The 1,137,553-nt window shown below is 42.0% G+C and overlaps 6 protein-coding genes, 1 long non-coding RNA gene and 1 pseudogene across 16 annotated transcripts; 5 read left to right on the top strand and 3 right to left on the bottom strand.

Moving 5' to 3' along the window:
- The first annotated feature begins 78,427 nt into the window (after positions 1-78,427).
- Positions 78,428-223,182, top strand: ston2 (stonin 2). Of its 7 annotated transcripts, none has more exons than XM_073039354.1 (8): positions 78,428-78,567; positions 102,165-102,311; positions 107,164-107,414; positions 109,665-109,874; positions 123,386-123,535; positions 191,418-193,730; positions 209,041-209,243; positions 216,722-223,182. In XM_073039354.1, exons 3-8 carry the CDS (start codon positions 107,327-107,329, stop codon positions 216,803-216,805), a joined length of 3,048 nt encoding a protein of 1,015 aa, XP_072895455.1. In that variant the 5' UTR covers positions 78,428-78,567; positions 102,165-102,311; positions 107,164-107,326; the 3' UTR covers positions 216,806-223,182. The 7 variants fall into 7 exon arrangements, with proteins under 7 accessions (XP_072895455.1, XP_072895457.1, XP_072895458.1 ...); XM_073039355.1 differs by lacking the exon at positions 78,428-78,567 and adding an exon at positions 79,229-79,247; XM_073039356.1 differs by lacking the exon at positions 102,165-102,311.
- A 36,420-nt stretch (positions 223,183-259,602) lies between these two features.
- On the top strand, positions 259,603-312,999 carry gtf2a1 (general transcription factor IIA, 1). Of its 2 annotated transcripts, none has more exons than XM_073039362.1 (10): positions 259,603-259,796; positions 284,077-284,178; positions 289,370-289,574; positions 292,204-292,262; positions 296,446-296,536; positions 297,471-297,619; positions 298,153-298,257; positions 300,257-300,502; positions 304,227-304,316; positions 311,037-312,999. In XM_073039362.1, the coding sequence occupies exons 1-10, from the start codon at positions 259,767-259,769 to the stop codon at positions 311,142-311,144; spliced, it is 1,185 nt and encodes a 394-aa protein (XP_072895463.1). In that variant the 5' UTR covers positions 259,603-259,766; the 3' UTR covers positions 311,145-312,999. The 2 variants fall into 2 exon arrangements, with proteins under 2 accessions (XP_072895463.1, XP_072895462.1); XM_073039361.1 differs by having other exon boundaries at positions 292,180-292,262.
- Positions 313,000-342,512: 29,513 nt separating this feature from the next.
- On the bottom strand, positions 342,513-406,596 carry tshr (thyroid stimulating hormone receptor). The gene is made up of 10 exons (XM_073037605.1): positions 406,463-406,596; positions 390,460-390,531; positions 387,067-387,141; positions 386,286-386,360; positions 381,585-381,659; positions 378,363-378,440; positions 371,282-371,350; positions 354,567-354,644; positions 352,007-352,195; positions 342,513-343,863 (listed from the first exon to the last, which is right to left on the bottom strand). The coding sequence occupies exons 2-10, from the start codon at positions 390,522-390,524 to the stop codon at positions 342,513-342,515; spliced, it is 2,055 nt and encodes a 684-aa protein (XP_072893706.1). The 5' UTR covers positions 390,525-390,531; positions 406,463-406,596.
- A 15,254-nt stretch (positions 406,597-421,850) lies between these two features.
- Positions 421,851-1,034,361, top strand: LOC140724772 (centrosomal protein of 128 kDa). The gene is made up of 23 exons (XM_073039351.1): positions 421,851-421,981; positions 428,596-428,782; positions 430,485-430,571; positions 435,416-435,527; positions 440,521-440,642; positions 444,633-444,724; positions 451,596-451,668; positions 460,852-460,968; positions 511,555-511,635; positions 530,782-530,856; positions 548,904-549,030; positions 574,538-574,698; positions 655,670-656,671; positions 662,892-663,056; positions 706,219-706,395; positions 738,326-738,385; positions 755,289-755,481; positions 913,341-913,390; positions 932,774-932,797; positions 943,896-943,973; positions 991,983-992,096; positions 1,021,280-1,021,388; positions 1,031,110-1,034,361. Exons 2-23 carry the CDS (start codon positions 428,633-428,635, stop codon positions 1,031,232-1,031,234), a joined length of 3,294 nt encoding a protein of 1,097 aa, XP_072895452.1. The 5' UTR covers positions 421,851-421,981; positions 428,596-428,632; the 3' UTR covers positions 1,031,235-1,034,361.
- Positions 739,862-894,603, bottom strand: LOC140724774 (uncharacterized). Of its 3 annotated transcripts, none has more exons than XR_012098182.1 (5): positions 894,497-894,603; positions 894,046-894,199; positions 879,012-879,119; positions 741,323-741,494; positions 739,862-740,694 (listed from the first exon to the last, which is right to left on the bottom strand). It is a non-coding gene; the product is annotated as an uncharacterized lncRNA (long non-coding RNA). The 3 variants fall into 3 exon arrangements; XR_012098184.1 differs by lacking the exon at positions 879,012-879,119 and adding an exon at positions 796,395-796,510; XR_012098183.1 differs by having other exon boundaries at positions 894,424-894,589.
- Positions 854,272-854,848, top strand: LOC140724773 (ferritin heavy chain B-like). Its single transcript, XM_073039352.1, has one exon. It carries the CDS (start codon positions 854,302-854,304, stop codon positions 854,830-854,832), a length of 531 nt encoding a protein of 176 aa, XP_072895453.1. The 5' UTR covers positions 854,272-854,301; the 3' UTR covers positions 854,833-854,848.
- LOC140722968 (ubiquitin-ribosomal protein eS31 fusion protein-like) lies at positions 1,034,113-1,034,582 on the bottom strand (annotated as a pseudogene).
- A 74,021-nt stretch (positions 1,034,583-1,108,603) lies between these two features.
- Positions 1,108,604-1,110,667, top strand: dio2 (iodothyronine deiodinase 2). The gene has a single exon (XM_073037796.1). The coding sequence runs from the start codon at positions 1,109,080-1,109,082 to the stop codon at positions 1,109,830-1,109,832; it is 753 nt and encodes a 250-aa protein (XP_072893897.1). The 5' UTR covers positions 1,108,604-1,109,079; the 3' UTR covers positions 1,109,833-1,110,667.
- Positions 1,110,668-1,137,553: the final 26,886 nt, after the last annotated feature.

The raw sequence follows: 1,137,553 nt of genomic DNA, 5'->3' as shown, positions 1-1,137,553 counted from the left end.
TGTTGAAAAATATAAAAGCAGTAGTGCTATGTTCCAGTATAGTAATTTATAAACATGATATAATGCAGGAGCATTACTGGACTGCTGCGTGCCTTAGACCTAGATTAATAATCAGACAGTTACAGAGTTTGGCAACTACTTTTGTTTGTTCCATCTGTTTTCTATTATGATTGGATTAAATGTACATTTTTGAGTGCTCTGCTGACTTAAAGCAGCATTCATTCCTAGTTTCCTTTGTCAGGCATTCTTCAAGTCACACAGAATCTGCATTTTGATAGAGTTTTGAACTTGAAAAATGGAAACAAATGTTCTTTGGTAAATTAAATGAAAATGCTGATTCGACCTTGCATTCTTCCATTAGATAAAAATTCGTTCCAGTCAGATGTGGGACCTAACCAAGTTTTCTATTTTGTGGATGTGCCACATTGAATTTAACAACACTTCTTTTACCAATAGCTGTTTATTAAAACTACTCTGACACATGCATCAATTTTGGTAAATTCAAAGTTTATTCCACTAGGACAAGTTATAGTGATTAGCATCAAGCTGATTCTTGTCAGTAAAAACCCAGCTGGTCCATAGGTATCCTTCAAAAAGAAGTTGGAAACTGCCTAACATGATTATGTGACAGTCTTTAGTAGTCAGATCTTTATAATTGTGTAAACAATTGGCCTAATGTAGAACCATGCCAAGTTACCAACTCATTGTCTTTCATTGACCATCCGAGACTAAACATAACACACCCAGGTTGTCATCTGAGTATTGTTCTCAGATAAACATCATTTAAACTCTACTCCAAAAGACAATTAAGTAGAACGTTGATTGTCTCCTTGGAGAACTATACATTGTGTAGTCTGTATGTGAATGACACAACAGGAAATCCAAAACATGCACTATGGGAAATCAATAAACATGACCCTCAGTGGGTAAGGCGTTGTTTGTGAGGGGAGAAGAACAGTCAGTGTTTCAGGTTGATATTGGGCAAAATAGGAATGGGGGAGGCAATTTAGCCCTTAGCATATTCTGAGATTATATTAAGGAATCAAAATCCTTGAAGTGTGCCTATGTTGATCGTCACCAAGGAGGAGATGCTATTTCCAATCTACATTGACATTGAGGTCTCTCAATGAGGAAGTTGAAGATCCAGTTACAGAGGGAGGTACAGAGGCCCTAGGTTTTGAAGCTTGTTGATTATGCTGAGGGGATGGTAGTGTTGAATGCTAAACTGCATATGATAAACAGCAGCCTAACGCATGCCTTGCTGTTGTTTAGGTGCTGCAAGGATGAGTGGCAAAGCAGTGAAATTGTGTCCACTGTAGACTCGTTGAGGTGGTAGGCAAATTGCAGCAGGTCCAGGTCCTTGCTCAGAGAGGAGTTAATTCTGTCTACGACCAACCTCTCAAAGCACTTCTTTGCAGTAGATGGAAGCACTGTGAGTGATAGTTTTTCACGCAGCTAATCCTGCTCTTTGTAGCAACTGGTTAAATTGAACCTCCAACTGATTGAGTAGGTGTCTTCCAAATTCCTTTCTGGGACCCCTTTGTAGCCAATGAAGTAATATTGAACAGTTAGAAGGAATTGAAAACATTTCAGCAAAGCACACTCTGCGATCAGCAACATAATAATGACCAGATGATCTGTTTTTGTGGTGATGATTGTAGGATTAATACAGGGTCTCTCTGGGTTACAAATGACCTGATTTACAAAAAATCTGATTTTATGCAAATTCTCCCAAATACTTTAAAAGCTTTTTCAAGCTAGTTAATAATAAAATATTTCACAGTATTCATTAATGGCTGGAAGCTGTATACCTTTATTTAAATTATCAATACTGTTAGAGTGGTTAGTTAATTAAATGAGAGAATTGGAGGGAGGTATAAAGGAATGTCAGAGGTAAACCTTTTACACAGTGGTGGATGTAGGGAATGCCCTTCCATGGTTGGTGGTAGGGTCAGATACATTTGGGACATTTAAGAAACTCTTAGGCACGAAGATGATCAGAGCAGGTTATAAAACTAGCACAACATAATGGACTGAATGGCCTGTACTGTGCTGTACTGTTCTATGTTATAACTATACCAAGTGTGTATGGAGTGATATGGTATAGGTTTCTTTGGAAAACAGACATTCCTGAAATATGGAAAAATCAGCTTATGGACAGTTTTCAGGAATGGAAGCCTTGTGTACCCAGAGACCTCCTGCCCTGGCCCACACATGATTATATCCTCTTTAGAAGTGCTGATGGATTTTTCACAAACTCAGCCTGAAGAAAGCAACACTCCTTCAGTTCTTCCTTGGAGTGTCATTGTCTTCCGTCCTCCGGTTTCTGGAGAGGTATTAGATTATGTTGAACCTGCACTTTAACTCGTATGTAAGTAACCTTGCTCCCAAGCCCTTCAGTGTACTTGTCAAACAAAAATGAACTAATGCTTTTAAGTATTAATTGATACCGAGGTTTTGACTTGTGCACTCAGTGGTATTTTCATTAATGGTTTCATATTCAAAGCATGACTTGCAGATAGAAAGCAATCTGAAGAATATTGTCAAATTTTTTCAGTCTTGTCTGTTGTTCAATGAAGGATAAGGATTTGGAAAGAGCAGGGGTGTAAGTAATCCACGTCGATTTTACAGGTCAAATTTGGAACTCTATAGGTTGTACTAAAGGATGGAGATTAGGAGACCGCTTTGTCAAGTATTTTCACTCCATCCAACACAAAAGGCAGAATTTCCCAGTGGCCACTTATTTCAATTCAACTTCCCAGTCCCATTGCAACATTTTGCTCCATTGACTCTTTTACTGTCATGTTGAGATTGTACTCAGGTTGGAGGAGCAACACCTCATATTCCGTCTGGGTAGCCGCCAACCTGACAGCATGAACGTCAATTTCTCTAACTTCCAGTAATTTTTTGCTCTCCCCCTTCTCTCTTTTTCCATTCCTCATTCTGGATCCCCTCTCACTCCTCTTATCTTCACCTGTCCATCGCCTCCGTCTGGTTCCATCCTTCCCTTTCTTTGATGGTCCACTGTTCTCTTCTATCAGATTCCTCTTCCTTCAGTCCTCTTCCATTTCTCACTTCACCCATCCCTCCCCCCACCCACCTACCTCCCCCCTCACCTGGCTTCACCTATCACCTTCTGGCTTGTACTCCTCCTCCCCCAACCTTCTTATACCAGCTACTTTCCCCTTCTGTTTCAGTCCAGATGAAGGGTCTCGGCCCAAAACATCGACTCTTTAATCCCTTCCACAGATGCTGCCTGACTGCTGAGTCCACTAGCATTTTGTGTGTATTTTCCTGGACGTTGGACCTTGTATATATCATCTACAGAAATGTAGAGACCTAAATATGAAGGTCAGTTGTGTTTTTTAAACTCTGTCATGGATATGCCATTCCTCATCCCACCAGCAGAGACGCTAGTCATAGGAGGCCTCGGTACTTAATTCACATCCAGGTATTTTTGGTGAGCAGCCTCCAGTGACAATAAGTGTCCTGTCACTTATTGGAATGTATGGCTAAGGGGTTCCTTATGCCCTGTTCCTTCAGTCTGGATTGATGGAATACTGATCCCAGCCAATTCACTGATTTGCATTTGACATGATTTCTCAGAATTACAGTGGCTACAAATATTCTGATACTTATGGGAAAGTTTTACTTAATATAAGACAATTAATTTTGGAAAAAATATTTCCATATTGCAGTCTGGTTCCTTCTGTATACACTGTATTGAACACATTTATATATATTTTTACTCCCTCCATGGTTTTGCCCTTCCCTCTATTTGGTGAGACCCCACCTGGAGTATTGTGTGCAGTTTTGGTCTCCAAATTTGAGGAAGGACATTTGTGCTATTGAGGGATTGCAGCATAGGTTCACAAGGTTAATTCCCGGAATGGCGGGACTGTCATATGTTGAAAGATTGGAGCGACTGGGCTTGTATACACTGGAATTTAGAAGGATGAGCGGGGATCTGATTGAAACATATAAGATTATTAAGGGATTGGACACACTGGAGGCAGGAAGCATGTTCCCGCTGATGGGTGAGTCCAGAACTAGAGGCCACAGTTTAAGAATAAGGGGTAGGCCATTTAGAACAGAGATGCGGAAAAACTTTTTCACCCAGAGAGTGGTGGATATGTGGAATGCTCTGCCCCAGAAGGCAGTGGAGGCCAAGTCTCTGGATGTATTCAAGAGAGAGTTAGATAGAGCTCTTATAGATAGCGGGGTCAAGGGATATGGGGAGAGGGCAGGAACGGGGTACTGATTGTGTATGATCAGCCATGATCACAGTGAATGGCGGTGCTGGCTAGCAGAGCCGAATGGCCTACTCCTGCACTTACTGTCTATTGTCTCTCTCTCTACTTCAATTGAACTGGGCTCCAGCTCCACTCTTGCCTCAGGAATTTCCTCCCACATTTCCATATCACTGTCAACTCTTATAAGGTGTTTCTGATAAACAGCCTTTTTGAACAAGCTGTCCAAATCTCCCCATCATGGTTCAGTGTCAGATTTTGTTCGATTACAATCTTAAGAAGCACTTGAAGCATTTTGCTCTGTGCTGCATCAATGCAATATCTGGTTCTTCAGAATCTTCTGCCTTTGGAAACCAAGAGCATTTCCTGGGGCAGAGAGTCAATGGTTGAAAATGAAACAAACTGCTGACGGATCCCTGTAGATCATGGAGTATCAGTGGAGGCAGAGAGATAGTTTGCCTTTTGCTTCAGGTTCCAGCGTCTGCAGCTTATTGCTTCTCAGTCATAGGTTGAAGTTACTTTCTAAAATATTGCAGAATTCTTCAGTGCAAAGGGAGTGCTGTGTTATTGGAGGTGTCTTTCTGAAGACCAGGTGGTCATAAACACAAGAGATTCTGAAGATGCTGAAAATCCTGAGCAACACACAAAATGCTGGAGAAACTCATTAGGTCAAGCAGCATCTATGGAGGGGAATAAACAGTTGACGTTTCAGGCTGAAACGCTTTATCGGGACTGGAAAGGAAGGAGGAAGAAGCTAGATATTAAAAAAGGTGGTGCGGGGAGGGAAGGTGTACGAGCTAGCAGGTGATAGGTGAGACCAGGTGAGGGAGAAGGTAGGTGGGTGGGAGAAGGGGGATTGAAGTAAGAAGCTAGGAGGTGATTAGTGGATAAAAGGGAAAGAGGAGTTGGACCAGAGTGTGTGATGAGGTCATTGTTGAAGAGTCTGAGAGCAGCAGAGATCACAGAAGGGGCTGTGAGAAAGGATCTCACTAAACTATTGAAGAGAAGATTTAAGCTTTTTCAGGGTAAGCATGCCTCGAAGAGACTTCATGGTCTTTCATGGTCTCGATCCTAAATTATACATTCTTATATCAGTCTAAATGCTTCTTGTACATTGGCATCAGCTTCGACCGCCCCCCATGGCAGTGCATCCAAGGCATCGATCACTCTTCATGTAATGGAATTTTGCACTTTTCCCCCTCTCACTGTAAATCTTTGCCCTGCAGTATTTGCCATTTCTACCCTTGGGAAAAAGCTCTGACTATCTACCCTATCTATACTCTCATAATTATATATACTTCTATCTGGTCACTCCTCAGTCTCTGATGTTCTAAAGAAAATAATCCAAGTTTATCCTTCAATAGCTAATACTCTCTCATCTCTGGCAACCCCTTCTTTGCCATCTCCAAAGCCTTCAAATCCTTCCTATAGTATGGTGACTAAAACTGCACACAGTACTCCAGAGTGTGGTGTAACTGAAGTTTATACAGCTGAAACATAGCTTAACAACTTTTATACTCAATGCCCTGGTCACTGAAGGTAAGCATATATCTGTGGAATGATGTACCTGAAACTTCTAGTATCATTTAAGGAGCACCAGGTAGACACAGAATTTACATCTCAGAAGAGGCTTTCCAGTACAATTGTAAGTGTTGATACTTCACAAACACCCCCTTCCAGCCTACACCAGCACCTCTCTCTATCTGCTTCCTTCAGTTTCCGCTTAAATGGATCACAAGAGGCTTCAAATCTAACCTTTCACTGGGTAAAGCAATTTCTCTTGAATATCTTAAGAGGGAAGGAGAGGGAGCACCGGATACAGTATATCACACCAGCCAGTTCACAGGTGAAGTGTTGCCTCACCTGGAAGGACTGTCTGGGGCCCTGAATGGTGGTGAGGGAGGAAGTGTAAGGGCAGGTGTAGCACTTGTGAGTTAGCTGGTGTGATATACTGTGTCCGGTGCTCCCAGTGCAGCCTTCTATATAATGGTGAGACTTGACGCAGACTAGGAGACCGTTTCGCTGAACACCTACGCTCTGTCCGCCAGAGAAAGCAGGATCTCCCAGTGGCCACACATTGTAATTCCACGTCCCATTCCCATTCCAATATGTCAATCCATGGCCACCTCTACTGTCAAGATGAAGCCACACTCAGGTTGGAGGAACAACACCTTATATTCAGTCTGCGTAGCCTCCAACCAGATGGCATAAACACTGATTTCTCTAACTTCTGTTAATACCCCTCCTCCCCATCTTACCCCATACCTCATTTATTTATTTGTTATTTTTTCCCTTTTTCCCCTCTTTTCTCTCTCTCTGTCCCTCTCACAATCACTCCTTGCATGTTCTCCATCTCCCCCTGGTGCTCCCCTCCCCCTTTCTTTCTCCCCAGACCTCCTGTCCCATGATCCTCTCCCTTCTCCAGCTCTGTATCCCTTTTGCCAATCACCTTTCCAGCCCTTGGCTTCATCCCTCCCCCTCCTCTCCTCCTATCATTTCAGATCTCCCCTCCCCTCCCACTTTCAAATCTCTTACTATCTCTTTTTTCAGTTAGTCCTGATGAAGGGTCTCAGCCTGAAACATTGACTGTACTTCTTCCTATAGATGCTGCCTGGCCTGCTGCGTTCCACCAGCAGTTTGTGTGTGTTGCTGGAATTTCCAGCATCTGCAGATTTCTTCGTGTTTGCATGGATTTAAAGACTAATTTCGTAAAGATACTCATTACAGTGGAATCTTGAGTTGAGCACAGCATTCTTGTGATATCTGGAAGCATGCTGTCTTAGTTCTAAGCAGCAACAACAGCATATATCCCTCTACTTGAGTCAATCTGGAATCAATTTGATAGTAAATGGGCTGGAAAAGTTGCATCAACTTATGTTAACACTAGGTAAGTTGGAAATTAATGGGTAGAAAATCTGTTGACATTAACGGGTGCACTTGAAGGTCAGAGCAGTGACACACTAGGAACTGTTTTTTTTGTTTGCATCCTGATCTAAGTCCCAGTAGGGCCATGAACTGAGGGTCTTACAAAGATACTGCAGATTTTCATTGTCAAAATTGTTTAGTCTCAGTCAGAACTGGGTCCAGAGCCTCAGGGGATTCAAGCCAATGACTGAGGATTAAGGTCTGCTTGATGAGCAAGATACATGCAAAAGGGTGGGCATTGACAAATGAGACTGGCCTGCAGAGAGAGGGATTGGGTAAAGTGGCCCCAAGTGGGACATGGATTGCAAGTAATTGGGTTCAAGAAGCAGGTGAGGTAAGGATGGAGCTAGTGGGAAAGGCTGGAGCTCCCCGTGTTTCTTGTCCAATCAGGAAACTATCAATCAAAGCAAAATCTAGTTGGAAGATCTTGTGCTTTGTTCTGGATGGAGTATCAAGTGATGACTGGCTAGCTGGAGGTCCTTCAAAGATCAAAGGTAAGTAAGGGACTTGATCTAAGTATCAGCATCACTTCCTAAAATAAAGCAAGGAAGGTGATAAGTTAAACTAACTAAAGAACATAGACCATAAACACAAGAGATTCTGCAGATACCCGAATCCAGAGCAACACAGAAAGTGCTGGAGAGACTCAGCAGGTTGGAAATGAATAAACAGTTGACGTTTCAGGCTAAGACTATCCATGAGGAATGGAAAGGAGGGGGAAGAAGCCAGAATAAGAAAGTGGGGGAGTGGAAGGAGGACAAACTCAAAAGGTGATCAGTGAAGTCAGGTTAGGGGGAAGGTGGGTGGGAGAAGGCAAAATGAAGTAAGAAGCTGGGATGTGAGGTGGAAAAGGCAAAATGCTGGAGAAGAAGGAATCTTATGGGTGTGGACAGTGGATCTTAGGAGAATGGGAAGGAGGAGGGGCACCAGAGGGGGTGGTGATAGGCAAGTAAGGAGAAGAAGTAAGATGCCAGAATGGGAAATGGTTAGCCAATGGGAAATTCCATTTTTTGCACATGGGTCTGAGGTGCTCAAAAAAGTGGTGTCCTGGTCTATGTCAGCTGTCACCAATGTAAGGAGGCCACACCAGTTATACTAGATGAACCCGACAGGTTCACATGTGAAATGCTACCTCACCTGGAAGAACTGTTTGATGCCCTGAATGGAGATGAGAGAGAAGGTGAATGGGTGTTTCTGCCACTTGCAAGAATAGGTGTCAGGAGGGAGAATAGTGGGGAGGTACGAATTGACAACAGGATATGGAACATAGAACAGTACAGCACATTATAGGCCCTTCAGCCCACAGTGTTGTGCCGACCTTTTAACCTACTCCTAGATCAATCTCACTTTTCCCTCTCACATAGCCCTCCATTTCTCTATCCATGTGCATATCTAAGAGTCTCATTAATGTCTCTCCTGTATCCACCTCTACCATCACCTCTGGCAGCCTGTTCCACACATCTACCACTTTCTGTATAAAAATACCCATTTCTGACAATTCCCTGTACTTTCCTCCCATTACCTTAAAATGATGCCTCCTTGTACCAGCCTATGGAAAAGGTCTATGGTTGGCCACTCTATCTATGCCTCTTATCATCTTGTACACCTCTATCAGGTCACCTCCCATCCTCCTCTCCAAAGAGAGAAGCCCTAGCTCACTCAGCCTATCCTCATAAGACATGCTCTCCAGTCCAGGCAGTATAGTGTAAATCTGGTGAATCAAAGTTGCAGGACAATGGGAACCAGAGCACCAGAACAGATAGTGGAGTGATTGTGGAGAAAGATGTTGGTAAGTCAGGAATCAAATGGTTGACCATGATGGGACCAATATTCTGAGCTGTGTATATTTCAATGCAAAGAGTATTGTAGGAAAGGCAGGTAATCTTAGGGCAAAGATCAGTGCATGAAATTATGTGAGACTTGGCTGCAGAAGAGGCTGGATTAGCAGCTCAATGTTCCCAGATTCCTTTGTCTTAGACATGATAGAACAGGAGGGATTAAAGGGGAAGGGTTGGCATTACTAGTCAGGGAAAATGTCACTGCAGTGTTCAGTCAAGACAAGACCAGAGAACTCATCTAGTGAGGCTTTATGGGTAGAATTAAGGAATAAGAAAGGTATGCCCATGTTAGTAAGACTATTTTCTAGACTATATAACAGTCCTGTGGATTTAGAGGAGCAACTTTGTAGGGAGATCACAGACTGTTGCAAGATGCATTAGGTTGTGATGGTAGGGGATTTTAAGAAGTTTATGAAAGGGAGCACTTTGCAACTAATGATCATAATGCCATTAGTTTCTAGGTAATTATGGAGAAGGATAGGTCTGACTCTCACGTTGAGATTCTAAATTTAGAGAACGGCCCATTTTGATGGTATCAGAAAGGATCTAGCAAGTGTGACTTGAGACAGGTTGTTTTCTGGCAAGGGCATACTTGGTAAATGTGAGGCCTTCAAAAGTGAAATTTTGGGAGTACAGAGTTTGTACGTTCCTGTCAGAATAAAAGGCAAGGATAATAGTTTTATGGAACTTTGGGGCCCTGGTTAAGAAAAAGAAGGAAGTGCATAGCAGGTATATGGCAAGCAAAAACAAATGAAGTACTTGAGGAGTATTAGAAATGGAAGAGAATATTTAGAAGGAAATCAGGATGTCTACAAGAAGGCATGAGGTTGCTGTAGCAGACAAGGCGAAGGAGAATCCTAAGTGCTTCTACGGATGTATTAAGATTAGAAAGAGACAAAATTGGTCCTCTGGAAGAACAGAGTGGTAATGCACGTGCAGAGCCAAAAGAGATGGGGAATTCTTGCATCTGCATTTACTTGGGAGATGGACATAGAGTCTATAGGTGTGAAGAAATGCAGTAGCAAATTTATGGACCCTCCAGAGGATTACAGAGAAGGTGGTGTTTGCTATTTTGAGGCAAATTAGGGTGGATAAATCACCAGGGCCTGACAAAGTGTTCCTTCAGACTCTGTAGGAGGCTAGTGCAGGAAATGTATGAGCCCTAGCAGAGATATTTAAAACATCCTTAGCCACAGGAAAGGTGCCAGAGAATTGGAGAATAGGTAATGTTGTTCTGTTATTTAAGAAAGGCTCTAAGAATAAGCCAGGAAATTATAGGCTGGTGAGCCTGACATCAGTTGTGAAAAGTTATTGGAAGGTATTCTAAGGGGCTAGGTATATAAATATTTGGATAAACAGGAACTGATTAGGGATAGTCAACATGGCTGTGTGTATGGTAAGTCATGCCTAACCTTATAGAGTTTTTCGAGGAAGTTACCAGGGAAGTTGATGAAGAAGGCAAGGCAGTGAATGTTGTCTACATGAACTTAGGCAAAGCCTTTACAAGGTCCCACATGGGAGGTTGGTCAAGAAGGTTCAGTCACTTGGTGTTGTAAATTGGATTAGACATTGGCTTCACAGATGAAGCCAAAGATGGTTGCCTCTCTGACTTGACTCCTGTGACTAGTGGTGTGCCATAGGGACTGGTGATTGGTATGTTGTTTGTCATCTACATCAATGATCTTGATGATAACGTGGTAAACTAAATTAGCAAATTTGCGGATGACACCAAGATTGGGGGTGTAGTGCACAGACTATCAAAGCCTGTAGTAGGATCTGGACCAGTTGGGAAATTCAATGTATTGAGTAGAGGAGTTGAGATGTGTTGAATTTGTATAAGGCTTTGGTGAGGCCTAATTTGGAGCATTGTGTGCCGTTCTGGTCACCCTCCTATAGGAAAGATACCAATAAGATTGAAAGAGTGCAGAGAAAAGTTACAAGGATATTGCTAGAGCTTGAGGAATTGAGTTATAGGAAAAGGTTGGTTAGGTTTGGACTTTATTTCCTGGAGCATGGGAGAATGAGGAGAGATCTGATAGAAGTATGCAAAATTATGAGGGGTATAGATAGTGTAAATATAAGCAGGCTTTTTCCACTGTGGTGGGGTGACACTACAATTGGAGGTCATGGGTCAGGGTAAAAAGTGAAATGTTTAAAGGGACATGAGTTGACCTTCTTCACTCAGAGCTTGGTGGCTGGGATATTATGTTGAAGTTGTATAAGATGTTGGTAAAGCCGTATTTGGAGTATTAAGTACAGGTTTGGTTACCTACCTACAGGAAAGATGTCAGTAACATCTTCACTCAGAGGGTGGTGAAAGTGTTTGAATGAGCTCCCAGTGGAATTAGTAGATATGAATTCAATTTGCACATTTAAGATAAATTTGGATAGGTATATGGATAGAAGGGGTATGGAAAGCTATGGTCTGGGTGCACGGCAATGGGACTAGGAGAATTAATGGTTTAGCACTGATTAGATGGGGCAAAGGGCTTTTTACTGTGCTGTAGTGTTCTATGACTCTATGATCCTATCTCCTCTGTGCCCTCTCTAATGCTTCTACAACTGAAGCAACACGAACTGAATGCAATATTCCAGGTGTGATCTAACCAGGGTTTGGTAGAGCTGCAAGTTTACCTTACACCTCAAACTCATTCCTCTGACTAGTGAAGCCCAACACACCATACACTTTCTTAACAATCCTATCAACTTGCAAAGCAACTTTGAGGGATTTGTGGATTTGGATCCCCTGTCCCTCTGCTATGAATCCTATCATTAATATAGAACATAAAACAGTACAGAGAAGGAACAGGCCATTCAGCCCACAATGTTGTGCTGAACCAGCAAAAAAGTAAATCAAAACCACCAAAACACTAATCTCTCGTACATAGACCATGTCCATATCCCTCCATCACCCCTGCATCCATGTGCCTATCCAAATGTCTCTTAAAAGCCTCTAATACATTTGCCTCCACCACCATACCAGGCAGTGCATTCCAGGCATCCACTACTCTCTGAGTAAAAAACTTACCCCTTGAACCTGCCTCCTCTCATCTTCATTGCACGCCCTCTGGCATTAGACATTTCTACCCTGGCAAACAGATTGTCTCTGTTCACTCTATCTATGTGTCTCATCATCTTGTAAACCTTTATCAGATCCCCTCTCAGCCTCTGAGGCTCCAGAGTAAACAACCCAAGTTTATCCGGGCTCTCATGATAGCACATGCCCTCTAACCAGGCAGCATCCTGGTGAACCTCTCGTCACCCTCTCAAAGCTCAAAATCGTTTCTATTGGGGTGGGGGGGGGGGGGGACCAGAACTGTACACAATACTCCAGATGTGGCCTAATTGGTGAGTTATAAAGTTGCAACATAGCCTCCTGACTTTTGAACTCAGTGCCTTGACTTATAAAAGCAAGCTTTCCATAAGCCTTCTTAACCTCCTTATCAACCTGTGTAGCCACTTTCAAGGAGAGATGAACTTGGATCACAAGATCTCTTTGCTCAGCAACACTGTTAAGGATCTTGCACTTCACAATGTACTGTCTCCTTCATTTACCCTAACGAGGGGCAGTACCTCACATTTATCTGGGTTAAACTCCATCTGCCACTTCTCAGCCCATATCTGCAACTGATCTATATCGTGCTTCTACACAATCTACAACTCCACCAATCTTGGATCATCTGTAAATTTACTCACCCACCCATCTACATTTTCATCCAGCTCATTTATATCAGCAGAGATCTCAGCACAGATCCTTGTGGAACACCATTAATTACAGACTTCTATCTTGAATAAGTCTCTGCAACCAGTACCCTGTGTCTTCTATGCACAAGTCAATTCTGAATCCAAACAGTGAATACGCTGCGGACCCCATGCATCTTAATCTTCTGGATTAGCCTCCTATGACTGACTTTGTCAGAAGCCTTACAAAAATCCATGTAGACAACATCCACTGTTCTACCCTCACCAATCTCTCTCATAACTCAATCAAGTTGGTAAGGTGCAACCTGCCCCACACAAAGCCATGCTGGCTCTCCCTAATTAGGCCATGGGTTTCCAAATCTTCACATCCCTATCCCTAAGAATTTTCTCCAGCAATTTCCCTGTAACTGCTGTAACACTCACCAGTCTATAGTTCCCAAGAATTTCCCTTGGCTCCATCTTAAATAAACATTAGCTACTTGCCAGTCATCTGGAACCTTGCCTGTGGCTAAAGAGGACACAAAGATACTGGCCAAGGGCCCAGCAATCTCATCTCTTGCCTCCCTCAATAACCTGAGGTATATCCCATCAGGACCTGGGGACTTAACTACCTTAATACTCATTAGGAGGCCCAACACTTCCTCCTCCTTGACCTCTAAATGCCCTAACGTATTTATACACACAGCACTGATCTCCTGGTCCTCCATATACTTTTCCTTGGTAAATACTGAAGCAAAGTACTCATTATGTACTCACATTCTCTACCTCTAAGCAAATGTTTCCACCCTCTCCCTACTTATCCTCTTGCTCTTGATGCATTTGTAGAATGCCTTGCGATTCATCTCAATCCCACTTGCCAAGGACTTTTCATGGCCCCTCCTGGCTTTCCTAACTCCCTTCTTTAGTTCTTGGGCTTCTTTATACTCCTCATGTGCTTCTTTTTTATCCTGACTTCCAAAGTTTTACATCCTTTTTCTTTTCCTTGACTAAATTCATCACCTCTCTTATCTTTCTATCCCCATCCTTCCTTCTAACAGGAACATATCTTTCTTGTACAATTGATCTTAAAATACCCTCCTCATGTCTGGACTTGCCAGAGAAAAGGTATTCCCAATGAACACTTCTTAGTTCCTGCCTAATGCCCTCATAATTTGCCCTACTCCGATTTAAAACTCTTCTTCGAGGACCATACCTATCCCTACCTATAGATATCCTGACTTTACCCTTCCCTGTTGAGCCTCAGAGCCAACCACAGTTGGCTATGGCCAACCAGCCTGGCTGTAGCTGCCGTGATCCCCCAGCAGTATCCAAAGAGGTATACTCGCTGCTGAGGAGAATGGCCATAGGGGAGACTTTTTACTCCCCTTACCTCTCCTGGTGGTCAGCCATCTACTGTCCGAAGCCTGTACACTAAGTGTGACCACATCTTCAAAAGGCTTGTCCATAATATCTTAAGCCTTCCGAATGATCTTGAGTACGTCCAGCTCCAGCTCCAACTCCTTGACCCGGTCAGTCAGGCACTGAAGTTGGGTGCACTTCCCGCCGATGTAGTCATCAGGGAAACAGTCAGGTATCCTGAGTTCCCACTTCTGACAGGAGGAGCATTCCATCCTGACTACTCTATACTAAAAAAGAAAAAGGCTTACCCCTTCTTAACTATGCCTTTACCTGTTCTTGTGCTCTACCTTCACGGTCAACCTTCCAAACTGAATAACTTCACACTTTTCCAGGTTGAACTCCATTTGCCACTTCTCTACCCTGCTCTGCATCCTGTTAGAAAGCTGATAAGTCAAAAGAATTTGCAGAGAGGCATATACTCTCTGCTCTGTTGTGTGCCTGCTCTACTGAGATAAACAGACAGCGACTCCAGAGGCTTTCTGGTAGCTCCTCCAAAACACTGTATACGGAGGACAACGGTCACATGTTATGCTATTGATCCAGACCCACAATTATCACAACCTCCTTGGGGTCCCAACACAGCAGTGCATTGTGAAGTTCTGTTGTTCCAGAAGCACCCAACATCAGTTATTCCCAGGACAACCTGATCTGATATCTGCTTAATGTCCTGAACCTAGTGAGACTGTTTTTCTTTGTTTTCATTCTCTATTTCTCATTCCAGATTTTGAAAATAATTTATCACCCCTCCATTAATTATTTTTCAAAAGTTGTTCAATATCTTTAAAGTACCTTGCACAATCCATTTGTTTCTGGGACCTAACTAAGCACCACACTTACAACATCAATACAAATGAAAAATCTGTCCTGCGAAGAAGTGGTACAAAGGTAGAAAAAGTGCCAAACTGAATGAACTTCTTCCTTGTTCTATCACTTTTTACCAAATGTACTTTGGAATTGGAATTAGTTTATCATTGTCACATGTAACAAGGTACAATGAAAACTTGTCTTGCATACTGTTCATACAGATCAATTCATTACACAAAGAACAGAATGCAGAGTAAAGTGTAACAGCTACAGAGAAAGTGCAGTGTAGGTGGACATTAAGGTGCAAGATCATAGCAAGGTAGAATGAAAGGTCAAGAGTCCATCTCATCTTACTAAGGAACCATTCAATAGTCTTAATTATTTATTTTATTTTGAGATACAGCATGATAACAAGCCCTTCCGACCCAGCAAGCCTGCTGTATTAGTGTTATGTTAACTGCTACACTACCACAACACCCCACAATTCAATGTCATATTACAGTGGGGTAGAAGCTGTCCTTGAGCCTGGTGGAGTGTGCTTTCAGGCTTTTGTATCTTCTGTCCGATAGGAGAGGAGAGAATATAGGATGTCCAGGGTGGGTGGGGTCTGGTTTATGCTAGCAGCTTTACTGAGGCAGCAACAAGTATACATAGAGTTCATTGAGAGCAGGGTGGTTTCCATGACGTTTGAATTTTTTCATATGCTTCTATATCAAACTGGATTATTGCTTAGACCTTAAGACATAGGAGCAAAATTAAGCCATTTGGTCCACCAAGTATACTCCACCATTCATTCCATCATGGCTGATTTATCATCCCTTTCAACCCTATTCTCCTGCCTTTTCCCTGTGACTATCAACCTCCACTTTAAATATAAACAATGACTTGTCCTCTCGAAATGAGTGGTAACATTGCATTTACCTTCATTATCTCTAACTGAACCTGCAAGTTAACTTTTAGGGAACTTTCAGGTTCCTTCACAAGGGCTCTCAAGTCCCTTTGCACCTCTGATTTTTTTTTAACTTTCTCCATGTTTAGAAAATAGTCTGCAACTTTATTCCTTCTACCAAAATGCATGACCATATAGTTCCCTATACTACATTCCATCTGTCCAAGTCCTTCTGCAGACTTCTTGCTTCCTCAACACTACCTGTCCCTCCACATCTCTTTGTATATTCTGCAAACTTGACTACAAAGTCATCAATCCCGTCATCAAAATCATTGACAAAGAATGTGAAAAGAAGCAGTCCCAAGATCAACCCCTGCGGCACACCACTTGTCACAGGCAACCAACCAGAAAAGGCCCCCTTTATTCCCATTCCTTGCCTCCTGCCAGTCAGCCAATCTTATATCCGAGCTAGTATCTTTCCTGTAATACCATGGACTCTTACCTTGTTAAGCAGCGTCAAATGTGGCATCTTGTCAAAGCTCTTCTGGAAATCCAAGTAAACACCATCCACACTTTTGTCTATCTTTTGTTATTTCCTCAGAGAATTCCAACAGATTTGTCAGGCAAGGTTCTCCCTTAAAGAAAATATGCTGACTTTGAACTACGTACTTTATCACGAGCCTCTGAGTACCCCGTAACCTCATCCTTTTAAATGGACTCCAACAGCTTCCTAACCACTGAAGTCAGGCTAACAGGTCTATGATTTCATTTCTTCTGCCTCCCTCCCTTCTTAAAGAGTGGAATGACATTTGCAATTTCCCTGTCCTCAAGATCCATTGCAGAATCTAGTGATTCTTGAAAGTTCTTTACTAATATCTCCATAATCTCTTTAGCTACCTCTTTCCGAACCCTGGGGTGTATCCATCTGGTCTAGGTGACTTACCCACCTTCACCTTTCAGCTTCCCAAGCACCTTTCTCCTTGGTACAGGTGTCCCCCACCCTTTACAAAGGTAGAATGTTCCTATGAAACCTTTCTTAAGCCGAAATGGCGTAAAGCGAAGAACCATTCGTTTATATGGGAAAAATTTTCGTAAAAATGAAAATCCTCCTTGTAATGCAAAAACAGATTACTAATGTAAGTCTTTTGAAAAAGCGAAGTGGCGTAAAGCGAACATTTGTAAAGGAGGGGGACACCTGTAATAGAAACTGCACAGAGTGCCCCCTGACACTCTTAAATTTCTAGCATACTGCTAGTGTCTTCCATAGTGAAGACCGACACAAAATACTTATTAAATTCATCCACGATTTTTGATATCCTCTTTTACATCTTTTACCAGCTTACTTTCATATTTCAACTTTTCTCTCCCTATGGTTTTATTAGCTGCCTTCTGATGTTTTTAAGAAGCTTCCCAAATGCACTAACTTCCTACTAATTTTTGCTAAAAATCTTGCTTCTGTTTACTCTTGGAACAATTTATTATGGGGAAACACCAGTGATACACCTGTAGTTAACTTGTGGTGCCTTGTTTGATAAGACTGTATTATTGTTTTGAACAAAACAGATTTCTGTCAGCACTACAGCACTATCACGAAAGATCGCACCCACCCTGCTCATGGATTGTTCATTACACTCCCATCAGAGAGGAGCCTTCGCAGCATCCATGTCAGGGCTACCAGACTCAAAAGTAGTTACTTCCTCCAAGCAGTAATCAACACCTCCACCCACTAACACAAACCCCAACCACCATCATCACTCCATATACCTTACCTAGCGTCACTTTATGTACAAGTGATCAGTCTTGGTACATGTATATGCAATTACTTTTGCACTATGTTCTACAGGATTTCTTTTATATTTGTATTTATTGTATTACACTTTTTGTGTTTTTTATGCCTCATTGGACCCAGAGTGACAATCATTTCATTTTCCTTTACACTTGCGAACTGAAGAATGACGATCTTGAATCTTGAAAGCCAATGTTCCAAGGAACACCCAGTGTTACAGAATCACATCAGAAAGATGGATCATAAAGCCCCACAGAAGAAAGATGCAACTACAAAGAAAACATGCAGTGGTGAAAAGATTACAAGCAAATCTCCAGAGATGGAACATGCACTTGGCAAGGAATGAGATCAAAGGACAGATTAATACCCCTGGATGCCAATCAGGGGATCAGCTGAAGTCTTGCAGCAGGGATGCAGCAACACAGAGGAAAGGCATGGGAAGCTGTTTTTAACATTTTCATGTTAACATGGGCTGATGATGGTTGAAACGGAAAACTGATACAAGCTGACATTGTACTGATAGAACATAGAACAGTACAGCACAGTACAGGCCCTTCGGCCCACAATGTTGTGCCGACCCTCAAACCCTGCCTCCCATATAACCCCCTACCTTAAATTCCTCCATATACCTGTCTAGTAGTCTCTTAAACTTCACTAGTGTATCTGACTCAGGCAGTGCATTCCACACACCAACCACACTCTGAGTGAAAAACCTTCTTCTAATATCCCCCTTGAACTTCCCTCCCCTCACCTTAAAGCCATGTCCTCTTGTACTGAGCAGTGGTGCCCTGGGGAAGAGGCGCTGGCTGTGCACTCTGTCTATTCCTCTTAATATCTTGTACACCTCTATCATGTCTCCCCTCATCCTCCTCCTCTCCAAAGAGTAAAGCCCTAGCTCCCTTAATCTCTGATCATGATCCATACTCTCTAAACCAGGCAGCATCCTGCTAAATCTCCTCTGTACCCTTTCCAATACTTCCACATCCTTCTTATACTGAGGCGACCAGAACTGGACACAGTACTCCAAATGCGGCCTAACTAGAGTTTTATAGAGCTGCATCATTACATCACGTCTCTTAAACTCTATCCCTCGACTTATGAAAGCTAACACTCCATAAGCTTTCTTAACTACCCTACCTACTTGTGAGGCAACTTTCAGGGATCTGTGGACATGTACCCCCAGATCCCTCTGCTTCTCCACACTACCAAGTATCCTGCCATTTACTTTATACTCTGCCTTGGAGCTTGTCCTTCCAAAGTGTACCACTTCACACTTCTCCGGGTTGAACTCCATCTGCCACTTCTCAGCCCACTTCTGCATCCTATCAATGTCTCTCTGCAATTTTTGACAATCCTCTACACTATCTACAACACCACCAACCTTTGTGTCATCTGCAAACTTGCCAACCCACCCTTCTAACCCCACATCCAGGTCGTTAATAAAAATCACAAAAAGTAGAGGTCCCAGAACAGATCCTTGTGGGACACCACTAGTTACAACCCTCCAATCTGAATGTACTCCCTCCACCATGACCCTCTGCCTTCTGCAGGCAAGCCAATTCTGAATCCACCTGGCCAAACTTCCCTGGATCCCATGCCTTCTGACTTTCTGAATAAGCCTACCGTGTGGAACCTTGTCAAATGCCTTACTAAAATCCATGTAGATCACATCCACTGCACTACCCTCATCTGTATGCCTGGTCACCTCCTCAAATAACTCTATCAGGCTTGTTAGGCATGATCTGCCCTTCACAAAACCATGCTGATTGTCCCTGATCAGACTATGATTCTCTAAATGCCCATAGATCCTGTCTCTAAGAATCTTTTCCAACAGCTTTCCCACCACAGACATAAGGCTCACTGGTCTATAATTACCTGGACTATCCCTACTACCTTTTTTGAACAAGGGGACCACATTCACCTCCCTCCAATCCTCCGGTACCATTCCCGTGGACAACGAGGACATAAAGATCCTCGCCAGAGGTTCAGCAATCTCTTCCCTTGCCTTGTGGAGCAGCCTGGGGAATATTCCATCAGGCCCCAGGGACTTATCCATCCTAATGTATTTTAACAACTCCAACACTTCCTCTCCCTTAATATCAACATGCTCCAGAACATCAACCTCACTCATATTGTCCTCACCATCATCAAGTTCCCTCTCAGTGGCGAATACCGAAGAGAAGTATTCATTGAGGACCTCGCTCACTTCCACAGCCTCCAGGCACATCTTCCCACTTTTATCTCTAATCGGTCCTACCTTCACTCCTGTCATCCTTTTGTTCTTCACATAATTGAAGAATGCCTTGGGGTTTTCCTTTACCCTATTCACATGCCCCCTTCTTGCTCTTCTCAGCCCCTTCTTAAGCTCCTTTCTTGCTACCCTATATTCCTCAATAGACCCATCTGATCCTTGCTTCCTAAACCTCATGTATGCTGTCTTCTTCCACCTGACTAGATTTTCCACTTCACTTGTCACCCATGGTTCCTTCACCCTACCATTCTTTATCTTCCTCACTGGGACAAATTTATCCCTAACATCCTGCAAGAGACCCTTAAACATCGACCACATGTCCATAGTACATTTCCCTGCAAAAACATCATCCCAATTCACACCCGCAAGTTCTAGCCTTATAGCCTCATAATTTGCCCATCCCCAATTAAAAATTTTCCTACCCTCTCTGATTCTATCCTTTTCCATGATAATGCTGAAGGTCAGGGAGCGGTGATCACCGTCCGCCAGATGCTCACCCACTGACAGATCTGTGACCTGACCCGGTTTATTACCTAATACTAGATCTAGTATGGCATTCCCCCTAGTCAGCCTGTCAACATACTGTGACAGGAATCCATCCTGGACACACTTAACAAACTCTGTCCCATCTAAACCTTGGAACTAATCAGGTGCCAATCAATATTAGGGAAGTTAAATGATGTTAAATTGATGTTGAGGTGTTTTCAGTAGTGGGAAAGTCACAAAGCGATGTAGCCTGATAGGTTTTCTGATTGGTAAGAGGGTACAGGATTACAAGGAGAAGATAGAGGAATGGGGTTAAAAGACAACAGTATGCCAGAATAGACTTGATGAGCCAAATGGTCCAATTCTGCTCCAGTATCTATTGGTAATAATAAAGGGGTCTGTCATTTAAAATCTCTGTAATAGCATTATGCTTACTACTATGCTGACCTGCCATACAAAATGATATGCAGAATGTGCTAATATATAGCCTTTATTAATACTGCCTGTAAAAAAAAACCTGTTCCCATGTACTGGGACCCCTCAGCACTCACTTCAAGACCCCCCCCTCCCCACACACAATCACCGCCCACCTCGGGACCATTGTCCCCTCCACTAACATTATGGTTCTTTCATGCAGAGTCTCTGGAATCGTATTTGAGTTTTCAGTAGTGAATGGTAATAAATGTAGTTGTGTTGAAATGAAATTTGAATGGTCAATTGAAGCCCTTTTGAAAACTAAATTTAGGGAATAGACAAAAGGATAAAAAGATTGAAGTTTAGCTTTATTAGTCGCATATACATTGAGACATACAGTGTTTCCTGCAAGTGTCCCCAAGCTTCAGACACTAACGTAACATGCCCACTATTTACTGCCCATAACCTATACATCTTTTAGAATGGTGGTCACAACGTGAATGAAAAAGCTCCTTACAGACAGTAGAAGGAGCCCTAATCAGTTATCAGTGGCACTATAAAGCAATTGTACTAACTGCTATGCCACTGTGCCACTCCCTATGGTATTGTTCCGTGGCCCTCTTTGATAGTAAACAAGAGATACTGCAGATGCTGGAAATCCAAGGCAACACACACAAAATGCTGGAGTAACTCAGCAGGTCAAGCAGCATCTATGGAGAGCAACAAGCATTCAACATTTCAGGCCAAGATGCTTCATTGGGATGTGTCCCGATAAAGGGTCTCACTCCTAAATGTCAATTATTTATTCCTTTGTGTAGATACTGCCGGGCTTGCTGACTTCTTCTTTGACAGTTTTACTTTCAAACAAGTTTAAAAGTTGAAAAATTAATTGACTCGCTAAATTGAATGATTGAATCCAAAAAGAGTCCTGCTGACAATCGATTCTACTTTTAATAAACTTTGTCAAACCTTGAGGCTACATCATTAACCCAGCTTGTTGTTAATGACCTTCAGAATAATAGAATAGCCAGCCCAGTCCTCTCCTGCTACTCCTGTACAACACTCCAACCCTCGCAGTCCTTTGCCCCTTAATGGTGCAGAAATCACCTTTTTGTAGTTAGAGTCAGAGAATGATGCAGAATGGAGTGGACAGCAAGAAAGACTACCAAAGCTTGCAAAATAATCTGGACCAGCTGGAAACATGGGCTGAAAAATGGGAGATGGAATTTAATGCAGAGAAGTGTGAGGTGTTGTTCTTTGGGAGGACAAACTAGGGTAGGACTTGTATAGTGAATGGTGGGATGCAGAGGTGTGTGTAGGACAAATACACCTGGGAATACAGATAAATAATTCTGTGAAAGAGGTACAAAGAGAGCTTTTGGCACATTGGCCTTCATAAATCAGGGCAATGAATATCGGGGTTGGGATGTTATGCTGAAATTGTATAAGATGCTGGTGAGGCCAAATTTAGAGTATTGTGTGCAGTTCTGGCGAGTGTACGTAGACGACTCCTCCTTGACTGAGTGAGACTAGAAGTTCTAGGTTTAGAGTGAAAGGTGAAATATTTGAGGGGAACCTGAGGGCAAACTTCTTCACTCAGAGGGTGTTGGGAGTGTGGAACAATACAGGCTACATATCATCTTCTAAAATTGTTTATCCTGTTTTCTAAACATAATTAATAACAACATTCATATAAAGGCAAGAGTTTTAGCAGGGACCTCCAGCATTCTTAATTTTTGTTTCCCATTTTCTATCACAAGAGACAAGCAGCTGCCTTGTCCCAGATGCCCTGAACCAGTTGCCCTGTCTGCAGGACTTGCCCTTTATTTGGATACAGCCCAAAATTCCTTTCCATAGATGCTGCTGGACCTGCTGAGTTCCTCCAGCATTGTGTGTGTTCCTCTGGATTTCCAGCCTCTGCAGAAACTCTTGTGTTTATGATTTGCCACCTGAGCTAGTCTCATTTGCCTGCATATGGCCCATAACCCGCTAAACCTTTCCTCTCCATGAACCTGTCTAAATGTCTTCCGATCGTACCCACCTCTATCACGGCCTCTGGCAGCTCATTCCACTCACCCACTACCTTCCGTGTGGAAAACGTTGCCGCCCTGGCCCCTTTAAAATCTTTGCCTTAAATCTATGTCTCCTAGTTTTGGTCTCCCATACTCTGGTGGAGTGGGGTGGGGGGAGTCCTGAACGATGTAACAAGATTTAAGAGCATGTCAGATAGTGGTTAGGGCAATACTTAGCAGCGGTAAGTTCAGGGTTTGGTTCCCCCATTGTCTGCCAGCAGTTTGTACGTTCTCCCTGTGACCACATGGGTTTCCTCTGGGTGCTCTGGTTTCCACCCACATTCCAAAGACGTACTGGTTAGGGTTAGTGAGTTATGGATGTGCTGGAAACGTGGCAACACTTGCAGGCTGCCCAGCACGATCTTCACTGATTAGATTTGACACAAATGACACATTTCACTGTGTGTTCGATGTATGTGTGACAAATAAAGCTAATACTTATTATTTATATAAAAACATAAAAAAGATCATATTTTGTATTTTCTGAGTAGTCCTATTCCCCCATTTGTTTCCCTGTTAGCTATGCAAGCAGGAGGGATTAGAAGGCCGTTAAACCTCAGTTTAGTTAGTTCAGCACAACACTGTGGGCAGAGGGGCGTGTTCCTGTAGTACTGTTCTATGTATATAATCTATCTTGAACCCAGATTTAGCTCTCCTTCTCTTCTGTTGAGCATTTCCCTTGATTCTCTCGAACTCCAGCAAGCTAACAGTATGCTCCGTGCCCTAAATGTTCTGGGATGGTAAATCCCAAAGGCTTACAGTTCTCTGGGGAATGGAAATACTTCCAAACTCAAGGGATGCTGTTGTCTTTATGATTATGATTTCTCTGTTGACACACACAAAATACTGGAGGAACTCAGCAGGCCAGGCAGTATCTATGGAAAAGAGATTATTCTGTTATTACCTGATGCACCATCAATAACTCACTCTGAGACGTAAAAGCGAGGTATCGGCTTTTATTGACTGGAAGAAGGAACAAGCAGTGAGTGACCACCATGCTACATCCTGCAGACTGAGAGGCCGGGCTCAGACCTCCATCACCTTTATACAGGGGTCTGTGGGAGGAGCCACAGGAGCAGTCAGCAGGGGGCGTGTCCAGACAGGTATATGTAGTTCACCACATTAACTTAATGCACGCTTGTAGTAAAATGATCTGTACATTTCTACAGATGTAGGTGATGCATTCTCACAGGTTGCATCACTGTTTAGTATGGAAGGGTACTGCACAAGGTTGGGAAAAGCAGCAGAAACTCAGTCAGCTCCATCTAGGGCACTAGCCTCCCCAGCATCGAGGACGTCATCAAAAGACAATGGGTCAAAAAGGCAGCATCCATCACTAAGGACCCCCAACCCCAGAACATATGTGTTTCTCATTGCTACTTTTGAGGAGGTACAGGAGCATGACGAGACACACTCAGCATTTTAGGAACAGCTTCTTCCCCTCCACCAGCAGATTTCCGAATAGACAATGATCCCACGAACGTTACCTTACTATTTTTCCTCTCCTTTTGCATTACTTATTTAATTTTTTATATTTCTTCTTGTAATTTATTGTGTTTTTATTATGTATTGCACTGTTCTGCTGCTGCAAAACAACAAATTTCATGACTTATGTAAGTGATAATAAACCTGATTCTGATCCTGCACGTGACAATAACAACCCGATTTACCATTGTTCTCCCTCTTTGCACTGTTATAATGAAGTGATCTGTATGAACGGTATGCAAAACAGAGTTTCTCACTCTATCTTGGTAAATGCGACAATAATAGGCTAATTTACCAGTTTAGAATCGATGCTGTTCGAGCCATCAATGATAGCTGAGGTTATTCTGCTACCTGCTGTTGAGTTATATTAATTACAGCAGGCTGCAAAGTGTTATATTAATGATTGGCTGTACCCACTCATCCATCAGGCTCCTCCTGTTCTGTCTGTGGAGGAGTCAGCAAGTCCCATCTGGCCTCATAGTCACCTCAAAACCAACGAAATGCAAACCATCCCTGACCCCATGGAACTGCCTGAAGAAAACGATGTTTAATGACGGCAACCACTTTGGTTTCACACATTCTTCATCAGCAGAGGCAGAAAGTTCTGTAGATGTTGGAAATGTCGAGCCACACACACAAAATGCTGGATGAACTCAGCAGGTCAGGCAGCATCTATGACTGGAAATAAGCAGTCAAGTTTCAGACCAAGACCCTTAATCAGGACTGCAAAGGGTGGGAAGGGATCCCTTCTTGGCCTGAAATGTTGACTACTTGTTTCGCTCTATGGATTCTGCCTAACCTGCTGTGTTCCTCCAGCATTTCGTGTGCGTTTTTCATCAGCAGAATACCCTTAAACAATAGAGCTGTTACAAGAGCTGGAACCATTCTCTCAAAAGATTATAGAGTCAGCGAGCACTACAGCACAGAAACAGGCCCATAGGCCTAACCAGTTGGTGTCAAACTGCTATTCTACTTAGTCCCAACAACCCGCCCTCCGTAACCCACCCATCCATGTACCTATGCAAACTTATATGTTAAAATCAAACCCACACTCATCACTTCCGCTGGCAGCTTGTTCCATACTCATACCGCCCTCTGAGTGAAGAGGATCTCCCTTATGTTCTCCTTAAATATTTCACCTTTCATCCTTAGCCCATGATCTCTAGTTCTAATCTCACCCAACCTCAGTGGAAAAAGTCTGCTTGCATTTACCCTATCTGTATACCTCTATAAATTCTCCCCTCATTCTCCTACACTCCAGGTTAAAAAAAAATGTCTTAACTTATTCAACCATTCCTGTAGCTCAGGTCCTCGAGTCCTGTAAAGTTTCTCATCTTATACAGCTCTATCAAGTCACCTCTCATCCTGCTTCACTCCAGAGAGAGAAAAGCCCGAGCTCACCCCGGCTATCCTCATAAGACATGCTCTCTAATTCAGGCAGCATCCTGGTAAATCTCTGTACATATTGACTGTTACAGTAGATAGTGGACAGTCACAGTTTGGGGCTGATTCACATTCTGCATTCTCCTACGTTATTCGGAGCATCAGTATTTAATGACGGATTTCTCAGCACAAGAAGTCATTTTATCCCTGCGTACTGCTTCCTCCCCTCGAATGTGTTTGCTCCTGCAATTGCCCTGGGGGGCAGGGTGGGTGCACGGACCTGTGTTCCCATGATCTCTGCTTTTATGAATTTAATGTGAATAGCAGCTGTTTTGTATGGGGTTCAGCAGGGTTGCTGGTTACCATTAGGTAACGGTCTTGGGAAGAGAACTGAGCACCTTAATGGCAAACAGCTCTAGGACTAGTCTCACCCACCCTCGGTGGAAAAAGCCTGCTTGCATTTACCCTTATCTATACCTCTCATAATTTTGTATACCTCTTTCAAATCTCCCCTCATTTTCCTGCACTCCAGGGAATGAAGTCCTAGTCCATTCAATCTTTCCCTAAAAGTCAGTCCTCACGTTCTGACAACTTCTATGTAATTTTTTTCTGTACTCTTTTAATCTTATTGATAATTTTTCCTGTAGGTAGGTGACCAGACCAGCACACAATACTTCAAATTGTCTACTATAACTGCAACTTAACATCCCAACTCCTGCTTTCTATGGGATGTAACCAAGGTGACTTTTTCTGGCAGTTTGAGACAGCAGCTCTTTCAGTAATTGAGAGAAGAGCTTGAGAAATGTACGCACAAAAAAAAACTGAGGAAATTTCAGAACTATCAAAGCTTGAGCTATCATTCAGTGCTTGCTCTTTATTTCTCAGTGTCCTGTGCCCTCCCTCACTGAGTATGTGGTGAAGCGTTCCGTCCTTGGGAGGTTCATTTTATGGAGAGGTAGTTCCTAAACACAGAGGCAGCTGTCCCCTCACCGAGTTGGAGTAGTGTGTTCACGAAGTCCAGGCTGATGCACCCAGTGCAAATAGAAGGAGAACAACATGGTCAGAACTTCTGGTTCCACAATGAAATTGCAACCCATTGCTAATAGGATCCCACAATACTATTAGCAAAGAAGACATTAGCGTTCTGGGCAGTTTAGCCATCACTAAAACATAGACTACCTGCTTTTTGGGGCAGGGGGCATGGTAGCATAGCAGTTAGTGCAAAGCTGTACATTGCTAATTATAACATCAAGGTTCAATTCCCACCGCCGTCTGTAATGAGTTTGTACGTTCTCCCCGTGACCACGTGGGTTTCCTCCGGGTTCTCCGGTTTCCTTCCACGTTCCAAAGGTTGGGTTAGGGTTAGTGAGTTGTGGGGATGCTACGTTGAAGCATAGAGACATTTGCGGGCTGCCTCCAGCACACTCCTGGCTGATTTTATACAGATGATGCATTTCTCTGTATGTCTTGATGTACATGTGACAAATAAAGCTAACTTTTATCTTTTGCTTTGCTGTTAGGCCTGCTCTATGCAAATTGTTTATCAGGAGCCATTATTTGACGCACAGACACTGCTTCCAAAAGCACTTTGTGGGGTAAAGCTGTTTGGTAAGTGTAAAGCCTAAGATCAATCCCCCTCAATCAGAATCAAGTTTATTATCACTGACATACAGCATGTTGTGAAAACTGTTGTTCTGTGACGGCAGTACACTGCAAGGCATAAAAATTTACTCTAAGTTTCATTAAGACATAAATAATGCAGATTTTAAATAATGACAGTGTTCATGGACCGTTCAGAAATCTGATAGCATAGGGGAAGAAGTTGTTCTGAACACAAGAGATTCTGAAAATGCTGGAAATCCAGAGCAACACACATAATAATTGCTGGAGGAACTCAGGAAGAATAAACAGTCAACATTTCAGGATGGGCTGGTCTTGGCCCAAAACATTGACTCTTTGTTCCTCTCCATAGACACTGCCTGCCTGACCTGTGCAATCCTCCAGCATTTTATCCAAGTTGTCCTGAGTCATTCCATGGTTCTGTGGCAAGATGACGTTGATGAACCGTGATGACATTATGTGGGCTACACATAATACTTCTAAATATACCTCTTGAATTGCTCTCACTGCAATCTGCAGCATGTAAATCTCCTTTAAGCAATGTAGTTTTAAATCAACTGAATGATCTACAGATTTCACAATCTTCTGAAGGACTTGACGGACCAAGCGGGAGTGGCCATTTTAAGTGGATGAAGGTTCATTGCCATGGCCAGAAGCAAAGCAGGGAGAGGGGCGCGGGGGTCTCCAACCCAGGCTGAAGCACAAAGGGATGAGGCACCCTCTACCAAGCATTTTGTTAGCAAATGTGCAGTTGCTGGCGAACAAAATTGAACTCCTGAGGGCAAGAAGAGAATGAGAGATTGTCGTGTTCTATGTTTGAGTGAGATGTGGCTTTCTTCCAACACACCAGATACAGCGATTAAGCCATGAGCAGCTTCTTGATTTACCAAATGGACCAAACTGCTGATCTGCAAAAGGTTCATGTGTGTGTTTCGTGATAAACTCTCAACGGGGCACCAATTTGGCACTTTTGTTGAACCCGTGTTCCCCTGACTTTGAACACCTAATGATCAAATGTTATTTACCAAGGGAGTTCTCCTCCATAATCCTGGTCACTGTTTACATGCTACCAGCAACCGACTATACTCGAGCGCAGGAAATGCTGCATGATGTCACCTCCAAACAAGTAACAGTCCATCCCAATGCATTTCAAATCCCAGTCCGGGACTTCAACCAGATGTGTTTGAAGAAAACCCTGCCCAATTACCATCAGCATATAACCTGTAATACCGGAGGTCCCAACACATGAGACCACTGTCATATTAAGATAAGGAATGCCTACTATGCTCAGCCCACTTTTCAGTAAACTGGATCACTTGACTGTCCTCCTACCTTCATACAGACAGAGGTTAAAGAGCAATGCTCCAGAGATAAGGACAACAAAGGAGGCAGAGGAGTGGCCACGGGATTGTTTCAAGTCAGCAGACTGGGCCATGTTCAAGGACTCATCAGTGAATCTGAATGAATACACCATGGTTGTCATAGACTTTATCAAAACAGTTGTAGACGAGTGTGTCCCCACAAAATCATTCAGAGTCCTCCCCAACCAGAAGCCCTGGATGAACCATGATATCCACAGTCTGCTGAGGGTCAGATCAGAGGCATTTAAGTCTGGAGACCAAGAAGTCCATGTACAACCTCTGGAAAGTCACCTCACGGGTGAAGTGGCAATTCTGGACTAAATTTTAATCAACGAAGGATGCTTGACAATTGTAGCCAGGCTGGAATACTTCCCTCAGGCACCACCAGGTGCCAGCCTTGGCTCACAGATGGCTGTTTGACACAAGAGATTCTGCAGTTCAAAATTCAAAGCAAGTTTATTATCAAAATACATATACGTCACTATGCGCAACCCTGAGATTCATTTTCTTGTGGGTATACACAATAAGTCAATAATAGAATAATAATCATAACAGAATCAGCTTGGGCTGCACCAACTTGGGTATTCAACCAATGTGCAAAAGACAACAAACTGAGCAGATATAGAAAAATTAATAATAAATAAATCAATAAATAAGAAATAAATATCGAGAACATAAATATGAAGAGTCCTTGAAAGTGATTTCATAGGTTGTGGGAACATTTCAATGATTACAATGATGGGGCAAGTGAAGTTGAATGAAGTTATCCCCTTTGGTTCAAGAGGGTTAATAACTGTTCCTGAACTTGGTGGAGTGAGTCCTGAGGCTCCTCTATCTGCTTCCTGACAGCAGCAGCAAGAGGAGAGCATGGCCTGTGTGGTGGGGGTCCCTGATGATGGATGCTGCTTTCCTGCAACAGCGTTTCATGTAGATGTGCTCAATGGTAGGGAGGGCTTTATCCATGATGGACTGGGCCGTATCCACTACTTTTTGTAGGAGTTTTTTCAAGGGCTTTGGTATATCCATACTAGCTTGTGATGCAACGTTAATATACTCTCCACTACACACCTATAGAAGTTTTTCCAGAGTTTTTGATGTCATGCTGAATCTTCTCAAATTCCTAAGGAAGTTGAGGAGGTGCTGCATTTTCTTTGTAATTACCCTTACATGCTAACCACAGGACAGGTACTCGGAAATGATTTAAAGTTGCTGACTGAACCCCATTCCTCTCTCCAGCATTGGACCAGGCCCTTTGGCCCTTTATGTCTGGACTGACTGTGATGTCAATCTAACAAAACACATCTGCCTTCACGTGGTCCCTCCATTCCCTGCCTGTTCATCTGTCTAAAATCTAATTTCTTCTTAGGCAATGCTATTGCATCTAGTAGCTTGTTCGATGAACCCACCATACTTTGTGTAAAACAAAATTTCTCCTTTAAACTTACCTTTTCACCTTAAAGCTGCATCATCTAGTGTAGACCATGTCTACTCTGAAGAAAGAACACTCTGTCTACCCTATCTTTGCCCCTGGTAATTTTATAAACTTCTATCTCATCAGCAGCAGCAGCAGCAGCAGTATCCGTCATCACATCAGGGACCCCCACCACTCAGAACATGCTATCTTCTTTCTGCTGCCATTAGGAAGAAGGCTCAGGAGCCTCAGGACTCATGTCACCAGGTTCAGGAACAGCTATTACCCCTCAATCATCAGGCTTTTGCACCATTGGGGATAACTTCACTCAACTTCGCTAGCCCTATCATTGAAATGTTCCCACAAACAATGGACTCACTTTCAGGACTCTTCATCTCATGTTCTTGATATTTATTTATTTATTAATTATTATTATTATTTCTTTCTTTTCCTATTTGCACAGTTTGTGTCCTTTGCACACGGTTGAACACCCAAGCTGGCGAGGACTTCCTTTGATTCTGTTATGGTTATTATTCTATTATGGAGTTATTGAGTATGTTCACAAGAAAATTAATCTTAGGGTTGCATATGGTGACATAAACTTGATAACAAGTTTACTTTGAACTTTGAACCTCAGAAAAATGGCTGAAGGGAGAGCTGCCGATGTTGGGGAGGGACGCACAAAAGACCAATGTTAGATAATCTGAATCACTGTTCCTTTTAAGCTGTGTGGCCAAACAGTAACTGAAATGCTCCCACCCACATATCCTTTTTTTTTTCTTTTTTTTTGATCGGGGCACAACTGCGCAAGTGCGTGGACGTCAGCCAGTGAGAACAGTGAGAAGAGTTTAAAAGGAGACAGCTTTATAGAGCGGGTGACAGAGTAGGAAGGCTTTGGCTCAATGGGTCTAGGCAAGGCAGGTTATCCCTGTAGGTTACAGACAGGAACTATGTGCTTCAGGCTGGTGTTCTGTGCTCAGTGTCTGATGTGGGAAGTCCGGGAGGCTCCCAGCCTCCCCGACAGCCATATCTGCGCCAGGTGTGCCGAGCTGCAGCTCCTCAGGGACCGCGTTAGAGAACTGGAGATGCAGCTCGCTGACCTTCGTCTGGTCAGGGAGAGTGAGTGAGGAGCTATAGGCTGGTGGTCACACTGGGGCCTGGGGAAACAGATAAGTGGGTAACAGTCAGGAGAGGGAAGGACAGAAGTCAGGGCTAGAGAGTACCCCTGTGGCTGTACCCCTTAACAAAAGTACTCCTGCTTGAGTACTGTTGTGGGGGATAGCCTACCTGGGGGAAGCCTCTGGCACAGAGTCTGGCCCTCTGGCTCAGAAGGGTACGGAAAGGAAGAGGATGGCAGCAGTGATAGGGGACTCTATAGTTAGCGGGTCAGACAGGCGAACGCAGGAAAGAAACTCAGTAGGTAGTTTACCTCCCAGGTGCCAGGGTCTGGGCTGTTTCTGATCGCGTCCACAATATCCTGAAGTGGGAAGGAGAACAGCCAGAGGTCGTGGTACATATTGGTACCAACGATATAGGCAGGCAAAGAGAGGAGGTCCTGAAAGCAGACTACAGGGAGTTAAGAAGGAAGTTGAGAAGCAGGACCACAAAGGTAGTCATCTTGGGATTACTGCCTGTGCCATGTGACAGTGAGTATAGGAATAGAATGAGGTAGAGGATAAATGCGTGGCTGAGAGATTAGAGCAGGGGGCAGGGATTCAGATTTCTGGATCATTGGGACCTCTTTTGGGGCAGGTGTGACCTGTACAAAAAGTACGGGGGTTGCACTTGAATCCCAGGGGGACCAATAATCTTGTGGGGAGGTTTGCAAAGGCTATTAGGGAGAGTTTACACTAGGATTGCTGGGGGTGGGAACTGAACTGTGGAGATGGAGGAAGAGGTGGTTGGCTCACAAATAGAGAAAGCTTGTAGGCAGTGTGAGAGGGAGGATAGGCAGGTGATAGAGAAGGGACACATTCAGATCAATGGTTTGAGATGTGTCTATTTTAATACATGGAGTATTATGAACAAAGCAGATGAGCTTAGAGCGTGGATCAGTACTTGGAGCTATGATGTTGTGGCCATTACGGAGACTTGGATGGCTCAGGGGCAGGAATGGTTACTTCAAGTGCCAGGCTTTAGATGTTTCAGGAAGGACAGAGAGGGAGACAAAAGAGGTGGGGGCGTGGCACTGTTGATCAGAGGTAGTGTCATGGCTGCAGAAAAGGAGGGATTGTCTACAGGGTCTCTGTGGGTGGAAGTTAGGGACAGAAAAGGGTCACTAACTCTACTAGCTGTTTTTTATTGACCACCCAATAGTAACAGGAACATCGAGGAGCAGATAGGGAGACAGATTCTGGAAAGGTGTAATAATACCAGAGCTGTCATGGTGGGAGATTTTAATTTCTCAAATATCAATTGGCATGTCCCGAGAGCGAGGGGTTTAGATGGGGTTGAGTTTGTTAGGTGCGTTCAAGAAGATTTCTTGACACAATATGTAGATAGGCCTACAAGAGGAGAGACTGTACTTGATTTGGTATTGGGAAATGAACCTGGTCAGGTGTCAGATCTCTCAGTGGGAGAGCATTTTGGAGATAGTGGTAGTGATAGCATAGCATTGCAGAGGGAGAGGAACAGGCAAGTTAGGAAAGCGTTTAATTGGAGTAAGGGAAAATATGAGGCTATCAGGCAGGAACTTGGAAGCATAAATTGGGAACAGATGTTGTCTGGGAAATGTACGGAAGAAATGTGGCAAATGTTCAGGGAATATTTACGTGGAGTTCTGCATCGGTATGTTCCAATGAGACGGGGTAGGATGGTACGATATAAGATCCATGGTGAACAAAGGCTGTTGTAAATCTAGTCAAGAAGAAAAGAAGTTACAAAAGATTCAAAAAATGAGGTAATGATAGAGATCTAGAAGATTATAAGCCCAGCAGGAAGGAACCTAAGAAAGAAATTAGGAGAGCCAGAAGGAGCCATGAGAAGGCCTTGGCGAGCAGGATTAAGGAAACCCCAAGGCATTCTACAAGTATGTGAAGAGCAGGGGGATAAGATGTGAGAGAATAGGACCAATCAAGTGTGACAGTGGATAAGTGTATATGGAACCGGAGGAGATAGCAGAGGTACTTAATGAGTACTTTGCTTCAGTATTCAGGATCTTGGCGATTGTAGAGATGACTTACAGTGGACTGAAAAGCTTGAGCATGTAGATATTAAGGAAGAGGATGTGCTGGAGATTTCGGAAAGCATCAAGTTGGGTAAGTCACCGAGACCGGACAAGATGCACCCCAGGTTACTGTGGGAAGCGAGGGAGGAGATTGCTGAGCCTCTGGTGATAATCTTTGCATCATCAAAGGGGATGGGAGAGGTTCCAGAGGATTGGAGGTTTGCAGATGTTGTTCCATTATTCAAGAAAGGGAGTAGAGATAGCCCAGGAAATTATAGACCAGTGAGTCTTACTTAAGTAGTTGGTAAGCTGATGGAGAAGATCCTGAGAGGTAGGATTTATGAACATTTGGAGAAGCATAATATGATTAGGATAGTCAGCATGGCTTTGTGAAAGGCAGGTCATACCTTATGAGCCTGATTGAACTTTTTGAGGATGTGACTGAACACATTGATGAAGGTAGAGTAGTAGATGTGGTGTATATGGATTTCAGCAAGACATTTGACAAGGTACCCCATGCAAGGCTTACTGAGAAAGTAAGGAGGCATGGGATCCAAGGGGATATTGCTTTGTGGATCCAGAACTGGCTTGCCCACAGAAGGCAAAGAGTGGTTGTAGACGGGTCATATTCTGCATGGAGGTCAGTGACCAGTGGTGTGCCTCAGGGATCTGTTCTGGGACCCTTTCTCTTCGTGATTTTTATAAATAACCTGGATGAGGAAGTGGAGGGATGGGTTAGTAAATTTGCTGATGACACAAAGGTTGGAGGTGTTGTGGATAGTGTGGAGTGCTGTCAAAGGTTACAGTGGGACATTGATAGGATGCAAAACTGGGCTGAAAAGTGGCAAATGGGGTTCAACCCAGATAAGTGTGAAGTGGTTCATTTTGGTAGGTCAAATATGATGGCAGAAAAGAAGTATTAATGGTAAGACTCTTGGCAGTGTGAAGGATCAGAGGGATCTTGGGGTCTGAGTCCATAGGACACTCAAACCAGCCGTGCAGGTTGACTCTGTGATTAAGAAGGTATACAGTGCATTGGCCTTCATCAATTGTGGGAGTGACTTTAGGAGCCGAGAGGTACTGTTGCAACTATATAGGATGCTGGTCAGACCCCACTTGGAGTTCTGTGCTCAGTTCTGGTCACCTCACTATAGGAAGGATGTGGAAACTATAGAAAGGGTGCAGTTTACAAGGAGATTTACAAGGATGTTGCCTAGATTGGGGAGCATGCCTTATGAGAATAGGTTTAGTGAACTCAGCCTTTTTTCCCTGATGCGACGGAAGATGAGAGGTGACCTGATAGAGGTGTATAAGATGATGAGAGGCATTGATCGTGTGGATAGTCAGAGGCTTTTTCCCAGGGTTGGAATGGCTAGAGGGCTCAGTTTTAAGGTGTTTGGAAGTAGGTACGGAGGAGATGTCAGGGGTAGGTTTTTTACGCAAAGAATGGTGAGTGCGTGGAATAGGCTGGCTGCGATGGTGGTGGAGACGGATACGACAAGGTCTTTTAAGAGACTCCTGGACAGGTACATGGAGCTCAGAAAAATAGAGGGCTATGTGTAACCCTAGGTAATTTCTAAGGTAAGGACATGTTTGGCACAGCTTTGAAGGCCGAAGAGCCTGTATTGTGCTGTAGGTTTTTTATGTTTCTGGGTAAATATAATTTTATAATTTGTTAATATGAATTTGAAATTATGCTAATGTAATTCTGAAATCTATGTACCGGTAAGTATAATTGTGAAATTCTCTGTTATTTATTATGTGTTAATGAATATAACCCATACATGATCCCAACATATCAATGCAGCTATAAAGAAGGCAAGACTGCAGCTATATTTCATTAGGAGTTTGAGGAGATTTGGTTTGTCACCTAAAATACTTGAAAACACTTGAAAGTTTATACAGATGAACTATGGAGAGTATTCTCACAGGCTGCATCGCTGCCTGGTATGGGGGGGCACTACTGCACAGCATCAAAAGAAGCGGCAGCTCTGTCATGGGTAATAGCCTAGTATCCATGGCACCTTAAAGGAGCAGTGCCTCAGAAAGGCGGCATCCATTATCAACGAACCTCCATCACCCTGGACAAGTCCTCTTCTCACTGTTACTGTCAGAAGCCTGAAGGCACACACTCAGTGATTCAGTAACAGCCACTTCCCCTCTGCCATCAGGGAGGAGGTACAGGAGCCTGAAGGCACACACTCAACGATTCAGGAACAGCCACTTCCCCTCTGCCATCAGGGAGGAGGTACAGGAGCCTGAAGGCACACACTCGGCGATTCAATAACAGCCACTTCCCTTCTGCCATCTGACTTCTAAATGGAATTGAACTCATGAACGCCACCTCACTTCTTAAAAAAATATTTCTGCTTTTGGACTACTATTTTTAAATTAACTATTATCTACAAATATATATATATATTACGTACAGTAGAACCATAGAACGTTACAGCACAGATACAGGCCTTTTGTCCCTTCTTGGCTGTGCCAAACCATTTTTCTGCCTAATTCATTTTTTTTCCTATATTTACCATGAATTGCATTGTACTACTACCATTAAGTTAACAAATTTCATGACGTATACTAGTGATATTAAACCTGACTCTGATTCTGAATACCAATGTTCAGCCCTGGGTACCATAGCTCAGGTAAAGGTGCAGTACAGGATTACCAATGATACCATAGCTAAAAGGATTAACTTATGTGACACCCTTCTATTTTCCTCAGCTTAGAAGTCTGACCCAAAATGTCATCACTTTCTTTCCTCCCACACATTCAGCTCAGCCTGTTGAGTTCCTCCAGCAGATTGTGTGTTCCTCCATATTTCAGCTTTTGCACTCTTTGGAGTTGGTGCTACTTTTGCACCAACTTTCTGCAGTCCCCTGTGTCTCCACAGAAGTTTAGGACTTGATCTGACGGAGGTGTTTAGAGTTAAAGAAGATTTAGTATGAAGGAAAGAGGAAAACTATTTCCACTGATGGGGAATCAGTACTGAGAATATGGACACAAGATGGGGGGGGGGGGGGATCTCATTGAAACCTATCAAATATTGAAGGGCCTGGATAGAATGGACGTGGAGAGGATGTTTCCTACAGTGGGGGAGTCTAGGACCGGAAGGCACAGCCTTAGAATAGAAGGACCATCTGAAACAGAGGTGATGAGGAATTTCTTTAGGCAAAGGTGGTGAATCTGTGAAATTAATTGCCACAGACAGCTATGGAAGCCAAGCGATTGGGTATATTTAAGGTGCGAGCTTGATAGGTTCTTGATTAATCAGGGTGTCAAAGGTTATGGGGAGAAGCATGGGAATGGGTTTGAGAGGAATGATGGATCAGTCAAAATAGAGTGGCAGAGCAGACTTGATGGGCCAAATGGCTTGATTCTGCTCCTATGTCTTATAGACTTGTAATCTAGAATCATAAACACAAGAGATTCTGCAGATGCTGGAAATCTAGAGTAACACATATGAAATGCTGGAGGAACTCAGCATGTCAGGCAGCATCGATGGAAGGGAATAAACAGTTTAAGTATTGGGCCAGGATCCTTCATCAATTGTCAACAGTTTATTCACTTTCATAGATGCTGCCTGAACTGCCGAATTCCTCCAGCATTGAACAGTTTGATTAATAGGACTGGATGTTACAATCCCTAAAGTTTCTGCACTGCACTTGACTTGAGTGGAAGTAGTTCTTAAAGATGACCACTAGATGATGTTACTACCATTGCGACACATCTTCAGTTGTGTACCTCGATGTCACTGGGTGTTTCGGCCTTTTATCATGAGACACCCTCAGCGGAGGCAGGCCCACCACAGGCTGATCAGGCCTGGGTGTGTGTCACATGGTTAGTCTCTAGATGGTCACTTGGCAACCCAGACAGCATCCCTTCTTTTCAGCCACAGCCAGTGACTGCTCATTTCGGTGGCATTAGCAAGTGCTTTGATTGCCTTCCTACGGGCCTGCCCTCTGACTCCTCCTTCCCTCAGCAGCCTTACGGTGGAATTGGCTACAAAGCCCCTGCACCCCACCTCAACTGGGCACATTCTTACGTGCCAGCCTTGCTCCTCTGCTTCAACTGCGAGGTTGGCATGTCATAGCCTTTTCCGTTCGTGAGCCCCATCCACAGCGTCCTCCCAGGGGACCGGCAGCTCAGTGACAAAGACAGGGGTTGGACCAAAGGACCAGGTCAGGCCGCAGGTTGGTCGTTGCAATTTCAGATGGGAAGGTAAGTCTCTGGCCTAAATCGACACACATTTCCCAGTTCCTGGCTGCACTCAGTGGGCATGAGTCGTGAGGCGAGGGTTAGCCCCCGGTTTCTCTCCTTCCCAGATGAAGGATGGTAGTTGTGGGACCGTTGTCTGGGCATTGAGAGGCCTGGCGTTGGTGGTTACTCTCCTACACTCACGTTCAGTTGCCAAACACCTCAGCACTTGGTTGTGTCACCAGGTGTATCTGCCTTGTATTAGGCTGGTCTTACAACTAACCAAAATGTGCTTGAGGGATGCCGGAACTGCACACAGAGGACAGGCTGGATCCTCTCCCAGCCAAAGGTTTAGGTTTGTAGGAGAGGGCAGAACATCATATGTTGCTCTGATGATAAAGCTTAATCTGCTTGACTCCATGCTCCACAGCTCACTCCATGTGATTTTCCTCCTCTCAACACCCTCCCACCTCATCCAGCAGCCTTGCTTGGCTTGGGATGTTGCTTTGGCACATCTGGCTGCTTCGTGCTGGCGTACCTCCTCCACCACCAGGTGCCGGTGTTCAGTTGTAATAGCCTTTTGCCAGGTAGGTTTCATCACTCCAAGGCCAAAGCTTCCTCTGCCCTGTTGGACATAGCCCACTATGTCCCGGTGTGGGAGGGCGGCTTCTGCGTCCAGTACTGCTGCGGCTGGGGTTAATTTCTTCCCTGTTGCTATAGCAGGAGCAACGCCTCTTACGATTGGGTCCCGAGACTTTTTGAGTGTCATTTCCAGCCTTGCTTTGGCACATTTGTATTCCTCCACCAGGCTAGAAATTGGCAGAGAAAGGGCTCCGTTCCCGTATAGTCCTGTGCTGCTAAGGCTTCTTGGTAGCCCAAGCCACTTCCTTACTTGTGAGTTCACCAGCCTCTCCAGCCGATTTGCATGAGACATCGTGACCTCATAGATGGTAAATGGCCAGATAAGTTGGGGCAGCACCAAAGCCGCAACCTCCCTGGGAGAGCTGTGTTGTTGATTAGCTTGAGGCCACTAATCGTACCCTGCCTTAGTTGTTCCACCTGCTCGGCGTCTCTGAGGTCTGCATTGTACCAACGTCTGAGGTTTTTGATGGGCTTCTCCGGGACAGTTGGTATTGGCTCAGCGTTGATACGAAACCTTATGTTGGTGAGCCGACCTTTGACAATTGAGATACTGCGAGACTTACTGGGTTTGATCTCCATTCGTGCCCCTTTGATGTTTCCCTGGAGTTTATCCAGCAGGCGTTTGGTGCATGCTTTTGTTGTTGTTATTGTGGTAATATCATCCATGTACGCCCTGATTGGAGGAAGACGCAGCTCATTCTTCAAGCATTTCCCTCTGACCACCCATTGTGATGCTCAGATAATGAGCTCCATTGCCATGATAAATGCCAGAGGAGAGATGGTACAGCCTGCCATCATGCCTATCTCAAGAAGCTGCAATGTGATGCTGGTATCTTGTGACACAGAACTGCAGATCCTGGAAGTACGCTTTGACCAGCTTTGTGATGCCCTGTGGAACCTGGAAAAAGTTGAAAGCTGCCCACAGAGTCTCGTGAGGCACCGACCCAAAAGCATTGGCAAGATCTAGGAAGACCACATGCAGGTCTTTCTTTTCTTTCTCGGCAGTTTGTATCTGGTGCCAGATGACATTTGCGTGTTCCAGACATCCTGGGAAGCCACGTATTCCAGCTTTCTGCACCGATGTGTCGACGAAGTGGTTGCTCTGCAAAAAGGCTGAGAGTCTTTGAGCCACGACACCAAAGAAGATCTTTCCTTCCACATTCAGGAGACTGATCTGGCGGAACTGACTGATTGTTGAGGAATTCTTCTCTTTGGGAATTAATATCCCTCCTGCCCTTTGCCATGCCTTAGGTATAATTCCTTTCCCCTTCTTGTAGAGCCTGTATGGGATGCCATTGGGCCCTGGAGCTGATGCTGATCTTGATCGTTTAACTTTACTTTCCACCTCCCTCCATGTAGGGGGCCTTATGTCCATCTGGTGCTCAGGTGGATGGATTGGCGGCATGTCATTCGGAATGGTGACTAGCTCATGCCTCTGGTTGTCAGAGTGGGTCTTCCTCAGCTGCTCCTCCAGTTCCCTCACAGGTACTCTAAGGACCCTGCTCTTCTCCTTACCAAAGGGGCTTTTGACGAACTTGTAAGGGTCTCTGTAAAAGCTTGCCCTCACCCGTTCTTTCCTCTTTTGTTGTTTTCTCAAGCATTCTGCTCTTTGCAGCTTTGTCAAGCGCTGCTTTATTTCTGCTTGTAATACCCCGAGTCCCTTCCTTTCTCCTTCTGTGGACTTCCTCCACTGTTTCCTCAGCTGTCTCCTTTCCTTCACCAGGCTGATACCCTGTGGGCTGTGGTGTTTGTCCTGCCCCTGGGCTTCACTCGACTGATTTGATCTACCTCTCAGAAGGTAATGGTCAATGCAAGGCCCCTTGCCGAGCTCCCTCAGGCACTTTTTTCTGCCCTGGTGGATTGCCCCTTCTCTGATGTTATCTCTGTCCAGCCACAGATGCAGCATTGTAGTTTGTGTAATGCCAGCGCTGCTGCTCTGTCAAATGCCGTGCTAGTTGTCTGTTTTGTCGTCATTTCCATTCCAAGGTCTGTTACCGTGTAGTCTGTCAGTGAGTCATCTTGCACTCCCGTTCTCGCAGTCTCAAGGGGTATTCTTCGTCTTGAAGTTTTCGTAGCATTGAAATGAAATTACATTGAAATATCGAAACACAAAGTGAAGTGCATTGTCTGTGTCAACATCCATCACAGGCTGAACATTATGCTGGGGGCAGCCGCGAGTTTCTGGTGCCACCACGGCAGGCCCACAACTAACTAACCCTAAGCAGTACATCTTTGGAATGTAACAGGAAACCCACATGGTCACAGGGAGAAGGTACAGCATCTTACAGCGAGCAGCTGGAACTGAACCCCAACTGCATTACGCCAACCCTATGCTATCGTGCCAGCCATAACTGGTTGGCTTGAGTTATAATGAGATTGGACATGCTGGAACTGTTCTCCCAGGAGCAAAGGAAGTTAAAGTGTTACCTTGTAGAGCTTCATAAAATAATTAGGTGCACAGATAAAGTGGGTTGACAAAGTAATTTTCCCAGGGTAATTAAATCTAAAACTAGAGGGCATAAGTTTAAGGAGAGATGGGAAAGATTTACAGAGTCCTGAGAGGCAACTTCTTCACACAGATAGTGATGGGTATATGGAACAAGCTCTAGAGATGGGAACAATTACAATGTTTAAAAGGCATTTAAAAAAACAATGTAAGAAAAATGGAGGGTTATGGAGAGGGAAGGAAAGATTAGATTAATTTTAGAGTGCATTAAAGGGTCAGCATAACATTGTGGGCTGAAGGGCCTGTACTGTGCTGTGCTGTTCTATTTAGAGGGAATTGGGCCAAATGTAGACAAATGGGACTGGCTCAAGAAGATCAGCACAAATGAGTTGGGCCGAAGGGCCTCTTTCGGTCTGAGGAACTGAATGTGATTGGAACAATCACACGTTACTCTGTCAGACATTGAAATGACTTTGGTTTTGTGTGGATCAAATGCTTCCACTCAGACTGAAGAGCAAATACTGTATTCAGAAGTTGATTGACAGATAGTAGAACAAAGCAAAGTTTGATCCTTGGGGAAAACTTCAGAAAAGACAAGTTATCCACACAATGACAGTTTTTATTGTTGTGGAAAGAGTTCTGCTCAAATTCAGAGCAACACAATGAGAGTTAAAAGTCCGAGAGGAAGTGCCGGAAACCTGGAGCAGGGAAGAGTGCCATACTCCCTGGACTTATGCATACCTTTGCTGGACAATTTGCTTTCAAAACCTTCTGTTATTTAAAGACCAATTGTTTTTACCTTGAAAGAACTCAACTCACACTTGAAATCTGATTAGTGATCAAACCAAAACACCTTTCCTGATTGTCAGTTGTCCTTGAAAAGGGGCATAAAGTCTGCAATCTATTTTAAAACCTACTTAAGGGAAATGTTATGGCTGACCACAAAGGTTTCTTCCAAATGGCTTTAGGTATATAAGAGAGATAGTGTATGTGTTTGAGAGAGACATATACAAGCACATGCATTAAGTAAATCATAAAGACAAGAAATTCTGCAGATACTGAAAATCCAGAGCAACACACACACAAAATGCTCAAATAACTATGCGTTGTAACAGTGATACGCAGAAGTCCCTCTCCGAATGCACCACACATTGAATCTTGAAGTGGATGGGCTACGGCAGCACAAATGTACACTCACTGGCTCTTTATGAGGTACAGGAGGTAAAATAAATAAAGATCTCAATGAGATGTGCCACCTTGAGACACCCTTCTTCACTGTAACTTCGCACAATCTGGTCTAAAATGGGCTTCATCCTTTGTCTCCAACTCCTGGTGGGGCAATGCAATGGCATCTTCAGTTGTCTCTGTGTGTTCTTGTTTCTGATTCTTCTAGCCTCTCTGATGATGCAAGTTGACTTCCTTGCCAGCTGGCTGCTCATAAGTCTGTGCACAGTATTATTTGTCAGCCCTTGGGTTGTAAACACTGGAGGCTCCAATGCTCAGGAAAGGGACCAGCTGCTGAGTTAACGCCCTTTAGCAGTTGCTACCCACTCTCACAACATTCTCTGCCTTTTCACTTCTCCATAGAGACCAATGTGATCAGACTACTAACCCTTTAGAGAACCTCACAAAGTTATCTGCCATGGACAACACATAATGAAACACGAGTGGCATGGTAGCGTTGTGGTTGTTGTGATACTTTGCTGCACCAGCAATCAGACTTCAATTCCCACTGCTATGTGTAAGAGGCTTCTTTAAATTAAATTGACCTTTATGACACTGGAATAGATTGTGTTCAGCTGGTAGTCTGATCCTGTCTTTTGTTCCTACACATATTATCTCATCACTCCTTGGCCTTTGGACATCATCTTCGTTATGTGCTGTTACAGTAAAAGTTCTTCCAGAACACATGCCACATGTTCTTTTCCTGGTGCAGGACATTCTCAAGCTCTCATGTTGCAACGTCTAACCTATGTCAGCTGAAATTTTTTTTGTGTTTTTTGTTTTGCATTTCACTGTATGTACACTCTGATTTTGGCCATCCAGCATTGCAAGTCCAGCTGGAGATAACCTCACGGTTTGCAAAGCTGACTACACTTTTCAAGAGTGGCTTCTTGGAGAAATAGAGCACTACAGCACAGAAACGGGCCTTTCAGCCCATCTAGTCCATGCCAACCCATTGTTCTGTTAAGACCCATCAACCTGTACCCAGATCAAAGCCCTCCATACACTTCCCATCCATGTACTTATCCAAATTTATCTTAAATGCTGAAATTGGATCAACATCTACAACTTTTGCTGGCAGCTTTTTCCACAGTCTTATCATCCTTTGAGTGAAGAAGTTCCCTCTCATGTTCCCCTTAAACATTTCACCTTTCACCCTTAACCCATGACCTCTAGTTGTAGTATCACCCTAACCCAGTGGAAAAAGCCTGCTTGCATTTACTCTATCTATACCACTCAAAATTTTATATACCTTTATCAAATATCCACTTATTCTCCTACCCTCCAGGGAATAAAGTCCTAACCTAGTCAACCTATACTGCAGGTCCTCAAGTCCTGGCAACATTCATGTATGTTTTCTCAATCTTATTGATATCGTTCCAATAGCTGGGTAAGCCAGAGCTACAAACAATTCTCCAAATAGGCCTTACCAATACATTATACACTCATAATTTTGTATAACATGATCAAATCTACCCTCATTCTTCAGCGCTTCTGGGAATAAAGTCTTAACCTATTCACCCTTTCCTTATTACTCAGGTCCTCAAGTCCTTGTAAATTTTCTCTCTACTTTTTCAATCTTATTTATATCTTTTCTCTAGGTAGGTGACCAGAATTGTACACAATACTCCAAATTAGGGCTCAGCAACATCTTCTACAACTTCAACATAACATTGCAATTCCTGTAACACACACAAAATGCTGGTGGAACACAGCAGGCCAGGCAGCGTCTATAGGAAGAAGCGCTGTCGGCGAAGGGTCTCGGCCCGAAACGTTGACAGCGCTTCTCCCTATAGATGCTGCCTGGCCTGCTGTGTTCCACCAGCATTTTGTGTGTGTTGTTTGAATTTCCAGCAGCTGCAGATTTCCTCGTGATTGCAATTCCTGTACTCAGTATTCAGATTTATGAAAACCAAAGTGCCAAAAGCTGTCTTTACAACACTATCTACATGTCTTGCAATAATTCTATCTTTATTCTACGGCCAATCACCCAAAAAAATCTGATCTCTGATAAACAAGTCCTTCAATCTCTAAAATCTCTAAAACTGCAATTATCTGCTGACAATCTTAGATCTGTAAGGAAAGTATCATGGGTTCTGCTACCTTCCTTTCCATTCCAAATGCAGGGTCTCAGCATGAGATGTTGACTAATTTATTCCTCTCCATTGATGTTGCTTGCACCTCAGTGAGTTCTGTGCCCGCTACAACACTGAGTTCTTCTTCTGTCGCATCTGTCTCCAAGCCCACTTCTTGGGCCAGGATTCTACACCCTGCATCGATGACCTATTCTCTCATCTCCAACCCTGCTCCTCTTGTTGGGAACCCCACTTAATTTCAGCACTCCTCTCTCTTCCTCAAAACTTGCCCCCTCTGAACGCACTACCTTCCACTCTCTCCACACCAATCCCAACCTCACCATCAAACCTGCAGACGAAGCGGGTGCTGTTGTAGTTGGGCAGACTGACATCTACCTTGCTGAGGCCAGGCAGCAACTCTCAGGCACCTCCCTTAGGACAATCAGGCCATTGTTTCCTGCACCATTACAAAACTCATCACCTCTGGAGTTCTCTCATCCACTGCTACCAACCTCATAGTTCCCTTACTCCGCACTACACATTTCTACCTCCTACAAACCTGACTGTCTAGGTAAGCCCATGACACTTCACGTGCTCGCAATCCCCTCAATAACTTCCAATTCCTTTGCCCTAATCACCTCATTTTCACCATGGATGTCCTATGCACTTCTATCCCCCATCAAGAAGGCCTTAAAGCTCTCTCTTCTTTCTCGACAGCAGACTCTGACCAGTTCCCTTCTGCCATCCTCCTCCAACTGGCAGAACTGGTCCTCACACCTCAACAGTTTCTCTTTCAGCTCCTCCCACTTTCCCCAAACTCAAGGTGTAGCCTTGGGCATCCACATGGGCCCCAGCTATGCCTGCCTTTTCACTGGCTATGTCATATTTTCCAAACCTTCTCTGGTAGTGCTCACCACCTCTTTCTGCACTGCATTGGTGCTGCTTCATCAACTTTGCCCCCAACTTCCACCAGCCCTTAAATTCACTAGGTCTATTTCTGACATCTCCCTCCTCTTTCTTGATCGCTCTATCTCCATGTCTGAACATCCATGTTCCTGAACATTCATGTTCACTCCATCTTCCTGCCGCCTTAATAGGGAGAGAGTTTCTCTTGTCCTTATGTACCACCCCATGAGCCTCATCCAACACATCATTCTCTGCAACTTACATCATCTTCAATGGGACCTTACCACCAAACACATCTTTACTCTCCATTTTCTACTGGGATTGCTCCTTCTGTGATTCTGTTGACTATTCATCCCTCCCACTAGTCTCTCTCCTGGCTCTTACCCCTGCAAGCGGAAGAAGTGCTACACATGCCCATTCACCTCCTCACTTATCTCCATTCAGGGCCCCAAACAATCCTTCCAGGTGAAGCAATACTTAACCTGTAAATCTGCTGGGGTCCAATGCTCCCAACGTGGCCTTCTCTACATTGCTAAGACCTGACACAGATTGGCGGACTGACTTGTTGAGCACTTTTGGTCCATTTTAAGTCCAATCTCTATTTCCATTCCAACATGTCAGTCCATGCCTCCTCTTCTGCCGCAACGAGGCCACTCTCAGGTTGGAAGTGCAACACTTCATAATCCATCCAGGTAGTCTCCAACCTGAAGTCACGAACATCGATTTCTCCAACTTCCAGTAAATTTTCCCTCCCTCTTCTTCAATTCCCCAGTCTGTCCTCCCTCTTACCTCCTCTCCTCACCTTTCCCTGGTGCCCCTCCTCCTTCCCTTTCTCCCACAGTCCATTTTCCTCTCTTATCAGACTCCTTCTTCTCCAGCCCTTTACTTTCTCCACCTACCAACTCCCAGTTCCTTACTTCAACCCCCTTCCTTCACCCACCTGGCTTCATCTATTGTTTGTCAATGATTTAGATAATGGAATTGATGGCTTTGTGGCAAAGCTTGTGGATAATATGAAGATAGGTGGAGGGGTAGGTAATACAGAGAAGGCAATGTGGTTGCTGCAGGACTTAGACAAATTGGAAGAATGGTCAAAAAAGTGGCAGATGGAATACAGTGTTGGGAAATGTATGATAATGCATTTTGGTAAAAGGAACAATAGTACAGACTATTATCTAAATGGGGAGAAAATTCAAACATCAGAGGTGCAGAGGGACTTAAGAGTCCTTGTGCAAGACTCCCAGAAGGTTAATTTACAGGTTGAGTCTGTGGTAAAGAAAGCAAATGCAATGTTGGCATTTATTTCAAGGGGAATAGAATATAAAAGCAAGGAGATAATGCTGAGATAATGATAAGACACTGGTCAGGCCACACTTGGAGTATTGTTAACAGTTTTGGGCCCCATATCTCAGAAAGGATGTGTTGTCATTGGAGAGAGTCCAGAGGAAGTTCACAAGAATGATTCCAGGAATGAAGGAGTTACCATTTCAAATCAAGTCAAGTCAAGTCGAGTCACTTTTTATTGTCATTTTGGCCATAACTGCTGGTATGGTACACAGTAAAAATGAGACAACATTTTTCAGGACCATGGTGCTACTTGAAACAGTACAAAAACTACACTGAACTACGTAAAAACAACACAGAAAAAAAAAGCTACACTAGACTACAGACCGACCCAGGACTGCATAAAGTGCACGAAACAGTGTAGGCATTACAATAAATAATAAACAAGACAATAGGCACAGTAGAGGGCAGTAAGTTGGGTCAGTCCAGGCTCTGGGTATTGAGGAGTCTGATGGCTTGGGGGAAGAAACTGTTACATAGTCTGGTCGTGAGAGCCCGAATGCTTCGGTGCCTTTTCCCAGATGGCAGGAGGGAGAAGAGTTTGTATGAGGGGTGTGTGGGGTCCTTCATAATGCTGTTTGCTTTGTGGCTGCAACATGTAGTGTAAATGTCTGTAATGGCGGGAAAAGAGATGCCAACAATCTTCTCAGCTGACCTCACTATCCGCTGCAGGGTTTTGCGATCTGAGACGGTGCAATTTCCGAACCAGGCAGTGATGCAGCTGCTCAGGATGCTCTCAATACAACCCCTGTAGAATGTGATGAGGATGGGGGGAGGGAGATGGACTTTCCTCAGCCTTCACAGAAAGTAGAGATGCTGCTGGGCTTTCTTGGCTATGGAGCTGGTGTTGAGGGACCAGGTGAGATTCTCTGCCAGGTGAACCCCAAGAAATTTGGTGCTCTTTACGATCTCTACTGAGGAGCCATCGATGTTCAGCAGGGAGTGGTCGCTCCGTTCCCTCCTGAAGTTAACAACCATCTCTTTTGTTTTATTCACATTCAGAGACAGGTTGTTGGCTCTGCACCAGTCTGTTAGCCACTGCACCTCCTCTCTGTATGCTGACTCAACGTTCTTGCTGATGAGACCCACCACGGTCGTGTCATTGGTGAATTTTATGATGTGGTTCGAGCTGTGTGTTGCAGCACAGTCATGGGTCAGCAGAGTGAACAGCAGTGGACTGAGCACGCAGCCCTGGGGAGCCCCCGTGCTCAGTGTGATGGTGTTGGAGATGCTGCTCCCGATCCGGACTGACTGAGGTCTCCCAGTCAGGAAGTCTAGGATCCAGTTGCAGAGGGAGGTGTTCAGGCCCAGTAGGCTCAGCTTTCCAATCAATTTCTGATGGATGATTGTGTTGAATGCTGAACTGAAGTCTGTGAACAGCATTCAAACATACGTGTCTTTTTTGTCCAGGTGGGTTAGGGCCAGGTGGAGGGTAATGGCAATGGTGTTGTCTGTTGAACGGTTGGGATGGTACGCAAACTGCAGGGGGTCCAGTGAGGGGGGGCAGCAGGGTCTTGATATGCCTCATGACGAGCCTCTTGAAACACTTCATGATGATGGATGTAAGTGCAACGGGACGGTAGTCATTTAGGCAGGACACTGAAGATTTCTTCGGCACAGGGAGGATGGTGGTGGCCTTCAAGCATGTTGGAATGATGGCGCTGCTCAGGGAAATGTTGAAGATGTCAGTGAGAACATCTGCTAGTTGGTCTGCACATTCTCTAAGCACTCTCTCAGGAATATTGTCTGGTCCAGCAGCCTTCCGTGGGTTGACCCTGCACAGGGTTCTTCTCACGTCGGCCACGGTGAGACACAGCACCTGGTCATATGGAGGAGGGGTGGCCTTCCTCGCCGCCATGTCATTTTCTGCCTCAAAACAAGCATATAAGTTACTCAGCGCATCTGGGAGGGAGGCATCACCCACACAGTCTGGTGATGTTGTCCTGTAATTGGTGATGTCCTGGATGCCCTTCCACATGCGCTGCGTGTTGCCGCTATCCGGGAAGTGGCTGTGGATTCGCTGGGCGTGTGCACGCTTTGCCCCTCTGATGGCTCGGGACAGTTTGGCCCTCGCTGTTGTTAGGGCTGCCTTGTCGTCTGCTCTGAAGGTGGAGTCACGGGACCTCAGCAGCGCAAACACCTCTGCGGTCATCCATGGCTTCTGGTTGGCACGTATAGTGATGGTCTTGGACACAGTGATGTCGTCGATGCACTTGCTGATGTAGCTGGTCACTGATGCCATGTACTCCTCTAAGTTGGTAGAGTTGCCATCGGTTGCAGCCTCCCTGAACATGTGCCAGTCAGTGTGCTCAAAGCAGTCTTGAAGAGCAGAGATGGCTCCTGCTGGCCAGGTTTTCACCTGCTTCTGAACTGGTCTGGAGCGCCTGACGAGCGGTCTGTATGCTGGGATTAGCGTAACAGAGATGTGGTCTGAGTAACCGAGGTGGGGGCGGGGCTCTGCCCGGTACACGTTGGGGATGTTTGTGTAAACAAGGTCCAACACGTTCTCCCCCCTTGTTGCAAATTCCACATACTGATGGAATTTGGGGAGCACTGACTTGAGATTCGTGTGGTTAAAATCACCGGCGACAATAAACAGTCCATCAGGGTGTGTGTTCTGCAGTTCGCTAATAGCCCCGTACAGTTCACAGAGCGCCTCCTTAGCATTAGCGCTGGGGGAATGTAGACAGTGGTGAATTCCCATGATAAACAAAATGGTCTGCATCTAACAGTCAGAAACTCCACTAGCGATGAGCAGTGTCTGGAAACCAGCACAGAGTTCTTGCGCCATTCTGTATTGATGTAAACAGACAAGCCACCACCGCGAGTCTTACCGGAAAGAGCTGCGTCCCTGTCCGCTCGAAACAAGGCGAGCCCGTCCAGCTGAACGGCAGCGCCCGGGATTCCATCAGTGAGCGTTTGAGGAGCGTTTGGCAGCTTTGGGCCTGTACTCACTGGAATTTAGAAGAATTCAGGGGGATCTCATTGAAACCTACTGAATGTTGAAAGGACTAGACAGGGTGGATGTGGAGAGGATGTTTCCTATGGCGGGGGTATCCAGAACTAAAGGGCACAGCCTCAAAATTGAGGGACAACCCTTTAGAACAGGCATAAGGAGGAATTTTTTTAGCCAGAGCGTACTCAATCTGTGGAATGCTCTGTCACAGAGCAGTGGAGACTGTGCATATATTTAAGGCGGAAGTTGATCTTTTCCTGATTGGTCAGGGCATCAAAGGATATGGTAAGAAGGCAGGTGTATGGGGTTGAGTAGGATCCAGGATCAACCATGATGGAATAGCAGAGCAGAGTCAATGGGCTGAATGGCCTGATTCTGTTCCCATGTCCTAGAATCTTCTCGGCTTCTAGCTTGTACTCCTTCCTCTCCTCTCACCTTCTTATCCTGGCATCTTTCCCCTTTGTTTCCAGTCCTGATAAAGGGCCCCAGCCTGAAACATCGACTGTCTATTCCTCTCCAGAGATGCTGCCTGACCTGCTGAGTTCCTCCATCACTTTGTGTGTTTTGCTCCCTGATTTGTTGAGTTTTTTTCCAGCATTTTGTGTGTGTTACTGAAGATTTCCAGCATTTGGAGAATCTCTTGTGTCATAGGATTCTTGCTGATACACGTTGAGTGTGCTTGCTTATGTGACGTATTCTCCAGAGTCTCATTTGAAGTGTTTACAGTAGAGTGAAATTTCTTCCGCATGTAACCCAAGACATGCCCTCTTCTCATTGTTACCATCAGGAAGGAGGTACGGAAGTCTGAAGGCACACACTCAGTGATTCAAGAAAGCTTCTTCACCTCTGCCATCAGATTTCTAAATGGACATTGAACCCACGAACACTACCTCAGACTTTCTTTTAATTTCTGTTTTTGCACCGCTTGTTTTAACTTAACTGTTTAATATACATATATATATATTTACTGTAATTCATTTCTTCCAAGTTTATCATGTATTATACTGCTGCTGCAAGTTAGATAGATAGATAGATAGATAGATACTTTATTCATCCCCATGGGGAAATTCAACATTTTTTCCAATGTCCCATACACTTGTTGTACATACAATACTTAACTCAGTAATAATATGATATGCATCTAAATCACTAACTCAAAAAGCATTAATAATAGCTTTAAAAAAAAAGTTCTTAAGTCCTGGCAGTTGAATTGTAAAGCCTAATGGCATTGGGGAGTATTGACCTCTTCATCCTGTCTGAGGAGCATTGCATCGACAGTAACCTGTCGCTGAAACTGCTTCTCTGTCTCTGGATGGTGCTATGTAGAGGATGTTCAGGGTTTTCCATAATTGACCGTAGCCTACTCAGCGCCCTTCGCTCAGCTACCGATGTTAAACTCTCCAGTACTTTGCCCACGACAGAGCCCGCCACGACAGAGTTAACAAATTTCATGACTTGTGCTGGTGATATTAAATCTGAGATAGACCATAAACTCTCTGTTACTGACCACTGTCTGCTCACTGTGTCCTGTGAACATTTTTTTTCCAGTTTCTCCATTCTTGAACCAGATCACTTGTTTAAAATGTAGCATTTGTTATGAACAAATATATTTGTTCTAACGCAGACTCTCGGTTGAGAATCTCTCATTGTTTGCTGTCACTAGGCTAACAGCTACTTATTATCCCAATGCGGAGAAGTTCCACATTTGTTATTTTGATTTAGGAAAGGTGTTTAAATTTTGTAATTTCATTAACCAGCACTTCTGGTGCCAGGTCTCTGTCCCTCCCTTCTTGACTTTCTCAGATAAAGGAACTGGTTCATGAGAAATGCTACTGCTCTACAGAGCCAGAGATGTGGATTCAATCCTGACTTGGGGTTCTGTCTGCGTGGAGTCTGCATGTTCTCCCTGTGACCATGTGGCTTTCCTCTTAAGTGTTCCGGGTTCTTCGGGTTATTTGATCTCTATAAATTGCCCTTCATGCAGTATGTAGGAAAGTGATAGAATCTGGGAGGAATTGATAAGGATATGTGGAGAATAAAGTTCAAAATAAATTTTATTATCGAAGTACATATATGTCACCATATGCAGTCTGAGATTCACTTTCTTGTGGGCAGACTCTGCAAATCTACAGAATAGTGACTACCACAGGATTTTAAAGGTTTGCTGAGTCTTTGCTGGGATTGTTGGACAATTGGTGTAAACGGGTGGCTGATGGTTGCTGCTGACTCAATGGGCTGAAACAGACTATTCAGCCCAACTTACTCCTGCCAACCAAGATGCCTTCCTGATTTAATCCCATTTATTTATTTATTTGTTTATTCATTCATTCAGTCGTGTATTTGTTTGTCGGTTTATTTATTGAACTTGTGTCACTCTCAACCATTCCTAGTGATGTACCTTTCCAAATGCCTTTTAAGCACTGTATTTGTGTGCACCTCTACCACTTCCTCAGACAGCAAAGTTAATATTCTCAACGCCCACTGTGTGAAAAAAGTATTTCTGAGGTCCTTTCCAATCCTTCCCCTGTCATCTTAAACCTATGCTCTCTATTTATAAACTCCTCCAACCTGGGAAATAGATTATCTTATCAATGCTCTTCATGATTTTATTTATCTCTACAAGGTCACCTGCCAGACCCCTTCAGTCCAGGGAATACAAGTTCTAGTTTAATTCTCATTCAACCATACACACGAATACAGCCAAACAAAATAACGTTCCTCTGAGGCCAAGGTGCTAAACACAGCACCAGCAGTCACACACAGCACACAGTACATAAAGTACGTATGATTATTGTGACCATGCGTTGGTTGGGGTTGACCATGAATGTTGCATCCCAGCTCTCTACGTGATACACAAGCCAATACGCAAGCCAGGGCAGTATGATATGGAAAGCAAGCTATTGCCCATGTGGCAGTCTAGCTTTCTCCACACAGCTGATGAATCCAAAGGAACGGCAGAGACCGATATAGTTCGGCACCAGCGGTGTTGCAGGAGTTGCCAGTCAGTGTTGAACTCAATGTAGGACTGCCTTAGGGAACCCATCTCTGGATTTTCCCTCAGGGTTATTCCCAGAGTCTTCCCCATGAGTGGGTAGAGCCACAAGGCAGTGGAGGCTTGAGATCAGAGTTTTCCTTCTCCTAGATGAGCTGCCAACCATGGCTGACGAGCCCCATCTGCCCGAAGTGACTGGTTTTAAAGCACCAGTATCATCACTCTTGCCCCTTCTCCTGTCAGTAGAAATGGTTGCATGAGGCTAAGTAGCTAAGCTACATGTGAAGGCCAGGAGCTGAGCTGAACTTGGATGTCAGAGGCTATTTGAGATGCACGCCATTGGGAGCATTTAATAGGTACTGGGAGCTTATCCCCACTACCTCCCCTGGCTACAAGACCCTTAAGAAACTTTATATCATTATGATAGCAAAAGAAACATACAGTTACAAATAATATATATAATATTTTAAAAATGAGAATATAGCCCTAGTCCCTGAGTGTCATGACCTATAGATTGCTGATGTACGGATTATGTCCTGGAGCCACGTTTTTGCAAGAACAGGCTGTAGCAGCTCCTCATACCATGCAGTGCAGCCGCAGTCCAATGCAATCCAGCTTGTCTTCCACTGAGTGAACGCCGGAGGGCAGAACCGATGGGAGGGGCCAACCCCAAATAAATCGTGGAATCCAGTGGCACACGGCCACCTCAGGGGTGTTCTTTCATTGCAGCCACAACAGGCAACCCTGAGGCCCTAGTCCATGCCACAAATGAGGCCACGCAGCTCCCTTGCCGTCAGTCTCACCGATCAACAGTGATTCGGACCTGCAGTGTTCTACATTACTAATGTCCAACAAGGTCTGGTCCTCACAACAGGAATGTCCAAGACAGTCACCCACACTGTTAGGCTGTGCTCCGCGCATTGCCTCTGACGCCTCCTTCCCTGGGTGGCTGAAGCAGGTTGCAACACACTGGACAGCAGGTACAGCTCCATTATAGTTTAGCAACACGCTAGTGGCGTGGACCTGTGGAACCTGTTGTTCTTGATATCCAGCAGTGTCTTGCGATTGTGAAAAAGATGTAAAGGATGAACAATTGAAGCTTTGAATTGGACTCAGAGAGGCTGCTGTGTCTGGGCACACTGCCATCTTGCCAGAAACCTATCCTTTCCATCCTATCCCGTCTCTCCTCATAACTCAAAGCTGTGACAAATGAAGCTAATCTCGCTCTATGTGTTTGCACAGGCACAATGAAAAATTTTATATGCAGCAGCATTACAGGCACATAACATCATATAAAAACATTCAGAAGAAATTTATAAACATAAATTAAACACTTTTTTTTACAAGAAAGAACACAATTAGAACAAAACTACAAAGTTTTACCAACGTCCTGTATAACTGTAGCTTGCCATCCTAATTCCTATACTCAGTGCCTTGTTCAATGAAGGCAAGGAAGGCAAACAACTTCTACACCATTTTGTCTGCCTGTGTCACCACTTCCAAGGAACTATGTCCTCATACTCCAAGGTGTCTCTGTTCTACAACATAGTCCACAGTCCTTTTCTTTACCGTGTAAGTTCTGACTTGGTTTACATTTCCAAAAGGCATCACTTCACACTTGCCTGAGTTAAAATCCTGTTGCCAATCTTTCTTCTCTTTTCAAATTGACTTAAACCCTACTGTAACCTTAGACAACCTCCTTCACCCCATCAACTTTTGTATCATCCACAAATTTGCTAATCAGTCACTTACATTCCAAGTTATTAACGTATTTGACAAACAACAGTGGACCCAACATCAATCCCCACAGTGCACCAGTGGTCACAGACTTCCAATCTGAACAACATTCCTTTACTACCATCCTCCGACTCTTTCCACCCAACTAATTTTGTATCCAAACTTTGCATCGTGCTGTACATGGCTTTAAAGAGCAAACCAAAGGTAGACTATTAATGAAACTGCTTATAGAGCTGCCTGGTATCTTTATTTTTTTTTCTTTTCCAGTGGCCTTCTCCTGGAATTCTATCTCCCAACTCAGTTAGAACACAGAACACTGCAGCACGGTACAGGCCCCGTTGACCCTTTAACTACCGTAAGATCAATCTAACCCTTCCTTCCTACATAGCCCTCCATGTCACTTTCACCCATGTGCCTATCTAAGAGTATTTTAAATATCCCTAACGTATCAGCCTCTACCATCATTCCATACACCCACCATCCTCCGTGTAAAGAAATCTAATGCTGACAACCCCTCTATACTTTCCACATCCCTCCTATTATAAGGTGACCAGAACTGAACAAAATACTACAAGTGTGGCCTAACCAGAATTTTTATAGAGCTGCAACCTTCCCTTGCAGCTCTTGAACTCAATTCCCTGACGAATGAAGGCTAACACACCATACGCCTTCTTAACCACCCTATCAACTTGCGAGGCAACTTTGAGGTATCGATGGATGTGGACCCCAAGATCCCCGTGTTCCTCCAACATGAGGTATTAATAAAGCCATCCTGAAATGGGTAACAGCATTAAGGAATCACTGTCCATTGATTAATACACATGATATGCAAGTTTCATCTACCCCTGGCTAATTTTTTTCTTACTGCACCTCACTTTGAAGGGCTGTCAAGCCCTTGCTGACAGTCCAGAGATTTCAGGTGGTGTAAAGGTTGGGAAATTCCTGCAGCTGGAACGTCTGTATTTACAATTTTAATCTTTGCCTCTGCACATCGCACACAGTCACTTCTGGATAATACTGAGGAAGTTCCTGTTGTGCTGCTTCCGTGAGTTAGGAACTTAAAACATTATTATTCTGCTGATAAACAATAATCTGTTTCCATAGCTTTTCCTTTAGTGGTGGGTCTAAGGTTTCCAAATGAAAGCTTTGTTAGATACTTTATCACAAGGCATTTGCGTCAGATATTGCGGTAAGTTTATTATGTGAGATGGAAGGAAGTGCTTGCATGCATGTAGCTTTCGTAACATAGATGATGAGCACGAGTGCTTCATCATCAATTATGCTGATTATCACTCTCATTTCCTTGTCATTTTATTTAGTCATGTAATTTAATTATTACTGTCAAACCGATACTTTGTGTAAATAGCTGTTATAGATGTAGGCGCCTTGATGATAAGTAGCTATTCAACCATACGCATTTTGCAATAACCACGGCCATTATACAATTTATCACAACTTATGGCAAACTATTTGTCAATGGTTGCATTACACCCTGGTATGCTAACACCATGTCCAGGAATGTACAAAACTACGGAGGACATAGTCAAGTCTATCACAGGCAAAGCCCTTCTCACCACTGAGCATATTTATGAATGCTGCCACAAAAAGCAGCATCCATCATCAAGGACCCTCACCATCCAGACCTGGTTTTTGTCTTGCTTTTATCATTGGACTGGAGCCTTGCATCCCACACCACCACATTCAGGAACAGTTACTACATTACAACCATCAGGCTCCTGAACCGATGTGGTTAACTTCACTCACCACAACTCTGAACTGATTCCACAACCTATGAACTCACTTTCAAGAACTCTAAAACTCGTGTTTTCAGTATTAATTATTTTTTATTTGCTCAAGTTGTTTTCTTTTGCGCATTGGTTGTCAGTTGATGTACTGTTTTTTAAAATATAAATACTATTGTATTTCTTTATTTTCCTGTAAATGTCTGCAAGAAAACGAATCTCAAAGTAGAATATGGTAACATATACTGTGCATAATTTGATAATAAATTTATTTTGACTTTGAAACAACAGGACTGATTGCCTGACATTAACTAGCAACAGTTCAGAATCAGAATCAGGTTTTATATCACTGGCATATGTTATGAAGACATGGCACATAACAAATAATAAGTTGTGAAATCTGTTGTTTTGTAGAAGCAGTATATCGCAATACATAAAACTATAAATTTCAATAAGAAATGTATAAATTAAAAATTAAAATAAATAGTGCAAAAAGGAGCAAACCAAAAATAGAAAAAAATAGTGAACCATAAAACATTGAGTGTGTGTCTTCAGGTCCTTTACCTCCTCCTTGATGGTAGCAATGAGAAAAGGGCACATCCTGGGTGACGAGGGTCCTCAGTGATGCATGTTGCCTTTTTGAGGCATTGCCTTTTGAAGATGTTCTTGATGCTATGGAGAGAGTAGTTTTCTCTGCATGCTCCATTTCCTCCCACTGTCCAAAGGCTTACTGGTTAGTAAGTTAATTGGCACAACTTTGATGTGAGCTAAATCTGGAAGACACAATTGGATGAGCCAATTTTTTAAAAGATTGGCTTTATTTGTCACATGTACATTGAAACATGAAAACATACAGTGAAATGTGTTATTTTTCATCAATTACCAACACAACCTGTGCTACAAATATTGTCACGCTTCTGCCGCTAACACAGCATCCCCACAACTCACTAATCATAACCTGAATATCTTTGGGATGTGGGAGGAAACCCTTGCAATCACAGGGAGTATGTACAAACTCCTTACTGATTGCAAACACTGGTTAAATATTGCTGTTATATTATTAGTACACAGTTTTCAAAGATACACAAAGGCATTGCATTCATAAAATCTATTTAATGGTCTTGGAAAGCCCCAAAGTGGTTTAAATAGTTTTAAAGTACTATCACAGTTGTAAAGCAGGAAAGACAGCAATCAATTTGTGTAACAAGAGTACTGTGAAAAGGACCAAATGGCCTGTCTGTGACATTGGATGAGGCATACATATTGACCCAGGTACTAGCTCACCTGCTTTTGTTTGAGTAGTAACCTGAGATGTCATTTGAGTAGTACACCAGCAGGCCTTTGTCTAACTCTCTCTTCAATTTACAGCAACAGAAAAGCACTCCCTCAGTACATGGTTAGGGTATCTACTAAGATATTGTTTAAGAGATACAGCTCAGTAACAGGCCTTTCTGACCCAACGAGCTCACGCCACCCAATTACACCCATCTGTGCGGATTGGTGATAATATCTCCTCCTCATTGACAATCAACACTTGTGCACCTCAGGGGTGTGTGCTTAGCTCACTGCTCTACTCTCTATATGTACATAACTGTGTGGCTAGGCGTAGCTCAAATACCATCTGACAATACAACCATGGTTGTGTTATGCCTGCAGCCCCCTCCTTTGTGAGAATCGCAAGATCACTATTGGGTTGGGTCAGGGGACCCAGGAAATGAGAGAGAGACGTGCAGAATGCCTCGTTCCCCGGCGATGTAAAGCCACGGGACATGGCCATTGTCTCTTGGAGACACATTTGTGGATTGAGATGCTATGCTACGTGAATGCCCTCAGGCAAAAGTGGGCTGGGTGAGAAAGAGATTGCATCACCCCAACCTGATTGACATCTACAACCCTGCGAGTCAGGATAAAAGAGGGGCTGTAGGAACAACCCCTCAGACGCACCAGAAGAAACGCTAGCGATCCCGTAATAGCGGGAAGCCATTTGAAGGAGGCCACGTGCGTTCAGTTCCGTTGCTTGGGACTGGTGGCTGGAACCACAGAAAACGGCTTTTAGCTAGCAACGGGGAAATCAACTCCCCCGACTCAAAGGACTGGCATCATAAAAGACCTGGGCAAGTTTAAAACCGTCTCTCTTAAACCCAAAGAGCTGCAGCTTGAATGACAGTGACTTTTATATTTCCATCGGACAATACATGATCCCCTAGACAACGATAGAGCTATTTCTTATTGATTATTATTATACCCGCGCTTTTAGAGTTAGTATTGACGAAGTATATTATCTGTATGTTTGCATTGATATTAGTTTGTGTCTTTTTATCAATAAATACTGTTAAAAAAATAGTACCATCAGACTTCAACGGACCTCTCTATCTTTGCTGGTAAGTGACCCAGTTACGGGTTTCGTAACAATTGGGGTTCTCGTCCCAGGATTTGATACCAAATTGGAGGGCCAGTGAATCGGGCTTGTAAGTCCAAACTTGGATCTGGTTACGCAGGTAGCCAGACGGGAAACCAGCAAAGATGGACATGGGGGAATTTATAGAAAACCCGACTGTGGAGGCGCTGGAGGCGGCCACCAAATCAGACTTGATAAATTTGGTGAAGGGGTTAAACCTCGCAGAGGTGAGGTTGTCAATTAAAAAGCGAGAGGTGCGAAGGGCAATAACTCAGTATTATATTGGGAAGAATGTGTTTACAGCTGAGGTATTGGAAAATATCCCTGAAAAGGTACCAGCTAGTGGGACGGCTCAGTTAGAGTTGGAGAAATTAAGGTTGGAACATGAAATTAGGGTAAAACAGCTGGAAGCAGCTGAGAAGGAGTTAGAGCGGGCCGAGAAGGAGAAAGAAAGAGCCGAGAGAGAGGCCGAGAAAGAGAAAGAAAGAGCCGAGAGAGAGAGAGAGAAGGAGTTAGAGCGGGCCGAGAAGGAGAAAGAAAGGGATCATGCGCTCCAGCTAAAAGAGTTAGAGGTGAAACGGGAGCAGGACAGAGCTGAGAAGCAAAGAGAGCATGAACTTCAGTTAAAACAGCTGGAAGCAGCTGAGAAGGAGAGGGAGGCAGAGAAACAGAGGAAACATGACTTGGAGATGGAGAAGTTAAGGCAAGAGCAATGAGTTCAGGGGTCAGACCGAGAGGAGCGGTTTAATGTTAGTCGGGAGTTGAGGTTAGTACCTCCATTCGAGGAGACAGATGTTGATAGTTATTTCTTGCTTTTTGAAAAGGTGGCAGTGAATCAGAAGTGGCCCAGAGAACAGTGGGTGGCGTTGTTACAAAGTGTGTTAAAAGGGAAGGCACAGCGGACATATACGGCGTTGTCCATGGAGGAGGAAGAGGAGGAGAGTTATGACCAAGTAAAGGCGGTCATTCTCCGGAGATATGAGCTAGTACCTGAGGCGTATAGACAGAAGTTTAGAAATTTAAAGAAATGGTGGAATCAGATGTATACCGAGTTTGCCTATGAGAAGGGTGTGCTCGTTGGTGCACCACAGAAATAGTGGACGAGGATTATTGGTGTCTCAGGGAGTTAATTCTGATTGAGGAATTTAAAGGTTGTGTTTCGGAGGATATCAGGATGTATTTGAATGAGAAGCCGAATAAGTCCATCTCAGAATTTGCTAGATTCGCAGATGAATATGCCCTAACCCACAAGACAAAGTTTTCCTCGAATAAAAGTTCCCCGAGAGACCGTGGGAACGATCGAGAAAGTCCGCCGGCTGAGGCAGAGGTCCCACCGGGAGCTAGTGGTAAGGTTGAGACGGGAAAGGCCAGACGGCCAGAGATTTCCGGGCTTGACCTGTTTTAATTGTGGGAAGAGCAGGCATATTGCATCTCGGTGCTTTGCTCCGAGGAAAGAGACAGGAAAAGGGAAAGCAGCAGTCCCTATCGGATGTGCCGTGGTAATCAGTAAATCGACAAGAGAGCTCCGGGTAGACAGAGTACGAGAAGGGTCTGAGACTTGTCTGTCACACAGAACCGTGTCTGTGAGGGAGGGAGACACACCAGTTCCCGTACGGATCTGGAGAGACACGGGGGCTGAGCTGTCTTTGATCAGCAGTAAGGTACTAGAGTTTGGTCGCAAGATGAGAATGGTAGCTGTGAAGGGAATAAGTAAAGGGACAGAAATGGTGCCTTTACATAAGGTCATTATGGTTTGTGAGCTGGTGTCTGGACCAGTTGAAATAGGGGTGCGATCAGAATTCCTGAGAACTGACGCGGACGTCCTTCTTGGTAACGATTTAGCTGGTGGTAAGGTTTGGTCGGCAATGACGCTGACAAAACAGCCTGTGAGTGTTGAGGACCCGCCCCTAGATTCCAAGATCTATCCCGCATGCGTGGTCACTCGCAGCATGTCGAGAGAGGCAGCTGAGAACGAGAGCAGTTTAAATCTGGCCAGTTTCGATTTGGCCGAGACGTTTTTACCGACCCTGTACCACGAGGGTTTAGAGGGTGGTAAAACGAAGAGTAGTAAAGTGAAAGAGGGTAAGGGAGAGGAGGTAGATCTTCCCTTAGCGAGGAGAAAGGTTCTAGAGGCAGAAAATAAAGATGAGGAACCGTTAGAGCGGTTAAGAGGTCCAGAGTTGGACATAGATGATCTGTCTGGTTTGGCAGAACTGTTTGACGAAGTTGAAAATTCTAAAGGTGTTCCCGATAATGAAATGAGGGCAGTCCTAGATGAAAAGAGTGCCCTTGCCTTGAAGAAGTCTGCTGGGTTGGCAGATGAGGTTGTTTCAGCCCGCGGGGTTGAGTTTACTCCGGAAGTGAGTTGCCCAGAGAGTAACTGGGAGGATCAGGGGAATTTAGAATTTGAAAAGGGTACGGGTATTGAAAGCCTGGAAGAGGCCAATGTCCCGTTTGAGTGTGTCCAAGATAGGGATGCACGTGGTACTGAACCTAGTAACGGAGCTCAGAAAAAGTCTGAGGTATTTGATTCAGTCGAACGAGACGGCCGTCCTTGTGGGTCAGATAGGCTTGGTTCAGTGAAGAAGGGGTTAACCTTGGTAATAGTGGGAAGTGAGAGTCCCCAGGTGTTTATGCTCGAAGGTGTGTTAAAAGTTAATGGGGAGATGAATGTTATCATTGAAGAAAACGGGAAATAGATAGATACTTTATTCATCCCCATGGGGAAATTCAACTTTTTTCCCAATGTCCCATACACTTGTTGTAGCAAAACTAATTACATACAATACTTAACTCAGTAAAAAATATGATATGCATCTAAATCACTATCTCAAAAAGCATTAATAATAGCTTTTAAAAGGTTCTTAAGTCCTGGCGGTTGAATTGTAAAGCCTAATGGCATTGGGGAGTATTGACCTCTTCATCCTGTCTGAGGAGCATTGCATCGATAGTAACCTGTCGCTGAAACTGCTTCTCTGTCTCTGGATGGTGCTATGTAGAGGATGTTCAGAGTTTTCCATAATTGACCGTAGCCTACTCAGCGCCCTTCGCTCAGCTACCGATGTTAAACTCTCCAGTACTTTGCCCACGACAGAGCCCGCCTTCCTTACCAGCTTATTAAGACGTGAGGCATCCCTCTTCTTAATGCTTCCTCCCCAACACGCCACCACAAAGAAGAGGGCGCTCTCCACAACTGACCTATAGAACATCTTCAGCATCTCACTACAGACATTGAATGACGCCAACCTTCTAAGGAAGTACAGTCGACTCTGTGCCTTCCTGCGCAAGGCATCAACAAATACACTCAAAAACTTCCATAGATGTACCATGGAGAACAATCTAACAGGCTGCACCACTGTCTGGTATGGGGGGTGGGGGAGCTACTACACAGTACGAAAAGAAGCTGCAGAGGTTTGTAAATCTAGTCAGCTCCATCTTGGGTACCTAGCCTGCAAAGTACCCAGGACATCTTCAGGGAGTGGTGTCTCAGAAAGGCAGCGTCCATTATTAAGGATCTCCAGCACCCAGGCATGCCCTTTTCTCACTGTTACCATCAGGTAGGAGGTGCAGAAGCCTGAAGGCACACACTCAGTGATTCGGGAACAGCTTCTTCCCGCCTGCCATCCGATTCCCAAATGGACATTGAACTTGTGAACACTACCTCACTTTTTTAATATATATAATTTCTGTTTTTTGCACTATTTTTAATCTATTCAATATATACATACTCAAATTGATTTACTTATTATTATTATTATTTTATCTTTTTCTTCTTCTATATTATGTTTTGCATTGAACTACTGCTGCTAAGTTAACAAATTTCATGACACATGCCGGTGATAATAAACCCGATTCTGATTCAAGGAAAAGGGAGACATTTAATAGGAAGCTAAGGGGTAGCTTTTTCACCCAGGTTAGTATATGGACTTAGCGCCAGAAGAAATTGTTGAGGCGGGTAAGGTAATAACACTTAAAAGGTACTTAGACAAGTACATACAGCGGATGGGAAGGTTTAGAGCAGGGGTTCCCAACATGAGGTCCATAGACCCCTTGCTTAATGATATTGGTCCATTGCATAACAAAAAGTTGGAAACCCTTGGTTTAGAAGCACATGGGCCAAACATGAGCAAAGGGGACTAGCTTAGATGGGGATAATAGTCAGCATGGACTTATTGGGTTGAAGAGCTACTTCCATGTTGTATGACTCTGTGACACATTCTAATCAGCTCCCTTCAGATACTGCCATTCACCCACATGCTGGTGGCAATAAATATAGTGGTTTTGGTACATGGAAGGAAATCAGAGCACTTGGAAAGGAATGTGCATTCTCACAATGGACAGCACCCAAGATCAGGATTAAACCTGGGTCTTCAGCACTCTGAGGCAGTGATAAACACTTAGGTAATAGTCAAAGCAATTCACTTAAATTGATAAATTGATCACATATACTCAGTGGCCACTTTACTAGGTACTGGAGTAGAATTCAAAGAGGTCTTCTGCTGCTGTAACCCATTCACTTCAACTTCCGACAAGATGTACATTCACAGATGCTCTTCAGCGCACCACTGTTGTAGCATGTGGTTATTTGCGTTACTGTCGCTTTCCTATCAGTTTGAACCTGTCTGGCCATTCTTATCTAACATAGAACATTGAACAGGCTCTTTGGCCCACAATGTTGTGCTGACCAATAATAACCTACTTTAGAATCTGCCTACAATTTCCCTACTGCATAGCCCTCTATTTTTCTAAGTTCCATGTACCTAAGAGTCTCTTAAAAGATCCTATTGTATCTGCCTCTGCATTCCAAGCATCCACCACTCTCTGTGTGAAAAATTTACCTCTGACATCACCTCTGTACCTACTTCCAAGCACCTTAAAACTATGCCTCCTCATGTTAGCCATTTCAGCCATGAGAAAAAGCCTCTGGCTATCTACACGATCAATGCCTCTCATCATTTTATACACCTCTCTCAGGTCACCTCTTATTCTCTGTCACTCGAAGGAGAAAAGGCCAAGTTCACTTAGACCTATTCTCAAAAGGCACGCTCTCCAATCCAAGTGACATCCTTGTAAATCTCCTCTTCACTCTCTCTATACTATCCACATCCTTCCTATAATGAGGTGACCAGAAGTGAACACAGTTCTCTGTGGGGTCTAACTAAGGACTTATACAGCTGTAACCTCTCAATGTCGCAAAAACAAAGGAGCTGGTTGTGGATTACAGGAGGAATAGAGACCCCTATTGACATCAATGGATCTGGGGTTGAGAGGGTAAACAGCTTTAAGTTCCTTGGCATGTAATACACATCACTGAAAATCTCACGTGGTCTGTACATACCGGCTGTGTGGTGAAAAAGGCACAACAGCACCTCTTTCACCTCAGATGGTTGAGGAAGTTTGGTATGGGCCCCCGAATCCTAAGAACTTTCTACAGGGGCACAATTGAGAGCATCCTGACTGGCTACATTACTGCCTGGTATGGGAACTGTACCTCCCTTAACTGCAGGACTCTGCAGAGAGTGTTGCAGACAGCCCAGCACATCTGTAGCTGTGAACTTCCATGATTCAGGACATTTACAAGGACAGGTGTGTAAAAAGGGCCCGTAGGATCACTGAGGACCCAAACCATCCCAACCACAATCTATTCCAGCTGCTACCATCCAGGAAGCAGTACCGCAGTATAAAAGCCAGCACTAATAGGCTCCGGGACATCTTCTTCCAGCAGGCCATCAGACTGATGAACTCATGCTGACTTGAGTGTACTCTATATTACATTGACTGTTCTATTTATTATAAATTACTATGATTGCACATGGCACATTTAGGTGGAGATGTAACATAAAGATTTTTACTCCTCATGTATGTGAAGGAGGTAAGAAATAAAGTCAATTCAGTTCAATTCAATTCATTATCTCTCAGCTCTTGAACTCAATCCGATGTTTGATGAAGGCCAACACACCATATGCCTTCTCATTAACCTAACCTGTCTCATTAACAAGACATTTTCACTCACAGGATTTTTTTATTTTTCCATTCTCTGTAAACTCTAAAGACTGTTGTAAATCACAATCAGAATCAAGTTTAATATCACTGTCATACAGTTGGCTGTGAAAATTGTTGGTTTGCTGCGGCAGTACATTGCAATACATAACAATAAAAAAACTAAAAATTACAATAAGGAATACTGTGGATTCCATTTAATTGAGCCATTGGTTAATTGGGGCAGCTGCGTACTGAGGACAACACTTAAAGAACAAAAACTAATTAAGAAAATATCTGGGATTCTGTTCATTGATTTGGGACATCATGGCGCTTAATTGGAAAAAGAGACTGTTGCCAGTTTCTAACTAGTGTCAGCCACATACACTGTGCTTAGAGTGAACAGTTTTTACATAGCATCAGTTGTGTGTGTTTGTATTCAAAAAGCAGTAATTTTTATCACCGATAGTTGGCGAGAAGTAAGCAGTAAGACAACTTAGAACTGTTTTGCTTATTGCAGTTTCAAGCTTTCGGGCTTGGAGATGCTTGAAACAGCTGTGAGTGAAAATCAAATGATTTTACTACTTCAACAAGTTAGGGACTACAATGATTGACGGTATCGACAATCATCTTGAATGTTACAATAAAATTGAAGATTTGGAAGATGCAGTTATTGAAAGCATTGTACGAAGGCAGTTTGTTATCAGCACTAGTGCCTGCACTGATTTTATTTGTTTACAGGCAACTGAAAGCACACAGCCACATACACCGGATGAATTCCTCCATCAATAACTATTGGGAACCAATACGCAGTTTTATAGTACTGTAGTTGTATTGCTGGTGTTTAATTTGTTCTGTATTTCATTTAAATACATAATTTGTTACACACCTTAAATGGAAGTTTGTCTTTTTTATACCTTTTTAAATATTTCCATGAAACTTCGGCTAATTGGAGCAGCTGCTTAATTGAGCCAAAATGTACTGGTCCCAATGTGTCCCAAATAAAAGGAATCCACTGTATGTACAAAATTTTAAATTAAATCAGTAGTGCAAAAAGGAGCAAAAAAAGGAGAAAAAATATTCGTGAAGTTGGGTTTATTGTCCATTCAGAAATCAGATGGTGTAAGCTATTCCTGAGATGTTGAGTATGTGTCTTCATGCTCCTGCGCCTTCTCCTTGATGGTAGCAATGAGAAGAGGGAATGTCCTGGGTGATGGGGGCCCTTAATGATGGCGATGCCAGCTTTTTGGAGGCATCACCTTTTGAAACTGTCCTCCGTGCTGGGAGGCTAGTACCCATGATGGAGCTGGCTGAGTTTACATTTTTCTGCAGCTTCCACCAGCTGTTCCTGAGATACTCAAACCACAGCACCAGTAAACACTCCAGGGTCAAAGTCACTGAGATAACATTTCATTCCCATTCTAATATTTGGTCCAAACAACAAGTAAACTTCTTGACCATGTCTGGATGCTTTAATGCATTGAGTTGCTGCCACATGATTAGATAGTTACATTAATGAGGTGTACAGGTGAATCTAATATAGTGGCCACTGAGTGTATATTGAGGTGTAGAGAAAAACCTGTCTTGCTTGCTATTCATGCAACTATGCGCTGAGGTAGTACAAAGTGTTACGAACCCCGTAACTGGGTCACTTACCAGCAAAGATAGAGAGGTCCATTGAAGTCTGATGGTACTATTTTTTTCAGTATTTATTAGTAAAAATACACAAAAATAGTATCAATGCAAATATACAGATAATATACGTTGTCAATACTAAATCTAAAAGTGCGGGTATAATAATAATCAATAAGAAATAAGCTCTATCGTTGTCTAGGGGATAATGTATTGTCCGATGGGAATATAAAAGTCACTCAGTTCATACAGGCTGCAGCCTTTGGGGACCGCTGGGTTTTTCAATGGTTAGAGAGAGAGAGAGATTTTGAGAAACTTGCCGGCTTTCCTTTTATGATTTCGATCCGTCAGAGTCGCGTTGGTGTGGCCGTTCACTTATGGCCTCTCTTTTAGCTAAGCTGTTTTTCCGTGGCGAGCCTGCCAATCCCAGGCAAGGGAAGGACGAACACGAGCCCCCCACCGGCTGTCGCTATTAAACGCTGTCACGGGATTTCTAGCGTTTCTTCTGGTGCGTCTAAAGGGGTTGTTCCCCAGACCCTCTTTTATCCTTACTCACGGGGTCTCAGATGTCAATCAGGTTGGGATGATGCAATCCCTCAACCAGACCACTCTGGTCGTCCCCTGAGGGGCTTCAATGAATAGTACAGTACTCAATACACAATTCCGTCTCCAAGAGACAATAGCCGTTATCAATGGTTTTGTTTCGCTGAGGCCAGGACACATTCCAAACCTTGTGGATTCTCTCTCATTTCCTGGGTCCCAGACCTGAATTAATAGCGATCTTGCGATTCTCAAAAAGGAGGGGGCGACTTTGTACCCTTCGGCCCCTCAGAGTTGCGGCACATTCGTAACAAAAGTAAAACAATAACAGTGCAGAGTGAAGTACAGAGAAAGTAGAATGCAGACAGACAGTAAGGCACAAGGTCATAACGATATAGATTGTAAGGTTAAGATCCCATCTTATCATACCAGAGGACCATTCAGTGGTGTTATAACAACAGGATAGAAGTTGTCCTTGAGCCTGGTGGTATGTGCTTTCATTTCTTCTGCTTGATGGGAGGGGAGAAAGGAGAGAGTGTCCGGATTGGGTAGGGTTTTTAATACTGCTGACTACTTTACTGAGGCAGTGAGAAGTAGACACAGTGTTTATGGAGAAGAGACTGGTTTCTGTGATGTGTTCAGCAGTGTCAGCAACTTTCTGCAGTTTCTTGCAGTCTATAAGACTGTCTCAAAATATTTAAGACATCAACATTGCTTAGTTGAGGAGTTCCTCAGAAAAATATTAAATGAACTTCTCAACTGCACTTCTTGATATCAGGAGAGGAAGAAGATTTTCTCTTGGTTAACTGTAGTGGCTAAGTAGTGGATATGGCCCAGTCCATCATGGGTAAAGCACACCTATAAGGAGTGCTGTCACAGGAAAGCAGCATCCATCATCTAGGACCCCCACCACCCAAGTCATGCTCTCATCTCGCTTCTTCCATCAGGAAGAAGGTACAGGAGCCTCAGGACTCTTGCAACCAGGTTCAAGAACAGTTATTACCCCTCAACCATCAGGCTCTTGAACCAGTGGGGATAACTTCACTCAAATTCACTTGCCCCATCACTGAACCGTTCTCACAACCTATGGATTCACTTTCAAGGACTCTTCATCTCATGTTTTTGATATTTATTGCTTATTTGTTTATTATTATTATTATTTATTTTTGATAGGTCAGCTGTTTGAATGGTGTCACCACTCAAACAGTGCACTCAATGTCAGCAACACCATAGAATTGATTTTGGACTTTAAAAAGGGTAAGACAAGGGAACACATACCACTTGTCATCAATGTATCAGAAGTGGAAAGGCTGAGCAATTTCAGGTTCCTGGGTTTCAACATCTCTGAGGATATATCCTGAGATAGCAATGCGGTTACAAAGAAGACACGACAGCAGCTATACTTCATTAGGAGTTTGAGGGGATTTGGTACATCACTATAGACACTTGCAAACTTTTACAGATGTACCATGAAGGGCATTCTAACTGGATGCATCATCATCTGGTATTGGAGGGGGTACCACAGCACAAGATCGAAATAAGCTGCAGAAAGTTACAAACTCAGCCAGCTCCATCATCCATGACACGTTCAAAGAGCAATGCCTCAGAAAAGTGGCATCCATCATTAAGGACACCCTCAAAATGCCCTCTTCTCATTGCTACCATCAGGAAGGAATAGCTTCTTCCCTTCTGCCATCTGATTTCTGAATGTACATTGAACCCATGAACACTACCTCAATGCTTCATTTTTTTCTTTTTTGCTACTTATTTAACTTTTTAGGTATATGTATACTTCTTCCTATAATTTACAGTTTTATTACTATGTATTGCAATGTGCTGCTGCAGCATAATACAAAAATCTCACGACATATGCCAGTGATATTAAAACTGATTCTGCTTTTGTATTTGCACAGTTTATTGTTCGTTTGTCCGCCCTGTTGGGTGTAGTCTTTCACTGATTCTATTACGGTTCTTGGAACTACTGAGTATGCCCACAAGAAAACAAATCTCAGGGTAGTATATGGTGACATATACGTACTTTGATAATAAATGTACTTTGAACTTTACTTTCATGGTTGCTAGTTGCTCCTAATGGTCCAACTGAATTAAAGTTCTGTTTCCAAAATTTGTTACGTTGAATAAAGTTTGGCTCCTAATTACTTTGCAAATAGTGTTGTCTGTTGGAAGCAATCCAGAGCTAAGCATTGTAAGAATGTTTTGATCATATGTCAGATCAGTTGGGGAAGGGAAAGTAAGACATTAATCCCTATTTTCAAGCCATTTCTCAAATGTCGCCCTGTTAATCAGCAAGTAAGAGTCTTACAACTACTTGTTATAAGACTTAATAAGAGCAGAAATAGTACGTAATTCATAGTAACAGTGCCATTAAACCTATGTACTTCCCCTCTGAGGTTTGTGATTACGACCATGCAGTTATCCTGTAGCATGCTAATGTTAAGACAATAACAATAGTAATGAGGCCCGCAATCCTATCATGGTTGCTAATTGCTCCTAATGGTCCAACTGAATAGTGCAGAAACAAAGTGGAGTGGCTTGCAGCCAGCAGTATTGGTGGGAAATTTAGCCAATATACTCAGCAGTCTGTCTCACCCAATATTATGCTATTGTTTTTATCCCTTGATGGGAATTCTCTTCTATTGCCATGGAGACTTGAACTTCAGGCAAACAGTAAATATAAGTGGTCAGTACGGCGTGTGTAGCAAAGTCTAACTGCAGAGGGGCAGGTAAGATGCTGCTTTATGGCTTTAAAGAAGGTGTAAAGAAGTACAATTGAAATGTTCTTGTTTAATCATAGGCTTGGCTTCTTCAGATTTCAGAGGTTACAAACTGGGAACACAATTTCAGCCTTTTACAGAAGTGTAATAGTTATTTGTTATGTAACAGAAAATGCAACAACCTGTCAGATTGTAAAGCAACATTCAACTAGCTGAAGCCACAACACATGATTAAATATAAAGAGGGCATTAATACATAGTTTCAACAGTAAGAATGTTCATATTTTATGTCTTGAACAATATATATAGACGAGAGTGAGAACCAAACGAGTGTTCTGAATGAACACTTCAATGATGTTGCATTTTCAAGAACATCAAGTCTTTAGGTTAGTGAATAATTTCCAAGTCATAGAGCGCTACAGCATTCGAACAGGGCCTTCAGTCCATCTAGTCCATGCCGAACTATTATTCTGTCCAGACCATGGCCCTCCATACCCTTCCAATCCACGTTCTTATCCAAACCTCTTAAATGTTGCAATCCTGCTGGCAGCTCATTCTACACTCGCACCATCCTCTGAATGAAGCAGTTCCCCCACATTCCTCCTCAGGTGATACAAGCCGTGTGGGAACTGGAAGGATTTTGCTCTCTTGGAACTGTGCTTTGTTAGTGGCTTATGACCATTGTTCTTTCTGGAAACCTCCTCAGTTTTAATTTAGCAGAAGGTTTTGCTTTACCTCAGAAACAAGCCCTTTTGCAAGTGTTACTGTAAGCTGAACTCTGTTTATGTCCTGATGAAGGGACTTGGCCTGAAATGTTGAGTATACTCTTTTCAATAGATGCTGCCTGGCCTGCTGAATTCCTCCAACGTTTTGTGTGTGTTACTCAGTTTACGTGCTTTGCCAGCTTGTATGAACACATTTTATGATGGGAATAGTGAGCACTCCAAATGTGGAGAACGAATTGGGCTTTTAGCAACGTGAGGTGACAGTACGCTGATTCACTGTATCACTGTGCTCCCATCTTCTCATTTCAGTCTTGTGGAGTTTTGACTGGAGCATAGCGACGACAACCTTCCCTGCTTCCTTGGTCTATGTTCCAGGAAAGAATACTGAAATTCAGATTGACACTGCAAAGGAGCAATATTAGTTATGTGTCATGTGTCAGACCCTTCAGTACACTATATACAGTATATGCCGACCATCAAGTACCTATCTGTACAGTTAACATAATGCTTTACAGCATCGGTGATCAGGGTTTCGATACCCGCTGCTGTCTGCATGGAGCTTGTACGTTCTCCTCCTGACTAGCTGGGTTTCCTCCGAGCGCTCCAGTATCCGCCCACATTCCAAAGATGCACGGATTATGATTAGAGGGTTGTGGGGATGCTACATTGGTGCCTGCCGCATGGAGAGACTTGCGGGCTGCCCTCAGCCATCCTCGTACTGTGTTGGTCATTGATGCAAATGATGCATTTCGCTGTATGTTTGATGTAAATGTGATAAATAAAGATAATCTTTAATCTTTAAAATGTCATTAACTTATAAAGCCCAGAGCCAGGCCCTTCAGTCCACCATGTATATGTCAGATTGCTGGCAGGTGGTAAGAGTGGGCTCCCTCACCTCTGCTCCTCTGACTTTCAACACAGGTGCCCCTCAGGGCTGTGTACTAACCCCCCTCCTTTACTCTCTGTATACCCATGACTGTGTCGCCACCCACAGCTCCAATCTGCTGATTAAATTTGCTGAAGACACTACACTGATTGGCCTAATCTCAAATAATAATGAGGCAGCCAACAGAGAAGAAGTCATCACCCTGACACAGAGGCGTCAGGAAAACAACCTCTCCCTCAATGTCGCAAAAACAAAGGAGCTGGTTGTGGACTGCGGGAAGAATGGAGACAGGCTAACCCCTATAGACATCAGTGGATCTGGGGTTGTGAGGATGAACAGCTTTAAGTTCCTCAGCATAAACATTACCCAGGATCTCACATGGTCTGTCCATATTGGCTGTGTGGTGGAAAAGACACAACAGCGCCTCTTTCACCTCAGACGGTTGAAGAAGTTTGGTATGGGCCCCCAGATTCTAAGAACTTTCTACAGAGGCACAATTGAGAGCATCCTGACTGGCTGCATCACTGCCTGGTATGGGAACTGTACTTCCCTCAATCGCAGGACTCTGCATAGAGTGGTGCGGACAGCCCAGTGCATCTGTAGATGTGAACTTCCCACTATTCAGGACATTTACAAAGACAGGTGTGTAAAAAGGATCATTGGAGACCCGAGTCACCCCAACGTCAAACTGTTCCAGCTGCTGCCATCTGGGAAATGGTACCACAGCATAAAACAGGCTCCGGGAGAGCTTCTTCCACCAGGCCATCAGACTGCTTAGTTCATGCTGATGCTACTATATTTCTATGTTATATTGACTATCCTGTTGTACATAATATTTATTATAAATGACTATAAATTGTACATTGCACATTTAGACAGAGACATAACACAAAGATTTTTACTCCTCATGTATTTGAAGGATGTAAGTAATAAAGTCAATTCAATTCAACAGGTCTACAATGGACACCATCTCCGTAACCCTGTCACAACCACGGAGTCTGGGTGTCCTCGCAGGTGGGCAGCTCAACACTGTCCGCAATCACGTTCATGAGTATGCATGTTCCCACCAATTAGTGTTTCATTGTGATTGTATTTAATTCCCTCTCATTTCAGTGGAGTCTTGACTGAAGCATAGTGATAGCAACATTCCCTGCTTCCTTACTCCACGTTCCAGGAAAGAAGATTGAAATTTAGATTGATGCTACAAAGGAGCAGTATTAGTTTAGTCTTAAGTTACTGCTTCCACGCCGCAGTGATGGTGTTAGATTTTAGTTTGAAAGTTTGAGCTACCAGCCCTGTTGGCTTGGCACTTATTATTTTTCTTATTAAACCTCAGTAAACTGCTCATTCTGTTGCTCTGTCTCTCCCTCTGCATTTGGGCCTTCAATGAACACCATGTAAGCAAGACTTGACCACTAAAGTGGACCCAGCAGAGACAGAACAGCTGATCTCACCCTGAATTTCACTGGGCAGGTAAGAGAGAAACTGAAGTCAGTAGAGGCTGGATTGGCAAAAGTGACTCATGCAGTGCACCAACTATTTGCAGAGCAGCAAGCCCAGTGCAGACGGGTCAGATGGAGGAGAGGCTGAAGTCAGTGGATTCTGGCTTGGCAGAAATGGCTCTAGCAGTACAACAACTGCTTTCAGAGCAGCAAGCCCAGTCCTAACAGGAAGAACAGTTCTCAGCACTGACAGCGACCGTTCAGCAACTCACCACAGACAGCCAGAATCAGCTGGCAGCCATTAATGCTCTCACTACCACAATTCGGTGGCAGCAAATTTCAGCTAGGACAGTCCCACTCCCAGCATCTCCCACATCTTCCTCTGTAACAGTCTCATCAGCTCTGCATCAAGCCACTAATGCCCTGATTCCCTTTGAAGTTTCTGGGACAAAACCAATATACTTCCACCAGGCAGATACTTTGGTAACCCCAATAGATGCAGAAACATTATTATCCAGCATGTGCTGACTATCCAAGCCAGGTCAGGTTGGCTCAGTGATGATGCGTGTAAACTGGCTTACATGGTGACTCTCTTAGATAGACCCCCCCACTCAACCTGTTCAAGACTCTGTGAGAACAAGGTTCCTCTGCAGCCCAGTCCTTCTAGAATTTATGATTGAGTTTAAGAGAGTGTTTGATCTTCAGCATGGAGTCAGGAGGCAGCCCACTGACTCCTGGACCTGCACCAACGGAAAGGGACAGTGAAGGATTACACAGCAAAGTTCCACATGCTTGAATTTGAGACGGCTGGAATAAGAGAACCCTCATCACTGCTTTTTAGCATTTAAGTGAGCTCTGTGGATGGCTGAGGTTGAAGTGCATGATGAGCAGGACAACCTGGATGAGCTGATAAACCTGGCCATTTGAAGTGGCAACCGGGCAACTGAGTGGCGCAGAGGAAGAATGCCAAGAGCTTCCTACTCTCTAGGTCACTGTCTGACTTCATCCTCTCCCTCGTTACCGAGTATACAATCTGCAGTGGTGCCTATGCAGGTGGGGCACATGCACCTACCTTAGGAGGAATGACAGCAGCACAGGAAGCAGCTTCCTGCCTCTACTGTGACAATCTGGGACACTTCCAGGGATCATGTCCAAGTGCCCAGCAAAAGACGATACTTGACCCTGGAATTTATAAAGAGATGATATTGGTGGCATTCTGTGTCCCAGGATACCTATGACTTTGTCTCTGCCTGCCCCACTTGTGCCCAGAACAAGATATCACATCAATGCCCTGTGGATCTGCTCTGCCTGCTGCCTGTGTTTTCATCACTGGTCTTCCCCCATCCAATGGAAACACAACCATTCTGGTGCTTTTGGACCTGTTCTCCAAAGCTGCCCACTTCATTGCTATTCCCCAGCTCCTGAGACTGCCACCCTTAAGATAGTGTCTGATCGAGGACGATATTTCATATCCTGCTCTTGAAAGGCTTTCTGTTCTCTTTTGGGAGCTACAGTCATCTTCTCATCCAGTTCCTACCCCCAATCTAATGGTCAGACTGTAAGAGTGAATCAGGAGCTGGAGGCAGCCCTGCACTGCCCTGTCTCTTCCAACCCCAAGACTTGGAGCTTCCAAATGGTTTGGGCAGAGATTGCCCACACTAGCCTTCAATCGTTCTGCACTGGCATGTCCACCTTGAATGCCAGAAGGGATTCCAGTCACCACTCTTTCCTGTCCAAGAGATTGACGTGGAAGTTCCTGCTGCTGAACAGTTACAAGTGCATGAAGAGACAGGCCAAGCCTCAGAAACAATGTGTCCGGCAGACTGATTGGCGTGACTAGGTGAGGAAGTCTGGTTGGCGTCTAGAGATCTTCCTTTGAAAATTGAGAGCTTCACGTTGGCTCTATGCTATATAGAACCATTCCTAGTGGAAAAAGCTATCAAGCCGGTGACTTTCTCCCCCCACCCCATGCTCCAGTTTTCCCCCTCCCCTCACTTCCTCCCTGCTTGGTGGATGGGTCCCTGGCTGTGCTCCACTTCCTAGCATCTTGCTGGGTGTAGGGCAGGGTCCAGTATCTTGTGGATTGGGAGGTGTATGTCCCTGAGGATTGGGTTACAGACCATGACATCCTGGACATCATCTGGGAATTCCAGCGGGCAAGGATTCTGGCACCTCGGGAACTGCATCTAGAGAAGGGGGTCCTGTCAAAACCACGGACTGTGTCGCAGAATCTGGGTGTTCTCACAGGCAGGCCGCTGAACGGTGTTAGCAATCACACTCATGAGTATGTGCATCCCAGCCAATTAGTGTTTCATTTAATTCCATTCCTCTCATTTCATTCTTGTTGAGTCATAGCATAGCAATGGCAATGCTCCCTGCTTCCTCAGTCCACATTCCGGGAAAGGACATTACAATTTAGATTGATGCTGCAAAAAAGTGGTATTAGTTTAGTTTTAAGTTATTGCATCCAAGCCACAGAGACAGGAGACAGCATTAGATTTTAGTGTTTGAGTTTGAGCTAAAGGCCCTGTTGGCCTAGCATTGATTACTTTTCCTTTGGTTCTCTACAGTTCTTGTTAATCAGTGAACTGCTCGTTCTGTCTCTGTGTCTCTCCCTTTGGACCAGAGCCAACACCGAACACCGTGTCAGGCCCAATACTTATCTCTGGAGAATCTGGACGATAATGACATTGATGCAGACTACAATTTATTGATTATAGCTCCACCTTCAATTAGCTGGCTGGTGGCATAGTGGCATCTGCGCTGGACTTTGGAGCGAAGGCTCCTGTGTTGGAATCCAGCCAGCTCCCTTGCATGCTTTCCATCCGTGCTGGGTTGAACATCAAGCTAGCAACTCAGCCTCAGCCTGCTAAAAAAAAACAATGTTATGACTCCACTTGGAGTTAGGGGCTTCCTTCTTCTTCTTTCCACCTTCAATTCCATAGTTCTAAATAAACTCATGTCCTTATTGAAGGATCATCAGTAGAAAAAGTGAGCAGTTTCAAGTTCCTGGGTGTCAACATCGCACAAGATCTATCATGGGTCCAACATATTGATGCCATTACAAAGAAGGCACACCAGCAGCTATATTCATTTGGATTTTGAGGAGATTTGGTATGCCACCAAAAACTCGAGCAAGTTCCTACAGAAGAGCAATCTAACTAGTTGCATCACTGTCTGATCGGGAGGGGTCACTGTACAGAATCTGAAAAAGCTGAGAGGGTTGTAAACTCAGCCAGCTGCATTATGGCACAAGCTTCCAAACAAACCAAGGACATCTTCAAAAGGTGCTGCCTCAAAAAGGTGGCATCCATCATTAAGAAGCCCCATCATGCACACCATACTTCTCCTCGTTGCTACCATCAGAGAGAAGGTACAGGAGCCTCAAGACACTCACTCAATATTTTAGGAGCAGCTAACCCTTTGCCAACAGATTTCTGAACAAACAATGAACTCATGAATGCTACTTTACTATATACAGTATATACATGAACAGAACTGAGATGAGGAGGTACTTGGAAGACAGACAGACACAACCCCCCCTCCCCCCCGAAGGACCTCAGCAGGCCAGGCAGCATCTATGTAAAATAGTAGCAGTCAATGTTTCAGGCCAAGGCCCTTCATCAGGACAAATGGTATACTAAATGATTCAGAATTGATCATATTATCTCTCCTGAAACTCTATTCTGGATAAGTACATGACCATAGATACTGCCGGACCTGCTAAGTTCCTCCAGCATTTTGTGTGTGTTGTTGGATTTCCATCATCTGCAGATTTTCTCTTGTTTGTGAGGAAGCACTTCATTAGCCAGATGTAGTGAATCTGTGGAATTCATCAACACCAAAAAAAGCTGTGGAGGCCAGGTCATTGGGTATACCTGAAGAGGAAATTGATTTGTTCTTGATTAGGAAGGGTGTCAAAGATTACAGGAGAAGGTAGGAGAATGGGGTTCAGAGCAATAATAAATCAGCCATGATAGAAAGGTGGAGCAGACTCAATGGGCTGAATGGTCTAATTCTGCTCCTATATCTTATGGTCTTTTGGTCTAGTCTGAGCCAACTGTTATTCTGTCTTGTCCCATCAATCCACACCTGGACCATACCCCTCCCCCATCCATGTACTTATCCAGAATATTTAGTATATTATCAGTCTGCCTTTTTAAGTAAATTCTCTTATGGCTCTCGGAAAGAAATTTCTGTTCTGCTAACTCGACTGCAAGACAGGCAGTTGATGGAGTGGCAGTGTTAATGGTGGTTTAAGTGCATTGGTCACATGTGGCTAAATGGTTAGGACTTTATAAAATCTTAGGAAGTATTAAGACAGGATATTAATGTGTTATTGATTTCAGGATCTTAGTTTGCATTTACTGAATATTAAGGGAAAAATAAAAAGAATTCTTCTTACATTCATGACATCTAAAAGAAATCTGTATATGGTCAGATGAGAAAATCTATCTCAGTACAAAATGATAAACTTATTCAGAGACACAAGGGAGATAGCAGCTAGTAGATGTTACAACCATGGGCCTTTGTCATCTCTCTCATTATTTGGGAATGACTTGATATTTCCCACACCTAAGGAAAAGAAAAAAACATATCCATTAATTACTGAAATTATTTTAAATTTCCATTGGAATCAGACTTAGTTTCATGGCAGCATATTATTATTTTATGTAATTAAATGTATTTACATGGAATGCTGCCACATGAAAACAACATCCATTATCAAAGATCCCCACCATCCAGGCCAAGCTTTCTTCTTGCTCAGAGGTGTAGAAGTCTTAGTTCTGACACCACCAGATTCAGGAACAGTTATTACCCTATGCAGGGGTGTCAAACTCATTTTAGGTCACGGGCCGGATTGAGCAAAATGCAGCTTCATGCGGGCCGGATCAGTCGGACGCGTGCGAACGCAGCTTTCGTTGCCTCCGTTTTTTCAGCCTGCTCTCATGTGTCTCAGTCTCTGCTATAACTACAAAGTGTTTCACTTTACAAATTCCGTTTCTTATGAAGAAGACTGCCGAGCAAGACTGCCGAATAAACACTAAAAACCCTGAAAACCTGGTACCTGAATAAACTTAGCATTAGCCATATCATACGCCATAGGCACTTCGATTACTGGGGCCAGCTTTAATAGTAATTAGATATTATCTCGTGGGCTAAAGATAATTCCACCGCGGGCCGGATTTGGCCCGCGAGTCTTGAGTTTGACATATATGCCCTATAGCAATCAGGCACGTGAAATGGTGTGAATAGCTTCACTTCCCACAACTCTGAACAGATTCTACAGATTACTGACTCACTTTCAACAACTCTTTGGGACTTGCGTTTTCAGTATTTCAATGGTTCAATTTAACATCAGAGAATGTATACAATACACAATGTGAAATTCTTAATCTTCTATTTTTTTATATTTACATAGTTTGTTAGTCTTTGTTTATATGTTTTTCATAGACTTTATTGTATTTCTTTATTTTTCATGTAAATGCCTGCAAGAAAATGAAACTCAAGGTAGTATACAGTGACATAGAACATAAAAAACCCTACAGGACCTTCAGCCCTGTTTTGCTGGCCATATAACCTACTCTAGAAACTGCCTAGAATTTCCCTACTGCATAGCCCTCTATCTTTCTAAGCTCCATGTACTTACCTAAGAGTCTCTCAAAAGACCCTATCGTATCCTCCTCTGCCAACGTCACTGGCAGTGCATTCCAAGCACCCACCACCCTCTGTGAAAAATTTACCTCTGACATCCCCTCTGTACCTACTTCCAAACATCTTAAAACTATGCCCGATAGTGTTAGCCATTTCAGCCCTGGGAAAAAAACCTCTAGCTATCCCCATGATCAATGCCCCTCTTCATCTTATACGCCTCTCATCTCCATCCCTCCAAGGAGAAAAGGCCAAGTTCACTCAACCTATTCTCTCCAATCCAGGCAACATTCTTGTAAATCTCCTCTGCACCCTCTCTATAGTATCCACATCCTTCCTGTAGTGAAGTGACCAAAACTGAACACAGTACTCCAAGTGGGGTCTAAGGTTTCATATATCTGTAACATTACCTCACAGGATGAAGACCATCGCACCATAAGCCTTCTTAACAAACCTGTGCAGCAGCTTTGAGTGTTCTATGGACACGAACCCTCAGACCTCGCTGATTGTCCACCGACCAAAATGAACCACTTCACACTTATTTGGGTTAAAGTCCATCTGCCACTTCTCAGCTGTAACCTCTGACAACCTTCCAGACTATCCACCACACCCAGCTTTTGTGTCACAATGTAGTTGGCTAATACATCTACTTTGAATTTGACCCTTCATGTTGACATTTCTTTTAAAGTCACTCACATGACGCACCTGAACCAGGTAAGGTAGGTGTGGTCGGAGAACGGTCGGCTGAACGCTTTGACAAATCACGCCAACGAGCTGCACAGTTGGCCAATCACGAAACAGAGAGGCCAGTCATTAGACCAGTGAGGTCCGGAGGGCGGGGGGGAAATGGGTTGACGCATCGACCAATTGGGAATCGGAACGAGCGCCACCAATGAGAGCGCTCGGCTGCTGGGAGTCAAGGCAACAGGCGGCGCGTGCGGTGTGGGAGCGGGTTGGGGGATCTAGTGTACGCTCTGCTTTTGAAATGTTTTTGAGGAGCGCTTCTCCCGTGAGCTGGTATTGGGCACCTCACAATTAACCGAGAGAGGCGATGATAAAGTGCTGAAACCAAGGTAAATGTTACAGGGAAAAACATTTCCTTTCTCCACCCTCTCTTATCTGTTTGTTTGTGGGAGCAGGTTACGCTTGTGTGTGCCGAGGGGCTGTGGTCCTAATGCACCTCCCTCTTCAGTTTGCTCAACTCTTGGGTAACTCCAGAACTTCCCTCGAGTTAAATCGTATTTGGGCAGTCAGACTGCGAACACATTATTACGTACAAAAGGCTTAAATCACGTTCAAGGAGCAGTTAGAAAAGCGATTATTGATTTTTGTTCGTCGGTCTTCAAGTGGAAAGAATTGGCTTAATTTAAAAGAGGTAGTTAACAAAATGAAATGAAAACAAGTAACGCAACAGATCTGTTGGGAAATTGCACGCCTGGATAATCACATTTCCGAACAAAAAATGTGGTATGATGATTCTCCGCACAAAAAAAAAGGTGACCATGTTAGAGTTTAATTATTGTTTTGACGGGTGATGTGCGCCATATAACAGTGCTACGTAAATAAAACAGTGAAGGAAATGTGCTAATTTCCTGATATAATTGTAGCTTCCGTTTTGTCATGGTTGTACTCTGGGGAACTGAATTTAACGTGGAATTAAAGTCAAATAAAGTAAAATGATCTGAATATCTAGAATTGTCTTTTCCGTGTTGGTTTGGCTTCTGTGAGGGCGGTGTAATTCACTGACAGAAAGGTAGGTTTGAAATCATTGTATTTTTAAAATGTGTATCTGTTTGGGATATTAGCTGTGATTTTAATGGGGATTGAGAGAGACAGTGGTAGTGGAAGCAAATCAGTGAATGAAAAACTATTTAGCCTCCTTTCCCCTCTCAGTCATTCAGATTTACAATTTTTTAAAATTGTTGCCTGTTCCAATTCAAACGTGTTTTACAAAGTTGAAATAGACATATTGGAGCAATTTCATGTAGCGGCTCAAGTTGATTGCTGAAAGTTGTTGATGTATAGAAATGCAGATCTTTTCTTTCAAGTGGAGCACTTGAGATATTTTTGAAAAAACACAGGAAAGAGCAAACAGAAGCAGGTCTGTGGCAGATGGTGGAGATGGTATATTATCTTTTAAAGAAATATTCTGTTGAGATGATAGCATCATAGCATTATTTCTTTTAGATAGAGAGATTTTACACAGTGGACAGAAATAAGCTTTCCTGTACAGCTGCTGTACACTGATATGCAAGTTCTGCACAAACCCTTTCATATCTTTATGTCCAACCTCCACCCATGTTTACTACCCCATCTCCCATCATTTACTTCTATTCCTTTCTAAAGTTGTTTCTGTTTAGGTGCTGTAATACTTTTTTGGCCAACTACTTTCTTTGGTTACAAGACTTAATAACACCTATTCAACAATTTGTCAGAAATATGACTTAATAAATAGAAGGGCATTGTATGTTTTCATCTTTGATCATTGTACTGAAAATGCAGGGTAAACTGCTGAAATATTACAAATTGATGGAGACTAATGTTTAAAAAGGAAATAAACTTAGTCATCAAATTAGTAACATTTCTGCACAAGAAGTTTTAGCTCAAATAATATTATAGTGTCAAAAGCATTTGCCAGAAAACATAGGCATCATTTTTATTAAGAAAATTATGTAATAGTAAATTGCAATTCTCTTGAATTTTGCATGGTAAATACAATAAATTTTCAATGCTGCACTAGTTTCATAAAATAACACTTGAAGGATAACAAAAAAGCACAATTGTCTATGTACTTAGAAAAAGTAAATAGGAATGACTTCATTATCATGTTGAAATGCATTATTATACAGGAAATGAGTACCATTCATCCACTGTAGCATTTACCTTTATCAAATTTTCTTGTGATTTTCCTGTGATTTGTCTAATAGCAGAATTTATTTCATAGGTTTCTAAATATCCTAAACCAGTCAGTGTGTTTCACAGATGTTTATTTATAATGTAATAAATTCTATAGAGTCTCATCATATTTTTGTAGCTTCAATTTGATATTGCATGTATTCCTCTTACTTAAGTAGTTCTGCATTTAACCACCCCAGTCCCTTAACATGTATGGTTGTTCATTCTGCACAGATGGATTAAATAACTTTATCATATTTCCTTTATCTCTAATGTATCTCTTTTGTGACAGTTGAAATTCTATTAAGTGCAAGGGGATTGACCTTGTTCTCAGTATAGCAATATAGGTTTTCAAATGGAGTTCACATCCACAAGGCAGCTTCCAGAGACAGGCCCGTACATAATATGATCCAACACTTGTACAGATTGAATGAGCACACTGGCTGATATTTATCTTTTTTTTAAGACCCTCACTGGGATAATTTTCAGGATGTTCATTCTGCATCAATCACAAGTAAAGATGGAAGTTAGTACTTAAATTAATCTACTTGTGATTGTAAATGTCTCAAATGCAGAATATAATAGCAATGTAATACAGTATATAGCAACTCTCTGAATTCTCAATCTATTAAGTCCTTTTGAATCTTTTTACTTAAGTGCATATTTCTACATGTGTAGTTATGAGCAACAAAATCTGCTGGAGGAGCTCAGTGGGTCAAGCAGCATCTGTGCGTGTGGGGTGTGGCATGAGGAAAGGAATCAACATTTCTGCTCAAAATCGTTATCAAGCATGACCTGCTGAGTTCCTCCGAACGATGCCACTTTATACTCTGTCCGCAGTCTCTTGTTTCTCCATATCCAAAGCTCTGTTCCCCAATTCTAACTGACACCAAATCATATTCAGGTATCAACACTTGGCACCCCACATAGGATGCAACAATAGGACCACAGTTTTAAAATTGGCCTCCTCCTTTGAAGGGTTTCAAACTGAAATGTTGACAGTTCCTCCTCTCTCTTTCTCCCCCCCCCCCCCCCCCCCAATTCTCCCCAGCTTCATGCTGCTTGACCCACTGAGTTACAGTTTTGAATATGTTCGAGCTTTGGATCTGGCCTTGTTTATGCCAATGAGCAAGTTATCAAAAACTGATGGTGCAATTACCAAACTTTATTCTTTTTGTTTCTTCAAATTTCCAGAATATAAATATTCTGGCATTGTTGGACTATTCGATCAATGAATTTGGATTAACGTGCAGAAACAAGGTCAAAGTGGGGGGGGGGGGGGAGAGAAGAATTCTGCTTAGCTTTTAGTAATGATGCGCTAAATTTTTATTTTAATCTGATGCTTTTGCTGAGATCATACTTGTTTCCAGAAGCAACAAAGTTTCAAAATCTGGCAACTGACGTGGTAGATTGGAGCTGCTTCCCTATTTTTCAGTACTGTTTTGCGAGTGCATTTTGGTACACCACCACTTCAACATGTGTAGTGTCAAGTGTCTTGCCAGCAGAGAGAATGAATTTGATCCTTAACCTGTGCTATATGATACTGACATTAAATCTACGCCCACAGTCTCTCAGAAAAGAATATGAATGTTTCTTCTGTCATGAAACAATTCCTCTTAGACATAGTTTGAAGATTTTTACCTTTCTCATAAAGATATTATAACTGGTGAATGAGACTGTGGGGTGGGGTGAGGACATTAATTATTCTCAATGGAACTAATAGAGCTTCTGTGACATCTTGTTCACAACTTTCAGAACACTATTGTTATCTAGCTCAGATGCTTAATGATATTAACACTACAAAGTTATTAGAGATAGTAATTGGAAGTTTTTCATTGGTGTCTTTCATTGATTCTATTGTGTTTCTTGTATTTACTGTGATTGTAAGAAAATGAAATACAGGGTTGTACATGGTGACATATTGCTAATAAATTTTAAATACAAAGTACACTGCAGATGCTGTGGTCAAATCAAGACGTACAAAAAAGCTGGATGAACTCAACAGGACGGGCAGCATCCGTTGAAAGAAGCAGTCAATGTTTCGGGTTGAGACCCTTTGTCGGGAGTAAAGAAGGAGGGGGCAGGGGGCCCATAAAGAAGGTGGGAGGAGGGTGGAAAACCAATGAGGAAAGATCAAGGGGTGGGGAGGGGAAGCAGGGAGGGGATCGGCAGGAGAGGTGAAGAAGGAATCTAAGGGGAAAGCACTATGGGTAGTAGAAGAAGGCAGAATCATGAGAGGTGATTGGCAGCTAGAAGAGGAGACAGAGTGAAGGTGGGATGGTGGAAGGGAGAGGGAGGGAATTACTGGAAGTTGGAGAATTTGATGTTCATACCAAGGGGCTGGAGACTACCCAGACGGTATATGAGATGTTGTTCCTCCAACCGAAGTTTGGCCTCATCATGGCAGTAGAGGAGGCCATGTATGGACATATCTGAATGGGAATGTGAAGGAGAGTTGAAGTGAGTGGCAACCGGGAGATCCTGTCTGTTGTAGCGGATGGAGCCTTCTTTCCCTCTCTACACCTCTCTGCTTTTCGCAGGGATCGTTCCCTCTGCAACTGCCTGGTCCACACGTCCCTCCCCACAGATCTCCCACCTGGCACTTATCCCTGCCAGTGTCAGTGCTACACCTGTCCCTACACCTCAACTCTTACCACCATTCAGGGCCCCAAACAGTCCTTCCAGGTGAGGCAACACTTCACTTGTGAGTCTGCTGGGGTCACCTATTGCATCCGGTGCTCCCGGTGCGGCCTCCTGTACATTGGCGAAACCCGACGCAGATTGGTGGACCGCTTCGTTGAGCACCTACGCTCCATCCGCCACAAACAGATAGGATCTCCCGGTTGCCACTCACTTCAACTCTCCTTCACATTCCCATTCAGATATGTCCATACATAGCCTCCTCTACTGCCATGATGAGGCCAAACTTCGGTTGGAGGAACAACATCTCATATACCGTCTGGGTAGTCTCCAGCCCCTTGGTATAAACATTGAATTCTCCAACTTCCAGTAATTCCCTCCCTCTCCCTTCCACTATCCCACCTTCACTTTGTCTCCTCTTCTAGCTGCCTATCACCTCTTATAACTCTGCCTCCTACTACCCATAGTGCTTTCTCCTTAGATTCCTTCTTCACCTCTCCTGCCTATCCCCTCCCTGCTTCCCCTCCCCACCCCTTGATCTTTCCTCTGATTGGTTTTCCACCCTCCCCCCACCTTCTTTATAGGGCCCCTGCCCCCTCCTTCTTTAGTCCCGACGAAGGGTCTCGACCCGAAACGTTGACTGCTTCTTTCAACGGATGCTGCTCGACCTGCTGAGTTCATCCAGCTTTTTTGTACATCTTGCTAATAAATTTACTTTGCACTTTGAACTCTTTTTCATGTGAAATATTCATCCATCCCTTCACTGGCACACCTCCTTCATGTGGATGCAATTATCAATATATTAACTTTTTTGCTCAAATTACAGCTGTTCTTTAGAATGGTTTACTCTCTTAAAATCATCTTTAAAAGTGATGCCTCAAAAAGGCAGCATTGTCATTAAGGAACTCCCATCACCCAGGGCATACCCTCTTTGCATTACTACCATCAGGGAGGAGGTACAGGAGCCTGCAGGCATGTACTCAACTTTTTGGGACCTTGTTTTTCTCCTCTGCCATCAGATTTCTGAGCAGTCAATGAATCAACCCTTGAACACTACCTTCCTATTTTTTGCTCTCTTTAATCTACTTATTTAATTTAATTTTACATATATTGTAATTTAGAGTATTTTTATGTATTACACTGTACTGCCAAAAAAACCAACACATTTCATAACATATGCCAGGGATATTAAATCTGATTCTGATTTTTGTTTTGCATTGTGGGGAAATTATACATTGAAATACTGAAAGGCAATAGAAATAAAAATTGAGGGATGCATGATGAATGTTTGATGTAAATCTTTTTTACTTTTTCAAAATTATTCCTATTATACTAACAACATGATTGTAGGATATCATTGAACTTTTTTCAAATCTTAATTATTTTCTTCATTAATACGAGTGAGTTTGACACAAAACAATGTTAAGTTTGTCTTGCTAGTGACATTTAATAACCATTCTTAATTTTCCATGAGAATCGCTGTAGTTTGTGGTACTACACCTCCCACAAAGCAGTTAAGCAGTAAATTCCAGGGTTATGAAGAGATGGTTTTGGATTTCTAGGCAGAAGGGGAGTTTGCATGTGTTGTTCATATATCATAGCATTTTCCGGCCCTATTGAGGAAGCCTTTCTGCAATCACCTTTGTAGATGGTGCTCAAAGGTATGCAAAGGTATGAGATACCAGTTAAGGGTTGCTTTATACTGGTTAATGTTTGGTATTTTTAGAAGTGGGAGTGCGAAGTTGCCAGTTTAATTAATTTCTGTCTGATTGGCAACATGGGTAGTAAAATAGATACTAAGCTTGAGGGTTTAATAAGTGGTAAGGTGATTTGCATCATGCACATTCTAGAGCTCTTCAAATGATGTGTTGAAGTTCAGTGATGTATAATACTGGAATGAGGCTGACAAAAGAATGACGGGTAACTTGTGCTTGGCTAATAGAGCGAAGTATTGTTGAATCACACTAAGTAGACTATGACTAATGGAAATGTTAAGTGAGTTGTTGTTCAGGAACTGGGTTTACTTGTGGAGCTTTCACATTTTCTATTCAATGGCTTAGATACCTTCTAATAAGTAAACACATCTTTAGGCCATTCTACATAATTGTTCCTTTGGGAAATTCCACCCTCTGTTACAAATGGTCTGAAGTTAAGGGCAAGAAACTTCTGTTTCCTGTTTTCAAAGATGGTAAAACCTTGTGCCAGATCATCTGTGCATATTCGCTAATGGAATATGAGGAGCAATTGTTTTGTACAAATGTAGTATTCAAAGGCTCTTTGACCAAAAACGTTAACTTTATTTTTCTTTCTGCAGAAGTCAGGTGTGCTGAGCATTTTCTGTTTCTAGATTTTTCTCCCTAATTTTTAGTTTTGCAGTAACTTAAAATTTTAATGTATTTATTTTTAAAAAACTTTGTACCTTATCCATGTTTAGAGATGCCACTGATCAAAACTTGAACCAAACTATGGATTGTAATGGGTAAATTACAGTAGGAAGTTCAAGCACAAATGAGAAAATCTGCAGATGCTGGAAATCCAAGTAATGCACACAAAATGCTGGCGGAACTCTGCAGGCCAGGCAGCATCTATTTAAAAGAGTACAGTCAATGTTTCAGGCCAAGACCCTTCATCAGGACTGGAAATAAAGATGAGGAGTCAGAGTAAGAACGTGGTGGGAGGGAAGGAAGAACTGCAAGGTGATTGGTGAAACTGAGTGGTGGGGAGAGGGGGTGAAGTAAAGAGCTGGGAAATGATTGGTGAAAGGGATACAGGGCTGGAGAAGGGGGAATCTGATAGGAGAGGACAGAAAGCCATGGAAGAAAGATGAGGGGAAGGAGTACCTGAGGGGAGGTGATGGGCAGGTAAGGAGATAAGGTGAGAGGGGAATGGTGAATTGGTGGGGGGGGGAGCATTACCAGAAGTTTATGTTCATGCCATCAGGTTGGAAGAAATAAGGTGTTGTTCCTCCAACCTGAGTGTGGCCTCATCGTGATAGAGGAGGCCATGGACTGACGTATCACTATGGAAATAGGAAGAGGAATTAAAATGGGTGGCCACCTGGAGATCCTCGCTTTTTTCTGGCAGGTACACGGAAAGCCCATTTTTTTTCTGGCGGAAGTTCAAATGGTTCAGGGCCCAGCATGCTGAAAGTGGAGTGTTGTTTTCTGACAATGTCACAGAAGAAGTAAATTTATTATCAAAGTACATGTATGTTACGTGGGATTCGTTTTCTTGCAGGCAAAGAAATTGGTGGATGCCCTAGAATCTTCAGTTCTAGTGTTAAGTGAATCCTAAAACTGGTCTCATCGTCAAAATGTATCATTGTTTCACTTGAATTTTCAACATGAGTAATTAGTCAGATTTATTTTTAATTTTTTTTCAATGAATCGACTCAAAATTCAGATTACTATAGTGCATTCACATACTTCTCTGTATAAGCTGATAATTTGATGGTTAATTCTGCACAAAAATATGGTGTTCCTTCAGGGAAGTGGGGGCCAACATTTTATTAATTGAAAATTGTTCTTGAAGATGGTGAAACATACTTGTTATTGTGGAGAAAGTACTCCCAGTGGTGTTGAGTTTAGGATTTTTGCTTCAATACTGATAGAGCAGTAAGATGGTGTCTGACTTGGCGTAAAATTTGGGAGTACTCCTTTGCTCATGCTTGTCTTAATTTTTCCAGGTGATATAGGTTGCAGGCTTTTCAGATAGTTGCAAAGTTCTGTACACTAACCCATTTGGAGTCGACAGTTTAGTTGATCTCACTGAGGTGTAGTTAAATGTTGTGCAGAACTGGTAATTCAATATCCCAGGATACGGAATTTTCAGCCATGACGGAGAATTAAAAGGGAAAGAAATATAGTCAAAGGTTGCATTACTTCAGTACTGTGGGGGGATATCCTGCAGAGCTACTCGAATATGGCCATATGGGTAGAGATTAGAAAGAAAAAAGAGTGTAGTACAGGCCTCCCTACAGTCAAGAGGAGATAGAGAAACAAATATTTAGGCATATGTCAGAGAGATGCAATAAAAATGTTACTGTACCAGGGGCTTCAGATTCTCAAATATTAAACATTGTATTCAGTTCTGGTGCCTCATTATGGGAATAATGTAGAAGCTTCAGAGAGGGTGAAGAGGACACTTACCAGGACTGGAGGACATGCCTTTGTAAGGATAGGTTGAGGAAGCTAGGACTTTTCTGTTCAGGGCAAAAGAGGGTGAGAAGTGACTTGATAGAGGTGTATAAAGATAATAAGAGGCAGAGATTGAGTGGATAGCCAGAAAAGGATAATGCGAGGGGGCATCATTTTAATGTAATTAGAGGAACGTATGGAGGGTTATCAGGGGTAGGTTTCTCGTACACAGTGGTGTGTGTGTGTGTGTGTGTGTGAAAAGCACTATCAGTGGTCAAGACAGATACTTTAGGAGTATTTAAGAAACCCTTAGGCACATGGATGATAGAAAAATGGAGGGTTATGTAGGAGAGAAGGGTTAGATTGATATTAGAGTTGGATAAAAGATTGACACTACTGTATATCATGGGCCAAAGAGTCCGTACTGTGCTGCAATGTTCTATATTCTAAATTGAATTGTCTTGTTATGGCTGAGAGTGCACAGAGTTTTTGAGGTGTCCAGAATAGTTCTTTGCTGTAGTATGTAATGAGAAAATGAGGAAATTTTCCAATGTAATTTTCCAATGAGGAAAAGAACATTACTGAACCTTGGAGAATGTAGCTTGTCAAGTGGATGGAGGGTTGGTGGGGGACCAATTTGGATCAAATGACCATAACTTATATTTTAAGGTATGGTGGTTATGGGCTGCGCCAGTAATCGAGGTATTACATTGGTTTAAGCCAAGCTCATAAAGTGAGGATGTTACAAAAGGAGATTAGGAACATGTACTTGCAGATACGATTACATCTGCATAGTGGGAAGAATTCAAAGGAGAAATAACAAGAGAAAGGCCAGCGTGTTCCTGTAAGAATGAGAGCTAGGAGTAACTATGAGGAGCTCTGGAGGTATGTTGAAGGTTGGATTAAGAGAAAGCATGTGACAGGCAGAGAGAACTAATGAAGGGGAGTCCTGTCATGAATGTGAAAAAGAAAATTGGGAAGGGTTACAAAAAGTCACTGGCACTTGGATGAAAGTAAATCTGAAGGTGTGCTCTGCCAATATATTAAGGACAAAAAAAAATAACCAGAGGAAAAGTAGAGCCAACCAGGGCAATTTCTGCATGGATCTAGGTTCTGGAAAGTTTAGATGAGGTCTTGAATGAATAATTTTCATTGATTTTCACAAAGAAAATAGACTTTTGTAGTTGGAGAATTCAGTGAAGGGGTAAGAAAATCTAGTGCAGGTTTATAAATAGAAGACTTGAAGAGGTCTGGATGGAATTTATCTCAGGCTGCTACAGAAGGCAAGGAAGAGGTTTCTGGGGCTTTAGCTTCTTAACCAATGCCAGAACATACTTCAAGAGGGTGACCCCTTGTAAGGTGTCAGACCCTGAAGGTGTTATCTGGCCGGGACCTGAAAACCTGTGCTGATCAACTGACTTCTCCCACATGTAGTCTAAGGTTCCTTCCTGCTTTGAATGGGTAGCAATCATACCAGTGCCCAAGAAGAGCAAGGTGAACTGTCTCAATGACTATAAACAGTAGCACTCACGTATACTGTAACAAAGTGCTTCAAGTGATTGGCTATGGCTAAAATTAACTCCTGTCTGAGCAAAGATATAGACCCTCTGTAGTTAACTTAACCTCTGCAACATGTCTACAGTAAATGCAATCTCACAGGCTCTTCATTGTGCTTTGGAGCACCTGGACTACAGCAAAACATTTGTCTGGCTGCTGTTTATCAATTTTCACTCATTTAGTATTATCATCCCATCAGCATTAACCAAGCTTCTAAACCTGGACCTCTGTATCACCCTGTGTAACTGGATCCTCAACTCCTTCATCAGGAGATGACAATCAATAGGGATCGGTGATAACCTTACCTCCTTGCCTACAATTAACACAGCTGCACTTCAGGAATGTGTGCTTAGCCAACTGCTGTAATCTCTTTGCACTTGTGATTGTGTGGTTAAGTACGTCTGAAATGCTATCTGTGTATTCACTAGTGACACCACTGTTTTTGGTAAAGTTTTGAATGGTGTGGAGGAGACATGCAGGAGTGAAATAGATTGCTAGTTGAGTGGTGTCAAAACAACAACCTTGTACTCAACATCAGTAAGACCAAGGAGTTGATCGTGGACTTCTGAAAGGTGCAGTTGGGAGAACATGCACAATTGTCATTGAGGGGTTAACAATGAAAAGAATGAGCTGCTTCAGGTTCTTGAGTGTCAATATTTCTGAGGATTTGTCCTGGGCCCAAAATATTGATGCAATCATGAAGAAGGCATACCAGTGACTCTATTTCATTAGGAGTTTGGCGAGATTTGGTTTGTCACCAAAAATTCCTGCAAATTTCTACAGATGTATGGCAGAGAGCGTTTTGACTGGTATGGAGGCTCCGATGCACAGCATCACATGGCTGCAGTGGGTTGCATACTCATCCAGCTACATCACGGGCACAACCCTTCTCACCATCGAGGATGTCTTCAAGAAGGTGGCATCCATTTTTAAGGATCCTCACAATGCAGGACATGCCCTCCTATCATTGCTAGCAATGGAGAGGAGGTACAGGAGATTGAAGTTCCACACTCAACAATTCAGAAAGAGCTTCTTCTCCACCATAAGGTTTCTGAATGGCCCAAGAATACCATCTCACTATTCCTTTTTGCATTATTTATTTAGATTGCAATTTATAGTAATTTTATGTTGCTGTACTGCTGCAAAGCAACAAATTTCACATCATAAACCTAATTCTTTTCTTGAATGTGGGCGTATGTGACCTCAGGATTCTGTACCTGCTACCTGATGGTAGCCATGAAGTGATATTGTGGCCTTAATAGAGGGGGATCTTTGGAATTGTCTTGAGGCACTGTCTCCTGTAAATATTACTGATGGTGGGATGTGCCTGTGATGTATTGGATAGTAGTTTCTCTACTCGCTGCAGCTTTTTGTGTTCCTATACAGTATTTCAATTGCCATACCGGAGCATGATGTAACCAATCAGTTGATCTGTTTGAATAAATTATTTGAAGAGGTAACAAAGTGTATGAATGATGGTGAGACAGTAGATAAGATTTACATGGATTGTTTGAAATTGTTCCACATGGTTGCTTATTCAGAAGGTTAGGGCCCATGGAAACCAGGGCAAGTGGCAAACTGGACTGAAAATTAGCTCGCAGTAGGAGACAAAAGGTGATAGAAAAGGGTTGTTTATACAATTGGATGCCTGTAAATGGTGGTATTCCACAAGAAATTGTGATGGAATCCTTGCCCTTTGTGAATGTCATGAACATAGGAGGCAGGATCAGTAAGATGACATGAGGATTGGTGGAGATGTTGATAGTGTGGAAGGAAATCATAAGATGCAGAGAGATACCAATGTGTTGGTGAAATGGACTGAAAACCTGGCCGATGGAGTTTAATCCAGACAAACATGAGACGATGCATTTTGAGAATGCGAATGTTGCTAGGAAATGCATCACAAATGGTAGAGTCTTGGGGAGTATTGAGGAGCAGGGGGACTTTGGAGTATAGGTCCATAAATCTTTGCAGCTGGCAGTACAGGTAGATAACACTATTGGAAGACATATTGGAATAAAGGCCTTCATTAGTTGGGGCAATGAAAACGGGTGAATGGAAAATATGCTTCAACTTTATAGAACATTAGTCAGACCTCAGCTGATCAAGAAAGGATCAACAGGACTTTGGGATGGAGCTGCACAGCTTCAAGGAGAGACTGGAGATGCTAGTTTTTTCCACCATGGAATGGAGGATATTAACAAGGGATATGATTGTGGTACACAAAATTCAGATTAACTTATTTATCACATGAACATCAAAACATACATTGAAATGTATTGTTTGTATTAACAACCAACATTTAAGTGTTCTCACACATTCCAGTGCCAATATTATATGCCCGCCTTGTTCTGTAGAGCAACAGCAATAAAAGAACAATAAGCCCCTTTACTCCCTCTGCACAGGTGTGAGTGCATGTGCACGCACACACACATGCACAACCTACAGTGGATTCCTTTGGTATGTCAATGAGGATGAGCGCTGATGGCTCCCTAATGAGAAGACTTCCGGACTTCTGATTGACCTTTGGGCTTCAACCTTCAGAATTGATCCTAGGGCTTACCAATGACAAACCAAAGCACCAGGCTTGAACTCTGAACTCGCTGACTTGCATACTTGGGGGTCACCGCCACTCATGCCTTTAGGCCACATGGACCTCCAATCCTGAAAACCACTGACCAGAGGGACTCACTGATCTGGGGTGCCACCAGCCCTCATCCTCACTGGTCTTTGTCCATAGTGCTTGCTGGCTTGACATCCATCCATGGATGTTTCTTGTACTTGCTGCCAACCTTTGAATATGAAATGGAGGCCTAGACTCTGGACTGACCTCTAAGTCTCTGACATCCCTGTCCCTAAACCTTGAACTGACCTCTAACACCCCACTTTGTCCCCAGTAGCATCTCTATGAATCTTAAAGAAAACTAAGTCTGAGCCACGATCTTAACGGAGACTGCAGCTTGGCACCATCTTGACTGGAATTTGTGAAGGATATAGATACATGAAACTGCAGCGGTAGAAAAAAATTAGTGGTCTTGAATTCTGGGGGAAGGAGTAGAGATTTGGAGAGGATTTTAAAACGACATTTTACCCAGATGGGTATCTGAAAAAGTGGTTGAAGCTGGGTTACTGACAACGTTTAGCAAGTGTTCAAATGAACACTTGTATTGTTTATGAATAGAAGCTTGTGGATTGAGTGCTGGGTTATGGGATTGGCAAGGATAACTTGGGCCATATGATTCTAGGGACAGAGATAGCGTGAAATGTGTCAGATGGATTGACTAAGAGCTTCCCCTGGACGAATGATATCGAGCATGTGGGTTGTTGGAATTGCACTTGTGTGCTGCATTTCTGACAGATGCTTCTCAGGTAGGCTTTGAAGGATCAGGACAGGTTATTAGCACCAAAGTACACATCCTCTGACCCTACTCTTTTACCCACAGTATATGTGTGCTTAATTCAGCTGAATTTCTTTTCAAGGCTGTTTAATATTTTTCAGATATTTCTTGGATTTTGTAAAATTAATTGTGAGTGAACTTGGGAATAATTTAAGAACTGGAAATAAAATAATATTTATCCACTATTTCAGTGTCATTAATATGCATGCAGAAATTGCACCTGGTATAGGGATGAAAAATGTAGGAAATGAGGATATATTAGCTTTTAATAACAAAATGAATGTTCGATAGGTTTGACATCAACCCAGAAGAATCTATACTTCAAGATTGTTCTCTTTCAATAATTTTATTTGTTTCTGCATAAAGGAATACAGAGTGCAAGAAGATATATTATAAGTCAAAAGAAAAAAGTAAAATAGTACCAAATGCATTGTATTAAAAGTACAGTTACAATCACAAAACCTGTATTCATAAAAATTAAATTAAACATAATATTGAAATATAATAATTTTGTTATACAGAAAAAAATCTAAACCCACTATCGAAGGCTGAGCTGTCAGGAAAAGCAAGAAAAAAGGGGAAAAAACCCCTTGTCATATAAAATTTATTATTAGCAACCAACTGTACTTTTACAACAAATCAAAGGTTTTGAAAATAACTCAGAAATGGTCCCCACGATGTATAAAAGTCTTGGCTAGATTCAAAAACTGAACATCGGACCTTCTCTAAATTTAAGCATGGAATAACATCCCGTAACCGTTGAGCATGAGTAGGTGGAACAGCATCCTTCCATTTAAGCAGGAGCACCCTCCTTAGCTATAAGAGAAGTAAAAGTCAAAATATGCAAATCAGATGTCTCCAAAATAAAGTCTTTTCCTCCAACAATACCAAATAATGTGGTCAAAGGGTTAGGCTTAAAAGATTCAAGATTGTCTATGTCATTCTTCAGTACATAAATGTAAAGAAGAATTAAATGATTGTTACTCTGGATCATGTAAGAAAACATTAAGCATAAAGAACACACTTAAAACACAATAAATATAAATACATAAGATTAGTTCTTTGCATGTACTGAATGTATGTACATAAAGTGAAACTAGTTGCAAGAGTGTCTGTATGTAAGGTGACTCTGACAGGAAATAATAAAGTAGTGGTTGTGGGGAGTGGACAGTGTGATGGGGTGGTTGGAGGTGTTGATCAACATGATGGCTTGGGTTAAGTAACTGTGTATGAGCCTGGTGGTCCTGGTGTGGATACAGCGTAGTCTCTTCCATGATGGGAGTGGGAGAAACAGTCTATGAGCATGGTGGAGGAAATCTCTCAATTATTCCAACATTTTTCTGTATATGTGGCCTTGATAGGCCAGTTGTGCGTTGAACAGTTTTAACTACTGATTGTACAGTCCTTTGCAAAACAGAATAACAGCTTCCACCTAGGAGTAGCTAACTCACAAACTGCCTGCTTGTCCCATCGGGTACTGCTCTTTCACCACATATAGAATACTATGCAGTTCCCAAATTGACCTCATCCATTACTAAATAATCTGCAGAATCAGAATTGCAATGGATAGCATTCTGAGGGACTGTCTAAGAAGATAGTGAATTTTGAATAAAGGCAGAAAATACTGGAGATTCTGAGCAGTGCAAGCAGTAAGAATTGAGGAGGCAACTAGTTTAAATACTATTTAAAGAACCCTTCATCAGAACTGGAGGGTGGAGGAAGTGAAAACAAGTGAAATTGCAGAGTGAAGGAAATGTGAAGAGATGAGATGATATAGGTCAAAAACATCAACAGTTATTTTTTCAGTTTTTTTCCCTTTTTTGTTCAGATTGAGCCTCCATGACCTAAAATGCTGATCCTTTTTCTCTCCCCACTTCTAGTATTTTTGCATTTCATTTCAGATTTCCAGCATCTGCATTTTTCTCCTCCAGTTACTGGTTTTGATTGTCTTTTACTTGTTCTGTCCAGGACAAAAAAGTCAATTTAGCACTTCTGAAAAGTTGTAAAGTTATCAATGGTTCTTCAAAGACCTGTTTTTTGGGGGGAAAAAATGTAAAGCAAATTTATTTATTTTCTGTTTTTTTTTGGGGGGGACGCAGGGGAATCTAACCATTTTATATAGAACAAATAACATTTTTGATTTGCACCATGAATCACATGAATTATTTCTCTTGGTACAGAAATGATCATATAACATTTGTTTACTAGTTCAAGGATTTGAAAATGTAATTTCCTAGGCTTTTTTTTAAAAAAAAGCTTAACTGACCTAGTTGATTTTGTTTAATTTAGTTATAGATTGTAAAAGGAGTTGTAATCTTGTTTCATAATTCCAAAATTGAATTAATGTTCAGTGCAACTTGTTACTACAGTGGCATTTGCTCTTCCAAGTTCTAATTCTGCTAAATTGTGACAGACTTGGTAAAACCAGTGCTTATTCTTTATCAGAAAAATCACTAACGTCTATAAGAACCAGTGGTGCATCACTGATCATAGATTTTCAATCACATAGATCATTATCAACAAAACTGCCCTCATCAATTGTTTTGATACAAGGTGTAACAATCAAATTGTTCAGCAAGATCACACCCAATGACCATGCTGACTATTTGATTAATTCCACTATTTCCAAAAGTTGACTAATCCTCTCCCTCAGATTTCTACCCAATAAACCACCTCCCCACCACTGAAAGACTCGCAGGCTTATCTGTTGCTCTTCTTGAATACTGCATTTTCTGTCTTAAGTTTATCTGTCTAAAGATATCCCAACTTCATCTAGCAGAGTTATTTTTAACTCTCGTGGAGGGGGTCAGAGTGCTGTGTTGCCATCCCTTGCCTTCCCCCAAAACCTCCTGAGATGATACTTCTCCCCAGACCTGGTATCTAGTAACTCCTTTTTAATGTTCTGGAATTTCACCCTGCACCTCCATGAATTCTCCAACTACAATAGCTCCTTTGTAAATGTAATGAGAAATACTTATTTATGATCTGACTGACCTATGTCCTCTGGCTGTAAGCACAGGTTGCCTCTTTAATCCCTATTTGGCCTCATTCTTTTACTGGCCGCCACCTTCCCCTTAATATAGTTAAGAAGATAGCAATAGGAGCAGGAGTAGGCCATCTCGAGAAGGTTGCGCCTTCTCCACCATTCAATAAGATCATGGCTGATCTGGCCATGGACTCGTCTCCACCTATCTGCCTTTTCCCCATAATCCTTAATTCCCCTACAATGCAATAATCTATTCAACTTTGTCTTAAATATATTTACTGAGGTAGCCTCCACTGCTTCATTGGGCAGAGAATTCCATAGATTCACCACTCCCTGGGAAAAGCAGTTCCTCCTCATCTCTGTCCTAAATCTACTCCCCCAGATCTTGAGACTGAGTCCTAGTTCTAGTCTCACCTATTGGTGGAAACAACTTTCCTGCCTCTATCTTATCTATCCCTTTCATAATATTGTATGTTTCTATAATATCTGCTCTATCTTCTGAATTCCAGCAAGTATAGTCTCAGGCAACTCAATCTGTCCTCATATTCTAACCACCTCATCTGTGGAATCAACCTGGTGAACCTCCTCTCCTCTGCACCACTTCCAAAGCCAGTATATCCTTCCTGAAGTAAGGAGACCAGAACTGCACACAGTACTCCTGGTGCAGTCCCACCAGTAACCCTGTGCAGTTGCAGCATAACTTCCTTGTTCTGAAATTCAATCCCTCTAGCAATGAAGGCCAACATTCCATTTGCCTTCTTGATACCCTGCTGCACCTACAAACCAACCTTTTGTGATTCATGCACAAGTATTCCCAAGTCCCTCTGCACAGCAGCATACTGCAAGTATTTACCATTTAAATAATAATCTGCTCTTTCATTTCCCCTTCCAAAGTGAATGACCTCGCATTTACCAACATTGTACTCCGTTTGCCAGACCCTTGCCCACTCACTTAACCTATCTATATCTCTCTGCAGACTCTTTGTATCTTCTGCACCATTTGCTTTTTCCCTCAATTTAGTATCATAAGCTGTTACGTACACGGAACCCTGTAAAATAATCAGCAGTAGTTTTGCTGTTAAACACTATTTTATTAGTAACTACGTAATATAGTAACTTAAACCAGGTGGGGCAGATGGAGTTTAATGCTGATAAGTGTGAGATGGTACATTTTGGTAGGATTAATCAAAATAGGACATACATGGTAAATGGTAGGGCACTGAAGAATGCAGTAGCACATAATGATTTAGGAATAATGGTGCATAGTTCCCTGAAGGTAGAATCTCATGTGGATAGGGTGGTGAAGAAAGCTTTTGGTATGCTAGCCTTTATAAATCAGAGCATTGAGTATAGGAGTTGGGATGTAATGTTAAAATTGTACAAGACATTGGTAAGGCCAAATTTGGAGTATTGTGTACAGTTCTGGTCACTGAATTATAGGAAAGTTATCAACAAAATAGAGAGAGTACAGAGGACATTTACTAGAATGTTACCTGGGTTTCAGCACCTAAGTTACAGAGAAAGGTTGAACAAGTTAGGTCTTTATTCTTTGGAGCGTAGAAGGTTAAGGGGGTACTTGATAGAGGTATTTAAAATTATGAGGGGGATAGATAGAGTTGACATGGATAGGCCTTTTCATTTGAGAGTAGGGGAGATTCAAACAAGAGGACATGAGTTGAGAGTTAGGGGGCAAAAGTTTAGGGGTAACACGAGGGGGAACTTCTTTACTCAGAGAGTGGTAGCTGTGTGGAACGAACTTCCAGTAGAAGTGGTAGAGGCAGGTTTGATATTGTTATTTTTATAAAAAAAATAAAAAAAATTGGATAGGTATATGGACAGGAAAGGAATGGAGGTTTATTGGCTGTATGCAGGTTGGTGGGACTAGATGAGAGTAAGTGTTTGGCACGGACTAGAAGGGCCGAGATGGCCTGTTTCTGTGCTGTAATTGTTATATGGTTATATGGTTAAATCAAGAGTTAACGGTGTTATGCATATATAGGGGTAAATATATAAATCCCCAAACTTCTTCAAGCTTAGGTGGTAAGTGATTGTCTTATGATGGTATGTAAGAAAGTTCAGTTCAGTTCAATCCGCTGAATTTGAAGTGAGAGATATTTGTAATCCAAACAAACAGGTGTTATCGATCTTACCATTGTCCTCCGAATCCTCACGTGAAATATCACCAACAGTAGCTTATCACAAAGGGGACCATCTTCAAGCGAACCACCATCCAGGCAAGGGTCGACACACCAGTAGATTCCACAAGGTTACTCCAATCACACACAACATGATAGCCACTTAATCCAGTTCCACGACATACGAAATAACTGATTTGCCACAGGGGTGCCTTTCTTCAGTGAACTACCCCACCCAGACAAAGGGTGAACACACGTGGTATTCACAAAGGTTTTCCCCTCACCAGAGAACCACTCCTGTGGATTAACTGTGTGACAATCATACTTTCGTATCCGAATGGAAACAAACTCACCCCTTACGGGCTACTTGGAGAGACAGTCCAAACAGTGATCTCTTTGTCACTAGGTTTCTTCTGTTTCAAACCTTCCTCTCCTCTCTGCAAGCTTCTTCTAGTTGCAGCAACTTGTGAGAGTCATTTATCAATACTCTGGATCAATCTCAACTCACCCCTTTGGGCTACTGAAAGTTTAAACTGACTTACTGGTGTCTTCCATTGACCGAATCCATCTTGACTCTGACTCTTGTCTTTCTGTGTGTGTCTCTGTGTCCTTGTATATTCAAAATGAGCAGCGTGAAACCATAAACATTCATTGTCCATCAAATAAATCCACCTCTCTCACCGTAGTAACCAAGCAACTCTGCAGTCAGCAGAAATTCAGCAGTGTCCAAAACTTAGACTCATTCTTTCAGCGTTTTAAAGTCATAGTCCACAGAAAAAATGAACCCTAGGGTATATAATATCAGCAAACTTAGATTTACTACACTTGGTCCCCTCTTCCAGATCGTTAATGTATATGGTGAACAGTTGCAGGCCCGGCCCCAACCCCTTTGGCACACTTCTCACCACTGATTGCCAACCAGAGTAACACCCATGTATCCCAACTCTCTGCTTTCTATTCGTTATCCAATCCTCCATCCATGCTAATACATCACCCCTAGCTATATGCATCCTTAAAATGCTTTAGAATTTTCCTTAATTTTGTCTGCCAGTGATGTTGTCTATGTTCTAGATACTTCCCTGTAACTTCTATACTTCTGTTAAGCTACCTTACTTCTTTAAGTCTGCCATATATTTTGTTTGAAACTTGCTCTCTATCCCTTGGTATCTATGGTTTTTTGGATCTTAGCTCTGTAATTAAAATAGGTAAAATATTTTTGTTAATTAACAAACTAATTCTGACTGAAGTGTAAAGAGATAGAATGTTTACTTGGTGCTGTGTTTGAATCAACAAGTGGTAGTTACTTTTTCTGCCTTTTTTTCCCCCCGATGAAGGGTCTCAGCCCAAAACATTAACTGTTTATTCCTCTCCGTAGAAGTTGCCTGATATGCTGAGTTCCTCTAGCTTTTGTATTTGTTGCTTTGAATGTCCAGCATCTGCAGAATCTCTTGTCTTGATAGTTACTTATTTTCATTTCTGTTCCTCTCAACTGCTCAGACGTTTCTCTTTGTCTCCACTATAACTTGACTGGATTGAGTTTACCATTCAGAACTCATCTTTTCCTTAGTTGTATTCTCGAGGACTTGAAGGAATACAAGTTTTCTTGGCTTTGCTGTCATTTGTGGCTGTTGTGAAGTTGTGAAGAGACCGGTTAATTAATACACATCAGAACCAGTACATTTAGCAAATTTTCATGGAAATAGTTAAACTGATATTTAAAGAAAGGTATAAACTGAATAACAAATTATGTATTAAAATAAAATACAGTACAAATTGGAGTGCTACCAATATTACAACATTAGGAACTGTATAGTTCCTAATAGTTATCAACAGAGGAATTTATCCTGTGTATGCAATGAACAAAACCAGCGCAGACACCTAGTGCAGATAATGGTCTGACTTCATACTATGCTTTCAATGATTGCATCCCCCAAATCTTTATTTTCATTGTAACAAAGTTCAAAGTAAAATTTATTATCAGAGTATGCACATCACCACATACAACCCTGAGGTTCTTTTTCTGCGGGCATACTTAGCAATAGAAGAGGAACCTTTAACTAAACAAACTGTGCAAATGCAGATATAAATTAATAGCAATAAATAATGAGCATGAAAAGCTCATTTTGTTCAAGAGTCTAATGGTTGAGGAGAAGTAACTGTTCTTGAACCCAGTAGTACAAGTCCTGAGGTACCTATACCTTCAACCTGAATGCAGCAACAAGAACAGAGCATGGTCTGGGTGATGAGGATCTTTGATAGATGCTGCTTTTCTACGGCAACGCTTCATGTTGATGTACTTAATGGTTGGGAGGGTTTTACCCGTGATATACTTGGTTGAATCCATTACCTTTCGTAGGATTTTCTGCTCAAAGACATTGGTGTCCCATACCAGGCCATAATGCAGCACATTCAAGAAGATTGTTGATACCTTCAAATTCTTCATTCCTCACTTGTTGATGTAGTGAAGTTGTTTCATTTTCACTCCCAGCTGTTTCTGGCAACTTGAACCCTGATGACTTGAAACCACAGTGAGTAAAACAGTTCTGAATGACCTTACTGGTTATTTCCCACCAAATATCAGTGACAAGAATCACTCTAAGCACAGTATGGTGTCTAATAGCCACAGAGGTGCACATGATTGATGCTAGTTAGAACCTGTTTGGCAACAGCCTTCTCTTCCAATTAAATGGTATAGTATCTCATATGGAATCCTGGCAATTTTCTTGATTTTTTTTTGTTCTCTGAAATGCCCCAAATAAGCAGATGCCCTGATTAACTGGAATCCACTGTACATGTATACTGCCAAATGAAACAACATTCCTCTGAATCAAGGTGCACAATCTAGTACATATAACTCTTACACACTACACAAAGTACAAAGTAATATCATCACAACAAAATTAGCAAGTAATAAAATATTCCCGACAATTGACATTTAGCATAGGGTGCATCTACAACACAAGTGAAGACTATAACACTACTGGCGCTTCATAAGTGATGAGACCTTGGAGTTCTGTACTCTCATGGCCTGGGGGAAGAAACTGTTTCCCATCCTAAAACTTGTATTGAAGCTACATTACCTCTGGTAGGAGGTAAAGAGATTGTGGAATGGATTGAAGGAAGGAAGGAATTAGGAAATTTAATTCCTTTGGCAAAAATAATAAATTAAATATAATATATCCAGCTATTTCTTTACTAATGAAATACAGCAGTAGCAAACATGATGTGAATGTTCTGTTATTTCCAAAAAGTAAAACAACTTGTAATTTCCCAAGAATGCAAAATTACAGTGAAGAGTTTTAAAGTTTCAAAGAGCATGTATCTCCATTTACAATCCTGAGAATTTTTTTTTCTGTGGACATTGATAGAAAATACAGGAAACACAATAGAATCAATGAAAGACCGTGCCCAACTTGATGGACAAACAACAATTGTGCAAAAGGCAACACCAGTGCAAGTACAAAAAGTGTGTGTGTGTGTATGTGTATATCTATCTATCTATCATTTTATTTATATTATATATATATATATATAAAATAAAAAATTAAATAAGCATTAGACCTCTCGCTGCTACGGGCGGAAGTTCCCACTTGCTTCAAAAAGGCAACAATTATACCAGTGCCTGAGAAGAATAATTTGGGCTGCCTTAATGACTATCACCCAGTAGCACTCACATCGACAGTGATGAAATGCTTTGAGAGGTTGGTCTGACTAGACTGAACTCCTGCCTCAACAAGGACCTGGATCCATTGCAATTTGTCTATCGCCACAATAGGTCAATGACAGACGCAATCTCAATGGCTATCCACACGGCTTTAGACCACCTGGACAACACAAACACCTACATCAGGATGCTGTTCCATCGACTACAGTTCAACATTTAATACCATCATTCCCACAATCCTGACTGAGAAGTTGCAGAAACTGGGCCTCTGTACCTCCCTCTGCAATTGGATCCTCAACTTCCTAACCAGAAGACCACAATCTGTGTGGATTGGTGATAACATATCATCCTCGCTGACGATCAACTTTGGTGCACCTCAGCGGTGTGTGCTTAGCCCACTGCTCTACTCTCTCTATACCCATGACTGTGTGGCCAGGCATAGCTCAAATACCATTTACAAATTTGCTGATGATACGATACAACCATTGTTGGTAGAATCTCAGGTGGTGGCAAGAGGGCATATAGGAGTGAGATATGCCAACGAGTGGAATGGTGCCACAGCAACAACCTGACACTCAACGTCAGTAAGACGAAAGAGCCGATTGTAAACTTCAGGAAGGGTAAGATGCACCAATCCTCATAGAGAGATCAGAAGTGGAGAGAGTGAGCAGCTTCAAGTTCCTGGGTGTCAAGATCTCTGAGGATCTAACCTGGTCCCAACATATCGATGTAGTTATAGAGAAGGCAAGACAGTGGCTATACTTCATTAAGAGTTTGAAGAGATTTGGCATGTCAACAAATACACTCAAAAACCTCTATATTTGTACTATGTCCGACAGGTTGCATCACTGTCTGGTATGGAGGGGCTACAGCACAGGACTGAGAGAAGCTGCAGTAGGTTGTAAATCTAGTCAGCTCCATCTTGGGCACCAGCCTACAAAGTACCCAGGACATCTTTAGGGAGCGGTGTCTCAGAAAGGCAGTGTCCATTATTCAGGACCTCCAGCACCCAGGACATGCCCTTTTCTCACTGTTACCATCAGGTAGAAGGTACAGCAGCCTGAAGGCACACACTCAGCAATTCAGGAACAGCTTCTTTCCCTCTGCCATCTGATTCCTAAATGGACATTGAAGCTTTGGACTCTACCTCACTTTTGTTAATATACAGTATTTCTGTTTTTGCATGTTTTTAAAAATCTATTCAGTATACACAATTGATTTACTGGTTACTTATTTTTATTTTTTCTTTTCTCTGCTAGATTATGTATTGCATTGAACTGCTGCTGCTAAATTTACAAATTCCACATCACATGCCGATGAAAATAAACCTGATTCTGATATCAAGAACATGAGATGAAGAGTCCTTCAAAGTGAGACAAAGGTTGTGGGAACAGTTCAGTGATGAGGCAAGTGAAGTTATCCCTTTTGGTTCAAGACCCTGATGGTTGAGGGGTAATAACTGTTCCTGAACCTGGTCATGTGGGTCCTGAGTCTCCTGTACCACCTTATTGATGGCAACAGTGAGAAGGGAACATGGCCTGAATGGTGGGAGGTTCTTTGGTGATGGATGCTGTTTCCTTTTAACAGTGCTCCATGTAAATGTGCTCAATGTGGGGAGGGCTTTACCTGTGATGGACTGGGCTGTGGATACTTCTTTGCAAGCTTTTTCCATTCAAGAGCATTGGTGTTTACATTCTGGGTTGCGATGCAGCCAGTCAATATACTCTCATCGTACATCCATAGAAGTTTATCAAAGTTTTAGATGACCTGCTGAATCTTTGCAAACTTCTAAGAAAGTAGAGGTGCTGCCGCGTTTTCTTCGTAATGGCATTTACGTGCTGGACCCAGGACAGATCCTCTGAAATGATGACAGTGAGGAATGTGATGTTGCTGACCCTCTCCAGCTCTGATCCCTCAATGACCTTCGGTTTCCTCCTCCTGAAACAGTAATCAGTAATTTGTCTTGCTGACATTGAATGAGAAATTGTAATAGCACCACTCAGCCAGATTTTCATAACATGCTTCTTCTAGTAGCAAAACTATATGTTCCCAGCTTGTTGCAAGTTGTTACTTAAATGAGCATGGAATTCCTAGTAACTTAAATTATAAAGTGTATTTATCATTTAATTTTCCACGGTAGCTATTTAAAACATTCTACACATTGAAGGTTTTTTTTGTCAAAATCATTGAAGGAAAGTCTTTGTGCACAGAAGTTATATGACTGCGAAGTCACATTAATCATCAGTCCTGACGAAGGATCTCGGCCCAAAACATCGACAGCGCTTCTCCCTATAGATGCTACCTGGCCTGGTGCGTTCCACCAGCATTTTGTGTGTGTTGCTTGAATTTCCAGCATCTGCAGATTTCCTCGTGATTGTGAAGTCTTTCAAGTTGTTTCTGTGGGTTTACTGTTCAAAATTTCTCTTTTTTTTTGTAATCTCTAAAGGGGTAGTAAGAAATCTGGCTACATAAAATACATGATCTGCCAATTTCTGCTAGTCTGCTGTGGAAGTCGGTACCCAGTGTCTGCGAAGCTTAAAAGTCCACTGAGGTCAAAGAAGGCAGTCTGTGATGGGGTTAGAGGATTGTTTGTGTGTAATGTGGCTGTGAGGGAGGGAGGAGCAGAGCTTGTTTTGCTTTTGTTGCTTGGTGTGTTCTGTGTTACTCTGCTGAGCGTTGTGGGTATGCTGTGAGCTGCCCCAACACATCCTTGGGTGTGTTGGTTGTTAACTGTATGATACAATGTACATGTGATAAATAAATTTGAATCTGAAATCTGAATTTGAATACTGTTTAGTAATGTCCATACATTTTGTATACTGGAAAAAATGCATTGAAACAGGTCAGGCAGCATTTTTCAAAAGCTATATATTATTGAGCAAGGATTGTGTATTCATATATAGTGCAAAATTATATGACATGCTGGCCGCATCAGTTTTGGCAAAGTGTTTAATTTGCAGTTTTTAAAAAAATGGATACAATATTTGGGTTAGTTCTCAGAGAAGCAATCTTTTGATAGCTTTTTTCCTTGACAGAAGCAGTTTCAGTTCTAATACAGCATAAGCATCTACCCGACAGTGTAAACCAAAATACCTAGATAGGTTTAGTCACACAAAGCAGAACAAATCCAGTCCAGTTAATAACATGCCAACACTCTTCTATTAATCATCAGCAAGGTGATAATGGATGTTACTCATAATGCCACCAAGCAGAACTTACAATAGACAATAGGTGCAGAAGTAGACCATTCGGCCCTTCGAGCCTGCACGGCCATTTTGAGATCATGGCTGATCATCTACTATCAATACCCAGTTCCTGCCTTGTCCCCATATCCCTTGATTCCCCTATCCATAAGATACCTATTTAGCTCCTTCTTGAAAGCATCCAGAGAATTGGCCTCCACTGCCTTCTGAGGCAGTGCATTCCAGACCCCCACAACTCTCTGGGAGAAGTTGTTTTTCCTTAACTCTGTCCTAAATGACCTACCCCTTATTCTCAAACCATGCCCTCTGGTACTGGACTCTCCCAGCATCTGGAACATATTTCCTGCCTCTATCTTGTCCAATCCCTTAATAATCTTATATATTGCAATCAGATCCCCTCTCAATCTCCTTAATTCCAGCATGTACAAGCCCAGTCTCTCTAACCTCTCTGCGTAAGACAGTCCTGACATCCCAGGAATTAACCTTGTGAATCTACGCTGCACTTCCTCTACATCCAGGATGTCCTTCCTTAACGCTGGAGACCAAAACTGTACACAATACTCCAGGTGTGGTCTCACCAGGGCCCTGTACAAATGCAAGAGGATTTCCTTGCTCTTGTACTCAATTCCCTTTGTAATAAAGGCCAACATTCCATTAGCCTTCTTCACTGCCTGCTGCACTTGCTCATTCACCTTCAGTGACTGATGAACAAGGACTCCTAGATCTCTTTGTATTTCTCCCTTACCTAACTTTACACTGTTCAGATAATAATCTGCCTTCCTGTTCTTACTCCCAAAGTGGATAACCTCACACTTATTCACATTAAACGTCATCTGCCAAGTATCTGCCCACTCACCCAGCCTATCCAAGTCACCCTGAATTCTCCTAACATCCTCATCACATGTCACACTGCCACCCAGCTTAGTATCATCAGCAAACTTGCTGATGTTATTCTCAATGCCTTCATCTAAATCGTTGACGTAAATCGTAAACAGCTGTGGTCCCAATACCGAGCCCTGTGGCACCCCACTAGTCACCACCTGCCATTCCGAGAAACACCCGTTCACCACTACCCTTTGCTTTCTATCTGCCAACCAGTTTTCTATCCATGTCAATATCTTCCCCCCCAATGCCATGAGCTCTGATTTTACCCACCAATCTCCTATGTGGGACCTTATCAAATGCCTTCTGAAAATCGAGGTACACTACATCTTACATTAAATGTGTGCCCAGTGCTCAGTTTGAAATTTCTCCACACCCTTAATTCCAAAACTTCCTGTCTTGGTAGAGATTAGCAGAAAGAACAGAGGTGGCAAGGTGAGAATGACTGTACACAAGTCATATTTTAGTAATTATGTTCCTCAAGGCAGTATCCTTGGCCAAGCATCTGTTTTTATTTTTATTTATTTTTTTAATTTAGAGATACAGCGTGGAGCAGGCCCTTACAGCCCAACGAACTGCACTACCCAGTAACTCATCTGTTTGATGCTAGCCTAATCATGGGAAAATTTACAATGACCAGTTAACCTGCTAACTGCTACATCTTTGAAATGAAACCCGGAGGAAATATTGGTTCATTACTGACCATTTTCATGGACAGATTTTAAGTGGAGTGTTTTGCAGCTAACTGTGTGATAATGAACAAGATATTCTCCAGATGCCAGAAATCTTGAGCAAGACAGACAAAATGCTGGAGGAACTCAGCAGGTCAGGCAGCATCTGTGGAGTGGAATAAACAGTCTGTTTCAGGTCAAGACCCTTCATCAAAGGAAAGGAAGAGGGTAGAAACTAGAACAAGGTGGTGGAGTGAGAGGAAGGAATACAATCTGGCAGGTGATAGGTGAGACGAGGTGAGGAGGAAGGCAGGTGGATTGAGGAGGGGAATGAAGTGAGCTGGGAAGTGATAGCTGTAAGAGGTAAAGGACTGAAGGAGTTCGATAGGAAAGGACAGTGGACCACAGAAGAACTGGAAGGAGGGGAACCAAAGGAAGGTGATGAGCAGATTAGGAGAAAGGAAAGGGTGAGGGGAGAACCAGAATAGGGAATGGAGGGAATAGAGAAAGGGGGATGGGTGAGAAATTACTGAAAGTTAAGAAAATTGATGTTGATACTGCCAGGTTGGAGGCTACTCAGATGGAATATGAGGTGTTGCTCCTTCAACCTGAGTTTGGCTTCATTATGGCAGTAGAGGAGGTACATGTGACAATTCCAAAATGTTGACAGGTTTCTATTTCCACAGATTCTCCTTAATCAGCTGAGTTGTTCAAATATTAGAACTTTTGTTTTAAATCAGTGACCCTTGCCCCTTGAGCCACCGGTTGATGGAAACAGCTTCCCTCTGTAGTTGCCAACCTGTAGTACATCACCACTTAAAGTGACACCCTTCTAATGCAGTGGCATTGCTATTTGAGTTCTTTGCATTTAACATTCTGGGGGTCCAGAAACTTAACTGAGCTAGCCGTATGAGTACTATGGTGCAAAGATAGGTCAGAGCTGGAGTGATTCCATATCTCCTTTTATTTCTACTCATGATGGGTAACACAGATAGACAACCATTGATTGAAATGTCTCCTGAAATACTCAGGGTTTGGTTTCACTGACTTCACTATACAATTAAAAATATTTTCTCTTTCCACTGTTACTGCTGGTACCAGTGAGTGTTATCAAGTTTTATTTTTTCCTATTTCAGATTTTCAGCATATGGAGATTTTTGCTTTTGCTCTTGTGGTGGATGGGCATTCTGTTTAATCTCTGTGCTTCTATCAAAGTAACAATGTGTATACATCGTATGCCCATGATTTTTGACTGATTAAATATTTGAAAAGTATGAGCTTGAACTACATTGCTAAGCAAGTAACTTATCAATATGTGCACAGTTGAAATTGTATTTAGCAGTTGCTTCCCACTGAACTATTATGCTGAAGCCCACATAAGAGGAAATTGAATATGTAATTTTAAAGTGTGTAACTTGACTTTTTCACTTTCAAGTTTAACTTGTGTGAATGGGTACCCCCCCCCCCCCAAGACCCTAATTACTTGTTTTCTCTTAAAACAGTGACATTTTGAATTTGTGCCATGATTTTGAAAATCAAGGAGTTGCCAAGGAAACTTAAGTTGTTCTGGATGTTTCCTTGTGTTTGCTGGATGACAAAAGTTGGCCTTCAACTTCACCACCACATCGCATTATTCAGTGTAATATTGCAGTGACAATTGCAACAATGTTGTCTGGTAATGTGATAGCTACCCAGAGATCAGCGTGGGTCTCCTTTGATGATACACAATGCACAGTGGATGGAGGAGATTCAGGTAAAATCAGTTTATTTCAAGGAAAAGTGATATACATGTATAGTTTTTCCAGATCATATTACTGAAACTAAATTATAATAAAGTTTTATCAATCAGCACTACTGTTTAAGCTTTATTTCAACTGTGCCATTTTATTCTTGTTTTATTTCAAGTTAAACCACACCATTGAAGAATGCAGCAATTGTTCCCAGGATTCTCAGTTCAATTTTTTTTAAAAATGGCTTGCTATTTCTTTTTTAAAAAGAAGAAAATGCACCTTTTATTTGAGCACACACCTGAATTCCACCCTTCCAATATACTGCAGTTCAGCAAAATACAGTGGATTCCGGTTAATTTGGCCAATGGTTAGTCAGGGCAGCTGCTTACTTGGGACAACTCTTAAAGAATGAAAACTAATTGAGAAAATAACCGGGATTTCCTTTGCTTATTTGGGACTCTATGCTGCTTAATTGGGGCAGGAGACTGTTGCCGAACAGTTTCTAACTAGCATCAGACGTGCACTTGTGTGGCTGTTTAACAGCACTGTGCTTAGAGTGAAGAATTTTTAAATAGTGTTAGTTGTGTGCGCCTGTGTGTAAAGGGCAGTAATTTTTGGTGAGAAATAAACAGTAAGTCAATTCAGAACTGTTACTGCAGTTTCAAGCATTCAGGCTTGGAGATGACAAACAGGAATGAAAATGAAACTATTTCACTACTTCAAGAAGTTAGGAACTTCAAAAAAAAAATCTGATAGTATTGACAATCATCTTGAATGTTACAATAAAATAAAGATTTGGAGCATTTTATGAAGGTGTGCTGGTTTTGTTCATTTACAGTCAAATGAACGTAGCAATGTAAACTGGATGAATTCCTCTGTCAATAACTGTTAGGAACTAATACAGGTTTATATAACTGTAGTAATATTGCTAGTGTTCTAATTTGTATTGTATTTCATTTAAATACATAATTTGTCACTCAGTTAAATGGTAGTTCGTCATTTTGTTTTTAATGCCGTAACTATTTCCATGAAAATTTGGCTAATTGGGACAGGTGCTTAATTAGGCCAAAATGTTGTGGTCCCAATTAACCAGAATCCACTGTACCATATTTAATTTGTAGAGAATGTTTTTATTTTCTATATCCAAATAACATTTTGTGCATGTTGATGATTTTAAATGGGACAAAATTGCATAGAGCAAATATTTATTTTTATCACTTGCACTATCAGATTCATAAAGTGATAAGGAAAATATAGACTATTATTAGTTCTTTGAACAGACTACATTCTTTTTAACATTATTTTTAACATGATTAACATAATCTCTCATTTAATTTTATACCCTAAGACATGAGAGCAAAATTAGGCCATTTAGCCTATTGAGACAAGTATATGGAGGAATTTAAGGTGGGAGGTTATATGGGAGGCAGGGTTTGAGGGTTGGCACAACATTGTGGGCCGAAGGGCCTGTAATGTGCTGTACTATTCTATGTTCTATGAGCCTGCTCTGCCATTCCATCCTGGCTGATTTATTTTCCGTGAACACCATTCTTCTGCCTTTTCCCTTGTAATATTTCACACTCCTACTAATCAATAACTTACTGAGCTCCGCTTTAAGTATACGCAATGACTTGCCCCCCACAGATGTGTGTGGCAATAAATTTCACAAATTCTCCTCCCTCTGGCTAAAGAAATTCCTCATCAGCACTATTCTAAAGGGACATCACTCTGTTCTGAGGATGTTCCCTCTAGTTCTAGACTTGCACATTATAGGATATATCCTCTTCACCTCCATTTTATCTGGTATTTCAATATTCGATAGGTTTCAATGTGATCCCTCCTCATTCTTCTAAACTCCAATGAATTCAGGCTCAGAGCCATCAAACACTCCGAAAACATTAACCCTTTCATTCCTGTGATCATCCTTTTGAACCTTCACTGGACCCACTCCAATGCCAGCACATCCTTTCTTAGATTAGAGGCCCAAAATTGCTCACAATACCTTATTGTGGTATGACCAATATCTTTTAAAGCATCAGTATTACCTCCTTGTTTTTCATGTTCTAGGCCTCTCAAAATGAATTTAATATTTCACTTGTCCTGGACTTTGAGTTTAAACACAAATAGTTGATTTCGGTGCCAACTTCATGGGCTGTTTAAGTTGTTTCAATTGCTTTTAACATTAAACTCTGTATACTGATGTATGTAGTTATTTGTGCATAAGAGTAGTAGAACTTGTCAGATAATATGAAAATATACTGTTTGACTTACAGTTGGAGACCACAGAAAATATTCCCCTGTCTCGGGTACATTGTTTGAAGATTATAATTATCAGGATAACACATTTCATGATTCCTCTTCGGCAATTCAACATCAGCATAGCACAGTGTGCATGACGGAAACAGCATCTGTCCCCAGTGAATGGATCAAGTTTGATGATCAGCCCTGGCCTATTCATTCGCCACTTCGCCCACAATCAACAGGTTGGTGATTAGCCTAAGAGTGTGATTTAATTTGGATTTTCTTACTTCATTCAGTGTATCCCATGTAAATGACAGAAGTGGTCTCCATAACTGGTTTGACCTCATTTGTGTACTTGGTTTTTCTTGTGTTCCTAGAATTGAAGATCTTTAATCATTTGATTTGACCCAATATTATTCTGACACTCTTCCCTTTCTTTGTCAACAAATATATTGTTGTGATCATTTGGCCCATCAGGACATTTTGGTCATGATTTTAGTTTAGATTTCATTGTTGAGTTTTAATACCCGCTCACTGGTCTGTTTGGTTCACTCAGTCATTGTTACAGTTTTGCTATAAGGCATTGCTTTCTACTTCCGTTCCTACAAAAACCTCAAGCATATATAAAGACAATGAATTGACAACTCTGCATGTGTAAAACCTACAAGAATATTGAGTTGTTCAAATAAGAAGTTTGCCAATCAGTTGTTCATTGTGAAGTTAAGAGAAGCATTAGAACACTTGCATGAAAGCTTCTTTTAACATGCTTTTAGATCTCTCCCTCTGGAAGTGTAATGCTGTTAAATTGCCTCAAACCTTTGATGTGCACTGGGAACTATGACTTTGACTCTAGACTGACTTATACAGCACAGGAACAGACTCTTCAGCCCTTTACATAACTACAATCTTTTTGTAGGTCTATATTAATCATAGTTGCCCACATTGTGTGTATATATCCTTCCCTATTTAAGTTCCTCCTAAATATAGTGGTGGTATCAGGCTGCAGTCAATGATAATGTCTGTGATTCTTTAATGGACACAAAGCTTAAATTGTCCTGCTCTAGTATCACATCTTGCCTGAGCGACCACAGTGATTATTGCAGGGAAACTTCCACTTTCAAGTTGCAATGTGAAAATCAGATATTCATCATCAAATCAGATTGTGTACTTATCCCCAGAATGCCTTTGAAACCCAATGGTTCTTGAATTGCCATTTAGTTTTTTTCCTCAGTACTCTACTGCTGGTCACAGTCAAAAGCTGGAGTTTTTATTTTGATCTGAACCTGAGAGGGGGGAATAAATTATTTGCTGATCCAGCGCAAGGGAGAACCATTAAAGTGCTTTTTTTTCTTGCCTTTTTTTTGGCTTGAAGCCATAGAGCTTTCAGTCCATGAGATCAAAAGCATTGCTCTAAAAGGCACTATATTGATTCCCCCCCCCCCCCCCCCCCCCGGTAAATAAATGCTAGCTATGATAACTTAAAGGAATGGGAACTTCAAAACAGTGTGTTTATTTTGATGCCCCATGTATGGCAATCCATAAAAATGCTTTAAAATATTTTATGTATACTTTATTCTACAAACAAAATGGATTTAATTTATATTTTCTAAGTTAACCATGAATATTTTCTGCTAGTGGTTGAGTCAGAATCTGGATTATTGTCACTGGCATATGTTTTGAAATTTTTTGGTGGTTGAATATTTGGGAACCTGTGGCAGTGCATTATAACACTTCTAGCATCTGAGTTGACACCACAAGTAGAGCTGCAGCCTTACAGCTCCAAACACCCAGGTTCTGTCCTGACCTCCTGAGCTGTGTGTTTTTCTTGAGATTGCTTAGAATTGTACAGCATAGAAGTGTCCCTTAACCCGTCACATCCATACTGACCACTTCTGTATGTCCATACCAATTTTATTTGCCTGCACTAAATTTGTTTCACTCTTTTCCTTGCCAATTCAGAAGCTTGCCTTAATATTTCTTAAACGTACTGATTGCATCTGATTCCACCAACACTGTTGATAATGAGTTCGTTATCAGCCATTATATTTTTTAAATCCTGAAATTCCTGCCTCTCATGGACAGAAATAGTCAATTTCTGTGATGTACAACTTTGTCTCTCAACTTAAACCTACATCCTCTTGTTTTTAATACCATTTCCATGGGGGAGAAAGATTCTAACAATTTACTCTAGCTGTGCCTCATAGATTTATATAATTCTGTCATGTCACACCTCAGCCTGCTTCACTCCAGGGAATGTAACCCCAACAACTCAATTGCTCGCTGTAAAGTCCTCTGGCAACAGCATAGTGAATCTCCTCTCACTCTTTCTTGTGCAGCCACAAACTTGTTGTGTGGAGACAAGAAATGCACACTGTACTCATGGTGTTGCCCAACTTCCAGAACACTGATGTTACCCTCACTGTTCTCAAATTCCCTGGCTTGTCCTCGTAGCCCTCGTTAAATAAAAGCACATTAGCCAGCCTCCTCCCTTCTTTATCTCAACTCTAGCTAAGGAGGATACCGAGATTCTCTGCTAGGGCACTGCAATTTCTTTCCTTGCTTCCCATAGCATCCTAGGATATATCAGAGAAAGCTCCCACTCAATTGTCACTTGCCTTTATTGGTGAGTAGCAAGTTTGAAATTGTTCCTTTCAATAACATTTCTACTAACTTTGATCACAAATACAGAGTGAAATTTACAAAAGAAATAGTTTCGTATAACAGCACGAAAATTGAATTTTCCAGTTCCAGGTAACCTACTCCACACCCTTCCTCTGGATCTACCCAGTTCCTCCTCCTAGCCGCACCATTTTCCCAGCCCCTCACCTACCCTTTCCCTCCCACGGTTGTTCCTTTCTGTCTTGACCTCTATTATTTGTCTCCTTACCTCTCTGAACAGATTCCTTTCCCTTTATTGCCTCCATTTATCACCTCCCAGCCTCAACTGCTATCTCCACTCTTCCTTCCTCAATCTGTATATCACCCATCCTCATCTGGACATCTTTGCCAATCCTTACCCTGCTCTTCCCCTCACCTCTTTATACAGGCTATCTCCACTAGCTTTCAATCTACTTGAAAGATCCTGACTCAAATCTTACAGCTTCCAACATTTGTAGTATCTTGTGTTTGCATGCTAGGATACATTTGGTTGATGTAACTACAGGATCTCCATTGCCACTAAATCTATAATGTTGATATATTCCAGGGTACCATTGTATCACTGTTTGAACTCATTTCAATCCATGCCCCCTCCAGGGTAGAAAAAAAATTCACTTAAAACCTCACTTTTTTCTGTGACTCAACACATAGATCTTTAAGGGGATCTACTCTCTCCCTATGGAACTGGACTCTCTGATGGTGGTGTCTAAAAAGAGGATGCTGTCCAAGTTGCATGCCATCTTGGACAATGACTCCCATCCACTCCATAATGTACTGGTTAGGCACAGGAGTACGTTCAGTCAGAGACTCATTCCACCGAGATGTAACACTGAGCATCATAGGAAGTCATTCCTGCCTGTGGCCATCAAACTTTACAACTTCTCCCTCGGCATGTCAGACACCCTGAGCCAATAGGCTGGTCCTGGACTTATTTCCACTTGGCATGATAAACTTATTTTTATTTAATTATTTATGGTTTTATATTGCTATATTTCTACACTATTCTTGGTTGGCGCGGCTGTAACAAAACCCAATTTCCCTCAGGATCAATAAAGTATGTCTGTCTGTCTATCTACCCCTTTTCCCCTTAATATACTCATAGAATCTTGTATTCTCTTTTATTTGCCAGGGATAGTTATACCTCTCTCTTGCCCTCTTAACTTCCTCCTTAAGAGTCCTCGGATATCCCTTATACTTAAAGAACTCTCTCTTGATCTCGGTTGCCTATAGCTGACATAGAACACTATTTTCTGACTAGGTATCTCATTAGCAAAGATGCCTTAATCTTGCCCGTCCTGTTATTCAGTCTGGTCTTGAATTCTTCCTATTGCAATTATTTTTAAAAACCTCCTAATTCCCAGATACTTTTCAAGTAAGCATCTTCTCCCATTCAACTTTTGTGAGCTACTATCTGATACCATCAAAGTTGGCTACCTTTCCATTCTTCACCATTTTGCTCCCCCTCCCCCACCATAACTGACCCCAACTCATTAATTAATAATAGTCCCTGCTCAATTGCCATGGCACATGAGAAAATTATTGCCAATTATATGCACTCAAAATCGTTTGCTGTCACTGTCCTTGGAGTCATCTATTATAGCCCCACCCCTGTGGTTCTTATTGTAGTTTTGACATATGCCCTTTTTTAACATTTTAAATTATTTCATATCTTGTTTGAATTACTAGCCAGGCAGGTGAACTATCTGAATGGCATTTTTAAAATTGTGTTGATGGATCAAAGAGTTGAACTCTAGAAGTGAGGTATGAGCAACTGCTTTTAACATCATGGCACTTTTGACCAAGTATGGCACTAAAGAACCTTAGTAAAAATGAAAATGTACACTGCACTCAATGCTGTTTGTGCTCATTTTGACCATAAAAACATCAACTCTCACAGGCTCAATGATCCTGTAATTTCAGTCTCTGAGGTTGCCATGAAAGCATCCCTCAGGGGAGTAAACCCACAGAAAGCATCCAGCACAGATGGGGTATCTGGCCAAGTATTAAAGACCTATGCTGATCAACTGGCTGGAATGTTCACTGAGATCTTTAACCGCTCACTTTGGCAGTCTGAGGTACCCACCTGCTTCAAGCTGGCTTCAATTATATCAATACCCAAGAAGAACATGGTAACCTGCTTCAATGACAATCACCTAATAGCACTTACATCCACTGTGATGAAGTGCTTTGAGAGCTTGGTGATGGAACATATCAACTTTTGTCTGTTGGATCTGCTCCAATTTTCCTACTGTCACAACAGGTTATCAGCAGATGCCATTTCATTGGCTCTTCACTCAACCCTGGAACCTCTGGACAACAAAGATGCATAAATCAGGATGCTCTTCATTGACTACAGCTCTGTACTTGATACTACCATCTTCTCAAAATTAATCAATAAGCGTCAAGACCTTGGCCTCGATACCTCCTTGTGCAATTGAATCCTGGATTTCCTCATTTGCAGACCCCTGTCAGTACAGGCTGACAACAACATCTCCTCCATGATCTCCATCGGTACAGGTACACCACTAGGCTGTATTCTTAGCTCTCTGCTTTACTTGCTTTACAATTATAACTGTGTGGTTAAGCACAGCTCCATTGGCATATTTAAGATTGCGACGACACCACTGTTGGTCGAATCAAGGGTGGTGATGGATCAGCACATAGGAGGGAAATTGAAAATCTTGCTGAGTAGTGCTACAACAACTACCTCTCACTCAATGTCAGCAAGACCAAGGAATTGATTATTGACTTCAGGTGGAGGAGACCAGAGGTCCATGAGCCAGTCGTCATCAGAGGATCAGAGGTGGAGAGGGTCAGCAATTTTAAATTCCTCAGTGTTATCATTTCAGAGGATTTGTCTTAGGTCCAGCACATGGGTGCCATTATGAAGAAAGCATAATACATAGAAGTTCTACATAGAAGTTTGCGAAGGTTTGTCATGTCTTCTAAAACTTTGACAAACTTCTATGGATGTGTGGTGGAGAATAAATTGTCTGGCTGCATCACAGCTTGGTGTGGAGATACCAGTGCCATTGAATGGAAAAACCTACAACAGGAAGTCGATACAGCCCAGTCCATCACAGGTTAAAGCCCTCCCCATCATTGAGCACATCCATATGGGCTGATGTCGCAGGAAAGCAGCATCCATCATTGAGGATCCACAATATCCAGGCTGTGCTTTCTTCTCTCTGCTGCCCATTTAGAAGAAAGTACAGGAGTCTGAGAATCACACCACCATGTTTGGGAATAGTTATTACCCCCTCAACAACCAGGCTCTTGAAGTCTAAGGGGCCATATTAGGGGAAGGTTTTTTACTCAGTGTTTGGTGCGTGGAATGCACTGCCTGGGTCAGTGGTGGAGGCAGATACACTAGTGAAATTTAAGAGACTACTAGACAGGTATATAGAGGAACTTAAGGTTGGAGGGTTATATGGGAGGCAGGGTTTAAGGGTTGGCACAACATTGTGGGCCAAAGGGCCTGTACTGTGCTGTACTATTATAGTTCTATAAATAAGGGATGGGGTAAGAAGGGGAGGAGGAACATTAACAGAAGTTAGAGAAAAAAATGTTCATGCCATCAGGTTGGATGCTACCCAGATAGAATATAAGGTGTTGTTCCTCCAACCTGAGTGTGGCTTCATCTTGACAGTAGAGGAGGCCATAGGTAGACATATCAGAATGGGAACGGGACATGGAATTAAAATGTGTGACCACTGGGAGATCCCGCTTTCTCTGGCGGACAGAGCATAGGTGTTCAGCAAAACGGTCTCCCAGTCTGTGTTTGGTCTCACCAATATTTAGAAGGCAGCACCAGGAGCACCAGATGCAGTATATCACACCAGCTGACTCACAGGTGTGTGTTGCCTCACATGGAAGGACTGTCTGGGGCCCTGAATGGTGAGGGAGGAAGTGTAAGGGCAGGTGTAGCTCTTGTTCCACTTACAAGGATAAGTGCCGGGAGGGAAATCAGTGGGAAGGGATGGGGGGGGGAAACAAATGGACAAGGGAGTCACGTAGGGAGCGATCCCTGAGGAAAGCAGAAAAAGGGGGGGTGGGAAAGATGTGCTTAGTGGTGTGATTATGTTGGAGGTGGCGGAAGTTATGGAGAATTGTATGTTGGACCCGGAGGCTAGTGGGGTGGTAGGTGAGGACAAGGGGAACCCTATCCCAAGTAGGGTGGCGGGTGGATGGGGTGAGAGCAGATGTGTGTGAAATGGGAGAGATGCATTTGAGAGCAAAGTTGATGGTAGAGGAAGGGAAGCCCTTTCTTTAAAAAAGGAAGACATCTCCTTCATCCTGGAATGAAAAGCCTCATCCTGAGAGCAGATGCCGCGGAGACGGAGGCATTGTGAGAAGGGGATGGCATTTTTGCAAGAGACGGTGGGAAGAGGAATAGTCCAGGTAGCTGTGAGCGTCTGTAAGCTTATAGTAGACATCAGTAGATAAGCTGTCTCCAGAGATAGACAGAAAGATCAAGAAAGGGGCACAACTGCATTCCACCAGCAGTTTGTGTGTGTTGCTTGAATTTCCAGCATCTGCAGATTTTCTCGTGTTCACATTACCTCACTTTTTTTTCTTTTTGCAGTATTATTTAATTTTATATTTATCGTAATGTAATGTACTTTTTTTCATTTGTACTGCTGCTGCAAAACAACACATTTCACAACATTAACAGTGATATTAAGTTCAAGGATGTTATTTTGACTGAAGTCAGATAATTGGTGTTCTGATTTGCAGACATCATAACTCTGCTGGTTTTTATGAATAGGAAGGAAGTTTGTCAAATTTTTTATAAGTTGATAATGGCAGATGGAGCTTAGTCCAGACGAGTTGAAGTGGTGCAAATATAACAGAGAAGTATACAGTAAATGGTGGGACATTTGGGAGTATGTATTGGGTGATAAATAAGGTGTGTGGCATGCTTGCTTGGTGTGTAGTGGTATACAACTCGGGAAGTAGTTTTAGCAGCTGTATAAAACTTTGTTTAGGCAATATTTGGAGTATCGTATGCATTTCCGGTCTCCACATTACCAGATGGTTGAGGAGGCTTTGGAGAGGGCACACAAAAAATTCACCAGATTATTAACAGTATTAGCTAGAAGAAGTGGGGCAAACTTGGATTATTTTCTGTGAAGCACCAGAGGCTGAGGGGTGACCTGATAGTGTATAAAATTGAGAGGTGCAAATAGTCTTTTCTTCCCCCCCCCCTACCAAATTAGAGATGCCAAATATTGGAGGGCACAGCTTTAAGGTGAGAAGGGGAAACATTAAAGGAGATTTATGGTAAGATATTTTACACAGTGGTAGGTACTTGGAATGTGGAGCCACGGGGAATGGGGGCAGTAAATACAGTCACAATGCTTTAAGAGACATTTATACAAATATGCAAACAGCCTGTGAATTGAGGAATATGTGCATTTGAAATTTGCATCATGGTTGGCACAAACATTGTGAACCAAAGGGCTTGTTCCCGTGCTGGAATGTTCTATGTTCAAACTCTACACGACAACACTGGAGGTTTTGATTGATTTCTGGTTGCTGGAGTTGTATTAGCTGTACACTCTGCCATTCTAATCCAGTGAAAACAGTGATAAAGTAGATTATAGCAATAGTTTAAATAGAGCTGTTAATAACTTTTTGGTCAGAAGGAGATGGTAGGAGTACTCTGCAAAAGATATATTGCACAGTTAAAATGAGTGGATGCAAATTAATGGTTGGTGCAACATTTATTTTGTGAATATGTTTAAGAGTTAAATGTTTCTATTTTGTTAGCAATATAGCAGTAAGGACTTCGGCCTTTTTTTTTCAAGCTAATGTCAATGTTTGTAGTTAGAACATTTTTAAGCAGCAAACAGTGAATATATTAGAGTGATGCAAAGGATATGCCAGAATTTTGAGTGTTATTTTAAAAGAAGTCCCCAATGGAGATCAATAAAATTTGGAAATTAGTTTATTAGTTGACTATACGAAAACATAACCCACAAACCTAATTTAAATTTTACTGAATTTGTTTATCTCATTATATATATGATTACAATTATTGTTCATAAAATACTCCCTTTCATATAATGCATGAATTGTCACAAAATTGTAATTCCACTATAGTCTTTAAAAAAAATTTGAAAATGGAAAACTAATTTTATGGATTCTAGTGGGTATTGAACGGTAGCAATCTCACCTTTTTACAATGTGAAAATGGCCTTCCAGTTGCTGACACTAAACAGTCCACATTTCTGACCATGGCACCCTCTCTGGTTAGCCATTATCAATGTTCCTGTGCTTTAGAATTGTTCAATGACAGCTTTGTGCCTTTTGATTTACTAGTGTAGCAGTTATAATTAAAATTTAAAATGTTGATACGTAAAGGCAAGATATCGGCTTTTATTGACTGGAAGAAGGAACAAGCAGTGGTTGACCACCATACTACATCCTGGAGACAGAAAGGCCGGGCTCAGACCTCAATCGCCTTTATACCGGGGTCTGTGGGAGGAGCCACAGGAGCAGTCAGCAGGGGGCGTGTCCAGACAGGTTTATGTAGTTCACCACAATTAGTTACAAACCTAAGATCATTTACCTTATTTCTTCTTTTGAAGTATAACAAGAAATAAGAATTTGGAGAAATATAGTATATTAAGATAAAAATTATGTCATTGTGAAGATGAGAATGTTAATTTCAATTGAATACTGAATTACAATGCTGATTGGTTAGAATTGGAGAATTTCATGACTCAGCAGGTTAAATTAAAAGCACGTGAAAAGAATGTTCTTTGGCTGAATTCACATGAATAGCATAAAGTGGCAGTGGGTAATCCTCTCTTGATCATTCTTTAGCAATTTCATTATTTTCTAATCCTTTGGAAAACCCTATGTAGGTTTGTTTTGGAGGTAACATAAACATTAAAGTCAGTGACCCAGTGCTTCATTACTAGTTTACTGGAACTACTATAATTGCATAACTTGCATTCTTCACAGATCTCTGGCAACAACTGGGCTATTTCTGTGGGAGTTATCAAATAACATACAAAATAATAGCTAGTTGTTTTAGTGGAGAAGGTCATCCAATGTGTTTTGAGGAATTATTGTCCAGCCCTGCTGAAAGATTTCTTGAGCATTGTAGTGAACTCCAGGCAATGACTTTAATAGTAGACAAACAATAAACTCTCAAATATCTTTTTCTAGCTAGCCTACTCTGAGTTTCCTGGGTTTTTATTTGGAGCTACAGCATCCACTACTAAACATTTCTTTCAATGGGAGAGAGAATATTTTGGCAGACTGATGAAGCAGCTGTTAAAAGATCATAAATGTCATGTTCAGAACCTGAAAGCCATACCAGAACTTGCACCAAGTAGAAATGCCTTCCCTACCAGGGCTAGTTGCCTCGTGCAGGAATTAAACATTTTTCTCTGGTTTTGCATATGAATTAAGAACAGGACACTCCAGCCGGCTTTGCAAGTCAGTAAGATAATGGCTTAGCTGATTGAATCTCAACTCTGCCTTCCTGCCTAATCCCTTTTTTTGTAAAGGATTTGTCTACTTTTTGTCTTTTTTTTAAAAAAAAGGATTTTAAAGAAAGGTTTCTTCTCTTATTTTAAAAAAAAACGTTCTTGCTGCTGCCCTTTTAAGCAAGAAAAACCCAAAGACTTGCTTTCTGAGAGAAAAAAAATTGCACAGTCTGTCTCAAAACGAAAGAAAATCTGCACATGCTGGAAATCCAAGCTTCACACACAAAACACTGGAAGAGCCCAGCAGGGCAGGGAGCATCTAGAGAAAAGAGTAGACAGTTGATGTTTTGGGCCAAGACACTTTGTTGACTGTTCACTCTTTTCTATCAATGCTGCCTAGTCTGCTGAGTTCCTCCAGCATTTTGTATGTGCTGCGTCATCTGTCTTAATCCACATTTCTGACTACAGCATAAATTTATTTGTCGATAATAAATATAATCATTGATAAATTTATTATCAAAGTATATATGTCACCTTAAACTACCTTGAGGTTAATTTTCTTACAGACATTCACAATAGAACCAAGAAATACAATAGAATCAATAGTTCCAACAATTTGCTCATTTCAATTTCCCTAATTTGTAATTTTCATGATTTGCTCCCTCTCTTCCAATTCCTGATTTACAGCTATTTGTGATAACAAATGTACCCTTTGCCAGGGCAGTAACCCACTATGGAGCCAAGAGCTGAATGTCACATTCATTAGGTGACCAGTAGAGGATTATTTACCATTGTGCACATGACCTGGGGTTTCTGATGATAAACTAACTCATAACTACCTTTTTTAAACCTTCAAAGTAAATTGTATAATCACCCTATAGTTCTTCTCTTATAGTAGCAGCTCCATTGCCCATCTTCATCTTAAGATTAATTCCCTTCTTTGTCCATATTCCATCAAGGACTTAAACATGTATATATTGAAGCTTGCATTTCAGTTTCATTTTAAGACAGATAAAGGATAGATTTTTAAAGAGTATAGAAGTGAAGTATTACTAGGGGAAGGTGGGAATGTGAAAGGAGGCCAAAAGTAGATGAGCCTTGATCTTACTGAAAGGTGGGGTTGAGGGGCCCAGTGGACTTTTCCTGCTCCTACCACATAGGGGGAGAATGTTCAGATTGTCTGTTGATACGATGGCAGAATTGAACCCAAGTCACAAAAGCAGAAAGACATGCACAACCTAAAATGCATGTTGTGTTAACCTACAAAGTAGTATATACTTTAAAACCATTCTTTGTAGTTTTGTACCACAAGTTATCATGATTTTGAGAAGCAACAATGCTTTCTCTTTGTATTGCTGAATTTCTTTCTTAAGCTGTCTTTAAAAAGCATTAAATAAATTATTATGATTCTCGATATCTTCAATTGATCTTCATCCTGATGATAGATTACCTGATTGTGGGAAGGAAAGTATCATAACGTGATTCAATCCTACAGGTCAAGCACCAACTTGGAATTTGTTTTAAAATAAAACTTTCGGGCACTGCATTAACTAAAAGTAAGACTTTGATATTCAAAAGCCTTGCAATTCGTTCTTTTCAATTACTTCTTTTCTCTCACCTTGTTTTTCAGTCTCCATCATACTCTGCCTAGTGTTGTGCAGTATGCTCTTACCCTGCACTGTGCATAGAAACAATGAAGGGCCTAATGCTGGTTTCTGATTTGGGAGGAAAGATGAGAAATCGTTGAACTTCATTTGAAAAGAAAGCATTTGAGATGTCATCTTGTTGGTTTATTAGATGGTTAAAAGAATAGAAATGATAGATCTAGAATAATAGAGCTTTTTGATCTGAAGGATATCAATTCAAACTACTGCAAAAATAAATGTTTTATTCAGTGATGCACAATTAAAGTAGACTATTTGCACTTATGGTATTTGGTTAAAAATCCCTGATTTAAGAATAATTGGATGATAGGGGCTGCATTGATGGGATATAGTGAATGACTTTCCTTGTCAGTGTCTCTCAGATACATTGAATTGGATTGACTATTTCTTACATCCTTCACATACATGAGTAAAAATCTCTGTTATGTCTCCTAAATGTGCAATGTGTAATTTATAGTAATTTGTAATAAATGATATGTACAACAGGACAGTCAATATAGCATAGAAATACAATTGTATCAGGATGAATTAATCAATCTGATGGCCTGGTGGAAGAAGCTGTCCCAGAGCCTGTTGGTGCTGGCTTTTATGCTGCGATACTGTTTCCCGGATGGTAGCAGCTTGTGATTAGGGTGACTGGGCTGTCCGCACCATTCTCTGCCGAATCCTGTGATTGAGAGAAGTACAATTCGCATACTAGGCAGTGATGCAGCCAGTCAGGATGCTCTTAATTGTATCTCTATAGAAATTCCTTAAGATTTGGAGACCCATACCAAACTTCTTCAATCATCTAGTGTGAATGAAGTGTTTTTGTGCTTTTTTCCCACCACCCAGCCGGTATGGACAGATTACGTGAAATCCTCAGTGAAGTGTATGCCAAGGAACACAAAGCTGTTCACTTTCTCAGCCCCAGATTCATTGTTGTCAATAGGGGTTAGCCAGTCTCAATTCCTCCTGTGGTCCACAGCCAGCTTCTTTGTTTTTGTGACATTGAGGGAGAGGTTGTTTTCTTGACACCACTGTGTAAGTGTGATGACTTCTTCTCTGTAGGCTGCCTCATTATTATCTGAAATTAGGCCAATCAATGTAGTGTCATCAGCAAATTTAATTAGCAGATTGGATCTGTGGGTGGTGACACAGTCGTGGATATACAGAGAGTAAAGGAAGGGCTTAGGACACCTGTGTTGAGGGTCATAGGGGCAGAGCTGAGGGAATCCACTCTTGCTATCTGCCAGCGATCTGACAGGAAGTCCAGGATCCAGTTACACAAGGCAGGGTGACGTCTGAGGTCTCTGAGCTTCTTGTCAAGCCTGGAGGGAATTAATGGTGTTAGATACTGAACTGTAGTCCAAGAACAGCAATCTCACATAAGCATCCTTGTTCTCCAGATGTGTAAGGACAGTGTATAGAGCTGTGGCTATTGTGTCATCTGTTGATCAGTTGTGTTGGTAGGCGAATTGTAGGGGGTGCAATGTGGGTGGTAGCATACTGAAGGTGTAATCCTTGACCAGCCTCTCAAAGCATTTGCTTATTAAGTTGACTGTCCACTCATTGGAAACGCTTGCGTACTTCAGCCTCAGAGATGACTAAGATGCAAGGGCGGCTCTCCTCAGGGGTTCAGTGTTGGTGACATTGAACCGAGTGTAAAATATATTTTTCTCATCTGGGAGAAAGGCAGCAATGCTGGCAGCACCACTGCGCTTAGCTTTTAAGTCTGCGATGGTGTGCAGACCTTGCCATAAGCTGTGTGTGTTGTTGGTGGAGAGTTGTCTGGATTTTGTCCCTGTATTGTAGTTTCGCTGCTGATGACTTTGCGTAGATCATAGCTGCAGTTTTTGCATTCCATCACATCAGTGTGCCACTTAAATCGATGTCTAAAGACACACCACATGCCTTCTGTTCTCACTATTAAGGTAAAGTACTGCAGTTTTAGTTGTGGAAGAAATGCACCTTTTTGACAACTTTAAAATTATTTAATATTGATTTTAGATTCAAGGGAACCTCCTACTTCAGAAGAAAGCTGGACTACTCAATCTGAGGAGCCCAGCAATCTGAGTTTGGCTCCATCCTACACGGATCTGCAGTCGATTGAAACAGAAGATTTGCCCAGTAACAGTGTTTCCAGGCCTGGCTCTCCAGGTAAGTTCAAATTTTATCTGTATCAAAAGGCATGAATGTTCTGTTTTATTTTACCCTTTGTGATGAGTTGCATTGTGTAATATGGATTCAGAAAATAGGTGGTTTTAACCAGTATTACTGAACATCCAGATCAAATTGCTGTCATAAAAAAATCTAGCTATGTGGAACGTCTTGCCTAAAGTTGGAAAATACCTACAAAATAGCTCACTATGTGTTTGGATGCAAGAAAGTGAAAAATTTTGTAAATTAGTCTGGACTATGTTTATACTGTTGCACTACGCACACTTTGGTTATGATTTTAATTAAAAATATTTTTTCTTAAGTGTTTTTTGTGGTATCAATTTTGTAACTTTCTATTATTGATGTTATACTTGAAGATGTCCTCAGAAACTCCTTTGCAACTTTGTACAGAGTAGTAGAGTGTGAAGAATAGTTACACTCCAAAAATCACTGAATTGGGTCGAAACGGTGGTGGACAGGTAATCCGCTGTTTAGATGTGTGCAATCCTGGCATGAAGCTACTAAGAGTGAAATTCCTATTTCTGCACTGTCTGTGGGGTTGTACCTTAGGGAAGCCGACTATCCTGACAAGTCTTTGTTACCAATTTGCTGCATCTTCCAGAGTGAAGGAAAAGCTGATTTAGTTTTTTTTTTGCAATATCCATTATGCAGTGATGAGTAGTGTTGTAGTATAGCCTCAAATCTGACTAGATATAACAGCAATTATCCTACAAAATAGTAGATTCAAATGACATGACACCTATACAGATAGCTCAGAAGCTTCTTTTAAAAAAAGAAGCAACTGTATTGTAATTACAAACAAGCATAGGAAAGTTAGAACAACAAAAAAAATTCTACATCCCAATCCAACAGTAGCAACCTCCTGAGAAATGGCATTGATCAGCAATAATCCAGAATCCAAGAAGCTGAAAATGACCTCACTCAACTTCAACTGTGAGGACTATCCAATTATGTGTATGTCTGTTTATAAATGGGAATAGGCTATTTGCTTCTTCCAGCTGTGTGTGCCTTACAATAAGATTATGTTTTAATTTTTACCCCCATGCTGCTATTCTGCACTTAATGCAAATCCTTAGATTCCTTAATTTCTATTGATCTGTTGTGAAAATACTTAAGAGATTTTAGAGAATTCCAAAGGAACAGTGCTGCGGTGAATAGACTTCTCATCCTTGCCCTGAAACTGTAATCCTTAGCTTGGATATACAGAACTAAGTACGGTACTTTGCTTTACTTACTCTGTCAAGCCTTGGAAGAGCTTTTTGTATTTTAATGAGATCACTCCAGAGAACAGACTAAATCTGCTTTATTTCTCCTGATGTGACATACTCACCAACCTAGAAAAAATCTTGTAGGGCATGGGAAAGGCCATATCTAGAGTACTGCACAAGTTTTATCCCCTTTAGCTTAGGAAAGATATAGTAGCACTGGAGTTGATCTAGAAGAGATTCACTAGGATAAAATACCTTATCAAAAGAGGTTAAACAGGTTAACAAGTTTGATCTGTATTAATTGGAGTCTAGAAAGGGGATTAATCTTAATGAATCTCAGGTTAGTACATGATGACATATAGGTACTTCGATAAGAAATTTACTTTTAACTTTGAACATTGAAATACAAGATCCTAAGTGAGCATAGCAAGATCTTTTCCATTGGTTGGAGAATCTCAAGTAATCTCAAGCGAGAGGGGCTGGTCATTTAAAACAGAAGAATACAGAAATTCATTATCACAGAGGTTGGTGAATCTTTGGAATATTTTTTGCTAGAAGGTTGTGGGGACCAGGTAATCAGAAGAATTTAAAGCAGAGGAAGATAAATGTACACAAGATTGGGGAATTGAGGGCCATGGGGATCTGGCACACAGGAACGATTGAGACAAGGAAGATTAAAGGTCAGGACCAGAGCAAGCTTGAGGGGCTGGATGGCCTACTCATGTTAATTTTCTGTGTGTCCTATTTTGCATACTCTATATCAGAAGCACATCCTTCAGGAGGGAGACAAGACTTGTCGGAGTAATATATTATTCTGATGTGGTGATACCAAGGCAAAGATGCCTCTATTCTTGTACTCCAGTCACATTTTTTTTTTAAAATTGGCCTTCCTAATCCTTGTTACAGTATATACAGGCATGTGTAGATGGGAACTATTGTGCACCAATACATTGGCACCAAAAGCAATGGAGTTTTCAGTTTTGTTTTTTTTTGTAATTTATTTTTTAGTGAAGCTCATCATCAAACAAACATTTCCATAAGATGTAGTTCAGACATTGCACATATATATCATATAATCATAAATATCACAAATCTCCACAAAGTATTTATCTGAGGTATACACTTAAAGAAAAGAGTGGAAAGAAAAAACAAGCAAAAGGAAAGAACTATGTACAAGTAGGGAGTGATCTCTTTTACAACAGATTCATTGATTTGTGAGAATAAAATCAGGCCTATGAGGCATTATGTAGTTAAACCATTTTTCCCAGTATGAATCAAATTGTTCCAGCTTATGATTAACAGATGCTGTTATCTTCTCCATTTTGTAAATGTCCATTGTAATTTCCATCCATGTATTTAAAGTTGGGCTCTCCTGTGATAACCATTTCCTAGTAAGAGTTTTTACCAGCCACCCAACAGTATAATCATTAAATATTTATCTCTTTTCAACCATTCTTGAGGTATATATCCAAAATATATGGTCTTACTCTCTAAGGGTATTTCATATTTAAAGTTGTCTTGTAGGGCAATGTGTATCCCCTTCCAATAGTTTTTGATAATAGGGCAGTCCCAAAAAATATGATAATGATTTTCATTTTGATTTCCACAATTTCTCCAGCAAACAGGGAGGTTACTATCATAATGGGATTTCTGAGAGGGTGTAATAAAATATCTTATCAAGTTTTTCCATCCAAACTCCCTCCATTTCTATGAACTGGTACACTTCCATTGATATCTCCATATTGTTGTCCATTCTTCCTCAGATATAATTATCCCTCCTTCCTTCTCCCATTTTGTTTTAATGTATGAAGTCGAATGTGTTTTAAGATTTGACAACCCCTTATAAATGCTTGAAATGATTCTACTACTAATTACTGAATTATATGCTTTTCTAAAGAGCTCTATCAAGCATGTACTTGCCTTGGTTACATTTTTAAGTGTCTTATTAACATATTGTCACATCTGTAAATACCGATTTAAAAAATCTTGTTTTTCCTAATAAGTGTTTCTCTTTAAGCATTTCAAAACTGAACAGTGTTCCTTCTTTCATTATGTTGCAAAGAACTGTTATTCCTTTAGCTGTCCAGCCCTTAAATCTAGCATCCAACTTATTTGGTGTAAAATCCGAGTCATATGCACACCATTTAAGAATTGCAATATCTCCCTCTAGAAGTCAGGGGTGTCAAACTCATTTTAGGTCACGGGCCGGATTGAGCAAAATGCAGCTTCATGCGGGCCAGATCAGTCGGACGCGTGCGAACGCAGCTTTCGTTGCCTCCATTTTTTCAGCCTGCTCTCATGTGTCTCAGTCTCTGCTATAACTACAAAGTGTTTCACTTTACAAATTCCGTTTCTTATGAAGAAGACTGCCGAGCAAGACTGCCGAATAAACACTAAAAACCCTGAAAACCTGGTACCTGAATAAACTCAGCATTAGCCATATCATACGCCATAGGCGCTTCGATTACTGGGGCCAGCTTTAATAGTAATTAGATATTATCTCGCGGGCCAAAGATAATTCCACCGCGGGCCGGATTTGGCCAGCGGGCCTTGAGTTTGACATATATGCTCTAGATTATATTCTTTTACAGTAGGTCAGTAAAACTATTGAAAATCTTTTCTTTGTACTTTTGTCAGTTAAATAACGGTTCACGTGAATTAACATATTACAGATTTTTGTTTTTATTGCATTTTGGAAAATATCCCAACTTTTCTGGAACTGGGGTTTGTAATAATCTGTGAGAGAAGCTAGGCCCCATCCCCCCTTTTCCTTTGCTAATTGCAAAGTTTTGAGACGAACTCTAGGCCTTTTACCCTGCCAAATATACCTTGATAGCATCTTGTTCCATTCATTGAATTGATTTTGATGAATCTCTATTGGTAGGGTCTGAAAGAGATATAACAGTCTGGGCAGTATATTCATTTTAATAGACTCAATCCTTGAACTGAGACTGAAAAAAGGAATCAAGCTCCATCTTGCCACATCTTCCTTAATTTTTTAATATAAAGGCTGATAATTACATTCTGATAATTTTGCTAAATCTTTTGGCATAATGATGCCCAAATATTTGAAAAATTCTGTGTGCCGTGCCCAGGGTTATCGACTTTCAATTTCTCTTGGCGGGCTATAGTAATATGAAAGTAATTGGGTTTTATCTATGTTGATCTTGTATCCTGATAATTGACCATATTGTTCAAAGGATTGCATCAATTTAGGTAAAGAGTATGTTGGTTGCCCTAGATAGATCAAAATGTCATCTGCATAACAAGCCAATTTATGCTCTGTCCCTTTAATAGTAATTTCCCTGATATCTTCATTTTGTCTGATGTATTGAGCTAATGGTTCCAGATATAACGTGAAGAGTAGCGGTGACCATGCACAACCCTGTCTCGTGCCCCTGTCTAGGGTAAGACTATTTGATAAATATCCATTGATTTTAATCCTAGCAGTAGGATTGTCATTTAGTGTCTGTATAGTTTTAATAATTGTGTCTTGGAAACCAAATCTATGTAAAACTCCTCTGTAAAGAAAATTCCATTTAACTGAATCAAATGCTTTTTCAGCGTCCACGCTTGGCTTATCACTATTGCTTTGATTTTTTTTTTGTATATGATCCATAATGTGAAGTGTCCTTCGTATGTTGTCTTGTGTCTGGCGTTGTCATATAAAACCTGTCTGATTCTTACGTATCAGTATGGGTAGAAACTCTTCTAATCGTTTGGCCATGATGGAGGTAAATAACCTATAATCTACATTAAGAACGGATATTGGTCTAAATGACCCACATTCCATTTTATCCTTGCCTTCTTTTGGTATAGCTGAGATTATTGCTTCCTTCCAACTGGGTGGCATTTGTGCCTTTTTTTTAGAGCCCAGTTCAGTGTGGGGAGTAAAACAGGAATTAACTCATTTTTAAATTCTTTGTACCACTCTGTTGTATACCCATCTGATCCTGGTGACTTGCTTAATTTAAGCCTACTAATTGCAGCTTTTAATTCAACTTCAGTTATGTCAGCAGTAGAGTCTTGTAAAACACTTCAAAAGCTTCTTGAATTTCACTTAGCTTATTTTTTTTATCATTTTCGTTCTTGGATACCTAATTCTATGAATTGTATTTTCTGCTACCTTTTTTTTCAGTTTCCACGCCAGTATTTTCATAGATTTCGATCCACTTTCATAATGTCTCTGTTTCAGAAACATTAAGTTCTTCCTGATTTCTTGCGTAGCCAAACTATTTGTTTCATTCCTAATTCTTTTAATTTCCCCTAATGTATCCTGTGCCAAATTCAATTTGTGTTTTTTCTCTAGTTCCTTCAGCCTATTTTGTAATTCGTCTAATGTTTTATTTCTTATTTTTTTCTTGTATGAAGATGTTGCTATAATTTTCCCTCTTAAGACTGCCTTCAGGGTATCCCATAAAATGGGAGGTGAAACCTCTCCATTATCATTAAATTCTAAGTAGAGACCAATTTCTTTTTTAATTTGTTCCTTAAAGTACGGATCATTGAGTAGACTTGAATTTAGTTTCCAAATAGTATTCTTTAGTTGTAGGTCAAAATCAACAGATAAATATATAGGTGCATGGTTACTTACATCTATTGTCCCAATTCCACAGGTATTTGGCTTTGTCTTTTACAAATGTTATGAAATAGTCTATGCTTGTATATACAGAATGGGGAGCAGAATAATGAGTGTAATCCCTTCTGTCGGGGAAAAGGTCCCTCCATATATCAATTAAACCAATATCCTCAAAAAGTGTATTAACTTCCTTATGTAAAGATTTTGTTTCATAGGTTTTTCTATTGGAAGAGTAAGTTTGATTGTAATTGTAAATTTAAGTCTCCCCCACATATCAGGAGACCTTCTGTTTTCGTTACCATAATATTAATAATTTTCTGAAAGAAACCAATATCACTTCCTGGGGGTGCGTATATATTCAATAGAGTAACTGAATTTCTGTCTATATTCCCCCTTACCAGAATATATCTGCCCTCTTTATCTCCCATTTCGAATACTTTTTCAAAATTTAGCTTACTTGAGATAAGAATAGCAACTCCTCTACTATGTCCTGATTTTTATGAGGAGAAAAACATTAGTGAAGCCCATTCTCTTTAGTTTTTTATGCTCATTATCACTTAAATGAGTTTCCTGTAAATATGCTACATGGGCTTGTTCTTTTTTTCAATTTGGATAAAATTTTCTTACGTTTGGATTTAATAGCTCATTGACATTAAAAGAAATGAATTTTACTTTGTCCTTAGCCATCTGTATTTATCTGTCAATGTATCATTGAAATTAGGATAAAACTTAATCGATCTACTCCCTGAACAAATAAGAACCAAGAAATGCAAATAATAACAAAAATTGCAACGAGTGTGTGATTCCAAGGCTGAGGTCTCTAGTAGATGACCCTGCGTTGAGCTAGAGGAAATGTCTAGCTGTGGGGGATAATCCCTCCTACTTGTGAGTTGAGGGGCTCTATTGCAGTATTCATAAAAGTCAGTGCACTAATCTATTACACAGAAAAGATTTCCCTGTGTACTATATATATATATACATACACACACACACACACACACACACACATAGATATATTCATTCTCGTATTGGTGGGGAAAAAGGAGTAAGTGAGTGAATAAAGAATAACAACTAAGTAATATAAAATCCACATTATAATAAATATTTCTCGAGATAGGTATATCACCGTCTATTTTTGCTTCCGTTTAGCTTCTCAACATTTTTAAAGTTAGCCAAACCTTATGGTTCTTCTGAAGGGGGTGAGGACTGTCTTTGGGAAACTTCTGGTCTCTTCCTGATATATTTCTCTCGGCCTCCTCCTGTCTCCTGCCTTCTCGATTCTCGCACTATTTCCCAAGCGGAGCGGGATAATTCCTCAGCCAGGCTTTCCCTCATTTTGGTCACGCTGACGGGCAACCCTCTGGCCTTCATGTCTGTAGTCGCCTATTCTGCTGTCTGGTACAACCACATCCCGTTGTCATAAAACACTAAAGTTTAGCAGGGTACGGAGTTTGAAATCTAATCTTTTTTTGCTTTAGTACCCGCTTTACTTCAGAATATTCTTTACGTTTCTGCAGGACCGCGAGGGGGGGGGGGTTATCTTGGTCGAAATATATTAATTTATCATCTAAAGACACTCTATTCTTACCCCAGGCCTTTCGTAGAATCTCCGCCTTGGTGCTGTACCGAAGGAATTTCATTATTATTGAGCGTGTCTTATCTTGAGTAGACTTCAGGACTAACGCATGGTGGGCTCTTTCGACTTCCAGCTCCATAGTCGAGGGAAGATCCAGCGTATCCCGCAGTAACTTTCTGACAAACTCCGTCATAGACGAGCCCTCCGCTCCTTCGAGAACGTTGTAGATTCTGATATTTTTCTGCCGTGATCTTCCCTCCAGGTCAAGCAGTTTACCTTCCTGGTAATTTAATATTTTTATTGTCTTACTCAGTTCCACGTTTTGAACGCGATCTTCCACCTTCTCAATTCGAGTCTCTGCCACCGCTATTTTTTGATTGATGCTGGCAAGCTCAGACTTAATGTCACGGAGCTGCTGCTTTATTGCTTTCTGAAACTCCCTTATCTCTTTCAGAATTTCGATCATATTCGCCGCTTCACCTGAACGAGGCCCAGCATCCTCCTTGCTAGCATGCGGTCGGGTAGGAGAGCCGCTTGCTGCACTCCTCTTGGCTGCAGGCTCTGCAGTGTTGCTTTTTTTATTTCCATTCCTTTTCCCCATTCTTGCCCCTCTTTGCAGTTCAAATATTTTTCAAAAAATACTATATTTGATGGGTTAACGGGGCTTAATATGCGTTTTTCTGGAGGAGCTAGTGACTTAAGCTGCCATTCTCGACGATGACGTCACCGGAAACCCCGGAGTTTTCAGTTTTGTATGAGCAGCATCAATAAAATGATCAGCAGTCAAGGAAGAGGGCCCCGAATGAGACTAAAACAAAACTGCTCTACGTATATCACAGGCAGAGATAAAACCAGAAGACATATGAGCAGAATTAGGCCATTCAGTCCATCGTGTCTACTCCTCCATTCTGTCATGGCTGATCCTGGATCCCACTCAACCCCATACACCTGCCCTCCCGTTTGATGCCCTGACCAATCAGGAAACAATCAACTTCTGCCTTAAATGTACCCATAGACTTGGCCTCCATCGCAGTCTGTGGCAGAGCATTCCACAGATTTACTACTCTCTGGCTAAAAAAATTCTCCTTACCTCAGTTCTAAAGGGTCGCCCCTTAATTTTGAGGCTGTACCCTCTATTTCTTGATACCTGCACCATAGGAAACATCCCCTCCACATCCACCCTATCTAGTCCTTTCACCATTTGGTAGGTTTCAATGAGATTTGCCCCCTCCCCCCACATTCTTCTAAATATCAATGATAAATGCTTCTCATATGTTAACCCCTTCATTTTTGGAATCATCCTCATGGACCTCATCTGGACTCTCTCCAATGACAACACATCCTGAGATATGGGGCCCAAAACTGTTGACAATATTCCAAGTGTGGCCTAACTAGTGTCTTATACAGGATCGGCATTATCTCCTTGCTTTTATATTCTATTGTGTGGTGCATGGCCAAGTGGTTAAGGCATTAGACTAGCGATCTGAAGGTTGTGAGTTTGAGCCCCAGCCAAGGCAATGTGTTGTGTCCTTGAGCAAGGCACTTAACCACACACTGCTCCAGTCCACCCAACTGAAAATGGGCACTGGCAAAATGCTGGGGGTTAACCTTGCGATAGACTGGCGTCCTATCCTGGGTGGGGGAATGGGGAGTCTTGTACTCTCAGTCACTTCACGCCACAGAAACCGGCATAAGCACTGGCCTGATGAGCCTATAAGGCTTTAACTAACTTTAACTAACTTTTATATTCTATTCCCCTTGAAATAAATGCCAACATTGCATTTTCTTTCTTTACCACAGACTCAACCTGTAACAAGTTTAACCCTGTAATAATGAAGGTACTGCTATTTTAAAGTTAGCATGGTGTTTGGCTTGAGGGGTGGTATTTGTAAACTTGAGCAAAACATATAAAGTGCTTTAAGAACTCAGCAAATCAGTCAGCATCTATGGAGAGGAATTAACAGTCAACATTTTGGGCTGAGACCCTTCATCGGGACATTAGATCTTGTAGAAGGGTAGCCAACATTTCAGAAAACAATAGAAGGGGCTGTGGTTGAGAGAATTTTATGGGCTTGTTTGCTTTGACCCCGTATCCATGATGGTTTTTTAAAATTTAGAGATACTACATGGTAATAGGCCCTTCCAGTTCAACAAACCCACACCACCCATTTTTACCCATGTGAATGATTTTAACTCATACATCTTTGGAATGTGGGAAGAAACAGGAGCACCCAGAGGTAATCCACGAGGTCCTGGAAAGAACATACCAACTCCTTACAGACAGCAGCAGAATTGAACCCAAGTTGCTGATGCAGTGAAGTGTTATGCTAACCACTACGCTACCATGCCAGATTAGTATACAGCATCCTTTTATGTAGCACCTTACTGAATGCCTTCTGGAATTTTTTTCCCTTTTAGTTAGTTAAAGAAGTTCTTATTAATAATTTGTGAGTTTATTCTAATGCTTCACCTTCTCAGATTGTTAACAGATCTATTAAATGATTCACACAAAACTCAGTGTACACAAGTAAACTCCTGCAGAAGAACAGCAGGATCTTGGGGTCCATATTCATAGATCCCTCAAAGATGCTGCACAAATTGATAGGGTTGTTAAAAAGGCTTTCATTAGTCGGGGGATTGAGTTCAAGAGCTGTTAGGTAATGTACTTCTATAAAACCCTGGTTAGACCTCATTTGGAATATTGTTTTCAGTTTTGGTCACCTCCTTATGGGAAGAATGTGGAAGCTTTATAGAGGGTGCAGAGGAGATTTACCAGGATGTTGCTTGGATTAGTGAGCATTAAGATCATATAACCATCTAACAATTACAGCACAGAAACAGGCCATCTCGGCCCTTCTAGTCTGTGCTGAGCGCTTACTCTCACCTAGTCCCACCTATCTGCATTCAGCCCATAACCCTCCATTCCTTTCCTGTCCATATATCTATCCAATTTTTTTAAAATGACAAAATCAAACCTGCCTTTACCACTTCTACTGGAAGCTCGTTCCACACAGCTACCACTCACTGAGTAAAGAAGTTCCCCCTCGTGTTACCCCTAAACTTTTGCCCCTTAACTCTCAACTCGTCCTCTTGTTTGAATCTCCCCTACTGAATGGAAAAAGCCTATCCACGTCAACTCTATCTATCCCCCTCATAATTTTAAATAACTCAATCAAGTCCCCCCTCAACCTTCTACGCTCCAAAGAATAAAGACCTAACTTGTTCAACCTTTCCCTGTAACTTAGGTGCTGAAACCCAGGTAACATTCTAGTAAATCTTCTCTGTACTCTCTCTGTTTTATTGACATCTTTCCTATAATTCGGTGACCAGAACTGTACACAATACTCCAAATTTGGCCTCACCAATGCCTTGTACAATTTTAACATTATATCCCAACTCCTATACTCAATGCTCTGATTTATAAAGGCCAGCATACCAAAAGCTTTCTTCACCACCCTATCCACATGAGATTCTACCTTCAGGGAACTATGCACCATTATTCCGAGATCACTCTGTTCTACTGCATTCCTCAATGCCCTACCATTTACCATGTATGTCCTATTTTGATTATTCCTATCAAAATGTAGCACCTCACACTTATCAGCATTAAACTCCATCTGCCATCTTTCAGCCCACTCTTCTAACTGGCCTAAATCTCTCGGCAAGCTTTGAAAACCTACTTCATTATCCACAACGCCACCTATCTTAGTATCATCTGCATACTTACTAATCCAACTTACCATCTCATCATCCAGATCATTAATGTATATGACAAACAACATTGGACCCAGTACAGATCCCTGAGGCACACCACTAGTCACCGGCCTCCAATCCGACAAACAGTTATCCACCACTACTCTCTGGCATCTCCCATCCAGCCACTGTTGAATCCATTTCACTACTACAATATTAATACCTAATGATTGAACCTTCCTAACTAATCTTTCATATGGAAACTTGTCAAAGGCCTTACTGAAGTCCATATAGACAATATCCACTGCTTTACTCTCGTCAACTTTCTTAGTAACCTCTTCAAAAAATTCAGTAAGATTTGTCAAACATGACCTTCCATGCACAAATTCATGTTGACTGTTCCTAATCAGACCTTGTCTATCCAGATAATTATATATACCATCTCTAAGAATACTTTCCATTAATTTACCCACCACTGACGTCAAACTTACTAGATAATTGCTAGATTTACTCTTAGAACCCTTTTTAAACAATGGAACAACATGAGCAATACGCCAGTCCTCATTTCTAATGACATTTGAAATACTTCTGTCAGAGCCCCTGCTATTTCTACACTAACTTCCCTCAAGGTCCTAGTGAATATCCTGTCAGGACTTGGAGACTTTTATATACTTTAAAAGCTCTAGTACTTCCTCCTCTTTAATCATCATAGTTTCCATAACTACCCTACTTGTTTCCCTTACCTTACACAATTCAATATCCTTCTCCTTAGTGAGATGAAAAGAAATTGTTCAAAATCTCCCCCATCTCTTTTGGCTCCAAACATAGCTGTCCACTCCGATTCTCTAAGGGACCAATTTTATCCCTCACTATCCTTTTGCTATTAATATAACTGTAGAAACCCTTTGGATTTATTTTCACCTTACTTGCCAAAGCAACCTCATATCTTCCTTTAGTTTTTCTAATTTCTTTCTTAAGATTCTTTTTACATTCTTTATATTCCTCGAACACCTCATTTCCTCAAATGATCGTTGAATGAACTACGGTTTTTCTCTTTGGAGTGAAGATTCAAGATTACTTAATGTTATTTCCGGTACACAAGTGTAAAGGAGATCAAAATAATTACTCCAGATCTAATGCAGCACAAAAATATACAATAAGATAAAGAGCACAATAATAAAAAAAAATAAACATTGTCACACAGTTAGAGATTGCAGATATGAATGATTTTGTGGGCATCACTCAGTTATGGCTGAAAGAAGAGCATTGTTTAGAGCTTAACATCCAAGGATATACCTTGTATCAAAAGGACAAGCAGGTAGGCAGTGAGCATCAGGTGGCTCTGTTGTTAAAATATGAAATCAAATCCTTAGAAAGAGGTGACATAGTTCAAAGTTCAAAATTAATATACAACTCTGTGATTCAATAGACAGGAAGGTGTAGAAACCTAGTGGGTAGAATTAAGATATTTATAGTAGTTAGTAATGAATAGAGAATAGATCCAGAAGATAAGAAGCCAAATAAAAATGCTCAGATGGAACTAGCATTCTATGATAGAAAGTGCTCCCAGTCTTGGGTGAAGGCACCTGGCTAAAGAAATGGACATGGATGTGGTTGTAAAAGCTTAAAAGGAAATTTCTCTCATGTTAAAGCTCCTTATAAAGTCTTAATTATTAATTTAATTAAGTTGACAATGGATGCGCCCGGTATCCATCGTGCAGACCTGCACGATGTATATAGAGATCCAGGGCTGCCCAGACATCAAGATCCCCCTCTCGGCCTCGTGGATGTGGTCCAAAGGAATGCGAAGCAGTACATTTGGCATCAGCTTGGCTGCAGGAGGAGACGTAATACGTCATTCAACCACCTTATAAAATCTACATTGATCATTATGATTAATTTCTTTCTAATGACTTTATTTATAGACTGCTGCTGTGTGGCACCTTGACTAATAAGGAAGTGTTGTGGGTCCATGTTATGTTGTCTGTTAGGTGCACACTAAGAAACTTTGTGCTTTATGCTCTCTCCATGGTAGAGCCATTGATGTGCAATGAAGAACTGTTGACCTGTACCTTCCTGAAGTCCACAATCATCTCTTCTGTGTTGTCCACATTTATACTCAGGTTGTTGCTGTTCTCATACCATTTGACAAGACTGTCTACCTCCTCTCTGTACATTGACTCATTATTGCCTATCAAACTTGATGTGGTTTGACCTAGATCAGGCATTGCATTGTGAGTTGAGGTTTCAGCATGAACAACTGAGGACTGAGCACTCAACTCTGGAAGGCACCAACGCTCAGCGTGACGAAACTTGAGATGTTGCCTACTCAAATTGACTGGGGTCTTTCCATCAAGAAGTCCAAGATCCAGTTACAGAGCAGGGTGTTGAGTGCCATTGAAGACAGTTTACCCACCTGCCTCTGAGGGATGATAGTGTTAAATGCTGAGCTGAAATCAATGAACAGCATTCTAGCATATCATTTTCTAGGTGGGACAGGACGGAATGGAGGAATAAGACTATGGCATCATCGGTGGACTGGTTTGAGTGGTAGGCAAACTGGAAAGGTTTAACACAACCAGAGGGTGTGATCTTATATGATCCATTACAACCATTCAAAGCACTTTCATCATTGTTGACTTTAGAGCCACTGTGTGGTAATCGCTTAGGCCAGATACTGTTGCTCTCTTAGGCACCAAAATGATGCCGCAACACATACAAAATGCTCCCTGAATATGCCTCAGTCTGTGCTTTCAAGACAATCCTGCAGTGCTTCAGATAGACATCCTGTCAGCTGACAGAAATGTTTCAGTGCTGTATAACTCTGCACATTTCTGGCCTTTATCTGAGTCTGCAGATGCAGCAGATATCCGAGTCTGCTGTATGCAGCAGAGACTCCTTGCATACTTGCAACCCTATGTTGGGCTGCTGTTTAGTGATTACAGCTCAGCATTTAACACTATCATCCTCTCAGGACCAATCAATAAACTTCAAAACCTAGGCCTTTGCACTTGCCTCTGCAACCAAATCCTTGACTCTCTTACTGTACCATTTAAATGGCTGTGTTGTGTTCTTTCTGCTGGATTTTAGAACTGGAAGACCCAGAGTGTCCTGGGGAACTACATCTGCATGAAGTGTATCCGGCTGTAGCTCCTTGAGGACCATGTTAGGGATCTGGAGCAGCAACTAGGTGACCTTCGGCTTGTACGGGAGAGTGAGGAGATTATTGAAGTAGGGAAGTAGTCACCCGAAGTTGCAGGAGGCGAATGGCTGGGTGACTGTCAGGAGAAATGGAAATAAGCAGTTAGAGCAGAGCACCCCTGTGGCCATTCCCCTCAAAAACAAGTATACCGCTTTGGATACTTTTGTGGGGGATGACCTCCCGGGAGAATGCCAATGCGACTGGGTTACAGGCACTGAGCATGGGTCCGTGTGCAGAAGGAAAAGGGAGAGAAGAAGGGAGTGGTAGTGATAGGAGACTCAATAGTGAGGGGAACAGACAGGAGATCCTGTGGACGTGAAGGGGACACCTGGATGGTATGTTGCCTTCCAGGTGCCAGGGTCAGGGATGTCTCAGATCACGTCCACAACATTTTGGAGGGGGAAGGTGAGCAGCTATATGTCTTGATAAATATTGGTACCAATGACATAGGAAGGAAAAGCAAAGAGGTCCTGAAAAGAAATTTAGAAAGTTAGGTAGAAAGCTGAGAAGCAGAACCTCCCAGTTAGTAATTTCTGGATTCCTGCTTGTGCCACACCCCAGTAGAAACAGTATGATTTGTTAGATAAATGAGTGGCTGAGAAGCTGGTGCAGGGGGCAGGGCTTCAGGTTCTTGGATCATTGGGATCTCTTCTGGGGGAGGTATGACCTTTTCAAAAGTGACAGGTTGCACCTGAACCTTAGGGGGACTAATATTCTCACGGGTAGGTTTGTTAGAGCTGTTGGGGAGGGTTTAAACTAATTTGGCAGGGTGGTGGGAACTGGAGTGAAGGGACTCAGGATAGGACAGATGCTAAAAAAGTAAAGACAACGTGCAGTCAGACTGTCAGGAAGGAAAGGCAGGTGATGGGACTTGGTTGCAGCCAACAGGCTGAGTATCAAATCATTAGGGATGCAGAATCAGAAAGGACAGCAAATTCGGTACTCAAGGTGTTGTCTCTAAATGCCTGTAGTATAAGAAATAAGGTGAAAGATCTTGTTGCAATATTACAGATTGCTAGGTATGATGTTGTGGCCATCACAGAATCATGGCTGAAGGATGGTTGTAGTTGGGAGCTGAATGTCCAAGGTTCCATGTTATATCAGAGGGACAGGAAGGTAGGCAGAGGAGGTGGCATGGCTCAGCTGGTAAAGAATGGCATCAAATCAGTAGAAAGATTTGACATAGGATCAGAAGATGTTGAATCCTTGTGGGTGGAGTTATGAAACTGCAAGGGTGAAAGAAGGTTAATGGCAGTTATATATAGGCCTCGAACAGTGGCTGGAAGGTGGACCACAGATTACAACAGGAAAAATAAAAGGCATGTCAAAAGGGCAATGTCCCGGGAGTCTTGGGAGATGGTTGGCATGTGGCCAAGTGGCTATGGCTTTGGGCTGGCGATCTGAAGGTCGTTAGTTTGAGCCTCAGCTGAGGCAGCGTGTGTTTCCTTGAGCAAGGCACTTAACCACACACTGCACCTACATGTTTACAGCCCAGTGGCAGCGGCTGGTCCAGACAGGTTGATTGGGAAAATCAGGTTGGTAATGGATCTCAAGAGAGTGAATTTGTTGAATGCCTAAGAGATGGCTTTTTAAGAGCAGTTTGTCATTGAGCCTACCAGGGGATCAGCTATACTGGATTGGGTGTTATGTAATGAACTGGAGGCAATTAGGGATCTTAAGGTAAAAGAACCCTTAGGAACCTGTGATCACAATATGATTGTGTTCAACTTAAAATTTGATGAGGGAGAAAGTAAAGTCTGATGTAGCTGTATTTCAGTGGAGTAAGGGAAATTACAATGGTATGAGAGAGGAGCTGGCCAAAGTAAATTGGAAGGAGCTGCTGGCAGGGATGTCAGCAGAGCAGCAATAGTGTGTGTTTCTGGGCAAAATGAGGAAGGTGAAGGACATATGATTTCCAAAAAGGAAGAAATACTCAAATGGTAAAATAGTACAACCATGGCTGATAAGGGAAGTCAAAGCTATTGTAAAAGCAAAAGAGAGGGCATACAACAAAGCAACAATTAGTGGGAAGATAGAGGATTGGGAAGTTTTAAAACCTACAGAGAGCAACAAAAAAATTCATTAAAAGTGAAAAGATTACATATGAAAGCAAGCTAGCAAATAATATCAAAGTGCACAGTAAATTTTTCAAGTATGTTAAAAATAAAAGAGAAATGAGAGTGGATATAGGACTGCTAGAAAATGAGGCAGGAGAAATAATAATGGGAGACAAGGAGATGGCTGATGAACTAAATGAGTACTTTGCATCAGTCTTCACTGTCGAAGACACTAGCAGTGTGCCTGATATTGTAGTGCGTGAAGGAAGAGAAGTGAGTGCAGTTACTATTACAAGAGAGAAGGTGCTCAAAAACCTGAAAGACCTAAAGGTACATAAGTCACCCTGACCAGACGAACTGCACACTAGAGTTCTGAAGGAGGTAGCATTTAAAGATTATGGCAGCATTAGAAATGATCTTTCAAAAATCACTGGACTCTGCCATGGTGCCAGAGGATTGCAGAATTTTAAATGTCACTCCACTCTTTAAGAAAGGAGGAAGGCAGCAGAACAGAAATTGTAGACCAGTTAGTCTGACCTCAGTGGTTGGGAAGATGGTAGAGTCAATTGTTAAAGGTGAGGTGATGGAGTACTCGGTACACTTGCAGTACTAGGATAAAGTCAGCATGGTTTCCTTTGGGGAAAATCCTGCCTGACGAACCTATTAGAATTCTTTGAGCAGATTACAAGTAGGATAGATAAAGGGGACGCAGAGGATATTGTATATTTGGATTTTCAGAAGGCCTTTGACAAGGTGCCACACATGACGCTGCTTACCAAGTTATGAGACCCTGGTATTACAGGAACGTTACTAACGTGGTGAGAGCATTGGCTGATTGGTAGATAGCAGCAAGTGGGAATAAAAGGATCCTTTTCTGGTCGGTTGCCAGTGACTGGTGGTGTTCTGCAGGGGTCAGTGTTGGGACCACTTCTTTTTATGCTGTATATCAATTATTTAGATGATGGACTAGATGTCTTTGTTGCCCAGTTTGCAGATGATACAAAGATTGGTGGAGAGGCAGGTAGTGTTGAGGAAACAGGTAGGATGCAGAAGGATTTGGACAGATTAGGAGAATGGGCAAGAAAGTGGCAAATGAAATACAATGTCGGAAAATGTATGGTCATGCACTTTGGTAGTAGAAATAAATGTGCGGACTATTTTCTAAATAGGGAGAAAATCCAAAAATCTGAGATGCAAAGGGACTTGTGTGTTCTTCTGCAGAACACCCTAAAGGTTAACTTGCAGGTTGAGTTGGTGGTGAGGAAGGCAAATGCCATATTAGCATTCATTTCAAGAGGTCTAGAACACAAGAGCAAGGATGTGATGCTGAGGCTTTATAAGGCACTGGTGAGGCCTCACCTTGAGCATTGTGAACAGTTTTGGGCCCCTCAACTAAGAAAAGATGTGCTGGCATTGGAGAGGGTTCAGAGGAGGTTCACAAGGATGGTTCCAGGAATGAAAGGGTTATCATAGGAGGAACATTTGTTGGCTCTGGGTCTGTACTCATTGGAATTCAGAAGGATGAGGGGGGATCTCATTGAAACCTTTTGAATGTTGAAAGGCCTAGATAGAGTAGATGTGGAAAGGATGTTTCCCATGGTGGGAGAGTCTAGGACAGCCTCAAGATAGAAGGATGCCCTTTTAAAACAGATGTGGAGAAATTTATTTAGCTAAAGGATGGTGAATTTGTGGAATTTGTTGCCATATGCAGCTGTGGAGGCCAGGTTGTTGGGTGTATTTAAGGCAGTGATTGATAGGTTCTTGATTGGACATGGCATCAAAGGTTACAGGGAGAAGGCTGGGAACGAGGGTTGAGGAGGAGGAAAAAAAGGATTAGCCATGATTGAATGGTGGAGCGGACTTGATGAGCTAGATGGCCTAATTCTGCTGCTTTGCCTTATAGTCTTGACTTCCTCAGTGGGAGATCACAGTCAGCCCGCTTTTGAAATAACATCTCCTCACTGACAGTCAGCACAAACACACTTCAAAAATGTGTGAATAAAAACACAAAATGCTGGCAGAACTCAGCAGGCCAGACAGCATCTATGGGAGGAGGTAGTGACGATGTTTCGGGCCACTGCTCTAATCTCTGTACACCTATGACTGTGTGGCTCGGCACAGCTCAAACGCCATCTATCAATTTGCCAATGACAAAACTGTTGTTGGCAGAATCTCAGGTGGTGCCAAGAATGCATGCGGGATGAGATACATTGGCTGGTTTAGTGGTGTCTCAATAATAATCATTAAGTCCAAGGAATTAGTTGCGGACTTCAGAAAAGGGAAATTGGGAGAACATACAGCAGTGAGTAGTTTCCTGTTTCTATGTGTCAACATTTTTTAAGGTCTATCCTGGGCCCAACACATCAATGAAATTGCAAAAAAGACTCAATAATTGCTATATTTCAATATGAGTTTCAGGAGGTTTGGTATGTCACCAAAGGTCGTACAAATTTCTGCAGATGTATCATGGAGAGCATTCTATCTGGTTACATCATCATCTGGTATGGAGGCCCCAATGCACAGGATTGGAAAAAGTTGTAGGAGGTTGTAAGCTCTACCACTTCCAGCATGGGCAATGGCCTCCTCATCACTGAGGACATCTTCAAAAGGTGATGCCTCAAGAAAGTGGTATTATTCAAGGACCTTCCCACCCCCCCCCCCCCCACCACACCCAGCCCATGCCCCCTTCTTATTACATCAAGGAGGAGGTACAGAACCCTGAAGACACACATGCAATGTTTTAGGAACAACTTTCTCCCCTCTGCTATTTAGATTTCTGAACGGTCCATGAATCCAAGAATACTAATCACTATTTTAGTTCTCTCTTTGCATTACTTACTTTGTTGAAATATTTCTTATTGTAACTTATAGTAATATTTTATGTATGCACAGTACTCCTGCTGTAAAACAACAAATTTTATGTTGGCTGTCAGTGATAATAAATTTATTTCTGACTTGATTAGTTGCTTATAAGATGCTGTATATTAATAAAGATTGGCAGAGCTCATTGAAGTTGTGAGAAGAATTGTCATTGTCTTTTTTCTGAGGAAGGGTTAGAATGGAGTGTAGCAGTATTCGGTGATTATGACACAGGCATTATATGGTGGAGGCAGGATTGTCATGCTGGGGAAATCAAAAGATTGTCTTTACTAGCTTTATTTGTCACATATACATTGAAACGTACAGTGAACTGTGCAGTTTGCATGAAGGATATACTGGGCAGCCTGCAAGTGTCACCACGATACCAGCACCAACCTTGCATGCCCACAACTTACTAACCCTTATTCCTATGTCTTTTTGGAATGAATTTAGAATTTATTTAAATCTTACATCCATCCCATAACGTGAGAGTGTACAAATCTTTGCATTATGACTCCGTTGCAATGTACAGACACGTGAATTTAAAAGTCTAATGGCTTGTTGAAAGAAGCTGTTCCGTAGCCTCTTGGTCCTGGCTTTAATGCTGCAGTAGTGTTTGCCAGACAGAAGCAGCTGAAACAGTTTATGGTTGGGGAGACTGGAGTCCCCAAGGAATGGAGGAAAGTTCACAACCACAGATGCACTGATGTCCATATCACTCACTGCACTCTCTGCAATGCCCAGCACTCAAGGTTGGTGCAGTTTCTGTACCAGGTGGTGATACAGTATGCTCTCAATGGTGCCCCTGTAGAAGGTCTAGAGGATTTCAGGGCCCATGCTGAACTTCTTCAGTCACCTGAGGTGGGAAAGGCACTGTTGTGCTTATTTTTTTGTCACAAAGCTGCTGCGTAAAGTCCAGTGAGATCATCGGTGATGTGTATACTGAGGAACTTGAAACTACTCACCCTCTCATCTGCAGACCCACTGATGTTGATCGGGCCGAGCCTGGCTCCGTTCCTCCTGTAATCCACAATCAGCTCTTTTGTTTTTTGGACATTGAGGGAGAGGTTGTTATCCTAGCACCACTGTGTCAGGGTGTCAACCTCTCTGTAGGCAGTCTCATCACTGCTAGAAATAAAGCCAATCAAAGTCATGTCATCTGTGAATTTGATCAGATTGGATCTGCGTCTGACAGTAGTCATGGATTTAAAGGGAGTAGAGAAGGGGACTCAGAACACAACCCAGGGAGGGGGCATCTGTGTTGCGGGTCAGAGGGGCAGAAATGAGGGAGCCCATCCTTACCACCTGTTGGCGATCCAATAGGAAGTCTCGGATAAAGCAGCACAAGATGGGGTGCAGGCTGAAGTTTCTGTGCTTCCTGTCAAGGCTGAAGGGAATTGTGGTGTTGAATGCTGAACTGTAGTCCAGGAGCAGCATTCTAATGTATGCCCCCCTCTTCTCCAGGTGAGTGAGGATGGTGTGTAGTGCTGTAGCTATGGCTTCATCAATAGACCGGTTCTGTCGGTAAGCAAATTGTAGGGGGTCCCATATGGATGATGGGCGCCCTGCCGCACTCACTTCAATTGTAAGCAAATGCTTTGAGAGGCTGGTTAAAGACTATATCTGCAATAAGAAACTGGAGCACCTGGAGGAAATCCATGTGGTCATAGGGAGAATGTACAAACTCTTTACAGACTGTGATGGGAATTGAAGCCTGATCTTATTGCTGGCACTGTAAAGTATAGTGCTAACTGCTATGCTACCGTGCTGCCCAGCAGTATAGGATTAAGGATGATTACAGCATTGATGGTTGCAGATTCCTATGTCAGAATGATGGACTAGTAATAGGGAACAATTGATGGTATCATTGCAGTACATCAGGATGTGGATTCTTGTTTGAGAATCTTGACCAGAGCATTCTACCTTTCTATTTTTCTGACATAAAGGCATCTTTTAATGAAGTGGGAAGGGTGGATTGCTCTGGCCAAGAAAGAAATCCACAATTGCTGCTTGTTCTTGGAAAACTGTAAGCAATGCCAATATTTCCAAGGCAAAAGAAGAATGGGTTATTTTGAACTAATTAATGAACTTGGTCAGGTCCATTCTGTGAAACTGCGGCTGTGATAACTTAACACTCAAAATGCTGGAGGAACTCAGCAGGCCAGGCAGCATCTTTGGGGGGGGAAAAAAGTAGAGTTGATGGTTCACACTGATACCCTTTGGCAGGACTGGAGGAGAAAAAGATGACTAGATTTAAAAGGTGGGGAGGGGGAAGAGAGAAACACGATAGATGAAACTGGGGAGGGGGACGGATGAAGTAAAGAGCCATCAAGTTGGCGACTACCCAGATGGAATATAAGGTGTTGCTCTTCCAATCTCCGGGCCACACTCTGGTTGGAGGACATCACCTTATATTCCGTCTGGGTAGCCTCCAACCTGATGGCATGAACATAGATTTCTCGAACTCTCACTAATGCCCTCTCCTTCCTTCATTCCCCACCCCCTTTTCCTTCTCTCACCTTATCTCCTTGCCTGCCTATCACCTTCCTCTGGTGCTCCTCTCCCCCCCCCCCCCCCCCCCACTCCACCTCTGTATCTCTTTCACTTATCAACTTCCCAGCTCTTTACTTCATCCTTCCCTCTCCCCAGTTTCACCTATCACCTTGTGTTTCTCTCCCCTCCCCCACCTTTTAAATCTACTCCTCGTCTTTTTTTTCTCCAGTCCTGCCGAAGGGTCTCGGCATGAAATATCAACTATACTTTTTTTCCATGGATGCTGCCTGGCCTGCAGAGTTCCTCTAGCATTTTGAGTGTGTCGCTTGGATTTCCAGCATCTGCAGATTTTCTCTTTTTGTTTGTGCTCTGATAACATAGTCAGCACTATGTTAAAAATCACTACATTGAAGGAAGTGATATTAATGATCTGATCATAATAGCATTGCTGTATGTGGAAGGTGGATGTGTACAATTGACTGGTACATTTCTTACATTTTCACAAGTGTATTTCATGTGAAGTTTTATGGGAAAGGTTTGAGTCGTGAAAACCACCATATAAATGCAAGTCATTCTGTTAGTGAATTTTTATGAGAGATATTGCAGCCACCTAGTGATGGGAGTTAGACATTTCATGATCTGGTTTATGATGTCAAGGCAGTTTTATGAAGTAAGTGGAGAAAAATATAAAAGCCCATTAAGTTTGTAAGTATACCACTGTTTGTAAATTGTTTAGATGCTATCACCTCATTGTACACATTCATCATTTTTGAATGTGTCTAGAACTATTTCATCAACATTGTTCGCTAAATAAAAATGTCACTTGTGTCTTATAAATTTCTAGAATTGTTCCTGCAAATTTTAGAACTAAAATAACATCCTCCGAATGTTTTTAGTGATGCTACAGATTAACTCCATCAATCTCATTGAAATGTTGAATGCTTCCTGTTTGGAAAGTGATGTCCAGTAAGGGCAAACTCCATTTCAGGTCCCTTGGTATTTGCTTTATTGCTGAATGTTTATTCATTAGGGCATGTACTACATCTTGAATTTATATAGCTGCATTTATGTAGTTGAAACTTTTCAGATATTTCACATAATTTTTCTCAATAAATAAATGGACAAGTACAATTTTTTGTGTTATTTATTTTATTGGGTTCCCTTTATCTATTTTTAGGACTTGTGTGAAGATCTGATCACATTTTGGGTCATATTCATGCAGAAATAGAGAAAATTCTAAAAGGTTCACAAACTTTCTAGCACTACTATAGTTTCCATTTAAGGAATGTACTTTGAACCAGCTAAATCAACTAGCAATTTCACAATCTGAAGGATATGGTGAACTTGACTCGCAAATGCAAGTATGGCTATCACTGGGAACAGAGGCTGCTGCATCAAGGCCTGAGATTGGAAAACGTACCCATGCTTAGTCCATTGCTCCACACTGATTAAAACGTGAAGCCAGATCAAAGCACAGCAGAAAATGAACCATTGTTTTTCTCCCTGCCAGCCAAGATTCCCCACCTGAGCCTGTCCTGTCTGCCTGCATTTGACCCGATTCCATCTTTTCTCGCTACTACCTTTTAGGCAGGAAGATTGGCTCCCCCGTGGCCATGTTCAGGCAGAGTTGTTGCGCTGCAGTCATTGGACTCCTGGACCAGTTGCACTCACCTCAGCGCTGAACTGACTAAGCCTGTAGGTTCACTTTGAGACTCTGCAGCTTACGTTCTATGTATTATTTGTTTACTTTTTACTATTTGCAGGATATGTCCTCTTTTGCACATCGGAATTTATTGCTCTTTGTGTGTAGTTTTTCTTGGGTTCTATGGTGTTCCTTGGGAGCCTGCAGGAAGATGAATCTCACAGTTGTATATATATACTTTGATAAGAAATTTGAACTTTGAACCTATTCTCTATAACTCAGGTTCTCAAGTCCTGGCAACATCCCTGTAAATTTTTTTCTGTACTCTTTCAATCTTATTGATGTCTTTCCTGTAAGTAGGTGTTCAGGAGAATGTCTGGCCCATATGATCAAAAGGGAAAAGGAACATATCACTCAGAAATTTGAGTCTCTTTGGGAGCAAGCACAGCAAAATAGCAGAGGGAGTATTGCAGTTGTCGTTCTAAACCTCTCCCCTGCCATTTGAGGCAGATTCTGTATATCCCGCACTGGCCTCCTCAACTCCTCAGAAAAAGCAGAATTGAAATGGAAGCAATTTATCATTGCCTCAAATGACTAAGAAAAAGACTCCTTTTTCAGTACAGTATGATCCCAGACTTTGTGGCCAGATGCTGCACTTTATAAGCCAAGAATTTTAGCAAGCAGGTAAGAGTTAACATCACAAAGAAGAATGTGATGATGCATTTCACCAGTAAGCCTTTTGTGCTGATAATTTGATTCCAAAAAACAATGGTCGGAGAGTATAATGTACACCTTTTTGAAGTTCTAATAATTATACATTCAAAAATAAGTCAATTATGGATTGGGCACCTGAACTTCAAGCTGAGATTTTTTATGTTCAAACAATGGCTGGAGTTGCCAGGAAAGGTTTTTAAACAAGTGTCCAGCTAAAGCTGGTGCTTAAAATGGGGTTTCAGCGATGTTAATTTTCTTGAGTTATTCAAACAATTTGAGATATTTTTTTTGCTTTTGTTCATTGCTGAATGTATGTCTTTCTGACACTCCAGTGAAGAATGCATTTTGGAGGGAAAAGTGGAGCTGCTATTGAACGAATTTACAGCAGCTTGAAATAAATTGTCTTTCCTGACATTCTTCTATAAAGCAATTTCTGTATTATGGCCACAGAAGATGAAGAAACAAATGACAATGTACACAAGAACTAACAAAGTTGCTGGATACCTTCTAGCAAAAAACATAAAATATGCCATACCCTCAAGGATGCACCAAAGGAGACGAACTGAAGGACCTTTTGCTATTGGGAATGCATTAGGTTGTTAGCTAACCATTCTTGCTACTGTAGTTCTGAAATTGCCAGGATCTGAACATGTGTTTGGGAGATATGAATATGTTTGGGAAAATAGTTGAACTAAGGAATTGCTTATTTTTGTCTGAAACTTGGTCAAAGTTAAATAAGTTCCTTTCGTATAGATATCTCACCAAGAATAGGTGGGAATGTGTTGACGTTTGAATGTGTTAGATTGAATTACCTAATCTTAGACCATAAAACAGTACCATATAAACCATATATGTTATATAGTACAGCACAGGAACAGGCCCTTCAGCCTACCAGGTTGCACTGAACTGTTTAAACTAGTAATTACATAAAGGCACAACTAAACTAATCCCTTCTGCCTACACTGTGTTCAAGTTCCTCCATTCTCTGCACATCTGAAAGCCTATCTAACATCCACTTAAATGCCTCTATTGTATCTGCCTCCTCTACCAACCCTGACACGTGCATTCAGATATTCCCGACTCTCTATATATTTTAAAAAAAACTTTCCCCTTTGAACTTGTTCCCTCTCAACTTTAATGCATACCCTCTGGTTTTCAACTCTGGGGAAAAAAGATTGTCTACCCTATCTTTGCCTCTCATTATTTTATAAACTTCAATCAGATCTCCTCAGCCTTTGCTGTTCTATAGTGATTAGCAAAATACTTAACAGCAGTCAGCTTTAAGACTGGGGTCCGATTCTCGCCACTATCTGTAAGGAGTCTTACATTCTCCCCATGACTCTGTGACTTTCTGCCGGGTGCTCTGGTTTCCTCCCACACTCCAAAGACAAACAGTTAGGGTTAATGAGTTGTGGGCATGCTATGTTAGCATTATAAGTGTGATGACACTATCCTCAGCACAATCCTCACTGATATGATTTGATGGAAATAGTGCATTTCATTGTCTGTTTCTATGTACATGAGACAAATAAACAGCCAATTCACCGTGGATCCTATGCACTTTAACCTTCTGGATAGGCCTCCCATGAAGGACTTCACCAAGTGGCTTGCCAAAATTCATGTAGACAGCTCCAAAACTCTATATTCATTAATTAACCTTCACTACCTCCATGAAAAACTCCAAGACATGACTTGCCTCACACAAAGCAATGCTGACTGTCCCTAGATAGGCCATGGTTTTCAGATGCTCATAAATCCTATCCCTAAGAATTTTCTCCAGTAACTTCCCTACCACGGATATGAGACTCACAAAGATTATGCTCGTATATAATGGAACAACCACAGCTACTCACCAGTCTTTTATCCCCTTTGGCTGGAGAGGGCATGAAAATATTGGCCAAGGCCTCAGTATACTTATCTCTTTCCTCTCTCAATACTTCTGGTATATTCCATCAGGCCCTGGGACCTTAATGTCCTCTTGTGCTTGATGTATGTATAGAATAACTGGATTCTCTTTAATTTTACATGCCAAGGAAATTCCATGGCCCCTCCAGGCTTTCCCTTGTCCCCTTGAGTTTTTTTCTAGCTTCTTAATCTTCCTCAGGACTTCCTTTGATTTTAGCTTTTCACCACTCCTTTGATTTTAGCTTAATTCAAAGATTCACACCATCACTTTAAGCTAGTCCTACTACTGTACTCAAACATGAGGAAATCTGCAGATGCTGGAAATTCAAACAACACACACAAAATGCTGGTGGAACACAACAGGCCAGGTAGCATCTATAGGGAGAAGCACTGTTGATGTTTCAGGCCAAGACCCTTTGTCAGGACTAACTGAAAGGAAAGATACTAAGAGATTTGAAAGTAGGAGGGGGAGGGGGAAATGCGAAATGATAGGAGAAGACCGAAGAGGGTGGGATGAAGCTAAGAGCTGGAAAGGTGATTGGCAAAAGTAATACAGAGCTGGAGAAGGGAAAGGATCATGGGACGGGAGGCCTAGGGAGAAAGAAAGGAGGGGAGCACCAGAGGGAGATGGAGAACAGGCAGAGTGATGGGCAGAGAGAGAGAAAAAAAACAAACAACTAAATATGTCAGGGGTGGGGTAAGACGGGGAGGAGGGGCATTAACGGAAGTTAGAGAAGTCAATGTTCATGCCATCAGGTTGGAGGCTACCCAGCTGGTATATAAGCTGTTGTTCCTCCAACCTGAGTTTGGATTCATCTTGACAGTAGAGGAGGCCATGGTTAGACATATCAGAATGGGAATGGGACGTGGAATTGAAATGTGTGGCCACTGGGAGATCCTGCTTTCTCTGGCGGACAGGGCGTAGGTGTTCAGCGAAACAGTCTCCCAGTCTGCATCGGGTCTTACCAATATATAAAAGGCCACACTGGGAGCACTGGACACAGTATACCACACCAGCCGACTCACAAGTGAAGTGTCGCCTCACCTGGAAGGACTGTCTGGGGCCCTGAATGGTGGTGAGGGAGGAAGTGTTAAGGGCAGGTGTAGCACTTGTTCTGTTTACAAGGATAAGGGCCAGGAGGGAGATCGGTGGGAAGGGAAGGGGGGGGGGGGGGTCGAGTGGACAAGGGAGTTGCGTAGGGAGCGATCCCTGCGGAAAGCAGAAAGAGTGGGGGGGGGGGAGGGAAAGATGTGCTTGGTAGTGGGATCCCGTTGGAGGTGGCGGAAGTTACGGAGAATTATACGTTGGACCTGGAGGCTGGTGGGGTGGTAGGTGAGGACAAGGGGAACGCTATCCCGAGTGGGGTGGCGGGCGGATGGGGTAAGGGCAGATGTGCGGGAAATGGGAGAGATGTGTTGAAAGCAGAGTTGATGGTGGAAGAAGGGAAGCCCCTTTGTTTAAGAAAGGAAGACATCTCCTTCGTCCTGGAATGAAAAGCCTCATCCTGAGAGCAGATGCGGCAGAGATGGAGGAATTGTGAGAAGGGGATAGCATTTTTGCAAGAGACAGGGTGGGAAGAGGAATAGTCCAGGTAGCTGTGAGAGTCTGTAGGCTTATAGTAGATATCAGTAGATAAGCTGTCTCCAGAGATGGAGACAGAAAGATCAAGAAAGGGGAGGGAGGTGTTGGAAATGGACCAGGTAAATTTGAGGGCAGGGTGAAAGTTGGAGGCAAAGTTAATGAAGTCAATGAGCTCAGCATGCGTGCAGGAGGCAGCGCCGATGCAGTCGTTGATGTAGCGAAGGAAAAGAGGGGGATGGATACCTGTATAGACTTGGAACATGGACTGTTCCACAAAGCCAACAAAAAGACAGACATAACTGGGACCCATGCGGGTGCCCATGGCTACACCTTTGGTTTGGAGGAAGTGGGAGGAGCTAAAGGAGAAATTATTGAGAGTAAGAACTAATTCTGCTAGACGGAGGAGAGTGGTGGTAGAGGGGAATTGGTTAGGTCTGGAATCCAAAAAGAAGCAAAGAGCTTTGAGACCTTCCTGGTGGGGGGTGGAGGTATATAGGGACTGGACATCCATGGTGAAAATAAGGCGGTGGGGGCCAGGGAACTTAAAATCATTGAAAAAATTCAAAGCGTGAGAAGTGTCATGAACATAGGTGGGAAGAGATTGAACAAGGGGGATAAAACAGTGTCAAGGTATGCAGAAATGAGTTCGGTGGGGCAGGAGCAAGCTGAGACAATGGGTCTACCTGGACAGGCAGGTTTGTGGATCTTGGGTAGGAGGTAGAAACCTTATATACTGGCTGGGTAGCCTCCAACCTGATGGCATGAACATTGACTTTTCTAACTTACGTTAATGCCCCTTCTCCCCTTCTTACCCCATTCCTAACATATTTAGTTGTTTGTTGTTTTTTTCTCTCTCTCTGCCCATCACTCTGCCTGTTCTCCATCTCCCTCTGATGCTCCCCTCCCCCTTTCTTTCTCCCTAGGCCTCCCATCCCATGATCCTTTCCCTTCTCCAGCGCTGTATCACTTTTGCCAATCACCTTTCCAGCTCTTAGCTTCAACCCACCCCCTCCAGTCTTCTCCTATCATTTCACATTTCCCCCTCCCCCTCCTACTTTCAAATCTCTTACTATCTTTCCTTTCAGTTAGTCCTGACGAAGGTCTCGGCTCAAAACATCGACAGTGCTTCTCCCTATAGATGCTGCCTGACCTGCTGAGTTCCTCCAGCATTTTGTGTTTGTTACTCTGGATTTCCAGAACCTGCGGAATCTCTGGTGTTCCTGAGTGATTTCAGCTTTTTCGTTCTCTATAATTTTTAACCTTTATTTATCAGCAATCTGGAAAGTATAAAAGTAATGTGTATTTATTGCTCCATCAGCACTTTTTCTACTTAAAGTTTAAAATAATTTTGTCATTGAACTTCGGATATTTATTATTGCTAGTATATGGTGCAAACTGGTTTTATTTTCATTTCATGTACTGACTAGTTATCTTTGAAAATTTCTCATTTTTAATATGGTACATGTAGACAGTGCTGGGGAAATTGCAACAGTTAAAGCTGGTGCCTGTACTAATTTTACAGTCAAAACAATGTTAGAACTATTTGGTTCCAAGATTATCTTTATGCTCCTCTGTTTAAACTTCTATATATTTTGATTGTTCATGTGCTTCTGCAAAACTAAAATTAATTTCATAATAAATCACATACTTCCTATGCTGTGATTGCTGCTTTTTCTTGAATCACATTATTCATTTTAGTTTGTTTTGTTAAAAACCCCTATCAGTTTTAATTTCTCATTCAAGTGCCAAGAGTCATACATACATTTGATAGAAGAGCATGTAAGCAAGGGCATCAAGGTTAATGGAGAGAAGGTTAGGAGAATAGGGTTGAGAGGGAAAGTAAATCAGCCATGAATGAATTGTGTACAGGACTCAGTAGGCTGAATGGCCAAATTTTGTTCCTATGTATTTTGGTCTTATGTCCAGCTATACTCTAAAACATTGGATGGGCTTTTTAAGATTCATTTTCCTGTTCTTGGTGGGAGTAGCCCATTCTCTCCCTTCCCTCTCACAGATGATTGAAGATTATTTGTTTCCCCTCCACTGTTGGTTCTAATATGGCTGATGTAGCCAATGTGGGACCTGCAGACTCTGCCACAGGCAAGGCAGGAAATTCTAGACAGTGGGTGGGCAGGTAGCATAGGAACTGTTGAAATCCTTTTTTTCTTATTAATATTGGATGTCTCTGTGCACAGTGAAAGACTTCTTAATGACATCCAGAGAACTTCAAAGGGCTTCTACTGAAATATTAAGAGTAAAGAGAATCCCAAGGGCTTCTACAGATATTTTTAGAGCAAAAGGACAGCAAGGGACAAAATTGATCTGGAAAATCAGAGTGGTCATTTATGCATGGAACCAAAAGAATTGGGGGAGATCTTAAATGAATTTTTTGCATCTGTATTTACTTGGAGATGGACGCAGTCTATAGAAGTGAGGCAAAGCAGCAGTGAGGTCACGGACCGTATACAGATTACAGAGGAGAAGCTATTTGCTGTCCTGAGGTGAATTAGGGTGAATAAATCCCCAAGGTTTACCAAGGTGTTCCTTTAGACTCTGTGAGAGGGCAGTGCAGACACTGCAGGGCCGTAACAGAGATGTTTATTTAAAATGTCCTTAGCCACAGGTGAGATGCTGGAGGTTTGGAGGATAGCTAATAGTGTGCTGTTGTTTAAGAAATGCTCTAAGGGAATGAAAGCCAACAAATTATAGGTCAGTGAATCTGACATCAATAGTGGGAAATATATATCCAGTTCCTTAGAAAACTTTCCAATTTAAGTATTTGGATAGGTGGGGACTGATTAGGGATCATCAAGATGTCTTTGTGTGTGGTAGGTCATGTCTTCCCAATGTTACAGTTTTTTTGAGGAAGTTACCAGGAAAGTTGATGAAGGCAAGTTAGTGGATGTTGTCTACATGGACCTTAGCAAGACCCTTGACAAGGTCCCACATGAGATGTTGGTCAAGAAAGTTCATTCACTTAGCATTCAATATGAGGTAGTAAAATGGATTAGACATCAGATTTGCTGGTGAAGCCAGAAAGTGGTACTAGATGGTTGCCTCTCTAACTGGAGGCCTGTCACTAGTGTTATGCCGCAAGGATCAGTGCTGGATTTGTTGTTGTTTGTCATCTATATCAACGACTTGGATAAAAATATGGCCAACTGGATTAGAAAATTTGCAGCTGACACAGCGAGGAAAAAGCTTGCAGTGGGATCTGGACTAACTGGAAAAATGGCAGGTTGAATTTAATGCAGACAAGTGTGAGGTGTTACAGTTTGGGAGGATAAACCATGGTGAGCAGAAGGGCACCGACAAGTGCAAAGGAACAGAGGGATTTATGTGTTTTTTGTCTATTTATGTCTTTAGAGATACAGTGCAGAATAGGCATTTCTGGCCCAAAGAGGCACACCACTCAGCAGCCCAACTATTTAACCTTAGCCTAATCACAGGACAATTTTACAATGACCAATTAACCTACTCATCTGTACATCTTTGGAATGTGGGAGGAAACCAGAACATCTGGAGGTGGGATGTACAGTTTCCTTAGAGGACACCTGGATTGAACTCTGAAATCCAACACTCCAAGTGGTAGTAGAGTTGTGCTAACTGCTATGCTACTGTGGTGCCTGATACAAATCCATAATTCCTTGAAAGTGGCATCACAGGTAACTGGGGTCATAAAGAAAGCTCTTGGCACATTGGCCCTCATAAATCAAAGTATTGAGTATAGGAGCTGGGTTGTGATGTTGAAACTGTTTAAAACATTGATGAAGCCTAATTTGGAGTATTGTGTGCGGATTTGGTCACTTACTTACAGGAAAGATGTCAATAACTTCTTCACTCAGGGTGGTGAGACTGTGGAGCGAGCTGCCAGTGGATGTCAGTTCGATTTCAGCACTTAGAGAAATTTTGAGAGGTACATGGAAAGGAGGGGTATGGATGGTTATTGTCAGGTGCAGGTTGATGAGACTAGATTAATAGTTCGGCACAGACTAGATGGGCCGAGGGCCTGTTTCTGCGCTGTAGTAGTCTGACTATCTCTTTAGCTTCTCCATCATAAATGGTCATGGACTAGGATTTTCATGAATCAAGAGGAATATTAATTTTTCAGTGGAAGCTAGAAATCTGAAATAAAACAAAGGGCTGTAAGTTGGCAGCTGCTGTCAAATAACTAATTTTGTGGAATCTTTGCATATGAGAGCCGTCTCTCAGCAAAGACAGCCACCTATGATGAAATTTGCATCACGTTCACTGTACCAGCATAAATCTTTCTTGAAATCAAGTCAAGTCACTTTTTATTGTCATTTTGACCGTAACTGCTGGTACAGTAAAAACGAGACTTTTTCAGGACCATGGTGCTACATGAAACAATACAAAAACTACACTGAACTACATAAAACAACACAAAAACTACACTAGACTACAGACCTACCCAGGACTGCATAAAGTGCACAAAACAGTGCAGGCATTACAATAAATAATAAACAAGGCAATAGGCACAGTAGAGGGCAGTAAGTTGGTGTCAGTCCAGGCTCTGGGTATTGAGGAGATTGATGATTTGGGGGAAGAAACTGTTACATAATCTGGTCGTGAGAGCCCAAATGCTTTGGTGCCTTTTCCCAGATGGCAGGAGGGAGAAGAGTTTGTATGAGGGGTGCATGGGGTCCTTCATAATGCTCTTTGCTTTGCGGATGCAGCGTGTGGTGTAAGTGTCTGTAATGGCAGGAAGAGAGACCCTGATGATCTTCTCAGCTGACCTCACTATCCGCTGCAGGGTCTTGCGATCTGAGATGGTGCAATTTCCGAATCAGGCAGTGATCCAGCTGCTCAGGATGCTCTCGATACAACCTCTGCAGAATGTGGTGAGGATGGGGGGTGGGAGATAGATCAGGATCTCAAACCTGGTACAAAGCCTATATCAGAAACATTAATGCACATTGAGAATATAGAATCTATTCATCAGATGGACACTAAAGCCCTGTATAAATGGCAGAGAGAGGTGTACCACCTTGCAAGCTACCCACACGCACAGTCAGAGACAAGAATGGCTCTTCCATTCCAGTTTTGTGGGCTCTGAGGTGACTGCTGAGGCCAATGTAGGAACCCCAGACTCTTCCAAATCTGTGATCTTGATGCATATTATTATTTATTTAGAGATACAGCATGGTAACAGACCTTACTGGCCCAACAAGTTGCGCTACCTAATTATCCCGTGTGACCAATTAACCAACTGACTATGTTATGAAATGTGGGAAGAAACTGGAGCACTCAGAGGAATACCATTCATCACACACAGAATGTACAAACTTCTTATGGACAGTGGTGGAATTGAACCTGGGTTGCTGGCGCTGTAAATAGAATTATGCACAATTTTTGAAATGTATTAATTGTATTGAAGGAAGCTACAGTAGCATCTTTCTTAAAGTTGTGTTTATCCAAATTGATACTATCAAATTACTTACTGATTTCCCTAACAAAATCAATATTCTGCAGATGCTGGAAATCCAGAGCAATGCTGGAGGAGCTCAGCATACATATTACATTGTTGTTGGTGTGTGGACCCTTTATTTCTTCTCATCAATGTAACTTTCAACTTGAGATGTCTGTTAGTTTCCGCCCGTTGGGCACCCCTGATTTTTCGCTGCTCACAAGATCACAAGACAAAGGAGCAGAAGTAGGCCATTCGGTCAATCGAGTCTGCTCCGTCACTCCACCATGAGCTAAAATTTTCTCCCATCTAGTTCCACTTTTTGGCTTTTTCCCCATATCCCTTGATACTCTGACTAATTAGATACCTATCAATCTCCTCCTTAAACACCCTCAATGATCAGGCCTCCACAGCTGTATGTGGCAACGAATTCCATAAATCCATGACCCTCTGGCTAAAAAAAAATTCTCCTCATGTCTGTTTTAAATGGGTACCCTCTAATTCTAAGATTGTGGCCTCTTGTCCTGGACTTGCCCACCAAGGGAACCAGCACGTACAAACAAGCTGGATGAACTCAGCAGGTCGGGCAGCATCCGTTGAAATGAGCAGTTAACATTTTGGGCCGAGACCCTTCGTCAGGACTGAAGAAGGAGGGGGCAGGGGCCCTATAAAGAAGGTGGGGGGAGGGTGGAAAACCAATCAAAGGAAAGATCAAGGGGTGGGGGAGAGGAAACAGGGAAGGGATAGGCACGAGAGGTGAAGAAGGAATCTAAGGGGAAAGCACTATGGGTAGTAAAAGAAGGCAGAATCATGAGAGAGTTAGCTAGAAGAGGAGACAGAGTGAAAGTGGGATGGGGGAAGGGAGAGGGAGGAAATTACTGGAAGTTGGAGAATTCGATGTTCATACCAAGGTGCTGGAGGCTACCCAGACAGTATATGAGGTGTTGCTCCTCCAACCTAAGTTTGGCCTCATCATGGTAGTAGAGGAGGCCATGTATGGACATATCCGAATGGGAAAGGGAAACAGCCTTTCCACATCTACTCTGTCCAACCCTTTCAACATTTGAAATGTTTCTATGAGATCCCCTCTCATTCTTCTATACTCTAATGAATACAGTCCAAGAGTCAACAAACGCTCCTCATATGTTAGCCCCTGCATTCCAGGAATCATCCTTGTAAATCTTCTCTGAACTCTCTCCAACATCAGTACATCCCTTCCAAGATAGGGGGCCCAAAACTGCACACAGTATTCCAAATGAGGTCTCACCAGTGCCCCATAGAGCCTCATCAACACCTCCTTACTCTTATACTCTATTCCTCTTGAAATGAATGCCAACATAGCATTCGCTTTCTGGTGGGTAACCTATAGGGTATCCTGCACGATGACCCCCAAGTCCCTTTGCACTTCCAATTTTTGAATTTTCTTCCCATCTAAATAATAACCTGCCCGATTACTTCTTCTTCCAAAATGTACAACCATACATTTCTCAACATTGTATCTCATCTGCCATTTCTTTGCCCACTCTCCTAAACTGACCAAGTCTCTCTGCAACCTTTCTGTTTCTTCAACACTTCCTGCTCCTCCACCTATCTTGGTGACATCCGCAAACTTAGCCACAAAACCATTTTATCCATAATCTAGATCATTGATATACAGTGTAAAAAGAAGTGGCCCCAACACCGACCTTTGCGGAACACCACTAGTAACCAGCAACCAACCAGAATAGGAGCCCTTAAGTCCCTCCTTTTGCTTTCAGCCTATCAGCCAATGCTCCACCCATTCCAATATCTTTCCTGTAATTCCATGGGCTCTCATCTTATTAAGCAGCCTCTTACGCGGCACCTTATCGAAGGCCTTTTGAAAGTAGGCCTGCTGCTCTATAGATTGACATATCTTTAACTAGCTGGGTTTAATACCCTGGAATTCTCTTCCAACTCTGCATATTTTTTGTGAAATGTTTATTTTTGAGAAAACTAGAATATAAAAGCAAGGATGAAATGCAGAGGCTTTTTAAGGCAATGGTCAGACAGCACTTGGAATACTGTGAGCAGTTTTGTGCTGGCATTGGAGAGGGTCCAGAGGAGATTCATGAGAATGATTCTGGAAATGAAAAGGTTACTACATGAGGTGCATTTGATGACTCTGGGCCTATACTCACTGGAGTTTAGAAAAATTAGGAGGGGTTCTCCTTCAATATCAAATATTGAAAGGCCTAGATAGAGTGGATGTGGAGAGGATATTTCCTATAGTGGGTGAAACTAGGGCCAGAGGGCATAGACTCTGAAGTGAAGAACATCTCTTTAGAACAGAAATGAGGAGGAATTACTTTAGTCAGAGGGTGGTGAATGTGTGGAATTCATTGCCACAGGTGGGTATGTTTAAAGCAAAGATTGATAGGTTCTTGATTAGTAAGGGCATCAAAAGTTACAGGGAGAAAGCAGAAGAATGGGGTTGAGAGGGAAAATAAATCAGCCATGATCGAATAGCAGAGTAGACTCGACATTATCAGAAAGTAGTTCTGTAAAATACATTGGTAATTTTTATTGCATTGAAAAATGAATTGTGCAAAGTAATTATTTTTATGAAGAATGTATTGGCCATAGGATTTGAGAACAATGTTTAATCAGCAAGAAGACAAAAAGGTGACAGGATACCATGGATTTGCGCCTTGGAAGGTTTCCAGGGCGCAGGCCTGGGCAGGGTTGTATGGGAGACCGGCAGTTGCCTAAGCTGCAAGCCTTCCCCTCTCCCTGCCACCGATGTTGTCCAAGGGAAGGGCACTAGGATCCAAGCAGCTTGGTACCGGTGTCATCGCAGAGCAATGTGTGGTTAAGTGCCTTGCTCAAGGGCACAACATGCTGCCTCAGCTGAGGCTCGAACCAGTGACCTTCAGATCACTAGACCGATGCCTTATCCACTAGACCACGCGCCAACACGTAGTAGAAGTAAAGCAGTTGATTTGCATCTGCAGTAAGAAAATAGATTTTATGGCCCCTTGAGGCTGGTTCACATGTTAACAGTGACCACAGGTGTATGATAGGAATGGATAGCTCAGATTAGGGTATAGGTCTCCCTCAATAAACATGCAGCCAAAATTGTTTAATGCCTCATAGCTTTAAGGATATGAAAGCAAAATCCAAAAGCCAGTACAGGCATATCTAAAGTTTAATGTTCACACCAGACATTGGAATAAAGTGAGATTTCATTCAGCAGAGTTATCCAAACTAATTGCTTAAAGTAACTTGAATGCTGGAAATGTTTATTACTTTTATACTCCACTCGCTTTAAAAATCTTTGCAGTGTAATCATTTTGTGTGTAACATCATAGCCTTGATTCATTTCAATGAAACACTCACATTTAAGGTACGAATAGGTAAAAAAGATGGAATCCAGCTTCATCCATGCTCTTGGCTAATTTAAAGTTGTTCTGCTTCAGTGGAATCATTTTGTGTACATGGTTGCTTCACCTTACAAAGGCCTTTAGTCATATAGCTAAAGTGCAGCTAGAAGCTAAAAATCTGTAGCTGGCAATGACATACTGCATGCAAGCTCAACAAAGAATCATAGCACTTATAATTGGGTCAAAGTCTGAGCTACATTGCAAGCGACGTTTAGTAATTGGACATTCCATCAGTGACCATCCTAATGAAATACAATATCAGCGATGCTCTTAAGTATGACTGAAGGCGAAATTTTCTCTTTTTTTGTTCATGTATATTTAAAAGCTTTGAATAATCACTTGCCATGCATAATATAACCACTCTGGTTCAGGAGCCTGATGTTTTAAGAGTAATAACTGTTCTTGGACCTGGTGCTATGGCACCTAAGACTCCTGTACCTTCTTCCTGATGATAGTAGTGAGAAGTGAGCATGGCCTGAATGGTGGGGTCTTTGATGATGGATGCTGTTTTCCTGTGGCAGCACAAATGTGCACAGATGTGCTCAAAGTTAGGGAGGTTTTTCCTGCGATGGAGTAGGCTGTATCCAATCTTAACAAAGGCAGCTGATGGAGATCAATCAATCTATTGTTCAGAGTGAAAAATGTAACTCAGTGTAGTTCTGTCCCAAAGCAAATGGAACAATTCTTTTGGAATTGTCACAATGTGTGGAATACTTGGACAGATTCTATTTAGTTGCATTCTGACCACAAAAGCATCCCCACAAGCCTCAAATATTCCCTTTCAGCCCATACTAATATAGATCCTCTCAAGAGCACTGGTTAGAAAAAGTAAATTGGGGGATAATTGTGATGTTCATCATCAACGTGGTGTTCAGACAAAAAATCTTTTTTTTGACTTGACATAGTAAAACAGTTTTTTTGAAAAAAATTATCACAAGGGAGTGAATGTAGCAGTTTCACTGTCCAGGAATGTGACTGGTGATTGTTGAGTCTTTTGTTGTAGAGGGGCAATTTGGTAACCCGTTTTGCTATCTGCTCAAGGGAGAAATTCATCTGCAGAAATTCAAGGGAGCCATGTGCTGGGTGCACCTGTTTCCACATTCTGTAGAGGTATACAGAGTATTGGGTCTTCCACTTCAAGCAAGCCGTCTTTTAAGCTCTGCTCTGGCCACTGAGCTGCTGGCGTTGAACAGCTGACTTCATATCTACTCAGCCTCTACAAAACATACCCCCACTCAACAATAAAACACTCTGCAAACAGATCTGTCTGGAACACCTGTAAAATTTGATAGCAAAGTCACTTGTCTGCGTAATGGATGAAGTGTCACTCCTTGTGTGAACTAGGCCACCTGAGGAAAAAGTGTTTGAAGATCACTTTCTGAACACTTGTGGAGGAACAAAGAGACCTTGGGGTCCAAGTCCATTGATCCCTCAAGTTTGCTATGCAATTTGATGGATGGTTCAGAAGATGTATGGTGTGTTGGCCTTCATTAATCAGAGGATTGAATTCAGAGCCACGTCTTGTTATTTAAAGGTGTTAATGCATAGAAGTTATCCAGAGATTTTGCAGACAGATGTGGAATATCTGGGTTTTCCTATGTGGCTCATCTGGATAGGTCTGACCTCTGGAATTTATATGAATGCGAGGTGAAGCAGAAGTGAACCTGAGGGTTACTGACAGAGATGGGAGAAGATATTTCTAGATTCTTGTGGAAGAATCTAGAAATTAGGCTCACTCACCCAAGTGATCCAAGAGGATCAAGCTGCCAGCAGAGGTGGTGGATGTGGACTTGATTTCAACATTTAAGAGAAGATTCAAAATTGTTTAATGTAATTTTCAGTGCACAAGTGTAGAGGAGAACAAAATAATTGTTACTTCGGATCTGATACAGCAAAAAAAAACATGATTAGATAAAGAACACAATAGCAAAAATCACATTAAATATAAATATGTAAGGCAGCTTATTTACATTGATTGTACATAAAGTGACGCTATGCACTGGATTGTTTGTACCTAACATGAATCTGACAGGAAATAATGAAGTACTGGTGTTGGGTGGGTTAGTGGGTGGAAGTGTCACTGTTTTTGAATCTGGCAGTCCTGACAAACAGGCATGAACAGCGGGTGGGATCCTTCATGATATTCCTGGCATTTTTCAGGATATATGTCCTTGATGGCAGTTAAATTGGTGCCGCCAATGCATTGGGCAGTTTTAACTATCTACCCATTGTACAGCCTTCCTGTTCGCTGCAGCCAGTGCAGATTCCTTACCATGCAGTGATGTAAAATATTCTGAGTACTGATGTGCATAGTCCAGCTCTCTTCAGCCTCCTCAGAACATAGAGTTATTGGAGAACTTTCTTGACTGTGGAGGATATGTTGTGGGCTCATGAGAGGCTGTGTGTGATATGCACTACCAGGAGTTTGAAAGAGCGGTTTGAGTGGTGTGAGTCCATATTTGGAGAGGTACATGGATGGGAGAGGTTTGGAAAGCTATGGTCCAGGTGCAGGTCAATGGGAGTAGTAGAATAAAAGTTCAGTACAGACTAGATGGGCTGAGTGGCCTGTATCAATGCTGTTGTGCTGTATGACTCTATCTGTTCCTTTTCCTAATTTTCAAGTACATTCATGAATGTACATTCAAGTGCTATTGACAAAGTAGTGCATTGTCAAGGCGTTGAATTTCAGATGATACCATTTGTTCTTTCATATGTGTATAAAAGATCCCATGGCATGATTAAAAATACTAAGAATTTATGCAAGAGGTTTCTGGAATCTCATTTTTGGAGGACATTTATCTTCTCCTAACACCATATAAAGCAGATAAGAGCATAAGAACTGAGGCTGTGGCCTGCAACTAATGGGCTCATTGATCAGCTGTGATTTGCTACTTCTGTGAGCTTTCCGAATGTTATTTGTTTACTTCGTATTGTTAGCACAATCTGTTCTTTTATTTTGCACATTGGGTGTTTTTTCAATGGGTTTAATTGGGTTTCTTTGATTTTTAGTTGCCTGTAAGGAGACAAGTCTCAAGGTTGCATATAGTACATTTTGATAATAAATGTACTTTGAATTGTAGTTGCTTTGTACCATGTTATCTTAAAGAGAGCAGAATTGATCACAGTTAGCTCTATTTTGTGAAGGTTAGATGTCTTTGTAGTTTCAACGCTGATATAAGACCTTAAGACATAGCAGAATTAGGCCACCTGACCCCTCAAGTCTGCTCAGCCTTTCTGTCATGACTGATCTATTATCCCTCTCAACCTCATCCTCTAGCCTTCTCCCTGTAACCTTTGACGCCCTCACTAATCAAGAACCTATCAACCTCTGCTTTAAATATACTCAATGACAGCTCACAATACTCCCAAGTATGGTCTAACCAATGCATTATTAAGCCTCATATTCTTCTTCTTACATTCTAGTCCTCTTGAAATGAATGCTAACATTGCATTTGTCTTCCTTACCACTGACTCAACCTGAAAGTTAACCTTTAGGAATCCTGCACAGAGGCTCCCAAATCCCTTTTGCATCTCGGATTTTTGAATTTTTTCCCCATTTAGAAAATATTCTACACTTCTATTCCTTCTACCAAGTGTATGCCCGTACACTTCCCTACACTATATTCCATCTGCCACTTCTTTGCCCAAGTCCTTCTGTGGACTCCCAGCTTCCTCAACACTACATGCCCCTCCACCTATTTTCGAATCTACTGCAAACTAGGCCACAAAACCATCCAAATCGTTGACATATAATGTGAAAGTAAGTGGCCCTGGTACTGACCTTGCGACCACTTGCCACCGACAGCCAGTCGGAACAGGTCCCCTTATTCCAACTCTTTGCTTCCTGCCAATCACCAATCTTCTCTCCATGCTAGTATCTTTCCTGTAATACCATGTGCTCTTGTCTTGTTAAGCAGCCTCTTGTGGGCACCTTGTCAAAGGACTACCGAAAATCCAAGTAAACAACGGTTTTATTTATTGCAGTGTAGGAGCTTGCTGTGCGCAAATTGACTGTTGGGCTTTCGTACATTACAACTGAACTAAATTTTATACGTATTTCATTTGCTGTAAGCCATTTCAGGGCACTTTGGACCCCTAAAATTATGATGAAGTATTTAATCATGAGGGGTACAGATAAGGTGGATGGTCCCAGTCATTTTCACAGGGCAGGGAATTCTAAACAAGAGGGATAGATTTAAGGTGAATGGGAAAAGACTTATGAGGGATCTGAGGAGCAAATTTTTTACACGGTGTGGTTGGAATATGGAAGAAGTTACCAGAGGAAGCTATAGAAGCACATACAAGTACAGTGTTTAAATGACATCTTCGTCAGCATGGATGAGTTGGGTCAAAGGATGCTGTATCATTTTATGAACCTGTAAAAGGAAACTTCAAATTGCTTTCCCTATCAAATGCAATTTTATTTAATTAGATGTATTTTTGTACATTAATACAAAACATGTTAACTAATTTTAGATTGTGGCTGGAAGGATTTTAACAAAATCGTTGGAACTCTAATTGATAGCATACTCAGAAAATCCTACAAAGTTTAAATTCAGCATTGATAATCTAAATATCAGTCATTTCTCAGTTGAAAATCCCATGTTCAATACCCACTGTTGGGTCCTTTTACTTCTGCATTGAAATGGCTATTTTCATTGCGTAGTCACCATGGCAATTGGGGTTCGTAAAATAACCAGTGTCTTTTATAGATGGATGTGTTTTAACATGCTTATGAATAGGCAAGATGGATGTGTTATAACATTGCACATTCTAACATGCTTTTGAAAGCCCAGACAAAATAGAGATTTGATGACTGTGCAGCTGGATGGGTAGAAATAAACTGGTTTGTCTCGTTCTGAGTCCTAAGCCTATACTTAAGTAATGAAGCAAACAGGTGGAGTCTTATCCTGCCAACAAACTACTTCCTTTTGGATTAAAAACCTAAACTCTGTGAAGCTGTAAAAGTATCACTATAAATTCTCATTAATCAGTACATTACGCTAAGACAGTAGCGCAATATTAATACACAGCAGCCTCTCCGGACTCTGGATTGGGGATTGCCAAACGTTATGTGGATTTTCTGGTGTAATCTGTTTTGTCATATGCTTTTGTGATATCATTCTGGAGGAACGTTGCCTCATTTTTTAACTGCATTGCATTTGTGGTTTCTAAATGACAATAAACTGAATCTGAATCATAGCAGTAACAAACATTCATGAATCTCTGATATTAGCAGTTAATTAACTTTTTCCAAATCTTTCTATTAATAATCAAGAATTTGAATTGAGATGTATTTTAATGTTTTTACACCCAATAATTCTAATACATTTTAAAAATTGAGATTTAGAGCATTCCTTTATACTGAATATCTAAAATTAACGTGATTTCAATTTAATAATCATAAACAAAATTCATGCTATTCTTATTGGAATTGTATATTTATTTTTTAACTTTAAATACATCTATTATCAAGTTTGAAATGCATTTTTCTACTGGAATGTTATTTACTTTTGTGTGTGATGTCAGGTCTGCATTTTTATGGTGGTTATAGCAAAAATTAGTGGGAAGTTACAGGATTGGGAAGCTTTTAAAAACCAACAGAAGGCAGTTAAAAAGCCCTAAGGCAGGAAAAGATGAAATATGAAAGTAAGGTAGCCAATAATATTCAAGAGCATACCAAAAGTTTTTTCAAAACATATATAAAGAGTAAAAGAGAGGTGAGAGTAGATATGGGACCACTCAAAAATGACGCAGGAGTAATTGGGGACAAGGAAATGGTGGAGGAACTAAATAAGAATTTTGCATCTGTCTTCACTGTTGAAATAACTAGCAGTGTGCCAGAATTCGAGAGTGTCGGGGTAGAAGTGAGTACAAATGGGAGAAGGTGCTTGGGAAGTTGAAAGATCTGAAGGTAGATAGGTCACCTGGATCAGATGAGCCCCAGGGTTCTGAAAGAGGTAGCTGAGGACATTGTGGAGGCATTAGTAATGATATTTCAAGAATCACCAGATTCTGTCACGTTTCCAAAAGACTGGAAAATTGCAAATACTACTCCACTCTTTAAGAAGGAAGAGAGGCAGAAGAAAGGAAATAATAGGCCAGTTAACCTGACCTAAGTGGTTGGAAAGATATTGGAGTTGATTGTTAAGGGTGAAGCTCTGGGATACTCGGAGGCACATGATAAAATAGGCTAAAGTCAGCACGGTTTTTTAAAGGGGAAATCTTGACTGACAAATCTGTTAGAATTCTTTGGGGAAATAACAAGTAGGATAGACAAAGGAGAATCATTGGATGTTGTGTACTTGGATTTTCAGAAGGCTTTTAAAAAAGTGCCACACGAGAGTCCATGGTATTATCGGAAAGATACTAGCATGGACAGAGGATTGGCTGATTGGCAAGAGGCAAAGAGTGGGAATAGGGGAGCCTTTTCTGGTTGGCTGCCAGTGTCTAGTGGTATTCCACAGTGGTCAGTGTGAGGACTGCTTCTTTTTATGTCATATGTTAATGATTTAGATGACAAAACTAATAGCTTTGTGGCCATTTACAGATGATACAAAGATAGGTGGGGGGCAGGTGGTGTTGAGGAAGAAGAGAGGCTGCAGTAGGACTTAGGTTTATTTGGAGAATGGGCAAATGGAATACAATGTTGGGAAGTGTATGGTTATGCACGGGTAGAAGGAACAAAAGCATAGATTATTTTCTAAACTGGGAGAAAATTCAAGAATCCTAAGTGCAAAAGGACTTAGGAGTCCTCGTGCAGGATTCCCTAAAGGCTAGCTTGCAAGGTTGAGTAGGTGGTGAGGAAGGCAAATGCAATGTAAGCATTCATTTTGAGAGAACTAGAATATAAAAACAAGCATAATGCTGAGGCTTTATAAGGCCTAGTGAGGCCTCACTTGGAGTTTTGTGAGCAGTTTTGGACCCTTTATCTAAGATAGGATGTGCTGATATTGGTGAGGGTTCAGAGGACATTCACGAGAATAATTCCAGAATGAAAGGGTTATTGTATGAGAAGCATTTGATGGCTCAGAGCCTGTACTTGCTGGAATTTAGAAGAATGAGGGAGGATCTCGTTAAAACCTATCAAAGATTGAAAGGCCTAGATAGAATGAATGTGGGGAGGATGTTTCCTATGGTGGGGGAGTCTTAAGACCAGAGGACATAGCCTCAGAAGAGGGACGTCCTTTTAGAACAGAGATGAGGAGGAATTTCTTTAGCCGATGTGTGGTGAATCTGTGGAATTTATTGCCATTGGTGGCTATGGAGACCAGATCATGGGTGTTTTTAAGGTGGAGGTTGATAGATTCTTGCTTAGTCAGGACAGGAAAGGTTATGGGGAGAAGGCAGGAAAATGGATCAACCATGATGAAATGGAGCTGACTCAAAGTGCTGAATGGCCTAATTCTGATCCTAATTCTCATGGTCTTATATCCAGAATATAAATGCACACGAGATCCATGGGGAATTGTTAGATTGGATTTGGTATTGGTTTGGCAATGACAGACAGTAGGTAGGGGGTGGAGAGGCATTATTCTGTCTGGAGGTCTGTGATCACAGATGTTCCATTAAGATTAGCGCAGGGACTTCTGTTTTTTGTAGTACATTTAAGAGACACAGACATAAATGCAGATGGAACAAAATTAGTGGAGTTGTGAGTAGTGAGGAATGTTGTTAGCTCCCTTAAAGTGGCAACAGAAGAAGATAGAGTGGTTAAAGACGTGCACGGCATGCTTGCCCTCGTTGGTTGGAGCACTGATTATAAAAGTCAGCTAAGTCATCATATAGCTGTATGAAGCTTTAATTTAGCCACATTAGGAATATTATATGTAGTTCTGGTGGTCTTTACAGGGAGGATGTAGAGGCTTTAAAGAGGATGCAGCTGCCTTAATGATTATCGCCCAGTAGCAATCACATCTACTGTGATGAAATGCTTTGAGAGGTTGGTCATGACTAGAGTGAACTCCTGCCTCAACAAGACCTGGACCCATTGCAATTTGCCTATCGCCACAATAGGTCAATGGCAGATGCAATCTTAATGGCTCTTCACACGGTCTTAGACCACCTGGACAACGCAAACACCTATGTCAGGATGCTCTTCATTGACTATAGCTCAACATTTAACACCATCATTCCCACAATCCTGATTGAGAAGTTACAGAACCTGGGCCTCTGTACCTCCCTCTGCATTTGGACCCTCAACTTCCTAACTGGAAGACTACAATCTGGTGATAATATCTCCTCCTCACTGACGATCAACACTGGTGCACCTCAGGAGTGAGTGCTTAGCCCACTGCTCTACTCTCTATATACACATAACTGCGTGGCTAGGCATATTAAATACCATCTATAAATTTGCTGATGATACAATCATTGTTGGTAGAATCTCAGATGGAGATAAGAGGGCATACAGGAGTGAGATATACTAACTAGTGGAGTGGTGTTGCAGTAACAACCTTGCACTCAACATCAATAAGACAAAAGAGCTGATTGTGGATAATCAGGGTAAGACGAAAGAACACATACCAACCCTCATAGAGGGATCAGAAGTGGAGAGAGTGAGCAGTTTCAAGTTCCTGGGGGGTCAAGATCTCCGAGGACCTAACCTGGTGCTAACATATCAATGCTGCTATAAACAAGGTAAGACAGCGACTATACTTCATTAGGAGTTTGAAGAGATTTGGTATGTCAACAAAAACACTGAAAACTTTTATAGCTGTATTGTGGAGAGTACGGTATTCTGACAGGCTGCATCACTGCCTGGTATGGGGGTGGGGGTGACTGCATAGGACCGAAAGAAGCTGCAGAAAGTTGTAAATTTAGTCAGCTCCATCTTGAGCACTAGCCTACAAAGTACCCAGGACATCTTCAGGGAGTGGTGTCTCAGAAAGGCAGTGTCCATTATTAAGGACCTCCAGCACCCTGAGCATGCCCTTTCCTCACTGTTACCATCAGGTAGGAGGTACAGAAGCCTGAAGGCACACACTCAGCGATTCAGGAACAGCTTCTGTTCCTCTGCCATCCGATTCCTAAATGGACATTGAACCCACAAACACGACCTCATTTTTTAATATGTATTATTTCTGTTTTTGCACGATTTTTTTTTATCTATTCAATAATCATAAACTGTAATTTACTTATTTATTTCTTCTTTTTTCTTCTATACTATGTATTGCATTGAACTGTTGCTGCTAAATTAACAAATTTCAGGCCACATGCCGGTGATAATAAACCTGATTTTGATTCTAGAAGAAATTTACCAGGATGTAGCTTGGATTAGAGTCGTAACTGTAAAGAGTTTGGATGAAGTTGAACTGCTTTCTCTGGAGTGTCAGAGAGAGGTGATTTGATAGGGTAGATAGTCAATGTCTTCTCCCTCTCTTCCCCACCGGCCCCCGGGTAGAAATGTAAAGCACAACATTAGGGTGAGAGTGGTGTCGTTTAAAGGAAATTTATGAGGTAATTTTTTTAACATAATATTATGTACCTGGAAGTAGTTGAAGTAACAATGTTTAAGAGGTATTTGGATGGATACATTAACAGGAAGTAATTGAGGGATATAGGCTACACAGAGGCAGACGTGCAGGCTATATCGGCATTGTGCTCAGCACAAACATTGTGGACTAAAGGGTCTTTTGTATACTGTACTGTTCTGTGTTCTAAACTGATACTTACAGCATAAATGCTGGTTCTGATCCAAACAGAGAAGTTGTAGGATTCAGAATTAAGTCTGGAAAGAAGTAACATGCTCCACTTTGATTCTATCCCATTCCCAGTGTATTTTTCTAACAAGACCTGATGCTAGCCTGAGTAACACCACCTTGTATTCCTTCTGGGTATAGTTCAGAAAGCTGCAATCAATATCACTCATGGCTCTCTCTGTTGACACAGTTTGAACTGCGGAGCACGGCCTACTGGCCTACATTTCACATCCTTTTATGCACCTTTGTTTATATTTTCACACTCTAACTGTCCCCATTAACCTCTATAACCTACCACCACCGCACAGTACTATCACAGATATTAGAGTTATACACCACAGAAACAATTCCATCACGTTTGTCCTGATCATCAAGCACCCTTTCACATGAACCCTAATTACTCGCAAATGCTCTAGGGGTAATTTACAGTGGCCATTTAATCTAAAATCTGCACATTGGAATGTGGGAGAAAATGAGAGGATAAAAAAAAGAAACACATTTGGTCACAGGGCAAATGTGCACACACCACACAGAGGTCAAGATTCAATCCGGGTCACAGAAGTTCTAAGGTAGCAACTCTATCATAGGATATGTGGGCCACCATGTTGCTCTTCTATCCTACCAATCTCTCCCCTTCTCTGCAAACATAACTTATTTTCTCTTTTTTCCTGTTCTGCTAAAGTGTCATTGCCCTGAAATGTTAGCTCTCAGCGCTGAAATGAGGTTGTGGCCTTCAACTAATGGGCTTATGGATTGGCTGTGACTAGCTTTGTGGCTGTGAACTTACTTTCATGAACTTTAGTTCTGAATGTTATTTGTTTAGTTTGTATTGTTTGTACAATTTGTTTTTGTTTGCACATTGGGTGTTTGACAGTATGCTTTTTTCAATGGGTTCTATTTGGTTTCTTTGTTTAGTGGCTGTCTCAAGGTTGTATTTTGTATACAGTATCCACTTTGATAATGTACTTCGAATTGTAGTTGCTTTGTACCACTTTACCGTAAAGAGCAAAATTGATCACTGCTCTGTTTTGTGAAGGATAGAGGTCTTTGTAGTTCCAACGATGATATAAGACCATAAGTCATGAGATCAGAATTAGACCATGCGGCCCAGCGAGTCTACTCTGTCATTCCGTCATGGCTGATTTATTATTCCTCTCAACCCATTCACCTGTCTTCTCTCTATAACCCTTAGCATCCTCACAAATCAATAACCTATCAAATTCCACATTCCATACACAATTTTAGAGGAGATGACAAAGGAGATGAAGGTTGAGCTATGGATGTAAGGTGCTCCACAAGGTTCCTCATGGGAGACTCATCCAGAAGATTATGATGCATGAGATCCACAGTAAAATGGCCATTTGGATTCAGAACTGACTTGTCCTTAGAAGACAGGAGTAGTGTTGTATGACTTAGTAAATAGAAGAAACAGCTTGAGTGGAAGTACTTTCTCTTTGAATAAGTTGATTTGTTCCCCAAATATATTTGCTACACATTACATGGTTTTAGTTCAAATCTTAACTTACATTGTGCTGCAAAGTGATTTAACAATTAATTGTAGTCAGGGTGTGTGGGGAAAAACAAAGTAAAGTACATGTCATTCATGAATAAGAAAATTATGCTTGCTTTGCCAGCTGACGATTTAATTTTAAGAAACCCCACCCTGTCCAGACTCTTAGTTGGCAAAAAGCAACAATAAACTGATTCTTAGACTCATAAAGCTTAGAAATGGACCCTTCACTCCAAGTCATCCATGTCAACCATGCCTTCCTGAGCTTATCCCATTCACCTGAATTTGGTCCATATTTCTCTAAACCTTTCCTATCCACGTAATTCTCTAAATATCTTTTCAAAATTACAATTGTATCTACTTCTACCAATTGCTCTGGCACCTCATTGCATTTACCCGCCATCCCTTGTGTGGAAAAACATGTCCCTCGGGTATCCGTAAAATCTCCCCGCCAGCTCTACCTTAAACCTGTGCCCTCTAACTTTAGACTTGGCCAACTCTGGGGATTTTATAAACCTCTATAAGGGCACTGCTCATACTCTATTGCTTCAGGGGAAACAGCCCCATTCTCTCCCATCTATCCTCATAACTCAAGCCTTCCAGTACTGGCAACATACTTGTAAATCTTTTCTGGGGCTTCTAGCTTCATGACATGCTTCCTATTAATGCACATAGCATTCCAGGGTGTGGTCTCACCAATACCTCAAATGCTTGTGACATGATGTCCCAACTCTCATACACAGTGCCCAATCTGATAAAGACAAGCTTACCATATATCCATATCTTCACTGCCTTGTCTATCTAGGTATTTGTAGTCCTGGCCCTGTCCTGCACTTTATATGTCCTAGAGCAGTGGCCCCAACCACTGGGCCAGGGACTGGTGGCTGGGGACCACTGTCCTAGAGTCATAGAACACTACAACACAGAAGCAGGCCCTTTGGCCTATCTAATCCAAGATAAATTGGCATTCTGCCTAGTCCCATCCATCCATAGGCCTCCATATTACTTCTGTTCATATACTTATACAAACTTCACTTAAGTGTTCAAATTGAACCTGCATACACTACTCATGACAATTACTTCTGACAAGTTCCCCTCAGGTTCTAGCCTTGCCCAATCTCAGTTAAAAAAGCCTCATAATTTTGCATACCTCTATCAATTCTCTGCTCTATGGATTAAAATCCTAACATATTCAAGTTTTCCTTATAACTTCGGTCCTCACGTCCTGCCTTGGTTTAACTTCCCAAAATTCATCATTTTGCACTAATCCATGTTAATTTCCATCTGCCATTCCTTGACCCACTTTCCCAGATGAACTGGATCCTGTTTTAGCTTTAAACAACTTACTTCACTGTCCACTACATCAGCAATGTTAATGTAATCTACAAAGTTTCTAATTATGTGACTTACATTCTCATCCCAATTGTTAATATATATGACAAACAGCATTGGACCTAGCACCTATACGTCAGCATACCTCTAGTCACAGGTCAACAGTCTGAAAAGCAACTCTTCACTACCACCCCATGTCTCCTTCCACTTTTTGTATCTATTGTCTTTGGCAGATAACCCCGGATCCCATGTTATCTAGTCTATTGGACCAATCCAGCATGTGGAACCTTGTCAAAAATCTTGCTGAAGTCCATATCGATTATGTTTACCACCCCTCCCTTGTTAATGCTCTTAGTTGCCTCTCCAATTCGATCAAAGTCTTGGGACATGATTTCTCATGCACAAAGTCTTTGTCTTTTCAAATCTATACAAAATCTCTCCCTCAGAATTTCATCCAGTAAATTTCCTGTCACTGGGGCCTAGTTCCCTGGTTTGATTTTTCACTTTTTTTAAATAAAAGCACATTCATCATCTTTAGCCATGATTAAGGATTTTTTTCGTCATTAGTCCTTTTTTAGCACTATTTATTACCTTATTATTTTTTGTTGCAGTATTTATTTATTTTGTAATTTATAGTGATTTTTTTCCCTTTATTATGTATTGCATTGAACTACTGCTGCTAAGTTAACAAATTTCACAACACATGCATGTGATAATAAACTTGATTCTAATTCTGAGTTTGTGCTGTAACACTGTGCAAAACAGGGTGTTTTCAATTGCCTATGTTGCTTTTCACTCTCTTGGAATACCTTTGGTCAAACCCTGAGGATTAATTCACTTTTTTGCACCTTAACACCAACTACCTCTCTTTTTATTTTGGGACATCGTTGTTCACCTTCCTGAATGCCCTAGTATCTATGATCGACCTCTGACATTCCCTCAAATTTATGCCTCTTGTATTTACATTGCCCCCTGGGAAAAAGGCACTGCTATCCACTCTACTTAGCCTTTTATCATTTTATACACCTCTATCAAGTCACCTCTCATCCTTCTTTACTTTAAAAAGAAAACCTTATTCAACCTTTCCTCTTAAAACATGCTCTCTAATCCAGGCAGCATCCTGGTAAATCTCCTCTGCACCCTCTCTAAGGCTTTCACATCCTTCCTACAATTCCATTTGTGGTCTAACCAGAGTTTAATAGAGCTGCAACATTAGCTTATTGCTCTTAGTTCCTTTAGTCATTTACATTTTCCTGGCCCTAGTTTGTACAGTTGTCTTTTCTCACCATGGCTTCAGCTGCTGGTGAAAGGGAGCGCAGGAACTGAATGAAGCTTTGGAGATAATTCACAAGCATCCTCTGACTTGTTGAGTCCCACTTTCCATAGTCCCCTCCTCACCAGGGTCCTAGAACCCACAGTCCTTCCGGTCTCTGAGTATTGATGAAGGGTCTGGGACCAAAACATCAATTGTTTGTTCCCCTCCGTAGATACTGCCTAACCTGCTGAGTTCCTCCAACATTTTGTGTGTGTTGCTCTGGATTCCAACATCTGCAGAATCTCTTGTGTTTCTTAGGTTTTGGACTTTTTTTCAGCTGAGCAGGGTCCTGTTTCTCACACCCCCCCCCCCCCTTAAACTTACTTGTTTTCACTGAGAAATCTATTTCTGACGTTACTGCGCAACGTCACCGTGAATTAAAATGTCTTGGGGTCTAAACAACATGCAGCAGGACAGAAAAATTGTTTATCTGGATTTATTAGGAGTTGCTTAACCACCAAATTCCTAAGTGTGGTGGATTACTGGAAATTTGCTATAGTCATAAATACAGGAGAAAATATTTTTCAGCTTATTTTTAATGCCATGTGCCTTCACTGAGATCTTCTCGAAAATCACTTCTTTGTTAGCTATCCCACTAAACTCTCGGGCCCCTGTCTTTCACAGCTCTGCTGCTTCAAAGCATTGTTACTCCTCTGTCTTTGCAGTCATTCCAGGCTAATGTTGCGTATAGTCATGGACAGATTGCATTGTAGGTCTTTCCTTTGTCAGGCTGCTACAAAGAATCTTTGCTCCCTTGTAGAACGTAACTTTATGAAAATGTTATCAGAATCTGTTTTCTCTTGCTCAGTGTTACCGCTTGCAAAATGTGATTTAAATACAGGGAACAATTTATTAACTAATTCCTACATGATTGTCAAGCTAGGGATTTTTACTTAGAAATCCAAACTGATTTTAATAATGCACTGCCACTAGCATACATCCACAGTTTCTTACTTAAATTTTTATGGCCCTGCAAACTTAATACATGAATAAGAACTTGTACAAGTTGTACTTCGGGAAGCTGAAATCCTGTGAAAATCAACTCACTTTTACCTTGAAAATCTTACCATTTCCTGTGTGGGTGTGCCTTGTGTTGTCTTCAAATCTATGACTTTAGCAGCTAAATGCCAGCCTGTCCCAGGCAGACAGGCAGCGGCAAGTCCTTCTCATGCATGCGGCATGCATAATTTATCACATGACAAGCGAAGTAATAGTGTCGGCGAGGAATCTGCTGGGAACGCAACTACAAACTGGTCAAAACAGACCAGAACATTGTAAATCCCGAGTAAGTATTTTATCACCTTTGCTTATGTAACCTTGTAACCCAAACACTTTGGCTTCTGTAAACACATCTGTTAATAATCCAGCGAATATTGGATCTTTAGGCGTGTGTGAAGTTGTAACTCTATAGGCAATTAATTTTAGAGCTTATGTTACTTCAATAAAAATGAGTGTCATTTTGCAATTACATTGATAAAAGTTAGGTTTAGAAATTAATTCCTATGCATTGCCTGTTTTAAGTTTTGATTGAATTGAGGTGGAAATAAACAGTTTGTACTTGGTGTGAGAGTAGCACAGCACGGGAGCAAATGTTTCAGTTCTTTTACGGGGTTTGTGCATTGTAAAAGATTTAATTTTCACCTCACAGATTGCTTTGGTTTGGATACAAATTGTTTTGTGTTTTCAGGAATAGATAAATAATTGTTTGTGGGCATCGCAGGAATGTTAATGATTTCAGTACTTTATGAATCAGAGACTTGTGTATTCATGGGGTTGATGTATTAGCCAGCTGGAAATTTAAAAAAAAACTGTAGAGGCTGCAGCCCAGTCTGAAAGAATTGAGTTGCTGGCCTGCATCGCTATCGATGCTTAGCAACTGATAAAGCTTCGTTTTTCTTTCCTAGCTGGTTTGAAACAGCTGAAGACCTCATTCCCATTTACGTTTTGCAATGCAGAGATGTCAGTTTTTCAAATTAAATGTGTTTTTACTATCCTGTTGCCAACTTTCTTTTGATTATCGCATCAGCTGCATTTTTTGAGAATGATTTGAAAACGTTTGGAAAAGAACACTGACAATTGTGTATTTACTACTTTTAAATACTGTTGTAATATTCCTCAATTGTATCCCCTATCCCACTGAACTTGTTCAGAATCTTTTCAGAGAACTCATCATTTCGGCAACTACTTTCAGTACTGCTCCAGGTAGGTGCGTTTCAGTTGTGTCTGAAAGGATGTTTCCTGAATTTAATTTTATTGCCGGGAACACCGGAGTGCTGCTGTTTGTGCTCACAAATGAAGAAGAGAATAATTCAAGTATGCCATGTTATTCACTTTAGTAACTATTTTAGAGGGAACCACGATCAGATGAATTTTACTAAAGTAAGAAATATTATTACAAGAAATGTAAGGACTATGTTGTTCTGCTGAGCATTGTGGGCATGCTATGTTAATGCCGGAACATGTGGCAACACTTGCGGACTGCCCCAACCCCTGCAATCCTCAAGTTGTATTGGTTGTTAACTCAAAGTGGGGGGAGGGTGGGTCCACTCAAGGAAAAAAGGAGGGAACATTTGCTTGGATGCAGACTATGTGGGTGAGGTGCATAATGTACTTTATACCAGTATTTACTGAGGAGAAGGACGTGGCGGATAGGGAGATCAGTGTTGAGAGTATTAATATGCTGGGGTGTATTCATGGACAGATTGGAAGAATGGGCATAGAAGTGGCAGATGATGCACTTTGGTAGAAGGAATAAAGACATAAACTATTTTCTAAACAGGCAGAAAATTCAAGAATTAGAGGTGCATAGAGATTTGGGACTCCTGGTACAGGATTAAAGGTTAATTTGTAGGTTGAGTCAGTGGTAATGAAGGCAATACAGATGCAAGGATGTAATACTTAGGCTTTATATAAGGCATTAGTCAGACAACACTTGGTCAATTTTGGCCCCTTATCTAAGAAAAGATGTGCTGGTGTTGGAGAGGGTCAGGAGAATTCATGAGAATGATTCTGAGAATGAAAGGGTTAACACATGAGGAGCATTTCATAGCTCTGGGCCTGTACTCTCTGGAGTTTAGAAGAATGAGGGTGGATCTCATTGAAACCTATCGAATATTGAAAGGCCTAATTAGAATCAATGTGGAGAGGATGGTTCTTATAGTGGGTTCGTCTACAACCAGAGGCCACAGCCTCAGAAAAGAGGGACATCCATTTAGGACCCAGATGAGAAGGAACTTCTTTAGCCAGACGGTGATGAATCTGTGGAGGCCAAGTCATTGAGAACATTTAAAGCAGAGGTTGATAGGTTCTTGATTAGTCAGGACATTAAAATTATGGAGAGGCGAATAGAGTTGAGAGGGATAATAAATCAGCCATAATGGAATGGTGGAGCAGATTCAATAGGCCAAGTGGCCTAATTCTGCTCTTATGTCTTAGAGTCTTATAATAGCTGTGAATTGTACACATCCAACTTCCACGTACAGCAATGCCACAATGATCAGATCATCTGGTATCACTTCCCTTATGTATAAAGCTTTTTAACAGAGTGCTGACTAAGTTAACAGAGCTGAATTTCACATAATAGAACTGACCGAGTTCTTTAATAAGTTCAAAATAACTCATTTTTCTTTTGCCTTGGAAAACTGGCATTGTTTACAATTTTACAAGAACAAACAACAATTGTGGATTTCTTTCTTGGCCAGAGCAGCCTACCCTTCCCACTTCACTAAAAGATGCTCTTATGTCAGAAAATAGAAAGGTGGAATGATTCTTGAACAAAAAAACTACATCCTGATGTACTGAAATGATACCACCAATTGTTCTCTATCACTGGTCCATCATCCTGACATAGGAATCTGTAACCAACAACGATGTAATCATCAGTAGTCCTATGGGGCAACATGGTAGCATAGCAGTTAGCACAACACTTTACAGCACCAACTATAAGATCAGGGTTCAATTCCCATAACAGTCTGTAAGGAGTTTGTACATTCTCCCTATGACCACATGGATTTCCTCCAGGTGCTCCAGTTTCTTCCCGCATTCCAAAATGACATAAGAGTTATGCTTAGTAAGTTGTGGGCATACAATGTTGTTGCTGGAACCGTGGTGACACATGCAGGCTGCCCAGCATATCCTTGATGTAAATGATCCATTTCACTGTATGTTTCAATGTACATGTGACTAATAAAGCTAACCTTTTGATTTTCTTCAACCCTGTCCCTACCACTTAATGCCAATGTCTTAATCACTCAATACTGCTGCACTCCCGTTCCACCACTTCCTCAGAAAAAACAGTGCCACGTCTTCTCAAAACTCCAATGAGCTCTGCCAGTCTTACTAAGGATCAGCATTTCATAAGCAACTAATCAAGTATCACTGACACTTGACATGAAATTTGTTATCTTGCAGCAGGAGTACTGTGCAATACATAAACGATTACTATAAGTTACTGTAAAAGCATTTCAAAAAATAAATAAATAGTGCAAAGTGAAAACCGAAATATAGATTGTGATGTAGTATTCTTGGGTTATGGATTGTTCAGAAATCTAATAGCAGAGGGGAGAAAGTTGTTCCTAAAACATTGTGTGTGTCTTCAGGCTCCTCCTGTTCCTCCTCCTTGATGTAGTATCAAGAAGGGGGCATGACCTGGGTTGTGGGAGTAGGGAGGTCCTTGAATAATACCACCTTCTTAAGGCATCGCCTTTTGAAAATGCTCTCAGTGATGAGGAGGCCATTGCTTATGCTAGAAGTGACTGAGCTTACAACCTCCTGCAGTTTTTTCCAATCCTGTGCATTGGGGCCTCCATACCAGATGGTGATGTAACCAGGTAGAACGCTCTCCATGAGACGTGCAGAAATTTTCTAGCGCCTTTGATGATATACCAAACCTCCTCAAACTCGAAATGAAATATGGACACTGGTATGTCTTCTTTGTAATTACATCAATATATTGATCTTCAGAAAGGTTGACACAGCAGCATGCTTTCCACTGCTGACCCCTTGAATAACAACTGCTGTGTGTTCTCCCAACATCCCTTTTCTGAAGTCCACAATTAATTCCTTGGTCTCAATGATATGGAGTACAAGATTGTTATTGAAAACCACTAAACCAGCCAATCAATTTCACTCCTGTATGTATTCTCGTCAACATCCAAGATCTTGCCAACAACAGTTGTGTCATTGGCAAATTTATAGATGGCATTTGAGCTGTGCCTAACCACACAGTCATGGGTGTACAGAGAGAAATGCAGTGGGCTAAGCACACATCCTGGAAGTGTGCATGTGTTGACTGTCAGTGAGGCGATGTTATTTCTGAACCAGGCTGACTGTGATCTCCCAATGAGGAAGTCAAGGATTCGATTGCAGAGGCAAGTGCAGAGGCCTAGGTTTTGAAGCTTGTTGATTGGTCCTGAGGGGATGATTGTGTTAAATGCTGAGCTGTAATCACTAAACAGCAGCCTGAAGTAGGGTTGCAAGTATACAAGGCGTCTGCTACATACAACAGTCTCAGGTATCTGTTACATCTGCAGACTCAGATGAAGGTCAGAAACATGCAGAGTTATACAGCACAGAAATATTTCTTTCAGCCCAGCTTGTCCATGCTCACAAGAGATCTATCTGAAGATGCCACCTCGGTGCTGCAGGACTGTCTTAAAAGCACAGACAGCAGTATATTCAGGGAGGCGGCTACCTACGGTCATCATGTTAACACTGATGAATATGTGAGATTGTTCAATGGCTACGTTGAGAATGTTACATGTCTGCATACTCAAGTATATGTCTAATTCCCTTTTAAATGTCACTATCCTATCTACTTTCACCTTTGGCAGCACATCCCAGGCACCTGCACCTCTCTAATTAATAAAATATTCAGGAACTTTCATTCCTCATTTAAACTCCCCCACCCGCCCCCCCCACCTTAAAGCTATGCTTTCTAAAATTTGACATCTCCACCCTCGGGAAAAGGACTGATTATCTACCCTGTCTATGCCTTTCATAATTTTATATACTGTACTTCTTTTAGGGCACCCCTCAACATTCCAGGGAAGCTAATTGAAATTTGTCCAATCTTTCCTAATACCTAATACGTTCTAATCCAAGTGACATGCTAGTAAACTGCTTCTGCACCATCTCCAAAGTCTTTACCTGATTTCTGTAATGTGAAAACCAGCACTGCACACAATACTCTTAAGTGTACCTAAACAAAGTTTTATACAGCTGCCGAGTGACTGCTCAACTTTTATATGCAATACCCTGACTAACGAAGACAAGAATGCTTTATATTGCCTTTACCAACCTATCCACTTGTATTGCTGCTTTCAGGAAGCTATGGAATTGCACCACTGGACTCCTCTGTATACCAATTTACCAGCCATTTACTGTATACATTCCCCTTGCATTTAACCTCCTAAGTGCAACACCTCATACATTAAACTCCATGTGCAATTTTTCCATCCATATTTTCAAATGACCTGCATACAGCTGTATTCAATGACAACTGATCTATATCATGCTATATCCCTTAAGACCTTTAGAATTAGCTGTATTTTCCATATGTACATCCCATGCAGTGAAATGCACTGTTTGTGTCTTCAACCAATATAGTCTGGGGCAGCCCATAAATGTTGCTATGCTTCCGGAATCAACATAGCATGCCCACAACTCCCTAACCCTAACCTCTACAGCTTTGGAATGTGGGACAGAACCCACATGGTCACAGGGAGATTGTACAAACTCCTTACACACAGCAGTGGGAAAATGAACCCCAATTGGTGATTGCTGGCAAAGTACACATACATAGTTTGCTGAGAGTGGTGAAAATAGACAGGGTTGTGATAAAAAGTTTGTTTTCCTGCGTCGACTGAGGCATTGAATATCAAAATTGGATCATCCTGTTACCGTTGTACAGAATATTGGTCAGATCGCCCTTCAAGTGCTGCATGACATTCTGGTCATTCGACTATGATTAAATAATTAAACTAGAGAGTGTACAGAAATGATTCACAAGGATGTTGTTGTACTGAAGGATTTATGTTATCCAGGAGAAACTGGGTTTGTTTGCTTTGACGAGATTGAAAGATAACATGGTTGAGGTATATAACATTAAAGCCCTAGATGGGTATTCTGTTTGTTTTCCATGGCAGGAGTGTCTAAAGCCATAGCTTTAAAGTGGATTAAGGGGTGAATTTTTCTCACAAAGTGCAATGGGAATCTGGTACGAATTGCCAGAAGAGGCAGGAACAATTGGAAAAATGCTAATGTAACTCCTTTATTTAAAAAGGGCAATAGACAGAAGGCTGGAAATTATAGGCCAGTTAGCCTAACATCTGTGGTTGGCAAAATGTTGGAATCGATAATTAAGGAAACAGTAACAGGGCATTTGGATAAACATAGCTTAATAGGACAAAGTCAGCATGGCTTTACAAAAGGGAAGTCATGTTTGACAAATTTGTTGGAGTTCTTTGAGGACATAACATATAGGGTAGATAAAGGGGAACCAGTGGATGTGGTGTATTTGGACTTCCACCAAAGATTATTACTTAAAGTAAAAAATCATGGGATTGGGGATAATATTCTGGCATGGGTGGAGGATGGGCTTTCTAACAGAAAACAGAGAGTTGGGATAAATGGTTTATTCTCAGACTGGCAGTTGGTGACTAGTGGTGTTCCGCAGGGGTCGGTGTTGGGACCCCAACTCTTAACAATCTATATTAATGATTTGGAGAAAGGGACTAAGTGCAACGTATCGAAGTTTGCTGATGACACAAAGATGGGAGGGAGTGTAATGAGTGCGGAGGACATTGAAACCCTGCAGGGGGACATAGATAGGCTGAGTGATTGGGCAGACATTTGGCAGATGAAATATAATACTGTGTGAGGTCTTGCACTTTGGCAGGAAAAATAATAGAGCAAGTTATTATCTAAATGGAGAGAAACTGTAAAGTGCTTCTGTGCAAAGGGATCTGGGGGTCCTGGTGCAGGAAACACAAAAAGTTAGTATGCAAGTGCAGCAGGTGGTCAAGAAGGCCAATGGAATGCTGGCTTTTATTGCTAGGGGGATGGAGTATAAGAACAGGGAGGTCTTACTGCAGTTGTACTGGGTATTGGTGAGACCACACCTGGAGTACTGCGTGCAGTTCTGGTGTCCATATTTAAGAAAGGACATACTGGCTCTCAAGGCAGTGCAGAGAAGGTTCACTAGGTTAATTCCGGGGATGGATGGGTTGATGTATGATGAGAGGTTGAGTAGATTGGGACTCTACTCATTGGAGTTCCGAAGAATGAGAGGTGATCTTATTGAAACATATAAGATTGTGAAGGGGCTTGATCGGGTGGATGCGGGGAGAATGTTCCCAATGATGGGTGAAACTAGGACTAGGGGGCATAATCTTAAAATAAGGGGATGCTGTTCCAGGACTGAGATGCGGAGAAATTTCTTCACTCAGAGGGTAGTGGGGCTGTGGAATTTACTGCCCCAGAGAGCTGTGGAAGCTACTACACTCAATAAATTCAAAACGGAGATAGACATTTTCCTGGATAAAAATGGCATTAGGGGATACGGTGAGCGAGCAGGTAAGTGGACATGAGGCTAGGTTTAGATCAGCCATGTGATCTCCTGGACCAGTTTTCGATAGCCTGGATGGGTCGGAGAGGAATTTTCCAGATTTTTTCTCCTCAATTGGCAACTTGGTTTTTTTCCCCCCGGGTGATCACATGGGTTTGGGCGGGATGAATAATAAAATAAAATGGGCGGCATGGTGCCCTGTTGGTTGGCACTGTTGCTTTGTGGGATTCGGTGAAAACTAGAGTTAAGATTGGATCAGCCATGATCTTGTTGAATGGCGGAGCAGGCTTGAGGGGCCGATTGGCCTACTGCTCCTATCTCTTATGTAATACCAACATTTGGATGGATATTCGAATGAGCACGGCTTGGAGTGAAAGGGAATTAATGTATGATGAATTAAAGTAAGCTTGGATGTAGTGGGTTGTGGGACCTGTTTCTATGCTGTACAATCCTATGTCTCTAAGATAGCCTAATGTTTCCTTTTAAGCTATATTCTGCTGTAATTCTGTAATAGTTTTGAGGTTCATTTTAGTTTTATCTTTCAGTTTTAAAAATGGTGACTGAGATTGTTTCCAAATTTGACTGAGATATATAAAATGTGCTTTGTATCATGAAGGTTTGAAGGGTTGAATTTTGGATTTCCAGGTAGAAATAAAATATAATGACTATCCTTATTTTTATTTGTCTATTAATCTGCATAGCTGTTAGGTCTACATTAAGGAGGATGGTTTTTATAAAGCAAGGTAAGCATAGAAATAGCTCACATTTATGCAAGAAGTGATAATTATCCCATGTCCCAATGACCTTAGTTCAGCATGTGGGCATTAACTTTTGTTTAAACTTCTGGCAAATTGCTGTCACTGAATGGAGGGAGGTCTTGCAAGAAAATACGTGATTGAAAGGGTTTCTCAGCTGATGTCCTTTATAAATTTATGACTCTAAAACTATAATTAATACTTGCTCTGCTCTCTTCACTGTACTTTCGTTTCATAATTGAAATCATCAGTTGCTCTGTATAATCTAAAGGACCCTGGCTTCTGACTTTAATCTGCAGTTCTTTCCCCTCTAAAACATATGTAAAGTGTAAAATATTGTTACAAATTGGAACTTGCAGCATGACATGTTTATACAAGTTAGATGTGCAGGTGATGACAATACAATTTAGCTTCATTTGTCACAGGCTTCCTTTTGAAATTAGATACCTGTTTTTTAATTATTGCATAAAAATCCCTTTTTTTGCTTTTGATTCTGCTGTTTCTGCAAGGAAGATGAAATAAAGAATCCCACAAGTATGTTTCACTGACTTTAGCCTTTTTAATGAGATGAGCCCATGTAAATTGAATGACAATAAAAAGATTAAAAGAAATGAACCCAGATAAATGGAGTCTTGAAAATCTGATTTAATAAAAGTTAAAAAAAATCTATGAATGAAATGAAGAAAGTACATATTAAACTGCATAAGTACCATTTATCATTTTTATTATTCTTAAAGCCCACCCAAATTGTAGATTAAACAGTTTTTACACTAACAAGTAAATATGTCTGATTAAAACTTGCCATCTGTCTTGTTAAGTTGAATGGTGATACTTGGTGTTTTTGAACACCAAATACAGCCTGCTGTTGCAGTGCTGAAGACTGACCCCACAGTGTCCTCACGTAGTGAGCTCACGCTTTTGGCTTTACTGTGATATCAAGAAGCCAGAAATGTTTGCTTTCCTTCCAAAAGAAATGTAAGGAAAAGACCTGTTACAATAATCTCTTCAGGTATGCCTGCCAATTAAAGGGGAAACCATTCCTGACAGAAACAAACCAAAAAAAACTACAGATGCTGGAAATCTGATATAAAAAGCAGAAAATGTTGGAAGCATTCTGCAGATCAGGCAGTTTCTGTGGAATGGAAACATTATTAATGTTTCAAGTTATAGAAACTCAAACAGAACATAATAAATAGGAAACAACGATACCATGGCTATGTATCTTTTGCTTATCAGTGTGTAGTGCAGCATGATAGCGGAGTGGTTGGTGCAACATGTTACATTAACAGGAATCTCCAATAGCCATCTGTCAGGAGCTTGTACGTTTTCCACATGACTGCATGGGTTTCCTCTGGGTGCTCTAGTTTCCTCCCAAATTCCAAAGATGTGCAGTTAGAGTTGGTGAGTGTTGGACATGCTATGGTGGTGACATTTGCAGGCTGCACTCAACCCAATCCTTAGACTACGTTGGTCATTGATAGAAATGACACATTTCACTGTGTTTTGATGTTTCAATATATGGTACATGTGTCAATTAAAGCTGATCTTAATCATAATCTGAAGTAACAGTACACAGTAATGAAAAATAAGTACATTACTATGAAACAATTTGTGTGATGCAGTACACTAGGTGTCTTGCAGAAATTCAAAAGCTATGCTAATGCAAGGGAGCCTTGAGATTGTTATCACTTATGTTATATAAAATTGTGGATTAGTCAAATTGATGTGTGAAATTGAGATATAACTTCCATGCATTGTTTAAGATTATGTAAACATCTTACATAGCCCAAGTTTAGAAATAGTCTTTTTAAGCAGCAAAATGATTAGCTGCATAATCATTAGAAATGGATTGAATAGCTGTAAATTTGCCCACTCATTAGCACTAAATTAATTACAACAAACAATTAATGCAGATATTGTACTTTCTAAGATTCTGGGCTACTTTATTGTAGAAGAGAAGTGAGAGTTCTGTCGTACTTGCAAATGTGACCAAGGCATGAGCAATGCTGAGATTTGGAATCAAAATATATTGCCATGTTTGCTTAGATGAGAACATTAATGTAATTAATGTATAGCATCAAATTATCTCAACACAATAAAGATAATTTTCTGTTTAAAAATTGGTTCATGATACAAATTCCAGAATTCTTTTCATAATTTGGAAGTTGTTTCTTTTCCCTGCAAAACACAGTGCCATCTGCCACAGGTGGAAATTAAGGCATAAAAATGTATTATTTTAAGTTTAAAATAGTTCACAACTCACTGTGTAATTTATTGAGGAAGGCAAACTTCTTGCAACATTTCTTATAAGAAATGTAATACTTGTTTTTGAAATATTGTTAATGTGTCTTTTGTATTTTTGTGGCCTTGAGAGTGGCTTTGAGAAAGATCTATTAAGAGAGGAAGGAAAGTTGTAACAATTTTTTGGAGGAGACTTCAACAGGAAGAATATTTAGCTAAATGCCACAGTTGAAAATACAAAGAAAGCTCTATTGAAACTTAATCCTTATATACTATGTACAGTATTTAACAATTGCTACAAGCACTTCCTTGATGGCCTCAGATAAATAGAACAGTTGGAAAGATGTTGACTCATTTGGACCAGGAAGGTGTTCTAGTTAGATCTCATCTCTGTGGTGCCAGTTACCTAAGTCAGTATTTCCCACTGATTAATTCAGTACAAAAGAAAGGGTCCAGTTTTGATATATGATAATGCTGAAATTGGTTTATTAGGACAAGAACTGTTATGATGGGAAACAGCTTTTTTCCCCAGGCTGTGAAACTATTGAACTCACTGTCACCATCCAGGTCTCACCATGTATGAAGCGCCAGGAGCATTATACTGTCTATTTGTTTAACTTGTGTTGTAAATGCACTCTATGCTAAATGTTAATCTTCTGGAATATATTATTTCTTAATTTATTTGTGGTAATATTGCTTTGTGTTGTGTGTGAGTTATATGTACTGTGTTGTGCACCTTTGTTTGGCCGAATGTTGTTTTGTTTGGCAGTAAAATGTATACAATTGAATGACAATAAACTTGACTGTGAACTTGTCACTGAAGTGCAGTGAAAAGCTGTCTTACAAACTGTGTGTGTACAGTAGATCAATTCATTACACAGTACATTAAGATAGTATAATGTAAAACAATTTCAAAATGCAGAATAGAGTGTAAAAGCTACAGAGTAGGTGTACTGCAAGTAAAAGTTAAGGTGCAACTCATAACAAGGTAGATTTCCTCAACATCCTTCCAAAACAAATTCAATCAAGAAATTATTGTTAATTGTTTATTAGAGCTCAAGAATTTTCATATTGCTTCATGGATACATTAGCCAACTTTAATATTTTTGCATAAAGAGCAAAGTTGAACTGATCTGCGAACCCTTAAAACGTGAATTTTAATTTATGAAGCGGCAAACATTGCATATAGATGTGGTTAGTGTTATTTCTGAATTGTGGAAAAGAGTTTTACTTTCAGTGAAATGTAATAATAGTGACTTAAGGTAAATAACTATACTCTTTACAAAGAGAACAAACTGATTATTTATTCTTGCTGCAGTTGTTGTTACAGTTTTATAAAATGAAATTCTGGCGCGACAGCTTTTTGACTGTTGTAATTGAGTGCAATAGCAATCAGGAATATGTGCAGCATGCTGTTTGACTCTATCAATAACCCAACCCTGATCAATTTGAACACAACCCTGTATTTTTTTGTCCTTTTCCAAAAGAAAGGTACATGCAGATTTTTACACTTGTGCACTAAGTCAGATGAAAGAATCATGCCTTAAAAAAGGCACACATCCATGCAAAGGTGTGATGGTCAATAGTCCATAAATATATTTTTCCAGTTAATATGTAAACCACCTGAAGATTAAATGCCACGCTGGAATTAAGGACTGTTGGTTATATATTAGGAAAGTCTGAGGTGGCCTAAAAAATTCTGAATGCAATATTAATAGATTTTGTTTCGCTATTATTTTTCTTTTAGTACAATAATACTAGCATAATAATTAGGCCCAGTGGCAGTGTTTTCTTCATTCCAATGAGAATTCAGTTCTTTTAATGCAAAGATTGTAAATATGAAATTAAGTAATGAGTTTTTAAACAGTAGCAATCATTTTCAAGTCACTTTACTCAAATTTAGGTTTGGAAGCATCCGATCAGAGAAGCAATTGTAATAATTGCAATTTGGTTCTGTGTATTTTATTGCTGTAAAGCAAAGTAATGATCAGCTTATTTTCTGGAGTTAAAAGAAACATAAAGGATTATGTATTTTTTACTTTGCTTATGATTCTTGTGTCAGTTTGAATTTTTAAAAAATCTACCATACTTTATAAACATTTCAGAAATGTAGTGGTATTTTGCATGAAATAAGTATTAATCTTATCAAAGCTATTTTGTTATTGGAGGTTAAAGATGCAAATAAATAGTAGAAACAAAAATTAAAAAGCTGGTGAATGAATATTTCATTTTCAATCAATATAAGACTAACATGCAGTAATATTTTCATTTTATGTACAAATTGTTTACATTATAACAGTAGTTTTTTTGTGTCATAGACTGTAATGCATTTGAATGCTAATTGGTTTAGCTTCAGTGCTATTTTTCATTCAGTAATATAGCACTAGCATGTTAATTTACCCTGATGGCAACTGCTTTTCTCAATTAATGTTAATTGTATTCAATCAATTGACATTTTTTGTTTAAATAGAAGTACACTAGGGAAGAAGAGAATAAGCTTATTTAGTAGGACCATTGTATGGAATGCTAAGACTAGCAATGATTTAGTTTCAATGTATGAAATTGTAAGACTAGTAATTTAGCTTCAGTGTTCTACCTTGTCAATCTAAGTACCTTGGGCAACACACACAAATGCTGGAGGAGCTCAGCAGTTCTGAGAAAAGAGTTTCAGCCTGAAACATCAACTGTTTATTCCCTCCACAGATGCTGCTTGGCCTGCCGAGATCCTCTGGCATTTCGTGAAGTAATAGCATCAATCTCAGATAAGAATGTGTAAAATAATTAAAAGCTCTAAGATGTTTATGCCTGCCCCTCAAGGAAATCCATGTAAAAACAATCATTGGAGCTTATATTACATGATTTGCATCTGAGCAAACAGTGCATCCTCCGAATTCAGCACCAGTTTTGTCTGATAAAAAGCAAAAAATGCTAGAAATATTAGGACAGGCAGCGTAAATGGGGAGAGATGGTGTGATTGCTTTAAGAACAAAGAACACCTAATAATTAACACTACAACATAATGCAGGCCCTTTGGCCCACAATGTTGTGCCTGGCTTTTAACTTACTCTAAGATCAAGTTCAAGTTTACTGTCATTCAACTGTATACTTGTTTATGACCAAGTGAAACAAAGTTCCTTTGGACCAAGACACAATAAATAGAACTCATACACATTAACACACAAAGTAATCCACCTTATAAATCAACAATTAATAAGGTGCATTTACGACACAAGTTAAAAAGTAAACAGTATAACATGACTGGCACTTCATAAATGATGAGACCTTGGTGGTCTCACAGCCTAGGGTAAGGGCTCCCAACTTGGGGTCCATGGTTGTGAACCCCTGACTTAGGGGAAGAAGAAGTTATTTATCCTAACAGTCCTTGTCCTATAATACTACAATACCTCCTGCCTAATCGTAGGGGGTCAACAAAGTTGCGGGACAGATGGGCGATATCCTTGATAATGCTAAGGTCTCTGCATACATAGTGCTCCTGATAACTAATCATCCATGGGCCTATCTTAATTTCTTAAATGCTCTTTAAGCTAGTTTCTTTTTAAAATGAGGGGGAAATAGATGTTTACTAAATGCATTTATATACTTTTATTTCAATTTTTACTATTTGCTTCTTTATCTGAAACACTTTAGTATCCAAATCAAAAACACTAGGTGGTCTCAGGTGAAAGACTGTTCTCAGAGAAAAAGATCCATTTAAGAAATTTGAACCTGATCATTCTGTCAGACCAGACCTATAATGTTTTGGCAGTATTCTAGAAGTTCTCAGAGACAAAGAATTTGAGTGGTTGATGATTGATAAAGTATGGCTATCTGGTTAACTTGTTAGCATAGCCTTTTCTGGCAAATTGCAGAAGTATTTGTCTCATTATTAGGCATAACTAAGGCAACAAAAGACTGAAGGCTGCCTGTATTTGTCTGCATTTTTCTATTACATTTCAGTTGTTTTCTATTATAGATTTTCATGATCATTTGTATTATATTTGTATTACACAAGCTTTTATTTTGGTCTTTTCACTTCTACAATGTCTAATGCTTGAACATTTTCCTGTTGGAGTTACTTCCAATTAATTGGTATTTCTTGAATTGTCCCAATGCAATTATAAAACATTTCTTCTGGAGCATCACAAACACTGTTCAACTTCAAAGCTTATGCAAAAAGATATGTAAAAAACTGTCTTAGTTATGGCTAGCATAAATTTTGTGTTGCCTTAATACTTCTAACCCTCCCTACATATGAATTGCATTGCATTTTCTTTTGTTAAATACATCATTGCCAAGAATTTTCTTGGAACAGGATAAGGGTTTTCCCGATTTGCTGACTTTGAAAAGATGATAAAGGCTTCTGCCAGTCTTCCAATGAAGCTACAATGAGAAGAACTTGGCATGGAATAGCCAGCTACATGTATAATAGAGACACCATGATTAAAGTATAATGAAAAATATGCATTGTAATATCTGAAGCTCTAGGTCTGAGTGAGTCCACTAGGGTAGTCAGAGGTTTGAAATCTGCGAATCCACAAGTTCATTGGGTGGGAGGGAGGAAAGGGGCTTGATTTGCTGCTGTTGTTTTGATGTTGTTGCTGCTTGTGTTGTTCTGCTGAACACTGTGGTATGCTATGTTGGCACCGGAATGTGTAGTGACACTTGCAGGCTGATCCCAGCACGTCCTTGGGTTATGTTGGTTATAAATGCAACTTTGGTATGATCTGGCTGAGGAGTATTGGGTAAAAGCATTGAATAGGGTTCATTCCTTGTCATCATGTGCTAGACTGGGGCTCATACAATTTAACGTTTTACACGGTCCATATAAGTAAAGCCAGGTTTGCTGACATATATCCTGGGACAGACGCTGGTTGTGACAGGTGTTCCTTCTCTCTGGCTAGTTTAGTGAATGCATTTTGGTCTTGCTCTCGGCTTGATGGCTATTGGGCACTGGTTTTTAAAATTATCAGTGAGGTTTTGGGGGTGACACTGAGACCTTGCCCGCTTATAGCTGTATTTGGTGTGGCAGATGATGGTTTGGGTTTAAATGTAAACCAGTCGGGTATCATTGCATTTACATCGCTTTTGGCCCAAAGGAGAATTTTGCTGGTCTGGAAATCTGCCACTCCCCCATCTGCTGCTGCTTGGTTAGAGGACGTAATGTTTTTTCTGAAATTAGAAAAGATTAAATTCACTCTGAGGGGGTCTGTGAAAAAGTTCTATTCAAAATAGGGACATTTCTTGTCATATTTTGGGAGTTTTAAGGAATTGCCTACTAGTTGAGGGCATTTGATTGTACTTGGGAAGTTGCCTCCCTTTTAACATGCATATGGTTTACCTCACAGGGTGGTTGATGAATTGTAATATGAGTGTATTCTGGATCATCTGACATGTTGTGGATGTGTGGGCCTTCATCTTGAAGTAGTGTGGAGGTATGGCTGTGAAATGTCCGTACTTGTATTTGTGAAGTGTTGTATTGTAAATACATTAGCTGCCATGGTATGTTCAGGGAAGGTGGGTGAGGGGAGTTTTGTTTAGGGGTAAGATATAAAAGCAAAATGGAGGAAAATGTTATGCATTATATATTCTGTATTGTGTCATTCCTTCAATAAAAATAAATATAAATGCAAATGCCACATTTCACTTGATTCGAGTAGGATGTTAGGCAGCCACCACATTGTCCTTGACAGATTGGGCTCAGGGTCCAGTGGCATGAAATGCAAGCTCACTGCTAAGGTCTCCGTTGGATTACTCTTTGTCTGGAGCCTCCCCTTGACCTTACCACAATAGGTGACTCTAGCAGTCGCTCTGCTCCAGATAGCTAAATTCCCGATGTCATCACTCCACCACGATAGAATGATGATCCTTGGAGAAGTTCACTGTATTTTGCTGTATGTTTTGAAGTACATGTGATAAATAAATGAATCTGAGTATGACTTATACATCTTGTTTACCAACTCATTAACGATCACTTCAAGCTGCTTACCTTTTTATATTCAAAATATGTTGACATGACTCATTTCTAGTCTTTACTTTTTATTTGTATACATTAGTATTCTGTTTTGTTTTTAACATTTATTTTCAACTTTTTTTTCTTTTCAGAAACTGGCTCATTTTATCATGATCATAATGAAACAAGTGTGGAATCAATGAACAGACGCCCAGATAACACACAACTGAATGAAGGCAGAATGTCAACAGCACGCTTTTCAACCTGGGTCACTTTTGACGATGACCCTGAACCAACACAAAAATCACTTTTAAAACGGGGAAATTCTCATTGCTATGTAGATCAAGAAAAAGTTGAGACATCCTTGGGGCCTAAAGGTGATGTAGAAAAGGCAGCATCAATAAATAATCTGTTGGATTTTTCAACCAAGGAGAAGAATGATGTGTTTTCGCTAAATAGACCTGCTACAAATCCCTATTCACCAACACGTACCACTAACCCATTTTTGGATGAAGCTCTACGTGATGTCCAGCCATCGCCAATCAACCCATTTCAAGCATTCTTTGAGAAAAAGGAAAGTTCTGGTGTAATCAATTCATCACAAAACAACTCTCAGATCTGTCAGCAGGTAAATGGATCTGACTCTCCATTTAGTGGTGCAAACATCATTAGGCAAATAGATTCTACTATGACATCCAGCAGAAATCAAAATGATCAATGGACTTCAGCTGATTTCCGGAATTCTTCAGATTTAGTGTCACTATTTTCTGATATAAATATAAATAATCAAGAGGATTCTGTTTTCAGAAATTCACCAGTCTCAGTTTCTGATATAAAAGTCAATAACCAAAGGGATTCTTTTGTATTCACTAATGCCATGGATCTTATTTCCCCATTATCTGATGTAAAAGCCAATATACAAAAGAATTCTGCTGTTTTTGAGAGTTCTCTGGATCCAGCCTTTCGATTTCCAGCCGTAGATGTGGACAATCGAAAGGACTCAGTTTTCAGAAGTTCATCAGATTCTGTTTCTCCACCTTCTGATATGAAAATCAGTAGCCAACCAGATTCTGTCATGACATTTGGTCATTCTCCAGACTCCCCATTTCCTTGTTCTTACATCAATGGTCAAAGAGACTCCATTATTTTCAATAATTCTCTAAATCCTACATTTGTAGATGACTCAATGAATTGCAGCCTTCAAAATGAAGTAGTTTCTCAACTCAAGCCAATCAATATTATGGATCCAGATCAGGTTAACTGCCCTACCTTAGCTGATGACCCCTTCAATTCTCCAGAGGCAGAAAGCTATGCGGATGACCTTTTCCATCTTCCACCTAGAGATGGGTGGACAATGATGTTGCGAATACCTGAGAAAAAGAACATAATGTCATCAAGACACTGGGGTCCTATATATGTTAAAATGCTAGATAATGCACGTTTACAGCTCTTCTATGAAAAAGGTCTTGAAAAGCCTTTTAGGGAGATCCAGCTTCAGAATTTCCATGAGCTGTCTGAGCTCAAACTTCAGAACTTTGATGAAAATGGAAAAATACATACTATAAGAATAGATCAAGTATTATATAGGGAAAAACGTAAGTACCATCCCTTGTCAACAGTAGTTCAGGCACCTGTTAGGGTGCAGGTAATCAAACTGGGCACCACCTGTTATGAAGATTATGTAAGCTTTGTAACCACAGTTCAAGATACTCTAATGAAACTGCCAAGTACCAGAGAGATTTGTGCCAATTACATTGAAGAGGAAATAACAGTGGAAGTACAAGATGAATTTCGAGGTATTGTGGCCAAAGGAGACAACAAGCTTGTCCAACACTGTGTTGTCACTCATATCAGTATTCTGGCTTTTGTTTCTGGGATGCCAGAATGTCGAATAGGCCTCAATGATGTTCAGATGAAAGGAAATGAAGTTGTTTCAAGACATGACATTATTCCCACAACCACAACCAAGTGGATTAAAATAAATGACTGTCATTTCCACAAATGTGTTGATATTGATGAATTCAATAATTCCAGATTAATTAAATTTTTACCATTGGATGGTCATAAATTTCAGTTGATGCATTTCAGGACTACTTTTAGTGAGAAGGCTCTTCCATTCTCCCTTAAAACTTTGGCTTCTGTTAAGGGGGCTGAAGTGGAACTTCAGTCTTGGTTGGTGATGTCATCAGGATTTGTGCCCAATCGAGACCAGCTTGCCGCCATGCCTTGTGAAAATGTGATGATCCGGTACCCTGTCCCAATGGACTGGGTTAAGAACTTCAGGCGAGAAGGTGTCTTGCGAGAGAAGTCACTCAAAGCTAGAGTGAATAGAAGTGCCAGCTTTGGTAGTGCAAGCGTGTCTGGCTCTGAACCTGTAATGAGAGTAACACTGGGAAGTGCCAAGTATGAACATGCTTTTAAATCTATTGTATGGAGAATCAATAGGCTTCCAGACAAAAATTCAGGTGAGTTATCAATGACTCAGAGCTCTGCTGTAACTGTTTCTTTTAACTATTATTTACCAAAATAAGCCCTTGGTTAGAATGCATAGTAAAGGAAACAATTAAAAAAAGCTATTAATTGCATCTTCAGACACATACTAAACGAAAGAAAAATACTTTCCAACAGAATTTGGTTTATTAGCACTGACATATGTTGTGAAATTTGTCATTTTTGCGACAAATAAAAAGTTAAGTAAAACATCCTTTATAGTTAATGAAAATGCTGAAATAATGGAAATGTAAAGAAGGAAACACTTAGAAATTCCAGTGTACCCATAAGATTTTTGTCCCACTGCAAAAGACTTCAGCTGTGCCCAAAGCCTCTGAAGCATTAGACCTGGTGCTGCACATTTTTTGTACTTGCAAATTTAGGCCTTCTTTTCAAAGGTGGTCCTCATCAGTTGGTTGTCCACAGCATCTGAACAGCAGATAATTGGAGATAGGGAGAGAAGTAGATGATATTTGTGAGGTAGTTTAAGGACAGTCATGTTGGTTTTGAGGCAGTGCAGGGAAGGGTCACTAGATTTAATCTTGGGATAAAGGGATTGATGTATTTTAGGGTTTATGAAAATGAGAGACGATTTTTATTGAAGTGAAAAATTAGAGCAGCTTGAAAGGTGCATACTGAGCATTTCATCCAGTGGAAGCATTTAAAACTGGGGAGAGAGGTCCTTTTAAGAAAGGACACAAGCGTGAGGAGGTGATCTTTTTTCTCTCTGGGTGTATGTTAACTTGGTAAATTGCTTTATTATTTTTATATACACAGTGAATAGCTTTGTTTGGCCTGCCATCCATACATATAATTTCATTACATCAGTGTATTCAGGTAGTACAAGGGGAAAACAATAACATACAGAATAAATTGTTACAGTTACAGAGAAAGTGCAGTACAGGCAGACATTTAAGTTGCAAAGAGGAATATTGTGAGGTCAAGAGTCTATATTGTCATACTAAGGAACTGTTCCATTGATAGATTTTCTATCTTCCGCACAGTGGGAGAGGGGAAACAGGAGAATGTCCAGAGTGGGAGGGGTCTTTGATTATGCTGGCTGCTTTGCCAAGGGGGAGAAAGTGTAGATGGAGTCCATGGAGGGGAGGCTGGTTTCTGTGATCTGCTGAGCTGTGACAACAAATCTCTGCAGTTTCTTGCCATCGTAGGCAGAATGGTTGCAGTACCAATCCATAGTGGATCTGGGAAGGATGTTTTCCTGCTGTATTAACAAAACCTGACTTAGAGTTCAAGAGGACATGTCAGCTTTCTTTAGCCTCTTGTGGAAGTAGAGGCCGTGGTGAGCTTACTTAGGTAATGGCATCTACAGAGCACTGAGCAGGTGATATATTCGTTACAGAGAGACATTGGTGCTACAAGGGCTTCAAGGGATATCGGATGAGAGTGATCTTATTGAATGACAGAGCAGGCTTGAGTGATTTTTTTTTGGTCTACCACCTGCTTCTGTTTTGTTCTATTCCCATGTGACTTGCATCCGAAGGTCTTACCAGATGTTTTTATAATGATTAAAACAAGTCTTTCTCCCTAAGATCTGATGTGCCCTTGGTATTCAGGGTGAGCAGACATCTAATTTATTATCTCTGAATGTGTGATGAGATTACCACCAAACTCCCATGTCACTTCTGAAGGCAATTAGTATCGGTCTTGCTGACAGCTTTATCGTACTTGTTTATACACAAATGTTCCTCTACAGCAGCAGTAAGGTATTGAAGTCAGCTCAAAGTAACGGTCTAGTTTTATCAAGAATGTGATGGAATTATATACAACTTTCAACAGTGAGGCAGACCAGTCAGGCTGATTGTGGCAGTACTGTAATTTCTGTACCCGATGAGCATGCTGTCATATTCATTCACTTACATACCCTTCTTTCCCCTCTTTCCCCCTCCCACCCCTCCCCTCCCTCTTCTCTCCCCCCCTCCCCCACCCCCTCTCACACTCCCCCCTTCCACACCCCTGCCCTCTGCAGCTGTCTTTTCTGAATACCTTCTTGGAATTATTACTAGTTTTTCTTTATACTATGTCCCCTGTTTTGTAATTGTCTGCATAATATTTAACATATTTCTTTCATTTTTATCCAGTCAAATATGTTCACGAGTTACCTCAGTGTTTTGTGGGCAAATGTATTTTCAGTCTTTCCTTCTAAAAATGTCATAAATCTTATTTATATGTTTGAATGCATCTCATTTCTTTAATATAGAGGCGAGTGTTGTACCATTTAAGTAACTGATTAACACAATGTATCCTGACTATTGCAACTTTTAATTCGGAATCAGATTTATTATCACCGGCATGTGTCGTGAAATTTGTTAACTTAGCAGCAGCAGTTCAATGCAACACATAATATAGAAGAAGAAAAAAATAATAATAAATAAATAAGTCAATCAATTACAGTATATGTATAATGAATAGATTAAAAATTGTGTAAAAGCAGAAATATATATTTAAAAAGTGAGGTAGTGTTCAGAGGTTCAGTGTCCATTTAGGTATCGGATGGCAGAGGGGAAGAAGCTGTGCCTTCAGGCTTCTGTACCTCCTACCTGATGGTAACAGTGAGAAAAGGGCATGCCCTGGGTGCTGGAGGTCCGTAATAATGGATGCTTCCTTTCTAAGACACCGCAATTGTAAATAAATTTATAGTTAAATATTTTAATTCCTAACTGTAAATGGAGATATACATAGGTATTGGAACTCATTTAATTTCCGTCTTGACGCTGTATCAACAATTGTAACCAGCACGAAATGCCCAGAATAATTGCCTCTTGCACTATTTTGCTGAAGATGATGATCATGGTTAAGTAGGGTGTCTGCAAAAGTAAGGCAATTGCTTCACCATTAATAATCAAACTAACATTAAAGAGGCAGGACAATTAACAGCCATCTAATTGTACCAGATAAATTCCAACCTTTATTCTGCATTAACATGTGTTAGCTCTTTGTTACAGTCGGTTGTAGGCATAGCCATCAGAAACTAACAAATAACTAACTGTTATGTTCAAAAAAAGATGAAATATTCCATGGTCAAACTTTCCCAGATGCACTGTGTGAAGCTGCTTGAAAGAATATAGTACAATTGATGTAACATTCTGATCTGGATTTGTGCTTCATCCACTGCAGTGATTTGAGCAGATAGACAAACACTTAAGACACAGTGCTGTACTCTAAGAGTGTTGCCTTTCAGATGAGATTTCAAGCTAAACCACTGTAAGAGAGTGCTATAACAAAATAGGAATTCTGGAAGTACTCAGCAAATCAATAGCAACAGTGGAAAGGAAGCAGAGTTAATGCTTCAGATCAATGAATCTTCATGTGATAGTTTGCTATGGTAGCATTGTCCACTGTAGTGGATGTAAGTTTTTAAAAAATCCTAATCAAAGTAAGTTTATTGTCGAAATAGGTATATGTCACCATATACTACCTTGAGATTCATTGATTTACAGGCACTTACAGGAAAATAAAATACAATGAATTTATTTTTAAAATACATATAAACAAAGACAGAACGTGCAATGTGCAAAAACAATTACTTTAAATAAAATAAACTTTATACATAATAAAAAATGAATGTACAAGAATAAATTGTTCAATACCTTTTCATTATTTACATTCATAGTCAAAGTGTTCCATACTGTATTACATTCATTAACGTCAATAACACTTATGTGGCACTCTGGGGTGTTACAGCACTGCAGTGCCTGAGGGGCTTCCTCATCCAGCCTGGCCTCTCCATCTCCAGGAACAGAAGAACCCGACACCGGTCCTTCTCCCACTGAACCCTTGTGGCGACGGCACCAAGTTTCAGTGCGTCCCTCAGATCATAGACCTGCACCCTGTCGGCAGTATTCCTCCACAGACATCTCGATGTACTGGCAGACCAAAGGGCACCTTTCACCGAGTTGATGGTCTGCCAGCACCACTTGATGTTCATCTCCGTGTGTGTACCTAGGAACAACCCATCGATCAGAGAGCACACACAAAATGCTGAAGGAACTCGACAGGCCTGGCAGCATCTTTGGTAAAGAGAACACAGTTGACTTTTCAGGCTGAGATCCTTCATCAGGTCCTGCTGCCTGGCCTGCTGACTTCCTCCAACATTTTGTGTGTGTTGCTTGCTTGGATTTCCAGCATCTGGAGGTTTTCTCTTTTTCATAGATCAGAGTCCTCTGTCAGAATTGTAGATCTGTCATACAACTGCATGGGATGAACCATGACACAAGCCTTTGCATCTTCCTCACAGCCTCTTTGCAAAGCTACAGTCCATGCAAATTAAAAAACGACAATAATGCTGAGAACATACATTGTAGAGTCTTTGATAGTGAGTCTGTAGGTTATGTAATTCAGGAGCCTAATGGTTGTAGGCGGTAATAACCGTTCCTGAACCTGGTGATGTTGGACCGAAGGCTTCAGTACCTTCTTCCCAGTGGTAGTAGCAAGAGAGCATAACCTGGGTAGAAACATAGAAAACCTACAGCAATAGGCCCTTTGGCCCACAAAGCTGCATCGAACATGTCCTTACCTTAGAAATTACCTAGGGTTACCCATAGCCCTTTATTTTTCTAAGCTCCATGTACCTATCCAGGAATCTCTTAAAAGACCCTATCATATCTGCCTCCATCACCATCACCAGCAGCCCATTCCATGCACTCTACTCTCTGTGTATAAAAAAAAACTTACCCCTGACATCTCCTCTGTACCTACTCCCAAGCACCTTAAAACTGTGTCCTCTTGTGCTAGCCATTTCAGCCCTGAGGGGAAAAGCCTCTGACTATCCACAAGATCAGTGCCTCTCACCATCTTGTACACCTCTATCAGGTCACCTCTCATCTTTCGTCGCTCCAAAGAGAAAAGGCCGAGTTCACTCAGCCTATTCTCATAGGGCATGGTCCCCAATCTAGGCAACATCCTTGCAAATCTTCTCTGCACCCTTTCTATGGTTTCCTACATCTTTGCTGTAGTGAGGTGACCAGAGCTGAGCACAGTACTCCAAGTGGGGTCTGACCAAGGGGTCCTATATAACTGCAACATTACCTCTCGGCTCTTAAACTCAACCTACGATTGATGAAGGCCAATGAACTGTATGTCTTCTTAACCACAGAGTCAACCTGCGCTACAGCTTTGAGGGTCCTATGGACTCAAACCCCAAGATCCCTCTGATCCTCCACACTGCCAAGAGTCTTACTGTTAATACTATATTCTGCCATCATATTTTGATCTATCAAAATGAATCATCTCACACTTATCTGGGTTGAAGTCCATCTGCCACTTCTCAGCCCAGTTTTGCATCCTATCAATGTCCCGCTGTAACCTCTGACAGCCCTCCATGCTATCCACAACATCCCCAACCTTTACTAACCCATCCCTCCATTTCCTCACCCACTAAGGGTCGGGGTCCCAGAACAGATTCCTGAGGCACACCACTAGACCGGCCCCATGCAGAATATGACCCATCTACAATCATTCTCTGCCTTCTGTGGGCAAGCCAGTTCTGGATCCACAAAGCAACGTCCCCTTGGATCCCATGCGTCCTTACTTTCTCAATAAGCCTTGCATGGGTCCCTTATTAAATGCCTTGCCGAAATCCACATACACTACATCTACTGCTCTACCTTCATCAATGTGTTTAGTCACATCCTCAAAAAATACAATCAGGTTCATAAGGCACGACCTGCCTTTGACAAAGCCATGCTGACTATTCCTAATCAGGTTATGCCTCTCCAAATGTTCATAAATCCTGCCTTTCAGTATCTTCTCCATCAACCTACCAACCACTGAAGTAAGAAAGTGTAAAGTAAGTGAATCCACTGCATTAGATGAAGGTTTTCTGTTGTTCTGGCAAATAATTATTTGTCAACCAGCATCACTAAACTACCTGATGAAGGGTATCGGCATAAAACATCAACTCTATTCCCTTCAATAGTTGCTGCATGACCTGCTGATTTCCTCCAGAATTTTGTGTGTGTTACTCTAGATTTCCAGCACCTGCAGAATCTCTTGTGTTTGAGGTCACAGAACTATTGCTGTTTATCTTGTTACAGTTTGTGGGACTTTTCTGTGCACGATTTAATAATCGTTTTTACCTCCAGGTCAACAGTGATTGCTTTTCAAAAAGCACTTTAAAACATCCTAAAGATTTCAAAGGCAATTTTATCTTAAAATATTTTTCAAAATGCAATCTAGTACATGGAAGTAAAACTCCAGTCACTCCATTTTTGTTAAAATAAATTCTTTGGATTGAAATACTTAATTTAAACCATATTTGATTCCATTAAGTAGTTGGTTGATTTAAAAGCATTGCATTAGTTCTTTTGAAACTATTTCTGCCAAAACCTAACTTAAATCCATTAGCCTCCTGTCCTGAAGGCACCTCTGCTCCTGCAGTGAACAAATCAGTCAATGAAAATATCATGCCTGCACTTCTCTAGTCTAGGTCAGTGCCTCACCTTAACTCTGAATCATCAAGGGAGTTTGAATTTTGTTTATAAGCAGCTGATAAAAGAGCTGTTTCAAAAATTTCCAAATGATTGAAGCTACAGTACATGTCCAGGCTTTGCCCTATTAATCATACTGCAGTGTTCCTGGATAAAGGCAATTATACACGCCATTGTAATTAAATTCTGCCTGCAATTATGCAAGACATGACAACCTCTGTTATTAGTAAGAAACTGAAAAAAATCAGCATGGGAACAGACTTTTTACTTTGCCATTTTGTAACATTAATGTAAATTGTTCTTGCTCTTGGAATTGTCAGTCTGTATGACTCTTCAGCCAATAGTGTGTGCTTACCACCATGTACCCATATGTACTAATCCCATTTTCCAACATCAACCTGTGGCTTTCTATATAATGGTATTTCGGATTCTCATCTAATATATTGAAAATTTCTAACAACAACCTTAAAACAGATTTCAATAGGTACAGGTGAGAATTTTTTCATCCTCACTAAATAACTTGGAATTTACCCTAAAAGTATGTCCTATTTTATACTGCAGGGGATTTTTTTTCCCCTCAGTTTTACACTAGCTCTGCCCTGTCATGTCTGTCATAATCTCCCTTCGGCCTTCTCTGTTCCAAGGCAATCAAATCCAGCCAAACCAGTTTCTCAAAATTTAAAGTGCTCCATCCCAGGCAATGTCCTGATGTACTTCAGCAGTAAAACTCTTAATTAAATTTCCACAGGAGCTCATCAGGTCAAATAGCATCTATGGAGAGGAATAAAGAGTCTCTATTTTAAATGAAGACCCTTCATCAGGACTGAAAGGGGTTTGGCCCAAAGCGTTGACTCTTTATTCTCTTCCATAGATGTTGCCTGACTTGTGAGTTTCTCCACCATATTGTTACTTTGGATTTCTAGCATCTGCAGAACCTCTTATGTTTATCAAGTCAAAAATATTTTTCTATCACTGAAGACTGTCCTATGCTTTATCAGCAATGACACCAACTTTTGTGTCAGCTACAAGCTTAACTAATCATATTTTCTCCATTCTCCATTCAGGATTATTTAATGTAATTTCCTGTACACAAATGTAAAGGAGAACAAAATAATTGTTATTCTGGATCCAGTACGGCGCAGAAAAACACAGTAAATATAAATACGTAGGATAGCTTATTGTAAGTTCACAAAATGACAGTAGGTTGTACGTAAGGAGACTTGCAGGAAATAATAAAGTAGTGGTGAAGTTATTGGGTGGAGGTGTTGATCAGCCTTGCTGCTTGGGGAAAGTAACTGTTTTTGAGTCTGGTGGTCCTGGCATAGATGCTATCTAGCCTCCTCCCTGATGGGAGTAGGAGAAACAATCCATAAGCAGGATGGATAGGAACTTTCAAGATGTGGCTGGCCTTTTTCTGGCACCTCTCTGTATATGTGTCCTTGATGGTAGGTTAGGCTGGTGCTGGTGATATGTTGGACAGTTTTAGAGCCTTCCTGTCCATCACAGTGCAGTTTCTATATTGAGCAGTGATGCAAATTATTAGGATGTGTATCTGTAGAATGATGTGAGTATAGATGTACAAAGTCCAGCTCTCCTTGTCGTGGTTTTTCGTGCCTTACAAATGACCAGGAGACGCAGAAGATTCTTCAAGAAGGGTTAAACTTTAATTTGCAAATCAAAGCTGAGACAGTCATTGAACTAGTCGCTGATTGCCCACCGATCCTCGGACACAGTGGCTTTTAAAGCAAACTCTAGCTGCATTTTACACGTACTGCACGTACACTGTGCATAGCAAATAATAAACTCAGAACTGAGCAATGTTCTAATCTACATTTCTTTAGTTCTTTAGCTACCTCTCATTAACACACCATTGTCTTCCACATTTTTAAGATCTCTGTCTCCTACCAAATTGAATACATGCATAGAAAATAATAAACTCAGAACTGAGCAATGTTCTAATCTACATCTCTTAGCTACCTTTCTTTAACACACCATTGTCATCTTCAGACTGCAGTCTCCTACCAAATTGGGTACATGCATAGCAAATAGGAAAACTCAGAACTGAGCAATGTTCTAATCTACATTTCTTTAGCTCTTTAGTTACCTCTACATTCCTAAGATTTCATTCTACTAAATTGAGTACATTCATAGCAAATAAGAGCAAGCTCAGAACTGACTTCATAGTTTTGGTAAATTTATACTTTTATACTCCAATATCCTCAGTCTCATCAGAAAGTAGAGGTATTGATGAACTTTCTTGACTGTGAGGGATGTGTTCTGGGACCATGAGAGGTTATGAGTGATGTGCACATAAGGAGGAGTTTGAAACTCCTCCTTTGTCTTGTTGACATTAAGAAAGAGGTTATTTGCCTAGCACCAGGCCTTGAGCTCTTCCACTTCCTCTCTGTAGGCCGTCTCATTGTTGCTGATGAGCCCCACCACTGTCGTGACATCAGCAAACTTGTTGATGTGATTGCTAGGGTGTTTGGCCATGTAGTCATATGTGAGCAGAGTGTACAGCAATGGACTCAGCACACAGCCCTTGGAGGCTTCTGCAATGAGAATGAGGAGGAGGGAGAAGCGGTTGTGCATCCTGACTACCTGAGTTCTGTTGGTTAGGAAGTCCAACACCCAGTTGTGCAGTGGTATATTTAGACCGATTAGACCTTAGAGCAGGAGTTTGTTCACTAAGGTCTGTAGAAAAATAGTGTTGAATGCTGAACTGAAATCCAGAAACAGCGTTCTGACAAGTGTCCTTGTTTTCTAGGTGTGTCAGGGCCACCAGTGCATGATTGATGCTATGGCATCTGTCATAGAAAGACATCATAAGTTAGCATGTTGGTGAGTGGCAACGTGGCAGTTTTGGAGTTTTTGACATGTGCCATTAGCAGCCATTCAAAGTACTTCAATGTGATTGGCATCATGGAGACTGGGGGGTGATTGTTTAGTTCTGAAGCTGTTATTTGGTGTAGGGATAGTGTTTGCTGATTTGAAGCATGTGGTGACATAATCCTGGATGAGTGAAATGTTGAAGATGTCCTTGAAGACGAGGGTGAGCTGGTGTGTACACCCCCTGAGTATTTGGCCTAGGATGTTGTCTGGCCTGGCAGGCTTATGGGGGTGGCTCTCTGCAGAGTCCTTATCAAGGAGGGAGGCTTCACTGGTACAGTCAGTGCTGTTTTCATTGCATAGTCTGTAATGCCCTTGAAACCCAGCTGCATAATCTGGGGATTATTATTGGATAGGAATCTCTAAACTTTTGTGCTGGGACAGGCTTTGCCCACTTGATGCAAAGAAACGGATTCTCCCAATCTTCACATGCAGATCATTAATATATAGAGCAAGCAGTGAGATTCCTAGCACCAATCCCTACAGTACACTAGTTATAGACTTCCATTGCAAAAATACCTCTTCGACCATCACCTGTTGCCTCATAAACCTGGTGATTGATGCTCTGCTTAGTAACCGTTTTGGCAGACTAAGTTCTTTTTCAGGTTTATTATCACTACTGACATTTGTCATGAAACTTTTTGTTTTGTGGCAGAAGTACAGTACAATATGTAAAAAAAATCAGTTACAATAGGAAAATATTTTGTAAAATAAATAGTGCAAAAAGAGAGCAAAATAGTGAAGTAGTGTTCATGGACCATTAAGAAATCTCATGGTAGAGGGAAGAAACTGTTCCTAAGTATACATCTTCAGGCTGCTGTACCTCTTCCCCGATGGTAGCAATGAGAAGAAGGCATGTCCTGGGTAGTGAAGGTCCCTCTTAGTGGATGTTACCTTCTTCAGGCACCACCTTTGAAGATGTCCTTGAGAGTGGGAAAGCTAGAACTCATGATGGAGCTGGCTGATTTTACAACCTTCTGCTGCTTTTTCAATCATGTGCAGTGGAACCTTTTTTGTTAATTATTCACAAGTTACTATTTTAATTTCATTGATATGTGAACCATTGCCTGAAATAATTTGTTGCTTTATTTCAAACTTTTGGTATTGGTAGTAGCTTGACACACTGTGTTTCATGCATGATTCCTGCCCTCTCAACAACAGGGCCCTGGTTCCCACACTCCCTTTCACACACTGTGCGTTCCTGGTTCCCACATTCTCTTTCAGAATCAGATTTATTATCACTGAAACAAGCTGAGAAGTTTTAATGGCAGCAGTTTTTTCCTGATTCCTGGACTCCCTTTTGACTCACTGGGGTCCTGCATAGACTATTTTCTAAACAGAAAGCAAATTCAGCAATCAGAGGTGCAAAGGACTTGGGAGTCCTCATGCAGGATTCCCTAAAGGTTAACTTGCAGGTTGAGTCAGTGGGAAGGAAGGCAAATGCAATATTACCATTCACTTCAAGAGGACAAGAATATGAAAGTAAGGATGTGATGCTGAGGCTTTGTAACGCTTGTGAGCAGTTTTGGACCATTTATTTGAGAAAGTATGTGCTGGTATTGAAGTAGGTCCAGAAGAGGTTCACAACAATTATCCCAGGAATGAAAGGGTTAATGTATGAGGAGTGTTTGATGGCTCTGGGCTTGTACCCACTGGAATTTAGAAAAAAAGAGAGGAGAATCTCATTGAAACTGATTGAATATTGAAAGGTGTAGATAGTTTCTTGTAGTGGGGCAGTCTAGGACCTGAAGGCACAGCCTCAGAATCCAAGTACTTCCCATTAGAACCGAGATGATGAAGGATTTCTTTAGCCGGAGAGTGGTGAATCTGTGGAATTCACTGCTACAGTTTGCTATGGAGGACAAGTCATTTGTTATATTTGAAGTGGAGTTTGAAGGGTTCTTGATTATGTTATGCATCAAAAGATGTGGGGAGAAGGTAGGAGAAAGGGGTTGAGAGGGATAATAAATCAGCCATGATTGAATGGCAGGGCAGATTCGATGGGCCAAATAGCATAATTCTGCTCCTATGTCTTATGGTCTTATGCTTCACATGCTCTCTTTAAACTGACTCGACCTCATTTTCTGTACTCTTTTTAAATTTAGTGGGTTCCCACAATAGTCAAAGTCGAAGTACTTTTTAAAACAAAGTTCACATGTGTTACCATGTGCTTTTTTTTGCAGTTTACAGGAAAATAATGAAATACAGATAAATTTATTAAAAACTATACATAAACTAAGACTGACAAACTACCACTGTAGAAAAGACAAACTGTGCAAATGAACACTGAGAATATGAGTTATTGAAACAATTTTTGTGTAGGCACTGTATGTGCTACATAGAAATACACAAAACATCTAATCGGTAATATTTATTCAATATGTTTTTGTTGTTTGCTCACAAGCATACAAACTATTAGTATAGACCTTTAGCCTCCTTTCCTTCCTGATACAGGGTCTTAACCCACAGTGTCAGCAATTCCTTTCAATTCTGGCTGCTGCTTGATCCACTGAGTTCCTGCAGAAGTTTGATTTTGATTTTGCTCCAGATTCCAGCAAATGTTCAGACTCTTTTCCTTCATCTATCTAATCTCGGATATTCTTTGACATTACAGCAGTTTCTTTGTCACTCTGTCCTTGTCTATGTTCTTTGACTCTTTACTCTTTTCAATCTCCAGCTATTGTCTGCTTCCATCCACCCCATCTCATTGTTAAATAATTTGAAATACTTGCATAATAATACATCATAACACATTGTGATCTAATGCCAGAAGGTCCAGTTTAATATGTAATTCAATTTGTATTTCCTCATACCAGGTAGTATCATACAGTGTGCTCTATAAATGCTCAACCTTTTTCCTTTATTTTGATCCCAACATTCCATTTTGCATATTAATCAAGGTTTTATTTTGGCTTGTCTGTACTACTTTATCATTCTGTTCTTTATATCCTTGCGATGAAACATAGAAGTTTATCAACAATCTTATAAATTTCATAGCAAATAGAAGTAGAGAACAACAATGGGGATGGAGTGTGGGAAAGAATTGCTGACATTTCTTTTTCAGGCTCTGCATCAGTACTTAGAATGAAGAGGGAAGATGGCCTCTATAAAGAGGGTTGAGAGAGGTCCAGAGGTGATTTCTGGACCAAGGAGGGTTGAAGGATAACAGATAGGTGGAGCTGGTGGGCAAGGATGAGGGGTGAAATTAGGAGGCAGAGAATGATATGTGGAAGCAAACAAGGACACAAATATATAGATGAACCATAGAGGGGAAGATGAAGTTGAAGACTGGGGGGGGGGGGGGGGTGGTTATAGGAAAGGGAACAAAAATGGCAATGCAATCTAGAAGAACAACATCTTGTATTCAGTTTTGATGGGCTACAACAGATTATGAATACTGAATTTCCAATTTTTGGGTATCCTTCGTCTCCTGGCTTTCCTTCCAATTCACTACTGGTCTTCCCATTTTTGTTCACTTTCTCATTACCTTCTTCCCCATTGAACCCTCCAATTCTGAACCACTCTCCTCCTCATTCTTTTTGCCCAGTTTCCAGCATCTGCAGACTTTTGCCTGTCCATGATAAACATAGGATATGGAACACTACAGCACAGTACAGGTCCTTCAGCCCACAATGTCATGCTGACCTTTTAGCCAACTCCCTAGATCAATTTAATGCTAACTCTCCATTTTTCTTTCATTTCCCTTAATCTCTTTAATGTATCCATAAGATATACAGTACTGTGCAAAAGTCTAAGGAACAAATGAGAGAGAGAGCACGACCCATATCAGAATCAGGTTGATCATTGCTCACGTATGTCATGAAATCTGTTTCATTTTGTGGCAGCAGTTCAGTGCAATACATAAAATTATTACAGTACTGTGCAAGTCTTGGGTTCCCTAGCTATATATATGTGCCCAAGACTTTTGCACAATACTGTAGGAGCAGAATTGGGCCAATCAGCCCATCATGTCTGTTATGCCATTCCATAATTGCTGTCTTATTATCCCTCTCAACCCCATTCTCCTACTTTCTCCCTGTAACCTTTGATGCCCTGATTAATCAAAAACCTATCAAACTTTGCTTTAAATATACTCAGTGATATGGCCACCATGGCCATCTGTAGCAATGAATTCCACAGATTCACTATCCTCTGGCTAAAGAAATTCCTTCTCGTCTCTGTTTTAAATGGACCTTCCTCTATTGTGAGGCTGTGCCCTCTGTTCCTAGACTAACCCACTATAGGAAACATCCTCTCCACATCCACTTTATCTAGGCCTTTCAATATTCAAAAGTTTTCAGTGAAATATCCCCTCATTCTTCTAAAGTACAGGCCCAAAGTCTCATGTTACTTGTTTCATTCCCAGAATCATTCATGTGAATCTCCTCTGGATCTCCTTCAATCCTAGCACATCTTTTCTTAGCTAAGGGGTCCAAAATTCTAACAGTGTTCCAAGTGAGGTCTGACAGATGCCTTATAAAGCCTCAACATTGCAATCCTTGCTCTTATTTTCTAGTCCTCTCAACCTGCAAACTAACCTGTAAGGAATCCTGCTCAAGGACTCCCAAGATCCCTTGCACATCTAATTCCTGAATTTTCTGGCAACACACACAAAATACTGGAGGAACTCAGCAGGCCAGGCAGCATCTATAGAAAAGAGTACAGTCGATGTTTTGGGCTAGTCTCTGCCCTTATTTCTTCTTCCAAAGTGCATGACCATACACTTCCCCACATTATATTCCATCTGCCACTTCTTTGACAATTCTCCCAATATGTTGAAGTCTTTCTGCAGACTTCTTACTTCCTATTCACTACCTGTCCTTCCACCTTCCTTCGTATTGTCTGCAAACCTAACCCTAATGCCATCAATTTTGTCATCTAAATCATTGACGTATAACATGAAATGAAGCGACTCCAACATTGACCCTGGAACACCACTAGTCACTGACAGCCAACTAAAAAAGGCCCCCATAATTCCCAATCTTCCCCTCCTGCCAGTCAGTCAATCTTCTATCCATGTTAGTATTTTCCCTATAATATCATGGGCTTTTACCTTGTTAACCAGCCTTATTTGTGGCACCTTGTCAAAGGCCTTCTGAAAATCCAAGTAAACAACATGCGCTGACTCTCCTTTGTCTGTCTGCCTCTACCAGCACCCTTGACAGTGCCTTCTTCACACACACCAGTCTCTGTGCTTTAAAAAAAAAAGGTGATATCCCTCCAAATTATGCCCTGTTGTATGAGCTATTTCTGCCCTGGGAAAAAGGTCTCTGGCTGTTCGCTCTGCATGTGCCTCTTATAATCTTGTATTCCTTTATCAAGTCACCCCTCATCCTCTTTTGTTCCAGAGGGAAAAGACGTAGCTTGCTCAACCTATTCTTATGAAACTTGCTCTCAAATCCAGGCAGCATCCTGATAAATAACTTTTGCAGTTGATCAAGTTCCTCAGCAGACATGGGTGCAGCCCAGTATTGTAGTAGTAAACATAATGCTTTATAGCACCAGTGGTCAATTCCCACTGCTATCTGTACAGAGTTTGTACCTTCTCCCGGGGACTGTGATATCTTCTGAGTGGTCCAGTTTCCTCCCACATTTCAAAGACATATGAATTAGTTAAGGTTAGTAAATTGTTAGCATGCAATGTACAAACCAGAAACACTTGCAGGCTGCCCACAGCACATCCTCAGACTTTTTTGGTCATTGATACAAATGACCCATTTCGTTATGCATGTTTTGATGTAAATGTGACAAATGAAGCCAATCTGTTTATTCTCTTCAGGTAATCAAATTCTATTATGTGAATCTTCCATGCAATCGAAAAACTAGCTTTTCTGGTTCTTCAGTATTAATTTCTTTAGATGTTCTACAAAGATCATTGATGCACTTGTAAAAACACTTGCAACTTTTCACACTCTGTATACTAATAAAATATAAAATACTGTTTTTACAGCTTCAGGACATCCGCATTCCTTTTACTGCCACCTTGAGCTAGGATCTGATCGGGAAGTGCCCGCTAGTTTTGTCCACTATGTGGATGTGGAATATGACATGCCATGTACGTCAGCATCAAAAACAGCAGTTAGGTCGATCACAGTAGCTGACAAGACAGATATGAGAAAGTGGGTTGTTTACAAAGCACACTACAATTATCAGGTAAGCTCCAAGTTATAATCACCTTATGGCGTATTACTATCATTCATTTTTCTTGAACAGTGAGTACACTGTACATCAGCACTGATATGTTCCCAATGTTCAAATTTTCAATTCTATTCTTCCCTTTCCTTTCCAGTCCTGATGAAAGCACAAAATGTCGACTGTTCATTCTTCTCCATAGATGCTGTTTGACCCACTGAGTTCCTCCAGCACTTTGTGTGTCTGTTGTGTCAAGAAGAAAAGAAAAGCTTACAAAAGTTTCAGAGAGCTAGGTAATGTTAGAGACCTAGAAGATTATAAGGCTACTAGGAAGGAGCTTAAGAAGGAAATTAGGAGAGCCGGAATGGGCCGTGAGAGGACCTTGGCAGTCAGAATTAAGGAAAACCCCAAGGCATTCTACAAGTATGTGAAGAGCAAAAGGATAAGGCGTGAAAGAATAGGACCTATCAAGTGTGACAGTAGGAAAGTGTGTATGGAACCAGAGGAAATAGCAGAGGTATTTAATGAATTGTAGCGATGTACTACATACAGAGCTAGAAACAACGACACGCAGTCAGTAAGTCGTTTCGAGACTAGTTTATTCAAACTTCGCGGCACTGGCTTTTAATCCCTAGTTCCCACCCTCTCCGGTTGGAAATGACGTCAAAAGTACATTACCAAAGTCTCTCCCCGTGCACGGGCTATTTGTGAGCTGGCTTGCCTGCGCAGAAAGTGGGTTGCCACATAACCCCCCCGCCCCCCCAGAACTGGCGATACACCCCCCCCAATGTCCACAGTCTGGATCAGTCTCTGTTTGGCCGCCTGCCTCTGCGCCGCGGTGCCTGAACCTCGACCGGCTGCGCCGTCCACATGGGCTGGTTTGAGTCGGTCCACCGTGAAAACCTCCTCTTTCCCCCCAATGTCCAGAACGTACATGGACCCGTTGTTCCTGATCACCTTGAACGGCCCCTCGTAACGGCCGCTGTAGTGGTGCCCGGTGTGCGCCCCTTCGTACAAACACAAACTTACAGTTCTGCATGTCTTTGGGTACATAGGTCGAGGTCTGTCCGTGCTGTGAAGTCGGTACGGGGGCCAGGTTGCTGAGCCTTTCGCGTAGTCTGTCCAGGACTGCTGCGGGTTCTTCCTCTTGCCCCCTTGGGGCTGGTATGAACTCTCCTGGGACGACCAGGGGTGCGCCGTACACCAACTCGGCCGACGAGGAGTGCAGATCCTCTTTGGGTGCTGTGTGAAGTCCAAGCAGGGCCCAGGGGAAGCTCGTCCACCCAGTTAGGTCCTCTCAGGTGGGCCATGAGAGCCGACTTCAAGTGACGGTGGAAGCGTTCTAGTCCGTTCGACTGTGGGTGGTAGGCAGTAGTGTGGTGTAGCTGCGTTCCCAACAGGCTGGAGGTGGACTGGGCGCCTCTGTCGGAGGTAATATGGGCTGGTACCCCGAAACGTGCTACCCAGGTTGCAATCAGCGCTCAGGCGCAGGTATCAGATGTGTCGGTGAGCGGGACCGCCTCTGGCCATCTAGTGAACCGGTCTGCCATAGTTAGGCGGTACCGCGCTCCTCGGGACACTGGTAGGGGCCCCACAATATCCACATGAATGTGGTTGAACCTCCTGCGGGTGGGTTAGAACTGCTGCGGCGGGGCTTTAGTGTGCTGCTGCACCTTGGCTGTTTGGCACTGCGCGCACGTTCTGGCCCATTCACTGACCTGCTTGTGAAGTCCGTGCCACGCGAACTTGCTGGAGACCAGCCGGACGGTTGTCCTGATAGATGGGTGCGCTAAACTGAAAACTCGCCGCCGCCAGGCTGCCGGGACGATGGGGCGAGGTTGGCCGGTAGCCACGTCACACAGGAGGGTCCTCTGACCTGGCCCTACGAGGAAGTCTTGCAGCTGCAAACCTGAGACTGCGGTCCTGTAGCTGGGCATCTCGTCGTCTGCCTGCTGCGCCTCCGCCAGTGCTGCATAGTCCACCCCCAGGGACAGGGCTTGGATAGCTGGTCTGGAGAGTGCATCCGCCACGACGTTGTCCGAGACATGTTGGATGTCCGAGACATACTCGATGTCCGTCGTGTACTCGGATATGTAGGACAGATGTCGCTGCTGGCGAGCTGACTAGGGATTGGACACCTTCGTGAACGCGAAGGTCAACGGTTTGTGGTCCGTGAACGCGGTTAACGGCCTGCCTTCTAAGTACCTGAAATGCCAGATTGCCAGATACAGTGCTAACAGCTCCCAGTCGAAGGCACTGTACTTGAGTTCGGGTGGTCATAGGTGCTTGCTGAAGAACGCCAGGGGTTGCCAGCGCCCCTCGATGAGCTGCTCCAGCACCCCACCGACTGCTGTGTCGGATGCGTCCACTGTGAGGGTGGTCGGAATGTCCGTTCTGGGGTGCACCAGCATCGCGGCATCCGCCAAGGCTTCCTTGGCTTTAACAAAAGCGGCCACGACCTCATCGTCCCAAGTAATGTCCTTGCCTTTACCCGACATCAGGGTGTACAAAGGGCGCATGATTTGGGCTGCTGAGAGGAAGAAACGGTGGTAGAAGTTCACCATACCAACGAACTCCTGCAGGCCTTTGACTGTGTTAGGCCGGGCAAAGTGGTGGATCGTGTCTATATTGGCGGGCAGAGGTGTTGCCTCGTCTTTGGTAATCCTGTGGCCCAGGAAGTCGATGGTGTTGAGACCGAACTGACATTTTGCCAGTTTGATCGTGAGGCCGAAATCACTCAGGCGGGAGTAGAGCTGGCGGAGGTGGGACAGATGCTCTTGACGACTACTGCTGGCTATGAGGATGTCATCCAAATAGATGAACACAAAGTCCAGGTCGCGGCCCACCACATCCATTAGCCACTGGAGCGTCTGTGCGGCATTCTTCAGGCCGAACGGCATTCGGAGGAACTCGAACAAGCCGAATGGGGTGATGAGTGCTGTTTTGGGGATGTCTTCAGGGTGTACCGGGATTTGATGGTATCCCCGGACGAAGTCGACTTTAGAAAAGATTCATGCCCCATGCAGGTTTGCTGCAAAGTCCTGTATGTGCAGCACGGGGTAGCGGTCTGGAATTGCAGCCTCGTTCAATCTGCGGTAGTCGCCGCATGGTCTCCAGCCCCCAGCTGCTTTGGGCACCATGTGCAGGAGGGAGGCCCATGGGCTGTCAGACCTCCGTACAATCCCCAATTCCTCCATCCTCTTGAACTTCTCCTTCACCAGGCGAAGCTTTTCCAGGGGGAGCCTTCGTGCGCGGGAGTGGATGGGTGGTCCCTGGGTCGGGATGTGGTGCTATACCCCGTGTCTGGGCATGGCTGCCGTGAACTGCGGTGCCAGAATCGATGGAAAGTCCGCCAGGATTCTGGTGAATTCGTTGTCCGACAGCGTGATGGAGTCCAGGTGTGGGGCCGGCAACTTGGCTTCACTCAGGGAGAATGTCTGGAAAGTCTCAGCATGTACCAGTCTTTTCCCTTGCAAGTCGACCAGCAGGCTGTGAGCTCGCAAGAAGCCCGCCCCCCAGGAATGGTTGGGCCACGGTGGCCACTGTGAAGTCCCATGTGAACCGGCTGGCACCGAACTGCAGCTGCGCTGTGCGGGTGCCGTAGGTCCGTATCATGTTGCCGTTTGCGGCCCTCAGGGTGGGTCCTGGCTTCCTGTTGTGGGTGTCGTACCCCGTCAGGGGTAAGACACTGATTTCCGCTCCGGTGTCGACCAAGAAGCGGCGTCCCGACTGTTTGTCCCAGACGTACAAGTGGCTGTTCTGGTGGCCAGCCGCCATAGCCATTAGCGGCAGCTGGCCCTGGCCCTTGCAGGGTGGGTGACCACGGCGGGCTTCTGTGCCCCACCACTGGTGGTAGAAACACCACTGTTCACTGGCCTCCTCACTCCTGCCTCTGTGTTGTGTGCGCCCCCTTGCCGGGCCTGGTCTGGTCTGCCGTGGGGCACATGGCTCGGTAATCTGACCGACAGAGGCCACGCTCTCCCTCTTGGCTTTCCACAGCACGTCTGCCCGGGCCGCCACCTTCTGGGGGTCACTGAAATCTGCGTCGGCCAGCAGCAGATGTATGTTCTCAGGCAGTTGCTCCAGGAATGCTTGTTCAAACATGAGGCAGGGCTTGTGTCCGTCAGCCAGGGCCAGCATCTCGTTCATTAATGCTGACGGCGGCCTGTCTCCCAAACCATCCAGGTGCAGCAGGTGGGCACCTCACTCACGCAGTGAGAGGCCAAAGGTCCCAATGAGCAGTGCTTTGAATGCTTCATATTTGCCTTCTTCCGGGGGCGACTGTATGAAATCCGCAACCTGGGCGGCCGTCTCCTGGTCAAGGGCGCTCACCACGTAATAGTAACGCGTGGAATCAGAAGATATCTGCCGAATCTGGAACTGGGCTTTTGCTTGGCTAAACCACACGCATGGTCGCAGCGTCTAGAAAGTTGGCAGTTTTAGCGAAACAGATGAACAGATGACGAGTCAATCATCTTTGGTCCAAATCCCGTTTGGACCGCGGGGTCACCAATGTAGCGATGTACTACATACAGAGCTAGAAACAACGACACACAGTCGGTAAGTCATTTTGAGACTAGTTTATTCAAACTTTGCAGCACTGACTTTTAATCCCTAGTTCCCGCCCTCTCCGGGCGGAAATGACATCAGAGGTGCATTACCAAAGTCTCTCCCCACGCCTGGGCTATTTGTGAGCCGGTTCGCCTGCACAGAAAGTGGGTCGCCACAGAATACTTTACTTCAGTATTCACTATGGAAAAGGATGTTGGTGATTGTAGTGATGACTTGCAGCAGACTGAAAAGCTTGAGCATGTAGATATTAAGGAAGAGGAGGTGCTGGAGCTTTTGGAAAGCATCAAGTTGGATAAGTCGCTGGGACTGGATGAAATGTACCCTAGGCTGCTGTGGGAGGCGAGGGAGGAGATTGCTGAGCCTCTGGCGATGATCTTTGCATCATCGATGGGAACAGAAGAGGTTCCAAAGGATTGGAGGATTGTGGATGTTGTTCCTTTGTTCAAGAAAGGGAGTAGGGATAGCCCAGGAAATTATAGATTAGTGAGTCTTACTTCAGTGGTTGTTAAGTTGATGGAGAAAATCCTAGAAGCAGTATTTATGATCATTTGAAGAGGTATAATATGATTAGGAGTAGTCAGCATGGCTTTGTAAAGGGCAGGTCATGCCTTACGAGCCTGATTGAATTTTTTGAGGAAGTGACTTAAACACATTGATGAAGGAAGAGCAGTAGATGTAGTGTATATGGATTTCAGCAAGGCATTTGATAAGGTATCCCATGCAAGGCTTACTGAGAAAGTAAGGAGGCATGGGATCCAAGGGGACATTGCTTTGTGGATCCAGAACTGGCTTGCCCACAGAAGGCAAAGAGTGGTTGTAGACGAGTCATATTCTGCATGGAGGTCAGTGACCAGTGGTGTGCCTCAGGGATCTGTTCTGGGACCCTTTCTCTTCGTGATTTTTATAAATGACCTGGATGAAGAAGTGGAGGGATAGGTTGGTAAGTTTGCTGATGACACAAAGGTTGGAGGTGTTGTGGATAGTGTGGAGAGCTGTCAGAGGTTATAGCAGAACATTGATAGGATGCAAAACTGGGCTGAGAAGTGGCAGATGGAGTTCAACCTAGATAAGTGTGAAGTGGTTCATTTTGGTAGGTCAAATATGATGGCAGAATATAGTATTAATGGTAAGACTCTTGGCAGTGTGGAGGATCAGAGGGATCTTGGGGTCCAAGCCCATAGGATGCTCAAAGCAGCTGTGCAGTTTGACTCTGTGGTTAAGAAGGCGTACAGTGTATTGGCCTTCATCAATTGTGGAATTGAATTTAGGAGCCGAGAGGTAATGTTGCAGCTATATAGGACCCTGGTCAGACCCCACTTGGAGTACTGTGCTCAGTTCTGGTTGCCTCACTACAGGAAGGATGTGGAAGCCATAGAAAGGGTGCAGAGAAGATTTACAAGGATGTTCCCTGGATTGGGGAGAACGCCTTATGAGAATAGGTTGAGTGAACTCGGCCTTTTCTCCTTGGAGTTGAAGGAGGATGAGAGGTGACCTGATAGAGGTGTACAAGATGATGCGAGGTATTGATCGTGTGGATAGTCAGAGGCTTTTTCCCAGGGCTGAAATAATCGCCACAAGAGGACACAGATTTAAGGTGCTGGGGAGTAGGTACAGAGGAGATGTCGGGTAAATTTTTTATTCAAGAGAGTGGTGAGTGCGTGGAATGGGCACTCACAACAGTGGTGGAGGTGGACATGATAGGGTCTTTTAAGAGGCTTTTAGATAGGTACATGGAGCTTAGTAAAATAGAGGGCTATAGGTAAGCCTAGTAATTGCTAAGGTAGGGACATGTTCGACTCAACTTTGTGGGCCGAAGGGCCTCTATTGTGCTGTAGGTTTTCTGTGTTTCTATGTTGTTTCAATTCTATTCCTGTGTTTTACTTTATAAATTTCTCACACCATTCCAGTCATCAAATCAAACTACTTGGAAAATACGAAGAAATTAGCTTTAGCTCATCCCTCAAAAACAGAACTTTTTATATTTTCTTAGAATACAGATGTGATATTAATTACCCAATCCCTTTGTTTAAACTGCTGAATGTCTCATAGTCTTCTTCTCAAGACATGTTAAGAAACACCTGTTGTAGAAAATTACCTAAGGCTTTAGAAAGGATACAGAAGATACTTATCAGGATGTTGCCTGGACTAGAGGGCATGTCTTATGAGGATAGATTGAGTGAGCTTGGGCTTTTCTCTTTGGACCAAAGGAGAATGAGAGGTGACTTGATAGAGGTATACAAATTAATGAGGAATAGATTGAGTGGAGAGCCAGATACTTTTTCCTAGTGTGGGAATGGCTAATACGAGGGGATATTATTTTAAGGTGATCAGCTAATTGGAAGAAAGTACAAGGCGTATGTTAGAGGTAAGGTTTTTTTTACACAGAGGGTGGTGGGTGCATGGAATGCCCTGCCAGGGATGGTGGTAGAGGCAGATACATTAGGGGCATTTAAGACACCCTTGGCACATGGGTGATAGGAAAATGGAGGGCTATGTTGGAGGGTAGGGCTGGATTGATTCAAGATTGTTTAATATAATTTCCATTACACAAGGAGAATGGAATAATTGTTACTTAGGATCCAAATGCAGCGCAAATAGCACAATAAGGTAAAGAATACAATAATAAAAATATATACAAATACATAAGATACCTTGTTGGTATGTCCATAAAGTGATGCTAGGCTCAGGAGTATCTGTACCTGAGGTCACTGACAGGAAATGATAAAGTAGTGATAAAGAGAAATCTTAGAGTAAATTATAAGCTTAGCACATCATTGTGGGCCGAAAGGCCTGCACTGTACAGGCGCAACTATTAACATCAAAATAATAGCTTTAGTGTTGACATTAATCATGATTTTTTTTCTGAAGTACTTTGAAAAGTAATGCTTCTATGTTGTATGCAATGATTATTTTTGTATTTTGTACAGGTGGAAATGGAACAGAGGAGGGTTCGGGCTGCGAGTGGGGATGGTATGGAAACTGACCATCCAAACGAATGTACTCAACAGTGAAGCAATCCAAGTGCAGAAACCGTGCCATTACACTACCGTGTCGGTATGCCTGTCTGGCAAATAGCACATTGCCGACTTTGTGCAGATTTCAACATTTCAATTCCTGAAGAGACCAAAAGAAAAAGGAATTTTAATTGTTGCATTTGCTGGATTTAATAACTAAAAATGTTGGGACAAAATCTACTGATTGAACTCCTCAGTGTGTATTATATGTGGGGTACTGCATCTTCTCATCAAATACCACTTAATCAATCTTGGTTTCTGTCTTGGATGTACAGTACTTAGAACTTGAGCAAGGACTAAACTAGGTCTCATAGCTGGGCAACTCTTAGGCTTGCTGTTGCACCTTTTCTTTTTTCTGAAAACACAGTCACATGGCTGCAGGCAGCAGGTCTCCTTCTCCTGTCATCCTGTTCGGCACTTGTGCATCTCAGATTGGGATTTTCTGATGAAGAAGGGCTTACTGGTCCTTTTGTGGGTTGTTCGGGAATGAAAAAAAAAATTAAAGATACATTGTTTCCTTTTTAAAATTCTACTGAGATTGTGAAAATTCAAAAAAAATCTGATGTTTTTTGTTTGAAAATTTGAAATATTATCTTTAGATGAATGAAATGTGCTCTGACTTTAGGAAATAATTTCTTGCTGTAGCAACGGGAAAACTAATAGAATATTGCATTTTTGTATTCCTCGTGTACTACTTGGAGTCCTTAGTAACCTGACTAGTTATTGGGTAAATGCATTACCCGGAGTTACACATGGGATAGCCAGTGATGCCAAGAATAGGAGTTTGGTGATCCACATTTCAAGCCCCAGTCAGTGCTGAGTTTACTGATCTTTTCCAGGTAACAATAGGATCAGTACTATCACCTCAGTGTCTTTGGTATTACTGGCCTTGGTGCCTTTGGGCTAGCAAAAATATAAGAGTCACAGACAAATACAGCGAAGAAATGTGTTTTTTGGCCCACGGAGTCTGGCCATTTTGACACTAGTCCTACCCTACCCATTTTATTTTCCTCACATTCCAAACAACTCTTCCAATCCTGGAGGAGCTAAGCAGGTTGAGCAGCATCTGCGGGGAGAAAGGAATTGTTGACATTTCAGGTCAAAACACTGCACGAGTTTCAGACACTATGCCTTATACCAGGGACAGCTTTGCAATGGGGAATTAACCCACTAATCTTCACTTATCATGAGAGGCAGGAAAGACGGTAACCAACAGCAGTGCAGCGGTCACTGAAATTGCTTTATAGCACCAGCAATCACTGATCAGGGTTCAAATCCTGCTCTGTCTGTGAGGAGTTTGTACGTTCTCCCTGTGACTGTGTGTTTTTTCCAGGTGCTCCAGTTTCCTCCCACATTCCAAAGATCAGGGGAAGTGAATTATCAACACCAGAAGCATGCTGACACTTGCAGGCTGCCCCAGCATGTCACAAATAATGACGCAAACTTTCACTGCAAGTTATATGTACTGCATTGCTCATAATCATAGAATGCTACAGCATGGAAACAGGCCCTTTGGCCCAGCTAGTCAATACTGAACTATTATTCTGCTTAGTCCCATCCATCTGCACACAAACCAGAGCTCTCCATATCCCTCCCATCCACGTACCTATCCAATTTTCTCTTAAATATTGAAATCAAGTCCGCATACACCTAACCTGCTGGCAGCCTGTTCCCAACTCTCACCACCATCTTAGTTCCCCCCAATATTTTGTCATCGTGCATTCCTTTTGCCTTACCTGTCTTCCCCAAAAAGTTGCACCTAAAAGGTTAGAAAGGAACTTTGGAGTCCATTCCCATCAATCCCCTTCTATCAATTCCTTCCCTATAGCCCCATACTCCCTTTCATGTCCTTCAACACCCCCTCATTTTTCTGCCATGCATCTCCACAAGGATAGTTTCAGTGTACCTGATTAACCTACGAACCTGACTTTGGGATGTGGGAGGAAAATGGAGTACTCGGGTGGAGCCTATGCAAACACAGCTGAGAACGCACAAACTCGACACAACAGCGCTGAGGTCAGATTCTAACTCAGGTCACTAACTGCTCCCTCACTGGGCTGCTCTTAGAGAAAACCAATTAATTTTTGGGCTGGGAGCAGGGAGGATGACTGGGATAATTTGAATTGGTGTCCCAAGGAGTTGGCACTAACCCTGAGGGCCAAATACCACCTCTTGTGGTGCATAATCATAAGATATGTTAATATCTCTGTATTAGTATCATCAACAAGATGTGTAAAAGATTCTGATCTAAAGATTAGCTTTACTTGTCACATATACACAGAAACATACAGTATCAAATGAAGTCAGAGTGGATTGTGCTGGGTACAGCTGCAAATTTTGTTCTGGTACCTGCTCACAACTCACAACCCTAAACATGCGTCTTTGGACTGTGGGAGGAAACCAGAGCACCTGGAGGAAACACAAGTAGTCATGGGGAGAATGTACGAACTCCTTACATGCAGCAGCCCGAGCTTACTGTTTTACTTACGGCTGCTGTCTGTTACTCACTACACTTGAGCAAAATTAAAGGAGTGGGACTTGAGAAAATATTTATTAAAAGTGTTGCTTTTTTATGATTTGAATGTTCTGCAGGCTGCTGAACTACCAAGGAGTTACAGGTGACTTAAAAAGAAATACTTAAGACAGTTTGGAGGGAAAACTAGAATATTGAAATGTCTGTGAAGGTCATTGTATATCAAGCAGTAGTAAATCAAGGCGACTAGACTTGCTGTGTTGTCCAGAAGATGTCTCTCCACTCGTCCGAGAGGCTTCTTCAGTTCTAATCCATGGTGGGTAGTTTTCCGGTTTATAAACTCTGTGAGTTGTTTAAAGGTATAGCAATCATGTGAGGGTCGTTAAGAGTGGTAGAGATAATTAGTCTTATCTTTGCATGACTGAAAGTGTGAACTGTTGTGGAGACGCCGGGGTAAAGATGTTAGGACTACATTGTAGGTAGCTGATAGGTGGTGTTGAAACAGAATATTGAACTGGAACCATAATTTGAGTTTTATAGTGAGTTATGTTCTTCTGCCACTGTTTACCATGAATTACATTTCAAATGCAGTAGGTGAACAACATGGAACCAAGTATACAGTATCGTTCAGAGGGAGCAGTTTACAAAAGCTCGATAGTTCTATAAATGCCTAGTATGTCAGCACATGAAATAAAAGGCTTTCCAGCTGTTAATGCTTAAAAGGGATGTTACTTTCCTTTTTGATAGGTTCAATGTATCTAATCTGCTTTAGTGTTTTGACTTTAATTTTGGACATCCAACACTCCACAGTCTGAGGCTAACCTCTTGTACCATCACATATATGCAGGCCCTTTAGCCCATCTAGTTCATGCCGAACTATTAATATGCCTGGTGCCATCATTCTGCATGTCATCCCCCTCCCATCCGTGTACCTATACAAGTTTCTCTTGCATGTTGAAATCGAGCCCACATCTACCACTTTGTTCCACATTCTTACCACCTTCTGAGCGATGTAGTTCCCCCCATGTTTCCCTTAACTATTTCACCTTTAACCCATAATCTCTAGTTTTAGTCTCACCCAATCTCAGTGGAAAAAGTCTGCTTGCATTTACCCTATCTATACCCCTCATAATTTAATATCCCTCTATCAAATCTCCCCTTAATCTCCTACACTCCAGGGAGTATGTGCCTCCTAAACACTCATTCCTATTCTGATGGTTTCAAGATCCTGGGAACATGCACTTTTAAATCTCTAAAAACCTCTGTATCCTCCAATGCCCACCACTCATCATGCATCTCTTTTGCCCCACCTGTCCTCTCCAAAAAAGTTACATTGTATCACTCTTGATTTGAATCAATTTTCCACTCTGTTTGGCCACCATACCCATGTATTGATAACTTCCTGTAGCTGTGATCTTTCTTCCTATCAACCAAGTGGTGTCCCTAGATTTATCCAAAATAAAATATAAATCCCAAATTGCCGAGTAACAACCCCTACAGAAAGTGCTGCTCATACTCCCCTGGTCTCTGAAATTCCCTTCAACCAATTTTGCCTCTGAAATGAGCTCTCTCCGCTCCACTCTTAGACCCTCATTCTTCTGATCAGTCTGCAACTTGGGATACCCACCAAATGGTCTGCCAAAATTCATGACTGCTTTATTAAGTGTCCCATCCTCACTTTCAAGCCTTGGTACTGCCTCAAAGTTACCTTGGTCAGACTGTGATCCTCCTCAGACAAGTCTGTGTTGACTTCTGACTATCCCTGTCTAAATTGTGTATCTCTAGACACTGATATACCATCCCAACTTATTCACCATCAATGTCAAACCAAGACTCAAAGATATATTTTATCTCAGCTTGGTGAATATCCTTCTCTCTCTCTCTCTCAGTCCCCACCCTCTTTATCTCTCCCTCTCTCAATCACCCTTTCTCACCATCTAGATATTTATGGAAAGGGCTTGTTTGACTTTACCTGCTGATATTAACCCCTGAATCACTTCCAGACTTTCTGCTTTGTTGAATTGTTCGTGACATTCGCAGACTTACCATTTCTACTTTTGTGCCCTATCTTGCCATGTATGTTCTGCAACCCCCAACAAGAGTGCAAGAACTCACTTTTTAAATATTTGTTCTGAACCTTCTCTTTTTCCCTCATTGGTCTTTATATTAAATACGTCAGACCCCAGTGTTAGATTTTTAGTTCAGCCAGCTGTAATATAAATATCCTGCATTGCACACTGCCACACCAAGATACACCGCAAGGGTTAGAAAGTTGGAGTCTGGGAGCAGGCAGCCCTTTAGGGTTTAGCAGCACAGTTAAATACCCAATCATGTCAGTTGTAACAAAGTCAAAGTAAAATACATTTATGTCACCATATACTATTTTCTTACAGGCATATACAGGAAAATAAAGAAATACAATAGAATTTATGAAAAACTATACAGAATAACTGACAAACAACAAATGTGCAAAAGAAGACATATAGTGGGAATTTAAAATAAATAAATAAATACCGGCGAGTAGAGTCCTTGACGATGAGTCGGTAGGTTGTGAAATCAGTTCAAGTTAAGATGAATGAACTTATCCATGCCAGTTCAGGAGCTGATGGATATAGGTTAATAACTATTACTGATCGTGGTGGTGTGGGACCTAAGGCCCCTCTACCTCCTAGAGGACATAGCTTGAATGGTTAGGGTTCTTGATGATTGATGCTGCTTTCTTGTGGTGCCACTCCTTGTGTAGATATTCTTAATGGTGTGCAGGGCTTTTCCTGTGGAGGACTGGGTTGTGTCCACCACTTTTTGTGGACTTTAACATTCCTGGGCATTGGTGTTTCTGTACCAGGCTGTGATGCAACCTGTTGGGATACTCTCCACTGTGCATTGAAAGAAGTTGGTCAAAGTCTGAGGTTCCATTTAAAAACATTTGTTGTTGAAGTTTTTGTCCTCCTTTGCCCTGTAAGATAAATTGCCTGGCTCTGTATCATGGTGAAAAGGACATACTCCTTCATAGACATTTAGCTGATTGCATTCAGTTAAAGATAGATAGATAGATACTTTATTCATCCCCATGGGGAAATTCAACGTTTTTTCCAATGTCCCATACACTTGTTGTAGCAAAACTAATTACATACAATACTTAACTCAGAAAGAAATCTCTGGTAATGACCAAATTGGAATGCATAAATACAGGAAAACTTTCACTGAAGGTGTAAAGGTCAACTTGTAGCACAGCGTGTGTGCGTAGAGGTAGAGACAAAGACATTGGAGCATTTAAGAAATTCTTGCGTAGGCACTTGGGCAGTGTAGGAGGGAAGGGTTAAAGAAGGTTAAAAGGTCAGCACAACATCGTGGGCCAAAGGACCTGTACTGTGTGGTAGTATTCTGTGTTCTACATTCTACGCATGGTGAAGATATTTAACATTTTTTCACACAAATTTAAAATAAGTAATTTTACTCCAGTCCTATATTCACAGAGACATTAGGATTCTTCCAATTCTGCCCCCTGATATTCCATCATTGGCAGTCACTTATCCAATCACCAAACCACAGCAATTCCACCCCTTGTCCCGCTGGATCACTCCATGAAACCCGGACCATTACCCATCTTAATATTTCCTAATGTGACTTGCTGTCATTTTCCCCCCTGTTAGGACACCAGTTAAACCCCTTGGAACATTTGACTTGCTTCGAAGTGCCATATGATTTTTATTTTAGGATTACGAAAATTAGTTTGATTAATTTTTTTTAAAGACAAAAGAAAGATCAATGCTAGGCTACCAACAAAATACATCTGTCAATACTCTTTGCACTTCTATCTGTTTTAGGTGTATGGTAATGAAACTTCCATATGTAACTGGTGATTATTGTATTTTTAAATAAATGTTTGGAGTGGCCAGCATTTTCTGAATCCCAAGTGCATTCCTCACTAGCAATTAGGATTCTTTTAGTGGATTGTTTTAATAACACCATGTTTGTAAAAATAAAAGGGACATGAACAGATTCTGTTCTAATCAGAAGACAAAACATCCTTCAACTTCCACTTGTGCTGTCTTGAGTGAAATTTAATACAAATAACAAAAATTTTGTATCCACTACTTTTGCTGGCAGCTTGTTTCACACACACAAATCTCACAAGATCCTGCTCAGATCCCCTTAAATATTTCACCTTTCACCCTTAACTTATGACCTTTAGTTCTTGCCATGCTTCAGTACAAACAGTGAGGCATTCTCCAAAATCCATCCAAATTTGGTCATTCAGATAATAAAGATTATGAATTACAACTCAATAAACCAGAACTGGAAAACAAGGCCAAATGCACATTCCACTGCACACTACCCCTCAGGATAATGATCAGTTTTCTGTGATTAGGCTGGCAAGAAAAGCACCAATTAAGGAACCAGAAACCACGGACAAGAAGCCAAGATACTAAGGTAATAGGAGCATTCTCTGAGAAATACACTTTAAGGAAAACCTACCTGGCACCTTCGATTCCCAGGAAATGAACTAGGGAATGTATTCACAGCGCATTCCCAATCCTTCAGTCGATTTGCTTTGTGAAAGACCCACAGTATCTGTGATCCTTGAACATGCTAAAGAACCGATGTTAAACAGGACTGGTAAACTGTGGCCAAAGGTAATGGAGAACATTCTGACTAGTTGTGTCACAGCCCGGGAAGGAGGCTCCAATGCAATGGATCAGAAGAGGCTGTAGAGGTACACTCAGCCAGCTCTATCATGGGCACAAGTAACTCCACCATTGAGGGCATATTAAAGAGCTGATGCCTCAAGAATGTGGCATCCAACACTAAGGACCCTCACCATCCGGAATAAGCCCTCTTCTCATTACTACCACAGGGGAGGAGGTAGAGGAGCCTGAAGACCCACACTTAATAATTTAGGAATAGCTTATTCCCCTCCACTGTCAGATTTCTGAACAATCCAAGAACACTACCTCACTGTTCCTCTTTTGTGCAATTTATTTATTTTTGTAATTTTTCTTGCACTATTCTGCAGCCAGAAAACAATAAATTTCATGACATATGTCAGTGAAAATAAACCTGATTCTGATTGCAAAGAAGAAGGTTTGAGAGTGTTTTTGGACAGCAGAGGCTTACTAAAGATTTCAGTATTACCTTTCATTTAATTTACACAATTTCATGAAGGAAGTGCGTAGTAAAGATTTAGATTTATTTATCACATTCAAAGCAGCTACCCAACCAGTGGCACTGACCTTGATAATAATGAAGAGTTTTGGGTGGCTGGCTATGAATCGCATTAAGTCTCATCTTCCTGCTACATAGGACCCTTTCCAGCTTACTTATCACTCAAATCTGTCCGCTGATGATGCCATAGCCCCTGTCCTGACCCACCTGGAAAATGGTGCCTCCCATGCCAGGATGCTGTTTATCAACAAAAAAGTAGTTAAGACCAAAATTGGGCCATTGAAGACAGAAATGGGTGAATTTATTATGGAGAACAAGGAAATGGCAGATGAGTTGAACAGGTACTTTGGATCTGTCTTCACTAGGGAAGACACAAACAATCTCCCAGATGTAATAATGGCCAAAGGAACGAGGGTAAAGGATGAACTGAAGGAAATTTATATTAGGCAAGAAATGGTGTTGGATAGACTGTTGAGTCTGAAGGCTGATAAGTCCCTGGGACCTGATGGTCTGCATCCCAGGGTACTTAAAGAAGTGGCTCTAGAAATCGTGGACGCATTGGTAATCATTTTCCAATGTTCTATAGATTCAGGAGCAGTTCCTGCTTGATTGGAGGGTGGCTAATGTCCCACTTTTCAAGAAAGGAGGGAGAGAGAAAACAGAATTATAGACCGGTTAGCCTGATGTCAGTGGTGGGAAAGATGCTGGAGTCAATTATAAAAGAGGAAATTACGACACATTTGGATAGCAGTAGAAGGATCAGTCCGAGTCAGCATGGATTTATGAAGGGAAAATCATGCTTGACTAATCTGGAGTTTTTTGAGGATGTAACTATGAAAATGGACAAGGGAGAGCCAGTGGATGTAGTGTACCTGGACTTCCAGAAAGCTTTTGATAAAGTCCCACTAATCTCCTATGTGGTTTATTAGGGCACATGGTATTGGGGGCAGAGTACTGACATGGATTGAAAATTGGCTGGCGGACAGGAAACAAAGAGTAGTGATTAACAGGTCCCTTTCGGAATGGCGGGCTGTGACCAGTGGGGTACCGCAAGGTTCAGTGCTGGGACCACAGCTGTTTACAATATACATTAATGATTTAGATGAAGGGATTAAAAGTAATATTAGCAAATTTGCTGATGACACAAAGCTGGGTGGCAGTGTGAAATGTCAGGAGGGTGTTATGGGAATGCAGGGTGACTTGGACAGGTTGGGTGAGTGGACAAATGTATGGCAGATGCAGTTTAATGTGGATAAATGTGGGGTCATCCACTTTGGTGGCAAGAACAGGAAGGCAGATTACTATCTAAATGGAGTCAATTTAGGAAAAGGGGAAGTACAACGAGATCTAGGTGTTCTTGTACATCAGTCAATGAAAGCAAGCATGCAGGTACAGCAGGCAGTGAAGAAAGCTAATGGCATGCTGGATTTTATAACAAGAGGAATTGAGTATAGGAGTAAAGAGGTTCTTCTGCAGCTGTACAGGGCCCTGGTGAGACCCCACCTGGAGTATTGTGTGCAGTTTTGGTCTCCAAATTTGAGGAAGAACGTTCTTGCTATTGAGGGAGTGCAGCGTAGGTTCACAAGGTTAATTCCCGGAATGGCGGGACTGTCATATGTTGAAAGATTGGAGTGACTGGGCTTGTATACACTGGAATTTAGAAGGATGAGAGGGGATCTGATTGAAACATAAGATTATTAAGGGATTGGACACACTGGAGGCAGGAAGCATGTTCCCGCTGATGGGTGAGTCCAGAAATAGAGGCCACAGTTTAAGAATAAGGGGTAGGCCATTTAGAACAGAGATGCGGAAAAACTTTTTCACCCAGAGAATGGTGGATATGTGGAATGCTCTGCCCCAGAAGGCAATGGAGGCCAAGTCTCTGGATGCATTCAAGAGAGAGTTAGATAGAGCTCTTATAGGTAGTGGGGTCAAGGGATATGGGGAGAGGGCAGGAATGGGGTACTGATTGTGTATGATCAGCCATGATCACAGTGAATGGCGGTGCTGGCTAGAAGGGCCAAATGGCCTACTCCTGCACCTACTGTCTATAACTCCAACTTGGCATTTAACCTGATTGATCTGCAGAAACTGGTGGGTAAACTATCCTCATTGGGTCTCAATAGCTTTTGTGTAATTGTATCTTGGACTTGTTGACAGAAAGACCGCAGTCAGTTCGTGTTGGCAGCAATATCTCTAGCTGCATCACGCCGAGTACCAGCATCCCTCGCGGTTGCATGCTCAACTCGCTGCTGTTCATTGCAAGGCGTGACCTGCTGCTAGATCCAGCTCGAAGTGAATCTGAATCAAAGTTCACCGATTACACACCTCAACAATGACAGCGAGACGATGTACGGAGAGGTAGATTGACTTTCAGAATGGTGTGACCACAGCAATTTAAGTCTCAACGTGGACAACGCTAAAGAGATAATTATGGACTTCAGGAAGGTGCAGGCTGACCACTCCTCATAAACGGGTCCTCCCTGGAGACAGGAGTACCAAGTTTCCAGGAGTACACATAAAGGAGGATCTCACCTGCTCCCTCAACACCATCTCTCTAGTCAAGAAAGGACAGCAACATATCCACTTCCAGACGAGATTGAGGCGAGCAAGTGTCTCTTACCCCACCCCCCTCATTCGAGCCACTTTTTACAGGAGCACCATTGAGAGTGTCCTGACCAGCTGCATCAACATCTGGTAAGCGACTGCAAGATCCTACAAAGGTTTGTGAGAACTGCTGAGAGGATCATCAGAGTCTCACTTCCACCTATCCAACATGCTTACCAGGAGCACTGTATATGTAGAGCCCTTAGCATTGTCAATTATACCTCCCATCTGTCCAACAGTCTCTTTCACCCCCTACCATCAGGCAGGAAGTACCATAACATTAGAACAAGGACTGTCTGGATTTGAAACCGATTCTTCCCCCGAGCCATGAGACTACTGAACTTGCTGCCACCACTCAAGCTCATCACATATGAAGCACCAGTAGCATTTTACTGTTTACTTTTTAACCTGTGTCGTGAATGCACGTTATGCTAAATGTCAATCTTATTAAATATGTTTAATTCATGAATTTATTTGTTGCAATATTACTTTGTGTTGTGTGTACTGTGTTGAGCACTTCGTTCCAGAGGAATGTTGTTTCATTTGGCAGCAATATACATGTATACATGTACAATATACAAGTTGCCAGAATGGTGCATAGTACTCCAGTTGTAGCATGACCAAGATTTTATAACGTTATAATACCTCACTTGTTGTTATATTCTATGCCCCATTTTATTATGCTTATTTTATTCCAAATCCATACTTCAACCTCTAGCTTATTTCCTGTATAAGTTTTTATTCTTTATCATTGTTAAATGTTTTATTTTTTGTTGAATGGCCCAACCTGACCAAAACACCGCAGCAAATTCCCTACATCTGTAGAAGTACATGTAAATATCAACAAATATAGCTCAACCTTGATCCATGATCTATTTAGTAAAGACTAATATCACATTCTTCACCAGCTTAACTACCTAGTCTGTTGCCTTCAGGGACACAAGAGATTATGCAGCTGGTGGAAATCTTAAGCAGCACAAATACATACGCAAAATGCTGGAGGAACTCAGCCGTTCAGGAAGCAGGTGTGGAAGGAGATAAAGAAGGATGTTATTTCTGGATTTCAGTTTGGCATTCAACACTATTGTCCCACAGACTTTGGTGAACTAACTCCTACTCCTTGGTCTAAATACACCACTCTGCAACTGGGTGTTGGACTTCCTAATGAACAGATCTCAGATAGTCAGGATGTACACCCACTCCTCCCTCGCCATCATTCTCAACACGGCTGTGTACTGAACACACTGCTGTCCACTCTGCTCATGGCCAAACACCCGGGTAATCTCACATCAACAAGTTTGCTGATGATGTGACAGTGGTGGGGCTCATCATCAACAATATTGAGATGGACTACAGAGAGCAGGTGGAGAGCTAGAGGCCTGGTCCCAGACAAATAAGCTCTTCCTCGATGTTAACGAGAGAAAGGAGATGGTTATCAACTTCAGGAGGGCTCAGACCAGCACACCCCTCCTTACGTAGGCAGCGCAACAGTGAAAACTCCTGGGAGCGTACATCTCGCACAACCTCTCATTGTCCCAGAACATGTTCTACACAACCAAGAAAGCTCTACATTGTACAGAGGCTGAAGAGAGCTGGTCTATGCACATCAGTATTCCTGTCCTTCTACAGATGCACAGTAGAGAGCTGATGCACTGCAATGGACAGGAGGGCTCTGCAACAGGTAGTCAAAACGGCCCAGTGCATCACTGGCATCGGCCTACTCACCATAAAGGACATATAGAAAGGTGCTGGAAAATGGCCAGCAACATCATGAAGGATCCCACCACCCTGTCCCACTCCCATTAGGGAGGAGGCTATGTGACATCCGCACCAGGACCACTAGAATCAATCATAGTTACTTTCGCCAAGCAGTAAGGCTGATCAACACTTCCACCCACAAACCCATCCCAACAGAGCTCCTACCCTGCGCTACTTCATCATTTCCTGTCAGAATCACCTTATGTAGACACTCCTGTGCCTAATGTCATTTTATGGATGCATTAATCAATCTATGTATATAAGCTATCTTATGTATTTATACATGTTGCTTTTTATCATTGTGCTCTTTATCTTATGTCTTTTGTCTGCATTAGATCTGGAGTAATGATTATTCCATTCTCCTTTACATTTGTGTGCTGGAAATCACCAAGAGAACAATTTGCAAGCAGATGCTCCTTGCTAGGTCAAGTACTAAAGGCTTGTGCTGATCAACTGGCTGTAGTGTTCACCGATATCTTTAACTTTGCTTTGACAGTCCGAGGTACCCACCTGCTTCAAGCATGCTTCAATTATACCAGTGCTTAAGCGGGTATGATAACCTGTCTCAATTACTATCATCCAGTAGCACCTACATTCACAGTGGAGTGCTTTGAGAGGCTGGTGATGAAACATATCAACTCCTGCCTGAGAATTGATTTGCATCTGTTCCAACTTGCCTACCATCACAACAGGTCAACAGCATTTGCCATCTCATTGGCTCATCACTGAACCCTGGAACATCTGGACAGCAAAGATACATGTATCAGGATGCTCTTTATCGACTACAGCTCAGCATTCAATACCATCATCCCCTCAAACTAATCAATAAGCTCCAAGATCTTGGCCTCAATACCTCCTTGTGCATTTGAATTCTTGATTTCTTTACTTTCAGACCCCAGTCAGTTCGGATTAGTAACAACAGCTCCTCCATAATCTCCTTCAGCAAAGGTGCGCCACAAGGCTGTGTGCTTACCCCCTGCTAAGCACGTGTGACTGTGTGGTTAGGCACAGTTCCAATGCCATATTCAAATTTGCTGATGATACCACTGTCGTAGGCCAATTCAAAGGTGGTGATGAATCGGCATATAGCAGCGAGATTGAAAAATCTGGCTGAGTGGTGCCATAACAACACTCTCTCACTCAATGTCAGCAAGACCAAGGAGCTGACTATTGACTTCAGGAGAAGGAAACCAGAGGTCCATGAGCCAGTCCTCATTGGAGATGGAGCGTGCCAGCAGCTTTAAATTCCTGGGTGTTATTTCAGAGGACCTGCCCTGCACCCAGCACGTAAATGCAATTACAAAAAAGCACGGCAGCACCTCTACTTCCTTAGGAGTTTGTGGAGATTTGGCATGACATCTAAAACTTTGACTAACTTCTATCGTTGTGTAGTGGAAAGTATATTGAATGGCTGCATCACAGCCTGGTATGGAAACACCAATGTCCTTGAACAGAAAATCCTACAAAAAGTAGTGGATACAGCCCAGCCCATCATGGGTAAAGCCCTCCCCACCACTGAGTACATCTACATGAAACACCATCACAGGAAATCAGCATCCATCATCAGGGATCCCCACCACACCAGACACGCTCTCTTCTTGCTACTGCAATCAGAAGCTAGGTACAGGAAGCTCAGGACTCACGCCACCAGGTTCAGGAACAGTTACTACCCCTCAGCCATCAGGCTCTTGAATCAAAGGAGATAACTTAACTCGCTTTCGCTTGGCCCATCATTGAAATGTTCCCACAACCAATGGGATCTCTTTTAAGGACTCTTCATTTCATGTTCTCAATATTTATTGCTTATTTATTTATTATTATTATTATTTATTTCTCTTTGTACTTGCACAGTTTGTTGTCTTCTGCACACTGGTTAAACCCCCAAGTTGGTGCGGTCTTTCGTTGATTCTGTTAAGGTTATTATTCTATAGATTTATTTAGTATGCCCAGAAGAAAATGAATCTTAGGATTGTACACGTACTTTGATAATAAATTTAATATGAACTTTGAACATCTTCAATCTCTCACTGCTGCAGTCAGAGGTTTCAAAAGGGCAACAACTGCCAGTGCCCAATGAAAGCAGGGTGAGCTGCCTCAATGACTATCACCCACTTGCACTCACATCTACTGTGATGAAGGAACGCACACAAAATGCTGGAGGAACTTGGCAGGTCAGGTAGCATCTATGGAAATGAACAAGCAGTCGATGTTTCAGTCCGAGACCCTTCTTCAGGACTGGACAGGAAGGGGAAAGGTGCCAGAATAAGAACGTGGAGGGAGGGGCAGGAGGATAGCTGGAACATGATAGGTGTAGCCAGGTGAGTGGACAACGTACAGGACTGGAGGGGACGAATCTGATAGGAGAGAAGAGTGGACAATAGGAGGAGGGATCCAGGGTGAGGTGATAGACAGGTGAGAATAGGTAAGAGGCTAGAGTGGGGAATAGAAAAAGAGGGGGGGGGGGGGGAGGGATTTTTTTTTGCTGGAAGGAGAAATTGATATTCATGCCATCATATTGAAGGGTATCCAGATGGAATATGAGGTGTTGCTCCTCCACCCTGAGGGTGGCCTCAGCGTGGCACAAGAGGAGACCATGGACCAACATGTGGAACAAGAATGGGAATCGGAATTAAAATGTTTGGCTACCAGGAAGTTCTGCTTTTGCCGGATGGAGTGGAGGTGCTTGATGAAGCTGTCCCCCAGGTTATGATGAGTCTCACCAATGTAAAGAAGGCAGCACCGGGAGCACCGGACACAATAGACGATCCCAGCAAATTCACAGGTGGAGTGTTGCCTCACCTGGAAGGACTGTTTGGGGCCCTGAATGGAGGTGAGGGAGGAGGTTCTGTGGAAAGCGAAGAGAGGGAGGGTGGTGAAGATACATGTGGCAGGATCCATTTGGAGATGGCGGAAGCTGCAGAGAATGACGTGTTGGATGCAGAGGCTCATGGAGTGGTAGGAAAGGACAAAAGGGACTCTATCCTTGTTAAAGCAGCTGGAACATGGGTGAGCGCAGATGTCTGGGATATGGAGGAGATGCAGGTGAGGGCAGCATCTATGGTAGAGGAAGGGAAGCCTCATTCTTTGAAGATGTCCTTAAAAGGAAAGCCACATCCTGGAAACAGATGTGATGGAGATAACAGAACTGAGAAAAAGGAATAGCATTTTTACATTAGACAGAGTGGAAAGAGGTATAGTCAAGATAACTGTGGAAATTGGTAGGCTTATAAAATATGCCAGTTGACAGTTTGAGATTGAGAAAGGGAGGTGTCTGAAATGGACCAAGTGAATTTAAGGACAGGGTGGAAGTTAGAGGCAATGAGCTCAGCATGGGTCCATGAAGCAGCACCAATCGAGTCATCGATGTAGTGGAAGAAGAGCTCAGGAGCATTACATGGGAAGGCTTAGACCATTGACTGTTCTATGTAGTCAATGAAAAGGCAGGCATAGCTGGGGCCCATGGCTACCTCAAATCTAGAGAAAATAGGAGGAGCCAAAGGAAAAGTTGTTGAGGGTAAGGACCAGTTCTGCCAAATGAAGGAAGGTGATGAAGTGCTTTAAGAGGTTGCTCGTGGCTAAAATCAACTCCTGCTGAGGTAAGGACTTGAACCCGCTACCATTTGCCTATCGCCACAATAGATCTACTGTGGATGCAACCTCAATGGCTCTCCACCAATGTTCTCTCTAAGGTAAGCGCATGCACACTCACTCACACACACACACACACACACACACACACACACACACACACACACACACACACACACACACATCTTTTGCTACATGTACACAAAGGAAGTTAAACTATGCACAAAATGTTGTCACCCTCTACCTCATTGGCATGTTAAGCATATTTCACATTCATACACAATCACATTTTCTTTTCCATTTTCTGATGCGGACGGTGTTGACGACATGGAGTTTGATTTGTCTGCAGATTTTAGAACTGGCTTGTTTATACTGTTTTTACTGAAGAAATTATTTATTCACTATGTCAAATTCCAAAGAAGCAGAGGACGTGAGACGCAAAAGAACTGCTAGTTCATTTAAAGTGGAATGGCTTAATGAAACAGTAAAAACTGTTACACTGAAAGCTCGTGAGGTCAGGAACGTGCAGCTACGAGAAATATTTATGTACAATACAGAAGCTGGTGTTACCTGTGTGTACTGTCACGATGGAAACGTTGCTGGAGAGTTTGCAAATGGAAAGAAGTGGAGTGATGTTTGGAAACTTGACTTTTTAAAGTGTCATTTAGCAAGCAAATCACGTGGATGGTACGCAAAAACTCTGGCAAGAGAATCCTTCATTACCCGCTACAGGCCTGCTACATGTGTTTTGTGAGAGTGCAAATGAACCAGAGTGAAAACAATCAAACCCAGAGGAGATCAAAGTTCTTATTAACGGTGTTTTGCTAGCTATTAAAATAAATACTTCTATATATATAAAATACAGCATACACATGTTGTTGTCACTGGGCAAAAATTGCACAAGATTTTTGGCACACTGGTCATGACAAATTAGAGGGAACATTTGTGCCACTTGGCCTTGGATCACTTGGACAATAGTAATACCTTTCATCGGGGTGCTGCTTATTTTCTACAGCTCAGTGTTTGACACAATCGATCATGCCCTCAGTTCTAATCAACAAGCTCCAAAACCTGGGCTTTTGTACCACCCTCTGCACTGGATCCTTGAGTTCCTCACCAAGAGACCACAGTCTGTGCAAATCAGAAGTAACATCTCCTCCTCACAGACAACAAACACTGGCATACTTCAAGGATGTGTGTTTAGCCACTGCTCTACGCTCTCTACACCCTTGACTGTGTGGTTAGGCGCAACTCAAATGCCATCTGTAAATTTGCTGATGACACAACCATCATCGACAAAATTTCAGATGCTGACGAGGAGGCGTACAGGGACGAGATAGATCAGCTGGTTAAGTGGTGTTGCAACAACAACCTTGCACTCATTGTCAGTAAGACCAAGGAATCAGTTGTGGACTTCAGAAAGGGGAAATCAAGGAATCACACACCAGTCTTGATTGAGGGATCAGCAGTGGAAAGGGTGAGCAGTTTCAAATTCCTGGGTGTCAGCATCTCTGAAGAATTCTCTTAGGCCCAACATATTGATGCAATTACAAAGAAGGCACGACACCAGCTAGCTTTCAGTAGGAGTTTGAGGAGACTTGGTATATCACCAAAGACACTCTCAAATTTCTACAGATGTACCATGGAGAGCATTCTAACTGGTCGCATCACCGTCTGGTATGGAGGGCCACTGCACAGGATTGAGAAATGCTGTAGAAAGTTGTAAACACAACCAACTCCATCATGGGCATTAGCCTCCCCAGCATCAAAAAGGCAATGCCTCAAAAAGGTGGCATTCATCATTAAGGACCCCCATTATCCAGGATGTGCCCTCTTCTCATTGCTACCATCCATGAGGTGGTACAAGAACCTAAAGACACACGCTCAACATTTCCTTCTTTTTGCACTAATTTATGTTAATCTAATTAATATAAATTTAATTTTATATATATATATGGTAAAAAAGACAAACTACTTTTTAACTGAGTAACAATTTATGTATTTAAATGAAATACAGACAAATCAGAATGCTAGCAATAGCTCTACAGTATTATAAAACTGTGCATTTGTTCTTAATTCATCTGCCGTGTTCTCTTGGTTAAATGTAAATGAATGAAATCAGCGCCAGTTACCTAGTGCAGTTAATGGACCCCCTTCAGACAATGCATCCTCCAAATCTTCATTTTCATTGTTACATACCTTCATAATTTCAAATTTGTTCATTCATTTTTCATTTTCAATCTTTTTTATTGATTTTTAAACAAAAAAAGATACAAATCAGAGGAGAAGTTATAGCAAACACATAATGCAAAAAACATACAAACAACAAAAGGGATATATGCTGTCAAAGTGATATAAATATGATATTAAGCTATTGTATATAAACAAGAAACCACAACTCCTCTTGGCAAATCATAGACAAAAAAAGACTGGAAATTTTTATATGTTGAAGTAGTGAAATCATTTCATTTTCACTCCCAGCTATTTCTGACATCTCCATTCCTGAACACTTAAAAATGTAGTGAGCAAAACAGTTCCAAGTTGTCTTACAGCTTATTTCTCGCCAACCATCAGTAACAAAAATCACTGCTTTTTGAACACAAACGTAAACAACTGACGCTATTTAAAAAATGATCAATCTAAGCATGGTGTAGTGTCTTAATAACACAGAAGTGCACATGACTGGTGCTAGTTATAAGCTCTTTGGCATCAGTCTCCTGTCCCCATTAAATGGCATAGTGTTCCAAATAAACAAGGGGAATCCTGGCCATTTTTGCAATTTAGTTTTTGTTCTTTAAGAGTTGTCCCAAATAGGTGGCTGCCCTGATTCACCATTGAATACAATAAAGAGTACAATAGAGAATATAAATTGTAGTTTATATATTCTTTATTATTATGTATTGCAGCCTCTCCGGAGCCAACCAAAAGTGTTTGGGTCTTTTTTAAACGTCCCTTTTACCTTGTGAGGCAATAATGGACATTAAGAACTTCAAGTACTGCAGGTCTACCCAATCAGTGAGTCACTTTTTGGCAGAGGAGCTAGAGGAACTGGACTTGATGTGGACAATGCTACTGCCTGCTACAGAAAGGCATTGGAATCAGTGTGTGAAAACAGTGTGCAGTCTAACAGCATGCAATTGACTTGGACGCTTTTCTTTGTGATGGCGAGACCCTGTTGGAAATCAGTGATGTAAAATACTGCAAGTCTGGCTCACTGGTTTATTGGCAAGACCGACAGCGGGGAGCTGCGTGGGCTCAGTTGTAGCAGGGACTCAGCCCCGTGCCGCATGGTTGCCTGTTGCTGCAGTCCAGGAGGGGAGATGCTGGTGGTGTGGCACAGCATCTATGCTGAGTTGGGGGCTGGCCTTTCATTGATGCTGCTCTCCAGTGTTCGCTCAATGGAAGACAAGCTGCATTGCATGCATGCATGTGTACAATCATCTGCAGACTGACTTTTTCTTTCTGACAACATCCATACACCATCAATTTACAGGACATGTCACTCAGGGACTTGGGCTATATCTATTTTATTTGTTTGACTGACTGTATGTTTACTACGATCTTGTATATGTTCTCTATGTGCCTTGTGCTGTGTATGACTTTTGGTACTGTGTTTTGCACCTTGACCCCGGAGTAACTCTGTTTCGTTTGGCAGTGTTCGTGGGTATTCATGTATGGTTGAATGACAATTAAACTAACATGAATATACTGCTGGTGGAAAACAGATTTCATGGCATGTGGCAAAATTATTAAACCTTATTCTGATTCACTCATTGGTTGTATATTCAGAGAACCATCCTTCAACACGGTAACAAAAGTGGTAGTGCAATCACTCCAGTCGAGTATGATGTTCTCCTAAGGGTGGTCTTCTGGTGGGTCCTCAGATTGCTGGTGAGGCTGGTCCAGGATCCACATGCTCTGCTGTAGTGTAGGCGAGTGTAAACGGTTAACGGTTGGGTCTTTTGATTGTTCAGTCTCTCCTTTCGCAGCTACCACTTGCTCTCCGTGGCACGGTGGAGGTTGCTCTCATGTAGAGCAGCTTCCTCTTGAGGACCTTCTCTGAGCATTGTCACCTTGTCGTGGTGGAAAGGCTTGTGAGTTCCTGAGAACCTGGGAGCGATGCCGCCTGGAACTTGGCTCCTGGTTGGGTCACCCATGACGGTAAGGTCAAGGGCGAAGTTCCAGATTAAGAGCGATCCAAACAAGTCCTCAACGGTGGAGCTGGCGGAAGATGATGACACATCACATTGGCAGTGACGGTGGAGGAAGGTTGCAGCAGTGAAGGATCCACGGTCATCTTGCATTCCATCCCACTGGGCCCTGACCCCAATCTGTTAATGATGGCTGCCTGTGCATCACTCTCCCTACATTAAACAAAGTCACACACGGGCATTCTCTACTAAGGGAATCCACCCTAACAAAAGAGTTATGTTTTGAGTGTCTGGTTTTTGTACTAGGACTTTCGGAATAGACACACGTATTGAATATTCAAAGCAACACGTAAGATGATGGAGGAAACTCTGCAGGTCAGTAGCATCTATGGAGGGAAATAAACTCAAAGTTTCAGGTCAAGACCCTTCATCATTTCCCTCCTGGATGGTTAATTTCCCTTCGTAGATGCTGCCAGACTTCTAGATTCAAGGTTGTTTAATACCATTTTCAGTACGTAAGTGTAAAGAAGATAAAAAGTTGTTACTTCAGGTCCAATGCAGCATAAAATAAAACACAAGATAAAGAACATAATAGTAATTTAACAAGCACAATAAATGTAAATACATAAGATAGCTTATATGCATTGATTGATTGTGTGTCCATAGAGTGATGCTGTACACAAGGTACTGACAGGAAATGACTTACTGAGTCCCTCCAGCACTTTGTGTGTGTTGTTCTGGATTTCTAGCATCTACAGAACATCCTGTGTTGACGAGCTGGTCACTGATTCAACTGTTTAGTGTGGAAACGGGGAGGGAAGAGTTTTGTCCATATAACCACAGCTTGTTCCCTGCTCTTCACCTTGCACGGCGCTTCATGGCAAACCTGACCAGACCCGAACCTTGGCTGATATTGGTGTGAAGGTTTACGCCCCTGATGGTACAACTTTGCAGGGACTTGCGTATCTTTTTGCCAAGGTTTGTGTGTCATTTTGGGAGCTGCACCTAGTTTACCAACACACTCTCCCACAGACACTAATTGCCATCTGCTTGTTGACTGTTGATGAATGACTCATAATAGACACCAACCGAAAATGGCAGCTGTGTGCATGTTGCTATTCCAGGCTTCGAGAGGCTTTCACGAGCCAGACCCACAACATCCTTCGTGTGCTTTCATCTTTGCTGTTGTTTGATCAAGGAGAAACCAGAACAAAATCTCAAAAGTCCTGGCATTGTGACAATTGCTCACAAGGACAGAGTGTTACAGCGCAGATACAGTCCCTTTGGCCTATCTAGTCCATGCTGAACTGTTATTTTGCCTAGTCCCACCAGCCTGCACCTGGACCATAGCCCTCCACACCCACCCCATTCATGCACTTAGCTAGATTACTCTAAAATGTTGAAAGTGAACCTACATCCACCGCTTCTGCTGGCAGCTCGTTCCAAACTTGCACAACCCCCCCGAGAGAAGAATTTCCCCCTCAGATTCCCTTCAAATATTTCACCTTTACTCTAAGCCTATGTCCCCTAATTCTAGTCTTACCCAATCTCAGTGAAAAAAAGCTTGCCTGCATTAACCCTATCTATACCCCTCATAATTTTGTACACCTCTATCAAATCTCCATTCTCCTATGCTCCAGGGAATAAAGTCATAACTTATTTAACTTTTCCTTATAACTCAGGACCTCAAGTCCCAGCAACATCCTTGTAACTTTTCCCTGTACTCTTTCAATCTTATGATATCTTTCCAGAACTACACACAATGCTCCAAATTTGGCCTCACTAGAGTCTTATACAACTTCAACATAACATCCCAACTCCTGTACTCAGTACTTTGATTTATGAAGGCCTATGTGCCAAAAGTTTTCTTTATGACAAAATCTACCTATGATGCCTCATTCAGGAATTATGGATCTATATCCCCAGATCCCTTTGACCTACCATAATTGTCTGTATCCTACCATTCATGTGTAATTCCTACTCTGGTTTGTCCCCGCAAAGTGCACAATTCACACTTCTCTGAATTAGATTCCATTGGCCATTTCTCAGCCGATTTTTCCAGCAGGTCCAAATCCCATTGCAAGCTTTGATCGCCTTATTCGCTATCCACTACATCCCCAAGTTTGAATGTGCTGGCAATTGAGAGGGTCTGGAGGATGTATACGAGAATGATCCCAGGAATTGTATGAGGAGCATTTGATGGTTCTGGGCCTATACTTGCTAGAGTTTAGAAGAATGACCTACTGAATATTGAAATGCCTAGATAGTGTGGACGTGGAGAGGATGTTTCCAATAGTGGGAGAGTCTAGGACCAGAGGACACCGCTCAGAATACAAGTAGGCCAAGGACAATTGTCAGATGGAGTCAGGTAGGGAAGGGTGCTGGAGTTGGGAGAGAGAAGCATATAACAACAAGCATAGAACAGTAAAGATCCTTCGGCCCACGATGTTGTGCAGATCTTTTAGCGTACTCTAAGATCAATTGAACCATTCCCTCGTACGTAGCCCTCCATTTTTCTTTCATACATATGCCCACCTAAGAGTCTCTTAAATATCTTTAATGTACCAGACAACCACTCTACCACCACTCCTGCCAGTGCATTCCACTATCTGTGTAAAAAACTTACCTCTGACATTCGCATTTTACTTTCCTCTAATCATCTTAAAATTATACACCCCTCGTATTAACCATTGATGGTATGGGAAAAATTATTTGACTGCACTCTCTTATCATCTTGTACATCTCTATCAAGTTACCTCTGATCCTCTGAGACATTGCAAGTGGATGATAGGTGAAGGCAGATGAAGCAGGGTGGCTGGGAGATATGCAGGAACACAAAGGGTGCTAGACTCTGCTGAGTAAAGGAAGTGAGAATGGGAACCATTTGGGGAGAGGTGTAAGGCAGATGGAGCCAGAACCAGATGGTGGGGGGGGGGGGGGGGGGAATGGGAGCATTAGAGGAGGGCTTGTGGGTGAAATGAGCGTGCAGTGAGTGGATGGACCTGTGAGAGGGAGCAAAAATAGGAGATGGTGGACTGGAGGGACTGGGATGGAAAGTGGACACATTTGGGGAAATGGAGGAGGTTTGGAAAGAGATTGAACCTTGAATGTCAATGAGAGGATCAGATCAGAGCTCAAGGGTTAATCAGAAGAGAAGGCCCAATGGCTGAGCCTGCACAATGTCTGCAAATCCATGAGTCCAATGGAGGCTGAAGAAGACAGTGGTGGCACAGTAGAGAGGGAGTTGCCTTGGCAACTCTCAGCACTGACTCTGGACCCCGTGGTCTCATGGCACCAGGTTAAACATGGGAATGGAAACCTCCTGCTGATTACCATGTCCCGTCCTCCCTCAGCTGATGAATCAGTACTTCTCCATGTTGAGCAGCACTTGGAGGAGGCACTGAGGGTGGCAGGGGCACAGAATGTACTCTGGGTGGGGGCTTCAATGTCCATCACCAAGAGTGGCTCGGTAGTACCACCACAGACCGAGCTGGTCGGGTTCTACTGGACAGAGCTACTAGACTGGGACTACAGCAGGTGGTGAGGGAACCAACAAAAGGGAAAAACACACTTGACCTCATTCTCACAAACCCGCTTGCTGTGGAAGCATTGGTAGATGTGACCACTGTACAGTATTTGTGGAGACTAAATCCCATCTCCATATTGAAGAAACCCTCCATTGCATTGTGTGGCACCACCACTGTGCTAAATGGGATAGACTTCAAACAGACCTAGCAGCCCAAGACTGGGCATCTATGAGGAGCTGTAGGCCACCATCCACAGCCGGATTGTACTCAACTACAATCTGTAACCTCACGGCCCAGCATATCCCCCACTCTAACATTACCACCCGGCCAGAGGATCAACCCTGGTTCAGTGAGGAGTGCAGGATGGCATGCCGAGAACAACACCAGGCATTCCTCAATATGAGGGGTCACCCTGGTGAAGTCACAATACAGGGCTACTTGCATGCCAAACACCAGAAGCAGCAAGTAATGGACAGAGCTAAGTGATCCCACAACTAACGGATCAGATCCAAGCTCTGTAGTCCTGCCACATCTGGCCGTGAATGGCGGTGGACAATCAGACAACTCACTGGAGGGGGAGGCTCCACAAGTACGTCCATCCTCAATGATAGAGGAGTTCAGCATGCCTGTGCAGAAGATGAGGCTGAGGCATTTGCAACAACCTTCGGTCAGAAGTGTCGAGTAGATGATCCAGCTCAGCCTCCTCCAGAAGTCCCCAGCGTCCCAAATGGCAGAATGCAGCCAATCTGATTCACTCCACGTGATATCGAGAAACAGCTGAAAACTCTGGATACTGTGAAGGCTATGGGCCCAGACAAAATCCCAGCAGTAGTCCTGAAGATTTGTGCTCCAGAACTTGCTGCACCACTAGCCCAGCTGTTCCAGTACAGCTACAACACTGGCATCTACCCGGCAATGTGGAAAATTACCCAGATATGTCCTGTACACAAGAGAAAGGACAATTCTGACCCAGCCAGTTACCGGTCTATCAACCTACTCTCAATCATCAGCTAAGTAATGGAAAGGGTCATCAACAGTGCTATCATGCAGCACCTACTCAGCATTAACCCGCTTATGGATGCCTAGTTTAGGTTCCATCAAGGCCACTCAGCTCCTGACCTCATCACCTCCTTGGTCCAAATACCAGAGGTGAGATGAGAATGATAGCCCTCGACATCAAGGTAGCATTTGACCGAGTATGGCATCAAGGTGCCCTAGCTAAAATGGAGTCAATGGGGATTGGGAGAAAACCTTCCGCTGGTTGGAATCATACCTGACACAAAGGAAGATGGTTGTGTGGTTGGAAGTCAGTCATGTCATCCTCAAGACATCACTCCAGGACTTCCCATCTTCAGCTGCTTCATCAATGACCTTCCTTCTGTCATAAGGTCAGATGTGGGGATGTTCACAGATGGCTGCACAATGTTCTGCACCATTCATGACTCCTCGGATAGTGAAGCAGTTCATAGCCAAATGCAGCAGGACCTGGACAATATCCAGGCTTGGGCTGACAAGTGGCAAGTAACATTCGAGCCATGCAAGTGCCAGGCAATGACCATCTCCAAAAAAAGAGGCTCTAATCATTGTCCCTTGACATTCAGTGGCATCACCATCACTGAATCAAAAGAACATAAGAAATAGGAGCAGGAGTAGGCCATCTGGGCTGTCAAGCCTGCTCCGCCGTTCAATAAGTTTCAATAAGATTATGCCACGGACTCACCTCTACCTACCTGCCTTTTCCCATTAACCTTTAATTGCCTACTGTGCAAAAATCAATCCAACCTCGTCTTAAATATATTTACTGAGGTAGCCTAACTGATTCACCACTCTCTGGGAAAAGCAGTTCCTTCTCATCTCCATCCTAAATCTTCTCCCCTGAATCTTGAGGCTATATCCCCTAGTTCTAGTCTCACCTACCAGTGGAAACAACTTTCCTGCCTCTATCTTATCTATCCCTTTCATAATTTTATATGTTTCTATAAGATCTCCTCTCATTCTTCTGAACTCCAGAGAGTACAGTCCCAGGAACTCAATCTCTCTTCATAGTCTAAAATCCCCTACTATCAACATCTGGGGGGGGGGGGGGCATTATTACCATTGACAGGAAGCTGAACTGGTCTAGCTACATAAACACCGTGGCTACCAGAGCAGCTCAAAGGCTAGGAATGCTAGCTTAGTTGGCGATGCCCACATCTCATAAATTAATACATGTTTAAAAAGACTAACCTTCCCTATCACTGAACTGGATATTTTTAAATGGTTATTGAGACTAGTTTATTTTCTTATACCAGGTTTTTAAAATTCTGATTATTTTTGCCCCTCCCGTTCTCTCTTTTTCCATTCGCCATTCTGGCTCCCCTCTTACCCCTTTCTCCTCATCTGTCTGTAACCATTCCCCCCCCCCCCCTTTGATGCCCCTCCACCTTCCTTTTCTCCCATGGTCCACTGTCTTCAATCAGATTCCTTTTTCTTCAGCTCTTTACCTTTTCCACCTATAACCTCCTGGCTTCTTACTACAACCCCCCCCCCCCCCAACCCGCTCACCTGGTCTCACTTATCACTCTTCCCCTTCTTCCTTTCCCTTCCCTTCTTATTCTGACTTCAGTTCCCTTCCTTTTCAGTCCTAACGAAGGGTCTCAGCCTGAAACGTTGACTGTTTATTGCCTTCCATAGATGCTGCCTGACCTGCTGAGTTCCTCCAGCATTTTGTGTGTGTTGCTCTGGATTTCCAGCATCTGTAGAACCTCTTGGGTTTATGACTTGTTGCAGATGACCTCACTTGAATGGAGCAGACTTCAGGAGGACTGAGCAGAGACAAAACTTCTTCATCTGACTCGGCTTACTGGGACTGGGGGGGGTCACAGTACAATGATAAGGGGAGTGTCATTTAGAATTGAGATGAGAAGAAAACACTTCATTTAAAAGGCTTCATTCAGCTTCACTTGCCCCATCACTGAACTGTTCCCACAACCTGTGGACTCACTTTCAAAGACTGTTTATCTCATGTTCTCGATATTCGTTTTTTTCTTTTGTATTTGCACAGTTTGTTGTCTTTTGCTCACTGATTGTTTGTCCACGCTGTAGAGTGTGGCCTTCCATTGATTGTACTATGGTTCTTGGATTTATTGAGTATGCCCGCAAGAAAATTAATCTCAGGGTTGCAGACGGTGATATATATGTACCTGGATAATAAGTTTACTTTGAACTTTTAACCTTACCAAATTCTCTGTGAATGTTCTATTACTGATTGTGTTCAATACATAGTTGGATAGTAAGGAATGTAGAACCACCATGGACAGTCTCAAGCCCAGCAGCAAAATGAGGAGGCTAATAACCCCATCCTGTGAAAACCTGGTGCTACAGAAACACCAACAGAAGCTCCAAAGACCGACACCAAGAAGATGGACTACACCTGGGGATAACTTGGAAGACTGGCCCAGGGCAGAGGACTCTGGTGAACTGCTGCCAGCTGCCTATGCCCCAGTAGGGGTGATGGGCTCAATTTACTTACCAGGGAATGTGGGATTAGAGTGGAAAGTGGATGATATGGCAAATTAGTCTGGAGGTTACTGTGGTGAAGATAGTTTTAGGAGTCATCTGGCTTCCTCCTGATTTTATCTATGAGAGATGGGAAATTAAAATAATTAGAGAGAATGGTTTTGAAATTATCTCATCAGTCATATCACACTGCCGGAGGTCTTGTCTTACAAATGTCCCTTTGAAAGCTGTCCTCCACCTTCCATTGATGGGCATTGTGGAGGAACTGGGTCTGTTAGAGTAAATTAGTTTATTATTGTCACAAGTTCTGAGATACAGAAACATTACCATTCATGCAGACCGGTTCATTACAACAGCGCATTGAGATAGCACAATCAAGATAAAACAGAAACAATGTGCAGAATGGTGTGTTATACTTACAGGGAAAGTGCAGTGAGGTCAAAAGTCAATCTTATCATATTAAGGGAAGAATTAAGAAGAATTTCTTCTAATAGAAAGGCACAAAATTAGGAGTCATGTTAACAAGGCTGCTTGGAGGGGAATTTTTTCCATTGACAGAAGCGGAGGAAGAATCAGAGAGGGAGAGGAGGAGGAGGAGATTTTCTATACACGCCAGGTTAATATAGTCTGCAATATCAGGCTAAAAGTGCAGCAGGAGCTGATTGTGTTGGAACCTCCGAATGGGAACTGGCTACACTGTGGAAAAGGAAAGGCTGAGGGTGATAAGGAACAGGTGGAAGAGAGGAACCAACTGGAGACTTTTTACAGAGAGATGCACAGGCACATATTGGGCTGAGTGTCCTCCTCTCACAACCAAAGAACTTCATGAAACATAAATGGGAATCTCACTGAAACCTACCAAGTATTGAAAGGTCTAGATAGAGTGGACATGGAGAGGATGTTTCCAATAAGGTTTAAGCTGAGCAACCATTGTTGGAGTGGACAGTGTTAGAGTGGAACGTTTTGAGGCTTTGGCAAGAAGGGGTAGAGACTAAGTTAAGTTTCTGGTAAGTTACTTTCTTCCTTTCTTTGCCTTTTAGTGACTAATTGGTGCAGTGAGAATGGGCCCAGGGTCAATGGTGTGTTCTTTGTGTCAGGTGTGGGAATTCTGGGAAACCTCCAGTCACCCTGATAACTACATCTGAAAGAGGTGCATCCAGCTGCAGCTCCTTACAGACTGTCTTACAGAACTGGAATTGCAACTGGATGGCTTACAGGCACAGGGATGCACGAGGCTGCAGAGAATTTGCAGACAACATACTGAACAAATACAAAAGAATGGTGGACTCAGGCAGATCCATCACAGCTACAGCTCTTCCCATCTTCAAGGAACATCTACAACAGGCAATGACTCAGGAAGGCATACGGGTACGAAACGTCAATGGAAGGGGCAGAAGTGGGTGTAACTGCAACCTTTAAGAAACATTCAAACAGGAACATGGATAGGAAATGTTCAGTGTGATATGGCCCAAATGCAGGGTCATAGGATTAGTGCAGATGGGCATCTTGGACTCTCAGTTGAATTCCCAATGCTGGGCTCTGATAAGTAAAGGCAGTCAGAAAAGGAACCACTGGGGGAGAGGTGTATGACAGCTGAAACCACAACCATTTGGCTCACAGTGTTCATGTCGACCAGTGGGCACGATGTGTATTAATCCCACTCTCCTGCACTAGGGCCATCGTCTTCAAAGCAAGTGCTTATCTCAATGCTTCAGACTGCCAGTGACTCTGTTTCCACTGTGCTCTGCCAGTGTATATCAGTTACATACATTCATCCTCTGTACTTCATACATTCAAGACAACAACAGTGCCTTTTTTATTATTATTTTTTATTTAGAGTTACGGCATGATTATGGGCACTTCCAGCCCAATGATCATAATTTCACTCATATGACCAACTAACCTACTAACCCATACGTCTTTGGAATGTGGGAGGAACCTGCAGCCCCCCTCCCCCCATATCACATATCTATAAACCTGCCACCACACACACAGTTCAGGCTTCTTCCCCTCCACCACCATCTGGTCTGGTTCCATCTGCCCCCACTGGTTCCCATCCTCACGGCCTTTAATTATCAGGGTCCAGCACTGTCGGCCCTTGTGTTTCTGCTCATAGCTTCCAACCTTCACACTCCCCTTACCTTGCCCCATCTGCATTTCAATTTCCCTCAGGATCAATAAAGTATGTCTGTCTGTCTGTAATATATACAGTATATGTGTTTTCTCTCTCACTTTGTCTGCCTTCATCCATCTTACACCTGCCTCTGTCTCTCAGCTGCACTCTGCTTACCTCCCCTACCTGGTGTAACCTGCCTGTCACCTTATACCCCTCCTCTGTCCACCTATTGCCTCAGACTTCCATCTCATCACTGCCCTTCCGTAAGATCGTAACATATCATGACAGCAGAAAGCTGGCCGATGGCGTGGTGGCATCAGCACTGGACCTCGAGGCAAATTGTCCCGAGTTCGAATCTGGTCGGCTCCTTGCACACTTTCCATCCCTGCTGGGTTGAGTGTCGAGTTAGTGAAAAGGAGCAACACAGATAGAAGCAGGTTCGGGCCTTTCAGCCCACTGAGTCTGCACCACCATTAAATCATGGCTGATTTATTACCCTTCTCAACCTCATTCTCTTGCTTTCTCCCTGTAAACTTTTGGCAACCTGATTGACCAACCTCCACTTTAATGCCTTGACCTCCACAGCCAACCATGGCAATGACTTGCACAGATTCACCACCCTCTGGCTGAAGTGAAATGCGTCATTTGTGTCAACGACCGACACAGTCCCAGGATGTGCTGGGGGCAGCCTGCAAGTGCCCCCCCACGTTTCTGGCACCAGCTTAACACCCCCACAGCTCACTGACCGTACGTCTCTGGAATGTGGAAGGAATCGGGCACCCGTAGGAAACCCATGTGTCACAGGGAGAAGGTACAAGCTCCTTCCAGACAGAGCCCTGATCTTACAGGAAGCCCTGTAAAGCGTTATGCTAACCACCACTTTACCATGTCACCCTCAAGTTCCTTGTGTCTCCAGAGGCCATCTGGTCTGCTTCAGCTCGAATGAAGTTTCAGTTTCACTTTCGATTCCTTTCTGCATTTTCTTTTAGCATTTCTGTTAACTTTAATTTCCTTTCGAGCGCTCTCAGTGAATCCGTATTTACACATCAGACAGTGCCCTCTAAATCCCATCTGTGATAATAACGTCTTCACTTGGCGAGTGGTTGAAACCTCCGTGTCTGAAGACTGTGGTTCCTAAGATCCAGATTTGAGTATTAAAACAAACCTTTAGGCTGATGTTCCAAGGCACGTCGAGAGTTCCCTGTGCTGTAGAAGCAGCTATCTTAAGAACGAGTCTGTAAAGGTGGGCCTAGTTTGTCCTGTAGGAGAGCAGGGGAATGTTTCAGCACCTGGCTCACTGGCTGATGTTCGCTGTGTACAGTCCACTCGTTGGAGCCTGCTTCCGGTTTCCATTTAAGAGGAACAGCGCCTTACCTACTGCCTGGGTAGACTACGAACCAGTGGCAAAGACACAGAATTCTCCGATTTCAGGTAACCTGATCTCTCCCCCCCCCCCCCACTATCCCATTTCCCCCCTCTCTCTCCTCGTGACCTACCCATCTCCTCTTTCACCCACCCCAGCCCCCCATCACCCCCGTTTCTCTCTCTTCCTCCCACCAACTCTCTCTTTCCTTCACTCGCACCCTTTTCCCTCTGCTTCCCCTGCCCTCACTGTTCCCACCTACCCTCTCCACGTTCCTTGTTTGGTTCCATGCTCCGCCATCCTTTCCTGTTAGATCCAGTCACCTCCGAGCCTCTGTCACTATTTGTACCCTTTGCTCCTCTGCCTGCCTCCCTCACCTGATCCACCTATCCCTTGCTGGGGCCCAACCCTTCCCCACCTCATTATACTGATTATCCCCTCTCAGACTTGCAGTCTGGATGAAGGGTGTCGACCCAAAACGGCACCTGCCCATTCCCCTCCACAGATGTTCTTCCAGCATCTTGTTCTGTTTTTGCTCCAGATAAAGCACACAGACTGGTGAAGGAACTCATTAGGCAAGGCAGCATCTATGGAGGGAAATGGATAGTTAGGCCCAGACCCTTCAGACCCGCTTCCTTCAACTGGAGAGTCTACAATCAGAGGCCATAGACCAAACTAAGAGGTTGAGCATTCCATGAGGTCAGACTGGGAGGGTCTGGAGACATAAACATGTCAAGCGACTGGAAAATTCAAAGCTACATTTGTGAGATGGACCAGTGTGTGGGATCCCCTTTATTTGTCTGTCTGTACTGCACCAACAGTAACTCAACATTACAGTCTGCATTCTACATTGTTTTCTTTTTCCTACTTTCTGTATGACAAAGGACAAAGTAAAATTATTATCAAAGTACCATGTACAACCTGTGATTTGTTTTCTTGTGGGCATACTCGGTAAATCCTAGAAACATAATAGAATCAATAAAAAGCTGCACCCAACAGGACAATCAATGTGCTGAAGACAACATACTGTACAAATACAAAAGAATAATAATAAATAAATAAGCAATAAATATTGAGAACATGAGATGGAGAGTTCTTGAAAGTGAGTCCATAGGTTGTGGGAACAGTTCAGTGACGGGGGGAGTGAGGTTGAGTGAAGTTATCCCCACTTGTTCAAGACCCTGGTGGTTGAGGGTATTGGTCAGAAAGAACAGCAGTCAGTGAACAGGGTTGGAGGTGGACATTTTGTGAGACTGTCCTTACAGCTGCCATTTTGTGATCTTTCAATTGGTTTCTTGCACCAGGGATAATTTAATCAGAGTAATTGAATGTGCACAAGGAGTTTCAGCTAATAACCTGCTAAATCTTGATACCATTGTCTGACAATTAGCTATTTATTATGTAAAGTGGCAGGTTTGTAGGAGGAGCCATCTGAAATCTCATTAGACTCAGTGTCTGGGTTACCTGGTTAGACTGGTTTGAAGCAGTCGGGGTTGCAAGGATTTAAAGGCAAGAGGCTGAGGGTAAAGGCAAAGGTTATGGAACAATGCTGGTGGTAGTTCTGGACCGGAGCTAACCAGAAGGTTTATTTGAGCAAATGAGATTGAGGTACAGCATTTGAACTGGTGAGGAACAAGTTTAACAGCAAGAGAGTGTAAACACCCTGGAGTCTAACCATCATGGAGTACCCCATGGGAGCACGAGGAACACCTGGCCACCTTTCCAAGGTATTACCGTTTCTATTCTTTGACTGTTCATGAAGGTTCGGGGAAACGTGGTAGGTGCACCCACAGGTGTTCATTTGTGTGAATTCACGTGCTTGTGAGCTGAGCCAGTGAAGGTACTTGTCAGTAAATGCAGATTCTCTCTGTGCCTGACGATCATTGTTCCTAACGGGCAATCCTTGTAACAAGGGGTAACAACTGCTCCCGAACCTGGTGGTGTGAGTCCTGATGATAGCAGAGAGAAGCGAGCATGGTCTGGGTGGTGAACGCTGCTTTCCTGTGACCGTGTTCTGTGTAGCTGTGCTCACTGGTACCCGGAGAGCACACGGACATTTTTCTGTGTAGCTTGGTACACGTGGCCATAACAAACTAATACTGCCACACTGTCTGTACAGATCATTTCAACGCATTAGTGCATTGAATAGGTTAAATAGAAAACTATAAAAGAATGCAGACTATCAAGTTCAAGACTATTGTCATCTGACTGTATAGCAGTGGTTCTCAACCTTTTATTGCTTGCAGCCCACTTGTGACTTTCATTTGCCTCTGTCTCCGTTAGTTACTAAGGTTTTTTTTGTCAACTGTACTAATTTTCTAATATACAGCCAATATTTATGTTGGTATTGGTATTATTTGTTAAGTATAATGTTAGAGCTGAATATGAAAAATAAAACCACTTCAAAGCTCTGAATAGGATACTTTATTTGTAATATATGATATTCTTCCAACCAGCTATGAAAAGCGCATAATATTGTTAGTTTGAGTACTTAGTGAGATCTTTGTGACTGATGCAAATTTGCGTGTTTCGGAATATCTGGTTGCAACTTAGTTAAAGATAATCGAAGATCACCCCTTTTCACACCATCAAGATGGTTATGAGCTTTTGATAGCAAGAGAAAAGCTTCACTGAAACCACATTCAACTGGGTAAGAGGTGGGGAATCCAATTTAAAAACAGCTTTGCTTTCTCTGAGCTGTGGAAACTTATTTTGAATATCACTAGTTATCCAGAAATTTTGCTTGAGCCATTGTATCACTCTGCAGCTCAGTGAGACATTCTGGCAATGTGGTGTCAACATCACTCACGTTCACTCCAAATGGATCCACCGCCCAGTCATCTCCAGCAGGTCTCGAACCGAAACTCCCCATCAATGATCAGATATACAATTGGATCATCATCTTGCAATTCTATTTTAAGAGTGGCCAGAGAAGGAAATTGCATAAACAGGTTTGAGCTTTCTATGGAAAAGGGATATAGCCCCTTTGCATGATCTGAGATTGCAGCTATTTTGTCGTGTAACTGTTTAATAAATTCAGTTTCTCAAATATCTGAGAGCTAAAGTATGTCAGACTTAGCAGCAACATAGAGTCATAGAAAAATACAGCTCAGAAATAGGCCCTTTGGCCCATCCAGTGATGCTGAACCATTGAAACTGCTTACTCCCATTGACCAGCACTGGGACCATTGCCCTGTGTACCCCTCCCATCCAAACTTAAATGTTGAAATCAAGCTTGTATATGCACCACTTGCGCTGGCAACTCTTGTGACCCTCTGAGTGAAGAAGTTTCCCCTCATGTTCACCTTTTGCTCTAGTTGACCTCCAGTTGTAATCTCACCCAGCTTCAGTGGAAAAAGCCTGCTTGCATTCGTCCTATCTTCTGAGGCCGCCGTTGGTCAGGATGATGCATCCTAGCTGTTTAGATACGCAAGTCAGGGCCGTGCAATATGGAGAGCAAGCTGTTACCCACATAGCAAGCTCTCCCTCTCCATGCATCTGATATACCCAAAGGAATGACAGAGACTGATAGAGTTTGGCACCAGCTGTGTTGCAAGAGTTGCCAGTCAGCATTGGACTGTCTTAGGGACTCTAGCTTTGGATTTTTCCCTCTGAGTTTACTCCTGAAACCTTTCCTATGAGAGGGTACAGCTCTGAGGCAGCGGAGGTTTGAGATCAGAGTTTCGCTTCTCTTTAAGTGAGCTACCAACCGTGGCTGACGAGCCTCATCTGCCCGAAGCAACTGGTTTTAAGGCACCAGTAACCTACATTTGTTCCTCTTTCTGTCAGTAGAAATGGTTCTGCTGGACTTGGTAGCTAAGCCACACGTGAAGGAGCTGGACTTGGTTGTCACAGGCTACTTAAGATATTTAAGCTATTTAAGATATTGGGAGCATTTAATAGGTAGTGGGAGCTTATCCCCACTACCACCCCCAGCTATGACAACCTTAATAAACCAATTTATACCCCTCTTTGTATACCTCCATTAAATCTCCTCTCGATCTTCTATGTTCCAAGGAATAAAGTCCTAACCTATTCAATCTTTCCTTGTAACTTGGGTCCTCCAGACCCAGCAACATCCTTGTAAATTTTCTGTGTTCTTTCAACCTTATTTACATCTTTCCTGTAGGCAGGTGACCAAAACTGCACACAACACTCCAACACTTCCCCACCAAGTTTTACACAACTTCAGCGTAACATCCCAACTCCGTACTTTGATTTATGACCAATGTGCCAAAAACTTTATTTGTGACCCTATCTAAAGAAAGATTTTTTTAAAAAAAAGAAAAGCTAAAGGAAAAGTAAAGACTGTCCAAGCTGCTTACCACCGAGAAATGCTACAATGCTATCAAGAAAAGCAAATCGAACTTCCTTCCCAAATATGAGTATCAGGGATGTAATGGATGTTGTAGTGGTAGATAGTGATGTAATGGTAGACTTCATGCGTTCTCGTTTCTGGCAGATGACCCCCGCTGCAGTAGCTGCAGCCTTTGTGTCACGTTTTATAAGTATTATGACATGCACAGGTCAGTGGAAGGCACGTGGAACCAGCCTCCTGCTGCATGGTGGCTGATTGGCCTTGCTGCAGACAGCCCAGTCCAATCTGCAGTTTGTGATTTGGGGGTGGACGAGGAATGGGGCTCAAGGGGCTGCACACACAGTTGCATCACCTAGCATATTTTCCCATTCATTCAGGGTTCCAATTAAATTATGTACAGTACATAAATTCATTTCTTTTTTATTAATATTTCATTAAAACAGTAAACTTATCATGGCTCATTCAGAAACTCCTGTGGCCCAAAGATTCTTGTATATTTTACTTGTGGCCCCTGTGAAATCTGACATGGCCACCTGGGGGGAGCGTATGGCCAAACGAAACAACGTACCTCCGGACCACATCGTATGCACAAAATGTATATCACACAGCATATAAAACAAAATATTACCACAAAAAAGTTAATAAAATATAATACGAAGTGCATGTAGTGCCCAGCACAGTTAACAGTAAACAGCTCCCTGTCCTAGTTTGAGACCTCAGTGGTGGCAGGGTATTCATTAGTCTCACAGCCTGAGGGAAGAAGCTGTTACCCAGTCTGCCAGTCCTAGGCCTGATGCTTCTGTACCTCCTTCCTGACGTTGTCGGATGAGTGGTAGGGATTTATAACAACGCTTCGAGTCCTTTGTTTACAACAGCCCCGGTAAGTGTCACAAAAAGGGAGGAGTGAGATGCTGGTGATCCTCTGTAGGGTCTTGTGGTGCAATGCCTTACCGCTTTCATACCCCACAATGATACAGCCAGACAGATCACCTTCAATGGTGCTCCAGTTCGAACAGAGGGGGGAGCCCTGCAGGTCTCAATCTCCTCAGAAAGTGTAGGTGCTTACGAAGTGATGCACCATCAATAACTCTCGGAGATGGGAGGCGAACGACAGGCTTTTATTAGCAGCAAGAGACCACCACACGACATCCTGGAGACTGAGGGAGGAGCAGTGCCTCCAACCGCCTTTATACCGGGGTCTGTGGGAGGAGCCACAGGAGCAGTCAGCAGAGGGGCGTGTCCAGACAGGTATATGTAGTTTACCACATGAAGTATTACAGTGTTACATCTACAGAGGAACAGAAAGTGCACTGCAGGCAGACAATAAGGTGCAAGGTCACGATGAGATAGATTGTGAAGCCAAGATGTCTATCTTGTACTAGAGGATCATTCAGTAGTTACGTAGTTGCAATTATGGGTCTGTTAATAACCTTGACTTTTTGACTTTTTCTTGACAATGCTGATCAAGGGCGCCTTCGAATATTTTAGTTTGTCTGCAACAGACTGTCCAGTCTGTCCAGAAGAGGCAAAGGGGGCTAGGCGGACTTCAAGTATTTATGTTTAATTTGTTTTCTGTGTGATGTCTGAACCCATGTGACTGAGAAGACTGTCAAGTATCTGTATCACTCTGGCCTTGTGCACGTGCCAATAAACCCTTGGCCTGACTTGTGCCACCTGGGGGAGTGGGAGAAATCGAGTAGGGAGGCAAAGCCAGGTGGGTGATAGGTACAGTAGTCGAGAAACAGAGCTGGTTGTGGGGGGGAGAGAATGAAGGGGAGACATTCTGTCGTCTTTCCCATTCTATCCCATCCTAATGATAGGTCTCGGCCCAAAATGTCGACTGTTCGTTCCTCTCCACGGATGCTGCCTGACCTGCAGAGTTCCTCCAGCATCCTGTGTGTGTTGTTCTGGATCGCCAGCATCGGTAGAGCCTCTTGTGTTGAAGGTGAGACAGAAGCAGGAAGGAGATAAGCGGGGACCTGACAACACCAGTGCTGGAGACACAGAAGTCTGCAGGTGTTAGAATCTGGAGCAACAAACAATCTGCTGGAGGAAATCAGTAAGTCGAGCTGTATCTGTGGAGATGTGGGGAGGGAGGGGGAGAGATGAAATATCAATATTTCAGGTTGAAACCCTTCATCAGGATTAAGTGTACAGTTATAAGACATAGGAACAGAATTAGGCCATTTGGTCCATCAAATCTGCTGTGCCATTCCATCATGACTGATTTCTTATTCTTCTCAACCCCATTTTCTTGCCTTCTCCCTGTAAGCTTTGATACCCTTACCTATCAACTTCTGCTTTTAAAAATACCCAGTGACTTGCCCCCACAGTTGTCTGTGACAATGAATTCCACAGATTCACCAACCTCTGGCTGAAGAAATTCCTCCTCAAAAGTAATTGAGTTGAGCAACAAACAACATGCTGGAGGATCTGGGTAAGTTGGGCAGCATGGAGGTGATAAACAATCTATGCTTTGGGCTGAGACCCTTCATCGGGACCCTTCCCCATATATACTGCCCGACTTACCTAGATCCTCCAGCATCTTGAGTGCGTTGGTCAAGACTTCCAGCATCTGCTGAATCTCTTGTGTTTGTGAGTATTGAAGGCACTACCAGATTTGATCAATATCTTCACTGACACCGCATACCATAGAATGTTATTCCTTGAAATGTCGCCTGATGATTTGTGAGAAATTCCATAAATTAAGTTTTTAAACTGAATACTGCTTTCTCCAACATATAGTAAAGGCAGCATCAATGCAAAGGCTACTTTTCTACCTTGTCAAGCGGGGCTGGAATTTGGGAGCAAACTGCAGCACTCCGAGGATGCCCACACATTCATGGGGAGAAGGTACGAACTCCTTATGGACAGCCGGGGGAATTGAACCCGGGTCGCTGGCGCTGTAACAGCGTTACACCAACCACCGCACAACTGAGCGTTCTGCTCCTGCGCTTTACGTTGATGTAGGTAATTTGAGTGGATGTTGTAGGGTATTGTGCTGACAGGATAAGGGCACGTCGTGTGGTGCCGTGCACGTGAATCGCTGCGTCACCTGATGGGGGGGGCGGGGGGGGGGAGAGACAAAATGGCAGGTGTCACATCCCCTGCGGTTGTTTCGGAAGGCACCCAGAGAGGAGGGAGTTGATGTTGCTGGAGAGGAAAGAGTGAATCAGGGAGGCAGAAAAGAAAAGTCTCCTTTGAATACCCACAAGAAAATGAATCTCAGGGTAGTATAAGGTAACATATACATGTTTTGATAATCACATTATGGATGTCTTCATCTGGTCCCTTAATATCACCTCCATGAGCAAGAAGGCAGAGCAGCACCTCCACTTCCTAAGAAGCAAGACACCCCCACCTCCTTCCTGCGTTTTATAGGAGCACTGCTGAGAGCATACTGACAGATTGCTTCTCCATCTGGTGTGGGAGCAGTTGGGCATTGGACCAAAAGTCCCTACAAAGGACTGTGAGAACAGCTGAGAGGATCACAGGGGTCTCCCTACCATCCATCGGGGACATTTATCAGGAGCGCTACATACACAGGGCCCTTAGGATTATTAAGGATCCCACCCATCCATCCAGCATTCTCTTTGACTCGCTACCATCAGACAGGAGACAACGATGCACCAAACCAAGAATGGTCAGGATGAGAAACAGTTTCTTCCCCCAGGCCATTAGGCTTCTGAACTCCCGGCCACATCGTATTCAGTGTCACTTGTTCATCTGTTCCGTACCTTACAATATTTAATATTAATACTGTGGTGAACTACATATACCTGTCTGGACATGCCCCCCCCGCTGACTGCTCCTGCGGCTCCTCCCACGGACCCTGGTATAAAGGCGATTGGAGACACAGCCCTGGTCTCAGTCTCCAGGATGTAGTGTGGTGGTCAATTCACCTCACGTCTCCGAGAGTTATTGATGGTGCATCAAATACACTTCACTTTGAGTTATGTGTGATTCATCTGTTCATTTTCTCTCTGCCTTCATAAGTTATCGTGTGCTAAGTGTGTTATAAGTACTACTGTGCTTCACATCCTGGTTCGAAGAAATGTCTTGTTTCTATATATGTTATATGGTTAAATACACTATAACTATATATGTACTGTATGTAGTTAAATGACAATAAACTTGAATTTACTTTGAACTTTGAAATTGGAAGAGGTAACAGCTTCACACAAGAAATGTCAAAGTTAGAATAGGTTTATTATCACTGACATATGTCACAAAATTTGTTTTGCAATACATAAAAATACTGTTACTGTATAATAAAATATATTTAAAATAAATAATGCAAAAATATTGAGATAGTGTTCATGGACCATTTAGAACTCTGATGACAAAGAGGAAGAAGCTGTTCCTTTTTAAAAAAAAAACTGTGTGTGTGTCTTCAGGCTCCTGTACCTCTTCCCTGATGGTAGCAATGAGAGGAGGGCATGTCCTGGATGGTGAGGGTTCTTACTGATGGATGATGCCCTCTGGAGACATCACCGTTTGAAGATATCCTCAATGGGTGGAGGCTAGTGCCCGTGATGTCCAGTCAGATGGTGCTCCATGGTACACCTGTTAAACATGGTATCATAGAGTTATACAGCATGGAGGCAGGCCCTTTGGCTCAACTGGCCCACGCTAACCAAGGTGCCCACCTGAGCTAGTGTTGAACAAAATGGAAGATGTCCCATTGAATCTGGAGGCCAAAGAGTGCTTGCACCCAAGGGTTAAATTACTTAAGTAGTAATCCAGCGGCCAGGAGGAACAATCTAGAAACTGCAGTTCAAATCCCAGCAAAGCAATAGTGGTTTTTTAAAAATTGGGAGTAGTTTGGCATTTGCAGATGTAATTAGTCTTAACAATGACTACCATATATAACACACACAAAATGCTCTAGGAAAACAGTTGATGCTTCAGGCTGAGACCCTTCACCTAGACTGGAAAGGAATAGTGTAGAAGCTAGAATAGGAAGGTGGGATGGGAAGGATGGAGTATAAGTTGGCAGGTGATAGGTGAGACCAGGTGAAGGGGAAGGTGGGTGACCTGGGGAGGGAGGATAAAATGAGAAACTGCATGGTAGTAGGTGGAAAAAGTAAAGGGCTGAAGAAGAAGGAATCTGACAGGAGAAGAGAGTGGACCATGGGAGAAAAGGAAAGACTGGTGCATGCTTACAGTTGTATAAACCACGTAGTTCATTACTATTCTGCAAGGGGGAGAAGAAGGTGGTTGAATCTGAAATGGCCAACACAGCCACTCAGTAGGCAAAGGGCAATTCGAGATGCTGAGGTGTACAGGAGTGAGATAGATTGGCTGAGATACATCTCTAGCTCCATCACGCTGAGCACTGGTGCCCCCGGGGCTGTGCGCTCAGCCCACTGCTGTTCACGGTGCTGATGCACAACTGGACTGGCAGATTTGGCTGAAACCAAATCTTCAAGTTTGCCGATGACCAAACAGTGGTTGGCCTCACCAACAATGATGATGAGACGGCGTACAGAGAGGATGTAAAGCAGATGTAGAATGGTGCAAGCACAACAACGTGAACAAAACTGAAGGGATGATTGTGGACTTGCGGAATGTGCAGGCTGACCACCCCCCCCCCCCCCCCCCACTGCACAACAACACTCCTCCTTGGAGAGAATTAAGAGCACCAAGTTTCTGCAAGTGCACGTGACAGATAATCTCACCTGCTCTCTCGACACCGCCTGTCTGGTCAAGAAAACACAGTAACCTCTCCACTTCCAGAAGAGAGTGAGCACACTCCCCCCCCCCCCCCCCCCCCCCCCATTCTAAGCAATTTTTCCGGGAGGAGCATTGAGAGTGTCCTGACCAGCTGCATCACTGTCTGGTACGAGACAGCAAGGCATCTGACCACAAAACCGCACAAAGGGTTGTGAGGACTGCTGAGAGGTTCATGGGGGTGGGGGGGGGGGGTGGTGGGGTCTCTCTTCCACCCATCGGGGATATTTATCTGGAGCACAGTGTAGTGTATGCAGGACCCTTAGCTTTGTCAATGATCCCTCCCATCCATCCAACGATCTCTTTGACCCCTACCATCATAGCATTAGGCCAAGAACTGTGAGAATGGGTAACAGCTTCTTCCACCCCCCAGGCCATGAGACTACTCGTGTATGAAGCATTATACTGTTTACTTTTTAACTTGAGTCATAAATGCACTTTATTGCTTGTTAATTCATTTGTGGTAACCTTGCTCATGGGTTGTGTGTGGGAGTTGTATGTATTGTGTTTTGCACTTGGTCCAGAGGAACCTTATTTGGTTTGGCGGTATACATGAATACGGTTGAATGACAGTAAACGGAACTTGAGTTTGAACTTGAACTGGTTGAGTGGTTTCACACCAGCAACCTTGCATTCAGCATCGGCAAGATGAAGGAATTGAATGCACACACCAGTCCTCACTGAGGGGTCAGCAGTGGAAAGGGTGAGCAGCTTCAGCTTCCTGGGCCCAACACATTGATGCAATCTTGAAGAAGGCTCACCAGTGGCTCAATTGCATTAGGAGCTTGAGGAGATTTGGTTTCTCACCAAAGACTCTGGCCAATATCTATACGTAGCTGTACGGTGGAGAGCAATCTGACTGGAGGCACCGCTGGCTGGTATGGACACTCCAACGCACAGGATTGCAAGATGCCGCAGAGGGGTGTAGGCTCAACCGACTCCACCATGGGCACAGCCCTTCCTACCATCAAACACGTCTTCAAAAGGCTCTGTATCAAGAAGGTGGCATCCATCACTAAGGACCCTTGCCATCGACGACAGTCCCTCTACCATCCAGTGGGAGGTACAGGAGCCTGAAGGTGCACACTCGATGTTATAGGAACAGCTTTTTCCCCTCCACCATCAGATTTCTGAACGGTCCATGGACACTATCTCACTATTTTGCTCTCTTTCTGCACTATTTATTTATTTTAAAAATATTTATTTATTATGCATTTCACTGTATTGCTGTCACAGAACAAATTTCATGACATTTCATGTCAGTCGACAGCTACGTGAAGTTAATGTTAAAGTCAAGTTTATTGCCATATATATACATGTATGCACAATTGCCATGGGAAAACTCACTTGCATTATCGTCACAGGCACATAGCATCAAATAAGCAGCACTCACAAGAAAAACTTAAGTGTATCACAATTTTTATAAGTAAAGACAGAGTAAAAGAAGTCCTTTTAGTGCAATGTGGTTATAGTGTTGCTATACTGAGGTGGTGATTAGGGTTGTGCCAGTTGGTTCACAACTTGAAGTAGCTGTTAATGAACCTGCCGGTGTGGGAATTCGGTTTCTGTACCGATAGCTGCAAGAAGATGGCATGACCTGGATAGTGGGGATCTTTGATGGTGAATGTTACCTCCTTGAGGAAGTGTCTCCTGTAGATACTGCCAATGGTGGGGAGGGTTGGGCTTGTGATAATTTGGGCAAAGTCCAATGTAGACTCTCATCACCCAAAGAGCTGGGTGCATGGAAATACCCAAAGGAAGTTCACATAACATTTGGTTGTGACTACATTACCAAAATAGAAAGGACTGCTCGAACTTGAAGCAAGAAACAAGATACTGAAAGAACTCAACAGGTCAAGCAGCATCTATGGAGGGAAAAGGACAGTGGGCATTTCTTCAGAGAAGTTGCCTGACCTGCTGAGTTCCTGCAGCACCTTGCATATTGTGACCACACTACTGTCTGCAGGAGCTGGGTTTGCCTGCCAATTATTCAGATTTATTATTATTTAATGTGGATTATTATTTTAACTTTTAAGTTTACACATCGTTTGCACTTTAAAAAAAAGTCATCATAGAACTGTACACAGTACAGGCCCTTCAGCCCACAATGTTGTGACGACCCTTAAACCCTGCCTCCCATATTACCCCCACCTTAAATTCAGCACCATCAACACATTGATTGTAAGGTGCTTCAGGACGTCTTGCAAGCGAGAGGAAAAAAACACTGTAGCAAATGCAAACTTCACCCCCATTCAACCGTGCAAACAAAAATAATCTAAATCTGAGCCTTTCAAGCAATTAATGCGCCCCGCCTCCCGGAGGCACATGCGCAGTGAGCGCGACGTGTCGGACTACAACTCTCAGCAGGCTCGGCGGCTAAGTGCGACACCCGGATGTCTCCCTCTCGCGATAGCGGTGTGGGTGTCGGGGAGGAGGGATGACGCAACGCCTCATTTGCACGACCCTCCCTATAGCGGCAATTGAAGCTCCATTCGGCAGTATATAAGCGCTCGCTGGAAGAGGACGGACGGCTTTCCGAAGCCCGCTCTAGGCAGCTGCCTATTTCTGTTTATTTTTTTCTTATCAATCGCCCTTTTTTCCAAAAATACAAAAGCCGCACCTCACCTGGATAATTCATTTAAATTCTCATCCGTATCCACATGGCGAGTTCGGCCAACTCAAACCCGGTGGTAAGATTTTTTTTTGTGTGTGAGTGTGGTTGTTTTTTTATCCTCCGAAATAAAAGAGACTTTAAGATGGGAACCATTTTATATCTTTTTTGAAGAGTGCATATAATCAAATTTCTCCTTTTCGTCTCCCTCGCAACCTGGGTGTTTATTAAAAGACAGTTTTTAAAAACATTTTTTTAAAAAAGGGTGTCGTTTGTCTGTTGCTGAAAATAATCGCCACCCCCAAGGAAATCCCTGCAACTTTGTGGTTTAAAATACGACTGGAAATTATTCTATGATTTTAATAACTTTTTTTGTGTCCCCCTTTACCACCTCTCCAAAAATAAGTTAACTAGAGCAAGCACCAAAATTAAGATGGCCCGCAGCAAAAGTGCGTGGGTTTCGTGTGGCTTCAGAGCAACAAGAAGTAAAAGCAAATTTCCACTCTGGATATATGTTCTTTTTTTTTCTCCTGGGTTGGAGGGAAAATTTTCACTTCAACTTCTGATTTTTAATTAACTGGAGCAAGGATAAGAAAAGCACTTCGCCCACTTACTTAGTCATTTCCCGTTTTATATTTAAAATGTGTTTCTCTTGGGTGATTCAGCAAAACAAAAGTTGGGAGTCTTTGCTTAAATACATTCTTACTCGGGCCTTTATTTTAGCTGAAAGGTTGTTCTGAGGTGGTTGAACCAGGGTTTTTTTTTCTCTCTCTCCCTGAGAGAGGCATCTGAAATCTTAATGGGAATAAGCCAAGAAAATCTTAGATTTGCACGTTGTTATTTGGGGGTGGGGGAGAAATATATGCGATATAAAAACGGGATGAAGTCCAAACACCAACAGACACTGTTCCTGGAGGGCTCACTGGCGGAATACGGGCAGGAGATGAGGCTCGGGGCGAGCCATTTTGTTTGTGGCCGGCTGCACGGCGTAGAGGGGAAAGGGGCTGATGCAAGAGGGTAAATGAGAGGAACGGAGGAAAATATCGAGGGGGAGCGGGGTCCTGCGACGTTGCGAGGCCGGTATCTGTCCATCCACGGTACTGCCCGCAGCCTCTGCGCTCGGGGACAAGGGCGGCGGAGGCCTGGCTCCTGCTCCGCCCGCCGCCTCAATTATAGCCGCCGCCGCCTGGCTGGGCTGTACCTCCGGCCCTACGTCACGGGGAGAGCGGTCGCTTGCTTATAAAGGCAGGCACACGCAGGCCGCCGAACCATCCTCATTAACTTGTCTCCCGCTTATCCAGCGCGCCTTCTAATTGGGAGCCTTTTATTTTTCATTTGCACACTTCTTCATTCCCTTTCTTCTCCCTTAATGTCTGTCAGTGTATCCCCACGGGGTCACCATGCTCTGGCTTTCAGTGTGTGAAAATACACTGCAAAACTCGAAACATTTCTTCCCTCGAGTAATTATTTTTTTTAAAAATAAATATACCCAAGCATAACATGTTGTTGTCTAATCGGTGATGATTTCAAATTAATTCTTGCACTCTGCTAGTAAAGTTACTACTTCAAGGGGGTAAAAGGGGATTTTGTCAGCCACTTAAAGGACAAGAGAGTATTGTTTCAAATTAATACTTGCAACTGTATTAACACAGATTACTACTTCAAGGGAAAACAATTTTGCCACCACAGTGAAGGGCAGGAGAGTAGAAACAAGATTAGTTTTTTTCCAAAATGCTAGTAGAATCTCAATGGGCTGAATGTTCACACTTTGATTTGCAATGGTGCAGTTACAGAATTCTGTCATTGAACTCCACTTGCTGGTGAGAATCAGGATCTTGTTTGCACAAATAGCTGTGTAACACTGAAATGTAGTTGTTGCATGTTTTGTCATTTTAACACCTCTCCAGCTGGTTATTGATGTCACTTGGCCCCACTGGTTAAACTTGTGGTGTCACTTGCTCATATTATGAACCATCATTTCATGGTACTCTAAAATCTTGGCACATTGGGAACATAAATTTGTTTTGCAATTAAAACAGAAAATTCTGGTACTACTGAACAGATCAGGCAGCTTGCATAGAGAATGGTGTGTGTGTGTGTGTGTGCTCCAAACACTGAAGAAATAAGTACATCACTAAGTTCCTTGGTTTGTTCCACCATTGAATTAGATTGTTATGCTTCTTTTATCTCTCTCCTATTTCATATTCTTGGATCAAGAATCATCTGTATTTGCCAGTATTAGGAATTTGTTGTGGTGTGTTGGCTACATGAAACAAAAAACACCATTTAACAATTATAAAAATTAAATTAAAATAAAATAAGAAATTAAAGTACAGATATGCAATTAAATGTGGATAAATACATGCATTATGAAAAGTGCTTTTGAAGTGTTTGCAGTGCAGTGGCTGAGGTAATGGGGGGGGGTATGGGGAGCAACTGCAGAGGTTGATCAAATTAACTGGGGTAAGAAATTTAAGATGAAATTAAATTTTTGTTTTGATAGCCCTACTGTGCTTTCCAGAAGGCAGCTTTTGGAAAAGACAGTTGGCTGAGCAGGTAGTGTCCAATGATTTTTCCTGCCTGCTGCTTTGTCCTGTGTATATATAAGTCCTGCAGTGATGGATGCCCTTAGTAAAAAAAAAATATGAAATTCAGTTTTAAATTGGTTCAGTATTCATCGTCTTTGATATGTTTCCAGATTTCTACTCTGTAGCTATGTAGTCCTATGCAGGTCTGTAGTCTAGTGTAGTTTTGTGTTGTTTCATGTAGCACCAGGGTCCTGGAGGAACGTTGTTTCGTTTTTACTGTGTACTGTACCAGCAGTTTATGGTTGAAATGACAATAAAAAATGACTTGACTTGAAGTGATTCCTTATTTCATTGCAAATCATGGATCAATCATGTTCCATGGGTGCCACAGTAACATTGTGGTTAGTGTGCTGCTTTTACAGCTTGGGCTATTCTGGGGTTCAATTCCAGTCCCTTTCTGTAAGGAGTCTCTGTATATCCTCCCTGTAAAATGCGTGTGTTTTCCCCAGGTGCTCCATTTTGCTCCCACGATCCAGAGATATACTGGGTAGGTTAGTTGGTCATTGTAAATTATTCTGTGATTAGGTTAGGGTTATTTGGGGTTGCTGGGCAGTGGGGCTCACAGGGCTGGAAGGGCTTGCTCCATGCTGTATGGCTAAATAATAAATGATACTACTGATGTCAAAGCATAATGCACTTAGTTTATTTCCATTTTATTTGGGGTTTATAACAAGATTTCAATGGGGAAGCGTGATGCAGTTGGAATGTTAAAAGATGGAAATTAAGCAATTGTCCTGATTAGGGTTGGGATGTGAAATATCTTTCCTATGTCTCCAGTGAATTTCTCAATTATTGTAAATACTTTAATTAGCCCACTACTTGACAGTCTAAATTCCAGGCAAATTTATGTGACTTGTTCTTGAAATTTAACCTGGCAGTTTAGTGTGTTGTTCCAGAAATGTACTGTTTTGTAGTTTGGTCAGGGAAAACGAGTCTAATCCTCCAGGTGGGATCTGACCATATATGCATAATTTCTACACTCAATTCCAATACCACTGAGATAAATTGTAAAATGGCTCCATGTTTTTTTTAACATGGACAGCCAAATCACTTTGTGCTTCCACAATTAGGGAGCCTGTCATCATAAGATATTTCAGTTCTTGAATCCAAATTAGTTGAGGACCTTGCACCTTAACTCATTGAACATTTCACTCTTGTGTTTTTCTGCTCCTGCATAATACCAGATTACAGAGGCAAAATACTAAATATACTCTTCAAATATTGAGTACTTAGGAACATCACTTGTCAAATCCCATCAAATATTTCTCCTGATTTATAATTACATTTCTCACCATCTCTATTTCCTGTAATTTTTGCTAATAATATAATGAATAAAGCAGGAATAAGCCTCATAGTACAAACCCTGCCATGCTTGTATCACAGTCTTAAGTTCATGTGCCTCCAGCTGTCTCAAAAATTAATTTTAGCCCAAGATATTTTTGGTGATTGGTCATCCACCTTACTCCATGGTGGGTAATTATAAATATTCCCAACCCCGCTTGAAAATGAGAATCTTCTCAGTCTTAAATGATTGCTTATTTTGAATTCAGTGTATCAACTCTGCAGAAACTATAGCCAGAGATGATTATTTGATCAATCCCCCTCAAACTTATTGTAAATTTCAAAGAGGATGTCTCACTTTGTTTCTGAACCCCAGTTAATGTGGCCTGAACATCTTGATTTCTCAAAACAACTCTTTTAACTAGGAGATCAGTTTAGTAAATCTATCCTGCACAGCATTTATATTTTTATTTCCTATATTGAGCAAAATAGTGACCTCAAAATGAATTAAGCGTGTATATGTGTATATATATGTTTATATTAGCACATCAAGTTTGATCCAAGTTGATCATTGAGTATTGGGTAAGATTGGTTGGTGGGGGACTGAAAACACAAAGACAAGTGCAGGATATGCGTACATAGCAGTTCCTGAGTATTTGGTTCTGTGTTTTCAATAATATATTAATTATTGGACCTCAAATGTAGGCGTATGATAACAAATTGCAGATGGAATAAAAGTTGTGAGATTTGTGATGAAGAGAAAAGCTTCAGAAAGATATAAATGGTCTGGTTAATTGGATAGAAAAATGTGAGGCAATCCATGTGCAGAGTTGTGGCAGTGCACAGGAATATGCTGCAAATTTATGGGGTATTTGGTCATGTGGAAGAAAAAAGATGTCGGTGAGTACAGTATATCCACAGGTAGCAGTTCAACTATTAATGCTTTCCTTTATCAGTTGAGGCAGAGAGTACATCAGGGGAGCAAGATTATGACTACTGAAATCTCCTGAGATGGAAGATGACTTGCTTCTGTGGGTTCTGAGGTGCCTGATGCCCATTTTGGCAGACTTGGACAGATTTAACCACATATGGGGCAGAAGGTGTTTGCTGGTGGGTAATTTGGGAGGGGTGCATTCCTTCTACCATTTATATTGAGCCACTCTGTGTTTTGAATAGATGTGACATTGTTAATTCCACTCTGAATGTTGTTTCTTTACATTGAACCAGGGATCCCCAGGTTTATGGGGTCGATTCACTTTCTCAGAGAAGCTTGGAGAATATCTTTGAATTATCTTTGTTCTGTTAGTTTTTGATCTGATGGAGCTACTTGGATCAGGTCTCTGGTTTTGGACACGTGACCTTTCCATAGAGCAGGCTGGATGTAATTAGATCTTCAATAGTGGGGATGTTTCCCATGAGAGGAGCTTGACATGGGTTCACTAATCTGACCCATGATTTGGATTTTGTTACCAACAGCATATCTTTCCAGTGCTATGATGTGTCTGTTGTAGTTAATCCATGTCTCAAGGTAGGAGAGCTGCCCAACAGACCACATACTGGTTTAAGACACTGAAATTCAAACACATTTTTTCCTCAGTTATCCAAAGGCTGTGCCGGCATGATTGACGCCAGCCTTTGTTGAGTAATAAGTGGGAATCCATGATGTTTATTAGGGTGCAATCAAATCAATCTTTAATGTCAGGGAGACAAGGATGTTTTTGGGGCGAAGTTGATAAATGTCCTTTGTTTTGTTGTTCAGTGTAAGGCATATTGACATGGGGTCTTGGCCTGAAACCTTGACGGTTTATTCTCCTCCATGGATGCTGCCTGACTTGCTGAGTTCCTCCATTTTGTGTGCGTGTTGCTTAAGATTTCCAGCATCTGCAGAAAATCTTGTGATTGATTTGGTCCTATGATTCACTGAACAGACCAAATTATAACTTGGACTTAAAGTGTACAAGCATCGTTTTCACCTGAATTTCAATGAGTGAGGTTGAATTGCCCTCAGTTCTTGGGTGGCGGTAACTTGAACAGTTTTTCATTTATCCGATTGATTAGCTCAGGTCCAGTGGGAAGCCTTGTGAAAATGGTGTGCTATGTCTAGCACTGGCTGTACTGAGGTTTGAATCAGATTGCATACCATTGTGTAACGTGTGCAGCATGGAGATTAAAGATGATCAACTAGCCAAGTCAAAGTAAACACAAAGTACATTGCAGATACTGTGGTCAAATCAACACATAGAAAAACTGGATGAACTCAGCAGGTTGGGCAGCATCCGTTGACTGCTCATTTCAATGGATGCTGCCCGACCTGCTGAGTTCAGCCAAGTCAAAGACTTTTTATTGGGTCAAAGAGGATAAATATGCTGATGATGGCCTGCGTTTCTCTTGGACTAGAATATGCCTTAATATTGTATTTAGGACTAGAATATAAGATTCAAGATTGTTAATGTAATTTCCTGTACTCAAATGTAAAGGAGAATGAAATAAAGAACATAATAATAAGAAGAAAACCCACAATAAATATAGCTTGTATACATTGATTATAAGTCCATAAAATGATGCTAGGCTGTACATAAGGAGACTGAGAGGAAATAATAATGTAGTGATGGAGTTTGTGGGTGGAGTTGTTTATCAGCCTTACTGCTTAGAAGAGTGTAATGCTGTGACTTTATATGGCATTGGTCAGACGACGTTTGAAGTATTGTGAACAGTTTTAGGCCCCATATCTAAGAAAGGATGTGGTGAAATAGGAAGGGTCTGGGCGATATTTACAAGAATGATCCTGGGGATGAGAAGGTTAACATGTGAGGAGCAGTTAATGGTTCTGGGCCAATATTCAGAGTTTAGTAGAATGAGGGGAATTTCATTGAAACCTACTGAATATTGAATGTTCCAGATGGAAAAGTTGCTTCAAATAGTGGGAGAGTAGAGGACCAGAGGGCACGGCCTCAAAGTAGAAGAATGTCCACAGAGATGGGCTGTAGAATTCATTGCCACAGACGACTGTGGAGGCCAAGTCATTGGGTATCTTTAAAGCAGAGGTTGATAGATTCTTGATTAGTAAAGGTATCAAAGGTTATGGGGAGAAGGCAGGAGAATGATGTTCAGAGGGAAAATAAATTGGCTGTGATCAAATGGCAGAGTAGACTTGATGGCTGAATAGTCTAATTCTGCTCCTGTGTTTTATGGTGTTAATGCAATTTTCACATAGTGAAGATCATGACTTTTTTTGGAACCTATATTGTGATTCAGGGAGCAACCTTTCAGCCACTGATAAGTTGAGAGGAGGACTGCTATGCGACTTTCCCTGTGGCAGATAGCAGTGACTGCAGCTGGGGGTGTCCACTTTCTTGAAGATACCTGCTCTGATGTGCCCTGTCGCAGCCTCCCCAGGAATTTCTGCTGCAACACATACAGAATGCTAGAGGAACTCTGGGCCAGGCTGTATGTGATGGGAAATGAACACTCAACATTTCAAGACTCTTCATCAGGACTGGAAAGAAAGGGGGCAGAAGTCAGAATAAAAGGAACTGGGGGGGGGGGGGAGCATAAGCTGACGGATGATAGGTGAATCCTAGTGGGGGAGGTATGTAGGTAAGTAGGAATGATGGGAGAAGCTAGGTGGTGATAATTGGAAGGGGGAAAAGGCTAAACAAGCTGGAATCTGATAGAAGAAATCCATGGAATAAAGATAGTGAAACCAAAGTAAGGTAGGTGTGGGTAATGGGAAGGTTGAGAGTGGAGGAGGGGAATAGATAAGTTTATTTACCCAAAGTGTATATAAGAATACAAGAAGGAAGAGAAACTAAGTTGCCCCTTGAAAAAGCTGTTTTTACTATCTGTTATTGGCTTCAACTTCACTTTCCAACATCCTTTTATTCCATGTAATAAAATGTCTGTTATTCCCTGAATAGTATATGTACAAGAATTCTGCCTCCATATAGCTTTCTGGGGCAGAGAATTCCAGGTTCCTTCTTTTGCCCATTGGAAATGAATGACTCCTTATTCTGTCACAACATCCCCTGGTTCCAGATAATCCCATTTTAAGAAAGAGCCCACCTTGTCAATCACCTTCAGAATCTTTCTGGTCATTCCTGCACTCCTATGTTCTCCTGACACTAGGATTTCTTAGAATAGGCTATTCAATCCTATAGAAGGATACCACAGTGTTTCCTCCTTGGCCAACATTCTTAATGTTGAGTTCCTAGTTATACTTGGATGGTTCTTTTGTACAGGCCATGTCATTCACATGTCTGACCCTAAACTCCATAAGTGGATTTTTTATGACGTGAATTATTCCAAACTTTGTCATGGGAAGAGATTACCAGGTGGACTGGAAAAGATTCAAGAATATAGTCAGGCTTCCTTGGAAGAAAAAGGAACGTTTGTATTGATTTCTAACAATCATTATGCAGAAGACTGTAAATCAGTATAGCTTCTCATCCAAAAGAACCATAACCTTCCAGATTTTCCAAAAAAACTCATTTATATAAGGAAATCTGCTAAAATCCCAGAATCTTAACTCTTCAGTTTACTTGCAGTTTGGGATGGGCAATAAAGACGGACGTTTTAAGTGATGCCTTCATCGTGTGAGTATAATAAAATAAAAAGGCAATGCATTTCACTGTTTTGTTGTGAGTGTGGCAAATAAAAGTAATCTTTAACCTTTTAAAACTTGCATTCATGGGTCAAGGAACAGATGTGACAATGTGACACTGCTGCTGCTACTTGTGGCTACTGAATCATCAGTCAGCCCTTCTTTTGCTGCCCATTCTCCTCCTCCACACCATGTATGCAATTCCAGATTTCATTGGATGTGATCTGCCTGTAGATGCGGCCCTGCTTGATGAGTTGTTCTGTCGGGTTGGCCCCTTGTTGACTTTCTTATTCTGACCACTTCCCCTTCCTTTTCAGTCCTGATGAAGGGTCTCGATTCAAAATGTGGACTGTATATTACAGTCCATAGCTGCTGCCTGACCTGCTGAAGTCCTTCAACATTTTGTATTGGTTGCTCTCTCCAGTTGGTTAGGAAATTTGGGAATAGGACTGTGGGAAATTTTAGTTCTGACAAATGTTGGTGACTTTGCTATATGAATCTGAAAAACACAACATTTTGGGTCAGTGAAGTTTCATCAGGACAGGAAAATCCTTGATGTGGCAGGTTTTAAGGTAACATACGCAAGGAACTCAGCAGGCCAGGCAGCATCTATGGAAGAGAGTAAATAGTCGACATTTTGAGCCAAGATCCTTCATTAGTCCAGACATACATTTTGTCTGTGTTGCTTTGGATTTCTAGCATCTGCAGATTTTCTTGTGTTTGAGGTTTTAAGGTGGCTGGTTTGGCCAGCTTAAATGCTTAAGGGTGATACTAGGGAGTTGGTAAAAAGGAGGAGATGCTTGGAGTGTGGATACAAGTGTTTGTAACTTGGGAAATGTGAAGTAACTTTTATTTGAGGTCTTAATCTGGTAGTGATCACATTGTAATGAACTAGGTTTTCTAGTTTGGATACAGTTATTACTACCGTAATGAAGTTACTTATTTTAATTTGTTGCAAATATTTACCTCGCGTTTCTTGGTGTTGGAAATTTTATTTTACTTGATGTTAACATTTTTCCTAATAAAGACCTGCTTCCTGGGTATGTTTAAAAGAATTTCTGCATTCATGTTTTTAAACATTTTTAGTTGGTTCAGCATTAAGTAAATGTGTTTCTTAGTTTGTTAAGGAAATGCAAACTATTGTTCCTCAGATTTTCCTGGAGCATCATTAATTTCTTAGGTTGACAAAAAGAGGATAGTTTTTAAAAGTTTTTCTATTGTAGGAAATCAGGTGATATGTGATAAATAATGGATAGAGGGCAATATGATTGGTCTGAGGAAAAATGAAATTAGGGAGTTGGTAAAGGAGAGAGAAGCAAGAGGTATCTTGGAGAGGAGGCAGTTAGGAAAGATGGGGGGAGGCATGGTGCTGAGAGAGTTGGGGAAACAAATTGAATTCAGATATTTATGTCTGCTCTAACAACTGCAGATTTTCATTTCTGTTTGGGATTAGTGGTGTATCTACAATCAGTGGCCACTTTGTTAGGTACAGCTTGTTAATACAAACATCTAATCAGCCAATCACGTGACTGCACTTCAGTGCACAAAAGCACACAGACATGGTTAAGATGTTTAGTTGTTGTTTAGACCAAACGTCAGAATGGGAAGAAATGTGAGCTAAATGACTCTGACTGTGGAATGATTGGTGCCAGGTGGAGTGGTTTGAGTATCTCAGAAAATGCCGATCTCCTGGGATTTTCATGCACAGCAGTCTCTAGAGTTTACAGAGAATGGTGAGGGAAAACAAAAACATCCTGTGAGCGTCAATTCTATGGACAAAAATGCCTTGTTAATGAGAGGGGTCAGAGGAGAATGGCCAGACTGATTCAAGGTGACAGGAAGGTGACGGTAACTCAAATAACCATGTGGCATGCAGAAGAGCATCTCTGAATGCATATCAGGTCGAACCTTGAAGTGGTTGGGCTACAGGAACAGCAAAACATGAACATGTACTCACTGGCCACTTTATTAGGTAAGGAGATATCCAATAGATTGGCCGCTGAGTGTAGGTTTGTAATATATTCTTCCTGCCCCACAAGCCGGAGGCTGGAAAGTGGGCGTCTCCAGCCTTAAACTTTCCTCAGGTTCTGGTTAGCTTTGGAATTGAAGAAATGTTTTTTCTCTGCCTTGTTATTACCTTTTCAACTCGTGTCAAGTTCTTGCTTGTGTGTTATGAAACCGAGACTTAATTATTTCCCAATCTCCTTGTTGAAACTTCATCTCGTCCAATAACAGATGCAAACATCATGTACATCAGTTAAATTGCAGCTGGTGTTTTTGCATTACATTACTTTGAAAGCTTTTATTGCTGAGGAGGAAGAGAGAGCAGAGCAGCGGCAGTGTTGTTCAAATTTGTGACTCCTGCAGCACTCTTGGTCCTGTGGATGTTCAGCATGTATTATTACATCGTATTCAAATACGATGTAATAATACATGCTGAACATCCACAGGACAAAGAGTGCCTAATTCAGGATAAATTGGTCTGATTTATTATTACTGTCATGTACTGCAGTTACAGTGGAAAAACTAAACTTTGTTTTGCATGCCATACAGATCATTTCCTTACAACAGTGTATTGAGGTAGTACAGGGGCAAGCAGTAACGGAAGGCAGAATAAATTGTAATACAGTCAGCCCTCCATATCTGCGGGGGATTGGTTTTGGGACCCCCCGTGGATACCAAAATTTGCGGATGCTCAAGTTCCTTATATGAAAGCCTAAGAGAGCTCATAAGGGTGTTATGAAAAGCGAAAATAGCGTTCAGCAGTTGTTTAGCAGCAAGCCGTTACAGAAGCAGCGTGCACCCCGAGCAGCGAGAGTGCTTTACCTGTATTTAGTTTGTGCATCTGTCCTAAGGTATCAGAAAAGCCTAAGAGTGCTCGTAAGGGTGTTATGCTTAGTGTAAAACTGGATGTAATTAAATGTTTCCATCGTGGAGAATGAAATAAAGACATTGTGCGTGCGCTGAACTTGCCTGCATCCACCATTCATACTATTTTCATGCAGAGAGAAAAAAATCTTGAAAGCTGCTGATGTTACTATCAGTGTTCTGCTAGTGGCCATCATTCCTGCTTTTACTATATGTTAGTGTTATTTTAGGTTTTGTGTGTTATTTGGTATGATTTGGTAGGTTACTTTTTGGGTCCAGCTTACGAAAGGTTTCATAGGAACGCTCTACTTTTGGATAGCGGGGGATACTTGCACAATATTTTCAATCTGCAGTTGGTTGAATCCATGGATGCTGAACCCGCAGAGGGCCAACTTTGGTTAAAAAGAGAGTGCACTGCAGGCAGACAATAAGGTACAAAACCACCACGAGATAGATTGTGATGTCAAGAGTCCAACTTGTACTGGGGGGGGGGTGTGGGGTGGGGTTGTTCAGTAGGATAGAAGCTGTCCTTGAGCTGTCTTTGTATCTTCTTCTGGATGAGAGAAGGGAGAAGGGAGAATGTTAGGGATAGGTGGGGTATTTGAGCATGTTGGGTGCTACTGAGATAGTGTGAAGTGTAGGCCGAATCCATGGAGGGGAGGCTGGTTTCCGTGATAGTACATATCCGCAAATCTCTGCAGTTTCTGTGGTGGTAGGTAGTGTGGTTGTCATACCAAGCCATGATGCATTTGCGTAAGATCAGAATCTGGTTTATTATCACTGGCATGTGTCGTGAAATTTGTTAACTTTGTAGTAGCAGTTCAATGCAATTCATAAGAAGAGGGATAAAAATAAAAATAAATAAGTAAATCAATTATAGTATACATATATTGAATAGATTTTAAATCATGCAAAAACAAATAATATATATTAAAAAAGTGAGGTGGTGTTCAAGGGTTCAGTGTCCATTTAGGAATTGCATGGCAGAGGGGAAGAAGCTGTTCCTGAATTGCTGAGTGTGTGCCTTCGTGCTTCTGTACCTCCTACCTGATGTTAACAGTGAGAAAAGGGCATGCCCTGGGTGCTGGAGGTCCTTAATTATAGGCGCTGCCTTTCTGAGACACTGCTCCTTGAAGATATCCTGAGTACTTTTGAGGCCAGTACCCAAGATGGAACCGACTAAATTTACAACCCTCTGCAGCTTCTTTCAGTCCTGTGCAGTAGCCCCCCCCCCCCCCCCATCTCCACACCAGACAGTGATGCAGCCTGTCAGAATGCTCTCCATGGTACATCTATAGAAGTTTTTGAGAGTATTTGTTGACATGCCAAATCTCTTCAAACTCCTAATGAAATATAGTCGCTGACTGCATCGATATGTTGGGACCAAGTTAGATCCTCAGAGATCCTGACACCCAGGAACTTGAAACTGCTTACTCTCTCCACTTCTGATCCCTCTGAGGATCGGTGTTTCTTCCTCTTAGACTTCCTGAAGTCCACAATCAGCTCTTTCGTCTTACTGACGTTGAGTGCCAGGTTGTTGTTGTCACACCACTCCACTAGTTGCCATATCTCGCTCCTGTACACCCTCTCGTCACCATCCAAGATTCTACCAACAATGATTTTATCATTAGCAAATTTATAGATGGTATTTGAGCTATGCCTAGCCACGCAGTCATGGGTATAGGGAGAGTAGAACATGGGCTAAGCACACACACCTGAGCATCGTGTTGATCGTCAGTGAGGAGGTGGTGTTATTGCAAACTGCACATATTGTGGTCTTCTGGTTAGGAAGTTGAGGATCCAATTGCAGAGGGAGGTACAGAGGCCCAGGTTCTGTAACTTCTCAATCAGGATTGTGGGAATGATAGTGTTAAATGCTGAGCTATAGTCGTGAAGAACATCCTGACATAGGTATTTGTGTTGTCCAGGTGGTCTAAGGCCATGTGAAGAGCCATTGAGATTGCATCTGCTGTTGACCTATTGTGGTGATACGCAAATTGCATTGGGACCAGGTCCTTGCTGAGGCAAGAGGCATAACCAACCTCTCAAAGCATTTCATCACTTCAGATGTGAGTGCTTCTGTGCGATAGTCATTAAGACAGCTCACATTATTCTTCTTAGGCACTGGTGTTGCCTTTTTGAAGCAAGTGGGAACTTCCGCCCGTAGCATTGAGGGGTTGAATACTCCTGCCAGTTGATTGGCACAGGTTTTCAGAGACTTACCAGGTACTCCATGGAAGCCTTCCCTCTTGCAAGGGTTCACCCTCTTTAAAGACACATTGGCCTCTGAAACAGAGATCACAGGGTCATCAGGTGCAGTAGGGATCTTCACAGCTGTAGTTATATTCCCCCTTTCAAAGCGGGCATAGAAGGTGTTGAGTTCATCTGGTAGTGAAGCATCACTACCATTCATGCTATTGGGTTTGCTTTGTAGGAAGTAATGTTTTGCAAATCCAGCCCGAGTTGTTGTATATCCGATGTCGACTGCAACCTTGTTTGAAATTGTCTCTTCACCCTTGAAATAGTCTTATGCAAATCATACCTGGTTTGCTGATGCTGGCCTGGGTCACAATCTCCCCTCCCCAATTTACTCTGGTAATGTTCAAGGGAAAAGCTGATAGGAACTATGTTTTTATTTTGTAACAGATATTGACATTAAATGAAGTACTATATTTGTTTACACTTTAATTTAGAAGCAATTAATCATTCAAACTAATTGTTGTGATTTTTTAAAAATTGTGATTGTATGGTGGTACTCATTTCTGCTGCAGTCCAAATTACAGTCATAGACATTTTATGATTTTCTGGATATATATTACTGTGGTTTCTTTATGCACCAGTTAGTTTGGGTTCCTGTGAACCTGATTTTTCTGAGAACAAATTAAGTAGCTTTATATTGTAATACCCTGAATTTTTAATGTTCGTCCTCATAGGAATTATCATGCTGTCATCTTCCTTGCATTTGATTATTTCCATGTTTGTCCAAGTACCAGGGAAATTAAAGGGTTACTAAAAATACTTTGAAGTACACTTTTAAAAAAAACACAACTTTGGCATCCAGTGAAGCACTTTTTAAAACATTATTGCTGTTTTGACATTAGAAAATGGGGTTGTCTTTGGAAAGATTGATTCTGATTGATTTTGCTTGCCTGGTAAAGACATGGTTAGAGCGCTTACATTCTGCATACAAAACAATAAGGTTTTTTTTGCCCACTTCTAGTTCAAGTTTATTGTCATAGGCAATACATGGGTGTAAATGCCGTGAAAATTAGCTATTTACACCAGCAATTTATTACATTACAAGATGAGGGAAAATATCCATTAGCATAAACTTAAAATTTTAATAAGTCCATGTATATAACCTGCACGTGTGCAATCAATAAAATAAACCAAATGACACTAGTGCAAAGTTGAGAGAGAGAGAGAGAGAGAGAGAGAGAAAGAGAAAAGTAAATAGGTTGAAAAGGTGTTAAGGACTTGTTGGCAGTAGGGGGAGAAGCTATTGTTGAACCTTGGGACCTCTGATGGCAGGATTGATCATCTTAGCCTCATCTGAAACCATCAGTGCCCAGGAATGGAAAAGGCTACAAAAAGTGGTGAATACAGGCCAGTCCATTACAGGCAAAGCTCTCACCACCATTGAGCACATTTACATGGAGTGCTGCCACAAGAAAGCAGCATCCATCATCAAAGACCCCCACGTTCAGTCCATGCCCACTGTAGGATGTACAGAAACCCTAGGTCCCATGCCCATCAGGCTTCCTAACTGGCATTTGACTGTGTATCACTCTCAAACCTACAATCTCTTGTCAGTTGGTCTAACAATGATTTTGTATTTGTGTATTGGTGATAAATTGGCATACAGGAGGGAGATTGGAAATCCGGTTGAATGATTCCAAACAACCTCTCATTCAATGTCAGCAAAACCAAAAAGCTGATTACCAACAACGAGAGAAAGAATGCCAAGGTCCATGAACTAGTCCTCATTAGGGAACTGAGGTGGAGGGGGCTAGTAGCTTTAAATTATTTTGTGTTAACATATCAAAGGATCTGTCCTGGGAGCAGTAGATAAGTATTATCACAAAGATGGTAAGGCAGTGCCTCTATTTTCTTTGAAGTTTGTGTAGATTCGGCATGTCACCAAAACGTTGATAAACTTCTGTAGATGCACAATCTGCTGCGGGTGGTGGTAGAGACAGATATATTAAGGAAATTTAAGAGTTTCTTAGATAGGCTCATGGATGGAAAAAAAAAGAGGGCTGTGTGGGAGGGAAGGGTTGGATTGATTATGGAGTTGGTTGAAAGGCTGGCACAACATCATCAGCCAAAAGTCTATACTGTTCTAACTTGCTGTACAAGTTAGCCTTGTGGAAAAATACCAATGTGACTTGGGGGAATTAAAAAAAAAACTTAAAAGGAGAATGTTGCTAGTTAGCTGTGGTTCACTGGTGCGTTAAGTACACAGCCATTTTCTAGCCAGAAATATTTCATAAGGAAGGAGAGATTACAGTTTAGAAATAGGATTGGAAAATGATGGCTCAGACATTAATGTTGGCCTAGCTGCTTGGAGAGCTTCCCACTTTTAGTGCATTTTTATTTTATTCTCTTCCTGTAGTTCAGAATTTCAGAATATATTGCACTCAAAAGGAAAGCGAAATATCTTCTGTGTTTAAATAATACGTAGGTGGTTAGATGTGTAGTGCTACTTGATGGGGATAAATAAGATCTAAATTTGGAGGTACTAAGTAAGGCTAGTAGTATACTTAAAAAGTACTTTGTCTCAATGTTTACTAAGGAAGAAAATAGAACACATTAGTGGTAATGTAAATAGTGGAAGAATCATCATCTCTTTATTCCCTTTATAGATGCTGCCTGACTTGCTGAGTTCCTTCAGCATTTTGTCTTTTGGTGCTCCTGATGTACAGCATCTGCAGAATTTCTTGTGTTTGTGGTAGATGTACTTGATAGTCAAGATTAACTAAAAAAGACTGTCTAGATTTAGTGGATATGTTGCATGGTCTAATTGAATTGTATTCCAGGTTGCCAAGGGAAATGACAGATAATTATATAATCTTCCTGTTTTCCTAGATTCAGGGGTGGTGACAGAAGAGTGGAAAATGGCAAAGATGCCATCCTTTGTTCAGGAAAGAATACAAACAGTGAGATTAACATATGTAGTAGGTGATGTTCCTCCTGCTACAGGGCTAGGTTCTATGTATAAACCTCTCAGATTTTAACTTAGTGGTCACCAACATTTTTAAGCCCAAGATCCCCTACCTCGGCCTTAGTAAAAGGCAAAATCGACCCCAGATCAATTAGTTACATGCATGCGCACCGGGGCAGAAAAGACTGGAAGTAAAACCCGGCAACCCAGAAGTAGAAATAATGTATAGACACCAGGGGTATCCACCCTTTTATTGCACTGCAGACCGGTTTAATATTGACAATATTCTTGCAGACCGGCTAACGGGGCACAGGTGTCAAACACGATGGGAATACAGCGATACACGAAGCAGGTTCCTTATGTCCAGTCTATTCCGCAATTTAGTTTTCATGGCTCTGGGCACTTAGCTTCTGTCCCGCGCTGCTCGACATGTTTATCTTTTAAGTGCTGGGTGCTTGGACTCAGGGTACCAAAGCAGTTTTGAGTGCTTCATTGCCTCATTGGACAGCCTCCGGGCCCGAACTCCAGCTTCCCGCCAGATGCCTTGGCCAGGTGCGGTTGGTCGTGGGTGGGGTGAGAGGACAAGGTCAGGGCCGGAGGTCCCCGTTCTGGGGCTGTGGCGGTCGCAGTCCGGAGACAGCAAGCGACCGAGCGAGGAGCGCAACAGGGCGCCCGCCCGCCCCCTCCCCGGTAGGATCTATCGGCTGACAAAAGTTTGCTTCAGTAGATTGCAGCAAGATAGCTGCTCTAATACTTACGAAACACTGAGCCCGAGTTAGGTCGTCTGCGAATATTTTAGCACCGGATTCCTCATGAAACATTCAGTGAGTTAAACAGGTTTAGAGTCAGCGCTCCAGGCCAGTAGTGACAGCATTTCCAGCCAGCCACCCGAGGCCGGCCAGTGATCCCTGGCACGAGGGTATCACTACATTTAGGCAACTGATGACCTTGCGTGGGTTCAGGTTCAACAGTGGGCGTGACAGGGAATGAGGAAAGATGCAGCTGACTCATTGTTTCCTCGCAGCCCGGTGGTTGGGGACCACTGAAGTACACTGTGTAGTGCGGGGGAGCTACACACATGCGCACTGGGCAGAAAGAACGGAACTAAAACCCTGCAACCTGGAAACAATCTCTCAACAGTATTTGTGTATTTATTTTACTTTTTTTTGGGATCTACTGGGAAAGTCTCAAAGATCAACTAGTTGATTGCGATTGACGGGTTGGCAACCACTATTTTAACTGGTGAGATTTATGAGGGTGAAACATTAGTGAGTGGATAAGATTATATGCTTGATGTGATTAATGAAAATAACACCATGTCCTCATTATGTTATTGATAGTTATACAGCAATGAAACAGGTCCTTCTGCCCGACTCATTTTACGCCAGTGGTGGGCAAAGTATTGCAGATCAGTGACTCGTGGTGTTCCATGTTAATCTGTTCTGGAACCCCTGTAATTTTTTATATTTGCCTTGGATGGGGAAGTAGAGGAGTGGGTTAGTTTGCAGATGACACAAAGCTTGGAAGAGTTGACAGTATAGCAGATTGTCATGGGTTACAGTAAGATATAGACGGGATGCAGAGATCGGCAAGGAAAGTGGCAGATGGAGTTCAATCCAAAAAAAATGTGAAGTGATGCACTTTGGACAATCACAGTTGAAGGTGGAATAGAAAGTTAATGGCAGGATTCTTAGCAGTGTGGAGGAACATGGGGTCCCAGGTCCATAGTTTTTGCACAAGTTGGTAGGGTGGTTAAGAAGGTACATAGCATGTTGACTTTCATTATCAGGGGATTGAGTTCAAAACTCGTGAGGTAATGCTGCCACTCTCTAAAACCCTGGTTAGACTACACTTGGAGAATTATGTTCAGTTCACATTTTAGAAAAGATGTAGAAGCTTTAGAGAGGGTGCAGAGGAAACTTTAACATTTCATGGACCCCTTGCTTAATGGCATTGGTTCATGGCATTAAAAAAGGTTGGGAACCCCCAGCGTTGGGGGCATTTAAGAGACTCTTAGATAGGCATGTGGATGAAAGAAAAAAAATGGAGGGCTATGTGGGATGAAATGGTTAGATTGATAATGGAGTAGGTTTATGTAGGTTAGCACAACATTGTGGGCTGAAGGCCCTATACTGTACTGTACCATTCTATATTTTAGTTCATCCATGCTGACTAAGATGTTTGTATATGCTAATTCCATTTGCTTGGATTTGGCTCATACCTTTCCTCAGCATGTACTTATCAAAATGTATTGCAAACATTATAATTGTACCTTCCTCTTGGAGCTTGTTCAATATAATCACCACCTCCTATGTGAAAAATTTGCCCCACAGATCCCCTTTAAATCTTCCCTGTCTCACCTTAAAGCTACTCCCTTGAGTCTTAGACTTCTCTGACTGGGAATAAAAGACAGTGGCTATCTACCCTTTGCCTGTCATAATTGTATGACCCTTCATCAGGTCATCCCTCAGCCTGCTGTGCTCCAGGAAAACAACTCTAATCTTTTCAATCTCTCCTCATAGCCGATTTAAGCACCGGGCTAGATTGGTAATGGGCCGAACCGAGGCAGCATGGCCTAGGCCCAAGAACATATCAAAGTGACAGGGTCTGGATCTGAGAGTGAGTAATGACCCGAGGTTTGGCTGATTTAAGCACTGGGCCAGGATGTTGGGGGTGGAGGAGAGGGATGGGCCTGTGTTAAGCTCACTGCTCTACGAAGTTCACTCATCTCTCTGCTGAACTGAGGCTGTGGCCTGCAACTGATGGGCTTCTGGAATAGCTGTGACTGGTTTCCTGGCTGTCAACTCACTTCCGTGAACTTAGTTTTGAATGTTATTTGCTTATTATTTGCACAATTTGTTTTATTTTTTGCACATTGGGTGTTTAATGGTCTTTTTTAATGGGTTCTATTGGGTTTCTTTGGTGACTGCCTGTAAGGAGGCAGATTTCAAGGTTGTGTACAGTATACATACTTTGATAATAAATGTACTTTGAAACCCTCCATTGCTGGCAACATGGTGTGAATTTGTTTCTGCAGCCTCTCCAGCATAATCACATTCAGATGAAGTATGCAAAGAAAAGCTGTTCCTATTAACTGACAGTACAGGACCTAGGGCCACAGATTTAAGGTTTTGGGCAAGGGATGGAAGAGGAATTTGAGGAAGAACCTTTAAACTGCAGCAAATGTTAATGACTGGGAACTTGTTGCCTTTGAGGGTGGTGGAAGTGATCCCTGATTTCAAGGGAAATTTGGGTAGACGTTTAAGGGAGGTAAATTTTTAATGACTCAGGAATAGGTTGGGAAAATTACTATGCTGTAGTGTCCAGTGATGATTATGTATCCTTGGCCAGTTAGCTTTCTCATTAACTTGTTGTAGTACTGACTTCCTATCACTAGATGGAATCAACTCATCAAATTCTCCTTGTGTCTTCATCTTTTGTGAAAGTTCAGGTATTTAAAATGTTAATTGGCAGCTGATTACTTGAACCAAATCTAATCGAGGCAGGATGGTTAAAAAAAACTACACTGTGGAGGATCTTAAAGCATTTAGTAGCATCTGTATGAGGAAAAGAATTGTCAACATTTCAGGTCAAGACCCTGCACTGGGATTCCAAAATAGTGATACTTCTTGACCTATTGAATTTCTCCAGCAGTTTGACAATAAGACATAGTAGCAGCATTGGGCCGTGTGGCCCGTTGAGTCTGCTCACCATTCATTATGTCTTAATTTTTTATCCACCCCCCCAACCCACAACCTCTGTGATGCCTTTATTAATCATAAATCTAATAACATTCGCTTTCAATTATTTGACCTCCACAGCTGTCCTTGGCAACGAATTCCACAGATTCACAATCCACTGGCAAAATAAATTCCTCCTTATCTCTGTTCTATAGGGATGTCCTTCTATTCTGAGGCTGTGCCCTCTGGTCCTAGACTCCTTCAGGATAGGAAGCATCCTCTGCATGTCTCCTCTATCTAGGCTTTTCAATATTCAATAGCTTTCAGTGAGATTCCCCTCATTCTTCTGAACTCCAATGAGTAGAGAACATCAAATGTTGCTCATACATTAAAACTTCCATTCCTGGGATCATTCTCGTGAACCTGGCAGGGGGATGGGAACTGGGGTTGATCGGGCCAAGAGTGGGGCAGTTGGTATACAAGTAGATGCAGTGTCTTGTATGACTGTGAGGAAGGTAAGCAGATGATAGAGCAAAATTGCAGTCATTGGGATGAGTTGAAGTATAATGTGAGGGCAAAATCAAAAAGAGTGATGAATACACGACTGAAGGTATTCTACTTGAATGCACACAATATACGGAATAAGGAAGATGATCTAAGATCATAGTTGAGAGGTTAACGTACAAAAATACACATTGTATCAAAAGGACAGGCAAGTAGGTAGAGGGAGTGCTGTTTCTCTGTGGTTAAAGAAAATGAAACCAAATTCTTAAAAAGATGTGACATAGGATCAGAAGATGTAGAATCCTTGTGGGTAGAGTATTGTGATCAGTTTTGGGCCCCTTGTGTCATTAAAGATGTGCTAGTATTGGAACGGGTCCAGTAGAAGTTCATGAGAATGATTCTGGGAATAAAAGGGTTATTATTATGAGTAGTGTTTGATGGCTCTGGGCCTGTACTTGTTGGAGTTTTAGATGAATGAGGGTGATCTCATTGAAACCTATTGAATATTGAAAAGCCCAGATAGAGTGCAGGTTGTGTATAGTGGGTGAGTCTAGGAGCAAAGGACACAACCTCATAATAGAGGGAAGTCTGTTTAGAACAGATGAGGAATTTCTTTAGCCAGAGGGTGGTGAATCTCTAGAATTCATTGCCACAGATGACTGTAGGTATATTTAAAGTGGAGGTAAGGGTGCCAAAGGTTATGGGGAAAAGGTAGAAGAATGGGATTGAGAGAGGTAATAATTCAGCAATGATGGAATGTTGAAGCACACTCAATGGGCAGAATGTCTTGATTTTTCTCCTATGTCTTTTTGTCTTGTGATCACCTCTTCAGGACCCTGTTAATAGTCTGGCTCAATGTGGGCATAAAAGTACATTGTACAATTACTGGTATTTTATTCAATCTATTTAATCGAACTTAAGAATGAACCCCATTCATCTGATTTTCTTCCCTTATCAATGGCACTCTTTGTTTATGGTTAATACTTCAATACCCTTTCAGTAATGATTCTCGAAATACGCTGTTGGCTGCCTGGAGGATCATGATGCTATCCATTAATTCAGAAGTTCAAAGTAAATTTATTATCAATAAATCTTGAGTAGGTTACATGGTTAGCATAACATTGTGGGCTGAAGGGCCTGTAAAGTGCTGTAGTTTCCTATATTCTATGTTTTATCAAGGTTCATATGTCAGCATATAAAATCCAGAGATGCATTTTCTTGCAGGCATACTCAGTAAATCCAAAAACCATAATAGAATCAATGAAAGACTTCGCTCATCAGGGTGGACAATATGGAGTTCCTAGAAAAGCTTCCTGGTTTGTAGTAAGTTGGTAGAAATCATCTCCATGTCTTGACAATTGCAGCAGTTGAGCATGAATCAAGAATCAGTGCAAAACTCAGGGCAGGGTAGTGAGCCATTATGAATGTAAACAGACATAGAAACTCGAGGGACTGATGGAAATCTTTAGTAACACATAAGATGCTGGAAGAACTTGAGTAGCATCTTGAAGGTCTCAACCATAAGCGTTGACTGTCCACTTGTATGGGAAGGCATGATTTTAAGGTGATTGAAGGATGTCAGAGGTAGTTTTTTAACGGAGAGTGGTGGGTGCGTGAACGTACTGTCAAGGGTGGTGATAAAGGCAGGTATATTAGAGACATTTAAGGGACTTGAGAGACTTGCAAGAAAATGGAGGACAGTTTGGGATGGAAGCATTAGATTGATTTTGGAGTAATCAGTGGGTCAGCCAACATCAAAGGCGAACATTGAACAGTACAGCACAACATTGTGGGCTGAAGGCACTGTGCTGTACTGTTCAGTGTTCACCATTGATATTGCCTGACCCACTGAGTTCCTCCAGCATTTTTAATTGATACCAGAGAATGGCATTGAGGGAAGCGAGTCTCAACAGAGTTCAGGGTAATTTAAAATATTACTCTTAATAGCTTTCTGATGTATCATGTATCAAACTAATAAAACAAATAAACTGCCTAATAAACTAGGATTCTAAATAATTCACTCACAGTATATCCGGATATAGCATGACAGCCACATTAGATTCCATTCTATGCGAAGAGTTTCTGAGTGGTAAATGTGCAATTGTGGGACCTTGGCAAACAGTAGTACTTGTTGTAAGTCAATTAGATCAATTGTAGTTGGCTTAAAGATGGTGCTGTTACATTTACATGTAGTAACCCTGAATTGTGGTTGGATAGATAAATCGGCTCTCTGCTCTACTTGTAGATACAGTACTACTCAGTAAGTCCTATTGGAAATGTCTCAGTATATGTAGACATTAGCTTTGAATGAGACTGCTTCACCTCTAGTTGTTTAAATGGCCTGTTAATAATTATGAATCCAGCCATGCTTTCAAAGCACTGTCATTTTATAGATACCATTGAGATGGGTGATGCGGACAAGTGTGAGGTATTGCACTTCGGAAGATCAAACCAAGGTAGAACATACAAGGTAAATGGTAGGGTACTGAGGAGTGCAGTAGAATAGAGGGATCTGGGAGTACAGATACATAATTCCCTAAAAGTGGCATTATAAGTAGATAGGGTCGTAAAGAGAGCTTTTGGTACATTGGCCTTTATAAAGTTGTATGGTGAGGTTGTATAAGACATTGGTGAGACCAAATTTGGAGTATTGTGTGCAGTTTTGGTCACCTATTTACAGGAAGGATATTATTAAGGTTGAAAGAATGCAGAGAAGGTTTACAAGGATGTTGCCGTGACTTGAGAAACTTGAGTTACAGAGAAAGGTTGAATAGGTTAGGACTTTATTCCCTGGAGTGTAGGAGAATGAGGGGTGATTTGATAGAGGTATATAAAATTATGATGGGTATAGATAGAGTGAATGCAAGCAGGCTTTTTCCACTGAGGCTAGGGGAGAAAAAAAAAACCCAGAGGTCATGGGTGAAGGGGGAAAAGTTTAAAGGGAACATTGGGGGGGGGGGTTTCTTCACGCAGAGAGTGGTGGGAGTGTGGAATGAGCTGTCAGATGAAGTGGTGAATGCAGGCTCACTTGTGACATTTAAGAAAAACTTGGACTGGTATATGAATGAGAGGGGTTTGGAGGGATATGGCCCAGGTGCAGGTCAGTGGGACTAGGCAGAAAAACGGTTTGGCACAGCCAAGAAGGGCCAAAAGGCCTGTTTCTGTGCTGTCATGTTCTATGGTTCTATGGGTGCTTTATGGGGAATCATATACCTAATATATTCAGGGGAAAACTGACAAAGGTGTTCTCAATGGATATCTGTTGGTGAAGACTTCGGTACAGGATGCTAACATACTGCATCTAGGAACACCAACAAGCTTATTGATAATATAAATACTACACTGTCTTGGTGGCTTTTGAATGCTTAAGGAGCCAACTAGTGATAGATATTTTTCAATTTTGAAGTTTGCTGAGAAAGATGAATTTTCAAAAGTCCTTGAAGGTAGAGGCTATGCAAAGTTTTCCTTTATTACTAGGTCTGTTTGTTTATCTTTGTATGGCTTGTTCATCTGTTAATAATTCACTTCACTGCTCTGTGGCAAATCCAGTTATCTTAAAAAACATACAGTACATATTTTAGAAAAACATCCAATTAATTTCAGTAGCACTGTAATATCCATAACCAAAAGTATGAACTCTTTAATCTTTTGTTTATTTTGCTTTGTTTCTTTAGCCTAAACTCTACAGATCAGTGATTGAAGATGTAATTAATGATGTGCGGGAACAGTTCCTCGATGAAGGAGTGGATGAGCAAGTTCTAGCAGAATTAAAGACGGTAGGTTTTTTATTTAAAAAAAATGCCTGTTTCAAAGTAAACAAGTTAGAAAAGTGAACATGCTATGAAAGTTTAACCTGATTTGCATTTTGGTGATAATCAGTTCTCATCTTGGCAGCATTATTTTGACATTGCAACTTTGGCTAATTAAACACAAGAATTACATGAAATTGATTCTCTGATTTGAATTTTTTATTGGTCAAGTAGGAAATTGTCTTTGCAAAGCAATTTAAGTTTACCTTCCATAATTCTAAATGAGTGATTGATTTAGTCATCAATAATGCAATTTTCTTGCAATTACGTTTGTTTTTTTTTCTTTTTGGGTTCTACAAGATTTTAAGTGATATTCTTTTCTGCTATAATGTAATTTAGGTTCACAATTATATACCAGGATATAAACAACAAAAAAGTGTCAGCAATATTATTTCACTTTCACTGCAATAATTACAAAGCCTGCACAATTATTCAGATTTATTTGGTTGCAACAATATTGTGGCTCCATTGAGGATTGTAAAAACATCTATTGGTTTAGCAACAAACTCAGCTGTGGTTTGTTCTTCCTAGTATAAACATCTGTGGGGATCTTTCCATTAATAAATAGGCAAGTGGTAATAAAAATGACTTGAAATTTAAGAAGTCATAAAATTAAGTTTCTTTCCTAGTCCCATGGGTGCTCACTTTTTTTTCTGGCATTACTTAATACCTTGCAATGACTTTTTAATCCCAGCCGAATTGTAACATGATTAAGAAAATGATTTCATTTTCAGGTCTTTGCTCATCTTGGTAGAGTAATGGAAGGGGCTTTTGGGTACTTGCCCACAGGCATTTCTCAGCCATGGCAAATGGTGAATAAAAGGGACATGTAAGGACTGTTCTCTCCTCTGGTTTGCTCTTTCATCACAGGCAACACATGGTTCTCCTTCATTGCAGTCCCGTGCATGACAGGAGTTGCAATTTTAACTTCCTCACTCCTCACTCACTCCAGGGGAAACAACAGTTTACTTGTATTGCTTTCAATTTAGTATATGTTGGATTGGTTGCTTATAGTTTAGGCTATGCTCCATCAGAGGGACCAAACGCAAACGGAGTAACCCCAAGCTTCAATACACTTTTCACTTTAGTTCTTGGCTTCATTATGTGTCTCTGTCCTTGGTTCCTCTGCTTTACCAGTTCAACATAATGCCAAAGAGCAGCCTTTCGACCAGGCACATTACAGTCTCCTGAACATAGCATCTAATTCAAAACTTTAGGTGATTTCTCTGATTCTGCTACTTACACCAGCACTTTTTATTATGTTGACTTTTTATTTCTTGTCTGCATGACCCCTCAGCATTACACCTATCTGAGCATTTATTGTCTTTCCTTCCCCCTTCTTCTGCTTAAAACTTATTTATTCTAACTTCCAGTTCTGATGAGAACATTGACCTAAACTGTTAATTGTGTTTCTCCACAGATGTTCCCTGAGCTGGTGATGATTTCATAGTTGATGTTCTTCCCCCAGAAGATTTGGTAGCTTTATTAGACTTGTGTCCTTTCCATTAACCTTTCACAAGTTGACATGTTTAGGAATTCTGATGTGGCTCTTGAAAAATAGCTTTGCAGTGAAGTCTAACTCAAATTATGGCCACTGGTATTTCTAATCTTGCTGTGGTCAATCTCAACACTAGAATTTAAATGTCAGTAATTTCTTTTTGTCAAGGCTAGATATGATACTAGGGACTACCTGCTTGCAATTATGGGAATACAGTTGTGGCAGAGATGATGTAAATGACATGTTCTTCCATTTTCTGGACATAATATGCCACTGTTAGAACTTGAAGTGCACTACACAACACTATTTCCATTTCCCACAGAAGTTATACCACAACCTTTACAAATGAGATTGCCATATTGGCAGAGGGCATGTCTGCTTTTAAACCTACCCAGACTTGTACAGTGCTTGAAACCAGATTCTCTGGATGAAAGTCAATCCATTGACTGCTTTTCATGCAGAGGGCCACAAATAACTTGTGATACTGTTCTCCTAGTCTGGTTTACACCTTAACAATTTGATAGAGAAAAAAGAAAATGGATCGCAGTAAGAATTTTTATATAAATCATGCTCTGAAATATGTTACATTGGTGTACATCTGATAGATGACATGGCTGACTGTGGATAGATGTAACATGGGACAGATATAATACAAGGCATCAAAGGTTACAAAGCAAAGGCAGGATAATGAGTTTGAGTGGGATAATAAGTCAACCAGGATGGAATGGAGGATCAGATTTGATGGGCTGAATGGCCTAATTCTGCTCTATGTCTTATGATTTCTGTTCACACCAGGGAAGGACTCAAAAAAAGGTAGCACCCAATCATTAAGGACCCTCATCACCCAAAACATGCCCTCCTGTCATTGCTACCATCCAGGTGGCAGTACAAGTGCCTGAAGACACATTCAGCATTTCAGGAACAGCTTCTTGCCCTCCGCCATCACATTTCTAAGTTGGCAATGACCCCATGAAAACACCTCACTTTTTTTGGCTCTCTTTTTGCACTACTTATTTGACTTATTTTTATAAATACTGTAATTTATAGATTTTCTTTATGTATTGCAATGTACTGCTGCCACAAAACAACAAATTTCATGACACACACAAAATGTTGGTGGAACGCAGCAGGCCAGGCAGCATCTATAGGGAGAAGCGTTGTCGACGTTTCGGGCCGAGACCCTTTGTCAGGTCTGAATTCATCAGGAATTTCATGACAAACGCCTGTGATGTTAAACCCAATTTTCATTCTCATTGATGTTGAGGTTGTTGATGAACTAGTCTTCATTTGTGTTCTGAAGTGCACTGTATTCTCTCAAATGGTATCCATATACTTAGATTTCCATTGTACTGATTTTAATTTAGTATATACTATTTTGACTGCTTGTAATTTATCCTATGCCGCATTGGAGAAATGCACAATGGTTAGCTAATGGGACTGCCAGACTACATAATTTCTGATTTCCTTTTCTGTTGTAATGTAAAGATTGAGTATGAATCTCTGTAATCCATCCTAGTTGTCCACCTCAAAACGCATGAACCCAGACTAACGGAGAATATGTTTTCTAAGCTCATAGTTCTGAAAAATAGTCAATTAAATATTAACCTATAAAAATAGATTCCATATGAAGGGTTTAACTTGTAACATATCCCTTTGAATCTCCAAACAGGAAGTTATAATCTTTGAATAGGGTCTTTCTTCCTTAGAATTCTCTGCTGTAAGGAAATGATTATGGTACAGGTATTATTTAAGACACCATTTCCTGTGATGGTATTGAGATTGCTGACTATGAAGTTGAAAACTCAAAAAGACATTAAGCCCTATCCAGTATAGATAGCTACAGGTATCCTCACTAAAGGGAGGTTATACTGTAACTACCCAATCTTTGAAGTCTAGTTCACTTCCCTGTTTTACTTGCACAACGAGTTTAGCTGCCAATACCCACCATTTGAGCTGGATTCCCCCTCCCTACCAAGAAGATACTTCCAACTAACAAATAAGTTTAAAACACAATTCATTTATTTTCAGTGATACACATTTAATTTCAAACAACATTCTTAAAACATTCAGAGAATTTTTATTATGTAAAAGATAGCCAAATTACAAATCACATATAAAAAAGATTTGTAAATCACAAGTACATTTAAAAAAAATATTATTTCTGTTTTTGCACTATTTTTAATCTATTCAATATGTGTGTATATGTGTGTGTGTGTGTGTGTGTGTGTGTGTGTATTAACACACATACACACACACACACACACACACACACACACACACACACACACACACACACACACACTTTAATTGATTTACTTGGTTATTTATTTTCCTTCTGTATTATTATTATGTATTGCATTGTTCTGCTGCTGCTAAGTTAACAAATTTCACAACACATGCCGGTGTAAATAACCCTGATTCTGATTATAAGCTAAATAGACACACCATCAAGCCATAGTCGAATCAGTCATCCATCATAGAAATTGAAGGCAGAGGTATAAATTCTAATTCTCTCCATGTTTTGTCATGCTACTTGATGTTCTGTACCCCGTTCTGAATAAGCCTGAACTGTGTTCTTGATCACTTTGCCACTTGGGTGATTTTACATGTGTGTTTTTTTTTTAGATACCTATTAACACAAGTGGTGTAAAAACTTCTGGTGACAGCATTCCCAAGCACCCGCGATTAATGTTGTGATGCTGACTCTATGACTATATAAACCATCCAACTTTTTAATAGATCAGTTATTGATAATATCCTTCTAGTTTGCAAGCTTCCTTATACTAAACAACTTAGCCAATGTGTCTGCTTGAAACAAGCCCAATTAAATATATCTCGTTGTCTTATACTGCACCTTTTCAGAAGTCAATCCAGGTGCTGTGAACCAACACCTTGCTCTATAGAAAGTGCTTGTTTGCAGAGCTGTGTTTTTTAAAACTTCAAACTGATTACTGCTTGCCATTTGCATTAAGAACTGAAGATTGGCTCCAGTTTATGATGAGATGCTAAACAAAGAACATTAGTTGGAAGTTTAACTTATTCAAAACACTGATCTTTAGAAGTGTCACCTGCTATGTTTAGAAAGCTAAGCTCGGCAAAAAGCAAGGCCACATTTTGGCCCAGGATAGTGAATATCTATCACATTCTTCTCCCTGTATTTATAGTCCGTACATGTTGAGGTCTCTTGCAAAGTATTTAATGTTCATTATTATCTCTTCCCAATGGTGCCGATTAAGACTATTTTAAACTATTCATTCACCCCTAACTGGACCCTTCTCTTTGCCATCTCTGCCCTTATCACATTTCATTTCAAGGGTTTTACTGTGATCTTAAGTTTCTTACAATGATGTCAGCTAAACTGAATTTAACAAAGCTTCACATTGTAACTTGAAACTGCTGTAATAAAATATTAACACTGACAGTATCTGAAGGACCTGCTTTGTAAAATTATACCATTTGTTTCCAGAAACTGCCACAGAATTGTGCTTAGGTCAAACGTGGCAGTGATATTTTAAAATCTAGTACAATATTTAGACAAAGTTTAAAAGTGACTGTCAACCTATTTAGTTATTTATTGCAAAGTATATCTTTCCCAATTGACTTTTTTTCCCCCTCTAAGACCTCCATGTTAGCTTTTCCTTTTTATTTCAATCATTTCAGCTATGGGAGAGCAAGCTGATGCAGTCGAAGGCTGTGGATGGATTCCACTCAGAGGAACAACAGATTTTAATTCAGGCACAGCAGCAGCAGCAACAGCAACAGCAGCATCACCACCACCAGCAGCAGCAGCAACAACAGCAACAGCAACATCAGGCCCAACAGCAACAACAGACACCGCAAGTGCTCACCATCCCTGCTAATTCAGGTAAGCTACACTGGCTCAACACACAAGATGCCGGAGGAACTCAGTGAGTCAGGCAACATTTACAGAAGGAAGTAGATAGTTACTGTTTCGGGTTAAGAACCTTCATCTGGACTTGCACAATTTAAAAATTTATTTAATAGAGGACTTCACAAATTAAGAGTTTAGGAATAACACATACACAAAATGCTGGAGGAACTCAGCAGCTTCCATGGAGAGCAATAAGCAGTTGACATTTCAGGCCCAGATCTTCATTGTGATAACAGGTCTTGGACTGAAATATCGACTTTTTTCTGCTATAAATGCAGTCTGACCTGCTGAATTCCTTCAGCAGTTTTTGTATGTGTTACTCCAGATTTCCAGCATCTGCAGACTTTCTTGTTTGATATTTGGGATATGCCATAGTGCTTAAATATGGAGGGTGCACAAGATGAATTTTTATTAAAGTTAGAAGGCAAGGTCTCATTTTCTCCATCAGGCCATCTGTGACTTGTATTTTTACCAACTCTAGTTCAGAAGATTATTGGTTCACATTTCATTTCAGGGACCTGAACAGCTAATCTGGACTCACTTCCTATGCATGGTGTTGGAGTTGTAGAATAATACAGCACAGAAACAGGCTCTTTGGTCCATCTAGTTCATGCCAAAACCATTTAAGCTGCCTGCTCCCGTCAACCTGCACTAGGACCATAGCCCTCCGTACCCCTATCATCCATGTACCGATCCAAACTTCACTTAAGTGAAGTAATCAAACTCACATGTACCACTTGAGCTGGCAGCTCGTTCCACATTCTCAGCACTCTCTTGAGTGGAGAAGTTTTCCCTCGTGTTCCCCTTAAACTTTTCACCTTTTACCCTTAATCTGTGACATCTGGTTGTAGTTCCACCCTACCTCGGTGGACAAAGCCAATCTTTTGTACTCAGTACTTTAATCTATGAAGGCCAATGTGCCAACAGCTTTCTTTATGACCCTATCAACCTGTGACGCCACTTTCAACAAATTATGGACTTGTATTCCCAGATCTCTTGGTTCTACCACACTCCTCAATGCCCTACTGTTCATTGTGTAAGATCTACCCTGGTTGGTCCTACTGAAATGCAACACCTGGCACTTGCCTGCACTAAATTCCAGCCCATTTTTTCAGCTGGTTCATAATAGTTTTCCTTGCTGTCCACTGCACCCCCAATCTTGATGTCATCTGCAAATTTGCTAATCTAGTTAAACACATTATCATCCAGATCATTGATGTAGACGACAAATTACAAAAGACTCAGTACAATCCCTGTAGTACTCCCTAGGTCACAGGCCTCCAGTCAGAGAGGCGACCACCTACTATCACTCTCTGGCTTCTCCCACAAAGCCAATGCCTAATCCAATTTACTACCTCACTTTGAATGCCAAGAGGCTGAACCTTCTTGACCAACCTCCCATGCGGGACCTTGTCAAATGCCTTGCTAAAGACCATGTAGACAACATCCTCTGCCTTGCTTTCATCCACTTTCCTGGTAACTTCCTCAAAAAACTCTTGAAGGTTGGTTAGACGTGACCCACCACGCACAAAGCCATGCTGACTATCCTTAATCAGCCCATGTCTATCCGAATACTTGTATATACTGAGTTCTGTATTACTACTTGGAACATTAAATGAAGGCCCTGCCTGCCACCTTAGTTGGTTTTGAAATTCCCATGACACTATTTAGAAGTGACACAATATTTTGATGAAGTTCCAGTTGTTGTTGCTGCCAGTGTACTATGTGGGACTTTGGGGGAAAAAAATAGGATCACCAGCGCAACTCAGCTGTGGAGATTATCCATATTTACAAGTATAGTGGATGCTGGTTAATTGGGCCATCAGTCAATTTGGGCAACTACGTATTTGGGGTAGCATTTAAAGAACAAAAACTAACTGAGAAAATTGCCAAGATTCCTTTTGTTTATTTGGGACACTGTACTGCTTAATTCGGTCAGGATACTTGCCAATCAGTTTCTAACTAGCATCATTCACGTGCCCTTGTATGGCCGTTAGACACTACACCATACATGGAGTGAACAGTTGTAAAATATTGTCATTTGCATGTGCTTGTGTTCGAAAAGCAGTGATTTTTGTCACTGATGATTAGTGAGAAATAGCTGGGAGTGAAAATAAAACAATTTCACTACTTCAAGTAGGAACTGTGAAGACTTTGAAGGTATTGACAATTATATGTTACAATAAGACTGAAGATTTGGAGGATGCAAAAGTCAAATCGCATTGTATGAAGGCAGTAAATTTTCTGTGTTACATGTTTGCTCTGATTTTGTTCATTTAGTCAATCAACAGAGCATTGTAAATACCTCCGATAACTATTGGGAACTAATACAGTTTTATAGCGTTGTAGTAGCTTTGGTGGTATTCTAATTTATTCAGTATTTCATTTAAATACATAATTTGTTATTTAGTTAAATTGTAGTATATCTGTTGTATACCTTTCTAACTATTTCCATGCAACTTCGGCTTAATGGGACAGCTGCTTAATTTGGCCAAATTGTACTGGCCTGATGTGTCCCAATTAACTGGAATCCACTGCACTAATTGCAGTATTTCACTTTGCACAATTTATCCCATAGTTTTCTCATCTTCTCATCAATCAGGACCGCAGGTTATTATGCAAGATGGGAAACTAATACAGCACATGAATCCAACTGGCATGGTAAGAATATTCTTTTGTTTGTTCCTTGGCAGCTTTATTGATCGTCTCTAATCCTGAAGGAGGTTGGGTTTAGTGAGACAATTCCCACAAGACCTGATGGGGGAGGATTACTGACAGGATGTTTTACAGTCATTCATGTGCTTGTTCATTACTTAAGTTTCTCAGAGCTTTTGTCTTTATGGGAATTGACTCGTTTTTACTGCGGCCTTTGAGTAATTCTGTGAAAGTGTAAAGCTGCCCATCGGTGCTTCTGTTTCACTGATTTTTGCATTCTCGTGCCAGAATGCTGTCATCTTCACAACTGGGGCATTATTTAGTTTGGCATGCTCTTTTAGTTATGGCCACATGAGGGCGCATGGTCCTAGTTGTCTACCTTTTAAAGTTGCTTTAGCTTTTGACTATAAAATTATAATCAACCAATTTTTCTAATTGGCTCTTGGGAGAATGAAGGCTAAGAGAATTGATTTCAACTTTGTTTAATATCTGCAGAGTGTATCCTGGTGACTTGTTTCGAATGAGTCCCAGTACTGCTCAAAAATCACCATTACTCTGATTTTAAAACTTTTGCATTTTGGGAAACATCCTTTTATAGAAGAAATACAGATTTGAAGCTTTCTCCCTTTAGATTGCTGAATGAAATTCATTCACTTTTCAGTATTGCTGTCAAATTTGTAAGGACTTCAAAACTTTTGTTTTGTTTTAGGGAAAATGGTTTTAAAATTATTTTGAATAGTGAGCAGTTTACTACTTATTAGAACTTAAGTATAACTGATGCATCTTAACTGTCACAGTGGGAAAAGGCCCAATTGTATGTTGTGCAAGACTACTTTTAGTTTTTTCTTTTGGGTTTTCCTCTCTTGGGTAATTTTTATCATGCCCCACATACTGTTGCATATGAACATAGTTTCTTTGTATCGTTTTGCTTTCCAGATTGTAATATTTCTTAGCAGCAGAATAAAATCCTCTTGCATATCTTACTATTAATCCTAAAAGAAAAATGGCATCACTCTACAGGAGTGAATATGCTTTGGTATTAATAGAAACATAGAAAGCCTAAAGCGCAATACAGGCCCTTTAGCCCATGATGCTGTGCTGAACATGTACTTACTTTAGAAATTACCTAGTGTTTCCCATAGCTTCTATTTTTCTAAGCTCCCTGTATCTATCCAGGAGTCCCTTAAAAGACCCTATCATATCTGCCTCCACCACAGTCGTCGGCAGCCCATTCCACGCACTCACTACTCTAGGCGTAAGAAAAAAACTTACCCCTGACATCTTCTCTGTACCTACTTCCAAGCACCTTAAAACTGTGCCCTCCCATGTTAGCCATTTCAGCTCTGGCAAAAAACCTCTGACTATCCACACAATCGATGCTTCTTACCTTCTTGTACACCTCTATCAGGTCACCTCTCATCCTCCATCACTCCAAGGAGAAAAGGCCAAGTTCACTCAACCTATGCTCCCCAATCCAGGCAACAGTTTCTTTGATTTTGGAATACATCTATCCTGCACCTTCCTCATGTTTTCCCAGAAACTCACACCATTGCTGCTCTGCTGTCATCCCTGCCAGCATCTTCTTCCAATTTACTTTGGCCAACTCCTCTCTCATACCACTGTAATTTCCTTTACTCTGTTGAAATACTGCTACATCAGACTTTACATTCTCCCTATCAAATTTCAAGTTGAAATCAGTCTTATTGTGATCACTGTTTCCTAAGGGTTCTTTTACCTTAAGTTCCGAAATCACATCCGGTTCATTACATAACACCCAATCCAGTATAGCTGATCCCCTCATAGGCTCAATGACTAAAAACTGCTCTAAAAAGCCATCTCTTAGGCATTCAACAAACTCACTCTCTTGAGATCCATTACCAACCTGATTTTCCTAATCTATCTGCATGTTAAAAGTTCCCATGACTAAGATAATATTGCCCTTTTGACATGCCTCTTCTATTTCCCACTGTAATCTGTTGTCCACATCCCAGCTACTGTTTGGAGGCCTGTATATAACTGCCATCAGGGTCCTTTTACCCTTGCAGTTTCTTAACTCAACCCACAAGGATTCAACATCTTCTGCTCCTATTTCATATCTTTCTCATGATTTGATGCCATTCTTTACCAGCTGAGCCATGCCACCTCCTCTGCCTACCCTCCAATACAATGTGTAATCTTGGACATTCAGCTCCCAACTACAACCATCTTTCAGCCATGATTCAGTAATGGCCACATCATACCCGACAATTTGTAAAAGTGCTACAAGATCATCCATCTTATTTCTTATACTCCCTGCATTGAGATGTAACACCTTGAGTACTGCGTTTGCTACCCTTTTTGATTGTGTATCCCTAATGCACTGATACCCACCCTGTTAGCTGCAATCATCTGACCGCAAGCTAGCTTTGCCTTTTTTACCATCCGTCCTATTCTGAGTCCTTTCATTCCAGTTTCCATCACCCTACCAAATTAGTTTAAACCTCCCTAACACCTCTAGCAAACCTGTCTGCGAGAATATTAGTCCCCCTCAGGTTCATGTGCAACTCCTCCCTTTTATACAGGTCATACCTCACCCAGAAGAGATCCCAGTGATCGAAGTTCCTGAAGCCCTGCCCCTGCACCAGCTTCTCAGCCACATATTTATCTGCCAAGCCATCCTGCTTCTACTCTCACACAGGCGCATGGTGCAGGTGGCAATCTAGAAATTTCTATCCTGAAGTCCTACTTCTTAGCTTTCTGCCTAGCTTTCTAAATTCTCTATTCAGGACCTCATTGCTTTTCCTTCCTATGCCATTGGTACCAATATGACCAAGACATTTGGCACCCCCTTCCAAAATGCTGTGGACACAATCCGAGATGTCCCTGACCCTGGCACCTGGGAGACAACATACCATCTAGGTGTCCTGTTAATATCCACAGAATCTCCTCTCTGTTCCTCTGACTATCGAGTCCCCAACTGCTTCTCTCTTCTGCCTCTTTCCCTTCTGTACTACGGATCCATACACAGGTCTTACTAAAACCTAGGATCCAACTAAGAATTAAGAGTTAATACTTGGTCATAGCCAGGGTAGTTAAGCAGAAAAATGTGATATGAATAGCGATTAAAAGTCTTCGGATTATATCTTTTTCCAACATAACAGAGCCCAAAATATTCTGGTTTTATTATGAACTTCTGATTTGTTACCTTTGCTTGGGAGTGATGTTCAAAGTTCATAGTTGAAAGTGAATTCATTATCAAAGTACACATAGGTCATCATGTACAACCCTATGATAAATTTTCATGCATGCAGTCACAGTAAATACTAAGAAACGCAATAGAATTAATGAAAGACTGCACATAACACCAAGGACCAATGTTCAAAAGACAAGAAACTCTGCAAATACTAAAAGAAAAAGAAAAATAGACAATAAATAAGCAATAAATATCAGGAGAATGAGATGAAGAGTCCCTGAAAATGAGTCCGTAGGTTATGGGAACAGTTCAGTGTTTGGGTGAGTAAAGTTATCCACTGTGGTTCAAGAGTCTGATAGTTGAGGGGTAATAATTGTGTGGGTCCTGAGGCTCCTGTACTTCTTTCCTGATGACAGCAGAGAGAAGTGCGGGTCCTTGATGATGGATGCTGTGTTCCTGCAGCAGCGCTCCTGTAGTTGTGTTCAATAGTGGGAAGGGCTTTGTCCATGATGTGTTGGGCTGTATCCACTATTTGTAGGCTTTTCAGTTCAAAGGCATTGATGTTTCCAACCTGACCATTTACTCTCTGCTACACATGTAAAAGTCTGTCAGAGTTTTATTTGACATGCGGAATCCTCACAAACCTCTAAGAAAGTTGAAGCACTGCTGTGCTTTCTTTGTAAAGGCAGTTATTTGCTGGACCCAGGATAGATCCTCTGAAATGATAACACAGAAGAATTTAAAGATACTGACACCTCCACCTCTGATTCCCTGATGACGACTGGCTGATGGCCCTCTGGTGTCCTCCTCTAATAGTCAACAAACAGCTCTTTGGTCTTGCTGACATTTGCATAATTCTACAAAAGTCTACAACTCTACAAAATGCCTGTTTCACCACAGTGCAAATGTGTATGTCCCCACAATCCACCCTGATTTGTTTCTGCACCGTGTCAAAAGGGACCTCTTCTTTTGATTGCTTTTGTCAGTCAAATAAAATTCTTGTAATTTCTTTTGCAGAGCGCAGCTGCCGCTGCAGCAACGCTGGCATTACCTGCTGGTGTTCCAGCTCCATACCAGCTTTCTAATGGACCAATACTTACAAATACAGGTAACAGCAGGTCCAAGCACAAGACTTTTGTTTATGTTTACTTTTTACAATACAGAGAAAGGCATGAGTGACGGGACCAGAATGTACCAGTGATCCAGAAGTAGACCTCATTGTGGCACTAATTACCTTTTGGTCATTAGAAAAATGATGGAAAATATCCTCAGTAGTGCAAGCACGTTTAACTCTAGTCTAAAGTTTGGTTCTACCAATAGCATTGGCTTATAGATTCCCAGGGTGCTACAACACAGAAACAGGGCCTTCAGCCCATCTATTCCATGCTGTGCTATTATTCTGCCTAGTCCTAATAACCTGTATCTGAACATAACTTCCATAGCCCACTCATCCATGTATTTAATCATATTCCCTTAAATGCTTAAATTGAACCAGCATTCACTGCTTTCGCTGGCAGCTCATTCCACACGCTCACCATCCTCGAGTTGTGATGTGTTGCCATAAGCAACACCATAGGTGGCTAGTTTATGCCATCACTATCTTGTTTGATGATGGCTTGAGAACTAAACTTGTGCTTTTATTTTGAACTGTTACCCTACATTTTGTAAATGTGCTTTGCAACTTAAGTAAAACCATCTAGCCCTCAGCAGTACTTTGTGTGGAAGGTGAGATGTGATGGAATAGGTCTGGACCAGGGCCTGCATATTATCAGTTTGCAGTTAGCCTTTGTGCTGAAGCACTTGCAACACATCTAGAATAAACTGCTTGAGAAAGACAAGGAGAAGCACTTTGAAAAGGTGTAAAGGTTAGTAAAGATGAGGGGAAAGAAAGTAGGACTAATTTGGATAGTTATTTTGGAAGTCGAGCTAGAGACAATAAGGTCTACATTTGGCTCTATGGTCCTATGATAGGGATTAGAAGTGGAGAGAGTCATAACTAAATTCGTTGGTATAACCTGTATATTGATATTTGTTCTCCCCAGGGCAACTGCTGCAGTTTGTACGAACCCCCAATGGGGCTCATTACTTTATCCAGCCTCACCAGCAAGTTGTACTGGCCCAGTCGGTCACTCAGCAACAGGTCATTCAACAGATGCAGTCTGGCAGTGTGCAGGCACCTGTCATACAGCAGGTTCGTACAGCTGATTAGTTCCCTAGCAGACAAAGTTATCAATCCATGTTAACAAAGAACTGGATAATCTTATTTGGTGATTTTTAAATGAAGTATAAATTCCTGTCATTGATTTTAGTTACACATATTGTGATTCTTTTTTGATCTTTGTAATTTTTAAGTAATTTTTGTAAGTGTATAATATTTAAGAGGAGTTACGTATTTTGCCTCAATTTATGTAATGCTATATGTTAAGAATCAGAATGGGATTTATTATCATTGACTGGTATGACATGAAATCTGTTGCTTTGCTGCAGCAGTACAGTGCAATGAAATAAAATTATGGTAAATTCCAAAAATATGTCATGTGAATAAGGGAGTAACAAGGTTCTGGAATTGTAGGTTGAGCTACCTTATTCACAGTTCCAGTCAGATATACTTCGGATTAATAAAAATATAATGCTGTTTTACCTTCTTAGCAAGATAAGGCTTCTAATTTGCAATATTATTGAGACAATAAATTGGAAAGTCTGATCTAATCTCTCTCTATATAGATGCTGGCTCCACTGCCACCTGGAACCATCCCTCAGCAGACTGGAGTGATTATCCAGCCCCAGCAGATTCTGGTTGCAGGGAATAAAGTTCCTTCAAATACACAGGTATACCTTTCATTAAAAGCTTAGATGGGCAGTATACTCATTGGGAGCTTCCTGCTATCACAGAAGCCAATTCAACTTGCTTCATGCAATATCAAGAAATGGCTGGGATACAGTAAAGACTCTGGGATCAAACAATGTCCCTGCTATAGTACTAAAGCCCTGTACCTCTAGCCCAATTAATTTGAGTTCAGTTATAGTGTTGGCGTGCACCTGGCAATGTGAAAAATCGCCTAGCCATACCCTGATCATATAAAGCAGAACAAATTAATTCTGTCTAATTACCTCTTAGTCATCTGAAAAATAACTTCACTGCTGCTATCAAGTGGCACTCACTCTCCAGTAATGTGCTCACCAACGCCCAGTTTGGTTTACGGTTGAACAACTTTGCTTGATACTTCATCGTGGTTTCTGTTCAAACATGGCCGTGAACTAGAGATATGAATTCCAGAGGTGAGGTCAAAATCACTGCCCTAGACATCAAGGCAGTATTTGATCAAGAGATCAAAAACCCTATTGAAACAATTATTAGGCATCAAGGAGAAAAGATTCTGATGAAGGGGCTTGGCTTGAAACATTAACTGTTTATTTGTTTTCATAAATGCTGCCTGACCTGCTGAGTTCCTCCATCATTTTGTGTGTGTTGCTCTGGATTTCCAGCATTAGCAGAATCTCTTGTGTTTAAGCATTCCAATGATAGAGGTCATACCCCAGACGAAAAAGTTATTAGAGATGAATTATCCTGTTCCCTGGACGTGGCTGCAAGAGTTCTTCATCTGTTCATTTTAGCCATTTTCCACTGCTTCCTTATTGACCTTTTTTCCATTACAAGGCAGTGTTCATTGACAATTGCACAAAATTCAATTCTATTTGCAACTCCACAGCAGATAGACCAGGCCATCTTTATATGTAGCAAGCCATAGATAACATCCAGGTTTATGCTGATAAAGTAACAAAGTTATCATCATGCCACAGGCAATGATATTCTCCAAGAGAGCGTCTAGCCACCTACTTTTAACATTCATTGGTATTACTGTCAGAGAGGTCAGAAATGGAAATGGAACAGTTACCCAGATACTGTGGCTACAAGAGCATGCCAAAGCCTTGAAATCCATGCTGATTTACTCACCTTCTGACACCAAAAACATTAATTGGCTGGGAAGAAAAGTTTATGAATGCAAGATGAGTGTGATCTCAAAAATTTTTTTTTTTTTTTTGAAGTTTATCTGCAAAGTAGACACAGGAGAGCCAGTGTGTGCTGTGTGCCACATAAGGGTTTATTATAACAGAATCGGAGCTCAGGGTTATTATCACTAACGTGTCTTGAAATTTGCTATGTAGCAGCAGTGTAATGTATAACATGTACTATAAACTACAATTTAAAAAAAACATGTTATCCTTGCTGATCTCCTCCCTGATGGGAGCAATGAAAAGAGGGCATGGTCTGGGTGGTGAAGTTCCTTAGTGGTGGATGCCACCTTTTAATCCATTTGTTAGACCATAAGACATAAGAACAGAATTACGCAGTTCAGCCCATTGAATTTGCTCTGCCATTCCGGCAAGGCTTATTTATTATCCCTCTCAGCCCTTCTCCCTGTAACCTTTGACACCCTTACCAATCATGAACCTATCAACCTCTGCTTTAAATATACCCAGTGACTTGCCCTCCATGGTCATCTGTGGCAATGAATTCTACGGATTCACCATCTCTGGCTAAAGAAATTGCTCCTCATCTCTATTTAAAAGAAATGTCTTTGTATTCTGAGGCTGTGCCCTCTGGTTGTAGACTTTCCCATTATTGGAAACATTCTCTCCTTGTCTACTCTATCTAGGGTTTTCAATATTTGATGGGTGTCAGTGAGATTCCCCAGCATTCCCAATCTCTAGCAAGTAGGGACCCAGAGCCCCTCATGCGTTTACTCTTCGCTGAACCAAAAAAAATTGTTAAACCATTTATAATAATAACTGAAAAGTAAATGACTTTTAATATTGAACTTTACAGGTAATGCAAGCGACCACTGTTACAGCAACGCCTTCAGCACAGGTTGCTCAGACCAACAGCTCTGCCCCAGTACAGCAGCAGCAGCAACAACAGCCACAGCAGCAACAGCCACCATTAGTCATGCAAGTAGATGGGTCTGGGGACACCTCCTCTGAGGAAGATGAGGACGATGAAGAGGATGAGTATGATGATGAGGAAGAAGAGAAAGACAAGGAAGAGGTTGGAGAGGATGGACAAGTTGAAGAGGTAATGCTTTGTCATGTTTATAACTTGAATCTAGAAGTTACGGTATAGTCCCCTTAGTGCATAAGATGCAGTGACCCTGCGATGGAGCTGTGAAGGAATAGAATTGATTTTTCCAAATTCCAGTTATTTCTCCAACCCCCACCCCTTCTTCCTCTCCATTTCCATTCCCCATTCCAGCTCCCCTCTTATTCTTTTTCAATACCTCTTTCTAGTGCACTTCCTCCTTCCCTTTCTCCTTTGATATCAGATTACTACTTAGATCCTTTGCCTTTTTCACCTTTCACCTCCCAGCTTCTCACTTCATCCCACCTCCCACCCATCTACCTTCCCCTTCAACTATCACCCTCCTGTTTGTTCTTGTCTCCCTCCCCCACACCTTATTCTGACTTCTTACCCCCTCCTTTCCAGTCTGATGAAGGGTTTCTGCCTGAAACGTCAATTATTTATTCCACCCCCTCATACATTTTGCGTGACATGCTGACTTTCTCCAGCATTTAAAGTGTTGTTCTTGATTTCCAGCATCTGCAGAATCTTTGGGTTCAGGAATAGAAATGCCATGTTTTGGTTGAGAAATCAAAAAGAGACGCAGAATGTATCTCTGGAGAATGTAAAATATTTCACTGTTTCAATAAAGGATCGGGGACTTGATGTACTAGCCAATACTTAAGCCTCAGTCGACAGTGATCAATTCCCACCGCTTTCTCTAAGGAGTTCATATGTTCTCCTCGTGACTGTATAGGTTTCCTCTGGGTGCTTCAGTTTCCTCCCATCTTCCAAAGGTGTACTTCCAAAGTCGTGGGCATGTTATGTTGACGCCAGAAACACGGCGACATTTGCGGGCTGCCCCAGCACATCCGCGGACTTCATTGGTCATTGATGCAAACAACACATTGTTTGTATTTTTGGTACATGTGACAAAGTTAAATTTAAAAAATAATTATGCAGTCATTGTCTGTTGTGGAAGGTTGCTGTGATTCAATTTGTGGACACACTTCCATTACTCCTGTGAATTGAGTGGGAACACTTTACCAGTATTTCATTGACTGCAGTGTGCCATCAAAGGTACTATAGAAATGCAGATCCTTTTCTGAAACATAACATAACAATCAATACTTAAAACAAAATACAGAAGTGCCTTTATTTGTCACTTGAAACCTGCTTAAAATAATCTAAAAATGAAACGCAGAGGGACATGGCAGTTCAGGCAGCATTTATGAAGGGAAATGAATTGTTGACATTTCGAGCTGAGATCCTTCATCAAGACAGATTTCCAGTATCTGCAAGATCTCTTGTGTTTGTGAAACTGATGTTTTTGGATTGTTGGACAAGGCCTTCATGTTGGGGAGAAAAGGCATTATGCATAATGTAATGTAGATAGTTTAAATATGTACAGTATGGTACTTGTATTTTCAAAGTGGTTGTTTGGCTATGTTTGATAAACCAAAACCAAACAAAGACCACAATTTATTTATTTAGGAACACAGGATGTTGATTATTTGGTATGTGTGAAGAGATAAAATCAAAGCTGTGGTATTAGAATAGTAAAATCGACACTTGCGCATTCACCAGAAAGATTATGGGAAGTGTGGCTAGGTTTCATTGGAGAGGAATATCAGTTCAATTGGTAACTATTTATGTATTATTATGATTTATGTAGAATTTACTTTTATCTGTCTCAAAGCCTGAGTAGTTAATAAATGGTAAATTACTGAGGTATCAAATCAATTGGCCCTAAGGGATATACATTCAGTGGCCACTTTATTAGGGTACCTCCTGTATCTAATAAAGTGGCCGCTGAGTATATATATGTTTATGGTCTTCTGCTGCTGTAGTCCATCCATTTAAATTTTTGACATTTTGTGCGTTCAGAGATGTTCTTCTTCACACCACTGTTACAACACATGGTCATTTGAGTTACTTTTGCCTTCCTGTCAGCTTGAATCAGTCTGACCATTTTCCTCCGACCCTCTCATTAATCAGGCATTTTTGCCTATAGAACTGACACTCACTGGATGTGTTTTGTCTTTAAATATTAGAGAATGTTGTACACTTAATTTAAAAAAAAAAAAATCCCAAGTGATCAGCAGTTTCTGAAATACTCAAACCATGCCATCTGGTACCAACTTCCGTGGTCAAAGTCACTTAGATCACTGTTCTTCACATTTTGATGTTTAGTCTGAAAAAAAACTGAACCTCTTCATGATGTCTGCATGCTTTTTTGCATTCAATTGCTGCCACATGATTGGATGATTAGGTATTTACATTAATGAGTAGGTGTACTGGCATACCTAATAAAGAGGCCATTGAGTGTATTATAAAGTTCATAAATTGGACATCTGCAAGATGTGCACAATGTTTAGAAGTGAATTTTATTACAAATACCACGCTGTAGAAAATTTATTGAGAAAACTAGGTTGTATCATGGCTCATTATTGCTAAATATAGAAGAGCTCTGTAATCCGTAAGTCTTTAGGAATTTGGAGTTTGTGTTATTTGTCTAAAGGTGCAGTCATCCACTATATTTCTCCTAAATTCTCCATCAGAATATGGTGATTATTTTCACTTTTCATGGTAGCTAAAAGAACTTCTGTTGTCATTTTTCTCACAGAATATAGAAAACAATGTATGTAGCTGTTTCTGTATAATTTTTCACACGGCTACCTTTTTCTCTCTTGATTGTGATCCAGGTGAAAGCTTGTGATTCACTCAGTGGTGACATTTCAGATGTCTCATTTTGTGTTGAATGATCAATGCTTTTCACATATAGCAAAATGGTATTCCCCTGTTAACAATAAATGGAGAATCACCTTTTTCTTTCTCGTTTAAAATTTTTTTTGGTTCATCTGCCTCACGCGATTTAATGGTGTCATTGCAAAGTTAGTATATGACTGCTAGTAATTGAGTCTCACATATGCACTAGATGGCTCCCGCTCCCCTATTTAAGTCTGAAATTAGGGAACTTAAAGAGTGTATTTTCTGTGAATCTCTGAAAGCTACATTCAAAGCGTTTTTAAAAAAAAAGCTGTGTATGGCTCTGAACCACAGTTCCTGTAAAATTACATCTTTGGTACAATATTGCGAATAAGTAGATGGCATGTATTGTGACAGGAATTTTCTTTACAGGAGTGGTACTAATGTTTTATTTCAAGATAGTGAAGGGTCAAAATGTTGCAGTGGGTATGTGTAAAGCAGATGTTCCATTATCAATCTGCATTTGTTACTTAGCAAACTGCTTTAAATAGTATCTTGAACATAGGAGAAAATCATCATTTTGGCTTCTTACCCTTCCTTTCCAGTCCTGATTAAGGGTCTCTGCCCAAAACAGTTTTTTATTCCTTTCCATTGATGCTGCTGACCTGCTGAGTTTCTCCAACTTTTTTTTATGTGTTACTCTGGATTTCCAGCATCTGCAGAATCTCTTGTGTTTAGAAATTCAATGAGATGCTTTGTATATGTGTAATCAGCCATATAACAGTTAATGATGGGCATCAGAGAGGTCAAGATAGGAATTCCAGACTAGGGCAGTGGCAATTGAAACCACAGTTATTAGTAGCAGTTGGAAAGGGAAGGCTTGAGGGAGCAGAGAGGAGGAATGGAAGATTCTGAGAATTGCAGGGCATATATTGTGTGAGTTTCTTTGTGTACTGCACCGTTTAACTGGGCTTGATTGATTTGTGGAAATTGATTTTAAGTGGGTTAATTGCCTACGCTGATTCTCTCCTAGGAGCCACTGAACAGTGAAGATGATGTCAGTGATGAAGAAGGCCAAGAACTGTTTGACACAGAAAATGTTGTCGTGTGCCAATATGATAAGGTGAGAACCTAAAGAAGATCAGAGCGTAACTGTGGTCAATATGCTTGGCTCTAATCTCAGATTTATTCCTTATAAATGTGAGTCTTGAACATTCCAGAGAATGACAAGGTGAAAGTTCCTATATCATACTTCCAGGTTTCTCTGTAGTATAAAGGTGTTTCTGCATCAATGGTAAATTGTTCATGTCTCCACAAATTTGTGAAAGGTTTCTGTGATTAAAAACTCATCTTCATTGATACATTTTGTGGTTCTCCTCAATCCCACTGCAGTCATCCTGCCTAAACACTTCTGCCAATAATTCAATTGTTGCACAATAGTGAGGAAGTCTAGGGTAAGAGGGCACTGCCTCAGGATAGAAAGACCACCCTTTAGAACAAAGATGATGCAGAATTTCTTTAGCCAGAGGGTGGTGATTCTGTGGAATTAATTTCCATAAATGGCTGTGGAGGCAGAGTCATTTGGTGTATTTAAAATGGAAGTTGTTTGGTTCTTGATTAGTAAGGGCGTCAAAGGTTTCGGGGAGAAAGCAAAAAGATCATGTTGAGAGGGATAATAAATCAGCCATGATGGAATAGTAGAGCAGATTTGATGGGCTGAATGGCTTGATTCTACTTCTGTGAATTAAGGAATTATGGTTAGTGCATGATCACATGAAGTAGTGGATTAGTTCTGCATAAGGTTTTTTGAGCGAGTAATCATGTATGGGTAGGCCTAACTCTTGGAACTTTATTCAGAGGATTTAGATGCTATGTTTTGTTTGATATATTTATACTACTTATTGAATTTGTATTAGCACAGGAAGGCTTATAAAAAGAAACTTCCACCAATTAAAACAAACAGAGCCATCTGGCAGGCAGTGTCCAACTCATCAGAGGACAGTTTCACTTGCTATGTGCTGAATAGCAGCAGCTTATTCTGAGATTCACAAAGTGAATGGAAACACCTTGGCTGTTATTGACCATACGTTTCAGAACCTGAGAAGAGTTAGTTTATTTTAACTCTGCAAAAAATCTGAGATGGGAACTAATGGAATTTAGAGTTTGGAAATCCTACCCAATTTCTGGGTATTAGCAAAGTTATTCTGTTGGTTTGCTTTCTAAGGCAAGTACTGTGGGCCAGGTTTTTTTGGAGCTCATCTCTAATCAGAACTGACGGCATTAAGCTATTTGCGGTTTTGTGGTTCTAGTCTTTTTCACATTAAAGCCTTGCATTTGCCTCCTGATTTAGGAAGGCTCCCCAAAAGGTAAACAGACTGAAAAATTAGGTATCTATTGAACATTTAAAGTTTTCATACAAGACTAGATATGTATGAATTATAGAGGTTTGAATGTATGTGGGTGGGGTTAGGTTATAGAGAAATCACAGTTTTAAATTTCATTAAAGCACTGTATTGCTGGAGATCATATTTGCAGTTATTTACAAATCATGAACTCTTCTGAAAAAGCCACTGAACACTGCAAAATGAGTTATGTTTATACATCGTGTACCTACACTTAGTGGCCAATTTATTAGGTACCTCCTATATCTAATAAAGTGCCCCCTAAGTGTATGTTTGTGGTCTTCTGCTGCACCCCATCAACTTCAAGGTTTAACAGGTTGTGCATTTAGAAATGCTGTTCTGCACACTATTGTAACATTTGAGTTACTGTCGCCTTCCTGTCAGCTTGAATTAGTGTGGCCATTCTCTCACCTCTCATTAACTATGCCTTTTCTCCTATGGAATTACTGCTCACTGGATACCCTTTGGAGTTTACAGAGAATGGCGTAAAAACAGTCTGTACTGTGGGAAAATCTCAGGAGATCAGCAGTTTCTGAGATACTCAAACCACCCTGTCTGGCACCAGCAATCATTCTACAGTTAAAGTCACTTAGATTACATCTCTTCCCCATTCTGATGTTTGGTCTGAACAGCAACTGAATCGCTTGATCATGTCTGCATGCTTATATCCATTGAGTTGCTGCCACATGATTGACTGATTAGATATTTGGATTAATTGTAGTGGTGCACCTAATAAAGAGACCACTGAGTGTATTTCTCTCTTTTTATGATGAACCAATTTGTTGAACTACTGATAGATCTGGCCGACCACGACAGAAGTGGTGATATAATTGTAGAGATTATAATAAAATAATTTGCATATAATACAAATCTGGCTGTGTGGTTTATGTTGTGGACAAACAATTCCTTCAGTAGGAAGACGAATGAAGATTAGCCTTATTCGTCACTTATACAGTGAAATGCATCATTTGCGTCAAATCAATGAGGATTGTGCTGAGCAGCCCGTGGTACCGGCGTAGCATGTCCACAACTCACTCGCCCTTAGCTGCAGATAGGGAAAAAAGAAAGTGGCAAAAAAAGAGTTTAATCCCGAGAAGTGTGAGGTAATGCATGTGGTCAGATGTGGAAAGGTATGGAAATATACAATAAATGGAAAATTATTAAGTGACGTGGAGGATCAAAGGAAACTTGGTGTATTTACTAGAATCTAGAAAGATGGCAGGACAATGGAATAACATGGTTATAAAGGAATATAGGATGTTTTTCTTTATTAATTGGAACATAGGATATTAAAGCAGGGTGAATAAAAACATACACAGTGCAGCACTAGTTGGATCAGAGCTTGAGAATTTCATATATTAGAAACGTAGAATATATGTTATGAACTGGAGATATCTGAAACTTAACATAGACAATCGTTGCAGTCTTTTTCTTCACAATTCCCAGAACAAAAAAAAAACAGAGATAACACAAAGGCTTATAAATGACTTGTAAAAGAGATTTTTAAAAATGCCCATATTTTTATGCCCATAAAATGCCCATATAATTCATTTACAATGAAGACTGTACAGGCCCTTCAGCCTACAAAGTTGTGCTGAACATGTCCCTACCTTAGAAATTACTAGGGTTACCCATAGCCCTCTATTTTTCTAAGCCCCATGTACCTAAGAACCTATCGTATCCGCCTCCAGCACCATTGCTGGCAGCCCATTCCACGCACTCACCACTCTGAGTAAAAACCTTACCCCTGACATCACTGTATCTACCCCCAAGCACCTTAAACTTGTGCCTTCTTGTGGAAGCCATTTCAGCCCTGAGAAAAAGCCTCTGACTATCCACACGATCAATGCCTGTCATCATCTTACACACCTCTATCAGGTCACCTTTCGTCCTCCATATATGACCATAATGACCACATATTCTTGGTCATTATGTTACAGAAAAGATTGAAGAGTCTGTGGAGGAAATTTATGGGGGAACTGCAAAGATTAGGAACTGAAATAAGACCTCATGGCTCTTGAAACCAAGGTTATACCCCATTTTCTACCTCTGCTTCATCTTCTTGCAGTGTTGCCATATCTATTTAGTCAGTCAAATACAGAGTTGGGCATTTGGCCCACCATGGCCATGTTGTTCATATACCTGCACTCATTCTGTAGCTTGCTTTGCTTTGGCCATTCAGTTTCTTGTCAACAGGCCTACTTGTCCACAATAATGGTGTTGTGTTCCTTAGTTGTTCACTTCTGGTCACCTCATTATAAAAACGATGTGGGAACTTTAGAGAAGGTGCGGAGGAGATATACCAGGGTGCTGCCTGGATTAGAGAGCATGTCTTATGAAGTTAGGTTGAGCATACTAAGGCTTTTCACTTTGGAGTGAAAGAGGATGAGAGGTGAGTTGATAGATGTGTACAAGATGGTAAGAGACGTGGATCTAGTGGATAGCCATGGTGAAAATGGCAAATATGCAGGGGCATAATTTTAAGTAGTTGGAGGAAAATAAAAGGGGATGTCAGAGGTAAATCTTTTACACAGAGAATGATAGGTGTGTGGAATTCCCTTCCCGGGATGGTAGTGGAGACAGAGACTCTTATATAAGCACATGAATAATAGAGAAATGGAGGACTATGTAGGAGGTAAAGGTTAGATTGATCTTCAGAGTAGGTTAAAAGATTGGCATAACATCGTGGGCCGAAGGGCCTTTACTGTGGCGATTTATTTGTTTGTTTAGCCGGTGCAGCTTGTTGGGCCAATTTATCTCTAAATAAATAAATGAGATTTTCCTCTAATGGTGGCATGGTGGTTTCACAGTTAGCGTACACTATTCCAATGTCAGCGACTGGGTTTCAATTCTGGCTGCTGTCTGTACTTTTTCCCCCATGGCCACATGGGTGATCCCGTTTCCTCCCCCAATCTAAAAATGTACAGATTAGTAAGTTAATTGGTCGCACGGCTGTAATTAGGCAATTTGGGCTCGTTGGTCCGGAATGGCCAGTTACTGTGCTGAATCTCTAAATAAATAAAGTAAAAATAAATAAAATTTAGAGATGCAGTGCGGAACAGGCTCTTCTGGCCCAGCAAGCTGTCTATTTAACCCTAATCCCATCACAGGACAATTTACAATGACCAATTAACCTACTAGCTGGTGCATCTTTGGAACGTGGCAGGAAACTGGAGCATCTGGAGGAACCCACGTGCTCACAGGAAGTTTGTACAAACTTATTACAGACAGCACTGGAATTGAATTCTGAACTCTGACGCCCTGATCTGTCACTGTTGATACTGTGAACTATGTTCCAGTTGTCTTATGAATGTGTAGATCATTAAACTATGAATATATGCAAGGTATTTGCAGTCGCCTCAGAGCTTTTGTGGCTGATGGAAAAACTAGAGGGAATGCCAGGATTTGTTTATCAAGTGGAGTTAGTGCAGAATGTGCTCAAGAAGTTAAGCTGCTATTGAAATTGGCAGCTACAGGCAGGGCAGAGGAAGATATTATTGAAGTTGCTCACATGAGACCAGTTGTACTCATTTTTAGGAGGGGATAAGGGGCAAATCATGGCAGGAACATCTTTACAGCTATTCCAGTAGGTTCAGCAACTGAAGTTGCATCTACTTCTCGCCCTTTTCATTTTCCAAGCCACAGATGATTGGTTGGAAACCTGCAGCGAGACTGGAAGGGAAGCAAGATAACTGCAGTTCCAGAAGCTGCAATAGACCACTGGGTAGGGTGTTTTTTTGGAGTCTTCTACATGAAGATTTGTTGACTTAATATTTATTCTTTGATTGAAATTTTCATATGTGTCTCACATGAAGCTATCACTGAACGTAATTGTAGTCAGAAAGGGAAAGAAGCGCGTGTGGATAATAAAATATTTGATTTGCTTTGGCAGATTGCTGAACAAACAGTAATGAACCATTCAATGTGTTTATTTACTTTGGGCACTAAGAAGAAAAAAGAGACAGTATCCTTTATGTTGGCTTTTGAAGCAGCTTCCTATTTCTCTGGCATGAATTTCAACTATCTAACATTCTAAAAATTTTCTTAATTGGTCTACTTTGGAAAATAATTTGAGTTGCCCCTGAGATCACTGCATTTGTTGAAGCCACAGATCTAATGATTTTCAGCTAATTTTATGTCCTTATTACAGTGCATGCCATTCATGCAATTTTTTTCTGTTATAAAAGTGCATCAAGGTAGTTCAAGGGAAAACAACAGAATGCAGAATGAAGTGTTACAGAGAAAATGCAGTGTAGGCAGACAAAAAGATTCAGCATTTTCTCTTCATAGTTTTTTTTGAAATAGGAAGGGGTAGTGGGGAGGACAGCAATTTCTTTTACATTTACATTTTTCACTAAGCGGATGACATTATTAAAGCAGATTTACTGTCCTGTTCTAGTTACTCTGCAAAAGTGGTAAGCTTTCTCCTTGTACCCTCACCCCTCAAGATTGCCCTTTGAGAGAAATTTGATCTTTCTACTGTGATTTTGGGAAGGAACTTCTAGAATTTCTCAGCAGGACATTGCCTTCCCTGAGTTGGGATAGAAAGCAACTTGAAGGAGAACTTGGAGATGTTGTTCCCTCTGATTGCTGCCTTTGTCTTTCTTGATGGTTGATTAGCATGGTAGTGTAGTGGTTAGTTTAACATTTTACAGTGCCAGTGATCAGTGTTCAACTCCTGCTGCTGCCTGTAAGGAGTTTGTATGTTTTCCCTGTGACTGGGGGTTTTCTGGGGGTGCTCCAGTTTCCTCCCACGTTCCAAAGGTGTACACGGTAGTAAGTTGTGGGCATGCTCTTTTGGCACTGGTAGCATGGTGATACTTGTAGGCTGCCCCCAGCACATCCTTGGACTGTTTGGTCGTTAATACAAACAACGCATTTTACTGTATGGTTTAATGTTTTGATGTACTTGTTACAAGTAAAGCTAATCTCAAATCTTGTTTAAATTTTTAGATACGGTACAGTAACAGGTCCTTCTGACACAACAAGCCAGTGCCACCCAATTACATTCACATTACCAATTAACCTTCTAACCTGTGCTGGAGAAATTGACAGAAATCCGTGCGGTTATAGGGAGAATGTATAAACTCCTTACAGCCAGCAGCATTATTGAACCTCTGCCACTGGCACTGTAATAGCATTATGCTAATTGCTATACTATTTTGCTGCCCCATATTTGGGAAAAGAGGCTGAATATGAAGACTCTGCTGAAGAGGTACCTCTGTGTCCACCCTATCAAAACCCTTAATTGTTTTGAAGTCCTCTCAGATTACTTTTTGTAAGGTAGAGCTTTTTTGACCCTTCCTATGACAGAGAAGGAGGCTGTTGTTCCTCAAAACCATCAGAAGTTGGGACCTTGAAGTTGGGGATGGTTGGAAGAGCGAGTAAATCTATGTTACCCTTGTGGCACTGTTCACCATAACAATTATTGTTGTTTCTAGATCCACCGAAGTAAGAATAAGTGGAAGTTTCACCTGAAGGATGGGATCATGAACCTTAATGGGAGAGATTATGTTTTTTCCAAAGCTATCGGAGATGCAGAGTGGTAAGAATTCAGATCTTCCTAAAGAAAAGGACAGGCTTATTGGACTGGACTAATGTGCACTTAAACTGGAGTATGAAGCCTGCAAGTGAAAAGAATACAGAACTACTGGAACCCAAGCTACTGAGTTGTACAACACTACATTACATGGGGGAAAAAGCCTTGCCACTGAACTGGCTAACATTTTACAAAGAAACAAAAGAACAGTGTGCTTAACTATCAGTCATACCATAATACAGTCACTGCTTGTTGATTGATGAATATATCCACAGAGCTAATGAGTTTACAAGCTCCAAGACTCTTCCAAGGAGAAAGCATTTAGAGGACCTGGTCACTGTGCTTTGTGCTAAGTGCTGTCATTTGAATTGCATAGAAACTAAATATATAAAAGTTTAAAAAAAATGTTCTTTTATAGGGGAGGTTTATAGCTGGGGAAAAATATCTTGTAAATTCAAATCCCTTCACCCATATAGTGATTGAATAACTTCCGGAGCCAGGACCAATGTATCATTAAGGTATAACAATGGCTGATATATTTTAAAAAAAAAAGTAGAACAAAGTTGATAGATGACTTTGAATTGCGAACAGTTTGATAACCTTGACATGTATTCTGTTTACCTTTTTTATGCTGTGATTTTATTACGGTATGCAATGTAGTTGAGACAGACTCTACTAACCTATTGTTTTCACGCCATACCTGTGATAAATTCTGAAAGTCAGCCCAATCCCTGAGGCTGAACACACCAAATTGTGCTCTTATATAGTGCTGTTATCAAGTGTTCCTTTTGCAGCATGTTTCATAGTTTATTTTTCTCCATGTGGCACATCGAGCTATACTGTAGATCAGTGCGCAGCCTGATTTTAATTGACAACTTTTATTTTGGACTGCCACATTAGGTTTGAATAGAAATCATCATTCCTTTTAAATTTTCTCTGTTTTATTCCCTTCCTCCTCCCCTCCTGTTTTATATAATGGGTTTTTTAATCTTGTGGAAGACTTTGGAATTTATTAGAAGAGTGAGGGAATTTACCTTTTTAAAAATGATGACAGCGACATCACTTTTAGCTACGTTTTCAACAGAGACAGTATTATGCGATTACTGAGATGATTCTAGAGAGAAGGAAGTGACAAAGTTTGCACATAGAATGGTGGAACTTGCAAAAAAGATGAGCGCCTTTTGAAAGAAAAAATTAATTTGCTTTCTGAGACAAAACCAACCATTTACAAGTTTTGTTTTTTTTAAATTAAGAGAAAAGCCTGTACACACGGCAAGTTGGGTGGGGAGAAAGATCAGCTTTAATTAGCTTATCTCTTTTCTACACCCCACAGCTTCTTAGTCAACTGGTGTTGTACATAAATGTAAGAGGGAAATCTATTTATTATGTTTGTATAATTCATCTTGTACCATTTAAATCAAGGTTCTTAATAAAATAAAGTCATCTTTGTTTAAGGCCCTGCTTGTAAGACAATTAGAGAACTTAGTATTTTCTTGTTCTAAGATCTATTTTAAGTTACTTAAAGTATTTTGCCTTTGCAAAAAAATTAATTAAAAACACCCTTAAAGTTTGTCTTTATTCCTTTAATTTACCTAGATTTTGTGTAATTTCTCTGGGGGGGAAATAAATTGCAGACAGAATATATTTACAGTTTGCCCTAATCATTGTAGGTTTTAAATCAGAATGTTTGGGTGGGGAGGGGTGGTAGATGTATATATGTATATTATTAACCCCAGCTTCAACATTTTAAACTGAGTGAGAATGAATACTTTGTTATAATTTATATTTTTTATTTCAAATATATTGTGAATCTCAAATTGGACAATTCATTGTACAAAAATTAAACTTTCACGATTTGTAATGTTTTTGGAACAGTATTTCAACTTTCATTGAAATGAGTTGGCCAAAATCTATGCATCTCCAGTGAATAACCCGATCTACTTACTGCTAATCGAGGAGCAATTCAAAGGTAGATCGCAGGATCAGGATAATTGTTCTTTTTTTCAAAATGAAGACAGTAATCCATTCTAATTATTCCCTAGTCAAGCAGGGAAGTTCTGCTAAAATGACTATGTCAACAAGTCAGATAACTCGTTATCCTTCAAGTACTGTAATGTGTTATAGACCAAATTACCTGAAAAAGCCATTGTACAAGTATTTTTGAGTTATGAGAAATTACTTATTTCCAGAAATATATAGATGTGATTATTCAGGTTATTTTTCACATGCACATCAAAACATATAGTGAAATGTGTTGTTTGCATTTTTAACATATCCAAGGATGTGCAGGGGCAGCCCACAAGTGTTGCCATGGCTTCCGGCACCAAAACAGCATGCTCACAAAGTTCAGAACAACAAGGAACAGCAGTGGATCAATAACAGCAAAACAAGCCCTACAGTCGCAGACTTGCAGACTCTCCAAACCTGGGACTCGCTGACCCAGGGCAACTCACTGAGTGGTTGGGTGGGGTTCACCATCCCTCATCTACAGAACCTGCTGTCGACCAGGGATTGCTGGCCTACGTGTCAGCACCGGCTCCTGCGTCTGACTCTTCATTTATTCACCTGACTACTAACTCCTCTCATCCTTGTCCTTGAACCTCCCAACCTGTCCCCCTAATTTCCCCCAAAAACATCCCTATGAGCTTAAAATCAACCAAGTCTGAGCCATTATGCAAGGACATCGCAGCTTGACTGGAAGAGAGAGATAAATAGATGAGGCAAGTTCTGAAGAACAGAAGAGTCTTGTTTTTGAGACATAGGAGTGAATTTGGCCCATTGAGCCTGCTCCACAAGTTGATCACAGCTGATTTATTATTCCCTCTCAATTTTTGTCCTTTTTGATTTTGATATTTCAGGCTTTTGCCCTGCTGGATTCCAGCTTCACAACAGTACATGAGAAAGGAATTTAATTTCTGTCAAATGGATTTTTATCCAAAAGCAATCCTGTTACAATTACTGAGATTTGAATTTGTTTTCAGAATTGAGGTGTACATACAGTACACAGTGAGTGGTACAAAAACACTGAACCAAAAAATCAGTGAATTGTGAGGTGAGTTAAAGCGGCTGCTCAAGAAGCTTAGACAACCAGGTGCATGGGTGTGACAGCCATTACTCCCTGCTCCGCCAAATCATGCTCAGCTGATTCCATTGGCAGTGCTTCGATTAGCAATTCCTCTTGTAAATAAAGTGCCTTGGAAAAAGTATTCTGTCCCCACAATTGTTTTCATATTTTAGGGTCTCATTTTCTAACTTTAAAATATATTGAAGTAGGGTTTTTTGGGCTAATCTGCAGAATTGTGCATCATGTCAAATCAGAAGAAAATTACCAAAACCCATCAACAATTTACTAAAAAAAAAAATCAAAAGTCTGAGGCTGGAAAAGCATTTATCCCCTTTGTAATTTCTATGCTAACTTTCCTCGGGTGCAATACTCAAAGGTTTCAAAGGTATATTTCATGTCAGTGTATACAATATACATCCTGAAATGCTTTTTCTTCGCAACCATCCATGAAAACAGTGCCCCCAAAGAATGAATGACAGTTGAATGTTAGAAGCCCAAAGTCCGCCCCCCATTCCCCTCCCTCCCGCGCATAAGTGGCAGCAAGCAAAGCACCCCCCTCTCTCCACCAGCAAAAAATAAGCATCGACACCCGCCACCGAGCACTCAAGTGTGCAGCAAAGACATATACTTGCAGTACCCCAAAGACTACTCATTCACCTGGAGTTTGACATACCACAGGCTCTCTCTCCCTAATAAGGGAGAAGAAGGTGTCTCCATTTCACAGTGAGAGAGGAGACATAACAAAAAACTTGCTGGTTTACGATGCATCACTTTTCTGAGCTCTGTGCCCAAAGATCTCAGGTCTCTGGGCACACAGCCATAAATCTTCTGACTCCCATGACACACCAATTGGCCTGGACAGTGACCTTCGATCTGCCCATCACCAGAGCTACGCAATCACAGCCCCCTGAAGGTGAGCTGCGCTCTTAGGCCGCACCCTTAGCATGTTGACTAACAGCCAGTTGTGAAACCCCGAAAGCAGGTCCCTTTCCCAAAGTCCGCGTGTAACTCCAGGTCAGGGTTTTCAAAAGAACCCTGGAAGGGAAATATAGAGATATAAGATGGAAATAGAGTTGTTTCCAAAGATGCAAGCAAAGGAGTAGCGGTTAGGTGCTACCGTCTTCTCCAGTATATTATCTTGCCACCTCACCCAATTTGTTGATGTAGAAAATTGGAGGATCACCTGAATAAATACCCCCACTCTCTGTAAGACCATACAGTATGATAGATTTTCAACAACCAAACCAAAATGAAAGCATAAAAGCATTCGAGGCAAGTCAGGGAAATGATAATGGAGAAGCATAAATCTGGGGAAGGGTACGAGACCATCTCAAAACCACTGAGCCTACTTCACAGCTCAGTGCAGTCCATTGTGAAAAGGTATGAAATCATAACCACACTGCGTAAGTCAGGCTGCTCTCTAGACTTAGTTGCTGGAGATGAATGGCACTTGTAAGAGGGGCTGCTGTGACACCAACAGTCACTCTGAGTGAGCTGCACAAGTCAGTGGCTGCAACTGGAGATGAAGTTCATGGCTCCACAATCTCTAAGCCTTGCACAAAAAGGATATAGAAGAGCACCAAGGAAGAAGCCCTGCCTGTAGAGACTTCACAGTATCTTCTTAGTGACCCTTTGTAAAGATGTGGAAGAAAGTCTTGTGATCGCATGAGATAAAGTGAAACTTTTTGGCCTCAACAGTAAGTATGTGCGGCTTAAATATAATACTATACATCAGCCAGGTAAAGTTCCTACTGTAAAGTATGATGGAGGTAGCATCATGCTATGGGAATGTTTTGCAGCAGCAGGGATTGAATATCTGGTCAGGATTGATGGGAAGATTAATGAGATCATGGATAAAAACCTGTTACCCTCTGCCAGAAAGCTTAAACCGGGGGAGGAAGTTCCAATTTCAGCAAGACAACAACCTAAAGCACACTACCAGAGCAACCACAGAGTGGTTTCAAATGGAAAAAATTGATGTCCTTAAGTGGCCTGGTCACAGTTCTTAAACCATCCCAACATCTCTGGTAAAACCTCAAGATTGCTGTCCTCCTTTGCTACCCAATTAATATGGCACAGCTGGAGCAATCTTGCAAGGAGCTATAGGCAAATCTTGCTCCATCACATTGTGCAAAGCTAATAGAGTCTTATCCAAAAAGACTATTGGCTGTAATAGCTGTGGGAGATGGTTCAACTAAGGACTTCGCAATGCAGGATACTTTTGAAGTGTTGACATTTAAGCTTTTGAATTTTTAGTTTTTAATGCTTTACAATTTTCCCTGTTTTTTTTGGTGGGGGTGCTCTATTGTGAAGAGAGGAGCATGTCATTCACAAATAAAGATTGTCAGTTAAATTGATCAAAATCCCTGGTTGTAATGCTCATTTACGTGACTACAGGGTTGGGGGCTGTGGATAGGACTTCAGTTTGGAAAGATCACTGGTAACCATGGAAAGTAGAATCGTACAGCACAAAAACAGGCCCTTCAGCCCATGATGTCAGTGCTAGACATATTGCTACATTATCTGACTGCATGTGATCCTTATCTCTCCATTCGATCCTTATCTCTCCATTCCCTGCATGTCTGTAGAACATTACGTTACAAGCACTTGGGCCCATGTTGTGCCAACATTTTTACCTACTTTAAGATCAATCTAACCCTTCTTGCCCACATAGCCCTCTGTAGCACTATCATGTTTGCTTCCACTAACACTCCTGGCAGTGTATGTAATACTTGTGTAAAAATAATGTTTAACCTGCACATTTGTAAACTGTCCCCTTCTCCTTAAAGCCATGTTCAAAGATTTATTTATTATCAAAGTATACAACTCTGAATTTCTTCTCCAGATAGCCATTAAAGCAAAAAAGAAAAAGGCAGCACAATCATCAATCCTCAAATCCCTTCTTGCCATGCAAAAAAAAATGAACAAAAATGGAACAGGCACATCGACACCCAAATCCCCCTACCCGCATGCAAAAAAGTGAAAAAAGATTGGACAATAACCACAGTATACAAAAAAAGACACATAACTGAAAAATTAGTCCAAAGACCAAGTCCACATCCAATACAGAAAACCTGGGCAAAATTCTCCCTCTCTATAGCAGAGCATCAGCAATAAAAGACAGTCTCCCCTATCCGGTTGCAGCGCAATCCCCCAGCAATAAAAAGGCACACAGGGAGTGTCAAACTCCCTCATCAGTGAACAATGGGTTTTAATTAGTGAAATGGAGGCCTATATCACCTTTTCCTGTTATCCCCTCTGAGACTGCAGAGCACTGAAGCACCCCAATGATACCCAAACTGAAAATCACAGGCTTCAACAGCTCCAACATTCAAGATTAAAATCAAATATAAAAGACATAAAAGAAGTGAAACGTGGTTTCATGATGTATCCAGAAGATGTCGACCGAAGTAGAGTTTGTACGCAAGTGCCATCTTCCTCTATTATTTGAAGTTTCTACATTGAAGTAGAAAGCCAGGCGCTTTCTGCTCTACTTGTCTCATAATTTTATAAGCCTCTATCAATTCTCCCCTCAGCCTCGGACGCTCCAGAGAAAAAAAAGATTCTCTAGCCCCGTAACCAATACTCTAATCCTTGCACATCCTGGTAAAATTATACTGCACCTTTTCCAAAGCCTCCACATCCTTCCCGTAATGTGGTGACCTGAACTGCAAAAAGAACACTCCAAATGCCACCTGGCCAAGATTTTATACAGCTTAGAGGAGATTCAGATTTACATGTGAGCAAACTTAGTAATACTGGAGTGGAAATCTCATCCTCTTAACTGGATTTAATTTCATCAGACTTGCAAGATGAATGTGAGATGGAAGGGAAAGGTGGGCAATAGATAGAATTGGTTTATTATTGTCACGTACTGAGTGAAAAGCTTGTCTTGCATACAGTTCATAGGGATGAAACTGTCCATTCAAGGTTGCGTTAAATTCTATTTGTTTATTTTAGGGATATACAATCAGAGGCTTTTTTTTTCAGGTACACCAGTACATCTTGTTAACGTAAATATGTAATCAACCAATCATGAGGCAGGAACTCAAGCATATAAAAATATGTAGACATGGTCAAGAGGTTCAGTTGTTCAGACCAAACATCAGCATCAGGAAGAAATGTGATCAAGTGACTTTGACCATGAAATGATTGTTGGTGCCAGACAACATCTGAACAGTGAAGATGCATACAACAGGATGCTCTTCATTGATTACAGCTCGGCATTCAATACTATAAACCTATCAAGCTTGACCAATAAGCTCCAAAACCTAGGCCTCAATACCTCTTTGTGTGACTGGATTTCCTCAGTTGCAGACCCCAGTCAGTTTGAATTGGCAACAACATCTCCACCACCTCCATCAGCACAGTGGCACCACAGGGCTGTGTGGTTAACCCCTCTTCTACTCACTTTATACAGTGTAAGACAGCACAGTTCCAATGCCATACTTAAGTTTGCTGTTGACTCTACAATTGTTGGCTGAATCAAAGATGGTGACAGCATATAGGAGGAAGACTGAAAATCTGGATGAGTGCTCCCACAACAACCTCTCACTCAATATCAGCAAGCCCAATATCTGATTATTAACATCAGGAGGAGGAAACTAGAGGTCCATGAGTCAGTTCTCTTCAGGGGATCAGAGGTGGAGAGGTCAGCAAATTCGAATTCCTCGGTGTTATCATTTCAGAGGATCTATACACTGTCTGCACACAAATGCCATTATGAAGAAAGCACAGCAGTGCCTCTACTTTCTTAGAAGTTTGCGAAGATTTGACATGTAATCTAAAACTCTGACAATCATCTATAGATGTATGGTGAAGAGTATATTGTCTGATACGGAAACACCAATGCCCATGAATGGAAAAGCCTACAAAAAGTAATGGATACGGCCCAGTCCATCATGGGTAAAGCTCTCCCCATCACTGAGCACGGAGCACTGTTGTAGGAAAGCAGCATCCAACATCAAGGACCAGGCTATGCTCCCTTCTCACTGCTGCCATCAGGAAGAAGGTACAGGAGCCTCAGGACCCATAACACCAAGTTCAGGAACAGTTGTTATCCCTCAACCATTAGGCTCCTGAACCAGTGGGGATAACTTCACTCACCCTGTCACTAAACTGTTTGCACAATCCATGGGCTCACTTTCAAGGACTCTTCATCTCATGTTCTCGATATTTATTGCTTATTTATTTATTGTTCAAAGAAAATTTATTATTCAAGTACATACAAGTCACCATATAGAACTCTGAACTTTGTTATCTTTTGGGCATATTCAGTAAACCCGATACCCATCATAGAATTAATGAAAAACCACACCCAACAGTGTGGACAACCAATGTGCAAAAGACAACAATCTGCAAATACAAAAGGATAAAACAAAATAATAAATAAGCAAATAAATATCAAGGACATGGTATAAGTCCTTGAAAGTGAGTCCATAAATCATGGGATCTGTTTAATCTACTCTGGATTGGGTGTTGCACAATGAACCAGAATTGATTACAGAGCTCAAGATAAAAGAACCTTTAGGGGTAAGCATTCATAATATGATTGAATTCACCCTGAAATTTGAGAAGTGGAAGCTAAAGTCAGATTAATCAGTATTACAGCAGAATAAAGGGAATTACAGAGGCATGAGAGAAGAGTTGGCCAGAATTGATTGGAAAAGAACTTTGGCAGGGATGACAGCAGAGCAGCAATGGCTGGAATTCAAGGAAGCAAATCAGAAGGCACAGGATATATACATCCCAAAGAGGAAGATGTATTCTAAAGGAAAGATGACACAACCACGGCTAACAAGAGAAGTCAAGGCCAAAATAAAATCCAAAGAGGGGCATATAAAGAGAGCAAAGATTAGTGGGAAGTTAGAGAATTGGGAATCTTTTAAAAACCAACAGAAGGCAACTAAAAAAGGTTGATAAAGATAAAGATGGAATATGAAAGTGTTGGTGGTGATAATTGACATCTGTCTGTCTCAAAGGAGAATGGGTGATGATCAGCATCATCACAAGCCTGGGCAGAAGGTATGGAGATCCAGAGATGCCCAGTCATCAAGATTCCTCTCTTGGCCTCACCGGTGTGGTCCAAAGGAAAAATTATGATGACATACATTTGGCACCAGCTTGGCTGCAGGAGCTGCCTAAAGGATGTTCAATGTCATCCATCTGCCTTAGGGGCTCCACTCTGGATTTGCTAACTGGACTTATTCTTGTAGCCTTTGTCTCTCCTGAGGCTGCCCACAAGGCAGTGGGGCTGTTTACCCATAGCTGGGGATCTGGTACACAAGCACCAGGGCATGTCCATATGCCAGTGGGCCCACGTGCTACGTGTGCAGGGGTCAGACCTCCTCCCTGTCCTCTGCAGTTCAGCCTGAGTCCAAAAGGAGTTCAGTTTCTCTGTGTCACCAGTGAGGATGTATTACATGCTGTTGGAGAGGCTGTGTACTGGCAGGGAGAGACTTACGCATTTAGCTCTCCTTCTCGCAAGACTGTTTGCCAGTGGTGGAAGCCGAAAGTGAGAGCGACAAGCACTACCCACTACACTACCAGCCTAGAAATGTCACAACAACCGTTTTGACATACAAAAGTAAGCTAGCCAATAATACTAAAGAGGAGACCAAAAGTTTCTTCAGATATATAAAGTGTAAAAGAGAGGTGAGAATGGATATCGGATCACTGGAAAACTATGCTGGAAATGTAATAATTGGGGACAAAAAAAGTAGCAGATGAGCTGAATAAGTATTTTGCATCAATCTTTACTGTGGAAGACACTAGCAGTGTGGTGGAAGTTCCAGGTGTCGGGGGCATGAAGTGTGTGAAGTTACCATAACTGGAGAGAAGGTTCTTGGGAAATTGAAAGTCTGAAGGTAGATACATCACCTGAACCAGATGGTGTACACCCTGGGGTTCTGACGGAGATGGCTGAAGAGATTGTGGAGGCACTAGTAATGATGAGAATAATTCTGGAATGTTTCCAGAAGACTGGAAAATTGCACATGCCCTGAGGGTCCTGTACCTTCTTCCTGATGGCAGCAGCAAGAAGAGAGCACGACCAGGGAGGTAGGGGTCCCTGATGATGGATGCTGCTTCTCTGCAACAATACCCCGTGTCGATGTGCTCACTGATGGGGAGGGCTTTACCCGTGATGGACTGGGTCGCATCCGCCACTTTTTTTTAGGATTTTCTGTTCAAGGGCATTGATGCTTCCATGCCAAGCTGTGATTCAGCCAGTCAATATACACTCAACCACACATCTACAGAGGTTTATTAAAGCTTTTGATGTCATGCCAAATCTCCGCAGACTCCTAGGGAAGTAGAGGTGCTGCCATTCCTTCTTTGTAATTCTACTTACATTCTGGGCCCAGGACAGGTCCTCTGAAATGATAACACCGAGGACTTTAAGACTCACTGACCCTCCCCACTTCTGATTCCCTGAAGAGGATTGGCTCATGCACTTGCTAACTACCTACAATCCATATCCCTTCATTCCCCCTGCATATCCATATATAGTACCTCTTAAACTTCTCTATTCAATCTGCTTCCACTACCACCCCAGCACCGTGTTCCAGGTATCTACTGCTCTCTGTAATAAAACTTATCCTCACATCTCCATTAAACTTCCCCCTTTCATGCTATGCCCTCTAGTATTTGATATATCTACCCAATCTATGCCTGCTATAATTTTATAAACTTTTATCTGATCTCCCTCTAGCCTCTAGAGGAAACAAATCGTGTTTGTCAGAATCAAGTTTCTCATTTTTGTCTTATATGACATGAATTTTTTTTTGTTCTGTGATAGCAGTATAGCACAAAGACATAAAATTGCTGTAAATCACAAAAAAAAAATCCAAAGAAAAGGAATTATGAGGCGGTGTTCATTGGTTCATGGACCATTTGCAAATCTGATGATGGAGGGGAAGGAGCTACTCCTGAGTTGTTGAGTGTGGATCTTCCAACTCCTGTACCTCCTCCCTAATGGTAGTGATGAGAAGAGGGCCTGTCCTGAGTGATGAAGGTCCTTAATGATGGATTCTGCCACCTTGAGCTAATAACCTGTAATCCGATTAGTATCTCTACTGCACTCCAAAACCTCCACCTCCTTCCTTCAATGGTGTTAAATTCCATGTGTTTATTTTGGGGAATATGTCTATGAACAACATATTTACTGTAGGAAGTCATCCTTGACCTGATTCAGATTTATTTGTACATGAAACCATTCAGTGAAATGTGTCGCTCGTGTTAACAACCAGCACATCCAAGGGGCAGCCTGCAAGTGTCGCCACACGGTCAGCCCACTGCAGTACAATTCGCTTGACCTGGCAAACCTCAAGGACCAAGCTCTTTTGTTTTGCCCCTGGGTATAGGTAAGTTAACTTGTGCCCATTCTTCAGATGCAAGACCATAAAGTGAGCACCAGGAATCTCTCCACATGCAGAGGACCATTACTCCCCAACTCCAGATCCTTAGCACTCCCCAGCCACTGGCTTGTTACCTTCTGTTAACTCAGTCACATACAGTTGAATACACTTGTATGGAAAGTCAACAGTGCAGATTATGAAGCTGCTCTTAAAAGAGGCATACTCTCATTATATAGTGCCTTTTACGGCCTTGGGGTGCCCCAAAATGCTGATTAAATAGGAAGTTACACAGTCAACATCCACAGCAGTATCCAATATACAGACTTGCACTAACCAGGGCTCCAGGGAGAACTCCCTGCTCTTTCACATAAGCCTCTGGGATCTTTTACATTGACTTTTGTTTTAATGCCCAAAGGAAGCAAAGGATGTGGGACTAAAATAAGTCAAGTTTCCAAGAATTCATAGCATTTTTAGTTTAGATTATTGGTAGAATCATTCATTTTTAAGCTCGTTAATCTCAATTGCACCATTCTTTAAGATGAGCTTTATTTGTCACATGTACTTTGAAATATGTGTTGTTTTGTGTCAATGACCAACACAGTCAGAGGATGTGCTCGGGGAAGCCCGCCAGTGCTGGCATACTTTGGGCACCAACATACCCCCAACACACTAACTCTAACCCGTACGTCTTTGGAATGTGGGAGGAAACCAGGTCACCTGGAGGAAATTCACACGGTCATTAGGAAGCATGTACAATCTCCTTCCAGACAGCAACCCCAGTGATCACTGGCTCTGAAAAATGATTACGCTAACCCATGCGATACCATGCCACCCCATTGGTTCCAGCGTTTGATGACGGAGATACCATATCCCACAGCTCTTCCTATAAACACCTGCTCAAATGAAAACTGGATCATAGACACAGGAGATCCTGCGGATGTTAGAGATCCAGGGTAACACGCACAAAATGCTGGAGGAACTCAGCAGGTAGAAAGAAGTAAAGACTGAGGAATGATAGATCAGTGGCTTAAGGATTTATTCATTTGTATTCTGAAGTCCCTTTATATAAATGGACTTAGATCCACAGTGCAAATCCCTGGATCCCTGCGCTCTGGTATGAAGCCGGTGTGTGCTGAATCGGACCCATGTGTAAAACAGTTCCCAGACCGACTGCTGCGTTTTATTTGATTTGTTTAATCCTTTATTGCAAAAACAGAAGACCAAAATACAGTTAAGCACAGAACACACCACTTGATCATGACTTCTGTGCTTAAAACAGTTCTTCAAATATTTTCGTGGCCACCCAGACTGATCAACCTAATGTTTATAATTAGAAATATAATCTTTTTTATAAACAGAAAGAACAGTGGGAACTAGTTTAGTGAAGCAGTGACTAGGACAAATTATACAATTGACTGCAATAGATTTAATGTACTTTAGGCTTGAAATAGGAAGCTATGGAACCATTTTATCCAATTGAATATCTAGGTACGAACGTTCAGTTTAGATTGGATGTGGAACCCGAGATGAAGGATTAATGGGGCACATGCAAAATGCTGGAGGAACTCAGCAGGTCAGGCAGCATCTGGAAATGAATAAACAGTCGGCGTTTTGGGCTTGAGACCCTTTTTCAGGACTGGGAAGGAAGGGGGAAGATGCCAGAATAAAGAGGTGGAGGGAGGGCAAGGTGGGCAGCTGGAAAGTGAAAGGTGAAGCCTGGTGGCTGGGAAAGATAAGGAGCTGGAGAAGAAGAAATCTGCTGGGAGAGGAGAGTGGACCACGGGAGAAAGGGAAGAAGGAGGGGCACCCTGGGAGGTGATAGATGATGACAAGAAGAGGCAAGTGGTCAGTGTGGGGAATAGAGGAAGAGGGAATAAAGATTACCAGAAGGAGAAATCAATGTTCATGCCATCAGGTTGAGACCTTTTTCATGACTGGAGACGAAGGCGGAGGAGAGTGGCCTCATCATGTCAGAAAAGGAGGTCATAGACCAACATGTTGGCATGGGAACGGGGATAGGAATTAAAATGGTTAGCCACTGAGAAATTCTGCTTTTGGTGGATGGAGCGGAGGTGCTCAATAAAGTGGACCTCCAATTGACATCGAGTCTCACCAATGTAGAATAGATGGCCCCAGCAGATTCTCAGGTGAAGGGTTGCCTCACCTGGAAGGACAGATTGAGGCCTGGGATGGAGGTAGGGGAGAAGATGAAAGGGGCAGGGGTAGCATTTCCGTCACTTGCAGGGATAAGTGCCAGGAGGGAGATCAGTGGGGAGGGAGCAATCCTTGTGAAAATCAGGGAGCCAGAGGGGGGAAGGGAGCGAGGGGGAAAAGGTAAAGATGTGTTTTAGTGGTAGGATCCAGTTGAAGATGGCAGAAATTGTGGAGAATGATGTGTTAGATGAAGAGGCTCAAGGGGAACCAGGTAAGGACAAGAGGAACTTTATCCCTGTTAAGGCAGTGGGAAGAGGGGGTGAGCGTGGATGTCTGGGAAATGGAGATGATGCAGGTGAGGGCAGCATCAGTGGTGGATATTCAGTGAGAATTGAGAAGGCTGATGGGATCTTGGTTTAATTTCTTAGTGGTGAAGGAGTTTTGCCACTCCCAGTCTAGTCTGCATGTGATTCCAGCTGCATCCCCTGTATTTAATAGGTACTGTACAGTATGCCTTTCAGTTGTACAAATGATCTCTGCAAAGATCACTGTTTGAACTGTACTGCTATCACAAAACAACAAATTTCACAACATACAGTGCCTATAAAAAGTATTCACCCTCCCCACTGGAAGTTTTCATGTTTTATTGTTTTACAACATTGAGTCACAGTGGATTTAATTTGGCTCTTTTGACACTGATCTCAGAAAAAGATTCTTTTCCATTGAAATGAAAGCAAATTTCTACAAGTTAGTCTAAATTTATTACAGTTATTAAACACAAAATATTTGTTTGCATAATTACTCACCCCCTGCAGCTCGATGACCTTTCCATAGGGGAGAATGAGGAGGTGATAGATAGGAGCTACAAGGAGGTTGCAGGAGGCAGGTAACTGGGTGACTGTCAGGAGAAGGAAGGGAAAGGCAGCTAGAACAGAGTACCTCTGGGGCCATTACCTCAATAATAATTATACCACTTTGGATACTGTTAAGGGGGGCAACTGACCAGGGTGACCAGTTCTCTGGCGGCATGGCTCAGAGGAGTAGAGAGCTGAAGAGGTGACAGGAGATTCCATAGTCAGAGGAACCGTGGATGCAATAGAGACACCTGGATGTTATATTGCTTCCCAGGTGCCAGGGTTAGGGATGTCTCAGACTGGGTCAACAACATTCTGAAGGGTGAGGATGAGTAGCCAGAAGATTTGGTACATATTGGTACCAATGGCATACCATGAGGAGGTCCTGAAGAGAGATTTTAGAGAGCTAGGTAGAAAGCTGAGAAACAGGAGCTCCATGGTGATAGTCTCTGGATTGTTGCCCATGTCATGTACCAGAGAGGGTAAGAATAGGGTGATTTGGCAGGTGAATGAGTGGCTGATGAACTGGTGCATGGGACAGGGGTTCAGATTTATGGATCATTGGGATCTCTTCTGGGGGAGGTATGACCTGTACACCTGAACCTGATGGGGACAAACATCCTTGCAGGTAGGTTTGCTTGAGTTTTTCGGGCAGGTTTGAGCTAATTTGGCAGAGGGATGGGAACTGGGCTGATTGGGCTGAGGATGGGGTTGTTGGTATACAAACAGAGGCAGTGTGTAGTGAGACTGCTAGCCAGGAGAGGCTGTTAATAGGGCAATATTGCAGTCAAGAGGATGAGTTACAATGTAAAATGCAGACAAAATCAAAAAGGGTGAATACAGGACTGAAATTTGAAAACGCGCAGTATACAGGAAAAGGTAGATGAACTTGTAGCGCAGTTACAGATTTGCATGTATGACGTTTTGTGAATCACTGAATCGTGACTGAAAGAAGATTATAACTGTAAGCTTAATGTCCAAGGATACACGTTGTATAGAAAGGACAGGCAGGTAGGCAGAGGGGATAGTGTGGCTCTGTTGATCAAAAATGAACTCGAATCATTAGAAAGAGGTGACATAGGGTTGGAAGGTGTTGACTCATTGTGGATGGAGCTAAGGAACTGCAAGGGTAAAAAGACCCTGATGAGAGTTGTATACAGACCCCAAACAGTAGTAAAAATGTGGTCTACAAATTACAACGGGAAATAGTAAATATATATCAAAAGGGCAATGTTATGATAGTCATGGGGATTTCAATATGTAGGTAGATTCTGAAATTAGGTTGGTTCTGGACCCCAAGAGGGAGAATTTCTAGAGTGTATATGAGATGGCTTTTTAGAGCAGCTCACAGTTGAGCCCTTTAGAGGATCAGCTATTCTGGATTGAGTGTTGTGCAATGAACTGGTATAGATTAGAGAGCTGAAGGTAAAGGAACCCTAATGGGCCATGGTCACAATATGATAGAATTCACCCAGCAATTTGAAAGGGAAAAGCTAAAGTCAAAGGTATCAGTATTACAGTGGAGCTAAAGAGGCATGAAGAGAGGAGCTTGCTGAAATTGATTGGAAAGGAACACTATCAGGGATGGCAGCAGAGCAGCAATGGTCGGAGTTTCTGGGAGCAATTCGTAAGGTGCAGGATATATATATCTCAAAGAGGAAGAGGCAGACTGACACAACCATGGCTGACAAGAGAAGTCAAAGCCAATATAAACGCCAAAGAGAGGGCATATAATAGAGATAAAATTAGTGGGAAGTTAAAGGATTGGGAAGTTTTTAAAAACCAACAGTAGGCAACTAAAAAATTCATGGAGGAGGAAAAGATGGAATACATGGGTAGACTAGACAATAATATTAAAGAGGATATCTGAAGTTTCTTCAGATACATAAAGTGTAAAAAAGAAGTGAGAGTTGATTTGGACTGCTGGAAAATGATGCTGGAGAATAATGGGGGACAACAAAATAGTGGATGAACTGAATAGTATTTTGCATCAGTCTTCACTATCGAAGACACTAACAGTATGGTGGAAGTTCCAGGTGACGGGAGCATGAAATGTGTGATGTTACCATAACTAGAGAGCAGGGTATTGACAAACTGAAAGGTCTGAAGGTAGATAAGCCACCTTGACCAGATGGTGTACACCCCAGAGTTCTGAAAGAGGTGGTTGAAGAGATCTTGGAGGCATTAGTAATGATCTTTCAAGAATCACTGGATTCTGGAATGGTTCCGGAAAACTAGAAAATTGCAAATGTCACTCCACTCTTCAAAAAGAGCGAGAGGCAGAAGAAGGGAAACTATAGGCCAGTTAGTCTGACCTCAGTGGTTGGGAAGATGTTGGAGTTGATGATTAAGGATGAGGTCTCAGGGTACTTGGAAGCACATGATAAAATAGGCCACAGTCAGTATGGTTTCCATAAGGGAAGATGTTGCCTGACAAATCTGTTGGAATTCTTTGAAGAAATAACAAGCAGGATAGACAAAGGAGAATCTGTTGATGGTCCATATTTGGATTTTCAGAAGGTTTTGACAAGGTGCCACACATGAGGCTGTGTAACAAGAAACCAGCCCATACTATTACAGGAAAGATTCTAGTATGGATAAAGCAGTGGCTGATTGGCAGGAGCCAAGGAGTGGAAATAAAGGGAGCCTTTTTTTGGTTGGCTGCTGGTGACCAGTGGTGTCACCCAGGGTTCTATGTTGGGACCACTTGGAGAATGAATAAAGAACTGGCAGAAGAAATAAAAGCACGAAATGGAGGGAAAATTCAAAAATCTGAGGCGTGAAGGGACTTGGGAGTCCTTGTGCAGGATTCCTTAAAGGCTCATTTGCAGGTTGAATCGGTGGTGAGGAAGGCAAATACAATGTTAGCATTCATTTCAAGAGGACTAGAATATAAAAGCAAGGAGATAATGTTGAGGCTTTATAACGTACTGGTGAGGGTTCATGGAGTATTGTGAGCAGTTTTAGGCTCCTTATCTAAGAAAGAATTTGCTGACATTGGGGAGGGTTCAAAGAAGGTTTATGAAAATCATTTCAGATTGAAAGATTTGTCATATGAGGAGCGTTTGATAGCTCTGTGCCTTTACTCATTGAAATTCAGATGAATGAGGGGTAACGTCATTGAAACCTATTGAATGTTGAAAGGCCTCAGTAGAGTGGATATGGGGAGGATGTTTCTGATGGCGGGGGAGTCTAAGACCAGAGGACACAACCTCAGAATAGAGGGACATCCTTTTAGAATGGAGGTGAGGAGAAATTTCTTTAGCCTGAGAGTGGAGAATCTTTGGAATTCTTTGCCACAGTAAACTGTGAAGGCCAGGTCATTGGGTATATTAAATCAGAGGTTGATGGATTTTTGATTGGCCAGGGCATGAAGGGATATGGGGAGAAGGCAGGAGATTAATGCTGGATCAGCCATGAAGAAATGGCGGAGCAGACTCGATTGGCAACATTGCCTAATTCTGTTCCTATATCTTATGGCCTAAATAGAGACAAGGGTTCATTGTCCATTCAGAATTATGGAAGTGGAGGGGAAGAAGCTGTTCCTAAAATGCTGAGTGTGTGTCTTTAAGCTCCTGTATCTTCTCCGTGATGGCAGGAATGAGAAGAGGAGATGTCCTGGGTGATGGGGTGCCTGATGATGGATGTCATATATTGTGCCATTGTGGATTGTGCTGTGTGGCATTGTAACAATGCCAAATGAGACAAACTTAGAACTCAAAGTTCATCATCCACAATGTGTCAAAACCTTTGCACACATCACTACAATGTACCCTTGTGGTCCAACATATCTCTACACTCCCATTACTATCAAGCCAGGTTATCAATCCAAATTCAACCAAGAATGCAGAAATACATGCTAAAAGAGGTGCCAATTGGATTAAACTGCAACAGGGGATGATGTAAATGCAAGAGGCCAATGGATCAGATCAGTTGCACCATATCTAGTCATGGTGCACAAGCAGACTAATGGAATGCAAAGCTACGAGAACTTTGGCGGTACTGTGCTGTACTGTTCTATGTTCTGTCTGAACATGGCTGCGAATGCCTCAGTCTCGTCTCTGGAACTTGTGCTGGGTCCTGCTATCACTGAGAATGGAGAAGTTCTTGTAGCTTGGCATTCCATTAGTCTGATTGTGCATCATGACTAGATATGGTGTAATGTACGATGTTTAATAATGCTAAAAGCACTATCTAAATGAATTTACCCTTAGAGAACTCCTTGTGTTCCTGCTCATCATCTGTTTCTAACTTCATCTTCTCTTCCCCACCGTACTCCATTTGCCTCTCAATTTTCTCTTTCTTTGCCTCCGTTGATCTTCCACTGACCCTGTCTAAAAGTGGTGGTGGAGGTGCTTTTACAACTTCATCGTGGTTAAAGTATAAAGCACGATTAGATCCATTGAATATGCTCCATCATTCGATCATGGCTGATTGAATTTTCCTCTCAACCCCATTCTCCTGCCTTCTCCCCATAACCGTAGACACTCAGCTTTGATGTCCTTACTAATCAAGAACCTGTCAACTTCCGCTATTAACATACCCAATGACTTGGCCTCCCACAGCCCTCTGTGGCGATGAATTCCACAGATTCACCACCCACTGGCTAAAGAAATTCTTCCTCATTTCTGTTCTAGATGTCTTTCTATTCCGAGGCTATGCCTTCTGGTCCTAGACTCCCCCACCACAGGAAACATCCTCTCCACATCTACTCTATCCAGACTATTCAATATTTGGTAGGCTTCAATGAGATTCCCCCTCATTCTTCTCAGCACCAATGAGTACAGGCCCAGAACAATCAAATGCTCCTCACATGTTAACCCTTTCATTCCTAGGATCATTCCTGTGAACCTCCTTTGGAGCCTCTCCAATGCCAACATGTCATTTCTTAAATACAGAGCTTAGAACTCCTCACAATCCTCCAAGTGCGGTTTGACCAGTGCCTTATGAAGCCTGGTTAAAAAAATGCCTTTCAGAAGCTGAGGACAAGCAGCAGGATTAGGCTACGTACACGTTCCCCCGTGCTTGTGGTCAAAAGACTGTGTTCAAGTTAACAGTTATTGTAAATATTGGGAAGCAGACACTTTCCTAACCCATCAAGCCAAAAAGTGAAGCTTGAGGCTGGGTGGATGTCTTATTTGTTTGTACTGGCAGCCAATTAAGTTCGTGTGGCATGAGGCTGCTCAGGTTGCCAATAACAACGGTGCCTAGGATCGCATGTGATGAACGGGAGCAACAGTGAGCATTCCACATTGGAAGCAGACTCCTTCGGGTCAGACTTTCTTCTTGTTGGGTCAAAGGTTGAAGCCCGAAGGTCATTTGGAAGTCTGGAGTTGGAGGACTGCCCGTTGGGTGGGAGGGAGCGAGGGAGCTTGTTGTGCTGCTGTTGTTGTTATGGAGCATGTTGTGTTCTGTGTTGTTCAGCTGAACATTGTGGGTGTGCTGTGTTGGCACTGGCATGTGTAGTGACACTTGCAGGCTGCCCCCAGTACATCGTTAAGTGTGTTGGTTGTTAATGCAAATGGCACTTTTCACTGTATGTTCCTACATAAATGTGATAGATAAATCTGAAAGCACTAAATGTTGTGAGTTGGTTGCCCACTGTGCTCTTTCAATGGGTCGGTGAGCTGTGAGCAGTGAGGAGAACACTTCCAGGCTTTGGGAATCTAGTGACGACAAGGGAAAAATGGGACCTGGGTGCAAACACAATTTGATCTCTTCTTCTGGGATGGCAAAGACTTTGTCTATTTGATGCAAAATGCAGCAAACTACTTTTGGAATAGACAATCTTTAAGATTTGTTCAGTCTTCAGCTTTAGCAACCGTCTTTGCTGATGGCGGGACGTAGCTGTGTCCAACGTTGGTCACCTTTTCTCATGAGTACATTAACCTGATCTCAGAGAGTGGCAGTTGTAGACTTTCTTGAAACATACTCACTCAAACATTCATCTATGTCCGTAGATCCCTCAAAGTTGCTGTGCAAGTTGAGTGTTGGCCTTCATTAGTTGGGGGATTGAGTTCAAGAGGTATGAGGTACTGTTGTAGCTCTATAAAACTCTGGTTAGACCGCACTGGAATATTGTGTTCAGTTCTCTTTAGCTCATTATAAGAAGGATGTGGAAGCTTTAGAGGGTGCAGGATGCTGCCTGGATTAGAGAGCATGTTTTATGAGCACAGTTTGAGTGAGCTAGGGTTTTTCTTTTTGGAGCAAAACAGGATGAGAAGCAACTTGATAGAGGCACAGATTGAGTGGATATCCAGAGACTTTTTCCCAGGGTGTGAATGGCAAATAAAAGGCGGCATAGTTTTAAAATGATTGGAGACAAGTTTAGGGGGAATGTCAGAGGTAAGTTCTTTTACACATAAAGTGGTGGATACATGGAAGGGGGCAGCCCACTTGGTAGATACAGATACATTAGGGACACTTAAGAAACTCATAGGTAGGAACATGGATGATTGAAAAATGGAGGGCTATGTGGAAAGCTATGTGTGATCGGAGATCGGAGATAGAAAGCCTGAGAGGCTGAGGTTTGAAGTCACTGAATCCAGAGATAGAGGCCAAAGGTCATGTCTACGAGTTCAGGCCAGGGACAGAGGTCGGAGGTACAATGTCTGTGAGTCTGAGTATCTGGGGCTAAGGACTGGAGGCAGCCTGTACTGGGGTTGAAAAACTGTCTGTGTGCATGGGGGGGGTGGGTGTTTGGGAAAGGGGCTTGCTTCCCAGTTCTTCTGTTTTGTTGTTGTTGCTGCTTGCATTGTTCTCTGGAGCATTGTGGGCATTCCAAGTTGGTGCTGGACTGTGTATGACAATTGTGGGCCTCCCTTGCCACATCCTTGGGTGTGGTGGTTGTTAACACAAACAATGCATTTCATTGTATGGTTGATGTACCTGTGATAAATAACCCTGAATTTGAAGGGTCTGTTTCCACCCTGCTTAACTCTCTAGCAGATTCTCCAAGTGCCCATCACTACCTTTTAGCTTGCTTCAAATTTTTTGTGCCATCTATTTCTAGCCTCCCAGTTCTAGTTGATAATTTGAAACAATCTGCGGGAGGAACTCAGTGGGCCAAGCAGCATCTGTGTGGTTCTGTGAAGAAATTCTCTCTCACATTTCACCATTCACCCTTAACCCATGACCTCCAGCTCTAATCTCAGCCAACCTCAGTGGAAAAGTATGCTAGTATTTACCCTACCTATACTCCTCAAAATTTTGTACATCTCTATCAAATCTTCACTCAATCTCTCACACTCCAGGGAATAAAGTCCTAACCTATTCAACTATTCTATATAATTCAGGTTCTCAAGTTTTGGCAACATCCTTGTAAGTTTTCTCTGCACTCCTTCCATCTTATTGATATCTTTCCTGTAGTTTGGTGACCAGAACCACACACAATACTCAAAATTAGGCCTCACCAATGCCTTATACAATTTCAACATAACATCTCAACCCCTGTACTCAATATTTTGATTTATGAAGGCCAGTATCAGCAAGTTTGCTGATGATACAAAGATTGGAGGTGTAGTGGACAGTGAGGAAGGTTTTCAAAGCTTGCAGAGGGATTTGGACCAGCTGGAAAAATGGGCTGAAAAATGGCAGATGGAGTTTAATACAGACAAGTGTGAGGTATTGCACTTTGGAAGGACAAACCAAGGTAGAACATACAAGGTAAATGGTAGGGCACTGAGGAGTGCAGTAGAACAGAGGGATCTGGGAATACAGATACATAATTCACTAAAAGTGGCATCACAGGTAGATAGTGTCGTAAAGAGAGCTTTTGGTACATTGGCCTTTATAAATCAAAGTATTGAGTATAAGAGTTGGAATGTAATGGTGAGGTTGTATAAGACATTGGTGAGACCGAATTTGGAGTATTGTGTGCAGTTTTGGTCACCGAATTACAGGGAGGGTATTAATAAGGTTGAAAGAGTGCAGAGAAGGTTTACAAGGATGTTGCCAGGACTTGAGAAACTGAGTTACAGAGAAAGGTTGAATAGGTTAGGTTAGGCAGAAAAATGGTTCGGCACAGCCAGGAAGAGCCAAAAGGCCGTTTTCTGTGCTGTAATGTTCTATGGTTCTGTAATATGACAAAATCTCTCTTTACAAACTTACCTATCTGTGATGACACTTTCAAAGAATTATGGATCTGTATTCTAAGATCCCTCTGTTCTACTGCACTCCTCAGAGCCCTAACATTCACTGTGTAAGTCCTGGCCTGGTTTGTCCTTCTAAAGTGAAATACCTCACACTTACCTGCATTAAATTCCATCTGCCATTTTTCGGCCCGCTTTTCCAGCTGGTCCTGATCCCACTGCAATCGTTGATAGCCTTCATTGCCGGTCTGCTACACCTCGAATCTTGGTGTCATTTGCAAATTTGCTGACCCACTTTACCATATTATTATCCAGATCATTGATTAGATGGCAAACAAAAATGGACCCAGTACCACTCCTTGTGGCATACCACTAGTCACAGGCCTCCAGTCAGAGAGACAACCATCTACAGTCACTCTCTAGTTTCTCCTTCAAAGTCAATGTCTAATCCAATTAACTACCTCATCCTAAATGCCATTTGGATGAACCTTCTTGACAAAATTCCCATGTGCGACCTTGCCAAAGTACATGCAGCCAACATCCACTGCCTTGCCTTCAACCTTCCCTGAAAAACTCTATAAGACTGCGTACTCAATGTTTCAGGTCAACACTCTGCATCAGGATTTGAAGGGTTAAACCTGCTCACTTGGCAGGATGCTGTCTGATCTGTTGAGTACTTAATGGCACTCAGGGACTACTGCTTGTGAGCAGGGTGTCGGGAGTCTGATGTCATTAGACAGGATCCTATTCCTGATGTTATTAAGACAGAATTGATTGGTATCCAATTTGCTTTACATGGTACTACTGGGCTGAGGTCTTACCTGAACCATGTGCAGCATGGTTTGTCACATCCAAATGAACCTGTGTTCAGCGTAAGCTGACTTCTGACTAAAGTATCCACATTTCTTTATGACTTGTCAAGTTTCCAAGGGTCCATTGGAGGTTCATGAGAAAGATCCTGGCTATGAAAGCATTGACGTATGAGCAGTGTTTGACGGCGCTGGGCCTGTACTGGCTGGAGTTTAGAAGAATGAGGGGAGTATCTTTTTGAAACCTATTGAATATTGAAAGACTAAATAGAGTGGACGTGGAGAGGATGTTTCCTATAGTGGGTGACTCTAGAACCAGAGGGCACAGCCTCGGATTAGAGGGATGTCCCTTTAGCACAGGGATGACGGTCTTTTTTTTAGCCAGAGGATGGTTAGTCTGTGGAATTCATTGCCACTGACAGCTGTGGAGGCCAAGTCATTGGGTATATTTGAAATGGAGGTTGATAAATTCTTGATTATTAAGGGCTCTAAAGGTTCCAAGGAGAATGGGGTTGAGAGAAACAATAAATCAGCTATGATGCAATGGCGGAACAGCCTCAAATGGCCCAATAGCTTACTTCTGTTCCTCTGTCTTAAAAGCCTGTCTTATGGTCTTGTGATAAACCTCTTTACTTTAACACAGTAGTAAACTAATTCAGAACCTTCTCCCTACAGAACCCAAAGGCAATCTGCAGCCTCTTGTATCACAAGCAACATTCTTGGATTCCAAGTTAATGTTCAGAAGGTAGTGCCTCAGGAAGACAGTGTCCAGCCTCAAGGTTCAAGTTTATGTGCCATATACATCTAGTATTTCCTGTGGTGTGTTGGTCAGGGCTTTACTTACAACAAAACAGAGAACCTCACCATCCAGGACAAGCACTCTTCTCATTACTGCAAACATGGAGGAAGTACAGAAGCCTGAAGATGTACACTCAATGTTTTAAGAACACCTTCCCCTCCGCCATCAGATTTCTGAACGGTCCATGAACACTAACTCATGATCTTGCTCTCGCTTTGCACTATTTGTTACCGTTTTCTTATTTTACCTTTATAGTAATTTTTATATATTGCCACAAAACAACACATTTCACAACATAAGGGTGATTACCAAGTCAGAAATTCGGCTTTATTTATCACTGAAGTTGCTCTTCCATGTCTTTATACACAGTTGCACACTGCAACATGGGGAGTTGGTAACAAGACGAAGCCATTTAGCCCACCAGATCACTGGAATCCCTCATTGAATATCCCCATGGAAACTCAGTGGTTATCGCTTAACAGGTGGTCAGTGTAGTCAGGATGGGCCAAATGGCCTGTTTCTGTGTAGAATCTCTCCATGACTCTAAGGTCTCCAGTGTTCTATTTTCATGGGCAATATTCATTCTGATACAATTGTATTTCTGTTATACTGACTGTCCTATTGTACATACTATTAATTACAAATTACTCTAAATTGCACGGAGACGAAACGTAAAGACTTTTACTCCTTATGTATGTGAAGGATGTATGTAATACAGTCAATTCAATTCTATTCACACAAGATGCTGGAGGAACTCAGCAAGTCAGGCAACACCTATGGAAATCATGAACAAACAGTTCACATTTCAGGAACAGGCCCTTCCTCAGGAACTCTAAAGGAAGGGGGCAGAAGTCAGAATAAGGTGGGGAGAGGGGAAGGAGATTCCAAGTTAATGCTGGCACTTCACAGAAACATCTCAATTGTAAATTCTGTGTGCACTTTCTGTTCACTTGGTGAAGGGTGTTAGTGTTTGGAACTCCCATCAACAACCATGGACCCTAGTACACATAAAGGGTGTCTAAAACCAGAGGGCATAGATTTAGTGAGACGAGAGGAATTTAAAGGCGGCTTGTACCTTTATGTTAGTTTCCTTCAGTTTTTTTGGTGTTTTCTTTCACGTGGTCGATTGGCCGGCGGGTGATCTGTTGATTTTTTTAATGCATGGGGGAGGCGGATTTGATGCTGTCACTGTTCTCTTCTGTAAATGATGGGGTCAGGGATCGTTATGTGCAGAGGATTGTTAGTTGTTTTAGTGGCTGCTTTTTGCTGCAGGCGAGGGGGGATTTTTGGGGTCTGCATGTTTTATGCGGGGGGGGGGGTTGGGAATTGATATCTTTCCTTCCATCAACACCCATGATCTTTCTGTATTTAATGACTATCTCGAAGACAAGTATCAAAGATGTATTACACGTGCATACTTTGACAGTAAAATGAACCTTTGAGGGGCAACTCTGTCCACACAGAAGCGGGTATGAGAAACAAGCTGCCAGAGGCAGTAGGTTGAAGGAGGTACAGCCAAACACCAATAAACAATTAGATAACACAGTCAGCTGTATCTGTACTGTATCACTCTACGACAGCACATTAGACCCAGACAGAGAGCAGTCTCTAGCCTCCTCTGATGTAACAGCAGAAGTGTTAACCGCAGTGTGATCTGTGTGAATGTGAATGATGCCTGTATTGTGGATCTGCTGGGGGAGATCTACTGAAGTCAATTCTTAACACAATGAGGCAGGATGTTACAAGCGTGTGTAGGCCTCTGTTAGTCTCGATAGACCATGGATTTGCACCTTGGTAAGTTTCCAGGGCGCAAGCCTGGGCAAGGCTTTTTTATGGAAGACCGGCAGTTGCCCATGCTGCAAGTCTCCCCTCTCCACGACACCGATGTTGTCCAAGGGAAGGGCATTAGGATTCATACAGCTTGGCACCAGTGTCGTCGCAGAGCAATGTGTGGTTAAGTGCCTTGCTCAAGGACACACACAGCCTTAACCAAGGCTCGAACTGGAGACCTTCAGATAACTAGATGAACGCCTTAACCACTTGGCCACGTGCCAACACTGCACGGTTAGCAATACGCTTTACTGTGCCAGCAACCAGAAGATCGGTATTCAATTCTCGCTGCTGTCTGTAAGGAACTTGTATGCCCTCTCTGTAGTTGAGGGTTAGGGTTAGTATTTACGAGTCAAGGTTAGCAGTCCTGATGAAGAACTGAAACGGTAACTATTTATTCCCCTCCCATAGATGCTGCTTGACCTGCTGAGTTCCTCCAGCATCTTGTGTGCTGCTCTGGATTTCCAGCATTTGCATCTCTTTCTTTTGTGTTTAGGGTTAGTAAGTTGGGGTGGGAAGTTGGTGACACTCGTGGGCTGCTCCCAGCACGTCTTCCGTCTGTGTTGACGCCAAACAATGCATTTCACTGCATATTTCAATATATGTGTGGAGAGGGTCAGTTACTTCAAGCTCCTCTGTGTTATCATTTCAGAGGATCTGTCCTCGGTTCCGCGCACAAGTGCCATTATGAAGAATGGACTCTACTTTCTAAGTTTGCGATATTCAGCATGTCATCTTACACTTTGACAAACTACAATAGATGCACAGTGCCTGGTACAGAAATATCAACACCCAAGAACAGAAAAGCCTGCAAAAAGTAGTGGACACAGGCCAGTCCATCACAGGAAAAGCCCTCCCCACCATTAAGAGTATCTACAAAGAGTGCTGCACGAGAAAGCAGCATCAAGGGCCTGCACCATCCAGGCCACGCTCTCTTCTCGCTGCTGCCATCGGGAAGGAGGTACAGGAGTCTCAGGTCCCATACCACCAGGTTCAGGAACAGTTATTGGTCCTCAACCATCAGGCTCCTGAACCAGAGTGGATAACTTCACTCACCTCAACACTGAATTGATTCCACAACCTATAGAACTACAACTCATGTTCTCAGTATTATTTATTTATTATTATTTGGGTTTATTTTTGCATTTGCAGTTTGTCTTCTTTTGGATCCTGATGAAGGGTCTCAGCCCGAGGCGTTGACTGTTTGTTTCCACGGATGCTGCCCGACCTGCTGAGTTCCTCCAGCGCGTTGCTTTGACGCCAGAGTATTTTGTGTCCTTTTTCACTTTGTCAGTCTTTGTGTGTAGTTTAATTGATTCTATTGCATTTCCCTGTTCTACTGTGAATGCCTGCATGAATCTCAGAGTTGTATATGGTGACATATACGTACTTTGATAATAAATTTACTTTGAACATGTGACAACTAAAACCAATCTTGAAAGTCGAACTGCAGCCGTTGGCAGAGGCTTTGTGCAAGCAGAGCAATTTTATTTCATCTGTGGACAAGATGTGTGACAAACTGTAACTGACTGGGTATTAGAAGGGACAAGTGACAAAAGGTGAACTAGGCAATCACTCCTCAGTCTGTGCTCAAACCAGGGCTTATTAGTAAGCGGCATGGTAACGAAGCGATTAGTGCAACACTTTACCGCACCTGCTGTAAAATTGGGGTTCAATTCCTGCCACAGTCTGTAAGGAGTTTGTACATTCTCCCTGTACCCATGTGGGTTTCCTCTGGGTGCTCCAGTTTCCTCCCACATTCCAAAGGCACACAGAAAATTGTGGGTAAGCTATTTTGGCGGCGGAAGTGTTGACACTTGCGGGCTGCCCAGCATGACTCTTGCTGATTTGATTTGACACAAATGATGCATTTCACTGTATGTTTTGATGTACATGTGGCAAATAAAGCTGATCTTTAATCTAAAGAACTGAAGAAGTTGGCACCGTTGAAACTGATGCCAACTGTCTGCTCTGAGTGACCACTGCCAGTTTTACCCATGGATGCTTAAAGTAGTGGTATGGTGGTATAGGGATCCTTCTGTAGTCCTAAGGCAGAGAATCAGGCCCTTTGGCCCACCGTGTCTCTACTGTTCACTGCATCCTCCTACACTTTATGGCCATTTTATTAGGGGCACCTGCTCATCTAATCAGCCAATCATGTAGCAGCAACCCATTACATTAAAGCATGCAGACATGGTCAAGAAGTTCAGTTGCTGTTCCAATCAAACATCAGAATGGGGAAGAAATGTGATCTAAGTGATTTTGACTATGGAATGATTATTGGTGCCAGCCGGGATGGTTTCAGTATCTCGGAAAATGCTGATCTCCTGGAAATTTCATGCACGACAGTCAATAGAGTTTAAAAAGTGGCGAGAAAAAACCCCCAAAAGATCCAGTCAACAGCAGTTCTGTGGGCAAAAACACCTTGTTAATGAGAGGTCACTGGAACGGCAAGAATTGTTCAAGCTGATAGGAAGGTGACAGTAAACTCAAATAACCATGTGTTACAACACTGGTGTGCATAAGAGCATCTCTGAACGCACAATACATCAAACCTTGAAGAAGACCACGCCAGGTTCCACTCCTGTACCTAATAAAGTGGCCACTGAGTGTATATTAATCCCACTTACCCGCATTTGGTGTGTAATGTCTAGCTCTTGGTGATTCACACACTTGTTTGGATTTCTTTTAACGTGGGAGTCTCTGCCTCCATCACCACCGCAGACAGCACATTCTCGACTCCAACGACCCTCCGTGTGAAGTAATTCGCGTTCACATCCCTTCCTCACCTTAAAAGTATGCACTCTTACCTAAGACACCTCCACCATGAGAGATTCTTATTATCTACCTTATCTAGTCCTCTATATACCTATAAGATTGAAAGCGTACAGAGAAAAAATTACAAGGATGTTGCTGGGACTTGAGGACCAGAGTTATAAGGAAAATTTGAATAGATTAGGGTTTTATTCACTGGAGAATAAAGGGAGATTTGATAGAGGTATACAAAATGATGAGGTATATAGATAGGGTAAATACAAGCAGGCTTTTTCCCACTGTGGTTGGGTGAAACTGGAACTAGAAGTCATAGGTTGAAGGTGAAAGGTGAAAAATTTAAAGAGTAGCTGAGAGGTAACTTCTTCACTCAGCGTGTGGAATGAGCTGCCAGCAGAAGTGGTGGATGTGGATTCAATTACAACATTTAAGAGAGGTTTGGATAAGTACGTGAATGAGAGGGGAATGGAGGACTATGGTCATGGCATGGTTTGATGGGTCTCGACACAGTAACAGTTGGCATGGACTAGATGGGCATGCTTCTGCGTTGTAGTTCTTTATGACTCTCTACCTCTATCACTTAACCCCTCAGCCTCCTCTGTTCCAGGGAAAACAAAACCAGTTTATTCAATAATTTCCTTCGGGATAAATAAAGTTTTATCTTATTTAATCTCTCTTTAAAACAGGAGATGGTGCAAAATTCATTGGTGTCATTCAGCAATAGAACCTCTCACTGTTGCTCAAACAGGCACGGAGTCTAAGGCCTGCCTTGGCATGAGGTGGAAAGGGTAAGGCAGCTGTACACAAAAACCTCCCTGGGGCTGCTATTTCTCCATGGACTTTTCCAAGTGTAAGTGTGATGCAATGTAACTGGATAGCTCTTGGAGGACAGGCTGTGGACACCAGTCCAGGCTAAGGAAATTCAACATATTCTGGTTGGCCCGCGGGAATTTATATACAATAGAGGAACTATAGGAAACATCCTATCCAGATGTATCACAGCTTGGTATGGGAACTGCTCCGTCTAAGCACACCAGAAAGTGCAACATTGTGGACACAGCTCCGTACACCACAGAAAACAACCTCCCCTCCATGGACTCCGTCTATACTTCCAGATGCTTCGGGAAAACAGCCCATGTAACCTAAGACACCCCATCCCAGTTGTTCTACTTTCACCCCTCTCCCATCAGGCAGAAGATACAAAAGCAGGGTGCACACAGTTAGCGTAATGTTAACAACCCATGGTCAATTCTGTCTATAGGTTCTCTTTGTGACTGTGGGGGTTTCCTCTGGGTGCTCTGCTTCCCTTCAACGTCGCAAAGGCATATGGGTTAGTAGATTAATTATTCACATGGCTGCAACTGGGCAGCATGGATTTATTGGGTCAGAAGGTCCTGTTACCGTGCCGAGAATCTCTTAAAAAAAAACTGAAAAATTGCACCATCAAGTTCAATGAAAGCTTCTATCCTGCTGATAGAAAGGATAGATTGAGCGAGCTATGGTTCTTCTCTTTGGATGAGAGGCGAATAAGATGATGAAAAGCATAGATCATGTGGACAGACATAGACTTTTCCCAGGGTGGAAATGCCTTATACAGGAGTGCATAACCTTAAGGGGATTGGAGGAAAGTATAGGGGCGATGACACAGGTAGGTTTCTTACCCAGAGAGTGAGTGTGTGGAACACCCTTACAGGGGCAGTGGTAGAGGCACATACATTAGGGTCACTTAGGAAACTCTTAGGTAGGCACGTGGATGATAGAAAAATAGAGGCCTCACAGTACGTGGAAGGGAAAGGTTAGACTGATGATGGAATACTTCAGCACAACATTGTGGGTTGAAGGGCCTGTACTGTGCTGTAATGTTCTGTATGCTATAAAGGGACCTCTTGTATAACAAAGATAAACCCCTGGTCTCTCAGTTTTCTTTGTTGTGGCCCTTCTCTGCCTGCACTGTGCAGTCTCTGTATCATTATATTCTCTATTCCGTTATTGCTTTTCCATTTGGACTAACTGCGATGTACTTATGCTTAGTATGATCTGTCCGGATGGCATGCAATGGAAAACTCTCTCTGTATCTTGCTGCATGTGACAATTATAAGTCAATTACTATGGAACGAACAGTCCAATTCTAGACTAAACTGCATCCGTGGTTGCTGTGGGGCTGTCGAAACAGGACCTCGATTGAAGGGGCTGCTCCTCAAGTTCTGCCTGCGCTTTAGCCACACACCCCTGGTCCGCGGTCACTGCCCGTCCCTCTTTCGGGGTGTGCCCCAGGCTTCTTGGAGAAAGAGCACACAGTCTCTACGGACACAGTGGGGAGCTCTGAGAATGGTGGGCCCTGAAGAAGCTGAATGATTTATAGATAACAATAATCATAGTTTAATGTGGAATTGCAAAAAGCTTTGTAAACCCCTGATTATTGTATGTATTTTTGTTAGTGAATAAACTTTTGGATATCTGTGAAGAAACAGTACTGGGATTCCTCAATCTAAGTTGAATTAGACCCACTTTCCCCTCGGGCTGCTGTTAGTGCCTCATCTCAATGCACCATTTGGACCCAGCACTAAGTAGGGGCAATTGAACCTTCCGATGGTAGTACAAACTTCAGTGCATTCCACCAGGCAGGTTTGATGAGCTGGCTCTCCACGCTCACAGTTCCGTCTCTCGGCAACCTCGGCTGGCTGCCGCCACTTGCTGGCAGTTGCCACGGTATCGGCGAAGGCTGCAGGAGGAGCCGCTCTTCCCACCGGGGACGGCCTGCCCCCGGTAGAGCTGTGCCCGCCGTCGGCAGAGACCCACCCTGCTCAGCAGGATGAAGACGTCCCTGCGGAAGGCCCTGGTGAAGATGGCGTAGAGGAAGGGGTTGGCGCAGGAGTTGAATGGGTAGAAGAGAACCAGCAGTATCTTGGAGTTGGTCACCGTGATCAGGGGCTTGTGCAAGACGGCCGAGAGTGCGTAGAAGGAGATGGGGGCCATGCAGGTGAAGTCAGTGAAGATCAGCACCGCCATCCTCTTGGCAATTCTAGCGTCCTTGCCTCCGGCTTTGTAGTGGGGGCTCTTCACCCTGAGGTAGATCTTCACGTAGCAGGCGCAGATGACCAGAAAGGCCACAATGTTGAGTAAGAGCACCAGGACCACGTAGCCCTGGGCCAGCAGGGTCCCCGTGTCCATTGGCAGGCAGATGCTGACCTTGATGTAGCTGCTGACCCCCACTATGGGGAGGACGGCCAGCGCCAAGCAGAGCAGCCAGCCCCCGGCCACAATGGCAGCAGCATGGCGCAGCCGCACTTTCCGGTCCAGGCGCATGGCAAAGTTGATGGCGTACCAGCGCTCCACCGTGATGGCGGTGAGCGTGTAGACGGAGAACTCGCTGGCGAAGACGCTGAAGAAACCAGCTGAGTTGCAGCCAGCGCCCGTCTGCCAGTCGATGGCATAGTTGTAGTACTCGCCCCTGGTGTAGAGGTCCACTGAAGCGATCTGGAGCAGGTAGACACCCATGCAGAAGTCCGCGAAGGCTAGGTTACACATCAGGAACCTGGGCACTGTCAGCTTGTAGCGGCTGGTGAGCAGAATGAGGAGAACAAAGATGTTCCCTGCTATAGCCAATGGATTAACAAACCACACAATAGCCCGTAAAGAGTTGTAACCCATAATGTCTTCGCAGGGATTGAATTCATCTGGTTCTGGCCGGCATACAATCTCCTCACCCCCTCCACACACCATGTAGTCATAATGGCTGTCAAAAGCTTGCACGTGGTCTTCCTGAGGGTTCTTCAGCTCCTGACCAAAGCCAACATCTCCATCTCCTTGTTCCTCGAAGAACACGTAATAGTGGGAATTGCTGTGGAAATCTTGGCGTTTCAGGCCCTGCTGAGGGCTATGTTTGTCTGTGTTACCCTCTGTGTAGTCCTGGTAAAAGGCTCCTTCGTACAAAGTGAAGGACCTTCTCCTTCGGAAACCATGGCCAAGGGTCTGGTTGCACATCAGTGACTCCAGAAGCCTGTAGGGTAAACTGTGGACCAGGAAGATGTACGTTAGTCTTGGAACATAAAACCCGTAGAAAATCATGCTGAAGGAAATCAAAACAGGACAGGCATTTTGTCATCACTAGTTTGTTGGCAAGTGGATTTCAACTGTAAGATTGGAAGGCCAAACTAGCAGACCATAATACATGGGAACAGAACTAAGCCATTTGGCCCATTGAGTGTGTTCTGCCATTCCACCTTGGCTTCTTTATTATCCCTCTCAACCCCATTCTCCTGCTTTTCCCCCATAACCTTCGATGATCTTATTAATCAAGAACTTATTAACCTCTGCTTTAAATATACCCAATGCCTTGGGTCCACAGTTGTATGTGGCAAGGAATTGCAGATACAGCATCCTCTGGCTAATTAAATTCATCCTCATCTCTGCTCTAAAGGGTCATCCGTCTATTCTGAGGCTGTGCCCTCTGGTCCTAGTCTCTCCCACTATTGGAAACATCCTGCCCACATCCACTCTCTCGAGGCCCTTCAATATTCGATAGGTTTCAGTGAGATCTCTCCCCCACTTCATTCTTCTAAACTCCAGTGAGTACAATTTCAGACATCAAACGCTCCTCATATGTTAACTCTTTCACTTCCGTGAAGGCAGAGCAGAAGGTTAATAGTACGATTCTTAGCAGTGTGGAGGTACAGAGGGATCTTGAGGTCCATGTCCATAAATCCCTTAGAGTTAATACCCAAGTTGATAGGAAGGTTAAGAAGGCTATTGGGGGCCCTGAGTTCAAGAGCTGCAAGGTAATATTGCAGCTCCATAAAACCCTGTTTAAACCACATTTGGAGTATTGCACTCAGTTCTGGTCTCTTCATTATAGGAATGATGCAGGAGCTTTAAAGAGCGTGCAAAGGAGATTCACTTGGTGACTTGATAGAGGTGTATAAGATTATCGGAAACATGGATAGAGTGGACAGTAACATCTTTTGCCCCGGGTGACAATGGCCAACAACAAGGACATTCAGTAAGTTCAAAGTTCAAAGTACATTTATTATCAAACTTACATATACTATGTTCAATTTGTCTTCTTACAGGCAGCCACAGAAACAAAGAAACTCAATAGAACCCATTAAAAAAGACCGCCAAACCACCAATGTGCAAAAAAAACAGAACAAATCGTGCGAACAATAAAAAGTAAACAAATAACATTCAGACCTAAAGTTCAGGAAAGGTGAGTGAAAGAAAGTTTAGGGGAGATGTCAAAAGTCAGGGAATGACACAAGAGGCTGATATAACTGGGACATGGGTCTCAAAAATGGAGTGTTATGAACTGCAAAGGAGGGAAGAGTTAGATTGATCATGGAGTAGGTTTATATTGATCGACATGACATCATGAACCATAGGGCCCTCACTGTATGGTATTGTTCTATGTTCATGGAGACATCCAGTACAGAAGCCACCCAGTGAGTCCATTCCAATGCTCACCAACCCTACGCTGATCCTATCTTCACTCCCTACATTCCTCTCAACACTGTCCAGATTCTTCCATTCAGCTACACACAAGGCGTAATTAATGGAGACCAATTAACCTGCCAACCGCATGCTTTTGGGATGCAGGAATAAACCCAGGCAGTCACAGGGAGAACGTGCAAACTCCACACAGCACCTGAGGACAGGATCCAACCGGGGTCGCTGGAGATCTAAGGCAGCAGCTCTACTCACAGCAGTACCACGTCACCCCCTCACTGTGGAGATCATTCTAACAGGCTGCATCACTGTCTGGTATGGAGGGGCTACAGCACAGGACCAAAAGAAGCTGCAGAAGGTTGTAAATCTAGTCAGCTCCATCTTGGGTACTAGCCTACAAAGTACCCAGGACATCTTTAGGGAGCGGTGTTTCAGAAAGGCAGTGTCCATTATTAAGGATCTCCAGCACCCTGGGCATGCCCTTTTTGCACTGTTACCATCAGGAAGGAGGTACAGAAGTCTGAAGGGACACACTCAGTGATTCAGGAACAGCTTCTTCCCCTCTGCCACCCAATTCCTAAATGGACATTGAAGCTTTGGACACTATTTCACTTTTTTTAATATACAGTATTTCTGATTTTGCACATAAAAAAAATCTATTCATTATACATAATTGATTTACTTGTTTATTTATTATGTTTTATTTTATTTATTATTATTTTTTCTCTCTGCTAAGATTATGTTTTGCATTGAACTGCTGCTACTAAGTGAAAAAATTTCATGTCACATGCTGGTGATAATAAACCTGATTCTGATTCTCAGTGGTTGCTTCTGTTGGCATGGAAACTCGAGTGTTAGCCGGTTTGGCTGATGTGGCCCTCAGCAAGTCTTGAACTTCTTCCATCCTTGGTCACTCTCCCTCTTGCGGGAATTGAGAAACAACATCCTCAGTGACTTTCCACCATTATGGAGGGTGCTGGTGACTGAGGAAGTGTTGATAAGGGGATGGTAGAGTAAAGGCGGGGTTGAGGGTGAGGGGACAGGGCACAACGTTGAGATCTGGGACTGGGGGCAGGATTCCCTATACCTCTTCCACCCGTCACTTTCCAGCTTCTTACTTCATCCCACTTCCCCCACCAACCCACCTTCCCCCTCACCTGGTCTCACCTATCATTTGTCAGCTTGTACTCCTTTCCCTCCCACCACCTTCTTATTCTGGCTTCTGCCCCCTTCCTTTCCAGTCCCAATGAAGGACCTTGGCCAGTTTGGACTTTAGTAAGGCCTTTGACAAGGTCCTACATGGAAGGTTAGTTCAGAAGGTTCAGACACTAGGTATCCATGGAGAAGTTGTAAACTGGATTCGAAATTGGCTGTGTGGGAGAAGACAGAGAGTGGTAGTGGATGATTGCTTCTCAAACTGGAGGCCTGTGACTAGTGGTGTGCCTCAGGGATCTGTGCTGAGACCATTGTTGTTTGCTGTCTGTATCAATAATCAAGGTGATAATGTGGTGAATTGGATCAGCAAGTTTGCTGATGACACTAAGATTGGAAGCGTTGTGGACAGTGAGGAAGGCTTTCAAAGCTTGCAGAGGGACCTGGACCAACTGGAAAACTTAGACCAACTTATAAGGATGAGAGGGGATCTGAATGAAACATATAAGATTAAGGGATTGGACACGCTAGAGGCAGGAAACATGTTCCCGATGTTGGGGGAGTCCAGAACCAGAGGCCACAGTTTAAGAACAAGGGTAGGCCATTTAGAACGGAGTTCAGGAAAAACTTTTTCACCCAGAGAGTTGTGGATCTCTGGAATGCTCTGCCTCAGAAGGCAGTGGAGGCCAATTCTCTGGATGCTTTCAAGAAAGAGTTAGATAGAGGTCTTAAAGATAGCGGAGTCAAGGGATATGTGGAAAAGGCAGGAACGGGGTACTGATTGTGGATGATCAGCCATGATCACATTGAATGGCGGTGCTGGCTCGAAGGGCCAAATGGCCTACTCCTGCATCTACTGTCTATTGAAAAATGGGCCAGAAAATGGCAGATGGAATTTAATGCAGACAAGTGTGAGGTGTTGCATTTTGGAAGGACAAATCAAAGTAGGACATACACAGTAAATGGTAGAGCACTAAGGAGTGTGGAGGAACAAAGGGATCTGGGAGTTCAGATTCCCTGAAAGTGGCATCACAAGTATACAGGGTTGTAAAGAAGGCTTTTGGCATCCCGGCGTTCATAAATCAAAGTATTGAGTATAGGAGTTGGGATGTTATGGTGAGGTTGTATAAGACACTGGTGAGGCCAAATTTGGAGTATTGTGTATAGTTCTGGTCACCTAACTATAGGAAGGATATCAGTAAGACTGAAAGAGTGCAGAGAAGATTTACTAGGATGTTGCCGGGTCTTCAGGAGTTGAGTTACAGGGAAAGACTGACCAGGTTAGGACTTTATTCCTTGGAGCGTAGAAGAATGAGGGGGGATTTGATAGAGGTTTACAAAATTATGAGGGGTATAGACAGAGTAAATGCAAGTTGTCTTTAAACATTTCACCTTTCACCCTTAACATAGAAACATAGAAAACCTACAGCACAATACAGGCCCTTTGGCCCACAAAGTTGTGCCCAACGTGTTCCTACCCTAGAAATTACTAGGCTTACCCATAGTCCTCTATTTCTCTAAGCTCCATGTACCTGTCCAGAAGTCTCTTAAAAGGTCCTATCGTATCCACCTCTTATTCTTAGAACCTTTTTTAAACAACAGAACAACATTAGCTATCCTCCAATCCTCCAATCCTCCAGCACCTCACGCATGGCTAAGGATGCTTTAAATATCTCTGCTAGGGCCACTGCAATTTCTCCAGTTGCCTCACAGGATCTGAGGGAACATCATGTCATGCTCTGGGGATTTATCCACTGTAATCTGCCTTAAGACAGCAAACACCTCCGGCTCTGTAATCTGTACAGGGTCCATGTCCTCACTGCTGCATAGCCTCATGCCTTTCACCTGCAAGTCCATCTCCTGAGTAAAAACAGATGCAAAAAACCCACTTAAGATCTTCCCCATCTCTTTCAGCTCCGTGCATAGATTACCACTCTGATCTTCCAGAGGACCAATTTTGTCCCCTGCTATCCTTTTGCTCTTAAAATATATGTAGAAGTCCTTAGGATTCTCCTTCTCTGCTGGAGCAACCTCACGTTTTCTTTTAGCTCTCCTGATTTCCTTCTTTTGTGTTCTCTTGCATTTTTTATACTCCTCAAGTACCTCATTTGTTCCTGCCTGCCTATACCTGCTATGCACCTCCTTTTTATTCTTAACCAGGGACTCAATCTTACTCAAAAAACAAGTTATCCTTGCCTTTTATTCTGACAGAAACATAAAACTCTGCACTCTCAAAATTTCACTTTTGAAGACCTTACACTTACCAAGTACAACTTTGCCTGAAAACAACCTGTTCCTACCCACACTTGCTAGATCCTTTCTGATACCATCAAAATGGGCCATTCTCCAACTTAGAATCTCAATTCAAGGACCAGACCTATCCTTTTGTATAATTACCTTGAAATTAATGGCATTATGATCACAATGCAAAGCGTTCCTTTACACAGACTTCTGTCACGTGCCCTTGTCTCAGTCCCTAATAGGAGATCAAGTATCGTACTCTCTCTAGTTGAGACTTCTATGCACTGATTAAAGAAACCTTCCTGAAGACATTTGACAAACTCTTTCCCATCCAGTTCTTTCACAGCACGGGAATCCCAGTCAATACGTGGAAAGTTAAAATCACGTACTATCACGACTTTATGTTTCTTGCAACAGTCTGCGATCTCTCTACAAATGTGCTCCTCTAAATCCCATGGACTGCTGGGTGCTCTATAATATAGCCCCATTAATGTGGTTATACCTTTCTTATTCCTCAGTTCGACTTATAAAGCCTCACTAGATGAATTCTCCAGCCTGTCTGTGATATTCACCCTGACTAGTAATGCCAATAATTCCCCCTTTAATCCCTCCTGTTCTATCACATCTAAAACAACGGAACCATGGAGTTGCCATCTCGCCCCTCCTGCAACAAGACTCACTAAAGGCTATAATGTCATAATTCCCTGTGCTGATCCATGCCCTAAGCTCATCTGACATTCCTACAATACTCCTTGCACTGAAATATACGCAGCTCAGAACATTAGTCCTTCCATGCTCAACCTTTTGATTGCCAGCCACATTATGTATGTCATGGTCCAGTCCGTAAAATCTGCGTTCCGGTTCATGGTCCGGTCCGTGGACTCCGGGTCTTCTGGCTGTCCGTTGTTTCTGTTGGGCTTAATCACAGGCACCTGATTCTCATATTGGGGCAGGAATATAAGTGGCCCTGGGTTCGAGTGTGGTTGCTGGTTTGTCTTGTCAGTATCCTGTCCATGCCTCTGTGGGGTAAGTCAGGCTGTCCTTGCCGTTACCCTATGGTGGGATCTGTCCCTTCCTGTCCTTGCCTCCATTGGGTAAGTCAGGCCATCTTTGCTGTTACCCTGAGGCTGGACTGTTCCCTTCTTTCCCTCTGAAGCCTGGCCTGTAGCCCCACCAGCAACCCATGCTTGTAGCCCCGCCAGCTATCCATGTCTGTGTCCTCGCCTGTATCGCCGTCAAGTTCAGCCGCCAGAGTGAGACCAGAGCCTTGCCACACCAACAGAAGGAACTATCTATCGTTGAGCTTGGAACTGTCTCTTTGTGTCCCTGTGTTTAGTGTCCCTGTATGAGTCCCGGCCCTAAGTTCTGTCCCCAAGGAGGGGTCCTGACTCTGTGTAAAGCCCCGGCCCTACGTCCTGTTCCTAAGGAGGGGTCCTGGCTCTGTGTTCTGTGTTCCTGTGCTCAAGTCCAAGGCTCCGAGGAGGTTCCAGTCTGCGTCCAAGTCCAAGTTGTAGCCTAGGCCCCGAGTCCTGGTCTCGGCCAGGGCTAGTGTCCGTGTCCAGCTACACCTCTCCCCACTTCTGCTTTGCTCTCCCTCGACGTAGGCTCTGCGTTCCTGCTCTCCCTCGATCAAGACCAAGTCTGAGCTTCATGTCCTCGTCCAGTCCTGCAGTCCCGCGTCCTGCCCCGTGTCCAGTCCTGTTGCCTTGCCACGTCCAGTCCTCACCTGGATCCGGAGTCCAAGCCTGAGTCAAGACCCAGGTTCCGGGTCCCTGTCCAGTCTCTGGTTTGGAGTCCTTGTCCAGGTCCCACTTTCCTACTCTAGTCCTAGCCCATGCCCTGTCTCCTAGTTTTGTCCAGGGGCTGTGTCTTGTCCAGCGTTGTTTCTTCCCCACTTCCCTTGCTTTCTTGACACACCTAGTCCTCTCCCTGGTACTTCAGTGTCTGTGTCTTGCATTTGGGTCCGTTCCCAACGCCCACCTTATGACAATGTAGGCTTGACAACAGCTTTCTCCACAACCACTCCACTATCTATTCTGGCACTCTAGTTCCCATCACCCTGTACCCATGCAACTCTAGTTTAAACCCAACACCCCCTTTGCAGCACCAGCAAACCTCCCTGCTAGGATATTGGTCCCCCTCCGGATGTAAATGCTATGCAAGGCCCACCTTCCCTGGATGAGAGCCCAATGATCCAAAAACCTGAAGCCCTCCCTCCTGCACCAACTCCTTAGCCACCGAATTTAACTTAGCACCGAATTCCTGAACTCACTTTCCGGTGTCTCCTCGCCCTCCCACCCACACCTTTGCTATTGACATGGACCATGACCTCTGGTTATTCACCTTCCCACTTAAGACTGTGGCGGACTTGATCTGAGAAATCTCTGACTCTAGCACCTGGAGGCAACGTGCCATCCGGTAATCTTGTTCTCATTCACAGAACCTCCTTTCTGTTCCTCTAACCAATGAATCCCCTGTCACTACAGTTCGTCTCTTCTCCCCCCTTCCTTCTGAACTGCACAGCCAGACTCAGTGCCAGAGACCTGAACGCTACGGCTTTCATCTACCAAGTTGCCGGCCCACCCCCCCCCCCCCCCCCACAGCATCCAAATCTGTTGTTGAAGGGAACAATCACAGCACTGGCAGCCTACTCCTTTTACCAGTCCTCTCTATCAATTCCTCAGCCTCCCAGATGATCATCTAGCTCCAGTTCCAACTTTTTAATGCGGTTCGTTAGATGCACTTCTTACAGGGACAATGGAGGTCTCCCTCCCTTCTCAAATCCCTCAGGGGCAGCAGCCCACTGTCCTGGCATCCCAACTGCTCTAAATGTGAGATAAGAAAAAATAAATAACAAAAAAAAATCTACCTACAGCCTACGCCTCTTCTCACTGAAGCCTCGATGAGCCTAAGCACTCTAATGCTGGCCTACTCACACAATGTCCTCTCCGGTTAAGTCTAATTTCTTTTTACTGGACCTTGCCAAGTGCCTAATGTCTCCTCAGGAACTGTGGCATGCAAAATGTGCTGGCTGCCCTCCCCCTCACTACTTTTAAACTCTCTCGCTCACTCTATGCAATCCGACCATTCCTCAGGTCTATGACATGCAAATTGTGCCAACCATCCCACTCACTTTTTTAAAACTCTCTCTCCCTCTACACATCTCAATATTTGCTCAGGCACTCAAAATGATGATAAAGCTGATTCTGATTTTGAAAATCTCCCTGATGGCAATTCACTGGTAAGTTTTGGTGTCCATCATCCCATCACTCTCCCTGGCCTGTCCTTTCCCAGGAGTTCACACTCACCCCTTGTTTTTCTTCCAGTTTTTAAAGGCACAGCAGTGGCTTGGGTACGTGAGGTCGGCTCTCGTCAGGTGTAGGAACGTCTTCAGAGGAGGCAACTTCTTCAGGGTCCACGTGTTCTTGGCCATCAGTTCTTTCAGTGGCTCCAGCCCTTTGGAAGGGAGAGAGTGCACGCTGGTCTGGGACACATCCCTGCAGTCAGGTGATGGTGTAGGGAGGAACAGTGAGAAAAAAATGTCTCCCATCAAATGCAGAAGCCTGGAAGCATGTACCCCCAAGGACAGCTTTTATACGACTATTGAATGGTTCCCGAGTATGGCAAAATGGACTCGTGACCTCGTCTCCCTCAACATGGCTTTGCGTCTGATTGTCCACCTGACTGCACTTCATCTGTAACAGCAACACCTCATTCTGCATTCTGTTATTGTTTTACCTTGTACCACCTCATAATTCAAGATTCAAGATTGTTTACTGTCATTTTACCGCGTACGAGTGTAAAGGAGATGGAAATAATTGTTAGTCCGGATCCGATGCAGCATAGTAAAATACAATAAGCATAGAAATCACAATGCAAAAACCAAAAAGATGACACAATAAATAGAAATGCAATCCTAGAAAACACCATGTACTAGTAACTACATACACAGACTGACTGTATGTACATGACACTAGGTAATGTGCAATGCACTATGCACTCAATACACCGTGTAATCATCTGATCTGTATGAACAGTTTGCAAACAAGATTTTCTCTGTATCTTGCTATACATGACAAAAATAAACCAGCTCCGATTTTTTTAAAGAGACACAGCCCAATGGGCCTGCACAATCATGTAACCAATTAACCGAGTCGGCATACATCTTTAGGATGTGGAAGGAAACCGAGCACCCAGAGGAAACCCACTCGGTCGTTGAGAGATTGTCCAAGTTCCTTATGGACAGCGGTGGGAGTTGAATACCACCCCCCTCCCCACTGTTGGCACTGTATTGTGTTGTGCTAACCATTACGCTACCATGCCAGGGAGAGTTCTGTGTTACTAACATCGATTTGTACTCCACCATGAACTCCCTCAGCCCTTTTATCACACTAGAGCGACTTTGATTGATAAAACCAAATCAGGAGTCACAGTACAGGAAGGAGACAGAGAAAATAATGTCCAGAGAACAACCTTCCATTCCATATCAACAAAAGAGCTCATCATTGACATTAGGAACTGGGGCTAAACACACACACTTCTGTATCAACAATGAGGTGGAGATGGTTCGGAACTTCAGATTCCTCGGTGTAAACATCACCAATAACTTGTCTTAGTCTTGCTACGTGCGTGCTATGGCCAAGAAATCACACTATTTCCTCAGAAAGGTACAGAAATTTGGCGTGAACCTGAGGATCTTACAGATACACCCCAGAAAGCAACCTGTACGGATGCACCGTAGCTTGGTATGGCAACCGCTCTGCCCGAGATCTTAAAAAATCATGAGTTATGAACACAACCCAGACTTATCACAAAAACCACCCTCCCTGCCACTGACTGTCTACTGCCACAGGAAATCAGCCAGAATAATCAAGGACCCCTCCCACTTGCTCCTTATTGTCTGCCTGCACTACACTTTCTCTGTAACACTTTAATCTGCATTCTGTTATTAATTTTCCTGTTGTACTACCTCTGAGTACTGATGTATAACATGATCTATCCAGTCAAGATGGCGCCGAACTGCAGTTTCCACGAAGATCATGACTCAGACTTGTTTTTTTTTAAAGTTCATAGGGATGGTTGTGGGGATAGAGAAGGGAGTTAGGGGTCAGGTTAGGATGTAGGGACAGTGATGTGGGGGTGTTAGAGGTCAGATTAAGTTTAGGAACAGGGACATGGAGGAGCTAGAGATCTAGGCCTCAGCTCTGCACTTGCAGACCAGCGATGTGGATGGGTGATGAAGGATCCGTGAACATCAGGCTGACACAAGTTGGCGGTTCTCTGGATCGTACATCCACATGAGCAGGAGACACAAGAGCTGGTCAGAAGGCGAGCCAGGAGTTCGCTGTCCTATCATTTGCTAGTCCTGGAGTCAATACCGAAGATCAAAGTCCAATGGTCAGTCTGGAACTCGACAACTGATGGCCAAAGCCAGGAGACGGGAGTCCTGCCCTGGGACTGGAGGACTGTCATTGTGTGTGAACGGGTGGGAGGAAGGAAAGGGGCTTGTTTTGCTGTCATGTTCTGCTGAGCCCAGTGGGCATGCTATGTTGACACCGGAATATGTGCTGACAGTAGTGGGCTGCCCCCAGCATACCCTTACATGTGCTAGCTGTTAACACAAATGACTTACTTCACTGTACGTTTCGATGTACATGTGGTAAATAATCTGAATCTAAATCTGGATGGTAAGCAAAACAAGGTTTTTCCCCGTATCTCAGTGAATGTGACAATAATAAATCGATTGTCAAAGATCCAAACACTTGAGTGTCCCTATTCCGTTCTCTATATGTCTTGTAGGCATCTGCCCCAAAATGTGGAAATCTTACACCAAAATCCCCATCCACCCAGTAAATGCCAGCTACTTACAGCAGAGTGGGTCCACTCAAGACCCCTGCAAAGACATCCTCACTGAAAGATGATAAGAGCTTATTCTTGTGCAGGTATCTGTAAAAGATAAGGTTCAAGCAGATCTTAATTCTGACACTTCACAAGCAGAGGTGTAAACATCTAGACTCCCAAGATGTTTTACTTGGCGTAAATGATTGCAAGAGTATTACCCCTTGATCAGGGCTGTTAATCAGGTCCTGACACCTGCTGTTTGGAGATGGGTCACCAAAATAAGGAGACCCAAGAGACTGACTGCATTTGCTGGAATCTGGAGCAACAAACTAGAGAAAGTGACAAAGAACGCTACAGTACAGTGAAGACCTTTTGACCCATGATGTTGTGCTGACCTTTTAACCAACTCCAAGATCAATCTACCCTCTCACATAGCTCTTCACTTTTCTATCATCCATGTGCCTAAGAGTCTCCGCCTCTACCACCATCTGTGGCAGGAGGGTTCTCCACTCTCTGTGTAAAAAATATCTCTGACATCCCGCCTGTACTTTCCTTCCAAACATCTTAAAATTATGCCCCCCTTGTGTTAGCCTGGGGAACCCACCCTGGGGGAAAAAATCTTTGGCTGACTACTCACTCTAAGGGTCTTATCTTAAGACCATAAGATATAGGAGCAGAATTAGGCCATTTGGTCCATCAAGTCTGCTCCGCCATTTCATCACGGCTGATCCAATTTTCCTCTCAGCCTGTCTCCTGCCTTCCCCCAGTATCCCTTCATGCCCTGACCAATTAAGAATCTACAGCTGCCTGTGGCAAAGAATTCCACAGATTCACCACTCTCTGGCTAAAGAAATCTCTCCTCATCTCCCTTCTAAAAGAAGTCTCTTGATTCTGAGGCTGTGCCCTCAGGTCTTAGACAACTCACAATAGGAAACAACCTCTCCACATCTACTCGATCAAGATCTTTAACCATTCGATAGGTTTCAATTAGGTCATCCCTCATTCTGCTGAATCCCAGGCCTAGAACTATCAAATGCTCTTCATATGACAAGCCATTAAAGCCAGGACTCATTTTTGTGAATCTCTTTTGAACAGTTTCAGCAAATCTTTTCTAAGATGAGGGGCCCAAACCTGCTCACGATACTCCAAGTGAAGCCTCACCAGTGCTTTATAAAGGCTCAACATTACATTCTTGCTTTTCTATTCTAGTCCTCTTGAAATGAATGCTAACATTGCATTTGCCTTCCTCACCACAGACTCAACCTGTAAATGAACCCTAAAGGAATCCTGCACAAGGACTCCCAAGTCCCTTTGCATCTCAGTTTTTTGTATTTTCTCTCCATTTAGAAAATAGTCATCCTTTTCATTTCTTCTATCAAGGTGCAAATCTTCTACAAATCCAAGTACACAACATCAACCTTGTAGTGTTCTCGCTCAGGTGTCAGAGAACGCTGAACTAAACAGAGAGGTAAACCGTGTCAATGAAAACAGGACTGCAGTAAGATTAACCGTTTACTGTTCACTCTTCCACATTAACGTATGGTGAAAACTGTTGACAAAACAATACAAGATTTGTGCAGTATTTGTTTCCTTCTTGATATCACATTTACATCGTAAATACTTGCAAAAGTAAACTACAACTACATTACATTAAAATGCAGCATAGTCAGAATCTATTTACGCCATTGACTGCTTAAAATACACTTCAACACAAACTATCCGCAACTCTTTAACTAACGAAAACATAAACCTTATCGACCGTCATTACTTTTAACAGAATCAGCGTTAACATTTTAATTCAACATATCGATTATCTCATGAACTTACGGCGTTGCTTCACTGAGTTTCTAGTGCGAAACTTTTCTTGCGCTGATCCTGCACGTGAGCCCCCTCCTTCCCGTTTCTCCAAACCGGTATTTTCCCACAAGACACGGCAAAACCGGATGTGACATCATCGCATGCCGCGATATATCACAGACAACGAATTTACTTTAAACAATCCTAACTTTAACTAAAAAATGCTAACAAATGAATTACTAAAGCGAAAATATTATAAACTAAACAAATGCCATAAAGGCAACACAAACCTATTCTCCTTTGTCTATCCTGCTTTTTACTTCTTCAAAGAACTTCTACAGGTTTGTCAGGCAAAATTTTCTCTTGAGGAAACCATGTTACTACGGTCTATTTTATCATGTGCTTACAAGTATCCCCGAAACCACATCCTTAACAATCAACTCCAATATCTTCCCAACCACTGAAGTCAGACTATCTGGCCTATAATTTCCTTTTTTCTGCCTCTCTCCCTTCTTGAGGAGTGAAGTGACATTTGCAACTTTCCTGTCTTCCAGAATTTAAAGATTCTTGAAAGATCATTATTAATGCCTCCGCAATCTCTGCAGTCACATCTTCCAGAACCCTGGGGTGTACACAATCTGGTCCAGGTAACTTATCTACCTGCAGGCCTTTCAGTTTCCAAAGTTATGGCAACTTCACACACTTCATGACCTATGACACCTGGAACTTTCACCATACTGCTGGTGTCTTCCACAGGGAAGACTGATGCAAAATACTTACTCGTTCATCTGCGATTTCCTTGTCCTCTACTATTACCTCTCCAGCATCATTTTCCAGTGGTTCAATATCCACTCTAGACATGCTCTCTAATCTAGGCAACAGCCCGCTAAATCTCCTCTGTGGGAGAAGGGCCTGTGTTGTGCTGTAGGTTTTCTATATTTCTATCATTGGGATCTCTTCTGGGGGAGGTATGACCTGTACAGAAGTAATGGGTTGTACCTGAATCCGAGGGGGTACCAATATTCTCGTGGGCAGGTTTGTTAGAGCTGTTGGGGAGTGTTTAAACTAATTTGGCAGGAGGTGAGAACCAGAGTGGAGGGAATTAGGATAGGCCAGGTTGTAAAAATGCAAAGGTAGCATGCAGTCAGTCTGGAAGCACAGGCAGATGAGGAGACAAAATTGCAGCCAGCAGGGTGAGTATTAGCAGTGCAAAATCAAAAAGGGTAACAAATACAGTACTCAAAAGTGTTTTATCTCAATGCACAAAGTTTAAGAAATAAAGTGGATGATCTTGTTGCACTATTACAGATTGTCAGGTATGATGCTGTGGCCATCACTGAATCGTGGCTGAAGGATGGTTGTGGTCGGGAGCTGAACATTCAAGGTTACATGTTGTACTGAAGGGATAGGAAGGTAGGCAGAGGTGGTGGTGTGGCCCTGCTTGTAAAGAATGGCATCAAATCAGTAGGAAGATGTGACATAAAATTGGAAGATGTTGAACCCTTGTGGACTGAGTTAAGAAACTGCAAGGGGAAAAGGACCCTGATGGCAGTTATATACAGGCCTCCCAACAGTAGCTGAGAGGTGGATCACAGATTACAACAGGAAATAGAAAAGATGTGTCAAAAGGGCAATGTTATGATGGCCATGGGAACTTTCTACATGCATGTTGATTGGGAAATTCAGGTTGATAATGAATCTCAAGAGAGTGAGTTTGTTGAATGCCTAAGAGTGTTACAAATGTGCCACAACTCTGAGCGGCCGAAGGGTACAAAGTAGCCCCCTCCTTTTTGAGAATCACAAGATCGCTATTAAGTCGGGTCTGGGACCCAGGAAATGAGAGAGACACACGCAGAATCCACGAGGGTTTGGAATGTGTCCTGGCCTCAGCAAGACGGAACCATTGATAACGGCTATTGTCTCTTGGAGACGGAATTCTGTATTGAGTACTGTACTATTCATTGAAGCCCTCAGGGAATGACCAGAGTGGGCTGGTTGAGGAATTGCATTATCCCAACCTGATTGACATCTGAGACCCTGTGAGTAAGGATAAAAGAGGGTCTGGGGAACAACCCCTTTAGACGCACCAGGAGAAACACTAGAAATCCCGTGACAGCGTTTAATAGCGACAGCTGGTGGGGGGCTCGTGTGCGTCCTTTCCCTTTGCCTGGGAATTGGCGGCCTCACCACGGAAGAACGGCTTAGCTAAAGAAGAGGCCACCAGTGAACGGCCTCACCAACGAAATTCCGAAGGATCGAAATCATAAAAAGGAAAGCTGGCAAGTTTCTAAACATCTCTCTCTCTCCAACAAAAGGCTGCAGCCTGAATGAACTGAGTGACTTTTATATTTCCATCAGACAATACATTATCCCCTAGACAACGATAGAGCTATTTCTTATTGATTATTATTATACCCGCACTTTTAGATTTAGTATTGACGACGTATATTATCTGTATGTTTGCATTGATATTATTTTTGTGTATTTTTACCAATAAATACTGTTAAAAATAGTACCATCAGACTTCAACGGACCTCTCTATCTTTGCTGGTAAGTGACCCAGTTACGGGGTTCGTAACAAAGTGGGGATCTCGTCTCAGGATTTGATACCAAACTGGAGGGCCAGTGAATCGGGCTTGTAAGTCCAAACTTGGATCTGGTTGCGCAGGTAGCCAGACGGGAAACCAGCAAAGATGGACATGGATGAATTTATAGAAAACCCGACTCTGGAGGCACTAGAGGCTGCCACAAAGTCGGACTTGATAAAGATGCGAAAGGACTAAACCTCACAGAGGTGAGGTTGTCAATGAAAAAGCAGGAGGTGCGGAGGGCCATAACTCAGTATTATATTGTGAAGAATGTGTTTTCTGCTGAGGTATTGGAAAATATCCCTGAAAAGGCACCAGCTAGTGGGACGGCTCAGTTAGAGTTGGAGAAATTAAGGTTGGAACATGAAATTAAGTTAAAGCAGCTGGAAGCAGCTGAAAAGGAAAAAGGGCCAAGAAAGAGAAGGAAAGAGCCGAAAAGGAAAAGGAGCAGGAAAGAGCTGAGAAACAAAGGGAGCATGAAATTCAGTTAAAACAGCTGGAAGCAGCTGAAAAAGAGAAAGAAAGGGCCAAGAAGGAGAGGGAGAGAGCCGAGAAGGAGAGAGAGAGAGCCGAGAAGGAGAGAGAGTATGAGGAGAAAGAGAAACAGAGGCAACATTTCTTGGACATGGAGAAGTTAAGGCAAGAGCGAAGAGCTCAAGGGCCAGACCAAGAGGAGCGGTTTAATGTTAGTCAGGAGTTTAGGTTAGTACCTCCGTTCGAGGAGACGGATGTTGATAGTTATTTTTTGCATTTTGAAAAGGTGGCAGTGAGTCAGAAGTGGCCCAAAGAGCAGTGGGTGGCATTGTTACAAAGTGTGTTAAAAGGGAAGGCACAACGGGCATATGCGGCGTTGTCCATGGAGGAGGAGGAGTCTGAGAATTATGAGAAAGTAAAGGAGGCCATTCTTCGGACCTATGAATTGGTACCTGAAGCCTATAGACAAAAGTTCAGAAATTTAAAGAAAGGGTGGAATCAGACGTATACCGAGTTTGCCTATGAGAAGGGTGTGCTCTTGGATCGCTGGTGTGCAGCAGAAATAGTGGAAGAAGATTTTTGGCATCTCAGGGAGTTAATTCTGATTGAGGAATTTAAAGGTTGTGTTTCGGATGATATCCGGATGTATTTGAATGAGAAGCCGAATAAGTCCATCTCTGAATTTGCTAGGTTCATAGATGAATATGCCCTAACCCACAAGACAAAGTTTTCCTTGAATAAAAGTTACCAGAGAGACCGTGGGAACGGTAGAGAAAGCCCACCGGCTGAGGCAGAGATCCCGCCGGGAGCTAGTGGTAAAATTGAGGAGGAGAGGCAAGACGGCAGGAGAGGTCCTGGCTTGACCTGTTTTAATTGTGGAAAGGTGGGTCATATTGCGTCTAAGTGCCTTGCTCCGAGGAAGGAGACAGGAAAATGGAAAGCAGCTGTCCCTATAGGATGTGCTGTGGTGATCAGTAAATCGACGAGAGAGCCCCAGGTAGACAGAGTACGAGAAGGGTCTGAGAAATGTATTTCAGAAGGAACTGTGTCTGTGAGAGAGGAAGACACACCAGTTCCAGTGTGGATCTGGAGAGACACGGGAGCTGAACTGTCATTGATTAGCAGTAAGGTACTGGATTTTGGTCGCAAGACTGGAATGGTAGCTTTGAGAGGAATAGGAAAAGGGACAGAAGTGGTGCCCTTGCATAGGATCATTATAAATTGTGAGCTGGTATCTGGACCAGTTGAAATAGGGGTGCAATCAGAATTCCCGAGAACTGACATGAACGTCCTTCTCGGTAACGATTTAGCCGGTGGTAAGGTTTGGTCAGCAATGAAGCTGACGAGCCAGCCTGTAAGTGTTGAGGTCCCGCCCCTAGATTCCAAGATCTATCCCGCATGCGCGATCACTCGCAGCATGTCGAGAAGGGCAGCTGAGAACGAGAGCAGTTTAAATCCGGCCAGTATCGATTTGGCCGAGACGTTTTTACCGATCCTGTACCAAGAGGGTTTAGAGGGTGGTAAAACGGAGAATAGGAAAGTGAAAGAGAGTAAGGGAGAGAAGGTAGACCTGCCCTTAGCCAGGAGGAAATTTATAGAGGCACGAAGTAAAGATGAGAAACAGATAAGGCTGTTAAAAGGTCCAGGGTTGGACATGGATGATCTGTCTGGTTTGGCAGAACTGTTTAAAGAAGTTGAAAATTCTAAAGGTGTTCCCGATAATGAAATGAGGGCAGTCCTAGATGAAAAGAGTGCCATTACCTTGAAGAAGTCTGCTGGGTTGGCAGATGAGGTTGTTTCAGCCCGCGGGGTTGAGTTTACTCCGGAAGGGAGTTGCCCAGAGAGTAACTGGGAGGTTCAGGGGAATTTAGAATTTGAAAAGGGTACGGGTATTGAAAGCCTGGAAGAGGCAGATGTCCCGTTTGAGTGTGTTCAAGATGTGGATGCACGTGGTACTGAACCTAGTAATGGAGCTCAGAAAAAATCTGAGGTATTTGATTCAGTTGACAAGGAATGCAGTCCTTGTGGGTCAGATGGACTTAGTTCAGTGAAGAAATGGTTAACCTTGGTAATAGTGGGAAGTGAGAATTCCCAGTTGTTTGTGTTCGAAGGTGTGTTAAAAGTTCGTGAGGAGATAAAAGGTGGTGAGGTGAATATTATTATTGAAGGAAAAGGGAAAAGTGTAGTTCCTAAATTGAATGAAGAAAATTTAAAGTCTGGATTGATGTCAGAAGCAGCAACCAGGCTACAGAGACAATGGCTTGGTAACACGTTGCCTGCGAATCAATTACAGGTTGATTTGGAATGTAAAGGTGCCCCACACGCTATTGTTGTTCAAGAGTGTGCTGTGAAGAGGCAGGATCTGAAATGCTGTTTGAACAAAGAGTTTAAACTGAAAACTAATAGCATGAAGGGTCCTGAAGAGAAAACTAGTAACTTGCTTAAAATTAAAGAATTGTGTGGACATTCGGAAAATGGTCTAAGTTTGGAACACATTGTTGATAAAATAACTCCTATGAAAGGAGCATGCGAAAACCTATTCCACACTAGTATACAAGTTAACCACGTGGGAGTTAACTGGAAAAGGGGCGAGGGTTGACGGGATGCCATTTTAAATAGCAGGATCCGGTTTTAAGGGATTTCGACAAAGCATGTGAATAATAAAGACAACCCCCATGGAAGATTGACTGTTAAGTTTGAAAGTAACATAAAGATTAGTATTTGCATGAACTTTTGTAGTATACACGTAAGCTAAGATCACAACTCCTTAGTTTTTGTTTGCTGAAGAAATAAAAATAGGTGGTTATTAAATTGGAGTCTGATGCAACAAGAATTTATTAAGGTACAAGATGTTAAGGTATTAAAGGAAGTGACAATGTAATCGTTAACTGTTTAGATGCTGAATGGAATGTATAACTGTATTACTCTGTAGTGAAAAAAAACCTCTTTTGTATTGTGTTAGATTCTGAACTCCTGTAAGACTCTGTATTAAGTCATTTTTACCAATGGTAAAAAAGCTTTGAAGGAAGGGGGTGTTACGAATGTGCCACAACTCTGAGGGGCCGAAGGGTACAAAGTAGCCCCCTCCTTTTTGAGAATCGCAAGATCGCTATTAAGTCGGGTCTGGGACCCAGGAAATGAGGGAGACACACGCAGAATCCACAAGGGTTTGGAATGTGTCCTGGCCTCAGCAAGACGGAACCATTGATAATGGCTATTGTCTCTTGGAGATGGAATTCTGTATTGAGTACTGTACTATTCATTGAAACCCCTCAGGGGGTGACCAGAGTGGGCTGGTTGAGGGATTGCATCATCCCGGCCTGATTGACATCTGAGACCCCATGAGTAAGGATAAAAGAGGGTCTGGGGAACAACCCCTTTAGACGCACCAGGAGAAACGCTAGAAATCCCGTGACAGCGTTTAATAGCGACAGCCGGTGGGGGGCTCGTGTGCGTCCTTTTCCCTTGCCTGGGAATTGGCGGCCTTACCACGGAAGAACGGCTTAGCTAAAGAAGAGGCCACCAGTGAACGGCCTCACCAACGAAATTCCGAAGGATCGAAATCATAAAAAGGAAAGCCGGCAAGTTTCTAAAAATCTCTCTCTCTCCAACAAAAGGCTGCAGCCTGAATGAACTGAGTGACTTTTATATTTCCATCGGACAATACATTATCCCCTAGACAACGATAGAGCTATTTCTTATTGATTATTATTATACCCGTACTTTTAGATTTAGTATTGACGACGTATAGTATCTGTATGTTTGCATTGATATTATTTTTGTGTATTTTTACCAATAAATACTGTTAAAAATAGTACCATCAGACTTCAACGGACCTCTCTATCTTTGCTGGTAAGTGACCCAGTTACGGGGTTCGTAACAAGAGATAGCTTTTTAGAGCAGTTTGTCAGTGAGCCTGCCAGGGGATCAGCTATACTGGATTGGGTGTTAAGTAATGAACTGGAGGTGATTAGGGAGCTTAAGGTAAAAGAACCTTTAGGAAACAGTGATGACAATATGATTTGAGTTCAACTTGAAATTTGATAGTGAGAAAGTAAAGTAAGACATAGCAGTATTTCAGTGGAGTAAGGGAAATTACAGTGGTGTGAGAGAGGAGTTGGCCAAAGTAAATTGGAAGGAGATGCTGGCAGGGATGACAGCAGAACATCAATGGTGTGAGTTTCTGGGAAAAAATGAGGAAGGTGCAGGATAGATGTATTCCAAAATTGAATAAGTACTCAAATGGCAAAATAGTACAATAGTGGCTGACAAGGGAAGTCAAAGCAAATGTAAAAGCAAAAGACAAAGCATATAACAAAGGAAAAATTAATAGGAAGATAGAGGATTGGGAAGCTTTTAAAAACATACTGAGAGCAACTAAAAGAGTCATTAGGAATGAAAAAATGAAATATGAAAGCAAGCTAGCAAACAATATCGAAGTGGATAGTAAAAAGTTTTTTGAAGTATGTAAAAAATAAAAGAGAGATGAGAGTGGATATAGGACTGCTAGAAAATGAGGCTGGTGAAATAACAATGGGGACAAGAAGATGGCAGATGAAATAAATTAGTATTTTGCATCAGCCTTCACTGTGGAAGACACTAGCAGTGTGCCAGATGTTGAAGGGTGCCAGGGAAGAGAAGGGAATGCAGTTACTGTCATAAGGGAGAAGCTGCTCAAAAATCTGAAAGACCTAAGGGTGCATAAATCACCTGGGCCAGATGAACTGCACCCTCCGGTTCTGAAAGAGTTTTTAGTAGAGATCGTGGAAGCATTAGTTGATCTTTCAAAAATCATTGGACTCTGACATGGCGCCGGACTGGAAAATTGTGAATGTTACTCCACTCTTTAAGAAAGGAGGAAGGCAGCGGGAAGGAAATTATAGACCATTTGACCCAACCTCAGTGGCTGGGAAGATGTTACAGTCAATTGTTAAGGATGAGGTGATGGAGTACTTAGTAACACAGGAAAAGATGGTACAAAGTCAGCGTGGTTTCCTTCAGGGAAAATCCTGCCTGACGTACTTGTTGGATTCTTTGAGGAGGTTACAAGTAGAACAGATAACGGGGATTCAGTGCATGTTGTATATCAGGATTTTCAGAAGGCCTTTGACAAGGTGCCACACATGAGGCTGCTTACCAAGTTAAGTGCCCATGGTATGATAGGAAAGTTACTGGCATGGTTAGAGCATTGGCTGATTGGAGGCAGCGAGTGGGAATAAAAGGATCTTTTACTGGTTGGCCACCAGTGGCTAGTGATGTTCCGCAAAGGTCGATGTTGGGACTGTTTCTTTTTATGTTGTATATAAATGATTTAGATGATGGAATAGATGGCTTTGTTGCCAAGTTTACAGATGATACAAAGATTGATGGAGGAGTAGGTAGTGTTGAGGAAACAGGTAGGATGCAGAAGGACAAGAATGGGCAAGAAAGTGGCAAATGAAATACAATGTTGGAAAATGCATGGTCATGCACTTTTGTAGAATAAGTGCACAGATTATTTTCAAAATGGGGAGGAAATCCAAAATTCTGAGATGCAAAAGGATTTGGGAGTCCTTGTGCAGAACACCCTAAAGGTTAACTTGTAGGCAGAGTCAGTGGTGAGGAAAGTAAATGCCATGTTAACATTCATTTCAAGAGGTCTAGAATACAAGGGCAGGGATGTGATGCTGAGGCGCTGGTGAGGCCTCACCTTGAGTATTGTGAACAGTTCTGGGCTCCTCATCTAAGAAAAGATGTGCTGGCATTGAAGAGGGTTCACAGGTGGTTCACAAGGATGATTCCTGGAATGAAAGCATTATCATACGAGAAACATTTGATAGCTCTGGATCTGTACTCGCTGGAATTTAGAGGGATGAGTGGGTATCTCATTGAAATCTTCCAAATGGCCCATGGTGGGGGAGTCTAGGACAAGCGGGCACAGCCTCAGGATACAGGAGTGACCATTTAAAACAGACATGCAGAGAAATTTCTTTAGCCAAAGGGTGGTGAATTTGTGGAATTTATTACCACAGGCAGCTGTGGTGGACAGGACATTGGGTGTATTTAAGGCAGAGCTTGATCGATTCTTGATTGGACATGGCATCAAAGGTTACGGGGAGAAGGCCAGGGGCTGTGAAAGGGGAGAAGAAAAGGATCAGCCATGATTGAATGGCGGAGCAGAGTCAATGGGCCAAATGGCCTAATTCTGCTCTTATGTCCAGTGGTCTTATGGATCTGGACCCAAGATCCCTCTGCTCCTCTACACTGCTAACAATCCTGCTATTTACCATGTATTCTGCCTTCAATCGTGACCTTCTAAGGTGAACCACTTCACACTTTCAGGTTTTACTCCTTCTGCCACGTCTCAGCCCAACCCTGTCACCTGTCGACATCTCGTTGTAACCTATGACAGCCTTCTCCACTATCCACATCACCACCAATCTGCAAGCTTACTCAGTGGAGGAACTCAGCAGGTCGGGCAGCATCTGCAGAGTGAAACGGACAGTCGGCATTTCGGGTCGACACACTTCGTTATGGACTCGACAGAGGTGAGGGGAAAGGCTGGAGCAAGCGCTGGCAAGTGATGAGTGGATCCAGGTGACGAGGTGAAGAGGGCAACAGGCAGATGGAGAAGCGGAGTGTAGGAATAGTGTCAGAGGTAATAGATGGAGGCAACAAAGGGGTGAAAATGATGGAATCTGATAGGGAAGGAAGGTGGAGCAGTGCACTGAATAATGGGGGGAGGGAGAGGGCAGATGGGAACAATGGGAGATGGGACCCCGTGGGAGGAGGGTGTGAGTGCTGGCCAGATATAGTGGGTGGAGGAGAGGAAAGAAAGAGGGTGATTAGGGTCAAGGGGTTCTGTGCGTATGAGAAACCCAGTAGATCAGAAGGACCTCCAATGCACAGAACATGCCATCTTCTCATTATTAAAATCAGGGAAAAGGCCAAGGATCCTGAAGACACACATTCATCGTTCTAGAAAAGCTTCTTCCCTCAACCATCAGACTTACGAATACTAGCTCATTGTTTTGCTCTTGTTGCACTATTTATTTTATGCATTCTTATAGTAATTTTTGTGTACTGCTGCCACAAAACACCAAATTTCATGATGTGCCAGTGATAAAAAACCTGATCCTGAGAGAGAAAGGGAAAGACAGGGAGCAGGTTACTTGAAATGGGAGAAATGAACTTCTAGTGTTGTTTGATGTCAGGCTTGCCAACAAATACGTACATGCAATACATGATAAATATAGAACTAAACTGAATTACAGTAGGTATATGTATGTATATTAAATCACTAAATTAAGTAGTGCAAAAAACAAAAAAAAATTAAAAAGTAGTGAAGTTATGTTCTTGAGTTCAATGTCCATTCAGGAATTGGGTGGCAGAAGGGAAGAAGCTGTTCCTGAATCACTGAGTGTGTGCCTTCAGGCTTCTGTACGTCCTTCCTGATGGTAACAATGAGAAGAGGGCATGTCCTGGGTGGTGGGCATCCTTGATGATGGAAGCCGCTTTTCTGACGCACCACTCCTTGAAGATATCTGAGAAACAACAGGGGCTAGTATCCCTGATGGGCACAGACAGGAGAGGGTTACAGAGTGCAGTTCCACTGTGTCCAGTACGAGAACCACTGGTGCTTTTGATAAACGTGACTAAACCTTCTCCTGTTATGGAAGCTCCAAGCACAGAACTGGAAAATGCAGCAAGGGGTTACACAGACCCAGCCAGCTCCATCGTGGGCACAGTCCACCCCACTAAGGACACCTTCAAAGGGCGGTGCTCAAGAAAGTAGCACCCATCATTGAGGATCCTCACAGGACATGCCTTCTCATTATTACCCTTAGGGTGGAGGTACAGGAGACTGAAGACACACACTCAGTGTTTTAGGAACAGCTTCATCCTCTGCCATTAGATTTCTGAACGGTTCATAAATACTATTTTGCTCAATTATTTACTTTTATATATATTCCTACTGTAATTTTTATATATTAAACTGCAGTCCAAATGCAAATTTCACAATATTTATCAGGGATAATAAATGTGATTCTGAACTGGAGCTGAGGGCACTTCACACAGTTCTGAACTCTACAGGTGACACAGTGCTTGGAAAAGTAGGAATGAGGGAGGAAAACATTCCCAGATTCCTAGAGGATACAGGCAATGGAACGTAGGAGATGAATTCAGCTCAGAGGAATGTGAGGAGGTTTTCAGAGGGTAGGAAAAAGTCAGGAGAGCCAAAACTTGCAAAATGGTACAATGTTTAAAAGGAAGCAAGAAATATTATAGGAGATAACTAACCCAGATAGAATTAATTCCATTGGACAGCTAGGTGTGTGTTCCGTGTCTAAATGGTCATAGAATTAGCCCATCAATGGATTAAATTGACAGGCTAGTTTCATGACCATTGAGATCACACCTAGCAAGAGCAAACTTTTCTTCCATAAGGGTAGTTGTGAACTGAAAAGGATTTTAGAAAAACAGCTCAGTGAGTGGTTTAAGGATGCCAATGGTTTCCGAGCTCTGAGAAGTTAATTAATGGTATTCCCAGCTGTCGTAATGGGAATCCAACTCATGTCTCCGGAAGCAAAGCTCGGAGCTACATTAACTATTTACTGGCAGAAGTAAATCGTGCTTCTTGAGAAAGATGATTTCACCTGCCAGATGCTTAAAGAGAGAACAGTGTCTGTGATTATTCTTACCAGTACTGAAGATCCGATCCCAACTCCTCATGACTGCTACTCCAAAGCGTCTTGCAAATGTCTTTTAAAACGTGGCTAGTGTTAAGACTGCATCAATTCCACTAGAAAACTTCGGACAGTGTGGTGCCAGGATAAATAAATCCTCACCTTTCCCACCCACCTGGCTTCACCTATCATCTTTTAGCTAGTCCTCCTTCCCCTCCCCCCACCGTTTTATTCTGGCATCATCCCCCTTCTTTTCCAGTTCTGAAGAAGGGTCTTATTTCTCTGCGTACATGTTGCCTGACCTGCTGAGTTCCTCCAGCATTTTGTGCGAGTTGCTCCGGATTTGCAGCACCTGCAGAATCTCTTGTGTTTATAAATAAATCTCCTTTCCTTTAAAATCTATCAACTTTACATCATTGCCTGCTGTTATTGCGATAACTCTGCTCTCTCAAGTCAAAGTCAAAGTCCTGTCCCGAGCCTTTGTGGCTCATCAGGCCAGTTTCTGTGGCGTGAAGCAACTGAGAGTACAAGACACTCCCACCCAGATAGGACGCCAGTCTATTGCGAGGTTGACCCCCAGCATTTTTTGCCGGTACCCATTTCTCAGCTGGGTAGACTGGAGCATTGTGTGATTAAGTGCCTTGCTCAAGGACACACACGCTGCCTCGGCTGGGGCTCGAACTCACGACCTTCAGGTCGCTAGCTGAACTCACTAACCACTTGGCCATGCGCCACACTTCTTTGCTCTCTGCACCTTCTAATTCTCTTTCCAAGTTGATCAGTCAATAGTGTCCTATAGAGTCACGGAACAGAAACAGGCCATTTGGCCCAAAGGTTCCCTCTGGCTATCAACCACCAATTTATACCAGCACATAGAAGCAAGAGAATCTGGATATGCTGGAAAACTAGAGTATCTCACAGAAAATGCTGAAGGAATTCAGCAGATCAGACAGCACTTATGGAGATGCTCTAGCCTGAGACCCTTCATCAGGACTGGAAATGAAGGGGAAAGAAGCCAGAATAAGAAGGTGGGGTAAGGGGAAGGAACTCAAGCTGGTGAGGCAGGTGAGAGGGGAAGTAGTTAGGTGGGATGAAGTGAGAAGCTGGGAGGTGATAGGTGGAAAAAGAAAATGGCTGAAGAAGGAATCTGATAGGAGAGAGAAGTGGACCATGGGAGAAAAGAAAGCAGGAGGGGCACCAGAGGGAGGTGATAGCAGATGAGAAGGGATCCAGAATGGGGAATGGAAAAAGAGAGAAGGGGTAGAAATTACTGGAAGTTAGAGAAATTGATGTACATGCCATCAGGTTGGAGTCTACCTAGACAGTATATGAGGTGTTGCTCCTCCAACCTGAGAGTGGCCTCATCGTGGAGGTAGAGGAGGCAACAGACCAACACATTGGAATGGAAATGGGGATTGGAATTAAAACAGGTGGCTACCAGGAAATTCTGCTTGTTGAGGGTGGAGCAAAGGAATTCAACAAAAGCAGTCCTCCAATCTGTGTTGGGTCTCACCAATGTAGAGGCATTTATGCCAAGCCCATGTTATTATCCTCACATTCCCATCAGCTCCCCCCAAATCCTACTCATCTAAATCTTAGCTTTAATTTCCAATTGTCAATTGTGAGGGCTATTTAAATGGACAAAGGCAAGCAGGCTCTTTCCTTGTAGGTTAGGGGTAAAAGGTGAAATTTTTCTGGGGAACTTCTTCACTCAGAGGTTTGTGCACATGTGGAGGGAAGCAAGGTTAGCAGAGCTGGGACTTTTCTCTTCGGAGCGTAGAAGAATGAGAGGGGACTTGATAGAGGTCTGCAAGACTATGAGAGGCATAGATAGGGTGGATAGTCAGTACCTGCTTCCCAGGGCACCAATAGCAAACACCAAAGGGCATAGGTACAAAATTGAGGGAGGGAAGTTTTGGGGAGACATCAGGGGTAAGTTTTTTACACAGAGTGTGAGTGCCTGGAATGACTTACCAGGGATGGTGGTGGAGGCTAAAACATTAGGGTATTTAAGATCCTCTTGGACAGGCACATGGATGAAAGGAAATTGGAGGGTTATGGGGTAGTGTGGGTTTAGTACTTTTTTTTAAGGATTATATGGGTCGGCACAACATGGAGGGCTGAAGGGCCTGTACTGTGCCATATTGTTCTATGGAACAAGATGTGGAAGTGACGGATGCAGGTTTGACTGCAACATTTAAGAGAAGTTTGGTTTGAAGTACGCACACAAATAGGAGGGGTATTGAGAGATGTAATCCAGGTGTGGGTCAATGGGACTAAGTGGAAAATCAGGATGGCATGGATCAGATGGGCTGAAGAGACTGTCCCTGGACTGTGGTGTTCTATGACTCTAATTATCCGCACATCATCAGAGGGAACGGGAGCACTCAGGGGAGACCCACATATTCACAGGAAGAACTTGCAGATGCTATACAGACAAGACCAGAGGTGGGGATTGAACATTGGCGTTTGGTGCAGCCCAGCTAACTACGCCACTGAGTTTTGCGGGCAAGTCCCGCCATGCTGAAAAGCCACCTGCATCCTCCGCTTCTTCAAGCAACCTCAGAATGTGCTATGGAATCAAGCTGCAGACAACATATGGCCAGGGTCAACACTGCAGATGGTTGCAGTGGCCCACTGTGCACGGGAAAATCCCAGTCAACTGTGGTCTGCTGCTTGAGTAATAGCACCCGCAGGTTAGAGACTGGTCAGAGCACTGGGGGTGGTGTCAAATCCCCTTGTCTTTCTTCAAACCATTCCATGCATCCCAGACTTCACTTATCCTCTGCACTCTGAGGATGGATATCCCCAGTAGTAGAACAGTCTCTGGCTTAGACATCATTCAATATTTCACTGGCCTGACAGACTGCAATGTCTTACCTTCTAGGGACTATTCTCCAGCATTTAGTAGGATGACCATGAGACACAGGAGCACAATTATTCCATTTGGCCCACCGGGTCTGCTCCGCCATTCTATCATGGCTGGTTTATTTTCCCTCTCAAGCCCATTCTCCTGCCTTCTCACTGCAGCCGTCAAAGCTCTTACTAATCAAAAGCCTTTCAAACTTTGCTTGAAATATTCCCGATAACGTAGCCTCCACAACAATGCATGTTGGACTTCCAGTCACTACCAACTTTGTGCCAATCCTTAGGTACACCCTGTAAACCGTAAACCAGCCATCTACTTTGCACCCTGTTTAATAAAGGTAATACCTACACAGCATCTAGTTTGGTTCCATTAAAGGCGTAAGCTTGGACCTTAGTGAACCCGTTGTTGTAGAGCTTTCTGTGAGGAAGGAAACACAACAGAGGCCATTAATCTGACAATAAAACACGTTTCAAAGTTCATCTAAGTACATATATGTCACCATACATAACCCTGGGATCCATTTCCTTGTGGGCATACCCAATAAATCCAATAACCATAACAAAATCAACGGAAGACTGCACCAACTGGATGTTGGTTTCCAAAATCAAGTTCCAGTTCAAGTTTACTGTCAGTCAACCATACACATGTATACAGCTAAATGAAATATCATTCCTCTGGGGACAGAGTGCAAAAATATGCTGTGTGTATAATCACACAGAACACACATAGTTACAATTCAACACATACAGTCACAAAGTAATATTAGCACAAGTCCCTAAGCGACATGGCCTGAAGACTGACAAGCTGACATAAAGTGTGAGGTATATATTTATCTAAGACAGTATAACGTTACTGTTACAGTATATATTATGGTACTATTATAATAAATCAGTCGCATAAACAGCAGCAATAAAAGATGAAAGGTAACCAGTGCAGAATGAGGGTGTGTCTGTGAATTGGGGAGTAGGTGGGGACGGGGGTGGGGGTGGGGGTGGGGTGTTGGCAACGCATTCAGAGAGGGTGTACACGTGTGTTGAGTGGTAGCAGGGTGTTACGGACTCTATATTCTTGGGGGGGGGGGGTGGTGTGGGAAGAAGCTGTTACCCAGCCTGACACTTCTGCTTCCTATGAGGTTGGGTGAGATTAAATCTAGGTCATAGGTTAGGGTTAAAGATGAAATTTTTAAGGGGACCCAAGGGAGAATTTCTTCATTCAGACAGCCGTGTGAGTGTGGAACAAACTGCCAGAGGAAGTGGTGGATGCAGGTTTAATTACAACATAAGACAATAACACATAGGAGCAGAATTAGGCCATTCAGCCCATCAAGTCTACTCTGCCACTCCATCATGGCTGATCCTGGATACCATACACCTGCCTTCTCGCTATGTCCTTTGATGCCCTGACTGATCAGGAAATGATCAATTTCCACCTTTAATATACCCACAGACTTGGCCTCCACTGCAGTCTATGGCAAAGCATTCCACAGATTTACTACTATCTGGTTAAAAGAAATTCCTCCTTACCTCTGTTCTCAAAGGTCGCCTCTCAGTTTTGAGGCTGTACCCTCTAGTTCTGGATACCCCCACCATAGGTAACATCCTCTCCATATCCTCCCTCCACATCTAGTCTTTTCAACATTTGGTAAGTTTCAATGAGATCTCCCTGTATTCTTCTGAATTCCAGTGAGTACAGGCCCAAAGCTGCCAAACACCCCTCACATGTTAACCCTTTTATTCCCAGAATCATCCTTGTGAACCTCCTCTGGACTCTCTCCGATGACAACACATCCTTTCTGAGATATGGGGCCCAAAACTGTTGACAATACTCCAAGTGTGGCCTGACTAGTGTCTTATAAAGGATCAGCATAGCGCCTTGCTTTTATATTCTATTCCCCTTGAAATAAATGCCATCATTGCATATGTCTTCTTTACCACAGACTTAACCTGTAAATTCTGGGAGCTTTGCACGATGACTCCTAAGTCCCTCTGCACCTCTGATGTTTGAATTTTCTGCCCATTTAAACAGAATCAAGTTTATTATCACCAGCAAGTGATATGAAATTTGTTAACTTAGCAGCAGCAGCAGTTCATTGCAATACATAATTTAGCAGAGAGAGGAAAAAATAATAATAAATAAACAGGTAAATCAATTACAATATACATATATTGAATAGATTTTTTAAAAGTGCAAAAACAGAAATACTGTATATTTTTAAAAAAGTGAGATAGTGTTCAAAGATTCAATACCTATTTAGGAATTGGATGGCAGAGGGGAAGAAGCTGTTCCTGAATCGCTGAGTGTGTGCCTTCAAGCTTCTGTACCTCTTACCTGATAGTAACAGTGAGAAAAGGGCATGCTCTGGGTGCTGGAGGTCTTTAATAATGGACGCTGCCTTTCCGAGACACCGCTCCTTAAAGATGTCCTGGGTACTTTATAGGCTAGTACCCAAGATGGAGCTGACTAGATTTACAACCTTCTGCAGCTTCTTTCGGTCCTGTGCAGTAGCTCCTCCATACCAGACAGTGATGCAGTCTGTCAGAATGCTCTCCACGGTACAACTATAGAAGTTTTTGAGTGTATTTGCTGACATGCCAAATCTTTTCAAACTCCTAATGAAGTATAGCCTCTGTCTTGCCTTCCTTATAACTACATCGGTATGTTGGGACCAGGTTAGATCCTCAGAGATCTTGACACCCAGGAAACTTGAAACTGCTCACTCTACACTTCTGATCCCTCTAAGAGGATTGGTATGTTTTCCTTCATCTTACCCTTCCTGAAGTCCACAATCGGCTCTTTCGTCTTACTGATTTGAGTGCCAGGTTGTTGCTGTGACACCATTCCACTAGTTGGCATATCTCACTCCTGTACGCCCTCTCGCCACCACCTGAGATTCTACCAACTATGGTTGTATCGTCAACAAATTTATAGATGGTATTTGAGCTATGCCTAGCCACACAGTCATGTGTATTTAGAGAGTAGAGTAGTGGGCTAAGCACACACCCCTGAGGTGTGCCAGTGTTGATTGTCAGCGAGGAGGGTATGTTTTCACCAGTCAGCACAGAATGTGGTTTTCTGGTTAGGAAGTAGAGGATCCAATTACAGAGGGAGGTACAGAGACCCAGGTTCTGCAACTTCTCAATCAGGATTGTGGGAATGATGGTATTAAATGCTGAGCTATAGTCGATGAACAGCATCCTGATGTAGGTGTTTGTGTTGTCCAGGTGGTCTAAAGCCATGTGGAGAGCCATTGAGATTGCATCTGCCATTGACCTATTGTGGTGATGGGCAAATTGCAATGGGTCCAGGTCCTTGCTGAGGCAGGAGTTCAGTCTAGTTATGACCAACCTCTCAAAGCATTTCATCACTGTTGATGTGAGTGCTACCGGACAACAGTCATTAAGGCAGCTCACGTTATTCTTCTCAGTCACTGGTATAATTGTTGCCATTTTAATGCAACTGGGAACTTCCTCCCATAGAAATGAGAGGTTGAAAATGTCCTTGAATACTCCTGCTAGTTGGTTGGCACAGGTTTTCAGAGGCTTAGTTGGTACTCCATCGGGACCTTCTGCCTTGCCAATCTGCACTATTGTTCCTTTTACCAAAACACATTATTATACACTTCCCAACACTATATTCCAATTTGCCACTATTTTGTCCATTAAGCAGACTCATGTGTGACACCTTATCAAACGCCTTCTGAAAATCCAAGTAAATGACATCCACTGCCTCTCCTTTGTCCACCCTGCTTGTTACTTCCTCAAAGAACTCCAACAGATTTGTCAGGCAAGACTTCCCTTTACAGACACCATGCTGACTGTGACTTAGTTCATCATTAATCTCCAACTACCATGAATCCACATCCTTAATAATAGACTCCAACACTTTCCCAACCACTGAGGTGAGGCTAACTGGCCTATAATTTCCTTTCTTTTGCATTCCTCCCTTCTTAAGGAGCAGTGTGACATTTGCAATTTTCCAGTCCACCGGGATCATGCCAGAATCAAGTGATTCTTGAAAGATCATGACCAATGCATCCGCTATCTCTTCAGCAACCTCTCTCAGGATTCTGGGATGTAGTCCATCTGGACCAGGTGACTTATCCAACTTAAGACCTTTTGAGTATGCCTGGCACTTTTTCCTTTGTAATAGCAATGGCACTAATTCCAGCTCCCTGACACTCACGGACCTCTGGCACACTGCTGGTGTTTTCCACAGTGAAGACAGATACAAAGTACTTATCAAGTTCATCTGCCATTTCTTTGTCTCCCATTGCTACCTTACCAGCATCATTTTCCAGTGGTCCAATATGAACTCTCACCTCCCTTTCACTCTTTATACAACTGAAAAAAACTTATGATATCCTGCTTTATATTACTGGCTAGTCTCTCCTCGTATTTCATCTTTTCCCTTGTCATAGCTTTTTTAGTTGCTTTTCGTTGGATTAAAAGCTTCCCAATCATCCAACTTCCCACTCACTTTTGCTATTTTAAATGCCCTTTCCTTGGCTTTTATGAAATCCTTAACTTTTTTTGTCAGCCACAGCTGCTTACCCCTCCATTTGAGAACTTCTTCCTCTGTGGGACCTATCTATCGTGCACCTTGCGAACTATTCCCAGTAACTTCTGCCATTTCTACTCTGCCATCATCCTCACCACTATCCTCCTCTAATCCACCTGCGCAAGCTCCTCTCTCATGCCTCTGTCATTCCCTTTATTCCATTGTGATTCTGATACACGTGAGTTATGATTCTCCTTCTCAAATTGCAGTATGAATTCAATCATGTTATGATCACTGCCTGCTAAGGGCTCCTTTATGTGAGGCTGACTAATAAAACTGGGGTGATTACACAGCACCCAATCTAAGATAGCCCTTCCCTGAGTAGGCTCTAAAAAGCCAGCTCGTAGGCATTCAACAAATTCCCTCTCTTGCGAACTAACACCAACCTGATTTTCCCAATCCCCCATTACAGTTGTCATTACCCTTATTACATGCCTTTTCCAGGTCCCTTTACAATCTCAACCCCACATCTTGGCTACTATTTGGAGGCCTATATATGATTCCCATAATTGTTTTTTCACCCTTGCAATTTCTAAACTCCCCCCACAAAGATTCAACATTCTCTGTCCCTATGTCACTTCTTTCTAAAGATATACTTCCATCTCTTACCAGCAGAGCCACACCACCGCCTACGCCTTCCTGCCTGTCCTTTTGATACAAAGTGTATCCTTTGATGTTAAGCTCCCAACTATGGCCTTCTTTCAGCCACGACTCAGTGATGCCCACAACGTCATACCGACCAATCTCTAATTGCGCCACGAGTTCGTCCACCCTATTCCAGATGCTACACACATTTAAACTTGGCACCGTCAGTCCTGCATTCTTCACCCTTTTCAATTTTGCCTCTATTGTTCAATTAACTGTTTGCTCTGTCTGCAGTTGTTCCCAATCACTGGCTTGCCTTTCCTTACATTCATGTTACACCCATTATCTACTTGTAAACCTGTTGACTCATCCTCAGCTCTATCATACTGGTTCCCATTCCCCTGCCATATTAGTTTAAACAACTCCCAACAGCTCTAATAAACCTGCCCGCAAGAACACTGGTCTGCCTCAGATTCAAGTGCAACCCATCCCTTTTGTACAGGTCCCACCTGCCCCAGAAAATCTGAATCCCTGCCCCCTGCTCCAATTCTTCAGCCCCGCATTTATCCACTACCTCATCCTATCCCTATCCTCACTGTCCTGTGGCAGAGGTAGCAATCCCAAGATTACTACCTTTGTAGTCCTGCTTCTCAGCTTCTTTCCTAACTCCTTATATTCTTTTTTCAGGATCTCCTCCCTTTTTCTTCCTATGTCATTAGTACCAATATGTTCCACGACTTCTGGCTGCTCACCCTCCCTTTTCAGGATGTTGTGGACGCATCCAGAATTATCTCAGACCCTGGCACCTGGGAGGCCAACTACCATCCATGTTTCCTTTTTTGCATCCACAGAATCACCTATCTGTCCCCCTGACTACAGAGTCCCCTATTACTGCTGCCGTCCTCTTCAGCTCCCTATCCTTCTGAGCCACAGGGCCAGACTCAGTGCCAGAGGCACGGCTACTGTTGCTTCCTCCAGGTAGGTCATCTCCCCCCCGGCCCCACAATAGTACTCAATGTATTTGTTGAGGGGGACGGCCACAGGGGTGCTCTCCACATTTAAGGGAAGTCTGGATGGAAGGGGTATGGAGGGCTATGATACAGGTGCGGGCCAATAGGACTAGCTAGAATAGCATTTTGGCATGGACTGAATGAGCTGGAGAGTCTGCTTCTGAGCTGTTGTGCTCTATGATTCCATCTATATACACACAATTGTTGAGTGAAGTTTCCAATAATTGTAGTATAGCTGCTTCTGTAGTCTTCTACAAGCTTCTTACTTTAGCAGTTGTCATACCACTTAAATCTGGCTATTTCATAGATTAATTGTTATTACTGGAATGTGTCACCCTTTTTGTCTGAGCTAATGAAAGAAAAATGGAGGGCTGTGTGGGAGGGAAGGGTTAGACTGACGTGAAAGAAGGTTAAAGGTCAGCACTACATTATGGGCCGAATGGCCCATCCTGCGCTGTACTGTTCCATGTTCCAGTTTGTGTTTGAGATGACCGTAACTCCTTTGTAATTTGTCCTTTTCCTTGTTTTTGTAACACATAATAAACAGCCGTCAGCAACAGGTTTTGCGTCTCATCCTTGACATTCAAGCTTCTGCATTGTAAAATCACCAGGGTCCAACAAGCCTGAACAGTCCCTGGCCTGTCGCTCACCTGACGTCTACCTCCACACCTGGTGAACCGCTCTCTGTGACCTTTTATGGCGATATACAGCACTGCACATATATATAGCCAGACATCGCAGACACTGGGCCTCTGATCTCCACTCCTTTGAGGTTGTGCTTTGGTGCAGCCTCCCCCTCGACCTTGGCACCACGGGTAACCCTACCAGGAGCTAAGCTCCAAACAGCATTGCTCTCAGGATCTCAGGAACTCACTAGCCTCTTCACCATGACAAGGTGGCAATCCTTGGAGAAGACAGCATATAATGAAGTACCATGGGCAGTAGCAGAGGTTGATAGATTCTTCATTAGTAAGGGCATCAAAGGTTAGAGGGAGAAGGCAGTTGAGATGGAAAATAAATTGTCCACATGGCGTTTTTCTGCTCCTATGTCTTATCATCTTATGATCTAAGTGCCCCTGGGAGAGGTCTTTGCTTGTGTTACAGGATCCACTAAACTGGTGCAGAGATCTCAGACATCTAGCACTGGGCTGGAACATGGTCTCACGGGCAAAGGTTGATGAAAGTCATACGACTGCTGGAGTCTGGTTTACCCCACACCCTCCCCTCCATCCACCCCAGCCCTGGGTATCCATTCAACCAGGAGCTCCTATACTTACAGAGTGAGCGATTCATTGCCCAACCCACCGAAGGCGTTGGCAGGAATGGTCGAAATGAATGGATTGTCAGCGATTTCACTAGAAAAGAGAGAAGTACACGCAGCAGTCACACAAGGCTGTCCCAGGCTATCACTGAGCAAGCAGGCAACCGGATCAAGCTCGAGTCCACCATCGTCGAAATATGATCTTGGAATTGACTGAATGGAGATCAAAAGGATGGCTGTAGGGAGGGAGTCTGATCAAAATCTACTGGATTCTGAAAGGCCTGGATGGTCCGGACGTGGAGAATATGGTTCCATCAGTTGGCATTTTACCCTTAGAACTGAGATGAGGAGCTATTTCTTCAGCCAAAGGGTGGAAGTTGTTGCCATGGAGGGCAGTGGGGACCAAATCATTTGTGTATTTAAGGCAGTGAGAGGTTCTTGATTGGCAAGAGGGTGGCAGCAGAATAGGGTCAACCAAAAAAAAAGCCACGAATGAAGGGCGGAGTAGATGTGATGGGCTGAATGGCCTAATTCCACTCCTACACCTATGATCATTTGGTCACCTGGATTGCTGCCAGTGACCGGTTCCATCTCTGTCTGTTTGATGTGTATTCCAGGTCCTTACCACTCTCTGGATGAATGGGGTCTTGCTCAGATCCCCTCTATGTCTCACACATCCCACTTACGTATACTAAGCACATCCCCCCCTTTCCTTACCCACCCAACTTCTCCTCTCAACTGACCAGTTTCATACCCCCTCCCCTGCCCATCTACAGTCTCCTCTCACCTGGACTCACCTATCGTCTGTCAGTTTGTGCTCCTCCCCCTCTCCCTGCCTTTTATTCTGGCTTCAGCCCCAGTCCTGATGAAGGGTCTCGGCCCAAACTGTCAGCGGTTTATTCCCCTCAGAGACGCTGCTTGACTTGCTGAGTTCCTCCTGCAATGGTATTAGAGTGACTTGGGTTCAATTCTGCCGCAGTCTGTCAGGAGTTTGTACGTTCTCCCCATGACCGCATGGGCTTCCTTCTACATTCCAAAGATGTAAAGATTAGTAGGTTAATTGGTCGCATGGGTGTAATTGGGTGGTACGAGCACGCTGGGACAGAGGGGCCTATTACCGTGGTGTATCTCTATACAAATCTAGTGTGTGTTGCATATAAGACTCAGGGTCTGGTGCAGTGAGATGCTGGGGTTTTATCAGCCCCCCTATGGGAATGACACCCATAGCTGTTTGAAAAGCCTCCCAGTTCATTGATTTCATTTGCATTGTAAGAAATTTTAAACTAAATTGTGAAGGTACAGTTAAACACACGTTCCCTCCAACGATTCCTCAACACTGCGAAAATAATTCCACCAATCCTACCACACCCCATTCATTTCCGTTCTATCGGCCCTCCGATCCAAACATAATGCCTAAACATAAAATAGCACTTTAATTTGCTCTTCAACAATCCTGCTTGCTCTCTAAATATAGTTTAACCTATTGCTGGGGTGGAATGTTCACACTGTGTTAAGCTTTAACTCATGAGTCATATTGGCCAAGCAAGGTCTTTGTTCAACCTTTAAATGTTTTCTTCTATTACTGATACTTTTGACTGCTGGTTAAGCATAACTTTGATTTTAAAATGGCATATCGAATTAAATCCAGCCAGGTGTGTGGTGTTGCAGTTTGGGAGGACAAATCAGGATAGGTGAACAGTAGAGTACTGAGTGTATGTTAGAACAAAAGGACCTGGGAATACAGATCAATAATTCCTTGTAAGTAATGTCACAGACAGACGACAGGGCTGCAAAGAGAGCTTTTGGTACACTGGGCTTCATAAATCAGAGTACTGAGTACAAGAGTGGGGATGTTACTTTGAAGTAGTACAAAGTGTTGGTGAGATGAATTTAGAGTATTGTGTGAATTCTGGTCACCTAGTTACAGGAGAGTTATCAATAAGATTGAAAGACTGTAGAGGAAATGTACAAGGATGCTGCTGGGACTTGAGGACCTGAATTACAGGGAAACTTTGAATAGATTAGGACTATATTCCCTAGAACGTAGGAGAATAAGGGGAGATCTCATTATGAGGAGTATAGACAGGGTGAGGGGCTTTTTTCCCTTCAGGTTGAGAGAGTCTAGAACTGGAGGTCATACTATAGGTTTAGGGTGAAACATAAAATATTCATGTGGAATCTGAAGGGGAGCTTCTTTGCTCATGATGCCTGAGTTCCTTCAGAGGGTGGTGAGTGTGGAGCAAGCTGTCTGCGGAAGTGGCAGATGCAGGTTCAATTGTAATCACTGAGAAGTTTGTATAAGTACATGGATGAGAGGGGTTTGGAATGATATTGTCAGGATACAGGGACTAGGCAAAAGATCAAGTCAACATTGTTAAAGGGCCTGCTTCTGTGCTGTGCTCTATGTATCAACGATTCACCCCTATATCCAAGTCTTTCTGTAATCTTCTCCAGCCCTGAAACCCTCTGCGATCTCTCCACCACCCCAAGAACATCAACACCCATCATCCAGTACCGGCAATCTTGCATTCAATGTCCTTGGCCCCATTCTTTGGGAATCTCCCCCTCAGCCTCTAATCCTTGCAATCCTCCTTGAAGACACTCTGTAAGATCTGAGGACACGGGAGACTGGAATCTGGAGCAAAAAACCAGCTGCTGGAGGAACTCAGTGGATCACCTGCATCATCTGTGCAGGCAGAGGTGTGGTCAACATTTACACAAGAGATTCTGCAGATGCTGGAAAACTTGAGCAACACACACAAAATGCTGGAGGAACTCAGCAAGCCAGTCAGCATCTATGGAGGGAAATAAACTGTTGATGATTTGGCATGAGACCCTTCATCAGGACAGGCATTTACCAGTTCTGCTTTATTGAATGCCATGAAACAATATTTTTTATGATTAATACAAGCAATTTGAAAAAAAATGTTTTTAAATGGAAAAATTAGCAAAACATTGGATTTCAGGTCATCTTTAACCTGCATAACCTCTGTAAATAAATATAAACCTGCAGATTCTCTCTGAGTAGATGAGGTTCCAATTCCTGTCCCCATCACCTCTGTGCTGCCCACTGTAGGACTCTGACAGTACAGTAAAGCCAAAGGGCTGATGTTTCTGAGTTTGTCCTACAATTACACCGCAACGCACAGGTACTGAAAGAACTGGGGGGGGGGGGCAAGGTGACTCCTTCGCGAAGACGAGTCTGCAATCTGCCAAAGCAGAGAAGAAAATGACTTACATTAGGAAGTTCACATCGGTGGAACGGATTTTCGTCAGGTCGGGAAACCTGGCCAGGCCGGTGTTGAAAATCCCACTGTCAATAGGACAAAAACACACAGCGTTAGCGGAAGGACTTCAGGACCATTCATCATGCTCCGAAATGGGAAGAAGTGCTTGCATTCCGATCTCACTTTTCACTCTGAATCAGGTCATCCTAAAGCTATGAGGCTCTTGTTGTAGTTTGGGATGTGTGACAATCGATAGGTACACATTGATCGCACATGATCAGTATTATCAATCGGTACACATTGATCTAATGTGATCAGTCTCAGAACATATTTTATACAATCAAGGAAGCTCTACCTTCTGAAGAGCCTGAAGTGAGTTGGACAATGAATATCAGTACTCATGTTCTTTTACAGATGTGCAGTAGAGAACACCCTAACAAGCTGCATCACTGCTTGGTACGGAAACCGCACTGCAGGGGACAGGGAGGCTCTACAACGAGCAGTCAAATCTGCCCAATGCATCACGGGCACCGACCTATCTGCTATTGAAAACATATAGACAGAAAGGTGCCAGGAAAAGGCCAGCAATTTCATGAAGCATTCGACCCACCCTGCTCATCAGGGAGGAGGCTACCTAGTGTCCACACCAGGACCACCAGACACAAAACCAGCTACTTTCCCCAAGCAGTAAGGCTGATCAACACCTCCACCCACTAACCAACCCACCACCACCACTACTTTATTATTTCCTGTCACAGTCACATTATGTACAGACACTTCCATGCCCAGTGTCATTTTATGGACATACAATACAAGCTATCTCATGTATTTATTTTTATTGTTATATTCTTTATTTTTTTGTGTTCTGGAGTAACAACTATTTAATTCTCCTTAACACTTGTGTACTGTAAATGACATTAAACAATCTTGAAACTCTGACATACAGCAATAATGATCAAAGAAACGGTATTTAGTTGTCAAATGAATGGATCCGGGGTTGAGAGGGTGAACAGCTTTAAGTTCCTCGGCATAAACATTACTGAGGATCTCAGGTGGTCTGTACATACTGGCTGTGTGGTGAAAAAGGCATAACAGTGCTCCTTTCACTTCAGACGGTTGAAGAAGTTTGGTATGCCCCCCCACCCCAAATTCTAAAAACTTTCTGTAGGGGCATGATTGAGAGCATCCTGACAGACTGCATCACTGCCTGGTACGGGAACTGTTCTTCCCTCAATCACAGGACTCTGCAGAGAGTGGTGCAGACAGCCTAGTGCATCTGTTGTTGTGAACTTCCCACTATTCAGGACATTTACAAAGGCAGGTGTGTAAAAAGGGCCCGAAGGATCATTGGGGACCCAAGTCATCCCAATGTCAAACTGTTCCAGCTGCTACCATTCGGGAAACGGTATTGCAGCATAAAAGCCAGGACCAACAGACTCCGGGACAGCTTCTTCCACCAGGCCACCAGACTGATTAATTCATGCTGATATAATTGTTATATTGACTGTCCTGTTGTAGATACTATTTATTATAAATTATATAAATTATAAATATTATAAATTACTATAATTGCACATTGCACATCTGAATGGAGATGTAACGTAAAGATTTTTACTCCTCATGTATATAAAGGATGTAAGTAATAGAGTCAACTCAATTCAATTCAATATTGGTCAGGTGATCAAAGAACAGACCTCTCCTTTTCTTCCAAGTAGGACCATGAGATCTTTTTATCTCTGAGATGTAGACTGGGCGCCAACATCGGGGAGGATCTATCCTGGGCCCAACACATTGATACAATCACAAAGAAGATACATCAGCAGCTTCTGAAAAGCCACCCACTGACTTTCCTTTGTCTACCCTGCTTGTTACTTCCTCAAAGAATTCCAGTAGATTTGTCCAGCAAGATATCTGCATAAGGAAACCATGACGACTTTGGCCTATTTTATCATGTGTTTCCATGTGCCACAAAACCTAATCATTAATAATGGATTTTAAATCTTACCAACACTGAAGTCATGTTTACCGGCCTATAATTTCCTGTGTTTCCCCCCCCCCCCACCCCCCCGTTTCTTAAAGAATGGAATGACATTTGCAATTTTTTAGATCTCTAAACCATTCCTGACTATTGAGTCTTGAAAGATTACTACTAATGCAAAAAACAATCTCTTCAGCTACCTCTTTTAGACCCTGGGGTGTAGTCCATCTGGTCCAGGTGATTTAACTACTTTCAGAACTTTTAGTTTCCCAAGCAGCTGTTCCTTAGTAATAGCAACTACACTCACTTCTGCCCCTGGAGGCTCTCAAATTTTTGGCATACTGCAAGTGTTTTCCACAGTGAAGACAGAAGCAAAATACTCATTAAGTTCACCGCTATTTCTTTGTTCCCCGTTACTAATTCTCCAACATCATTTTCCAGTGGTCCGACATCCACTCTTGCCTCTCTTTTACTCTGTGCACATCTGAAAAAAAACTTTTTGTAGACTTTTATATTGTTGGTTAGCTTATCTTTGTATTTTCTCTCTTTATTGTTTTTTAGTTGCCTTCTCTTAGTGGGAAGCTCGAGGATTTAAAAATCAAAAGCTCCCCAATCCTCTAGCTTCCTGTTTGCTATATTATATGCCCTCTCTTTCACTTTTGTGCTGTCTTTGACATTCCTTGTCAGCCACGGTTGCCACATTTCTCTTTGGGATGAACTGATCTTGTGTCTTCTGAATGATCAGAAACTCCAACATTTGCTGCTCAGCCACCATCCTTGCTAGTATCCGCTTCCAATCAATGTTGCCCTGTTGCTTCGTGTGAGGTGGGTTGCGTCCAACCAACCTTAAGAGAGCTTTTTGAGGAAGTTACCGGGACAGTTGATGAAAGCAAGGCAGTGAAGGTTGTCAACATGGACCTTAACAAGGCATCTGATAAAGTCCCACACAGGAGATTGGTTATGAAGGATCAGTTGTTCAGCATTTAAGGTGAAGTAGTAAATTGGTTCAGACATTGGGTTCATGGGAGTAGCAGATGGTAGTAGATAGTTGCTTCTCTGACTGGAAGCCTATGACTAGTGGAGTGCAGCAGGGATCAGTGCTGGGTCTGTTGTTGTTTGTCATCTATATCAATGATCTGGACGATAATGTGGTTAAATGAATCAGCAAAATTGCAGATGACACCAAGACTGGGGGTATAGTGGACAGCGAGGAAGACCATCATGGCTTGCAGCGGGATCTGGAAAAATGGCAGATGGAATTTAATGCAGACAAATGTGAGGTGTTGCATTTCAGTAGGAACAACCAGGGTAGGTCTTACACAGTTAATGGTAGGGCACTGAGTAGTGTGGTAGAACAAAGGGATCTGGGAATACTGGTCCATAATTCATTGAAAGTGGTGTCATAGATAGAGGGGGTCATAATGAAAGCTTCTGGCACATTGGCCTTCAAAAATCAAAACATTGAGTACAGGAGATGGGAAGTTATGTTGAAGTTGTATTAGACGTTGGTGAGGCCTAGCTGGAAGTACTGTGTGTAGTTTTGGCCACCTACCTACAGGAAAGAGTACAGAGAAAATTTACAAAGCTGTTACCGAGTCTGGAGGACCTGAGTTATCAGATTGAATAGGTCAGGACTTTATTCCCTAGAACATAGAGGATTGAGGGGAGATTTGATAGAGGTATACAAAGAGAGATATGGATAGGGTAAATGCAATTGGGCTTTTTCCATTGAGGTTGGGTGGGATTACAACTAGAGGTCATTGGTTAAGGATGAATGGTGAAAAATATAAGGGGAACATGAGGGAAACTTCTTCACTCAGAAGGTCATGAGTGTGTGGAACAAGCTGCCAGCACAAGTGGTGCATACAAGCTTGATTTCAACGTTTAAGAGAAGTTTGCATAGGTACACAGACAGCAGGGGTGTGGAGGGCTATGGTCCCAGTGCAGATCGATGGGAGTAGGCAGTTTAAATGGCTCAGCATGGACTAGGTGGGCCGAATGGCCTGTTTCTGTACCATTCTATAACTCTATGATGCATTGAGTTCAAGAGTCGGGAAGTGACAACGCAGCTTTATAAAGTCTGGTTAGTGTCTACCATTCAGGGCCCCAAACAGTCCTTCCAGGTGAGGAGCAGAGGTGACAGTTCACCTGTGAGTCTGTTGGGGTCATATACTGTGCTCGGTGCTCCTGGTGTGGCCTCTTGACTATCTGTGAGACATGATGTAGATTGGGAGCCCGCTTCGCCGAGCATCTACGCTCCGTCCACCTGAACAAGTGGGATCTTCCAGTGGCCATCCATTTTAATTCCACTTCCCATTCCCATTCCGTTATGTCCATCCATGGCCTCCTCCACTGTCGGGATAATGCTACATTTAGGTTGGAGGAACAACACCTTATATTCCATTTGGCTAGCCTCCAACCTGAGGGCATGGACATTGATTCCTCAAACTTCCAGTAAACCCCTCCCCCCATTTCCCTTCCCTCTCTCGTTACCTCTTTGCCCGCCCATCGTTTCTCTCTCCCCTCCCCCAACCTTTTCAAATCTACTCCTCAGCTTTTTTCTCCAGTCCTGCCAAAAGGTTTCGGCCCAAAAGATCGACTGTACTTTTTTCCCACTGATGCTGCCTGGCCTACTGAGTTCCTCCGGCATTTTGTGTGTGTTGCTCGGAATATCGACCAACCTGGTGTCCGGCACACAGAAGTTCAAAAAGGGACTGATCTCTGTCATACTCACAGGTATTTCAGAACAGGGAGATTCTTGAAAGCCTCTGGATGAATCTGATTTAAGCTCCTTGCATTCCGTATTTCTCTGTTAACAAATAAATATGATATTTTATTACTGCATTCTGTTTCTGAGGCTTCTTGCCTCTTGATTTCAATCATGTGTACTTCTATTACAAAGGGACTAACAGATTGGAATAATCTCAGCACGGTCTGGACTGCATGGACTGCAGCTTTCGATCAACTGGCCCAGGGGACCAGGGGCACAAAGTGAAAGGCAATAAATGCTGGTTTTGCCGGCAACGTAACTCCACCAGGGACAGTTCCAAGACTGGTTGCGAAAGGAGGTGCGTTGGGCATAGGACTAGCAACCCCATCCCATAAAAACCCAGTGTTACAGAAATGCCAACAGAAACTCCAAAGACCTCATCTCTGAGAGAGGAAGGATCTTCAAAGATGAGCTATACCTGGGGACAGCTCGAGGACAGGCCCAGGACAAAGGACTCTGGTGACCTGCTGCCAGTGGCCTATGCCCCGATAGGGGTAATGGGCTCAGGTAAGTTGCCAGCATTGTCCACCTCTTGAGGCTGACTCAAGCGTTCAGTGAAAGCCACCAAGAGAAAGAGAGACTCAATCCGCCCCTCCTGACTGCACATGAAGTCTTCACGTCAGCAGTGACGATCGGGAAAGGGGAAACTACAGCTCATTATTCCTCAGGGAATTCTGGACAGTCTTGGGGAGATTGCTTCAGTCTTGTGAATTTGGGACCAGCAGCTTTTGGCAAAAATACTCACATGTGCGTGACTTTATCCAGACTGAAGAAAGCCCTGACATCCACTCTTTCGAGAGTCGCATCAATGGAAATGTATCTAGCAGAGAAATGTGAAAGAGCTGGGATAATCATTAGGACAACATGAAAGACTGTAAGATAGAGGAACAGAATTAAGCCATTCAGCCCATCAAGTTGGCTCTACTATTCGATTATGGCTGCTTTATCATCTCTTTCAACTCAATTCTCCTGCCTTCTCCATAACCTTTGATATCCTTACTAATCAAGTATCTTGTTTTAAATATACTCAATGACCTGGCCTCAACATCCATCTGTGGCAATGAATTCCACAAATTTACCACCTTCTGACTAAAGAAATTCCTCCTCATCTCTGGTCTAAAGGGATTTTGTTTTATTCTGAAGCTGTGCCCTCTGGTCCTAGACTCTCCAACTATAGGAAACATCCTCTCCACGTCCACTATATCTAGGCATTTCACTATTCGGTAGGTAGTTATTTCCTCTATGAAAAAAAGTCACTTTTAACCACCCACAAGCAGACCAACAGTGATTCACTATTCAACAGATTACCAAACAGGATGCAACTATTGTTATTAAAATTTAGGGAAATCAACATCATTTGAAGTTTTTTTTCCATCTTTCTAGAAGTGTTCTTTCTTCTTATCTGCCACTTTGTCACAGTTGTACAAGATGACTGTGGCTTCATTAATTCTCAGTCACTTTTTTCTCTCCTCCTCTTCTAAAGTTCTGCACCAAATTCCTTCAAAGCCCCACACTACCCAAACTTCCTGGTGCTTGTGATGAATATCAATGACTTGCACACACAAGTAGCTGGTCTGACTATGAAGCTTGCAGATGACACAAAAATCGCTGGAGCTGTGGAGAGTGAGGAAGTTTGTCAAAGGATACAACAGGATATAGGCGGCAGTCTACAATCACTCACAGGACTCGTATGTGCCCAGGACAAAGAAATGGGCAGAAAAAGCCATTGTGGACACTACCCACTCAGCAAACTGCCTTTTCCAAAAGCTCCCCTCTGGAAAACACTATAGGGCTATTAAAACAAAAACTTCACACCATCTTAAAAGTTTGTTACCCTAGGTAGTTAATCTGATCGACCGTTCTAGTTAGCCTCCCTCTACCCCCTCTATCTATTATCTTAGTCACTGCACTGTAAACACTTTAAACCAGTTTTTATAATGCTGTCTACCCATGAAAATAATGCTTACATTTATGCACATCTTATTCCATCTCTGAACTTGTAACTTTACTGTTATATAATTATTTCTGTATAATTGTTAATGTTGTCAGTTGTTGTGCTCACACTCCGCATTAATTTCCGAATACATGTAAATGTGGACAATGAATGAAGTCGATCCTTGATTGTTGATGGGTGGAGAAATGGCAGATGGAGTTTATCCAGACTAGTGTGAGGTGCTGCACTTTGAGAGGTCCAGTGCAAGAGGAATGAGTACAATCAACGGCAGCATCTGCAGAGTTGCTTTATTATTGTCACAGGTTCTGAGAAACATGGCAAGAATCTTGGTGGTAACGTTGATTGCCATTGACAGTGTCATGCCCCTTTACATTTGATCTCCCAACGTACAACACTTCCCACTTGGCCGGGTTAAACTCTTTCTGCTGTATCTCTGCACATCTGCAACTGATCTATAATCGCACTGTATTCTTTGCCAGTCTTCTAAACCATCCATAACAAAACCAGTCTTCATATCATCTGCAATCTATTAACCCACCACGAGGAAATCTGCAGATGCTGGAAATTCAAACAACACACACAAAATGCTGGTGGAACACAGCAGGCCAGGCAACATCTATGGGAAGAAGCACTGTCGACGTTTCAGGCCGAAACCCTTCGGCAGGACTGGAGAAAAAAAGCTCAAGAGTAGATTGAAAAGGTGGGGGGGGGGGGGGGGAGGAGAGAGAATCACAAGGTGATAGGTGAAACATGGAGAGGCAGGGATGAAGTAAAGAGCTGGGAAGTTGATTAGTGAAAGAGACAGAAGGCATTGGAAGAAATAGAAAGTGGGGGAGGAGCACCAGAGGGAGGTGATGGGCAGGCAAAGAGATCTGGTGAGGAAGGGAAAAGGGAATGGGAAATGGTGAAGTGGGGGGGGGGAGTGGGAGATATTACCAGAAGTTTGAAAAATCAATGTTTATGTCATTAGGTTGGAGGCTACCCAAACGGAAAATAAGGTGTTGTTCCTCTAACTTAAGTGTGGCCTCAATACGACAGGTTAAGTGTGGACATATCGCAATGGGAATGGGAAGCAATCCTGCTTTTCAGCCACATCCTTCTAAAAACTCAGTAGGGCCTCTTCTCCCTTTCTAACAGCGTCATTGGTGCCCATGAGCCCCACAATCACCCTCTCGTTTGAGAACGTTCTGCAGCCTCTTTGAGACATGCTTGACATTGGCAGCCAGGAGGCAACAAACATCCCTTCTCCTCTCCCCTTTTCTACTGTGCAGTAAATTTAAAAAAGGTTTGAAATAATACACCAGCAGGCTCAGAGACAGCTTCTACCCGACTGTTTAAAAAAAACTCATGAATGGAGCTCTTGTACGATAAAGCTGAACTCTTGACCTCTCAGTCTGCCTCATCATGACCCTTGCACTTTTTTGTCTAGTCCCAGCATCTAGGCCATGCTCTCTTCTTGCTGCTGTCATCGGGATGGAGGAACAGGAGCCTTAGGTCCCGCACCACCAGGTTCACAAACAGTTATTACCCTTTAACCACCAGGCTCCTGAACCAGTGTGGATAACTTCACTCTACACAACGCTGAAGTGAATCTACAACCTAATGACTCACTTTCAAGGGCCTATAATTCATGTTCTGAGTACTAACTTTTTACTTGCAGAATCTGTCTTCTTTTGCACATTGATTGTCAGTCTTTTGTTTATGTATGTTTTATTCCATGGATTTGCTTGTATTTATTTATTTTCCTGCAAATTTCAATATGGTGACATAAACGTACTTTGATAAAAAAATTACTTTGACTATCTGCACTGCAGTTTCTCTGTAACGGTAACACTATATTCTGTTATTGCTTTTCCCTTTGTACTACCCTGATGTACTTTATGCTTGGAATCATCTGTCCAGATGGGAGGCAAAGCTAAGTTTCCCTCTGTATCTCAGTACATGTTATAATAATAAACCAATTATGCACATGATGATAAATTTGGGTGAACATGTGGTTTGTTCACTAAGCAGGTTTCCTCAATGATGATATATTTTCTCCAGTCCTGCCAAAGGGTTTCGGTCCGAAATGTTGACTGTACTCTTTTCCACAGACGCTGCCTGGCCTGCTGAATTCCTCCAGTACTTTGTGTGCATTGCCTCAATAATGAGGCAGGCAGTCTGATGCGTTTCAGTAATACTTACATCCTTGTGATGTTTGGGAGCTTTGTAAAGGCTTCTGTCGGGATTGACTTGAGCCGAGTCTCCATGAATCGACTGACAAAAAGAATAAGAGCTCACGGTTAACGTTGTATGTTGCTATAGGGCAATCATTCACAATCAGACTGAAAACTACTACTCTTTCCCTTCAGGTTCCTGCTGGGTTTTTTTTTTGCAACTGAAGCGAGACCTGGAGGAACCAGAATCAGGTTTATTATATGCTACGAAACTTGTTGCTTTGCAGCAGCACTACAGTGCAATGCATGAAGTTACTATACATTACAATAAGGTTAAATACATAAACAAACAAATAAATACGTGAGCAAATAGATAGATAAATAATTAGTGCAAAAAGAGAGCAAAATAGTGGTGTAGTGTTCACAGACACTTCAGGATCTGATGGTGGAAGGAAGAAGCTGTTCCTATAACGTTGAATGTGGGTGTTCAGGCTCCTGTATCTCCCCTCTGATGGTAGAAATGAGAGGAGCATATGTCCTGAATGGTGAGGGTCCTTAATACTGAAGACACTTTTGAAGATGTCCTTGATGGTGTGGAGGTTTACGCTGTGATAGAGCCCACACAGCTAGACCTAGGATCTTCCTGGGCTGACTGGCTCAGCACCTCCTGGGTTTGTTGATGTACCGAATAAACCATCACTCGCATTTCTGCTATTTTTGAGCCAACCCAGTGTCCCATGATTAACTCAACATTCACCAATGTGACAAACCCTCTCCTGAATATACTAGGAGTCTGGGCCTCCATAGCCCACTTGGGCAGGTTCAATGGAGCTGTGCTTTGGGAGGGGCCACTGGAAGGGCTGGAGTCACAACTTCCACTGGCAAGAGGGTGGGGTGGGGGGGGGGGAGTAGAATTCAGGAGGAATTGCCAGAGGAACCAGTGGCTCATTCATGGAGCTGTACAGCAAATCTGCGAGAGAATCTAAGAATTAAAGTATTACACCCAAGCAGTATTCTTAAAAGATTAAACTTGTTGCATGTACATTAAAATACACAATGAAATGTGTTACTGTTAATGCAGAAGTGCTTACACAGATAAAGGGATAATATTTCATCCTCCTTAATGATAGATTAGAAAGCTACAGGTGGTAATGTGTTTAACAACTAACTCAAGTTGCAACTAGATTAAAGATACTGGCTTTATTTGTTGCATCAAAATTTACAATGAAATATGTCGTTCCCGTCATTGACCAGCAAAGTCGAAGATGCGTTCGGGGCAGCCTATAAGTGTCGCTGTGTTTCCAGTGCCAACATAGCATGTCGACAATTTACTACATCATTGGAATGTGGGAGAAAACCAGAGTACCTGGAGGAACTGACATGGTCATGTGGAGAACATACAAGCAGGAACAGAATGCTGATTATTGATGCTTGCTACTATGCTACCATGATGCCCCAAACCTGGGCCTGAAACCATAAACTGTTAACCATCATGCCACCCTTCACCTCCGAGTCATATATTACCTTGCCTTGGAAATGCATATTGCAGTTCTTCAGTGATATCACACTGGCCTTCATCAATCAAAGAATTGAGTACAGGAGTTGGGGCATTACGTTGAAGTTGTAGAAGACTTTAGTGAGGCCAAATTTGGAGCACTCTGTGCAGTTCTGGCCACCAAAGTGCAGGAAAGACATCAATAAGATTGAAAGAATGCAGAGAAAATCTATAAGGATGTTGCCAAGACCGGAGTCCTAATGGGAAAGATTGAATAGATTAGGACTTTATTCCCTGGAGCATGAGAGGAATAACAGGAGAATAAGGGGAGATTTGATGGTTGGTATTATGAGGGCTATAGATAGGGTAAATGCAAGCAGGCACTTTCCACTGAGGTTGAGTGAGACTAGAACTACAGGTCATGGGTTAAGAGAGAAAGGTGAAATGTTTAAGGGGAACTTCATCATTCAGAGGGTGATGAGAGTGTGGAGTGAGCTGCCAGCAGAAGAGGTGGATGTGGGTTTGATTTCAATATTTAAGAAAAGTCATGAATGGGAGGGGTGTGGAGGATCATGGCTCTGATTCAAGTCAATGTGACTGCAGGCAGAATGGTATTCGGCACAGATTAGATGGGCCAAAGGGCCTGTTTCTGTACTGTAGTGCTATGCTGGCACCGAAAGCGTGGTGACACTTGCAGGCTGCCCCCAGGTCATACCTTCCCCAGAAGAGATCCCAATGATCCAGAAATCTGAAGATCTGCTTCCTGCATCATTTTCTCAGCCACACATTCATCTGCCAAATCATCTTACTCTTACCTTCACTGGCGTGTGGCACAGGCAGCGATCCAGAGATGACTATGCAGGATGTTCTGCTTTTCAGCTTTCTACCTGGCTCTTCATACCCTCTTCACCTTGTCTACCTGTGTCAATGGTGCCAATATGTACCAAGACTTCTGGCTGCTCCCCCCCCTTAAGAATGCTGTGGAACCAATCCCAGACATCCCTGACGCTGACATCTGGGTGTTTTTTTCATGTCCACAGAATCTCGCACAGTACAAAAACAGGCCCTTCGGCCCATCACTCCTCTAACTATGGAATCCCTTATCACTGCTGCACTCCTCTTTCCCTTCTTCCCTTCTGAGCCACCGTACAAGACTGAGTGCCAAGGACCCGGTTGCTAAGACTCCCCACTGATATTCGTCCCCCTCAACAGTATCCAAAGTAGCATACTTATTAATGAAGGGAACGGCCACAGGAGCACTCTGCACTGTCTGCCTTCCTTTCCCAGTCACCCAGGTGTTTGCCTCCTTCAACTTTGGGACTCCTCTATCTATCACCTCCTCACCCTCCTCTATTAGCCGAAGGTCATTCAGCTGCAACTTTAGCTTATTAAACTGCCCGCAAAGATATTGGTTCCCCAACGGTTCAGGTGTAATCTGCTCCTTTTTCTCAGTATAAGGTTTTGCAAGAAGTTTAGCACCACAATGCACTGGGTATTTTCTGAACCACGTGATAATTTCCCAAAGCCATCAGAACTGAATGAATTTTAAAAAATTAAATTAGAGACAGAAGTCCCATAAAAAGATGCCTTCCAGGCAGAGGATAAGGTGGCAACTGCCAATGAGGGAACTTCACACAAACATATTGAATGAATTTCTTCAGCCAGAGGTGGTGAATTAGTGGAATTCATTGCCACAGATGACGGTGGAGGCCAAGTCATTGGATATATTTAAAGCCGAGGTTGATATATTCTTGATTAGCAAGGGTGTCAATGGTTATGGAGAGAAAGCAGGAGAATATAAAGAAACAAGAACCTTAACAGCGTTGATGAGTGGAGGGATCTTGGGGTCCAAGTTCATGTGGCAACAAAAGTGGCTAAGAAGGTACACGGTATGCTTGCCTTTATTAGTTGAGGAACTGACTTCAAAGGAAGGGGTTCTGCTGCAACTTTATAAAACTCTAGTTAGGCTGCATCTGGCGTACTGCATACAGTCCTGATTGACCCATTTTAGGAAAGGGCATTGAGGCTTCAGAGGGGGTGCAGAAGAGGTTTACCAGAATGCTGCCTGGATTAGAAGGGATGTACTATAACGAGAGGTTGGACAAACAGGTTGCTTTCTCTGGAGTGGTGAAGGCTGAGGGGAGATTTCAAAGATCATGAGAGGCAGAGATAGAGTACACAGACAATATCTTTTCCCTCTGGCTGAAATATCTAATACCAGAGGGCATGCATTTAAAGTGAGGGGGTAATTTCAAAGGAGATGCGAGAGGCAAGTTTTATTTACACAGAGTGGTGGGTGCCTGGAATGTGCTGCCTGGGGTGGTGGTAGAGGCAAATACATTAGGGACTTTTAAGAGACAATTAGACAGGCACATGGATGTGAGGACATGGACATTGAGAAGGCAGAAGGGATTAGTTTAGTTGGGCCTTTTTATTGCTAATTTAATTGGTTTGGCACAATATTGTGAGCTGAAGGGCCCGTTCCTGTGCTGTACAGTTCTATGTTCACGGGGTTGAGAGGAAAATAAATCAGCCATGATCGAATGATGGAGCGCACTCGATGGGCTGAATGGCCTAATTCTGCTCCTACATCATATGGTCTTATGACTTGATAAATCCTGGAGCTCCCGACTAACCAACACTGTTAAAAGAGCCCTCTCTCACTGCTTATTCTCCACAGCCTTACTGTGATTTGTTTTCAAATCTACATCAGGTTTCCAGTCTCTTCTGAAACTACTTGCAGTAGCATTCAGACTGTGCATTCCAGATCAGAGCAATTTGCTGCATAAAATATCCTCATTGCCCTTCAGGTTCTCTTGGCAACTGCTCTGCAAGATGCGCCCTCTGGCCACCATCCCTCCTCCCAGTGGAAACAGCTGCTTTTTTTGACATGCTATTCTAAGAATGTTATTATTGAAACATTCCTAGCTCTGGGAGCCAAACTGTGCTGCAATTCCACACAAACCACTGGTTTGGATTTTGCCGGGAAATGCTGGCCACTATGTGTGGAACTGCCAGCATTTTGTCTGCCACTGGGCGTGTGGTTCCTGAGTGCTTGAATACAAAGTTCAAAGTACATTTATTTGCAAAGTACGTATAGATCACCCTATACTACCCCAAGATGCATATTCTTGCAGGGAATTCACAGTAGATGCAAATAAACACAAAATAGTCAGTGAAAAACTACACACAAAGATGGACAATCAATGTGCAAGAGAAGAAAAGCTGTGCAAATATCTAAATAAATAATATTGAGGACAAGGTTTGTAGAGACAGACAGACAGACATATTTTATTGATCCCAAGGGAAATTGGGTTTCGTTACAGCCGCACCAACCAAGAATAGTGAAGAAATATAGCAATATAAAACCATAAATAATTAAATAATAATAAGTTAAAAGTAAGTCCAGGACCAGCCTATTGGTTCAGGGTGTCTGACACTCCGAGGGATGAGTTGTATAGGAATGACTTCCTATAACGCTCAGTGTTACATCTCGGTGGAATGCGTCTCTGGCTGAATGTACTCCTGTGCCTAGCCAGTACATTATGGAGTGGATGGGAGACATTGTCCAAGATGGCATGCAACTTGGACAGCATCCTCTTTTCAGACACCACCATCAGAGAGTCCAGTTCCAACCCCTTGAGTCCTTGGAAGTGAGTCTGTAGGTTGTGAACAGTTCGGTGCTGTGGTGAGTGAAGTTACTACCCACACTGGTTCAGGAGCCTGATGGTTGTAGGTTATTCTTGAGCCTGGTGGTATGGGACTTCAGGCTCCTGTGCCTCATTCCCAATGAAGAGAAATCCCAAGCCTGCAGCCTCTTTTTGTTGGTGATGTCCCTGGTCTTCTTGTGGTCCAGATGGATTCCTCCATTTTCACATGAGGAGTATTGCCCATGAAATGAGAGAGAGGTTTCAGGGACTTTCAGAAACATTCAAAGCTCTTGGAAGGTTTGACAGCCAGCTAAGCCAACGGGTGTGGCCGTGGCTTGGCTGGATGTTGAAAGCATTTCAACTCTCTTAAAGATTAAAAAATAAAGATTTGCTTTATTTGTCACATGTATATGAAAGCATACAGTTTAATGTGTTGTTTGCATCAACAACAACTTACACAGTCCGAGGATGTGCTGGGGACCGTAAGTGTCGCCATGCTTCCAGTGACAACGCAGCATGTTCACAATTTACTAACCCATACACCTTTGGTATGTGGGAGGGAAGTGAAGCACCTGGAGGAGATGTTGGGTATTCTATTACTCTTGGGATAGGAAAGATCCACTGATGAGAAGCCTTAAGTGCTGGCCACGAACAGGTTGACCACTGGTTCCAACAGTCTCTCTGCAGAATTCTAGCTCTCACCCTGGGATTTCACTGTGTTGTACAGTTCTACTCAACTGCAGCACAGAAAGAACTAAAAGACTACAGAAAGTGACTGACACAGCTCAAATGTCACAGGCAAAGCTCTCCCTATCTTTGAGTACATTTGCCACAAGAAAGCAGCATCCATCAAAGATCCTCCACCATCCAGGCCATGCCCTCTTCTCGCTGCTACTATCAGGCAAGAGGTACAGAAGCCTTCGGTTCCACACCACCAGGTTTAGGAACAGTTATTACCCTATAATTATCAGACTCCTGAACCAGTGTAGATAATTTCACTCACCACAACTCTGAACTATTCTACGACCTACAGACTCACTTTCAAGGACTCTTTACAACTCTTTCTCAGTATTATTTTATTTGCTTAATTTGTCTTCATTTGCATATTGGTTGTTTGTCAGTCTTTGTTTATGAATAATTTTTCATAAATTCTATTGTTTTTTATATTGCTGTAAATGCCTGAATAAATCTCAAGGTAACACAATATGCACTTTGATGATACTCTTTACTTTGAACTTTGAAACATTAACGTTGATACAAATGTGACCTCAATGTGCCCAATAATATAAAGTTGAACATGGGGTAATTCTAATGTGTCCTCAGAAAAAATTACTTGCAATTATAAGCTGCTTAGTGGGGATCTGAAATGTGGGAGGGGGAAGGTATAGGATGTCAGACTTCCACACATTAACAGTAAACAATGAAGGATGCTTTATCAAAATAGATCTTCTGCTCTTTTCCCCTTACAACTAAATAAAGATAATTTAGTTTCTGTCAGCTATTTTGTGTTTCTACCTGTATAAGTAGGGCTAGCAATGGAACACCCCTCATTCAACACAAGACATTCTGCAGGTGCTGAGCAATACAAACAAAATGGTAAAGGAACTCAGCAGGTCGGGCAGCATTTATGGAGAGGAATAAATAGGCAACGTTTTGGGCTGAGACCCTTCATGAGGGTTAATGGAATCTATGGAGTGCAATAAACAGTCAATCATGACTGATGAAGGGTTTTGGCCCAAAACATTGACTGTTTATTCCTCTCCATAGACGCTGGCTGACCTCCTGAGTTCCTCTAGCATTGTGCGCGCATGTGTGTATGTTACCAATCGCTGAAGGCAGTAATCTCAGAGTGCAACCTTTCCCTCCTTGACCTAAGCTCCTGCCCCCTCTTAGAAGGTTTCCTGTTAACCCACCTCACTCTACTTTCAGCCAACTCGGCAGATGGACCATGGTCAAAGTCCATCACCAACAATGTGGACACCCCTGAGCCACCACACCTGCCTGCTTGGAGACAGTCCCAACCAGGGTGCAGAGCTGGGCTGAGAAGTAGCACATGGAATTCAGACTGAAGAAGAATGAAGCGATTCACTTTGAAAGGTTGAACTTGAAGGTAGAATACAAGGTTAATGACAGGATCCTTAACAGTGTGGAGGAGCAGAGGGATACTGGGGTCCACATCCATGTATCCCTCAAAGTTGCTACACACATTGATAGGGTTATTAAGAAGGCATACGGTGAGTTGGTCTTCATTAGTTTATGAGACTGACTTCAAGAGCCATGAGGTAATGTTGCACCTCTATAAAACTCTGGTTAGACAACACTTGGAATATTGTGTTATGTGCCGATTGTCTCATTATAGGAAGGATCTGGAAGTTTTTGAGAAGGTGCAGAGGAGATTTACCAGGATACTGCCTGGATTAGAGAACATGACATGAATTTAGATAGGGCTTTTCTTTTTAGAGTGAAGGAGGATGAGAGGTGACTTGATACAACATGTACAAGATGAAAAAAGGCATAGACAGAGTGGATAGAGACTTTGTCCTAGGGCAGCAATGGTGGATGTTGCCAACTTGAGCCATTGCTTCCTGTAGATACCACTGACAGTGGGGAGGGATGTGCTAATGATGTATTGGGTTGAACCCACTGCTCTCTGCAGCTTCTTGCATTCCAGCACATTTGAATTGCTGAAAAAAACCCACAATGCAACCACTCAACTTGGACATGAAGTGATAAGGTTTAGTATCTGTCTTGCTTGGGGGTGAACTCTGTGATGAGGAGGTGGGCTGCTTCTGTGGTGCTCCTGAGAAAGTTGAGCAGGACCATTGCATCGGCTGGAAAGCAGTGGAAAGTTAAGGAACAGCAGCCTTACCCTCGAGGGTTAAGCTGTTTTGCAAGGAACCTTGTTAGCGTTCAGCTTATTCTTGCCCGTTGGTGTTGACAGCTAAAAAATTCTCAGTTACACCTCAGCTAACAAAGCATAACACTTTCAGTGTTTTTTTTTACGGTAAGAAGAGTTTACAAGTGCTCTGTGCTTAATCAATTCACTATTTCTGTCTGACTGCTCTAGAAGAGGTCTCATGTGCGTATTAGGGGTGACATTGCTATCACTTCTGAATTTCCATGACTGACTGAAAGGGTGTGCAGCTCTGAGGCAGTCATCAAGATTCATACTTACCTTCACTTATGATGGTGTGGCTAAGCACAGCTCTAATGCCATATTCAAGTTTGCTGACGACACTAGTGTCATAGGCCGATTAGAACTGTGTGCAGTTCTCGTCGCCCCACTACAGAAAGGATGCGCTTAAGCTAGCAAAGGTTCACAAGGACGTTGAGGGCTTGAGTCATGAGGGGGTGACTGGATGGGCTGGCATTTTTACTCTGAAAAGGTGAAGGCTGAAGGGGGCACTTAGAAGTTATTTTTTACACAAGAGTCCACAAGACATGGGAACAGAATTAAGCTGTTCAGCCTTTAAGTCTGCTCCACCATTCAATCATGGCCGATTTATTTCCCCTCTCAACCTTCCTGGCTTCTCCCATTAGCTTGAATGCCATTACTAATTAAGTATCCGTCATCCTCTGCTTTAAATATACTCGATGACTTGACCTCCACAGCAGTCAGTGGCAATGAATTCCACAGATTCACCATCCTCCGGCTAAAGAAATTCCTCCTCGTCTCTGTTCTAAAGGGATGCCCTTCTATTCCATTAAGAGTAGCAATGCAATGTTGGCATTCATTTCTAGAGGAACAGAGTATAGGAGCAGGGATGTGATGTTGAGGCTCCATAAGGCACTGGTAAGACCTCACTTGGAATACCGTGTGCAGTTTTGGTCTCCTTATTTAAGAAAGAATGTGCTGACATTGGAGAGTGTTCAGAGAAGATTCACTAGAATGATTCCGGGAATGAGAGGGTTAACATATGAGGAACGTTTGACCACTCTTGGTCTGTACTCCTTACAGTTTAGAAGAATGAGGGGGGCACCTCATAGAAACATTTCAAATATTGAAAGGCATGGACAGAGTGGATGTGGCAAGTTTGTTTCCCATGGTGGGGGAGTCTAGTACGAGAGGGCATGACTTAAGGATTTAAGGGCGCCCATTCAAAACAGAGATACGAAGAATTTTTTTTAGCCAGAGGGTGGTGAATCTGTGGAATTTGTTGCCACAGGCAGCAGTGGAGGCTGGGTCATTGGGTGTATTTAAGGCAGAGATTGATAGGTATCTGAGTAGCCAGGGCATCAAAGGTTATGGTGAGAAGGCGGGGGAGTGGGACTAAATGGGAGAATGGATCAGCTCATGATAAAATGGTGGAGCAGACTCGACGGGCCAAATGGCTGACTTCTGCTCCTTTGTCTTATGAGGGGATTCAATGGAGTGGAATGGTCATAATCTTTGTAGGGAACTAGAGGGCAAGGATTTAAGATGAGAGGGAAAAGGCTTAAAGGGGATCAGAGGCATAGGTTTTTCCATGCGGAGGGATAAGCTGCCAGAGGATGTCGTAGAGACTGGTATAATTAAAACAATTAAAAAAATTTGGACGGGTACATGTATAGGAAGGGGTTAGAGGGATATGGGTATATTTAAAATGGAAGCTTACAGGTTCTTAGTAAGGATGTCAAAGATTATGGGGAGAAGGCAGGAAAATGAGATTGAGAGGAAAAGTAAATCAACGATGATCAAATGGAAGAGCAGACTCGATTGGCTGAATGGTCTAATTCTGCTCCTATATCTTATGGTCTTACACAGACCCAGATGATGGGTCTCAATCCAAAGCATCGACTGTTTATTGCTCTCCAAAGATGTTTCTTGGCCTGCTGAGTTCCTCCAACATTTTGTGTGCAAATTGCTCTGAACTTGCAGCATCTGCAGAATATCTCGCATTAAAAAATGGGACTAGTTATAATATGCATCTCAGTCAACATAGATGAGTTGGGGCAAAGGGCTTGTATCCAAATGCCATACTTAAGTTTGCTGACAATACCACTGTCATTGGCCAAATCAAAGGTGGTGATGAATCAGGATATAGAAGGGAGATTGAAAATCTGGTTGAATGGTTCCATACCAACAACCTCTTACTCAATGTCAGCAAGACCAAGGAGCTGATTATTGACTTCAGCAAATGGAAAACTAGAGGTCCATGAGCCAGTGCTCACTGGGGGATCAGAGGCGGAGAGGGTCCTGGGTTCAGCCTGTAAGTGCAATTATGAAGAAAGCACAGCAGCACCTCTACTTCCTTAGAAGCTTGCGAAAATTCAGCATGACATCTAAAATGTTGACAATCTTCTACAGATGTGTGGAGGAGAGTATATTGACTGGTTGCATCTCAGCCTGGTATGGAAACTCCAATGCTCTTGAATGAAAAATCCTACAAAATGTAGTGGATACAGCTTAGTCCATCATGGGTATAACCTTCCCATCATTGAAAACAACTACATAGAGTGTTGGTACAGGAAAGCAGCTATCATTAAGGATCCCCACCACCCAGGGCAAGCTCTCTTTTCACTGCTGCCACCAAGAAGAAGATGCAGGAACCCCAGGACACACACCACCAGGTCCAGGAACGGTTATTACCCCTCAACCATCAGGCTCTTGTACCAGTGGGGATATCTTCACTCAACTTTATCGCCCCATCACTGAACTGTTCCCACAATCTATGGACTCACTTTCAAAGACCCTACTCATCTTCTTGATATTTATTGCTTATTTATTTACTATTAATATTTCTTTTTGCTTTTGTATTTGCACAGTTGCTGCCTTTTGCACATTGGTTGTTTGCTCGCCCTGTTGGGTGTGATTTTTCATTCAATCTAATATAGTTCTTGGATTTATTGAATATGCCCACCAGAAAACGAATCTCAGGGTTGTATCAGGTGATATATATGTATTTTGTTAATAAACTTAATTTGAACTTTTTATCTGTACTGTATTACTCTGATTCTAAAGGATGGAACATATTGGAAAGCAACCTTGGCTTATCTCTGGATAGACCCTTTACTGTGTGCACTTGTTCACCATCACCTTTCCTGGAGAATTAGGGGTGGACAATAACTGCTGGTCTTGCTGTCCACTCTTGTGAATGACTCGATGCTGCATAACTCTATGAATCACATACTCATGCACGGAGGGTTGATACATTCTCTGTATGAATGAAAACAGAGAACATCTCGCAGGCGACTTATATTGTTATTTCATGCTCGTTATTTATTACTATTTATTTATATCTGCATTTGCTGAGTTTGTTTACAGTTCCTGATATTTACAGTAAATAGTTATCGTTCGACAGATTTGCTAAGTATGCCAGCAAAAAAAGAATCTCAGGGTTGTATGTGGTAACACACACGCATTCTGATAAAAAAATTTACTTGGAACTTTGAGAAGACCACCCACAACCTTGGAATGATGCAGGGGTTCTATGGGCAATTAGCTAGTCACTAAATATACAAGAAATTTGGCAGATAATTTGCAGAAACTGAGATATCATTAACAATAATGTAATACATGAAATCATCTGTTTTAGCCAGGATTCCCCATCTTCATTAAAATAGATGTCCAAAGAGTCACAGAGCACTACAGTACAGAAGCATTATTCTGCCTAGTCCCACCAACCTGTATGGACCATTACCACCCATATCCTTTCCATCCATGTACTTATCCAGACTTCTCTTAAATGTTGAAATCGAACCCGTATCCTCAGGAATCCCTGGCCTTCAGCCACCTGCCCCAACCTCTTCCTTTGGCAGCTGATTTCACCCTTTGGTGAAAAAGTTGCTCCCTGGGTTTCTATTAAATCTCCTCCCTCTCAGCTTAAACCTATACCCTCTAATTCTTGATACCCCAGCCCTGGGAAAAAGACTATGCGTATTCTCTTTGAGTATGTAAGATGGTGCTGGTGAAACACAGTGAATGCTTTTTGAACAATATACAAAACTTCTAAAAATACTTTGTCTGAACTACGTTCACTGCAATCTACAGCCTGTAATTTTCCTTTAAGTAATGTAATTTTGAACTGTTTTAACAAACTAGTGATTTCACGATCTTCTGAAGAACTCAGCGGACTTTAATCTCAAAAATGCAGTTATGACATCTTTATATTGCCACAATTGGAAAAGAGAGAAGAGGGGAGCACTCCAAATCAGACCAAAACACCAAGGTATGAAACTTCCTCTACCCATTAACTTGTTAGCAAATGAATGGTTGCTAGAGAACAAGAATGAGCACCTTGCTGTATCAGAGGGAAATGAAGGATTGCTGCGTTCTATGTTTCGCGGAGACATGGCTGACCTCAAACATGCCAAATACGTCAGTAAGATCCAAGGGCTTTTCAATACAGCAGATGAATTGGACTGCTGATTTGGAGAAGGCAAAGGTGGAGGTCTGTGTCTTATAATAAGCTCTTCATGGTGCTCGGATGTAGCAGTTTTGTCGCACTGTTGTTTCCCCAACCAGAAACATCTAATGATTGAGTTCCGTTCGTTCTACTTATCGAGAGTTCTCGTCCGTAATCCTGACCGCAGTTTACATACCCCAAAAGGCCAATGTTAAGAAAGTACTTAATATACTAAGCGATCTGATCATCTGGCTGTCTACCTCCTATCTGCATAGGGGCAGAGGCCAAAGAGTCCAGAGATAAGGACAACAAAAAGGAGGCTGCGGGAGGTAGAGAAGCAGCTACAGGATTGCTTCAAGTCGGTGGACTGAACCTTGTTCAAGGATTCATCAGAGGATCTGAACGAATACACTATGGTTGTCACAGACATTATAGCAACAGTCGTAGGTGAGTGTGTCCCTACAAAATCATTCACAGTCTTCCCCAACCAGAAATCTGGATGGACCATGAGATCCACTATCTGCTAAGGGCCAAAACAGTGGTGTTCAGTTCTGGCAACTGGGTAAAATATAAGTAGTCCAGGTACGACATCCAGAAAGCCATTTCACATGTGAAGCAGCAATTCTAGACCAAACTTGGACCACTGCAGAACGCTCAAAATCCCAAGTTCAAAGTTCAAACGCAAACACGAGGAAATCTGCAGATGCTGGAAATTCGAGCAACACACACAAAATGCTGGTGGAACGCAGCAGGCCAGGCAGCATCTATAAAGAGAAGCACTGTCGACGTTTCGGGCCGAGACCCTTCGTCAGGGCTAACTGAAAGAAAAGATAGTAAGAGATTTGAAAGTGGGAGTGGGAGGGGGAGATCCAAAATGATAGAAGACAGGAGGGGGTGGGATGAAGCTAAGAGCTGGGAAGGTGATTGGCAAAAGGGATACAGAGCTGGAGAAGGGAAAAGATCATCCCGTCCCATGATCCACCTTCATGTTCTTCTTTATCTCATAATGCCCTAGCATATTAACATTAACAAATTCTATACTGATTTCCTTCTCCTCCACATCCTTCTCAGTAAATATTGATGCAAAGTACTCATTTAAAGCCTCACTCAGATCCTTCACCTCCAAGTACTTGTTCCTTGAGTGGTTCTACCTGCTGCCTAGTTATCTTCTTGCTCCTGATGTATGTCTAAAATGCCTTGGGATTCTCGTTAATTCTACTTGCCAATGACTTTTCATGGCTCCTCCTGGCTCTCCCAATTTCATTCTTGACTTTTTTTCTGGCTTCTTTTAATTCTCAAGGGTGCTATTTGATTTTTATTAATTTTAAATCTTACATGCTATATTATGCTTGACATCCTTCTTTTGTACTGCAGCATACCCGTCCTGTATTCTTTGCATATGGTCTTAATAAACTCTCCACCTGTGGGCTGCACACTTGCCCAAAAAAGTTGTTGTTCCCAATTAACTCTCCCTAGTTCGTGCTGTTGTTGCATGACTGAAGGCACAGGAGAAAAATATTGGCAAAATGAAGCAGCTTCATTATTTGAGAAAACAAGCTACAATGGGCATCACACGGAGACGCCTTTCAGTGGAAAGATCTCAATTGCCCAACATGGGGCTTGATATTTTATGTGCTAAACATCAAAGGAGAATTCCATATTTATAATGCTTTCTTAGAAACTACACACAACCGCCACACCTCCTGATTTGCACCCACACCACACAAGGCATTTCAATGTTTTAGTCAGCATTGTCTGGTCTGTGATTCATGGCTTTTAGAAACCGATTATTCATTTAAATTAGATCTACAATTTGCATTCAGATTTGAAGTTTGGTGGCTGAGAAGTCATTTGGGCAAAGGGACCTCTTTCCATACAACTATGACTGTTTGAAAACATACTTAAAATCACATGTATTTACACACACATATGTACACACACACTTATACATACATGAGAAAGCACATGAATACACACATTGGTGTGTAGGATTCCCAAAATACACAGCAATAGCCCAGAGGCCATTCCAGCAGCCTCCAACCCATAGAGGCTGTTCTGTCATTCAATCATGGCCAATTCATTATTCCCTCTCAACCCCATTCTCCTGCCTTCTCCTTGTGTCCTTTAACACTCTTACTAATGAAGAACCCACCAGCCTCCATTTTATATGCACCCAATGACTTGGCCTGCAGAGCCATCTGTGACAATGAATTCCAGATTCACCATCCTCAGGCTAAAGAGATGCCACTCTGAGCTGCCTCCCGTGCTGACTTGGAAACATACTGGCTGGTTCTTCCTTGTGGCTGCGTCAAAATCCTGGCGATCTCCACCCAACAGCGTGGAGGGAGCACCTTCCCCATTAGTTCACCCTAGCTTGCTCTCCACTTTCATGAGGGCAATGTGCAGAATAGTTCACCCTAGCTTGCTCTCCACCTTCATGAGGGCAATGAGCGGAACAGCTACAAAAACCTCATCAGCGGCGCTCACGTGAGCCACTCGATAAGCTACAAACCCAGACATATGGAGCCACATACGCAAAGCACCGCTGCACGTGTTGAGTAACACAGACAAAATAGACTCCCGATTTCAGACACGGCCCGAAACGTGGACTATTTGTTCCGCTCCTGCCGAGTTCCTCCAGCAATTTTGCCGTGATACTCTGGGTTTTCAGAGGAATCTCTTGTGTTTATGATTTGCTGCTTGCATTGAACTGTGCTCATATGTGAATGCTCCCTGACTAAAAGTATCATCTGTCCCTAGAGGTGAATAAACCCTAAATTTATATCCGACCTTTTGTAAAGGAGTTTACCCAGCGGCGTACAGTATTCCAACGGATTCCGTGCTTCCAGCCGCTACTGCGTACGGCAACTGCTCCCGGGGGTCAGTTGGGGACGTAATAGTATTATTTCTGCCGCTTTGGCAATGCAGAAACTCTTACAAGCAGTGTGGAATGGGAAAAGAGATTGCTACCTTGCATCTGTCCTATAGCCTCGATCACCTATAATCCAGGTCGCTGACATTAACCCGATAAGAAATAGCGCTACACCGTGATTGCAGGAGCCAGGTAGGGCTGGCTGGTGGCTTATTAAAGGGCATCCTCTAGCAGAGGCAGGGACTTGGACCGACCCCTGCATAAGACATTGGAGGCCATTCAGCCCATCGAGTCCGCTCCGCCATCCCATCATGGCTGATCGATTTTCCCTCTCAGTCCCATTCGCCTGCATTCTCCCCGACACCTTTGACACTCTTATTAATCAAGAACCGCTTTAAACCTTATCGGCCCTCGCTTTAAATATACCCAATGACTTGGCCTCCACAGACAACTGTGGAAATGACTTCCACAGATTCACCAGCTTATGGCTAAAGAAACTCATCACCTCTTTAGCCAGAAATGATGCTCTCGTATTCTGAGGCTGTGCGTCTGGTCCCAGACTCCCCCGCTATAGGGAACATCCTCTCCACGCCAACTCTATCCATAGCCGGCTAAATGCAAAGCCCTTGCCCCACTGTGCTTAGTCATCCCGTGGGGGGAGAGCTCGCACTCAGAGGTAGGCTACTCACATGTTCTCCGTGCTCTGGGGGAAAGTCGGGATGTGATCGATGGACTTGCAGGTTATCTTTAAGGAGTTCCACTCTGAACACTCGCAGGCGCTCGGGCATCGAGCCGCTGCGCGTTCGCTAGCAGCCGCGCTCAGTCCCAGGGAGACTCTCGTCAGAGTCAGCGCCTGCAGGGTTAGCAGAAGCATCGCCCGACTCAGTCTCCCTCAGGGCAAACCATTCAAGGAAGTTTGCAAATCTTTTTCTATAACCTCCCAAAATAATATTGCAGCGTTACATTCGAGTTCCCGCCGCCAGGAGTACTCACGCAGGTTTGCAAAGGCGTTCATGCCAGCGCTGGTGATCCCAGGAGCTGCCAGTTGATTGACAGTTTACCTTCCTCCTCTACCTTGTCCGTTCAAATAATTGCAAACGGGAAGCAAGGAACCAGTTTTAGAAAGTGCAGTATTTAGAAGCTCTTAGACCCTCATTCCACTATCGGTGCAACGGGTTGTAGTGTATTTTGAAGCATAGAAACAGGCCCCAAACGTTGACCTTTACTTCCCCCTCTTTCCACAGATGCTGCTCCACCTGCTGATTAATACACACAAAATGCTGGAGGAGCTCAGCAGGTCAGGCGGTATCTATGGAGAAGCGTAAACAGTGGATGTTTTGGGCTGAAACCCTTCCTCGGGACTCCTTTGATTTCCAGCATCTGCAGATGTTCTCTTGTTTGTGGTCCTCCAGCAGATTGTTTGTTGCTACATAAACAGGCCCGTCTTTCCCCCTTCCTTTCCAGTCCTGATGAACGTCTCGGCCTGAAACTTAGCCTGTTTATTACCCTCCATAGATGCCACCTGACCTGCGGAGTTCCTTCAGCATTTTGTCTTCATACCTATCAAATACCCAGCTATAAAACACAGAACAGTACAATACAGGAACAGATCCTTTGGCCCAAACTAATTAAGTCTCATCCCTTCTGCGTGCACATGGTCCATAACCCATCATTTTCTGTACATTCAAATGGTTGAATTTAATATCAGAGAATGTATACAGCCTACAGCCTGAAATCCTTACTCTTTGCAAACATCCATGAAACAAAAAACCCCAAAGAATGAATGACAGGAACATCAGAATGTCAAAGCCTCCCCCCCCCCCCCCATGCACAAGCAGCGGCAGAATCATCAACCCTCCCCTTCCTCCCACTTGCAACAGCAAAAGAACCCCCCACCATGCAAGCAATAGCAAAAGCCCCCAAAGAGGTCATCTGCCTCTCTAAACACTTCTATCATATCTGCCTCCACCACCTCCACCCTTGTCAGCCCATTCCAGGCATCCACCACTCTCTGTAAAAAAACTTGCCCTGTGCATCTCATTCAAACAAACTACCTCACAGCTTAAAAGCATGCCCTCTAGTAAAAGACATTTTGATACTGTGTAAAAGATAATGGCTGTCTTCTCTATCTAGACATCTCATAATTTTATACAGGTCTTCCCTCAAACAGGTCTTCCCTTAGCTTCCAACGCTGGAAAAATCAGTTCAGGTTTTTCTAACCATATGTAATGGTACATGCCTTCAAATCTAGGCAACAGCCTGTTAATTTTTTTCTACATCCTCTCCATAGCTAACCTACACATTAACATGACAGGAAGTGGAATTGGGCCATTCGGCCCATCGAGTCTTCTCTGCCATTTGATCATGGCTAATTTATTTTCCCTCTCAACATCATTCTCTGCCTTCTCCCTGTAACATTTTACACCCTTACTAGTCATGAACATTACATCCTCTGCTTTAAATATACCCACAGCTGTCTGTGGCAATGAATTCCACAGATACACCACCCTCTGGCTAAAGAAATTCCTCATCACCTCTTTCTAAATGGATATCCTTCTATTCTGTGGCTGTGGCCCCTGGCCTTAGACTCCCCCTCTATTGGAAACATTCTCTGAATGTTCACTCTAGTTAGGATGTTTAAAATTCAATAGATTTCAATGAAACCCCACCATACCCCTATTCTTCTAAACTCTAGCGAGTATGGATCCAGAGCCATTAACGCTTCTCAAACATACATTAACCCTTTCATTTTCAGGATCATTCTTGCAGATCTCCTCTGGACCCTCTCCAATGCCAGCACATCATTTCCTGGATATGAAGTCCAAAACTACTCACAATACTCCAGATGTGGTGAAACCAAATTCTTGTAAAGACTCAGCTTAACATCCTTGCTCTAATATATTAGTCCTCATGAAATGAGAGCTAATATTGCATTTGCCTTCCTTATCACAGACAACCTACAAGTTAACCTTTAGGGATTCCAACACTAGGACTCTTACGTCTCTTTGCATCTCCAATTTCTACTAATTTCTATTTGGTCTGAGCATTCAATGTTTTGGTGGTTTAAGGGCTGGTCTCCCTGATACCTCCTCATCAACTGAGCATAGGAACACCACCACTTGTCTCTCCACATCACACGCCATGCTGACTTGGAAATACATTGCTGGTCCTTCACGAGGCTGGATCCAATTTCTGCACCTCCCTACCCAATATCATTGTGGAAGCACCCTTTCAAACTCTTCAAGATTCAAGATTGTTCATTATCCTTCATCAGTACACAAGGGCAAAGGAGAACAGAATAATTGTTTCTCTGGATCCAATGCACCAAAAAACACACAATAAGCATAAAGAACAATAAAAAAAAACTTAAGACAGTAATTTTTTTCAAAAGCATTGCTTCTGTAGAACTCTTCTGTGGTTATGATAGACTGCTTGAAGCTGAATACAAATATAATTTCAGACTACTTGTATTATGTAGGGATTTGGAGAAACAAGAAATTAACTTTTATTGAATATAATGTATTTAATTGCATAGCGGCGCTGACATTTTGCAATATTTCAACTAAGCTAAAAATGTTTTGTTGATGATTTTCTTTTGTACTCAGTGTCTGAGGCTTCTCGCTTAAGTGTCTAACAATAATCAGCCAGCATTGATGGATTCCAGTTGCCCTGATGTTGTTTCTCCATCAACCGCAATGTCCTGGTGAAACCTTTCACCATGTTTGTCACTGACAAGATTTGCAGGGAAGAAGTCTAAATGGGAATGCAGACAATGAATCTTTAGTGACATGCTTGAAACATGTTGTCAACCAGCTGCATGTAGTTTGTTGCTCAGTAGTTGCCAAGAAAATTTTCAACAACATCTTTGAATTCCTTCCAGGCAATTTTCTCTAGTCCCACTGGAAGTTCTTCGAATTGCCTGTCATTGATGACCTGTTTGATCTGTGGACCAACAAAAATGCCTTGGCGTCAGTTATTCTGGGAAACACTTGCTTCAAAAGTCAAAATCCTTCACAGAAAGTTTTGTGTCTGGTGACAGCAGATTTCATCCTTGCTGTCTTGAACCCAATAATTCTGCTTTTGAGTAACAAGGTGAGACTCACTTAAAGGGTTCAAAATCTGTATCAGATCAGCGTCGTTCTTCACTTCTGGCTCATGCATCATGGCATCTTTGTCTACCTCCTTTAGATCTGTGTCTCTGGTGGCTTTGGTACTGGCAGACTATCACAATGCAGCACAGGTTTCATGGCTGAAGGGACATTTGGGTGTTCAATGGATTTCTTGTTTTTAGCAGAGAAACCAGGCACACTGATCAGATATAAGTAGCAATCTGTCACATGATTCTTCTGCTCTCGCCATTTCATTGGGACAACGAATGGCATTGACTTCCAAAAACCTCTGAGCCAAGCTCTAAGAATGACAGCGCATATTGTGCAACAAACGTGAGGAGCCTGGGTTTTGTCTTGGTTACCAATTTTACACCCAAATTGAGCTCATTGGCTTTCTTAATAAGTGGAGTCATGCTCCGTCTTTGAGATTTAAGCATATCCTTGGCACAAATATAACAGAGAGCATTGCAGCTGTGGCAACAGTGGCGAGCCATTTTGCTATCACAAATACTCCTGAGAAAAACAATTACTTTATTATGATGAATACACACAATATGCTATAGCATAGAGCATACACATCAATGTGTTCACAAACCAATATACATGTAAATGCAATGCATAGAACGGTGTGTGATTGATGCTTTTATAGCCCTTCTAAAACCTCCTACCATGCAGTATCCACCCTGCCTAAGCATGCTAAGATAGAAACATTTCGGCTTACATTGTGGGTGAAAGAGCTGATTGTGGACTTCAGTAAGGATAAGATGAAGGAATGCATACCAATCCTCGTAGAGGGATCAGAAGTGGAGAGAGTAAGCAGTTTCAAGTTCCTGAGTGTCAAGATCTCTGAGGATCTAACCTGGTCCCAACATATTGATGCAGTTATACAAGAAGGCAAGACAGTGACTATACTTCATTAGGAGTTTGAAGAGATTCTGTATGTCAACAAATACACTCAAAAGCTTCTATAAATGTACCGTGGAGAGCATTCTGACATGTTGCATCACTGTCTGGTATGGGGGTCTACTGCACAGGACCGAAAGAAGCTGCAGAGGGTTGTAAATTTAGTTAGCTGCATTTTGGGTACAAGCCTACAAAGTACTCAGGACATCTTCAAGGAGCCATGTCTCAGAAAGGCAGCATCCATTATTAAGGACCTCCAGCACCCAGGGCATGCCCTTTTCTCACTTTTAGTCCTTTTTGTCGGACCGTGAGGCGGGTGGGGAGCTGTGTGGCCTTGGTCGTAGCGAGGTTTATGCCTCAAGCTGCTCTGTTGCCTGTTTACAGCCACCAAGAGAGAGGCGTCGAAGTTGGTGGACTCCACCAGGGGCGGTGTAGCACAGCGTCCAGGCTGGAGTCAGTGCTGTGCCCCCAGTATTTGCTCTGCAGAAGACAAGCTATATTGTCATCAACTACAGATTTCTGCAGTAGTACCAGACTCATGGTCTAGACTTCTTTTTTCGGGGCTGTATGTTACTGATATCTTACATGTGCTGTCTATCTTGTATGTGCTATATGCGCTTTGTGCTGTGTGTGACTGTTGGTACTGTGTTTTGCACCTTGGCCCTGGAGTAATGCTGTTTCATTTGGCTGTGTTCATGGGTATTCATGTATGGTTGAATGACAATTATGTCACATATTAGTTGGGATGGTCACTTGTGAACCAGGTCAGTTTTGATGAGAAATTTTCAGTTTGCATGGCCATTATCACTGTGGTGAACTACATATACCTGTCTGGACATGCCCCCCCCCCCCCCCCCCCGCTGACTGCTCCTGTGGCTCCTCCCACTGACCCCTGCTGACTGCTCCTGTGGCTCCTCCCACAGACCCCTGCTGACTGCTCCTGTGACTCCTCCCACGGACCCCCCGCTGACTGCTCCTGTGACTCCTCCCACAGACCCCCCGCTGACTGCTCCTGTGGCTCCTCCCACAGACCCCCTGCTGACTGCTCCTGTGGCTCCTCCCACAGACCCCTGCTGACTGTTCCTGTGGCTCCTCCCACTGACCCTGGTATAAAGGCGATTGGAGCCTGAGCCCTGGCCTCAGTCTCCAGGATGTTGTGTGGTGGTCAATTGCTGCTTGTTCTTTCTTCCAGCCAATAAAAGCCGATATCTCGCCTCACGTCTCCGAGAGTTATTGATGGTGCATCAATTTTATTGGCTGGAAGTTTTAAAACATGGAAAGCATTTTACGTCCGGAAAAATTAGACCTTGATCCTCAAGACTCAGAAGCAGCTCTTGCCTTTGAACTCTGGCTTGCAAGCTTCTAATCATACTTGGAACAGATTCTAGTGACTGAGCCTGCCACAATGTACAAAATATTACTATCTAGAGTAAGTCCGAAAGTATTCTCCCTTATTAGGGACCTACCGACCTACCAAGGGGCACTGGACGCCCTCAAAAGACAGTACCTGCGGCCGGTGAACACCGTCTACGCAAGATATCGCTTAGCGATGTGGCGACAGTGACCCGGCGAGTCGAGCGGGCAGTTTCTCCGAGCCCTACAGACACTCGTGCGAACTTGCGACTGCAAAGGACTGACGGCGGAACAACATGCGGAGCTGCTGGTACGAGACGCCTTCGTTACGGGGATCAGGTCAGTGTACGTGCGCCAGCAGCTGCTGGAAAATGCTGATCTTACCTTACACTCGGCGATCGAGACGGTCGACACGCTGGAGGCTGCTCTGCACAACGCTGACACTGTCCAGCCGCGCGATCCCCTGCCGGTTCTGTGGACACTGCAGACCCTGCCACCGCCGCCCGCGAGCGAATTCACCAACGCCGCTGCCAGTCGCGAGTCCACAAACTCTCCGAACCCGACCACAGCTGCTGCCAGTCACAAGTCCGCGCAGTGTTACTTCTGCAGACTCGAAAAGCACCCCCGAAAACGCTGCCCGGCCCGAGAAGCTACCTGCTCCAGCTGCGGGAAGAAGGGCCATTTCACCAAGGTCTGTAAGTCTGAACCACAAGCGGGGTCGGGCAGCACTGCATGTGAGGCATGGGGGCCGCCATCTTGCCTGCCTGCCTCGTGCGAGACATGGGGGCGGCCATCTTTGTCGGCGCCACCTCGCCCCGCCCCGACCCACCGGTGCTTACCGGGCACCAAGATGGCAGTTCAACTCTGGCCTCCGTAACCCTCGACCAAAGTGCCCCACACCAGCTCGCAAGGTCAATGATGGACATCCTGGTGGAGGGGAACAGGACTAGCTGCCTGTTTGACACGGGCAGCACTGAGAGTTTTATTGACCCGGACACGGTGCAACGCTGAGGACTCGTGACACGGCCGGTAAGCCAGAGGGTCACCATGGCTTCTGGGTCGCATTCCACAGACATCCGGGTGGGTTGTGTAGCGACATTGGTGGTGCAGGGCACAGAATATCGGAACTTTGCGCTACTGGTCATGCCTCAACTGTGCGCGCCTGTGCTATTGGGGCTGGACTTCCAGAGCCACCTTGAAAGTGTGACTATGGCATATGACGGGCCCCCCCCACCACTCACTGTCAGGAATCCTCAGTTTTGTGGGACTTCGTCATATACCCCGCTACTGACCACACACACACACACACACACACACCGACCCACACATCCCACCCAGCACCATGCCGACAGCTGCGTTACTGACACCACTTGCAGCTTCTCCACCCTCAAGATCCCTCCCCCACCGCTGTTCGCCAATCTGACCCCCGACTGTAAACCTGTGGCAACTAAAAGCAGGAGGTACAGCGCGGGAGACAGGGCCTTCATTCAGTAGGAGGTGCAGCGGCTGCTCAGGGAGGGGATCATTGAGCCAAGCACAAGTCCTTGGAGGGCCCAGGTGGTTGTTGTTTGGACCGGGCAAAAAAATAGGATGGTCGTGGACTATAGCTAGACCATCAATAGGTTCACGCAGCTTGACGTGTACCCCCTAGCCTGCATCGCGGATATGGTCAACCAGATAGCTCAGTACAAGGTGTACTCGACAATAGATCTGAAATCCGCTTATTACCAGCTCCCCATCCACCCTGAGGACCGCCCCTACACCGCCTTCGAGGCGGGTGGCAGGCTCTATCACTTCCTGCGCGTCCCCTTCGGTGTCACAAATGGTGTCTCTGTCTTCCAGAGGGAAATGGACCGGATGGTGGACCAGTGCCAACTGAAGGCCACATTTCCCTATTTGGATAATATCACCATCTGTGGTCACAACTGGTCGGATCACAACGCCAACCTCCAACGATTTTTCCAAGTGGCCAAAGCCCTGAACCTTACTTATAACAGGGACAAGTGCGTGTTCGGAACCACCCGACTCGCTATCCTTGGGTTTGTCGTGGAGAACGGGGTCATTGGCCCTGATCCCAACCGTATGCGCCCCCCGTTAGAACTCCCTCTTCCCACCACCCTCAGAGCCCTCAGACGGTACCTGGGCTTCTTTTCCTATTACGCCCAATGGGTCCTCCATTACGCAGACAAGGCCCGCCCCCTGGTCAAGTCTACCACATTTCCCCTTTCTGCCGAGGCCCGCGCGGCCTTCAGCTGCATTAAAGGGGACATTGCCAAAGCAACGATGCATGCGGTGGACGAGACCGTTCCCTTCCAAGTAGAGAGTGATGCCTCCGATTTCGCGCTGGCTGCTACCCTCAATCAGGCAGGCAGGCCAGTAGTATTCTTTTCTCGTACCTTTCAAGGCCCTGAAATTCGGCACTCCGCGGTGGAGAAAGAAGCCCAGGCCATAGTGGAAGCTATTAGGCACTGGAGGCACTATCTCGCCGGCAAAAGGATCACCTTGCTGACCGACCAGCGCTCAGTTGCGTTCATGTTCAGCAACCAACAGCGGGGCAAAATCAAAAATGATAAAATTTTGCGGTGGAGAATAGAACTCTCCACCTACAACTATGATATCCTGTACCGGCCTGGAAGGCTCAATGAGCCCCCTGATGCCCTATCCCGGGGAGCGTGTGCCAGCGCACAGCTCGACCAGATATACGCCCTCCATGCACATCTTTGCCACCCGGGGGTCACCCGATTTTACCATTTCGTGAAAGCCCGGAACCTGCTGTACTCCCTTGAGGATATCAGGACGATGACCAGGGACTGCCAAGTCTGCGCTAAGTGCAAACCGCACTTTTACCGTCCTGAAAAGGCGCAACTTATCAAGGCCACCCGCTCCTTTGAGTGACTGAGTGTTGACTTTAAGGGCCCCCTTCCCTCCACCGACCACAATGTCTACTTTCTCAACATTATCGACGAGTACTCGCGGTTCCCCTTTGCCATCCCCTGCCCCGACACCACTGCCATGTCCGTCATAAAAGCCCTGCGCCAGCTCTTCACTCTGTTCGGATATCCTGGCTATATCCACAGTGATAGAGGGTCCTCCTTTATGAGTGACGAGTTGCGCCGGTACTTGCTAGCTAGGGGCATTGCTACTAGTAGGACCACGAGCTATAATCCCTGGGGAAATGGACAGGTGGAGAGGGAGAATGCCACAGTGTGGAAGGCCACACTTTTAGCCCTTAAGTCAAAAGGGTTGCCGGTCTCTCGATGGCAGGAGGTCCTCCCCGAGGCACTCCACTCTATCCGCTCCCTGTTATGTACGTCCACCAATGCCACCCCTCACGAGCGCCTATTCTCTTTTCCCAGGAAGTCTGTCACTGGGACCACCCTACCAGTTTGGCTGACGTCCCCAGGGCCAGTGCTGTTCCGGAAACAGGTGAGGAGCAATAAATACTCCCCATTGGTCGAGAGGGTTCACCTTCTACATGCGAACCCCCAGTATGCCTACGTGGTCTTACCTGATGGGCGGGAGGACATGGTCTCCGTCCGTGACCTGGCGCCCGCAGGAGCAGCAGACCACTACCCCGTACACTCCACAGTAACTATGAACCCTGTACCCGAGCTGACACCACGCACACCGAGCCCTACACAGACTCCTCATGACACTCCTATACAGGGCGTCTCGCACGCGCATATACCAGGCGCCTCGCACACGCATGAGGGATCACTGACACCTCCAGTTAGGCCGGAACCAGCACAACCACCGTCTCCGGTGCAATCACCACCGGCACCTGTGCAATCACAGCCGGTTCACAGCCGGTGCTACGTATATCGCAGCGACAGATTCGACCACCTGATAGACTTAACCTGTAAATATACTTGTCAGAAACTTCGCCCCATGGGGACTCTCTTTTAAAACAAAGGGGGGTGAATGTGGTGAACTACATATACCTGTCTGGACACGCCCCCCCCCCCCCCCCCCCCCCGCTGACTGCTCCTGTGGCTCCTCCCACAGACCCCGGTATAAAGGCGATTGGGGCCTGAGCCCTGCCTCTCAGTCTCCAGGATGTAGCATGGTGGCCAATTGCTGCTTGTCCTTTCTTCCAGTCAATAAAAGCCGATATCTCGCCTCACGTCTCAGAGAGTTATTGATGGTGCATCAGGATGTTTCCTACAAATTACAATGAGAGATAGAAAATGCATACCAAAAGGGCAATGTTACAATAGTCATGGGGGACTTCAATATACAGGTAGATTGGGAAAATCAGGTTGGGGCTGGGGTAATTTCTAGAGTGCCTATGAGATGGCACTCCATCCCTATCATGTTGGCCTTCTGTGGTGAACTACATATACCTGTCTGGACACGCCCCCCCCCCTCCCCTGCTGACTGCTCCTGTGGCTCCTCCCACTGACCGTGGCTCCTCCCACAGACACCGGTATAAAGGCGATTGGAGCCTGAGCCCTGGCCTCAGTCTCCAGGATGTAGTGTGGTGGTCAATTGCTGCTTGTTCTTTCTTCCAGCCAATAAAAACCGATATCTCACCTCACGTCTCCAAGAGTTATTGATGGTGCATCAATCACTAAGACCTTTTGCTGCTTTCCTCCCAAATTCTAAGTTTTTAACTGAATGTAATAAGGATCCAGTTTTGTTTGTTCACATCACTCTGTTACTAGTTGGGTTACTCCTTACATTAACTGATACAGAATTATATAATGTACAGTACATCAGTGGATGTACAGACCCTTGACTATTTTGTCTTTTAGTGAATTTGGATCTTATAAAATTCAAGGCAAGATTTCTATTTGCATAAGCCCTGCTACAAGAAAGCAGAATCCATCATCAAGGACCCCACGATCCAAGCCATGTTCTCTTCTCGCTTTGGGCACAAAGTACAGGAGCCTTAGGCCCCAAACCAGAAGCCCTGGATCAACAGTTCCGTGCGAGCAGCACTAACTGCACCAGACAGAGCTTACGTTGCCAGTAACCAACAGGAACTTAAGAAGTGCAGCTATAATCTGCACAAAGTCACCATGGCAGTGGAACAGCAATACAGGGACAAGATCCATATACAACTCCTCACCAACAACACACGCAGCTCATGGCAAGGTCTGCACACCATCGCACATTTCAAAGCTAAGCGCAGTGGTGCTGCCAACATCGCTGCCACTATCACAGATGAGCTAAATCTGTGAGCCACCAAAGCAACCTGCATCTTGGTCATCTCTGAGGCTGAAGTATGCAGGTGTTTCCGACGAGCGGACAGTCACAAGGCTGCGGGACTGGACAGCATCCCAGGGCAGATACTTGGGATGTGCACGGCACAATTGGCAGGTGTGTTTACATTTATTTTTAATCACTCCCTCTCCCATTATAGAGTGCCTCCCCTGCTTCAAAACATCCACTCTCGTTCCTGTACCTAAAAAGACCAAGGTAACATATCTGAACGACTGGCGTCCTGTCGCACTCGCCTCAATAAAAAGCAAATGTTTTGAGAGGCTGGTCAAGGACTACATCTGCAGCATGCTACCACCCACAATGGACCCCTTACAATTCGCCTACTGAAACAACAGATTGACAGATGACACAATAACCACAGCTCTACACACCATCCTTACACATCTGGAGAAGAAGGATAATTTTGTGAGAATGCTGATCTTGGACCACAGTTCAGCATTTAACACCATAATTCCTTCCAGGCTCGACAAGGAGCTCAGAGACCTCAGCCTTCACCCTGCCTTGTGTAGCTGGATCCTGGACTTTCTACAGGGGCACAATTGAGAACATCCTGACTGGCTGCATCACTGCCAGGTATGGGAACTGTACTTCCCTCAATCACAGGACTCTAGAGAGAGTGGTGCAGACAGCCCAGCGTACCTGTTGATGTGAACTTCCCACTATTCAGGACATTTACAAAGACAGGTGTGTAAAAATGTCCCGAAGGATCATTGGGGACCGGAGTCACCCCAACCACAAACTGCTCCGTCTGCTACCATCCAGGAAACAGTACCGCAGCATGAAAGCCAGGACCAACAGGCTCCAAGAGAGCTTCTTCCAACAGGCCATCAGGCTGATTAATTCATGCTGATACAATTGTATTTCTATTCTGTATTGACTGTCCTGTTGTACATACTATTTACTACTACTATTTGTTATGAATTACTAAGGTCGTCATAGCTGGGGGGTGGTGGTGGGAATAAGCTCCCACTACCTATAAAGTGCTCCAAATGGCATGCGACTCTAACAGCCTCTGACAACCAACTCCAACTCCTGGCCTTCACATGTGGCTTAGCTACTAAGCCCGGCAGAATGGTTTCTACTAACACGAGAAGGGGTAAGGTGACCACTGGGGCCTCAAAACCAGTTGCTTTGGCAGGTGGGGCTTGTCAGCCTTAGACGGCAGCCTGCCTTGGAGAAGGAAAACTCTGATTTTAAACCTCTGCTGCCTTGCGGCCATACTCACTCATGGGAAAGGCTTCTGGGGTAAACTCCGTGGAAGAAATCTGGAAGCGAGGCCCCTAAGGCAGTTTGATGTTTACCACTTCACTCTGGCATCCTCTGCGATGACCCTGGTGCCAAGCTGTATCGGCACTTGCCCTTCCCTTGGACTGCATCAGTGACGTGGAGAGGGGGAACCTGATGCATGGGCAACAGCCGGTTCCTCAAATCTTCCCACCCAGGCTTGCACCCTGGAGAGGACACAGGCCACCAGAGGTGCAGACCCATCACCCCCTGGGATTGACGGCTGCCTACTACTATAAATTGCGCATTGCACTTTTAGACGGAGACATAACGTAAAGATTTATACTCAAGTATGTGAAGATTGTAAGAAATAAAGTCAATTCAATTCAAAGCACCAGGGTCAGGAACATTTTGTATCCTATAATCATCAGATTATTGAACGGGCATGGATAACTTTACTCACCACAACTCTGAACGGATTCTACAACCTACAGACTCACTTTCAAAGACTCTACAACTCATGTTCTCAGTATTATTCATTTTTTATATTTGCACAATTTGTCTTTTGCACATTGATTGGTTGTCAGTCTTTGTCTGAGTATAGTTTTTTTCCATAAATTCAATTGTATTCCTTTATTTTACTGCAAATGCCTCCAAGAAAATGAATTTCAAGGTAGTATATGGTAATATATCAGAATCAGTTTTAATATCACTGGCATATGTCATGAAATGTGTTGCTTTGTGGCAGTAGTACATTGCAACACATAGTAATAAGATTTATAAATTACAGTAAGTATATGTAAAACATGAATTAAATAAGTAGTGCAGAAAGAGAGGGAATATACTGAAGATGTGTTCATGGGTTCATTGTCCATTCAGAATCTGATGGCAGAGGGAAGAAGCTGTTCCTGAAATGTTGAGTGTTTGTCTTCAGGCTCCTGTACCTCCTCCTTGAAGGTAGCAATGAGACAAGGGCATGTCCTGAGTGATGGGGGTCCTTAATGATGGCTACCGCCTTTTTGAGGCATTACCTTTTGAATGTGTCCTGGGGAGGCTAATGTCCATGATGGCCTTGGCTGAGTTTACAAATTTCTGCAGCTTTTTCTGATCCTGTGCAGTAGCCCCTCCATACCAGACAGTGCAGCATATACGCACTTTAATAATAAACTTACTTTGAAGTTAAGGATCTCACAATGTCTCAAGATAGTTAATAGTCATTGAAGAACTTTGGAAATGTAGCATGTGAGGTAATGTAGCAAAATTGGTGGCCAGTTTGACCATAACAGGCATCCATAAATGGTAATTGTGTAATGGACAGATAACTGCTTTTCCTTGTTTTCAGCTTCTAAGTATAGAAACTTGGGCATCGATTATGTTCTGTAACAAAAAATTGGCTTCTTATTGTCACATGTACTGAGGTTCAGCAAAAAGCTCTGTTTGTATGCCATCTACACAGATCAATTCAGTACAACATTCCTTCGAGGTAAAGGTAAAATGAAGGCAAGACAGAATGAAAAATATACTGTTATATTATAGAGAAAGTGCTGTGCAGATGGACACCTAAAGTGTAATGATTATGATGAGGTAGAGTGAAAGATTAAAGGTTTATGTTCATCATACACAAGATTCAAGATTGCTTAGCGTCATTTCCAATGCACGAGTGTAGAGGAGAATGAAATAATTGTTACTCCGGATCCGATGTAGCACAAAAACACAATAGATGTGACTACGTAAGACAGCTTATATGCATAGACTGATTGCATGTCCACAGAGTGATGCTAGGCACAGGAGTGTCTGTACATAAGATGACTCTGACCTTATAAGATGACTAATGATAAAGAAATGGTGATGAGGGGTGTGGAGGGGTGAGTAGTGGGTGGAGGTGTTAATTAGCTTTACTGCTTGGGGAAAATAACTGCTTTTGAGTCTGCTGGTCCTGGCTTGGATGCCACGTAGCCTCCTCCCTGTTGGGAGTCAGATAAACAGTCCATGAGCAGGGTGGGGGTGGGATCCTTCATTATGTTACTGACCCTTTTCTGGCACCTGTCTGTATATACTGTATGTCCTTGATGGTAGGTAGGCTGATGCTGGTGATGGTTTGGGTGGTTTTGACTACCTGCTGTAGAGCCTTCCAGTCCATCGCAGTGCAGTTTCCTTAGCAAGCAGCAATGCAGCACGTTAAGACATCTGTAGAAGAACGTGAGTAGAGATTAGCATTGTCTAGCTCTCTTCAGACTCCTCAGAAAGCAGAGGTGTCGGTGAGCTTTCCTGATTGTGCATGATGTCGGTCCGCTTTCCTAATGGTGTATGATAAAAGTTCAGTTTAAGTCTTATAACAGCAGGACAGAAGCCTTCCATGATCCTGCTTGTACATGTTCTCAAACTTTTGTATCTTCTGCCCCATGGAAGGGGGGAGAAGAGAGTATGACCAGATTGACAGCTTGCCAACACATCCAGTAGATGCCAAGAGCAGCAGCTCTCCATTGCTGGGATCGGCCTGCATTGCCCTGGCAGAGGGTTCTTGTGGATTTCTGGGGAAGGATACGGAGAGGCAAAGAGGACTTAGGCTATATTAAATTAGAAAGGTTAGGAATATTGTCCTTGTAACACAGGAAGAAAGAAGGCAAAGGCCGGAATAAAAGGGTAAGGGGTGATAAATAATTTGGTTTCTTCCCTCTTCCTTTCCAATCCTGATGAAGGGTCTGGGTCCAAAATGTCAACTATTTCCCTCCATAGATAAAAGATGCTAGAAATCCAGAGTAACACATACAAAAAGCTGCAGATCACGCAGCATCTATGGAACTGAATAAAAGTCTACATTTCGGCCGAGATTCTTAATCAGAATCGAGTCTCTCCATAGGTGCTGCCTGACTTGCTGAGCGTTACTCCTGATTTCCGGCATCTACAGAATTTTTAAACTTTATAACTGTACATTTTAGTTTGTTTAACATTGAAACAGACAATGCAAGTGAGTTGAAGGTCTTACGGCAACGGATACAGATGTCAGGGAGGGTGATGACTTCTGTGCCCTGAGCACAGTTAGCGCCCTGTCCCACTCACTGGCGCTCAACCTGTCACTGGGTCAGAGGCGGGACGTTTGGCGCAATTTGCCTGCAGGCATTAGAATGGGACACCTCTACCGGTCTGTTATCTTGGCTGCGAGGCCTTCTGGGAACTATAGTTGAAATGTTTTGTTCTGCTACTTACAGAGGAGTCGACTGGACTACATTTCCCAGTCGATCCTGCGAACTGGGGGTCCTCGGTTGCGGCTGGGCGAGGGCGGACATTTCAAGTTGCTATAGACGCCGAGCGACGGCTGGAGCGGGACTGGTGGCCGGGGATGTTTGGGGTTTGGCGGCTATAGCTGGTATGGAACTCGACGGTGAACTCAAGGTATCAGAATTTTAAATCCCTCCCAGTGTTATGTTATTATAAAGGACGTAGTGATAATAATGATCGGAAATGAGTCGGGCCCAGGGTGGAACGGGGGATAGGAATAGGGCTTGGGGAAAGGGGGTGTGTAGAGACAGAGGTGGTGGGGGACGGAGTTGAGAGGGGTCAGGGGTTGTGGACGGATGGAGAGTGGGGAACTAAGGTTGTCTGGGGACAGAAGGACGGGTACAGGGGATGAGCGTGTATGGGAAAATGGACTGGGAGTAGTAGTGAGGGTTGGGGAGAGAGTAATGGGGATTTGGAGGTGAGGGGGATGGGGTACAGGAGGCTAGAACACTGGGTATCACCTGGGTGGGAGGATACAGTGCTGCAGACTTTGGGATTGTACTGGTCCGGAGATGGGACAGGGATGGGTTTGGGTAGGAATCCGGGGGTAGAGGATGGGGCAGACGCTGCGGATGGAATAGGGTAGGGGCTCACTTATTGATATGGAGATAAGTGCGACCTGTTCCTCACAGACCTATTGAGCATCAGACCTGGATGATGGGAAGGGGACATGGATGACATTTCTGGCTGATTGTCTTTCATGATGAGGGGTTGTTAACATGGGTATTTAGTTTGTTTTGCCTTGTATAGGTGCTGCCTTATCTGCTGATTGTTTCCTCTTTTCTGTTGTTGGCTGAGGATTTATATCACTGAAATTTATTTCCTTGTAGGCATTTACAGGAGAAAAAGAAATACAATAGGATTTTACAAAAATACATAAAAAAGACTGACAAGTACCATGGTAAAAGAAGGCAGACTGTGAAAATAGATACAACACTGAGTCTGTAGGTTGTAGTGTCAGTTCAGAGTTGTGGTGAGTAAAGTTATGCACACTGGTTTAGGAGCCTGATGTTTGTAGGGTAATAACTGTTCCTGAACTTGGTAGCATAGGACCTAAGGTTTCCGTACCGTCTTTCCGATGGTAGTTATGAAAAGAAGGCATGCCCGAGGTGATGGGGGTCTTTGATGCATGCTGCTTTCTTGTGGAGTTGCTCCTTGTAAATGTACTCAGTGATGGGGAAGGCTTTACTTGTGATGGTCTGGACTGTGTCCACCACGTTCTGTAGCCTTTTCCATTCCTGGGCATTGTTTCCAACCCAGGCTGTGATACAGTTAAGATATGCTCCAAAAGAAGTCGCTAAAAGTCTTTGGTGACATGCTGAATCTACTCAAACTTCTAGGAAAGCAGGTGGATAAGTAGGTCTGAAGGTGGATAAGTCACCTAAACCAGGTGGACTAAGCCCCAGAGTTCAGAAAGAGGTGGCTGAAGAGATTGTGAAGATATTAGTAATGATCTTTGTAGAATCACTAGATTCTGGAATGGTTCTGGAAGACTGGAAAATTGCAAATGCCACCCCACTCTTCAAAAAGGGAGAGAGGTGCCAGAAAGGAAACTTTAGGCTAATTAATCTGACCTCAGTAGTTGGGAAGATGTTGGGGTTGATTATTAAGTATGAGGTCTCGGGGTACTTGGAGACACATGATAAAATAGGCCACAGTCAGCATGGTTTCGTCAAGGGAAAATCTTGCTTGACAAATCTGTTGGATTTCTTTGAAGAAATAACAAGCAGGATAGACAAAGGAGAATCAGTTTTTGTTGTGTACTTGAATTTTCAGAAGATCTTTGATAAGGTGCCTCACGTGAGGCTGCTAACAAGCTACAAACCCATGGTATTATAGGAAAGATTCTAGCATAGATCTGTCTGCATTTGTACCCAATCATTGACTTATCCTTCCTTACATTTATGTTACATCCATCATCTATGAGTAAGCCTGCGGGCTCATCCTCAGCTGTATCATATTGGTTTCCATCCCTCTGGCATATTAGCTCAAACCGCTCTTAACAGCTCTAGTAAACCTGTTCGCAAGAATATTGGTCCCCAACTGATTCAAGTGCAACCCATTCCTTTTGTACTAAATGGTCTAATTCTGCTCCTATATCTTATGGTCTTGTAGTAGAGTTGTGCCTTATTTTTGACACTTATGTGCTGGTCTGAGGGCAGCTCCTCTAATATGTTGACACCAAGGAATTTAAAGTTACTGACCCTCTCCACTTCCAATCCCCTAATGAGGATTAGGGGATCTCTGGCTTTTTCCTCTTGTTGCTAATAATCAACTCTTTGGTTTTGTTGATATTAAGTGGTTATTATTGCGACACCATTCAACCAGATTTTCAATCTCCTTCGATTTCACAAATCGAAGGAGATTGAAAATCTGGTTGAATGGTTTGAATCAAAGTGTGCCAAACTCTGTCTTTCCATTCAATACAAGCCACAAATCATCTTGTACACCTCTATTAAGCCACTTCATTCTTCTTCTCTTCAAAGAGGTTGCATAACATCTCCTCATAAGACATGCTCTCCAATCTAGGCAGCATCCAGGTAAATCTCCTCCACATCCTCTCCAAAGTTTCTACATCCTTCCTATAATGAAGCAACCAGAACTGAACACAATATTCCAAATGTGATCTAACCAAGGGAGCTGCAACTTTGTGGCTCTTGAACTCAATCACCTGACTAATGAAGGCTAACACACTGTATGCCTTCTAAACACTCTGTCAAGCTGCGTAGCAACTTTGAGGGATCTATGGATGTGGACCCCAAGATCCCTGTTTCTCCACACTACTAAGAATCCTGCCATTTACCTTACATTCTGCCTTCAAATTCAACCTTCCAAAGTAAATCACTTCACACTTTGATTCGGCCATTTTGATAGAAACTTTGATACAAACCATTCAAAGTGTGAAGTGAGGTAATTTTTTTCTACACAGTGATGGGTGCGTGAAATGCGCTGTCAGCGGTGGTGATAGAGACAGATACATTAGGAACATTTAAGAGACTCAGGCACATGGATGAAAGAAAAATGCTGGGCTATATGGGCGGGAGAACTCAGATTGAACTTAGAGTAGATTTAAAGGTTGGCACAACATCAAAGTTCGAAGTAAATTTATTATTGAAGTACGTGTCACCATATACAACACAGATTTGTTTTCTTGCAGGTATACCTAATCATGATAGAATAATAGCCATAATAGAAGCAATGAAAGATTACACCAACTTGGGCATTCAGCTAGTGTGCAAAAGACAACAAACTGTGCAAATACAGAAAGAAATAATAATAATAAAAAATAAATAAGGAATAAATGTGGAAAATATGAGAGTAAGAGTTCTTGAAAGTGAGTCCATTGTTCAACATCATGGGCCTATGGGCATTTACTGACTAATGGTCTAGTTTTATTTAATACTCTGTCCCTTGTGATTGTGATTTTTTTTTTACAAGTTCCTCTGTTATTTGAAATTTACAGTATCTGCATTTTTTTGCTTTTTAGTTATGGCTTCACGTATGTTCACTGTTAGTATAGTGTGGTAGATTTTGTTTTCTCTGCCAATAACTAGAAACCGTACACGATTAATGAAAGGAATCTGTATGACCACAGACCTTAAGGCATAGGAGCAGAATTAAGCCTTTTGGCCCATAAAGTCTGCTCTGCTGTTCCAGCATGGCTGCTATATTATTCCTCTCAACCCCATTCTCCTGCCTTCTCCCTGTAACCTTTAACCCTTTTTCTAATCAAGAATCTGTCAACCTCTGCTTTAAATATATCCAATGACTTGGCCACTACAGTCGTCTGTGGCAACAAACCCATTGATTCACTATCCTCAGGTTAAAGAAATTCCTCTTCATCTCTGTTCTAAAGGGACATCCTTGTATTCAGAGGCTGTGCCCTCTGGTCCTAGACTCCCCCATTATTGGAACCATCCTCTCTATGTCCAATTTATCTAGTTCTTTCTCTATATTTGATGTTTCAATGAAATCGCCTCTCTTTTCTAAACTCCAGTGAATATGGTCCCAGAGCCATCAAACCCTTATAGTCTGTCCAAGTTTCTAAATGAGACTGTGTTTGCTATAGGCTATGCTCTGATTTCCAGCCAGTAAGTTTAGGATATGATCAGTAAAACTTGAATAGTTACTGCCAGTTTTTTGAAAGATAGGGGTCAGAATGATTTTCTAATACACTAGACAAGGCTTCACCCTATTCAAAAATGATGAGAGGGAGTCTGAGTGGTAAGTTTCTGTTATTTTTGGTGACCGTCCGAGGAGCTACTTGAAACAGAATGATTAGAAACTAAAAGGCTAGAACTATAACAAACTAGATGCTGCTTGATCTGTTGAGTTCCTTCAGAGACCACAGAAGATAGAACACTAAAGCACAGTACAGGTCCTTTGACCCACAATGTGTGCTGAACTTTAACCTACTCTAAGATAAATCTAGCCCTTTCCTCCTACATAACCCTCCATTTTTCTATCATTCAAGTGCTTATCTAAATGCTCCTAATGTATCTGCCTGTCTACCACCATCCCTGGCAGAGTTCTCCATGTAATCTCCCATTTCCCTGTAAAGAACTTGCCTCTGACATTACCCCCCTCATACTTTCCTTCAATCATCTTAAAATTATGCCCCCTTGTATTAGCCATTTCTGTCCTGGGAAAAAGTCTCTGGCTGTCAACTTGATCTATTTCTCTTATCATCTTGTAAACTTCTATCAAGATACTTCTCATCCTTCTTCACTTCAAAGGAAAAGCTGCAGCTTGCTCAACCTATCCTCATAAGATATATTCTCTATTCCAGGCAGCATACTGGTAAATCTCCTCTGCACCCTGTCTAAAACTTACACATCTCTCCTGTAATGAGGTGACCAGAACTGAGCACAATATTCCAACCAGAGTTTTATAGAGCTGCAACATTAACTCATGGCTCTTGAACAGTCCCACGAGTAACGAAGGCCAATGCACCATATACCTTCTTAACCCTATTAATTTGTTTTGTTGTAAAATCTTGCGTAGTTGAACTTTGGACCACAGTCGCCAAGTGCTGTTACATGGAATGATGTGTTTGCAGCTGATAGTCACCTGCACTTCAGAATTATGTCACTGCGCCTGAGTCCAATTTTCTGCTGGCTGTGTTAGCCTCAGCAATCTGCAGATTTATTAGTCTCTGTTTATACATATTTTTTCATAAGTTCTATTGTATTTATTTAGTTTCCTGTAGATGCCCGCAAGAAAATAAATCTTAGGGTAGCATGTGATGACATATATACACTTTGATAATAAATTTAGTTTGACTGTTTAGGCGCTAGACTAATACAATGAAAGCCGATAAGAGACAATGGGCAATAATTCACCCACAGTCCAACAGTCACATAATCCACTATTGAGCACATTTACATGCAGTGCTGTCAGAGGAGAGGACCTCCACCATCATGGCCATGCCGCCTTCTCGCTGCTACCATCTTGAGGGAGGTATAGGAATCTTGGGTCCCACACCACCAGGTTCAGGAACAGTTACCAGCCTACAACCATCAGATACCTGAATTACTATGGATAGCTTCACCCAGAACATGCCCTCTTCTCATTGTTACCATCAGGAAGGAGGTACAGAAGCCTGAAGGCACACACTCAGTGATTCAAGAATAGCTTCTTCCCCTCTGCCATCCGATTTCTAAATGGACATTGAAGCCATCAATACTACCTCACATTTTTAAAAATTATTTTTGTTTTTGCACTTTTAAACTATTTAACACATACACACACACACATTTATATACACACACAGAGACAGACACACACACACACACACACACACACACACACACACACACACACACACACACACACACACACACACACACACACACACACACACACACACACACACACACACACACACACACACACACTTGTCATTTATCTATTTTATTTTTGCCCCTTAATTTATCATGTATTGCATTGTACAATTGCTGCTATGTTAACAAATTTCATGACATATATCGGTGATATTAATTCTGATTCTGATTCACTCACTTCAGATCTGAACTGATTCTAGGGCCTATAGACTTGCTTTGAAGAACTCTTTACAATTCATGTTTTTGGTATTATTTATTTATACTTTAATTTGGATAATTCATCTTCCTTTGCACTTTGTCAGTCTTCATTTATGTATAGTTCTATAGTATTTCTTTATTTTCCAGTAAATGCCTGCAAGAAAATGAATCTCAAAGTAATATATATGTACTTTGATATAACTTAATATGACTTTGATTTATGTTCAGATTAGTTTATTGGTACATGTACCAGGGAGCAATGAATTTCCTTGCTGGTGTGAAGCTCTATGTACAGGTAAATAATAAATAGGGCATTAAATACAGGTACCGCCAAAACTATACTGATGTAGAATAGTTTTTGCACTTACTGTATTTATTGCTGTACATTTGTGCAAGATGAAGTAGGGCAAAAAGAAATGAGAACTGGCAATAACAGAAAAGGTTGAACTAACAGTTTGAGAGTGTACCAACACCACTGGGGAGGGGGCATGAAAGAACTGGTTCAGATGTCTGATAGCAGTAGGAAAGAAGCTCTGAGGTCAAGTTGAAAAACTGTTCACTAATGCCAGATTTTTAATCCTTTTTCCTTTTCTTCCCAACCCATCATCTTCTGAGCCTGAGAGCTACTTTTGCGTTACAAACAGCCATGTTATAAAGTTGACGTTTTGGTTTACTCATCTTTTCTAGGTTTTGGCTTTTTGTTTAAGAAGGCTGCACAGTACCTATGGCAGACTCGTCGAGTGACTCAGACACACCACTGCATAATCTCTCCAGGAGGCGACGTTCACTGAATGCAACAGCAAGGGGAAGGAGCAGGTTGCACCATGCTGCTCGAGTCACTGAAAAGATTGACACGTTAGCAAACACTTTACAGGTACTGAATTCTATTAAACAAGTACAACTGACTGGCACACACAGAATGCAGGAGGAATGCATATCAGCAGGTTAGGTAGCACCTATTCAAAGTAAATTTAATATCAAAGTATGTATGTGTCACCATATTTTATTTATTTAGAGATATAGTGTGGAACAGGCCCTTTGGTCCTATGAGCTGCACTATCCAGCAACCCACCTATTTAACCCTAGTCTAATCACAGAAAAATTTACAATGCCCAATTAACTTGCTGACCAGTACATCTTTGAAACGTGGAGGAACCCCATGTGCTCAGGGGAAGGATGTACAAACTTCTTAAGAGGACATCTGGGATTGAACTACAAGCTCTGACACCCTGAGCTGTAGTTATGTCGTGCTAACCACTACGCTAGAGTGATGCCTTGAGATACATTTTCTTATAGACATTCAGAGTAGATAGACCAAAGAAATAAAAAAGAATCAATGGAAAAACCACCCACAAATAAAGTCTGACAAACAATGAATGTGCAATTACAATATCTCTAACCTGTTGAGTTCCTCTGGCATTTGTGTGCTCGTTATTTCAAGCATCTGCAGAAACTCTTGTGTTCACAACCAATTAAGACAGTTATTTGACAAAACTGGTTATGAGAAGCTTTAGTGTTGCACTCTTACAGCAAACATCAGTGTCAAAAACAAGGTTTTTATCATGTGCATAAGTATTTGTCTGATATGGTGACTGTGACTGTCTTCAACAAAGCCTTTGAGGTCCTCTCCAAATACATAAAAGTTACGTTAAATATATATTTGTAGATATTAGAAGCAGGGGCAGGAAGGATTTAGTATTATTTTGGAAAATCAGTTATTTCCAAACTTTTATAAATCCCTCCCCACCCCTATGGTGGGGAGTAACACTGATCACCCCCTATCCTCATCATGGTGAAGATGTTAGATGTTATAGTGTTTTGCAGGCCCACTGAAGTATGAAGCTGTTACCTTCTCCCCACCCCCATGTTTGGGAATAATACTGATTTCTCCCCATGCCCCAATTATGAATAGATGTTAAATGTTAGAGCATGTTACAGATTCTCTGAAGAGTGAAGCTGGTATCTTGATGATCTAGGAAACTTGAGAGAGTGGTGTGGTGAGATTCGTGGTGTTATTTTTGTGGGTGTTGCTGAGAATTTGGGAGACATTTGAGAACTGATATCAGTTGATCATTAACTAATTTCTCTTTTCACTGCCTTTTTATTTAAGAGCTATTCAATGATGTTAAAGTCTCATAAAGAGATTTCTTAATAATTTAGAGGCAGCAATTGTAATTGTCAGGACTTTTTTTTCCCTTTAGATACATTAAAGAGCTTTCTGCTTGGGGTTTCTCCAATGTTACAGATAAATAAGGACACCTACAAAATGCTGGAGGAACTCAGTGGGTCAGGCAGAATCTTTGGAAAGGAATAACCAATCAATGTTTCAAGTCAAAACCCTGTCAATCTGTTTATTCCTGTCTATAGATACTGCCTGGCCTGCTGAGTTCCTCCAGCATTTCGCATGTGTTCCACTAGATTTCCAGTATCTGCAGAATCTCTTCTGTTTAAAAATATTGATAGTTGTTGCTTTTTGGTTTAATTAAATTGGTTTGTCCACTTTAAAAAAATGAGAACCAGTGATGGTCATTGCATTATTTTTTGAGAAGTTCTCTTAATGCTTGAATTAATTTCAGGACACCAGTCGAGACCTGAAGGCTGTGGATTGTTTGCTGGGACGGTACAGGGGCTATACCAATGAACAAATGGAGGCCGTAGCACAGGTATGTACCAGTAAAAGATGAACCATCCAAGTGTTCTATATCTTGCCCTTCTACAGGTCAGCAGTATGCATTCACCCAGCTGAAAGATTGAGTGAACAATCTAACCTTTTCTGCGAGGAAGAAGTTTTAATTTGCTTTGCCTAGATGTCCTCTGGTGTTAGTTGTTGCTGTCCTAGGAAAAACACACTAACTGTCCACTGTAAATCAATAGAATTATAAATTAGTATTAATAATAATAAAAATTAATAGCCAAAAACTGTTGATTTATATGTTGCTAAGCAGTCAAAGATTCCCAGGGCCTTGATGATGACATATTTCCTCATCGTCAAAGAAACCGGTTTAGTAGTTTCCAATAGAATTGAAGTTTTAAGTAATGAGCCAAATACAAAATGACTATTCATCTGTATTAGACCATAAGACCATAAAACATGGAAGCAGAATTAGGCCATTCATCCATCAAGTCTGCTCAATCATGGCTGATTTATTATCCTCTCAATCCCATTCTCCTGCCTTCTCCCCTTAACCTTTGATGCCCTTACTAATCCAGAACCCTCAACCTCCACTTTAAATATATCAAATATACGCCCATCACTAATCAATTACAGAGATTAGTGAAATACTGCATAAGGGAGGGTAAACATTCTGACAAGGTTGCCTTTATTAACAAAATATGTTGTACAACAAGTGATGTTAATGTATTTGGAAATTTATTAATGCAAACCACAACAATCTCATTCCAATAAAATTCACTTCAGGAAAATCATAGTCAGATTCTGAAGCTGTTTGAAAAGTCAGCAGGTTGTAGAGAGGTTGACTATCAATGTTCCCTGTTGGTCATATCTTCAGTATTTATAACAGAAGAGGCTCAAAATAAAGTTTCTTTTGTGAATTTTTGCATCATTAGGTACTTAAAAAGCATGGACTCCTCAAACCCAAATGTCTTTTTTTTTGTTTTGATGTTTACTTCTAGAAGTGCAATATCAAAACATGTACTGCTTGATGAGAAGAATGGTAGAAAAAGTAAGCTATTGTTTTGACAAAGAGTTCCTTTGATTTTTTTTTTAAACAAGGACTCCAAAGAAAGTAAAGTGGCTCATAATCCTTATTCCATCTGTAGCTGTCCTATAACTGATTTTGGTTATCATAAGACTAAGGTGAAGATTGATCTGTGTATTGGTCACACACTGTAAACCACCTGTGGAGCACAATCAACTGTTACTTCTTTCAACACAACAGAAACAGCAGTACTTTTCTTCTTTGCCTTTATAACCATTATTGCAATTTATTATGGTAGTTCTGTATTGAGTGCATTTTGAACACCGTTAAGCAGTACTGAGGGTGGTACACTTTCTGGGAATTACATCATGATTATTTGTAGGCTTTGATTTATTTTCTATTTTCCTCCTATTAATTTTTAGAAATGGTTTATTTTACATTTTTTACAAAACTTTTGAAAACGGGATGTAACAGTGAGTTAAACGCTCTTTCATTGAGCCTCATGGATATGATGGACCACATGGACTGATTGTACGCTGCATGATTCCAATATGATTACAACAGGATCTGTTGAATTGCTTCTCTGTGCCAGAAAGTATTTTGACTTTGTCTTGTCCTCTCCTTTACCCAACCCCCCCACCACGTTGCTTTCTCTGTATCAGCTTCACACTAACATTCAATGAACAAAAGATTAAAGAGCAATTAAAGATTAGCTTTATTTGTCACATGTATATTGAAGCATGCAGTGAAATGCATTGTTTGCATCAATGGCCATCACAGTCCGAGCTGTAAAGCAGGACCTCCTGGGCAATAATCTCAGGATTGCTGCCTGTGCCACATGCTAACCAGCGCAAGAATGGTATGATCAGGCATAAGGTGGCAGAGGAACTGAATACGTATTTTGCATCAGTCTTCACAGTAGAAGATATCTGTAGCATACTGGACACTCAAGAGTGTCAGGGAAGTGAAGCATGTGCAGTGAAAATTATGACTGAGCAGGTGTTCAGGAAGCTTAATGGTTTGAGGGTGGATAAATCTGGATCTGATGGAATGCACCCTCGGGTTCTGAGGGAAGTAGCTGGAGAGATTGTGGAGGCATTAATGATGATCTTTCAAGAATCGATAGATTCTGGCATTGTACCAGATGACTGAAAAATTGCAAATGTTACTCTGCTATTTAAGAAGGGTGGGAGGCAGCAGAAAGGAAACTATAGACCTGTTAGCCTGACATAAGTGTTTGGGAAGTTGTTGGAATCGATTGTTAGGGATGAGATTACAGAGTACCAGGAGGCACGTGACAAGTTAGGCCAAAGCCTAACTTTCAGGTTTCCTGAAAGGAAAATCCTGCCTGATTAACCTACTGCAATTTTTGGAGGAAATTACAAGCAGGGTAGACAAAGGAGATGTAGTAGATGTGGTGTACTTGGATTTTCAGAAGACCTTTGACAAGGTGCTGCACATGAGGTTGCTTAACAAGATAAGATCCCATGGAATTACAGGGAGGTTACTAGCATGGGTAGAGCATTGGCTGATTGGCAGAAAACAAGAGTAGGAATAAAGGGATCCTATTCTGGCTGGCTGCCAGTTACTAGTGGAGTTCCACAGGTGTCAGTATTGTGACCGCTGCTTTTTATGATGTGTGTCAATGATTTGGACTATGGGATTAATGGATTTGCTGATGATACAAAAATAGGTGGAGAAGCGGGTAGTGTTGAGGAAACAGAGAGCCTGCAGAGAGACATAGATAGTTTAGAGGAATGGGCAAAGAAGTGGGAAATGAAATACAATGTTGGAAAGTGTATGGTCATGCACTTTGGTGAAAGAAATAAACAGGCAGACTATTATTTAGATGGGGAGAGAATTCAAAATGCAGAGATGCAAAGGGACTTGGGAGTCCTTGTGCAGGATAGCCTAAAGGTTAATCTCCAGATTGAGTCGGTGGTGAAGAAGGCGAATGCAATGTTGGCATTAATTTTTAGAGGTATAGAATATAAGAGCAGGGATGTGATGTTGAGGCTCTATAAGGCACTTGTGAGACTACACTTAGAGTATTGTGTCAAGTTTTGGGCTCCTTATTTTAGAAAGGATATACTGACATTGGAGAGGGTACAGAGAAGATTCACGGGAATGATTCCAGGAATGAAAGTAGAAACATTCCAAATGTTAAAAGGCCTGAACAGATTAGATATGGCAAAGTTATTTCCCATGGTAGGGGAGTCTAGGACAAGAGGGCACAACTTCAGGATTGAAGGACGTCCATTTAGAAAGAGATGTGGAAAGATTACTTTAGTCAGAGGGTGGTAAGTCTGTGGAATTTGTTGCCATGAGTGGCTGTGGAGGCTAAGTCATTGGGTGCATTTAAGGCAGAGATGGATAGGTCCTTGATTAACCAGAGCATCAAAGGGGATGGAGAGAAAGCAGAGGACTGGGGGTAACTGGAAGAATTGGATCAGCCCATGATTGAATGGTGGAGCAGACTTGATGGGCCAAATGACCTATTTCTGCTCCTATATCTTCTGGTTTTATTGGCTGGGGGCAGCCCACAAACGTTGCCATCCTCACAGTGCCAGCGTAGTATGCCCACATCTTACTAAGCCTAACCTGTACATTTCTGGGATGTGAGAGAAACTGGAACATCTGAATGGAACCCACACGGTCACTGGAAGAACATACAGACTCCTTACAGACCGCGTCAGGAAATGAACCTCAAGCACTATCGCTGGCACTGTGAAGTGTTGTGCTGTCTGCTGCGCTACCATGCCAGAAATTACATTATGAAAGATTTTACTATGTGGTGGGATTCTACATATTTTCAACATTATGCTTTATTTTATAGTCTTTTCTTGTTATTTAATCTCATTGTGCAAGGTCAGAACTCATAAAGAGTAAATCAGCATTTCAGTACCTTGAGGGTTAAGAAAATATTTTTCAGCATTGGAATTTGTTGGTTCCCTCTCTGCTTTTAGGTCATGAACCTCTACCTTCTGGGATGAATGTCTTCTGAATACATTGCTGTGCTGTATGGCTCTCTGATATTTGTTTTATTTTGTAAGTCCCTGAACTTGGCTTGAGCAGTGTGCGCTATATGGCTTCCTTCTATGCATTAATCTCTAGTGTAGTCTTGAGTCATTCCACTGCATAGCTTAGATAGTAATAAAAAGCAAAGACATAATGCTGACACTTTATAAGGCATTGCTCAGACTGTAGTTGGAGTTTGTGAGTAGTTTTGCTCCCCTTAACCAGAAACCAGGTGGTGGTGTTGGAGAGGGTCCTGATGAGGGTCATGAGAATGGTACTGGGAATGAAAATCTTAATGTTCCTAGAGAGTTTGATGGCTGTGGGCCTGTATACACTGGACTTAAGAAGAATGAGGAAAAATCTCATTGAAACCTGTTGAATATTGAAAGGCCTACCATGGATGTGGAGAGGATACTTCCAATGGTGGGAGAGTCTAGGTCCAGAGGGCACAGCTTCAGAATAGAAGGACAACTCTTTAGAACAGAGATATGGAGGAATTTCTTTAGCCAAATGGTGGTGAATCTGAGGAATTCATTGCCACATATGGCTCTGGAGGTGAAGTCATTTGGTACATTTAAAGAGGAGGTTGCTAGGTTCTTGATTAGTAAGAGCAACAAAATTTATGGGGAGAAGGTAAGAGAATGGGATTGAGAGAGTTAATAAATCAGCCATGATGAGAATAGTGGAACAGACTGGTTGAGCCAAATGGCCTAATACTCCTCCTACGGTATGTCGTATGGAGAATTTGTCTTGAACTGTCCTTATTATCAAAATTGAAATGATATATTGAAACAGCAACATAATACAATTCTACCATTATTTTTTTGAAGCTGCGAGATAATTTAGAACAATCCATCGATGAACTGCGAAGCCAGCGATTGAGCAGAAATGTTGGAATAGCTCCTCTTCGTGCAAGTGAACTGCAAAGCGACTCAGCCACAGGTAAAGGAAATGCTGTGTTTTTCTTCAAATCTCAATGTAATCAAAGATGATAAAGATTACCTTTATTTGTCACATGTACATTGAAACACACAGTGAAATGTTATATTTGCACCAGTGACCGACACAGACTGAGGATGTGCTGGGGGCAACTCTAAGTATCACTATGCTTCCAGTATCAGTGTAGCATTCCCACAACTTACTAATGATAACCTGTACAACATTTGGAATGTAGGCGAAATCAGAGGACCTGGTGGAAACCCATACAGACAGTGGTGGGAATTGAACCTTGATTGTGATTGCTGGTGGTATAAAGCATTATGATAACTGCTATGCGACTGTGCTGCCCTCAAGGGATATTTTGATGCAGCATTGAAATGTAGCATTTGTCTTTAGAGATCAAGTAATATTGACTCTCATTCACTGGATTTTAAAAACACCCAAGGTAAATTCATTGAGGTACACAGATTCAAAGAGAGATTTGGAGGATAGTAGTTGTACTACCGTCCAAATTTTAGTGGTAGGATCTTGAGTTTAGGTTACAGTCACAGGATGAGGGATTGGCAAATTGGGAATGAATTATGGAGAAATTACATGGGGGGGGGTGTAAATTTGTTGTACTTATGTTTGGTCAGTCATTGAGACTATTCAAAACTAGGTACAATAGGTATTTGGACATTAAGGGAATGGGTTAATGGTGATCAAATGGTGAAGATGGTTGATGATAAGTAGAAGAATCTGCCATAATATTGAATATTAAGTAGTTATTTGACTGACCCCTGCTCATTCTCACATTTCCAAACAAAACCTTAACCAGATTCTGCATTTATCAATACTTTTCCTAGCGATAGACTTCTTAATGATACTCCACTGTCAGCAACTTCATTGATGTTACATTAGTTAGAATATTTTCCCCATCATGACTTTTTCTCTGAGTTTCTTGGTTATGATTTAGTTTGTTTAGTGTCTGTTTTTCCCTCGGCCATTTCTCACTCATAGCGGCAGTGTTCTGAACTCTAATTAGCCAGATGATATTTTGGGATATCAGAGCTGACACTGATGTTCTATCCTGAATTCACATAATTCATTGTTTATCCATTATAAATCAGGACCTGCTTCTCAATCTTCAGTTATAAATTTGTAGTAAGCATATTGCCACACCTAATAGGGCCCGTCTTGTACTGCTAGATACCCAAATTAAACTGAGCACCGGTGTGGCACATTCCGTTACAGGCATGTTCTCCCTGTAACTGCTGGTTTCATCGAGTTGTACAGTTAGTTGGCCACTGTAAATTGGTGCTGGTATGTACAAACAGTAGGTGAGTGGTAGGAATTGGGGCCATTGATGAGAATGTGGGGAGAATTTAAAAAAATGAATGCAGGATTATTGTAAATGGCAGTTGATTGTTGGCATGGACTCAATGGGCTGAATGGTCTTTTTCTGTGAAGTATCTCTATGATTAATCTGACTATAGCAATTTGATGTTGGCAAGTCAACCCTCTTATACTTTTTTTAAAGTTTGTCTCTTACAAAAGGCCACTTGTCATATGTGTTGTATTTGTCTATACTTTATGTTCCTATTACAAATAATTCAATGTTGCCTGAAAATGCTTTTCCTTTCTGAACTCTCTGTTGACTTCATTATATTGAACCTCCTTAGATGTTTTGTTCATATTCTTGAATGGACTCTAGTGCTTATCATACATAAAAGAGCTCTTGTGTTCCTTTGATTAATTGGTGACTTAAAATAGTAGGTATATATGCTAAACTCCAGTTGTTTGGCACCTTTTTGTCTTTCTAATTTCTGTTATCCTCAAATTTGACTTGTTTTGAGGTGTATAATATTTTCTTTCTGAACTAGAAAAAAAGTTCAGTCCTTAGCTTAAACTGTTTCAGTTGCACTCTGTTAAGAAAGGACCATAGTATTTTTTGTAATTCCCATTTAAATCATTTAATTTGCTCATTATTTATTATGCCTGTTTCATCTTTATTTCCTTTTGACATCTGGGCGCCAGTGGAATACTTAATTCTTTTTCACATTCTTTTGATATTTTAATTTAATTCCTCTTTGGCCTCCTAATTATGTTTGTTGCCACTTCCACTAATATTCCACTGATATCCTTTTTTGAGCTACCCTGCTGAGTGTCGATTCATTCTAGTAGTGTCAGGGGGTTATAAGGCACAAAAACAAAAAAAGTTGTTTACCTGAGCTTGTCCTATTTGCTTGAGTTTGTCCCTCTAACTTTTCCTATTGATGTACCTGTCTGTCTGAATGTCTTTTAAATGTTGTAATTTTATCTGTCTCTACCACTTCCTCTGGCAGCTCATTTCATATATTCACCACCTTTTGTGAGTGTGTGTGTGGGAAGATCTTCCTCTCTCATCTTAAAGCTATGCCCTGAAGTTTTGGACTCCCCTACCTCAAGGGAGAAATACTACAAACTTCACACTGTCCCTCATGGGTTTTATAGACCTTTATTGGGTCATCCCCCAGGCTCCTTCATTTTAAGGAAAATAGTCCCATCTTAGCAGTACTCACAAAAATGCTGGAGCAACTCGGCAGGACAGGTAGCATATAGGAAAAGAGTACAGTCGAAGTTTCGGGTGTTGTTCGGATTTCCAGCATCTGCAGATTTTCTCTTACTTGTGAATAGCCCCATTTTACCAGTTTCTCTTTATAACTCAAGCATTCTAGTCCTTGTAACTGCCTTTTGACTATTTCTGCATCCTTTCCATAAGACCATAAGGCATAGGTACAGAATTTGATCCATTGAGTCTGCAACATCATTCCATCTTAGCTGATTTATTTACCTTCTCTACCCCATTTTGCTGCCTTCTCTCTATAATCTTTAACATCCTTACTAATCAAGAAACTATCAACCTCTATTTTAAATATATCCAATGACTTGGCCTCTACAGCCATTCGTGGCAATGAATTCCACAGTTTCAGCAGCCTCTGGCTGAAGAAATTCCTCCTCATCTCTGTTCTAAAGGGACATCTTTCTGTTCTGAGGCTGTGCTTTGTGGTCCTAGACTCATCCACTACAGGAAATGTTCTCTCCACATTCATTCTATGTTGGTCTTTCAATATTTGATAGGTTTCAATGAGATTCCCCCCCCCCCCCCCATTCTTCTAAAATTCAGTGAATACAGACCTAGAGGTATCAAACACTCCTCAACTATTAACCCTTTCATTCTAGAGATAATTTTCTTGAACCTTCTCTGGATTGTCTCCAATGCTAGAATGTCCTTCCTTAGATAAAATGTTCAAGCTTTGTACTCTTAGTCATTTGGTCTGAACACTGGTGTGTATGAACTTAAAAATAAATCTGCTTGGGATGTGGACTGCCGTACTGAGAACTCCGCTGTTGCTACTTCTCCCCATTGGGTACCTGGTACTCTACCCTGTCCTGCGATGCCTTTGGCTTGGTGTGAAGGGTCTGCCTGTGAGGGCTGGTTTTGAGGAGGTGATTGCTGCAGCTACTTGATTCTGAGATGTGAGGCCTTTACAACCACTTGAGGACCCAGCAATAGATAACCCTCAGCAGAACATCATACTCCACTTGAGTAATCACATTAGTACTACAGACAGGACCTGCTGCATGTGTTGACGGCTCACTTAGGTCTTGTGGTTTCTCTCATCGCCTCCTCTTGGATGAAATGGAAACTGCTGTCTCCCCTCTTTGTTTGGCTGCACAGTTTTACAAGAAGAAGATTACCTTTATTTGTCATATGTTCATCAAGCCATACATCGTTGGAGTCAAATGAAATCAGCGAGGATTGGGCTGGTCAGCTCACAAGTGTCAACGCGCTTCTGGTGCCAATATAACATGTCAACAATTCACTGACCCTAACTGTACGCCTTTTTTGGAATGTGGGAGCGAACTGGAGCACTCTTGTCAAGATTCTCCTTGGTCTGGAGATTCCTCAAGCTTGGTGATGGTCACCTGCAGAGGGCGGGGTTCCTGACACATCGGCATACAGCAACAGAGAGCATAGAACTTTGTGGCAGATTCCCCATGCTGCTGTGCTGTTAGTAGTGCACATATATATTTCTGAACTTTTTTTATTAAAACCCTGTTAATTTACTTACATCTGTTGATACTATGTTTCTATACTCCTTTCTGATTCCCTCTAATCTGACTCTTCTTATGCCATTTTGTTCTCTCTTTATCTTTAACTACTTTATAATGTGTTGCAATCACAGTTACTTGGGTTCCTATATTTGTGCTATTAGCTTCAGATTATTTTCTATTATCAGCTTTGGCAGCATTTTGTTCTTTGTTGGGATTCTTGCATTCAAGTTCAGAAAGTTCCACAGTGAAAATGTTGCTTATCCTTTCTTGTTTATTCACACTTCTTGCCATTATAAGTGGATTGTTAAACCCGTTGTTTTCATGTTATAATGCTTCCAGTTTTACATTTTTTTCTCCATATTCCTCCTTTATTTGACCCCTAGAATATCCCAACTAGTACAATCTGTTCTTTGCCTTTTATCTCAATTCATATGGATTCTTTCAGCCCTTTTAGTTGCATGCATTCTTGCAACTGCCATAATTCTAATTTACATTATAACCCTGCCCATCATTTCTTGTTCTCTAACATTTCCATGTAGTGCAGAATTTAATTGTCAATCCCATGTTTCCAGAATCATTGTGGTCTCCATTTTAATTACTGTCTTCAATTCCCCAATTTGATGTTGATTCTCTGTGGTCTGCTTTGTAGGCAGATTAATATGCTGTTATTTTTCACAACTTCAGTTTTATTTTTCTTTCTACTTTCCATAACCGTCTTTGTTCTCCGAGTATCAACCTTATTTCTAATGCTGTTTTCATTCTTTTTATTCTTGTTCTTTATATTGCAAATATGTCTAACATTTCCTTTGCCTCTTTTATTAAAATCCACTTCTTAACAGCCTTTGAACAATTTGTGAACTTTTGTTTCTGATCTCCCTTATTTAATGTAAAGTGAATTTAACTAATTTTGTGTTTTCAGTAGGTCATCGATATCGCCCTACCTCGCCCCTCAGGGACCCTGGAAGTTACACAAAATCAAGTCTCAGAAGGTCTAGATCAGCTTCTGTGAGATTTGTAGATGAGACTGAGCCACTGAATCATGTATGTAAAAACATCAAATGCAATTCTGCCAATGCCCATTGTGTTTAGAAACTTGGAGATCTGGAACCTGTTTGCCTCTCTTTATTCCTGACTTATCGTTTTATAATTTCATTGATTTAGTTTAATTATCTAATCTCAAAATTGTCAGTTTGTTTCCCATTGTGATTATCTTAGCTGTTTAATAGATACATGAACATATACAGTACATTGATCTCAAAAATTGTTTATGTGGTAAAAGAGACAAAAGAACTGTTGGACATATTAGCAACTTAAATCAGAATCAGGTTTATATCAGTGGCATATATTGTGAAATTTATAATCTTAGCAGCAGTAGTACAATGCAATACATGAGAATATAGAAAGAAAAAATAAGTAAAACAATTGCAGTAAGTATATATTTGTATATTAAATAGATTAAACATAGTGCAAAAACAGAAATAATATATATTTAAAATAAGTGAGCTACTGTTTATGGGTTCAAAGTCCATTTAGGAATTCTATGGCAGAAGGGAAGAAGCTGTTCCTGAATCACGATTGTGTGCCTTCAGGCTTCTGTACCTCCTTCATGATGGTAACAATGAGAAGAGGGCATGTCCTGGGTGATAGGGGTCCTTAATAATGGACATCGCCTTTCTGAGGCACCACTCCTTGAAGATGTCTTGGATACTACGGAGACTAATACCCAAGATGGAGCTGACTAATTTTATAACTTTCTTTTATTTCTTTCGATCCTGTGCAGTTGCCCCCCCACCCAATACAGGCAGTGATGCAGCCTGTCAGAATGCTTTCCATGGTAGGAGTATTCAAGTGTTTTAGATGACAAACGAAATCTCTTCAAACTCCTAATAATATGTAGCCATTATCTTGCCTACTTTATAGCTACATCAATATGTTGGGACCAGGTTAGATCCGCAGAGATCTTGACACTCGGGAACTTGAAATTGCTCTTTCTCTCCACTTCTGATCCCTCTAAGGATTGGTTCTTGTTCCCTCGTTTTACCCTTCCTGAAGTCCATGATTAACTCTTTCATCTTATTGACATTGAGTGCAAGGTCATTGCTGTGACACCACTCAACTAGATGGTATATCTTGCTCCTCTATGTCCTGTCATCTCCATCTGAGATTCTACCAGCAATGATTGTATCATCAGCAACTTTATAGATGGTATTTGAGCTCTACCAAGCCACACAGTGATAGAGGGGGGTAGAGCAGTGGGCTACACTCCTGAGGTGCGTCAGTGTTGATCATCAGTGAGGAGGGGATATTATCACCAATCCGCATAGATTGTCATCTGGTTAGGAAGTTGAAGATCCAATTGCAAAGGGAGGTACAGAGGCCTAGTTCCTGTAGTTTATTGATCAGGACTGTGGGAATGATGGTGTTAAATGCTGAGCTATAGTAATGAACAGCATCCTGACACATGTAGGTTTTTTGTATTGTCCAGGTGATCTAAGGCCATGTGAGAAGACATTGAGATTGAGTCTGCCCTAGACCTGTTGTGGCGATAGGCAAATTGCAGTGGGTCCAGCTCCTTGCTGAGGCAGGAGCTCATTCTAGCCATGACCAACCTCTCAAAGCATTTCATCACCATAAATGTGAGTGCTACTGGGCGATAGTCATTAAGACAGCTTGCACCACTCTTCTTCGGCACTGCAATATTTGTTGCAGGTGGGACCTACCAACTGCAGTAGTGAGAGGTTGAAAGTGTCCTTGAATACTTTCACCAGTTAGCACAAGTTTTCAGATCCTAACCAGGTACTTCATCAGGGCCTGTCACCTTGCGAGGTTCAGGTGCAGCAGGGATCTTCACAGCCGTAGTTAGTTTCTCCCCTTCAAATTGGGCATAGAAGGTGTTGAGCTCATCTGATAGTTAAGCATCACTGCCATTCATGCTATTGGGTTTCACTTTGTAAAAAGTAATGTCTTGCAAACCCTGCCTGAGTTTGTGTATCCGATGTTGCCTCCAACCTTGCTTAGAATTGTTTCTTCACTCTAGAAGTAGCCCTCCACAAGTCAGACCTGGGATATGTACAGACCTGAAAGCAGAGGGATGAAAAGAATGAACAGAGTAAACAAAGAAATAAGGATTGATAGCTGGGGCACAAAGATGACTGTAGAAAGTAGCAATAGAATACAAGTCAAAAGCTGATGTGTGTTGGCTCTTTGCCTTTGTAAAGTTCAGCTTTTGAATGGACTTCCTGCTGTTCCAGTTCAGACTAGAGGTAATGTGAGTGCTTTGCACCTGGTTAATACTGTATACCCACCATCTAGGTTATGCCAGTTATATCTGAAGATGTTAAAGTTCTCCATTTCAAGTTGGTATTGATAGTTTTACTATAACTATATGGCTTCTTAATTCATCAGATGGACCATATGCCATTATTGGGAAAAGTTAAAGGCACAGGGCTTTCTAATCAACACCTTGCTGTGCTTAAATATGATGGTCTTGGCAAATTCCTGCTCACCCAGCCTGGAGTATCTAACATTGAACTACCTGTCACAGGAGTTCACTTCAGCTATCCTGATGACAGTCTGCATCCAGCCCCAGACCTGTACTCAATGAACTATACCCTTTGGACAACAGCCTTGAAATAGGACACCCTGAGGCCATCTTCGTCATTGCCAGTAACTTTAACCAGGTCAACTTCAAGAGTGTTTTACCAAAATACTATCAACATGTCTTCTATCCCTTGATGTTGCTACACAACTATCTAAGATGCTTACGGAGCCACCCCTGCCCACAGTTTGGTAAATTAGATAATCAGGCTATGCTTCTTCTCCCTGGATTCAAACAGAAGCTGAAATGTGAGGACTCAGTACAGAAAGTTGCATGGTGCTGCTCTGAGGAAACAGATGAGCTTCTAATTGATTGCTCTGAGTGGATAGGCTGCTCCATGTTCAAAAAACAACACTCTGCTAGATGTGTATGTTGCCACCATCATTGGTTTTATCAGTAGGTGTTATGAGGTCTGTGTAGCAAAGAGGACAAACCGGGTGTTTCCAAACCAGAAAAAGTGGATGAAACTGGAGATCTACTACCCTACTGAAGCCTAGGTCTGGGCATTCAAATCAGGTGACCTTGAGCTTTACAAAAAATTGAGATATGACCTTTGTAAAGCTATCAGGGATGCCAAGAGACAATACCAGACCAGCCATCAGTTATTATCATAATAATAACTTGGTGCAGTTTTCATAAAGATTAGTTGCAGCATGACTTACAAGCTATAATGGGCTACAAAATGAAGTCAGACAGCATTGCTGACAACTGTGCATCCCTTCCTGATGAGCTTAATGCATTCTATGCATGTTTTGAATGGAAGGGGATTGGAATAGCACCACTCACTCTGAAAATCTCCCATGCACCTGTACCCACACTCATCAATGCAGATGTAACGTCAATCTTCCAAAGAGTGAACCTGTGGTAAGCAAATCTGGTTTGGATGGAGTCCCAAGATCTCATGCAGATTAGGTGGCAGGGGCACTTGTGGACATATTTATCCCCGTTTCAATCTGAGGTTCCCACTTAGTTTAAGAAGATCACTATCATCCCAATATCTAAGGAAAACAAGGTAAAGCTTTTTTTAACAACTGCCATGTGGTGGTGCTGACGTCCACCATCATGAAGCATTTCGAGAGGCTGGTCATGGCACACATCCACTCCAGCCTCCCAGATAACCTCTATCCACTGCAATTCACCTACTGCTGAAACAGGTCTACAGCGGATGTCATCTCCCTAGTCCTACACTCATCTCTGGAGCATCTGGACAGTAAAGGTACTTATGTTAGACTACTGTTGACTACTGTGGTTTCAAGCAAACTCATCTCCAAACTCCTAAATCTATAATTCAGCACCTCCTTTTGCAACTGGATGCTTGACTTTGTTTATTTAGAGATATAGTACAGTTACAGGTCCTTCTTGCATTACTGAACATGAAATTATGCAGTAGTTAACTTGTAATTTCAGCCTGCTGAAATCTTGTCTTTCTACAGGTGCACTCTTTACATCAGTCACTGAGGGACCTCAGCAGTGATCAGCTACGGCTTGGAGAAGAAGTGGACCAGGAAATAGCTAGGAGAAATAGGTATAAAATGTTTCTATTTGGCTCAGTGTTATTGCATAACCGGAAGTAACAAGTATGCTTAAGGAATTAGATTTAGCTATTTCCATAAAATCATGACCTTATCAAATCAGTCAGCATTATGTTTGCCAATCTAGTGTGTATTTTGAAAGGTTTCCACTTGCAGTGCCTATAAAAAGTATTCACCCCCCCCCCCCCCCCCCCCACCGGAAGTTTTCATGTTTTACAACATTGAATCACAGTGGATTTAATTTGACTTGTCTTGACACTGATCAGCAGAGAAAGATTTTTTCACGATAAAGTGAAAACAGATCTCTGCAAATGTTCTAAATTAGTTACAAATATAAAACACAAAATAATTGATTGCATAAGTATTCACCCTTTTCAGGTCAGAATTTAGTAGACGTATCTTTGGCAGCAATTACAGCCTTGAGTCTCTGTAGATAGGTCTCTGCCAGCTTTGCACATCTGGGCACTGCAATTTTTCCCCATTCTTTACAAAACTGCTCAAGCTCTGTCAGATTGCATGGGGATCATGAATGAACAGTCTTTTTCAAGTCCAGCCACAAATTCTCAATTGGATTGAGGTGTGCGCTGTGATTTGGCCACTCCAGGGCATTAACTTTGTTTTTTTAGCCATTCGTGTGTAGCTTTGGCTTTATGCTTGGGGTCATTGTCTTGCTAGAAAACAAATTTTGTCCCAATTTTGTCTGAAGTTGCAGATTAAAAATGATTGGGAAAGAGAACTTAACTTTATTATCCCTATTGAGAATTGGGATAAAATTCTTCAATTAGTTGATTTATCCTCTATATGTGCTAAACATTCATTGATACAGTTTAAAGTTGTGCACAGGGCTCATATGTCCAAGGATAAATTGGCTCGTTTTTATTCCAATATAAATCCTATATGTGACAGATGTCATTCTGAGATAGCTTCTTTAACTCGTATGTTTTGGTCATGTCCGCTTTTGTAAAATATTGGAAAGACATTTTCAATATTATTTCTACGGTATTGAACATTGATTTACAACCACATCCTATTACTGCAATCTTTGGTTTACCAATGATGGGGTCAATCCATTTATCTTCTTCTGCTTGTCGGATGATTGCATTTCTTACATTAATGGCTAGAAGATCTATTTTGTTGAATTGGAAAGAAATTAATCCCTTACCGTATTTCATTGGTTTTCTCAAACTATGTTATGTCTAAATTTGGAGAAAGTTAGAAATGTCGTATATGACCCTTCTATTAAATTTGAAAAGATTTGGAGGCCATTTAGTCAATATTTTCACATGATGTAATTTGACCCTGTTCCAATCCTATTTGTTTTTCCAGTTTTGATGTTATATATATAGAGAGGATCGGAGTTGGGGACACTGATGATTTTGTAATTTTTTTGTTATAGAATGAAAACTTCCAAGGGGGTTGAATACTTTTTATAGGCACTGTTCAAGGTCCAAGAGATTTTATTTTAAATATTTAATTTAGTTAGATTGTTAACTATTGAGCAGTACAAAGTTCAAAGTACATTTATTACCAAAGTATGTATGTATTATACAACCTTGAGATTCATCTCCTTACAGGCAAAGATCTCCTTACAAAGGAACCCATAAAAAATAAGAAGACTGTCAAACACCCAATGTACAGAGAAAAAAGATACAAAAAACAAATTGCGCAAACAATAGATTAAACAAAAAGCATTCAGAATGAAAGTGAGTCCACAGACACAAAGCCTGGGGCAGGCCTCGGCCTCAGCCTCAGCCTCAGTTCACTGCCGAGCTGAGTAAACATTGTGGAGTAATGAGCAGAACTAGCCTGACCTTTGCCTCTGGTCCCAACATCTTCTCTTTTCAATCTGGCTTTGCGTTTAAATCGTCCAAACATCGGGTCATTCCTGGCTCTAGGATCTGGGCATTGTTGCTACAATACTTTGCAAATCAGTCTGGCGTTTAGTTTGATCAAACCTCACTCTTGGTTTAGGTGAACAGGCCTCAACTCTTCCTTGTCTCTGCTTGTCCTGAGTTTGCCTCACCTCCGTTTGCCTTGACCTCACCTTGATTTTGCTTTGCATCTGCTTGCTTTGACCTTCGACAGCCTTATCATCGCTCACTTTGACCCTCAACTCTTCCTCGCCTCCGACCGCCTCTCGATTCTTTGCGGTGATCATTTACCATAAATTTGACTAGGGAAAAGTGCTATTAATAAAGCGTTTAGTTGTGTTCTTTGTTTTGTTTGCTGCTGATAAGTAGTAAACCAGTAGCATAATGTGATGCTATTATAGTGCCCATGACTGGGTTCATTTCTGCTGCTGTTTGTAAGGAGTACATTATCCCCGTGACCATGTGGCTTTATTCTGTGAGCTCTGTTTTCCTCCCACATTCCAAAGATGTATTAATTATTAGGTAATTGGTCACATCGGTGTAATTGATCAGCATAGGCTCATTAGGTTGGAAGGGCCTAATGAGCCCCTAGTCAATGCTCACACTGGATCAGCTCCACACAATAAGGATAGGTAGTGAATGGCCATGCCAAGTCAGGTATCTGGGGATTGGACCTTGTAAGTGGAAACCTTTCAAAATACAAACTAGCGGATGTTGAAGGGTGTTAGCCTTTATTAGTCGTACTTACCAAATGGTTTGAATGCAGATATGTGCTTGATGATAATGTAGGTGTGATAGGCCGAAGGGCCTGTTTTTATGCTCTATGACTCAATGAGAGAAAAATCGACCTGGCTCAGAATTAGAGCCATAAGACATAGGAGCAGAATTAGGCTATTCAGCCCATCGAGTCTGCTCTGCACTTCCATTATGGCTCATCCCGAATCCCATTCAACCTTGTGCACCTGCCATAAACAAGAGAAAATCTGAAGATGCCGGAAATCCAAATAACACACACAAAATGCTGGAGAACCTCAGCAAGCCAGGCAGCCTCTATGGAAATGAATGAACAGTTGACAGAGGGACTGGAGGAAAAAAAAGGATGAGGAGTAGATTTAAAAGGTTGGGGGGAGGGGAGAGAAAAACATAGGTGAAAACAAGAGGGATAGAGATGAAGTAAAGAGTTGGGAAGTTGATTGCTGAAAGAGATACAGGGCTGGAAATGGGGGAAATCTAGTAGGAGAAGACAGAAGGCCATGGCAGAAAGAAAAGGGGGTAGGGACACTAGAGGGAGGTGATGGGGAGGCAAGGAGGTGAGGTGAGAGAGGGGAATGGGAATGGGGAATAGAGAAAAGGGGGGGTATGCCTTTTTTGACAGTAGAGGAGTGGGACTGGGAAATGGAATTAAAATGGGTGGCCACTGGGAGATCCTTCTTTTTCTAGTGGACTGAACATAGGTGCTCAGCGAAGTGGTCTCCCAATCTATGTCGGGTCCCACTGATATACAAGAGGCCACAGCAGGAACACCAGATACCATAGATGACTCCAACAGACTTACAGGTGAAGTGTTGCCTCACTTGGAAGAACAGTTTGGGGCCCTGAATGGTAGTGAGGGAAGAGGTGTAGGTGTAGGACTGCTTCGCCGAGCATCTGCTTTCTGTCTGTGAGAAAAAGGGATCACTCAGTGGCCACCCATTTTAATTCCACTTCGCATTCCCATTTTGACATGTTAGTCCATGGCCTCCTCTACTGTCGCGATGAGGCCAAACTCAGTTTGGAGAAGCAACTCCTTGTATTCTGTTTGGGCAGCCTCCAACCTGATGACTTGAACATTGACTTCTCAAACTTCCAGTAATGCCGTCCTCTTTTTTTCTATTCCCCATTCCCATTTCCCTCTCTCACCTCATTTCCTTACCTGCCGATCCTTCCTTCTGGTGCTTCTCCCTCTTTTTCTGTCTTCCATGGCTTTCTGTCCTCTCTTATTAGACCTCCCCCTTCTCCAGCCCTGTATCTCTTTCACCAATCAACTTCCCAGCTCTTTACTTCAGCACTCCATCCCCCCCGCCCAGGTTTTACCTATCACCTTGTGTTTCTCCCTCCCCTCCCCCAACCTTTTACTCTGACTCCTCATCTTTTTTCTCCAGTCCTGCTGAAGGGTCTCAGCCCAAAATGTCGACTGTACTCTTTTTTTCCATAGATGCTGACTGGCCTGCTGAGTTCTCCTGGCATTTTGTGTGTGTTACCCATATACCTGCCTTCTCGCCATATCCTTTCATGTCCTAACCAATCGGGAAACTATCCACTTCAACTTCAAATATACCCGTGGACTTGGCCTCTACTGCAGTCTGTGGCAGGGCATTCCACAGATTCACTACTCTCTGGCTAAAAAAAATTCTCCTTACCTCTGTTTTAAAAGGTTGCTTCTCAATTTTGAGGCTGTGCCCTCTAGTTCTGGATATCCCCACCATAGGAAACATCCTCTCCACAACCACCTTATCTAGTCCTTTCAGCATTTGGTAAGTTTCTGTTAAGCAGCCACACATGAGGCTACTTAACATGATAAAATCCTGTGGAGTTACAGGAAAGATACTGGCTTGGATTCAGGAATGGCTGACAGGCAGGAGGCAGTGAGTGGGAATAAAAAGGGCCTTTTCTTGTTGGTTACTGGTGACCAATGCTATTCCTCAGGGGTCAGTATTGGGACCGCTACTTTTCACATTGTCTGTGATTTGGATTATGGATTTGTTGGGTTTGTGGCAAACTTTGCGAATGATATAAAGATAGGTGGAGGGGTAGGTAGTGCTAAGGAAGCAATGCTATCGCAGCAGGACTTAGACAAGTTGGAAGAATGGGCAAGCAAGTGTCAGATGGAATACAGTGTTGGGAAATGTACGCTAATGCTTTTTGGTAAAAGGAACAATTATCTATTATCTAAATGGGGAGAAAGTTCAAACATCAGAGGTGCAGAGGGACTGAGGAGTCCCCATGCAAGACTCCCAGAAGGTTAATTTGCAGGTTGAATCTGTGGTAAAGAAGGCAAATGCAATATTAGTGTTTATTTCAAGGGGAATAGAATATAAAAGCAAGGAGATGATGCTGAGCCTTTATAAGACACTAGTCAGGCCGCACTTGGAATATTGTCAACAGTTTTGGGCTCCATATCCCAGGAAGGATGTGTTATTAGAGAGAGTCCAGACAAGGTTCACAAGGATGATTCCAGGGTTGAAAGGGTTTACATTTGTCTCCTCTAGCCTTGAGGTGGCTATCTCTCTATAGCTCCTGTCTATCACCTCACTTTCCCTAGCAAGCCGAAGGTCATTGAGTTGCAGCTCCAGTTCCTTAACACGTGGTCTCTAAGCAGCTCCATCTTGATGCATCCGGAGCAGATGTGGCCAGCGGGGAGGCTGGTAGTTTCCCAGAAATCCCACATCTGACACCCAGAACAGACCACTGGTCTTGTTGACCTGCCCCCTATTTTCTTAAGAGTTAAGTTTTTAAATAAAAGAAATAAGGAATGAACTTGTCTAGTTACCTTGACCCTGCCTGTTCTCACCGAAGCCTGTTGAAACCAGGTTTATTATCACATGAAATTTTTTGTGTTGTAGCAGCAGAGTGCAAGACGTAAAGCTACTGTAAATTACAAAAAAAAATGTTCATGGGCTGATATCCTGACAGTGAATTGGGAGGATATTCTGAAAGAGCTTGGGTGATAATCTGCAGCATTTTGAATGGCTGCTTTAAAAGTTGAAAATTCGAAGTAGATTTATTATTAAAGTACATGTATATTACCATTATACAACCCTGAGATTCATTTTCCTTTTCTTGCAGGCATAATCAATAAATCCATAATAGAATAATAACCATAGTAGAATTAATGAAAGACCGTACCGACTTGGGGTACGTGTAGTGTGTAAAAGCCAAGAAACTGTGCAAATACAAAAAGGAAGAAATAATAATAATAAATAAGCAATAAATATAGAGAACTTGAGATGAAAAGTCCTTGAAAGTGAGTCCATAAGTTGTAGGAATATTTCAATGATTTGGTGAGTGATCTCCTCTGATTCAAAACTGACGGTTGAGGGATGATAACTGTTCCTTAATCTGGTGCTGTGAGTCCTGAGGCTCCTATACCTTCTTTCTGATGGCAGCAGTGAGAAGAGAGCATGAGCTGTAGTGTGTGTGTGGGGGGGGGGGGGGGGTAGTATCCCGGATTATGGATGCTACTGTCCTGCGACAGTGTTTTGTGTGGATGTGCTGAATATGGGGAGGGCTTTGCCTGTGTTGGACTGGGCTGTATCCACTGCTTTTTGTTGGATTTTCCTTTCAAAGGCATTGGTGTGATGTAGCCAGTCAATGTACTCTCCTCTGCATATCTGTAGAAGTTTGTGTCAAGGTTTTACATGTCATGCCAAATATAAATACGTAGTCCAAATCTCAGAAGCATTCATGAGTTCATTGACATGAAATAATGTTCTCCTCTTTGGAGGGAAGGAGGTTGAAGAGTGACTTGATTGAGGTTTACAAGATGCTAAAAGGGATAGATCAAATGGACAGCAAAAGACTTTTTCCCAGAGTGGTAATGGCTTATACTACAGGGCATAATTTGAAGTTGATTGGAGGAAAGTATGGGGGAGATGTCAAAAGTAATTTTTTTTACAGAGTGTGGTGGGTGCATGGAGCATCCTGCCAGCTAAAGGCAGACCCATTAGGGATATTTAAGAGACTCTTAGGTAGGCACATGGATGATAGAAAACGGAGGGCTATGTTTGAGGGAAGGGTCAGATTGATCTTATTGGTCATGTATGTAGATGACGTGATGGATCTTTCAACAGCTTTGCTTTGTTCTGACAAAACTACAACAGGAAAGGTTCATTAACTTTGTATTGAGAAACGCTAAATCACTTTTGAATGTGTAGGGCGAGAAGAGGAATTTGATATTGTGATTGTTTTTTATTTTCAAGTAGATGCTATCCAATTTTTTTTTCCCTATTGACAGGGCTGATAAGGAAATGAGGACTGCTATCGATTCATTGTCGGAGAGAGTGCGAGAAACTTCCAGAAAAGAGACTGTGAGTGTTGTTCGGTAGAAGTGTATTCCACTCCATGATGGATCGATTGTTTAAACTATTACTCAGAAATAGCCTTCTATTGGTTCAATTAATTTTCATTTTGGGTATATTTAACTGAAATTGGTTATTAATCTATCATCTTGGTATGATTATCATTGAAGTATTTTGATCCCTATTTTAAAAAATAATTAAAGCAGTGCATAGGAATGACAGGCAGGTGGAGTCTAGTGTGTCCTTGCAGGGTGAATGAAAAACCAGGTCATTTGGGAGACTTGGGCTCATGAACACAAGAGATTCTGCAGATGCTGGAAATTTTGAGCAGTATGTGCAAAATGCTGGGGGAGCTCAGTAGGTCAGGCAAGAAATTAACATTCGATGTTTTTGACCGGGACCTTTCATCAGGACATAGAAGAAAGCTAGTGCTGTTTTTGTTGTGAAAAACTGTAGTAACAGCTGATTGAGCTGATTTATAGTGTGTGACCAATACACAGGTTCAGTCCTCACCTTAGCCTTATGATAATCAAACTCAATTATAGGGCAGCTACAGATGGAATAAGGATGACAATGTACTGTCTTTGGAGTCCTTGTTTAAGGAGTCAAATGAGGTCTTTATGAAAACCTACTTTCTTCTTTAGACAAGCCTTCTGCAAAGAAGGGACAGGGTAACCAAGTCTTTCTATCAGAAGTCAGAAGCATGACAGAATACTTGCATTTGACTAGGTGAAATTCAGATCCAATAACTGTTGAGCTCAGTTCCATGCGGAACAAGCCATCCCATTTGCCAATGTAAACAGCCATCCCCTTCACACTTATGTACAGTGAATGAAGGAACTCGGTCCAAAATGTTGATTTGTTTATTCCTGTTTGATTTGCTGATCTCTCCCCTCCCCACTGCATTTTGTGTGTGTTACTGTGAATCTCAGGCTGTTTTGAGTTCAAGGATGCTGTCAGGTTGAATGTTGTTTGCAGTTCAATTTCTAAGTGTCCATACTAGGGGAAAATAAACCATGAATTTCTGTTCTTCATTAAATGTTGTAGATACTAATTAGAATCTAAATGGACCTCTTTCATGTTGGTCAAAATTAATGTAGCTTGTAATGATGACAGCAAGGAATTAAACATTGTTGACCTCCTCCACCTCTGATTCCCCCAGTGAGGATAAGATGACTAAAAACTTTGCCTGCTGAAATGGTTTGTTAAGAGCTTTATCTCTCAATCAAATGTTGAGAGATCTGATTGCTTGCCTAGAGAACACACAAGAAACATAGAAAAAGAAAGCCATTCAAGCCTGTTACACAATTCTGTTATGTATCTTAAAACAATTTGGTCCTAGAACCCATTATTTATTCTTGGCAAATAAAAGCCCATTTGTCTTAGTTTTGGATTGACCTCCAATATCCTCACGCATTTTGGGAAGAGAGAACATAAATAGGAGTAGGAGTTGGTCATTATGCCTTTCAACCTGGTTCTGACATTGTATATAACCACAGCCTTGGCTTTACTCTTCTACTCACTTATAACAGAGCAAAGTGAATACATACAAAAGAAAACATTTGTTTCATCAAATCAGTTTCCACCCTCTCCCTTCCCTCTTCTTCCATTCCCCACTCTGGCTCCCCTCTTACCTCTTCTCCTTACTTGTCTATCACCACCGTCTGGTGCTCTTCCTCCTTCCCTTTCTCCCGTGGTCACTCTCATCTCCTGATAGATTCCTTCTCCTTTAGCCCTTTACCTTTCCACCTATCCCTTTCCCCTTCACCTGGCTTCATGTATCACCTGCCATCTTGTACTCCTTCCCCTTCCCTCACCCCCACCACCATATACTGGCCTCTTTCCCCCTTCTTTTCCAATTTGGATAAAGATTTTGACCTGAAACATTTGACTGTTTATTCCTTTCCATAGATGCTGCCCAACTTGCTGCTTTCCTCCAGCATTTTGGATATGTCATTCTGTTTCGTCATTCTGTTACATTGAATTGGATTTATTTTTTACTACAACAGGATATTCCAAAGATCCATGGCCCTGGGAGAAAATAAATACTGTCTCATCTCTATTTTAACCGAGCAGTCCCTTTTAAAACTGCCACCCTAGTTCTAGGTTCTCCACCAGATGGGACTGCCTTTTGGCAGAAGCTGTTGGTTCAATAAGATTACTTCTCCTCCTTGTAAATTTCATCAGGTAGGAGGTACAGAATCTTGAATGCATACACTCAGCAATTCAGGAACAGCTTCTTCCCCTCTGCCATCTGATTCCTAAATGGACATTGAACCCTTGGATACCACCTCACCTTTTTTAATATACAGTATTTCTGAGTTTTTGCATGTTTTTAATCTATTCAATAGATGTATACTGTAATTGATTTACTTATTTATAATTTTTTTTGCTTCTATGTTATGTATTGCATTGAACTGCTGCTGCTAAGTTAAATTTCACGTCACATGCCAGTGATAATAAACCTGATTCTGATCTGATCTGACAACTTGCTCATTAAGAAAGTTGCAATTCCAAGAATAACTAGTTCCAATGCAGTAAGGAAACCTAAAGCTTTACACACTGTTTCAAGGGTGGTTCAGTATATGGTATCTTAGTAAATGCTTTCTGGAAATCCTAAACCAGTAGCTCTGCTGGCTACCCTCTATCCATTGCTATAGAGTCATAGAGTATCATAGCATAGTCCTTCAATCCTCCTAGTCCTTGCCAAATATCCCTTTAATGGAGGCATATATGCAAGTTCATGGTATTGTGCAACATCCTAACTGGTTGTATCATGACTTGGTATGAGTACAGGAATGACCAGGAAAAATCTCCAGAAAGTGATGGATTTAGCCCAGTATACCACAAGCAAAATCCTCTCCACGAATGGTGTACAGATCTGGATAGTCTGCCATTGTTTTTTTAAATACCGGTAATTAAAGTGGAGTATGATTTCCCAGTGGCAACCCATTTTAATTTGACTTCTCATTCCCTTTCCAACATGTTGGTCCCTGGCCTCCTCTACTGCTATGATGAGTCCACACTTTGATTGGAGGAGCAACATCTTATTTCATCTTGAGTAGCTTCCAACCTAATGCCATCAACGTCAATTTCTCTAACTTCTGGTAATTTCTGTCCCACTTCTCTTTTTTTTTATTTTCAGTCCCCATTCTAGCTCCCCTTTTCCCTGTATCTCTTCTCTTCTCACCTACCAATCACCACTCTCTGGTGCCTCTCCTCCTTCCCTTTCTTCCATGGTCCAGTGTCCTCTCCTATCAGGCTCCTTCTTCAGCCCTTCACCTCCCAGCTTCCTATTTCACCCCTCCCCTACCAACCCACCTGTCTCCCCCTTAACTACCACTTGCCAAATTGTACTTCTTTCCCTCCCTCCACCTTCTTATTCTGGATTCTTTCCTCTTCTTTTGCAGCACTGATGGAAGAGTCTCAGCCCAAATTGTCAATTATTTATTTCCCTCCATAGATGCTGTGTAACCTATTGAGTCCCTCCAGCATTTTTATGTGTTGCTCTGGATCTCTAGTAACTGCAGGTTGGGGAATGGGGAGTCTGATACGAGAGGGTATCTAGGAATAATGGTGCATAGTTCCCTGAAGGTGGAATCTCATGTGGATAAGGTGGTGAAGAAAGCTTTTGGTATGCTGGCCTTTATAAATCAGAACATTGAGTATAGGAGTTGGGATGTAATGTTAAAATTGTACAAGGTAATGGTAAGGCCAAATTTGGAGTATTGTGTACCGAATTGTAGGAAAGATGTCAACAAAGTAGAGAGAGTACAAAGGAGATTTACTAGAATGTTAGCTGGGTTTCAGCACCTAAGTTACAGGGAAAGATTGAACAAGTTAGGTCTTTATTCTTTGGAGCGTAGAAGGTTGAGGGGGGACTTGATAGAGGTATTTAAAATTATGAGGGGGATAGATAGAGTTGACGTGGATAGGCTTTTTCCATTGAGAGTAGGGGAGATTCAAACAAGAGGACATGAGTTGAGAGTTAAGGGGCAAAAGTTTAGGGGTAACATGAGGGGGAACTTCTTTACTCAGAGAGTGGGTGCTGTGTGGAACGAGCTTCCAGTAGACGTGGTAGAGGCAGGTTCGATATTGTCATTTAAAAAAAATAAAAATTGGATAGGTATATGGACAGGAAAGGAATGGAGGGTTATGGGCTGAGTGCAGGTCAGTGGGACTAGGTGAGAGTAAGCATTCGGCACGGACTAGAAGGGCCGAGATGGCCTGTTTCTGTGCTGTAATTGTTATATGGTTATAGAAGACCATGGAAGAAAGGTTAGGGGGAAGAGCACCAGAGGGAGGTGATGGGCAGGTAAGGAGATAAGGTGAGAGAGGGAAATAGGAATGGTGAAGCGATGGGGGAGGAGGGGGATCAATTACTGGAAGTTAGAAAAATCAATGTTCATGCCATCAGGTTGGAGGCTACCCAGATGGAATATAGGGTGTTGTTCCTCCAGCCTGAGTGTAGCCTCATCGTGGCAGTAGCAGAGGCCATGGACTGACATGCTGGAATGAGAAGTAGAATTGAAGTGAGTAACGAGTGATGCTTTTCAACAAGTGCCGTATCTGCCCCTACACCAGCTCCCTTGCTACCATTCAGGGCCCCAAGCAGTCCTTCCAGGTGAGGCGACACTTCACCTGTGAGTCTGTTGCAGTCATCTACTGTATCCAGTGTTGCCAGTATTAGTGAGACCTGATGTAGATTGGGAGACTGCTTTGCTGCACACCTGCGCTTCATTCGCCAGAAAAAGCAGAATCTCCCGGTGGCCACACACTTCAATTCTACTGCCCAATTCTACATTCCCATTCTGACATGTCAATCCATGGCCTCCTCTACAGTTGCAATTGGGCCACACTCAGGTTGGAGGAGTAACATCTATATTCCTCCTGGGTAGCCTCCAACCTGATGGCATGAACATTGATTTCTAGAACTTCTGGTAATTGCCCCCCACCTCACCATTCCCATTCCTGTTTTTTCTCTGTCTCACCTTATCTCCTTACCTGCCCATCACCTCCCTTTGGTGCTCCTCTCCCTTCCCTTTCTGCCCTCTCCTACCCTCTCCTACTGAGGTCTTCTACCCTCTCCTATCAGATTCCCCCTTCTCCAACCCTTTATCTCTTTCACCTATCAGCTTCTCAGTTCTTTACTTCACCCCTCCCCTTCCCAGTTTTACCTATCACCACCTTGTACTTCGTCCTCCCCTCCCCCCACCTTCTTGCAGTAACTTCTCATCTTCTTTTTCCCAGTCCTGATGAAGGGTCTCGGCTAGGAATATCAACTGTGTACTCTTTCCCATAGATGCTGCCTGACCTGCTGAGTCCCTCCAGCATTTTGTGTTTGTTGTTTGGATTTCCAGCGTCTGCAGATTTTGTTGTCTATGTGAATAGCTAAAGTTGTTTCCTAAAGGTAGGGGATTCCAAAACTAGAGGGCACAGGTTTGAAGTGAGGGGGTTAAGATTTAAATGGCACCTGGAGGGCAACTTTTTCCACACAGCATAGTGAGTATATGGACTGAGCTTCCAGAGGAAGTGGTAGAGGCGGGTACAATTATGAAAATTAAAAGAACATTTGGGTGGGGTTGCACCCCATAGTGAAGGGATAGTGAAGGTTTTGAGGGATATGGGCCAAATGCAGGTAAGTGGGTCTAGCTCAGATGGGCAACTTGGTTGGTCTGAGGAGCATGCTAGGATTAGGCTGAGGAGCATGTTTCAATGCTGTATGACTTAACAAGTGATATTTATTCATATTTAGCATAATCTTATTCCTAATTTTAAGGTGTTGGGAGGAAAGTATGGGAGGAGGATTAGAGTGTGTGAGAGTGGCTGTTGTGTGGAATGCACTGTGAGGGCTGGTGGTAAAGGCAGATACTTTAGGGAGATTTAAGAGACTTAGATAGAACATGAATGATAGAAAAATGGAGGGTTATGTAGGCCTATTGTTCGGCACAAGCATTATGGCCCTGTATTGTGCTTTAGGTTTTCTATGTTTCTATGTAGGAGGGAAGGGTTAAGTTAATCTTGGAGTAGGTTTAAAGGTTGGCACAAGATGCTGGGCTGAAGGTTCTGTGTTGTGCTATACTGTTCTGTGTTCCATAATGCATATAAGTCTATATAAGTTAGTCCTGACGAAGGGTCTCGGCCCGAAACGTTGACAGCGCTTCTCCCTATAGGCTGCCTGGCCTGCTAAGTTCCACCAGCATTTTGTGTGTGTTGCGTATAAATCTTGTATGTTTTTCCACCAGCAACAGCTTGTCCTACTGTATTTCAAATACATGTTACTGCATTCATTCTTGCATGTACCCTTTCATTTTTTCTGACTGTTTAAAGTTTGTGGAACAGATTTCTACTTTGACATTTTTAAAAATTTGAATTGTGTTCAGCAGGATTTGTGTTGCTCTCTGGCCCCCTCTCTTGGGGAAAAATAGTATTACATCAAAATTCAAATTAGATTAGATTAGATTTAGATTAGATTCAACTTTATTGTCATTGTGCCGAGTACAGATACAAAGCCAAATGAAATGCGGTTAGCATCTAACCAGAAATGCAAAGGACAGTGTTATTTACAAAATAACTGCAAATAAAAAGTAAGTGCTACAGCACACAAATATGAAAGTACTGAGACAGTACAATATGGGTGCAATACTGCTTAGCGCTGCGATGTGAGGTTCAGCAGGGACACAGCCTCAAGGAAGAAGCTCTCACTGAGCCCGCTGCTGTGGAAGCGGAGGCTTCTGTAGCGCCTACCGGATGGGAGGAGAGTAAAAAGTCCATGGTTACGGTGAGATGCGTCCTTGATAATGCTTTTTGCCCTGCCCAGGCAGCATTTATGGTAAATGTTCTCAATGGTGGGCAATTGGGTGCCGATAATCCGCTGAGCAGTTTTCACCACACACTAGAGTGCTTTGCGGTCCGATACGGGACAATTGCCATACCACACTGAGACGCAGTTGGTGAGGATGCTCTCATTGATACAGCAGTAAAAGTCCGTCAGTATCCTGGGACAGAGGGAGCTTTCTTGATGCTCCGCAGGAAATAAAGGCGCTGTTGCATCTTTTTGATGGGGATGGAGGAGTTCAGGGACCAGGTGAGATCCTCAGAAATGTGGACACCTAGGAATTTGAAGCTTGATACATGCTCTACTACAGCTCCATTGATGTAGATTGGGAAGTGAGTGTGGCTCCTAGCATGCCTGAAGTCCACAATGATCTCCTTAGTTTTCTGGGTGTTAAGGGCCAGGTTGTTGTCGGCACACCACGCGGCCAGGTGCTGGACCTCGTCCCTGTAGGCCAGGGGTGTCAAACTCATTTTAGGTCACGGGCCGGATTGAGCAAAATGCAGCTTCATGCGGGTCGGATCAGTCGGATGCGTGTGAACGCAGCTTTCGTTGCCTCCATTTTTTCAGCCTGCTCTCATGTGTCTCAGTCTCTGCTATAACTACAAAGTGTTTCACTTTACAAATTCCGTTTCTTATGAAGAAGACTGCCGAGCAAGACTGCCGAATAAACACTAAAAACCCTGAAAACCTGGTACCTGAATAAACTCAGCATTAGCCATATCATACGCCATAGGCGCTTCGATTACTGGGGCCAGCTTTAATAGTAATTAGATATTATCTCGCGGGCCAAAGATAATATCCGGCCCGTGGGCCTTGAGTTTGACATATATGCTGTAGGCCATCTCGTCATCCTCTCTGATCAGGCCAATCACCGTGGTGTCGTCTGCGAACATGATTATGGAGTTAGAACCATGTGCGGGAACGTAGTCATAGGTGAAAAGGGAGTACAGAAGAGGGCTGAGCACACAGCCTTGAGGCACGCCGGTGTTCAGGGTGAGAGTGGAGGAGGAGAGATTGTCTAAATTAACAGATTTGAAGGTTAGCTCTACTTGTCACACGTACATCGAAACATACAGTGGAGTGCATCATTTTGCATCAAATTAAATCAGCAAGAATCATGCTGGGGGCACGCCCACAACTCACTAATCCTAACCTACATCTTGGAATGTGGGAGGAAACTGGAGCACCTGGCGGAAACCCACATGGTCACGGGAAGAACATACTTACTGACAGTATTGGGAATTGAACCCTGATCTTACAGCTGATACTGTAAGTGTTGCGCAAACCACTATACTACAGTGTGGCCCCAGCTACCTTGGACTAGCTGTTGCTTGAGATTGCTAATTTCCACTTTCTCATACTATTAATTTTAACTATATTTATGCCATGCTGTGATAACTTTTGCTTCTAGAACAGTAGCTGTTTAATAAAGGATATCCCCCCCCCCCCCCCCCCCCACTATGATGCTTTGGTGTAAAAGCAATTTGTATTTTGGGTTTTGTTGAGGAACAGTTCTTATCCTTCAACCATCAGGCTCCTGAACCAGCATGGATAACTTCACTCATCTCAACTCTGAACTGATTCCAAAAACTATGGACTCATAATTGTTAAGTACTCCTAACTCATGTTAACAGTGTTAGTTATCTATTTTTTTTATCCATTCATTCATCTATTTATCTATCTGCATACTTGCAGATTTTCTTTTGCACATTGGTTGTATGTCTTTGGGTAATTTTTTACTAACTTTTTTTGTATTTCTCTTCTACTGTAAATGCCTGTAAGAAAATGAACTTAAGATAGTGTGGTGACATATCCAAATTTTGGTAATACATTTGCTTTGAATTTGAACTATCATACTCTCATTGAACATGCCTTTTGGCCCTTCCAGTCTGTGCTGAACTATTATTCTGCCTAGTCCCATCACCCTGCACCCGGACCGTACCCCTCCCATCCCATGGAGCTATCCAATTTCTCTTAAATCAAACCCCTATCCACTGCTTCTGCTAGCAGTTTGTTTCACATCCTCACATCCGCTTCTGAGTGAAGAAGCTTCCCCACATGATTCCCCTTAAACTTTTCACCTTTCATCTTAACCTCAGCCGTGTTGCAAATGACAAATGTTTTCATTCCAGCGGTTTGACTGGTGAAGGGAAATTGATAAACAGGCATCTGATTGAAGGTCTTGGACCTGTAATGTTAAACCTGTGTCGATCTTTACAGGTGTCTCCAGACCCAATGAATATTAATTCTATTATTTATTAGAGCAGGTATTGCTCTGTAAGCATTGCCAGCATATTAAATCTAATTACCTTCCCTTTTCTAGCAACAAACTTTCTTGGTCTTGTGTTTAATAGGTGTCAGAAAGGGTTGAAAGGCGACTTCAAGAAATTGAAAAGGAAATGAGAAGTGAGCGACAATTAGCAGAACAACGCCAGGATCAGCTAGGACAGATAGCAGTGCAGCTGCAGGAGGTGAGGAGTCCACTTCCAATGTGTTTATGGTAACTTGAAACTTGTATTGAAAGACCTGCTATAAAAGTGATAACTATTTTGATTTCTTGATAAATTTAGTATTTTCTCTGCAATACTCGGGGGATGGAGGAGAAGTTCAAAGACTGAATGTGTATAATAAGGGATAAGAGTGAACCTTTTCACTCTGTATGTTTGTAGTTGTGTATTAAGCGATTTAAAAAAAAAAATCACTTAAACAGCTGATGATGATATTTTGTCAGTGATGATGAATCAGGGGTTCCTGAATATGTCAGCTATTTTGCACAGCACCTGCTTTTCATTCCATTGGCTTTATGGGCAAGAAGATTGGATTGCCAACTTTCCAGCCAGAAATATGTGAAATGAGTCATTTTGGAAAGTTGAACTTAAAGGCATAATGCAGGGTTAATGGCAAGATTCTTAACTATGAAGGAACAGGGGGATATTGAGGTTCACATCAATAGATTCGTCAAAGATGTAAGAGACTTGGTTAGGCATAGATGAAAGAAAAATGCAAGTTGATAGGGTGGTTAAGAAGGTGTATGATATGTTGGCCTTTATTAGTTGGGGGATTGAATTCAAGAGCCACAAGGTAATGTTGCAGTTTTTTAAAGCTCTGGTTAGACCACGTTTGGAATATTGTGTTCAGTTCTGGTTACCTCATTATCAGAAGAATATGGAAGCTTTAGAGAGAATGTTACTTTATACCAAAAGGTTCCTGAATTAGGCCTAGATAGGCAGAAAGACACAAACCCCAATTATCTACTTAAAATTATGTTTATTAGAGCAGAATAGAGCAAGCATTAAAATACGCATGGGTACTCCCTCGCTGCAGCACGCCTCCCATTCTGTGATCTGCAACGCTGTTCGTGATCAGCCCATTGGTGAGGCCTTGAGGAACTGCTCTCGAGCTCCCCCCCCCCCAACGAATACTCTATATCTGTACCCGCTTCACCCCAGTAACTGGATCAATACATTAGCACCAGCAAAACCACTAAGCCGGAACTGGTCATCATTTGTCACCACTCTTCATGAGTCCCACCCCAGTGTTCACCCAACTTTCACGTTCTCACTAGTGTATTCTCATAATCTTGCATTCTCATTGTTGCTGTATAGTATTCTCACAGTAGTAATCAAAGCTTCAGCAGCTAGTTCTGTTGTGCTCAAGGCCACAGTGGTGGTGAAGGCATTTGACAAGCACAAAGATTAAGCCTTAACAATACAATGTGCTGCCTGGATTAGAGAGCCTGTTTTATGAGGATAGGATAAATAACACAGGACTTTTCTCTTTGGAGAGGAGGATGAGAAGCGAAATGATAGAGGTGTATAGAGATTTTGGACAGCCAAAGACTTTTTCTTAGGGCAGAACTAGCTAATACAACTAGGTACACTTGTAAGGGGGTTTAGAGGAAAGTATAGGGGAAGTATCAGAGGTGGGTTTTTACACAGAGTGGTAGGTGTTTGGTGTGTCCTGCCAGCGTGGTAGTAGAGGCAGAAACATTAGGAACTTTAAAGAAACTCTGATAGGCTCATGCATGAATGAAAAATTGAGGGTTATACAGGAGGGAAGGGTTAGAATGATCTTAGAGTAGGTTAAAGACCAGTACAACTTCTTAGGCTGAAAGGCTTATACTGTTCTGTATTATTCTACATTATTTCCTGTTGTAGATTGGTTCCAGGTATCGTTCTCTAGAGATGTGTAATTAAGAGATACAGGCAGAAATACCTTAATGTGATGTCAGCAGCACTTCCCTTGTTTTTACAAGAAGTGACAATTTATTTTCTATGTTATTCATGTTATTCTGTGTTGTCATAACATCCTGCTTTGGGTCTTTGAAGAACATAATGTTCTGTTGAAGAACATTAAGGCGGGCACTCCCCTGGGATTTGACAGGATCTATCTCAGTTTTTTTTTCAGAGGCAAGAGAGGAGATTTCTGGCAGAACTTTTGGTAGATTTCTGGAGATTTCTGACAGAAGTACTTCAGAACTACTTCAGCCACTGGTGAGGTCTCAGAAGACTGGAGAAGAGCTAATGCTGTTCCATTAGTTAAGAAGGACAGTAGGAAATTATAGGCCGGTGAGCCTACATCAGTGGTAGGGAAATCATTGGGGATAGGATTTACACACAACTGGGAAAACATAAACATATTTGGGATAGTCACCGTGGTTTTATGCTGCTCAGTCAGTGTAGCAGTTAGCACGATGCTATTACATTGGAGTTCACAGTTCTATAATGAGTCTATATGTGTATCTGTGGAATGTATCGATTTCCTCTAGGTGCTCTAGTTTCCTCCCACAGTCCAAAGATGTACTGGTTAGTAGGTGAATTGGTCATTGTAAGTTGCCCCATGATTAGGCTCAGATTAAATTGGGGGTTCTAGGTGGCACGGCTCGAAGGGCCAGAAGGGCCTATTCCACGCTGTATCTCAATAAAATAAATAAATAATAAATCGTGAGGAGATGATAAGGGTAGGACTGTGGATGTTGTTTACATGGAACAAGGTCCCTTGTGATAGGCTGGTCCAGATGATTATGGCACATGGATCCATATCGACTTTGTAGATTGGATTGGACATTGTCTTGGTCACGGAAGACGGGGCAGTGGTGGAGGCTTGTAGCCAATGGTGGGGATCAGTTCTAGGACCTCTAGTGTTTGTGATATATAAATGATCTGGTCAAAAACGTAAGTGGACTGATTACTAAGTTTGCAGAAGACACAAAAATTGGTGGATTTTTGGCCTAGTTAGCTTAAACTTTCTTTGTATAAAAATATCCAACATCGCAGAATCAGTCAAAGTTCAAAGTAAGTTTATTATCAAAGTTCATTTAGGTCACTATATGCTACCCTGAAATTCATTTTCTTGCGGGCATTCACTGTAGATACAATGGAATCGATGAAAAACTTCACATGAAGACAGACAGCCTATGTGCAATTGAAGACAAATTGTGCAAATACAATAGAAATAAATATGTAGTAAATAATATTGAGAACATGAGTTGTAGTAAGTTTATAGGTTATGGCATCAGTTCAGTGTGAGGTGAGTGAAGTTATCCGTGTTGGTTAAGAAGCCTGATGGTTGAAGGGTAATAACTGTTCCTGAATCCAGTGGTGTGGGATCTAAGGCTCCTGTCCCTCCTTCCTAAACATGAGAAGTCTGCAGATGCTGGAAATTCAAAGCTACAGACAAAATGCTGGAGAACCTCCGCAGGTCAGGCAGCATTTATGGAAAAGAAACAGTCGACATTTCAGACCAAGCCCCTTCTTCAGGACTGAGAATGAAGGGGGAGCTACTCTCTTTCCCCTCCCCCCCACACCTTTTTATTCTGGCATCTGCCCCCTTCTGTCTCAGACCTGAAGAGGATCTCGGCCCAAAACATTGACTGCTTTTTCTTTTCTATAGATGCTGCCTGACTTGCTGAGTTCTGCCAGAATTTTGTTTGTACCTCCTTCCTGATGGTAGCAACAAGAAGAGAGCATGGCCTGGATGGTGGGGGTTCTTGATGATGGATTCTGCTTTCTATTGGCAATGCTCTTTGTAGATGTGCCCAATGGAGATCTTTGCTGTCTCCCTCTATCTTCCTTTGGGCAGGGAGACCTATACACAATATTCTAGATGCGGTTTCACCATCTCTACTCTTGGCTATTTTTGTAAGAAGATTTGAGTACAACGTACTGTATACCATCCTCATTGCTTGTTGCTGCTACATGTTAAATTTCAGTGACTCCTACGCAAGGACATCCAGCTCCTTATGTACATTGACGTCATTAAATCTCCATTTTAATGAATACTGTTTTGTTTATTTTGGCAAAGTGGATGAATATTACTGTTTCTGCAAATTCTGCTGTGTGCAAATTAGCTGCCAAATTTGCAACTGACAAAATGGCGCCAAGCTGCAGTCTCCGTTAAGGATGTGGCTTACATTTAATTTTTTTTTCAGGTTCATAGGGTTGGTGCATAGGTTGTGTTAGTTATTAACACAGATGACATATTTCACTGTATGCTTTGATGTACTGTACATATGATAAATAAAATGAATCTCAATTTGATTCACTTTAGAAATGCTACACTGGCTGTAAAATACACTGAAGTGTACTGAAGAGGACATGAAAGATGTTATGTCAATCCAAGTCTTTGACTTTTGTTTTTATTTACTAATTTTACTCTTGGGGAGGTCACATTAGGTGGCATAAGTTTTTGCTATCAAGTGAAAGTGACTGGGAATTGAAAGTCAAAAACTTCTGCATCTAGGTAATTGGAGATAAACAGTGTTGTGGGGGATAATGCTTGTATTATTTTCTGCAAGGATATGGTTCTGATGTGGTAGATGGGCAAAAAAGGCCAATATTAATATGATGGGCTGAAGGCTGTCTATAACGTGGATTTCTTGCTGTGGATATTTTAAAGGGATAGCCAATGAAATTAAAAGTAAGACTATTTCTAAATAATCAATTTTCTTAAAACAGGTAACAGTATGATTATGACATGATGTGTTACATATGTCATTTGCACATTTCATTCATTTTCCTGAAAAGCGTAGGGGGAATTGATGGTTTGTTTGCGTTAGGGGAGTAGACATTTGTGTAAGTGTAAAACTTGAGGAACAATCCCAGAGCAAAATCTTCAAGAGATTTGCTGAACCCATTAGACAGAAAAGTTTAAAACTATTAGTGATTTAGACACTGCATCATATACTGTATTTGGTGTGAGGAACAACTGCTGCCATTTAGTATTGTGGAACAACTTAAATTTTTAATCTGTTGAAAAGAAATCTGAAGGCAGCTTTTTCACTGAAAGGGTGGTCAATAGAGTCATTGAAAAGTACCAGGCAGAAACAGGCCCTTTGGCACATCTAGTCTGTGTTGAACCTTTTAAACTGCCTACTCCCATCGACCTGCATCCGTACTATAGCACTCCATACCCCTCCCATCCAGGTTCCTATCCAAACTTCTCTTAAACATTGAAATCAAGCTTGGATGCATCACTTAAGCTGGCAGCTAGTTCCTCGCACTCACAACCTTCCGACCAAAGATATTTCCCCTGATCTTCCTCTTAAAACATTTCACCATTCAGCCTTAACCCATGACCTCTAGTTGTAGTCCTATCCAACCTCAGTGAAAAAAGTGCTTACATTTACCCTATCTGTACTCCTCATAATTTTGTATACCTCCCTTCAATCTCTTATATTCAAAGAAATAAAGTCCTAATCCAGTCAATTTTTCCTTGTAACTTGTGTCCTCCAGTCCCAGCAACATCCTTGCAAATTTTCTCTGTATCTTTCCTGCAGGTAGGTGACCAAAACTGCAGGTAATACTCCACTCTAGGTTAGGCATCGCCAATGTCTTGTACAACTTCAACATAACAGGAAGTAGGTACATGAATCTCAAGACCCATACCACCAGGGTAGAAACAATTTTTACCCCTCAACCATCAGGCTCTTGAACCCAAGGGGATATCTTCATTCAACCCATTGAACAGATTCCACATCCATGGACTCACTTTTCGGGAGTCAACAACTCGTGTTCTTGATATTTATGGATTATTATTTATTATTATTATCATCGTCAATTTCTTTTAGCATTTGTAAAGTTTGTTGTTTTTTTTTGCACATTGGTTGTCCTGTCTCTGTCCTGCGTGGTTTTTCATTGATTTTATTGTGTCATATAATCTCATTTGGCCCATATGCCTCTTAAATCATTCCTATCCATGAACCTGCTTAAATTCCTTTTGAATGTTGTTAATGTACCTGTCTCAGCTCTGGCAGCACATCCTTATACTGGCCACCCTTTGGTGTAAAAACTCTCCTCAGTTTCCTTTTCAGTCTTTTCCTCTGTCACCCTTAAGCCTACAAATTAGAATCAGAATCAGGTTTATTATCACCGGCATGTGATATAAAATTTGTTCTTAGCAGCAGTAGTTCAATACAATACATAATTAACAGAGAGAGAAAAACATAATAATAAATAAACAAACACGTAAATCGATTACATACTGTATATTGAATAGATTTTTAAAAAGTGCCAAAACAGAAATACTGAATATTAAACAAAGTGAGGTAGTGTCCAAAGCTTCAATGTCCATTTAGGAATTGGATGGCAGAGGGGAAGAAGCTGTTCCTGAATCGCTGAGTGTGTATCTTGAGCTTCTGTACCTCCTACCTGATGGTAACAGTGAGAAAAGGGCATGCCCTGGGTGCTGGAGGTCCTTAATAATGGATGCTGTCTTTATGAGACACTGCTCCCTAAAGATGACCTGGGTACTTTGTAGGCTGGTACCCAAGATGGAGCTGACTAGATTTACAACCTTCTGTAGCTTCTTTTGGTCCTGTGCAGTAGCCCCTCCATACCAGACAGTGATGCAGCCTGTCAGAATGCTCTCCATCGTACAACTATAGAAGTTTTTGAGTGTATTTGTTGACATGCCAAATCTCTTCAAACTCCTAATAAAGTATAGCCTCTGTTTTGCCTTCTTTATAACTACATTGATATGTTGGGACCAGGTTAGATCCTCAGAGATCTTGACACCCAGGAACTTGAAGCTGCTCACTCTCTCCACTTCTGATCCCTCTATGAGGATTGGTATGTGCTCCTTTGTCTTGCTCTTCCTGAAGTGCACTATCAACTCTTTTGTCGTACTGACGTTGAGTGCCAGGTTGTTGCTGCAGCACCATTCTACCAGTTGGCATATCTCACTCCTGTACGCCCTCTCGTCACCACCTGAGGTTCTACCAGCAGTGGTTGTATCATCAGCAAATTTATAGATGGTATTTGAGCTATGCCTAGCCACACAGTCATGTGTATACAGGGAGTAGAGCAATGGGCTGAGCACACACCCAAGGTGCACCAATGTTGATCGTCAGTGAGGAGGATATGTTATCACCAATCTACCCAGACTGTGGTCTTCTGGTTAGGAAGTCGAGGATCCAATTGCAGAGGGAGGTACAGAGGCCCAGGTTCTGCAACTTCTCAATCAGGATTATGGGAATGATGGTATTAAATGCTGAGCTATAGTTGATGAACAGCATCCTGACGTAGGTGTTTGTGTTGTCCAGGTGGTCCAAAACCGTGTAGAGGGCCATTGAGATTGTGTCTGCCATTGACCTATTGTGGCGATAGGCAAGTTGCAATGGATCCAGATCCTTGTTGAGGCAGGAGTTCAGTCTAGTCATAACCAACCTCTCAAAGCATTTCATCACTGTCGATGTGAGTGCTACCGGACATTAGTCATTAAGGCAGCCCACATTATCCTTCTTAGGCACTGGTATAACTGTTGCCTTTTTGAAGCAAGTGGGAACTTCCTCCCGTAACAGTGAGAGGTTGAAAATGTCCTTGAATACTCCTGCTAGTTGTTTGGCACAGGTTTTCAGAGCCTTTAAGGACCTTCTGCCTTGCGAGGGTTCACTCTCTTTCAAAACAGTCTAATATCAGCCTCTGAGGCAGTAATCACAGGGTCCTCAGGTGCAGCAGGGATCTTGTAGTTGTGTTCTCCCTTTCAAAGCGGGCATAGAAGGCCTCGAGTTCATTTGGTAGTGAAGCATCGCTGCCATTCATGCTATTGGATTTTGCTTTGTAGGAAGTGATGTCTTGCAGACCCTGCCAGAGTTGCCATGCATCTGGTATCACCTCCAACCTCGTTTGAAATTGTCTCCTTGCTCTTGAAATAGCTCTCTGCAAATCATACCTGGTTTTCTGGTACAGTCCTGGGTTGCCAGACTTGAATGCCACTGATCTAGCCTTCAGCAGATAGCGTACCTCCTGGTTCATCCACGGCTTTTGGTTTGGGAATGTGCAGTAAGTCTTTGTGGGCACATGCTCATCCACACAGGTTTTAATGAAGTCAGTAACGACTGCAACATACTCATCCAGATTTCAAGATGAATCGTTGAATACAGTTCAGTCCACCAGTTCAAAGCAGTCCTGTAGGCGCTCCTGTGCTTCCCTTGTCCATACCTTCTTGGTCCTCACTGCTGGTGCTGCAGTCTTCAGTCTCTGCCTGTACTCAGGGAGTAGGAGTTCAGCCAGGTTATCAGACTTCCCAAAGTGAGGGCGTGGAATAGCACAGTAGGCATTCTTGATGTTGGTGTAGCAATGGTTCAGTGCGTTGTTTCCTCCAGTATTGCAAGTGATCTGTTGATGATAATTGCTTAGTGATTTTTTTCAGATTGGCCTTGTTAAAATTTTCCAAAACAATGGTGAAGGTGTTAGGGTGTGCTGTTTCGTGCATGTTAATCCCATTGCTCAGATCATCTAAAGCCTGCTTGACATTGGTCTGAGGTGGAATGTAAACTGCTACCAGAGTGACCCTAGAGAGCACCCATGGTAGGTAAAAAGGATGACACTTTACTGCTAGATATTCCAGGTCTGGTGAGCAGAATTGGGACAGCACTGATATATTTGTGCACCAAGAAGAGTTGATCATGAGGTAGACTCCTCCACCTCTGCTTTTGAGAGACTCTGTAGATCTATCCTGATGGTGTATAGTAAACCTGTCGATCTGGATCACTGCATCTGGTACAGAAGGGGTTAACCAGGATTCCTTGAAACAAAGGACATACGTGGCCTAATGTCCCTCTGATTTAGCACCTTGACTCTGAGATCATCGATTTTATTCACCAGAGACTGCATGTTCACCAGCAAGATGGCCACCATGGGAGTTTAAAACCCCGTATCCTTAATCGCGCTTGTAATCCTGATCTTCGCCCACGCTTCCTCCAAAGTGTCCTCTATGGGCAGTTCCGACCACAGATGGTGTTGTTTCTGTTGGTTTTAAGTGGCGATAGTTCATTTTACTCATTAAGACATCTTTATTGACTGTACTGACCTTAGAAGCAGTTGTGCATTTTAGCTGTAACAGGCTGAAATGGGAATATTTAATCATTTTTCATTGAGAAAATGACCTCTTGTTCTTGGTTTCCAACCCTGGGAAAAAGACTGTGCAAATGCACCCTATCTTTGTCTCTCATAGCTGAGTATGCTCACGGGAAAAAGAATCTCAGGGTTGTATATGGTGCACTCTGATAATAAATTGTACTTTGAACTTTGAAGTCCCATCAATTCCTTGTAATTCTCTTCTGCCTTTTTACCAGTTTAATGACATCTTTCCAATAGTAGGGTGACCATAACTGAGTCTCACCAATGACTTGTACAACTGCAGCATAACATCCAAACTTCTATACACGATGCTCTGACTAACAAATGCCAAAGTCTTCCGTGTTGCCTTGCCTACTGCTTTCAGAGAACCATGTACTAGTACTCGTTGATCAGAGATACCTACAACACCCTTTGGGGCCCTACTGCTCACTAAAAGTCCTACTCTCATTTGTCTTCCTAAAATGAAATACCATGCATTTATCAGAATTAAACTCCTTTTGCCATTCCTCAGCCCTCTTTTCCAGCTGATCAATTATTATCAGGATTATGTAATTCCTGATAATCGTTGGATAGTTATAAAACTATTATCACAGAATATCAGTAAAATAAATTCTGAAGGAAGTTATTTAACTAGAAGTGTTGAATTGGTTTCTCATTCTGATGTTGCTGCCAGTTCTCCCTCTTCAGCGCCTTTACATTTTACTTAATAATTACAGCATTTATGACTCTTTTCAAAAAGCTTTTAATCTTTGATCATTGTGTCAATTTCATTCTAATTGATGCAGCATGTGGAAACTTTGCGGCAAGTATCTCCTGATCTTCTCTTCAATTTTTATTAAGATTGGTATTCAGTTTTTATTAAGATTGGCTTTATGTTTTACGTTAACTGTTTTGCTCAGTATCTTTCATCTGAATTAGTTTTTAGGATTTGTGTTTTGTTGAACTAGTTGCTTCTACATTGAGTAACCACCAGGGGTCAGTTTTTCTTCATTGATGATAATAGCTCTTAGATTTCTGGTGATTTATTCTAGCATCTTAATGCACCAAAATAAAATTCATTTTGTGCATTTCATTTAATCAGTCTTTAAGCAACTGTGGGAATACTTTATAAACTGACAAAAAAAACTTTATGAAAGCTTGTGACAGTGCAGAATGCACTTCAAATACGTATGACATTAAATACAATGTCTTCTGAAGAAAATTGCAAAATTCTTTTTAAGTAGTGAACTAAATCCCCAAAGCTGCTGTGATAAATTTTTTACAGTGGTATGTAGTTTATTAAAATATGCCGTTATTCACCATTATGCAGCCTCGCATGCAATTCCAGAGCATTGGTTATTCAGCAGAGACTTGTTCAATAGCTTATTTAATGTTTTTGCTGTGTAGAATGGAATATTAATTCTGCTATAAACCTTTAACATAACCGTAAGTATAAAAATTCCAGGTGCAGTATATTTTAGTAAGTGTTTTTTTTAATCTGTGGTTGGAAGAGTAGTTTATAATTTTAAGTAATGAAATTAGAATAACATTATAGCAGTAATGATGGGTCTTTTATTATGAAGTCATACCTTTCCATCACAATTCAATTTTTTGGTAAGATTTAAAAAGCATTTGTAGGGTTGGCTAATGCAAGTTGGGAGTGCTGAGGCTATAAGTAAAGGAGTGGAGGACTTTCTGAGGAAATGGGGGAGAAAAAAGCTTGATAATAGAAAATATTGGTGGACTAGGAGGTAATGTAGAAAGATTTAGTGGACTAGTCAGAATTTTGTTATTTGAATTGGGCAAAATGATGAGAAGTTCACAGACAATATTTTGGGAGCTTGGCCTGAAGAGTATTGGAATATTTGAACCTTGTATTTGACAAAGTAACCCTATATGGCTATGAAACATGGACCCTAAGAGCAGCTGATGACAATAAGTTGACAACATTTGAGATGTGAACATATTTATTATTTAAGTACCATATACTACCTTGAGATTAATTTTCTTGCAGATATTTGCAGGAAAATAAAGAAAAATATAGAATTTATATTTCTAAAAATATAGAATTTTATGAAAAACTGTGCATAAATGACCAATGTGCAAAAGCATAAATTTCACAACATGCTACTGATATTAACTGATTCTGAAAAGAAGACAATGTGCAAATACTTAAAAAAATATTAATACTGAGAACATAAGTTGTAGAGTCTTTGAAAGTGAGGTTGTGGAATCAGTTCTGGGTTGTGGTGAGTGAAATTGTCAATGCTGGTTCAGGAGTCTGATGGGTGTAGGGTAATAACTTTTCCTAAACCTGTTGGTGTGGGACCTAAGGCTCCTGTACCTCCTGCTCAAAGGGAGTATGGCCTAGGTGGTGGGTGTTGCTTTCTTGTGTCAGCACTCCCATGTAAATGTGCTTAGTGGAGAACTGTTGCCGAATTATTGCCCAATGTCTCTTTGAACTGACCCTTAAAGCAAGAAAAGTGAGTCATTCAGAATTAAGTTTAATATCTCCAGCATATGTCGTGGAAGTTGTTAATTTTGCTGCATCAGTGCAATGCAATACATGATAAATATAGAAAATAACTGAATTACAGTAAGTGTGTCTATGTATAAAAACTAGTTACGCTAAAATAAGTAGTGCAAAGACAGAAATTTTAAAAAAAGTAGTGAGTTCATAGATTCAATGCCCATTTAGAAATTAGGTGGCAGAGGGGAAGAAACTGTTCTAGAATTGCTGAGTGTGTGCCTTCAGGTTTCTGTGCGTCTTTTCTGATGATAACAATGAGAAGAGGGTGTGGGTCTTTAATAATGGATGCTGCCTTTCTGAGGCACTGCTCCTTGAAGATGTTTTGGATACTACAGGGACTAGTACCCATGATGAAGCAGACTAATTTTACAACTTTCTGTAACTTACCTTACTAGATAGTGATGCAGCCAGTCAGAGTGCTCTTCACAGTACATCTGTAGGAGTTTTCGAATGTTTTAGGTGACAAACCAAATCTTCTCAAAGTCCTAATGAAATATAGCCGCTGTCTTGCCTTCTTTATAGCTGCATCAATATGGTTGTCTAGGTTAGGTCCCCAGAGATATTGACAGTTATTATTAAACTGTTAGCATAATCATGTGTGATATTTAACCTAACTCAATATACCTGCATTTTGCCCCAGAACCCTTAACAAATTTGGTTAGCAAAAATGTATGCATGTAAAATTCAAAATTCAAAATTGACCTAATTTAAAATGTGGCATGCAGCAAAGCAGTTCCAATTTCACCCATTTGCTGTGTTCTCCTAGAAAACCATACTAATGGTTTCTGATCTGGTACTGTTCAGCCAGTGTGTTTTGTTTAGTGTTTTATTTGAAAATTAAAGACTTTGGGGTGAAGCAGTTGATGAAACACAGTGAAGGTTCATGATACTGGAGATGGCAGGTGCAATAACTAGAACAGTCTCAACATTTAAAAAAAAATTGCCACTTGGGACAGAAATGAGAAAAAATTAAGTTCAAGTTTATTGTTACTCACCATACATGTGTATCACTAAACGAAACGACGTTTCTCTGGGACCAACATGCAAAGCACAGTACGGTGTATCACATACAGCACATAAAATAAAATTAACACAATATTAATTAACAGATAATTTAAAAATACTCTGTAGATGCACAAATAACAAAGTGCATATATGACATACAGTTAAATATACAACAGTATAATGCCTTTCCTTGTCCCCTATACCTTCCTCTCCAGCATAATTTTCCAGCGGTCCAATATGAATACTCACCTCTCTTTTACGCTTTATCGAATTGAATTGACTTTATTACTTGCTCCCTCATATACATGAGGAGTAAAAATCTTTACGTTATATCTCCATTTAAATGTGCATTGTGCAATTTATAGTGATTTATAATAAATAGTATGTGCAACAATATAATATAGAAATACAGTTGTGTCAGCATGAATTATGCTGCGGTACTGTTTCCCGGATGGTAGCAGCTAGAACAGTTTGTGGTTGGGGTGGCTTGGGTCCCCAATGATCCTTCGGGCCTTTTTTACATACCTATCTTTGTAAATGTACTGAATAGTGGGAAGTTCACATGTACAGATGTGCTGGGCTATTCACAGCACTCTCTGCAAGATTCTGCAGTTGAGGGAAGTACAGTTCCATACCAGGCAGTGATGCAGCCAGTCAGGATGCTCTCAATTGTGCCCCTGTAGAAAGTTCTTAGGATTTGAGGGTCCATTATCAAATTTCTTCAACTGTCTGAGGTGAAAGAGGCACTTTTTTTAACCACATAGCTGGTATGTACAGACCACGTGAGATTTTTAGTGATGTGTATGCAGAGGAACTTAAATGTGTTCAACCCCAGATCCATTGATGTCAATAGAGGCCAGCCTGTCACCATTCCTCTTGTAATCCACAAACAGCTCTTTTGTTTTTGCCACATTGAGGGAGAAGTTGTTTTCTTGACACCTCTGTGTCAGGGTGATGACTTCCTCTCTATAGGCTGCCTCATTAGTGTAGTATTGTCAGCAAATTTAGTTAGCAGATTGGAGCTGTGGGTGACGACACAGTCACAGGTATACAGAGAGTAAAGGAGGGAGCTTTATATATCTGAAAAAACTATCGATATACTCTTTGATAATCTTGGCTAGTTTACCTTCATATTTTATCTCCCCCCCCCCCCCGTGACTTTTTTTAGTTGTCTTCTGTTGGTTTTTAAAATTTTCCCAATCCTATAATTTCCAACTAATTTTTGCTCTATTATATGCCCTCTTTTTTCCATTTATATTGGTTTTGACTTCCCTTGTCAACTACTTCTTTGGGATGTATCTATCCTGTGCCTTTTGAATTGCTCCCAGAAACTCCAGCCATTGCTTGCTTTCTTTTTAAATCTTTTTATTAATTTTAAACAAACATAAATGAAACATGAATACAGAGAGTTTGAAAGTATATAATTAATAGGTTAAGTATACATTCATATAGATGAGAATCCATATATAAAAACCTCCCAAACTCATAGTAATTACGAAAAAAGGGAGTAAATAAGAAGAAAAAAAAACCCAAAAAAAGAAAAGAAAAAAAACCTAACCAACATGAGCCATTGCATTATGTCAAATGTACACAGTAGCGTCAATAACTCCGCACCTCCATCCAAATAATTAAGGATAATAGAAGCAGGGTTTAGGAAAAGTCAGTTTAACTGATATGAAAATGTTGGATAAATGGTCTCCAAGTTTCTTCAAATTTAACTGAAGAATCAAAGACAACACTTCTAATTTTTTCTAAGCTCAAACAAGAGATAGTTTGAGAAAACCACTGAAATATAGTTGGAGGATTAATTTCTTTCCAGTTCAATAGGATAGATCTTCTAGCCATTAATGTAACAAATGCAATCATCCGTCGAGCTGAGGGGGATAAACAAATATTATCCACCATTGGTAAACCGAAAATTGCAGTAATAGAATGCGGTAATAGGATCTTTCCAATAATTTTGCAAACAAGGGCAAGACCAAAACATGTGGGTCAATGAAGCTACTTCAGAATGGCATCTGTCACAGGTTGGATTAACATGAGAGTAAAATCGAGCAAGTTTATCCTTGGACATGTGAGCCCTATGTACAACCTTAAATTGTATTAGAGCATGTTTAGCACAAACAGAAGAGGAATTGACTAATTGTAAAATTTTCTCCCACTGCTCAGTGGGTATAAGACAATGAAATTCTTTTTCCCATTCCTCCTTAATTTTTTCTGATACTTTTGGCTGTATTTTCATGATCATATTATAAATGATGGCTACTAAACCCTTCTGGCAAGGATTCAGAGCTAAAAATTTTTCCGTAATGTCCATTGGACATAATTTCGGAAGAGTCTGTAACATATTATTCAAGAAATTTCTAACTTGCAAATATCTTAAAAAAAAGAGTTTTAGGTAAATTATATTTATTAGATAGCTGTTCAAAGGAGATAAAACTATTATCTAAAAATAGATCACGAAAACATGTTATACCTTTTGTTTTCCATAATACAAAGGCTTAATCCATAAAAGAGGGTCAAAAAAAAAAGTTAGATATAATAGGGCTTGATAGGATAAACTTATCCAAGCCAAAAAATTTATGAAATTGAAACTATATTCGCAATGTATGCTTAACTATGGGATTAGTTATTTGTTTATTCAATTTAGATAAAGAAAAAGGAAGTGAATATCCTAAAATTGAAAACAATGAAAAGTCTTGTACAGATTTACATTCCAAATTTACCCATTGTGGGCAAGATGCTATAATCAATTCTTGTGTCCAAAATATTAAATATCGAATATTGACTGCCCAATAGTAAAATCTCAGGTTTGGCAAAGCCAAACCACCCTCCTTCTTAGGCTTCTGTAAATATTTTTTGCTGAGTTTAGGATTTTTATTCTGCCACAGATACGAAGATATTTTAGAGTCAATAATATCAAAAAAAGATTTAGGAATAAAAATTGGTAGTGCTTGGAATAAATATAAAATTTTGGGTAACACTATCATCTTACTAGTATTAATTCGACCAACCAATGACGAAGATAATGGGGACCACCTGGTAACAAGTTGCTTAATTTGGTCAATTAAAGGTAAAAAATTAACTTTAAATAAATCCTTATGTTTCTTGGTAATTTTAATACCCAAATAAGTAAAATGATCTGTTTCAACTTTAAATGATATGTGTTTATAAATTGGAACTTGCATATTTAATGGAAATAATTCACTCTTATTAAAATTCAGTTTGTAACCAGAAAAGCTACTAAACTGAGCAAGCAAGGACGAGATAGCAGGATTAGATCTCTCAGGGTCAGGTATGTATAGTAACAAATCATCAGCATATAATGATAACTTATAAGTCCCTTCCCCACGGGTAATACCCAAAATATTAGGTGATTCATGAATAGCGATAGCTATAGTTTCCAAAACAATGTCAAATAGTAAAGGACTTAAAGGACAGCCTTGCCTCGTGCCACGGAATAACTGAAAAAAAGGAGATCTTTGATTATTGGTGAAAACCGAAGCCAAAGGTTTATAATATATTAACTTAATCCGTGATATAAATTTTGAACTAAAATTAAAATGCAGCAACGTATTAAATAAATATGGCCATTCAACTCTATCGAATGCTTTTTCAGCATCTAAAGAAATGACACATTCTGGTATTTTGGATGAAGGAGTATAAATAATATTAATCAATTTTCTGATGTTAAAAGATGAATAACAGTTTTTAATAAATCCAGTCTGATCTTCAGAGATAATTTGAGGTAATATATTTTCTAATCTAGTGGCCAAAATTTTACTAAAAATCTTAAAGTCCGTATTCAGCAAAGATATAGGCCGATAGGATGCACAGTCAATGGGGTCTTTATCTTTTTTAAGAATTAGAGAAATAGAGGCATCATAAAAAGATTGTGGCAATTTACCTACAGTTAACACATCTTGAAAAATTTTACAAAGTCAAGGAGAGAGTATAGAGGAAAAGGATTTAAAAAATTCTGCAGTATAACCATCCAGACCAGGGGCTTTACCTGAATTCATTGAAAAAATAGCCTCTTTTATTTCGGTTTCTGAAATAGGTGTGTCTAGAAGTACACTATCTTCTGTAGTTAATTTTGGGATGTTCAATTTTCTTAAAAATTCATCCATTATAGAAGAATCCTCAACAAATTCTGATTGATATAAAGAATTATAAAAATCTTGAAAGGCTTTATTTATCTCTTTATGATCAATCGTCAAAGCGCCATCTTGTTTACGAATCTTAGTAATTTGTCGTTTAACCGAAGCAATTTTCAATTGATTAGCTAATAATTTGCCAGATTTATCTCCATGTACATAAAACTGGGTTCTAGATTTAATTAACTGATTTTCAATCGAAGAGGATAATAACAGACTATGCTCCATTTGAAGTTCAACTCTTTATTTATAAAGTTCTTTGCTAGGGGTCACTGAATAAATCTTATCAATTGCTTTAATTTTATCAACCAATATTAATATTTCCAAATTAGTTCATTTCCTAACTCCAGCAGAGTATGAAATAATCTGTCCACGAATAAATGCTTTAAAGGTGTCCCATAATGTTCCACTAGAGATCTCTTCTGTAAAATTTGTTGAGAAAAACAAATCAATTTGTTGTTTAATAAAATTAAGGAAGTCTGGGTCCTGCAATAAAATAGAGTTGAACCTCCAAGATTTAGCATTAGAAGATGAATCCATTGTCTTAATAGACAACTTCAATGGTGCATGATCAGAAATGGTAATAGAATCATATTTACCATCAATAACATCTGTAAGTAAACGATGATCAATAAAGAAGTAGTCAATTCTTGAATAATTATGATAAACATGGGAAAAGTATGAAAATTCTTTGTCATTGGGGTGTAAAAACGCCAAATTTCGGAGATTCCAGTATCAACCATAATGGAATTAATAAGAGAGGCCAATTTATATGGAAGAGCTTGGGTGGGCTTAGATCTATCCATCGAAGGGTTTAAGCAACAGTTAAAATCCCCACCCATTATCAGCATGTACTGATTCAAATTAGGAAAGGATGTAAATAAACACTTAAAAAATTCAGCACAATCAGTATTCCGAGCATAAACATTAACTAAAACAACTTTTTGATTAAAAAGTGAACCAGTAATAAGCAAAAATCTACCTTGTGGGTCCGAAATTGTTTCATAGTGTATAAAAGAGGTTGAAGAATCTATAAAAATGGAAACGCCTCTACTTTGGCTTGGGAATTCGAGTGATACTGATGGCCTTTCCAAAACCTAAAAAAATGTTGACTATCCACCTTCCTCACATGAGTCTCTTGTACAAAGATAATATTAGCATTCGTTCTGTGGAATACTTTGAATACTTTTTTCCATTTGATCGGATGATTTAAACCATTAGTATTCCAAGAAACAAAATTAATAATCTTATCCATATTGCCAATATTTATTACAATTAACATGTAAGGTTAAACAAAAGATGACCTCATGAACCCGGAAGAGGGAAGTAAGTTCAAGGAGGAACCGGAAGTCATGACACTGCAACCATTTTTGTAGTTTCGAGTCAGCTCATGAAGTAAAACTAAGCGTGAAGCAAGCAAAAAGAAAAGTCCTCCTCCCTCCACCCTCAAAACCCCAGGAAAAAAGCCAAAAAGAGGCAAGCAGGCAATCTAAAACTAATTTTACCCCCATGTCTCAAGATGACAACAAACAAAAAAGTAAAAAAAACAGATACAAACCACCCATATTTTAAGAAAGGGTTAATATAACAAAGATTAAACTATAAAATTAGTGTTATATATATATAAAACAAAAGGATTAAAGGAAAAAAAAACTAAAACGTTAAAACCCATAAATGGATAATATTGTATTAGTATTTTAAAAGAAAGTCCTTAAACTTATTCAGACACATCCAAATGGATGTGACGTATCCAAGCACTAAGGTCTTTTGGGGAAAAGAAACGACATCTTAGAAAAGTTTTTTATTAAAAAAAACCTTAATATTTAAGCGTTAAAAATATTTAAAAAATGTATATGAACTTAAAAGAAGAACCTAATGAGTTACTTTCAAAACTTCAAAACTAACAAAATAATAATATAAAAAGAACGAACTCAGGATAAACCAAAAAAAACAGACCTTTACCATGTGTAAGAAATACACTATTAGCCATCACAGAAAAATCATCAAATTATAAAAGATCCAAATCTATAGGCTAATTGTTAGCATGAAGAAAAGTAAAGAAAATTTAATACAAATAGTAAAATTACAATACATTAGTCAGCTCGTAGCAAAAAAAAGTACTATTCTTCAAGGAATCTTTGAGCATCCGCTGGAGATTTGAACAGCCGATAGATCCCATCTTGGAGAGTAACTCTCAATTGTGCTGGAAATAACAGCGCTTGTTTGTAGCCTTTCTGATGAATTTCCGACATAACCGATTTAAAAGCCATTCTTGCCCTTAAAACTTCGGGACTATAGTCTTCCAGAATACGAAATTTAACATTTTTAAAGCTGATCATACCCTTTTTCCGGGCAGCCCGAATCAAACGTTCTTTGGTATGAGGATAATGAATCCGGAGGATCACTGGTCATGGTTTCGTACCTGAAGCTGGTTGAAAACGAGAAATGCAATGTGCACAGTCGATTATTGGAGGGGTATCCAGTACTTCTGAGCTGAAGAAGTCCATTAAAAATTTAGAGAAAAATACAGTCAAATCACTGTTCTCAAAATTTTCTGGAAGCCCAATTATCCGGAGATTTTGTCTTCGAGACCGATTTTCAAGATCAGTGATTTTAGATTTATAACGATCCAGCAGTTGAGAAGTCGAAGTTTGCTGTTGTTGCAGAGTTTCAATTTTGCGATCTCTCTGGCGAGCGGCATCTTGAAGTACTAAAATTCTTGCTGCTTGTTGTTGTAGATCCAGTGCAAGTGATTGAAGTTTTGCATCGACTGTCTTTAAAATTTCATCAAGCGCAGAAAGCTTTGGGGTTAATTTATTCTCCAGTTTTTCAAGTCTCTTGTCCATAAGTTTCGCCATTGCTTCCAAAGTTAACGGTTCTTTCGTCTGTTTCGATTCCTTAGGTTCTCGTGGTTTAGACATTTTAACGAGTTGAAAATGATTCAAACAGTTGAAAAAGATTTCATAAGTATGAACCCCTTTAGAATAAGTATAAACAGGTCAATTAGGGGGTGCTTGTAGGTAGAAAAAAGTAAAAGGATTGGAGCGAAGCCTAAAACAGTCTCACTCCATAAGTGCCATCTTGAGACCTCCAGCCATTGCTGTTCTGGTGTCACCCCTGCCAGTGTCCCTTCCCTATCAACTTTGGTCAGCTTCTTTCTTGAGCCTCTGTAATTCCCTTTACTCCACTTTAATACTGATACATCGGACTTTAGCTTCTCCCTCTCAAATTCTGTCATATTATGGTCACCTAAGGGTTCCTTCACCTTAAGCTTCCTAATTAAAGCTGGTTCATTACACAGTACTCAATTCAGAATAGCCGATCCCCAACTGGGCTTGACCACAAGCTGCTCTAAAAAGCCATTTTAAAGGCATTCTACAAATTCTCTCATGATCCAGCACCAACCTGATTTTCCCAACCTACCTGCATATTGAAATACCCCACGACTATCGCAACATTGCTCTTTCGACAAGCCTTCTCTACCTCCCATTGTAATTTGTAGCCCATATCATGGTTTCTGTTTGGAGCCCTGTATATAACTCCCATCAGTGTCTTTTTTTTACCCTTCTAGTTTCTTAACTGTACCGACAAGGTTTCTATCTCTTCAGATCCTATGCCACCTCTTTCAGAAGAATTGATCTCATCTTTTACCATCAGAGCCACACCACCCCCTCTGCCTACCTGCCAGTCCTTTTGTTACAATGTGTATCCTTGGACATTAAGCTCCCAGCTATATTCTACTTCTAGCGACTACTCAGTGTTGCTCACAAGGTCATACCTGCCAATCTCTAACTGAGCTATAAGATCATCTTTTTATTCTGTATACTGAGTGCATTCAAAAATAAAACCTTTAATCCTGTATCCAACATTCTTTTTGATTTTATCCCTCTTTTGCACTGCAACTCATCCCACTGACTGCAATTATCATCTGCATGTCCTTCATGATAGTCTCACTACACAGTGCCTCTGTTTGTAAACCAACAGCCCCATCTGGTTCCCACACCCCTGCCAAGTTAGTTTAAACCCTCCCCTGCAGCTCTAGCTAACCTGCCCGCAAGGATATTGGCCCCCCGGGGACCTAATTGAACTAACGTGGGGAGGTTCAAACCAGTAAAACATGTAAGTAAATCTGCAACTTTATCTTGTGGCTCCTGAATTCAATTTCCTCAACTAATGAACGACAACACGCCATATGCCTTCTTAACCACCCTGTAGCTTTGAGAGATCTATGAATGTGAATCTGATGATCCTTCTGTTCCTCCACACTGCTGAGAATCCTGCCGTTAATCCTATATTCTGTCTTCTCATTTGACCTTCAAAAGTGGATCTCTGCACTTTTCTGGAATGAAATCCATCTGTCTCTTGTTAGCCCAGCCCTGCATCCTGTCAATGTTCCATTGAGAGGCTGCTGCGTATCGGTATCGCACTACTGTCTTCGCGCGTTCCCCGGAAAGGAACTACAAGCCCATCAGACAAACCTAAAGCTACAAGACCTACACAAAATCACATAGATTACATATAGTTATAGTTAACATATAGTTTCAACAGTGCAGACAATACCATAATTGATAAAAGACTAACTGACAAAGACCACATAATTATAACACATAGTTTCAACAGTGCAAAGCAATACTGTAATCTGATAAAGAGCAGTCCATGGCACGGTTTAAAAGAAAGTCTCAAAGCCCCGACAGCCCATCATCTCACGCAGACGGAAGAAGGAAGAAAAACTCTTCCTGCCATGAACCTCCAGCGCCGCAGCTTGCCAATACAGCACTTTGGGAGCTCTGACCACAGCCAACTCCGAGTCCGTCCGAAAACTTCGAGCCTCCGACCAGCCCTCCGACAGCGAGCACCGAGCACCATCTCTGCCGAGTGCTTCGACACCGGCACCGGCCGCCAAACAACAGGCAAAGCTGAGGATTCGGGGCCTTCCTCCCGGAGATTTTTCTGATCGCACAGTAGCAGCGACAGCGAAACAGGTATTTCAAAAGTTTCACCAGATGTTCCTCCGTGCTTCACACGTCCGTCTCCATCAAATTAGGATTGTATACGGCCTCTACTTTCAGATAACAGATATTCATTCCTGGAGTGGCCGCTGCGTGCTGTGTCGCGCCACCATCTTGCCTTCCACGTTATCCACAACTCTGCCAACCTTTGTGCCATCTGTTCCATTGAGATGGGAAATAATTCACATTGTACTACAATCTCCATTTGTATTTTTATAGTTGTTACTTATTCTAACCAATGTACTTAAATTGATAGGTGATTAACAATTTTGTGCAAATTAGTCATTATTAATAGTGCTTCTTATAGCTGCAGTGTATTTCATGCCTTGTCCACTTTAATTTCAGAGCTGCAGCATATGTGTGACCATTCTATTCTTGTTTCTTGGCTTTATGTAACCTGAGCTTTCCATGAACTTTGCTATTGTTTGAGCTCAAGGTGCTGGTCATGGCTGGAGAAACAGGCATCTGAAATGGAATAGAGAAAGATCAACCATCCTCAAGAGTCAACATTATAATTTGAGGAGATACCAGAGACTGTAGGTGCTGGATTCTATTATAGTGCCAGCAACCTGAGTTCAATTCCACTGCTGTCTGTAAGGAGTTTTTATGTTCTCTTCGAGACCTTGTGGGTTTTCTTCAGTTGCTCCAGTTTCCTCCCACATTACAAAGGCTACAGGTTATTAGTCCCATGGCTGGCATGGGTTTGTTGGACCAGAAGAGCCTCTCAATAAAAATAAATGGGGGGAGGGAAACAAACTACTGGCAAAACTCCGTGAGTCATGCAGCATCTGTAGAGACAGAAAGGATGATTGTCATTTATTTCCTGGAGCATGTTTGCATCTGAAACGTTGACCATCTCTCTGCCTCAACAAACAAAATGCTTGAGGAACTCCTCGGGTATGGCAGCATCTATGAAGGGAAATTGACAGTCAATGTTTCTGGACCAGATGAACAATCTCAACCCAAAATGCCGACTGAAGACCTGCAGAAGTTCCTACAGAAATTTGCTTTTGTTTGCACTATAATCCGTAGATTGACTGTAGATCCCCTTGTATCGAGATTGACCTTCTAAATAATATCACCTAATCCTAGTTTATAAACTCCTTTAAATAAAACCTTCAAACGTTGTTGTAGGTTGCCCATGGTTTTGAATTAGTAAACTGAAGAAAGACCAATTTTTTTTAAATATATGAAAATATATTTTCATTCCATCAAGCAACTGAAATGCCATCGGCATAATGAACCCATTGAGTGCAAATGTCATCACTGGAAGGCAGAAATTCTCCATGCATTTAAAATGCACGTATGTCTAGCTTTTACTAATTCATGTTAAACCCAATGAATGGCTGAGGGACTCTAGTTTCTTTTTGTTTCATTTCTGAAACAAGAAATCTGTGCTCTACTCTATCATTGATTCAGATTAGTGCATACACAAGAACATAGTTTTATTCAGCTATTGCACTAGCAGCCAGAGTTCTGGATCACTGAGCCAGAAACATGAGTTTGAATCCCACCATGGCAGCTGGGGAATTTAAAATTAAGTAATTAAATAAGTTTGGAAATAAAAATAAGCTAGTCTTAACAATAACCATGAAAGTAGCAGTCGTTGTAAAAAGCCTTCTGCTTCACTAATGACTTTCAGAAACAAATTGATCATTTTTACCTAGACTGGTCTGTAAGTGACTCCAGAGCATCAATTGTGATTGATTCTTATCCCTCAGTTTCGGGCTAAATAAGGATGGACAACAAATGCTGACAGTAATGTTCTCATGTGCCGCAGATGGATTAAAAGAAATATCTGAGGAATTATTTGTGCAAACTTTGCCAGGAACAGCAGAAATCATTCGACCTAATGAGCTCGTTCTATGGCTTGATTAAAATAGAGTTATGCAACTTCAAAACAGGTCATTCAGCTCATCACTTTCATACTGATCTGTAGGTACCCATTCATATTTTATTTAGAGATATAGCATGGTAACTGGCCCTTATGGCCCAATGAGCAAGTGATGTAGGCAGGGTCACTGACAGTATTCATAAATGTTTAATTAAGCACTTGAATTGCCTAGGCATAGAAGTCTAGGCCAAGTACTGCAACATCGGGTTAGCATAGACATGCTAGGCAAAATGTCTTGTTTCCATGCTGCATGGCTTTCTAAATTTGCCACCCAAGCAAGGTACTGAATGGTGCTTGCCATTTGTGGAACAATGGAGTATGAATGGAGTCAGGCCAGGATTGAAGGCCAGTGACTTGGATGGGTAACAAAGGGCATCCAGAGTCAAGGTCTCCACTTTGTGCTCGAAAGGCCAGGCACTCTTGGAGTTTTGACCTGCGAGTCCCATCATTGGCTAATTGGCTATTCTAGTGGTTGATACCAAGGATCGAAGGTTGATTGGAAGTCCGGAAGTCATAGCCCAATGGCCAAAACCTGGAGGTGCGTGTGCGTGTGCATGTGCGAGCTCGTATGATTGTGGCCAAGCTCCATATGAAAGTGTGTCCCCCTTTGTGGCTGCAAAAACCCAATAAAAAGCGGCTAAATTGCAACTGCCTGAGAAACACAGAAGCAAGAAGTGACCTTCGACGCATCCTAACTGAGAAACTAGGGGAGCTGGAACCTTGTCTGAGTTCAGAAAATACCATGGAACAACAGTGGACCTATATCAGCTCTACGCTCTGAGGCAGCAGCCCAAACCATCAGCCATAAGAGCAGAAACCACCAACACTGGTTTGACGATAACTCAGATACCATCCACAACTTGCTTAAGGACATGCGCAAAGCACACCAGGCAACTTTAGATAACCATCATCCATCAGCATCAGGCAGCATTGGCAGGCAGCTTGGAGGAAAGTGCAAAAGGCAGTATGGGCCATACAAAATGAGTGGTGGACTGAAAAGGCACATGAAATCCAGTCCTTTGCTGATAATAATGACGTGCATCATTTTTACAATGCTGTCAAAATGTTCACCCTGTACACATCAGACTTCCAATATAACTCGGAGTCCTGCCATGTGCAGAAGTTCGCTGATGACACGGCCATAGTGGGGTGTGTCAGGAATGGACAGGAGGAGGAGTATAGGAAACTGATACAGGACTTTGTGATATGGTGCAACTCAAACTACCTGCGTCTCAATGTCACCAAGACCAAGGAGATGGTGGTGGACTTTAGGAGATCTAGGCCTCATATGGAGCCAGTGATCATTAATGGAGAATGTGTGGAGCAGGTTAAGACCTACAAGTATCTGGGAGTACAGTTAGACGAGAAGCTAGACTGGACTGCCAACACAGATGCCTTGTGCAGGAAGGCACAGAGTCGACTGTACTTCCTTAGAAGGTTGGCGTCATTCAATGTCTGCAGTGAGATGCTGAAGATGTTCTATAGGTCAGTTGTTGAGAGCGCCCTCTTCTTTGTGGTGGCGTGTTGGGGAGGAAGCATTAAGAAGAAGGACGCCTCACGTCTTAATAAGCTGGTAAGGAAGGCGGGCTCTGTCGTGGGCAAAGTACTGGAGAGTTTAACATCGGTAGCTGAGCGAAGGGCGCTGAGTAGGCTACGGTCAATTATGGAAAACCCTGAACATCCTCTACATAGCACCATCCAGAGACAGAGAAGCAGTTTCAGCGACAGGTTACTGTCGATGCAATGCTCCTCAGACAGGATGAAGAGGTCAATACTCCCCAATGCCATTAGGCTTTACAATTCAACTGCCAGGACTTAAGAACTTTTTTAAAGCTATTATTAATGCTTTTTGAGTTAGTGATTTAGATGCATATCATATTATTACTGAGTTAAGTATTGTATGTAATGAGTTTTTGCTACAACAAGTGTATGGGACATTGGAAAAAAATGTTGAATTTCCCCATGGGGATGAATAAAGTATCTATCTATCTATCTATCTTAAAAAAACCATCTACGGCCCAATAAATTGATGCGTTACTCCCCTGAAAACAGCAGATGGTCTAATGCTTCTGAAGAATCAGAATACCATTCTGCTGAGGTGGGCTGAGCATTTTAACACTCTGCTTAATCAGGATTCTGACACAGACCCCACCAACCTGGACAAACTGCCTGAACTTCCTCCTATCCACGACCTCAGTTTGCCACCAACCTTCTAGGAGGTTCTATCAGCTGTCCATTCCCTTAAGAACAATAAGTCCCCTGGCACTGACAATATCCTTGCTGAGATACTGAAGAACGAAGGGTACATGTGTATGCGCACCCTCTACCAGTACATCACCAAGGCCTGGACTGACGAGACCATCCCACAGCAATGGGGAAATGCAAGCATCATTGTCATTTATAAGAACAAGGGTGACAAGGACATCTGCGGCAATAGTAGGGGCACATCACTCCTTTCTGTTGCTGGAAAGGTCCTGGCTAAGGTGATGCTTCAGAGGCTCATCAGCAACATCACCGAGTCAATGCTGCCTGAATCGTAGTGTGGATTTAGGAAGAACAGGAGCACAATCAACATGATCTTCACAGCCAGGCAGCTTCAGGAAAAGTGCCGGGAGCAACATCAATACCTGTTTATGGCTTTTGTTGACCTCTCCAAAGCATTCAACACTGTGCAAAGAGAGCTCTTATGGGATGTTCTCCTCAGGTTTGGCTGTCCCAATAAATTTGTTAACATCCTCTGCCATTTCCACGATGGGATGACTGCTCGGGTGACCATAGGAGGGCAAGAGTCCGAGCCCTTCCTTGTACGCACAGGGATGAGGCAGGGGTGTGTGCTAGTGCCAGTGCTCTTTAACATCTTCCTCTTGTGTGTTACCAAGCTTCTTCACAATGAGATTGAGGATAACAGTGGTGTGGCAGTGGACATCAGATTAGATGGCAACCTCTTTAACATCAGGAGGCTCCAAGCAACCACCAAACTCCATTGAGAAATGGGTCCTGGAGCTGCAGTATACAGGTGACTGTGCTCTCATGGCCCATACTCCGGAGGATCTTCAGACTGGCCTTGCTGTGGCGGTGAGAGCATACAGCAGGATGGGGCTGACTGTCAATACCAGCAAGACAGAAGTGGTTTGCCAATGGGGTACTAGTGTCCCACCCACCCTACCTGCCTTCTCTGTTGGTGATGAAAAGCTGTCAGTAGTGCCATCTTTCAAATATCTGGGGAGCATTCTCTCTGAGGATAGCGGCATTGACGGCGACATCCAGAGCCACATTAAACAGGCATCAGCTGCCTTTGGGAGACTTCGGCGTGGAGTCTTTCAGAACAGGAACCTTTGGCCCTGTTCTGCCCCCATGTCGGCTACCCCACAGAGTGTTATACAGCCAGATATATCATGGTCGACGTTCAGCTGGAGGGCCGAAGAAGCACTATAAGGATCAGATGAAGAATGCTTTAAGGAAGTGCAAGATCAGACCTGAGGACCTGGAGGATGTTGCTGCTGAGCGTAACACTTGGCGACAGCTGTGTAGGGATGGGGTTTGTATTCTGGAGATGGAAAGAACAACCAGAAAACAGCAGAAGAGAGCCAAGAGAAATGTAGCCATGGTTGCTATCACTACCACCACTACCACATATACATGTCCCACCTGCAATAGAACTTGCGGGTCCAGGTTAGGACTGTATAGTCATCAAAGATCTCACCGTTAAAGGAGTGGACATCGTCATCGGATTCTGATGGACAAACGAAGAAGAAGAAGTGTGCGTGTGTAGGTCTGGGGGGTTGGGAGAGAGGGAAGAGAGGTAAGGGGTGCATTTCACTTTATGTTCAATGTACATGTGGAACTATGAGTGGTATCTGCAGGTAGCGGAAACTAGTAGAGAATCTGCAAGAATAAAATAAAAAAGTAAATAGTTTGGTCAGGTCACTAACCACAGAGGAGCTATAATCCCGATCAGTTGTTGAGTGAGAACAAAACCATTTATTTGTGTAATCGTGGTATACAATCCTGTCGGAGATTGGATTGGAGATGGATGTTTAATATTCCCTGGAGTAGTCAGTGAGCAGATTTACAAATGGATAAAGTGCAGAGAAGGGAAAGAGGATTTCTCATTACCCTTACAAGCAATGCACAATAGAAATAGACGGTGCAAGCTGTCGGGATTGTTTACCATTGACTTGGCAAAGTTCTTGAAGGTTAGCAAACAGAGCCTGAATAAGCCTTAGCCTCCAATTAGCAGACAATATTGTAATACTTCACTTGCTGTTCGAGGAGTTGACCTTTCTGATTATGCTACTCCCAGTCGTAATCAATAACTTTTGGCATGTGTGATAGGGATTTCTTCCTCTCTCTGACCTCTATAAATAGAATAATAAAAATCTATGTTTTACATTAAATCTCATTGTTTCAAAACAGAAGAGAAATCAAAGATCTGATAGACCAGAAATAAGAATTCAAGATGCAATGAAAGATCAAAATCTCATGTGGTGTCAGCATGGTGTGAACTTGAGAATTGATGTTAGCACAACTTATGAAGGGAAGGCTGTCTTAAATCACTTAAGATGAAATGACTATGAGCAGTCAGTCACTGTCGTGTTTTCCAGATCAGGACTGATAACCTGAAAATCTTCTCTCAGACTTAAAAAAAAGTATATGAAAAAATATTGCTATAGGAAATATAGAAACTGGGAGAAAATCTGGTTAAAGGAGGGAAGATTTTAGATAACACAAGACAAAATGCTGGAGGAACTCAGCAGGTCAGGCAGCATCTATAGAGAGGAGTAAACAGTCAATGTTTCAGGCCGAGACCCTTCATCAGGACTGAATTTAAGATATAATTTTTGGATCAAGTAGATTATTTAATAAATACACTTAAATTCATATTTAGTAGTAAGGCAGTCGCTTGAATTGAGTGTGTTGTTCACCTCAGGGGTTATTCCCTCAATGGAGAATGCCTGTGTTTGACTTTGTTTAACATTTTGTTTAATCTGAGAGAAGTTTTCAGGTTATCTCAGGCAGCTACCATGGTCCTTTGACAGATTGAGATCAGGGTCCAGTGGCGTGGACTGCAGAATGACTGGGGACACTTCACTGTTGTAGCTTTCCTCCTTTGTGATGTGACATCGTAGTCCACCAGCTCCACTGTTAACGTCTTGGTTGGATTGTTTTTCTGGAACCTTCCCCTTGACCTTACAGCCATGAGTGACCCTACCAGGCACTAAGTTCCAGACAGCATTGTTCTCAGGAACTCACTAGCCCCTCCACAATGACAAAGTGATGAACTTCAGAGAAGAAATCCATACTGAAGCATTGGTGGTGGTAATGAATAATCTCAAGCATATGTATTGGAAAGTGACTGGAACACTTCCTGCTGCTATTTGTCTATCTTGATTTTACTTTGAACATCCTGACTAGTAGCAGTTGTGCAATCACTTGAGCTGTGCTTGATATTCTCCAAATGGATTTTCTTTTGGTGAGTCATCAAGTGGTCCTCAAGGTTGATAGGATGGGTTCCCTTGTGTGTGACTTCGCTTAACGTGGTGAGGCTGATGCACGGGCAGCCATCACACAGTCCTTCACTGAACGGGATCATGGTCCAGTAGCATGAAATGTAGGATGACTAGAGACCCTTCACTGCTGCAGCCTTCCTCTATCATCTCTGCCAATATGATGTGTCATCACCTTCTGACAGCTCCACCGTTGAGATCTTGGTTGGTTCACTCTTTGTCTGGAACCTCCTCCTTTACCTTACTGCCATGTGTAATCCTACCAGAAGTCAAGCCCCAGATAGAATTCCAGACTGCATCACTCTCAGGATCTCAGGAACCCAAACCTCTCTAGTATGATAAAGTAACAGTCCTCGGAGAAGATGTTTTGACTATATCTACGCATTTTTACGTATGCGCAAAAGTGTACGGTAGGAACTGATGTGGTGAAGAGGTGAGTATTGTTCAGAATGGAATTATTGATCAGTATAATATTGTAATGTAATAGGGGTCTTGAGTCTAGTGGTAATTGTGAGACTATGCAGTGGCAAAAAGTAAGGCAAGCAATTGATATTATTGTTTGAATATTTCCTTTCTAAAATATTAACAGAAATGGTCTTGGCGATAAGAACTGTTGATCTCTGATGCTTTGAGGCTATGAAGACCAACACCTGAGGTGCCTTACTTTGCCTTTAATAAAATATTATGTGCTTGGTTTGCTTGCTAACAAGTGCATGTTACAAGGTTTGTAACGCAATGTCATTGGCATAATTTTCTTTGTTGCAGGAAGCTGTAGCTTTGGGAATAGTAAAAATATAGCTAAGTTGTAATTGTATGAAAGGAATTTAATGATCAAGGTCTCTCCAATTTATTTTATACATTGTACATTTTTTTCTATGGGTAGCCATTATTATGTAATGAAAAAGCATGTAATGGGGGTACATATTAATTTTACGCGATGCTCAGTGTACATTTTACCCATTCAAATAGCATTAACGTTCATCAATATTATAAGGACATTAAAAATATAGACCTAGAAATTTTGTTGTCTGTTGCAACAAATATGGTGCTAAATGATTGAATTTTTATGCAAAATTGATTGTACATCACAACTTGACTGTACATAATGCACATAATGAAATATTCAATTGCGCTTTAAGCATACAAGGATGAAGACAGTGCCTGATGGAAGCATCGCATGTAAAATTGATTTGGCTGTATGCAATTAACACTTGGTGTGAGCCACACAAAATAAATCAATTCTGAACAGCAGGAAATAAACCACACTAGTTAAAGGGATCATCAAGTACTTGCAAGTATGGGACAAGTCAGTTGGAACAAAATTTGTTTAACTCAGCATTGTGGAACTTTGGAGTTGCAGCATTTTCATAGATTTTAGCATTTAGAGGTGCCTTTTATAATTTCTGTGTTTAATTAAAACAAATAAAGACCTGTGTCATACAGTACAGAAACCGGGCCTTTGGCCCATCTTGCCCAAACTGATCAACCTGTACCATTCATACTAATCCCATTCACAAACAGTTATTTTTCATGCCTTGGTGGTTCATGTGCCTTGCAGTTGCTACTAAAATGTTGTGAGAGTATAGTCTGTCTCCGGGTTAAGAATGCATAAACGTATGGGTATCCCTACAGATGAACAAAATCTCATAATAATATTACATTCACTAGAACAACTGAAACAACATAAACAATAGAACTTGTTGGGGTGTGCTCCCTCTGGCTTACAGATGGAGACTTAAGCATGGGACACAAATACAAAGAGCATTACAGCAGTGGTCTGAGCGTCTACTTCAGGACTGTCTTGAGTCCAGAAGCATGACCATGAACATGACCACTTTATCCAGCCTGAATAAGTATACCTTGGCCTCCACTAGTTTGGATGTCTTGTGCTCTGGACTTCAACCTTTGGCTTCACTTGCCAATCATGGGTTAACTTCCAGACTCATGGACCACCAAGTCCAATGACCTAGATGGGGAGTTGCTAGCCCTCTTAGATCCTGCCTGTAACCGGGACTTATCACCCATACGGACATCTGACCCAGGACCAGGAATCACTGGGGATCGCTGGTCTCAGCGCCTGCCAACTCAACTTTTGTACCCTGGCCTTGAAACTCCATCTACAACTGGTTTCTAGACTTTCTGACTGGCAGGCCTCAGTCAGTTAGAATAGGTCGTAGCATTTCATTCACCCTGCCCCTCAACATTGGTGCTCCCCAGGGTTCTGTGCTTGGTGCCCAGCACTGCTTGCTGTATACCAATGTCTGTATGGCCTCATTCAGCAGCAACTTGATCATTAAGTTCACAGATGACAACATTGTTATAGGCTGGATCAACAGCAGTGATGATGTGAGGTCCAGGAAAGAGATGGAGAACATGTGTTCTGGTGTCAGAACAGTAACCTAGATCTTGACTTTTCTGACCTAAGAAAGTGTGGAGGGGGAGGGGTTGGGATGAGATGAACACTACCTTGTCTTGATCAATAGCCTGTTATCAGTTTCAAGCTTCTGGGGAGGTCCCGACTTTGATGAATCCTGGGATCAATACCGAAGATTGAAGCCTGAAAGTCGCTCAAAAGTCCAGAAATTGAGGACTAATGGTTGAAACCCTGAATCTGCTAGTCTACTGGGGAGGTTGGAAGCCATTGTTTAAGAATCAGTGAGTTCAATGGACACTGGAGGCCTGGCCTGTTCCGGAGTTGGCAGACTATATATGTGTGTAGGTGGATTGTGGGGGGAGGGGGGGGGGAAGGAACTTATTCTGCTGATGTTGTGTAGTTGCTGTTATTTTTCTGAACATGGTGGGCATGCTGTGATGGTGCTGGAATGCATGACAACATTTGTGTGCTGCCCCCAGCACATCATTAGGCTGTGTTGGTTGTTAATGCAAATTACACATTTCACTGTATGTTTTGATGTATGTGTGATGAATCTGAATTCTCAACATACATATAACCATCTCTCCTGGTCCCTCCATACTGTTGTGGTGATTGAGAAAGCACATCAGCATATATACTGAGGTCTCAAAGGGTTTGGCATAATCAGAAGGATTGTTTTGAGCTTCTGTAGATGCTCCATAGCAAATACTGTATCTTGATAGGTTACACTCAGCCTGATATGACAACTGCTTGCTCTGATGCAATGAAACCTGCAAAGAGTGGTATGAATTGCCCAGTCACTGGCCCATCATTTCTTCTATCTAATCCCTCTTAATGATCAGAATCAGAATCAGGTTTATTGTCACCAGCATGTGTCGTGAAATTTGTTAACTTAGCAACAGCAGCTTAATGCAATACATAATATAGAAGACGAAGAAGGTAAATCAATTACAGTATACGTATATTGAATATATTAAAAATTGTGCAAAAGCCAGAAATAATATATATTAAAAAAGTGAGGTAGTGTTCCCAGGTTCAATGTCCATTTAGGAATCTGATGGCAGAGGGGAAGAAGCTGTTTCTGAATCGCTGAGTGCATGCCTTCAGGCTTCTGTACCTCCTACCTGATGGTAACAGTGAGAAAAGGGCATGCCCTGGGGGCTGGAGGTCCTTAATAATAGATGCTGCCTTTCTGAGACAACGCTCCTTGAAAATGTCCTGGTACTTTGTAGGCTAATACCCAAGATGGAGCTGATTAGATTTACAACCTTCTGCGGCTTCTTTTGGTCCTGTACAGTAGCCCCTCCATACCAGACAGTGATGCAATCTGTCAGAATGCTCTGCACAGTACATCTATGGAAGTTTTTGAGTGTATTTGTTGACATACCAAATCTCTTCAAACTCCAAATGAAGTCTAGTCACTGTTTTGCCTTCTTTATAACGGTATTGAAATGTTGGAACCAGATTAAGTACTCAGAGATCTTGACACCCGGGAACTTGAAACTGCTCACTCTCTCCACTTCTTATCTCTCAATGAGGATTAGTATGTGTTCCTTCGACCTACCCTTCCTGAAGTCCACAATCAGCTCTTTTGTCTTACTTACATTGAGTGCCAGGTTGTTGCTGTGACACCACTCCACTAGTAGGCCTATCTCACTCCTGTATGCCCTTGTCTCCATCTGAGATTCTACCAACAATGGTTGTATCATCAGCAAATTTATAGATGGTATTTGACTTATGCCTAGCCACACAGTCATGGGTATCATGGGAGTAGAGCAGTGGGCTAAGCACACACCCCTGAGGTGCACCAGTTTTGATCATCAGCGAGGAGGAGATGTTATCATCAATCCGCACATATTGTGGTCTTCTGGTTAGGAAGTTGAGAATCCAATTGCAGAGGGAGGTACAGAGGCTTAGGTTATGTGACTTCTCAATCAGGATTGTGGGAATGATGGTATTAAATGCTGAGCTATAGTTGATGAACAGCATCCTGACATAGGTGTTTGTGTGGTCCAGGTGGTTTCAGGTTGTGTGATGAGCCAGTGAGATTACATCTGCTGTTGAGCTTTCGTGGTGATTGGCAAATTGTAATGGGTACAGGTCCTTGTGAGGCAGGAGTTCAGACTAGTCATGAGCAAACTCTCAAAGCATTTCATCACTGCATTGCATCAGGAAAAGTTAACAGTATAGTCAAGGATGCTTGCTACCCTGGCTATTCCTTTTTCTTTCTTCTATTTTTTCGAGGAAGATACAGGAGCTTGAAAGCCTAGCTGATCAAAATCAAGAACAGCCTCTTAACCATTTCTGTCAGACTTCTGAATCAACCACCTCTTTCACACCCTCTTTCTGGTGGGTAATACCTCATGCTTGAACTCTCAATTCTATCCCTTCTGTTATAGTCACTTTAGCATTTCTTTTTCACTACAAGTTACTGCAATAATCTGTTGCCTTGCACTCATCACTCTATTTATTGTTGTACTTATTGTTTACTGTTTACTCTGTGTGATTCATATTTGGAGTGTTGTAAGTATTGCCTCATATCTAAGAAAGGTTGTGCTGACGTTGGAGAGAGCCCAGAGGTGGTTCACGAGGATGATCCTGGGAATGAAAGGAGCATTTGATGGTCAAGGACTACCAAATATTGAAAAGCTTAGATAGATGATCTTCCTGTTGGTGGGAGAGTACATGACCAGAGGGCACAGCCTCAGAATGGAGGGATGTCCCTTTGGACCAAAGATGAAAGGGGATTTTTTTTTAGCCAGAGAAAAGTGAATCTGTAGAGTTCATTGTTTCAGACAGCTGTGGAGGCCCTGTGATTAGGTATATTTAAAGTTTGATAGGTTTCTAATTAGGAAAGGTGTCAGAGATAAAGGGAAAACGCAGGAGAATGGGATTGCAATAGATTAGCCACGATGGAATGATGGAGCAGACTGTATGGGCTGATTCGCCTAATTCTGTTCTTGCGTCTTATGGTCCTAATATTAGGGTTAGTGATTTGTGCGCTGCTCCTAGCACATCCTTAGACTACGTTGCTCATTGATACAAACAACACATTTCACTGTACGTTTTAAATAAAGTTAATTTTAAGCGGAATATAAGGAGTCATTCTTCTAGTTTGAAGCATTTGGCTTCACTCAAACATTGAACTTTACAATTCCAAGTCCCCAATACTCCTGCTCTACCCTCAGCCCCCAATGTTCCTTTCCCAATTCCCAAGTTCACCCTTTGATCACCTTTTCCATCACTTCCCCGTTGGTTACTCAGACTCAGTACCCTCCCAGCCTGCTTCCATCTCCCTATTACATATACATGGTTATTCAACATGGTTTTGTATCCCTTGGTGCACCTTTACTACACTCCATTGGCCCCTGCCTTATATGGTTCCTCTTATCAATTTCTGTCTCAACTCTGTCCTTCCCCTCCTCACCTGGCTCAGTCTGCACATCGTGCTCTCCATCCAGTTCCACCTATCACCTTCCAGCCTCTGTCTCACTCCTCTATACTGGCTACATAGTTCAAAATGTGCCTTTCAATTATACTCCCAGTCCTGTTGCAGTGTCTTGATTCCAAATGTAGGCCAGCCCTTTGCCTTCATCGATGTTGCCTGACCTGCTGAGTGTTTCCACTAGTTTACTTTTAATGCTCTGGATTCCAGCAATGAACTGCTCTCGTGAATCCATTGTAACTCCCTGCTCTCCTCTCTCACCCTCAATTCCTAATTTGCAGCTACCTTCAGGATGTTTCTTGAATCTTTTGTGGTGAAGACTGATTCAAAATACCTGTTTAATTCAGTTGCCAACTCTTTGCTTTCCATAAATTAACTCTCTAGAAGCATTTTCTAGTGTTTTTATTTTCTAGTGATTTTATTTTGTTTTTATTCAAAATATGAAAATAAAATTATTTATGGCAGTGGGTCTCAGATCTGAATCTTTAACTTTCACTTTTCACTGATTCTGCTTGATGTGTTGAGTGGTTTCAGCATTTCTGCAATATTTGAATTAAGTTTGTAACTCTTTTCAAATATCTATAGAAACTCTCACTATCTGTGTAATATGTTTTTGGTTAACTTTATCTTTATTCATCTTTTGGATGTTTTTGCTGTTTTATATTCCATTCAATCTTTTGATCTGCCACCCATTTTTGCACAATTTTATGCTATCTCTTTAAGTTTATTATGATTTTTAGTCAAGGAGTGGGGACTTCACTTCCTTGGGAAAAGAGCTTTGCGCAGTGCGGGTATGTGGATTTGTCAGACTTCATGGCTGATATACCCTGCCAGTGCTGTGTTCATAATCTTATCCGTCAATTCAGTTTTTCTCGAAAGAAAAGACTGTTACTTCTGAAGATAGAATCACAGAGGACTACAGTGCAGAAACAAGCCCTTTGGCCCATTTAGTCCATACTGGTTTTCTGCCTAGTTCCATTTACTTGCACCCAGACAGTAGCTCTCCATACTCCTCTTGTTCATGTACCAATCTAAACTGCACTTAAATGCTACAAGTGAACATACCTCTACCACTTCTGCAGAGCTCATTCCACACTCGCACCACACTCTCGGTGAAGTTTTCCGCTCAGATTCCCCTTAAATATTTCTCCTTTCCTCTTAAATCTTTGGCTTCTAGTTCTTGTCTCACCTAACATGAGGGGAAGAAGCCTGCTTGCATTCACCCTATCTATACCTCTCATAGTTTTGTAAGTTTTGTATACCTTACTCCCCTCATTCTCCTACCCTCCAGAGAATAATGCCCTAACTTATTCAACCTATCTCTGTCACTCAGGTTCTCAAGAACCAGCAACATTTGTGTAAATTTTCTTTATACTTGTACAGTTCTGATGATTACTGTCTATTTTTCTCCATCGATGCTGCCTGATCAGTTTAATTCCTCCAGGATGTACTCTTGATGTACTAACGAACATGGAATGATCTGTGTGGATGGCACACAAACAAAAGCTTTTCCCTGTATCTCGGTACATGTGACGATAATAAACCAATTACCAAAGAGGCAAGGGATTAAATCCCATCTACTATCAGACCCTAAATTCCTCTTCGCCATCTACTTTCATTACTAGAGATCCTAATTGCTTGGGCTTTAAACTAAATTTGCAGGAAGATGGGAACCAGAGTGCTACAACAGATAGTAGAGAGGTTGTAGAGACATGTTGTGAAGACCACAGACAAAGTTTGAGCATGGTGGACTAATGTTCTGAGTTGTGTATATTTCAAGGCAAGAAGTATTGTAGGAGCGGCAGATGAGCTCAGTCATGGATCAACACAGGGAATTATGATATTGTAGCCATTAGTGAAACTTAGTTGCAGGATTGGCGGCTCGGTATTACGTAGTTCTGTTATTTTAGATATAGGGCAGGAATGATTAAAGGAGGAAGCATGGCGTTACTAGTAAGAGAAAATGTCACAGCAGTGCTCAGTTAGGACACACTGGAGACTGAGGCTTTATGGGTGGAAATGAGGAATAAAAAAGGTATGACCATGCTAATAGAGCTATATTACAAACCACCTAAGAGTCTGTAGCAATTAGAGGAAAAATTTGTAGAGAGGTCATAGACTGTTGAAAGAAACATAAGGTTATGGTAGTAGATGATTATAACTTTCCACATATTTACTGGGACTCACATAATGTAAAGGGACTGGATGGGATAGAATTTATCAAATGAGTTCAGGGAAGTTCCCTTAATCAGTATACAGAAGTCCCGATGAGAGAGTGTGCAATACTTGATCTCCTATTAGAGACTGAGGCAGCGTAGGTGACAGAAGTTTGTGTAGGGCAGCACTTTGATCATAATGCCATCAAGATAATTATGAAAAAGGAAAGGTCTGGTCTTTGGGTTAAGATTCTGAATTGGAGAAAGGCCAATTTTAATGATATCAGAAAGGAACTAGCTAGTGTGGATTAGGACAGGTGGTTTTCTGCTAAAGGTGTATTTGGTAAGTGGGAGGCATTCAAAAGTGAAATTTTGAGAGTACAAAGCTTGTATAGTCCTGTCAGAAGAAAAGACAAAGATAACAGGTTTAAAGAAGATTGGTTTTAGGGAGATATTGAGGCCCCGGTTGAGAAGTAAAAAGGGAGGTGCATAGTAGGTAGGAACAAATGAGGTACTTGAAGAGTATAAGAAATGCAAGAGAATACTTAAGAAAGAAATCAGGAGTGCTAAAAGAAGGCAGGAGGTTGCTCTAGCAGACAAAGTGAAAGAGAATCCTAGGGGCTTCTACAGATATGTTAAGAGCAAGATAATTGCAAGGACTGAATTGGTCCTCTGGAAGATCAGGATGGTAATCTAACTGGATTTTTTTTGCATCTGTATTTACTCGGGAGACAGGCACATAATCTGTAGGAGTAAGGCAAAGCAGCAGTGTGGTCCTGGACCCAATGCAGATTAGAGGAGGAGGTGTTTGCTGTTTTGAGGCAAATTGGGGTGGACAAATCCCTAGGCCCTGATAAGGTGCCCCTTTCGACCCTGTGGGAGGCATGCAGAAATTGCAGCTGCCCTAGAAAAGTTATTTAAATCATTCTTGGTGACAGGTGAGGTACTGGTGGATTGTAGGATAGCTAATGTTGTTCTGTTGTTTAAGAAAGGCTCTAAGAATAAACCAGGAAGCTAGAGGCCAGCTTGGCTTTGTGCGTGGTAGGTTGTGTTTAACCAATCTTTTAGAGTCTGGAAAGTTAATGAAGGCAAGGCTGTGGATTATGTCTACATGGACTTCAACAAGGCATTTGACAAGGTCCCACATGGGAGGTTGGTTAAGAAGGTTCGGTTGCTTGGCATTCAAGGTGTAGTAAGTTGAATTTTACATTGGCTTTGTGGGAGAAGCCAGAGAGTGGTTGTAGATGATTGCTTCTCTGACTGGAGGCCTGTGACTAGTGGTGTACCACAGGGATCGGTGCTGGGACCATTGTTGTTTGTCGTGTATATTAACAATCTGGATAATGACATGGTTAACAGGATCAGCAAATTTACAATTGGCACCAAGATTGGGGGTTTACTGGACAGCGAAGAAGACAATCAGAGCTTGCAGTGGGATCTGGTCCAGCTGGGAAAAATAGGCTGAAAAATGGCAGATTGTGTTTTATGTAGACAAGTGTGAGGTGTTGCACTTTGGGAGGACTAACCAGGGTAGGTCTTGCACAGTGAGCTGTCTGACACTGAGGAGTGCAGTTGAACAAATGGATCTGGGGTGGCATGGTAGCATGCTGGCAGCCTGGATTCAATTCTTGCTGCCGTGTGTAAGAAATTTGTACCTTCTTCCTGTGACTGCATGGGTTTCCGCTGGGTGCTCCAGTTTCCTCCCACAGTTGTCCTGTGATTAGGCTAGGGTTAAATAGGGGGTGCTGGGTGGTGCGGCTTGAAGGGACCCTGTTCTGCCCTGTGTCTCAATAACATAACTTAAAAATAAAAACAAGTCCATAATTCATTGAAAATGTCACAGGTAGGTTAGGTCATAAAGAAAGCATTTGGCACATTGACCTTCATAGATCAAAGTACCGAGTACAGGAATTGTGATGTTATGTTGAAGTTGTGTAAGACGTTGGTAAGACCTAATTTGAAGTATTGTATGTAGTTTTGGTCACCTAACTACTGGAAAGATGTAAATAAGATTGAAAGAGTACAAAGAAAATTTACAAGGACTTGCTGGGACTGGAGAACCTGAGTTATAAGGAAAGATCAAGTAGGTTATGATTTTATTCCTTTGAGTGTAGAAGACTGAGGGGAGATTTGATGGAGGTTTACAAAATTATGAGGGGTATAGATAGGGTAAATGCAAACAGGCCTTTTCCACTGAGGTTGGGTGAGACTTCAACTGGAGGTTAAGGGTGAAAGGTAAAATATTTAAGGGGAGTGTGAAGGGTAACTTCATTCAGAGGGTGGTGAGAGGGTGGACTGAGCTGCCAGTGCAAGTGGTGAATGCGATTTCGAGTTCAACTTTTAAATAAGTTTGGATAGGTACATGGATGGGAAGGGCAAATAGGGCTATGGTCCAGGTGTAGGTCATTGGGACCAGGCAGTTTACATGGTTCAGCACAGACTAGATGGATGGAGGGGCCTGTTTCTGTGCTATAGTTTTCTATGACTCTGACTTCCCAAAATACCACACCTCACAGTTTGACTCCCCTCTATGTCATGTGCCTTCTGAGTATGAAGACTGTACACCTAAATGTAAATAATTAATGTACTGTATTTTAAATGCAGTGATCCTAGTACCAAGCCCCAGGAGTGCTGCTGTACACTTCCCTCCAGCCTGCAAAATGACGTTTCATTACATTTTTTCCTGTTTATTAACTAATTTTTGTACACTTGCTGTAACCACACCTTTTATTCAATGGCTTCAATTCTCCAGCTTTTTATCTGGCTAAGAATGATTTATTTCAGGAAGTGGGGTAGAGCACAGGTCCTTCTTTTTTCAATGGTGTTGAGGAGGAGATGGTTGAGAACTCCTACCTTTTGAGGTATGAATATCATCAATAGCTTATCCAGGCTCTACCACATAGATGCCTCTAATTCCTCTAAAGTCCAAGAAATTTTGGCATGTTCCCATTAATCCTCACTGATTTTTATCAATGCATTGTTGAAGAAAGCATCCTATCCAGATGCATCACAGTTTGGTATGGTAACTGATAAACACAAAAGATTCGACAGATGCTGGAAATCTTGAGGAATACACATGAAATGTTGGAGAAACTTAGAAAGCCAGGCAGCATCTATGTAGAGAGTTAACATCAGGCCTGATGAAGGATCTTAGTGCAAATGTTGAATGTTTATTTCCCTCCATAGCTGCTGCCACCAGCATTTTGTGTGTATTAGTGTGACAACTACTCCACTGCTACTGCAAGAAATTGCAGGGAGTTATGAATGTAGCTCAGTCCATCATGAACGTTAGCCTCCCTTACATGGGGTCTGCAGTTCTTACTGCCTTGGATAACCAGCTGGCATAATCAAAGACCCCTCTCATCATGGTCATTCTCTTTTCTCCCAGTAGGCAGAAGATAGAAAAACTTGAGAATTGTACTATCAGGCTGAAGGTTAGAAGCGGCCGATGGAATTCAACCCAGATAAGTGTGAGGTGGTTCATTTTGGTAGGTCAGATATGATGGCAGAATATAGTTTTAATGATAAGACTCTTGGCAATGTTGAGGATCAGAAGGATCTTGGGGTCAGTGTCCATAGGATACTGAAGGCTGCTGCGCAGGTTGACTGTGTGGTTAAGAAGGTGTACGGTACTTGGTTTTCATAAACCGTGGGACTGAGTTCAAGAGCTGAGAGGTAATGTTACAGCTTTATACAACCCTGGTCAGACCCCACTTAGAGTACTGTGCTCATTTCTGGTCACCTCACTACAGGAAGGATGTGGAAACCATAGAAAGGGTGCAGAGGAGATTTACAAGGATATTGCCTGGATTGGGGAGCATGCCTTATAAGAATAGGTTGAGAGAACTTGGCCTTTTCTCCTTGGAGCGAAGGAGGATGGGAGGTGGCCTGATAGAGGTGTACAAGATGATGAGAGGCATTGATCATGGGGATAGTCAGGCTTTTTCCCAGGGCTGAAATGGCTAACATGAGAGGGAACAGTTTTAAGGTGCTTGGAAGTAGGTTCAGAGGGGATGTCAGGGGTAAGTTTTTTATGCAGAGGGTGGTGAGTGAGTGGAATGGGCTGCCAACGACTGTGGTGGAGGCGGATACGATAGGGTCTTTTACGAGACTCCTGGATAGGTACATGGAGCTTAGAAAAATAGAGGGCTATGGGTAACCCTAGGTAATTTCTAAACTAAGTACATGTTTGACACAGCATTGTGGGCTGAAGGACCTGTATTGTGCTGTAGGTTTTCTAGGTTTCTATGTTAGCTTCTACACTCATTGACCACTTTATTAGGTACAGATGTGCACCTGCTTGTTAATGCAAATATCTGCCGATCTCCTGCGATTTTCATGCACAGCAATCTCCAGAGATTACAGAGAATGGTGTGAATAGCAAAGTAACATTCAGTGAGCAGCATTTCTATGAATGAAAATGCTTTAGAAACATAGAAACGTAGAAAATAGGTGCAGGAATAGGCCATTCGGCCCTTCGAGCCTGCACCGCCATTCAGTATGATCATGGCTGATCATCCAACTCAGAACCCTGTACCTGCCTTCTCTCCATACCCCCTGATCCCTTTAGCCGCAAGGGCCATATCTAACTCCCTCTTAGCCAATAAACTGGCCTCAACTGTTTCCTGTGGCAGAGAAGTCCACAGATTCACCACTCTCTGTGTGAAGAAGTTTCTCCTCATCTTGGTCCTAAAAGGCTTCCCCTTTATCCTTAAACTGCGACCCCTCGTTCTGGACTTCCCCAACATCGGAAACAATCTTCCTGCATCTAGCCTGTCCAATCCCTTTAGAATTTTATATGTTTCAATAAGATCCCCCCTCAATCTTCTAAATTCCAGTGAGTATAAGCCCAGTCAATCCAGTCTTTTTTCATATGAAAGTCCTGCCATCCCAGTAATCAATCTGGTGAACCTTCTTTGTACTCCCTCTATGGCAAGAATGTCTTTCCTCAGATTAGGGGACCAAAACTGCACACAATACTCCAGGTGTGGTCTCACCAAGGCCTTGTACAACTGCAGTAGAACCTCCCTGCTCCTGTACTCGAATCCTCTTGCTATGAATGTCAACATACCATTTGCCTTTTTCACCGCCTGCTGTACCTGCATACCCACTTTCAATGACTGGTGTACAATGACACCCAGGTCTTGTTGCACTTTGTGAATAAGAGAGGTCAGAGGAGACAACAGTAGATGACAACAGTAACTCAAATTATCATGCGCCTCAACAGTGATGTGCAAAATACCTCTCAGTGTACAACATGTCGAAGCTTAAAGTGGATGGGCTACAGCAGCAGAAGACCATGAACATACACTCAGTGGCCACTTTATTAGGTACTTCCTGTACCTTATAAAGTGACCACTGAGTGTATCTCATTGTTAAAAGATCTTGAACAGATATCTTGTACCATAAAGATATGTTGTATGTTAACCGTTGAACTCAATTTACCCCCTCATGTCCCTTACACCTTATTGTCTATCTGCACTGCACTTGCTCTGTAAATGTAACAAATTCTGCTTTTTCAAGGTAAGTTTATTATCAAAGTACATCTGCTGTATGTCACTATATACTACCTTGAGATTTATTTTCTCTGAGACATTCACAGTAGAACAAAGAAATGCAATAGAATCATTTAAAAACTGCACACTTTAATCAGTTTTAAAAGACTGATGACCAACCAATGTGTAAAGGAAGGCAAACTGTGCAAATACAAAGTTAATAAATATTAATGAGAACATGAGTTGTAGAGTCCTTGAAATTGAGTCAGTTGTGGAATCTGTTCAGAGTTGAGGTGAATAAAGTTATCCATGCTGGTTCAGGAACCTAATGGTTGAACTGTTCCTGAACCTGGTGGTGGTGGACCTGAGGCTCTTGTACCTTTTTCCTGATGGCAGCAGCGAGAACAGAGCCTGGATGGTGGGGGTCCTTGATGATGGATCCTTCTTTCTTGTGGCTGTGTTCCTTGTAGATATACCCAGTGGTGGAGTAGGCTTTTCCTGTGATGGACTCGGCAGTATCCACCACTTGCTGTTCTAGGGCATTGGTGTTTCCATACCCAGATGTGATGCAACCAGTTAGGATATACTCCACCCTACATCTGTAGAAGTTTGTCAAAGTTTTAGATGACATGCTAAACCTGTGCAAACTTTTAAAATAGCAGAGGCTTTGAAATTGCTGTTCTCTTTGCACCACCTTTGATGTACTTGCGTTCTGAAATTAGTAGTATGGATGATAATGTAAAATTGTACTTTGGTATATGTGGCAATAATAAATCAATATCAAGATGTACATTTAATATCTCCATAAGCACTTTGCCCTCATAACGAAATTTCTTATTTGGTCTCTGAATATCTCTGCCTCTATTCATGCAGACCTTTACTTGTTAAAGTATTGTGGCACATTTTTGGCCTTTCCTTTTGTTGCCTGTCTTTCACATGCTCTCTTTGCCTCACTTATATAGAGTTTCTCTCTGAACTTACTGTCATCAGTCTTGTTCCCATTTACTTACCTGGCATTTGTTGCATGGATTTTTTAATGGTTAAATTTTCTCTTGATGATCCAAGAAGTCCTGGTTTAAATTTCTTAACCTTCCTCTCTTATCCAAACTAGCCAAAACACCCCATTTTAAAGACTTCTCATTGTGCATTTGTAGTTTTGCCAGTCAAGTTTTGATTCCAATTTATCCTGGCCAAATCTATTCTCATTGATCTATCTGTATTCTTTTCCACAAGTATTGTACATTCTACTGTAATATGATTAGTTTCCTCAATATTCTTTTGCTGTTACTCAGTACAGTATTTTGTCACGTTTCCATAATACATCCCATAATATAACCTTCCTTTTTGTGCCACGCTCATCAGGAAAATTCTGCTGAATGCACTTTATAAACTAACAATTTCCCTGTCTGTCTGTGTCCCAATTTCTTGCAGTCCCAGTGGAGTCCCTGTGTCTCACTCTGTGTGTCTGTCTGTCTGTCTGTCTCTCTCTCTCTCTCTCTCTCTGTTTGTCTCTGTCTCTCTCCCTCTCTCTCTCTGTCCCTCTCTCTCCCTCTCTCTCTCTCTCTCCCTCTCTCTCTCTCTCTCTCTCTCTATCTCTCTCCCCCTCTCTCCCTCTCTCCCTCTCTCTCTCTCTTTCCCTCTCCCTCTCCCTCTGCCATTAGGGACGTATATACAAGGAGGTGTTGGAAAAGGACCAGTGACATCATGAAGGATCCCACAGACCCTGCTCATGGGCTATCTGTCCCACTCCCATCAGGAGCATCCACACCAGGACCATCAGACTCAAAAGCTGTTACTTTCCCAAGCAGTGAGGCCGATCGACACCTCCATCCATAAGTCCACCACTACTTTTTAAAAATACAGTCACCTTCTGCATAGCCTAGTGTCACTGTATGGACATACAATCAATCCATGTATATACAGTAGTGCCAGAGTCTTAGGCACATATATACATACAACTTTTGGATGGTACTGTAAGCTTTTTATATTTCTTTATATTTATTGTGTGTATTTTTTAAACATAGAACATAGAAATTTACAGCACATTACAGGCCCTTTGACCCACAACGTTGTGCTGACCATGTAACCTACTCTAGAAACTGCCTAGAATTTCCCTACTGCATAGGCCTTTATTTTTAGTATTATTATTGTGTTCTTTATCTTTGTTGTCCTTTTTTTGCACTGCATTGGATCTGGAGTAACAATTATTTTGTTTTTTTGCACTTGTGACCAGGAACTGACATTAAACAATCTTGAATCTCTCTCTCCTCTCTCTGTGTGTCTCTCTCTTCCTCTTTCTAACCCTCAATCCTATCCACTTCCTTGTTCATTGGTCTAACCCAACCTAATGTTTGGATAGTTCAAATCCACTATTATTTTCACAGCTGGTAATTCTCTGTAAATCTGTTCTTCAGCATCATTCCACTGGTTGGTACCTGTTGAATAGTCGGAGTGGTAACACTGCATCTCTGATTTTTTTTTTCCTTTAAGTGTATTTTTCCTTTGATCGCTCCAGCATATCCTCTGTTTGCTACTGAAACATTCCCCTATTCAATGCTGACACGACTCTCCTTTCCTGACTACACTGTATTCAGGGAACTTTAATCCAATTCCTCCTATTTTTTCCACATCTTGCCTTCATAAGAACCTTTGCTGCTTTGCAGCTAGTGTCAGTGGGGGTTCCTTCTCGCTTTATTGGTGACCAAATATGGATTAAGGATGTTTGTTTCTCATTTTCTGCCTGTCGCTCACCTTCAGCTGGGTGCTGCACAAAAAAACAGACACTATTAAAATGCGTTACTTTGTTGGGGTAGGAAAGAAAAATCTTATTTATAATACACATTGTACTGTGAAATCAACTTTCAGCATTTTGTACAGTGAATTTCTAACATTTAATTTAGATGCCATCCACAAGGTGATTGCACAATGCTTCAAGCAGCAGGGTGATAGCTTACTGATTCACCTGTCTTTGGATGGTACGTATGCACAGGATGGCTGACTTGAAGCATGTTATTGAAGTTCCAAGGCTATCCATCTCCACACCAAGTCTTTGTACTGTTGGGGCTTGGCACCTTCAGTCATTTTAAGTCTTTGCCTTGTGTTCAGATGGAGAACTAATATTAGTGTTGTGACATTGTGAAGGCACTCACAATCAAGCCTAATGTTCCCGAGCTAAACATTTGACTATTTCTTTCTAGCTTTTCAACTTTGAGCTGAGGCTGCGGTTTAAATTTTATAAATATCAAGCTTTGTTATTAAAGCAATGTCAAACTGTAATAAAGCCAACCTTTGAGTCAATAAATCTTTTTGCAGTGTGTTATATATTAAGCTCCTCTGACCTGACAGGAGAGTAACAGTAACACTACTGGTCCTAGCAGTTAAGTATTGATCATTGGACAGAAAGTGTGTTAGCTGCAGTTGAAACCCATTATACCTTAAACATAGGAACTGTCTTTTATTGTTAAATCACATTTTGCAGTGAATGGATTTAGTGCTGTGAAGAGTGAGGTGGACAGGGAAGTATGTGCTGGCATCAGATATGCGCAGCATCTCAAAACAAACATGTTTGTGTGTCAATGTTTTTTTTTGCGTTATCCTTCACTTTTACTATTTAATTACTGCGTGCTGGGCACATGCAATCACTCACTGAGTAACACTCACAAATTCTGGAGGAACTCGGCAAGTCAGGCACTTGCTGCACCGAGTGGCCTTCAGTGGCCCGAAACCTAAACTACTTATGCCCTGCATGGATGCTGCTCGACTTGCTGAGTGCCTTCAGCATTTTGTGTGTGTTGCTTAAACTTATCAGCTTCTGCATAATCTATTGTGTTTATAATCATTCACTGACACGTTTTGGGTCCTGGGAAGCCAATGAATCCATACTTCTTTGCTTCTTCATACTCTGTTCTCCACACTTCATACTTCTTGCAAGAGGAAAGGATTAGAAGGTCGTTAAAAGGTTGGTACAACACTGTGGGCTGAAGGGCCAGTACTGTGCTGTAATATTCTTTATCTCCAGTCTAGCCATCCTATGTGGTTTTCTGCTAGTGTCCTGCACAGGCCAAAGCTCCTGGTTTTGGAGTTGCGACATGATGCAGGCCAATTGACTAGCTCAGACAGCATGGACAAGTTGGGCTGAAGGCTGTGTTTCCATGCTGTACAACTCAATGAGAAAAAAGACTAGCTTTAGTTGTCACATGTATATCAAAACATACAGCTAACTGCATAGTTTGCGGGGTCAGCTTGCAAATGTTGCCATGCTTCCAGTGCCAACATGCCCACAATTCACTAATTCATGCATCTTTGGAGTGTGGGAGGAAACCCACACAGTCATGGGGAAAATGTGCAACTTTACAGACAGTTGTGGGAATTGAAACCAGGTGGCTGGCATTGTGAAGTGTTATGCTGACTGCTGTCCTATCATGCCACCCTTACGGAGTGGTGTTAAAGCTTTTTTTCTGTGTTCAAATGGGCAACTCATAAGGGTGTTGTAACATTGTGAAGAAAGTGGAGAGGTACTTTCCTTTGGAAAGGCCCAGAGAAAAAAGGGGCAAATGTTATAGCTCAGGTAGATGCTTGGATCAGATTGAGATTCATTTTTATTTATCACATGTACATCAAAGCATACACTGAATTGTGCCATTTGTATTAACAACCAACACACCCAAGATTGTGCTGAGGGCAACCCACAAATGTCACCATACATTCCAGCAGCAACATAGCATGCTAACCATGTTTGGCAGAACAACACAGCACATAACAAAACAATGTACCCAATTACAAAGGAACACCAGCAAAACAAGACCTATACTTCCCTCCTTCCCACCACTCTACCCACACACATACTCGGTGTTCTAATCCTGGGACTCATGGATTCGCAGACATTAGGCCTTCGACTTCTCCAGTGGACTTGCAGAAGTTTGCAGGTTCAAGGCTCTGGCCATCGTACCTTGACTTCTGGACAGCCAATCAACCTTTGGATTTTGATCTGGACTTCTGCATTCTTAGTATTGTCCCTGGACTTGCCGATGACAATGAATGACATTGCTGGGTGCAGACCCGAACTCCAGGCCCTTAACTTTGGATTTGCCAATGGTGTGACCCTGAATGTCATTGTTGGTCTGCCAACCATGTCCACGATGCTCACCTTTGAATGTGGAGCAGAGGCTTAGACTCCTACTTGTCTTAATTTCCTTACATTCCCATCCATAAACTGTAACCCAACCCATAATTCCCCTCTCTATCCCTAAACCATCCCTACAAACCTAAAACAAAAACCTGAAAAAACAACTGAGGTGCGACCTTGATGGAGATAGCAGCTTGGCACCATCTTGGCAAGTTTCAATGACCTGTTTCTGTGCTGTATAACTCAATGGCTCTAGTTTGCTTCTTCTGATGTAGACAGCTGAGTATTTGATGGCCTGTGATTTCATAACAAAATTGCCTTTGCTTGTCTCACAATCTGTTCAGGTTGTCAGATGCTGACTTGTCGCTGAGGGTATTTTCTTGCCAGCTGCGTTTAGGAGCTTCTTTATTCTCTTGACCAGAGGGTGGCTCTGACTCATATTGGTCATTTAGTATAGCAGAGAAAAACATGTTGTCATTGAGTGCGAGATGTGCTGAATGATGTCATCTGATTGTACATGCCAGTCTTTGTCACCAGCTTCTTCCATTATTTGGGGCATTATGGCAGATAGTATGCATCAAAGCCACTGCTTTGTTGGTCTTTATGCCATGAGACATTAAGTGAGTGACTGTTTCGATCAGTGTATTTCAGCTTTTGATTCACTTTCCTCATCAAGGAAACATTGAAAGGTGGGGAAGTGGGAAGCTGGGGTTGTGCCAAAGGATGGGAGGTGGGGGGGGGGGGTGATAATACTTTGTATTGTAATGAAACTCATTAGCATAAACTTTTCCATCATTCAACACTTTCCTTTTGGCACATGAGTCTGATTTTTTCTCCCCTCTATTCCCAGAGTTTATGTTATGTACTTTGTGTACCAACTCTTTGTGACTTTTAATATCTCGGGCATTCCCCTGCTCAAATCTGCAGTCGTTGAGCACCTCCGCTCCATCCGCTACAACAGACAGGATCTCCTAGTTGCCACCCACTTCAACTCTGCTTCACATTCCCATTTGGATATGTTCATTCATGGCCTCCTCTACCGCCATGATGAGGCTAAACTCAGGTTGGAGGAGCAACACCTCATATACTGTCTGGGTAGTCTCCAGCCCCTTTGAATGAAGATGAATTCTCCAACTTCCGGTAATTCTCTCCCTCTCCTTTCCCCCATCCTAGTTTCACTGTGCCTGCTCCTCCAGCTGCCTAACACCCCTCTTATGATTCTGCCTTCTTCTACTACACATAGTGCTTTCCCCTTACATTACTTCACCTTTCTTGCCTATCCCCTCCCTGCTTCCCCTCCCCCACCCCTTGATATTTCCTCTTATTGGTTTTTCACCTGGCACCTACCAGCCTTCTCCTTCCCACCCTCCCCCCACCTTCTTTATAGGGCCCTTTTCCCCTCCCTCTTCAGTCCTGATGTAGGGTCTCGGCCCAAAACGCTGACTGCTCATTTCCATAGATGCTGCCTGACCTGCTGAGTTCCTCCAGCGTGTTGTACGTGTTGCAGTCATCAATTTGTGCCCATTTTCATCTGCCTTCATTGATAGTGTCTCTGTTTGAACATAGAGCATATACAGGCCCTTCAGCCTACAATGTTGTGCTGGTTCTGTAACCTACTCTTAAGATCAATCGAATCTTTTCCTTCCACATAGCCTTCCAATTTTCATCCATCCATGTGCCTTAAATGTCCACAATACATCTGGCTTTACTACCACCCTTGGTAGTGCATTCTACACACTTGCCATTCTCTGTGTAAAAAAAAAACCTACCTCTGACATTCCCCTATGCATTCCTCCAAATCAATCTCAAGGTAGTACATGGTGTAACAGACAGACAGACAGACAGACAGACATACTTTATTGATCTCGAGGGAAATTGGTGTAAGGTCATAAGAGTGATAAATAGAGTGGAGGTCTGAGAGTTTTTCCGAGGTGGAAATGGCTAATACAACAGGGCATAATTTTAAGGTGATTGGAGGAAAATACTGGGGGGGGGGGGTAATCAGAGGTAGAGTTATTTGCATGGAGAATGGAGGGGGCATGGAACATACTGCCACCCTCTGTGTAAAAAAAAATACCTGTCATCCTCCCATACATTCCTCCAAATGATCTCGAGGTAGCACACATGTACTTAGATAATAAATTTACTTTGAACTTTGAACTTTTGTAATGCCTTAAGTTTATGCCTTGTTGTGTTAGCTGTTTCTGCCCTTGGAAAAAGTCTCTGGCCATCCACTACATCTGTGCCTCTTATCATCTTGTACACCTCTATCGAGTTACCTCTCATCCTCTCTTACTCCAAGGGGATAGCCCTAGATCGCTCAAGAGGTCACGAAGCGCACACTTCGTGATTTAAAACTGTGGAACCTGTAATGAATCTCAATGTGTGATTAATAATGGTGTAAAGTTTATTCATGTGACTACTCCTGCAGTAGATTGGAGCATATTTTTCTGGGCCTCTACCACAGTTGTTCAGAGCACACCACATGCTTCCTGTTACTGATCATGTTCGTGCCACGTTTCAGGACCATTGCTTCAAAGCAGAGATCCATCCTCTCTCCACCTTCGTGGTGTTGCAGTTTTTTGTGTCCCTATCTGCTGCTGCTAAATTATCTGCACATAAATCTGTACATTTGGCATCCTTTCTCAGTTTTAAAGGTTTTGAGAGCCAAAATTCTTTATACAGGCAAATTAGTATGACATATTGAACACCTATTTACAGATTTCAGGATATTACAAAATTCAAACACAAATACATGAAGATAATATAATAATAGAATCTGTTTCTTTTTAGCCTCTGTAGAGATGTGTTGTCCCAACTGGTGCAGGTGTATTTGATTTTGCTTTATGAAAACCTCTTGACACCCTACTAATCTTTGTTCACACACGCTCATCTAAAATAGTTGGAACAGAAAACATCTCTATTCACTCTCCAAATCTGCATCTCTTTTAAGAATTGTTCTGTTTGAAATTTGGTGCTTGTGGTATTTGAAGTCTAAGTTTTGCTATTTATTTTTAAAAGGAGTTAAAGAAACGGGATAAGATTGATGAAGTGGAGGGGATGAAGAGTAAACTTTCAAAATCTCAAGAGGAGAAGCTCCTGGTAAGTTAATATTTTGACTGATTGCATCTCTCTGGTTGAGCCTTTTGCTTTTGGAAGTATTTCAACATAGAACAGTACAGCACAATACAATACAGACCCTTCAGCCCCCAATGTTGTGCTGACCTTTTATTTATATTTATATCTGCATTTGCACATGTAACCCTCAGGTTCAGCCGGCATGCGTGTGTCTAGGGGCAGACAGCCTCTGGCCCAGCCAAACTGAAAAATCGCGTTTGTGTGGATGCTGTATGATGTGTTGCCTGTTATAAATCCGAACCTCAAAATATCAGACAGTACACCATATGCAATTAAACTATTGAGCTTTATAAATCTTAATCTGGCTATAGGGTTATAAAGAAAATAAAAAGAAAAAGGGCTCATTTTAATGAAACAGTCTTATGTGCACATTCGTCCATTCGTTCCCCATCGACTTCCTCCGAGCGTTGCTGACCCTCGGACCCTTGCTCCAAGAAATCCCTTCTCTCAGACCCACAAGAAAGAACAACATGCCTCTTATTGGTTAGCCCACATTCCAAAACCCCTCTAGTCATTGCTTCTACAGAGAAACCATTACATTAACAGTGCACCATTGCAGAGAGGCCATTACATTAGCAGTGAAACTTTACAACGCATTACACACAGTTTGTTTACAGTTTATAGTTCCTGATATTTACAGTTTACAGTTATTGTTCTATAGATTTGCTAAGTATGTCTGCAGAAGAAGAATCTCAGGGTTGTATGTGGTTACATGTATGTACTTTGATAATAAGTTTTATTTTGAATTTTTAACTTGAATCTACTCTAAGATGAATCGAACACTTCCCTCCCCCATAGCCCTACAATTCTTTTTTTAATCCATGGTCCTTTCTAAGAGCTTCTTAAGTGCTTTTAATACATCTGTGTTTACCATCACCCCTGGCAGGGTGTTCCCCACACTCACCACTAGTGTAAAGAATTTATCTGTGACATTCACCTCCCCCCTTATACTTTTCACTAATCACTTTAAAATTATGCCCACTTGTATTAACCATACCTGCCCTGGGAAAAATTATTTGGCTGTCCACTCAGTCTGTGCCTCTTGTCATCTTGTACACTTCTTTCAGAGCATCACTCATCCTCCTCTGCTCCAAAGAAAAAGCCTGAGCTTGCTCAACCTTTGAATGGCATATTACCTTTTCAGACAATAAGGTTGTATGTTATTTAAATAACTTTACAGTAGCAGACCATTTGACGAACACTACATGAAACCTTGTGTCCCTTCAGTAGGCATGTAAGCTTGGGAGCATTGCACTGTATGTAGTACAGTCTTTCAGATGAGATATTGAACTGGCTCCTATTGGAAGGATATGAATGTTCTCTGTCATTACTCTTGCCACCAACAGCAGCAAACAGAACCAATCGACTGGTCATTCATCTTTGTTGTTGTTTGGACCTAGTGATGTACAAATTGACTGCTATGTTTGGGGGCAGAAGTAAATGTATGCTATAACTAGTTTAGTTTGATGTAGAAATAAATTTGTCTAAAGTCCTTTGAAAGAACATTACCTGCTTCCTGAAATGAGGGTCTGTTTGAGTTATAGAGGATAAATTAATATCAGCCGATACAATGCATTGCCTCCAATAATGCCACAACAAGTTGTGATATTCTTCTGAAAAAGTTGCAGTGATTTTTTTTCTGTTGCTGTTACTGTTCCTGAAAGTGACTTGGTTAGCGGGTTGTTTAATAGTATATGTACATGTATTTTCATTATGTCCAGGTATGAATAGCCTGGGGTGTTTTCTGCACTACTTTACATGTCTGTGATTAATGTGCAAATTTAATTACGTCTGCTTCACAGGCATCCCAGAGTCATTGTAGCACAGAAGGTGACCATTTGGCTCTTTGAGATCATGCTGGTGCTCTGTGGAGCAATCCAGTCAATTCTGTAGTCTTGCTCTTTCCCTGTGACTTCCTGGAAGCAGTGACTTCCACTCATTATGGTTAAAAGAAATTCTTCTGCTTATTCTGCTGTATCTCCTGCCCAGTGCCTTAAATCTGTATTACTTTGACCTTGTATTATAAACTTGGAACAGGTTTTCTTTGTCTAATCCATCATAGTATTGCAAGGCCTGTATCAAATTACCTCTCAACCTGTTTTGCTCTAAGGAGAGCGGCCATAGTGGGCAAGTTTGGTTTCATAGAAAGTGGTGGGTGCTCGGGGAGGTGATTGAAACTGATACAAAAGCAAAGTTTTAAGACAAGCAAAGCCTCCACATGCATATTTCCCACAATGGGGAACTGCACACCATATAGCAAATGCAGCCTGATCCAAACTTTAGCAATAAGCAGTTTGCTGGAGGAATTCAGCAGGATGAGTGGCATCTCTGAAGGAAAAGGAACTGTTTCACATTGAAACCCTGCATCAGTACCTGAAACGTCGATAGTTCTTCTCAAATTCACTGACAATTCCTTCCCTTCCACAGATGCTACTCAACCTACTGAGTTCCTCCAGCAGATTGTTGCTGCATATTCTAACATCTGCAGTCTCTTGTGTAATCAAGTCTTTATACAGCTGCAACACAACTTCCTGACTCTGAATGATGTAGGCTACACCTTCTTCCCAACTTTATCTGCTTGAAGTGTCACTTTCAGAAAGAAGTTCCATAAATTGCTATTAATTTGAAATGAAAATATTATCTACCTTTTGACAGATGACAATGGATTAATTATATGCTGATGTAATTCTACATGAGATCTCAGAATCAGAATTATTTCACATTTGTCGTGAAATTCAAATTTTACTGTCAAAGTGTGCATGTGCAATACAACTCTGATATTTGTCCACTGCAGATAGGCATTAAATACAGAAAGACCACGCGTGTTGTTGAAAGAAAATATGTCAACTCCCCCTCGACACCAAAAAAAGAAACAACATTTGCAGAGTGCACAATTCCCCTTCCCTGCAGCAAAAAACAGCCACAATAATAATCCCCGACCCCCTCACTTTGTTGTTTTGCATCAGCAGTCCAGTGCTGTACATAAAATATACTATAAGTTTAATAAGAAACATATGAAAATTAAATAAGTAGTGCAAAACGAGAGCGAAATGTTGTGGTAGTGTTTTTGGGCCCATGTATCGTTCAGTAATCTGATGGGAGAAGTGAAGAAGTTGTTCTTAAATCGCTTCTTCACCTGAGTATGCCTGCAAGATATAGTGATAATGTCAGTATGTAGTGATATATAAGTACTTTAATAATAAATTTACTTTGAACTTCTTCAGTATCCTATATTACTTCCCTGATGGTAGTAATAAGAACAGGGCATGGTGGGGGTCTTTAATGATGTTACCTTCTTGAGGTTTTGCTGTTTGAAGATGTCCTTGATGCTGGGTAGGCTATGCCCGTGATGGAACTGGCTGAGTTTATGGCCCTCTGCAGCTTTTTCTAATCCTGTGCATTGTCTCCTCCGTACATGTTGCTTCAAGCAACATGCGCTGTGATGAAAGTTACAGAGGGTGTTTTGTTCCTTGTACAAGTTATTTAGCTTTGCACATTTGTTTGGACATTACTATATTATAATGCTCACACTTTTCCAAGGATTGTCACTTTGTCATGGTGGAGAGGCTTGTGAGTTCCTGAGATCCTGAGGGCAATGCCACCTGGAGTTCAGCCACCTGCGGCTTAGCTCCTAGTAGACCATCCATGGTGGTAAATTTAGTGGGGTGATTCCAGAAAAAGAGTGATCCAACCAAGACTTCACTGGTTGAGCTCGTGGAAGATGATGACACATCGTAATAGCGGTGAAGCCAGAGGAAGGCTGCAGCAGTGAGGGGTCCCCAGTCGTCTTGCATTCCACGCCACTGGACCCTGATCGTGATCTGTCAAGGCCCGTGTGCTGGCTGCCCATGCACCAGCCTCAACTTGTTAAAGTCACGCACAGGTGTTCTTCATTAAGGGAATCCTCTGTAACATCCGGTAGACAACCCCTCAGGGGACCATCATACTGGACTCAAGTGGTCACACTATCAATCCTCACAGAAGATAATTTCATCTTGATATCAGTGAAACTGATTTTATATTTATTTGTTTATTTTTATATGGGTTAAGAAATACTTTCAAGTTATAACCATATAACAATTACAGCACAGAAACAGGCTATCTCGGCCCTTCTAGTCCATGCCGAATGCTTACTCTCACCTAGTCCCACTGACCTGCACTCAGCCCATAACCCTCCATTCCTTTCCTGTCCAATATACCTATCCAATTTTTTTAAAATGGCAAAATCGAACCTGCCTCTACCACTTCTACTGGAAGCTTGTTCCACACAGCTACCACTCTCTGAGTAAAGAAGTTCCCCCTCGTGTTACCCCTAAACTTTTGCCCCTTAACTCTCAACTCATGTCCTCTTGTTTGAATCTCCCCTACTCTCAATGGAAAAAGCATATCCACGTCAACTCTATCTATCCCCCTCATAATTTTAAATACCTCTATCAAGTCCCCCCTCAACCTTCTACACTCCAAAGAATAAAGACCTAACTTGTTCAACCTTTCTCTGTAACTTAGGTGCTGAAACCCAGGTAACATTCTAGTAAATCTCCTCTGTACTCTCTCTAATTTGTTGACATCTTTCCTATAATTCGGTGACCAGAACCATACAAAATACTCCAAATTTGGCTTCACCAATGCCTTGTACAATTTTAACATTACATCCCAACTCCTATATTCAATGCTTTGATTTATAAAGGCCAGCATACCAAAAGCTTTCTTCACCACCCTATCCACATGAGATTCTACCTTCAGGGAATTATGCACCATTATTCCTAGATTACTCTGTTCTACTGCATTCTTCAATGCCCTACCATTTACCATGTATGTCCTGTTAATTCCTACCAAAATGTAGCACCTCACACTTCTCAGCATTAAACTCCATCTACCATCTTTCAGCCCACTCTTCTAACTGGCCTAAATCTCTTGGCAAGCTTTGAAAACCTACTTCATTATCCATAACGCCACCTACCTTAGTATCATCTGCATATTTACTAATCCAATTTACCACCCCATCATCCAGATCATTAATGTATATGACAAACAACATTGGACCCAGTACAGATCCCTGAGGCACACCACTAGTCACTGGCCTCCAACCTGACAAACAGTTATCCACCACTACTCTCAGGAGATGTCAGAGAGCATCTCTGTGGCTGTCCAGTTGAATTGGAAGATTTAGAATGTTTTGCTTTCAGTTCGGAGTTTTCATTTGTAAGCTTTTATCCTTTCAAATGTACCATCAAATATATTTTCTATACTTGATGATTCAGCTCCTTTTGTGTCAGATAGATTTGAATTATTAAGTAGTTTGAGTTTTACAGTATAAAAACTATAGGTTTAAATTAGACCCTTAAAGAACCTTTGTTTGAATTTAGTGGTTGAATTTGGCAGAATGTATTGTTTTGATTTTCTTTCTGAAACATTCAACTACGTTTTGATGTGGGAAAAATCATATACCAGCATAGATAGTTGTGCCCACATCACCCATAAAAGGCCGGTCTTTTAAAAAGTATATATATATTTTAGCTTTCAAGGTCTTAGCTAAAGCAACAGGTTAAAGGAAAATCATCACCTTTGGTTTAATTATTCATAACTTTTATTAATGGAGGGTGGAGAGTGGGGATAAAAGATAAAATGATTATGGAGGGAATGGAGGGATACAGATGATACACAGGAGGAGAACACTGATGCCTCTCTTTCTGATAGGCTGAATGCCTTCTATGATTTGATATTGAATAATCAAATCATAGAAGGCATTTAGCCAATAATGTGACATTAAGGAAAGACCCTTATCCATTGAAGAACAGGCACCCTCTCTGGCTGCAGCTGAGTTGAGAAGGATTCTAGCCAGATAAACCCCAGCAAAGCTGTGGGGCTGGATAACATACCTGGTCGAGTGCTGAGGGACTGTGTGGATCAGCTACCAGATATATTAATGGACATATTTAACATCTTTTTGAAACAGTCTACTGATCCTGCAAGCTTCAAGGCAGCCACTATCATTCTGGTGCCAAAGAGAGCAACAATTACTGCCCAGTGGCACTAACTTCAACAATCATGAAGTGCTTTGAGCGGCTGGTAATGGATCATATAAAATGCCACAGTCCGGTTACATTGGACCCTTTCCAGTTCGCCTATCACTCATACCAGTGTACTGATGATACCATAGCCCGGACCATTCACTATGACCTGTCTCATCTAGAAAATGATTTCCCATATACCACGATGTTGTTCATCGACTTCAGCTTGGCATTTAACACAATCAGAGACTGGTGGGCAAACTGTCCTCATTGGGACTCAACAATCCTCTATGCAAATGCATCTTGGACTTGTTAGTTAACGACCCCAGTCAGCCTGAGTTGGCAGCAACAGCTCAAGTGCCTTAATGTTGAGCACTGGTGGTCCCTGGGGCTATATGCTCAGCTCTTTGCAGTTCATACTGCTGACTCACGACTGCACTGCCAGACTTAGCTCAAACCGCATCATCAAGTTTGCTGATGATCACAGTGGTGGACCTCATCAGCAACAATGATGAGTCAGCATGCAGGGAGGAAGTTGAGAAGCTTGTCAAGCGGTGTGATAACAACAGCCTGAGTCTCAATGTGCCCAAGACAAAAGAGATGATTGTGGACTTCAGGACGGCACACATCGATCACTCTGCATTGAACAGCAATGGCTCTGCTTTGGAAAAAGTGAAGAGCAGTGAGTTCCTTAGTGTGCACGTAACGGATGATCTAGCCTGAACCCATAACACTTCCTCACTAGTGAAGAAGGCACAGTATCGTATACACTTTCTGAGGAGATTGAGGCATGCTCCTATTCTAACAACTTTCCACAGAAGCACCATTGAGAATATCTTGTCTGGCTGCATTATTGTGTAATACAGAAGCTACAAGGCAGCAGATGGTAAGAGCCTACAGAGGATGGTTAAAACCACCAAGAGGATCACTGGTGTTTCCCCCCAACCTCATTGGTGCCATTTACCAGGAGCGTTGCAGACAAAGTGTCAAAAGCATTGTTGAGGATCCCCACCGCTCATCTCACAATCTCTTTGCTCCACTACTATCAGGAAAGAGGTGCAGAAGCATTAGGACTAGGACTGCCAGGCTGTAACAGCCTCTTCCCTCAGGCTTTGAAACTTAATGAATACCCTGCCACCTGAGGCCTAATCACTAGGACAGTACTGTTTACTGTACTGTGTACCATTTACCTGTAGTGCATTCATTTTGGATTACATTTCAGAATCAGAATCAGGTTTATTATCACCGCATGTGACGTGAAATTTGTTAGCAGCAGCAGTACAATGCAATACATAACATAGAAGAGAAAAAGAATAAAAATAAAAATAATAATAAATAAATCAATCAATTACAGTATACATATATTGAATAGATTTTAAAAAGTGCAAAAAACAGAAATACTGTGTACTAAAAAAAGGTTGAGGTAGAGTCCAAAGATTCAATGTCTATTTAGGAATTGGATGGCAGAGGGGAAGAAGCTGTTCCTGAATCGCTGAGTGTGTGCTTTCAGGCTTCTGTACCTGCTACCTGATGGTAACAGTGAGAAAAGGGCATGCCCTGGGTGCTGGAGGTCCTTAATAATGGATGCTGCCTTTCTGAGACATTGCTCCCTGAAGGTGTCCTAGGTACTTTGCAGGTTAGTACCCAAGATGGAGCCAACTAAATTTACAACCCTCTGCAGCTTGTTTTGGTCCTGTGCAGTAGCCCCTCCATACCAGACAGTGATGCAGCCTGTCAGACTGTTCTCCACGGTATATCTATAGACATTTTTGAGAGTATTTGTTGACATACCAAATTTCTTCAAACTCCTAATGAAGTATAGTGGCTGTCTTGCCGTCTTTATAACTACATCGCTATGTCGGGACCAGGTTAGACCCTCAGAGATTTTGACACCCAGGAACTTGAAACTGCTCATTCTCTCCACTTCTGATCCCTCTAGGAGGATTGGTATATGTTCCTTTGTCTTACCCTTCCTGAAGTCCACAATGAGCTCTTTTGTCTTACTGTGACATTGAGTGCTAGGCTGTTGCTGTGGCACTATCCACTAGTTGGCATATCTCACTCCTGTACGCCCTCTCGTTACCACCTGAGATTCTACCAACAATGGTTGTATTGTCAGTAAACTTATAGATAGTATTTGAGGTATGCCTAGCCACACAGTCATGTGTATATAGAGAGTAGAGCAGTGGGCTACGCACACACCCCTGAGGTGTGCCAGTGTTGATCGTCAGTGAGGAGGGGATGTTATTACCAATCCACACAGATTGTGGTCTTCCGGTTAGGAAGAGGGAGGTACAGAGACCCAGGTTCTGCATCTTCTCAATCAGGATTGTGGGAATAATGGTATTAAATGCTGAGCTATAAGCGACGAACAGCATCCTGACGTATGTTTTATAAACTTATGGTGATATTTTGGTTTATGAATTGTGGATATTATATGTTTTGTGGGTGCACTGTGGTCTGGAATGTTGTTTCGTTTGGTTGTATATACGTACAGTCAGATGACAATAAACTTGAGGTTAAATTGGCACCATGACAGCACAATCTCGTTGACTGAATGGTCTGTCCAGTGCTGTACTGTTCTATGTTCTACATTTAGTTTGAAATAATATGAATTGTGGAATAGGTGAGATAGATTATTTATAGGCTGTTCAGTTTATTGTGACTTATCACTCCTTACTTTGGATATTTTGAATGTGAAAGGTCCCACGATTGACTTGCTCATCATTATCAACTCTTGGAAAGATTTCATTAGTGTAGTGATGTACATAATTTAGGGATTACTTCAATCTCAGAGCATGGTAGAGAACCAGGATTTCATAAAGGAGTATCAGAATTAGGTTTATTTTCATTGGCATATATCAAGAAATGTGTTGTATTGTTTTGTGTTGAGTGTGTCTTCAGACTCCTGTACCTCATCTCTGCTGGTAGAAGTGCGAAGAGGGCAGGTCCTGTATGGTGAGAGTCCTTGATGATGGATGCCACTTCTTGAGTGATTGCCGGTTGAAGATCTCCTTGAAGGTGGAAAGGCTTGCATCCGTGATGGAGTGGAACCCTTTGCAGTTTTTTTCCTGATCCGATGCATTGGAGCCCCCATACCAGATGGTGATGCAACCAGCCAGAGTACTGTTCGTGGTACATCTGTAGAATTTTGCTAGAATGTTTTGTGAAATCCCAAATCTCCTCAAACTCTTAATGAAGTTATTGCTGGTGTATCTTCTTCGGGATTGCATCAATATGTTGGGCCCAGGATAGATCCAGTGAGAAGTTGATATCCAGGAACTTGAAGCTGCTCAGCTTTCCCACTGTCGACCCCTCGATGGGGACTGATGGGTGTTCTCCTGATCTTCCTCCCTGAAGTCTTTGGTTCCACTGATGTTGAGTGCAAGGTTGCTGATGTGACACCACTCAGCAATTGATCTATCTCATTCCTGTGCAACTCCTCATCACCATCTGAGATTCTGCCAGCAACAATTGTGTTATTGGCAAATTTATGGTATAGATGGCATGTGAGCTGTGTCTAGCCACACAGTCATGAGTGTAGAGAGAGTAGAGCAGTCAGCTAACCATGCATCCTTGCAGTACACCTGTTCTGATTGTCAGCAAAGAGGAGATGCTATTTCTGATTTGTATTGAATGTGGAAATCTAGGAAGGTTTTCAATCTTGGTAGAAGTTGCAGAGCTGAGCTAATGGATCTGCTGTTTTGTGGAGACACAAGAGACTGCAGATGCTAGAATTTGGAGCAATCTGCTAAAGGAACTCTGTGGGTCAGGCAGCAATTGTGGAAAGAAAGGAATTGTTGACATTTTGGGTTGAAATGCTGCTTCACGACTGAGAGTGGAGATGACCTTGTGAAGCAATGACCAGTATGTTGATAATCCCTTTTCTCCCACAGATACAGTTTTGTGTTGTCTTTTAATATCTTTTGGTTGCCCTTAGAAGTGCATTATGCTACTGAAGGATGTTGAACATCTTGCATTTCAAATTTGTCAAACTCTCATTGAAAATTTATGATATTGCAACTTGCCCTACAGTCAATTATACTTCAATTGATGCTTTAGTTATTAATCTCCTTTTAAAAATATTAAGCAGACACAGCCGAACCAGCAGCTCTTCTAAGAACTGGGCATAGAACATAGAACTGTACAGCACAACACAGGACCTTCAAACCGTGATGTTGTGCTGACCTTTTAAACTATGCTAAGATCAATTTAACTCTTCCCTCCTAGATAGCCTTCCATCCTTTCTATCATCCATGTGCCTATCTAAGAGAAATTCCCTTAATGTAACTACCTCTACCATAGCCCATCACTCTGGGTGTAAAAATTCTCTCTCTGATATCTCCCCTAAACTTTCTTAAAATCACCTTAAAACTATGCCACCTCGTATTATCCACTTCTGCCTTGGAAAAATGTCTCTGGATGTCCATTCGATCTGTGCCTTTTGTCATGTTGTACACCTCTATCAAGTCATCTCTCATCCTCCTCCTATTCAAAGAGAAGAGCCCTAGCTCACTCAACCTTTTTACTCCATGCTCACTAATCCAGGCAACATCCTGGTAAATCCCCACTGCACCTTCTCTAAAGCTTCTACATTCTTCCTATAATGAGGCGACCAGAAATGAGCACAATATTTCAAGTGTGGTCTAACCAGGGTTTTATGGAACTGCAACATTACCCCATTGCTCTTAAGTTTGTAAATTAAATCCTCCAACTAATAAAGATCAACACACCATACATATTAATCCAATAATCCAATTAACTTGCACTGCAACTTTGAGGGATCTATGGATATGAACCCCATAGAGGGTCCAGCCATTAATCCTGTATCTTTCTCCAAATTCAAACTTACAAAGTGAATTGCTCAGACTTTTCTAGATTGAACTCCATTTGGCACTTCTCAGCCCAGCTCTGCATCCTGTCAATGTTCTATTGTAGCCTTGAACATTGACAATGTTCTGTTGTAACCGATGACAACCTGCTTCACTATCCACAACATTTGTATTACAGTCCTGTAATGGACATGGCCATGGTTCTATGTAGTATAGTCCTGTGTTGCTTTCTCCTGATAGTCCTGATGTGAAATTGGAAATATAACCCATCTGTTAATCATTTCTCTGTTAACGATAAAGAGTGACAGAGTTTCTGAAGCTCAAATTGCTGTAAATTTAGGATTATTATAGGAACTTTTGAGATCACCTGCAGCTTTTGTAATGGGCGCAATATAAACGTATTGTCATTCAGTTATGAATCATCCATGATTCATCCAGTAATTCTACAATTCTAATGTAATTCTGAGTCTAAAGAACATATTGTACAAGTTGCAGTCTCTGGTATAATTACTGTACTTGGGCACATACACATCATTTATATTTAGATTTTAAAGAATGGGTTCTTTTCAAATACAGGCAATTAGATCACAATTGCAGAATTACTGGGGGAAAATGTATTCTGGCATTGTGCTTAAATAAAATGTGTTTTTTGTGCTAATGGATCTTTGAAGTTATTAAGCTTCTTCAATGTGTAAATGTATGTAGAATATTAAAGTGGTGATACAGTGCTGCTTCTCTTTCACAAATGAACAAACAGCAATAATGTAAAATCACTGGAGGGATTATCTTTATTATGGCAGTTGTTTCAACTGAAGTTTAAAATCATACTCAAATAGAACTCATTGGTCCATAATTCGCTGTCGGAGTGAATATAACAACTCTACCGTTAATTAAACAATTCCCAGCACATTGAGATTTTCAAGTGGCAAGTTATTGAAAAAAGTAAGCTGATAGCATCAGCATTGAACATTGAACATCTGGGAGCCAAATGAATAGGGCAAGCCAATCAAATTATTGAACAAAATTAATAGCATAAATACTGAAAAGGCAGTGGAAATTAAAATTGGTGATTTCACATGTAGATAATGCTCAGAATCAGAAATCAGAAGCAGAGAGAAAGTAATTTAAAAACTTAAAAAAAGCACAGGTGTATCTTGCATTACAGCTGTTTGGGTTATAACAGTTTGCCCCTACAGAGTGCACAAATCACACCTAGAAATTTGAGATACGGACTAAATTTCACTCTCACAGAATTTATGTGGGGAAACAAAATAAATCGGAACAACATTTATTTTCTTTCAATCCGTATTTCTTGCTGTATGCTCAGGTAATGCAACTTTGTGTAATGGAAAATTGTGATACTGCTCTCCCCTCTCCGTAATTCTGGGGATGCCGACAACTCTAAACCTCAAGGAATGAATTTTCTTTCAATGGCTGAGAGATTGAATGCTGGTTGACTGAATAATAAACACATCATCTTGTTGAAAGTGCACCAGGACTGACTAGACAAGCCTTTACTTTATGTGGCAAGTTTCTTGGTTTAAAATTAGTAACTTCATATCATTCAGCAGTAAAGTTGTTCGCAAGGTATTGTCTCTGTGTTGCTAACAGCAAAATGGTGTCTCCAAGAATAGCTTTTGTATTTCTACCTTTGACCTGGCATTGGTCCCTGACTAAAGTTGCTATAGCGTTTGTGACAGCAGAGTGGCACTGTAGGAAAGCGGTTAGTGCAACAATTTACAGACCTGCTGTAAGATTGGGTTTCGATTCCCACCATTGTCCATAAGGAGTTTCTGTGTTCTCCCCTGACTCTGTGGGTTTCCGCCGGATCCACTCGTTTCCTTCCACAGTCCAAAGTTCGAGTTCAATTTTATTGTGATTCAACCATATGCATGTATACCACCAAGCAAAACAATGTTCTTCTGGACTAAAGTGCAGAACACAGTACGTATTACCACAAATAAATTAACAAATAATACGATGCATTTACAACATAAGTTAAAAAGTAAACAATTCAATGTTACTGCTGCTTCACAAGTGATGAGACCTGGCTGGTGGCAGGCAGGACAGTAGTCTCACAGTTTGGGAGAAGAAGCTGTTTCCCATCCTAACAGTCCTTATCCTAATGCTATGGTACTTCTTGCCTGATGGTAGGGGGATCATTGATAGATGGGAAGGATCATTGATGATACTAAGGGCCCTGCATATGCAGCGCTCCTGGTAAATATCTCTGATGGGTAGAAGAGAGACCCTGATGATCCTTAGCAGTCCTCACAATCTTCTAAAGGGACTTGTGGTCAGATGACTTGCAATTCCCCTACTAAACAGTGATACAGCAGGTCTGGATGATGTTCCCGTAAAAAATGGTTAGAATGGCTGGGGGGGTAATGCCTCACTCATCTCAATCTCCTCAAAATGGAGACTCTGCTGTGTTTTCTTGACTAAAGAGGTGGTGATGAAAGACGAAATGTTGACTATTGATTCATTTCCATAAATGTTGCCTGACCTGCCAAGTTCCTGCAGCATTTTGTGTGTGTTGCTCAGGTAAAAAAATTTTTCTAGGGAACTCAGAAATATATCAACAAAAGTAACAATGAACAAAAACTTTGAACAGGGACAAATCCTTTATGAAAATTGTGATGAGATTAGGGATGGAGTGGGTAAACATCGAGTGATCATTGCACACTCCCTGTTCAGAAAGTTTCCAGAGCATCACAGCTTGGCTCCTAACTCAAGAAAAATGTCTTTACCACTGACATTTTGCATTTGTTGGTATAAGATGTGAAGACAGTGAAGAAATTTAATAAAGGTTACCAAAGGATTTTCATTAGCTGAGGATTCAGCTAAGGATTCCCAAATGGTGTGCAATTTTGCATTTTGATTGGAAACCCATTCTGGCTCTGGCTTTGGATGAACCCATTTTGGAAAGTTAAATCAGTGTAGTTCTTGTACAGTGAATGATAGTTCTCTGGGGAGTGTTGTGGAACAGAGGGACCTTAGAGCACTGTACATAGTTTGCTGAAAGTGGCATCAGAGGAAGACAGAGTGGTGAAGACAGATTTGACATGCTGGCATTAATTGATAAGGTAATGGACTGTAAGATGTTTAGATAATATGCAGCAGTAGTGCAAGACATTGGTAAAGCCACACGTGGAGCATTGTGTATGATTTTGATCACCCTGTTATAGCAAATATGTCAGTAAGCTGAAAGGAGTGCAAAGGTGTTGCTAGGATTTGAAGGCTTGAGTTACAGGGAGAGGTTGGACGGACTAGGACTTTATTAGTTGGAACATGGGAGACTGATGGGTGAAATTAGTGAGGGTCATAGATAAGGTGAATGCTTAGTCTTTTCCCCAGGGATAGGGAATCAAAAGCTAGAGGGCATAGGCTAAAGTGAGTAGGGAAAGATTTAAAAGGGAATGGTGGGGCAACTACTTCATGTAGAGGGTGATGCTAATAAGAAATGAGCTGACACAGAATGTAGGACAGGCAAGTACAATAACGACATTTAAAAGACATTTGGACAACTATGGAGAAGAAAGGTTTAGAAGGATATGGATTTAAATGTGGGTAGATGGGACCAACTTAGATAGGAACCTTGGTTGGTATGGGTGAGTTGGGCCAAAGGGCCTTGTTTCCAAGCCATATGACTCTATGATTCTATTTGTATACTGCTTAAACTCAGGTCATATAAGCCAGGGACACCCTTAGCTGAAATATTCAAGTAAAACCATATGTGTAGGGAAAACATTATGTTAGGTTCTCCTTAAACTTATCCCCGGCAGTACAGAAGCGCATCACACTGATTTCCATCATGCACAATTAGGATTTTAGTTCATTAATTGGTTGACAATTAATGCCCTTGAAATGGCTAAGCAGAGTTTTTCACCTGTAGATTAATATGTTACAAACATAACAGTTTGTTTTAGATTAAAATGTCAATGTTTTAGAATGTCCACTGACACTATACAATACAAAGTTGGTTTTTACTGTATTGGGGCAAGTGTGGTGACTATCTGTGAGATCTTGCAGCATCACCTGTGCCTTAAGAACAAAATCTTTGAAAACTCATTGGATATTTTAGAAGACATTCTTCAGATGCTGGAAATCCAGAGCAACACACAGAAAATGCTGGAGGAACTGCAAAAAATGAGGGAAGATCAAGAAAGATATATTCCAAATAAGAAGAAATTTTGAAATGGAAGAAGGATGCTACCGTGGCTGACAAGTGAGTCAGAGCCAAAGTAAAAGCAAAAGAGAGGGCACACAAGGAAGCTAAAGCTAGTCAGAAGATAGAGGATTGGGAAGCTTTTGGAAACTTGCAGAAGGTCATTAGGAAGGAAAAGATGAATTATGAAAGGAAGCTGGTGACTAATATCAAAGATACTAAAAGCTTTTTTAAGTATATAAAGGGTAAAAGAGAGTTGAGGGTAGATATAAGACCAATAGAAAATGATGCTGGAGATATTGTAATGAGAGACGCAGAGACGGCAGAGGAACTGAATGTGTATTTTGCACCAGTCTTCACAGTGGAAAACATCTGCAGTAGACCAGACATTCAAGAGTGTCAGGGAAGTGAAGTATGTACAGTGATAATTACTACTGCGAAGGTGCTCAGGAAGCTTAATGGTCTGAGGGTGGATAAATCTCCTGGACCTGATGGAATGCGCCCTCAGGTTCTGAAGGAAGTAGCTGGAGAGATTGTGAAGGCATTAACAATGATCTTTCAAGAATTGATAGATTCCGACATTGTACTGAATCACTGGAAAATTGCAAATGTTACTCCACTATTTAAGAAGGATGGGAGGCAGCTGAAAAGAAACTATAGACCTGTTAGCCTGACAGCAGTGGTTGGTAAGTTGTTGGAATTGATTGTTAGGGATGAGATTATGGAGTACCTGGAGGCACATGACAAGATAGGCCAAAGCCTGCGTGGTTTCCTGAGAGGACAATCCTGCCTGACTTACCTCCTTCAATTTTTGGAGGAAATTGCAAGCAAGGTAGACAAAGGAGATGCAGTAGATGTGGTGTACTTGGATTTTCAGAAGGCCTTTGACAAGGTGCTGCACATGAGGTTGCTTAGCAAGATACTAGCATGTGTGGAGCATTGACTGATTGGCAGGAAGTATAGAGTGGGAATAAAGGGATCCTATTCTGGCTGACTGCCAGTTATCAGTGGAGTTCCATAGGGGTCGCTATTGGGACTGCTGCTTTTTACGATGTATGTCAATGATTTGGACTATGGGATTAATGGATTTGTGGCTAAATTTGCCGGATACAAAGACAGGTGGAGGAGTGGGTAGTGTTGAGAAAACAGAGAGCCTACAGAGAGACTTAGATAGTTTAGGGAAATGGACAAAGAAGTAACAAATGAAATACAATGTTGGAAATGCACTTTGGTGGAAGAAATAAATGGGCAGACTATTATTTAGATGGGGAGATAATTCAAAATGCAGAGATGCAAAGGGACTTGGGAGTCCTTGTGCAGGATACCTTAAAGGTTAACCTCCAGATTGAGTTGGTGATGCAGAAGGCAAATGCAATGTTGGCATTCATTTCTAGAGGAAGAGTATAAGAGCAGGGATGTGATGTTGAGGCTCTATAATGCACTTGTGAGATCATGGTAGGAGTATTGTGTGCAGTTTTGGGCTCCTTAGTTTAGAAAGGATATACTGTCATTGGAGAGGGTTCAGGGAAGATTCACAAGAATTATTCCAGGAATGTAAGGGAATGCTATCCAACTAGCAGGAGTATTCAAGAACATGTTCAACCTCTCACTGCTATGCACAGAAGTTCCCACTTGCTTCAAAAAGGCAACAATTATATCAGTGCCTAAGAAGAATCATGTGGGCTGCCTTAATTATGTCACCAGTGATGAAATGCTTTGAGAGGTTGGTCATGACTGGACTGAACTCCTGCAAGGACCTGGACCCAATGCAAATTACCTATTGCCACAATAGGTCAATGGCAAATGCAATCTCAATGGCTCTTCACACGGCTTTAGACCACTTAGACAATACAAACACCCATGTCAGGATGCTGTTCATCGACTATAGCTCAGCATTTAATACCATCATTCCCATAATGGTCATGATCACGCATGATCATCATTCCCATTATGGTAATAAAATATCCTCCTTGCTGACGATCAACACTGGCGCACCTCAGGAGTGTGTGCTTAGCCCACTGCTTTACTCTTTATATAGACATGACTGTGTGGCTAGGCATAGATCAAATACCATCTATAAATTTGCTGACGATACAACATTGTTGGTAGAATCTCAGGTGGTGATGAGAGGGCATACAGGAGTGAGATATGCCAACTAGTGGAGTGGTGCCGCAGCAACAACCTGGCACGCAATGTCAGTAAGATGAAAGAGCTGATTGTGGACTTCAGGAAGGGTAAGACGAAGGAACACATACCAATCCTCCTAGAGGGATCAGAAGTGGAGAGAGTGAGCATTTTCAAGTTCCTGGGTGTCAAGATCTCTGAGGATCTAACCTGGTCCGAACATATGGATGTAGTTATAAAGAAGGCAAGACAGTGGCTATCAACAAATAAACTGAAATCTTCTATAGTTGTACCATGGAGAGCATTCTGACAGGCTGCATCACTGTCTGGTATGGAAGGGCTACTGCACAGGACCAAAAGAAGCTGCAGAAGGTTGTAAATCTAGTCAGCTCCATCTTGGGTACTAGCCTACAAAGTACCCAGAACAGCTTTAGGGAGCGGTGTCTCAGAAAGGCAGCGTCCATTATTAAGGACCTCCAGCACCCAAGGAGTGTCCTTTTCTCACTGTTACCATCAAGTAGGAAGTACAGAAGTGTGAAGATACACACACAGCGATTCAGGAACAGCTTCTTCCCTTCTGCCATCTGATTCTTAAATGGACATTGAATCTTTGGATACTACCTCACTTTTTTAAAAATATACAGTACTTCTGTTTTTGCACGTTTAAAAAAATCTATTCAATATATGTAATTGATTTACTTGTTTATTAATTATTATTATTAATTTATTATTATTACTATTTTTCTCTGCTAGATTATGTATTGCATTGAACTGCTGCTGCTAAGTTAACAAATTTCATGTCACATGCCAGTGATAATAAACTAGATTCTGATTCTGGTTCTGTATGAGGAACATCTGGCAGCTATTGGGCTGTATTCCCTGGAGTTCAGGAGAATGAGAGGGGATCTCATTGAAACATTCTGAATGTTTAAAGATCTGAACAGATTAGATATGGCAAAGTTATTTCCCATGGTAGGGGAGTCTAGGACAAGAGGGCACAGCTTCAGGATTGAAGGACGTCCGTTTATAACAGAGATGAAGAGAAATTACTTTAGTCAGAGGGTGGTAAATCTGTGGAATTTGTTGCTACGAGCAGCTGTGGAGGCCAAGACATTGGATGTATTTAAGGCAGAGATAGATAGGTTCTTGATTAGTCAGGGCATCAAAGGGTATGGGGAGAAAGCAGGGGAATGGGGATGATTGGAAAAATTTGATCAGCCCATGATTGAATGGCAATGCGGACTCGATGGGCCAGGTGATCTACTTCTGTTCCTATATCTTATGGACTTCTGGTCTAACTCAGCAAGTCAGGCAGCATCTATGGAGGGAAATAAAAAGTTGATGTTTTGGGCCAAGACCCTTCATCAGGAACTCCAGCATTTTGTCCTTGTTGCTCATTGGATATCTATCTTGTCAGAGGTTCAACATCCTCTATTTTGTATAAGCATTCTACCAGGTAACTGCTTTGAAAAAGCTAAAGAAACCTCTTATCTGCAGTCCGAAATGCACAAATACCACTAAATCTTGGGGAGCATGGTAGTGTAGCAGCTAGCTATTACGACGCCAGTAACCCATGTTCATTTTCTGCTGCTGTAATAAAGAGCAGTCCATTTTCCTCCCACATTCCAAAGATGTACAGGTTGGTAAGTTAATTGGCCTCATGGGTGTAGTTCAGCGACATGGGCTCATTGGGCAGGAGGGATTGTTACCGTGCTGTATGTCTAAGTAAATAAATCTGTGGTCTGAGTACAATTACCCGGAACTTTCCACTGAGGGCAGTGACTGTAAGGAAGACAGATTAGGTATATGTTTCTGAGCGACGTGCGGTAGTGTTTGCAGCATAGTAGTTCCATCTGTAGAACATAGAAAAGTACAGCACAATACAGGCCCTTTGGCCCATGATGTGCCGACCTTTAAACCTACTGTAAGATTCAGTTGGCTTGAATGCTGATTTTTATTTTTTGTACTGTTTAAGATCGAGCAAGAGCTCAGCCGCACACGACGGAAGTTGGACCAATCAGAAGGAAGTCGGGAAATACTGGCTAGTCAGGTGAGTAATGCTCAGTTCCACACTAAGTGATGACTGAGCTGAAAGTGTCTTTTGTTTATTCTCTTGTGCTCTTAAGCAACACACAAAATGCTAGAGGAACTCAACTCAGTTGAATCTCTTTCGAACTTTGAATATAGAGTCATGGCGCACTACAACATAGAGGTCTTTAGCTCACCTTGTCTATGCTGATCTGTTATTCTACCTTTTCCTTTTCACCTATGTACCTGGACCATAACTCTCTATACCACTCCCATCCATATACTTATTCAACCTTCTCTTAACTGTTGCAATTGAACCTATATCCACCAGTTCCCTTGGGAGCTCATTCCACAATTACAGCACCTTCTGAGTGAAGAAGTTCACCCTCAACTTCCCTTTCACCCTTAACCTATGACCTCTAGTTCCAGTCTCTTGAAAATTAGCCCTCAAGATAATGGTGGAGTGTGAAGATGGACATTATAAAGAGGAAAGGGACAGTCTGGTAGGGCTGATAAATGTTCCAAGGACTGCTTCATGGGTGTGGTAGAGTTGGGAATAGCAGGCAAGTGATTAATAGATGAAAGTAGGCTGGGTTAAAAAAAGGGCAGTTGGAGGGCAGTGGGGGAGGGGAGGGTGAAGGTAATGGCAGAATCTGGAGGGTGATAAATAGATACACAGAGGCATCCAGTTCTGGAATCTGATTAGTAAAGCCTATCTGATTAGATAATGGGAATTACTAAGGAGTAATGCAGGGCGGATGAAATGAGATGGGAGAGGAGATCCAGGTGGTGAAATGTATGGATGGAGACAGAAGGAGGAGAGGGAGTGGGGATAAGGGTTGGGGGACTGGGACAAAAATGGGTAATGGATGGCTATATGGGGTGTCTGTAAGGAAACAATAATGTGCTGCACAATGATTGGAAAGAGCAAAAGAGGGAGGGAAAGAGGAGGGGATAGAAAGAAGGAGAGAGGAGACACACACATATGGAGGAGGTAAGATTTATCTGAAACTGTAAAGTAATAAAATTGTACTTGATGAAAGGGAAAGCCTTACAACATTACCACAATATAAAATCAGCAATCCTGGAAACTGAGAAAATTTCCAAATTTCAGAATTCATCAAAGGAGGACAAGCTGATTACTCATTACCAATTAAAGCGGGTCCAAAACACCACCAAATTCCTATTCATTGCTTGCCCTGAACATCCAGAATTTTGGGAGGGTTTAAACTAATTTAGCAGGGAGATGAGAACCAGTGTGATAGGGCTGAGGGTGGGGTAGTTGGTATACGTGTAGATGCAATGTGTTGTGAATCTGATAGGAATGACTGGCAGATGATGGGGCAAAATTGCAGTCAATGGGATGAGTTGAAGTGTAACATGGGGGCAAAATTGAAAAAGGTGACAAATACAGGACTGAAGGTGTTATATTTGAATGCACATATACGGAATAAGATAGATGACCTTGTAGTGCATTTATAGATTGTGAGCATCACTGAGTCATGGCTGAAAGAAGATCATTGTTAGGAGCTTAAAGTCCAAGGATATACCTTGTATTGAAAGGACAGGCAGGTAGGCAGAGGGTGTGGGGAGGCTCTGGTGGTAAAAAATAAAATCGAGTCCTTAGAAAGAGGTGACATAGAATTGGAAGATGTAGAATCCTTGTAAGTTGGGTTAAGAAACTACAAGGGTAAAAAGACCCTGATGAGAGTTATATATAGGCCTCTGGGGTACAAATTACAAAATGAGATAGAAAAGCCATATAAATAGGATAATGTGATGACAGTCATGGGGGATTTGAATATCTAGGTAGAATGGGAAAATCAGGTAGGTGCTGGATCTCAAGAGACGGAATTTGAAGAATGGCTACAAGATGGCTTTTCAGAGCAGCTTGTGGCTGAGCCTACAAGGGAAGAGGCAGTTCTGGATTGGGTGCTGGGTAATGAGCCAGATTTGATTAGGGAGCTTAAACTCATTTACTAAAATAAGTAAGAGACCTGGGTGTCATTGTACATCAGTCATTGAAGGTGGGCATGCAGGTACAGCAGGCGGTGAAAAAGGCAAATGGTATGTTGGCATTCATAGCAAAAGGATTTGAGTACAGGAGCAGGGAGGTTCTACTGCAGTTGTACAAGGCCTTGGTGAGACCGCACCTAGAATATTGTGTGCAGTTTTGGTTCCCTAATCTGAGGAAAGACATTCTTGCCATAGAGGGAGTACAGAGAAGGTTCACCAGATTGATTCCTGGGATGGCAGGACTTTCATATGAAGAAAGACTGGATCGACTAGGCTTATACTCACTGGAATTTAGAAGATTGAGGGGGATCTTATTGAAACGTATAAAATTCTAAAGGGATTGGACAGGCTAGATGCAGGAAGATTGTTTCCGATGTTGGGGAAGTCCAGAATGAGGGGTCACAGTTTAAGGATAAAGGGGAAGCCTTTTAGGACCGAGATGAGGAAAAACGTCTTCACACAGAGAGTGGTGAATCTGTGGAATTCTCTGCCACAGGAAACAGTTGAGGCCGGTTCATTGGCTATATTTAAGAGGAAGTTAGATATGACCTTTGTGGCTAAAGGGATCAGGGGGTATGGAGAGAAGGCAGGTACAGGATTCTGAGTTGGATGATCAGCCATGATCATACTGAATGGTGGTGCAGGCTCGAAGGGCTGAATGGCCTCCTCCTGCACCTATTTTCTATGTTTCTATGTTTCTATAGCTTACCTGAGCTTCGAGAAATAATTACTCAGCTAAAACCAACCACTTGTGTCTTTGATCCTATTCCTACAGACTTTTTAAAAGGCATTTCTGACATGCTTTTTGACAGTGTACTGGACGTAGTTAATTGCTAGTTTCTGGAATTTTTCCAGATTCCTTAAAAAACGCAATAGTTAAGCCCCTGCTTAAGAAAAATAATCTAGACTGCTGTGTTTTGGACAATTTTGGAACTATTTCCAATTGTCTTTTCTAGGTAAAATTGTAGAAAAATTATTGTTTTACAATAAAGGATTACTGGAATAAACATTCTATTCTTGACAAGCATCTATCAGATTTTAGATCAAATCATAGTATAGAAACTGCATTGCTTAAGTAGTTAATGACTTGTAGCTTAATGCCGATGCAGGTAACTTATCAGTTCCTGTTCTCTTGTATTTGAGTGCAGCATTTGATAGCATTGATCAGAACAGTCTCATAAACTGCCTTAGTCAATGGATAGATCTTTCTGGTACTGCCTTAAGCTGGTTTCAATCTTGTATAAGTGGAAGAAAATTCTTTGTTAGCTCTAGTGATTGTAGGACCAAAATCCATGATATTGTGTTTGGTGTGCTGCAAGGATCAATTCTTGGACTGTAGTTGTTCTCAATCTACCCGTTCCCATTAGGTTAGATTACTTCAAATCACGAGGTGAATTACCACAGCTATGTAGATGACACAATTGTATTTGCCTGTTATGCCAGATGACCATGAGGCTCTAAGCTCTCTGGTCTAATGTCTTACCATCATTACAGAATTGAAGAGTTTGAATTTCCTGAAACTAAATAAGAAAAAGCTGAAATTTTGTTTACTGGTGGAAGTAAGAAGAGAGTGTGAATCTTAGAAATAAACTTGATCATCTGGCCTTATAAATCAAGCCAGAAGTAAAGAATTTAGATGTTGTTATTGACTGAGCTAAATTAAGAAATCACATATTAACCATATTATTAAGACTATTCTTTCACTTAAGGAACCTTGCAAGAGTTTGATTTCTTATAATGTCTTAAGATGCAGAACAAGTGATGCATGCTTTTGGTTTTAGCTGATTAGACTACTGTAATGCCACATTTTTCAGGACTGCCTAAGACAGATGTATATCAACTGCAGCTTGTTCAAAATTCTCTGCTCCCTCTATACCCATGACTGTATGGCTAAGCATAGCTCAAATTCCATCTACAAATTTACTGATGATACAACCATTGTTGGTAGAATCTCAGATGGAGATGAGAGGGCATGAGTGAGATATACCAGCTAGTTGAGTGGTATCACAGCAATGACCTTGTGCTTGATGTCAGTAAGATCAAAGAGCTGATTGTGGACTTCAGGAAGGGTAAGATGAAGGAACATGAACCAATCCTCATAGAGGGATCAGAAGTGAAGAGAGTGAGCAATTTCAAGTTCCTGAGTGTCAAGATCTCTTAGGATCTAACCTGGTCCCAATATATTGATGCAGCTATAAAGAAGGGAAGACAGTGGCTATATCTCATTATGAGTCTGAAGAGATTTGGCTGGGGAGCTTCTGCACAGAACTGAAAGAAGCTACAGAATGTTTTAAAATTAGTCAGCTCTAGCTTGGGTACTAGCATATGTAGTACCAAAACATCTTTAAGGAACAGTGCCTCAGAAAGGTGCTCTCCATTATTAAAGATCCCTATCACCCAGGGCATGCCCTCTTCTCATTGTTACTGTCAGAAAGGAGGTACAGAAGCCTGATGGCACACACTAAGTGGTTCAGAAACAGCTTCTGCTCTGCTTTACGATTCGTAAATGGACATTAAACCCAAGAATACTACCTTACTTTTAAAAAATATATTATTTCTGTTTTTGTACTATTTTTAATCTATTCAATATACATGTATACTTACTGTAACTGATTAATTAATTTGTCCTTTAGGATCAATATTAAAATCCTCTTAATTGTATATAAGACTCTGAATAATCTAGTTCTTCCATATATATTGGAGTGTCTATCCTCTTACATCACTAATGACCATCCACGAATACTGGTTTGCTTAGTTTTCTTAGAGCCAAGCACATAGGAACTGGTGATACAGCCTTTTGCCCTTATGCACCAAAAACCTGGAATATATTACTGACTGAGATACGCCAGGCTAGTATTGTAGAGCGTTTCAACATACTTCTAAAGCCTACTCTTTTAATTTGGCCTATGTATAGGATTGCTTAATGTTTGTTGATGTTGATTACATTTATGTAAATTTGGTATATTCGATAACATTTTATTCTATATAATGTTTGTCTTTACTTATGGTATTTAATATTGTCTCATAATTTTATGACTATATTGATGTATCTTTACAATCTTTGTAAAGCACTTTGAGTCTGCAACTTAATGTATAAAAGGTGCCATATAAATAAGGTTGTTATTATTGTATTTTTATTTTTTCTCAGCTCAAGCTGGTAAAACCTGAGGTACAGGCATAGACAAGCACGCTCGTTCCTCAATTGCAAGGAACTTTCGGACTATTCTAGTGGTGTTTAGTATTGTGGCTTTCTGGAGATTTACATAAATACTGCTGTGAAAGCCTAATTATGCAAAGCTATTGTTTAGTGAATTTGGGGTGATATCAGTTGTACATATTGCGATTTGGACAATGCATACCCAGTTCAGGTTACAGAGTCTTTCAATTTCCTCTTCTAATTCAGCATATTTCTGTTTTTCACTTACTGATTTCTGTATGTTTTGTGTGTTTGGAATGGTTATATCTATTAAGTAAGTTGTTCCTTCTTGTTTATCCTGTAATGTATTCAGATGGTTATTATGGATTGTACTATCTGTAATAATGATTTGGTTGTAATAAAATGTGTAGGAGTTTGACTCTAAAACTGAGCCAGGCTTGTACTTATAGTAAGGTATGGTGCCTTTTATGAGTTTGTGTTTTAAAGCAAGATTTTGATGAATAATGTTTGCCACTTGATTGTGCTTGTGTAGGTAATCAGATTGGGTTAAACTGCTGCAAGATCCTGTAATGTGTTGGATTGTTCCTGGTTTCTGTATGTATTTTCTGCATTTATTATCTTGTCTTTTATTATGTATTTTTGATACTTTTTTGTGTTAGCCACCTTGTCCTTTTGTTTCTGGGAAGAGGTCTCCAATTCTGAGCTAGGCATTTGATACTTCCTTGTCAACATTTAGACTGCTCAGATCACGTGGATTTCTTCCATTATTAATATATCCATAATAATTATTATCATTATCAATAATAATAAACTGAAGGATGAATTAATAATAACAATAATTATTATTATTAATTCAGTCTACAGTTTGAGAGGGAAAAGCTGAAGTCAAATGTATCGGTATTACATTGGAGTAAAGGGAATTGCAGAGTCATGAGAGAGGAGCCAGAGTTGATTGAAAGGGTACATTAGCAAGGATGATGGCAAAACAGCAAAGGCTGGAGTTTCTGGGAGCAATTTGAAAGATGCAAGATAGATACATCCCAAAGATGAAGAAGTATTCTAAAGGGAGGATGATGCAATCGTGTCTGACACAGGAAGTCAAAGACAGCATAGAAGCAAAAGAGAGAGCATACAATATTCCAAAAATTAGTGGGAAGGTAAGTGATTGAGAGGCTTTTAAAAACTGACAGAAGGCAGCTAAAAAGCCATAAGGAGAGAGGAGATGAAATATGAAGAAAATCTAGCCAATAATGTCGGAGGCTACCAAAAGTTTTTTCAGATATATATAAAGAGTAAAAGAGAGACGTGAGTGGATTTCGGACCATTGGAAAATGATGCTGGAGAGGTAGTAATGGAAGACAAAGAAATAGTAGACAAACTTAATAACTATTTTGCACCACTTTTCACAGTGGAAAACACTAGCTATATGCCAGATATTCGAGAGTGTCAGAGAGCAGAAGTGAATGTAGTTGCTATTTCTAAAGAGAAGGTGCTTTGGAAGCTGAAAAGTCTGAATGTAGATAAGTCACCTGGATCAAATGGACCACATCTCAGAGTTCTGAAAGAGATAGCTGAAGAGATTGTGGAGGCATTAGTAGTGATATTTCAAGAATTGCTACATTCTGGAATGGTTCCTCAAGACTGGAAAACTGATAGTGTTGCTCTACTCTTAAACAAGAGAGGAAGGCAGAAGAAAGCAAATCATAGGCCAGTTCGCCTCACTTCAGTGGTTGGAAAGATGTTGGAATCCACAATTAAGGATGAGGTTTCAGGATACTTGGAAACATATGTTAAAATAGGCCAAAGTTAGTGTGGTTTCCTTAAAGGGAAATCTTGCCTGACAAATATATTGGAATTATTTGAGCAAGTAACAGGCAGAATAGACAAAGGAGAGTAAGTGAGTGTTGTTTACAGGAATTTTCAGAAGGTCTTTAACAAGGTGCTGCAAATGAGGCTGCTTAACAATATAAGAGCCCATGGGTATTACAGGAAAGATACTAGCATAGATGGAACATTGGCTGACTGGTGGGAGGCAAAGAATGGGAATAAAGGATCCTTCCCTGGTTAGCTGGCAGTAACTAGTGGTGTTCCTTGGGGATTGGTGTTAAGGCCATTTCTTTTCATATTGTATATCAGTGATTTAGGTGACATGATTAATGGCTTTGTGGCAAAGTTTGTGGATGATACAAAAATAGGCAGAGAGACATGTAGTGTTCAGGAAGCTGGGAGTCTGCTGAAGTTCTAAACAGACTGGGAGATTGGGCAAAGACGTGTCAGATGGAATATGGTGTAAGGAAGTGTATGGTCATGCACTTTGGTGGAATGAATAATGATGTATACTATTTTCTAAATGGGAAGAAAATTCAAAAAAAAACTGCGGTGCAAAGGGTCTTGGAAATCCTAGTGCAGCATTCCCTAAAAGTTAATTTGCAGATTGAGTTAGTGGTAAGGAAGACGAATGCAATGTTAGTATTCATTTTGAGATGACTAGAATATAAAAACAAGGATGTAATGCTGAGGATTAATGCTGGATATAGTTCTGCCCCTATGTCTTATGGTGTTCTGGGCATGCATCCTAGGATCACAAGAGATAGAAGCAGAATGACCATTTGGCCCATCAATTCTGCACGCTTTGAAAGGGAGAACACAACTACAGTTGTGAAGATCCCTGCTGCACCTGCTGGCCCTGTGATCTCCGTCTCAGAGGCCGATGTTAAACTGTCTTTAAAGGGAGTGAACCCTCGCAAGGCAGAAGGTCCTGATGGAGTACCTGGTAATGCTCTGATAACCTGTGCCAACCAACTAGTGACAGTATTCAAGGACATTTTCAACCTCTTACTGCTACAGGTGAAAGTTCCTACTTGCTTCAAAAAGGCAACAATTATACCAGTACCTAAGAAGAATAATATGGACTGCCTTAATGACTATCGCCCGGTAGCACTCACATCGACAGAGATGAAATGCTTTGAGAGTTGGTCATGACTAGACTGAACTCCTGCCTCAGCAAGGACCTGGACCTGTTGCAGTTTGCCTATTGTCACTATAGGTCAACAGCAGATCCTCCTCAACTTTGTTCTAAAGGGATATCCCTCTATTCTAAGACTGTGCGCCACTATATGAAGCACCCTGTCCACATCCACTCTATCTAGGCCTTTAACATCAGTGAATATAGGCCCAGAGCCGTCAAACACTCCTCGGATGTTAACTCTTTCATTCTAGGAATCATCATCATGGACCTCCTCTGGACCCTCTCCAGTGCCAGCTCTTCTTTTTCTTAGATAAGAGGTCCAAAACTGCTCACAATACTCAGTGTTTTTTTCTTTTTCCCCTTCTTCCTTCCTCCTCTCGTCTTAACATGCTGTCTATGGTGACAGCTCTATATAATACAAGTGTGTAGGAGAGGACACCTTTCAGGTGAAAAGTTAAATTGAGGACACATTTGCCTGTAGTCCAATTTGATCTTTTAACATCAATTTTAAAATAAAGTTTTCAGAGCAGACAACCATTGAGCTTCAAGCAGCATTGTTTAGTTGCTAACAGCTGTGCACAAATGAACTCTGGTGTCTGATGTTGCTGACAGAATGATTGCTCCATTGCGTCAGTAACATTTATTACCATATTCAAAATTACTTGATTAATTAAAATTAATTCCACAGTCATGGTGACATTGAGCTCATGACCCTTGTTTTATTTGTATAGAATTAGTAATATTTTTCAAGGTATATTGTGTATCCATTAAAAATCAGGATCAATGTGTGAAGTGTCTGTCCTTGTTACAATGGATTCCACTACATTGCTGGAGAAGTCTTCTGGGATCTTAAAGCATTCTCTGCGGTAGCATTCTTAGTGTTTCAAAATCAGAATAAAATTTAGATTTATCATAATTGACAATGTCATGAAATTTGTTGTTTTGAGGCGACAGTACAGCGCAACACATAAAAATAGACCCTCATGGGTGGCTCACCCAGAAGTTTAAGATGCATGGCATCAATGGTGAATTAGCCATTTGGATTCATAATTGGCTTGCCTATAGAGGACAGAGTGTAGTCACTGAAGGGGTTTATTCTAGCTGGAGTTCTGTGATCAGTGAGGTTCTGCAGGGATTTGTACTGGGACTTCTGTGTTTGTGATGTATATAAATGACCTGGATGAAAATATTGATGGGTGTAGATAATACTAAGATTAGTGGTGTTATTAGCGTAGATTACTGGGAAAGAATGCAGTGGGATATAGATCAGTTGCACATATGGGCGGAGAAATGGCAGATGGAATTTAACACAGCCAAATGTGAAGTGTTGCACTTTGATAGGTCAAATATACATAAATATACAATGTTATGTGCAAGATATTTATGGTGTCAATGAGTGGATCTTGGGGTTCGGGTTCATAGCTCCCTGAAACTGGCTGCACAGGTTGACAGAGTGGTTAAAAAGGCATATGGCATGCTTGCCTTTATTAGCTGAGGCATTGAGTTCAAAAGTCAGGCGGTTATGTTGTAGCTGTATAAAACTTTAGTTAGAGATATATAATTTATTTATCCCAAAATAAATTATGGTGTCACAGTAGCATTACAAGTGCACAGGTATAAATATTAGAAGAGAAGTAGAAAGAATAAAAAATAAATGACCACAAACAGTCTTAACAGGAGGGACTCATCACTTCCTTGGCTATAGATTGAAATTATAGAGCTTAATGGCTGAGGGTAAGAATGACCTCATATAGTGCTCTTTGGAGCAACATAGCTGTTTTATTCTATTACTAAAGTGCTCCTCTGTTTAGCCAAGATGGCATGCAGAGGTGAAAAACATTATCCAGAATTGCCAGGATTTTTCGTAGTGTCCATTGTTCTACCACAGCCTCCAGTGTGTCCAGTTAGACTCCTATAACAGAGCCAGCCTTTCTAATCAGTTTATTGAACCTGTTGGTATCACCTGTGTTGATGCCATTGCCCTAGCACACCACTTCAAAGAAGATTCTAATGGTGACAACAGACTGGTAGAACTTGTGAAGGAGAGGCCTGCACAATCCAAAGGACGTCAGTCTCCTCAGGAAGTAGAGGCAACTCAGACCCTATTACATAGCCTCTGTTTTGTTGCTCCACTGAAGTCTGTCATCCAGGTGCACCCCCAGGTATTTGGTCGCATCTCGAGTATTAGTTACAGTTCTGGTCACCCCATTATAGAGAGGGTGCAAAAGAGGTTTACCAGGATGTTGTCTGAATTAGAGGGCATGTACTATAATGAGAGATTGGATAAACTTAGGTTCTTTTCTCTTGGGTGGCAGAGGCTGAGGGGAGATCTGACAGATGTATATGAGATTATAAGAGACATAGGTAGAGTAGACAGACTCTTTTTTTTCCCCCAGGGTTGAAATGTCTAATACCAGAGGACATGCATTTAAGACAGAGAAGCAGTTTCAGCGACAGGTTACTGTCGATGCAATGCTCCTCAGACAGGATGAAGAGGTCAATACTCCCCAATGCCATTAGGCTTTACAATTCAACTGCCAGGACTTAAGAACTTTTTTAAAGCTATTATTAATGCTTTTTGAGTTAGTGATTTAGATGCATATCATATTATTACTGAGTTAAGTATTGTATGTAATGAGTTTTTGCTACAACAAGTGTATGGGACATTGGAAAAAATGTTGAATTTCCCCATGGGGATGAATAAAGTATCTATCTATCTATCTATCTATCTATCTAAGGTGAGAGGGGGTAAATTCAAAGGAAATGTGGGGGGCAAGATTTTTACACAGAGTGGTGGGTGCCTGGAATGCACTGTTGGGGGTGGTCTTAGAGGCAGATAATACAGATTAGGGACTTTTAAGAAACGTTTAGATAGGCACATGAATGTGAGGAAAATGGAAGGATATGGACATTGTGTAGGTAGATGGGATTAGTTTAGTCGGCCATTTGATTACTGTTTTATTTGGTTTGGCATGACATTGTGGACCAAAGTGTCTGTTCCTGTGCTTTACTGTTCCATGTTCTTTGTTTAAAATAAAAAAAGTACTGCCTAAAGAGAGCAAAATAGTGAGGTAGCATTCAGTGGTTTATGGATTATTCAGAAATCTGCTGGTGGAGGGAAAGAAGCTTTTCCTAAAATGTGTTTCATCCTTCTGTACCTCCTTCCTGATAGTTGTAATGAGAAGAGAGCATGTCCTTGATGATGGATGCCGTATCTATCAGTGAGGGCTTGTACCATTTTCCTTTTTATTTTTGGATTTTGTGTATGCCTGACTCTGCTACAGATCCGTGAGCTGAGACATACTGATTCTAGCCGTTGAATGATGTTAAGCATAAACTTGTTGTACAAATATACTGCTGCAAAGGCTTGGCCATCTGCTGAATGGGATTGGGAATGACAACTATCAAAGCTGATTTTGACATAAATCTCTGTTGCCTTGCACTTTAGAGAGATGAGGGTGGATCTTTGATAAGTGATTTTTTTCTCCCAGTTAACTATTTTTAAATATTCATTTTCTTGATCAAGGTGTTACTGGCAAAACTCACACTCACCTCCACACCCCTTTCCAGAAAGTGGTGTGTACAGCCCAGTCCTTGCAGGAAAAGTCCTCCCCAGTATTGAGTGAATCTATAAGGAACCACTGGAAAGCAGAAGCATTATCAAGGACCCCCACCATCTAGGCCATGCTCTCTTCTTGCTACTACCATTGGGCAGGAGATAAGGGATCCTTAGGCCACACACCACTAGATTCAGGAACAGTTATTACCCAACAATGATCAGGCTCCTTGAATCATCATGGATAACTTCACTCACCTCAGCACTGAACTGATTCCACAACTGAGAGACACACTTTCAAGAACTGTGAATCTCATGTTCTCATTATTATTTATTAATTTTAATTTGCATATTTGTCTTTGTTTACACATTAGTTGCTCATCAATCTTTATGTATAATTTGTCATAAATCTGGATCCGGAAGAAGATGGCGCCAGCAAACAGCATGACCAGGACAAAATCCTTCAGATGATTCACAAAACTATTTCTTTCATTTCTTTTACGTCATTTTCTTTCAAATGCGTTTTGCTACTTTTGGAGCCTATGATCTACATTTTGGTGGTATGTATTTGGGCTGATTAAGTGATCTGGCACTTTGCTGTCTCGGTGGGTGTTCTGTAAGGTGTGCAGCTTCAGGGCCAAGAGCCTGGAGATGGCACGCGAGCCTAAGATCGGCTCCATTTCTTGCTGATTAAAGTATTGTGGAAGATTGAAATCAGTTCAGAAGGTGACAGTATACTCATCACTGTCCACCAGTCTGTTGCTCGCAACTGCTGGAGGAAGGTGTCTGGGAGCGATGACCTCTCTCTCCCTCTCACTTGTTGCTTCTGGAAGAAGGTTTCTTAATTCTGATGGTCTCCCTCTCCCTCGATGCTGCTGGAGAAACCATGTCTTTGGCATGGTTTAATTGATGGGCTTTGTGGATTGGACTCTAGTTCACTTTTTGATGTGTTCCTGGTTTCTGGCTGCTCCTTTATTTGTTGCTATTTTGGGTAATCTTGAATCGGTGTGGCCTTCGGATAACTAACGCTCAGCTGAACTGAATATGCCTGGACTCTTTCAATCTTGTGTTTCATACTTTGTGTTTATTGCTTGTTTTTTTTTTGTTGCTGTTTGTGCGATTGTTCTTTTTTGTACATGGACGGACTGAGTTGATGTTTTTCTTTGAGCAGATTCCATGGTTTCTTTGTTTAATGGCTGTCTGTGCGGAAGACGAATCTCAGGGTTGTATACTGCATACATACTTACATAATAAATGCACTTTGAATCTTTGAAATTCTTTTGTATTTAGTTTTCCTGTAAATGCCTGGAAAAAATTGAATCATAAGGTAATATATGGTGACGTATACATATTTAGATAATACATTTACTTTGACTTTGCTATGAAAGTCCAATTTTTAGATCATTGTGGAAATATTGTTTGAAAAGCAAAGAAAAAACTTCAGAATGTGGAGAATTGAAATAACAGCAGAAAATTCTGGATATACTCCACATAAGGCAGCTCCTGTAGAGGAGAACCAGAGTGAATGTTCTGCACCATTAGACACAGAACGAGGAGAAGTTAGAACTGAACATGTTATACATATTCATGTACTATTTCTCTGGTACGTTCTGCCAATAATTACAATTTGTTACACGGTCTGAAGTTGAGAAAAAGAAAAAACACATAGGATTTACCAAGCACAGTATTGTCCACAGTTTTTAAATTTAAAGCTCGTATTTGGCATAGTCTGTGGTACAGTCAGCTTCTTGTGGCTTTGGTGATTTAGACTCTCAGGTACTTCAGTATCTGAAATAGGCAGGTTAATTTCAAGAGTCATGCAAAATGCTGGAAGAACTCAGCAGACCAGGCAGCATCTGTGGAAAAGTGTGCAGTTGACATTTTGGGCCGAGACCCTTTAATAAGACTGGTGAAAAAAGAATGAGGAGTCGGAGTTAGAAAGTGGGGGAAGAGGAGGGAAAAACATAAGGTGAAACCAGGAGGGGTGAAATGAAGAACTGGCAAGTTGATTTGTGAAAGAGATACAGGGCTCGAGAAGGGGGCACCTGACAGGAGAGGACAGAAGGCCATTGAAGAAAGAAAAGGGGGAAGAGCACCAGAGAGAGGTGATGGGCAGGCAAGGTGAGAGAGGGAAAAGGGGATGGGGATGGTGAAGGGGGTGGTATTACTGGAAGTTAAGAGTATCAATGTTCATGTCATCAGGTTGGAGGCTACCCAGACAGAATATAAGATGTTGTTCCTCCCACATGAGTGTGGCCTCATTGTGACAGTAGAGGAGGCCAAGGATTGATATGTCAGAATGGGAATGGGAAATGGAATTTAAGTGAGTGGCCTCTGGGAAATCCTGCTTTTTTTGGCGGATGGAGTGTAGGTGCTTGGTGATGCAGTCTCCCAATCTATGTTGGGTTTCACCAATAGACAAAAGGCCGCACTGGGAGCACCGAATACAGTAGATGACCCCAAGAGACTCACAGAGGAAGTGTTGCTTCGCCTGGAAGGACTGTTTAGGTCCCTGAATGGTAGTAAAGGAGGAGGTGTAGAGCTTGTTCCACTTGAATCTTGTGCTACATCACCTCCTTCACTGAAGTAGAAAAGTCAGTTTGCCATTGCAGCAAGGGGTTGTTCAAAAAGTAAATCAAACTATGCTTAATTCACTTTTTGGCTTGTACTCACTGATGTACTCCAGACCCCAAACTCAGAGTTCAAATTTACACCTTTGTTTTCATGGCCCTCCACCTCCTAGCTTTTTTGTGGCTCTGTAGTTACTTCCAGTGCTTCAGCTTCCTGGAAATTGCAATCAGCAAATCTGACCTGTACCTCATGCATGATTTATTTTAATAGATATGGCATGGTTGGTAACAGGTACCTTCAGCCCAACAGGCTTGTGCCACCCATTAACAACCAGGTGATCAATTCACCGACTAGCCTGTACGTGTTTGAAATGTGGGAGGAAACTGGAACACCCGGAGGAAACCTACATAGTCATGAGGGAAAACATACAAGCTCCTTATAGGCAGTGCTGGAACTGAGCCCCAGTCGCTGGTACTATAAGTGTTATATGTGTGGAGAATGTGTGGAGCAGGTTAAGACCTACAAGTATCTGGGAGTACAGTTGGACGAGAAGCTAGACTGGACTGCCAACACAGATGCCTTGTGCAGGAAGGCACAGAGTCGACTGTACTTCCTTAGAAGGTTGGCGTCATTCAATGTCTGCAGTGAGATGCTGAAGATGTTCTATAGGTCAGTTGTTGAGAGCGCCCTCTTCTTTGTGGTGGCGTGTTGGGGAGGAAGCATTAAGAAGAAGGACGCCTCACGTCTTAATAAGCTGATAAGGAAGGCGGGCTCTGTCGTGGGCAAAGTACTGGAGAGTATAACATCGGTAGCTGAGCGAAGGGCGCTGAGTAGGCTACGGTCAATTATGGAAAACCCTGAACATCCTCTACATAGCACCATCCAGAGACAGAGAAGCAGTTTCAGCGACAGGTTACTGTCGATGCAATGCTCCTCAGACAGGATGAAGAGGTCAATACTCCCCAATGCCATTAGGCTTTACAATTCAACTGCCAGGACTTAAGAACTTTTTTTAAAGCTATTATTAATGCTTTTTGAGTTAGTGATTTAGATGCATATCATATTATTACTGAGTTAAGTATTGTATGTAATGAGTTTTTGCTACAACAAGTGTATGGGACATTGGAAAAAAAAGTTGAATTTCCCCATGGGGATGAATAAAGTATCTATCTATCTATCTATCTATCTATCTATATTAACCTCTATACTAACGTGTTCCCCTGATCTACATTCTCTCATTCCATAACTTTCCCAAATATCATCCCTACATTTCTTAAGGCCTAAAGTTGTCTCCCTGAAATTTACTTGCCTTAAGATATTTCTTAAAACATTACTCTTTGATTAAACTATACTAATTTCTGCCTAATTAGCTTGATGACAGCTTTTGTTTAATAACACTCTGATGAAGTGCTTTGAGAAACTTTGCACTATCTGATCAAAGTAATATGAAGGAAGAAAAAAATAAAAGAAAACTGAAATCTGTCATCAGGGACTCCTACCATCCAGACCGTGCCCTGTTCTCAATACTATCAGCGAGAAGAAGGTACAGGAGCCTTAGGTCCCACCACCAAACTCAGAAACAATTATTACCCTCCACCATCAGATTCCTGAAACTAGTGTGGACAACTTCACTCACTCACCTCAACTCTGATCTGAATCCACAATCTGCACTCACTTTCAAGGATTCTGTAACTCACGTCCTCAGTATTAGTTATTTGTACAGTTTGTCTTTTGCACATTGGTAGTTTGTTAAGTTTTTGTTTATGTATATTGTTCGATGGTTCAATTTAATGTCAGAAAATGTAGACAGTACAGAACCTGAAATACTTACATTTTGCAGAAATCCATAAAACAGAGAGAGAGAAAAACCAAAAATGAATAACAGAAAAATGTTAGAACCCCAAAACTCCCACTTGTCCCAGCAAAAAGCATTAGTCCGCCCCACCACCCAGCAAGCCCCAGGAGACCATGATCTACAGACCATCAAAAACTGCTTTCCATCCCATCACGTCGACATCTCAACAGGCCCTCTCTCTCACTAATGAGGGAGAGAGAAGTATCCTGCCACAGTGAGAGGGGAGGCTAACAGCTCACTGTTTTGATGTTACAGTCTGCACTGTTGCATATTTTGAGTTCTCCTGACTCTAGAACCAGCAGACTCTCTCTACACCATGGAAAGAGAGAAAATGAAAGAGGGGAAGAGGGAGAGAGAGAGAGAGATCACTCAAGTGCAGAGGCCTCTGACAGTCACAGCCACTGCTTTGATGTTTTGATTTCCCCTGGTGACATCGACAGGGGATCGGGTCGTCCATAGGTCCACACCCCAAAGTTGCTTGTCTTCCAAGCCGCTGCTGGAGATCCTGAAACGCAGGTCACTTGATGAGTTCTGAAGAATGTAGTTTGAGCGCAGCTGTAGATAATGGACTCTGACTGGACTCCAGCCACCTTGAAAAGGGAAAAAAAGTTGGTTTAACCTGTTTTGAGGATGAACTCAAAGAAGTCGCCCAGGTCCACTAAAACCTCCAGTGCCATCTTTAGCTCCTCCCACTTGTTTTCATAAATTTTATTGTATTTCTTTATTTTCCTATAAATGCCTGCAAAAAAATGAATTTCAAGGTTGTATATGGTAACATATATAAATTGTACTTTGAAAATAAACTTATTTGGACCTCATTTGTGTCTCTGTATTTTCTGTTTACTTCAGATTTCCAGTCCAAATGAAGTGCCTTGACTCAAATGTCAAATGCCTATTCCCTTTTCCAGGTGCTGTCTGGCCCACTGAGTACCCCCAACAATTCATTTTGTTTCTTCCTCTCCCTTTTGACTAATGACTTCAGTAGCATTTATTTTAATGTTATGACTACTTACTGAAAAAAAATGTCATAGTAATTTTCCTCTTCCTTGATGTATCATACTGTCAGAATTTCAGCCTCCAGGTCAATAACATTGCCCATTTTCATCCTGCTACTGCTTGACCTGCTAAATTCCTCCAGCAATTTTTTTAAAATGTGGTTGTTTTATTCAGTTAATCTAATCATAATCAGAATCAGGTTTAATATCACCAGCATATGTCATGAAATTTGTTGTTCTGTGGCAGAAGTACATTGCAATACATAAAAAACTGTAAATTGCAGTAAGTGTATGTATTAAAAAGTTAAATGAAATAAATAGTGCAAAAAAAGAAACAAAAAAGTAGTGAAATAGTGTCCATTCAGAAATCTGTTGGCAGAGGGAAAGAAGCTATCCCCAAATCATTGAGTGGGTGCCTTCAGGCTCCTGTACCTCCTCCCTGCTGATAGTAATAAGACGAGGGCATCTAAATGAATGCTTTAATCTAAAACCACCTTGACGTGTCAGTATGTTTCAGCGATCAAATCACTGCAATGTTTCCTTCTATTTTAGGGTACAGTTACCTCCACCAGTGTAAAGAGAAACTGTGGATGCTGGAAATTAATCTAATTATTGTTTCTCTCTCCCCAGGTGCTGCCTGGCTTGCTAAAAATTTCCAGTTTTTTCTAACTGTGCCTGCTGCAAGCCTTTGTTTGAATCTTGATTTGCTGTCTGATGTTTTCTGTTGTACTGACAAGTATATTCATAATTGTTTCTGAAAGACTGCCAGATAATGTTTTTTTAAATTTTGCTGTTGTCTATTATTCAAGATAGTAAAGTTTTCTGGCAATTTTCTATTTAATTCTGGGCACGTTTACTATTTAACACGGAAAAGACTTGCATGTTGAAAAGATGTGAAATGCAAAAACGGTAATGCTCTACTGATCCACTGAGTCTTATCTGTGAATTTAGATAGATGATTTGCGCGATCAACTGTTGAAGACTGAACAGGAACGAGTAACTTTGCAGCACAGCCTCTTGCAATCACAGCAGAAAGGTTATCGTGAAACAGATGAGGATGACAGACTGACTCAAGCAGGTGAGTTATGCAACATAGAACTGCACAGCTTAGTACAAGTCCTTTGGCCCACAGTGTTGTGTCAGTCCTATAACCTACTCTGTTGACCTAACCCTTCACTCCCAAATAGCCCTATGTTTTTTTATCAACCATGTACCTTTCTAAGAGTTTCTTAAATACCCTTAATGTACCTACCGCTATTCCTGGCAGCATGTTCCATACACCTACCATACTCTGTGTGTAAAAAAAAACAAAAAAAAAAACTATCTCTGTTGTTCCCCTTCTATCACCTTAAAATGATGCCCCTTGTGTTAGCCATTTCTGCCCTGGGAATAAGTCTCTGGCTATTGACTCGATTTGGGTTTAAACTAGACTTGCAGGGTGATGGGAATCAGAGTACCAGAGTAGATGGTGGAGAGTGTGTGATAACAGATTTATTAAGACCTCAGACAAAGAAAGGAATCAAAAGGTTAAGCATGGTGTGACTAATGCCCTGTGTTGCGTATATTTCAATGCAAGAAGTATTTAGGAAGGCAGATGAGCTCAGGGCATGGATCAATGCATGGAATTACAATATTGTAGCCATTAGTGAGACTGCAACATTGTCACCCTATATAAGAACAAAGGGGACAGAAACGACTCTTAACAACTACAGGAGAATCTCCTTGCTGAGCATCATTGGGATGGTCTTGCCGCGTGGTCCTGAATAGACTGCAGAAAATAGCCGAAAGGCTATATCCCGAGTCCAGTGCGGTTTCAGGTCAGCACGCTCCACAATCAACATGATCTTCTCCCTTCGACAGCTACAAGAGAAATGCAGAGAGCAAAGGTAATCACTCTGTGTTGCTTTCATTGACCTCACGAAGGTCTTCGACCTTGTGAGCAGAGACGGCCTGTTCAAAATCCTCGCCAGGATTGGTTGTCCCCCGAGGCTCCTCAGGATAGTTCAGTCATTCCACACAGACATGAACGATGTCGTTCAGTTTGGCGGCTCTCCTTCGGAGGCCTTCAACATCCGCAGCGGTGTGAAGCAGGCCTGTGTGGTTGCCCCCACCCTGTTCGGCATCCTCTTCGCAGTCATGCTGAAGCACGCCTTTGGATCCACACCAGATCAGATGGGAGGCTGTTCAGTCTGTCCTGGCTGAGGGCGAAAACCAAGGTTCGTGAAGTACTCATTAGGGAGATGTTGTTTGCAGACGATGCGGCACTGGCACCACGCTCTGAAGAGCAACTGCAACGCCTTGTGGACAGCTTCTCAAGAGCCTGTTAGGACTTCAGCTTGACCATCAGCCTGAAGAAGACCAACGTGTTGGGCCAAGGCGTTGAGCACCCCCCTGCCATTACCATCAACAGCTACAAGCTGGAGGTAGTTCACGAGTTTACATACCTTGGCTCCACCATCACGGACAGTCTCTCCCTAGGCCCAGAGATCAACAGACGGATTGGACGAGCAGCCTCAACATTCGCCAGGCTGAGAAAGAGAGTCTGGGAGAACAGAAAGCTGACGATGCACACCAACGTTTCAGTCTACAGGGCCTGCGTCCTCAGCACACTGCTTTATGACAGTGAGACCTGGAGCCTCTACTCCAGACAAGAACTGCGTCTCAATGCCTTCCACCTTCGCAGCCTGAGACAGATCCTGGACATCAAGTGGACTGACTGAGTCACCAACAATGAGGTCCTGGCCCACGCCCAGAGATCCAGCCTCTTCACCCTGCTCCAACAACGCCGTCTCTGCTGGCTGGGCCACGTACGCCACATGTCAGACGGGAGGATCCGGAAGACCTGCTGTACGAGGAACTGACCTCTGGCAAGAGAGCACAAGGGCAGCCCCATCTTCGTTTCAAAGGTGTTTGTAAGAGACATGAAGTCACTGAACACGAACGTCGAGAGGTGGGAGGACATTGCAAGCGACCGCTCTCACTGGAAGCTGGAACTACGCGGAGGTCTAAAAAGAGGAGAAGAGAAGCTGAGGTGACAGAAAAAACAGCACCAAGGCAACACTAGAGGACAGCACCTTCAAGTGCAGTCGCTGTGGCCGAGACTGTCACTCCCGTGTGGGCCTCTACAGCCACAACAGACGCTGCTTTACCAATACAGACTGAAGCAAGGCTTTCCAGGTGCAGATCCATGGTCTCGCAAGACTAACGGATGCCTCTCTCTCTCTAGTGAGCCTTGGTTGCAGGAAGGGCTGGGCTGGCTGCTCAGTGTTCCGGGATTCGCTGTTTTAGATGTGACAGGGTGGGATGGATTAAAGAGGTGGTATTACTAGTCAGGGAAAATGTCATGGCAGTACTCAGTCAGGATAGACTGGAGAATGCATCTAGTGAGGCTTTATGGGTGGAACTAAGGAATAAGGTACAGTATGACCACATTAATGGGGCTATATTATAGACCACCCAACGGTCTGCGGTATTCAGAGGAACACATTTTTAGAGAGATCACAGATTGTTGCAAGAATCGTAAGTTTTGACTTCTCACATTTGACTAGGATTCCCATACTGTAAGATTACAAGAAGGGATAGATTGTCAAATGTGTTCAGGAAAGTTTCCTTAATCGGTACGTAGAAGTTCCATTGAGAGAGTGTGCAATAGTTGATTTCCTGAGACAAGGCAGGTGACAGATGATTTGTTCAGGGGAATACTTTGCATCTAGTGATCATACTGCCATTAGTTTCAAAGTAAGTATGGAAGAAAATGGGCCTGGTTCACAAATTGAGATTCTAAATTGGAAGAAGGCCAATTTTGATAGTATCAGAAAGGATCTGGCAAGTGTGGATTAGGACAGGTGGTTTTCTGCTAAAGGTGTATTTGGTAAGTGGGAGGCATTTAAAAGGGAAATTTTGATAGTACAAAACTTGTCAGGAAAAAAAAGTTAGGATAATAGGTTTAGGGAATCTTGGTTTTCAAGAGATTGAAGTCCTGGTTAAGAAAAAAAAAGGAGTTGCTATAATGTATAGCTGGTTGGAACAAATAAGGTAGTTATGGAATATAAAAAAGCAAGAGAACACTTCTAGCATACAGGAGAGAGAATGACAATTTGGCTGAGTGGTGTAATAATAACAACCTCTCACTTGATGTCAATAAGACCAAGGCACTGATTGTGGACTTAAGGAGAGGGAAACCAGAGGTCCATGAGTCAGTAGTCATTAGAGGATCAAAGGTGGAGAGGGTCAGTAACTTCAAATTCCTGGGTGTCACTATCTCAGAGGACCTGTCCTGGGCCCATCATATAAATGTAATTGCAAAGAAAGCACGATAGCGCCTCTATTTCCTCAGGAGTCTGCGGAGATTTGGCGTGTCATCAAAAACCTTGGCAAACTTCTAGAGATGTATGGTGGAAAGTGTACTGACTGGCTGCATTATGGCCTGGTATGGGAACACCAATGCCTTTAAGTGGAAAATCCTGCAAAAAGTAGCGGATTCACAAATAAGAGATGCTGGAGCCTTGCCAAAGGGTTTCAGCCTGAAACGCCGACTGTACTTTTTTTCCATAGATGCTGCCTGGCTTGTCGAGTTCCTCCAGCATTTTGTGTGTGTAATGGAGTCAGCCCAGTACATCATGGGTAAAACCATCCCAACCATTGATCACATCTACATAAAATATTGTTGTAGAAAAGTAGCATCAATCATCAAAGATCCTCACCACCAAGGCCATGCTCTTTTCTTGCTGATGCCATCAGGTAGAAAGTACAAGAACCTCAGGACTTGCACCACCAGGTTTAAGAACAGTTACTACCCCTCAACCATCAGACCCTTGAACAAAGGGGATAACTACACTCATTCTATTTCTAGTGTTCCCACAACTGATGGTCTCACTTTAAGGACTCGTCATCTTGTTATTTCATGCTCATTATTTATTGCTATTTATTTATATCTGCATTTGCGCAGGTTGTTGTCCACTGACTTGTTTACAGTTACTGTTCTATAGATTTGCTGAGCATGCCCGCAGAAAAAGAATCTCAGGGTTGTATGTGGTGACATGTATGCACTCTGATAATAAATTGCACTTTGAACTTTAGAACACAAAAAAAGAAATCAGAAGTGCTAAAAGAAGGCATGAGGTTACCATAGCAGACAAGGTGAAGGAGAATCCTAAGTTGATTCCACAGATACTGTATATTCTGGACCAGAAGCCGACCCCCCCCCCCCCCCCACAATTTCAAGGTTAAAAAAGTGACCTTTTCATGTTACCTTTGTATAAGCCGACCCCTTTTGTAGAGGTCTTTGTTTTAACCAGAAACAATCACAAGATCTCACATGCTGGTACTCAGCTTTGCTGGATCCGGACCCTGGAAATTTTGTGAACCAGTACCTGCTAAGAAAACAGGCCTACACATTGTAGAGCGTTATAGGTAAATTCTTAATAAATAAATCAAGGAGAGAAATTTTGGATTAGGTTTCCAATGGAAAAGAATCCTCTGAAATGTAACCCCCGTGAAACCATTTGGTGCCCATCGTGATCTCGTTAAAACATAACACGGGGTGGCGGGATCAGTACGTGTGCTCAGTATTGAGTTTGCGACCACTGTGTATAAAAGATTAAAACAAATGTGATATGATGCTGGCTTCAAGCTGAAGGTTGTTGATTTTGCTAAAGGAATGAATAATTCTGCAGCTGCTATGAAGTTTAGTGTAAACGAGAGAGAGAGAGTGGAGAAAGGAAGAGAACACGCTAAGGGAAATGCCAAAGACGAAATGTACAAACTGCAGGACAACATGCCAGTGGCCAGAACTGGAAGAAAAAGTTTTGGAGTGGGTGAATCACCAGCGATCATCCGGATACATTGTTACCAGAGTAATGATTCGAGTTCAAGCGTTGAAATGGGACGAAAAACGCCGTGAGGTCAGCGAAAATTTCAAAGCTATGCGAAGTTGGTGCACCCGATTTATGAATAGACGTGATCTTGTGTTGAGACGAAAAACAAAGATTGTTCAGAAAATTCCCGCGGGGTGTTGCTTATGTTCAAGAACGCTGCTGGATGGACGAAGTGGGTTGCTTGAAGTGGGTTAAAGAGGTGTGGTGTCGACATCCTGAATGTTTTGGGAAGGAAAAGTCGCTACTTGTCTGGGACATGTTCAAAGCGCACTTGTCAGGTGAGACAAAAGCAGCATTGAAAGTTGAAAATACGGACATTGCAGTCATCCCCGGTGGTTTGATGTCCATGCTTCAGCCACTAGATGTGAGTTTAAACAAACCAAAGAATTCATGCGTCGACAGTGGAACCAATTTGACTCAAAAACAGCCGATAAATGCGACCTGTCTTTCGTGTGTTCGTTTTTCCAAAGTTGGCACCCTCTGTATAAGCCGACCCCCTAATTTTAGGATCAAAATTTAGGGCCAAATTCTCAGCTTATACACCGGAATTTACGGTATGTTAATAGCAAAAGGATTGCAAGGGACAAATTTGGTCCTCTGGAAGATCAGAATGGTCATCTATCCATGGGGCCAAAAGAGATGGGAGAGATCTTAAATGGATTTTTTGTCGCATCTGTATTTACTCAGGAGACCGACACAGTGAGGCAAAGCAGCATCAAATTCATGGACCCTACACAAATTACAGAGGAGTAGGTGTTTGCTGTCTTAAGGCAAATTAGGATGGATAAATGACAAGGTGACCCTGTGGGAGGCCAGTGCAGAAATTGCTGGAGCCCTAGCAGAAATAGTAAAATCATCCTTCATGACCGATCATGGATTGGAGGATAGCTAATGTTGTTCTGCTGTTTAACAAAGGCCAGGTGTGGCATGATTACTGGTGGCCAATCATCATAATTGTGATTCCCATTCCCGTTGCAACATGTCAGTACTTGTCCTCCCCTTCTCTTCTTCTATTCCCCATTCTGGCCTCTTGCCTCTTCTCACATGCCTTTCACCTCTCCCTGGGTCCACTTCTCCTTCCCTATCTCATATGATTCACTCTCCTCTCCTATCTGATCCCTTCTTCTCCAGCCTTTTACCTTTCCTACCCACCTGACTTCAACTATCACCTTCTCTCTTTTCTTCTTCCTCACTCCCCACCTTTTTATTCTGACAACTTCCCCCTTTCCAGTGCTGAAGAAGGGTCTCAACCTGAAACGTTGACTGTTTATTCATTTCCGTAGATGCTGCCTGACCCGCTGAGTTCCTCCAGCATCTTGAGTGTGTTGCTTTGGATTTCCAGCATTTGCAGAACTTTTCATGTTTAGAATTAGGGCATTCAGCCCATTGAGTCTACTGCACATTCCATTGTGGCTAATTTATTTTCTTCCTCAACCCCATTCTCCTGACTTCTCTGGAAGAACCTATCAATCTCCACTTTAAGTATACCTAATGACTTGGGCTCCACAACCATCCATGCAAATACACCACTTCCTGGCTAAAGAAATTGCTCTCATCTCTGTTATAAATAAATGTGCTTATATTCTGCGTCTGTTACCTTTCATTGAACTTGACTCTCCCACTATAGGAAACATTCTTTCCATTTTTACTCTATCTAAGCTTTTCAATATTTGATAGGCTTCAATAAGATTCCCCTTCATTCTTCTAAACTCCAGCTAGTACAGGTGTAGAGATATCAGACTGGTCCTCATACAATGCTTTCATTCCTGGGCTCATTCTTGTGAACCTCCTCTGGACCCTCTCCAATGTCAGCACATCCTTTCTTAAATATGGGGTCAAAAACTGCTGATAATTCTCCAACTGTGGTCTGACCAATGCATTGTATAGCCTCAGCATTATATCTTTGCTTTTATATTCTAGTCCTCACGAAATAATACTAACACTGTAACCAATCTTTCTAACTCAGGGAGAAAGCTATTGCAGTATTTAATGCTGAAGTTTGTGTTTAAAATGAGCTCTGATCTGTAGTTTGTTTCTTCTTGTGCATTTTTATGTCAAAAGTCTGATTAAAACAGAAGTGCTTCCCTTATTGCATCTTCTGACACTTACTGTGTTTGACAGAGAAATTACTGTAAACTTAAATCTTCATATTTAATGGAGAAGGTTTATGGCTAGGCTTTCTATGGCTGCTTACACTGACTTATGCTATGCTTCGATACTTGGAGTGGGAGGATATTTGGGCGTTAATTCATGCCTAATTTCGTGGTTATATGTCCACTGAGCAAATTTCAGACCTTTATCTGTCTTGTTCTGAGAGTTATTAGCAGATTATTGTGTTGAGGGTGATATGGGAGTTAGGGGCTTTAGGGTTTAGGGAGAGGGATGAGTGTGAGTTAGAGGTCAAGGGATAATAAATTAAGTATCTGGACAGGAGTTTGAGTTCAGGTCAAAGCGCTCTGTGGTTGAACACCAGTGATTCTGGAAGTCGTGTCACAGGCAGTAATCTCCATGTTCCAGGTTGGAAGTCAGTACATTTGACAGGTCCCGGATACTGGTGGGAGTCATGAGGATCGGTGACCACACCCTCCTCAAGGTCACCAGGGTTGCAGGTGTCTGTGAGTCTGGAAGTCAAGGCCCGAAGGTCAAACGAGGTCTGTGTGAGTTCGGGAGTAGAGGCCTGAAGGTCAAACCTGGCAAAGTCCAGAGTCTGAGAATCTGCGGACAAGGACTTGAAGCGGTTCTGGCGTTGGAGGCCTGTCTGGTGTGTAAGTGGATGTGTGGATGGGAGTGTAGTAGGGATGAGAAAGGGGTTATTTTCTGTAGTTCTCTTGTTTGTTGTTGTTGCTCTGTGGAAAATTATGGACATGCTTTGTTGGCACAGAAATGTGTGCAACACATGCGGGCTACCTCCCCGCACATCCTTGGATGTGCTGTTTGTTTACACAAAGCACTTCACTGTATGTGTTCATGTACAATATGAATCTCAATATCTTATTTTAATTTCTTCCACTGCTAAAAACTCAGCAAAAAGCACATTTCGTGGTGATATAGAAAGATGCCAATTGAGTTTATTATTTATTTATTTATTTTGTATTTTGAGATACAGCACAGTAGCAGGCCCTTTCAGCCCAATGAGCCTGCACCTCCCAATTACAGCCATGTGACCAATAAACCTACTACCGTTACCGTTACAAGAGAGAAGGTGCTCTCTTTGACAAGACCTATAGGTGCCTAAGTCACCTGGCCCAGACTAACTGTACCCTAGGGTTCTGAAAGAGGTGGTGTTAGAGATTGTGGTGGCATTAGAAATGATCTTTCAAAAAAATTCATTGGATTCTGGCATGCTGCCAGAGTACTGGAACATTGTAATTGTCACTCCACTCTTTAGGAAGGAGGAAGGTTGCAGAAAAGAAATTATAGACCAGTTAGCCTGACCTCAGTGGTTGGGGAGATGTTAGAGTCAATTGTTAAGGATGAGGTGATGGAGTACTTGGTGACACAGGACAAGACAGTACAAAGTCAGCATGGTTTCCTTCAGGGAAAATCCTGCCTGATGAACTTGTTGGAATAATTAGAGGAGATTACAAGTAGGATAGATAAAGGGGATGCAGTGAATGTTGTATATAAGGACTTTCAGAAGGCCTTTGACAAGGTGCCACACATGAGGCTGCTTATCAAGTTAAGAGCCCATGGTATTATATGAAAGTTATTAACATGGTTAGAGCACTGGCTGATTGGCAGGAGGCAGCGAGTGAGAATAAAAGGATCCTTTTCTGGTTGGCTGCCAGTGACTAGTGGTGTTCTGTAGGGCTCGGTGTTGGGACCACTTCCTTTTATGCTGTATATAAGTGATTTAGATGATGGAATAGATGGCTTTGTTGCCAAGTTTGCAGATGATATGAAGATTGGTGGAGGGGCAGGTAGGGCTGAGGAACCAGGTGGGATGCAGAAGGACTTAGACAGATTAGGAGAATGGGCAAGAAAGTGGCAAATGAAATACAATGTTGGAAAATGCATGGTCATGCACTTTGGTAGTAGAAATAAATGTGCAGACTTATTTTCTAAACAGGGAGAAAATCCAGGAACTTGAGATGCAGAGGAACTCAGGAGTCCTTGTGCAGAACACCCTGAAGGTTAACTTGCAGGTTGAGTTGGTGGTGAAGAAGGCAAATGCTATGTTAGCATTCATTTCAAGAGGTCTAGGATACAAGAGCAAGGATGTGATGCTGAGGCTTTATAAGGCACTGGTAGAAACATAGAAACATAGAAAATAGGTGCAGGAGTAGGCCATTCAGCCCTTCGAGCCTGCACCGCCATTCAGTATGATCATGGCTGATCATCCAACTCAGAATCCTGTACCTGCTTTCTCTCCATACCCCCGATCCCTTTAGCCACACGGGCCATATCTAACTTCCTCTTAAATATAGCCAATGAACCGGCCTCAACTGTTTCCTGTGGCAGAGAATTCCACAGATTCACCACTCTCTGTGTGAAGAAGTTTTTCCTCATCTCGGTCCTAAAAGGCTTCCCCTTTATTGTTAAACTGTGACCCCTCGTTCTGGACTTCCCCAATATCGGAAACAATCTTCCTGCATCTAGCCTGTCCAATCCCTTTAGAATTTTATACGTTTCAATAAGATCTCCCCTCAATCTTCTAAATTCCAGTGAGTATAAGCCTAGTCGATCCAGTCTTTCTTCATATGAAAGTCCTGCCCAGGAATCAATCTGGTGAACCTTCTTTGTACTCCCTCTATGGCAAGAATGTCTTTCCTCAGATTAGGGGACCAAAACTGCACACGATACTCTAGGTGCGGTCTCACCAAGGCCTTGTACAACTGCAGTAGAACCTTCCTGCTCCTGTACTCAAATCCTTTTGCTATGAATGCCAACATACCATTTGCCTTTTTCACCGCCTGCTGTACCTGCATGCCCACCTTCAATGACTGGTGTACAATGACACCCAGGTCTTGTTGCACCTCCCCTTTTCCTAATCGGCCACCATTCAGATAATAATCTGTTTTCCTGTTCTTGCAACCAAAGTGGATAAGATAACCTCACATTTATCCACATTAAATTGCATCTGCCATGAATTTGCCCACTCACCTAACCTATCCAAGTCACCCTGCATCCTCTTAGCATCCTCCTCACAGCTAACACCACCGTCCAGCTTTGTGTCATCTGCAAACTTGGAGATGCTGCATTTAATTCCCTCGTCTAAATCATTAATAAACAACTGGGGTCCCAGCACTGAGCCTTGTGGTACCCCACTAGTCACTGCCTGCCATTCTGAAAAGGTCCCGTTTACTCCCACTCTTTGCTTCCTGTCTGCCAACCAATTCTCTATCCACATCAATACCATAACCCCAATACCGTGTGCTTTAAGTTTGCACACTAATCTTCTGTGTGGGACCTTGTCAAAAGCCTTTTGAAAATCTAAATATACCACATCCACTGGCTCTCCCCTATCCACTCTACTCTCTACTAGTTACATCTTCAAAAAATTCTATAAGATTCGTCAGACATGATTTTCCTTTCACAAATCCATGCTGACTTTGTCCGATGATTTGACCTCTTTCCAAATGTGCTGTTATCACATCTTTGATAACCGACTCTAGCATTTTCCCCACCACCGATGTCAGACTCACCGGTCTATAATTCCCAGGTTTTTCTCTCCCTCCTTTTTTAAAAAGTGGGGTTACATTAGCCACCCTCCAATCCTCAGGAACTAATCCAGAATCTAAGGAGTTTTGAAAAATTATCACTAATGCATCCACTATTTCTTGGGCTACTTCCTTAAGCACTCTGGGATGTAGACCATCTGGCCCTGGGGGTTTATCTGCCTTTAATCCCTTCAATTTACCTAACTCCACTTCCCTACTAACATGTATTTCCCTCAGTTCCTCCATCTCACCAGACCCTCGGTCCCCTACTATTTCCGGAAGATTATTTATGTCCTCCTTAGTGAAGACAGAACCAAAGTAGTTATTCAATTGGTCTGCCATGTCCTTGTTCCCTATGATCAATTCATCTGTTTCTGACTGTAAGGGACCTACATTTGTCTTGACTAATCTTTTTCTTTTCACATATCTATAAAAGCTTTTACAGTCAGTTTTTATGTTCCCTGCCAGCTTTCTCTCATAATCTTTTTTCCCTTTCCTAATTAAGCCCTTTGTCCTCCTCTGCTGGACTCTGAATTTCTCCCAGTCCTCAGGTGTGCCGCTTTTTCTGGCTAATTTATATATTTCTTCTTTGGACTTGATAGTATCCCTAATTTCCTTGTCAGCCACTGGTGCACTACCTTCCCTGGTTTATTCTTTTGCCAAAATGGGATGAACAATTGTTGTAGTTCATCCATGCGATCTTTAAATGCTTGCCATTGCATATCCACTGTCAAGCCTTTAAGTATCATTTGCCAGTCTATCTTAGCTAATTCACATCTCATACCTTAAAAGTTACCCTTCTTTAAGTTCAGAACCTTTGTTTCTGAATTAAATATGTCACTCTCTATCTTAATGAAGAATTCCACCATATTATGGTCACTCTTACCCAAGGGGCCTCGCACGACAAGATTGCTAACTAACCCTTCCTCATTGCTCAATACCCAATCTAGAATGGCCTGCTCTCTAGTTGGTTCCTCGACATGTTGGTTCAGAAAACCATCTCGCATACATTCCAAGAAATCCTCTTCCTCAGCTCCCTTACCAATTTGGTTCACCCAATCTATATGTAGATTGAAGTCACCCATTATAACTACTGTTCCTTTATTGCACGCATTTCTAATTTCCTGTTTAATGCCATCCCCAACCTCACTACTACTGTTAGGTGGCCTGTACACAACTCCCACCAGCGTTTTCTGCCCCTTAGTGTTATGCAGCTCTACCCATATCGGTTCCACATCCTCCAGGCTAATGTCCTTCCTTTCTATTGCGTTAATCTCCTCTCTAACCAGCAATGCTACCCCACCTCCTTTTCTTTCCTGCCTATCCCTCCTGAATATTGAATATCCCTGGATGTTGAGCTCCCATCCTTGGTCACCCTGGAGCCATGTCTCTGTGATCCCAACTATATCATATTCATTAATAACTATCTGCACATTCAATTCATCCACCTTGTTACGAATGCTCCTTGCATTGACACACAAAGCCTTCAGGCTTGTTTTTACAACACTCTTAGCCCTTATACAATTATGTTGAAAAGTGGCCCTTTTTGCTTTTTGCCCTGGATTTGCCTGCCTGCCACTTTTACTTTTCACCTTACTACTTTTTGCTTCTACCCTCATTTTACACCCCTCTGTCTCTCTGCACTTGTTCCCATCCCCCTGCCACATTAGTTTAAATCCTCCTGAACAGCAGTAGCAAACGCTCCCCCTAGGACATTGGTGCCAGTCCAGCCCAGGTGCAGACCGTCCTGTTTATACCGGTCCACCTCCCCCAGAACTGGTTCCAATGCCCCAGAAATTTGAATCCCTCCCCCTTGCACCATTTTTCAAGCCACGTATTCATCTGAAATATCCTCCTATTTCTACTCTGACTAGCATGTGGCACTGGTAGTAATCCAGAGATGATTACCTTTGTGGTCCTAACTCCCCAAATTCACCTCGTAGGACCTCATCCCGTTTTTTACCTATATCGTTGGTACCTATGTGCACCATGACCACTGGCTGTTCACCCTCCCACTCCAGAATGTCCTGCAGCCGCTCAGAGACATCCTTGACCCTTGCACCAGGGAGGCAACATACCATCCTGGAGTCCCGTTTGCGGCCACAGAAACGCCTATCTATTCCCCTTACAATCGAATCCCCTATCACTATAGCTCTCCCACTCCTTTTCCTTCCCTCATGTGCCACAGAGCCACACATGGTGCCATGAACTCGGCTGCTGCTGCCTTCCCCTGATGAGACATCTCCCCCAACAGTATCCAAAACAGTATATCTGTTTAGGAGGGAGATGACCTCAGGGGACTCCTGCACTACCTGCCTACTGCTACACTGTCTAGTGGCCACCCCTTCCCTTTCTACCTGTGTAGCCTTTACCGGCGGTGTGGCTAACTCACTGAACGTGCTATTCACGACTTTCTCAGCATCGCGGATGCTCCAGTATGAATCCAATCGCAGCTCCAGACGCTCAATGCGGTCTGCCAGAAGCTGCAGTTGGACACACTTCCTGCACACATAGTGTGAGGCCTCACCTTGATTATTGTGAACAATTTTGGATTCCTCACTTAGAAAAGATGTGCTGGCATTGGAGGGGGTTCAGAGGAGGTTCACAAAGGTGATTCCAGGAATGTAAGGGTTATCATACAAGGAATGTTTGATGTCTTTAGGTCTGTACTCGCTGGAATTCAGAAGGATGAGGGGGGATCTCATTGAAACCTTTTGAATGTTGAAAGGCCTAGATGGAGTAGATATGGAAAGGATGTTTCCCATGGTGGGAGAGTCCAGGACAAGAGGGTACAGCCTCAGAATAGAGAGGTGCCCTTTCAAAACTGAGATGTTGATAAATTTCTTTAGCCAAAGGGTGGTGAATTTGTGGAATTTGTTGCCGCATGCAGCTGTGGAGGTCAGGTTGTTGGGTGTATTTAAGGCAGAGATTGATAGGTTCTTGATTGGACATGGTGTCAAAGGTTATGGGGGAGAAGGCCGGGAAATGGGGTTGAAGAGGAGAAAAAAAGGATCAGCCATGATTGAATGGCGGAGCAAACTGGATGGGCCAGATGGCCTAATTCTACTCCTATATCTTGTGGTCTTTGGAATGTGGGAGGAAGCCAGTACATCCAGAGGAAACACACATGGTCATGATGCAAACTCCTTACAGATAGCGGCAGGAATTGAACCTGAGTTGTTGGCTCTCTAACGGTGTTACACTACACCATCATTCTGCACATAATAATTTGCAGCAGCTCTTGGAGAATTCTCATCAATCTTGGTCCTCAGTTGTTTAAAAAAAGATTTAGATTCAGAAACGCCCGCAGTTCTGTAGTGCTTAATTCCAGCTTAAATCTTGGTTCTTTGCCTACTGGAGAGGCAGGCAAGATCTCTGCTTAACATCTTTAATTGTATAGTGGCACTTTTGACAGCAGAGTACTCCCTCAGTTTTGAGAGTGTGAGCTGAATTATGCATCCTTTAATTGTTAGGCTTACTGCAGCCAGGATCTTAACCTCTGTTTGATTCCACCACTTCAGGGAGAAAAATTATATTCCCACTACTGTAGCTACACATTACCTCTCAGCTTCTCACTTAATCCCCAGGGAGTCATTGTGGGGAGATGTTTGTTTTGTTTTTAAAGTTAATGGAAGTGTGGAATTTTACTCTCATCACATTTACCAATTCTGATGCCCATGTCCTAAATTTCAGTAGCAAATAGAACCATAGAGCATTACAGCACAGAAACAGGCCTTTTGGCCCTTCTTGGCTGTGCCGAACCATTTTTCTGCCTGGTTCCACTGTCCTGCATCTGGCCCATATCCTTTCAAAACCCTCTCATCATATACCTGTCCAAGTTTTTCTTAAATGTCAAAAGTGAGCCCGCGTTCACCGCTTCATCTGGCAGCTCATTCCACACTCCCACTACTCTCTGCGTGAAGAAGCCCCCCTAATGTTCCCTTTAAACTTTTCCCCCTTCACCCTTAACCCATGGCCTCTGGTTTTTTTTCTCCCCTAGCCTCAGTGGAAAAAACCTGCTTGTATTCACTCTATCTATACCTATCATAATTTTATATACCTCTATCAAATCACCCCTCATTCTCCTATGCTCCAGGGAATAAAGTCCTAACCTATTCAACCTTTCTCTGTAACTCAGTTTCTCAAGTCCCGGCAACATCCTTGTAAACCTTCTCTGCACTCTTTCAACCTTAATAATATCCTTCCAGTAATTAGGTGACCAAAACTGCACACAATACTCCAAATTTGGTCTCGCCAATGTCTTATACAACCTCACCATTACATTCCAACTCTTATACTCAATACTTTGATTTATAAAGGCCAATGTACTGTTACGTATCCCGTAACTGGATCACTTACCAGCAAAGATAGAGAGGTCCGTTGAAGTCTGATGGCACTATCTTTTAGAAGTTTTTATTTATAAAGGGGCACAAAAGTAAGGTTAATACAAACATTCAGATAACATACGTCGTCAATACTCAATCTAAAGCGCAGGTATAGTAATAATCAATAAGAAATAAGCTCTATCATTGTCTAGGGGTAATATTTTGTCCAATGTAAATATAAAAGTCTCTTGAGGGCACTGCAGTTCCACCAGCTGCAGTCTTTTGGGTGTCGCGGTGGTGCACTTTGTTGGAAGGAGAGAGAGATAGGTATAGAATGGAACAGTTACCCGGCGGGTTTTCCAACCTTTATGAGTTCGATCCGTCGGAGTCTCGTTGGGGGGTGGCCGTTCACTTGTGGCCTCTCCTGTAGCTAAAGCCATTCTTCCGTGGTGAGGTCGCCAATCCCAGGCAAGGCAAGGACGCACACGAGTCCCCCCACCGGCTGTCACTATTAAACGCTGTCACAGGATTTCTAGCGTGTCTTCTGGTGCGTCTGAGGGGCCGTCTTTACAACCCCTCTTTTATCTGAACTCAGGGGGTCTCAGATGTCAGTCAGGTTGGGATGATGCAATCTCTCTCCGTCTCCACCCACGTTGCCCTGAGGGTATACACGTAGTACAGTTCCCAATTCACAAAGGTGTCTCCAAGAGACAATGACCACAGTCGCCAGCTTTTGCCTCGCCGTGAAACGAGGGACACCGCACGTATCTTTCTCTTCTCTTGGGTCATTGACCCCCCCCTTCACTAGGGCTCTTGCGATTCTCACAAAGGAGGGGTCTGGGATCATAACAGTACCAAAAGCTCTCTTTATGACCCTATGACGCCACTTGTAGAGAATTATGTATCTGTACTCCCAGATCCCTCTGTTCTACTGCACTCCTCAGTGTCCTACCATTTACCTTGTATGTTCTACCTTGGTTTGACCTTCCGAAGTGCAATATCTCATACTTGTCAGCATTATACTCCATCTGCCATTTTTCAGCCCATTTCTCCAACTGGTCCAAATCCCTCTGCAAGCTTTGAAAACTTTCCTCACTGTCCACTACACCTCCAATCTTTGTATCATCAGCAAATTTGCTGATCCAATTTACCACGTTATCATCCAGATCATTGATATAGATGACAAATAACAATGAACCCAGCATTGATCCCTGTGGCACGCCACTAGTCACAGGCCTCCACTTAAAGTAGCAATCCTCCACTACCACTCTCTGGCTTCTTCCATTGAGCCAATGTCTAATCCAATTTACTACCACTCCATGTATACCTAGCGACTAAATCTTTCTAACTAACCTCCCATGCAGGACCTTGTCAAAGGCCTTACTGGAGTCCATGTAGACAACATCCACTGCCTTCCCTTCATCCACTTTCCTGGTAACTTCCTTGAAAAACTCTATTAGATTGGTTAAACATGACCTACCACGCACAAAGCCATGCTGACTTTTTCTAATAAGTCTCTGTCTATCCAAATACTTGTAGATCCTATCTCTTAGTATTCCTTCCAATAATTTACCTACTACCGATGTCAAACTTACCGGCCTATAATTTCCCGGCTTACTTTTTGAGCCTTTTTTAAACAACGGAACTACATGAGCTATCCTCCAATCCTCCGGCACCTGACCCATGGATATCGACATTTTAAATATTTCTGCCAGGGCCCCTGCAATTTCAACACTAGTCTCCTTCAAGGTCCAAGGGAATACCCTGTTAGGTTCTGGGGATTTATCTACTCTGATTTGCTTCAAGACAGCAAGCACCTCCTCCTCTTTAATCTGTGTAAGTTCCATGACCTCCCTACTTGTTTGCCTTGTTTCCATAGACTCCAGTCCAGTTTCCTTAGTAAATACAGATGCAAAAAACCCATTTAATATCTCTCCCATTTCTTTTGGTTCCATAAATAGCCGACCACTCTGATCTTCAAGAGGACCAAGTTCATCCCTTACTATCCTTTTGCTCTTAACATACCTGTAGAAGCTCTTAGGATTATCCTTCACCCTGACTGCCAAAGCAACCTCATGTCTTCTTTTAGCCCTCCTGATTTCTTTCTTAAGTATTTTCTTAATCTTTTTATACTCCTCAAGCATCTTATTTCCTCCCTGTTGCCTATACATGTTATGCATCTCTCTCTTCTTCTTTATCAGAGTTCCAATATCCCTCGAGAACCAAGGGGTCCTTATGCTTATTCATTTTGCCTTTAACCCTGACAGGAACATACAAACTCTGCACTCTCAAAATTTCTCCTTTGAAGGCCTCCCACTTACTAATCACATCCTTGCCAGAGAGCAACCTGTCCCAATCTACGCTTTTTAGATCCTTTCTCATTTCTTCAAATTTGGCCTTTTTCCAATTTAGAACTTCAACCCGAGGACCAGATCTATCTTTATCCATGATCAAGTTGAAACTAATGACGTTATGATCACTGGAACCAAAGTGTTCGCCTACACACACTTCCGTCACCTGCCCTAACTCATTTCCTAATAGGAGATCTAATATTGCATCCTCCCTAGTTGGTACATCTACATATTGATTTAGAAAACTTTCCTGAATACATTTCACAAACTTTAACCCATCTAGACCTTTAACAGTATGGGAGTCCCAATCAATGTGTGGAAAATTAAAATCCCCTACAATCACAACTTTCTGTCTCCTGCAATTGTCTGTTACCTCTCCACAGATTTGCTCCTCCAATTCTCGCTGACTATTGGGTGGTGTATAATACAACCCTATTAATGTGGTCATTCCTTTCCTGTTTCTCAGCTCCACCCATATGGCCTCAGTAGACAAGCCCTCTAATCTGTCCTGCCGAAGCACTGCTGTAATATTTTCCCTGATTAGCAAAGCCACCCCTCCCCCCCCACCCTTCATCCCTCTGCCTCTATCACGTCTGAAACATTGGAACCCTGGAACACTGAGCTGCCAGTCCTGCCCCTCCTGTAGCCAAGTTTCAGTAATGGCTATGATGTCGTAATTCCATGTGTCAATCCAGGCCCTCAGCTTGTCTGCCTTTCCCACAATACTCCTCGCATTGAAATATACACACCTCAGAAGATTATTACCACCACACACAACCTTACTATTTGTGACTTTGCATGAACTACTAACATCATTTATTTTTACCCCTGTTCCACTATCTACTCTGGCACTCTGGTTCCCATCCCCTGCAAATCTAGTTTAAACCCTCCCCAATAACACTAGCAAACCTCCCTGCAAGGATATTGGTCCCCCTGTAGTTCAGGTGTAACCCGTCTCTCTTGTACAGGTCCCACCTGCCCCAGAAGAGATCCCAATGATCTAGCAATCTGAAACCCTGCATCCTACACCAGTTTCTCAGCCACGTGTTCATCTGCCAGAGTATCCTACTCTTAACCCTCATTGGCACGTGGCACAGGCTGCAATCTGGCGATTACTACCCTCAAGGTCCTGTTTTTCAACTTCCTACCAAGCTCTCTGTACTCACTCTTCAAGACCTCCTGACTCTTTCTACCTATGTCATTGATACCAATGTGTATCATGACATCTGGCTGATCACCCTCCCATCTCAGAATGCTGTGCATGCGATCAGAGACATCCCTGACCCTTGCACCCAGGAGGCAACAAACCATCCGGGAGTCTTTGTCACGACCACAGAATCTCCTGTCTGTACCCTTGACTATGGAGTCCCTTATCACTATCGCTCTCCTCTTCTTCCTCCCTCCTTTCTGCACTGCAGAACCACACTCAGTGCCAGAGATCTGGCTGCCGCAGCTTGTCCCAGATAAGCCACCCCAACAGTATCCAAATCGATATACTTGTTTTGGAGGGGAATGGCCACAGGGGAACCCTGTACTACCTGCCCTTTCCCCTTCCCTTGCCTGATGGTAACCCAATTACCTGTGCCCTGTTTCTTAGGTGTAACCACCTCCCAGAAGCTACTATCTATAAACTGCTCAGTCTCCTGAATGATCCAGAGGTCATCCAGCTCCTGCTCCAGTTCCCTAACGCAGTCTGTTAGGAGTTACAGCTGGATGCACTTCTTGCAGATATCGTTGTCAGGGAGACCGGAGCCCTGACTTCCCACATCCTGCAAGAGGAGCATTCCAACATCCTGCTTGGCATATTCTCTAGTCTGGAAAAAAAGAAGTAAAACAGAAACTTACTGGAACCTGCCCTCACCTCTGCCTGTTTCTCGCCGAAGCCTGATTGAGCAAAAGCCGTCCCACTCCGACTCAGTCCACTCCAATGATGGCCACTACGATGATGGCCGCTGTATATGGCGGTCTTTCTTTTAAACCTTGGCGTGCTTCGTCACGCGCCTGCGCAGTCTAGCCTCTTTTCCCCGATAAGTTAAAGAAAAGAAAAACGACCTTCTCTCTGTGATGCCTTCAGTCTTCCACTCTCAACCTCTTGCTTTGAATGAAAATGCAAAATCTGCAAGAACATACACAAAGTGCTGGAGGAACTGAGCAGATTAGGCATCATCTGTGGAGCTTCTAAACATTTGACGTTCCAGGCTGTGAGCCTTCATCAGGACTGGAAAGAAAGGTGGATGTGAGGGCGAGTGGGGATGAAGTAAGAAGCTGTGAGGTGATAGGGAAAGTGCTGAAGAAGAAGGACTGTATCTGGAGAGGAGAGTGGATCATGGGAGAAAGGGAAAAGGGAGGGACACCAGAGGGTGATGAGCTGGCGAGGAGAAGAGAAAGAAGTAAGAGGGGAACCAGAAATTATCTAAAGGTAGAAAAATCAATGTTCATACAGTCAGGTTGGAGAATACCCAGACAGAACATGAGGTGTAGCTCCTACAACCTCAGTGTGACCTAATCATAGTAGGAGAGGAGGCCATGTGCCAACATATCGGAATGGGAATGGGCAGTGGTATTAGAATGGCTGGCCACCGGGAATTCCTGCCCATCTACGTCAGGTCTCACTGATGTGGAGGAATCAAGAACCATAGATGCTGGTAATATAAAACAAAAACAGAAAACACTGGAAATATCTGCAGATCAGGCAGCATTGGTGGAAAGTTTCAGGTACTGTTACTCCTCCAGCAGAACAGGCAGTATATTTAGAATGTTCCTGATATTCCCTGTTTTTATTATCCTAAGTTACACTGCTCAGTTCACCCAAAATTGGTTCACAGTTCAGTAACACGCCTAGTTATAATTCAAAATCTCTTTTGGGCTTACCCTCATTATCTCTGTGATCTCCTCCAGCATTAAAACCCTTTGAGACGTTAGCAGTATTATTCCCATAAACCTACAACTGATAGACCTGCTTTCAGCTGTAAAGGCTGTAAGTTCTATAATTTATTCACTAAACCTCTTGAACTTTCTAAAACTCACTTCCCTATTTCTTAACTTTGCATAAAACCTTTCATTTTTATCAAATGCTCGGTCATTTGTTCTCATATCTTGTTCAGTGTTAAGTGAATTGAATTGAATTGACTTTATTTCTTACATCCTTCACATATATGAGGAATAAAAATCTTTACGATACGTCTCAGTTTAAATGTGCAATCATAGTAACTTATAATAAATAGAACAGTCAATGTAACATAGACATACACTCAGATCAGCGTGAGTTAATCAGTCTGATGGCCTGGTGCAAGAAACTGTTGATCCTGGCTTTTATGCTGCAGTACCGTTTCCCGGATGATAGCATCTGGAATAGATTGTGGTTGGGATGACTTGGGTCCCAAATGATCCTATGGGCCCTTTTTACACACCTGTCCTTGTAAGTGTCCTGGATAGTGGGAAGTTCACAACTACAGATGCGCTGGGCTGTCTACACCACTCTCTGCAGAATCCTGCGACTAAGGGAGTCACAGTTCCCATATTGGGCAGTGATACAGCCAGTCAAGATGCTCTCAATTGTGCCCCTGTAGAAAGTTCTTAGGATTTGGGGGCCCATACCAAACTTCCTCAACCGTCGGAGGTGAAAGAGGCGCTGTTGTGTCTTTTTCACCACACAGCTGGTGTGTACAGACCATGTGAGGTCCTCGGTGATATAGATGCCGAGGAACATAAAGCTGTTTACCCTCTCAACCCCAGATCCATTGATGTCAATAGGGGTTAATCCACAACCAGTTCCTTTGTTTTTGTCACATTGAGGGAGAGATTTTTTTCATGACACCAATGTGTCAGAGAGATGACTTTTTCCCTGTAGGCCACCTCGTTATTGTTTGATATTAGGCCAATCAATGTAGTGTTGTTGGCAAATTTAATTAGCAGATTAGGGTTGTGGGTGGCAATACAGATGTGGGTGTAGGGAGTACACAGCCCTGGGGGCTCCTGTGTTGAGAGTCAGAGGGTTATAGGTGAGGGAGCTCACTCTTACCACGTGCTGACGATCTGACAGGAATTCCAGGATCCGGCTGCATAAAGCAGGTTCAAGACAGAGGTCTCTGAGCTACTTATCGAGCCTGGATGGAATTATGGTGTTGAATGCTGAACTCTAGTCCAAGAATAGCATTCTCCCATAAGCATCCTCCTTCTCCATATGTGGAAGTACAGTATTTAGAGCAGTGGCTATTGTGTCATCTGTCAACCGGTAGTGTGTTTAGGTGAATTGTAGGGGGTCCAGTTGGGGTGGTAGTGTGCTGCAGATGTAGTCCTTGACCAGCTACTCAAAGCATTTCTTTACTATTGAGGTGAGTGCGACAGGACGCCAGTTGTTCAGGTGTGTTGTGCTTCTGAACATGTGTCTTGAAATGTTTTATGACTTTAAAGCCTATTTTCTTCCCTAAGCTTAAAAATCTTTTTTACTTCATCAGTGGTTACTATACATTCAGTTGAAATTCTGTATTGTGTCTTCTAGTTTACCTCCCCCCTCCTCCGTATCAGTGGAGTTTTGACCTGGCTTTCTGGTTTTCAGTAACCCAAGTGGAAAAGGTGCTGACACAATGCTGCTGAATAGTTAGTCCCAGTGGCAGCGAAACTGTATTTATAAGTTAGAGAAAATCCCCCAAAAAATCTGCAGTGCCTGGAAATCTAAAACAAAAGCAAAACATACTGGATATACTTAGCAGGTCTGGGTGCATCTGTGGGAAGAGAGGCAAGTCAATGTTTCAAGCTGGAGACCCTTTGTGAGAACATTGACTCTTTTCCTCTTCCCACAGATGAGACCTGATGTGCCGAGTGCTTTAAGCTTTTTCTGCTGGGATGGAGTCTAATTTAGAAGAAAACTGATTATAGGAAGGATGTATTGCTTTATTATCGTCACCAGGATACAGTGGAAAGCTTGTCTTTTACGGTATGGGGTTCAATTCCCACCACTGTCTGTAAGGAATTTGTCATTGTCCCTGTGACCATGGGAGTTTTCTCCAGAAGCTCTGGTTTCTTCTCACATTCTAAAAGAAGTGTCAGTTACTGTTCGTAAGACATGGGCATGCTATATTAGCACTGGAAGCATGACCTCACTTGTGGGTTGCCCCCAGCACATTTCACTGTATGTTTCAATGTTTTGATGTACATATGACAAGTGAAGCTAATCTTTAAAGCTTTAAAACTTTAAATCTTTAATCTGACCCCTCTTCCCTCCTCATTGACCATATCCCTACCTTCTCTGCATATTCATGTACCTACATCTCTTAAAAGCTTCCATGCTGTCTGCATCCACAATCACCCCTAGTAGTTTATTCTATATTTCAGCCAGCCACCACTCTCTGCGTAAAAAAAGAAACCTGCCTTGCACACTTCCTTTGTATTTTGCCGCAACTCACTTTAACTCCATGCCCTCTACTATTAGACATTTCAATGCTAAGGAAAAGATATTGACCCATCTAATCTATTTACACCTCACATAATTTTGAAAACTTCTATAAATACCTGCTCAGCCTCCATTGTGCTGCAGAAAACAGCCCCAGCTTGTCTGGCCTCTTCAGGCAGCATCCTGGTAAACTGCCTGTGCTCCCTCTCTAAAGCCTCCACATTGCTATGTGCACTGCTCTTTTTTGGAAGCTTTTACACCTTGTTCTGCTCTGTTATTGTTGTACCTTACTGTACCTCAATGCACTGTGTAATAATTTGATCTGTATAAACAGAGCGCAGAGATAGAGGATTAAATATTAACTTTATTTGTCACAGGTATACAAAATCAAACAATGAAATGCATAATTTTTGCATCAACAAGCAACACAGTCTAAGGATGTGCTGGAGGCAACTCCCAAGTGTCGTCATCATGCCTCCGGTGCCAACAAAGCACGCCATAACCTGTACATTTTTGGAATGTGGGAGGAAATTGGAGCAATTTATTACTCTAGGGGCATGGATTAGATGGATGGTCATTGTCTTTTCCTCAGTGTTAGAAAGTTCAAAACTAGAGGGCACCAATAAAGATAAGATTTAAAAGTGATCTAATGAGATTAGACGTGTAACTTCTTTATACAGAACATCGGGACTACCCGGGATGAACTGAGAGAGAAAGGGGTCAAAATTGCAACATTTAGTAGGTATTTGGATCAGTACATAGAGGGGAAGGGCTTGGCGGTTTGTAGGTCAAACATAGGTAATTGGGACTGGTAGGGTATGCTGGAGTTAGCATGGAGCAGATGGGCTGAAGAACTTGTTTCAATACTGTGTTACTATGTGAGTTTAAGCAAATAAACTCATAGAAAGGTGTAGAATGGCAATAGACCCAATGGCCAGTCAAGTCTGTGCTGGTTATTGGGCACTAATCCTACACTCAGTGGCCACTTTATTGGGAACACCTGTACATCTGCTCATTAATAATAATAAATAAATAAATAAACATTAAATATTGAGAACATGAGATGAGGAGTCCTTGAGAGTGAGCCGATAGGTTGTGGGAATACTTCAGGGATGGGGCAAGTGACGTTGAATGAAGTTATCCCCTCTGGTTCAAAACCCTGATGGTTGAAGGGTAACTACAAACAGTGAGCAGCAATTCTTTGAGCAAAAGTGCCTTGTTAATGAGAGAGATCAGAGGAGAATGGTCAGATTGATTCAAGTTGACAAGAAGGCGACAGTAACTCAGATAACCATGTTCTACAGCAGTTGTGTGCACAAGAACATCTGTAATGCACAACATGTTGAACCTCAAAGTGAATGGGCTACAACAGCAGATGGCCACAAGCATACACTCAGTGGCCACTTTATTAATACCTAATAAAATGGCCACTGAGTCGTTATCAATCCCATTTTATACTCTCAAGTCTGCCCAGCATCTATTATTCTCTCTCACAGAAGGGTCAACTTACAGTTAGATATTTAGGCTGTGACAGATGGAATCCCATTTGGCATGTCCTGTTGACCCTAACTAATTTAATTGGTGCACCATAGAAAGCATTCTGTCTAGTAGCATATCTACTTGGTATGGCAGCTGCTCTGTATGTGACCACACAAAACTGTAAAGAGTTGTGGACACATCACACAAGCCAGCCTGCCCTCTATAGACTCTGTCAACATTTCTTGCTGCCTCAGTAACTCAGTTAGCATAATCAAAGATTAACCCCATCCCAGACATTCTCTCCCCTGTCCCATTGGGTAGGAGATACAAAAGCCTTGAAAGCATGTACCACAAGGACAGTTCTGCCATTTAATTATTGGGTCTGCTCATCAATAGTCATTGCTTAAGACAACAAGATTACGGTTTTAGGATGCTTTGTTATAATTTTACAGTGCCTTTGTCAAATCACACCCGCAGTATTGTGTGAACTTGTGGACTCCTATCTGTTGAAATGCACCTGTTGTAGAGGGAGTGTCAGACTGACTCTTGTAATGATAGGACTGTTGTCTGTAGGACTGTAGATATTGAATGGATTACACCTGTATTTAGTGAAATTTAGAAGAATGAAAGAAGATTGCCTCCAAATAAAATACTGTTTCGCTGGAAGAGGTTCAGAGATGGCTCACTAGGAGGATCCGACCATGATGTGTCCTGTGTTATAAACATAAGAGAATATGCAGATGCTGGAAATCCAGAACAGCATGCACAAAATGCTGGAGGAACTCAATCTATTGATAAAATGACTTGATGAAGGGTTTTGGCCTGAAACACTGACTGTTTATTCTTCATCATGGGTGCTGCCTAACCTGCTGAGTTCCTTCAGAATTTTGTGTGTGTTGTCACAGAGTTATATCACACAGGAATGGCCCGTTCTGTTCATCATGTCCATGCTGACCTTTGTATTTAACTATAACAGTATAATTTATCTGCATTTGGCCTGTAGCCTTCTATATCTTGGTAATTGAAGTGCTTGTCTAGAATCCGTGAGACACATGTCAGGAGTATGCTGGACCACATTCTGCTGGCCTAGATGATTGCACCTCCAGCAATTCTCAAGATTTTCAACACCATCCAGGACAAAGCAAGAGATAAGGCAAGATTGATACAAAGTTTTTACCCAATATGTTGGCATATCCTTTCCCCCCACAGATGTTTAACCCACTGAGTTCCTCCTGCAGATTGCTTGATATTCTGGATTCCAACATCTGTAGTCTATTATGATCCTTCAACTTTCAAACTTATTTGCTTTAAAGGTTAAATGCTTGAAGGCCATTCATAATAGATTTCAAACTTAAAATAAATTAAAGGATTGCTTCAGAAATAAATCCTAGATTACTGGTTACCAATATCGAGAACGTTTTTTGATACAGATTCTGATTTGCTCTTTTCCCTTGCTTCTTTATTTTTCCATCTTGCTAAACGTTCAATGTCTTGTGTTATAGTGGCTGCAAGATCCAAGCTTGAGAAGCAAGTGCTGGAAAAGCAGATTTTGGAGCTCAGGGCACAGCTGAATGAAGATGCTATGCGGTCTGAAGTAGGAGAGCTGAAACGATCCCTCGAGAGAAAAGAGAAACAGAAAATCGAACTGTCTGCACAGATTGAGGTACCTCCACTGTGATTGTGAGAATCTATGTCTTTCTGGAAATATGTTTTGAAATTCTAATTGACTGAAGTAACATTTTCCTTTCAATGCATATCTTTTGTCATGCGTAATGCCAGAAAATGTGCTTATTCTGGTCAGATACTGACGTAGGTTGTTGTGAAGAGCTAGTATTTAGAGTTTGTTCTGGGAGGCTTACTTATGGATATTTAGAAAGTTGAGCCGTTTTTTCTGTCTCACTTTTACTCTAGACTGGTATCCTAACCTGTACTCTCTGATTTACTGTAATGCGCCTTCATTTGTCCTTCAGGCTGCAAGGCCTGTGGTAATCAGATACTCTCAGGTGCATTAAGAAGGAGATCATGAACTTTTGGTTCATGTTTGCTGCTGGAATCCAGCATCAGAACCACACAGACTCCCTGTGAATGGTTGGAATTGACATTGCCAAAGGGAAATTGACAACACCCACCCCACGGAGCTATAAATCATTCCATCTTGGCAGCTGCAGACAATCTGCTAGAGAAACTGAGCAGTTTTGGCAGCATCTGTGGGAGGAAAGAAATTGTTTGGTGCAGGGTTTGACCATTAACCTCAGCAATTCCTTGCCTGACCCTTTAAGTTTCTCTAGCAGATTGATTGTTGTTCCAGACTCCAGTATCTGCAGTCTCTTAGAGGCTTTAAAAGGTATTGGTTAGAACCCACTTGGTATATTGTGTGCAGTTTTGGGCCCCTTATCTGAGAAAGGATGTGCTGATATTGGAGAGGATCTTGAGGAAATTCATGAGAATTTTCCTGAGAATGTATGGGGAGCATTTGATAGCTCTGGGCCTGTGCTCACTAGAGTTTAGAAGAATGAGGGGTTATCTTGAAAGGCCTGGATAGAGTGAATGTGGAGAGGGTATTTTCCAGTAGTAAGGGAGTTGAGGACCAGAGGGCATAGCCTCTGAATAGAGGGACATCCACTTAGAACAGAGATAAGAGGGAATTTCTTTTGCCAGAGGATTGTGAATCTGTGGAATTTGTTGCCACAGACTTTGGCCAGCTCCTTTCCCTTGCCTCTGTAATTCCCTTTAGTTCACTGTAGTACTGATACATTTGACTTTATCTTCTCCCTCTCGAACTACAGAGTGAGTTCTAGCGTATTATGATCACTGCCTCCTCAGGGTTCCTTGTTTGCATTCTGAGCTGCAAGCTTACTTTAGCAGCTGGTGGATGCTTGGGCGGTTGGAGTTTCTGGTTAAGATATTGCAGTTTTAAATTTTATTATATCTTGCCTCATTAATGAAGCCAGTAATTATACAGTTGTTTTCTGGGGTTGGAGATACACATGTATGGTGATGGACATGATGTGGTGTTTACAGCTTCACTCTGTTTTGAACAAGCTTCCACTTAGTTCGACATGTGTTGTGGATGAATTCTTGGGAGGATAGACAATTGACAAATTGTTATAATTTACCTTGAGATGTCCTGTCTAATACAGCTCTGATTGTTATCAATCATATCTCCTCTGTTTCCTGCACCTCTGTCTTGTTCTCCTCATCTCCAAACCAGAATAAAGAGATTAGAGATTAGGTTTATTTGTCACATGTATAACGAGACATCAAAATATACTCTCTGTGGCTACTTTAATAGGTACCTCCTGTATGTTTGTGGTCTTTGCTGCTTTAGCCCATCCACTTTAAGTTGCAATGTGTTGTGTGTAGAGAAATGCCCTTCTTTACACCAGTGCTTATTTGAGTTACTGTCTTCCTTCTGTCAGCTTGAATCAGTCTGGTCATTTTCCTCTGACCTCTCAAGGTGTTTTCTCCTACAGAGGTGCTGCTCACTAGATGTTTTTTTCATACCATTTTCTGTTGTCCATGGAAGTCCCAGGAGATCAGCAGTATCTGAGATACTCAAATCACCCTTTCTGGCACCAACATGGTCAAAGTCACTTGATAACATTTCTTCCCTATCTGGATGTTTGGTCTGAACAACAACTGAACCTCTTGACCATGTCTGCATGCTTTTGTGGATTGATTGGCTTATTAGATATTTGCATTAACGAGCAGGTTTTCCAGTGTACCTAATAACGTGGCCACTGAGTGTAAGTAATTCAAAAGAGGAATAATGAGTTATTTTAGCATAATATAAGGAGTGTTTATGGGTTCGTGGACTGCTCAGAAACTTGATGGCATGATGAGAAGGCATATTTCAACCTAAAGGACTCAATATTGAATTGAATAATTTCAGTTCACTACACTTTTTGTCTCTCTCCACAGGTGTGCTTGTACCTTTCTGTTCAAATTTATTTTCTTTCTTGCCTCTAAATGCTACCTTCTAAAGTAGTTGTTACCCTGATAGCTGGTGTTTGTGTTCTCTCTACTCCTCCCTTTCTGCAACATTGCTGTCTTCTCACATTTCTAATCATTTGAACAGTTCCTGAACTGGAATATTGACTCTCTGCCTCTCCACTTGGAGGCTGATTGATCTTCTGAGTGCCCTCCAGCATGTTCTGTGTTTGTTTCTCCTTTGACTGCCTTGTTCATAACCAAACTGGGCTTAATCGGCATCAGAAGCAATAGGTATGAAAAGCATTGTAGCTGCATTCTCACCTGTGATATGTGTTTGTTGTCAAAGTGGTGTTGTAAGGGCTAGAGGGCTGTGTAGAAATTAGGCTCTGGTTGGATAATATGAGGTATCCATGGATGGAAATGTTTAAGTTTGATTAAGAAAAGAAGCTTTGATGACTGTGGAGTTAAGTAGCAAGCAAATATTTCCATGGAGGGGAATAAACAGTTGATATTTTAGGCCGAGACCCTTTTTCAGGATTGGAAAGGAAAGTACGGTCCCCATAATAAGAAGGTGGCAGGAGGAGAAGGGCTACATGCCAGCAACAATAGATGAGTACAGGTGAGGGAAAATTGGGTGGCTGGGGGAGGTGGTGTGACATAAGAGGAGCAAAATGAGCTGCTTTAACACACCGCACTCACATCTACTCTGATGAAGTGCTTTGGGAGATTGGTCATGACTAGAATTAATTCCTGCCTGAGCAAGGACTTGGACCCACTGCAATCTGTCTATTGTCATAACAGGACTACAGCAGAAGCAATCTTATTGGCTCTTCACTTGGCTTTGGAGCATGTAGACAATAGCAATACATGTATCAGTCTGTTGTTTATTGATTACATCACAGGATTCAATACCATTATAACCTCAATAATAATCCACGATCTTCAAAACCAGAACCCCTATATGTCTCTCTGCAATTGAATCCTTGACTACCTTATCAGGAGACCACAGTCAATATGGATAGGAAGTAATGTATCCTCATTGACAATCAACAGGGTGCACCTCAAAGGTGCATATTTAGCCCACTGCCCTGCTCTCTCTACAATCATGACTGTGTGGAGAGGCACAGCTCATATGCTAACTATAAATTCGTTCATGACACAACTTTTTGGCAGAATCTCAGGAGGTGTACAGGAGTGAGATACAGTAGATTGGCTGGTCCAATGGTGTCGCAGCAACAATCTTGCACTCAATGTCAGCAAGACTAAATAATTGCTTGTTGGCTTCAGAAAGGGGGAGTTGGGAGAACAACCACCAAAGGGGCTGCAGATGGTTATGACTCAGCCAGCTTCATCACAAGCACGACCATCCTCATCACCGAGAACACCTTCAAAGGTTGGTGCCTCAAGAAGATGGCATCTGTCATTAATGACCCTCATCATTTGGGACATGCCATCATTACTCCCATCAGGGAGGAGGTAGAGGAGACTGAAGACCTACGCTTAGTGTTCTATGAGCAGCTTCTTCCCCTCCGCCATCAGATTTCTGAATGGTCCAGGAACCCATGAACACTACCTCACCATTTTGTTCTCATTTTGAATTATTTTATATATTATTGTAACTTACAGTATTTTTATGTATTATACTTGAGGTAGATAGGGTTGTAAAGAGCTTTTGGCACATTGGCCTTCGTAAATCAAAGTATTGAGTACAGGAGTTGGACTGTTATGTTAAAGTTGTATAAGACGTTGGTGAGGCCAAATTTGGAGTATTGTGTGCAGTTCTGGTTTCTTACCTGCAGGAAAGGTATTAATGAATTTGAAAGTGTGCAGAGAAAATTTACAAAGATGTTGCTGGTACTTGAGGACCTAAGTTATAGGGAGAGGTTAAATATATTAAGTCTTTATTCCCTGGAGTGTAGGAGAATAAAGGGAGATTTGACAAAGGTATACAAAATTATGAGAGTTATAGATATGGTAAAACAAGTAGGCTTTTTCCACTAAGGTTGGGTGAGACTAGAACTAGAGGTCATGGGTTAAGGATGAAAGGAGAGATATTTAAGAGGAAGCTGAAGGGGAACTTCTTCACTTGGGGTGACATGAGTGTGGAGTGAGCTCCCAGCGGAAGTGGTGGTTAGAGGTTCGATTGCAAAATTTAAGACAAATTTGGATGAGTACATGGATGGGAGGGTTATGGAGGGCTATGGTCAATGGGACTAGAGAGAATAATAGTTCAGCATGAACTAGATAGGCCGAAGGACCAGTTTCTGTGCTGTAGTATTCTATAGCTCTATGACTCTGACTCTATTTACTTCTGTCGCAAAATAACAGATTTCACGACGTGTCAGTGACAATAAATCTGATTCTGATAAAAATTGTTGGGGGGAGATAGGGTTTACAGCAAATGAGTATGTTGAAACGTGTTATAAACTGTTTATAAGGCAATCCACCTAGTGCCTAATATAAAACACTGGAACTGGAGGCAACCATGCATTGGAAGGAACCAGATGTAAAAAGAATTACTGAAATTTGGCTGCAGGAAAAATTAGGATTGGGAATTAAACGTTGCAGGGTATAATATATTTAATAAAGAAAGCAGCAAGAAAGGAGATGTGATGTAGCAGTACTTATTAAGGATGGTATAATGACTGTGAAGGGATTGCTATCAGGAAGACAAAAATAGACCCTGCACAGACTGATAAAGATTCAATCTCACTTACGGATGTGATTGAAGAGACCTTCAGCTGTTCTGGAGAGTCAGAGGAAGAAACATATAGACTAATTAGGAACATTTAGGTAAAAAAAAATAAAGGGGATAAAATAGTGTTCCATCAATATATACCAAATTCCTTCCAAATTCAAGTATGCAAAAAGTTGAACATAAGAGGGTTTGCTATTGGATCAAATGATGGAATGTGAACCGGAGCAGTTAAAAGTTACAATAGCAGGGGAATGTTTTGGCTTTAATGATCATAATTTAGTGCACTTTAAGATGGCAATAAAACATGGCAAGAATATGATGAAAAGCAGGTTCACCGATGGGGGAGAGAAGCTGACTTTGAGAGGCTGAGGATAGAATTGGGATGATACCAGAAATATGACGGTACACACATTAGGAAGGGATGAACTGACTAGATCTTTTTACCCTTGTGAATAGGGGCTGAGGGTGACCTAAAGAAGTCTTTAAGATGATGAAAGGTTTTGATAGAGTGGGTACAGGGATGATGTTTTCAGTTCTGGAGCAAAGCATAACTGAGGGCCTTCAATACTGTTACTGAAAAGATAAAGAAGCAAGGTCAAGTTTCTGCTGAGTAATTCTGAAGTAGGTAATTTGACCTACTCATTGGATCAAAGGTGGAGAGGGTCAGCAACTTTAATTTCCTCGGTGTTATTATTTTGGAAGACCTATCCTGGGTCCAGTGCATAAGTGCAATTACAAAGAAAGCATGGCAGCTCCTCTAATTAGGAGTTTGTGAAGATTTGGTATGACGTCTAAAACTGACAAACTTCTATAGATTTGTAGCAGAGAGCATCACAGCCTGGTATGGAAACACCAATGCTCTTGAATGGAAAATCCAACAAAAAGTAGTGGATATGGCCGAGCCCTTCATGGATAAAGCCCTCCCCACCATTGAGCACATCTACTCAAAACGCTGTTGCAGGAAAGCAGCATCCATCATTAGGGATCCCCACCACACAGGGCCTGCACTCTTCTCAATGCTGCCATTAGGAAGAAGGTACAGGAGCCTCAGGACTCACACCACCAGGTCCTGGGACAGTTATTACCTCTCAACTATCAAGCTGTTCACTCAACTTCACTTGCCCCTCTTTTGAAATGTTCCCACAATGAACTCACTTTCAAGGATCTTCATCTTATGTTCTCAATATTTATTGCTTATTTATTTATTATTATTATTTCTTTCTTTTTGCATTTTGCACACTAGTTGAACATCCAAGTTGGTGCGGTCTTTCATTTACTCTGTTATGGTTATCATTCTATGGATTTATTGAGAATGCTTGCAAGAAAATGAACCTTACATTTGTATATGGTGACATATATGTACTTTGATAATAAATTTACTTTGAATTGACTGTTCCCACTGACAACTTTTCATTGTAAACTGTTACATACCCCGTGGGTATCTTGTGACTGTCTATGACCGATGAAAGCTACAATTATTACTACGCAACGCAGTGGTTTAATTATTGGGTTTTGGGGTTTTGGGTTTTTGATCCTCCACATCAACCCAGCACACTGGAGAGCGCACTCGGGAGCGGTCTGTCACTGGATGGAACTCGGAAACTTCCCTAGCCCGGTGCTGAAACATACGTTCTTAAGTGTTTTATATGCATAGAAAGGTAAAATATATACTATATACTAAGACAAACGTTTGACTAACTGACGCTAAATAATACCAGATGTACCTGTTCCGACTTAGTAAAAGAACTTCCGATTTTTTTTGATCCCGATCCACAATAACCTACACACATACTCCCGTATACTTTAAATCATCTCTAGATTACTTATAATACCTAATACAATGTAAAATAGTTGTTATACTGCATTGTTTAGGGAATAATAACAAGAAAAAGAAGTCTGTACATGCTCGAACAACAAGTGCTGGAAGAGCACCTCCGGGTTTTCGCGATTCGTGTTTGGTTGAATTCGCGCATGCGGAATTTGCGGATAAGGAGGGCCAACTGTATATTAAGAACATCTTCCAAGCCAGTTAGTAAAGCATATGAAATGTTTAACTTTGTTTCTAATAAAACATAATCATTTGCAAAATGGTAGACTGTCGAAAATTGCAGCGACATTACTGGAGTAACACACAAAATGCTGGAGGAACTCAGCAGGTCAGGTAACATCAATGGAGAGGAATAAACAATCGACATTTCGGACCCAGGCTCTTCATCAGGACTGGAAAGGCAGACAGCAATATTACCAATTTTGGCAACAGTTAATGCATGAACAGTCTTCCTTTGCCCTTTGGGTCCCAAGGATGGTGTGGTAGAGTAGTGGATAGTGTAATATCAGCAATCACTGATTGATGTTTGAATTCAGACAGACAGACAGACATACTTTATTGATCCCACTGCCGCTGTCTAAGAAGTTTGTACATTCTCCCTGTAACCGTGTGGGTTTTCTCCCTATGCTCTGGTTTCCTTCAATGTTCCAAAGACATACTAGACAGGTTAGAGTTGGTAAGTTGTGGGTGCTATGTGGGTGTTAGAGCATGGAGATTCTTGCAGGCTGACCTACAATCTTCACTGATTTGATTTGATGCATTTGACTGTATATTTTGATATATATCTGACAAATAAAGCTAATCTTTAATCTTTTTAATCTTTAAAATGCTTTTCACAGTGTCTTGCTATATGTGACAACAACAAACTAATTGCTAATTACCTAAGAAAATATGGTGTTTTTTGATTAGTGATGGAGCAGAGAAGTTCAAACTCTATGATTATCTTGGGGTATCCGGAATACCAGAATAACATTTCCAGCAATCCCGGAAGAAAACAAAATTGACAGTGTTTTGACTTTGAGGATGGCTGAGTGGAGGCATGACAGCAGCTGTATTTCATTAGGAGTTTGATAAGATTTGATATGTCTCCAAAAACATTCAAATTTCTACAAATGTAGCATGGAGGGCATTCTAACTGGCTGCATCTCCGTCTGGTATGGGTGGGGGGTACTGCACAGAATTGAAGTAAGCTGCAGAGTGTTGTAAGCTTAGTCAGCTTCATCTTGAGCCCTAGCCTCCATAGTATCCAGGACATTTTCAAGGAGAGATGCCTCAAAAAGTTGTCATCTGTCATTAAGGAACTCTATCACCCAGGTCATGCCTTGCTCTCATTTCTACCATGAGGAAGGAAATAAAGAAGTGTGTAGGCACACATTCAATGATTCAGGAACAGCTTCTTACCCTCTGCTGTCCGATTTGTGAATGGATGTTGAACCCATGAACATTACCTCACTACTTTTTAATTTCTATTTTTGCACTACTAATTTAATTTATATATATATATATATATATATATATATATCTCCTGTCTCAGTTTGAGGCCTGAGGCCTCTGTTGGTCAGAGTTGACCATGGATATTGTGTCCTGACTATCTAGACACACAAGCCTAGGTAGTACGATATGGAGAGCAAGCTATTGCCCATGTAGCAAATTCCCCCTATTCACGCATCTGATGAATGCAAAGGAATGGTGGAGACTGATACACTTTGGTACCAGCAGTGTCACAGGAGTTGCCAGTCAGCATTGACGTCAGTGTAGGACTGCCATAAGGTCTCAGGATCTGGACTTTTCCCTTGGGTTTACTCCCAAAGCCTTCCTCATAAGTGAGTATAGCTGCATGGCAGAGGAGGTTGAGATCAGAGTTTTCCTTCTGCCAGATGAGCTGCCAACCATGGCTGATGAACTATGTTCCCTCTAAGCTGTGCACGTGTGCGAGCTCACACACGTTTTTCAACCAGCACACAAAGGAAATTAATGTGCGCACTAAAGGTTAGTTACCTAAATAATGTAGTAATTAATAATTATACTTATTGAAAATGATCTTTTAGCTAAACGTTTCTGTTAACTAGTTAACAGGATATGTATGTTATTTTGTTGTTATTCTATGTAGTTTTATGTCAAATATTTTGTAAACCTACATAAACTGTGCCATGTGTGAATTCAGTGTGCACATACTTTTGTCACAAGAAAAAAAAATTGCACAACACAAGTTTTTGTGCACACTGACTACTAAAAATTAGAGGGAACATTGCTGATGAGTCCAACTACCCAAAGTGACTGGTTTTAAGGCACCAGTAACCTGCCTTTGCCCCTTGTCTTGTCAGTAGAAACGGTTCCGCTGGGCTTGGTAGCTAAGCCACACGTGAAGGCCAGAAGCTGGACTTGGTTTTCAGAGGCTATTTGAGGCACATTTAATAGATAGTGGGAGCTTGTCCCCATTACCACCCCTGGCTATAAATACTTTAAGGAATTACTTACTGTAAATAACAGTATTTTCTCTGTTATTATGTATTGCTTTGTACTGCTGCCTCACAGTCAACAAATTTCACAACATGTGCCGAGGATGTTAAGCCTGATTCTGGAATTTTTTTTTGTAATTTGCAGTTTGTTTTCTTGTGAGCATTGGTTGCTTGTCCTTCTCTGTTTGTGTGTAGTTTTTCATTGATTCTATTGTATTTCTTTGTTCTTCTGTGATTGCCCACAAGAAAATGAGTATCAAGCTAGTACACGGTGACATATGCACACTTTGATAATAAATTTGAATATCGAATTACGGTATTGTTTTGCACTACCGTAACTATATGCTATAATTATGTGTTTTTGTCAGTGTGAGTCTTGGTTTGTCCTTTTTTATTTTGTGATATCACTCCGGAGGAACATTGTATTATTTCTTAATGCATGCATGCATTTCTAAATGACAATAAACGAGGACTGAGTGTTCTCATAATCTAATCTAATCTAATTTATATTGAACTGTGAACTTTTATGTTATCTGTGGATTAAATTCCCACTGGTCTCATTGGTTCCCAACTCTATGATGCCAAATAAGCACCACCTAATCATAACAAATATATTAACTGTTACATTTTTAATAACATATTAACACCAATATCTTAAATGTATTTAGTGACAATATTTTAAAGCAGTTACCTAGCTTTAACACATTTCTTCATTGTGTTTGTTTTTCCCCATTTCTCATGAGCTCATTAGGGGACTTGGCTTAAATGAGTTACCAAGTCAGACTGTGTAACTGAACTAAATTTACATACACTATTAAAAGTAACTTAGTTGCTGGAATGACCTTGCTTAATGACCGTATCTGTTGATAATTCAGTTTCTTTTGGCTCAGTAATTCTTCGTAAATAGCTTTTCTTCCTTTCTCTGAACCCCCACATTCATCTAGTTTCCAAAAATCATTATGCAGTCAGCAGTGAAGAGAGTATATTGATATTAAAAACTGATCCTTAAAGTGCATTTTAAATTAGGCTCGGAATGTTACTGTATATTAACTAGAAGTTTATGGTTAATAGAATATTGGAATAAGAAAGGAATTTATTTTTACGTGATTCTAATAGGATTGTGGAAGAAGTGTGCACTATTGATAGCTTTGTTTAATAATTAGTACTCTAATGGAGAAGAAGTGTTTTAAATTGAAGGATTCTAATAGTCTGCACCATGGGAACAGTGCAATTTTGTCCATCTCTCATTATCTGACAGTGGGTGAATGTGTTAAACATAAGAAGCTTGGTGAAAAGTTAATCTTTATTCTATCCACACAGGAAGAATGAATTTAACAAAGTGATTTCTCACTGTGGGTGAGCGACCACAGTGTATTTTTTTTGTATATAAGTATCAATCACAGTGTATTTGTTCACTCTGATAATTTAGAACATAGAACATAGAACAGTTCAGTTCCGGAACAGGCCCTTTGGTCATAAGACATAGAAGCAGAATTAAGCCATTCAGCTCTGTTTAGTCTGCTCAGCTTTTCCTTCATGGTTGATTTATTACTCCTTTCAAACCCAGTCTCCAGCCTTCTCCCCGTAACCTTTGACACTCTTCCTAGTCAAGAACCTATCAGACTCCACCTTAAATGCACCCAGTGACTTGGTTTCTACAGATTCACTACCCTCTGGCTAGAGAAATTTCTCCTTACCTCTGTTCTAAATGGATGTCCTTGTTTTCTGAGGCTGTGCGTGCTGGTTCTGGACTACCCCACTATAGGAAACCTGCTCTCCACATCCACTATATCTAGGCCTTTTAATATTTGATAGGTTTCAATGAGATCCCCTCTCATTCTTCTAAGCTCCAGTGAGTACAGGCCCAGAACCAAATTAATACGCCACATACATTAACACTGGCCCATAATGTCTGTGCCAAATTAAACTAAATCTCTTCTGCCCATTCATCACTTGCATTTTTAGATGTCTATAACTCTGCGACTCCATCTAAAAACTTCTTAGATGCCAATATCATATCTGCAAATTGTTCATGACCATAAGATAGACAGTGTTGATAGAACACAAGTGACAATTACAGAATGAGGGTTGTATTGGAAAAGCAATTTCATGTGAAGTTAGAGTTGGAATCGAATGCATGTCAGCCGTGGCAAGGTTTACAGGCAATCACCTCCTAGAAGGCAAAAACTAACATCATAAATAGCCGTGATGCTTCACTCCCCAATGATTTGAATGCATTTTATGCTCACTTTTGAGGTTTGACGTTGTGGGCATCACTGAATCGTGGCTGGAAAAAAGATCATAGTTTGGAGCTTAACATTTAAGGATGCACATGGAATCAAAAGGCCAGGCAGGTAGGCAGAGGAGGTGGGGTGACTGTTGGGAAAAAAATGAAATCAAATCATTAGAAAGAGGTGACTTTGGAATGGAAAATGTAGAAACTGCAAGGCAAAACTTCCTGATGGAAGTTATTTACAGGCCTCTGAACAGTAGCCAGGATACTGTGTACAGATTACAGTGGGGGATAGAAAAGGCATGTAAAAAGGGTAATGTTATGATTGCCATGGGGGATTTCAATCAATATGCAGGTAGATTGGGAAAATCAGGTTGGTGCTGGATCCCAAGAGAGGGAATTTGTTGAATGCCTATGAAATGGCTTTGAAAGCAGCTTGTGGTTGAACCCACTAGGAAAAAGACAATTCTAGATTGGGTGTTGTGTAATGGATCAGATTTGAATTGGGAGCTTGATCATAATAGGATAAGATTCACCCTGCTGTTTGAGAGGGAGATGTTGAAGTTGGATGTATCAGTATTACAGTGGAGTGAAGGGAATTACAGAGGTAAGAGAGAGGAGCTGGCCAAAATTGATTGGAAGAGGACATCAGCAGGGATGACTGCAGAACAGCAATGGCTGGAGTTTCTGGGAGCAATTCCAAAGGTGCAGGATCTATACATCTCAAAGATGAAGAAGTATTCAAATAGGAGGATGATCAGGGAAGTCAAAGACAGAATAAAAGCAAAAGTGAGGGCATATAATATTGTAAAAATTAATGGGAAGTTAGAGGATTGGGATGTTCTTAAAAAACAAAAAAATTTAAAGAAAACAAGGAGAGAAAAGATGAAAATGAAAGTAAACTAGCCAATAATATTAAAGAGGATAGAAAAAGTTTTTCTGGGTATATAAAAATTAAAGAGAGGCAGAAGTAGATATTGGACCACTGAAGAGGTAGTAATGGGGGACAAAGAAATGGCGCCAGTCCTCACTGTGTAATACACCAGCTGTATATCACAAATTTTGAGAGCGTCAAGGGGCAGAAGTAAGTGTAGTTGCTATTACTGAGGAGAAGGTGCTTGGAAGCTGAAAGGTCTGAAGGCAGATAAGTTACCTAGACCAGATTATACCCCAAGGTATTGAAAGGAGTAAGTGTAGAGATTATGTTGGCATTAGTAGTAATCTTTCAAGTATTGCTAGATTCTGAAATTGTTCCTGAGGACTGGAAAATTGCAAATGTCACTCCACTCTTTAAGAAGGGAGGAGTCAGAGGAAAGGGAATTAGAGGGCAGTTAACCTGACTGTAGTAGTTGGAGCCCATTATTAATGATGAGGTTTTGGGAGATTTGGAGACATATGAGACAATAGGCTCAAGTCAGCGTGGTTTTCTTAAGGAAGAATCCTGCCTGACAAACCTTTTGGATTTCTTTTAGGAAAACAAGTGGGACACACAAAGGTTTGCCAGTGGATGTAGTTTACTTGTATTTTCAGCAGGCCTTTGACAAGGTGCTGCTGAGCAAGATGAATGCCCATCTTATCTTTTACAGAAAAGATACTAGCATAGCTAGAAGATTGGCTGACCGGCAGGAGGTAAAGAGTGGGAATAAAGGCGTGTTTTCTGGTTGGTTGCTGGAAATGATTGGTGTTCTGCAGGGGTCAGTGTAAGGACTGCTTCTTTTCATGTTGTGTGTCAGTGGTTTGGATGAAGGAATTGATGGCTTTGTGGCCTAGTTTGCGGTGATATGAAGGTAGATGGAGGGGCAGTTAGCGTTGGAAGAGTCTTCAGGTACTGAGACAGAATGCAAGAATGGGCAATGAAGTGGCAGATTGAATAGTGTAGGGAAGTATACATTCATGCACTTTAGTAGAAGGAATAAAGTTGTAGACTATTTTCTAAATGAAGAGAAAATTCAAAAATTAGAGGTGCAAGGGGACTTAGGAATCGCCTTGTAGGATTCCTTAAAGGTTAAATTGCAGGTTAAGTTGGTAGTAAGGAAGGCAAATGCAATGTTAGCATGTATTTTGAGAGCACTAGAATATTAAAGCATGGACATAATGCTGGGGTTTTATAAGGCATTGATCAGTCCATACTGTGAGCAGTTTTAGGCCTTCTGACTGAGAAAAGATGTGCTGGCTGATGCACCATCAATAACTCTCGGAGACGTGAGGTGAGATATAGGCTTTTATTGGCTGGAAGAAAGAACAAGCAGCAATTGACCACCACACTACATCCTGGAGACTGAAACCGGGGCGGTGTCTCCAATCGCCTTTATACCAGGGTCCGTGAGAGGAGCCACAGGAGCAGTTAGCGGGGGGGGGGGGGGGGGGGGGCGTGTCCAGACAGGTATATGTAGTTCACCACACTGGCCTTGGAGACGGTCTAGAGGAGGTTGAAGAACATTTGATGGCTCTGGGCCTGTACTCAATGGAATTTAGAAGAATGAGGAGATTTGTCTCATTGAAACCTATTGAATTTTGAAAGGTTAAAAGTGAATGTGGAGAGGATGTTTCCTATAGGATGTCAGTCTAGGACTAGAGGGCACAGCCTTGGAATTTAAAGATGTCTATTTAGAACAGAGAATGAGAGGAATTTCTTTAGCCAGAATATGGTGAAATTGTGGAATTCATGCCACAGGTGGCTGTGGAGGTTAAGTCATTGGATATATTTAAAGCAGGTGGACACATTGTTGATTAGTAAGGGCATCGAAGGTTATGGGGAGAAGACAGGATAATGGGGTTGAGAGGGATAATAAATCAGCCACGATGGAATGGTGGAGAAACTTGTTGGGCTGAATGCCCTAATTCATTTCTTGGCTCTTATGGCCTTGATGGTGGCATCCATCATTAAGGACTCTCCCTATACAGGACATGCCCTCTTCTCATCACTACCATTAGGGAGGAGGTACAGAAACCTAAAAACACATACTCGGTGTTTTAGGAACAGCTGCTTCCCCTTTGCCATCAGGCTTCAAAATAGGCTTGAAGCCATAAACACAACCTCACCTTTCATTCTCTTTTTGCATTTCTTTATTTCTTACTGCAACTTATGTATTGTAATAATTTTTTTATGTATTGCACTGTACTACTGCTGCAAAATAACAAATCTCACAACGTGCTCCGTTATAATAAACTTGATTCTGGTTGTGTATCCAAGACATTCCACATGTTTGTTAGACTTAAAAGAACTGCTTCCTCCATATGGAAGATGGGACCACTGGAAAGTATGGACAATTGACTTGTTAATTAATCCTGGCCATTGATTTTTTTTTGCAAATAGGATCAATATAGGAAAGGAGGTGAGTCCCAAAGCAATTGAGAGTAAGCTAAGCAGTGTAGCTATGAATAAAAGAAAATCCTCAACAAAGCATAAGTGCTGAAAATAAGATTCAGATCTTAAAGTTAATCTTCAAATAATATTGTTGCATGTACATCAAAACTTACTGTACAGTGTAAGGCATCGTCTATGTCAATCACTAACACAGTCCAAGAAAGTGTTGGGGGAAGTCCATATGTGTTACCATGCTTCCAGCGCAGATGTACTATGCACATAACTTAGAAACCCTTAGTAACATCTTTGGAATGTGGGAGAAAATTGGAGCAATTGGAGGAGACCCATGGTTTCACAGGGAGAATATGCAAATCCTTGCAGGCAGCAGCGAGAATTTGTTCCAGGTTGCAGGCACTGTTAAGTATCATGCAAACGGCTATCCTGTCTTTGAGGATTCATGGCCTATGTTATGTTAATACTCAGCAGTTCAGGCAATAGCTGTAGAGGAAAAACAGAAAATGTGGTGCTCTTATCAGAATAAGTGGTGGTGGGGGGGTGGCTGTGGTTCTCATTCTGAATTTCTCCATGTATGCTGTCAGACCTGTTGAGTATTTTCAGCATTTTCTGTTTTATTTGATTTTAAGTATTTGCAGTTGGGAACTATTTGATATATTGCCTAAGCTGATGGAAAACAAAATGTCAGGGCCAGTTGGATACATCCCAGGAAGACTGAGTAAGAAACCACTGAGATGCAGAAAATAGTATATGCTCTGCTATATTCTTCTCTCAATAAAAAGTAATTCATAAACAAACCATCTTGGGTATGGATATGTCCCAGAGAGCAGGAGCATGTCTAATGAAATCTACATTTGAAACATTGATCTCAGATTAAACATGGAATGGAACATTTCAGAAGTTAGAGGAATTCTTAAAAAGTAAGAACTTGAGGAACTTATTTTTCTTAGTTCAGAAGCAATGACAGAAAATAATTTGAAGGAATCAGGAAGGAGGGTGGGTAAAAGCTATATTTTTGCTTAGGGATGAACACCAGCACAAAATGATCAGACCAAGTAATCATTCCTTTTTTGTAGCTTCTTTTATATCTATAGATGTTTTTCCCTTTAACCAAATATTCTATTTTTATTTGGAAGAAGACCAGGTTTGATGCGTGATGTTAGAAAACCTAATGTATGAATCTTGGAAATGCATGATGAGGCTGAACATTCTTTCATATCTGTGCTGTATCTTTGAAAAAGAAGCCCTCACTCTAACTCTACATCAGCACACTTTTCCTTTTCATGTATTTTAGTAAATTTGTATGGAGGTTTACATATGAGCCTACTTAACTGTCATATTATATCAGAATCAGGTTTATTATCCCTGACACAAGTCATTAAGTTCATTGTTTTGTAGCAGCAGTACAGTGCAATACATAAATAACATAGGTTATAATAATAAAAATATAAAAATAAGTAGGTAGTGCAGAAAGGAAGCAAAATACTGAGTTTATCAACTGTTCATAAATCTGTGGTGGGGAATAAGCAGTTTCTAAAATGTTAAGTATGTGTCTTAAGGCTCCTGTACCATCTCCCTGATGGTAGCAATGAGAAGAGGACACATACTGGAATGTGAGGGTGATTGAAAATTTGGCTAAATCATGCCACAACAACACCCTCTTACTGAATGTCAACAAAACCAAAGAACTGATTGTTGACTGCAGGAGAAGGAAACCAGAGGTCCATGAGTTGGACCTCATCAGGGGATCAGAGGTGGAGAGGGTCAACAATTTTAAATTCCTTGGTGTTATCATTTTAGTGGGTCTGTCCTGGGTCCAGCACATTAGAGCCATTACAAAGAAAGCACAGCAATACCTCTACTTTCTTAGAAGTTTGAGAAGATTCTGCATGCCATCTATGACTTCAACAAACTTGTATAGATGTGCAGTGTAAAGTATACTGATTGGTTGCCTCAGGCTCTGATGTGGAAATACCAATGCCCTTAAATAGAAAAGCTTACAAAAGCCAGAAAAGCCTTGAACCCAGTCCATCACAGGAAAGCCCTCCCAACCATTGAGCACATCTACATGAATACTGTTGCAGGAAAGCAACATCCATCATCAAGGACCCCCAGCATCCAGGCCTTACTCTCTTCTCACTGTTTCCATCGGGGAGGTGCAGGAGCCTCAGGACCCACACCACCAGGTTCAGGAACAGTTATTACCCCTGAACCATGAGGCTCTGGAACCAGAGGGGATAACTTTACTCAACTTAACTCACCCCAGTACTGAACTGTTTCCATAACCTATGAACTCACTTTCAAGGACTCTTCATCTCATGTTCTTGCTATTTATTTTTTATTTATTTGTAATTATTATTTTGTTTGTTTTTTTCATTTTGTATTTTCATAGTTTGGCTGCTTGTCTGTCTTGTTTTCTGTGGTTTCTCATAGATTCTATTGCTTCTTTGAATTTATTGTAAATGCCCACAAGAAAATTACACATATGGTGACATATTCGAATGTACTTTGATATTAATTTTACTTTGACCTTTGATGGATGCTGCCTTCCTGAGGTATTGCCTTTTGAAAATGTCCTTGATGGTGGGAAGACTAGTGTCCATGATAAAGCTGGCTGAATTTACAACCCTCTGCAGCCTTTTCCGATTCTGCGCAGTGGTCCCTCCATACCAGGTGGTTATACAACTTGTTAGAATGCTCTATATGCATGTTTGTAGAAATTTGCTGGAGTCGTTGGTGATATAGCAAATCTTCTCAAACTCTTAATGAAATATAGCCACTGGCATACATTATTTGTAATTGCAGCACACACTTTTTATATTCCCAAAAGCTTGTTTGAATATATCATGAAAAAGAGTTGTGTTAAAATTTATTTTACAATTAGTATTTTGCAGCCAAGGCAGGAAGTGCATGAAATCACATCCATTCTTTTGCATATGCTTAAAGGAATAAATTCAACAATTAATTGTTGCCAGCTGCTTAGCATTTTTCAGCACAGCAAATCCTTTCCTGCTATTGTTATAATTTGTTCCATTTAATTAATAGTTACCGAGAGACTGAAGAAAAAGTAGAAGCTCAAGTTTTGTTTGTGTCTCTTTTCGTCAAAGGAAAAAATGCTCCAGTGATGTATTAGATCAAACTGATGGACTGTATCAAACAAATCCATGAGTGCTACCTACCCCCAACTGTCTTGACTGATTAACTTGGTTATTTCAATTCTTTGTCAATTATGTTAGTGTATTTCTCAACAGATTCTTGCCCTTTGATTCCTCACATCATTGCATAGCATGGAAATCGAAAGGACAAAGTATTGGAAACTATGAATATAAATATTTAATTGTATATTTTGTGATAGAACATCGGATTCTGCCTCTAATATATAGCTCAAAATGAATTAGATACACTCAGTGGCCACTTTATTAGGTACACCTGTGCTCTTGCTCGTTAATCAAAATCTCTAATCAGCCTATCACGTCGCAGCAACTCAATGCATAAAAGCATTCAGGCATAGTCACAAGTTCAGTTGTTGATCAGACTGGGGAAGAAATGTGATCTAAGTAACTTTGACCATGGAATGATTATTGGTGCTAGACAGGTTGGTTTGAGTAACTCAGAAACTGCAGAGCTTCTTAGATTTTCACATACAACAGTCCTTAGAGTTTAAGGAGAATGGTGTTGAAAACAAACATAAAATATCCATTGAGCAGCATTTCTGTTGGTGAAAACACTTGTTAATGAGAGCAGTCCGAGGAGAATGACTAGATTGGTTCAAGCTGACAGGAAGGCAACAGTAGCTGAAATAATCACACGTTATAGCAGGTATGCAGAAGAGCATCTCTGAACACACACACATAGGACTTTGAAGAGGTTGGGCTACAGCAACAGAAGACCAGAAGTCCATCAGGAGGTGCTGAATAAAGTAGCACTGAGTGTACTTTGTGACCCCAAACATTAGAGCAGCTAAAGATTGAGTAGGCTCTATAGGTTTTGATGTCTCCTTCTAGGTTATTGTTACTGCCGTTGCTGATAATAAAGTAAAATAACTGGACCTTGAGCACATGCACACTTATGACTAAAACATACTTTATTTTACTTGTGCACAAGGAGAACAGCCTAGACCCTGTCACCATACTGTTCTGAAGTCTGAACAGAAAACTGCTTTTTTTCGGAATTGGCTTATCAGATATGGATATTGATCTCTTGGTAAATTGTGTAAATTTCAATTCGTTACTTGCAGAAACAACCATCATTTACAACAATAGAAACTACAAGCTGACAACCGATGATACTTCGGCTAGTAAAGCAATTATACCTTAGTTGTGTGTGCATTGGATTGCTTATTTCATCTTTAGGCCTCTGCTGTGCAAAGGGAAGCTATGCTCTTTAAAGAACTTTCTTATCCACAGTCTTTCCTCGCCTGGATATTCTTGTCTTGCTGCAACTTCCTACTCCCTCCTTTTTGTCCTGCAAAGTACAATACAAATCTTACTGAATTTCAGTCGCACAGAGTTCCTGAAACTCTGTGATGGTTTCATCAAGGACAGTTGGCTGTTTGATCATGATGGAGGCAGCTGCTCTGTAGAATGTTGTTGCTTCACAGAGTGATCTCAGCCATGAGATTAAAATGAAAATGACAAATACCAGCTTCAGATTCAGTTTATTGTCATTTAAAAACCACAAATGCAATGCAATAGCAGGGATTATTACAATTACTCGTAAAAATTGAAACCATCTGAATTATCCCCATGTAGACGATGGAATCCCATGTAATTCCTGCCCAGTCCTTCTAACGCTATCTGCTTCTAGCAGAGTATGACGGCTAATTTGGTGATGTTCTCAGGTGTATCAGTGACATACGTGCAACTCTTGGCTGATAATGGCACCTGTACCATCTCTCTTAGATAGCAAAAGTCGATTTTGAAAGGCCACAGTACGGATTGCAGCATTTGGCAATAATGTCATTGATGGCCTAGCTCGTACCATTTAGCCAATTTCTCCAGTGCTCAGGCAATTGATGCTCTCATAAGCCAGTCTGGCAGGTCCCCAGAACAGGGATCCCTACAATTCAGAAATGCTCAGACTCTATAGTCCTTCAATGGCAGCCGCACACAGTCAGATATAGAGAGAGAGTAGGTATAAACGGTACTATATAGGCCAGATAACTATAACCTTTTTATGGATCTAGTTCAGAACAAAGATTCCATTTTGTAAAAGGTACTCCTGACAGGTAATGACAGGCTTGTTGGCCACACACATAGTAAGTACCATTGACTGGATTTGGAGGGTCACCAGTGGTATTGGCATTGCATGTAGTGTTATCTAACTCTAGTCCTGTCCCTTGGTGCTAAAGTATTATAATTCACCATTATCCCCATGAAACAGCTTCAGAGCTGGGGCTTTGTGCAATCATTGTAGGTACGTTGAAATCATTCCTCAAAACAGTTGCATTAGCAAGCCATTCCTATAGGTAGTGCAGTTTCCTGCTTCCTTTACAACTCTAGTCTCATTATTAGAGTAAACACAGAATCAAACACAATATGATTCAAGGTATAGGCCGATTGGCAAGCTGCCTTCTGAATGTATGGGCCTTCTAGAGCACATCTAACAACTCATCCAGTTAGTACATGACATATATTCATAACTAAGGTAAAGTGGTAGGAGTGTTAGTGTCATCAGGTAGTTCTGTACTTAGCCAGAAAGCAGATGAACAGACATATAATGCATGGTGATCACTTAAGGTCACAAGTAATTATAATCAAATTCAATTAATTATTTCTTATCAAGATCCTTCTGGTCGCCTGTTCTCTGTTCTGGTGGCACTGCTAGTCTAACGTGTAGGATGTGTATCCATGTCGGTTTCCCTTGGACCTTTAAAGAATCCTAGCAGGAAGGTTTGCTAGTACTGTATGGCGGGGTTTAAACTAGAGTTGCAGGGAGATGGGAATCAGAATGCCAGAACAGTCGGTGGAGAAGATGTGGAGACAAGATGTTGTTAAGACCCCAGACAGTCAGGAACAAAAAGGTTGAGCCTGGTGCGACTAGTGTCCTGAGCTGTGTATATTTCAATGCCAAAGGTATCCAAGGAAAAGCAGATGGGCAGGACTGGCAACTCAGTATTCTGGGGTACCATTGTTTTTGATACAACAGAGCAGGACGGATTAAACGAGGAAGAGTGGCATTACTAATTAGGGAAAATGTCATGGCAGTGCTCAGTCAGGACAACACGTACAAACAAGCTGGATGAACTCAACAGGTCGGGCAGCATCCGTTGAAATGAGCAGTCAATGTTTCGGGCCGAGACCCTTTGTCAGGACGAAGTCAGTCCTGACGGAGGGTCTCAGCCCGAAACATTGACTGCTCATTTCAACGGATGCTGCCCGACCTGCTGAGTTCATCCAGCTTGTTTGTATGTGTTGATTTGACCACAGCATCTGCAGTGTACTTTGTGTTTACTACTCAGTCAGGACAGACTGGAGAACTTGTCCAGTAAGGCATTATGGGTGGAACTGAGAAATAAGAAAGGTATAGCCATGTTATTGGGGCAATATTATAGACCACCCAAAAGCCTGTGGGATTTAGAGGAACAAAGTTAAAGAAATATCGTAGACTGTTGCAAGAAACATAAGGTTGCTATAGTAGATGATTTTAACTTTCCACATATTGACTGGGACTCCCATACTTTAAAAGGACTAGTTGGGATGGAGTTTGTCAAATGTGCTCAGGAATGTTTCCTTCAGTGTGTAGAAGTCTCAACAAGAGAATGTGCAATACTGGATCTGTTATTAGGGAATGAGTCAGGGAAAGTGACAGAAATTTGTGTAGGGGAACACTTTGCATCTAGTGATCACAATGCCATTAGTTTCAAAGTTAATGTGCAAAAAGATAAGTCTGGTCCATGCTTGAGATTTGAAATCGGAGAAAGGCCAATTTTGATGGTATCAGAAAGGATCTGGCAAATGTGGATTGGGTCAGGCTGTTTTCTGGCAAAGTCGTACTTGGTAAGTGGGAGCCCTTCAAAAGTAAAATTTTGAGAGTTCAAAGCTTGTATGTGCCTGTCAGAATAAAAGGTAAAGATTATAGGTGTAAGGAACCTTGGTTTTTCTGAGATATTGAGGCCCTGGTTGAGAAAAAAGGTGTATAGCAGGCAGGAAAAAATGGGGTGCTTATAGAGTATAAGAAATGCAAGACAATACTTAAGAAAGGAGGGCTAAAAGAAGGAAGGCATGCGGTTGCCCTGGCAGAGGGTTCTACAGATACGTTAAGAGCAAAAAGATTGCAAGGGACAAAATTGATCCTTTGGAAGATCAGGATACTAATTGTTGTGTGGACCTGAAAGAGATGAGGGAGATTTTAAATTTTTTTTGCATCTGCATTAACTCAGGAGACAAGCACAGAGACTATAGAAGTGAGGCAAAGTGGCATCAACTTCATGGACCCTGTACAGATGTCAGAAGAGGAAGTGTTTGCTGTCTTCAGACAAATTAGGGCGGATAAATTCCCTGAGCCTGACAAGATGTTCCCTCAGTCCCTGCTGGAACCTTAGCAGAGTTTAAATCATCCTTAGTGACAAATGCAGTACCAGTGGATTGGAGGATAGCCAGTGTTGTTCTGCTGTTCAAGAAAGACTCTAATAATAAACCAGGAAATTATAGGCCAGTAAGTCTGACATCAGCTGTGGGAAAGTTATTGGAAGGTATTCTGAGGGACTGGGTATACAGTCGGCCCACCTTATCCGTGAATTCTGCATGTGCAAATTCAACCAACCGCGAATCGCGAAAACCCGGATGTGCTCTTCCAGCACTTGTTGTTCGAGCATGTACAGACTTTTTTTTCTTGTCATTATTCCCTAAACAATGCAGTATAACAGCCATTTTACATAGCGTTTACATTGTATTAGGTATTATAAGTAATCTAGAGATAATTTAAAGTGTATGGGAGGATGTGCATGGGTTATAATGCATCGGAATCGAAAAAAATCGATGTTCTTACTAAGTAAGTCGGAACAGGTACATCCGATATTATTTAGCGTCAGTTAGTCAAACGGTTGTCTTAGTATATAGTATATATTTTACCTTTCTATGCATATAAAGCACTTAAGAACATATGTTTCAGCGCCGGGCTCGGGAACGGAATTTTCCGAGTTTTATCCAGAGACAGACCACTTCTGAGCGTGCTCTCCACTGTGCCGGGTTGATGTGGAGGATCAAAAACCCAAAACCCAATAATTAAACCACTGCGTTGCTTAGTAATAATTGTAGCTTTCATCAGGGCAGGGTCTTTCTCACTTTAGATAGATAGATAGATAGATACTTTATTCATCCCCATGGGGAAATTCAACATTTTTTCCAATGTCCCATACACTTGTTGTAGCAAAACTAATTACATACAATACTTAGTAAAAATATGATATGCCTCTAAATCACTCTCTCAAAAAGCATTAATAATAGCTTTTAAAAAGTTCTTAAGTAGTTTACTTAAATACATTAAATACAATCAACCCCGGCACTTTAACATATCTTACTCCTGGCAGTTGAATTGTAAAGCCTAATGGCATTGGGGAGTATTGACCTCTTCATCCTGTCTGAGGAGCATTGCATCCTTTAAAATTGTTCCGATTGTTGACCGACGTAGTCTAATGCTTTTCCAATGACTGATGGCGTTTCACCTCTTTTCAATCGCTTTATTTTTCCACTTTATTTTCAATCGTGATCGTGATTATTTTCGTGGACAGAAACACTGCGCATTCAGAGCTCTGGCGCCCGGTCCTAATATCCACCACACTGAGACAGGTTAAATAAGGTCTGGGGTTTTGCTGGGTCCTAAGGTCCACTGCATTGAGACAGGGAAATTAGGGACTTGAGCATCTGTGGATTTTGGTATCTGCGAGGGGTCCCGGAACCAATCCCCCACGGATAACGAGGGCCGACTGTATATGTATTTGGATAGACATGGACATGACTAAGATTATGATCTGGATGATGGGGTGGTAAATTGGATTAGTAAGTATGCAGATGATACTAAGATAGGTGGCACTGTGGATAATGAAGTAGGTTTTCAAAGCTTGCAGGGAGATTTAAGCCAGTTAGGCCAGATTTAGAAGAGTGGGCTGAACAATGGCAGATGGAGTTTAATGTTGATAAGTGTGAGGTGCTACATTTTGGTAGGAATAATCCAAATAGGACATACATGATAAATGGTAGGGCATTGAAGAATGCAGTAGAACAGAGTGATCTAGGAATAATGGTGCACAGTTCCCTGAAGGTGGAATCTCATGTGGATAGGGTGGTGAAGAAAGCTCTTGGTATGCTGGCTTTTATAAATCGGAGCATTGAGTATAGGAGTTGGGATGTAATGTTAAAATTTTACAAGGCATTGGTAAGGCCAAATTTGGAGTATTGTGTACAGTTCTGGTCACCGAATTATAGGAAAGATGTCAACAAAATAGAGAGAGTACAGAGAAGATTTACTAGAATGTTACCTAGGTTTCAGCACCTAAGTTACAGAGAAAGGTTGAACAAGTTAGGTCTTTATTCTTTGGAGAGTAGAAGGTTGAGGGAGGGACTTGATAGAGGTATTTAAAATTATTAGGGAGATAGATAGAGTTGACGTGGATAGGCTTTTTCCATTGAGAATAGGGGAGATTCAAACAAGAGGACATGAGTTGAGAGTTAAGGGGCAAAAGTTTCGGGGTAACACGAGGAGGAACTGCTTTACTCAGAGAGTGGTAGCTGTGTGGAACGAACTTCCAGTAGAAGTGGTAGAGGCAGGTTCGATACTGTATTTTATAAAAATTGGATAGGTATATGGACAGGAAAGGAATGGAAGGTTATGGGCTGAGTTGGCCTGTTTCCATGCTGTAATTGTTATATGGTTATATATGGTTAGTCAGCATAGCTTTGTGTGAGGTAGGTCATGTTTAACCAACCTTTTAGAATTTTTCAAGGAAGTTACCTGGAAAGTTGATGAAGGCAAGGCAGTGAGTGCTGTCAACATGGACTTTAGCAAGGTATTTGACAAGGTTCCTCATGCGAGGTTGCTCAAGAAGGTTCAGTTGCTTGGCATTCAAGGTAAGGTAGTAAATTGGATTAGCCATTTGCATTGTTGGAGAAGCCAGAGAGTGGTAGTAGATGATTGCCTCTCAGACTGGAGGCCTGTGGCTAGTGGAGTGCTGCATGGATTGGTGCTGGGTCCATTATTGTTTATCATCTATATCAACAATCTGGATGATAATGTGGTTAACTGGATCAGCAAATTTGCGGATGACACCAAGATAGGGGGTGTAGTGGACAGCAAGGAAGGCTATCGTGACTTGCAGTGGGATCTGGACCAGCTGGAAAAATTGGGCTGAAAAATGGCAGATGAAATTTAATGCAGTGAAGTGTAACGTTTGCTCTTTGATAGGACCAGCAATGGTACATGCTAACCAGTGGTAAAGGCAGGTGAAATGATGTTCACACAGCCAGGCTTTTGTCAACTCCTATATATCTTTATCGGTAAAGTGAGTATCATTATCACTTGAGATTTTCTCAGGGATCCCAAAGCTCGGAATAAATTCTCAGAATAAAATATTAGCAACATCAATTCTCTGAGTTGGATAGGCTTTTACCCATGGCAATAACAAACAAAATAACACAACCCATACATTTAGATAATTGCATAAAGTCATTTGAAGATACACAAATCCCTCTATAGAGAGGGCCCAACAGTAGCAGAGTCTGGCTGTGTCTTTTGGGATTATGTCTCTGATAAATCATACAGTTGTTGTTATTTTTCTTGCTCTGGTCAAGAATCTCTCATTTTCAATTATACCTGGAATCATTTATAGTTTTGCACATAGTGTGCTTTAGTCCATTAAGTCCTTTCAGGTCACACTGTAATTATACTAGTTCATCAAAAAATTTGGGAAGTATTGGCAGCTTGATCACACTGGGGTACCTCGTGGTCATAAAGATCTGCTGTTGCTGCCTTAGCAAAGGAATCAGCTTGTTTGTTCCCTCTAGTTTTTTCATTGTTCCCCTTACTATAAGCTGCATAGGTTATAACAACAATTGTATTAAGTATTGAAAAGCAGGAAAAGGTTCATAATTAATTCAAAGCAATAGATTTTGCAGATGTTGGAAATCCAGAGCAACACGTATAAAATGCTGGAGGAACTCAACAGGTCAGGCAGCATCTATAGAAATGAATAAACAGTTGACACTTCAGGCCAACACCCTTTAGCAGGATTGGAATTGAAGAGGGAAGATGCCAGAATCAGCTTGGGGGGGGGGGGGGGGTGTTGTTGGAAGGAGGACAAATGAGTCAACTTAGTGAATCCAGCTGGGTAGGTGAGAGGGGTTGAAGTAAGAAGCTGGGAGGTGATAGATGGAAAAGGCAAAGGGCTGGAGAAGAAAGATCTGATATGAGGATACAATAGGGCCTTTTAAGAGACTCTTGGATAGGTACATAGAGCCTAGAGAAATAGAGGGCTGTGGGTAACCCTAGGTAATTTCTAAAGTAAGTACATGTTCGGCACAGCATTGTGGTCTGAAGGGCTTGTATTGTGCTGTAGGTTTTCCTATGTTTCTATGAGAGGAAAGTGGAATTAGATGGTGGTGAAGATAAGTTCCCAGGAAGGATTTGTGGCTGTGGTAGTGAGTCTGGCTGAGCACATGGTCGAAGGGCAGCAGAGATCACAGAGGGGGAGCAGTGCGAGAGAGTGTCACTGAACTCACGTTGAAGAGAAGGTTTAAACTTCTTCAGGGTAGGCATACCTCAAAGTGATGTTGCAATGGAGCAGCAAATCATAAACACAAGAGATTTTGCAGATTCTGGAAATCCAGAGCAATGCACATAAAGTGGTGGAGGAACTCAAGCAGGTCAGTCAGAGCTATGCAAGTAAATAACCATGTTTTACCAGAGTTCTGAAGAGGTGACAAACCCACAGAGTTTCCATAATTGTCCATTGCTTTTTGTTGCTACTAAGGTGTAATAAGATTCAGTATAAATGCTTATAGCAGCACCAGCTGCAAGATTGCAAGCTTTTGTTCAGGTAGAAAGGTTCAGCTGTTTGAGCAGAACAGGAGGGAAGGTTGCTGTGCCAACTCTTCATCTTGATATTCATTTCTTATTAATTATCATTGCTATTATTATTTATGTTTGTATTTGCGCAGTTTATTGTCTTCTGCACACTGGTTGTATGCCCAATTGGTGTGGTATTTCATTGATTTTATTACGGTTATTGGATTTATTGAGTATGCCCACAAGAAAATTAATCTCAGGACTATATATGGTGACATACAGTATATATATTTTAATAACAAATATAATTTGAACTTTGAGTTTAGAGCTTCTCATCACCATCTGAAATTCTGCCTACAATAGTTGTGTCATCAGTAAATTCATAGCTGGCATTTGAGCTGTGCCTGGTCGCACAGTTTTGGGTATAGATGAAGTACAGCAATGGGCTAAGCACACATTCTTGAGGTGCGCGAATGTTGATTGTTAGTGAGGAGAAAATGTTACATCTAATTCACACAAAGACTGTGGCCTTCCGATGTGTAAGACAAGGATCCAGTTGCAGAGGGAGGTATAGAGGCCCAGGCTTTGAATCTTGTTGATTAGAACTGAGGATATGATTGTATTGAACACTGAGCTGTAGTCAATAAACAGCAGTCTGATTTACATATTACTATTGTCCTGGTAGTCCAAGGCCGGCTGGAGAGCCTGTGAGATTGCATCCACTGCAGACCTATTGTGGCGATAGACAAATTGCAGTGGTTTCAGATCCTTGTTTAGGCAGGAGCTGATTCTTGCCATGACCAATCTTTTAAAGCACTTCATCACAGTAGACGTGAGTGTCATTGGGCGATAGTTGTTGAGGCAGCCCTTCCTGCTCTTCATGGGCACTGGTATGATTGTTGCCTTTTGAAACCAGTGGGAACCAACGATTGCAGCTGTAAGAGATAAAAGATGTCCTTGAACACTTCTGCCAGTTGGTACAGGTTTTCAGAGCCCTACCAGGTACACCATCAGAGTCTGACGCCTTGCGAAGGTTCACCCTCACAAAAGATGTTCTGACTTCAGCCTCTGAGACAGAGATTTCAGAGTCACCAGATGCTGCAGGAATTTGTATAAAATACATTTTAATTCTTCCTTTCAAAGTGTGTATAAAAGGCGTTGAGCTCATTTGGGAGTGAGGTATCACTGCCACTCAGGATATTAGCTTTCACTTTGTAGGAAGTAATGGCCTGCAAACCCTGCCAGAGCTGACACATCTGATTCCATCTTTAACCTCAACTGGGATTGTTTTATCACTCTTACAATAACTTACCATAAGTTAAACCTGGACATCTATCGTTTTGGATCACTGGTCTTGAATGCCACAGATTCAGCAGAGCCTCAGCAGTCTACGAATCTCCAGGTTCATATATGTCTTTTGCTTTGGGTATGGTTGGTATGTTCTTGAAGGCACTTGCTCATCCACACAGATTTTGATAAAGTTGGTGACAGCTGTGGAGTATTAATTCAGATTTGACGATGAATCCCTGAATATTGTCCAGTTCACTGACTCAAAACAGTCCTATAAGTGGTCCTCCACTTCCCTTGACCATACCTTTTTGGTTCTCACCACTGGTGCTGTGGTCTTTAGTCTCTGCCTATATGCTGGGAATAGAAGTACAGGCAGGTGATCGGACTTTGCAAAGTGTAGGCGTGGGATGGCATGGTGGTATAACTTTCTTGATGGTGGTATAACTTTCTTGATGGTGGTATAACAGTGGTCAGGTGTATTGGCTTTTCTGGTTTTACAAGTGATATTTTGGTCGTAGTTGTTCAGAGACTTAATCAAGAGGGCCTGGCTGAAATCTCCTGCAATGATAGGAAAGGCATCAGGGTGCACAGTTTTATGCCTGCTGATTGCATTGGTTAGCTTCTCCAGAGACTGCCTGACATTGGCCTGAGGTGGAATGTACTCCACCATCAGGATGATGGCAGAAAACTGCCCTGGCAGCTGAGGCCTCTTCGCTAAATATATTTAAGAAAAAATTAGATAGGTTTTTACGTAGTAAAGGAATTAAGGGTTATGGGGAAAAGGCAGGTTGATGGAGCTGAGTTTACGGACAGATCAGCCATGATCTTATTGAATGGCTGGGTAGGCTCCTATTTCTTATGTTCTTATTTTCATCTTATACACCTCCATCAGGTCACCTCTCATCATCCGTCGCTCCAAGGAGAAAAGGCCAAGTTCACTCAACCTATTCTCATAAGGCATGCTTCCCAATCCAGGCAACACCCTTGTAGATCTCCTCTGCACCCTTTCTATAGTTTCGAAATCCTTTCTGTAGTGAGGTGACCAGACTGAACACAGTACTCCAAGTGGGGTCTGACCAAGGTCCTATATAGCTGCAACATTACCTGTCAGCTCCTAAACTCAGTCCCATGGTTGATGAAGGCCAATGCACTGTATGCCTTCTTAACCATACAGTCAACCTGCGCAGCAACTTTGAGTGTCCTAGGGACTCGGACCCTAAGATCCCTCTGATCCTCCACACTGCCAAGAGTCTTACCATTAATACTATATTCTGCCATCATATTTGACTTAACAAAATGAACCACCTCACACTTACCTGGGTTGAACTCCATATGCCAATTCTCAGCCCAGTTTTGCATCCTGTTGATGCCCTACTGTAACCTCTGACTGCCCTCCACATTATCCACAACACCCCCAACCTTTGTGTCATCAGCAAATTTACTAACCCATCCCTCCACTTCCTCATCCAAGTCATTTATAAAAATCATGAAGAGAAGGGGAAGCAACACACACAAAATGCTGGTGGAACACAGCAGGCTGGGCAGCATCTATAGGAAGAAGTACAGTCGTCCATTGAAACGTCGACTGTACTTCTTCCTGTAGATGCTGCCTGGCCTGCTGCATTCCACCGGCATTTTGTGTGTGTTGCTTGAATTTCCAGAATCTGCAGATTTCCTCATGAAGAGAAGGGGTCCCAGAGCAGATCCCTGAGGTACACCACTGGTCACTGACCTCCATGCAGAATATGACCCATCTACAACCACTCTTTGACTTCTGTGGGCAAGCCAATTTTGGATCCACAAAGCAATGTCCCCTTGGATTCCATGCCTCCTTACTTTCTTAATAAGCCTGGCATGGGGTACCTTATCTAGTGCCTTGCTAAAATCCATATACACTACAACCTGCCTTTGACAAAGTCATGCTGACTGATTATATTATGCCTTGCCAAATGTTCATAAATCCTGCCTCTCAGGATCTTTTCCATCATCTTACCAACCACTGAAGTAAGACTCACTGGTGTATAATTTCCTTTGCTATCTTTACTCCATTTCTTGAATAAGGGAACAACATCTACAACCCTCCAATCCTCCGGTACCTCTCCTGTCCCCATTGATGATGCAAAAATCATTGCCAGAGGCTCAGCAATTTCTTCCCTCGCCTGGGGTACATCTCGTCCAGTCCCGGTAACTTATCCAAGTAGATGCTTTCCAAAAGCTCCAACATATCCTCTTTCTTAATATCCATATGCTCAAGCTTTTCAGTCTGCTGCAAGCCATCCCTACAATTGCCACAATCCTTTTCTGTAGTGAATCCAGAAGCAAAGTATTCGTTAATTACCTCAGCTATCTCCTCCAGTTCCATACACACTTTTCCACTGTCATACTTGATTGGTCCTATTCTCTCACGGCTTATCATCTTGCTCTTCACATTCTTGTAGAATCTCCGCTTGTAATTTATACCCTACATTCAGGTTACTGTTCAGAGGCTTGTATATAACTCCCACCAGGGTCTTTTTATCCTTGCAGTTTCGTAACTCTACCCCAAGGTTTCTACACATAATCCTATGTCACCTCTTTTTAGGGATTTTATTTTATTTTCTGTCAACAAAGTCACCTCCACCCTCACTGGCACCATACTCCAAACTCCAGAATGCTCTGAGCTGCAATAGCATTGCACTAACCGCCACGTTACTGCATAATCTATAAGTGACGGTATAAGTAGTCAACTGTTATTAAAGCTGACTTGGCCCAAAGGCATCTTTGAGCCCAGTGACCAGATGTCCGCAAACAAAAACACATCCCTCACAGACCTTCCCATGTTTTCTCCCTACTGTGTCCACTGTCCCACTCAGCCATATGTGAATAAAACAGGTAAAGTTAAAACTTAATAGTGAAATTTTAAGCAGAAAATAATCTGGTAATTATTAGCCAGGATTTGGTCACTGTGAATTTGGTTAAATATAAAACAAAACAATAAGTTAAAATAACATTAAAATTGTATGGGGCAGCTATTACAATACTTTTAAAGCAATGTACATTATTGCCTAGAGGCTAAAGTGGAGCAGCCAAATGATCTCACACAAGTCTTGGCCCCATTCCCCTTGACTGCTTGAATCCTTTGATGTTGTAATTGCTTTTGGGAATATTGTACAATTCTCACAATTTTACTTAACTCTTCCAATCTCACACAACCAACAGTATATGTTTCTTTTAACCTACATTGCAACTTAGTTACAATACCATTTATTAAAACCCAGCACCCCTGCTTCTAGTGTGAATCCGAATAGTTTTAAAAACGTTTACACATAGATTCTACGTATTAATTAACATCATTGCCTTATGTCCAACACTTTTTATATGACAATCTACAGTGTGAGAGAAGCATTATGAGGAAGTATACACACACACACAGACACATGCATTTCAGAATTCCTTTTTAACCACCCAATTACCAAAGTTTTCCTGGGCTCCCTGTGGGACCTGAATCGGACCGGGGGAAGTTTTTCCTGTGCTTCTTCTGGGACTCGACACGGGCCAGACCAACTTCGCGCAGGACTTGACCTAGACCAAGGCAACTCTTTTTTTAATGCTGCATCTTCCCTATGGCAGCACTGAGATGTTGGCATACCTTGACTCCAAGTAACTGTCATGGCCAATATTAAAATAAAGTAACTGAACACACACACACACATTTATGACTCAGACATACTTTTCTTTACTAGTGCACATGGAGAACAGCATGGCTCCTGTCACTTCACTGTTCTAAACTCTGAACAGAAAATTGCTATTTTTATGCAGAATTGGTTTATCAGTTATGGATATTGACTATATGTTCATAATTCAGATGTTAAAAGTCACTAGAAACTACAAGCCAATAATGGATGATTCTTTCAAAGTTCAATGTACATTTAATATCAAAGTACTTATACATTATACAACCTAGAGATTGGTCTCATTTCAGGCAGCCCCAATACAAAAAAAAAACTAAAGAACCCATTAAAAAAGACTGTTAAATACCCAAACACCCAACATGCAGGGAAAAAAGAAACAAATTGTACAAACAATAAAAGTAAGTATCCAGAACTCAGAAGGGAAAATCTGCAGATGCTGGAAATCCAAGCAACACACACAAAATGTTTGAGTTCCTCTGGCATTTTGTGTGTGCTGCTAGTATTCAGAACTGAAGTTTTATGAAAGACTCTGTTATGATATGTGTCCGGCAATAATGAATATAGAATTGAGTTGAGGTTTATAAACAAATTAACGTTTATTAAACTCTACTCAACAAAGATGAAAAGTAAGCAAATGACTAACTTAACCGGAAGTTAACTGCTATACGGCAGTTCTGGAACAGTCCTTAAAGTGGTAAATGCGAACACAGTCTTAAAGTGGTAAATGTGAAAGTCCAAGTGATTTATACAGTCAATTAGGAGAGACTTTCCTGAAGTAACAAATTCCTCGACGACGTGACGTTACTGCCGAAATAGGCCTTGTTCAAAGGATTCCCGACGAAGGAAATAAAAAACGGCTTACAGGAACTGACCTTTTCCTTGGCGAATGAACACTGCACAACCCTTTCTACTCTTACAGGTGGGGGTTATCTCCAATGCAGGTCATTATAAGGTCGATACTGTAGCAAACAGCTGACGACACCAACTTTACTTGATCCTTCGAGTTCCCGTACTTCGGTAAAATCTTCATTCTCCAATACTCAGACTTCAAAATTAAATCAAAGATACATCAAACAAAAACTGGCAGCAATTGGCCAAAACTGCCGGCACAACGATTCTGTACCTTATAGTATAAAGTAAAACTCCACTTTAAAACGAAACTGCGTCATGAGACCAAATACACAGCATAACGGATTAACTGACGAATTAAATGACGACTCAACATAAAAAACTCCTGCGTCACAGCAGGCTTTCCCGTTTTATACCTGTTGCGACATGTCATCATGTGACCTCACACTGGCGGAAAATTACATCACCCCACCATCACATGGTCATAAGACAGTCACAAGATACCTACAGGGTATGTAACAACTCAAAACTGGGCATCACTGCAGCCAGAGCAGCCCACGGTCTTAGTTCAGTTCAGAACCGAATAAACATCGCGATACCACAGACACAAAGCTGGACGTCACTGCAACTGAAGCAGGCCACAGTCTCAGTTCAGCGCAGAACCGAGTAAATGTCGCAAAACCACAGACACAAAACTGGATATCACTGCAGCTGGAGCAGGCCACAGTCTCAGTTCAGCACAGAGCTGAGTAAACGTTGTGGAGCAATGAGCAGAACTGAACAGAGTCATCCCCTCCATCGCTTCCAGTTCTGGCACCCTGACCTGGTGCTTAAATCGTCCAAACCATGCTCTCAGACTGCTCAGGGGCCTGGACCTTGCCGCCACAATTCGACCTGTACCAACTTTTCCAGTTTGACCTGGCAGTTAATTTGATCAAACATTGGTCTTCCATTGCTCTCTGGTACACTTCAACTCTACTTCGACCCAGCCTCTGCCTCCACTCGCTTCTAGTCTGCCTCCACCTCCGCTTGCCTTGACTCACCTCTCCATTGTTAGCAGTGATCGGTATTAATAAAGTGCTATTAATAAAGTATTTAGTAGTTTTCTTAGTTTTTTTTGCTGCCGATAAGCAGTCGCTGGGCTTCACCAGTGCCATTTTAAACTGGAAGCTTTGAAGTTAGTAAAGCCATTGTCCCTTAGTTATGTGTTCTTTTGTTTGCTTATCTTGTCTCCAGACTCCTGGTGTGCAAAGGGAAGCTATGCTCTTCAAAGACTTTCTTACCTGGACTGTGTGCACTCTATCTGCAGTCTGTCCTTGCCTGGATATTATGTTAACTCTTGCCTTGGCTCAACTTCTACACTACTTTTGCCCAAGAATCGCTTCATGAGCAATTACCTAAAATTAACTTTAGTGTCTTTTGATTGAGAGGGAATAATCCAGTTGAAAGACCAATTAAGAAGAACAAGTTGAAAGTCAAAGTAATTTCATTATCAAAGTATGTATATGTCACCATATACTACCTGGATTTTCATAATCTTGCAGGCATTTACAGCAAAATAAATTCAATGAAATTAATGAATATTATACATAAAGTCTGACAACCAACCAACATACAAAATAAAGAAATAATACTGAAGACTTGAGTTGTGGAGTCCTTGAAAATGAGTCTGTATGCTATGGAATCAGTTCAGAGGAACTCAGCAGGTCAAGCAGCATCTGTAGGAGAATGGAGTTGTGGATGTTTCACTTTGAAAGCTTGCATCAGATTTGGTGTAGGTTATTAAACAGGTGTAGGACTCAATTACAAACCTAAAGAATAAAGTAAGTCATCACTTAGGTTTAGGTGCATCCAAAGTCATATTTCAAAATCCAGTATCCAGTAGGTATGGAAGGAGATCTACCATTTTGAAGAGCTGGTGGATGAAGTTTTGTTGTCAAGTATAAAGATTGTACAGGTCCTACCCAGGTTACAAACATCCAACTTAGGTATAACTCATAGTTACAACTGAATTTTAGAAGTAGGTGAGATGGATTTCCTGGCTTCTATGAGGCTGCTGTTATGTTCTGCCTGATGGGACTTTATTTACTGACAATATCCAAATGCTTGAGTTAAACATCCCTGGTTTAATGACATGTTTGACAATGGTTACATCAGGACATAAGAAATAAGAGCAGGCATAGGCGATCTGGCCTGTCAAGCCTGCTCCACCATTCAATAAGATAATAGCTGATCTGGCCATGGACGCATATCTACCTAACTGCCTTTTCCCCATAACCCTCAATTCCCCTTTGATCGACTTTGGATCCACCTAAATCTAAGTGATTAATGGTTGATATATTTATTTGTCACATCTACATTGACACATTGAAACATACAGTGAACTGTGCCAGTTTTCACCAAATCATCAAGAATGAACTGGGCAATCCACGGGTGTTGCCATTTATCTGGTGCCAGTATATCATATCCACAACTCACTAGCCTTAACCCTAACTATATGTCTTTAGGGAGAAGAAACCAGAGCACCCAGAGGAAACCCATATGGCCATGAAGTTAAGTTTCTTATTCTTCACATCACTTTTTCAACAGTGAAAACTGGGCATCACTGATCTCTTCTCAGTAATTAGTTAAACACATTGCGTTTATGGGCTTCAGTGTACATTTCACAAAAATTCTTGTGTGATCCTTAAAGCTCTTCTGTACACACTGCTCATCTTTTACCAGTTGCTCTCTGAAGATGCTTTCTTTTAGAACATAGAACATTTCAGCACTGTACAGACCCTTTGGTCCACAGTGTTGTACTAACATTCAAAACTACTCTGTGATCAGTCTAACTCTTCCCTCCGACATTACCTTACTTTTTTTTCATCATCATCCATGTACCTATCTAAGAGTTTTTTAAATGCTCCTAATGTATCTGTGTTTACTACCATCCCTGGCAGGTTGTTCCATGCACTCACCACTCTCTGTGTAAAAAAAAAAACACCTCTCACATCCCTGTATACTTTCTTCTAATCAACTTTGAATTATTCAAGATTGTTTACTGTCGTTGTTCAGTACATGAGTGTAAAGAAAAACAAAATGATTCTAACTCTGGTTACCCCCTTGTATTAGCCATTTTTGCCCTGGAAAAAACTTTCTGGTTATCCACCCTATATGCCTTTTTATCACCTTGTACACCTCTATCAAGTCACCTCTCGCTCTCCTTTGCATCAATGAGAAATGTCTTAGCTTGCTTAACCTATTTTCATCAGACATGCCTGTAGTCCAGTCGGCCTCCTTGTAAATCTCCTCTGCACCCTCTGTTAAGCTTCCACATCCTTCCTGGAATGAGGTGATCAGAACTGAACACAATACTGCAAGAGTTTTATAGAGTTGTAACTTTATATGCGGCTCTAGAACTCAATCTCCCGGCTAACGAAGGCTAACACACCATACAGCTTCTTAACAGTCCTATCAACTTGCACAGGAATTTTGAAAAATCTATGGACGTGGACCCTAAGACCCCTCTGTTCCTCCACACTACCAAGAATTCTGCCATTAATTCTGTACTCTGCATAAAAGATTGACCTTCTAAAATGAATAACTTGACACTTTTCTGGGTTGAGCTCTATCTGCCAATTCTCTGCAGTATTTCTGTAACACTTGAGCTTTTCCAAAGAACTGAAAATCTTCTGTCAAAATATACATGAATGTTTATAGTAAACTGCTCTTGCTTATATGATAGATTTGAGTGCACTTGGAGATGTTTTGATGTTGTCGGAATTGCTGTGATATACCAAACCAGCACGTAAGCAGTAGTCAGATGATTGGCTCCCAAGAGAGACTTGTCTGGTGGAACAAGGCTACGGGCTGAGACATGAGAAAGGGCTGTAGTATTGTTAGGTGTATTTATAGACTGCTCAGTGGTCTTAGAGCAGAGAGTGAGAATAATGTCCCACATTGCAGTTACAGCTGTAAATGTTGCTGACACAGAGTGAAACCATTTTGGTTTCTCTGGGAGGGAAAGAGCTGAGAGGCAAATGCAACTAGACAGTTATCAGGGATCTTGCCGTCCAAGTCCACAGTTCCCTGAAAGCTGCTACACAGGTTGATGGATTAAAGATTAAAGATTAGCTTTATTTGTCACACGTAAATTGAAATATACAGTGAAATGTGTAATTTGTAATCAGTGAGCACGTGCTGGGCAGCCTGCAAGTGTTGCTGTGCATCTTGTGCCCACAATTCACTAACCCTAACTCCTGTGTCTTTGGAATGTGGTGGGAACCCACGCTGATGCTGCAATAGTGTTTTGCTAACCACTACACTACTATGCTGCCCCACGCCGCATGGTATAGGGTAGTAAAGAAGCCATGTGGCTAGCTTGCCTTTATTCGAGGCATTGATTTAGAGATTCAGAAAGTTATGTTGTGGTTTTATATGGCTCCGGTTCACATCTGGAGTATTGCATTAAATTCTGGAAGGCTGTGGACAGTTTGAAGAGGATGCAGAAGAGATTTACCCGGATGCTGTTTAGATTAGAGAGCATGTGTTATGAGTCGAGATTAGACAGACTAGGGTTGTTTCCTCTGCAGTAGTGGAGGCTGAGAGGAGACTTAATAGAAGTATATAAAAGTATGAGAGGTATAGAGTGCCAGTAATGTTTTCTGACAACTGCAATGCATTTAAGCTGAAAGGGGATAAATTCAAAGCAGATGTGTGGATTAAGGTTTTTAAGTGGAGAGTAGTAGGAATCTGGAATTCATTCCCATTGGAGATCGGTATGACAGAGGTGTTTAAGAGGTTCTTAGATAGGCACACAGACATGCAGCAAATGGAAGAATATGGACCATATGCAGGCAGAAGTGATTAGTTAATTGGTTTTGATTATTTAAAATAGTTTGGCAGAAAATATTGAGCCAAAGGGTCTGTTCCTGTACTGTACTGATCTATGGTCTGTGTCCTATTTTAGAAAGGTTTATTTGTATAGCCCTTTCCTAAGATAAATCATCACAAGCATGACTGTGCACCTTTGCTCAGATAAATGATTTCCCCTCCAGTAGGTCAACTATCTAGGCTATTTTGCAAGAGGGAGAGGAAAAAAAAATTACCCAAACAGGTAACTATGAAGGTAGCTTAATATTTTTTCCTATTCTGCTGAACTATGATAACTGGTATTCCTAACCTGACTGCATTAAAATCTCATTAAATATTGCCTATTGATCGAATGAATGAATAAAAACATTTCTTCCAAGTATTTTTTATTTTGAAGAAGGTTTTCTTTCATCAAGGCATTCTGTTTGAGTCTAAAGTAAGGTCAGTGGATGATCTGACTTTTTAAAATAATGCAGTGGATGGATCTGTCAGGTGTATTCAACAGTGCTCTGCCTTTATCAGTCAGTATCTCCCAATAAAAATCAAACCAAACACTAAAATTTCTGTCTGGTGAGATGTACATCCGAGAGACTTCCAAAATGAAGTAAAATTGGCCATCAATCAGCTTCTAAGTAGAAATGCTACCTCTCTGCTAGTCCTCAATTGTGATAATTATTTAGCAGTGAAAGATCCTTGGTTGCCCTTGTGATTTTAAAAGGCTATACTAACAGAAGCCAACAATTTTTATTTTTCGATTGCTTTTATTGAAGCAAAAGACATCCCAAGGTACTGTACAGGTGCATTATGAATCTAAAGAAGTGACACAAAACAGTGGTTAAAGAGGTGGGTTATTTGAAGTGTCTTAAAGAATCACATAGAACATTACAGCACAATACATGCCCTTCACCCCATAATGTTGTGCTGACCTTCTTACCTACTCTACTGTAACCCTTCCCTCCTACATAGCCCTGCATTTTATATAATCTTTGGGGCTGTCTAAGAGTTTCTTTAATTCCCCTAATGTATCTGCCTCTACTACCGCAATACTGACTGCACTCACCATTCTCTGGGTAAAGAACTTACCTCTGAAATCACACCTATATTTTCCTAAAATCACTTTAACATTGGGATTAGCCATTTCTGCCCTGGAAAAAAAAAAGACCTCTGGCTGTCCACTTTATCTATGCTTCTTTTCATCTTGTACACCTCTATCAAGTCATCTCTCATTTTTCTTTGCTCCAAAGAAAAAAACCCTTGCACGCTCAACCTATCCTCATTAACTAGAGTGAGAATGCAAGGGAAAGAACAATGCCAGAGCTTATGATTTTAATAGTTCAGTATCAGGTTCATTATCACTGACATGTGTCATGAAATGTATTATTTTGCAGCAGCAATACAGTGCAATACATAAACATTACTAGAAGTTGCAATAGAAAATATAAGCCATTAATAAGTAGTTCAAGAAGAGAGCAAAAATTAGGTAGTCTTCATTGGTTCTTGGTCTGTTCAGAAATCCTATGTGGAGAAAAAGAAGCTGTTCCTAAAATACTGAATGTAGATAAAGCAATTAATTAAATTTGTGTATCTGAAGAATACCACAGTAATAGAATAATAGAACATTTTTAACATAGAAAGGGACTTCTCAGCCCATTGTGTCTGCACTGGTGAAAAAGAGCTAGCCAGCCTAATCCCTCCTTCTCACACTTGGATTATAGCTTTGCAGTACAGAAAGATGCTTCCTCAGTGTGATTTTTTTTAACTTTCTCAATCAAAAATAAGTTTCCAAACTCTCTCTGCAAAAGTTTTTTTTAACCTTAGCCTTTAAATTCTATGGCAAATTCCCCTTGTTTTTGGCTGATTTGCTAACTGAAATACTCTTTCTCACACCCTGAGATTCTACCAACAATGGTTGTATCATTAGCAAATTTATAGATGGTATTTGAGTTATGCCTAGGCACACAGTCATGTATATATAGAATGTGGAACAGCGAGCTAAGCACACCCCCGTGAGGTGTGCCAGTGTTGATTGTCAGCGAGGAGGATATTTTATCACCAATCTGCACAGATTGTGGTCGTCCGTTTAGGAAGTCGAGCATCCAGTTGCAGAGGCAGGTAGAGAGGCCCAGGTTCTGCAACTTCTCAATCAAGATTGTGGGAATGATGGTATTAAGTTTTGAGCTGTAGTCAATGAGCAGCATCCTGACTAAGCATTCTGACTTAGTGTCAGCAGCAGCCTGACACTAGGTGTTTGTGTTGTCCAGGTGGTCTGAAGCCATGTGGAGAGCCATTAAGATTGCATCTGCCATTGACCTATTGTGGCGATAGGCAAATTGCAATGAGTTCAGGTCCTTACTGAGGCAGGAGTTCAATCTAGTTATGACCAACCTCACAAAGCATTTCATCACTTTCGATGTGAGTGCTACTGGGTGATTGTCTCACATTATTCTTCTTGGGCACTGGTATAATTGTTGCTTTTTTGAAGCAAGTGGGAACTTCCGCCCTTAGCAGTGAGAAGTTGAAAATGTCCTTGAATACTCCTGCTAGTTGGTTGGCACAGGTTTTCAGGGCCTTACCAGGTACTCCATCGAGACCTTCTGCCTTGCGAGGGTTCACTCCCTTTAAAGACAGTCTAACATCGGCCTCTGAGATGGAGCTCACAGGGTCATCAGGCGCAGCAGGGACCTTCACAGCTGTAGTTGTGTTCTCCTTTTCAAAGCGTGCATAGAAGGCATTGAGTTCATCTGGTAGTGAAGCATCACTGCCATTCATGCTATTGGGTTTTGCTTTGTAGGAAGTCATGTGTTGCAGATCCTGCCAGAGTTGCTGCGCCTCCAACCTCATTTGAAATTGTCTCTTCGCCCTTGAAATAGCCCTCCACAAATCATACCTGGTTTTCCGGTACAGGCCTGGGTTGCCAGACTTGAATGCCACAGATCTAGCCTTCAGCAGATGACTTACCTCCCAGTTCATCCACGGCTTTTGGTTTGGGAATGTACAGTCAGTCTTTGTGGGCACACACTCATCCACACAGATTTTAATGAAGTCAGTAACAACTGCAGCATACTCATCCAGGTTCGAAGATGAATCCCTGAATACAGTCCAGTCCTCCAATTCAAAGTAGTCCTGTAGGCGTTCTTGTGCTTCCCTTGTCCATACCTTCTTGGTCTTCACCGCTGGCGCTGTAGTCTTCAGCCTCTGCCTATATTCAGGGAGTAGAAGTACAGCTAGGTGATCAGACTTCCTGAAGTGAGGGCGTGGAATAGCGTGGTAGGCATTCTTGATGGTGGTGTAGCAGTGTGTTGTTTACTCTGATATTGCAAGTGATCTGTTGATGGTAGTTGCTTAGTGATTTTTTCAGATTGACCTGGTTAAAATCTCCCAAAACGATTGTGAAGATGTTAGTGTGTGCTGTTTCATGCATGTTGATCCCATTGCTTAGATCATCTAAAGCCTGCTTAAGATTGGCCTGAGGTGGAATGTATACTGCTACTAAAATGACCCCAGAGAACTCCCGTGGTATGTAAAAACGATGGCACTTTACTGCTAGATATTCTAGGTCTGGTGAGCAGAATTGGGACAGCACTGATATATTTATGCACCAAGAAGAGTTGATCATGAGGTAGACTCCTCCACCTCTGCTTTTGAGAGACTCCATAGATCTATCTTGATGGTGTATAGTAATCCCGACAACCTGGATTGCTGCATCTGGTACAGAAGGGGTTAACCAGGATTCTGTAAAACAAAGGAAACTCACGGTCATAGTGTCCCTCTGATTCAGCACCCTTGCTCTGAGATCATCGATTTTATTCACCAGGGATTGCACGTTTGCCAGTAAGATAGTTGGTGTAGGGAGTTTAAAACCCCGTTTCCTTAAACACACTTGTAATCCTGATCTATGCCCACACTTTCTCTGAGGTGTCCTTCATGGGCATTTCCGACCACAATTGATGTTGTTTCTGTCAGTTTTAAACAGCGATCGTTCATTTAAATGCATTAAGATGTCTTTGTTGACTGTACTGACCTTGGAAGCAGTTGTGTTTCTTAGTTGCATCAGGTTGAAACAGGAATATTTAATCGTATCACGAGTGAATCTGCAGATGCTGGAAATAAATAAAAACACAAAATGCTGGCAGAACTCAGCAGGCCAGACAGCATCTACGGAAGGAGGTAGTGACGACGTTTCGGGCCAAAACCCTTCATCAGGAGTGAAGTAACATGGGATGGTCAAGGGGGGATAAGAAGTGGGGAGAGGGATAAAGTAGAGAGCTAGGAAGCGATAGGTTGGAGGGAAATGGGCTAGGGGGAAGGTGGAGAATTATGGGAAATAAAAGAGAAAGAAAGGTAGGGCTGGGGGGAGATTATAGTGAGGGGGGAAAAAAGAGAGAGAAAGAGAACCAGACTGAAATAATAGATAGGGATGGGGGTAAGGGGGGGGCAGGGGTATCAACGGAGGTCTGTGAGTTGGATGTATCTGATGCACCATCAATAACTCTCTGAGACGGGAGGCGAGATATCGGCTTTTATTGACTGGAAGAAAGAACAAGCAGCAATTGACCACCATGCTACATCCTGGAGACTGAGCGGCAGGGCTCAGGCCCCAATCGCCTTTATACCGGGGTCTGTGGGAGGAGCCACAGAGCAGTCAGTGGAGGGGGGGCGTGTCCAGACAGGTATATGTAGTTCACCACATTCACCCCCCCCCCCCTTTGTTTTAAAAGAGAGTCCCCATGGGGCGAAGTTTCTGACAAGTATATTTACAGGTTAAGTCTATCAGGTGGTCGAATCTGTTGCTGCGATCTACGTAGCACCGGCTGTGAACCGGCTGTGATTGCACCGGAGACGGTGGTTGTGCTGGTTCCGGCCTAACTGGAGGTGTCAGCCCACTAGGCGTCAGTGATCCCTCATGCGTGTGCGAGGCGCCTGGTATATGCGCGTGCGTGACACCCGGTATAGGAGTGTTGTGAGGAGTCTGTGTAGGGCTCGGTGTGTGCGGTGTCACCTCGGGTACAGGGTTCATAGTTACCATGGAGTGTTCGGGGTAGTGGTCTACTGCTCCTGCGGGCGCCTGGTCGCAGACGGAGACTGTGTCCTCCCGCCCATCAGGTAAGACCACGTAGGCATACTGGGGGTTCACATGTAGAAGGTGAACCCTCTCGACCAGTGGGGAGTATTTATTGCTCCTCACATGTTTCCGGAACAGTACTGGCCCTGGGGATGTCAGCCAAGCTGGTAGTGTTGTCCCAGTGGCAGACTTCCTGGGAAAAGAGAATAGACACTCGTGAGGGGTGGCATTGGTGGACGTACATAACAGGGAGCGGATAGAGTGGAGTGCCTCGGGGAGGACCTCCTGCCATCGAGAGACCGGCAACCCTTTTGACTTAAGGGCTAAAAGTGTGGCCTTCCACACTGTGGCATTCTCCCTCTCCACCTGTCCATTTCCCCAGGGATTATAGCTCGTGGTCCTACTAGTAGCAATGCCCCTAGCTAGTAGGTACTGGCGCAGCTCGTCACTCATAAAGAAGGACCCTCTATCACTGTGGATATAGCCGGGATATCCGAACAGAGTGAAGAGCTGGCGCAGGGCTTTTATGAAGGACGTGGCAGTGGTGTCGGGGCAGGGAATGGCAAAGGGGAACCGCGAGTACTCGTCGATAATGTTGAGAAAGTAGACATTGCGGTCGGTGGAGGGAAGGGGGCCCTTAAAGTCAACACTCAGTCGCTCAAAGGGGTGGGTGGCCTTGATAAGTTGCGCCTTTTCAGGACGGTAGAAGTGCGGTTTGCACTCAGCGCAGACTTGGCAGTCCCTGGTCATCGTCCTGATGTCCTCAAGGGAGTACGGCAGGTTCCGGGCTTTCACGAAATGGTAAAATCGGGTGACCCCCAGGTGGCAAAGATGTGCTTGGAGGGCGTATATCTGGTCGAGCTGTGCGCTGGCACACGCTCCCCGGGATAGGGCATCAGGGGGCTCATTGAGCCTTCCAGGCTGGTACAGGATATCATAGTTGTAGGTGGAGAGTTCTATTCTCCACCGCAAAATTTTATCATTTTTGATTTTGCCCCGCTGTTGGTTGCTGAACATGAATGCAACTGAGCGCTGGTCGGTCAGCAAGGTGAACCTTTTGCCGGCGAGATAGTGCCTCCAGTGCCTAATAGCTTCCACTATGGCCTGGGCTTCTTTCTCCACCGCGGAGTGCTGAATTTCAGGGCCTTGAAGGGTACGAGAAAAGAATGCTACTGGCCTGCCTGCCTGATTGAGGGTAGCAGCCAGCGCGAAATCGGAGGCGTCACTCTCTACTTGGAAGGGAATGGTCTCGTCCACCGCATGCATCGTTGCTTTGGCAATGTCCCCTTTAATGCAGCTGAAGGCCACGCAGGCCTCGGCAGAGAGGGGAAAAGTGGTAGACTTGACCAGGGGGCGGGCCTTGTCTGCGTAATGGGGGACCCATCGGGCGTAATAGGAAAAGAAGCCCAGGCACCTTCTGAGGGCTTTGAAGGTGGTGGGAAGAGGGAGTTCTAACGGGGGCACATACGGTCAGGATCAAGGCCAATGACCCCATTCTCCACGACATACCCAAGGATAGCGAGTCGGGTGGTTCCGAACACACACTTGTCCCTGTTATAAGTAAGGTTCAGGGCTTTGGCCACTTGGAAAAATCGTTGGAGGTTGGCGTTGTGATCCGACCAGTTGTGACCACAAATGGTGATATTATCCAGATAGGGAAATGTGGCCTTCAGTTGGCACTGGTCCACCATCCGGTCCATTTCCCTCTGGAAGACAGAGACACCATTTGTGACACCGAAGGGGACGCGCAGGAAGTGATAGAGCTTGCCGCCCGCCTTGAAGGCAGTGTAGGGGCGGTCCTCTGGGCGGATGGGGAGCTGGTGATAAGCGGATTTCAGAGCTATTGTCGAGTACACCTTGTACTGAGCTATCTGGTTGACCATATCCGCGATGCGGGGTAGGGAGTACGCGTCAAGCTGCGTGAACCTATTGATGGTTTGGCTATAGTCCACGACCATCCTATTTTTCTGCCTGGTCCGAACAACAACCACCTGGGCCCTCCAAGGGCTTGTGCTTAGCTCAATGATCCCCTCCCTGAGCAGCCGCTGCACCTCTGACTGAATGAAGGCCCTGTCCCCCGCGCTGTACCTCCTGCTTTTGGTTGCCACAGGTTTACAGTCGGGCGTCAGGTTGGCGAACAGCGGTGGGGGAGGGATCTTGAGGGTGGAGAGGCTGCAAGTGGTGTCAGTAGCGCAGCTGTCGGCATGGTGCTGGGTGGGATGTGTGGGTCGGTGTGTGTGTGTGGTCAGTAGCAGGGTATATGACGAAGTCCCACAAAACTGAGGATTCCTGACAGTGAGTGGTGGGAGGGGCCCGTCATATGCCATAGTCACACTTTCGAGATGGCTCTGGAAGTCCAGCCCCAATAGCACAGGTGCGCACAGTTGAGGCATGACCAGTAGCGCAAAGTTCCGATATTCTGTACCCTGCACAACCCACCTGGATGTCTGTGGAATGCGACCCAGAAGCCATGGTGACTCTCTGGCTTACCAGCTGTGTCACGAGTCCGCAGCGTTGCACTGTGTCCGGGTCAATAAAACTCTCAGTGCTGCCCGTGTCAAACAGGCAGCTAGTCCTGTGCCCCTCCACCAGGATGTCCATCATTGACCTTGCAAGCTGGTGTGGGGCGCTTTGGTCGAGGTTACGGAGGCCAGAGTTGAACTGCTGTTTTGGTGCCCGGTAAGCACCGGTGGGTCGGGGGCGGGGCATGTTGGCGCCGACAAAGATGGCCACGCCCATCCGGGCAGGCAAGATGGCAGCCTCCATGCCTCGCACGAGGCGGGCAGGCTAGATGGCGGCCCCCATGCCTCACACGCAGCGCTGCCCAACCCCGCTCGTGTTTCAGACTTACAAACCTTGGCGAAATGGCCCTTCTTCCAGCAGCTGGAGCAGGTTGCTTCTCGGGCCGGGCAGCGTTTTCGGGGGTGCTTTTTGAGTCCGCAGAAGTAACACTGCGCGGACTTGCGACTGGCAGCAGCTGTGGTCGGGTTCGGGGAGTTCGTGGACTCGCGACTGGCAGCGGCGGCGGTGAATATGCTCACGGGTGGCGGGGTCTGAGGTGTCCACGGAACCGGCAGGGGATCGCGCGGCTGGACAGTGTCAGCGTTGTGCGGAGCAGCCTCCAGCGTGTCGGCCGTCTCAATCGCCGAGCGTTAAGGTAAGATCGGAATTTTCCAGCAGCCACTGGCGCACGTACACTGACCTGATCCCTGTAATGAAGGCGTCTCGTACTAGCAGCTCCGCATGTTTTTCCACCGTCAGACCTTTGCAGTCGCAAGTTCGCAAGAGTGTCTGTAGGGCTCGGAGAAATGCAGTGCTCGTCTCGTTGGGTCGCTGCTGCCGCGTCGCTAAGTGATGTCTTGTGTAGACGGTGTTCACCGGCCGCAGGTACTGTCTTTTGAGGGCGTCCAGTGCCTCTTGGTAGGTCGGCAGGTCCCTGATAATTGAGTAAACTTTTGGGGTGACCCTCGAGAGGAGAATTCTGTGCATAATAGCGGGCTCAGGTCGCATGAACTTCCTCCAAGTATGATTGGAAGCATGCAAGCCAGAGTTCAAAGGCAAGAGCTGCTTCTGAGTTTTGAGGGTCCAAGTCTAATTTTTCCGGACGTAAAATACTTTCCATGTTTTAAAACTTCCAGCCAATAAAATTGATGCACCATCAATAACTCTCTGAATCGGGAGGCGAGATATCGGCTTTTATTGACTGGAAGAAAGAACAAGCAGCAATTGACCACCATGCTACATCCTGGAGACTGAGAGGCAGGGCTCAGGCCCCAATCGCCTTTATACCGGGGTCTGTGGGAGAAGCCATGGTCAGTGGGAGGAGCCACAGGAGCAGTCAGCGGGAGGGGGGGCGTGTCGAGACAGGTATATGTAGTTCACCACAGTATCCCTGTGGCCACACACTTCAGTTCCACAGACCACTCCCACTCCGACATGTCTGTCCATGGCCTCCTCTACCATCAAGATGAAGCCGCACGCAGGTCGATGGAGCAATACCTTATCTCCCGCCTGGGTAGCCTCCTAGTTGCCGGCATGAACATCCAACTCACAGACCTCCGTTGATACCCCTGCCCCCCCCTTACTCCCATCCCTATCTATTATTTCAGTCTGGTTCTCTTTCTCTCTCTTTTTTCCCCCCTCACTATAATCTCCCCCCAGCCCTACCTTTCTTTCTCTTTTATTTCCCATAATTCTCCACCTTCCCCCTAGCCCATTTCCCTCCAACCTATCACTTCCTAGCTCTCTACTTTATCCCTCCCCCCACTTCTTATCCCCCCTCGACCATCCCATGTTACTTCACTCCTGATGAAGGATTTCAGCCCGAAATGTCACCACTACCTCCTCCCATAGATGCTGTCTGGCCTGCTGAGTTCTGCCAGCATTTTGTATATTTAATCGTATCCATTGAGAGTACTGCTGCTACTCGAGTCGCGCCTAGGTTTCCTGCTGTGCTCTACTGTTTCAAAGGAAATAGCTCTAGTTTATCCCAAATTTCCTCCAAGCCACAGATCTCCAGGCATGACAGCATTCTCCTAAGTCTACACTGTAATGTCTCTATCACAATCACAACTATCTGATAATCAGGTCACCAGAGCTTCAAGTGATGCTTAAAAGTACAAATGAATTAGGAGAAGGCATAGGTTATTTGGCCCTTCGAGCTGACTCTCATTCAAAGAGAGAAATTAATGATTAGCTTTATTTGTCACATGTACATTAAAACATTGCAACATTACAGTAAAATGCATTGTTTGTGTTAATGACCTGTCTGAAGCTGTGCAGGGAACAGCGTGCAAGTGTCACAATGCTTCCAGTACCAACATAGCATGCCTACAATTTACAAATCCTAATCCATACATCTTTTTTAGAATTAGGAGGAAACCCATGTGGTACACCTTACTTACAGACAGTGGTGGGGATTGAACCCCAATCTTATAGCTGGCACAGTAGTGTTGGCGCGTGGCCAAGTGGTTACGGTGTTCGTCTAGTGATCTGAAGGTTGCTAGTTCTAGCCTTGGCTGAGGCTGCGTGTGTGTTCGTGAGCAAGGTATTTAACCACACATTGCTCTGCGATGACACTGGTGCCAAGCTGTATGGGTCCTAATGCCCTTCCCTTGGACAACATCGATGGCGTGGAGAGGGGAGGCTTACAGCTTGGGCAACTGCCAGTCTTCCATACAAAAAAAATCTTGCCCAGGCTTGCACCTTGGAAACTTTCCAAGGTGCAAATCCATGGTCTATCGAGCCTAACAGAGGCCTAAACACTGTAAATCATTATGCTAACTGCTGTGCTACCATGCCGAACCATTCAACATGATCATGGCTGATCCTCTACTAACGGCACTGTTTCTCTGTCTCTTTCCCTAACCCTTGAACACTATAATAACCAGAAGCTGTTTTGAATGGAGTTAATGACTGAGCTTCCAGTGCCCTCTGGGGTAGAGAATTCCATTGATTTACTACCTCCAAATGCACCTGAACCCTCAGTTTTCACTGTGAATGTAAGATCAGTTTTCCAGAGAGTGAACCAATGGAAAGCAATTGGCCCAGATAGTGTCCCTGGCTGTGTTCTTAGATCCTGCCCAGGTCAGCTGATGGGGGTATTTGCAGATTTTTAAAAATATCTCCATACCTCAACCTGAGGTTCTCTTCTGCTTTAAGAAGACCATTTTCATCCCAGTACCTGAGAAAAAGAAGGTAATGTGCTTTAACAACTAAGGGTCTGACATCTGCCATCATGAATTGCTTCGAGAGGCAGGTCATGGAATGTATTAACTCCTGCCTTCCAGCCAACCTCAACCCATTGGAATTCGTTAATCACTGACCAAGGTCTATAGTAGATGCCATCTCCCTTCATTCATCTTTGGAGCTTCTGGACATTTATGTTTACTGTTTATTGACTACTATAATTATAAACAAACTCATCTTCAAACTTCTAAACATGGGACTCAACATCTCTCTCTACAACTGGATCCTTGACTTCTTGAATGCAATCAATAAAGATAGTTAGCAACAGCTCCACCATGAGTTTTCTCAACACTAGTGCTCCACACGGTTGTGTTCTCAGCCCCCATCGCATGCATCATGGCTTGGTGCAGTACATCATCCGGACCTGTTGATTGATCTATTTTCAAAGATGCTACTAAATACATTTGTTTTCTTTGACTTCAACACCTTCTGTGTAGGTAGTTGTAAAGTACTTGGGAGATCTTTCTCCACATTGTTCACCTCCACATAAGTTACATCTTTGGGCTCTGATAGATCTAGTTCTTTCCTTAGGCATCCATTTGCTATTTATATACATAAAACATTCCTGATTTTATTTGCTACTATTTTTTCAGGCTTTCTCTCTTTTTTGATATTGCTTACTTTTTCAATCCTACATTCCTCTATTGACTTTGTCTACACTTCTCACTGCCTCAGTAAAGCAACCAACATAATAAAAAAACCCTCCCACACTGGTTATTCTCTCTTCTCCCCACTCCCATCGGGCAGAACATACAAAAACATGAAAGCATGTACATCAGTTTGAAGGACAGCTTCTACCCCACTGTCATATTGAAAATGGCCCAAGTACGCTAAGACTGACTCTTAACCTCACAATCTTCCCATTATGGCCTTGCATCTTATTGTCTGCCTGCACTACACTTTCTTCATTCTGAAATGTTTCATTCTGCTTTCTTTTATTGTTTCTCTATGTATGAACCCAATGCACTGTTGTAATAATATGACCTCTATTGACTGGAAGCAAGACAAGTTTTTCACTCTGCCTTAATACATGTAGCAACAATAAACCAATTTACTAAATTACTTAATGAGAGAAATATCTTCTCATTTCTTCTCCCGAAATAACTCGAGCTTTAGTTTGAACTAGACAAGTGAGTGACCCGTTGAGGCACCTTTTGAGAGAAAAGTAGTACAGTCTGATGTGATGTGCTTTGGAAATTAAAGAAGAAAAACTCAGTTTATTAAAGAAGAAAGACGCGTAGCAAGACAAATATAGCTCCTCCTCATTTAACAAAGGACACTTTTGATGACAACATTTCTGGTTGATCTGCCACCCTTCAAGAATACTCTAACGTTTTCATTTCTTTTTCCCCGGCTTAAAGCCATATACAGCTGACCATGCAGGAATACCGGTTCCTCTAGATAAATCAGCACATTCTCCATGGTTTGGCCTTGTGCCTTATGTATAGTCATAGCAAAGCATGACAGTATCGTGAACTGGCTCTGCTGAAGAGGGACATCTTCCCCTTCTGATAAATTGAGAGTAATTCCTGGAATCATGACAATGTCATTTTTGAACGCATCAATGTTTATCTTTGCTACGATGAGATTTTGCAGTTCTTCCACCATCATTTGTGTTCCATTGCAAAGCCTTGGTGGATCCAAGTTCCTCATTGAAATGACGGGAAATCCCCTCTTCAATTCCAGTTTATGTGGTGGCAATCCAGAGAGTTCGACCGAATCAAGGAATTCTGTTGGAAAATGAGTGGCGTTATCTCCTTCACTTACAGCATTGAAGGAACAGTATTCTTTCATGATTCCAGGGCAGCGTCTAATGCACGTGAAGTATATTTTTCACATCATTTCAATGAGAGGAACCAAGATGGAATTCCTCAAGAACAGTTCTGCAGGATTGTCGAATGTCAGGTAGATGAAATCAATGCATTTTTTCATAGTTCTGGCTGGCAGAATCATATCTTCAGGTAATTCAATTTCATCGTTTTCATTTTTCTCAATCTTGTCTTCTCCAGCATCCAATAAGAGCTCAGAATATCATCCTTCTCCCTCACTCAATCGCATGTTTCTCTTCAATTGAAACTTAATGAAGCTTCTCCATAATTAGGATTTTTTTATGCATGAATTCTCCACATCAGCATCATTTCTGCATTTCACAACTGCTAGAAACTGACGGAAATCGCCACAGCGAATGGTTAAAATACCCCCGAAGGCCTCATTCTTGCTGCATACATCACAAAGAGTCCTGTCCACGGCTTTGAAGCTCTCCCTCCTAATCATGGGGCACTCATCCCAGACAATAAGCCTCACATTTTGGAGTAAATTTGCAGTATTGCTGTTTTTATTGATGTTACAAAGGGCATCTTCATTGACTTTGAGGGGTACAGTATTTTGAATCTTGAATGCGCTGTCCTACCACCAGGCATCAATGTTGCTGCAATACCTGATGATGCTACAGCAATAGCAACACCTCCATCTCCCCTACCTTTAGCGAGGATCAAGTTGATGATAAATGTCTTGCCCGTTCCTCCTGGTGCATCAATGAAAATCATTGAAGAGAGATTCCTTTCCAAGCAGTCGCACACATATTCATATACTTGTCTTTGCTCATTATTCAATAGGCACTGCTTCTGTGAAACAAATTCCTGTTGTTCGTCTCTGTTGTATTGCAGTTCACGCAATAATTCCAGATTGCCAGCACTTTGAATAATTATACCATATTTTGGTGTCGGCAAGTTATATTCTTCGAGTGTTTTGCCCAAGTTCTCAAGTTTCTCTTGAATATACAGAAGAGCTTGTCCATGATGCCTCTCATCGATCATGATATTAGGATCATTGATAATTCTGCTGTCTGTTTGTAAGAAATCTTCAGACATTGCGTTCTTGAACCGGTTCCATAATTGCTGTGGATTGTTGATTTCAGTTTTTTTTTAACAAGGCTACAAACAGACCTCTCATTGTTCTGGGCATTCTTGTTCTCTCTGCTTCTTTCATAGTTTACTGCCAATGATCGTCAGCTTGCAACAATCCTGTCTCTCTGCAGACATCTTTGAATGATGGAAGGATATCTCCATCAATGATTCGAAAGATATACTGGTCCCTCTATGTGATGAAGAAGTCTCACCACTTTGTGGAGAAATGGTATACACTTGAACGCGAACATTTGCTTTAAAAATCCCGGAGTACTCCTCCACTCTTTTCCCCATTCTCCTTCTTTCCCATCTCTTATTAGTCCAAGTGTAGAATCTGGGAATATCCGCATAGTACAGGGTTCTTGCAAATGGATCGTGAGTGCAAAGATCCATGAATTCCGTTAAAGTGGTTCTTGCCATATCATTATTCAGTTGCACAGCAGCATTATCTCAAAAGAATACTTGATGCTGTTGGGGAAGGTGCACTTGAAAGTGAACAATGGCTGGTTCCCTCTCGTGAATTGGAAATCCAAGTATCGATCCAACAGCTTCAGAGGGCCTGATATATCTGTCTGTCAAATACTGTGTGATATCGTCTTCTCTATTCACTCCAAAAATACCTGATCACTGCGTCACTGCTGTGAGCATCGTGAGGCGCTGCTGAGGCTGGCAGTGTGCATGTGTCATGGTGTCGCGTCGCGGTTTCCATGAAAGGTGGAATCGGCTCAGGTTGTAGAAAGTGGGGCCTGCTGATTGATGAGTGAGCAATTTTATACGAATATATAACCCTGAACTTTGCCTGCATTCTGTAAGCTTGCGCATTTTAAGTCGATTTAGTCAAAAAAGTGCCGCTGTAATGCACTGTTTGGGCTAATTGGAGGTCACAAACAGACCAACAGAGCATGAGAACTTTAGTATATAGATATATATATAGATCTGTGATCCACATTTCTAGACATTACCCTTTCTAACCTACTGAGCCATGCTGGAAGTTTGTATTTTGTAAACCTTTTGCTCAGCAGTTAAAGAAACAATCACAACAGTACAAAGGTATCATCAAAACAGGCATATAGATTGAACAAAATAAAGTAGCAATCATTTTTGCTCATTCTCTAAATAGATAAAATGCATAAAGAAGATACTGATGTGTATAAATGATCACCTTTTGTTCTTCTAAACTCTAAAGAATAGTCTGGCCTAGATAGTATGACAGACACGCCATCTATGAACCAAAATTGTAAGTCTTCACATTGATTAGTGAGATAGGATTGTTTTCACTCACTCAGTTATTGATTTCGCCTTGCATTACTTTGATGTACTGATGAAATGATCCGTATGGATGGCTTGCAAAACAATTTTTCACTATTCTTTGGTACATGTGACAATACCAATTTCAATTACAATATTAAACTCCAGGTATTTGATATAGGCTTCTTTTTTCCTTTTTTTTGCCTTATCTGATCGAATATGATGCTTGTCATCCAGAAAGCTTGAGATCTGGCTGATTTGATCTTTCTCTTGACATACTTACCTTGAACTTCTTAAACCATTTGCTGAAATGCTTCCCTTTGCCCAAAGATGGACGTCTCTTCAGTTAGCTATTTCCAGTTGGAAGCCAAATTATTTTTTGAGAAGCTTGTCCTTACTCCAGTTTAGAATTTCACATTTTACATTGACTGTTTTTCTCTTAATATTTGACTAATTGAAACATTCTACCATTTATGCCATAGTGCTTTTATACTTGCCATTCTGCACTTGGAGTATTGTGATCAGTTTTGGGCCCATTACCTATGAAAATATGTGCAGGTATTGGAGAGGGTCCAGAGGAGGTTCACAAGCATGATCACGGGAATGAAAGAGTTAATGTATGAGGAGCATTTGCTTGCTTTGGGCCTGTACTCTGGAGTTTAGAGGAATGAGGGGGATCTCTTTGAAACCTCTTAGATATTGAAAGGCCTAGATAGAGTGGATGAAGAGTGGATATTAACCAATAGTGGGGGAGTCTAGGATCAAAAGGATAGAAGGACATCCCTTTAGAACAGAGATGAGGAGGAATTTCTTTAGCCACAGGGTGGTGAATCTGTGGAATTCATTGCCATAGACAACTATGGAGACATGGTCATTGTATATTTAAAGCAAAGGTTGGTAGGTTGTTGATTAGTGAGGCCATCATAGGTTATGGGGAGAAGGCAGGTGAATGGGGTTGAGAAGGATAATAATTCAGCCATAATGAAATGGTGAAGCAGACTTGATGGGCAAATGGCCTAATTCTGCTTCTATTTCTTATGGCCTTGTCAGAAACTTGCTCATGTATTTTGTGTATTTAGAGATCATTAACAAACAGGACTGCTTTTTTTTGCCCAACCCATATAGCCTATTTTGCTTGCACCTTCTTACCATTGTGATTGTTTCTCTAGCCAGTATTGCCATTCCCCTCCCACACTTTTAATCCCCCTTTCCATCTTGTCTGAAAAGGTTAAGCTTCTATTTCTGTACTCCTTTAAATTATATTTCTATTATGGCTAAAATGTCATTACTGTTACACTTTGAATAATATCAGGCTGAGCAGTAGCAATATCTTGGTTTGCTGGGTGAGTTTTCAAAAACAGGAGGACAGATTTCATGAAGGGATTTGAAAGCAAGATTTAAAAATGTCAAAACATAGTTGCATGGGTGCAACAACACTCTTGCGCTCAATGTCAGTAAGACCAAGGAATTGACTGTGGACTTCAGGGAGGGGAAGTTGGAATACACACCAGTCCTCATTGTGGGGATAGCATCGGAAAGGGTGGCAGTTTCAAGTTCATATGTGTCAACATCGCTGAAGATCTATAATGGGACCACCATATTGATGCAATTAGGAAGAAGGCACTTCAGCGGCTATATTTCATTTGCAGTTTGAGGAGGTTTATTATGTCACCAAAGACTAGAAAATTTCTACAAGTGGAGAGCATTCTAACTGGTTGCATCACCATCCGGTATGGATGGACCACGGCATAGGATAGGAAAAAAATACAGAGTGTTGCAAACTCAAGCCAGTTCCTTCATGGGCATTAGCCTCCCCAACACTGATGACATCTTTAAAAGGTGGTGCCTCAAAAAGGTGGCATTAGTTACTCATCACCCAGGACATGTCACCTTCTTATTACGACCGTCAGAGAGGAAGTACAAGAGCCTGAAGACACACACTCAACATTTTAGGAACGGCTTCTTTCCCTCAACCATCAGATTTCTGAACAGACAATGAACCACTCTATGAACACTACCTCACTATTTTGCTGGTTTTTGTACTACTTATTTAATTTTTTTTAGTATGTATATTTCTTATTGTAATTTATAATATTTTTATCTATCGTACTCTACTGCTGCCGCAGAACAACAAATTTCATGATGTATGTCAGTTATAATACAAACTTTGTAAATCTGATGCTGATTTTGATTATGAGCTTAACCAAGCTGATAGCAAGTGGACTCAATAAAAGTTATTCCACTTGCCTGTTGTGGGCAGCAAAAATTTCAGTGAAGAAACTATACCATGGAAGTAGAAAACAATGGAAGCAGAAAATGGTGCACTTATGTAATATCTCATTGTGTATTTGAAAATCACCTAATGTTTTCTACAGAAACTTGCTTTTCCAATAGCAACACAGAATTATTTCTGTCATTTGAATAGGTGTGCAGGGTCTTGACTCAAAGTTGTATTTGTAGGACCAATTCTAGTTTGAGGGTTTAATGAACGATGGCTGATTACAGAGTTTTATCTGTTAACTTAAGACCTAAATGGGATTCTGGGAGGTTGGAACAGAATTTCTGGTTTCCACAAATCTATTAATGACATACCTATAATTTTCTAAAAGGGATTGTATTTAATAATGCTCATTGAACCACCAAGATTACTGTTTTGTGAAATAGAATGCCATAACAATACTTCTGTGATGCTGGGATTAAAGTGTGTTTTGTTGGGTAGAGGCACCTTTTATCTGGCGATTTGTTGTTAGACTGAGACCAGTCCATTTCCAGTGCTGAGTTTGCAATCTTAATAGGTCAGGAAGAATTTAAGTTCACAAGAAATCATAACATTGAAACTTGTAAATAGTAAAGGCACAATTTTAGCAAAGAGTACTTAACACTTGACATTTTAATATGTCTCCCAGGTAGTTAAAGTTGAAAGCAAATTTATTTTCAAAGTACATATATGTCACCATATACTATCCTGAGATTCATTTTCTTGTGGGCATTCACATTAGAACAAAGAAATACAATAGAATCAATGAAAACTGCACACAAAAACCATCAAGCAACCGATGTGCAAAAAAAGAAGACAAGTGATGCACATAGAAAAAATAATGAATAAATAAGCGAATAGATAATACAGAGAACATGAGTTGTAGAGTCTGTGAAAGTGAATGCATAGGTTGTGTTCATTGATCAGTTTAGAGTTGAGGTGAGTGAAGTCATTCATGCTGGTTCAAGAGCCCGATGATTCATGGGTAATAACTGTTCCTGAGTTTGGTGGTGTGGGACTTAAGGCTCCTGCACCTCCTTCCTGTTGACATAACAAAAAGAGAGCATGGCCTGGATGATGGGGGTCCTTGATGATGGATGCTGCTTTCATGTGGCAAAGCTTTTTATAGGTGTGCTCAATGGTGGGGAGGGCTTTGCCTGTGATGGACTGGGCTGTATCCACCGATCAATAGGCTTTTCTGTTCTTGGGCACTGGTGTTTCCATACCAGGCTGTGATGAGTAGGGTACCCTGACTGTGCATCTATAGAAGTTTGTCTAAGTTCTAGGTGACATGCCAAATCTATGCAAAATTCTAAGAAATTAGATGTGCTGCTGTGCCTTCTTTATCCATAAAATTAGCAAATACACAATTTTGGCAAACGGTACTTAACATTTATTTTATTATGAGTTTCGCAAGTAGTTGAATGACAGTGAACTAAGTTGTTCAAACGTTTAAAACAATCCCCATTTAAAATTATGCACAGAATAATTCTAGGCTTGAGTTTTAAAATAAGAATGTAATTTAAATTATTATTGCTGTAGTATATGTACTTGAGTGTTATGGATGTAATGTATCTCTATATGATTGCAGTTCTTTTGTCAATAAATCCTTGAAGTAATAAATCCCAACTCCATCTGGTCAGAATGATCCAAAGAATTGTATTAAATGCGATGACTATGTTAATGAATTCATGTCTATGTTAGTTTAAAACTGTATTTTAAGCATAGATTTAATACAATGAAAAAGGGATGTCACTTTAAAAATTTAAAGTAGTTGAGTACTATTGATGGCTTAAAAAGAACACCTTGTCTCCATTATTGACCATTTCCATCACTACCATTTTCTTATATTGTACAATAAATGTTGGTATTTGAATTCATAAGTTTTTTGTTGTAGACACCTTGCTGTTTCTTATTTTTCAATACATTTGTCACAGGTAATGTGGTTGAGAAGACGAATGGGATTTTTCATGAGAGTTGTCACGTTAAAATACCCTTACTCTTCTGTATCTGAAATTCAGCAGCATAGTGTTTATCTTCTTAGTCCTCTAGGCGGGCAAATAAATTTATGGTCATAAGGAAATGCTCCTTTTTGCCATTGTGTTTTGTCCTGCTCTCTTGATTGTGGTGCAGGTGGCATTTTGATAGCTTGCTGTAAAATTGTTCCCACTTAAGTCATTGAGTCATTTTGCAAGCAGGACCATTAGGATATGCAAAATTAATTAACTACAGAGTTCTGTTTACCATTCTTGTGCCGAGTTAAAATTTAGCTGGCCATTTTACTTTTTGTGTATGGTCCCCTAAGCTTTGAAAGCAATGAATTGTATTAAATGAGCTTTGTTTCCTGGTAGCACACCAAACTGCCGTATAGTAGCTGAGTGTAATTGAAATTTATTTGTCCTTTTACAGATGTGAACAAAATATTCACAATATTGTTTAAAGCATTTATCATGAGATTAAAATTATTTACAAATACATATAGCTCTAAGAGCACTATGGCTTTATTCTACTAGAGTTCTCAGTGGAAAATTCGAGGTTACCATGGTGATGGCAGTCTAATCAGCACTACAATATGTTTTGCAAAGTGCTGACATGAGTCAATATACAGAAAGCTACAGCAGTTGAAGATGTATTTTTCTAAAGCTTTTCTGTTCATTTTTAGTGTTAGCAACTTTTGAATATGATAATTATCTAATTTATTTTTCTCCATCAATCTGGTTCCACCTAAAGAATTTTCCTCATTCAATTTAATGATTTTATTTCCAATAACTTCTAAAGAGAAAGAAATCACCAATCTTTCAAAGTTCCAAAAGCACATGGAAAGTACCACTTCTCTGCATTTTTTTGAGAAGTAGCTCAAACATAACAGATGTGCCAGACAGGAATTACATAGGTTACCAAGAAACAGTGGTAGTAGTAGTTAGCACAATGCTTTAGAACATAGATGACCCGGATTCAATTCCCACTGCTGCCTATAAGGAGTTTGTATATTCTGCCCGTGACCATGTGGGTGTTCTCTGGGTGCTCTGGTTTTCTCCCACAGTCCAAAGACGTAACAGTTAGTAGGTTAATTGGTCATTGTAAATTGTCTGGCAACACGAGTGAATCTGCAGATGCTGGAAATAAATTTTAAAAAACACAAGATGCTGGCAGAACTCAGCAGGCCAGACAGCATCTATGGGAGGAGGTAGTGACGATGTTTCAGGCCGAAACCCTTCATCAGGAGTGAAGTAACATGGGATGGTCGAGGGGGGATAAGAAGTAGGGGGAGGGATAAAGTAGAGAGCTGGGAAGTGATAGGCTGGAGGGAAATGGGCTAGGGGGAAGGTGGAGAATTATGGGAAATAAAAGAGAAAGAAAGATAGGGCTGGGGGGAGTTTATAGTGAGGGGGGAGAAAAGAGAGAGAAATAGTAACCATAACAGAAACAATTATGAAAGACAGCACCTACTTGAACGTTCAAAAGACGACAAACTGTGCAAATATAAAAAGAAAGAAATAATAATAATAAAAAATTAATTAAATAAGCAATAAATATTGAGAATATGAGATGAAGATTTCTTGAAAGTGAGTCCATAGGTTGTGGGAACATTTCAATAATGGGACAAGTGAAGTTGAGTAAAGTTACCCTTTTTGGTTCAAGAGACTGTTAGTATTAAGTTCACTGAAATTCACATGTCTTACCTTTAAAATGTTCCATTTGGTGCAGTCAGCTGCAAGTTCCTCCCAGGACTCAATGTTGATGTCCAGCACCATCACGTCCCACTTGCATACAGCATCTTCTGGTTTAAGATGGTGCCGGTGAAGGTCAGTGTCTGCTTGTTGGTGGCAAATAAAACAAAGAAAACAACTAAGTACCTCATTAATTGCACTTTTTCTGGTAATGATCACTGCAAACAATAGACTGTAACTTCCCGGTCAGTGTTGAGTTTTGAACCGGCTGTCTGACAGTGGGAACTGAGGACTCAAAGGCAGGATGACTGTAGGGTGGTGTTCTCGGGCTGAATCAAGGTGGCGGGATCTGAGCCGGAGAGTGGGGACAGGCCAATGTTTGGCCATTCATGGGGGCAATTGGATTCAGCAGAATCAAGGTGAGGCGATGCCGAGTTGAGGAGTCAGGGCCCGAACCCAGGCCTGAGAGCGAAGTAAGACCTGAGGTTTGATCGATTTAAGAGCCAAGCCGAATTGGAAGGGTGGGTACGGGCTGAATTGGGATGGTGGGGCACACTGGTCCGAGAGCGTATCGAAACAGCAGGATCTGGGTCTGAGAGCAAGGGCTGGATGATTTAAGTGCTCGGCCAGATCGAAAAGGACATGGTGTGGGGGCCAGAGGTGAGGCACATGCCAATTCAAGTAGCTGCTCTGTGAGCGAGGTTTACTAATCTCTGCACCGAACTGTGGATATGGCCTGCAACTATTATAGTGTGCACTCACTTTTGTTATCTTCACTTCTGAATGCTATTTGCTTCTTTTATCGTTTGCACGTTTTTTTCTCTTTTTTTTCTCTGCACTGTTTGATGGTCTTTTTTTGTTTTAATGGGTTCTGTTAGGTTTCTTTGTTTTGTAGCTGCCTGGGAGAAGATGAATTTCAAGGTTGTATGAAGTGTACTTACTTTGATAATAAATGCACTTTGACTTTGACTTTGCAGATATCCCTGTAGCACAGTTGCAGGCGGTCAGCGGTTCTCGAGCCTGAAGCCAACTCACCGTACATAGAGGCTGTCTTTTGGGATGTGGCCATCCTGTTTGTGGCAGACACGGCCCAGCCAGTGTAGCTACATTGTTTGAGCAGGTTGTATATGCTAGGGAGGCTGGCACGAGAGGGAGCCTCAAGACTGGGTACTCTGTTTCTTGTGAACATATCTGAGATGTGACAAAGGCACTTTAAATTGAAGGCCTTCTTTCCTGCTTAGCATATGTTGTCCAGGTCTCACTGCTGTACTCTAGTGTGCAGGTGACATAAGTGTTGTACACTGCCATCTTTGTTTTGACTTGGAGTTTGGAGTTCTCCAATACTCGTGTGGTAAAGCAGGCAAGAGTATTACAACACACACAAAATGCTGTAGGAACTCAGCAGGTCAGGTAGTATTTATGGAAAAGGGTAAACAGTTGACTGTGTTCCTTAAGGTCGTCATAGCCCGGGGACTAGTGGGGATAAACTTCCACTACCTATTAAATGCTCCCACAGACGCAGGTCTCAAATAGCTTCTGACAATCAAGTCCAGCTCCTGGTTGTTACGTGTGGCTTAGTTACTAAGCTGGCGGGACTGTTTCTACTGACCGGAGAAGGGGCAAAGGTGGGTTACTGGTGCATTAAAACCAGTTGCTTCCAGCAGGTGAGGCCCAGCAGCTGTGGTTGGAAGCTCATCTAGGATGAGGAAAACTCTGATTACAAACCTCCACTGCCTTGCGGCTATACCTGGTCCTTGGGAAGGCCTCAGGAGTAAACCCAAGGAAAAGCCCAGAGTGGGAGTCCCTAAGGTAGTCATACGTTGAGTTCAACGCTGACTGGCAACTCCTGCGATGTTGCAGTTGCCAAACTATCAGTTTCTGCCATTCCTCCGGAGGGTGGGAGTCTGCTGTATGGGCAACAGCTTGCTCTCAATATTGTACTGCCCTGGTTTGCATACTGGCTTGAGTATTAACCTTGCAGCGTTGACACTATTCAGGAGTGGACACTCCTGATTTACCTCGTGACGTTGACACAACACGGGAATCAGCAGTTACCAGTTATAAGCCACTGTGCTTGATTGACGTAGAATGTGGTACCAGGGGTTGCTTCGGAAGGTGGGAGGGATTCTCGGATCTCACTGGACAGCTACCTCTTGCCTTAAGCTGGGCAGACCCCAGTCAAAAAGGTGCTGACCTGCCACTGTCTGCTTTTCTCATTGGGAGCATGGGGATTGAATGTTATCCAAACTACAAACGGAAAACACTACACCAGGCAAGATAACACAATAAACGAGACCAGCTTAAAACTTGGGATGTTGGAGTGTTCGAACAATGGTGATTGGCCTCACTGATAACCTCCAAGAATTTAGTGATGACTGGAAGACAGCTGTAATAAACAAGGAACTCAAAATTGTTTGAGATTCTTTGATAAGTCCTTGAATATGGCCCAGACCACCGATTCGAAGCAATCGTGTAGCTGCTTCTCTGATTCCCGTGATCGCTTCTTTGTTGTCCTTACCTATGGAGCCTTGCTCTTTAGCCTTCAGGTAGGCGAAGAACTTCCAAATGATTAGATTTCCCAAAGTTCGCTTTAGCTGTGGAACAGTAGGCATTTCTAATTGCAGTGTAACAGTGGCTGAGTGTTTTGAGACCCCTGATGCTGCAGGCGATATGTAGATGATAATTGGGCAGTGATTTCTTCAAGCGAGGCTAATTGAAGTCGCTGGCAATGATTTGAAAGGTGTTGGGGCAGGCTGTTGGTTGTTTGCTGATAGTGGCATTCAATACATCAAGTGTTTGCTTATCATCACCCTTTGGCATTATGTAGATTGCAACCAGGACCACAGGGGAGATCTCTCTCAGTTTAAAAGACTTTTGGACATAGATTGGAAAGGTCCAGAAGGATATGGGTCAAATGCGGGCAACTCAAGTTTGGAAGGAAATCTTAGTCAGCATAAGGGTTGAAAAATCTAATTCCGTGTAGTATGAACCTATGAGTTTGATGATTCCAGGATTAGAATACCGATTGGGTTTAGCAGGAGATACTTAGGACGAGCAGTAGGATACATTAAGCAGCTTAAGCTTTCTCTGAGTTCACACTCCCGAAGGATGCTCTCACAGTGGCCTCAGAAACTGAAATCACAGAGCAGTCAGGGGCTGTGGGAATTTGCCAAGATGCCTCCATGCTTTGTAGTCAAAGTTTAGCTCCAGAGGTACGGATGGCTGCCTTTTGATTGCTGGGGGATCACTCTGCTGCCAGAGATGGAAGACTGCCTTTTGATCGCAGATGGATGCTCTGTTATGGAGAGGGGAGACTGCCTTTTGATTGCTGGGGGATCACTCTGCTGCCAGAGATGGAAGACTGCCTTTTGATCACAGAGGAATGCTCTGCTACGGTGAGGGGAGACTGCCTTTTGATCGCAGAGGGATGCTCTGTTATGGAGAGGGGAGACTGCCTTTTGATTGCTGGTGGGATCGCTGTGCTACGGAGAGTGAAGATTGTGGTAACCCGCTTCAATGACAATCGTCCAATACCACTTACATCCACTGTGATGACGTGTGGTGATGAAACATATCAACTCCTGCCTGAGAAGCAACTTAGATCCGCTCCAATTTGCCTACCATCACAACAGGTCAACAGCAGATGCCATTTCATTTGTTTATCACTAAACCCTGGAACATCTGGACAGTAAAAATGCATACGCAGGATGCACTTCATTGACTACAGCTCTGCATTCAACACTATCATTTCCTCAAAATGAATTAATAAGGTCCATGACCTAGGCCTCAATACCTCCTTGTGCAACTAGATCCTCGATATCCTCACTTGCAGACCATAGTCAGTTTGGATGGGCAACAACATCACCTTCACAATCTCTAGGTGCATTATAAAGCTGTGTGCTTAGTCCCCTGCTCTACTCACTTTAACTTATGACTACGAGACCAAGCACAGCTCCAATGTCATATTTAAGTTTGCTGATTGCGCCACTGTCACGGCCGAATTAAAAGTGATGATGAATCAGCATTCAGGAGGGTGATTAAAAATCTGGTTGAATGATGCCACAACAATACCTTCTCACTCAATGTCAGCATAAGCAAACAACTGATTATAGACCACAGGATCAGGAAACCAGAAGTCCATGGACCAGTTGTCATCAGGAGATTAGAGGTGGAGAGGGTCAGCAACTTTAATTTCCTTGGCGTTATCATTTCATATCGCTTCATATTTTGAAGTGGGAAGGAGAACAGCCAAAGTTTGTGGTACATATTGGTACCAATGACACGGGTAGGAAAAGGAGGCAACTATAGGCCAATTATCTTAACATCTGTAGTCAGGAAAATGCTTGAAGCTGTCATTAAGGAAGAAATAGCAAAACATTTAGAAAGGAGTGTTTCCATTAGACAGACGCAGCATGGATTCAGAAAGGGCAGGTCCTGTTTGACAAACTTACTGGAGTTCTTTGAGGACATAATGAGTGCAGTGGATAGAGGAGAACAGGTGGATGTCATATACTTGGATTTCCAGAAGGCGTTTGATAAGGTGCCACACAAGAGACTTATAAATAAGATACGGATGCATGGAGTTGGAGGAAGTGTATTGGCACGGATAGTGGATTGGTTAACCAATAAAAGGCAGAGAGTTGGTATAAATGGGTGTTCCTCTGGTTGGCAGTCTGTGGTGAGTGGGGTACCACAGGGGTCGGTGCTGGGCCCGCAGTTGTTTACCATTTACATTGATGATTTGGAAGAGGGGACTGAGTGTAGCATAGCAAAATTTGCTGATGACACTAAACTGAGTGGAAAAGCAAATTGTACAGAGGATGTGGAGAGTCTGCAGAGGGATATAGATAGGTTAAGTGAGTGGGCCAAAGTCTGGCAGATGGAATACAACGTTGTTAAAGTGAGATCATGTACTTTGGAAGGAATAATAGAAGTGCAGATTTACTTAAATGGCGAAAGATTGCAGCATGCTGTTGTGCAGAGGGACTTGGGAGTGCTTGTACATGAATTGCAAAAAGTTGGCTTGCAGGTACAACAGGTTATTAAGAAGGCAAACGGAATGTTGGCCTTCATTGCTAAAGAGATTAAATTCAAGAGCAGGGAGGTCATGATGCAACTGTACAGGGTACTGGTGAGGCCACACCTAGAATACTGTGTGCAGTTCTGGTCTCCATACTTGAGGAAGGATATACTGGCTTTGCAGGCAGTTCAGAGGAGGTTCACCATGTTGATTCCAGGGATGAAGGGGTTAGCCTATGAGGAGAGACTGAGTTGCCTGGGACTATACTCTCTGGAGTTCAGAAGAATGAGAGGGGATCTTATAGAAACATACAAAATTTTGAAAGGGATAGATAAGTTAGAAGTAGGAAAGTTGTTTCCATTGGTAGGTGAGAATAGAACTAGAAGACATTGACTCAAGATTCAGAGGCAATTTAAGAAATCTATTTATTTTTACATAGTAAGGGAATTAAGGGTTATGGGGAATAGGCAGGTGGATGGAGCTGAGCTTATGGACAGATCAGCCATGATCTTATTGAATGATGGGGCAGGCTCAATGGGCCAGATGGGCTAATCCTATTTCTTATGTTCTTATGTCCTGAAAGCAGACTACCCAGAGTTAGGAAGGAAGTTGAGAAGCAGAACCTCAAAGGTTGTTATCTCAGGATTACTGCCTGTGCCATGTGACAGTGAGAATGAGGTGGAGGATAAATGCGTGGCTGAGGGATTGGAGTAGGGGTAGGGATTCAGATTTCTGGATCATTGGGACCTCTTTTGGAGCAGGTGTGACCTGTACAAAAAGGACAGGTTGCATTTGAATCTGAGGGGGACCAATATCCTGGCGGGGAGGTTTGCAGAGGCTATTGGGGAGAGTTTAAACTAGAATGCTGGAGGGTGGGAACTGAACTGAAGTAATGGAGGAAAGGAAGCACGGTGAATCTGCAGATGCTGGAAATAAATAAAAAACACAAAATGCTGGCAGAACTCAGCAGGCCAGACAGCATCTATGGGAGGAGGTAGTGATGACGTTTCGGGCTGAAACCCTTCATCAGGAGTGAAGTAACATGGGATGGTTGGGGGGGGGGGGGAGATAAGAAATGGGGGGGAGGGGGGATGAAGTAGAGAGCTGGGAAGTGATAGGCTGGAGGGAAATGGGCTAGGGGGAAGGTGGAGAATTATGGGAAATAAAAGAGAAAGAAAGGTAGGGCTGGGGGGAGATTATAGTGAGGGGGGAAAAAGAGAGAGAAAGAGAACCAGACTAAAATTATAGATACACGCACCAAGGAAGGATATGTGACTATAATACCGGGTCTGGGTTAGCATGTGGTCCAAAAGTTTCAGGGCCGAAGAAATAGTAGGTTGGGAGCAGAGAGAGAGGCTCTCGCTGAACTCCTGTCGGAGAGAAGATCTGAACTTCTTCAGTGTAGGTATCACTGGAAGAGGCTTCGCAGTAGTGAATTCAAAGGCAACACGAGTGAATCTGCAGATGCTGGAAATAAATAAAAAACACAAAATGCTGGCAGAACTCAGCAGGCCAGGTTGGCTCACAAGTAGAGAAAGCTTGGAGACAGTGTGAGAGGGAGGATAGGCAGGTGATAGAGAAGGATGCGCTCAGACCAATGGTCTGAGATGTGTCTATTTTAATGCAAGGAGTATTATGAATAAAGTGGGTGTGCTTAGAGTGTGGATCAGCACTTGGAGCTATGATGTGGTGGCCATTACAGAGACTTGGGTGGTGCAGGGGCAGGAATGGCTACTTCAAGTGCCAGACCTTAGATATTTCAGAAAGGACAGGGAGGGAGGCAAAAGAGGTGGGGGCACAGCACTGTTGATCAGAGATAGCGTCATGGCTGCAGAAAAGGAGGAAGTCATGGAGGGATTGTCTACGGAGTCTCTGTGGGTGTAAGTTAAGAATAGGAAGGGGTCAATAACTCTACTGAATGTTTCTTATAGACCACCCAAAGGTAACAGGGACATGGAGGAGCAGATAGGGAGACAGATTCTGGAAAGGAGTAATAATAATAATAGGGTGGTTGTGGTGGGAGATCTTAATTTCCCAAATATTGATTAGCATTTCCCTAGAGTGAGGGGTTTAGATGGGGTGGAGTTTGTTAGGTGTGTTCAGGAAGGTTTCTTGACACAATATGTAGGTAAGCCTACAAGAGGCGAGGCTGTACTTCATCTGGTATTGGGGAAATTAACCTGGCCAGGTGTCAGGTCTCTCAGTGGGAGAGCATTTTGGAGATAGTGATCATAATTCTATCTCCTTTACCATAGCATTGGAGAGGGATAGGAACAGACAAGTTAGGGAAACGTTTAATTGGAGTAAGGGGAAATATGAGGCTATCAGGCAGGAACTTGGAAGCATGAACTGGAAACAAATGTTCTCAGAGAAAGGTACGGAAGAAATGTGGCAAATGTTCAGGGGCTATTTACATGGGTACGTTCGAATGAGACAGGGAAAGGATGGCAGCATACAGGAACCATGGTGTACAAGGGCTGTTGTAAATCTAGTCAAGAGGAAAAGAAGAGCTTATGAAAGGTTCAAAAAACTAGGTAATGATTGAGATCTAGAAGATTATAAGGCTGGCAGGAAGGAGCTTAAGAATGAAATTAGGAGAGCCAGAAGGAGCCATGAGAAGGCCTTGGTGGACAGGGTTAAGGAAAATCCAATGCATTCTACAAGTATGTGAAGAGCAAGAGGATAAGTCTTGAGAGAACAGGACCAATCAAGTGTGACAGTGGGAAAGTGTGTATGGAACTGTAGGAGATGGCAGAGGTACTTAATGAATACCTTGCTTCAGTATTCACTACAGAAAAGGATCTTGGCGATTGTAGGTATGACTTGCAGCAGACTGAAAAGCTTGAGCATGTAGATATTAAGGAAGAGGATGTGCTGGAGCTTTTGGAAAGCATCATGTTGGATAATCCACCAGGACCAGACAGGATGTACACCAGGCTACTGTGGGAAGTGAGGGAGGAGATTGCTGAGCTCTGGCGATGATCCTTGCATCATCAATGAGGACGGGATAGGTTCCGGAGGATTGGAGGGTTGCGGATGTTGTTCCCTTATTCAAGAAAGGGAGTAGGGATAGCCCAGGAAATTATAGACAAGTGGGTCTTACTTCAGTGGTTGGTAAGATGCTGGAGAAGAACCTGAGAGGCAGGATTTATGAACACTTGGAGAGGCATAATATGATTAGGAATAGTCAGCATGGCTTTGTGAAAGGCAGGCCATGCCTTATGAGCCTGATTGATTTTTTGAGGATGTGACTGAACACATTGATGAAGGTAAAGCAGTAGATGTAGTGTATATGGATTTCAGCAAGGCATTTGACAAGGTACCCCATGCAAGGCTTATTGAGAAAGTAAGGAGGCTTGGGATCCAAGGGGACATTGCTTTGTGGATCCAGAACTGGCTTGCCCACAGAAGGCAAAGAGTTATTGTAGACAGGTCATATTCTGCATGGAGGCCAGTGACCAGTGGTGTGCCTCAGGGATCTGTTCTGGGACCCTTATCCTTCGTGATTTTTATAAATGACTTGGATGAGGAAGTGGAGGGATGGGTTAGTAAATTTGCAGATGACACAAAGGTTGGGGGTGTTGTGGATAGTGTGGAGGGCCGTCAGAGGATTCAGCGGGACATTGATAGGATGCATAACTGGGCTGAGAAGTGGCAGATGGAGTTCAACCCAGACAAGTGTGAGGTGGTTCATTTTGGTAGGTTAAATATGATGGCAGAATATGGCATTAATGGCAAGACTCTTGGCAGGATCAGAGGGACCTTGGGGTCAGAGTTCATAGGACACTCAAAGCTGCTACGCAGGTTGACTCTGTGTTTAAGAAGGCATATGGTGCATTGGCCTTCTTCAATTGTGGGATTGAGTTTAAGAGCCGAGAGGTAATGTTAAAGCTATGTAAGGCCCTGGTCAGACCCCACTTGGAGTACTGTGCTCAATTCTGGTTGCCTCACTACAGAAGGATGTGAAAACCATAGAAAGGGTGCAGAGGAGATTTACAAGGATGTTGCATGGGGACATGGGGAGCATGCTATTTGAGAATAGGTTGAGTGAACTTGGCTTTTTCTCCAAGGAGCGACGGATGATGAGAGGTGATCTGATAGAGGTGTACAAGGTAATGAGAGGCATTGATCGTGTGGATAGTCACAGGCTTTCCCCAGGGCTGAAATGGCTAGCACGAGAGGGCATAGCTTTAAGGTGCTTGGAAGTAGGTACAGAGGAGATGTCAGTGGTAAGTTTATAACCCAGAATGGAATGGAATGGGCTGCTGGTGGCGGTGGAGGAAGAAACGATAGGGTCTTTTAAGAGACTCCCGGCTGGCTACATGGAGCTTAGAAAAATAGAGGGCTATGGGTAAGCCTAGGTAGTTCTAAGGTAAGGACATGTTTGGCACAGCTTTGTGGGCCAAAGGGCCTGTATTGTGCTGTAAGTTTTCTATGTGTCTTTGTTTCAGAGGATCTGTCCCCTGGGTCTAGCATGTAAGTGCCATTATGAATAAAGCACCCAGAGCAAAGTTCCGGATGTTATTTAAAACTTCAACAAACTTCTATATATGCATGGTGTAGAGCATATTGTGTAGTTGCTTCACAGCTTGATATGGAAGTACCAATGCTCTTGAACAGAAAAGTCTACAAAATGTAGTGAATACAGTTCAGTCCATTACGGGTAAAGCCTTCCTCACCATTGAACACATTTACAAGGAGTGCTGTCACAAGTGTCACAGTCACGGACTCAGCTGCAGGGTCTATGCACCCCTGTAGGTGGGCTGTGCAGCAGATTCAGCAATTGTGCTCGTGAACATGCACGTGTCGCTAATTAGTATTTAATTAGTATTTCATTATGGTGGTATTTGTCTCTGTTCTTTTTGTTGTAGCGCTTGTTGCTGCTATCAGGAAGGAAGTACAGAAACCTCAGGTCCCACACCACCATGCTCAGGAACAATTACTTCCTCTCGACCATTGAGGTCTCAAACCTGAGAGGATCACTTTATTCAATTTCACTCACTGCAATACTGAACTGATTCCACAATCTATGAAGTCACTTTCAAGGACTCTGTAATGCATGTTCTTGATATTTATTGCTTATTTATTTATCACTGTTACTTTTTCTATTTGCATTGTTTGTTGTCTTTTGCACATTGGTTGGTTGATCATCTTTGCAGTTTTTCCTTGACTCTATTGTATATTTTTACATTTACTATGAATGCCCACAAGAAAATGAATCTCAGGGTAGTATGTGGTGACACATATGTACTTCGAGAATAAATTTACCTTGACCTTTGAAACGTTGTCAATGTACTTGCCTTACCTAATTCCATATAAGGATCACCCTTTGGTTCTTGATTCCCGAACCTTGAGAAAAAGACAATTTGGAGGGGGAAGCAGAAAGCGTAGCTCCATTTGTCTGTTGGGTTTAATTATATGTCATTTGTATGGACTTGTTCAGTCAGCTTTCACCTTTTGTTTCTCAGATGTCAGGTAAATCGATACAAACTGTCCCAGCATGATTTGGCTTCATAAAGTGTATGTGCTTGGTAAACCCAATTTACGACTTACATTAACATTAGTGGTAGAAAATATGTGACAGAATTGTCAACTTCTACCCACTGAGTTTTGCATGAAGGCAATTTATCGTTCTAAAGGAATAGATCTTTTGCCTTGATAGATTAAAGCATGTGAATGCCAAGCAGTCCACAACTGGGTTGAGTATAGAGAGATCAATGGAATTATCCAGAAATCCAATTCTCAGTTTGTTTTGTTTTTTTTTGTGTATGGACAAGTCTGTTGGATGCAGATAAGTAATTGGCCACTAATCCTTTCAACATGTTTCAATGTAAGTCTCGAGTTTATTTCTTTACACTGGCATTTCCTTCTGACCAAACTGATAGTTTATAAGAGAATGCATCACAAGAGAAATATGCACAAAATGCTGGAGGAACTCAGCAGGTCAGGCAGCATCTATGGAAATTAATAAACAGTCAACATTTCATGTCAAGACTCTTCTTCAGGACTGGAAAGAAAGGAAGATGGCAGAGTAAAGAAGTGCGAGGAGGAAAAGAGGACTAGCTAGAAAATGATAGGTGAAGCCAGGTGGGTGAATAAGGGAAAAGGCTGGAGAAGAAGGAATCTGATAGGAGAGGGGAATGGACCATGGGAGAAAAAGAATAAGAAGAGGGAAGAGGGAGGGAATTTTTTTTAACTGGAAGGAGAAATTGATGTTCATGCTACCGGGTTGGAAACTACCCAGACAGAATTTGAGGTGTTGTTTCTCCATCCTGAAAGTGGTCTCGTTGTGATAAAAGGGGATCGCTTTGCTAAGCACCTCCAGTTCAATGGCCAAGAGGTGGAATTTCCCAGTTACCAACCATTTTAATACCTATCCCCATTGCCATTCTGACATGTCAGTCCGAAGCCTCCTCTTTTGTCACGATGAGACTATTCTCAGGGTGGATGAGGAACACCTCATATTCCGTCTGCATAGCTTCCAAGCTGATGGCACGAACATCGATTTCTCCTTCTGGGGAAAAAATTCCCACCCCCTTCCCTCTTTTATTCCCTAAGCCTACAGGGAGGTTGACACCCTGACACAGTGGTGCCAGCATAACAACCTCTCCCTCAGTGTTCAAAAAATAGAAGTGCTGATTGTGGGTTACAGGAGGAACGGAGACAGGCTCTGCCTGATCAAAATCAATGGGTCTGCAGTTGAGAGGGTGAGTAGTTTCAAGTTCCTTGGTATACACATCACCAATGATCTCACCTGGACTGTACACACCAGCTTTCTGGCAAAAAAAGTGTAACAACATCACTTCCACCTCAGGCAACTGAAGAAGTTCGGCATGGGCTCCCAATCCTCACAACCTTCTACAGGGGTACCATTGTGAGCATACTGACTGGCTGTATCACTGCTTGGTACAGGACCTGCACCTGCCTTGATCGCTGGGTACTGCAGAGAGTGTATGGACAGCCCAGTGCATCTGTGGATGTGAACTTCCCTCCATTGAGAACATTTATAGCAGCTGGTGCAGAAAGGACGCTTGGAAGATCATCGGGGACACCAGTCATCCCAACCATAAACTGTTCCTGCTGCTTATGTCTGGGAAACGCTACCACAGCATTAAAGCCAGCTGACTGTGGCTGACTCTAACCTGTCCACCAAAGGTACACAGACACTAAGGTTTCTCTTGCATGTGCTGTAACGTATGTGATAGTAATGCGAGGTCATCTGCAAAGTCAAGGTCTTCTAAAAGTAGAGAATGGAGTCCACCTAATGCTTCTCTGCTTGTCTTTCTTCCTTTGCCTCAAAACCCAGGCAATCACCAGGTTAAATAATATCACCAACATCACACAGCCTTGCCTGACCGCCTTGACTTCAAAGCTCAAATTGTAGTACCCAACTGTGCAGGTAAAATTATCTTAGAAATTCTGAATAAGCTGGACAATTTTAGAATGGATCCCATATGATCTAAGAATTTGCCAGAGGCTCTCCCGGTGAATGCTATCAAAAGCCTTTTCAAAGTTCATGAAATTCACATATAGTTGTTTCTGCTACTCTGTGCACTGTTCTATGATGTTACACAGTGTGAAGATCTGGTCGACACAGCCTCTGTTTCTCTTGAAGCCAGCTTGCTTTTTCCTTAAGCAAACATTAACAGCATCTGCAATCTGATAGACATTGACTTTGGCAAGAATCGTGTTGGGCACTAACAAATAGTGATGCCACACTAGTTCTTGCAGTCACTCAGCACTCCTTTCTTGGGAATTGTAACAATAACTCCCTTTGTCCAATCATTGGGGACTTGACCCTGTTCCCAGATTATAGTAAACAGTAGTTGCAGGATGGCTGCTGCAACTTTTGTTTCAGCTGTGAGCAATTTGGTGTTCAAATTGTAACGTCCTGGTGCTGTGCAGCAACAATCTCTTCTTTCTTGGGCGGATCTGTGTTGACGTCGAGTCCTCTGCTGCTTCTTGTATGGCAACTTCTTCCGTTGGTGATGATCTATCCAGCATTTCTCTGAAATACTGCGACCATCGTGTTTCTTGCTCTTTCTCAGTCGTCAAAACAGTCCATTCTTAACTCTCATAGGACCACTGGATCTGGCCTGAAACTTTCTGCATACCAACTTTGAAATCTTGTCTATATTTTCATGATCACCTCGAATAGCTGCTGCTTCAGCCTCCTCTGCAAGGCCTTTCATGTAGACTCCCTTAACCTTTCTTACAAGTCTCTTCACTTTCTTGTTAGTTCACTTTATGCTAGTTGAAGTTTCATCTTAATTCATGTTGACTTTGCATCTAACATTTTCTTCTTAATTTTCTGTCTTTCTTCTAAGGCTGTCCATGTTTCCTGCTGTATCCATTCTGTGTTCTTGGTTCCAGCTCTCTATCCTAGACAAGACTCACTGCTTTCCTTGAAGACTGAGGCAATCAGTTTCCACATTGTGTCAGTCTTGTCTTTTGACACATCCTTGTCAAGGTCTAGCAAGATCTGAAATCTATTCTTAATCTGAATAGTGAAAGCAGATCTCACACTGGTGTCCTTGAGCTTTTAAACATAAAAATGTCTTCTCAGCTTGAGTTTCATCACTGTTACAGCAAGGTAGTGATCACTTCCTGTATCTGTTCCTCTTTTCACCTTTACATCCTTCAAAGATTGTCTCCACATGCCATTAATATTTAGATGGTCAATCTTGTTCTTGTCACATCCACTGAGTGAGCACCATGTCAGTTTGTGGATTTCACAGTGTGGAAAGAAGGTCTCTCCTATGACCAGATTTTTCATGGCACAGAATTCCACTAGTCTTTCACCATTGTTATTCATCGTTCCACATTCATGTGTGCCCATGACCCTAGTGAAATGTGAGTTGTTATTTCTCATTTTGACACTTAGATCTCCCATGTTGATGATTATGTCATGGGGTGTTGTTAACTCTACCTCCGAATGCAGCTGTTCATAGAAGATGTCCTTTTCTTCAATGTCACTGTCATTAGTTGGAGCATAGTACTGGATCACAATCATGTTCACTTGCTTCCCTTTCAGCCTGACTCTCATCAGCCTACTGTTGATTGGTTTCCACTCCAGCAAGTACTTCTCAATGTCTTTCTTCAAAATGACAGCTGCACCATCATGATACTGACCACCATCCCTTCCTTAATATAAAACTGTTTCACTAGTTGCTGCCTTTAGTCTGCTGGACCCTGTCCATCTGCTTTCACTGACGCCCAGTACATGTAGGGTGTAGCAACGCATTTCTGCAGTTATTTGTGCTAGCTTGCCAGTGTTATATATGGTTCGAACATCCAGAAAGTAATTTTGTTCTTGACCTTGGCGGTGTACAGGGCTTACTTCGTTCCGTTAGCTTCCTCTTGGTTTTCGCTACTGTTGGTCATGCAAATTCCGGGTGGAGACTTAGGACTACCTTTGCACACAGATGTAGGATTATTCATTGCTGTTTATGTAAAAACTTTTTTGTACTAGTCAGGGTTGTTAGGCTTGAGCTGAACCCCCATGTCTGGAGAACTGGTGGACCACTCTTAGTCTGGCCTCTACCCTTTGACCTGTTTGGCATGGGCGGCCGTACCAAGAGTCAAAGCACAAGGCTGTGACTCTAGCCAACATATCCTTCAGGTCACTGGGGTACACATGTCTCCAAACCATATGGCAAGATTGAGGCCCATTTGTCTGTGTTTGGCCCATATTCCTCTAAACCAGGTGTTTCCAACATTTTTCATGCCATGGACCAAAACCATTAAACAAGGGGTCTGTGGACCCCAGACTTGGAACCCCTGCTCTAAACCTTTTTTATCCATGGAACACGTTTGTACATAGAACATAGAACATGGAACAGTACAGCATAGTCTAGCCCTTTCTGTCCATGATGTCCATGAAAGGTCATTTTAACCTAGTCTAAGTTTTGTCTAACCCTTCCCTCCTCCATAGCCCTCCATTTTTTTTATTATCCATGTGCCTATCTAAGAGTTTCTTAAATGTTCCTAATGTATCTAATGTACCTAATGTATCTGCTCCTACCCCTGGGAGGGCATTCCATGCACTCACTCTTTCTCGGAAGCATTTGCCTTTGTCATTTCCCCTAGACGTTCCACCAATCAGCTTAAAATAATGTCCCATTGATTTAGCTATTTCTAGCCTGGGAAAAGGTTTCTAGCTATGCACTCAATCTGTGTCTTTTGTCATCTTGTACACCTTAATCAAGTCACCTCTCATCCTCCTTTGCTCCAAAGAGAAAAGCCCTAGCTTGCTCAACCTATCTTCACAAGACATGCCCTTTAATCCAGACAGCATCCTAGTAAATCTCCTCTGCAGCCTCTCTAAAACTTCCACATCCTTTCTATAATGAGGCATCAAAACTGAACACGATATTCCAAGTGTGGTCTAACTGGGGCTTTATAGAGCTACAACACTATCTTGTGGCTCTTGAATTCAATTCCCCAACTAATGAAGATCAACACAGCTCATGCCTTCTTAACCACTCTATCAACTTTACTATGTACTTGCCCTAGTTTTTAAATATTGTAAGTACGTGACAATAATACGTAAATCATTGCTGGCATAATCTTGTGTGCACATAATGACCTTAATAAGAAGATTGGCATAAAATATTTGCTCAACATTGTCCATTTTCTGGGCAAACATCTTTCATGGTCCAATTATGTTGCTGTGTTTTTTGAGATAATACCTCAGTGGGCAACTGGTAAGCATTGGAACTAGACTCTTTTTCTTTGCATCTGAACAGATTCTCGCATTTTCTATCTGTGTGGGGCTTGAGGAACAACAGGGCTTCTTTGGCTTCCTTGCTACAAGTTAATACCCACCCAGGGAAACTGATTAGTTATCAACACGTGCAGATAATTAATATTCTGTCCCATGCAGAATTTAGCCTGTAATTCAACGAATAAGAGCAACAATTACTTTAGCTGATTATTCTCATTATCCTCTTAGAGGGTGCTATTAATTTGTCATTAAATACATTATTCTTGGCTACAACTAATATTAGGAAAAGGGAAATCAAATCACTCGACACATTTGATGTTCTGCTGAGAGCCAAAATAAATATGAGCATGTGATGAGTAGTGATAAGTGGAAAAGACTCACCAGTCCATCCAGGCTCTCAGATGCTGTTGGTGCCTTCTGTATCGTATATTATGATTCAGATGCTAGAATAATTAAACAAATTTTCAAACATTTGGGGAAATGGTTTCAAAGTTGCAAGCAAAACTCACTGAGAATCAAGATCAAAGCGTAATTTATTTCAGTGCTTTTTTGAAAAAAATTAAACCTTCGCTCCTACAGTGCTGTGCAAAGGTCTAAGGCAAATATACAGAGCTAGGTGCCTAAGACTGTTGCACAGTACTGTAGTAATTTTATGTATTGCACTGTGCTCTCGCATTAAAACAAAAAAAATCCATGACGTACATGAGTGATGATAAACTTGATTCTGATATGGGTCCCTGTTGTGCACTGAGATTGGGAAGGGGGCAATAGTATGTTTGCAGTATCAAAGTATATTTATTATCAAAGTACCTAAGTGTCATTATATACAACCCTGAGATTCATTTTCTTGTAAGTATCCACAGTAAATCCAAGGCACACAATACAAACAGTGAAAGACTGTACCCAACAACAGGACAGACACCAACCAAAAGAGAACAAACTGCAAATACAAAAGAGAAAAAAAACATAAATAAATAAATAAGCAAAAAATATTGGAAACATGAGATGAAGAGTCCTTGAATATGAGATCATAGGTTGTGAAGTTACCCCCCCCCCCCCCCCCCTTGGTTCAAGAGCCTGGTGGTTGAGGGATAATAACTGTTCTGAAACCTGGTGTGTGGGTCTTGAAGCTCCTGTGATTAAAGATTCAACTCAGTCAAATGGTGGTTAAAAGCTCAGGTTTTATTGTTCCTCTGAAGCTAGGTTTAGAGGTCCAGTCTGGGAATGGGAATGGGAAGTGGAAATAAAATGGGTCGTCACTGGGGGATCACGCTTTTTCTGCTGGACAGAACATAGGTGCTTAGTGAAGCTGTCTCCCAATCTATGTTAGATCTCACCAATATGCAGGAGGCCACATCAGGAGCACCGGACACAGTATATGACAGACAGACAGACAGACAGACAGACAGACAGACATACTTTATTGATCCCGAGGGAAATTGGGTTTCGTTATAGTTGCACCAACCAATAATAGAGTAGAAATATAGCAAAATAAAACCAGAAATAATTAAATGATAATAAGTAAATTATGCTGAGTGGGAATACGTTCAGGACCAGCCTATTGGCTCAGAGTGTCTGACACTCTGAGGGAGGAGTTGTAAAGTTTGACGGCCACAGGCAGGAATAACTTCCTATGACACTCAGTTTTGCATCTCGGTGGAATGAGTCTCTGGCTGAATGTACTGCTGTGTCTAACCAGTACATTATGGAGTGGATGGGAGACATTGTCCAAGATGGCATGCAACTTGGACAGCATCCTCTTTTCAGACACCACTGTCAGAGAGTCCAGTTCCACCCCCACAACATCACTGGCCTTACGAATGAGTTTGTTGATTCTGTTGGTGTCTGCTACCCTCAGCCTGCTGCCCCAGCACGCAACAGCAAACATGATAGCACTGGCCACCACAGACTCGTAGAATATCCTCAGCCAATAGACTCACAGATGAAGTACAGCCTCACTTGGAAGGACTGTTTGGGGCCCTGAATGGTAATGAGGGAGGAAGTGTAGGGGCAGATGTAGCACTTGTTCCACTTGCCAGAGTAAATGCCAGGAGAGAGATCAGTGGGGAGGGATGAATGGCAAAGGAGTTGTATAGGGAGCAATCCTTGTGGAAAGCAGAAAGCGGGGAGGTGGGGGGGAAGGTGTGCTTGGCGGTGGGATCCTGTAGGAGATGGCGGAAGTTCCGGAGAATTATGTGCTGGATGCGGAGGCTGGTGGGGTGGTAGGTGAGGACAAGAGGAACCCTATCACTGGTAGGGTGGTGGGAGGATGGGAGTAAAAGCAAACGTGTGAAATGGAAGAGATGTGTTTGAGGACAGCATTGATGGTGGAGGAAGGGAAGCCACCTTCTTTAAAAAAGGAGGACACCTTCTTTGCTATGGAATGAAAAACATCATCGTGAGAGCAGATGCAGTGGAGACGGAAGAACTGAGAGAATTGAGAACACTGTGTCTGGTGCTCCCGGTGAGACCTGGCATTGATTGGGAGACCGCTTCGCTGAGCACCTATGCTCCATCTGCCAGAAAAATCGGGATATCCCAGTGGTCACCCATTCTAATTCCACTTAACATTCCCATTCCGATATGTCTATCCATGGCCTCCTCTACTGTTGCAATGAGGCCACACTCAGGTTTGAGGAACAATGCCTTACATTCTGTCTGGGTATCTTCCAACTTGTTGGCATGAACATCGATTTCTCAAACTTCCAGTAATGGCCCACCCCCGCTTTCACCATTCCCCATTCCCTTTCCCCTCTCTCACCTTATCTTCTTGCCAGGCCGTTGCCTCCCTCTGGTGCTCCTCCACTGCTTTTCTTTTTCTGTGGCCTTCTGTCTTCTCCTATTGGATTCCCCCTTCTCCAGCCTTATTTCTCTTTCACCTATCACTTTCCCAGCTCTTTACTTCACCCCTCCCCCTCCCATGATTTTCCCTTCCCTCTCCCCACCTTTTAGCTCTACTCATCCTTTTTTCTCCAGTCCTGCTGAAGGGTTTCGGCCTGAAACATCGACTCTGCTGCCTGGCCTGCTGAGTTCCTCCTGCATTTTGTGTGTGCTGCTTGGATTTCTAGCATCGGCAGATTTTCTCTTGTTAGCGAACCAAAGGGAGCTTTATGATAATATAGTATAGTTGTAATTACTGAGACCAGATTTTTAAAAAAATCCTCAAATAGTTAATCTATGTGGTAGGGAGAAAGCAGTGTCTGACGTATCAATATTTCAGTGGAGTAAAAGAAGTGGTATGAGAGAGGAGTTACCCAAAGGAAATTGGAAGGAGATGCTGGCAGGATGACAATAGAGCAGCAATGGCATGATTTTCTGGGAAAAATGAAGAAGGTGTAGGATAGATGTATTGCAAAAATGAAGAAATACTCAAATGCAAAATAGTGCAACTGTGGCTGACAAGGGAAGTCAAAACTAATGTAAAACCAAAAGAGGGTATACAAGTAAGCAAAAATTAATGGGAAGACAGAGGATTGGGAAGTTTTTAAAACCCTGCAGAGAGCAACCAAAAGAATCATTAGGAGGAAAGAGATAAAATATGAAAGCAAGCTAGCAAACACTATCAAAGTGGATAGTAGAAGCTTTTTCAAGTATGTAAAAAAATAAAGAGAGGTGAAAGTGAATATAGGACCACTAGAAAATGAGGCCAGAGAAATAATAACGGGGGCCAAGGAGATGGCAGATGGCTTAAATGAGTATTTTGCATCAGTCTTCACTGTGGAAGCACTAGCAGTGTGCCAGATTTTGAAGGGTGCCAGGGAAGAGAAGGGAGTGCATTTACTATTACAAGGGAGAAGGTGCTCAAAAAGCTGAAAGACCTAAGGGTACATTAGTCACCTGGACCAGATGAACTGCACCCTATGGTTCTGAAAGAGGTAGTGGTAAAGATCATGCAAGCATTAGGAATGATCTTTCAAAAAACCTTGGACTCTGGCATGGTGCCAGAGGACTGGAAAATTGCAAATGTCACTCCGCTCTTTAAGAAAGGAGGAAAACAGCAGAAAGGAAATTATAGACCAGTTAGCCTGACCTCAGTGGTTGGAGTTGTTAAAGATGAGGTTAAGGAGTACTTGGTGACACAGCACAAGATAAGACAATATCAACACAAAATGCTGGCAGAACTCAGCAGGCCAGACAGCATCTATGGGAGGAGGTAGTGACGACAATATCAGCATGGTCTCCTTAAGGGAAAATCTTGCCTGATGAACTTGTTGGAATTCTTTGAGGTGATTATAAGTAGGATAGATAAAGGAGATGTAGTGGGTGTTGTATATTTGGACTTTCAGAAGGCCTTTGACAAGGTGCTACAAATGAGACTGCTTACCAAGTTAAGAGCCCATGGTATTACAGGGAAGTTACTAACATAGTTAGAGCATTGGCTGATTGGTAGCAGGCAGTGAGTGGGAATAAAAAGATCCTTTTCTGGTTGGCTGCCAGTGGCTAGTGGTGTTCTGCAGGGGTCAGTGTTGGGACCACTTCTTTTTATGCTGTATATCAATGTTTTAGATGATGGAACAGATGGCTTTGCTGCCAAGTTTGCAGATGATATGAAGATTGATAGAGGGGCAGGTAGTGTTGAGGAAACAGGTAGGATGCAGAAAGACTTAGACAGATTAGGAGAATGGACAAGAAAGTGGCAAATGAAATACAATGTTGGAAAATGCATGGTCATGCACTTTGGTAGTAGAAATTAATGTGCAGACTATTTTTGAAACAGGGAGAAAATCCAAAATTCTGAGATACAAATGGACTTGGGCGTCCTTGTGTAGAACACCCTGAAGGTTAACTTGCAGGTGGAGGTGGTGGTGAGGAAGGCAAATGCCATGTTAGCTTTCATTTCAATAGGTCTAGAATACAAGAGCAGGGATGTGTTGCCATAGCTTTATAAGGCACTGGTGAGACCTTATGTGGGCTCCTTATCTAAGAAAAGATGTGCTGGCATTAGAGATGGTTCAGAGGAGGCTCACAAGGATGATTCTAGGAATGAAAGAGCAGGATGTGATGCTGAGGCACTGGTTAGGCCTTACCTTTAGTATTATGAACAGTTTTGGGGTCCTCATCTCAGAAAAGATATGCTGGCATTGGAGAGGGTTCAGAGAAGGTTCACAAGGATGATCCCTGAAATGCAAGGGTTAGTGTATGAGGAACGCCTGATAGCTCTGAATTTGCACTTGCTGGATTTAGAACGATGAGGGGGGGATCTCATTGAAACCTTTTGAATGTTTTAATCCTAGACAGAGTAGATGTGGAAAGGATGTTTCCCATGGTGGGGGAGCTAGGACAAGAGGGCACAGCCTCAGGATAGAGGAACGTCCATTTAAAACAGAGATGCAGAGAAATTTCTTCAGCCAGAGAGTGGTGAATATGTGGAATTTATTACCACGGACAGCTATGGAGGCCAGGTTGTTGGGTGTATGTAAGGCAGAGCTTGATAGGTTCTTGATTGGACATGGCATCAAAGGTTACGGAGAGAAGGCTGTGGGGTGGGGCTGGGGAGGGGAAAAAGGGATCGGCCATGATTGAATGGTGGAGCAGACTCGATGGTCCAAATGGCCTAATTCTGCTCCTATGTCTTACGATCCTATGGTGGTTGTAAATACTGCATTAATGGTGGGATTTGAATCCATAGGTTTGAATTGATGATCTCTGGTCCAGAACTCTGGCTGTTGGTCCTGTAATTTAACCACAGCACTGTTGTATCCCAGTCCTCAAGCGGGAATGCTTGGCTCCTTGTTGGTGATCATTTTGTCAATGGAGCAAATCTCATGCTGTGGTTCAAATGTTATGCCGAAGATCAAACTGGACCATTGTCAAAAAGCGAAGGCACTGCTCATAAAGGAATGATTGTTTTCATTAAAGTTGCTTTATTGCTTTTCACCTAGTAACTGCAATATGCAGAGTTAAAGATTTCATATTTCATATTTTCTATTTAAGCAGAATTCCACTTTGGCATTCCAGATTCAAGATTGTTTGTCGTTCATCAGCACACAAGCTTAAAGGAGAACAAAAGGATAATACTGGCTCTTTCTGGCACCTTTCTGTTTTTAATGTCCTTGATAGGGGTAGGCTGGTGCTGGTGATGAGTTGAGCAGTTTTATCAACTCGTTGTAGAGCCCAGGTAGTTACTTGCTAAAATGGGTTCCTCTGGCTGGAGGACCAGATTTCCTCCAAGTGTGTCTACTGAGTGCAATGTCTTCACAGGTTTTAAATATCATGTTGAGCTTCTTCAGGCTGACTTTGAAGTTAACTCTGAAGTGTTTCCTTTGCCCACCAGAGGCTAAAATATGATCACTTGAGTCAAGTATGATGTTCTCCTAAGAGTTTGTCTATCAGTGGATCCTCGGGTGGCTGTAGAGGGCAATCCAGGATCCACATATTCTGGTGCAGTCTGGGCACAAGTGAGTGGTGGCAGTCGTAGCTGCTGCTTGTTGTCTGCAGCACGCTGGAGGTTGTTCTCATATAGTGCATTTCCCCCTTGAACGGATTTCTTCCAGGTGTATCCATTGAGTGCAATGGCTTCTTCATTTTTAGATATAATATTGAATTTCTTCAGGCTGATTTTGATGTCATCTTTGAAGCATTTCCTCTGCCCACTAGAGGCTCACTGATCTTCCTTCAACTGAGCGTAAAGGATCTGTTTGGGAAGACTGAGTTGGGCATCGCAAGTATATGACCTATTGTATTTGGATATGCTGTTTTTGTTGGCTTCCTCCAACATGCTGGTGTTGGTGCATCTGTCCTTCTAGCTGCTCCTTAAAATATTTCATCAAGGACATTCAGATGCCTGAATGAGTAGTTGCTATGAGTTGCTGCCAGCTGGAAGCAATATACTGATGACATTTTTTTGTTGTGTCCAAAGGTTCTCAGCTCAGACCTGGCGAAGAGAGAAAAACAGCAGCTGAGGATGTTGAACCAACTTCAGGAAATCCAGAAATGTTATGAAGACTGCATGCAAGATCGTAAGTCTACAGATTTGGAAATTGCAGACTTATCCCGCCAATTAAAAGAGTCTAATGAAGAAGCTGAAAGATTCAGGACTCAGTGGAAAGAGGTTGAGCTCCTTCGACAGGAGAGTGAAAAGAAGAGGGATGAATTGAAGGTAAAGGCTCAGGAGTCCATCAGACAGTGGAAAGTGAAATGCAAGAAATTGGAGCGTGACGTGGAGAGGCAGAAGGAGGCTGTCGATCAGTGGATGGAACAGCATAACCATGTGAGTAAAGAGAAAGACGCGCTGCAGGGGCAACACGATGCCTCCTTGCATCAGTTGGAGAGCCTCCGCAGGGAGCTCAATGATATCATCATGAAACGAGTGCAGCAGGAAGAGGACATCCGAAGGAAAGACGTGGAGCTCAATGAGCTGAAGTCGAGGCTGCTGCACCTGGATGGTGAGCTGCGGGATGCTAGCGAGTGTGTGCGCAAGCTGGGTGCCGACGTGCATGAGGAGTGCATGCTGCACACTAAGGTCAAAGAGGAGAAGCAGCAGCTTGTGGAGGAACTGATGATGCTGAGGGATCAGCACGAGAGAGGCCAGGAGAAGCTCTCAGAAATGCAGCAAACAGTCACTGAGCTGAATACCATTCGATCTGAGCTCAGCGCTAAGCTGGCTCAAGAAGAGAGCTCCAAGAAGGAGATTAAGAAGAGACTCTCGGAATCCCAAGTGAAGCACACCCTGGCCCAAGAAGAGATTGATTCCCTCAGCAACCAGCTGAAGTTGGAGAAGGATGCTCACAAAAAGGAACTTGCGGATGTCAAATCAGAGATGCAGAGTCTAAGAATTAAGCATGAGAAGAAAATGCAGGAAGTACTTAAGCAAATTCAAGAAGAACGAGATAAACTAGAAAATACCATCAGTGCATTAAAGGTAAGGGCAATTAATGGTGACAGAAGAAAAGGAACAGCGTTAATATTTCAGGTTTGTGGTTCTTAAGTAGAATTTCGGGTTAAAGTATCCATATTGCAGTATGAATACTTATAACAGTGGGAAGGATGGATGGAGAGAACAAAGAGACTGTTGTGTTAGGGTTGAGAACAAGGTGATTCAAATGATACAAGACTTAGAGCTCTTTAGTTCATAGACTACTCCTCCTCCAACTCTGCTTCTACTAATAAACCATTCCATGCTCACGTTTTCTCCATCTCCATCACATCTGTTCAGGTGATGAGAATTTCCACGTTAGTACTTTCGAGATGTTTTCCTTTCTTCTTCACTAAAGTTGGCAGGGCTCTCAGCTGCGTCTCTTATTTCCTGCATATTTTCTCTTGCCCTCTTTCCTCCCAGTTCGAACAACAATAGACACACACACAAGATGCTGGTGCAACTCAACAGGTCATACAGCATCTAAGGAGAGGAATGAATGGTTGATGTTTCAGGTCAAGACTGAAACATCTAGACTGAAAGATAGATGGTGACCCATTCCTCAATTTTTCTCTGTCTACAATTGTTGCCTGCCTTTCCAGCATTATTTTAAGCCCTCTTGTTTCTGATTCCAGCAGCTGCTGTCTCCTGCCTGTCACAATTATAGTCATAGCATACAATTGCACAGAAATAAGAGTCCATACTGACCTGATCTTCTGCTTAGTCCCCCCTGTGCTTGGACTATATCCCTCCAACTCCTCCCATCTATGTACCTATCCAAACTTCTCTTAAATGTTGTAATTGAACCTGCATCTACCCCTTAAGCTGGCAGCTTGTAACACACTCACACCACCCTCTGAGTGAAGACGTTCTCCCTCAGGTCCCCTTAAATATTTAATCCTGTGGGCATGCTGTGTTAGCACTGGAATATTTGGTGACACTTGTGGGATCCCCCCAGCACACCCTTAGGCTGTTTTAGTTGTTAATGCAAATCATGTTTTTCGCTATATGTTTCGATGTACATGTGAGAAATAAATTAATCTGAATCTGAAAGTGAATCTGATCTACATTCACCCTATCTATATCCCTCATAATTTTGTATAGTTCTAGCATGTTTGTTTTTCTTTAATACTCTCTCTAATTTCCATTATTAATCCTATAAAAATGTCCTGAAAAGCATTTAGTCACTCAATATTGGTTCTCACTCTAATCACAGAAATCCCTTTTGGTCTCTCCATCCCCCCTCCCCTTCTCTGAATGTAAAACCATGCTTGTTTTGTTACTTTTCAGTTGTGTGGGGTCATTGACTTGAAATGTTAACTCTTTTACTTCCTTCACAGAAGCTGCCTGACTTGCTGAAAATTGCCAGCATTTTGTGGCAATTTCCGATTTACAAAATCTGCAGTTGTTTGATTTTCAAGAGAATTTGTTTTTGTTTTTTTTTGTGGCACTGTTTCAGAATAATCAGTTAAGTCCTTCGTTTGATCGAATTTTGGGGAAAAAAATCAAAGAAATCATTTTTGCTGTGTCCGCAAGATGCCTCAGAACAGTTTTTGGCTGCTAAACCACAGCAGCAGGATTAGAGCATTCAGCCCCTCAGACTGGTTTTATCGAAGTGAAGACCTTGTACCTAGCACAAACGGATTGCTGGAGGAACTTTGCAGGTTGAGCAGCATCTATAGAGGGAAAAGGAATTGCCAATGTACCTGATATGTCTTGCCTGTGCATCCAGCCTATCTTTTCCCACAACCTCTCCCAACTACAACGTGATCCCACCTCCCACTGCACCTTCCCCTCCTTACCTCTTTCCGCAGGGATCTCTGCCTATGTGACGTCCTGGTCTGCTCATCCCTCCCCACCCGACCTACTTCCACCCAAGTAACTCTCCCCTGTAACCACAAGAGGTGTAACATCTGCCCCTATGTCTCCTCCCTCACCACCATCCAGGGCATTAAACAATCCTTCCAAGTGAGGCTACCTTCACATGCATCTCCCCGAGCCTTATTTATTGCATTTGATGCTCCTGGTTTTATTTTTAAAATTTATTTAAAGATACAGCACAGAAAAAACCCTTCTGACCCATTGAGCCATACCACCCAACAAGCCACCTATTTAATCACAGGACAATTTACAATGACCGACTAACCTACTAGCTGTTATGCCTTTGGATTGTGGGAGGAAACCAGAGCACCAGAATGAAGCCCATGCATTCATGGAGAAGACGTACAAACTCCTACAGATTGCACTGAAATTGAACTCCAAATGCCCAAACCCTGAGCTGCAATAGCGATGTAGCTTCTTCTATATCAGTAAGGCTGGGTGCTTCGCCCTGTGCCTGTTCTGTCCGTTGTGGCTATCTGGATCTCCCAGATGCCAGCCATTTTAATTCCCCTCCCCATTCCCACACTGCATGTCTGTCCTTGGCTTCCTCTACTGTCAGGATGAGGTTATATGTCAACTAGAGGATTTTGCCTCAGTAGTCTATAATCCAATAGCTTGAACATTAGATTCTTCAACTTGCAGTAAATTGCACCCTGCCAGTCCTTTCTTCTCTCTCAGTCTGAACTTTTCAGCTCCCCTCCTCCTCCTCTTCCCACTGGTTCCCCTCCCCAATTACTACCTTCTGCCTTCACCATCTCCCTCCCTTGCATCCATGCTCTGCACGAGGAAATCTGCAGATGCTGGAAATTCAAACAACAACACACACAAAATGCTGGTGGAACACAGCAGGCCAGGCAGCATCTATAGGGAGAAGCGCTGTCAACGTTTCGGGCCGAGACCCTTCGTTAGGACTAACCGAAAGGAAAGATAGTAAGAAATTTGAAAGTAGTGGGGGGAGGGGGAAATGCGAAATGATAGGAGAAGACCAGAGGGGGTGGGATGAAGCTAAAAGCTGGAAAGGTGATTGGCGAAAGTGATACAGAGCTGGAGAAGGGAAAGGATCATGGGACGGGAGGCCTCAGGAGAAAGAAAGGGCCCCAGACAGTCCTTCCAGGTGAGGCAACACTTCACCTGTGAGTCAGCTGGTGTGGTATACTGCGTCTGGTGCTCCAGGTGTGGCCTTTTATATATTGGTGAGACCCGACGCAGACTGGGAGACCGTTTCGCTGAACACCTATGCTCGGTCCGCCAGAGAAAGCAGGATCTCCCAGTGGCCACACATTTTAATTCCACGTCCCATTCCCATTCTGATATGTCTATCCATGGCCTCCTCTACTGTCAAAATGAATCCAAACTCAGGTTGGAGGAACAACACCTTATATACCAGCTGGGTAGCTTCCAACCTGATGGCATGAACATTGACCTCTAACTTCCGTTAATGCCCCTCCTCCCCTTCTTACCCCATCCCTGACATATTTAGTTGTTTGCCTGTTCTCCATCTCCCTCTGGTGTTCCCCCCCTCCTTTCTTTCTCCTGAGGCCTCCCGTCCCATGATCCTTTCCCTTCTCCAGCTCTGTATCACTTTCACCAATCACCTTTCCAGCTCTTAGCTTCATCCCACCCCCTCCGGTCTTCTCCTATCATTTCACATTTCCCCCTCCCCCCAACTACTTTCAAATCTCTTACTATCTTTCCTTTCGGTTAGTCCTGACGAAGGGTCTCGGCCCAAAACGTCGACAGCGCTTCTCCCTATAGATGCTGCCTATCCATGCTCTGCTTTCCTTTGTGATAAGTTTCCAGCCCCTTATCACTTCCAGCTATCACACTTCTGTTATTCTCACTCTCTCCTCCCCCCATCTGCCTATCACTCTTTCTCTCTGCTGGATTCATCCATCATCTGGCAACTCTTGCTTCACCCCACCCCCTCATCGCTTTATTCTGGTTATCACCCTTCTATCTTTCAGCCCAGATGAAGGGTCTTGACCTGAAATACTGACTGTCCATTTCTCTGTGTGGAGAAACATGTGTGGAGTTCCTTTAGCAAAATGTTTGTTGCTCCATATTTGAGCATCTGCTGTCTCTTGTATCTCCACTTTGTCCTTAATTCAACAAGAAACTGCCAAGCTTTCAATTAGTTATTTTATTGAGGTATAGGGTGGAACAGTCTCTTCTGGTCCTTTGAGCCATGCCATCCAGCAATTCCCAGTTTAACACTAGCCTAATCATGGGACAATTTACAATAACCAATTAACCTACCAATGGGTAAGTCTTTGGACTGTGGGAGGAAACTGAAGCACCCAGAGGAAACCCACATGGTCATGGGGAGAACATACAAACTCCTTACTGACAGCAGCGGGAATTGAACCCGGTTTGCTGGAACTGCAAAGTGTTGTGCTAATCATTATGCCACTGTGCCGCCCCAATTAATAACTGATTACTAAACAGAGACTTAAAACTTGTGTTGACCATTGTAATATAACAAAAAATGCTGGAAATAAAGCAAAATAAAGGAGTATATATGCTCTCCCCATGATCATGTGGGTTTCCTCTGGGTGCTGCAGTTTCCTCCTACATTCCAAAGACTGTATGGGTTTATATCGTGAGTTGTGGATATGCTATGTTGGCGCCAGAAGCACGGTGAAACTTACGAACTGCACAGCACAATCTTCATTGATTTGATTTGAAACAAACAACGCATTTCACTGTATGTTTCGATTAAATGTGACAATTAAAGCTAATCTTTAATAAATGCCAACCAGTTTGTGTGTATGACAGCTGGAACTCGTTATGGGAGAAACAATAAAGGTTTTAGTGATACTGAGACACAAGAGAATGAAGATGCTATAATCTGGAGCATAAAAAGGAAAATGCTGGAGCAATTCAGTGGCTCAGGCAGCATCTGTGGAGACAAGGGACAGTTGATGTTTTAAGTCCTGTATCAGCAAGTTTCTTGCAAAATTATTTTTCCATTCTTTAGGATGAAACCAAAGAAACCCACTTAAAACTGATAATTGGTTTATTATTGTCACATGTACCAAGGTATAGTGAAAATCTTAGTCTTGCTTGCCCATCATTTCATCATATCATCATATCAGTACATCGTGGTAGTACAAGGGAAAAACAATAATAGAATGTAGAATATAGTGTTAAAGTTACAGAAGAAGTGCAGTGTTGTTAGACAGTAAGGCACACGGGCCACGATGAGGCACCTCCACCCATTAACTCACCCCATCACTTTTCATTTCCTGTCAGTCACCTGAAGTACAGATATTCCTGTGCCTAGTGTTACTTTATGTACATGTAATCAGTCTAGCTATATAAGTTAACCTTATGTTTTTATATTTATTGTATTTCTTTACTGTGTTCTTTATGCTTATTGAGCTTATGATGCATTGTATCAGAGTGACAATCACTTCATTCTCCTTTATACTTGTGTGCTGAAGAATGATGATAAATAATCTTGAATCTTGAAATGTGAGGTCAAGAGTCCCTCTTATTGTATAGACTTCCAACTTAGTTTAGAGCTTGAAGACAGTCTGACTTCTAATGAAAAATGTTTCAACCCGCATCATATTGTAACTACACACGTATTAGACGCCCTCTTATTTTCTCCTGGACGTTGAGGAAGTGGAAATAGGCCAATCACTTTCCACTGATAAACCAGATCTCAAGTTGAAATGATATCTCATGTTGCCTCAAACAGCAAAATAAAGTTTATTTAATACAACGGTGTAACCTATTTCCCATATTATAATTTTAATAATAAAACTACATGCTCCATTGTGAGATTCATTGGTTGACACTTTCTGTAATATGACAGAGACAATGATTGATGGGTTCCATTTTCCTTTCTCATTAGTATAAATTGGACTTTCTTCTGCATAAATTAAAAATTGAATACTAATCCAAAACTACACACACAAAATTACTGGAGCAACTCAGCAGGCCAGGCAGCATCTATAGAAAAGAGTGCAGTTGACGTTTCAGGCCGAGACCCTTCACAGTCCTGTTGAAGGGTCTTGGCCCAAAACATTGATTATACTCTTTTCCACAGATTTTCTCTTGTTTGTGTCTTATCCAAAACTAGTTATTCAATATTTATTGAAAACAGAATCACAGTTGTAATTTGAGAATCTCAGCAGCCACGTTGCATTTGAAATATATTTGTTGGTGTCTTTTTCCCTTAATTTACTTTTTTACATATTCACATAAAGAAAAGCATATTTTGTAAGTGTGTTATTTCAATTTATCAAGGCTTGCAGAATTGTGTGATTATGTGGAGTTAAGTTGAAGTGTATGCCTTTGGAACTGTTAATCACCCAACTTGCCTTTTTCTGCTTCTTAGGTTGAACAAGCAGAAGAGAGGAACTTTGCAAAAGCGCAGCGGCGCCAAGTGGAAAAGATGAAAACAGAGTGCAATAAACTCGCAGAAGAGCTCATTCAGGGCGAGGCAGAAAACACCAAACTGAGGAGGAAATACCTCGCACTGAAGCAAGAACTGGAAGCAAAGGTAAGAATTTCTTGAGGGAGAGAATCTGCCTGAAATGTGACTGATGTAGCCATAGAAATAGCAGTTCGATAAAGAAAAAAAACTGTTGTTCACATTTGTGAACCAGCCCCATAACTTTTTGTCACAAATCAATGTAATCAGTATAGTGCTGGTGATGCATGTTATCAGTCAGCACACATCTTCTCATCGTCGTCGTGCTTCTCAGTATCATGCACTCTGTGTCTTGACCTTCCAGCAAGATTTAGTGTAGCAATTATTTACCGGAAGTCACAGCACAGAAAAAGCCTACATAGATGAGCATGTCCATGCAAGCTTGTTCGATAAAAGTATTTTCATCTGATTTCCTTGCCCTTTGCCCTTGTATGTTAATATTCTTTCTTACTTGGTTCCTACCTGGTACCTAGTAGGTGGGCAGCACTGTAGTGTAGTGGTTAACGTAGTTCTTTACAGTGCAAGTAATTAAGGTTCAGTTCCTGCTATTTTCTTTAAGGAGTTTGTATGTTCCCTCTGTGACTGTGTGGGTTTCCTCCGGGTGCTCTGCTTTCCTCCCACATTCCAAAGGTGTATTGATTAGTAAGGGTTAGTAAGTTGTGGGCATCCTATGTTAGTGTCGAAAACATGGCGGCACTTGTGGACTTCTCTCAGCACATCCTTGGACTGTGTTGGCCATTGCTGCAAGCAGTATATTTCAGAGTATCTTTTGATGTAGATGTGACAAATAAAGCTAATCTTTAATATTTCCCATTGTTTAATTCCTTGCTGGTCACCTTTAGTGAGCAACCTAGTAACATAACTGTCCAACAGGGTACAGTTGACGTATCAGGCTGAAGTCCTTTGGGAGGACTGTAGGAAAGAAAGCTGAGGAGTAGACTTAAAAGATAGGGGGAGGGCAGGGAGAAACACAAGGTGATGGGTGGTAAGCATGTGGTCAAAGAGTTGGAGAACAGCAGGGAATACAGTGAGAGAGGGTTTCACTGAACTCCTGTTGAAGGGAAGATTTAAACTTCTTCAGGGTGGGAATCCCTGGAAACCCCTGGGTTTTCTCCAGGTGCTCCGATTTCCTCCCTCAGTCCAAAGACGTACCATGTAGGCTAAATTATCATTGTAAATTGTCCTGTGATTAGGTTAGGGTTAATCATGGTTGATGGATTTTGGGGTGGGGTGGCATGGCTGGAAGGGCGTACTCAGTGTTGCATTGCTAAATAAAATAAAATAAATCAAACAATTGGGCCCATGGACCATTCATAAATCTGATAGCAGAGAGGAAATAGTGGTTCCTAAAATGTTGAATGTGTGTCTTCAGGCTCTTGTACCTCCTCCCTGATGGTAGTAATGGAAAGAGGACATGTCCTGAGTGGTGAAGATCCTTAGTGATGGATGCTACCTTCTTGAGAATGCACCTTTTTGAAGATGTCTTTGATGGTTGGGAAAGTTGCACTCATGCATGACCTTATAGTGATATCCAGTTTGCTATATATACAAACAACAGAATCTTGGTCCCACCAAACTGCACCTTTTATCTTATGAGTATACACTCAATGGCCACATTTTTAGGTCCCTCCTCAACTTAATAAAGTGGCACTGAGTGTTTATTGTTGTTCTGCTGCTGTAGCCCATACACTTCAAGATTCGACATGTTGTGCATTCAAAGATGCTCTTCTTCACACCACTGTTGTAATGTGAGTTACTGTAACCTTCCTGTCAATTTGAACCAGTTCAGCCATTCTTCTCTGACAAGGCATTTTTGCTCATAGAACTGCCATTAACTCGATGATTTTTTGTTTTTCCACACCATTCTCTGTAAATCTTAGAGTCTGTTGTGCGTGAACATCTCAACATATCAGCAGTTTCTGAGATACTCAAACCACCCAACAATCATTCCACAGTCAAAGTCACTTAAATGGCATTTCTACCTCATTCTGATGTTTGGTCTGAACAACAACTGAACCTCTTGACCATGTCTGCATGCTTTTATGTATTGAGTTGCCGCCGTATGGTTGGCCGATTAGATATTTGCATTAATGATCAGGTATACCAAATAAAGTTGGCACTGAGTGTTCAGATCACTCTGCTTCCCTGCCCCACTGAAATTCCACTATGATCAAGCCACAGCTAGAGTTGTTGTTTGACAATTCAATAAGCGACGCCTCAAGAGGGTGGCATCCATCTTTAAAGACCTTCACTTTCCAGGATATGCCGCTGCTCATTGCTAACATCGGAGAGAAGATGCAAAAACCTGAAGATGATTTAGGAACAGCTTCTTACCCTCTTACATCGGTTTTCTGAACAGTTTATGACGTGTTCTGGTTTCTAGTTCTAGTTCTGGTCACTTTTTTGTTGTTGCTACTTTTGGGTGGATACTGTTGTATCCTGCCTAGATACTTTGATAATAAATGTGCTTTGAATCCTGAATCTTTGACTGTAAACTTATGAACACTACCTCTCTATTTGCTCTCTTTTTGCACTACTTGTTTATTTTGTATATATTTCTTACTATAATTTACAGTAATTTTCTATGTATTGCACTGTACTGTTGTTGCAAAACAACAAATTTCATGACATATATTTCATGACCTGATTCTGATTATGATGGGCAATTGAACTTAGGCCTGAAAAGAGCCTGATTTCCATTGGCCCTGTTCTTTATCTTGGAGTGCTGAGGAAACGTGCTGAAGGCAAATAATGTGCATTTTTGTCTTCGCTGAGTGATCATTTGGACTACCTCACTTGAAAATAATCAAGGACATTCACTGAGCGAAGGTTGGCTAAGGTACAAAGAACAAGATTCACATTGCATTTGGAATTCTGCAGAGTGGAGGATATTGTTAGCGTTTGGATATTGGGTACATTCTGCTCGTTTTTTCTGATAGATTACAGAGCAAAACTTAATATTATATATATCACCAACATTTCTTTACTCAGTGACTAAATGACTACTGCTTTCATAATGCACGAGCTTCATTAACTTTTGAGGAGCAGCGTGCAACACAATAAATAATGAGTAATTATATTTTTTTCTGGAACCTTGGCTATCTATGGCACAAGACAAGTGATTTTTTTTGCTGACTCTCCATAATGCTGCTCTTATAATGAGTTTCTATACAATTATACAAAAAATGTATTGTTAAACATTTATTAGATCTATTTTTTTAATTGTATGATCTTCAAGTACTATAGTGGTTGATATAGATTTGTGAAATCTTGTGAAACCTGGCTCATCATTAGTATGGTAGCATATATGAAGGGGAATAAAGAGTTAACATTTTGGGCTAAGACCCTTCTTTGCTTGTTTAAGTTCTCTAGATTTCCAGCATCTGCAATTCATCATTGGTAACTTCATAGGCTTGGGTAACTTCTTTCACATACTGTATGTACTTCTGTAAATTTATAGCCAGCCAGCTGCGAAATAATCTTAATATGGATAATTAATTAACTATAAGACGTAATGGTGGGGCTTGACACTACACCTTTCTAGGTGCTTAATTCACAACGAGATGATGTTTAGTTTTCACTTGGCTTGGTGAAATGGGGCTGTGTGCTGGGAAGGAATGGATAAACCCTCCAGATGTGATTAACGTGCAAAATTTGCAGCATATAATCAAGCTGTCATGTTACTGTTGGTCATTTATAAGCACAGAAGATAGTTCAAAGATTTATTATCAAAGTACGTACAGTATATGTGGTCATATACTACCTAAGATTTATCTTTGTGGGCATTCCCAGTAGATTCAAAGAAATACAATAGAAGCCATCATAAACTATACACAACAAAGGATAAGTGTGTAAATAATAAACACTTTTGAGAACATGAGTTGTAGAGTTCTGATAATGGATGCATTGGTTGTAGGATCAATTCAGTGTTGGAAGTGAGTGAAGTTATTCTCGCTGGTTCAGGAGTTTGTTTCAGGAGCTATGTTCATGATGGTTGAATGGTAATAACTATTCCTAGACCTAATGGTGTGAGTCCTAAGGCTCCTGTACCTCCTGTACCTCTTTTCTGATGACAGCAGTGAGAAGAGAGCATGGCATGTGGGAGTCTTAGAAGAGAGAATGGCCTGGATGATAGGGTCCATATGCACCATTTCATTGAATAAAGCTCGAGTCTTCATACTTGCTAGAATAAATGAATCCTGAGACAATTGTAATTTTGTTCACATCCATTGTGGAGGTGTTGACATTTGAAGGCAGCACTGAGTATTCTCTACAATATTTTTCAATGGCTTTTCATTACAGCTTTGTTGAGTGTTGACAGTTTAACAGAGCGTGTGTAAATTAGTGTGTTAAAATAGCTTCATGTTTGACTGTTGCTTTAATTTGAGGGATGGCTTGAAGTGGCTGGCCTTTTTATGTGATTCACTTGTACAGAGAAATAGATATCTGGCAGTGATTACGTGGCAATGATTTCACTGAGTGGTTTCAGATCAAATACCCAGTGCCATCAAACAACTGTTTGAAATACAAGATGAAACTAGCATCTTGAAATTACTGGCGTACTCATTATTTTCATCATATATTTGCACTTGGCAGCATCTGCTTCATTCTGGTTTATCTTGTTTTAGGGTTGTGCCGACAGTTCTTTCAGGAGATGCTGGCTCGAGTACATCATGTAATTAATATGTGATAATGTCCACACTGGAGGAATAATGACTGTGATATAACCACTGAAGCTCTACCAAATGTTATAAAGTTGATTGCTGAAAAGCAACATAATGGATGCCAGGCACCATTTGTTATTCTTGGAATAAAATTGGGAATTAGCAATTGGGTTCTATCCTGCTAAATCATCCCCAAATGATACTTCTTCACTGCTTAAGTGGAAAAGTTTTGCCAGCAAGTCCATGTAATTTCTGATTTGTTACTTAAGCTTATCTTCACTTACCTTTCATTACAAGTTAAATATTCTGCCGCTGGAATCACATGATGAACCCATGATGGGTTTGCCAGGTTGCATTCAGAGTTTCCATTTTCATCACGCTGGGCCCAGGTGCAGCCATTGAATAGTTCTTCAGTCATTAATGTTTCCCAAGCACAGATTTCAGTACAATTATGGCAAGATAGAGTCAGTTCAAAAGTGCATGAATTGAGCAAATCAAATTGATAAATTCCTTACTTCATTCTTTCTTTCCTTCCTTCCTTCTTTCCTTCCTCCTTTCCTTCCTCCACCCTTTCCTCCCTCCCTCTATCCCTCATCATCCATCCATCTATCTATCTATCTATCTATTAGTAATAGGCCCTTACAGCTGAACAAACCTGTGCCACCCATCTGATAAATTAACCTACTAATCTGTACATCTTTGGAATGTAAAGATTTTCCTAAGAGGTTAGAATACCTAGCCGAGGAACAGGCCATTCAGCCCACATACTTTATGTTGATGTCTGAGAACCAAACAAATTTTCACTTATTTCTCTTCCTCATTCTTCCAGCATATCCCCTTTATTCCAATTACCTTCATTTTAGACCAGAAGACTATAAGATATAGGAACAAAAGTAGGCCATTTGACCCATCAAGTCTGCTCTGCCATTTCATCATGGCTGATCCATTTTTTCTCTCGGCCCCAATCTCCTGCCTTTTTCCTGTATTCCCTCATGCCTTGACCAAGGATCTATCAACTTCTGCCTTAAATATATATAAAGACTTGGCCTCCACAGCTGCCTGTAGCAATGAATTCCACAGATTCATGACTCTCTGGCTAATGAAATTCCACCTCATCTCCATTCTAAAAGGACACCCCTCTATTCTGAGGCTGTGTCCTCTGGTCCTAGCCTCTCTCACCATAGGAATCATCTTCTCCACATCCATTCTTATCAAAATCTTTCACATTTCGATAGATTTCAATGAGGTCACCCCCCCCCCACCCATTCTTCAGAATTCTAGTGAATATAGGCCCAAATCCATGAAACGCTCTTTATATGACAAGCTGTTCAATCCTGGAATTAAGTTTTGTGAACCTCCTTTGATCCCCATCCAGTGTCAGCACATTCTTTCTAAGATAAGGGACCCAAAACTGCTCACAATGCACTAAGTGGGGTCTCATCAATGCTTTCTAAAGCCTCAACGTTACATCCTTGCTTTTATGTTCTAGTCTTCTTGAAATGAATGCTAATATCACATTTGCCTTCCTCACCACAGACTCAATCTGTAAATTAATCTTTAAGGAATTTGCACAAGGACTCCAAGTCCCTTTGTGTCTCAGATTTTTGAATTTTCTCTCCATTTAGAAAATTGTCTACTCTTTTATTTCTTCTACCAAAATGTTTTACCGTAAGCTTCCCGACACTATTCCATCTGCCACTACTTTGCCCGTTCTCCTAATCTGTCAAAGTCCTTCTGTAGCCTCTCTAATTCTGAAAACTACCTGACCCTTCACTTATCTTCGTATCATCCGCAAACTCTTCAACAAAGCCATCAGTTCCATCATCAAAATCATTGTCATATAATGTAAAAATAAGCGGTCCCTCCACAGATTCCTGTGGAACACCACCAGTCACAACCAGAAAAGCCTCCCTTTATTTCCACCTTTCACCTCCTGCCAATCAGCCACTGCTTTATCCATGCTACAATCTTTCCTATAATACCATGGGCTCAGAGCTTGTTAAGCAGCCTCATGTGAGGCAAGTTGTCAAATGCATTCTGAAAATAACTGATTCTTCTTTGCTTTTTTCTGCTTGTTACTTCTTCAAAGAATTCCAACAGATTTGTCAGCCAAAATTTTCCCTTGAGGAAACCATGCTGACTATGGCCTATTTTGTCGAGTGCCTTGTGTACCCCGAAACCACATTTTAAAATTTTTTTTTATATATTAGTTTTTTTATACATTTTCTACATAGCTACAGATAAAAAAAACCCCGGATCAAAATGAAGAACGTTGATACAGTGCAAAAATAAACATACAATAATAATATGATACAAAGAAAGATAATTGAGAAAGCACCCAAATTGAAGACATGTAAAATTAGTATCCTCCCCAAGCCCCGCAACAAAAAAAAAAACTCCAGACCAACCACAACACAATATAGAGAATATAAATCAGGACAATCAAACCCCCAAAACTGTAAATACACTTAGCAACAGAAGATATTAATGCCTACTACAAAAAAAAAGGAGCTGAAAGCAAGGGACTGAAAAAAAACCTTAGTTACGAGGAAGGTTATGAAAGTACTCAATAAAAGGTCCCCAGACCTTATGGAACTTTAAATCCGAATTAAGGACTGAATAATGAATTTTTTCAAGGTCTAAGCAGGCCATAATATCGTTAAGCCATTGAGCATGTGTGGGCGGGGCAACATCTCTCCATCTAAGGAGGATTAAACGTCTAGCCAGGAGAGAGGCAAAAGATAATATTCGACACGTAGTCGAACTCAGACGTAAATCTGTCTCACCCCAGAAACCGAACAAAGCAATTAAAGGGTTAGGTTCTAGGTGGTGATTCAGAATATACGATAACGTTATGAAGACATCTTTCCAAAATTTCTTCAAGCCAGGACAAAACCAGTACATATGAATGAGAGAGGCCTCGCCCCTTTTGCATTTATCACAAAGCGGACTGACGTTAGGGTAAAATCGAGATAATTTAGATTTAGACATATGGGCTCTATGAACAATCTTAAACTGTAAAAGGCAATGGCGAGCACAAAGAGAGGTTGAATTAACCGATTTGAGAATCGAGTCCCAAGTCTCATCGGATAAAGAGGTATTTAAATCATGCTCCCATGCCATTTAAATTTTATCCACAGGGGCATGTCATAGGGCTGCTAATTTATCACGAATAAATGATATTAAACCTTTACCTAGTGGATTAATAGAAAGAAATAAGTCCATAACATTTTTCTCAGGCATTTCAGGGAAGTTAGGGATTAAAGGAGTAATAAAGTGTCTAATTTGGAGATATCTAAAAAAATGAGCATTAGGCAGATTGAACTTAGCAGAGAGCTGTTGAAAAGAGGCGAAGCGATTATCAATAAAAAGATCTTCAAAATGTCTAATGCCCTTCCTATACCAATCATGGAAGGCTGAGTCATACGTAGTAGGTAAAAAAAGGTGATTATGTAAGATAGGGCTAGAAAAGGAAAAACCATGGAAACCATAAAATTTCCTAAACTGAGCCCATATACGTAAAGTGTGTCTGACAAGAGGATTAACTATTAATCTGGACAAACTACTAGGGAGTACAGAGCCGAGAAGTGCAGAGATAGATAATTCTTTAGTGGAGCTCAACTCCATTGCCACCCAATTAGGGCACTCGGGTTGGCCATGGAAAAAAGACCAAAAGGTAGCACAACGTATATTGGCTGCCCAATAATATAAACGAAAGTTAGGTAGAGCCATGCCACCCTCTTTTTTAGATTTTTGAAGATAAACTTTGTTAATTCTAGAGCACTTATTCTTCCACAGATATGACAAAATAATAGAGTCTAAGGAATCAAAAAAAGATTTAGGAATAAAAATTGGGATTGATTGAAATAAATATAAAAGTTTAGGGAGAACATACATTTTAACAACATTAATACGACCTACCAAAGACATAGATAGAGGTGACCATTGTAACAGACTCTGTTTAATAGTATATGAAAGATTGGCAAAATTTTCACGAAAGAGATCTTTAAACCTCCTTGTGACTGTAATCCCAAGATAAGTAAATTGATTGTGGACTACTTTAAAAGGGAGATCACGAAATATTAATTCTTGTGCTTCTTTATTAATTGGGAAAAGTTCACTCTTATGTAAATTAAGTTTATATCCAGAGAACTGGCTAAACTGGTCAAGAAGTGAAAACATTGGAGGCAAGGATGTAGACGGATTTGAAAGAAAAAGTAATAAGTCATCAGCATAAAGAGAAACTTTATGCTCAACACCCCCTTTCCAAATCCCAGTCAGTTCAGGATAATTTCGAAAAGCTATCGCCAAAGGTTCTATAGCCAAATCAAAGAGAAAAGGACTTAAAGGGCATCCCTGACGGGTGCCACGTTTGAGGTTAAATAACTGGGATTTCTGAGAATTAGTTAAAACAGAGGCAGTAGGACACAAATACAGCAATTTGATCCAAGAGATAAAACTTTGACCGAAGTCAAATTTTTCTAAAACTGCAAAAAGGTAGTTCCACTCTATACGATCAAATGCTTTCTCCGCATCAAGGGAAATAACACATTCAGGAATCCCAGTTGGAGGTGAATATAAAATGTTAAATAAACGCCGAATGTTAAAAAAAGGAAGACAGTTTTTAATAAAACCAGTTTGATCATCAGAAATAATAGAAGGAATAACAGTTTCTAATCTATAAGCCAAAACTTTGGCCAAGATTTTAACATCAACATTAAGCAATGAAATCGGCCTATACGAGGAACACTCTGTTGGGTCTTTACCCTTTTTTAATAAAAGAATAATAGAAGCCTCATTAAAAGAGGGTGGCAATTTGCCATAGTTAAACGAGTCAGATAATACTGAAAGTAACTGAGGGGAGAGAAGTGAAGAGAATGATTTATAAAATTCTATGGGGAACCCATCAGGTCCAGGAGATTTCCCTGAGGACAATGCAGAAATTGCAGAAGATATTTCTTCTGATGATATAGGCGCATTAAGTTTGGCTTTAAAATCAGATGTAAGCAAAGGAATATTCAGATTATTTAAAAGATGATCGATAGAGATATTGTCATTCAAAGATTCAGAGGAATAAAGTCGAGAATAGAAATTTTTAAATGCGTCATTGATTTCTAAGTGATCCGATGTAAGGTCTCCATTCTCCTTCCGGATCTTTGTAATATGTTGTTTGGCTTTGGAACGCCTCAACTGATTGGCTAGAAATTTACCAGATTTGTCACCATGAATATAAAAACGACTCTTACTTTCAAGAAGTTGGCATTTGACAGGTTGAGTGGACAGAAGATTAAATTTAGTTTGAAGTTCTACACGTTTCTTGTATAGTTCAGGATTCTTAGTTTGAGCATACAGTTGATCCAATTCTTTAATCTGATTAATGAGGTCTAATCGATCTGCACAGGACTTTCTATTAAGATTTGCTGTATAGGAGATTATTTGACCCCTCAGATATGCTTTCATGGCATCCCAGACAATCTGGGATGACACTTCAGGTCATGTATTGGTGTTAAAATAAAAGGTTATCTGATCCTTGATAAATTTTAGAAAATCATCATCCGATAGTAAAGTCGAGTCAAACCGCCAGTGTTTATTCCTCTGAGGAAGGCCAGGAAAATTTAAAGACAGAGTAATTGGGGCATGGTCAGAAATCAGTATACTCTGATAATCACAAGAATAGACAAATGGAATGAGTTGATTGTCGAGTAAGAAGTAGTCAATTCTAGTAAAGGTATGGTGAGCATGTGAAAAAAAGAATAATCTCTCTCAGTAGGATGAAGGAAACGCCATATATCAGAGATACCATAATTAGAGAGAAACGATTGAATAGCTGAGGCAGATTTAGTAGGTGGTCTAGTAACAGAGGACGATCGATCCAAACTAGGATCTAATCAACAATTGAAATCACCACCCAGTATAAGAGAGTATGAGTTTAAGTTTGGTAGTGAGGAGAAAAAATGTTGAAAAAAATTAACATAATCAAAATTGGGGGCATACAGGTTTGCTAGTACAACTTTAGAATTATATAGTTTACCAGAAACAATAACAAAACGGCCATTTGTATCAGATATCTTATTATGGAGTTCAAAAGGAATATTTGAGTTAATAAGGATGGAGACCCCCCCTAGCTTTGGCAGCAAAGGATGAATGAAAATGCTGACCTGCCCACTTTGACAAAAGCCAGGAGTTATCAGAACAACGAATATGAGTTTCTTGAAGGAAAGCAATGTCCGCTTTGAGTTGTTTAATATGTGAGAAGACCTTCCTTCTTTTAACAGGGTGATTCAATCCCTTTACATTCCAGCTCACAAATTTAAGTGTATTAACCATTATCAATTGTTAGTGCGTAGAAGGCAGCAGGCATATAAAAAGTCAAGCAGTACAATAACAGTCTGGGAGCAAAAATGTAAACATAGATTCGTAGAATCAAAACAGAAACATGTCCTGAGTAACAGAGGAAAGCAAAGGAAACAGTGAGTGGTGTTGGAACTGGAGAATCCACCCCACCCTCCCAACCCAAAACTAGACGGCTACCAAAAAAAGCAGCTAGCTCTACCAAAAAAATTAACCCAAGTATGATTTCCAGTTCTGTGTCGTGAACAACAGTTCCATATAAATACTATAGCAAATGGTAACTAGAAAACATAATAAATAGGAACAGCTTCAGCAGAAGTGTGAGACTTAATACAAAGAAAATCAAAAGAAAACCAAAACTAACTTACCCGCGAAAAATTATAGAAGATTAAAAGAAAAAAAAGGGAGGGAGAAAAGAGGGAAATTATAGATTCGAAAAGAGTACTTATCAACCATCTACATAAAAAAAAAGCAAAACTTTAACTATGAATCAACCAACAGGGAGGCCTTCAATAAAAACTCCCAACCTCCAAAACAAGTTAAAGTCAATTGTAGATCTCTATAGAGAAAGTTATACAAGAATACAATGGATTGCACAAGTACAAACTAAACGTCCGCAGGGAAACATTAAACTCGGATTATCTATTTAGAAAAAACGCACCAAGTCTAGGGAGAGATTGTCTACAGCCCTTAGAGTCTCAATAGATAATGTCTGAATTATTCAAGTACAGTCTGAGTCAGGAAAAAAAATAGCTTTACTACGAGAGGTACTTATCCACCATTTTAGAAGGTCAGACCGGGTTCCTGAGGAGACGGGATAGCCGGAAGACTTCCAACAAATGCCTCAGCATCCTTCACTGATTTAAACCACTTATATTCTCCAGTAGTAAGCGTAATTCGCAGGTCGGCTGGATTGCGAAGAGAGGGTCTAAAACCACGATCAAAAAGCACTTTCATTACACCTTTAAACTCAGCGCGCATCTTCAGAACCTGGGGGGCAAAATCCTCCACAAAACGAATGACTGTATTTTGAAAAGCAAAAGTACCTCTGCGGTGTGCCTCCATAATCAAACGGTTTTTCACCTGGTATTGATGAAAGCACAAAATTACCGGCCGTGGGCGGGAACCCAGAGTTGTACGGGGAACGTAGATCCTGTGTGCTCTTTCAAGCTCAGGTGGAGTTGGAAGAAATTCTTTCCCAAAAATCTCACAGAAAAAATCGGAAAAAAATTTCACGGGAGAGCCCTGTTCAGTGGCCTCTGGCAAACCAAAAATTCGTAGATTGCAACTTCTGCTACGGTTTTCAAGATCCACCATTTTGGAAAAAAGCTTACAAATCTGCTGCTCTAGGCTGGAGCAGAGGGTTTCCAGATATTGGACACGGCGTTTTACATCTTCAGAAGTTGAGTCGATGCAAGATAAATGTTCGGCATGTTCATCCACTCTAGCGTTGATCCGATCCAATTTGACATCCAGCTGGTTGAAAGAAGTTCTAAATTCCTTTAAAATATCTTGTCAATGTTGTTCCAAAGCAGCGAGAATGTCAACTGACAAAGCCATAGAAATTTCTTTTTTCCCGGTTTTAGTACTTTTGTTAGACAATATAAGATAGATGTGTTCGCAGGCAAGTAAGAGAAACCTAATAAAATACCTAACTAAGGTTTAAGAATGGAGACATATAGTGCAAAGGTAGGGAAAATGACGGAGCAAAAGTTCGGAACAGCTAAACAGTCGCCATCTTGCTGGAAGTCCCCCCGAAACCACATTTTTAACAATTGATTCCAACATCTTCACGATCACTGTGGTCAGACTAACTGGCTTATAATTTCCTTTTTGTCTACCTCTCTCCCTTCTTGAAGAGTGGGGTGATATTTGCAATTTTCTAGTCTTTCTTAGACTCAGGAGATTCTGTGTATGTTGGAAATATTGAATAACACACAGAAAATGCTGGAGGGTCTCTGCGGGTCAGGTAGTATCTATGGAGGGGAATAAACAGTCGGCGTTTTGAACTGAGACCTTTCATAGGGACTGGAAAGGAATGGAAAGCCAGCGAAAAAGGTGGGGGGAAGGGAAGAAGTACAAGCTGGCAGGTAGATCAAATGAGTGGTTGGGGGATGGAGCATGAAAGAGGAAGTCTGGAAGGAGGGGAGCCATGGAAGGAAAGGAAGGAAGGAGGGAAACCAGAGGGAAGAGGAAGAATTAGAGGGTAACCAGAATAGGGAATGGAAAAAGAGAGAAGGGGAAGAGGGGAGTAATTACCAATAATTGGAGAAATCAATGCTTGTGCTGTCAGGTTGGAGGTTATGCTGATGCAATATGAGGTGTTGCTCCTCCAACCTCAGCTATCTAGTTCCCTCAGTAAGTTAAAATCTATTAGCAGTTTAGTTGATCCATGTAATGATGAAGAAACTATTTCTTCATCTACTCCATTACTTTTGCTGCAGCTATGAGGTAGAAAGCTGGGAGGAGACATGGAGTCATAGAAAACTACAGCGCAGAAACAGGTCCTTCAGCCCATCTAGTCTATGGTCAACCATTTAAACTGCCTAGTCACATCGACCTGCACCTTGACCATCGCTCTCCATACTCCTTCCATCCATGTACTAATAGCTGGAAGATGTAACGGGCTGAAGAAGAAGGAATCTGATAAGGAGGGGTCAGTAGACCATGGAAGAAAGGGAAGGGGAAAGGGAACCAGAGGGAGGTGATGGACACTTTAGGAGAAGAGATGGGATGAGAGGGTTCCGAGAATAAGGATTGGATCCCTTCTTCTTCGGCCCCTTACATCTTCCACCTGCCATCTCCCAGCTTCTCACATCATCCCCCCTTCTCTACCCATTCATCCTCCCCCTCACCTATCACCTGCCAGCTTGTGCTCCTTGCACCTCCGTGTCCCCCCTTCTTATTCTTGCTTCAGTTCCCCTTCCTTTCTATAAGACCATAAGACATAGGAGTAGAATTAGGCTGTTAGGTTAAATGAGTCAGTTAAGCAATTCGATCATGGTGATTTAGTCTCCTTCTCAACCCCATTCTCCTGCCTTTTCTCCATAATTTTTGATGCCCTTACTAATTAAGTACCAATCAGCCTCTACTTTAAATATACCCAATGACTTGGCCTCCACTGCCAGCTGTGGCAATGAATTCTACAGATTTGCCACTCTCTGTCTAAATGAATTCCTCCACATCTCTGTTCTGAAGGGATATCCTTCAAAACTGAGACTGTGCCTCTGGTCCTGGACTCTCCCACTATTGGAAACAACCTCTGCATGTCCACTTTATCTAGGCCTTTCAATATTCAGTACAAATCAATAAGACATCCGTCCACTCTCATTCTTCTAAACTCAAGTGAGTACAGGACCAGAACTATCAAATGAGTTCCACCAGCATTTTGTGTGTGCTGTTTGGATTTCCAGCATCTGCAGATTTTCTCTTGTTTATCAAATGTTTTTAATATGTTAACCTTTCATTTTTGGGATCACTCTCTTAAACTTCCTCTGGGCCTTCTTCAATGCCAGCACAAACTTTCAAAGATATGAGGTCCAGAACTGCTTACAATGCTCCAAATGTTATTTGATCAATGTCTTATTAAACCTCAGCATTATAACCTTGCTGTTATATTCTAACCCTATCAAAATGATATTTGCATTTGCCTTCCTTACTACTGACTTATCCTGCAAGTTTGCCTTTAGGGAAATCTGTATTTGTTCCCATTCCATCTCCGATTACTGAATTAGTTCCCTGTTTAGAAAATAGTCTATGCCTTTATTCCTTCTACCGAAGTGCATGGTCGTAGCCTTCCCTACTCTGTATTCCATCTGCACAGTTTTGCCCATTCTCCTAATCTGTCTAAATCCTTCTGCAGACTCTCTGCTTCCTCAACACAGCCTGTGCCTCTCCCTATCTTAGTACTACATGCAAAAGTAGTCATAAAAGTATCAATTGACATATAGCATGAAAAGTAACAGACCTAAGACTGACCTCTATGGGACATCCCTAGTCACTAGCAGCCAATCAGAAAACATCCCCTTTATCCCCACTCTTTACCTCCTGCCAATCAGCCAATCTTCTGTACATGCTAGTATCTTCCCTGTAATACCATGGGTTCTATCTTGTTTAGCAGCCTCGTGTACGTCACTTGTCAAAGTCCTCCTGACAATCAAAGTAGATTACTCTAACTCTCCTTTGTTGATCCTGCCTGTAACTTCCTCAAAATATTCCAACAGATTTGTTGGGTAAGATATCCCTTGATGGAAACCATGATCGTTTCAGCATATTTTATTATCTGCCTCCAAGTACTCCGAATCCTCATCTTTAATAATGGACTCTAACTCTTGTCAAGCACTGAAGTCAGGCTAAATGGCCTATAATTTCCTGTTTTTGGTGTCCTTTCCTTCTTAAAGAGTGGAATGATGTTTGTTTTTTTGGTCTTTGCATCTTGTTTAGCAGCCCTCTGTAATTCAGGACTTTAGTCCTGATGAATTGTCTTGGTCTAACATGTTGACTGTTTACTCCCCTCCAGACATACTGCTATAATGTTGAATCGGTTTTGTGAGTCTGGCAAGTGAGACAGAAAGCACTAACTTTGAATACATATATTAATTTATTGACATACAGTAAAAATTCATGTTCCCCAAGTTGCAGCAATTACAAAGCTGAATATTCAACAAACATACTTAGTTAAAAGTAAGCACAGAGCACAGCTTTCCAATGGCCATGTCCACTGCTTGCCTTAACAGAAGGAAAAGTGCTATATACCCAAGATATTTGAAACTGGACACCAGGCAGCTATCCAATTGGAAAAGCAGCTGCAGTTTCTAAACTAACCAATCATGATGGAAGGGACTTTTGAAAATCAGAATAAGCCACAATCCCCACAGGATAGCTGCCTGACCTTGAGAGCTCCTCCTGCATTTTGTTGGCACTGGAATATGTGGTGACACTTGCGGGCTGCCCCAACACATCCTTAAGTTGTGTTGGTTGTTAATGCAAACAACATGTTTCATTGTATGTTTTGATGTACATGTGATAAATAAATCAGAATCTGAAGAGAGTGCAAATGCTGGAACTGAGGAGGTCAGGCATGATGTTTGGTGATAAAGGGTTAGTCAGTGTTTCGGGCTGATATCCTGCATTAATCCCTTTGTATCCACAGATGCTGCCTAACCCACTGAATTTCTTCAGTAGTTTGTTTTTTGGTACTGTACAAAGGAACTGATTAAGCAGCCAAAAGCTAATCATCGTTTATATAATAGCATCTAAAGTCATTTTGGTTTTTATTCTCATTGATACCAGTCCCAAATTAATTTCTTATATGACAGTAGTTTTCATCTTTAGAATTGCTTTCAAATAAAAATTTTGCAATCCAGATTTTCTTTTATTCTTTTTAATTTTCCCTGCTTTCCATTTGTATACATATTGCTTTAGAGAAATCTTATCGAGGCTTTTAATCACGAGGTTGAAATAGTTTTGAACAAATATTTTTAATTTATATAACTTGCAGTTAATGGTAAATTGATAATTCAAACATATTTAACTAGTTAATATTTTCAGAGATGTAACAGCCATCTGCTTGAAACTGTTAATGGCCAATAATTAGGAAAACTATAGGGTCCCGCTGTTCTATCCTTATTATTTCAACAAGAAATGGCCAACTCTTGCTATTTTTTAAGGAAGCAATTATCTTTTGAATGGTTTCACATATTGGAAACTCTAAAACCAGAAACTTTTATTCATCACAGTCCCATGGTATTAAACCAAAGTCTAAGATAATTTTGGTTTAATTTATCCAACTAGGAATTTAGGATAATTGAGTCAAGATTCAAGATTGTTTAATGTCATTTCCATTAAGGTTTTCCATAAGGAGAACAAAATAATTGTTACTCTGGCTCCAATGCAACACAAAACAAAAACCACAATAAGATAAAGAATACAATAAAAACACAATAAATATAAATGCATACGATATCTTACATACTGTGCATAGATTGATTTTATGTGCATAAGTGTCTGTACACAAAGTGATTGACTGGAAATGATAAAGTAGTGGTGTTTGCAGGTGTGGATGTGTGGATTAGTGGATGGAGGTGTTGATCATCCTTACTGCTTGGGGAAAGTAATTGTGGTCCTGGCATGGTTGCTATGTAGCCTCCTCCATGAGCAAGGTGGGTGGGATCCTTCATGATGTTACTGGCCTTTTTCAGACTAATTTCTGTATATATAACCAACACAAAGTATACTGCAGATGCTGTGGTCAAATCAACACGTACATCCAGCTTGTTTGTTCTGTATATATATGTTGATGGTGATGCATTGTAAAGTTTTAACTACCTGTTGTAGAGCCTTCCTGTTGGCCATATTGCAGTTTCCATACCATACAGCAATACAGCTTCATAGAGTCATGAATCACTACATCACAGAAACAGGCCCTTTGGCTTATCTAGTCTGTGCTGAAATGTTATTCTGCCTAGTTCCATCGATTTGCTCCTAGGCTGTAGCCCTCCATATCCATAAGACCACAAGACATAGGAGAAGAACTAGGCCATTTGGCCTGTTCAGTATGCTCCACCATTCAATCATGGCTGATCTTTTTCTGCTCTCTTCAGCTTCACTCCCCGGCCTTCTCCCCATAACCTTTGATGCTGTGTCCAATCAAGAACCTTTCAAGCTCTGGCTTAAATATAAATACATCAACAACTTGGCCTCCACAACTGCCTGTGGTAACAAACTCCATAAATTCACCACCCTCTGGCTAAAGAAATTTCTCCGCATCTCTGTTTTGAATGGACACCCCTCTATTCTGAGGCTGTGCCCTCTTGTCCTAGACTCCTCCACCATGGGAAACATTCTTTCCACATCTACTCAGTCTAGGCCCTTCATCATTTGAAAAGTTTCAATGAGATCCCCTTTTGTTCTTCTAAATTCCAGCGAGTTCAGACACAGTGCTATCAAACGTTACTTGAATGATGACCTTTTCGTTCCTGGAATCGTCCTTGTGAGCCTTCTCTGAACCATCTCCGATGGCAGCACATCTTTTCTTAGATGAGGAGCCCAAGTGAGGCCTCAACAGTGCCTTATAAAACCTTGTGTTTTCTGGACCTCTTGAAATGAATGCAAACATTGCATTTGCTTTCCTTACCACTAACTCAACCTGCAGATTAACCTCTACCAAGGTGTTCTGCACAAGGGCTCTCAAGTCCCTTTGGATCTCAAGAGTTTTGGATTTGTTCCCCGTTTCAAAAATAGTCTGCACATTTATTTCTTGAACCAAACTGCATGACCATGCATTTTCCCACATTGTGATTTCATTTACCACTCTCTTGCCCATTCTCCTAATCTAAGTCCTTTTGCAGCCTACCTGTTTCTTCAACACTACCTGCTCCTCTACCAATCTTTGTATCATCTGCAATCTTGGCAACAAAGCCATCAATTCCATCACCTAAATTATTGATATACAGCATAAGAAGAAGCGGTTCAACACTGACCCCTGCAGAACACCACTAGTTACTGGGAGCCAACCAGACAAGGATCCTTTAATTCCCACTTACTGCCAGTTAGCCAATGCTCTCGCCATGCCAGTAACTTTCCTGGCTGTACTGGCTCATGTAAGCAGTCTCATGTTTGGCACCTTGTCAAAGGTCTTCTGAAAGTCCAGATATACAATATCCACTCATCCCCTTTATCTATCCTACTTGTAATCTCCTCAAAGAATTCTAACAAGTTTGTCAGGCAAGGTTTTCCCTTAAGGAAACCATGCTGACTTTGTCCTCTCTTGTCCTGTGTCACCAAGTACTCCGTAACCTCATTCTTTACAATTGACTCCAACATCTTCCCAACCACTGAGGTCAGATTAACTGGTCTACAATTTCTTCTGCATCCCTCTTTCCTTAAAGAGTGGAGTGACATTTACAATTTTCCAGTCCTCTGGCACCATGCCAGAGTCCAATGATTTTTGAAAGATCATTACTAATTCCTCCACAATCTCTATTGTTACCTTTTTCAGAACCGTAGGGTGCAGATCATCGGGTCTGGGTGCTTATGTACCCTTAAGTCTTGCAGCTTTTTGAGCACCTTCTCCCTTCTAACAGTAACTGCACTCTCTTCTCTTCCCTCACATCCTTCAATATCTGGCACACTGCTAGTGTCTTCCACAGTGAAGACTAATGCAAAATACTCATTTAGTTCATTTGTCATCTCTTTGTCCTCCATTATTATTTCTCTGGTCTCATTTTCTAATGGTCCTATATTCACTCTCATCTCTCTTTTATGTTCTACATACTTGAGAAAGCTTTTACTAATCACTTTGATAGTGTTTACCAGTTTGGTTTCATATTTCTTCTTTTCTATCCAAATGATTCTTTTGGTTGCTTTCTGTAGGTTTTTAAAAGCTTCCCAATCCTCTATCTTCCCACTAATTTTTTGCTTTGTTGTATGCTCTCTCTTTCGCTTTTACATTAGGTTTGACTTCTATTGTGAGCCACGGTTGTACTATTTTGCCATTTGAATATTTCATAGATTTTGGAATACATCTATCCTGCACTTTCTTTTATTTTTCTTAGAAACTCACACCATTGCTGCTCTGTAGTCATCCCTGTCAGCATCTCCTTCCAGTTTACTTTGGTCAATTTCTCTCTCATACCACTGTAATTGCCTTTACTCCATTGAAATCCTACTATGTCAGTCTTTACTTTCTCCCTATCAAATTTCAAGTTGAACTCAGTCATATTGTTATCACTGCCTCCTAAGGGAGTAAAAGGTTGAGAGTCACTAGTTTAGAGGATATGGGGCAAGCAGAGGCAAATGGAATTAACTCAGATAGACATCTTGGTTGGCATGCATGAGTTGGGCTGAATGGGTTGCTTTGGTGCTGTATGAATCTGTGATTATGGCTCTATTGAGAATGAACTATGTTGATTTACAGAGCGTAAGTAACACACATTTAGAAAAGCAGAGACTAAGGTATGCTAACAGTAATAAATGCACTGGTCTTTAAATCTGCACTTTGACCCAGCAAACAATGGAGTAAGATGCTTTCTCATTGGTTCATGCCTCAATGATGTCTGGACGAGGACTTATGAAATGATGATTTACATAAACTTTCTTAAGCAACCCAATTAATATTGAGTAACCAGCAGATCCTGTCTGTTTAACATTTCAGAAATAAAACCAATAAAGCTATCCCTAATATTTAGTCCCAAAAATTAATTCTACATCATCCAATCCAATGTATCAATGGCTATGCATAACAGTAGTGTAGCAGTTAGCATAATGCTATTACATTGCCAGCAACCTGGGTTCAGTTCCCGCTGCTTCCTGAAAAGAGTTTGTACATTCTTCTTGTGATTGCATGGGGTTCCACTGGGTGCTCTGGGTTCCTCCCACCATCCAAAGACATACAGATTAGTAGGTCAATTGGTCACATGAGTGTAATTGGGTGGTACAAGGTCATTATGCTGAAAGAGCCTGTTACTGCGCTGTACCGTACCTCGAAAGATGCTATGAAATATGACATTTTTTAATGATGGGGCATTGAAGGAAGTGATATTTTATTCCACATTTTCAGAATTGGAAAAATAGAGCTCAGGGGAGGCTATTCATCCATTGTGCCATTGAAACCACTGTCTTTTTGTCTGTGGTATTTCATATTCTCCTTTTCCAATATTCATCTGGTTGCTTTTAACTGATATTCTAGCTAATAGTAGTATTCTGTTTTCTAATAACCTCAATGTGATAAAGTGTCTTTCAGTGATAATGTCTTCAAGTCTTCCTTTATAACTAATCGCTCATTCTGGGTATGTTGAAGATAAATGGAAGTCAAAAAATGTTGTATCATAGATCCCTGGACATATCTTGAGCAGTTCATTTATCCCTGCTCTTTATATCTACACCCCAGCTGCTTCTACATTCTTCCTTTTGTGTTAATTTTAATACCATATACCTTAGTTTTTATTATGTCTATTATTAACTCCATTTCAAATCCAGCAGTCTCCACATATAAAAAAATTCAATTAAACTAGTCATGCATGGCTTGCCTGAAAATCTGTGCTAGCTATCTCTACAAATGTAGCTATAGTCAAAGGTATGATAGACTAGCCTTTTAATTTTTTTTCTCCGAGAGGGACTTCTTGATCAGGAGTGTGACACTTGAAACTCAGCATGACATCCGATACATGAAGACTTTTGGAAAATTCAGATTAGTTTATTTCTTCTCAACCATTCCCCCAAACTGGACCCTTGTCAGCTAGGGCTGACAATTGTAGATTCAGATTTTCTTTGTAACATTATGCTTTTATATTTCTCTGCTGGTGGCTTTTCCACAAAAGTGATTGTCAGTGATTGTCTAAAAATGAGCAGATACGAAAATTACTTATTAAGAACACCACAGGCATTCCATTTGTGTCCAAAGCAAGATGGACATCTTTGTTTCCCTGGTGAAATTGATTTTTCCAAATTGTGGTGGACCACGGCTCCAGAAACAAATTATATAATTGTTCATTTATTTCAAATAAAACACAAAATTGCTGGAAATACTCAACAAGATACAGTTATTTCTGGGGAGAGAAACAAACAAAAGCTTTATAGGACAGTAGCATTTTGGTTGCAACATTGAAGAGAGGTTTGGATTGGTGCTTGGAAGGTATGGAGGGTTATGGTCCAGGTGCGGGTCATTGGGACTAAGCAAAATAACAGTTCAGCATGGACTAGGTGGGCCAAAGAGCCTGTTTGTGCTGTAATACTCTATGACTCTGTGATAATGATTTTCCCAGATAACAGGAAAAGCGAGAAGGTAAATATTTGTCAACAAAGTGGAGAGGTAGAGAGGGAAAAGTCAGTTGGAGTCCAAGCAGATTCAGGTGACCTAAGTGTTGCCATCTTAGTGTAAGTGGCAACTAATGTGTCTGAATGAAGTATTCAGGCTCATTTAGAAAGAGCAGGGTAGTAAGTATAATTGGGCAGTGCTTTTAAAAAGCCAGGACAGGAATGATGGGCAGAGCGTTGATGTTGTTTAAGACATTCATGAGGCCAAATTTGGAGAATTGTGTGTAGTTTTGGTCACCTACCTAGAGGAAAGATATCAATGAAATTGAGAAATTGAAAGAGTATAATTAAAATTTACAAGGATGTTGACTGAATTACAGGTTGAATAGGTTAAGACTTTGCTTCCTGGAGCATAGGGAAATGAGGGGAGATTTGATAGAGATATACCAAATTATGAATATAGATAAAGGATTCTTCCACTGAAGTTGGTTGAGACTTAAACTAAAGGTCATAGATTAAGGGTGAAAACTTAGAACATAGGACATTAAAGCATTATACAGGCTATTCAGCCCACAGTGTTGTGCTGACTTTTATCCTACTCTGAGATAAATATGTGTAAGAAAGGTGAAATATTTAAGGGGTATATAAGGGATATCTTCTTTGCTCAGAGGGTGGTGAGGGTGTGCATGAGCTACCAGTGGAAGTGGTGGATGAGTGTTTCATTGCAATATTTAAGAGGTTTGGATAAGTACATGGATGGGATGGGTGAGGTGCAGGTGTTGGTGTCCATGGGACTAGACGGAACAGAAGTTTGGCAAGGACTAGATGAGCTGAAGGGTCTGTTTCTGTGTGGGTAGTGCTCGATGACTCTATAAATATATGACTGTAATGTTACCTTTGCTGTACTGTTAAGACAGTTTGTTCAGGATGGTTTGTTCTGTTCTGGAGATTTTACTAATGTGTTGCTAAATCATCATTTTAATCTTTTGAGGCAGTTTAAATCTCTAGCTGCCAATGGAGACTGAGGCTATTTTGGGCCTTTCGAGATCTTGCCAAATACCTAACGTGGCACAGTGGCTTTAGTCCAATGGATACTAATCTGAGTCCTGTGTGGGCTTTCTCCTTCAAGTTCACCTAGAAGTTACACACCATAATGAGTTGGAAATGTATTGCTGTTCCTTTGGTGTTGTTCAGTTCTGCTAAGTCCGAATGTCATGGTCTACTGGGCAGCAGTGATCTCTGACCTCATGAATGTTTCTGAGATTTGGACTACTTAAAGCAGCCATTCAAAATGCTGCAGAGATGTCACCAAAGCTTTCTGTAAAATCCTCCCAATTCATTGGCAGGATATGAACTCATGAACACTACCTTGTTATTCCTTTTTCTTTGCACTATTTATTTATTTTGCAATTTACAGTAACTTTATGTCTTGCACTCTCCTGCTGCCACACAACAACAAATTTCATGTGATAATAAACCTGATTCTGAAGGAGTCAGGTAGATTTTTCTTCTATTAAACCTTTGAGTCATACAGGATATGAGAGTTTCCATTTGATTAGGCTCAGGTATAATAAATAATGAGGAGGATGCTATAAGAATTTACAAGGACATATGTTGGTAAAGTGAACAAGCATGAAGCAGAGAAAATGTAGTGTTGAGAAATATAAACATGCATGTTATAAGAAGTCCCAGGAGATCCAATATGAACTAAATGGTCCATTTTCAAAGGGGTGCTGGAACAGACCATAAGGCCATAGACATCATGGTGCCAGTGAACCACAGAAACATTCTGTGGGCTGCAGACAATACTGCTAAATATACCTCTTTTGAATTACTCTCACTGCAATCTGCTACATCTAATTTCCCTTTAAACAATACATCTTTACATTGACTTAATGATTTACAGACCACGATCTTCTGAAGGACTCGGTGAACCAAGCAGGTATGACACCGGTAAGAGGACGATGGTTCATCAGCTTGCTCAGAAGTGAGGCAGGGGGTGGGGCAGGAGGACTCCAAGCCAAGCACCCTCTATTCAGCATCTTGGTAGCAAATGTGCAGTCAGAACAAAGTTGAGGATCTGAGGGCAAGATTGCTGTATCAATGAGGGATTGGTGTGTTTTATGACTGAGTAAGACATGGCTTTCCCTGGGCATGTCTGATACAACGATCAAACCAGAATGCTTCTCGATTTACTGTATAGATCAAACTGCCGATCCAGAAAAAGCAAAAGGTGTACGTTTCATTATAAACTGTTTGGTAGTGCTCCAATATGGCGGTTTTGCTGAAGTCATGTTCTCCGACCTTGAACACCTAACGATCAAATGCCAAGGGAGTTCTCCTCCATAATCCTGACCACAGTTCATATACTATCTGGGCCGACTATAATCAAGCGCTTGAGATGCCTCTTGATGCCATCTCCAAACAAGGAACAAGGAACAATGCATTTCTTTCTTTTTTTTAAAAAAAATTTGTTTTTATTAGTTTTTCAAAACATTTTACAAAATTAAAAACCCCAAATCCCAATGAGGAGCATTAATACAGAGCAAGGTTAAGCATACAATATCAATATGCTACAGAGGAAGAGAATTTAACAAAAAAGCACCTAAATTAAAGACAAGTGAGCTTAGTGTCCTCCCCAAACCCCACAACACAAGAAAAAAAAACAACAATTCCAGACCAACCACCACACAATATAGAGAGTATAAGTCCGGACAGTCAAACTCCCAGACTGTGAATACGCTTAGCAACAGAGGATAATAATGCCTACTACCAGAAAAGAAAGGGAGCTGAAAGCAAGGGACCGAAAAGAAAAAAAAAAACCCTAGTCAAGAGGAAGGTTATGAAAGTACTCGATAAAAGGCCCCCAGATCTTATGGAACTTTAAATCCGAATTGAGAACTGAATAATGATCGAATATGAGTTTCTTGGAGGAAAGCAATGTCAGCTTTGAGTTGTTTAATATGTGAGAATACCTTCCTCCTTTTAACAGGGTGGTTCAGTCCCTTTACATTCCAGCTCACAAATTTAAGTGCACTAGCCATTATCAATTACTAATGCATAAAAGGCAGCAGGCATATAAAAAATCAAGCGGTACAATAGCAGTCTGGGAGCAGAGATGTAAACATAGATTCGTAAGGTCAAAATATAAACATGTCCTAACCAATAAAGAAATGTTGGAACTGGAAAACCCCATCCCACCCACACAACCCAAAACTAGATGGCTACCAAAACAAGTAGCTAGCTCTACCAAAGAAATTAACCCAAATACAACTTCCAGATCTGTGTCATTGACAGCAGTTCCGTATAAATGCTATAACAAACAGTAACTAGTTTATGCACTAGGAAACATAACTACAGATTAGTACACCTTCTGCCGAGATATACAACTTAATACAGAGAAAATCGGAAGAGAACCAAAACTAATCTACCCGCGAAATATTATAGAAGGATAAAGTAAGAGAAAGGGAAAAAAAAGGTAAGAAGGAAAAAGAAAAAAAAGAGGAAGGGGAAAATTGTAAATTCAAGACGAGTATTTATCGACCGTTTACCGAGAATGGAGAAAAAAACATTCAGAGAATGGAAAGAAAAAGGGGGTGAAGAAAAGAAAAAGATAAAATAAATAAGTATTTAAAACAGAGGAAAAATAAATCAGCAGTTGAACTGTGAACCGACAAACAGGGAGGCCTTCACTAAAGACTTCAAACCTCCAAAACAAGTTAGATTTAGTTGTAGAACTCTGTAGGTAAAGTTATACAGAGGTGAAAATAGATTACACACACACCAAATCCCGGGAGAGATTGTCAACAGCCTTTAGAGTTTCAGTGAATGATGTCTGAGTGATTCAAGTGAATTCCGAGTCCAGAGAAAGTAATTTTACTACAAGTACTTATCCACCATTTTAGGAGGTCCGATCAGATTCCAAAGATGACTGGATAGCCGGAAGACTTGCCACAAACGCTTCGGCTTCCCTCGCTGATTTGAACCACTTGAATTCCCCGGTATTAAACTTGATTCTTAGGTCAGCAAGATTACGAAAGGAAGGTTTGAAACCACGATCAAAAAGCACTTTCATTACGCCTTTATACTCAGCGCGCATCTTTAAAGTCTGGGGTGCACAATCTTCCACAAAGCGAATGGTTGTATTCTGGAAAGAAAAAGAGCCTCTGCGACATGCCTCCACAATCAGACTGTGTTTTACCTGGTATTGATGAAAACAAGATTACTGGTCGCGGACGGGTGCCCAGAATTCCGGGGGGTACATTAACTCTGTGTGCCCGTTCGAGCTTGGGCGGGTTTGGAAGCAGATCCTTCCCGAATATCTCACAGAGAAACTCGGCGAAAAACTTCACGGTTGACCCCTTCTCAGTTGCCTCTGGTAATCCCAGAATTCTGATGTTGCAGCGTCTGCTGCGATTTTCGAGGTCCACCATTTTGGAAAGAAGTTTATTAGATTTTTCCTCTAAGCTGGAACAGAGAGTCTCCAAGTATCGAACCCGACTTTCTAAAGCTTCAGAAGTCGAATCGATGCGAGATAAGTGTTCAGCATGTTTGTCCACTTTATCGTTGATCCGATCCAGTTTGTCTTCTAACTGTTTGAAAGCGGTTTTAATTTCCTTTAAGATTTTGTCTCGGAGATTTGCAAGCGCCTCCATCATCACGCCCGACGAAGTCGTAGTTTCTTTTCTCCCGGATTTAGAACTCTTGCTAGACATTGTAGGTTAGATATATTCACAGGCAAGTAAGAGATACCGAAATAATTCCTATCTAAGCTTTATAAAATGGAGACATTTAGTGCAAAGGTAGCGACAGTAATGGAACAAAAGTTCGGAGCAGCTAAGCAATCGCCATCTTACCGGAAGTCCCCCCAATGCATTTCAAATCATAGTCGGGGACTTCAGGCTTATTTGAAGAAAACCTTGTCTCATTAAGCACATCAGCATATAATCTATAGCACCAGAGGTCCCAACACACTAGACCACTGTTATACTAAGATAAGGAATGCCTACTGTTCTATGCACAGACTGATTTTGGTAAATCAGAGCACTTGGCTGACCATCTACCTGCGTTGGGCAGAGGCTAAAGAGCAAAGGTCCAGAGATTAGGGCAGCAAAGAGGTGGTCCAATGTAGGAGCAGAGGAGCAACGACAGGGTCGTGTGCATGGACCCATTGCTTTGAACTTTGTAACCTTTGATACCCTTACTAAGTAAGAAGCTGTCAATGTCCACTTTAAATATACCCAATAACTTGGCCTCCATAGCTACCTGTGTCAATAAATTGCACAGATTCACCACCCTCTGGCTAAAAAAAATCCTCTTCATCTCTGTATTATTGAAAACTATTGCAATATTGGAAACATCCTTTTCACCTCTACCCTGTCTAGGGCTTTCAATGAGTTCCTCCTCATTCTTCTAAGCTCCAGTGAGTACAGGCCCAGAGCTATCAAATGCTCTCATGCATTAATTAACCTTTCATTCCCAGGATATTTCTCGTGAAGCTCCTGTGGACCTCTCCAATGTGAGCACGTCCTTTCTTAGATATGGGGCCCAGGTGAGGATGTAACTTTAAAAGATTTGCAAGTTGGGGTACAAAAACATTGATAGGACAAATGGATGCAAGTCACTCACTCACCCCAGCACAGTATCACAATTGAGGTCTTAGTCAATCCTGATAGGCAGGTCATATCATTCACATTTCCAGCACCAGCCTTCTGAATCAGACAGTTTGTTCCGAGCTTTGTCATGGGAAAAATTTACCAGGGGACAAAGAGGAAGGGAAGAATGTGAACAAAGCCCTCTTGAAAATATGTGACAACTTTACTACTGACTCCAGGAAATCCCTCTGAAAGTGGAGGACATTGAAAGCTGCAAGGTACAGTGAAGAACTTGTCTTGCATACAGTTCATACAGATCAATTAATTACAACAGTGTACTGAAGTAGATTTAAATGAATCAGAGGTTTATAATGGAAGTAATGAGTGGATCTGTGGAGAGCAGCTTGCATCGAATCACCATACCTCAGCACCATTTATTCTCCCTTGTAGAGGAGCTCACGTTGTGAACAATGACTGCTGCTCTCTACAATGGAAAAGCTGTTGTTGCTGTTCTTAGAGATGGAAAGATAGGAGGAGATTTTGAAGTATTTTGAAATTATAAATGAGGTTTGTGTTAGAGCAAATAGGGTAAAATACATTATAGAGTTATAGAGCTCTGCAGGACAGGAACAGGCCTTTCAACCCATCTCATCTATGTCAAAGTTTTATTCTGCCTAGTCCCATTGACCTGCTGCTGGACCATAGCCCTCCATACCCGTCCCATCCATGTACATATTCAAATTTCTCTTAAATGCTGAAATTGAACCCGCATCCACCACTTCTGCTGGCAGCTCATTCCAGGCTCTCTCCATCCTCTGAGTGAAGAAATTCCCCCTCATGTTCCTATTAAATATTTCACCTTTCACCGCTGGGAAAAAAACTCATAAAGACTTAAAATAATGGAAAAAAAAGCCAGTGAGGAAGTGAAAAATTACTTCACACTCTGAAGCAATGCTGGTTTCATATTCTAATAGAGGGCACTGGTTTAAGATGGGAAGGGAAAAATTTAGAAGGGATTTTAGGGGTACCTTTTTCACACAGGATGGTGTGTTTATATGGAACGGGCTATCAGAGAAAATGGTAGAGACATATATAATTACAATGTTTGGGGAGATTTATAGATAGGAAAGCTTTACGGTTAGAGGACTGTGTGTGTGTGAGAGAGAGAAAGAGAGAGAGAGAGATGAGGGAGGGAGGGAGGAAAGGGGTTTGTTTTGCTGTTGTTGTTGTTTTTGTGTTCTGTGTTGAGCATTGTGGATATGCTATGTTTGCGCCAGAATGTGTGGTGAAACTTGCCAGCTCCCCCCAGCGCATCCTTAGATTGTGTAGGTTATTAATGTAAATTACACTTTTCACTGAATGTTCCAATACACATGATAAATAAATGTTTCTGAATCTGAATCTAGAGAGAGACGAATCAAAGTCAGGTGAATGAATGGAGCTAGTTCAGGACGAAACCTAGGTCGGCATGTTGGGTTGTAGAGCCTGCTTTAGTGCTGTATAACTCTATGACTGTCTGCATTCATCATGCCCCTTGGATATTTCTTAGCTTTAAAAACTCACAGAGATTTACCTTCTTGCTGCCTGGATTGGAGAGTATGTCTTATGAGGATAGATTGAGCAAGCTAGTGCTTTTCTCCTTTGTGTGAGGGAGGATTAGGGGTGACTTGATGGAAGTGTACAAAATGATAAAAGGGACAAATTGAATAGATAGCCAGAGGTTTTTTTCCAGGACAATATTTAGCTAGTATGAGGGGAAATAACTTTAAGGTGTTTGAAGGAAATTATGGGAAGGATATCCGAAGTACACTTTTTTACAGACTGGGGAGTGTTGTATTTAATCTACTGTCAACAGTGGAGGTAGAGGCTGATACATTAGGGACATTTAAGAAACTCTTAGATGAATGAAAGAAAAATGGAGGACTATGTGAAAGGAAAGGGTTAGATTAATCTTAGAGTAGGTTAAAAAATTGGCCAATGGACCTGTACGATTTTATGTTCTAAGTATGAATTAACACTCTGCTTGACATTGGTCTTCAGTAGTTTCCCCGACACCAAAGTTAGACTGACCTCTAGTTTCTAGATTGATTCCTCCACCCTACCCCACCTTTCTTTTTTGAACAAATGTTATTCCTTCCATGATCAATTTCCTCTCTTCATCAGTTACCTGCATGGATCCTTTCTGAACTAGCTGATGTCAGTTTTGAGATATGGTGATCTATGCTGTACCTTCCTTCTATCAGTTTTATCCCATCTAATATCTCTACTCTCTCCTCTTCCACTCTGACAACTTCATCCTTATTTCTGATGGAGATAGAAGCAAAATACTTCCTTGAAAGGAATTGGTTAGGAGGGCACAACACGGCAATTTAAAATCTGTGTGAGTGCGATGGTCTGGGGTGCTTTCAGAGCATTGTATAAAATTGAAGTTAATTGGCTGCAACTTGTGCTGGAAGAGGCTGTGCATAGAATTAATCATAAGCATGGGAAACATGGTTAGGATTTCATCAGGCATTCCAAGATAGCGTACATTTTTATAAAGCAGAAATGTTTGTATAATGTTTGACGTAATATTTAAAGGAAACAAGCAATGCCATGAGAGGACAGAGTAAGCCTGTGTGTGATAAAGGGAACTCGAGTAGTCAGAGAGAGAGAAATCAATGGCTAAGTGTGAACAGCCATTACTAGCGGCTTAAGCCGAGCTATTTCACATTGATGGATGAAGGATCAGGTTCTAGAGCCTGAGGGTTGTGGGCAATGAGAATATAATTGTCATATGAAGACTGATCAACACCAGAGAACGCACATGAATTCTAAGCAGTCAAAGATTGAAAAGTTAACAACAGAATTTTTAAAAAAATCGATTGGAAGCAGAGCTCCCTTCCCTCCCCCCCACTTCTGATCTCCTCCCAGTCTAAATCATGCCACCTTTCTTCACAGACAGGCTGTATTTCCCTCCATCTCTTACTGTAGCACAGAAGAAGGCCATTCAGCCCACTGGGTGCGTGCCATTCCCAGCAGAATAATCTCATCAGTCCCATTCCCACTCTGATTTCCCTACAGCCCTAGCATTTTATTCTCTCTTACATCCCCATTAACTATCTTTTGATTTTTTTTCTTGTATACCTCATGATACTATGGATAAGTTGTAGTAGTCAACTGACCTATCAGCACACTTTTGGGGTGTGGGCGGGAGCTGGAGTGCCTGGGAGAAACCCCTGTGCTCACAAGGAGAATGAGCAAGCTGCACACAGGTGGTAGCCACCCACTGCAACTGTAAGTCGCTCAAGCTATGGGACAGAGGCACCAACTGTTACCCTACCATGTTATATTGTCCCCCACCCCATGCTCTCTGGAACTCCACTGCTACCCTTCCAATAACTTTAGAATCCGATTCTGATTCATTTATCACTTGTACATTGAAACATACAGTGAATGCGTTGTTTGCATCAACAACTGAAGGATGTGCTGGGGGTAGCCACAAGTGACACTACAGACTCTGGCGCCGTTATAGCATGTCCCCGTTATTCAGCAGAACAACAGAAGCAACAACAGCAACAGAACAGAACAAAATAACCACAGCAAAGCAAGCTCATTACCCAGCCTCTTACCCACCCAAGCGCTCACATACAGAGACAGGCCTCCAACCCCAAGCTTATGGGGCGGCATAGTAGAGTAGTGGTTAGTATAAAGTTATTATATTGCCAGCGGCCTATGTTCAATTCTGCCACGGTCTGTAAGGAGTTTGTATGTTCTCCCGGGGTTTCCTCTGGCTGCTCCAGTTTCCCCCCACATTCCAAAGTCATATGAATTAGTATAATTGGTCACATGGGTATATTTGGGTGGTGCAGGATCATTGGGCTGGAAGGGCTTGTTACTGGCTGTATCTCCAAATAAAAAAAAACTCTCTGCCTCCTCTGTACGTATTTGTCCATCACTTGCTGATTTACGGTATATTAAACAATACTTCAGTATTAAAATTATCACCCTAGTTTTTTTTAATCAATTGATGGCTTCAAAATAAATAAATCACACCTGTGCTCCTTCCTCCAAAAACTTACATTACAGACAGTAGTGAGAATCAAACCCCAATCTTATAGCTGGCACACTGTCAAGCATTGCATTTATCGCTATGCTGCCATGCCGCCCAATATGCAACTACAAAGCCCAATTTTGTGAGAGTTTTTACTGATATACGGAATCTCCTCAAACTGCTCATGAAGTTGAGCTGCTTGCATTCTTTCTCCATCAATGTGAATAAGGTTTATGGTATGTTTGCATCATCAGCTGTATTGGGTATAATAGTTGGAATGCCATTGTTATAGTTGTACGGATTGTTGCCTAAATGGCACTTGTTATAAGACCATATGACATCGAGGCAAAATTGGGTCATTCAGCCCATCGGTTTTGCTCTGCCATTCCATCATGGCTGATTTAATATCCATTTCAAACCCATTCTCCTGCCTTCTCATAACCTTTAATGCCCTTACTAATTAAGAACCTAACAACCTCCACTTCACTTTAAATATACTCAATTACTTGGCTCCCACAACCCTGCGGCAATGAATTCCATAAATTCACGACCCTCTGGCTAAAGAAGTTCCTCCTGATCTCTGTCCTAGTCAGACATCCCCCTCTTTTGAGGCTGGGTTCTCTGGTCCTAAACTCCCCCACAAATGGAAAACATAATCTCCATATTCACTCTATCCAGACATTTTAAAATTTGATGTTTCACTGAGATCCCCCCTCATTCTTCTGAACCTCAGTGAGTACAGGCCCAGAGCTATCAAACTCTTCTTACATGCTAACCTTTTTATTCCCGGAATCATTCTCGGGTACCTCCTCTGGACCCTCTCCAATGCCAGCAAATCTCTTCTTACATATGGGATCCAAAACAGCTTACAATACTTTGTGTGGTCTGACCTATGCCTTATAAAACTTCAGCATTACATCCTTTCTTTTATGTTCTAGTCTTCTTGAAATGAATGCTATTTGCATTTGCTTTCCTTACTACTGAGTCAACCTGCAAGTTCACCTTTAGAGAATCCTGCACAAGACCTCCCAAGTCCCTTTGCCCCTCTTGTTTTTGAATTTTCTGCTCAGTTAGAAAATAGTCTAAACCTTTATTCCTTCTACCATAGTGCATGACCATATACTTCCCTACACAATATTCCAACTACTACTTCTTTGCCCATTCTCCCAATTTGTCTAAGCCCTTCTACAAACACTTTGCTTCCTCAATAATACCTGTCCCTCTGCCTTTTTTTGTACCATCCGTAAATTTGGCCACAAAGCCATTAATTTAGTCATCCAATCCTTGACATAGAACATTAAAAGAAGTGGTCCCAACACCGATCCCTGCGAAACACCACTAGTCACCAGCAGCCAATCAGAAAAGGTCCTCTTTATTCCCCCCTTTTGTGTCCTGCCAGTCAGCCAATCTTCTTTCCATTCTAGTATCTTTCCTGTAATATCATAGGCTCTTATCTTGTTAAGCAGCCTCATGTGTGGCGGCTTGTCATGTCCTTTTGATACAATGTGTATCCTTGGATGTTAAGCTCCCAACTATGATCTTTCAGCCACGACTCTGATGCCCACAACATCATAACTGCCAGTCTCTAACTGTGGTACTTTATTCTGTATACTGTGTGCATTCACCTTCAGTCCTGTATTCGTCATCCTTTTCGATTTTGCCCCCATGTTACACTTCAACTCATCCCGGTGATTGCAATTTTGCCCTATCATCTGCCTGTCGTTCTTCACAGTCTCACAACACACATGTGTCGACTTGTATACCAGTTGCCCCATCCCCAACCCTTTCATTCTGGTTCCAATCCCCATGCCAAATTAGTTTAAAAGTTGAAAGTTTAAAGTAAATTTATAATAAAAGTACATACACGTCACCATAAACAACCCTGCGACAGCGCTGCATGTAAATGTGCTCTGTGGTGGGGAGGGCTTTACCTATGATGGACTGGGCTGTATCCACTACTTTTTGTAGGTGTTTTTGTTCAAGGGTATCAGTGTCTCCATACCAGACCATGATGCAACCAGTCAGTATACACTGCACTACACACTGATAGAAGTTTGACCCTCCCCAACAGCTCTAGCAAACCTAGTAGTGATTATGCAGCATGCACATTCTCAAGGAAAGATTTAGAGGGATGTGGAATTAGTGTAGATAGGCCATTTAGTCCGCATGGGCAAACTTGGCCAGAGGGGAACTTGTTTCTGTGCTGTATACCTCTGAAACTATGATTCCACATTACACTATTAATCTGGCTTTGTATCCATCAGCAGTCCAGTCATTGAGAATGTTGTTTTATAGGTGCTGACTGATTTTGTGAAGTGGGCCATTGCTTCCTTGCACCATTATCCACTCAGACCATTTTTCTTTCCCCGTAGTTTTATATCCACTGGATAAATATTGAATGTTTCACCTGAGAAAGTGCTTTTTTATAACTCAGCTCTTCTCCTGTGTGCAGTGAACATTGTCCTGTTTGAATGGACACTTTGAAGAATATGACAGTGCAGATTCATAGTGTCACAGAGTCACTGGACACAGAAACTGCCTATTCCTTTACTTATCAGTTCTATGTTTGATGAACACTCCTTCTCCACTCTGAACAGTCGTGGCTCAAAAGTTCCCAAGAGTCAGCATAGATGTTATATTTTTTATTAAGATTTTTGCATTGCTTTCCCCTGTCCACCTTAACTCAGAGTACAGTGTAAATTTGAGGAACACAAGTGATAAGAAGAGAAACAGAATGGGTCTTAGCCCGAAACATTGGTTCATTCCTCTATAGGTACTGCCTGACTTACTGTGCTCCTCCAGCATTAGAATCAGCTTCAGATCAGAATCAAGTTTAATATCACTGGCATATGTCATAGAGTCAAAGAGAAGTACAGCACTTAAACAGGCCGTTTGCGGCATCTAGTCCATGCTAAAACCATTTAAATTACCTACTCCCATCAACCTGAATTGGGACATACAGTAGCCCTGCATACCCCTACCATCCATGTACCTATTCAGTTAGCTCTTAAATGTTGAAATCGAGCTTGCATGCACCACTTGTGCTGGCAGCTCATTCCACACTCTCATGACCCTCTGAATGAAGAAGTTTCCCCTCATTTTCCCCGTTAAACTTTTCACCTTTCACCCTTTAACTCATGACCTTTGGTTGTAGTCCCACCTAATCTCAGTGGAAAAAGCCTGCCTGCATATACTCCTCATAATTTTGTGTACCTCTGTTAAATCTCCTCTCAATCTTATGTGTTCTAAAGAATACAGTCCTAACCTATTCAATCTTTAATTATAAGATTGCTACAGACCCAGCAACATCCTTTCAAATTTTCTCTGTACTCTTTCAACCTTGTTTACATCCTTCCTGTAGGTGGCCAACACTGCACACAATATTCCAAATTAGTCCTCACCTATTTCTTATACATCTTCAACATAGCATCCTATCTCCTGTACTCAATACATTGATCTATCAAGACCAATGTGCCAAAAGATTTCTTTATGACCGTATCTACCTGTGATACCACTTTCAATTATGGACCTTTATTCCTCGATCCCTTTGTTCTACCACACTCCTCATAATTGTCAGGAGCCTTGGGCTATACATGTGAAGCTGCCAGCTGAATGTACTTGGAACCTGATTGTTGTGAACCTTGAGGCCAGGGAGAGGAATTCACTGATCCTATTGGTGGATTTAGAGATCTTGTGGGGACTGTGTGTAGAAGTACCTGCTGTAGAATCAGAATCAGGTTTAATATCACTGCCAGATGTCGTGAAATATGTTGTTTTGCGGCAGCAGTACATAATAAAAACCTGTAAGTTACAATAAAAAATACTGTGAGGTAATGTATATGTATTCATGGTCAATACAGAAATTTGATGGTGGTGGAGAAGAAGCTGTTCCTAAAGCGTTGTGTGTGTGTCTTCAGGCTCCTGTTGCCCCTTCTTTATGGTAGCAATGAGAGAAAGGCATGTCCTGGATGGTGAGGGTGCTTTGTAATGGATGCCACCTTTTTGAGGCAGCACCATTTGAAGATGTTCTTGATGCTGGACAGGCAAGTGCTCATGATGGAAGCTTGCAACTTCTGCAGCTTTTTCCAATCCTGTGCACTGGTCCCTCCATACCAGGGAGTGATGCAACCAGTTATAATGCTCTCCGCAGTACATCTGTAGAAATTTGCGAGTGTTTTTGGTATCAAGTCTCTGCAAACTCCTAATGAAGTATAGCAGCTGTCGTATCTTCTTTGTAATTGTATCAGTGTTTTGGGCCCAGGACAGATCTTCAGAGATGTTGACACCCAGAATCTTTTTAAAAAAAATTATTTATTTATTAAATTTTAGAAAATTACAAAGAATAAATGTGATGATAAATAGTAAGAAAAATAATATTGACCCTCCCCCCTCCCCTTAACCCTCCCGCCCTTAACCCTTATCTAAAGAAAGAAAAAAAAAAGAGAAAGATTGCCTGGATATCGGAGGATCCCCACATGTTCCATGGGGTTCAAAATAATTTTAATATTTATTCTTACTTTCCCCAATTACTTTATAATTTAATCTTCAAAGGACCCACGTATTTAATCCTATCTTTTGTAGGTATGGGAGCCAAATTTTCAAAAATATATCATTCCTTTCATTTTCTTAATATATGTTAAAACTCTTTTTCTTTTCACAGGTCCATTAATTCCATTAACATTAAAACTTAAAAAATTAAGTAAATTAATCATTCATAATACCTTGGGAACTCTTTAAAATTCTCCATGTTGCTATGAGTTTCTCCCCAACCATCCAGGCAAAAAAGAAGAAAAATAGAAGAAAGATAACTAATATATAAGAAAAAAAAACAAGGTACCCCCCCACTAATGTTGCGAATAAAAAGAACAACATAACCCCCCTCTCATTTTACAGGTCATGGCAATCGCCATGATTGTACACGTGAAACACCCAGCTATCGATCAGGAGCTCTTCCAGCTCTCCCGCAAAAAAACCCAAAAATATATTAGTGAAGAAAAAAAAAATTAATGTCTCTACTCCCAATTAATACTCCTCAACTTTTTTTTTATAAATGTCCATCAAGTTCAACCTTGTTTCATTCTTCATCGTTAGTCCATTTCATTTCTATAATTCTTTACTTCTTCGTGGACATCAGGTAATTCTTGTACAAATTCCTCCGCTTTCCGGTAATCAACGAAAAATCTTCTTTCTTCGTTATCCAGGAAAATTATCAATTTTGCTGGATAGCTCAATAAAAATTTATAGCCCTTTTCCCATAAAGATTTTTTCACTGGATTAAATTCCTTCCGCCTCTTCAGAAGATCGTAACTTATGTCTGGATAAAAAAAAACCTCTTTTCCCTCCTATTATCAATGGCCCATTTCTCTTTTTAGCACCTTGAATAGCTGCCTTCAAGATCATTTCTTTATCTTGATACCTTAAACATTTTATTAAAATTGATCTTGGATTTTGATCTTGTTGAGGTCTTGATCTTAAAGCTCTGTGTGCTCTTTCAATTTCAATTACTTGGCTTCCTTTTTTCATTTCTAACATTTTCGAAATCCATTCTTGAAAGAATTTTATTGGGTTTTCTCCCTCTGTACCTTCCATAAGACCAACAATTTTGATATTATTTCGTCTACTAGAGTTTTCAAGCGCATCTATTTTTTCCAACATCCATTTTCTTTCTCTTGTCCAGGCAAGATTATTGTCTTCTATCTTATCTATTCTTCCAGTGTTTTCTTCCACTTTTACTTCCATCTCTTTAACTTTATTATCCATCTTCTTTTGTTTTTCCACCACATTATTGAATTTATTCTGCATCCTTCTTATAGCTTTTAATTCATTCATAATATATATCAGAATATCTTTTATGTCTCCTTTAATCTCTTCCTTCTTTTCCTCTTCTTCCTCTGAATTTCCCAAAGAGTCTGATTCCACTTCTGATTCACTTCCAACCATAGTTGGGATTTGTAGTTTTGTTAATCTTTGTTCATACATACTTTCGCGCTTGCGCTGTTCTTGCTGTTTCTTCTTGGAGACCGCCGACATTGCTGCAACTTCCGGTCCTGCATCATCAGAAGTGCCATGCACTTCGCCGGGAGGAGATCCAACTTGAGTCCGAGGCTTCACCGAGACGGTTAGGCCTTTTTCTCCGCCGATTTGCGCAGTCTTCGAAGTAGTAGCTTTCTTCTGTTTCGGTTTAGGAGCCATGTCAAAAGATAACCCTGAGTTACTTATAAATAGTTTCTAGTAGTTATTTGTTAACTCTTCTTCATTTAAACTCTATTTCATTACTTTTTACGAGGGAGCTGTATTCCCAACGTCTCGACCCTACGTCATCACGTGACGCCCCCTTGACACCCAGAATCTTGAAACTGTTCACCCTTTCCATGCTGATCCTTTGATAAGGACTGTGTATGTTCCCTTAATTTCCCCTTCCTGAAGTTCCTTGGTCTTCTGATGTTGAGTACAAGGTTGTTGCTGCGATACCACTTAATCAGCTCAACTGTCTCACTTTTGTTTGCCTCCTTGTTACCATCTGAAATTCCGCCAGCAAAAACTGCGGCAAGTTTATAGATAATGTTTGAGCTGTGCCTAGCCACACAGTGTGGGTGAGGAGAGAGTAGAACATTGAGTTAAGCACGCGTCCTTCAGGTGTGTCAGCCAGGAGTCAATGATTTGCATTGACTGGTCTCCCAATGAGGAAATCTTAAAGATCCAGTTGCAGAGGGAGGTATGGTGCCCAGGTTTTGGTGATTGTTGGTTAGTACTGAAGGTATGATGGTGTTGAACGCTGAGCTGTAATCAATAAACAGCAGCCTGATGTAGGTATTGCTATTGTGCAGGTGAACCAAAGCTGAGTGGAGAGCCAGTGAGATTGCATCCACTATAGACCTATTGTGGTGATAGGCAAATTGCAGTGGTTCCATGTACTTGCTTAGGCAGGAGTTGATTCTTGCCGTAACCAACCTTTCAAGGCACTTCATCACTGTAGATGTGAGTGCTGCTGGACAATAGTCATTATGGCAGCTCACCCTACTCTTCTTGGGCATTGGTATGATTGCTGCCCTTTTGAAGCAGGTGCGAACCTCCGACTTCAGTAGTGAGGGATTGAAGATGTCCTTGAAGTCCTTGGTCATTCCTGCCAGTTGATTGGCACAAGTTTTCTGTACCTTGCCAGGTACACCATCAGGGCCTGATGATGTAAAGGTTAAACATCATGAAAGATGTTCTGACTTTCCGACTTTGCCCACTGAGACAGAGATCACAGGGTCACCAGATGCTTCAGGGATTCGCACAGTTGTAGTTTTATTTTGCCCTTCAAAATGTACATAAAAGGTGTTTTGCTCCTCTGGGAGTGAAGCATTACAGCCATTCATCATATTAGGCTTCGCCTTGTTGGAAGTAATGGCCAGCAAACATGCCAGAGCTGATGTGTATCCGATTCCGTCCCTAACTTCAATTGGAATTGTTTTCTTGCCCTTAAACTAACCTTCCATAGCTTGTACTTGGACTTCTTGTCTAGTTCTGGATCATCAGTCTTGAATGACACAGACCTAGTCCTCAGCAGACTACGAATCTCATGGTTCATATACAGCTTTTGGTTTGGGTATGTCCTGTTTGTTCTCGAAGGCACATACTCATCTACACAGGTGTTGATGAAGGCAGGGACAGCTGGAGCATATTTGTTCAGAGTTGAAGGTGAACCCCTGAATATTGTCTAGTCCACCGATTCAAAGCAGTCCTGTAAGTGTTCCTCCACCTTCCTTGACCATAACTTCTTGGTCCTTGCCACTGGTGCTGCACTGAGAGTAGCACTGAGAGTAGAAATATAGTCAAGTGACCAGGCTTTCCAAAGTGCAGGTGTGGGATGGCACATTAAGCATCCTCGATGCTGTTATCTCAGTAGTCAAGCGTGCTGGCTCCTCTGGATCTACATGTGATATGTTGGTGGTATTTGTTCAAAGACTTCCTCAAGGTTGAAATTCCCTGCAATGACAAGGAAGGCCTCAGGATGTGCTGTTTTGTGACTGCTGATCACGGTGCTCAACTCCTCTGAAGCCTGCTTGATGTTGGCCTGAGGTGGAATGTACGCCGTTAGCAGGATGATGGCAGAAACCTTGCTTGGCAAATAAAGTGGATGACACTTGATCACTAGATGTGCAGGTCATGTGAGCAAGACTGAGACAGAACCGTTGCATCTGTGCACCATGATAAGTTAATCATGAAGCATACTTTACCACATTGGACTGCAGCGCGGCATCTGAAACAGTGGGGGTGAACTACGTTTCCATGAAACAAAATACACAGTACTCCCTAATATCCCTCTGGTACTGAGTTCTTCAGCTTTATTTTCTAGAGACTGTGCAAACTTACACCAGCAGGATAGTTGGGAGTGGGGGTAGTGTCTAAAGCCTCTGCATTTCAATGATACCTGTAGCCCAGCATGCTGATCCTACTTTCTCTTTCTTAAAGGGGAACTGCACTCGTGACCTGAGTCTGCTGTCTGTTGTCCTTCGATTTTGAGGATTAATAAACTTTTTTTAAACATCTTAAAACGATGTTGCTTACTGAAGTACCCAAGGATGTAACTGTGAAGTACCCGTAGCTGTAACTGTAGATTTCAGCTGTACTAGCCCTAAACAGGATGATTCCCATTGGAGCTGCTTGCAAAGAGGTGCCACTTAACTGTGCCACCTTGAGGCATCTGTAGGTAATTCCACGTCATAAAAGAATGTAGAAAGCCAGTAGCTGGTGTAACATGATAGACCATTAGTTTATTCTGAGTTGTCTACCTTCAAAGGAGGATTCAGAAAATGGAAATTAGTCTACATAATGCAGGACCTTTATTGGAGTCATAGTGTTATTTATTTTTTATTTAGAGATACAACAGGATAACAGACCCTCAAGCGTGTTAGTATTATCTCAAAAGGACAATTTCCTTAGAGCTGGTAGGATATGTGCTGAGTCCAATTCCACAGACTAGGAAATAATCAAGGACAACATGCCAGTGCAGTACTGATGTGTGCTTCAGTGATGATAGTGCTATTGATCCCGTTGTTTCTTTGAGTGCACACTAATGATATTGTGGCACCACATTAAAGTGAGCAAGAGAACCCTGCTGTTTTGGAAAGACTTGTCCTTCAATTACCATTTTAAAAGAACAACCCTTTCATGATCTATGATGACCATTTATGGTTATAGAAATTTCTTTAGCCAGAGGGTGACAAATCTGTGGAAGTCATTGCCACTGACTGCTGCAGAATGCAAGTCACTGGGTATATTTAAAGCAGAGGTTTCTAGGATCTTGATTAACAAGGGTTTCAAAGGTTATGGGGAGGAGGCAGAAGAATAGGGTTGAGAGGGTTGATAATAAATCAACCATTTTGAATGGTGGAACAGACTCATTGGGCCGAATGGCCTAATTCAGATCCCATGTCTTATGGTCATAGAGTCATACAACATGAAACAATGGCTAACTGGTCTATGCCAACTAAGTTGTCCAATCCAAGTCAGTCCCATTGCCAGTGTTTGGCCCTTAACCTTCTAAATCAACTAAGGTGGTGGGGTGGAGGTACGTCTCCACCAAAGGGGATATAAGGCATTATACCTCTGCTAGCCTGCAGGTCACCCTTGGGCAAGGTGTAGCACCTGTTTAGCTCCCCAATCAGGGTCACGTGAAGCCCTGGGAGCAGATGGTGGATGGTTGTATGAGCAGCTGATGCATGTCACAAATCCTACTTATGCGACCACTGACCCCAGGCAGACAATCCCTGAAGAGTATCGATAATGAGTGTGGTCATCTATCTTGTAAAAACACTGCCCAGAAGGTGGCAATAGCAAACCACTTTTCTGTAGAAAAATTTGCCAAAATGGCCCCCATCATCTTATTTTTCTATGGATGTCCAGTCCCTATACTCCTTCATCCTTCACCAGGAAGGCCTTAAAGATCTAAATTTTTTTCTGAACATAAGACCTAACTAGTTCCCCTCCACCACCACTCTCCTCCACCTAGCAGAACTTGTCCTCACTCTAAATAATTTTTCCTTTGGCCCCTCCCATTTCCTTCAAACAAAAGGAAGTCCCAGCTATGCCTTCCTGTTTGCCAGCTATGTGGAACAGTCTGTGTTCCAAGTAGACACTGGTGACAGCCCCGTATTTTTCCTACGCTACATCGATGACTGCACTGTTGCTGCTTCCTGCACCTGTGCTGAACTCATCGACTTCATCCACTTTGACTCCAGCTTTCACCCTACCCTCAATTCATCTGGTCCATTTCTGACACCTCCCTTCCCTTTTTTTTGATCTCACTGTCTCTGTCTTTGGAGACAGTTTATCCACCGATGTCTATTACAAACCCACCAACTCTTACAGCTACCTGGACTATACCTTGTACCACCCTGCTATCTGTGAAAGTTTCATCCCCTTCTCTCAATTCCTTTGTCTCTGTTGCATCTGCTCTCAGGATGAGGCCTTTCATTCTAGAATAAAGGAGATGTCTTCCTTTTCAAAGAAAGGGGTTTTCCTTCCTCCACCATCAACGCTGCCCTCAAATGCATTTCTTCCACTTCATACACATCTGCTCTGATCCCATCCTCCTGCCACCCTACCAGAGATAGGGTTCCTCTTCTCCTCACCTGCCATCCCACCAGCCTCCGCATGCAGCACATCATTCTCTGAAACTTCTGCCACTTCCAATGGGATCCCACCACCAAGCACATCTTTCTCTCCCCCCCCACTTTGTGCTTTCCACAAGGATCTCTCCCTCCGTGACTCCCTTCTCCATTTTGTCCCTCCTTGCACTTATCCTCGCAAGTGGAACAGGTGCTACACCTGCTTCTACATCTTGCTCCCTCACTACCATTCAGGGCCCTAAACAGTTCTTTCAGGTGAGGCGACACTTCACGTTTGAGTCTATTGGGTTCATTTACTATGTTCGGTGCTCTTGGTGTGGCCTCTTGTATATCGGTGAGACCTGATGTAGATTGGGTGACCTCTTTGATGACCATCTACGCTCTGTCTACCAGAACAAGTGGGATCTACCAGTCACCTCCCATTTTAATTCCACTTCCCATTCCCATTCCGATATGTCCATCCATGGCCTCCTCCAGTGTTGTGATGAGGCCACATTTAGGTTGGAGGAACAACACCTTATTCTGTTTGCGTAGCCTCCAACCTGATGGCATGAACATCGATTTCTCAAACTTCTGGGAATGCTTCCCACCCCCTTCCACCATTTCCCATCCCCTTTTCCCTCCCTCAAATTATCTCCTTGCCTGCCCATCACCTCCCTCTGGTGCTCTTTCCCCCTTTTTCTTTCTTCCATAGCCTTCTGTATCTTTCACCAATCAACTTTCCAGCTCTTTACTTCATCCATCCCCCTCCAGGTTTCACCTATCACCTTGTGTTTCTCTCTCCTCTTCCCCCACCTTTTAAATCTACTCCTCAGCAATTTTTCTCCAGTTCTGTCAAAGGGTTTTGGCTTGAAACGTTGACTCTACTTTTTTCCATAGATGCTGCCTAGCCTGCTGAGTTCCTCTAGCATTTTGTGTGTGTTGCCAAGAACAATCATGGTCATGGAAAGACCATGATCATCCTTGTCATACGACTTGGCACCTAATGAAGGCACAAACCTGATTCGCAATCCAAGGCTGTGTACATTCCCCTGCATTATGGAGTAGACAAAACATCATATATGCCTTTTTAGACATATGAAGTATACTAGGGATATTGAAGCCACACAAGGCACAATTCAAATTACACAGGAATCTTCTGTGTCTTTCTGCACTGAGTTATTGAACGATGTATTAAGCAACAAACCTTAATGTTGATCTTTTACATTTCTTCTACAGGGTAAGCTGGCGGTTAACGATGAAGAGTGTGCAAGACAACTAGAGCAAATGACATTTCAGCTAAAAGATCAGATCACAAAAGTGCAGACAGAGCAAGAGATGATCCTTTGTGCTATTGGAAAAGAAATTGAGATTGCGTGTGATTTCCTCTCCAGGGATACTAGTGACAAGTTCAAAGTAATGTAAACATTTTTGCTTTTCACAACAAACTTTGTTTTTTTCATATACGTTGCCTTCTATCACCATATTGATCTCTTTTACTGGTGTTTCATTTAAATGATATTTTTTCCAGGCTTTGTTAAACATAATTCTGCTGATGGATTTGGACTGATTAGGAGAATGGGCAAAGAAGTGGCAAATGGACTGCAGTGTAGGGAAGAGTATGGCCATGCACTTTGGTAAAAGGAATAAAAAGTGTAGACTATTTTCTAAAAGTGGAGTGAATTAGAAATTGGAGGTGCAAAGAACTTGGGAGTTCTTGTGCAAGATTCCCTAAAGGTTAACTTATAAGTTGAGTCAGTAATAGGAAAAGCAAATGTAATATTAACATTCACTTTGAGTGGAATAGAATAGGAAAACAAGGATCTCATGCTGGGACTTTTTAAGGCATTGGTTAGACTGCACTTGCAATATTGTGAGAAATTGTGGCCCCTTATCTAAGAAAAGTCACAAATAGAAGGTTTGTGTGTGGTGGTAATAATCTTCTGAGGTGTGTTCTATTTCAATGCGAGGAGTATTGTGGGGAAGGCAGACAAGCTGAGGGTGTGGATTGACACATGGAATTTGATATTATAGCCATTAGTGAAACTTGGCTACAGGAGGGGCAGGGCTGGCAGCTTAATGTTCCAGGGTTTAGATGTTTCAGACTGTGTGTCAGACTGAGTGGTAAGCAGCACTGGGGCTCCACAGGGGACTGTCCTGTCTCCCTTTCTCTTCACCATCTACACCTCGGATTTCAACTACTGCACAGAGTCTTGCCATCTTCAGAAGTTTTCTGATGACTGCCATAGTTGGATGCATCAGAAAGGGAGATGAGGCTGAGTACAGGGCTATGGTGGGAAACTTTGTCACATGGTGTGAGCAGAATCATCTGCAGCTTAATGTGAAAAAGACTAAGGAGCTGGTGGTGGACCTGAGAAGGGCTAAGGCACCAGTGACCCCGTTTCCATCCAAGGGGTCATTGTGGACATGGTGGAGGATTACAAATACCTGGGGATACGAATTGACAATAAACTGGACTGGTCAAAGAACACTGAGGCTGTCTACAAGAAGGGTCAGAGCCATCTCTATTTCCAAAGGAGAATGAGGTCCTTTAACATCTGCCGGACGATGCTGAGGATGTTCTACGAGTCTGTGGTGGCCAATGCTATCACGTTTGCTGTTGTGTGCTGGGGCAGAGGGTAGCAGACACCAACAGAATCAACAAACTCATTCGTAAGGCCAGTGATGTTGTGGGGGTGGAACTGGGCTCTTTGACAGTGGTGTCTGAAAAGAGGATACTGTCCAAGTTGCATGCCATCTTGGATAATGTCTCCCATCCACTCCATAATGTACTGGTTAGGCACAGGAGTACATTCAGCCAGAGACTCATTCCATTGAATGCAACACTGAGTGTCATAGGAAGTCATTCCTGCCTGTGGCCATCAAACTTTACAACTTCTCCCTCGGAGTGTCAGACACCCTGAACCACTAGGCTGGTCCTGGACTAATTTCCACTTGGCATTATTTACTTATTATTATTTAATTATTTACGGTTTTATATTGCTATATTTCTACACTATTCTTGGTTGGTGCAACTGTAATGAAACCCAATTTCCCTCGGGATCAATAAAGTATGTCTGTTTGTCTGTCTGGCTGATAGAGGCAGGCAGATAGATGAAGCGTGGGGCATTGCTAGTCAGGGAAAGTGTTACAGCAGTGCTCAGGCAGGACAGATTAGAGGGTTTGTCTACCGAGGCCATATGGGTGGAACTGAGAAACAGGAAAGGTATGACCAGATTATTGTTGTATTATAGACCACCCAATAGTCAGCGAGAATTGGAGGAGCAAATCTGCAGAGGGATAGCAGACAACTGCAGGAGACATAAAGTTGTGATTGTAGAGGATTTTAATTTTCCACACATTGATTGGGACTCCCATACTCTTAAAGGTCTAGATGGGTTAGAGTTTGTAAACTGTGTTCAGGAAAGTTTTCTAAATCAATATATAGAAGTACCAACTAGAGAGGATGCAATATTAGATCTCCTATTAGGAAATGAGTTAGGACAGGTGACGGAAGTGTGTGTAGGTGAACACTTTGGTTCCAATGATCATAACGCCATTAGTTTCAACTTGATCATGGATAAAGATAATTCTTGTCCTTGGGTTGATGTTCTAAACTGGAAAAAGGCCAAATTTGAAGGAATGAGGAAGGATCTAAAAAGCGTGGATTGGGACAGGTTGTTCTCTGGCAAGGGTGTAATTGGTAAGTGGGAGGCCTTCAAAGGAGAAATTTTGAGAATGCAGAGTTTGTACGTCCCTTTCAGCATTAAAGGCAAAGTGAATAAGAATAAGGAACCATGGCTCTCAAGGGATATTGGAACTCTGATAAAGAAGAGGATAGAGATGTATAGGCAACAGGGAGCAAATAAGGTGGTTGAGGAGTATAAAAAGTGCAAAAAAATACTTAAGAAAGAAATCAGGAGGGCTAAATGAAGACATGAGGTTGCTTTGGCAGTCAAGGTGAAGGATAATCCAAATAGTTTCTACAGGTATATTAAGAGCAAAAAGATAGTAAGGGATAAAATTGGTCCTGTTGAAGATCAGAGTGGTCGGCTATGTATGGAACCAAAAGAAATGGGGGAGATCTTAAATGGGTTTTTTGCATCTGTATTTACTAAGGAAACTGGCATGGTGTCTATGGAAATAAGGGAAAGAGGTAGTGAGGTCATGGAACCTATACAGATTGAAGAGGAGGAAGTGCTTGCTGTCTTGAGGCAAATCAGAGTAGATAAATCCCCAGGACCTGACTGGGTATTCCTTCAGACCTTGAAGGAGACTAGTGTTGAAATTGCAGAGGCCCTGACAGATATATTTAAAATATCGGTATCTACAGGTGAAGTGCCAGAGGATTGGAGGATAGCTTATGTTGTTCTGTTGTTTAGAAAAGGCTCTAAAAGTACTCTGGGAAATTATAGGCTGGTAAGTTTGATGTCAGTAGTAGGTAAATTATTGGAAGGAGTACTAAGAGATAGGATCTCCAAGTATTTGGATAGATAGATACTTATTAGGGAGAGTCAACATGGCTTTGTGCGTGGTAAGTCATATTTAACAAATCTATTAGAGTTTTTTGAGGAGGTTACCAGGAAAATGGATGAAGGGAAGGCAGTGGATGTTGTCTACATGGACTTCAGTAAGGCCTTTGACAAAGTCCCGCATGGGAGGTTAGTTAGGAAGATTTAGTCGCTAGGTATACATGGTGAGGTAGTAACTTGGATTAGACATTGGCTCAATGGAAGAAGCCAGAGAGTGGTAGTGGAGGCCTGTGACTAGTGGTGTGCCACAGGGATCAATGCTGGGTCCATTGTTATTTGTCATCTATCAATGATCTGGATGACAATGTGGTAAATTGGATCAGCAAATTTGCTGATGATACAAAGATTGGAGGTGTAGTGGACAGTGAGGAATGTTTTCAAAGCTTGCAGAGGGATTTGGATCTGCTGGAAAAATGGGCTGAACAATGGCAGATGGATTTTAATGCAGACAAGTGTGAGGTATTGCATTTTGGAAGGTCAAACCAAGGTAGAACATACAAGGTAAATGGTAGGACACTGAGGAGTGCAGTAGTACAGAGGGAACTGGGAATACAGATACATAATTCCCTAAAAGTGGTGTCACAGGTCGATAGGGTCGTAAAGAGAGCTTTTGGTACATTGGCCTTTATAAATCAAAGTATTGAGTATAAGAGTTGGAATGTAATGGTGAGGTTGTATAAGACATTGGTGAGACCGAATTTGGAGTATTGTATGCAGTTTTGGTCACCTAATTACAGGAAGGATATTAATAAAGTTGAAAGATTGCAGAGAAGGTTTACAAGGATGTTGCCAGAGCGTAGAAGAATGAGGGGAGATTTGATAGAGGTATATAAAATCATGATGGGTATAGATACATGCATACCATGATGACCCATGATGGCGGTGTAACGCAGCAGCGTGCAATGGCCACTTCGGAATGAATATCTGTAATCTGTCAAGTAGGATGCCATGTACAATCCTGATTTGATGGAGATGGACGGGTGAAGCACAGAGGAACATCTGGTGAAACTTTTGAAATGCCTGTTTCGCTGTCGCTGCTACAGTGTGATTGGAAAATCTCCGGGAGGAAGGCCCTGAATCCTTGGCTTTGCCTGTTGCTTGGCGGCGGGGGCCGGGGTCGAAGCGCTCAGCAGAGATGGTGCTCGGTGCTTGGTGTCAGAGGGCTGGTCGGAGGCTCGAAGTTTTCGGACAGGCTCAGAGTTGGCTGTGGTCGGGTGCTTCCAGGGGGCTGTATCGGCAAGGTTGCGGCGCTGGAAGTTCATGGCAGGAAGAGTTTTTCTTCCTTCTACCGTCTGCGTGAGATGATGGGCTGTCGGGACTTTGAGACTGTGCCATGGTCTGGTCTTTATCAGATTACAGTATTGCTTTGCACTGTTGGAACTATATGTTAAATTATGTGGTTTTTGTCAGTTAGTCTTTTATCAATTATGGTATTGTCTGCACTGTTGTGACTAAATGTTATAATTATGTGATTTTTGTCAGTCTTTTCTCAATTATGGTATTGTCTGCACTGTTGCAACTAAATGTTAACTATAACTATGTGGTTTTGTGTAGGTTGTTGGTTTGTTGGGTGGTAGTGTTGGTCTCTTGACTTGGTGTGTCTGGGTAGTCTTGTTTTGTCTGTTAGGTTTGGAGCTCCTTTCCGGGGAACGTGCTAAGACGGTAGCGCGATATTGATACGCAGCAGCCTCTCCGGACTCTGGATTGGGGATTACCAAACGTTATGTGGTTTTTCTTGTGTGATCTGTCTTGTCGTGTGCTTTTTTTTGTGATATCATTCCGGAGAAAGTTGTCTCATTTTTTAACTGCATTGCATTTGTGGTTTCTAAATGACAATAAACTGAATCTGAATCTGAATCTGATAGAGTGAATGCAAGCAGGCTTTTCCACTGAGGCTAGGGGAGAAAAAACCCGAGGACATGGGTTAACGGTGAAGGGGCAAAAGTTTAAAGGGAACATTATGGGGTGTTTCTTCACACAGAGAGTGGTGGGAGTTTGGAATGAGCTGCCAGATGAAGTGGTAAATGCATGCTCACTTTTAACATTTAAGAATAACTTGGACAGGTACATGGATGAGAGGTGTATGGAGGGATATGGTCCAGGTGCAGGTCAGTGGGACTAGGCAGAAAAATAGTTTGGCACAGCCAAGAAGGGCTGAAGGGCTTCCTCTGTGCTGGATGGTTCTATGGTTCTAAAAGATGTAATGGCCTGGGAGAGGATCCAGAGGAGGTTCATGAGAATGATCCCGGGAATCAAATGGTTAACATATGAGGAGTGTTTGATGGTTTGATGGCTCTGGGCCCGTACCTGCTTGTGTTTAAAAGAATGGGGGAGGGGAGATCTCATTAAAACCTATTGAATGTTTAAAGGCCTAGATCGTGTGGGCATGGAGAGGATGTTTCCTATAGCGGATTAGTCTAGGAATAGGAGGGCACAAAATATAAGGATGTCCCTTTAGAACAGAGATAAGAAGGAATTTCTTTAGCCGTAGGCTGCTGAATCTGTGGAATTTATTGCCATGGATGGCTGCGGAATCATTGGGTATATTTAAAATGGTGGTTAATAGGTTCTTGATTAGCATGAAAGGTTAGCGGGAGAAGGCAGGAGAATGGGTTGAGAGGGGTAATAAATCAGCCATGATCAAATGGTGTAGCAGATTCGATGGGCTAAATGGCCTAATTCTGCTCCTTTGTCTTATAGTATTTTGTCACTGTTGGAGAAGGTTGTATCTTGGAGCTTGCCCTGAGATTTTCTGCAGTCCTTTCCACACTTCTCATTTGTATTTATGACTCATAACCTTCCTAAGGTCCCACTTACAGGTATAGAGACCTGTAATCTTCTCCAGTTCTGTAGTTCCACAAAATCTTTGCACTTCTCCAATTATGACCTCTCGTGCCGTTCCTATGTTGCTCAGTTTACCATTGGAGGTGATACCTTTAGCAGTCAATGTTGTCTAAGATGTTCTCTCCTCTCCTAAAAAAATAATTGAAACCTACTCTGTTGGTTAAGCTTTTGATCATCTGTTCTGGATATCATCTTTACCAACTTTTAACACTTTGATCAACTTGGAATCATTACCAAGAAATGTATACTGTATCCAGTATCAATTATGCAGTTTTTTTTTATTGCGCTGGGGGCAGCCCACATACAGGAGATGGGGTGTTATGTTATGGGTCTGTAGTCTAGTGTAGTTGTTTCTTTTTTCTCTGTGTTGTTTTTTACGTAGTTCAGTCTAGTTTTTGTACTGTGCAATGGTCCATGGTCCTGAAAAACATTGTCTCATTTTTACTATGTACTGTACATAACAGTTATGGTCGAAATGACAATAAAAGTGACTTGACTTGACTTAAGTTGTGTAAGACATTGATGAGGCCTAATTTGGAGTATTGTGTGCAGTTTTCATCACCTGCCTACAGGAGAAATGGAAATAAGTGAAACCACCATTTACTGGGTGTCTCTAGAGATGTGGCTCATTAGCCCCTCACTAACAGCCACTGGACTCAGCGGTGAGAAAACCACCTTTTGCAGTCTCCGTAAGTCTAGGGTAGATATGACTTGGGTCCTGCCAGACCTGTGAGGTTGGGATGTCTCACCCACCTGATCCACGATTTACATGAATACTGTGTAACTTACTGGTCCCAGGTAATCCCCCTTCAGCAAGAAATAACAGACTGTACACTGCATACAATTATAAAGAAAGTATATTTAAGAATTTTGGCTTAACCAAGAAATTATTAAAGAAAAGAAAGAAAAAAACAAAAGGGCCCATCATAATAATACAGTCAAATGTGCGCATAAATTGGAGCTCATCTTGAACTTGTCTTTAACTCACACGCCGGACTCTTGGTCTGTGTGAAAGCACACAACACCTTCGAATGTTCCTTAAATCCATCTCAAACAAATGGCTACACCACAGAGGTATTGGAACTTTTTTCTTGAAGCCATTCGTCTGCACAAAGCCCCGTGTGCAGCAGGGCTTCACATCCTTCACCATCTTCCCTCCTGTCTTCTCCCAGCTCCTGCCAAAAAGACCTTGACCCACAACAGTATCCATCACGAAAACCTCTCTATCCAGCATTCGCTAGAACCTTCTCCCAATTCCACCTCCCTGACTGGCTGACACAACATTCCTAAGCTGAACAACAAAGCCCCTTACCTTAGCTAAAATCCGAACAGGCTGAAAGCAGAACAGATTGCTCTTACAGATCTGCTGAGATTAAGGGGAGATTTGATAGAGGTGTACAAAATTATGAGGGGTATAGGTAGAATAAATGCAAGCAGGCTTTTTCCACTGAGGTTGGGTGGGACTACAATTAGAAGTCATGGGTGAAAGGTGAAAAGTTTAAAGGAAACATGAAGGGAACTTTCTTCACTCGGAGGGTGGTGAGAGTGTGGAATGAGCTGCCAGCACAAGGGGTGCATGTGAGGTCAATTTCAGCATTTAAGAAAAGTTTGGATAGTACATGGATGATAGGGGTATGGAGGACAATGTCTTGGTGCCGGTCAATGGGACTAGGCGGTCTTAAGGGTTCGTCACTGACTAGATAGGTTGATGGGCCTGTCTCTTTGGTGTAATTTTATATGACCCTGTGACCTTGTGATGCTTCTGGTGCCAACATAGCATGCTCACAACTTACTATCCCTAACCCTAATCATATGTCTTTGGAATGTGGGAATAAACTGGAGCAGCTGGAGGCAAACCATGTGGTCACAGGGAGAATTCATAATCTCTGTAATAACTTGCGGAGGGCTACTTCAAGAGTGAAGAAACAATTTTGAGTGAGGTTGGACGTGACATCAGATGCACATCAGCTCTGGCAGGGTTTGCAGGACATGACTTCCTACAAAGTGAAATCCAATAGCATGAATGGCAATGATGTTTCACTACCAGACAAACTCAATGCCTTCTTTGTCCACTTTGAAAGGGAGAGTATATCTAGTACTGTGAAGATCCCTGCTGCACCCAGTGACCTTGTGATCTCTATCTCAAAGGCTGATATCAGGCTGTCTTTCAGGAGGGTAAACCCTCACAAAGCAGCAGGCCCTGATAGAATACTTGGTAAGGCTCTGAAAACTTGTGCCAAACAACTGGTGGGAGTATCCAAGGACACTTTCAACTTTTCACTGCTATGGTTCGAAGTTCCCACTTGCTTCAGAAGGCAACAATCATACCAGTGCCTAAGAAGAATAATATGAGCTGCCTTAATGACTATCACCCAGTAGCACTCGCATCTACGGCGATGAAATACTTTGAGGACTTCCGGCAAGATGGCGACTGTTTAGCTGTTCCGAACTTTTGCTCCGTCATTTTCCCTACCTTTGCACTATATGTCTCCATTCTTAAACCTTAGTTAGGTATTTTATTAGGTTTCTCTTACTTGCCTGCAAACACATCTATCTTATAATGTCTAACAAAAGTACTAAAACCGAGAAAAAAGAAATTTCTACGGCTTTGCCAGTTGACATTCTCGCTGCTTTGGAACAGCATCGACAAGATATTTTAAAGGAATTTAGAACTCCTTTCAACCAGCTGGATGTCAAATTGGATTGGATCAATGCTAGAGTGGACGAACATGCCGAACATTTATCTTGCATCGACTCAACTTCTGAAGATCTAAAACGCCGTGTCCAATATCTGGAAACCCTCTGTTCCAGCCTAGAGCAGCAGATTTGTAAGCTTTTTTCCAAAATGGTGGATCTTGAAAACCGTAGCAGACGTTGCAATCTACGCATTCTTGGTTTGTCAGAGGCCACCGAACAGGGCTCTCCCTGAAATTTTTTTCCGATTTTCTCTGTGAGATTTTTGGGAAAGAATTTCTTCCAACTCCACCTGAGCTTGAAAGAGCACACAGGATCTACGTTCCCCGTGCAACTCTGGGTTCCCGCCCACGGCTGGTAATTTTGTGCTTTCATCAATACCAGGTGAAAAACCATTTGATTATGGAGGCACGCCGCAGAGGTACTTTTGCTTTTCAAAATAGTCATTCGTTTTGTGGAGGATTTTGCCCCCCAGGTTCTGAAGATGCGCGCTGAGTTTAAAGGTGTAATGAAAGTGCTTTTTGATCGTGGTTTTAGACCCTCTCTTCGCAATCCAGCTGACCTGCGAATTACGCTTACTACTGCAGAATATAAGTGGTTTAAATCAGTGAAGGATGCTGAGGCATTTGTTGGAAGTCTTCCGGCTATCCCGTCTCCTCAGGAACCCGGTCTGACCTTCTAAAATGGTGGATAAGTACCTCTTGTAGTAAAGCTATTTTTTTTCCTGACTCAGACTGTACTTGAATAATTCAGACATTATCTATTGAGACTCTAAGGGCTGCAGACAATCTCTCCCTGGACTTGGTGCATTTTTTCTAAATAGATAATCCGAGTTTAATGTTTCCCTGCGGACGTTTAGTTTGTACTTGTGCAATCCATTGTATTCTTGTATAACTTTATCTATAGAGATCTACAATTAACTTTAACTTGTTTTGGAGGTTGGGAGTTTTTATTGAAGGCCTCCCTGTTGGTTGATTCATAGTTTAAGTTTTGCCTTTTTTTTTCTGTAAATGGTTGATAAGTACTCTTTTCGAATCTATAATTTCCCTCTTTTCTCCCTCCCTTTTTTTTTCTTTTAATCTTCTATAATTTTTCGCGGGTAAGTTAGTTTTGGTTTTGTTTTGACTTTCTTTGTATTAAGTCTCACACTTCTGCTGAAGCTGTTCCTATTTGTTATGTTTTCTAGTGCATAAACTAGTTACCATTTGCTATAGTATTTATACGGAACTGTTGTTAACGACACAGAACTGGAAGTCATACTTGGGTTAATTTTTTTGGTAGAGCTAGCTGCTTTTTTTGGTAGCTGTCTAGTTTTAGGTTGGGAGGGTGGGGTGGATTCTCCAGTTCCAACACCACTCACTGTTTCCTTTGCTTTCCTCTGTTACTCAGGACATGTTTCTGTTTTGATTCTACGAATCTATGTTTACATTTTTGCTCCCAGACTGTTATTGTACTGCTTGACTTTTTATATGCCTGCTGCCTTCTATGCACTAATAATTGATAATGGTTAATACACTTAAATTTGTGAGCTGGAATGTAAAGAGATTGAATCACCCTGTTAAAAGAAGGAAGGTCTTCTCACATATTAAACAACTCAAAGCGGACATTGCTTTCCTTCAAGAAACTCATATTCGTTGTTCTGATAACTCCCAGCTTTTGTCAAAGTGGGCGGGTCAGCATTTTCATTCAATCTTTGCTGCCAAAGCTAGGGGGGTCTCCATCCTTATTAACTCAAATATTCCTTTTGATCTCCATAATAAGATATCTGATACAAATGGCCATTTTGTTATTGTTTCTGGTAAACTATATAATACTAAAGTTGTACTAGCAAACCTGTATGCCCCCAATTTTGATGATGTTAATTTTTTTGAACGTTTTTTCTCCTCACTATCAGACTTAAACTCATATTCTCTTATACTGGGTGGTGATTTCAATTGTTGGTTAGATCCTAGTTTGGATCGATCGTCCTCTGTTACTAGACCACCTACTAAATCTGCCTCAGCTATTCAATCGTTTCTCTCTAATTATGGTATCTCTGATATATGGCGTTTCCTTCATCCTACTGAGAGAGATTATTCTTTTTTTTCACATGTTCTACTACTACATTGACTACTTCTTACTCGACAATCAACTCATTCCATTTGTCTATTCTTGTGATTATCAGAGTATACTGATTTCTGACCATGCCCCAATTACTCTGTCTTTAAATTTTCCTGGCCTTCCTCAGAGGAATAAACACTGGCGGTTTGACTCGACTTTACTATCGGATGATGATTTTCTAAAATTTATCAAGGATCAGATAACCTTTTATTTTAACACCAATACATGACCTGAAGTGTCATCCCAGATTGTCTGGGATGTCATGAAAGCATATCTGAGGGGTCAAATAATCTCCTATACAGCAAATCTTAATAGAAAGTCCTGTGCAGATCGATTAGACCTCATTAATCAGATTAAAGAATTGGATCAACTGTATGCTCAAACTAAGAATCCTGAACTATACAAGAAACGTGTAGAACTTCAAACTAAATTTAATCTTCTGTCCACTCAACCTGTCGAATGTCAACTTCTTGAAAGTAAGAGTCGTTTTTATATTCATGGTGACAAATCTGGTAAATTTCTAGCCAATCAGTTGAGGCGTTCCAAAGCCAAACAACATATTACAAAGATCCGGAAGGAGAATGGAGACCTTACATCGGATCACTTAGAAATCAATGACGCATTTAAAAATTTCTATTCTCGACTTTATTCCTCTGAATCTTTGAATGACAATATCTCTACCGATCATTTTTTAAATAATCTGAATATTCCTTTGCTTTCATCTGATTTTAAAGCCAAACTTAATGCGCCTATATCATCAGAAGAAATATCTTCTGCAATTTCTGCATTGTCCTCAGGGAAATCTCCTGGACCTGATGGGTTCCCCGTAGAATTTTATAAATCATTCTCTTCACTTCTCTCCCCTCAGTTACTTTCAGTATTATCTGACTCGTTTAACTACGGCAAATTGCCACCCTCTTTTAATGAGGCTTCTATTATTCTTTTATTAAAAAAGGGTAAAGACCCAACAGAGTGTTCCTCGTATAGGCCGATTTCATTGCTTAATGTTGATGTTAAAATCTTGGCCAAAGTTTTGGCTTATAGATTAGAAACTGTTATTCCTTCTATTATTTCTGATGATCAAACTGGTTTTATTAAAAACTGTCTTCCTTTTTTTAACATTCGGCGTTTATTTAACATTTTATATTCACCTCCAACTGGGATTCCTGAATGTGTTATTTCCCTTGATGTGGAGAAAGCATTTGATCGTATAGAGTGGAACTACCTTTTTGCAGTTTTAGAAAAATTTGACTTCGGTCAAAGTTTTATCTCTTGGATCAAATTGCTGTATTTGTGTCCTACTGCCTCTGTTTTAACTAATTCTCAGAAATCCCAGTTATTTAACCTCAAATGTGGCACCCGTCAGGGATGCCCTTTAAGTCCCTTTCTCTTTGATTTGGCTATAGAACCTTTGGCGATAGCTTTTCGAAATTGTCCTGAACTGACTGGGATTTGGAGAGGGGGTGTTGAGCATAAAGTTTCTCTTTATGCTGATGACTTATTACTTTTTCTTTCAAATCCGTCTACATCCTTACCTCCAATGTTTTCACTTCTTGATCAGTTTAGCCAGTTCTCTGGATATAAACTTAATTTACATAAGAGCGAACTTTTCCCAATTAATAAAGAAGCACAAGAATTAACATTTCGTGATCTCCCTTTTAAGGTAGTCCACAATCAATTTACTTATCTTGGGATTACAGTCACAAGGAAGTTTAAAGATCTCTTTCGTGAAAATTTTGCCGATCTTTCATATACTATTAAACAGAGTCTGTTACAATGGTCACCTCTATCTATGTCTTTGGTAGGTCGTATTAATGTTGTTAAAATGTATGTTCTCCCTAAACTTTTATATCTATTTCAATCAATCCCAATTTTTATTCCTAAATCTTTTTTTGATTCCTTAGACTATTATTTTGTCATATCTGTGGAAGAATAAGTGCTCTAGAATTAACAAAGTTTATCTCCAAAAATCTAAAAAAGAGGGTGGCATGGCTTTACCTAACTTTCGTTTATATTATTGGGCAGCCAATATACGTTGTGCTACCTTTTGGTCTTTTTTCCATGGCCAACCCGAGTGCCCTAATTGGGTGGCAATGGAGTTGAGCTCCACTAAAGAATTATCTATCTCTGCACTTCTCGGCTCTGTACTCCCTAGTAGTTTGTCCAGATTAATAGTTAATCCTTTTGTCAGACACACTTTACGTATATGGGCTCAGTTTAGGAAATTTTATGGTTTCCATGGTTTTTCCTTTTCTAGCCCTATCTTACATAATCACCTTTTTTTACCTACTACGTATGACTCAGCCTTCCATGATTGGTATAGGAAGGGCATTAGACATTTTGAAGATCTTTTTATTGATAATGGCTTCGCCTCTTTTCAACAGCTCTCTGCTAAGTTCAATCTGCCTAATGCTCATTTTTTTTAGATATCTCCAAATTAGACACTTTATTACTCCTTTAATCCCTAACTTCCCTGAAATGCCTGAGAAAAATGTTATGGACTTATTTCTTTCTATTAATCCACTAGGTAAAGGTTTAATATCATTTATTCGTGATAAATTAGCAGCCCTACGATGTGCCCCTGTGGATAAAATTAAAATGGCATGGGAGCATGATTTAAGTACCTCTTTATCCGATGAGACTTGGGACTCGATTCTCAAATCGGTTAATTCAACCTCTCTTTGTGCTCGCTATTGCCTTTTACAGTTTAAGATTGTTCATAGAGCCCATATGTCTAAATCTAAATTATCTCGATTTTACCCTAACATCAGTCCGCTTTGTGATAAATGCAAAAGGGGCGAGGCCTCTCTCATTCGTATGTACTTGTTTTGTCCTAGCTTGGAGAAATTTTGGAAAGATGTCTTCATAACGTTATCGTATATTCTGAATCACCGCCTAGAACCTAACCCTTTAATTGCTTTGTTCGGTTTCTGGTGTGAGACAGATTTACGTCTGAGTTCGACTAAGTGTCGAATATTATCTTTTGCCTCTCTCCTGGCTAGACGTTTAATCCTCCTTAGATGGAGAGATGTTGCCCCGCCCACACATGCTCAATGGCTTAACGATATTATGGCCTGCTTAGACCTTGAAAAAATTCATTATTCAGTCCTTAATTCAGATTTAAAGTTCTATAAGGTCTGGGGACCTTTTATTGAGTACTTTCATAACCTTCCTCTTAACTAAGGTTTTTTTTCGGTCCCTTGCTTTCAGCTCCATTTTTTTGTAGTAGGCATTAATATCTTCTGTTGCTAAGTGTATTTACAGTTTTGGGGGTTTGAATGTCCTGATTTATATTCTCTATAGTGTGTTGTGGTTGGTCTGGAGTTTTTTTTTGTTACGGGGCTTGGGGAGGATACTAATTTTACATGTCTTCAATTTGGGTGCTTTCTCAATTATCTTTCTTTGTATCATATTATTATTGTATGTTTATTTTTGTACTGTATCAACGTTCTTCATTTTGATCCGGGCTTTTTTTTATCTGTAGCTATGTAGAAAATGTATAAAAAAACTAATTTAAAAAAAAAAAGAAAAAAAAAGAAAAGAAGAAATACTTTGAGAGGCTGGTCATGGCTAGAATCAACTCCTGCCTCAGCAAGGAACTGGACCCACTGCAATCAGCCTTTCACCACAATAGGTCAATGGCAGATGCAATCTCAATGGTCCTTCAAACAGCCCTAGATCACCCAGACAATGCAAACACCTATGTCAGGAGCAAGCACGAGGAAATCTGCAGATGCTGGAAATTCAAGCAACACACACAAAATGCTGGTGGAGCACAGCAGGCCAGGCAGCATCTATAAGGAGAAGCACTGTCGATGTTTCAGGCCGAGACCCTTCATCAGGACTAACTGAAAGGAAAGATAGTAAGAGATTTGAAAGTAGCAGGGGGAGGGGAAAATGCGAAATGATAGGAGAAGACCGGAGGGGATGAGGTGAAGCTGAGAGCCAGAAAGGTGATTGGCAAAAGGGATACAGAGCTGGAGAAGGGAAAGAATCATTGGACGGGAGGCCTAGGGAGAAAGAAAGGAGGGGGGGAAGCACCAGTGGGAGATGGAGAACAGGCAGAGTGATGGGCAGAGAGAGAGAAAAAAAACAAACAACTAGATATGTCAGGGAGGGGTTAAGAAGGGGAGGAGGGGCATTAACAGAAGTTAGAGAAGTCAATGTTCATGCCATCAGGTTGGAGGTTACCCAGCCAACCTGGGTTGTTCCTCCAACCTGAGTGTGGCTTCATTTTGACAGTAGAGGAGGCCATGGATAGACATATCAGAATGGGAATGGGACGTGGAATTGAAATGTGTGGCCACTGGGAGATCCTGCTTTCTCTGGCGGACAGAACATAGGTGTTCAGCGAAACAGTCTCCCAGTCTCCGTCGGGTCTCACCAATATATAAAAGGCCACACCGGGAGCACTGGACGCAGTATACCACACCAGCTGACTCACAGGTGAAGTGTTGCCTCACCTAGAAAGACTGTCTGGGGCCCTGAATGGTGGTGAGGGAGGAAGTGTAAGGGCAGGTGTAGCACTTGTTCCGCTTACAGGGATAAGTGCCAAGAGGGAGATCAGTGGGAAGGGATTGGGGGGGGATGAATGGACAAGGGAGTCGCGTAGGGAGCGATCCCTGTGGAAAGCAGAAAGAGAGGTGGAGGGCCACCATTCAGAGCCCCAGACAGTCTTTCTAGGTGAGGCGACATTTCACCTGTGAGTCGGCTTGTGTGGTATACTGCGTCTGGTGCTCCCAGTGTGGCCTTTTATATATTGGTGAGACCCGACGGAGACTGGGAGACTGTTTCGCTGAACACCTATGTTCTGTCCGCCAGAGAAAGCAGGATCTCCCAGTGGCCACACATTTCAATTTCACGTCCCATTCCCATTCTGATATGTCTATCCATGGCCTCCTCTACTGTCAAGATGAAGCCAAACTCAGGTTGGAGGAACAACACCTTGTATACCGGCTCGGTAGCCTCCAACCTGATGGCATGAACATTGACTTCTCTAATAAAAACACAGAATGCTGGCAGAACTCAGCAGGCTAGACAGCATCTATGGAAGGAGGTAGTGATGACGTTTCAGGCCGAAACCCTTGCCATTGACTTCTCTAACTTCCGTTATTGCCCCTCCTCCCCTTCTTACCCCATCCCTGATTTATTTAGTTTTTTCCCCCCTCCTTTTTTTTCTCTCTTTCTGCCCATCACTCTGCCTGTTCTCCATCTCCCTCTGGTTTTCCCCTCCCCCTTTATTTCTCCCTAGTCCTCCCATCCCATGATTCTTTCCCTTCTCCAGCTCTGTATCCCTTTTGCCAATCACCTTTCCGGCTCTCAGCTTCACCCCACCCCCTCCGGTCTTCTCCTATCATTTCGCATTTACCCCTCCCCCTCCTACTTTCAAATCTCTTACTATTGTTCCTTTCAGTTAGTCCTGACGAAGGGTCTCGGCCCAAAACATCAACAGTGCTTCTCCCTATAGATGCTGCCTGGCCTGCTGCATTCCACCGTTTTTGTGTGTGTTCCTATGTCAGGATGCTGTTTGTTGACTATAGCTCAGCATTTAACACCATCGTTCCCACAGTCTTGATCAATAAGCTGCTGAACCTGAGCCTCGACTTTCTAAGTGGAAGACCACTCTCTGTGCAGATTGGTAATAATATCTCCTCCTCTCTGACAATCAACACTGGTGCACCTCAGGGGCATGTGTTTAGCCCACTGCTCTACTTCCTCTATACCCATGACTGTGCAGCTATGCATAGCTTAAATACCAGCTATAATTTGCTGATGATACAGTCATTGTTAGTAGAATCTCAGATGGAGATGAGAGGACGTTCAAGAGCTATACCAGCTAGCTGAGTGGTGTCGCAGCAACCATTTTGCACTCAACATCATTAAGACCAGAGAGCTAATTGTGGCCTTCAGGAAGAGTAAGATGTGGGAACACGAACCAATCCTCATAGAGGGATCAGAAGTGGAAAGAGTGAGCAATTTCAAGTTCCTGGCTGTCGAGATCTCTGAAGATCTAACCTGGTCCTAAGATATCAATGCAGCTATAAAGAAGGCAGGACAATGGCTATATTTCCTTAGGAGTTTGAAGAAGTTTGGTTTGTTACTTGAAAACTCTGATGGATGTACCGAGGAGAGCATTCTGGCAGGTTGCATCATTGTCTAGTGTGGGAGGCGGGGTGCTACTTCACAGGATCAAAAGAAGTTTCAGAAAGTTGTAAAATTAGCTCCATCTTGGGTATTAGCCTCTGTAGTATCCAAGACATCTTCAAGGAGAGGTGCCTCAGAAAGGTGATGACTATTATTAAGGACTCCATCACCCAGGACAAGCTTTCTTCTCTTTGATACTGTCAGAGCGGAGGTAGAGAAGCCTGAAGGTGCACACTCAGTGATTGAGGAACAGCTTCTTTCCCTCTGCCTTCCAATTCCTAAATGGACATTGAACCCATGAACACTACCTCACTTTCTGTTTTTGCAATATTTTTAATTTAACTATTATATATGTATATATATATATATACTGTAATTGATTTACTTATTTTTTTTCAGCATTATCATGTATTGCTTTGTATTGCTGCCGATAAGTTAACAAATTTCACAACTTATGTTGGTGATATTAAATCTGATTTTTATTCTGTGCCACACTGCACATACATATTTAATTTGCTGTCTTGTAGTTTTAGACTCCTGTATGTCACCTTCATTTGGAGATTTAATTTCTCTCATTGTATGGGTCTCTGGTCTCATAACACCAGTTTTTTCTCTAATTGAATGTTCTGGGTAGGTATATGTATTTCAAATACATTCTAAAGTGATCTCCACCAACTTGACTTGCTCAGTTTGTGTGGAGAATAAGCCCCCTATGATTATTTTTTTAGAGTGCAGCATTGTAACAGGCTTTTGCGGCCCATTTGCCATCCAGTTGTATTCATGTGACCAATTAACTCACTAACTGGTGGGAGGAAACCGGAGCACCTGCAAGATACCCACGCGGTCACAGGAAGGATGTATGAACTCATGGGGCGAACATGCAGATAGCGGTGGGAATTGAATCCCAGTTGCTGGCGCTCTAAAGTGATGCACTATCTGCTACGCAAGTGTGCTGCTCCAAATTATGTTTGTTACATCCCATTATTTTCCTGTTAACACTCAGTACAAGACTAGATCACTTTGTTTGGGACAGAGTATATCTTACTAGTGCCTTCTCACATTATTATTCCTTATACCCGCACTGATGGATTTTACTCCCTGGAAGAAGGTGCGGGTTGGTGCAACTATTCGCTGGGAAGACAAGTTATATATAACCATATAACAATTACAGCACGGGAACAGGCCATCTCGGCCCTTCTAGTCCATGCCGACCCTTACACTCACCTAGTCCCACTGGCCCGCCATTCCCATAACCCTCCATTCCTTTCCTATCCATATACCTATCCAATTTTACTTTAAATGACAATACCAAACCTGCCTCTACCACTTCTACTGGAAGCTCATTCCACACAGCTACCACTCTCTGAGTAAAGAAATTCCCCCTGGTGTTACCCTTAAACTTTTGCCCCCAACTCTCAAATCATGTCCTTTTGTCTGAATCTCCCCTACTCTCAATGGAAAAAGCCTATCCACGTCAATTCGATCTATCCCCCTCATTATTTTAAATACCTCTATCAAGTCCCCCCTCAACCTTCTACGCTCCAAAGCATAAAGACCTAACTTGTTCAATCTTTCCCTGTAACTTAGGTGCTGAAACCCAGTTAACATTCTAGTAAATCTTCTCTGTACTCTCTCTATTTTGTTGATATCTTTCCTATAATTTGGTGACCAGAACTGTACACAATACTCCAAATTCGGCCTTACCAATGCCTTGTACATTTAAGTTCCATGTTGAATTTTATTGCAAGGGGGATGAAACTTAGAAGTACCAATAAATACATGTCCATTGGATTTTGCCTGCATGCATTTACTATTGGCTTGCCCACAGAAAGCAATGGGTGGTGGTAGATGAACTCTGCCTGGAGGTCAGTGACTAGTGGCATTCTGTGGGGATCAGTTCTGGAACTCTGGCTCTTAGTAATTTTTATAAATATCTTGGTTGGGAAAGTGGGAGAGTGGGTTAGTAAATTTGCAAATTACATGAAGGTTGGTGGTGTAGTGGATAGTGTGGAAACGTCATAGGTTACAAAGGGATATAGACAGGTTGGAGACCTGGGGAGAAGTGGCAGATGGAGTGCACTCCAAAAAATATGAGATGATAAAATCTTGATGATTAAACAAAGGTGGAGTACAAGATTCTTAGCAGTGTGAAGGAACAGAGGGATCTTGTGCTCCAACTTTATAGATTCCTGAATTGTGCCATGAAGTTGATAGGGGAGTTAAGAAGGTGTATGTGTTTTAGTCTTCATTACTTGTGGGACTGAGTTCAAGAGCTGCAAGATAATGTTGCAGCTCTATAAAATCCTGGTTATCCTGAGTCAGTGGTGGAGGCAGATACACTAATGAAATTTAAGAGACTACTAGACAGGTTTATGGAGGAATTTAAGTTGGGGGATATATGGGAGGCAGGGTATAAGGGTCGGCACAACGTTGTGGGCTGAAGGGCCTGTACTGTGCTGTACTATTCTGTGTTCTATGTTCTATAACACACCTGGAGTATAGCATTCAGTTCAGGTCGCCTCATTACAGGAAGGATGTGAAAGCTTTAGAGAGGGTGCAGAAGACACTTACCAGGATGCTGTCTGGAGATCATATCTCATGAAGAAAAGTAAAATGAATGAGGGCTTTTCTCTTTGGAGCGAAGGATGATTTGACAGAGCTGTATAAGATGATAAAAGGCATAGATTGAGTGGATAGTTAGAGTCTATTTTCCATAGTGCCTGAGGCCAATGCCAGAGGACAGCAGTTTAAGATGAGTGAAGGGAGGTATAGGGGAGATGTCAGAAATATATTTTTGTCACAGAAAAATGGTATGTGCCTGGAACCCACTGCCACGGGTGGTGGTAAAGGCAGACACAATAGGAATAATTTAAAGACTCTTAGATAGGTACATGAATGTTAAGAAAAAACATGGAAGGTTATGGACTGCAAACACGAGAAAATCTGCAGATTTGGGTTAGGGTTAACACCTAACACACAACTCAGGAACTCAGCAGGTGAGGCAGCATCTATGGAAAGGAATAAACAATCATAGGTTCAGGCCGAGACCCTTCATCAGGACTTTACATAGATGTTGCCTGACCTATTGAGTTCTTCCAGCACTTTGTGTGGGTTATGGACTGCACAGAAGTGATGTGTTAGATGATTGTGCAGTACGTTTATATAGGTCAGTAGAGCATCAAGTACTGAAGGGCTCGTACTGTGCTGTACTGCTTTATGTACAATTGGTGGAATATTGGTGAGGTCACATCTACAGTACTTTGAACAGTATTAGTCCCCTTATTTAGGAAAAGTTATGCAGTAGATTCTGGTTAATTGGGTCATCAGTTGATCAGGGCAGCCACTTATTTGGGACAACTCTTAAAGAACAAAAGCTAATTGAGAAAATAGCTGGGATTCCCTTCATTTATTTGCCTCTTAATTGGGACAAGAGGCTGTTGCTGAACGATTTCTAACTGGTGTCAGTCATGTTTACTTGCTTGGCCGTTAGACTTTACACTGTGCTTTGAATGAACGGTTTTTAAATAGCATCAGTTGCACATGTTTATGTTCAAAAAGAGGTGATTTTTGTCACTGATAGTTGGCGAGAAATAAGCAGTAAGACAAATCAGAACTGGCTGGAGATGCCAGAAACGGCTAGAGTGAAAATGAAATGATTTCACTACTTTAACAAGTAAGGAAGAAGAATTTGAAGGTATTGACAATCATCTTGAATGTTACAATGAAAATGAAGATTTAGAAGATGCAATTGTTGAAAGCATTGTATGAAGGCGTCCATTATCTGCCCTAGATATCCATGGTGATTTTGTTCATTTACAGTTAAAAGAACACAGCGGCGTACACTGGATGTATTCCTCCGTTGATAACTATTAGGAACTAATACACTGTTCTAATAATACTGTAGTAGTATTTGTTGTGTTCTAATTTGTTCAGTATTTTAGTTAAATATATCATTTCTTAATCAGTTAAATGGTAATTTGTCTTTTTTATGCCTTCTTAACTATTTACATGAAACTGGTTAATTGAGACAGCCACTTAATTGGGTCAAAATGTACTGGTCCTGATGTGTCCCAATTAAGCAGAATCCACGGTACTGTATACAGATCAGATAATTTCACAGTGCATTGAGCGAGAATATGTTAAAAATAAATACGCAGAATGAAGTGTAAAAGCTACTGAAAAAGTGCAGAGTAGGTAAATAATAAAGTGCAAGATCATAATGAGGTAGATAGGAGGGGTGAATAAATATTGGAAAGTTTTCACTAGTGGGTAAGCCTCAAATAAGGAGACAGAGTTACAAGATAAAGGTGTGTATTTAAAACTGATGTGTGTAGGAATTTCTCCTTGCAGAGGGTGGTGAAACTGTGGGACCTTTTGCCCTGGAAGTGATGGAGGTGAGACCATTGTAAGTATTTAAAGAGGAGGTAGATCAGTTTTTGAAAGATTGGGGAATTGAAGGCAATGGGAGATTGCAAAGAAGAGGAGATAAGTCCTGGAACAGGTCAGCCTTGATCATATTGAATGCTAAGGAGGGCTTGCGGGGCCCAGTATTACTATTTTTTTCTTGCGTTCTGGTGAATTAAGGGTGGCACGGTAGAGTACCAGTTAGCGCAATCACTTTATAGTGCGAAGAGTCACCATTCAAAGTCTGATTCCCACAGCTTTCTCATTAGAGCCAGGGACTTTAACCAGGCCAACCTCAGAAAAGCGCTGCCGAAGTTATACCAACATGTCTCCTGCTCCACTAGAGGCCCGAATATGCTTGACCACTGCTACACAGCAGTCAAGGATGCCTACCGTTCCGTCCAATGACCTCACTTCGGAAAATCGAACCATCAGGCTGTACTCCTCCCGGTTTACAAACAGAAACTGAAGCGGGAGGTCACGGTGTCAAAAGTGGTGTCGTGTTGGACAGAGGAAACGGATGAGGTCCTCCGTGACTGCTTTGAATCAGTGGACTGATCAGTATTCAAGGACTCGGCAGCTAACCTCGATGAATATGCCTCAGCTGTCGTGGACTTTATCTGGAAATGCACAGAGGACTGTGTGTCTCGCAAGATGATCCGGGTATTCCCTAACCGGAAACCTTGGATGAATTATGAGGTCCAGTCCCTTTTGACGGCTAGAGCTGCGGCTTTTAGGTCCAGAGATACCAGTCGCTACATGGAATCCAGGCGTGAACTCTGGAAAGCCATTAAGGGCGCCAAGAGGCAATATCGAGACAAGTTGGAAGCCCAGGCTAACCAGAGGGATGCCAGTAGACTATGGCAGAGTCTAAGTGAGATCACTGGGCGCAAAGAAAAGGCTGGGAATATCAATAACTGTAGCGCTTCTCTTCCTGACAAACTTAAAGTATTCTACACAAGATTCAAACAGAAGAGGAGTGTCCCACCCCCTCTGGATGAACCGGACCTGGTGATATCAAGATTCATCGTCACCGAGGAAGACATTAGAAGAGCCTTCCTGAAGATAAATCCAAGGAAGGCGACGGGCCCAGATGGCGTCCTGGGACAGGTTCTCCGGGCCTGTGCAAGCGAGCTAGCTGGAGTGTTTGCTGACATTTTCAACTGCTCCCTACTTCAGTCTAAGATCCCCTCATGTTTTAAGAAGGCAGTGATAATCCTGGTGCTGAAGAAAAGCAAGGTGGCATGCCTGAATGACTACCGACCTGTGGCTCTAACATCAATTGCTGTGAAGTGCTTTGAGCGATTGGTTATGGCACACGTCAACCTCGACGCTTTGCAATTCGCCTACCGGAGCAACAGGTCAACGGCAGATGTCATCTCTCTGGCACTGCATTCCTCCTTAGAACACCTGGAGAATAAAGATGCATATGTAAAGCTCCTTCTCATCAACTACAGCTGTGCCTTTAATACCATCATTCCAAATAAACTGATTCCTAAGCTCCGGAACCTGGGTCTCAACACTCAGATCTACAGGTGGATCTTCAACTTCCTCACAGACAGGTCCCAGGCTGAAAAATAGGGGTCAAGCTCTCCTTTACAATCACTCAGAGCACTGGTGCCCCACAAGGCTGTACTCAGCCCCCTGCTGTACTCACTGTACACCCATGATTGTGTAGCCAAGTTTCCATCGAACTCAATATATAAGTTTGCTGGTGACACCACAATTGTAGGCTGTATCTTGGGTAATGATGAGTCTGAGTACAGAGAGGAAATTAAGAACCTGGTGGCATGGTGCGAAGACAATAACCTATCCCTCAATGTCAGCAAGACGAAGGAATTGGTTGTTGACTTCAGAAGGAGTAGTGGACCGCACAACCCCATCTACATCCAGGTGGAACAGGTCAAAAGCTTTAAGTTCCTCGGGGTGAATATCACAAATGGCCTGACTTGGTCTAACCAAGCAGAGTCCACTGCCAAGAAGGCCCACCAGAGCCTTTACTTACTGGGAAAACTGAAGAAATTTGGCCTGTCCCCTAAAACCCTTACTAATTTCTATAGATGAACCGTAGAAAGCATTCTTCTAGGGTGCATCACAACCTGGTATGGAAGTTGTCCTGTCCAAGACCGGAAGAAGCTGCAGATCGTGAACATAGGCCAGCACATCATACAAACCAATCTTCCATCCTTGGACTCACTTTACACCGCACGCTGTCGGAGCAGTGCTGCCAGGATATTCAAAGACAAGACCCACCCAGCCAACACAATTTTTGTCCCACTTCCCTCCGGGAGAAGGTTCAGGAGCATGAAGATTCATACGGCCAGATTTGGGAACAGCTTCTTTCCAACTGCGATAAGACTGCTGAACAGATCCTGACCCGGATCTGGGCCGTACCTTCCAAATATAGGATGCTGTCTAAGTTGCATGCCATCTTGGACAATGACTCCCATCCACTCCATAATGTACTGGTTAGGCACAGGAGTACATTCAGCCAGAGACTCATTCCACAGAGATGTAACACTGAGCATCATAGGAAGTCATTCCTGCCTGTGGCCATCAAACTTTACAACTCCCCCCTCGGAGTGTCAGACTCCTGAGCCAATAGGCTGGTCCTGGACTTATTTCCACTTGGCATGATTAACTTATTATTATTTAATTATTTATGGTTTTATATTGCTCTATTTCTTCACTATTCTTGGTGCGGCTGTAATGAAACCCAATTTCCCTCAGGATCAATAAAGTATGTCTGTCTGTCTGTCTGTATATCTGGACCTGACTTGCACTACCTTACTTTCCCTTTTCTATTTTCTAATTATGATTTATAATTTAAATTTTTATTATATTTACCGGTACTTCGATTTGTACTTCAGGGAGCGCGGAGCGCAGAAACAAATATCACTGTGATGATTGTATGCTCTAGTATCAATTGTTTGGTGACAATAAAGTAAAGTAAGGAGTTTGTCTGGTCTTCCCAAGACTGCATGGGTTTCCTCCTGGTGTTCCAGTTTCCTTCTATATTCCAAAGATCCATGGTTAGGGTTAGGATTAGTAAGTTGTGGTCATGATATGTTGATGCTGGAAGTGTGATGACACTTGTGGGCTGCCCAATCACATCCTTGCACTGTGTTGATTGTTGATACAAAACGGTGCATTTCACTGTATGTACATGTGATAAATAAGGCTAATCTTACATTTTAGATAATCAATTTTATTTTATTCGGTTCTCAGAAATTGTTACCTAATAGCCACGCCTTGCTAATGGATGTTAGATCAGGCTCATTTACCTCTGTTGTGTTACCGATTTACCAATAATATTGCTACTATTATACTGCCTATTGTTCTTAATTAATAATTACTCTATCACAATATTTAAACATAAAGTCACAGTCAGCCACAAGAGCTTTATTTGTTATACGCACATGGAAACACACAGTGAAACGTGCTGTTTGCATCAACAATCAACACAGTCTGAGGATGTGCCTGCTGGCAGCTCACAAGTATTGCCATGCTTCCAGTGCCAACATAGCATGCCCACAACTTACTAACCTTAACCCATATATCTTTGGAATGTGGGAGGAAACTGGAGCACCCAGAGGAAATCTGCATGGTCACAGAGAGAACGTATAGTATAAACATCTTACAAATAACAGCAGGGATTGAACCCTGATTTTCCCTTAACTGGTGCTATAAAGCATTACACTGACTCCTACGCTACTGTCCCATGCTGAAGATTAGCATGCTTTGTTGATTGTAGTTGGAAAATTAACGTCGGCCAGGTCTACAAGTTTTTCTGACCTGTACTGTAGAGGGAGCATGAGGGCTAATCACAATATTTCCAACAAAATGTAGTGCCTTCAATAATGTAGCCAGAACTAAAGTGCATTTTATATTGTCAGCACATGGTGGTGGGGAATGAACTTACAATTCCTGATGAAAGGAACTTCTGTTGCTTGTCTTGAACCTCTGCCCCTTCAGTTTTTGAAACCAGTGGTGTTAAAGGATAGTGTGCCCAGCTTGCACTGCTATGAGTGTACTGTAACTACTCAGCAGTTCCCTGTGGACTTGCCAGCTAATGTCAGTACAATATAGACCAGTAAATTATAAAGCATTCTTATCAAATTTATTCCCTTGCCATACTTGCATCAATAGATTTCATTTCTCGAGCAGGAAAACAGTGTTGGCCAATAGAATCATGTGTACAATAAACAGCCATTTCACCCTCCTCCTCAATTCTGTCTGTATAAGTACTTTGTCCATTCATTTTATCTCATTTTGACTCAAGTGCAGATCATATAAATAATCTTGCTGCTTTCATTCCTGTAGCAGCCTGTTCCTCAATGTGCATATTTTATTCTGAGCATCTTTCAATTCTGCCATTGCACTATAAATCATCAGTTGGCAGCACTGTATCGCGAATGATGAACGAAGTAATGGATTTTTATTTTGATGTTTTTATTCAAGACGTTCACATTATCAGCTCTTTGATTTTCAGAGTATGAACTCAACTGGCAGTGAAATTGTGTTTCATAGCCTCTTCTCCTGTTAATCTCCTGCAGTTCTTCCATCTGAGCACTGATGTTCACTCAGTTTGTTCCACCAGAGGGTGCTAAGTCATCTCTTATTGCAATGGAGCTGTGCGGAGAATTTGGATTTCATTCTCTTTTGCTATTTTGCTTGGGTTCTGCGATAATCCCTAATGCCCAGATGGATTTATAATAAATAGCTAAACTGGGGAAGATCCAGTAGAAAAAATAGGTGGTATGTTTTTCACCCTTATTTCTTTATTAAACTTGTTGCCTGAGCATTTTTACTTATTATTTTATTTACTTATTATCATCAGCGTGCCCACTGTGTTCCAAGCGAGGAACCCTGGAGCACAGCCTCAGCAGCTGCACAAGGGCACTTGGTGAGGGACGGTACCGATGGAGGCATGATCAGGTCCTGAAGACCATCGCTGAAGCCATCAGCACAGGAGTGGAGTTGGCGAAGCGGTCCCAACCCTCCAAGCAGACCATTGCCTTCGTAAGAGCTGGGGAGCAGCCAATACTCGCCAAAAGAACATCGGCAGGTTTCCTGACCTCTGCAAGAGACTGGAAGCTGTTGGTGGACCTCAAAAGGCAGCTGAGGTTCCCCGACCATATCGCAGCCACCACCCTGCGACCAGACAACGTCCTTGTGTCTGAGTCTACGAAGCAGGTGGTGATGCTGGAGCTGACAGTCCCATGGGAAGATCACTTGGAAGAGGCCTTTGAAAGGAAGCTCTCCAAGTATGCAGGACTGGTCAGCAACTGCCAGCAAGTTGGATGGAGAGCGAGGTGCCTCCCAGTGGAAGTTGGTTGTAGGGGATTCACAACCTGTTCCTTAGCCAGAGCCTACAGCAACTTGGGCATCGAGGGAGAGAGGGAGAGGAGAGCCATCCGCAGTACCACCGATGCGGCAGAGAGGGCCTCAAGGTGGCTGTGGCTCAAGAGAGGGGAGCCATGGAGTCATGTGTAGCCAGCCATCTGGACACAAGCTGGGGTCTGATCAGCCCCGGCTGGGTCACCTGGAGGAGGGTGTATGATGTTGAAAGACCCGAAACACCCGATGATTTCAGGAACATCACTGATGATGTGTCCAGAAGCATCAGTAGATGTATGCATACAGTAGCCCAGTGAGCCCTCTCCATCCAATTACACCAACGTGGGTCAGTTAATCTACTAACCTGTGTGTCTTTGGGATGTGGTAGGAAACAGGAGCACTGGAGGAAATCCATGCAGTCATGGGTTGAACGCACAAAGTCTTTCCAGAAAGCAATGGAATTAATCCCAGATTGCTGGCACAGTAAAAGCAATATGCTCACAGCTACAGTACCACGCTGCCCCAAAAACAAATTTTGAGGTGATAGTTTAAGAAAAGTTTGAGGCTGTGGAGTAGGGTGGCAAGATTGTGTAGTGATTGGCATCATGTTTTGCAGTGCCAGTGATCAAGCTTCAATTCCTGCTGTTGTCTTAGAGGGTTTGTATGTTCTCTCCATGATTACAAGGGTTTATTTCGAGTGCTCCAGTTTCCTCTCACATTCCAAAGACATACAGGTTAGGGTTAGTAAATTGTGGGCATGCTACGTTGGCACTAGAAGTGTGGTGGCACTTTGGGGCTGTCCAGCACATCCTCGGACTGTGTTGGTCATTGATGCAAACAGCACCTTTTACTGTAGATTTCTATGTGTCAAGGTACATGTGACAAATAAAGCCAACCTTTAGTCCTTTCTCCACATTGACTATGGTAAATGAGTCAGAGCTTTAAAGTACACTCTGGATGTCAGCCATGAAATAGAAGGCAAAGGCTGCTCTGCAGGTGAAGGAAACCAGGGTGTAAATAGGGAGCATGGTGCTCTGTGGAGACACTGTGCTGTAAATGGCACCAAATCATCGTGAAGTATGAGAGAGTTAGCGATTATAGTCTACAACTTGAGTGTAAATGATTTTAGTAGTCAGTGACCAAAGCAACAACATCCCAGCCAATATCATTTAATTCAGGTGAGGGCACTGACTTTAACCATGACTTAAAAATGAAAGTTGCAGGTTGTGGATTGTCAATCCAGTTTCAGTAGGTGAAGCAAATGCGAACATAGATAGATAGATACTTTATTCATCCCCATGGGGAAATTCAACTTTTTTCCAATGTCCCATACACTTGTTGTAGCAAAACTAATTACATACAATACTTAACTCAGTAAAAAAATATGATATGCATCTAAATCACTATCTCAAAAAGCATTAATAATAGCTTTTAAAAAGTTCTTAAGTCCTGGCGGTAGAATTGTAAAGCCTAATGGCATTGGGGAGTATTGACCTCTTCATCCTGTCTGAGGAGCATTGCATCAATAGTAACCTGTTGCTGAAACTGCTTCTCTGTCTCTGGATGGTGCTATGTAGAGGATGTTCAGAGTTTTCCATAATTGACCGTAGCCTACTCAACGCCCTTCGCTCAGCTACCGATGTTAAACTCTCCAGTACTTTGCCCACGACAGAGCCCGCCTTCCTTACCAGCTTATTAAGACGTGAGGCGTCCCTCTTCTTAATGCTTCCTCCCCAACACGCCACCACAAAGAAGAGGGCGCTCTGCACAACTGACCTATAGAACATCTTCAGCATCTCACTACAGACATTGAATGACGCCAACCTTCTAAGGAAGTACAGTGGACTCTGTGCCTTCCTGCACAAGGCATCTGTGTTGGCAGTCCAGTCTAGCTTCTCGTCTAACTGTACTCCCAGATACTTGTAGGTCTTAACCTGCTCCACACATTCTCCATTAATGATCACTGGCTCCATATGAGGCCTAGATCTCCTAAAGTCCACCACCATCTCCTTGGTCTTGGTGATATTGAGACGCAGGTAGTTTGAGTTGCACCATATCACAAAGTCCTGTATCAGTTTCCTATACTCCTCCTCCTGTCCATTCCTGACACACCCCACTATGGCCGTGTCATCAGCGAACTTCTGCACATGGCAGGACTCCGAGTTATATTGGAAGTCTGATGTGTACAGGGTGAACAGGACCGGAGAGAGTATGGTTCCCTGCGGCGCTCCTGTGCTGCTGACCACCGTGTCAGACCTACAGTCTCCCAACCGCACATACTGAGGTCTATCTGTCAAGTAGTCCACTATCCAATCCACCATGTGAGAGTCTACTCCCATCTCCGTTAGTTTGTGCCTTAAGATCTTGGGCTGGATGGTGTTAAAGGCACTAGAGAAGTCAAGGAATGTAATCCTCACAGCACAACTGACCCCATCTAGGTGAGAGAGTGATTTGTGCAGCAAATACGTGATAGCATCCTCCACTCCCACCTTCTCCTTATACGCAAACTGAAGAGGATCCTGGGCGTGCCTGGTTTGTGGCCTCAGATTCTGTATTATCAGCCGCTCCATGGTCTTCATAACGTGCGACGTCAAGGCAACAGGTCTGAAGTCATTCAACTCCTTTGGTTGTGGTTTCTTCGGTACCGGGACAATACAGGATGTTTTCCACTGTCTGGGTACTCTTCTCTGCTCCAGGCTCATGTTGAAGATGCGCTGTAGTGGTTCTCCCAGCTCAGTCGCACAGGCCCTCAGTAATCGTGGGGAAACTCCATCCGGTCCAGCCGCTTTGCTGGTACAGATCTTCCTCAGTTGACCTTGTGTATGGTGATGTTGTGATTGTGATTGTGCTTGCAAATGACACAGGAGAAGTGGCTGCCATGATAGGTCAATGGAACTCCAGTTTCCCAAATGCTTTATTTGTTACATGGACATTGAAACATTGAAATATTTACTGAAATGCATTGTTCGTGTCAACGACCAACAGACCGACGATGTATGCGGATATGCTGAAAGTGTTGCCATACCTCCAGTACCAACATAGAATGCCTACAACTTACTAATCCATATGTCTTTGGACTGTGTAAGCAAACTAGAGCATCAGGAGGAAACGCATGCAGTAACAGTGAGAATGTACATGTCCCTTACAGACAGTTGTGGGAGTTGAAACTCATTTGTAGTCTTTATGCTAGCCACTATGCTATGTATTAGCCACTTCCACCCTAGGTCTTGTGTCTATTATCATCTTGTGCACCTCGATCAAGTTACCTCTCATCCTCCTTTGCTCCAAAGAGAAAAGCCCTAGCTCACTCATCCTATCTCGTACGACATATCCTCTAGTTCAGCAGCATCCTGGTAAATCTCCTCCGCAATCTCTCTAAAGCCTCCATGGCCTTCCTATAATGAGGCAACCAGAACTGAACACAATATTTCAAGTATGGTCTAACCAGGGTTTTATAGAGCTGCAACATTAACTTGCGGCTTCCTACATGGGACTCAAAATGTCGACAGTTCCTTCACCCCTCACCGATGCTGTTCTGCCTTCTGAACTCCTCCTGCAGATTGTTTGTTACTCCAGTTTCTAGGTTCTACTTTTAACCCTTGTTTAAATTATTTAATTATGGGATATTTAAATATAACTGCAAGACTCATAGGACATAGTAATCCTAAACTACACCTGAAAATAGTTGATCATGTGAAACACCAGTTCTATCAGTGGAATTTTTTTAAATTTGAGCTCCTTGTTATCTTCACTCTGACACCAATGAATGTGTACTTTCTGCTAAAGAGTTCCAAGTTCAAACCACGTAGGTTTCCTCTGGGTGCTCTGGTTTCTTCCACATTCTAAAGGCGTACAGTTTAGGGTTTGTAAGCTGTGGCATGCTATATTGGCACTGGAAGGGTGGTGATTCTTAGGGGCTGCCTACTACAATCCTTGCTGATTTGATTTCATACAAATGATGCATTTCACTGTATGTTTTGAGATACATGAGGCAAATAAAACCTATCTTTATTATTTATTGTTAATTATTCAACAGTAATGCACTGTGCTCAGTAGTACTGTGGTATCTGAAGCATAATGTAAAGACCACAAGGCGCAAGAGCAGAATTGTTTAATTAATATTCAGTAATATTTGGTATGTGAATTCAATAATAAATGACTTAATCCATTTGGCCAATTGAGTCTGCTCTGCCGTTCCATCATGGCTGATTTATTATTCTTGTTAACTCCATTCTCTTGCCTTCTCCCTGTAACCTTTGTCGCCCATATAATCAAGAGCTTATCAACCTCCGCTTTAAAAATCCCCAAAGACTTGGCCTTCACAACTGTCTGTAGCAATAAATTCCACAGATTCACAACCTTCCAGCTAAGAAATTCCTCCTTATGAGGAGGAATTTCTGAGGCTGTATTGTGAGGCTGTGCCCTCAGACCCTAGATTCCCCTATGCTAGGTGATTCCCCTCTGATAGGTTTCAATGACAACCATGCCCTCATTCTTCTAAAGGTGGAATAGTGCACCTGATGAATTTGTAAGTTAGGTCTTGTAGGAAAAGGAAGTGGTTAACAATGAACTGTATTCCAGTCACTGTTCATAAACAACTCCAGCCTGCTGTTTTAGCTACCTTCCAGCTGGTCCTTCATCTCTCTGCTGTTGTGTGATCTTGCTGTGCATGAAATGGTTGCTGTTTGAGCAGCAAAATTACTTTTTGAAAGCAGATCATTATATCTGAAGCATTGTGAGTTGCTTGACGATGGTGAGCTGTGCTGTTAATATTTTTTTGATTTGTATTGTCATCAGTACCCACTGATTCAATCGCCCTCCCTATAACTCCTGCCATGCACCTTGATGTTGTCCGCAGCACTGACTGCACCGTGGACAGGTACACGCTGCTGAGACGGTGCATGCTAAGCAAATCACCCTTTGAAGATACAAATGACACTCGGCAGTGCGGGAATAACTTGTGACTCTTTGACTTGCAAATCCCATTTTTTTCTGCATGGAGACAATGAAAATGATGAAAAATGATGTGAACAGCTAGAATTGGTGAGAGTTTGAACACTGGTTACCTCCGGAAAGCTATCTGTGTGTTTAAGCTTCTCTGACATTGTGTTTCAAGGCTCCGGCAGAAAATCGATCATTGTTCATGCTTGAAAATCATAGAGCTAATTAATTTAGTTTATAAACTGTATGAATCTGCCACCTGGATAATAGTTTCTTTTAAACAATCATTCTTTCCATATACAATCGCTTCTGTTAATAAACAAACTGCAATCTAATTTTCTTTGCAGGCAATAACGCTTACACCTGGATTAGAAAATGATCCCCATCGCTGGCTGGCTGAAATGAAAGTACGTATACAAGGTGACGGAATGATTAACCACTTCAGGGTCCCTTTGATGCTGGTAGCTCTGTGAAAGGTCTTTGAGATGTTGTCAGCAGTTCCTTCAGGGGTAGTGTCTTTGTCAAGTGTCTTCTCTCAGTCTTCTACAAAAGATGGAGTGTCACGGTGGCCACCCATTTCAATTTGACTTACCTTTCCCATTCTGATATGTCTGTCTGTGGCCTCCTCTACTGTCATGATGAGCCCAAAGACAGGTTGGAGGAACAACACCTCATTTTCTGTCTGGGTAGCCTCCAAACTGATTGCATAAGCATTGATTTCTCCAACTTCTGGTAATTTCTTTTCCCTTGCTCCTTCTCTCTTTTTCCATTCCTCTTTCAGGTTACTTTGTTTGTTATCAGGTTAATTCTTCAGCCCTTTACCTTTTCCATCTATCTCTTCCCAACTTATTATTTCATTCTTCCTCCCCCCACCCATCCTCGTTTCCCCTCACCTGGTTTCACCAATCACCGCCAGCTTGTACTCCTTGCCCTCCAGCCCCACCTCTGGCTTTTCCCCCTTCTTTTCTAGTGCTGATGAAGGGTCTCAGCCTGAAATGTCAACTATTTATTCTCCTCCATTGATGCTGCCTGACTTGATTAAAGTTAAAAGATTGACTTTATTTGTCACATGTACATTGAAACATTGAAACATACAGTGAAATGCAATGATCAACACAGTATTTGGAATGTGCTGGGGACAGCCTGCAATTGTCACCATGCTTTTGGTGACATCTCAGCCTGTCCATAACTCATTAACCGATATGTTTTTGGAATGTGGGAGGAAACCAGAGCGACCCAAGGAAACCCACGTGATCACAGGGGGAGCATACAAACTCCTCACAGATGGTGGCAGGAATTGAAGCCTGATTATGATTGCTGGTGCTGTTAAGTGTTGTGATAACCTTCAGCATTTTGTGTATGCTGCTCAAGATTTCCAACGTCTGCACAATCTCTTGTTTTGAGGGGAAATGTCTAATCCAAAGAGCAGTTGGAAAGGGCTTGAGCAAGGAGTTGAGTGAATAACAGAAACACACTTAATGGGATATTGTCAGAGCATGAGAGGAAGTGATGAGAGGACATGCTGCTGTTATGATGAAGTAGCACGGGAGAAGACTCATTTGGAGCATAAACACCAGCACAAACTAATTAGGCTGAAAGCCTGTCATTGTTCCGTCATCCCTGTGCAACTCTAAAATGAGAACAGCAGGCTTCATCAGCAAAGGACAGGTTTGTAAATGCCTTTCCTTTTTACTCTGATCATCCTTCATTTTTAAAAAAGTGTTTGTTTCATATGATTGATGATGTTGAAAAAGTGTTCAACTTTCCTTTGGACTGCTTCACAACAAATCCCAACTTGGCTTAGTTGTCATGTTGGTTGCTGGTGAGTTTGGCAATCCAGCAGTTTGGAAGTCAGAAATCAGGCATAAAACTTGGTGGTTATGGCTGTTTTATTTAGCGTTACAAGAACAAAGAAAGAAGAGAGAAAAAACAACGTCATTGTGGTCGCCATATACAAAGACTAGCACCGACTAAAAAAGATAACAACATTCCAGTGATAACAATTAACCTATAAAATAGCCAGATTCAAGTGACATGACATTTGTTTCAGATTTACAAGTGTCCAGAAAGAAGTTTCTAGAAAAATACAGAAAGAGCTGTACTACAATTATTAGAAAGTTCACTGAGCAATTACACATTTATTGATGATTATTTTAAAATACAAGCAAGCAAAGGAAAATTTAAGCTATGAGAAAAATATCAACTCTACACCTTAATCCAGCAGCAGTGTGGTCTTGATAATGGTTTAATAATGTCACTTGTATCGAGATACAGTGAAATGCTTGTTTTCATGCTGTCTAGACAGATCATGCATACATATATACACCAAGGTAGTAGGAAAAGGCAGAATGCAGAAGAAAGTGCAACACACAAGGGCACGGGAGGAACTCCACAAATCAAGCCGAATCTATGGAAGGAAATGGACAGTCGGTGTTTCGGGTCAAGACATTTCATCAGGGCTGAGGATATAGTGTTGCAGTTACAGAAAGTACAGTGCAGGTAGACAATTAAAATGCAAAGGCCATGAGAAGTTAAAGGGGTCCTCGGTTATGTTGGCTGCTTTCCGAAGGCAGTGGAAAATGTAGATGGAATCAGTTGATGGATGGCTGGTTTGTGTGATAGACTGAGCTGTGTTCACAACTCTCCAGTTTCTTGTGGTCATGGTCAGAGCTGGTGGCATACGAAGGCATGATGCATCTTGAATAGGATGATGCATCTATAAAAGAATCATGATAATTGCTAAAGTCAAATTTTTAAATCTCAACTTGCATGAAAGAGTAGTTTATAAATTCTTAAACTGCCTTCCTGCAGAGTAGCATGAATCTTGAGCAATTCTACAATGCTAAGAAGGTTGGAAAAGGATGTGGGGCATAGGGAGCTGCTTATCAACAGGAAGCTATTAGTGGAAATGGACAGTCAATGTTTTGAATCAATACCCTTCATCAGGGCTGAGGATATAGTTTTGCTGTTACAGAGAAAGTGCAGTGCAGGTAGACGGATAAAACGCAAGGGCCACAAGGAGATGGAGGGGCCCTTCGTTATCCAGGTGGAATATAATGTTATAGTTTTTTATCTTAAGTTAATCATAATGTGTTTTGTGATTATTAACTTGTACATGCTTTAGAAAATGTTGTTTTTGAAGTCATCTGGCAAGGCAAGTAATGTGCTTTCTTAATCCCCAAATCCTTTGCACCATCTGCAATTTACAAGTGATGTGTGTGATAGGAATGTGTCTGGATGAGTGCAATTGTAACAATTAGAACTGCAACCTTCTCCAGGTCAAATAAAAGCACATGGTTTGCAGTTCATCCATCACCTTACCAAACTGAGGCTGCTGGGTGTACCTGCTACTCACGAGACTTCTTCAACACTTCCCTTTGCTGAAGTAAGCAGTGGAAAGTGGCCCCAACATCGTGCCTGCAGTGAAGTGTGAATATTGATGATCTCTGCTTTATTTTCAAAAAGAAGTTTTCAGATCTTAAAGATCATGGACTCCCTCAGGAATGGATTGATTATCTGTGTTAGAAGTTAAACAAAAACAAAAGTAATTGCCTTTTGATAAAAGAAGAGCAACAGTGCAAGAGAAATACAAATAGCAGGGGCTACAATGAATGTATTGGCCTGTGGAGAATAGCACCCTGCTACTTACAGTGAGTGGATCATTATTTTAGCATACTAAATAATTATTACATCTAAGGAAAGCTCAATAAAATCCTTCTATAACATACATTATGATAAACTAACATCTCTGAGCTTAATGAGTAAAACCTATAGAGAGATCCTTGAATTGTTGAAATTGTTGAAATCCACTGTTGAACTGTTTTAGCTTAATTTGGATTAAATAATTTTTGTTGCTGCAAAAGATGTTCAGATGTCACTGGAGTGAGCACAGAGAACAGCTCAAGCTTCAAAGGTGGAAGCAAAAAAGGATATTTTTACAGGGCATTACACTGTTAAGGAGGACTAAAACCAGATCCTTTTGCAGAGCAGCAATCTGAATCGCATAAGTACAGAAATTTTTAGGAATCAGGAATAAAGCTAGCACCATCTTCTAGTATTGATCCTAGCTACCTGCCACATCACTATATTCTGCAATTCTGTCTTTCTCCTGAAATGCATTGAAATTATTCTTTAGAGTCCCATCTTTGCTGCCTGTGTTGGTGAAAATCTCTGACGTTTATCCTCTAGACAGATATACTACTGTCAGCTTCTTTTTTTGTACTTGCAAACTTTTCCCTGATGTCCCTTGGCACGTTGAGCTGTTACTTGTCCCAATAAACTCAAAGTCATCTCAAAATTATCTCCAGCAGAAACAATTTTGGTTCCTTCATCTATTTCTGAAACTGGAAATTATATTTATTGCTTCTTCTGTACCCTCTGAAGATCAGTATGGATGAATGCAATTGCTCGTAGTACTAGATTGGTACTTCATGCATATCATAAATATTTTCATTTCAGGTGATCTCCTGTATTGAGCTGTCTCCCAGAGAGTCAATGTAATCAAGAGCTAAACATTAGCTAAACTCATAGATACCTTCTCTCCATTTGCCCCTAAATCAAAATTTGAAGGTTGTCCAAAGCTACAGCAAGGATGTATATCAGATGGAAGGTAGGGCAGAGTGTTGACATATGAATTTAATCCTGACAAGTATGACTTATTGTATTTTGGGCAGTCAGATAGTGATAGTGCTTATACAGTGAATGATAAGGCAGTCGAGAATGTTGGTGAACAGATGGAACTTAGGGTGCAAGTCCATAGATCCTTGAAAGCGCAAGAATAAGGTGGTGAAGAAGCTATGTTTGCCTTCGTAGATTGGGGCATGAAATACAGAGGTTAGGACATAATTTTGTAATGTTACAAAATGCTGGTTAAACTACACTTGAAGTGTTGTGTGTAGTTCTGATCACCTCGCTATAGGAAGAATGTTGTTATCCTGGTGAGAGTGAGAGAAGATTCACCAAGATTGGAGGACTTTAGTTATGCAGAGAGATTACATAGGTGATGTTTGTTTTCCCAGGAGTGAAGAAATTGAGGAGTGACCTTAATGGAGGTACATAAAATTATAATAGGTGTAGATAGAGTAATTAATTAAAAATGCAAGAGATTCGTAAGTTGCTAGAAGTTTTAAGCAACTCTTGATCATGAGTGATCTAATTCTCTTGATCAAAATCTTGTGTAATTAATCACAATTCCTCATTGTGGGGTATTAAAAAACAAAAGGATACAGGTTAAAGGCGAGAGGAAGGAGTTTTAAAGGAGCTTTGAGGGGAAAGTTTTTATTTTACACAAAGATCTGTTAATATCTGGAATACCACTTGAAAATGTGGTAGAATGAGATACAATCACTATTTTTATCAGACATATGCAAAGCATAGGAGGACATTGTCCTAATGCAGGCAAATGGGACTGCTGTAGATGGTCAAAAAGATGGGCACAGATGTAGTTTCTGAGCTGTACAACTCCATGACTCTTATGGAAACTCTGAGAAGACAACTGAGAAATGAGATAGAAACTGCGTAGAGTTGAAAGTCAGATCAAAGTGTTTAGAACTTCTAATAAGTGTGTATATTTATGAAGAATTTGTTAGTCCTGCTGTGTAATGGCATGAGATCCTGGGCATGAGGTCTTTGCTAGTGGTTCTTTAACCCAGCTTCAACAGCTGTTCCACATTGGTCAATCATGCTGTTTCATACTTTTTCAGCCTCTCATTTTCCCCTGCCTTCATATTCCAATTTGTTCCTCACTAGGAAAAAATTGGAAAGTGAAGGCAGGAAAAAATGTTCACACTTGCACTTGATGCTTGTCACCCATATCCTTACTGACCTATGTAGGATTACAATGCAGAAAGCTGGTCTCTGCAAGTCAGGCAACATCGATGGAGGGGAATAAGCTGTCGACGTTTTGGACAGGTATATACCATTCCTTAATAAGGCAATATTGTTAACAAAAGATCTCCACCATCAGGCCAAGCCATCGTTTCGCAGCTATCATCTGGAGGGACAGAAGGCTGAAGTCTCACAGCACCAGTTTCAAGAAGAGCTACTGCTCTTCAACCATTTGGTTCTTGAAACAACCAACAAAGCTTGAATCAGTACCTCAGTAAAGCAACTCTACGACCATTTTGACCACATTGCACTACAAAGAACCATATGTATTTTGGTTCTAATTGTGTTCTTGTTCAATTTATTTATAATTTACTTTATTAAATTTATTAAATATTGTGTCTTTAATGCTTGTGATGCTGCTGCAAGTAAGTTTTCATTGCATCTGTACTTACCTATTCATAAATGACTCTGACTTTTGACTTTTATTATTATTAAAATGCTTATAGTCTTCTACAAATTCCTTCATTGTCTTCACATACAGTTTCTTTGCAATACTTTATCCTCTCCTAGTTGGTTGTCTTCTGACTGAAGACGTGTGTGCGCCTTTCTCTGTTTCATCCCACTTTTAATGTTAGCATGTAGTGTTAGTCCTGCTGTTCATATATGCTTTAAGCCTTTTTAACTCTCTTTTCATTGTTTCTTGGATCCTGAAAACCCATCTGTCGGTGGCATGGTAGTGCCTTACACCATCAAGGAACTGGGTTCAATGCTGCCACTGTTGGTATGTTCTATTTCTGACAGTGTGGGTTTCCTTTGGGGTTGCAGTTTCCTTCCACATTCCAAGATGCACAGGTTATGGTTAGTAAATTGTGGTTATGCTATTTGCGGGCTGCCCACCACAATCCTTGGACTGTGTTGGTCGACACAAACGATGCATTTCATTGTATGTTTTGATGTACGTGTGACAAGTCATAGATCAATTTTATTCACCTTATGCACTTATATGTATTGCGAATATTCTGTGATGTGTTGGTTACATTGAACATACATAGAATAGTACAGCACAGTACAGGCCCTTCGGCCCACAATGTTGTGCTGACCCTTAAACCCTGCCTCCCATATAACCCCCCCACCTTTAATTCCTCCATATACCTGTCTAGTAGTCTCTTAAATTTCACTAGTGTATCTGCCTCCACCACTGACTCAGGCAGTGCATTCCACGCACCAACCACTCTCTGAGTTAAAAAATCTTCCTCTAATATCCCCCTCGAACTTCCCACCCCTTACCTTAAAGCCATGTCCTCTTGTATTGAGCAGTGGTACCCTGGAGAAGAGGTGCTGGCTGTCCACTCTATCTATTCCTCTTAATATCTTATATACCTTTATCATGTCTCCTCTCATCCTCCTTCTCTCCAAAGAGTAAAGCCCTAGCTCTCTTAATCTCTGATCATAGTGCATACTCTCTAAACCAGGCAGCATCCTGGTAAATCTCCTCTGTACCCTTTCTAATGCTTCCACATCCTTCCTATAGTGAGGTGACCAGAACTGGACACAGTACCCCAAGTGTGGCCTAACCAGAGTTTTATAGAGCTGCATCATTACTCTCTAAACCAGGCAGCATCTTGGTAAATCTCCTCAGTACCCTTTCCAATGCTTCCACATCCTTCCTGAACACAGCAACCAGAACTGGACACAGTACTCCAAGTGTGGCCGAACCAGAGTTTTATAGAACTGCATCATTACCTCGCGTCTCTTAAACTCTATCCCTCGACTTATGAAAGCTAACACCCCATAAGCTTTCTTAACTACCCTATCCACCTGTGAGGCAACTTTCAGGGATCTGTGGACATGTACCCCCCAGATCCCTCTGCTCCTCCACACTCCCAAGTATCCTGCCATTTACTTTGTACTCTGCGTTGGAGTTTGTCCTTCTAAAGTGTACCACCTCACACTTCTCTGGGTTGAACTCCATCTGCCACTTCTCAGCCCACTTCTGCATCTTATCAATGTCTCTCTGCAATCTTCGACAATCCTCTACACTATTCACAACACCTTTGTGTTGTCTGCAAACTTGCCAACCCACCCTTCACCCTTCTACCCCCACATCCAGGTCGTTAATAAAAATCACGAAAAGTAGAGGTCCTAGAACCAATCCTTGTGGGACACCACTAGTCACAACCCTCCAATCCAAATGTACTCCCTCCACCACGACCCTCTACTTTCTGCAGGCAAGCCAATTCTGAATTCTGGCCAATCTTCCCTAGATCCCATGCCTTCTGACATTCTGAATAAGCCTACTGTGTGGAACCTTGTCAAATGCCTTACTAAAATCCATGTAGATCACATCCACTGCACAACCCTCATCTATATGCCTGATCACCACCTCAAAGGACTCTAACAGGCTTGTTAGACACGATCTGCCCCTCACAAAGCCATGCTGACTGTCCCTGATCAGACCATGATTCTCTAAATGGCCATAGATCCTATCTCTAAGAATCTTTTCCAACAGATTTCCCACCACAGGCATAAGGCTCACTGGTCTATAATTACCTGGACTATCCCTACTACCCTTTTTGAACAAGGGGACAACATTTGCTTCCCTCCAATCCTCCGGTACCATTCCTGTGGACAATCTCTTCCCTTGTCTCATTGAGCAGCCTGGGGAATATTTAGTCAGGCCCCAGGGATTTATCTGTCCTAATGTATTCTAACAACTCCAACACCTCCTCTCCCTTAATATCAACATGCTCCACAACATCAACCTCACTCATATTGTCCTCACTGTCGACAAGTTAGGGAGTGACATGCAATACCGAACAATATTTAACATTTTAGAAATTTTCAAGAATTATATAAAATAGAGGTTAAAGTACAGATATGGAATAAAATGTGCATAAATAATTAAATACCAGCATGTATTTAAAATGTAAACAGCATTATAAAATACTTAAAGTGTTTACAGTGCAATGCAGTGTCAAGGGTAAAAGAAGTGTGGGGGGGGGGGGAAGGGAAGTCTAACTAGCATGGTTAGAAAATAAAGCTAATCTTTAAGATCCCTCTCTTTTCCAAGCTTCAAGCCATTTCCTCTTCAGGTATGGATCCCTGGCATCCTTTTTCTGAATTCTTAAGCAAAATATACTCTGGATAGGGGTGTCATGGTTCGCTTTGGAGAAATGGATTGTTCAGCACTGAAGTGCTGTTTACTAATTCTGTTGGCATGCTGGAGGAAGGATGTAGTAGCAATTGGAGTGCAGAAGAAATCACCAGGGTATTAACTGGAACGGAGGGCTCCATTTGTAAGACAAGTTCGGATTTATTCTCACTGGAAGTTGAGGGCTGACCTTTAAGTTATGAGGTGCAAGAGATTCTTGATTCTGGAGAGTGGAGGCTTAAGATGACAGGTGAGAAATGAAGGCTGAGCAAGCTAGGGGTTCACTCTCTGGAGTGAAAGAGGATGAGAAGTGACTTGATAAAGGTGTACATGATAAGAGGCATAGATTGAAAGGATAGGCAGAGACTTTTTACCCTGGGCTGAAATAGCTTATGTAAGGGGCATAACTTCAAGGTGTTTGGAGGAAAGTATAGGGGATATGGGAGGTTAGATTATTACACTGAATCAGAATCAGGTATAATATCACTGGCCTATGTCTTGAAATTTGTTGTTTTGTGGTAGTACATAATAAACAAAACAACTATAAATTACAATAAATCAGAATCAGGTTTAGTACCACTGGCATATGTCATAAAATTTGTGGCTTTGCGGCAGCAGTACATTGTAATACATAATAAAAAACTATAAATTACTATATATATGTATGTGTGTGAATTGAATTGTATTGATTTTATTTCTTACGTCCTTCACATACATGAGGAATAAATCTTTACATTACAGCTCCGTCTAAATGTACATTGTGCAATTTATAGTACTTTATAATAAACAATATGTACAACAAGACAGTCAATATAGCATAGAATTACAACTGTATTAGCGTGAATTAATCAGTCTGTTGGCCTGGTGGGAGAAGCCGTCCTGGAGCCTATTGGTCCTGGCTTTTATGCTGTGGTACCATTTCCTGGATGGTAGCAGCTAGAACAGTTTGTTGTTGGGGGTGACTCGGGTCCCCAATGATCCTTTTTATGCACCTATCTCTGTAAATGTCCTGAATAGTGGGAAGTTCACATCTACAGATGCAGTGGGCTGTCCGCACCACTCTCTGCAGAGTCCTGCGATTGAGGGAAGTACAGTTCCCATATCAGGCAGTGCTGCAGCTAGTCAGGATGCTCTCAATTGTGCCCCTGTAGGAAGTTCTTAGAATTTGGAGACTCGTACCAAACTTCTTCAACTATCTGAGGTGAAAGAGGCGCTGTTGTGCTTTTTTTACCACACAGCTGGTATGTACGGATCACGTGAGATCTTCAGTGATGTGTACGCCGAGGAATTTAAGCTGTTCACCCTCTCAACCCCAGATCCATTGATGTCATCAGGGGTTATCCTGTCTCCATTCCTCCTATAGTCCACAAACAACCCTTTTATTTTTGCGACATTGAGGGAGAGGTTGTTTTCTTGATACCACTGTGTCAAGGTGATGACTTCTTCTCTGTAGGCTACCTTGTTATTATTTGTGATAAGGCCAATCGATGTAATATCATCAGCAAGTTTAATTAGCAGATTGGAGCTGTGGGTGGTGACATAGTCATGGGTATACGGAGAGTAAAGGAAGTGTGTGTATTAAAAATTAACTAAGTAAGTAATGCAAAAAGAGTGTGTTAGTCACATGGAATGCCCTGCCAGAGTTGATGGTAGAGGAAGATACATTAGGGACATTTAATAAACTCATAGACAGGCATGGAAAATTGGAGAGCTATCTAGGAAGGAAGGATTAGATTAATCTTTGAGTTGGTTAAAAGGTTGGCTAAACTTTGTGGGCCATAGGTCCTGTAATGTGCTGCAATGTCCTATGTTCTATGTTCTATGATAAGACACAAAGGTAGAGTGGACAGTCAGGGACTTTCTCCTAGAGTAGAAATGGCTAATACGAGAAGGTGATTGGAAGGAAGTATAAGGAAGGTGTCAGAGATAGGCTTTTTACACAGAGTGTGGTAGGTGTGTGGAGTGTGCTGTCGGTGGTGGTGGTAGAGGCAGAAACATTAGGGCCATATAAGAGACTCTTAGGTAAGCACAAGGATGAAAGAAGGGCTAGGTAGGAGGGAAGGGTAGATTGATCTTGGAGGAAGATATAAGGTCGGCACAGAGTCTTGGGTCAATAGTGCCTGTACAGTGCTGCACTGAACTGTACATGATGTTCCATGTATTATGTAATTTTTCCACATTGGTTGTAGGAACAAGCTACCAGAGGAGGTGAAGTGGGTAGATGCAGTTGAACAGTTTAAAAGACATTTGGGCATGTACTTGGAAGTTGTAGAGGGAAACGGGCCTAATGCAAGCAGAGATTAGCATTGACAGGGCTTGTGGTCAGCATGAATGAGGTGGGATGAAAGGGACTGTATAATTCAATCATACTATGACAGAACGATAGCATGTTTCGCTTGGCTTTCTTACAAGCGTATGCTTGTGTTCATCTGTGCATGCTAGCAAATATTTAATTTCTGTTATAAATAGCTTTCATAGAAGCATTGTGCAGATGTATGTAGCATATTTTCAGTGGGATATGGTGCTACCTTCCACGCAACTGTTGAAGCATTTGTTCCTTAGTGGCTGTGAATTACCGTTAATGCTAAGATGCTTAGCTCTGTCCAACTACAGCCATTCACTGAAGGCTTGAGATTAACGTGACGTCTTTCCCTTTCAGCTTCCTTGCCATACAAGAGTGCTGCTGACAGACCTTTTTGTTTCCCAGCAGAGTTTTGTTGTTATTTCCTGCTTAGCCGTAGGCTGGAATAAAGCTTTACTATTATATTTGTTTGGAGTCAAAGTCATGTCAAAAATATATACATCATTATGAGATGCTTTATCCAGACAAAAAAGCCCTTTACCTGCTTTCTTCCAAGCATTAAATCAGAAAAGCAGCATCCAGCAGGATGGCTTCACAGGATCCACCTTCTCTTGACTGGAATAAGAATGTACAGAGACTTTTCCCCAGAGCAGAAATGGCTAATGCAAGGGGGCATAACTTTAAGGAGGTTGGAGGAAAGCATACGGGGACCACTTTATTACATACAGGAGGTACCTAATCAAGTGGCCACTGTGAGTATGTTTGTGGTCTTCTGCTGCTGTAGTCCATCCACTCAAAGGTTCGATGTGTTGTACGTTCAATAATGCATGGGTATTTGTGCTACTGTTGCCTTTCTGTCTGCTTTAGTTAGTCCAGCCATTCTCCTCTGACCTTCTATGACTCAATGCTTCTCTCATGAAGAAAGCATTTTCGTCCACAGAACTGTCGCTCACTGGATTTTTTTTTGTTTTTTTGCATCACTCTTTGTGTACTCTAGAGACTGTTGTGCATGAAAATCCCAAAAGATTAGTAATTTCTAGGGATACTCAAACCACCCCACCTGGCACCAACAAGCATTTCATGGTCTAAGTCACTTACATCACATTTCTTCCCTATTCTGATATATGGTCTGAACAACAACTGAACCTCTTTGTACGTGTTGATTTGACCTTTGTACATCTGTACATCTGCAGTGTACTTTGTGTTTCCTCTTCAGCATGTCTGCTTACTTTTATATATTCAGTTGCTGCCAAATGATTGGCTAATTAGATATTTAAATTAATGAGCAGGTGTATAAGTGTACCTAATGAAATGGCCACTGAGTGTATGAAATAGGAGCAGAAGTCATCTATTTGACCTGTTGAGCTTGCATCACCATTCAATAAGATTATGGCTGATATGGCCATGGACTCAGCTGCACCTACCTTGCCGTTTTCCCATATCCCTTATTTCCCCTGCTATGCAAAAATCTTTCTAACTGTATCTTAAGTATGTTTAAGAACCATTCTTTGAAAATAAACTAAATGCAAGTGTGAAAGCAAATATGGAGAAAAGATTCAGCTCATTGATAAACATGAGAAGTTCTGCAGATGTTGGATATACAAAGCAACACACACAAAATGCTAGAGGAACTATGCAGGTCAGGCAGCATCTATGGAAATGAATAAATAGTCAACGTCTTGGGCCAAGATCCTTCATCAGGACTGGAAAGGAAAGGGGAAGGTACCAAGTCAGTAGGAAAGGTAAATGGTTGGAGAGGATCTGATAGGAGAGGAGAGTGGAGTGTGGGAGAAAGGAAAGGAGGAGGGGGCAAAGTGAGAGGTGATAGGCAGGTGAAAAGAGGTAAGAGGCTAGAGTGGAGAATAGAAGAAGAGGGGACGGGGGGTGGGAAAAAAATTCCTGAACGGAGGTCATTTATAGATTTTGATGTCGATATCAGAAGATGCTTCATTCGGTCATACTGTCCATTTGATTGATTAGTTATCCGTTTTGTCTGACAATGACAGTCTGAACCTGTGCTGGGGAACTTTTAAAGTGGAAGTTACCCTCTCTACCACTGAGCATGTTTACATAGAGTCCTACAACAAGAAAGCAGCATCCACTATCACAGAATTCCTGACCATTGGGCAGGAGGAACAGGAGAATTAGTTCCCACACCACTAGGTTCAGGAACAGTTATTATCCTACAACCATCATGCTCTTGAACCAGCGTGGTTAACATCACTCACTACAACTCTGAACTGATCCCACAACCTATGGACTCACTTTCAAGAACTCTGAAACTCATGTTCTCAGTATTATTTTTTTTTATTTGTCCACTTTATCTTCTTTTGCACATTTGTTATTTGTGAGTCTTTATTTATGAAAAGTTTTTCATAAATTCTATAGTATTTCATTATGTGCCTGCAAGAAAATGAATCTCAATGGAGTATATCATAACATATGTATACTTTGGCAATAAATTTACATTGACTTACTATGACTTGGGAAAAGTCTTTGACTGGGGCAGTTCTACTCTCCTGACCTTGGGAGTCTGGGTCCAGTAGTCTGAGTAGTCATCACAACTGGGATCTTCCTTGATTACAGTGGATGACTATGACTTCTTCAGTGCCTTGTCCTGCCCTTTGTTCTCCATAAAGCATTGCAGAACTGCCGTCCTGACCTCCCTGTTGGATCTCCTTGTTCATCTCATCTGCCCAGTCTGCTAGAGTTGACTTTGCATGCTAGGGCAGGCATCTCCCTGTCTCACCGGGGTATGAGACCTGCTGCCTATCTTCAGCTGGTTTAACCCGAGTGTCGAAGTGGTCTGCCAGGGTGTTGCCATGGTCGTATGCAAACAACTACTTGGAGCCACAGGTGAGAGCTAAGTGTCTGGTGGGGAGCAAGTGAGCTGCCCCAGAGGAGACATGCCAAGCCTATTCACCAGAGGTGTTACCCTCCCTAGCATCCCATATGTCCATTTTGTATCTTGTTCTTTTCCTTTGTTGCTGAAAGGGATCATTGGTATGATACCCTTTCTTTTTAGTTTATTTTTCGGTTCATAGTGATGGTTTTGGTGACGGAGAGGGGAGTTAGGGATTAGGTTAGGGTTTTGGGACGTGGATGTGAGGGAGTTAAGAACTGGAGTCTAAAACTCCACTCTGCATTCAAAGTCAGTGACATGGACGTGGCCAGATGTCAGCAGATTAAAGAAGAATGAGGGTTAGTGACCCTCTGAGTATATGAATTGCTAGAGTGGAGTTCAAGGCCTAGCATTTGGGATCGTAATCCAGGGTTCTCATTCATCAACATTGGTGAATCCTGGTTGGATACTGAATATTGAGGCCTGAAGGTCAATTGGAAGCCCTGATTGAAACCTGAGGGTTGATCAGAAGGCCAGAAGTTGAGATCTGATGGCTTCAGTTCAGCATTCAACACAATCATTCCTCAGAAACTGATTGGAAAGCTGAGCCTACTGGGCCTGAACACCTCCCTGTGCAACTGGATCCTAGACTTCCTGACTGGAAGACCTCAGTCAGTCCGGATCAGAAGCAGCATCTCTAACACCATCACACTGAGCAGGGGGGCCCCCAGAGCTGTGTGCTCAGTCCACTACTGTTCACTCTGCTGATTCACAACTGTGCTGCAACACACAGCTCGAATCACATCATCAAATTCGCCGATGACATGACCGTGGTGGGTCTCATCAGCAAGAACAACAAGTCAGCATACAGTGAGGAGTTGCAGCGGCTAACAGACTGGTGCAGAGCCAACAACCTGTCTCTGAATGTGAACAAAACAAAAGAGATGATTGTTGAGCTCAAGAGGGCATGGAGCGACCACTCTCTGCTGAACATCGATGGCTCCTCGGTAAAGATTGTTAAGACCACCAAATTTCTTGGTGTTCACTTGGTGGAGAATCTCACCTGGTCCCTCAACACCAGCTCCATAGCAAAGAAAGCCCAGCAGCGTCTCTACTTTCTGCAAAGGCTGAGAAAAGCCCATCTCCCACCCCCCATCCTCACTACATTCTACAGAGGTTGTATTGAGAGCATCCTGAGCAGCTGCATCACTGCCTGGTTCGGAAATTGCACCATCTTGGATCGCAAGACTCTGCAGCAGATAGTGAGGTTAGCTGAGAAGATCATCGGGGTCTCTCTTCCTGCCATCACAGACATTTACACTACACGCTGCATCCGCAAAGCAAACACACCACGCACCCCTCATACAAACTCTTCTCCCTCCTGCCGTCTGGGAAAAGGCACCGAAGCATTTGGGCTCTCACGACCAGACTATGTAACAGTTTCTTCCCCCAAGCCATCAGACTCCTCAATACCCAGAGCCTGGACTGACACCTTACTGCCCTATTGTCTTGTTTATTATTTATTGTAATGCCTGCACTGTTTTGTACACTTTCTGTAGTCCTGGGTAGGTCTCTAATCTAGTGTAGTTTTTGTGTTGTTTTTATGTAGTTCAGTGTAGTTTTTGTACTGTTTCATGTAGCATCGTGGTCCTGAAAAACGTCTCGTTTTTACTGTGTACTGTACCAGTAGTTATGATCGAAATGACAATAAAAAGTGACTTGATCTTGATCTTGATCTAAAGCCCAAAGACACTAAATCTCTGAGAGTTTGTTGGGGAAGTTGAAGGCGCACTATCTGCTGGAGGCTAAAGAAGACAGCCTGATCTGGGGTTAGAGGACTGGATAAATGTGTGGGTGAGTGGGAGGGAGGAACTTGTTTTGCTGTTATTGCTTTGTCACTTGGTGTATTATGCTTTGTTGTGATCTGTGTTGTTCTGCAGAGCATTTTAGGCATACCGGAATGTGTGGCAACACTTGCAAGCTGCCCACAGCACATCCTTAGGTGTGTTGATTGTTAACACAAGCGATGCATTTCACTGCATGTTTCGATGTTCATGTGATAAGTACATTTGAATCTCTCTTTTACAGCAGTGATGGGACAGCTGCCATAAGAATCTGGTAGGAGTAGTTAAACCACTTAATAAGCCTTTCCAATTCTGTAAATATGTAGATGGTGGAGGTCGTTTAGCTGGGGATTGTTATATTCGCTGATACTTGGTGGTCCTTAAAGGTACCCCATAATGATTGCATAGCTAGAACTAAGTTTAGAATAAAAATATCGATCGGCTGCATTCTTACTTTTTGGGGAAGGGTCTGTGAATGGACGACTTTCACTAAAGCTGCAATTGGTTCTTGGACAAAGGGGTTGGCAGCAGAAGTCAATGTCAAAGTAAATTTATTATCTAAGTATGGCCATGTTGCCATATACTACCTTGAGATTAATTTTCTTGCAGACATTTACAGGAAAAGAAATAAATTATACCTAAATGAAGACAGACTAAGAACCAATATGCAAAAGAGGACAAATGCAAATAAATAAATATTTGATTAATACTGTGAACACTAATTGTGGAGTCCTTGAAAATGAGTCAGTAGGTTGTAGAATCAGTTCTGAATTGAAGGGAGAGAAATTATCCATGCTGTTTAGGAGTCTGATGGTTGTAGGGTAATAACTGTTGCTGTGCAGACCATTGTGCATACTTAGCTATAGGATAACCTTTATTCAAAATGGTAGTGTAAGCATTCTTATTCTCAATGTAAATTCTTTTCTATTCATTAACATATCATTTTTATTGAACGTCAGGCTACTGTGTTTGTCGATCTCCTAAGCTTGCCTTTGATGGGATGATATTTTTGGAAAGTTTTGTGTTTTACAGTCTTTATTGATGCATACTTTTTCATAAATTCTATTGCATTTCTTTATTTTCCTTTAAGAAAATGAATCTCAAGGTGGTGTAGGCCATATGTACTTTGACTTCAACTTTCATCTTCTAGGAGTAATAAGTGTAAGACATTTCAGGACTGAAACTTCACAATGTAGTGGGATGATGGAACCATTGTGCCGAATGTTAAATACTATCACTGTCTAGCATCAACTCTTTCTCAGTGACATGTCACGGTTTTAAGATTCTGACTGACTTAGATAGTGCTGGATGCAGGTTGAAACTGACTGACCACGTCACTTTCTAGACCAAGCTGCAGTGGCTGTGTGAGGAAGTGAAGGAGCGCGATGGACGGGAGCTCAAGCTGCGATCGCATCTCCGGCAGTGTCGAGGACAGCTGAAGGAACTCATGCAGAGCAAGGAGTCAGAGACCGAGCTTTTCATAGAGCAAATCACGAAGCAAGAGCATCTCCTGGAGGAGATTCACAGGGAGAAAAGAGGTTAGTTCTGTAACCGTTGCACTACTGACATGAAAGGTAGTCTGGAAGGTGGCTGTCTGTGAGATGTTTCTGACCAGTACTGATGAACTTAGTCAGGTTCTGGGAATGGAAAGGAGCAGTCAGAGTTTGTAACTAGTGTGACTGATGACCTCCCACGGTGAGTGATGAGCTACTGCAGAACACAGCAGAAAATCCCCACAGAATGAGCAACATAAAGAAAGCAAATCAGGCTTATAGTATAATGGAAGCTCAGCTGTGGAGTTTTGAGGTTAAAATGATAGAACTGTCATTAAAATTTAGAACATTACAGCACAGCGCAGGTCCTTCAGGCCACAATGTTGTGCCAACCTTTTAATGTACTCCAAGGCTAATCTAACCCTTTCCTCATGCATAGTTCTCTATTTTTCTATCATCCATGTGCCTATCTAAGAGATTCTTAAATGTTCTGAATCCCCCCCCCCCCTATATTTCTAACAATCACCGTAAATTTAGATCATAGAACATAGAAATCTACAACACATTACAGGCCCTTTGGCCCACAATGTTGTGCCGACCACTACTCTAGACACTGCCCGAGTTACCCTATCGCAGAGCCCTTTGTTTTTCTAAACTCCATGTACCTATGTAAGAGTCTCTTTAAACACACTATTGTCTCTATTTCCCCCACCGTCGCTGCTGGTGCATTCCACGCATCCACTAGTCTCTGTGTGAAGAATTTACCCCTGACATCCCCTCTGTACTTACTTCCAAGCACCTTAAGACTATGTCCCCTCATGTTAGCCATTTCAGCCCTGGGAAAAAGCCTTTGGTTATCCACATGATCAATGCCTCTCATCATCTGATACACCTCCATCAGGTCACCTCTCATCCTCTGTCACTCCAAGGAGAAAAGGCCAAGTTTTCTCAACCTTTCCTCATAAGGCATGCTCTCCAATTCAGGCAACATCCTTGTAACTTTATGCCCCTCTTTTTACCCATTTACACCCTGGGTAAAAGTTTCTGGTTATTCACTCCATGTCTCTTATCGTCTTGTACACCTCTAAGTCACATTTCATCCTCCTTCTCTCCAAAGATAAAAACACTAGTTAGCTCAACCTATCTTCATAAGACATGTTCTCTAATCTAGGCATAATCGTGGTAAATCTTCAGTCCACCCTCTCTAAAGCTTCCACATCCTTCCTATAATGAGGCGATCAAAAGTGAACACAATACTCCAAGTGTGGTCTATCCAGGGCTTTATAGAGCTGCAACGTTACCTCATGGCTCTAGAACTTGGTCTCTGACGAATGAAGGCCAACACACCATACAACTTCTTAACAACTTTAATAAATTGCGCGGAAACTTTGGGGAATCTAAGAATCCTGCCATAACCCCTGTGTGTGACTGATGACATCTGATGGTGTGGTGAGCTATTGCTGAACACAACAGCAGATCAGTACAAAACAGAAAATACAAAACAAACCCAGTATACGAAGGGTGATTGATAAGTTCATGGTCTACTGTAGGAGGAGTCAGTTTTAGAAAACCTAGCACATTTATTTTTCAACATAGTCCCGTCCTACATTTACACACTTAGTCCGGCGTTTGTGGAGCATACAGATCTTGGATCTCCAGAAAGTGTCCACAAATGGGTGATTGATAAGTTCATGGCCTAAGGTAGAAGGAGATGAGTTATACAGCTCTCGTTACATGCATGTGCAGGTCAACTCTTTGAGTGATTTTGCAGAAAGTTTGGTTAATAACTCATATTCTTCTACCTTAGGCCACAAACTTATCAATCACCCCGATGAGTTATTAACTACTGAGTTATTAACTTCAAAATTTCTGCATAATCAGTCAAAGAGTGTAAATGTGGAGGGGACTATGTTGAAAAATAAATGTGCTAGGTTTTCTGAAATCGACTCCTTCTACCTTAGGCCACAAACTTATCAATCACTCCTCGTATGGTGTAATGGAAGACCAGCTGTGGAGCTATGAGATTACGATGATAGAATTGACTTTATCTTCCCTCTGCATGCTGAGAAGAAGCACAACACACGATGAGGCTATTGGGGGAGGGTAGATGCTGTTGAGAAAAGAAAAGAAACCTGTTGAACTGGAACAGGTGCTGTGGTGAAAGTAACCAGAAAGAGTGAGTTTGTTTTCAAAGTAAGTATCGGGAGCTACTCCAAATTCAAGCATCCTTACTGAGTTAAGACTTTAAACAGGGTGCAGAAAGAATTTATGGGGATGTTGCCAGGAATAGAGGAGAAGTTGGCCAGGGTAGGTCTTTAAAACTTTGAATACAAGAGAATGTTGGGCAACCTTAAAGTGGAGATATATTTAAAGCGGAAGTTGATAGGTTCTTGAAAAGGCTGGAGAACTGTGTTGTGAGGGACAATAAATCAGCCATAATCAAATGACAGAGTAGACTCAATTACTGAATAGCTTAATTTTGCTTCTATGTCTTATGGTCTTAGGACCTTATAGAAGTGTTTAAAATCGAGAGTTTTGGATAATGATCTCTTCCCCAGGGTAGGGGAATTCAAAACCATGGGGCATAGGTTTAAGGTGAGAGGGGAAAGATTTAAAACAACCTGAGGGGTGAGTATAGGGAATGGGCTGCAGAGGTACTGGCTGAAGCAGGTACAATGGTATCATTTAAGAACCACCTGGATAGATACAAGGAGGGGCATGGCTTAAGGGATATGGACTGAACACAAGAAATTAGGACAAGCTGGGTGACATGGATTTATTGTTATAAATGTACATGTTAAATCTGTGTAGCTTTAACATTAATTTCTAGTTAATTTCTACATCTCAGCTACTAAAGGGAAGTATGTGATCAAGATTCTGGAGAGTGACTTGTGACCCATGCTCCTGTGATTCAGATAATAAGTGCTACACTAAGCAACAGCTGGCTCTGCGGACATATATACACATATATATATAATTTAACATGGATTTATTGTATAATTTACAGGCCCTTCACTCTATTACTATTATTATCTATTATTGAATAGAATTTTAATCTATTCAGTATATGTATACTGTATAAAGTATGCTGAATAAGGATTATTTATTTATTTATTTATTTATTTCTTCTAGATTATGTATTGCATTGAACTGCTGCTGCTAAGTTAACAAATTTCATGTCACATGCCTGTGATAATAAACCTGATTCTGATTCTGATTACTTCTGTATGCTCAAGAAGCCAGGTAGAGGGAGTTTGGAGCTAAGAATACTCAGTGGGTCAGGGAGCCTCAATAGAAAGACTTACAGAGTTGTTGCCCTTAAATGGCTAAGTTCAAGAACCATGAATTAATATTGCAGTTCTACAAAACCCTGTTTAGACCACACTTGGAATATTGTGTTAAATTCTGGTCACCTCATTATAGGAAGGATGTGGAAGCTTTAGAGAAGGTGCAGAGGAGATTTACTAGAATGCTGCCTGGATTGGAGAGCAGGTTATGAGGATAGGCTGACTGAGCTAGGACTTTTCTCTTTGGAGCGAGGAAGGATGAGAGTTGACGATGGAGATGTACAACATGGTAAAAGGCATAGATAGACCAGGCAGGCTGAATCTTTTTCCCAGGGTGGAAATGACTTATATGAGGGGGCATAATTTTAAGGTGATTGGAGGGAAGTATGGGTAGATGTCAGAGGTAGGTTACTTACACAGAGAGTGGTGGGTGCCAGGGGTGGTGGTAGAGGTACATATGGTATCGACATTTAAGAAACTATTAGATAGGCACATATTAGAAAAATGGAGAGTTGTGTAAGAGGGAAGGGTTAGATTGATCTTGGAGTCAGTTAAAAGTTTGGCACATTATCTTGAGCTGTAGGGCCTGTATTGTGCCATACTGCTCTTTGTTCTTGTTTATGTTAGAGGTCATCACAACAGTATTATTCTGTTTTGTAACCTTTACATTTTTTACAGTCCTTTATTCGAGGTGGACAATGATTCTGTAAGGTATTTACATTCACATATCATCTTCCATACTCCCAGGACGTCCAATGCATTTACATTAATGATAAGGTAGTTTTGAAATGTAGTCACTGTGGTGATATAAAAAATGTTGCCCACAGGAATTATTTAATTTCTTTTGCAGACATCACCAATTCGCAGGAATTTATTCAGCTGCCCCTCAAGCAATAAAAAGCTAGGATCCCAAAAAATTAAGCTTCAATAAAATAGTATAAACTTGGGAGGCACATTGACAAAGGTATTAAATACATAAAATATATATGTCCACAGAGCCAGCTGTTGCTTAGTGTAGCACTTATTATCTGAATCACAGGAGCATGGGTCACAAGTCACTCTTCAGAATCTTGATCACATACTTCCCTTTAGTAGCTGAGGTGTAGAAATTAACTAGAAATTAATGTTAAAGCTACACATATTAAACATGTACAGTTAGGCATAATATATTATTCTTATCCCCAACCCCCCCACTCGTTCTAGGAATGATGAGATGGTACTAGAGAGAGTGGCAGCAGTGGAAATAAAATAAAAGGCCAGGTAATCTGTTTTATTGAGCAAGATTAAGAAGTTCAAAGTAAATTTATTATCAAAATAAGTATACGTCACCACATATTACCCTGGGATTCACTTTCTTGCAGGCATTCACAGTACAACAAAGAAATGCAATAGAATCAATGAAAAACTACACACAAAGACTGACAAACAACCAATGTGCAAAAGAAGACAAACTGTGCAAATAGAAAAAACAATAATAATAAATAAGTAAGAAAATAAATAATATTGAATAATAATAATGATATAAGTTGTAGAATCCTTGAAAGTGAGTCCATAGGTTGTGGAATCAGCTCAGTGTTGAGGTGAATGAAAATATCTGTACTGATAGTTGAAGAGTAAATATCAGCCAGGGATCAAGTACGCCCTTGTTGCTTCTCAAGTCGAGTAGAGTTTATCGTCATGTGCGCAATTACAGTGAGGTACAGGTGTGGTGAAAAACTTGCAGTATCATCACAGGCACAGATAAGATTTCAAGTTTCAGATTTTAGATTTATTCATCACATGTACATCAAAATAGACAGTGAATGACACACAGAACATAAATTTATACCATACAATAAAAGAAAGACTGTGTAGAAGCAAGACCTAAGATATAATCTAAGACAAGTCCTAACTGTGCAAGAGTGCTTAGTGCATGTGCATGGTGTTCCATTGCAGAGGTACAGTTAGGGTTATGCAGGTCATTTCAAGAACATGATGGGTTGTAGAAAAGTCACTCTTCATGAACCTGGTGTTGCGAGATTTCAAGCTTCTGTAGCTCCTGCCTGATAGTGGCAGCAAGAAGAGTGCACGGCCTGATTGTTGCGGACCCTTGGTGACTGATGCAACCTCCTTGAGGCAGCATCTCCTGCAGACACTGCCTCAAGACTGGAGCAGCACAGTAATATTGAGGTCAGCTGTAAGATCGGAGTATGATTCCTGCTGCTGCCTATAAGGAGTTTGTACATTCTTCCCGTGACTACATGGGTTTCCTCCTGGTGCTCCGGTTTCCTCTCATATTCCAAAGACATTTGATTAGGGTTAGTAAGTTATGGACATGCTGTTTTGGTGCTGGAAGCATCACATCCCAGCACAATGCTGACTGATTTGATTCGATGCAGAATGACACATTTCACTCTAAGTTTTGATTTACACGTGACAAATAAAGTTAATCTTTAAATCTCTCAGTGGTCGGGGGAATGTGCCTGTGATGGATCCAATGGAAAAGACAGTAGAATTATTTAATCTGAAAGTTCAGCAGTACAGTAATCCATGAACACTCTGACAAATACCAACCTGGATTACAGTATCAGAGGAATATATGGTGTAGAATGAGGCCATTCAGCCCATCATATGTCAAATGAACTACATAGACTAGTTCTGCTTCCCAGTTTTTGGCAGACTCATCTAGGTAATGTTTAAATGTGAATAGGTTTACTTTCCTCCACCCCCACCCCCCAACCTTTCAGACAGTGATTTCTGGTCCTCCACCATTGTTTCCTCAGCTTCCTTCTCTCCTTCTGACGCAAATCCATGTTCTTTAATTATGAACCTCTCTGCTAAATAAAATAGGCCTTTCTAGTGTAGAATTTTAGGCATCTCAATCAGATCGGATCTCCTCTCAGCTTCCTTCACCCTGAAGAACTCTACCCTAACAATGTCAAAGAGTCATCCAGCACAGAAATGTCTGTACTTCACATGATTGAAATCCTCTAGGCTTGCCAACGTTCTCAAAGTAGAGTTGGTAGCACTATGCTTAAATTACTGATCCAACAGCCAATTTTCAGGACCATCTGCATCACTGATCTGGAACTTGAATCCTACCATTGCAGCTACAGAATTTAAATGCAAATAATTAATCAGTAACTGAGAAACTACTGCGCTGTTAAAAAGATACCCATCAGATTCACAAATGTTCTTTTGCAATGTCCTTACTGATACTGGTCCACATGTGGCTCCGTCTCCCAACAGTGCTGTTAATTCTTCTCCTTTTGTTTAGTGATTAGCGTGATGCTTTACAGTGCCAACTGTAACACTGGGGTCAATTGCCACCTGAAAAGGGTTGTCTGTAAGTGGTTTGTCCATTCTCCCCATCACTGCATGTTTCCTCCGGCTGCTACAGTTTCCTTTGCATTCCAAAACGATATACAGGTTAGGGTTAGTAAGTTGTGGGTGTGCTATGTTGGTGCTCGAACCATGGCAGCACTTGTAGGCTGCCTCCCTCTGTGTTGGTCATTGATGCAAATGATGTATTTTACTCTTTGTTTTGATGTCATTGAACATCAAATTAAGCTAATCTCTCTCAAATTCAGAGCCCTTCATGTTCTATGAATGAATTAAAACAACACCTGCTTCTCTCTAATGCAACCACAGTGTTGTGTGGATTAGAACTGTATGGAGTACCTCAAGTGTGGCCTGACTGATGTTATTAACAGCTGTAGCATGACCTGTTTGATACTCCAACCAAAAGATGCTGTATGCAATCAAGTTCTGAGTGAGTTTAGGCCCATGATGTTCTGATTCAGATGCTACTGCTGAGACATTGTTGACCCTGTAGACATATCAATTTTATGCATTTAATACCTTTGTTGTATATCTCCCAGGCTTTTACAACTTTCCTGTCTTTTAATTATTTGGGATCTTAGCACTTTGTACCTTGGGGATAGTCCAATAAATTCTTGTGCACCAACGATGTCTCCAGCAGACATTAAACAGGCCCTGGTGGGTGGAAGGGAGGGAGGAATGGGGCTTATTTTGCTGTTGTTTGTTGCTTTTTTGTTGTGTTCTGTGTTGTTTTGCCAAGCATTGTGGGCATGCTGTCTTGGCACTGCAATGTATGGCGACATTTATGGGTTGCCTGCCCCACACCTCAGCATATCCTTGGTTGATTTCTACGTAAACCCCTTGCCATGGCAAGGACCATTTTGACTGTAAAATTGAAAACTGCTTATTTGAGTCACCAGTGAATACCTTAAGGCTGTTCTAAGCAATGGATATTAATGATATGAGGAGTGGTGAAGTCTTTATCATGCTTGTATTTGTCTATCCCTCCTGTATTTAGGATTTGAAATACACCTTTTAAATCTTGGAAATAGAACTCCATTGACTGCACATGTAAGAACAATTGTAGAAATACTCTTTGAGATGTACAACTCAGATTTTTACACACCACCCTCAACTGTATTCATCAGCCACTGTTCACTCATCACGCACTGCTGCTATCAGAATAGTGAAGCGAGTTTGATATGGAGATTATGGAGAGCATTTTTAATAAATACCAGCTAGTTTGGAATATTTCAGCAAGCATGTGGTGCAATCAGTGAATTGGGTAATTGTGAATCTCAAAGGAACCTAAAGCTGGTTGCGATCCAGTTGGTGTCTCGAGGCTCAGTCTTCTGCACATATGCTGCAGCATTCTGCTCCTTTGTTAGAATGCTGTAGCTCTCTGTTTCCTTTTTGAATTCCCCATTCTAGCTCCTTTCTTGCCCCTTCTGCTCACCTGCCTGACACCACCTTCTGGTGCCACTCCCTATCTCCCATGGTTCACTCTCCTCTCCTATAAGAATTCTTCTTCTTCAGCCCTTTACCACCTCCACCTTTCACCTCCCAGCTTCTTATTTCATCCTCCACCCCTATCCACTCACCTGGCTTCACCTATCACATGTAACACACAAAATCCTCGAGGAACTCAGCAGGTCAGGCAACATCTATGGAGAGGATTAAAAAGTCATTGTTTCAGGCTGATACCCTTCATCAAGGACCATGCAGCTTGTCGCTCCTCCCCTCCCCCCAGCTTACTTATCCTCGCTTCTGCCCCTTTCCTTTCTAGTCCTGATGAAGGTTCTTAGCCTGAAACATTGACTCCTCTTTCCCTCCATTGATGCTGCCTGACTTGCTGAGTTCCTTCAGCACTTTGTGTGTTGTTCCTTTGTTAAAGTGTGTAAATGATCATGAGAGACTGGGCTGTGAGAAGTAGAGTTGTGGAAGTCACACACACAGTTCTGAAGACAAAGAAGTGAAATGCAGCTGTGTTTGCCGACTGATGTCATTCTTCTCAATTCTAGCCACTTGGCACCATGGTAGTGCAGTGGTTAACACAATACATCACCAGCAACCACTGATCAGAGTTCAATTCCCACCGCTGTCTGTAACAAGTTTGTACATTCTCCCTGTGACCTCATGGCTTTCCTCTGGGTGCTTCAGCTTCCTCCACAATCCACAGAAAGCAGTCCAAGTTTGTCCAACCTCTTATTGCTAATAATCTCAAATCCAGACAACATCCTGATGAACCTCTCCTGTACCCTCTCCAAAGCCTCTACATCCTTCCTGAAATGCAGAGACCAGAACTGCACACAATATTCAGAAACTAACCAAAGCTTTATATAGCTGCAACATGACTTCTGCCAGTTAAACTGAACTCTCTGACTGATGGAAGGCAAGAATGCTGTACGCATTCTTTGCCATCTTATGTTGATATGTTGCCACTTTCAGGGAGCGGTGGACTTGCACCCCAAGGTTCCCTGGTACATCAATATTCTTAAGAGTCCTGATTACTTTCTTCTTAAATTTGACCACCCAAATCTGGACTAACTCCTCCAGGCATTCTACTACCATTCAATCTTTACTTTCTCCAACCATGGCCTTTTGTGTACCTCTTCATTAGCTGTGTCTTCAGCTACACACACAAGTTACTTCATGATGCCTTCATTTAAGATCAACCTTAAAACGCATCTCTCACTAATTAACTCTCTGCGAATACCAGACAATGTATTTTAACTACATTAAGATTCAAGAGTGCTTATTGTCATTTATCAGTACACAAGTGTAAAAGAGAATGAAATGATTGTTACTCCTGATCTGGTGTACAGAACACAATAAATATAACATAAAAGCAAACCTATGAAATCCAGTGTACAAGTAACTGTAGAGTGGCAGTGTATGAGGGGAAATGAAGGGTGCTGAGTGGTTGTGGAGAAAGCTAGCTAATGTGAATGGGAATAGATAGGGTGGAGGTGTTGATCAGCCTGACGGCTTGGGGGAAGCAACTGTTTATTAAGCTCAAGTTTAGTTTTTTGTCATTCAACAATACACATTTAAACTCCCAAATTAAACAATGTTCCTCCAGACCAAGGTGTACAACACAATACATATTACTTACATGCATAGCACATACACAAATAAATTAACAAGTAATAAGGTGCACTTATGATGCAAATTAAAAAGTTAATAGTATCTGCTACTGGCATTTCATACATGAGAGGACATGGATGGTGACAGGGAGTTCAGTAGTTTCTTGGCCTGGCGGAAGAAGCTGTTTCCTATCCTAACTGTTCTCGTCCTAATGCTACAGTATTTTCTACCTGATGGTAGGAAGCCAAGGAGATTGTTAGACGGATGAGAGGGATGACTGACAATGCTAAGGACTCTACGTAAGCAGCACTCTTGATAAATATCTCTGATGGGTGAAGGAGAGACCCCAATGATCCTTTCAATCCTTTGTAGGAACTTGTGGTCAGATGCCTTGCAGTTCCTGTATCAGATGGTGATGTAGTTGGTCAGGAAACTCTCAATGATACTCTTGTGAAAATCGGTTAGAATGGGGGTGGGAGTCTCAGTCTCCTCAGGAAGTAGAGATGCCGTTCTGCTTTCTTAACCAAAGAGGTGTTAACATGAGGGACCATGTGAAATCATCCACTATGTGTACTCCCAGAAAGTCGGTGCTTCTAACTCTTTTCATGGAGGAGACATAATGAGGAGTGGTTGGCTTTGTGGTCCTGACATAGCCTCTTCCCTGATGGGAGTGGCACCAACAGCCCATAAGCTAGGTGGGTGGGATCCTTCATGATATTGCTGGCCTTTTACCAGCAAAAACCATGAAGGGCTCTAAATAATTAGATGTTGCTGAGGCAAGTCACAGGGCAATAACTTGAGAATTGGGCCTTCATAAATTGAAGTACCAAGTATCAAAGTATTGGGTAGAAGAATTACAATGTTATGTTGAAGATGTATGAGGCATTGGGGAGGTTTAATTTGGATTGTGTGCAATTTCTGGTCACCTACCCTACAGGAAAGCTATCAATAAGCTTGAAAGAGTTTAGAAAAAATTTGTAACAATGTTGCCAGGACTTGAGTACCTGAGTTATAGGAAAAAGTTGTATAGCTTATGACTTTATTCCCTAGAACATAGGAGAATGAGAGGATATTTGATAGAGACGTGTAAAATTATTATGGGTATAGATAGTGTAAATGCAAGCTAACTTTTTCCACTGAACCTGGATGACACCAGAGGTCATGGGTTAAGGGTGAAATATGAAATGTTTAAGTGGAACATGAAGGGGAACTTCATTCTATATATTACTTATTTAGCAATACAGCATGGAATAGGCCATTAAAGCCCTTTGAGCCACACTTCCTCAGCGAGCCCAGAGCACCAATTAACCCTAACCTAATCATGGGACAACTTACAATGACCAATTAACCTACCAGGTATGTCTTTGGACTGTTAAAGGAAACTGGAGCACACAGGGAGAACCCGCACATTCTACAGGTAAGACTTATAGAGACTCCTAACAGAATGGCACCAGAATTGAATTCCAAACTCCGGAACACACCAAGCTGAAATAGCATCATGCTAACTGGTACTCTATCATGGCGCCCAGGGTACCACTTCACTCAGAGGGTGGTGAGAGCTTGGGACGAGCTGCCGGTAGAAGTGTTAGATGTGGGTTGCATTTCAACATTTCAGAGTAATTTGGTTGAGTATGTGGATGAGAGGAGGATTGGGGGAGGGGCTATGGGACTAGGCAGAATAATAGTTCAGTATGGACTAGATAGACCGAAGGGACTGTTTTTGTTCTGTATTGCTCTATGACTCTATGACTACTGTTGAACCAAATTATAGGGATGTTCCATTTTCAGAGAGGGTGACTTTTTGAAACCGTTGATGAATATGTACTTTGACGACTGCATAAGAAATTAATGTGTTAAAGTGCAATGAAGAGTGCACAAGATTTCAGTGGTTTATTTGTCTTTCTCTCTACGTGCAGTGTTAAAGTTCACCAAAAACTGATTGAGACATCAGCTGCAATCACTCTTGGCAGGTAGTGTCTGGAAAAAAAATGTCAGCAGACAATTGCTTCATCTACAAAGAAATGATCATCATTTGTTTCCGAGTAATGACCCTCAGATTATATAATGTGAGATTAATACTTTATGCCTCAAATCAAAAAGCTCTGAAAAGCATATAGCTGTAAAATAGAGAATAATTTTTGGGGGTAAAATTTATAATATTACTACATTCTCAGCAATGTTCAGACGCCAAGTGCTCAAGCCAAGTTACTTTAAGACCTGTTTCTGTATAATTTCTGTTTGCTTCATTTAAGATTCATACAATCTCGAAAGGACACACCCCATGCAGATCCAGATTTATTTATCACGTGTACATTGAAAGACACAGTGAAAAGTGTTATTTGTGTTAACAACCCAAGGATGTGCTAGGGACAGCTCACAAGTGTTGCCACACATTCTGGTACAAACATAGCATGCCCACCATGCTCGGCAGAACAACAGTGCAACACAAAACACAGATCAACACAAGCAACAGCGATAGTAACAGAACAAGAGAACAATGGTAAAACAGGCCTCTTTCCCACCCTCCCACCCATCCACACACAGGCCTTTAACTCCTGTGTTAGGCCCCAGACTCTCATATTCACAGTCTATTGGTTTCTTACTTCCCATGCTATGTCATACAGGTTACAAAGATGTAAGTTACAAAGCTAAGGCTGGATTAATTGACGTACATCTCCAAATGTAGATCTAAACACTCCTTACCAGTTCAAACCAATTTCTGCTGCATGCTAACTTTTGGGGCATTAGTTCCTAAGACAGAAGAATAAATGTCAGGACTACAGAAGACACTGATGAATGAAAGGTAAAAGGCTTACATATATATGAGCCATATTTAAAAAACGCTGGAGGAATTCGACAGGTCAGGCAATATCTACACAGTATGGAGGGGAATAAACAATTGACGTATGTGTGTTTAGGAACCTCAGAATTTCCCAAATCACTCTACAGCCATTAGATTAGTAATTAGTATATCTTTAATGATCAGATCATTAATTTTACCTTATATATCACTCTGGGGCAAATGTCGATAATTTATTTATAGATACAGGTCTTTGCTTCCAGGTGAATTTTTTACACAGAGTGAGTGTGTGTGGAATGTGTTGCCATAGGTGGTGGTAGAGGCAGATACATTAGGAACAATTAAGAGACTCTTAGATAGGCACATAGTTGATAGAGAAGTGAGGACTCTCTGAGGGAGAAGGGTTAGATTGATCTTGGAGTAGGTTAACAGATTGGCACAATATCATGGGCCAAGTGGCCTGTATTGTCCTGTACTGTTCTATGTTCTAACTCACCTGTTCTTCGAAGTGGTGCTTCGTCATTCTGAGAAGTCAGACAAGTGGTCTGTTTAGTACCTTAGCCAAGAATCACACCTCAGTGTACTGTTCCCTCAATACCTTGTTCTTTTCTGGACGCCTACTTATATAGGCTAAGGATATGGAAGCTTTAGGGAGGGTGCAGAGGAGATTTACCAGATTAGAGAGCTTGCCTGATAAGAAAAGGTTGAACAAGCTAGGGCTTTTCTGTTTGGAGTGAAGAAGGATGGGAGGCAACGATAGATATGCACAAGATTATGAAAGGCATGGATAGAAAAGACAGCCAGCACCTTTTTCCCAGGACTATGATGGCCAATGCAGAGGACATCCATTTAGGATGAGTGGACAAAGGTTTAGGAGAGATGTCCATAAGGCATAAGAGCAGAATTTGCCTATTTGGTCCATCTAGACTGCTCCACCATTTGAACAGAGCTGATTTATCTTTCCTATCAACACCATTCTCCTGCCTTCATTCACCTGTCTTCACCTATCATCTTCTAGCTATCCTCCTAACCCTCCCCCACCTTTTTATTCTGGCATCTTCCCCCTTCTCAGTCCTGAAGAAAGATCTTGGCCCGAAACATTGACTATTTATTCACCACTCATTTACACCAAGGGCAATTTAAAGTGGCTAATTAAAGTACCAAAAGGCTTGTCTTTGAGATGTGGGAGGAAACTGAAGCATTTGGAGGAAACACTTGAACTCACTAAGGTGAATATGCAAATTCCACATAGTCAGCACCTGAGGTTAGAATTGAACCTGGGTTATTGGTACTGTGAAGCTGTGGCTCTATCAGATGCATAACTGCGTAGCCCATCATAAATATTTTATTTATAAGTACAGAGTAATACTCTATTCCATACTCTATTATCGTGTTCCCTTGTACTGCCTCAATGCATTGTTGTAATGAAATGATCTGTGTGGATGGTAGGCAAGACAAGCTTTTCACTGTACTTTGGTACATGTGGCAATAATAAAACATTTACCATTTTAAATAGGACACCATAAATTTCTACAAAGTTGAAAAGGAGTGATTCTTAATATATTTACAATTGCAGTGATACCCAACACCTTTCATAGAAAAGGAATGTGTCATCATCTTGAAATTGTTTTTTAGGCCATAATATAAAAATATTACTTCAATGACTGAAGGACTTAGAAGGATGGCCACTAAACTGTACTTCAAATGAAACTAGCAAAATCCAGAAAAATTACCAATCTAATCAGTGCTCTTGAAGTGCTTTACAAAGTATTGCCCTTGCTGTGATTCAGTAAGGCAGCAATTAACTGCAGAATCACATGATTATGTGTACTAATGGGAATCATTAGTAGTCAGGGCTCATCTCTGGTATTCAGAGCGTCTGCACATTCTTTCCATTGCGCCTGATTTGATCAAAATTGATTTTTCTACTCAGAGGCATTGATAGCACGCACAACAAATCCCGCAGATATTGTGCTGCAGAATTGTGTAAATCCGAGATCCCTGAGTTCCCTGCACTGTAATCCTTTAGTATTTGTTTGAATTCACTTCAGCAAACTAGTTTCATCATCTTTGCCAAAGTTTATTTGATCACTTAGGTGATTGCCATGTGTTATATTTGTTGTATGTATTCCAGGAGTATGTACAATCAGATAAAGGTTCACAATGCTTAGTGTTTGTGGCACATTGAGCAATTCACAGTTTGTCTGACTCTTTTTTTCATTTTGCATCCCTCATTTAGCAGTTGCTAGCCAATAAGCTAGTGATCAGCTTTTAATTGGATGCACAATTTGTTTTCATGGAACCCTAAAATCATGAAGTACGTGGGGGTCATTTGACCTGTCTTTCTTTGAAAAGTTGAATACATCATTCTTCTTATCCTTAACCCCAACAGTCCTGAAAATGGTTCTTTTTCAAGTCTACATTCAATACTTTTAATCTTTATTCAACGGAGAATAATAGACCATAAGATATAAGAGCAGAATTAGGCCATTCGGCCAATTGACTTTGCACTGCCATTTCAACATGTTTCGTTTATTATCTCTCTCAACCCCATTCTTGCTGTAACCTTTGATACCTTTACTAATCAGGAACATATCAGCTGTTGCCTTAAATATACCAAATGACTTGGCCTCCACAGCCATCTGTGACAATGAATACTACAGATTCACCACCTTCTGGCTAAAGAAATTCCTCATCTCTGTTCCAATTATTCTTTTTAATGCACAGAATTTTTCGCTTTATGATGCAGAATCTCTCAAACTTTGTATCAGCGCTTCACTTATTTTTTTCCCGTACGATATAGTCACAGCAGGGCTAATTGTTTAAAAGTAAAGGCTGTCATGGGAAGAAAGGTAACAACCAACCGTTGCTTCTGAAAGTGCTGAGAAGTTAAGTGTACAATTGTGTAGATATGGCATACATGCAGGCAGATTATGTCCAGTGTGGAACACAGCCCTTAATGGCATGTGTGCAATGGACTGATGCGTCAGGTAATTGACATTGAGATTGTTCCATTTGTCCCAGCACCAATTCACCCAAATAGAAGCCTACCCAAATATATCGCCAAGTTATGTTAAAAAAATATTACAGGTCTACGTTAATCCAAAATGTTGGCTTTTTATTCCTCCCAGTAAATGCTGCCTGACTTGCTGTGCTCCTTGAGCATTTTGTGTGTGTTGGCATAGGTCATTGGCAATTTTGTTGAGCAGATCTAATATACTTCACATTTATCATAAGATTGATCATAATCATTTATCATCATTAGCCTGACGTCAATGGTGGGAAAGATGCTGGAGTCAATTATAAAAGAGGAAATTACGACACATTTGGATAGCAGTAGAAGGATCAGTCCGAGTCAGCATGGATTTATGAAGCGAAAATCATGCTTGACTAATCTTCTGGAGTGTTTTGAGGATGTAACTATGAAAATGGACAAGGGAGAGCCAGTGGATGTAGTGTACCTGGACTTCCAGAAAGCTTTTGATAAAGTCCCACAAAGGAGATTAGTGGGCAAAATTAGGGCACATGGTATTGGGGGCAGAGTACTGACATGGATTGAAAATTGGCTGGCTGACAAGAAGCAAAGAGTAGCGATTAACGGGTCCCTTTCGGAATGGCAGGCTGTGACCAGTGGGGTACCGCAAGGTTTGGGCTGGGACCGCAGCTGTTTACAATATACATTAATAATTTAGATGAAGGGATTAAAAGTAACATTAGCAAATTTGCCGATGACACAAAGCTGGGTGGCAGTGTGAAATGTCAGGAGGATGTTATGAGAATGCAGGGTGACTTGGACAGGTTGAGTGAGTGGGCAAAGGTATGGCAGGTGCAGTTTAATGTGGATAAATGTGAGGTTATCCACTTTGGTGGCAAGAACAGGAAAGCAGATTACTATCTAAATGGAGTCAAGTTAGGAAAAGGGGAAGTACAACGAGATCTAGGTGTTCTTGTACATCAGTTAATGAAAGCAAGCATGCAGGTACAGCAGGCAGTGAAGAAAGCTAATGGCATGCTGGCCTTTATAACAAGAGGAATTGAGTATAAGAGTAAAGAGGTTCTTCTGCAGCTGTACAGGGCCCTGGTGAGACCCCACCTGGAGTATTGTGTGCAGTTTTGGTCTCCAAATTTGAGGAAGGACATTCTTGCTATTGAGGGAGTGCAGCGTAAGTTCACAAGGTTAATTCCCGGAATGGCGGGACTGTCATATGTTGAAAGATTGGAGCGACTGGGCTTGTATACACTGGAATTTAGAAGGATGAGAGGGGATCTGATTGAAACATATAAGATTATTAAGGGATTGGACACACTGGAGGCAGGAAGCATGTTCCCGCTGATGGGTGAGTCCAGAACTAGAGGCCACAGTTTAAGAATAAGGGGTAGGCCATTTAGAACAGAGATGCGGAAAAACTTTTTCACGCAGAGAGTGGTGGATATGTGGAATGCTCTGCCCCAGAAGGCAGTGGAGGCCAAGTCTCTGGATGCATTCAAGAGAGAGTTAGATAGAGCTCTTATAGATAGAGGGGTGAAGGGATATGGGGAGAGGGCAGGAACAGGGTACTGATTGTGTATGATCAGCCATAATCACAGTGATTGGCGGTGCTGGCTAGAAGGGCCGAATGGCCTACTCCTGCACCTATTGTCTATTGGGATTTGATTCCTGCCACTGCCTGTAAAGAGTTTATATGTTCTCTTTGTGACTATGTGGGATTCCTCTGGGTGCACCAGTGTTCTTCACATTCGAAAGGCATCTGGGTTAGGGTTAGTATGTTATGGGTATGCTATGATGGCACCAGCACAATCCTCACTGATTTGGTTTGTCATAAGCGATGCATTTCACTGCATCTCTCAATGTATGTGTGGCAAATAAAGCTCATCTAATCTGATCTATTCTAATGTTACATAATCTAATTTAAGATAGTGTACTTGTACATTGAGGTGACAAAGTGTCTGAAAGTATTTACAACAAAGAAACAGAGCATTTGGCCAAATAAGTTTCTACAGTTCTTTATAAATTTATCATTTATTCATGGCTTTTGTCTGCGCTACAAAAGGAAAGATCTCTACATCTGTGCTATCGATTCCTTTCATAATGTTAAATCTCTATCAGATCACCTTCAGTCTTCTTCCAGTGGAAGAGACCCCTAGCCTACTGGAGCTCTTCTGAAAGACATAACTTTTCACTGGTGCTTACCATCCTAGGCAGCCTTTTCCATGCCTTCCCCTCCATCTCTACATCCTCTTTATAATATGACCAGGTTTGACTTTACCAATTAGATTTATTATGAAGTGGCAGGTGTGTGTTGCTGCTATAATATGTTGTATTACTTTCTGTATTTTTTATTTGTACAATATTTCTTTTTAACATTAGCTGCTTGTCAGTCATAGCTTATGCATAGTTTTTTTTCTCAAATTCTATTGTATTTTTTATTTTCCTGTAAATGCCTATAAGAAAATGAAATCTCAGCATTGTATATGGTAACATATACAGTATGTACTCTGATAATAATTGACTTTGAACTTTGAATTTTGAGATGGGGCAAGTAAAATTAGAGCAATTGTGCACAGAAGCAAGCAAAGGGTATTAGCTGGGGGATCTTTGTAGTAGTTGCATTGAGAGAAAGGGAGAGACCTATTAGATGGAAATAGGCACTAGGTATAAGGAAATTTAAATATTCTAATGGAAATATTTGTGGAATAGTAGACATGATTGTTCTACAGGACAGTGTGCAGTGCTGAGGTACCTTGTAGTCTGTAATTTGTTCCATCATAAGCAGAACAACGTGGTTTGCTTTAAACTGATTATCTGGTTGCTTTTACTAATTGAGATTTTAAGGAAATGTAGAGTAATCATTGTGGGCTGTGTTGAAGTGAGTGTGGTACTTGTAATCACTATTTTTGGCTTTGTCAGTTGTTTAACCTTGTGCCAACAATTAAAGCTGAATCACAAAATCAGACAATTATTGACTTTTTACATGCCTCCACCATCTGTCCCAATCACAAAACACAAGAAAGAGTGAACAAAATTCTTGATAAACTCAGCAGTTTGCTCAGTGTGTGTGAAATGCTTGTGCACAAGTCTGTCAATTCCATCCACGATTCTGGCTGACTCACTGAGTACCTGCAATGTTTCCAGCCCTTGGCTACAGAGTTTTAATGTCTGCAGTTTTTTTTTTTGATTAAAAAATCAATTCTGTTGTCAGTTAAAATATGGTTAGCATCCTTGTGTGTGTGTGTTTTTTAAGAGGAGCAGGAGAAGTGAATGATGGTGCTTTGATAGGCTGTGAATCAAATTAGGTCAGATGATGCAATGATTAGCCTCTCTATTAAATGAGGACATTGGTCATTCAGGTTGGCATCAATGTGTAGATTACATCCTAAGATTGGGGGACTGCTTCATCAAGCATCCTTTTGCTTGGTCCGCCACCCATTTCAATTCAACTTCCCGTACCCAATCCTTTACTACCATGTTCAGGCATTACTCAGATTGAAGGACCCAAACCTCATATTCTATCTGGGTAACCTCCAACATTAATTCTCTAACTTCAGGTAATTTCTCTTGCCTTATTTCCTACTTTTTCCATTCCCCACCTCATCCCTTCTCTTTTCCTCACCTGCCCATCAGCTTCCTCTGATTCCCCTCTGTTTTCTATTTCTCCCATGGTCCACTATCCCCTCCGATCATATTCTTTCTTCTTTAGCACTCTACCTCTTTCACTTATCACCTTCTAGCTTCTCACTTCATCCCCCTTCCCCCACCCATGCACCTTCCCCCTTCAACCAGTCTTAGCTATCTTCTGCCAGCTATCCCTCTTTCTACTCCCTGCCTTCTCCCCTTTTCTTTCCAGTCCTAATGAAAGGTCCCTTAAACATTGACTGTTTACTCATTTCCATAGATGCTGCCGACTTACTGAATTCCTCCAGCATTTTGCATCTGTTGTCCAATATTTCCAGGATCTACAGAAACTGACCAATATTTCTACCACATTTGATGACACTGAAATATCAATTGGGGAAAATAAAACAGCACCAGTTTATATTGCTATTTGGTGGAGCAAGATGGCAGTGGTGACAAATGTTTTGCAGGCGGCACACAGAACTTTTAGTTATACTTCTTCTAAACTACTATTGCTGCAATCTGCAGCCTGTATTTTCCCTCTAAGTAATGCACTTTTAAACTGGCTTAACAAACTAACAGTTTCACGATCTTCTGAAGGACTCAGTGGACTTGATTCTCAGGAATACAGGTACAGCACCCTTAAGCAGATGAAGGCACATTGCCACAGCCAGAAGAGAGAGAGCAAGGGAGGACTTCAAGCCAGAATAAAACACAGGGATATGAAACTTCTAGCAAATGTATAGTCTGTGGAGAACAGGATTGAGGACCTAAGGGCAAAATTGCTGTTTCGGAGGGAAATGAGCGATTGCTTCTGACATGCCAGATACTTCGATACGACCAGATGGCTTCTTGATACGCTAGGTGTACTGGACTGCTGATTTGATGAAGGCAAAAGGTGAGGGTTTGTGTTTCATGATAAATTCTTTGTAGTGCTCAGATGCGACGATTTTATTGTCCTCTTGTTCCCTCATCCTGAAACAGCCTACTCCAATACCTTTCAGATCATCGTTGGGGACTTTAATCAGGCTTGTTTGAAGAAGCCTCTGCCCAATTATCATCAGCATATCACTTGCAGCACCAGGGATCCCAACACATGACCACTGCTGTGCTGCCAATTCCTTAACCGCATTTTGGGAATTCTGATCATGTGGCCGTCCTCCTCCTACCTGCATGCAGGGAGAGGCTAAAGAGCAAGAGCCCAGCAGTAAGGACATCGTAGAGATAGTCGCTGGAGCCAGAGGAGCGGCTATGGGATTGCTTCGAGTTGGTGGACTGGCCTTGTTCACAGGCTCATCAGAGGATCTGAATGAATACACCATGGTTGTCATGGAGTTTATATGAACAGTAGTAAGTGAATATGTCTCCACAAAATTATTCAGTGTCTTTCCCAGCCAGAGGCCAAGAGATCCAGATTTTGCTGAGTGCCAGATCAGTGGTGTTCAGGACTGGCGACTGAGCTAAATATAAGAGATCCAAGTACATTCTCCGGAAAGCTATCTCATATGCGAAGTGGCAATTCCGGACCACACTTGAATCACAGAGGGATGCTTGACAGCTGAGGCAGGGCTTGAATGCTATCAGCTCCTACAAACTGAAACCAAGTGACGTAAGCTACAACAACACTTTGCCACCAGATGAACTTAAACTATTCTATGCTCACTTTGACTGTCAAAACATGGAGGCATCCACAACTCCTCATGACTGTGTGATTTCAGTCTCTGGGACTGATGTGAGAGCATCCTTCAGGAGGGTGAACCCATGGAAAGCATCTAGCTCAGATAGTGTAGATGGCTGAGGATGCAAGACCTGTGCTGATCACCTGGCTGGAGTGTTCACTGTTATCTTTAACCTCTTTCATTGGCACTCAGGTACCCACCTGTATCAAGCAGGTTTCAATTACACCAGTGCCTAAGAAGAACGTGGTAACCTGTCTCAATAACTATCATCCAGTAGCACTTACATCACAGTGATGAATTGTTTTGAGAGCTAGTTGATGAAACATATCAACTCCTGCCTGAGAAGGGACTTGGATCCACTCTAATTTGCCTACCATCACAACAGGTCAACAGCAGATGCCATTTCATTGGTTCTTCACTCAACCATGAGGCAGCAAGGTAGTGTAGTGCTTAGCACACTGCTTTACGGTACCATTGAGCATGGATTAATACCTGCTGCTGTTTGTAAGGAGTTTGGACATTCTCTCCATGATCACATGGGTTTCCTCCAGGTGCTCTAGTTTTCTCCCATGTTCCAAGGACGTTTCATTTGATAGGCTAATTGATCACTGTCAATTGTCTCGTGATTAAAGTAGGGTTAAATTGAGGTTGGTGGGTGGGGTGGCTGGAAGGGCCTATGATGTTGTGTCTCAATAAGTAAAAAAACTGGACAGTGAAGAAGCTCTTCATTGACTACAGCTTGGCATTCAATGCTGTCATTCCCTCAAAAATAATTAATAAGCTTCAACACCTCCTTATGCAACTAGATCTTTGATTTCCTCACTTGCAGACCCCAGACAGCTGGGATTGGCAACAATATCTCCTCCACAAACTCTATCAGCACAGGTGTACCGCAGGCTGTATGCTTAACCCCCTGCTTGACTTGCTTTATACTTATGACTGTGAGGTTAGCACAGCTCCAATGCCAGATTTATGTTTGCTGATGACACCACTGTTAGAAACATAGAAACATAGAAAATAGCTGCAGGAGTAGGCCATTCGGCCCTTCGAGCCTGCACCGCCATTCAGTATGATCATGGCTGATCATCCAACTCAGAACCCTGTACCTGCTTTCTCTCCATACCCCCTGATCCTTTTAGCCACAAGGGCCATATCTAACTTCCTCTTAAATATAGCCAATGAACCAGCCTCAACTGTTTCCTGTGGCAGAGAATTCCACAGATCCACCACTCTCTGTGTGAAGAAGTTTCTCCTCATCTCGGTCCTAAAAGGCTTCCCCTTTATCCTTAAACTGTGACCCCCTCGTTCTGGACTTCCTTAACATCGGAAACAATCTTCCTGCATCTAGCCTGTCCAATCCCTTTAGAATTTTATATGTTTCAATAAGATCCCCCCTCACTCTTCTAAATTCCAGTGAGTATAAGCCTAGTCGATCCAGTCTTTCTTCATATGAAAGTCCTGCCATCCCAGGAATCAATCTGGTGAACCTTCTCTGTACTCCCTCTATGGCAAGAATGTCTTTCCTCAGATTAGGGGACCAAAACTGCACACAATATTCTAGGTGCGGTCTCACCAAGGCCTTGTACAACTGCAGTAGAACCTCCCTGCTCCTGTACTCAAATCCTTTTGCTATGAATGCCAACATACCATTTGCCTTTTTCACCGCTTGCTGTACCTGCATGCCCACCTTCAATGACTGGTGTACAATGACACCCAGGTCTCGTTGCATCTCCCCTTTTCCTAATCGACCACTGTTCAGATAATAATCTGTTTTCCTGTTCTTACAACCAAAGTGGATAAGATAACCTCACATTTATCCACATTAAATTGCATCTGCCATGAATTTGCCCACTCATCTAACCTATCCAAGTCACCCTGCATCCTCTTAGCATCCTCCTCACAGCTAACACCACCGCCCAGCTTTGTGTCATCTGCAAACTTGGAGATGCTGCATTTAATTCCCTCGTCTAAATCATTAATATATATTGTAAACAACTGGGGTACCAGCACTGAGCCTTGCGGTACCCCACTAGTCACTGCCTGCCATTCTGAAAAGGTCCCGTTTACTCCCACTCTTTGCTTCCTGTCTGCCAACCAATTCACTATCCACATCAATACCATACCCCCAATACCGTGTGCTTTAAGTTTGCACACTAATCTTCTGTGTGGGACCTTGTCAAAAGCCTTTTGAAAATCTAAATATACCACATCCACTGGCTCTCCCCTATCCACTCTACTAGTTACATCTTCAAAAAATTCTATAAGGTTCGTCAGACATGATTTTCCTTTCACAAATCCATGCTGACTTTGTCCGATGATTTCACCTCTTTCCAAATGTGCTGTTATCACATCTTTGATAACCGACTCTAGCATTTTCCCCACCACCAATGTCAGATTAACTGGTCTATAATTCCTCGGTTTCTCTCTCCCTCCTTTTTTAAAAAGTGGAGTTACATTAGCCACCCTCCAATCCTCAGGAACTAATCCAGAATCTAAAGAGTTTTGAAAAATTATCACTAATGCATCCACTATTTCTTGGGCTACTTCCTTAAGCACTCTGGGATGCAGACCATCTGGCCCTGGGGATTTATCTGCCTTTAATCCCTTCAATTTACCTAACACCACTTCCCTACTAACATGTATTTCACTCAGTTCCTCCATCTCACTAGACCCTCGGTCCTTTACTATTTCCAGAAGATTATTTATGTCCTCCTTAGTGAAGACAGAACCAAAGTAGTTATTCAATTGGTCTGCCATGTCTTTGTTCCCTATAATCAATTCACCTGTTTCTGACTGTAAAGGACCTACATTTGTCTTGACCAATCTTTTTCTTTTCACATATCTATAAAAGCTTTTACAGTCAGTTTTTATGTTCCCTGCCAACTTTCTCTCATAATCTTTTTTCCCTTTCCTAATTAAGCCCTTTGTCCTCCTCTGCTAGTCTCTGAATTTCTCCCAGTCCTCAGGTGTACTGCTTTTTTTTTGCTAATTTATATGTTTCTTCTTTGGACTTGATACTATCCCTAATTTCCCTTGTCAGCCACGGGTACACTACCTTCCCTGGTTTATTCTTTTGCCAAACTGGGATGAACAATTGTTGTAGTTCATCCATGCAATCTTTAAATGCTTGCCATTGCATATCCACCGTCAACCCTTGAAGTATCATTTGCCAGTCTATCTTAGCTAATTCACATCTCATACCTTCAAAGTTACCCTTCTTTAAGTTCAGAACCTTTGTTTCTGAATTAACTATGTCACTCTCCATCTTAATGAAGAATTCCACCATATTATGGTCACTGTTACTCAAGGGGCCTCGCACGACAAGATTGCTAACTAACCCTTCCTCATTGCTCAATACCCAATCTAGAATGGCCTGCTCTCTAGTTGGTTCCTCGACATGTTGGTTCAGAAAACCATCTCGCATACATTCTAAGAAATCCTCTTCCTCAGCACACTTACCAATTTGGTTCACCCAATCTATATGTAGATTGAAGTCACCCATTATAACTACTGTTCCTTTATTGCATGCATTTCTAATTTCCTGTTTAATGCCATCCCCAACCTCACTACTACTGTTAGGTGGCCTGTACACAACTCCCACCAGTGTTTTCTGCCCCTTAGTGTTATGCAGCTCTACCCATATCGATCCCACATCCTCCAGGCTAATGTCCTTCCTTTCTATTGCATTAATCTCCTCACTAACCAGCAATGCTACCCCACCTCCTTTTCTTTCCTGTCTATCCCTCCTGAATATTGAATATCCCTGGATGTTGAGCTCCCATCCTTGGTCACCCTGGAGCCATGTCTCTGTGATCCCAACTATATCATATTCATTAATAACTATCTGCACATTCAATTCATCCACCTTGTTATGAATGCTCCTTGCATTGACACACAAAGCCTTCAGGCTTGTTTTTACTTAGCCTTTATACAATAATGTTGAAAAGTGGCTCTTTTTGCTTTTTGCCCTGGATTTGCCTGCCTGCCACTTTTACTTTTCACCTTACTACTTTTTGCTTCTACCCTCATTTTACACCCCTCTGTCTCTCTGCACTTGTTCCTATCCCCCTGCCACATTAGTTTAAATCCTCCTGAACAGCAGTAGCAAACGCTCCCCCTAGGACATTGGTTCCAGTCCAGCCCAGGTGCAGACCGTCCTGTTTATACCGTTCCCCTCTCCCCCAGAACTGGTTCCAATGCCCCAGAAATTTGAATCCCTCCCCCTTGCACCATTTTTCAAGCCATGTATTCATCTGAAATATCCTCCTATTTCTACTCTGACTAGCTGAATTAAAGGTGGTGATGAATCACCATATAGGAGGGAGATCGAAAATCAGGCTGAGTGGTTGTCACAACAAGTTCTTACTCAATGTCAGCAAGACCAAGGAGCTGATTATTGACTTAATGAGGAGGAAACTAGAGGTTAATGAGCCAGTCTTCATTAGGGGATCAGAGGTGGAGAGAGTCATCAACTTTAAGTTCCTCAGTGTTATCAGTTTCAGAGAATATATTGAATGGCTACATCACTTTTGCCATCAGGAAAGAAGTACAGGAGCCTCAGGATCCACACCTGCAGGTTCAGGAACAGTTATTACCACTCAACCATCAGGCTCTTAAACCAGGAGTGATAACTTCATTCATCCCATCACTGAACTGTTTCCACAACCTATGGGCTCACTTTCAAGGACTCTTCATCTCATGTTCTATATTTATTGCTTGCTTGCTTGTCTATCTGTTTTCTATTTTTTTCTATTATTTTCTACTTTCTGTAGATATTTTCTATTTTTCTCAGCTCAAGCTGGTAAAACCTGAGGTATGGATATAGCCAAGCACACTCATTTCTCAATTGCAAGGAACTTTCAGACTATTCTAGTAGTGTTTAGTATTGTGTTTTTTTTTAGAGATTTACATAAATATTGCAGTGTAGGCCTAATTGTTTAATTCTATTGGGTAGTGACTTTGGAGTGATACCAGTTGTAGATATTATTATTGGGACAGTGTTCAATATAGCCTGTTCATGTTCCATAGTCTTTCAATTTCCTTTTAATTCAGCATATTTCTGGTGTTTTTCACTTATTGATTTCTGTATGTTATGTGTATTTGGAATGGCTATATGTATTAGGTACTGTAAGTTGTTCATACAGATGGTCATTATAGATCTTTCTATCTGTATTAATGGATCAGTCATAATATAATCTGTAGAATTTGTTCCAGGGAAGGTGGGATCTGTTCCGAAGGGTCGGTTTACACCTGAGCTAGAGCGGTACTAACATTCTTGCAGGGAAGTTTGCTAGTGCTTCTTGGGGGGGGGGGGGGTTTAAACTAAATTTGCAGGGTGCGGGGATCCAGAATGTGAGAGAGGATAGCGAGATGAAGAATAAAGTACAGGTGGGGACTACACGGTTCCGGAATATTAAGTGTGTAGTAGAGAAAGTTGAGGCGGAACAAGTGATAAGGAGGACACATGTACAGAGGGATGGTCTGATGGAACATGGAGTTAAATGTGCAGAAAGAATAAGTAAATTTAGGAAGGACAACAAAATTCTAGGGGCGTATAGCCCGTTGGGAGTTCGGGGAGCTGGGTTAAGCACAATAAGCAGAGATTCAAACAGAGAGAGGAGAAATGGGCTATAAATTCTATATCTGAATGCACGAAGTGTCAGAAATAAGGCGGATGAGCTTGAAGCTCAGGTGCGAATGGGTAACTATGATGTTGTTGGGATAATGGAGACATGACTGCAGGGAGATCAGACCTGGGAAATGAATGTACAAGGGTATACGTGCTATCGTAGGGACAGAAATGTGGGCAGAGGGGGTGGGGTGGCCCTGTTGGTGAGGAATGAGATTCAGTCCTTTGCAAGGGAGGACATAGGATCATGAGAAGTGGAGTCTGTGGGGATAGAATTGAGGAACAGTAAGGGCAAAAGGACCCTAATGGGTATTGTCTACAGGCCACCAAACAGTAGCATGGATATTGGGTGCAAGTTGAATAGGGAGTTAACATTGGCATGTGGCAAAGGTAATGTCACAGTAGTTATGGGGGATTTCAACATGCAGGTGAACTGGGAGAATCAGGTTGGTGCTGGACCCCAGGATAGGGAGTTTGTAGAGTGCCTAAGGGATGCATTCTTGGAACAGCTTGTACGAGAGCCGACCAGGGACAAGGCTATTCTGGATTTAGTGTTGTGTAATGAACAGGATTTGATAAGCGATCTTGAAGTAAAGGAGCCATTAGGAAGTAGTGATCATAATATGATAAGTTTTTATCTGCAATTTGAGAAGGCGAAGGGCAGCTCGGAGGTGTCAGTGTTGCAGTTGAACAAAGGAGACTATGGAGCCATGAGGGAGGAGCTGGCCAAAGTTAAATGGACGGATATCCTAGCAGAAAAGACAGTGGAACAGCAATGGCAGGTATTCTTGGGAATAATGCACAAGGTGCAAAATCAGTTCATCCCCGGAGAAGGAAGGATTCAAAGGGGGGAAGGGGCCACAGTGATTGACAAAGGAAGTCAGAGATTGCATAGCATTAAAAAAAAGGAAGTATGACAGAGCTAAGGTGAGTGGGAAGACAGATGATTGGGAAATTTTTAAGGAACAACAGAACTTAACTAAAAAGGCAATACAGGGAGAAAAAATGAGGTATGAACGCAAGCTAGCCAGGAATATAAAGGAGGATAGCAAAAGCTTTTTTAGGTATGTGAAGAGAAAGAAGATAGTTAAGAACAATGTTGGGCCCTTGAAGAATGAATTGGGTGAAATTGTTATGGGAAACAGAGAAATGGCAGAGGAATTTAATAAGTACTTTAGATCTGTCTTCACTAAGGAAGACACAAGCAATCTCCCAGATGTATGGATGGGCCAAGGACATAGGGTAACAGAGGAAATGAAACAGATTGACATTAGGAAGGAAACGGCGATGAGTAGACTGATGGGACTGAAGGCTGACAAATCCCCAGGTCCAGATGGTCTGCATCCTAGGGTACTAAAGGAGGTGGCCCTGGAAATTGCGGATGCATTGGTAATCATTTTCCAATGTTCCTTAGATTCAGGATCAGTTCCTGAGGATTGGAGAATGGCTAATGTTATCCCACTTTTTAAGAAAGGAGGGAGGGAGAAAACAGAGAACTATCGACCTGTCAGCCTAACATCAGTAGTGGGGAAGATGCTAGAGTCCATTATTAAAGATGAAATAGTGGCATATCTAGATAGCAGTGATAGGATTGGGCCGAGCCAGCATGGATTTACCAAGGGTAAATCATGCTTGACTAATCTATTGGAGTTTTTCGAGGATGTAACCAGGAAGTTAGGCAAGGGAGATCCAGTGGATGTAGTGTACCTCGATTTTCAGAAGGGATTTGATAAGGTCCCACATAGGAGATTGGTGGGTAAAATCAAAGCTCATGGCATTGGGGGGAAGACATTGACATGGATAGAAAACCGGTTGGCAGATAGAAAGCAAAGGGTAGCGGTGAACGGGTGTTTCTCGGAATGGCAGGTGGTGACTAGTGGGGTGCCACAGGGCTTGGTATTGGGACCACAGCTGTTTACGATTTACGTCAACGATTTAGATGAAGACATTGAGAATAACATCAGCAAGTTTGCTGATGATACTAAGCTGGGTGGCAATGTGACATGTGATGAGGATGTTAGGAGAATTCAGGGTGACTTGGATAGGCTGGGTGAGTGGGCAGATACTTGGCAGATGACGTTTAATGTGAATAAGTGTGAGGTTATCCACTTTGGGAGTAAGAACAGGAAGGCAGATTATTATCTGAATGGTGTAGAGTTAGGTAAGGGAGAAATACAAAGAGATCTAGGAATCCTTGTTCATCAGTCACTGAAGGTGAATGAGCAAGTGCAGCAGGCAGTGAAGAAGGCTAATGGAATGTTGGCCTTTATTACAAAGGGAATTGAGTACAAGAGCAAGGAAATCCTCTTGCATTTGTACAGAGCCCTGGTGAGACCACACCTGGAGTATTGTGTACAGTTTTGGTCTCCAGGGTTCAGGAAGGACATCCTGGCTGTAGAGGAAGTGCAGCGTAGATTCACAAGGTTAATTCCTGGGATGTCAGGACTGTCTTATGCAGTGAGGTTAGAGAGATTGGGCTTGTACACGCTGGAATTAAGGAGGTTGAGAGGGGATCTGATTGCAACGTAGAAGATTATTAAGGGATTGGACAAGATAGAGGCAGGAAATATGTTCCAGATGCTGGGAGAGTCCAGTACCAGAGGGCATGGTTTGAGAATAAGGGGTAGGTCATTTAGGACAGAGTTAAGGAAAAACTTCTTCTCTCAGAGAGTTGTGGGGGTCTGGAATGCACTGCCTCGGAAGGCAGTGGAGGCCAATTCTCTGGATGCTTTCAAGAAGGAGCTAGATAGGTATCTTATGGATAGGGGAATCAAGGGATATGGGAACAAGGCAGGAACTGGGTATTGATAGTAGATGATCAGACATGATCTCAAAATGGTGGTGCAGGCTCAAAGGGCCGAATGGTCTACTTCTGCACCTATTGTTTATTGTCTAACTCTGACTCTAATACTGGATCAGGCAGGTATTTACAGTAAGGTATGGTGTTTTTTATGAGTTTGTATCGTAAACTCATGATACTTGATTGTGCCTGTGTAAGTAATCAGTTTGAGTTAAACTACTGCAGATTCCTGTAATGTGTTGGATTGTTTTCTGGTTTCTCTTGGCATTTTCTGCACTTAACATCTTGAATTTGTTGGTCTTTTATTAAGTAATTTCAATAAAGTTTTGTGTTAACCACTTGATCCTGTATTGCTATAAGGAACCCCTCTGTTTCTGGGAAGATGTCTCCAACTCTGATTATTATTATTATTTCTTTATTTTTCTCTTTTACAAGTAAGTTCTCTGGATTTAAAGGTAAATGCAGTATTTTTGTAGGAGGCACTCTAGTTGGGGTGTTAATTAAATCCCAATTTAAAGTATTGATTTTCAGACTGAGACACTCTTGATCTGATTATATCAAGACTGCCGCTAGCCCATGTAACAAGGAGTGCTGAACATGTACTATCTTTCTGGGCCCCTTTGCCAAGGTGAATAGGGAAATTAGAAATCACAAGTTGGGTGTGTAATCTGGATGTAATGGTGTTCTCATACACACTTGTAACTGGTCGGACTTAAGGGTTTGGGAGGATTGAATAGAGTAGCCTGATGAAATCATAAAATGTTAGCAAGCAGGTCTTACATGTAGTCAAGATGGCAAATGGGATTTTTACAGAGTCATAGAGTAATACAGCACAGAAACTGACCCTTTGGTCAATCTAGTTCATACCAGGTTCATACCTGCTTTAACAGGTGGGGAGGTGGTCAAAAGTTATAGGGAAAAGGCAGGATAATGGGTTTGAGAGGGATAATAAATCGACCATGATGGAATGGTGGAGCAGGCTCAATGGCTGAGTGGCCTAATTTTGTTCCTATGTCTTATGGTCTTCTGCCCAGTCCCATCTACATGCAACCGGATCATAATCCTTCGTACCCCTCACATCTAGGTCATGCTCTTTTCACTGCTGCCGTCAGGATCCTCAGGACTCACCCCACCAGGTGCAAGAACAGTTACTACCCCTCAACCATCAGGCTCTTGAACAAAAGAAGTTAACTATACTTGTCTATTGAGATGTTTCCACAACCCATGATCTCACTTTAAATACTCTTTACCTTGCTTTTTCGTGCTCTTGCTATTTATTTTTGCATTTGCACAGGTCTTCTATACTCTACTTGATCTTTCATTGATCCTGTTACTATTCAAAATGATTTGCTGAGTATGCCTGCAAGTAAAGGAAAAGAATCTCAGGGTTGTATGTGGTGACATATATGCATTTCGATAATAAAATTTACTTTGAGCTTTGAGGTTAACATTAGCTTTGATTGCACAAGTACATCAAAATATACAGTGAATTGTGTCATTTGCATCAAATTAAATCAGTGAGTAATGTGCTATGTAACTTGCAAGTGTAGCCACTTTTCCAGTGTTAACATAATATGCCCACAACTCACTAACCCTAACCATACATCCTTGGAACGTGGGAAGAAATCAGAGCACCTAAGGGAAACCCATGCGGTCACAGGAGAAATCTTACAAACTCCTTACAGAGAGCGGAGGGAATTGAACTTCAATCTTACAGCAGACACTGTAAAGCATTGCATTAACCGCTATGCTGCTGTGCCATCCCTACGTTACTGCGTCACCTATGCAACTATGTACCTATCCAAACCTCTCCAATTGCAATCAAGCCCCCATCTAAAACTTCCGCTGGCAACTCCTCTCACACTTGCACTATCCTCTGACCGAGAAAAGTATCCATCAACTTTCAAATGAGTTGAACTCCAGCAAAAGGTTATAGTAAGTGGAAGCTCAAAAGTTGCCAAAGCAGTTCTCATCAGTCTGAATGCAGAGTCTTAATACATAATGTATTAATACAAGTTTCAAATGTGAAAGCAGAATTTAGTTTTTAATGTGAAAGGAGATATTTGGTTTTTAAAAATAGCGAGGTTTTGCTTCAGTTGTACAGTGTGTTAGTGTGTTGGACTACTGTGCACACTCTGGGTTCCTTTACCTGAAAAAAATATAGAGGCATTAGAGGCAGTCCAAAGTAGATTCACCAGGCTAACTCCTGTGATGAGAAGGTTGTCCTGCGAAGAGAGGCTAGCCAGTTTGGGTATGTATTCCGTGGAATTTAGAATGATGAGGGGTAACTTTATTCAGGCATACTGTAGAAGAGCAACCCATAAAGTGCTGGAGGAACTCAGCAGGCCAGGCAGTATCTATGGATGGGAATAAACAGTCGATATTTCTGGCCAAGATCCTTCCTCAGGCGCTGAAGGTAGATGTTAGAATGCTTTTACCAGTGGGAGAGTTATAAACAAGGGAACATAGCCTGAATGGTTAACATAGCCTGAATGGTTGTTCATTTAAAACTGAGGTGTGTTGAAATTTCTTCTCACAAAGGGTGGTCAATCTATGGAATTCTTTGTACCGGGGGTGAGGGAGGCCAGTTCATTAGCTATATTTAAGGTGTAGATGGATAAATATTTGAAAGAGTGGTGAATTGAGTGTTATGGGGAACTGACAGAGGAATTGAGACCAGCATTGATTAGCCATGATCATAGTGAATGATGGGACAGGTTTGAAGGGCTTGGTGGCCTATTCCTATTTTCTTGCGTTCTTGTGAACAGGGTATAATTTAATTGGTGCGCATTTCATACATAACACACTGGTGATGGATGGAGTGGATGTTTTATGATAGGGAGGTAGTTAAACATTATTATGTTGGATATATTTATCATGTGACATGAATGTTACTGCCCACTTGGTGTCCAGGACATCGAACATTGAACACATTCTGGCTTCTTCCCAATATTTTTCCAGTCCTGTGAAGGGTCTCAGCCCTAAACTTTGACTGTTAATCCTCTCCATAGATGCTTCCTGACCTGCTGAGTTCCTCCAGCATTTTGTCTGTGTTACTTTGGATTTCCAGTATTTGTGTTTATGAATATACAATAGAACACTACAGCATAGTACAGGCCCATTGGCCCATGATGTTTTGCCAATCCTTTAGTCTACTCCAAGGCTGATGTAACTCTTCCCTTCCACTATAGCCCTCCATTTTTCTTTCATCCACATGCCTAGCTGAGAATCTCTGAAATGTTCCTAATGTGTCTGCCTCTACCACGGCCCTGGCAGTCTCTGTGTAAAAAGCTTACCTCCGACATCATCTCCTTGTATTAATCAATTTAGGCCCGGGGAGGAGTCTCTAGTTATCCGCCACACCTATGAATCTTACCATTATGTACACTTCTATCAGGCCACCTCTCACCCTCCTTCTCTTCAAAGAGAAAAGGCCAGGCTCACTCAACCTATCAACTTCTTCTGGGTTATGGATTGCTTCATTGTCTGAAGAGTTGCAAGTGGAATCAAACACTCTGCAATTATCAGTGAATGTTACTGCTTCTGGCCTTATAACAGTAGGGAGAGCATTGGTGAAGTCAACCATGGCAGGCGGAAGTTGCTAGTGTTCCTTCATCCTTTTGTATCACGCTTCAGATGTGTTAAGCTCAGAAAATGAGGTAACTTGAACAAAGGCATGCTACGGCTGAATGACATTGCTGCAAGAATGCTGGGACGTTTTTGGGAACATGGAATGAATCATTCTGTAGGGGATTGAAATTGCTCAGCTTGAAATTCAGTAGTTACCCTGTGGATTACACAATTGATTTGCTGAGGGTTTTTTTTTATTCAACAATAGGAACTTAGCTGTAAAGAGCCCCAATTATTCTGCAGATTTCTGTAAGACTGTGGCATGGTTTTGTGACGACAAGGCTTAGATTTAATTTTGATATTGCCTTAACCTTCTAATCATAATAATAACGTGCTTTTATTTACTTCAGGATATTTTCGCAGTGAGACTTCTTATGGTGGATTTAATTTCCGTTTCATTTTGCCATTTGCTCCCAGTATCCTTTCAGTTGCCTTTTTAAGGTGATGGCTTATGCAGGGGTAACCTCTACAATCTCTACTAGTCCAAGCAGTTTTGTAATATAAATAAGAATAACCACAACTTTTACTGTGTTCTTATTGAGGTTTTTTTAATGTTGTATCAGATCCGTAGCAACAATCATTTCATTCTCCTTTACACTCGTACAGTGAAGAATGACAATAAACAATCTTGAATCTTAATACTGTTAGAACATTGTAGAGTTAAATAGGGGAGGAGAGGTGCGCTTTAAGGTAGGTCTTAAAAAGAGAGGCCTGGAAGGAACCCGTGTATGTAACTGAAGACACAGCAAATGATAGCTGAGAAGAAGAGGTATACAAAAGGCCACGGCTGGAGAAAATATAAATTGAATGGTAATAGAATGTCTGGAAGAGGTTTGTCCAGATGAAATTTAATCCAGGCAAGTGTTGGGTGTTACATTTGAAATGCTGGAAGTTTGACATAAGATCACAAAATGAGAGAATTACTTTTGGGGCCAGTCAATGTCCTCCAAGTCTAGTCCTGAATAACAAAGTGTGGCCAAAGCACAACAATCCAAAACAGTGACTGCCTTGTTGTGCATTTCCAGTTCCGATGTGATTGGCTATGTGGACAATTGACTGTTGGAAGTTTTATTCACTGATTAATTCACTTAACCTCGCAACATTAACATAAGCATGCATTAGTGCAGTAACTGGGCAGTAATTTTAAAAAATGAACCACTGTCTATTTACATTTGCTCTCCACTTTCTGAGCTGCTCACAGTCATTGAAAGGATTAGGTAGAAACTCCAAACCCAAGACAAACCAAAGATTTAGTGCTGCACCTACTCAGCCCGACATTACTCAGCGTGTGCACTTAGTGAGCCATCTGGGAGCTCATTCGATTTCTTTCGCCTTCTGTAAAGTTTTCTAAATACCTGCTGCTCATCACATAATGATTCTGTCACCTTGGTTTGCACTAGTTGGCAGCTAATTCTGCTGCAGAAATTGGACCAAGAAATTGTTCTGTACAAATATCAATGTGTCTGTGTGAGTGCTCCTATCTATTTTGTTCCTTTAAAAATCAGAATATTTTTATAGCATTTTAACAACTGCCATACCCACAGATAGCTGTGGAGGCCAAGTCTTTAGCTATACATAAAGCAGAGGCTGATAGGTTCTTGATTAGTCAGTGTGCCAAAGGTTATGGGGAGAAGGCAGGAGAATGGGGTTGAGAGGGATAATAAATCAGCCTTGATGGAATGACTGAGCAAACTTGATGGGTCAAATGGCCTAATTCTGCTCCTATGTCCTATAGTCTTAAAATAATGTAAATATTGCAAAGGGCTGAATTCTACAACCATCTTACAACCATCGGGCTCTTGAACCAGTATGGATAATTACACTCACCACAACTCTAAACTGATCCTACAGCTGTCACATTTTGAAGCACACTTTACAATTCATGTTCTCAGTTTTTTTGCACAATTTATCTTCTTTTACACATAGGTTATTTGTTAGTTTTTGTTTATGTATAGGGTTTCATAAATTCTGTTGTATTTCTTAATTTCCTGTAAATATCCACAAGAAAATGAATCTTCAGGTAGTATATGGTGAGATACCTAAAGTGGCCATTTTATTAGGTATAGAGGTGTAACTCAGTGTGGTCTTCTGCTGCTGTAGTCTATCCGCTTCATGATTTGATGTGTTGTGTGTTTAGAGATGCTCTTCTGCATACTACTGATGTATGTAATACATGGTTATTTGAGTTACTGTTGCCTTCCTGTAAGCTTGAACCAGTAAAACCATTCTCCTCTGCCTTCTCTCTCATTAACAAGGCATTTTCACCCCTAGAACTACCACTTTTTTTTTTCTTTGCGCTATTTTCTGCAAACTCTTGAGACTGTCATGCATGAAAATCTCAGGAGGTCGGCAATATTTGAGATACTCACATCACCCCGTCTGGCACCAATAATCATTCTGTGGTCAAAGTCAATTAGATCACATTTCTTTCCCATTCTGATGTTTGGTCTTAACAACAACTGAACTACTTGACCACGCCTGCAAGCTTTGATGCATTGAGTTGTTGTCACATGATTGGCTCATTAGATATTTCCATTAACAAGCAGGTGTACAGCTATACCCAATAAAGAAGCCACTGAATGTATTTGTACTCTGATAATACTAACGTTGGTTGCTTGTCAGTCTTTATGTGTAGCTTTTCATAACCTTGCTGTACTACTTTGTTCTACTATGAATGTCTGCAAGAAAATGATCTCAAGGTAGTATATGGTGAAAGACCTTTAGTAGTTCATGAACTGAGAGCCTGAAAAACATTCCTCACAGTAGAGTAGTTCAAAAATAAATTTACTTTGAACTTTGAATAAATTGTACTTTGACTTTGAATGCTTAGTTTAAGGGCCCTTTCATGGAAGAGGCTACCACTTTTATTCCTTGGAAGGTCACTGCTATCTTTTGGCTGAGGTAATGAACAGAGGCCTGTCTCTAGGCTGTGAAAGATCCTCTGTGGCTCATGGACTGAGAGCCTGACAAATATTCCTCACAGTAAAGAACATAAGTAGGCGTTTGTTATGTTGGCTTTTATTAGTCGGGGGGTTGAGTTCAAGTGCTGCGTGTTAATGTTGCAGCTCTATAAAACCCTGATTAGACCACACTTGGATTATTGTGTTCATTTCTGGTCGTCTCATTACAGGACGGATGTGGAAGCTCCAGAGAGGGTGCAGAGGAAATTTACTAGGATACTGCCTGAAGAGTTTGGAGAGCATTTCTTATGAAGATAGTTTCAGCAAGCTATGGCTTTTCTTTATGGAGTGAAGTAGAAGGAGAGTTGACTTGATAGAGGTGTACAAGATGTTAAGAGACATAGATAGAGTGGGCAGCAGAGACTTTATCCCAAAGCGGAAATGGCTAATATGAGGGAGCATAATTTTAAGGTGATTGGTGGAAAGTATAGGGGGGAATGTCAAAGGTGGGCTTTTTACACACAGATTTGTAGGTGTGTGGTATGTCTGCCAGGGGTTGTGATAAAGGCAAATACATTAGGGACATTTAAGAGGCTCTTAGATAGGCACATGGATGAATGAAAAGTGAAAGGCTGTGCGAGAGGGAAGGGTTATATTTACCTTGGAGTAGGTTTAAGAGTTGGCACAACATCGTGGGCTGAAGGACATGTACTATGCTGTAATGTTTGATGTTCTAACATCTACTTGGTTAGCATATTACTCAACTCCAGGCATCCCAAAGTGTTTTGATGCTGATGAATTATTTTGAAAATGTACTGACTGTTGCAGTTTAACCGAGATTTATCCCTCAACTGACATGACCGGAGCTCATTAGCTGCATAATTATCTTGTTGCCATTTGTAGAACTGAGAAGTGAAAAGAATTGGTTGGCTGTGTTCGGAAAGTGAATGGTAACATGAATTGATTTGGGACGCGAAAGTTGCTGCATAAGCTTTATTTGCTTTTATTTATCTTATTTGGATGCCATTGTTCTGGCCATCGAATCATTTTTTGTTGGTAAGTGGGATAATCTATTTTCTAAGACAAGGTTTAGCTATTATACAAGTGATTAGTAGTGTGATCACTTAAGCTGAATAGTATGTTCTCCTAAGGAGTTTGGGATGTTAGGGCCGAGTTCCTAAATGGAACATTTCTTTGTTTAACATGGGGAGAATGGTGCACAGGCAGCCACCACATAGACCTTGACAGATTGGGGTCAGTGGCATAGAATGCAGGACGACTAGGGACCTGCCACTGCTGCAGCCTTCCTCCGGTTTTACTGCCGCTGTGATGTGTCGTCATCTTCCACCAGCTCCACCATTGAGGTCTCAGTTGGATAGCTCTTTGTCTCAATTGCTCCACCCTTTACTTCCCATATCTGCCCACCCTGCCTATGGCTCTGCCTCTCTTCAATTCCCAACCCGCCCTTTCCCCATTTCCATGTGCACTCAGCCATCTCAGTTTTCCACCTTTGGCCATCTCACAAATTCAGTGCATCAACTGATACATGTTGTGTGTTTAGATTTCAACACTTACCTGGCAGATTTCCAACATTTAATATGTGTTTTTTTAAAATAAGGAGCACATCTTTTCACTTGTGAAATCTAAATTTGTTTCCACTACCAATGGAAAGATTAGCTTTATAAAGGAAGGTTAGCTTTATTTGTCACATGTACATCAAAAATTTTAAACATACGGTGAAATGCGCCGTCTTGCTCCAACAACCAAAGCACAGTCAGAGATGGGCTGGGGGCAACCTGCAGGGGTCATTACACTTCCAGTGCCAAAACAACATGATGTTTACTAAATTGTACATCTTCAGAATGTGGGAGGAAACCGGAGAACCTGGAGGAAACCCAGACAGTCACAGGGAGAATGTACAAGCTCCTTGCAGACAGCAGCAGGAATGGAACTCCAATCTTACAGCTGGCACTGTAAAAGTAATATACTAATTGTGATGCTACTGTGCCACCCATATACTGGTAAGAGCGAGATTATCAGTGCACACCTCCTCATCTGACAGTTTTTGTATTCAATGGGAAAATACTACTCTTGGACAGACAGGAAGGAAAATAGGGAAAACAATGGCTTTAGGGCCATGAGAGTGAGGTAAATTACATCCTGGCATTTTATCAATGACCAGCTGTCATGTTTCAGTGATCTACGGCAGGTGCATTTATAGGTTGAGTGAAATGAAGTCGACAGCGTATGTGTAACCTCCAAGGGACTGTAAGCAGGCATTACCAAGCAAGCATTTTTTAACATGAGATCCCTGTGGAGGTGGCATTCATGGGATAATGCTCCCTGCCAGCCATCTGCACCTATTGCACTTCTTTTACAGACTGAGCAAAATGCTAACAATTGCACATTTCTGTGCGTAGTCTGAACTTAATTTTGTTCTGCCAGGAGATGACTCAATATAAAATGTCAGCAGAGATTGAGTTCAGTAGCGTTATAAATTTGAACAGAATTAGAACATTCAGCCCATTGAGTTCCATCATGACTGATTTATTATCCCTCTCAATCCCATTCTTTTGCCTTCTCCCTGTAACTTTGATATCCTTACCAATCAAGAACCTATCAACTTCTGCTTTAAATATATCTCCACTTTAGGATTACCCTCATACTCCTAGATTCTGAGAAATGAAGACCTAGTCTAAATGACATGGCCTCCACAGTTGTCTGTGGCGATGAATTCCCCAGATTCACTGCCCTGCAGCTAAAGAAATTCCACCTCATTTCTGTTCTAAAGGGACATCCTTCTATTCTGAGGCTGTATCCTCTGGTCCTAGACTCCCCACTATAGGAAACATCCTCTTCATGTATACTTTTTCAATATTTGATCAGTTTCAATCAGTTAATGTAGCTATTTATTGTTTTGTATGTATTTTCTCCTACAGGGGCTCATCTGGTCCAAAGTGTAATCAGCAAAGCTCTTTCCATTTCCGATATTGTATGATGTACTGCAGTCCTCTTCAATCCCTAGCCCCATCATCAATCCCCATCTTGCTTATCCTTCTATCCTGTTCTTCTCCAAACCACCCCCCCCACCGAGCCCCACCTATGAGGGGCTTATGTAAGGTGTGTGCACACAGTCTTTCCTGGGGTAAGGGAATCAAACACTGTCTATAAGGAGTTTATACATTTTGTCTGTGACCGCGTGATTTTAAGATGAGAGGGGAAAGATTCAAAAGGGACCTGAGGGGCACCTTCTTCACTCGGGGTGGTCTGTATATGCATTAAGGTGCCAGAAAAATTGCCTGAGGTAGACACAATAATAACATTTAAATGATACTTGGAATACATGAACAGGATAGGAGTAGAGGGATATAGACTACATGTAGGCAAATGTGATTAGTTTATTTGACTTCTTGGTTAGCATGGATGAGATGGGCTGAAGGGCCTGTTTCCCTACTGTATTGCTTTATGATTTTATGGATCCACCTTATATATCTTTGTGCTCTCCTCCAGTTTGGTCCTTATTCTCAACTATACCTCGCCCCCAAGCCAACCCCATTCACCCCTGTTGTTAAACTTTCTCTTCCCCTTTAGCAGTTAAAAATTCAAGATTAACTTCGTTTGCCACATGTACATTGGAACATCAAAACATGCAGCAAAATGCATCTTTTGTCTCAAATCAAATCAGCAAGGATTGTGCTAGGAGCAGCCCATAAGTGCAGTCACGCTTCAGGTGCCAACATTACACACCTCCAACTTACTAAAACTAACCTGCATGCCTTTAGAACGTGGGAGAAAACCGGACCACCCAGAGGAAACCGACAAGGTTATGGGGAGAATGTACAAATTCTCAACAGTCAGTGATGGAAAACAAACGTCAGTCAGTGGTCGCTGGCACTGTCAAACAATTGCTCTAACTGCTATGCTACTGTGCCGCCTATCCTTCCCACCCTTCTCTCCCATCCCTGCCTTTGCCCTTAGACTCTCATTTACACCTCTGCTCTGCCCTTTACTTCCCATACCATCCCACCCTGCTTCATGTACGCCTACCCGGCCTGTGGCTTTCCCTCTCTTCCATCCCCCAAATCACTCTTTCCCAGTTCCCTGTGTTCTCAGCACTTTTATTTTCTATCTTTGGTTACTCATTTTTTGATATATTCTCTGACCTTATCACTTCATATTTAATTTGAAAACTCATACTGTGATCATTTATGCAAATAATTAAATCTACAGAACTATTAGCACCATTCCCGTCATTTAATTCATGGTTATTTGCAGTTCTGTTGTCCAATATTTCATGTAATATTGAATAAGAGTATGAATGAAAATCATTAGGACAATATATTAGGAAAATAAGTTAAGGATCCAGCTATTAAACAAATAATCTTTCAATTGCCTTGAATAGTTAATTATTATAAGGTTACCCTGCATCATCGGAGTTAAATGAAGGTTGGAATCAGGCATATGGGTATTATTTAATTAACACTGATCTATTTTAGGGTATCTGCATAAGACAATGTAGAATTAATTTTCCAATACATCTGTGCATGTTAGTATTGGCAAACCAGGTTAAAGAAATATGATTAAAACAGTCTTTGTGGCTTGCATTATAAATTCTGCAGCTAATATTACAGAATAGTTATCAACATTTAATTTGTTGAACATAGAACGGTTCAGCACAGTGCAGACCCTTCAGACCACAATGTTGTGCCAAGGCTTTAATCTGTTCCAAAATCAATCCAACCTTCCCTCCCACATAGCCCTCCATTTTTCTTTCATCTATGTGCCGTCTAAGAGTCTCTTAAATGTACCTGATGTATCTGCCTCTACCATCACCTCTGACAGTGTGTTCCATTTAAAGAAAAACTGCCTCTGACATATCCCCTATACACTCCTCCTAACATCTTAAAGTTATGCCCCATTGTATTAGTCATTGGATTCAGAATATTGTATATTTTTAAAACTGGTGTAAATGGATTATTTTTTCCAAAGCACTCTAAAATTTCATTTAATGTTCCTACCTAACTTCATAGAGGACTCTTTACAACTTTTGACATTCAGTAGCTCTAAAGAGAAGAGGACTGCTGTTGAAGATAAATGCTTTCTTCAAAGAGAGATGAGTACATCTTGCTGCTTTTTTGTTGGCAGATTGTCTTTAAAATACAGGAACCTATCTTAATGAGAAACATTCAAATGTTCTCTATGCTGTGTAGAATTTTGCATTATGTTGCGATACCTCCAAGCCAAGTCAGTGAAGTAGGATTGTCATCAAGTAGGATTTGAACGACTGAAGTGCCAAAGAGATGTGGCAAAGCAGAAGTCGAGGGAGTCACCACAAATCCATCAGTGTGCCTGCAAAAGAAAGTGTTTATCAAAACCAGCTATTTAATTTCAAGTCCACGGAAAAGTCCATCTTGGGGAAGAGTAACACACATAAAATGCTGGAGGAACTCAGCAGGATAGGCAACATCAGCAGAAAGTAATAAAGTGTCACCACTTCAGACCAAGACCCTTCATCAGGAAGAGTTCTTGACCTGTTTGAGGCTTCTTCAATAACATTCCCTCTAGAATTTGGCCTGGAGTACCAATCTTTGAAATTTCCATTTCAAATTGTTAGCAAAAATCCCACCTGGCCTAATGAAAGCACTTAATTTCAATTACACATCTTAATCTCAAGAAATCGTCAAGAAGAAAGCCTGGGTACAACTCAGGCTTAGCCAGACAAATGATAGGTAACATTTACACCAGATGTTGCCTTGACCTTGGGACCAACTTGTTTCCTCTGGCAAACCTTAACATCAGTAAACCTGCTTCACTGATTGCCCCACCCACAACATCAATATTAGTAGCTTACTGGTTACAAGCTTAGTTGGGCCTGCCAAGTTAGTAGTATGGTTATAAATGAATCTGCACTCTACAATACATGATTTATACAGTGACCCATGACTGAGTTTGAATACTCAGGACATGTTCTCTGAATGCACTGTTCAACAGCATGGAGTACAAGTCTCAACAGATAGTCAATTCTTCAACCACAAGAATAAGAATCAGGGTTATTGTCACAGACACACAGTACTGTGCAGAAAGTCTTAGGCAATGTGTAAAAAAAACATTGTGAAGTGAAGATGCTTTTAAAAAATAATGAAATGAAAAGTTTCTAAATATCAAAAATATATAAGAATATATAAAGAGCAGTTACAGTAAAAAAAATCAGTATTTAAAACTGCATCAGTTCTTTTAGGTACACTGTCATGCCGTTTTATAAGAAAAATGGCTGGTAGGGTTTTTCAAGCATTTTGGAGAACTTGATGCAGTTGTTTTGCAGACTTTGGCTGTCTAGCTTGCTTCTGTCTGTCCAGGTATATCCCAGACAGTCTCAATGATGTTGAGATTAGGACTCTGGAGGCCATACCATCTGAAACCATACAAAATATCTAAGGTGCTGAAGACCTTTGCACAGTACAAATGTTATGAAACTTGTTGTCTTGCAGCAGCAGTACAGTGCAGGACACTAACAATTGCTATAAGTTACAATAAAAACATAAAATAAATAATAATATATGGATAGATAGGGAGATAGCTAGATAGTGCAACTGGGGTTTTCTCTTTGTAGTGAAGAAGGATGAGAGGTGACTTGGTTGAGTTATACAAGATGATAAGTGGCATAGATAGAATGGATAGCCATTGACTTTTTCCCAGAATGAACATATTTTTAAGGTGATTGGAAGAAAGTATAGGAGGGGTGTCAGAGGTTCTTTTCGCAGACTGATGGGTGCTTTGAACATGCTGGCAGGAGTGGTGTTAGAGGCAGATACACGGGGCATTTAAGAGACTCTTAGGTAGGCACATAGATGAAGGGAGGGAAGCACTGGATGAACTTTGGAATAGTTTGAAAGGTTTGTGTAAGAAAACAATATCTGACAACAGTGCCCACATGCACTTCCCACAGCCTAAGGTAGGCCCTTTCAAACACCATTCTCACCACTGTCATTCTTTTTTCTCTCTGCTCCCATTGGGAGGAAGATACAAATGCTGGAAAACATGTACTACCAGGGTCAAATACAGTTTCTGTTTTATCAGATTCTTGAATGGACCTCTTGTATGTTCATTCTTGATCTCTCAATCTCCTTGTTATGGCCCTCGTGCCTTATTTCTCTATCTGCACTGCACTTTAGACCATAAGACCATAAAACATTGGAGCAGAGTTAGATTATTCAGCCGATTGAGTTTGCTCCACCATTTCATCATGGATGATCCTGTATCCCCTTCGATCCCATACACCTGCCCTCTCACCATATCTCTTGATGCCCTGACCAATCAGGAATCTATCAACTTCCGCTTTAAATATACCCACGGACCTGGCCTCAACTGCAATCTGCAGCAGAGCATTAGCCAGATTCGCCACTTTTTGGCTAAAAAAAATTCTTCCTTACTTCTATTCTAAAAGGTCATGCCTCTATTTTGAGAATGTGCTCTCTAGTCCTGGATATCCCCTCCAGAGAAATCATCCACTCCATTCGGTAGGATTCAACGAGATCCCCGTGTGTACTTCTAAATTCCAGTGAGTACAGGCCCAAGTCTGTCTAATGCTCCTCATATTTTAACCCCTTAATTCCCAGAATCATCATCATGAACCTCCTCTGGACTCTCTCTAATGACAACCCATCCTTTCTGAGATATGGGGCCGAAACTGTTGTCAATATTCCAAGTGTGGCCTGACTAGTATCTTATGAAGCACCAGCATTATCTCCTTGCTTTTATATTCTATTCCCCTTGAAATAAATACCAACATTGCATTTGTCTTCTTTACCACAGACTCAACCTCCAAATTATCCTTTTGGGAGTCTTGCATAAGGACTCCTAAGTCACACTGCTCCTCTGACTATTTAGATAATAGGGTGCACTATTGTTCCTTTTACAAAAATGCCTTATCATACATTTCCCAATGGTGTATTCCCTTTCTTCCAATTTGTCCAAAACCTGCTGCAATCGCATTGCTTCCTCAGCACTACCTACCCCATCCACCTATCTTTGTATCATCTGAAAACTTTGCCACAAAGCCATCAAATCCACTATCTCAATCATTGACAAACAACATGAAAAGTAGCAGTCCCAATACTAACCCCTGAGGAACACCACTAGTCACTGGCAGCCAATCAGAAAAGGCCCCCCACTTTCTGCCTCCTGCCTGTCAGCTGTTCCTCTATCCATGCCAGTATATTTTCAGTAACACAATAGGATTTTATCTTGTTAAACAGACTCATGTGAGGCGCGTAATCAAATGCCTTCTGAAAATCTAATAAGTGATATCCACTGCCTATTATTTGTCCACCCTGATTGTTACTTTGAAGAATACCAACAGATTTGTCAGGCAAGATTTTCCTTTACAGAAACTATGGCGACTTTAATTTATTTTATCATTAGTCTCCCAAAACCTCTAAATTAGCTCTTAACACTTTGCCAGCCACTGAGGTTAGGCTAACTGACCTGTAATTTCATCTCTTTTATCTTTCTCCCTTCTCAAAGTGTGGAGTGATATTTATAATTCTCCAGTCCTCCGGGACCATGCTAGAATCAAGTGCTCCTTGAAAGATCATGAACAATGCATCCGTTATCTCTTCAGCAGCCTCTCTCAGGACTCTGGGATGTAGTCCATCTGGTCCAGGTGACTTATCTATCTTAAAAACTTTGAGTGTACCTAGCACTGTTTCCTTTGTAATAGTAATGGCACTCACTTCTGATCCCTGACACTCTGAATCTCTGGTACAGAGCTAGTGTCCTCCACGGTAAAGACCAAAAGCAAAATACTTATTAAGTTCACCTGCCATTTCTTTGTCCCCCATTACTACCTCCAGCATCATTTTCCAGTGGTCCAATATCAACTCTCACCTCCCTTTTATTCTTTATATAACTGAAAAAACTGTTAGCATCCTGCTTATATTATCCGCTATGTTGCCCTAGGTATTTAATCTTCTCCCTTCTTATAGCTTTTTTAGTTGTCTTTTGTTGGATGATTTCCCAATTATCCAACTTCCCACTCACTTTTGTTACCTTATATGCCCTTTCCTTGGCTTTTATGCAGTCCTTAATTTCCCTTGTCAGCCACAGTTGCCTAGCCCTGCCATTTAAGAACCACATCTTCTGTGGGACATATCTATCCTGTGCCTTGTGAACTATTCCCAGAAACTTCTGCTGTCATCCCTGCTAGTATCCCTCTCCAATCCAACTAGGCAAGCTCCACTCTCATGCTTCTGTAATTCCTTTTATTCAATTGCAGTACTGATGCATGTGACTTATGCTTCTCCCTCTCAAACTGCAGTATGAATTCAATCATATTATGATCTCTGCCTCCTAAGGGTTCCTTTACATTAAGCTTCTTAATATAATCTGGGTTATTACACAGCACCCAATCTAAGATAGCCTTTCCTTGAGTAGGCTCGAGCAGTGGTGCTCTAAAAAGCCATCTCGTAGGCAATCAACAAATTCCCTCTCTTGGGATCTAATACCAACCTGGTTTTCCCAATCGCCTTGCATATTGAAGTCCCCCATAACAATTGTGACATTATCATCACTACATGCCCTTTCCAAGTCCCTTTGCAATCTCAACCCCACATCTTGGCTACTATATGGCGGCCTATATATGATTCCCATAATTTTTTTTTGATTCCACCCACAAATATTCGACATTCCCTGACCCTTCGTCACCTCTTTCTAAAGATATAATTCCATCTTTTACCTATAGAGACACACCACTGCCTATACCTTCCTGCCTGTCCTTTCTATATAAAGTATATCCTTTGATGTTAAGCTCCCAACTATGACTTCAGCCATGACTCAGTGATGCCCACAGTGTCATACTGACCAATCCCTAATTGTGCCACAAGTTCGTCCACCTTATTCCAAATGCTACGTGCATTTAAATACAGCTCCTTCAGTTCTGCATTCTTTGCCTTTTTAAATTTTGCCTCTGTGGTACAACTTAACTCTTCACTCTGTCTGCATTTGTACCCAATCATTGACTTGTCCTTCCTTACATTAATATTGCATATTACATCATCTGCTTGTAAGCCTACTTTCTCTGTTCACTCTATTTTGCATTTTTATTACTTTTCCTTTGTGTACTGCCTCGATCTACTTCTGTATGGAGTGATCAGTCTGGATGGCACGCAGTCAAATCTTTACTGTATCTTGGTGTGTATGACACTAAACCAAATACCAATCATTCATTGTCCTCTGTGAGGAGCGAAATGCTGAAAATATCACATGATTTAACATGATGTGTCTACAGATACTAGAATCAGGAGATGCCTTTCATGTCATTGTCATTGTGCTAGCTCTTTGAAAAAACTGTCCCATGAATTCCACTTTCCTTGTCCACTACATCCCTGCAGTATTTTCCCCCTCAGGCTTTTACCCAACTCAGTTTTGAAAGCCATTATTAAATCTGTTTCCATTGCCATTTACCAGTGCTTTCCTGATTGGCATAACACAAGGGGCAGTTTTGGGTGACTTATCTATGAAAGGATATGCTCACATTGGAGAGGGTCAAGAGGAATGATGCCAGGAATGAAAGGATTAACATATGACGAGCATTTAATGGCTCTGGGGCTGTACTCATTGGAGATTAGAAGAAGGCGTATCTCACTGAAATCTATTGAATATTGAAAGGTCTAGGCAGGGAAGATGTGGAGAGAATGTTTTCAATAGTACCAGAGGTAGAGCCTCAGGAGTACAAGGATGCCCCTTTAGAACAGAAATGAGGAGGAATTTCTTACGCCAACATGTGGTGAATCTGTGGAATTCATTGCTGTGGAGACTAAGTTACTGGGGTATATTTAAAGCAGAGATTGATAGGTTCTTGATTAATCAGGGCATCAAAGGCAATGGGGAGAAGGCAGGGGAATGGGATTGAGAGGGATAATAAATCAGCCATGATAGAATGATGGAGCAGACTCAATGGGCTAAATGGCCTAATTCTGTTCTTACTTTTCTCTGTGAATCTCAATATATGTAATAAAAATAGATGATAGAAATATCTTCCTTTATTTTACAATACTCATTCTCAAGCAGATTTAAAGTAAACTGGATTTAAAGTATAACTTTTTTCATAAATGAAGAGTTGATTTTTAAAGGCAGGTCTTATGCATAAATTATTAACCTTGTATGGATCTCTTTGGCCTTGACTACATATCTTCCAGCCAAGAGGCTCCTGGAATGCTGAGCTGTGCTCGATGTCACTGATGCTATTTCAGACCAGATACCAGTCTAGACAACCAAAGTATTTGCAGTTTTCATCATGTGGGGTATTGCATGTTTTCTTAGTGCCAAAGTGCTAGGAATTTCAACTATCAGCTGGGGAGCTGCAATTCGTGGTAATCTTCAGTCAGCACATTCACTTTAAAGATAAAGATAGCTTTATTTGTCATCTGTATATTGAAACATGCAGTGAAATGCGTTGTTTGCATTAGTGAACAGCCAGTCCAAGGTTTATGCTGGAAACAGACCCCAAGTATTACCAGGCTTCTGGTGCCAACATAGCATGCCCACTACTTATTGACTGTAACCCATATGTCTTTGGAATGTTGGAGGAAACTGGATCATCTGGAGGAAGCCCACACGGTTACAGGGAGAATGTTTAAGCTCCTTACGAGCAGTGAATTGAACCCCAATCACAATCAGTGGTGCTGGGAAGCGTTACACCAACCACTTTGCTTCTGTGCTGCTATAGTGCTGCCTATACACTTTTAAAACATTTAGAACATAGAACAGCACAGCATAATACAGGACTTTGGACTAATGATGTTGTGCCGACCTTTTAATCAACTCTAAGATCAATCTAACCTTTTGTAAATTTAGTAAATTGTCAAAATGGCTGAAAGGATAACTAGAAGACTATACTGCAAACTGAACCAACTGAGGATCCAAAATTACTGCTTTGTACAGGTGTTTATACTTGTTTGAAATTGGTGTGTCTCTATTAAAAAAAGATAGTTGTGACAGGAAAAGCGGTTTAGCTGCAATAATAAACAAAAGAAAATCTGCAGATGCTGGAAATCCAAGCAACACAGTCGACTGTACTCTTTTCCACAGATACTGCCTGGCCTACTGAGTTCCTTCAACATTGTGAGGGGGTTAGCTGCAATAATCAGTAATATTTCAAAGGGGCTAAAATACACCCTAATGAACATTTGTTAATTCCAGAGGTAATGAATTGTGTGAAATCTGAAATCCTGGAAACCTCTAACTAATTTGTGGGCAACTTGACATCTATAAAATCTGCACTGTACTGAGGGAGGAAAATAATTTGAATCAAAAAATGTATTTCACCATTCAAAGCTTAAAAAGCACATTTGAGGACTTTTTAAACCCAGCCAACGATTGGATCTAAAAATTAGTTTAGTTGTACATTTGGAACCTGCTAACCCTGATTGTGGAGCACTTTTACTCTGCCCCCAAAAGGGAGGATCTCCTAGTGGCCACCCATTTTAATTCCACTTCCTTTTTCTCTTTCTGACACATTGGTCCATGGCTGCCTTTACTGACACGATGTGGACACTCTCAGTGTGGAGGGGCAATACCTCTTTTTCCACCAGAGTATTCTCCAACCTTACAGTGTGAACATTGATTTCTCTGACTTCTGGTAATATCTCCCCCTCTACCCTATCTCTCTTTTTCCATTCCCTATACTGACTCCCCTCTTACCTATTCTGTTCTCCTCACCTACTTATCACCTCCCTCTGGTGCCTCTCCTTCTTCCCTCTCTCCCATGGTCCACTCTCCACTCCTATCAGATTCATTCTTCTTCGGCCCTTTTCCTTTTTCACCTACAACCTCCTAGCTTCTTTCTTCATTCCCCCCTCTCCCATCCACCCACCTTACCTCTAACTGGCTTCATCTATCATCTTCTAGCTTGTACTCCTTCCTCTCCCCCGATCTTGTTATTCTGATATCTTCCCCCTTCCTTTCCAGTCCTGATGAAAGGTCTTGGCCTGAAACGTTGCCTGTTTATCCCTCTCCATAGATGCTGCCTGACCTGCTGAGTTCCTCCATCACTTTTGTGAGTTTCTCTGGATTTCTAGCATCTGCAGAATCTCTTGTGTTTATGATTTGCTAACCTTGTTACTGGAGTTTCTCTGTGATAATCAACACAAAAGTAAGGAAACATCAGAAATGTGGGTGGATTTTATGTTCTCATTAGCATTCCATGGCTTTGTCTTCATCCAACTGCAGACCAATTGTGGAGAATAATTAAGCAAATCTGTGCAATTTGTCAAAATGGAATTGTTGCTTTGATCACGATTGAGAGCCCTGTTATGGAACGATATTAGAGGAAATAAAACAAATGAATGTTGCTTTGCTCTGTTCATTGCGGATTGCTGGCATTTACCCAGATTAAGAATCCTCTTCAGCATTTGACTGGTATATTTCAATGAAAAGTCCTCCTTGAGGGTTGAGGTAAGGTAATTATTTTATATCATGTCAGGAACGCAGTTGACAATTTTAATAGTCTTCCTGATTGATAACATTTCAGACCATCATTGCTAAATCCCACACCATTCCAATTCTGCCTGGAGGTCAATGACAATTGGTGTTCTGCACGGATCTATTCTGGGACCCCTGCTCTTTGTGATTTTTATTGATTACTTGGATTGGGAAGTGGAGGGATAAATTAGTAAGTCTGCAGATAACAGGAAAGTTAGTGGACTTGTAAATACTGTAGAACTTTATTGTAGCTGTCAGTGGAACATTGACAGGATGCAGAGCTGAGCTGAGAAATGGTAGAAGATCGACCTGGAGAAGTTTGAAATGATTCCCTTTGGAAAGTTGAATTTGAAGGCAGAAAACAGGGTCAATAACATGATTCTTAGCAGTGTAGAGGAACAGAAGGATCTTGGAGTCCATCTCCATAGATGCTCCAAAATTGCTGTGCAAGTGTATGGTGTGTTGGCCTTCAATAGCTGGGGGAATAAGTCTCGAAATAATGTTGGAGAGCTGTAAAACCCTAGTTAGAATTCACTTGGAATATTGTGTCTGGTTGCCTTGTTATAGAAAGGATATGAAAGCTTTAGAGAGGATGCAGAGGAGGTTTACCAGGAAGCTACCTGGATTAGAGAGTATGTTTTATGAGGATATGCTGAGCCCTCTAGGACTTTTCTCTTTGGAACAAAGGAGGATGATAGAGGTATACAAGATGATGAGGCATAAATTGAATGGATAGCCAGGGACTTTTCCCAGGGCAAAATGGCCAATACCAGGGGGCATAATTTTAAGGTGATGGGAGGAAAATATTTGGGGGATTCCCAGTGTATATTTTTTCACACTGAAAATACTGAATGCATAGAACGATCATCCGGGGTGGTGGTAGAGGCATATGCATTAGGGGCATTTAAGATACTCTTAGATAGCCACATGGAAAATCAAGAAATGGAACGTAATAGAGGAAGGAAGTGTTAGACTGATCTTAGAGCAAGTTAAAAAGGTTGGCACAACATCATTGGCTGAAGGGCCTGTACTACGCTGTAGGCTTCTATGTTTTATGATTTGGAATTTGCTTCTGTGCCAGGCCAAGTTCCTAGAGTTAAAGATACTGAAGTATCCAGTGTGCAGCACTCTTGTCCGTGTATCTGAGCTTCAGTTCAAATCCCACTCCAATGGCACAATAGCATAGTGGTTAGCATGACAGTTTTCAGTGCCAGCGCTTGGGGTCCAGTTCCCACTGTTGTCTGTTAGGAGTTTGTGCATTCTCCCCGTGACCACGTGGATTCCTTCAGATTGCTCCAGTCTCCTGCCATAGTGCAAAGACATATGGGTTAGTAGATTGTGGGCAAGCTATGTTGGTGCTGGAAGCATGGCGACATCTGTGTGCTGTCCCCTGCAATCCTCGGGCAGTGTTAATCATTGATGCAAATAATGTATTTCACTGTATGTTTCAATGTTTTGATGTACATGTGACAAATAAAACTAATCTTAAAGACCTTTAATCTTTAAATTCAGTACTGAAGCAGTGTTGCATTGACAGAGGTGCCACCTTCTAAATAAGATGTTGAAACAATGTCTTCTGTCAGTTTGAAGAACACAGAACACAGTACAGGCCCTTCAGCCCTTGATGTTATGCTGACCTTTTAATCTACTTCAAGTTCAATTTAACAATTCCCTCCAATATAGTCCTCCCTTTTTCCTTCTTCCATGTGTAAAAGGATGTAGAAGATACACAGAGAAGTTGTAGGAATGTCCAGGGTTCTTCATATATAGGGTTGATCCGAAACTTTAACTTTCCCTTTCCCTCCACGGATTCTGCCTGACTCCCTGAGATCCACACGAAGTGCACTGCAGATGCTGTGGTCAAATCAACACGTACAAACTTGCTGGAGGAACTCAGCAGGTCGGGCAGCATCCGTGGAAACGAGCAGTCAAGTTTTCGGGCTGAGACCATTCGTCAGGACTGAAGAAGGAGGGGGCAGGGACCCTATAAAGAAGGTGGGGGGAGGGTGGAAAGTGCCAGGTGAAAAACCAATCAGAGGAAAGATCAAGGGGTGGGGGAAGGGAAACAGGAAGGGGATAGGCAGGAAAGGTGAAGAAAGAATGTAAGGGGAAAGCACTATGTGTAGTAGAAGAAGGCAGAATCATGAAAGAGGTAATAGGCAGCTGGAAGAGGAGGCAGAGTGAAAGTGGGATGGGGGAAGGGAGAGGGAGGGTATTACCGGAAGTTGGAGAATTTGATGTTCATACCAAGGGGCTGAAAACTACCCAGACGGTATATGAGGTGTTGCTCCTCCAACCTGAGTTTGGCCTCATCATGGCAGTAGAGGAGGCCATGTATGGACATATCTGAATGGGAATGTGAAGCAGAGTTGAAGTGGGTGGCATCCAGGAGATCCTGTCTGTTGTGGCGGATGGAGCGGAGGTGCTCGACAAAGCGGTCCCCCAATTTGTGTCGGGTCTCACCGATGTAGAGGAGGCCGCACCTGGAGCACCGGATGCAATAGATGACCTCAACAGACTCACAAGTGAAGTGTTGCCTTGCCTGGAAGGACTGTCCCATCCTCCCGTCACCACAACAGGGACCGTGTTCCCCTTGTCCTCAACTACTACCCTACCAGCCTCCGGATACAGCATAGTATCCTCCACAACTTCTGTCACCTTCAACAGGACCCCAACACTAAGCACATCTTACCCTCTCTACCCCTCTCCGCTTTTTGCAGGGATCATTCCCTCCATGACTGCCTGGTCCACATGTCCCTCCCCATAGATCTCCCACCTGGTACTTATCCCAGCAAGCGTAAGTGCTACACCTGTCCCTACACCTCCTCTCTTACCACCATTCACGGCCCCAAACAGTCCTTCCAGGTGAGGCAACACTTCACTTGTGAGTCTGTTGCGGTCATCTATTGGATCCGGTGCTCCCGGTGTGGCCTCCTCTACATCAGTGAGACCCGACGCAGATTGGGCGACCGCTTCATCGAGCAACCTCCGCCAGAACAGACAGGATCTCCTGGTTGCAACCCACTTCAACTCTGCTGCACATTCCCATTCGGAGATGTCCATACATGGCCTCCTCTACTGCCATGATGAGGCTAAACTCAGGTTGGAGGAGGAACACCTCATATACCGTCTGGGTAGTCTCCAGCCCCTTGGTATGAACATCGAATTCTCCAACTTCCGGTAATTCCCTCCCTCTCCCTTCCCCCATCCCACTTTCACTCTGCCTCCTCTTCCAGCTGCCTATTACCTCTTTCATGATTCTGCCTTCTTCTACTACCCATAGTGCTTTCCCCTTACATTCCTTATTCATCTTTCAAAACACAAAAATACAACTGCAGATGCTGTGGATCAAAGGATACGTACACAACACTGGAAGAATTCAGCAGGTCAGGCAGCATCCGTGAGAAAAGAGTAGCCAACATTTCGGGCCGAGACCCTTCATCAGGAATGGAGGGGAAGAGAGGGCTGAAGCCCAGTAAAAGAGATAGGGGAGGGGGTAGGTGCTCCCGTTGTGGCCTCCTCTACATCGGTGAGACCCGACACAGATTGGGGGACCGCTTCGTCGAACACCTATGCTCCATCCGTCACAATAGATAGGACCTCCCGGTTGCCACCCACTTCAACTCTGCCTCTCACTCCCATCTAGATATGTCCATACATGGCCTCCTCTACTGCCATGATGAGGCCAAACTCAGGTTGGAGGAGCAACACCTCATCTACCGTCTGGGTAGCCTCCAGCCTGGTGGTATGAACATTGAATTCTCCAATTTCTGGTAATTCCTTCCCCCTCCCCCTCTCCCTATCCCAGGTCCCTCTCTGCCTTTCTCCCCTTTCGACTTTCTGCTTCTTTATCTCTACAGTTCTTTCATGCTTATCCCCTCCCCACCTTTATCTTTCCTCTGATTGGTTTTCCACCTGGCGCCTGTATGTCCTACCCCTTCCCCTATCTCTATTACTGGGCTTTGGCCCTCTCCTCCCCCCCATTCCTGATGAAGGGTCTCGGCCCGAAACGTTGGCTACTCTTTTCTCACTGATGCTGCCTGACCAGGCTGCCTGCCTGATGGTGCCTTTAACACCATCCAGCCCAAGATCTTAAGGCACAAACTAACGGAGATGGGAGTAGACTCTCACATGGTGGATTGGATAGTGGACTACTTGACAGATAGACCTCAGTACGTGCGGTTGGGAGACTGTAGGTCTGACACGGTGGTCAGCAGCACAGGAGCGCCGCAGGGGACCGTGCTCTCTCCGGTCCTGTTCACCCTGTACACATCAGACTTCCAATATAACTCGGAGTCCTGCCATGTGCAGAAGTTCGCTGATGACACGGCCATAGTGGGGTGTGTCAGGGATGGACAGGAGGAGGAGTATAGGAAACTGATACAGGACTTTGTGATATGGTGCAACTCAAACTACCTGCGTCTCAATATCACCAAGACCAAGGAGATGGTGGTGGACTTTAGGAGATCTAGGCCTCATATGGAGCCAGTGATCATTAATGGAGAATGTGTGGAGCAGGTTAAGACCTACAAGTATCTGGGAGTACAGTTAGACGAGAAGCTAGACTGGACTGCCAACACAGATGCCTTGTGCAGGAAGGCACAGAGTCGACTGTACTTCCTTAGAAGGTTGGCGTCATTCAATGTCTGTAGTGAGATGCTGAAGATGTTCTATAGGTCAGTTGTGGAGAGCGCCCTCTTCTTTGTGGTGGCATGTTGGGGAGGCAGCATTAAGAAGAGGGACGCCTCACGTCTTAATAAGCTGGTAAGGAAGGCGGGCTCTGTCGTGGGCAAAGTACTGGAGAGTATAACATCGGTAGCTGAGCGAAGGGCGCTGAGTAGGCTACGGTCAATTATGGAAAACCCTGAACATCCTCTACATAGCACCATCCAGAGACAGAGAAGCAGTTTCAGCGACAGGCTGCTATCGATGCAATGCTCCTCAGACAGGATGAAGAGGTCAATACTTCCCAATGCCATTAGGCTTTACAATTCAACCGCCAGGAGTAAGATATGTTAAAGTGCCGGGGTTGATTGTATTTAATGTATTTAAGTAAACTACTTAAGAACTTTTTAAAAGCTATTATTAATGCTTTTATTAAAACTTTATTAAAGTTTTGCTACAACAAGTGTATGGGACATTGGAAAAAATGTTGAATTTCCCCATGGGGATGAATAAAGTATCTATCTATCTATCTATCTGACCTGCTGAGTTCTTCCAGCGTTGTGTACATATTCCTTCTTCCACCTTTCCTGCCTATCCCCTCCCTGCTTCCCCTCCCCCACCCCTTGATCTTTCCTCTGATTGATTTTTCACCTGGCACCTTCCACCCTCTCCCCACCTTCTTTATAGGGCCCCTGCCTCATCCTTCTTCAGTCCTGATGAAGGGTCTTGGCCCAAAACGTTGACTGCTCGTTTCCACAGATGCTGCCCGACCTGCTGAGTTCCTCCAGAGTGCTTGTCCCTGAGTTCCGGTTCCTTTGTGTATTGCTCCAGATTTCCAGCCTCTATAGTTTCTTGTTCCTCCTGGTGAATACATTGACACATTTTGAAGAAGATCAAGGAAGTTTTTCTAGAACCTCTAGACAACATTCATCCTTTACTCAAAATCAGTTCTTCGCTCAGAGGGTGCAGATTGAGCCGCCAGAAGAAGTGGTTAATGACAGCATTTAAGGGAACTTTGGATAATTGCATGGATGAGAGAGGCATGAAGGACAATGGTCTGGGTGCAAGTAGATGGGAGTAGGCAGAAGACCAAGCCAACACCGACTAGATTGGCTGAAGGATCTGTTTAAGTTTTTTTAATGCTTTATGATGCTACGATCTTACCTTATTCCTCTACTTCACTGCTCTTTAACAGACTTCTCGTGTGCAAAAGGATGAACTTCTGATATCCCAGTCTACTTCACGATGGCCTTGCAGTTCATTTGTCTACTTGCACTGCACTCTCGCAACTGTAGCACTATTCTTACCTTTTTACTACCCCAATACACTTAAGATATGGAATGATCTGTCTCGGTGGCATGCAAACAAATGTTTTTCACTGTATCTCAGTTCATGTGACAATTATAAAGATCATAAGACTAGAAGACATAGGAGCAGGATTAGGCCCTTCAGTCTTTGAGTCTGCCTTGTCATTCAATCATGGCTGATGTAAACCACCCTGTTTGTTCCTGGGCCCGACCAAGGTGAGCATTTACAGGTCTAGGCAGCAGGCATTCAATGGTTTTTCCCAAGCCGATTGCCTGTCCCTCTTCCAGGGTTATGCCCACGCCTGTGTGTCCCCAGAGAAGATACATGTAGTATCCACTGGTACAAAGGTGGGGGGTGGGGGAGGGATTGATTCCAGGACCGTGGTCACTACAGGGGTTGAGTGCATTCCAGATAGAGATGAATATCTTATTGTTGAAACTAAATAGTGTGAATCATAGAATAATGTTGTGTTGTAATAATATGATGCTGCATCACTGAATGCAAAAGGAGAAGAAGGAGGATCAAGTTCCTATACACATTTAGAAGTTGTAAATATACTAGGAATTTGCTCTGGTGTGTTGGTGTGACATGGAACTAAAACAACATTCTACAATTATAAAGAATTATATGAAGGTAAAATTAGAAGTATGGATGTGGAATAAGATGTACATAATTGTCTATCACAACAGAAGTCCTCCCCAGCATTGAGCATATCTATAGGAAGCCTGCCACAAGAAAGCAGCGACTATCATCAAGAACTCCCTATAATCCAGGCCATGTTCTCTTCTCATTGTGCCATCAGGAAGGAGGTACAGGAGCCTTAGGTCCCACATGAGCAGGTTCAGTAACAGTTATTACCTTTAAGCCATCAGAATCCTGAACTGGTGTGAATAAGTTCACTGATCTCAACACTGAACTGATTCCACAACCTACAGATTCACTTTCAAAGACTTTACAATTCATGTTCATTGATTTATTTATTTACTTATTTTTTTATTTGCAGTTTATCTTCCTCTGCACATTTATTATTTTTCCATCTTTGAGTGTAGTTTTCATTTATTCTATTGTGTTTCTCTGTTCTACTGTGAATGCCTGCAAGAAAATGAATCTCAGTGTAGTATATGGTGACATATATGTACACTGATAACTTTATTTTTCACATTTGAAATACAGTACATAGATACCAGCATGTATTTACAATGTAAACAGCATTATTAAAATTGGCATTAAAAGAATTAGATTATTTATCAATTCCAATTCTCTCATTCCTGTTTTTAGGATCTCAGTGTGTACCAATTGGCTGCCAGGGTTTCTCGACTTAAATGAAATAGTAGGCACTTGTCATTGTTAGCAACAATGTTTTCTATCATCCGACAGTGTGGAACAGTGGAAGTTCAGTGTCAAATCAATTACGCGATTTACCACAATTGAAGGTTAATTATCAGACCTTTATGACAATATCCCGAGGAAGCAAAGAGGCAAAGATTTTCTTTTGTTGGAAGCAGCCTGGTTGGTGAAAGTGTTGTTAGCTAGATTGAATGCAAAAAGATATGGTGTCTGAAAATCCAGGCTGTGGCATATTTCTTGCCCTTCTTTATCGGAGGAAATTGTGCGCGCATTAGCGTAAAAACATAATACCTATAAAATTGTTCCATCTTTTATACTATTGCCTAGAAGAACTAATTAAATCTCATGTATTCTGTTGAACTCTGAGTAATATTTCTTGTACACAAATGTTCAATTACTAACCTTTCATAAAAGAGCCATTAGCAACATACAGAAAGTGCAGGTATAACTGATCAGAACAGGATAAATGAGAAAAGAATCCTTCGTTTTGTTATGTTAATCGAGCTGGGTTGACCATAGTAATTTAAAAGCACAATCAGGCAGCTATTTTGAATCATAACATTGCATTGTGTATGGTGGCGCAAATCCACAGGATCGGAAAAACCTGAAGAGTGTTGTAAACTCAGCCAGTTCCATCAAGGGCTCTAGCTCCTCAACCATCACCAACACCTTCAAAACATGATGTCTCAAGAAGGCAGCATCCGACTTTAGGACCCCCACCACCCAGGACTTGCCCTCTATTCATTACTACCATCAGGGAGGAGGTACAGGAGTCTGAAGACATACACTCAACCTTTTAGGAACATCTTCTTTTCCTCCAACTTAAGATTTATGAATGGTCCATGAACCCATGAACACTATCTCACTATTTTGTTGTCTTTTTGTATTACTTATTTTATATATCTTTCTTATTGTAACTTATGGTATATTTTATGTATTGCGTAGCACTGCTGCTGCAAAACAACAGATTTCATAACAAATGTCAATGATAATAAACCTGATCCTGATTCTCATTCATAAGCTGCCTTTAAGTGAGTTTTGTAGTGTATTCTAAGGGGAAGACATTTCAAACTATTCTTGATCAATATCAGATCTGGAAAATCTTTATTCTTAAACAACATTGTTAAAATGGATGGTGATCCTTCTGTGGATGGAAGATCTCCAAGTGAAGTAAAGCTTCACATGAACTTCCTCCACTGCCCACAATATGGCCTCATCTACATCAATGACACTTAGTGCAGACTTGGTAACTGATTTTCAGAGCACTTGTGCTCAGTATGTAACAGCCATTCTGAGCTCTCCCAGCTGTATGCATTTCAATTCCTCACAAGCTTGTCCATCCTCAACCTTCTGCACTATTGGCATGAGATGCAGCATAAACTAGAAAAAAAATCCTTCACATTCCACCTGGGTAGTGTACAGCCTTATGGTGTGAACACTGTGTTTTCCAATTTCAGATAGCCCTCATCTTCAGGATGTTCCCCTGCAGCCCTCCCCCATCCTCATTTTTTTTCCTTCTGAGCATCCCCTGGTCCCCCAATTTTCTCCCTTTTCCATTCCTGCTCTCCAACCACTGCATCACTCATTTTTGTCCCCTCCCCCTCTTGGTCCATCCACAATTCTCCTCAAACCCCTCCCCACCCATCTGGTTTCATCTCTGAATCAGAATTAGGTTTTATTATCATTGACATATGTTGTTAAATTTGGTTTGTGGCAGCAGTACAATTCAATACATAAAATTACTATACAATAATAAATATTTAAAAAATTAAATAGTGTAAAAAATGAGCAAAATATTAAAATAACAAGGAAGTGTTTATGGGTTCATTGGTCATTCAGAATTCAGACAGCAGAGGAAAGAATTTGTTCCTAAAGCACTGAATGTGCATCTTACAGCTCATGTGTTTCCTCTCTGATGGGAGTAATGAAAAGAAGGTATGTCCATCAAAGATGGATCCCATCTTCTCAAGGTCTGGCTTTTGAAGAAGTCCTCAATGTTGGGAAGGCTAGTGCTTGTGATTGAGTTGACTGAGCTTACAATCCTTTGCAACTTTTTCTAATCCTGTGCATTGGAGTCTCTATACCAGATGGTGATGGGACCAATCAGAATGCTCTCTGTAGCCTTGCACCTCTCCCCTAATGGTTCCTACCATTAATTTCCTTACATCATATTATAGCACTAGTACTCTTTATGTTCCTGCTTATCAGCCACCCTCCTTGCTGTCTCCATCTTCACCCTCCCTTCCCCACCCAGCTACACTTTTTAATCAGAATCAGAATGGTTAGTTTCTGCCTATATGCTGGGAGTTGAAGTACAGCTGGGTGGTTGGACTTTCTAAACACTGGGTGTGGGATGGCATGGTAAGCGTTCTTGATGGTGGTTTAACAGTGGTCAAATATATTGGCTCCTCTGGTTCCACAGGTGATATGTTGGTGGTAGTTGTTCAAACACTTGTTCAAGCTGTCCTGGTTCAAATCCCCCAGAATGATAGGGAAGGCATCAGGGTATGCTCTTTTGTGCTTGCAGGTTATGGAGCTTAGCTTCTCTAGTGCCTGCCTGATGTTGGCCTGAGATGGAATGTACACTATTACCAGGATGATGGTGGAAATCTCCCTCGGCAGATATAAAGGATAACGTTGAGTTAATTATAAAGCATACACCCATCTCCTCTGCCTTTAAAAGACTGAGCTGTCTTGTCCTTATTGTGAATGGTGAACTAGCAGGGGATAGCCATGTTTCCCTGAAGCAAAGTACACAGCATTCCTGATGTCTCTCTGGTACAGCAATCTTGCCATTAGGTCTTGAATTTTGTTTTCCAGAGACTGTACATTCACCAGCAGGATAGTTGGGAGAGGGGGTCTAAAGCCTCTGCATTCAATCTTACTTGAAGCTCAGCACGGGTTCCTCGCTTCCTTTTTCTTAAAGGGTAATTGCACTCGCTTCCTGAGTCTGCAGTCTGGCATCCATTGATTTTGAGTATAGATACAGTGCCTATAAAAAGTATTCACCCACCCCCCCAGAAGTTTTTATGTTTTATTGTTTTACAACATTGAATCACAGTGGATTTAATTTGGTGTTTTTGATACTGATGAACACAAAAAGTGTTAAAGTGTTAACAGATTTCTACAAAGTGATCTAAATTAATTACAATATAAAACATGAAATAATTGATCGTATAAGTATTCACCCCCTTGAATATGACACACCAAATCACCTCTGGTGTAGCCAATTGGTTTTAGAAGTCACATAATTAGTTAAATGGAGATCACTTGTGTACAATCAAGGTGTTTCAATTGATTGTAGTAAAAATACACCTGTATCTGGAAGATCCAACTGTTGGTGAGTCAGTATCCTGGCAAAAACTATTGCATGAAGACAAAAGAATACTCCAAGCAACTCCACAGAGAGGTTATTGAAAAGCACAAATCAAGAGATGGATACAAGAAAATTTCCAATAGGTTTCAATAGGTATATCTAATGTCAGAAAAATGTATACAATATACATCCTGAAATTCCTTTTCTTCGCAAACATCCATGAAAACAGAGGAGTGCCCCAAAGAATGAATGGCAGTTAAACGTTAGAACCCCAAAGCCCCCCCCCAAGCTACCCCCTCCCACACACAAGTAGCAGCAAGGTAATGACACCTCCCCCCTCCCCACCAGCAAACAAACATCGGTGCCCCCCCCACTGAGCATTCAAGTGTGGTGTGCAGCAAAGCATCAATAAAATCACAGACCTGCAGTGCCCCAAGTACTACTCGTTCACCCGGTAATTCGACATACCACTGGCTCTCTCTCTCTCCCTAATAAGGGAAGAAGAAGTGTCCCCATTTCACAGTGAGAGAGGAGACATAACAAACAACTTGCTGATTTATGATGTTTAAAGTCTGTTGCGTCGCATTTTCTGAGCTCTGCACCCAGAGAGCTCAGGTCTCTGGACACACAGCCCATGGTAGCTAATCGGCTGCTCCCAGTTTTCAGTGTTCTCCTTTGACACCTCAGTCAGAGGCGCTGGCTTTGAATCACCCGTATCTAGAGCCACAAAATTCCGGCAACCTGAATGCATGCTCGTCTTCCAGGCCACATCCTTGGGATATCAAAATGCTGCTGGTCGTGAGGCCCTGAGGGTGGCTCCCATTCCCGCAAAAAAACTAAGTCAGAGTGTAATCCAGGTCAGGGTCTTCAAAAAAATGTTGAAAAGGATAAAAAAAAAGACATCAAAGATAGAAGAAGAGCTGTTTCCGAAGATGCAAGCAAAGGAGTCGCCGTTTAGCACCGTCATCACTTTGCCCGACCCTTAAGTCACTGAATATCCCTTGGAGTACAGTTAAGTCAATCATCAAGAAATTGAGATAATATGACATAGCCGTAAATCCGTCTAAACAAGGCTGTCCTCAAAAATGAGTGACCATGCAAGAAGGGGACTATTGAGGGAGACCACCAAGGGACCTATTAACAACTCTGGGGGAATTACAAGCTTCAGTGATTGAGATGGGAGAGACTGCACATAGAACAACTGTTGCCCGGGTGCTTCACCAGCCGCAAATTTATGGGAGAGTGACAAAGAGAAAGCTGCTATTAAAAAAAACTCACACAAAATCTCGGCTAGAGTTTGAAAGAAGGCATGTGGGAGACTGAGGTCAGCTGGAAGAAGGTTCTATGGTCTGATGAAATGAAAATTCAGCTTTTTAGCCATCAGAATAAATGCTTTGTTTGGTGTAAGCCAAACACCGCATATCATCAAAAACACATCATCTCTACTGTGAAGCATGGTGGTGGCTGTATCACGCTGTAAGGGTGCTTCACTGCAGCAGGCCCTGGAAGGCTTGTGAAGGTGGAGGGTAAAATGAATGCAGCAAAATACAGGGAAATCTTGGAGGAAAACTTGATGCAGTCTGCAAGAGAACTTGGACTTGGAGAAAATTTGCTTTCCAGCAAGACAGTGACCCTAAGCATAAAGCCAAAGCTACACGAGAATGGCTTAAAAACAACAAAGTTAATGTTCTGGAGTAGCCAAGTCAGAGTCCAGACCTCCAATTGAAAATTTGTGGCTGGACTTGAAAAGGGCCATTCACTCACGATCCCCATGCAATCTGACAGAGCTTCAGCAGTTTTGTGAAGAAAAACGGAGAAACATTGCAGTGTCCAGATGTGGAAAGCTGATAGAGACCTGTCTCCACATACTCAAGGCTGTAACTGCTGCCAAAGAGAGTGTTTCGGCCTGAAACGTTGACTGTACTTTTTTCTGTAGATGCTGCCTGGCCTGCTGAGCTCCCCCAGCATTTTGTGTGTTGCATCTACTAAATACTGACTTGAAGGGGTGAGTAATTATGCAATCAATTATTTTGTGTTTTATATTTATAATTAATTTAGATAATTCTGTAGAGATTGGTTTTCACTTTGACACAAAAGAGTCTTTTCTGTTAATCAGTGTCAAAAAAAGCCAACCTATATCCATTGTGATTCAATGTTGTAAAGCAATAAAACATGAAAAATTACAAGGGACTGAATACTTTTTAAAGGCATTGTAGATCTTTTAAAATGTCTTAAAATGACGTTGCTTACCCATAGCAGTGTCTGTGGATTTCAGCTATAGTGGTCTTGAACGGGAATACTTGATGTTTCCCTTCGGAGCTGCTCGCCCCTAATTGGCACCATTTTATGATTTACGATTTTTTTTGCTTGAGTCCATCTATCATCCACCAGTCTCTGACTCACAAGTTGATCCCAGTTCCTCCTTCACTTGACTTAATTTGCCCAACACACACAAAATGCTGAAGGAACTCAGCAGGTCAGGCAGAACCTATAGAGAGGAATAAATGTTCAATGATTTGGGTGAGACCCTTAATCTTCATAGATGCTGTTTGAACTGCTGATTTCTTCCAGTATTTTGTATATGTTACACTGGATTTCTAGCATCTGCTGAATCTCTTGTGTTTATCCATCTACTCATTATTCTTCACTCCCTGTCAGTCCACTAATCAACTCACCTTTATCCCACCTATCCCCTTCCTCTCTGCTGGCCATCTACCCTGTTGATGCTTATTCTGATGTAGACTTTGAGCCTAACACATTCTCCAACCCACTGAGTTCCTCTAGCAGATGGTTTGTTGCTTCTGCTTCCAAAATCTATAGTCTCTTGAGTTTACATGTTAAAATAGATGATTTGGTTATCATCACATTACAGGATGTGGGGGCTTTCAGCATGTAAATTGCTTGCCTTGTTTCCTGTGGTACAGTATTGAATGTGTTTCAGAGTTAATTTACTGACTGTAAATTGCTTTTGGAATCTGACACACAGGGAACTGCAGTGTAGAAAAGGAAGTTTCTTCTCTTTTACAGACTGTGACAGAGGTTTAAAGGAAGGAGTGGTGATTCATTGGAACATACAATGTACTGACTGATGGTGTAGATATTGAGAATCTCTTTCCCAAGGGTGACTATTGCTTCAAAGTTCAAAGTAAAAATTATAGTATATGGTGACAAGATAGTATATGGTTACATATATGTAAGTGCTTTGACAATAAATTTACTTTGAACTTTAGACTCTGGTAGGTATGAAAGACACTTTTCCTTCTCTTGAGGGCTTTGGTGAATGATGGATTTATAAGATAATACGGTAGTTTTATGATCACTACAACTGAAGCATAATTTTATTCCAGATTTATTTAGTTGCTTCAGTTTAAATTCTTTCCTTACCAAGGTGGAGTTTGAATTCAAGCCACAGCAGTCACATCTTAGCAAAGGCAGATATAGAGTCATTAAACATGGAAACAGGTCCTGTGGCAACTGGTCAATGCTAACCTGGATTTCCATCTTAGTTAGTCCCATTTGTTTGACTTGGCCTCTATCCCTCAATACTTTTCATACTTACAGACCTGTCCAAGTGTACTTTAAATATTCTTAATGCATCTTCCTCTACCATTTGCTCTGACAGCTCATTCCATATAATGACATCCCGTTGGGTGATAAAGCTACCCCTCTGGTCCCTTTTGAATATTTCCCTTCTCACCTTAACCATATGCCCTCCAGTTCTTGATTCCTGAACCTGAGAAAAAGTCTGAGTGCATTCTCCTTATATATGCCCCTCGTGATTTTATAAGATCACCCCCTAATTCTCCAATACTCTTATGAAAAATCCCAACCTGGCTCAGCATCCCTCTATGACTCATGGTTGGGTGATAGTGATCTCTGATGAGGGATGCTGCTTTCCTATGGTAGTGTAACATGTAGATGTGCTCAATAGTTTGGAGGGTTTTACCTTCAATGTACTGAGCTAAATCCACTACCTTTTGTAGGATTTTGCATTTAAAGGCATTGGTGTTTCCATACCAGGCTGTGATGCAGCCAGTTAACACACCCTTCACTACACAACGATAGAAGTTTGTCTAAGTTTTAGATGTAATGCCAAATCTCCACAGACTCCTAAGGAAGTAGAACCACTGTCGTGTTTGCTTTGCAATTGCACTTATGTGCTGGGTCCAGAAAGGTCCTCTGAAATAGTAATACATAGGAATTTAAAGTTGCTAACCTTCTACATCTCCTATCCTCCGATTAGTACCAACTCATGAATCTCTGATTTCTCTCTCCTGAAGTCTACAGTCACTTCTTTATCTTAATGTCATTGAGTTAGAGATTGCCCAACCATTGTGATGTTCCCACAACCAATAGACTCTTTATTTCATGTTGTTATTTATTGCTATTTATTTATATTTGCATTTGCACAGTTTGTTGTCTACTGCACTATGGTTTATCTATCATTGATCCTGTAATAATTACTATTCTATAGATTACTGAGTATGCCTGCAGGAAAATGAACCTCTGAGTTGTATATGGTGATATATATGTACTTTGATAATAAATTTACTTTGAACTTTAGCCCACTCATAGGAATCTCTGCATTCAAAATGAAGAAGATTAAAGAGGACACTAGCAGTATGCCTTATGATGTAGTGTGTGAAGAAAGAGAAGTGGGTGCAGTTACTAGTGCAAGAGAAAAGGTGCTCAAAAAGCTGAAAAACCTAAGGGTACATAAGTAACCCAGACCAGATGAACCTCATCCTAGGATTCTGAAAGAGGTAGCATTAGAGATTGTGGTGGCATTGGAAATGATCTTTCAGAAATCATTGGACTCTGACATGGTGCCAGAGGACTGGAAAATTGCAAATGCCACTCCACTCTTTAAGTAAGGAAGAAGGCAGCAGAAAGGAAATTATAGACCAGTTAGCCTGACCTCAGTGAAGTTGTGAAGACCTCAGGAAGATGTTAAAGTCAATTTTTCAGGATGAGGTGATGGAGTACTTGGTGACACAGGACAAGATAGTACAAAGTCAGCATGGTTTCCTTCAGGGAAAATCATGCCTGACGAACTTGTTGGAATACTTTGAGGAGATTACAAGTGGGATAGATAAGGAGGATGCAGTAGATATTGTATATTTGGACTTTCAGAAGGCCTTTGACAAGGTCCCACATATGAGGCTGCTTACCAAGTTAAGAGCCCATGGTAATACAGGATATACCATGGTATTAACATCGTTAGAACATTGGCTGATTGGTAGGAGGCAGCGAATGGGAATAAAAGGATCCTTTTCCGGTTGGCTGCCAGTGACTAGTGGTGTTTCGCAGGCTTTGGTGTTGGGACCACTTCTTTTTATGCTGTATATAAATGATTTAGATGATGGAATAGATGGCTTTGTTGCCAAGTTTGCAGATGATACGATGATTGGTGGATGGGCAAGTAGGGCTGAGGAAACAGGTGGGGTGCAGAAGGACTTAGACAGATTAGGAAAGTGAAATACAATGTTGGAAAATGCATGGTCATGCACTTTGGTAGTAGGAATAAATGTGCCGACTATTTTCTAAATGGGGAGAAAATCCAGGAATCTGAGATGCAGAGGGAATCAGGAGTCCGTGTGTAGAACACCATAATGGTTAACTTGCAGGCTGAGTTGGTGGTGAGGAAGGCAAATGCCATGTTAGCATTCATTTCACTAGGTCTAGAATACAAGAGCAAGGATGTGATGCAATGGATTCAGTGAGAAACTACACACAAAGACCAACAACAAACCAACATGCAAAAGAAGACAAATTGTGCAAATACAAAAAAGCAAATACTAATAATAATTAATAAAAAAGTATTATAATATATAAGAACATAAGTTATAGAGTCCTTGAATATGACTCTAATTTCTGGAATCAGTTCATTGTTGAGGTGGCTGAAGTTACCCATCTCTGCTGAGCACCAATTAGAAATGGACAATAAATAGGGACTTTGACTGTGACAACCCCCGCAGTTGAATGATATAATAAAAGAAAATCTGATGTGACTGCTTATGGTGATGCCTTCTCATTCCAACAGAGCTACACATATTCAAAGTTTCAACAGAAACAGTCACGTCAGATTCTAAAAATTAATTTGCTAGTCTGAGCATTTTCCACTGTGTCCAATACATCCTTCTCTTTGGATGGCTCAATGGGTGCAGTTGGTAGAATTGCTGCTTTGCAGCAGTAGGGAACTGGATTCAATCAGACCCTGAGTGCTGTCTATATGGGGCTTGCATCTCCTCCCTGTGGCCACTTGTTTTTCCTTAATTGCTCTGGTTTCCTCCCATATCCCAAAGATGGGGAAGTAAAACAGGAATAATGTAGAATTAATATCAATGGGTCATAAACTTGGTGGACTGAATGGCCATTTTCCTGTGATATGACATGAAAAGTGATCCATGATTTCTAGGATTTTACAGGAATATAGGTTGTTGGAAGAAAAGTGCTGTGTCACTAGAAGAGGATCTTTGTCTTCCGGCCTTGTACTTTCAAATGTACTTGCAGGCTTGCAACACAGAAGTTTGTCTTTTGGCTGATGTCAATGAACAGAATGATCCTGCTGATTTCCCAGACCTTTGGCTTGAAGTCAAATTCTGTCTGCGTCCCTACAGAGCATTTGGAATGCTCAATGAGCAGCCATTATATAAACTTAATAAGTTGGCTTTGTACAGTGCCTCTTACCATGATTATTGATCAGCATGGATTGATAAACTCTAGATCACTGACCAGAAATTATGATCGAGAAATGACCCCTCAGCCCATAAGACTGAGCATGCTTTTTACTTAGGTAATTACATATTCCAAATTCATTAACTGCAGCCCAGTTACAATTCAATGCAACAAATTATACATTCAGTTCAAGTTTACCAAGCAGTTGAAAGGATCTTTCATCATTTTCTACTATAAAGTCCTTTATAATAGAGAAATATGCCATTTGTTCCAACTTCACAGATTTAATAAAAACTTCTTTTCCTCAGGCAACATTCTTGGAATGCTTAGGAAACGGATTTTCCTGGGATTATGGGCATTATCTATAAAGGTGTTGCATTTTGATTATGTTGAAAAATTGTGTACATTACAAATATATTGTGGTTCAGTATATGGAAGATCTTTAAGCTTTGTTTAGTCTAGATGTTGTGGAAGATACATTAATGGGTGGCAATGCAACAATGGCGGCACAGTAGAGTAGCCGTTAGCACAAATGCTTTATGGCACCAGTGATCACCAACTAGGTTTCAATTCCTATAACTGTCTGTCTTTAAGGAGTTTGTATGCTTCCCATGACTGCGCGGGTTTCCTTCCACATTCCAATGACATACGGCTAGGGTTAGTAAGTTGTGGTCATAATACGTTGGCACTGGAAGGGTGGCACAATTGCAGGCTGTACTAGCAGCATCCTTGCTGATTACATTTGTCACATATGTTACCTTTCACTGTATGTTTTGATGTACATGTGATAAATCAAGCTAATCTTTAATGACATTTCCTAAACTGTGGTTTCAATGGAAAATGCTCTTATTGACTTGAGGATCATAGGTTTAAATATAGTTAATTGTTTCAACAGTAGTTCTTAATTGCCATTTTTCTTATTGATTACCTGACTGGCAGACCACAGTACGTGCGCTTGTAACACTGTGTGTCAGACAGAGTGGTAAGCAGCACTGGGGCTCCACAGGGGACTGTCCTGTCTCCCTTTCTCTTAACCATCTACACCTCGGACTTCAACTACTGCACAGAGTCTTGCCATCTTCAGAAGTTTTCTGATTACTCTGCCATAGTTGGATGCATCAGCAAGGGAGATGAGGCTGAATACAGGGTTACGGTGGGAAACTTTGTCACATGGTGTGAGCAGAATCATCTGCAGCTTAATGTGAAGAAGACTAAGGAGCTGGTGGTGGACTTGAGGAGGGCTAAGGCACCAATGACCCTTGCTTCCATCCAAGGGGTCAGTATGGACATGGTGGAGGATTACAAATACCTGGGGATACGAATTGACAATAAACTGGACTGGTCAAAGAACACTGAGGCTGTCTACAAGAAGGGTCAGAGCCGTCTCTATTTCCTGAGGAGACTGAGGTCCTTTAACATCTGCCGGACGATGCTGAGGATGTTCTACGAGAGTGTGGTGGCCAGTGCTATCATGTTTGCTGTTGTGTGCTGGGGCAACAGACACCAACAGAATCAACAAACTCATTCGTAAGGCCAGTAATGTTGTGAGGGTGGAACTGGACTCTCTGACAGTGGTGTCTGAAAAGAGGATGCTGTCCAAGTTGCATGCCATCTTGGACAATGTCTCCCATCCACTCCATAATGTACCGGTTAGGTACAGGAGTACATTCAGCCAGAGATACAACACTGAGAGTTAATGCTGTGGTCTTGACAATCATTTCACTGAGATACAACACTGAGGGTCATAGGAAGTAATTTCTGCCTGTGGCCATCAAACTTTACAACTCCTCCCTCAGAGTGTCAGACACCCTGAGCCAATAGGCTGGTCGTGGACTAATTTCCACTTGGCATTATTTACTTATTATTATTTAATTATTTATGGTTTTATATTGCTATACTTCTACACTCTTCTTGGTTGGTGCAACTGTAACGTAACCCAATTTCCCTCGGGATCAATAAAGTATGTCTGTCTTTGGTTCCCCTTGATTCTGTTATATTAGGCAGCCTCATTTTATCTTCTAACACCCATTCAGCTGTTTCTATAAATCAGCAATTTTTAAATCCAAGTGGTGACAAAGCACTTCACTGTCAGAATCAATGACAGTACATGTTGGAATTAGAGTTAATGCTGTGGTCTTGACAAAATTGCTCCTGGTGTTTTACTACATTAACTGCTTGGTGCAGTTATTGCCTCTCCTGACAGAGATTTTACATTAAATGTTGGAATTTGTAATCCTATTTATTTGCCCGAGGTTTTTTTGTCATCTAACCTTCCACATGGTATGATGTCAAATTTTGCTTTGTTCTGTTATTCTAAAGTGTCTGGCAATAATTTGCCATTTTACTGTTCAGAATCAGAATCAGAATCCTTTATTATCGCCAAGTACGAGGACACATACAGGGAATTTGATGCCGGTTTCCCTGAGCTCTCACTGTACAGAATTAAAAGCAAACAAAACAATAGTGCAAATAATCATAAACTATATACAATGAGGTCCACCTCATCGAATGTACAGGTGGACATGATTTATAATAGACTAAAATTCAAGAGTTCATAAGACTGATGGCATACGGAAAGAAACTGTTCTTGTACCTAGTTGCCCTGGCATACAGTGATCTAAAGCACCTACCAGAAGGAAGGAGATGGAACAGGTGATGTCCAGGGTGTGATGGATCTACAATAATGCTGCTTGCTCGCTTCCTGACTCTAGGTGCATATAAGTCTTGGATCGAGGGCAGCTTCATACCAATAATCCTTTCCGCAGCCCTGACGGTTCTTTGGAGTCTATTCTTGTCTTGTTGGTAGCTGATCCAAACCAGACAGTGATGGACGAACAGAGAACAGACTGGAATATTTGAATAGAATTGAATCAACAGCTCCTGAGGCAAGTTGTACTTCCTGAGTTGACGTAGGAAATACAACCTCTGCTGAGCATTTTTGATAAGAGTGTCCATGTTGGGTGTCCACTTCAGGTCCTGGGAGATTGTGACACCTAGAAATCTGAAGGTCTCCACAGTAGACACAATACTGTTGAGTATAGTGAGTGGGGGGAGTATTGGGGGGCTCCTTCTGAAGTCCACTGTCATCTCCACAGTCTTGAGCGTATTTAGCTCCAGATTGTTCTGACCACACTAGAGGGCCAGCCGTTCCACCTCCCATCTGTATGCAGACTCATCACCATTTCGGATAAGGCCAATGACAGCTGTGTCGTCTGCAAACTTCAGGAGTTTAACGGATGGATCCTGTGAGGTGCAGTCATTAGTGTAAAGGGAGAAGAGCAGTGGGGAGAGCACACATCCCTGGGGGGCACCGGTACTGATTGTCCGGGTGCTAGAGATGATGTTCCCCTATTCTAGTATCTTCAATGTCTTCTGGTCTTCTGGTCAAAAATATGGACAGTGAAGTAAGCTATTCTTTTCAAAACAAGTCATTGGGTATATTTAAAGTGGAGGTTGATAGGCTCTTGATTAGTAAGGGCATTATAAGTTACAGGGAGAAGGCAGATGAAAGGGATAATAAGTCAGTCATGATGAAATGGTAGAGCAGACTTAGTTAGCCAGTGCCCAATTCTGCTCCTACATCTTATGGTCTATAGGTATTACATAATAATCCAAGTAGGTTTTATTCTTATAGTGCAATTTATTTATTTAGTTATCTATCTACCGAGATACAGCACAAAATAGTCCCTTTTGGCCCTTCAAGCAGCACTGTCCAGTAAGTCCTGATTTAATTTACAGTACAATTTACAATGATTTGTTAACCAGTATGTCCTTGGACTATGGGAGGAAACCAGAGGATCTGGAGAAAACGTATGCATTTCACGGGGAGAACGTACAGACTCCTTGCAGATGATGCTGGGATTGAACTCCAAACTCTGATGCTTTAAGCTGTAATAGCTCCACAATAACAGCTATGCTACAGTGGCACCCATATTTAATGTAGCACAGTTTAGGGGTGCTTTACAGAAGTTCCTAAACAACGAGGCACATCGAGAGGATCTCATTGTAACCTACCAAATATTGAAAGGTCTAGATAGAGAAGACAAAGGTTCAGAGGGCAGAGCCTCAGAATAAAAGGGACAGGAGAAAGTTCTTTTGCCGGAGGGTGATACATCTGCAGAGTACATTGTCACAGACGGCTGTGGAGGCCAAGCCATTGGATATACTTAAAGCAGAAGTTGATAGATTCTTGATTAGTGAGCCTGTCATAGGTTGCGAGGATAAGGTAGGAAAATAGGGTTGCGAGGGTGAACAAATCAGCGATGATCGAATGGCTCGATAGAATGACTTGATGGGCTGAATAGTCTAACTGTGCTCCAATATCTTTTATTCTTGTATTAAGCGATATTAGTTTAAGGAATATCTCAGATGAGGGGAGGTCGAGAGATTTCATGAGTGAATTCCAGGAGTTAGGACTTGAGCAACTGAAATTACAATTATCAGATGAAGGACCAACAAATCTGTCGGGATGGAGGAACACAGAGATCTTATAGGAACATGGCTGATCAGATTAGAGACTGAGAGGTGTAAAGACTTGAAGGGACTTCAGGCAAGGTAAGAGTTGTACAATTGCATGTTTCTTTGGCAATTTCGGTCAACCTACACAAGAAGGATAAGTGAATGGGATTTGGTGTGATTGACAAATACGCATAATGACATGGGCATAGAAGCAGAAGTTGGCCATTGAACCCCTCCCACCCATTCATAGAGTTAGAGAATACAGAAAAAGGTCCTTCAACTCAGTATGCTCCTTTTAACTGGACTCATTCCTCAAATACATTTTCTGAATACCATCATTTAATACATATTTCAGTTGTTAATAACCAATTAAATCTATGTGTTAAAGGCCAATAATACTTGAGAACTAGTAAAATAACTGCTCAGTATTAAGTGTCCTAGAATCCTTTGTATGCATTGTTGTCTTGGTCTGCATGGTGACCTTGGTTGCCGGGCTTGAACAGAAAGGCTGGATATCCCTCTTCCTCCTGGTTTCACAAATCACTCACAAAAGGGTGAATAAAGAGGAGTCCAGCTTTCAAAGATTTAATTCAGCTCAAGACTGTACAAAGTGTCTTGTTGTTAGCATACCGTTTTAACCCTTGCCTTGCTGTAACTTCCATCACATACCAGTAATCCCATTTTCCAGTAATTCTGCTTACCTGCACTTGATCTGTTGCCTTCTATAGTTTAGCAATTTAGGTACTCCTCTAGATCCTTAAATATTGTGAGACAATTTGACGCCTGCATCCATACAGATTCCAACCATGACTGAAAAAAAATTCTTAATTGCCTAATCTTTACCCAGCATCTGGGGAAGTTCCCTATTACCTGCTATATCTAGGCCCCTCAGAACCTTGTTTAGCTCTATCTGGTCGCCCTCAGCCTCCTCCACTCCAGGAAAAACATACTCACCTATCCCAGCTTTCCTTAGAACTGAAATATTTCATCCCAAGGACCTCCTAGTGAATCTCCTGCACATTATTCCCAGAAGTTCCACTACTCTAGCAGCCAGAACTGTGCTGATGCTCTTGCTGTAATCTGACCAATGTTGTAAAGTTGTATCTTTATCTCCTTGCTCTCATCAGCCAGGGCATGGAATATGAAGGCCCATTTAGTCCTTCTTCACCAACTTATAAGTCATAGAACATAGAAGAGTACAGCACAGGAACAACTAAAAAGCAATTCAAAACTATCCAAACACTAATCCCTCCTATCTACACCATGTCCATATCCTTCCATCTTCCTTACATCTGTGTGCCTGTCCCCCTCATCTATCCGAGCTGTATGTTGCAATGCAATAAAACTGACTGTCAAATATAACATATATTTAGAACAATAGAGCACAACAGCACAGAAACCAGCCCTTTGGCCCATCTAGTCCATAAGGACCCATTTTTCTGCCTGGTCCCATCGACCCACAACTGGTCCATAGCCCTCTGTACCCCTCCTATCCATGTACCTAACCAAACTTAAGTGTTAAGTGTTCCACTGGAAGCTCATTCTCCACTCTCAACACCCACTGAGTGAAGAAGTTCCCCCTCAGCTTCCCCTTAAATAGTTCACCTTTTGTGGGGAGCATGGTATCATAGCGGTTAGCGTAATACTATTGCAGTGCCAGTGATCCAGGTTCATTTCCCGCTGCTTTCTGTAAGGAGTTTGTACATTCTCCCCATGATAGTATGGATTTCCTCCAGATGCTCTGCTTTCCGTCCATATTCTCTTCTGGGGCAGGTGTGACCTGTACAAAAAGGGCGGGTTCCACTTGAATCCGAGGGGGACCAATATCCTGGCAGGGAGCAGATAGGGAGACAGATTCTGGAATGTTGTAATTATAATAGGGTTGTCATGATGGGGGATTTTAATTTCCTCAATATTAATTGGCATCTCCCTAGAGCAAGGGATTTAGTTTGAGTGGAGTTTGTTAGGTGTGTTCAGGAAGGTTTCCTGACACAGTATGTAGATAAGCCTACAAGAGGAGAGGCTGTACTTGATTTGGTATTGGGAAATGAACCTGGTCAGGTGTCAGATCTCTCAGTGGGAGAGAATTTTGGAGATAGTGATCACAATTCTAACTCCTTTACAATAGCATTGGAGAGGGATAGGAATAGACAAGTTTGGAAAGCGTTAATTGGAGTAAGGCGAAATATGAAGCTATCAGGCAGGAACTGGAAGCATAAATTAGAAGCAGATGTTCTCAGGGAAATATATGACAGAAATGTGGCAAAAGTGCAGGGGGTATTTGTGTGGCATTCTACTCAGGTACATTCCAATGAGACAGGGAAGGAATGCTAGGGTACAGGAACCGTGGTGTACAAAGTCTGTTGAAAATCTAGTCAAGAAGAAAAGAAAAGCTTACAAAAGGTTCAAAAACTAGGTAATCATAGAGATCCAGAAGATTATAAGGCTAGCAGGAAGGAGCTTAAGAATGAAATTAGGAGAGCCAGAAGGGGCCATGAGAAGGCCTTGGCGGAAGGGATTAAGGAAAATCCCAAGGCATTCTACAAGTATGTGAAGAGCAAGAGGATAAGATGTGAGAGAATAGTACCAATCAAGTGTGACAGTGGAGAAGTGTATATGAAGCCAGAGGAGGTAATGGAGGTACTTAATGAATACTTTGCTTCAGTATTCACTGTGAAAAAGGACCTTGGCGATTGTAGGGATGACTTACAGTGGACTGAAAAGCTTGAGCATACAGACATTAAGGAAGAGGAGGTGCTGGAGTCTTTGAAAAGCATCAAGTTGTATAAGTCACCGGGACTAGATGAGATGTACCCCAGGCTACTGTGGGAAGCGAGGGAGGAGATTGCTGAGCGTCTGGCGATAATCTTTGCATCATCAATGGGGACAGGAGAGGTTCCGGAAGACTGGAGGGTTGCAGATGTTGTTCCCTTATTCAAGAAAGGGAGTAGAGATAGCCCAGGAAATTATAGACCAGTGAATCTTACTTCAGTGGTTGGTAAGTTGATGGAGAAGATCCTGAGAGGCAGGATTTATGAACATTTGGAGAGGCATAATATGATTAGGAATAGTCAGCATGGCTTTTGAATTTTTTGAGGATGTGACTAAACACATTGATGAAGGTAGAGCAGTAGATGTAGTGTATATGGATTTCAGCAAGGCATTTGATAAGGTACGCTATGCAAGGGTTATTGAGGAAGTAAGGAGGCATGGGATCCAAGGGGACATTGCTTTGTGGATCTAGAATTGGCTTGCCCACAGAAGGCAAAGTGTGGTTGTAGACGGGTCATATTCTGCATAGAGGCTGGTGACCAGTGGTGTGCCTCAGGGATCTGTTCTGCAACCCCTTCTCTTTGTGATTTTTATAAATGACCTGGATGAGGAAGTGGAGGGATGGGTTAGTAAATTTGCTGATGACACTAAGGTTGGGGGTGTTGTGGATAATGTGGAGGGATGTCAGAGGTTACAGCAGTACATTGATAGGATGCAAAACTGGGCTGAAAAGTGGCAGATGGAGTTCAACCCAGATAAGCGGGAGGTAGTTCAGTTTGGTAGGTCAAATATGATGGCAGAATATAGTACTAGTGTTAAGACTTTTGGCAGTGTGGAGGATCAGAAGGATCTTTGGCTCCAAGTCCATAGGACACTCAAAGCTGCAGTGCAGATTGACTTTGTGGTTAAGAAGGCATATGGTGTATTGGGCTTCATCAACCATGGGATTGAGTTCAAGAGCCAAGAGGCAGCTACCTAAGACCCTGGTCAGACCCCACTTAGAGTACTGTGCTCAGTTCTGGTCACCTCACTACAGGAAGGATGTAGAAACTATAGAAAGGGTGCAGAGGAGATTTATAAGGACGTTGCTTGTATTAGCGAGGTGCCTTATGAGGATAGGTTAAGTGAACTTGGCCTTGGAGCAACGGAGGATGAGAGGTTTATAAGATGATGCGAGGCATTGATTGTGTGGATAGTCAGAGGCTTTTTCCCATTGCTGAAATGTCTAACACGGTTTTATGGTGCTTCGAAGTAGGTACAGAGGAGATGTCGGGTAATTTTTTAACGTAGATAGTGGTGAGTGTGTGGAATGGGCTGCTGGCGACCGTAGTGGAGGCGGATAGAATAGGGTCTTTTAAGAGACTCCTGGATAGTTACATGGAGCTTAGAAAAATACAGGGCTATGGGTAACCAGAGGTAATTTCTAAAGTAAGTACATGTTTGGCACAGCATTATGGGCGGAAGGACCTGTATTGTGTTGTAGGTTTTTCTATGTTTCTATTCCAGAAACATAGAGGTTAGAACATATATACAAAATAATTATGTATACAATCTTGGCGTTTGGGCAATATCCTTCCACATTTCCCCTTTTTATTGCTTGTTCATTGTGACAGAGATGCAACATAAAGATTTTTACTCCCTTGGATGTAAGAGATAAATTAAATAGAAATACAAATACTACAGCACAGGAGCAGGTTAGTAGGCTAATTGGTCACATGCATGTAATTGGGCGCTGCAGGATTATTGAGCCAGGAGGGCATATTACTGTGCTGTATCTCTAAACCTTAGACCTGTGACCTCTGATTCTACTCTCAGTCAACCTGAGAGGAAACGGCTTTCATGTATTTACCCTATCTATATGCCTCATTCCCCTACACTCCAGGGAATAATGGTTTAAACTGTTAAAAATCTCAGCACAGTACAGGCACTTTGACCCATGATGTTGTACCAACCTTTAAACCTACTCTGAAGATCAATCTAACTTTTCGCTCCAACATAGCCCTTAATTTTTCTATTATTCATGTGCCGGTCTAAGAGTTTTCCTAAAGTATCTGCCTCTATCACCACCCCAGCAGGGTGTTCCAAGCACTCACCACTCTCTGTTAAAAACTTATCTCTGACAACCCCCCCCCCCCCCCGTACCCTCCTCCAATCACCTTGAAGTTATGCCCCCTCATATTAGCCATTTCCACCTTGGGGGGGGGGGAAAGCTTGGAAAATCTTATAACAGCCTCCACTGCTTCCTCTGGTAGCTCATCCCAGATACCAACTACTCCTTGTCTAACAAATTTTCTCTCTGCCTCCCTCCTCTCACCTTAAACCTACGCTGTCTAGTTTTTGACAGCACTGTCATGGAAGTAGACAGTGGCTAACCTATCAGTGCCTCTCATACAATTATACAAATTATGGAATATTCTATACAAATTATATATAATTCTGTCACCTCCGCCCCTCCTATCCATGGTAATAATAGTGTCTGGTGAATTTCGATTGTTCAGTTGCTTCCTTGAACCATTTTAATTAATTACAGGAAGCTTTACAATCAGTTCAGGCTACCCAGTCTTTCTTAGTCCCTTTAATTCATCTCCTGGGATGACAAATGGGATAAAGCAATGATCCTTTCCATCTGCCTGTCCATGTCAAATTGCTAAGCGAAGTTGGTGTGCACGTAGTCTCTTGTCATGATTTGTGGGTAAATTTCACTGGAGATAAGCTTCTTTCATCCAGAGATTGGTTTAGTCTGGACTTAAATAAAATAAAGGAGCAGAGTTATGAATATTATAACCACCTGGCTCTTTGAAAAGGCTGTGAATCTTTGTAATGCTGATTTCACCTCCCCCCCCTTTCCAAATAAACAAAATGCAATGCATTTAAAGGAATCATAATCAGAATCTAAATTTGGTTTCTTATCAGCAACATATGTTGCTTTGTAGCACCAGTACAGTGCAAAACAAAATATCAATAAGACAGCAGAAATAGTGAGATAGTTTTCATGGGTTCATGGACTATTCAGAAATCTGTTACTGGAGGGGAAGAAACAGAGGTACAGGAGTTGGGATGAGGTGTTGAAATTGCATAAGATGTTGGTGAGGCCTAATTTGGAATACTGTGTCCATTTTTGGTCACCTACCTACAGGAAAGAAATAAATAAGATTGAAAGAGTGCAGAGGAAATTTACAAAGGTGTTTCTGGGATTGGAGGACCTGAGTTGGGGGAAGTTTGAATAGGTTAGGATTTTATTTCCTAGAACATAGAAGATTGAGGGGAGATTTACTAGCAGTATACAAAATAATGAAGAGTATAGATTGGGTAAATGCAAGTATACTTTTTCCACCGAGATTGAGTTGAAAGGTAAAATATTTAAAGGGAACATGGAGGGATCTTCTTCACTCAGAGGGTGATGGGAGTGTGGAATGAGCTGCCAGCACAAGTCAAGTTCAACATTTAAGAAAAATTTGGATAGCTGCATTGATGGGAGGGTGCACGGCAAAGGGACTTGGCAGATCAATGGCTTGGCATGGAATAGATGTGCCGAAGGCATGTTTTTGTGTTGTAATGTTCTATAACTCTGTAACTATTTTTACTAACCAATGAGTGTGGGTCAATAGACAATAGACAGTAGGTGCAGGAGTAGGCCATTCGGCCCTTCTAACCAGCACCGCCATTTACTGTGATCATGGCTGATCATACACAATCAGTACCCGGTTCCTGCCCTCTCCCCATATCCCGACCCCACTATCTATAAGAGCTCTATCTAACTCTGTCTTGAATGCATCCAGAGACTTGGCCTCCACTGCCTTCTGGGGCAGAGCATTCCACATATCCACCAATCTCTGCGTGAAAAAGTTTTTCCGCATCTCTGTTCTAAATGGCCTACCCTTATTCTTAAACTGTGGCCTCTAGTTCTGGACTCACCCATCAGAGGGAACATGCTTCCTGCCTCCAGCGTGTCCAATCCCTTAATAATCTTATATGTTTCAATCAGATCCCCTCTCATCCTTCTAAATTCCAGTGTATACAAGCCCAGTCGCTCCAATCTTTCAACATATGACAGTCCCACCATTCCGGGAATTAACCTTGTGAACCTACGCTGCACTCCCTCAATAGCAAGAATGTCCTTCCTCAAATTTGGAGACCAAAACTGCACACAATATTCCAGGTGGGGTCTCACCAGGGCCCTGTACAGCTGCAGAAGAACCTCTTTACTCCTATACTCAATTCCTCTTGTTATAAAGGCCAGCATGCTATTAGCTTTCTTCACTGCCTGCTGTACCTGCATGCTTGCTTTCATTGACTGATGTACAAGAACACCTAGATCTCGTTGTACTTCCCCTTTTCCTAACTTGACTCCATTTAGATAGTAATCTGCCTTCCTGTTCTTGCCACCAAAGTGGATAACCTAACATTTATCCACATTAAATTGCATCTGCCATACATTTGCCCACTCACCCAACCTGACCAAGTCACCCTGCATTCTCATAACATCCTCCTGACATTTCACACTGCCACCCAGCTTTGTGTCATGGGCAAATTTGCTAATGTTACTTTTGGCTTTTGGCTCCTCTATGGTATGAGGAAAAGTCATGTCCTGTGTAGTGGAGGTCCTTGATGATGGATGCTGCCTTTTGAGGCATCACTCTTTGAAGATGCCCTCAATGGTATAGAAGCTTTTGTCTATGGTAGAATTGGTTGAGTTTACAACCTACTGCAGCCTTTTCCAATCCTGTGCAGTTCAAAGTTCAAAGTAAACTTTGAGCTCAGCCATTTCCATCATGGGCAAAAGCCTTCCTACCATTGAGGACATCTTCAAAAGTTGATGCATCAAAAAGGCAGGATCCATCATTAAGGACCCCTACAACGCAGGACATGCCCTTAACTCATATCAATCAAAGGTGACCAACCAATTATCTTTTGAGGGAGGGTTTTTTAAATTTAAGAGACTGGCTGGCAGATGAAGACCTGAGAGCTCAAACAGGATTATAAAATGAAAGTGATTCTGTGATGTACTCTAATCCCAGACCATTTAGAGCTTTAAAAACAAGTAAGAAAACTTTAATATCAATTCTAAAAGATACAGGAAGCCAATGCAGAGTAGTTAGGATGGGAATGATATGTTCCCTCATCCTGGTTTTGGTTAAGTCTAGTGGCGCCATCTTGAATGAGTTAAAATTTGTCAATAAATTGCTTTGGAAGGATAGTAAAAAGTGGAATGTAGTAATCTAGTCTATTCGATACAAAAGCATGAATTAGCTTAATTACATGATAGAAACAGATGTATACTGCTCTGTTTACTTTCTTTATGTGGGATTTCAAATTCAAATTTAAATCAAGGATAACACCAGGCTTGTTACTTCTGATTTTACAAGGGGAGCCAAGTTCCCAAGTTTATCAAGAAATTTATGTCTTTTGCTTTTTGACCAACCAAAAGTATTTCCATTTTTCATCATTTAGTTTTAGGAAATTATTGCTCATCCATTTCTTTATTGCAGTCATACCAAAAGTCAACGAAGACTGGGTGTTATTACATTCATCAGGCTCAACTGAGAAATACAATTGTGTGTCATCTGCTTAACTATGGATGTAAAGCTTACGCTCTTTAATGATGTCTCCTACGAGAAACATGTATAAGAGGAAGAGTAGGAGTCAAGGTGCTTCCATGAGCAACACCAAAAGATACATCATATCTCTTAGAAAATTAGTCTCCAAGAATGACAAAAAAAGCAGCAAGAACCATCTCCGCTCTTCAAGACTGCTTTGAGCTCACTGACTGGCACATGTTCAGGGAGGCTGCAACCGATGGCGACTCTACCAACTTAGAGGAGTACATGGCATCCGTGACTAGCTACATCAGCAAGTGCATCGATGATGTCACTGTGTCCAAGACCATCACTATACGCGCTCCAACCAGAAGCCTCTGCTGAGGACCCGTGACTCCGCCTTCAGAGCAGGCGACAAGGCAGCCTAACAACAGCGAGGGCCAAACCGTCCCAGGCCATCGGAGAGGCAAAGCATGCACATGCCCAGTGAATTCACAGCCACTTCCAGGACAGCAGCGACATGTGGCGCATGTGTGAGGGCATTCGGGACATCACTAACTACAGGACAACATCACCTGCCTGAGCTGGTGTTGCCTCCCTCCCAGATGCTTTGAACAACTTCTACGCACGTTTCAAGGCAGAAAATAATGTGGTGGCGAGGGAGACCACTCCTCCTCCCAATGACCAGGTGCTGTGTCTTACCCTGGCCGAAGTGATGAAAAATCTATGCAGGGTCAACCCACAGAAGGCTGCTGGACCAGACAATATTCCTGGCAGAGTGCTTAGAGGATGTGCAGACCAGCTGGCAGATGTTCTCACTGACATCTTCAACATCTCCCTGAGCAGCGCCATCGTTCCAACGTGCTTCAAGGCCGCCACCATCGTCCCCGTGCCGAAGAAGTCTTCAGTGTTCTGTCTCAATGATTACCGTCCTCCCGTTGCTCTCACATCCATCATCGTGAAGTGTTTCGGGAGGCTCGTCATGAGGCACATAAAGATCCTGCTGCCCCCTTCACTGGATCCCTTGCAGTTCGCGTATCGTCCCAGCCACTCAACAGATGATGCCATCACCACCACCTTCCACCAGGCCCTCACCCACCTGGACATAAAAGACACATACATCTAAATGCTGTTCAAAGACTTCAGTTCAGCATTCAACACAATCATTCCTCAGCACCTGATTGAAAAGCTGAAACTGCTGGGCCTGAACACCTCCCTCTGCAACTGGATCCTAGACTTCCTGACTGGGAGACCTCAGTCAGTCCAGATCGGGAGCAGCATCTCCAACACCATCTCACTGAGGACGGGGGTCCCTCAGGGCTGTGTGCTCAGTCCACTGCTGTTCACTCTGTTGACCCACGACTGTGCAGCAATACACAGTTCAAATCACATCATCAAGTTCGCCGATGACACGACTGTGGTGGGTCTCATCAGCAAGAACGATGAGTCAGCATACAGAGAGGAGGTGCAGCGGCTAACAGACTGGTGCAGAGCCAACAACCTGTCTCTGAATGTGAGCAAAACAAAAGAGATGGTTGTTGACTCCAGGTGAGCACGGAGCGACCATCTCCGCTGAACATTGACGGCTCCTCCATTGAGATCGTTAAGACCACCAAATTTCTTGGTGTTCACCTGGTGGAGAATCTCACCTGGTCCCTCAACACCAGCTCCATAGCCAAGAAAGCCCAGCAGCGTCTTTACTTTCTGCGAAGACTGAGAAAAGTCTATCTCCCACCCCTCATCCTCACCACATTCTACAGAGGATGTATCGAGAGCATCCTGAGCAGCTGCATCACTGCCTGGTTCGGGAGTTGCACCATCTTGGATCGCAAGACCCTGCAGCGGATAGTGAGGTCAGCTGAGAAGATCATTGGGGTCTTTCTTCCCGCTATTACAGACATTTACACTACACGCTGCACCCACAAAGCTAACAGCATTGTGAAGGACCCCACGCACCCCTCACACAAACTCATTTCCCTCCTGCCATCTGGCAAAAGGTATCAAAGCATTCGGGCTCTCACAACCAGACTGTGCAACAGTTTCTTCCCTGAAGCCATCAGACTCCCCAATACTCAGAGTTCAGACTGACATCTACATCATTTATTATTATATTGAGATTTGTCCTCTTCTACTGTGCATATTGGCTTGTTTATATAATTATTCTACTGCCCTGCGCTGTTTTGTGCACTTTATGTAGTCCTGTGCAGGTCTGTAGTCTAGTGCAGTTTTTTATGTAGTTTTATGTAGTCTAGTGTAGCCTTGTGCTGTCTAGTGTTGTTTTGTGTTTCATGTAGCACCAGAGTCCTGGAGGAACATTGCTTTATTTTTACTGTGTACTGTACCTGCAGTTTATGGTCGAAATGACAATAAACTTGACTTGACTTGAAAAAATGTCTCTCTGAGATATATGAACAAAACCAATGAAGAGCACTACGAGAGAGGCCAACCCAGTTCTCAAAGCAATCTCGGAGCTCGTTATCAACTGTGGCAAAGGCAGCACTTGCATCTTGGAGGATTGGAACTGAGACTCTGTTGGCATCAGTGCTGAACCTAAGGTCTCTGACAATTTTGGTATGAGCTGTCTTCATGTTGTGGTTTATTCTAAAATCTGACTGAAGCTTTTCTAGGATGTTGTTCTCATTCAGAAAGTTGTTGGGTTGGCTGAAAATGATCTTCTCAAGAATCTTGCCCAGGAAGGGAGGATTTGATATTGGACTGTAGTTAGCTAGGTAGTTTATTATATTTATAAATAATTTGGCTGAAAATGGAGGGGGGCAGTGCTGATTAGTAAATTTGCAGATGACAGAAATTGACAGAGTCGTGGATAGTGAAGAATGCTGTCAGAGGATTTTGTGGGATATACGGCATTCCGGCTGGAAATGTGGACAGAAAAACATTACAGATGGTGTTTAATCTGGACAAGTAAGAGGTCAAATGGAAGAGTAAGTACACAGTGAATATCTGGTCCCTTCGAAGCATTGATAAACAAAGGGATAGTTTGGAGTAAGTCCATAGCCCTCACTGAAAGTGACAGCCAGTAGATAGGATGATGAAGCTGTTAGGCATACCTGCCTTCATCAGTCAAGGCACCAAATGTAGAATTTGGGAAGTCAAGTTGCAGCTGTATGAAATTTTGATCTGGCCACACTTGGAGCATTGCATGCAGTTCTGGTCACCGCATTACAGGTAGGAGTTGGAGCTTTGGACGCATTGTGCAGTATGTTTAACACATTTTGCTGACCACACGTGACAAATAAAGCTAAGCTTTTCTTTTTTCTCTCTGCCTTTGAAGAGGGTACGGAAGAGGTTGAGCAGGATGTTGCCTGGATTAGAGAGTAATAGCAATAAAGAGAGACTGGACAAACTTGGATTGTTTCTGTGGATTGGCAGAAGTAGAGAGCAAGTTTATAAAATTTATGAAAGGCTTAGACAAGGTAGACAGAGTCTTTTTCCCAGTATAGAAATATTAAATACTAGAGAGAAACCGTTCAGGTGAGAGAATATATTGTTAAAGGGGATTTACAAGACAACTTTTTTTTAAATCGAGGAACGGGTAGGTACCTGGAACATATTGCCAGGGAAGTGGTGGAACGAGATATAAAAGTAACATCCTAGAACCATTTAGATACATTAACAAGCAGACAATGGGAGGATATGGACAACATGCAGGCAGATGTACCTTTTTAAATTGGTACAGTATCATGGTTAGTACAGACATTGTGGGTTAAAGGGCCTGCTCATGTGCTGTTGTCTGTGGTCTGTTTTCAAAAACAGGAGTGGAGATGATTTAAAAGTAAGGAAATGTGTCTTGCTCAGAATTTTGGATCATTGAATCATGGAGAGACACTATGTCGATCCATTCTTATTGAGGGAAAAATTAATCATGGTGTAATAATCGATCTCCTTTCAAAATGCTGACAGGAATTTATGGGTTGTGTGTGAGAAAGCACTTTGGATAGAACAAAAATAATAACACAGAAATAACTGCAAAATAGAAAACTGAAAGTTAGAAGAATCTGAAGTTATAATTTAATCTGTTCCTTAACAAAACTTAAATCTAATAATCAGCATGGGGTGATGTGACAGACTTCAGTTCCTGATTTAGTATGGTGTAAAGGTAGGTTATTTTTAGCAAAGGAGCCTAAAAATTGTGAGTGTGAATAAACTGAGAGGATTAAGTGAGTTGCTTCAATGATGTTCTCCCATCCTTTCCAAACTACTTTTTGAAAATCAGGGTGAGATGGATGTGACAATGTGTGAAGTTATTCTCTCAAAAAATGAAGAGTTATTATGTGGTTATTATTAACTTTGGATATTCTCTGACTTGCAGTCATGTATCGTGATGCATTACCTCTATGATGATACATAGTTTCTAACTACGTTCCTCATAATAATCAGATTTTTGACTACTGAGAAGCATTCAGCAAGTGTAATTTGGTGTGTGTAGCACCACTTGTGCACTGTATATATACATATTCATATTTGGTGTATGTAGGGAGTGGCACAGTAACATAGTGATTAGTGCAACACTACAACACTAGCAATCACCAACCAGGTTCAATTCCTGTCATTGTCTGTATAGAGTTTGTATGTTCTCACCATTACAGATTCAGTTTATTGTCATTTATAAACCACAAATACAATGCAGTTAAAAAATGAGACAATGTTCTCCGGAATGATATCACGAAAAAGCACAAAACAGACCACACAAGAAAAACCACATAACGTTTGGTAATCCCCAATCCAGAGTCCGGAGAGGCTGATGTGTATCGATATCGCGCTACTGTCTTAGCACGTTCACTGGAAAGGAACTCCAAACCCACCAGACAAACCTAAAGCTACAAGACCTACACAAAACCACATAGTTACATATAGTTTCAACAGTGCAGACAATACCATAATTGATAAAAGACTAACTGACAAAGACCACATAATTATAACACATAGTTTCAACAGTACAAAGCAATACCGTAATCTGATAAAGAGCAGTCCATGGCACGGTTCAAAAGAAAGTCTCAAAAGTCCCAACAGCCCATCATCTCACGCAGATGGTAGAAGGAAGAAAAACTCTTCCTGCCATGAACCTCCGGCGCCGCAGCTTGCCGATACAGCCCCCTGGAAGCACCCGACCACAGCCAACTCTGAGCCTGTCCGAAAACTTCGAGCCTCCAACACCGAGCACCATCTCTGCCGAGCGCTTCAACCCCAGCACCGGCCGCCAAGCAACAGGCAAAGCTGAGGATTCGGGGCCTTCCTTCCGGAGATTTTTCCGATCGCACAGTAGCAGCAGCAGCGAAACAGGCATTTCAAAAGTTTCACCAGATGTTCCTCCGTGCTTCACACATCCGTCTCCATCAAATCAGGATTGTACATGGCATCCTACATGACAGATTACAGATATTCATTCTGAAGTGGCCGCTGCGCTGTGTCGCGCCACCATCTTGCACCTGCCCTGGCGTGTAACCTCTGGGTGCTCCAGTTTCCTCCCTCATTCCAAAGATGTACGGGTTTGGGTTAGTGAGTTGTGGGCATGCTGTGTTGCTGCCGGAAGTGTGGCAACACTTGCAGGCTGCCCCCAGCACAATCCTTGGACATTGTTAGTCATTGGCGCAAACAGCACATTTCAATGTACATGTGACAAATAAAGCAAATCTCTGTAATATCATATTTTGTATTGCATCTTCAACCTGGATTGGGAAGCTACTGTACATGATGATAAATACTGTAGGTTCTTTATTTTACTCAATGTTAATATTTTAAATTAATTTCCGTAAGCAATTTTTTGAGTAAATTAATTTTCAGAAATATTTTTCAGTTTCTTCAATCTGCTTCAACTGTGTTTAAATGTCTCTGGATATCAGAGGCAAAGACCTGTTGTAAAGGACTTTGACGGCATTGTCAAAGTATAAGGTGTCAGGACCCATGACACAAGCCTCATTGTTTCTTGTGGTCCACTGCACTTTACAGAGAGGCCTGGAGTTTGATTTGACTGAGTTTTCACAAAATCATTGTAGGTGGTGTGTGGGTTGAGCTGGTTGGTTTAGGCATGAACTAGCCAAATCTGTTTTAGTTACAATGAATGAATTGAATTTAATTTAATTGCGTTACTATTGTCATATGTACTGAGGTGTGGTGAAAAGCTTGTCTTGCATACTGTTCATTCAGATCAAATCAGTACATAGTGCACTGAGGTGGAACAAGGTAAAACAATAACAATGTAGAATAAAATGTAACAGCTACAGAGAAAGTGCAGTGCAGGTACAGTGGCATGCAAAAGTTTGGGCACCTCTGATCAAAATTTCTGTTACTATGAAAGGCTAAACGAGTAAAAGATTACCTGATTTCCAAAAGGCATAATGTTAAAGATGACACATTTCTTTAATATTTTAAGCAAGATTACTTTTTTATTTCCATCTTTTACAGTTTCAAAATAACAAAAAAGGGAAAGGGCCTGAAGCAAAAGTTTGGGCACCCTGCATGGTCAGTACATAGTAACACCCCCAAGTATCACAGCTTGTAAATGCTTTTTGGAGTCAGCTAAGGGTCTTTCAATTCTTTGGGGGATTTTCACCCGTTCTTCCTTGCAAAAGGCTTCTAGTTCTGTGACATTCTTGGGCCGTCTTGCATGCACTGCTCTTTTGAGGTCTATCCACAGATTTTTGATGATGATTAGGTCGGGGGACCGTGAGGGCCATGGTAAAACCTTCAGCTTGCATCTCTTGATGTAGTCCATTGTGGATTTTGAGGTGTGTTTAGGATCATTATCCTGTTGTACAAGCCATCCTCTTTTCATCGTCAGCTTTTTTACAGATGGTGTGATGTTTGCTTCCAGAATTTGCTGGTGTTTAATTGAATTCATCCTTCCCTCTACCAGTCCCTATGCCACTGGCTGCAACACAAGCCCAAAGCATGATCGATCCACCCCTGTGCTTAACAGTTGGAGAGGTGTTCTTTTCATGAAATTCTGCACCCTTTCTTCTCCAAACATACCTTTGCTCATTGTGGCCAAAAAATTCTATTCAAAAAGTTCAAAGGAACGTCTAAACAATCCTGATGCATTTTGGAAACATGTCCTGTGGATTGATGAAGTTAAAATAGAACTGTATATTATAAGTTGATACTAATAAAGATAGTGGTTTTAATATTAAAACCCGACTCAGTGTGTGATCTATTACTGCTGGTGCGTAACAGTAGTAAATACAGTTGTAGGTCTTTTCAAAGTTCAAAGTAAACTTATTATCAAAGTACATATTTGTCACCATATGCAACCCTGTTTGTCTTCTTGCGGACATACTCAGTAAATCCAAGAACCATAGTAGAATCAATGAAAAACCACACCCAGTGGGGTGGACAAGCAAAGTAAAAAAAGAAATAATAATGATAAATAAATATCGAGAACGTGAGATGAAATGTCCTTGAACGTAAGTCGATGGGTTGTGAGAATAATTAAGTGATGGGGCGAGTGAAGTTGTGTGAAGTTATCTCCACTGGTTCAAGAGCCTGATGGATGAGGGGTAATAACTGTTACTGAATCAGGAAGGTAGTACAGGAGTCTCCCCTGGTCATCTCCCTCCAAAACAGATACAGTATACTGCTTTGGAGTCTGTTGGGGGAGATGGCTCATCAGGTGAAGGCAGCAGTAGCCAGGATCATGGCACCGTGGCTGTCTCTGCTGCGCAAGAAGACAAGAAAAAGAGTGGTGGAGCTGTTGTGGTAGGGGATTCCACGTAAGGAGAATAGAGAGGAGCTTCTGTGGCCGCAAACAAGACTCCCATATGGTGTGTTGCCTCCCAGATGCAAGGGTCAGAGATGTCTTGGAGAGGCTGCAGGGCATTCTGAAAGAGGAGGGTGAGCAGCCAGCTGTCGTGGTGCATGCAGGTGCTAATGATATAGGAAGAAAGTGGAATGAGGTCCTATAAGCTAAATTTAGGGAGCTAGGAGATAAATTAAACAGTAGGACCTCAAAGGTAGTCATTTCAGGATTATTACCGGTGTCACATGCTAGCCAAAGTTGGAATGAATATGTGGCTTGAGCGGTGGTGCAGGAGGGAGGGTTTCAGATTCTTGGGGCATTGGAACCATTTCTGGGGGAGGTGGGATCAGTACCGTCTGGATGGTCTACATCTGGGCAGGGCTGGGTTCAATGTCCTAGGGAGATTGTTTGCTAGTGCTGTTGGGGAGGCTTTAAACTAATATGGCAGGGGGAGGGGAACCCACACAGAAAAGAAGAGGGAAGTGATGCAAAGACCAAAGCTAGAGTTAGTGAAGAAAAAAGTAAGAGTAAAGTGCATAAAAGTAAAAAGCAAAAATCCCATAGGTCACTAGATTCTAAAAGGACAATGAGTATAAGGGCACTTTATCTAAATGCCCATAGAATTAGAAACAAGGTTAGTGAACTTGTGGCACAGATCAGTACCAAGGCATATGATTTAGTGGCCATTACAGATACCTGGTTGCAAGGTGGAGATGACTAGGAATTAAATATCCAAGAGTATCAGGTAATATGGAAAGATAGGCAGGAAGGCAGAGGAGGTGGGGTGGCGCTCTTGATTAGAGATGAGATCAGCGCGATTGTGAGAGACGATCTATGGAGCAGAATGTTGAGTCCATCTGGGTAGAGATTAAGAATAGTAAAGGGAAAAAATCACTGGTGGGTGTTGTCTATAAGCCACCTAATAAAAATATTGCAGTGGCAGAGGCGATTAACTAAGAAATAACTGAGGCTTGTAAGAACGGAATGGCTGTTGTCATGGGGGATTTTAACTTCCACATAGATTGGGTGAATCAGGTTGGTCAAGGAAGTCTTGAGGAGGGCTTCATAGAATGCATCCGTGATGGCTTTCTCGAGCAGCATGTTAGTGAACCTACAAGGGAAAATGCTAGTTCTGTGCAATGAGACAGGTAAGATTAACGATCTTGTAGTCAGGGATCCTCTTGGAAAGAGTGATCATAATATGATTGAATTTCGCATTCAGATGGAGGTTGAAATAGATCTAAAATTAGTGTATTATGCTTGAACAAGGGAGACTACAACGGGATGAAGGAGGAGTTGGCTAATATGGATTAGGAGCACAGGCTATTTGGTAGGACAGTTGAGGAACAGTAGAATACTTTCAAAGAGATTTTTCACAGTGCTCAACAAAAGTATATTCCAGTGAAAAGTAAGGACAGTTAGTGTACAAAGTCTCAAAGAATAGTGGGAGAATGGAGGGTTGGGAAAACTTTAAAAAGCAACAGAGAACAACTAAACAAGAAATAAGGAAAGGGAAGATAGAGTATGAAAGTAAATTAGCACAAAATATAAAAACAGATAGCAAAATTTTTTATAAATATATAAAGTGGAAGAGGGTGGCTGAAGTCAATGTAGATCCCTTGGAAACCGATAAGATGAAATTGATATTGGGTGATAAGGAAATGGCTGAGGCATTGAACGACCATTTTGTGTTGGTCTTCATGGTGGAGGACACATCTAATATGCCAAAGAAGGATGTTATGGACAAAATGGGAGTTGAGGACCTCGATAAAATCACTGTCACTAAAGAGAAAGTGATGAGCAAACTAGAGGGCCTGAAGGTAGATAAATTCCCTGGTCCTGATGGGATGCATCCCAGGGTGCTGAGGGAATTGGTGGAGGTTATAGTAGACGTGTTGGTAATCATTTATCAAAACTCTCTAGACTCTGGGCAGGTCCCAGCGGATTGGAAGACAGCAAATATCATGCCATTCTTTTAAAAGGATGTAGGCAAAAGACGGGCAACTATAGGCCAGTTAGCTTAACATCTGTAGTCGTGAAAATGCTTGAAGCTGTCACTAAGGAAGAAATAGCGGAACATTTAGAAAGGAGTGTTTCCATTAGACAAACGCAGCATGGATTCAGAAAGGGCAGGTCCTGTTTGACAACCTTACTGGAGTTCTTTGAGGACATAATGAGTGCAGTGGATAGAGGGGAACAGGTGGATGTCGTATACTTGGATTTCCAGAAGGCGTTCGATAAGGTGCCGCACAAGAAACTTATAAATAAGATACGGCTGTAAGGAGTCGGAGGAAGTGTATTGGCATGGATGGTAGATTGGTTAACCGATAGAAGGCAGAGAGTTGGTATAAATGGGTGTTTCTCTGGTTGGCAGTCAGTGCTGAGTGGGGTGCCACAGGGGTTGGTGCTGGGCTCGTAGCTGTTTACCATGTACATTGATGATTTGGAAGAGGGGACTGAGTGTAGTGTAGCAACATTTGCTGATGACACTAAACTGAGTGGAAAAGCACATTGTACAGAGGATGTGGAGAGTCTGCAGAGGGATATAGATAGGTTAAGTGAGTGGGCCTGGCAGATGGAATACAACGTTGGTAAATGTGAGATCATCCACTTGGAAGGGATAATAGAAGAGCAGATTATTACTTAAATGGTGAAAGATTGCAGCATGCTGTTGTACAGAGGGACTTGGGAGTGGTCATGCATTAATCGCAAAAAGTTGGCTTGCAGGTACAACAGGTTATTAAGAAGGCAAACAGAATGTTGGCCTTCATTGCTAGAGAGAATGAACTGAAGAGCAGGGAGGTCATGCTGCAACTAAACAGGGAACTGATGAGGTCGCACCTGGAGTACTGTGTGCAGTTCTGATCTCCGTACTTGAGGAAGGATATACTGGCTTTGGAGGCAGTGCAGAGGAGGTTCACCAAGTTGATTCCAGGGATGAAGTGGTTAACCTATGAGGAGAGATTGAGTCACCTGGGACTATACTGGAGTTCAGAAAAATGAGAAGGGATCTTCAAGTCAAGTCAAGTCACTTTTTATTGTCATTTCGACCGTAACACTGGTACAGTACATAGTAAAAATGAGACAACGTTTTTTTCAGGACCATGGTGTTACATGACACAGTACAAAAACTAGATTGAACTATGTAAAAAACAACACAGAGAAAAACTACACTAGACTACAGACCTACCCAGGACTGCATAAAGTGCACAAAACAGTGCAGGCATTACAATAAATAATAAACAAGACAATGTGGGGGAAGAAACTGTTACATAGTCTGGTCGTGACAGCCTGAATCCTTTGGTGCCTTTTCCCAGATGGCAGGAGGGAGAAGAGATTGTGTGAGGGGTGCATGGGGTCCTTCATAATGCTGTTTGCTTTGCGGGTGCAGCGTGTGCTGTAAATGTCCATGATGGCGGAAAGAGAGACCCCTATGATCTTTTCAGCTGACCTCACTCTCCGCTGCAGGGTCTTGCGATCCGAGATGGTGTGCAATTTCTGAACCAGGCAGTGATGCAGCTGCTCAGGGTACTCTCAATACAACCCCTGTATAATGTGGTGAGGATGGGGGGTGGGAGATGGACTTTCCTCAGCCTTCACAGAAAGTAGAGAGACTGCTGGGCTTTCTTTGCTATGGAGCTGGTGTTGAGGGACCAGGTGAACACCAAGAAATTTGGTGCTCTTAATGATCTATACCGAGGAGCCATCGATGTTCAGTGGGGAGAGGTCGCTCCGTGCCCTCCTGAAGTCAACAACCATCTCTTTTTGTTCACATTCAGAGACAGGTTGTTGGCGCTGCACCAGTCCGTTAGCCGCTGCACCTCCTCTCTGTAAGCTGACTTGTCGTTCTTTTGCTGATGAGACCCACGATGGTCGTGTCATCAGCGAACTTGATGATATGGTTCGAGCTGTGTGTTTCAGCATAGTCATGGGTCAGCAGAGTGAACAGCAGTGGACTGAGCACGCAGCCCTGGGGGGCCCCCATGCTCAGTGTGATGGTGTTGGAGATGCTTCTCCCGATCTGGACTGACTGAGGTCTCCCAGTCAGGAAGTCTAGGATCCAGTTGCAAAGGGAGGTGCTGAGGCCCAGTAGGCTTCAGTTTCTGAGGGATGATTGTGTTGAATGCTAAGCTGAAGCCTATGAACAGCATTCGAACATACGTGTCTTTTTTGTCCAGGTGGGTTAGGGCCAGGTGGAGGGTGATGGCAATGGTGTTGTCTGTTGAGTGGTTGGGACGGTACGCAAACTGCAGGGGTCCAGAGAGGGGGGGCAGCAGAGTCTTGATATGCCTCAGTGATGAGCCTCTTGAAATATTTCATGATGATGGATATGAGTGCAATGGGATGGTAGTCATTGAGGCAGGACACTGAGAGAACAGTGAGAACGTCTGCTAACTGGTCTGCACATCCTCTGAGCACTCTACCAGGAATGTTGTCTGGTTCAGCAGCCTTCCGTGGGTTGACCCTGCACAGGCTTCTTCTCACGTCGGCCATGGTGAGACATAGCACCTAGTAATTTGTAGGGGTGGTGGATTTCCTCACCGCAACATCATTTTCCACCTCAAAATGGGCGTAGAAGTTATTCAGTACATCTGGGAGGGAGGCATCACCAGCACAGTCAGGTGATGTTGTCCTGTAATTGGTGATGTCCTGGATTCGCTGGGTGTGTGAACGCTTTGCCCCTATGATGGCCCAGGACAGTTTGGCCCTTGCTGCTGTTAGGGCTGCCTTGTCGCCTGCTCTGAAGGCGGAGTCACGAGTCCTCAGCAGCGCACACACCTCCGCGGTCATCCATGGCTTCTGGTTAGCGTGTATAGTGATGGTCTTGGACAGAGTAACATCATCAATGCACTTGCTGATGTAGCTGGTCACTGATGCCATGTACTCCTCTAAGTTGGAAGAGTTGCTATTGGTTGCAGCCTCCCTGAGCATGTGCTGGTCAGTGTGCTCAAAGCAGACTTGAAGAGCAGAGATGGCTTCTGCTGGCCAGGTTTTCACCTGCTTCTGAACTGGCCTGGAGCGCCTGATGAGCGTTCTGTATGCTGGGATTAGCATAACAGAGATGTGGTCTGAGTAACCGAGGTGGGGGCAGGGCTCTGCCCGGTACGTGTCGGAAACATTTGTGTAAACCAGGTCCAACACGTTCTCCCTCCTCATTGCAAATTCCACATACTGATGGAATTTGGGGAGCACTGACTTAAGGTTCGCGTGGTTAAAATCACCAGCGATAATAAACAATCTATCAGGGTGTGCGTTCGTTAGTTCGCTAATAGCCCCATACAGTTCACAGAGCGCCTCCTTAGCATTAGCGCTGGGGGGATTGTAGACACCGAATATAAGGACAGAGGTGAATTCCCATTGCAAATAAAATGGTCTGCATCTATCAGCCACAAACTCCACTAGTGATGAGCAGTATCTGGAAACCAGCACAGAGTTCTTACATAATTCCGTATTGATGTAAACACACAAGCCACCACCGCGAGTCTTACCGGAGAGAGCTGCGTCCCTGTCCGCTTGAAACAAGGCGAGCCCGTCCAGCTGATAGAAACATACAAAACTTTGAAAGGGATAGATAAGATAGAAGTAGGAAAGTTGTTTCCATTGGTAGGTGAGACTAGAACTAGGGGACATTGCCTCAAGTTTCAGGGGAGAAGATTTAAGACGGAGATGAGGAGAAACTGTTTTTGCCAGAGTGTGGTGAATCTGTGGAATATATTAAATATATTTAAGAAACCGTTAGATAGGTTTTTACATAGTAAGGGAATTAAGGGTTATGGGGAAAAGGCAGGTAGATGGAGATGAGTTTACGGACAGATCAGCCATGATCTTATTGAATGGCGGGGCAGGCTCGATAGACCAGATGGCCTACTCCTACTCCTATTTCTTATGTTCTTATGGTGGTGTGGGTCCTGAGTCTCCTTTACCACCTTCCTGATGACAGCAGTGAGATAAGAGTTTGACCTGGGTGGTGGAGAGGGGGGGCGTCCCTGATGATGGATGCTCCTTTCTTGTGATAACACTGTGTATAGATGTGCTCAATGGTGATTGACTGGTCTGTATCCACTACTTTCCATTCAAGGGCAGAATGGAACTTATTTTCCTCCAGAAAGTAAATCTTAGGAACATGATATTTTTAATCATGACAAGGATATGGTAAGTGTAACTTAGTGACAATGCAAAACAATTAAAACAATTATTAAGGAACAGTGCAATTGAATTCAATCTTTTTTAGGTAATTGCAAAGAGCAATTTAAAATAGATGAATGTTAAATAATTAATTCAGGAATGAAGGGCACAAGAAAGCAGAATCTGAGTGAGTAAGAGTGGAGAACATGTGTTGTTCTTGGAAAGTTCCAAACATTCTGATACATCAATCTATGACATAAATTTATGACATAGGAGCAGAATTAGGCCATTTGGCCCATCCCTTATATTAAAGATAGTGGGTAGAACTATAAGAGCAGGAAGGTCAAAAGATGTTTTCGTGCTATTAGGAAATTATAATGATTTCAACGTAGGACATTATTTTACTGGGCTAATCACTGAAAGTGTATCCCCTTTAATATCTGCAGGCTTTAAGGCATAAATTTCCTGCTGTCCTGCAATTAAGTTATGTGGAGCAGAGATAACTTTGTTTTGATGTCATCAGTATCAATACATAATGCACTATTCAGGAATTAATGGTGGTTTACAAAAGAATGAGTCATGATTAGCTTCCATCTCAGTGGAAGACCATGGGACAGATTGTTACTCAAATGCAGGTTGTCAAGGAGGCACAGAGAGTGTTGAAAGTTCAAAGTAGTTGGTTCAGGGCAAATATATATTTTTAATATTGTGGTGTTTTCTGATCTAGTTTTAATTATCGTTCATGAAACTTCAACAGCATAACTTTTCATTTGTTTTATCCATCTAATTTAGAACTGTATTGCTTATGTTAAAAGCAGTAAGGTCATAGAAATGAAAATTCTGAACTTAACTGAGATGTTTTTCTCAGTAGAAATGAGTCTTACTCCTGTATCTGAACTATTCACTAAGCATTTGCTAATAGGATTTATCAGGTTTCTCAAATGGATCTCAGTTCCTGTCCTTTATCCATAAAACACAGCCTAATTTAAAAAATATTCTGATACAATGATAGACTTGTGCCTTAAATTTGCATTATTATTTCCTTCTGTGTATCAAATTGTTTAAATGTTCAATAAGTATCATTTCAGGTGTGTAAACAGAGTTTTTGACTTTAAAGTTGAAGTAAATGTATTATCAAAAGATGTACAGTATATGCCACTATATACTACCTTGAGATTCATTTTCTTGCAGGCATTTAAAGAAATACAATAGAATGCATCTCCCAACCTCCATTTTATAAAAAAAATAATCCTGTTACTCTAACTGATTGTTTAGAGATTGAAGTTAATTTCAAGGTTTCTTCCAACACTTTATTCACTTTTTGCTCGCTGGGCTCTAATCTACAGAAGTACTTTCCCAAACCTCTCCAGCTGTTCCTCCATTTCAGCAGATGTTTTAAACCTTGCTTTTTGACCAGCTTTTCACACCTCTCCTAATCCTTGCGTCAGGCTTAGTTTTTGGTACTCTGAAACTTTCAGTGGGACGTTGGTATAACAGTTTGCATAGAGCATTACAGCGCCAGTGATTGGGGTTGAACTCCCATTGTCTGTAAGGAATCTGTACGTTCTCAACATGACCATGTGGGTTTCTTCCGGGTGCTCCAGTTCCCTCCCACTTTCCAAAGATATATGGTTAGGATTAGAGTTAATTAGTGTGGGTATACTATATTGTGCTGGAAGCATGGCAGCGCTTGTGGGCTGCCCCCAGTACGATCTTTGGATGATGGTTGATGCAAAATGACAGATTTCACTATGTTTTGATCTTTTGATATACATGTAACAAATAAATCTAATCGTTTTCAAAATATGTGCTTTGTGGAGTAGGTTAAAAGGTTGGCACGACATTGTGGGCTGAAGGGCCTATGCTGTGCTTTTGTTCTAGGAAAAAGAAATTTCTTGCAGATCACCAATAATCTGCAAATTCTGTAAATGAAACAGACTTGTGTACACTTCTGGATATGACACCTGTGTGCCAGATGATTTATAGGTCGATTTCTGAAGTTGAGCAGCTTGGGCACTGTGTCAATGCCAAAGGAAATCTATCATGTGACAGAAGCTAATGCGGAGACATTAATAATCATCTTCATGAAATTGTCCCTCAGCGAGCTGGCCGTTAGAAATAATGATTTTTGTCTGTTTTTCTTGGGATACGGACGTGCATACGTTAACAGTTCAGTGCAAAGCAGCCTAGCCACAAGCCATACTTTGACCTAATAGGTCTGAGCGCAGAGTGACAGAAACAATTAGGTGACTCTCTTTGAAAATGCGATGAGTTTAGTCAGCTTTGTGCATTGGCTGCTTTTTCTGCTGCAGCTAATTTGTTTTTGTAAAGCACATTAATGCTGAAGTTGTTCAAAACAAAAACATGTAGGTATCTCACAAATGTCAGTTACAATTGAGGGAAGATGTGGGTGGGAACACATACTTGCCCAAAAGATGTAAAGAAATCAGAAACCAGATGGTACAAACATGTAATTCATTGATGGGACATGTGTAGGTGGCCTGAGACCATCATGTCCAGTGGCACTTCAGAATTTGTTAATTAGAAAGGTGATATCATAGAGTCTCTCTCTCACACACACACACACGAAAAATGCTGGAGGAACTTAGCAGAACATGCAGCATCTACAGAGGGAAATGAACAGTTGACATATTTGGTCAAAAACATTCACTAATCCTGTTGAATTGTCTTGGGTCAAACAGTGACTGTTTATTTCCTTCCATAGATGCTGTCTGACCTACTGAGTTCCTCCAGCATTTTGTGTGTGTTGCTCCAGACACCCAGCATTGCAGTCTCTCTTGAGTCTGTCTGGATGCATTTCAACTTGGTATAGCAACTGCTCTGCAAGTGACTACAAGGAACTGCAGAGAGTTGTCGACACAGCTCAGCACATCACAGGAGATATTCAGCCGCCCCCCATGGACTCTGTCTATACTTCTTACTGCCTCCGTTAAGACACGAGCATAATCAAGGACCCCACTAGTCCTGGACATTCTCTCTTCTCCCCCTCCTCTGGGGCAGAAGATACAAATGCCTGAAAGCACATACCACCAGGCTCAAGGACAGCTTCAACCACTGTTGTAAGACTACTGAATGGCCACTTAGTACGATAGACCCACAATCTTCCCCGTTATGGACTTGCACCTTATTGTCTGCCTGCATTTCACTTTTTCTGTAACTGTAACACTTCATTCTGCATTCTGTTATTGCTTTCCCTTGTACTAACTCTGTGCACTGTTGTAATGAAACGATCTGCATGATTGGCATGCCAAACAAAGTTGTTCACTGCAGCTCAGTGCATGTGGCAATAGTAAACTAATTTACCAATTTTCCACTCTGTATAATATACCTACTGTGTTTTGCCACACATTCCATCTTTTAAATTACCTTGAAGCCTCTTTGTGTCCCCTCACAGTTCATAATCCCATGCAGTTAGTGTCATCCGCAAACTTCGAAATATTACATTCTCTTCCTTCATTCAAGTCATTACTATATTATGAGTAGCTAAGATCTAAGCTGATTCCTGTGGCGACTGCCCACCATTCTAACAAAAGACTCATTTATTCCTACTCTCTGTTTCCTGCCTGTTAACCAATTTTCAATCTTTCCCAATATGTTACCCCAAACACATCTGCTTTAATTTTGCAAAGAGCAATCTTTTATGTGGGACTCTATGAAAGACCTTCTGAAAATTTAAGTACACCACCTCCACTAGTGTTTCCTTATCTATTCTACCAGTTACATCCTCAGAAGTCTCCAGTAGTTTATTGAATGTGATTTCCTTCCAGAAATACATGTTGACTTTGTATAATCCCATTGATATTTTCCAACGCTCGTGTTATCTCATCCTTTATAATAGCCTCTATCAAAGAGAAGGCTTATAAACACATTAACAGAACCTAGGATGGATTTCTTTGGAACAGCAAAAGTTGACAGAAAATTAAACTGTTTATAAAATCATGGGAGGCACATATAAAATAGGTAAGAGGCACCTTCTTCCTTCGGAGGAGCTGACAATCACCAGGGGATACTAATTCACAGTAATTTCCATAAGGATTAGAGAAGAGTTGTTGAAAAGTACACTCAGTGGCCTCTTCATTAAATACCTCCTGCTTGTGCATTAATGAGAATGTCTACTGGTGTACCTAATAAAGTGGCCACTGAGTGTATCTTTGAAGAACCAGAACACAAGCTGAGATATGGCTTAGATTAGATGGCCCTTTCTTTCAGCTTGTCTGGAGTCAGTAGGATGAATGTCTATCTCCAGTGCTACAAATTTCTATGAGCTTATGAGTACTGACAGAGACACAGGACACTGCAGGTTCTCAGATCTGAAGTAATGAACAACCTACTGGAGGAACAGAGTCAGAGTGAGGGCTTCGATTTGATACCTTTCCTGCTGCTCGACATGCTGAGTTCCTTCAGTAGATTGTTAAGCCCATAATATCTAGGAGCAGAATTAGGTCATTCAGACCATTCCATCATGGTTGATTTATTATCACATTCAACACCATTTTCCTGCCTTCTCCCTGTAACCTTTTGATGTCCTGACTAATCAAGAACCTGTCAACCTCTGCTTTAAATACACTCCAATGACTTGGCCTCCACAGCTGTCTGTGGCAATGAATTCCACAGATTCACTGCCCTTTGGCTAAAGAAATTCCTTTTCATCTCTGTTCTAGGTGGACATTACTCTATTCTGAGGCTGAGCTCTCTGGTCCTGAACTCACCATTTGTAGGAAACATTCTTTCCACATCCACTCAATCTAGGCATTTCAATATTCTATAAGTTTCAATGATATTTCCGCTCACTCTTCTAAACTGCAGTGATTATAGGCACAGAGCCGTCAAACACTTGTACATTAACCTCTCATTCCAGAATTATTCATGTGAACCTCCTTTGGATGCTTTTCAATGCCAACACATCTTAGATAAGAGGCCCAAAATTGCTCACAATACTCCATGATGCCTCACCAATGCCTTATAAAGCCTCAGTATTACATCCTTGCTTTCATATTCTAGTTTTCTTGAATTGAATGTTAATATTGCATTTGCCTTCCTTACCACCAACACAACCTCTAAGTTAACCTTTATGGAATCCTGCATGTGGACTCACAGGTCCCTTTGCATCTGATTTTGTTTTCAATTTTCTCCCCATTTAGAAAATAGTGTATGCCTTTATTCCTTCTACCAAAGTACATGACCATATGCTTCCCAACACTATATTCCATCTGTCACTTCTTTGCCCATTCTTCCAACTTAAGTCCTTCTGCAGAGTACCTGTTTCCTCAGCACTCTCTGCCCCTCCAATATATCTTCCTATCATCTGCAAACTTAACCGCAAAGCTGTCAATTCCATCATCCAAATCATTGACATATAACATGAAAAGAAGCTGTCCCAACATTGACCCCTGCAGTAAACCGCTAGTCACTGGCAGCCAGCCAGAAAAGGCCCCCTTTATTTCCATTTTTAGCCTCCTGCTAGTCAGCCAATCTTCTATCCATGCTAGTATCTTTCTGTAATATTATGGACTCTTATCTTATTAAGCAGCCTCATGTGTGCCCTCTTGTCATTGGCCTTCAACTCCAAGTAAGCAATATCCACTGACTCTGCTTTGTCTATTCTGCTTGTTATTTCCTTAAAGAATTTTAGCAGGAGCTTCCCCAGGTGATAGAAAGTTGTAATTGTCCACCAAACAGGATGGCTTCCCAAGTTTGTCAGAACTTCCACCAGGAATGTGAAGATGCAATCAACAGGCAGATTAACATGGAGCTCTATTCCTCCTATGTTTATCTCTCCATGTCCTTTTACTTTGACCGGGATGACATTAGCCTACATCACTTCTCCAAGTTCTTCAGGAAGCAGTCCTATGAGGAACAGCAGCGTGCTGAGAAATGGATGGAATTCCAGAATCTGCGAGGAGGCCGGATCGTGCTGGAGGACATCAAGAAGCCAGAGCAGGATGACTGGACCAATGCTCTGGAAGTGATGCAGAGAGCCCTGCAGATGGAGAAGGATGTGAACCTGAGTCTCCTGGATCTGCACAAGCTTTCCACTCAGCATGGTGACCCTCATCTGTGTGATTTCCTGGAGAGGAACTATCTGGATGAGCAAGTGAAGATGATCAAGAAGCTTGGAGATTACGTCACCAACCTGAGGAGACTGGGCACCCCCGAGAATGACCTGGGAGTGTACCTGTTTGACAGACTGTCCCTGGAGGAGAAGGATTAGAAGGACTTCATGTCATTACCTGTTAAAATTGTAAAATCAAACTCTTTATTTGTGTGAATCTTAACTTGACTAACTCAAAGGTATTGGAATGGTATATCAACTGAAATAAACGTCAAAATACTTTGCCTCAGTTAAAAAAAAAGAATTTTAGCAGATATGCCAAGCAAGATTTCCCCTTAAGGAAACCATGCTGGCTTTGGCCTATTTTACCATCTGCGTCGAAGTACCCCAAAACCTCCTTCTTAATAATGGACTCCAACATATTGCCAATCACTGAGGTCAGACTAAATGGCCTATAATTTCCTTTTTTCTGCCTCTTTACCTTCTTAAAGAGTGGAGTGACATTTGCAATTTTCCAGTCCTCCATTCCAGAATCTAGTGATTCTTGAAAGATCATTACTAGTGCCTCCATAATCTCTTCAGCCACCTCTTTCAAACCCCTGGGGTCTAGTCCATCTGGTCCAGGTGAGTCATCAACCTTCAGACCTTTCAAATTTCCAAGCACCTACTCCTTGTTAATTGCAACTGTACTCACTTCTGGTCCCTGACACTCTTGAATTTCTGTCGTACTTCTAGTGTCTTCCACAGTGAAGAATGATGCAAAATACTTATTCAGTTAATCTTTCATTTCTTTGTCCCTGATTACTACCTCACCAGTGACATTTTCCAGTGCTTCTCTTTTACTCTTTTTATATCTGAAAAATCTTTTGGTATCCTATTTTATATTATTGGCAAGCTTGCCTTCATATTTAATCTCTCCTCTCCTTATGGCTTTTTTATTTGCCTTCTGTTGTTTTTTTGAAAAGCTTCCCAATCCACTAACATCCCACTAACTTTTGCTATATTATATGCCCTCTCTTTTCCTTTTATGCTGTCTTTGACTTTCCTTGTCAACCATGGTTGCGTCAACCAGCCTTTAGAATACTTCTTCTTTTGGAAGAAGTAGCCTTCCATATTGCTTCCGAAAACTCCAACTATTGCTGTTTTGCTCTTTTAGTGTCCCTTTCTAATCAATGTTTGCATGCTCCTCCCTCATGCCCCTGTAATTCTCTTTACTCCACTGTAATACTGATACATCTCACTTTAGTTTCTCCCTCTCGTAATGCAGGGTGAAGTCTATCATATTATGATCACTGCCTCCCAATGTTTTCTTTACTTTAAGCTCCCTAATCAAATCTGGATCATTGCAATTTTTTCCTTAGTATGAGATCATTTCATACAATACATTCTATAATATTATAAATCAATAAGATTAACAAAAGTCAAAGAGAATCGCAATCTACCTTGTTATGATCTTGCACTTTATTGTTTACATGCTCTTTATTTCCTGGAGTAGAATGAGGGGATTCATAATAGATGAGGCGCATAGATAGGGTATATATAAGCAGGCTTTTTCCACTAAGGTTAGCTGAAATCTCAACTAGAAGTTGAAGGTGAAAGGTGAAATATTTAAGAGGATCATGAGGGGGTAACTTCTTCCCTCAGAGGGTGTATGAGTGCGGAAATGGTGGATGAACAGAAATGGTGGATGTGGGTTCGTTTGCAACATTTAGGAGAAGTCTGGGTAGGTACAAGGATGGTAGGTGCGGGTTGATGGAACCAGGTAGAATGGGCTGAAGGCCCTCTTCCTGTGTTGTGGTGCTCTGACTCTATACACTGCACTTTCTTTATAGCTGTTGCACTTTTTTCTACATTCTGTTTTTGTTTTATCTGGTGTTATCTGATGTACTGTGTAATGATCTAATCTGTATGAACTGTGTGCAAGACAAGCTTTGCACTGTATTTGGTCCATGTGACAATAATAACCCATTTCCAATTCCAATTCCATTGACTTTCTTTCTGAATTTGAAAGTACCAACTAGGATTTTTTTTTACAGAGTGGTGAGTGTGTGGCTCACCCTGCTAGGTGTGGTGGTAGAGGCAGATACTTTAGAGGAATTAAGAAGCTTAAATAGGCACATGGCTGATAGAAAATGGAGGGCCATGTAGGAGGGAAAGATTAAATTGATATTAGAGTAGATTAAAAGGTTAGCATAACATTATGGGCTGAAGGGTCTGTACTATGCTGTAATGTTCTATGTTTTTCACTGTATCTCAGTGTCTATAACAGTAATAAACCAATACCAAATCTGATTGCAATGGCATACTTTCTGAATTTGAAAGTGTCCTCCATGATTAATTAGTAGTTGCAGAAGCAACTGATTACTGGTAGTAATGAGGATGCATCCATCAAATTTGATAGTCCCTTTTATTATAAATTGTGATGGATGCCTGACTCTTAAAGAGTGGGTAAGTTGGCAATTGCTAACCAGACAATACAGTACACAGTGTGATCTGTCTGATCTCTCTGAACTCTTGTTCTAGGAACCCATTCTGTTGCTAGCATTCATGAGTATAATATGATAAATAGATCCTATTCGCTGGAAATGTCAGGGTCAATGTACCGTGACACAGAAGTCAAAGTCTGCTTTATGCTACGGGGACCCTTGCCAGTATAAACGTGGTCTTATCTATTATTCTGGTGAATTCCTTTCAATTTACCAAGTATTTGCTTCAGTGGAATGGTACGATGCCATTTTTAATGAAGGAGCTCATTTAATAATGGAGAAAATTTAATCAAAATTGCCATCTTTGTGATTGTTAAAATCTGCAATGTCATTTGGATGTAAATTTATCATTATTTTCTCCTTGTCCTGAAGTAATTATCGCCTTCTCAGTAGCATATTTCACATCTAGTATTCTTTCAAGCCGCAACTGAGGCAGTAGTTGAGTAAAAACTTGAAAAAACAGAGGTGTAAAAGATGTGGGCTTATCAGCCTCTTTAAATTGTGCTGATAAAAATGTCACTGGAAGGATGTTCCACATTACTGGCAGTATTGAAGGAGTTCTCTCATGAGAAGTATGTGGAAAGTATAAAGAGCTGGGAGCTCTTGACCGCAGCTTGCTGTTCTGCCTCTGTAATCAGTGCCATATATGCCCCATGCTGACCTGTTCACCAGATGTGTCCCAAAAACAAAATAGGCATCTCACTGCAGTTAAACATGATGAATGTTTCACTGATTCAATGTTTTAGACTCGAGGTGGAGAAAAGTGCCTTTAAATACAGATTGTGAGTTTTTTTTCTCTTCTTTCTCTCCAGGGTTGAATTTTGGATGTATTCCTAGAGTTTTAATATAGAATACGGAAAAAAGGACACTATAGCACAGTAAAGGCCCTTTGACCCAGGATGCTTGTGTTGACATCATAACCTACTCTAAGACCAATCTAACCCTTCACTCCCAGGTAGCTTTCCATTTTTCTATCATCTATGTACCTATCTAAAAGTCTCTTAAATATCAATATGGTATTTACTTCTACCACGAACTCTGGTAGGGCATTCCACACACCTGCCACATTCTTTGTATCCCCTGTATATTTTTCCCAATCAGCTTAAAATTATGACCCTCTTATTATCTTATGATCACTCTTATCATGTTGCTCAACTCTGTCAAGTCATCTCACCCTCCTTCACTCCAAAGGGAAAAGTTCCAGCTCACTCTATTTATTCTCATCAAATGCGCTCTTCAATTTCGGCATCATTTGCACACTCTCTAAAGCTTCCACATCCTTCCTATTATTATAATGAAGCGCCTGGAACCAAACACAATATTCCAAGTGCATTTTGATTACACGACCTCTGGTTTCCACTACTTTGTTATTACAAGCATATTCTTATTTCTCAATTTGATTTTTATCCATGATCTGGGTGAGGTTGACAAAGTCCATGCCTGTCGTTAAGTGCCCCTACAGAATGTGCAAGTGAGCCCTTACCTTACATTCCTTTAGCCCAGGTGATAAAGGATCCACACAACATTATTAAGTAGGGGTTTCCGGGATGTAGGTCTAGCAACAATGAAGTAAAGGTGGACAGGAGTTGGAGGCAGTGATGTACCCCCGGCACCTATAGCTTTTCTACTTTTTGGCTGTAGAAGCCATGGCTTTTACTACCATTGGAGAAGTCTTGGCCAGTAGCATTAGCTCATAGAATAAAATAAATTTAAAGTCAAAGTACGTATTCTATATGCTACCATACACTACTCTGAGATTCATTTTCTTGGGGGCATTCACAGTAGATAGAAAGAAATACAATGGAATCAATGAAAAACTTTGCACAAAGATGAACAAACAACCACCGTGCAGAAGAAGACAAAATGGGTAAATATAATAAGACAAATAATAATAATAAATCAATCAGTACTAAATAATGTTGAGGACATGAGTTGTAGAGTTCTTGAAAGTGAGTCCACAGGTTTTGGAATCAGTTCAGTATTCAAAGTTTAGTTCAAAGTAAATTTATTATCAAAGTATGTATATGTCAGTATATATTACCTTGAGAATCATTTTCATGCTGGCATTTACAGGGAAAAATATAAAAATGCAATAGAATCTACAAAAAACATACATAAACAAAGACTGACAAACAACCAATATGCAAAAGATGTCAAACTGCAAATAAATAAATACTGAAAACATGAGTTGTGGAGTTCTTGAAAGTGAGTCCATAGGTTCAGTCTTGGTGAGTAAAGTTTACGGATAATAACTGTTTCAGAACCTGGTGGTTCCTGGTGGTGGAAAAACTTTTGTTTTTCCTGCCCGATGGTTGTAGTGAGAAGGTGGCATGGCCTAGATGGCAAGGGACCTTGATGGATTCTAATTTCTTGTGACAGTGCTCAATGTAAATGTACACATTGGATTTGCCTGTGATGGACTGGGCTGTATCCACCACATTTCTGTTACTGTGTATTGGTATTTCCATACCAGGGCATGACACGACCAGTTAGGATATTGTGACGCACACAAAATGCTGGAGGAACTCAGCAGGCCAGGCAGCAACTGTGGAAATGAGTAAACAAGTCGATGTTTCAGGTCGAGACCTTTCTTCAGGACTGATACACGAGTCCTGGTTAAGGGTCTTGGCCCGAAAGGTCTATTCACTCATTTCCATAGATGCTGCCTGACCTGCTGAGTTTCTCTGGCATTTTGTGTGTGTTGCTTGGATTTCCAGCATCTGCAGGTTTTCTCATGTTGGTGTACTCTCCACTGTATACTTGTAAGCTCGATTCAATGCAGCCACAGTGTTCCACTAATCAAAGGAGCGTAAGAGAAGTTTAGTTGCCACTTACAGTAGATGTTCATCTCTGTGCTGGAGCCTCTTGAAGGGCTCTACCCACTCAGCCAAATTGAGACCATTCCATCATACGTCTGACTTGTGCCTGAATGATGGAAAGACTTCGGGGTGTCACAAGGTTAGTCACTCACACTGCTGGATACCCATCTCTGACTCACTCTTTCAGCCCGGTATTTACCTAACAGGTCCAAATGGACATAGAACAATACAGTACAGTACAGGTCCTTCAGCCCACGAGATGTGCCAACCTTTTAATCTACTCTAAGATCAATCTAACTGTTCACTCCCACATATCCCTCCATCTGTTTTTCTTTCTTGTCCTATCTAAGAATCTCTGAAACGGCCCTAATATATCTGCTTTTACCACCATCCCTGGCAGCGTGTTACACAAACCCACCACTCTCTGTGCAAAAAAACCTACCTCTGACATACATCCTATACTTTCCTCAAATCACCTTAAATTATGCACCCCTATATGAGCCATTTCCACCCTGGTGAAAAGTCTTAGGCTGTCCACTAGATCGATAGAGTTGAATCACCGGAAGCTGAATGACAAGAGCATTTGGAGTGAATACTACTTGCTACTGATTAGTTCCTGTCTGAATATTCTCTGGTCTTGTTGCTTGCAAGCATGGAGTACCTTATTTTCTTGGAGTTTGCAACTGAATTTGAACGATGTGCAAACATCAGTGGACATAATGGAAAGTCATTAATGAAGCAGTCTAGTGTTTGGGATCCTCATTCGTGAGTCCTGGGGTCCATACTGAAGATCGAAGTCCGGGAGTCTGTGGAAACCTGGGTCTGTAAGTCTCTGTGAGTCAGATGGAGTTGAAGGCCCAATGTCTATGAATTCATGAGTCTGCTGAAGGCTGTTGTCCTGGGGCTGCCTCATCACAATGTTAGATTGTGTGGGTTGTTAATGCAAATAATATATTTCACAGTATGTTTCAATATACTCATGATAAATAAATGAATCTGAATCTGTATTTAAATCATTGTCCTGGGCACTGATAACGATTGATCATCTGCCTTCCTTTGTGAGTGGACATTGTCCCCCTCAGTTTTCATCAACCTCAGTTCGCCCAGGGCTCCTTGAGGCCTCACATTATCAAATACTGCCTGGATGTTCAAGCCAGCCTCTCACTATCACCTCAGGAATCTACTTTTGGACAAGCTCTGTGCAGAGTGGTTCAGGAAAACCCACACAGGGGGCTGGAGAACAGTTCTTGGTGGATGAATTCCTTTTAAGTGCGCTGCTATTGACACCTTTTATCACCTGCTGAATCAGTGTAGACTGATGGGGCATACCTGGGTAATTTTCCACATTGTTGGACACAATTACAAGCTAATTATAATCACTTATCATCATTAATTATGTAATTTAATTTAGAAACTGCAGTATTACATTTTACAGGGTTTTTTTATTGCCTTTGTAACTTGCTTGTTCCTTATAGCAATCTGTTGGACTTTAGTCTTCAATTCATGGAGCCTATAAAGATAAGAACTTTGTGGATTTTAATTTATTATAAATTATTTCAATATCAACAGACACACTTTTACATTTTTTAAAAGGTTTGTATCCCTTGTCAGTGTTGGGTCAACAGTAATATGGTATTGTACTGAGGATAGGGTTCAAAAGCCTTAAGGTAATGTTGCAGCTTTTTAAAACTCTATTTAGACCACACTTGGAGTACTGAGTTCATTTCTGGTCCCTTCACTATTGGAAGGATGTGGAAGCTTTAAAGAGGAGATTTACCAGCATGCTGCCTAAATTGGAGACCATGTCTAATGAGGATATGTTGACTGATCTGGAGCTTTTCTCTTTGGCGTTAAGGGGGATGAGAAACAACATGATAAAGGTTTAAAGACGATAAGAGGTATAGATAGAGTAACCTGGGGTCCTGAGTTGAGATCCCACCATGGTTGTTGTAACATTCATGAGAATGCAAAACCATAATACATAGCAGCAGAATTAGGCCATTTAAGATAAATGATTTCTATTTTGCTCACTTTCCTTATGGTAACACACACCAAATGCTGGAGCAACTGATCAGGTCAGGCAGCATCTTTGGAGAGGAATAAACAGCTGATGTTTGGCTGAGACTTTTCATCAGCACAGAAAAGGAAGGGGACAGAAGCTAAAAAAAGAAGATGGGAGGAGGGAAAAGTGTATAAGCTGACAGGTTCAAAGATCAAAGTACATTTATTATCAAAATATGTATACATTATTCAACCTGAGATTCATCTTCTAACAGATGATAGGTGAAACCAGGTTAGGGGGAAGTTAAGTGGTTGGGTAAGAGAGGATGAAATGAGAATCTAGGAGATGACAGTTGGGAAAAATAAAGGGCTGAAGAAGAAGGAATCTGATAGAGGAGAATGGCCCATGGGAGAAAGGGAAAGAGGAAGGGTAGTAGAGGGAGCTGATGGGCAGATGAAGAGAAGAAAATGGGTAGGAGAGAATGGGAAGTGGGTCAGAATGGGAAGTGAAGAAAGAGAGAATTGGGGAGGGTGGGAGAAGTTACTGGTGTTAGAGAGATCGCTGTTCATGCTGTCAGATTGAAGGTCACCCTGGTGCAATATGAGCTGTTGCTCCTCCAACATTAGAGTGGCCTCATCAAGGCAGTGGATGGGGCCATGGACTGACATTTCAGAATGCAATGGAGAGCAGAATTAAAATGTTTGGCCACCGGGAAATCCTGCATGTTGCTTTACTGATGGTTATATGTAGGTTCTTTGGTCTCATTTATTCTTGGGAAATTGTAATTGCAGGAGCTGAAGAGTATGTCATTCATTAAGCATATCATTTAGCAGCCTGACCAATGCTTTATTAAACACCATAATTCTTCAATAGTTGTAGATCTCCATCAATCCACAGCTACTGTTACAATCTCAGAGAATTGTAATTTCCTCTTTTTAAGCGTTCCAATATATGTAATCATATTGTTTTATTATTTCCATTTTTGACTTTGAGGTCTTCAGTATTGAAGATTCCAGTTTTAGGATTTAAGTTTATTTGTCATGTGTACATTGAAACATACAGTGAAATACGTTCAGTTGCATTAACAACTAACACACTTGATGGTGCCAACATAGCATGCCCACATTGTTTGGCAGAGCAACACAGAACACACCAAGCAACAAAACAACAACAGCAAAAACAAGACCTGCCTTCCACCCATGGACATATACAGTTCCCTACCCCTAGGACAGGCATTCGGCTTCCATCCTCCAGTGGATTCAGGCCTGCAGACACCAGAATTTGACATCCCCTGTGGACCCACAGAGATTTGCAGACCTCACTCCTTTGCTTTTAATTTAAAAGCTAAAAAGGAATCACATTTGTTGCTCTAGGAAGTATCCTGATGGGTTGCACCTCAGCCTGGTAGAACAACTGTTGTACTCTGGTTTGATGGAACCTGCAGTGCGTGTTAAACACTACCAGTCCCTCACAGCGTTGACACTTCTGTCCATCCAGTCCACCTTAACTAACAGTGTGTTGCCTCAAGAAGGCTACTAGTATTTTCAAAGATGCCTTTCACCCTGGCCTTTCCCTTTTCCCTCTTTTACCTACTGGGAGAAGATACAGAAATTGAAAGCCTGGACCATCAGACCAGAGAACAGCTTCTTCCCCACTGCTGCTATACTCCTGACCCAATCACCTCTGTTGGATCAAGGTGTAGAACTGTTATTTTTCTACCTCCTGTATTTAATAAATGACCACTGAGTGTATATTCATGGTCTTCTGTTGCTGTAGTCCACCTACTTCAAAGTTCAATATGCTGTGTATTTAGAGATATTTTTTTGTTTATTACTGTTGTAATGCTTAGTTATTTGACATACTGTTGCCATCCTGGCAGCTCGAATCAGTCTGGCCATTCTCCTCTGACCTCTCTCATTAGCAAGACATTTTTGCCCACAGAACTGCTGATTACCGGATGTTTACTTTTTGTTTTTTGCACCAGTCTCTGTAAACTCTAGAGACTGTTGTACATGAAATCCAAGGAGATCAGCAGTTTCTGAGAAACTCAAACCACTACATCTTGCATCAATAATTACTCCACAGTCAAAGTCACTGAGATCAGCTTTCGTTCCCATTCTGATATTTGGTCTGAACAACAACTGAACCTCTTGACCATGTCTTCATGCTTTTAAGCATCGAAATAATGCCACATGATTGGCTGATTAGATATCTGGATAAATAAGCAAGTGTACAGGTGTGCCTGATAAAGTGGCCACTGAGTGTATAATTATAAAATTATATAATTAATGCAAAAAGAGAACAAAATAGTGAAATAGTATTCATGGGATCTTTGTCTATTCCGAACTCTGATGATGGAGGGGATGAAGCTGTTCCTAAAACATTGAGTGTAGATTTTCATGATCCTGTACCACCTCCTTGATGGTAGCAATAAGAAGAGGCATATCCTGGATAGTGAGAGTCCTTGATGTGGATGCTGGCTTCTTAAGGCACCACCTTTTCAAAGTTCGAAGTTCAAAGTACATCAGAGTACGTATTCATTATACATCCTTGAGATTCATCTCCTTACAGGCAGCCACAAAACAAGAAACCCAAAAGAACCCATTTAAAAAAAGACTGACCAACACCCAGTCTGCAGAGAGAAAGCAGAAAAACAAATTGTGCATACAATAAAAGTAAGCAAATAGCATTTAGAACAAAAGTGACACAAAGCCGGAGCAGGCCCACTATCTCAGCCTGAGTTAACACATAATGTAGAGCCCGCAGACATGGAATCTGGAGCAGACCCACAGCTTCAGCGAAGAGTGGAGTACACGTCGTGGAGCAGCAAATAGAACCAGCCCAACACTTGCCTCTTCTCCTGACACCTTGCCTTTTCAATCCATTCAGTCTGCCACTTAAATCGTACAAACATCAGCTCGTTCCTTGCATTAGGACCCAGTCCCTGTCACATCAATATGTTCTGGGCTTCAACCCCGCTGCCATGTTTTGGCCCATACCTGACCTTTCTAAATTGGCCCAGCACTTGGATCGGTGAAATCTTGCTCTTGGTTTTGGTGGATGTGTCCCGATCTGCCTCTCCTCCTTTTTCCGCTCCACTCTCACTGACTCCGTCTCGAACATGCCTCGAGCTTGCTATTTCTAGTCTGAGTATGAGATGACCAAGACTCCATTTACTTTCTGTCTTCTTTGTCCATTCTTTGTGCTTGTACTATGGCTGTAATGTCCAAGCTTTATGCCTCGTTCTCAATTTCCAAGGAGCCTCTGCATCAGTATCACCAGATCCAACACCTTATCCTGCTGCACTCTCAGAATCTTAATCCTCCTCTCTCAGTTATTATATTATTGTAACTTCAGTATTTCATTTTAGAGCACTTCAGACTGCATTTACTATCTTTGCACCCTTCTGTTGATAAGTGCTCTTTGCTGTATTGAATATTACCATGTGCACTGTTTACTTTGTGTGCTTCACTTGAGCAAAATATTTCATTGTACCCTGGTGTCTATGAAAAAACCATAAACCAGCTCCATCTTGGGCGCCAGCCTCCCAACCATTGAGAGCATCTTCAAAAGGTGGTGCCCCAGGAGGTGGCATACATCATTAAGGACCCTCTTCTCATTACTACTATACAAGTGCCCAATCTCATTGGGGGAAAAAAGGGAGTGGAGAAAATTAGGTCAAGATTTGCTTGATCCTTTCCTGTAATGTTGCAGTTCTATAAAACTCTGGTTAGATCACACAGTGTATTGCTTTCATTTCTGGTTGCCTCATTATAAGAAGCATGTGAAAGCATTAGAGATAGTACAGAGGAGATTTCTCAGGATGGTGCCTTGATTAGAAAGCATCTCTTATAAGAATAGGTTGAGTGAGCTTTTCTCTTTCGAACAATGATAGATGAGAGGTGACTTGATGGAGGTGTCCAAGGTGATAAGAGACATTGACTGAATGGATAGCCAGAGACTTTTTCCCAGGGCAGAAATGGCTGTTACAAGAGGGCAAAATTTAAGGTTTGGCAGGAAGGTATCGGGAGGATGTTAGAGATGGGTTTTTATATTGAGAGTGGTAGGTGCCTGAAACACACTGCCAGGAATGGTGATAGAGGCAGGTGTGTTGGAGATGTTTATGAGAATTGTGAATAGGCTCAAGGGTGTAAGAAAAATAGAGGGCCATGTGGGAGGGAATGATTAAATTGATCTTGGAGTAGGTTAAAGGTCAACACAGCATTGTTAGCAGAAGAGCCTGTACTGTGCTATGTTTAACTTCAGCCACATGCCTTGATTCTGCCATCAATATTTCCATGTGTAAAAGAATATCAATCAATATTGGGTTTGAGATTTTCATTGGCTACCAGCATTAATCTCCTACATTTATTAATCATGTTCATCTCCCTATGTTTTGGCATTGAATATTTGCATGCTGTTTCTTCTTGGAACAATTGTAGTTTGGATTTCAAGTACAAAAAGGCATTCTGCTTACAAAGATCTGTCAGCCTCCAGTTTAATTGCAGCTGACCAAATGGGGTACAAATTTCTCTGGCCCTATGTCAAATTAACTGCTGTATCTCTGCGGGAAAATTTTTGTTGGGAGTTTGAATTGGAACCAAAATGGCTTGAGCCTTTATCTCGGTTGAGAAATCCCTGCTAAAAAAGAACAGGAAAATCAATGTTGATGGGCTCTGTGTCATTGCCAGCATTGATTGCAATGAATTCTCATCATTCACTTGTATTCTGAAGGCAACATAGCTGTTTGAACTGTGGTATCACTGCTACTTAGTCCAATACATAATGATTTGTACACATACCCCTCACATACAGGATTTATGCACACTAATGGATTAAAATGGAAATTCAAAATAAATTATTTTACTACTAAAAGTTTGATATGTTCTTGAAATAAATGAACAGTGTGAGTGGTGGGATAAGAAACTTTAGTAAGCTTCAAGTTAAAATTAAATTGTAAATGGTTTATTATTCTCATATGTACAGAGGTACAATTTTAAAACTTGTTTTGCTCACTCTTCATACAGATTGATTCATTACAGAAGTGCATTGAGGTGGTTGTAGAAGGGAAAACAATAAGCAAAATAATATGTTACAGAGGAAGTGCAGTGCAGGTAGACAATAAAGTGCAAGGCTATAACTAGGTATAATGTGAAGGCAAGAGTCCATCTTGTTGTACTAGGGAACTGTCTAATATATTTATGGCAGTGGGGTAGAAGTTGTCCTTGAGCATGGTGGTATGTGCTTTCAGGCTTTTGTATCTTCTGCCCAATGGAGGGGGGCAAAAGAGGAATATTCTGGGGTGGATGGGGACTTTGATTATGCAGGCTGCTTTACCAAGGCAGCAAGAGTTTGTAGAGGGGTCTACAGGGAGTAGGATGAATTCAATGACGTGCTAAACTGAATCCACAGCTCCCTGTAGTTACAGACAAAGCAGCTGCTGTTGTGAGCTGTGATGCATCTGGATAGGATGCTTTCTGTGGTGCATTGATTAAAAAATGGGTGAGGGTCAAAGGGGACATGCTAAGTTTCTTCAGCTTCTTGATGAAGTGGATGGAGGGTGGAAGTATTGCTGATCTGTCCTAGGAATCTGAAGCTCTCAACAATCTCAGCGTCAGCAATGTTGATGTAAGCAGGAGGACGTGCATCACCCTCCCACCCACCCTCATTCCTGAAGTCAATGACTAACTCTTGTTTTGTTGATATTGTTGTGACACCATGACACCAGGTGTGCTATCTCTTTCCTGTGCTCTGACTCATAGAACATAGACATCTACAGTATATTACAGACCTTTTAGCCCATAATGTTGTGCCAATCATGTAACATACTCTAGAAAATTTCCCTACCACATAGCCCTCAATTTTTCTAAGCTCAATGTACCTATTTAAGAGTCTCTTAAAAGACCCGCTTCCACCACTGTTGCTGGCAGTGCATCCCACGCACCCAGCACTCTGGAAAAACTTGCCCCGACATCCCCTCTGTACCGACTTTCAACCACCTTAAAACTATGCCCTCTCTTGTTAGCCATTTCAGCCCTGGGTCTGGCTATCCACACATCGTTATATGAGATATGGCCCACTACTGTGGTTCATCTGTAAACATGTACAGTTGGCCCTCCTTATCTGCGGGGGATTGTTTCTGGGACCCCCCCCCCCCCCCCCCCCGCGGATACCAAAAAACGCAGATGTTCAAGTCCCTAATTTAACCTGTCTGAATGTGGTGGTCTTTAGGACCCAGTGGAACACCGGACCTTATTTAACATGTGGCAGTGCGGTGGTCTTTAGGACCTGGCACAGCTCTGAATCCTCAGGGTTTCTGTTCACGAAAATTATCACGATCACGATTGAAAATAAAATGGAAGTAATAAAGTGATCGGAAAGAGGTGAAACGCCATCGGTCATTGGAAAAGCGTTAGACTACAGTAGGTCAACGATCGGAAGAATTTTAATGGAGCATGTGAAAGGCCCTGCCCCGATGAAAGGTACAATTATTACTAAGCAATGCAGTGGTTTAATTATTGAAATACATATGTTTCTTAAGTGTTTTATATGCATAGAAAGGTAAAATATATACTATACACTAAGACAAACGTTTTATTAACTGAGGCTACATAATAGCAGATGTACCTGTTCTGACTTCAAATCTGACTGAAGACGAACTCAGGAATGGAACTCGTTCATAACCCGGGGACTGCCTGTACTTTTAAATCATCTCTAGATTACTTATAGAACCTAATACAATGTAAATACTATGTAAATAGTTGTTATACTGTATTGTTTAGGGAAAAATGACAAGAAAAATATGGTCTGTACATGCTCAAACAACAAGTGCTGGAGAGAGAGAACTTCCAGGTTTTCCTGATCCACGCATGCGGAATCCGTGGATAAGGAGGGCTGACTGTAGATGTGGCTAGGGCATCATCTGGGACCTGACAAAGTTCAAAGTTCAGTTTATGATCGTTGACTGCATTTCTCCATGAGTTCTGACAACTGTTTGTGGTACCAGTCATGAGTGGATAGAGAGATCGTTTTTGGTCAACAAATTTTATATTTATCTACTTCACGCTAAAGAGGTATGAGTGCCTGGAAGAAGCTGAAATAATTTGCTTTTCTAGGTCTGTGTTCAATCCCACATTGTGTGTGGTAGACATCATTGTTGAACTCTTAATTTGATATCCCCTGAGGAAGACTGCATGTGTGATCACTCGAGTGAAGTATGATCTAAGGGATTATCTATTCCCTTAATGGAGAAACCTGTGTAGAACGTTGTTTAACTTGGGGAGGCTAACATGGCAGTTACCATATGGTTTTTGACAGATCAGCATCAGCATCCAGTGGCATGGAATGCAAGATGATTGGGGACACTTCACTGCTGGAGCCTTCCTCCAGCTTCACTGCCATTGTGATGTGTCATCATCTTGCACCAGCTCCACTGTCGAGCTCGTTTGAGTTGATGGTTGTCTGGAACCTCCTCCTTGCAGCCTTCAGTGACCCGATCCAGAGCTAAGCGTCATAAGGCATCGATCTCGGGATCACAGGAACTCACAAGTCCCTCTGCCACGTAAAGGTGACGAGGCTCGGAGAAGTGAGGAAGACAGAACAGCCTGCAGAGCTAGACTGGTGTCATAAAATGTCATTACCCGTTGAATGTTGATGATTTAGAAGCATTGTTTCTTGAGATTATTTAATCAAGTCTGTTCTGATTCTGTTGAAGGGGTATGTGGTATCAATTACCATTTAGGTACGAGTGTTGAATTTGCTTAGTGCAGTGTTAGCAAGTGGTAACATTTGTTTGGAGTTTAGACTGACACATTGCAAATCCCCTTCTGTGCTGCAGACTTTAAATCTTGGCATGTAGAAACCAACTTACTTCACACGAAAGGTAAATTTGCATCTGGGTTGTACAATAAATGGAATTTTATAGCTGTAAGATTTCTATGGAGCTATCCTTGACCCCCACAATCTCATCTGTTTGTATTGGAATGTGTTAATCACTAACTCTAAGCATACAGACCAGCTCTAGTGCTCCAAGTTAACTCCACGTCAGAGTTGAAACGAAAGTAACCCCTTGTGTTCTGTTGAAGGCAACTGACTTTTTTAGTTTTGGGGTGGGTAGGGAGGAACGTGGGGAGTGCGATGAGATAGTGGGATGGCTGTGACTGTGGCATTGATGGTGGTGGCCGCTCCTTTGACTGCATGTCAACACGCAGGATATTTTTGTGTTCAAAGTCATCAAGTAGGGCATGATGAGGACATTGAGTACAGGAGTCGGACATTGTGTCCACACTTATGGAAATTATTAGTGAAGCCATACTCGGGCCCCTTATCTAAGAAAGGATGTGCTGGTATTGGAGAGTTTCCAGAGGAGGTTCATGAGAACGAAATGGTATAATGGCTCTGGACCTGCACTCACTGGCGTTTAGAAGAATGATGGGGGATCTCATTGAAGTCTATTGAATATTAAAAAGTCTAGATAAAGTGGGTGTTGAGACGATGTTTCCAATTGTGGAAGAGTCTAGGACCACAGGGAACAGCCTCAGAAATAAGGATGTCCCTTTAGGACAGAGATGATGAGGAATTTATTTAATCAGAGGGTGGTGAATCTGTGAAATTAGTTGAGTCAGGTACAATAGTATCATTTAAGAAGCACTTGGATATGTACATGGAGGGGAGGGACTTTGAGGGGTATGGCTGAAAGCAGAAAATTGGTACTGGCTGAGAGGCATGGTGGTTGGTGTGGACTTGTCGGGCTAAAGAGCCTGTATTGCTTTATGACTCTTAGTTAGCACCCACCTTTAGTCATGACTGCAGTGAAGGACATCCTCACAGACTCAAATGCATAGGCTCTACCACCACAGATTCCATCTTGATGCAACCATTGGGATCCTTGGCAAGATAGGATACTGTGAAAGTGTGATCTTATTATTGTTGTGTCACAATGTTAAATACATTGAATTAAGATTCAGAAGAACAGTTACTATTTGATTTAATTTCTCATATCTTCCCACATATTCCCATTGTGAGTAAAATGTCTCCTACCTGTGCAATGCATTTTATTCTCTTCCAGATGCTGATTTACCTGCTGTGCAGTTATTACTTGTGAATTTTTACTGCTCAAGCAGGGTACTGTCTGTGATGTGAACTGTTTCATGCTTAATAAGCTTTGCTTAAGGCATACTATTCTGAACTAAGTGCAGATCTTTTCAATTCCCTGAATTGTTCAACAGACCAGTACGGATCCATTAGAGTAATTGCTTATTGACTCATCAGGACAAATCATTAATTAAAATGTATTTTCCAGTGTCAGATTATCAATTAGTAGTCTCAAAATGAAAACTGATGAATAACTAAAATCCGATTTTGTGTTTGCAATTCTTTATCGGTCATTTTATTTTGTTATAATTATTTCTTGATTTAAGAACTATTTCTGACACCAGTATCTATCTAGCGATTTCACCACTTCTGAGTTTTTATTTGAAGCAGATGTCTGTGTATTGTGCAGTAACTGACTATTGCCACGACATTAATTGGTAAGTCACAGACTTGTGACAAGTCTGATTATAAATAGTAAAACAACTTGAAATAAGAACATACATAGGGCTTTTATTTTTTGTTCTCCAAAGTAAAAGAGTTTAGTTTAGACTTCAGTAAACTGTCCAGTGAAATCCCATCTAAGTTTTAGCATTAAGCAGCCCCAAGAAAAGGGAAGTTAGCAACATTTAATGGACTCTTAGGTGGGCACATGGATGGAAGAAATATGGAGGGCTTTGTGAGAGGGAAGAGCTAGACTGGTCTTAGTGTTGGTTAAAATGTTGGCACAGCATTGTGGGCTGCAGGGCCTATATTGTGCTGTACTGTGCTGTGTTCTATGTCCTTTACAGTTGTAATATTTTCCCTATATGTAGAATGTGTAATGGAATAACAAGTTTCAAAGTATTTCTTAAGGATTATCAAAGTCCGAGATGCAGCTTCATGAATAATTAGGACAGTCATTTCTTATCTTTGTCAAACAGCTAGGATTTAATGATTCCACAACCTATGGACTCACTTTCAAGGACTATATAACTCATCTTCTTAATATTATTTATTTATTTTAAAATTTCAATAGCTTTTCTTCTTTTACACATCAGTTATCAGTCTTTGTGTGTCATTTATTATTGGTTCTATTGTATTTCTCTGTTCTAATGTGAATGCCTCAAATTAACTTCATCTGATGATTGCATGTGGTGACTGGCACACAGTATATGGACTTGGATAATGTCCATCATCAAGGATAATGCCCCCACAATCCAGTCCATCTCTTCTTGCTACTACCATCAGACAGGAGCTACAGGAGCCTGAGGTCTCACACTACCAGGTTCAGGAGTATTTACTACCCTCCAACCATGAGGCTCCTGAATCAGCATGGATAACTTCACTCGCCTCAACACTGAACCGACTCCACAGCCTATGGACCTACTTTTAAGGATTTGACAACTCACATTCTCAGTATTATTTATTTTTTTATTGCACTATTTGCTTCTTTTGCACTTCTGTTGTTTGTCAGTGTTTGTGTATAGTTTTTCATAAATTCCAGTGCATGTCATTATTTTACTGTAAATGTCTGCAAGAAAATGGATCTCAAAGTAGTATATGGTGACTTTTATGTGCTTCGATGATAAATTTACTTTGAACTTTGAACCAGAAGCCAATAGAGAGAAAAGTGGACAATATTATAGAATGGGCAGGCACACAGTAGTGTAACAGTTAGTGCAATTACTTTACAGCACCAGTGATCACCAATCAGAGTTCGATTCCTGCCGCAGTCTGTTAGGGGTTTGTACGTTCTCCTGTGACTGCATGAGCTTCCCCTAGGTGCTCTGCTTTCAAAGACGTATGGTTAGCATTAGTAAGTTCTAGACATATTATGTTGGTGGTGGAAGCATTGCAATACTTGTGGGCTGCTCCCAGCACAATCCGCGTTGATTTTATTTGGCACAAATGACATATTTCAGTGTATTTTATGATGTTTGTGTGTCAAATAAAGCCAATCTTAATCTCTTAAAAAAAGAAGTAAAAATAAATGTCTTTTGCAATGAACAAATGTGTGGCCAGATCAGTTCACAATCAATAATGCTGTAAACAGACTAATTCGGTCTCAGACAGTGGTTGTGAAGAGGAATGGACTTGTTTGAGGGTCTGAAGTGAGAATGTTGATGATGGTAGCTTTAAAACCATAGAGTGATACAGTTGGAGAGCAAGCCTTTCGGCCCAACTTGTCCATGTTCTCATCTAAGCTAGTCCCCAGTTGCCTGCATTTGGCTTATATCTCTCTGAGCCTTTAATATCTATGTACCTAAGTGTCTTTTATATGTTGTTATTATACCCACGTCAACCATGTTCTCTGGCAGCTTATTCCAAATACCCACTGTGTTTGGAAGTTGCCCCTCAGCTCTCTTATAAGTCTTTTTCCTCTCATCTTTTAAACCTATGCCCTCTAGTTTTTGACTCCCTTTCCTTGGAAAAAAGACTGTGGATTTATCCAAACTATGCCCCTTATGCAGTTAACTTGGTCTCCTAAGCGTTATTGTTCCCAGTCGTTTGTTTGACCGGCTCATTCACTTGGCATGAAATAGAAAGAAATGTTGATCATACAAAGCTTGGCTTTAATTCCTCAGCTCCCATAAATAGAATCATTTTATCATATTGTTGGCTGTAAGCTTCCTCTGTAATTACAATCTCAGCAAATCCTCTTAAGTGGTTTCATTGGCTTTATGTACCAACAGGTAATTAAAAGAAAATCGTTGTGTTTCAATCAAAGGATACCTCAATGGCTGTTGTAAGCCAGTCAAGGACCTATACTTTATGCACTGAGAGGAGTTACATTCCTGCCACTACTCAGACACTCCCTTAAATTAAATTAGCTTGTAACAAATTTATTTGCAGAAACAAATATCTTAGAATTTACTTAATCTTATCTTTGCGCTTGCTGTTGTTTTCGTGCACTCATTGGTTCTTGCTGCCATGCACTGTTAGCTTTTGCTTAATGCAATTTTGCTTCTGGGAAAAAAAATGGAGCCTGCTTTGTAGATCACCTGCTTAGAGAAGAAAATGTTCAATGTGTCATTTAGGCCAGGGAACATTTATATCTGGCAGCCTTCATAACTACTAAACTGTGCCAGTAAATCCATTGTTGATGCAGGGTTTTTTTTGGAGATATTTCTTTCTCCTGATTGCTGTGTAACATAGGGCAACCCATTTTGTTTCTAAAATATAATTTATGGTAAACTGCAAAAGAAAATGGTAAATTAATCTTTTTACTTTAAGAATACTGGACATGGCAGCCTATTCTGTCAGAGATAAAGATTTTTGATTGCATTTGGCTCTTAGATTGTGAAAGAATGTGTGTAATTTGCTAAATCGGAAAATCTATTACAGTGAGTTTATATGAGCAGAATAATAAAATTAAAATGCCTTTAAGGTGTGTTTATGAATGTTTAAAAAGGATATTCCTACACAATTGAAATTACAATCACTGCACAGAGGTCTGATAGAGATTTAAAGTCATAGAGGATAGTGACAAGTGGTTAAGGAGAAACAGTTCCCATTGAACAGCAGGTTAGAATTAGGCAGATGTACAATGAACGTGATTGCCAAAAGAGTTCAAAATGAATATAAGTATTTTTTAAAATATTGAGTGGTATTTGTCTGCAATAGTGGTAGAGACAAATTCAATTACCTCTACCACTGTCAAATGCAGACCCATACCACCCAAATGCATATAATTTGTCGCATTTACAAGGGAGCTGGATAAGATTTTGAAAAAGAAAGAATTTGCAACGTTGTGGGGAGAGAGCAGAGATGTGATATTAGCTGGATCAGAGTGGAAGTTGATTCCAACAGCTCAATGGCATCCCTCTATGGAACAGTTGCTCTGTATTTTGTGGTGGGTATTTGTCCTCCAGTTACCCAATCCTCTTCTGCTTTTATGTAAGTTTGCCAGCAACCCCACAGCCCTGATTACCAGTAACCTTAGACCATGAGACCATAAGATACAGGAGCAGAATCAGGCCATTCAGCCCATAGAGTCTGCTCTGCCATTCCATCATGGCTGATCCTGGATCCCAGTCATCCCCATGCACCTGCCTCTCGCCATTTCCTTTGAAGCCCTGACCAATCAGGAAACTATCAACTTCCGCTTTAAATATACCCAAGTACTTGGCCTTCACCACAGTCCATGGAAGAGCAATCCACAGTTTCCCACTCTCTGGCTAAAAAATTTCCTCCTTATCTCTGTTCTAGAAGGTCGCCCCGCAATTTTGAGGCTGTGCCCTTCTAGTTCTCGATACCCCCGCCATAGGAAACTTCCTCTGCACATCCACCCTATCTAGTCCTTTCAATATTTGGTAGGTTTCAATGAGATTCACCAGCATTCTTCTAAGTTCCAGTGAGTACAGGTCCAAAGGTGCCAAACACTCCTCCTGTGTTAACCCCATTCATTCCTGGAATCATCCTTGTGAATCTCCTCTGGACTCTCTCCAATGACAGCACATCCTTTCTGAGATATGGGGCCCAAAACTGTTGACAATACTCCAAGTATGGCCTGACTAGTATCTTATAAAGGATCAGCATTATCTCCATGTTTTTATATTCTATTCCCCTTGAAATAAATGCCAACATTGCGTTTGCCTTCTTTACTACAGACTCAACCTGTAAATTAACCTTCTGGGAGTCTTGCATGAGGACTCTTAAGTCACACTGCACCACTGATGTTTGAATATTTCTGCTTATTTAGATAATAGTCTGCACTATTGTTCCTTTTACCAAAATGTATTATCATACATTTCCCAACACTATATTCCATCGGACACTTTATTGCCCAGTCTTCCAATTTGTTTAAGTCCTGCCACATTTGCTTTGCTTTCTCAGCATTATCTACCACTCCATCTATCTTCATATCATCCGCAAACTTTGCCACAAAGCCATCAATTCCATTATCCAAAGTGTTGACAAATAATGTGAAAAGTAGCAGACCCAATACTGACCCCTGAGGAACACCACTAGTTGCTAACAGCCAACGAGAAAAGGCCCCCTTTTTTCCCACTCGCTGCCTCTTGCCTGTTGTCTTCTATCCTTGCCAGTATCTTTCCTGTAATGCCATAAGATTTTATATTGTTAAGCAGCCTCATGTGTGGCACCTTATCAAATGACTTCTGACAAGTACTGTAAATGACATCCACTGCCTTTCCTTTGTCCACCTTGCTTGTTACTTCCTCAAGGAACTCTAATAGATTTGTCAGGCAAGATTTCCCTTTATGAAGCCATGCTGACTTTGACATTTTGTCATTAGTCTCCAAGTACCCTGAAACCTCATCCTTAATAACAGACTCCAACACTTTCCCAACGACTGTGGTTAGGCTAACTGGCTTATAATTTCCTTTCTTTTGCCTTCCTCCCTTCTTAAACAGTGGAGTGACACTTGCAATCTTCCAGTCCTCCAGGATCATGTTAGAATCGAGTGATTCTTGAAAGATCATAACCAATGCATCTGTTACCTCTTCAGCAACCTCTCTCAGGACTCTGGGATGTAGTCCAGCTGGTCCAGGTGACTTATCCACTTTAAGACCTTTGAGTTTGCCTTTCACATTTTCCTTGTAATAGCAATGGCACTCACTTTTGCTCCCTGACAGTCACGGACTTCTGGTACAATGCTAGTGTCTTCCACAGTGAAGACATGCAAAGTACTCATTATGTTCATCTTCCATTTCTTTGTCCCCCATTACTACCTCACCAGCATCATTTTCCAGTGGTTCAATATCAACTGTCACCTCCCTTTTTCCTCTTTATATAACTAAAAAACTTATAGTATCCTACTTTATATTATTGGCTAGTTTGCCCTCATATTTCATCTCTTCCCTTCATATAGCTTTTTTAGTTGCCTTTTGTTGGATTTTAAAAGCTTCCCAATCATCCAGCTTCCCACTCACTTTTGCTACCTTTTGTGCCCTTTCCTTTGCTTTATGCAGTCCTTAACTTCCCTTATCAGCCGTTGTTGCCTCCCCCTGCTATTTGAGAACTACTTCTGTGGGACATATCTATCCTGCACCTTGTGAACTATTCCTAGAAACCTTAATCATCTCTGCTCTGCCATTATCCCTGCCAGTATCCTCTTCCAATCCACCTGGGCAAGCTCTTCTCTCATGCCTCTGTAATTGACTTATGCTTCTCCCTCTCAAATTGCAGTATGAATTCAATCATATTATGATCTCTGCCTCCTAATGGTTCCTTTACGTTAAGCTCCCTAATAAGATCTAGGTTATTGCTCAACACCCAATTTAAGATATCCTTTCCCCTAGTAGGCTCTAAAAGACATCTCACAGGTATTAACAAATTCCCTTTCTTGCGATCTGACACCAGCCTGATTTTACCAGCCCCTTGAATATTGAAGTCCCCCTTTACAATTGTGACATTACCCTTATTACCTTCCTTTTCCAGCTTTCTTTCCAATTTCAACCCCACATCGTCACTACTATTTCAAGGCCTATATATGATTCCATAATGTTTTTTCACCCTTGCAGTTTCTTAACTCCACCCACAAAGACGCAACATTCTCTGACCCTATGTCTCCTCTTTCTAAAGATGTATAAAGACCTTATCATGGGATAATTTACAACGATCAATTAATTGACCTGATACATCTTTGGACTTTGGACTTTGAGAGGAAACTGGAGCACCCTGAGAAAACTCACGCATTCCATGGGAGGACTTACAGAAACTCTTTACAGAATGACACTGGAATTGAACTCTAAACCCCAGAACATTCTGAGCTGTAATAGCTGTACCCAACATATACTTATCTGTCTGCACCTCCCACTGCCTTAATAAAGAACCCAGCATAATCAACAACTCCGCCCACTCCGAACATTCTCTCTTCTTCCTACTCCCATCATGCAGAAGGTACAACAGCTTGAAAGCACATTTCCTAGCACGATGAGATGGGCTCTTGACTTTATCATCTACCTTCTCACGATCTTGTACTTTATCATTTGCCTGCACCATACTTTCTCTGTAGCTGTTACACTTTATTCTACATTGTTATTGTTTTACCTTGTTCTACCTCAGTGCACTGTGTAATTAATTGATCTGCATGAACAGTGTATAAGGCAAGCTCTTCACTGTATCTTGGTACATGTGACAATAATAAACCAATTTCAATTCCAATTACTTTCTTCTTAAATGATGATGTGATCTCTCTTTCATGAGTTGTCCAGCCTCTCAACTTACAACTTGAATACTGGACCTTTGCCCTAAACAGAACATTTGGTTTTGTCCCTGTGTGCATGTGACCTCATTTCCACCCCCTTTAATTGCTTAACCACTCAGATCTTCTTGGTTGCTATCTATTCCACTCCAGTCCCTTTGTTATATGAGGTATCCCCATTGTTAATGTCTTGTTTTCTGGTTCAGCTGGATTGTTCATAATTTATCCTGTCGTCAGATTTGTTCTTGTATGTGTAGTAATCCTAAGGAGTTTGCACTGTGCCAATTTTATTGCCTCCGTGGTCTTCCAATAGAATGGAGTGCAGAATTTTCTGCTGCTCTCATTGTTTTAGACCTACACCAGCAGGTACACTCCTACAGATACAGAATATAGAAAAACAAAGTACAGTATAGGAACTTAAGCTCACTATGTTGTGACATACTTAAAACCTACTCCAAGATCAATCTAACCCTTCCTTCCCACATAGCTCCTCATTTTTCTTTCATCCATGTGCCTCGCTAGTTTATTAACATGTCTCCCTAGTTTGGTAATATATTCAGAGACAGAGTTGGGAAGCTGTCAGCATCTTTCTCTGGGGATTGAGATCTGGAAGGCTTAGCCAGTGGAGGGTGCATGACTTCAACATTTTATATTATGAGAAAGAAAATGGACACATCGAAACATTTACCAAAATTAGGTTTGGGTGTTGGGGGAGTTCAGCAAATTAGAGGAGTGCATATACTGGATGGTGAGGGTCCTTCATGATAGATACTACTTTCTTGAGACTTTACCTTTTGAAAATGTCATTGATGGTGGGAGAAGGTCTTCTTCTGAGTACCTGTTGAATGTTGTATGAGCCTCTGCCAACTGAAGCAGCTCCTCTCAGTACTCAATCACCTCTGAGTGAAAAAAAAATCCTCCTTAGATCCCCTGTAAATCGTGTTGTCAAAATGGAAAAAAAACTGAAGTCCAAGAGTTTTGGATTTCCACATCATAAAATACAAAAAAGCCAATACTCAAGTTCAGCAGATAATCAACAAAGGGTGGCATGGTAACACAGCAATCCTTGTAACACTTTACAGTGCCAAAGCACATCTTGGACTGTTTGGCAGGTGACGTAAATGATATTTCAGAGTCACCCTCAGAATACAAGGACAGAGATGAGAAGGAATTTCTTTAGCCAGAAGGTGGTGATTCTGTGGCCAAGTTATTAAGTTCTTGATTAGTAAGGATGTCAAAGGTTATGAGGAGATGACAGGAGAATGGGGTTGAGAGGGATAATAAATTAGCCATGATGGAATAGCGGAACAGACTGAATAGGCTGAATTACCTAATTCTACTACAATGTCTTATGGTCTTATGGTTTTGATGTACATGTGATAAATAAAGCTAATCTTTATTTTCAGTGGTATGTTGCTTTTTATTTCAAGGGGTTTGGTCTATAAAGTTAGAGAAGACTTGCACTTGTACAAGGAACCAGAGAGGCCACAATTTGAATCATACAATTTTGGTCCCTTTATCTGGACAGTATAAAAGGTTGAGAGCATGTACTGCCAGATCAAGGGCAGCTTCTCATTAGGTTTCAATAGGTACATTTAGTGTCAGAGAAATGTATACAATGTACATCCTGAAATTCTCTTTCTTTGCAAGCATCCATAAAAACAGAGAAGTGCCCCAAAGAATGAATAACAGTTAACTGTTAGAACCCTAAAGCCCTCCCCCAACTCCTCCCTCCCATGCATAAAGTGCAGGAAAAGCAATGACTCCCCCCCACCAGCAAAAACATTGGCACCCCTCACCGAGCACTCGAGCATGCAGCAAAGCATCAATGAAGACACAGACTTGCAGTACCCCAAAGACTACTCGTTCTATCAGACTCTTGAATGGACATCATATGCTAATATTTGAACTCTCGGACTCCCAATTTATCTTGCAGAAGCCCTTGCACTTTATTTGTCTGCCTGCACTGCATATTCTGTATTCTGTTCCCTTTTTAATTTAATAAAATACTGAAAGCCAGCATTCAAGTTCAGCAGGTATTCAGGAAAGGATGGCATGTTAGCGTGGCAGTTGGTGTAACATTTTATAGTGTCAAAGCACATCTCAGACTATTTAGCCATTGACACAAACAACACATTTCACAGTGTTTCAATGTTTCAGAGTCACATTCAGAATCCAAGAATGGCACTTTAAAACATAAATGAGGAGGAATTTCTTTAACCTGAAGATGTTGAATCTGCGGCCTAGTTATTGGGTCCATTTAAGGTGGAGGTTGCGTGGCATGGTCACAAAGCAAACACTTTTCACTGTATCTTGGTGCATATGGCAATAATAAACAAAGAATGAGCCAATAACAAATTATCATTGAAGTCAGTTCAAAGAACATTCACTTCAATGAACTCTGATGTGAGGGATTGTTTTATGAGAAATATTGAACAGACTGGATCTGTGTTCACTGGAGCATAGAAAGAGAGCTTATTTTATTAATAATACATAATTCTTATTTCTCATTTTCCTGAAGGATATAGAATAAGACCTTTTGGCCCTTTAAATCCATGCTGACGCCTACAGGAATCTGTTTAATCCACTGATTTGTCTATTCCCTATTCTGTCTTGTATGTTTGTAAGATCCTCCTCCTCCTACCACCGACTTAACTACATCTTGCAGTGGCCACTTAACCTATAAACCAGCACACTTTTACTATACGGGAGGAATCTGGAGCACTCATTTGGAAAACCTATGGAGACTGTACAAAGTACTCAGGATTAAAGCTGGGTTGCTGGAGATATCTGCTGTCCTACTGTACTGTCTGAGGGGCTTGACAGGGTGAATGCAGGGAAAATGATTCCCACATGGGAGAATGTAGGACCAGAGAGCACAGTCTCAGATAAAGCCCATTTAGGACTGAAGTAAGGAAGGGTTCGTCACAGCATTGTGGTCCAAACTGCCAGTCCCTGTAATGTATTGTTCTATGCTCTATGATTGTAAGGCTTTAGAAACCTTTGTCCCAAAGTTCTAACTTAATTTTGCTTTGTCCAAAGTAAATGTATTATCAAAGTACACTCTGAGGTTCATTTACTGGGCAATCACAGTAAATACAAGAAACACAATAGAATCAGTGAAAGCCCACATCCAATTGGACAGACAAACAACCAATGTGGAAAAAATAAACAACAAACTGTGCAAATACAAAAAGAAAGAGAAAAAAAGAAAATAATAATAATAATAATAATAATAATAATAATAATAATAATAAACAAATGAGCAGTAAATATCGAGAGCATGAGTTGAAGAGTCCTTGAGAGTGAGTCCATAGGTTATGGGAACAATTTAGGGATGGGAAAGTGAAGTTGACCCTGAGGTTTAAGAGCTTGATGATTCAGGGGTAATAACTGTTCCTGAACTTGGTGGTGTGGGTCCTGAGACTCCTGTCCCTCCTTCCTGATGGCAGCAGTGGGAAGACAACATGAGCTCAATAGTGGGATCCTTAATAGATACTGCTTTTCTGCGACAGCTCTCCATGTAGATGTGTTCAATAGTGGGGAGGGCAAAGGTGATGGACTGAGCCATATCCACTACTTCTTGTAGGCATTCCATACAAAGCCACTGGTATTTCCATACCAGGCCGTGATACAACCAGTTAATATACCTTCCACCACTCATCTTTGAAAGTTTGAGATGACAAACCGAATCTTCATAAATTTCTAAGAAAGTAGAGATGTGGACGGGCTTTCTTTATAATGCCATTTACATGGTATTACAAAGCTGTGAAGAGAGAATCCTTGATTATATATAAAGATTTTGCAAACTAAAAAACACTACAGATGCTGGAAATCTGAAATAAAATCAGAAAATATAGAAACACAACTAGTAAGGCAATTTCTTTGGAAAGAGAAACAAACAAGACTTTTCATCAGAATCGGATAGGTTTTTAAGCAGCAAAAATTTGGGGGTTATGGGGGGAATGATCAAGGATCAACTTTATTCAGCATATACATTTTCATGTCTTCGGAATTTGCTGTGATGTGTTGGTACAAAAAAAACAACATTCAACAATTATGAAGGATGAAGAATTATATATAATAAAGCTAATAAAGTTAGTGATGGACATGGAATAAAATGTGTATAAACAAATAAATAAACTCCTGCCATTGTCTGTGAGGAGTTTGCAGAGCCCACAATGAGGCTGGTGGGGTGGTAGGTGAGAACAAGAGGAACCCTAACCCAGATAGGGTGGCAGGAGGATGGGGTAAGAGTAGACGTGTGTGAAATGGAAGAGATATGGTTCAGGGCAGCATTGATGGTGGAGGAAGAGAAGCTCCTTTCTTTGAAAAAGGAGGACATCTTCATTCTGGAATGAAAATCCTCATCCTGAGAGTAGATGTGGCGGAGACAGAGGAATTGAGAGAAGGAGATGGCATTTTTATAAGTAAGAGGGTGGGGCTGTACCATTTCATGCATGTCTGCTCTTACATATGCCAGCTTAACAGGAATAGGGTTCCTTTAGTCCTCACTTACCAGCCTCTGTATCCAGCACATAACTCTCTGGAACTTCTGCCATCTCCAATGGGATTCCACCACTAAGCACATCTTTCCCTCATTCCCTCTCACTTTCTGCTTTCAGCAGGGATCCTATGTGACCACCTCCCCCTGTCCATTCCTCCCTCTTCACTGATCTCCTGCTGATTCTGGCACTTATCCTTACAAGCAGAACAAGAGCTACACCATCCCCTACACCTCCTACCTCACTACCATTCAGGACCCCAAACAGTCCTTCCAGGTGAAGTGACACTTCACTTGTGAGTCTGTTGGGATCATATACTGTGTCCAGTGCTCCCGGTGTTGCCTCCTGTATGTCGGTGAGACCCGACACAGATTGGGAGACCTCTTCGCCGAGCACCTGCTGTCTGTCTACCAGATGAAGTGGAATCTCCCAGTGGCCACCCGTTTTAATTCCACTTCCCATTTCCATTCCACTATGTCAATCAATGGTCCCTTTAGTTGTTGCGATGAGGCCACACTCAGGTTGGAGGAACAGCACCTTGTATTCAATCTGGGTAGCCTCCAACCTGATGGCACGAACATAAATTTCTTGAACCTGTGGTAATGCCCCCACCTATGCTTCACCATTCATCATTCCCTTTTTCCTCTCTCACTTTATCTCCTTGCCTGCTCAACACCTCCCTCTGGTGCTCCTACCCCTTTTCTTTCTTCCATGGCCTTCTGTCTTCTCCTATTAGATGTCCCCTTTTCCAGCCCTGTATCCCTTTCACTAATCAACTTCCCAACTCTTTACTTCATCTCTATCCCTCCGGTTTTCACCTATCATTTTGTGTTTTTCTCTTCCCTCCCCCCACATTTTAAATTTACTCCTCATCTTTTTTTTCTCCAGTCTTGCTGAAGGATCTCGCCCCGAAGCAACCATAGACGCTGCCTGGCCTGCTGATCTCATCCAGCATTTTGTGTGTGTTGCTTAGATTTCCAGCATCTGCAGATTTTCTCTTGTTTGTCCTTTCCTTTCTGGTTCCTCCCTCTTCAGCCTTTAATGTTTTCCACTTATCACCTCCCAGCTTCTTACCTCACCCCTGTCCCCCACCCACCCATCCTCACCTGCTCACATCTATTGCCTACCAACTTGGACTCTCTCCCCTCCCCTCCCCCTTCCTTTTGAGTCCTGATGAAGAGTCTCGGCCCAAAATACTGACTGTTTATTCCTCTCCGAAGATACTGCCTGACTTAGTTCCTCCAGCATTTTGTATGTGTTGTACAGTCACAATTTCCTGGGAGTTGTTATTTTACCACTGTAGATTTGACTTTTCTAAGAAAATAATTGATAAATTGGAAGGAAGCAGTTTTGGTAACTGGATGGGGAGATGAGGGATTTGACATGATGAGATTTGACGGAAAAGGCAGCGAGATGGAGAAATTGCTACAGGAAGATGGCATCTGATAAGAGTAGCTGAGGACTAGTTGGAGAGTCAGTAACCAAAAGAGACAGATTTAAAGTAATTGGCAAGGAGACAGGAGAGAGATGGGAAGTTTTTTTTTTTGCTCGGCATTTGTTGAACTGAAATGTACAAAGTAAGAAAAAAGTAGAGAAAGCAGTTGCAGGTTTGTTTAAATGTTGATAGTTTAGTCATGGAAGTACTAAGCTTGGAATTAGGAAAGCACTAAATACATCAATAAAGAATGCTGATCATCTAAGTCCGCTCCTGTTTTAACATTTTTGTTTTAGTTGATGCACAAGGGAAAGGACCAAATTCCACAGTTCAGGACTCAAGGCAGCACAGTAGTGTAGCAGTCGGTGCAATCACTTTATAGCATCAGTGATCACCAATAGGGTTTCAATTCCCACTGCTGTCTGTAAGGAGTATGTGTGTTCTCCTCGTGACCATGTGGGTTTCCTCTGGATGCTCTGGTTTGCTTCCACATCCCAAAGGCGTATGGGTTACGGTTAGTAAATTGTGGGCATGCTATGTTGGCGCCAGAAGCCTGACGACTCTTGTGGGTTGCCCACAGCACGCCCTCGGACAATGTTGGTCATTGAAGCAAAATGACATATTTCACTGTATGTTTTGTAAAGAAGAATGGGGGAAAGTTGCAGTGCCCAGATGTGCAAAACTGACAGAGTCCTATCCACTAGACTCTAGGCTATAATTGTTGCCAAAGGTGTATCTACTAAGATTTGACTTGAAGGGGATGAATATTTATGCAATCAATTATTTTGTGTTTTATATTTGTAATTAATTTAGATCATTTTGTAGAGATCTGTTTTCACTTTGACACAAGTCTTTTTCTGCTGATCCGTGTCAAAAAAAAACCAAATTAAATCCACTGTGATTTAATGTTGTAGAACAATAAAACATGAAAACTTCCAAAAGGGGGTGGATATTTTTATAGGTACTATATAGATCATGCTGTGTCTTCAGACTCAAGATTTTAGAAGTATGAAGGTTACAATGGAAAGTTAAGGTTGTGGGGAAGCAATAGCGTTTTCAGGTCCTAGATATGATGCAGTTGGCCTACATTGCATAAAGTAAAATTAGAAATGTTGCCTTTAAATTAGATTCAAGTCCAAAGGTCCAGGTAGGATCACCTTTTCCTCAATCTGAAACGTACACTGTCCATTTCCCCTTACAAATGCTGCCTGACTTGCTGAGCTCCTCCAGCAGTTTATCTTATTCTCCAGATTCCAGCCTCTGTATTCTCTTGTGAATTCATATTCTCTGTTGGGCTTTTTCTTAAATACTTGGCAGTAGATAGGAAGATCCTGCTTCCCATTCAAAAGTTGGTCTTTAGGTTGTAGATAAATTATGTTTTGTACAGTTTATTGAAAATGAAAATTGAAAGTTCAAAGTAAAATTTTTTATCAGAGTACATACATGTCACCACACCAACCCTGAATTTTTTTCTATGAGCATATTTAGCAAATCTATAGAACAGTAATTGTAAACTGTAAACAAACTGTGCAACTGCAAATATAAATAAATAGCAATAAAGACATGAAATAACAATATAACATCTATCAATATAACAGAGTCCTTAAATGAGTGACGTTATCCCCTTTTGTTCAAGAGCCTGATGGTTGTGGTTACTGTTGTTGAACCTTGGGTTGTGAGTTCTGAGGCACCTGTACCTTCTACCTAATGGCAGCAGTGAGAAAAGAACATGACATCTGTGGCGAGGATCTTTGATAATGGATGCTAATTTTCTACGGTGACGTTTTATGCAGATGTGCTCAGTGTTTGAGAGGGTTTTACCCGTGATGTACTGGGCTGAATCCACTACCTTTCATAGGATTTTCTGCTCAAAGGCATTGGTGTTTCCATATCAGACTGTAATGCAGCCAGACATGCGTGCATTTGTATGAGCATCAAACATGATCAAAAGTGGAAGATGACATCAGTGAGCAAACAAAAAGATTGCCAGCTTGTAGGACAAGAATGGGGAAAATATCTGCAGTGTGGTCTTCAAACACTGCTCTGCCCAAGACCACAAGAAATTGCAGAGAGCTGTGAACAAAGCCCAGTCCATCTCACATACCAACCTCTCCTCCACTGCCTCTGCTAACACTTCCCGCTGCGTTAGGAAAGAAGCCAACATAGTCGAGGATCCCTCCCACTCCAGTCATTCCCTCTTCTCCCCCTCCAGTCAGGTAGAGGATACAAAAGCTTGGGAATACAAACCACCAGGCTCAAGGACAGTTTCAGACTCTTGAACATGCCTCTTGCCTCTTAGGATAAGATGAACTGCTGATCTCTCAGGCTACTTCTCCATGGCCCTTTTACTTCATTTGTTCACCTGCACTGTACTTTCTTCATAACTTTAACATTATATTCTGCATTCTGTTTTTCCTTTTGTACTACCTTGATATACATATGTACAGAAAGATCTATCTGGATGGAAAGCAATCAAACATTTTCAGTATTTGTTTACCTATCTACCCACCTTCCCCTCTCCTCCCCTCCCATCCCCTCCCCCCTCCCTCCCTCCAACTCACCCACACTGCCGAGCAATTCCCCAATTTGCAAGGTAGTGTCACGGTTAGCGCAACACTTCACAGAGCCAGAAGTAAGATTGGGATTCAATTCCTGCCACTGTCTGTAAGGAGTTTGTAAACACAAGGGATTCTGCAGGTACTGGAAATCCAGAGTAACACACACAGTGATAGAGGAATATAGTAGGTCAAGCAGCATCTATGGAGAGGAATGAAGAGACAGTGTTTCAGGCATTGTTTGTTCAAAGTTCAAAATACATGTATTATCAAGGTACATGTTTGTCACCCTGAGATTCAATTTCCTGCAGCAGAATAGTAACTGTAACAGAGTCAGTGAAAGATCAACCAGAGGGAAGAAGATGACAAATTGTGCAACTGCAAATATAAATAAGTAGCAATTAAGAATGAGAATGTGAGATAATGAATATGTTTCGATGTTCCAAAGTACATGTGACAAATAAAACTAAAGTTAAGATAACCTAATCAGAGGCGCTGGCTGTCCACTCTGTCTTTCCTCTTAATATCTTGTACACCTCTATCATGTCTCCTCTCATCCTCCTCTCCAAAGAGTAAAGCCCTAGCTCCCTTAATCTCTGATCATAATCCATACTCTCTAAACCAGGCAGCATCCTGGTAAATCTCCTCTGTACCCTTTCCAATGCTTCCACATCCTTCCTATACTGAGGCGACCAGAACTGGACACAGTACTCCAAACGTGGCCTAACTAGAGTTTTATAGAGCTGCATCATTACATCACGTCTCTTAAACTCTATCCCTCGACTTATGAAAGCTAACACCCCATAAGCTTTCTTCACTACCTTATCTACCTGTGAGGCAACTTTCAGGGATCTGTGGACATGTACCCCCAGATCCCTCTGCTCCTCCACACTACCAAGTATCCTGCCATTTACTTTATACTCTGCCTTGGAGTTTGTCCTTCCAAAGTGTACCACCTCACACTTCTCCGGGTTGAACTCCATCTGCCACTTCTCAGCCCACTTCTGCATCCTATCAATGTCTTTCTGCAATCTTTGACAATCCTCTACACTATCTACAACACCACCAACCTTTGTGTCATCTGCAAACTTGCCAACCCACCCTTCTAACCCCACATCCAGGTCGTTAATAAAAATCACAAAAAGTAGAGGTCCCAGAACAGATCCTTGTGGGACACCACTAGTCACAACCCTCCAATCTGAATGTACTCCCTCCACCACGACCCTCTGCCTTCTGCAGGCAAGCCAATTCTGAATCCACCTGGCCAAACTTCCCTGGATCCCATGTTCAAAGACTAGAAGTTTGAAAGATACCACCACACAGTTTCCACAAGTCCTCAGGGTCCCGATAGACTCGTCGTCCCACGCAGGCGGCAGAAGGGAATACCCCCGCTATGGACTTCCAAGGCACTGCCAGACTCAGCCTCATAGACGCAGCACACGATGAAAGCTCTGTCGCACCCAGCCTAGCAGACGCAGCACACAGTGAAAGCGCCCCGACTGCAGCGGACTCCGAGCCTCCGACCATCCCCTCTGCCAAGCGCACTACGAAGCCCCCGGCAATGGCCACTGGCAACGCGACCCCGAGGACTGGGGGCCTGTTCTTCTCAGCAGAGACCCGGACCTCACAACAGCAGCAGCAACGAAGAAGACCTTCCTGGAGATTTCCAGATGTTCCTCCGTGCTCCATGTCCGTTTTTTTTATCAGATTACGATTGTGCACGGCACCCCGCTTAACAAATAACAGATATCAATTCCGGAGAGGCTGCTGCAAACTGCGTCGCACCGCCATCTTGCTTCCACTATTTTCTTATGAGAAAATAGTCAAGTCAAGTCAAGTCAACTTTCATTGTCATTTCGACCATAACTGCTGGTACAGTGCATGGTAAAAATGAGACAACGTTTTTCAGGTCCATGGTTTACATGACACAGTACAAAAAACTAGACCGAACTAGGTAATAAAAAAAACAGAGAAAACTATACTACAGACCTACACTGGACTGCATAAAGTGCATAAAAACAGTGCAGACATTACAATAAATAATAAACAAGACAGTAGGGCAAGGTGTCAGTCCAGGCTTCGGGTATTGAGGAGGAGTCTGATAGCTTGGGTGAAGAAACTGTTATATAGTCTGGTCGTAAGAGCCCGAATGCTTCGGAGCCTTTTCCCAGACGGCAGGAGGGAGAAGAGATTGTATGAGGGGTGCATGGGGTCCTTCATAATGCTGTTTCCTTTGTGGATGCAGCGTGTAATGTAAATGTCCGTGATGGCGGGCAGAGAGACCCTGATGATCTTTTCAGCTGACCTCACTATCCACTGCAGGGTCTTGCGATCCGAGATGGTGCAATTTCCGAACCAGGCAATGATGCAGCTGCTCAGGATGCTCTCAATACAATCCCTGTAGAATGTGATGAGAATGGGGGGTGGGAGATGGACTTTCCTCAGCCTTTGCAAAAAGTAGAGACGCTGCTGGGTTTTCTTTGCTATGGAGCTGGTGTTGAGGGACCAGGTGAGATTCTCTGTCAGGTGAACACCAAGAAATTTGGTGCTCTTTACGATCTCTACCGAGGAGCCATCGATTTTCAGCAGGGAGTGGTCGCTCTGTGCCCACCTGAAGTCAACAACCATCTCTTTTGTTTTGTTCACATTCAGAGACAGGTTGTTGGCTCTGCACCAGTCCGTTAGCCGCTGCACCTCGTCATTCTTGCTGATGAGACCCACCACGGTGGTGTCATCAGCGAACTTGATGATATGGTTCGAGCTGTGTGTTGCAGCACAGTCGTGGGTCAGCAGAGTGAACAGCAGTGGACTGAGCACACAGCCCTGGGGATCCACCGTGCTCAGTGTGATGGTGTTGGAGGTGCTGCTCCCGATCTGGACTGACTGAGATCTCCCAGTCAGGAAGTCTAGGATCCAGTTGCAGAGGGAGGTGTTCAGGCCCAACAGACTCAGCTTATTAATATTATTAAAATAGTTGGTAAAAGCAATTTTCATTTCAGCTTGGAGCCGCGCTGTTTTCCAAACACAGCTGTGAATTCTTCTTCCAAACACTTATTTTTTGGTAGTTGAAGTTTGAGATGAATGGAGAGATTTTCTGTGTTCATTAACAGGAACAGAAAATGCTGGATACACTCATTAGATCAGGCAGCACCTCTTAAAATTAAGAGTCAATGTTTCAGATCAAAGATCTTTATCAGACAGATTAATTACTGATGTGTTCAATAATTGATTGGAATGCCAATCCAGGCAATTGCTGGCTCTTGATAGAATCAAATATTCAACGTAGAAAAATATTAACATTTGTTTTAAAAGCTATGCATAGAATCAGAAAACTTGCTCTCCTAGTGAGAACAGTGTGCTTGCTTTGTCAAAATAACATACAAAATGCTGGAAAAAATCTGCAGGTCAGGCAGCCTCTATGAAAGGAATTAACAGGTGACACTTCAAGCCCAGACCCTTCATCAGGTTTGGAAAGGAAGGGAGAAGAAACCAGAATAAGGATGTTGCCTGGATTGGAGAGCATGCCTTATGAGAATAGGTTGAGTGAACTTAGCCTTTTCTCCTTGGAGTGACGGAGGATGAGAGGTGACCTGATAGAGGTGTATAAGATAATGAGAAGCTTTGATTGTGTGGATAGTCAGAGGCTCTTTCCCAGGGCTGAAATGGCTAACACAAGGGGGCATAGCTTTAAGGTGCTTGGAAGTAGCTACAGGGGGGATATTAGAGGTAAGTTTTTCACACAGAGTACTGGGTGCGTGGAACACACTGCCAGCAACAGTGGTAAAGGTGGATGCAATGGGGTCTTATAGGAGACTCTGAGATAGGTACATGGAGCATAGGAAAGTAGAGGGCTATGTGGTAGAAAATTCGAGGCAGTTTCTAGAGTAGGTTACATGGTCAGCACAACATTGTGGTCCAAAGGGCCTGTAATGTGCTGTAGATTTCTGTGTTCTAGAATAAGAAGATGGAGGAAAAGGGAAGGAGTACAAGCTGATAGGTGATAAGTGAAGCCAGGTGTGTGGGTGAGGGTGTGGGAATGAAGTAAGAAATTGGGAGAGGATATGTGGATGAAGTAAAGGGTTGAAGAAGATATCTAATAAGACCGTAAGACATAAGTGCAGAATTAGGCCATTTTGCCCATTGAGTCTGGTCTGCCATTCCATTATAACTGATGTATTATCCCTCTCAATCCCATTCTCCTGCCATCTCTCCATAACCTCCAACACTCCTATTAATTAAGAAACCGTCAACCTCTGTTTTAAGTATACCCAGTGACTTGGCCTCCACAGTTGTTTGTGACAATGAATTCCACAGGTTCACTGCCCTCTGGTTAAAGAAATTCCTCCTCATCTCTGTTCTAAAGAGATGCTCTTGTATTCTCAGGTTGTGCCCTGAGGTCTGAAACTCCCCAAATATTGGAAACAACCTCTCCACGTCAATTCAGTCTGGACCTTTCAATATTTGATAAGTTTCAATGAGAGCCCCCCTCATTTTTCTAAAACTCCAATGAGTACAGGGCCAGAGCTGGCAAATACTTCTCAGACGTTAATCTTTTCATTCCCGGGTTCATTCTCGTAAACCTCCTCTGGACAGTCTCCAAAGCCAGCAAATGCTTTCTTAGATAAGGGTAATTGATAGGAGTTTTGTGACGATAGGAGAATACAATGGACCATGGAAGAAAGGGGAGGAGGTGAACTAGAGGGAGGCAATGCACAGGTGAGGAAAAGAGAGGGAGTGAGAGGGTAACTAGAATGGAGGAAAGAAAAAGAGAGAAGAAGCAAGACAGTTACTGGAGGTTAGAGAAATTGATATTAATGCATTGGGTTGAAGGCTACCTAGACAATATGAGGTGTTGCTCCTCCAGCGTCTGTTTGGCCTCATTATGACAGTGGAGGTCCATGGACAGACATGTCAGAATGTGAATAGGAAGTTGAATTGAGATGGTACATCCTGCCTTTTGCAGCGGATAGAGCAAACGTGCTCAATAAGGTGCTCCCCCGATGTCATATTGGGAGAGCAACTAACTACTACTATGTTGACTCAGGCCTAGGGGGCCAGCGTTGAGCAAAGAACAATTAAGAAAACTCCAAAGGACAACTACTGAGAGTAAAAATAAGGAGCAAGAGACTGTCCTTCCCAGAAAAACGCCTTTCCCTTTTCTCAGTTCCTCTGTCCAAACATAAATAGGTATGATAGCTTTATGAGTTTCCCAGGCTTCTCATCATTGATCTGTGTTTGACTTTTCACTGATAAATGGTAAAATAGTAATTCTGTGTATTATTGCCACATGTTCTGAGGTACAGTGAAAAGCTTGTCTTGTACCAATAAAGTAGTCATTCGTACAGATCAGTTCTTTACAAAGTGCAGTGCGGTAATACAAGGTAAAACAGTAACAGAGTACACAATAAAGTGTTACAGAGAAAAGGCAGTGCAGGTAGACAATACTTGCAAAGTCATGAGTTAGATTGTGAGATCAAGAGTTCATAGGGAAGTTACCATCATGCCAGTGGTATGTGCTTTCAGGCTTTTGTATCTTTAGTCTGATGAGAGGGGGAGAATGGAGAATATTTAGGATAAGTGAGTTCTTTAATTATGTTGGCTGTTTTACCGAAGCTGTGAGAAGTGTAGGTTTGGCAGAGACCATAGAGAGGAGGCTGGTTTCTATAATGTGTCAACAACTCTCTGCAGTTTTCGTAGCTACAGGCAATGCAGTTGCTGTACCTAGCCTTGATATATCCCAACAGGATGCTTTTATTGTGGACATCAAAGGAACTTGCCAAGTTTCTTTAGTCTACTGAAGAAGTAGAGACACTGGTGAATTTTCTTGGAAAAGTAAATGAGACAAATGATAGGTAGGCACATGGATGCTGGAAAAATGGAGGGTTATATGAGAGGGAAAGGTTAGATTGATCTTAGAGTAGGTTAAGAGGTTGGGACAGCATCATGGGCTGAAGGACCATGTTTTAATATTTTCTTACTTCTCTTGGACAGAGAGTGCTAGTTTTCTCCAGAACTGCTTTTGAAACACATATTGTCCACTCATTGTACACACCTTGCAATTATTTCCTATTACATCTGGTGCCAAATTCTGATCCAAGGGATGGGATTTGAACTAGCAAACATTTATAATGTTCAGTGAAGAGCAATATAATTTGTTTGCTCACTATTGTACATTATAGTACAACCTGGCAAATGAGTTTAAGCTGCATAAAGTATAGACTAAAATAGTCGAGGTTAGACTTATTTACAATAAAAACAAAATGCTGGAAATGGTTCATATCATGAATAATGTTTTCATTACTCTCTTACTTTCAGTAATCCCCTCCCAGTGTCTTTTTTCAGTTCCCATACTGGCTTCCCTCTTACTCCTTCTCTTCTCACCTGCCCAATACCTCCCTCTAGTTTTCCTCCTCCTTCCCTTTCTCCCGTGGGCCATTGTTCTCTCCTATCAGATTCCTTCTTTTTCCGCCCTTTACCTCTTCGACCTATTACCTCCCAGCTTCTCACATCATCACTCCTTCCCCATACACCTAATCTCCCTCTCACCTGTTCTCATTTATCACTGCCACATGTACTCTTTCCCCTCCCTCCCATTTTCTTATTCTGGCTTCTTCTCTCTTCCTTTTCAGTCCTAATGACCTGAAATGTTCACTGTTTATTCCTATCTATAGATTCTGCCAAACCTGCTGAGTTCCTCAACAGGTCACCAAATACTCAGCAGGTCAGGAGGCATCTGTGGGAGGAGAAACAGAGCTAATCTTTCAAGTTGAAGACCTTTCTTCAGAGATGTGGAGGAGAGAAAAGTCTTGTTTAGCTGTAGGGAGAGTAAATGATAGGGTAAAACCAAAATACTAGTGTTAACAGAATAGAAAGTACAGGGAGAGGTCAGGGGCAGGTTTTTACGCAGGAAGTGGTGGGTGCATGGAACCTGTTGCCAAGGGTAGTGATAGAGGCAGATGCATTAGGGGCATTTAAGAAACTCTTGGATAGGTACGTGGAAGAAAAGGGAAATGAAGTGCATTGTGTGAAGGAAAGGTTAGATTGATTTTAGAGAAGGTTTAAAATTCTGCATAATGTCATGGGCTGAAAGGCCTGTACTGTGTTGTAATATTCTATGTTCTATATAATAGTTTCTTTTAAGATTTCTTGTAAACAACAGCAGCTCGATAATGGCTTCATTATTCAAATGCTGAGAATTGTGATTGGTGCTTATAGATATTTGACAATATAATTTGCAATTGTTTTTACAGCTCCTATCTCAATAGCAATCTGTGTTTCATCCTTTTTAACCAGTCAACACTTAGCAAATTAAATTAAAATACAACTTTACCAGCCGTTGCTCTGTAAGTGATGAGTTTCACTGCGTCCGGCAGGAATATCAGGATTTATCTTTGATGTTACCAGATGCATTACTGCTTCAATTGACACAAAATTTTCACAGGAAATTCAAGATTTTGTAGAAATATCAGCCTTTAATGCAACGTCTGAAAAAGCAAAGAGAGAGACAGAATAAATCCATGAAGCTCTGGCTGAAAATTTGCTTCCAAAATGGCATTAAGACAGAGACTGAGAACTGTTTAACATTTGTGTGTTCTCCCTGTTACTGTGTGGGTCTCTTCCAGGTGCTCTGGTTTCCTTCCAAAGTCAAAGTAAAGTTTGTTGTCATCCGCACAAAAACATGTATGCACAGGTGCAATGAAAAACTTACTTGCAGCAGAATCAGAAACACATGGCATCATATAAGCAGTACAGTATTCACAAGAAAAACGTAAATTAAATACCTTGATGAAGGGTCTCGGCCCGAAAGTTCGACCATTAACTATTTTCCATAGATGCTACCTGGCCCGCTGAATTCCTCCTGCATCTTGTGTGTGTTGTTTGGATTTCCAGCATCTGCAGATTTTCTCATGTTTGTACTTTAATTTACATTTTTTATTTATTTAGAGATACAGCACTGGCCCTTGCGCTCACCAAGCTCATGTTGCCTAGTTACACTCATGTGACGAATTAACCTACAAACTCATACATTGTTGAGATGTCAGAGGAAAGAGGAGCACCTGGAGGAAACACACTTGGTCACGGAGAGAGCGTACAAACTCCTTACAGACAGCGGCATGAATTGAACCCAGGTCACTGGCGCTGTAATAGTGTTATGCTTACTGCTACACTACCATGCTGCCTTACATACAATTACGTACATTATTTACAGCAAAAAACCCGACTAGAATCTAAAGAAAGTCCATTTTAGTGTAAAATGATCTAAGTGTAGATCCTATATCCCAAAAGACATCCAGTTTGCTAAATTAGTTGACCATCGTATAGTATGTGAATTTTGTAGGAGTTGCTGAGAATGTAAGAAAAATAAAAGGGATTAAAAATTAAAGATCAATAATTAGATTTATTTATCATCTGTATGTTGAAACATTAAAACATGCAGTGAAATGTGTAGTTTTTGCATCAACGACCAACACACTGTGAGGATGTGGGGGGGGGGGGGCAGCCTGCAAGTGTCTGTACTCCTCTGGTGCCAACATAGCATGCCAGCAGATTACTAACTTTAGCCCATAAGTCTTTGAATATGGGAGGAAACTAGAGCACTAGTATGAAACCCACGTAGTCATGGGAAGAACATATAAGTTTCTTACCTGGACTGTTGATGCTATAATAGCTTTGTATCAATTGCCACACTATTGTGTTATCCCAACAATGATGCAGACCATAGCATTGTCAAAGATGATCAGAACAAGGCTGGAATCTGCTGAACTCTTCAGCTGTCTGCTGATCCGAATAGATAGGTTGACATGGATCAAATTATTAAATGAATTAAATGATACATGTTAGATTGAATTGAATGGGAAACGCCAAAATTTATTGACATGTGCGCCTACATAAAATGAAAAACTTAAATACAGTAGCATCATAGGCACATAGCATCATGTAAGCAGCATTCACAAGAAAAACATAAATCAAATATAAATTATACTCAATTGTTACAATAAAGAACAGTATTAGAAAAAAAACAAAGAGTCCATTTTAGTGCAAAGTGATGAAAGTGATCATGCTAAACAGTAGTGACCAGAGTTTTTGTTGGTTGGTTCAAAGCTGAATAGCTAAAAGGAAGTAGCTGTTCCTGAACTTGTGGTGTGGGATGTCAGGCTTCAGTACCTTCTGCATGATGGTCACTGCGAGAAGATATCTTGGCCTGAACAGTGGGGATCTTTGATAATGAATGTCGTGTTCTTGAGGCAGCACCTCCAGTCGCTATATTGATGGTGGGGAGGGATGTGCTTGTGCCGTACTGGGATTCCTTTGATGCTTGGTGCAAATGAATATGCAACAAAAGTTGAAATCAAGTTATCAAAAGATATTAACAATAGTGGTAGGATTACTAAGAACTATTAAGAATTACTAAGAACATGTAATCCAAGCTGGCAGCACGACGCAGCTTGCAGTGGCCACTCCGGAGCGGATTGTCTGTTATTTGTGAAGCGGGGTGCCATGCGCAATCATAATTGGATGAAAAATGGACGTGGGAGCACGGAGGAACATCTGGAAATCTCCAGGAAGACCTTCTTCGTTGCTGCTGCTGCTGTGAGGTCTGGGTCTCTGCTGGGAAGAACAGGCCCCCAGTCCTCGGGGTTGCATTGCCGATGGCCGTTGGCGGGAGTGTCTTAATACGCTTGGCAGAGGATGGTGCTTGGAGAAGCTGTGCTGGAGGGGATGGTCGGAGGCTCGGAGTCCGCTGCAGTCGGAGCACTTTCACTGTGTGCTGTGTCTGCGAGGCAGGTTCGACGGAGCTTTCATTGTGTGCTGCGTCTGAGAGGCTGAGTTGGGCGGCACCATGGAAGTCCATAGCAGGGGTATACCCTTCTGCCGCCTGCGTGGGATGACGAGTCTATCGGGACCCTGAGGACTTGTGGAAACTGTGTGGTGGTTTCTTTTGAACTTATAGTCTTTTACATCTTTGGACTATTTTCACTGTGTCCATGGTCTGTTTTTTATCAATTATGCTATTGTTTGCACTGTTGTAACTATATGCTGTAACTATGTGGTTTTGTGCAGGTCTTGTAGCTTTAGTTTTTGGTCTTGTTTTATCTGGTGAGATTGGAGCTCCCTTCCGGGGAACGCGCTAACATGGTAGCGCGATATTAATACGCAGCAGCCTCTCCAGACTCTAGATTGGGGATTGCCAAACGTTATGTGGATTTTCTGGTGTAGTCTGTTTTGTCATGTGCTTTTGTGATATCATTCTGGAGGAACGTTGTCTCATTTTTAAACTGCATTGCATTTGTGGTTTCTAAATGACAATAAACTGAATCTAAATCTGAATCTGAACTTGCAGCACAGGGACAGTGCATTTTGAACAACAATATTCACTCTCCATGCCTTCCAGCTCTTTGCAATGAATTCTGTTAATGGATCTTTCTTTTCCTCTCTGATCTTTTACCTCTTCTTGCCTACCTTCACCTCCCCCGGGTCTCTCCTCTTTCCCTTCCTTCTATAGTCCACTCTCCTCTCCTATCAGATTCCATCCTCTCCAGCCTTTGATCTTGCCCACTAACCTGGCTTCACCTATCACCTTCCAGCTCCCCTCCTTCCCCTACCCCCACCTTTTTATTCTGACATCTTCCCCTTTCCTTCTCAGTTTTGAAGAAGGTATTCAGGCTGTAATGTTGACTGTTTATTCATTTCCATAGATACTGCCTGACCTGCTGAGTTCCAGCATTTTGTGTGTTGCTTCCATTCCTCCTTCCCTTTTATCCAGCGTCACCAACTACCTCATCTATTCCCACGTTTAAGTGTGTTTCACATCCCCAAAGCTCCTAGTGATGATGTTTTTCCTAATTTGCACATGCTTTAATTAGTGACTAGCTTTTATTTATGCATTTTTTAATTTTGTACTCCCCACGGGATATGTTTACACTGTAGTATTTCAATTCTTTTTTATGTCAGCAGCATAATAAGCTTAGGGATATAATTTGCCTTTCAGATTTTAATCAACAATGCAAACTAGTGGTATAACTGAAGTGAGTCTTCTTTTGTGTACTCTGCTATTGAGATTTGACAGAGATTTTTGATCCTGGGAAGTAAAGCTAAGCTTGTTTGGACCACGGTTTGCCTGCACTGAAAACTGTCAGAAATCAGAGCTTGAAACACTCATACATATCCTAGGCTGTACCTATACAGAGGAGCTATGAGTCAGCGCAGAGTATTTGACAGATAATTTGAATGAAGTTGTTTTAGCTTCCTGTTGTGTTATTCATGACTATACATTGCAGTTTTCTGCCTTTTCTCCATTGTGGTTTGATAGAAATCTGCATATTTGTGAATGAGCTATCATTGTGGAATATCCATTGAAGAAAATTAGCTGTGTTGCCCGGATTAGAACAGTAACTTCACTTCTAATAGAAATACTTAATGGCCTGCAGAGCCCATTGGGGCTTCACAAATTGTGTAAAGGAATATACACTCAGTGGCCACTTTATTAAGTGCCCCCTGCACCTAATTAAGTGGCCACTGAGTGTATGTCCGTGGTTTTATGTTGCTGTAGCCAATTCACTTCAATGTTTGACATGCTATGCATTCAGAGATGCTCTTCTGCACACCACTGTTGTAACATGTAGTTATTTGAGTTACTGTCACCTTCCTGTCACATTGAGCCAGTCTGGCCATTCTCTTCTGACCTCTCTCATTTTCACCCACAGAATTGCCGCTCACTGGATGTTTTTACTTTCACACCATTCTCTGTAAACTTTTGAGGTTGTTGCTTGTGAAAATCCCAGGAGATCAGCACTTTTTGAGATACTTAAACTGCTCCATCTGGAACCAACAATCATTCCACAGTTAAAATTACTTAGATCTAATTTCTTCCCCACTCTGATGTTAGGTTTGAATAACAACTGAATCTCTCAACCATAACTGCATGCTTTTATGCATTGAGTTGCTGCCACATAATTGGCTAGTTAGGTATTTGCATTAATAAGCAAGTGTACCAGTGTACCTAATAAAGTGGCCACTGAGTGTAAAAATGAGTTATTTCTTTCACAGTCACATGAGAGAGAAGAAAAATTGTCTACAATGGATAACAAACTGCAACTTTTGAATGGATACTATTGTTGATGGAGTAAATATTTTATATCACTGTCTGTAACACTTAAGTAATATGAGAGAATAGAAGTCCACTGGGGATATATCATATTCTGGGTAGAATTTTTAAGTTCTATCATATTTATGTGAAGGAGAAAAGGTTTGGAAATCTAAAATGGAAGTAATAAATGTAGTTGTGCCTGGCATCCCAGACTGAGAAATGTCCTGTGGAAAACAATACAGCTTTCACTACTGGAGACCGCAGATGCTGGAAATCTGGAGCAACACACAAGGCGATGGAGGAACTCAGCACCTATGAAGGGAATTGGCAATTGATCAAGACTGGAAAGAAAGAGGGGAGTTAGATAGATAGATACCTTACTGGTCCCAGAGGAAATTACAGTGTTGCAGTAGTATTACAAGTGCACAGATGTACAAATATTAGAAGAGAAGTAAGAAAGAATAAAGAAGATAGCCAGGTTTAAAAAAGGAAGTGGGGAAGGGGTGTGCAGGAACTGGCAGGTGATAGGCGGATCCAGATGAGGGGTGACCCTTCCCCTCTTTTATCCCCCATCACTCACTTTCCCGTTCCCACCCTCTCTATCAGACCATCACCCACAGACTCCTCCCACCGGTTCCCTTCCTCACCTCTTTCCCTTTATCCCATAGTCTATCATTCTCCCCTATTAGATTCCACCTTTTTCAGACTTTTGTCACTTCTACCTATCACCTCCCAGCTCCTTAACTCATTCCCACTTTCCTCCCTACTTCACTCACATATCACCGCCCCTCCCCTGGTGCAGTCTGTATCCATGGAGGGGAGGCTGACTTCTGTGTCCACAATTCTCTGCAATTTCTTGCAGTCTCAGGCAAAGCAGTTGCCATACCAGGCTGTGTTGCATCATGATACGATGGTTTCTATGATGCATTATTAAAATTTAGGGATGGTTAAAGGGGACGGGCCAAATTTCTTTTGCATCTGTGAGGAAATGGAGGCACTACTGCACTTTCTTGGCCACGGAATCTACATGGTTGGACCAGGACAGGTTGTAGGTGATGTTCACTCCCGGTAACTTGAAGGTTTCAATGCTCCCGACCATAGATGTAGACAGGAGCCCCTTTCCTAAAGTTAATGTCCAGCTCTTTTGTTCTGTTGTCATTGAGGGAAAGGTGGTTGCTATGTCACCAGGTCACTAGGTGCTCTATCTTCTTCCTGTACTAATTAATGTTCATTAATAAATATATTTAAATAAAATACAATAGGTTTAGATGGATTGGTAGCAGAGCAGTTAGTGCAATTGCTTTAAAACACTGGCTTTACAAACATTTTAAAGTGTCAAAGGTTACAACCTTTGACACCCTTAATCAGGGGTGTCAAACTCATTTTAGGTCACGGGCCGGATTGAGCAAAATGCAGCTTCATGCGGGCTGGATCAGTCGGACGCGTGCGAACGCAGCTTTCGTTGCCTCCGTTTTTTCAGCCTGCTCTCATGTGTCTCAGTCTCTGCTATAACTACAAAGTGTTTCACTTTACAAATTCCGTTTCTTATGAAGAAGACTGCCGAGCAAGACTGCCGAATAAACACTAAAAACCCTGAAAACCTGGTACCTGAATAAACTCAGCATTAGCCATATCATACGCCATAGGCACTTCGATTACTGGGGCCAGCTTTAATAGTAATTAGATATTATCTCGCGGGCCAAAGATAATTCCACCGCGGGCCGGATTTGGCCCGCGGGCCTTGAGTTTGACATATATGCCCTTAATAATCAATTCTGTGAATTTCACACATTTATCACCCTCTGGCTAAGAAAATTCCTCCTCAAATCTCTTCTCAAGGGATGTCCTAGTATTCTAAGGTGCTGCTCTCTGGTCCATGACTCTTCCACAATAGGAATCAACTCCACGCCTATTCTATCTTAGCTTTTCGATATTCGATAGATTTCATTGGGATCTTCCCCTCCCCTCACTACCATTCTTCTAAACTCCAGTGAGTATAGACCCAGAGCCACCAAAAGCTCCTCATACATTCCAAGATCATTCTTGTGAACCTCTTCTGGATCCTCTCCAATGTTCCAGCAGGGTAAAAGTGTTACAAACCCATTGCTCAGGCTGAAGCGCTTGAATGAGACTGAGATGGGATTGAAAACAAGTAAGGCAGAGCTATTACCTCCTCTTCTCCTATCAGCTACTACCTCTTGCCTGCCCCCTTCTCTCTATCTTTAATATTGGCTATTTTTCCTCTATCTTTCAGTTCAGATGAAGTGTCTCCACCTGAAATGTTAACCGTCCATTTCCCTTTTTAGAAGTTGATTGTGCAGCTGAGTTTCTCCAGCAATGTGTGTTGATCCAGGGTTTGGCATAGATTCATAGAGCACTACAGTAAAGAAACAGACCCTGTGGCTCACCTAGACTGTGCTGAACTGTATTCTGCCTAGACCCATAGACTCATGCCTGAACCGTAACTCTTCATACTCCACCTATCCATGTATGCATCCAAATGTCTCTTAAATGTTAAAATTGAATCCGCATCCACCACTTCTGCTGGCAGTTCATTCCACAGTTGCACCACTCTCAAGTTGTTCCCCCTTGCACTCCTCTTAAACATTTGACCTTTCACCCTAAACCTATGATTTCTAGTTCTAGTCTCACCCAACCTTGGTGGAAAAAGCCTGTTTGCATCTACCCTATCTATACGCCTCATCGTTTTGAATACTTCTATCAAATCTCCCCTCATTCTTCCAGGGTCCAGGGAACAAAGTCTTAACCAATTCAACCTTTCCTTATAACTCAGATCCACACTTTCTGGATACATCCTTGTAAATTTTCTCTGTACTCTTTCAATCTTAGTGATATCTTTCCTGCAAGAAGGCAACCAGAACTGTATGCAATACTCCAAATTAGGCCTCACCATTATCTTATATAACTCAACACAACAGTCCAGCTCCTGTATTCAGTATTTTGCTTTATGAAAGCTAATGTGTCAAAAGCTTTCTTTACGGCCCTGTGATGCCACTTTCAAGGAATTATGGATTTGTATTCCCAGATCCCTCTTCTGACATCTGCCTGTCCATTCACATTTGCAATTCCCTTTGAATCTTCTAAATTCCAGGATAACAGTCGGTCAATGAAAAGGGTTCTGCTTGTGGTCCCTCATTAGTCACAGGTTCATTATCAGAGAACTTGCAAATCCATGCATTTATTCAGTGCATTGCTACCAATGTATTGGTTTAAGTTCATGTTGCTTGCCCTGAGTGGCTTTTCATCAACATGCCATCATTGGTCCTGGGATTAGCATGTTACTCCAGAGAGCTGAGGGTGTCCTAAAACTGGTTGTGCTATTAATCAAAGGTGGGTGCAAGCAACTGGGTCTTTTGCTCTAATAAAAGCAGCAGCTTTTTTTTTCCTTTATCAGGCTGATTTTTCCCCTTTTTCTTCTACCTTGAGTTTTGATAAACAAGCATTCTCAGTACAGAGTCAGCATAATGAGAACAAATTCTGCTTCGGGCGTCTTGCTGTACTCTGCAATTTAGCTCACAAGCAGTTTAGAATCAAACACTGGAGCGGCTTTCCACCTTGCAGGCTCTTTGATGGATGAGCCTGTCAGAGGGAAGGCTCTTCTTTTCCCTCATCCTTTCACAGTCGGCTACATGCTGACATTGACACATCTTCCTAAGGCAGTGCTGCATTTTATCACGGAGCTGCTTTTTGTAATCACCTGCAAGCAGGACACGGAGAGCGACGTTTTGTTGACCTTTTCTTTTTGCCAGGTTCCAAACTGGGATCTGTACACGGTGAGATGCTGGTGACAGTTCTGCTGAAAGGTGTACAAAGGAATGAAACTCTTGCATCCATGCCAATGTAACTGATATGAAATTGTATTTCCAGGAACATTTCTAGGCTGATTGACTATCAGAAACGATCTAGGTTCAGAACTCTAGAATTACTCCCTATTACTTCTGTAGGGGCGGCATGGTAGTGTAGTGGTTAGCAGTTCCCTCCCAGCACTTACTCCTACAAGTGGTCTGAGTGCAACACCTACCCATTCACCTCATTCCTCACCTCCATTCAGGGTCCAAAACAGTCCTTCCAGGTGAGGCAACTCTTCAGCTGTGAATCTTCTGGGTCATCTATTGTGTTCGGTGCTCCCAATACATCTCTTTACGTTGGTGAGACCCATTGTAAATTGGGGGACTGCTTGTTTGAGCACCTCCACTCAATCCTCCACAAGCAGAACTTCCCACAAGCCAAACATTTTAATTCTGATTGCTTTTCCCGTTCTGACGTGTCAGTCCATGGCCTCCTCTTGTGCCAAGTTGAGGCTACCGTCAGAATAGAGGAGCAAAACCTGATATGCCTTCTGGGTAGCCTTCAGCCTGATGCCATGAATATTGATCTCTCCATTTGGTAAAGGGAGTTTTCCCTCCCCCTTTCCTTTTCTTCTGTTCTTCACTCTGGCCTCTTACCTCTTCTCACCTGCCTATCACCTTCCTCTAGGTTCCCTCCTCCATCCTTTTCTCCCATGGCCCACTCTCCTCTCCTTCTTAGATTTCTTATTCTCCAGCCCTTCCTTTATCTTTCCAACCACCTGGCTTCATCTATCAGCTTCTAGCTATCCTCCTCCTTCTCCCCTGCCTTTTTATTCTAGCATCTACCTCCTTCCTTTTCAGTCCTGAAGAAGGGTCTCAACCCAAAACGTCGACTTCTTTTCCAAAGATGCTGTCTGACCTGCTGAGTTCCTCCAGCATTTTGTTTGTGTAGCGGTTAGCATAATCCGTTATAGTGCCAGCAAATGAGGTTCAATCCTGTCGCTGTCTGTAAAAACTTTTTCTGTTTACCCTATGACCAGGTGCACCAGTTTCCTCCCACATTCCAAAGAAGCAGGGGTTAGGATTAGCAAATTGTGGTTACGCAGTGTTGGCAATGGAGGCTGGTGACATTTGTGGGCTGCTGCCAGCACATTCTCAAACTGTGTTGTTTGTTGATGCAAACAGCATATTTTACTATATAAACACAAGAGTTTCTACAGTTGCTGGAAACCCGGAATAACACACACTAAATGTTGGAGGAACTCAGCAGGAGAGGCAGAATATATGGAGAGGAATAAACAGTCGAGATTTTGGGTTGAGGCTCTTCGTCAAGTCTGGAAAGGCAGTGGGAAGAAACTAGCAGACATTTTACTAACATGAAAAAATCTACAGATACTGGAAGTCCAAGCAACACGCACAAAATGCTGAAGGAACTCAGTAGGCCAGGTAGCATATATGGAAAAAGTCCTGATGAAGTGTCTCGGCCTGAAACATCGACCGTTTCCTCCTTTTCATAGATGCTGCCTGACCTTCTGAGTTCCTCCAACATTTTGTGTGTGGTGCTTTGCAAGCCATTTCACAACATATTTTGTGTTTTAATGTACATGTGACAAATGAACCTGATCTAATTGATCAAATCTAATCATATTCACCAGCCAAAGCATGGATCAGCTTGATAGTTTTATCAAAACTAAAAGCTGCATGTGCCCAGTCCATCATGCAAACCAGCCTTCCCTCATCATTGACTGTCTACACGCCCTGCTGACCTAGGAAATCAGTCAAATTGAAGACAGAATCAGAATCAGGTTTAAAATCATTGACATACATCAATGACATACAACGAGGAAGTGAGGCGAGTGGTCAGGAGTCCATGCCAGGAAAAAAGCAAGCCCTGGCCGGCCAGCTCTCCTGTCCATTCTGCTCTCAAATGGACATTAAATTGACTACATCTGTGCAATGAAATACTCGGCGGGAGTACAGAAAGGGACTGAGTCCCGGGCGCCGCCATTCAGCTGATAATTTATGTAACAGATTTTCCCCCAAGCCATCGGACTACCAACCTACTGCCCTCTGCTGTGCCTATTGTCTTGTTTATTATTTATTGTAATGCCTGCACTGTTCTGTATTCTTTATGCAGTCCTGGGCAGGTCTGTAGAGTAGTGTAGTTTTTGTGTTGGTTTACGTAGTTCAGTGTAGTTTTTGTATTGTTCATGTAGCACCATGTTCCTGAAAAACGTTGTCTCATTTTTACTGTGTACTGTACCAGCAGTTATGGTTGAAATGACAATAAAAAGCAACTTGACTTGACTTGAAATATCTTGTTTTGTGGCAGCAATACAGAGCAAGGCATAACAATTACAATAAGCCACAATATAAAAATAAAATAAATAATATAAATTAGTAAGATGGTGTTTCTGGCAGAGGGGAAGAAGCTATTCTTAAAATTTGACTTTGGATCTTTAAGCTCCTCTCTGATGGTAGTAATGAGAAGAGAGCATGCTACAGATGGTGAGGGTTCTCAGTGATGGATGCTGCTTTCCTGAGGAATGCTGTTTGGAGATGTCCTTGATGGAGGGGAGGCCTGTGCCTGTGATGGAGCCGGCTGTGTCTACAATCCGCTGCAGCCTCTTTTGATCCTGCACATTGGAGCCTCCTTACCGGGCAGTATAAGTCACTGACTTGTATGGCATTCAGTTTGTTGTTTTGTGGCAGAGAAGTCAAGCAATAAAAAGGACCCCACCCATCCCGGACTTTCTTCCTGCTCCCCTCTTCCCTCTAGTGGAATAGACAAAAGCCTAAGAATATGTACCTCAAGGCTCAAGGACAGCTTCTATCCCACTGTTCTCAGACTCCTGAAACAGACCACTCATCATTAAAAGATGAACTCTTCATTTGCCAATCCACTTTGTTTGTGGCATCCTGCATTTTATTTGTCTACCTGCAATGTGCTTTCTCTGTAACTGTAACACTACATTCGACATTATGTGTGTTTTTATTACCTTATGATACGATCAGTCTGGAAAACGTGAACAAATGCTTTTTATTACATCTCTGGTCAACTGATGCTAATAAACCAATACCAATCCCAGTGGAAAAGCAGAAACACAGCACTTGTCCACTTTAGAAGTGCTGGGCCCAGCATACTGACATCTGCTATGTAGAGGGAGGTCTTTTAGATGCCTCTACTCATTACTGAAGATGTAGATGTTTTTCCATTTCCCATTGTAGTGGGATTTTCTTTCTCTATCTCTTTTCCCCACTCCCTTCTATCTATTACCCCCATCACTGCACTGTACTGTAGACATTTTAACCCACTTTTTACATTGCAAATGCATGCTGTTATTTATGTATTAGCATACATTTTATCTCATTCATTCTTTAAGCTCTAACATAATTAGCTTTTTATTTATATCTAATTATTTATTCTTTATAGTTATAGAATGTTGTTGTTTTCGTTGTATGGTTACACCCTGACCAACACACCACAGCAAACCGATCCAAAATCTTCTCACTTCAAATGTATCTGGATTTGTAATCTATAGACGTGGGCTATCAGCCAGCAGTGTATTCAAATCTCACTATAGCAGAAGGTGGATTTAAGTTCTTATATTACTCAAACCTTCATTGGAGAAGGCCATTTGGCCCATCAGAAGTTCAGGGTTCAACTTTCGCCACTGCCTGTAAAGAGTTTGTATGTTCTCCCTGTGATTGTGTGGATTTTCTCCCAGTGCTTGCGTTTCCTCCCACGTTCCAAAGATGTATGGGTTAGGGTTAATAAATAGTAGGCTTGCTATGTTGGCACTGGATGCATGGTGACATTTTTGGGCTGGCCCCAGCACATCCACAGACTGTGGTTGTAGACACAAAACAATGCATTTCACTGTATGCCTTGATATTTCAATGTAAATGTGACAAATAAAGTTGATCTGACCTAATCCAATAAATTCTGTAATAAGTCATCTCTTTTTGTATTAGCATATATTACCATACTTGCATTGCCTGTTGCCAAACAGGTTCTATCTAGTGTCAGTTTAGTGTGACTGTTAAATGCTGCACTGTACTTAAAGTGATCAGTTTTTAAATAGCATCAGTTGCATGTGTTTGCATTTTTTTTAAAAATAGTTAGTGAGGAATAAGTAGTAAGCCAATTTAGAACTGCATTGCTCACTGTGATTTCAAGCATTGCCAAAAATGGGGAGTGAAAATGAAAAGATTTCACTATTTTAACAAGTAAGGAACTACGGAAAATTTGAAGTTATTGATAATCATCTTGAATGTTACGCTGCTTCAACGGACCAGCTAAACCAAATGAGGGTAGCCTGCATCTCGTACCCAATAAGATGGGGACATGCCTGTTGTAGCATGCAAAGTCAACTCCTGAGGTCACAGTGGATGAGATCTATAGTAAAATCCAACGACCAAGAAGGTGGTTTTGCAATGCTACCTGGAGAGTGGAAGCCATGATGAGGCATGATTAGGGTCATCCACAGAAACCTGAAAAAACCCCAGTGGTGGCATCTACTCATACCATTGGACTTGGACTTCCGAAGTTCAGAGAATGGAATTGCTCCAGTGCAATGGCTTTTCCACTCTAAAAACTTTCCCTCACAGGTTTCCTGTCATCTTCAGATATGACGGAGAACCACTAGTAGTATTTGTTCTGTATTTTGTTTAATTGCATAATTTTTAATTAAATTAAACAGCAGTTTGTCATTTTTATACCTTTCTACTGGATTCTGGTTAATTGGGACACATTGGGGCCAGTACATTTTTTCCCAATTAAGCAGCTGCCCCAATTAGCTGAAGTTTCATGGAAATAATTAAAAAGGTATATTAAAATAAACCATGAGTAGCAAATTGTGCATCTAAACAAAATACAGAACTAATTAGAACACTACCAATAGTACTGTAGTACTCTCAGACCACAGTTTAGTGGCTTCAGAACTATGTGTCAGACATGCCTATAAGCAGCACTGGGGCCCCACAGGGGACTGTATTGGCTCCCTTCCTGTTTACCCTGTATACCTTGGACTTTAGATACAACATTGAATTGTGTCATCTGCAGAAATTCTCTGATGACTCAGCAATAGTTGGGTGTATAAGGGAGGATGGAAAGATGAATGCAGGGCCCTGGTGGAGACTTTGTTGAATAGTACAAGCTAAATCATCTGCAGCTCAACATCAGTAAGACAAAGGAGATGTTGATGGACTTTAGGAAGACTAAGCCTGCACTGCTCCCTGTTACTATTGATGGTGAGGACGTGGATGTGGTGCACCTGGATGACAGACTTGAGTGGAGCACCAACACAGAGGCTGTGTACAGGAAGGGCCAGAGTCACTTCTACTTTTCTGAAGAGACTGAGGTTCTTTGGAGTATGCAGGCCTCTCTTACATATGACCTACCAGTCTTTTGTTGTCAGTACAGTCTGCTATTCGGTGGTGTGCTGGGGCAGTGGCATCAACACATGATGCCAACAGGCTCAGTAAATTGATTAGAAAGGCTGACTCTGTTATAGGAGTCAAACTGGACACACTGGAGGCTGTGGTAGAACAAAGGACCCTTTGGAAAATCCTGGTAATTCTGGATAATGTTTCCCACCCTCTGCATGCCACCTTGGCTGAAGAGGAGCGCTTTTAGTAATAGATTAAGACAACTGCACTGCTCCAAAGAGCACTATATGAGGTCATTCTTACCCTTGGCCATTAGGCTCTATAATGAGTCAACCTATAGCTGGGGAAGAGATGCCCCCCCCTTCTGTTAGACTGTTTGAAGTAACTTATTTTTTAATTTCTTACTTCTCTTCTAATATTTGTGTATTTGTATATCTGTGCACCTGTAATGCTGCTGTGACACTAATTTCCTTTGGATGAATAAAGGATCTATATATCTAAAACTGTGTGTTAGTTCCCAATACACAGTTTAATACATTAGTTGGAGGAATTCATTCAATGTACAGAATGAACAATATCAGCGTGGACACCTAGTGCAGGTAATGGACGCCTTCACACAATGCTATTGGCGATTGCATCCTCCAAATCTTCATTTTTATTGTAACATTCAAGATGATTGTCGATAACTTCAAATTCTTTGTAGTTGCTAACTTGCTACAGTAGTGGAATTGTTTTATTTTCACTCCTGGCCATTTCTGGCATATATAGTCTCTCTATCCAATCAATCTATTTGTAGTTCATAGTATGTTTAATGTATTGTAAAACAGCAGATTTCATGACATATGTCAGTGATTCTCACCTCACTGGAATACTGCATGCATTGCTGGTCTCCAAACTACAGGAAAGGTGTGACACTGTTGGAAATGGTGAGGAGGAAACTCACCAGGACGTTGCCTGGGATGGAGTATTTCAGTTATGAGGAGAGACTGGAGAGGCTGAATCTGTTCACTTTGGACAGGAGGAGGTTGAGAAGGAACATGATTGAGAAATTAAACATTATGAAGGGTAGAGTTTGAATAGGCTGCAGGAAGCCTCCCCCTTGCCAGAGTTGAATATAGTTAAAGGGCAAAGATTTTTTTTTGGATACGGGAAACACACCCATGTGACCAGTTAACCTCTTAAACCCATGTGTCTTTGGAATGTTGGAGGAAACCAGAGCACTTGGAGAAATCCCACGCGGTCATGTATGAAACGTACAAACTGCTTACAGACAGCTGTGGGAAATGAACCCATGTCACTGATGCTGTAATAGCATTAACACTAAACTCTATGCTACCGTGCTGGTCTCTTTAGGGTAAGGAGTAAGTGATGTAGAGTGATCTGAAGGGAACCTTACTCACCGAGAGAGTGGTGAGCATCTGGAATGCACTGCTGGAGAGGACAGCGAAAGGAGAGTCACTGACAGCATTTAATAAATGTCTAGATGAGCCCTGAAATCACTCATTTACATATTTATATACATATAAATATAAATGCATGTGTATGTAGATATATGTATATGTGTGTATGTGTTTGTGTGTGTGTGTGTGTGTATTTCTTAATCCTTGGTCCAAGTGTGCTGGTAGGGTTAATACATATGGATACCCACTGGACATGAGGTCTAAATGGCCTGTGTCCATGCAAAATGACAATATAAGAAACAAGTAAATTGTCCACTCATTCACTGCTTTGCTCCCAGCTGCTGTTATAAAACATTCACTATAGTTTTTAAGTAATTTTTTGGCTGTGCAGAACCCTAGGGTGTCTTGGTGACTTAATCAGCTTCCTCATAATACAGCTGCCTTCTTCATGCCTAGCCTGTGGCATCGTGCTTTCATCTCCAGCTTCGAAGAAGGACATCCTTATCTCCAGATGGACCTTTCTATTTTTAAGCCTGCTTTTCTTTCAAAAGTAACTATCAACCTGGAGTCAATCTGTAACAATTTCACATTCATAAATTTCATGATAGGCAGGTTGGATTGTTGGCATTTACTGCAAGAATCTAATAGCCAATGAATATAAGAGATTTAACCTCGATTGCCCAGGCTGAATTCAAATTGCTTTTTTTTCCTTATTGTGTGTGGCCATGCCTGTGCCGTTATATACAATGCCAAGTTAATGCCAACATTTTGATTGTTTTGGAACAATTTGACTGTTGGCACAGCTGGTTTAAGAGTGGGTGACACAGTAGCATAGCACTTAGTGCAATGCTTTACAGGGCCAGCGATAGGGTTTCATTTCCCACTGCTGTTCGTATGTTATCCCCATGACCGAGTGGGTTTCCTCTGGGAGTTCCTGTTTCCTCCCACATTCTAAGTATGTACTGATTAGTAAGGGTTATGAAGTTGTGGGCATGCTGTGTTGGCATTGAAAACATGGCAACACTTACGGGCTACCCCAGCACATCCCTGGACTGTGCTGATCATTGGCACAAATGACACATTTCACTGTATGTTTTGATATTTCAATGTACATGTGACAAATAAAGCTGATCTGTTTCGGGTTTTCATGTGTTCATGTTAGGAGTTTGAGCATGAATTCTGTAAACCCATGTGGTGTATATAGAACCATAGAACACTGCAGCACAGAAAACAGGCCATTCAGCCCTTCTAGTCTGTGCTGAAACTTTATTCCACTAGTCCCATTGACCTGCACCCAGTCCATAACCCTCTAGACCTCTCCCATCCATGTATCTATCCAATTTATTCTTAAAACTTAAGAGTGAGCCTGCATTTACCACGTCAGATGGCAGCTCGTTCCACACTCCCACCACTCTCTGAGTGAAGAAGTTCCCCCCTAATGTTCCCCCTAAATCTTTCCCCTTTCACCCTAAAGCTACGTCCTCTCGTATTTATCTCTCCCAATCTAAGTGGAAAGAGCCTACTCGCATTTACTCTATCTATACCCCTTATAATTTTATTAACCTCTCTATCAAATCTCCCCTCATTCTTCTACGCTCCAAGGAATAAAGACCTAACCTGTCCAATCTTTCCCTGTAACTCAACTCCTGAAGACCCAGCAACATCCTAGTAAGACGTACAAAAAGGCTGGATGAACTCAGCAGGTCGGGCAGCATCCGTTGAAAGAACCAGTCAACGTTTTGGGTCGGGACCCTTCGTCAGGACTAAAGAAGGAGGGGGCAGGGTCCCTATAAAGAAGGTGGGGGGAGGTTGGAAAACCAATCAGAGGAAAGATCAAGGGGTGGGGGAGGGGAAGCAGGGAGAGGATAGGCTGGAGAGGTGAAGAAGGAATCTAAGGGGAAAGCACCATGGGTAGTAGAAGAAGGCAGAATCATGAGAGGTGATAGGCAGCTAGAAGAGGAGACAGAGTGAAGGTGGGATGGGGGAAGGGAGAGGGAGAGAATTACCGGAAGTTGGAGAATTCGATGTAGAATAGCATGCTGGACATTCATTATCAATGTTACACTCCTGTAATGTGGCATCTTTATCTGGTCATTTAGAGATGCAGCACAGTAACAGGTCACTTCTGGCCCTATGAGCTCACGCTGCCCAGTTACACCCATGTGACCAATTAACCTACTAATCCATGCATCTTTGGAATGTGGGAGGAAACTGGGGCACCCAGAGGAAATACGCATGTTCACAGGGAGAATGTACAAACTCCTTATAGACAGTGGTGGGATCGAACCCAGGTCGCCAGCACTGTAATAGCATTTTGCTAACCACTATGCAGTTATACACAACTGGGCAGGTTTGGACTCTCACCTGTAATACAGTTTACTATCAAAAGTGCTTCAGGGTAATATTATGAAACAAGGAGACCTTAAGGTGGGCAACTTAAAGCCAGATCAAGCAGGTTTTCAGGATTATCTTAAAGGACTATACATCTGTGGACTGATGGGCCAATGGAAACAGGCATTGAAATATGGCCACCTGGATAGAACAATCAAAACTAGAGAGCACAAAAGATTTCAAGTTTCTGAGTGTCAAGATCTCTGAGGATCTAACCTGGTCCTGACATATCGATGTAGTTATAAAGAAGGCAAGACAGCGGCTATAGTTAATTAGGAGTTTGAAGAGATTTGGCGTGTCAACAAATACACTCAAAAACTTCTATAGTTGTACCGTGGAGAGCATTCTGACAGGCTGCATCACTGTCTGGTATGGAGGGGCTACTGCACAGGACCGAAAGAAGCTGCAGAAGGTTGTAAATCTAGTCAGCTCTATCTTTGGGTACTAGCCTACAAAGTACCCAGGACATCTTTAGGGAGCGGTGTTTCAGAAAGACCTCCAGCACCCAGGGCATGCCCTTTTCTCACCGTTACCATCAGGTAGGAGGTACAGAAGCTCAAGGCACACACTCAGCGATTCAGGAACAGCTTCTTCCCCTCTGCCATCCGATTCCTAAATACACATTGAATCTTTGGACACTACCTCACTTTTTTTTAATATACTGTATGTGGAGTATGCTGCCAGGGATAGTGTTGGAGGCAGATACATTAAGGACATTTAAGAGACTCTTAGATATGCACGTGGATGATAGAAAAATGGAGAGCTATGTGGGAAGGAAGGGCTGCATTGATCTCAGAGTAGGTAAAAGTTCAGCAAAGAGTGGGCTGAAGGGCCTGTACTGTTTTATGTTCCAAGACATTTTCAGAATTGGGGCAGCACGGTAGCATAGTGGTGAGTGGAAGGATATTAGAACATCAGTGAATCAGGTTTAGTTCTTGCCGCTGTCTATAAGGAGTTTGTATGTTTTCCCTGTGACTATGTGGGTTTCCTCCGGGTGCTTTGGGTTCCTCTTACATCTCAAAGATGTTTAGGTTAGTTGGTTAATTGGTCACGTGTGTAATTGGGCAGCATAAGCTCATTGGTCTGGAAAGGCTTGTTACTGTGCTGGATCTCTAAAGAAATAAAAGTAAAAATAAAAAAAACTTTTCTAGAATGGGATCAACACACACAAAATGCTGGAGGAACTCAACAGGCCAGGCGGTATCTTGAGTTAGTCACAGGATATATTACTGCATGGTTTCTTTGTTCTCTGGAGATATCATAAGGAGGTGATTTGAAGAAGGGTCTCAGTACAAAATGTCGACTATCTATTCATTTCCATAGATGCTGTCTGACCTGCTGAGTTCCTCCAGCAATGTGTGTGTTGCTTTGGATTTCCAGCATTGGCAGAATTTCTTGTGCTCATGCAAGGAGATTTTGATAGGTTAGAAGATGAAGTGCTTGGTAATAATTGCATTGCTTATGACAGCCATTGTGAGTAATGATATCAGGATGAATGGTGCAGTATTTTTATAATAGTACTTGTTTCCTTATTGTTCTTTAACAGAATTATTGCAAAAGATGTGTCGAAAGGATGAAGAGATGAGAACATTGCAGGTGAGTAAGCGTATTTCCTGGCATGACTTAAGATCTAAATGAGGTGTGCAATCATGAAGGACAGTAGAAAGGTCTCTCCACCACCCCCCCCCCCCCACCCCCACAATGAATCAACCATACATCACTGAAATAAAACCAAGAGATTCTGTAGACACTGAAAATCCAGAATAACATGCATAAGATGCTGGAGGGTCAGCAAGTTGGGCAGCATCTTTTAAAAGGAATAAAGAGTTGACATTTCTGGCCGAGATTCTTCATCAGGGCTGGAAAAGAAGAGGGAAGAAACCAGAATAAGAAGGTGGGAGTTGCTGTTCTGTTTTTGATTTCTAAAAAGTGCTTTACTTTTCTAGAGAGTCTAATTCATGTTACAAGGACAGACTAGGACGTTATTCCCTGGAACAAAGGAGATTGAGTGGTGACCTGACCTGTATATAAGATTATGAAGAGTATAGATATGAAAGTCTTTTTCCCAGGGAGGCTATGCTAGAAATAAGATCAGATGTGAAAGGTTTGGAAGGGACATCCGGGCAGCTTCTTCATGCAAAGGTTGGTACGTATTTGAAATGAGCTATCAGAAGTAGTAGCTTGGTCCAAAGCCCTTTGAACCATCTGTGTACATTATGTGTCCTACACATAAACAACAATTAAAAGCTATTTAGATAAATACATGGATAGAAGTGATTTGAAGGGCTTTGGGCCAATTGCAGACAGATGGGACTAGCTCGCTGAGTGACTCATTATAGGCAAGTTTGGCCATAGGGGCTGTTAGTGTGTGTATGGCTCTATGACACTGAAATAATTCTAGTTATTAAATATGCTTCCTTATTAAATGAGTAGAAAGCATTATTGTTTACATTAGAAGAATGTATAGCAGAGAATTCGCTCACAAAGATATGTTACTGCATGGTTTCTTTGTCCTCTGGGAGATATCATAATGTAAGTCAATACTGTTCTTCAGTAGGATACTGTCCTAATACTGTCAAATGGAATTAGTGTAGATTGGAATAAAGGTCAGCGTGGATGAGGTGGGTCTTTTATAGATGTAGGTGGAGATTATCCTGACTGGTTGCATCACAACCTGGTATGGAAACACCAGTGCCCACCAACAGAAAATGAGTTGTGGATACAGCCCTCTCCATCATAGGCAAAGCCCTTCCCACAATGGTTTTGCAGTAGGGTACATTGCAATACATAATAAAAATTGCGATAAGTTACAATAAGAATTATAAAAATAAGTATTACTAAAAAGGAGCAGAATAGTGAGGTAGTATTCATGGGTTTATGGACCTTTCAGAAATCTGATGACAGAGAGGAAAAAACTATTCCTAAACTGTTGAGTGTGTACTTCCTTCCCATTGGTAGTAACGAGAAAAGGGCTTGTTCTGGATGGTGAGGGTCCTTAGTGACCTTCTTTGCCGTGTTTATATCAGTAACTTAGTGACTGCATGTTTTTCATTGTTATATTAATAAATTAATCATTATTACATTTTTCCTCAAAGAGGTGGTGAGTGGGCATTCTGATCATAACTGTACAATGTATTTGTCCTTTTGCCCTGAAATATAGATTAAATTGATAAATTGGTTTATTATCATCACATGTATGAGGTACACTGAAAAACTTTGTCTTGCATGCCATCCATACATATCATTTTATTACAATACTGAGGTAGTATAAAAGAAAGTACTGACAGAATGCAGAATAAAATGTTAGTGTTACAGAAAGTGTAGTGCATACAGACAAATGGTGCAAGATCATAAGGTAGATTGTGGTTAGGAGTCCATTTTATCACACTAGGGGACTATTTAATGCTCTTACAATGGAGGGTTAGAAAATGTGTCTGAGCCTGGTGGTAGTTGCTTTTGAGCTTTTTTATCTTCTGCCTGATGGGAGGGGGAGAAGAGAGAATATCCATTGTGGAGGAGGACTTTGATTATTTTTAACTGCTTTACTGAGGCAGCGAGAAGTATAGACAGAGTGCATGAAGGGGAGGCTGGTTTTCATGATGTGCTGAGCTGTGTCCACAACTCTATTGTTTCTTGCGGTCATGGGTAGAGGTAATACTGTACCTACCTGCAATGCGTCTGGTTAGAATACTTCATGATTCATTTGTAAATGTTGGTAATAGTAGGAACATTATTAAGCTATAGAATATGCCATCAAAATGTTTAATGTTCCTAGGTTTCCCATCAGCATATAGATATAATCTATCCTTTGCTTGCTCCTATTCTTTCAAGGTTGTTGTGAATAATTTGTGTCAAAGGTTTTTAGAATGAAAACAATTCAAATTAAATAGCCCAAGGGAAGATTGCCTACTTTCTTACTCTTCAAATCATATGCTGTTTCATTGTTAATTGATGGTTTTGCCATTGACAAGTATCCAGGATTTGTTGGACCTGACCAAGATCTTCAAGTGTCCACCAAATCCATTGAACTCAATCCTACAATTAATTGTAGGCTTATATCTACCATAAGCCTACAGACTCTCACAGCTACTTGGACTATTCCTCTTCTCACCCTGTCTCTTGCAAAAAGGCTATCCCCTTCTCACAATTCCTCCGTCTCTGCCGCATCTGCTCTCAGGATGAGGCTTTTCTTTCCAGGACGAAGGAGATGTCTTCCTTTTTTAAAAAAAGGGGCTTCCCTTCGTCCACCATCAACTCTGCTCTCAAACGCATCTCTCCCATTTCCCGCACATCTGCCCTCACCCCATCCACCCGCCACCCCACTCGGGATAGGGTTCCCCTTGTCCTTACCTACCACCCCACCAGCCTCCAGGTCCAACATATAATTCTCCGTAACTTCCGCCACCTCCAACGGGATCCCACTACCAAACACATTTTTCCCTCCCCCCCTCTTTCTGCTTTTCGCAGGGATCGCTCCCTACGCGACTCCCTTGTCCACTTGTCTCCCCCATCCCTTCCCACCGATCTCCCTCCTGGCACTTATCCTTGTAAACGGAACAAGTGCTACACCTGCCCTTACACTTCCTCCCTCACCACCATTCAGGGCCCCAGACAGTCCTTCCAGGTGAGGCGACACTTCACCTGTGAGTCGGCTGGTGTGGTATACTGCGTCCGGTGCTCCCGGTGTGGCCTTTTATATATTGGTGAGACCCAACGCAGACTGGGAGACCGTTTCGCGGAACACCTACGCTCAGTCCACCAGAAAAGGCAGGATCTCCCAGTGGCCACACATTTTAATTCCATGTCCCATTCCCATTCTGATATGTCTATCCATGGCCTCCTCTATTGTCAAAATGAATCCAAACTCAGGTTGGAGGAACAACACCTTATATACCGGCTGGGTAGCCTCCAACCTGATGGCATGAACATTGACTTCTCTAACTTCTGTTAATGCTCCTCCTCTCCTTCTTACCCCATCCCTGACATATTTAGTTGTTTGCCTGTTATCCATCTCCCTCTGGTGCTTCCCCCCCCACTCTTTTCTTTCTCCTGAGGCCTCCCGTCCCATGATCCTTTCCCTTCTCCAGCTCTGTATCACTTTCGCCAATCACCTTTCCAGCTCTTAGCTTCATCCCACCCCCTCCGGTCTTCTCCTATCATTTCGCATTTCCCCCTCCCCCCACTACTTTCAAATCTCTTACTATCTTTCCTTTCGGTTAGTCCTGACGAAGGGTCTCGGCCCGAAACGTCGACAGCGCTTCTCCCTATAGATGCTACCTAGCCTTCTGTGTTCTACCAGCATTTTGTGTGTGTTGTTGTTCCTACAATTAATTATTGCATTTGTACCATGCAATAGACTTGTAGAAAGAAAAACAGAATGGTCGTACATTTATAGAGCATCTTTTGGAATTTAAGGAGTTTGAAGTTACCTTACAGTTAATAAAGTACTCTAAAAGTGTAGTTAATGTTGTAAGACCATCAGCTAATTTGAGAACAGCAGGGGCCCAGAAACAGGAATGAGATGATGATCACATTATCCATTTTAGAAATGTTGATTGCCAGGATACTGAGGAAAATTCCCACACTTTTACTTAAACTGGTGCCACGGGATCAAAGTGTTGATGTAATATAAATTTAGTTTGTCATTGAAAGATGGTAACTACAGCATCATAAAACTCTCTCAATCTAACACTTACCGGTACTATGTCAGGTTCAGTTTGTGATGCTATTGCCATAGCCACGAGTCATAAAGTTCTTTGTTTCGGGCCCACTCCAGTTTTAAGTGTAAATTTCTAACCTGATAGTCCGGTGAGATATTGCATTGTCAACGGGTCAATTCCAACAGTAAGTTGCTGTCCCATCTGTTTCTGCAGCTGGATATAATTGCTCCAATGGCACTATTTTTTAAAGAGAGATACTGCACAGCAACAAGCACTTCAGCCCAATTACGTGTAACCAATTAACCTACGTCTGTAACATGGGAGGAAACCGGAGCACCTGGAGGAAACCTATGCAGTCACAGGGAGAATATGCAAGCTCCTGATAGACAATGGTGGCAAAAGAACAGGGTAGTTATCATTATCCAATACTTATCCCTGAGTCATTGTTGATTAAAATAAACAGATTATCCACTCATACTCACATAATTTGAGCAAATTAGATACTACATTTCCTACATTACCACAGGTGACTATTGTTCAAGAAGTAGCTCAGTGGTTGTTAAGTACCATGGGACATCTTGAAAGAGAAGTAAAAATCCCATTAGAAATGCCTTTCTCTAGAAGTGTCAGTCCAGATTATTGTTCAAATAATTGGATAGAGTTTTGATTTCAGATTCAGATTTATTTATCACGTGTAGATGAAAACATACAATGAAATGCGTCATTTGCATTAACAGCCAACACACCCTAGGACGTGCCCGCAAGTGTCACCATACATTCTGGCACCAAAATTGCACGCCCACAATATTCATTAGAACAACAAGACAACAACAACACCAACAGAACCAAATAAGGCAACAACAAAACAAGCCCCTTTCCCACCCTCCTGTACACCAACCCCCTCAAATATGTACATTTAGACCTCCACCCCAGGACAGGCCAGCTCTAGACCTCCAGTCCTTGACCTCAGAGTCTGTGACTTGCAGACATTGTGTCTCCTATCTCCAGTCCCTGGTCCAGATTTGCAGACTTGACACTTGGGCCTCTACCTCCAGACTTGTCAGGCTCTGGATTTCAACCTCTGGCTTTGCTCTCTGTATTAAGTCTAAGCTGTTTTGACTTGGAGTTAGAATGTTTTTTTTCACCGAGCAAAAGCAGCCACTTTAGTTGACAGGTTAAGCTTTCAAGAATTGATATTCAGCAAAAGAAAAACACAGATCAAATGCATTATTAGTGGACTTCTTTCTGGGAGGCCATCCACTTTAGTAAGTGTGCCTATGATAACAATGAACTGGAACTTGAGAAGCTTTCCCATCTCCAGCTGAGATCAGATTCTTATATGCTGTTCGGACAATTTAAATGATATACTGGAAAGACAGGGTGTCAGGATCGGAGGCAAGAGCCGATTTTGCTCCTCTGTCTCTGTAGCACTGAGACTATGAAGACTGCCCCAGGCTGGAGTTCTCCGTGCCCGCTAATATAATGGACTGATACCGAGGCTTGGGCCTACTCTGGGCTGCTCTGCTGTTTGGATCTAAGAACTCATTTTGGTTTGGAATGTTGTTGTTCGCTTCTGTTGTTTGCATGATTTGTATGATTTTTCCCCTTTCTCTGCGCATCGGGTGTTGGTCTTTATTTTTTTTAATGGGGTTCTTTCAGGTTTCTCGCTTTGTGGCTGCTTGTAAGCAAACAAATCTCAAAGTTGTATAATTTATACTTTCTTTGATAATGAATGTACTTTGAAATCTTTGAATATTCCAGATTTAGATTCATTTATTTATCACATTAAATAACATTGAAACATATCACATTTCATTACTTTGAAACACACAGTGAAATGTGTCACTTGCATTAACAACCAGCACAACCTAAGGAAGAGGTGGGGACAGCCGGCAAGTGTCTGACACATTCCAGTGCCAATGTAGCATTGTTTGTGAGAACAGACAGACGGACATACTTTATTAGTCCCGAGGGAAATTGGGTTTCATTACAGCCACACCAACCAAGAATGGTGAAGAAATATAGCTATATAAAACCATAAATAATTAAATAATAAGTTAATCATGCCAAGAATAACACAGAACACAACAAGCAACAAAACAACACCAGCCCTAGGATAGGTTGTCTCTGGCCTCTGGCCTCTAGTGGACTGGACTCACAGAAAACGGGCCTTCGACTTCCCCAGTGGACTTGAATACTTAGGGCTCTGGCCTTCAGGCCTCGACTTCCAGACTCCTGATAGATCTTTGCGCTTCGATCTTCAGTATCGACACCAGGACATGCCAGTGATGATAAATATGGACCCAGAACACCGGACCTCAAAGTCTGGACTCACCAATGATGTAGGGGTTCACCTGCTCTCTGTTTATTTAATTAAACTGTACTCTCACTGTTTTCAAACAGTAGTTTCTTCTAGTACAGAAAATCTTCTCAAGTAGATCACCATGTTGGATACATCCCAAGGGAGAGGGCTTCTCAGTTCAAGTTCAATGTTGTCATTGGCATGGACACAGGGTTTAAATGCCTTGAAAAGTAACTTTTTGTATTGGCAGCACAGTATATTAGAAGATGAGGACTATTATTAGGTAACATAAACGTATATTAATTATACATGACATACAATGCCACCTTTATAACCCCTTGACATATGAAGGCCGAGATACTCCTCTCACCTCTTTAGAGTCACAGAATGATGCAGCATAGAAATCAGCTTGACCAAGATTCTCATCTAAATTGTTTCCATCTGTCCATGTTTGTCTGATAAACATTTCCTATCCATACACCTGTTCAAGTACTTTTTAACTGTCGTTAATGTACCTGCCTCAACTGGCAGTTCATTTCATAGACAGACCACCCTCTGGGTAGAAGAGTTTCCCCTCAGTTTCCTACTAAATCTCTCCCCTTGAACTAAATCTCCCCTAGCTCTTGATTTCCCAATCCTGGGAAAAAGACTGTGCGTATTTACCCTATATATATACCTTGTGATTTTATACACCTCTGTAAGGTCACCCTCAATTTCTTCTATGCTCCAATGAAAATAGTCCCAGTGTAAATCTTCTCTGCATGCTTCCAGTTTATTGCTTTAATGCTGTGTAATGAATACACAACAGTTGTCACAGACTTTATAAAAACAGTCATAGATGACTGTGTCCCCACAAAATCATTCAGTCTTCCCCAACCAGAAGACCTGGATAAACCATCAGATCTGCAATGCACTGTGAGGCAGGTCAGAGACATTCAAGTCTGGTGATCAAAAAATGTTACAAGAGGTCCAGCTACAATCTCTGGAAAGCTATCTCACGGGTGAAGTGGCAATTCTGGACTGAACCTGAATCAATGAAGGATGCTCTACACTTGTGATAGGGTTTGAATGTTGTCACCTGCAGCATGGGTACATGGAGCTTAGAAAAATAGAGGGCTATGAACTGGGGAAACTCTAGGCAGTTTCTATCGTGCGCTGTAGGTTTCTACGTTCTATGTACCTCTTAATCAAACAACATAGGCGACAACTGGGGCTTCACTTCCAGATGAGCTCGATGTTTTCTGTGCTCGTTTTAACCATCAACATTTGGAAGAACCATCACGAACTCCAACAGCCCCTGATGATCCTGTGGTTTCTGTCTGAGACCAATGTGAGAGCGTCCTTCAGGAGGGTGAACCCATGGAGGAGTCCGGCCCAGATGGGGTGCTTGGCCAAGTTTTAAAGACCTGTGCTGATCAACTGGCTGAAGTGCTCACTGAGATTTTTAACCTCTTGCTTCGGCAGTCTGAGGTACCCACCTGCTTCAAGCAGGATTCAATTAAAGCGGTGCCTAAGAAGAGCATGGTAACTCGCCTCTATGACTATCATCCAGTAGCTCCTACATCCACAATGGTGAAGTGCTTTAAGAGGTTGCTGATGAAACACATCAACTCTTGCCTGAGAAGCTACTTGGATCCACTCCAGTTTGTCCACCAGCATAACAGATCCACAGCAGTTGCCATTTCATTGGCTCTTCACTCAACCCTAGAACACCTCGACAGCAAAGATATGTACATCAGAATGCTCTTTATCGACTACAGTTTGGCATTCAGTACTATCATCCCCTCAAAACTGATCAATAAACTTCAAGGCATTGGCCTCAATACCTCCTTGTACAATTAGATCCTCGATTTCCTTACTTGTAGACCCCAGTCAGTTCGGATTGGCAACAACATCTCCTTCACAATCACCATCAACATAGGTGCACCACATGGCAGTGTACTTAGCCCCCTGCTCTACTTGCTTTACATTTATGACTGTGTGGCTAAGCACAGCTCTAATGCCACATTCAAATTTGCTGACAACATTACTGCTGTAGGCCAAATCGAAGGTGGTGATGAATCAACATGGTGGGGGGTGGGGGGGGAGATTGAAAATCTGGCTGAGTGGTGCCACAACAACAACCTCTCACTCAATCTCAGCAAGACCCAGGAACTGATTATTGACTTCAGGAGCTAGGGTCTTTGGTGACATACTAAATCTCCCCAAACTCCTAATGAAATATAGCTGCTGGCATGCCTTCTTCATAACTGCATCATTATCTTGGGCCAGATTAGATCTTAATCCATTGTGTGTTCAAATCATTTGTTCCACTAGTTTCATATATTGTCCTCTGGTTGCTTCTAATCCCTTTGAACAAAAATGTGTAACAAGAATATAGACATTATATTCTGTTCTTTAGCACTTCCTTGGAGATGGAGAGTTCTTTTTATAAGTGACAAAACAATAATGTTATAAAAAAAGAAAGCCGTTAAGCCACATCTGTTAGATTGCACTTTGCAAGTAATCCCATTTGCACATAGAATCATAGAATAATATAACGTTCATATTTACTAATGACAGAAGAAAATCACATTGGCTTATTGAAGGCTCATAAAGAAATCCTACTTCCTCACTAATTTTCTTTGTAACCAGTGCTCCCGAACATTTCAGTCAACTCACCCTAGATTCTTCAAATCTCGCTACCTAGGGGCAACTTACAAAGGCCAATGAATGTACTAATCTGCACATCTGCAAGGAAGGCCCATGCTGAGGGAACTTCATAGGTCAGGACAGATCACTGTCGATCAGCAGCTCTCGTAGCTACAGCATATGCAACAAAAGTATCTAGAGGTGCTTTGGTACTTAAATGAACAATGAACGTTGTATAGGCTTTTCAATTCTTGGGCATTGGTGTTTCCAAACAGGCCATGGGATATCCAGCCAGGATACTCTCCACTGTGCTTCTATAGAAGATCATCAAAGTTTTAGATGAAATGCCAAATCTTTGCAAACTTCTAAGAAAGTAGAGGTGTTGCCATGCCTACTTTGTAATGGCACTTGTATGCTGGTCCCAGGACAGATCCTCTCATATGATAATGACAAGGAATTTAAAGTTGCTGACCCTCTCCACCTCTGATCCCTTAATGAAGCCACCAAGAAGGACGAGAGCATAAAAGGGATGATGTTGCCAGGCAGTGGAGGGACCCACAGCTCTGTCTGTGCCCATAATAATGTTATATATTAGGTGTCCCCTCAAGCCCCTCCACTCCGTCTATCCAGTCTCAATGATGTCCCTCTCACAGCATAGTGACCATAACAGATCATAGTACCTTGGCTTAACTAAGGTTTTATACAGTTAAGCAATGAAGTCCATGCTGTTACATCCTTTGACCTGTATAATGAAGGCCAGCATCTCATATATTTTCTTTCCTGCATTATCTGTCGGTGTTGCCACCTTTCTCTGGACATGCACCAAACTCTCTACCATTGTATTCTTACTTCTAAAGTGCATCACCTCACATTAACTGAGGCTAAATTATATCTACTGTTGCTCAGCTCAATTTATCAGCTGATCAATTCTGTAACTTAAGACTGTCCTCACTGTCAACAATACCAACAATTTTTGTATGATTTTCTAAACCAGCTTCCTAGTTCCACATTCAAAATAATACATGAGAAACAGAAAAGTTCCCGGCACTGATTCCTGTGGTACACTGCTAATCATAGGCTTCCAATCACAAAAGCAAACCTTCTCCATCACCCTCTGACATCCAAGCCAACTTTGGATCCATTTTGCTAATTGTGAAGTGCTCTAATCTGATTGGACTAACTTTCTATGTAGGATCTTACAGAAAATTGAAGAGTACAGCACAGGAACAGGCCATTCTGCCTACAGCGTTGTGCCAAACCAGCTAAAAAAACAAATCAAATACAGCCAAACACTAATCCCTCCTACCTACACCATATCCATATCCCTCCACCTTCCTTACATCCATCTGCCTATTCAAACACCTCTTAAAAGCCTCCAATGTAGTTTGCCTGTACCACTATGATTGCCCTTTAGTCCCTAACAGGCCCTAATCTTTCACTGGTTACCTCTCCAGGGTGGTGTAACAGTTAGTGCAGTGTTTTTCAGTGCCATTTGTAGGTTTGGGGTTCAATTCCTGCTGCTGTCCGTAAGGAATTTGTACGTTTTCCCCTGGCCACATGGGTTTCCTCTGAGCGCTGTGGTTTCCTCTCACATTCCAAAAGATGTACAGTTAGGGTTAGTAAGTTGTGGGCCTACTGAATTGGTGTCGAAAGCACAGAGGCACTTGCAGGTTGCCCAACACAATCTTCACTGAAAACTAGAAACAGCACCTTTGGGAAGAGAAACAGTTAGCACTTGTGTCTGTGACCCTTCAGTATGAGTGAATTAAAACTTGATATGTGTAAAGTGTACAATGCTCAGTAGGACATTGTCCCTAAGTTTGCCAAACATTTTGTTTTGGGGACTTCCTCACTTCAAGTTGGAATTGGAATTGCTTGATTATTGTCACATGTACAGTGAAAAACCCATCTGGCATACTTTTCATACACATCAAAAAAACAATAAAAGAGTGCAGAATAAAGTGTAACAGCTACTGAAAAAGTGCAGTGCAGGCAGACAGTAGGTATAAAGTTATAACAAGGTGGATTGTGAAGTCGAGAGCCCACCTTGTACCAGAGAACCATTCAATAATCTTATAACAGTGTGGTAGAGGTGTCTAATTGATTGAGCTTGCTTATTCTAATTAGACAACACTTTCCTTACCATGACAGGACGGTACAAGGCAAAATGAATGTAGCCTGTCTTCTTTTTTTTTGTATGCAAGGCAGGGGAATGAGCTGAAGTCTAGGAGGGGTTTTGTTATGTAGGTTAAAATGGGGAAAAGCTGCAGAGGATTGTAAACTCAGCCAGCTCCATCTAGGCACTAGCCTCCCCAGCATTGAGGACATCTCCTAAAAGCATTGCCTCAGAAGATGTTATCCATTATTCAGAACTCTCTTCACTCATGACATGCCTCTTCTCATTGCTGCCATCCGGAAGGAGGTACAGGAGCCTGAAGACACACACTCAACAGACAATCAACCAACCCCTGAACACTACATCACTAATTTTGGCTTCCTTTTTGCACTATATACAGGTATACACTCAGTGGCCACTTTATCAGATACCTCCTGCACCTTGATCTTTTGCTGTTATAGAGAGATCACTCTAACTGTACATCTTTTGCTGCCAGTGATATTAAACCTGATTCTGATTCTGATCCTCAACAACTATGGATTGTGGGGACAGGAAGAAAAGAAATCTCAGCATCCGTCCCCACTCTCTGCACCTACCCTTCCCACTACCCCTGTGATCACGGAGGCCACTGATGCTTCTAACTATACTTGTTACTGAAAATTAGTTACTTGGTTGAGGCTCAATCTGGGCCCATCAACCACCATTTCTGAAAGGCTTGAGTAGAGAAGGAAAACCAGGTTGGCAGATGGAAATTTCACTCTTGCACCTAGAACCTAACCAATCCACTGGGACAGTGAGCCTGTTAAATTTATCACTGTCACCAGGACATTGTATTAAATTAAATAAAGATGAAGGTGAGTTTGAATGTCCAGCTGTAGTTTCCCCAGCTAACCCTTATTTAAGCAGGCATATTTATAGTGAATATGTATCAATGCACAAAATCCTAACCCAGCAGCTATTTGAGCCAAACATTTCAGATTAATCAGCATCAGTAACTTAATTACAAAATATTTTGTGATCTATGTCATCATGCTTAATGGAGTTAGGTATTAACAGTTTACAGTACAAGTGACCTGGGTTCAATTCTCGACATTGCTTTTAAGGAATTTGTACATTCTCCCTGTGACTGCATGGGTTTCCTCTGGGTGCTTCAGTTTCCTCCAGCAGTCCAAAGACATACCGGTTTGTAGGTTAATTGGTCATTGTAAATCGTTCTGTGATTAGGCTAGTGTTAAATTGGTGGGTTGCTGGGCAGCATGGCTTGAAGGGCCGGAAGGGCCTATTCTGTGCTGTATCTCAACAAATAAATCCATCTCTCTCACCATAGGCTCATAATGAGTTAGCTGTTGCTATGAATTCAAACTAACAGCAATACAACTCGACAATTCATGGAAATAATGATGAAAGAGGTCATTTCCATTAAATAACCAAGTCCAGGGTAAATATGGTTTTGGTATATAGAAACATAAAAGTTTTGAATGTTCCTACCAAGGGAAAACACAGGCAGTTACTGTATGAACACTGACACCAAATGCAAATTTACCGTTCGCTAGTTCACACCAGTATAAACTCAGATCAAAATTGTATTCATTAATTACCTATGCTATCTCCTCCTCTTCTATACACACTTTTCCTCTGTCACACTTGATTGTCCTATTCTCTCACTTCTTATCCTCTTGCTCTTCACATACTTGTAGAACACCTTGGTGTTTTCTTTAATCCTGCTCACCAAGGCTGTCTCATGGCCCCTTCTGCTTCTCCTAAGTTCATTCTTAAGCACCTTCCTGCTAGCATTATAATTTTCTAGATCTCTATCATTACCTAGTTTTTAAATTTTTCGTAAGCTTTTCTTTTCTTCTTGACTAGATTTTCAACAGCTTTTGTACACCACGGTTCCTGTACTCTACCATCCTTTCCCTGTCCCATTGTAATGTACCTATGCAGAACACCAAGCAAATATCCCCTGAACATTTGCCACATTCCTGCCATACATTTCCCTGAGAACATCTGTTCCCAATTTATGCTTCCAAGTTCCAGCCTGATAGCTTCATATTTTCCCTTACTCCAATTAAATGCTTTCCTAAGTTGTCTGTTCCTATCCCTTTTCAGTGCTATGATAAAGGAGATAATTGTTGGAGCTCATTGTTGCATAATCAATCCAGTTAACTTCACTTCGTTTACTCACAACACAAAATGGTTTTGCACTGAAGAACCTGTCCCAAGAAACAAATTTTCACGCAATATCCCAAGGAAAAATGTCAAACTATCTTTAATGTCATGTGCTAACTAGCTAATTAAAAGTTATCTGCACATTGTCTGCATGGGGATTTTCTAACATCAGTATCTGTCCTTCCAAATGGTTCTGTGAACATTTCACCATGTTCATCTCTAATATTCGTTGACTGTTTCCATTCTGCTTCTTCGATCCCACGCTCTCCCTTGAAAAGGAGTAAAATGGCTCCCCATCATTTTCTCATGCTCTCTCTGGATTGTTCCCAAGACTAATCCTATTGGCTAATTTAACAAGCTTAATTTATCAATCACTGAATTATAATTTTAAACAGCAGAAATGAAATACTCATTTGTATAATGAAATTGAAGAAACACTTAGTGTAGTTTGAGAAATTCTGAAGAAATAAAAATATCCACAGAATAAATGTATTAATAATATAAAGCATGGTCTTAAGACTGTAAGATCATAAGCTATAGGAGTAGAATTAGGGCCTTTGGCCCATTAAATCTGCTTCACCATTTCAACATGGCTGATGCGTCTTTTTCTCAGCCTGATCTCCTGTCTTTTGTCCGTATCCCTTCATGCCCTGACTAATCAAGAATCTATCAGCCTCTCCCTTAAATATACATAAAGACTTGGTCTCCACAGCTGCCAGTGGCAACAAATTCCACAGATTCATTACTGTTTGGCTAAAGAAATTCCTCATCTCCGTTCTAAAAGGACATCCATCTGTTCTGAGGCTGTGGTCTTAGACACTCTCACCATAGGAAACATCCTTTCCACATCCACTCTATCAAAGGCTTTCACCATTCGATAGGTTTCAATGTAGATTTTAACCCCTCATTCTTCTGAATTCTAGTGAAAACAGGTCCAGAGCCATTAAATGGTCATTTAATCCTGGAATCATTTTTGTGCACCTCCTTTGAACTCCATTTTCAGCACATCCTTTCTAAGATAAGGGCACAGAACTACTCACAATACTCCAAGTGAGGCCTCACCAATGCTTTATAAAGTCTGAACATTACATCCTTGCTTTTATATTCTAGTCCTCTTGAAATAAATGCCAACATCACATTTACCTTCCTCACCATAGACTCAACCTGCAAATTAACCTTTAGGGAATTCTGCACAAGGACTCCCAAATCCCTTTGTGCCTCAGGTTTTTGTATTTTCTCTCCAAGTCAACCCTTTCATTTCTTCTGCTAAAGTGCATGACTATATCCTTCCCAACACTATATTCCATCTGCCACTTCTTTGCCCATTCTTCTAATCTGTTTAAGTCCTTTTGTAGCCTCTCTACTTCCTCAAATCTACCTAACCCCCCATCTATCTTTGTATCATCTACAAACTTTGCCATCAATTCCATCATCCAAATCAATGATATATAATGTAAAGAGAGTCGGTCCCAAAACAGTCCTTTGTGGAACACCACTAGTCACTGGCAGCTAACCACAAAGCCTTCCTTTATTCCCAGTCCCCAGTCTCTGCCTCCTGCCAATCAGCCACTGCTTTGTCCTGTTAGAATCTTTCCTGTAATACCACGGGCTCGTAGTTTCTTAAGCAGCCTCGTGCGGCACCTTGTCAAAGGCCTCCTGGAAAATCTAGGTACACTACATTGACATATTTATTCTACTTTGTCTATCCTGCTTGTTATTTCTTCAAAGAATTCCAACTGATTTGTCAGGCAGGATTTTCCCATGAGGAAACCATGCTGTCTACGTCCCATTTTACCATGTGCCTCCAAGTACCCTGAGACCTCATTCTTAATAATTTACTCCAGCATCTTCCCAACCATTGAGGTCAGACTGACAAGCATACAATTTCCTTTCTTCTGCTGTTCTCCCTTCTTGAAGAGTAGAATGACATTTGCAATTTCCCAGACTTCTGGAACCATTCCAGAATCTAGTAATTCTTGAAAGATCTTTACTAATGCCTCCACAATATCTTCAGCTACTTCCCTCAGAACCCTGGGGTGTACACCATCTAGTTCAAGTGGCTTACATAGACTTCAGACTTTTCAGTTTTCCAAGAACTTTCTCCCTAGTAATGGCAACTTCACACACTTCATGACCCCTAACACCTGGAACTTCTGGTATACTGCTAGTGTCTTCCACCGTGAAGGCTGATGCAAAATACTTATTCAGTTCATCCGCCATTTCCTTGTCTCCCATTACTACCTCTCTAGCATCGATTTCCAGCGGTCCAATATCCACTCTCACCTCTCTTATACACTTTATGCATCTGAAGAAACTTTTGGTATCCTCTTTAATATTACTGGCTAGCTTACTTCCATATTCTATCTTTACCTTCTTAATGACTTTTTTAGTTGGCCTCTGTTGGTTTTTAGAAGCTTCCCAATCTTCTAACTTCAAGAAATCGATGGTAGCAGAACATTGCATTCACAATGGCCATAGGATTGGCTCGATGCCACAAAACTACTGTGCAGTGCCATTGGTTTTTGGGACAGCCTGGTGAAGGAAGCCATTGAAATAAAGCTAGAGGAAAAGAATTTTAACAAAGCCAAAGGCCTTGCTCTAAATAAGAACTAGAATTTGATTGTAAACAAGGTGGGAAAGCAGAGACCTGGTTGGATGAGGGCTAAACAATCAGGAGGGATGGATAATGGGGATATTAATTCCACTTGATTAGACATGCCCAGGGATCTTTACTGATGAAAATGGCAAAGTTTGTCATCAAAACTTTGGTTAAAATCAATACCTGTACCTGACTGAAAGTCCAAGAAGAGTTTGTTCATCAACTACAGAAGTAATCAAAAGTGGGTACTTGGAAAGATTAAGGACAGAACTGGACCACTCTCCGACACAGTAGAGATTGCAACTGATGTCATCTGGAGACAACACGTTGATCAGTAGAGGACAGCAGAGTCAATTGTTAGAGAAGAAAAGAGGCTACCACTGTCAGAACCACTTCTTGCAATCTCTGAGTCAACTCCTACAATCACCACAGAGGAGGTCCCAGAACCTGAGAATGTTTCACAGCCACGAGTCTTACTTGCCAGGCAGAGTGATCCCCCTTGTCAGGAAAGATGCAATCCCACACGAGTAAGAAATCCTCCACAGTGATTAAATCTTTAGGCCTGAATGGGACAATTTTAAGTTTACAATACTGTGGATGTCTGTACAGTAGTTGTAGTATATAGTATACCATGTATATAGCTGAGATGCATTCAGTATTGAGTTGGAGTTTATAACAAAGCAGGGAGGAATGTCGTGTATTTAATATTTAAGTAATATTTGAATAATCTTGTGTGTGAATATATACATAGTATATGTAGTGCTTTATTAAATATCTTTGTTCGTTTAAATAAGTAATTATGAGTTATATGTAAAAATATGTGAATTGTGTATGTCATCATGCAACCATGTGATACATGTGCGCCTCGCTTAAAGTAAGCACAAAGTTAGACTCCCATTCCCGGATTCTCATATTCACCTTTGAATTAGTTTAATGTTCTGAAGTTGCAAAACACAACAGTTTCAATATGAGCTGTTGAATGCTACTAGCGATCAATTTTAAGTTCAGTACCAAAGCACTTAAAAACACGTATAACATGTCTGAACTTCTGAGACAAGAGTGTCTCTTGTTCTGTGATGTTCTGCTGAACATAATAGACATGCTATGTGGCATTGGAATGTGTGGCAACACTTGCTGTAGTTTGAGTTTGAGTCTGAGTCCAGGCCAGGGACTGGAGGTTGGAGGCCCGATGTCTGTGATGGGCCAAGTACCAGCAAACGGGACAGGCTCTCTGGGAAATAGAGTGGGCAAGGATGAGTTGGGCTGAAGGGTCTACTTTCATCCGGTAAGAATCTGACTCCTTGGCTGACCTTCGATATCTTCCCGTTTTGGTGTCAGGCATTGCTGGAATGTCACCCAGTACTCTCAGTTGACTGTTCTCTGCATCCATTCGATTAAATGTCATCTTAGTTGGATTTTGTAAACAACACACACACAATGCTTGAGGAGCTAAGCAAGTCAGGCAGCATCTATGGAGGGAAATGCACAGTCTGGTCTCGAGACCTTGGTTGGTACTGTCTCGGCCTGAAATATTGACTATTCATTTCCCATCATAGATGCACCCTGAGCTGCTGAGTTCCTCCAGAATTTTGAAGCAGAGAAGAGAGTAGAATTCAGGATAAGTAGTGATAGATTATTACAGTGTCTGCCCTGAAATTTGCTTTTGCGTTTTGGAATTGCATATCATGCTAATTCAGCACTTGCTTATATTAAAGATAACTGTGATAAGCTGGAACATGAAGGTGATTCTATTTATAGAAAAGTCTTATAAATTGGCAATAAAATGTAAAGGAAAAATACAATGAGTGCTGGAAATATAAATCTAAACAGAAAAACCTGAAAGTATGTAGGAGCATCTGTAAAAAGCAGACGGTTTTGGTATGTCTAGAAGTTGTAATATGCTGGGAAACACAGTTTAGTAGCATAATCACTGGGCTTGAATAAGATGGAAGGAAAACTAGAAGTATTAGTAATATTTTCATGGTCATAGCATGACAATATAGGCACTTTAAATTTATTACTACAAAGAAACAAGAGTAGATGTTATATACTTGTCCTGAATGTTTGTTAGGCCACTCTTAAAATACTATGGCCACTTCTGAACTCCACACCATGAACTGATATAGTGGCCCCTCAAAAAAATGTGAAAAGCACTGAAGAGGAGGATATCAGAAAATTGACGTCATACTTACTAGGGAAAAACTGAGGAGTTAGCTAAAAGAGGTTTTTTAAAAAGTTCACATTAAGTACAAATAGGTTGTTTCTAAGGATGAGCTAGAAGCCAGCCTGTATCACCCAAAGATAACATAGAGAATTAATATTTTAACACCTGAAGTCATAAGAACGTGGAACTCCTGAGCGCATGAAATACTTGAACTATGCAGGAGAAGGTAGATAAGCACAGGAGTGGGAAAGGTTGTGCTGAATGAGTGGGTGATAGGAAGAGGAACAGCAAAAATCCTAGTGTGCACAGTGTTGGCAGAACACCTGATTCTTTGTCATATCTCTAGTTAATTACAAAAATATGGAAATTGGGAGCAAATCTCTGGTTGGGGCAGTTATTGGTGGGAGATCATTTCATAACCACCTCCAGGAATGTGCCGAGCCAGATATTGTAATCGTGAGTATGAACTATTTTTTTGTTGGATGAATCAGAAGGGCCATATAAAGGTAGTCAGAAGTGGTAATAGGAAGGCCATCTGAAGGTAAAAGCCAAGTGTCAAGAGTGTTGATGGCTTTGAATATTTATTCCACAGCCATGTTTAGTTTTGTTCATGTCTGCCAACATGATTCTGTTCTCGATGATTCTGCAAAGCATTGCTTCTCATGTATAGCAACACACACAAAATGCTGGAGGAACTCAGTAGGTCGGGCAGCATCTATGAGGGGGAAATAAACAGTTGACATTTCGAGCCAAGACCCTTCATTCCATAAGTGAACTGTGTATTCTTCTCCATAGATGCAGCATGAGTTGCTGAGTTCCTCTATCATTTTGAGGCCCAGCTTCAAAATTGAGGGATGACCTTTTAGAACAGAGGTAAGGAGGAATTTTTTTAGCCAGAGAGAAATGAACCTGTAAAATGCTCTGCCACAGGCTGTGGTGGAGGCCAAGTCCATGGGTATATTTAAGGCTTAAGTTGATAGTTTCCTGATTAGTTATTAAGAAGGATTGGTCTTATTTTGCGTGTATTGCTCTGGATTCCCAGAATCTGCAGAATCGCTTGTGTTTCTGATTTACATCTCCTGTACATATTCTGTTTTCCTTTCGAAAGTTACTATTGAATCTGCTTTCACCACCCTTTCAGGTAGAATGCTACAAACCATAATTACTCACTTTACTTCAAAAACATAGACTTGTGCTTTCCATCTAAAGATGCTGATAATAACTGTCTACTTCTTGTGTGTCTAATTTTGGTTTAAGTTATAAAGGTTTAGTTCATGTATAGATGACAAACATTTAAGAGCTGGTTGGGTGATTCATATTTTCATTTATTTTGTATAGGATCGGATCGCAGATTTGGAAACAGTGAGTACTTTCTCCAAGTGTTTGCCTTTGTGATGTGTGTGTGTGTGTATGTGTGCATGCACGACGTAGCAGTTATCGCAAATGCTTTACAGCACCAGCAATCGAGATAATTCCCGCCACTCTGTAGGGAGTTTGTACATTATTCCTATTTCCTCTGGATGCTCTGGCTTCCTCCCACATTCTGAAGATGTAGGGTTAGGGTTAGCAGGTTGTGAACCTTCTATGTTGGTGCAGGAAATGGCGATGCTTGTGGGCATGATGCCTGATGTAATTTGATGAAAATGACATACTTCTCTGTATGTTTCGATATTTTAATGTACATGTGACAAATAGAGCAAACCTTTTTCTTTTAAATGTTTTGTAATTGGCTTTTCCACGTAAATAGATGCCTCTTAAATTTGTTCTCTCAGTTTGACCTAAACCTATCTGGGTAGGTTAAAACTAGTCCAAGCTCATTGATTTGCACAATGGAAAACCCCTTTAAAAGTTTATTAAGATTGGCTAATTATTACAAATAAGAATAATATAATAAACTGTCAAACTACCTTGTATGAATGTGATCTGTGTAGCCCAATGATCCTATTACACACATGCAACTGTAACTTCAACTCACATGTCAGTATATCTGTCTAACCCAGACCTTGAAGGTAAACACATCAGGGACCTTGGTGTTCAAATAATAGATTCACAGTCATTTTGTTGCTGAGGATAGAAATGGGATCTTTGACTCATCATGTCCATGCCACTCTCTTTCTGCCATCTTCACTCATCCCTTTTCCCCACCAAGCCTGTTAAAGTACTTGTCTAAATATCTCTTAAAAGCAGTGATTGTCCCTGACTCCACTACCTCCTTTGTCAGAGAGCTCTGGATATCTGTATGTAAAACAAAACTTACAGTTCAGATCCCTTTTAAAACTCCTTCCTCTCACATAAACCATGTTTTTGTTGCCCCTATGACAGGAATGATCATCCTCATACTTGTATTGCTCCACACTTTAATTATTATCTGTATGTATATTTTCTACCTTTAGAAGATTTCAAATGTAATTTGACCCTGCAATCTTTGGGGTTTTTCCCATATGTACAGGGGATCAATTCTGCCTATCCCCTCCTTGCAAGTTGCAAAGGCTTGTCCTGACCCCTTGTGTTTGTCACCAGGTCTGGGTGGCCACAAATAAGGTTACTGAGTCAAATGAACAAAAATTTCACCTATAGCAAGTTAGATTGATGTAACCCTGCTTTGATCGTACAATCTATATCCTGTTTATAGCAAGATACTTATGGTTAAGATGGTGCTAAAAATGCATGTGTCAGCTCATTGATAGTTCAAATGGCAAGAAATTTGACTAAAAGCACTAAAACCACTTTTTCTGAAGTAAATTTTATTAAATTCTCACCACAAACAGCAAGGGGGCGAGTGATAATGAGGCGAGTTCTGGGGATGAGTTAGGGGGCTGGTGTTTTGCAGAATCGATGCAGATGGAATGAGTCATTCGGACAGGAGAAGTCGGGGTAGAGTAGTTCCATAAGACATAGGAGCAGAATAAGGCCATTCAGCCCATCGAGTCCACTGCCATTTCATCATGGCTGATCCCAGATCCCATTCAACCCCACACACCTGCCCTTTCATCATACCCCCTGAAGCCCTAACTAATCAGGAATCTATCAACTTCTGCTTTAAGTATACCCCTGGACTTGGCCTGCACGACAGTCTGAGGCAGAGCATTCCACAGGTTCACCACTCTCTGGCCTCCTTACTTCTGTTTGAGAAGGTCGCCCCTCAATTTTGAAGCTGTGCCCTCTAGTTTTGGATACCCCAGCAGAGGGAACGTCTTCTCCACATCCACTTTATCTAGTCCTTTCAATGTTTGGTAGTTTTCAATGAGATCGCTATGCATTCTTCTAAATTCCAGTGAGTACAGGTCCAAAGCTGCCAAATGCTCCTCATATGTTAAGCCCTTCATTCCTGAAATCATCCTCGTGAACCTCATCTGGACTCTCTCCAATGAGAACACACCCTTTCTGAGATAAGGGGCCCAAAATTGTTGACAATATTCTAAGTACAGCCTGAATAGTGTCTTATAAAGTGTCAGCATTATAAGACATTATTATCTCCTTGTTTTTATATTCTATTCCCCTTGAAATAAATGCCAACATTGCATTTGCCTTCTTTACCACAGACTCAACCTGTAAATTAACCTTCCTGGAGTCTTGCACGAGTCTCTTTGTACTTCTGATGTTTGAATTTTCTCCCCATTTGTTCCTTTTACCAAAATACGTCATCATACATTTTTCAACACTGTATTCCATCTGCCACTTTTTTGTCCATTCTTCCAATTTGTCTAAGTCCTGCTGCAATTGCATTGCTTCCTCAGCACTACCTACCCCTCTACCTATCTTCATATCATCCGCAAACTTTCCCACAAAGCCATCAATTCCACTACCTAAATGCCCATACAACTGGCCTTGGTGGGAGGTTGGATCGTTTTGGGCGCCGAAATGGCGGTGAAATCTGGGCTTGAAGTGAGTTGCTAGGCTGTGTGGTCTAGGCCTCAAGCCCTTCAGAGTAGCCTTGTCATAGTGCAAGGCACAATCCGTTGTTTAGACAATTTAAAAGCCGTCCCAGATCGGAGATAAGAGACAACTTCACTCGCTCTCTGCGTTGTTCACTCCTCTCTCAACAGCACCAGAACCTTTCGCTGCAGTGGTTTCTAGTTAGAATGCGAGGTACAATCGGTTGTTTGGTCAATTTAAACGCTGGCCTGGGTAGACTGAAAAAACAGGGTGTCAGGATTCAAAGGAAGAGACGATTTCACTCGCTCCGTGTGATGGTCACTCTTCTCTCCATGGCGCTGAGGCTATGAATGCTGTTCTAGCTGCTGTGCTCCGCTAATGTGATGAACTGATAAGCAAGGCTTTGGGCCTACTCCTGGCTGCTTCAGGTTCAGATCTGAGGACTCAACTTGGTTTGGACTGTTGTTGCTTGCTTTAATTGTTCAGATGATTTGTGTGTTTTTTTCTTTACCCTTTCTCTTCCGCATCGGGTGTTGGCCTTTTATTTTATGAAATTGGATTATTTCAGGTTTCTTGCTTTGTGGCTACCTGTAAGTTAACAAATCTCAAGGTTGTATACTTTATACATTCTTTGATAATGAATGTACTTTGAATCTTTGAAGTTTATTAAATGCTCTATTTAATGAACCAACCTATTGTCATTACTGAATGCAGTTTTGCTTGATAATTGTCTGTTACCACAACAAAGGCTTCTTGGCAGAGCAACATCAGAGTTAATGAGTATCCTGAAAATTTGATGGGCGGATTTTAGAGTAGAGACGATTGCCCAATTAAAGCTTTCAAATGTTGGATATAAATTTTGACTTGGTTATTATTTACGTCTATAAGTGTCTTTGACAGCCTACCACAAGTCTTCAGATAAGGAAGTTATCAACCTCCAACTTTATAAATAACTTAAAATTTTAATTAATGTTAAAATTTGTCTGTACAAATAATTTTTCCAGCAATTCCTTGATCTTAAACCCTGTTCAGTAGACAGTCCCTTGGTCTTAAGGCATGCAATTAGTCAAAATTTGGCCAATTTTTACTCAGTGTTTACTTACCATGAATTAAATACCTTTTTTCTGCTGGTTTAGCTACAGATGTATTAGTGCTCCATCAAATCAGCCATGTAATCTAAGGCTAAATTACTACAACTCTGGCAGGGTTTGCAAGACATTACTTCCTACAAAGCAAAACCCAATAGTATGAATGGCAGCGATGCTTCCCTACCAGATGAACTCAACGCCTTCTATGCCCACTTTGAAAGGGAGAATATAACTACAGCTGTGAAGATCCCTGCTGCAGCCAATGACCCTGTGATCTCTGTTTTAGAGGTCGATGTTAGGCTGTATTTAAAGAGAGTGAACCCGCACAAGGCGGAAGGTCCCGATGGAATACCTGGTAAGGCTCTGAATACCTGTACCAACCAACTGGCAGGAGTATTCAAGGACATTTTCAACCTCTCACTGCTATGGGTAAAAGTTCCCACTTGCTTCAAAAAGGCAACAATTATACCAGTGCCTAAGAAGAATAATGTGGGCTGCCTTAATGGCTATCACTCTGCAGCACTCAAGTCAAGTCAAGTTAGCTTTTATTGTCATTTCGACCATAACTGCTGGTACAGTGCATAGTAAAAATGAGACAATGTTTTGAGAGGTTGGTCATGACTAGACTGAACTCTTGCTTCAGCAAGGACATGGACCCATTGCAATTTGCCTATCGCCTCAATAGGTCAATGGCTCTTCACACGGCCTTAGACCCACCTGGATAACACAAACACCTATGTCAGGATGCTGTTCATCAACTATAGCTCAGCATTTAATACCATCATTCCCACAATGCTGGTTGAGAAGTTACAGAACCTGGGCCTCTGTACCTCCCTCTGCAATTGGATCCTCAACTTCCTAAGCAGAAGACCACAATCTGTGTGGATTGGTGATAACATCTCTTCCTTGCACCTCAGGGGGTGTGCTTAGCCCACTACTGTGTGGCTAGGCATAGCTCAAATACCATCTATAAATTTGCTGATGATACAACCATTGTTGGTAAAATCTCAGATGGATACGAGAGGGCGTACAGGAGTGAGATATACTAACTAGTAGAGTGGTGTTGCAGCAACAACCTTGCACTCAGTGTCAATAAGATGGAAGAGCTGATTGTTGACTTCAGGAAGAGTAAGATGAAGGAACACGTACCAGTCCTCATAGAGGTTTCAGAAGTGGAGAGAATGAGCAGTTTTAATTCCTGGGTGTCAAGATCTCTGAGGACCTAACCTGGTCCCAAACATATCAATGCAGTAATACAGGAGGCAAGACAGCGACAATACTTCATTCAAAGTTTGAAGAGATTTGGTATCAACAAAAACACTCAAAAACTTCTATAGATGTACTGTGGAGAGCATTTTGACAGGCTGTATCACTGTCTGATATGGGGGAGGGGCTACCGCACAGGACCAAAAGAAGCTGCAGAGGGTCATAAATTTAGTCAGCAGCATCCTTTGTTAAGGACCTCCAGCACCCAGAGCGTGCTGTTTTCTCACTGTTAACATCAGGTAGGAGGTACAGAAGCCTGAAGGCACATACTCAGCAATACAGGAACAGCTTCTTGCCCTCTGCTATCTGATTCCTAAATGGACATTGAACCTGTGAACACTACCTCACTTTTTAAATATATTTTATTTCTGTTCTTCGCATGATTTTTAATCTATTCAATATACATATTCTGTATTATTATTATTTTTCTTCTGTATTATGTATTGCATTGAACTGCTGCTGTTAAGTTAACAAATCTCACTACACATGCTGGAGATAATAAACCTTATTCTGGTTCTGATTCTGACAAAATTACTAAGACAAAAATGTGATAGTGTGTAAACAAACTGCCAAATCAATGAATTGTAGAGTACGTTAAGAAGATATTCATCCATTGCACTGTCTGTTAGCTGAACAAAACATTTGATCAAATTAGTTATGCAGGATCAGCAGTACTGTGCAAAAGTCTTAGGCACATATACTTTTGCACATTACTGTAGTAATTTTATGCATTGCGTTGTACTGTTCTTGGAAAAAAGAAACAAATTTCACGACATACGTGAGTGAAAATAAACTTGATTCTGATATGGGTCTCAGTTGTGGAGAGGGGCAGGAGTGGGAAGCACCAGAGAGACATTCTGTAATGATCAATAAACCAATTGTTTGGCGTCAAGTGACCTTGGCTGCTGTCTCAGGGCTGATGTATCTGCATCTCTGCCACCCTCCACCCCTGGCACTCCTTCCCTAGCACCACACCCCTCCCACGGTGCTCTGCCCTTGTCATTCCCAGCATCCTTTGCTCCCACCAGGTTTACAAACTTGCTTTCTGCTCTAGATTGACAAATACAATACTGTGCAAAAGTTTTAGGCACCCTAGCTATACATACGTGCCAAAGACGTTTGCACAGTATGGTATCCTTTGATTTTTTTTGCAAATCTGTTCCAGGATTTCTTTATTAATTCTCTTGCTGGCATTTTTATATTGCCTCAGACTATTTTTTTGCAACTTTCCCGTCATATTTTTCACGTCACATGCCGGTTTTAATAAACCTGATTCTGATTCTGCTGAGGTTCAATTGACTGGTCAGTGATTGTTGGATCTGTTCTTCCATTTTGTTCTTGAACAAGAGCTCAACACTTGCACTTAGAGTCATAGAGTGCTACAGCACAGAAACAGGCCATTCAACCCATCTAGTCCATGCTGAACAGTTATTCTGCCCAACCCATCAAAACTACACCTGCACTATAGTCCTCCATGCCCATCCCATTCATGTATTTAACCAAATTTCTCTTAAAAGGTGGAATTGAACCTGCATCCACCACTTCTGTTGGCAACTCATTCCACATCCTCACCACCCTCTGAGTAAAGAAGTTCTCCTTCATGTTCCCCTTAAATATTTTACATTTAACCCTTAACCTATGACCTTTGAGTATAGTCACCATACCTCAGTGGAAAAAGCCTGCTTGCATTTATTCTGTCTATACCTCTCATAATTTTGAATACCTCTATCAAATCTCCTCTCAATCTCCTACGCTTCATGGAAAAAGTCCTAACATAGTCACCCTTTGCCTATAACTCAGGTCCTCAAACTATGGCAACATCATTGTAAGTTTTTCTCTGCACTCTTTTAATCTTTCCTCTAGGTAGGTGACTAGAACTGCACACAATACTCCAAATACTTCCTCATCAATGTCTTATACAACTTAAATATAACATCCCGAATCCTGTACTCTATACAGGCGCCATATTGAAGGACATTTGGAAGATTCTGGTCCATCGCTCTGCAATTTTTTACTTACCTTTGACTCACGAACCTAGTTTGTGGCGCATCCAAACCTGGTGATTAATCTAAGTGTAGCCATCTTTTCAAAGTTTGATAATAAATTTACTTTGAACTTTAACTAAATATTTTCACTTTGAATTGTCCCTATTCCTTTCCCATTGCTTATTTAAAGCTTATTTACCTTGGTCACTGCTCCCTATACACTTAGTGAGCACTTTATCAGGTCCACCTTCTCATTAACGCAAATATCTAATTAGCTAATCATGTGGTAGAGAATCAGTGCATTAAAACATGCAGACATGGTCAAGAGCTTCAGTTGTTGTTCAGACCAAACGTCAGAATGGGGAAGAAATGAGACCTAAGTGATTTTCACTGTGGAATGAATGTTGATGCCAGACAGAATTGTTTGAGTATCTCAGAAACTGCTGATCTCCTGGGATTTCCATGCACAACAGTCTCCAGAGTTTACAGAGAAGGATGCAGAAAGCAAAAAGCATCCAGAAAGTGGCAGTTCTGTGGGCAAAAATACCTTGTTAATGAGAGAGGTCAGAGGCGAATGGCTGGACTGGTTCAAGCTGACAGGAAGGGGACAGTAACTCAAATATCTAACCGTTACAACAGTTCATTGTGCCATTGAATGACAACATTTCACTCAGGCCTTCTTTGTAATATCTCTATCCCTTTTCTATCCTAAGTGGCAGAATGAGTGGCACAGTAGTGCAGCAATACTGTAACACTATTACAGCACCATTGACTCAGGTTCAATTTCACTACTCTCAGTAAGGTGTTTGTATGTTCTTCCCGTGTCTGCATAGGCTTCCTCCCACATTCCAAAGACATATGGTTATGGTTAGTGAGATGTGGGCTTGCTACGTTGGTGCCAGAAGCATGGTGACAATACAGGCTGCCCCAGCACAATCCTCGCTGATTTGATTTGATGCAAATGAAACATTTCACTGTATGTTCCAAAGTGGCAACGCTGATCTAATTTAACCTAATTTACTTTAATGTAATCTATTTTAATCTAATGTAATATAATGAATGCTAGCTGTGCTCTGGACATCTCCCTGTAAATGCCTCTGCCTTTTTAATAGAGCTCTTTTAACCTATTTCTTTGATGTTGCCTTTAACAGCATCTAATTCATGAATAATTGTTGTGTATCCTTTTTTCCTTCCATACCTAACCTTAGACTATTGATGCTATTTGAAGACGACTGTAGGCATCTTCACACTGATATCATTGTCCAATGTAGGGTTTGTGTGCTGATGACCTGCCCTCTCTCTCCTTCTTTACTGCCTGATCTTCTGCCTTTGTAGTGTGTTGTCATTTGCACAGGTCTTAACGTGTTCTCTGGCCAGCCACTGTAAAAAACCATGGGGGGGGGGGGGGGGGGTCTGGTTAAAATAAATACTTTCATGAGCTTTTTCAGTGAATGCTGTGCTCATTGGATTATTGAAAGCTGGCATGCTTTCCATTTCAAGACACTGTGAGGTAGAGGCACAGTGAAGCTTTCCTTCACATGGTCAATACTTATCGGATTTAGAAGTCCAGGTTGAGTTTAGATGACCCTGCACTTCCATGCTTATAAAACCCGTGTTGATATTATTCCTGTCTATTGCAGTGTGTAGCCAGTCCATCACATTATCAGCAGCATGCAAATGATTCAAGATTCCAGTTTATTTGTCATGTGTACATCGAAACACAGTGACACGTATCATTTGTATTAACAACCAACACACCCACAGTGCTCGGCAGAACAACACAGAACACAACAAAAACAGAGCATACCAAGTGACAAAGCAACAATAGCAAAACGAGTCCCATTCCTCCCTCGTGGATTTACAGATTGGGCCTTTGATTTCCCCAGTTGGCTTTCAAAGATTCGCAGGCTCGGGCTCAATCCACTGGGCCTTGACTTCTGCTTTCCGATCGACCTTCAGGTACCAATCAACCTTTAAGCTTCGATCTTTGGTATTGAACCAGGACTCAGTGATGATGATGATGAATGAGAACCCCAGATTAGTGCATCACTTTACAGCACCAGCTACCTGGGTTCAATTCCCGCTACTGTCTGCAAGGAGTTTGTACATTCTCCCAGTGACTGTGTAGGTGCTCTGGTTTCCTCCCACAGGTCGAAGATGTGACAGTTAGTAGGTTAGTTGGTCATTGTAAATTAAGTCGAGTTTTTTTGTCAAGTGTGCAGCAAAACATACAGTGAAATGTGTTGTTTGCGTCAATTACCAGCACACCGGAGGATGCACTGGGGGCAGCCCGCAAGTGTTGCCACACATTCCAGTGTCAACATAGCATCCCCATAATGCTTCAAGACACAACAAGCAACAAACAATAGCAAAAATGTGCCCTGTTTTTCTCTCCTGCTCATGCACGAGCACAGTTGTTTAACCCCAGGACAGGCCTCCAGCCTGTCGTTATAATCTTGAGGGACTTGGTTAGTGACTTTTCTGAAGTGGTTATACTGAGCAGAGCAGCCTAAGATTTGAAAGCCAAAGAGCTAGTGTCTAAGACTGTTTGTTTCTCTAGTAACCCTAGTGGACTAGTGTAAAGCAGCTTCTTCATTCCTTTCCAATATTGGATGACTTTCAATTGTAAGTTGCAGGTTTGTGGTTTACTTACCAATGATTCATCACTGCACGCCCTCTTGTGTGTTTGCTCCCTGAGGTCTCCCATGAAGAATAGTCATATTGGCAAAGTATGTGTCTGGCCCTGACACGTTAGCCCAGCATGGATCCCAGTTTGTGAGAGGAGGTGGTTGAGGTACAATGGCTATTGTAGATGAGCTTGAAAAATGAGCCCACCTTTTCTTGATTACATTTGTATCCTTCTACCACATCTCATCCCATCATCTTCTCCTCTTTCTGCTTCGGAACAAAATGAAAGGCTGTTTTCTGTCAAGAGAGGACCATGGGCGTCCCTGCCAATTAATAACAGACGTCCAGCAGGTCATTTAGCACTTGTAAGAGAGATAGAATTAATGCTTCAAGCTGAAGATCCTTAATGAGAATTGGAAAAGTGGAAAAGAAGTGTAGTTTTAAGTTGCAGAAGCATTGATAGACAAAGGCCCAAAGTTGCTGAATTCTGTGAGGTTGTTGATAGGCACAAGATGGAAGCTTTTGAGAAGGTGCAGAGGAGATTTACCAGGATGCTGCCTGGATTAAACAGCATGTAAGGATAGGTTGAATGAGCTAAGGTTTTTCTTTCTGGAGTGAAGGAAGGTGAGAGGTGACATGATAGAGGTATACAGGTTGGTAAGAGGCTCAGATAGAGTGGATAGCTAGAGACTTTTACCCAGGGTGGAAATGGCAACTATGAGGGGGATTGGAGGAAAGTACAGTTTTTTTTTTGAAACACAGAGAGTGGTGAGTATGCGAAATGCCCTTCCAGAGGTGGAGAAGAGGCAGTTAATTAGGAATATTTATCAGACTCTCAGATAGGCACATGAATGAAAGAAAAAATGGAGGGCTATGTGGGAGAGAAGGGTTAGATTGATCCTGGAGTAGGTTAAAAAGTCGGCACTACATCGTGGGCCAAAGGGCCTGTTCTACATCCACATTGCTGTTTCGAAATACTATTTTCAACAATTTTGCTTTTTCACATGTCAGAAGCAGCTCTGACCCATGTTTCACAGGTTTTCATATGTCCCTTTGTTTGTTCTGTCTCTTTCTCCCTCTCTCCCCCTCATTTATCTATCAATTATATCTCTGTAAATAATGGTATCACCATGGAAACCCTGCTCCCTCCCTGTAAGACACAGTCCATTTGTCCTATCCATCTCTAACCCATTCTCCCTTCCCACTTTTCCACATTTAACAAAAGGCCTTCAACCTGAAACATTAAGCCAGTTTCTTTTTCCGCAGAGGCTATTTGACTTGCAGAGCACTTCTCATGTTTTCTAATTTTATTCCAGATTCCGTAGATGTGCAGTTTTTGATTTTCAGTTGCATCTTTGAATGTTTGCTTTCGCTAATAAAAGAGAACAAAGCTTTGCATTGTTTGCTGTGGAACTCTGGCTCACAAGTTCTGTCCCCAATGGGAAGCGTGACCTAAGCGTTCTGCTATGAAGGGGAACTTTAGCCTCTGTGTAAACTGTTAATAATCAGCACACAGTTCCACAATTCTGTTTACTTGGTCACATTGGTCTTACTGCTGTGGTCTGTTTGAACAAACTGAGTGAGTCTGAGTATATTTACAGTTTGTTCTGCATTTAGGGCACACATGTGACACTGGACCATCTTGAATCGGTACCAGAGAGGCTGAGTACCTTGGACAGCATCCGGGATCTGGAGGTAAAGATGCTTTATGGTTGTTTTCACAGCAAATCCAAATACTACCTGCAAAGAAAAAAGGATTGAAAAATGGCAGGTGAATTTTTAATGCAGACAGTGTGAAATGTTGCACTTTGAGAGGACAAATCAGGGTATGACTTACATGGTAAACAGCAGGGCACTGAGGAGTGTGGTAGAACAGAGGGATCTGGTAGTACAGGTTCATCATTCCTTGAAAGTGGTGTCACAGATAGATAGAGTCATAAAGAAAGCTTTTGGCACATTAGCCTTCATAAATCAAAGTATTGTGTACAGGAGTTGGGATGTTAGATTGAAGTTGTACAAGACATTGGTGAGGCCAGATTTGGAGTATTGTGTGCAGTTCTGGTCACCTATCTGCAGAAAGGATATCAATAAAATTGATAGAGTACTGAGAAAATTATTTGGATGTAGCTGGGACTTGGGGACCTGAGTAATAGGGAAAGGTTGAATAGGTTAGGAATTTATTTGCTCGAGTGTAGGAGAATGAGGGGAGATTTGATAGAGGTATTCCAAATTATGGGGAGTATAGAGAGGGTAGGGGCTGGCTGGTGGTGTAGTGGCGTCAGCAATAGACCTCGAGGCAGATGGTCCCGAGTTCGAATCCAGCCAGGTCCCAACCTGGGCAACAGCAGCATCTGCACGGAAGCAAGGCCTGGCAGTCTACTGCCAGGAAAACCCTATGGACAACTATAACTAGTTGACAATGACGAGATGACTCTCAACAACAACAACAACAACATAAATAAGGTAAATGCAAGCAGCCATTTTCCGCTAAGGTTCGGGTGAGACTAGAACTAGAACTATAGGTTTAGGGTGAAAGGTGTAAAATTTAAGGGAACCTGAGGGAGAACTGCTTTACTCCAAGGGTGTTGAGGGTATGAAACAAGCTGTCAGTGGAAGTGGTAGATATGAGTTTGACTGCAACATTTGAGAGGTTTGGATAAGTACAGGGCTAGGGAGGGGGAGATGGAATGCTATATTCCAGGTGCCGTTGATGGGGCTCAGCAGCATAACAGAAGGGCCTTTTTCTATAGTGCTCGATAACTCTATAGCTACTAAAGCATTGAATTTTGCTGAGATTTCTATGAAAAATATCTTATTTCTAAAGCACGGAATCTCAAACACTTAGAATTATTTGAAACTTGTTATCCCATAATTGTCCTTTGTAATTTTTTTAAAAGAAAAGGCATGCTTAAGGGCAGCAAGGCCAAAAATGATGTGTTTTGGGGGTCTCTCTTCCCCCCTCCCCTACTCAGGGTATATATTGGAAGCGTTGCATACACAGCACCTCCCATCCTTCCTACAGTCCCTTTAATCTCCTGCCGCCAGGCAGAAGGTACTGCAGCTTAAGAACCGGTACTACTGGGCTGAGTAACAGCTTCTTCCAGCCTCTCTCTCCCAAGCCGTTAGACTTCTTAAAATCCTGCTGCCACCCAGCAAATATGTACACCCTGTCTGAACGTCCTGCCCTCCTCTGCCCTCCTCAACTCACTGATACAGCTGTATCCTGCACTGGTCATTTTTCATATCTTTATATGACTGCTTGTTTTATTATAATAATGCCAGTAACATTACACTGTCTTACATTAATATGCACCTTGCACTTTCCATCAACCTGTCATCCTTCAGGTCATGTTACTCAGTAACTTGTGCTAGTATTATTTTGTGACTGTATGTCCTGGATTGAAACAATGTGTGCTGTGTATGACTATATTTACTGCGTTTCACACCTTGGCCCCAAAAGACTGATGCTTTGTTTAACTGTATACATGTGTATGGTTAAATGACAGTAAAATTGAACTTTTGTACCATTTTCCTTGGGGTTGCAGTGAGGACCAAATGACACTGTCTGTCACATATATTCATATATTGAACATTCTTGAGATCTGGGCATTGCAAAACAAAGCCCACAAGTGTCAAGCAACACACACAAAATGCTGGTGGAACACAGCAGGCCAGGCAGCATCTATAAGGAGAAGCGCTGTCAGGACGAAGGGTCTGGGCCTGAAACGTTGACAGTGTTTCTCCTTACAGATGCTGCCTGGCCTGCTGCGTTCCACCAGCATTTTGTGTGTGTTGCTTGAATTTCCAGCATCTGCAGATTTCCTCATGTTTGCCCACAAGTATCACCGTGCTTCTGGCGTGCCCACAATTTACTAACCCTAAGCAGTGTGTCTTTTTTGTGGAATACGAGAGGAAACTGGAGTACCTGGAGGAAACCCACGTGGTCACAGAGTGGGGTTATAATTGGGGATGTAGATTTTCAGTAGAAAAAACTCAAACTGTATTTTTCACCAGGAAGAAGTTAAGGATGTATGGGATTGAATTAGAAAGGGTTGGATCATTTAAATTTCTGGGAGTTATATTTGATTCATGATTAACATGGACAGACCATATCAGGAAAGTTGAGGAGAAATGTAAAAAAGTAATAAACGTGATGAGATGTTTGACTGGTAGGGAATGGGGAGCAAGTTGTTCAGCATTGAAGAGAATGTATGTGGCTTTAGTAAGATCTGTGTTGGATTATGGAAGTGTAGCATATGGATCAGCAGCTAGGTCTCTTATAAGGAAACTGGATGTGATTCAGGCTCAGGTTTTGAGAGTGTGCAGTGGGGCTTTTAAAACATCACCAGTATCAGCCCTGCAGGTAGAAATGGGAGTAATGCCTTTGGAATTAAGAAGGATGCAATTGATGGCAAACTACTGGGTTAATTTGCAGGGACACAATGATTCTCACCCTGCTAAAGGAGTGTTGCAGGAGTCCCAGGAAAATGGGAGGTTTCAGAGGGAAAACTTTAGTCGGGTAAGGAATGATATTGCTAGATCATGTGGAGTGTTTGATCTAAGGATAAGTCCTTCAGTAGTTTATCCGGTTGTAGCGCCATGGAAGCTGGTATGGCCTGACATAGACTGGCATTTGTTAGAGGTATAAAGGAAAGGAAAATATAAAACTGATTTGGTAAGTGCATTTAACCGTCATGTGATGGAAAAGTATAATGATTATACTCAGGTCTATACAGATGGTGCTAAGGAACCTGAGACAGGAGTGACAGGGTTTGGGGTGGCTATACCAGCAAAAGCAATTGCAATCAGCAGAAGAACATCTGATAAGTTAGCGGTGTATACAGTGGAGATGATGGCAGTGTTGGTTGCGTTGGGTTGGGTGGAGAAAGCTAGACTAGTCAAAGTGTTGATATGCTCAGATTAATCCTCAGTTCTAGCAAGTTTAAGGTCTTTTCACTCAAACAGCTGGCAAGATGTACTTCATGAAGTCCTTCAGTCAGTCACAAGAGTTGCAAATCAGGGAGGTCAGGTTAAATTTCTATGGGTTCTAGCTCATGTAGGGGTGAAGGGGAATGAAAGGGTGGATGAGTTAGCAAAGAGGACATTAAAGAAAGAAAATATAGAAATGCACATTAGTATCAGTAAAGCAGAGGTTAAGTGTGTAATCTGGGAAAAAATCAACCAAATGTGACAAGAAAGATAGGACAGGGAGGGGAAAGGGAGGCATTAATATCAAATACAAAAAAGTGTTGCAGGTACTAGGGTAGGTAGTAGATACAGAAGAGAAGAAATTGTGTGGACTAGGTTAAGGCTGGGGCACTGTGCACTAAACCAAACATTGAAAATGTAGGGGAAACACCAGACAGGATTGTGTGAGGAATGTCAGGAAGAGGAGTCAGTAGAAACGTAGTTCTGAGTTGCAGGAAGTATGGGATACAGAGAGAGATGATGAGAATTAATCTAAGGGAACTGGGGGTGCAGGAATTCACATTAAAAGGGTTGCTGGGCATGGGTGAGAGAACACAGGTTAGGGTATTTTTAGCTTTCTTAAGGGGTACAGGGTTTTTTTTTATAGGATATGATGGATAAACAGGAATAAGGTACTAGGATGGCCAAAGATGTGAGGATAAAGTGTAGGTTAGGGTATGTGTGTGTGATTGGGTGAAGGGATTTAGAATGTGAGTCTATCGCACACTCCGGAGCAGAAGGTGGCGGTAATGCACCATTAAGCTGGATGCCAACCGCTGTAAAACAAGATGGAGAGAGAGGGGGAGAGGGTTCCTCTTGACCTCACCTACCACCCCACCAGCATCCACGTCCTGCACATAATTCTTCAAAACTTATGCCACGTCCAACCGGATCCCACCACCAAACACATCTTTCCCTCGCACCCCCATTTTCTGCTTTCTGCTGGGATCAGTCCCTATGCCACTCCCTTGTCCATTCGTCCCTCCCCACTGATTTCCCTCCTGGTACTTATCCTTGCAAGTGGAACAAGTGCTTCACTTGCCCCTACACCTCCTCCCTCACTATCACTCAGGGCCCCAAACAGTCTTTCCAGGTGAGGCGACACTTCACCCATGAGTCTGTTGGGATCATATACTGTGTACGGTGTTCCTGATGTAGCCTCTTGTATATCAGTGAGACCCGATGTAGACTGGGAGACCGCTTCGCCAAGCACCTATGCTCTGTCCACCAGAACAAGTGGGATCTCCCAGTGGCCATTCATTTTAATTCCACTTCCCATTCCCATTCTGATATGTCCATCCGTGGCCTCCTCCACTGTCAGGATAAAGCCATACTTAGGATGGAGGAATAACACTTTATATTCTGTTTGGGTAGCCTCCAACCTGATGGCATGAACTTCGATTTCTCAAGTTTCCAGTAATGCCTCCACCACTTCCCCTACCCTTGTCCCTCTCTCATGTTATCTCCTTGCCCGCCCATCATCTCCCTTTGGTGCTTCCCCTCTTCTTTCTTCCATGGCCTTCTGTCTCGTTCACCACTCAACTTCCTAGCTCTTTGCTTCATTCCTCCCCTTCCAAGTTTCACCTATCGCCTGGCGTTTCTTTCTCCCCTCTCTCCACCTTTTAAATCTATTCCTCAGCTTTTCTTCTCCAGTCTTGCTGAAGGGTTTCGGCCCAAAACGGCAACTGTATTTTTTTCTCTAGATGCTGCCTGGCCTGTTGAGTTCCTCCAACAGTTTGTGTGGCTGCACCAGTGATGATTTAGGGTGTCATTTTAAAGGTGGTGAATACTTCCTTAATTAATTATGTAATGTTTTATACTTGTAATTAATTTAGATCACTTTGTAGAGATCTGTTTTCACTGTGACACGAAAGGTTCTTTTTTTGTTGATTGGTGTTTAAAAAAGCCAAATTAAATGTACTGTGATTAAATACTGTAAAACAATAAAATACAAAAACTTCCAAGGAAGGGTTAATACTTCCTATAGACACTGTAGCTATGGAGTCAAAGATTTTTGCACAGTACTTTATTCGTCAACATGGAGCAGAGAGCAATTTGTAAATCTGGTGGGAGCAAAGGCTGTTGGGAATGCTGCAGGTGGAGCACCGTGAGAGAGGCATGTGACAGGTGGCAGGGGTTGGTGCAGCCCCAAAATAGCAGGCAAGGTCACTTGATTTATTAATCATTACAGAATGTCTCTCTGGTGCCTCGCACTCCCTCCACTCTCCCTTCCCCTTTTTTCAGCCATGATTCTTCTCTCCCCGTTCCCTTCCCACTGTGAGCCCACAACAGAGATCAATATCAATCAGATTTATCATTACCCACAATGACATGAATTTTGTTTTATGTTCTGGCAGCAATAGAGTGCAATACATAAAATTACCACAGTACTGTGCAAATGTCTTAGGCCCTAGTATTGTATATGTATTTAAGACTTTAGTACTGTACTGTACTAATAGAGCTTTTCTTCATATTATCTACAATTCAAAGACATTTTAAAAAATAAGTTGTTTCAATGAGGTCCTGCCATCTCTCATAGAATGTTAGAAAGGATTTTGGTCTTTTTTTTTGTCATCATTTGTTGGTGAAGGGTTTCTTCTTCCTGAAGGTTGCTGCCACAGACGTCATTTGCATTCCCACAATGTGGAGGAATGGATGATGGAAACTGGCTGGTGAATGGAGAAGATTGATTGGATGAAGGCAGCAATGTCAGGATAGTTCATGAAGGAAGAGATTGAAATAATAATGGTGAAATTGCACATCGGACAAATATAAAACAGGGGTCATAACATAGAAGATTGGAGCCCAAAAGTTGATTGGAAATCCAAAACTCTGCACACATCCGTGTCTGCAAGTCTCTGTGAGACCGCTAGGGAAGTCCGGGCCCATTATCTTTGATTCCACAAGTCCATTGGAGGCCAAAGATGGCCTGTCCTGTGCTTGGAGGATTGTTTATGTGCAAGTGGGAGAAAGGAACAGGGATTGTTTTGCTAATTATGCTTTGCTACTTGTTGTGTTCTGTGTTTGTTCTGCCGAGCATTGTGGACAGAATGCGTGGTGACACTTGGGGCTGACCCCATCACATTGTGAGCTTGTGTTGGTTGTTAATACAAATGGTACATTTCATGTATGTTTTGATGTACAGGAGGCAAAAAAATGAATCTGAACAATATCAATGAGTGCTTCGGGATTTTCTTCCATTGACTGCATTAGAGCTTAATAGTGGATAAATTGGTAAATTGGTTTATTATTGTCACATGTGCTGAGGTACAGTGAGAAACATTGTCTTGCATCTAACAGATTATTTCATCACAGCATTGCATTGAGGTAATACAAGGGAAAAGTAATAACAGAATGCAGAATAATATGCTATAATTATAGGCAAGGCCATGAAGAGGTAGATTGTGAGGTCAAAAATTCATCTTATCATACAAGACGTGCATTCAATAGTCTTGTTAAGTTGGGGTAGAAGCTGTCTTTGAGCTTGCTGGTACATGCTTTCAGGCTTTTGTACCTTCTACCTGATGGGAGAGGGTCAAAGAGAGAATGTCTGTCTGGGTGGGGTCTTTCATTATGCTAGCTGCTTTACTAAAGCAGGGAGATGGGCAGGCAGGGTTTATCAAGGGGAAACTGAAATCCGAGATGTAGACATGATGCAATGGTGAATTGTGTAAATCCACTGTAGTAGCTGTCAGCTTCCTTGCCTTTTCAACCGTACTACTAAAATGCTGAAAATGGCTCTCCTTCTTGCATCAAGTTGCCTAAAGAGTTATAGAACATAGAACAGTACAGGCCATTCAGCCCATAATATTGCCAACCCTTTAATGTAATCTAAGATCAATCTAATCCTTCCTCCCAACATAGCCCTCCATTTATGCTTTTAATTCTAAACAGTCTAATTTCAAGGATACTACAACTCACGTTTTCAATATTTATTAATTATATTTAGTTCTTATGTTGCACAGATTGCCTTATTTTGCAGATGGGTTGTCAATCTCTATGTGTAGGTTTTGTCTAGTGTGTTGTTTTTCTTTGTTCTATTGTGAATACCTGCAAGAATATGAATCTCAAGGTAGTATGTGATTACTTCTACATATTTACATAATAAATTGATTTTGAACTATAAACTTTGAAGATAGCCAACCACTGCCAATTATGTATCATTAGACTCTTGGTGATTAGCATTCTGTCAGTGCATTAAAGATGAGCTAAGCACAAGTGGAAAAAAGCTTTACTTTGTAATTTAGAATAAGAAGCTCTCTATAGCCAGCATGGTCCTGAACTCACCCTGCACCCTCACTGCATTCATTAAGACAAAAGCTTTTCTTACAACGCTAACAAGTGCTGCCCACCTGTTTTTCATTGTTTGTTAAGCCTGTCGGCATTGCAGTCATTGCATTGAACTTAACTGATCCTCTGTGATCTACTTTGTGTGGCTGCGAGAAAGAATGTGAACACAATACACTGCAAGTGTTCTTTTCAACCACATGTGGATGCTGAAAAATATTTCAAATGACAGTTAAAAAACTGCTGGGGCTTCTGAGAGTTGGCATTGTTTCCAAATCAACAAGCACTTTGTGCTGTTTGACTTTGTGCATTTATTTCTCCTCCACAAAACATACACTCACTCTCTTGTGATGAACTTGCCTCAGCGCTGACCTGAATCCACAACCAGTGGCTCTCTGCACCTCATGTTCTATGTATTACTTATTTACTTTTTTATTATTTTGCATGATTTGTCCCTTTTTTATGTACTGGATGTTTGTTATGTGTGGGTTTTTGTAGTCCCTATTGTATTTCTTTGTTTACCTGTGGGTGCCTGTAAGAAAAAGAATCTCGGGTATAATTTGATAATAAACTTACTTTGGAGTTTCAACTTTGAAAGTAAACCTGTTCTGACAGCTCATTCAATCATTCGGCCTGGTATGGAAACACCAAAGCCCAGGAATGGAAAAGACAACAGAAAATGGTGGATAAAGCCCAGTCCATCACAGGAAAAACCCTCTCCTCCACTCACTGAGCACATCTACATGGAGTTGCTGCCACAAGAAAGCAACATCCTTAATCGAGGACTCCTACCATCCAGGCCATGCTCTCTTCTCACTAATACAACTGGGCAGAAGGTACAGTTGCCTTGGGTCCCACACCAACAGGTTCAGGAACACTTCTTGCCCTACAGCCACCAGGCTCATGAACCAGTATGGTTAACTTCACTCACCACAATTCTGAACTAATTCCACAACCTACTGACTCACTTTCAAGGACTCTGCAACTCATGTTCTCAGTATTATTTATTTTTTCTTCACACAATTTGTCTTCTTCTGTACATTGGTTGTTTGCCAGTCATTTGTTTTTTTTAATAAATTCTATTGTATTTCTTTATTTTTCATGTAAATTCCCGCAAGAAAATGAATCTCAAGGTAGTATATAGTAACATATACTTACTTTGATAATAAATTTGCTTTGACTTTGACTTTGACTTGTACTTCATTAATAAGGCTGTCATCACCTCTGGAATCTGTTTATTCCTCAGAGTATTCCGAAGTAAAGTGACAGCTCATGTAATCTAAATACTTTAAAAGGTTACACTACAATAGAAATCCCCATGAAGCAATGCAGTTTGGGGAGAGGAAATAGGCTTTACCACATATGACTGCTTGTAATTCTTTCAAATTATAGTATTTCAAACAAATTCTCTGAGAAACACTAAATGCTTAAGCATATGTGGGAGGAAAGTGTTAGATTGAACTTGAAGTGGGTTAAAATGTCAGCTGAACGTTGTGGACTAAAGGACCTGTATTATGCTGTACTGTTCTATGTGCAAACATTGCAGCTTAATTTCTCACAGTTAAAATGTGGCTTATATACATACTCTATTTGTTTTCTTTTAATATAAATGTGTTAAACAGTAAATCAAATAGGATCCTGAAATTTTAAGTTTTAAATTTAATGTGACCTATCACCCAGGATATGTCTTCTCATTGCTACCATCAGAGAGGAGGTACAAAAATCTGTAGACTCAATGTTTTAATTACAGCTTCTTCCCCTCCATGTACAGTATATACACACTCAATGACCACTTTATTAGGTTGCCTCCTCTACTTAATAAAGTGTCACTGAGTGTATGTTCATGATTTTCTACTGCTGTAGCCCATCCACTTCAAAGTTCAACATGCTGTGCATTTAGAGATCCTCTTCTGCACACCACTGTTGTAACGTGTGGTTATTTGACTTACTGTTGCCTTCCTGTCAGCTTGAACCAGTCTGGTCAGTCTCCTCTGACCTCTCATTAACGAGGCAATTTTGCTCACTGCATTGCCACTCACTGGATTTTTTTTGTTTTTCACACCATTTTCTAAGACTGTTGTGCATGAAAATCCCAGGAGTTCAGCATTTTCTAAGACACTGAAATCACTCCATCTGGCACAAACAATCATTCCACAGTCAAACTCACTTAGATCACATTTCTTCCCCATTCTGATGTTTGGTCTGAACAACAACTGAACTTCTTGATCATGTCTGTATTCTTTTATGCAATGAATTGCTGCCACGTGATTGGCTGATTAGGTATTTGCATTAACAAGCAGGTGTGCATGTGTACCTAATAAAGTGGCCACTGAATAATAATAAACCTGATTCTGAATTTATCAGGGGGATTGGTGTTTTTGTTGGAGAAATGAAATGGGAGGGAAAGAGAAAATGTCAAAACGGAAGTGTTGTGAGGTGGGGAAGTACTTGGGCTTCACAATGTGTTTGGCAGTCTCCAGTTTAAATAGAGATTTGAACAGAAGCATTGACTAACCAATTGGCTTTCTCAAATGCAAACCCAATATTTAAATTTTCCCAGACAGACATTTGCTATTCAGATCTATTATTGATGAATGTTCTTATAGCTCTTTCATATTTTAAAGGTCATTTTTAGTTAAAAATAATGGTTAGAGTTACTATATTTTCTTAATCTACTCATCCTTTTATTTCACTACCAATACCCGCTAAAATGTTGGGAGCTGTCAAGAATACACAAAGTGCTGCTCATAGGAATTGAAATGAATGCTTAATTTTAAACACAATGTGCTTTGACCTTTTAAGGAATTGAGGTAAGAGTTTAATGTTATTAAAATGGAAAAGGTTACAACTGCCATTGGTTTTACAAGGGAGGCTACTTTAGAATTGCTCCGTGAACCTCCAATGTTAATACATACACTGTAATTGTATTCCTTTAGTTGTTATGTGTTAATTTTTCCCTTAATTTTAGTTTGAATGTTCCATTATTACCAAATTGTGCTTAGGATTGATTTGGTATGCAGTATTAGTATTGGATTATTATTATCACATGTACTGAGACACACTGTAAAAGTTTTGTTTGAGTGGAATCCAGACAGATCATTCCATACGTCAAAGTGAAGTTACTGGCAAAGTACATACTACATATCACCTTATACTATCTTGAGATTAATTTTCTTGCAGGCATGTACAAGGTGGTACGATAGCGTACTGCTTAGCGCAATGCTTTACAGTACCAGCGACACAGGTTCTATTCTTGCTGCTGTCTGTAAGGAGTCTGTACTACTCCACATGACTGCATGGGTTTCCTCCAGGTGCTCTGGTTTCCTCCCACAGTCCAAGGACGTATCACTTGGTAGGTTAATTGGTCATTGTAAATTGTCCCGTGATTAGGCTAGGGTTAAATTAGAGTTGTTGGGCAGTGCAGTTCATAGGGCCAGAAGGGCCCAGTCCGTGATGCATCTCAATAAATACTGTAAATACAATAGAATTTATGAAAAACTATACATAAAGACTGACAAACAAGCACTGTGCTTGCCTGATGGTAGTAATGAGAAGAGAGTATGGTCTGGATTGTGGGAGTCCTTGATGATGTATGCGGCTTTTTTGTGGCAGCAGTCCTTAAGTGTGTTCAATAGTGGGGAGAGCTTTGCCTGTGATGGACTGGACTGTATCTGCCAATTTACGTGTGTATCAAGGCAGTAAAAAAAACAGGATTCAAAATATAGCGTTTCACTTACATAGGAAGTGCACTGCAGGTAGACAATTAAAGTGAAAAGGCTACAATAAAGTAGATTAGGAGATCAGGAATGTATCTTTTATGTGTGACGTGTGATAGATCTGTTCAAGGTCTTGATGACAGATAGAAGCTGATCTTGAGCTGGTCGTACAAGTTGTAGAGGTGGGGAGGAAAGAGAGTGGCTGGGGTTGGATGGGGTTTTTGCTTACATTGGTTGCTTTCCTAAGGCTGAGAGATGTATCAGTGGAATCAATGGAAGGGGGACCTGTTTGTGTAATGGACTGGGCTGATTTCACAACTCTCTGCAATTTCTTGTGGTCTCAGACAGAGCAGTTGCATGTATCTCACTTTTAAAATCCTCGCGGTGTCTAGAACATGGAAAAGTACAGCAAAGGAACTTGGCCTATGGTGTTGTGATGAATTAATTAAACTAGTACTCTTAACACCCAGCTGCCTACACAATGTCCATATCCCTCCATTCTCTGCACATCAGTATCACTAGCATATGCTGTGAAATTTGATTTGTTGTTATGAGGCAGCAGTACATTGTAATACACTAAAATAAAAACGGAATTACAGTAATATATATAATAGTTAAACAAATAGTACAAAAAAAGTAGTGAGGTGGTGTTCATGGGTTCAATGTCCATTCAGAAATCAGATAGCAGAGGGGAAGAAGCTGTTTATCAATCGTTGAGTGTTTGCCTTCAGGCTCCTATACCTCCTCTCTGATGGTAACAATGAGTAGAGGGCATATCGTGGGTGATGGGGGTCCTTAATGATGGATACCACCTTTTTGAGGCATCACTCCTTGAAGATGATTTGGACGCTGCAGAGGATAGTGCCCATGATGGAGCTGACATATCGATGTAAGTTCCTTACTGCACTTTGTCTCAGGTGGCAACTTCACCATTTCTTTAGCATTTTTTTTTATGAGGCTGAGTTGCTGGCTCGATGCTCAACCCAGCACAGATGGAAAGCATGCAAAGAACTAGTCGGATTCAAACCCGAGACCTCATGTTCCAAAGTCCAGGTGTGAATACCACTACACCACCAGTACAGATACTTTAAATGCCTCTATCATATTTGCTTTTACTACCAGCCCTGGCAGTGCATTCCATGCACCCACCACTGTCTTTGTAAAAAAACTATCTCGCGCAACCCCTTTGAACTTAACCCCTCTCATCTTAAATGTATGCCTCCAATATCAGACATTTCAACCCTGGAAAAAAGATACTGGCTGTCAACTCTACTTACGTCTCTTGTATTCTTGTATCAGGTCTCGCCTCTGCTGCTTCAGAGAAAACACTGCACATTTGTCCACCCTCTGCTGGGGTGGGGGTGGGGGGTGGGGGGTGGAGGAATTGTTGATGCTTTGGATCCAAATTCTATATCAGGACTGAGATGGCAGACAGTCAGTATGAAGAGGCGAGGGAGAGTGGTTGGTGTTAAGATGATTGTTGGACTGTGGAAGGTGAAGGATTATAGACATTGTGCCAGGTACGGGAGGGGCGGAGTTGGGAGAGAAAGACAGGTGGATGATAGATGGGGACAGAGAAAAAAAAATCTTCTTCCTTCTCATTTAAAAGACCCTTAGATAAGCACATGGATAAAAATAAATGGAGGATTATGTGAGATGGAAGGGTTAAAATGATCTTGAAGTAAGTTAAAAAACTTAGCATGATATCATGGGTCAACAGACCTGTACTGTGTTGTACTGTTCTATCTTTTCACCAGTCTTGCTCTTTTAACTTGCTCTGAGATCAATCTAACACATCCCTCACACATAGCCCTCCATCTTTCTTTCATCCATGTGCTTATCCAAGAGTCTCTTAAATGCAAAGGAGTAAGACTATAGTTTTCTGTACCTCCATCCATCATCCACTTGTCTTTCTCTCCCAACTCCACCCCTCCTCAAACTAGCTTATCCAGCCTATCATTCTTCACCGCTCTTTGGTCCATCAATCACCTTCAGTTCCTTTATCATATTCCTATATTAAGCAGTTAGTGTGACTCCATTACAGCTCAGAGCAATGGAGTTCAGAGTTCAATTCTGGCATCATCTGTAAGAGGTTTGTACAGACCTTCCCATGAGTGCATGAGCTTCTTCTGGGTGCTACAGTTTCCTCCCACAGTCCAAAGATGTTCTGGTTAGAAGGTTAATTGGTCATTGTAAATTGTCCTGTGATTAGGCTAATGTTAAATAGGTGGGTTGCTGGACAGTGCAGCTCATTGCACTGGAAGGGTCTGTTCCATGCTGTATCTTTAAATTAAACAATTATCACCACTCTCAAAGCCATTCCCACTCAGCTGCCACGGAAAACTTGAATCCGTGGTATTGTTGGGTGGTATTAGGATTTGAATTCCTAATCAAAGTTTTTTGTGCTGTGACATTTGGAGTTAAGCTGCTTTTCACCCTATCTGAGTGAGATAAACTGCACATCTTCCAAAGGTTCTGGGATTAACAAATTGATCTGCAGTAGCTGATCAACAGCGCTCACTGCATCAAATAATATCACAACTTGAAAATGTAGAATCCATGAGATAGAGAGACGTTAAATGGGCACGATGTTACACTAATAAGATGTCTCAAATGATCAGATGGACTGTTATGTCTTGAAATATTGTGGTTTTCCTCTATTAGTAAGTGCCAGTATTCATTAAACCCAGTTTGGTGACCTAAAAATGCCACATTTTTGCATTCATTCTTTGCACATTTGAGAATCCTTTCGAACAGGTTGTCACTTACTAGTTCTGTCTTCGTTTGAAGCATTCTCTTATGAAAGCTTACAGTCCTTAAAAGATATGCAAGCCCTGGCTTTTAGAACAAAAAGGCAAAATGTTTGGGAAACAAATTGTACTGGACAAGAAATTCTTCAGATGCTAAAAATTCAGAGTGCACATACATAATCGTGGAGCAACTCAGCAGGTCAGGCAACCTCTATGGAGAGAAATAAACAGTCGATATTTTGGGCTGAGACACTTCATTTAATGCTGAGGCTTTATAAGACATTGATCAGACTGCACTTGGAATATGATGAGTTGTTTTGGGACCCTTATCTAAGAAAGGATATGGTGGCATTAGAGAAGATCTGGAGAAGGTTCAAGAGAAGATCTTGGGAATGAAAGGATTAACATATGAAGAACATTTGCTGGTTCTGGGTCTATATTTGCTGGAGTTTAGAAGAATGAGAGAGATCTCATTGAAACCTATCGAACATTAAAAACCCTGTTAAAGTGGATGTGGAGAGGATGTTTCCTATAGTGGAGAGAGTCTAAGACTAGACTGAACTGCCTTCGAATACAAGAATGTCTCTTAAGAACAGAGATGAAGATGAAGTTCTTTAGGCAGAGGATGAATCTGTGGAATTCATTGCCATAGATGGCTGTGGAGGCCAAATCATTGGTCAGTTCAAGAACCTGATGGCTGTAGGAAAGTAGCTGTTGCTGAACCTGGTGGTGTGACACTTCAGGTTTCTGTATCTCCTGCTCTTGCTCATTCTGGCACCCTTCTTCTTCAAGTATTTATCCAATCCCATTTGAAGGGTGTGTTTTCTAAATCATAACAACATGGAGCAGAAAAAAAGCAGTCTCATGACTACTGATTCTTTTGTGAGTCTGGTCAATGTAGCGTGGCAGCTGGTGCTCATGGTCAGCTCAAATAGAAAAGAGGACGATATATATTAACAGAAATGGGGACTTAAGCAGTAGTTCCATGCTCTCAAGTTTGTACTTTTGGCTTCTCAGAAGTCCTTCTGTGTAGTTATAGGTTCAGCAGTAAGTCAGTGTAAACAAAAGCATCTCTATCCCTTTTAGAGAAAGTTATAATGTGAAGATCAGCTGTTGAACACTGTAGTTGATCCTGTAGTTAAGGGGCTGGAGTACCCAAACTCAATTTTTTCCCACGAGAAAAAAAAAGCATTTGAGGAATAATTTTGTGAAGCTATATATAAAGTTCAACAGTTAGAGGAAGTCAAGCTGGAGCAACATCTATGGAATAAAAGCTGGGAACAGAGGTGAAAGGTAACTTAGAGAGATATCAAAAAATTCTTCTTCAACAAGTGAAGCAAGCATTCTGGTGGAATAGAGATGATAATGCTTATGGACTGTTTGTCCCACTCCCATCAGGGAAGAGGCTATGCAGCATCCACACCTAGACCACTAGACTCAAAAACCATTACTTCCCTGAAGCCATCTGGGTAATCAACACCTCCATCCACTAACCCAACCCACCACCACTAAATGCACTTCAGCCACTCTTCTCCACAGCCCCTCAGCACCCTTCATCATCCCATGCACTGCCACACCTCATACCTAGACTGATACAATCAATACTATGTATTTTTACAGTCCTGCAGCTACTTAGAAGATTTCCTCTTGCCAAGAGTCTCTTTGTCACTTTTATCAATTCCTGTCAGAGTTACTTATGTTCAGGTACTTCTGCACCTAGCTTCACTTTATGTACATACACTCAGTCTATGTATATCTGCTAATCTTATGCTTATATGACCACACTCAACAAATACTGGTACACTGTATTTTATAGATTTCTTTTATATTTCTATTTATTGTGTTTTTATGGCGGTTGTGCTTTTTTATGCGGCAGCAGATCTGGAATAACAATCATTTCGATTTTATTTACACTCATGTACCAAAGAATGATAAAATTCAATGACAAATTAAATCTTGAATCTTGATAAAGGCAGGGATTTAGATTTAGAGATACAGAACAGTAACAGGCCCTTCCGGCCCAACAAGCCTGTGCCAGTTACACCCATGTGCCCAGTTACCCTACTAACCTATATATCTTTGGAATTTGGAAGGAAACCAGAACATCTGGAGGAAACCCAGTTGGTCACAGGGAGTACGTACAATCTTCATCAGATGGTGGCGGAATTGAACTTAGGTCGCTGGTGCTGTAATAATGTTACACTAACCGCCGTGCTACTGTGCCACCCTCTCAGGATGGATGAAGTAATTTAGATCATAGAAGATAGAAATCTACAGCACATTACAGGCCCTTCAGCCCACAATGTTGTGCTGACCATGTAACCTAATCTAGAAACTGTCTAGAATTTCCCTAGCGTAGAGCCCTCTATTTTTCTAAGCTCCATGGACCTATCTAAGAGGCTCTTAAAAGACCCTATTGTATCCACTTACACCACCGCCGCCGGCAGTGCATTCCACGCACCCACCACTCTCTGTGTGAAAAACTTACCCCAGACATCTCCTCGGTACCTATTTCTAAGCACCTTAAAACTATACCCCTTAATGTTAGCCATTTCAGCCCTGGGAAAAAGCCTTTAACTATCCACACAATCAATGCCCCTCATCATCTTATACACCTCCATCAGATCACCTCTCATCCTCCGTCACTCCAAGGAGAAAAGGCCAAGTTCACTCAACCTATTCTCCAACCCAGGCAACATCCTTGTAAATCTCCTCTGCACTCTCCCTACAGTATCCACATTCTTCCTGTAGTGAGGTGACCAGAACTGAACACAGTGCTCCAAATGGGGCCTGACCAAGGTCTTATATAGCTGTAACATTACTTCACGGCTCTTGAACACAATACCGCGGTTGATGAATGCCAACTCACCATATGCCTTCTTAACGACACTGTCAACTTGCTCAGCAGCTTTGAGTGCCCTATGGACACGGACCCTAAGAACTCCCAGATCCTCCACACTGCCAAGAGTCTTACCGTTAATATTATATTCTGTCTTCAAATTTGACCTACCAAAATGAACCACTTCCCACAAAGGCACGACTGCAGGTATGTGGACGTCAGCAAGTTAGATCGGTGGGAAGAATTTAAAAGGAGAGCATTTTTTCTTCAGCAGTTTGATCGAGGCACGACTGTGCACATGAACGTCAGCGAGTTAGACTGGGGGGAAAACTTAAAAAGAAGACAGCTTTATAGAGAGACAGTCAGAGTGGAAGGGCTTTGGTTCACAGGGCTTCGGTGATAATGGGTCAAGTCGAGGTAAGTTACTTGTGAAGAATAGGAATAGGAAGCTTGTCTGCAAGGCCGGAGTTCTGTACTGGGTGTCAGATGTGGGATGTCGGGGAGATACCCAGCCTCCCGGATGGCCACAACTATGCCAGGTGCATCAAGCTGCAGCTCCTTAGAGACCGGGTTAGAGGACTGAAGTTGCAGCTCGATGACCTTCGTCTGGTCAGGGAAAGTGAGGAGGTAATATATAGGAGCTATAGGCAAGTAGTCATACCGGGGCCTCGGGAGACAGATATAGTGGGTAACAGTCAGGAGAGGGAAGAGCAAGAGTCAGACGCTAGAGAGTACCCCTGTGGCTGGCCCCCTTAAAAATAAGTAGTCCTATTTGAGCACTGGGGGACGCAACAGCGGCCGTGCCTCTGGCACAAGTCTGGTCCTGTGGCTCAGAAGTGCAGGGAAAGGAAGAGGATGGTAGCAGTGATAGGGGACTCTATAGTTAGGGGGTCAGACAGGTGATTCTGTGGACGTAGGAAAGAAACACGGATGGTAGTTTGCCTCCCAGGTGCCAGGGTCCAGGATGTTTCTGATCGCCGCCATGATAACCTGAAGTGGGAAGGTGAACAGCCAGAGGTCGTGGTACATATTGGTACCAATAACATAGGTAGGAAAAGGGAGGGGGTCCTGAAAACAGACTACAGGGAGTTAGGAAAGAAGTTGAGAAGCAGGACCACAAGGGTAGTAATCTCGGGATTACTGCCTGTTCCACGTGACAGTGAGTATAGGAATAGAGTGAGGTGGAGGATAAGTGTGTGGCTGAGAGATTGGAGCGGGGGGAGGGATTGAGATTTCTGGATCATTGGGACCTCTTTTGGGGCAGGTGTGACCTGTACCATAAGTATGAATTGCACTTGTATCCAAGGGAGACCAATATCCTGGCAGAGAGGTTTGCTAAGGCTTCCAGGGAGAGTTTAAACTAGAATTGCTGGGGGGTGGGAACCATACTGAAGAATTGGATGAAGGGGTGGTTGGCCACAAATAGAGAAAATTTGGAGACAGTGTGAGAGGAAGGATAGGCAGGTGATTGAGAAGGGATACGCTCAGACTGATGGTTTGAGATGTGTCTGTTTTAATGCAAGGAGTATCATGAACAAAGCAGATGGGCTTAGATCGTGGATCACTACTTGGAGCTATGATGTTGTGGCCATTACAGAGCCTTGGATGGCTCAGGGGCAGGAATAGCTACTTAGAGTGCCAGGCTTTAGATGTTTCAGAAAGGACAGGGAAAAGAGGTGGGGGCGTGGTACTGCTGATCAGAGATAGTGTCACGGCAGCTTAAAAAGAGGAAGTCATGGAGGGATTGTCTACTGAGTCTCTGTGGGTGGAAGTTCAAAACAGGATGGGGTCAATAACTCTACAGGGTGTTTTTTATAGACCACCCAATAGTAACAGGGACATCAAGCTGGTAAGGAAGGCAGGCTCTGTCGTGGGCAAAGTACTGGAGAGTATAACATCGGTAGCAGAGCGAAGGGCGCTGAGTAGGCTACGGTCAATTATGGAAAACCCTGAACATCCTCTACATAGCACCATCCAGAGACAGAGAAGCAGTTTCAGCGACAGGTTGCTATCGATGCAATGCTCCTCAGACAGGATGAAGAGATCAATACTCCCCAATGCCATTCGGCTTTACAATTCAACCGCCAGGAGTAAGATATGTTAAAGTGCCGGGGTTAGGACTCAATGTATTTAAGTAAACTACTTAAGAACTTTTTAAAAGCTATTATTAATGCTTTTTGAGAGGGTGATTTTAGATGCATATCATATTTTTACTGAGTTAAGTATTGTATGTAATTAGTTTTGCTACAATAAGTGTATGGGACATTGGAAAAAATGTTGAATTTCCCATGGGGATGAATAAAGTATCTATCTATCTATCTATCTAAGGAGCAGATAGGGAGACAGATTCTGGAATGGTGCAATAATAACAGGGTTGTCACGATGGGTGATTTTAATTTCCCCAGTATTGATTGGCATCTCCCTAGAGCAAGGGGTATAGATGGGGTGGAGTTTGTTAGATGTGTTCAGGAAGGTTTCCTGACACAATATGAGATAAGCCTACAAGAGGAGAGACTACTTGATCTGGAATTGAGAAATGAACCTGGTCAGGTGTCACATCTCTTCAGTGGGAGAGTATTTTGGAGATGGTGATCACAATTCTATCTCCTTTACCACAGCATTGGAGAGAGATTGGAGCAGACAAGTTAGGAAAGCGTTTAATTGGAGTAAGGGGAAATATGAAGCTATCAGGCAGGAGCTTGGAAGCATAGATTGGGAGCAGATGTTCTCAGGGAAATGCACGGCAGAAATGTGGCAAATGTTCAGGGGATATTTGCATAGGTACATTCCAATGAGACAGGGAAAGGATGGTAGGGTATAGGAACCATGTTGTACAAAGGCTGTTGAAAATCTACCATCGTTTCCCTGCCTCAATGGGACATGCCTATGTGGAACTCCATGCAAATATTCCCTGAACATATGCCATATTTCTGCTGTGCATTTCTCTGAGAACATCTGCTCCCAATTTATGCTCCCAAGTTCCTTACTAATAGCATCATATTTCCCCCTACCCCAATTAAATGTTTCCCCAAATTGTTTGCTCCTATCCTTCTCCAGCACTGTGGTGAAGAAGATAGAGTTGTGGACACTACCTCCAAAATGTTCTCCCACTGAGAGATCTGACACCTAATAAGTTTCATTCCCTATACCAGATCAAGTACAGCCTCTCTTCTAGTTGGCTTACCTACATATTGCGTCAGGTAAACTTCCTGAACACACTTAACAAGCTCCGCTCCATCTAAGCCCCTTGCGCTAAGGATATACCGATCAATATTGGGAAAGTTAAAATCTGCAATCACAACAACCCTATTATTATTGCACCATTCCAGAATTTGCCTCATTATCTGCTCCTTGATATCTCTGTTACTATCGGGGCGGTCTATAAAAAAACACCCAATAGAGTTATTGCCCCTTTCCTGTTTCTGACTTTCACTCACACTGACTCAGTAGATCATCCCTCCATGACCTCCTCCTTTTCTGTAGCAATGCCACGCCCCCAGCTCTTTTGCCTCCCTCTCTGTTCTTTTTGAAACATCCAAAGTCTGGAACACTCAGCAGCCATTCCTGTTCCCGAGACATCCAAGTCTCTGGAATGGCTACATTGTCATAATTCCACGTATTGATCCACGCTCTAAGTTCATCCACCTTGTTTATGATACTTCTTGCATTAAAATAGACACATCTCAAACCATCAGGCTGAGTGCATCTTTGCTCTAACACCTGCCTATCCTTCTTCAGTTCAGTTCCCACCCCCTGCAAATGTAGTTTAAACCCTCCCCCATCGCATTAGCAAACATCCCCACCAGGATATTGGACCCCTCAAATTGAAGTACAACCAATCCTTTATGTAGAGGGCACACCTGCCCCTGAAGAGGTCCCAAAGATCCAAAAATCTGAAACCCTGCCCCCAGCTCCAATTCTTCAGCCACATATTTATCCTCCGCCTCACTCTATTCCTATACTGTACTCACTGTTGCATGGCAAAGGCAGCAATACTGAGATTACTACCTTTGAGGTCCTGCTTCTCAGCTTCCTTCCTAACTCCCTGTATTGTGCTTTCACCCTTTTTCTACCTATGTCGTTGGTACCAATATGTACCACAACCTCTGGCTGCTCGCCCTCCCATTTCAGGATGTCAGAATCAGAATCAGGTTTATTATCACCGGCACGTGTTGTGAAATTTGTTAACTTAGCAGCAGCAGTTCAATGCAGTATTTAATATAGAAGAAGAGAAACAAAATAAAATAATAATAAATAAATAAATTAAAACATCCATATATTGAATAGATTAAAAATTGTGCAAAAACTGAAATAATAGATATTAAAAAAGTGAGGTAGGGTCCAAGGGTTCAATGTTCATTTAGGAATCAGATGGCAGAGGGGAAGAAGCTGTTCTTGAATCACTGAGTGTGCCTTCAGGCTTCTGTACCTCCTACCTGATGGTTAAAATGAGAAAAGGGTGCTGGAGGTCCTTAATAATGGATGCTGCCTTTCTGAGACACTGCTCCTTGAAGATGTCCTGGGTACTTCATAGGTTTATACCCAAGATGGAGCTGACTAAATTTATAACCCTCTGCAGCTTCTTTCGGTCCTGTGCAGTGGGCCTCCCCCTCCCCATACCAGACAGTGATGCAACCTGTCAGAATGCTCTCCATGGTACATCTATAGTAGTTTTTGAGTATATTTGTTGACAGACCAAATGAAGTATAATCACTACCTTGCCTTCTTTATAACTACATCGATATTTTGAGACCAGGTTAGATCCTCCGAGATCTTGACACCCAGGAACTTGGAACTGCTCACTCTCTCCACTTCTGATCCCTTTATGAGGATTTGTATGTGTTCCTTCATTTTACCTTCTGGAAGTTCACTATCAGCTCTTTCATCTTACTGATGTTGAGTGCCAGGTTGTTGCTGTGACACCACTCTGGCACTTGGGAGGCAAGATACCATCCTTGTTTCTTTTTCGCACCCACAGAATCACCTATCTGTCCCCCTAACTATAGAGTCTGCTTTTACCGCTGTCATCCTCTTCCATTCCCTACCCTTCTGAGCCACGGGCCAGACTCAGTGCCAGAGGCACAGCCAATGCCGCTACCCCCAGGTAGGTCGTCCCCACCAACAAAACTCAAAATGGGGTACTTATTGTTAAGGGGGACAGCCATAGGCGTGCTCTTCACTACCTGATGCCCTCCCTTCCCTCTCCTGATGGTCACCCACTTATCTGTCTCCTGTGGCCCCAGGGTGCCTACCTGTCTGTAGCTCCTGTCTATCATCTCCTCACTCTCCTTAACAAGCCGAAGGTCATTGAGCTGCAGCTCCAGTTCCCTAACTTGGTCTCTAAGGAGCTGTAGCTTGATGCACCTGGCGCAGATGTGGCCATCAAAGATGCTGAAAGTCTCCTGGTGTCACCGTGTTCAGATATGGCCCAAGTGCGGAGTGAGAGACACTGAAGCAGGTCGATAGTTCACAGACTTTAATGCGAACAGAGTTAAAGGGGAAAGAAAACAATTAACACTAGGCCAGAAAGGACTGTTAACTAAAACTCTCAAATGGAAAACAAAGCCTACATTGTGGCTGAAAGGAACATCTAAATATTAAACAAATACGGCTAGTCTTCAGAGTCAGTTGCCTCCACAGTCCAGTTTCTCAGGCAAGGCAGAATGCAAGCAGGCAGTGAAACGTTGCTGTGTCCAAGTCTCAACAAGTACTACGACGACAAGTATAGAGTTAAATACTATCATGATTAAATAATAATTAGCTGACACGTACATATTCAGAAGCGCAGTTGCTGTATTTACTGTGCTGCCGAATCCGTGGTTGTGATACCCGGACATCCTACATCTGGTACCCAGAATAGAAAACTGGCCTCACAGTCATACCTGCTATTCTTGTGAGAGGGGGAAAAAGAAGTAACTTACCTTGCCTAGGCCCGTCCTCGCTGAAGCACCGACGAGCCAAAGCCCTACTACTCTGATTTGCACTACTCTGATGACCGCTCCACTAGGCAGAGTCTCTCTTTTATTTGGGACCTTTCTCAGCATCCTTGCGCGATGACAGGCTACTCTGAAATTTGTATTTCTCCATTTGTTATCATAACTTGCAGCATTTCAACCATAAAAGGTCATCCTGTGATATATTCTAATGACATTTTGGACCAAAATGAATTTCTTTGCAATTATTGAATATCAACTGTCAATGTTTTCACTGCTTGCAAATTTTCCTCTGCTTTGTTTTTTGTGGATCACAGACACTTTCTAGAAATGGCACTTCCCGTATAGAAATACTATGATGCAAGTGAGTTTCTTCTGGGTGCTCCAGTTTCCTTCCATATTCCAAAGATGTGGTATGAGTTAGTAGGTTAATTGGTCACATGGATGTAATTGGATGGTACAGGCTCGTTGGGCTGGAAGGACCTTACTATATCTCGAAATAATTCTTTAAAGAGTGCAAGTGAAGAGGGGAGGTGTAAGTGTTCAGAAATGATTGATTGGCATAATAAGACACCACGTCTCCAGATCAAGGGCCAGTACACAGATTATTGGTGATTGACTTTGTAATTGAATAAAACACACAGACCTCACAAGTGGAACAACAATATTACACAGAACAGTGCAAGAGAATGCAATCCTTGTAGTGATCATGAGTTCTTGATCTCCCTCCCAGTGCTGCTGTTTTGAAAGCTTGTTAGTATGTCCCTAAGTCTTCAGATTTCTTTCGAGCCTTCTCTCATTGTAGGGTACTTGCTGAGTGGATTTTTAGGAAGATCCATTTGCAATTCAAGTATCTTCAAGATGATACTGCAGAGAACCTCTATTTATAACTAGCACATGCTGTAAACACAGAGCCATAGCTAACAGGCCAACTGTTTATTTCTATCCTGATGAAGGGTCTTGGCCTGAAATGTCCACTGTTTACTCTTTTCCCTTTTATGCTGCCAGGCCTGCTGAGCTCCTCCAGAATTTTGTGTGTATTACTGTTTATTTCTCTTATCCTTTGGTTGAGTGAAAACTGTAATTGTTAATTATAAGCAGTATCTGTCTCCAGCTAAATGGGGGAAGTAATTGAACCAGAACTTTAAAAGAAATTACAGATGCTGTACTGAGGCAATTGGGTGAGGAAATTGTGCCAAAAATTTTAGAAAAACTACAGATGCTGTAGATTTGAGGTGGCACCACAGAGTTGTGGCTAGTTAGTATAATATTGTTCCAGTGCCAGGGGCCTGAGTTCAGTTCCAATGCTCTGTGTAAGGAGTTTGCACATTCTTCCCCTAACTTTGTGGGTTTTCTTAGGGTTATCCAGTTTCTAAAGATGTATGGGTTTGTAAGTTGTGGGCCTACCAAGATGGCACCAGAAGCATAGTAACATTTGCAGACTGCCCCATACATCCTTGGACTGTGTTGGCCATTGACAAAAATTATGCATTTCACTGTGTTTCAATGTTCAGTACTGTGCAAAAGTCTTAGACACACATATATAGCTGGGATGCCTAAGACTTTTGCACAGTACTGTAGTAATTTTATGTATTCCACTGTACTGCTGCAAAAAAAAACAAACAGATTTTTGACTTATGTGAGTGATGATAAACCTGATTCTGATCTGGGGCTCTATTGTGGACTGAGAATCGGAAGGGGGGCAGGAAGAGGGAAATCATGGTTGGGAAAAGGGGAAAGGTGAGGGAGAGAGCAGGAAGCACCAGAAAGACATTCTGAAATGATTAATAAACCAGTTGTTTGGAATCAAATGACCTTGCCTGGTACTTCGGGGCCGGGTATATCTGCAGCCACAGCACCTCCCGCCCATGGCACTCCTTTTCTGCCACTTGTCCCACATCCCTTTCATGGCACTCCACCCTCACCATTTCCAGCATCCTTTGGTGCTGCCAGATGTACAAACTTGCTGTCCACTCCACATTGATAAATAGAGTCCTGTGCAAAAGTCTTAGGCACCCTAGCTAAATATATATGTGCATTTGGCACAGCACTGTACATGTGACAAATAAAACTAATCTTGAACTGTCTTTAAATAATGCTGATCTTTGAGAATTTTCAGCAGTATATATCTTTAGTTCAGAGTTGATTGAGTTGAGTTTATTGTCCTATGCATGAGTACAGGTGCAATGAAGAACATACTTGCAGCAGCAATGTAGGCACATAGCATCAGATAAGTAGCATTCATAAGAAAAATGTAAATTAAACAAAAAATATGCACAATTTTGACAAGAAAGAATACAATCAGAAAAAAAATTGTTCCACAGTGTCTACAGAGCGAACACATTTTTCTTAATCCTTAGATTTCTGTTGCATTGAATTTCAGTAATTTCCTTTAGCCAGTGATAATCTATTTGAGGCACTTTGTCATTTCTGTCATCTTTTGATGTAGACTGTTTGATGTTACGTGATGTTTCTCTTACTTTTGACTATTGTACTGGTTGTGTGAATATGGAAAATGTAGTCTAGTATTATGAGATATTCTGGCATTATTGATATGCTTCCAATAGAACATGCACATTACACATAGTGTACCGTGACATAAAAGACAATCTCAGTCACAGTCATATAGCACAGAAACAGGCCCTTCAGCCTGTTGGGTCCATGGTGACCATCACGCACCCAGTTTGCACTAATCCTACACTAACCCCATTTTATTCTCCCGACAATCTCATTAACACCTTCCTCCCCATCCCAGATTCTACCCCTCACACACACACACACTAGGGGAAATTTACTGAAGCCTATGAACCTACGAACCCACACGCCTTTGGGATGTGGGAAGAAACCAGAGCTCATGGAGAAAGTATGTGTGATCAGAGGGAGAGCATGCATAGTAGCGCAGTAGCTAGTGTAATGCTAATGCAGTGCCTGCAACCCAGGGTTCAATTCCCACCACTGTCTGTAAGGAGTTTGTATGTTCTCCCCATGACAACATGGCTTTCCTCCAGGTTCTCCGCTCTCCTCCCACACTTAAAGACGTACCAGATGGTAGGTTAGTTGATCACATAGGTGTAATTAGGTAGTGCAGGCTTTTTGGGTTGGAAAGGCCTGTTACCGTGATGTATCGCTAAATAAGTAAGTAAGTTAACTAATAGTTAATAATAAAAAAACACACTGGGTCACTGGAGCTGTGAGCTTGTAGTTCCATTAGCAGTACCACTGTACTTCCCAGTATCTGGGATCCAGCAGATTTCACTGGCTCACAGCATGTAGCTATCTTCCTGATCCTGTGGCATATACAAGGACATTGGAAGGTCCAGAAACTCCACACTCCAACAGGTGGGAAGAATATTAAAGAGCTTCCCTTACTGAATTCACAACTATTTCATTTACGTTATATGAAGACATTAGCTTTATTTGTCAAATGTACATCAAACCATCAAACATATAGTGAAATGTGTCAAAAATGAACATAGTCCAAGGTTTGTGCTGGGGCTAGTCTCCAGTGCCAATATGCCTTGCCCTAAGTTCAGTAATCCTAATTGTACATCTTCCTAGAATGTGGAAAACCCATGCAGTCACAGGGAGAATGAACAAACTTCTTACAGACAGCAGCAGGAATCGAACCCCAATCGTTGATCTCTGGCACTGTTACACTAACCACTATGCTACGGTGCTGCTCTACATATAGACAGTTATATAAGGTTACAGGTACCCAGCGCGGTGTTACTTGATGAGCATAGTTTTAAGGATCAGAAAATTTTGCTGCGCCTTCAGCCTCACCTGGTCTCAATCCTGGAACTCAAGAAGCCATTGACGTTGCAGCAGACATCACTTTCTTGAGTTCAAATGAAGGGTTGACCTGAAATATCAACTGTCCATTTCCCTCCAGAGATGCTGCCTGACCCACTGCATTTTCCTCCAGATTTTTTTTTGTGTTGCACCAACTTCTCATGGGCAGTTGAGGGATGAGCAATAAATGCTGTCCTTATAAGTTCACATCTCTAAAAAAAAAGTTTAAAAAGTGCCAAGACATAATCAGAGAATGTGAGCTGCAAGGAGGATTCAGAGAGTCTGAAAAATGATGCGTGGAGAGGTTAACTGAAGTGACACGACGGTGGTGGTTGGAAGCAGGGGATCTACTGAAGCATAAAGTTAAAATCTGATCTAACCAACGTCAATAGGAGCCCAAACACTTGCAATTCTTTTCCCAATCTGACCCAGCAATTTCTGTATATATAGCAATTTCTAGCAAACAGGTCACATATAGTAATACCAAGCAAATTGTCACTATCTTGACAATGCACAGAGCAAGGTCAACATGGCAGAAAGCTCCCAAACCTTTATCGGAATATTCACCAAACATATTCTTCAAATTAATAAACAACTGTTTAAATAGCTAATTTAATTCTGTTAATCGTTTGTGTGTTCCTGATGGACAGGTTTACCAGAACTTTTGGTAGGGGAGTTAAACTAATTTAACAGAGGGATAAGGCTGAGGATGGGGCCGTTGGTATCACAGTCTAGTGAGACTGTGAGGAAGGACATACAGATAGTAGGGCAAAATTGCACTCATTGGGATGAGTTGAAGTGTAACATAGGGGAAAAATCAAAAAGGTTGATGAATACCTGGTCAGTACTGTGCTCAGTTCTGGTCGCCTCACTACAGGAAGGATGTGGAAACCATAGAAAGGGTGCAGAGGAGATTTACCAGGATGTTACCTGGATTGGGGAGCATGCCTCATGAAAACAGGTTGAGTGAACTCGGCCTTTTCTTTTTTTTTAATTGCGTTTTTAAGTGATTACAAAGTATAGAAAAAAAAAGTATATAACCCTTCCCCCCTCCCCTTAACCACTCCCCCCTAACTTCCCTATAGAAAAAAAAAGAGAAAGAAAGAAAGAAAAAAAAAAGAAAGAGTGCCTGGATGTTGGAAGATCTCCACATGCTCCATGGAGTTCGTAATAACTTTAGTGTATATATTTATTTCTTTCCCCAAGTAACCAATTGTTTCATCTTCAGAGCACCTATATATTTAGTCCTGTCTTTTGTAAATAAGGGCACCAAATTTTCAGAAATGTTTCATATTTATCTCTTAAATTATAAGTAATTTTTTCTAGTGGAATACAGCCATAAATTTCTTTCTTCCAACAATCTATACTTAAATATGTATCCGATTTCCAAGTAACTGCAATAGCCTTTTTGGCTACTGCCAGTGCAATTTTTATGAATTCTTTCTGATATTTATTCAGTATGGGTTTCGGTTTTATCCCTTCAATATCACCTAGTAAGAGTAACATTGGATTATGAGGAAGTTGTGTTCCTGTAATTTGTTCCAGTAAAAGTCTTAAATTTGTCCAAAAAGGTTGAATTTTAGAACAAGACCATGTAGAATGTAAAAAAGTACCAGTTTCTTGGTTACATCGAAAACACTGATCAGATAAATTTGGGTTTAATTTATTTATTTTTTTGGTGTAATATATAATTGATGTAGAAAATTATATTGCACTAATCTTAACCGGACATTTATTGGATTTGTCATACTATCAAGACATAGTCTTGACCAATTTGTTTCTTCAATTTTAATATTCAAATCACTTTCCCATTTTTGTCTTGACTAATGGACTCCTTGTTTAATTGCCTGTTTTTGAATCAAATTATACATACAAGATATAAATTTTTTAATCTTTCCTTTTTGAATTAAAATTTCTATTTCATTAGATTTCGGCAATAACATTGTTTGACCTAATTTTTCTCTTAAATAAGCCCTTAGTTGAAAGTAACAAAAAAAAGTGTTATTCGATACTTTATTCTTTAATTGATCAAATGACATTAATATACCTCCTTCAAAACAATCTCCTATATATCTAATCCCTTTTTGAAACCAATTATATAAAAGTTGATTATCCATTGTAAAAGGAATAAGTCTATTTTGAATTAAAGATCTCTTTGCTAATAAAGATTATTTTGTCTCATCATCAACATTTATCTTATTCCATAAGTCAATCAAATGTTTTAATATAGGAGATTCTTTCTTTTCCCGTATCCATTTAGATTCCCATTTATATATAAAATCTTCTGGTACGTTTTCTCCTATTTTATCTAGTTCTATTCTAATCCATGCCGGTTTATCTTTCTCGAAAAAAGATGCAATAAATCTAAGTTGATTCGCTTTATAATAATTCTTAAAATTTGGAAATTGTAACCCTCCTAGATCAAATTTCCATGTCAATTTTTCCAACAATATTCTTGACATCTTACCTTTCCAGAGAAACTTCCTCACAGGCCTTTTCTTCTTGGAGCGACGGAGGATGAGAGGTGACCTGATAGAGGTGTATAAGATGATGAGAGTCATTGATCGTGTGGATAGTCAGAGGCTTTTTCCCAAGGCTGAAATGGTTGCCACAAGAGGACACAGGTTTAAGGTGCTGGGGAGTAGGTACAGAGGAGATGTCAGGGGTAAGTTTTTTACTCAGAGAGTGGTGAGCGCATGGAATGGGCTGCCAGCAACAGTGGTGGAGGCGGATACGATAGGGTCTTTTAAGTGACTTTTGGATAGGTACATGGAGCTTAGAAAAACAGAGAGCTATAGGTAAGCCTAGTCATTTCTAAGGTAGGGACATGTTCGGCTCAACTCTGTGGGCCAAAGGGCCTGTATTGTGCTGTAGGTTTTCTATGTTGCTATGAATACAGGACTGGTAGTGTTATATTTAAATGCATGCAGCATATGGAATAAGGTAGATGATCTTATAGTGCAGTTAGGGCTTGGCAGGTATGACGCTGCGGGCATCACTGAATTGTGGCGGACGGAAGAACATAGTTGGGAGCTGAGTGTCGAAGGATATACATTGTATCAAAAACAGGCAAGTAGGAAGAGGGGGTGGAGTGGCTCTGTTGGTAAAAAATGAAATCTAATCCTTAGAAAGAGATGAGGTTGGATAAGAAGATCTAGAATGTTTGTGGGTAGTTAAGAAACTGCAAGGGGAAAAAAACCCTTATGGAAGTTCTGGGAGAGGTTCCGGAGGATTGGAGGGTTGCAGATGTTGTTCCCTTATTCAAAAAAGGGAGTAGAGATAGCCCAGGAAATTACAGACCAGTGAACCTGACTTCAGTGGTTGGTAAGTTGATAGAGAAGATCCTGAGAGGCAGTATTTATGAACATTCGGAGAGGTATAATATAATTAGGAGTAGTCAGCATGACTTTGTTAAAGGCAGGTGATGCCTTACAAGCCTGATTGAATTTTTTGAGGATGTGGCTAAACACATTGATGAAGGTAGAGCAGTAGAGGTAGTGTATATGGATTTCAGCAAAGCATTTGATAAGGTACCCTGTGCAAGGCTTATTAAGAAAGTAAGGAGGCATGGGATCCAGGGGACATTGCTTTGTTGCTCCAGAACTGGCTTGCCCACAGAAGGCAAAGAGTGACTGTAGACAAATCATATTCTGCATGGAAGTCGGTGACCAGTGGTGTGCCTCAGGGATCTGTTCTGGGACCCTTACTCTTCTTGATTTTTATAAATGACCTGGATAAGAAAGTGGAGCGATGGGTTAGTAAGTTTGCTGATGACACAAAGGTTGGAGGTGTTGTGGATAGTGTGGAGGGCTATCAGAGGTTACAGCGGGACATTGATAGGATGCAAAACTGGGCTGAAAAGTGGCAGATGGAGTTCAACCCAGATAAGTATGAAGTGGTTCATTTTGGTAGGTCAAATATGATGGCAGAATATAGTATTAATGGTAAGACTCTTGGCAGTGTGGAGGATCAGAGAGATCTTGGGGTCTGAATCCATAGGACGCTCAAAGTAGCTGCACAGGTTGACTCTGGTTAAGAAGGCATATGGGGTATTGGCCTTGATCAACCAGGGGATTGAGTTCAAGAGCTGAGAGTTAATGTTGCAGCTATATAGGACCCTGGTCAGACCTCACTTGGAGAACTGTGCTCAGTTCTGGTCACCTCACAACAGGAAGGATTGTGAAGCCATAGAAAGGGCGCAGAGGAGATTTACAAGGATGTTGCCTGGATTGGGGAGCATGCCTTATGAGAATAGGTTGAGTGAACTTGGCCTTTTCTCCTTGGAACGACGAGGATGAGAAGTGACCTGATAGAGGTGTGTAAGATGATGAGAGGCATTGATCATGTGGATAGTCAGAGCCTTTTTCCTAGGGCTGAAGTGGCTGCCACAAGAGGACACAGGTTTAAGGTGTTGGGGAGTAGGTACAGAGGAGATGTCAGGGGTAAGTTTTTTACACAGAGATGGTGAGTGTGTGGAATAGGCTGCCAGCAACAGTGGTGGAGGTGGATACGATAGGGTCTTTTAAGAGGCTTTGGATAGGTACATGGAGCTTAGAAAAATAAAAGGCTATGGGTAACCCTAGTAATTTCTAAGGTAAGGACATGTTTGGCACAACTTTGTGGGCCGAAGGGCCTGTATTGTGCTGTAGGTTTTCTGTGTGTCTATGAAGTTATATACAGGACCCTGAACAGTAGAGAGGATGTAGGGTATAAGTTACAACAGTAGATTGAAAAAGCATATAATAAGGGTAATGCCATGAATGTTACCAGGTTTGGATATGGCCCAAGTGCGGAGTGAGAGACACTGAAGCGGGTCGATAGTTCACAGACTTTAATGTGAATAGTGTTAAAGAGAAAATAAACAATAAGCGCTAGGCCAAATATGTCCATTAACTAAAACTTTCAAATTGGAAACAAAGCCTGTACTGTGGCTGAAAAGATTATCTAAACATTAAACGAATACTGCTAGTCTTCAGAATCATTTAATTCGTAAGTCCAATTTCTTAGGGAAGGCTGAAAGCAAACAGACAGTGAAGTGTTGCTGTGCTCTGTCCAAGTCTCAACAAGCACTACGACAACAAGTATGGCATTAAATACTATCATGACTAAATAACAATTAGCTGACACGTGCAAATTCATAAGCGCAATTGCTGTATCTAATGCGCTGCTGAATCCGTGCTTGTGACAGGGCCCCCCTCTCTAGGCACAGCCCCTGAGGCGCCACAGATCTGTGTCTGCTGGAAGTATCGGATCAGCGACTTGTTCAAGATGTCCTCACCGGGATCCAAGAACGTTCTTCTGGGCCATACCCAGTCCACAAGGTACTGGGTACTGGTCCTTACCACGTATCTGCCAAGATGCCAAGAGGTGCCGCACAGTATAAACCAGGGGTCACCAACCTTTTTTGCACTGCGGACCGGTTTAATAGTGACAATATTCTTGTGGACCGGCCGACAGTTGGGGGGGGGGGGGGTGTTAATCACGACCGGAATATAGGTGATAAGTCAACTATAAGTCACTTATAAGTGGCTAATACACTCAATTTCGTTTCTAAAAGGGTTTATCTAACGAATTTAATATTAAACACAGCGCATATTTTCCTCGTATGAACATATAAAATCATTGCAACACAGCAATATCGCTGAATCAGTGGGAGCTCTGGGCTTGTTTCCCTGCAACAAGACGGTCCTATCCAGGGGTGATGGGAGACAGCGATACGCGAAGGGGTTCCTTATGTGCAGTCTATTCTGCAATTTAGTTTTCGTGGCTCTCAGCACTTGCTTCTGTCCCACTTGCTCACTTTTTTTTTCGCTCAAAACTCAACAGGTTTGTCTTTAAGTGCAGTGTGCCTGGATTCAAGGTGCCAAAGCAGTTTTGAGGGCTTCATTGCCTCATTAGACAGCCTCCAGGCCCGAACTCCAGCCTCCCTCCCGCCCGCCCCCATTGTAGGTAGGTAGGATCTATTGGCCGACAAAAGTTTGGCTCGAGGGATGACTTTCAGTAGATCGCAGCGAGGTAGCTGCTCTGCGAACCCGAATTAGGTCGTCTGCGAATATTTTAGCACCCGGTTCCCCACGAACATTCGGTTTGCTAAACAGGTTTAGAGGCGGCGCCCATCCGTCCGCGCTCCAGGCCAGTAACAATGGCACTTTTCGCCGTCCACACGAGGCGGCTGGTTACCTGAGGCCAACCAGTGATCCCTGGCGCGAGGGTTTCACTGCATTTAGGCGTCTGATGACCTCACGTGGGCATGACAGGGAATGAAGAAAGGTGCAGCTGACTCATATCGTTTCATATCGCCAAATCATATCGTTCCCTTGTGGCCCGGCAGCACATGCTTTGGTTGGGGACCACTGGTATAGACAAGGGAACCATCTACCTGGCGGAGAGGAGGGAGAGCTAAGGTAACTGGGGCCAGGGGAGAGATTGTAACCGGCTTGAGCTGGGAAACATGGAATACTGAGTGGATCTTTAGTGACGCTGGTAGATGCAATCTATAGGACACCCTGTTGACAGCCTTTTCCACTACAAACGGTCCCATGTAGCGCAATGCCAATTTCCAGTTCTCGACTTTCAGGGGAAGATCCGTTGATGCCAGCCAGACCTCCTCTCCTGACCTGAATGGCCTTACCTGTCGATGGGGCCGATCAGCCTACTGGGAATGCTGTTTCTGGGCGCGCAGCAGAGAAGCCCTGGCTCGTCTCCAGGTGTGCCTGTAGTGCTGGATCAGCTGTTCAGCAGCAGGAACTCCTATGTCGATCTCCTGATCAGGGAAGAGTGGGGGGGGGGGGGGGGGCTGGAATCCCATCTGGCATTCAAAGGGTGGAGGACGACTGGAGATTATTGTGGGCGATCTCTGCCCAAACTAATTGGGAACTCCAGGACATGGGGTTGGAGAAGACAAGACAGCGCAGAGTTGTCTCCAACTCCTGGTTCACTCTCAGTCTGGCCATTAGATTGGGGGTGGAAGCTAGATGAGAGGCTGGCTGTGGCTCCTACAAGAGAGCAGAAAGTCTTCCAAAAGCGGGAAGTGAACTGTGGTCTATGGTCAGACACTATCTTGAGGAAAGCCATGGAGCCTGAACACATGTTGAACCACGAGTGTGGCAGTCTCACGAGCTGATGGAAGTTTGGAGAGGGCAATGAAGTGGGCAGCCAAATGATAGTGTGTCCATTAGACGGGGACACACCAGTGATGAAATCTACTGAAAGGTGGGACCAGGGGTGGTGGGGCACAGGCAGTGGGCATAACAGGCCCGCAGGACGCTGCCGTGATGTCTTGTTCCGAGCGCAGGTGGGACAGACAGATACAAAGTCATGGACATCCTGGGACATAGATGGCCACCAAAATTGTCTCTTTATAAACTCCTGAGTCCGTTGAATTCCTGGATGTCCAGCCAGACGGGAGGAGTGACCCCATTCCAACACGTTGGAACACACCACTGCAGGGACAAACAACCGGTTGGGAGGTCCTCCATCCGGGTCTGGATCTGAGTTTTGAGCGGCCCTCACCTCTGCCTCTATTCCCCAGATCACCGGAGTAGCGATACACAAGCGAAGAAGAATGGGCTCTGGATTGGCATTGTCCTCAGATCTATCGAACTGCCAGGAGGGAGCATCAGCTTTTGTATTCTTGCTGCTGGGACGATAAGTGAGGATGAAATTGAACCGTGTGAAGAAGAGTCCACCGGGCTTTATGAGAGTTGAGTCTCTTAGCATCCTGAATATAGGAGAGGTTCTTGTGATCTGTCCAGACCAAGAATGGATGCTCTGCCCCCTCCAGCCAGTGTCGTCATTCCTCCAGGGCCTCCTTGACAGTCAGATTTGGATATGGCTCAAGTGTGGAGTGAGAGAAACTGAAGCAGGTTGATAGTTCACAAACTTTAATGCAAACCGTGTTAAAGTGAAAATAAACAATAAACGCTAGGCCAAATAGGGCTGTTAACTAAAACTCTCAAATGGGAAATGAAGCCTACACTGCAGCTGTAAAGAAAATCTAAATATTAAATGAATACCGCTAGTCTTCAGAATCAGTTGACTTGAAGGTCCAATTTCTCGGGGAAGGCCGAAAGCAAACAGGCTGCAGAGCGTTGCTGTGCTCTGTCCAAGTCTTGACAAGCACTACGACGACAAGTATGGAGTTAAGTACTATCACAATTAAATAATAATTAGCTGACACGTGCATTTTCACAAGCGCTGCCAAATCCATGTTTGTGACAACGATAGTCGGGGGGAATTTCAATATGCAAGTAGATTGGAAAATCAGGTTGGTACTAGATCCCAAGGGAGGGAATTTGTAGAGTGCCTACAAGACAGATTTTTAGAACAGCTTGTGGTGAGCCCACTACTAGAAAGGCAATTCTGAATTGGGTGTTGTGTAATGAACCAGATTTGATTAGGGAGCCTAGGGTAAAAGAACCCTTAGGAGACAGTGATCATAATATGATACAATTCACCATGCAATTTAAGAGAGAGAAGATAAAGTTAGATGTAGTTGGGAACTGAATGTCCAAGGTTACACATTGTATCAGAGGGATAGGAAGGTAGGTAGAGGGGATGGAATAGCTCTGCTGGTAAAGAATGGTAAAAATTAGTAGAAAGATAGGATAGGAAGATGTTGCATCCTTGTGGGTTGAGTTAACACACTGCAAGATATAAAGAACCCTGATGGGCAGTTATCAGTAGCTGTGATGTGAACCACTGTTTACAACAAGAAGTAGAAAAGGTGTATCAAAAGGGCAATGTTATGATAGTCATGGGAGATTTCAACATGCATGCTGATTGGGGAAAATCAGGTTGGTAATGGATCACAAGAGAGTGAGTTTGTTGAATGCCTATGAGGTGGATTTTTAGAGCAGTTTGCCATTGAACCTATAGGGCTATAAAGGACTAGCTATACTGCATTGAGTGTTATGTAATGAACTGGAGGTGATTAGGGAGCTTAAGGTAAAAGAACAATTAGGAGGCAGTGATCACAATGTGATTGAGTTCAACTTGAAATTTGATAGGGAGAAAGTAAAGTAAGACATAGCAGTATTTCAATGGAGTAAAGGAAATTACAGTGGTATCGGAGAGGAGTTGGCCAAAGTAAATTGGAAGGAGCTGCTGGTAGGGATAACAGCAGAGCAGCAATCACATGAGTTTCTGGGTAAAATGAGGAAGGTGCAGGATAGATGTATTCCAAACACAAAGAAGTACTCAAAATTCAAAATAGTGTAACTGTGACTGACAAGGGAAGTCAAAGACAATGTAAAAGCAAAAGAGAGGACATACAACAAAGCAAATATTAGTGAAAAAATGAGGATTGGGAAGCTTTTAAAAACCTACAAGGAGCAACTAAAAAAATCATTAGAAGGGAAAAGATGAAATATGAAAGCAATATCAAAATGGATAGTAAAAGCTTTTTCAAGTATGTGAAAAAATAAAAGAAAAATGAGAGTGAATATAGGACCACTAGAAATTTAGGTCAGAGAAATAATAACTGAGGACAAGGAGATGGTAGATAAACTAAATGAATATTTTGCTTCAGTCTTCACTGTGGAAGACACTAGCAATGTGCTAAATGTTGAAAGATACGAGGGAAGAGAAGTGAGTTCAGTTATTACTACAAGGAAAAAGGTGTTCAAAAAGCTGAAAGACCTAAGGGTACATTAGTCACGTGGACCAGATCAACTGCACCCTAGGGATTTGAAGGAGGCAGCAGTAGAGATTGTGGAGGCATTAGTAATAATCTTTCAAAAAAATCATTGGACTCCGGCATGGTGCCAGAGAACTGGAAAATTGTAAATGTCACACCACTCTTCAAGGAAAGAGGAAGACAGCAGAAAAGAAATTATAGATCAGTTAGCCTGATTTCATTGGTTGGAAGATGTTGGAGTCAAATGTTAAGGATGAGGTTATGGAGTACTTGGTGATACAGGGCAAGATACGACAAAGTCAGCATGGTTTCCTTAAAGGTTTATCATACGACAAACATTTGAAAGCCCTGGATCTGTACTCGCTAGAAGTTAGAAGGATGGGGGGGGGGGGGATCTCTTTGAAACATTTTGAATGTTGAAAGGCCTAGATGGAGTAGACATGGAAAGGATGTTTCCCCTCATGCAGAATTCCCCAAAGGTTAACTTGCAGGTTGAGTCATTGGTAAGGAAAGCAAATGCAATATTATCATTCATTTTGAGAAAACTAGAATATAAGAATGTAGGATGTGATGCTGACTCTTTATAAGGCATTGGTCAGACTGGACTTGGAGTATCATGAGTAGTTTTGGTCCCCTTATCTGAAAAAGTTGGCTTAGGAGAGGGTCCAGAGGAGGTTCATGAGAATGATCCTGGCAATTAAAGTGTTAATGTATGAGGAGTGGTTGATGGCTCTGGGCCTGTACTCACTGGAGTTTAGATGAGTGGGGGTGGGAAGGGATCTCATTGAACCTTATCAAATATTGAAAAGCCAAGATTGAGTGAATATGCAGAGGATGTATTCTATACTGGGTGAGTCCAGGACCAGAGAGCTCAGCTTCAAATAGAGTGATGTCCATTTAGATCAGAGATTAGGAGGAATTTCTTTAGCCAGAGGTGAAGAACCTATGAAATTCATTACCACAAATGGCTGTGGAGGCCAAGGCATTGAGTCTATTGAAATGAAGGTTGGTAGATTCTTGATTAGTCAAGGTGTCAGAGGTTACAGGAAGAAGGCAGGGAAATGGGGTTGAGAGGGATAATAAATCAGCGATGAGGGAATGGCAGAGTAGACTTGATGGCATGAGTGTCCAAATTCTGCTCTTTGTCTTATGGTCTTATAGACAAAATAATATATATTTTGCATTTTTCATTGTTGTCAAACTAAAAGTCTTGGCCAAACAAAAGTGGTCATGAATCAGCATATAGGAGAGAGATTGAAAATCTAGCTGTGTGGTGCCACAACAAACTTTCACTCAATGTCAGCAAGATCAAGGAGCTGATTATTGACTTGAGGAGTAAATTGGAGGTCCATTGACCAGTCCTCATCAGAAGATTAGAGGTGGAGAGGGTCAGCAACTTTAAATTCCTCAGTGTTATCATTCCATAGGATCTGTCCTGGGCCCAGCACGTCTGTGCCATTACAAAGAAAGCACAGCAGCGCCTCTGCTTACTTATAAGTTTGCAAAGATTTGGAAAACTTTTAGAAATGTGTGGCAGAGAGTATATTGACTGGTTGTGTCACAGCATGGTATAGAAAGACCAATACCTTTGAATGGAAGTTCCTGCAAAATGTAGTGGATATAACCCCAGTCCATCATGAGTAAATCTCTCCCCACCATGAGCATAGTTGCATGGAGTGCTGTCACAGGAAAGCAGCATCATCAAGGACCCTCACCTTCCAGGCCATGCTCTCTTCTCACTGCTGCCATCATACAGGTGATACAGGAGCATCAGGACTCACACCACTAGGTTCAGGAGCAGTTATTACCCCTCAATCATCAGACTCTTCTCATCAGAGGAAATAACTTCATTCACCCTATCACTGACCTGTTCCCACAACCTATGTACTTATTTTCAAGGACTCTTCATCTTGTGTTCTTGATAAATATTGCTTATTTATTTATTGTTATTATTATTATTAGTTTTTTCTCTTCCTTTTTGTATTTATGCAGTTTGTTGTCTTTTACATATTAATTGCTTGTCCATCTTATTTCATTGATTCTATTGTGTTTCTTGGATTTACTGTGAATGCCTGCAAAAAATGAATCTCAGGGTTGTATATGGTGACATACTGTATATGTATTTTGATAATAAATTTACTTTTATTGTTCTCCTATTGGGAAAGATTTTGCAGATCAAGTTACTGAATTGAGTTGGAAGGGAAATTGAGGGATTTAAGTCAAAAACAACTTATACAACAGTGGCCACTTGTTATAAGCCAATAAGACCAAAAGACCATAAGATATAGGAGCCAAAGATTTTGCAGTTCTTATTTACACAAGAGGTTCTGCAAATGCTGTAAATCCAGAATAACACCCACAAAATGCTGGAGAAGCTCAGCAGGTCAGGCAGCATCTATAGAGAAGAATAAAGGAATAAAGAATAAATAATAAATGATTCAGGGCGAGTCCCTTCAACAGGCCATAATAAGTATGTCCCGATGATGACTGCATCTTCAGTAAAATTATTCAGGCTTTTAAACTAATTGAAGAGCTGAGTTATTGCATTGAGCTGAAAATATCTTCAGTGACATCGAAAAGCAGGCTGTTGGACCTATGAAAGATTTTTATTTAAAAAATCATTTTGTTGGCTAGCTCTGATGTCTGTTCTGATGGTAGAAAATCAAAGGTTTCAAGTTGATGAGAGGCAAAGTGATAATGAAAGGAGAAATGTTTCACTCTGCCTCGCTGTATCTGGATGGGGACAAGTTTTTATGCACAATCTCTCAAACAAATTCTATATCATTGATAGAACTTAGAAACAAAATTACATTTGAAATTTAATATTGCAACAAATTTGGGATATCCATTGTTAAGGCAACCTTAACAGAGAATAATTCCTACCCAGCTGTATAATGTGGACAGCAAGGTAGCGTAGAATGGCAGTACAGTAGTGCCAGCTGTAAGATTGAGGTTCTATTCCCCCTACTGTCTGTAAGGAGTTTGTACTTTCTCCCCCTGACCGTAAGGTTTTCCCCCAGGTTTTCCGGATTTCTTCCACATTCCAAAGACTTACTTTTAATAAGTTGTGGGCATGCTATGTTGGCGCCGGAAGTGTAGTGATACTTTGGGGCTGCCCCTGCACATATCCAGACAGCGTTGGTCATGAACGCAAATGACACATTTCATTGTGTGCTTCAATGTTTTGATGTACATGCAAGAAATAAAGCTAATCTTTAATCTCATAAAAATATACTCTATGGAAAAACTTTGGCTGCTAGGCCATCTTCTCATTGCTAATTGGAATTGATTTATTATTGTCCAAGTTACAGTGAAAACTTTGTCTTGTATACTTATTATACAGATCAGATATACAGTGTATTGAGGTAGAACAAGGTAAAAAAATAACAATGCAGACTAAAGTGCCGTGCAGATGAACGATATGGTGCAAGGTCATATTGAGATTGTGTTGGCTTTAGTTTTGAGAGCTGAATGAATACTAGGAGTTGTTAAAGCTGGTGGAAGGGAATATAGGTAATGAATTATTTTCTGAAATGTGGTCATCAAAAGTCAATCTCAATAACCAGACAGAGTCACAGAGCAATGGTAGGAGCTAAATCTAAAACAATTTATGCAACAGAGGACACTTGGTATAAGACTGTAAAACCATAAGATATAGGAGCCAAAGGCCATTCAGCCCATTGAGTCTGTCCCACCATTCCTTCATGGCAGATTTATTAACCCTCTCAGCCCTATTTTCCTGTCTTCTGTCCATAACCTTTAATGCCCTCTCAACTTCTGCTTTAAATATCTAAAATGACTTGGCCTCCACAGCCATCTGTGCCAATGAATTCTACTCTTTTCGCTATTTGTTGACTATACTAGCAGTCCCTAAGGTATCTTGGATGAAAAGGCTACCCTTCCAGTTCCTATTAAATCTGCCCCTCTCATCATAAACCAATGCCTTCTAGTTCATGACTTCCCAATCCTGGAAATAAGATTGTGTGTATTTATTCTGTCTATGTCCCTCAAATTGCAAAGAGAGCATCTGGTACATTGGCCTTTGTAAATCAATGTTCTGAGTACAGGAGTTGGAATGTTATATTGAAGTTGTATAAGACCACAAGATATAGGAGCAGAATTAGGCCATTTGCTCCACCATTCAATCATGGTTCATCCTTTTTCCCTTCTTCAGCCCCAGTTCCCGGCCTTCTCCCCATGCCATGTCCAATTAAGAGCCTATCAAGTTCTGCCTTAAAAACACCCAACGACCTGGTCTCCACAGCTGTCTATGGTAATAAATTCCACAAATTCATCACCCTTTGGCTAAAGAAATTTCCCCACATCTCTGTTTTAAATGGATGCTCCTCTATCCAGAGGCCGTCTCCTCTTGTCCTAGACTCCCCCACCATGGGAAACATCCTTTCCACATCTACTCTGTCTAGGCCTCTCAACATTCAAAAGGTTTCAATGAGATACCCCCTCATCCTTCTAAGTTCCAGCAAGTATAGACCCAGAATTATCAAATGTTCTTCATATGATAACCCTTTCATTCCTAGAATCATCCCTGTGAATCTCCTCCAATCCCCCTCCAATGCCAGCACACCTTTCCTTAGATGAAGAGCCCAAAACTGTTCACAATACTCAAGGTGAGGCCTCACCAGTGCCTTATAAAAGTTAGCATCACATCCCTGCTTTTGTATTCTAGACCTCTAGAAATGAATGCTAACATTGTATTTGCCTTCCACAGCACCAACTCTACCTGCAAGTTCACCTTTAGGTTGTTCTGCACAAGGGCTCCCAAGTCCCTTTGCATCTCAGATATTTGGAAGGGCCACTACATAGACTTGGAAAAGGCTGCAGAGTATTTCAAACTTAGCCCACTCCATCATGGGCACTCACCTTCCCACCATCGAAGGCATCCTCAAAAGGTGATGCCTCAAAAAGATAGCATCCATCATTAAGGACCTCTATCACCCAGGCATGACCTCTTCTTACCGCTACCATCAGAGAGGAGCCGCAGGACCCCGAAGACACACACTCAACATTTTAGGAAGAGTTCTTCCTCTCCGCCATCAGATTTCTAGACAGACAATGAACCAACCATGGATAGTACCTCAATATTTTTGATCTCTTATTGCACTATTTTTTAATTATATATTTTTATTGTAACTTTAGAGTACTGCTGCCAAAAAAACAATACATTTCATGACATATGTTAGTGATATTAAACCTGATTCTGAATCTGATTCTCAGTACTGTGTGCAGTTCTGGTCACCCTCCTATAAGAAAGATATCAATAAGATTGAGAGAGTACAGAGAAAATTTACAAGGATATTGCCAAGAATTTAGGACCTGAATTATAGTGAAAGGTTGAAAAAGTTAGGACATTATTCCTACAGTGTAGGGGAGTGAATTGAGGTTTGATGGAGGAAAACAAATTAAAGAAGGGATTATGCTAGGGTAACTGCAAGCAGGGTTTTCCCACAGAGATTGGGTGAGGCTAGAACTGGACATCATGGGTTAAGGATAAAAGACGAAATATTCTTCACTGAAGGTGATGAGAGTGTGGAATGAGCTGCCAGTAGAAGTGGTGAATGTGGGTTTGATTGCTTCATTTAAGAGAAGATAGGATATGTACATGGATGAGATTGGTATGGAGGCTATGGTCCAAGTGTGCGTCGATAGGACTAGGCCTGTTTTAGTGCACTAGTGCTTTATGATTCTATGACTAAATAAATTTGCCCTATCTATGCCCTTTGGATAGTGTTCCATCTAAAAGACAAATCCCTAGGGATTCTTGGTTGCCACGAAGCATAATAATACAGTATAGTCAAAGGAGAATGATTTTTCTATGTGTGGAACTAGCACAGACTTGTGTATGTAAGAATGCATCCTGACCTTCTGTGCATGAGTCTCTCAAAGTCATGAGAGAAGCACTGATTTCAAGTTTGAAATTTCTCCTGGGTTGCTCATAAATGAGTAAGGGTAGAGCTGGAAAGCAGTTATTATGGCTGAAGGTCTGTCACCAGTGTTTTTTTCTGTGGACCTCTTTTGTTTATGATGAAGATATAGATGCGTATATTAGGAACTTAGTGTATTTCACCAAGATTGGTGGAGTTATGGACTGTGTAAAGGCCGTCACAAGATACAGCAGGATATGTAAATGCAAAAGATTCTTCAGAAGCTGGAAATCTTAAGTAATACTCACAAAATGCTGCAGGAACTCAGCAAGTCAGGCAGCATCTATGGGGGGGGGGGGGGGGGAGGGGAGGGAGTTTTAATCTGGCCAAGTGTGAAGTGTGGCACTTTGTGAGGTTAAGTGAAAGGACAAACTTATACAAGAGCAATCACTCAAGTTGAGTCTGATATTCTCCTGAGTGGTTGTTCCCTTAACGAAGAACGCCTGTATATGACTTTGTTCAACGTGGGAAGGGTGATGCACAGGCAGCCACCACATGGTCCTTGACAGATTGGGATCAGAGTCCAGAGGCATGAAATGCAAGATGACTGGGGACCCTTCACCTTTCTCCACCTTCACTGCCACTGTGATGTGTCATCATCTTGCAAAAGCTCCGCCATTGATACCTTGTTTAGATCGCTCTTTGTCTGGAACCTCCCCCTTGACCTTACTACTGTGGGTGACCCTACCAGGTGCAAAACTTCAGACAACACTGCTCTTGGGATCTCACAAGCCTCTCCAATGTGACCAGGTGATGATCCTCAGAGAAAAGGGAAAGTATACAGTTAATGGTAGATTCCTTAATAGCATTGAGGTATAAAGGGATCTTGGGGTCCAGTTGCATAGTTCACTGAAAGTGGCGACACAAGTGAAAAGTGTGGTAAAGAAGAGATATGTCATGCTTGCCTTCATTGGTAGGGCTGTTGGGTATAACAGTAAGAAGTTATGCTCTGATTGTGTCAAACTCTCACTGAAAGGACTAGATAGAGTGGACATAGAAAGGATGTTTCCAATAGTGGGACGGTCTAGGACCAGAGAGCACAGTCTCAGAATATAAGGATTTCTCTTTTGGACAGAGATGAGGAGGGATTTCTTTAGCAGGAGAGTGGAAAATCTGTGGAAATTGCCACAGATAGCTATGAAGGCCAAGGTATACTTAAAGCAGAGGTTGATAGGATCTTGATTAGTAAGGGTGTCAAAGAAGACAGAAGCATAGGGTTGAGAAGGATAATCAGCAATGATTGAATGGCAGAGCAGACTTAATGTGCTGTATGGTCAAATTCTGCTCCTATGTCTTATGGTCCTATGAACTAACTTTAGTCAGAATGCACAGAGTACTGTGTGCACCTCTGGTTGCCATATTATAAGAAGGATGTGTAGACACATCAGGCCTCAGCCTGAAACTTCTACTGCTCTTTCCCTCCATAGATGCTGCCTGACCTGCTAAGTTCCTCTAGCATTTTGTGTGTGCGTTGATCCAGATTTCTTGCATGTGCAGAATCAGTGAATGCAACTTTGGAAACACTTGGACTTGGTAACTGATTTGTATCCAATATGTGATATAGTTCCTTGAAATCAATGTACTGCATGTTATTTTTAAAGGATATTCTTAGTCAGAAACACTGCTGTAACTGCTGGTCTGTAGTAGTGAGGAGAATGGAAGTGTCTGTATGCTGATACTAACCTCATAGATCTTCATTTTCATTAAACTGAAGAAGTGATGAAATAAGATAAAGATCAAAGCAAGAGTTGGGTGGAAAAAAATGCCAAAAAGAAATTTTCTGAAATAGGTCAAAGAAAGTAGAAAGTATAAGGTAAATTTATTATCAAAGTACATACAGTATGTATCAGTTACCATATACTACTCTAGGATTCATCTTCTTGTGGGCATTCAAGTTCAAGTTTAATTATCATTAAGGCATTCACGAAACCCAGTTTCCCTCGGGATCAATAAAGTATGTCTGTCTGTCTGTATACAGCCAAATGAAACAGCATTCCTTCAGGGCCAAGGTGCAACACACATTACCAACTGCATGCAGTGCACTGTACATAGCAAATAGCACAAATAGCACTTATGATCTGAGCACGTTTCCATCATACCGGTTAAGTAAGATTCACAGTAGAACAAAGAAATGCAATAGAATCAATGAAAAACTACACACAGACTCACAAACAACCATAAGAAAATAATTGAATTGAATTGACTTTATTTCTTACATCCTTCACATACATGAGGAGTAAAAATCTTTACATCTCCCTCTAAATGTGCAATTTATAGTAATTGTAATAAATATTATGTGCATTAGGACAGTCAATATAGCATAGAAATGCAATTGTATCAGCGTGAATTAATCAGTCTGATGGCCTGGTGGAAGAAGCTGTCCCAGAGCCTATTGATCCTGGCTTTTATGCTGCGGTACCATTTCCCGGATGGTAGCAGCTAGAACAGTTTGTGATTGGGGCGACTCGGGTCTCCGATGATCCTTAAGGCCCTTTTAACTCGCCTGTCTCTGTGAATGTCCTGAATAGTGGGAAGATCACTTCTACAGATGCGCTGGGCTGTCGGCACCACTCTCTGCAGAGTCTTGCAATTGAGCAAAGTACAGTTCTCATACCAGGCAGCCAGTCAGGATGATCTCAATTGTGCCCCTATAGTAAGACCTTAGGATTTGGGGACTTGTGCCAAACTTCTGTGAAATACAATAAAAACTAAATAAATAGTAGTGAGAACTTGAATTGTAGAGTCCTTGAAAGTGAGTCTATAGGTTGCATTTATTGCATTGAGATTTATTGCAGCATCTTGTAAAACATGAAGATTAAATGGAGCCTTGAGGCAAATCTATAATCTACTGCAATGCTACTTGTTATAAGAAATGTATGTTTTGGTCCACAATTAAATGTGAGAAACTATATCCGTTCTGTGTGGTACGTGCTGCTAAAAGGTCACATGACTGATAGGTTGTACTGATTTTACGTGAATGTGAGAAAAGTATGGATGACATTTCAGGCCAGTTCTGTCTTGAGAAGGTTCTAGACACTTTCCTGACCATTGTAACTTACTTAGACTTTACAAATTCTTGTAGGTTTTGAAGGTCCAGGCTTTTCAGGAATTGTGATGAAACATAGAACAGTACAACACATGCATTAGGGTTAGTAATGTTGCTTTTGTAATGTTGGTTGAGGAATAGGTAGTATAAGGGAACGCCAAGGATGATTTAGGTGCCAGAGAAGTGATAACCCCCTCCTTTTAGACTGTTTGAGGTAATTTATTTTTTATTCTTTCTTGTATATTTGTGTATCTGTGCACTTGTACTGACATACTGTAATTTCCTTTGGGACCAATCAAGTATCTGTCTATCTTTCTTAATATCCTGTCACAGGGTCTCCTTCATAGGAGCAAATGGCCTCCACTTAACAATTTGTCTAAAAGATGTGACTGAACTAGTCAGACTAGATGTTTGAACTCCCTTCTCTGGTCTGGGAGATGTTCTATCTCCAGTAGAAGTCCTGTTTACTGATCTTTGGCTGACAGCTCCAGTGACTTGAGAACATAATCAGTAATTACACTGCAGTCTGTGTATTGACAGTCCTTGCTATCATGTGTTTAATACCTTCTAATTGTCCCAAGGCAGTATGTTGTGGCATCATAACATTGGTGCAGAGGAAGAGATTACAGGAGACTGACAAAATGATCAGTTGAAAGAGGTGTTGAGGAAGGTGGTGAGAGGGATTTCCAAAAAGGATGGCCTGCAGAGGCACAGCTGCCAATGGTCTTTAACACTTCAAGTCCCACCCTGACCACAACATACTAATGGAATCTTAGCCTATCAGCCATGCAAACCTGGATTTGATGAACACACACAAAATTCTGGAAAAACTCCTTCTTTTCCAGTCCTGATGAAGGGTCTCGGCCAAAATGATGACTTCATTCCTCCTCATAGCTGAGTGACTTGCTAGATTCCTCCAGCACTTTATATGTGTTGCTAAAGATTTTCAGCATCTACAGAGCATCTTGTGTTTTAAATTTGAAGAAACCTACAGGTTGGAATTAGAATTGGTTACAGGGACAGAGTGAAAAACTTGTTTTGCATGCTCATCATACAAATCAAATCATTACACAGGGCATTAAGGAAGTACAAGGCAAAACAATAACAAAATGCAGACACGAGGAAATCTGCAGATGCTGGAAATTCAAGCAACACACACAAAATGCTGGTGGAACGCAGCAGGCCAGGCAGCATCTATAAGGAGAAGCACTGTCGACATTTCGGGCCGAGACCCTTCGTCAGGACTAACTGAAAGGAACGATAGTAAGAGATTTGAAAGTAGGAGGGGGAGGGGAAAATGCAAAATGATAGGAGAAGACCGGAGGGGGTGGGATGAAGCTAAGAGCTGGAAAGGTGATAGGCAAAAGGGATACAGAGCTGGAGAAGGGAAAGGATCATTGGACGGGAGACCTAGGGAGAAAGAAAGGAGGAGGGGAGCACCAGAGGGAGAAGAAGAACAGGCAGAGTGATGGGCAGAAAGAGAGAAAAAAAAAGGAGAGGGGAAACACTAAATATATCAGGGATGGGGTAAGAAAGGGAGGGGGGCATTAATGGAAGTTAGAGAAGTCAATGTTCATGCCATCAGATTGGAAGCTACCCAGCTGGTATATAAGGTGTTGTTCCTCCAACCTGAGTGTGGCTTCATCTTGACAGTAGAGGAGGCCATGGATAGACATATCAGAATGGGAATGGGACATGGAATTAAAATGTGTGGCCATTGGGAGATCCTGCTTTCTCTGGTGGACAGAGCGTAGGTGGTGAGACCCGACGCAGACTGGGAGACTGTCATATATTGGTGAGACCCGACACAGACTGGGAGACCGTCATGTATTGGTGAGACCCGACGCAGACTGGGAGACTGTTTCGCTGAGCACCTACATTCTGTCCGCCAGAGAAAGCAGGATCTCCCAGTGGCCACACATCCCTGATATATTTGGTGTTTTCCCCCCTCCTTTTTTTTCTCTCTTTCTGCCCATCTCTCTGCCTGTTCTCCATCTCCCTCTGGTGCTCCCCTCCCCCTTTCTTTCTCCCTACGCCTCCCGTCCCATGATCCTTTCCCTTCTCCAGCGCTGTATCACTTTTGCCTATCACCTTTCCAGCTTTCAGCTTCATCCCACCCCCTCCGGTCTTCTCCTATCATTTTGCATTTTCCCCTCCCCCCACTACTTTCAAATCTCTTACTATATCGTTCCTTTCAGTTAGTCCTGACGAAGGATCTTGGCCCGAAATGTCGATAGTGCTTCTCCTTATAGATACTGCCTGGCCTGCTGCATTGTAACAAAATGCAGAATAAAGTGTAACAGCTCCAGAGAAAGTACAGTGCAGGTAGACAATAAAGTACAAGATCATAAGAAGATGGATTGTGAGGTCAAGGCTTTAATGTAGGGAATCATTCAATAGCTTCATCATAGTGTGGTAGAAATTGTCTTTGAGTTTGGTGGTGCGTGCTTTCAGGCTTGTATCTGTTTTCAGGCTTTTAGTGAACATTCCATCCAGGATTAAAACTTTGAGGAATTACAGTCTCAAAGTCTGTGCCTGAAACAGTTGGCCATCTTTCCCCTTCACATTTTCTGACAGAACTGCTGAGTGCTCCCAGCTTTTTCTATTATTATTATTGGTTCTGTTGTCACCTGAACATACCTAGCTATTGTATTTTCAGATCAGTGCTTCCGGATTGTAAAAAATCAATTAAAAAAATTATATCACCTCAAAACATTGTTTGCACTTGCTTGAGAAGTTTTTTGTACATTGAAGCTGGTTCTTCCTCTTGCACTAAGATGTTCTGTTTTTGCAGCGTTCCCAGCATCACCGGGATATGATAGAAGAACGGTACACAAAGTATAAAGAGATAGTGACCTCCTTACAACAGCAGTTGCAAGACTCAACAAGGAGAATCCAGGCACACCAGGTAAAGTGATGTGAATTTTTGCAGCATTTCGTCCATGGGTTCAGGATGTTCGTGGCAAAGCCCTTGCTGAAATGTTAAACACAAGAGATTCTGCAAATGCTGGAAATTTTGAATAATAGACACAAAGTGTTGGAAAATTCATCAAGTCAGGCAGCGTTTATGGAGGGAAATAAACAATTGATGTTCCTGCTTGAGATCCTTCATCAGGACTGGAAAGGAAGGGGGCAGAAACCAGAATGAGAAGGTGGAGAGAGAGAGAGAGAGGAAGAAGTTGACAGATGATAGGTGAGATCAGGTGAGGGGCAAGGTTAGTGGGTTGGGGGGAGGTGAGGGTGAAGTGAGGAGCTTGCAGGTGATAGGTGGAAAAGGGATGAAGAAGAAGGAATCTGATAGGAGAGGAGAGTGGACAATGGAAGAAAGTGGTGGAGAGACACCAGAGGGAGGTGATCGACAGGTATGGAAAGGAAAGAAATGAGGGGGAAACCAGAATAGGTAAATAGTAAAAGTGAGAAGGAGAGAAGGGAGGAATTATTGGAAGCTAGAGAAATCAGTGTTCATGCCATCAGTTTGGAGGTTACTCAGACAGAATATGAGGTATTACTCCTCCAATCTGAGTGTATATTGCTGAAATGTTAAGTTTCTCTACCAACTAAGGTAAAGTCCTAAATAAACAAAAAGAACAGGATGTGTTGAGTAGAGATAATAGGTCTGTGAGGACATGCATCAAGAAAATACCGTTGGTTGAACTGGAAACTGAGATGAGTGAGTTCATTTATTGAACTGAACAAAGTGGAAAGGGAGAGGAGGGCAGCTAAAACTTAAGTGGGGAGAATTTTATGCGAGATCTCCGTCTACCAATTGTACCTGCCACTTCACACTGGATTCTTTGGAAGAGATCTCCAGATATTTTTGCAACTGTAAAGAAATTTCTCCTCATTGTAATTGCCTTATTTTGACACCATTCTCCAAACCTCTGAATTCCTCAGCCTGCAAGAAAATCCTTTTAGTGCCTACCTGGTCAACCCTCCTCAGATCCTCTGTATTATTGTGATGATCTCTCAATCTAATGAGCTCCAATAAGTAAAGAAAAAAATATATTCAGTCTCTCTTAGAAGAAAGCTTTCACCCAGGAATTGATTAAGTCAGTCCTTACAGCTCTCACTCCAAGGCACAGAGCAAAATTTGTTCACAACCTGCAAAACAAAGGAAATAACAAAGGAATTTGTTACTCCTTTGAAATGATTGAAAGATCTTTACCTGTTGCTGTTTCCCCCACTGTCTTCACTTTGTCCCTGTTCTAAAGTTTAGCTTTATTTGTCATATGTACATCAAAACATACAGTGAAATACTTAGCAGGTCAGGCAGCATCCTTGGAAAAGAGTTTCAGGCTGAGATGTTTCCTCAGGACCTGATGAATGGTCTCGGCCCAAAACATTGACTATTTACTCTTTTCGATTGATGCTGCCTGACCTGCTAAGTTCCTCCAGTGTTTTGTGTGTGTTGCTTGAATCCAGCATCTGCGGTTTTTCTTTTGTTTGTTGTACAGTGAAATATGTCATTTTGCATCAAATCAAATCAATGAGCATTGTGCTGGGCAACTAGCAAGTATCACCCTTGCCATTCCCAACATCCTTTACTCCTACTAGACTTACAAACTTGTTCTCCACTCCACAGTGACAAATACAGTACTGTGCACCTTAGCTCTATATACTGTGTGTCCCTGAGACTTTTGCACAGTACGGTACATGTATTAACAGGTGCATTAAAAAGTTTCCCTGTAGCAACATCACAGGGACAAAGCATCAGAGACATAATATTCTGGAAAAAATCATAATTTAATAGCATAAATGTACAAAAGAATATAATTGGGGCCATGTTATGGTCAATATACAACATATGGTCACATAATAAGAAATCCTTCTCGTTAGTCTCAAGGAATAGAAATGGTTGAGAAATCCTTTAGACCCACATCAATCTGTTGTGTGATACAAATGTTGTGCAATAAAAATGTTATAAATTTTTATCGTGCATTTTACATCCTCAATATGTGTGAAAGCACTTCGCAGTCAATGAGATATTTTTGACCGGCAAATGACAGAAGTACAACCAATTTTCACACGGTTTTACAATGGCGTTGGAATAATGGACTGAAGCAGTCTATGTTATTGTGAGAAGTATGTTGGCTGGGCTATCTGAAATGGTGTATGATTTGGCAGTACATTGATTACGTAGTTGGACATTACAAACATGGAATAATAATTGAGAGACAATTTCAAATCCCAATACAACCCATAAGACCCTAAGACACAAGAGTAAAATTGGCCATTCAGATCTTCGAGTATGCTCCACCATTCCATTGTGGCTGATTTATTATCCTTCTCAACCCCATTCTTTGCCTTTTCCCTGTAATTATTGATCCACTTACTAATCAAGAAGCCATCAACCTCCACTTTAAATATACCCAAATGGTTTGACTGTGCATCAGTGAATTCCTCAGATTCACCATGCTCTAACTGAAGAAATTGTTCTTCATCTCTATCTAAAGGCATTTCCTTCTATTCTGAGGCTGTGCCCTATGGTCCTAGACTTCCCCACTGTTGGAAACATCCTTTAAATATATCTAGGCCTTTAAATAGTTTCAATGAGATCTCCCTTCATTCTTCTAAACTTCAGCGAGTACAGGTCTAGAGCCATCAAATGCCCGTCATATGTTAACCCTGTCATTCCTGGGATCATTCCCGTGAACCTCCTCTGGACCCTCTCCAATATCAACACATCCTTTCTCCAAGATCAGGGCCTCAAAACTGCTCACAATTTTCCAATTGTGGGCTGACCAATGCCTTATAAAGCCTCAGCATTACATACTGCATATGGCAGTTGGGGAAATTAAAATTCAGTTAATGAAGTAAACCTAGAATTTAAAAAAGAATGCATTCAGTAGTTACATTAATAAGTAGTTTAAAGGCCCAAATTAGTTCATTGTGTCCTTTAAGGAAGAACGATTGCTATTTTATTGGATCAAGAGACTGATTGTGCACAGAGTGGGATTTGAACTCACAACCTCTAATTCAAGCAAGAGTACTATCATAGACCCGAGGCTACAAGTAAATGACAGGAAATGGCCCTTAATACACTTGTAATATTTTTCCTGATGATTTGACTCAATCTACTAACTCTATGTCCCAGTGGTGGTAATTACTTTTTTCTTTGTCCTTCTGTGAACTATTACACCCAAGGTCTGAAATACTGAGTGTGCCAAGAAACTGACTCCCTCATAACATAATCAGCATATTTTCTACAGCACAGCTAGGTATGTGCCAGTTGGTGTTTTTTTTCCCCCATAGAGGAACTTGAAGGATTTTAACATGCTCAGACTGGATTATCCTCAGAAAGAATTCCATCTTCTTCACTGCTGAACATTGACAGTTTATTCTCCTCCATCTTGTAGATGCTGCCTGACCTGCTGAGTTCCTCCGGTATTTTGTGTGTGTTGCTCTGGATTTCTAGCATCTGCAGAACCATTTGTGTTCAAGAAATCAGCCTTGTTATTTAACTCAGGCTGAATGTGTCTAGTGTTGCGTTGTTTCTGTCACTCAGTCTCACTCTGCTTAACAGAAGTTATATTGGGAGGGAGGAATGTAACTTGCTTTCAAGGATACAAGAAATCAGAGCATACCAGCTAGATTCACTGTTTGCACATTATTTGCATTCCTGATATAAAAAAAAATGTTGATTTCTGTCCCCATTCCCTAATCTCTCATATCCAGATATAGACTCTGCTCCGCCTACCCACCTACCCCAGGACCCTTAATTCCACGACTATGCGAAAGTCTGAATTATTTTTAATGAGGTAGCTTCTACTGCTTTCCTGGCTCTCAGATAATTCCATGAATATAACCAGGCAAGTTCTCCATTGGTGGCCATGTGGGTAATCAGATGACACAGATTTAGTGCAATTAACCAAGGAACCTGAGGAGATTTTAACTGGTTTTGATCTAGATTGCTGCAGTATTACTTTCAGTAGTACTTGTTAAAAACAAGAAAGATATTTGAAGAAGCAAAGAGTTCATAATTTTGAGAAAGGCACGGGGGGGGTAAGACCTTTGTCAATGAGGGTCAACAGGCCAAATTATCTTTTACATGAAAAATCTACAGATACTGGAAATTGACTGCAACCCACACAAAATGGTGGAGGAAATCAGCAGGCCAGGCAGTATGATAGAAATGAATAAACAGTCGACATTTCAGTCTGAGACCCTTCAACAGGTCGGATGAAGGGTCTTGGCCCAGAACCTCAATTGTTTACTCTTTTGCATAGATGTTGCCTATCTTGCTTAGTTCCTCCAGCATTTTGTGTGTGTTACAGATAACCTTTTGAAGTGCATAGTTCTATGAATACTGTCTTTGCCCATCTCATTCTATCAGTCACAGGAGTACTATTGAGAGACTCAAAAACAATTACTGTCCCTAAGCAGTAGGGTTGATCAACACCTACACCCAGTAACCCAGCCCTCTATTATTGTGGTCATACCGTTCTTATTCCTCAGTTCTATCTATATAGCCACCAGTCTGTCCTGACTGAGCACTGCTGTGACATTTTCCCTGACTAGTAATGCCACCCCTCCCCTTTAATCCTTCTAAAACAACCCTGGAACATTGAGCTAACAGTTTTGGCCCTCCTTGTTGGCAGGTCTGACTAATGGCTACAATGTCATAATTTTACATGCTGATCCCTGCCCTAAGCTTATCTGCCTTTCCCACAATATTCCTTGCATTAAAATATAAGTAACATTAGTCTTATCATGTTCAATCTTTTGATTCCTGACTTTATATGTAGGATTAACAACATCTTTCACCACAACCACTCTACTATATTTTCTGGTGCTCTGGATGTCTCCTTGGAACTCGAGATGAAACACCCCATCCCCGTACAGCACTGGCAAACCTTCCTGTGAGAATGTTAGTCTCCTTCCAGTTCAGGTGTAAACCGTCACTTTTGTACAGGTCCCACCTTTCCTGGAAAAGAACCCAATGATTAAAAAATCTGAAGCCCTCCCTCCTGCACCATCTCCTTAACCACGTGTTAAACTGTATAATCTTCCTATTTCTGGCCTTTCCAGCATGTGGTACAGGTAGAAATCCTGAGATCACAAACCTGGAGGTCCTGTCCTTTAACTATACACTTAACTCCCTGAACTCACTTTGCAGAATCTCGACCCTCTTCCAACCTATGTCATTGGTACCTATATAGACCTGAACATCTGGCTGCTGACCCTCCTACTTATGAATGCTGAGGACTTGATCTGAAATGTCCCAGCCCCTAGAACTGAGGAGGCAACAACATATTTATTATCTTTTCATTATTGTGTTTTTTTGTGCTGCATCGGATCTGGAATAGCAATTACTTTGTTATCCTTTAGACTTGTGTACTGGAAATGACATTAAACAATCTTGAATGTCAGATGGAATCCTGATGAACTGTCATCAAGCAGAGTGATATTAAGGCTAATTGCAATCTGTTACTGTGTCTCAATCTGGTAAAGTGACCCTGAACTTCTGGTTGTCTGTCACTCTAATTTACCTTCCCCACCCTCACGCTGACCTTTCTGTTTGTGACTTCCTGCACTGTTACAGTAAGGTCCAATACATACCTCAGGACCAGCACCTCACCTTCTGTATGGGCACATTGCATAGCTCAGTACTGAGTTCTCCAACTTCAGATAGATTCAGATTCATTTATTTATCACATGTACGTCGAAACATAGCGTGAAATGTGTCATTTGCATTAATAGCCAACGTAACATAAGGATATGATGAGGGCAGCCCGCCAGTGTTTCCACACTTCATAGCGCCAACATAACATGCCCACAAAGCTCAGCAGAACAAAATTAGCAAAAACAAACATCAACAGTAAAATAAGTTCCTTTCTTCCCTCTCATCTGAACACACAGTGACAGTCCTCCATTTAGGGAGTGCCAATCTCCAGGCGTCAGATAACAGGTTTCGCCTTCTGGTCACTCTTCCTTTCCATCTGTGTCAAGCATGGTCATTTTTGCTAGTCATCCAATTTTTGTTCCATTGGTCTTAAGACCATAAGGCAGAGGAGCAGGACTAGGCCATTTTGTCCATTGAGTGTGCTCTGCCATTACTTCATCCTTCTCAACTCCATTCTCCTGTGTTCCCCTGTAACCTTTCATGCCCTGACTAATCAAGAACCTATCATATCCACTGTAAATACACTCAATGACCTGGCCTTCACAGCCACCTGTGGCAATGAATTCCACAGATTTACCACCGTGTGGCTAAAGAAATCGCTCCTCATCTCTGTTCTATATAGTCGTCCCTCTATTCTGAGGCTGTGCCCTCTGGTCCTAGACTCCCTGACTATAGGAAACACCCTCTGCATATCCACTCTATCAGGGCCTATCAACATTCAATAGGTTTCAATGAGATCTCCCCCCAATCATTCTTCTAAATTCCATTGATTACAAGCCCAGAGACAATAAACACTCCTCATATGATAAACCTTTCATTCCCAGAGTTATTCTTGTGAACCTCCTCTGAACTCTCTCCATTGACAGCACATCCTTTCCTAGATAAGGGGCCAAAACTTGTTCACAATATTCCAAGTGCCTTATAAAGCCTCAGCATTACATCCTTGCTTTTATATTCTAGTCATCTCAAAATGAAAGCTAACATTGTATTTGTCTTCCTCACCACTGACTCAATTTGTAAGTTAACTTTTAGGGAATCCTGCACGAGGATTCCAAAGTTCGCTTGTACCTTGGATTTTTGAATGTTCTCCCCATTTAGGAAATAGTCTGTGTTTTTTTTAAATTTTTTTATTAGTTTTTCAAAACATTTTACAAAATTAAAAACCCCAAATGCCAATGAGGAGCATTAATACAGAGCAAGGTTAAGCATACAATAACAATATGCTACAAAGGAAGAGAATTTAACAAAAAAGCACCTAAATTAAAGACAAGTGAGCTTAGTGTCCTCCCCAAACCCCACAACACAAGAAAAAAAACAACAATTCCAGACCAACCACCACACAATATAGAGAGTATAAGTCCGGACAGTCAAACTCCCAGACTGTGAATACACTTAGCAACAGAAGATAATAATGCCTACTACCAGAAAAAAAAAGGGAGCTGAAAGCAAGGGACCGAAAAGAAAAAAAAAACCCTAGTCAAGAGGAAGGTTATGAAAGTACTCGATAAAAGGCCCCCAGATCTTATGGAACTTTAAATCCGAGTTGAGAACTGAATAATGAATTTTTTCGAGGTCCAAGCAGGCCATAATGTCGTTAAGCCATTGCGCATGAGTGGGCGGGGCAACATCTCTCCATCTAAGGAGGATCAAGCGTCTAGCCAGGAGAGAGGCAAAGGATAGTATTCGGCATTTGGTCGGACCCAGACTTAAATCTGTCTCGCCCCAAAAACCGAACAGAGCAATTAAGGGGTTAGGTTCTAGGTGCTGATTCAGAATACCCGATAATGTAGTGAAGACATCTTTCCAGAATTTCTCCAAGCTAGGACAGAACCAGTACATATGGATGAGAGAGGCCACGCCCCTCTTGCATTTATCACAGAGCGGACTAATGCCAGGGTAGAATCGAGATAGTTTAGATTTAGACATATGGGCTCTATGAACAATCTTAAACTGTAAGAGACAATGGCGAGCACAAAGGGAGCTTAAGTTAACCGATTTGAGAACTGAGTCCCAGCTCTCCTCGGATAAGGAGATATTTAAATTCTGCTCCCAGGCCATTTTAATTTTATCCACAGGGGCCCGTCGTAAGGCTGCTACTTTATCTTGGATAATTGAAATTAAACCTTTACCTAGTGGATTAATGGAGAGAAATAGGTCCATAGCATTTTTCGCAGGCATTCCAGGAAAGTTAGAAATTAAAGGAGCAGTAAAGTGTCGGATTTGGAGATATCTGAAAAAGTGAGCGTTAGGCAGGTTGAACTTAACAGAGAGCTGTTGAAAAGAAGCGAAGCGGTTATCAATGAAGAGATCTTCAAAATGTCTAATGCCCTTCCTGTACCAAACATGGAATGCTGAATCGAACGTGGTAGGTAAAAAAAGGTGATTATGTGCGACAGGGCTAGAAATGGAAAACCCCTGGAAACCATAGCATTTCCTGAACTGAGCCCATATACGCAAAGTGTGTCTAACCAGAGGATTAGCTATTGATCTAGGCAGACTGCTAGGGAGTGCAGAGCCAAGAAGTGCAGATATAGATAACTCTTTAGTGGAGCTCAACTCCATTGCCACCCAGTTAGGGCACTCAGGTTGACCGTGGAAGAAAGACCAGAAGGCAGCACAACGTATATTAGCTGCCCAGTAATATAAGCGAAAGTTAGGTAAAGCCATGCCACCCTCTTTTTTAGATTTTTGGAGGTGATAGTCTGTGTTTTTATTCCTTCTACCACTGTGCATGATCATACACTTCCCAACATTACATTCCATCTGCCAGTTTGCCCATTGTCCTAATCTGTCTAAGTCCTTCTGCGGCCTCCCTACCTCCACATCATTATCTGCCCCACCACCTATCTTTGTATTATCTGCAGACCTGGCCACAAAGCCGTCAATTTCATCATCCAAGTCATTGACATATAATGTAAAAAGAAACGGTCCCAACACCAACACCTTGTGAAACACCACTAGTCACTGGCAGCCAACCAGAATAGGCTCCCTTTATTCCCACTCTTTGCCTCCTGTCAGTCAGCCAACAGTGTAACCTCATACTATCTTTTCCGTAATACCACGGGCTCTTATCATGTTAAGCAGTCTCATTTGCAGCACCTTGTCAAAGGCCTCGTAAAATCCAAGTACACCACATCCACCGATTCTCCTTTGTCCATCTGGCTTGTTATTTCCTCAAAGAATTCCAACAGATTTGTTGGGCAAAATTTTCCTTTAAGGAAACCATGCTGACTTTGACCTATTTTATCATGTGCCTTCAAGTACCCTGAAACCTCATCCTTAACAATCGACCCTAACATCTTCTGAACTACTAAGGTCAGGCTACCTGGCCTATAATTTCCTTTCTTCTGCCCGCCTCTGTAATTGAAAATTTTCCAGTCCTCTGGAATCATGCCAGAATCTAGTGATTCTTGAGAGATCATTACTAATGTCTCTACGATCTCTTCAGCCACCTCTTTCAGAACCCTGGGGTGTAACCCATCTTGTCGAGATGACTTGTACCTACAGACCTTTCAGCCTCATAAACACCTCTGCCTTAGTAATAGCAACTGCATTCACTTTTGCCCCATAACCCTCTTGAACATCTTGCATACTGTTAGTGTCTACCACAGTGAAGACTGATGCAAAATACTTATTACATTTGTCCGCCATTTCCTTGTCCCCATCACTACCTCTCCAGTGTCATTTTCCAGCAGTCCGTTATCTGTTCTCACCTCTCTTTTACTCTTTATATATCTAAAAAAAGTTTTGGTATACTCTTTGATATTATTGGCTAGCTTATCTTCATCTTTCATATTTTTCCTCCTTATGACTTTTTAGTTGCCTTCTGTTGGTTTTAAAATTTTTCCCAGTCTTCTAACTTCCCACTAATTACTGCTCTATTATATGCCCTCACTTTTGCTTTTACAGTATGTTGTCTTTGACTTTGCTTGTCGGCTATGGTTGCATCATCCTGCCTTTAGAGTACTTACTCTTTGGGATATATCCATCAAGTGCCTTTTAAATGCTCCCAGAAACTCCAGCCATTGTTGTTCTTCCATCACCCTGCTAGTGTCCTCTTGCAATCAACTTTGGCCAGCTCCTCTGCCATGCTTCTATAATTCCCTTAACTCCACTGTAATACTGATACATCTGACTTTAGCTTTTTCCTCTCAAATTGCAAGGTAATTTCTATCATATTATGATCACTGTCTCCTAAGGGTTCCATTACCTTAAGCTCCCTATTCAGATCTAGATCATTGCAAAACATCCAATCCAGAATCGACTTTCTCCTAGTGGGCTCAACAACAAGCTGCTCTAAAAAGCAATCTTGAGGCACTCTAGAAATTCCCCCTCTTGGGATCCAGCAGCAGTCTGATTTTCCCAATCTAACTGTATATTGAAATTCCCCATACTATTGTTACATTGCCCTTTTGACATGCCTTTCTATCTCCCATTGTAATTTGTACCCATATCAGCCAATCTCTAACTTTACTACAAGATCATCTACCTTATTCCATATACTGCGTGCATTAAAATATAACACCTTATGTCCTATATTTGTCACCCTTTTTGGTTTTGTTCCCAGTTTACACTGTAACTCATACCACTGACTGCAATTTGGCACTGTCGTCTGCCTGTCCATTCTGACACTGAATACACACTGCATCTGTATACCAGCTTCCCCATCCTCAATCCTATCACTCTGGTTCCCATTCCCCAGCCAAATTAGTTTAAAACCTCCCCAACAGTTCTAGAAAACCTGCCCACAAGATATTGTTCCCCCCTGGGTTCAGTTGTAACCAGTCCCTTTTGTGCCAGTCATGCCTTCCCCAGAAGAGATCCCAATTATCCAGAAATCTGAAGCCCTACCTCCTGCACCAGTTCTTCAACCATGAATTCATCTCCAAATCATCCTATTGTTACCCACACTGGCAAGTGGCACAGGCATCAATCTGGAGGTTACTACTGTGGTGGTACGGCTTTTCAGCTTTCTACCTAACTCGTAAGTTCTCTCTTCAGGACCTCCTCCTTTTTCTTACCTATGTCATTGGTGCCAATATGTACCGAGACTTCTGGCTGCTCACCCTCCCCCTTTAGAATACTGTGGACCCAATCCAAGAGGTACCTGACCACCTTGGTACTTGGGAGGCAACATACCATCCGGGTGTCTCTTTCACATCCACAGAATCTCATGTCCACTCAACTATGGAATCACCTATCACTTCTGCAGTCCTCTTTCCCCCTTCCCTTCTGAGCTGCAGCGCCAGACTCAGTTCCAGAGACTTGGCTGCTGTGTCTTCCCTTCATAGGTCGTCCCCCTCAAAAGCCTATTTCCTTTTCCTCTCCTGACAGTCACCCAGATACATGCCCGCTGCAACAAATGGATGACTACCTTCCTGTACCTCCTATCTATCACCTCCTCGTTTTCCTGTATGAGCCGAAGGTCATTGAGCTGTATGTTCGCTGAGGAGCTGCAGTTCGGTGCACCTGGTGCAGATGTGATTCCCACATCTCACACACAGAATGAAACATAGCCCCTGTGGCCATCCTCACTCCACTAACTATGCACTAACAAACGACGAAGAAATTTACCTGGGGCAAACTGATGAGATAGAGCCAAACATCCTCACACTGGTCCACTCCAACTGTGGTCGCTCCACTTGTCAGTACATTTTTAAGTACTTACTGCTTGAATGCTAGTCATAGTGAAATATTCATACAGCACAGAAATACACCCTTGGGCCCACAATGTGCATGCCATCTGTCAATTATCCATCATTTCTTGGTTGCAGCTCTCTATACTGTACCAATTTAGGTACTCTTTTTATATCTACAGGATTAAAGATTAGCTTTATTTGTCACATGTACATTGAAACATACTGTGAAATGCATCATTTGTGTCAAATCAAATCAGCAAGGATTGTATTGGGCGGCATGCAAGTGTCACCACGCTTCTGGCGCCAAGATAGCATAGCCACAAATCATTAATCCTAAACTTTGAAATGTGGTGGAAACCAGAGCAACTGGAGGAAAGCCACATGGTCACGGGGAAAACCACTCCCTACTGCACATCAATGAGAGTCAGGAGCATCAAGTTTCTTGGATGGCACATCATGGTCCCTCAACACCACCTCTTTAGTCAAGAAAGCACAACAGCTCCTCCACTTCTTGAGGAGATTGAGGCAAGCAAGGCTCTTTGTCCCACTCAGCCACATTTGACAGGAGCACAATGGAGAGTGCCCTGACCATCTGCATCATCAGCCGGTATGGGAGTTTCAAGGCTTATGACCACAAGACCCTTCAGTGTATCATGAGAACTGCTGAGAGAATCATTGGGTTCTCTCTCCTCCCCATCCAGGATAAATACCAGAGGCACTGCATTCACAGAGCCCTCAGCATTGTAAAGGAACACCTCTCCCCCATCTGTCCCACAATCTCTTTAAGCTCGTACTGTCAGGCAGAAGGTACCACAGTATAAGAACAGGGCTGTTAGGCTGGGCCACAGCTTCTTCCCCCAGACTGTGAGACTTCTGAACACCCTGCTACCATCCAGTTTACATTATTTATGTCAGCACCAGTAGCAATACACTGTATGTCGTATGTGCATGTTATGTCAACTTGTACATCTACAGAATATTTTTATTGTCTGTTAATATTAATTTATGTGTTGAATATGATATATGTACTGTTTTACACCTTGTTCTCAGAGGAAAGTTGTTTTGTTAGCCGTGTACGGTTGAATGACAATAAACTTGAACTTGAACATACAAACTCCTTATAGTTCAGCAATGGGAATCGAACCCTCATCTTAAAGCTGGCAGTGTAAAACGACTGTGCTAACCGCTGAGCTACTGAGTCGCTCACTTTATCAACTATTCAGGCAGTGTGTTCCACATTCCCACCAACCTGTGGGTGAAAAGATTCTTCGTCAGATTCCCTCTAAACTTCTTCCCTCTTACCCTAGATCTACGTCCCCCAGTTTCTAACACCCTAATTATGTATAAGTGCTTTTTCAGTACATCTAGGACTTACTGCCAAATGCAAATGGTATCACAACATTATGGAACCTGAGACAGAAAGCCATTGTTTTCTGGAAGAACTTTCATGTTGAGCCTTGCACTGCTTTTCACCTCTTGCTTTTACTCGGTTACCATCTTTATCTATCCACAACATTTTCAAACCAGTTAATGAGGTATTTGAAGCAACTCTGAAACTTGTGGCTGCCAGTGGCACCAATATTTTGCCATATTTTGGATCCCAGATAACTTTCTTTGAGATGACTTGCAGTTAAGGGTCTTGCAGTTTCATCTGAAGACACTGGACTGGCTGAGGCTTTCTAAGGCATTGGTCAAACCGCACTTGGAGTATGGTGAGAAGTTTTGGGTCTCTTATCTAGGAAAGGATATACTGGCATTGGAGAGGGTCCACAGGAGATTCACCACAATAACCCCACAAATGAAAGGGTTAACTTTTGAGGAGCATTTGATGGCTCTGGGCCTGCCCTTGAGGCCCTTGGTTGGTCGGGGTCGGCCATGGATGTTGCCTCCCAGTCATCTATGTGATAAGCAAGCCAGAATGCAAGCCAGGGCAGAACAATATGGAGAGGAATCTGTTGCCCATGCAGCAGCTCCCTACCTCCACACAGTTGATGAGTCCAGTGGAAAGGCAGATACTGATATAGTTTGGTACCATCAGCATCACAGGAGTTGTCAGTCAGCATTGAACTCAACATAGGACTGCCTTAGGAACTGCAGCTCTAGATTTTTCCTCAGTGTTTACTCCCAAAGACTTTTCCATGAGTGGGTGGCAATGGAGGTTTGTGATTAGAGTTTTCCTTCCAGGTGAGCTGCCAACCGTGGCCATTGAATCCCATCCTCCTGGAGTGACTGGTTTTAAGGCACCGGTAACCCACCTTTGTCCTTCTCTTGTCAGTAGAAACAGTCCTACTGGGCTTAGCAGCTAAGCCACATGTGAACGCCAGGAGCTGGACTTGGTTGTCAGAGGCTAGTTGAGATGCACATCATTGGGAGCATTTAGTAGGTATTGGGAGCTTATCCCCATTAACTCCCCTGGCTGTGACAATGTTAAGGAACTAAAGTAGTTCCCTGTACTCACTGCGGTGGGGGCAATCTCATTGAAACATTGAACAGCCTAGATAGAGTGGACATGGAGAGGATGTTTCTTACAGTGGTAGAACAGAGGCCACAACCTCTGAAAACTAGGATATCACTTTAGAACAGAGATGAGAAATTTCTTTAGCCAGATGGTGGTGAATCTGTGGAATTCTTTGTCAGGGATGATTTTGGAGGCTAGGTCATTGGGTATATTTAAATCAAAGGTTGATAGGTTCTTGATCAGTAAGGGCTTCAAAGGTTATGAGAAGTCAGGAGAATGAGGTTAAGTCACCCATGATAAAATGGTGGAGCAGACTCAATGGGCTGAATGGCCTAATAAGCTGTTTTGTGGACAAGCTGAAGTAAGTCACCTTGATCTATAAATCCGCTGGCACTATCTTCCATAGCTCCTCCATCAGAGGCAAAGTTGAGGAAACTGATGAGCTCAGCATGAGTGCATGAGGCAGCACCAATACAATTGTTATCATAACACGGAAAGAGTTGGGGAGCATTACCAGGAAAGGCTTCGAACATGGGCTGTTGGATATAGCCAGTGAAAAGATAACCTTAGCTGGGATCCATGCGGGTGCTCATGGCTACACCTTGAGATTGGAGAAAGTGGGAGGAGCCAAAAGAGAAATTGTTTAGGTTGAGGACCAGTTCTAATAGATGGATGAGAGTGGTAGGTAGAGGGGAATTAGTTGTATCTGTTGTTAGGAGAGAAGCAGAGAGCTTTAAGGCCTTCTGGATAGGGGATAGACATGTATAGTGACTGGGCGTCCATGGTGAAAATGAAGCGGTCAGGGCCAGGAAATTGAAAGTTGTTATGGGAAATCAAGAGCATGTGAAGTGTTACGGATGTAGGTTAGAAGTGACTGAACCAAGGGGGATAGAATGGAGTCGAGGTATGTGGATACAAGTTCAGTGGGACGGGAGCAGGTAGAAATAATGGTCCTACCCGGACAGTCAGGTTTGTGGATCTTGGGTAGGAGGGCAACCTTAGTGTTGGAGGGCAAATCAGCTATCCTGGAACAAGGTCTCTGTTACAGTGGTGTGTTCCCATTTTGAAAGCTCCGCTGAGACTAAACAGGACCACTGTGAAAACATGACCTCTTCCTGATCAAAATGAAATGTCCTTGCAAAATTAAATATTACCAGAGATCAAATGAGCTGAAAATGAAGTTGCACAAACGTTACTGTTAATAGTCACTGGTTATATGACTTGGATGGTTAAGTAGAAGGGAAGGGTTCACTGATCAGAGTAGGTTAAAAGGGCGGCACAACATTGTGGGCTGAAGGGCCTGTATTGTACTGTAATGTTCTACTGTACATTCAATGTAAGTAAATAGAAATCAGAATCAAAATGTAAATCAGAATCAAGTTTATTATCACTGACATATTTTGTAGTTTTGCAGCAGCAGTACAGTGCAATACATAAAGTTTATTGTACATTACATTAAAAATATATTAAAAATAGTATGAAAAAGGAGTGAGGTTGTGTTCATGGATGATTCAGAAATCTCATGTCAGAGGGGAAGAGGCTGTTCATGAACCATTGAGCGTGGGTCTTTAGAATTCTGTACCTCTTCTCTGATGGTGACAATGGTGGGCTTGCCCTGTGTGGTGGGGGTCCTAAATGATGGATGCTGCTTTTGACTGGGATCCACTAAAACACCAACGAAAAGGGAAATAAAGTTAATATTTTCTATTCACTCTCGATGGAAAGGGACACTAACAGATAATTTTTATCCTGTTTACGTATATTTTATACACGAGAGAATGAGATTTAGGTCTCAATTACAAGGCAGCTCTATTAAAGTTAATTGTATCTCTGTTACTGTGGAAACTTGCAACATATAAACACAGCAGTTATTGTTTAAGCCTCTTTATCGTAAATGTCACTCTCACAAGTATAGATCTCCTGGTTGAGTTATTTCAAACAGCAGGCAATTTTAAAACCAAATTTAACGTTGTAAACTGCTGCAAGGAGGAACATCAAATAAACTTTGATGCAAGTCCATGTAAGCAGATGACCTGAAGCTTGGTCAAACACCCAAATTTTGAAGAGCATCTTAAAGAAAGAAAAGGAGTAGTAGAGGGTTTTGTCGAGGAAATTCCAGAGCATAGGATCAATATACCTTAAGATATCTCTGCGAGTGATGGACCAATCAAACTTAGGGATGACTAAAGCTAGAAATGGCAGACCTTATGAAGGATTTCAATTGATAGTAGATTTCTGGATTGGGGAGTGGTCAATGCCAAAGAAGATGTGGTACACAAGGAAGCAAATTTAATACCTCAGGCATTGTTTTAGATCAGGAGCAATATCTAAAAGGATAGAACACCCTTCCTTAGGACTGAAAGTAGCCAATATTTGGACTCACAAAGTTAGGGGAGATTTAAAAAGATTAACTTGATTTGTCAAATATACATCAGAGCATTAAAATGTACAGTGAAATGCATTGTTTTACATTAATGACCAACACAGTCTGAGATGTGCTGGGGGCAGCCCTCAAATGTCACCATGTTTCCGATGTCAAAATTGCATAGCAAGGATGATTTGAATGGGTGTGAATAGGACTTAAACATGTTGAGATGTGGGCAGCTAACTGAAAGTACAATGAGGGTGCCAACTGGTAGATATAAAAGTAGTCCGATATGGAACTTACAGCTACATTGATTAAGTTTCCGGCAACAAAGAAGAGAAGTGACATAGAAGGAGGAAACTAAATGCATAATGGATGAAGATTTAAAATCTGAAATTGACAGTTCTGTTAACCAATGGTATCAATGAGTTTGTTAACCAATGATCTGAGTGAATGACAAGAGTTCTCCAAGGCAGTGCTGGCTTCCTGCTGTTCCCTAGGACCCAGCAAATGTAATTGTTGTATTATTATTGGCAGAAGGCAGGCTAGATGAGGTGTTTTCTGGTATTGGCATTAGTTTAGTATTGTCACATGTACTAAGATACAGCGAATAGCTTTTGTTTAGCATGCCATCCAGACAGAGCGCACCATGCACGATTGTGTTGAGGTAGCAAAAAGCAAACAGAATGGGGAATATATTGTTGCAATTATTGAGAAAGTGCAGGAAAATGAAGCAAGTGCAAGGGCTGTGACAAGGTAGATTGGGAGATCAAGAGTTTATTGTTCAGCATTAGAGAGGTTTGAACACAGAATATAGAACAGATCAGCACAGGATCAGGCCCTTCAGCCACAATGTTGTGCCAAACCAATTAAATTAGTAATCAAATGGCCAACGAAACTAACCTCTTCTGTCTACACAAAGTCCATATCCTTCTGAGTGGACAGAGTGGTGAGCTAAGACTTTAGCTTTTCAAGGCTTCAGAGAAGAGAGGCTTCAGTCTGAGCAAAGGAAAGAAAAGCTTAAGTTTTTTCCTTCCCTTCTTTATATTTGCTCCCTTCTGCACTTAGGTAGAAGTGACAGGCAGGATAGTGCAGTACTCCTCTTGCAGGATGTGGGAAGGCAAGGAGAGCTCCAGTATCCCTGACCGCTACAACTGTGAGAAGCGCATTCAGCTGCAGCTTTTAATAAACCGCATTAAAGTGGGAGGTGGAACTGGATGAACTCCGGATCTTTCAGGAGGCTGAAGGGGTGATAGATAGGACACATAGAGAGGTAGTTACACCCAAGGTGCAGGGCAAAGAAAGCTAGGTGACAGTCAGGAAGGGGGAGAGGGGTAAAGGACCCATTGCAGAGTACCCCTGTGTTATATAACGTATATAACTGTGGATACTTTTGGGGGAGGAATGTCCTTACAGGAAAGTTGCAGTGGTTGGGTCTCTGGCACGGAGTCTGCCTCTGTGACTCAGAAGGGAAGGGGGAAGAAGAGGCATGCTGTGCTGATAGGGGATTCGTTAGATAGGGGAGTGGACAGGAGATTCTGTGGGCGAGAACAAAATTCCCAGATGGTATGTTGCCTCCCGAGTGCCAGGGTCCAGGATAACTTGGATCGAGTCCTCAGCATTCTTAAGTGGGAGGGTGAACAACCAGAAGTTGTGGTCCAGATAAGTACCAATGACGTGGGTGAGACAAGTGACGATGTTCTGCATAGGGAATTCAGGGAGTTTGCTGCTAAGTTAAAGGGCAGGACCTACAGGGTTGTGACCTCAGGATTGCTACCTGTGCCACATGCTAGTGAGGCTAGAACTGGGAAGATTATACAGTTTAATATATGGCTAATAAATTGGTGTAGGAGGGAGGGCATAAGAATCTTGGATCGTTGGGCTCTCTTCCAGGGAAGGTGGGACCTGTACAGAAGGGACAGTTTGCACCTGAACTGGAGGGGGCTAATATCCTAGCAGGAAGGTTTGTTAATGCTGCATGGTGGGGTTTAAACTAGAGTTGCAGGGGGATGGGAACCAGAGTGCCAGAATAGTTAGTGGAGAGGTTGTGGAGGCAGATGTTGGTAAGACCTCAGACAAAGTTAGGAATCAAAAGGTTGAGCATGGTGCGACAGTATCGAAAAGGGTGAATACAGGACTGAAGGTGTTGTATCTGAATGTGCGCTGTATATGGAATAAAGTAGATGAACTGGCAGCACAGTTGCTGATCGGCAGGTATGTTGTAGGCATCATGGAATCATGGCTGAAAAATTATTGAATTGACTTTATTACTTATATCCTTCATTTACATGAGTAGTAAAAATCTTTACGTTACATCTCTGTCTAAATGTGTAACGTGCAATTTATAGTAATTTGTAATAAATAGTAGGTACAACTGGTCACTCAATATAATATAGAAATACAATTGTATTAATGTGAATTAATCAGTCTGATGGCCTGGCGGATGAAGCTGTCCCAGAGCTTGTTGGTCCTGGCTTTTATGCTGCGGTACCATTTCCCAGATGGTAGCGGCTGGAACAATTTGTGGTTGGGGTGACTCGGTCCCCAATGATCCTTTGGACCCTTTTTACACACCTATCTTGTAAATGTCCTGAATAGTGGGAAATTCACAACTACAGATGTGCTGGGCTGTCCGCAGCTCTCTTTGCAGAGTCCTGCGATTGAAGGAAGTACAGTTCCCATACCAGGCAGTGATGCAGCCAGTCAGGATGCTCTCAATTGTGCCCCTGTAGAAAGTTCTTAGGATTTGGGAGCCCATTCCAAACTTCTTCAACCGTCTGAAGTGAAAGAGCCGCTGTTGTGCCTTTTTCACCACACAGCCGGTGTGTACAGACTACGTGAGATCCTCAGTGATGTGGATGCCGAGGAACTTAAGCTGTTCACCCTCTCAACCCCAGATCCATTGATGTCAACAGGGGTGAGCTTGTCTCCATTCCTCCTGTAGTCCACAACCAGCTCCTTTGATTCTGCGACATTGAGGGAGAGGTTGTTTTCCTGACACCTCTGTGTCAGGGTGATTACCTCTTCTCTGTAGGCTGCCTCATTATTATTTCAGATTAGGCCAATCAGTGTAGTGTCGTCAGCAAATTTAATTAGCAGATTGGAGCTGTGGGTGACGACACAGTCACGGGTATACAGAGAGTGAAGGAGGGGGCTTAGGATACTGCCCTGAGGGGCACCTGTGTAGAGGGGCAGAGGTGAGGGAGCCCACTCTTACCACCTGCCGGCGATCTGATAGGAAGTCCAGCTGCACAAAGCAGGGTGAAGGCTGAGGTATCTGAGTTTCTTGTTGAGCCTGGAGGGAATTATGGTGTTGAATGCTGAACTGTAGTCCAAGAACAGCATTCTCACGTAAGCATCCTTCTCCTCCAGATGTGTAAGAACATTGTGTAGAGCTAAGGCTATTGCGTTATCTGTCAATGGGTTATGTCGGTAGGCAAATTGTAGAGGCTCCATTGTGGGTGGTAGCAAGCTGCAGATGTAGTCCTTGACCAGAATCTCAAAGCATTTGCTTATTATTGAGGTGAGTGTGACAGGACGTCAGTCATTCAGACATGTTACCTTGGTCTTCTTAGGTACAGGAACAATGGTGGATATTTTGAAGCAGGAGGCACTCTACACTGGGAGGGGGAGAGATTAAAAATGTCTGTAAACACACCAGCCAGTTGAGCCGCACACATCCTGAGTATCTGCCCTGGGATGCCGTCCGGTCCCGCAGCCTTGCGACTGTCCACTCATTGGAAATCAGCATCAAAATCAGGTTTATTATCACCAACGTGTGTCATGAAATTTGTTAACAGCAGCAGTAGTTCAATGCAATACATAATATAGAAGAAGAAAGAAATAACAATAATAATAAATAACTAGGTAAATCAATTATAGTTTACGTATATTGAATTGATTAAAAATTGTGCAAAAAACAGAAATAATATATATTAAATAAGTGAGGTGGTGTTCAAGGATTCAATATCCACTTGGGAATCTGATAGCAGAGGGGAAGAAGTTTTTCCTGAATCTCTGAGAGTGTGCCTTCAGGCTTCTGTACCTCCTACCTGATGGTAACAGTGAGAAAAGGCCATGCCCTGGGTGCTGGAGGTCCTTAATAATGGACGCTGCCTTTCTGAGACACCGCTACTTGTCCTGGGTACTTTGTAGTGTTATGAATGTACAACAGCTCTGAGGGGCCGAAGGGTGCGGGACCAGCCCCCTCCTTCCGGAGAATCGCAAGATCGCTATTAATTCGGGTCTTGGACCCAGGAAATGAGAGACAATGCAACGGATTTGACCATTGTTCTTAGAGGCACCTGTGTGAATTGCAACTCTATAGTACGTGCCAGCTATCAGGGACATGGACACCCTCGGGCAATGTGGGGTGGGGATTGTATCACCCTACCTTGATTGACATTTACAAATCTGCCAGCCATGATAAAACGGAGACTGCAGGAGGCGGTACTCCAGCGACGCACCAGACGGAGACACCATCGCTCATCGCTCCTGTAAGGACGGGAAGCTGTTCGGGAGCCACATGTGATTTGGTTCCCCTAGCTAGGGAATCGAGTGGCTGATAACCCCGAAAAGGATTCCAAACTGACAACGGGGAACTCACGTTCCCGATTCCACGATTTGAGTCCAACAGGCTGGCAAGTTTATTTTCTCTCTCCAACCCGTGAACACCCAGCAGTCCCTCAAACGGCTAAAAGCCTTCATGAACTGGCGAAACTTTTTATATTTCCATCGGACAATAGTTTTACCCCTAGACAAATGATAGAGCTACTTCGAATTGTTGATTATTACTATACCCATGCTTTAGATTGAGTATTGACGACGTATATTATCTGAATGTTTGTATTAACCTTACTTTTGTGCCCCTTTATAAATAAAAACGTTTAAAAATGGTACCATCAGACTTCAGCGGACCTCTCTATCTTTGCTGGTAAGTGACCCAGTTATGGGGTTCTTAACAGTAGGCTAATACCCAAGACAGAGCTGACTAGATTTACAACCCTCTGCAGCTTCTTTCGGTCCTGTGCAGTAACCCTCCCATACCAGACGGTGATGCAGCCTGTCAGAATACTCTCCACAATACATCTATAGAAGTTTTTGAGTGTATTTGTTGACTTACAAATCTCTTCAAGCTCCAAATGAAGTATAGTCACTGTCTTGCCTTCTTTATAACTGCATCGATGTGTTGGAACCAGATTGGATCCTGAGAGATCTTGACACCCAGGAACCTGAAACTGCTCACCCTCTCCACTTCTGATCCCTCTATGAGGATTGGTATGTGTTCCTTCATCTTACCCTTCCTGAAGTCCACAATCAGCTCTTCCGTCTTACTGACATTTAGAGCAGCTCATGGTTGAGCCCACTAGAGGGTCAGCTATTCTGGGTTGGGTGTTGTGCAATGAACCAGAATTGACTATTGAACTTGAGGGGAAAGAACCCTTTGGGATAAGTGATCATGATATGATCAAATTCACCCTGAAATTTGAGAAGGAGAAGCTAAAGTCAGATGTAACAGCATTACCGTGGAGTAAAAGGAATTACAGAGGCATGAAAGAAGAGTTGGCCAGAATTGATTGGGAAAAACACCGGCAGGGATCATGGAATGGCTAGAATTTCTGGAAGCAATTCGGAAGGCACAGGATATATACATCCCAAAGAGGAAGTAGTATTCTAAAGGAAAGATGACACAATCGTGGCTAACAAGAGAAGTCAAAGCCAACATAAAAGCCAAAGAGAGGGCATATAATAGAGCAAATATTACTGGAAGGTTAGAACATTGGGAAGCTTTTAAAAGCCAACAGAAGGCAACTAAACAGGTCATTAAGAAGGTAGAGATGGAATACAAAAGTAAGCGGATACCAAAAGCTTCTTCAGATACACAAAGAGGCGAGAGTGGATATCGGTCTGCTGGAAAACTATGCTGGAGATGGGAGACAATGAAATAGCGGATGAACTAAATAATTATTTTGCAAGAGTCTTCACCGTGGAAGACACTAGCAGTATGGTGGAAGTTCCAGGTGTCGGGGGTATGAAGTGTGTGAAGTTACCATAACTGGAGAGAAGGTTCTTGGGAATGTGAAAGGTCTGAAGGTAGATAAGTTACCTGGACCAGATCGTGTCAGAGAACACTCCAGAGTTCTGAAAGAGCTGGCTATAATGATGATGGAGGCATTAATAATGATCTTTTAAGAATCACTAGGTTCTGGAATGGTTCTGGAAAACTAGACCATTACAAATATCTCTCCATTCTTCAAGAAGGGAGAGAGGCAGAAGAAAGGAAACTATAGGCCAGTTAGTCTGACCTCAGTGGTTGGGAAGATGTTGGAGTTGATTATTAAGGATAAGGTCCTATGGTACTTGGAGGCATATGTTAAAATAGGCTGTAGACAGCATGGTTTCCTCATGGGAAAATCTTACTTGACTAATCTGTTGGAATTCTTTGAGGAAGTAACAAGCCGGAAAAACAAAGGAGAATTGGTTGATGTTGTGTACTTGGATTTTCAGAAGGCCTTTGACAAGGTGCCACACATGAGGCTATTTACCAAGCCACAAGCCCATGGTATTACAGGAAAGATTCTAGCATGGATAAAGCAGTGGCTGATTGGTAGGAGGCAAGGAGTGAGAATAAAGGGCTGTTTGTGACTAGTGTTGTTCCACAGGGGTCTGAGTTGGGATTGATTCTTTTTAAGTTATATATCAATGATTTAGATGATGAAATTGATGGCTTTGTTGCAAAGTTTGCAGACGATATGAATATAGGCAGAGGGGTAGTTTGTTTTGAAGAAGTAGAGAGGCTACAGAAGGACTTGGACAGATTAGGAGAATGAGCAAAGAAATGGCAGATGGAATGCAGTGTTGGAAAGTGTATAGTCATGCACTTTAGTAGAAGAAGTGAAAGTGTTGGCTACTTTCTAATATAAAAAAACTGAGGTGCAAAGGGACTTGGGAGTCTTTGTGCAGGATTTCCTAAAGGTTAATTTGCAGGTTATGTCTGTGGTGAAGCAGACAAATGCAATGTTAGCATTCATTTCAAGAGGACTAGAATATAAAAGCAGGGATTTAATGTTGAAAGTTTCTGAAGCATTGAAGAGGCCTCACTTGGAGTATTGTGTGCAAGTTTGGGCCCCTTATCTTATAAAGGCTGTACTGATACTGGAGAGGGTTCTAAGGAAGTTCACAAAAATGATTCCAGGATTGGATGGCAGGTTATATGAAGAATGTTTGTTGGCTCTGGGCCTGTATTCACCAGAATTCAGAAGAATGAGGAGTGACATCATTGAACCCTATCGAATGGTGAAAGGCTTTGACTGAATGGTTGTGGAGAGGATGTTTCCTATGGTGGGAGAGTCTAAGACCAGAGGACACCGCCTCAGAATTGAGGGGCATCCTTTTAGAATGGAGATGAGGAGGAATTTCTTTAGCCAGAGAGTGGTGAATCTGTGGGATTCTTTGCCACAGGCAGTTGTGGAGGCGAAATCTTTATGTATATTTAAGGCAGAGGTTGATAGATTTGTGATTGGTCAGGGCATGAAGGGATATGGAAAGAAGACGTGAGATTAGGGCTGAGAGAAAAATTAGATCAGCCATGGTGTGTAACAAACACAACATGCTGGAGGAACCTAGCAGGCCAGGTTGCATCTATGAAAAAAAATACAGTCAACATTTCAGGACGAGACCCTTCAGCAGAACTCCATAAATGCCTGGCCTGCTGAGTTCCTGCAGCGTTTTGTGTGTGCTGTTTGGATTTCCAGCATCTGCAGATTCTCTCTTGTCAGCCATGATGAAATGGTGGAGCAGAGTAGATGGGCAAATGGCCTAATTCTGCTCCTATATCTTATGGTCTTATGGTGCTATGGTCTTCTATTTCCTCACATTCATGTATCTATCCAACTGTCTCTTAGAAGTCTTCAATATATCTACTTCTACCACCACTCCAGGCAGCGCATTTCGGGCACCCACCAGTCTCTGTTTAACAAACTTGCCCCTCACATTCTCTTTTGAAATTACCCCCTCTCGCCTTAAATGTATTAGACATTTCAACCCTGGGAAAAAGGTACTGTCTGTCTACTCTGTCCATACCTCTGTCAGATCTGTTTGTTTAAAGGTCTGAAAACAGCGGAATGTGACCTTGAGTCTGCTGGTTCATGCTCTTAGGCTTTTGGACATTCTATCCTTTGGGAGAAGAGAGAATGGCTAGGGTGGGAGGGTTCCTCAATTATGATTATTTTCCTGAGACAGCAGAAAATGTAGATGGAGTCAATGGAGGGGAGGCCGGGGTGCACTCACAAATGTACAATTTCTTGCACTCTTGTGCAGAGCAGTTGCCATACCATGCAGTAATGTCTGGATAGGATGCTTTTTAAGGTTAAAGATTAAGTTTAGCTTTTTTACCACATATTGAGTGAAACATACAGAGAAGTGTGTCATTTGAATCAATGACCAACCCAGTCCGAGGATGTGCAGAGGGCAGACTGCAAGTGGTTGCCATTCTTCCAGCAGGAATATAACATGTCTATAACTTAGGAACCATAACCTTTCAAACGGGAGTGGATATTGGAGCACCAGAGGAAACCCATGCGGTCATGGGGAGACTGTACAAACTCCATACAGACAGTGGCTGGAATTGAACCTCAATCACTACAGTGTAAAATGTTACACTGACCACTACACGACCGTGTATGGTGCATCTTTTACAATTGGTGAAAGTTATTGGGGACATATACGTGGAACTCTCCACATACCTGGATGAGTACAGCTCAAACTACACATAGATTAATGAGAAAGATTAGCTTAATTTTTTCCCCCGTACATTAAAACATACAGTGAAATGCATTGTTTGCAACACAGTCCAAGGATGTGCTGGGGTCCGCCTGCAAGTGTTGCCACACTTCTGGTGTCAACATAGCATGTCCACATCTTACTAACCCTAACCCGTATTTTTTTGGAATGTGGGAGGAAACCAGAGCACCCAGAGGAAAACCACGCGCTCATGAGGAGAATTTAAAAACTCTTTACAACCGCGGTGAGGATTGAACTCTGCTCAGTGGCACTGTAAAATATTACGCTATGGTACATCTATAAAAATTGGTGAGGGTTATTGGGGACATGAAAGTGGAATTTATTCCTTCTGTTGTAATGCTTAAGGCTGTTATTCTGGGCACAAGAAGTTTATTTTGTAAGTTGCCCTTGTTGATTTATATATTTAATGGCCATGTACTGTGGGAATAGCAGTGCCGTGGTCATGTCACTGCATTATTAATTCCCAGAATCTGATTAAGATCCCACCAAGGCATGCAGAGCATTCGATGTCAGTTTTAAAAAAGCTCGGACCAGAAAAGTGACCTTGAAACTATCAAACTAAACCAGCTGCATAACTAGTCACAAAGGCCTTTGACAAAATAAATTTGTGATCCTTATAAAGCCATAAGACATAAGCCATTTGGCCTATCAAGTCTGCTCCACCATTCCATCATGGCTAACACTGCCTCACTTTTTTAATATATATTCTGTTTTTTGCAGAGTTTTTGGTCTGTTCAGTAGATGTATATCCACATGAGTTGGCTAGTGTTAAATTAGGGGTTGCTGGGCCGTGCAGCTTAGAGGGCTGGAAGGGCCTGTTCTGTGCTTTATCTCAATAAATAAATGAACCTTTGACACCCTTCCTAATTGGGAACCTATCAACCTCCGCTTTAAATATACCCAATGACTTGGCCTCCACAGCCGTCAATGGCAATGACCTCCACAGATTCACCACCCACTGTCCAAGGAAATTCCTCTTCATCCCTGTTCTAAAGGGACCTCCTTGTAATCTGAGGCTGTGCCCTCTAGGTCCTAGACTCCCCCACAATAGGAAATATTTGATAGGTTTCATTGAGATTCCCCCTCATTCTTCTAAACTCCAGCCTTATATAACCATATAACAATTACAGCATGGAAACAGGCCATCTCGGCCCTTCTAATCCATGCCGAACACTTACTCTCACCTAGTCCCACTGACCTGCACTCAGACCATAACCCTCCATTCCTTTCCTGTCCATATACCTATCCAATTTTATTTTAAATGACAATATGAAACCTGCCTCTACCACTTCTACTGGAAGCTCGTTCCACACAGCTACCACTCTCTGAGTAAAGAAGTTCCCCCTCGTGTTACCCCTAAATTTTTGCCCCTTAACTCTCAACTCATGTCCTCTTGTTTGAATCTCCCCTACTCTCAATGGAAGAAGCCTATCCACGTCAACTCTATCTATCCCCCTCGTTATTTTAAATACCTCTATCAAGTCCCCCCTCAATCTTCTACACTCCAAAGGATAAAGACTTAACTTGTTCAACTTTTCTCTGTAACTTAGGTGCTGAAACCCAGGTAACGTTCTAGTAAATCTTCTCTGTACTCTCTCTATTTTGTCGACATCTTTCCTATAATTCGGTGACCAGAACCGTACACATACTCCAAATTTGGCCTTACCAATGCTTTGTACAATTTTAACATTACATCCCAACTCTTATACTCAATGCTCTGATTTATAAAGGCCAGCATACCAAAAGTTTTCTTCGCCACCCTATCCACATGAGATTCCACCTCCAGGGAACTGTGCACCATTATTCCTAGATCACTCTGTTCTACTGCATTCTTCAATGCCCTACCATTTACCCTGTATGTCCTATTTGGATTATTCCTACCAAAATGTAGCACCTCACACTTATCAGCATTAAACTCCATCTGCCATCATTCAGCCCACTCTTCTAAATCTGGCCTAACTGGCCTAAATCTCCCTGCAAGCTTTGAAAACCTACTTCATTATCCACAACACCACCTATCTTAGTATCATCTGTATACTTACTAATCCAATTTACCACCCCATCATCCAGATCATTAATGTATATGACAAACAACATTGGACCCAGTACAGATCCCTGAGGCACACCACTAGTCACCGGCCTCCAACATGACAAACAGTTATCCACCACTACTCTCTGGCATCTCCCATCCAGCCACTGTTGAATCCATTTTACTACTTCAATATTAATACCTAACAATTGAACCTTCCTAACTAACCTTCCGTGTGGAACCTTGTCAAAGGCCTTACTGAAGTCCATATAGACAACATCCACTGCTTTACCCTCATCAACTTTCCTCATAACCTCTTCAGAAAATTCAATAAGATTTGTCAAACATGACCTTCCATGCACAAATCCATGTTGACTGTTCCTAATCAGACCCTGTCTATCCAGATAATTATATATACCATCTCTAAGAATACTTTCCATTAATTTACCCACCATTGATGTCAAACTTACAGGCCTATAACTGCTAGGTTTACTCTTAGAACCCTTTTTAAACAATGGCACAACATGAGCAATACGCCAATCCTCCGGCACCATCCCCGTTTCTAATGACATTTGAAATATTTCTGTCAGAGCCCCTGCTATTTCTACACTAACTTCCCTCAAGGTCCAGGGAATTTCCTGTCAGGACCCAGAGACTTATCCACTTTTATATTCCTTAAAAGTGCCAGTACTTCCTCTTCTGTAATCATCATAGTTTCCATAACTTCCCTACTTGTTCCCCTTACCTTATACAGTTCAATATCCTTCTCCTTAGTGAATACCGAAGAAAAGAAATTGTTCAAAATCTCCCCCATCTCTTTTGGCTCCACACATAGCTGTCCACTCTGATTCTCTAAGGGACCAATTTTATCCCTCACTATCCTTTTGCTATTAATATAACTGTAGAAACCCTTTGGATTTATTTTCACCTTAGTTGCCAAAGCAACCTCATATCTTAGTTTAGCTTTCTTTTCTAATTTCTTTCTTAATATTCTTTTTACATTCTTTATATTCCTCGAGCACCTCATTTACTCCATGCTGCCTATATTTATTGTAAATATCTCTCTTTTTCCGAACCAAGTTTCCAATATCCCTTTAAAACCATGGCTGTCTCAACCTTTTATCCTTTCCTTTCAACCTAACAGGAACATAATGATTCTGTACCCTCAAAATTTCACCTTTAAATTACCTCCATTTCTCTATTACATCCTTCCCATAAAACAAATTGTCTCAATCCACTCCTTCTAAATCCTTTTGCATCTCCTCAAAGTTAACCTTTCTCCAATCAAAAATCTCAACCCTGGGTCCAGTCCTATACTTCTCCATAATTATGTTGAAACTAATGGCAACTTATATTTGATTGCAGAATTGAAATGACCCTCTTGGTGCAATATTGCAGGCCACTGATTTGTACCACTGTTTCCTGTGTACACCAGAGCTTCCTAACATGCCTGTAAGGATGGTCAATAAATCCACTGTTCACCCAGACCCACTCACATAGAGTCCCAGTGTTACAGAGCAAACTAGAAGGAGCATTTGGTGGGCTCTGGGTCTGTACTCGTTGGTGTTTAGAAGAGTTTTGTAACTCCAGAAATTAATCAAAAGAAAAACATGGGAGCCAGGATTGACTTGTCTACTTAGTTTTCCTTCCTTTTCTTTGTGAGGCTCTCACATGTGACATGGTGGTGTAATGATGTGAGGCATTCACACACTTCTTACATGTAACCTGAACAAAGAATGCTTAATCAAGCAACGATATACAAATTTACTCAAATATTACTGCAGTCTTTACCTCTGTGTTCCCCCCCCCCCCCATACTTCCTTCAGTTGCCCTAAAATTATGCCTCCTTGTATTGGCCCTTTCTGGATGGGATAAAGTCTCTGGCTATCTATTTGATCTATGCCTCTTATCATCTTGTACATCTATCTCAAGTAATCTCTCATCTTCCTTCGCTCCAGAGAGAAAAGCCCTAGCTTTCTCAACCTATCCTCATAAGATATGATCTCTAATATAGGCAGCATCCTGGCAAACTTTCTCCGCACCCTCTTTAAAGCTTCCATATCCTCCTATAATGAGGCAATCAGAACTGAAAATAATATTCCAAGAGGGGGCACAATATTTCATAACGTTAAATAACCAAACCTGTGTTAATTTTGAATGCCCTTGGGCGTACAGGTGGAAGAGTCTGATGCAGGCTTGGGGACTGAACGATTGGAGGATACATCTGCTACATTAAGTGACCAGAATGATTTCCCTTCCTCCTCTTTGACTGCAGGCATGTGCTGTAAGTATGGACAGGCTCCTCCCTAACTACAAGCCTCAAATCTACTGTGAAAGTTTCGTCAACAATTGAATACCCAGTTGTTCAGAATACACACAAGCTCAGCTTTAATGAGTGCTATCTACAGACCTAGACGTGACCCTGCCTCTGGCCGTAATGCATCCTGTCCATTTCTGGAAAGGATAAACCTCTGCTTTTGCGATGTGGTATTGCCAATAAAACCTTGCTCTATTTCTAAACAGTGGTTAGATTGCAATTCAATACAAGTGCTAGATGTGGAGTGGCATGGCTAGCTTTACAGTGGGCCAGCTGTAAAATCGGGATTTGATTCTTGCTGGTGTCTGTAAGGCATTTGTGTGTCCCCCCTGTGACTGCATGGGTTTCTTCCCGGTACTCAGGTTTCTTCCCACATTTTAAAGATGTACAGGTCAGGGATAATGAGTTGTGGGCATGATACGTTGACACTGGAAGTATATCCTTGGATTATATTAGTCAGACTGTGCAATGAGTGTAACGCTATTGCAACACCAGCGACCCAGGTTCAATTCTGCCACTGTCAGTAAGGAGTTTGTTCATTTTCCCCATGACCACGTGGGTTTCCACTGGGTGCCCTGGTTTCCTCCCACGTTCCAAGCTTGGGTTAATGAGTGGTGTGAATACTGTGTTGGTGCCAGTTACTGACTGCCCAGCACAATCCTCACTGAACTGAATTGACATCTACTGCCTCTCCTTTGACCACCCTGCATGTTACTTCTGGCTGCTGAGGTTTCCTCACAGATTCCAAAGACATACAGGTTAGCAGATTAATTGGTCACATGGATGTAATTGGGGGAGAGTGCCATGGGCTAGAAGGGCTTTTTAATGTGCCATATCTCTAAATAAAATAAAAATAAAATGTTAATATTTTCTTGCAGGCATTTCCACACAAAAAAAGAGATACAATAGAACTTAAGAAAAATAAATCCATACGCCTCACCCTTTGCAGTCTCCCAGAATATGCAACTGGCAAAGCATGGTTCAAATGGGAAGCTGGTATTTTTCACAATGGTGCACAGAAGTGCACTCAGAGGCCACTTTATTAGGTACAGGAGTGTGGTCTTCTGCTGCTGTAGCCCATCACCTCAAGGTTTGACGTGTTGTGTGTTCAGAGGTGCTCTTCTGCACACAACTGTTGCAGTGCCTGGTTATTTGAGTTGCTATTGTCTTCCAAAGGATCAAAGGTTCATTTATTATCAAAGTATATATGCAGTATATAACTCTGAGCTTCTTCTCCGAAACAAAGAAAAACCTGGAAAGTCCGTTCAGAGAGAAACAGCAAACCCATCCTGTTCCCACATATAAAAAGAACGATCATCAGTGCGCCAAACCCCTCTCCCCCTGAACAAAACGTATCAAGAACATCAGCCCCCAATTCCCCCTTCATCTACAAAAAAAGCAATCAACCCCCGAATTCCCCTTTCCCACAAAAAAACCTAACAAAAATGCAAAAAGTACATTGACCCCCAGAACCGTCCTCCACCCCGCACAAAAAAACGAGAATGAATAAGCGAAAACACAGAATATTAATACCATAAGACTGAGCTTTAAACAGTCTGGCCATTATCCTCAGACCTCTCTCACTAACAAGGTATTTTCTCCCACAGAACTGATGCTCACTGAATTTTTTTGTTTCCCGCACCATTCTCTGTAATCTCTAGAAACTGTTGTATGTGAAAGTCCCAGGAAATCAGCAGTTTTTGAGATCCCCAAACTACCCCATCTGGCATCTACAATCATTCCACGGTCAAAGTCACTTAGATCATATTTCTTCCCTGTTCTGAGGTTTGGTCTGAAAACAACTAAATCTCTTGACCATATTTAGTAATTAAGTTGCTGCTACATGATTGACTGATTAGGTCTTTGTATTAACGAACAGGTGTACAGATGTAGCAAATAAAGTGGCCACTGAGTGTAGGTAACATTTACAGAGGAGAATCATTTGTTTACACCAAGCCTTTGTACTGGAGTTTATTTTGCTCACAAGCTTTCTATGGCCCTAATCCCACTGGCAAACCCTTCCTTTCATTCTTTTCAATGTGCTTATTCAACTTTCCCATAAATGCATTACACAAGAGATTCTGCAGATGCTGGAAATCCAGAATAGCACACACAAAATGGTGGAGGGACAGGGAAGGTCAGGCTGCATCTGTGGAGGGGAGTAAACAGTCGACGTTTTAGGCCAAGACCCTTTGTCAGGACTGGAAAGGAAGAGGGAAGAAGCCAGAATAAGAAGTTAGGAGATGGGAAAGGATTGCAAGTTGGCAGGTGATAGGTAACATTAGGTGAGGGGGAAGGTGATTGGGAGGGGGAGAGAGATGAATTAGGAAACTGGAAGAGGATGGGTGTCAACCTGTGACGCTGCTTCAAACTAATTACTTTTATCTACAAATGTAAATATACTTATCCTTTTATGCTGTGTATAATCGTTGGATATTGTTTCGATATAGAATTTTAAGGTATATAAAGTTAGAGGCATAGGAAAGGTAGATGGTCTGAATCCTTTTCTGAAACAAGAGGGCTTGGGAGAGAGAAAGGAATTTTGAAGGGGATTGAGGGGAAAACAATTTACATAGAATGGCCGATAGCTGAAACATGTTGCCAGAGGAAGTGTTGGATTCGGAATCAGAATTGGGTTTATTACTACTGACACGTCGTGAAATTTATTGTTTTGTGACATTACTACAGTGCAATACATAAAATATGCTATAAATTACAATGGAACATATATATCAAATAAGAGGTAGTGTTCATGGATTCATTGTACATTCAGAAATCTGATGGTGGAGGGGAAGAACCTGTTTCTAAAACATTGAGTGTGTGTCTTCAGGCTCCTGTACGTCCTCCCTAATGGTAGTAATGAACATGAAAGTGGGGGTTCTTAATGATGGATCTGCCTTTTTGAGGCATCTGCTTTTAAAGATACAATCACTACATTTAAGAGATATTTAGACAGGTACTTGAATAGACAAGACATAGTAGAATAAGGACCGAAGGCAGTAATGCGATTATTGTAGACAGATGAAAAGGTCAGCATGGTTATGATGGAGCAAGTGGTCTTTCTCAATGACCCTACATCTTTTTCGAATCATCTCTGGTACCCCAGCATTATCAAATCAAGTTTCTATATAGATTTAATGTAACTTCCATGCTCGTTAGTTCTTACTCTTTGGAATAAACCTTGGACTTTGTTTGCATTTTTATGGGCTTATTATCTTGCACTATTCATTAAGAAGTTATGGTGTTAGCCGAGCATCCAGTCCAGTGTCAAATGAAGACAGAATGAATGCGGAAACAGCAGTGATTTAAATATTTATCTAAAATTACCATTCAAGCAGAAAATCTTTTGTGAAGAGATGATTGGACATGGCAGAGCGTGGTAGGAGGATAACTGAGAACTCCCGGTGAGACTGTGAAGTATTGCACAATATACTGTATAACATATGGGAGCCAAAGTCTTATGAAGAAATAGTTTAACTCTTCTTTGTGTCACACCAGTTATTTGCAGATTATGCTTTGTTTGAAGTGAACTGCCATGGAGTTGCTCCTTTTTACCATAGCTGGTACCCAGTACTTTGCCTTTGTAAAGTGCAGGTGTGGTAGGGTTGCTGTCTTCTCACTGCTGCCATTGGGAAGGAAGTACAAGAGCCTTGGGTCCTACACCACCGAGTTCAGGAACAGTTACTACTCTGCAACCATCAGACTCCTGAATAACTTCATTCACCACAACACTGAACTGATTACTGAACACAACCTATGGACTCACTTTCAAGAACTCTACAACTCATGTTCTCGGTATTATTTATTTACATTATTACTATTATTACTTTTTATTTTTTTTATTTTGTCTTCTTTTTCTTGATTGGTTTCAGTCTTTGTTTTTGTGTACACAAAATGTTGGAGAAACTCAGCAGGCCAGGCAGTGTTTATGGAAAAGAGTAAACAGTTGACATTTCGGGCCAGAACTCAATGAAGGGTCTCAGCCCGAAGCATTGACTGTTTAATCTTTTCCGTAGATGCTGCCTGGCCTGCAGAGTTCTTCCAGCATCTTTGGTGTGTTGCTTTGGAATCAGATAGATATATACTTCATTGATCCCAAAGGAAATTAGAGTGTCTACAAATACACAAATATTAGAAGAAAAGTGAGAAATAATAGAAAAAACATTACCTCAAACAGTCTAACAGGAGGGAGTCATCACTTTCCCGACTACAGGTTGACTCATTATAGAGCCTAATAGCCGAGGGTAAGAACGACTTCATATAGCACTCTTTGGAGCAACGCAGTTGCCTTAATTTATTACTAGAAATGCTCCTCTGTTTGGCCAAGATGGCATGGAGAGGATGAGAGACATTGTCCAGAATTGCCAGGATTTTCCATAGGCTCCTTTGCTCTATCACAGTCTCCAGTGTGTCCAGTTTGACTCCTATAACAGAGCCAGCCTTTCTAATCAGTTTATTGAGCCTGTTGGCATCACCCATTGCCCCAACACACCACATCATAGAAGATTAATCTGGGGACAACAGACTAGAAGAACATGTGAAGGAAAGGCATACTTCAAAGGACCTCAGTCTACTCAGGAAGTAGAGGCGACTCCGGCCCTTCTTGTGCACAGCCTCCGCATTGGTGCTCCACTCTAGTCTGTCATCCAGGTGCACCCTCAGATACTTGTAAGTGTTCACCACATCCACGTTCTCACCATCAACAGTAATTGGGAGCAGTGCAGGCTTAGTCTTCCTAAAGTCCGTCACCATCTTGTTTGTCTTACTGATGTTGAGCTGCGGATGATTCGGCTTGGACCATTTGATAAAGTCCTCCATCAGGACCCATCCTCCTGTCCTCCCTTTATACACTCAACTATTACTGAGTCATCAGAGGATTTTTGCAGATGACATGACTCAATGTTGTATCTAAAGTCCGAGGTATACAGGGTAAACAGAAAGGGAGCCAATACGGTCCCCTGTGGGGCCCCAGTACTGCCTATAGCCATGTCTGACACACTGCTCTGAAGCTCCACAAACTGTGGTCTGCCAGTCAGGTAGTCCACTATCCTGGTTACAATGGAAATGCGAACCTGCATTGAATGGAGCTTTTCCCCCAATAGTGAATGCTGTATGGTATTGAAGGCTCTTGAGAAATCAAGAAACATGATCCTCACAGTGCTACCCTTCTTATTCAAATGGGAGTAGGCTCTGTTCAGCAGGTAGATGACAGCATCATCCACTCCAATGTGCTCCCGGTAGGCAAGGGGATCGAGGGCTGATCTGATGAGGGGTCAGAGGTGAGTAGGACCAGCCTCTCTAGGGTCTTTATGTTGTATGAGGTCAGGGTCAGCATCTACAGATTTTCTCATGTTTGTTTGTGTGTAGTTTTTAATTGATTCTATTGTATTTCTTTGTTCTACTATGAATGTTTGCAAAGAAAATCTCAGGGTAGTATATGGTGACATATACGTACTTTGATAGAAATTTACTTTGAGCTTTGAACTTTAGCCAATGCCCATTAAGTCTCAGGGTTGACGGATCTGCTGCTCATGCTGCAGCGGGAGGAATACATTTGACTTCAACAAGAATGCGCTAGCTCCAGGTTTAATTACTGGGTAGCACGGTAGCAAAGCGGTTAGCACAATGCTTTACAGGACTGGCTGTGAGATCGGGTTTCCATTCCCACTGCTGTTTGTATGGTGTACCCAGAGAAAACCTATCTCTTCCTCCCATTTATATCAGTAAGCCATTTGATAAGGATCCCCATGTGAGGTTCATTCAGAAAGTAATGAGGCATGGGATCTAAGGGTACCTTGCTTTGTGGAACCAGAATTGGCTTACCCACAGAAGGCAAAGGATGGTTGTGGATGGGTCATATTCTGCATGGAGGATGGTGACCAGTGGTGTTCCACAGGGATCAGTTCTGGGACCCCTCACTTTGTGATTTTTATAAATGACCTGGATGAAGAAGAAGGGTGGACTAGTAAGTTTGCTGATGATACAAAAGTGGGGGTGTTGTGGATAGTCTGGAGGGTTGTCCAAGGTTACAGTGGGACATCAATAAGATGCAGAACTAGGCTGAGAAGTGGCAGATGGAGTTCAACCCAGATAAGGAAATTACAAGCAGAGTAGACAAAGGAGATGCAATTGATGTGGTGTACAGGTTTCCCCCACTATCTGAAGGTGGAGTGTTCCTATGAAACGGTTCATAAGCCGGAATGTAGTAAAGTGAATAAGCAACTACCATTTATTTATATGGGAAAAATTTGTGAGCGTTCCCAGACCCAAAAAATAACCTGCAAAATCATGCCAAATAACACATAAAACCTAAAATGACACTAACATATAGTAAAAGCAGGAATGATATGATAAATACACAGCCTATATAAAGTAGAAATACTTATCTGTAATCATTTCAGCACTGTCCACCATAGCGAAAATCTCACGCAAGCACTCTCGGTAGAAGCAATCTCTCCAGTAACCTTTAAGCTATGAAGCTGCCAAATCATACCAAATAGGTCATAAAAATAAACAGCCTATATAAAGTAGAAATAATGTATGTACAGTGTATTTTAACTTACCAGAATCGGGAAGACAGCAAGCACACTGATGATGGTGTGTTAGGCTGAGTCATCAGAGGTTGGGGTGGTGGGAAGTAGAGGAGACTGGAGTGTCATCTCATCGTTGTCTGTTTCCATCAGGGCGGGCAGGTCACCTTCTTCTATGTCCGCCTGCCTTAATGTCAAAGGTCGAGGTTCATTGTCGTGGCTGATGTGGAAGGCTTGAAAAACGACAGTACGCTTGACTGCTTAGCCTCACGCATTCTTCTATCATAGTTCCTTGTAAGCACTCAAACCATCCTACAAATATGCCCTAAACCTATGTACCCTTTCAAAATTAAAGTTATACTTTTCTGCAATCATTGCAGCGTTGTCAATTGCAGCGAAAATCTGATGCAATTGCTTCACGTTCAGTTCCTGGACAAATTCACTTTCGGGCTGTTGCTACTGCGTTCAGTTTTGATTGTTATCCTTTCCTCTTGCAATTGTATCAACTCTTTATCTATCAGTTCTTGGTCATGGGATGCCAAAACCTCTTCAACATCATCTTCGTCAACTTCCACAAACTCAGCCTCCTTAGCCAAACTCACTATGTCCTTACTTCGTTCACCACGATTGAAACGCTTAATTATGTCTAGTTTTAAGTGTAACACCCTTACGAGCTCTTTTAGGCATTTCCGATACCTTAGAACTCATTTTGTTAATGGATGCACAAAATAAATTGACATAAAGCACAGATGCTCACAGGCACCTGTTTAAGCAATGGCAGCTAGAATGCAGTTCCAGGGGAGGCTCTGGCTTTTCTCGCGCGCTGCCTTTTTTTGTAACAGTGAAAACACATTCTGTTAGCGAAAGCATGTAACTAATGTAGGTCTTTTGTAACAGCGAGGTGTCGTAAAGCGAATGTTTGAAAAACAGGGGACACCTGTACTTGGATTATCAGAAGGCTTTTGACAAGGTGCCATACATGAGGCTACTTAGCAAGATAGGAGCCCATAGAATTACAGGGAAATTACTAGCATAGGGGGAGCATTGGCTGATCCGCAGAAAACAGAGACTGGGAATAAAGGGATCCTATTCTGGCTGGCTGCTGGTTACCAGTGGAGTTCCACAGGCGTTCGTGTTGGGACTGCTGGTTTTTAGGATGTATGTCAATGATCTGGACTATGGGATTAATGGATTTGTGGCTAAATTTGCCGATGATACAAAGATAGGTGGAGAAGCAGGTAGTGTTGCAGAAACAGAGAGCCTGCAAAGAGACTTAGGTAGTTCAGGGGAATAGGCAAAGAAGCAGCAAATGAAATACAATGTTGGAAAGTGTATGGTCATGCACTTTGGTGGACGAAATAAATGGGCAGACTATTATTTAGATGGGGAAATAATTCAAAATGCAGAATTCAAAATACTTGGGAGTCCTTGTTCAGGATACCCTAAAGGTTAACCTCCAGATTGAGTCAGTTGTGAAGAAGGCAAATGCAATGTTGGCATTCATTTTAGAGGTATAGAATATGAGTAGGGATGTGATGTTGAGGCTCTGTAAGGCACTCATGAGACCACACTTGGAGTATTGTGTGCAGTTTTGGGCTCTTTATTTTAGAAAGAATATATTAACATTGGAGAGGGTTCAGAGAAGATTCACAAAAATGATTCCAGGAATGAAAGGGTTACCATATGAGGAACGTCTGGCAGCTCTTGGGCTGTATTCCCTGGAGTTCAGGAGAATGAGGGGGGATCTCATATAAGCATTCCAAACGTTAAAAAGTCTGAACAGATTAGATATGGCAAAGTTGTTTCCCATGGTAGGGGAGCCTAGGAGAAGAGGGCATGACTTCAGGATTGAAGAATGTCCATTTAGAAGAGAGATGCGGATAAATTACTTCAGTCAGAGAGTGGTAAATCTGTGGAATTTGTTATCACGAGCGGTTGTGGATGCCAAGTCATTGGGTGTATTTAAGGCAGAGATAGTTAGGTTCTTGGTTAGCCAGGGCATCAAATGATATGGGGAGAAGGCAGGGGAGTGGGGATAACTGGAAGAATTGGATCAGCCCATGATTGAAAGGCGGAGCGGACTCAATGAGCCGAATGGCCTACTTCTGCTGCTATATCTTATATAATATTGATGGTAATTCTCTTGGCAGTGTGGAGGATCAGCAAGATGTTGTGGTCCATGTCCATACGACACTCAAAGCTGCTGCGCAGGTTGAAAGTGTTGTTAAGAAGGTGTATGGTGTGTTGGCCTTCATCAACTGTGGGTTTGAGTTCAAGAGCCGTGAGGTAAAGTTATAGGTTTATAAGACCTTAGTTAGACCCCAGTTTGTTAGTTCAGTTCTGGTCACCTCATTATAGGAAGAATGTGGATGCTAAAGAGAGAGTGCAGAGGAGATTTACAAGGATGTTGTCTGGATTGGAGAATAGGTTGAGTGAACTTGGCCTTTTCTCCTTGGAACAACTGAGGGTAAGAGGTGACCTGACAGGGGTGTATCATATAATGAGAACCATTGGTTGTGGGGATAGCCAGAGATTTTTTTCCCAGGGCTGAAATGGCTAACATGAGGGACACATAGTTTTAAGGTGCTTGGAAGTAGGTACAAGGGGGATATCAGAGGTAAGTTTTTCACACAGAGAGTGATGGGTGTGTGGAATGTACTGCCAGCGAAGGTGGTAGAGGCAGATACAAAAGGGTCTTTTAAGAGACTCTTAGAAAGGTACACGGAACTTAGAAAAATGGAGGGCTATGTGGTAGGGAAATTCTAGACAGCTTCTAGAGTAGGTTACATGGTCGGCACAACATTGTGGGCTGAAGAGCCTGTAATGTGTTGTAGATTTTCTATGTTTCTGTGTTTCTATGTGGTCATGGGTGACTCTTTATTCCCTCCATAGATGCTGCCTGACTTGCACATGTTATATGTGTTGCACCAGATATCCAATATCTACAGAATCACTTGTGTTCATAGTTTAATTCAACATTGTGTTCAGCACAGACATTGGGTCTGTTCCTATGCTGTTTTCTTCTAAGTTCATAAGAGTAAGATCTTCAAGCTGATAGTGTATGAGTCGGGTGGGCTGGTGGGTGGGTTTATAGATACGGTGTCTTTAATTCTCATCTGCAGGTGGATCACTGAGCAATGTTGCATTTTTTGTTGCAGCATCAAGTGGCAGCAGCAACAGGCGAAGAAACCAGCCTCCTGGAATCACAGAAGCAAACGGAATACGAGAATTCGGCAGGCCCACGAGTGGAAGAAAGTCTCCTGCAGAAAAAGACAAGTATTAGGCCATAAAACCAAGTGACAACTGCAAGTTTTCCCAGCAGCTCTAATGAATGGTGACTTAGCTCACACCAAGCAGGGTGTCTGGGAGCATTAATCGAATGTGCTCCCATCCATTTCATGCAAGACAACGGCAGGCACTAAAGGCCTCTCCAAAAGCACAATCTTCTCGATTTATTTTCTTTTGTATTTACCAACATGAGAAATGTGTGCCAGTTACTACAGGAAAAAATATTTCTCAGTGCCAGTGACTGGAAGCTGTAAAATTCTCAATTCGCACAATTGTTCATCTCAGCATGCTTCAGCCTAAATGGAGAATGTGTTTACTAAATAATAGCCAGAGGCTTTAGTCTTCACACCTTTAAAAAACGATTCTTCAGCACAATTTAACAGCGGGTAATGTGTGATAAGCACTCCACGCCAACTTCTGATCTACCTCTTCCATTGAAGATAATGTAAATGCCCAAGGGAGGTTCTGCTCTGGATGAAGAGATTCCTGTTGATGTCAGAGGACAATTTCTTGGTTTTAGTGCATGAAGACAAGGCAGACTCCTGTGATGAGTTCAGCAAGAAGAGGCTAAATCATAAGTTTTTGGCTCTTGTTACAGTTTAAGATTTGGTATCTGGTGTGTGGGGCTGGAGAGTGGATGATACCTGAACTATAACAGCTACAAATGTCCTGTAAGATTAGTGTCATAGAACACTACAGCATGGAAACAGGCCCATCGGCCCGTTTAGTCTGTGTCAATTTGTTACTCTACCTAGTCCCCATGACTTTCACCTGGACCCATAGCCCTCCATTCTCTTCCTATCTATGTACTTATACAAACTTATCTTAAATTTTGTAAGCAATCCCACATTCACATCTTCCACTGACAGCTCATTCCACACTCTCACCACTCACAGAGTGAAGAAGTTTCCCCCTCATGTACCCCTTAAATATTTCACCTTTCACCTTTAACCCATGACCACTAGTTCTAGTTTCACCCAACTTCAGTGGAGAAAGCCTGGTTGTATTTACCCAGTCTATACCTGTTATAATCTTATATATCTGTGTCAAATCTCCCCTCTCCTCTGAGTAAAGAAATTACCCCTTATGGTCCCCTTAAATATTTCACCTTTCACCCTTAAACTATAGCCTCTATAGTTTAAGCCAAACTATACAGCACTTTCCACAATATTGCTTGTTGAAGTGACTGGCTGTGAATACACTAGGACCACATTCCTCTGGACATTCATGTGTACAGGAGCATGCTCTGCCCAGACACACATCCTCCATGGCTTGTTGGCTTCTCAACCTCTGTCTGACATCCAGACTTGCAAAGGTGACAGAATCTCTAGAAATCTTAAGGCCTTACTGATTCTAATCTTACCTAACCTCAGTGAAAAATCCTGCTTGCATTTACTTTCTATACCTCTCGAAACTTGCATATCAAATCTCCTCCCATTCTCCTACACTCCAGAGAATAACATTTCCCTATAGCTCAGGTCCTCAAGTCCTGATAGCATCCTTGTAGATTTTCTCTGCACTCTTTAAATCTTGGTGTTATCTTTCCTGTAAGTAGATCCCAAATTATACTGGCTTGAATGATACTCATGCTTGAAACGTCCTGTGAGACAAGTGTGCTGGGCTCCAGGAGTGAACCCACCTCACAATGCAAGGTGGAGCAATCACATCATCTTCCATCATCAGAGCCCTTTTGAAAAAGAATCTGTGCATCATTCTTCATTTGTGCAGGTTAGGGCACTGATCCCCTTCACTCACTGGCGTTGTCTGTGTGAAAATCAGAAAAAAAATTGCAAATGCCGGAACTCCAACACAAAAACAGAAAATGCTGGAAATACTCAGCAGGTCAGCCAGCATCTGTGGGAAGTGAAACAGAGCCAATGTTTCAGGTCAGAGACTATATGACATAGGAGCAGAATTAGGCCATTTGGGCCATCAAGTCTCTCCGCCATTCGATCAATGCAAGTCTCAGCCAAGTGCTGGGTAACTCTCAAAGTAGAGAAATTTGTTTCTAGGAGCATTTTGCATGTTGATAGTTAATTCTACAAACTATTACCTTTGTTAGTCTGATTAAGGATTTACATTTCTGTTGCTTTAGGATTTGCATAGTTTCGTGTGTCAGCAGAACAAGCCACTCAAGCTGTTTAACATTGTGTGAACACATTACCGAAAACAAGCTGATTATCTTCACTAAAGTCCATTACCGACCGGAATGACTGTGAAATCCTCATACATTTTTTGTGGTATCAAGTCAAACGTGGATAAGGAAACCTACTCTCAATCACCATCTACCATTCCCTCTGTAGCTGATACACATTCATGAGGGACTATTCACAAATAAGAGAAAATCTGTAGATGCTGGAAATCCAAGCAGCACACACAAAATGCTGGAAGAACTCAGCAGGTCAAGCAGCGTCTGCTGAATGGTCTCGGTCCGAAACGTCTACTGTACGTTTTCCATAGATGCTGCCTGGCCTGCCGAAGTTCCTCCAGCATTTTGTGTGTAATGCTGAAATATTCAATAGGTTTCAATGAGTTCAAAACCCCACATTCCCCAACTCATTCTTCAAAACTCCAGTGAGTACAGGCCCAGAGCCATCAAATGCTCCTCATACGTTCTCGTGAACCTCCTCTAACGGCCTGAAAAAAGAAGTGTGGAATGTTCCCAGCATTTTCAGCTTTTATTTAAGGTTTGCATGTGTACAGGAGGAGCATGCTCTGCCCAGACACACATCCTCCATGGCATTGTGTACTGGCTTGTTGGCTTCTCAACCTCTGTCTGACATCCAGACTTGCAAAGGTGACAGAATCTCTAGAAATCTTAAGGCCTTACTGATTCTAATTTTATTTTTATTTTTCATCAGTGTTTATTAAAATTAACACAATTTTGCATCTTCAGCCTTGTTAAAGCACGTTAAGTATATAAACAGCACTTTCCACAATATTGCTTGTTGAAGTGACTGGCTGTGAATACACTAGGACCACATTCCTCAGGACATTCACGGTGTAGGCAATAAATTTTCCCATACTCATCAACCTTATAATATTTAAGGAGAGCAAGTTTGACCTACTTCCCCTTTTGCTGGTTCTTCCTTGGAGTGGTGTATGACTTCTTCATCCTCGTCTTAGCTCCACCATGCAGTCTCAAAACAATGTGCAGTGTTGATTTCTTCCGCATATTGTAATCGAAGAGAGTACAGCCATCCTCCAATTGTTTTTCTGCAAACATCAATCGCTGTTGATCGGAAGGATACCTTTTTTCCTGAATCTCACCCTTATTATTTTCAATTATATCAGCTTAAAGGGTTATCATTTTCCCCGTGATAGTTTTTACAAAAGTGTGCATTTTGAAAGTCAATTCACCACCCTCAGTGGATTCCAGCACAGAATCGAAATAAATGCAATGACATTCCTATCAATGTCTGTGGGGATACTTGAAGCACAGATTTGCAAATGGTTATAACTTGTTGATACAGCACACACACAAAATGCTGGAGGAACTTAGCAGGCCAGGCAGCATCTATGGAAAAAAGTACATTTGATGTTTCAGGCTGAAACTTGTTGATATGCCAATAATACTATTTATTGCCAGTCCTCTTATTAGCTTTTTCAGTGTAGTGACATAACAGCCATGTTATCTTCATCTGTTCTTGAAACGATAGCAAGCAAACAGCTAGAGAAGGAAAGAATAGTTGCAATTATTGAAACAAAGAATGAGGCAAAAACTAGCTCTGCCTGCTAATTTGTACTATGTCATTAATTTAATCTGGAGGTTGTCAGAATCTCACTCACAGTCCTGCCAAAAGGTCTCGGCCTGAAACATCAACTGTACATTTTTCCGTAACTGCTGCCTGGCCTGCTAAGTTTCTCCAGCACTTTGTGTGTGTTGAAAGAAGATCAGTCCAGAAGTTTGCTTTGATTTGGTATTGTAAAATGTGATGAGATACAGAGAAGAGATTTTGTTTGCATGCCATCCAGACAAATCATTCCATATGTAATATGTGTTACATGCAAGAACTAATAATGTTTTTTTTCCAGCCAACTCTGAAGATAAGCTTTAGGCACTAGAATTTGTCTTGGCAACCATGCTTAATGAACACTGCTCTCACAAATGGGCCTAAATTCTTTAATCTTAAAGTAAGGTCAAGATTATTCTAATCTTAAAGTTGGATCAACAAATGAGGTACAACTGCTTTGGTTCGAGGGGTGAAATTCACAGAAGCTTTGGCCATTTTCAGAAGATGACAATTAGAATCTGTTTGCACCTATCTCGATGGTCAGAATTCCTGAATCTATTTGTTGGTTACACTTCTGAGAAGGAACCTGCAGCTGACACCCTGTGCTGATCAAGGAGAGTATCCCAGATGTTATGCAGCCCACCAAAAAGCCTGGCACAAGACTGTCAACGTGTAATTCTACTGAAGGACACAGACGGCAGAACAGTTCTGCTGCTGGACACCAAATGTTCAAACAAACTTGAAAGAGCAGATTATAACTGAATAATGTAGTTGTTGGCATCCATAGGTTAAATAGTGGGATCTCTGAAGCTGGCCTACAGAGACTAAAGCCATAAATTGACTTTCTATTGGTGATTGGTGAAGTGCCTTGAATAATAACTCTGAATCTAGAGACAGTGGATTGAGGAGGCCTCTTCTTGCATATCGTCAGTGTCTTCCTTACACAATTTCCTGCACTGGCAGTGCTCGAGTGCTTTCCATGTAATTGAAATTGTTGTTAACTTTTGTTATTTCCAAGACAGTGATTGAATCTCTTTAAGCAGGTATCTCTCCTTGGATATTTTGTAAATGCTGGAAATTTGGATCAATGCACACAAAATGCTGGAGGCTCTCAACAGTCAGACAGCATCTATGGTCGACATTTCAGCCTGAGACCCTTAACCGGGACACAGGTCCCCTCCCAGATTCTTACTTCATTGCCCCTCACCTATCACCTTCCAGCTTGTACTCCTATCCCTCTCACCGCCTTCTTATTTCTGGCTTCTATGCCCTTCCTTTCCAATTCCGATGAAGGATCTTGGCCTGAAACATCACTGTTTACTCCTCTCCATATCTGCTGCATAGCCTGGTGTGTTCCTCCAACATTTTGTATGTGTGGATCACTCCATAATATATTTGGAAGCAAACTGGAAATTCTAAACCTGGGCATCTTTTCCTTCCCAAACTCTCCTGTACATCTTTTGCTGTGGCTCAGACCAGCCCTGTGGAAATCATTACAGGGCTGGTGACACAGATAGATCCAAACTCTGCAGGAGGATAGCAGATTCCCCATGAAGAGATGTCATAGACCATCAGATGTAAGAGCAGAAATAGGTATCTGTCCATTATGAAACCATCAACACTCTCGCTGAGTGTACGCCAGACTGTTAGACATAGGAAGTTGTTCCTTTCCTTGCCTTTATTTCACCAGCAACACTTGGCCTCAGTGAGTAACCTCTGACCAATCAGGAATGAAATGTTTACTCCATGTTACTGGTCATGTACATTGTCAAGGGTTTTGTAGTAGTGCAGATAACTTACAGTTGCAAACTCCTGGTTCCTCATGCACTGTAAACTTTGTTGTCTTTCCATTCTTCCTTTCCGAGTTATTGAATTCTTTGTGCAAACATATTTCTCCAAATTATGAGCTCTGTCCACCAGCAAAATCTGAAGAGGCACCTTTGTCCATTCTCTTTGGTGCTATATTACATAGCTTTCCCATCCCCAACTTCCAGAGATGTTAAATCAAGGTCCTGGTTCTTTAGGCAGCTGTTAAAGACCCTTACAACACTCTCTGGAGAAGTGCTAGGAATTGTCTCCTGATCAGCATTCATTCTTTGTGCTTCCTGAAAACAGGTTAACGAGTTGTGTGTGTGCCTGGTGCAGACGTGTTGTGTACGTGCTGCTATAGCCTCAGCACTTAACGTAACTTATGCCAAATGCTTTGAAACATTTCAGCTTGATTAGGCACTATATAAATGCAAATGTATTTAATTGCCACATAATTTGCATCTTGCATAGCTGCGTAAATGAGCTAAACCTCGCTCAGCGTTTAAAGACTCCAGGTGCACAGCAATATAAATGTGTTTTATCTTTCATTGGTAGTGACTGGATACCCTGATCGTCGTGTGTAAATCTTCACGAATTAATTTGAATTGAGCTGTAATATTGCACTCGTGTTTCTTACAATACATAGGCTTACTATTTGAATAAGATCATTGCACAGACTGATTTAGTAATTGTTGTAAAACTGTTTAAAAACAATACGATGAAAAGACTTTACAATTTAAATAAATGCTCTATTTATGGCTTTTACCGAAGGTGCTAAAAGTGTTAATTCCTAAAGAATATTTATCTTGCGTTATTTTGGAAGGGGAGCAATGGGCTTCTTTGGGTGCCTTCTAGGATAATTCTGTTGCCTGGTGCCAGCATTGTCAGGTTAGTAAAATACAAGCCTTGAAAGCTTTCTCAGAATCAGATTTATTGTCACTGAGATGTGTCGTGAAATTTGTTGTTTCATGGCAGCAATACATAAAATATACTAAATTACAATAAGAAAAATATATTTTTAAAAATTACGTAAATAGTGCAAAATGAGAAAGGAGATTGTGAGGTAGTGTTCATGGGTTAATTATGCATTCAGAAATCTGATGACGGCGGGGAAGAAGGTATTCCGGTATTTCTGAAACAGTTGAGTAGTGTTTCAGGCTCTGGAACATTCTCCATGATGGTAGCAATGAGAAGGGGGGCATTCCCTGGCTGACAGGGGTGCTTAATGATGAATGCCTGCTTCTTGAGGCATTGTCTTTTGAAGATATCTGCGATGGTAGGGAGGCTAGTGCCTATGTTGGGGATGAGCGAGTTTATAACACTGCAGCTTTTTCTGGCCCCTCTGTACCAGATGGTGATGCAACCAGTTAGAATGCTCTCTATGGTACAGTGTAGAAATTTACTGAAGTCTTTAGTGACATACCAAGTCTCCTTAAACTCCTAATGATATATAGCTGCTGGCATGCCCTCTTTGTTGGGTCCAGATTAGATCATAGAGATGTTAGAGTCATAGAAAAATATAGCACAGAAACAGTCCATTTGACCCATCTAGTCCACTCCGAACCAGTTACACTGCTGAGTCTCATAGCTCTCCATACCCCTACCATCTATATATCTATCCAAATTTCTCTTAAGCTTTGAAAGAGAGCTCATGTGCACAACTTATGCTGGCAGCTCATTCCACGCTCTCTTGACCCTCTAAGTGAAGAAATTTCCCCTCATGTTCCCCTTAAATGTTTCACCTTTCACCCTTAACCTGTGACCTCTGGTTGTAGGCCCACCCAACCACAGTGGAAAAGCCTGTTTGCATTTGTTCCGTCTGCACCCCTCATAATTTTGTATTCCTTTATCAAATTTTCCCTCAATTTTCTACATTCCAAGGAATACCTATTCAATCTCTCCTTACAAGGCAGATTTTCCAGACTGAGCAACATAGAACATAGAACAGTACAGCACAGTACAAGCCCTTCGGCCCACAATGTTGTGCCGACCCTCAAACCCTGCCTCCCATATAACCCCCTACCTTAAACTCCTCCATATACCTGTCTAGTAGTCTCTTAAACTTCACTAGTGTATCTGCCTCCACCACTGACTCAGGCAGTGCATTCCACGCACCAACCACTCTCTGAGTGAAAAACCTTCCTCTAATATCCCCCTTGAATTTCCCTCCCCTTACCTTAAAGCCATGTCCTCTTGTACTGAGCAGTGGTGCCCTGGGGAAGAGGCGCTGGCTGTCCACTCTGTCTGTTCCTCTTAATATCTTGTACACCTCTATCATGTCTCCTCTCATCCTCCTTCTCTCCAGAGAGTAAAGCCCTAGCTCCTTTAATCTCTGATCATAATGCATACTCTCTAAACCAGGCAGCATCCTGGTAAATCTCCTCTGTACCCTTTCCAATGCTTCCACATCCTTCCTATACTGGGGCGACCAGAACTGGACACAGTACTCCAAGTGTGGCCTAACTAGAGTTTTATAGAGCTGCATCATTACATCGCGTCTCTTAAACTCTATCCCTCGACTTATGAAAGCTAACACCCCATAAGCTTTCTTAACTACCCTATCTACCTGTGAGGCAACTTTCAGGGATCTGTGGACATGTATCCCCAGATCCCTCTGCTCCTCCACACTACCAAGTATCCTGCCATTTACTTTATACTCTGCCTTGGAGTTTGTCCTTCCAAAGTGTACCACCTCACACTTCTCCGGGTCGAACTCCATCTGCCACTTCTCAGCCCACTTCTGCATCCTATCAATGTCTCTCTGCAATCTTTGACAATCCTCTACACTATCTACAACACCACCAACCTTTGTGTCGTCTGCAAACTTGCCAACCCACCCTTCTACCGCCACATCCAGGTCATTAATAAAAATCACAATAAGTAGAGGTCCCAGAACAGATCCTTGTGGGACACCACTAGTCACAACCCTCCAATCTGAATGTACTCCCTCCACCATGACCCTCTGCCTTCTGCAGGCAAGCCAATTCTGAATCCACCTGGCCAAACTTCCCTGGATCCCATGCCTTCTGACTTTATGAATAAGCCTACCATGTGGAACATTATCAAATGCCTTACTAAAATCCATGTAGATCACATCCACTGCACTACCCTCATCTGTATGCCTGGTCACCTCCTCAAAGAACTCTATCAGGTTTGTTAGGCACGATCTGCCCTTCACAAAACCATGCTGACTGTTCCTGATCAGACCATGATTCTCTAAATGCCCATAGGTCCTATCTCTAAGAATCTTTTCCAACAGCTTTCCCACCACAGATGTAAGGCTCACTGGTCTATAATTACCTGGACTATCCCTACTACCTTTTTTGAACAAGGGGACAACATTCACCTCCCTCCAATCCTCCGGTACTATTCCCGTGGACAACGAGGACATAAAGATCCTAGCCAGAGGTTCAGCAATCTCTTCCCTTGCCTCGTGGAGCAGCTTGGGGAATATTCCATCAGGCCCCAGGGACTTAACCGTCCTAATGTATTTTAACAACTCCAACACCTCCTCTCCCTTAATATCAACATGCTCCAGAACATCAACCTCACTCATATTGTCCTCACCGTCATCAAGTTCCCTCTCAGTGGTGAATACCGAAGAGAAGTATTCATTGAGGACCTCGCTCACTTAGCCTCCAGGCACATCTTCCCACTTTTATCTCTAATTGGTCCTACCTTCACTCCTGTCATCCTTTTGTTCTTCACATAATTGAAGAATGCTTTGGGGTTTTCCTTTACCCTACTCGCCAAGGCCTTCTCATACCGCCTTCTTAAGCTCCTTTCTTGCTACCCTACATTCCTCAATAGACCCATCTGATCCTTGCTTCCTAAACCTCATGTATGCTGTCTTCTTCCACCTGACTAGATTTTCCACTTCACTTGTCACCCATGGTTCCTTCACCCTACCATTCTTTATCTTCCTCACTGGGACAAATTTATCCCTAACATCCTGCAAGAGATCCTTAAACATCGACCACATGTCCATAGTACATTTCCCTGCAAAAACATCATCCCAATTCACACCCGCAAGTTCTAGCCTTATAGCCTCATAATTTGCCCTTCCCCAATTAAAAATTTTCCTATCCTCTCTGATTCTATCCTTTTCCATGATAATGCTAAAGGTCAGGGAGCGGTGATCACTGTCCCCCAGATGCTCACCCACTGACAGATCTGTGACCTGACCTGGTTTGTTACCTAATACTAGATCTAGTATGGCATTCCCCCTAGTCGGCCTGTCAACATACTGTGACAGGAATCCATCCTGGACACACTTAACAAACTCTGCCCCATCTAACCCCTTGGAACTAATCAAGTGCCAATTAATATTAGGGAAGTTAAAGTCACCCATGATAACAACCCTGTTATTTTTGCACCTTTCCAAAATCTGCCTCCCAATCTGCTCCTCGGTATCTCTGCTGCTACCAGGGGGCCTATAGAATACCCCCAGTAGAGTAACTGCTCCCTTCCTGTTCCTGACTTCCACCCATACTGACTCAAAAGAGGATCCTGCTACATTACCCACCCTTTCTGCAGCTGTAATATTATCCCTGACCAGTAATGCCATCCCTCCTCCCCTTCCCCCCCCCCATCCCTTTTAAAGCACTGAAATCCAGGAATATTGAGAATCCATTCCTGCCCTGGTGCCAGCCAAGTCTCCGTAATGGCTACTACATCATAATTCCATGTATGTATCCAAGCTCTCAGTTCATCACCTTTGTTCCTGATGCTTCTTGCATTGAAGTACACACGCTTTAGCCCTTCTACCTTACTACCTTTATACCCTTTATTCTGCTGCTCTTTCCTCAAAGCCTCTCTATATGTTAGATCTGGCTTTATTCCATGCACTTCTTTCACTGCTCTATCTCTCCGGCTCCCATCCCCCTTGCAAATTAGTTTAAACCCTCCCGAACCGTGCTAGCAAACCTACCAGCAAGGATATTGCTCCCCCTTGAGTTCAGGAGCAACATTCTTGTAAGTTTTCTCTGTATTCTTTTAACCGAATGTATATCGGCCAGACAGGACATGTGGTGAAAACCTGCAACAAGGTGCACAGGAGGTGTATCCATTTGGGTTACCTGGAGTAATTGGCAGCAGCAGAACATTGCATTCACAATGGCCATAGGATTGACTTTGATGGCACAAAACTACTGTGCCGGCCAGTGGCTTTTGAGACTGCCTGGTGAAGGAAGCCATTGAAATTAAACGAGAGGAATTTTTTTTTAACAAAAACTAAGGTCTTGCTCTAAGTAAAACCTGGAATTCAATTGTAAACAAGGTGGGACAGCAGAAACCTAATTGGATGAGGACTAACCAATCAGGAGGGACGGACAACAGGGGTATAAATACCACCAGCCTAGACGTGCCCAGGCTTTATCCCCGATGAACATGGCAGAGTGGTTAAAATGTCGGTTAAAATCGATACCTGTACCAAGCTGGAAGCCCGAGAAGAGTTTATTTGGAGTATTATAATTTGTTACCCAGTTAAATGGTAGTTTGTGTTTGTATACGCTTTTAACTTTAAAATTAAATAAGTAGTGCAAAAAGAGTGAGATATGTTCATAAGAACTAAAGGAGGGAATTAGGAAAGCTAAGAGGGCATGAAAAGTTATTGGCAAGTAGGATTAAGGTGAATCCCAAGGCATTCTATACATACATCAAGAGCAAGAGAATAACTAGGAAGAGAGTGGGACCACTGAAGGATAAAGGGGGGAATATTTGCTTGGATGCAGAGAATTTGAGTGAAGTACTTCATGAAGAAAAGGATACCAGGCGATCAGTACTGAGTGTATAAATACATTAGGGTGTTTAGAAGTCAAGGAGGAGAAAGTGTTGGGACTCCTAAAGAGTATTAAGGTGGGTAAGCCCCTAGGGCCTGATGGGATTTACCCCAGTTTATTGAAGGAGGCAAGGGAAGGGGCCTTGACCAGTATCTTCGTGTCCTCTCCAGCCACAGGCAAGGTCCCAGAGGACTGATGTGTAACTAATGCTGTACCTCTATTTAAGAAGAGAATAACAGTAAGTCCTGGGAACTATGGACCGATGAGTCTCACATCAGTTGTAGGGTAATTACTCAAGAAAATTCTTAGGGAGAGGATATATGAGCATTTGGAAACCCTTGGCCTATTAGGGAGAGCCAGCATGGCTTTGTGTGGGGCAGGTTGTGTCTTAGCAGCTTGATTGACATTTTTGATAAGGTGATGAGAGACATTGTTGAGGGTAGGGGAATGGATGTTGTCTATGGATTTTAGTAAGGTATTTGACAAAGTCCCTCATGGGAAGCTAATCCATAAGATTAAGATGCATAGGGTCTGTGGTGAATCGAATATTTGGATTCAGAACTGATTTATGCATAGAAGACAGAAGGTAGTGGTTGAAGAGACTTATTCGAGCTGGAGGTCTGTAATTAGTAGAGTTTCATGGGGATCTGTGCTGGGACCTCTACTGTTTGTGACGTATATAAATGACCTGGATGAAAATGTAGGTAGGTGAGTTAGTAAATTTCTGGATGATACTAAGATTGGTGGAGTTGTGAATTTTGTAGGCGACTGGCAATGAATACAGCATGATATGGATCTGCTGCAGATATGGGCAGAGAAATGGCAGCTGGAGTTTATCCAAGATAAATGTGAGGTGTTGCACCTTGGTAGGGCAAATGCAAGGAGCCAGTACGCTGCTAAGGACAAGATCCGTAACAGTGCTGCTGAGCAGAGAGATCTTGGAATCCAAGTTCATGGCTCCTTGAAAGTGGCTGCACAGGTTGATAAGGTGGTTAAGAAGGCTTATGGAATGTTTGTTTTTATTAGTTGAGACATTGAGTTCAAATGTCAAGAGGTTGGAGACTACCAAACAGAATAAGAGGTGTTGTTCCTCCAACCTGAGAGTGATCTCATCGTGATCATAGAGGAGGACCAGAAACAGAAATGCATCGTTGGCGTTAACAATAACCACAATCTAATGATGTATTGGAGGCAGCCTGCAAATGTCGCCACACACATTACGGCACCAAGATAGCATTCCCACAATGTTCAGCAGAACTACACAAGTGTCATGGTAGCATAGCGGATAATATGACACTGTTACAGCTAGGGGCGTTCCAGAATTCAGAGTTCAAACCCAGCACTGTTCTGTAAGGAGTCTCTTCCCTGAGGAAATTGGTGCTCCGGTTTTCTCCCACAATCCAAAGACATACTGGGTAGGTTAATTGGTCATTGTGAATTGTCCCATGATTAGGTTATGTTTAATTGGGGCAGAGTGGCTTAAGAGGCTGGAAGGGCCTACTCCATGCAGTGTTGCTAAATACAAAATAAATAAAAAAGAATAATAGCAACAACAAAACAAAACAACAACAAGACAAGCCCCTTTCCCATCCTCCTCACACACATTTGACAGCCTTCCAATCCCTGGACAGGCTGCTTCTGGGCCACTGGGCCTTTAATCTCCTTTTACTGTGACCAAGGCTATCAATTTAACAGATTAGGCATTGGCTAGCTACCTGAGACTGCCCTTCACACAGAGCCACCACCATACACTGAGTGCATCATCTTTTTGACACAGAGTGATAGATACCTAGAATGGACTACCGGAGGTGATCTAGAAGCAGATGTTTAACAAGCATTTAGACGGGCAATGTGAACATGCAGCGATTAGAGAAATATGGATCACATAAAGGCAGATGGGCTTAGTTTAACTTGGCATTATGGTCAGCATAGATGTTGTAGGCTGCATGTTCTGTTCCTGTGCTGCGATGGTTTACGTTCTGTGTTCAACTTCTAAGTGACTGCTCTAGCTCATTGTAGTGGAGGTGAGAAACTGCCACCACTCTCCTCCTGCTTTTTATCTTCATTGATCGGAGCCGAGGGGTCAACTATTCTTTGTGTCACATCACTCAGCATTATGGCAAGGGCTGAGATATCTCAAAAGGGTCTCTGCCCTTTGGTTTATTATTGACACATGTACAGAGATGCAGTGAAGAACTTCATTTTGAATGCCATCCATACTGATCATTTCAAAACATAAGTACAAGGGAAAGGAAAACTGGGAAAAAAATTTCAAAACTGATTTATTGAGATATGGTTCATACAGGTCAAATCATTACACAGTGCTTTGAGGTAGTACAAGGTAAAACAATGACAGAATACAAAATGGGAAAATACAGTGGAATAAGGAGCAAGGCCAAAATGAGATAGATTATGAGGTCAATAGTCCATATTATCATACTGGGGACTGTTCAATAGTCTTACAACAGCAGTCCTTAAGCCTGGCTTTCAAGCTTTTGTATCTTCTGTTCAACAGGAGAGGGGAGAAGAGAGAATGTTCAGGGTGAGCAGAGTATTTGATTAAGCTGGCTGCTTTAATATGTTAAGTGAGAAGTATAGACTGAGTCTTTGGTTTCCATAATGTGCTGAACTGTGTCCACAGCTCTCTATGGTTTCTTGTGGTCACAGGCTAAAGTCCCACACATCCAGATTCAAGAACAGCTACTTCCCTTCAACCATCAGGTTCCTGAATTGACCTGCACAGCCCCAACCCTACCTCAGCAATGGAACAATGCAGACCACTGTGGACTTGTCTCCGATTGTGGATTTTATGCACTAATATCTTGTTTTGAACAGCCTTTTTTTTTCTCGCTGACGATAATAATGTTTTGTAATTTATACTTTGTGCATTGTACCTGTGATGCTGCTGCAAGCAAGTTTTTCACTGCACCTCTACCTCACCGCACTGGTGCACATGACAATAAACTCCACTTGAGGGTTCTGCGAGGTATATTCATAATCAAGTGTAATCTAGGAAATCTAGATCTTTGGTAGATAGTTGGCTTCTGTTCTGCCAATTTACAGAATTCACAGGGATTCCATTCCAACCCACAGGGAATATCAGAACACAACACAAGATTGGCCTTTTACATCCCTTGAGCCTGTTACACCATTCAAGAAGATTTCTCGCTAGCTCCACCATGGGCGCTGGCTTTCACACCATTGAGAATATCTTCAAAAAGTGATGTCTCTAGAAGGCAGCACCCATTATGAAAGACCATCACCATCTGAAATGTGTCTTCTTCCCATGGCCGAGCTACAGAAGCCTGAAGCCACACACTCAACATGTTAGGAACAGTTTTGTCCCCTCTGCCATCATGTTTCTGAACGGTTCATCAACTCATAAACACCACCTTGCTGTTCATTTTTTTACACAATTATTTATTGAACATTAATAGTAATTTGTTATGCTTGCACTGTACTGCTGACAAAAAAAGAGCAAATTTCATGACTGATGACAGTGACAAGAAACCTGATTCTGATTGTGGGTGATCCTTTACACCACTTTTCCTAGTCTCTGTATTTCCGGACCCCAACCTCGTGTTCACAATCTATTAAAAATGCCAAAGATAAGGTTACCGAATTTGCTGATGGAACAAAAATAGTCAGCAAAGTAATTATTGAAGAGGACAAAAAGGTAGAAACATTCAAGTTTATTGTTACACATGTATACAGTTAAACAAACCAACATTACTCTGGGACCAAGGTGCAAAACACAGTACATATATCACATACAGCATATAAAATAATATTAACATAATGATATTACAGATAATAAAAATATTCTGTATATGTACAAGTTGACATAAAGTGCATATACAACATTAAGTATTCAACAGTATAATGCTACGGACACTGTCATAAATAGTGTGTACTGGGTGGTAGCAGGATGTTCAGAAGTCTCACAGTCTGGGGGAGGTACTGCAGTATAATGACAAGGACCCAGTCCTTGTTACAGTATTACAGTGCAGAACCTCCTGCCTGATGCTAGCAGATAAAAAAAGATTGTGGGATGGATGGAGGGGTCCTCAGTAATTCTGAGGGCTCTGCAAACACAGTGCTTCTGGTATGTGTCCTGGATAGTGGAGGAGAGAGACCTTGATGATTCTCTCAGCAGTCCTCACAATCCTTTACAGAGACTTGTGGTTAGATGCCTTGCATTTCCCATACCAGACTGTGATACAGCTAGTCAGGATACTATCGATGGTGCTCTTCTATAATGTTAGAAACGGTTTGAGAAGCACCACTTGCCTTAGTTTCCTCAGGAGGTGGAGGCACTGCTGTGTTTTCTTGACTAAAGACATGCATGAGTGTCCATGTAAGATCATCCATAATGTGTACTCTGAGAAACTTGGTGCTGCTGCCTCCAGAGAGGAACCAATGATGTGCAGTAGGGAGTGGTCAGCTGGCACCTTCCTGAATTACACAATCATCTCTTTAGTCTTGTCCATATTGAGACTCAAGTTGTTGTGTTCACACCAGTCCATAAACTGCTCTACCTCCGCTCTGTAAGCCAGCCCTTTATTGTTGCTAATGAGGCCAACCACTGTTGTTTCATAAGTGTACTTAATGATGTGGTTAGAGTTGGATCTAACAGTACGATTGTGTGTCAGTAGTGTGAACAGTAGTTGGCTGAGCATCAGCCATGGGGGCTCTGGTGCTCAGTATGATGCACTAAAGATATTGTTGCCAACACAGACTGTCTGAGGTTTCTACATCAAGAAGCTGAAGATACAGTTTCAGAGGGAGGTGTTGAGATCCAACAAAGAAAGTTTACCCATCAGCTTCTGAGGAATGATCATATTGAACACTGATCTGAAGTCAACGAACAGCATCCTGACATAGGAGACACCATTCTCCAGGTAGGACGGTAATGAGTAGAGTGCAGAGACTATTGCACCATTTTATGGACCGATTTGGGTGATATGTGAACTGGCAGGGGTCCAAAGTAGGATTTAATGCAGTTTATGACTAGTTGCACAAAGCACTTCATTATTATTGAAGTCAACATCAGTGGACAGTAGTCGTTAAAGCAGGTTACCTTCGGCCTCTTGGGAACTGGGATGATGGTATCAGCCTTGTAGCCTGCAGGGACAGTGAACTGTTTTAAAGAGACATTAAAGAAGTTCATGAGAACATTTGCTATCTGGGCCGCACTGTCACTCTGCACCCAACCAGGTATGTGTTGTCAGGCCCCGCAGCTTTGTGTGTGTTGACCCTGATGTGGGTCTTCCTCACATCAGCTGTGGCCAGAGAGAAAGAGAGATGGCTGGGTTAACTGAGTGGACAGCCATCTGGTAAATGGGAGAACTGTACTTATTTACATAATTCAGCCCATCACCCCTACTGGGGCATTGGTGACTGACAGCAGCATGCTGGAGTGCTCTGACTTGGGCCAATCTTTCAAGTTGTCCTCAGGTGTAGCCCATCTTTGAAGATCCTTCCTCTTCCAGGGACGAGGTCTCTGGAGCTTCTGTTGGCATTTCTGTAGCACTGGGATTTTGCGGGATGGGGTCGCTAGCCAAATGCCCAACCCTCCTCCTTTTCCAGCCAGGCTTGACCATCCATTGCGGAGATGGGAATTACTGCCGGGAAATGTAAAAACTGTTGAGTTTCAAGAAGAAGACTGCGCTTTTATACCAAAAGTTAGGAATTGCAGGGTTCTGAGATGCAGAGGGGTCTAATGTATTATTCACACAAGGCTAGTGTGCAGGTACAAGAAATATTTAAGAAAGTTAAAAAGTCGTCTACTGCTAGAGGAATTGAACATAAGAGTAAGAAGGCCACACCCGGAGTATCCTATGTCTGATTTAAGGAAGTATGTTAATGTGTTGAAGGGTGTTCTGAAGGTTTTGCTGGAATAGAATCTATAACGTGTGAGTTGTCTTTTGTGGAAAGGTTGGTGTTAGAAGGCTGTGTATGTGGGTGGGTGAGAGGGATGGAGGTATGGAGTTTGTTTTGCTGTTGCTTGTGTTGTTCTGCTGAGCATTGTAAGCATACTATGTTGGCATCGCAATGTATGGTGACTCTTGTGAGCTGCGCCTAGCAGAATCCTTGGGCTGTGTTGGTTGTTAACACAAATGATGCATTTCACTGTAAGTTTCAATGTACATGTGATGAATAAACTTGAATCTTGACAGACTTGACTTGTACCAGCCAGACCTCAGAGAAGTGAGGGGAACTTGGTTGAAATATAAGATCCAGAAGGTTTTAACAAAGTAGATGAGGAAACAATCTTTCCTCTTGTCAGAGGATCTAGAACATATTTTTCCAGTTAGATGGTGGCACGCTCGGACACTGTGGCTTCTACAAGACCAACCAAAGGTGTTATTGTCTTTTGTAAACTTATTTATTATGATCACAAGACCTGGCTAGACATTAAGTGCTTAAAGTCGGGCAGGTCTACTCCATCAGTGAATTGGTCGCTGGTGGGGAAACTGAGGGAGCTGGACCTGGTGCGGATTGTGCTACTGCTTGCATCAGAGAGGCATCGGAGTGTGAGCATGAAGGAGGTGCGTGGTCTTAGTTGCTTTTCTTGTGATTGCAAGACCCTGTTGGACATTGTTAATGTGAAGTGCTGCAAGTCTAATTCACTGGTTTATTAGCAGACAGTGGGGGAGCTACATGGCCTGGGTTGTTATGTGGACTAGGCTTCAAGCCACGTTGTCAGCCAGGAGAGCCAGAGGCATCAGAGCCGGTGCGCTCCACCGGAGTGCCAGAGGTGGTCTGGTGCTGCAGTGGGCTTGCTGCTGCCCCCCAGTGTTCGCTTGGCAGAAGACAACCATATTATGTTTGACAGCAGACTGCTGCAACATTCATGGACTCAGGGACTTGAACTCTGTTTTTATGTGATTGTATTTTACTGCTACCTTATATGTATTTATTATCTTATATGAGCTATTATGTGCCTTGTGCTGTGCTTGGTACTGTGTTTTGCACTTTGGCCCTGGAGTAATGCTGTTTTGTTGGGATGTATTCATGGCTGAATGACAAATAAACTTGATCTTGAACTTGAATAAAAGGAGTCACTTACTTGAGAAGGTGGTGAAATGATTTAATTTCTCTGAAGGCATCTGATCTTCATGTCACACTCATGTCCTGAAAGAAGTAAAGTGTTGGAATAGAATTAGTCAGAATTAGTTTATTGACAAATAAGGTTACAGTGGGTAGACAGGAATGAGGAGAAGAGGTTACATCTGGATTTATCTGTTCAAACTGATTTCAACTTTGATTACACGCTCAGTGGCCACTTTATTATGTACATCTGTACTCTTGCTCGTTAATGTAAATATCTAATCAGCCAATCATATGGCACCAACTCAAGGCATAAAAGCATGTAAGTAATTTTGACTATAGAATGAATGTTGGTACCAGAAGGGGTGGTTTGAGTATCTCATAATCTGCTTATCTCCTGGGGATTTTATACGTAACATTCTCCAGAGTTTACAGAGAATGGTGTAAAAAACAAAACAAAAATCCAATGAGTAACGGTTCTGTGGGCAAAAACAGCTTGTTAATGGGAGAGGTCAGTGAAACACCAAACCGGTTCACGATGACAGGAAGGCAACAATAACTTAAATAACCACACATTACAATAGTGGTGAACAGAAGAGCATCTCTGTATGCATAACACATTGAACTTTGAAATGGATGGGCCACAGTAGTAGGAGACCATGAATATGCAATATGAGATACAGGAGGTTCTCTACAGCTGAATATTCACTGCCTCCTGGGGTGGAGAATTGCAGAGATTCCTAGGTATTTCTTTGACTTTGAAGAAATATTTATCCTGTGTTTATTAATCAAGACTTAAAGCATTTATTTTTGGCCAATTTTCATGGAGAGAACTCCAAAAGGAATCATTACAAGAGAATAGAGTGTTCCTCTTAATCAAACACAGTAGTCTACTGAGGTCAGATATTCAAAGAAATAGCTTTCTACTCTCAAAATACAATTTTTTAACTTGATTACATTTGTAAACTTTTGAATAGATGCATTTATTATTATGGATTTGTGTTAAGAATTGTTAATTTATATTTCTGTGTGCTTCTTTGAAAACGATCATTTTTTTTACAGTGAAATCATCGGTGAAATTAATCTGAAGACTATTTTTGTGCAAGTAACTGGTGAAAACTTGTTAATTTCACCTGCCTCAGCAGGTGGTTGCCACGTTAGATTAAACTGGTCCTGTGCTGTGTTGGCGGTGACAATTCCTGTAATTGGTCTCTGTGGGTGGTAGAAATCTTCACAGAAATAGTTACCGTTGAGATCATGAGATGAGGGCGGCCAATCGCTCCATCCTAGCCTTATGGAAAGCTTGCCAACTTCACTACTTTCTTAAGAGGTTAAGGAGGTTTAGTTTGTCACTGGAAACTCTATAAATGAAAGTATCCTGACTGGTTGCATCATGGACTGGTACGCAATTCAGATGTGCAGGAGCATAAGTTACAGAGAGCAATGGATTCTGACCAATACATCAAGTCCATGTTCCTCCCCACCATTGGTTGTATCTACAGGAGGTATTCCCTCAAGAAGGCAACATCTATTATCATAGATCCTCACCATCCGGGTCATGCCATCTTCTCAGAGCTGCCATTGGGCAGGAGGTCAGAAACCTGAAGTCCAACACCAGCATGTTCAAGACCAGTTACTTTCCTTATAACATTCAGTTCCTTAACCGACTGACAAGATCATAATCACTACAGTTTAGTGATCTTATTTACTTATGGTCTTATGTAATTATGCATATAAAATAAACTCAGCTTTAATTTAGCAACCAACCAATGATCTGACCGACTCTTAAATGAGCTTAAATTTTCAACCCCATTATCTAAGCACTCTTTACTTTTAGAGTCATAGAGACATACAGCATGGATTCAGGCCCTTCAGCCCAAGTGGTGCATGCCAACCAAGGCACCCATCTAAGCAAATCCCATTTGCCTGCAGTTGTCCCTTATCACTCTAAACATTTCCTATCCATGAACCTAAACTTAATTTATAAAAGCATGCAGAAATGGCCAAGAGGTTCAGTTGTTTTCAGACCAAACATCACAAGTGACTTTGACCATGGAATGACTCTTGGTGTCAGACTTGATGGCTTGAGTATCTCAGAAACTTCTGCAACAGTGCTGTGCAGAAGAACATCTCTGAACACACAACATGCCGAATCTTGAAGTGAATGGACTACAGCAGTTGAAGAGCTGGAAGAGAGAAGAGGTAGAAGAAGCTGGAAGAAACAGAAGAGGTATCTAATAAAGTGGCCACTGAGTGTATATACCATCCACTGGGTGAAATAATTGCCCCTCAGTTTCTTATTAAATCTCTCCCCTCTCACCTTAAACTTATGTTCAACCCTGGGGAAAAAGACAAAGTGCATTCACCCTGTCGATGCCCCTCATGATTTTATACACCACTATAAGATCACCTCTCATTCTGCTATGTTCCAATGAATAAATTACCAATCTATCCAACTCCTTACCATCACTCAGTTCCCCGAGACCTTGCAACATACTTGTAAATCTCCTCTGTCCTCTTTCCAGCTAAGTGGCATCGTTCCTGCCTTCTTATTTTAGAGATACAGTGTGAAACAGCCCTTAAGGTCCAATGAACTGCACTGTCCAGCAACCTGCCTATTTAACCCAAGCATAATTACAGGACAAGTTACAATGACCAATACATTACTTCCTGGTACATTTTTGGACTGTGGGTGGAAACCGGATCACCCAGAGGAAACCCACATGCACAAGGAAAGGTACATACAAGCTTGCCTTGTATGAGGATGCTGGAATTGACCTCTGAACTCTAATGCCCCAGCTGTAATAACGCCATGCTAACTGCTAACTTACTATGGTGCCCTTATAATGGGGTGACCAAAACTGAACACAGTATTCCAAATTCAAAGTTCGAGTAAATTTAGCATCAAAGTACGTATATGTTACCATATACTACCTTAAGATTCATTTTCTTGCGGGTATTTGAGCGGAGATGTTATTAAATCTTTAAGAGAGATTACTTATAGTCACAAGAGGTCCTGCAGATGCTGGAAATCTTGAGCAATACACACAAAATGCTTGAGGAACTCAGCAGGTCAGGCAGCATCTATGGAGGGGAATAAACAGTCGATGTTTCGGGCCGATACCTGACAAGTTCCTCCAGCATTTTGCGTGTGTTGGAGAGATTATTTGGTCTTTTTTCTCTTTTCTGGTTTCTCGTAGTGACTTTACCCATGTCAGGGTTTAATTCCCCTCAAGAGCAATAGTAAATTTTTCAATGAAGGCGATGCCACAGTTAATCCCAGCCAATGTTTGCAGCCTATTTCTACCCCTGGACTGCTCTTAATGTTCATGAGTGATACCATGACAATTATTACACAGAGTGTCCTGCTCTGTAGTCAGTCATAACATTCCTGAACCTTTTCACGGAGAGAGTTCCTTGTGGACTTTACTCGCCAATTTGAAAAAGCAAGTGGGGCATGTTGAGACTTGTCTTGAGAGCAGGAGATTGAGAAGAGAGTTGGAAACAGTTCCTTGTGAACTTTATGTGTCAGTTTTAAAAAGTGAGTGGGGCCTCTTAGAGCCAAAGCTCAGTGAGAAGAGGCTGAGTAAGTGACCCAGGTGAGGGCAAAACTCAAAGGTTTCAGAGAGAAGGCACAGGCAAGAACAGTTAAGTTTTTTTTGTTGTTGTTGTCTGTAAATCCTTAATCCTTAATTCAGTGCAGGCAGGATGGTAGTTAAGGCGGTTGAATGTTCTTCCTGTGAAATGAGGAATTACAGGGTACCCAACAGTCTGCCTGAAGACTGCATCTTCAGGATGTGCACCCAACTTCACCTTTTGACTGACAAGATGAAGGAATTGGAGCTGGAGCTGGATGTACTTAGGACTATCCGTGTGGCTGAAAACCACAAAAACGAAACTTGTGCTGATGGGTGACAACCAGGAGAAGTAGGGGGAGTTGGCAGTCAGGGCATGGTTCTCCTATTACCATTCCCCTCAGCAACAAGTAAACCCCTTTGGATACTGCTGGGGGAGGGGTGCGGGGGGTGGATAACCTATCAGGGAACAGTAGCAGCAGCCAGGCCAGTGGCAATGTGGCCAGCTCTAAGGCTCATTAGGCAAGGGTGAAGTCAGGCAGAGTGGTAGTAATTGGAGACTCAGTAATTAGGGAAACAGACAGGAGATTCTGTGGTTGCAAAAGAGACACCAAGATGGTGTGTTGTCTCCCAGGTGCTAGGATCCAGGATATCTCAGAGTGGCAGTAGAATATCCTGAAGGGGAGGGTGATCATCCAGAGATTGTGGTGCACATTGGCACCAATAACAAAGGTAGAAAAGGGAAAGAGGTTCTGTTCAGTGAGTATAGAGAATTAGGAAAGAGATCGAAGAGCAGGACCTCCAAGGTAGTACTCTCTGAATTACTCCTGGTGCTATGTACTAATCAGGGCAGGAATAGAGTGATCGTACAGATGAATGAGTGGATGAAGAAATGGTGCAGGAGGCAAGGGCAAGGATGGGTGCTCAATGTCCCAGGGTTTTGATGCTTTAGAAAAGATAGCGAGGGAAGTAAAAGAGGTGAGCGAGTTGCATTATTAATCAGGGACAGCATCACAACTACACGATAAGGGAACATAATGGAGGGCTTGTCCACCGAGTCTAAACGGGGAAAACTCAAAAATAGGAAGGGTGCAATCATTGTACTACAGAACCTCCCCTCCCACCTCAAAAGTCAACATTGAGAAACAGATATGCAGGCAGATTAAGGAATGGTGTAAAAAATAATAGGGTTATTGCCACAGGGGAATATAAACTGGGGCCTTCTTAGTCCAAGAGGTTTAGATGGGGCAACATTTTTAGGTGCATCCAGGAGAGTGTCTTAAATTACCGTAATATGTAGATAGTCCAACAAGAGGAGGGGCTGTACTGGTCCTAGTGTTGAGTAATGAGGCTGACCAGATGACTAACGTTTCAATGGGTGAACAGTTAGGAACGGTGACCACAATTCTTTAAGTTTCTTGATGGCTATAGATAAGAATAAACATGGAATTTGTGAGAGATCATAAACTGGAGTAGGGCAAATTATGAGAGCACTAGCAAGGAATGAGAGTGTTAATTGGGAACAGCTATTTTGAGCAAATCCACATCTGACATGTGGAGGGTGTGTAAAGACCAACTGCACAGAGTACAGGGCAGGTATGTTCCAGTCAGAAGGAAGGGCAAGGATGGCACAGTAAAAGCTCTTGAATGTCGAGAGAGGTGATAAATTTTTCAAGAAGAAAAAGGAAAAGTGTGTAAACCATAGGAAGCTAGAATCAGATAGAGCCCTTGAGGATTATAAAGAACTCAAGAAAGGAATTAAGAAAGCCAGGAGGGACCATGAAATGTCCTTGGCAGGTCAGATTAAAGGGAATCTCAAACCATTCTATAAGTACATCAAGAGCAAGAGGATAATTAGGGAGAGGGTAAAGTGGGGGGGGGGGCATTTGCTTGGATGTGGAGATTGTGGATGAGGTCTTTAATGAGTACTTTACATCATTAGGTAGGCCTTCGTTAGTCTCGATAGACCATGGATTTGCGCCTTGGAAAGTTTCCAGGGTGCAAGCCTGGGCAGGTTTTTTTTATGGAAGACTGGCAGTTTCCCAAGCTGCAAGTCTCCCCTCTCCACGCCACCGATGTTGTCCAAGGGAAGGGCATTAGGACCCATACAGCTTGGCACCAGTGTTGTCGCAGAGCAATGTGTGGTTAAGTGCCTTGCTCAAGGACACACACACATGCAGCCTCAGCCCAAGTCTCGAACTAGCGACCTTCAGATCACTAGACAAACACCTTAACCACTTGGCCACGTGCCAACACTATTTACCAATGAGAAGGACATTGAGGATAAGAGGCATTGTTAGTTCTCTTAAAGATCATTAATGTGGATAGGTCTCAGAGCTTGATAGGATATACCCCAGGATATTAAGAGATGCATGAGATGAGATTACCTGGACCTTGACCAATACCTTCCTGCTCTTTCTAGCCACAGGCAAAGTCCTGGAGAACTGGCGAGTAGCTAATGTTCTGTTATTCAAGAAGGGAACCAGGGATAATCCTGGAAACTATAAACCAGTGAGTCTCACATCAGGTAGGGAAGTTATGGAAGAGAATTCTTAGGGGCAAGATTTATGAGTATTTGGAAAACCATAGCTTATTAGGGAGAGCCAGCATGGCTTTGTGCAGGGCAAGTCATGTCTTACTAACTTGATTCAGGTTTTTAACGAGGTGGCAAGGGTGATTGAATAAGGTAGAGCTGTGGATGTTGTCTACATGGATTTTAGTAAGGTGTTTAACAAAGTCCCTCAACTTGATAACTTGATAAAGTTCCTTTGGAACAAAGGAAGTACAATGTACTGTTAAAGTCAAGACCTAGTCTCACTCAACTTCAGTAGAAAAAACCTGTTTGCATTCACCCTCATACTTATGCATACATTTATCAAATCTCCTCTTATTCTCTTATGCTCCAGGGAAGAAAATTCTAACTGAATAAACTCTTCTCGGACTTCCAGCCTGGTACAGGTATTGATTTTAACCAACGTTTTGATGACAAACTCTGCCCATCGCTACTGGCTGTCTTCCCTATATTTTCATGGTTTGTGTGGAATCACAATTTGCCAGGATCCCAAAGAAGTACCAGATTAATAACATCCACAAACCCATAAGGAAGCTCAAATCGCAGCTTATATGAGTCAAAGATGATCCAACACTCAGATTTCCTGTGAAGGCGGAACAGTGTTCATCAGCCAGAAGGGATACATGGTGGAAACACCCATCCAGGAGCACAGGAGGTGTATCTGTTTAGGTTACCTGGAGAAATCGGCGGTAGCAGAACATTACATTTGCAATAACCATAGGATTGACTTCAATGGTACAAAACTACTGTGCTGTGCCAATGGCCTTTGGGTCAGCTTGGTAAAGGAAGCCATTGAAATAAAACTAGAGGAGAAGAATTTTAACAAAGATGAAGGTCTTGCTCTTAGTAAGAACTGGAATTCGATTGCAAACAAGGTGGGATAGCGGAAAACTGATTGGATGAAGACTAACCAATCAGGAGGGACAGATGACGGAGGTATAAGTACCACTAGAATAGACATGCCCAAGCATCATCCCTGATGAAGGTGGCAGAGTTTGTCATTGAAATGTTGGTTAAAATTTAATACCTGTACCCAGCTGGAAGCCTGAGAAGAGTTTATTAGTCATATACGCCGGGAAAGCACTAGATCCTTTTTCAAAGTTCTAAACTTTTCAATCTTTCCCCATAAATCAGGTCCCCAGGTCCCAGCAACCTCCTTGTAAATGTTCTCAGCAGTCTTTCAATCTTATTGATATCTTTCTGTAGATAGGTTACCAGAACTGCACACAATACTCCAAATAAGGCCTGACTAATGTCTTATACAACTTCAACATAACATCCCAACTCCTGTACTCAATACTCTGATTTAGGATGCCAAGTGATCTTTTGCTGCCAATCCAATACATTCTGGACCTTTCCCAGCCATACTGTACAGTGAACGTTGCACTGGCGTGAAGTGACGGGAACCAGTCTGACCCAGACTGTGTACTACATTTGTGCATAGGCTGCAGTTCCTTCAGGCCACACTGCAATCAGGGCATATCTGAGCTGAGTGCTAGGCAACCCTCAGTTAATGAGAAATAGTCTTGAAGCATTTTGTAAATTGGCAGTTAATCCTACAAACTATTGCCTTTGTTTGTTAGTCTGATTAAGGATTTACATTTCTGTTGGTTTAGGATTTGCATAGTTCGGTGTGTCAACAGAACAAGCCACTCATACTGTTCAACACTGCGTGAAAATATTACCTAAAACAAGCTGATTATCTTCACTAAAGTCCATTGCAGACTGGAATGACTACGAAATCCTCATATACATTTTTGTGGTATCAGGTCAAACTTTTATAAGGAAATCTCCTCCTCATCACCATCTACCATCCCCTCTGTGATTGATGAGAAGTTTATCCTTCTCAACCCCATTCTCCCTGTAACCTTTGACACCCAATGTCCTGCCCTCCACAGCCTTCTGCATCAATGAATTCCCCAGATTCACCACACTCTGACTCATCTTCATCTCTGATCTAAAGGCTTGCCCTCTGGTCCGAGACTCTGCCATTATTGGAAACATCCTTTCCATATCCACTTCATCTAGACCTTTCAATACTTGATAGGTTTCAGTAATGATTTTCCCCCCCATTCCTCTAAACCCCAGCAAGTACAAGACCAGAGGCATCAAACGCTCCTCATACATTTACTCCGTTCATTCCTGAGATCATTCTCATGAGCCTCTTCTGGATCCTCACCAATGCCAGTGCACCTTTTCTTAGATAAGAAGCCCAGGTCTTAGAGTGAGGAACGACTTTGATGTTGGGACAATTTAACTGCTGGGCCAGATTGAAAAGGAAGGATGCCATGATCAGAGGCTAGGGTCATGCTGGTTCTGCCCGCTGCTCAATGGCGTTTACTCCGCTAAGGCTGAGGCTGTGGGCCCGCTCTGGCTCCTCCAGGCTTCGCGTCTGTGAACTCCCAATGTTTTACTCCACTATGTGATTAACTGAGGCTGAGGCTGTGGGCCTGCTCCGGCTCCTCCAGGCTTCGCGTCTGTGAACTCCCAATGTTTTACTCCACTATGTGATTAACTGAGGCTGAGGCTGTGGGCCTGCTCCGGCTCCTCCAGGCTTCGCGTCTGTGAACTCCCAATGTTTTACTCCACTATGTGATTAACTGAGGCTGAGGCTGTGGGCCTGCTCTGGCTCCTCCAGGCTTCGCGTCTGTGAACTCCCAATGTTTTACTCCACTATGTGATTAACTGAGGCTGAGGCTGTGGGCCTGCTCTGGCTCCTCCAGGCTTCGTGTCTGTGAACTCCCAATGTTTTACTCCACTATGTGATTAACTGAGGCTGAGGCTGTGGGCCTGCTCTGGCTCCTCCAGGCTTCGTGTCTGTGAACTCCCAATGTTTTACTCCACTATGTGATTAACTGAGGCTGAGGCTGTGGGCCTGCTCCGGCTCCTCCAGGCTTCGTGTCTGAGGACTCACTTTTATTCTAAATACTTCTGCTTACTTTTATTGTTGCACATTGGGTATTTGTTGGTTTTTAAACGGGTTCTTTTGGGTTTCTTGCTTTGTGGCTGTGTGTTAGGAGATGAATCTTAAGGTTGTGTAGTGTACGATTTGATAATATATACTTTGGTAATAAATGTACTTTGAACTTTGAACAAAACTGTTCACAATATTGCAAATGCTGTCTCACCAATGCCTCAGCATTGCATCCTTGCTTCAATTCTAGCCTTCTGAAAATGAATGCTAACACTGCATTTGCCTTCCGGAATGAACAGTGAGAGCAGGGAGGGCACAGAATGTACAGTGGGTGGTTGGGGTTTCGATGCACATCACAGCTTGATGCCACAAAGCAATGCCTGGTGACAGGCATTGAACTGACTTCACAATATATCTTTCCTTAAATGCAGAGTCTAAAACTGCATGTAGTACTCTATATGAGGCTTCAGTCATGGTTTGTACACAGAAAATACAACAGTACATCACAGTACAGTCCCTTTGGCCCGTGATAGTGTGCCGACCTTTTATCCTACTCTAACCCACATAGCGCTCCGTTTTTCTTTCATCCATGTGCCTATCTAAGAGTCTCTGCCTATACATATCTGACCTATCTATCTACGTGTCTCTAACTTATCTGCCTCTACCAGCACCCTGAGCAAAGCATTCCATGCACCACCACTTATCCTGAGCTCGTCGTCTGTCTCTGGCCATTCAATTGATTCCATCCATTACTGGGCAACAGTAATTGCAGTGTGCACCATCTACAAAGCGGACTGCAGTTACGCACGTAGGCTATTCTAACAGCACCTACCACAGCTGCCATCTCCACCATCAAGAAAGGCAAGTGGTTCTGGCACCAGCACTACCCAGTCCATCACAGGCTTGTCACTTCCTTCCGTCCAGTCCTCCTTCACAATCCATTGCTTCACAAAGGTTAGTAATATCATAAAACACCACAATACAGAAACAGGCCCTTCAGCCTATCTATCCATGCTGAATTGATTGTCCCATCTACCTACACAGCCCTCCATACCACTCCCATCCATGTACCTATCCAAACTTCTTTTAAATGTTGCAATTGAACCTGCATCTACCGCTTCCACTGGCAGCTCGGTCCACACTTGTACCACTCTCGTACCACTCTCTGAGTGAAGAAGAACCCCCTCAGGTTCCCCTTAAATATTTCACTTTTCACCCTTAATCCATGACATCTAGCTCTAGTCTCACGCAACCTCAGTAGAAAAAGCCTGCATGCATTCCCCCTATATATACCCATCAAAATTTTGTTTATCACTGTAGGATCTCCCCTCATTCTCCCGGACTCGAGGGAAAATACACTGATCACAATGTGAGTTTGATGGTGAGTTTTCAGGCCAATTGGTGCTTTGCTCTCTCTGAGGAAGTTCCATGAAATTTTGAGCGAAGTGTGTGGCCTGGAGGCCGCGAAACCTGGAGACCATGATCGACTTCATTTCGCACCGATTTAAGCATTGAGAAGATTGAAATCATTAAAGTGAATGGGTCTTCAACACTGTCTATCAACCTGTTGCTCGCTGCTACTGGAGGAAGGTGTCTGTGTAAGACTCTTTCTCTCTCTCTCTCTATCTACCTATCTATCTATTCTGCTGGAGGATGGTGTCCAGAGTCTTGGGTGAGCAAGGTTTAATTGATATGCTTTGTGGACTGGGCTCTGTACGTCACATTATGGTGTGTTCTGGTTTCCTGGTGCTCCTTTTTTTGTTGCTATTTTGTGTGATTTTGATTGGGGCAAACTTTGTTTCATGGCTGTCTGTGGCAGGACGAATCTCGGGGTTGTATAATGCATACATACTTTGATATAAATGTACTTTGAGTCTTTGAATGCAGTCCTAAACTATTCAACTTTTCCCTGTAACTGAGGTCCTCAAGACCTGGCAACATCCTTGTAAATTTTCCTTGCGCTTTTTCAAGCTTATTGATATCTTTCTTACAGGTAGGTGACCAGAACTGCACACAATCATGGCCACCTGCCACCCTGGCCTTTCCCTTTTCTCTCTTTTATCTTCCAGAAGAAGATACAGGAGTTTGAAGGCCCAGCTGATCAGACTCAAGAGCAGCTGCTTCTCCACTGCTGTCAAATTCTGAACCAATCCCCTCTTCCACATTCCCTTCTGGGTGATGCTGACATGTTCTCAAACACTTAAATTCTACCTCTTCCCTTATTGTCAGGTTAGCATTTTGCTTTCCACCAGTTCAGACACACTACAATCTTTGCACAAGTTCTGTGGCTTTGCACTTGCCACTGTATTTATTTTTTTGTGTTGATTATTCCCAAGTACAGAGCTTGCTCCGTGAGCTGGGAACCCCAGTGACAATAAACTAATCTGCATCTGAATGGTGCAAGATGGGGCTCTGCAGAAGGTTCAGTCCACTTGTTCAGGCAAAGGAGGGAAGTGGACGTGGTAGGAATTGAATAGATTTTCCCAATATAAGTAAGTAAAAAATAATCATAGATTTATACAGTGATACAGTATAGAACAGGCTCTTCAGCCCAACTCAACCATGCTGACTACTTGCCCATCTTTGGCCCACTAAAAGTTTACTATCCATATAGTTATTCTGACGAAGGGTCTCAGCCCAAAACATCGACTATTTATTTCCCTCCATAGATGCTGCTGGGCTCCCCCAGCTTTTTGTCTTTGTTGCCCTAGTTATCCAAATATATTTTAAAAGCTGTTATTGTACCTGTCTCAAGAACTTCCTATGGCACCTCTCTCTGCATGAAGAATTTGCCCCTCTGGTCCCTTTTAAATCTTTCCTCTTTACCTTAATGTCAAGTTTTTGCTCCTGAACTTCAAACTAATCCCTCTCCTCCCACGGATGTCTTTTGACCAGCCGAGTTCCTGCAGCTGCTTCCACATTCCGGCATCTGTAACCTACTGTGGCCAGTTTTTTGATCCCTTTCTCTGGGAAAAGAACTGTGTGCTAGCTGTGGAATAAGTGGGTAAGTGAATGGGAAGAGTGCTGCTGTTTTCTTTTAATTCATGGGGTCATAAAGAGACCTTTTGAGACAATGACCTTCATAAATCAAAGCATTGAATACAGGAATGAGATGTTATGTTGAAGTTGTGTTACATATCGGTGAGGCCTAATTTAGAGTATTGTGTACATTTCTGGTCACCTACCTACAGGAAAGATATTGGTAAGATTGAAAGAGTACAGCAAAAATTTACAAGGATCTTGTCCGGACTGGAGGACCTAAACTATAGAGTAAGGTTGAATAAATTAGGACTTTATTTAGGGAATAAGGGAGAATAAGCAGAGGTATGGAGAATATGAGAAGTAGCGATAGGATAAATGCAAGCAGGCTTTTTCCAGTGAGTCTGAGTGAGATTAGAACTAGAGGTCATAGTTAAGGGCGAACGTGAAATATTTAAGAGGAAACTGAGGGTAGCAGGAGTACGGAATCATCTGCCAGCAGAAGTGGCAGATGCAGGTTCAGTTGTGACTTTGAAGGGAATGTTGGATAAGTACAGGATGGGAAGGGTAAGGAGGGCCATGGTACATGGGTGGTCAATGGGACTAGGCAGAATAACAGCTCAGCACAAACTAGATGGGCCGAATGGCCTGTTTCTGTGCTGTAGTGTTCTATGACTCTTTGACAAAAAGTAGGATTCTTCAACAAGGCCAGCATTTATGCCTATCCCAAATAATCTTTGATCCATTTGGCTCTCTACAATTTGTCATCAATCAATAAAAACTAATGATATGTCATGTATATATTGTCTGAATAAGGACATCTGATTGTTTCTCCACAGAGAATACTTTTGTGGGCCAATTATTTTTTCCTTGGTTTCTTGGCCATCAGAAGTAATAGCAAATTTTTATTTTTTATTAAGAATTTCTTGATGAATTAACTTTAAATATCTCATGGCTGTGGTGAGGACTTAAGCTCTGGAAATTTGGAAGTCGAAGCCCATTGGTCAGAGCCAAGTCTGCGAATCTCTGCAGGTCTGCTGGGGAGGTTGAAGCCTGGTGCCTGCAGGCCAGGGTCCATATCTACTTGAGGCTGGAGGCTTGAGTCCTGTCTTGGTGTTAAAGGACTGTCTATGTGTGTGGCTGGAGGGAGGAATGGGGCTATTTTCTTTACTGTTGTTGCTTATTGTGTTCTGTGTTGTTTTGCTGAGCATGCGGGCATGCTACGTTGGCACCAGAGTGTGTGGAGCCACCTGTGGGCTGTCCCCAGCACACCCTCAGATGTGTTGTTTGTTAATGCAAATGACACATTTTACTGTAAGTTCTGCTGAACACATGACAAATGAAATTGAATTTTCAATTGTCTCAGAGTCCTCTGGATTTCTAGTCTAGTAATGCCGTTATTGTGCACCAGGAAAATAATGTTAGGTATGGCATCAGGGATACTGCCCCACACAAGCAGCGGGCATGTGAGAAAGTAACCAGTGTGTGCTTTGGATCTCTTTTGCTCGATGTTTTCCAAACCTCACTCCCCTTCGCAATGCACTTTATGGCAAGCTATTTATAGCAGCAGTTCAGTGTTTGCGTCAGTTCTGTTCCAAGTTTCACCATTTACTTTTGAGAGGTGGCCAGTTTTGTCACCTGGAACTGCCCAGGCAGTATTTTTCAGGTCAGCACGTTGCGACCAGGCTGGGTAGCGGTCAAAACCAGTCCCTGTGGTGGGAGCCCATTCCTTCTGACCTGGGATCACCAAAAATGCAGGATGAAACACAGAATAAATATAAGACTGATGCACCATCAATAACTCTTGGAGACGTGAGGCGAGATATAGGCTTTTATTGGCTGGAAGAAAGAATAAGCAGCAATTGACCACCACACTGCATCCTGGAGACTGAGACCGGGGCGGAGTCCCCAATCGCCTTTATACCGGGGTCTGTGGGAGGAGTCACAGGAGCAGTCAGCGGGGGAGGGGGGCGTGTCCAGACAGGTATATGTAGTTCACCACAAAGACCATAAGATATAGGAGCAGAAATAGGCACCAAGGCTGATCCAGTTTTCCTCTCGGCCCCAATTTCCTGCTCCACAGCTGCCTGTGACAAAGAATTCCATAGATTCACCACTCTCTAGCAAAGAAATTCCTCCTCATCTCCATTCTAAAAGGAGGCCCCTCTATTCTGAAGCTGTGTCCTTTGGTCTTAGACTCTCTCGTACAGAAATGCACAAGGTATTCAGACCACAATGCTGTCAAACTAATTAAGCTAATGTCTTGACGAAAGGTCTCATCCCAAAGTATCAGCTGTTTATTCCTCACCATAGATGCTGCCTGACCTACTGAGTTCCTCCAGAATTTTGTGTGTGTTTCTCTGGATTTCCAGCATCTGCAAGAGTCTGTAGTGTGAGGGAGGATTGACAGGTGATAGAGAAGGGACACACTCAGACCGATGGTTTGAAATGTGTCTAATTTAACGCAAGGAGTATTGAGAACAAAGCGGATGAATTTAGATCGTGGATCAGTACTTGGAGCTATGATGTGGTGGCCATTACAGAGACTTGGGTGGCACAGGAACAGGAATGGTTACTTCAAGTGCCGGGTTTTAGATGTTTCGGAAAGGACAGGGAGGGAGGCAACAGGGCTTGGCACTGTTGATCAGATATAGTGTCACGGCTGCAGAAAAGGTGGACGTCATGGAGGGATTGTGGACGTCATGGAGTCTCTGTGGGTGGAAGTTAGGAACAGGAAGGAGTCAATAACTTTACTGGATGTTTTTTATAGGCTGCCCAATAGTAACAGGGATATCGAGGAGCAAATAGGGAAACAGATCCTGGAAAGGTGTAATAATAAGAGTTGTTGTGAATGGAGATTTTAATTTCCCAAATATCGATTGGCATCTCCCTAGGGGCTTAGATGGGGTGAAGTTTGTTAGGTGTGTTCAGGAAGGTTTCTTGACCCAATATGTAGATAAGACTACAAGAGGAGAGACTGTACTTGATTTGGTATTGGGAAATGAACCTGGTCAGGTGTCAGATCTCTCAGTGGGAGAACACTTTGGAGATAGTGATCATAATTCTATCTCCTTTACAATAGCATTGGAGAGAGATAGGAGCAGACAAGTTAGAAAAGTGTTTGATTGGAGTAGGGGAATTATGAGGCTATCAGGCAGGAAATTGGAAGCTTAAATTGGGAGCAGAAGTTCTCAGGGAAAAATATGGAAGAAATGTGGCAAATGTTCAGGGGCTATTTGTGTGGATTTCTGCATAGGTACGTTTCAATGAGACAGGGAAGTTATGCTAAAGTACAGGAACTGTGGTGTACAAAGGCTGTAATAAATCTAGTAAAGAAGAAAAGAAAAGCTTACAAAAGGTTCAGAGAGCTAGGTAATGTTAAAGATCTAGAAGGTTATAAGGCTAACAGGAAGGAGCTTAAGAAGGAAATTAGGAGAGCCAGAGGGGGCCACGAGAAGGCCTTGGTGGGCAGGATTAAGAAAAACCTCAAGGCATTCTACAAGTATGTGAAGAACAAATGGATAAGACGTGAAGGAATAGATCCTATCAAGTGTGACACTGGGCAAGTGTATATGGAACCGGAAGAAATAGCAGAGGTACTTAATGAATACTTTACTTCAGTATTCACTATGGAAAAGGATCTTGGTGATTGTAGTGATGACTTGCAATGGACTGAAAAGCTTGAGCATGTAGATATTAAGAAAGAGGATGTGCTGGAGCTTTTGGAAAGCATCAAGTTGGATAAGTCACCGGGACCAGATGAGATGTACCTCAGGCTACTGTGGGAGGTGAGGGAGGAGATTGCTGAGCCTCTGGCAATGATATTTGCATCATCAATGGGGACGGGAGAGGTTCAGAAGGATTGGAGGGCTGCGGATGTTGTTCTTTTATTCAAGAAAGGGAGAAGAGATAGCCCAGGAAATTATAGACCTGTGAGTCTGACTTCAGTGGTTGGTAAGTTGATGGAGAAGATCCTGAGAGGCAGGATTTTTGAACATTTGGAGAGGTATAATATGATTAGGAATAGTCAGCATGGCTTTGTCAAGGGCAGGTTGTGCCTTATGAGCTTGATTGAATTATTTGAGGATGTGACTAAACACATTGATGAAGATAGTGCAGTAGATGTAGTGTATATGGATTTCAGCAAGGCATTTGATAAGGTACCCCATGTAAGGCTTATTGAGTAAGTAAGGAGGCATGGGATCTGAGGGGACATTGCTTTGTGGATCCAGAACTGGCTTGCCCACAGAAGGAAAAGAGTGGTTGTAGACGGGTCATATTCTGCATGGAGGTCGGTGACCAGTGGTGTTACTCAGGGATCTGTTCTGGGACCCTTACTCTTCGTGATTTTTATAAATGACCTGGATGAGGAAGTGGAGGGATGGGTTAGTAAGCTTGCTGATGACACAAAGGTTGGAGATGTAGTGGATAGAGAGGAGGACTGTCAGAGGTTACTGTGGGACATTGAGAGGATGCAAAACTGGGCTGAGAAGTGGCAGATGGAGTTCAACCAAGTTAAGTGTGAGGTGGTTCATTTTGGTAGGTCAAATATGATGGCAAAATATAGTATTAATGGTAAGACTCTTGGCAGTGTGGAGGATCAGAGGGATCTTGGGGTCTGAATCCATAGGACGCTCAAAGCAGCTGCACAGGTTGACTCTGTGGTTAAGAAGGCGTACGGTGCATTGGCCTTCATCAATCGTGGGATTGAGTTTAAGAGCCAAGAGGTAATGTTGCACCTATATAGGACCCTGCTCAGACCCCACTTGGAGTACTGTGCTCAGTTCTGCTCACCTCACTACAGGAAGGATGTGGAAATCATAGAAAGGGTGCAGAGGAGATTTACAAGGATGTTGCTTGGATTGGGGAGCATGCCTTATGAAAACAGGTTGAGTGAACTTGGCCTATTCTCCTTGGAGTGATGGAGGATGAGAGGTGACCTGATAGAGGTGTATAAGATGTTGAGAGGCATAGATCGTGTGGGTAGTCAGAGCCTTTTTCCCAGGGCTGAAGTGGCTGCCACAAGAGGACACAGGTTTAAGGTGCTTGGGAGTAGGTACAGAGGAGATGTCAGGGGTAAGTTTTTTACTCAGAGAGTGGTGAGTGCGTGGAATGGGCTGCCAGCAACAGTGGTGGAGGCGGATACAATACGGCCTTTTAAGAGACTTTTGGATAGGTATATGGAGCTCAGAAAAATAGAGGGCTATGGGAAGCCTAGTAATTTCTAAGGTAGGGACATGTTCGGCACAACTTTGTGGGCCGAAGGGCCTGTATCATGTTGTAGGATTTCTATGTTTATGATTATGTGAATCCTTTTTGCCTGAACATGGTCCATACCCCTGCATTCTTTGTACATTCATGTGCCAACCTAAGAGCCTCGTAAACTCTTCAAACCTAGCTGTCTCCATTGCCATCCCTGGCAGGCCATTCCAGACATCCACAGACATCTCAGTGTTTAAAAAACCTGGCCCTACACATCTCCTTAGAATTCTCTCCTCTCATCTTAATTCAAAAAGTCATTAGACATTTCAATCCTGGAAACAAGATACCACTGACTTTAATAAGCCCATTTATTTAACAACAATGTATTTCCCAGTCAAATCTTGCTGAACTGAACACATCAATTGATTCTACCTTAGAATCCACACAGAGCGGATGGAGGTCATTTGTCTATGCTGAAATTGAGACTAATTTGATGGCAACCAGCTGGCTGGTCCCAATCTCCTTCAGTTTTCCCATTGCCCTCCAAGGTGTTCCTGTTCAAGTATAAATCTATCTTCCTTTTAAAGATAAAGATAAGGATAAAGATTATTTATTTGTGACATTGAAACAGACAGTGAAATGCGATGTTTGCATTAACAAACAACACAGCCTGAGAATGTGCAGGGAGCAGCCCCACAAGTGACACTATGCCTCCGGCACTAACACAGCATGCCCATGTTATGCTTTGGGCATGCTAATCCTAACCCATATGGCTTTGGAATGTGAGAGGAAACTGGAGGACTTGGAGGAAAGCCATGCTTTCATGAGGAGAGCATAAAAACTCCTTACAGACGGCAGCGGGAATTGAACCCCAATTGCTGGTGCTACATTTCTTCCCCATTTTGATGTTTGGTCTGAACAACAACTGAGCCTCTTCACCATGTCTGCATGTTTTTATGCATTGAGTTGCTGCTGATTAGATATCTGTTTTAACGGGCAGGTGTACCTAATGAAGTGGCCACCATAAGTCTGTAGAAATTTGCTAGAGGCTTTGTTAACATACCAAATCTCCTCAGTCTCCTAATGAAACACAGCTACTAGGAATTCCATCATTCAGCATATGAACAGCTGAAGTAGTGGCCTGATAGCATTTGGTGAAGGTCTGGAGGTCAGAATTGGAGGAATGCAGATATCTCGGTGGATTTAAGAGTTGGCGGAGATTACAGATAAGAAGGAGTGATAATATGGTGAGATTTCAAAAGACCAATTAAAATTTTACAAATGACACATTGCTTAACAGGAACTAGTGGAGGTCAAAGAGGACAAGGTTGAGAGAGGATCGGCACTAACAAGGAATTAGGGGGATTGGAAGAGAGTGTTGTGGAATAGCGAAGAGAAGAGATACAAGATGATAAGATGCTTGGACTGATTGGAAAGCCAAAGACTTTTTCTGAGAGTAACTGGCTAATATGAGGGGGCATAATTTTAAGGAGGAAAGTATGGAGGGATATCAGAGATAGGGATTTTACAGAGAGTGGTAGGTGCATGGAATATGCTGCCAGGGGCAGTGGTCGAGGCAGACATTGGAAACTCTTTTTATTTCATTTAAGAAACTCTTAGGCATATGGATAAGGGAAAAATGGAGGTCTATGTAGGAGGGAAGAACTAACTTGATTTTAGAGTAGGTTAAAAGGTCAGCGCCACATAGGGCACAGGGGAGATTTATCAGGATGTTGCCTGTATTAGAGGGCATGTCTCATGAGTATAGATTGAGTGACCTAGGGCTTTTCTCTTTGGAGCGAAGGAGGATGAGGGATGACTTGATAGAGGTGTATAAGGTGATAAGAGGTATAGAGAGAGTGGGCAGCTAGTGGCTTTTTCCCATGATGGAAGTAGCTAATACAAGAAAGTATAATTTTAAGGCGTTTGAAGGGAAGTAAATGGGATGATGTCAGAGGTAGGTTTTTTATACAGAGAGTAGGAGGGATGACGGTAGAGGCAGATAATTGGGGACGTTAAAGCGACTCTTAGATAGGCTCATGGATGAAAGAACAATGGTGAGATATGTGGGAGGGAAGGATTAGATTAAGCCTGAAATGCATTAAAAGGTCAGCACAGCATCATGGGCCAAAAGGCCTGTACTGTTGGTACTGCTCTGTGGTCTCTGTTCTGCCAGCACATAATCCATATCTCTTCCTTCCCTGCACACTCATGCACCTACCTAAGAGTCTCTCGAACACGTCTATCATATCTGCCTCTGCTTCCACTGCTGGCCGCGCATTCCAAGCACCTACCACACCCTGTGTAAAAAACCTCCTTTGAACTATCCCCTTCTCTCCTTAAGTGCATGCCCTCTATAGTATTAAGCATTTTGACTCTGGGAGAAGGATGCCAACTGTCTATTCTATTGAGCCTCTCATAGTATTATAAAGCTAAATCAGGATTTTGCCAGCACCTAGCTTCCCCCTCATCTGACTTTGCTTATCATCTTCTAACTTGTACACCTTCTCCTTGCCCTACCTTCTTATTCTGGCCTCTTTCCTCTTTCTTTCCAGTCCTGATGCTTTTTCCATTCTCTAATTTGGCTCCCCTCTTAATCCCACTCTTCTCCTCGCTTGCCTATCACCTCCCTCTGGTAGCCCTCTTCCTTCCTTTTCTCCATGCTCCACTCTCCACTCCAATCAGATTCCTTCTTCTTCAGTCTTGACCTTTTCCACCAATCACCTTCTACCTTCTCACTTCAGCCCACCCCTCTCCATCCACCTACTTTCCCCCTAATCTAATCTCACCTATTACCTGCCAGCTTGTACCCCTTCCTCTACCCCACGCCTTCCCCCCCATCCCTTTTAAGGATCCTGATTCAGGGTCTCGGCCCAGAATATTGACACAGCTGTCTGGCTGGCTGACTTCTTCCAGCATTTTGTATGTGTTGCTTCGGGTTTCCAGAACCTGCAGTATCTCTGTGTCCAGGATTTCCCTGCTCCACAAAACTCTGGAAACTGTGTACTGATCCCTTACCTCAAGATAGTGAGCTTCATGCTACTCTTGTTCATTGTGGATGGCTGATAGAGCTGCTGCCTCACAACGCCAGAGAACCAGATTGAAAATCGACCTCTGACTGTGCGGATTTGTGTCTGGTGAAGTATTTTGGGATATTTCACTATGTTATAGTGTTAGATAGAGCTCTAAGAGTTAGATAGAGCTCTTAAAGATAGCGGAGTCAAGGGATATGGGGAGAAGGCAGGAAAGAGGTACTGATTGTGGATGATCAGCCATGATCACATTGAATGGTGGTGCTGGCTCGAAGGACTGAATGGCCTACTCCTGCACCTATTGTCTATTGTCTATTAATGCTGCTACATAAATGCAGACTGTTTTTAACCTGGCCCTTGCATGGAACTTCCATTATCCAAGGAGTTGTGAATTTAACTTTATCATCAGTAATAATGAACACAAGAGTTTGGCGGATGCCAGGAGAGCTGTGTGCCCTCGGTCATAGTAAGAACTAGGCCTCAAGTCGCGGTGTTGCCTGCTTACAGCCACCCAGTAGAGAGGCGTTGGAGCCAGCGTGCTCCACTGGAGGCAGAGTCTAAGCTGGAGGCATTGCTGGCCCCAATGTTCGCTCAGCTGAAGACAAGTTGTATTGTGTTCGATTATAGATTACTGCAACATTCATAGGCTCAGGGTCTTGGACTTAATTTTTGTTTGCTATCGTATTTTACCAATAGTTGATATGTGGTTGCTATCTTATCTGTGCTTTGTGCTGTGTATGACTGTTAGTTCTGTGTTTTGCATCTTGGTCCTTGAGTAATGCTGTTTCACTTGGCTGTATTCATGGGTATGGTTGAATGATAATTAAACTTCAACTTGAACTTGAACAAAACAGATCACAACAAGCAACAAAACAACAACAGAAGAACAAGCCCTGTTCCTCCCTCCCACTCATCCACTCTCACAGACAGTCCTCTGACGCCAAGACACACTTCCAGGCACGAGGACAGAAGCCAGAACGAGAAGGTGGGGGAAGGGGAAGTAGCACAAGCTGGCAGGTGATAGGTGAGAGAAGTTGAGGGGAAAGGAGCATGGATGGGGGAGGGGGAATGAATTAGGAAGTAACACACACAACATGCTGGACGAACCCAGCAGCTCAGGCAGTATCTATGGAAAAGAATAAACAGTCAATGTTTTGGGCCGAGACCTTTCATCAGGATGAGGTAAGAAGATGGGAGGGGATTGGTGGAAGAGATAAAGGGCTGAAGAAGAAGAACTCTGATGGGAAAGGACAGTGGACCATAGAAGAAAGGGAAGAAGGAGGGGATGGGGAGGGGAAGAGAAGGAGTGAGAGGGGAACCAGAATGGGGAATGGAAAAAAAAGAGTAGGAGGGGGAGGAAGAAAAGTATCTTATCAAAGTACGGACATGTCACTAACTACTATCTTGAGATTCACTTTCTTGCAGGCATTTACAATAGAACAGAGAATTGCAATAGAAACAATGTAAAACTACATAAAAAAAGACAATCAAAGTGCAAAAGAAGACAACCCTACAAATAATAAACAAACAAACAAATAAATAAATACGTAAATAAAGCAGAGGAACAGCCCTCTTGAAGGGTCTCAGCCCGAAATGTCAATTGTTCACTCATTTCCAAAGACACTGCTTGGCCTGCTGAGTTCCTCCAGCATTTTGTGTGAAAGTATATAAATAATATTGAGAGCTCGAGTTGTAGGATCCGCAGAGGTGAGTCCACAGCTTGTGCAATCAATTCAGAGTTGAGGTTATTCACGCTGGTTCGGGAGCCTGATGGTTGAAGAGTAATAACTGCTCCTAAACCCGCTGGTTGGAGGGTAATAACTGCTCCTAAACCTGGTGGTGTTGGACCTCTTTCCCGAAAGCAGCAATGAGCAAAGAGCATGGTCTGGGTGGTGGGGATCCTTGCTGACTGATGCTGCTTTCTTGGGGCAAAGTTCCCTGTAGAGGTACTCAATGGTGGGGAGAGTTTTGCCTGTGATAGACTGGGCTGCATGCACCACTCTTAGTAGTGAAGCAGTTAGCAAGAGAGAGTTTTTTGTTAATATTGTCGCAATCTGACGTTAACACCTTTGAAACATGTTCCAGTCTGTGAATCTCAGAAATACCGACTCCTCACTTCGAAAGGTTTGTCAGGCAGACGCAGGTATTCCCTCAGTGAATGCCTTTGATCTGAAGTGATGTGTTATGATTTGATCTGCGGTGAAGCCAGCTAGCGGGGAGACGAGTGTGGCTGAGCTGTATTACCGCCGGACTGCAGTGAAATATGTTAGCTATCTACACTTATGAGTGTCACTAAGCCCTTTCACTCCAACTACATCTTCCTGTTGATTCACATTGCCTTACTAAATCCACTTTTATTTTTCTAGACACTCCAGGATTTGACATGATAACTTTTGAAAGGAATACATCAACCCAAGGCCCATTGTTAACTCAGATGCCAGGACTGGAGGGCCTAAATTATAGGGCTTAGGAGGTTGGTCCACTCTCCTCTACTATTAGATTTCTTCTTTTTCAGCCCTTTACCTCCTCCACCTCCCACCTCCCAGCTTTTACTTCATCTTTCCTCCTCCTCCCACCCACCTTGCCCCTCACCTGTCGCCAGCCAGCTTGTAACCTACATATCCTTGGGGTGTGGAAGGAAACTGGCGAACTGAGAGAAAGCCCATGCAGTCACAGTGAGAACGTGCAAACTCCACACCGACAGTGCCTGTGGTTGGGATTAAGTTCATGCATTGTGCTCAGTCAGATCAGTTAGCCTTGGCTGGGTTGGGTTTTAAAGTTATACTGGGCCAGAGCGACATAACCCATGAATTAGTTTATTATTGTAACATGTACTGAGGTGCAGTGAAAACCTTGTTTTTGAATGTTATTCATACATCTCATTTCATCACATCCATGCACTGAGAGACTACAAGGGAAAACCATGACAGAATGCAGAATAACATGTTACAATTACAGAGTGAGTACGGTGCAGGAAGACAATAAGGTGCAAGGATCATAAGAAGATAAATTGTGAGATTAAAAATTTGTCCTTTTTGCACAATTATTACAGCAGGATAGGTGCTGTCCTTTAACTTGGTGGCACATTCTTTCAGGCTTTTGCACCTTCTGACCAGTGGGAGAGGGGAGAGGGAAGAACGTCCAGAGTAGCTGGGGTCTTTGATTCTGCCGGCTGCTTTACTGATGCGGTGAGAAGCATCGTCAGAGCCTGTGGAGGAGAGGCTGGCCACTGCGATGTGCTGCCTGCCATTGGCAAGGAAGTACGGGAGCCACGGGTCGCACTCCGCCAGGCTCAGGAACAGTTATTGCCCTACAATAATCAGCCTCCTGAACCTGTGTGGATAACTGCATTCACCTCAGCTCTGAACTGATTCCACAACCCGTGGACTCATTTTTGAGCATATCTACAACTCGTGTTCTCAGTATTCCATATACTCTACTCGATCTTACATTGATCCTGTTATAGTTATAATTCTATAACTGAGTATGCCTGCAAGAGAATGAATCTCAGATTATATGTGGTGACACATATGTACTCTGATATTAAAAATCACTTTGACTACTTTGAATTTATCTATTTATTAATCTATGCTTTTAATTCTAAAGAAGTACAGCTTCAAGGGCTTTGCAGCACATGTTCTCAGTATTATTCATTTACATTTATTTATTTATTTTTGAAATTGCACAGTTTGTCTTCTTTTGCACATTGGTTGTTTGTCAGTCTGTGTGCGCACGTATCTCTTCATCGATTCTATGGCATTTCTTTGTCTTACTGTGGACACCCAGAAAGTGGATCTCAAGGTAGTACATGGCGATGTATTTGTACTTTGACAATCATTTTACTGTACACTTTGAACAGTGATCTGTGTCTATATACCTCAGCAGTTTTTTTTGCGATCCCAGATAGTGCTGTTGCCGTACCAAGCTGTGATGTAACTGGATGATTTCTATGGTGATTGGATAAAAATTTTTGAGGGCCAAAAAAGACATGCTGAATTTCTTTAGTTATGCAGTTTCTTTATGAAGTTATATTATGTAAACCTCCACAAACTAGGTTCCATTTTAAAGTAAAGTTTGGGTTGAGTTCCACTTGTTCCTGTGAACGCTGCATGTTTCCATAACGATGCCCTTGTCAGGAGAACCCTTGCCTTTACAAGTTGCTCAGCATGCCTTTCCTCACTCTTGGAACAACACATGCGCAAAGTTTGAACCAATTTGTTTGTTTTGGGGTCCCTGTGGTTGAACAGGCTCACGGACATGGGGGTCCAACCTAATGATTCATTCTAAGCAGACGACGATGTCAAAAAGCGCCACTGCAAGTAATTTAAATGCAAATTAGCACTCTAGAAAAACCACAGGGATCTCGGCCAAGCCCGCAGCCAAATAAATCTTCAATACTTGTGAAGACTGGGCTGGGGGAATCCACACCAGGGAAGATTGAAGACGCTGGCTCTGTTTTCTGTAGGTCAGCGGGAGTTAAAGTGAGGTTTCAAGTTGATAGGATTGTTATGAAGGTGTATGGTGTTTTACCCTTCATTAGTCAGGGGACTGGGTTCAAAAGCCGGAAGTTAATGTCCCAGCTCAAGGATGGCAAGGAAGCACAGTGGTTAGTGAAATGGTATTACAACATCAGAGACCTGGCTTCAATTCCTGTCATTGTATGTAAGGAGTTTGTATGTTCTCCCTGTGACTGCATAGGCTCCCTCTGGGTGGTCTGGCTTCCTTCTGTATTCCAAAGACCAACGGATTAGTAGGTTAATTGGTTATCTGGGCATAATTGAATTGAATTGAATTGAATGATCTTCATTGTCATTATACATAGGTACAATGAAACTCTGTTTGGCTTCCTCTCAGGCAATTAAATAAAGTGGTAGATAAAAACAAGACAGTAATAGAAAAACAGTATTAAATAGATAAGTAGCAGGAAATAAGTTGCAGCAGCACCAGAGTATCACAGTAATGCACAAAGTGCCGTTAGTGCAAGTATTTGAGTCCTTGTGTGTGCATGTGTGTGCTCACAGTTTCAGTCATTGTTCTGTGGGAGTGGTGTGATGGAGGCCACAGCTCTGGGGTAGAAGCTGTTCCTCAGTCTATTTGTTCTGGCTTTTAGTGTCCTGAACCTTTTGCTGGATGGCAGCGGGTCAAACAGGGAGTGGCCGGGGTGTGTGGTGTCTCTGGTTATGCTGACTGCTTTCCTCCTGAGTCTGCTGGAATAGATGGTGTCCAGTCCTGGAAGCTCCATCCTGACAATTCGCTGGGCCGCCTTCACCACGCGATGCAGGTCTTGTCGCTCAGTGGCTGTGCAGCCGGCATACCACACTGTGGCGCTGTTGGTCAGGATGGTTTCAATTGTGCTTTTGTAGAAGTTGAGCAACAGCCTTTGTGGGAGCTTGGCCTGTTTCAGCTTTCTAAGGAAGAATTGGGCAATGTAGGCTTGCTGCGCTGGAAGGGCTTGCTATGGTGTTTTATCTCTAAAGAAAACAAAAACCATGGTTAGACCACACTTGAAATATTGTTTTTAGTTTAGGTCAGCTCATTGCAGGAAGAAAATGGAAGCTTCAGAGAGGGTGCCAAGGAATTTATCAGGCTGCTGTCTGAATTAGAGAACATGTATATAGGTTGAGTGAGCTAGGGCTTTTCTCTTTGGAGCAAAAGAGGATAAGAGGTAACTTGATGGAGGTATACAAGGCAGAGGTAGAGTGGACAACCAGAGAGTTTTACCCAGGGTGGAAATGGCTAATACAACAGGGTATAATTTTGTTGATTGGGAAAAGTATAGGTAGGATGTTAGAGGTATGTTCTTTACACAGAGAGTGGTGGGAGACACTGATCCATAAGGTTCTGATAGTGGATGATTTTAACTTTCCATGTATTGACTGAGACTCCCACACTGTAAAATGGCTGGATGTGAAAGAGTTTGTCAAAGTTCAAAGTAAATTTATATTCAAATTACATACATGTCACTATATATACAACCTTGAGATTTGTTTTCTTGTGGACATACTCAATAAACCCACAATGGGATCTTAACCATAATAGAAGCAATGAATGACCGCACCAACTTGGGCATTCAACTAGTGTGTAAAAGACAACAATGTACAAATACAAAAATAAATAAATAATACATAAATAAGCAATAATTATTCAGAACATGAGATGAAGAGCCCTTAAAATGCGTCCATAGGTTGTGGAAACATTTCAATGCTGGAGCAAGTGAAGTTGAATGAAGTTATGTCCTTTGGTTCAAGAGCTTGATGGTTGAAGGGTGATAACTGTTCCTGAACCTGGTGGTGTGAGTCCTGAAGCTCCTGCACCTTTCTCCTGTTGGCAGCAACGAGAAGAGAGCATGACCTAGATGGTGGGGCTCCCTGATGATGGATGCTGCTTTCCCGTGATATTGCTTCGTGTAGATGTGTTAAGTGCCGTGGTGGGCTTTATCCGCGAAGGACTGGGCCATATCCACGACTTTTTGTTGGATTTTCCTTTCAAGGGCATTGCTGTGATGCAGCCAGTCAATATACTCTCCACCACACATCTATAGAAGTTTGTCAAAGTTTTAGAAGTCATTTTTGCAAACTCATAAGAAAGTAGAGGTGCTGCTGTGCTTTCTTTGTAATTGCAATTATGTACTGGAAATGATAACACCGCTGACCCTCTCCACTTCTGATTCCCCAGTGAGGACTGGCTCATGAGCTTCTGGTTTCCTTCGCCTGTAGTCAATAATCAGCTCCTTGCACTTGCTGACTTTGAGTGAAAGGTTGTTGCCAGATTTTCAGTTTCCCTCCTAAATGCTGATTCATCACCAACTTTGATTTGGCCTACAACAGTGGTGTTGTCAGCAAACATGAATATGGCATTGGAGCTGTGCTTAGCCACACAGTCGTGAGTGTGAGTAAAATGGTGGGGGGGGGGTGTCGGGGAGGGAGCTAAGCTCACAGTCTTGTGCTGTACCTGTGCTGATGGAGATTGTGGAGGAGATGTTGTTAATCCGAACTGACAAGTGAGGAACTCGAGGATCCAATTGCACAAGGGGTTATTGAGGCCAAGGTTACTGATTAGTCTTGAGGGGATGATGGTATTGAATGTCTAGCTGTAATCGATTAAGAGCTTACTGATGTATGCATTTTTGCTGTCCGGGTATTCCAGGGGTTGGGTGAAGAGCAAATAAGGTGGCATCTGCTGTGGACCTGTTGCTCTGGTAGGCAAATTGAACAGATCAAAGTGGCTTCTCAGGCAGGAGTTGATTTGTTTCATCACCAACTTCTCAAAGCACTTCATCACAGTGGATCTAAGAACTACTGAATGATAATCATCGAGGTAGTTGACCATGCTCTTCTTAAGCTTTGGTGTAAGTGAAGTCTGCTGGAAGCAGGTCTGTGTCAGACTGTCAAAGCAAGAAGTTAAAGATCTCAGTGAACACTCCAGTGAATTGATCAGCACAGATACTTAGTACTTGGTCAGGTAGCCTGTCTTTGCCGAATGCTTTCTGTGGGTTCACCCTCCTGAAGGATGCTCGCACATTGGCCTCAGAGACTGAAATCACAGGATCATCGAAGCTACGGGAGTTCGTGATGGTTCCTCCTCGTTTTGATAGTCAAAGCCAGCATTGAGCTCATCTGGAAGTGAAGCCCTGTTGTTGCCTATTTTGCTTGATTTTACGTTATAAGTGATGATAGCATTCAAGCACTGACACAACTGTCGAGTATCCTTCGCTGATTCAACTTTAGTCTGGAATTGCCACTTAGCCTGTGAAATGGCTTTCTAGAGATCGTACCTGGACCTCTTGTAGCTTTCTTGGTCACCAGACTTGAATGTCTCTGACCTGGCCCTCAGCGAATTGCAAATCTTGTGGTTCATTCAGGGCTTCTGGTTGGGTAAGACTCTGAATGAACTTGTGGCAACACACTCATCTGCAACTGTTTTAATAATGTCCATGACAAGCATGGTGTATTTAATCAGATCCACAAATGAGTCCTTGAACAGGGCCCAGTCCACTGACTTGAAGCAATCCCATGACCAACTCTTTGTTGCTCTAATCTCTGGAGCATTGGTCTTTACCTTTTGCCTGTATGCAGATGGGAGGACAGCCAAGTGACCAGATTTACCAAAATATGGTCTGGACATGGAACAGTAGGCATTCCTTATCTTAGCATAACAGCGGTCTAGAGTATTGGGACCTCTGTTGCTGCAGGTTATATGCTGATGGTAACTAGCAGGGTTTTCTTCAAACAAGCCTGGCTGAAGGCCCCGAATATGATTTGAAATGTATCAGGATGGACTGATTCTTGTTTGGAGATGGCATCATGCAGTATCTCCAGTGCTCTGATTATAGCTGACTCCTGGTGTTATGTAAACTGCAGTCAGGGTTATGGAGGAGAACTCCTTAGGTAAATAGAATGGATGGAATTTAACCATTGGGTGTTCAAGGTCAGGGGAACATGAGTTGAACAAAACCACCACATTGGAGCACCACTGAGTTTTTCATGTAACACACACCTCCACCATTTTCCTTTTCCAAATCAGCTGTTTGGTCCATCCTGTGAATCGAGAAGCTTTAGTGTCTGATTGTCATATCTGGCGTGGTGGGAGTAAGCCATGTCTCAATTACACATAGAACACAACAATCTCTCATTTCAAAGGTTCAAAGGTCCAAAGGTTTAAATGGTCAATTTAATGTCAGAGTAATGTATACAATATACATCCTGAAATGCTTTTTCTTTACAAATATCCACAAAAATGGAGAAGTGCCCCAAAGAATGAATGACAGTTAAACGTATGAACCCCAAAGTAACCCCCAACTCCCCCTTGCGTGTAAGTGCCAGCGAGCAACAGTCCCCCCTCCCCCCACTGACAGAAAAAAACAAGCATCAGCAGTGTCACTGAGCACTCAAGAGTGAGCAAAGCAATGGCAAAGACACAGACTTGCAGTTACCCCAAATACTTCGCATTTCACCCAGCATTCGACATGCCACAGGTTCTCTCTTTCCCTAATAAGGGAGAAGGAGGAGTCTCCATTTTGCCAGTGAGCGGGGAGGCATAACAAACAACTCACTAGTTTATGATGTTAGAAGTCCGTTGCGTTGCTTTTTTTGAGTCCTGTTCCTGAAGATTGCAAAGATCCGGGTCTTCGGACATGCAGCAGTAGACTTTCTGACTCCTCCAATGACACACGGGTCTCCTGCCACGACACTGGTCTTCGATCTGCCCGTCTCCAGAGCCCTGAGATCTTAGGCTTCCAAATCCGAGCTGGACTCTCAGGCCGAACCCTTGGCGTGCCAAACAACGGCCAGTCCTGAAACCCAAGAACGGGTCCCATTCCCTCAAAGAACCAAAGCCAACGTATAACTCCAGATCAGGGTCTTCAAAATAACCCTGAAAGGGAAAAATAATGATATTAAAGATGGAAATAGAGCTGTTCCCGAAGATGCAAGCAAAGGAGTCGCCATTTAGTGCCATCTCCGCCTCCATTTCCCACCGATACATCAATTTTACCCTCAGGTTCTCAGCTTTGTTCTCCAGTGACTGCTAACAAAATGCTGGGTAGAGGGGCCTCATTCCTTTGTGTTTCAGCCTGGCTTGGAGTTCTTCCTTCCTGCCTCATTTCTGGCCATGGCGATGAACCTCAGTCCACTTAAGGTACTGTTCATGCTTCTGTGCTTGGGAGATGGACTCAGAGTCTGTAAATGTGAGCCAATGTTGTAGCTAGGTCATGGATCCTGTACAGATTATAGAAGAGGAGGTGTTTGCTGTTTTGCGGAAAATAAGAAACATAGAAACAGAGAAAACAGACAACACAATACAGGCTCTTCTGCCCACAAAGCTGTGCCGAATATGTCCTTACCTTAGAAATTACCTAGGGTTACCCATAGCCCTCTATTTTTTCTAAGCTCCATGTACCTATCCAGGAATCTCTTAAGAGACCTGATCATATCCACCTCCACCACTGTCACCGGGAGCCCATTCCACGCACTCATCACTCTGCGGAAAAAACTTACCCCTGACATCTCCTCTGTACCTACTTCCAAACAACTTAAAACTGTGCCCACTCTTGCTAGCCATTTCAGCCCTGGGAAAAAGCCTCATGTTCATGGTGGATGGGAAGGAGGGAGAGTAACTGTACAACACTGTTGCCTGTCAAAGCAAAGTGGTCACTGTTATGTTTTGTAACATCAAAACATTAAATTAATTCAAAGGAAGACATGAGAGTCCGGAATACGGGTGTAACTTAGTCTTTATTGCAGGCGATGTGCGCACGTAGCATGTGGTAGCGTGATGACGTAAGTAATTGATGTATTTTTATATATAACCTGTCTGTAATTAATTATTTAAATGAAAAAGAATGCTTAATTAACCAATATACACAAGATTACCCAAATATTACTGAAATATTAAATACATAACAGTCCTCACTGCTTAGCTATAAACCACTCAACAGAGAATGCAGCTCAACTATATACACAATATACTATATAACACAACTATTATACGCGGACATCCACAGCACAGTAAATTTTAATTTGTTCCATTTAGACTGAAATATTTCATCACCATGGAGGCTTTCTTTCCCTTGTTGGATAATGTCTTTCCTAACAAGGGAGGCCACTCTGCTTGGCAGGTGAGACTTGTGGCTGTGAAAAATCCCAGGTTCAGGGACCTCTTCCGCGGTGGTTGTAGAAGTTGACTCTAAGACTGCAGGAAGTGGTTCTGACAGCTCTGGACACCTTCCTTCTCCTTTTCTCTTGCTTGATCTACTTTGGTCTCTTTCTTTTTCTTTCTCATCTTCCTTCTCTCTTCCACACCTTTCTCTTTCACTTTCACATTCTCCATCTGTTCCCTCCTTTTTCTCTTTCTAATTTGTGTATTCCAATCTTAGGAAGGTCTATTTAGGTCTCTAGAATATCCTCTCATTAATCTTATCGCTCCCTTTACAATCTCATCTCTCCTCTTGGTTTTCTCTTCCACAACATCATTGGATGAATTCTCTGTTTTTGTATCTTCATTGACTCCATTCTTTTTGGCCTTCCATTCATCCAGCTGGGTTTTGGTCTTTGCATCTACTTTTACAAGCCGCTTTTGTCATCCACTTGAAGTTCATGCAATAACCTTAATGCACGCAGAATAGATTCTGGTTCTCTATGCCCACAAATGTCGAATGCTTGCAACTTTCCTGAAGCTCTTTGAATTCTTTTCCTGGCACATTTTGTAACTGCCTGATTAACATATCAGAAATTTTCCAAGATATATTGCCAACAAAAGCTGTTGTAGTTGGACCACTGCTTTTGTCACTTTCACAATTCCTCTGAGCAGCATGGTCCTTCCTTGGACCATGCTTTTCAACCAGAGACACAGATTTTGGTACCAGTAGCTGTTTGTCCTCTGTTGGGCATGGTGACAGTTGTGGCATTGTCCAGTACCTTTCTAAATTTGCTTTCAATCAGCTTCATTGTAGGGGACATGGCATGCAAATGGAGGATGGATCTTCAATCAAGTTGCAATTGTTTCAGCTAATCATGGCCCCACAGTATTGGTCCTTCTGTTTTTACCACATACAAGCTTAATGTGGCTTCTTGTTAGTTGTATTTCACAAATACAGGTGCCATTCCCACAAGAATCTCTTCTGCAATATAAATTCTTATTTGTGTATTTGCAAGCTTCAGTTTGGTATCTTTGAAAAGCTGTTCAAATGCAGGGAATAACTGGATCAGCTGAGCTAGTGTTTAATTCCATTTTAATTGATTTACTGTTCACTTCCAGCATAAGCCATACTGCTTGTCTAATGTTAATTTTCATACTTAATTTCAAGGCTAAACAATTATTTGTCACTCTCCACATTATCAGGTTTTTCATCAACAGATTAGTGCTCTTTTTGAAACTGCAACCTGACTTTTTATCTTTTTCTCTTCCATATAGTCTATTCATTTTTGTAAGCCCGACATGCTCTTTGTATGTGTCCTACTTTGATGCATTTTCTGCAAATTTCACCTTTAAATCTGCATTTGTTGGGTGTATAAGACCATAAGATATAGGAGCAGAAGTAGGCCATTTGGCCCATCATGTCTATTCTGCCACTCAATCATGGGCTGATCCAATTCTTACTGTCATCCCCACTCTCCTGCCTACACCCAAAACCTTTTAATGCCCTGCCTAATCAAGAACTTATCTATCTCTGCCTTAAATGCACCCAATGACTTGGCCTCCATTGCTGCTCGTGGCAACAAATTCTACAGGTTTACCACCCTCTGACTAAAGTAATTTCTCCACATCTCTGTTCTAAATGGACATCCTTCAATCCTGAAGTTGTGCCCTCTTGTCCTAGACTCCCCTACCATGGAAAATAACTTTGCCATATCTAATCTGTTCAGGCCTTTTAACATGCGGAATGTATCTATGAGATCCCACCTCATTCTCCTGAACTCCAGGGAATACAGCCCAAGAGCTGCCAGACATTCCTCATACGGTAACCCTTTCATTTCTGGAATCATTCTCATGAATCTTCTCTGACCCCCCTCCAATGTCAGTATATCCTTTCTAAAATAAGCAGCCCAAAACTGCACACAATACTCCAAGTGTGGTCTCACGAGTGTCTTATAGAGCCACAACATCACATCCCTGCTCTTATATTCTATACCTCTAGAAACCAATGCCAACATTGCATTCACCTTCTTCATCACCGACTCAACCTAGAGGTTAACCTTTAGGGTATCCTGCATAAGTCCCTTTGTGTCTCTGCATTTTGACTTCTCTCCCCATCTAAATAATAGTCTGCCCATTTATTTCTCCACCAAAGTGCATGAACATACACTTTCCAACATTATATTTCATTTGTCACTTCTTTATCCATTCCCCTAAACTATCTAAGTCTCTCTGCAGGCTCTCTGTTTCCTCGACACTACCCGCTCCCCCACCTACCTTTGTATTATTGGCAAATTTAGCCACAAATCCATTAATCACATAGTCCAAATCATTGACATACAACGTAAAGTCAAGTCAAGTCAAGTCAACTTTTATTGTCATTTTGACCATAACTGCTGGTACAGTGCATAGTAAAAATGAGACAATGTTTTTCAGGACCATGGTGTTGCATGACACAGTACAAAAAACTAGATTGAACTACGTAATTAAAAAAAAAACACAGAGAAAGCTACACTAGACTACAGACCTACACTGGACTGCATAAAGTGCACAAAAACAGTGCAGGCATTACAATAAATAATAAACAGGACAATAGGGCAAGGTATCAGTCCAGGCTTCGGGTATTGAGGAGTCTGATAGCTTGGGGGAAGAAACTGTTACATAGTCTGGTCGTGAGAGCCCGAATACTTTGGAGCCTTTTCCCAGACGGCAGGAGGGAGAAGAGATTGTATGAGGGGTGCATGGGGTCCTGTATAATGCTGTTTCCTTTGCGGATGCAGTGTGTAGTGTAAATGTCCGTGATGGCGGGAAGAGAGACCCCGATGATCTTCTCCGCTGACCTCACTATCCACTGCAGGGTCTTGCGATCCGAGATGGTGCTATTTCCGAACCAGGCAGTACTGCAGCTGCTCAGAATGCTCTCAATACAATAAAAAGCAGCAGTCCCAACACTGACCCTTGTGGAACTCCACTGGTAACCAGTAGCCAGCCAGAATAAGATCCCTTTATTCCCATTTTCTGCTTTCTGCCAATCAATCAATGTTCTACCCTTGCTAGTAACTCCCCTGTAATTCCATGGGACCTTATCTCGCTAAGCAGCCTCATGTGCGGCACCTTGTTAGAGGCCTTCTGAAAATCCAAGTACACCATATCCACTGCATCTCCTTTGTCTACCTTGCTTGTAATTTCCTCAAAAGAATGCACATTTTCAGGAAACCGTGCTGGCTTTGGCCTATCTTGTCATGTACCTCCAGGTATTCCGTAATCTCATCCCTAACAATCGATTCCAGCAACTTCCCAGCCACTGATGTCAAGCTAACAGGTCTCTAGTTTCCTTTCTGCTGCCTCCAACCCTTCTTAAATAGCTGAGTAACATTTCCAATTTTCCAGTCATCCGGTACAATGCTAGAATCTATCAATTCTTGAAAGATCATCGTTAATGCCTCTGCAATCTCTCCAGTTACTTCCTTCAGAACCCAAGGGTGCACTCCATCAGGTCCAGGAGATTTATCCACCCTCAGACCATTAAGCTTCCTGAGCATCTTCTTAGTTGTAATTTTCACTGCACAAATTTCACTTCCCTGACACTCTTGAATGTCCGGTATACTGCAGATGTCTTCCGTTATGAAGACTGATGCAAAATACGCATTCAGTTCCTCTGCCATCTTCGTGTCTTTCATTACAATATCTCCAGCGTCATTTTCTATTGGTCCTATCTCTACCCTCAACGCTCTTTTTCCCTTTATATACTTAAAAAATCTTTTAGTATCTTCTTTGAAATTACTTGCCAGCTTCCTTTCATGATACATCTTTTCCTTCCATATGACCTTCTTAGATTCTTTCTGCGAGTTTTTAAAAGTTTCCTAACCTCTATTATCTGACTAGCTTTGGCTTCCTTGTATGCCCTCTCTTTTGCTTTTACTTTGACTCTGACTTGTCAGCCATGGTAATGTCCTTTTTCCATTCAAAAATTTCTTTTTATTTGGAATATGTCTGTCTTGTACTTTCCTCATTTTTCACAGAGACTCCAGCCATTGCTGCTCTGCTGTCCTTCCTGCCAGTGTCCCTTTCCAGTCAACCTTGATCAGTTCCCCTCACATGACATTGCAATTTCCTTTATTCCACTGAAATACCGACACATTGGAATTTAGTTTCTCCTTCTCAAATGTCAAAGTGAACTCAATCATATTGTGATCACTGTTCCCCAAGGGTCCTTAACCTTCAGCTCTCTTAACACCTCTGGATCATTGCACAACACCCAATCCAGCACAGCCGATCCCCTAGTGGGCTCAACAACAAGCTGTTCTAAAAAGCCATCCCTTTGACATTCTACAAAGTCCCGTACCCTCCTGGTTTTCCCAGCCCACTTTCATGTTAAAATCCCCAACGATTATTATGACATTGCCCTTCTGACTTGCCTTTTCTATCTCCTGCTGTAATTTGTAATCCACATCCTTGTCACAACAGAAGACCATGCAATTTTGTTCATGTTCACTTTCATTGCTGACTGCAACTCAATTGCATCTATGTCTGTGGTTTCCATCTACAGTTTTCCGATCCTGTGCAATGGCCCCTCCATACCAGTTGGTGATACAGCCAGTTAGAATGCTCTTCATGGTACATCTGTAGATATTTGCAAGAGACTTTGGTGACATACTCCACAAACTTCTAATGAAATATAGCCTCTGTCGTGCCTTCTTAGTATTTGCCTCAATATGTTGGGCCTTGGATTGATCTTCAGAGATGTTGACACCCAGGAGCTTGAAAATGCTCACTGCTAATCCCTTGTTGAGTACTGGTGTGGGTTCCCTCAACTTCTTCCTGATCTTGCCTGGCAATTTCGGGGGCCAAGTCTTACTTTCTGAGTACCAGTTCCTCATACTTTGCACTGAAGTGTCACCCTAGGAAAATCAATGAAAGGCAAAGGGAAGAGGGCAGGAGTGACTTCCTTTTCCGCTTGCTCCTTTGCACCACTTACTGACATCTTTAAAGCATTCCCCCCCCCCCAACAACAACTTGAAGCTAATAAATCAAATAAGGGCTACAGAGATTTAAAGACCTAATACAAGAAATTAAAGCTTGTGAAAGGGAATTGAAAATGAATAACTAAATTGAAACACAGGTATATGTAATAAACAATACAATGGAACCTAGAGGCATAGAATCGCTGAGCACTACAGCACAGAAACAGGCCCTTTGGCCCATCTACACTAGGCCAAAATATCATTCTGCCTAGTCCCATTGGTCTGACCTGGACCACATCCCTCCACATTACTCCTATCTGTGTACTTTCCCAAACTCCTCTTCAATGTTACAATCGAACCCACGTCCATCACTTCCTCTGGCAGCTCATCTCACATTCACCGCATCCTCTGAGTGAAGAAATTTCCCCTCAGGATCTCCTTAGATATTTCACCCTCACTCTTAACCCATGACCTCCAGTTCTAGTTTTACCCAACCTCACTGGAAAACGCCTTCTTAAATTAACCTTATCTACATCCTCATAATTTCATATACCTCTATCAAATCTCCCCTTATTCTCCCAGGTTCCAGGAAGTAAAGACTGAACTTATTCAATCTCTCTCTAAGTCTTCAATTCCTGGTAACACCCTTGTAAATTTCCTCTGCACTCTTTCAATCTTATGGATAACTTTCCTTCTTGTAGGTAGGTGACCAGACATGTTCTGTTGACAACCCTATCTACCTTTTTCAATGAATTATGGATCTGTTTTACAAGATCTCTCTATTCTACCACAATCCTTGGAACCCTACCATTTAAAGTGTAAATCCTACCCTGGTTTGTCCTCCCAAAGTGCAACACCTCACACTTGTTTGTATTATACAGTATTCCATCCGCCTGTTGATATAATATGGATTCAGTAAAATTTGCTAGACAAGATCGTAAATCTTTTAAGATGAAATAAGCTGGTGCTTGTACTAATAAATTACTCCCTGCTTAGAGTGCAAATACAAATTATTTCACCTTTTATTTAGCCTATAAATTTGCATCTTAGACTATCAAGAGTACTTCACAGATAAGTGGAAATTCAGGCGCTCTGTGAAATGCAAACTGAATAATAATTATATTTCGGGAAATAATTAATGTGCAAAATTAAGGTGCATTCACAACGCAGGCTGTTCCTTGCTTTACTAATGAAGCTTGCATCGAGGCAGGCCAGCTGGTTAACTATGTATAGAAGTGCAACTTAATTTGTCCCAAGCTGACTATCAACTTTGCTGTCATATCACCGGGCGACTCTTTTGTGAATTCCTTGGAAAGTTAAATGCAGATTTAGATTCAGATTTATTTATCACATGTACGTTGAACCATGCAGTGGAATGCATCATTTGTGTTAACAGCCAACACACCCAAGGATGTATAGACACTCTCTTGCCTAGCGTCACTTTGTGGATGTACAATCAATCAAAGTATATGAGCTATCTTATGTATTTTCAGTATATTTATTGTGTTGTTTCATTACTGTTTTCTTTACCTTATTGAATTTTTTTGTACTGCATCAGATCCAGAGTAACAATAATTTTGTTCTCCTCTACAGCTGTGTACTGGAAATTGCATTAAACAATTTTGAATCTTGATGTCACGAACATGAGAAAATCTGCAGGTGCTGTAAATCCAAAGCAACACCCAAAATGCTGGAGGATCTCAGCAGACCAGGCAGTATCTATGGTAAAAAGGAAGCAGTCAACATTTCGGGCTGAGATCCTGATGAAGGGACTTGGCCCAAGACATCAATTAGTTACTCTTCTTCATAGATGCTGCCTGGCCTGCTGATTTCATCAAGCATTTTGTGCGTGTTGCTTAGAAACTTGATGTGCAGGGGGCAGCCCACAAGTGTTGCCACGATCTCCAGAGCCAATGGAACATGCTCACAGTGTTCAACAGAACAACGCAAGTGGCAACAGAACTTGGAGAGGGCTAGAAGTATGTAATGCTGAGGCTTTAAAAGGCAATGGCCAGACCACCTTTGGATTATTGTGAGCAGTTTTGGGTTCTGTATCTATGAAAGAATGTGGTAGTATTGGGGATGGTCTAGTGGAGGTTCATTAAAATGATTCCAAAATGAAAATGTTAATGTGTGAGGAGAGTTTGATGGCTGTAGGCCTGTACTCACAACAATTTAGAAGCTGAAAAGGGATCTCATTGAAATCTACAGAATATTGAGATAGAGTGAATGTGGAGAGGATGTTTCCATGAGTGAAAGAGTCTAAAACCAGAAGGCACAGCCTCAGAATAGAGCAACACTTATTTACAAATGAGATGAAGAAAAATTTCTTTTCCAGAGTTGATGAATCTGTGGAATTCATTGCCACGGACTATTGTGGAGGACAAGTCAATGGGTATATTTTAAAGCAGAGGTTGATAGATCCTTGATTAGTAAGGGCGTCAAAGGTTACAGGAAGAAGGCAGGAGAATGGGATTGACAAGGAAAATAGATCAACCTTGGTCGAACAGTGGAGCAGACTCAATAGGCTAAATGACCTATTTCTGCTCCATTGCCTTATGGTCCCAATTTCATTACAAACTGAACCTTGAATTGATGGAGTGCTAACCCCCTATAATACATACAACCCCAGTAATAGTTTGGAGATGGGGACTGCTGATGCTGAATCTCCCAATCTGCCTCTTTCTGTGCCATGTTCTCTCTCTTTGTCTTTGCATTGTTTCCAACTTTTCTGTCACTGTCACATACTTCCCCTGCCCTCATACTCCTCTTTTCGTTCCTCTATTGATGATTAACTTTCTGTCTCTCCCTCTTTTCACCACATTTGAAATGAGCATTGCCCTGAGAAAGCAGGGAAGGAACCCCGCTATCCAGGACATGCTTTCTTCTTACTACTACCATTGCGAAGGGGTTACAGGAGCCTCTGGCCCCAAATCACCAGGTTCAGGAACAGTTATTACCCTTCAACCATCAGGTTTCTGAATGAGCGTGGATAACTTCTCTCACCATAAATCTAAACTGATTCCACAACCTATGGACACAATTTCAGGAGCTCTACAAATCATGTTTTCAGTATTATTTATTTATTTATTGTATTTGCACATTGGTTGCCTATGTGTATTTTTCATTGATTCTGTTGTATTTCTTTGTTTTACTGTGAAAGCCTGCAAGAATATGAATTTCAGGGTACTATATCGTGAAGTATACATACCTCGATAAATTTATTTCCAACTTTGAACTGATTCTACAAACTACAGATTCATTTTCAAGGACTCCACAATTCAGGTTCTGAGTATTCATTTTCAAAACTTTGCCAATTTGTCTTCTTTTGCACATTGCTTATTTGACAGTCTTTGTTTATGTACAGTTTTACATGAATTTTATTGTATACCTTTATTTACCAGCAAGAAAATGAATCTCAAGGTGCTATATGTTGTCATTTACATATTTTGATAATAAATTCACTTTGACTTTGGCTTGACTTATTTCTGCTCGCCTACACTCACATTCCTCACTCTCCCTCCTTCTCCTACTCAACTCTCTTGCTATCTCCCCTTCTCCCTCTGTGCCTCTCCCTCCCCACACTGTCACAGCCCCCGTCACACAAACACACCTTAAAACACAAGCATGCACATGCACATCTTCTCCGAGGATTGCCACCTTGTCGTGGTGGAGAGGCTGGTGAGTTCCTGAGATCCTGAGAGCGATGCCTTCTAGAGATCAGCATTCTGTCACTTAACCCTTGGCAATAAGGTCAAGGGGGAGGTTCCAGACAAACGGCGACCCAACCAAGACCTTAACAGTGGAGCTGGCGGAAGATGATGACTCATCACAGCGGCATTGGAAGCGGAGGAAGTCTGCAGCAGTGAAAGGTACCCAGTCCCAAGCTTCCAGACTCTGATCTCAGTCTGTCAGGGAACGTGTGGTGGCTGCCCTACATTAAACAAAGTCATGCACAGCCATAAGGAATCCACCCTAACATCCCAGTTATGTGGATCCCAGATCTTCCTTTACAGTCGCCTGAGGACCCACCGATAGACAACCCCCCGATAGACAACCCCTATGGAGAACACCATTCCGACTCGAGCAATCACACAACTACTACAGGTACTGCAGAGGCTGTGGTCAAATCAAGATGTACAAAAAAGCTGGATGAACTCATCAGGTTGGGCAGCATCCGTTGAAAGAAGCAGTCAATGGATGCTGCCCGATCTGCTGAGTTCATCCAGCTTTTTTGTACGTCTTGATTTGACCACAGTATCTGCAGTGCACTTTGTGTTTACTACAGGTACAATATGCACATAAGCGCGTACGAACGCACTCACATAAACGCACAAACCCTGGATCACAGGAATGCAAACAGGACTCAGTGGGTCAGAGAGCACCTGTGGGCAGTCAACATTTCAGGTTCAGCACCTGAGAGATCCACTGTTCATTTCCCTCTGCAGATGCTGCCTGACCCATTGAGTTCCTACCACAGCTCCTTTTTCAGTAACTTGGTTTATTATTGTCACATGTACTGAGTTGCAGTGAAAAACGCTGTTTTGCATGCCATCCATACAGATCATTTCATTACAACAGTGTATTGAGGCAGTACAAGGGAAAGCTGTAACAGAATGCAGGACAAATTTTTACAGACAAGTGAATTGCAGGCAGAAAATAAGGAACAAAGCTATAATGAGGTAGCTTATGAGGACAAGAATCCATTATATCATAATGAGGGAAAGTTCAGTAGTCTTATAACAGTGTAATGGAAGCTGTCCTTGAGCCCGGTGGTCCAGGCTTTCAGATTTTAGCTATCTTTCTGCCCTATGGGAGAGGGGAGAAGAGAAGATGCCAGGGGTAACTGGGGTCTTTAATTATTCCAGCTGCTTTACTGAGGCAGTGAGATGTGTGGACAGAGTCTATGGAGAGGAGTCTCATAATCGTAGTTTATAGTCATGTGCTCAAGCATGGGGATACACAGGCACAGCGCATCAGAGAAGCAGCATTCATAATAAAACATAAATTAAACGCAAATTAGGCAATCCTTTTACAAGAAAAAACACAATTTGAACAAAAAGCAATGAAGTCCATTTTAGTGCAAAGTGACCAAAGTGGTCATAATATTCTATCAGGTATATTCTCAGCCTCCGCCACCCCAGAGAAAGCAGCCTCAGTTTGTCCAACCTTTCCTTAGAGCATCAGTCCTCTAATCCAGGCAGTATCCTCGTGAACCTCTTCTGCATCCTCTCCAAAGCCTTGACATCCTTCACATCATGGAGCAATCAGAACAGATGCAATACTCCAGATGCAGGCCAACTAGAGTTTAATAAAGCTGCAACATAACTTCCTGACTCTTGAACTCAATGCCCTGACTAATAAGAGCAAGCATGCCATGTGTCTTCTTTATTACCCTATCAACCTGTGCCACCACCTTCAAGAAGCTATGGACTTGAAGCCCAAGATCCCCAGGGTAAGAATAGGAAAGGTTTAGTATGAACTCCATGATATGTGGGGAAGATTTTCAGGCAGAGTACCAGACCCCACCACACTTCAAGTGAACATTCTCCTTCTCAGATCTTCTCTAAGCCTATTGCTAACCTTAAATAAATGCTCCTTGGTTACTGGTACCTCCGCTGTGGAAAAGAGCTTCTTGCTAATACACCAGTCCACAATTTATCATAGAACATAGAACAATATGACCAGAACTGAACACAATATTCCAAGTGTGACAAATAAAGCTAATCTTTATTTTTATAATTCCATGCCTCTGGTGAGAGGGACTTGAAGGTTTGAGATGGATAATACAGGGATTAAGGGGTTTAACAGGGCATGTGAATCTGCGAAATGACTGATGGCTATATGGTGAGTTGCGTACAATTTCTCTGAGACCAGTGAGTGAATGTAAAATAAAGAGAGATCCCTTAACATCGGAGCTGCTAACACAAAATTTGGCTTTGCTCCTGAGCACTTCAGAGCCTCTAACCATCGCCAACGTTCAAAGGTGGTCAAATGTTGGACATCTACAAAGTCAGAAAGCAAATATTTGGAAGGCAAATTTGTAAAATGTGTCCAAAGGGGGAAAGATCTCTATATTCTGTCATCAAGCTGGCAGCTGCTGTTTGACATTTTGAATTGGCCCAAACCCAGCCACATTTCAGAAGAGGGAGGGCGAGAAAGAGAAAATGGGAGGTCTGGGGGCTAGGGAGAGGGAGACGGGGAGAGAGAGAGAGAGATCTAAACTGTATTGGAGACACAATAGATTGCAGATACTGGGATGTGGAGTAACAAACAATCTGATGGAGAAACTCAGTGGGTCAGACGGTGGGGGGGGGGTGAGTGTGTGTGTGTGTGTGTGTGTGTGTATATATATATATATACATATATGAATGGACAGTTAATGTTTCAGGTTAAGATCCCTCACCTGCATAACTGACTGCATGACTGAAATTATCTGCTGTTCATTTTCCTCCACAGGCACTGCCTGGCCCACTGAGATCCTCCAATAGGCTACTATTTTTACGTCCCATGTTTATGAAGGATGTAAGTAATATAGTCAATTCAACTCAATAATGCTTGTTTGTATTCTTATATAATTACCGATATACAAACGTTTGTACATGCAATTGTTCAGTGGGGTTTCTAATGGTTATAGTTCCTCTGTGTTTTTCTGGAAACTTCTTGGCTTAGTGGTGTGCATCGTATTACTTAAGTAGGAGCTACCTTATTGGCTAATTGTTAGCTATGGAAATTCAATGGAATTATCAAACTGGTAGAAGAGCACCAGACCATATTGGATCAGTCTCTTTGACTCTTTCTTCCCCCTAGCTCTGCTTTTGCTCCTTGCCATTTTCCTTTCCTTGTTCCTTTGTTCTTGTAACACTTAATAAATGACAGTAAGCAATAAGATTAAACACAAAGTACACTGCAGACGCTATGGTCAAATCAACATGTACAACACAATGGAGCACTACCCATAGTGCTTTCCCCTTACATTCCTTCTTCACCTTTCCTGCCTATCACCTCCCTGCTTCCCCTCCCCCACCCCCACCCCTTGATCTTTCCTCTGATTGGTTTTCCACCCTTCCCCCACCTTCTTTATAGGGCCCCTGCCCCCTCCTTCTTCAGTCCTAACGAACGGTCTCGGCCCGAAACGTTGACTGCTCGTTTCAACGGATGCTGCCCAACCTGCTGAGTTCCTCCAGTGTGTTGTACAAGCAATAAGATTTATGCTTCATTCATGACTTCTGAAGAACTATTTCTTTTCTATATTTGTCATGTATTGCATTGTACTGCTGCCGCAAAGTTAATAAATTTTATGACATAAGCAGGTGATATTAAACGAAGGTTCAAAGTAAAATTTATTATCCGAGTACCTACATGTCGCTACATATAACCCTGAGATTCTTTTTCTGTGGGCATACTTCAAAAATCTATTGAACACTAACAGTAAACAGGAACAATGAACAACAAACTATGCAAATGCAAATATAAATAAATAGTAATAAATAATGAGCATGAAATAATAAGGTAAAATGTCCTTAAATGTGTGTAGTTGCAATGCCTATGAAAAGTAATAGCCCCCCCCCCCCGGAAGTTTTTATGTTTTATTGTTTTACAACAATGAATCACAGTGGATTTAATTTGGCTTTTTGACACTGATCAACAGAAAAAAGACTCTCTTGTGTCAAAGTGAAAACAGATCTCTACAAAGTGATCTAAATTAATTACAAATATAAAACACAAAATAATTGATTGCTTAAGTATTCACCCCCTTTAGTATAACACACCATCACTGGTGCAACCAATTGGTTTTAGAAGTCACATAATTAGTTAAATGGAGATCACCTGTGTGCAGTCAAGGTGTTTCCATTGATTGTAGTAAAAATACACCTGTGGCTGGTAGGTCCAACTGCTGGTGAGTCAGTATCCTGGCAAAAACTGCACTGTGGAGACAAAAGCAACTCTGCAGAAAAGGTTATTAAAAAGTACAAGTCAGGAGATAGATACAAGAAAATTTCCAAGTCACTGAATATCCCTTGGAGTACAGTTAAGTCAATCATCAAGAAATGGAAAGAATATGGCACAGCTGTAAATCTGTCTAGAGCAGGCCATCTTCAAAAACTGAGTGATTGTGCAAGAAGGGGACTAGTGAGGGAGGCCACCAAGGGACCTATGACAACACTGGAGGAGTTACAAGTTTTAGTGGCTGATTTGGGAGAGACTGCGCATATAAAAACTGTTGCCTGATGCTTCACCAGTCACTGCTTTATGGGACAGTGACAAAGAGAAAGCCACCGTTGAGAAAATCTCACATGAAATCTTGGCTAGAGTTTGCCAGAAGGCATGTGGGAGACTCTGAAGTCAGCTGGAAGAAGGTTTTAGGGTCTGATGATACCAATATTGAGCTTTTTTGTCCATCAGACTAAATGCTATGTTTGGCATAAGCCAAACACCACACATCAATGAAAACACACCATCATTACCATGAAGCATGGTGCTGTGGGGATGCTTCACTGCAGCAGGTCCTGGAGGGCTTGTGAAGATAGAAGGTAAAAGGAATGCAGCAAGATACAGGGAAATCCTGGAGGAAAACCTGATGCAGTCTGCAAGAGAACTACAACTTGGGAGAAGATTTGTTTTCCAGCAAGACAATGACCCCAAGCATAAAGCCAAAGCTACAGAGGAATGGCTTAAAAACAACAAAGTTAATGTCCTAGAGTGGCCAAGTCAGAGTCCAGACCTCAATGTAATTGAGAATTTGTGGTTGGACTTGAAAAGGGCTGTTCACTTATGATCCCCATGCAATCTGACAGAGCTTTTGTAAAGAATGGGGAAAAATTGCAGTGTTCAGATGTACAAAGCTGATAGAGACCTATCCACACTGATTCAAGGCTATAATTGCTGACAAAGGTGCATCTACTAAATACTGACTTGAAGGAGGTGAGTAATTATGCAATCAATTATTTTGTGTTTAATAGTAATAAATTTAGACCAGTTTGTAGAAATTTGTTTTCACTTTGACACAAAAAATATTTTCTGTTGATCAGAGTCAAATTAAATTCACTCTGATTCAATGTTGTAAAACAATAAAACATTTCCAGATAACATTTCATGTAGATGTGCTCAATGGTTGGGAAGGTTTTACCTGTGATGTACTAGGCTGAATCCATGACCTTTTTTTTTAGGATTTTCCACCCAAAGGCATTGGTCTTCCCATATGAGGCCATAATGCAGCCAGTCAGCACACACTTTCAACCACACATCTATAGAGGTTTGCCAAGGTTTTTGATGACATGTCGAATCTCCGCAGATTCCCGAGCAAGTAGAGGAGTTGTTGAGCTTTTTTCATAACATATTTATACGATGGGTCCAGATCAGGTCGTCTGAGATAGTGATACCCAGGAATTCAAAGTTACTGACCTTCTCCACCTCTGATCCTCTGATGACGACTGGCTCATGGACCTCTGGTTTCCCTCACCTGGTCTACAGTCCGTTCCCTGGTCTTATTGACATTGAGGGAGAAACTTGTGTTATTACACCACTTAGCCAAATTTTCAATCTCCCTCCTACCTCAGAATACAAGGACGTCCCTTAGCATAGAGATGTGGAAGAACTTCTTTAGCCTGAAGTTGATAAATCTGTGGAATTTATTGCCACAGACGGTGTGGAGGTAAGTTATAGGGTATAGCTAAAGCAGAGTTTGATAGTTTCTTGATTAGTAAGGGTATCAAAGGTAACGGGGAGAAGGCAGGGCAATGAGGTTGCGAGGAATAATAAATCACCCATGACTGAATGGTGGAGCAGACTCAAAGGGACGGATGACCTAATTCTGCTCCTATGTCTTATTTTCTATATAGAACATGCAACATAACATAGGAAATACAACAGTACAGGCCCTTCAACCCATGATGTTGTGCTGATCTTTTAATCTATTCTAAGATCAATTTAACTCTTCCTTTTCACATTGCCCTCCATTTTTCTTTCATCCATGCGCCTACCTAAGAGTCTAGTAAAGATCCTCAGTATATCTCCCTCTACCATTACCCCTGTCGGTGCGTTCCATGCACCCACCACTCTTTGTGTAGTGATAAAAAACCTCCTCTTGTGCCCCCCTATACTCTCCTACAATCACCTTAAAATTATATCCCCGTGTGTTAGCCATATGGGACCCAAAAATGCCCTCGATACTCCAGGAGTGGTCTGACCAAAGCATTACATGCTTACTTGTATTTTCTAGTCCTCTTGGAATGAATGATAGAATTGCACCTGCCTTCCTTACCACTGACCTTAGTCCAACATTGTAAAGATCTTGTTCCACATCCCAAGTGGAGACAGACTGATCCCCCTTTAAACGTTCAGTGCCAGGGTGAAAAGGGATGAACCATTTGTCAAGATATGGTTGGCAAGGAAAGAATAGGGAATGCCAACTCCACTAGGGTTGTCCTTTTGACAGAATGCCTGGAGTATGGCTTGTCATTTCGAACGCCCTCCTTGCTTGTGGCACCCTATGCATTAATCCCTATTAGATTGCATCATACAGGGTTAATGGCAGAATCCTTGGCAGTGTGGAAGAACAGAGTGATCCTGGGGTCTACTTTCTCTCAAAGTCACTGCTCAGGACAATGGGATTGGTAAGAAGGTGTATGGTATGTTGGCCTTCATTATTTGGAGGACTCAGTTCAACAGCCACAAAGTAATGTTGCAGCTCTATGAAGCCTTGTTTAGACCATATGGAATATTGTGTTTAGTTCTCGTTGCCTCTTATAGGATGGATGTGGCAGCTCTGGAGAGGGTGCAGAGGAGACTTGCCTGGATTAAAGAGCATGTTGTATGAGAATAGATTAAGTAAACTTGGGCTTTTCTCTTTGAAGTAAAGGAGGATGAGAGGTGCCTTTATAGAGCTGGACAAGATTACAAGAGGCGTAGATTGGGTGGAAACTCAGAGACATTTTTCCAGGACCAAAATGGCTAATACAAGGGGGCATAGTTTTAAGGTGATTGGTACAGAGTATGTCAGAAGTAGTTTTTTCTTACACAGAGAATGCTGTCAGGAATGGTGGTAGAGACAGATAAATTAGATTTTTAGGAAACTATTAGGTAGTTAAGTATGCATGGATGGTAGAAAAATGAAGGGCTATGTAGGAGAGAAGGCTTAAAGGTTGGCACAACATCATGGGCCGAAGGGCATGTATTGTGCTGTTATGTTCTATTTCTGACTGATGAACTATAAATAAAGTGTCAGAGGTTGATAGAGTGCTGAAAATCTTTGGGGTACAATGCCCGGGGCTGGCTCACACTGGGAACTGGTAACAGTTTCAAAAAAAATGTCAAAATTCAATGTTGCATTTATGGTCATTTGCAGAAGCACACACATGCACAGGTGCAATGGAAAACTTACTTGCAGCATCATCATTGCAGACACAATGGAATGAAGTTGGAGAAATTCACTGCAGCTTACCCAAGTTCACAAACAAGGGTCAACGATTCTGGTCAGTGACCCCTGATAGAACTGGAAATGTTTTTTGAGCAGCTGGTCTGGCAGCCAATCTTTTTGCAGGGCAATTTCATGCAAGCAGATAATATGTTGGTCTTCAACTGTATCGTTACCTCCAAGTGAGAATGCATTTTGAAATTCCCAGTGTGAGTCAGCCCCTGGCATTATACCCCAAAGAAAGTGTTCCTTGTTACTGGATACACTTATACCAAGGTTGCTGTAAATGTGGTGGAATGGGGAGATGAGAATTCAGGTTACAAATTCTATTCCAGTTGCACTAATGTTCAGTGCTTACAGTTCACCACTTGATCTAAGCGAGTCCTGTTAAAAGTATTAAAAGTTCAAATTATTTTATAAACTAAATTTTACTTATGGGTACAGTACGGTAACAGGCCATTCTGGCCCAATGAGCCCATTCTGCCCGATTAACCTACTAACAAATACATCTTTGGAATGTGGGAGGAAACCAGAGCACCCAAAGGAAACCCATGCAGTCACAGAGGGAACATACAAACTCCTTACAGACAGTGACAGGAATTGAACCTGGGTCACTGACATTAATAGCATTGTGTTATCTTTAACTTTGCTAATCATGACTATTATCTGACAAACATCAATGCGCAGAAGACAAACTGTGCAAATAAAGATAGTACTGAGAACAAGAGTTGTAAGGAGCCTTTGAAAGTGAACCTGTACGTCATGGAATCTGACTTTCTGTTCCACTATCGGCTAGTAATTGTAGGTGATGTTCCCTTTGGAATCTGCCAACGTGCTCTGTATCCAGTCGTGGTGACCCACCAGGGTTCTGTGCAGGAGGGTACGAGAAACATTCACTTCAATTACGCTTACTCAATGCGTCCCCTCCCTCCACATCCCTCATACCAACATTTTCCATCATCTTCCCCCAGCTCCCTACCTCAACTCCCTCCCCTACTTGTATCTGCACACCCCCATCAGGGTTTGATCCAGCCAACACCATTGATACTACCTGGAGATGTTTAGTTCAGGGGTGGGGGGGGGGGGGGGGGAGGCAGGGAGGCAAGAAATGTAGGGTCTAGTTAACAAACTGGGATTGAGGTCCAGATCAGAAATAATTGATAGAATGATTTAACCCCTGATATTACACAGAACATAGAACAGGACAGCATAGTAACTCCCCCTTTGCCCACACGATCTGCACTGAAAACAATGCCAAATTGAACAAGATCTCTGGAGTCACAAAAGATTGCGGACTCCAGATTCTGAAACAACACCCAAAGTAATTCTGTATTGATATTATTTTACCTAGCTCCACCTCAATGCACTATCTGAATTCATTGCTACCATCAGGGAGGAAGTACAGCAACCTGAAGATACAACTCAATGTTTTAGGAACATCTTCCCTTCTGCCATTAGATTTTTGTACAAATAATAAACCCACAAACTCTACCTCATTATTTTTGCTTTTTTTTGCACTACTTTATTTTAATGTGATGCATATATTATATATAATGTATAATAATGTATATGAGTATGCATGTATGTATTAATATATATACTGCATTTCATACTGTAATTGATGGTACATTTTACATATTGCATTGTACAGCTACCGCAAAACAACCAATTTCACAATGTTTCAGTAATAATAAACCAATTCCAATTCCAGTTCTCACTAGGGGAAACTCAGTGAGTCAGGGAGGTCTATGGAAGGAAACGGGCAATTGAGGTTTTGGGTCTAGTAGTCAGTTTGAAGAGTCTCCCCACGAAATATTTACTGTCCTCAGATGCTGCCTGACCCAATGAATTCCACCAGTGATTTATTTGTCAAACTAATTCCCTTCTGTCCTAATGTTATCCATATGCATTCCCTGCGTATTCATCTGTCTCCCTAACAGCATTTTAGATCTTGCTATCATACAAGACACACAGGTACAAGGCTTGTTTGCCTACTTATCCACAAATGTTCCCTAAGACTTGAATTTCTGCTCACCTCAGTTATAGAGGTTAAATAACACAGCAACAGACTATTCAGCCTAACAAAGATTAAAACGGGCTTTATTTGCCTTGCCTACATCGGAACATGCAGTGAAGTGCATCATTTGCTTCGAGGATTGTGCTGGTACAGCCCACAAATGCATAGCATGCCCACAACTCACTGGCCCTAACCTATACATCTTTGGAACATGGGAGGAAAGCGGAGGATCTGGAAGAAACCTGCATGGTCTCAGGAAAGAACGTAGAAACCCCTGACAGACAGTGGCAGCAATTAAACACATTGTATAGCAGACACTGTAATGTGTTATACTGACTACTGTGCTACCCGTTAAGATTAACTTTGCATCTTAAATGCCACTGTTGTATCTGCTTCCATGCTCCACCAGTCCTCCCGGCAGATCCACTGTCCTGTTAAAAGAAACCCGCCCCACATATCTTCCTTAAACTTTCCTCGTCAGAGCTTACAAGCAAATCCTCATGTATTCAATGTCTCTACACTAGGAAAAAGATTCCAACTCTCTACCTTTTCAATGCCTCATCAGAATCACATGAAATATCAGACCTCCCCTCAGTCTCGGCCGCTGCAGAGAACAAGTTCTTATTTCACAGTCTCTTATTTTGTCAGTTCTCATGCTGGTCTAATAGGGCAGGTGCCTGAGCAGTGAACACGTGGTCCTTCAGGCATTAGTCCTCATTGCCTGGATTTCTTGGTGTCACTTAGTGCCCTCGACCTGTCAGAAGCTGAAAATAATCAGTGCTCTTGGAAAATCTGTTTGACTTTGTTGCAAGAGGACATGCTGTACCAATGAAACCCCAGCTGGATGTCCGTCGGTGGGGAGAGAGGAGAGGGAGGTTAGGGGTATGGATCAAGAATCTGTAGAAGTAAGCAGAGTGTCTTTGTTAGTCAAGGCACTGAGTTCCGGAGCTGAAGCTTTATATTGCCTCATCTGCAGTATTGCATTCAAACCTAGTTGCCCCATTATAGGAGTTGAAAGCTTAGGAGAGGGTGCAGAAGAGGATGCTGCTCCTGCCGAAGGATGCTTACACAGGGTAGGTCTTGACAGCACTCTGGGCCTACGCTGAGTGCACTCCTGCCTGGGCTGTTTAACTGTGTTTCTCAAAAGTGACCAGTGGTCTAAAAAAACTTGTATTTCGATTGCAGCTTGCACAGCTTCAGAACATACTTAATAGCTGATAAAATGCTTGCAAGATGCTATAATGAAACATAGCAAGTTTCACAAAAGGCTGTCAGTAAGTAGTCTGTACATTCTCAATGTGGCTGGATGGGTGTCCTGCGGGTGCTCCAGTTTCTTCCCACATTCCCAGGACGCACAGATTAGTAGGTTAATTGCTCACATGGGTGTAACTGGGGGGGGGGGGGCGTGGGCCAGTTACTGTGAAGTCTCTCTAAATAAGTAAAATAAAATTCCATCCACAGATATGGCTTGACCCGTTGAGTGTTTTCAACCCTTTTGGTAGCCGGCTGGTGGCGCAGTGGCATCAGCGCCGGACTTCGGAAGCGAAGGCTTCTGTGTTCGAACCCAGTTTCCATCCGTGCTGGGTTGAGCGTCGAGCTAGCCACTCAGCCTCGTAAAAAAAAAAAACGAGGGTTGAGTCAGGAACATTCATACCGTGACCCGGTTAATCCGAAAGGAGACCAATCCTGACACTACGCGCCAGAAAAGAATGGCCGACTGTCTGGTGTGACAAGCTATGAAATGAACACTTTTGGTGTTTTATTTCCCCACATCTGCAAGCTGACTTCTGTGTTTCCCTCTCTCCAAACCTCCTGAACAGTGAAATAATTTCTGTTTCACTTCCAACTTCCTTTATGGGAGAATTGTCATTAAGGATTAACTCGAGGATCAACTTTATTCGCCATGTACCGTACATGCATGTGTTTGTCTATTAGGAATTTGCTGTGGTCTGTTGTCATGACATGTGACAAAATCTATAACATTCGACAATTATAAAGAATTCTATAAAAATTAGAGTTTAGAGTCCAGATACGGAATAAATAGACAGCAAAGAACAAATGAGGTACTTGCGTATAAAAATGCAGAACACATAAGAAGGAAATCAGGAGGGTTTAAAAAAAAAAGCATGAGATTGCTCTAACAGGTGAAGGAGATCCCAGGTTTATTAAGAGCAAAAGGTTAGCAAGGGACACGGTTGGTGCTCTTGAAGATCAGAGTGGCTATCTATGCGGACTTGAAAGAGATGTGGGAGATCTCAATTGGATTTTTTTGAATCTGTATTTACTTGAGAGACTGGCATGGGATCTATAGAAATGAGGCAAAACTGCACTGAGGTCATGGACTGTATTCAGATTACAGAGGAGGAGATGCTTGCTGTCCTGAGGCAAATTAGGATGGATGAATCCCCAGAGCCTGACAAAGATATTTCCTTGGACCTTGTAGGAGGTTTGTGCATAAATTGCAGGAGCCCCAGTAGAGATATTTAAAATGGGTGAGGTGCTTGTGAATTGGAGGATAGCTAATGTTGTTCTGTTGCTTAAGAAAGGCTCTAGGAGTAAACCAGGAAAATGTAGGCTAGTGAGCCTGACACCACTAGTGGGTAGATTATTGGAAGGTAATATAAGGGATTCGATATGTAAGTATTTGGATAGACAGAGACTGATTAGGGTTAGTCAACAGGGTCTTGTGTGTGGAGAAGCTGGCTGAAAAATGGCAGATGGAATTTAATGCAGACAAGTATGAGGTGTGGCACTTTGGGAGGACCACCCAGGGTAGGATTTGTATGGTGAGCAGTAGGGCACTGAGGAGTTCTGTAGAACAGAGGGATTCTGGGAATACAGATCCATAATTCCTTGAATGTACCATTCCCTGGTAGATAGAGAATACACCTACCTAGGGGAAAGATATTAATAAGATTGAAAGAGTGCAGAGAAAATTTACAAGGATGTTATCATGACTTAAGGACGTGAGTTATTGGGAAAGGTTGAATAGGTTGGAGTAACTCCTTAGAGTGTAAGAGAATGATGGGGAGATCTGATAGAGGTGTACAAAATTATGAGGAGTACAGACAGGGTAAATTCAATCAAGGTTTTACAAATAAGGTTGGGCAAGACTCGAACCAGAGGTCATGGGTTAAGAGTGAAAGGTGAAATGTTTAAGGGGAACATAAAAGGGAATTTCTTCACTCACAGGGTGGTGAGAATGTTGAATGAGCTGCCAGCAGAAGTAGTGGATGTGAGTTTGATTTTCAACATTTAAGAAAGATTTGGATAGGTACATGGATGGGAGGGGTACGGAGGGCTGTGGTCCCGGTGCAGGTCGATGGGACAAGGAAGAACAGTAGTTTAGCACAGACAGATGGGCCAAAGGTTGTTTCTGTGCTGTAGTGCTCTATGACCCTATGACTCTAAATACATAAGTACGAGGGGTGATTGATAAGTTCATGGCCTATGGTAGAAGGAGATGAGTTATACAGCTCTCGTTACATGCACATGCAGGTCAACTCTTTGAGTGATTATGCAGAAAGTTTGCAGTTAATAACTCATCGGGGCGATTGATAAGTTCGTGGCCTGAGGTAGAAGGAGATGAGTTATTAACTTCAAACTTTCTGCATAATCACTCAAAGAGTTGACCTGCATGTGCATGTAACGAGAGCTGTATAACTCATCTCCTTCTATCTTAGGCCACAAACTTATCAATCTCCCATCTGTAGACAACTTTCTGGAGGCCCAAGATCCGTATGCTCCACAACCGCTGGACTAAGTGTGTAAATGTAGGAGGGGACTATGTTAGGCAACAAACTTATCAATCACCCCTCGTATAATGTATTTAAAAGTGATTTAAAGTATTTACAGTGCTCTAACTCAGATAATAGAGGGGATTTGTTGGGGCTAAATGGAATGGTTGATCAGATTAACTTTCTGTGGGAAGGAACTTTGGATGACATAATTTGTTTTTTGTTTTAGTAGGCTTAAAGTGCTTTGCAGAAGGGAGATTTTGGAAAAGGCAGTTTGCAGGATGGGTTGTGTCCGCAAATGACTTTTCCCACCTGCTTCTTTGTCCTGGACATGTACAATTCCTCAGTGATGGTAGACCACAACCAATGACCTTTTCTGCTGACCTGTTTGCAGTAGTTTTCGTATATTGTGAGAGAATACTGCACCAAACCAGACAGTAATGGCTGATGTGAGGATGCAGTCTATGACGGCAGTGCATAATTGCACCAGTGTACCTGAAGGCACACACTCAATGTTTGAGGAACACCTTCTTTTCCTCCACCATCAAATTTATGAATGGTCCACAAGAAAATGAACATTACCCCCTATTTTCTCATTTTTGCACTATTTATTTATATTTTAATGTAGCATGTACAGTAGTGTTTCTTCTGTTTTGCACTCTACTGCTGCCACAAAACAACAGATTTCACAACATAAAATCAGTGATAATAAACCTGATTCTGCTCGAAGCACTCAGTGGGTTGAGCTATATTGAGTCCTGATGAAGGGTCCTGACCCAAATTTCCTCTCTGCACTTCCCTCACCCCCGCATACGTTTACTGCTCAGCCTGCTAAATTCTTCCCAGGAATTTGTTATTAGAAAGGATTGGTTAATCTGCCTTACTGTTGGAGTCAATGACTGAAGGACGAAGAGCGAAGAGGCAGTCAGTGTTTTGGTGAGATTCCCGTGTAGCTGGATTGCAGTCCTTCTATTTTTTTTAAATGAACTTATTCCATAATAAAATATATTTTCTCCTTGGAGCAAAGGAGAATGAGGGGAGATTTGACAGAGGTATACAAAATTATGAAGATTATCGATAGGGAAAATACAAACAGGCTCTTCCCACTGAGGTTAGGTGAGACTTAAACTAGAGGCCATAGGTTAAGGGTGAAAGGTTAAGGGGAACATGAGAGGGAACATCACTGAGGTGCATATTTGGAACAAGATGTCAACGGAAGTAGTGGATGTGGGATCGATTTCAATATTTAAGAGGTCTGGGTAAATACATGGATGGGAGCATTTGGTGCAGGACTTTGCAGAATAATATTTCGGCACAGACTTGGTGGGCCAAGGGTTGTTTTCTGTGTTGTAGTGTTCTATGACTCTATTAAATAGTGCAAAACCTTTTATATATTCAGGCTCAATAAATGCAGTTGTGTCAACATGTTTTTAAGGCAGAGCATCATTACCATTTGTGTAGCCCCCCCCCCCCCCCCAGGATGACACACCTTTCCATTGGTTAAAGATTAGCTATATTTGCCATATGTACATTAAAGTGTACATGAAACACACTGTGAAATGTGTTGCTTTTGTGTCAATGACCAACATAGACTGAGGTTGTGCTGGGGGCAGCCTGCAAGTGTCCCCACACTTCTCAAGCTAACATTAGTGTGCCTGCAACTTACTGACCTTAACCTGTATGCTCTTGGAATTTGGGAGGAAACCCGTGTGGTCATAGGGAGAAATAAAAAAACTCCTTAAGGACAGTGGCGGGAATTGAATCAACCATATGCCTATCTAAGTGTTTCTTAAATATCCTTAATGTATCTGCCCTGGGTGTTCCATGCACCCACCACTCTCTGCAAAGAAACAACTTGCCTCTGACATCCTATCTATACTTCCCTCCAAACACCTTAAAATGATGACCCCTCATATTAGCCATTTCCACCCTGGGAAAAGGTCTCTGGCTGTTCATTTGATCTATGCCTCTTATCATCCTGAGACGTATCAAGTTACCCCTCATCCTCCTCCACTTCAAAGGGGTAAGCCCTAACTCACTCAATCTATCTTATAAGCCATGTATGTATTAAATTCTATTGCATTTCTTTATTTTCCTGTAAATACCTGCAAGAAAATGAATATTAATGTAGTATATGGTGATATATTTGTACTTTCACAATGAGTTTACTTTGAACTTTGCTGCCACAAAGCAACAAATTTGACATCATATAAATCGGTGATAATACTCTGATTCTAATCCACTGCACCAGTGTGTTCGTAGTCTTTGCTGCTGGCACACAGATGGAGGGACTGGTGAACCCTGTGACTTACAAGGCTTCAGTAAAAAATGAAAGCAATGGGTTGTAGGTACTGTAGTCGCTGCAAGATAATGTTGCTCCCAATGGACACGTGTTGGAACGGGTCGTAATGTGTACTTAGGAGAGCACGATCGATGGCTTGAAGTTCTGCCAAGGGAATTCAATATGACACCACTGAGATGATGAAAGCCTTTTATAAGCCAGCAAATTGAAAAAATAAAGTGTGATTACTCAATGTATTTCAGAGAAAACTCTTTGGTGTGTTTGCTGTAATCGTTGGAACAGGGTAGGACTAACGGAGAAGCCCCAGTTCCTGGAAAGAGAGTAACACTATAAAGTCGTATTACTGCATGGTATGGAAACACCAATGCACAAGAAGGAAAGATCACAGGTAGGTAGGGTTGTAAAGAAAGCTTTTGGTACATTGGCTGTCATAAATCAAAGCAATGAGCATAATAAATGGGTGTTATGTTGAAGTTGTACAAGGCATTAGTGAGGCCTAATTGTGTGCAGTTTTGGTCACCTACCTACAGCATAGATGTAAATAAGGTTGAAAGAGTGCAGAAAAAAATTACAAGGATGTTGATGAGTCTGGAAGACCTGATTTATAAGGAAATATTGAATAAGTTAGGACTTCATTCCTTGGAACATAGCAGAACTTAGAAGGGGTATAAATGGGGTAAATGCAAGCAGGTTTTCTTCCACTGAGGTGGGTAGGACTACAACCAGAGGTCATGGTTTAAGGGTGAAAGGTGAAAAGTTTAAGGGGAAACTTCTTCACAGAGGGTCATGAGAGTGTGAACTGAGATCCCAGCACAAGTAGTGCATGCAAATTCAATTTCAACGTTTAAGATAAATTTGGATAAGTATATGAATGATAAGCATATGGAGAGCTATGGTCCTGGTGCAGGTCGATGGGAGCAGCAGTTTAAATGGTTTGGCATGGACTAGATGGGCCAAAAGGTCTGTTTCTGTGCTGTACTTTTTCTATGACTCTACAGAAAATGGTGTAACATCTGGGTCCATCACAGGGAAAACCCTCCCCAGCACTGAGCACATCTACAAAGAGCACTGCCACAAGAAGATGGGATCCATCATCAAAAAACCCCACCATCCATGCTCTCTTCTCACTGCTGCCATTGGGAAGGAGGTACAGGAGCCATGGGTCCCACACCACGAGGTTTAGGGACAGGTGTTACCTTATAAACATCAGGCTGCGGAACCAGAGTGGATAACTTCACTCACCTCAACACTGAATTGATTCCACAAAGGACTCCATAGAATCCTACCACTCCATCGAGTACTCTATGGAGCGAGTACTCCAAAACTCATGTCCTGTCCCTCCTTCCTAATGGTAAGAGGGCATCCTGAGTGATGGGGGTCCTTAATAATGGATTCTGCCTTTTTAAGGCATCATATTTGAGGATATCCTCGATGGTGGGGAGGTTAGTGCCCGTGATGGAGCTGGCTGAGTTTACAGCAGCTCTTTCTGATCCTGTGCATTGCTCCCTCCTCACAATACTGCGTGCATCAACAGAATTGTTATTTACTAGTCTGGATTACCCCCACGGCACTTACCAAATCTATGGCCTTCACCAGCAAGAAGGACAAAGGCAGCAGACACCAAGGAAATTCACCTACTCTCGACTCACTTCCAAGTTTAACAACACTCTGATTTGAAAATGTATCACTGGGGCTTAATTTTTGCATGTATGTCTTGGAACTCCTTCCTTCCGCTGGGCTGAAGTGTTGCTTATGTGAAATTTTCACAATGACCAGTTAACCTACCCAGTACGGCTTTGGACTTTGGGAGGAAACTGGAGCACCCAGGGACAATCCATGTGTTCCGAACTACAGAGTACCTGCAGTTGTAATAGCATCGTGCTAATGCCTGGATTAGAGAACATGTCCTATGAGGATAGGGTGAGCGAGCTCGAGCAAAGGAGGATGAGAGTTGACTTGATGGAGGTGTACAAGATAGTAAGAGACATAGACTGACTGGGCAGCCAGAGGCATTTTCCCAGGGTGGCATAATTTTAAGGTGATGTCAAAAGTAGGTTTTTGTACACAGAAGGTGGTGGGTGTGTGGAATGCCCTGCCAGGCGTGGTAGAAGAGTCAGATATATTAGGGGCATTTTAGAATCTCTTAAAATAGGCACATGGATTATTGAAAATGGAGGGCTTTGTAGGAAGGAAGGTTAGATTGATACTAAAGTAGGTTAAAAGGTTGGCACAACATTGCAGCCGAAGGGCCTGTACTGAACTGTTATGTTCTATGCGGTAAGTCAGAATGGCGCTGCTGTTTGTGTGGGCTTGTTGTGACTGGTGGTGGCTGGTGCCTCTGCATTCCAGCCAGTATCTGCAGGCCAGCTAGAGTGGGATGCCACATCCCAAGTGGTGCTATAGAAATGCAAAGTTGCTGTTTAAATTGACCCGTGAATCCTTAGTATATCAACAAAGTTTGATTTCTGCCAATGAGTTCTGACTGATTGCATCACTGCCTGGTGTAGAATCTCCAGTGCCCAGGATTGCATCACAAGAGGCTACTGGAGTTGTGGATTCCATCATGGCCACTAGCCCTCCTGACCATTGAGGTAGTGCTTCGAGAAGATATCATCCATCACTAAAGACCCCAACACGTGCCCTCTTCTCATCACTATCTTCACAGGTGACCAACACACCACTGCGATTCAGGACCAGCTTTTCCACCTCTGTTATCAGATTTCTGAATGGTCCATGAGCACTACCTTGTTATTCCTTTTTGCACTATTTATTCATTTTATAACTTACAATAATTTTATGTCTTTGCGTTGTACTGCTGCCAGAAAAGAACAGAAAAAGCTGCGGAGGGTTGTAAACTCAGCCAGTTCCATCATGGGAACACCACCTTCCCCAGCATCGAGGACATCTTCAAAAAGGTGATGCCTCAAAAAGGCAGCATCCATCATTTAGGACACCCACCACCTAGGACATTGTTGTTGGTCCACTCTGCGGCTTGTGGTGCAGTGGGTCGCAACCTTGTCATTTCTTTCGCATTTGTTTTTGTTTAAATATATACGAGGCCGAGATGCTCAACCCAGCATGGATGAAAAGTGAGCAGGGAGCCAGCCGGATTTGAACCTGGAATCTCTCGCCTCAAAGTCTGGTGTGGATGACTGCTCGGCTACTCAGGTCATGCCCTCTTCTCATTCCCACTGTCAGAGAGGAGATACAGGAGCGCAAAGACACACACTCCAAGTTCTAAAAACAGCTTCTTCTCCTTCACCGTCAGCCTTCCAAGCGGTCCATGAACTCACGAACATTATCTTACTACTTTTGCAGTACTTATTTTTTTGTTGTAATTATCAGATATCTTATCTATTGCCACTATACAGCTGGCACAGAGGAACAAATATCACCACATATGTCAGCGATAATAAAGATGATTCTGTGCCTAAGTTTACTGTTTCCTCGTGCAAAATGCTGCACCGACTCAGTCTGAGGAGCGACAGCCTAATCTGTTTGTTTTACAAAGCACATGTTTTTTTTTCCAGCACTGGGCAAACTTTCCTTACTCAGCCAGCCATCTACGTCATGATCTTCAGCAGAGATTAGTCCTGCTCTGTGGAGTCACGGTAATTGGCAGCAGCTGGGTATATAAAGAGCACTCAACCTGCTGTCGGTGCAGACACACAGCGAGTGTCAGCAGAGCTGTGACTGGGAGGACCGGTGGGTGCACGTGAGACTGAAGTTGGCCGGGTTAAACCTCTGCAGGGGGTTGGTAGGACCTGCCTCAGTCCTTCTTCCCTCCCCTTGACTGCATCTCCATTGGTCGGAGGCAGAGAAAGTGTCAAATCAAGAGACCGTGCAGATTCAAGAGAGGAAGAGCTCCTTTGAGAGGGAAGGGAGAAAGTGGATTCGAGCAACACAGCAGCCTTGAAAGAGCGTGGATTCGAGAGAGAGTGGCTTCAGGAGACAGAGGTGATTCAAGGAAGTGGATTCGTTTCGCTAACCTGACTCATGGCGTAGATGAACAAGTAGAGTGGAGAAGAGTTGGAGGAGACCGGAGAGAGTGGAAGAGAGAGGGAGAGAGCAACTTTCACAAAAACTTTGAGGCAAGCCCGCTAATCTCCGTGGAGCAACACCATGGGCTTGTTGAGTGTCGACCTCCTGATCGGCCTGCAGATCCTGCCTGGGTTCTTCTCAAACTGCCTGTTCCTGGCCGCCTATGACTCAGTGCAGCTCATTAAGCAGGTAGCGGGCCTGCTAAGTGGCTTTGGCCTGTCTTCAGGCTGGGCCAGGGGCCAGAGGATGCTCACCCTGCTGGGCCTGCGCTCAGTCTGGGACAGCTTCCTGCTGGACGCACGCAAGCCGGTGAAGCAGGGCGGGGCGGCCCCCAACTCGCGAGTGGTGCAGGTGGGCACGGAGGGTGGGTGGTCCCGCTGCCAGCTGCTGGACCTGGCCAGGCCGGACCGCCCACTGGTGGTCAACTTCGGCTCGGCTACGTGACCCCCCTTCGTGGGCACCCTGCCCGACTTCTGCCAGCTGGCCGAGGAGTATGCCGGAGTGGCGGACTTCCTGGTGGTCTACATTGGCGAGGCCCACCCCTCCGATGGTTGGGCTGCCACCTCGCCCTTCCAGCTGCCGCAACACCGGTCACTGGCCGAGCGCCTCGCAGCTGCCTCCCTCCTCCTCCGCCATTTCCAGCTGGACCGCTGGTGCCAGGTGGTGGCCGACTCCATGGAGGATGGGGCCAGCCAGGCCTACGGTGTGGCCTATGAGCGCTTCTGCATTGTGCGGGATGGGAGGGTGGTACACCTCGGAGGGAGGGGGCCCTTTTACTACAGCCTGGCTGGGGTTAGGAGCTGGCTGGAACGGCACCTAAGGGACAAGGAGTAAGGAGGGAGGGGGAGTGGGGTGGTGAGTGGTGATACCAAGGGAAGCTGGCAATACAGAGAGGGGAAAGGAGGGAATCCGAATGAGAACAGAGTTTGTTATCACTTTCATCTGTCATGAAATTTGTTGTTTTGCGGCAGTACAGTTCAACACTTAAGAAAAATACTACAAGTTACAACAAAAAATATAAATAAAGTGTAAAAAGATAGTTACAATGGAAATATATTAAAAATTCAATAAAGCTTGCAAAAACAGCAAAATAGTGAGGTACTGTTTGTGAGTTCTTGCATGTTATCTCACTATTTTGCTCTGTTTTTGCAAGCTTTATTGATATTTAAAAAATATATTTCCATTGTAACTTTAAAAAAAAATATCTTGCACTATACCTCTGCCTCAAAACAGCCGATTTCAAGACACATCAGTGATAATAAATGATTCTGACTGTTTCAAAATATGATAGCAGAGAGGAAAAAGCCATTCCTAAAATGTCAGGGCTCCTGTGCCTACTCTCTAATGGTAGCAATGAGAAGAGCGTGTGTGCTGGGAGGTGACGTCCTTAATGACGGATGCAGCTTTCCTGAGGCATCGCCGTTTGAAGATGCCCTCGATGGTGGGGAGCATTATGCCTGTTTTAGAGCCACAGCATGATAACAGGCCTATGAGAGAGCTGGCTGAGAAAATCAACCCTCTGCAGCTTTCCATCTCCAGGCTTAACTGACACCCCTCTCCCCAAGTTGCCCACCATCCTGATTTGGAAATACATTGCTGGGTCTCTAACTCCTGGAGCTCCCCCCCCCCACCCCCCACTTCACTCCATTCCTTCCCCACCATCAGCAAAACATGAGAGCATCTTCATCAAAGAGCTCCCTTCCTGGGCTGGGGGTGGGGGTGGAGGGATTGGTGGTGGGGGTGGGTGTTGAAGGGAAGGGGCTTGCACGTCACACACAAGATGCAGGAGCTCAGAGGATCAGGCAGGTTCTGTGAAGGGAAATGGACAATCGCTGTTTTGGGTCGAGACCCTTTATCTGGGCATTAGATAATCAGTCTTTGTGTAACTGTCCTCAGCTGATACTGAACCTTGCATCAATAAAATTTAATGCAAGTCATACAAAACAATTTCCAACTAATCTCACAAAAGATTGCTTTGAAAGTGGAAAATACCAGAACAAATTGAGCTGAATGTCAATATTTTTGTTCTGAATATAGACTTAATTATATAATAAACCTGACACAGGTTTTGAACATCATTGCATTCCCTATTTTAGTTTTTAATGTGGTAAATGTATTTTTTTCATGAGGTGCAAAATGTTCCCACCTCACCAGTGTCTAAGTTTCTCTTTTATTGCTGTACGTTGCCCTCATCTGCAGGTTCATGTCTAAGGTGAGCCTCTGTTTTAAGTTATTGAGTTGCACACATTCTGTCTGGTTTAAGCATGTAGCGGAGGGGGCTGTGGGCTGGAGCTGGGCTCACAGAATGAAGGCGACTGAGGAACGAGTTCACAACTCTGTCAGTTGTTGGAAGAGAATGGAGCCCGTCCCTGCCCTCAGTTCTCCCGCTCTGAGTGAAATATGTCGACTGGCTGAAGTTAGTTTTATTTGTCTATATATTTATATACAGGAAATCGATTTGTGGTGCTATTGCCGAGTGTACTTTGATGGGCATTGTAATAAAAAGATCTTGTAACTCACCTGCTGTGCTCTCTATCAATTCATAACGCAACATTACATGATCTTTATGTAATGAAAATCAATGTATATAGCAATATCCCCAGAATCTCAGTGTGGTTCTGCGTCAGTGAAGCATTTTTTAAAAAAGTGTTGTCATTAGCCATTTGCACACAGCAAAATCCTACAAGCTCTAACATGGGGGAATAATTGGATAATTTGTCTTTGCTTTTGTGTGGTTGGGTAATTGAGGGTTAAGTATTGGTTATTATTGTCACATGTTCCAAGATGCAACGAAAAACTGGTCTTGCCCACTGTTCATACAGATCAAATCGTTACACAGTGCTTAGAGGAAAAAGAATAACAATGCAGAATAAAGTGTAAAACCGACTTTAAAAAAAAGTGCAGTGCACACAAATTATGAAGGGCAAGATCGTCGTGAGGTAGATTGTGAAGTTAAGAGTCCATCTTATCGTACAAGAGGTCCATTCAGGAGTCTGATAACAGCGGGATAAAATCTGTCTTTGAACCTGGTGGTATGTACTTTCAGGCTTTTATATCAAGAGAGAGTGTCCAGGGTGGGTGGGATCTTCGATTATGCTGGCTGCTTTATTCGATGCAGTGGGAATTACAGACAGGGTCCTTAAGGAGGAGGTTGGTTCCTATGATGTGCTGAGCTGCATCCACAACTCTCTGCAGTTTCCTGTAGTCATGGGCAGAGCAGTTGCCATACCAAGTTCTAATGCATCCAGAAACAACACTTTCTATGGTTCAGAAACCGGAAAGAGCTGGGGAGAACTCTCCAGGTCTTTTCCAAAACACTGGAGCTGGTGAGAGTCCTGTATAGTATCCCAGGTATGAGGCAAGGTTTTTTAAAGAGAGTGGGAGTATTTGGGAAGAACCACCAGAGGAGGTGATAGAGGTGGGTGCAATTACAACATGAAAAGGGCATTCAAACAGGCACATCTGGAGAAAAGGTTTTCCTTGACAATTGGTGTTTGCAAGATTGAGAAGGTGTACAGCACTCTCACCTTTGTTTTTCGGGATATTGAGCATGGGATTTGTGACATGATGTCACAGTTGTACAAGATGTTTTTGAGGACTCACCTCAAGAACTGTGTACCGTGTACTGATATAGGAAAGATGTCATTAAGCTGAGAGGAGTGCAAAACAGATTTATGAGATGTTTAACACAAAATTTTCTGCAGATACCGGAAATCCAGAGCAATACACACAAAATACTGGAGGAACTCAGCTGGTCAGGCAGCATCTATGGAAATGAATAAATGGTTGAGGTTTAGGGCCAGTACCCTTCATCAGTCTGAAATGTCGGCTGCTTATCTTGTCAGGACTTCGGTGCCTGAGCTATAGGAAGAAGTTGGGCAGGCCAAGAGTTAATTCCCTTGGTTTCCGACAGTTCTTTTCTCATGGGATTGAATGCGTTCACCCTATCTGTACCTCTTGTAATTTTATACACCACCTCTGTAAGGTCACCTCTCAGTGCCCTATGTTTCAGTGAATACAGTCCTAGTCTTCCCAACCCCTCTGTGTAACTCAGGCCCTCAAATCCTGGCAATGTTCTCATCAATCTCAGTTGCACACTTTCAAGATTAATAATGCAGTCCCTCTGACAGGATGGCCAAAGCTGAACACAGTACTCCAAATCAGAATTAGAATCATGCTTATTCTCACTGACGTATGTCACGAAATTTGTTATTTTCTGGCAGCAGTACAGTGCCATACATAAAATATACTATAAATTACAAAAGGAAATAAAATTAAATAAGAAATGTAAAAGGAGAGCAAAAATAGTGAGGTAGCTCATGGGCTTATTGACCGTCTAGAAATCTGACGGCAGAGAGGAAGAAACTGTTCCTCAAACTTTGAGTGTGTGTCTTCTGGCTCCTGTACCTCCTCCCTGATGGCGGAGGGGAAGAAGCTGTTCCTGAATCGCTGAGTGTGTGTCTTCTGGCTCCTGTCCCTCCTCCCTGATGGCGGCAGTGAGAACCTGGTGGCAGGGGTCCGTAGTCATGGATGCTGCTGCTTTTTGTGGCATTGCCTTTTGAAGATGATGATGGCGGAGCCAAGTGTGCTTTCACCTACATCTCGTACAGTAAAATATCCTAACATCAATACTTAGTGCCCTGTCTGATGAAAGCCAACGTGCTAAGTATCCTTTTCATCAACCTGCCTCCAGTTTCCTAGAGCATAAAACTTAGAATATTACAGCACAGTATAAGCCTTTCGACCCGTGATGTTGTGCCAACTTTTTAACGCATCCCAAGATCAATCTACCCTTTCCCTCCTACCCACCCCTTTTTTTTTGTTTTCTATCATACACATGCCCAGCAGAGAGTCTCTTAAAAATCCCTAATGTATTTGCTCTACCAGCATCCCTGGAAGGGCATTCCATGCACCCAGCACTCACTGTGTAAAGAATTTATCTCTGACCTCCACCCCCCACCCCCCCCGATACTTTCCTCCCATCACTTTAAAATTATACTTCCTTGTATTAGCCATTTCCATCCTGGGAAAATTCTCTGGCTGTTCACCCTATCTATCCCTTTTGTCATCTTGTACACCTCTGCCAAATCACCAATGGAGCCCGTAATCCACAAAGGAATGAAACAAAATTTGATGGGGAGGTGGGCATGCGTCCTCACGCACATTATAATTGACATTTCACGCCAAAACCCTGAATTGGAACTGGAAAGGAAGAGGGGAAGAAGGTGGTACCAGATGAGGTGGGTGGAAGGCGGGTGGGTTGGGCAGAGGGGGTGAAGTAAAAAGCTGAGAAGTGATAGGTGGAAGGGCTGAAGAAGAAGGAATCTGATAGGAGAGGAAAGCTGACCATGGAGAAAAGGGAAGGAGGAGGGGAACCAGAAGGAAGTGACGGGCAGGTGCAGGTGGAGAAATTACTGAAGTTAGAGAGATCGATGTTCATGTCATCAGGTTGGAGGCTACCCAGACAGAATATAAGGTGTTGCTCCTTCAACCAGAGTTTGGCTTCATCGTAGAAATAGAGGAGGCCGTGGACTGACATGTCAGAACGGGAATAGAAAGTGAAATGAACTGGGTAGCCACCAGAAGATCCTGTCTATCTGGCAGATGGAGTAAAAGTGCTCAACAGAGCGGACTGTCAATTGGCCTTGGGTCTCACCGACATAGAGGAAGCAGCACCGGAACGCCAGGTACAGTAGATGACCCTGACAGACTCACAGGTGAAGTGTTGCCTCATGGTAGTGAGGGAGACGGTATCGGGGAGGGGTGGCACTTGTCATGCTTGCAGTGATAAGTGAAAGGAAGGGGATCAGTGGGGAGGGGCAGGCGGACAAGGGAATCACAAGGAGAGTGGTCCCTATGGAATGTGCGGGGAGGGGGAAGGAAAGATGTGCTTGGTGGTAGGGTAACGAGAAACTGTGCAAAGGTTCATGAATGCTCCACCACCTGGTGGCAAGGGGAGACAGTGTGGATCTAATGCCATTTTAAACCCATGTCCCTCCTTCCTTTGGTGTCTGTCCTTCCTCAGACTTCTGGGCAAGAGGTTCAAGTGTTCACTGTCCCCCTGTCAGTCAGTTCTTCTGGGGAACAGGTTCAAATGTTCCTTGGGCTGCCATGGTAGCAAAGCAGTTAATGTGACACTGTTACAGCTCAGGGCGTGGGGTTTCGGAATCCAATCCCAGACAGCTGATGTTGTGGTGTGTGAAGGAAGAGAAGTGGGTGTAGTTACTATTACAAGGGAGAAGGTGCTCAAAAAGCTGAAAGACCTGAAGGTCCGTAAATCACCCGGACCAGATGAACTGCATCCTAGGGATCTGAAAGAGGTAGCGTGAGAGATTGTGGTGGCATTAGAAATGGTCTTTCAAAAAAATCATTGGACTCTGGAATGGTGCCAGAGGACTGGAAAATTGCAGGTGTTATTCCACTCTTTAAGAAAAGAGGAAGGCAGCAGAACGGAAATTATAGAAGGCCTTTGCCAAGGTGCCACACATGAAGCTGCTTACCAAGTTAAGAGCCCGTGATATTATAGGAAAGTTACTAACATGGTTAGAGCATTGGCTGATTGGTAAGAGTCAGCGAGTGGGAATAAAACGATCCTTTTCTGGTTGGCTGCCAGTGGCTAGTGGTGTTTCGCAGGCGTTGGTGTTGGGACCACTTCTTTTTATGCTGTATATAAATGATTTAGATGATGGAATAGATGACTTTGTTATTATAAATGGCTTGTGATTAGGCTGGACTTAAATGAGTGCATTGCTGGGTGGTATTGCTGAAAGAGCTGGTAGGGCCTGTTCTGTGCTGTACCTGTAAGTAAATAAAATAAATCTCTCTGTCAGCTCTCTTGGGTAAGAGGCTCAAATATATTCTGTCCTCCTCTCTCCACATCTCCTGGGTAAAGGGTTCAAATGGTTCCTTGACTCCCTCTCCGCAGACCTCCTGGACAAGGGGTTCAAATGTTCTCTGTCCTCATACCAGTCAGAAATCGAACAGCAATTTGAAGGAAGAGTTGCCTCTAAAATAATGATGAAACATCAGAATGCTCTTCATTCTTCAGCTCTGGTTGCTGGGTTACCAGGGCTGAGATTGATGGATCTCAATCGCAGGGGAGAGACAAAACAAGTACTTTCACTTTTTACAAGAAAATCGGCAGATGCTGGAAGTGCAAAGCAACACACACAAAATGCTGGAGGAACTCAGCAGGCCAGACAGCATCTATGGAAAGGAATAAATTTTGGGCCCAGACCTTGAAGGCTGATTTATTAGGTTATTCCTGAGCATGATGAAAAGTTTCTGCCTGTTTAAGGAGTTATAGACCCACGTCCCTGACAGTGGTTTGGTAGGGGATCGGGAGGGCAAGTCAGTTTCCTGCTCCACTATGAATCCACTTCAGGTCTGCATCTTTTCTTCTCAGATCTGACTGGCTCCTTGAACACCATTTATCTTTTTCTCAGACACCCAGAGCTCAAGCCTTCCCCTTTGTCCAGGTGATTGTCCCCCAACCCTCACTCTTGTGGTTCAGCAGCATTCAGATCCAGATACGTTTACTCATCACATGAACATCCAGTGAAATGCGTCGTTTGCATAAGCAACCAACACACACAACGGCACGCTGGCAACAGCCGCAAGTGTTGTCACACATCCTGGCGCCAACATAGCACGCTCACAATGTTTTGCAGAATAACACAAGCGACAACAGCACCAATAAAAGCAGATCTCCATCTTTCCATCCACCTGCGTGCACATGCACACGCACACACGGTATCTGAGCCTCCAGCCTCCATTGAACTTGCGCACTCAAGGACATCGGTCTCTGACTTACCCAGTGTATTCGGAGACCCAGGGTTTTGGCCATCGGGCCTCAGCTTCTGGACTCGGTGACTTTGGTCTTTGACCTTCGGGCTCTAATCTTCAGTTTTGACCCAAGGACTTGTTGACTCATTAACCGGCCCTCAAGCCTTCTGCCCACAAGGACTGCTGATCCCAGGACCTGTAGGTCTGGGGGAGCTCTCCGACCTGGGGCAAGGGGGGGATGGGGTTCATCAGTCTTTGTCTGCACTGGTCTTCATACACAGCGCTTGCCAATCCGATATCTAACTGTGAGGATCTCTGGACTTTGACTGTGGAGTGTAGAGAGAAGGCATTTTTATTGATACACCTATTCATTCTAAAACTAATTTCTGAAGGGGCTTTTACCAGCTTGGCCATCTGACACTATTAGCACAACACTATTACAGCTCAGGGCATCAGAGTTCAGATTTCAATTCCAACACTTACTACAAGGTATCTATAGGTCCTTTCTGTGACCGTATGGGTTTCCTCTGGGTACCCAAGTTTCCTTCCACTTTCCAAAGATGTACTGGTTAGTAGATTAATTGGTCATTATAAATTGTCCCATGATTAGGCTTGGGTTAAATCGGTGGGTTGCTGGCCACTGGGCTGGAAGGGTCTGTTCCATGCTGTATCTAAATAAAATAAGTTCTACGGCCTGTGAAGTCCCTTCTGAAGTGCCAGCTCTATGGTTATATAAGACATTCAGTGGCCATTTTGTGCACAACAAGCTTCCACGAACAGAATGTCACAAAGGTCAAACATTGTTTATTAGAAATGTTAGTTGAGGGATAGATCTGGCCAAGATACTGGAGTTATTTTCCATTGATGTAGGGGGCATTAGACATTTTTCATCAACCAAAGGGGGCAAATAAAGTCATAGAAAGTTACAGGTCCTTTGGCCCATAATGTTAAGTTGAAGTTGTATAAGATCTTGGTATGTTATGCGGAAGTTGTATAGATCATTAGTGAGGCCAGATATGGAGTATTGTGTGCAGTTCTGGTCACCTACCTCCAGGAAAAGTATCAATGACATTGATATACTGAGTACTGAGAAAATTTACAAGGATGTTGCCAGGGCTTGAGGACCTGAGTTACAGGGAAAGTTTGAAAAGATTAGGACCTTATTTCCTGGAGCACAGGAGAATGAGAGTTGATTTGATAGAAGTATACATAATTATGAGGGTTATAAATAAGGCTAATATAAGCAGGTTTTTTTCTTTGAGGCTGGGTGAAACCAGAACTGGAGGTCAGAGGTTAAGGGTGAAAGGTGAAATATTTAAGTGAATCTGAAGGGGAATTTCTTCACTTAGATGGTGATGCAAGTGTGTATCGTGCTGCCAGTGGAAGTAGTGGATGAAGGTTTGATTGGAACAGTTAAGAGAAGTTTAGATAAGTACATGTTTGGGAGGGGTTTGGTGGGCTATGGCCCAGGTGCAGGTCGATGGAACTAGGCAAATAGCAGTTCAGTATGGACTAAGCCTTTGCTTGTTTAAGTGTCTGTCTAAATGTTTCTCAAATGCAGTGATTGTATCTGATTCAACCACCACCTTTGACAAGTTCCAGATATCAACCTCTCTTAGCCCTTAGAATCACTTTAAAATTCCTTACTCTCATCTTAAACCTATGCCTCCTTGTTTTAGTTATTTCAATCATTGAAAATATGTTCTACAAATATGCTTCTTATAATTTTACATACTGTACCTCTATCATCCCCCCCACCTGCCCCATCCTTCTTTGCTCCAAAGCCCAATCTAATCCGATTTTCTTTTCAGATTCAGATTCAGTTTATTGTCATTTAGAAACCACAAATGCAATGCAGTTAAAAAATGAGACAACATTCCTCCAGAATGATATCACAAAAGCATATGACAAAACAGACTACACCAGAAAATCCACATAACGTTTGGCAATCCCCAATCCAGAGTCTGCAGAGGCTGCTGCATATTAATATCGCTCTACCATCTTAGCGCATTCCCCGGAAAGGAGCTCTAATCCCACCAGACAAAACAAGACCAAAAACTAAAGCTACAAGACCTGCACAAAACCACATAGTTACAGCATATAGTTACAACAGTGCAAACAATAGCATAATTGATACCAAAACAGACCATGGGCACAGTAAAAATAGTCCAAAGATGTTAAAAGACTATAAGTTCAAAAGAAACCACCACACAGTTTCCACAAGTCCTCAGGGTCCCGACAGACTCGCCATCCCATGCCGACGGCAGAAGGGAATACCCCCGCTATGGACTTCCACGGCACCGCCCGACACAGCCTCGCAGACACAGCACACAGTGAAAGCTCCGTCGAACCCAGCCTCGCAGACACAGCACACAGTGAAAGCAATCTGACCGCAGCGGACTCCGAGTCCGTCGAACCTCGGAGCCTCCGACCATCCCCCCGGCACAGATTCTTCGAGCACCATCCTCTGCTGAGTGTATTAAGACGCCCCCACCAATGGCCATCTGCAACCTGACCCCGGGGACTGGGGGGCCTGTTCTTCCCAGCAGAGACCCAGACCTCACAGCAGCAGTAGCAACAAAGGAGGTCTTCCTGGAGATTTCCAGATGTTCCCCGTGCTCCCACATCCATTTTTCATCCGATTATGATTGTGCATGGCACCCTGCTTCACAAATAGCAGATAATCAGCTCCGGAGTGGCTTCTGCAAGCTGTGTCATGCCACCATCTTGGATCTTAACTTTTGCTACTTTTCATGTTATATGTTAATAATCTGGATGATATAATTAATGGCTTTGTGGTCCCATTTGTGAATGATATAAAGATAGGTGGAAGGGCAGGTAGTGAGGAAGCAGGAAGTCTACAGAAGGACTTGGATGGATGAGGAGAATGGGAAAGGAAACAGCAGATGGAACACAGTGTACTGAAGTGTGTGGTTATTCAAGGGACAAAGGCATAGACCATTTTCTAAATGGTGAGCAAATTCAGAAATCAGAGGTGCAAAAGGACTTGGGAATTGTAGGGTAGGATTTCCTAAAGATTAACTTGCAGTTTGAGTTGGTGGTATGGTAGTCAAATGTAATGTTAGCATTCATTTTGAGAGGACCAGAATATAAAAGCAATAATGTAATGTCGAGGCTTAATAAGGCATTGGTCTGACCACATTTAGAGTACTGTGAGCAGTTCTGGGCCCCTATCTAAGAAATAATGAGCTTTCATTAGAGGGTCCCGAGGATGTTTACACATCCTGGGAATGAAATGCTTATCATATGAGGAGTGTATGGAGGCTCTGGGCCTATATTCACTAGAGTTTAGATGAATGAGGGGTGGGGGGCATCATCAATATTGAAAGGCCTGGATAAAGCAGATGTAGAGGCCAATGTTTCTAACAGTGGGAGAGTCTAGGCCCAAAGGGTACTGCCTAAGAATAGCAGGACACCCTGTAAGAACAGAGATAAGGAGGAATTTCCTTAGGTGAATCTGTGGAATTCATTGCACAGTGGCTATGGAGGCCAAGTCATTGGGTATATTTAAAGTGAAGATTGATAGAAAATAATTAGAGCATGGAGAGAAGGCAAGAAAATGGGGTTGACAGGGATTAATAAATTAGCCTTGCTGAAATGGTGGAGCAGACTCAATGGGCCATATAATTCTGCTCCTATATCTTATGGTAATACCCTCCAATCCAGGCAATATCTAGGTGAACTTCCTCTGTATTCCCTCCAACACAATCAAACTCAAAATGATGGAGGAGCACAGCAGGTCAGGTAGCATCTATGGAGGGGAATAAAAGGCCAATGTTTCACCTTCATCAGGACTGACAAGAAAAGGGCTTCTCATCAACTTTCCCCAGATTGTTCCCACTCACTTACGAATGAGGGGTAATTCATAGTGGCGACACCTTTGGGACGTGGGAGGTAGCCAGAGGTCTCAGAGGTAAACATACACGGTCACAGGGAGGACATGACTGTGGTTGTAATGAGTTCTGTGGGGAGCCAGAGAGTGTTGGGCTCCAAGCATTTTAGAGCACCCCAATTGGTAAACTGTTGTTTAACGAAAGTCGTTGATTATTTAGAGTTCCTTGTGTTGTCTCTCGAGCAACTCATTCTTTGGAGTGTGGTCTTCTGTTACTTTCTGCTTAAAGTTGTTCAGTTTATTTTGATAGGCTCAGGGAATCTGCGTTATATGTATTATTTAAGCGGATATCCGATTAGCACTAATTGTGTGGTCCTAGTTTTGAGAATGTTACGTCTCGTAGTGTTGCTCGGCTGAGCCACCAATGTACTGTTGGAATTATTATGAGAAACCTCTGGTCACTGTCTCTACATCGGAGGCTCTCTTTCTTTCGCACATGGGTTCCGACGTTGCCGGTGCAGATTGTGACGTAGTGTATTCAATATTTCAGTAATATTGTAATTGTATTGCTTGATAAGCATTCTTAGTTGGTTTACATCATTCATTATGGGTTATATGTACAGATTGCGTGAAGGGTATGCATCATTATGCACCATGTCATATGTGAGTGCATCACCAAAAGAAAACTAGGTACCCGAGCATCCCTGGCTCCTGTATTTTTCTTTAAATTAGTTTCTGGAGTTACAAAACATATTGGAGGTGACAAAGAAGTTTTAAAATGAACCTGAGATGACTTAGGTTGAAACACAGTATGTTTTTCTTCGGAAGGGGAGATGTCTGAGTTTAAAAAAAAGGAATTAAATGGACAAAATTCCTAGGTTCATAAACAGTGAGTACTGGGTAATGATAATAATAAATAAATAAAAGCCAAACTGGCTGGCTACATATGCATTCAGTTGCACAACAGTTAGCAGGAAGATGTATACTGAATGAACTGAGCAGTATCATGAAGCAAACGAAATGGCCAATGAAATGTGAGTACCAGTGTTAGTGAGTTTAATAGGTGGAAAAGCACACAGTTTGCTTTGCAGTTTAACTGTTCCAAACAAATCAGCCAAAATGAGCTTTGTTGATATCAGGAATGTAACACAGGAACATTTAGAACCAAAAGCATTGTTGAGTGCAGAACACTTTTGGTTTCATAAGCAGAATCACAAGGAAGGGGAGTCCATGTGGCTGAATTGATGAAATTGTCTGAGCGTTGCTAGTTCTGTGATGGTCTTGATGATGCACTGAATGATTATTTATTTTGTGGATCTTATAACAAAGTATTCAAAAATGGCTCCTAATGGAAGCACAATTCACATTTAATAGAACAGTTGAAATTGCTGTATCAATGGAAACAGCAGCTAGAGACACAAATGAGTTGCGGTTCGGAATGAAGTGAGCGTGAACAAAATTACAACATCTGAAGAGAAACCTGCCTGGCTGAACAAACTGTGTTACCATCACATACTTGCAGGTTTAAAGGCAAAACTTACAGAAAATGCAGCAAAGTAGGACATGTAAAAAGAGTATGTCCAGGCAGACAAAAATAAATGGAAATTATTTATTAATTGGACAACTCAAACACATCAAACTCAAACAGTGTTAAATGAAAATTTCACACCAAAGTTTTACAAAACCATTCTGGTTCCTTACACCACGTGATAAAGTAGCCAGTCAGCTAGATCATATGGAGGCTGAAGGAATTATTTCCAAGGGTGAGAGGAGCACATGGGCAACGCCAGTGGTCTCAATACCCAAGGACGATGTTTCTGTCAGGATTCCTGGTAATTTTAAGATCACTATCAATCCAGTACTGACAGTAGATCAATTCCCTTTGCCTGGACTAGAGGATATCTTTGCAAACCTTTCTGGAGGGAAACACTTCAGCCAAGTGGATTTAGCTGAAGTTGATAGAGATGGAAGAATAGTCCAGAGTGTTTTTCACCATAAACACTCACAATGAGCTTTATCACAATAATAGGCTTATTTTTGGAGTAGTATCTGCACCCGCACTCTGGCAGAAAACTACGGACCAGGTATCACAAGGCTGTCCAGGCACTCAGTGTTACCTGGATGACATTATTGTTATCAGTAAGGATGACAAGCAACATCTCCAAAATCTCAAGACAGTGATAATAAGATTAGAAGATTATGGGCTCAGAGCACAATGCAACAAGAGTGAATTATTTCAACTAAGGAGTGAATTCTTTCAAGTAAGCATCATTTACTGTGGTCACTCTATTGACACAAAAGGTTTACATGAGTGTGCTGAGAGAATTCAGGCAGTGGTGGCTGCCCCAAGGTCAAAGAACGTGTCAGAGTCTTCTTCAGAATTTGTCAATTACTATAATAGCCTACACCAGGTTGGAAGTGAACACCCCTTATCATTTGTATCATATTCCCTTACAGCTGCAGAGAAAAATTACGCACTTACTGACAGAGAGGTCTTGAACCTCGTTTGGGGTGTAAAACACTTCAATCAATCCCTGCATGGGAAAGAGTGTACTCTCAGTGCTGACCATCAACCACGAGTGTCTGTTTTTGATCCACAGAAGTGTTCCATTAACAGCAGTGATGGGCTCTCTTTCATGGAAGATACAATTACAAGGTCAAATTCAAGAGGATGACTAATCATGGAAAAACTGATGGATTGTCCCATTTTCCCCCGGAAATTGAAAGCCTCCCTATTATGGCAGAGATGATCTACAGGGAAACCAGAAAAGATCCCACACTGCCTCAGGCTGGCATAGCAACCCAAAATAGCTGGAAGGTACAGCCGAGTTTCCAGTACCCCTATTTTCACCAGCACTGGGGTGAACTTGCCCTCGACAGAGCTTGCCTTATGTGGGGATTGAGAGTTGTATCATCCAAGCTGAGTACTAATGTGTTGGAGGAGCAATATACTGGTCATCTAGGTGTGGTCAAGATGAAAACATTGGCTCAAAGCTTTATCTGGCGGTCTGGGATAGATCAGCACATCCAGCAGCTTGCTGTGCACTGTTTGGTATGTCAACACATACACAGGAAGTGGGTACAGACAGAACTGGACCTCTCTGCTACACAGTGGAGATTACACCGGACGTCAGTTGGAGATGGCGCATCGATCAGTTGAGGACAGAAGGGTCAGTTGTTAGAGAAGGAAGGTGTCCAGAGCTGTCAGATCCACTTCCTACAGTCCCAGAGTCAACTTCTACAACCACCACAATGGAGGCCTCAGAACCTGAGATTGTTTCACAGCCACAAGTCTCACTCGCCAAGCAGAGTGATTCTCACCTTCCCCGCCCACCCCACCTGTCAGGAAAGATGTTATCCCACAAGAGTAACAGATCCTCCACAGCGATGAAATCTTTAGTCCTCAGTGGAACAATTTAAAATTTACTCTGCTGCGGAGGTCAATAGAGTAGTTCTATTATACAGTATTGTGCATGTGTGTGTGTGTGTGTGCGCGCATGTGTGTGTGTGTGTGTGTGTACACACTACTATATAATATATATGTGTGTATACTAATATACATATAATAACTAGAGAGCAAAATGTTACACCTTTGAGTTGAGATACATTCTATATTGTGTTGGAGTTTATAGTAATCTTTGAATAATATTGTGGTGAGCATTTGGTCCATAATGATAGACAAGGTTGCTTGTTGAACTCAGCAACCGTTTTATTGTGATGAACACAAAACAGACCGGGTACCATGACCTGGAGAGTGAACCCCACCAGTCTCACCAGATAGAGGAGGTGACCATCACACACCCTGGTTACAGTCAGGGTGACCCACAAATACACAAGTGAATAACTGTGTAACCCAGGATAAAATGTAGCAATAAATGAACTGGAACTTACCACCATAATCCCACAAAAGCATTTTAACACAAAAACAATAAACAGTACAGGTTATTAGAAATGCAGGGGCCGGGCTGTCAACCATGCCCCTCCCCAGAGCATCACAATATTGCAAATATATTGTTTGTTTACATAATTCATTATGGATTATATGTGACAAGTATGTGAATGGCATACATCATTATGCCACCATGTCATATGTGACTGCCTCACTAAAAGAAAACTAAGTACACAGGTATCCCTGACTCCCATGATTTTCTTTTGATAGTTTCTGGAGTTAAAAAACATAACAGTGGACACTCCCACATAGACAACACTCAAGCTTAGTATCGAACCCTCCCTGAGCTGCCCTTAACTCCCCTCACTCAAGGCAGGAACTGGAGGAGAACCGGTTGTTGTGATGAACAGCAATATACTAAAGGGTTAAAGGTTCTGGGGTGGGAGGGAGGAGCGACAGCAGAGAGCTCGAGGGCTGATGTTGCCATGGAGATGGGAGTTTGTTGGATGGATATTGTGTCTTTTGACTGCTCCTGTGTGCTTCAGATAAGCATGTTTGGAACTAAAGGACCAATTCTTTCATCAATAATTCTTACAACATTGATTACATTCTGCAAGGCAGCATTACACTCTTCACTATAAGTAGGTCTGATATGTAAACAGTAAGAGCACGCTGAAAATAAAAAAATGATGCGGGGCGTAGACAGGGTAGATAGGATGAATCCTTAGCCCTCAAAAACATGCCCAAGGGCTCAGGGTTAATGTAAGTGGTGAGAAGTTTAGAAGGGATTTAGGAAGAATATTTTCACCCAGAGGGTCATTGGATCTAAAAGGTACTGCCTCATGTGTTACAGAGACAGGGTGGGGCGTGGGAGCTGGAGTGAATTATAGAGATAGGGTGGTGTGTTAGGGGCTGGAAGGGGTATACAGAGGTAGAGAATGGTGTAAGAGCTTGAGGGGGTTACAGAGGTAGGGAGGCTTGTGGGGGCTGGAGGTGTATTCAGAATTAGGGAGATGTGCAGGAGCTGGAGGGGTATAGGGAGGTAGGGAGAGTTGTAGGGGCTGGAAGGGGCTACAGATTCAGGGAAGTGTGTAGGAGCTGGAAGGTTGTATAGAGGTAGTGAGGAGTGTAGTGGTGGGAGAGGTTACAGAGACAGGGAAGGGTCTCTGGGCTGGAGTGGTTACAGAGATGGGGAGGGGAGTAGGTGCTGGTGGGGTTTCAAGGACTGGGAAGGTGTAATAACTTCAGGGAGTTGATGAGGCAGCCAGCAATCATCATGAGCTCTTGCTTGTGGAAGAGCTGGCATGCTTTAAAAAGGGCTTGAGGCCTTTCGAGACTTTTCAGCGGCCTGCAATCTCTGAGAGCACTCGCCGGTGGGAGAAGTGGTGTGAAGTTTATAAAGAGCTTGGGGTCTCCTTGAAATTTTTGGTATCCTGTAGTCATAATGGTCTATTAGGCATGTGGCAAATGCCAATAAAAATAATGAGGTGATAGTGGAGTGGCCATTGTGTGAGTGTGCCAGTATTGGAGTGGTCAGGCTTTAGTTTAACAGGCTTCACCTAGAACCGATGGAGGGTAAGGATGCTGGTTCATTTGGAATCGATTTTTTTGATTGTAAGACTTAGGATTGAGAAGAGCATGAGACTGTTAAAGCCTTTGGTTTCCTCTCGCCATCCAAAGCTGAACCCAGTAGGTTAACTGGTCATTGTAAATTGTCCCGTGATTAGGTTAGGGTTAACTTGAAATTGTCCGGGGTTGCTGGGCAGTACAGCTCAAAGGACCAGAAGGACTTGTCCATGCTGTATCTAAATAAATAAATACTGACCTGGATGAAAATGTGGATGGGTGGGTTAGTAGGATTGCAGATGATACGGAAATGGGTGGTGTTGTGGATAGCGTAGAAGAATGGCAAAAAATACAGCGGAATTTAGATCAGTTGCAGATATGGGTAGAGAAGTGGCAGATGGAGATTAACACAGCCAAATGTGAAGTATTGCACCTTGGTAGGTCAAATGTAAAGAGACAATATAAAGAGCAAGAGTAATAACAGTGCTGATGAACAAATGGATCTTGTGGTCCAGGTTCGTAGCTCCCTGAAAGTAGCTGCACAGGCTGACAGTGCGGTTATGAAAGCATATGGCATGTTTGCCATTATTGGACAAGGCATTAAGTTCAAAAGTCAGGAAGTTATGTTGCAGCTTTCTAAAACTCCATTTAGGCCACATCTGGAGTATTGTATACAGTTCTGGTCGCCCCATTGTGAAAAGGATGTCGAGGCTTTGGAGCGGGTGCAGAAGAGGACGTTGCCTGGATTAGAGGGCATGCATGAAGATGAGAGGTTGGACAAACTTGAGCTGTTTTCTCTGGAGTTGTGGAGGTTGAGGAAAGATCTGAGGTTTATAAAATTATGGGATGCATAGATAGAATAGACAGGCAGCAACTTTTTCCCAGGGTTGTAATGTTTAATATCAGAGGGCATGCACTTAAGGTGAGAGGTGTAAGTTCAAAGGAGATGTGAAGGGCAGGTTTTGACCAAGAATGCACAGCCTGGGGTGGTGCTAGTAAATACATTTGGATAGGCACACAAGCATGAGGGAAATGGAAGGATTGTGTAGACAGAGGGGATTAGTTTAGTTGGCCACAGCACAGACCCAACTCACCAAGGACGCATTGCAAATTCAGCAGCTAGGCAGTACATACATGGAATACTGCAGGAACTCAGCAGCTTAGACAGCATCTATGGAGGGGAATAAAGAGATGATGATTCGGGCAGCACCCCTCAGTGTGTCAGCCTAAATTGTCTAGAGGAAGGCTACAGCTCACAGTATACAGGTTGAGCCATTGCACCACCACCTGCTGCTAAAAAAGACCATAACACCATAAGATATAGGATTAGTCAGGCCATCGGCCCGTCAAGTCTGTTCTGCCATTTCATCACGGCTGATCCAATTTCCCACTCAACCCCATTCCCCTGCCTTCTCCCCACAACCTTTCACATCCTGACTAATCAAGAACATATCAACCTCTGCCTTAAATACACTCAAAGACCTGGCCTCCACAACTGCCCGTGGCAACGTATTCCACAGATTCGTCGCACTCTGGCTACAGAATTTCCCCCTCATCTCCATTTTAATTGGGTATCCCTTTATACTGAGGCTGTGCCCTTGGGTCCTAGACTCCCCCACCATAGGAAACATCCTCATCAAATCCATTCTATCAAGGCCTTTCAACATTTGATAGGTTTCAGTGAGATTCCCCCCCCGCATTCTTTTAAGTTCCTGCAAGTACAGGCCCAGAGCCATCAATCACTATTGATACAATAAGCCTTTCATTTCGAAAACCATTCTTGTAAATCTTCTCCATACCATCTCCGATGTCAGCACATCCTTTTTAAAATAAGGGGCCGTTGGAGTTTTGATTTTTCTCCTGTTTATAAAATAGTCTATGCTTTTATTCCTTATACCCCAGTGTATGACTATATACTTCCTGACACTATATTCCATCTGCCGCTTCTTTATGCATTTTCCAATCTGTCTCCCTTCTGCAGCCTCTCTGCTTCCTCACCACTACCTGGCCCTCCTCCTATCTTTGTAACGTCCACAAACTTGGGCGCAAAGCTATCAATTCCATCATCCAAATTATTGATGTACAATGTACTAAAGAAGCAGTTCAAACACCGACCTCTGTGGAACACCATTAGTCACCAGCAGCCAATCAGAAAAGGATCCCTTCATTCCCACTCTTTGCCTTCTGCCAATCAGCCAATGTCTATCCATGCTAGTATCTTTCCTGTAATACCTTGGACTCTTATCTTGTTAAGCAGCCTTATATCCGACATATTGTCAAAGGCCATCTGAAATCCAAGTCCACACTGTCCACTGACTCTCCTTTATCTACCCTGCTTGTTATTTCCTCAAAGAATTCCAACAGATTTGTCAGGCAGGGTTTTCCCTTAAGGAAACACTGCTGACTTTGGCCTATTGTATCATGTGTGTCCAAGTATCCCAAAACCACATCCTAAACAATTGACTTCAGCATCTTCCCTACCACTGAGATCAGGCTAACTGGCCTGTAATATTCTTGCCTCCCTCCCTTCTTAAAGAGTAGTGTGACCTTGCACTACTGATGTCTCCACCACCTCTTGAGCTACTTCTTTCAGAACCCTGGGTGTAGTCCATGAAACAAAAACATGTGAGATCCTGTGAAACAAGAGGGAAGGAAGAAGAAAGCAACATCAGTGGGGTGAGCTGAAGCATTGTGTGTCTGGCTGTTTGTTACATGTGCAATGTCTTTTCAATGCAAACAAAAATATTGAGAGAAGAGAATCGATTAATCACTGTGTTGTTGAACAGGTAATAATGATTTTAGTAAATTGAAGGAGTGATTGATTGTCACTGGGATTGTGTTTACAGATTTGAGAAAAACCTGTGTTTGTGTGTGTGAGGAAAACAGAAAGGAGAGAGGAAGAAGGAGAGAGAGAGAGAGGGAAAGTGAGAAAGAAAGATGGGAGAAAATGGGAGAGATGGTGATGGAGAAAGGGGAGAGGGTGAGAAAGAGGGAGAAAGACAGGGAGCACGGGAGAGAAAGAGAGAGTGTGGGAGATGGTAATAAAGAGGGAGGGGAGGGGAGAGGGAGCAAGAGAGATAGAGGAGCATGATAGAGAGAGAGAGAAGAGAGATAAGGAGAGAGATAGAGAGAGATCAGGAGAAGTATACAGAGAGATGTTGAGAGGAATTGAGAGAGAATAGGGTATGAGAGAGAAAGGAGAGAAAGAGAGAGACAGAGGAATGGAGAGGGGGGGAGAAACCAAATCAAATCTTTTAATTGTCATTCAAGCCATAGATGGATATAGCCCAATGAGACAATGTTTCTTTGGGGCCAAGGTGCAAAACATAAATGTGCATTCAAAATAAAAGAAAAAAAAGAATACAGTCACATAAGAAAACAAAATTTTAATCCAAGACCCCGAGCGACATGTCCTGCAAGTTGATGGTTCCCAGCAGTCCAGCCTGTAGTTTTATCGGTCCAGCACTGAAAGGAGAGGCCATCCCCAGGGGAGCCCAGACGCCACACTGCAATGCAAGGATTGAAGCCTAGTCCTTGCTATGAATAAGGCGTCACTGCTGCCTCGCCACCTGTCTCACCACCAAACAAGGGATGCAGGCCTGTAGTAATCAATGTCCAACGTTGCGTGATTGCAAAAGAAACATCCAAGGTAGCCACTCACAGTTTCACAAGTTAGTAAAAGTTAAAGTCTGTCCCGAACCTTATAGGTTCATCAGGCCAGTGCTTATGCCAGTTTGCGTGGCGTGAAGCAACTGAGAGTACGAGACTCCCCCCCCCCCCCACCCCCCGGATAGGATGCCAGTCTATCGCGAGGTTAACCCCCAGCATTTTGCTGGTACCCATTTTCAGCTGGGTGGACTGGAGCAATGTGTGGTTCAGTGCCTTGCTCAAGGACACAACACGCTGCCTCGGCTGGGGCTCGAACTCACGACCTTCAGATCGCTAGTCCAATGCCTTAACCAGTTGGCCACGTTCCACACATGCTGCCTTAATGCCAACGTGAAGGCACCAACTCCAGTGCCTCTGAGTAGCAGGCATTAGTGTGGTCTACACCCAGGTCACAGAGAGAGAGAGAGAGAGAGAGACAGTGTAGACAACATCCACTGCCTTGCCTTCATTGATTTTCCTGGTGACTTCCTTGAAAAAACTCTGTAAGATTAGTTAGACATGACCTACCACACAGAAAGCCATGCTGACTATCTCTAATCAGCCAATCTCTACCCAAATACTCTTATATGAGGTTCCTTAGAATACCTTCCAATAACCTTTCCACTACTGATGTCAGGATCACCAGCCTACAATTTCCTGGTTTATACTTAGAGCCTTCTTTAAACAGAGGAACAACATTAGCTATATTCCAAATCTACAGTGCCTCACCTGTCATTAAGGATGGTTTAAATATCTCTGCTAGAGCCTTTACAATTTCTGTAATTGTCTCCCACAGGTCCAAGGGAACATCTTGTCAGGCCCTAATTTGCCTCAAGACAGCATCTCCTCCTCTATAATCTGTATAGGGTACTTGAAGTCACTTCTGCTTTCCCTCAATTCGATAGATTCTGTGTTGGTCTCCTGAGTAAGTACAGATGCAAAAAATCCATTTAAGATCTCCCCCATCACTTTTGGCTCCACACATGTGTTACAATTCTGATGTTCCAGAGGCCAATTCTGTCCCTTGTAATCCTTTTGATCTTAACATATATCTGCAGAATCCCTTAAGATTTTCCTTCACCTTGTCTGGTAGTGAAACCTCATGCCTCCATTTAACCTTCCTGATTTTTTTTTATTTTTTTCTCGTGCACTTCTTATCCTCCATAAAGTACATAATTTGTTCCTACCTGTCTATACCTGAAATGCTCCTCTTTTTTTGTTATCTTAACCAGGGCCTCAATATCTCTTGAAAACCAAGGTCCCCTACACTTGTTATCCTACCTTTTGTTCTGACAGGCATATACAAGTTTTGTACTCTCAAAATTTCACTTTTGAAGGCCTCCCACTTACCAAGTACAACTTTGCCAGAAAACAGCCTGTCCCAATCCACATTTGCCAGATCCTTTCTGATACCATCAGAATTGGCCTTTCTCCAATTTAGAATCTCAACCAGCAGACAAGACCTATCTTTTTCCATATTTACTTTGACACAATAAGACCATAACATTACAAGACATAGGAGTAGGTTTAGGCCATTTGGCCCATCGAGTCTGCTCTACCATTTAATTATGGCTGATCCTTTTTTTCCCCTCCTCAGCCCTATTCCCTGGCCTTCTCCCCGTAACCTTTGATGCCATGTCCAATCAAGAACCTACCAAGCTCTGCCTTAAATACACCCAACAAACTGGTCTCTACAGCTGCCTGTAGTAATAAATTCCACAAATTCACCACCCTTTGGTGAAAGACATTTCTCTGCATCTCTGTTTTAAATGGACGCTCCTCTATCCTGAGGCTGTGCCCTCTTGTCCTAGACTCCCCAACCATGGGAAACATCCTTTCCACATCTACACTTGGGCCTTTCAATATTCAAAAGGTTTCAATGAGATCCCCCTTCATCCTTCTAAATTTCAGTGAGTACAAACCCAGACCCATCAAATGTTCCTTTCATTCCCGGAATCATCTTTGCGAGCCTCCTCTGGACCCTCTCCAATGCCAGCATATCTTTTCTTAGATAAGAAGACCAAAACTGTTCACAATACTCAAGGTGAGACCTCACCAGTGCCTTTTAAAGCCTCAGCATCACAATCCTGCTCTTGTATTCTAGACCTCTTGAAATGAATGCTAACATTGCATTTGCCTTCCTCACCACCAACTCAACCTGCAAGTTAAACTTTAGGGTGTTCTGTACAAGGACTCCCAAGTCCCTCTGCATCTCAGATTTTTGGATTTTCTCCTCATTTAAAAAATAGTCTACACTTTTATTTCTTCTACCAAAGTGCATGACCATGCATTTTCCAACATTGTATTTCATTTGCCACTTTCTTGCCTATTCTCCTAATCTGCCTAAGTCCCTCTGCAGCCTACCTATTTCCTCAACACTACCTGCCTCTCCACCTATGTTCATATCATCTGCAAACTTAGCAACAAAGCCATATATTCCATCATCTAAATCTTTGAGATGCAGAATAAAATGCAGCGGTCCCAACACTGACCCTTACAGAACACCAAGAGTCAGTGGCCACCAACCAGAAAACGATCCTTTTATTTCCACTCCCTGCTTCGTACCAATCAGCTAATGCTCTAACCATGCCAGTAACTTTCCTATAATACCATGGGCACTTAACTTGGTAAGCAGCCTCATGTGTGGCACCTTGTCAAAGGCCTTCTGAAAGTCCAAATATACAACATCCACTGAATCCCCTTTATCTATTCTACTTGTAATCTCCAACAGGTTTGTCAGGCAAGATTTTTGCTTAAGGAGACTATGCTGACTTTGTCCTACCTTGTCCTGTGTCACCAAGTATTCCATAACCTCATCCTTAACAATTGACTCCAACATCTTCCCAACAACTGAGGTCAGGCTAACTGGTCTATACTTTCCTTTCTGCTGCCTCCCTCCTTCCTTAAAGAGCGGAGTGACATTTGCAATTTTCCAGTCTAGCACCATGCCAGAGCCCAACGATTTTTGAAAGATCATTACTAATGAATCCATAATATCTACCTCTACCTCTTTCATAACTCTAGGGTGCAGATCATCTGGCCTGGGTGACTTATGTTCCTTTAGGTCTTTCAGCTTTTTGAGCACCTTCTCTCTTGTAACAGTAACTGCACTCACTTCTCTTCCCTCACACCCTTCAACATCTGGCACACTGCTAGTGTCTTCCACAGTGAAGGCTGATGCAAAATACTAATTTAGTTCATTTGCCATCTCCTTATCCCCTATTATTATTTCTCCAGCCTCATTTTCTAGTGGTCCTATATCCACACTCATCTCTCTTTTATTTTTACATACTTGAAAAAGCTTTTACTATCCACTTTAATATTATTTGCTAGCTTGCTTTCATATTTCATCTTTTCCCTCTATGATTCTTTTAGTTGCTCTCTGTAGTTTTAAAAAAACTTCCCAGTCCTCTATCTTCCCACTAATTTTTGCTTTGCTGTATGCCCTCTCTTTTGCTTTTACATTAGCTTTGAGTTCTCTTGTCGGTCACGGTTGTACTATTTTGCCATTTGAGTATTTCTTCATTTTTGGAATATATCCATCCTGTACCTTCCTCATTTTGCCCAGAAACTCAAGCCATTGCTGCTCTGCTGTCATCCCTGCCAGCATCTCCTTCCAATTTACTTTGGCCAACTCCTCTCTCATACCACTGTAATTTCCTTTACTCCACTGAAATACTGCTATGTTAGACTTTACTTTCTCCCCATCAAATTTCATGTTGAACTCAGTTATATTGTGATCACTCTCTCATAAAGGTTCTTTTACCTTAAGCTCCCTAATCACCTCCAGTAACACCCAATCCAGTATAGCTGATCCCCTAGTAGGTTCAACAACAAACTGCTCTAAAAAGTCACCTTGTAGGCATTTTATAAACTCACTCTCTTGAGATCCATTACCAACCTGATTTTCCTAATCGACCTACATGTTGAAATCTCCCATGACTATCATAACATTGCCCTTTGACATGCCTTTTCTGTTTTCCATTGTAATCTGTGGTGCACAACCCACCTACTGTTGGGAGGCCTGTGTATAACTGCCATCAGGGTCCTTTTATCCTTGCAGTTTCTTAACTCAACCTGCAAGGATTTAATATCTTCTGATCTTATGTCACATCTTTCTACTGATTTGATGCTATTCTTTACAAGCAGAGCCACGACACATCCTCTGCCTACCTTCCTGTCCTTCCGATATAACGTGTAACCTTGGACAGTCAGCTCCCAACTACAGCCAGCCTTCAGCCACGATTTATAAAACTTTGAGTACTGTATTTGTTACCCTTTTTGATTTTGCATCCTTAATGCACTGATACTCACCCTGCTGATTGCAAATTTGGCCTATCATCTGCCTGCGCTTCCTGACAGTCTGACTGCATGCTATCTTTGCTTTTTTACCATCCATCCTTTCCTGATCCCTTCATTCCAATTCCCAGCCTCTTGCCAAATTAGCCTAAACCCTCCCCAACAGCTCTAACAAAGGTGCCCACGAGGATATTGGGCCCCCTCGGGTTCAGGTGGAACGAGTCACTTTTGGACAGGTCATACCTTCCCCAGAAGAGATCCCAATGATCCAAGAACCTGCCCCCTGCATCAGCTTCTCAGCCACACATTAATCTGCTATATCATCCTGTTTCTACGCTCACTGGTGTGTGGCACAGGCAGCCATCCAGAAATTACTACCCTGGAGGTCCTGCTTCTCAGCTTCCTACTTAGCTCTCTACTTAGCTCTCTAAATTCTCTTTTCAGGACCTCATTGCTTTTCCTTCCTATGTCATTATTACCAAGTCATCTGGAAGCTCTCCCTCCCTCTCCAAAATGCTGTGGATGTGGTCTGAGATGTCCCTAACCCTGGCACCTGGGAGAAAACATACCATTCGGATGTCCCGTTCACATCCACGGAATCTCCTGTCTGTTCTCCTCACTATTGAGTCCCCTACCACTACCGCTCCCCTCTTCTCCTTCTTTCCCTTCTGCACCACGGACCTATGCTCAGTCTCTGTGGCATTCCCTTGGGAGGTCATCCCGCACACAAGTATCCAAAACAGTATACTTATTATTGAGAGGAATGGCCACAGGTGGGCTCTGTGCTAGCTGCCTATTCACATTTCCATTTCTCCTGATAGTCAACCAGCTACTCGCCCCCTGCAACTTAGGCGCGACTACTCTGATTGATTATCTCCTCACTTTCCCGTATAAGCTGAAAGTCATCCTGCTGCTGCTCCAGATCCCTAACACGGTCTTCAATGCACTTCACACAGATGTAGTTCCCTGGGAGAGTCTGGGTCTCCCAGGACTCCAACATCCAGCATGAAGAATACACAACAGCCATTCTCTACACTAGGTACAGTAAGAGAGGGAAAAAAAGGGAACCTTAACAGAGACTTACCCCGAACCAGTGCCTCTTTTGAGCCGAAGCCCCCTTTGAGCTAAAGCTTGACACTCCTACTCTCGCCACTAGCCTACTTCCAACAATGGCTGCCCCGACTATGGCCACCTGCTTGGCCCTTGTGTGCCCTTAAGCAAGTGTCACCAACCTGCGCGAAAGCCCGGCGCTGTGGCCTGCTCCTGTCATTGATTGGGCTGATAGCATTTGCTGCAAAGTGTTTTTCGACACAAACTTCTGTCACCTGCCCTGTCTCATTCCCTAAGAGCTGAACAAGTATTGCACACTGTCGTTGGGACTTCTACATATTGATGAGGGAAACTTTCCTCAACACATTCGACAAGCTCTACCCTATCCAGTCCTTTTACAGTATAGGATTCCCAGTCAATATGTGGTAGGTTAAAATTACCTGCTAGAACAACCTAATGTTTCTTGCAGAAGTCTGCAATCTCTCTACAAATTTGTTCCTCTAAATCCTGCAGACTTTTGGCTGCTTTGTAATATAGCCCCATTAACGTGATCATACCTTTCTTATTCTTCAGGTCCACTCATAAAGCCTCACTAGTCAAGCTCTCCAGTCTGTCCTGCCTGAGCACTGCCATGACATTTTGCCTGACTAGTAACGCCATCTCTCTTCCTTTAATCCCTCCTGCTCTGTCGCGTTTAAATCAACGGAGCCCTGGAATACTGAGCTGCCAGTCCTGCCCCTCGTGCAACCAAGACTCACTAATGACTATGATAGCAAAATTCCAGGTGTTGATTCATGCCCTGAACTCATCTGCTTTTTGTACAATATTTCTTGCATTGAAAGATACACAGCTCAGGACATTAGTCACACAATGCTCAACTTTTTGATTCCTGACTTTGTCTGAGGTCTTAACAACGTCTGCCTCCACGATCTGTTCTGGCACTTTGGTTCCCATCCCCCGTAACTCTAGCTTAAACCACCCCCACCCCAGCATAAGCAAACCTTCCCACGAGGATGTTAGTCGCTCTCCAGTCCAGTTGTTCTTCTGTACAGGTACCACCTTCCCACAAAGAGAGCCCAATCATTGAAGAACCTGTCACCCTCCATCCTACACCAACTCCTTCACCGCGTGTTAAACTGTATAATCTTCACTGACACCTGGCACAGGGAGCATTCCTGAGATCTCAACCCTGAAGGTCCTGACCTTTATCTTAGCACCTAAGTCCCTGAACTCACTTCACAGAACCTCGTCACGCTTCCTATCTGTGTCAACGGTACCTACATGGACCACAACTTCTGGCTGTTCACCCTCTCACTTAAGAATACTGAGGACTCAATCCAAGATGCCCTGGACCCTGGAACCTGGGAAGGAACATATCATCCAGAATCTCATTCTCGTCTATAGAGCCTCCTTTCTATTTCCCTAACTAACAAATCTGCTATCACCACAGCTCACCTCTTCTTCCCACTTCCATTCTGCGCCACAGAACCAGACTCAGTGCAAGAGACTTGACCACTGTGACTTTCCTCCGTTTAGGTCATCCCCCCAACAGTATCCAAAGTGATATACCTGTTATTGAGGGGGATGGTCATAGGGTTACTCTGCACTGGCTCCTTAACCCATTTTCCCCTTCCTGACTGTCACCCAGTTTCCTGTGTCCTGCACCTTGGGTGTAACTACTTCTCTATATGTCATATCTATCACCCCCTCAGCCTCCTGAATGATCTGGAGTTCATCCAGTTCCAGCTCCAACTCCTTAATGTGAAGCGTTAGAAGCTGCAACTGGATAGACTTCTGTCTGATGTAGTCATCAGGGACACTGGAGGTCTCCCTGCCTTCCCATGTCCTACAAGAGGAGCGTGTCTACTGTCCTAATGGAGCAAATATATAGAAGGAAAAACAATAAATAAACTGAGAGAAAAAGAAAAAAAAACTCCCTACAGCTTTTCGCCTTCTCTCACTCAAGTTTCAGCGATGAAACGTTTCTCCAACCAGAGGGTCAGGCATAAATGACAAGTGTAACGGAGAGAGTGGAGGTTAATTGATTGTATTCTAATCTCATTGGCAAGACTTATGAGCCCCATGAATCAATGTCCAGTGATCAGACGAGCTCTCAGCGTTTTCTTCAAAAAAAATTATTTGCCTGTCAAGTGTATGATAGGAAGAGATGGCTGAAGGAACTTGTGTACACAGCAGATAAAAACAGCTGATGCATGTGGATAGCGGTACAGAGTCATAGTCAAAGAGTAATACATCATGGAAGCTAGCCCTTCGGCCCAAATCATCCATGCTGACCATCATTGAAGATAAAGATTAGCTTTGTTTGTCACATACATTGAAATACACAGTGAAATGTGTGGTTTTGTGTCAAGTCAAATCTTCGAGGATTATACGAGGGATAGCCTGCAAGTGATTCTTCTTGTGCCAACATAACATGCCCACAACTTACTAATGCTACATCTCTG

This window comes from Hemitrygon akajei, chromosome 3 (assembly GCF_048418815.1).
Source record: "Hemitrygon akajei chromosome 3, sHemAka1.3, whole genome shotgun sequence".
In the NCBI taxonomy this organism is placed as follows: domain Eukaryota; kingdom Metazoa; phylum Chordata; class Chondrichthyes; order Myliobatiformes; family Dasyatidae; genus Hemitrygon; species Hemitrygon akajei.
Note: the sequence above shows the minus strand (reverse complement) of the source record. Positions and strands in the feature narration are given on the sequence as shown.

Bases quoted from the DNA above. Each gene is read 5' to 3' on its own strand.
- ston2 (XM_073039356.1), top strand. From the start codon at position 107,327: ATGTTGTCTGGTAATGTGATAGCTACCCAGAGATCAGCGTGGGTCTCC. The intron at 123,536-191,417 runs GTAAGTTCAAAT...TTTTCTTTTCAG, and splicing joins TTCCAGGCCTGGCTCTCCAG to AAACTGGCTCATTTTATCAT. The intron at 193,731-209,040 runs GTGAGTTATCAA...CTGTTTTTACAG, and splicing joins GCTTCCAGACAAAAATTCAG to CTTCAGGACATCCGCATTCC.
- gtf2a1 (XM_073039361.1), top strand. From the start codon at position 259,767: ATGGCGAGTTCGGCCAACTCAAACCCGGTG. The intron at 296,537-297,470 runs GTAACAGCAGGT...TGTTCTCCCCAG, and splicing joins ACCAATACTTACAAATACAG to GGCAACTGCTGCAGTTTGTA. The intron at 298,258-300,256 runs GTATACCTTTCA...TGAACTTTACAG, and splicing joins AAGTTCCTTCAAATACACAG to GTAATGCAAGCGACCACTGT.
- tshr (XM_073037605.1), bottom strand. From the start codon at position 390,524: ATGGAGACTCGGCTCAAGTCAATCCCGACAGAAGCCTTTACAAAGCTC. The intron at 386,361-387,066 runs GTGAGTATTTTT...ATTTGTTAACAG, and splicing joins CTGGATAAAGTCACGCACAT to AGAAATACGGAATGCAAGGA. The intron at 378,441-381,584 runs GTAAGTCATTTT...TCTCTTTTCTAG, and splicing joins ACCGATGTGAACTTCCTAAT to TGAAATCGCTGACAATCCAT.
- LOC140724772 (XM_073039351.1), top strand. From the start codon at position 428,633: ATGGCAGACTCGTCGAGTGACTCAGACACACCACTGCATAATCTCTCC. The intron at 430,572-435,415 runs GTATGTACCAGT...ATTTTTTTGAAG, and splicing joins AAATGGAGGCCGTAGCACAG to CTGCGAGATAATTTAGAACA. The intron at 460,969-511,554 runs GTGAGGAGTCCA...TATTTTTAAAAG, and splicing joins TAGCAGTGCAGCTGCAGGAG to GAGTTAAAGAAACGGGATAA.
- LOC140724773 (XM_073039352.1), top strand. From the start codon at position 854,302: ATGGCTTCCCAAGTTTGTCAGAACTTCCACCAGGAATGTGAAGATGCA.